A 1,153,433-nucleotide genomic window follows, 5' to 3' on the forward strand; every position below is an offset into this window, starting at 1 on the left:
CGTTCAAGTTATTAGGCTACAACATTTGTGCTGTGGGCTTAGGAAATCCAAGAGGGCGGAAAAGCCCACATTTGCGCCAGAATCCTGGAGAACCTTGCAGTTTTGCGCACAGCAAAATGCTCCCCTGACCTGCCACCCATCAGTGCTAAGGAATCTGGTGCTGTTCAAAATCTGTTGTTATTAATGTCAAAAATGAATGCAATACTGGTGCTCACCACTACCAGAAAGCCTGTGTTTTAAAACCACCAGACACTTGTGTAAAACTGAACAAATGAACAAAACCAGGCCAAAGAAAGACTTACTAAGAGGTGGATACAATGTAAAACTATATGCTGAAATGACTTGAAGGAAGTAATTGTCTAATGTATGTATTGAAAATAGCTGGGGATGTCAGCGGCTTAAGTGAATTTGGGTTTAAAGCCACTAAAATCGAAATGTTTAGAATAAATGAGTGACCTACTTTTGAGTGTCACATAGGTTGAAATTGTTTAAATGTCATAGTTTTTCACTTAGAATCAGTGTTCTAGCTGCATGTGTAAAAATTGCAAGTTTAGTTTGAATGTAGAAAACTGGGAACCAAAGTGACATTTGGCTGAAGCCTAGCTTGAAGAGAGTGAATTCTGCCTGACAACTACCCCCGACAGGAGTTGAAACTTGATCAGCAGCTGTGTTCCCAGGCCTGGCTGCATTCTGCTGCCCTTGCCAAAAGGAGATGACACCTCCCTGATTGAATCAGGGGAGGAGCACCTGGGGACTGCAGGAAACTAAACAATGAGCCTTCCTTGGCCCAGGCAAATGTTAAATTAGGGGGATCGTAAATGGCTTCCTCTTGGAAGGAAACGGGGAGGGGCACTGCATCTGTGAGCAAGCTGAGTTGGGGGAAGTGGACAAACCAGAAATTCCACCATGTGCTCTGGGAAACCACACCCCTTTGGGGCCAGAGCATCATTTTAAAAAGATGGATAATTCATAGTGCGGACTTGTAAAAATTATATAAATAATATCATCATTCTTGTGATTTTTCTGTGCACATTTTAAGAGGTGTCAGGACTCTGTGGTATGTTCTGGAAGGTAGTAGCGGAAAATAAGGTTGTTACTCTAAATGTATGCATGTTAAAAATCTGACACTTTATCATCTGAAACCCACATCCCTTGTGCACATTTGTGTAAAATCTGGAAAAGTTTAGAGGTTGTGTTCTTGATGAAAAGGGCAGAATTCTGTCATAAGTGGACACGACATCTTACAAAGACAGGGATCGGATGGTTTGGTGCTACAGAAAATATGTTAACTGGACATATAATATTAGAAAAATGGTACATAGATAAATGGGTATTCGGATCAGAAATAGATTTGTGTGCAATTTGACAAGGGGAGGATCCTCTGACCATAAACCTACCTCATCACTCTGACTCTTTGTTCCCTTCTCAAATCAGGTCAAAGAGAAATCCTTGACCTATCAAATCGTGAGTGGGTTGGGCAAAGAAAGTTAGCATCCACACCCATTTTCAAAAGACATAAAAAGAGACACTGGAAGCCAGGCAGGGACATTCACTTTCTACTTTCTTGTGGGACGCTTTGCCGGGAGACTCCAGACTTCAAATCCATCAATCTCCAGAGACCAGAGATCCAGAGAGACCAGAGATCCAGAGAGACCAGAACTGTGCAGTGCTGAGAGCTGACCCAGATCGCTGTGCGCAGATCCAGTACCCAGTGGCGAGAGAACCGCAGCCAATCCTGACCCGATCCGTGACGAAGTCGCATTACTGTCTAAAATATAGTGTGAGTACTCAGCCAGAACTGTGCAAAACCAATCTCTTAGTTTAAAATAATCTAATTCAAACTATTTTAACCTATTGAGAACTGCATCATAGAAATCGTGTCCCTTCTTTTGATTCAAAGCTGCAAAACTGTCATCTGTCATTCTGAAACGTTAAAATTTAATTTCTGAAAAACAACCTTCACAAAATCGTCCGTATCTCTTGAACCGTTTGTGATAGAAGCGTGATTTAACTTTTATTTTAGAGCTGAGATAAAACGACTTGCTAATCCTTATACTTCCTCCGTAATTTCGCTCGACGCATGCGACCAAATTGCCGCGATTTGACATTTTGCTTCATTCCAGCCCTGTGTACAAACATTTGCTTTTGCTTACATTACGGAAGTATCTTTCACTCACCCTGAACCTCTAGAGGGAATTAAAATCATGTTTAGCATATTTTCCCTTCTTTGCATACCACCTTTAAAGTACTTTGCCTGTGTTTAAAATCATCCCTGTTTCTCTAAGCTTGCTAGGGGGGAACTGAATTTGTATTGTACTGTGATTGTATTCCTGAGAACTGTGTGCTCTCCCTTCCATATTCTATTGCATAGGGGGGGGGGTGAGTTGCCAAAAGGGGAAAAGTGATTCTATTACCTTTTGCTGAAATCATATCAAGTTTATTCCTGTGTTGCTTCTTTTCCACCTTGCATTTCCTTGTACCATATAAAGCAATCTCAGCTACCTTATCCTCTATACTACTCCTAAGTAATTAAACCAGTGTGCTAGTATAACATCATCCATTGTTGATCACTGTCATATGTCTAAGTGTGATATCAAATATTAATTTATTATAAAAGTGTGATATATATCTATTGTTTAATTTTTCAAATAAACCTTTTCAATTTGCAAAACAAACCTACTTCTTGGCTCAGTGGGGTCAGGGGGATTCTCAGAGAGGGGCGTGATACAAGGGTTCATCATCCAGATTATAACTTGTCATAAAAATATATAAATAAGGGCTTCCCTTGAGCAATCCCAGACAAGGCACTGACCTAGTGGTAATGCTTGATTGGAGTCTTTAACAAACCCACCCTACCTCCTCATTCTCTTAGCCCACTAACCCACCCTACCCCACTCACTCAACCCCCACCCACCTTCTCTACCCCCACTCTCTCCAACCTAACTATCTGTACTCAACCCACCACATCCCCACGCTCTCTACCCTCACCCACCCAATCCCCACTCACCTACCAACCCTAACCCACCCTGTCTACCAACACCACCCTATTCCCACCCTCTGTACCCCTAACTCCATCCCCACCCTCTCTACCATCATCCACTAAATCCCCACAATTTCTACTCCCTTCTACCCACCCTACCCCCACTCACTCTACATCCAACCACCATACCCCTACTATATGTACAGCCACCCTACCCTACCCCCGCACTCTCTACCTACACCCACTCACCCAACCCTAATACCACTCAACCCCCGACCACCTAAACTACCCCCACTCTCCCTACCCCAACCACACTACTACCACTCTCTATACCCACACCCACCCACCCTATGCCCACCATATCTACCCCCATTCTCTATACCCTTCTCCCATTCTTTCAAACTGCCCACCCTATCGCCACACGCTCAACCCCCAACACCCAGCCTATCCCCACAGCCTGTAGCCCCACCCTATCTCCCCAGCCACACAATTTCCACCCTCTCTACCCTCATCTACCCAAACCTCAGTCTCTCTACCCCCACTTACCCACCCTAGCCCAATCTCTCTATCCAGAACCACCCTACCACCACTCTCTCTACCACCACCCACACTACTCAAACTCTGTCCAATAACCCCGCTTTCTCTAACAAAACCCACCCAATATACCCCAACTTTTTCTACCCACTCACCCTACCCCCACTCTCTCTACCACAGCCCACCCTACCCAAACTCTGTTTAATACCCCACTTTCTTTTTTTGCTTACAGTTTAATTTTTAAAATGTTTGCAACATTCATCACAAAGTCCTAATGGCCAAAGGTCCATAGGCCAAATCCTTCTTTTCTCAGTTTACAGGAGAGACCCAGCTACTTGTATTCGTTTTGGTTTAGCAGTTCTCCTCTATTAGGTTTAGGGTTTCTTTTATCAATTTTACAACTGCCAACGAAAGGCCAATCTTCTTCCCACTGCAGCAGCGGCCACCACACTTCAGAAGTCATGTTAACAAAGTATTCTAGGAACTGGCCAAAGTGTTCAGTTCGGAGCATTGTTAGAGACTTGCATTTTGTGAATAGATGCCGTAGATTTTCCATCTGGTCCGTAGTTTTGCAGAATCTGCAGTCTGAATTCTTTAGCCTCCTATCTGGCCAGGTCGATAGCACTTCTTTGGTTTTAAGCAGGTTCATCCGGATTCTCATGAAGTCCGTCCTGTACTGCGTTTCTGGAGAATTTCTCAGGTAACTTACTCTGCACCAAGATTCAATAGCTGAATCGTAGTAGAGCTTGTACGTGTTTAATTCTTCAGCTGATCCAATTTGATGTCCACAGCTTCTTCTTTACTGTTCCTGGTGTGCGCCATAGGTCTTCTAGTGAAACTCCAAGGTCTGCTAGTTATATTCTACAATCTAGTTCCCAAGTAGTCAGTACTTTTCTGTCGTTTTTGAGTGCTGATCTGATGATTGCCAGCTTTGGGGGTGCATCTGGGTCAGTGCATTTGCCAAAAATGTTTAAGTTTTTCCATTCAGCAACTGCTTGCAGGGAGTGTAGACCCAGCTCTCGCCTTATGTGTTGAATAGGAGTTTATTTAGGGAGGCCTTGTGTCCTTTTCCAAAAGACCCCTTCTAGGGTAGCCCAGCATTTTATTGGAAACCATAGTGAGGCCTCTGCTTCTTATGTTAGGATCGGGACCACCTTAAGAGTGTACATTTCTAGGATGGGCAGGATAGAGTACCGACAGTATCGACGCTTTATTATCAGCGCCTGATTTGCTAAGGCTGTCGCTTTCCCTTTTAGGGAGATCCACGTGTGTGTTTCCACCTTGTTTGCTGAGATGCACATCCCCAAGAATTTGAAGGATTTCACTGCTTCCAGTTCATCCTTGAAGGACAATTTGGCACAGCCTTTAATGATTGTGAAGGGAGAGACCGCAGGAAAGGACTTGTCTCAGTTCTTCTTTTCCTGCTAAAGAGTGGAAAATATTTTGTTTTCCCGGGCTCTAAAGTTAAATCAAATGTTGGGTTAGCTGAAGTCAGGGAGGGTTGCATAGACTCTCCTGAATCTCTCCCATTCTCCCTGTTAGGCTCCACAGGTGGGGACCCTGCATCCAATGGCTCTTCTGACTGGATGGATGCTAGGATACCCCTTGCGGCTTGTTTTTTTGTGGTGGCCAGAGTTGGCCCTTTTCCAAGCGGTATATTGGACATGTGCGGACATTTTTTAGGTGCTTTCTGATATTCTGACCTTAGTTCATTGCAATAGCTTTGGCCATCGTCCGACTGATGCCTGTCGTTGGCGTTAATTGATCCAGGGGTATTTTTGCTGTAATGTTGCCTTCAATGAATAACATACTTAAATGTAACATGGCCAAACACAGTAGTTTGTTTCTTAAATTAAGGTTTCATAAAGTTTCGTAAAAGGAGCCAAAGCAATAGTGACCATTCAAATTTGGCCAAAAAGCTCCTGTCCCGATTTCCTGGTGTGGGTGGTATACTTTTTTCTTGTCCGATGGTTCACGTGGGCATCCTCAATCTGATCGCCACTGGGTGATGGACTTCCCTCTACACCATTTTCATTAGGCGGGCGAGATTGTGTCGCCATTTTTCTGTGTGAACCATTAGGCTCGCCATTCAGCCATCCCTCGTTGAGATCAGAAGTAGAAGCTCAGGTCTCCAGCCTTTGCATTAAAGGAGACTCCTCGGCATCCATGCTTATACCGCATCCAGTGCTGATGCTCTGCTGCATTTGGTTTTCAATAACAGGTGGTTTTGGCCTGGGGTTCACCACCATTCTCGCCCCCTTGCTGCTACCGTCTTTGTAATTTTCCTGATGTTTTCCACGTGTTATGGAATTTAGCATCAGCATCTCTTGTTCTCTGAAGTGGAGATTCGATGGCATAGGCTCTTCTGGTTTTGAAGGTGAGATTAAAGAGAGGGTGGGAAAAACAGGATCTATGATGAGCCCACCTCTGTCTTTGTTCTACCGGGTCCTTCCTTTTCCCCCCTGATAGTGCTGAGACTCGCACCTGCTTGTCGAGTGCATTCTTTGCCTTTTTTGGGTGGGGGTTGACTCCCTTCTGTTGGGACCTGGGTACGCCCAGTGATGGCATGTGGGCCCCCTAGGGTCTGAGCACCAGCGCGCGTGGGCGGGCGCGCAAGCACGCACGCCGGAGACGTCTGAGTGTTCCGGTGCTCCGACGCGAACTGCCCGGGCACCGCCTTTATTAAATCAACGCGCATGCGCCGGCCCGGCGGGCCGCTCATGCGCACTTCGTGTACTACGTACACAACATCCCTCCTTTTCCCCCCAAACAACAAACACATTAAACAGGGGAGCCAACGTGGCTCAAATCAAACTGTACTTAACAGGGCTTGTTACTCATGCCGCTGAGTCCATGATGAAATCCTGGAATCTTTGCGGTGGACGACGTCCTTCCCTGCGCGGGTACCTGGGTGAACCTCCCTCGGGGTTCTCTGGTCCCCCGGGGTCCTCTGGCGGTTCACCGCCTCCAGGCGGCGCCTCCGCTGCTTGTCCTTGGTCAGGATTGGTTTCTTCTTCCGCTGCCACAGGTCCTATGCGCTTGAAGAAGGATACGTTTCTGGTTACTGTACCCCGCGCATTCGCAGCTGTGACCATTGACCCTTTGACATGAGTGACTCCCATTGGTTGGGTTTCGTAAGTCATCGAGAGTTTTCCTTCCGGTTTCCTGTTCCGGACTAGGACGGTGTCTCCTACCGCTATCTCTCTTTCTGGCAGCCTCCGCCTTGTTGTTTCGTTCTCGTTTCTCGTTGCTCTTTCTGCTGTCACCCGTGCGCTATCGATCACACCTGGGTGTCTGTCTCCCGCTTCAGGTATCAGCCCTCTGGGTATTCGCCTGAACAGCGCCTCGGCGGGTGCGATTCCGGTGGATCGATGTGGGGTGGACCGGTATTCACGAAGAAAGTCAATTAGATTGTGTCGTAGGTCCTCCCCTCCATTGACAGAAATTCGAAAAATCTTGTTCAGTGTCCACATGAATCGCTCAACCTCTCCATTGGCCCTTGGCCATAGCGGGGTTACCTTCTGGTGCTTTATGCCTCGTTCTTCGCAGTACCTAGCAAACCGCTGCCCTTGGAACAGTGCTCTGTTGTCTGAGCAGATCTCAAAGGGGAACCCATGGGTGGCGAAAATTTTGTCCATTGCCAGGATGATGTGATCACTGGCGGTGGATTCCACGAGCTCCACCTCCGGATACCTCGACCACTGGTCCGTGACCACCAGGAAATATAGGCCCCTTCTGGTCGAGCCGAAGTCTGCGTGCACCGTTCCCCATGGTACGTCACTCTGCTCCATGGCCCGAATGGGTGGACCCCTTTCCACAGGACTCGTGGCTTGGCAGGGAATGCAGGTCCTCACAAACTCGGCCACCTTGTGCTCCAGATCGGGGAACCAGACCTTCAGCCTGAGGCGTGCCTTCATCTTGGCCATGCCTTGGTGCCCTGTGTGGGCCAACTGGAGGACTCTCATGACCAATGACCTGGGGATCACGATCTGGTGCCCTCGCAGTAACAGACCGTCCGTGGACACCGAGAGCTCGTGTCGAGCTTTCCACAGCAGTGGCAGGTCCCTTTGCACCTCCGGGTTCCTCCTGGCGTTGTTCAAAAGGATGTCCCGCCACTCTCCTGTGGCCACCGCCCTTTTCACCCTCAGGAACGCCTCGTCGGAGTTCGAGTCGTCCGCAATGTCCTGTCTCGATAAGGCCACGGGCAGGGCCGATTCAATGACGAGGTGTACGGCGTCCCCAGTGTCAGTCATCTCCACGGGACTCTGGGTATCCCTCGTGCCTGGATGACGAGAAAGATAGTCGGCTGGGTTGTGTGTACCTGGGCGGTATACTAGCTTGACGCCGTATTCCATGAGGGATAGCATCCATCTCTCGATGCGGGGTGGCGGCTTGGATGATGTTCCTGACAAAATAGGAATCAGGGGTTTATGGTCCGTTATCACGACGACAGGTTTGCCGAGGATGTAGATTCTGAAGTGTTTGCACCCCCACAGGATGGCGAGGGCCTCCCTTTCTATCTGGGAATATCTCCTCTCTGTGTCGGTGAGGGCTTTGCTGGCATATGCTATGGGTCTCATGACCCCTAGTTCGTCTGCCTGCATGAGGACTGCCCCCAGTCCCACCGGGCTGGCATCGACCACAATCTCCGACTTCCGGCTGGGATTGAAATAGGCCATTGTTTCCTGCTCTGACAGGGCTTCTTTGATGGCCTTGAAGGATCGTTGTTCATTCTCAGTCCACTGCCAGGCTACGTCGTTCCTGGTGAGTGCCCTCAGAGGTTCCGACAGAGAGGCTAAGTCCTTGATAAAACGGCCGCAGTAGTTGACCATCCCTAAGAAGCTACGAACTTCGGCCGTTGATGTGGGTGGAGGTGCATCTCTAATGTCCTTCACTTTTCCAGGATCCGGGGATATGCCCCCAGCATGGAAGGTGAACCCAAAGAATTCCAGTCGGTCTTTTAGGAATTCGCACTTTTCTTGGTGCAGGGTTAAACCCACCGCCTGTAGCCTCTCAAAAGAGTTCTCTAGCCGTTTAAGATGTTCAATTTCCGACCTGGCAAAGACTAAGATGTCGTCGGACATGTTTATGACTCCTTTCAGTCCGGACAGGGCTCCTCTAATGGCGTTTTGGAAAAACTCCGCTGCGGACGATATTCCGAAGTTTAGTCTTTTGTACTGGTACAGCCCCTCGTGAGTAGTGAATGTCGTAATGTACCTCGACTCGGGGTGTAACTCTAGCTGGTGATACCCAGACCTGAAGTCCAGTTTAGAGAAGACTTTGGCACCTTGGAGTTCTCCGACGATGTCATCTAGAGTGGGTGTGAGGTGACGCTCCCTTTTGATGGCGGCATTTGGGAGTCTCATGTCCACGCAAATGCGTACTGCCCCCGGTTGCTTCGGCTTTGGGGCCACTACGATAGGTGAAACCCAAGGGGTGGGGCCTTCCACTCTTTCAATGATGTCCCGGTCGACCAGCTGCTGCAATTCCTCCTCCACTTGGGCTCCTAAGTGGAAAGGAATCCGGCGATGTTTGAGGGCCGTTGGCCTCACGGACTTGTCGATATGTAAGCGTATGGGCTCTGATTTCAGCTTTCCAATGCCCTTGAAGAGAGTTTCAAATCTGTGTAGCATGCTTTTCAGATCGGCATGGTATACTCCAAACGAGAAGTGGACAATGTCGAGTGCTTCTGATGCTGCACAGCTCAACAGGGAATGTGGGCTGACGCTGGTGACAAAGAACCTTGCTTTGATAGTGTTCTGTCCATGAGAAACCCGGGCTACAAACACACCTTGGATGGGTAGAGGTGTTTCCCCTCCGAAAGCATATATTCGCGCCATGGACGCTGACAGCTCCGGTGGGCCTGGCAGGGCCTCATAATGTTTGGTGGCCAGCACACAGACCGAAGCCCCAGTGTCTATGAGAATGGGGGTGGGGACGTCATCGATGTTAACAGTGCATGTGGGTTGGCGTCTCGTGCCAGGACCCTTCACAATGCTGGAAATGAAGAAAATCTATTCCTCCTCCTCCTCTTCTGCGATGTCCAGGTCCTGCAGACCCTGATCGATCGATGAGATGCCTCTCACTCTACGAGCGCCTCCACGTCCCACTCTCTCCGGTCCTCTTCCTGCCGCTACAGGGGCGGCAGCCCGGCACATCCTTGCATAGTGCCCCGGTGTGCCAAACCGGCCGCATGTTCTCGACTTAGCTGGGCATTCTCCTCCGTGGGGGAGATCATATCCACAGTAGGGGCAAGATGAGGCGTTGCCTGGTGTGGGCGGGGCATCAGGCCTTCTCGGCGCCCATTTCGACCTTCCCGTTGCTGAACGTCCCACAGCAAATGCGTCTTCATCATTCTTCGGTCGCGTGGCAGTGTCCATTTTCGCACCTCTGGCTTCTGCCAGCTCATGTGCTCTTCCCAGGTCCAAAATTTGCTGGAGGGTCAGACCAGGTTCTCTCAGTACTTGCCTTCTAAGTTTGCCGGAGCTGCACCCCTGCAATAGCTGGTTGCGGACCATTTCTTCCTCATCGACCCATCTGCAGGAGGACGCCAGGTGCCTCAGACGGGCACAGAATTTGTCTAGAGGTTCGTCGTCTAGTTGTCTTTCGGCGCCCATGACAAATCTATCAAAATCCACATTTGCCATGGGGAGAAAATGGTCTTTGAGTGCCTGCTTGACTGTGTCATACGTGACCACGGGGATGACGAGGGAATCGTAGATTTTGTGGACTTCGGCGCCTGCCGAGTAGATCATAGTCGCGATTTTGGTGTCATCATCGTTCACCCCAGATGCCCTGAAGAACATATCTAGCCTCTTGACCCACAGCAGCCACTTCGGGCCCAGTTTGGAAGGGGGGCCAGTAGTATCGAATTCAGGCATGGGGGCCAGGGAGCTGCGAGATCTGCGCGGGATTGGGGCTATGGCATCCTCATCATCAGTCTCTTCGCCCATTTCTGCGTCACGTACTCACAGTTATCTTTTCCTAGAATGATGGGCGGCTTGTCCCGGGCTTGTAGTAGTGCTGGGGTGTAGAAACCCACTTCTTTCTTCTTTGATGCCACAGCCCTGCGCCTGCAGGACTGTGGGAGTTCCAAAAATTAAGTAGTATTCCCCAAAACACAGCTGGCAGGTGGCGCACGAGCACCCTCTCAGGCCGCAACCACTGCAGCTGTGTGTGAAGAGAGTGAAAACAAAATGGCTGCCGGCACTCCGCGGGTCCGTGATACGGAAGAGCTTTCCGTCTCTCCGAGGCTGTCGGAGCAGGGAAGTGATCCGTACCACCTTCGTCGCCAGTGTTGGGACCTGGGTACGCCCAGTGATGGCGTGCGGGCCCCCTAGGGTCTGAGCACCAGCGCGCACGGGCGGGCGCGCAAGAACGCACGCCGGAGACGTCTGAGTGTTCCGGTGCTCCGGCGCGAACTGCCCGGGCACCGCCTTTATTAAATCAACGCGCATGCGTCGGCCCGACGGGCTGCGCATGCGCACTTCGTGTACTAGATACACAACACCTTCTATCTAGATCACACGAGCCGGGTGGCACACCTGGTGTTCCATAGGGTCGATGTCAAAGCAGGTCTCCAGAAGTCCTGTGTCAGTAGGCTCATCCTTTTTGTGATCTGGGGGGTTTGAATTGGGTTTTTTCAGCAGTAATGGGTTGACCTTATCTTGGTACTGTGTCACTTCAGGCTAATCGGACTATGGACTGGCTCAGGATTCGGGCTTGCCAATGTTGGTGTTCTTGTGTTTTTTTTTCCGCCCCGTCCATTTCCATTTTGTTTAGTTAAAAGCAGACAATTAATCCGTTGTCCCACGCAGTGCCATGTTCTTTCTTTCGTTTTGCACCGCCAAGTAGTCCACAAAGGAGGCCATCACCCCCAGCCGGCAAGGCAAGGGGGCTGCAGGCGGGGACAGCAGTCGCCCGCACCCTACCTCTTGCTCTGACGATTGAGGGGGTAGTATAATGTCAATAGTTCCTGGACCCAGAAGTAAGGTAGAATCATTAACAGACGGGAGGGCTATTGGAAATATTGGGGCTCCCGTTGTTACCTGATCTGATTTTCTGTGGGCCATTGTGTCGGTTGCGTCCCCCTCAGCCACACGCTTGTCTGCCAGGATTGGGGTTTTACTGGTTCTTAATTGTTGAGGTTGTTCAGCTTGTAGGGGAGGAAGATACAGGGGTGGTTCCACCGACCAGCCAGCTCTACCCCACTCTTGGACCAGAGTGCTGCATGGTGACCCAGATAGAGCCACTTCCGTAGGTGGGGGTACATCAAGAATGATAGTCGGAGCAGCAGACAGATTATCAGGCACGATAGGCCCTTGCAGGGGGGGTAAGGAGTGTCTGAGTCAAGCCGGGTCGAAGCGGGAGGCTGGGGACAGGTATAAATATGTTATCTTGGGTGGTGTTTAAAATATGCTCAGCAATTGGTACCTCATTAATAACCCCAACCCCCCTTCACCCTTTGGGTCCCTCACCTGCCTTTAAGACAGTTGCACTGGGTGAAGCGGGTGGCTTCTCTGAAGACTGAGCATCCGTGTCCGTTCTCGAGGTTCTATCTCAGCTATGTTCAGCCTTCCTTCTTCATTGATTCGGTTGAGTCCCTCAAGCCGAGTCTGACCGCCCCACTCACTCCAGTCAGCTGCTGTCCGCTGACTGGCGAGTGAGTGGACTCAGCTTGGGACTCCATGCAGGCGCTCCGCGCCAGTCTTGGATAGTTATAGGCCGCCTTAAAGTCACAGTAGCAGTAGGAAGACAAAGTTAAAGACCAACACTGTTTTCTTTCCATCAGCAAAGTTCCCCCACTTTCTCTAACACCACCAATCCACCCTACCCCCACTATCTCTACCCACCCACCCTACCCCCAATCTCTCTACCCCTACCAACAACCCTACTCCACTCTCTCTTGCCCCACCCTATCCACCCCACCGACACGATTCCCACCCTCTCTACCCTCACCCACCTTAACCCCAATCTCTCTACCCCAACCCACCAACCGTACCCCTGCTCTCTCTGCCCCCATCCACACTACCTTCACTCTCTCTACCCCACCCACACAACCCCACTTGCTCTACCCCCAAACACACTCTACCCCCACTCTCTCTAACACCATCCGCCACCCTACCAACACTCTCTCTACCCCCACAATCTCTTGCCCCACCCTTTATATCCCCACCCTCTGTACCCACACCCACCCAATGCCTACACACTCTAACCTCACCACACAATACCCACTCTCTCTACCCCCACCCACTGTACCTCCACCCTGTCTACCATTGACCACCCACCCTACCCCCCACTTTACCCCCACACATGCACCCTACCCTCACCTTCTCTACCCCATCCACCCACCCTACCCCATTTTCTCTACCCCAGCCCGCTCACCCTACAACTTCTCTCTCTATCCCACCTACACTACCACCACTTTCAGTATCCCAACCCACTCAACCTACCCCTGCTCTCTCGACCCCAATGTATCCATCCAACCCCTACTCTCTTTACCCCAACCAGCCTACCATTGTCCCTCTCACTTCATCCCCACCATCTCTATCCTTACCCATCAAATCCTCACTCTCTACCAGCACCCACCCACTCTGCCTAGCCCCACCCTATCAACCAACACCCACTAACCGTATCAATCAACACCCACCCACCCTACCCCTGCCCTCCCTACACCCAGCCACACAATCCCCACCATCCCTACCCTCACCCACCCAATCCTCACTCTCTCTACCCCCGCCTACCCAACCTATCACCACCCACTCTAACCCCGCTCACCCTACCCCACTCACTCAAAACCCACCTTACCCACCTTACCCTACACCAACTCTCGCTATCCACACCCACTCACCCTACACTACCCCCTCTCTGTACCCCACCCACCTACCATACCCCCACTATCTCTACCACCACCCACCAAAGCCACTTTCACTCTCTCTACCCCCACCTACACTACCCCCTGCTCTCTACCCATCCACCCTACCCCACTTTCTCTAACCCCACCCTCCCTATCCCACACCCTCTACACCCTCCCACCAACCCTACTCCCACTTTCTCTACCACCACACATCCTACCCCAATCTATTTGCCCACACCTACCCACCCTCTATAGCCCTCTATAGCCCCACGTGTCAACCCCACCCACCCTACCCCCAACCTCTCTACCCCACCCACCCAATTCCCACACTCTCTGTGCTTACCCCAATACCCAATCTATATACCCCCACACATGCACCCACCCTACGCTCACCCTCTCTACCCCCACTCACTCACTCTTCTCCCACATTCTCTACCCTGCCACCAAACCTCCACCCTCTACCCCACCCACGCAATCCCTATCCTCCCTACCCACACCCACCCAATCCCATCACTCTCTAAACCACCTACCCACCCTACCCTACTCCCTCTACCCCATCCACCATACCTGCACCCTCTCTTCTCTCAACCACCCAGTCCATACCCTCCCTACCCACACCCACCCAATCCCCACTCTCTCTACACCACCTCCTCACCCTACACCCACTCTCTCTAACCCCACACCCTAACCCCACTCTCTCTACACCCACCTTACCCTACACTAGCCTCATTCTCTCTACCCCACCCACCTACCCTACTCCAACGTTCTCTACCCCCTCCCACACTACCCCCAACTTCAATGTCCCGACTCACCCTACCCTCACTTTCTCAACCCCACCCACCTATCCTCCAAACCCAACTCTCTCTAAATAACACACTCTCTCTACCCCCACCCACCATACGTCTAACCTCTACTTCACCCACCCCATACCCTCTCTACCCACACCCACCCAATCCCCTTACTCTCTACACCACCTACCCACTCTACCCCTACTCTTTCTACTCCCGCCCACCATACCCCCACTCGCTCATCCCCCACCCACCCAATCCCTTCCCTCACTCACCCAATCCCCACTCTCTCCACACCACCTCCCCACCCTACCCCCACCCACCATAACCCCACTCTCTTTATGCCCACTTTACCCTACACTAGCACCACTCTGTCTACCTCACCCACCTACCCTACTCCAACGTTCTCTACCCCCTCCCACACTACCCCCAACTTCAATGCCCCGACTCACCCTTCCCTCACTTTCTCAACCCCACCCACCTATCCTCCAAACCCAACTCTCTCTAAATAACACACTCTCTCTACCCCCACCCACCATACGTCTAACCTCTACTTCACCCACCCCATACCCTCTCTACCCACACCCACCCAATCCCCTTACTCTCCACACCACCTACCCACTCTACCCCTACTCTTTCTACTCCCGCCCACCATACCCCCACTCGCTCATCCCCCACCCACCCAATCCCTTCCCTCACCCACCCAATCCCCACTCTCTCCACACCACCTCCCCACCCTACCCCCACTCTATCTAACCCCACCCACCCTAACCCCACTCTCTTTATGCCCACTTTACCCTACACTAGCACCACTCTCTCTACCTCACCCACCTACCCCATCCCTACTTTCTTCACCCCACCCACACTCATTCTACCCCCAACCACTTTCTCTAACCCTATACACCCCCCTCCCTAACTCCACACTCTTTTCAACCACGCTACACCCACTCTCTCTACCGCCACCCACGAACCCTACCGCCACCCTCTCGACCCCCACCCACCCTGCTCCCACCCTATATACTCACTCTACGCACTCTACCCCATCCCACTCACCATACCCCCACTCCCTCTACACCACCCATCGTACCATCACTTCCTCTAACCCCATATGCCCATCCTACCCATACTCCCTCTACCACCACTCACCCACCCTACCCCAACTCGCCCTACAAACACCCACCAACCCCACCCTTACTCTCTCACCCCCCACCTACACTATCTCATTCTCTCTACCCATCCACCCTACACCCACTTTCACTAACACCACCTACCCCCTTCTCTCACTCTCTCTACCGCCACCCACCAACCCTACCACCACCCTCTCTAACCCCACCCACCCTACTCCCACCCTCTCTACCCCAACAGACTCACCCTACTCCTACACTCTCTACCCCCACGCACCCACCCTACCCTAACTCTCTCTACCCCCACCCAAACACTACCCTCTCTAAACTCACACACCCAAACCCCACTCTTTGTACCCACACCTACCTCACCATCCCCACTCTCTGTAGCCCACCCATATTACCCCCAGTCTCTCGACACCCACCCTGCCATATGCTCACTCTCTCAATTTACAGCCACCCAACTTACTCTAGCCCCACCCACCCTATTCCCACTCTGTCTACCCCACTCACCAATAATACCTCCACTCTCTCTACCCCCACCCACCTACCCTACCCACACTTTCTCTACCCCCACCCACACTAACCACACTCTCTCTTCCCACTAATCCACCTTACCCCCACTTTCTCTAATCCCACCCATCCTGCCCCACTCTCTACCCACACCCACCAAGCCTACTTCCACTCTCTCTACCCCACCAACAAACCCTACCCCCACCTTCTGTACCCCAACGCACCCACCCTCTCTACCCCCCACTCAACCACCCAGCTTGGATGCTCTCTACCCCACCCAAACACCCTACCTTCACTCTCTCTACCCCTACCCATCATTTCCCCACCCTCTCTACTCCCACACAACCAAACCCTGCCCTCTCAAAACTCGCACACCCAATCCTGACTCCCCTACCCACACCTACCCCCACTTTCTCTAACACCACCCATCCTGCCCCACTCTCACTACCCCCACCCACACACCCTACCACCACTCTCTCTTTCCCCACCAACCGAATGCCACCCTCTCTACCCTCACCCACCCAATCACCACTCTCTCTACTGGCACTCATCCACCCAAACCCCACCCTATCTGCCAACACCTGCACACTCTAGACCCACTATCTGTACACCCACCTACCAAATCCCCACTCTCTCTAGCCTCACCCACCCAATCCTCACAATCTCTAATGGCAACTATCCACTATACCCCAACTCCCTCTCTACCCCCAGCCACCCTACCCCAACTCTCTCTAGTTTAGTTTAATATTTAGTTTATCATTCATAACGCACCAGCGGGCCATGTGCAAATAGGCACAAATATAAGACACAAACAGCCATGGGTAAAAAGCAAATCACATGGTAGAAACAGTTGAATTGGTAAAAAGGCACAGAGGATCAAGAGAGAATGTTCAGGCTGTATATGAGGACAGAGCTATGTAAAAAAGAAGGTCTTCAATGCTTTCTTAAAAAGTCTCAGGGAGCGGATTTCTCTTAAATGAGAAGGAAGATTCTTAATTAGAAGGAAGACTAATCCAGAGAGAGCATGCAAAGGAATCAAAGGCGAGGCAACCGGCCGTGGTGAATTTGACACAAGCTTTAGCCAAAATGTTAGAATAATTAGATTACAGAACATGGGAGCTAGGCTTCAGAACTCGTCTATTCTGTAGAAAAGCAGGAGCACTCAAAATCAGGCACTTATTGGTTATATTAATAACCCGAAAAGCAATGCACTCCCTAACAGGTAGCCAATAAAGGGCAGTGTGAGCCTCACTGTCAGGATCACTGTGTTTTAGCTTGTTAACCATTCGGACAGCGCTATTTTGCACCATCTGCCATTCAGTCTTGTTACACTGTGACGTGCCATACAGTAGACTGCAACAGTAATTTATTTTTGCGCTAATAGTTGTATGGGCTAGATGAGTACAATCCTGTAACACTTGTGTATAGGCGCGTTATAAATGCCATATCATATCAATTCTATTTTGATAGGAACAGTTCAATATGACAAAGGAGCTTGCTGAAAAACATTGATTTATTTGTGCTTTCATATTCAATGAAGCATCCAGATACAACCCCAGAGTCTTAATTGTGAATAATGCCGGAATATTACAATCAGCAATTTTACCAACAAGCATAAGTTTGGTTTTTGAGTCATTGAGAGCCAATTTGTTGCAGACCAACCAGCTCTGAATAGGTTTGTAGATTGTATTCATGTAATCAACATCATGTCTATAGACCCCAGATAGCTGGAGAACAACCTGTGTGTCATCCGCATAGTTAGTATAGAAGACACCTTGCTCATCAAGAATTTTAAAAAGTGGCTTGGTAAGGAGATCGTAAAGTGTAGGGGATAGGCATGAACCCTGCGGTACTCCGCAAAACAGTATGACTTATCATGGCGGCTGCAGAGTCATTAAAGAACTTCGAAAAGCGTTCAAATAAAAAAGAGTAAATCCAACTGGCAGTGCCTGCTGAAAGATAAGCTGATGAAATTAGCCTGACGACAAGTATCTTTTGGTCATCCAGGTCAAAGGCAGCGGAAATGTCTAGAAGCATCACTAATACTAAACCGCCTTTGTCCACGGTCTGTAGCATTCTGGATTTAAGGTTGAGAAGAGAAGTCGCACTACTGTGTACAGCTCTAAAACTTGACTGCATATGACCAAAAAGATTGTGCTTTTCAAGACAGGGGTTTAATTGTAAGGAGGTAGTGATATCAATAATTTTCAAATGAAAAGGCACATTTGTTACTGGTTGATTACTATTGGTCACCAAAGGAGCAAGAGAAGGTTTCTACAGTGGGGGAGTAACCCAGGCCTGTTTAATTAATGATGGAATTAAAGATGACCTGAAAGAAGCATTCATTATTTTTTAATTGGACTCACCATAGCAGAAGCACAATCCTTAACAAAAGCTGGGGGACAGGGGTCCCCTTTGTAGAAAACTCAAATGAAGGAAAGTCTGGCTAGGATGGGTCTCTCTTACAGCAGGTAAAGAAATGGATGTGGGCCTTCTCGAGATTGCCATTTGCAACGTATGCATTTTGTTCATAAGGGTTTCCTACAGAAGTGCACTAAGAATCATCTTTCAAAATGTTGTTATGGGGTGTCACTCCTGGAGACTCCAATTCCTGAAGAATTGTAAACAGTTCCTTTGAGTCTAAATTAGCAGAAGCAAAACGATGTTCATAATAACCCATTTTAGCTTTGATGAGAGCACTCTTGTATTGTTTGGCCATAGTTAGGAAGCTTTCCTTATTGGCATCTGATAGCGTACTGAGCTGGCTTTTCTATGTTTATTTTTTGCTGCGTGTAGTTTATACAGTTCTGCTGTAAACCAGTTTTGTTTATTGGCCTTAATAGAGGTCTTCCCACATATCGATGGCTGCCGCTAGGTTCTGGTGACAGTGCTCAGCAACATCATGCGGTGTTACAACAGTATGGGGCAAATTGAAAGAAAAAAAATCAACAGGGGGAGCAGAGCAGTTTTAGAAACTTTACGCATATTACCTTAATGATCAGGATACGAGTGGGAGACTTCCTGGTCTCAGGAGGATAGCTCAGGGGCAACATGCTTGCCTTCAAAGCAAGACGACACCGAATGGATCCCCGGTCCACGCTTAGAAACATAACCTATCATATCAATTTGGGTTTCATTCCAACACTAGGCAAAATAAACTTTATAAAAACTTGGTCTGACCATGAGCATGGGGAGCTTGTCAATGGCAAAGCCATAAGTACAGATCCAGTGATATACTGATTAAAACCAAGGCTCACTAGTGCTTGATTAAAGGAGTCAGCTGCTGATCAGTACTATCATCCAGCCAATAACTGAAGTCGCCAAGTATAATTATTTTAGAAGAGGGTTTAAGTACTGACGCGAGGCTGGACATTAATAAGTCCCGACCAAATAATTTTTCCAGGCACTTTTACACTTATAATCGCACATAACTGTTAAAATAAACAGAATGCCTACAACTCACACATACTCATGCTTATTATTTTTTCAGAATACGATATGAATATATACCGGGAAACCAAGTTGGACATTTGCAATTACGTTTGACAAAATTACTGACCTTTCAGGTAACATTTCAAGTACACCTTATATTAAAGAGCTAAACTCGCTGTAGCTTCTAGATTTCGCATTTTGAAATCTAGTGAGGACCCTGGAAATTTCAGGCTCACACCAAATTCTCTTGTCCCTGTAGGAAATTGATTTCCAGTCAATAACGATTTCTGGACTACCAATGTGACTCACATATTGACGCCAAAAGAAAGCACAAGATCTAAAGACGTTAGGCATAACTACACCGAAGGTAACATAATACTATCACTTTTCCCTGAGATTAGCTCATGATAAACATGGCCCTCTACACTTTTACCTTTAATCACGGCAACTTGTATGTATGGTGTTTTGACCGATACAAACTAAATGTTCTCTATTAATATGAGCATAGTCAATATTTAAACTTTGGAAAATTGCCAAATGTCGGTGCTTTGTCATATATAAGCCGCACAGGTGAATATCAAGAATTATTCCTATTGTAAAAAATATAGTTAATTTTGAAAATGTTAACTTATATGATTGAATTTACCTATCCAGTCACTAATACTTAATTAACTTTTTCCTTTCTCTCTTTGTGTTTCCCCATTACATGGTCTCTTCCTGTGTTTTCCCCGCTCCTCCCGCCTATTTTTGTCCCCTCCCAAGACTCTCTCTGACAACAAAGATTGCTGATTGAATATGTCCATTGTATCAACCAGTGTCAACCATTATTAAGTTTACGCCCTGATGACGACCTAGATAAGTTGAAACATCTGTTGGCGAGGCGAAAACAAATTTCTTTCTTTTTGAATGCATATCTAGCACATATGTAAAGTGAGACCAAGTTTATCTTATGTGTGATTTATGACGAGGCGAAAACCAATTTTCTTCTTTTTGAATGCATATCTAGCACATATGTCAAGTGAGACCAAGTTCATCTTTTCTATGATTTATTGATTACCAAAACGTGGTTCTTCAGCCTTTTCTTTGTATGCAAATAATACTTTTGCCTTTATGTTGAATTGAAATACAGGAATCTTACTCTCTAAACACTTACCAGGTGTCTGTCATATTTACTTATTTCTAAACTTCAAATTCTATTAAACCAATGCCACATAGATGAGGTATATGTATGTTTGAGCGCAGTCTGTGAGGTTAGCATTGTTTTAAAGTTTTATGGACATTAATAGAGTTTCAAAGAATGGCATATTATCAGGTTGTCTCTACACAATTTTAAAGCTGTAAATTACACAGGGATTGACTAGCAGTTTAATCAGCAAAAGTTCTGAACCTTCAGGGGATTCAGTGAGTACATCACGAATGTTAAGCGTACTCTGAAAGATTACTACTACCCCCACCACTCGTGTTCCTCACAAGAATGGAATGATCATCAGGGACGCAAGAGCTTAGGTGAGGCCTGAGGAGTTAGAAAGCCAGGTTTCTGTAATAGCTAGCATAGCAATGTTATTTTCTGCGATATATATTCAGTTATCTTAACAGCATGCATAACTAGAGAGCGCGTGTTAATTAACGTACAGGTTAAATATTTCCTGCTTGTGAAGGCGTCAGGTTGCGTCTTGCCCCAGACTGACCCCTCTACAGTACAATCTCTAATGGGGGTTGCAGATACTGAATTATATACTTCGGGATTGGCAGGGACATTATAATAGGTGCATCATTGAAACAAAAAGGCGTCATGGCAGAATTTTGCAGACAGGCATATGCAGTAACTCACCCACCCTAAACCCACTCTCTTCACCCTAACCCTGCTACTGTACACCCACTCTCTCTACCCCCATCCACCCTTTCCCCATTTTCTCTACCCCACCCCCCACACTAACCACACTGTCGCTACCTCACCCACAAACCCTATTCCCACTATCTCTACCCTGAGCCACTCCCACCCTCTCTAGCCCGAACTGCTCAATCCCTACCCGCTCTACTCTCAACTTCCCAATCCATCTATCTCTACCCCCACTATCCCCTCTACCCCCACATCCTCTATCCTGCCTAAACGGCCCCCACTCTCTCTACACCCACCGAACCCTACCCCACTCTCTCGACCACCACCCAACCTATCCCCATTTTTTTTCTACCCCACCCATACTACCCCACTATCTCTACACCCACCCTACCCTACCCCCACTCTCTACCCCACTCACAAACCCTACCCCACTCTCTCAACACCCAGCCACCCACCCAACCCTACTCTCTCCACACCCACCCTCTTTAGCCCGAACTGCCCAATCCCCACCCCCTCTACCCTCAAAAACCCAATCCCCACTATCTCTACCCCACCTACCAACCCAATCCCACTTGCTCTACCCCACCCACCCAATGCCCACTCTTTCTACCCCATCCACACTACTATCCCGTCCTCACCCCATTCTCTCCTCCCCCACCCACCCTAACCACACTCTATCTACCCCCACACACCTTACCTCCACACACTCTACCCCCAACCACCCACCTTACCTTCAATCTCTGTAGCCCCACCCATTGACCCTTCCGCCACTCTCTCTACCCCCGCCCACCCACCATACCTCAGCTCTCTCTACCGCCACCCACCCACCCTACCTCCACTCTCTCTACACAGACTCAACCACCCTACGACCACTCTCTCTATCAACGCCCACCCACCAACCCAACCTTCACTCTCTCTACCCCCACCTACCCTATCTCCACCCCCTCTACCCTACCCCCTCTACCTCCATCCAGCCACCCTACCTCCACTCTCTAACATGAACCACCCACCATACCCCCTTGCTCTTTCACCAACCACCCACCCTACCCACCCTACCTCCCCACTCTCCTTACCTCACCTACCCTAAACTTCACTCTCTCTATCCTCACCCACACACCCTACCCCCACTCTTGCAACCCCAACCACGCACCCTCTCTAGCCTGAACTGCCCAATCCCCACCCTCTCTACCCTCAACTGCCCAATCCCATCTATCTGTACCCCACCCACCCTACCCTACTCCCACTCTCTCTACTACCACCCAACCTACCCTCACTCTCACCACCCCACCCACACTACCCACACTCTCTCTACACCCACCCTACCCCCACTATCTCTACCTCCACCCACCCTGCCCTACCCCCACTCTCTCTACCTCACCCACGAACCCTACCCCACACTCTCAACACCCAGGCATCCACTCTACCCCACTCTCTCCACCACCACCCTCTTTAGCCTGAACTGCCCAATCCCTATCCCCTCTACCATCAACTACCCTCAGGAACAAGGGTGAGGAGCATCTGTTTGGCTGTGGCGAGTGAGCAAGGACTGAACTTCTCTCCCGCCAAACTACTCCTGTTTCTTGTGTTATCCACTATCCAGTTTGTGGCATCTGGAGGTGCCTGGAGGTGCATGTGCCTTTAATTCCAGCAGTGGGTCAGCCCACATAAGGCCACCTCCCATGCCCTTGCGGCGTAAGTCCTCAGGAGCAAGGGCGAGGAGCATCTGGTTGGGTGTTTGACGAGTGGCATGGGGGCGCCACAGAAAGATGGAGCCTGTCATGCCACCTTCAAGGACTAGAGCTCAACTAAAACGCATGGCTCTACAAGATGAATACCCAGCCAAGCAGCCTCGACAACAACAAATAAGCCAGTACTTCTCTTGTGGTTCTATAGCTGACATAATGGAGGAAGCAGAGACTCTTGTGGCAGAAGACGTATTTGAAGTGTTCCCTATATCTGCCACCTTAGTGTTGACAGAGCGAAACCCACAAGAGAAGGCAAGTCTGCGCAATTACCACAGTTATCCGATATATCAACACCATCGCAGACGGAAGACGGAAAAAACAGAGAAACTGGACAAATCAAATCAGACGATTCAGTCAAACTCACCCGTACCGTTGTGGCTGGCGAGGCTTTCCCGGCAGAGGCTGGGGCTGGCTCGCCGAGCTCGCAGTGGCCCGGGGGTGCAGTGAGGAACCGCGGTCCTGCGGTCTGCCGTCTGTGGGAGCCCAGTCATCATTGCCTGCGGTCTCCGCCACGGCCGCGGTCGCGCCCGATCATGTTGATGGGCGGGGCGGTGCCGTGGCTGCTGGGAGCTCCGATGAGGGAACCTCGGCGCGGCAGCGTCGGCTTGACGTGGAGGAGGCGCCAGGCCAGTCGACTGAGGGGCCAGGCTGCGGTCGTGCTGCCCGCTGCTGCCGTGAGCCCAGGAGTCGGTGCGTTCTCAACTGAGACGGTCGGAGCAGGGGCGGAAGAGAGCGAGGTAAGCGTGAATGCCTTCCCGCATGTGACTTCTAACATAAGCAACATAATAAACCTGTCAAATTCACAACAGCAGAAGGATGAGCACACAATGATTTCACCAGAAGGCATTCGTTGTGCTGCATTTCTGACGGCCCCCAACTTAGACAACATAACATCTAAGTAAGCATCAAGGTTGCAAGGTGAATATGTGTTAGAGGAAGAGGCGAATAGCACGCCCATTAGAGGCAGAAGAAACTCCTTAGAGGTAGTCTCAACAGAATTACAAAACCTAATTGATCTAAACAAAGAACGTGCTTGCAAACAGACGTCCGGGAGCACTCCTGTACCCAACGGGATGCCAAAAATACCTCAGAAAAGGCAGTGCATCAATGTGACTAACATCAATTGGGACATTTGGGGGTCTGGTAATTAGAAACGAGTAAGAACCTTAGAGGATGTGTCCTCTGACGATTCCTCCCAGTCACCATGTGGAAAGGTGGCTGACTCTCAGAAATGACAGTCATCCCACAAGTTAAACCATGGTAATAATTTGTGTCATCCATCTCAATTGCTGCAGAATGTAAACAGTGATGATTCTATTGATGATTCCACGTCCAGAGACTCATCGTTTGTAGAGCGAGATTTCCCGAAAGTTAGAAGAGAACGGTCTGCCTTCAGTCACGCTGCACGTGGCGTGACAAGGAAAGGTAGAGGTGGCTCACAGACCCCTTGTGTACATGTGCCTTCAAATGATTTACTAATACCTGTGACCTCTGCCGTGGCTGTCTCTCTGGTACCCTTTACTAAACTTTAAGAAACACTAAATGAAAATGTGAAAGATGCCACAACATTACTCGCCTTAATGAACTCAAAACTCTTACATCTAGAGACAATGCACAACTGCCAAAGCTCCAAACAAGAAGATGTAACCCAGAATTTACCGGCAGTTCTTGCATCAGTTAATGATGGTAAACGCAATGACATTCTTGATAAAAAGCTGCTTGCTGAGGTAGCAAAGGAAGCTCTGTTTCTGTTTCGTAAATTCCACTCTGATTCAAAAGGCGGGGAACCGCTTGGAGTTGGTACTGGGTCGCAAATGCCAACGAACGAGCTTCCGAGCGTTGTCCCGCAGCCGCTTAAAAGAGTCACGGCCACTGAGATCGGTTCCTCACTAAGACAACTGGGGCACCTAGTAAACAATGCTGCACAAACTAATGCTGACTCGGAAAGTAAGGGTTCCACGCTCACCGTGGCAATTGACGTTGAGAGCTGTGCAAATACCGGCGTTTTATGTTGTAAGGATGTAGTTCAAGGTGATATACTGGACACCTCTTTCCATATGGCATTTTTACATGCCAGACGTTCAACTAATCTGGCTTTCTCAGACAGCCAAAGTGCGTCTGACTCAACTCCTCAATTACCAGCTGTCGACCAAACTTTTGTCCCAGAAGTGGTAGCTGGGGTCAGTGCAAAGTCAGCAAGTTTGTTTCCAATCTTTGGAGGGCCGGATGTAGAACTACAAAAAAGGGTGGAAATCAAAAAGGGAAAGGCTCCGCAAAGTAAAAAGCAAAAAAACATGCCAGGACACAAGCAGAGCCAACAAAGAGGTGCCCGGAAATGTCTTTGTAACATCATCATGTTACAATTTGTAGATAAAGCGATCACCACACGTCTGAAATTGAGTGAAGCAACGAAGGAGCCTATAAAGGCTCCAGCAGAAGTGACAGCACTTAATTTGAACACAGCAAGTGGTCCTCTAAGTGTAGCGTCAAAGGCTAACCAAGATGAGCTGCTGGATCTATCGGTGTACAAGGATTTTTTTGAGGAGGATGTAGTATCAGGGAACCAACCGCTTGATGCTTCAGTCATAATAAAAGATGTTACTTTATCGTCTAGACAGGTGGAATTCAGCTCCCCTAAGAATGCTGATGCAGGCCAACTGAATCCAAAAATGACCGGGTTGCAAGAGCCCTTAAATATAATAAAAATCAGCATCAGAGACAGGGGGCAGGACCTGTTCTATCATTATGACTGAAGTAGCGGCCGTCAATGAAGAATTGACACCATTAAGTCCTGTGTTTGCTACCTTACAAGAAAAAAGGTAATGTTTAAGACTTATGCTAGAACCAAAACACCCGGTGCGCAGGTGTAGGAGTCAGCTCCCAACGAACTGTTCAAACTTTGAAGAAGAACGCTTTGAAGCTAGGGTTGACTTGAAGAAGGATGTTGTTTCTTTCTCACGGAAAGTTGAGTATCAACATCCTGGAGGCCGGGCGAACAGACAGAAGACTAATAATGGGCAGGCAACAGTTTGCCCCTTGGACGTTACCTTGACGATCAAATTGATGTTGAAGAGGTTAGAGTCAGGTGACAAACTGATTCTGAACCGTGCAAATGTAATAAGATTGCTCCATCATGTACCCTGCCTACGAGCTTTAGATTCTAAAGACTTAAAAATAGTGGAATGCCCTGACGAAACTTGCAATGACAAGGTCATATTACACGTTGACTCCAGCATAATTGCAAACGCAATTTTAGAAGCAGGGGAAGAACTTTTGTCTTTGGAGTTTGACACCTATAAAATAATCGACCATCCACAATGTGAAAAATCGGAGGGTGTGGCCGTAACAGGCGTTGCCTCGGTTACTCAAAACACCAAACCTAATTCCAGCGAGCAGTCACTTAAAAATGCATCGACGAATTAAATCTCAAAAGGACAGTTGAGCTGGAGGGAGGCGGTTTCCAAAACAGGCTCAGCTGATTTAGTAGGACACAGAGTGACGTCCGTTGGGCAAGAAGTGGTGCCCAGCAATAATCCAATGGAGAATATTCAAATCTTATTAAATAGTGTCAGACCAAGCAATAGCAGTGCCACTAACCTAGCAAATATCCCTTTGGGTAAAGAAAACATCAGAGACTGGAATTGGCTGGCCACTGCTTTGAATACCAAAACCTCAAGTTAATGCCCAAAGAACAAGGAATTATAGCTCTGCTCATTTGCGTCATGGAACACGCGTGGCTTCATGCACTTGTTAAATAATGACTGGCTTCCCAATCTGCAACTGGTGTGTCTTCAAGAAACATGGATGTTAGAAACACCAGTTATCTCAGAGTTCGAAAGTCCACTGAACCCTGCCATCAGGGCCGAAAAGGGGAGGCCGATAGCTGTCCTTCTAACAATGATTAAGCGGTCTTCAGGCTATCGGTTATTAAAGTCTAAGAATTACACATCATACATTCAAGTCTCTGAGATAGGCAAAATTAATCTTGTGGGAAAGGAGCTAGCTATAATCCAGATAATAAACCTGTATTGGAACCATCGTTGGACAGGCTCTTACCCGTTCCTTGATCAAGTCACAACAATCATTGATAACCTACTCGAAGTTAATAGAGGGGCTGGAATGATAATATGTGGTGATTTAAATATCGACTTCTTCAAGCCACAGAATCCGGCTAAATCACAATTGGCGAAAGACTGGTTGGAAGAACTGAATGCAAGAGGCTTAACAATGTTAAACGGTGGCACACAAGGGGATATTCCGGCAAAGTCCACTTGGCATCGTGATGGCCAATTGTCAACTATCGATTATATATTCATTTCGGATGCAATGCATGTCAGGTTAAATTCTTTGAAAGTTCAGGCAATGGAACACAGTGACCACGAATTGTTAGAATTGAAATTTCAAAACTCGGCAGTAGATCAACCTCGGCAATGGAGAACAAAAGTTTGGGTTGAATTAACCGTTTAAGAGTGAGGCTGGACGAACACGAGGTGTCGAATCTATGTAACCAATTTAAGAGCAGTCCGGAGGAGGTTGAATACGCCTCGTTACTGTTTCAATTCAAAGGAAAGAATATCGGACTAAAACACCGGTCATTTCACAACAAACATCACTTCGACTTAATAGTGATGCAGTGCAAAAGACTGATGCAAGCCGAAATTCGGAGAAACAACAAAGGGTCAAAGTGTGAAATAGCGTCAAAAAATAGAGTCACAAAACAAGCCTATAAAAACTGGCTAAAAAAACATACATTTTTATTACATCAGCAAGACGCAGAGGCCATGCTGAAGACCCTAATAACCAGGAATAGTGGAGAGTTTTGGCATGTCATTAATCACATGGAATCACCACAGGAAGCTTTGCAAGTATGTTTGGTAACAGAAATCGAGTGGGTGAAGCACTTTGCAACATTATATAACAAAAACTCTATGTTACAGCCACTAACAGTGCTTGATCCTACACCATGGGACTTACAGTTCCCAAGAGAAGACATTATCAAGAAAGGCAAAAACTCTAGGGCTCCTGATCCTCACGGGTTGTCGAACGTTATGATTAAACAGTTTCCTGACCTCTGGGCTGATCTATGCGTTGACTTATTCGAAACATGCTTCGTCAGTCGCCAAGTTCTTGGAAAACAGGGATAAGTGTCCCAATTTTCAAGAAAGGAGATAGAACATCACCTAAAAACTATCGGCCAGTGGCATTGCTTGATGTCCTAGGCAAGATTTACGCCACATTGCTACAAAAAATACTGATCAACTGGGCTCAGTCAGCAAAAAGGGTTGATGAAAGACAAGCAGGTTTTGTTAAAAACATTGGGTGCTCTCTGAACTTACTTGTCTTAAACTTATTGAAAATGGAAGCACTACGTACAAACATCAAAATCTATCTTGCCTTTGTGGACTTTTCCTGCGACTTTGATATGATCGACCGAGAGCTACTCTGGCAAAAGATAGGGCTATGGGGCTGCCCTGTTGGTTTACTAGAGGCTATCAAAGAACTGCACACAGATACATCGATCACTATTCCTTTAGACCAGTTAGGTTCCTTATCTGCACAGATCAAGACACATAAGGGGGTTAAACAAGGTTGCCCATTGGCAGCTGCAATTTTCAGCCTTTTCATCTCAGATATCGGTGATGCAATATCTTCAGTGAGGGCATATCCACCTAAGCTCAACTCATCTACAATAAATTGGATGCTGTATGCTGACTATCTGGTTACCTTGGATTTAACCCTGATCGGCGTACAACGCAAACTAGAGGCTGTCCAAAGTTATGTGAACTTAAACAACCTGAAAATCAACACTACAAAGAGCGAAATACTGGTGTTTCATAACTCAACTGCAACACTGAGATCAATGGAGACAAAATTTGTGTGGAAACTTGGGCAAGACAAATTACGCTTATCAAAAAGCGTGAAGTACCTGGGCATGATATTAAATTCCAGCATCTGCGATGACCCATGGACACGTGAATCAAACAGGAAATGTGGCCAGTTAGCATGTCAGGGCCTTTTGCTACATAGAAAATTCGGTAGATTCTCGGTGCAACCCTTGAGAAACTTCTATGAACACAAAGTGTCGCCAATCTCAATTTACAGAGCAGAAACTGCTTTTGGATGCTCATCAAATCATTGGGCATCACTCGAGCATATGTTCTAGACTAAAGCCCTAAGTCTACCAATTGGAATTTCAACAGCATGTATAAGGTACGAACTGGCGTTAATCTCGTTGCATGCTCGGATCACCTGGAACCAATTGGCCTTTTATCGGAAATCCAGAGCTCAGGAAAGAATTCTGCACTTTCGTATATTTCACAATGCGTCTTCGAGTGGAACTGATATCGTCTCCTTATGGACAAAACGTTGTGAAGATCTCCTACTTACATATAACATTAGCCTAGACACCCTACATGCAAATCCCACTGCAGCAAAAGTAAAGATCTGGCGTGCAGATTGGGAAGCCAAGTGTAGTGAGTGCCTCATCGCCAGAGCGATGATAAACTCACCTGCAGAAGCAAGAGGCTTCAACGTGCTACAAAAATACCTGCACTTATTTCCAAATCCGAAAGCCCGCAGACTCTTTATGCTGTTTCGCCTAAACGCCTTTAAAACTAGAGAGCGATACAGCCATTGGGCTTGCAACGCAGGAGTGAATCTCTCCTGCCGGTTTTGCGATAAAGAAGTGGAATCACTTAAACATCTTGTGTTGTTCTGCCCGGAACTAAAAGACGTCCGCTCAATTCACCTGGGCCGTTGGAACGATGAGCATCAGCTTGTGAGTGCAGAGAATGGTGGATGAGAATGTGGAACGGCACGGACATGAAACTAACTTTGCCATTAACATCTTTTTTGGCTTCAATTGAAGAGAGGTTAAACATGGATGCCCAGCATCAGACTGATCAACCCCAAACAAAGCCATGTGGAGTGAGATACGCTGATTAGGCTGGAGTATTATGACAATGGAGGATGGGAGGGAGGAGGTGTTTGGGGTTTTGCATTTGCATTTGGGTTGATGGATTTGATTTGTTTTGTGTAATATTTTACAGGTTTGAATTTAAACCAATATTTTTTTTAAATCCCTACTATCTCTACCCCACCTACCAACCCTACCCCACTCGCTCTACCCCCACCCGCACTACCTAAAATCTCTCTACACCTACCCTACCCCCACCATCTCTACCTCCACCTACCCACCGTACCCTACCCCACTTTCTCTACCCCAACCCACATGACCATCACTATGTCTACCCCCACCCACACTACCCCCAAACTCTCTATAACCACCCTACCCTACCCACAATGTCTCTGCTCCACCCCCACCCTACCACACTCTCTCTACCCCACCTACTTACCCTACCCCCACTCTCTCCACTGCCACCCACTCTCTCTTCCCAACCATCCACCCTACCCCCATTCTACTGTGCCTTATCACCCTACCCCAACTCTCTCTACCCCCACCCACCCTATGCCCACTATTTCTACCCCCACCCACCCTACTACCCCCTCCTAACCCATACGCTCTACCCCCACTCACCCTAACCCCACTCTCTCTACCCCCACCCACCCTACCTCCACACTCTCTAAACCCAAACAACCCCCCACCTCGATTCTCTGTGCCCCCACCCATCGACCATATCTACACTCTCTCTACCCCATCCACCCACCCCACATCCATTCTCTCTACCATACTTCCAGTCTCTCTACCGTCACCCACCCATCCTACCTCCACTCTCTCTACACACACTAACTCACCCTACATCCACTCTCTATTTCTCCACTGACCCACCCAGCCCCCACTCTCTCTACCCCACCCACCCTATCTCCACACCCCCTCTATCAAATTACACCCACCCACCATAACTCCACGCACTCTACCGCCACCCTGCTTCCCTACCCCCACTCTCTAACACCACCCACCCACCATACACCCTCGCTCTTTACCAACCACAAACCCTACCCACCCTACCTCCCCACTCTCTTTACCCCAACTACCCTAAACCTCACTCTCTCTATCGTCACCCACATACCTTACCCCCACTCTTGTAACCCCAACCACGCACCCTACATCCATGTGGTCTCTATACCATCCACCCACCCTACTGTCACTCCCTCTACCCCTTCCCACCCTACCCCCGATTTACTGTGATTTTCATGAAGCTGAAATGTTCGAGGAAGAAAAGACTGAAAGTTATTTTAATTAAAGTAACTTTCGGTTTTATCTCACCCGAACATTTCAAACTATCCCCTTGCCCCCCGCCCACTTACTTACCTCTGGGTGGCACACCTCCTTGTGTGCCGCCATCTCCAGCATCCCTCTGAGATGACGGTTCCCTTCACTTGTCTATATGGGAACCGGCGCCACAGGGTCCACTGTTCCTTTTTCTTTCTTCTTTTTTTTTTTAATTACTTTATTGAGACTGGGCGGGGTTGACCCTGCAACCCCTGCTCAAATTACAGTGAAGAAGGGTGCGGGGGACACTCCTGTAGCCCCTGCTGCCCTTCTTCACTCTAATGGTTTGCAGAGGATATTTGTTCGAATTGTTAGGATAAACGAGATTTTCGTACATCCGAAATGTGGTAAAATATGCCATACATTTTATTTTCTTCGGTCTTTTTGGGTGGTTCTCTTTTTACCTCCACCCACCCTACTCCCTCTCTCTATACCCCAACCAACCCTGCTCCCTCTCTCTCTACCAAAACCATCCCACCCTGCCTAAACTCTACCCCCACCTGCTTCTCCAGGCACGTCACTCTTCTAGAAGGGTCCAGTTTCGGCGACAACCTTAAGGCTATCTGCCACCTTCTTCAATGCGCTAGTACATTTTCACAGTCCTATATTCCCATGACAGTCGCCCATTGTTTTAAGTGTCCAGACAGAGTGATGATTCCATGACCTATGCCTTCAGAGTCTGCTTTCTAATGGGCAGCTGCCTAATGCCAAGCCAGCCCTAAACTTGGGGATACCTGCTGTTTTCCTCGTGTGCTAGTACATTTCTGCAATGCAACACTCTCAGAACAGTCTCCCATTGTTTTAAGTGTCCAGGGCTTGTGATTCTTGCCAGCACCCAGGACTTTACATGCAGAGTAAGCAGCCTACCATGCCAACTGCCTTGATATGATATGATAGGTTATTTATAACGCGCTTAATACCCAGAGGTTTCTAAGCACAGACCCGGGGATCGAACCTGTGTGGCTCCATGTCGTCTTGCTTCCAAGGTGAGCACGTTGCCTCTGAGCTATCCTCCCGAGACTTTATGCCACACTGAATTATATTAACGTACATCAGCTCTGATTCCTGAGATTTGTGCAAAAGGCGTTTCTATGTTGACCGTCCAGGCTGTAAAGAAAAGTTATCAATCCTGGCAAAGAGGAAACGTTAAATGATGGATTATTGAAAGCTATAGAGAATAAATGAAATACTCAGTATCGGTGGAGGAAGTCCATTGTTTTGTAACACCGTCCTGAACAAGCTCCCATTGACACAAGGAAAGCCACTCAATAGGTTAATGACTGCCAAATACATTGGCATCTCATGGTCGGCATACATCCTTGTTGTTAAAGTAGTTTGAAAGTAATAGCTTTAGAACGTGTTCAGTAATGCCGACCACTTCCCCGAAACAAAACTGTGTATCTACTATTGACGAGTATTGCGTTACCCAGTCAACAAGCCCACTGTAAAGCACGCTTTCCATTGTTTTCCAATACTTTTCCAGAGGATCCATTATAGGTTGCCTTCCCAGGGATATCCAAAGGCTTTCACCCATTTATCATTCTCAGTCCCAATTCTTATTGATATGCCAAGGATCAAGGGCTTTGGCATTTCTTCTTGAGCCTATGAGTATAATGCGTGGTACATTGTATTTGACATCTTCCTCCTCATCGAAAGGTTCCTGGCCTCTCTTCAAACCACTATTAAGATCAATGCCACCCCCAATTAGTATCCCCCCTTTTCTGTTGTTCATAAGAGTGTGCAGAGAACATCGTCACTTCCAGGAGGACTTCTGAGTCTATTGAAGCTTTTTGGAGGTTCACAACTTCCCAATTATAAACATGCCCTAATTCCTCCCACTTGAGGATGTTGTCACGTTAGAAAAAAAGCAAGTGAAACTGTCATCCTCTAGCGGGCCAACTGCTCATGTGTCTGGTAATGATAAAGTGTCCAAAATGTTTAACAACATTTACAAACCCCTCGTTCTCCATTCACGGGAAAACTCCCGCTATATATTCCAACACCCAATCGGAAATGATCAAAGTAGCTGTCCCGCCATTGCATCCCTCAGATGAGTGTCCTCCTTAATAGTTTCCAGAGCTGCCTCGGGTCAATCTATATTGCCAAGTCCGAACACCTCCAAACTATTCCTGCCTACGTCTATGATTATAAAATGCCTGCACGTGCTTTAGCGGGAAACATGGCTAATTGAGGTTATTCTGCTGGGCCTTTTGTTCCGTCTCCACCCTTTTTGACACTATTAGACACTAAAGGGCCATTCATGGAATTATTTGCATGTAAAATCGGGGATTCGGGTGTTATTCTGCACGCAGATCTCCATTTGTCGATTCATGGAATCGACTGTGCAGGACGGCGCCTGTCTGCGAGCCGTCAAGCGCCTTGCATGATACACCACGCAGAGCATGGGCGTGGCTTGCGCAGAGGGCTGGGAAGGAGGTGGAACACAGAAAATGGGGAAGAACATGTGAAGAAGTGGGCGTTCCGAGGGAAGGCCAGCAGGAAATCCCTCGCACACCCACGATTACGCCAAACACATGTTTTAATGGAACCACCCACGCAGCCTCTTGGCATAGGAATGGCCACGCAAATCCCTTGATCTCTACTCCACCGAAAGGTAGGCGTAAGTACACATGTGCGTAGGAATCGCACCACAGAGGTGGGTTTGCATGTCGGCTATAGGGGTGCGTGTACACAACTGCGGTTCTGATCTAAATTAGGGGTGCGTGTATACAGTGTAGCGGGGCCAGAAACAGTGTATGGGGGTTCGCACGCAGATTTTATGAGTTTTTACTGCGTTGCGATTTTTCATACGCATGTTGTTGTGGTGTCAGCAACAGTTACGGGGGACCCTGCACTGGATCCCTAAGATGCAGGCCTGCTTGCGAGGGACCTCACACACTGTTTGATTGGTGCATGTATTTGCGCCATGGAGAGCACAAAAAGGTAGCTGCTCCGGCTGTTTCTGCTTTGCTTGGGTGCGTGTCACGGCCGTTCTGGGTGCGACTTTGCAAATACGGTTACTTTGCGCAGTGGATTCTATGACTGCGCGTGGCACGCATTTTTTGTCCTGCACGCAGTCTCGCACAGTGCCCTTCTTGGCGAGCGCCCATTGTGGGATTTCTGCACACATTTCCATGAATCAGGCCCTTAGCCTCACCGATTTTACACTAACCTTCAAGAAGGGTCCACGTGCATCTTTTTAAATGATATGCTCAAAACCAAGGGATTTGCAATTCTTCTCACATGTTTGATTTAGATTGATGCTAAGACCTCACCTGCCACATCTATATTAATTAGTATACAACTTTCCCAACTAACCTGTAATCGGCAATGCTCATTTTATTTTTACCACACTAAATAGTATTAACCTCCAAAGAAAGAAGAGCAGAATTCTCTATTTCCAGCTTTGAACCTTTGAGCTGCATGTTAACTATAGATCTCTGCAGCACGCGCAGTAACTCACTGCAATATTGAGTTTGTTCACCCATCTTACCTGTCACTTGAACATTCACTCGCCTCAATTGCCAGCTAACATGATCCCCTCCACCCCCCTGCCAGCCACCCCCTCTTATTACTCCTTACTTTTAAAGGATTGTTTTCTAATTATTTTATGATTATAGTTTTAAACCCCCAAACCTTTGCTGTGAAGTCAAGACCCAGGAGATACGATTCGAGCAATATGACTGGTCCATGTGTCTCTGTGAATCCGCTAAGATTCCTCTGGTGATTCGCTGGGATCCAGTAAATACATTTAATAAAAAAAATAAAACGATTTGCATTGGTATACTTACTATCTCTAAGGCACCATGCTTCAGACACCTTTTTCTAATTTTCTTTTCTAATATACTTGTTAGCCAGATAAAAACACATTGTTCATATTAGAGATTACTGTTTTTATGAAGAATCCAATTTGAATTCAAAATCAGCATTCAATGAGAAAAATAGGCTTTGCAACCGAAGCCCTGTTTTCAACCAGATGAATGTCATTTTATATCCCTTTAACGGGGCTCATAATCCTGGTATCAATGTTTAATATAAACCAAGATCAGAATTCCCTTAAGTGTATCAGGGATCTGGCCACTATCGATTTGAATCAGAGAGTGATTATTCGTAAGAAGTTATCAAATAATAGGCACCTAACTCCTGTTTGATTACCATGGTAAAGGAATTACAAGATACATATTAATTAATGAGAAGCTCTCTCCAGCTTGTAACGCATCTACACTTCGCTATACGGAGCTCTGAGCAGAAACGCCTGTCATATAGTCCCCTGGAACCTCTTGCCTTCGACGGAATGGACATTCATTTTCCAAGGGGCTTTAACTCCTAACATGAGTAGATCGTGATGTATTCAGACTTGGTGATGTTGTATTGGGGGGGTTGGAATACACCTTCAATATGCATTAACTGTTAGCAGCCTCCCATTAAAGCACCAGTTGGAATATGACAGCCAATAGTATGGTAAACAATGCTACATTGTAAAGCCGGTGCATTAGAAAGTTGGCGACCTTCAATGCAAGCATCATGTTTTCTATAATAGGGTCATCAGGTGAAATGTTTCTCGAATAAAACTTGGAACGCCTAACTCGCAAAAACGTTGTTTTCACCCAAGTCCACAAATTCATTAACCTGCATGAATGTCCTTTGCAAACGGAAACCTGATCGTGTGCACTGCTCGTGCACACCATGCGGTGCCCCTTTTTTCTCTGTTGCACCATACTGAAAATCTGAGGACAGGGGGGGTGCATCATGCATTGAAAAGCATAATTACAAATGTGATTAATGTTTCTGTTCATGAAACGCCATGCACCATTGACTTTGCTTGAAACATGAGCAAAGACATGCTCAATTGAGGGCAGGACCTATAGACACCCTTCTGTGCATTTGAAAGAATTCAAATGGCAGTTGTTGAAAATGTCTCTAAAGTGTAGTGAGCAAAAGGTTAATGCCTGGATAACCCTTAGTAATTTAGGGTGAAAGCACAACTTTTACCACATTTACAAAAGGGTGGTATTCCCTCTGCTGTGAATGAACATGGCTCAAATAACCTGTTCTATGCAATGTACCCTAGGCAGGAGGGTCTACAACAAACTTGTTTTCCTGGAACAAAACACATGTCAGTGTTGTTGATGGCTTTCAGGCTGATGTGCAAATGGCTATGTCTACTCAGTGAAAGGTACAGTGAGCTAAACATGGTTATAGGTCTCCTGAGTAGGAAACATCACACAGAAAATGTTATTTTAACCATGCCCTTCTCACCAGAGGGGCTTCCACACTTTTGTAAATGTTTTATGACCTGGGGTTTTACCATTCCGAAGGGCAATCCAGCGGTGTACCCCTTCCTCACTGTGCTTTACATAAGCTCAGATTCTCCGCTGATGAGGGCAAGCAAGGCCGAATTATGCGTCTGGGTTTGCTGGTGGTATTCTTGTTCAGAGGAGAATTGCCTATCATTTCAGTGCTGGACTGTCTGTGGGTGGGACCAGACTGATATGCAAACTAATATTTCCCCTGTGTGAAGGGTGCAGTGAGCAAAAACAATGCTTTAGACCCTCCTTATTGGGATGCATCCCTCTGAATAGGAACCATTAAATGTGGATCTGATGCGACCCAATTAATGAATATATAGAATTATTCCAAACAAGATCATTTTGCTGTTAATAACGTGCTATTTATTCATAGTTGCCAACACGTGTTTTGACCAACAGGTATTTTTCAAGGCATTACATAATCAAAACATCTCTTCAATTATTGCTGTAATTTCGCTGGCATGGTTGTTTTATACAATCCCCAAATTAAACCAACTTTAGTTCCAGGTACACTTCAAAAATCTATGTTATATGTCCTTACGCTAAACTGTTATCATCTGTGTTTGGCATAGCTCATTATTCCGCATCCTAGATATTGCGAGGTGTAATGCATTCGGCTGTTATTCAGTATCATGAATGGGCATGCGGTACGCCATTCGAATAACCATGAAAAATAGCATGGTATTAACAGTAAAAGGATCTTCTTTTGAATAATTCTATATATTCATTAATTTGGGTGCAATAGAAACAAATCTTTTTTTATTTTAAAACAATTTGTTTTGACATTGTTATAATACAACCAACAACAAAATGCTCGGACTGTCAAGGAGAAAGGCTGTCACTCAAACATATCATAGGATCGCTGCCCCTCTGTTCCAGTAATCAATACACTGCAGGCGCTCACCTGCTATATACTTCCCGGTGGCAGCCCCTTCCCCTGAGCCGCCTCACGCCCCGAAATCCCCCCTCACCCTAACTTCAACAGAGAAAACAAACTTCCAACTAAGCACGATTTCCACTTTAGCCCACCAGCCGCCCCTGTATCTCTGCCCCCATCCATTTTCCACCCCTGTTGGATCCCACTGGCTCGTATGCTAGGTCTGTTACAACCTGAGCTTCAGGGGGCGGGGTAGGGTCGCCTGATTGCACAAACATTTGTAGGAGCAGAGCATTCCACCAGCGATGTCATCACTGACCTCTTCCTGCCCGCTGCATCCCACCCTGTACCACACCACTCACTGTCTCTGCTGTCGCCCATTTCTTCAGGTCTTCCCACCATGCCTCCACCCGGGTCCCCTCCATCAATTCCCATGCCATGGCCATCCAGCGTTTAGCTTGAACTCAGACGAGATCTATCATTCTGGCTAGAGGGGCCTCAGAGTGTTTTGTTTAAATAGTCCTAATGTGCATGCTTCTGGCGGCCACTCATGCATGTCTATCCCCACTTTCCGGAATTTATCTGCAATGCCCTGACAGAATCCCGCTGCTACTGGGCACGACCACAACAGATGCGGTATATCCACTTTATCATTTGCGCACCTCTGGTATTTCTGCTGCCCCGTTTTCTGAAATAATGAAATATATTTATGTTTGTAACTTGCAGCTGTGTCAGCTTAAATCTGGCATTTCTAGACATATTCCTGGTGTACAACAGCACTCTAGCCCATTCCGAATCACTGAAGGCATGCCGGACATCCGTTCCCATTTGGCCCTTACCCGGAGCTCTGGTTTGCTCAGTATTTCTATCATCAGTTCATAGAGACTGGAGATGACATGGCCCCCTTCCGCCAGATCATAGATTGTGTCTAGCATGTCATCCCTAGTAATTGCTGTCCTAACTGCTGGCCACCTACGCTTTACCATCTTGGTTACCCTATGATATGTAAGAAACTGCCCTTCCGAGATACCATACTGCTGTGCCAGGTTGGGCAGGCTCCTCAGCACACCCTCATGAATCAAATCCCCCAACATAATTATCCCATGTGGTTCCCAATGTTGTCTGATTGATGGTGTGTACCTCCTCCTTCGACCCGCCTCTGATCGGAGCTAGGGATATGTTCTCAGAATACAAGTCGTGTCGTCCCACCAGCTTCCACATTCTGTGCCACAGTGCCAGCCCCAGCTTCATCAACCGGGGCGCCTCCTCCAGCCCGGCCGTTTCCACCCAGAGTGCTTCCTTCAGATAGAATGACTTAACCCCCACCCCCAGCAATCTTGTGTCTAGTGAATGGTCATCCACCAGCCATTCTATGACAAACTGAAGCTATCCGGCAAAGTGAGGTGCCCTGACCCATCCATCTTTATAGTCTCTGCACAACATATCCAGTGAGACTCTGCACCTCTTACCACCCCCACAAAACCCCCTCACTAGTGAAGACAAATTTATGGAAGAACTCTCTGGGTATCTCATAGGGAATGTTTACGAAGTTGTACAACAGACACAGCAGCACAACCATCTTGAGGAGCGCCACCTGGCCCATTACAGACAGGGGGAGGTCTCTGCCACTGACTTCTCAACCACATGAAGCACCTTCAGCGTATTTGCCTCATGTTGCCTCTCTGGTTCGTGGTATATATTCACTTCTAGAGATCTGAAGTTGTCCACCGTCCATCGCAGCCCAGGTTCGGTAGCCGTTTAGGCTCTACCCCAGCCAGGCCTGCCAGTGGGAACAAGGAACATTTTTCTTTGCTGATGGTAATTCCCGATAGCCTTGTGAAGTTATCCAGCACGGCCAATATATACGTCAGGTTCTCGTCAGGGTTCTGTACATACAGCAGCATATCATGCGCAAAAAGCGAGACCACATGCATCTCTTTCCCGACTGGGATGCACGCTTCCCTGTAGTCTTTTCTAAGATAGGCGGTCAACGGTTCAAATGCCAAGATGAACAGAATGGGGGAGAGTGGGCACACCTGCTTGGTGTCCTTTACCAATCCCAAGCTTCAGAGACATGCTTCCCTGTCTTAACTCTGGCCAATGGTCGGGTATATGACAGCTGCACCCATCGTGCAAATCGCGGGCCTACCCCAAAGCATTGCAGAGCCGGGTGTAGGCAATCCACCAAACCGAGTCAAACACTTTTATTGCCTCTAAGGAGGTGACCATATACTCCACATCCTATCCCTTCATTTGATCTATGACATGGTGTAGTCAGTGCAGGTTCCAGGATGTGCTCCTGCCGGGAACGTAGCCTGCCTGGTCCGGGTGCACCAACATGCCTATCATTCTCTTCAATCTGGCCGCCAGCAGTGTTGCCAGTATTTTACAATCCTGGTTGATCATCGAGAGTGGCCTGTATGACCCACATCCTAGCGGGGGTTTCCCTGGCTTCAATACAGGTATTATCACTGAATCCTGTAAGCTGGATGGAAGTAAACCCCCGTCATTGGCCTCCTCCAGCATTTGCAGGAGGTCAGGCATGACTTCTGCTGCATATTCCCTGTAGAATTCTTCCAGGAACACATCCGCTCCCAGTGTTTTGCCCATAGGTAATGCGCTTATGGTCTCTCGCAGTTCTTCTACTGTGAGCGTCGCATCCAGCATTTCTGCCTGCTCCTGTCCCAAACGGGCCAGCTCTATTTCCCCCCACACCTCCTCAATGACCACTGCTCTGTCCGTCCCATCAGCTTTGTACAGGCTCTGGGAGAACCTTTTAAAAATTAAGTTGATCTTCTCTTGGGCTCGCCACTCCACCCCGCATTCATCTTCAATGGCACTTATCATTACCCTGCTGCCTTCCCCCCTGCATAATTAGGCTAGCAGTTTCCGAGGTGTGTCTCCTCCCTTGTGTAGGCTTTCATATATTTACTATGGTCATTCTTGCCCAGTCTCTCCCAGGCAGCTGTACATTCCTGCCGCTAGTCATTGGGTCTACCCCTCTCATCTTTCTGTAGCCCTTCGCTCTTCATCCCTGCTTCCATCTGCTCTTCCACTCTAGATGCTCAGTAGTTCCCTCTGTATCCCTCCTGCCTTTCCAATTGCTTCCCCTCTCATCACTGCTTTAAACAATTCCCACAGAGTATGTGCGCTGCTCACACTGCCCACGTTAATTGTAAAGAATTCCTCTATTTTCCCCCGTAGGTGTTCCCTGAAAGGCTCATACTGTATTGTCTCAGCCCTCAGTTGCCAATTCGGGGTGGGCCTCTGATTGCTGTATTTTGCTATGTCACAAGCAGCGGTGTGTGGTCTGAGAAGACTCTAGATTTGTATTTCGCCCACCACAAATTCTCCTAGAGTTCCAGTGCCAGTGGGCATAAAGTCTATGCGTGTGTATACTCCATGTGGGCTAGAGTAATAGGAGTAGCCTTTCTCCTCCCAATGCAGCTGTCTCCAAACCTCCTGCAGTTTCAGCTCCTGCATCAGGTCCGCCAGCACCTTAGCGGCCGGTGCCCTCCTCATGCTACTCCCATCCGACCTGTCTAGCATTGTGTCCAGGGTCAATTAAAGTCCACCCCCCACAACCACAAAGCCCCTCTGTATGGTGCTACCTGGGGGCATACTAACCGGACGAAGGTGGCTGCGTCATGGTTGGGCACATACATATTAATTATACACATTTCTCTCTGTTCCAGTAGCCCATGCACCACCGTCAGCCGACCCTCGTCATCGCACTTGCAGTCCAATAACTTAAAGGGCACCGTGGGGAACACCCTAACGAGAGAGCTTCTCGCATATGTTGATTATGTTGCGCCTCTGACCACCCCCCCTGACCCCATTTCTTTTCAATCATAGTTTGCTTGGCAGCAGTTAAGTGTCTCTCCTGCAGAAGTGCAACTTGCACTCCTTTGTTCGTCAAAATGTATGTACCCTGTTCCTCTTGATATAGCTGTTAAGTCCCCTCACATTCCAGGAGATGATCCTAATATCACTCATTCTCCTGAATAGGCTTCTTCCCATGGAGGTGTCCCACTCTCCCTTCTCCCTCCCCTGCTCCCTTCCCCTCCTGCACCACTTGTCTCTCCCCTGCCTGGGTAAACTCCTTGCCCCCCTCCCAACACCCAGTGAGTCGCTTCATCTATTCCAACCCGTTCCGATCCTCCCCACGGTGCGGTGGTCCAGCGTGCAGTTTAACTCAACATAAAACTTCCCCCAACTTCCCAACATGCCAAACAATGCCCAACAGTTTACAGTACGTTCAGGCTCAGTCGCATCTCGCACTGACCGGCGTATCCTCACTTCCCGCCACTTCCACGTGCAGTGATGCAGTACTTGTGGCTGCACTCCTACAGGGGCTTCCCAGGGTCAGTAGGCTGTGCAAAGATTCAAATGTTCCTCCCTTGCTTTGCTGCCCTGCTAACCTTTGGTTGTTGTTCCCCAGTCCCTTACAATATGCAGCAGTCTCCTACCACCTCTTGTCAATGTCTCACAGTTGTGCTTCAATTTTCTTTAAAGCTATGTCTGCCTTCTCTTTTGGCCCTTTTATTGGTTTGTTTTTTTGTTTTTTGTTTCAGGAGGACGTTTCTTATATTCAGTGTAACTGAGGGACTCTGACTGAGTCCATCCACGCAGGTGCCCTGCTGGTGCTGTAAAAAGAGTGTGAAGTGCCTTTATGGAGCACTTTCAGTTTGGCCGGAAATATTAGCATGTATTTCATGTTTGCTTGTCGTAGCCGTTCTTTCGTGGGACCAAAAGCTGCTTTTTGTTTCTGCACTTTAATGGTATAGTCAGGGTACACTGCTACCCTGGCTGAGCCCCTCTCAATTAACCCTGCTTGCCTTGAGAATGTCAGGATCACTTCTCTGTCCCTGTAGTTCAGTAGCTCTGTGATTAGGGATCTCGGTGGGAGGGGTCTCCTTGCCAAGGAACGATTGGCACGTTCCACTGTGAAGCCCTGTGACAGGTTCCCTGCCACAACTTCTTGTAGAAGCATGTTTTACACGTATGTCAGGGGTCTCTCCCTTTTGGTCCCTCAGGCAGGCCCAGTATTAGAATATTATTGTGCCATGCTCTTCCCTCTGGGTCCTCAGCCCTGCTCTCCAGTGCGGCAAGCTTCATTTTCAGTTGTCTGACCTCCGACTGAGTTACCACCACTCCCTGCTTATTCTCCTCTATTTGAGCCTCCACCATCTGTACTTTCTCTGCTAGTCCCCTGGCGTCCTGTCTCAGAAGCCCCATGTCTATTCTGACTACATCTATCCCTCTTTCCAGGGTCGTTTTGTGAAAACATATTTGCCATAATGCCGCATGATAGTAAATGTTGGCCTAAGCACATTCGCATTGCACTATAATATCACAATGAATTAACATGAATAAGATGACTATGCTGCCATTGTGTTTTATCCGCCATCTTGATCATTTCCTGCTCTTTGTTCCATGCTCAGATTTTGTGTTTTCAGCCTTAAGACAGCAAGAGACCGCTGTTTGAACTTTAGTCTACTTTATGGTACTTTATGGTGCTGACATAGACAGGAATGTTGAAGCTGCTAAAGTGAATTGTTTATCTTACACTGAAGGGCCTTGAAGCTAAGCAAGAGCTCTGCTAATCAGTAATTTAGGTGCCATCCTGTCCCAACAGTGCCTTTCCCGTGCAAACAGTAAAATGGGATAATGAGCAGCTGAACGTGCTCCTCTGCAGAAATCCTTATTTTCTCTCTGTTAACTACTGACTGACCTTAAGCCCAAGAACAACAGTAGATAACATAAAGTGAGTAAAACTAGGAATGTTACCTTGTACCCTTTACTAAGAAAACATGATATGCCGGCTTCGCATACAAATTCACCCCGCTCCCAGACTGTAAATTGTCTGATGAAAAACAGCAAAGTGTGCAGTAATGATGTTCAAAGTATAAATCAGTCATGTAAGCAGGTCATGAACCCTAGCCTTTGCATTACATGAAGGGGGGTTGGATGACGTGTCCAGGGCTGTGAAGAAACCATATAAATGTATGTATTTGTGAAATGTTTGCTCTCTCTTGTCTCATGGTGTTTGCTTGCACACATCGTGGGGTGATGAGAACCTAGTAGCTACTTGTTAATAAATGCAATTGTAACTTTGACCTCGTGACTGGCGTATTTCTATTATGTGGTAGTAAGACTTGATTTTGATCTTTCAGATGGTGCCCGAATAGGGACCCTCAGGATTGATGTCACATCACTTGGACGAAGACGAGGCCACCGGGCGTCACCGTGCGCCCTGCAAAGTGAGACGCGATTCCTCCGCAGTGCTGCACGACCAATCCCTGGATGTTGGGCAGCGTTTAGAGGGCATCACAACGAGGGTCCTGGTATCAAGTCTTGTTTGACGAAAGCGCCAGCCACGACGATTGATGTCCATCGCACCTTGTTGGTTGATATCAGGTGAGTCATGCCCCAATTCTTAAAAGTCCTGATATTTGTTTGTTAGTAAGTGTTGTGTTTGCAAATACAAACGTAGGCAGGTAAGACAGTGATTTTTGACAAGCCTGGGAAATTGTCATCCTGCTTTGTGCAATTTTTTCACTGCAGAAGACAATCTTTGGAACATAGCCAGCCGACGCCACCCGAAGTGTCGCTGGCTTATGAGATGTATTGTAAGTACAGCCTGGGAGCTATCGTATTCAATTCTATTTGGCACGGGCAGACCAGACATGTCCCCGAACTTCAGTGGCCAGATTTTGTCAGTTTTGAGGTTGCCCGCTTAGAACATTTGGAATCTGTATTATTGCGGAAAAAGGCTCGGCCTGCAGCATTTGATGCCGTTAGAGACTGGAGGAAGGAAGCTATGCAGTGACTCAAAATTAGAGAAAAGCATGCGCGTAGACACATGATGAATGCTGAGAAAGAATTGTTGCATGATCAGCAGAAACCGTCAGAATCCATTAGAGGTATGGACAGGGCTTTCCAACTAGATGTGCTAAAGATGTATCCATCCCAGGATTTGCATGCATCATATGAGTTAATTAACAAATTGTTGAATGAGCGTAGGACTGGTTCAGGTACTGACACAACTGCACTGCCTCCTTATGTGCCCTATCCTGTTCTTGTTTCTCCTCCTGCACCTGCACCCGTGCCAACAGCTCCCATTTCAATAGTTCCGTCTGTGCACCGGCAGCGTCATTTCCTCTGCCACCTACTGAACGTGATTTGTATGAACTCTCTTTGCCAGGTGGTTCTGCTCCACCTATACTGGTTGATGGGGCGGGAGCTGATTCAAGAATAGTGACTCGTAGCACCATAGCTAATGACAGAAAGAAAGAGTTGCATACGTGGGCTGAAACATACATGGAGGGAGGTGATGAATCAGCCGCTTTAGCTGCAATGTCCAATCAGGGGGGTATTTTTGAGCAGAAGGTATTGATAGAGCAGATGGGTGCGTATCTAGCTGAGATATGGAGTGATTTGACAGACACAAATGTCCCACAGGAGTTGCAGGATTTGAATTTCCTTGCCCGCTCAAGGGACACTGCGGCGAAAATATGTGGCATGTAGCACAAGTATTTGTATTACAAGAGAAGTTGATCGTTTGTATACGGATGAATGGATAAAGGTGGACGGCAGGCTTCATATGTGCAGAAGCGATGTCTTCCTCCATGAAAACCCATTAGTGAAGAAATGCTCATTTGCACAAGATACGCTCTTAGATGGATTTCGGATGTTTCAATTTCTCCCATTGAAATGCATGACACGCTTAGTTAGTATACTCTGGCAATGCAAAATGTTTGTTGATAAGTTTGTGCATGGATTTTTGCCTAAAATACAATCACAGATTATGACTTCTGAGAGTGCATGGCAAGCAAAGTCACAATCTGAAGTGTTACACATGGCCCAATATTATGAAAACAGGGTTAATACAGAGAAAGAGAAGATGGAAAAGAAGAAGGGCGATTTGAAGACTAGAGTGTTATTACAGCACAGAGCAAGAGGAGCGAGAGGTGGGAATACACAGTCTAGAGGCCAGTTTACACCACAGGGTGGTGCACAACTGGATCCCGTACACATAAACCAGTGTGCATATTGTAGACAGGAAGGTCATTGGCGAGCACAGTGCCCGCTCCTTCAACAGAGATCGAATGGCACATATGGCACCATGAGTAGATGATCTAGAGGCCACCCTGGGATAGGTGGTCCTGGTAGAAATCAGTTTCATGATAATCAAGGGGGGCAGCAACAGAATGTTAATGGTGGGAATGTTTTTGATAACATTCGAATGCTTATTTCTCTGAAGATTTTACATCTGACGACATACTGTTCCGCTAGGACAGCCCGAAGCAGGGTCTGGAACCAATACCTATTCCCGTCAATCAGAAAGGGCCCTACATTGAAATGAAGGTGGGGAATAGGGAGCATGTCCTTTTAATAGATACAGGCGCACAGAAGTGTTCTATTGATCATCCAGATATTCCACTGACAGGGCAGAGCAACATTTTTGTAGGGTTCTCTGGTAAGCCAATGGTTAGTCCGGTCTCTCGGTAGGTACCAATTTCACTGGGAACATTCACTGATTCTTGCCCATTTCTATTGATGACAAATTGTGGCGAAAACTTGTTGGGATTGAATTTATTGAAGAAATTGAATGCTGTGATTTATTGTTCCCAGGTGGAATGTATTTGACGATTACGCCCCAACAATTTTCCGTTTCCCAATTTCTGTCTATGCCTTTGCCAACTGAATTGAATGAGGTTCAACATGTTTATGGGCAGTTAATGACAATGATGTTGAAATTTTACAGGTTGAGCCAGTTAAAATTGTTTTGAAACCAGGTGTTAAATTGCTGTGTATCCCGCAGTGTAAGATTTTGGTCGAAGGTGAACAGGCCTTGAAAAGTATTGTTTCAGATTTAATACACCGAGGTGTGATTGAAGAAATTGCGGGGAGCGTGTGTAATAGCCTGATTTTATCAGTCTACAAAAAAGGGGATAATGTGATTCCTTTCCGTTTCATTATTGATTTGCGCGCAATTAATAAGGTGGTTTCTCCACAGTTTCCAATTGTGGCCGATGTCACCAATATTCTGACTATGATTCCAGCAACGGCTACGCATTTTAGTGTTGTGGACTTGAAAAACGCTTTCTTTAGTATTTCTCTGCATGCTGAAAGCAGATTTTGTTCTTGTTCACCCTAGGGGGATGCTCCTTCACATTCACTTGTGTGCCGCAAGGGTACACTGAGAGTCCAAATATTTACAGTATGGCCTTCAAAGAGCAGGTTGATGCGCTTGAATTACCTTCCACATGCACGTTGCTGCAATACATATATGATCTATTTATAGCTGCTGATTCTGAAGATACTTGCAAGGGGGGCACTGTGTTGCTGCTCATTCATTTAGCAGAGCATGGGCATAAAGCTTAGTTGAAGAAATTCCAGTATTGTCGACAGGAGGTTGCCTATCTGGGCTATCTCCTGTCGAAGGAGGGTAGAAGGCTGACACCTGAATGGATACAAAGCATCTCTGATATGTCTGTTCCAAATACACAGAAGGAGGTCAGGGCTTTAATTGGCATGGCTTCATATTGTGGACAATGGATTCCGAATTTTTCACTGTTGATAAAAACCTATGTTGGTATTGACAAAGAAGGAAATATCTTTGCCTTTACCGTGGGACATGGATTGCCAGAACGCTTTGGATTTGATTAAGGATGCGTTGTGTTCAGCGCCAGTTTTGGGTGCAACAAACTACGGGAAGGGCTTTCATTTGTATGTGCAGGTTGCGCTGGCTGTTTTGACACAGGAACATGGAGACAAGAATAGGCCATGTGGCTATTTTTCCTCCACGTTAGACCCTGTTGCATGCGCTTTGCCAAGATGTTTGAGAGCTGCTGCTGCTGCATCAGTAAAACAAAGTGAGGGTACGGTTTTGGGTCACTCTTTAACCATGATGGTACCCCACTCCGTAGATGTTCTATTAAACAGAACACAGACTTAACATCTCCCATCAGCTCGACTAACAAGGTACGGGCTGATTCTATTTGCACCACATATCCAGATTAAGAGATGTTGTTCATTGAATCCGGCTGAACTATTGCCTTCTCCACAAGAGACAGACTTCAGTGACAAGATGTCACATGATTGCCTTTATGTTACAGAACAAGAAACCAAGGACAGAATTGATTTAACTGATACACCCTTAAAGAGTCCACAAGGGGAGCAATTTTGTGATGGTTCCTATTTTAAGCTGCCAGATGGTACATCCACCGCTGCTTATGCAATCACCACATTAAACACTGATATAGAAAGCAAACGAATTCCGCACAATTCTGCGCAAGCTGCAGAGATTATTGCATTGACTAGAGCTTGTGAAATTTCCGAAGGGCTTAGTGTAAACATCTATACAGATAGCCAGTATGCATTCGGGGTGGTTCACAATTTTGGCCGACTATGGGCTGATAGGTCATTCTTGACATCACATGGAACAAAAATTCAACATGGCACTCTGATAGTCCGGTTGCTGTCAGCACTTGTGCTTCCTACACAACTAGGAATATTGAAGTGCTTCGCACACCAGAAAGTGACGGACGATGTAGGAAAAGGAAACACTTTTGCTGACAGAATAGCCAAACAGACTGCTACTGATCTGCAAATGTATGTGCTCGATTCAGTGAGATGCGTTACTGATACTTGCATGATGGAGGAAGGGATTAGCAGTGTAAAAGACATTCAGGCTGAAGCTACCCCAGAAGAAATCAAACAGTGTGCTAAGGGGCCAGCAGGTCTAGACGATGAGGGTTGTTAGATGGACAATGAGAAACAGAGATGCATGCTGCCCAACGCCTATGTCACTGCTATAGTCACAATGGCTCATGGCCCAACACACATATGTGCTAAAAAGATTTGCCAACAGTTAGATCCCGTCTGGAATAACGTGAATATCCAGAAAGCTGCCGAACGATTGGTCCACAATTGCATGATATGTTTACAACATAACATTGGGAAGGGAACACTGACACCGAAGGGCAGTTTTTCTCCTCCCTCCATGCCATTCGAAGTGATACATTTCGATTTTATTGAGATGGAACGTTGCCAGAACTACAAATATGTATTGGTAGTAATGTGTGCCTTTAGCAAATGGGTTGAGGCTTTCCCACTGAAAGACGCCACAGCAATGTCAATGGCCAAGACCATGCTTATGGAATATTTTCCTAGGTCTGGCTGCCAAGAGTAATTTGGTCTGACAATGGCCCACACTTTATCGCTGATGTCATACTGCACGTATGTGCGGGATTACAGATCGATAAATGTTTCCACTCGGCCAGGCATCCTCAGAGTGCCGGATTGATGGAACGCCACAACAGTATTTTGAAAAATAAACTTGCCAAGGTGTGTGCACACAGCAAACTGAAATGGCCTGACGCTTTGCCAATAGCTTTACTATCGATGCGGACAACCGCACAGTCAAAAACAGGGCTCTCCCCCTATGAGATTGTCATGAGGAGACCAGCCAATGTATGGAATGTACCAAGACCAAAATGATTGAGATCCATTGAATATCCACTTTTGTCTGATTATTGTGATCAGTTGACTCAAAACTTGTGTTTGATTCACCAACAGGTACGAGCAGCCCTCCCTGTAAAATATGAGGGTTCAGGTCACCTGCTCCGACATGGTGAGTGGGTCTTGGTAAAAGATTTCTAGAGGGGCATCTGTCTTGCACCTCGCTGGAAGGGGCCCTACCAGATCCTTTTGGCTACGCAAACAGCTGTACGGGTTAGCGGAAGGCGACATTGGATCCACGCTATGCATGTGAAAAGAGTTCCTCTTCCTTTGCCCTATGACAAATGGGATGAGAAAGAAATCGATGATCCTGATGCTCCCAGTGAGCCAGCGCCGATCAATACCAATGATACCAAGTGTGCTACCAAATTGCTTTCTGAGCCTGTGGGGCCTGAGGAGATTCTTCTTCACCATCGGCCGACAGTGTTTCTCCATCCTCTTCAGAGAGCGACAACGCTCTGTTTGCTGATCATTCTGTACCTGGTGTTTCAAGGTACAATCTGCGACCACGAACCAGGATTTAGATTTAGGGCCTGACATTACATTTTGTAATAGAATAGGAAAGTGCAGCTAGGATTCTGCACCCACAAGAAACCCACAAGATACCAACGTTGAGCAAGTCCCTTGTCATTCCTCTGCTGCATGTGATAAGAGGCAGGGACCGGCAAAGCTACTTCAAGCAAGATTGGCCACGTGGTGAAGTGCCACCTACGGATGAACAAAAAAAACCTAACAGTGAGGCTTCTTAACGGACACTGAAAAACGATGCCTGCGTTTGGGGCAGCCCGTACTTATGATGATACTGACCGTTTTGCTGAGGATGGGCCTGTCTATCAAGGGCCATAGTCCCCTAGGACCAAATGGATACTGATCACAATAACAGCTTGTATTGCAATCACATTGATACCTGTATTATGGTACCTAGAGAGTGTGAATCCACTTGATACTCTATTGCCAACTACAAGTGTCTCGACTGTGTCTCCACCATATGTGCATTTGCATACTCTTCGTCCTCGAGACCAACTACAGGGCATCTCAGCTAAGGATCTTGGTTGACCATTTTAACCCAGGGACGGAGAAACAGTGGGTGGCCCTGGACAATAGACTTCTCGCCCCAGTCACGATTGATGAGCAGTTATGGGTCCCAAGAACACGCATTCCGAAGAGGGTACACGAACACCCAGTACTGGGGGTCCTCTGGTCGATCTGGAAGGAGGGGAGTTATTTCAGGTGGCTCACGACTTGGCCCTCACCGCTGAGTTGCATCTGGGCACCTCCATTCCTGGCCAAAATAGCAGAACCAGCGGCATACCAGAGTTGGTACGAGGCGGGCCTGGTTAGGACCTGCCATCTATGGGTGGGGGGATCCTTCATGCCCCTTCCAGACCTCGAGGAGGCGCTAGGTCTGGGTAAACTGTCCCCATTCCGCTACCTTCAGCTTAAGGGAGTTCTTTCAGAACCTTCATGGGGGGACACTCTTAGGAGAGACCTCACGGACTTTGAGAAAACAATCATCTCCACCCGGGGCTCCAGGGGGGTGATAGCCCGGTTGTACAGACTCCTCCTGTTTTCAATTCCAAGGGACCCCCCCCCCGGCACGAACGCAATGGGAAAGAGACCTGGGAAATGCAATAGATGATAGGAGATGGTCCAAGATGTGTATCCGAGCTCATCACTCAACCACATCCCTCCAATATAGACACCAGGCATTAAAGGTTCTACACAGGTGGCACTATCCCCCCCAGAGACTATCTAGAATGCTCCCGGGCTATGACCCACACTGCTGGAAATGTCGCAACACCACTGGAGATTACATACACATGTGGTGGTCGTGCCCCAGGGTGCAGATGTATTGGGGAGAGGTCCTGTCCTGGATCAAGGGAGTGGATGGGATAGACAGACCCCTCTGTCCCTGGCTGCTCCTCTTTGGGATCGAGGTCGGGGACGACCAGGAGGACACCCAGGGCCACATGCTCCAGGTCATGCTTGTGGCGGCCAGGAGTTGCCTGGCCCAAAAATGGAAAAACCCAAACATGCCACAGGAAAAGGAATGGGTAGCCAAGGTCCGAGCGATTTACGATATGGAGTTCCTCACGCATGTCCTTGATGAATCCAGAACTAACATCGGAGAACTTTGGCTTCCGTTCTTTGAGAGATACAAGAGCAATGCGTGAGGGGTCCAGCCCTCAGGACGGGCCCGGCTCCGCCCCTTGGACAGGGCGATAATGTTCAGGTGGGGACCCCATGGACACCCACTGATTGGGACATGTTTTCTCCCCCCCACAAGGGGGCCTTGAAGGGTTGAGCCCAAGGACAAATGTGCAAGATGTGCTTAACGCCTGTGCTCTGTGAATGTGTATTGGACTCCGCAGTGTTGAATTCAGACTCTACTTTGACCATACGGCTAGGGGGGTGGGGGGGGTGGGGGGTAAAAAGGGCTATTGGTAGGAATGTTCCTTTGTCTTTTTAAAATGTAATGTTTGTCTCTCTGATGCAACGTTTGTAGTAATAACCCACAAAATGTCAATAAAAACATATTTTCAAAAAAAAAAATAACACCCTATTGATGATTATGAACGCCACACATGCCATTTTGAACAAAACAAACTGCTGGGTCTGCTCACATCTGCCACAACATGGGGAAAGGGGGTTATGTTGGTACATACATCCACTTAACTACTGCTTGTTATGCTTCACTCAGGGCATTATTCTTTGGCAGATGGAATGATAGCATCACTGGAAATTTCGATGGTACAAATTTCAATGAGTTTGAAAAACAGGCTTTGGCACCTCTCGGGTGTTCCGTGTTTGCAAATAGGAGCAAGCTAAATGTTGCTTCTGCTAGGCCTTCTGAAAGACTCTCCAGAGCTTACCAATCCATGATCATCTTCAAAATGGCTCCCGTGGGTAATAAGGATGCCATGCCTCCTTCCTATATCATTAACCATGGTCTGCACTCTGTCTCATTCTGTATACAAAAGGAGGGTTCCCAGCCAATAGGCACATTTGAAGGATGCATGAACACTGCTGTACTGACAAGTGAAGATAGGCCTCTGTATGTGGGATTCACGTTTATTTTGTTTGTGTTAACGAAGAATACCCATGGCTGCCAAGAGACTGGAAGGGTACTTGTTATTTAGGGATACTTCTAGAAGGTGTATATATCGCTACTACTGCAGAAGTGTCTAAAACTCGTCCCAGGTGGGATGGGGATGGTGACACTCCCCTAAAGATTCTGGGTGACATTGCTAAATCCTTTGTACCATTCTGGGGGGCAGATAATAAACTCCCAAGATATTAGGAAACTGGCTAGGCTCTTAGAGAAAACCATTAATGAAACTATCGACATCCTATACAATATGACACTAGAGCAAAAGGCTATTAGATTAGTGGCTCTCCAGAACAGGATGGTACTAGACATCACATCATCTTGGCTGAGCATGGTGGTGTATGCAAATTGATGGGATCTGAGTGTTGCGTTTTTGTACCCGATTCCTCCCCTGTCATATTCAAAGCAATAAAGAGATTGCACACCTTGAATACTGAAATGCATGTGCCAGAGGGAAACTGGAATATTAGTGCATGGTTCTGCGACCTGTTACGAACTTGGGGCTGGAAGATATTTGCAGTTGTGATGGTGATTCTTGGAATTGTACTATTCTGTTGTTGCTGCATACAGTGTCGTCCTGTCATTTGTTCCATGACAGAGGCTAGCTCTGCACAAGCCATTGTTAAACTAGAAACTAATGCACATCTGTGGGAAAATGTTACTAATGCTTTGGTAATGCAGGATGTCACCATAAAGGAATTCATGACAATCAGTGTTTATGAAGATGGTGATTCAGGGTGTTCTGATGGCGATATGTGGTCCTCGGATGATGCTATGTTTGGGTAATGCTCTTGGCTTAGGCCAAAAGGAGGGTTTGTGAAAACGTATTTGCCATAATGCCGCCTGATAGTAAATGTTGGCCTAAGCACATTCGCATTGCACTATAATATCACAATGAATGAACCTGAATACGCTGACTACGCTGCCATTATGTTTTATCCGCGATATTTATCACTTCCTGCTCTTTGTTCCATGCTCAGATTTTGTGTTTTCAGCCTTAAGACGGCAAGAGGCTGCTGTGTGAACTTTCGTCTACTTTATGTGCTGACATAGACAGGAATGTTGACACTGCTAAAGTGAATTGTTTATCTTACACTGAAGGGCCTTGAAGCTAAGCAAGAGCTCTGCTAATCAATTATTTAGGTGCCATTGTGTCCCAACAGTGCTTCCCTGTGCAAACAGCAAAATGGGATAGGAATGGCCAGTTACTGCACCAGATACATCCGAGATTTTGCATCAGTGAGTAGACCGTTAAGACTCCTCACAGGGAAAGACCACGACTTCCACTGGACAACAGAGTGCGAAAGTGCTTTTCAAGAGATCAAACGTCGTATTGCATCAGCCTCATGCATGGACTATTATGATCCCACACATGACACTGAGCTCACTGTAGATGCCAGCCCCATTGGCCTGGGAGCCATCCTAGCACAATCCATACCCGGGCCTCACCAGACTCACCCAAGCGCATAGTGGCCTACGCCAGCCGAAGTTTATCACCAGCAGAGTGTGCCTACTCTCAACCTGAAAAAGAGAGCCTTGCAGTCGTATGGGCATGTGAACATTATCATCTCTTTCTGTACGGCCGCCCTTTCACTGTTGTCACAGATCACCAGGCCCTCACCACGATCTACGGAAAGCCCACCGCCAAAATGCTACCAGGCATAGCTCGGTGGGGCCTGAGGTTACAAGAATACTCTTTTAACATCATACATCGTCCAGGGAAAGACAATAACCCAGCAGATTTCTTATCAAGATATCCTATGCCAGCCCAAGAAGAACGGCAATCCACAAAAGCAAACCAATACGTCAACTAGCTGGTCAGCAACGCACTCCCCAAACACATTTCTACGGCTCAGCTGGTGGAAGCCACGAAACATGACAAACTGCTCCACATTGTACAAGAGTGTGTGCAAACAGGACAATGGCATGTGACATATCACGACAAATCGACGTTATCTGTCCAAGAAGAAGCACAACTGCGCAATTTCAAACTAGTGCAACACATGTTATCCATGGCCCCGGATGGGTTGCTCCTCAAAGAAAACAGAATTATAATACCTACCAGCCTACAAAAACAAGTTTTGGACATAGCTCATGCCGGGCATCGCGGAGTGGTATCCACAAAAAGACAACTCAGGACAAAAATGGACGAGAAGGTAGAAAGTCTCCTGAGCACATGCCTCATGTGTCAAGCAGTAGCCCGAGGACATTCCCAGCCCCACTAAGACCATCCGAAATGCCATTACAAGTTTGGGATGAAGTGGCAGTTGATATGTTTGGACCTCTAGCCAATGGAAAGTATGCCCTAGTAATTGTGGACGAAATGTCACGCTTCCCGGAAGTCCACCTCATACACTCAACCATTGCTCAGGCCGTGATACCCGCCCTGGATAAGACATTTTCCGACTATGGTATTCCCGCGACAGTAAAGTCGGACAACGGGCCACCTTTTAGCGGTCATGACTTTGCAATGTTCGCAGAACATCTAGGGTTCCAACACCAAACAATACCACCACTGTGGCCTCAAGCCAATGGGATGGCTGAAAAATTCATGAGCAGTCTCAAAAGAACACTGCAAGTCTGCTCCATCACTAATGGGTCATTTATGCAAGCTATCTGCACACTGTTGAGAGAATATCGCAACAGTCCACATAGCACCACAGGTGAATGTCCATCCACACTAATGTTTGAGAGAATCATAAGGACAAGACTCCATCACAACCCTCGAGTCCGTCCACCTGCGACCATCATTGAAGATGCACGAACAAAATACAAGGAAAACAAAGCAAGCATGAAGACATACTCGGACCGCAGGAGACATGCAAAACCATGTCAAATTCAAGTGGGTGACACCGTACTGGTACGACAGGACGAGAACACCAAGGACACCCCTGCATTCAGGCCCGAAACCATGAAAGTGACTCACACCAATGGATCAATGATAACCGCGGCTAGTCCCCGCGGAACCATCACAAGAAACTCATCATTCTTCAAAGTTTTTGATGGCAATCCTGAACATGATCAAGAGACTGTCCAGTCCACATACGAATCCTCAGATCTAGAGTCTGAATACAGAGAAGAAGAGCGGGACGCTGATGACAGTGACAGCGACACCTCAGCCAACAGAATCCTAACCCCAAGACAAAGCATTTCCAAAAGGACTATACGCAGACCCACCAGATGGATAGACGAAATAAACTGACGCTTATTTCTTCTTTAAGTTGCGGTGAGATGTTGTGTCCCCTTTCCATACCCATTGTTGTTTGTTGGGAACTAAGTCCCATTTCAGTTGCTGATTATGTTAAGATGTTGACGTGGGCTGCGTCTCACGTAGAAGGGAAGAGGCGGGGTTACCGCCTCAGGCACCAGTTTCGCGCCGGTGAATAAAGAGATAAGAAGCATACAGTCCCGGCTCCCGTGTCTTATTTGCTAGATTGATTGGGCCTGCCTCATTGCATTATTCCTTCGATTCAGATGCGAGTCATGAATATAACACATTAGACATTAGGAATTTTTTTTATTTGGTTTGAGGTCTCACTGAGGTGGCCCAGAGACTAGATGGCTATGCATTTTAGACTAGTGTAGCAACAAATTAGAGAAATTGGTGCATTATGAAATTATATTGTTTTACTGATTTTTTTTCCTTATTTCTTTTCGTTCTATTTTTTTTTCTATTTTCAGTCTCCCACGCATCATTACATCAATCACAAATTTCTCTGCGATTTTGGGCATAACGATTTGCTGTGCCAAACGACTGAATTCTACTACGTCCCGCATTTTGATTTATGATAACACAACAATGATGGGCAATGTGCCACGCACTTGCCTTATATTTATGTCTCACGAATTACAACATGTTCACCAATGGGTGGGTTTGAATACAATTTTTTGACATACTGTTAGTTTTATTTTGAAAATATGCTTCGTGCCACACTATTTTAATGTACTCTTCACATTGATCATGGATTTCTCATGGATCATGATCATTTGGCGTGATGCAAATTATGCTGCTGTTTTGTTTGAGGATCTGGGGCCCTATTGTTCCAATCTTGTTGCATTGTCATGTGTTTAATGAAGAACTTGATCTGATGAAGGACTTCAATATCCGAAATGCATTGGCATGCTGGCTGATTGCCTCGATTATTGGTTGATTAAAGAACATGTTTTACTTCTTGAACCACAAGTAAATTGTGTTTAACTTGGTAAACTTTGATTAACAAAGCTGCATTTATGCAACAAGCATCAGTGAATGTTCTCTACTCTTTAGGCTAGACAAAGAATGCAGCTCCCGCCGTCAGCTTTTGAGCCTAGGTCTTAGTGCTCTATGTATGTTAGTGTCCAGTGCAGAGGCACTTTTGAGAGGGTGTGAACCCCGTATGCTGTTGGCTTTACTACTACTTAGTGAATTGAATTGGTGTTATTGAACTAAAGTGGTGCCAGCACACTCCTTTGCTTGTGTGTACCTGTTTTCCACTCAAATGTTCTTCTTGGGTGGAGGCACACATAATATGTTGTCCGAAGATATAGAGCATTTAACGGACAGAAGAGCAATTTCACTTGGCTTTCAGCTGCTGAGGTTAATGCAAGTTTAGGTTTAATTAAGGAAACAGGGTCATCCACTAGGAGCGGTGATCCCCAACGAAAAATAAAAAACAGAGTATGTGATTAGGACAGAGATCAACTGGAAACTTCACTCTTTGACTCTAGCCAGATAATTCCACACTGAAAGAATCCAGAGGGGTTAATGGATTCCCCTAAAACCCACCCTGTCTAATGAAAATAAAGACTTGGGCCTCATTACAAGGTTGGAGGTAGCCTTGCCGGTAAAACCGGCAAGGCTACCTCCAAACTTGCAAGAAAGTCCGGCACCCGCAAATGGGCAATTACTGGGGTATTCCGGCCCCGCCGGACCCGGTAGTTGCCCTTTCACGAGTGCCAAAATCGGGTGGTCCCCATTCCCATTTGAGCCCTAATGGGGATGCCTGTAGCACCGGCGCTGTTCATAACGGTGCCTGTGCTCCAGGCATGCTGTGCTCGCGGGTGCCTTTCATTCCGCCAGGTCAGACCTGGCGAAATGAAAGGCACCTGCGAGCACAACTCAGAGTTTGCCGGTCCGAATACAACGGTACCGGCAAGCTTACCAGTACCATTGTATCCGACCGGCAAACTCGTAATGAGGCCCTTTGTGCGCAAATGGGAACAGATTCTCAATAAATGTTCCCTGGATATCATCTTGTTGAGGATACAAGTTGTCCATTAACATCAATCACCTTGAAAAAGAAATAGAGCATCTGACTATCGAAATTACTAATCTGACAAGTACAGAAACATTTGCTGAAATGTTATCAGATATTAACCATAAATTAGAATCATACAAGTCTGAGCTAGAATCAAAAACATTCAGAAAGTTCAAGAGGGACACCTTTGTCAACCTTAAAGGCGAGCTATATGCCTGGGCAGACAAATTCCAATTCCAACACACTAAAGCAGAAGGAAAAATCTCCTCAGATATAAGCAGTTCTGAGTCTGAAGCAGATACAGGAACACCAGGAGTTAAACCAACAGAACAGGAAGCCAGTACCTCATAAAGGAACGCACCACCAGTAACCACTGCAACCACCACACAACTGAGACCTTTTTTAGGCCACAGTCCAAGAGGAGGAGAATGAGGAGGAGGAGGTGGAAGAAGTCGAGGAATGCAAACCCAGTTTCAGATTCGACAAACCTAGTTGTAAACTTGTCCAACAGGCAGTTAATCACTCACGAATTGCAGACACTGCAGAAGGCACTTAAATATGTTTCTACATATAGTACCAATTTATTCAACATAAAGGTCGATTTATTCAAGTTTACGCGCAAACTGAAATTAAGAGCTTGCTTTGCCGAGTTACCACCTAGAGAGGATTCATCAGACATGGACGATGACGAGTCGGAAGAAGTGTACACTGAATTAGAACCAAAAAGAACATTTGTACCCCGGATAGCGGTTCCTTTGATTGACATGTTTCAGAATATGGTAATGGCTGATCTTAAGCAGTTGAAGTTTCGGAAAACGAAAAAGGCCACCTTGAACAGAGGTGAACTTTTGCCAATTAAATCTCTGTATACAGTCCCTAGCATCACTATTCGTCCAGACAAAAAAGGATGGGCGTTAGTTATACTCAACACCACAGATTACTATGAAGCATGCAAGAGACAGTTGCAAGATATTACTGTATATTCACCAGTGGACTCTGATCCTACACCAGAAATTTAGAGGTTTAGAGGGCATTCTTCAGAGAACAGTGGAAATGCAAAACCAAAGCATTCCTTATTACATCTAATCAAGACGTCCCAATATTTTCCTTACTTCCCAAGATCCTCAAACGTCTCATCCACCCTTCATGGAGACCAATATTTGCATCTACGGGTGGGTTGCTTCAACCACTGGTCACACATATTGACTATTATTTACTGCCACTGAAACATGGTACCTCGACCTATGTGAAGGACACTTTGGGCCTCATTATAACCTTTGCGCTGATGGAATGAAGGGGGCCGGTATGGGACCGGCCCCCTTCATTCCATCAGAGCTGATTACAAGCTTCCCATCGCGGGACCCGGATCGGAAGCCTGGTAAAACCAGGTGTCCTTTCCGGGTCCCGCGAGGGGAAGAGGGACATAACAATGGGACACTTAGAATGTGCCCGTTGTTACCTCCATCCCCATTCCCATTGAGCCCTATGTGGGCTCAAATGGGAATGGGGAATGGTTCCTGCAAGGAGGACTTACTGGGTCCTCCTATGTCGGAGTGACCCGGTAAGTCCCCATTGCAGGAACCCGGTAAAGGAGCCCGGTTTGGGGGCAGCAATGGAGCTAATAGCTCCATGGCTACCTCCAAACTCGTAATGAGGCCCAATGCATTTTTAACAAACCTTAGAAACGGTAAACCTTACAGAGGACGGCATACTATTCATGGTTGACGTTTGTCAATACACCAGCATTCCACGCGATCAGGGGCAGGAGTCTGTGGAATGGATATTGATGCAGGCTGAGACAATGGGAGTTGACAAAGAATGTATAATGATTCTGTTAGACGTCATCTCACAGAATTCATAATTTAAGTACAAGAAGCAACATTATCTGCAGACATCAGGCACCTCAATGGGGGCTACAATGGCCCCTCTTATGCATATTGTTTCATGCACAGGTTCGAATACAATTTAAAACATCCTGTCTGGCACAAATACCTGAAAGTATGAGTGAGATACATTGATGACATCTTTGCGATTTGACAAGGAAAACTGGAGACTCTACGTGACTTCCTTACAATCTTCAATGCCATAGACTATTCGTTATACTGTGGAAATCGAGACACCACATGTAAACTTTTTGGATGTTCAGGTTAATGTGACAAACACCTTCTCCACCGCACTATACACTAAGGAAACAGATAGGAACCACGTATTGCACAGTATGAATTTCCATCCCCCAACACACAAGAAAACCTTCCGTATGGGCAATTGTTGATGGTGAAATGGATTGTAAGTGATGCAGAACAGTGCAGAGAGGAATTTGATAAACTTTTTCAAAAATGTAGAGATAGAGGGATCCAACATGTGATCTGGAGGGTGCCTCAGAGACCAATGTTGTTACAGAGCAAGCCTAAGAAGAGTACAGCACCTCTAGTTTTCATATCCAAATTGTTTTCAAATTCAAATTCCCTCTACAGAGTCATAAAATCAAAAACAGCATATTACAACATTGGGATATTTTGACAAACGATGGGAGAACCAAAAATCTTTTTTCCAGAAACTCCATTGTTCGCATACGAGAGATGTGAGAACTTGAGGTACATGTTAGTGTGCATGAGGGATAGAACACTAACAAGAAGAAAGGGAACGTACCCCTATTTGAGCTGTAGCAATTGTAAAAGCATCACTAAAGGTCCATATGTATTCCATCCACAAACAGGGGAAAAGATTATGCTGAAAGACTTTGCTACTTGTGTATCTGAAAATGTGGTGTACTGTATCAGATGCCCCTGTGGCATCTACTATGTGGGAGAAACCTCAAGAAAGGTGAGACTCCGGTGGAACAAACATAAGTAATGCATCAACTCATCAGTAGCAAGGCACTTTAATGAACACAGACATTTGATTTCCCAGATGAAATTTCAGGTCCTCAAAGTCATTGTCAAGAAGGGATTCCATGCTGTCATTGAATGGAGAAGAGCACAAAGGGGGGCGTTTTGGGTCCATAGACTGGGCTCCTTGGTCCCTAATGGGATGAACAAAGAATTTAATCTACACTGTTTTCTGTGAGTTCCTCATCAGAAAAGGTCTCAGAAGGGATGCTTAAGGGTCACAAAATGAACTGATAAGTCATGATGCGACAACAGAGATTTGAGAGTGTGCATCTCAACCAAGGACACAGCATGATTGTTCAAGCGACATAGAACAGTTTTCTAGCTAGGAATGTTCTGATGTTGCCTTGTTTTGTCTCTACTCATATCCATACTGATGAATGAACCCCATGGCTTACTTTTCTACCTATGCAGACATTTTGCATCTTCATGTATTTCTTTGTAGCAACATTGACCGGTTGTTTCACTTTTACTTTCTTGTGAGTGCAGTCTCAGCTTTGCAGAATAGGATTACATGTAACAGGTTTTGCACTAACTCTATATTTAACAAGTATGACCATTAGAGACATCACGGTGCAGGTTAGTAGGATGATATTACTGCTGCATTTAAGGGTTGGCCCAATCATGAGTCGGGGGTAAGTGGGATTTTTATCTCCGGCTTTTTGTTGGAGGTAGATATGTCCCCTTACCGCCTGTTTTCAGACTTTGTTTTGGTGGTATTACCACCTAGTCAATTACTGCCGGTAGTAATAGCACCTCCCAACCCCATTGGGTCCAATCCACAGCCTCTGCAGGGTGACAGTCGCTCCTACTAAATAAAATGTTAGATCAATCATATAGGGACTGGCGTGCTGGAGTTAGGAGATCGCATTGGAGAGACATGAGGCAAAGTCTCCACCTACCCACAAAGCAAGCTTTTAAAGCCTAATTCTTCAGAAAGGCAGAATACTGTACCGGAAAACAGAAACGTGATCTTGGAGAGAGTGCTGAAAGCAGAGGACAGTCTAATTCTGAACCGAAACAACATAATGAGTTTATTTTATCACATAACACAACTACGGGTGATGGAATCTAAAGATATCAAAATTGAAGACTTTCCTAATGAACACAAAACTGATCGTGGTGCCTACATTTGACATCCTCAGCCCTAACAACAATGCTGGTGAAGGCAGCCGATGCCGCACGGGCCCTGGGTTTTCACCTAAAAGAATGTAGAATGCCATTCACTGAAGAGGGGGGAGGGGGACAGATCCAAACCCTTGGCGACGAAAGAAGTGCATGTCTGTAATAAAGGGAAAAAAACTGAAGATCGTGGATCCGGTAAACCCAAAAGATACAATCCTGTCACTCTACATGGCCCAGACCATTTGAATTTCACCATCAGGAGAACAAACCAAGAGACAGAGAATGGAAGCCGTATTGACCCTGAAGAGGAGGTAGCTCAATCCTGGGATTGGCTCCTGAGAGAGTTAAGCTTGATACCCTCTGAATAGAGGGCTGAACAGAATGGCCCCGGAACATTGCAAATAGGCTCATAGAACACCAGAGGTTTCGGTCACCTGTTTTAAGCTCTTGAGCCGGGTTTGGTGAATTTAGTTATTATTTGCCCCCAGGAATCATGGTTAAGGGGGACACCCCTTCTAGATAGATATACCGGCTATCCAAATACAGCTACAAAAGGGGAAAGGGGAAGACCAAGCTCAGGCCTACTAACCTTCATTTAAAATCACTTCTTGGCCAACGTCTTAAAAGTAATACACCCAAACTCCCTACCGTAAATAATAACAATGAATTTGACGGACTGCATAAATGAAAGCCAGGCAAACCTGCAGTTTTCAATTAATACTGGAACCGCAATGCAAAGGAAAATGGCTGTTACATTGACTGTATCATGAAATGGATAGATGCATGTGAAAATGGAGGGCACCTGCATTATTATTTGCGGTGATCTTAACATAGACTGCCTTCATTCAAAACCTGGAGTGTGGGGAAAAAAACAATTCAAACCAAACTACAAGATCTTAGAAGTGGCTGGAAGAAACCTTCTTAAGGGCTATCCATATGGTAAATGGCCACGTCAAGGGGGACTTGACGGGGACATCAACCTGGGACTCAAACCATTCTAGTTCTACCCTGGATTACTTCTTTGTGACTGGCTTAATTTTTCAGAGAATAGCTTCCTTGAAAGTGATGCCAACTAAACACAGAGATCACAATCTTCTGGTATTGACGTGTGTGAGATCAGGGCAGACTGCCCAGACTAAACTGAAACCAAAAAATTTGAACCACCCTCTGTCAGTTGAACCAGGGAAAAATACACTACAAATCAAACCAGATAACATCCCCCAACTAGTAAAGACCTTAAAAGCCTGGCAACAAACAGATGAGGAAGATGTTAAGTATAAACTTAGCTTGGCCCTCTTTAAAGTGGTATCAAAAAAAGGAACGAAGCCTATGATCCTACGAAAGCATGTATCTGATCCATTGTTGATCGACAATAAACGTCTCCTGAATCATGACGTTAGGGTCCTAAGGACACTCCCACCACTACTAAGGAGCGAAGAGATTAAAAAAAGGAAAGAACACCACTGGAATGGGTCAAATCAGCTTGAGCGGTTCTCTACCAAAACGATGCAGATTGTCTGATGCAGGCTATTGACTCGAAAAACACTAGACACCTTTGGCAATTGTTAAGTGGGAGACACCGTGACAAGGGTATGCTCCAGCTGAACCCAATACATGAAAGTAAATGGGTTGAGCATTTTGAAACTCTATTCGCTGGGATAAAAGTGAGACAAATGGAGAAAAACTTGTACTTGAAAGATCCCTGGCAAATTAAATATGATAAAGAAGAAATCCAAGGTATTATATTAAATGTGATCAACTCCAGAGTGCCTGGTCTGGATGGGCTAACAAACACCATGCTCAAGGAGGACCAGGAAGCCTGGGTGGAATTCTGTCTGATCCTTTTTAAAAGGATCGCCCTCCGCGGATGAGTCCTGACATCCTGGAGGTGAGCTGTGGTAGTTCCCATCTATAAGAAGGGTGATAGAGGAGACCACAGGAACTATAGACCGATAGCACTCCTGGATGTACTGGGTAAAATCTTTGCAAGGGTTCTACTTGCAAGACAAAAATATTGGAAGATACAATCAAATTCCTACCAGCCAAGACAAATAGGTTTTGTTCAGAATGTGGGATGTAGTCTGAATCTACTTCTAATTAACCTCCAAAAGAGGAAGACCTTAAAGGGGGACAACAACCTGTACATGGCTTGCATTGATATGGAATGCACTTTTGACAGTATTGACAGAGACAAGCTATGGGCCAAAATGTCAATGATGGGAATGCCCAAAGGACTTAATAGCAGCCATCTGGGACCTACATACTGGAACTTCTTTGCAAATAAGATTAGATCAAGCGGGAAACCTGACAAGAGAAATAAAATCCTATCAAGGTCTAAAACACCCTCTGGCGCCAATCCTTTATAACATCTACATTACAGACATAAAGGACGTGTTAGACCCTCATCGATCCTGCCCTCCGAAGATCAACCGGACATCTGCAGGATGGTTATTGTACGTGGATGACCTGGTTCTCTTAGATAAAATGCTGATTGGGCTCCAGAAAAAAACTAGATGCCCCGCAAATCTACTTTGAACAGAATGGACTGAAGATTAATATAAGAAAGACAGAAATTCTGGAAATGACCAACCTAAGGAAAAAGAACCGAAGCTGGGCCTTGAATAAAAATAAAATGAACAGCTCAATCAAGTATTTAGGAATCCCGATTAGTGCAAGTGGGTGTGAGAAACCTTGGAGATGAAGCTTGAATTTAAAAGTAAAATGGCTAGCAGTTCACGGCGTGCTAATCGGGAAAAAATCCAGAAATTTCTCATTACTCCCGGATATCAGCTTTTAGAACCAAAAATTGGTACCATCATTAACCTACACGACAGAGGCAGGTCTTGGAATTGAGTGGCAAAGCTTGGACAGCCTAGAAAGTACATTTTGGAAAAAGATCCTAAAGCTTTCCAATGCAATTCCCATGGCAGTCATAAGACGCAAATTGGGTATCCTGTCATTAAACGTAATAACTGTCTGGAAATCCTTGTCCATCTTTCGTAAACTATCCATGCAGGCGTGTCCGCCCCAATTAGAAATCATAAGGTTGAAAGAAAAGAAAATGTTTGATTGGCCTCTAAACAAATGGAGAGATAAGTGTCTGGATACACTGTTTGGATTGGGCCTGTCAGTCAGACTCTTTGTGGAAACCCTCTGTTGGTCAAGAGGGCCTTGTGGGCGGAAGATTGGCAGGAAGCGGAAGAGCAGAGATCTAAATCAAAGATCCATACCCTGTCAAATAGACTAAGTGGGCAGCTCAATATCACCCCCCAATATCTGAGAAAAATTCCTAAAGCCAGGCACAGAGACATGTTTCTGAGATTCCGGCTAAATGTTCTACATAATAAGGTAACTCTGTATAGATATGGTATCTGAAAGGACGACAGATGCCGTCTCTGTGGTGGGAGGTCCTTTATGGAGGGTCCAAAATGAGCCTGACGAGAGTGCTACTATCTTTCTTGGAATTGATATTCTTGGAGAAACTCCTGACACTTGACAAAGAAAGGGGTGATTAGGAGAAACTATGAGGACTTACCCTTGAATGTGTGAAATTTTATGGGAAGAAAAGGGTGGCACCTACATACAATATGATTGATGCGTGTGCTTGCAATTTACATTTCTGTTCTGTGGACTTTTGGTTTTTTACTCTCCCCCCCTGCACGTAGGTGGATTTGTGTCTAAGTCCCTTTTCCCCCTTTGCTACCACGTTGTCATGACCACTGTCAGAACCACCCCGCACATGCACACGTTCCATCATCACAGGCCAGGCTGCCCTCTCATTCACACATGAAGGACACTCAGAGCCAGGAGGGCTGGGGTAAGGGCCAGTTGGTTATACTTATGGCACACCTCACATTTAGTGCAGGCAAGAGACAAGGGTTACAGTACACTTCCTGGTTCCACCAAGATGGCCCACTGCCAGGCCAAGGAAATCTCTGGAAGCTGCATGTCAGTTGGTCGGAGTGGTTATTTATAAAAACCACACCCCAAGCATGCATCTCTACTTCGCATTATTCTGCAACAGCAGCATAACGCTTACCATGGACTCCAGCTCCTTAACCTGCAAAGAAGAATAGAAGAGACTGAGTATCAGATCGCATCAACAAAGGCTTGAACTTCGAACACGTACCTGATATTACGCTGCTCCTCACGGCTCTCCCTGAAGCTCCGGTGTCACTGCAGGCTTCATCCCTCATTCATTGCCAGCTCCATCCCTCATTCAACACACGGTTCTCTACGCTCCGGAGCTCATGACGGGCCGACCCCTGCAATAGAGAAGACAGCATTTACCACAAATACAGGCAAGCACGCAAAACTGCAATACAGCAAGCAGCTGTTTACATATACTTTATATCTACTTGCTTTTGAAACACATCACGCGTCGCTGCAGCAGCAGCTATACCGCGGCTCGTCTCACACAGCTAACAGCTGTGAAAGGCATTCGGAAGGGGCACGAGGGACATTCTGCATTCCATTGGAGTGCAGAAAGACAGTTTGGGACCAGTGCAACCATCCACAAGGACTCAAGTCAAGCCAATGAATACCTTATGGGCCCATGGGCACCGGACAGCAACAGACCAGCCTACAAACGCCCATGAACTTTAACTCGACAACCATGCACAGCACTAATGGGCCACAGCTGGTCTGGGCCTGGAAACCAGTGAAGCAACTGGTGTGCACGCAGACAGAAGATTTGCCCCCCTGCTACAGACAGCAGGATGGAAAGTCCAGCATCAATACACACAGGTGAGCCCAGCACCCATAGGGTAGACACAAAAGGGTTTGGAGAGGCTAGAGAAGGGTCTGAGACATACAGAAACTCAGTAAGTCACACTTATATCTTCCATTGAGGAGAAGCCCTATCTGCCCATGCCAGTAGCCGAAAAGGCGCCAACCGCCCCGAGGATCCAGGCGCTCCCGCAGAAACAAGGTACAAGGTAAGCATTACACCTGTTCTTTTTTATTTCTGCCCATGTTTTAGTTTGGTAAATTTAAGGAAGGAGTTCCTGAGCAAAAGTTTGTAATAAACTATATGCTAATAAAAAATAAAAACTTAATAGTGCTTTTCTGAGTGTGTACTGCCATTATCATTTGGCAGTCAGAATGAGCAAACAAGTAAACCTCTTGGATGTAGTCGGGGGTTGGCAATACCGGTGCAGTAGAAATAACCTCTTTCAGTTTGTTGAAGCTTGTGAGCATGTCCTCTGTCCATGTTATCTTATTGTCTGTCTTTTGTGCTTCTTTAAGGCCTTCCCAAATCTGCATGTAGTATTCTGTTGAAGATACTAGGGGATTCACAATACCTTTGTGGTCATCTTGTGTGCTTGTACAGCTTTTCGGCATGTGTAAACACAGTGAGATACTGAGAGTTTGGTTATAGGGGTATGGAAAAGAAGGCATTTTTAAAATCTACAACAGTAAAATATGTTGCTTGTTTTGGGATGCTTGTGCCGCAGGTATAGGCACTACTGACCAGACCACAAACAATAGAGCCGAGACACTCGCCTTTAGTGAAGAGGAGGACGCAAGAATATTGGGGCTAATCAAAAAATCAGGAGCTGATCCCACTACAAACGACAAACCAGAAGCATTGATCCGACAACTCGAATGGAAAATCCGAAGAGAGATTAATCTCAAGCTGCATGCATCCACACTTGCCCAATACTACATGACGAAGAGGATACCAAAGGGATTACGCGTTAATTTAGAACCGAAACTTTGCAAAGAAAATCCTGCGTTTGTAAAGAGATGGCACTTAATACTCAATAAGTGCTCGCTCGACCTAATACTTTTAACCATTGAGGAATTGGCACACTCCTTAACTACACTGAATGAGGACATTGAGGGACAGAAAACCACATTGAGCAAAGGATTCACGGTGGATCAACTGAAACAAATTCTTGAGGAGACGAATCAAAAGTTGGCAAGTTACAAACAAGAGCTTGAGATCAAAAAAATCAGGAAATTCAGACACAACACACAAGACTATAAGTTAGATATAGCCTACAGTTGGCAGGCCTATTACGGATATTTTTAAAACAAACCCAATCCTCATAACCCACGGAAACCGGGACAACCAGCCAATGGGAATAGCTCATCCGACGCTTCAAGTACCGAATTGGAAGCCAAATCAAGTCCGAACGCAGAGGCAATCCCAGGACCATCCGAGAGCGAACAAGGAACTAATTGTGCTGCGGCTTTTTTAGAGAAAAGCCAATCCGAAGAGGAAAAAAGAAGAAATCCTCAGAGGAAAAAGGGGACGAAGAAAACTTGATGGTCAACATTTCATCATACCATCTTTCGAAGATGGAAATACAAGTCCTGAAGAAAGGCTTATTCTTCGTTCCCAAGAACAACAGTACATTACTTCGAGAAAAGATAGACTTCTTTAAGATGATGCATAAGCTGAAACTCAAAGTATTTTTTGACTCCTTGGATGAGGACGATTCAGGAAAGGAACCACACAAATTTCTGGAACTTAGTCCCAAAAGCATGTTTTATCCTTCGGTGCAGAACCATATCTTATCCACATTCGAGAAGACAGTCCTGCAGGACTTCAAAAGGATACAATTCAAAACTGACTCTCAAGGTAATTTTTCCAAAAGGGATTGATATACACTCAAGAACCTTTTGGATAACCAGGAAGTTATCTTGAAACCGGCTGATAAGGGAGGTGCCCTCGTACTGATGAACAAGCAAGATTACCTTGAAGAAATAGAATGGCAACTGACGGATGAAGAAACATACCTTGAAGTTCCAATGAACCCTACCGAAACAGTAAGTGCTCTGATTAAAGGAGTCCTGGATGAGGCGGAAGAGAATGAGCTTATCTCAGAAAAAACACGACGGTTCCTTGGGAACAAACATCCCATCATGCCGGTGATATACATATTACCAAAGATCCACAAGAGATTACTTAAACCTCCTGGACGTCCGATTATAGCGGCAACAGACAGTCTCCTCAAACCACTTTGTCAATATCTGGACAAAATTCTTCAACCTCTGATCCAAGAAACACCCACTTACGTGAAAGACACGATGCACTTCCTGCAGAAATTAAGCAGCATGCAGTTTGTACAAGAAAGAGATCTACTGTTCACTATGGATGTCACGTCGCTATATATGAACATAGCCCACGAAGCCGGCTTGGAAGCAATAGAATGGCTCATATTGAGATCAAACAAATGCCAAGGAGACAGACTCTTTGTCCTCACAAGGTCGTACTGAGAAACAACTTCTTCAAATTTCAGGACCAATTTTTTGTCCAAATCTCTGGCACAAGTATGGGGGCGGCCATGGCCCCCTGCTATGCAAATGCATTTATGTACTATTTAGAGCATGAACATGTGCTTACCTCACCAAGATGGACGAAACACCTGGCACTATACGTCAGATATATAGATGACATTTTTGCCATTTGGACAGGCCCACACGACGAACTAGAGAACTTCTTTCGGATGATGAGTGAGATGAGTCCCCGAATCAAATTCACTACTGAGACAAGCAGTACGATAATCCACTTCTTGGATGTGGAAGTTTATGCAGCTGAGGCTAAACTTGAAACTGGGATCTATACCAAACAGACGGATAGAAATAGCCTGCTATTAGCAACGAGCTTCCACACAAAACGAACAGTTGATAGTGTACCACTCAGTCAATTTCTAAGGTACAGAAGAAACATCTCAGAGAGCACTGAATATGAACCCCAGTCGTCCCTATTGGAGACTAAATTTGCAGCAAAGGGTTATGATCCACCCTTGATTATCAACGTAGCAGGAAAAGTCAGAAACGTAAATCGAGAGACCCTGCCTGTACCTAAACCACCGAAGTCTGGGGAACAACTAGAGTATGTTACCACATACTCAGTACAAAGTATGAGAATCAAGAGGGCAATAAAAAAACATTGGCCAATGCTACAGTTGGACCCACAATTACAACACTTGTTCCCTGATCTTCCGATATTTGCATACAGAAACAGCAAATCTCTACGTAAGAGCCTAGTGAAGGCTGAGATTCCATCCCCAGTGACATCAACTCAATTTAAAGGCATGCTCCCATGCCACAACTGCCAACATTGCAGTAATATCATTAGGGGCAACTTCATCTCGCATCCCCATTCAGGGAAACCTGTACTACTAAAACACTCCTGTACCTGTGACGCCCAGAATGTAATATACGCTTTGAAATGCCCATGTGGACTTTACTATGTTGGCATGACAACCAGGAAGGTGAAAATGAGATGGACTGAGCACAAGTCCAATATTCGGACAAAAAATCAGAAATCACTGGTTGCAGTCCACTTTGTAGAAGCACGGCACACCGTTGCACAGCTAAAATGTGCCATCTTAGAGCAGGTAACGGCAGGAAGCAGAGGGGGCAATGTACAACGTAAATTGTCACAGCGGGAGATCCTATGGATCGAACTTTTGGACTCATTATGCCCTCGAGGCATGAACACTGAGTTTGACCTAATGTGTTTTGTGTGACTTTGGAATATGTACCACATGATTCAAATTATGCTTCTGACTGCACCAATGTTAATCATAACCGTTTTAACTGTTGCTGTGTGAATTTGAGAATCTGAGGGTTTGAATTTCGACTTGACCTTGCTCAATGCCTGATTAATGTTACACTATGCTTAAGATATGGCCTTGTCTAGTTATGTTACTTGGCAAGACGCCAGGTCACTACCCAGGTGGAATCAATGCAGGGTAAAATAATTTGTCATGTATGTACCTTTTGATCTGTAATTGATTGTATACCAATGAAGTGACACATGCAACCAATATACCAGCACTGCACATCTTTGTGATATGGCCTGTGCGCAACCCTCCAGAAGCCCTTATGAGTGAACACATAATTGATGCATCATGGGGGCACCCTGCAGATTCCCTTGAACCGTGGTTGTGCCCCCACGCGCATCTGTCACTTTCCATTCCTTCTATTAATATACACACAATATACCAGGTCATTATCCCCAGTAGTTGAGCTCATCGAGATTGTTAACAGATTGGATGTTCCCACGCATACTTAATCCCCATGACAACTTATGTTACGGCCGTAGGCCCACACCAAGATGGCTTCCACAGGCCGCCACAGTGCGCATGCGCGGGGTTGCCAGGTCAACTTAGGATGCTACCCGTAGCCGCGCTGCTTTCAGTCTAGCAGTCGGTACGGGAGGAGAAACTCCACAACTCGGTGAGTCCTTGTTCACTCCCCTTTGGGAATCAAGACCGATGGGGCTGTGCACGCACTTTCTCCATGTGAGCCGCCCTTATGAGAGATATACGTTGCTTGTGAGGATCTAGATTTCACGATCGAGTGTTCTATGGACTACTGTCCGCCGCCTGATTTTAAATGCATTAGATTGAATGGAGATTAATGTTTAATGTTTTGTGATTCTTCATGAGGTTGCCTCATGTCCCTAAATATGAGTATCACGTATTTACTTTAGGGTTTCTGCCGTACTGTGCTTGGCCGCATCCCAGTCTCCAGTGATCTTCACCAGAAGACTGGGTGAGTGCAGGGATGTCACTTCCCATTACATTTTGCTACTTCTGAGTGAGTACTTTTTACATTACTAAAAATGCTTACCTTGGCTATTTTTCCTCTCTTGTTCCATTGATAGGTCATTTTCTGGACCTTACCAGCCGGCTGGGATAGGTTAGTACCATTAGCCCCCCCTTACCCTACTTTTAGCCTCTCTCTATTTAAACAATTATTACAATGAATGTTCGTTTGAATTTCCCACAGGATCAGAATTAAGGAAATTGCTACTTTTCATAGCTCACCATGTATAGGAACAGAAAAGCCCCTACCCTGAAGATGGATCTTTGATCCGAAACGCGTTGGTTACTTGTTACAACCTTGAAGGGTTTCCCTGCAGGGAGTTATCCGCTCTAAGAGACAATTGTATTCCTATGTTCACTTCTTGTTTGGTGTTTTGATATTTTGATACAAAAAGAAGAATCATGTTGATATCTGCTATCTGCTGTTTATTATATTAATTTTGTTTAAAATTAGAGAATTAAAGGAAAGAGATTCTCTAACATTTGTGTTGGGGACCGGTTCTATTGAGTGAGATACACTGTTCAGTAAAGCTTATAAAATAACCTTTGATATTCAGCAAGAATTTGAATGAATGTACAAATACAAATGTAAGCCTTTATTGGCTAAAACCTTATTCAAACATTCACGTATCAACATTGGGTCCTGTACCCAATCAGGAGTGCATTTGGGCCTACTGGGTAGTAATACACAGTTCTGTTTCTTGACTACTAGAAAGTCTGCCTGTACAATGTCATTCAAGGGGTGGAGATATTGAATCATTCTCCACCTTGACCCTCTTAGCCTTTTTTATCGGGTATATAGCCGTATTGCATGGGGAGTTGGAGGGTATGATAATTCCTTGATTCAGGAGTGTAGAAATGGTATCTCTTATCCCCTCCTCTGCTTTTTGGACAATGGATATTGTCTTACTCGGGGTAACACAGTGCCTTGTTTGAGTGTGATCAAAAGGTTGCCACTCCATATAAAGGCCTGCATCATGGGTACTGCTTGCCGATAACATCTCAGCAATCTGTGCTAGGTCATTTTCAGTGAACAGGGGTGCTGTATCAGAGCTATTGACCCACGTTTGAGTCATTAAGCTGCAAACGTTGGTGCTGTGGGCACAGAAAATCCAAGATGGCCGAAAAAGCCCACATTGCGCCAGAATCCAGGAAAACCGCGCAGTGTTGGCGCCCACCAAAATGTTCCCCTGATGTGCCACCCATCAGTGCGAGCGTGATGGGCCAGGAGTGCCATGGGTGAAATGTGTGCCAAAGGAAAAACAGCAGTGCCGGTTAGCTCAGAAAGCGCTTTGAAATCAACTTTTTTTCCTCTGAAATGCAAACTAAAAATGCCTATTTTAAACATTGCAAGATATTCAAAAATCTCAATGAACACCAGCAGACATTTGGCAGAAGGTAGGCTTGTGTGCATACAAAATCTGGAAAGAGAAAGAGCCCAAAATAATGTTCATGAAGAAACTGGCTGAGCTGTGGATGTCAGCAGCTGAAGTGAAATTGGACTTAAAGCCACTAAAATCGAAATGTTTAAAATAAATGAGTGACCTACTGTTGAGTGTCACATAGTTTGCAACTGTTAAATGTCATAGTTTTGAACTTAGAATCAGCGTTCTAGCTGCATGTGTAAAAATTGTAAGTTTGATTTGGATGAAGAAAAACTGGGAACAAAAGTGACATTTAGCTGAAGCCTGGCTTAAAGAGAGTGAATTCTGCCCGGCAACTACCCCCGACAGGAGTTGAAACTTGCTCAGCCACTCCTCCCAGGCCTGGCTGCATTCTGCTGCCCCCACCAAAAGTAGATGACACCTCCCTGATTGGATTAGGGGAGGAGCAGCTAGGGACTGCAGGAAACTGAACAATGAGCCTTCCTTGGCTCAGGCAAATGTTAAATTAGGGGGGGGGTCGTAAATGGCTTCCTCTTGAGAGAAACGGGGAGGAGCAGTGCCTCTGTGAGCAACTTGAGTTGGAGGAAGTGGACAAACCAGAAATTCGACCATGTGCTTTGGGAAACCACATCCCTCTGGGCCAGAGCATAATTTTAAAAAGATGGATAATTCATAGTACGGATTTGTCAAAATTATATAATTAATATCATTATTCTTGTGATTTTTCTGTGCACGTTTTAAGAGGTGTTAGAACTCTGTACCATGTTCTGAGGCAAAACCCCATGAATTATGGAGATTGCAGACACGGGGTTCATGCTAGAAAAATTAAAATTTACTGGAATATGTGCAAAAAGGCAGTGTACATCTGTGTCATTTTTGGTAAAAATCCAATATTGGTAAACCAACCAAAAAGCGCAAAATGTTGTCATTTCTTAATCCAAGCTCTTAGAAACATCAGAGTTGGAACAGAAACTACCTTATGTGATATATGATGTGTATATGTAATGTCAACCACTTGTGCATCTGGGAAATGTGTTTAGTTATGAAAATGATTTTCTAAGGTAAAAGCAAAGGGGAGTGTTCTTTCTGTATGCCATAAAGATGACACCTGACGACTCACTGCTCCCTTCTCAAATCAGGTCAAAGAGAAATCCTTGACCTATCAAATCGTGAGTGGGTTGGGCAAAGAAAGTTAGCATCCACACCCATTTTCAAAAGACATATAAAGAGCCACTGGAAGCCAGACAGGGACATTCATTTTCCAACCTTCAACTGAATTCCTGCGCAGCACGCTGACGGAGAACTCCAGAATCCAGAACTCCAGAGATCCAGACTGACTCTAGAACAAAACTCCAAAGAACTCTAGAAACCAACAGCTGAACTCCTATCAGCAGGCCTTCAGAACATAGCAACCAAACCAAACTATTCAACCGCCAGGCTGTGCGGTTTGCTGTTTGCTAAGAATCCTGGGTATCCAGAACAGAACCAGTACCCAGAAAGCAGTGTGGTATCTAGAATCCACTTGATCCAGACCAGCAGAACCAGAGACCCAGACCAGACTGCTGTGAACATAACCTGTGCCTGATTGATCCGCCGAGCAGAGAGAACCGCAGCTAAACTTGTTGACCAGATCCGTGACAAGGCCATTCCTTTCAAATTTATAGTGTGAGTACCCAGCTAGAACTGTGCAGAACCCATCTCTTAGTTTAAATTAATCTGATTCAAAACATTTGAACCTGTCTAGAACTGCATCATAGAATCGTGTGTCCCTTCTCCGATTTTAAACCTGTAAAAGTGTCATTTGCCATTTTGAATCATTATTTAATTTCTGAAAAACTGCCTTCACGAAATCATCCGTACCTCTTGAAACTTTTGTGCTAGGAGCGAACCCCAACAAACCCAGAACCGACTTTCTATTCATTATACCTTTTCCGTAATCGCGCTCGATGCACTCGGAAAAAGTGCCGCGATTTGCGATTTGGCTCAAATTTCTTCACTTGTCAAAATAGCAGCTTCTTGCTTTCCTTTGCTGAAATTCGTTTGCAACCTGACAATCATTCATAGAGCATTGCTAAAGTGATCCTGAACTAATTTGAAGTAGCTATCACCCACCCTGAATCTCTTATAGGGAATTAAAATCATTTTTAGCATATTTTTCCCTTCTTTGCATACCACCTTTAAAGTACTTTGCCTGTGTTTAAAATCATCCCTGTTTCTCTGAGCTTGCTGGGGGGAACGGGAACTGAATTGCATTTGATTGTATCCCTGAAACTGTGTGCTCTCCTTTCCATCTTTTTATATTGCATAAGGGGGAGGGGGGGTGAATTGCCAAAAGGGGAAAAGTGATTATATTATCTTTTGCTGAAATCATATCAAGTTTATTCCTGTGTTGCTTGTTTTCCATCACTGCATTCCTTGAAATCATAAAAGTATTCTCAGCTACCTTGTTCTTTCCATACAAGTAATAAAATAAGTGTGCTGGTATAACATTATCCATTGTTGATTGGCATTATACTCATAAGTGTGATATCAAATATTAATTTATTATAAAAGTGTGCTATATATATTGTTTAATTATTCAATAAATCTTTTAAATTGCAAAACAAACCTACTTCTTGGCTCAGTGAGGTCAGGGGGATTCAAAGAGAGGGGCGTTATATAAGGGTTTATCATCCAGAGTATAACTTGTCATAAAAATATATAAATAAGGGCTTCCCTTGGGCGTTCCAGACAAGGAACTGACTTAGTGGGATTTGCTGACTTGAAGTCACTTAACAGAGTGGGGGCTCGTAGCCGGGGATTCTGGATTAGATCTATCACTTGTGCAGATTAATACAGTGTGCTAACTGACAGGATAGATGGATCACCACGCCGTGTTACACTGTAAAAACACCCCTCAAAGGAACGCTCTAAGGAAAAGGTCTGTTTTGCAAAATAAAATACAAACTTCTGTAAATCAGGAAGGAAATCAAGTTCCAGAATGACGACCTTAGTAGATATCAAAATAGCCAGAGAACACCTCTTACATAAGCTATTTGTGAGAGGTGAGTGGGCTCATCAGGACCAGGCGGTCTGGTTGCAGGCAATCGCACCCCAGATCACTGAAACAGGGTCAGATATATGGAGAGATCAGGGTCCCTTACATGTGGCCCTGAGTGAACTATATATGGCCCCTAAGGCCAAGGATGAGCACAACAAGATTGCCAGGGTAGCGGCATATTTATATTTACATATGGGAACCATAGAGGACAAATGTGCTGAATGCCAAGATCTGGCAAATAGGCAACTGATGGCATTAGAGAAGGCCCAATCTGACCTGGTCTCTTCTGAGCAGAGGCTGCAGAGGAGCCAGGAGTCTGAAAATGATAGTAGGCAGTATATTATTAAAATAAAGGAGGATATGGATATCCTGCAACAGGAAAAGTCTGACCAGGATAACAGATTTCTGGCCTTGCAGAAGGAGTACCAAGAAGGTTTGGACGCCCTACTGCAGAGCCAGAAAAAGCTGGAGCAACAACTGGACTTCAATAGGGCATGCGCAGAGCAGGTAGTCACCCTGTAAAGCCACCTAGATAGGGAGAAGACAGAGACCAATAAACTGATTTTGAAAGACCTGGATACCCAGGCAGAGTTTGAACAAGAATGCCAGAAAGCTGGTGCCTTTCAAAGGCAGAGGGATGACCTGGCGGCACAGATGCAGGCTCTTAGTCAGGAAAGGGACACCTTAGGCCAGGAAGTCTGCCAATTAAAAGAAAAAATTGAAGAAAATCACTTGGCCCTCCAGGAACTGGGTGACCTCCAAAAAGAGCATCAGAACTTGTTAAAGCACACCAGGAGGGTGGAAGATGCTCTGGCAAGAAAGGAACAGGCCAGTAGGGATGGGACTCAGGAGGTAACCCTCCTGCAGCAAAGACTGGCCCAGTATTCCAGGACCAATCAGGAGGCACAGAGAGAGAATGAGGCTCTCTGTCAGCACAATGATAGGCTCCATCAACAGATAGCCATGCAGGAGAGACTAATAGAGTCTAGTAAGGCCTTAACTGAGGAACTGAAAGCGCAGGCTCTTGCATTGCAACAGGGAGCAGGGGCTGATAGAGATGAAGTTCGCTGGGAAAGGGAAACACCTGAGCATAACCTCAGGAGCCCTAGTACCAGAGGCCTTCATCTCTCCCAGTCCTTGGACTCTGCCACCCCCATGTGCCCTGGCTCACATGAGCACAGGGCCACAGGGAGGGCAGATGACTATCCAGCCAAAAATATGGGGTTCATAGGCCAGTACCTCCCAGGAATGGATGGGCGGGCATCCAGGTATGGGCACCTAAGCACAGTGCAATTTAGTGGGGAACCCCAGGAGAGTAGGCCCACTAAGGGCATCCTGAAAACCTCTGCCCAGTTAGGTCAGTGGGGGGTACCCATCAAATCCTGGCAGCAAGGAGGGATCTGAAGACTCCTCTGAGCAGCCCAGGACACAGGAGACCAGATCCCCACATTCTGCCAGCCATTCCCAGGCTTGCAGAATCCGAGAGAGCCTGGAAGATCAGACGGGCACCTCTGGGAGCAGTGCTTCTGAGTCAGAGGATGAATGGACCAGGGTTACCCGAACCAAAAAGCAAAATAAGGCAAAAATGGCCTTGCTTAAGGACCCCTTAAAGCAGATCAAGACAATCAGGAGTGTCATCATGCCTTATCACAAGAACACCAAGTATTCTGTTTGGGAACACTTGGAGCTCTATGAGCAAATGATGGAGACTTTCCATTTGAAGGACAGCAGTAGCTGCATTCAGTATGTCTAATGGACATTCTCCCCAGAATACTCCAGTTTCTTTGCGGGGCTGGAGGACCAAAACCATTCAAGATGGTCCACATGTAGGGCGGCCACCTTGGAACATTTTTCTGTTCACCGGAATCCCCAAGAGGCTCGCAAGGCAGCCTACAATTTGCAATGTGGTGAGGATCAGGCCCCACAAGAATTCGTGCAAGAATTGAAGCGTGCCTTTGCGCAGACTACAAAAAGGGTACTCACGGACAGTAAACAATTTGTTAATAAGTTTTTCCATGCCTTACCCAAATACATAATGACCCAGCTCGTGAGAGACTTTCATGAGAAAAGATCTTTAGACTGGGTCATTGAGCAAGCCACCCGCATCTATGAGGTGCAGAAACCGGTGGAAAATAAGAATCAGCCCAAAAACCACAAAACCAACAGCACCCCTGCTGCTGCCAAGGTGGCAGAGGTAAAGGTTGCCTCTGTTTTAAATTTGGAGATTGGGGGACCTAAAAACCTGCCGGCACCAAATAATTCTAAGCCCAGAAGGCCCTCGGGCCAGTCACAGACAGCGAGTCGAGGAGTAGTCCCACAAATGGGGTCCCTCGCTCCCCTGACGATGTAAGTCCCCACTATAAGGGAAACAGTCCAATCCTGGGTTATGTGTGGACTCCTCCGGCCCAAGGGGGGGGATCCAACCAAGCGCCCAACCCAGGGAACTTCCCTCCGCACTTCCCCCAGGAGGGCAGAAATTCACCAAATCCTGGGCAGAACTTGTTCCCCAGGTATCCACCCAACTTCCAACCCCAAAACCATCCATCCTTCTTTCCCCAATTCCCTGAGCCCAGACAACCTAATCCGGGAGAGGGGAGGCCAAGGGTGGAGGGGTACCCAAATCTTCCCAACCCAGGGTATTACCAGAGAAGGGATAGCTACCCTTCCCGGGATCAGCCCAGGGGAGAAAACATAACCCCGTATCAGCCTGAGCGGGTTTCCCAACTTGAGCGCCAGGTCCAAAATATGGCCCGGGATCTGGGTCACATACTGAGGGCTCAACAGAACCCTCAGATGAGCATGCCACCGCAGAATGCCCCAAACTCTGGGCCTGGTGCTCCAGAACAATGATGGGGGCAGCACCCAGATAACCCACCGGCTCCCAGGGAGGAGGCACAAGGGGTAGGGGCGTGTAAAGCTTTGGAGGGAGCTTCCTTCCCCACTTGTAAACAGCCCATGGAAACCCAGGAACCGGAAACAAAATCTCCTACCCCTGAAAGTCTGCCACCCAAGGAGCAGAGAGGAGGTAGGAGAAACAAAGGACCCAAACGGACCCATTTTGTGGAGGAGGTACAGGTATACCAATTTGAGGGAGAGGGATCCTCAGAGGATCCTGGGAAAAGGATCTTTTCCTTCAGAGATGGGGGAACTCCTCCCAAGGAAAAATGGGTCCCAAGGAATTAATAGGAAGGAAATATACTAATTCACAATCAGACATTCCCACTCCGATAGTCCAGAAAGATGTGAAATCAGCTCAGAGCCTGGCTGATATTCAGCAAATTGGAGAGCAGTTGTTCATCCCTGTTCAGTTAAATGATGGGAAGGACTCTGTTCTCGCTCGAGTGTGTGTGAACAACGGTAAGAGCTTCATCACCGAAGCCATGTTCCGCCAACTCCCAAAAGATCCAGCCATTTCCACATTCAAACTGATAGACAAATGGGAAATGGACCTGGAAGCACCCAATTCCAAACATCTCCTTCCAAGCAGGTGTATGCTCAAAACCTCCATTGGCAACAAGAGCATAGTCCATAATTGTTGGGTCGTGCGAGACGTCACTGACGCCTTTTACTTAAGCAGTGATATTCTCAATCGCTTTGCCATTAGTATGGACCTAATAAACTTCAAAGCTTGGTCCCGATTAGTGGATAATCCCATGGGCTTTGATGATCCAGAAAAATCATTTAGGTCAGCCCAATTGCTACCTTATGCAGTTGAAATTCAGGTTAAAGAGGAAGTCACCATCCCAGAAAGGACCCGACAATTCTCCCTGGAAGTGAAAGTTAAAAGACGACAAAAATTGAAAATCCCTGATGCTTATATGCATCTAAATGCTTCTCTCCAGCAGCAAGGGTTAGGGGTAAACCCAACTTCACTAGTCAATCTAGAACATGACACCATTCCAATAGAGGTGGATAACAGCGACTTAAAGAGTATTACTCTAGCCGCAGGCACCCTTATTGGAATGGCGGCTGATGACCGACATTTCTCCATTGATTTAGGAAATTAACTGTTAGGACCAATCCCCAAGGACTGTTTTGACAGTGACGGTGATGACAATACAACACCAGACAGGATCTTTACCCGGCATGGGTGGAACTTCCTGGCGTACACTTCTTGCTCTTATGGTAAGGAAGATGTGACTTGCGACTTCAGAGGGGATGAGGTGATTTTCCAGGTCCATCAGGGCTGCCTTTCCCACCTGAAGCCTCCGGTCCAAATCAGCACTGTGACCAGGGACTTCTCCACCCAGCTGGAGGAGGCCGCTGAGATAGCAAAACCAGAAGTCTTTCCAGGCTTCAGACAGATGTTGGAAGAGAAAGTCAACCTAGCTGATGCCTGCGTGACTCTGGAACAGAAGCAAAAGTTGAAACAAGTTTTCTTGGATTTCCAAGATCTCTTTGCAGTAGACTCATATGACTGTGGTCGCACCGACATCAACACAACAACAATTCCCACAGACCCTGGCATGACTCCAGTGTTTGTGAAGCAATATCGCTTGCCTCTCGCATCGATGGAGTCCCTTACTGAAATAATTAAGAACCTTGAGTCCCGGGGAATAATCCGTCCAGTACACAGCACCTTCAATAATCCGGTGCTGGGAATATTGAAGCCAAACGGCCAGTGGAGACTCTGTGCCGACCTTAGGGAGCTCAACAAACGGGTCCATACTTCCCGATGGTCTGTGCCCTACATTGACCAAGGGCTGGCCCAGATTCAGGGGTCACAGGTATTCACTGAAATAGACCTGACCAATGGATACTGGACCATGCCTGTCAGTAGGGGGACCAATACAAACTGGCTTTTACCTTTGGGGGCCAGCAATACACATGGACCCGGACTCCCTTCGGATACCTCATCTCCGGCAATGAGTTCAACATTTTCCTACATAAGGCCATGCCCGACTTGGGTGCGAGGGGTAACCTGGCTTATGTAGATGATGTCCTCATCAAAAGTTAATCTGTGGAAGAACACATAGCGGAGATCCGTTATGTTCTGACACAGTTGAGGGCCGCCGGAGCAAAACTTTCCTTTCAGAAAGCACAGTGGTGTAGAACCCGTGTTAATTTCTTGGGGCATGAGATTACTCCTCAGGGTCTCTGTCCCCAAGAAAAGAAAGTGGAAGCTCTCCAGAAACTAAAGGACCCCACAACTCTGCGGGAACTAAGGAGCCTCCTTGGACTGACTAATTACAACAGAAAGTTCATTGAGGGCTACGCAGAGATCACCAGACCCCTGATTCATCTCTTGAAGGGGGGTGGGGGGTAAAGTGGGAATGGGGTCCAGAACAATCCGAGGCAGTAAGACAGCTCAAAAGCATGACATGGTCAATAAAGTAATCTCTTATGCGAGCAAAACTTTATCCTCTGTGGAAGAAAAATTCAACGATTGTGAGAAGGCACTCCTGGCAACGGTGTGGGCATTGAATAATTACTGCCCGTTCATCCAGGGGGAACACATCATAGTGGAGACTCCACACCAGCCTCTGCAATATCTCCAAAGTGACAGAATCCGAGCCGGAAATGTGAGTAATTCCCGAATTACTTCCTGGATTCTGTCAATGCAAGGCTTTCCTGTGGAGGTCAGATATGGCCAAAACAAGAAGAGTCCCCTCGCGCAAGGTCTGGCTGACTTGCATGATTGTGCCAGAGAAAACTGTCTCGAGGACGAAAGTCTAAAAATCAAGGACAACATGGAGGCATACCTTAATTCCCCACACAAAGTCTTTGAAGAAGACAAGTGTGAGGGGATGCCCACTGTCTATGCGGATGGATGCTCTTACCATGTTGACAACAACGGGGAAAAAGAACTGGTGGCCGGCGTAGGGAATGCGTGGATGAATGATTCTCCAGAACCCTCCGCTGGGTACAAAATTGGTCCCCGAAGTAGTCAAGTGGCAGAATTGATGGCTGTGTATCAAGCCATCCTCACTGCTGTCCAACATCAACTCCACGAATTGGTCATAATCACAGATTCAGATTATATACGGAACGGGTTTGTGGAGCACCTGGTTAATTGGAAAACCAGAGGCATGTTATGTGCTAATAACAAACCCTTGAAACATGGGAAGTTAATCCAAAACATTGATGATCTGGTCACCTTGAATGGGATGACCATCTACTGGAAAAAGATCAAGGGTCATTCCAAAGTAGAGGGACCAGACAAAACTGGAAATGACTTAGCTGATCAGCTGGCTAAAACCGGGGCCATTCAAGGGGATCTAATAGAAATAGAATCCCTGTTGGGGGAAATCCTGGTCACTGCTATCACTAGGTCCCAGACAAATGCTCACAACGATCTTTCAACTGCACAATGGAGTAAGGAGACCCCTGATGCTGATTCAATTACGCCTCAAAAGGGGGATCCAATAATTGGTAAGTTTTACCAACATATTGAGCACCCTGAGAACTTTCACCTGACGGATACCGATTACATTGGGAAGGGGGACCTTAGAGTGCTGATGAAATGTCCAAAAATGTTCCGAATCCAAGACGGGTTGTTGGTAAGGAAATCCCAAGCTGGCCATGATCAGTGGGTGGTTCCTACCTCATTTCGAAGCCTGATGTTAAGTCACGCCCATGATGTGGCCACAGACGGCCATAGGGGGTTTCACACAACACTGGAAATCTTAAGAGAGGTTGCATACTGGCCACACATGGGGCAGGACCTCGACCAATACTTGAAGGGGTGTCTGGTGTGTGCACAATTTCAGCCATCATCCCTCCCACACTGTGCGCCTCTCCAAAAGAGGGGGATGACACTGCCATGGTCGGATTTGCAAATCGACTTCGTAGGCCCTGTGATTCGCTCGCCTAGGGGAAACAAGTACATGTTGACGGTCACATGCTTGTTTACCAAGTGGGTGGAATGTCTCCCGGCCCCAAACTGCAAGGCAGAAACAGCAGCTGCCCTGATGATTAACCACATATTTTCCCGTTTTGGTCTACCTCAAAGGATTGAGTCAGACAGAGGTAGCCATTTCACCAGCGAGGTAATGACAAAGATGTGGGAGATACTGGGGGCAAAAGGAAGCTACATATTGCTTACCAGCCAGCCTCTTCTGGTGCAGTAGAGAGATACAACAGAACCATTGTGAGCATATTAAAAAAGTTTGTGGCAGATTCTGGGCCAAGTTGGGATATCCGATTACCTCTGGTCCTAATGGCCATCAGATCTACCCCTTCATCTGCAACCAAAATTTCACCATTTGAGTTGATGACTGGACGCAAGATGGTGCTTCCCCAGCATTTGCTCTACAGGACCCAATAGCAGACGTTGATCAATGCCTCCACAACTCATGAGTATGTGGAGAATTTGAGGAAACACCTCCAACATGCTTTTGCCTATGCTCAGCGGAATCTAGAAAGATCAGCTGATAGCATGAAAACTCACTATGATTTGAAAACCACCAGGAAGGAATATATGGTGGGGGACCAGGTCTATCTATACAATTTCCAAAGGAAGCAGGCCAAACAACGAAAATGTTTGCCTACATGGAAGGGACCCGTTGAAATTATAGACAAGATCTCCCCAGTTGCATACAAGATCTGCATCCCCAAAGGTAGGTTGGCGGAAGGGGAAGACAAGTGGGTCCATATAAATCAGTTAAAGTGTTGCCATCCCAGGCACACTCTGCAACAACTGGAGGAACCCTCTGGAATCCCAGAGGGGGCCTCTCCAGAGTAATTCAGTTCCAACCCTAAAATATCCCACATACAGTCTCTAAAATATTATGATTCTTAAATGTCAATGTATCCTGTTATATTTTGTTTTTAGAATAAGACTGCAAAATGTATCCTGATGTATAAAATGTATATGTTCACTGCACCATTAATAGTGGTGGAAAAACGTCTAGGAATGTGTATTGCCGCTTTGCTTTATCATCCTAGGAGAGATGAAACCATGGAGACTGACCAAGGAGGACGACCCGGGGACCGGGAGCAAAGATCCGAGGGGCCCGGGGTACCGCCCAATATTCCCATCAGGACCGGCGAGGAGAACCGATCGATCCAACTGGATGGAGGAAAAGATGCTGAACTGTGCCATCTACGGAATTGGAAGAAGATGATGCGGACATACCAGCGCTTGGATCAAAACATCCTTTGCACCCGACTCCCCCTCGACTCGAAATCAAAGTGCAGTCGGGCGGGGGGGCTTGTTAGGGGTATTGACCCACGTTTGAGTCATTAAGCTGCAACCGTTGGTGCTGTGGGCTCAAAAAATCCAAGATGGCTGAAAAAGCCCACATTGCGCCAGAATCCAGGAAAACCGCGCAGTTTTGGCGCACACCAAAATGTTCCCCTGACCTGCCACCCACCAGTGCGAGCGTGATGGGCCAGGAGTGCCATGGGTGAAATATGTGCCAAAGGAAAAACAGCAGTGCTGGTGAGCTCAGAAAGCACTTTGAAATCACTTTTGTTTCTCTGAAATGCAAGCTAAAAATGCCTACTTTACACATTGCAAGATATTCAAAAATCTCAATGAACACCAGCAGAAATTTGGCAGAAGGTAGACTTGTGTGCATACAAAATCTGGAAAGAGAAAGAGCCCAAAATAATGTTCATAATGAAACTGGCTGAGCTGTGGATGTCAGCAGCTGAAGTGAAATTGGACTTAAAGCCACTAAAATCGAAATGTTTAAAATAAATGAGTGACCTACTGTTGAGTGTCACATAGTTTGCAGCTGTTAAATGTCATAGTTTTGAACTTAGAATCAGCGTTCTAGCTGATGTGTAAAAATTGTAAGTTTGATTTGGATGAAGAAAAACTGGGAACAAAAGTGACATTTAGCTGAAGCCTGGCTTAAAGAGAGTGAATTCTGCCCGGCAACTACCCCCAACAGGAGTTGAAACTTGCTCAGCCACTCTTCCCAGGCCTGGCTGCATTCTGCTGCCCCCACCAAAAGGAGATGACACCTCCCTGATTGGATTAGGGGAGGAGCAGCTGGGGACTGCAGGAAACTGAACAATGAGCCTTCCTTGGCTCAGGCAAATGTTAAATTAGGGGGGGTCATAAATGGCTTCCTCTTGAGAGAAACGGGGAGGGGCAGTGCCTCTGTGAGCAACTTGAGTTGGAGGAAGTGGACAAACCAGAAATTCCACCATGTGCTTTGGGAAACCACACCTCTCTGGGCCAGAGCATAATTTTAAAAAGATGGATAATTCATAGTACGGACTTGTCAAAATTATAAAATTAATATCATTATTCTTGTGATTTTTCTGTGCACATTTTAAGAGGTGTTAGAACTCTGTACCATGTTCTGAGGCAAAACCCCATGAATTATGGAGATTGCAGACACGGGGTTCACGCTAGAAAAATGAAAATTTACTGGAATATGTGTAGAAAGGCGGTGTACATCTGTGTCATTTTTGGTAAAAATCCAATTTTGGTAAACCAACCAAAAAGCGCAAAATGTTGTAATTTCTTAATCCAAACTCTTAGAAACATCAGAGTTGGAACAGAATCTACCTTATGTGATATATTATGTGTATATGTAATGTCAACCACTAGTGTATCTGGGAAAAGTGTTTAATTATGAAAATGATTTTCTAAGGTAAAAGCAAAGGGGAGTGTTCTTTCTGTATGCCATAAAGATGACACCTGATGACTCACTGCTCCCCTCTCAAATCAGGTCAAAGAGAAATCCTTGACCTATCAAATCGTGAGTGGGTTGGGCAAAGAAAGTTAGCATCCACACCCATTTTCAAAAGACATAAAAAGAGCCACTGGAAGCCGGACAGGGACATTCATTTTCCAACCTTCAACTGAATTCCTGCGCAGCACGCTGACAGAGAACTTCAGAATCCAGAACTCCAGAGATCCAGACTGACCCTAGAACAAAACTCCAAAGAACTCTAGAACCCAACAGCTGAACTCCTATCAGCAGGCCTTCAGAACCTAGCAACCAAACCAAACTATTCAACCGCCGGGCTGTGCGGTTTGCTGCTTGCTAAGAATCCTGGGTATCCAGAACAGAACCAGTACACAGAAAGCAGTGTGGTATCTAGAATCCACTTGATCCAGACCAGCAGAACCAGAGACCCAGACCAGACCGCTGTGAACAGAACCGGTGCCTGATTGATCCGCCGAGCAGAGAGAGCCGCAGCTAAACTTGTTGACCAGATCCGTGACAAGGCCATTCCTTTCAAATTTATAGTGTGAGTACCCAGCTAGAACTGTGCAGAACCCATCTCTTAGCTTAAATTAATCTGATTCAAAACATTTGAACCTGTCCAGAACTGCATCATAGAATCGTGTGTCCCTTCTCCGATTTTAAACCTGTAAAAGTGTCATTTGCCATTTTGAATCATTATTTCATTTCTGAAAAACGACCTTCACGAAATCGTCCATACCTCTTGAACCGTTTGTGCTAGGAGCGAACCCCGACAACCCCAGAACCGACTTTCTATTCATTATACTTTTCCATAATCGCGCTCGACGCATTCGGAAAAAGTGCCGCGATTTGCGATTTGGCTCAAATTTCTTCACTTGTCAAAATAGCAGCTTCTTGCTTCCTTTGCTGAAATTCATTTACAACCTGACAATCATTCATAGAGCATTGCTAAAGTGATCCTGAACTAATTTGAAGTAGCTATCACCCATCCTGAATCTCCTATAGGGAATTAAAATCATTTTTAGCATATTTTTCCCTTCTTTGCATTCCACCTTTAAAGTACTTTGCCTGTGTTTAAAATCATCCCTGTTTCTCTGAGCTTGCTGGGGGGAACGGGAACTGAATTGCATTTGATTGTATTCCTGAAACTGTGTGCTCTCTTTTCCATCTTTTTATATTGCATAAGGGGGGGGGGGTGAATTGCCAAAAGGGGAAAAGTGATTATATTATCTTTTGCTGAAATCATATCAAGTTTATTCCTGTGTTGCTTCTTTTCCATCACTGCATTCCTTGAAATCATAAAAGTATTCTCAGCTACCTTGTTCTTTCCATACAAACTCCTAAGTAATAAAATAAGTGTGCTAGTATAATATTATCCATTGTTGATCGACATTATACTCGTAAGTGTGATATCAAATATTAATTTATTATAAAAGTGTGATATATATATATATTGTTTAATTATTCAATAAATCTTTCAAATTTCAAAACAAACCTACTTCTTGGCTCAGTGAGGTCAGGGGGATTCAAAGAGAGGGGCGTTATATAAGGGTTTATCATCCAGAGTATAACTTGTCATAAAAATATATAAATAAGGGCTTCCCTTGGGCATCCCAGACGAGGCACTGACTTAGTGGGATTGCTGACTTGAAGTCACTTAACAGCTGTTACAAGGGCCATGAGAGAACACTGCCCTTTGCAGTTTTTGCACCATTATCTCACAGGCTATGCAGATAGCCAGCACTATCTATCCATCATCAACCCAATCCTCAAACAATTCTGTATATATTACTTCTCCCAAGGTAACAGTTGGCTCAATACACAATACTGTGCACCATTCACACACGTCTGAATGGATCCCAACTACCACAGTCATCTTTTCTGACACCACCAACCCCTGCAAGCCCAGTGAAATTGTTGTACCTGCCACAAGCTCTGGGGATACTATGGGTCTAAAGATAAAATCAGATGGTACGCTCCAATACACATTTCCAACCTGTGACACTGCTTCAAGCAAAACTGTAATCCTGTACACAATTGTATTGGGGTGAACAGGGATGCTGCAAACCATCATTCCCCCTCCTCTGGCATGTATCATCATCATTGCTTTAAGGGCACACATTCTGGGGTTAGCACATACTATCCCCCTATCGGGAACGGATATGGTCATATTATGTTTGTTCAAGAGATCACGCCCTAACAGATTTACTGGTGAGGTTTGTGAACATAGCAAGGGTGCACACATCACCTTGCCTTCTATTTTGATGGATATGTCTTCTGTAAAAGGAACCATTAACACAGCCCTAAAAACCCTGCGTGTCAAGAGTTTCACCTGATAATGGGAAGTTTCCTTCACTAAGGGATAATTTAGTGGCCCTGATATCAACCAAAAAGATGAATTGTTTGTTTCCTATCTCAGTGCACACCAAGGATTCCTTGTCTGGGAGGGTAGTCATGGACAGGACTGGGCACACAAGAGCTTTGTGTGGGCTGTCCTAATCTGGATATGTGTTTGTACCCGGGAACATGAAAGAGTTGCCTCCCATGACACTTACTCCTCGATAAGGATGCACTGTATCTTTAGGAGCAGCATTGCTTCCGGGCATTTGGATGCTATATGATTGGTCTGGCGGTGCAGCTTGTGTTGGGATGCCTGGTGGGGCAGGCAACTGCGTCTGAGGAGGTTGTTGTGGCAGCTCGGTGTACATCTGGTGTATCTCATATGGTATTGACGTGAGCATCAGGGGACCCGGAAAGTGTTGCTGCTGTGGTATTGAGACCGTGGGAGTGTACTGAATGTATCCCGCTCCCATCCCGCTTCTGCATTCTCTCACAAAATGACTCATCTTTCCACATCCCCAATACTGAACTGGTCCTGCTCCCCCTCTCGGCCCCATTCCTCCAATCCACCTCTGCCTCCCCTTTGGCCTTGAAACCCTCTTCTTCCTCGCTGCTGACCACCTTGGTCCCACTCAGGGTGCTGTGACTGAGACCCACTGTTCCATTGCCCTCTGCCTGGCCAAACCACTGCCATTCTGTTCTGCTGAGTCCGTTTGAGTTACTGTCATGAACGCCCCGCTGTTTTTGCTAGTTTCTTCTGTACTAGTTTCACTTCCTAAACCTGCAACCTTTGTGCCATTTCCTTCTCTTTCTTTCTTTGATCTGCTTAAAGTGATGTATATTTATAATCTGTATTTCAGTCCAGTGTTTGCCTCAATGCCCGCAATCTTATCAATAGCTTTCTGAGATTCCTTGGGCAATCCCCTTTTAATAACAAAATAGAAAAGCAGAAGTGACCTGTCCCACTGTTCGCCCATCTCTGTCCTCCACATCTCCTGTACTTTCAAAACATATTGGACGGGGTCTTCATCATCCCCTATTGTATACTGCATTATGGACTGCAAATCCGGTGTATCAGGGTAAGCCCACTGAAGTGCAGCCCACACCTGTGCTCTGATGTCATTAAAGTGTGCTCCATCATGTGCATCATCATCTATCTTAATTTCTGGGTATCCAGCCTTAACCCAAATGTCCTTTATCTGATCCCCCACAATTGCCACAAGCAAACGTTTTATATCTCCTACTGCTAAAAGGGATGTCAGCTATTTGTTTTTCAAATGCATATATCCATTTCACAGGCCCTGCGGTTACCGGTGGGAGCCCTTTAATTAGGTTGTTTGTGTGCATATGTGCCCAAGATACATACTGCACCCTCTCACAGTCTTTATGGAATAATGGCAACTGTGCACCCACTCCCCTTTTTGCCGTCACTTGATTTTTTCCTTGCCACTGATGCCTGTCCAAATCTGTTCCTCAACTGCAGACCCCACAAGCTTTCTACCCATGGAATAATTACCGGCACCTCCTATGTATCTTCTAATTTTATTTATTTATTTATTTTACTGTGCATTTGTTAGGCACCTATACAATAAATGGTGTTTCCAGGTGCCACAAGGCAGAGTGGGGAGGGAACAGGGGAGTAAATAACAGTGGCAAAACAGTAAATATACAATTGTGGTCCTACTTGGCCTTGTGACATTCTGACGTACAAGTGCAGTGAAGAGAAGTGCAGGAGGTAGGAAAGGGGGAGCAAGGTATGCACACGTGTTGTTGGGAGCCTGTGAAGGAAGTGCAAGGGGAGCCAGGGTGGAGGTCACTAGCTAAGTGCTAGGGCTGAGGAATCCCAAGGGTGGGATGCACAGCCGCCAGGCAGGGGGCTTTCAAGGGCAGTGCTGATGGGGCAGGGTGCTGGTGTTGACTGGTACAGGGCCTAGCAACCTATGTAATACATGGAGGACCAGGCCATCAGTCTCAGTGGCACTGGGGTGATTAGCAGGGGAGGGAAAGATGTAGGGAAAATCAGGGTTTTGAAAAGTTTCCAGAAGTTAAGGATCTCTGTCTCAAATCTGAGAGGGGCAGGGAAGCTGTTCCAAAGAGAGGCATCAGCCGAAGAGAGAGTCTGCCCCCCACTCTTTGCTTGGAAAAGCATTTGACAAGCAGAGAGTTAGAGGAGTGGAGGGTTCTAGCAGGGAAGTATTTAGGGAGGGAAAGTTGGAGATAGCGTCATCCTAGGCCCCAGAAAGTCTTGTGGATGATGCAGAGGGTCTTGAATTTGATCCTCGCCGCCACCAGGAGCCATTGGAGAGATTTTATGGATGGAGAGATACAGTCCTTAGGCTTGAGGCCAAGGATAAGTCTTGCAGTCCTATTTTGGGTTAGTCGAAGGGGTTGTATGGAGATTGCAGTTGTCCAGCCAAGAAAAGACCAGAGCTCTGGAGACGTTAAGCTTCTGGGGAAAGGTGAGGAAAGTGAGAATGCCTCTAAGGAGGTGTAGCTGGAAGTGGGCCTTCTTGGCCAGGTCCAAAATGTGAGGGGTGAAGGAGAGAGCAGAGTCGAAGATTACCCCAAGATGACTTAGAGGCTAGGAGGGAAACAGGGCACAGGTGTCCCAATGAAAAGGATCGCTATCTTACTGGCATTAAGACAGAGATCATTAGCCACACACCATGCCTAGATGACGGTCAAACAATCAGGGATGAGAGAGGAGGAAGAGGAGGTAGTAGTGAGAAGCTTAAAGGAAAGCTATGTGTCATAAGCATAAAACTGGAAATATGGAGAGAAGGAGGAGTTCAGGTGAGCAAGAAGGACAAGATAGAACCATGGTGATAGGGTAGAACCCTGAGGGACAGCGCAGGTAGAGAGTAAGGTGGAGCGGGAGAAAGGGCCCATTTGCAACTGGCAAGGCCGGTAGTGAGGAAAGAGGTCAGCCAATCCATTGCCCAGTCCGTGATGCTGAGGGTATCAGAGATCCATTTTATGAGGATAGAATGGTTGACCATGTCAAAGGGAGAGGAGAAATTAAGGAGAATGAGAAAGCAGGAGAGTTAGAGTTAAAATTTGTGAGCATGTCTTCAAGGGTGTTCAGGAGAGCAACTTCCATGCAACTCGATGCGCAGAATCCAGATTGATGGTCAATGAGGCAACCAACAAGTTCAGTATTGAGGATCAATTTGGGGAAGACCAACCTCTCCAAGAGTTTACCCAGGAAGGGGGTGGTGGAGATAGTTAGCAGGACAGGAAAGGTCCGCAGATGACTTTTTTAGGAGGGGGTGCACAAGGGAGTGCTTGAGGGGAAGGTGGAAAGAGCCCAGCGGCAAAGGAGTGGTTACAGAAGTCGTCAAGAGCTAGGCGAGTGAGATGTTGTCCTTAATGGTTATAGAAGAGAAGGGGGGCACCTGTTTGGATGAGGCCTTCATAGAGTGGACGACTTTAGAAACCTCATCAGGTGCTATGGGCTGGAGTGAGGGGAGCCAAGGGAGGCAGGGGAGAAGGGGCGTGAGTGGAGATGGGGGTGGTGGGGAGGGAGGACAGGATGTCCTGAGTTTGTTTTAGATGTAAAATGGGTGGCCAAAGAGGTGCAAAGAGCCTGGGAAGGAAGGAGAGAGGTGGAGACTGCAGTTGGATTGTTGAGTTCCTTGCAGATTTTGAAAAGTTCAGCTGTGTTTTTAGTGACTCCTTCATCCAGCGTGTCCCAGTCTTCCTTCCGCAGGTCCCTGTTTGTATCTCCATCCGAGCTTACTGTCCCGTATCCCACATTCGCTGCCACTTGTTCATCACCCCTACCCTTCTTCATCTCAATATGAACATCCTCGATCATAGTATCTAACCAAAATGTTGCTGGCCCTCCATCTGTTTAGTCCACACCCCAATTTGTTCCCTTCTTCTTGAGGGCCCTCAATCTCACCAATTCCATTTGCGCTGCCTTCAAAGCCTCTTCTAACTCCTTCTGTAGTTTCCTGTGCATTGGTATGGCAGTGCTGGAATTTGTTTGATATGGGGCTGCTGGCACAGATGGGGGTAGAGCTGTGGTGGGCGAGGGCATATACGTTGGATTGGTTTACCCAGTGGTGGGAAGGATTGAGTAACATCCTGCTGGGGGCATAGGTAATGGTTTCTCTTCAGATACTGCTGCTTTAACTACACATGGGGCTGGGCCAATATCACACTGGGACGTTCACTCATCGTTGTCCTCTATGTCCTCCACCATCTTCCATAATTCTAAAATCTCTTTCCTCCTTTGGAGCTTTTTACCTTGATATTTATCTGCCAAAATGTGTGCTTGTGTTCCAATATCCCTCCATTGTTCACACCCTGCTCAGGCCATAGGCGAAACATACCCCTTGTGTCTCCATTGCCTGCTGCTTATGATATTTCTCAATAGTATCCTTATTCAGCGGCAATGCACTACACATGTATTCTAATGGTGTAGCTATCCCATGTTAAAAACTTTGTTTTATGAAAATATCACACCATATACAAAATATAGCTTTTCTTATTTGTTCCTACCAGTCATTCGCTACCACTCCCATGTCGCCCCTTGCCCACACTTTCTTTGCTCTTACCCACTCCACGCACACATACACACTCTTCTCATATACACTGCCCACACCACTTCTTCCACAGGTCCTCCCTTAGCCCCCTCCCACAACACAATAAAAGTTAAAAACACTAAAACAACGAGCTAAAACAATAAACTAAAATAACATTCACTACTTCAGCTTATTCCCCCACCCGATATATATTGGACACAGGAATTCGAGCCATCTAATTATACAGAGCCCCTACTTCTGTATTCTCTTAACTTTTTCAAACTATGGAGCCATCTTCTTCCCTACCTCGGAAAAGGATTTCACTTCTCCATTTCTCTTCTCATATACTTATAACCACACCCTCTCCTTCACACTCGCAATCCCACACACCTTCCTCTCAATTCCCCCAATTTCCCCTCAGTGTCCTCCCCCGTTGTTTTCACCCGCAAGAGGTGTACCTACCTTGGCGTGTTCAAACAAGCTCCTCTGTCACAGGTTCCCATTAATGTGCTTCCCTGTCCTAGGAGCCACACTCCACTCCAAAGAGCAGACAGGAATCCTTTCAAAATGGCTCCTGTACAACATTACTGGTTTTGCGCTTTGGACTTATCACTGCAGGTGGGCGCAGCCCCACCAGATGTGCGGACAGAAATCCTTCATCACTGCATACAATCTGAGACCATGTCAGGGTAACCAAATTTGTAGAGTAACCCCCTCAACGCTCAAACCCAACAAAAATGCATCCCACTAGGGAAAAGGGTCCAGCACACCTCTTGCAAGGAGAACAAAGTTTAATCTCCAAAAAATGCGAGTATGTGTCAGCAAAGAACTGCCATGGTGAAAACAGCACAAACAGTAGGTTATGAAGGTATACAGGATCAGAAGTGACGTACATCACACAGGTTACAAATCCAGGTAGCTGGTTGATGAGACCCAACATATCAAGCCTGCTCCATACGGGATGGCAGGCGATTTGTCCCAGCATCTTCTGTCTGTCTTCTTCTACGTGGGGATCTTCTTCCATCATCGGGTACAAAGGCTCTAATTGGTAGTTTAGTTGCACAATTCATTTCAAATCTTTTACAGTGCACCTGGTACCAAGGACATGAGCGAAGCAGACACTTTGGAGGTTGTGATAACTTCTCAGAACTATGTGAACCCCCGGTCGAATCCCAGACACGTTGGCGCCTCCACAACATTCCCACCTGCAGCTTAAATTTGTTACCCTCTACCTTGGCACCTCGCAGAAAAAAATCACATGAACCGATGGTGGGTGCAGTCCATCACCACTCTCTGATCTTCCTGATCGATGGGCCACTTTACAGGTTTATGGCCAGGGGTCTTGGGATGGTCAGTGCACTCACATGTGGGTGTCTGCAGCTTGCGGGTCCATGGCTGCTATAACTTAGAGATCTGGACTCGTTGAAGGCCTAGAGCCCTAATCCCATGTTCATGGCATAGTTCTTTAAAAGACCCATTCCAGCTGTCTCTAGGCCTAGCAGGGCACATTCCTTCTGGGTTACATGAACTAATGATAAGAGACAATAAGCAACTGTGTGTGTTCAGGAAAATATCCTTCTACAGGGCTGCATGAACACCCTTCTAACCCTTGGTAGGGGATGCAAGCATTCTGGCATAGATCTAATACTAATCCTTGATTTCAAGATGGCGTCTAACTTCTAAAATGGAGTTTCATTCCACACATGCTGTTAGTATCAACATTCACTATTTTTACACCACAATCACGCTACTATGGGTGCCCCCTTCCTTCTCTTAGCTCCCCTACAACATCTCCTTCTACAATCATCTTGTTATAAATCGCCGAGGGGCCTGGGGCTTCTGCCCCTGATCCCCAAAAATCATTGCATCAATCGCACATTTCTCAGTGATATTGAACATAACGATTTGCTGTGCCAAACCACTGTATTCTACCATGTCCCGCATTTTGATTTGTGATGATACTGCAATGATGGGCAATATGCCACACAATTGCAGTATGTTTATGTCTCATCAATCTCAACATGCACACCGATGGGAGGGTTTGAATACAATTTTTTTACATACTGTTACTTTTATTTTGAAAATCTACATTGTCCTGTACTGTACACATTGATCCTATTTTTCATGGACCAGTATCATTTGATTTGATGCTAATTTTGCTTCTGTTTGATTTAGGGTCTCTGCCATATTTTTCTAATCTCGTTGCATTGTCATTTGTTTAATGGAGAACTTTCCCTGATAAGGACTTAAATGCCTGAAATGCATTGGCATACTTAGCTAATCGATTTGACTATTGTTTGATTATTGAACACGTTTTACTTCTTAAACTACAAGTGATTTGTGTTTTACTTGGCAAATGTTGATTAACAAACATCAATGAATGTTCTCTAGTCTTTAGACTAGACAAAGGGAGTGCAGCCCTCACTGCCTGCTTGTTTATGCCTAGGTCTTGATGTATGTTTGGAGTGCCCAGTGCAGAGGCAATTTTGAGAGGGTGTGCACCCCATATGTACCACTTCATCATCTGTTTGGTCTTCCCTGAACATGTCGTCATCAGTTATGTCAGTCAATCTGTACCCTTTCTCGAGAGCTATTACTGTTCTCCATGGTCTACCCACATCATCTACTCCTTCGGGCATTGTAATTTCCCTTCATACTATGGCTGCTTCCAATTCTGTAGGGATAGTCTGTCACCCCTCTTCGTCCATAGGTATTTGTGGTCTAAACAAAAACTCATCAGGTATCCTCACAATTTTTCCCACCAAGCCAGGTAGCCATGTCAGTAAAATACTCACTCCATGTAAATAAATCTCTGGATCTACTGGAACACCTTGCAGAGCCACTTGCCCTGTGAATGCCAGTATGCATTCTCCCACGTTTAAATAGTGTATTCCTGGAGTGGAGCACTATTTTCCTTGATCAGTAAATGAAATTGTCATGTTTAGTTTTGTCATTAAATCTCTACCCAAAATGTTAACCAGTGTCTGTCGTGAGTATAACAAAGGAACAGACATGTCACATTCTCTTAAAGAGACTGATAATTAATTAGTAAAAGGAACTATACTTGTAGCTCCAGAGAACCCTTGAGGATTCATGGCAATTCCCAACATTGGATATTTTCCCTCTCGTATACACAAATGATTTGCTTCAGTGTCTACAAGAAAAGAAAAAGATGTGCCTCCTATTGTCACAACCCTTGGTTCCTCTTGTGGGTCTAGTGTCAAAGAGAGCACTGAACACATCAAGTCACATTGTGAGCTTTCCTATTGTGGGTACAGGCTCATCCCTGTCCCTTTAAAAGGATTTCCCCCTACCACAGTGACACCTCCTATTCTGGGTATCAGTACTTGTCCTATGTTTGCATACTGCTGTGTCTGCATGGGGGCTTGTTGCGACTGCCCTTGTGGTGGATTCATTTGTACTCGTTCTTGTTGCTGTAACTGCTGTACTTGCTGAGCTTGTGTCTGATACAATGTGTGATCCTGGGCAAAGATTTCTCTAGTCTGTGTGCTATATGGTGGAGGATAAACTGTCCCCCTCTTGAAAATTGACCATTTTGTACATTCCCTTGGCTCCCACATAAGTATGCAATGTGCCCTGTCATCCCACAAGTACAACATACTGGGAGTGTCCATCTGACAAGATCTCCTTGGTTATATCCTCCTTGAGTACTCTGAATCTCATTTTGCGTTCCTTGAAACACACCTTGATTATTTTGGAATCCACCTCCTCTTCCTCTATGGCCTGTACCTCTACCTCGTAGCACAAGCCCATATCCACCTTGTACCACCGGGCGCAGATTACTCGCCTGCGATGCACCCATTTCTTCCTGCATTCCCAATCCTTCTCCGCTTGTCAATACCGCTCCTTCTATGGCACATTTTGACACTTTTTTATGAACTAACTTGGCTTCCTTGATTTTCCTTTTCTCATCTTTCTTCATTTCCATCCCTACTTGTTTTTTCATCTGCCTCTATACATCGCTCAGGCAACCATTGGCATAAAATGTGGTAAAATAATGCCACTGTCTTTTGCCACGGCTCGTGAGTTTCAAGTTGCCATTTCTCCTGAATATCCTGAATGTAAGCAATAGGATCTTCATCTTCTTTCATCTTTCGTGTCATAATTGCACCCATATCTGATGTATCGGGGTACCGTGAGAGCCCTCCAAACAATTATTAAACAGTGCTCCATCATGCGCTGTATTCTGTGATGTCACACATGAATATCCTGCTCTTCTTCATATGTCATCAGCCCTCTCCCCAAGAATAGTTGCCAGGAGACCTTTTATGTCCCCTATGGCCAACATTTTTCCTCCTGTTATTTTTTCTAATTAGTATATCTATTTTCCAGCACCTGAAGTCAAATTCGGAAGCTTACACCTTAAATTATCCCTGTTAATCTGTGGCCATGGGATGTACTGTGGTCTTGCTCCCCCTTTCTCCAAAAAGGGAAACTGAGTAAACCCCCTCCAAGAGTCAGATCCCATCATTGGCCTATCCATGGCAGGGACAATGATCCCTGTCTGTCTCCTCATGGGAAACGACCGTAAACTACTCACATATGGCAGTGCCTCTCTCTTCTCATTGTGCAATCGTCCTCCTGGACGCTCAGGGTATGCTATAGGATATGGCGTCCTATCTTTAGGCTGTTTCAGATCCGACCATCTTACTTCTTTATCTATTTGCAGACTTCCTTCAGGGATGCACACACTCCCTCCTTCTGCCCCAAGCCCAGACACTCTTTCCTCATCTGACATATCTATTCCCCAACTAGTGTGACTATCATCCCCTTCACCCTTGTCCAGATTCAATCTAATTAAAGACAGCGCCCTTTATCCATAACTGAATGGATTTTCTTCTTTGCTTCTTAATTGAAGCACTGGGGATCGATCATCGTTCCCTTGAGTTTCATACTCACTTTTTCGCCTTAACTGTTGATAGACCTTATCGATCCTTTCGGCCATGCTTGCTGTATCAAATCTTTCTTCTCCCAATACTACTCTAGATGCCGCTGCTGGCATTGCTTTGTTTATCGGAAGGAATGCTTCTATTCTATCCCATCGTATTTCTGGGCTTGGCCCTAAAGTTTCCTTACACATGAGACTAGTATCAAGACCTCGCTGTCTCCTTTTTTATTCCATTTCATTGTCTATTTCTCTTTGCTTTCTCGCATTCCTTCTAATTCTTTCTCCCTCTTGCCTTTGTTCTTCCCCTCTTCTTATTCCTTCCCTTCTTTGCTCTTCTTCCCATCATCTCTGTAATCTTTGGACCACTTCCTCCACTTCTCTCCTCCTTTCTCTTCTACCCCTATCTTCTATCGCTCTGTATATTGTCATACTTTCTTTGTTCTTCTGCCTGTTCTTCTTTTTTCTCTTGCTCCTCTTGATATATCTGTTCTTGTCATTCCCTGCTTTTCCTTTTCTTGTTGTCTTCTCTCAATCTTGTCTCTCGTTCTTTATCTTTTCTTTCTTGTTCATCCTTGTCTTCTCTTTGCCTAACTTCCTCAATACTTTTCCCATATGTTTTAAGTAATATCTGTACTGCCATCCATTCGTTATGCACGAGCACTATCTCATCAGCTTTTTCTTTGTCTCTTTTCGATCTCTTAATCTCTCTGTCGATTTCTGTTGACAGATTTGACCGCTCACCTCTTTCTTCGTTGACTTTTATGATCTCATAGATCTCTTGATTTCTCTTATTCTCCTCTGGGTTATCATCACTACTGTAAGCAGCGGCTTCATATTTCGGATTACTATACCCTGACTCCTTTAAATGATATAACCCTATTTCCTCCGTACTAGTACCTTTTGCTTCAGGTGAGGTAAGGGGAGCTGAAGGCTCAACACCTTCCTCCTTTCGCTGACTAAGCATCCACTCTTCAGGTGGCAGATCATCTCTTTCTTCTTGGTACATCTTCCAAAGCTCTAGAATCGCAAATCTTTTCTCTAATTTCTCCCCCGTGTACGAAATGTGCAAGTATGTGGTCATGTGTTGCAATACCGCTTTTGACAATTATCCCCCTTGTGGCCACGCCATGAACATTTTATCTGCCGTGCCTTTCACCCATTCCGCACTATACGTTTGAGCTTGGGCCTGTGCTTTGGTAATGTTTTGCATAAGTGCATAAGAAGAGTGTCTTCCATGATGACAATTCTCATTTGACTGTCAATACTTACCAGATTGTTAAATAATCTTTATACCTTTGCTCAAGACACCACTTTTCAACATTTTAAAGCAACAAATATGAGCATGCACCATCAATCCCTGCTCAAGCCTCTAATTTCTTGATTGACACCAATCACTTCACTAAACTCAATCACTGTTGCTCCTCAACTGTTACAATTATTTTCACAAATGCAATCGCTCTTCGACATTTTTACTCAACAAACAACATTCAGACTAGTCGATATTACACATTTAGAAACACCATGATCACCTTATCTCTCTCGCCTTTATTCTCTACCCTATAGAGGGTTTGAGACGTCACCTTATGTAATCCTGATTACAATTTATATGTATCTGCTCTACCCCGTTGGGATTTAAGATGTCTCCTTCTGAACCTCACTTGAGTCAGGACTCCTAGGTGCTACCATTTCTCTTCCCTTTATTGCCTGTTACTAAAAAATGATCACAATCCCATCCCCTTTATTTGCCATTCCCCTAAGTCTACTCACCATTTCTTAATCAACTCGAGACCTTTGGTATCGACTCCTCCTTCAGTCCGACCACTTCACCTTCTGTCTGGATAGCGCCCATGGAAACCTAGCAGGGATTTCTTCAAAGGGGGATCTGCCCATATCTCGGTTCTTCGTGCAAGTTTATTTCTATCGGCCGCTCTACACAGGAAAACCTGCGATCTTCCGGCTAATGGCAGAGGATGCCCGATCATCTGAAATATAGTTTGAATCTTTTTCAACCATCTGCACCGCTACCACGTGAACTTATTGTTCTTTAGTAAAGTGTATGCAATGGATGGGATCGCAGAGTAATTCTGAGTCCAAATAATCGAACCAACCCAGAAAAAGATGGTAAAGGTACTGTTTTATTAACAATTATCTAAAACAGGGAGGTTACAACGGACATCAATGGATGATCGCTCAGGCTCTCGACGATTTTCCCATAAAAACATCCTTATATGCAAAAAATACATCATCAGTGACATCATACTACATGGCAAATAATAGAAAACCTATCAAGGGGTAGGATTGGTCAAGGGAAACATCTAAGTATACATTGCATAGGGATTAGGTTTGTGATTGGCTGCCCACTGTCAGGTGGACAGTTTATACCTTCCTCTAAAAACATGTAATATTTAACACTATTAAGTACATGGTTTATCATCGGTCTTCCACTACAAGGCCTTTTGTTATACAGCTCTCTACAATTGGTTGGCACGCTTGTGCCATGTCTGGTCTGGAACATTTGGTTCACTGAGCAGCATGTAAACTCAGACCTGGGTGCCTGGAGGTGGACTTGACTTTACCCCCCCACCCAATTAGCCCAACATCTCTCATCACTCATGCCTTCTGCCATGAAGATTGTCTTTGAACTTGGCCTTTCAAATTATCCTTGTCTGTGGGAATATATGGGAGTGCAGGCTCTCACTATTGTTGTTCTAGGACTCCAAACTCAACACTATTTCCATCCTTGGCTCACGTGACAGGAGACCACAAATTGGTCCATCTTGCAGCAATTTGAATTGATTGGTCTGACCATGCGTGCAGAGCGGCACCCGCGGGCAGAACTCATAATGTGGCAGCATGGTAAGAACGGCGCCGGTAGCACTACCGGCGCCATTGTTGCCTTACCGCCACAATCGTAATGATGCCCACTGTTTTCAATATCTTAGATTCATGTTCAAATGCAGTCAACCAGTCCAGTTTAAGAGATTTTCCCAATATAACGAGGTTACTTGTGGTTCTGTTCAGAAAAGATGGGAACTAGCAGTACGGACTGGACTGCCCCTTTTGGGTTGGGACCTGGTCTGATTTGTATATAATCTTTCCCATTCTGTAATGCCACTGAAGACTGAAAGACAATGGTCTTTTGTTTTGCCCAGATCAATGCCTGTGTTTATGATGATTATTTCAAAATCTTCCAGCTATCATCCTGGGGTTTTGCTAATGGCACCATGACCACGACGGAAGTGGCCAGAAGTGGATCACTCAAATGCTGTGGCTAGAGGTTACCTCTGTGCCTCACTCAAGGTGACCAAATGAGGCTAAATCAAGCATAGGCTTACCTGTGGTTTTGTAAAGAAGGGGTCTAAACTAGCTGCTGCCCCTTTTGTGGTGGGACCAAGCTGGATTTCCATATGATAGGTGAACTTCTTTAATTGCATGGCAGGGTTATCAAAGGACGATCTGGAGATTTTCCCAGAGCAGTGCCAGGGATTATGATGAATCTGAAACCTTCTAGACACCATCCTTCACTATTACCATTTCCTGGATTGCTTCACAGTCTTATTGCAGTCATTCATTCTTGTGTGCTCTTGCCAGTTTAGAAAATAATTATTTGTTTTGCCTAATATGTTTCTATATATATATTATGTAGTATCAGCAAGCCTTGTAAATTCTTTAAAATCCCACTACACCTGCAGGGTGAGTTCCTTAACTTACATACTCGACCTAAGGGACATGCACTTGCCCCAAGGTTGCTGGTGACAACAACATATTTACCAGTGCTTTTTGTAAAATGGTGCATGTCGCCATAAGCACACTTCATATTTGGTGCAATGCTGTCAAGCATGCACAGTGAAACTTGTATTTGGCATTTACTGTAAACAAAGTGTGTTTGCAGTAAATGAAAAATATGTTTCTAGCATCCCCATACTCACCAGCATGGTCGAGTATCATGCAAATGGTACTCGCCATTCATAAAAACTACTAGCCAGTGATAGTGGAGTTGAACAAGCTAAAAAGAGAGTTGAGGGACTTGATTTCTGGTAGAGTGGATAAGAAGTATTTCCACCAAAAATGCTCTTATTTTGAACATGGGGAGAGATGTGATCGCTGGTTGGCGTATAGATTGAGGTTGAGAGAGTCCGAGCGTTCGATTCTGTCTATTGCTGATTCTGATGGTCAAGTCACTTTCACTCCGGATGGTATTAATGAAGTATTCAGAAAGTTTTATGTGGATTTATATAAGAATGAGTCACATATTGATGCGGATAATGGAGATTTCCTGGATGAGATTCAGGTCCCTGGAATTTCAGGGGAGGATTCTACTTTATTGGAGGAAGATATCTCGGTGGACGAAGTCAAGTTTGCGATATCAAAATTGAATGTTGGTAGGTCTCCAGGGCCTGATGGACTGCCAGTTGAATTCTATAGATGGTTGCCTAATTCGGCGTTGACACTTTTGACGGAAGTGTATAAGACTTCAAAGGCTAGGGGCATACTTCCGGACTCTACTAGACATGCAACTATCTCTGTCTTTCTGAAGAAAGGCAGGGATGAAACAATGGCGTCCAGCTACAGACCGATTAGTTTGATCAATGTGGACAATAAGATTTTGGCCAAGATTCTGGCTCTGCGAATGGAGAATCTTTTGCCGGGGTTGATAGATCGCAACCAATCTGGTTTTGTTAAAGGTAGGATGACGTCCAGTAACATGAGAACATTGCTGTGTACGATCATGAAGGCGTCAGAGTTGTCTGAGGACTCAGCTGTCCTATCACTCGATGCAGAAAAGGCATTCGATAGAGCTGACTGGCGATTTATGTTTAAAGTATTAGAAAAGATGGGTTTTGGAATTCAGTTTTGTTCATGGATTAGACTACTGTATACCAGGCCGACGGCTGATGTCAAAACTAATGGTCAGAGGTCGGCACCTTTTGATTTGGAACGGGGCACGAGACAAGGTTGCCCATTGTCTCCTTTGTTATTCGTACTGAGTATTGAACCCTTGGCTATAGCATTGAGAAATGAGGAGGGTTTACAAGGCATAAGTTGTTGGGGGATGTTGCAAAAAATGTGGTTATACGCAGATGACTTGTTATTGGTCCTCAAGAATCTTGGTGAGTCAGTACCGGTTCTTATGAACATTCTCGAAGCATTTCACCAGTGTTCTGGTTATAAGATTAATTGGGCAAAATCAGAGGTTTTACCGTTAGTGCCGCTGTGTGACAAACAATTTATAACCCGGTTGGGATTCAAGTGGTGTGCTGAAAAACTACTGTACTTGGGGGTATGGCTTTTGCCTAATGTTGCTGATTTTGTGAGAGAAAATATGATGATGGTGTGTACTAACCTCAAATCAGATTTGAAGAGATGGAATGTGTTGCACCTTTCCCTTTGGGGGAAGGTGAATGCTTTGAAAATGGTGTCGACTCCTTGCGTGAATTTTGTTCTGAGTATGATCCCTTTAGATATTGAAAAGCATTTTTGGCGTGAGTTAGATAGCCTCATGCAGGAATTTTTGTGGGATAATAAACCTCCTCGCCTGAAGATTAGCAAATTGCAATTGCCTTTGTCTAAGGGTGGTCTGGGGGTCCCTAATTTTAAGGCATACCATCTGGCGTTTATGTCGCAGAATATTTTTGATTTTCTAAAATCGGAACATGAGGACTGGATGTGTGCAGAGTCTAGCCATGTCGGCCCTTTGTCGCCTAGGGCCATTTTGACCAGTAAGCCATCGCGAACAAGCATGGAAGGCCTGCTAACTAGGAGTTTACGGAACTCTTGGGCGGCCTTGTGTGAGTGTCTGGGTTTCAATGCTTTGAGAGATCCGAGTGCTTCAATTTGGATGAATCCATGTATTACGCTTGAAGGGAAAACTTTGTTCTGGCAGGATTGGTGTCTAGCCGGGGTGCATTGGATTAGTGATTTGTTCAATGGTTTACGTTGGATGACGGCTAGGGAATTTCGGTTGAAGTTTGAAATTCCTACTTTTTGTTTGTCGGACTATCGGAAGATCAGGAGGGCGGTGGGGGAGGTGGACTTGGAAAAGAGAATCAACATAGACATGCTTGGATGGATACCTGGAGTGAGTGGATGTGGCCTGGTTAGTTATGTCTATAGACTGGTTGTGTCGAACTATCGGGCTAATGATGCTATGAGATTGGATTGGAATCAGAGAATTGGTAAGGATATTACTGAGGAGGATTGGACAAGTATTTGTGAGAATGTGAAATTGTGTTCTTTGAATCTTGCTGATAGGTCGCGTCAAATACAGATTTTGAATAGAACATACTGGACACCTGAGAGAATGATGAAAAGAGGGATGAGTGACAGCTCGGAATGTTGGGCGTGTTCACATGAGGAGGGCACCTTGGAGCATATGTTGTGGGGATGTTCGAGGGTGAGAGGTTTGTGGTTCGAGTTTGATCAGATCTGTGAAAAGATTTTGGAGGAGACGGTTCATATGGATTTTAAGACAATTGTACTAGGCTGTGGGGATTTATTGGACGACCTGACTACTTCCCAGAAGAATTGGATCTTTCGTGGGGCAATGGTGGGGAAGAAACTAATTTTGAGACATTGGAAAACGTCTAACCCTATTACTATTGAGGAATGGATTTCAGAAATGCATTCTCTAGCGGATATGGAGAGAGTGTTATATCAGAGAGAGAAGAAAACTACATTATTTAACAAGATTTGGGGTAAATTTCTGCTATTATACTAGACCAGTTCATTGATTGTTTTGTGACTCCTGGGGGCGAGGGGGTTTTTCAGCGGTATATAGTTTTGTTTGCTTTGTTGTCATTACTTTATGATGTAATTTTGTGTACATATTATTTCTATGTTGTGGTATTCTTGAAAATAAATAATTAAAAAAAAAAAAAAAAAGCAAATGGTACTCGCCATTCATAGAAACTACTAGCCAGTGATAGTGGGCTAGTACATTTTATAAGCCCTGATCTAGATAAATTCACTTGCAATTTGGTGGGAGTCAAATTGGTGCTTTGCAAATCAGATTTATTGAACACAGAGTTCTCAGGTGTTGAAAAACAGCTATTCCGAAGGCACTGCCTGTTTGTGTAAAGCTAAATATGGGATTGGGGGAGATGTGATCTACTGTCTAAACTGCAAGCTATGGAGATATGAAACCTGGCTTCCCCACTTAACTTGTGTGATCCTGGGCAAATCACTACCTCACAGTGACTTTTTTCTCTTAAAAGGCAAAATTGTGATCACCTATCAAGGATTCAGTTCAGCCTAGGCTACAGGAAAAAGCCCACATGGTCAGCAGAATGTAGTGCTGTGCCATATGGCATTGTTGTGCGATTTTTCATAATAACATTGACCAGTTAATTAGTTAACACTAAAAGCTAAATTGTTTCTTCACGCAATCCTGGTGGTGTCCGTTGAGAGGCATGGCCGTATGTTCGCAGAATAATGATGAGAAATATATATTACGTGTATTGTCATAATAAAAACAAAAATAAATGCACTACGTCGTTAGTACACATAACAAACTGAATGCTCTATTTATGGTGGAATAAAGGTATTGCTTTTACCAAAGTCTACGTACCAGTAGGAATGATATTGTCGGTGCATGCAATGAAAGTATGAACGTGTACCAGGCCAGCAAACTGGACTGCGTTGTTTAGTTGGGTGATCTATGCATGATACCTATATGAGCACCTGCTCACCATCAGAAGTCCCTGTGCTGATTTGTCAAACTGCTATCAAATGTAGCTCACCTCAACATGCCATCCTGCATAGTCTAGTTATATTGGGCAACATTTAGAAAACACAAACCTGAATAACCCTACACTTCCAAGCACTTTATTGAAGGGTGTCACTATTACCTGACAGATTTGTCCTCATAAAGGGGGTGGATCGCATGCCCCTCTGGTTAAGTGCATTTTCATGCAGCAGACACACTAGCTAATCTAATATTTTTCAGCACACATAAACCTTCCACTCAGATGTAGGGCCTCATTACGAGCTGGTAGTACTGCAAAAAGTGACGGTAATGTGATGGTAATTCTGTTACTGTCAATTTATTGCTGTATTACCACATGATTAAACTAATGGCTCCTGGTATTGACCCTATTCTGCCCAGGATGGCTCTACTATCATCAGATACAATTGAAAGGGTCAGTTGAACAAGCGCGCCCCCTTATAACTCATTTTCGGAATACAAATTATGTAAATAACATCTGGTCTCACACCTTGGTTGTTGTGATGATTTCATTTTGACATCAGCAAGGTAAATTCCTTATGGTAATGTACAAACAGTCAACACAATAAATATTCTACTGTCGAGTTCAAGCACGACAGGGGTCATCTTACATAAAAAAGTGCAATGGGTACAATTAATGACCAACAATTACAAACAGTGAACATTTTCTAACATTGTCACTAAAGAGTTATTGTCTACACCACAGTGTTTCGGCCTTTTGTAAAGGCTAGAATGTAGCCATGTTCTTGTAGGGGCCTTCGTCAGAACAAGGGAGACTGTGACGTCTGGGTGTTCGGTGGATGCTGTGGAAAGTGAATGGAGCATAGTGAGGGGTTGGCGCTATAGGGCATGAATAGCATAGTTCTTGTGATAGAATCACCATACAATCAATGTACTAATTACAGTACGTCCAGCTGTTTGAAGGATGAGGCTTACCGTGTGGAAAAAGGACTGGGCCAGAGGCAGGAGAGTGTCAATCTGGAAAATCAGATGTCGCCTAATGTGAGGCTTTTATCACTGTGTGCCTATTTGTGAAAAAAGGAAATGGCTTTATGAAATGCCAGACATAACATGGAGGCTTGTGGAATGGCATTAAAGTCAGAGAGCCGCTTACCTGAGTGTAGGCAGCGTTCGTGAGCCAAGAACTCCAGAGAAAAATGTGTCCGGCTGCAGTTTCAATGGGCACGTATTTATGCCACGCTGTCATGTGGCGCAACCTGCAATAATGGGGTGTTAGGTAGGGTGACCAGACGTCCGGGTTTTCCCGGGACAGTCCGGGGAAATCACCCTCCGTCCCGGGGTCCCGAAAGTTTTTTCATTTTTGAAACCGCGTCCGGGGTTTGCATGTCTGGAGGGCTACGGTAATTACAACCGTAATTATTTTTCACAAAAATAACAGAATTTTTTACTTGGAGGTTTGGCTCAAACCCCCAACCTCTCAGGTACCAGTCAGAACACTTACTGACTGTGCCACAGAGACTGGCTTGGAAATAACTGTACAGCAAGCCATGTGATATCAATTAGAGCTAACGCTCGTTTTCAATTAACATGCTACGATTCACAGACAAAACTGCACAAATGAGATTATATACAGTTTATAGAAAGGAGAAGTGCTGGAAATATGGTTGGGGGGTGGTTGTGGGGGCGTGTTGGGAGAGGGGCGGTAATTGGTGGGCTGCGATGGGGTAGTCCCTCTTTTATGTTGTTGGCCGTCCCGGTTTTTTGTTTTGAAAATCTGGTCACCCTAGTGTTAGGACAGGCCCCTGTGGGACGGTGGTGTCAGTTTAGCTAAACCGCAAAGTCGAATTACCTGCATGTTGCATGGTAGAGATGTGCCCCCTCTCGTATGGGCTGGTTGTAAGTCCGAGGACAGAATCCTCCTGGTGCTGGTGAGAAAACGTTTCCGATCTACCTGCCAACACGCGGTGCACGACCTGACACGTAATGACAGATGTGCTCAGCTGATGCTTAGGCAGAAGGCAGGAAGATAAGTGCAATCAATATCAAACTCAGATCAAAATTGCAGCGAGGCAGACAGCGTTCTGGCGAGGTGGACGCCGTTACTATGGCCACCAATGTTTAAGTAGAGGTGGCCATTTTGAAAATGTGTACGTGGCAACCTGCAGAAAGAATGGTGTGTCTGCTTCATGGAATGGAATTGGAGAGTGCCAATGAATAATACGCAGTCCTGGACCCTATTGACACAAAGTCATGGGGTAAAATCAGAGTGTTAGTACGGTTACCATGGTGAGGAAATCGGCGATCCCGCGGGACCTTTAATAGATAGATCTGTAGGTGGCACAGTGACACTGCAGTGTCTAGATAGATAAAATATGTGATGTGCAAGGTCCCATATGCCGAGATGCTTAATAAATCTACATGGGTGTGTCACTGCACGTCCACATGATGACATGGTGTTACTGCGGTGACACTTACAGTGTAAGCTGGTAGGCCAAAAGTCTATGTAAGGCAACTGGTTAACTCAGTCAAAACACAGGTGTCTTGCAAAGCCCGAAGGGCATAGGGGCTCGAATTTGTGAGGGTGCACATCGCCTCAAAGGACACATTGATGTGTCTAAGGTGGGCGTCACATGCAGATGTGCGTGGTATGTCAAATCTGATTGCTCTGGAGCACAACCTGGTGGGCGTGGTGATCCTATCTATATGCCCGCCCTCGCAATGGAGGGTGCCCTTTGCGCTGGTGGGTACCGGAATGGCACCGGTATGCTAGATGAGATGCTGAAACTTGGTCAGTGTTCAAACGTTATGCATATACAGCATGACAGTCACGTGTGCAACATGAAATCACCATATCTATGGGCACAGATGCAACTCCACGTGTGGTATATTTGGAACATTAAATCAAATTGATGTGTATCATAAGAAGGGTTTCCACTCAACTGAGAGATTCAATCCTAATTTCACAGTGTTTAATTATGAACCCATTTTTGTTCTAACTGGGTCAAAGTCTTGTTCAAATCACCCCCTCTCACAGTGGGTGTCAGTTTCTGTAGAACAAACCATCCAGGGTCAGTGTCTTTGTGGTGTTTCAGAGTGAAGTGATCGACCAGTGGTTTATCTGGAATCTTATCTCTTATGCAAGATCGATGCTCATATATTCGCATTTTTATTGGTCTGATTTTCTTGCCAACATACAGCAGGCCGCATGGGCATGCAATGATGTAGATCACGACTTTGGTGTTGCAGCTGGTGTGATCCCTCCGCGTCCATTTGATGGTCTTGTATTCAAAGATTGTTTTTATGAATAGTCAGGTTGCATGCCAGTGTCCACATTTGTAGTGGCCTGTGACAGGGGGATGATTCCACAAGGTGTTGGTGTGTGTAACCGGTTCAAGAAAAGTATGAACCAATGATTCTCTCAGATTCTTTTCATGGGTATCCTCTTTGTGTTAATCTGGTCTGCAGATCTTCAGCATGTTTTTTAAATTTATCAGGCTCTGTGCAGTTCCTCCGGATTTGCAAAAATTGGCCATAGGGGATATTATATTTGAGTCCATGTGGATGGTAGCTTTGAAAGTGCAGCAGACTATTATGATCCGTGGGCTTACGGTTCGGTTCTGTCTTCAGTCGGTCTCCTGTTTGGTAAATATGGAGATCCAGAAAATCAATGTTATGATGGTCCCATTGGATGGTGAACTTGATGTGTGGACTGCGATGGTTGATCCACTTATGAAAGCATAATAATTTGCTCGATGTCCCATTCCAGATCAGAATCACGTCGTCTATGTACCGTTTCCAAATACCAATCTGCGATAGGAATGGATTTTCATTGGAGACAATGTTATCCATTTCGTACTGAGCCATAAAAAGATTGGTAATGTCGGGAAAAAAGTTTGCCCCCATGCTGACGCCCTTTGTTTATTTATATATGTGGCTGCCGAACAGGAAAAAGTTGTCTGCCATGACCAGTCGAGTGCATTCCAGAATAAACTCGTTGGGGGTGGAGTTGATGTCTCTTCTCTGGTTGAGTACTTTTTGAATTGCCTCCAGGCCTTCTCTTTGTGGTACCGATGCGTATATCGCTTCAACGTCCATGGTGGCGAGTAACCTGTCCTGTCTTAATTCGACATCATTGAGTATGATGATTGCACTTGTAGTGTCTTTCAAGTAGGATGGCATGCAGGCAACGAAAGGTTTCAGAAAGAAGTCAGTGTATACTGATAGTGGTTCAAGGAGTGAATCACATGCGCAGACAATGGGTCTTCCTGGGGGCTTACTGCCATTTGTGTGCATTTTGGGTAAAATGTAAAAAGCCGGTGTTCGAGGATGTGCCTTGTTTAGGAATAGTTGCTCGTCCTCGCAAATCCACCCCTCTTCGATAGCATGTTGTGTCAAGCTTTTGATCTCTCCTGTAGGTCCTTTGTAGGGTCATGGTTCAGAGGTCTGTAGGCACCTTGAACACTGAGTAGACGTAGGCATTCGGAATGGTAATTGGTGGTATTCATAATGACGATGCCTCCACCTTTATCCGCCGGTTTGATGGTAATTGATTTGTCATTTTGTATAGACCTAAGGGCAATCCTTTCTTCTTGGTCCAAATTGTCCTGGTAGTAGTTCTCTTTGGAGAAACCTGCCATAATCGTCTTGGTGACCATTTTTTCAAATGCTTCTATCTCGCACGGTATAGTGTGCGGTGGAGGAAAGAAGGAAGACTTCTTTTTCAGTCCGGTGACGTTATCTCCTTTGGTTTGTCTCTCTCCACCTAGCGGGGCATCCGCATCGGCAGGTAAGTAAACTTCAAAAAAGTATTTAAGGCGGATGATCCTGAAGAACATTCTCAGTTCCAGTTCTGCGTCGAAAGGTCGTGCCTTGGTAGCTGCCACAAAAGACAGCCCCTTCTCTAATAGCCTTAAATCAGCTGTTGATATCAGACGTTGTGATAAGCTGAAGACTGGTATCCGGTTGGGGGTCCCTGGTTCTGGTACCATTGGCGTGTGCGCATTTGTTGCCCTGTTGGAGTTGGTCTCCTCTTGGGTCTGCCCCACTCTGTGAAAAAAAGCAGGCTGAAGTGGTTCTAGTTGTCCAGACGACCCTGCTAAACCCGGATCACTTCCACTTCCAATACTTGACGAGGTTCCGGAGAAGGTCACACCCCTGTTTCTATGGTTGTATCCTTGTCCTAGTTGTATGTCTGTGTAGTAGGTACTTCGCAAGTATGGGTATATTTTCTCTTCCGAATAATTCTGAAGGTCTTTTTTGAATTTCAGTACTTTTCTATCAATGGTGATATTTTTGAATTTATCAATTTCAATCTCGAGCTTCTCCAATTTGTCTTTTGCTTCTTGAATCGACTTATCGTCAGAAACTTCTTCTCTAGATCTGCTAGATCGGAAACTTGTTTTTTACTTTCCTCTTCGGCGGTATCTATTATCAAGATCAACCAGTCTCTGCTGCACTTATTTCCCACGCCGCTGAAATCTTTGGTAAACTTTGGGTTATCAGTGAAGCCCCTCGGGATGTTCCGTACCTGTAAACCTTCTGGGATTATGCCCCCCTTGAGGTACTCGAGCATGAATTTACCATGCATTTCAGTTCATATTAGTTTCTTCTTTTTTTGATTCAAGATCTCCAGCTGGTCTTTGGAGAGGCCCCTGGTCATCACTCCTTCTTCATTAATAAGGGTTGATGTTGTTCCCAAAAGCTTTTTGAAATAATCGTCAGTATATGATAGTATATTGACCTTGTCCATGTTGGTAAGTGGATGGCGCTGTCCTGTTTACAATAAGCAATTGATTGCAAATTATTGATCCTATAAAGAATCGTAGTGTTGCCCACAGCCACGGGCTGCACTCATATGATTAAACTAAGGGCTCCTGGTATTGACCATATTCTGCCCAGGAGGGCTCTACTATCATCAGATACAATTGAAAGGGTCAGTTGAACAAGCGCGCATGGAAATACTAAGAGCTTTGGCAGTAAGGTGGAGGATGTATCTCCATCAAAAAGCTGGAGTTATGGTGGGGACATGAGGTCCCATCGTTGACAGGCTAGAGGTCGGGAATGGATGTTATTCAGAAATGGGGTTGGTGGGTGTATAGGAACAGGGGATGCCCACAGAAATATGAGAAGATCTGGGGATGTTGGAGGTGGGGGTGGGAGGCAGGCACCAGTTTGGACACAAGTGGATCAGGGGGAGATGGGAGAGCATGCAAGGGTGGGGCCCTCCCTCCCCCCACTGGAAGGGGGTGGCAATGGGAGGGGGAGGATGGTCCCGGATACGAGTTCGGCAAAAGGGGTAGGGTTTGGGTAAATGGGGTTGGGGGCCTGTACTATGAAGAAGGGGATGTACTGTCTATGATCACCTCATTATGGTCATTGGTTTATGGAAATGACTATGCAAAAAAACTGGAGTTACATCATCCACCTTATGACCAGGAACAGCCAGAATTCCAAAAATGGGGATGAACACCAACATGCCACCACTTGTAATCCCACTGTAAGCCAACAGGGCAGAGTGGTGGTAACAGTGATCAATTTTGCCAGTAAATCAGTAGACTTATTACCACCAAACTCGCAATAAGGCCCATAGAAATCTCTTTGTCTAAGTGCTGGGTTTTTTTCTCAACATATATTTGGTGACCAAGAACATTTGGCTTGTACACTCTGTTGACATACTTTGCTCTTGGGGAATGGATTTGGCTTGCCAAAACTGTAAGTGAATCCATAAGCTTTCCTTGGGTCCTGGTCCATCGTTGATTCTTCCCATACCCTCCTTGATTTCTATCCTGTCGTAAAATCTCCTGACTTCCCCAAAGACCTGACGGCCTCTGACCTTTTGTGGACTGTGTATTTTACATCAGTTTGTTTGTTTATTGTGTGCAGTGCCCTGCATAGTTCAGCTGCACAAACAACAGACCATGCCCTTCATAGGATGGTGATTATGGGTTCACAACAGGATGTCTTTCCTAAAGATTACAGCATTTGTACAAGCCGTCTTGTGCAAGGGTTACAGTTTAGTGCACCATTATATATTCTGCAGAGAACTCCACTCACTGTTAACTCTGCCTGGATAAGTTGCATGCAATCCTCATTACTCCTAGCCCAACTCTTCCTCATCCCAGTAGGCGTCCTTCCTTCCAGACCACTTATTATTCCTACCAAATGTAAGATCCAACCACGTTATCCTCCTTGCGCCTTAAGGAGCAGCCTACCATCCTTCCTCCTGGAATACTAAGACATAGTATATGCCTCGGCCCAGGGAGGTAGGGGTAGGGCAAAAGTACTGGGACGAGGAGGTGTTGGAGCAGGAGATTGCTGGTAATTAAATACAGGCATTAACTTCATGTCCCTCTTCCTCATCCTAGTGCTTACTCAATGAAGTATGTCAACCATCACTACAACAAAGCGCACAAAAGGATAACACAGAACACAGTACTGCAGTGCACACCACAGACATTTAGGGGCCGATTCATGGAACAAACGTGCGCCGAAAATCTATGCGCAAGCAGGCGCAAGCAGGCGCAAGCAGGCACAAGCGCGAAAAAACAGGCGCACGCGCACACGTGCGATTCATGGAAGTCCCTGCGCGTGTTTTCCTCGGGATGTGCGCCAAACCCGTGCATGGCGCACACGTCACTGAAACATCCCGAACGGCGTGCGCAACGCGCACAGTGAAAGCACACAACCTCGGCGCACACACCAAAAAGGGGGTGGAACACAGGGCATAACGCGCGGAATGGGGAAAAACGCGCGAAAATAAGGGCGTAACTGGGATGTACTGCTGGGAAGCAGACGGAACGCCCACACGCACGCGAACCACATGTATTCATGGAATCGAATAGGGTAAAGCCGCGCATGGCCAAAGACACGCACAGGCCTAAACACGTCCGCCACACGAAGGCAGGCGGTAGCGTCGCTGCGCATCACAAAAGCGCCAATATACAGCAATAATGAATGTCCCATACTGCAATTGTGCCTGGGGGTCGGGCCTGGGGGAGCAGGCTACGTGTATTACAGGGGTTTGCGGGATGTTTTTCACGCGATCGGGCCTGGGGGAGCGGGCTACGTGTATTACAGGGGTTCGCGGGAAGTTTTTCACGCGATCGGGCCTCGGGGAGCGGGCTACGTGTATTTCAGGGGGTCGCGGGAAGTTTTTCATGCGATCGGGCCTGGGGGAGCGGGCTATGTGTATTACAGGGGTTCGCGGGAAGTTTTTCACGCGATCGGGCCTGGGGGAGCGGGCTACGTGTATTACAGGGGTTCGCGGGAAGTTTCACACGCGATCGGCCTGGGGGAGCGGGCTACCACTCACCGTCTGCCTTGCGTGTGGAAGAACGAGTAGCCAACACCCGCTGTGAAGTAATAGCATGTGAACCCCAACGGCTGGAAAACACACGCACCGCACCCCACGAAAAGCACGTACAGAGCAATGTAAAGTCACGTGGGATCTACAAGCCCTGCCAGGGAAACGCCAGTGCGTGAAACATCACAGACGTGCTTACGCGCTAAGGGCCTCCACCCCTGCTGGAACAGAAGACTCCCGACTGGGATACCATCGCTCCACAGCCCAGCCCCAGGACCCAGTTGCCCACCCACTCCTGCCTCTGGGGTTGCCATGTCGGGCACTGCAACATCTGGCACCACTGGCAACCCCCGGCCAGAGAGGCAGAGGGGCACCAGCTTCACTGCCACCGAAGTTGGTGTCCTGGTGGAGCAAGTCCTGGGGCAGTATGATGCCCTCTTCAGAAGTAAGCGCACCAACAAGGAAGGACGGACTTGGATCTGGACGGACATCGTGACTGCCATCAACGCGGAGGGGGTGGCAGTCCGCGACTACCAACATGTCAAGAAGCACTGGGATGACTGCAGGTCCAGGACCCTCTTGAAGGCCCGGCGCCTCTTGGAGGGGGGCCAGGGCCGCATGAGTACCATCCAGATGAGGGTCCTGGAACGCGTAGGCCCAGCGCTCCACGCCCAGATCCTTGAGAGGCAGACCCGTCTGGAGTTGAGCGGTAAGTGGCCAAGCATTGCTGTTTGAGACAGGGCATGTCGCAGTGTGCTGGTTGTCTGATACTTGCCTGTATGTGTGACATAGGCCATGTATGCATGTGTGTGTGCAGGGACGTCATGCATGTGAGACCAGTAATGTGTAAACCACACGGTTGGTGCATGTGTTCAAATGCAACATGGGTTGCCCTATGCGGAATGGCCACATGAAAGCATGCCAGTCTCTGTTCCTGGACATAGGTGGGGGTGAGGGATGGGTGCTGATGCCATGTACATGTATGCTGTCCATGTCTGTGTGTCTGACCTGCGTGTCTGTGACTTGTGAATGCCAGGGATGCATGACACATGTCTCTCGCAATGTTCAGGTTCACTGATGCAGCCTAGTCATCCTTGTATCCACTGTGTCTGTGGTGTACGAGGCCAGATGGATGAAACTAGGGTGAAGTGTGTGCATGTGATAGGCATGGCCCATGATGCATGTGAGTTCCAAAACAACATTGTATGTTTCAAGAATCCCTTGGACATGTATGCTAATGTCCATAGCATGCGCCATGCCTGTTACTGCATGTGTTTTACCTGCACTGACCCATGTGTTGTGGAGGGACATGATGGAAGTGATCTTTGACAATGCCACTCATCTGCTATTGCTTCCTGTCTAGGGGACCATTGTACAGTACCCTGATTCTTGTGTTCTATGTCTCCCTCTACACAGCGCCAAGTGAAGAAGAGGACGGAGATGGCGCTGTGGAGCAAAGCGGCGGGGATGCCCCCACGGCTGCAGCGGAAGGGGTGGGTGAGCCCCCACAGGGGCTTGCAACGGCGGAAGACGGGTTGGAGCCATCCAGGTTGGTGCTTTCCACAGAGGAGGAGGAGGCCGCTACTGAGCCGCACATGGGGCCTGGTGGGGGCATCCCTGCTGGTGCAAGTGTTGCAGTCCAGGGGCAGGGGCAGGAGGCAGCGCAGGTCGCCGTGGAGGGGCCTGTGCATGTCACTGTCCCTGACACTGTGACTGCACCACCATGCACCAGCAGGGATGCCCCATCCCAGGCCCGTCCGCAGGTAGGGGGGATGTCCATGTCATCTGACTCCCCTCCACCTGCGGACAGGGGGACCCCTGGCCGTATGGAGAAGGTCCTGATTGGTGTGGCGTTGCGCACAGGTGCAATTTGTGATGAGGTGCGTGCTTCTCGGGAAGAGCATGCACATCATCACGGAGAGCACCGTGCCGACGTGGCCCAGTTGGGATCGGCCATGGTCGGGGGTTTCCTACATGTGTCGGCCAATCTGGTGACCCTCTCCTCCTCTGTGGAGACTATGCACCAGTCGTTCTCCATGCCGTCTTCTGGCCCAGATGCCACCAGGGCCCCCTATGGACCTGCCCCGACCAATGCAGCCAGCTCGGTGGGGATCCCATCCCTGACACAGTCGGAAGTCGGAGGTCCAGCAGGGGTGGACACACCAGCAACTGGACCCCAGCAGATGGAGGATATGACGGCATCATCGGGCAGGGCACGTGCACGACGGCGTCGGTGGATTCCATCAGCCTGGATGCCGTTGTGCTGGCACAGGCAGTTGCGTGAGAGGCAGCGGCAGGCTCGACGTGGGAGGCATCATGGCTCGGGGCCATCAACATCAGGGGTGCAGGCATCGGCCGGAGGGCAGGAGAACCATGGAATGGGAGTGGCTTCCGTGTGGGAGCGGTTGGGCCAGCAGATAGGTGCGGAGCGGCAGCGGGCAGAGGAGGAACGGCTCACAATGGTCAGGGCGGAGAACTCCATGCGGAGGGCGCTGAGGCAGGCTCAGTGCCTCGAGGGTCTTCGCAGGGAGTTGGAGCTGGACACTGCTTTATCCCTGCGAGACCTCGGGGCCAGGGAACATGCCCGCCTCCAAGCCATTGAACAGGAGTTCGATGATGCCCTGGCGATTGACAACATCCAGTGAGCCGTTGGACTAGCCCGCTGCCCTTGTAAATAGTTATGTAGTTAGTGTTAGGTTTCCTTTGTTTTTGCATTTTTTTTGGACCTTTTGGACAATGGGCCACATTTTTGTATATGTTTTTTTTTTTATTAGGTAGTGTTGTTAGATAGGTTTCATTTCTTTTGTTGGGATCATGGACCCTGGCTTGTTCATCTGTACATAGTTCACTGTTGGATTTTCTTTTAATTTTACAATTTACCCATGGAGCAATGGCTTCCAATTATAATTTCCCATTGGATTTTCTTTTGTGGACTGTGACTTTGGACACCATTCCTTTGGATTATGATTATGGTTTTGCATTTTTTCACGGACATGCTTCTTTTTATTTTTTTACATTCCCATTTCTGTTTGTTTATTTTTGATTCAATTCATGTTTCCTTTAATACATATTTTTTGATCAAACTTCAATGTGTAGTATCATCTCATTGGTTTCATGCATATCATGATATGGGTTTTGAGATTCACTGACACCCATTGGGTGTATGTGAGGGACATGTGTTCGTTTCCAAACTTGCAATTGGTGTTCTATCATGTTATTGCCATTTCTAAGTGGGTGGATGCAATACTCGAGTGGGTGTTTTGCATTTGGAGGCTGACCATAGGGACCAGGGATCTAGATTGTGATGACATGTTGGCTGGGGAACATGAGTTGGGGCCTGGTGGAGGGTGCCCCACAGTGCTGGGGGTGGGGGTGCAGGGGAACATGAGTGGGGGCCTGGTGGATGGTGCCCCACAGTGCTGGGGGGTGGGGTGCAGGGGAACATGAGTTGGGGCCTGGTGGAGGGTGCTCCACAGTGCTGGGGGTGGGGGTGCAGGGGAACATGAGTTGGGGCCTGGTGGAGGGTGCCCCACAGTGCTGGGGGTTGGGGGTGCAGGGGAACATGAGTTGGGGCCTGGTGGAGAGTGCACCACAGTGCTGGGGGGTGGGGGTGCAGGGGAACATGAGTTGGGGCCTGGTGGAGAGTGCACCACAGTGCTGGGGGTGGGGGTACAGAGGGAACATGAGTTGGACATGAGTGGGGGCCTGCTGGCAGGTGCCCCACAGTGCTGGGGAGTGGGGGTGCAGGGGAACATGAGTTGGACATGAGTGGGGGCCTGCTGGCAGGTGCCCCACAGTGCTGGGGGGTGATGGTGCAGGGGAATATGAGTTGGGGCCTGGTGGAGGGTGCCCCACAGTGCTGGGGGGTGGGGGTGCAGGGGAACATGAGTTGGGGGCTGGTGGAGGGTGCCCCACAGTGCTGGGGGGTGGGGGTGCAGGGGGACGAGTGGGGGTGCAGGCTAGTCCCCCGTGGTGTGGGCTGCCTGCAGGGGCCGTGGAGGTTGTGGAGCGAACACCTGGGAGGACCCACACAGCCAATTCACGTGTAGTACTCCACGGAACCCCTGAAATACACGTACCCAGGACATTTGCGTGTGGAACTTCCCACGCACCCCTGATATACACGTACCCTGCTGATGTCGCGTGTGAAACTTCCCGCGCACCCCGAAATACACGTACCCAGGACATTCGCGTGTGGAACTTGCCGCACGCCCCTGATATACACGTACCCTGCTGATGTTGTGTGTGAAACTTCCCGCGCACCCCAAGATACACGTAGCCAGGACATTTGCGTGTGGAACTTTAAGCGCACCCCTGATATACACGTACCCTGCTGATGTCGCGTGTGAAACTTCCCACGCACCCCGAAATACACGTAGCCAGGACATTCGCGTGTGAAACTTCCCGCGCACCCCGAAATACACGTACCCAGGACATTTGCGTGTGGAACTTCCCGCGCACCCCTGATATACACGTACCCTGCTGATATCGCGTGTGAAACTTCCCACGCACCCTGAAATACACGTACCCAGGACATTCACGTGTGGAACTTTCCGCGCACCCCTGATATACACGTACCCTGCTGATATCACGTGTGAAACTTCCCCCACACCCCAAGATACACGTAGCCAAGACATTCGCGTGTGGAACTTCCAGCGCACCCCTGGAATACATGTACCCTGCTGATATCGCGTGTGAAACTTCCCGCGCAACCCGAAATACACGTAGCCAGGACATTCGCGTGTGAAACTTCCCGCGCACCCCGAAATACACTTACCCAGGACATTTGCATGCGGAACTTCCCGCGCACCCCTGATATACACGTACCCTGCTGATATCGCGTGTGAAACTTCCCGCGCACCCCGAAATACACGTACCCAGGACATTCACGTGTGGAACTTTCCGCGCACCCCTGATATACACGTACCCTGCTGATATCACGTGTGAAACTTCCCGCACACCCCAAGATACACGTAGCCAAGACATTCGCGTGTGGAACTTCCAGCGCACCCCTGGAATACACGTACCCTGCTGATATCGCATGTGAAACTTCCCGCGCACCCCGAAATACACATACCCAGGACATTCGCGTGTGGAACTTCCCGCGCACCCCTGATATACATGTACCCTGCTGATATTGCGTGTGAAACTTCCCGCGCACCCCAAGATACACGTAGCCAGGACATTCGCGTGTGAAACTTCCCGCGCACCCCGAAATACACTTACCCAGGACATTTGCATGTGGAACTTCCCGCGCACCCCTGGAATACACGTACCCTGCTGATATCGCATGTGAAACTTCCCGCGCACCCCGAAATACACATACCCAGGACATTCGCGTGTGGAACTTCCCGCGCACCCCTGATATACATGTACCCTGCTGATATTGCGTGTGAAACTTCCCGCGCACCCCAAGATACACGTAGCCAGGACATTCTCGTGTGGAACTTCCAGCGCACCGCTGGAATACACGTACCCTGCTGATATCGCGTGTGAAACTTCCCGCGCACCCCGAAATACACGTACCCAGGACATTCACGTGTGGAACTTCCCACGCACCCCTGATATACACGTACCCTGCTGAAATGACGTGAGGTACTTCCACGCGCATCCCAGTGATACACTTAGCCCGCTTGCCGTGCTGGTACAGGGTTAGCGCAGCCCTTTGCGCTGGATTGGGGATTTTGATGGCTTTTCCGTGCACGAGAGGCGTTCTTGGGGGCGTAACTGGCGCTGCTGCAGGGTCGCTGCACCACTGTGCGCCACGGCTGGTTTTGGTAGCTGGAATCCATGAATACGCTGTGCGCGGAAATGGATTTTAGCGCAGGCGGCTGGCGCAGGGATTCGCACGTGCACACTGTGCGCCAGCCGCGTGCGCCACTTGTGCGCTAAATTCTATGAATTACTCCCTTAATAACCAGAATCAGATTAACAAGAAACAACTCTTAAGTCTGAATGTCTTATAAATATGAGAGGCCATGCAAATGTCTATAATAGAAACCCTGGCAACCTCCTCCTATGTGGCCACCACCCTCCTGGTGGACCTGCCCATGACAGCAGGAGGAAACTGAGATCCTGGTGACAAAGAAGCCAGAGGAATTGTCTCTTTGAGGCAGCGACTGATCGTAAGGTATGAAGCCTTCACAACTCTCCCTAAAGCCCCAAATGTAATGAAAAAACTGTTGGCAGTAAAAAAAAAAACATCTGGCCATTGCTAGATACTTAAGAAGGGCACTTCTGGCATCCAGGCAAGCCATCATAACGACCTCCTATTCATGAAAATCTAAGGGCAGGAGTGGAATCACAATCCCCTCAGATAAATGAAAGTGAGAGACCTCCTTAAGACGGAAGTCTACGTGCCCGCTCAATGTAATGGAGGAAGTGGGATGCAGGACTGCCTCTTATGCCGAGCAGGGAAGTGGGTGGAGCTTAGATTTGGGAGGAATTTTAAGTGAAGAGGGCTGTCAGGAAGAGGGGACAACTTCGTAGAGTACGTGCTGGACAAGGAAGGAGGACGAGGAGGTAATACCATCTTCTCGAAGCTGGTCTGTCAAAAACTAGGCACATATCATACATGAGCTTGTTAAATTTGCAACGAAAAAATGTATTTCCTAAACATAATTGATAGTACAAACAATGATTTGTCCTTGCCAAAGTAACATTTATATTTCTTTGGTTACACTCCTAAGGACAAAGCTTGATTTCAATAAATTCAACATACGTGTGCCACCACGTGTTTCACTAAGTGAGTAACCATCTCATTCTTATAAGATGCACTGCGAGCTTCTTCAGGGCTCTGTATGATGTAAATACCATGGAAAACCTACTCAAACACATAAAGGTCAGAGCTGGATGGCATATTTAAATTACATATTTTCTATTATGAAAACATAGGCATTATCAATTTGGTTGCTACAAATCTCTATTGAAAGTTGTTTAGTTATGACACAAAAGTGATAAATAGTGCTGCCAATTACTCGTAACTTGTACATTAGTTAAATTAATACTGTTTCTGTGTCAAGATGATAAGTATGTGAAACGCATCTCTCATACCTGTACGTTAATGTTTCTTCTAACGAAGAGTTCAATATGATGTCCAAAGACTGTCTTTGATATTATAATAATTTTTCATTCCATCGTCTATATTTGAGAAATGAGCTTTTAAACCTGTTCATTTCATTATCAGCCCTATAGGTAATTGTAACAGACTTCAGGCTCCAGACTGCAGAAATCTAGCACTAATTAAAAATCAGCGGTTCAATGATTTTATTATTGATCTCCTCATTATTGCCCCCATGACAACGTGTCGCTCATGTTTGCTTTCTCTCTGTGGTAACAAGGAATTTAAAGCATGCTTTCTGATTGGTTTACACATCAAGGAGTTTTGTAATCTACATATCCCAATTTCTCCTGCACACATTCTGGATTTAGAACTTAACACTACTGTCATTTCTTTATTTTCTCTGAATGGGTGCCTGACGCCCCATAAATCCCCATTTCCCCAAAGCAGTATTCATTATCTGCATTGTGTTATAACTGGGCATTTGATGTCAAGCTCTGGCAATGGTGGCAGTACCTGACAGGTATGGAAAACTAGACACACAATGGCAACGGTTTGCAAATGGTTTACGAACGGCAAACGCGTGTACGGGGCTTGTGCAAAGGTAATACTGCTGGCTTTGCCAATGACTCTTCAGTAAATGTTGCCTGCGTGCTATTTTTGGACATGGAAGATCAGCATGGCATTCCGTATCTGAATCTGTTTTTGATGGAATCGGTGTGGACTCTGAACTATTGCTCTGATAACTGCAGTGCTGCACCCTTATCTTTCTATTGATGAATCCGCTGCTGCCTTCATCGCATTTGTCTTTGAACATGAATTATACGTGCAGTGGCTCCCGCCTCAGCTGCGCTCATTCCCGCCAAGCTGCTTAAGGGAACTCTTTCTTAATTCCACTGACAGACCCAGAGTTCAAGGCCTTGTATTTTGCTTTGCTTGACGGGTCCCCTTGGTGAGCAAACCGAGGGGTTTTCTCAATGTGCGCGTACTGTGCCAGGCATGTGAGTGCGCTCCCAGGGGCTCCAGTCTGACCCTGTTCTGCCACTGCAGTCAACTGAGTGTGACATGTTGAAGTCCAACCACCACAGCTCTGACAGGCATTTAACTTGCATGCGAAGGAGGAACACACGCGCAATAGCTGCCCATTACACATTTGGGAATATGCAGGGATGGTACTATTAATGCTATAAAACACGGCCTGATTGCGTGCCCAGCCACAGTTTTCTTTACAGCGGCTTGTACTGGCTTTTAGGGCAGTAGGACAATGCCCAAAGTGCAGGCGATGCTTGTGGGAAGAGCTTTTGGGCAAAAGAGCGTCAGTTTTTAATATTTAGTACTGGCTATGGTATAGTCTCTAGAACTGGCTGGTGGCCATGGATTTCCTGTATTTGTCCAGGATACACCTTCTATTCCCTTTTCGTGATACTGGGAGACCTTTAATATGGTTGCCTGGCAATATTTATTTAATGTGCGTTCGGCCCCAACTTGGTAGCTAACGCTTTCTGCACAGGTTATGATGGACACATCTGTCTTTACCAGTACAAGCCCTATACAATGTTCGGCAGGGATGCCCACTCTGCCTGTCTGTTTGCCTGTGCATGAAATCACTCACACAGAGTCCAAGATCCACCCATCAGATTCAGAGAATTTAGTTCGGCATCAGGGAACACTCGATGAGCCTTTACACTATGCATTATGGTATTATATGTAACATGAAGGACGCTAAATCAACCTGCTCCCATATTACATTGGAGTTTTGCGAGAATGGCGGCATTTTCAGACTACGGTACAACATGTCTCAGGAGTATAGCTCAGGGGCAATGTGCTCGCTTTGGAAACAAGACGACATGAAGCACCGCAGGTTCGATCCCTGGGTCCACGCTTATAACCCTCTGCATATTAAGCACGTTATAAATGAGCTATCATATCATATCAATGGCCCTCCAAATGACTGAATCCTCTGACACCATCAGAGTTTTGAGAAAGAATTGTCAACTAACATGACCAAGAAGAAAATGAAATTATTTGGGTGTCAGTTTGCACCCTGTTTGAGCAAACTAATCGAGGACGCATGTTAACTTTGGCCATTTGGATGGGCTGCCAAAATAGCATTATGATGAACATCCTAGCTCCAGTATTTGAAAGGATATTTGTACTTATCACGTTCTTGATTCGGCCACATCGGCCATCTTACCAAGACATTTCAACACTGTTTTGGGTCAAGAACCTTGTGAACAAGACGGTGCTGTTGAAGATTCGGTTCGATACACTGTCCCTGGCTTAGAATATTAAGTAGTCTAACATTAATTGTGGTATAAATTACCAATACAAAATATTATAGGGGAAAGGTTACATTGACCTTACCCAAAATTATATTGCTTTTAACTTTTGACTTGCTGGCTTGATCCGACTGATCATTTCCCAATAACATGTTTGGTACAGGCCCCTCACAACTGGAAAGTTTGAGGAAAATCTGTTAAACGGTTCAAATGGGATTAAGCATTGAGCAAAAGGGGTTTTGTGACTTCCCCCATTCATGTTCCCATAGAGCAAATGGTGTTTGCATTGAGCAAGCACACAACGAAAAATTCTAATTTGGTGTAAATCCAACCTGTTGATTTTGAAAAAAAAATACTGAGAAAGGCGTTCCTCAGTCCCAAAAAAGTTTATATATCTCCCATGCTGCAGGCTTTTTAGAAATGACAATCCTTCACCTTTTATTCTTCAATGCCAGTGATTCCAGTGCTAATCATATAGGAAGCCAAAAAAAAAGATGGATGAAAATTATATTTGGAGGTGGGTAAAGGGTGATTTCCTGTCGGGGTAGGGTTGAGGGGGAAAGAGGACCAAAACATTGGGTGGCACATTTGGGCAGGGCTGAAAAGATTGTTTTCATCCTATAATTTTTATTTTACTGCAGGAATACTGTGGACTACCAATAGGATTCCTGTGGGATTATGGAAAGATGTGGTCAGTCAAAAAACTGTACCACATCAGAAGTGATATCTACTGGGATGCAGGGACCGAAAAAGGAGCGCACATGGAGATTTCCAGGGGAACATCATCATGGAAATGAAAGAAGGGAAAAACTAACGGGGGGATGACAAGTGGACCATGGTTTTTTAGCCTATTTGTGTCAAAGGGGACAGTGGCCACAGCGAAATGACATGTGCAGTCATTTCTGATTTTTCCTATTATAGGGGGTATGAGCCACAGCCATAGAAATGTACTGAAGCCTAGTTGTGACAGTGTGTACAGTGGTCACAGTCCAAGTCCATGGCTGGTGTGATCTGCTTAAATGTTGCAATGTGGACAGTGGTCACGGCCGAACGCCACAGTTGATTGGATCATGTTTTTTACGCAAGAGGGGGAGATCAATCACAGTCTTTTATTTTAATTGTTGTAGAGTTTGACGGTGGCCATAGCTGACGGCCAGCGGGCCCTGGCTAAGGTATAGCATAACACAACCCTTTATATGCATTAAAAAAACTTTAGGTAAGACAGTGTAAAGGTGTGTTACGCTCACCTGTCTCCCACAGAGGCGTCGATCTGAACTGGACAGCTGCGGTCTCCACCAATGTGACGCATAGGGCCGAGATGACGGACTGGACTGGCCCACCTAGCTTCCTTTGCTTGGCCCGTAGGAATATTCTTCTGTAAATGGAGAAAGGGAATTAACCACCTGTGGGGTTGAGTGTAAATCCCCCCACCCCGCTGTTCTCCCCAAAGATCACCTTTGATGTCCCCTCTTATAGTCTCACCTGATGGTTTGAAAAGATGAGCTCTCCATCCTGCATTGAGCGCAGGGGCTCGTTGATAACCAGTTGCTTCACTGGCTCGAAGGAATTGGTGAGTTCCAGAACAATATTGACTCCAAAAAGTATGTAGTTCATAAGAGTTCACATGTCTGACTTTCACTCTTGTCCGATTCCTTGCAGTTTGCAGCTTGACCCCAGCGAAGAGTTCCTCGTGGTAGCTGACGAAGTTCAAGTAAGGATTTGGCTTACCCTATACAGTTCAATAAAATAAGGCCAGAATGTAACCTGTGGCTTGCTCCCTTATTCAGGTGTGGAGAGAAAAATATGAAGTTCGGGGAATAATGCCTCTTGCGGTACAATTAGGCAAGTCTATTGTGGTGAGAAGAGTTCCCCTTGTTTGTCCCTTCGTCTCACCTTCCTGTCCTTTTGTTTCCCTTAGGGGCTGGGGTACGGCGAGGATACAATGGAGACTGCGCCGACCCGTGAAGAGGAATAGTACCCCTGGTGGTAATCAGGTAAGTCTATGTGGGTAGTTACTATTGCCTCTGTTTATTCCCTTGGCTCACCTTTGCTGTTCTTGTGTTCCCCTTAGGTGCCAGAGTGCGGCGGGAACGTGCAGAAGGATGCGGTGGATCGTGAGGATGCTGCGAAGGCCGGTGAGTTCAGTGCGGCGCTGCAGCAGGCGAGGCGGCGCGTGTAAAATGCTTCTTTCTTCCAGCTCGAAGGCGCGGTGGATCCGGAATTCAGGTAAGGATCGAAGGTTTTGCTCTTATTCTAAACTCTTCTCCTTCTGTTCCTCCCTATTTCTAGGAGCTGCAGACTCGAGGCGGGCGTGGCAGAAGACTGGATGCAGGCTTGCAGACTCGGTCAGCGTTACGCTGCTGGATGCAGATTAACACGAAGCGTGTGCTGCTCTTCGGACGTGGTTTAAAAAGCCTCCAAAGTAGTCCCAGGTAAGTATTCCTCCCCAGCCCCACCTCAGTAAAAAATAGTCCCTAGGTAAAATAGTCCCTTCCAAGCCTCATTTGGCTTGGAGCTCTGCAGCATGGTCTGCATCAGGTATGTTCTACTCTATGAGCCTGGCGCCTATGACGCCAGGACTGACTCTCCATATGAGCCTGGCGCCATAGGCGTCAGGACCGCACCCAAACAGCCCCTAGCAGGAATTTTTTGGGTTTGCTCAAAATAACTTGATGCCTGCTTCTGGGGTTGCTGGACTTGGTCTGGTTCCCCGGGGGTAGGCATCATGACAAGGTGATCCAATTCTTTATAATGAAACCCATGAGATTCCCCGGAGGAGGGAGGTGATGACAATCTTAATTCAAAGTGCTCCTCCCAATGCTGAGCCTCTGCGTGCAAACATGAGATCAAACAGGAATCAACAAGGAGGTCAGAAATGACATCAACGGCGACTTCTATGGGGGACTGCAAGTTAAGATTGTCATCCCCTCTCAAATCTACCTTATTTCATGGGTTTTGCTGTGATGAATTGGTTCATATTAAATCTGTCTTACCTAAAGCTTTTTCACTGAATATATAACTGTAATTAAGACAGAGAAAAGATGATTGTTCGGCCACGGTCATTGGCCACTGACCCCGTAGTACCAAATAAGCTAAAAGACTGTGGCCATTTCCAGTTGGCCAGGCCTACAGCTGACACCAAAATCCCATTACTATTAAAATAGCACATTCCACTAGCCATGGTCACTGTCCCTGTCGAAAAACACTACTAAAAGTGCAGAGGCCAATGACCATTCACACATACCCCATTTTATTCTGCCTCCTTTCATTTCTTTCCTAGCGGCAAGATAGCTCTGCAGGTTGAGCGCCCGCTGTTGTAATCTGTGTGTGATATGTAGGTCACAAGCTCGAATCCCGGCAAGGCCAACTCAGCCCTGCATCCTTCTGAGGTCGATAACTGGGTGCCAACTTTGGTTGTGTCATAATTGTATGTAAATATGTTCTAGGTATAGCACTTTAAAAATAACAAATTATTATAATTCATGCTGTACTTTACCTTGGGAAATTATAACATACTGCCTTGTATTATCGCGGTAATCATTCCTGATAATCCTTCCTGTGGTAATTTATTGTTTGCTGATTACTTTGGGACCGGGAAAACACTCAAAAATGTAAGTGGTTTCCTCATCTCCACTGCCACTCTCCATGTGCAACCCTCCTCCTATGTAGGTCTGGCCATCTGCCCCACTTTGTGTAAATCCTCCCAGACTCACTCCTATTATCCCCTTTCACTCGCAGGTTCTTGTGCCACAATTGTTCTTCCTGGCACGCCTTGTGAATTTTCAATGTGAATCGCATGGCAATCATGTGAGATTTCCACAATAAAATGAAAATCTTCTGCCACAAAATGGGATTTCCAGCCCACCTCAGACTCGCAACTGCACAAGTTGTCCACTTTCCCCCATCCCACTTCTGTCTAATTGAGAAATCCCACCTTTTCCCCCTCCAAATCAGATTTGAGCACTTTTCTTTTCGATTCCTGAGGGATTATTGTGCTAATCACTTGCATTGTGCAAAACAAAAAGGCAGATTTTAATTTCTGAAAATCCTCACCTGCAATGCACCATGGGTGATATTTAACGTTTTTTTTAACCGGGAAACCCCTTTTTCATTGAATACTTTAAAAACTATGGGACGGATTAACAGCAAACCAAAAAAAGGAACATATGTCATGCTTTGTCCCCAACGTGTTTCTTATTTGGTGCAAATCCATCCAGCGGATTTCAATTCAAGCATCTTTTTCTTAAGGGAAAATAAATGACAATACCACTTCTTAATAATGTTTGAACTGTTGAACACATTTTTCCAAAAATGTTCAGTTTGGGGGCCCATGCCAGACAGTATTTTTGGAAAATGTCACCCAAATATGTCTAGCAAGTCAAACATGATTACCAATTGAATTTTGGGAAAAGTCAAGGCAAATAGGGTTTATCTTAACTATAGGGTGGAGATTGTTTGTACACTACCTCAGTTTGAAATACACAGACATCTTTAGAGTCATCTTGAGAAAAACATATATCAAATTAGTAAAATAGGAGGATACATTTAAACAAGGATCACATAATACAGAAATAACACTGCTGTACAATGAGCTGTTACAATTAACACATTCAAAATAAAATGTCAGAGCAGATAAAAACCTGGGGCCCCATTGATGTATGGGTCCCCAAGTTGATGTGGTTCACACCAGGTATGAACCCTAGTCTCCAATTTATCACAGGTGCAGCACTTAGGGTTTCATTTTGGTATTGACTGCTGTTACAGAGAATGAATGTTGCCTGACTGGCTGGGTGTTTGAGAGAACCTCTAGGTCACACTCTGAACCCCCAATAGTACTAAGAACCACATAATGGGAAAATTATGAACAGCATCTTCCAAGGCTGTGCCTATATAGAGATATTAATGTGCCACTATATGATTGCCCAGATATTTCCATTGGCCTACCTCATAGATAGACACTCCTATTGAATACACCCCCTATCTTCATTGGATGATTATACACCCAATCCAGAAAAAGGTCCAATCTTAATATTCTTGACTGCAGAATGGCTTTTATTCTATTATTTCAGGTGGCAAACTGCTACATCAATAATGTATAGATTGCTCGACTGCCATCTCAGAGACACATGCCTACACATGCGACATTCATTTGTGGTGTACATTTTCATTGTTGTATGAATATTAATAAAGTCAGTAATTATTTAAAATGATAGAGAATGCAAATTTGGGGGCAAATCGAAGAGTAGTCACTTAGCTTCAAAGCACACACAGTCCCATGTCTGTGTGTGTAATTATTCCAAAGTTACGAGCCAACATTATTTCCATATGCAAGTGTCATGCAAGTTTTAAATGGGACATGGTTTCCTATGGATTGCCATCCTTGGTTTCTTTTCTGTGGTAATGAAACTAAGGACGCTAGAAGACTTCTCTGACATTGATGCTTTTGGGTCTTATGACATGCCCATTTGCTCTGATTATATTAGAACTTTCATGTGGTCTATCTAATGGAAGCCAGGGTCAAAATGGTATCATTATGAGGACAATAATGTATTCTTTGAAGTCGGGCCAGAGCCCCGACTTTCTGGTCACTTCAGATCTTCATTTTATTTCCTGTTGGTAATTTAGTGTGTATTTATAAGAATATCTGGTCCTTAAACAAACTTGCAAAAGTAGGGGCTGCTCATTACTCGGAAGGTCTGTTCATAAGGTCTTTTGTACTGTGAATGGAATGGGGTTTTCGGGTTTCAAACAAACAATACATCTATTCACCTTGAAAGGCCTGGGATAGTCCCATGGGAGTCTTAACATCTCCCACATGTGAATCTCAATAGAAGTCTGTTGTAGAGTGAGTTCATCAGTGATTTCACTGGAACACCATTCAGTATTGCCCTGAGTCAACTCTTCACATCATACGTTTCTGCCTACTCCCTTCTATTTGTAATGACAAAATGTAAACCCAAAAAGTATACCATACTTTTCAATGTACATAACGAGGTATTTGTAACTCGGAATACATTGACAATTGGCAATTTATACATGTTATATTTGAAATAAAATGTCTCTAGTTTGAAGTTTAGAATCTGCATTTAGGTAATTTCTTCAATGTACAGTAAAAAAGTGCTTCTTGGAAAACATGGTAACATCCTGTAAAATCACATGATGATTTATTTGACTTTTCTCAATTTAAAGATTATTTCTGGGACACAGGCTGTGTTCTCCATTTAATTGAATTACATTTCTGACAGATTTGGGTCTTGGTATTTTTGAATATGGAGTTCCAATGCAGCAGGCACAATTCTCTATGAAAACAGAGTGTGTTTACATTAGCATTTGTCGTTGTCCATTTAAAGTTATTCAAATGTAGTCTTTGCGATAAAATGTACTCAAGGCCCCACATAGTCCATTGGATGGTTTAATTTGTAGCAGTATCCACACCATTTAACAGTTGCTGTCTCTCAAGGAAGCAAGTGACTAGTGAAAATGGTAATGAATAAAACAATGAAATATTTTGGCACCTCTTACTTTACTTTGAGACAGTCTCTGTGTCTCATATAAAGTGCAGTCCATTATAAAAGACAGCAACTATTCACTTGCTTTGTCAGCGCAATCATTGTCCAAACTGTTAAATCGTGTGTGTCATAGTTGAAGAAGCAGTGCAACTTTTCTGACAGTCTTCATTTGCTTTTATTTCTCCTCACATAACACAGTGAGTTTGCTTGATAAACATACACTCCATTTGTTTCTCTCAAGCACAGGGTCATCGAGCTCAATCAGTAAAACTGCACTGAAGTCAAAAGTGCTTTTACTTTGCTCATCACCATGTAAAACTCTTACAAAGTACAATCATTGGGTCCATGACATTTGCAGAAAAGTGTAATTCTGTGAACAGCTTGGGGCTGCAGCATCCCCAAATGTTCATGAGACTGAAAGCCAAGATAGAAGATAAGCCTTTTAAAGACTTGGTCAGGCCCTAAATGCCCCAAATGAGACAAGGATGAATCAATTAAATGTAACTAAGCAGAGCCGCTCATCCATTTACATGTTCAGATCCTCACAGAAAGCCTCGCCCAAGGGAAAGGGTTACATAGGTATATAAACTCAGAGTGCCAGCCAGGCAGTGTGTATTTGGAGAAGGAGGTTATGGCAAGAGCTTGAAGCAAGTTGGTGGTTTTTGATTATAATTTGAAGAGACAAGGGAGACACAGGAGGAGGCTGTAGATGGGATAGGTCATCAAGAGATGGTGGTTGTATTATAACATCAGGATCAGGGCGGAGGAGAAAACTAAAAGAAGACTAAAGTTAAGAATCCAAATCTGGGGGTGGTTGGTTAGAACAGCAGGAGGAGGGTGGAACAGAATACTAGTGTGAGATTGGACATAAACATATGGAAGTGCTTGGTGTAGTATACCAGGACATTAGAGCTGAAAATCAGGAGGAACTTTGGGTGAAGAGTCTGGAGGAAGTGAAGGTGGCTAGTGAGGTGGCATCTGACTAGATCAGGGAGGAATTTGTCGACACACACAGCCCAAGGCAAGGTATAGGCATGAGAACCTGATCTAAAGTTGTATAACCCATGGTGTGAGGTGGAACAAGCAGATGGTATGACATTGAAGGGGAGCAGGACCAGAGCAAGAATCAAGTGCTTGTACAGATGGAAGAAATCAGGACACAAAGAAAGTAAGGTAATTCGGACCTCTTCACCTCTCCTGTAGCAACTGTTGGAGGAAACCCTGCTTGGCTTGGCCTTAACATTGAAGAGATGCTCCACTTGCAGATACAGCTCATAGCTGAAATGCATCAACATCTACAGAAGATAAAAAAGGAGGACAGAGGTGGTTGTATCCCAAATAAACCAGAGACAGGCAGAAGGAAATCAAGAGTGAGTACTGTAGAGACTGTGAGTGACAAGGGGTACCTTGAACACTTGTGAACTTTAAAGTAAAAGGCTTGCACCATTGGACCCGTTGAGAAGAGGCAGTCATGGTACTTTATGTTTTGCCTTTAAAACAGTAAGGATATTTGTGTGTTAAGAAAATCCCATTTATCCTGAGTTGTTGTAGGACATCTACTTTAACATCACTCCACTAGACGACGGTATATAATACAAAAATAATTTTATCCTGAGATTATTTGCACAACTTCTGAAGAAACCCTCTATTCCCCAGCACCATCTTGCTAAAATGTTCTTAGCTGAAGCCACCCTTCACTCGCTGACCTCCCCTTCATCACCCCCTTCACACATGACAGAGAGCTGAGTGCCAAGTCCTGCAATACAGCTCTTGGCCATCATGGGCCAAAGGGGTCAGTATGAGTCAGTGCAAACAAGGTGAATCTCTGCAGTTGCCTTGCAATGTTCAAAGAGAAAAAGACATTGGGCATCATTACGGGTCTGGCGGTAACTGTGCTGGTAAAACTGGCAGGTTTCTGCCGGACCCATAAATATTTACCGGCACCTGACTTGCCAGTAACATCAGAGGATTACAACCCTGGTGGCTGAGAAGTCAGGCGCCAGTAAAATGTTGTTTTATAGGACTCTATGGGAGTGGGGACCACGGAACACCGGCAACCTTAACAACGGTGCTTCTGTGAAACTCTGCGGGCGGGTGCCGTTCTGCCCGGCAAGTCAGACCTGCAGGGCGGGAGGACACCCGCCCGGCAGACTTGTACTTTTCCGGTCCGGAAACAACAGTGCCGGGAAGCTTACCAACATCGTTGTTTCCAGACTGGCACGGTTATAATGAGGCCATTTACATTAAAGAACTTCTTCTGCCATGACATTCGTCCGTGCTGCGCTTGAAACTGAAGGAGAAGCTGGCCAAGCAACTTCTCAGATGGCTTCCGTCTGAACACGGTTTTCAGCAAACCCTGATCTGATCTGACTAGTCACGTTTTTAAATGTGGAGTCTACAGCAAGTGGGGGGACCATGGCACTCAAGATCTCCTCTGTCGATAAACCAATGTTGTGATGTTGAATCTCTGACATAAAAGGGAAGAGACCTCAGAAGACAAAGGAACTTGTGGCAACAAAATCCTAGAAAATCGATTGCCTAAAGCAAAGAACTAGGTCGTATTCAGCAGCCTAACCAAATTGCCTTACTCTGTAATTGTAACCTTACTTTTTGAATTGCTATTGCTGTTTCAAATATTTGAAACTGTATGTGGATGCAATGCTGTCTGTTGTCCTTCCCATTACAGTCGCAGCCCTTTCCGATGAACCATTCATGCTCTATCAGCAATGCAAGGGTTTGATTCTGTATGAGGCTATAAAATTTCCTTTTGTTTTCTTCCCGTTGCTGCCACAGCCCTTACTGTTACAGGTTTCTCATCTATTCTCAGTTTGTAAATGTAGCATGCAGCCATGATAACCCTAGAATATACTGTTGAGGAAAGACCCTATGAAAATTAACCCTGCAATACATGATTTAGGGCACAACACCTTCAAATGGAACTGCCAGAAATCTTGTGTTTGCCTCCTGAACCACCTCTTTACCAGTCATCATGTTAACCCCATTCTCTCAAAGATGCTCTGCCCACATGACCTGACTGAAAACCCGCATGACATGACTCATTGGCAGAGTTACAGGGCCCTAACCCATTCACAGCATTGCCCATGGCAGCTTCACTCGCAGCACTGCAAATCTGCATGTGGGACATTAGCACCCGGGGTGGGAAATGCAGCCAATCAGGTTCTGTGGATTGCGGCTGAAACCGCTAATTTCAGCCCATGTTCCATGGTACTAACAGGCTGCTTCACCCGCCCCATGCCGCAATCTTCTCACCACTCTCACTCTTTTCTTTTTAAAAAATAATCCCAACCTCCCTCACCAGCCCTACTTACCTGATCGTTGCGGCAGCGACACGCGCCGCAGCTTCTCTACATCTCCCTTTGCGTCCACCACAGAAATGGAAGAGGGACTCCCTAAGGACCCCCGACTTCAATTTCTGTGGTGGCCATCTTGGAACAGTATTTTCTATGAATGAACGGGACACCGCGGGTCATCCCATTCATTAATTGAAAAGCCCCTGTTATCAGCACCCTGGGTTACCGGATTGGCAACTCAGGGGTGCTAATGGCGTTAGTGACCAATTCCACAGGCTATACCATGGGGTAACTTTCCAGTGCCCTTGTTAAATGCCTTTGCTTTGCTCAAGCTTTTAACTCAGGCTGCAGGGATGATTGCCCTGAGAATAGCCCATGGAACGGGTGACTAACGCCATATTGGCACCAGAGTAACACCTATTCCTCCTTGCACCTCTTGATATAATTGCAACTTGTGCTAGACAGGATTCCTTGCCCCACCCCAGGCTCCAGTGCCCAGGCTCCAATGAAGAAGAGCACCAGTGCCCACTGTTCAACTACCTGTTGAGTTACACTACCTCTGGAGGATGGGGAGGTCAGTGTTGGTATTTTTTGACATTTACATATTGAAATGGCAATTATACTGTTTGTAGTCTGGTCTTGTTTGAACAGTATCAACTATACTGACTTCTGTGCATGCACCCTTCATTGGGAGTCAAAACATGAAGGACAGGATTAACAAATTCTTGATGATGGTCCAGCAACAACCTTGGTACCCTTTGTGCATGCATTCAAATGTCCTCTCACATGCTTCACCCCACTGTAGTTAAGCAATTGACACGCACACCAACCTCAGACAACATACAATGACTCTCCAAGACACATCAAAAATACCCCCTCTCTCAAATGGAACTCCCCCTGGATGAATGTAGACTTGTTTCTATATGAACTGTATGCCTTTATTTACTGTACATATGTATTTATTTAACTATACATATTTGCAACATCTACAATGAATCTACATCTGCTTATGAAAAACACAAAAGACACATTCTTCATTTATTTCTGTACATGGCCATAAACTGCAATGAAGAAGAGGCTCAGTGGAAATGAAAAATGAAAAAATACCATGTCAATTAACAGTTTTAAACAGGATTTTAAAATGATTTACATTAAGAAAGATTATTTTGATGCACAGTATAGTACAATGTGAGTAAAAAAGTTCAGTACACTAGTTTTAATAAGGTAATGATGACTTGCTATAAGGTGTTTTGCATACATGTCTATTGCTTTAGTGCTAAGCAATGTTCCCTCTAATTATTTTTCTCTAAGTGCGGAACTGGTTGCCTTTTGTGCACACTTTATTTTCCATATGCACAACCAACTAACGAGGTAAGCCACTTTTTGAGCGTGCAAAGTTAGTGAGCTACCATCTCCGAAGAGAGTTTGTAAAGGAATTTCCCCTTCCAGACCACTGCAATTCTTTACAAATCTATGTAAAAGATGCATTGTACAACAATGTTTCCAAATACATAGGCTAAAAAAACAAATATTTGATATGTGATTATAAAGAGAACTTCACTAGTTCAAGATCTCAAGATCTGCCACAGTAGCTAGCAAAAGTACTCCTGTGCAGAGAAAAATGTGTGCTTTATGCCACTGGAAAAACACTGTGTATTACGAAAAAACTATTCTTGCTTTTCATAACTGATGTGGCTGTCAAGAAATCAGGCATGATGCAATATTTGCAGATGGAATAATGGCAACTAAAAGAAATGTGTCAGAAAACATACCAATAGGAATTCATGTGTCGCTTTAAGTATTTTAGGGGCCAGGAGACATGCCTCTCATAATTTGTGTAAGGATGATAATTACATCCAAATAACTGCACCATAGAATATGATGATAAAGAAAACTCCCTAGCTTCTGCTTACCATACACATTACATTGCCCTGTGAGTTGTGACAGCACTTACTCAAAACCAGCCTTACAGCTAAGAGACATACCCCTAAAACTGGGCCCATCAAAAACAGGAAACAATGAACACATAGGAGTCAACCCCTGGCTTCTGTCGACAAAGCTCCACTGATATTCTTTCGAATCAGTGCCCAACACAGCAGTGTCATAGGAAGGAACTCTAATAATATTTCTGCCATATCGCAAGATGAATTTTAAGGGAAAAGAAGATCTGTTAATGAGCATAAACTATCCCTGTTGGCAAAGCTAATTGTTTTACTTCCTGAAAAACCATTTCACTCCAAGTAGGAAGTAAATTCTTATCCGAGCCTTGCTTGTAACTCTGACATAGGAAGTAAAGCGACTGGGCACGTAATACAGCCCATACTCTTGCCCATCCTCCCTCACCGCAACCTAGACAAATTCAACAAAAGTCTTACTGGGGTTTGTAATGGAGCCCGATGGAAGAAAATCTGATGTTAATAGCATCAATGCTTAGAGGTACAACATCCTGAGTGCATTCTTCTATATCTAGGGATCCCTCTGTAATTCATTGTTATCAGTTAAACAAGATGCAGGGTGATGCTAGAGTCAATAAATGAAGAACACATGTTTATATTGAAATGCTTGCAGCAGCTGAGCATAGAAACAGAAGGTGCAGTTCTCCAGACTGTTACTAGAGTTTCCTATCCGTTAGGAAACAAACAACACATGTCCTTCACTGTAATGTACTGTTGAAACAACTGACTTCGTTTTTTAAAGTTACTAAATTGTTTATTACCAGCAAGGTGTGTTTTCCTGTGCCCTTCCACCCGTACCCACCCCACCCCCGCCTACTGTGCTAGCCTCCAATACTAGTTGACAGGGACTTGTAACAAGTGAGGGATAGTAGAAGCAACATACTCACTGGGATATTTGCAGCCCCATGATACTTTGCAAGCAAAACATATGCAGTGCCTCACCATGATAGTATGTGCATTGTAAGAAAATAAAATGTATCTGCATGTACAAAATTATTTTGCAGTGAATGCAAGAATGTTTGCAACTTACTCCACCCTTATAACATTGGGTAGGATTAAACAGCTGTTAATTGAAACAATTTTGTATAGCAACAAGTTATTGTTGATAAGGCCTAGCCCAATGCAACTCTGAACACTTGGAAAGAATGCAGATTGTTGAAAAGCATTCTATTGTCTGAATAAATGTTGCCCTAATATTATAGACTAGTATTACCAGGCATATCCCACACCCATATCCTTGCATGCCAAGTAAATGATATTGCAATGTTTCTCTCCACGTATAGGGTAATGTTAGCAGACGCTGAGCATGACACGTGTCTACTCAAAATCCTTGGAGAGCAAATTCATATTTGAGTTATATAATGCGTTAACTTGCAAAGGGGGCCGCTTCAAAGAGCTTGTGTGCCATATGTACTAAGAATAGGAAGAATAGGAAGCATAGGATGAACTTACACATCCAAGTAGCCTGGTTACTTATAGTCGGTATCAGATATTTTAGATAATAGTTGGGTTACATAGGGTGGGTGATGTTTTTATTATTATTACTATTATTATTATTAGGGTATTTATTGAGCGGGGATCTAGCTTTGGAAGCAACAGAGCACTTTACAATCATAGGGTGAAGGACACAGTGAGGGAAGAAGAGTTGGAGCTAATAGGAGAGGGAAAGGATGGGTAATTTGCAGCGAAGGATCTACAAGCAACCAGGGGAGGAAACAGTGGGGAGCTGATCACAGAGTCTCAGGTATGGTGGGGAGTGGAGGGTATGTGGACCTATGTTTTACAGACAAGCCATTAGTTGAAGAGTATGTTCTTGAGCTCTTTCCTGAACTGTAGCCACAAGGGGGTGAGTGTGATGTCAACAGGAGGAGGTCCCAGAGTCTTGGAGCATAAACAGATGAGGCTGATCTTCTTGTTCTTTCCTTCCCGCACCAAGTCTGAACATTTCCTTAATTCTGTTGGACCGCAGTCCTATGGAGATGCTGAGTTTCTCAGGCAGGTTGCTTGGGGTCTTCAGGGTGACAGCCTTGTTTATGATGCAACAGGATTTGAAGATGAAATGGGCTTGTGGCGGGAGCCAGTGCAGTTAGAGGAGGGTTGGGTTGATGTGGTCGAATTTCCAGAGTCTTTTGATGAGTCATGCTGCAGTATGCAGGACACATCTCAGGGGTACCAGGGTAGTTGCTGGAAGGCCTTCCAAAAGAGCACTTTTGATAAGGCACCATGAATAACAGATGTTCTGGTGCTTGAAGGTTATTCAAATTACAACAAACATAAAACAAGTAGATGTAGGTACAAGTCTGGTAACCTTTGCAGAGCCAAGAGAGGAAGACTGGAGGTTGTCTGGTAATATCTAAATATGTTCTGGGGCAGAGGTTAGGGTAAGAACTCGTACTATAGTGAGGCATAGGAGCCATGGGTGTGGAGGGAACAGTATTTGGTTAATGTGTACAGACATATCTTAGCTTTTTCTGTACATGGAGGCACTTTTTCACATTCGTTTTTCTCTCTTGTGGCTGTACTCTTTTTTTTAGGGGTTTTAGGGTTTTAAGGTCATGCTTGCATAATAGTGTAATATAAGTGAGCTAGAATATCATGACTGGTTAGTTATTTTGAGAGAAAGCAAATATCAGGTAATTGCTGTGGCTTGTGCCTTATTAAATCTTGAGAAGGTCAGAATTTCCTGTGTGCGCGGCTAAATATCTTCGGAGCGGCACCCAGAAGGAAGCTGGGCAAGTGCACATGCGCACAGCTTAGAGGGAACATTGGTGCTAAGAGCTCACAAGAGTGCCTGAAAACTTGAAATTTCCCACTTAAAATGGGGGGGTCAGAACCTTTCCAAGACACACGGAGACAAAACACACACTTACCAAATAGGCAGCCTGTGATAAATGTAAGTGGGTGTGTGGACGATGAGAGTTGAGAACTGTTTGTGGGGAGCGATTAGCCCAGCACCTGGGTTTAAGTTGAGCTAAACCAACATAAAATGCTATAAAATAAATTTCAAGAAACTGACTGTATGTAGCTTTTCACACAACCGTGCGTTATCATAAAAAGTGAATCAATCACATTGTAATGTTCTTAGAAACATTTAGGAACGAAAGCAAAAAGGGCTACCTATCCTGTTTGTGGAGAGGGATTTGTCCTGCCCCCTTGTTTCCAAATAACTAATTATTGGTATGTTTAAGTAATGATGTGTAAAAAAAGAAATGTTGGACAATAGTTGGACTACCTGCAACTACCACGTCAGAGTTTTGTTTTCATTACTGGGGAGTAGTCCAATAATGAGAAGAATGGTGATACATTGGAGTATTGCCTGGGCTTTTACTCAACCGCCAGGTTGCGGAGTCAGTCATGTACCAATCGTAGCACTCCCCTAAACAGGTGACAATGCCAAAAGTGAGTTGTGAACAGGTGGTCGAAATGGGGTCGAAATGTGGAATTCCAGTGCTTTGACTTTTGTTTTTCTTTGGTTGGTGGGGCAAGTCAAATAGCTGTCTGTTCTGCTCTGTGCTCTGTTCTGTGTTCTCTGTAGTGCAATGGAGGGGAGGCATTCATGGAGGTCATTTAGTGGGAGACAAGGCTGTCAGATGATGCCCCTAGAAATCCCCTTGCTACCTTTTTCACTTCCATTTGAACATCTGGCCTTCTGACCTTCACATTTAGATATTGATGTATTGCTCAGTGGAAAAGCAGTAATGGCCTACAATGAACACATTTTGTTCGACAGTATACGTGTGTGGGTTTCCATTCACGTATTTGAAATTACAACTTCTTGTTTAGTTGCAGTCAGCACCATAAGAAGATGCTGCAGAATTCTGACCTGTATTCCTCGGCATAACAAAACCAAACATTTTAAACCATAGTCCTTGCCATGGGATGTGTCTGTATCATTTCAGTGTATATGTGTCTGTGTGCGCCCGCACGTGTGTATGTCAGTTTGCCTATTTGTATGTGTTTGTCTGAATGTTTGAGAGAGACATCTGTGTCTGCAATTTGCTTGAGTGTGAATGTCCAAACCTTATGTGTGAAAACTTTATTTCGTTGTACGTTTGTACATTTAAGAAATTATCCTATTTTAAAACAGTGGGCCTCATTATAAGTTTGCCAGTCCGGTAAAAACGGTACTGGTAAGCTTGCAAACGGTACTGGTAAGCTTGCCGGTACTGTTGTTACCGGACTCGCAAACTAGGAGTCCTGCTCGCAGGTGCCTTCCCGCCCGCCAGGTCTGACCTGGCAGGCGTACCAGTACCCACGATCAGACCATGTCGTATGCACCTGCACCATTCACGAATGGTGCCGGTGCATCCGACCTCCTCATTCCCATTGAGCCCTATGGGGTTCAATGGGAATGGGGAGCATTTTTTTCCGGCACCCGGGAATGAGCAATTACCAACGCCACTGGATGCAAGCCCCATCACACTGTCGGACCCAATAATATATACTAGGAACAAGCATGCACCCACCTAGAGGCAGTTGGATAGGCATCTCATTCACCAAGAAACTGATGATTTTTGCCGAGAGTATCCCAGTGGCATTTGAATGCATGCGTTCGTGTGCGATAAACAGGACCCTGTTGCTGAGTCAGGCGTGCCGCTCGGACAAACAGTATGAAATGACTTCTCAGCCGTAACTAAGCGTGCACCCACCTAGAGGCAGTTGGATATGCCTCTCATTCACCAAGAAACTGATGATTTATTAACCTCTCCTACAACTGAAACAGGGGAACTACGAGCAGTTGGATCTACCCACTACCAGCAAGTAACTGGTGTTTCACTTCTGCAATCAAATACAGGGGTACGGCTAATGAGCCCTGCACTGTAGCTAAGCCCTGCATAAGAGAATATCAGGACACTCGTCTATACTACCAAGCTCACTGTCCTGATGAAGACCACCACATTGCAAGGCACAACAACCAGCTTGATCCTTTTGGCTGAAACACAATAGTGTCAACAACTTTTTCACCATCAAAGTGTCCACTACGAATACTGACATTTGTTCACTGTAACTCAATATTGTGCCTACATGTTATTTGTAAATTAAGTCCCGTCGTTATACAAAAAAGAAAAAACATGTCCTATGTTCAACAAATCCATCAATTTGATTGGACTGTATCTATGTGTATTATGTACAAAATTGCAAACTGACAAGTGTCTCTGATTATCATTTTTTACCATGACAAATGAATGTGCATTAAAAATCTTGGGGGCAAATATCCTTTTGACCCTCAGAAAAAATAAAAAAACCACAGGTTTTTCCTAAATTGTGTAGCTACCTAGCTACTAAAGTGAATGTATTCTCTCACCCTGATTATCGTGAGATTTTATAAGTATATACCCACCTGGGTAAATCAGGGCCTAGCCAGGAGCCCTTTTTCACTGCTTGGAATTGTAGTCATGCTGCAGCTCAACACATGTGTGAATCACACCAGGGCCTACTCTCCTTCACTCAGCTTGTTATTTATGCAATGTTGATAAAGTGAGCACCATTGTTTAGATACATTTCATATATATTAATTAGAATACCAACATGAAAAATTATGTTACCAAGTACTGTTTAGAAAACAAGGGAATAAATCGTGCGTGTTTTACCCAAAAGGTTTCAATAAAGATTGTTTGTATATTTTCCAGTTGATTTAGATGTGCTTTGGTGTGTTGCAAATCTGCTTTAAACAACACAAATGACTGGATGTGCTCCTGAATGAAAACAATGCAGAAACCTTAGTACCTGGAGGTTAACCTAAAGTCAAGACAAGTGATGGGATTCTTTACAATGGTAATTGTGAAAAAAGAACTCCTGGTTTTTTTCCACTCAGCAAACTTGTGTGATCCTGGCGAAATCTCTTTTCTTCATAGGGTCTTATTTTTCTTAACTCCTCATACTGAGATTAGCTAAAAGTAATTCAGTTCAGCTTGCAACCAACAAGCTGAATCATTTACTTGTAAAATGCACCACTATAACAGCAAATCTCCACACCTTCACCAACTCTACACCTCTGCACACAGTCCATTGCAGGCCCTTTTTGACAGTTTTGCCTATAGAGCCCTTTACCTTAAATATGCCACTGCTCGGGAGTCAAGGCAGGCCGATTGTCCAAGGCTGTGCTTAGGCAAAAGACCTTTGACTTGCCATGTGATGTAGACAAATTGGCATGTGAGGCTGTATCTTACATATTCAAAAAAAAGGTCTCGGAGCCCCTCTACCAAGAACAACATGGCCACATAACCTGTTGTCTAAGATGGTGCCCACTCAGGAGGGTTTACAACCACGTTTTTGCTCCCTGTACCCTTCACAGACAAGAAATAACCATTTGCATATAAGTCTGGTGGTTGTAGAACCTCCCGAGTGGGCACCTTCCAAGACAACAGGTATTTGTCTATGTTTTCTCTCGGTAGAGTGGCTCCTAGACCTTTTTGTGAATTTTCAGGAACTGGTGGATTCACCCTAAGTTATCCAGGGTAAGCCAGACATGGATCCCTTGATCACTGTGCTTGAAGAGGCACAGCTTTACCTTACTGATGAGGCCCAAGACTAAAACACGTGTCTGGGTTGCTGTTTGTACTCTTGTTCAGAGAGGAATTGCCTAGCATTTTGGTGCTGGACTGCCCACGTGGGTGGGACCAGACTGATATGCAAATGGTTATTTCTCTTCTGTGAAAAGCACAATGAGCTAAAACGTGGTTGTAGACCCTCCCGAGTGGGCACCATCCCATAGAAAAGGTTATCTGGCTCCGTTTGTTCTCTGTAGGGGGGCTCACAGCATTTTTTGTGTATCTTACATATGACTTTGCATAGAAGGCTTTATCTTGTTAAAAATGTCAGTACACGAGTGAATGAGGCTGCACTTGGCATACAATAAAAGCACTTTAGCTTGTGAGAGTTTATCTTTCAAAAGATAATGCTTCTACATGACATATGGCCCTTAGTCTGGCACAATAAATCCCTACAGATGTATATGATGCCGCACTCAGCATATTATAAGACTGCCTGGGCCTGTTAAGCTGCATTTAGTATATTGTGATTTTGCTTGGCACCTGAGACTATAACTGGTATGATATGGTAGCAAACGTAGTTTGAGGCGGTATTGACTCACCAACGCAGTGCTTCTGGGCTTGATGGTTCTGCTGGGTGTGTCCTGGCATATCATGACTGCACCCATGACATATTTAGACAGCACCATAGTCGTTATGCATATGAAATTAAAGTAGCCTTATGTCTGTTTGTGTACTCTTCCCCATAATTTATCTTACTCTTATTGTAGATTATTTTTTACATGTGTGAAATCAATACGGCCAAGTCATCTGACATTTCCAGGGATGGCATCAGGATTAAAGGTGATGCGATGACACACCCTGAGATGGCATCACGTTTGTGATGCAACTTCTGCTACCCATAGCATTTTGTTGAATTGACATTCATGGAGGCTTTGCATTAGGCTGTGGATGATGGGCAGGTGTGCCCCCTGTACAAGCATGTAGCTGGCATGGGCCTCTGGCCTTCAGTAATCTTTCTTTGATATCTCAAGAGAAATTGCATTTTATTAAAGATTCAAAACAACACTTTGACTTTCTTTGTTTACAGGACTTTAGAGAGGCTACTCTGCCATGCCATTTCCCCTGATCCATATAGAAATGCAGCGAATACTAGTTTGCATTTTCCAGATCCCAGCTCAGGGGACCCAAAAAGGATCTCTCTGGATTGAGAGTAGGGATGCAAGGAGTGCACGCCATGTGCCTGATGTATGAAGTGTCCATTAAGCATATATTTGATTGTTAAAAGCTGATGTCTGAAACCTGAGCCTGTCTGGATTTTCTTTATTACAACTCTTATGACCCCTCACCATTGATCATGCTGGCTTGGGCTAATGAAAGCTATAGCGAAAGCATCTGGAGAGCCCCAGGTTGTAGGGCTATAATTATTACTTTGGCAAAAAGGCCCTTCCTAATTCGAAGGTTTGGTTTTGATGATTTTAGGTATGCTCTTCCGGTCTGGAAATGCTTTGTTTTGATTACACAGAATAGTGGCATATTCCACTATGTGGCAACCATACATCTGCCATTGGAAACAGCCATGCTGCTCTTGCCATTTTAACTGATCAGAGACTATAGGGGTCATTCCGAGTTTGGAGCTAAGTAACGTTCCTTATCGGCATGGCGTAAAAAGCGTGTCCGTGCTGTCACCAGTCCGCTAATAGAGGACTATTACGACTTTTCAGGCACAAGCTTTACGCCATGTCGGTAAGGTATTTTGTGCCATGCCGTTAAAGGCACCCAAAATGCCCTTAGCGGCATCAAGAATAGCGCAGATAAAACTACCGACATTGTTCAATGCGGCATTAGCAGTGACCGTAAATAGCAGTGACAGCAATTAGCGGTCACCGCTATTTACGGTCACCGCTAATAAGCGGAACCGGAAGTAGCGTCATCGCACAGGAATGGGAAGGAGTACGGCAGCCATCTTTAAAAACACAATCCATTGCCAACCTCACCACACAGGCCCCCTGGGAATCTGCTGAAGTTTGCAAAACATCCACATACAACACCACTATGCCTAAGGCCCTTGAGGAAGGGAGCTGACCGCCTGCAAAAAGAACGTTTCAATAAAGATGAGTTGCAGATGCTGGTGGACACACTGCAGGAGCATGCTGCCATAGTGTTCTCTAGCAACATGAAGAGAGAGGCAGTGTTAAAGAAGAAAGTGATCTGGGCACTTGTTGCCCAGAAGGTCAGTGCTGTGGGGAACACACCACGCACAGTAAAAGACTGTTGCAAGCGCTGGGACGACCTGCGACTAAGGGTACGCAACATCCTCTCTGTTAACCGCAGCCAGGCCATGGGAACAGGAGGAGGTCCCAGTTCCCTGATAAAGCTCACCCCATGGGAGGACATATGTGCAAGCATGGTAGGGATGGAAGGCATTGAAGGTGTAGGGGAGATGAAGTGTGGCGCCACATCATCGGGCGATGGAGGTGAGTGTCCAAAGTAAACATTGCTATGCCAAATCTGATGAAAGTAAACCAGTATGTCAGTTCAAAGAGTCAAGCTATGGTCGCCCACACACACACACTCCCAGCAAAGTAGGCTGATGCATCACAGACACATGCAGATGCTTGGTGCAAGGCAATATTGTGCATGACACATACCACACAAAGTAGGAAATGGCAAGAGTCACACAGCGTGCATGTCCAAAATAGTATGCATGTCAGACAGCATTGTTCCTGGCCAACATGAGTGACACCGACATATGCCTGCATTAACCACCCATGTATCAAAGACCCATGTATCAAAGAACGTGCTCATGCAAACACAAATGCCTATTACCCCCAATTGTGTGGATGAGCAAATGTCGTAATGTATGTATGATGCCGATCAAAACATCACTCATGCCGTCCCTCTCTCCGACCCCCACAGGCACTGACCATGACAGCGATGGGCAGGACTCAACCCCTGCACAGGCCACACCCCGGAAGAGGTCCCGGGGTGACAGCACCGGCCTTCAACCTCAAAGGGACAACCCAGGGGGCGCTGTGTTCCGATATGCAAGCCACCCCAGGTACCCATTGCACCGGTGCCACCAAGGCCCGTGGAGGGCGAAGCACCACCACCACCTCCACCCATTGCCTAGCCTGGTGATACATGTGAGGCACCACCATCTGAGGAGTCGAGTTTGGCTGGGGAGGTGGCAGCCACGGCACCCCTGGCTGTGGAGGACACACAGGAGGACATCTAGGTCCCCATGGAGGACGATCTTTTGGATGTGGTCCATACCCGAACTCCACCGGCATCCCCCCAAGTATCGTCGCTCGATACAGAGCACGCCACCACTCCGGAGCAGTCTGATCATGAGCAGACGGAGGGACACTTCAGTCCAGTTTTCAGGGCTAGGTAGGCTGAGCAGGCTGGGCAGGACAGCCAGGGGCTGACTACCTCTAGAGGTGCACCTGCAGGGCTGCAGCGTGCTGACCTGCTAACTGCCCTTGTGTGAGAGTTCATCCAGGACAACAGACTGGCCAGGGAGGAGTGGCGTCAGGACTTAGCCGCACTAGGCAGGTCCATCACGGACAACACTGCCTCCATGGCAAAATCATTCTCGGAGAACACCAGCCGCCGCTGCGAGGAGGTCTCGGCCCTCCGGGAGGTGTAAGGCTGCATAGTGGATGCCATGGAGGCAGGGCATCCCGCTACACAACCACAGCAGGCGGCCACACCATCTTCTTCTAGCTCAACGCAAACAAGCCCGCTCCACTGGTCGGCCCATACCCAGCACCGGCAGGACATGACACCCTCTGGACCTGGGAGTGCAAATTAATTCTCAGGGTGGCCTCATGTGGGATCTGGAGACTCTATGGGACTTGTGTGGGGGAGTTCTGGGGGAGACAGAGGGGGGTGGAGGTGTGTGTGGGAGTTGGTGGGGATTGGGAGGGGGTGAAGGTGGTGGAGGGTTTTTTCACTTACATTTGCATTGCTACATTTAATACACCGGTTGTGTGAGAAACAAGACCTGAGTGGACATTCATCATTGCGCATGTGTCATTTCTTCAGTTACAGTGCATAGTGTAGATGTAACCCCACACCCAGTGCCCTCTGTCCAAACATCATGTCACCCTCCGCTGCCATGTGTGTCACTAATATTGTGCAATCACTGACTTGCGCACAGTACGCCCCTCCTGTGCATCGCCACCGCGATGATGTCCAGCCACATCTTCTTCTTCCCCTTCATCATCACCAGGTGGTTGCAGTTCAATGTTAGGGGGCAGGGGCACGTTCCGGGAGATGCACATATTGTGCAGCTTGACACATGCCATGGTGATCTTGGCCACCTTCTCATGCCTGTAGAGGAGTGCCCCATCCGACCGGCTGAGGCAGCAAAATCGTGCCTTCAACAGGCCAAAGGTCTGCTTGATGTCCACACGGGTACGGGTATCAGAACAATTGTGGTCCTCCTCTTGCCCGTTCTGTGGGTTTCGGACAGGGGTGAGGAGCCATGGCTTCAAGGGATAGCCACTATCACCTGCATGAGGTGAATGTCATGAGATTGATGATGGACAGCTGTACTAGTCACACTTGCCGGCAGATTATCGTTGGCCACATGTACATGTCCCTGGTTGTATGCAAGCCATTTTTAGGCCCTCAATGTGTCCTGTGCCATGGACTGGGTTGCATCTTCAAGATGATACACAGTGTGCTATGCCGTATTGTAGGTCATGCAATGTGTGTGCATAATGATGTGTTTGCATGAATTTAGTGATTTGTTGTGTTGTGTAGGATTTTCTGATGGTGAGCATTGGCAGTAGGCTCTGCAATTTTTGACATTCTGCGCTAATTATTCCCATGGTGACATGCAGCATTCCTGTGGTTGATCCAGCATATTGGGCACAACAATGTGTGAAGATCTTGCTTGCGTCACCTTCCATCTGCACCTGTTTGTAGTGGTATAGTTTGTGATTGCGGTAAACCACCTCCATGGCATGGAGGCCACCTTTTGTTTCTAGTATCTCCTGGGGAGTCCGTGATGGAGATCTGTATTCTGTTGTGTGCTTGAGGTGGTCATCCGCTACTTGCTTCAGAATGCAAGTGAATGAGGGTGGGGATATGCCATTCATGTGCCACACTGTGCTGGTAGGTGGCTGTTGAAAGGAAGTGGAGCACCGACACTACATTCAGTAGAGGGGGGATGGAGGTGCATATTTCAATGACGCTGACAGTCGGATATCATGTCCACAATGGTGTTGATGGTGTCCCGGTCCAGACGGTACAGGGTGTGGTTGTGCTGCGGGGTTGGGTTGGAGGGACTGGCTCTGATGTTTGGGATTGGGGGCTGCATGCGTGGTTACGCTGGCTGCACTGGTGGGGCATGCAGGGCCTGTCTCATGATCCTTGTCCTGCTGCATCTCCTCTGTGGTGCCTGCTGTTGTTGTTGGTGTTGTTGCTGGTGTTGCAATGCATGCATGTCGTCCTGCTGAAGTGTTGATGCTGCTATTGGATTGATCTTGGTGTGGTAAGGGGTGTGGTCTGTGGGTGTGCTCCTTTTGTAGTGGGCCAGACTCCACTGCCTCCACCTGTGCTGATTGTGTGCACCTGTGGCAGTTGGGATCACTGCACACGGCTTTTTACGGTAGGTCTGCGATGCCGGTATTTACGGCATGCCGTTAACCACTTTTAACGCCTTCATGAAGCCGTTATTTGCATGTCTGCTTACCTTGTGATCTCCTCCAGTTTATGCCTTGCCACTATTGCCGGCATGGTGGGACGCATGTCCGCGCCCAGACCGCTATTAACCGCACTGTACTTTACGATGCCGCTAATATCGGTCGGGCTGGTCAGAATAGCCCCTTGGGGTAATCAATGCCAGTATTCCTTTACCGGCATCGTTGTTCCCTTTGCACCAACCTCGGAATGACCCCCTATGTGATTTTCATCTTTTCACGTTGTATTGGTCATAGTAGGACACATTACTTCAGAAAAAAAGGATTTACTCTGTTATTGTTCAATGTTCAATGTTGCATTGAATGCAGATGGAAATGTCTTGCTACCCTCTCTCCACCGTAACCATCCATGGCCACAGGCACTGGCTTGGAGTGGTGTACAAATACACATTAGGAATTTGCTTGGCAATCACAACAACTTCAGGTTCTTTGAGGGAAAGGGCAGAGCAATGGTTGCAAAGTTAATGATCGCATTCTTTAGATATTAAAGAAGTGAAGATGACTGTCTATTGTACCTGGCACACAGTTGCCTACTAACTAATATGAAATTAAAGAACCATTGCCAAAGCATTGGCTGGGGAATGACTTTAAGTCAGGCATGAATCTGGTGCTCAGTTGCAAGAGCTGTCAAAGATTGAGAGGTGTGAGAATTCCTATGTGGGGACCTTAGTGGGGTGGGATAGCAAGAGACAAGAAAGAAAATTGTCTGCTGCCTTTAAAGTCATGCTGTTTTTTGTGAATAAAACTCAAGAGCAGTGCTGAATAGTGCCAGTAGGGGAGGAGATGTTGGGAGTGTTCACTCTATTGTATAATTAGCTTGTGTGCTGGGAAGTGATAGTCACTTTTAAACTGTGTTAATAATTGTCAGTTTGTGGGGATGGGTTCAAGCTCATTTATGCTTATCCAGGCTTCATTCTCACAGCACTAGTTGTGAAGCAGCAAGAGCACTCGTCTCTGATGGGATCAATTCCCACCAATTCCAATGCCTTTTAGAATTGGTATGGCTGACAGGGAGGAGGTGTGTGAAGTGAAAGCCGCTTCAGGCAAACACAGATTTTGAGTAAGGTAGTGTAGGCAAGTGGGGGAATATTGAGAAGTGTATTCCACAATATAATATTTCACTTTATAAATCAAAAATGTAAATCATAAATACATACTTTATAAAAGCTGCATGTGTATATTTTTCAAATTAATTAACACCTTTTTAAAACTTGTATTTGTACTTTTATTTTAGTGAGGTCTGCTCCAGCAAAGTGCTCCAGCAGGCCCGACTGATTGATGATATCAAAGCCGCCAGAGAGATCAAGTAAAATGAGAGCTCCCATGCCAACCTGGTCCTTCAAGCACGCAAGACCATCCACAGCCAAGACAAACACTCCCTCAGTGCCACGACTGAATCAGAAGCCAGACTGATATGAATCAAATAAGGACGAACCTTCCAGAAAGGAACTAAGACAATGGACCAAATGGGACTCCAGCAATTTAGACAGTAAGGGGAATAAAGAGATAGGGCGAAAGTTAACCAGCAGTGAGGGATACAAGAGGGTTTCCTAAGGAGTGAAATGACTAAGGCATGCTTCAGACTGGGCGGAATGATGCCAGTGCTGAAAGAAAGATTAACAGCCTGAGTAAACAAATGGGCGGCAAGGTGCATGATTTCCTTCATCACAGAGATAGGAATTGAGTCGGAGGGAGGTGAGTGAAGAGGCTCGGGTGCAGAGACCAAGGAAGGAGGCTGGCACCTTTGCACCCCAGAGGGACAAATCTTATTTTCAATCTTATCAGCAAAAAAACATGGCCAGATAGTCACAAAGTGACTGTGAGGGTACAATAGCCTCAGGGGTAAGAGAGGGGAGTGAGCACACGATTCTGAACAGTTCTCTAGATTTATTAAGGGAGCCTTCGACCCAGTGAGTGAAATACGCTGAATTAGCCTCATACAGGGTTTTAAAGTAAAGGGAGGAAATTTGACGCAGATGGAGCTTAGCCTCCAATCTGTGAGCAAACCGCAATTCCCTCTTAGCTTGTCTCCTCTGGAGACAAATGACCCAAAGATGAGCATTGATCCAAGGTTGTGAATAATGAGATCTGGGTTTCATATATTTAATCAGGGGGAGAGAGTCAGCGGAACCTAGACTGGCCTGAGAAATACAATCCAGGTCTAATGTAGGATGGCCTTTACAATGAATAGTCAACTATGCCAAAATATCAGCACAGGAAGAGAACATCATCAGGGCAACTGGTGAGATGGATGTGAATAGACAAGGTAGTGGAAAGGGTGAGGTGCGCAAGAAGTGCCTCAATTTTGATTCTGTGGCGTAACAGCAACAGGGTGCCAGTAATATTAACAGCCACTCCCACCCCACAGTCCACAGCAGCCCGATCAACATAAAGAATATTGAACCCCAGAGGAAGTAGTTAGACCACAGAAGGACAGGAGCAGTCTCCTAGCCAGGTCTCACTGACACACATGATATCTGGAGCATGTTCATGCCGGAGATCATACCAATCAGCAAAATGTGTAATCAGGGACCAAGCGATTAAGAGAAAACATTTTAAAGTGTAGTGTACTGAGGTAGCAGGGGACATGTGAGGCATTTCTCCTGAAACAAAGTTAGGGGGAAATAAAGTAGTAGGGGGCGTGAGCTGTACCAGAAACCCCTGTGCCAGCCTCCTACTTATGAGACGTTCGAGAAAATATTCAATGCAACACAGGGTAGAGGACAAGACAGCTTTTTCAGAATATATAGGCAGGCAGAATAATGATCACTAATGTGCAGGATTTTGAATGTTACTTGGACCATATGTCCCCAAAACAACTATGACTGCTACATTTAAAATTCTGATTGGAGATCCTCCCTGTCCTAGCATTGACAGTTGTGGCTTGATTTGTAGTTGTGGGCTCGCTCATGTCGAGACTCTTATTCCTTTCATATTTTTATGAACCAATTATAGAGAGATAATATGATAGTAATTAATATCGGTTTTAAAGAGATTCCAGATCAGGCATTTGAATGCATCGTTATATTGAGTTGGAGGAAGTTTGATATGCTCCAATCGAATATATTTTGTTAACCTGACAAAGTATGCCAAAGACTGTGTTCAGGTAATGTAAATGCACATTTTATTTGTTCATACATTTCAACAAAGCACTTAATGGTTGTAGTTAAATACTTCATTATGAATTTTAATTAAAATATGTATCAGTGGCATGAAGTGACTCCTGGAGGCAGCAGGTAGGTTCTTAAGAGTTTCCTTTATTAGGTAGCCTTTACATGAGGACAAGAACATTAAAGGTATACATCAGGGTAAGAGAGTACAGGACAGGAGTCCACTGGCTCCCACCACCCAGGCTCTCATCTTCAACTGCCTGGGTGCAGAACTCCTTTCACATCCAAACCTTTTCTGCACTCACTCAACATTCTTGCAGCTCAGACCTCCAGGCAGGACAAGACACCACACACTTCCCTTCCTTCAACAAACACTGAACATGAGCACACACACACACACCCTCAGTCTCTGCGCACTGCAGGTAGAGTTCTACATGCACAATTTCAAAACTATACTCATCTGCAGCAGACCCGAGTTACTTGAAATAACTTTCGCAACCAATATTATAAAACTGACCACCTTTTACTCAAGGCTGCCACCCTTGAGTCGCAGGCCTGTCACGCCCCATCAGTACCTGCCTGACCGTGGGAAACAAAACCTAACCAACACTAAACCATCAAAGGAAACCGTACTCCTTCTTCCTGTACTGCCACCCCCACACCTCGAGCCTGCCACACTCGAGCACTAACCACTAAAATCAGAGACACCACTCCGACAACGGGCCATACCGCACAGACACAGAAAACCTACTAGCACTTTACTAAAATCAGCAACCCGCGAGGATGGACCACAAGCAGGAAACATCCTTTCACCAACACACCGAACAGAACACTCAAACCACTCTTGCACTACAAGCACCATCTCACTCTCCTCTCCCTTCTTCCTAAGCAAAGATGAAAAATTGAAGGAGCCACCAAGAAAACACATAAAGGCAATAGGTGAAATGGAACAACCAAACTGTGCCAGACCAACAAAAATAACTGAACCAGCTTCCCCATCCGAAACTCATGGCCACGAAGTTAAGAATACCACAAAGACAACCGCCTTGAAACACTTGTTTATAGGCACGTTATAAATGCCATATCATATCATATCCCAACATAACTGCAGAACGAGGGCTCACTGTACACACATGCCTTGAGCAAACTCCTTAGAGCTACATTCAGCATACTCCTTCTAGGTGTCCTCTCCTCGGGCGAAGAACCAGAACAACTCCTGCCAAAGATAGACACAAGCTAACAATACCTGCAATACCGGGGAAACACACACACTCCAAATAGCTGAGAGGAGAACGGAACAAAACAAACAACTTTTTATTACACTGACTGGGCTCAGTCAAGACAAACCATTCATCAGAAAGTTAGCATCAAGCCCAGACTAACACCAAAGAACAACACCAAAACAAAGCGCCACCATGTGCACAAAGATTTCTAACAGAAGAGTTGTCCTAAGACTTGGCATTAAGGAGAAAGTCCAACGCATGACAGTGTCTCCCAAAACCTTAAAACCATAAATCATCTTGTGTTAACGTGTTGTGATGCACTTCCAACACACACACCTGTAACTTCTGTTACAACAATTCGCCATGAGCCACCAAGTGTAGAATACCCTGGTTAAAAAAACAGACACACTGGGGCAATACCATACTCAGTATCTAACAACCACCAACAACATTGTATGGTCAAAATCATCAAACAAAAGTGCACACACTCACACATCATTTCGAATGTGCAGGATAATAAATCATATTTTTTGCTGCATAAAGCAGCTCTAATCCTGTAAACACAAAGTTACCACATGTACATAAACATGTGCATTAAGTCAAAATCAATGTCATACCATGTACATCTTTCACATTCATCCCAAATAACAATGGCAATGCTTATGCATTAAATATCTAAACATGTGAGTATTTAAAAGCTTTCCCTAAAAGTCCAAACTGTGCAGTGCACTACTAATACATGAAGATCATCAATGTGACTATTATAAATCAAGACATAGCTTAATAGCTGAAAATGCTAACAAGCTTTTCGATCCCTAGCAACATGTGTAATCCAAGCATAAAACCGCTTGTTCACTCTAGCAGGAATCCATAAACTGACGAAATGACAATGACACACACTGCTCGGTAACCAAGCATCTCATTACACAAAAACCGTACCTGAGAACTCCTGGCCTTTTCGTAAAGGCAGCCCAGCCTGCCTTCCTAAAGAGCGAAAGCCCAAAAGAACAGGTATGCAACGGTTATGCCGCCACAAGATTACAAATCCAAATGCTGCACATCACCCAGCAGCCTGCAAACAGGGTGTCTCACCAAAATAATAAAGACCAGGCACAAACCCAGTAAGGACCCGCTGGTTTCCACAGTGCAGGCGCTGCCCCAGAACAGTCTCTCAGGGTGAGCACCCCCACGCCAATTTGTCCTGGGTGTCCTTGTCAAAATAGTTAAAGGTGCAACTTAAGCCTGGTGAGCGGGGAAAGGAACCCCTAGGTTTCAAACGTCAGTGCTGGGTGGCCCCTCAGCTCAGTCACTTCACAAGAAGACCTTTTATGTGTGGGGAAGAGCCGCTGTCTGCCCTGGGTGGTGAGTAAGCATCCTTTGGGGGCAGTGGCTGTTCAACCCTCCCTGCATCTCCCTGCAGCAAGTAAACCTTATACCTTTGTTCCTTTTTTCCAGTTACTTCATGCCTGGGTCCACATCAGAAGACCAGCTCATCCCCATCTGTTATGAAGAGACTCCTGAAGGCAGCAGGTATGTTCTTAAGAGGTTCCTATATTAGGTCCAGGTTACATGAGGACAGGAACAGTAAAGGTATACATCAGGTTCAGAGGGTACAGGACATGAGCCCAGCGGCTTCCATCACCCAGGCACTCGGCTCCAACTGCCTGGGTGCAGAACCCCTTTTGCTTCCAAACCTTCTCTTCACTCACTCAACATTCTTACAGTGATATCACAGCTCAGGCATCCAGGTAGGACAAGACACCACAATCACTATTGTACTGTCCTATTTATATTTGTATGCCTTGCAGTAACCTTTCATTCCACTTCAGTCATGTATTTCCTTTTTTTAAATTAAGTATGCTGTTGTTTTTTTAACAAAACTGATGGCATGCCAATAAAGTGTTTACTTACTTAGTAGTAGGGAAGGGAATGAACATGAATTGTGACTTGATTTGTAATTGTGTTCTCGACCATGTTGAGACTTCAATGTTAAGTCCCTTACTAAAATAGTCCTTATGGGTGGTGTGAACCTAGGCTACAATGGTAGCTCTGACCCGAATTCCAGAGCCTTTGCCAATGCCCTGGGGGCCTTAGGCTTTGCACAATGCATTCCGAACCCTACACACAGTAAAGGTCAATACACAGTGTCCTTGGTCAGACCACAATATCATCAGCTTCAGCATACCTAGTGCAACACCTCCTCACTCCACCCCGACACAACTCCCAGCCGCCCTAACAAGAAATTCCAGGATCATTACGCCAGTCCGCATCCTGCCATTGCCAACTGCATTCGGCGGCACTCAAATCAAACCAATTGACACAATGTCTAGGGTAGATCTCTACAATATCTCTTTAACTCTAGACATCAACAACTTTTTACCTCTAGGTCTAAGCAAACCCAAACCACGTGCTCATATAAACGCCTGGTTCACTCAAGACCTCAAAACACTCCGTACCAAGAAATGGGTCTCGGAAACTGTGGGGAGGAACGATCTGACAACAACCAACAATGCTCTCTTCTCCACCTCCTCCAAAGACTATAAACTAGCTATACTCAATGCAAAAAGCTCCACATATAACGCGCAAATTGACAAGGCTAACTCATCCACCAGTGAGTTATTTGCCATCTTGCGGGAGCTGGAATCCCCTATTCCCCCCAACCAACTATTGCTCGAAAGAGACACGACCTGGTGCTCACACATTCAAAATGCCTTGCTTGATAAAATATCAACCCTACAAAAAGATTCTATTAAAGAAAAACAAACACATCTCTGCTGGGATGTCACTGGTTTTTACACCTACCCCAGCCCCGCTCCACAGAACCCCCTTCTCCTTCAAACCTTTCTCTGAACCATAGATAATTAAAATCATTAAAGGCCACAAGCTATCCAGATGCCTAGGGGACATCTGCCCCGACCACCGGTCATTAGAGAATACAAAGAAAACCTGGCTCCCTTCATCTCCACAATCATCAACGCCTCCTTCTCTATCAGCACAGTCCCAACCAACCACAAAGATGCCTGGGTCCTACTGCTCCTAAAGAAACCGATGCTAGAAACAAACATCCCCACCAACTACTGTCCCATCACAACCGTCCCTTTTCTCCTCAAAATCTTAGATAGAGCAAGCTATCTACAGATTCAAGCACACTTGGAATCCAATAACCTCTTGGGACTCCAGCAATCTGGTGTTCGGCCTGGACACGGCACTGAATCAGCCATTTTAGACCTTAAAATCCAACCAGTTGAAATCAAAGATGCCGGAAAAATGGCTCTCCTAATATTGCTGGACCTCTCAGCTGCTTTTGACCTGGTCGACCATCAAATCCTCTTTAATCATCTGGCCATAGCAGCCCACTTCTCTAAGGAAGCCTCGGCTTGGATCTCATCTTTCCTTTTGAACAGAACCATGAGAGTCTTCTCAACCGCTGCATCCGCCCAGCCAACCCCAGTCACCTGTGGTGTCCCACAGGGCTCATGTGTCTGCCCCACCCCCTACAATATTTTTACAAAACCACTTTTAGACCTTCTGGACTCCCAAGGTATCTCCTACATGAACTATGCGGCTGAATCAAAGATACTTCTCCCCATATCCGGCAACTACACCACAGACAACAACACTCTGGACGCAGTATTTCACGCCATCCAGTCCTGAATGGCACATCACTCACTTTCTCTCAATGACGGTAAGACTGAACTGCTCATGGTCGGCTCTGGAGCCCAGCTAAATAAACTTGACACTGCCTACAAAACATTCCTCATCAACATTTCCAATTCAGTCTCTCAAGGAGTCAAAACCTGTGGAGTTTATCTAGACTCCAACCTATCCTTAACCAAACAAATAAATTCTGTTGCCTCATCAGCAGCATATACGACCAAGTTAATCAAAACCTCCAGATCTTTTCACTCCCCTGACAGCTGGATCACCATTGTGAGAGCTTCAATAGGATCTAAAGTCGTTTTTAGGCACAAGGGTTATAAATCCACTTGCGCTGCACTCTGCAATTCTTTGCTGCTGTTGACTTAGTATGAGCTGGCTGTGCTGCGAGATAATGGGTTGTGGAGGCGTTGCTCACACCTCTTGTAAGGCTTAGTATTTGTATTTACCCGGATATCCTGCACTTTGAATTTAAGGATTCTAATTCTTTATACCAGTTTCGAGTGATTTTTATTTAGTTTTTTCTTTAAATTGTGAATGTAAGTTGTCAGCCGACACGTGTTTCAACCACTCATGGTCTTTATCAGGGATAATGCATTGTGTTGTAGACAAGGCAGTGAATTGGTGGAGGACTGGTTGGAATGGATTCCTCCCACAGTTAGTCCTGTTGGACGTGCGCACCCCGCTGGGCAATGGAGGATGGCCCGGTGATTTGTTCTTGATTCTGTCCTGTCTTGCAGTGTCCTGGAGACAGTGGCAGTGTCCCAACAGTGGGAGCAATCCAATACAACCGGTCTTCAAGCACCAATCCACTTCATGGTCTACAACAACACAATGTTTTAGCTTTGATAAAGACCCTGAGAGGTCAATAAAACGTGTCGGCTGACAACTTAAATTCATGATTTAAAAACAAAGTTAAAATCATTCAAAACAATGCCCTGAGAGCAGCCTTAAACATCCCCAAAAAAGATCAGATTTCCTCAATCAGAAGAAATACGCACTGGATGCCTATCCATGATAGAATTCTGTTCAAACCCCTAGCCATCACCCAGAAGTGTATCTCTCACACCGCATCTAAATACCTATCCGCCAAGTTCAATAAAACTCAAACCTCCAGACCCACCCGATCTACATACCTGAATTGCCTCAGTACTCTGAGATACAAACTTCAAAGATCAGGGGTTCTCAGCTTCCTGGTGACTGTTGCCAAAAACTGGAATGCCCTCCCACTCTCACTAAAGCCAGAACCCTCATACTGGACCTTCGGTAAGAATCTCAAAACCTGGTTATTCTCACTAGACAGTTCCACTTACGACTCTACGCAGCAAGGCACCCCCTAAACATGTTGCTAGCTGTGGACTCTAATTAACTTCTATGTATCTGTGTTCATGCATGTTGTACCTGCACGTTTTCTGTGACCAGTGCCTTGATGCGTAAGGGCTTACTATGCTCTATAAATGTCAAAATAAATACATAAATATATTTTATGTTTTTATGCACCTTTTATAAAGAGAAAATGCAATAGTGACTGATATATTATTTGATGTAAAAAAAAATGGTCTGCATATGGCGGTAATGAGCCAAATAGACCATTATCCATTGGTACTAAAGTTCAGACCTGAGAAAAAATCAGGGAACCAGAATTCAGGTATTCCAAGTTATGTTATGACATGTTATGTAATGTTATGATATGCAATGTTATGTTAGTGGGATTTATACCACACACCTCTGCCATTTGCAGTTATGGACAATATGGGTGACAACATGGAAGAAGGCTCCCACTGGAAAATTGAGCATATGGTAGAATAGTGGGGGTGATGGCCCTGTTGACACAGGTAGAAGCACAAGCGTGTCTTTCTGATGATTACTTAATCAGAGATATTTTCTTGAATTTTGAATGGTCAGTAGTGATGCTTTATTGTGTATTTGCATGCCCCATTCGAAAGACCAGTAAAAAAAAATGTGAAACTTAGGTTGGGTGAACAATCATTGTGAAGGGGAAGAAAGGTTCCATGGTAATGTTATGTACTATTTATAGCTGGGGGAGCCTGGGAATTCATGGTTAGGGCCGTGTCCTGGGGTTCAGCCCTGGCTCTAGGAGCGCACCACGGCCCGAACCAAGAGCGCAGCAACGGGCAAAATCTAAATAAGTGCACAAAAAGGAAAGAACATAAATAGCAGCCTGTGTGCCAGAGCCGTTTTTCTTGTCTTTCCTTTTTATGCATGTATTTCCATTTTGCCCGCGCCGTTGCAGTCCCCTCTTTCCGGACTGAGGTCCTAAATTCACCTACTGTCACTCTTAAGATCACTTGATGTGTGCCACACCTGCAGATGACGCAGCATTTTTAGCGCCAAGTATGGAAGGTAGCCTTTTTCGCGTGCTATGTTTATTTTAAGATTAAGACATATAGCTTCAACACCAGTGTAACCTGCTGGTCAGCCGCTCTTAACTTGTGTTCATTTAATGATCGCCAAACTCGTGGGCAAGCTGCCAAGCCATCCTCTCGCTGTAATAAACATCTGTTATCTGTGAAAAGCACTAGTTTGTGTGTTTGTAGAGTGTGGCAGAGGACATACACTCTACAATACACCTGTTAAGCTACATCTACTTTGACTCTGTGAACCACTAGAGGTGGGCGATACTCACAGAGACCCCCGGCCGCATTTATTTTCTTTGCTTTGTTGTATGCATGTATTTCTATTTTGCCCGTGCTGCTGCAGTCCCATCTTCTAGGATGTCACGTTGACAGACCAGTTCCGGGCCACAGGGAGGCAGAGGGTAGGGAGGGATGTGACCTGGGAGGGTGGGACAAGTGCAGTTCTTCGTTCGTGTTAATAAAGAAAGAAGTAGAAGGAAATCCTCTGTGTCCGTGCCTTTGTGCCGCGTTGATTGGCACGCGTGTCAAGACGCAGAGGCCACCACATAGGACTGCAGCGGCACGGGCAAAATGGAAATAAACGCACAAAACGGTAACAAAATTAATGATGCCACTGACACCCCTTTTCTCGGACTGCAGTGGTGCATGCCAACATGGAAATACACGTATAAAAAGGTAAACAAAAATCACTGCCAGGATGCTGGTGACTCCCTTTCCTGCCCGCCGCCAATTCTGTTGTGTGTGGGTGGGATAGGGAGCCCGTAGCTCACTGGTGTGGATGGCCCAACACGCAGCATAGGCTGCATTTTCTTTTCTTTTCCCAGTGTGGTGGGCAGCCATGGTGTGCAGGAGAACCGGCCCTAAATGAGGGTCGGCTGGAGCCCCCATGTCAGCCCCGGCCTCGCCTGGCTCGCCCACCTGTAGTACTATTTACACATGTTAGTATGTACTTATTTTGGGCCTCATCATAAGTATGTCAGAAAGGGAAAAAATGTGCAGTAATGGAATTACCTCCAATGTTCCCGCTCTGCCATTATATGAGTATGGCCCTGGATTGGAGGATTTTCCTCCAGCTCCATGCTGGAGGTAAACCCTCCATCTCTCCTACGAGAAATCAGCAAAATCAGTGGAATTACTGCAGTGGAATTACCATTGCAGTAATTCTGCCAAATAAGCTCCATAGAGTCCTTTGGATACATAGAAAATGGTAATTTACACCACCACTTGTAATCCGGCGGTAATTGCGCTGGACCAAGTGACAGTAACCTTAATTCAGTTGGGTGATATTCTGGCGGATTTCACGCCGGAATACCACCCAACTCCCACTGAGGCCCTTTGGGTCTTATCTGACTCTAGTTAAAGACCCTAATGCTGGCCCATCCATAAACTCCCCCCACATTAGCCCATACACCTACTTTAGACTTGTGTTTTCCTCCTGATGTTGGCCCCTCCAAATATACTTTAGACATATTAGTCCTTACGCTCTTTCTGATCACTCCGCACATGTCTTTAAAAACTGCATTTAATGAATTGCATGATTGGAAGGGAATATGGGGCTAAGACTAATGGGAGTTGTAGTATTCAGGTTTACTAAAGGGATGCAAATAGTGCAGTAGTAGTTATATCAATGAATTAATGATTGCTATAATTGAATGGTAGTGTAGGATGTAGAAGACTTAGGCAAGACTTAGGCCCTCTGGGAAGATTTGACATTGAAACAAATATCTTTTTTTTTAAAGATTTTATTGCAGGAAATAATCATACAAGGCAATTAATAAGTATGAAGGATATGTGACAAATATGATAGGTATATAGAAGGAGCATAACATAATCTGTTTATAAACAAATATTTAGCATAAACAGGTGCCAAGTATGTCTAAATCACTGGGAAAAGAAGCTTAACAAAACTTTTAGAGTAAAGGGGAATGGGTAGCAGTACAAATGACAGAACAACGCATAATGGACAAGACAAGACAAAGACGGGTCATAACACCCATGAGAGGGGAGGTAGAGAGATGGGGGGTATGGGAGTACATGGTAATCAAAACAAATGATGCATATTTGGTATTAATGAGAATCAGTGTTAGACAAGAAATCAAGAAATGGTTGCCATTTCATTTGATGTTTACATAACAAATCAGGAGAAGATGCAATGCAACTTTCTAATCTGTGGATATTACAGATATTATTTCACCAAATTTTATAATGGATATGGTTTCAGTTTTTCCAGTTTGTACTAATGGTTTGGATTGCAATTATTAAACACAAGTCAAAAAGAAAGTTTATATATTTGTTAGCTGGAATAGTTTGTAGAATGGAGCTTCCAAAGAGAAGAAAGTCAAAGCAGAAGTCTTGATGAAATTTAAAAATACATTTGATAGTATGCCATACTGAGTTCTAAAAAGGTTTAACATATCGACATTCCATAAACATATGCTTTAAAGAACCTTGAATATGTAAACATCTCCTACAAAAGTCATTAGATAATAGTCCATATTTGAAGAGAGAGACAGGGGTAATGGAGGCTCTGTGATGAAAAAAGGAGAGGGTTTGGGTTAGACTTGCTGAGGCTGTGATCTTAGAAATGCACTTCCACTGTGAGGGCCAACAAAACTGAAGATCTGCTAGCAAGCAATCATTCTTCCAGTCATCGTGTAGATGATCAAAAGTTGGAGTGAGTAATGTTGATATCAGTATATGTTAGAGTTCAGCATGTGTAATGATATGATAATGCATTAATAATGCGCCTATACACAATTGTTTCAAGGCGCGACGAGGCAAGGGAGGGGGAACAGAGGGAAGACAGACAACAATCCTACTAGGTGTTAAGACGGATTTCTGAACTCTGTCCTGGCGGCGCAGAAGTTCAGAAGGCCAACCGAGGCCTTATGGGATTCATGATCAGGACTTGCTGACCAGGTGTAAAATTGATGAGGGAAGCTTTCTGGTCGTACCAATGTTTCACCAGCGCTTGTCCTGCCTCCAATTTATCACTAGCCAAGCCCATCAGAAGTACTATCTATTTTCTGAGCCCCAGCACATAATCTACTACGTTGGTAGTAACAGGGGAGTGGGCATCTCCCATCCCTCTTTGACTATGGCTAAGGGTTCCCGTACAGGATGACCAAACAGAAGTTCGAAGGGGCTGAAGCGAACACCCTCCTGTGGTACCTCTCGGTAGGCAAACAGTAAGCATGGTAAAAGAACATCCCATTTTCTTCTCTGAGGTTCTTCCAGAGCCCCAATCATGCTCTTTAACGTTCTGTTGAAACGTTCCACCAGACCATTGGTCTGGGGGTGGTATGCAGAAGAGAACTTGTAGGTGACCCCACATTCTTTCCACATAGCCTGCATATACTTCGACATAAAGTTGCTGCCACAATCCGAGACAACTTCTTTAGGGAATCCAACCCTAGTAAATATGCCAAGTAACGCTTTTGCAACTGACTTGGCAGTTACAGTTTTCAATGGGATGGCCTCAGGATATCTGGTTGCATGGTCGACCAGCACCAGGATAAACCTATTGCCTGAGGATGTTTGCGGGTCAAGGGGACCAACAATGTCGATCCCTACCCTTTCGAATGGTATTCCCACAACTGGGAGTGGTACCAATGGAGCTTGGATTGTCGAGCCAACTTTACCAGATAACTGGCAGGAGGCACAACTCCTGCAGTGACTTTCTACTTGCACCCCCATCTTGGGCCAGTAGAAGTGCATGGATAACCTTTGCTTAGACCTCTTAATACCATGGTGACCAGCAAGGGCCACTTCATGCGCCAACTGCAGGAGGAAGGGTCTTACAGCAAGGGGAACCACCAACCTCCTATGGTCTCCTTCTGTAGACTCTGTGGGCTCACTATACAGGAGTCCACCTTCCCAATAAATCCGATGCGTCCCAGGAGGTTCACCCTCAAGCTGGGAGCAGGCCTGTCTCCTTAGGCCTTCCAGAGATGGGCACTCACGTTGGCCTTTACTGAATTCTTCCCTGTCAGGACCACCTTCTACTAACAAGTCTTTTAGTTCAGGATGGTCGTTGGGGTCAAATACTTGAGGCATCGCCACCTCCTCGTCAGGCCCGGGCGATTGACCAACCTCCTCCACCGCAGTGGTAGGCGAGCTCGGGGGAATGTTCTCTTTCCCTCGTCTTGACTTGCTTACTCCTTTCGCCTTGGGTTTCCCCTTCGGCTGGGGCGGCGTATTGGTCTTGGCCAATGCTGCCCGTGCTTGAGACCGTGTGTAGGGTCTGTCGGCAGTGTCTCCTACGAGCCCTAAAGCTCTGAGATCATTGCCTAACAAGACCTTTCCTGGGACGTTTCTCTGAATGCTCACTGGAATCCTGACTGCTGTACCATTTAAAGTAAGATTTACAGGTATTACTGGGAACATGCGGAGTGGGCCGTCAGCCAACTTAGGGGCATCAGAGTAGCTCTGGCAACTTCCTCTGAGTCTACTAAGGTAGAATCCACTACAGTTCGACTGCACCCACTATCCCTAAGAGCTGGAGTATCTACTCCATTGATCAGCACACTGTCTTTAAAGTAGTCCTTGGTATTATCTGGAATCCTAGCATAAGCCTCTGCGATTTTAGGCTCCCAGGAACCCAGGGAAACTAAAACTACCTCAGCTTCTATCCCGCTGGGGAATGAGTCTGAGGAGAAGGATGCTCCTGTAATCTCTTCTTCCTCGTAGGAGGAGAAGGCCAGATTAGCGGAGTGGACCCCCAAAGGCTTAACCTTACACCGGGGATCCCCCTTCACGTGGTCAGTTGCTCCACAAGCAAAACAAGATCCATTGGGTCTGTTTACATAGGGAGGCTTATTGTAACCAGAGTTCTGTTTCGGAGGCTGACCTCCACTACCCTGTGAGTTCTCTTGTGCCTTACCCTTATTTTTCTTTTTGTGGCCCTTTTGAGAAGAAGATTTATCAGATTCTCCACCCTCCTTATCTTTGGACTTTTTCCCTTCCTCCTGCTTACCAGGATGAGTTTTGTCCTTATGGGACAATCGATGTGACACCCATAAATCTGCTGCAATGGCCAGCTTCTTAGTATCTATCTCCTTCGAATCGGCCAAATGCTGCTTAAGCTCCGGGGAGGAAGATGCAAAAATGTGTTCCAGCATAACAAGATTTATCATGCCTTCAAAGGTAGAAACCTTATTACCTTCGACCAAGCCAGTCAAGTTTTTTAAGGATTCGGTTACATAAGATACCCAAGTACCACCTTCTTTTTTCTTGTACTCTCTGAATCGTTTTAAATATTGGGCAGGAGTCTTTCCAAACTTTAAAATGAGAGTTTGCTTTAACATTGCGAAATCAGCTCGCTCAGCCTTCGACATTTCCATAATGGCACTACAGCCAGAATGGGGCAGTCTGCTGAGTAACCAGGCAATCTTATCAGCATTGTCAACTTCTTGAACTTCACATGCATACTCAAACGTATTCAGCCAGTCCATAATGTCATTCCTTTCCTCATACACACTGAGCAGATCTTTCAGAAACCGTGGATGAGAGGAGGCCCCAGTTCCATGTCCAGGACCCTTGGACCCATTTGCAACCTGAAGCTTGGCCAGTTCCAACTGGTGATCCCTGTCTTTCTGTTTTTCTGCCTGTTCGATTTGTAGTTTGGCTATGCTGAACTCAAGCTCGTCCTGTAGTTTGGCCATATTGAACTCAAGCTCCTTCTGCCTAAACAGCAGCTCTTGCTTCTTGAATTCAAGCATGGCCTCCCCATCGACACTGGCAGAGGAAACATTAGACATCACATCCTCCCTGTCCTCGTGGTCGCGGTGGATCAGTGCAGTGGCAGAACCGTCTGTTCTACCAGTGAGAGCAGCCCCACCTCCTTCCGCACTGTCCTCAGAAGTTATAGCGTCAAGCTGCGCTTCTTGCCACGCCACGATTCTTTGGATCATATCCAATTTGGTGCCTTGAGAGGAAACACCTCTCTCCGCACACATCTTTTTCAATGTTTCGGATTTGGAAGCATTTAAAGTTAACAAGGTATTTGTTTCCATACTGTTAGATAGGACTATGGCCTTTTTAAAGTTATACTACGACAATTCACTACGTGTCCTGGTAGGAATAACTTGAAATGCCTTAGTTTGTGCGCAACACTGGATACCTTCAGTCGTATCCCACTGCTGTACACCAATTTGTTAAGACGGATTTCTGAACTCTGTCCTGGCGGCGCAGAAGTTCAGAAGGCCAACCTAATTACTTGGAACAGGGTAACCTCTGAACAAGCCAGACCAATCAGGGTAGCGATCGCGGCGGTCAAGACTAGGTCTCAAGAGGGGTGAGGGTTACTGAAAGCCCGCAATGAGCACACAAAGCAAGGACACTTACAAACTATTCCAAACAGGTGTTATATTAAAAATATATACACATTTATTCCAAGGCCTTTGCAACAATGACCATAGCGAGAAATCACAATAAAACTCTAGTAAACCAACACATACCAAACCAATACAATATATATACAAATACAAACGAGTCTAAAGCGTTAGATGCACGAAATGTGTAGTCCACCTAGAAGGGGAGGAAAACAGGCAGTGCAAAATAAGGATTAGACCCAGTCCGCCTTCAGAGGCACCTAACTAAAAGGAAATCCAAGCCCTACGAAGAGTGGAGCCTTGTGCTCAAAAGTACCTGCACACGCTGGTGCCAACGGGCAAAAAGGGGAGTCTCTTCGAGGGAATCAGGCAGTTCAGTTCGGGGCACAAATGAAGAAGAACAGAGTTCCGCGACTCAAGCGCAGCCTCCACTGTGGGCAGAAGCAGAGCGCGAGTACGGAAAGGCATGCTGTTTGACACAGCGGGGAAAAGCTATCGGCTCCTGCAGGAGGGCAACCAGTTCCTAGCTATGCTACTCACCGGTCCCCGATGCAAGCAGACCCAGGCTTCTCCGCGTCAGTTTCAGTGCTGGCACGTTCAAGGGAGCAGGGGACGTCTCGTCGTCGTGTAGAATCTGCAGCAGCAGAGTTGAGTTAAAGATGTCACAAACGAAGTGAACCCGCACAGTTCGTTACCACAGCAGGGCAACAGAGCGGCCGTGTGTATCTCAGCAAAATGTCCACTACTCACTTCAGACCTGGGAATGCCAAGTGTACGAATCGTGTGAGAGTGACAAGGACTCGAAATACAACACAACCTGGCGGCAGTTACAGAGCAAGACTCCTGGGTAGGCTGGTCAGTCTGCTGGACGGCCCAGAGACACTTCCGAAGGCTTACGTGCAGGAGATGGTGAAGATGCCGAGAATAGCTGTTCCTGCTATTCCAAGGGTCGAAGTACCAGTACAGGCCTTCTGGTTCAATCAGAGGTAGAAAGGGTTTCACAAGGCGACAGCAGTGCAGAGGAGCAGTCCTTCAGCGGGTCACCAGCGATTCCTCGGTTCAGCCTCGTGGTTGCAGGATACTTGGCTCCTGTATTCCTTTGTTCATGAGAACTCAGGAGATCGACATGGTAGTGGCGTTTCCAGCCCCCTCTTATCCACGGTTCCCTTTGCGCCAAAACGGAGGGGACCCAATGGGAGATCCGCTCATTAAACACTCACACCATACGTGGACCTATCAAGGACCACGGTGGTCCCAGGCATTCACACCACTCTAGACTCTCTGGCAACCAGGATGTGTATTGGGACCAGACATCCCAGCCCACATCCTGGAGGCACACACAAGGCCTGTAGAAGCCCGCGAAAGCATCTGTGTTTCGCGGGAAAGTACATGCCCAAATAAGGAAGGCCCCGGGTCGGCTCGACCTGGGGAAGGTGAAGGGGGCAAGACGGTCAGCGGACAGGACAAAGGAGCCTCGTGGTCTGGCCATATTGGGAGCCAGGCCACCATTTTGGGCTAAGCGCAAGAAACGCGCTTAAAACGCCAAAAGATGCTCAAAACACAAGAAACGATCGCTGCCACAATTCCCGTCCGTGATTCACTTGCACCGATCAGTTACAATCCAAAAAGAGCATCTAGGGCCTGTAGAAGGCTAGAGACCCAAGAGAGCAGTAACTTATCTTACAGTGCCCTCTTGTGTCATGTTGCACGAAAGCCGCAACATGATAAAGAAACTACGGAAAACAGCATTTCCCGGTACTGACTGTCTTAAGGGCATGTCAGTTTCCCCGTAAGAATGGAGCGAAAGCCCAGAGGAGTGCGGCAGAAGGCTGCACTTCTCTGGCAAAGTCTAGATCATGGTGAAAACAACAGCAAAAAGTTTAGGGGTTGCCACATGGAAGGATAATTACCCACAATTAAGAAATCTTTCCCAACAATAGGCCAAGTGTCATTCAGATCGCACAAGTGCATGGGAAGGGAGGAAGGGGAAGTGAAAGAACAAGGAAATATCGAGGCTGAGTACCACAAGTACCATAACTCCGAAACGCTGCACATTTTAACAACAGTATCAGTACTGTTGTTAAAATGTGCAGCATTTTGGAGTAAAGCGCTATATGAACTTAATAAATACAAAGGAAATACACCAATCACGGGCTAAAAGATTCACAGATCTTTTATTCTTGTACAGTTTACAAAGCAACATAGATAGCTATCTGGTTCTCAACACCCCGCAATGAGTACCAGCCCGTCAGCGAGAGGCAAGAGAGTGCTGGACGTCTAAACATTCGTGCTTTTATACAATTCTGAGTAATATTGTTGAGCCTCTCTTCATGTTAATAATTTGTGGTCTAAAGTTTGTGCCTACTTCACATACGGATCATACAATAATATGCAAAGGATTACATAGGTTTGCATTTCCACGAAGACACAATGGCAATGTATGTTCTCAAATCCTGCAGTAAGCCTTGTACCAAGTTCCTTTACAATTGCGTTCGGCCTGTGTCTACGCTCGGGGTTTGCTTTACATTGTCCCCAGTGTGTATTCAAGGATGAGTCTTGTGAGCGCAGACAACACTTAAACATCAGCTCATATGTAGTGCAAGGCCTTATTACCTAGCCTAAACAGTCGGCTCTTGGACAGTCTAAACATGAACTAAACTCAAAGGTCAGGAAGCTTGATTGCAAGTTGAAAACATAGTTCACCATTTTAGAACGAAGAACACACGAGTAGAAATCAAAATGGTGGATGAATCTTAAAATGGCAGCAAAGTCAACCCAAATTCGGAACTTTGCAACGCGGTTTTCCTCATAGAGCGACAAGGCTTAGGCCAATATAAATATAAAGGAGGCACTATACAATTTCCGTTTAACAAACTCTCCTTTTGGCCTAAGCCAAGAGCTTTACTAAAAATAGTCGCTTTACTCGTAACTCCACGTTTCAATGTCCATACTACCTGAATCGCATTCATCAGATATATCAATCACCATCAGATCTTTGGCAGTTATATCGTTCATCACAAATACATTAGTCATCTCAGGTGTGAGCACTTTCGGTCCTAATGTTCCTACTGTTTGCGCACCAAATCCCCCTAACATCGAACATATGGCAGGAAGACATTGTATGCAACAACAACAGAACAACAGAATGCCAAGGATTACCATTAAGACTGAGAGAAGCTTCCATCCCCAAGACCGTAAGAAGTCCCAGAACCAAGTACTAAGATCCCAGTTTCCCTCGGGAACATGCACTTCTCAGTTTAGGACGTGCAGATTTTGTATTGCCTTAAATATGGTCGGGGAGGAATCTGGTACGAAAACACAGCACGCGGACCCCACTAATTTGCATACTCCACCACGCTGAGCCAAGATGATGTCTAATACCATCAGGTTTTGTAGCACCACTAATCTGATTGCCTTTTGCTCTAGAGTCATGTTATAGAGTATGTCAGTGGTCCGGTTGATGGTTCTCTCGAGTACTCTTGCCAGTCTCCTAATATCCTCGGAATTCATGATCTCTCCCCAAAATGGAACAAAGGATTTTGCTACATCACCCATGACTTGTGAAGGAGTATCACCATTCTCGTCCCGCCTTGGACGAGCCCTAGAGATCTCAGTGGTACTAGCTATATATACCCCTGGTAGCAGGATACCCAAAAAACAAGTTCCCTGCCAATCCCTAGGTAGCCACGGATAAGCTTCATTACCGCAAATGAAATAAATAGGTTTGCCTACATACAAAGCTCTGTCCTCACTGGTCAAGTTTGCAACATTGTTACAACCCTCGAAATCGCCCATTGACTGAGAGAACCATTCCTTTGTATGCAGAAGGAGACAGAGTTGGGGCCATGGTTGATAGTGTAGGAAGGTCGCGTGGCATCCCGGTTGCCTACAGGAGTCATCTTGAAAGAGATCAATGATTGGAAAGGTTATGATAGTCTATCGGAAGGCCTAATAGAAGCAACATTAAGCTTGCTCCTATTCGCAAAGAGAGAACATCCCAGAGGCGTCAGGACTCGCCTTTCAAACTCGTTCAAATTAGTCCCGTCAAAGTTCCCTGAGATGCTATTATTCCAACGACCAAAGAATAGTGCCCTTAGAGAGGCATAACATGCCGTAGTTAAAGGTAAAGGATGAATATACCAGCCCAATCCTTTTTCCCCATGCTGTGGCAAATGCGAACACATCCAACAGTTAGTTCTATTCAGTATCGCATGTGTTGCATTCATTATTAACAGAAATGTGTTGTTATGATAGCTCTGTCTATGTTGGGAGTCCCTAGGAGATAGAGTGTGCAGGTGCACGAAAGGGGTAGACATAGTAGGAACATTCTCAGTAGACAAAAATGTTTCAAGTGGGCGCACTCCTTCGATATACCAGAACCCAAGAGCAATCAATACTGTAAGACTGGTTAACACAATTACAAGAAAACAATATCTCCTCAAGAACCATGTATTCGATTGTCCAATGTCATTGTTGGCCACACAATTGGTTGATTGCCCCGTACAAGCAGAGATAACGACAGGCATTGTTCCTTCAAAACTCTTTCCCAAAATGTTCCTGCGAATAAACTCCGTAGTCTGTTTGCTGGTGATCTCCTGATCACGTGGTTTCTATGTCTTTCCCAGTCCCCAGCCACCTACTTTCCTTCAGTGCAGAAAGTGGCAAAGGACAAGCTCTGTGGTTGTTCTCCTATTGGCACAGTCGTATTTATGCAGTGACTAGTGCTGTGGACGCAGATTGTACCTTGTTACTCCTGGTACCGTGTGATCTGCGAACAGTGTGTCGTTGCTTCCTGATGGAAGGGATTAATTTGCAGCAGAAACAGACAAAGGTGCAAAAGGATCTGTAGAAGAGTTTGGAGACGAAGCAGCAGTTTGCCCAGGCCCTGCGGGCTCAGGGAGTGTCTCCAAAACACCCTTGATGCTGCTCAAGGCTGATTGATCGCTGAGAACAGAGCAAGTAAGTTTCTCCTTGTCTTCTTCGTCATGTGGCAAAGGGAAAGGTATCCTATTGACATGCGAAGCGTGGATCCAATGTCTCTTTCCAGCTACTCGTACGGCAGTCTGTCTGGCCAATAGGACCTGTAAAGGCCCTCTCCAACGCGGTGCAAGACTGGATGCTCTCTCAAATGACTTCGTGAGCACCCAGTCGCCAGGTCGAAGTCTGTGACCTGGCCTCTCGTATTTAACTGCGAGGTCTTCTTGCACCTGTTGATAAATCAATAGTTTTGAGTTATCCGATCACAGTATTCAGAAAGAAATACATGCTCTACATCTTTTAGGTGTCTAGGTTTGGGGAAGTTCCAGATATTGGCTGGCCTCCCCATCACAATTTCATAAGGGGAGAGCCCAGTTCTAGTCTGTGGGGTCGTGCGCATTGATAGAAGTGCTAGTGGTAAGGCGTCCGGCCACTTCAAATTGCTGCCAGCACAGACCTTCGCAATTTTATTCTTTAAAATACCATTGTGACACTCCACAAGTCCAGCACTTTGAGCATGTCTAGCCGAATGGAACCGTTTATCGATCTGTAATCCCGCGCATACTTGCAGAATAACAGCAGCGATAAAATGTGGACCATTGTCCGACCAGATGACCCTCAGCAAACCAAACCTAGGAAAATATTCCTTAAGCATGGTTTTCGCCATTGTCATTGCTGTGTCATCTTTCACAGGGAAGGCTTCAACCCATTTACTAAAAGCACAGATGACTACCAAGACATACTTAAGGTTATTGCAGCTCTCCATCTCAATGAAATCGAAATGTATCACCTCAAAATGCACAGAGGGTGGACCAAAACTACCCCTCAGAGTCGATGTACCCTTCCCCACATTATGCTGTAGGCAGACCATACAACTCTGGACAAAACGCTCAGCAGTTTTCGGGATGTTAACATTTACCCAGACAGATTCTAACATTTTGCAGATCTTCCTAGCACATATGTGAGTAGGACCATGAGCCATTGAAATCAACATAGTAACGTATGCATCTGGCAGCATCCATTTTCCCATTGAGTTATCCACCCAACACCCTTCTTCATCGAACCTCACCAAGCCCTCAGCCCATTGTTTTGTTTCTTCTAGAGTGGGATCTGCTTGAATATTTCTTATGGAGTCAATTCCTTCATTTATAGTACAGGCATTTATGGGCTCCCTTGGAGTGTACATATCTGAATATAAGTCAGTAGCAGTCTGTTTAGCTATCTGGTCAGTGAAAGCATCCCCTTTTCCTACATCATCTACTATTTTCTGATGTGCCACGCACTTCATAATTGCTAGCCGAGTGGGAAGGGCAAGTGCTGAGAGTAGCTGAACTATCAAGGTGCCATATTGGATTTTCGTTCCATGTGAGGTCAAGAAGCCTCATTCTGCCCATAGTCTACCGAAGTTGTGAACTACCCCAAAAGCATACTATCAGTATATATGTTTTCTCCAAGCCCTTCAGAAAGTTCACAAGCTCAAGTCAATGCAATAATCTCTGCGGCCTGCGCGGAGTTATGCGAAATTCTTTTGGTTCCCACAATCGTGCTTAGTGTAGTGATGGCATAAGCAGCAGTGGATGTGCCATCCGGAAGTTTGAAGCAGGAGCCATCGCAAAACAGCTCCCCTTGAGGATCATTTGGAGGTGTATCTTGCAAATCAATCCTGCCTTTAGTTTCTTGTTATGTTACATAAAGGCAGTCATGTGACATTTCGTCACTGCAAGCAATATCTTGCGGAAGAGGTAACAATTGAGCCAGATTCAAAACGCAACACCTTTTAATTTGAATATGCAGTGCAAACAAGATCAATTCATATCTCGTTAATCGTGCGGAAATAAGGTGTTGTGTTTGCGTTCTATTTAATAGAACGTCTACAGAGTGAGGTACCAACAAGGTTAAAGCATGGCCTAGGACATACCCTTTCTCTGTTTTACAGACGCAGCAGCGACAGCTCTCAAACATCTCGGCAAAGCGCATGTAACAGGATCAAGGGTGGGGGAAAAGTAACCACATGGCCTATTCTTCCCCCATGTTCCTATGTTAACACAGCCAAAGCACATCCATCACGTTCATGCACATACAACTCAAAGGCCTTTTCATAATTTGGTGTGCCCAAAACTGGTGCTGAACACAGTGCAGTCTTGAGCAAATCAAAAGCTTTCTGGTGTTCTAAGTTCCACGGCAATGGTAAAGAAATGCCCTTCTTTGTCAACGCCAACATTGGTTTGATCACTAGTGAGAAGTTTGTGATCCACTGTCCACAGTAAGAAGCCATTCCTATCAAGGCTATGACTTCCGTCCGTGTATTTGGGACAGACATGCTAGAAATTATTTTAATTCGTTCATGTGTCAATCTTCTTCCCTCCTTTGACAGGAGATAGCCTAAATAGGCGACCTCCTGTCGACAATATTGAAGTATTTTCAGTGAAGCTTTATGTCCATGTTTTGCTAGATGAATAAGCAATAACACAGTGCCTTCTTTGCAAGCACTTTCTGAGTCTGCAGCTAAAAAAAGATCATCGACATATTGCAGCAATGTACAAGTACTAGGCAACTCAAGTGTGTCGAACTGCTCTTTCAAAGCCCTACTATAAATACTAGGACTCTCCGTGTACCCTTGTGGTGCATGGGTGAATGTAAACGAGCGTCCGCCTAGGGTAAACGCGAACAGATATCTACTATCCTCGTGTATGGGAATGCTAAAGAAGGCATTCTTAAGATCCACAACACTAAAATGAGTAGCAGATGCTGGAATCATCGTTAGTATCGTTGTTACATCAGGCACAATTGGAAATTGTGGCGCAACAATCTTATTGATAGCGCGTAAATCGATAAGGAAACGGAAAGGAATTGCATTATCCCCTTTTTTATACACAGGCAAAATCAGACTATTGCACAAACTTCCTGCAATTTCTCCAATTACCCCACGATGTACAAAATCAGAAACTATACACTTCAAAGCTTGCTCACCATCAACTGAAATCTCATACTGTGGAATTCGTGGCAACTTAACTCCTGCTTTCAAAACGATTTTAACAGGCTCAATTTGCAAAACGCCAAAATCATTGTCATCAATCGCCCATAAACACTCCCGAACTTCTCTAAATTCCAGCGGCGAAGGTCTAGTCAGAAACTGTCAGGCAGAAAATTGCTGTGGTGAAATCGTCAAACGCACTCCATCCGAAGAGCAATGAATTACCGCATTTAATTCCTTCAACAGATTCAACCCCAACAAATTCTCTCCACAGTTCGTTGTCAAAAGAAACAGACAGTAATCCGTAAATGGACCCAGTGAAATCAGTACCGGCAAAGAAACCGGACTAACCACTGGCGTACCAGAAAACCCTACAGAAACGTTAGTCTGCCCTGACAGTGGTATGTCTGGAACCCGTGAATGGTCAATGGAACACTTCTGTGCTCCTGTGTCTATCAAAAATAGATGCTTCCTGTTCCCCACCATCATTTCAATCTAGGGACGTTAGTCATAGTCACCATTTCAGAATGAAGAACACACGAGTAGAAATCAAAACGGCAGATGATTCTTTGCAACGCGGTTTTCCTCATAGAGCGATTTGGCTTAGGCCAATATAAATATAAAGGAGGAACTATACAATTTCCGTTTAACAGAAGTGCAGAGGGGGAAGGGAAGGGGGAAGTGCAATACATGGGATAATAGAATAAATAACAAAATAAAGTATGGCCAGCAGGTGGCAAGTGCACGGAAGAAAGTTAAGTGCAGGCATCAGGTGTTAAGTGCTAGTGGTAGGACTGTAGGGATACAGAGAACAGTCCCCAAGTGCGGGGATTTCCAGGAGGGCAGTGCAGGTGTGCGACTGGTCGAGGAGGGGGTACCTGTGCCCGAGATCAGAGGGTGGCCAGGTAAACCAGTACAGTTTCAGTATAAGCCAGGAAATCAGCAGGGGAGGGGAGGAGAAAAAGCAGAAGCAAAGAGAAAGGTTTTCAGGTGCTTCCGGAACCGTAGATGGTTCTCCTCAAGTTTCAGGGGGGCAGGGAGGCTGTTCCAGAGGAAGGCCCCAGCTGAAGAAAGTGATCTACCACCAACTCCATGCTTGGAGAAGCGACTGACCCTGAGGGAGTTGGAGGTGGATGAGCGAAGAGCTCGAGAAGGAAGATAATTAAGGAAGAGAGAGTTGAAGGTATTGAGGCCCTTGGCCCCAGAAAGCCTTGTGGACGATGCAGAGGGTTTGTACTTCTCGCAGCCACTGGGAGCCAGTGCAGAGATTTCAGTCCTGGAGAGATACGATCCCTGGGCTTGAGGCCAAGGACAGGTCTCACAGTCCGGTTCTGGATGAGCTGCAGAGGGCAGAGGGTAGAAGCAGGCAGATCTAGAAAGAGGCTGTTGCAATAGTCCAGCCTAGAGAGAACCAGAGCTCTGGAGACAGCGAGCTTCTGGGGAAAGGATAGGAAAGGTAGAATACCTCTGAGGAGGTGCAGCTGGTAGTGTGACTTCTTAGCGATATCAGAGATGTGAGGAGAGAAGGAAAGTGTGGAGTCGATGATGACACTGAGGTTTTTAGCCTCACAAGTGGGAGAAGGGAGAGGGCCAAGAGAGGCGGCCAGAGAGTGACAGGAAAGGAGGGTGTGGGTGTGCCGATGAGGAGAATCTCAGTCTTGCTGGCATTCAGGCAGAGATCATTGGCGGCACACCATTCCTGGATGGCAGACAGGCAGTCAGAGATGAGTGAGGGAGAAGAAGTGGCTGAGGGTAGCCTGAAAATGAGCTGAGTATCATCCGCATAATAATAACCTTTGCGCATCAGGAATATTGGAATCATGCATAAGTAGTTCATAATTATCATAAAAGGCAGCAATGATCTTCAAATATTGTTTCAGGAAGGAGACAGGCATATGGGATTTAATAGCAAAGTCATTAAAAGAAATAGGTACATTTTGCAGAAAGAATTGATTACAAAATGTAATACCTCTAGAGACCCATGGTTTCCAAAAGATAGATTTGCCTTTAATTCTAATTAGGGGGCTAAGCCAAATAAAAGGAGAGATGAACAAGAACAGTTTAGTTAAGGATGGGAACATATACAGCTTAAGGTAAAGTACAGATTGGCGAATGCAGGAATATGAGGTCAATTTATTCTTACCTTTTGCTAAGGTAAATACCTGCAAGGGAAATTGGGGAAACCATAGCTTTCTCTAGATAAACCAAATTAGGCAAACGCACTAGTTCTTCTCCGATAAACCATATCTGTGTTTGTTTAATGACAAAGTCCATGTGATGCTTCCTAAAGTCTGGGAAATTGATACCTCCTATAGAGCGAAGCTTTTTTAATTTACTCAGCTAAATTCTATGCTTTTTCTTTCCCATAAAAATGTAGTCAAGCAGGAGTCTATGGATTTAAAAAAGCAAAGCGGGAAAGAAATGGGAAGCATATAAAGGAGATATAGGATTATGGGGATATCATCATCTTGATAGCTTCTTGACGACCCCACCAAGAGAGAAAAAGGGGTGACCATGAGGTTGTTAATTCCTTGATTCTAGCTAATACGGTTTCCGGGTTCTGTTTGCAAACATTACTTATAGAAGCTGAGATATGGACCCCAAGATATTTAAAACCCTTAGGGCACCATTTGATTCCTAGAGAGAGTGTGTGATGTGATGTGCAATATATGTTAAGTGGAAGGATTTCCGATTTATCTATATTGAGTTTATAGCCAGATGCTTTAGAGAAATCTGAGATGATGTCGAGTAAATACTGGGCACTTTGTTCTGGATTTTTGAGAAAGAGGAGAACATCATCAGCATAAGCTCCAGTATTGATATGAAGATGTTTATATTGGATTTGTAAAATATTTTCATTTTGCCTAATGGTTTCTAGGAAGGGTTCAAGCGCTAAAATGAAATGAATTTGAGAAAGGGGACAGCCTTGGCACATTCCTCTTGATAGAGGGGAAAAGGATGATACTTGTCCATTAACAAAAGATTGCGGTTTTAGGCATGGAATAAAGAACATTAATCAAAGATAAAAAAGGGGGGACTAACCCCATGCCATTTAAGAGCTTTAAATACAAAATCCCACTCTATCAAATGCTTTTTCCGCATCCAGAGCTACTGCAGCATGGGGGTCTTTACAATTACGAATTAGGTTTATGTTGTCCAAAAAGAGTCTGATATTGGAGGAGGACACTCTACCCTTGATATATTCGAGTTGATCTTGTTTAAGGAGATTAGGTAAAAAACAAAGGAGTCTATTGGCCAGGATCTTTGCATAGATCTTGCAATCAGTATTAATAAGGGAGATGGGACGATAATTGTGAGGGAGTTCAGGGTCGTTTTTGGGCTTGGGGAAAACAACGAGCATAGCTTCGAGAAATGAGCCATGAGCTTTTCCTTCAGATATTAAGTGAAAGTAGAGTTCACTAAGTTTAGGGACTAATAGATTCAAAAAATGGGCAGAAAAGTAAGTGGGGAAGCCATCAGGGCCTGGAACATTACCTTTTTTAAGATGTTTAACAGCCAACAGTATTTCAGAGGGGGTGATTGGAGTATTAAGTGATTGAAGATCTGTTGACGAATATGAGTTCCTGAGTATTGTCCATAGAAAGTCATCAGCACAAGCATTATTGAGAGGGGCTTCAGAAGTATACAGTTCCAAGTAGAACCGAGAAAAGGTTTGAATAATGTCTTTATCCGAAAATTCTCTATTGCCTAGATGGTCTTTAAGGACAACAATCGAGACTTTTCTTTACTTAAATTTGAGGTAAGTAGCCAGAGGCTTATTAGCCTTATTAGAGAGCTGATAAATTTCTGACCTATATTTCAGCATATTTGCACAGGAATATTGCGTAACAATTTTATTGTATTGAAATCTTAATTTGAGAATATCTTTAAGAATGGAGGGGGAGTTAGTGTTATCAAATTGGATTTACACAGGTTTCAGCTGCTTGAGAATGGATTCTGATTCTTGTTTGAGTTTTTTCTTTTTGTTTGCAACAAATGATATTATATGGCCTCTAAGAACAGCTTTGTAACAATCCCAGTTGTTTGTAATAGATGTTTCTTGATTTTTATTCTCAGCAAAGTAGTTGTTATGAACTAAGTTAGCATTGAATATCCATCTATTTGAGTTTCTAGGACATGTTGGGATGCAAGTTGGATAAACACTGGGGCATGATCCGAAATTGTAATGGATTCTATTTGAGCTGTGAGAAGGAAACTGACCATAGAATTGGCTATACAAATATAATCACGTCGTGAGAAGGAGTTCTGGGGTGTAGAATAAAAAGTGAAGTCAGAATGAGTAGGGTGAGTTACACACCAAGTATCACTAAGGTCTAAATCCGATATAAAACTAATGAAATGCTTATGAGAGGTAGTGTTAATATATTGCACGCTAGATTTCCTTTCTAGAAAAAGATCAACGATTTGGTTACAATCTGTGCATACAATGAGATTATCGGAATTACATTGAAGCATGTGGTTCATGAGTAGCTGACAAAAGTCAGGGTCTGGAGATGTTGGGCCATAGATGTTGATACAGAGTATTCTGTGGATTCAATTAATAGTTTGAGCAGGACCCATCTTCCCAGATCATCGGATTAATTTGAAAGTACTTTACACTTAAGCAGTTTGTTAATTAGTGTAATGACTCCATTTATTTTTCCTTTTTCAGCACTGCAAAAGACTTGACCCACTCAATGTCTTTTAAGTTTGGTTGCTTCCTCACTAGAAAGATGTGACTCCTGAATACAGGCAATAGAGGGTTTCAATCTATTGAGGTGAGAAAATACTTTTTGTCGTTTAACTGGATTATGTAATCCTTTCATGTTCCAGGAGACTATATTAAGTAGCATCAGTATAGGGAATGGAATAGTAAGTTAAGGAATGTACATAGAAGTACCTAGTTTTAATGCTACATAGATTATAATACCAATCGAAAAAGGAAGCTAAATGTACAATGGAAATTTCAAAGATGACATCATGCCAATAGTTACATATAATGCTTAGGAAGGCAATCATTTTCAAATATGTACTTGTTGAAGACACATAAGGAAAGAGGCAAGACGGAGATGGGAAGACAAACAGAATTAGCATGGAATACAACCAAATAGAGATAAAAAATCCTTTAGTGACAGTAGTGGCTAACAGGAAGCAGCCACTTCTATCCATGCTAAATGCAGAAGTATAGCAATCGGGGGAGGAAGAGCCTCAAAAAGGAGACAGCTAGCCTCACATCCCCCTCCGAAGAAAAACAATAAGTAAAAAAGAAAAAAAAAGAATGACGAAGGTAGTTGATGAATGAGAAAACTTGCAAGAGTCATTCAGGTAGGTGCCCTTGACGTATCCATACATTATTTCCTCTGGTTTTGAATAAAATGTCTTAAGGCAGTAGGATCCTGAAAGGAAGATGTTTGGCCATTGAGGGTCACTTTAAGGATAGCTGGATGTATAATGCCATATCTTGCATTAAGCTGCTTCAAGGCTGGTCTAAGAGCAGGTAGCTCCTTTATTCTAATGGCTGTGGCATTCAACACGTCTTGGATAATGAAAAGGTTTTGCCATTCCATTTTAGATGCTTCATTTGCTTAGCTTTCTCCAGGATCATAAGAACGTGAGTGTAGTCTAGAAGGGACAGTATCATTGTTCTTGAAGAGTTATTGCTTTCACTGCTAGAAGATTGCGCATAGATGTATGGTCCGATACGAAGTACCCTTTGGATGTTCAGTTTAATTTATGAGGAAAGCTTCAGGAGCTTCATTAAGAGATTATAGATGAACAAAATTGGATCATCACCTTCAACTCCTTCTAATAGTCCAACAATTCACAAGTTATTTCTCCTATTATGATTTGCAAGGTTCTCTGTGTGTTTCTGTAGAGACTTGAGAGTGTTTTCGAGCATATGGACTCTCCCTGCAATATCTTCGGTATTGCTAACCCTTTGTTCGACTTCGGATATCTTTGCTTCAAAATTAGACCATTTGTCATCTAATTGCTGGAGTTTAACATTCGTTGCTTCCATAAAAGGCGTCAGCGCCTTTACTTCCATGAGTATTGCTTGCATGGTAGCATCCAGTGTATCCTCTTTAGGTGTCGGCAATTCACTTTTCGTCTCTCTTATTGGATGAAGAGACAGGTATTTCCTTAGTCTGACTCTTCTTGGATGCCATATTGGGCTGTCATGATGCCTACCCCCGGGCATCCGGACCAAGCAGGCATCCAGGTGCTTACTAAAAGCCCAGCATCCCCGGCGAGGGGCTGTCTGGGTACAGTCCTGGCGCCATTGGCTCCAGGCTCATAGAGGAAATCAGTCCTGGCGCCATAGGCGCCAGGCTCATGTACATTACTTACCTCATGCAGACCATGCTGCAATGGAGTCAAGCCAATGTGAGGCCTGAATGGGACTATTTTACTTCAGGGACTATTTTTTACACGGGTGTGGTCCTGGGGGAACTTCTTACCTGGGACTACTTTGGAGGCTATTTAAACCACGCCCGAACAGCAGCACATGCTTCGCGTTATTCTGCATCCAGCAGCGTAACGCTCACCGTGCCTGCAGTCAGCATCAAGTCTTCTGCCACGCCGCCTCGAATCCAGAGCTCCTAGAAAAAGAGGAAAGAAGAAGGAAAGGTTACAACACAGACATTATTTCAATTCCTTGCCTGATTCCGGATCCATCACGTCTTCGAATTTGGAAAGGACATTATTTCTGCACGCGTCGCATCGCCAGCTGCAGCGCCGCGCCATTCTCACCATTCCTCACAGCATTTTTCGATTATGCGTTGCCTCCATCATTTTCTTCGCCGAACTCCAGCATCTAGGGGACAAAAGAAATATAAGGTGAGCCGAGAGAGCCAACAAATACAATCTCTTTTTACCACCCAGACTTACCTGATTTACCACCGGAGGCATTATACTTTAACATCCCGCAACTTCTTACGTCGCACCTGTAAGGAGAGAGAAAACAACAAGTTAAATACACGCATCTTTTACCGGACAGTGTTGGGTAATACAGACTCACCTGAACGCCATCAGCTGCCACAAGACAATCTTCTCTTGAACCCAGCTGCAACACAAGAAGGGAATGGGACAAGAGTGAATATCGGACATATTGAACTCTTTGGACTTTATACTTACGGGTTCTCTCCAGGAACCTCTGAGTCAATATTCATCCGGAACTCTTCCAACACCTTTGAACCAGTGAAGTAACTGGTATCTACGCGCCCCTGCATTCCACGCAGGATGGAGAGCTCATTATTCAAAAACATAAGGTGAGATTACTGAAAGTGAATATCGGAGGTGATTAGTGGGGAGAACAGTGGGGTACCATTACTAGAATCCACGGGTGGCTAAATCCCTTTCTCCACTTGCAGAATACTTCTACGGGTCAAGCAGATGAGATTAAGCAGGCCAGTCCAGTCTGTCATCTCTGCACTACGCTTCACGTTGGAGGAGACCGCAGCTGTCCGGGTCCGATCGACGCCCCTGTGGGAGCAAGGTGAGCGTAACAGGGCTTAGTAAATATAGTGCTTCACTGCGCGTTAAGGTGGAGGGTTGCTGTATACACTTCTAGGTATATCTTTTACACAAGGGAGTGATTCATCCTCCCAGATGTTTCACACAAATCAGCTATGTGCTCCAATGTGCGTAGGAGATAGGAGGCTAGTGATTCTTCTCTATATATTTTGAGAGATGCTGGTTTACCACACGCCTTAATAGGGCTCTTACAAACAGATATACTTCTTGTTCATATGTTATTTAGCACATACTTGGTAATTATTCCAATGTGAATAGGAGGAATGTGACTGGAAATATCTTGCTATATGTTTAAGTGGAGGTTGGCTTCCCCGCACCTTAGAAGAATCCTTGCGCAAGGGTATAGTACTCATTCAGATATCTCTTTATCCCATACACATGACTGTATTATATGCTTACAAAATGTTCAGCAGAGCTTCTTAAGCGTTATTGTGTAGTTAACAGGTAGGTATGCAGTATTAAACTTTATGGTTTGAGTATGCTCCAACAGACATCCAAATACTTAACGTTCAGGATCCTAAAACTGTTTTATCAAGTGATAATAACCATTGGGCCTCATTACGAGGTGGGCGGTAAGGGATTATAGGGTACCGGTAAGGGCACTGGTACCAGTAATCCCTTACCGCCCTATTACGAGTTCCCTTTGTGGGTCCTCCCTTAACGCCTGGTTTTACCAGGCGTTAAAGACGGGACCCGCAAAGGGACTTTGGTGCTAATAACTGTACCGCAATGTGCGGTACCGTTATTAGCGCCTTCCCCATTCCCATTGAGCCCTATGGGGACTCAAATGGGAATGGGGAAGGGCCCTGGTGAATGGGGAATTACCGCCCCGTCAACCTTGGAATGGGGCGGTAATAGCCTTCCTGTGACGCAGCTCACTTGATTTGGCGGACAACACGGACACCGAGCACCACACGGACCACCATGGATGTTTTGCAGGTAAGCAATATCGAGTTACATGATGCGCTATCATAGGGAAAAGTATATTAAACTTTATTTCCGAGCGGGAGGTTGTGGGCTATGCGGCCATCCTATACGGCGCTTTGCCACGCCCCCGACATTAAGGCTAATATCAACCTTTTCTTAACTTGTCTCGCTGCCCTAGACAACATAAAAGTGTTCAAAAGGTATGTGAAATTAATTCATATGTAGGCTATTAGAATTGTAAAGATATAATACATCTCTAGATTAAATTATTAAAGGGTATTACTGCAAGTTAAATGCAAGTATCACCTTAAGAGACGTGAAACATTGTGCAAGGAGTGGTCCAATTCGTAACAACAGTTTACATTCCTTAATTCATTTACATTTACCTAAATTGCTGTCGGGTACCTTCACATTGTCCGCCTGAACATTAAGCTAAAATAATCCAATTTAGCATGTATGTTCAATGCATACTGCTGCTTGCAATTGCCCATTCACATTGCCATATTATTATTTGGCCTCATAAAGATGCTGGTGCCCTTTCATCTTTATATACACCTCCCAAAGCCCCAAATCCCTTTTCCTTCCCCAATTGTCCTTAGCACTTTACAGACCACCCAGCTTATGGCGATTTTGCGATTTGCAAAAAAAACGCAAAATTTGCCTTTTCCCGCTATGGCCGCTATAAATCATTAAATGAGCGCAAAAAAGACACATTAGCTTTATTTATCTTTTTCACGCTCATTTAATGATTTATAGCATCCACAGAGGGGTTGCCAATTGCAGCAGCTCAAAGGTTAACAACTCCACTGAGCAAAAAGCAAATAAACCGAGGGGCTTCAGTTCAAAGGTGTGAACCAGGGTTGACACCTTTGAATTCAAGCCCCTCCATGGAGCTGATCGAGCTGTAGCCCTCTCCCCCCTCCACATCCCAAAATGTTAGGCTGTGGTGACTCAGCCTGGCTGTCCTAAAGAGCGTGGCCAGACAGAACGGGACACAAATGACAAAGGCCTTGCAATTAATTACCATAGCAGCAGCTGGCAATTCCTATACACAGTTATGTTAAAATCAAGTCAATACTGTTGGATTTGCAAATGCTTGTTTTTAGCAGGACTTCAGTGAAGGACACTCATAGAAACTATCTTGGGGAAGGAACCCACGTTTTGTGTTTGGCAGAGGTACTGGACCTGATTAAGTGTAACATAGTTATTCTAGGGAGGGTCTGCACTGACACCAAGCTTGCCGAGACCAAGCTTCGGCAACAGCAGTATCCCATATCCTCTTCACATGGCAGCAAGCTGCTGTAAAGCACATTGCTGCCACAGCTGTGCTGTGACCCTCACCAGTGATGTGGCCTGTCCACCGCACTAAATGAATTAAAGGATTTAAGGTGCCAGGAAACCTGGCAGGATTACTGGCAAGAGCGCTTACTGGATCCCTTGAGCTTAAGAAGCATCTTGAGGGACCCCTTCCCCAAATAACACAGTGTTGCTGTGGAGGATTAAGGCTTTGGGAGCAACTCACAGAACACTAGTAGCGATGGACCAACTGTGGGAGCACCTCAGAGTGTTATGCAGTTTCGAGAGTGCTTCCAGAGGAGCAGGCAGTGAATCTGGTAGAAAGCTGGAATAGGAACTGGGAAGGAGGTGATTTTCAGATGCAGGTGACCCACAGTGAAGACTAAGAGCTAAAGGAATTACATAAATGCCCTGATTTATGCAAAACAATTCTAGCAGTGCGCAGCAACGGACTGGGAGTATAGATCTGGGGGACGAATGCTGGCGAGGGAAGTGCCTTCAGCCTTGGAGGCAAGCCAGATGGCCTGCAGAGGATGCTCCTGTCCTCCGCTGAAGGGAGGATTCTCATGGCTCATTTGGATGGGAGACTGAGTCTTTTTGAGATTATCGTATCGATGTTGTCATCTTTAATTAAGATACACCTTCCATTTACTTTTATAGGGATCCCACCACCCCCATGCCATCTTTGGATTTCCTCTTTCTTCACTGCACTCACCCACTATCTATACCCAACGCTTCACTCCCCAGTCTTTTAAAATTTTCGATTTTGGTACTTATCTGCCAATTTAGGCTTTGAGGGTGTTTAGCTCCACTTCAATGTCATTGTTTTGAAATGTGTGGACCTAACCCCGGAGGACTGCCCGTACACATTGGGTTCACATGCCATGACTAAAGAGTGGTAGTGAAGCAGTGATGGGCTTCCAGAAATGGACCATAAGGGTTACCTTAACTAGGGACAGGTGTGCCTGGACGCACCTGTGTGAGAGGATCTCAGTAGGGGGATAGCAGAAGGGGCGCATTTTAGAATTTAGGTAGATCAGCAGTGCTGTGTGCGTGTGTGCCTGTATGTGTCTACATCCCAGTACTGAAAATGCAGGGGTTATAGCTGGGCAGCATTATGAAGGTACCAAAGCAGGAGTTGCATAGAGTGCTGAAAGTCAGGACTGAGGTCGACTGGTAGAGCTATATTTAGGAACCCACAGAATAAAAGAGGAGCTGCAAGTCAGGACTGATGTGATTAGGGGAGATGGGATTGAGACCAAGTACTGAAACTGATGTAGCTCAGGAATGGACGGGGGTGCTCAGAAAGCTATGCAATCAGTGCCATTATAGTGCTTATAAATCAAGTGGCAGAAGGCATTAACTCAGAAGACTGCTTTGAAAAAACAATGACGGGCATTTCAGGCTCACAGTTTGATGCTATGGCTCGATAAAGTTAGCTCAAAGGTTTGTTAAAAGTTCTCCACATCACCTCAAACATTCCTGTTTCAATGTGCAACACTCTGTACTGTTCAAGTTCTCTGTTTTTGGATAAAAAAGATGTTAAATGATGTATTTTTCGACAATAAATAATGCCGCAAAAAATGCAGTTGTGTGCCGCAAAATTTTCCATTTCATGCCGCAATATCCTGGAGGGTCTGACTTTAAGATTATGCTCGTTCTATTTGCATAGACTTATATAGAGCTCAACATTTAAGGGGTTAAGTGGTTTCCTGTGACTTTAGCACTGTACAAAACTCAGAAACATTAAATATCTGTAGGCACCCATTACTGGTCTCTTAATATTCCTATGTTAGGTTTTGTTGCTGTGATTTATACCGTGCCCTGCTGACATGTTCATGGTTCCAAGATGCTATTGCATATCTGAAAGAGAGGGGGTGGGTTAGGTTAATGGGATGAAAGGGAAAATATATTATAGTTTTGTTGTGTTGTGTTGATGAATGCAGACCAAAGGTACCCTGAAGTATGTTTCTAGGTATTCTGTGTCCAGAGGGGAGACTCACTGCACTTGTGGTGCGGTAATGGATTTGACACAACTGTGATATGTAGGTTGATGGTAGAGGTGTAGCATTTTGTTGTTTGATGTGTGTTGGTATTCAATTGCAGAGTGTAACCGGCTTTGTTGCTATTTTTCTTTATTATTCTTTATTGTGCATTCTATTTTAAAACAAGTTAAAAACTTACACAAATTCATCAAAGTTAATTTAAATTAACAAAGGAGCATAACAATTTAACCCCATTTAAAAGTCATCTAATTTAGAGTAATAAAAAGAAGAGCTGAAGGTAAGCATCATTTATCAATTAAAACCAAAGTGTTGTTAACCTAAGTACTTAAAAATAATTTCAACGTTACGCCACAAATTGAATCAATTATAAAAATTGATACAAATGTTTACTCAAATAATAAGGGAGTTTAGACCAACACAAGTTCCATAAAACATATACTGTAGTGCATCCATACACTTTTGTGCATTTTTTAAAGCAAGTTCCTCATTGTGTGTTCAATGCTTCACAGTTGAGGAGTAGATGTTGAATAGTTTCCCTAGCAGCCCAACAATATATCAGGGAGGACAGCGCAGGTGCAAAGCGATTACCTTGGAAGCATGATGACGTGGAACAGCACAGGTTCATTCCCTGGGTCCGGGCTTAAAAACCTCTGGGTATTAAGCCTGTTATAAATAACTAATTATAATCATTATCAGGGTAATTCATGGAAATTCGCACAAAAGTGGCGCAGGCGGGTGGCGCACAGTGTTCCCGTGCGATAGAGTGCGCCAGCCGCGTGTGATGAAATCCATTTCAGCGCACAGCGTATTCATGGTTTTTAGCCTCCAAAACCAGCCATGGCGCAGAGTGGCGCAGCAACCCTGCAGCAGCGCCAGTTACGCCCCCAAGAACGCCCTCGCGCAAGGAAAAGGCATCAAAATCCCCAATCCAGCGCAAAGGTCTGCGCCAACACAAAACCAGTTTACCGGACTGCCAAACAGCAAACGCCAAGCGGGGAACGTGTATTACGGGTTTCGCGGTAACTTCCACACGCGAAAGGGCCTGTGCGAGCGGGGTACGTGTATAACTGGCATTCGCGGGAAGTTTCACACGCGAATGGGCTGGGTACGTGTATTTCAGGGGTGCGCAGGAAGTTTCACACGAGATAGGCCCTGTGCGAGTGTTTTACGTGTATTCCTGGGGTTCGCGTGAAGTTTCACACGCGAATGGGCTGGGTACGTGTATTTCAGGGGTGCGCGGGAAGTTTCACACGTGAATGGGCTGGGTACGTGTATTTCAGGGGTGCGCGGGAAGTTTCACACACGAATGGGCTGGGTAGGTGTATTACAGGGTTGCGCGGGAAGTCTCACACGCGAATGTGCTGGGTACGTGTATTTCAGGGGTGCGCGGGAAGTTTCACACGCGATTGGCCTGGTTACGTGTATTTCAGGGGTGCGCGGGAAGTTTCACACGCGATTGGCCTGGGTACGTGTATTTCAGGGGTGCGCAGGAGGTTTCACACGCGAATGGGCTGGGTACGTGTATTTCAGGGGTGCGTGGGAAGTTTCACACGTGAATGGGCTGGGTACGTGTATTTCAGGGGTGCGCGGGAAGTCTCACACGCGAATGGGCTGGGTACGTGTATTTCAGGGGTGCGCGGGAAGTTTCACTCGCGATTGGCCTGGGTACGTGTATTTCAGGGGTGCGCGGGAAGTTTCACACGCGATTGGCCTGGGTACGTGTATTACGGGGGTGCCGGGGAGTCCTACACGTGAATTGGCAGTGTGGGTCCTCCCAGGTGTTCCCTCTACACCCTCCACGGCCCCTGCAGCCAGCCCACACCACAGGGGACTACCCTGCACCCCTGGTCATGTCCCGCAGGCAGCCCATCCACCATGGGCATGCCCCCCAGCAAAGCCACATGTCACCTTGCACTACTGGTCACCAACTCATGTCCCCCTGCACCCCACCCCCCAGCAGTGCGGGGCACCTGCCAGCAGGCCCCCACTCATGTCCCCCTGCACACCCACCCCCCCAGCAGTGTGGGGCACCTGCCAGCATGCCCCCACTCATGTCCCCCTGCACCCGCACCCCCCAGCAGTGCTGGGCACCTGCCAGCAGGCCCCCACTCATGTCCCACTCATGTCCCCCTGCACCCCCACCCCCAGCAGTGCGGGGCACCTGCCAGCAGGCCCCCACTCATGTCCCCCTGCACCCCACCCCCAGCAGTCAGGGGCACCTGCCAGCAGGCACAAACTCGTGTCCCCCTGCACCCTCACACCCAGCAGTCAGGGGCACCTGCCAACAGGCCCCCACACATGTCCCACTCATGTCCCCCTGCACCCCCACCCCCAACAGTCAGGGGCACCTGCCAGCAGGCCCCCACTCATGTCCCACTCATGTCCCCCTGCACCCCCACCCCCCAGCCGTGAGGGGCACCTGCCAGCAGGCCCCCACTCATGTCCCACTCATGTCCTCCTGCACCCCAACCCCCCAGCAGTGAGAGGGTCACCTGCCAGCAGGCCCCACTCATGTCCCACTCATGTCCCCCTGCACCCCCACCCCCCAGCAGTGAGGGGCACCTGCCAGCAGGCCCCCACTCATGTCCCACTCATGTCCCCCTGCACACCAACCCCCCAGCAGTGAGGGGCACCTGCCAGCAGGCCCCCACTCATGTCCCACTCATGTCCCCCTGCACCCCCACCCCCCAGCAGTGAGGGGCACCTGCCAGCAGGCCTCCACTCATATCCCACTCATGTCCCCCAGCACCCCCCTCCCAGCAGTCAGGGGCACCTGCCAGCAGGCCCCCACACATGTCCCCCAAACACCACACCATGACTATACAGACCCATGGCCCTAATACCAACCCAAATCCCAACCCGCCACCCCCCAGTGCAAACACCCAACGATCCACTGCACCCACTCCCTAGTAAATCACCCATTCCATGATAGTCTGAAAAGAACCAGCATGCCCATCAGCAAATGTCCTACAGAGCCACACAGTTGCAACACATGACTGTGCCAATGCTCATGGAGACATGCACCAAACCATCACTGTAAACCACACCAATAATGTAGAATAAATAAATGTATTAAAAAGTACAACAAATGTCAAAATGAAAAGCACACATGCAAAAGAAGAAATCATTTTTGAAATAAGAAAAAGAAAGTCAAATCCAAGCAAGAAAAGAAATCCAAAAAATTAAAAAATATAAGTGGTGCATTCCCAAAGTCCATAGAACGAAATCCAAAGATCAAAAGCATAAAAAAACATTACTCCATGTGAATATGACTAAAATAAAGTATATACATGTCCTGAAAATTTAAAAAGAAAGTCTGAAGGATCCATTATCCCAAAAGCAAATGAAACCTAACAAAAACCCTATCTAAAATACAACTATATACAAAAAGTGGAGCAAAGTCCGTGGACTCCAAATCATAATAATAAAGAAATGAAACCTAAACCTAAATAACTATATACAAAGGCGGCGGGCTAGTCCGACGGCTCACTGGTTGATGTCATGGGCCAGAGCATCATCCAACTCCTGTTCAATGGCTTGGAGGCGGGCATGTTCACTGACCCCGAGGTCTCGCAGGGATAATGCAGTGTCCAGCTCCAACTCCCTGCGAATACCCTCGAGGCCTCAGCCCGCCTCAGCGCCCTCCGCATGGAGTTCTCCGCCCTGACCATTGTGAGCCGTTCCTCCTCTGCCCGCCGCCGCTCCGCACCTATCTGCTGGCCCAACCGCTCCCACACGGAAGACACTCCCCATTCCAGGGTTCTCCTGCCCTCCGGCCGATGCCTGCCCCTCTGATGTAGAAGTCCCCGAGCCATGATGCCTCCCACGTCGAGCCTGCCGCTGCCTCTGACGCAACTGCCTCTGCCAGCACGACGGCATCCAGGCTGATGGAATCCACCTACGCCGTTGTGCACGTGCCCTGCCCGATGATGCCGTCACATCCTCCATCTGCTGGGTTCCAGTTGCTGGTGTGTCCACCCCTGCTGGACCTCCGACTACCAACTGTGGCAGGGATGGGATCCCCACCAAGCTGGCTGCGTTGTTCGGGGCAGGTCCACAGGGGGCCCTGGTGGCACCTGGGCTGGAAGACGGCATGGAGAACGACTGGCGCATATCCTCCACAGAGGAGGAGAGGGTCGCCAGAGTGCCCGACACATGTAGGAAACCCCCGAGCATGGTCGCTCCCAACTGTGCCATGTTGGCACGGTGCTCTTCGTGATGACGTGCGTGCTCCCCCCGGAAAACACGCACCTCATCACGAATGACACCCGTGCGCAACGAGACACCAATCAGGACCTTCTCCATACAGCCAGGGGTCCCCTCGGTCGCAGGTAGAGGAGTGTCAGATGACATGGACATCCCCCCTACCTGCGGACGGGCCTGGAATGGGGGATCCCTGGTGGTGCAGTCACAGTGTCAGGGACAGTGACATGCACAGGCCCCTCCACGGCGACCTGTGCTGCCTCCTGCCCCTGCCCCTGGACTGCACCACTTGCACCAGCAGGGATGCCCCCACCAGGCCCCATGTGCGGCTCAGTAGCGGCCTCCTCCTCCTCTGTGGAAACCAGCAACCTGGATGGCTCCACATCGTCTTCCGCCGTTGCAAGCCCCTGTGGGGGCTCACCCACCCCTTCCGCTGCAGCCGTGGGGGCATCCCCGCTGCTTTGCTCCACAGCGCCGTCTCCGTCCTCTTCTTCACTTGGCGCTGTGTAGAGGGAGACATAGAACACAAGCATCAGGGTACTGTACAATGGTCCCCTAGACAGGAAGCAATAGCAGATGAGTGGCACTGTCAAACATCAATTCCATCATGTCCCTCCACAACACATGGGTCAGTGCAGGCAAAACACATGCAGTAACAGGCATGGCGCATGCCATGGACATTAGCATACATGTTCAAGGGACTCTTGAAACATACAATCTTTGTTTGAAACTCACATGCATCATGGGTCATGCCTATCACATGCACACACCTCACCGTAGTTTACAAGGATGACTAGGCTGCATCAGTGAATCCAAACATTGTCACAGACAATGGCATTTACAAGTCACAGACATGCAGGTCAGACACACAGACATGGACACCATACATGTACATGGCATCAGCACCCATCCCTCACCCCCACCCATTTCCAGGAACAGAGGCTGGCATGCTTTCATGTCTCCATTCCGCATAGAGCTCCCCATGTTGCATTTCAACACATGCACCAACCATGTGGTTCACACATTACTGGTCCCACATGCATGACCATGATGTCCCTGCACACACACATACGTACATGGCCTATGTCACACATACAGGCAAGCATCAGACAACCAGCACACTGCAACATGCCCTGTCTCAAACGGCAATGCTTGGCCACTTACTCAACTCCAGACGGGTCTCCTTCTCAAGGATCTCAGCGTGGAGCGCTGGGCATACGCGTTCCAGGACCCTCAGCTGGATGGTACTCATGGTGCCCCGGCCCCCCTCCACGAGGCGCCGGGCCTTCATGAGGATCCTGGACCTCAAGTCCTCCCAGCGCTTCCTCACTTGCTTGATGTTGCGGGTTGCCACCCCCTCCGCGTTGATGGCAACCACAAAGTCGTCCCAGATCCTGTCCCGTCCTTCCTTGTTGGCACGTGATGATCCGAAGAGGGCATCATAATGCCCCAGGACAAGCTCCACCAGGACACCAACTTCGGTGGCAGTGAAGCTGGTGCCCCTCTGCCTCTCTGGCTGGGTGTTGCCAGTGCTGCCAGATGGTGGTGTGCCCGACATGGCAACCCCAGAGGCAGGCGTGGGTGGGCAACTGGGTCCTGGGGCTGGGCTGTGGAGCTATGGTATCCCGGTCGGGAGTCTTCATTTCCACCAGGGGTGGACACAGCAACTGGACCCCTGCAGATGGCTGATGTGCAGGCACCAAATAGTAGGGCCAGCAGGCAGTCAGTCAGCAGCAGATGGCAGGTGGGAGGCTGCTCGGGGCTCTGGGGGGCAGTGATTCGGTCTTTTGGGCAGGAGCGTGGTCTTCCGTGTGTTTTCGCGTGGCCACCTTGATACGGAGTGATTTGGCACGTGAAAAAATTGCACGTCAGCGTGTGATTCGAGGAAAGGCCCTTAGCGCGTAAGCGCATCAGCACGCGTACGCGATTTCATTGGACCAAAGGTCCTTAGCGCGTAAGCGCGTCTGTGACGTATTGTGCACGGGTGTTGCCCTTTCACGTGTAGAACTTCCCGCGAACCCCGTAATACACGTACCCTGCAGAAATCGCGGGCGAAACTTCCCGCGAACCCCAGTAATACACGTACCCTGCTCGGCCAGCCCCAATCGCGTGTGAAACTTCCTGCAAGCCCCTGAAGTGCATGTACCCCGCTCGCCCAGGCCCAATCCCGTGTGAGACTTCCTGCAAGCACCCCAAATACACGCTATTTTTGACACAGCGGGTGTCCGTGTTTGTTGCGTACCCCTTTGCAGGTCATTTGTCCTAGAGGGCCATAGTATGGGACATTCATCGAGCTGTATATACGTCTTTTCGTTAGCGCACATTCTTTTGATGCGCAGGGACGCTACCGCCTGCCTTCATGTGGCTTCCATGTGTTGATGTACATAGTTGACTTTTGGATTGTGTCATGGGATCGCCATTTCACTGCTGGGGGGTGGATGTGCAAGGGGACATGAGTGGGGGCCTGCTGGCAGGTGCCCCGCACTGGTGGGGGGTGGGTGTGCAGGGGGACATGAGTGGGACAGGAGTGGGGGTCTGCTGGCAGGTGCCCCACACTTGTGGGGGGTGGGGGTGCAAGGGGACATGAGTGGGGGCCTGCTGGCAGGTGCCCCGCACTGCTGGGGGGTGGGGGTGCAGGGGGACATGTGTGGGGGCCTGCTGGCAGGTGCACCGCACTGGTGGGGTGTGGGGGTGCAGGGGGACATGAGTGGGACATGAGTGGGGGCCTGCTGGCAGGTGCCCCGCACTGGTGGGGGGTGGGGGTGCAAGGGGACATGAGTCGGGGCCTGCTGGCAGGTGCCCCGCACTGCTGGGGGGTGGGGGTGTAGGGGGACATGAGTGGGGCATGAGTGGGGGCCTGCTGGCAGGTGCCCCGCACTGGTGGGGGTGCAAGGGGACATGAGTGGGGGCCTGCTGGCAGGTGCCCCGCACTGCTGGGGGTGGGAGTCCAGGGGGACATGAGTGGGACATGAGTGGGGGCCTGCTGGCAGGTGCACCGCACTGGTGGGGGGTGGGGGTGCAGGGGGACATGAGTGGGACATGAGTGGGGGCCTGCTGGCAGGTGCCCCGCACTGGTGGGGGTGGGGTGCAAGGGGACATGAGTGGGGGCCTGCTGGCAGGTGCCCCGCACTGGTGGGGGGTGGGGGTGCAGGGGGACATGAGTGGGACATGAGTGGGGGCCTGTTGGCAGGTGCCCCGCACTGGTGGGGGGTAGGTGTGCAAGGGGACATGAGTGGGGGCCTGCTGGCAGGTGCCCCGCACTGCTGGGGGTGGGGGTGCAGGGGGTCATGCGTTGGTGATCAGTAGTAGTAGTAGTGCAAGGTGACATGTGGCTTGCCTGGGGGGCATGCCCATGGTGGATGGGCTGCCTGCGGAACATGACGTCCCCTGTGGTGTAGGCTGCCTGCAGGGGCCGTGGAGGGTGTAGAGGGAACACCTGGGAGGACCCACACTGCCAATTCACGTGTAGGACTCCCCTGCACCCCAGATATACACGTACCCCACTCGCACAGGGCCTGTCGCGTGTGATAATTCCCGCGCACCCCCGAAATACACGTTCCCTGCTCGACCAAGGCCAATTGCGTGTGAAACTTTCCGCTCACCCCAGATTTACACGTACCCAGCCCAATCGCGTGTGAAACTTCACGCGAACCCCAGGAATACACGCACCCCACTCGCACAGGGCCTATCGCGTTTGAAACTTCCCGCGAACCCCTGGAATACACGCATCCCACTCCCCCAGGCACGATCGCATGTGGAACTTCAATCGCACCCCTGAAATACACGTACCCCGCTCCCCCATGCCCGATCGCATGTGAAACTTCATGCGCACACACGAAATACACGCACAAGCTGATTTTTCACACAGCGGGTGTCGCTGTTTGTCGCGTACACGTTTGCACGTCATTTGTCCTAGGGGGCCAGAATATGGGACATTCATCAGAGCTGTTTATTCGTGCTTTTTGTTAGCGCATATTTTGGCGCACATTTTTCATTTTTTTCCTTTGCAGGGACGCTACCGCCTGCCTTCCTGTGGTGGACGGGTTGGGGTCAGTGCGCGTCTTTGCCCGTGCGCTGGTTTGCCCTATTCGATTCCATGAATATGTGTTGTAGGCGAGCGTGTGGGCGTTCCGCGCACTTGCCTCCTGTACTTCCCCCGTGACGCCCACATTTTCACGAGTTGTTCCCCATTCCGAGTGTTCCGCCCCGTGTTCCGCCTACTTTTGTTATGTGCGCCACACTATGTGCGCTTTCGCTGTGGCCTTGGCGCACTCCGTTAGATGACCTGTGCGCCGGCGTGCGCCGCGCACTTTTTCAGCGCACATCCTTGATTTTACTCGCGCACGGACTTCCATGAATAGATGTGCGATGGTTTCCCTGTGATATTCGCACTTGCACTGCGATTTTCGCTCTTTCACTGCGAATCGCATGTTTTCGCACCCTTGCGTCAGAATTTTTGGCGCACATTGCTTCCACGAATCGGCCTGTATATCTACAACTGTCAGAAAGGCATCCTGCTTTTTACCATTTAACATTATTTGCAATAGTGGACAGAATATCCAGCATGAATCTGAACAGTGAATAACCAACTTTCCATGAGAGGTATTTACAAAGGTATGGCGCACACACTCCATAACTTTTTATGGCCTAGGCATACATTTTGATAACGGTCATAACTACCTACTCTATCACAGGTTCTACACCAATCCGCTCGCCACAACCTTTGTTTATACTTTTCCCGTGGGGCGTTTAGAAGGTCTGCATCCAAACCCCACTCTTCCAATGTACATGCTGTGCTGTCCACTAGGCTATTTTTTAATGACGCTACCCCTTCGTTAGAGTTAGCAAACAGCGTAGCTCTTGGGGGGTTTCGAAATGTCTAACATAGTAAGATTCTTTTCCAAAAGATGTGTGCTTCTAATGATAAAAGACCTAATTCATATCTGATAAAGCTGATTGATATTGCCTGTGGCAGCTTGAGTACGTTCTTCCCTATAAGCCCCTCTAGTTGACAAAAATCCTCATGTAACAAGATGTGATGTATTTCAGCCCTGTAGATTAACATAGGAACAATTCTCGCCTTATAGAATTTTATGAGGGATAATTGAGAATTTTTCAAACTTAAAATTGAAATTTCTCATCTGTGCGACTGCCGACACTGCTTTATTATGAAAACCTTCCATTAATAATTTCTTATTAGGGGTACCCAAGATGTCATATCCCAAATATTTCAGGCTGTTTACTTTGACTCTTTTCTCCACCCAACCACAGGGATATTTTCTTTGCTTTTTCCTGCTGTCTGATTATGTTTTCTGGGTATGTATAAGTAAATTGTTTTCTGTACAACACATTTTTAATTTAATTAAGCATCTTTGGATACCCACCGTCATGCAACCTAGCAGAATAATGTCATCTGCATAGGTTACCCAAGGGTAACTAGTGCCCAGAAGCTTAGGGGCAATCAAAAATGCTGACTTAAGCTATGCTCCTAAATCCACCAAATAAGCATTAAATAAAAAGGGCGCCAATATACATCCCTGTCTTACACCACTGTTGGTTTTAACTTCAGATGACAACAAACCCTCCCCATTCAAAGTAACTCTAAGTGTGGATGTGTTCATATAGGTGGATAAGGGGTGCCAGTATTCCCTTTGGGAGCCCCCAATACAAGAGCTTCCTCCATAATTTAGTCCTGTTTAACCTATCGAAAGCTATGGATAAGTTCACTGGTAATATAAATACTTCCTTAGAAACCCCGTCCCAGGCTAGACACTGAACATAGTTTAGGACCCAGCCTGCAACATTAGTACCCATATCCGCCCTGAAGATCTTTTGGTTCAGTTTAAGAATACCATTACTGCTAGCCCATTCTTCAAGAGAGGAAAGCAAGACCGACCCAAAAATCTTTGCATCTGCATCAAGTAATGCAATTGGTCTATCGTTTTCAGGTGTGTTTCTCACTCCTTTCTTGAATATAGGGAGAATATGAGCCTCCTTCCAAGATGAAGGGGTATCCTTTGAGAGCGTAATCAACTGAAGCTATGTATACAAAATATCAACCCATAGTTCTTGGTATGCTTTAATGAGCTTATTACAAAGTTCAGTCGGACCTGGAGCCCTTGAATTACTTCGACTACTCATCACATTTTCAATTTGCTTTACGGATAGTGGAGTTTTCCATATTTCAAGTTTCAAACTATCCTCGTGTGCTAAGGGGATCCTCTGGCTGGTTATAAAGTCAGGTAAAAAGTAAGATCCATTTATGTAATAATATTGGGTTAGATTTCACTGCACTTTCATTGGCTTTTTTTTGTTTGATTAATTTCCAATAATTAATATCCTTCTTCTCCCAGATGATGGAAATCATTTTTCACTCTCATTTTGGAAAGCCAGTGCTTTCATCGATTTAATTCTATTTTTCTACCTCTGTTTTAATTTTTTCAGATCTCCATCTTGCTGAGGAAGAGGCACTATTCTGCAGAGCTTTTTGACTGCTTTTCTGTACTCTCTTTTGATTTTATGTATAAACAGATTATAATCTGGCCTACTGTAATAAATTCTAAAATCCCTCGGCTTTAATGAGTTTTCTATACAAATTGGTAAAAAAAGACGTCAGTCTCGAACGTGCATTGATTCCTCCCACGTCGCTTAGGAATTCTGTCTTTAATTTTCGGTTAAATTCCCTTATGTCTCTCTCTGGCCAAATTAGTCTGTTTTTTCTAGTAGAGACAGATGCTCCAAACATTTGCTTCCCTGGTGGGCCAGCTTGGTTAAAGGCGGAGAAGAGAACTGTAAGTATGGAATGGTCACTTGGGAAGCCATTGCTTACATTGTATTTATAGTCCATCATTTCTAAGGCCTCAGACACAAATATGAAAATTGTTGATGATTTAGTACAATTTCTCCAAGTACTCTGAGAGCCTTGATCCTGCATTTGCTTGCAAGTTAAAACTGCTATGTTCCAGCCTTGCAAAGAACTCCAACCATTTCTTCCCTTTGGTATCCTGGAAAATTGGCTCTATAAAATGTACCTGGGATTCAGAATAAGTTGTTGGGTCTAAGCAATTTACCTTCAAGTCCCCAGCAATGATTATCTGTCCTAATGGGTGATCTTCCCTCCATCCCGTCAAAATCCCATTAATGTATTCAATCAGTACATTTTGGGATCTTTCCACATAGCTACAATATACATTTATCACCAACATATAGACAAATCCACCCTTCATAATATCTTAAGCCACCAAAACACCATAGATTGAATCATCACAAATATTCAAGCTCAAGACAAGTTTGATTTTAAAACTAATCAAAAGACAACATTTATGGTATCCTGTCTTCCCTTTAACTGCCATTTGTTGGCAGATTGAGTAACCGTCCATTATGACTTTCTTGAACAGAAATGTTTCTTGCAAATTGACCAAGTCCTATTTGTTTACAAAATTACAAGATTCACTGGAATTAAACAGATGTTGAAAACCATGTATGTTCCAAGAGCAGATGCTAAAAATCCTCCCTGGACTCTTTGACAACCCTCAAACAAGATGCCTGAGGATGAAGGAGCCAAACCAATCACTCAGCGTTTCATTCTTATCACTCTCTTGCCGCCCCTTCTCTGGCACCCTTAGCCTATCACCATTTATTATACATATGGCATTAGGGGGCTCAGAAACAGCCTGCGTCCATTCTCCAAGAAAGCTATCCCTGAGAAGAGAGGGAGGCTGATCCTCTTTGTTGTATACATCAAACCCTTTTTGGCGGAGTTCATCAATGGAAGATGAAATCCCCTCTCTGATTAGCCGTGAGCTGACTGTTAACCTTACCACATACTATCACTCCCATTCACAAAACTCAATACTGTCAATATCTCTTTAAACCAGGTATATCGTGGCGGATTGTCAAGACCCTGGCTCCATTTCAATACTTTAGGTCTGTATAAAAAAAATGTGCGTGCTTCCATGATGAAACTCTCCGAAAGTTCATTCACAACCTCTTTACCTTCAAATGACAAACTACAGCCATTGTCTAGGTATTTTCTTTTGAATACATTTGATTTTCCAACGTGGTGGCCTTTTAGGGGGAAGGCAGTCCTCAGTCCCCTAGTTAAGTCAATTTCAGGTTCAGGTGGTAGGGCAGCTATTAATTCAGCCACACTAATCCCACTTCTCTTTCGGTGACACCGGGTTTACAACATACATCTGTTTCCTTCTAAGTTAAGACCGGCTGACTTGCAATCCTTAATGTATGTGAAGCCCTGGGGCATCCGGTTGCTATCACACCATTCAATTGTTTGAGTATCCTGCAAAGACTTCTGGTTTGGCAAACCGCAATTGTCTTGTAACATACAAGTAGTCGGCGACTACTTGGCCCAAACTGGTGCTCATATCGACTGACTCATTGAGAACCTTAGTTAACACGAAAGACATATATGTACTTTCTGAGGATTTATGAAGGGCAATCCCTAATTGTTCTTGCACTGCAGATCTCAAAAAGAAAAGTTGTGACGTGCAAATTCCATTGACTGTTATGTCACTTGTCTTCAATATCATTCAAAGAATATTGTGAGGCCCTTTCATTCTGGCAATTAGACTTCTGTTGTCCACCTTGTTTCGAAAATATAGGGGCTACCTTCATCTTCTTTTATGTTTGAACTATTCTTGTGAAGATTTGGTTCAGTCTGTACGCTTAGTGACTTTACAAACCTGCTAGATGAACTGCTATTTATTTTCTATTTTTTGGGGGGTTTTTAGTTTTCTTTTCCAGGGGGGACAACTATCTTCTTAGCATTTTTCCCTTAATCTTTTTGTTTTGTACCTTTTGGCTTTTTCAATCGCCCCTAGAAATTTGCGTATGTTTCCATATGATTCTCGATTGATCAAGACCGTCCTCCATTTCTCCAAGCGCAAGAATTCTTCTATCATAGCTGCATCGGGAGGAGTGTCAAAGAATGCAGAAATATCATTCCGAGCCCTGTCTTGGGGGGAATTTCTACCCTTATCAATAAGCTCAAAATTGGACAGAGTTGGGTTTTTCACTCCGATCTGTTCCCACTCTGGAGAAAGAGCTTAATTAGGATGTTTAAAATCTGAAATCGTCTTAGTCGTTGCTGTGGATCTTAAATGATTTTGAATTTTGCCAATTTCTATCACATTCTCAGTTATATTTTATTTATGAAAAAGCAATGAGGTAACCAGTAGGTGATGAAATCAGATTAAGTGGTTGATTTGACGCCAAGATAAAACCCTCAAGGAAACACATTTTCGACATTAAGTCATTTACAGTCTTCCTAATGTCACAAAGTTCAAACTGTATTATAACTAATTCATGACCCCCTATCCATTGACGTAAGTAGAGGGGTCAATACCAGAAATGAGAGCACATCTTAAACCTCCTCTTTTGGAGAAGATTCAATTGTTGTCTCCGTTGAAAATGATGTACCCATGGTTGCTCAGAGTGGTTTTGTTTTCGTGGGGACATACGTATACATTGGGGATACTCATATACCCCCTCTCTCGGCCATAGCGGTCTAGCCACTTGAATAGGAGTTCTAAAAAGACACACACTTTCTCTATTGTTCTCCACCATGGAATCCACTTTCTCTGGGCCCAGGGATAAGCGTCCTTGTTTTGCCAATTCAAGGGCAATTGTTGAACCCAGCATAGATACATCCATCTACTGATCTCTGTGAGGGCAATTAATTAAGTCGTCCACCTCAAGATGTTTCAAGGAACAAGACAAGTCACCGGGCAGTGCCTCTGTCCAAAAACACATTTTCATGGTCTGTGGTTGGCAACTTAATACTTGTAACATCCACAGTCAATGCCTTATTTGGTACCTTATCGCATGTTTTAATGGTGAGAAAGGTGTTGTCCAGATTTATCACCCCATCATCGAGGTTTAAAGTAGGAGGTTTGGATACTGAGCCCAAACCTGGAGGTGCCACCAGTGACACAGAGGGGCATTTTGGGGGCATACGCGATTTCAATGTATAGCCCATAGTAAAAAGTTCCTTTAATAACAGGGTAAAACCTGGTTCCAATAAGAGCACCTTAAACAGCGCGTACAGCGCTCTTTCAACTCCTTTCTTACACAGAGCCACTGGAACACCAAAACACTTGCCACACTCACGCCATGCTTTCACTTCGGAGGACAGTGTTTTGAAAGCAAAACCAAAGCTCATCCTTCTCCAACAGTGTGGATGGAAATTAAACCGTTCACTGATAAGAACTCTGTTTAATTCTCCTTGCCAAAACACTCACTGCACTCCCGCTACTTTCATAATATTGAAATAAAGGGGGAAAACCAGGAGGGCCTCCCTGTCCTCCACAGTGGGGTTCAGTATGCATGCACCACTGCCTAGAGGCCAGAGCCGGGAGCTTACCTCAGGTGTTACCACAGGACAATGCGCAGTGAAGGGGACTCTCTGAGTGCTCACTTCTCCTACTCCCCTACCGTGGGGGCCTTTTCTCAGCTGGCCTCTGCAACCCCGCCTACAACCAGTAGCACGGACAACAGGAGAACAGAAGGTTCTGTGCCTCCGAGCCCGGTCTAATCGCAGCTCCTGAGATGCTGTTGGAATCAACAGAGCCAACGAGCCAAGCGGGCCGGCAAGCGTTAGAGGAAAGAATGCAGGAACACTACTGGGAACGCTAGTGTCAAGCTGCACTGCTCTCTTGCTTCTCAACGAACAGCTAGCAGCCGCTTTCGACACACTTTTCCGGCTTTGTTGTTATGCATATAATGTATTTGAGCACAGAGGTTTAACATTCTTGGAGATTTATGGATTACCTGGGGGAGGGGGTACAACATGGAGCCTCCATCTGAGGTTATCATGGAAAACTCTCAGTAGGGGGGCCTCGTGGGCAATGTCTTGGCAGTAGTGCCATTTGGGTAAGGTAATTTTGAGGTTATGTACTTAGGCAGCTTGAAGTGGGCTGGTTTCTCTTGCTTTGAAATGTGTGGAGCAACTGGCCCTTGGCGAGACTGGGGGAACATAGGGGGGAGTGGAAGGCATAGGGAATATACAGAAGTGCTACCAAGTAGGCATTGGCTGATAATAGTTTTCAAAGATTTCAGAGTAGGGATCCCAGAGAGTCCATTAGGGGTCTCTAGGATCAACTCAGAATGCTACAACCACCTAACCAATGGTTAGCGTACAAGATGGGTGCTAGCAAACCAGTAAATCGCAAACAATGTGCAAGGCAGGCCCTCTTCAGACTCCTTATTCTCTACACCTAAAACTAAGGCTGATCCCTACAATCTAATGTAGGTTTGGAGGCAAAGTGCCTATAAGTGCTACACTTCTTATACCATGCACCCATAATCCAGGTTGCAACAAGCCTTTGCACCCAGATTTGAAGGAACACTTATGAGTGCAATCCCCAGCCCACCCAGGGAAACAGATAATACAGAAAGGAGTAGAGCACTGCCACACCACACAGAATCCATAAAGACACATACTACTACGTACGCCAAAACATTTAACTCACAATTGAGCCCACACACACCTATATCAATTAGTGGTTACTGTGCTCTAGAGCCCCACGAAAATAGGATAATATGATCAATAACAGGTTGCCTAAATCCAGAGCGTACAACACCTTATGTGGCTTGTCTCCCCTCAGAGGCCACAACAATTCACCATGAAGCAGGTTGACTCACGCAGAGCCTGCAACACTACACCTTATAGAAGGTTGACTCACACATGCACTGCACCACTTCTATTAATAGCAGGATAAGTCACAGAGAACCAACAACACATCTCTTTAGAGGAGGTTGATTCCCACAGAACAGAGCCTGCAACAATTCACACTTAAACTTTTTAAACTACAGAATCTACTGCAAATACACGCTGAGCACACTACACATAAATGACTCTTTATTCTGCATAACATCCTACTCTATATTAACCTCTTACGCCACAAGACAATGGATTCTTTGTGTACTTATTATATGATATCACTACAATATCACATCTATAACAATACTACCCTCCATTTATCAATTTTGTTTTAAAATGCACTTATCCTCACATAAATCTCTTAGTTCCTTCTGCGCCGCATATTTTACACTTCACACTTATGTAGAGGAGGAGGCAAAAGCCTATAGAGAAAGTCCTGCCCCTAAATTGCCTATATGTTGGGAACCGGAAATACATTCTTTATGTATCCACAGAGAACTGACAGTCTCTTGGGAAAGATCCTTCAAGAGCACTTGAAGATGGATGAAAGACGAGACTGGTGATGTCACATGAAGTAAAGTGACACACCTCAGAAGAGATGATAGGAAAGAAGATGAGTAAACCATATAGAATCTGGTGACAAAGTGAGAATCGAGTAAACATTCATATATGAGATGATGATCATAAGTGTGAAGAGCACTGGAGAAACAGACAGCCATTTTATAATTGTAAAGACGCAGTAACACAAGCAGGCAAAGCAATCATAAGGCTGGCTATGTAGTGAATAGATTGTGGCGATGCGCCAAGGTATATATATGCATAGGAATCTGGAAGTTCCACATCGTATTTGGGCAAACTGGACCCCATAAATAGAAGGGCTGGAAAAGTGAGGCGCAGCAGAATAAGCTTGGCTGAAGATGGAAGAAGAATCAAAGAGGCCTGCCTGGCCCGGTGTCGAGGGATGAGGCAGTGAAGAAACAATTTAATTATAATGAAAAGATACAATGGACGAGAAGGCGAGAGCCAAGCTCCTGTGAAGCTGCGGCGGAATGAGATTGAGTGCCAAATTTTCTTCATTTAATATTATTAAATGCAACAAGGAAGCTCAAAACATGCTCTCCAGTCACATGATTGGATGAAAATAGACTTTGGCCAGTATACACTGAGACCAGAAGACAAAGTCATGCTCACAAACCTTATATTCCCAGGAGCAGTGATACTCTGCAAGGCCAGGTTCAAAGACTAGTCTCATGGTAGACAGCTTGAGTGATGATGGATGATGGGCTAATTGGGTGGGGAGTCATGACCAGGCTGAAACCACCAGAACCTGGAGTACAAGCTTGCATGCTGCTAATGATTGGAATATTCCAGAATGGTACAAGCGTGCCAGCCAATTATAAAGGGCCATGTACCAAATAGCTCTATAGTTTAGAGCTCTAATGAGACATTGTGTATTTTATGATGCTCATAAGGACTTGAACTAGGGATGGGCAGAGTTACCCACCTGACAGTAGAGCCCCAAACACAACACCAACCCTCATCAAAAGTGTATCTAGATGTCCCTCGTTACCCAATCATAGACACACATATGTTTTCTCAGTTTGCCATGTAGTGTGACGTCACTAATGATGCGTTTTTAGTATTATAAATGTGTTTTTTATGTTTTTCGATGATATCTTGCTGTCAGACATCCGACGATGTCCATTGTACTCCCTGTTTTAGATAATTGTTATTAAAACAGACCAAGGGCCTGATCACGACTTTGGCGGTAACGCCGGTGGTATTACCGCCATCAGTATTAGCCCTACCGCCGAACTCCCCGGCGCTAATAGCGCCGGAACACGAATTCGGCGGTAATGTAATTCCCCATTCCCCATTGAGCCCATTCGGGAATGCCCCATTCCCCATTGGGCTCAATGGGGAAAATTCATGCTCTTACCGCCGGCGGATTTCCTGCCGGCGGTAATAGCGCACATTTTCGGCGGATTTCCCCCCAGCTCAGAGCTGGGGCGAAATCCACTGAAGTCCTGATTTGACGGACCCTTAAATCCGGCGGTAATAGCGCGACCGCCGGATTTAAGGGTTACCGCCAAAGTCGTGATGAGGCCCCAAGTCTTTTGCCAACTTCCTGAATCAGTTTTATTATTGATGTTTGAGTAAGTTCACCATCCCCATCCACCCTGTAGAGTGTTACCTTGTCTTAAAGAGCCCAAACGTTCACGTGGTAGCAGAAAGTGGATGGTTTTAAAGGCCCATTGATAAGTAGGTCTTTAGGGTAGTCAGAATATCGGACACCCTCTGCTATCCAGCTGGAGCAACGCAAGGTTTCCTCTGGAAAACCGCTGATATAGTCATCTTGCAAGTAAAGAAGATATAGGTGGGACGGGCTCCTCTTTCACAAAATCCCTTCTGGTTTCCACAGGCGCTGAGTGGACCAGAGGTGATGGTGACCGATTGGAGGAGGGGACGATCCCGAGAATCCGGAGCTGAAAGGCGAGTGGTGAGTGGATTGAGGAAACTGGCAATTGCGGGAGCGGGTTGTGGTACAAGATAAATAAGTAACAGAGGGTTGGTGGATATAAAACGAAGAGCGTCTAAAGGTGTTTTGGGCAAGGAGTGTTTCACAAGAAACCCCCAGAGTCGCAAATTCAATGAATTAGAAGCAGTTGTCTTAAAACCCAAAGGGGTAAAATAGGCTGCGCACAGATAGATCTGTGAGAGAAGACAATTCAAACTCGTATTGGAGTATTTAAGGGGCTAAGACAGAAAGGAGTATATACCATGGTGTGCATGTAAAGAGTCAACTAGTTTGTTTGATTTTATATTTTTTGTCTTTAAAAAGTGTCGAAGAGCGTTAAAGATAGGCTGTGTTACGTAAAGAAAAAAGGTCATTATTTCCCTTGGTTATTGTTGGTACCGGCTATAGGGCAGATTGAGATTGTTGGGACATAGAGGTTTTGAGCTGCGGCTGTTGGTTGGTGCACACTCATAATTGATATTTTCCTGAAACGTAGTTTGTGTAAAATCACTTGCAAGTATAGACAGTCAATTAAGACTTGTCATAATGAGAGAGGTTACACAACTGATGCACATGTGCAAGACACTACCGAAACATATGCCCAAGATCAAACAGTACAGTGCAGAATGTGTAAAACGCACAGGAGATAACATGTTTATGCCATGGCCACAAGGGGTATCATTAGCAAAGGCAGTGTTACAACACATGACCACATACTTGCACGCATTGTACACAGGAAAGAAATTGGAGAAGAGGTTGGCTATTTTAGAGCTTTGAAAAATGTACCAGGAGGAGCGGGAAGATCCGCCCTCCTGAGGAATGGATGCTTAACCAGAGCAGGGAGGAAGGTGTTGACCCTTCTGCTCCCCTTACTCCACCAGAAGTAAATGGCGATATTACAGAAGATGCAGGACTGTATCCATTAAAGGAACTAAAAGTGGCGACCGGCTATAGCAACCCAATATATGAGTGATAGTCAAGAAGAGACTAAAAGAAAGGAAGAGATCTTTAAGGTCATACAGGGAAAGGAAGAGAAAAGTGAACGATCAAACATATCTTTAGAGATAGAATGGGAGATTAAAAGATGGAAAGGAGAAAAAGACAAAGCTGACGAGATTATGCTCGTACAGAATGAATGGATGGGTGGACAGATATTAGTAAAGCTTGATGTGAAAAGCCTTGAGGAGGTTAGGCAAAGGGAAGGCAAAGATGAGTAAGATAAAAAGATAGGGAACGAGAAAGGAGATTGAAGCAAGACGAGAACAAGAGAAAGAATACACAAAGTCGAGAGCAGATGTATCAGGAGGAACAGCAAAGAAAGAAAGAAAGGGCAGAGGAGCAAAGAAAGTATGACAACAGGCAGAGAGCACTCAAAGAACATGACAGGCTATAAAAGAAGAGATAAGAGGAAGAAGCTCAGAAATTACGAGATAAGGGAATGCAAAGATGGAAAGAAGAGGAAGTGCGTACAGCATACGAACGAAGGGAAGAAAAAAACGAGAAGAGGAAAGGGTTAGACAGGAAGCAAAGAAACAAAGGGAATTAGACAAAGAAATGGGGTGAAAAAGGAGACAGAGAGAACGTGATATTGAGCATATTCCAAAGGAGTTATTGGAACCATGTCCACCAATATCATGGAGCCGTATAGAGAAGTTTATCGTGCCACAGGAAGCAATGGCAGCGCCACTTCGGATAAAAATAGAAGAGTTTGCCCTGTTAAAGGAGGCAACGGCAGGACCATCTAGGGTAAGCCTTGTTGATAATGATGACATAGGAAACATGGGAGATGGGATCGATAAAGTTTATCAAGAAATGAGGGAAACAGGTGAATAGGGAAGCAGAGAAAAACAGGATTGTTCATTAATTGTCCGGTCACGTGGCAAAGAAGGAAGCATGTTAAGTTTCGAGCATAGAACCTTGTCTTTGGACAGGCTGACTTTGAATAGAGATGCAAGAGATGACAGCCATACTTGTTGGGGACTAGATATGTCAGATGAAGAAAGAAAAACCTTCTGTGGTGAGGAGGGAGAAAGTGCACGTGGTCCTGAAGGATGCATGACGTCAGATAAGGAAGTAAGATGGTCTGATTTGTAACAGCCTAAGGATGGGACGCCAGATCCCATGGCATATCCTGAGCTCCCTAAAGAACGATCATGTAGTAAGAAAGGAGAATCGCTACCATATATGAGCAAGTTAAGGTCATTGCCAGGTAGAAGGCAATGCAGAACCATTATCCCATCTATAAATGGACAAACAATGGCAGCAGAATGCGAATTTGGGTTCACGCAATTCCCGTTATTGGAGAAGGGAGGAGCTAGGCCACAGTATATCCCATGGCCACAAATGAATAAGGATAATTTGAGATGTAAACTCCCTAGTTTAATGGCGAGTGCGGGAAAATGACAGGAGAAAACAACCTAGCTACAGGGGACATTAAAGTTCTCCTAGCAGCCATACCTGGGGAGAGGGCTGATGACATTTGGGCACGAGCAGGCTACTGAAGTGTCACAGTGCAGAATACAGCTCATGATGCAGCACCGTTTAATAATTGTAGAGCAGACGTATGGAGAGCTCTTAGGGTGCAATATCCTGACATGTCAGATATGGTTGCAATTATGCACATAAGATGCAAGAAGGTGAACACTGGACTTTGGAAACTCGCAAGCCGTGGGGGAAATCCGTGGCAGTATTTTACCACATTTTATGGCAGGGCATACCGGAGCAAGTACAGAGACAGCTCAAGTAATGAGAGGGTATGGAAGCAATGCCCTGGGCAGAGATAGAGTTGACCATAGGGCATCACTGTCGACTCCTGCAAGAGAAAAATAAGAAGAAAGAAGAGACTAGGAAGCTTGAGGAAGCTAAGTTAGTTCAGAAGAAATTGTCAAAATACACCATAGAAGGTGCGGTATTGACAAGCGTAGAAGGGCGTAGAATCCAGCAACAAGCTATGGGTGCATCACAGGCAAATAATCAACGCCAGATGGACCAAGGAGGAAATGGGTTTATGCAGAGAGGCAGAGGAATGGGTTACAGAGGGAGAGGTAATTTCCAGAATAATAAGAGTGGCTTTCAGAATATGCAGAATGATAACCAGAATATGCAAGGAGGGTTTAATCAAGGAAGGCAAGTTATAAGAACCCTTTCTGTATGTTGGATGTGTGGCATGGCAGGGCACATCGTGCACAAGTGTGGAAGCCAAGGGTTTGTACAGAATGGCAAATTTTCAAAAAGGGGGACAGCTTATCCTCTTGCACATAGCCCACATGTTAGGAATGGATTTGCACAAGATCACACAGTGTATCAAGCACCGCAAATACATCAAGCACCACAAATACAACAGACACAGCAACCACAGCAAGCACCATTGAATCCACCGCAAGGACAGTCATAGCATACACCCATGCAGATACAACAGAACGTAAACACAGGGCAGTTATTAACTCCTAGAATATTGGGTGTTTCTGTAGTGGGAGGAAGTCCTTTCACAGGTACAGGGATGAGCATATATCCACAATTGGACAGCTCACAGGGCGACTGGATGTGTTCAGTACTATCAGTGACACCAGACCCCCAAGAGGAACCAAGGGTTGTTGTGTTTTTTAGTAGACACTGGCACAACTCGCTCAATTAGACGAGAGGGAAAATGTCCATTATCTGGCAAATGGAGTTACTTTTACTGATGAGTTGCCATTTTCTATAGGAGAGTGTGACGTGTCTGTTCCATTATTGTATTCACAGCAGACACCGGTTAATAATTTGGGGCGAGATCTAATGACGAAGCTTAATATGATGATTTCTTTTATTGATGATGGAATAGTGTGTTCAACTCCAGGGATACCCTATTTAAATGTGGTCAAACTTATTATGGCATTAACAGGGCACATGGCCCTGCAGGGAGTGCCAACGGAGCCTGAAGTCTTCCATTATGGGGTAGTATGCATTTTGTTAACATGGCTACCTGGCTTAGTGGGAAAGACTATGAGAATACCTGATGAGTTTTTATTTAGACCACAAATACCTGTGGACGAAGAGGGGGGATGAACGGTTCCCCTAGAACTAGTTTCAGCCATAGTATGAGTGAAATTGGCCGTGCTCAAAGGATTTGGCAGGGGCAGGGCCTGGAGGACAGTCATTGCCATTGCCATCCTACCCTGGTCTCCCGGCTATCTGCTGCTGGTCTGTCTGGCTAAGTTCTTGACTGGTTAACGGCCTTCTTCGCAGACCGTTAACAATCAGTATCTTTTCCTCCTTTCCGGTCTGCTCCCATTTCTCTTGCGTGTGGGGTCCCACAGGGAATGGCATTGTCTCCCATTCTGTTGAAGTTTTACATTAGACTCCTGCTGGACCTTCTTCAGTCTCATGGGTTCCGTTTATATTCATATGCGGACGATAACCAGATTCTGGTTCGTCGTGATCTATCTCAGTCTGACACAGCTTCCCGTCTGAGGAAGTGCCTTGAGGAGCTAGGGGTCTAGATGACCTCTAACTGGCTGAAGTTAAATGCAAGCAAAACTGAGATCTTGGTCATAGGGACTACCTCCCCCCACCTGTTCTGGACCAATGACTTCTGGCCCTCTTCCCATGGCCCCCTTCCTATACCTGTTCTGTCAGTCAGAAATCTGGGGATAAAAATTGCCATCTCCTTGACCATGGATGAATAGGTGGCAGCAGTCTGTAAGACAGGCCATTTTAAACTCCGGGTCTTGAGGAAGGTACTCCCTTCCATTCCCACTGCCTCGTAAGCTCCTGTGGTAGCTGCCCCGGTTTTGAGTGTAGCTAATTATTGTAACTCACTTTATCTAGGGCAGTCTTTGTATCTGCTCAGGTGGCTTCAACTTCTTCAAAATGCAGCAGCAAGAGCTATTCTTCGCCCTCGGTTTGGAACTCACATGTCCCCTCTGTTGAGAAAACTACATTGGCTCCCTGCGGCAGCTGGATTACGTTTAAATCCATGTGTATGGTACATCAGGCCTTTTATGGTATTGGAGCAGAGTATCTGCAAGCGAAATGTGCGCGCTGTATCTCTACCCGCGCCCTCCGCTCCCAGTCTGCCCTCTTGATAGTCATCCCACGCTTTAGGTGCACCCGCATTGGTGGGTGTGCCATCTCTGTTGTGGTGGCTAAAGCATGGAATTAACTTCCCTTTGACCTACGGAGGACTGTTGATCATCTTGTCTTCCAGTGGAAATTGAAAACTATACTATTCTAGAGCACACTTTATTCTCATTTTATTGAACATTCCTGTTTTTTCCTCAGCGCCATGATGCCTTTTTGGCATGCATGCACTCTATAAATCCTGATAACATAACATTGGAGAAGGGTGTAGACTGACTGATGTCACAGATGATGATATATTTAGAGACGATCCAGCAGATGATGAAGTGATATTTGAAATAAACATTACCTATTCAATCAAAATAGAGAAAAGAGAGGTCTCACAGTGAATGATGATAGTTCAGCAGCGTCCAGTATATTTAGATGAGGACTTAGAAAAAGTACCAGTCTCGTTATGGTTTCCAGGCCCCTATGACATAGGCCTATTCAAGGGTGTGGGAGAATTTAAGGTTAGGCTGAACCCAGGAGCAATTTTACCTCAAGCAAGACAGTATCCCATGTCTAGAGAGGTGGATGAGGGTATTTTATAAAACTATTTCTGCATTGATGGAACAAGGTATCTTGGTGACGTCAGAGTCACTGTGCAATACCGCTGTGTACCCTGTGAAAAAACCAAAGGGGGGGGCTCCTTTAATTCAGGACATGAGGCCAATTAACCAGATTGTAGAGGCAGAGTTTCCTCTAGTTCCAAATCCTGCATGATATTTCATGGTGAATTATTCGAAAAATGTGTTTTTCTCAATCCCGCTGCATAAGGACTCCCAAGATTTGACGTCATTTTCTTTTTGCCAGACCAAAATGAAAAGTACTCGCTTACCTCAAGGGTATTGTGAGTCTTCATCAATCTTTAATATGGTCCTGCAGATGGACCTAGGCAATATTGATTTGAAAAGTGTTGTTTTGCAGTACCTAGATGATATTCTGGTTTGTAGCACAACAGAAGATGAGTGCAGGCAAGACTTTATTCAGTTCATGATTATCCTAGCAGCCAAGGGATATAAATTGGACAAGGAGAAGTTACAATATTTCCAAGAAGAGGTGTTGTATATAGGCAATTCATTTCACATGAAGGAAAAAAGGTCGCACCTGAAAGGGCTGAGGCAATTTTGAAAACAGCAAATCCGCAGACAGTAAACCAGATGCAGCAGTTTCTGTGACTATGAAACTATGTTAGAGCATGGTTATTTGATTATAGTTCATACACAAAACCACTTTTGCATGCTCTAAAAAAGTCACAAGTGAAAAATGAGACAACAGAATGGACTGAGGAAATGGAGAAAGGGTTTGAAGAATTAAAGAAAGCAATGTGTACCGCTCCAGTTTTAGGAATTCCCAATCATCCTGAAGAGTTTTACCTGTTTTCACACACACATGGGACAGTTATGACAGCAGTGGTTACACAGAGAACTACACTGAGGTACAAACCTCTGGCATATTATAGTGGGATTTTAGATCCAGTTATGAGAGGGCACTTTCCCTGCGAACAATTACTGGCAGCAGCCGCGTTAGCTTTTCAGAAGACCATGAGCATAGTGATGGGGTGTTCCATGATATTATTTGTTGACCATGTTTTGTTTGCCATTTTGGAAAAACATAGTGGTACGTTAACATCCCATAGAGCATCTGCATATGAAGTTGTTATATCTAATCTGCAATTAAAATAATCAGATGCAGGACAGTGAACCCTGCCACATTTGTAGATGAACAAGTGTCAGAGGATGAGCATGTGCATGACTGCACAAGTTATGAAGAGTCGTATGAGGACATACCACATGTAGAAGAAAACTCACTGTCCGGAGGAGAGATTCTCTTTATTGACGGGTCATCAAAAATGGATTAAATGAATGGAGAAAGATCGACTGGATCAGCTGTGGTGAGGCATAGGGAAAACGGGGAATTTGAAATTGTGGCAAGCATAAGGCTACCATCTCATTTTTCGGCACAAGCTGCAGAATTGGTGGTGCTTATTATTGCGCTAGAGAAATATGAAGGAGAGAAAGTGACGGTGTACAGTGACTCCGCCTATATGACGTCAACCGTGCATGCAGGGTTAGCACATTGGAAAAGGAGGGGCTACATCGGAGCGGACGGTACTCCTGTGCAACACGCAGCATTATTGGACAGACTTATTAAGGCACTACAGCTCCCAGCAGTAATTGCAATAGTTAAAGTGCAGCTCATGCTAAGAGATCTGATTTTATATCACGCGGAAACAAAGCCACGGATGATGAAGCCAAAAGGGTATCAACTTCTTCAGACTTCTCAAGTTTTGATTCTCCTCATTTAAGAAAAGTGGAAATTATGGCTGTGGTAATGCAGAAAGTTTAAATCATTTGCCGAAAACACAGTTAATGGAAATTCAAGGCAGTGCACTGTAGGAAGAGCAAGAATTGTGGAAACGGAGTGGGTGTTCTTTGTCCCCTTCTAAAGCATTATGGCGGCAAGATAGCACTGGGAAGCCAGTAATGCCAGTAGCATTGTTAAGGGTGGCGCTTGAACAGCTGCATTACCCTGCCCATGTAACTAGGGAAAGCCTTGCAGCAACTATTGCAGAGGATTGGTTTGTACCAAACCTTTTAGAACACGTTGCTTTCTATGTAGTAAATTGCATCGTAGGTCAAAGTGTTACTGCTGGGCACACATTGCGAACAATCTGAAGAGTGATCCCTCAACTGAATGGTCCTTTTTCAGCATTTACATATCGATTATGTTGATATGCTGTAAGTTTATAGTGGATACAGGTATATGATAGTGGTGGTGTGTCCATTTTCCAGGTGGATCGAAGCAGCTCCATATACACACCCTGATGCCACTTGCGCTGCAAATATTTTAGTGTGAGAAGTATTTCCAAGATGGGGAGTATTTGAGGTGCTGAGCTCCGACAATGGCCCACATTTTCTAAATTAATTATTTGAACAGATTAGCTTGTTATTGAACAGAAAACACCATTCTTTTCTGCATATCACCCGTAAGCGAACAGGATATGTGAGGAACTCAACCATCTCTAAAGAAGGGATGGCTAGATTGCCTGCCCTTAGCATTATACGCTTGAAGGAATCAGCCCGGGTCAGACCACGATCTCACACCCCATGAAATAGTAACAGGGAGCTGAATGAGAACGCCTCTGACTCCTCCATCGAGGATTATGAGTGATTCCCAGAAGACAGCAGAAATGTTAGGATATGAGTTACTTGCTTATTTGACATGTCTTACCGCTAGTATCTCATGTCAGATCAATTCAAGTGCAAGGGGTGTCGGTCTCAGGACACAGATGAAGACCATTCAGCAACCGATCTAAGAAATTTCTATCAGTGCCTTAGCTTTTTGAGTGGGATGCCGTGCTAATCCGTAACTTCACTAGGAAGTGGCAAGAGCCCCGTTTCAGTGGTCCATACACTGTGGAAGACATTACTACCTCAGCAGTAAAGGTCCAGGAATGACGCGCATGGATTCACTCGGGCGACGACTTACCGTATGCTGGTGAGACCAGAGCACCCCAACCCGATTCGGAAGCAGGCAACACGAAGTAATTCAGCATGTGCAGACTCGATGACAAGGAAGAAAGACGGCGAAACGATTAGTTGAATAAATGCAAGTGTGCATTTGGACTGTGGAATCTTTTGAAAAAATGAACTTTAAAAAATTGTTGACTCAGCATGATTATGCCTGAACGACAACATTTGGTTAAAAATTGGAAGAGGGAACAGTATCCCAACTCTTTTCTTGCTGAATTTCTCTTTGGACACCCAAATGTTCCTATCTGATGTCGACATTCACCGGCTCTTGCTTATTGTTTTTATTTTTATTCTTCGGGCATATCCTGCATTTGTGGGGAGAAGTGCTGACATTTGTGTTTTCTTTCACGATCCTAAAAATGGTCCAGTTATAAGGAGATTGCTCTCGGCAATCATTGAGCAGATAATGCAACTACCTGAGCACTTAACAAATTTGCCTGATTAAAAAGGGTTTTTCCTTCCTTAAAAAATAGTACACATGCATAATAATGTGGAATCCTGAAATTGATGCAGTGCAGGGAAACGAGAGAGTTCAACGACATATGGGAAATCGCCACTATTGGGGACTAAGGTATTGGTGCCTAATATATATTTGAACAGCATTTATTATTGTTTTCCTGTTTCTATTCATGCATGCTGCTTACCTTGTTGGTCCAAAAAAGGCAGCAGTCCCTTTGATTTTTCCCACACCAGTGACCCTTACAGACATAGCTATTGCATGAAGGCCAAGGCCACATGTGATTATTCCTACACCAGTGACACATGTAAGGTCACCTATTTCACTGACAAGTGTTCCTATGATTCCCCTCTGTAGGAAGGATGTATACTGGGGTATTTCATAAGTTACTTATGAGAGCTCACTTAGCCAGAAAGAGACCCAAGAGAAGTGCAAGAGAGAATGATTATGAGTTGAATAATTATCTAAACAGCACATCACACTTGGGGAACAACATGTAGGAGGTGGGCATGAGAACCTCTGAAGAGAGCTGCTATGTTTGTGCTATGTTACCCTATGCATTGGGGAATTCTAAAATATTCATAGCTATAGAAATAAACATCCAAACTGCTCATTGCCTGACGCACGTTGCACTCTGCCATACGAGAGGTCAATTCCAGGGTTGAACATCATCCTTGGTGTGGGTGACAGAATGGTCAGCACCAGGAGAAGATGACTATGTTCAAGATTTGAAGACAGAGCAAGACCACACAACAGAGATCATGTGATAAGATACCAACAGCCTGGAATGAAAGGAGCAGGAATCAGATGGGAGATAAACAGAAAGCTCAATTGCCAAGGAAAGACTGATGAAGAAATACAAAGATTCAAGGAGTGAGGCCGAATGCAAATTTGGGGAACAGTACTTTCACCAGATGGCTGGGAAGAAGGTGTAGTCGTATGCAGAGCATTGACAGTAACAGGACATCATAAACCGGTTATTGAGCGTGTGGAGAAGGGATGCAAACCTCTCTGGCTGAAACATGCCAAGCTGCTGACATGGGTTGAAGATAAAGGAGGCCCTGTACAGATAGTGCTTCTGGCAAGCACAGAACTGTGCTTCAGAAACAATGGCACAAGAAAAGTTGGAGAAAACCAACAATGTGGACAAATCTTTGATGTACCAGGAATGAAGGATGGGATAGTAGTGATAATGGACCACTACTTGAGCTCTGGATCCAGGGCTTATGTGAAGCTATTCAGAGACTGGGGAGGACTGTGCTCCATTGTGATTATTCATGTTCCAGCATTAGTCATTCCTAAAAGTGACTTGAACCTTGGAGAATTTCGAAAGGCTGATGCTCATCTAAGGAAGAAGAGATCACTTGAGATTCTCAAGAGGACAAAGAGCGAGAACTATTTCTCAGCTAAATCAATAGAAGCTTTTGAGGCCATTCCTTATGAACACCGATTGTTCAGCCAGACTTCAGCAATATTCATGACAATCTTTATGCCCAGGATCCAGGTAATGACGAATGCCAAATGGTTACAGACCAGGTGGGATCTCCTGCAGACGATCAACACTACCATAAAAGGATTCAATGTTATCAAAGAAGAGCTGAGAGCTATAAGACTGATGACACTCCAGAATAGATATGTCTTGGACATGATAACAGCCATGGATGGAGGTGTATGTGCCAACATCGGAGAATCATGTTACATATTCATACTTGCCCATGATGAAGAGAATGGGACCTTGACATAGGCCATAACGCTATTGACAACTCTACATACCAAGATGGAAGATGAAGTGGAAGATATTGCAGATGACAGCTGGTTTGCAGAAATCTTCGAATGGATACCACAATGGATGGCAAATATCTTCAAGTTCCTTGGAGCATTACTACTGATGATAATGTTTGGATTCTGTGTGATCAAGATAATTATCACACAGTGCAAGAAGACAGCAAAGAAAGCAGTAGGAATTAAGATTATAATCGATGTTGAATCTGGACTTGAACCTAAAGAGCTGACTTGTGAAGAAATCAGAGACGCTAAAAAAGCTAGCCTTCATGCACCTGAGGGAACAAAGTTCCTGTATCCAAGAGACCATAAGAAGTATGTGGGAAGATGGATCTACTGTAGGCCAAGTGGACAGTGCAGCCACATGACCTGGAGTGTTGATGAACATGGAAAATCAGCAGGATCTTTGAAAGGTGTGATGAAGACTTGGACTCCTAAGAAGCACTTCTTCAAGAGAATATGTCTAGATGCAGATACTGGTGAGAGAGTGGTTGTTGAATCAACCAGCGGAGGGAGTGTATAGGAGGAGCCAAAAGCCTCTACAGGAAGTTCTGCCCCTAAATTGCCTATATGTTGGGAACCGGAAATAGTGACAAGCAAGGCACCTGTAATGATGCCTATTAAACGAGCAGCCTTTGAAGAAAAGTATCCATTAAAGAAACCATTCTTTATGTATTCACAGAGAACTGACAGCCTCTTCGGGAAAAAGATCCAAGAAGAGCATATGAAGACGGATTAAACACGAGACTGGTGATGTCACATGAAGTAAAGTGAAACACCTCAGAAGAGATGACAAGAAAGAAGATGAATGAACCATATAGAATCTGATGACGAAGTGAGAATCGAATAAACTTTCATGTATGGGATTATGATCATACGTGTGAAGAGCATGGAAGAAACAGACAACCATTTTATAATTTTACAGACGCAGTAACGCAAGTAGACAAAGTAATCATAAGGCTGGCAATGTAGTGAACAGATTGCAGTGATGCGCCAAAGTATATATATATCCATTGGAATCTGTAAGTTCCACATCGTATTTGAGCAAACTGGACCCCATGAATAGAAGGGCTGGAAAAGTGCGGCGCAGCAGAATAAGCTTGGCTGAAGATGGAAAAAGAGTCATAGAGGTCTGCCTAGCCCAGTGTCAAGGGGTGAGGCAACCAAGAAACTAGTTAATTATAATGAAAAGATACAATGGATGAGAAGGCGAGAGATGAGTTCCTGTTAAGGAGCGGCGGAAGGACATTGAGTGCCACGTTTTATTCATTAATATTATTAACTGCAACAAAGAAGCTCAAAACACGGTCTCCAGTCACATGATCGGATGAAAATAGACTTTGGGCAGAATACACAGAGGCTAGACGATAAAGTCATACTCACACTCCCTTTTATTCCCAGCAGCAGTACCAGCTTGCATGCTGCTAACGAGTGGAATATTCCAGAATGGCACAAGCGTGCCAACCTTTTATAAAGGGCCACGTACAAAGGAGCCCTACAGTGTACAGGTCCAATGAGATGTTGGGTATTTTATGACGCTCATAAAGACTTGAACTAGGGGTGGACAGAGTTGCCCACCTGACAGTAGAGACCCAATCACAACATCAACCCTCATAGATTGTATATCTACAGGTCCCCCGTTACCCAATCATAGACACAAATACGTTTTCCCAGTTTGCCACATAGTGTGACATCAATAATGATGAGTTTTTAGTTTATAAATGTGTTTATTATGTTTTTCGCTGAGATCTTGCTGTGAGACATCCGATGATGTCCTTTGTACTCCCTGTTTTAGATAATTGTTATAAAAACAGACCAAGTCTTTTGCCAACTTCCTGAGTCAGTTTTATTATTGATGTTTACGTAATTTCTCCATCCCCATCCACCCTGTAGAGTGTTACCTCATCTTAAAGAGCCGAAGGGTTCACTTGTAATCAAAATATTTTCAAAATGAAAAAAAGACTGTTTTTCCAGAGATTTCATTCAACTAATGGCATGTCGCTGCTTCCAAAGTTCTCTTCTTTTTGCAAATTAGCCATTTGTTCTGAAGGTCCAGCCCCCTACAAATTTGATTCACTCACGCCTCATTTGTGCATCTGCGGCATGGGAATCTGCTGAGCTGGAAAAAGTATGCGCATGGGATTCTGGCAAACTACTGAACAACAAGAGTAAATAAGGTGCTTTATAATTCTCACAAAAAATGCCATTATTCCCAAATAGTAATATTCCCAATTAAATATTTACGTTATTGGATAAAGTCGAAGGCGCAAATGAGGCAGCAAATTAACATGCACTACAGGCTCTGTCAAGGCTCTTCAACTCACTTGCCCCATACTGTGTTAAAAACGCATCTTGAAATTTAAAGGGCAAACGCAGGCTTTCTGGCCCATGCAGTGTATTCATGTTGGCATCACACTAATTCCCAAGCATTGCCTTCTTGGCATGGCAAGAACATAGTCAAAGAGAGGTTACCTGGACTCTTTAAAGATGCTCCCTAGGATTAAGAGAAAGAGAAACAAATGAAAATAGCTGCATCCAGTGATATTCTTGGGTGATGGCTCCTATGTCTCTGCTGTATATCGGCAACTTTGCACTCATACACATGTGAAAATCAAGTAAAACAGGAGCTTCCTCCACGCAGGATCCCAATTTTTAGTGAAGTCAACTATTGCTTACATTATACGGGTCTTGGAACCATCTACCAGGTGTGTGTAACTCTGACTTGCCCCTAGTAGATCAGAGGTAAGAGTTTCTCATAGTAACTTCTTTGTGAATTGAATAGACTTCACCATGGTTAAGTCAAGGGTAAATCAAAGTTGCTGTAACTTTTTCATTCAGCCGCTAGGTGTGTGTAATAATCTGCACTCATTTATATAGCATTTACTTTTTAAATGTAGCAACCTTAACTCTGTGTTAAAACATTTTATTTTCTTCTAATGTGCGTTTAAAACAAATGGTATTACAATATGTCTTGATTTGGAATCTGTCATCATTGTGCCGCCCGTAACTGCGTCCATGAAAATGTCGACATCCATTACGGAGCAGTGATCAGATAGATCATTTTTCCCCCTGCAATAAGCCAACCCACTTCTGTGTGCGATGCCAACTCCCTTGTACCCCTGCAGCGTCAGTTCCTCCCACTTACGTGGGGGCGGTGCTGATGCCGTTGGGTCCATTTTTTTCCCCCCTTCTTTTTCTGTCCGCTAAAATGCTCACTGCGCTTTTACTGCACTGTCAGCATTTTAGAGAATGCTGACTCCAAATACTGCACCCAGGTTGAGTGGAGTATTTGGAGGGTGTCCCCCGCACTCCTTGGTTGCAGTAAAGACTCACAACCGCTGACTCCAATTACTGCGACCAAGGAGAGCGGGGGACAGCCCTGCTACTATGCTCTAAAATGCTGAAAGCGCAGTCAGCATTTTAGCAGCACAGTTATGGTATGATTCCTGGTATGGTATGTTATGGTAATGTTTATAAAGTGCCTATACACAGGCAACTATTTCAAAGCGCTCAAGGAGGGTGGGAACAAGGGGAAAAAACAACAGTCGCTCAGAGCCCTTGAATTTGTGAGACAATAATGGTCTGCAAAGTCAGATTAAGTGAATGATACATTTGACATGACATCATTTGCTTAGATACAGCAAATAGGCCTGACAGCAATTCTGCATTTTTTTCAAGTGCACATTAAGGGGTAAAGACAAGGGAGAACAGACAGAACGATCTTCAGGTAGGGCTGTATACAGATTGTGCAAGTGCGGGCAGGGCAAGGGAGGGGCAGGGGAACAAGTGCATCGGGTCGGTCGAGACTGGTGAAGTGCAGAGAGAGAGAAGCTCTCAAGGATTTATTAACAAGTGCAGTGAGGGGGTGGGGTGCAGGGCCCAGAGGCAAGTGCAGGAGGATTGGCAGGGGTGCCTGGGACCTGTGAGACTCTGAGCTACAGCAGGACGCCAGTCAGCACGCTGTATGATATGATATGATATGATAGTATATTTATATAGCGCCTATACATAATGTGTTTCAAAGCGCTTCAAGGAGGGAGGGGAACAAGGGAAAATACAGTTACATTCAGCAAAAGTCCTTGAAACAGTACAGAATGTGAAAATAACTATCATAATAGGCCTGTCGATATTTCTGACAGTGCAAGTGCATAGAACAAGTAAGGCAAGAGGTAATGGATAGAAGGAGAGCAAAGCAAGCAGTAACATTACTATGTCTGACGACAATTTACGCAGTGCAGGTGGTAACAAGAGGAGGGGTGGGGGGTCAAGGGTAAGGAGGGGGAAGGAGAACAAGGCACGCTACTGAGCAAAAATGTCGGTGACAAATTTGAAAAGTGGGGGGGGAAGAGAACAAGGGGAGAGGAGGGGGGACAGACAAGCTGCTATCAAGAGTCACGGAACAGATGATAGGAGTAAGTGCTAGGAGGGGGAAGTCTGAGAGGAGGGAGAAAGAAGGGGGGAGTAAGAAGGTAGTAGAAGAGGATGGAAGTGAGGAGGTAGGAAGGGAAGGAGGCAGGAAGGGGGGGTGGAACGCAGAGCAAAAGAGGGTGGAGCAAGCAGGGAGAGGGCGCAGAGACACTCACGGAGGGGCAGCGGGGCACACAGGCACTCACGGGAGGGTAGGGGGCACACAGGCAATCACGGAGGGGTAGGGGGGCACAAAGGCTCTCATAGAGGGTCAGGGGGCACAAAGGCTCTCATAGAGGGTCAGGGGGCACACAGGCACTCACAGAGGGCCAGGGGGGCACACAGGCACTCACGTAGGGGCAGGGGGGCACACAGGCACTCACAGAGGGGAAGGGGGCACACAGGCACTCACGGAGGGGCACACAGGCACTCACGGAGGGGCAGGGGGGTACACAGGCACTCACGGAGGGTCAGGGGGGCAAACAGGCACTCACGGAGGGTCAGGGGGGGCACACAGGCACTCACGGAGGGGCAGGGGGGGCACACAGGCACTCACGGAGGGGCAGGGGGGGCACACAGGCACTCACGGGAGGGTAGGGGGCACACAGGCACTCACGGAGGGGCAGGGGGGCGCAAAGGCTCTCATAGAGGGTCAGGGGGGTACACAGGCACTCACAGAGGGTCAGGGGGCACACAGGCACTCACATAGGGGCAGGGAGGCACACAGGCACTCACGGAGGGGCAGGGGGGCACACAGGCACTCACGGAGGGGCAGGGGGGGCACACAGGCACTCACGGAGGGTCAAGGGGGGCACACAGGCACTCACAGAGGGGCAGGGGGGCACACAGGCACTCACAGGGCGGAGGGGGGCACAAGGGCACTCACGGGGGGGCCTGCTCCTGCGATCCAGCGTACTGCGGTGGACAGCGGTAGACAGGGCCTTAGGATCGGGCCTTTGGGGGAGGGCCGGCCAAGCCTGCCGGCCTCCTCATTGGCCAAGATGTAGAGGGCCATGGCCAATCCTGGGCCCCCTGCACACACCAGCCCTAGCACTCCGGTGCATAGCAGGCGCACACAGCCATCTTGAAATGGCAAGTAAGCAAGAAAACGAAATAGCGCACACCCAAACGGTGACAAAGCAGAGCGTTAACAGGCTCCAAAAGTAGCACAAAGTCAAATGTTGCTGAGCATCAGGTCCATTACTACAATTGTGTACCTTCATTTCGTTTTTCTGCACAGGACGTGTGCCACTCGCCGAGGACCAGGGGATGCATGCCTGCAGCATGGAGGTGCACCCAGTGCAGTGTGAGGCATCAGATGGTAGGAGGGAGAAAGGAGCAGCAGCCGCTCCGGCGGTCGTTGCAAGAGAAAGAGAGTAGAGATGAAAAGGAGGGAGAGAAGGAAGAGCAGAGAGCTAGGTTAGCAGGGTAGGTTGAAAGAGAAGGAAGAGGAGGAGATTAAGGTCTTGAGGAGTTTCCAGAATTTAAGAATATCAAGCTCAAAACAGAGGGTTTCAGGGAGGCTTTTCCTGGATTTGTATGTTATGTTTTACTGTTCCCCAATTATGGAGTAAAATGTCATACTCCACATTTACTTATCGTGGTGTTTTTTCCACGTCTTCTGCATATGCCTTAATTGTGTGCTTGTTCCATGTCATCAACAGTTACACTTGAATGGTGTGTCATGCACATGCATGTTCTTATCCGTACTTCATATTGCAATGGTGTTATGGTTTCCACCCATTCTGTGCTTGTCCAAGTCAACCAAGTTGATGGCTGCAAGTGTGTGTTTGCACTTTCAATAGCCATATCTGAAATGTCGTAACTCCCCATTACTAGGTGTACATTTGTTTTTCATTTATTCTGCGCATTCCCATATTGTGTATTTTGCCCACGCCATCCCGCAGGTTCAACGATGTGTCTTCACATTCATGTTCCAGATCCATATGTGTCAGTACTCACTATCTGCATTGATCACTGTGGTTCTGTCATTTCCTGTGTGTGTGCAAATTAATCTGGTTGGTTGTCATAGTAGCATTTGTTCGGACATAAATAAATCAAAAGGATCGTCATTTCACCGAAATGCCAGGGGTAGGCGAAGTAACCCTTGACCTCTGATGACATCACATGAAGTAATGTCATTTGACCCCACCCCAAAATGACATCACGGCAAGTGATGGAACATGACCTTGCACCCCTTGACAAACCGGGAAGTGGCATCACATGGCATTGTTCCGAAGTACACTATGAAAAATATGGTTACAATTTCACTGTAATTTGATATACATTTCATACAAGAATGGATCACCACATGTATTGTAATCATTGTGTATAGGCCCACATTACCAAATGACTGTAAATGCAAGCAGGTGTCCAAGGCCAAATGATAATGATGTGTTATTATATAGCGCTTACCCTTACGTACTTTATATAGAACAAATATACATACAATATCACCCAACCTGTGTTGGTACTTATTTATCAATCTCCGAAGCATGAAAGGCTGAGTTGGCCTTGTCAGGATTCGAACCTGCAACCTGCTGATTACACACACATTGCTGCAGCAAGCGATCAACTATCTTACCGGCCATAGTAAAATGAGCAATTACATGTCTGAATGTTCTCAAAGTCAGAATGCAAATTACACTCTGTAGTGGATAATATTAAACTGGTAACAGATTTAACAGCAGATCAGTTCATCTGCAGTTCTGGTGCTAAATTGACCACATGTCAAGCCTGCGTGGATCTACTTTTCAGGCTTTAGAGTTTTGCCTCACATGACATCCTGTACTCAGGGCACTCGTTACCTCATACATGCAAGCAAACCTCCTAAACAGCATGCCATGGAGATAGGAACGAGTGACACACTACAACAAGGCATTCATTGTGTCACAATTAAATCAAGGGCCACTTTATGTGCTAATGGCAAACATTTCTAAACTGTACACACGCTTTTTAGGCACAAGTATTTTGTCAAGTGACCGAGGACACCAAGATGCAATGTCTTGTCATGATCACAACAGAAACAACAGCAGTAGAAAAAACATGCTATAACTGCAACTTGCAAAAAGCAAAATACACATAGTGCAAAATGAATGCTTGTTTAACTCTAAATGTGTTTTGGAAGTTTTTGTCTGCATTGTGATTTTTAGGTGTTTAAGAACTGACTAAACCACCTCCTATGGTGTCCCTGAAATAAACCTTTAATGAGTCTAGCAATTATTGTATAGAGTTCTAGAAAAGCTAATTATTTGTTATTTTTTTGTTTTTTTATAGAGACAGGAACAAGAAGGCCAGGCACTCCAGAAACAATGAGCCACATGGTGCTGGCCCCAGCCAAGGAGCTTCCATTTAATACATTTTTTTAAAGAATTCGTTTTTTAAAGATTTTTGTATGTGTATCAGGGGAGACCTCAGGGGTCGCAAGTGCTATCCAAGGCCACCCCTAAATGACATCCCTGTAATCCATTTCTATGGTCATGTCTGGACAAATACGTTTGTTGTCAGCATGTATTTTCTGTGTCCTCGTGCAAGTACTAATTGATGGTCATGTGTCGGTACAATTCCCCTGCCAGGAACCTTCATCATTTCGTGTACGTTTTTGATTTCTTTCAGTGGCTAATTTGATTTTCTTTTTCTCACAACGGTACAGTTAAGGAGTCATTTTATTTTTATTTAGGGGCGGCGACTAGATGCTTCACTTCAAGGGCTTCTTTATAGAAACAGCTTGACTGTGATTTCCTTATATGGCCTATCATTTTGGGCATGTCAAAATACACAATGTTGATGCTACTGTGATCTAGAGTTTCATTAATGTTGTGAGCTTATGTTATTATATCACATGTTTAGGTATAGCGCTTCATACTTGGACTCTCCCACATCTAAGTGCTGTAACAATGGTGAAATTCCTACCAAATCTAATGATACTCAATTTATGAAGCTCAGAAGAATTAAGTGCTGATTAGGCGCTGCCAAGATTTGAACTTGGAAAGTGCAGGCACGCACATGTCACAGGTGAGCATTTAACTCACTTATCTACACACTTAGTGCAGATAAAAACAAACATTTATCATATTTGCCCTACACCCACTCCCAACCCCTGTTCATTCCAGTCCCTTTTGCATAAAAAATATAACATTATTTTTATCACATTTATAAGAAGTATGCCATGACATACCAATTATGCTTCTAAGCACTTTCATAAAAAGTGAAATAATAGGTGTTATATCAATAAGAAATGCAATCCCCACAGGCAGAGCTTTATAAAATGTTGTGGGTATGCACGTGTAAGTAGAACTGTCCAAATGTTAGCATCAATAATTCCATACAAAGGCTCAGAATGATGTCATAGTCTTAAATCAGTGTTGTCGGTGTTTATTAAGTGTGACTGCTGTGATTCTTACTGAATTTCAAACACACCCCAACAAAACTCATGTCCAAAGCAGTTTCTTTGATTCTATGAGATGTTAATTTATCTAATTAGTTTAGTCTATGAAGTGGCACTTGCACCACCTATACAGTGACATTATTGCATTAGAGTACTGACATGATTCTTATCACCCTATCTCCAGAGCCTTCCCTCCACCCACACCCAAGACCCCCCAGCAGGAGCTGTGGTATGTATAGAGATAGAGAAGAGCATATACCTGCCATCAGTAAAGAGATCAGGCAGTCGACCCACAGCAGTGGGTGGCTGCTACTCATTTGTCTGCACAGGAAAGGTTTACTAAATTCATGTTATTTTTTTATTGATAGTTCACTGCTCCTACCTTCCAGTAACCCTTTGTGTGTGTATAAAAGACATGCACCAAATATAACATATCAATACACAGTACATTTAAATAAATGCCAGACATATAAAGTTCATGTTAAAATGCTTCATGACTAACAGGTTAATGTGCTTCTTACACTCTCATGTATAATGAAAATCTTGTAATAATGAGAAATAAGTAATAAAGGAACAACGCTACCACTAGGGCCACTACACATAACACACTTAAAACACAAAAAGTAATTAGTGAATACACATCACTGTCTATGTCTACTGAAGCCAAGACAGAACAACCTTCTCGAAAACATCATAGCCACCTTAGAAACAACTACCTGCCTCGCCAGGCCTTGCTAGGCAACCTCATAGAAGCACCTAAAAGTACTCCCCTTTCAATACCTCAATACCTTTCTCAATGTGATATCAATAAAGGCTGAAAAACCTCTCATACTCACTGTATGAAGTAGGGAGATGAGAGGGCTGCAGAAGACTGGATGCCTTGGACGGTCTATAATCCAGGAAAATCCCAAACAAAGCCAAAAACCGCCTATTAAAGCATCATGATCTTTTTTTCCAAAAAAAAGCAGAAAAATAGAACGAAAATTATTCAAAAAGAGTTAATGTCAATTGGGATTAACTATGGTGCCAGCATGCAGCCATTTAAGAATAAGATATGTTCATAGGTGGTGAGCTGGCTTTCCTTGGGGGATAAATGCAAACATATTCCCCATACGGGTGAACTAAAATCAATGGTTCTTCCCAAACATCAAAGGCAGAGTCCTTAGGAAACTCAAATTCATCAAAACAGGAAAAAATCTGGTTTAACTTGTTAAGTGCTGAGGACAAGTATGTCGGACCAATTTGAGTAGACATGTATAATACCCAGCAGTTAAGAAGTTAATGGCTTTAAAATCGAGGCAAGAAAAAATAAGAGACATCAACCCCTCCTCTCTGCTGGGCCTAGTGCTTCTCTCTCTCCTTCCAGCCATCCTTCTGCCTCTGATCTATGCCCACAAACAACAATCTCCTGCTCTACTTTCTGAAGCCTCCATTTTATGCTAGCTGGGCTTAAACTGTCCACTCCCCTTATTAGCATACGTATCTAATGGAAGCAAAACGCATCTGAGCCACAAAAATCAGTTGAGCTCACTGGTCTAGTATCATTGTAAAGCATCTTTTAGCAAATGAATAGCTTGTTTATGTTGAGAGCAAGGCTAATGCACCTTTCACCCACTTATAAAGGCTGGTTGGCAAGTTCAGGCTTCACAGGATGTCCTGTACTGTAGTTCATGGTAGTTCTTTCAATATCGGTTTTATTTACTATTACCAAGACACTTTGACACACATCCCAGAAAAGTAATGAACACAATCTGACTTGGTTTACACGATATACCCACAAGAACCATAACAAAGATAAGGCTCAGTGTGGTTCCCGGAAATCTAAACCAACTCCATTCTCTGCACTGAGAAAGATGTTAATCCTACTTCTTACTTAATACATGGCTTGGAAATATGCTCAGATGTCATACCTTTGCAGAGATACGGGTGCTCTCAACTCAGGTCCTAAAAGCAATGAAAAACAATCCACACAAATTCAAAAAGGAGTTCACCACATGCAGGAAAACCACAAAATGTATGTGTACATTGCAGCAGACAAGCCAACTTCGACCCACCCAATGCGGGTCCAATATTTTATTGCCACAATCAGGCCATTAGCATTTCAAAAATATCATGCTAACATGGTGATCTCTATACATTGGCAAGAAACTACTGGTCATTATCATGTCATCACAGAAATATCACCAGCCACCCCGCATAGTCACATTCCCACTCGATAAGCGCTGAAAATGCACCGATCCCATCTCAGGAAAATAGTTTGATAAAAGGCTTAATTTCAATTGGGCCATATTCTCTCAAACAATTGGGTCTGCAACGCCCACCAAAACGGACCAATAGGCAACGAACCAACATGGCGCACACACACATTGTATTCATTCCCTGTTCCAACCACCTCGCTATGTAGCTCCCTGTCTGGTTAAATGTTGCCAGCCCTGGTACAATACCTTCTAGTATCTTTCCTGCAATGACTGGCCTTCTAGAAAAAATGTGACTGGTCCACTGCTGCTTATTGCTCCTGGACCATAAATTCTGATAATTTCTCCATATTACTCAGCGCATTTCTTACTGTGGCTGCTGGAAATGCTGGCTACAGCTTTCACAAACACTATGCATTATTTCCCGATCTGATCAGGCAGTGCGTGTTGCCTGGGATCAGGCATTCCTCCCTTGAGAAATGCTTCCCTTGCCATAACGAGATGGCAATTACCGCAAACCCCTTCACCAACTGCCCTTGGGCTCTCAGCCTGTTTGCAGGGCGAGACAAAATCAATCACGTTGTACCAGCTAACAACTATAACCTAATACAAGGCTGAGTGCCACTTCCTGAGCCCTTCTAAAAGAAATGGTGGAGCTATTGCTCATAGCGGTGTCCTGTCAATTGGTCGACTGCAATTTGGTCGACTGCAATTTGGTCGACACCATTTGGTCGAATGCCAAATGGTCGAATTTTTTTTTTTTAATTTATATATATTTTTTGTGGGTTTTCGTGTGGGGAAAGAAAAAAAAAAGAAAAAAAGGGGGTTGAGGGGGGACCCCCCCAAAAAAAAAAAAAAAAGGTGTAAAAAAAAAAAAAAAAAAAATTCGACCAATTGTCCTGTCGACCAAATGTTTTCGACCAATTGACTGGTAACCGCTCATAGCACCTGGCACCCCTATAGTCACAGGCCATAGTCATAGTCACAGGGCATATTAATGCTGTGTCGTGTGCTTTAAACTGTGTGTTCTAAACCTATCAAAAATAAGAAGTGCACATGCCAATTATGTGCGGACATAAAAATGTTGTGAGCTCTGTTTTTGTGCAGAAATAAAAAATGTGGTGAGCTGTGTGTATGCGTACATATGTGCTGCGCCAGATAATGAGAATGTTCTTGTGCTGTGGAGCTTCTGTCCAGCTGCCATGTAACTTGGAAAATTTGGTGTCATGCGCTGGACTGTGGGCAGGTGTGACACACAATGTGCTGTATGTTTTCTATGGGGTATGTGGCGCCATGAACCAGGTATTTTCTGCAATCATGTCGTACAAGCAAGTGGTAAAAAATATAGTGTCCTGCAGTGTGTTGTGGGTCATGCTCTGATGTGGGACAATGTGCTACATGATTAATGATGTGCTACACCCTCTCTATTAAGTGCAGTGCATGCAAGCAATAGAAGGCTATGTTCCACAAGGCTGACAAAAGCTGAATTCTAAATACAATCACTGCCTGTGGTATGTAAAAAATGTTGCTTCTTAATTTTAATCTAAACTCATGAGCCTGCTACTGTTCTACTCACTTCCTGGGGCACTGATGCCCCGTTAGACGACTGTCCTCTGGCGGCACCTGCACTCACGTGGGTTGGGGATGCACCTGCATCTGAACCCTCCCCCCTTTTGTTAAGTCAGTAACAAACAACTCCTGCCCATGCCTTCCTTCTCATCCTTTTTTTTCACACCCATCTCCCTGAGACAATCCAAGCTGTACCCCTTTTCTATGCATTCCTCCAGAGACCCGGGGAGGATAATCCAGTTGTTCCTTTGAATGCAACTAACCCAGTATATTGTATAATGGTCAGGGGCTGATGGTTCTGTAAATACCACATCCACACTGTCGCCAGTTTCCTTACTGTTTCCAGCACATAATCCCTCTTTCCATATGTCCTCCCTTCCTTTGTTACCTCCACCTTAAACACCCTACCCCCTCAAACCCCCACCTACTTCTCATTCTTTTCCCAACTTCCTCCCCTCCTGTGCACAACAACCCAGTACTAGTTGGATCACGCAAGAATGATGAGCACCATTATGAGAACAGGAACCAATAACTTCAGGACCTGAAACAACCAAGTGGGTATCCATGAAAAAATTGCAACATACCAATACTGCTTTATGACCCTGATAGGTTCTTCTTCCATTTTCGTGTGTAGTATGTGCAGGGCACTTATGGCTGCTTCTAAACTACCATTTTGTTCATCTTTAGCAGGTATCCAGTTGTAGCAGCTTGCACTGATCTTAGCGCAAACACCTCCTTCCATGTCACCAGGTCCAAGACGTACTTGTTTTGCAGGATCATCAACTAGTATTGCATTTAGCCCCCTCCTAGTCATGTTTTCTAGCTGCAAAAGCTCCCATCTAGTTATCTGGAGCCATTTCGCATTTCCAGCAGCCTGAAAACCTGGTGCTAAAAGAGATTGATATTGATATTTTATTTCTGTTGCGCTCGTACACAAGTGTTTCAGAGCGCGACAAGGCAAGGGGGGAACAGGGGAGAGCAAAACAATGATCTTACTAGGCCCAGTGACATTGAGAATGTGCAAGTGCCTGGGAGAGGGGGAGGGGAAAGTGCATGGAAGGGGGAGAAGTGGGGAGTGTAGAGCAAAGGAGAAACAGATAAATACTAATAAAGGCAACAAACAGTGGTAGTGCAGCCAGCAATTGGCAAGTGCTTGGTTTTAGGCAGCAGACAGGGTATATATGATAAGTTCAGGAAGAAAAAAGGGGAGGGGAGTGTATGGGTACAGATACAGACCCCAGTGCAAAGGATGGCAGGGTGAGCAGGTACCTGGGCCCAGAGGACAGAGGGTGGCCAGGTGCACAGTGCCAAGAGAGAACAGATCAACAGGGGAGAAAGGCAGAAGCAAAGAGGAATGTCTTGAGGTGCTCCCGGAACCGGAAATGGTTCTCCTCAAGTTTTCTAGTGGCAGGGAGGCTGTTCCAGAGGGAGGCCCCAGCTGAAGACAGAGATCTACCCCCAGCTTGTTTCTTTGAAAACAGACTGACCCTGGGGGAGTTAGAGGTAGAGGAATGAAGAGCTTGAGAGGGGAGGTATTTGCAGAGGGATAGCTGACGGTATTTAGGACCCAGAACCCAGAAAGCCTGTGGACAATGCAAAGGGTTTTGAATGTAATCCTTGCAGATGCAAAAAAGGTAGCCGTCGAAGAAAATAATCTAAACTCTGTTATATCTCATGCAACGATTCTGATGATTTCTGGATTTGTATTTCTTTATAGCAAAAGGTGTTTCAAGCCACAACAAGATAAAAGGGGGGGGGGGGCAGGGATGAAGAAAAACAAAAATGGTTCTACTAGGCCTTGTGTCCTGAGGGTCGTTCAAGTCAGTAAAAGAAGTTCGGGGACAGGGGAAGTACTGGTTAGGGCGGGAAAAGGGCCCATGGGTTTGGCGAGTGCCAAGGGGAGGCAAGGTGAACACGTGTCAGAGGAATGCAGGGAGTGCTAAGTGTGAGGAACTGGGCTGTAAGGGCTCAAAGGGCTGCATGCCAAGCAGGATAGTCAAGGGGTTGGGGGCCCGGAAAGGCAAGTGCCAGCAAGGGGAGGGTCAGGGGAGACCAAGTGCAGAGGTAAACTGGTTGAGGAGAGCCTGGTGCCCTGTAAGACTCAGAAGGGACCAGGCAGCCAGTCATAAAGAGGCAGACGGAGACATTACCAGGGGAGGGTGAGATGGAAGGAGGAGGAGAAAGGGAGGGTCTTGAGAAGCTTCCATAACTTAAGGAGAACTGAGAGGGGCAGGGAGGCCATTCCAGAGGGAGACACCTGCGGATGAGAGAAATCTGCCCCCACTCTCTGCTTGAAAAAATGTCTGATCCGCAGAGAGCTGGAGCTTGAAGACTGAAGGGCTCTAGAAGGGAGGTATTTAGGGAAAGAGAGATTGGATGTAGTGGGGCCCCAGACCCCAGAAATACTTGTGGATGATGCAGAAGGTCTTGAACTTGATCCTCACAGCAACTAGGAGCCAGTGAAGAGATTCTAGGGCTGGTGAGATGTGGTCAATGGGCTTCAGGCCAAGGATACCTCTCACAGTCCTATTCTGGATAAGTTGAAGGGGCGAGGGAGGAATTAGACAGCTTGAGGAAGAGGCTGTTGCAGTAGTCCAGCATGGAGAGGACCAGAGCTCTGCAGACATGGAGTTTTTGGGTGAAGGTGAGGAAAGGGAGAATGCCTCTGAGGAGATGCACCTGAAAGTGGGCCTTCTTGGCAAGGTCCATGATGTGATGAGAGGAGAGAGAGGAGTCGAAGATGACACCAAGGTTTTTTGCCTCGCAGGAGGGTGCGGGGAGGTGGGTAGGGGGCCCATGAAATGCAGCCACAGAGAAGGAGGGAAGGAGGGAGCTGGGGTCCCAATTAGAAAGATCACATTCTTACTGGCATTAAGGCAGAGATCATTAGCAGTGCACCATGCCTGAATAACAGACAGAAAGTCAGGAATGAGAGAGGAGCCAAGGCGAGACGATAGAGCCATGAGGGATACCACAGGTGGAGAGAGTGGTGGAGGAGAGGAAAGGGCCCAGTTGATCTTTGGCAGATAGTTTGGCAACAACATGAACATTGAGAGGGGCAACATCTGGATGAGGCACTACCAACGCTGAGTATGGGGTGCTATGAGGGAGCATGAGCCGGCCCAACGTGGTGGCAACTGGAGATAGGCGTTGGGCCTGCAAGCCCAGCAGAGATCGTTAATGGGAGAGGTCCCTTCTCACATACTGGGCAGCTCCATTGTCATGGTGCAGTCATCATTTTCTCCCAGGTTGACTGTGCCCCATTCTCTGAAACACAAAGAATGACATGTGAGTGGTTCTATTGTGACAGGTGTTTTGTTGTTTAGTATCCAAGTGAGGGCATGCACATTCACTTTCCATGCATTCAAACAGGATGTGTCCCTCCCACTTGAAGTGCGCTACCATGTCCTTCATGTCAGGGTTCCCTATCATCTTTCTCATTATTATGTAGATGTCATCATGAACTACCTCCCCTTCTCCCACCCACTGGGCAGTGATCGCCCGACCCTGAAAAATACCTGTAACCTCACACAGTGCCATGTGGAGTAAACTCTGCACCTTTTGCACCTGCAATTCTCTTGGAATTAATATTTTGGGTGTTCACGCTACTCAAGGTATCAGGGAACACACATAACATACTCCATTAACGCTTTCCCTCCCTAATGCTGCCATGTGATCGTACCACATATTAGCAGAGTTGGTGTGCGATTGGCCCCCTGCCTTGCCCAAAAACAACTAAGAGTGTAACACTTCCCTCTTTGATTGTGCCATGGTGTATACAATGGCTGGGGGTGCATTCGCTGTCGCCCCCTTATCAAGCTCCCCCCTATTATATACAATAAACCCAGGCAGGTCACTTGAAAAGAGAGGAAACAAGAGACGAAAGAAAAGGCACAAAGGGAAAAGAAGAACAAGGCAACACATCACATGGGTTAACATTTTACCCCTTTCTGGTGCTCCGACCACTTGCCGCATGCCCATTCCCTGAAGTTGCACAAGGAAGACCACAAGGAAATACTTGGTTGGCAAGAATGTCCCTTGTGCTGCTTTACCCTACTACTCCTGCAGGAAGGTGTTGCTTTTGTCCGGTCAGGATATCGGAGAGGTGAAACCATGTATTCCTCCCTTTCAATTTGATGGCGGTGGGGAAAGTGATGACGTAGGGCCCCAAAAATCATCCCTAGATGTACTTCTTCCTTGTAAAGTTCTTTATGTAGACCCGGTCCCCCAGGTTCAGCTGCAGTAGGGACGGAATATCCTGTTCCTTTTTCCCTGGTGACGTCTCAGATGATGATGGAGCTGGCCGTTGTTGTCGGGCCACGTCTATAGGGAGATAAATCTGAGAGAACACGGAAGCACCCTAAGGTATCCCCTAAATTCTTCCCCAGGATATTGGCTGTACTGTGGGCATCAGAGATAGGGTGAGCATTGCGAGCAGGAGCATGGGGAGTTAACATTAGCCTGCTGGTCACAATCTCATGCGGAGTGAGATTGTGATCGGACCCTGGCTGATTGAGCAGTGCAAAGAGAGCCAGTTGCATGCAATGGAGCCAGCTCCTGCAAAGGTTGTCACACAGCTTTGCAAAGCGCTCTTTAAGCAGGTCATTTAGGCGTTACACTAAACCATTGTCTTGAGCATGATAGATGGGACAGAGTTTGTGTTTGATGCCCAACAAGAAACTTCCCTGCCTGAACAGTTCATTGGACAAGTGCAGGCCATAGTTGGACCTTAATACTTAAAAAACTCCCCAACGGGGGGAAACCCTTGTATATGAGGGACTTAGCTGTCCATTTTGCCTCACAATGGACACATTGTCCTGCCTTCAGCAAACAAGATAATGGACATTCCACAATTATATAGCGATAGTTGGCGCACCTATTTTGCATATCAATGTAATTATTACGCAAGTGCTGGAAATGCCCTGAGGGGCGATGTGATGTTGCTTTAATAGTTTTCAGTGTATGCCCTTCTGTAAACCGCTAACATGTCATACAATTATCCACTCTGCCTGGAGATCAGCCCCAATGCTTTCTTTTGATGTGTGGGTGATGTAGCTGATCCAGAGCAATCTTAAGTAATTCTGCAGGCATCACTGGTTTTCCTGAAATGTTCTGAAACCATAACTCTTCATGGGGCGACAAAGAACACCCCCTATTCCTCCAGAAATCCTTTTCCTGTATGGGCGCTCTGCTCAGTAACTCTGTTTTCTGTGTTATTGGTAGTACGTTATAGCAGTCTACTAATTGCACCTGCTGATGTATCATGCATGTGAATATGGGTGGCTGATCTCTAGCATGTGGCAAAAAAGCTTCTTGGTTGGCCCCCATATCTGCTGCTTCATTGCCATGTTACACAAGTCTGTACAACCTGTGTGAGTGGCACACTTGACCACTGCTAGAACTGATGGTAACAGTAACACTTCCATTTTTCCTGAAATGCCTTCTTTTCCATCTAGACAATACAGAATGTACTGTGGTGGTTATAAATTGCGAACAGCCTAGCGACCATACCGAGGACGGAGTATACAGTGAGAGTGTACCACTTCACCTCTTCTAGATATGATCTAATGCGTACCCATACCCCATAATGGAGTAACACCACTGAAGTTACAGCAATCACCCTCAAGTGATACTTTATTCAATCAACTGAGGACCTCTGTGATTGAATGTGAAAGACGAGGTATGGCGCAGTTAACGTTGTTGATGAAAATTCTTTTTGGTGCACCACCACACAATGAAAAGTAGAGCCGCTGTCTGACTTACTTAGCAACGTTGGACTCCAAATTATATTGACTGCAAACTGACAGAGATATACTCTACTCTATTGTAATATTAGTGAACGTACACATAGTGTCATAGTTACCCTGAGGTCCCGTTGTGTTGCATTAACTGCTGTTAATGGTTAGACCAGTAATGCTATCTATATGGTTCTTTTCCCCCTGAAGAAGTTCCCTCAATTTGTTGCAAAATATAGATGAGGAACGAAACATGTTGGGTTCTAGATAAACTCCTACATAGAAGAGGGTTTCAATATTAACTCATTATTGAGGCTAAAGAATATGTTGCCAATGCCTGCACTCAATATTAATATTTGGTTAATCTTTGAGGAATTATTAAACACAAATTCGTGGACTATTTGAAACAGAAGGAATAACTTGTTTTATTAACACTTTCTGTATTAAATGTCTATATATTGTAATTTGAATATGAAGTATTAACATTTTTCCTGTACGTTGCACTAGTTACTTTAGAGATGGTAGACACCGGTCACTTTGTTTATACACAGGTCACTTTCTGATGCTTTTAAATTGATGTTGTTTTAGAATTTATAACGAATTATATTGAATTCTTTTTCTCAGAATTACAGTGCTTGCTTACTAAGGTTCAATACTCCATGTAATCAGGTACCATTGTTGGAATGGAGTATTAATAAGAGTGTATTCAATGCTTTGAACTCTTAATTATTTTATACCATAGAGATATAGAGGTGAGGAGATCTAGAGTGTATTTGTACCATGGTGGCAAAATCGGCTGAATCACTATAAATAGTGGTGCAGCAGCCCTTACACATCCCTACTGCTGATATCAATGTCACCATTTAAGCTACTTGTGCTGAATAATGTGAAGAAAATCTAATCTGTGCTACCACCTCAAAATCTTCCCCGTCAAAGTGCACCACTGCTGGTCCAGTGTGACGACATCCTGTGTTCTGGTCCATCATGGATGATCCATCAACAAAGTATATCTCTCCCTCTTCAAGTGCCTCTTCTCTCACTGTGGGCTGGCACGTATAGTCCTTCTTCATACATGGTGCAATCATGAACTTCATCACCATCCTTTACTGGCTTGGTGACAAAAGTCACAAGGTTGACAACGGCACACCTCACAATGCCCACTGCTGTGTTTGTAAATATGACTTCATACCCTGATGCTCATTGGGTGGTCAGTGTAGATTTGGATTTTCATAATTGCAAATACTGCATGCTCTACATAGAGCGTTACTGGACAACCCATTGTGATGGCAGCTAAAATTTCATTCGCAAAAGCTGGCCCTGCATTATTGTATCTAAAATACTACTATAAGCTATAATAAGCCAATGCTTGTGCCCTTGGGGATTTGTATGGGTGAGAACAGCCAATGAACCAAACAGAGACAAGGGGAAGTTTACCGGCAATGGGATTTGTCTCCAAAACAAGCTTGTGTACATACTTCTTGACTTAAGAACCCCACTGCCCTGGTGTTGTTTCCTCTTGACAAGAATGAAAACACCTCTCACACAGTCCATCCAACAAATAAAGAACTGTGTGTTATATAACTTCAGATCAATAGTACAATCAATTTTATTCAAAAACATACATCAATACCTTAAAATCACATAAAATCTAGTAAACAATACACATTGTTTAGGTGAGGTGACAAGTGCAAATCACAAAGTGCAAAGCTACATAGAATGTTTTTATGAAACCACAACAAACAATAGCTGACTAAAAACAAGCCAGTTAAAGTGTGTTATTCTCGAACTGCGTTGGATGGTAAGTAGAGAACCCCTATCATTAATTGTTGCTTCCTCTTCTCTTACACAAAGACTAGTGGGCAAATCTTTTTTCTACTCAAAAAGGTTCTAAACGAACTTATTAACTTGCTAACAGACACTGATCTACAATCCAGAATCATATAAAACCCAACATGTTTCGTTCTTCAGTTGTTATCATGAACTGTACACAAACTTCTTCAGGGGAACCCAACGTATATACACAATCGTACGCACTGTCTTCATCTTCATAAGTTAAAATCTATATTCAGGTGTTCTTCCCAAATGCTAGAGGAGACAAACACAAGAAATCAGTGGTGATACATTTGTCCACCTATGTCCTGTCCTCGGAAGAGGAAAACATCCTGAATAAGGGTCTCAGTTTGTCATTACTAAATCTCATGATCCTTTTGAATTTAGAACAGAGTTTTTTGCATTTATGCGCAAGGTACGGTTGAATGAATACTTCAGTGAACATGAAGGATACACCAGTAATAATCTCAGTGGGTTGCGCAATACATCTACGTTCTGTGCTCCCAGTTACTCTCATACTGCCGAATCTACGGTTTTTGAAAGACAGGTGCTGGCAGAGGTTCTTAAGTTGGAGTCTGGCGAAAAGTCTCGCAACTCCAACTTTAGTAGGTCACAAAGAGCATTGGCACTAAAGTTAGCAAAAGACAAGAACCTGATTATTAGACAAGCAGATAAGGGAGGAGCGATTGTGTTGATGAACCGTAGTGATTATGTAAGAGAATGTGAAAGACTGCTATCTGATGATGTGAGTTACTTGAGACTGGCTAATGACCCCTCTGCCAAACTCAAAAAAATTATCAAAGAAAAGGTGACTGCAGCTTTTGATGCCGAAATGATTAGTAAGCAAGAATTTGAATTCCTGATTAGGGATCAAGGAAGAGTACCTGTTTTTTACATCTTGCCCAAAGTACACAAGAGACTTGTTGATCCCCCTGGTAGACCTATAGTGTCTGGTGTGAAGTCGATTTTGGAACCTTTGTCCAAATTTGCAGACTTCTATTTGAGACCGTTTGTTTTGAAAATGAAAAGCTATTTACGAGACACCACTGACGCTATTAATAAATTGGAAAACATTGAGTTTATTCCGGGCCAGTCCTTGCTGATAGGCTTGGACATTCAATCTTTGTACACTGTGATACCCCAAAGAGCCACACTTGAGGTGGTTGAAGAAGTGTTGATGAATAGAGAGGATGGCCATCCTGTGAGTAATGCTTTCATTCTGTGGTGCACGGAGTTTGCCCTGACTAAAATTTTTTTTCAATTCCAGGGTTCTTTCTTTCAACAGATTGAGGGTACAGCCATGGGTGGTGCCATGGCCCCGAATTTAGCCAATCTTTATGTCGAGTATTTTGAAAAGGCAGTAATATACCCAGCCACCAACCCTTTCAGCAATCATTTGAGGAAGTGGCTGAGGTATATAGATGATATACTGATCATATGGGATGGCTCAAGAGAAGAGGCAGATTGTTTTGTGACATGGCTTAACCAACAAAATCGGTTTCTGAAATTCACTGGGTCTATATGTGATTGTGAGACTCATTTTCTAGACATCACCATTTTCCATCACAATGGTTCTTTAAAAGTGAAGCCTTATAATAAGACCACTGATAAGAACTCTTTATTGCACTTCAATAGCCACCATGCTAAACATTTAAAGAACAATTTGCCATTTGGACAATTTTTGAGGCTGAAGCGCAATAGTAGTCTTAAAGATGATTTTGCCCGAAGTGCTGATGTATTGACCAACAAGTTGTTGGCCAAAGGCTATCCGCCTAGAGTTATAAGAAATGCCTCAAAAAGAGCTTACAATAACAATCGTGAGGCACTTTTGGAGAAAAGTAGTAGGCCAATTAAAAAGATTGGCACTGTATTTGTTAATACTTTCTCAAATTTGTCCTACAAAATCAAAAATATTGTGATGAAAACTTGGAACAAAATATATCGTGGTAAAGAAGTGTTGCCTCCCCTAGTGGCTTTTAGAGAAAGCCAGAATTTACGAAATATTTTGATCAAAAATGATGTGACAGAAATGCAGATACCACAAGTTAGGCAAACTAGACTGTGGGGTTTGCCTGAAGTAAAAGGACATTTTCCATGTGGGAATTGCAGCATGTGTGGACAAACAAAAGAAACTAGATTATTGCAAATTCTACCTGATGTTAAGTGGGTCTTCACTGAAATGACGAATTGTAACACAGCTAATGTTTTATATTTGATCACCTGTCCATGTGGCCTACATTATGTGGGAAAAACAAATAGGCAATGTAAAGTTCGAATGGTGGAACATCGCAGCTGTATCAAGAATCAAGTGATAACTGCCCCTCTTGTGAAACATTTTATTGAAAAGAAACATGGTTTCAATGACTTCACATGGCTGATTTTGAAAAAGGTGCATGGAAATACCAAAATTGAAACAGATCGAAAATGATTGTATTTAGAGCAAAAAATAATTTTCAAATTACAAAGAAATGTGCTAGGGCTCAATGAAAGCATTGATTGGCATTTGGTTAGCCAAATATAATTTTGGACATTGTGTGATGCATATACCATGTGGGCACCCAATTTTGGTAAACAATTTGGTTTTTAGTTCAATTGATGAAGCTAGTGCAATTTACATCTTTTTGATGCGCTGAGTGTCCACTAAACTCCTCTACACCAGTTGATCCTGGGTCTGTTCCAATATGGCCCCCTTGGTTGTTGTACTCCTGATTAACTTCGAGAAGTTGAGTCCTTTTTTTGTGTTGCTGCACAACCATAGACGCTTTAACAGAGTCCTTTCTTTGTGTTGCTGTGCAACCATAGATGCTTTGAGATTGTGCAGCAGCCATGGCTCCTCTGAATCGAGTGCTGGCCGAGTATGTTTGAATGCTGCAAGTGGAGTGAATAAACCCCTCTGGGTGTATAGGTGAGCACGCTACCAGCTTTTCGCCTTTGGATGTGACTCTGTGCATGATATTGTCTCCATGTCGGGACACCTTTTGCATTATTTGGTGGTTGGGGCATTTTATTTTACACTTTTTTTTTAATTTTTTTACACATGTTGTGTGGCTATCCATTTTCTGCGTTTCGTTGACGTTGTGGAGGTTGGACAGCATGGACACTGAGTAGTTGTCTTTACACATTAGATAATGCATGGCCTCCTCACGTGTGTGAAATATAAGCACCCCCTTCTGTTTGCCCTCTAGTGCATGTTGACGGCATGTTGTTAGCTGAGGTTTTGGTAATGCCAGATAAATGGTGTTTACTGTTATGTTTCCATTGCTTTCCAGATTGACTCTGTATTATTGCTTGATCGTATGGATGTTTCCATTTCAACTTGTTCATTACTGAATTGTGAATTGCAGTCTTGATCCCTACATTTGTGGAGGTAATTTACTTTGTTATTTGGAGCCTTGATTTTATGTGCAATGGTATTGAAGCCAGTGTGGTTTCTGGATATAACAGAGCATGTGGTCTCTGTTTATTGGTTTTGTCTTACTTAGGTGTGGCGATACTCTAGCGGACTGTGACGCTTTGTTGAAGTATTGATTTCTCATTTGGAGGGAAACCAGCAAATTTGTCATTCTGTGACGTGCTTTGAAGTTTCACCATTTAAAGGTAAATCTGCGGGTACCCTTTTGGGACCCTTGTGAGTGTGGCATAATCCCTGTACCATGCCACCATTTACATTTTGTAGTACTTCCTTCCCTTTTTGGAACTCATTAGGTTTCTCCTTTCCTTTATTTTTACAGGCTTGGAGTTTGTTTTCCTTTTACCCTCTTGGGTGCCTGAATCTACCCTTTCAACACGGTGTGGAAGAGATTAGTGGATGCTTTTAAATTTATCCCCTGAAGAATGTTCGCCTGAACTGGGCAGTTAAGAACAGAAACATGTTGGGATGCTTGTTGTTTTAGTGACACATTGAGATTTGTTTGTGTGTTATGTGATATCTTTTGTGTCGTATAAATAAGTTATTTGATGTTTTACATTTGTTTTATATTTGTTTTATATTTGTTTTTTAATGTTTAGTACACTGTGTTAGGTGAGGGTAGTGTTTTTTGTTTAAATTCAGTTTAAATTATTTGAATAATATACTTGTTATACATTTGTGTAAATCAGTTATAGCAGACGGTCCATTTTTTCAGGACTAGTGATGCTGGAAAACCTTATAGAGTTTTTGTGTGAGGGGGTTGGAGGCAAGTAAACAACACGTATCATCTTGCTCTTTATTGTATTACATATATCTATATCCCCGTTGGTGGAGTAGGATGTTTTCATGTTAATAGGGATACTTTATACCTATTTAAACATATTATGACAAACACAAGAGAACAGCTTTCATTATTGCTGTTTATCACTCAAACTGCCATATCTAATAGGAACATTAATCCCCCATAGACGGCTCACTGTGTGAATACTTTATTGTTAACTATTCAACGGTCTGGTGGGAGTGTCTTCAATGTAGACTCAAATCTGTTGAAACAACACACGACATGGGTAAGTAGGTCAGCCCGTACCCATAGAATCCTGAATACTCATAGTGCTAAAGCATATTGCAAAAGGTGCCTCTCGGTCTACTCAGTAACCAATGCATTGCCCGAGGTCTGTTGATTAGTACCATTTAACTCTAGTCATTCACAAGTTCTAATATTCATATTTCATCTTTCACAGCACACCACAACCACAAGAATATTTCATTTTTCGTGGAACCAAAAAACCAAGATGAGAAAGTCACACTTCAACTTTCATACCGCCTTGCTCAAGGAATCACAACTTGTTATGTGACTAATGGTCTAAATCTCCAGCGTTCGTTCAAGAAACCGCTGTGCCAAAACAATATTAATGCATGAAACTGTGAAATCTACTTATTCGGAAAAGACCAGAAGAAACTAATATGTAACTATTCCGCAGTGCACCTCATGCTATAGTGCAACGTTGATCAACCCTTTTTGTACCTTTTAATACGTTGTCAAAAACGGAAGGCAGCAGGACTTTAACTCCTCACTCGCGACTCTCCTGCAACATAGGCGACATCCCATCCTTGCCAGGAAGTGCTAAATATCTCTCTCAGTTTAGCAAAAGGTATGCAACTACAAAACAAGAGTCAAAACGAGTGAGGCATCTGAATCATAAATAATGCCTAAGCTCCAGCAGCGTGTGTGGTAGCTGGGCTAAAACCATTACGCAAAAGCCAGCAACTGGGGAACTCGCCATTGCCAACTTAATTGGTCAAAAATTGCAATCACCTTAGTAACGCGCTCGGAATCACCTGATTGACGTTACGTTCATGGATTAAACCGAGCGCTCCTAAAGGCAACTAACTACCTTTCGTAATAAGGGGTGTGGCTATAGTAAAGTCTGTCACTCCTTAAAGGAACTGAGCTGTACCGCGCAAAACTCGAAAATGGTGTTAGCCTGACCACATAGCAATTCAGTACACTGCTGCTGCTTTATGCCAAAATAATCTCACTCGCACCTTTGTGAGATTCTGAAAAATAAAAACTGTATGTATACCTCCCTATAGTCGGGCAATTAACCCTGCAGAATATAGACCCTATAGGCACTGCCAGTTAACACAAATTCTGCCAACCCACCATATCATTCAAGCTGGTAACAAATGAATTGCACAAAAATATTAACACTGTTCTTTAGCATGCAGCCTTTTGGACATAGGTTCAGGTGTAATTTGCATAAGAACTGTCCATTTCAATGTATCACTCTTGTGGTCCATTACTAAAACAATGGTTCACAAGAGGAGCCTTGAGAACTTTATTCTTTATACAACTTCTGTGTTCAGAAATCCTTCCTTTTATTGTGTGTTCAGTCATGCCAATGTAGATCTTGAGACATGGGCACCAGATTGTATATACCACATTGCTTGAATTGCAATTGGTAAATTGCTGCTGAATCCAAGGTTTACTCAAACCTAAATCCACCTCAGTAGTCCTACTGCTAAAACTGCAATTAATGCAAAGCCCTTATGGAGAGTGCCCTAGCAGACGTGGAATGTCCACATTTCTCCGACACTTCGCTGTGGCTGGACTGATTTTGAAATATTGTTTTTAGTCAGAAGGTCCTTGAGATTAGCACCTCTTTTGAAGGCGCAGAGTGGCGGCTTGAGGGGGCACTCTCCACCCATTAAAATGTGCAAATTCTTTTTAATAATCTTTGTGATTTGATTGGACAAGGGAGTAAAAGTGCTAACAAACACTATCCCTCCGCTGTCAGTTGATTTTTCTCGATATTCAAGGAGTGCTTCCCGATTATTATTAAAGAGACCTCTTCAAAGCTTGTTTCACAATCTTCTTAGGATACTTTCTTATACGCAGTTTGTTACTTAATGTTTTCGCCTCAGACAAAAAGGTAGCATTCAAAGAACTGTTTCTTTTAAATCGTAAAAATTGCCCAAAGGGAAAATTCTCCCTGGTATGACGAGGGTGGCAACTATCAAAAGCCAGGAAAGAATTACAATCGGTTGGCTTATGGAACAGTTTCACCTGTAGGATGTTACGGGTTGTATCTACCCATATCGTCACATCCAAAAAATGTACCTCTGATTTACTATTTCCCGAAGTAAATTTTAAGAACTGATTCTGTTAATTGACCCAGTCCATAAACTCCACAAATGAAGCCTCTGAGCCTTCCCAAATGACTAAGATGTCATCTATATAGCGCCTCCATAACCCAATCTTAGAGAAGAAAGTGTTGGAATTGCTATAAATTGTCTGAAGCTCGAATGATTCAACATAAAGATTCACAGCTGAAGAGGCAACAGACGAACCCATGGTGGTGCCATGGATCTGATGATATAGTTTGCCATTAAAACTGAAATAATTGTCTGTTAACTCAGCTCGGCGCACCAAAGAACCAAGCTATTCGGGGTAGTACCATCTGTCCTCTTAAAAAGTAACACTTCCTCTAATGCATTCAAAGTATCCTGTTGAGGTATACACGTATCTAAGGATACTATGTCAAGAATGATCAACAGTTGTTTAGAGGGGTCAAATTGAATATCATCAACCATGTTGATTATTTCAGTAGTATCCTGTAGATACGAGAACATTGTGGAAACAAACAGCTTCAAAAAACAGTAAGCAAACTTAGAAAGTGGTTCAGGACAGCCATTATCACTTCCCCATTTGAATTGGAGAATAGAAACAATTATTTGTTGTAAACTGGAGTTGCTAATACGGATGCATGTGTTAATGCATCTTTCATTTCCTTAAAGAAATGTATAATTTCTGATATTCAGTTGATGGGCTATTTCATCTTCTGGGCTGCCTTGAGACCCTGCAGTAATAGTTTGGTGTAACTGGAGAAATCAAAAATCCAGGACCAGCAGTAATTGCACAGGCCCAGGAACTGCTGAATGTCTTTCACTGTATTTGGCTGGTGCTTATTGAACACTGCTGTTTCCCTTTTAGGTGTTAGTCTCCTGCCTTCTGATGACAATATCTGTGCTAGGTTAACCACCTCTTTCTGGCAGTATTGCAGCTTTTCTTTGTCCACCGTGTACACTTTCTCAGACAATAATATCAACAGTGTTAACAAATCCTCCCTGCACTGCTCCTCTGCGGCGCTGCAGACCAGGAGGTCATCCCCATACTGTATCACTGTGCTCTGTGTCTGTACATTTCCCATATTTGCCTGTAATGCTCTATTAAATATGCTTGGGGACTCACAGTACCTTTGTGGGAGTCTGGTGTGTTGGAATCGCTGACCGCAGTAAGTAAAGATGGTGCAGTACTAACAATTTGGGTGTAATGGTATGGAAAAGAATGCATACTTAAGGTCAGTCACTGTAAAGTATGTCTTCCCTACGGGAATATTGCACAAAATGGTGACTGGGTTGGGTATCTGCGGAAACTCTGCTTCCATGATGTTGTTCAGTCGGCAAAGATCATGCACCATCCCCCAAGATCCCCCTTTTGCGTGTTCACAGAGTATACTGCTGTGTGACATTGGGAATCTGAATAGTGTATTATGCCCTGTTGTAAGAGTGCTACAATGGTGTCATCTGCCTCCTTGGACATGGGGTACTGCCTGATCCAGGGCAACTTGGCCCCTCCTTCAATTTGATGCATACTGCCCCTATTCCCTTCAACAGTCCTACACCATTGGGCCGCTGGTCCATATCTCTGTGAGTACTTGCTTCAAATGATCCTGCAGATATGTTGACATTCTTCTTGCAAGAAGAGTCAGTTGTGGAAAACTCCCTACGCTGTATGTGCAAGTGACAGGGTATGCTAATCTCAATCACCAACTCCCCTATGTCCTTGTCATCATCAAAATGTTTTTCATCGGTCAGGTCAACAAAACAGTGCACCATTCAATACCGTCCTCATCTAACTCTTGTAAAATCACCTTGTCTGTTTGTGTTATTATTACATCTAGCTGTATTGTAATGACAGTTCCTGGTGCCACTTCCTTGTGCACCTCTTCTCTGAACAGAAATTCAGTAGCTAATCAAAATGTGTGTTTTTTATCGTAGGTACCTATCCTAGTATCACCTGCATCCCAAAGAGGAACAACTGGGGGCACATTGGATCCCTCGTTGCATGCTACGGGCACACAGCATTTGCAGCACTGCTTGTGCTCCACTGTAATACACTCAAAGAGTGGAACACACTACACCTTTGTCAGTGAATGTAATGGTCATTTTTTAATTTGCTCATGATGTCTATGTCTAATATGTTAATCAGAGTTTCATTGGAATACAATAATAATTAAAAACTAGCACAAATGAATCATCCCCGGCCAGCTCGGACCCAGACAGTGATCCGGAAGCAGGCTTGAAAAACTCGGAACCCTGAGGCAGTAAAAGTTTTTTAGACCAACTCAAAAGAATAAAAAAGGGCTGTTTCAAGCTATATGCAAGAGAGTAAGGATTCAAACTCCTTTAGTTTCAAATATGATAACAAGGCCATCAGAAAACATGGTACCAGAGGTGGGAAGCATACTAGGGGGAGAGGCTTCAGACATTCGACAAAGAGTGACCCAATCATGGGCACAAAAACAACAGAACATGTAAATTTGGTGCTTAATTTTTCAAATAAAGTTTTTAAAGATGAGAAATACTGATTAGTTAATAAAGGAATGTCATTTGCACCATCAATTGAAGGTGATTGGATCAATACACAGACTGATCTGGATAAATTAATTATAACTTTTAAACTAAAAAGTGTTTTCATAACCATAAGAAACAATTTGTGCCCAGCGTGAGACAAGGACCTGATAGTGAATTAACAATAAAAGATATATTTACGACACAAGCTATGACATGTCTTTTTCAAAATAATGATGAGGTGAATGAGTTATGAATATTACAAGATTTGAATATTGAATCAAAACATCTAAGGAAGAGTTGAAAAACAATTTAAAATTCTGTCCTTTTTTCACAACAGAGAATGCGATTGATCTATTTCATAGAGCAGTTGTCCAAGATAAGCACAGTATACAAGATGGAAGGGTGGAACATGGGAGAAGAAATAATTAGAATTTAATGGAAAGACGAGCATTGAAAGCTTTAATATCAGACACTGACAAAGTAATTAAACAAGCTTGATAAAGGTGGGAATGTAGTAGTCATGAATAGAGAGGATTATATCAAGATGGGTAAAATACATTTGAGTATGCCTGGCTGTTATGAGAAAGTAGAGGCCAATACAAACAAAGGAATTAGTAAAGAACTTGTGAATTTGATTGAAAAATGGATGAAGTCAGTTTTGTTAACAGAAGAGGAGAAACAGTTTGAGAGTGGACAACACCAAACTACCGACTATATATTTCTTGCCCAAAGTACACAAAGAATACAGTAAGATCCCAAAGGGAAGACCAATTGTCAATAGTTTGGGCTGAGCAACAGAGATATATTCAGAATACATTAATGCCATTTTGGCGGAGGAGTTCTGCACCTCCAGGCATATCTGAGAGATACTATGCATCTTTTCAATTGGTAGAAGATCTCGAATGGGACAGTGAATATTAGTTTGTCACATTGGATGTAAAGGCATTATATACGTTGATGCAACATGAGTTTGTTTTCAAAACAATAGACCATACATATGCAATGAGATCAGTGTCATGTTTATTACACATTATGATGATGAATTTACATGGAGAAATTATGTATTTTTATTTGATGAATGCTGATATACACAACTAATGGTGTGTCGATGGGAGCCAATTACGCACCTCTGCTCTTGCAAATCTATTTATGTGTCTTTTGAAAATAAGTTCATCTATTCTGAAAATATGTATAGACCCAGAGTTCAATTGTGGAAAAGGTTTATAGATGATGTGTTTCTGATTTGGCATGGCAACCAGCCCAAACTCAGTCAATTTGTAACATATTTGAATGAGAATGATATGGGCATTGCATTCACATGCAACAGTAACCAAGAACAGAAAGATTTTCTAGATACCACACTAAATGTGAGCCAAAATTGTATCATGTCCAAAACATTCAGGTAACCAGCAGAAGTTAATACAGTATTGTTTGCAAGTCGCTGTCACAAATTTAGTGTCATACAGAATATACCTACTGGAGAATATGTGAGAGTTCGAAGGAATTGTAGATAAGATGAGAATTTTAAGAAAAAATGTGATATTCTTGATAATAGATTTAGAAAAAGAGGATACAGAGACGAATCGCTTATGAAAGCTAGAGAAAACAGAGATAAAACAGACAGGACTTGTTAAGACCCAAAGTAAAGAAAAAAACTGAGAATCTCCATAGAGTAACAACACAATTTTCAGCCAATAGTAAGAGATTTTATAACATTATGCACTGACTTTGGAAAGTACTTATGTTAGACAAAGACCTAGCAGAGTATATTGAGAGAAAACCCAGGATTGTATATACTAAGGCGCCAACTCTAAAGAATCATCTGAGTCCCTTGTTCCTAGAACCATTATATAGAAACGTACATGGTTACGCCAGAATTTAAATGGCTTGCACACATGTGGACATTGTTCTATGTGTCAGTATGCACAGGAATGTGCACCCTGAGGCCTTTAGGTTAGTGGCGCAAACCAAGAACTCAGATAGATAGATCTCGGACCTTGAAAATCAATGTTCAAGAAGAAGTGCATATCCGTGAATTCATCAATTGTAGAACCAAATATGTAGTCTATTGTATAATCTGTATATGTGGACTGGTGTATATTGGCAGCACAATAAGGGAAACTAAGATTCAGAGTGAGGGAACATATTAATACCTTGCAGAGAGAAGATTTTAGACTACCCTTGGCCACACATTGGAAGATACAACACCAAATGGAAACAAAAGCAGGAAAGGTTAAGAACGGTGTCAAACAACCTGAGAGGAGGGGATAAACAGAAAGATTTACGCAAATTGGAAGTGAAAATTATTTGTAAATATAGAACAGTGTTAAGTGGCTTGAATTCTGATCATGAAATGGGGGTTTTCCTCTGAATGTATGAGAGTTCTAAATGAAAAATGCTTTTAATAAGTGTCTGGCTGTTATGTCATTTGATCTACAATGAGTGTATAATTGTCTTTCATTGTAGATGGTTAATAATAATTAATAGAATCCATCGGCGTGTCCACTATTGAGTAAACCAATATTGTTAAAATTGGGAGCACTGAGCTGAATAATAGATTGAACTAACAATTTTGTATATGGTCCAGTATATTGAGCTTGGGGAATACTTTAGAGATTTGGAGCAGTTTGTTAACCACTAATTGGTGAATAAGTATTAAAGGACTCCTAACTAAAGGTTTAATTGCGGTAATCGTGGAGAAATGGTACGCATGTGCATGGTGAATATGTAATGGCATTCAACTTATTGACAAACGACGCATGCGCAAAGGACAGTGTCTTTGAGACGGACACATGTGGGGAAAACCACAGCGATCAGTCCACTGGCGATATATCTGTAAAATGTCATGTGTAAGAGATTAGTGTCTCCTAGATGCACATGCGTATAAGGGATTTGCGGGTAATGCTGGTGACGTCTGACATCATCATGCTTTAGCGTAGGTTACCTAGCAACCTTATAAACAGATTAGCAATTTTGGCTCGATTGCCCTAAGCAGAGAATAGGGAGATGGAGAAGCTGGAGAGCGCTAACAAGAGCGCGATATAGGTAAGATACCTGATATATGGGGTATATTGCCAAGGACAGGTCAGTAGGCAACAGGAATTGGGAACTTGAATGTGATTTGATTGGTTATCTAAGCTAGAAAGCAAATAGCCAATAGTATGGAGCACATTATTTTTGGAGTAATGATAAACTAATTATTTACAGGTCAACTATAAATTATCATTTGGAAAGCATAAAGAAATCTTTAGAATTTGGATGATAAGTGATTGGAATTGGAGAAGTAAGGGATAATTCCCATTAATAATTAATGCTTCAAGCATGTGATTGGAAAGAGTTTGATATTGATATTGTATTGTAGATTACTGAATGAGCTAAGAGGTTTTTTGTAACTCAATAATAGAACAATTTTGGTGGCAGCATGTATTGTGAAGAAGAGAGGTAAGAGTATTTAAAAGAATCTACATTTAATTGTTTACAGCACTAAAATATAGTGGAACTGGTGGTAGGTAGACTGCACAGGGTGCTAGGAGGATAATAGATGGTGAGTGAAGCAATTTACAACATTATTGGTAATTATGATTGTGGTGGACACACTGATGCACTACAGGATAATAAGTAGGAGTACATCATTTCAATTGACTTTAGAGGATAAAAGGAAGTTATTTATATTTATATATTTATATTAAGATAAATGTATGTTGGTTGCCGTGTGAGGATAATGATGCAACATGAGCTAAGTGAAATTGGATGATAGGTTGCCCAATCTCCTCATGTATATGTTCTGTTTGTTTCTTATATAATTTGTTGCATCCCCCTGATGTGGAACGACTTCTGGTATGCAATATATGCAGTATTTATTATTATACTTTTTGACACATCTGAACAAAAATGTGTGAAATATTTGTTAGGTGACTAATGACAATTGTTGGTTACATTGTTATGATAAAATGAATGCAATATATTGTGACATTGTTAAGGTGATTTACCAGCCCTGATGAAGACCAAAGTAACGTGAGATAGAAACACATGTTGGCAGGAACATGACATTCACCACAATGGAATAAAAATGTATAATTCTGAAGAACAGTATAATGTGAGATACCTTCTGAACAACAACCAACAGGGGGAAGACTATAGAGTATTAGATCTAATAGTAAAGTCTATGGGCTATGTGCAGTGGGCAGACCATCAAGTTGTCCTTGTATGTTTCTGAGTCAGTCTTGTAAGGGGACTTTGAGTCTGTTGTGGAAGTCCTTGCAGCAACTGTGTCCCATTCTTGAAATTAAAGTGTTTGACTTCATAAGGAGAAACCAATAATTGAGTGGTATGCGCAATGGAGTATATGCCCCCCCCAGCAATTGGAGGTTGGATCATTTTGCTGTATGTATAGACGTTCATGTACTTAGGGCAAGCCATTGACAACCTGTGCATTGTGCGACGCGACATCAAATGAATGCTCTTTTACCCAACATCGTATACTGCCCAACAAAGAAGGGAAGACTAACCAAATACAGATCACTGAATCCAGGTTCCATGTGTTAATATCCAAATGATAATATTTCCATACAATAATGGTGCCATAATTTTGCAGTGATATTAACCCATTAAACTTGCGGGGGACACCCTCGCAACCCCCATATTATTATAAAGGGAGCGGGGGACACCCCTGCAATCCCAGCTCCCATTTACCCCAAAAATGATCCCCACTAATAATATTGCCTATGGCCGTTCCCGATGACCATATATATGGTGATATTATTGGTGAGGGTACCATTACCTGATACCGGAATCCATGGGTAGTACTGGGGTTTCAGTGTGGGTAGTATCCAGGACCCCCCTATCCTGTATAAGGCATTGGCTTTGCCATGAAGAAAACCAGGAGGATAAGTCACAACAAAATGAAACATGGCAAAAAACAAATGGCAACTTATCTGGCGTACATTTGTGCACTTGGCATGCGATAAGGCCTGTAGGTTACGGTGATCAGTGTGCACCATTACTGGGTGTTTAGCACCCAATAGATGGTGTTGCCTCTACTTAAAAGCGGCTCTGATTGCCAGTAGCTCTCTCTCCATGATTTTATAATTCCTTTCACATGTCAACAGAGTCCTGTAAAAGTAAGCCACCAGATGCAGTTGGTGTGTGGTGGGGCATTTTTGTGAAAGGATAACATTGACTGATATGGCTGAGGCATCGGCTTCCACTATGTATGACAGGGAAGGGTCTGGATGTTGCAGGACTGGGGCCAATGTGAAAGCATCCTTCGGGGACTGGAAAGCTGCTTGTGCCTCCATGTTCCGAACAAATGGGAAGGAAGGCCTGGTGGGGTGATTCAATGGAACCACCATTCTAGAAAATGGGGCAATAAACCGCCTATAAAAATTGACGAAGCCTAAAAACGATTGTAAGGTGTTCACTGTAGTGGGCGCTGGCCAGTCGAGCACTGCTCGAACTTTAACATGGCTCATCTGAACCCCCTGTGAGGATAGCACAAATCCCACAAATTCAACAGAAGTGGGATGGAAGAAGCATTTTTCTGACTTAGTGTATAGTGCTTTTTCCCTTAGCCTCTGCAGAACAATGCATACATGTTTGACATGCTTTTTGTGAGTTTCAGAGAAGATTAGGATGTCATCCAATTATAACAGAATGAAACAATCAAGTATGTTGCAAAAGATGTCATTAATGAAATATTGAAACATCGTCGGGGCGTTACACAGGCCAAGAGGCATGATGAGATACTCAAAAAGACCAGATTTAGTTTTAAAGGCGATCATCCACTCATCACCATGCCTTATACGGACCAAGTTGTAGGCCCCCCATAGGTTGAGTTTGGTCAAAACAGCAGAGGACCGCAGCTGGGCAAACAGATCTGAAATCAAGGGTACTGGGTACTGTTTCTTGACTTTAACGGCATTCAACTCTCTGTAATCCACACATGGATGCAAATCCCAATCCTTATTATGTACAAAAAAGATAGGGGATGTGGCTGTGGACCGAGAAGGACATATATGACCCAGATGTAGGGCATTTTCTATGTATTCCCTCAGAAAGTCTTCTTCCTTGTGTGTAAGGGAGTAGATGCGCCCATGGGGCATGGAGGCACTAGGTACCAGGTCTATTGAGCAGTCATATTCCAGATGTGGTGGAAGTCTTTCGGACAAACACTTGTCAAAGACATCAGAAAAATCCTGATATTCTGTGGGTATACAGAGTGTCACTCCTTCATTGGTGGCACTAACTGTGGATATACTGGACAGTAGCGCCAAACAAGGGGAAACCGAAGCATCCATCTTGGAAGATAGGCAGTATTTCCTGCAATACGAAGAAGACAAATGCATGGACTGGTCAACCCAATCTATGGTCTGTTTGTGTTTCTGCAACCAAGGAAGACCCAATATAGCTTCAACCTAGGGAGCGACCATGAGGTAAATAATTATCCATTCGGTATGACCTTCTTGAGTGCTTATCCGAATGGGCTCGGTCTGTTCTGTTACCTACCCGGACAGTAGACAGGAACCATCCACTGCACGCACTGTTTCAGGGACTTTCTTCATTTGTATGGGAATCCTGCTTCCCTTTGCCAGCTGGTAATCCATGTAGTTACTTCTTGGCCTACAGACAGTCTTCACTGGAACAGTAAACTCTTGTTACTCAAAAAAAGAAAAGGACATAGGCAGGTATATGTGCATGGTCAATGAGATGGTCTTAGTGCCAGAAAAAGGCTGACTCGTCCCAGTGGCCCTGTCTAGGAACGAGCCCTTGAGTTTCCTGGTCACTTAAAAAGCTGTGTTTTAGGTAGACATGGATGAAATGATTGGTCTGCCCACAATAGAGGAAGAGGTATTTGGTCATCCGCCGCTCTCTCTCTTCCTTGATCAAAGGGCCACGCGTAGCCCCAATCTGCATCGGCTCTTTCTCATTGTGAAGAACAGGAGGTACAGCCTTGGTCTTACCCAGATGCATCTCGGGGGTCCTACATTTGCCCCGTCTTTGTATAAGTCAGGCATCTACCTGTAAAACTCAATGCAGGAGTTCTGAAAAACCAGACGGTAATGATGGGACCACAGATAAGGCATCCTTCAATTCATCAGAAATGCCTCAGTAAAACATTGCTGTCTTTTTCTGTTCTGGCCATGTTGTTTCTACCGCCAGTTGATTAAAACTAGCCAAATAGGTCAACATGTTTTGTTTTCCTTGTGTAAAGGCCAAGAACTCCAGGTCTGGTGCTTGTGCTTTATACTTGGCATCAAACACCAGATTCATAGCCTCAAAAGGGCATCAAAATCGTATAATGCAGTATCATTTGCTTCCATGAGAGGATTTACCCAAGCAGCGGCTTTACCCCCAAATGTGACAGTGCAAAGGCACCTTAGTAGTGTAATTAGGAAAAAGGAAGCAAGCCACAAGAAAATGCAACCTACACTGGTTAATGAATGTCCTGTAGGTTTTGAGGTCGCCTGTAAATCATTCTGGAGGAGTCAATGGAAATGGCCCGGGCAACACACAGGTGTAATTCATGGGTTTGGGGGAAGCATAACTGGAGCGCTGCCACAGCAACCCCATCCCCGAATTCCTCATCTGAGGGCAAATAGTGTACTAAACTCTGCATCACGTCCATGCGTTGGTGTAATGAGGCATGGGTGGCTGCCATATCTGTGTGGAGGGCAGAGAAGGCCTGCATTACAACAACCATGGGATGAGCTCTGGGGTCCATCACAGTATGACAATATGGGCTCCTTAATCTGTCAGTGTTGAGTCTGAATCTGGTAACCCCAGTTGTATAGAACATCCAGGATCTCCTACACAGGGAGACTTTCCCCCGTGAGTGCAGCATGCAGAGAACAACAAACTACCCACTAGGCTAGCGGCTCAGGTGAAAAGGCAGGAGCGAACAGCAGAGCTAGAGAGATTGAAGAAATAGATACAACAATATCAATATTTCTGTTCAGTAACCTTGGACAGACAAGACATGTCCCTTTGACAGTACCCAGTTCCTACCTGATGTTGCAAAAGATGGAGGTGATGCACCTAATTGACAACCTCCTGCAAGAATGTCAAAGTGTTCCAAAAGGGAGATGCCAGGGCAAGTTGACAAAGTCTTATCCAAAAAGGAGGAAACCTGATCCGTGCTGCATGAGGGCACAATCTAGGGATAATGAAGGCAGTCCAGCTCTTATAAGCAACATATCCACAGGAGAACTCACTAAGCAGGTGGGAAAAAACAAAAAGAACAAAGAAAATCCAAGCCTATACCAATAGTCCAATACAGGCATCTGAAGAGAAAAGAAAGCAATCCAGGGCGAGAGAACAGGAGTCTGCAGAGTAGAGAGGTGATGAGTCCATTGAACGATGCACTGTGTTCACAACAAAAGAGATGAAGAGTAAACAGTCCAGGAAAAAGAGCAGTGTTCAGGGGAAGTCTGGAGATCCGTCACCAAGAAGGGGAACCAAGTGCCAGAACAGACACGGATAAGAAAGAGACAATCTAATGAGTCGGTAGCTAAAGGGGTCTGGAATCCGGACAGAGACAAAAAGAGGAAAAAACAGGGTGAGTTGCTCGCCAGGCGAATGCAGCAGTTAAGGAGTGCCGCCCAGCAAGTTCAGAGTGCTTAAATACAAACACTGATGCGACTTGCAGTTTCCAGGTCACTTGGCAGACAAAACACAAGACAAGTCATGTGTGCAATTTCCCGGGTCTTCTGAGAAGTGTAGTCCATGGCGCCCGCCGTAATGTATACTGCCATGATCATCACGGCAGCAGCCACTGCTGATGTTGCCTGGAACACAGGGCAATGGAGGCCGTGGGAGGCAGGCGAACCGTGAGACCTGCTGAGAGAACTACAAGGATTGGGTAAGTCAGGCATATACATAGGAGTGCCAAATAGCAACTCATAAGGGGATTTACCCTCACATTAGGAAAGATAAGGGAAGTTAGTTATGCTACGCTGCACTTGGGTGGTGACGTGGGCTTTTCATTGCATTGGCAACAGTGAGTATGTGGCCCCTTTATTTCTGCCTCGTCTGCAAGGTCGTTCAGATGTCCACACCGATTCATAATCTTTGCTGAAGTGCAAACTGCAAGCTCCCACGCAGTGTATGCTGCAAGGCGGGCCTTGCTTGGCACGTAGCATGAACAGAATGGGATTGAGATTTGTCTATGTTCTGTGCTAAAGGGAGGGGAGGGGTTATTACCACACACGTGGATGCCACCCTACAGCCATGGTCAGCCCTTTATAGTATAGTGTAAGTGCAGCACGGGAGTATTGGATTGTACCACCAGCCGTTTTGGATTGTCATGTATACAGTATTTGTGGTGGTTTATTGGGTTCAACCATGTTGCTGTACAGTTGCTTAATCTGGTGTTGGCCTAGAATGGGAATTGGGCACCAGTTGCAATTTGCCAACTAGTATGCATTTAGTCAAGGCTTGCTTTACTATTCCATTGGCTCTCTCTACTACTCCTTTAGCCTGTGGGCAAAACGGGTTAGAGAACTGCAGAGTACAACCCCAGCTTGACAGGCCCTCTCTTAAGGCTTGCCTGAAAAGGCTGACCTATTGTCAGCTTAGAATCATGTTGGTGCTGTCATAGCTACTAAGGACAGCAAAGCTTTCATGATCTCCTTGTAATCTGCTTTTTTCTTGAGAATTAGCCAAGTGAATCTTTTGCATGAGTCTACCATGACTAACATATATTTGTGCTTGTTGACAGTTGGCAGTGGACATATGTGATCCATATACATGCATTCAGAAGGGATTGTTGCCCTGGTTAGTGTGATTACCAGTGTTTTTTGGGAATTATCGACTGTTGTTTGCAAACATATGGAGCAATTTGCTATGTACTGTCATACTTCTTTACTGAGCCACCAATATCTATCTTGCAAGAGTTGTGTGTTGTAGCTGAAACTCTAAAGTGAGTAGTGGCTACACTTGCATGTGCTGCAGAGATTAATTTTAATATATCCTGCTTGATTAGTTGTACCCTGTCACCATGGCCTCATTTTGACCTAGATGTAGTGAATATCACTGTAGTTTATTTTACAGTGTAGTTATAAGTAGTAGAGAACCCTGGTGGGTTAGGACTGTTTGCATCCAAACATGTTTTTATGTCCACATCTATGTATGCTGCTGAGCATGTTAATGCAACAATTTTTTGTGCAGTCTGCAGTTTTGCATAGTGATCAGCAAGAGCATTGCCTGCACTGTGCACATGATCTGTTCTGTGTGATTTTGTGTGCATAATCCAGATGATAGGACTAGCCTTTTTGATGTCTGATACTTTTTACCAAATTTGTTTTTACAGTATTGAAATCTCTGAATGATATGCCGTGCCACCATTGAAGGTCACAATTAAAACCTTGTACTACATAGTCTGAATCAGACACAATTAGAGTGAGCTTCTGTGGATCAATTTGTTTCAGTGCAAGGAAAGGAGGAGGCAATGCAATTCACCAACTTGAGCTGTTGCATCCTCTTAATGTTTTGTTTGAGCATCCTGCTGTTCAGACCCATTGTTATGATTGAATTGCCATTTTATGGAAAGCACAGGCAGTAGAATACTTAGAGCATGTCCAAACTGCTGGAAACGCACTTCCATCACAGTATAGTACATTTGCAAACATCCAAAGTGGGATGTCTGGTACTGCTGCATCTGCTTCTGGTTGTAGAGAACATTCCCATTCATACATTTGTAGTAGTTCTTGTTCATAGATGTATACATTGATATTTTATGTCCTGAGCTGTCCGAGTTGAGGCCCATTGTACCCATCTGGAGAGTACTGCCTTTGCATTTACAATTCTAGAGCATTTAGCTGCTTCTAACTGCACTAACGGTGTGTTTATGTGTATGATTTTCTTTGTTGCCAAGGTGTGTTCCTTCTGCACTATCATTTGTACTGCACCCAGAATCTTTCTTCTGGACCAAATTCCAGCTCTGGAATTGTATAGACATGTGAATGGTATGCTATAGGTTTTCTCTCCCCATAGTTAGATACTGCATATGTAAAAGATTTTGGACTAGGACATAGTGTCACTTCTAAGTCATTCTCTCTGTTTCTGTCCTGAAGAGGACTACTTTGACTCATCTGTTTGTAAACATAATGTAGGATACATGTGTGCTCTTCCTAGACAGAAGTTGTGTTTCAATAAGTCATATAGTGGTTTCACTAATGCTGCCAAATCTGCCACATATGAGCGCCCAAAATATAAAAGGCCAAGTATAGCCTATAACTGCTTGAGTGTCCGTAGGCTTCGCATGTGTGCACGTCTCTAGGAATTGTGGAGCAAGTCCCCTTCCCTCATCCAATAATGAAAACCCCAGAAATATGATTTATTTTATTTTTTATTGACATTAGTTTAGAAAAAGAAATCAAACTTTTTTGTCATCACATGATTCCATCAATATCATTTGAAATATCATAGAACAAATGATAAAAAGAAAAGGAAACCAAAGAAGAAAACAACACCTGGAGGAGTCAAAATAATCCTAAACCATTGCTGTTAAGTGTTTGGTAAAATCATGCCTATGAAGTTGATGGTGTCACAAGTTAGTTGAACATTTGTGCCAGATAAGAGATAACTCCACCAATCAATCATATTACCATTTTTCGGAGCAAACTGACCTAAATGTAGAGAACGTTGCCCAGCAATTTTCAAGCACTCAATAACTAGGTGTTTTAGCGATTCCACATCAGACATACAAAAACAGCAAAGATTAGACTTTGTCGCCGGGTCTTTTCTCCTCATCAAAACCTCATTCGTGTTGTATAGGTTTAAATGTAGCCTTATAAATTGATCACGTTGATATCGCGATGGAAATTTGGACAAGTATTTCGGAAGTTTGCCCATTTTTTGTGTTGATGATCCTAAGTCTGCTGCTGACACTAACAATCTTCGCTTTTCAATGTTGGCAATCCAGTTCCATAGACGGAACTTTTTTTCGCAACTTGCGGAATTTGAAGAACTTGCGTCATGGTCAGGTCTGCTTCTCTAAGTATCGATAACAATTTTTCTTCCCAGCTATTTAATAAGCTTGTTGATGAGTCGTAGCTTTTTTCATTCAAAATCAAATAGGGCTTTGCTGTAGGAGTGAGGCACATTTTTCGAAGTAATGAGATCGATTTCCACACAAAAGTGGAGTACAAGGAGTCCAAACCCAGTTCATGTCGAATAGCCACCACAGGGGCATTTTGTGGTAGTTTGAGGACTTTTCGCCAGAATTTTCCCTCCATTCGGCACCAAAACCCTGCGTCAATGTTCCAACCAGCTTTGCTTCCAAAGCAAACGGCAGGAGTCACTTTTTGCAAGTAGAATGATTTCTGTATGGGCTATTTTAGATTTCTTGAAGTTCAAAATGTAGCATTTAGCTGATAGTGTCCTAATAATTAAGTCCACCTTTCTCTAATTGTTCTCTCAGGTCATCATTTGTGCAGAATATGTCATCCACATATTTCCAACATATCTTTATGCCTTCTAAGAGGGATCGTATTCTACTAGAGAAAAGCCAAGGACTCTTTTTGTACCCCTGTGCGAGTCTAGTGAAGCAAAGCTGCTTCCCCATAAACATTATAGCAGTGTATATATAGCTCTCAGAATCCAAAGGTTGTGCAAATAATCATTTCCCCAATGCAATAGTCTTATATTTGTATCTCTGTATGTTACTGAGAAGGCCTGAACTAAATATGTTCTGCACAACGTATGTGCATATATTGGTATTTAAAATCCTAAAGTCAATTACCAGTCGGTATGAACCATCTGATTTAGATACTGGCAGTAATGTTGTATTTCAGGGGATTGCCTGTTGTTTCAGAAACCCTTGATCTAATAACTGATCCACAATTATTTTCAAATGTGGTATACGCTGATATTTGATCGGATATTTTCTCTCAGGCTTTGGTGTTGAAAACACTTGCATTTTATGTGGAGTGCAGTCTATGTCATGCCCTACATGTTTTTTTAATGATTGTGCTTCACCTCAAGCAGCCCATGAGGCTACACAGTTGTTCACTGCACTGGATTGCTGCTATTCATTCATCTGCACAGGAGAGGTATACTAATTTTACATTATTTTTTATTGATAGTCCACTGCTCATACCTTCCAGTAACACTTTCTATGTGTATTACTGACATGTACCATACATATTATATCAATGTACAGTGCATTTAAATGGATGCCCCACACATAAAGTTCATGTTAAAATTCTTTGTGACTAACCACTCAATAAGGAGCACTCAATGAATTCTTCTTACAGTCTCATGTATAATGTACATCGTTTAATAATGAGAAATAAGTAATAAAAGAAACATTGTTACCATAACGATCACTACATATAATACACTTAAAATGCTAAAAGACATTAATGAATATGCAGAAATCATTGTCTATGCCTATACAAAAGCCCAAATGGTTGCTATTGCCAAGGCTTGGTTCATTGGTGCCTAGACCAATTTTATGCCCCAGTCCGACCCTGGAGGTGGTACAGCAACATTATCCTGCACTGTTCCCCTCTAACCTAACTAAAATAGGAGGCAGAACCACCATTCAATTTACTTTCTGACGGTTGCAGACAGGTGTAGGATGTAATTCTCCCAGGAGTCAGGGGAAACCAAAGGGATTCCATCCACTCATCTGCAAATGTGCGGCTGAGCAGGGAGAATGTGTTTGGGATGTATGGTGCCCGGCGACAAGAGAAAGGAGCTGAAACTACCAGCTGCCCGCTGACCTCAGCCTGTCAAAGTAATCTCCCTGGTGGAAGAATTTTTGCCTGACAGATACCACCCCTAGGCTGTTTTTGGCAGACGATTATTTAAAATCTGTTGGCAATGCCGCCCTGTGGCTTTGAAAAAGAAATGAGAAGGTACAGCTTAGACGAAGGTCTACTTCTGCCAAGGCTCCTAAATATCAAGTCCAAATATCAAGGCGGTATATTTACTGAGAACATTAAAACCTTTTTTTAAGAAGCATGTAGTAATTTCTTAAACACAAGAGCAGACATCACCCATAAACCCAACTTATACATTCCATATATAGCAAGCCAAAGATCTAACATTTTCAGTGAAACGGTTCTGTGTTTTGAGTAGGAAGATTTTTTAAGGGGATAATTTTATACAATGCATGGAGAAAATGGAAATGGAGTCACAACTCACTTTTAACCTCTATGGGCAGTTATAATCAAGGATCCCTGCATTACGTTTTTACCATTAAATATGGATGGAAATTGATTCTTTCGACTTTCTGTGTATTTGTAAAATAAAATTATGGTAACTGCACTAGACAAAATTGCTCCACTTAAACTCAGACCTAGCAAACCTAAATCTCATTTAAACAAGTGGTCCACCCCCCAGCTAAAGGACTTACGACTCCTAAAAAGGAAATGTGAAACCACTTGGAGACTACTCCCCTCAGATGACAACAAATCCAAGTTAACTAAAATCTCTTCCCAATATAAAAAGGAAACCTGCTTGGCTAAACATAACTCTTACAACGAACATATCTGTAACGCCAATTCCAGTATGAAGGAATTATTCATCATACTAAAATAATTAGAGTCTCCTATCCCTACACCTGATATTTGTAGCAAAAATAAAACATGGTGTTCAGATATTCAACAGGCACTCTACAATAAAGTTGCTACTCTCCAGAACAAAATAGCCCAAAAAAAGCTTCCCTTAACTCGCCATCACAATTGAATAACCTAAACCTCCCCTCTAGCGAAATACCATCTGACCATCCCGCCAGATTCCATTTTACTAAAACTTCCATACTTGAGGTAGAAAAAGTGATTCTCTCAATCAAGCCTTCCAATTGCCAAGGCGATCTTTGCCCAGCTCAGACTATAAAAGATGCTGCAGGAGATCTTGCCCCATTTATCACTAAACTGATCAATGCCTCCTTCTTATCTGGCACTATTCCCACCAACCTGAAGCAATCTTGTTTACTCCCACTGTTAAATAAGTAAAACCCTAGGCCCACTTATTCCTACCAATTACCGTCCTATCACGACGGTACCATTCTTGCTCAAAATACTCAACAAGGTTGCTTACACTCAGATCCAAAAATATGTGGAACTCCATAAGCTTTTGGGAGCAAGACAATCTGGATTCCGCCCCTACATGGGACGGAAACCTCCCTCATCAACCTAAAAACTCAGGTCGATGAGTTAAGAGACAAAGGCAAAACAGCCCTCCTCCTACTGTTAGACCTCTCAGCCGCATTCGACCTAGTGGATCACAAAGTCTAATGCGGCCACCTGGACTCAGCAGCCCACTTTTCCACAGAGGCCATCATATGGATAGAATCATTTTTGAAAGATAGAACCATGAGGGTCTTTTCCCCCTCGGCAGTGGCTGACCCTACTCCTATCACATGGTGTGTCCCCCAGGGTACTTGTGTGTCCCCTGCATTATACAATATATTCACCAAGCCCCTGTTCGATGACCTGGACCTTTTGGTATCACCTACAGTAACTATGCAGATGATACTCAGATTCTTCTCCCACTTTATGGGGATTACGACAAGGATTTGGCACTGGTGAATAGAGTGTATCTCATCATCCAGGCATGGATGGCTACTCACGGTCTATGCCTGAATGATGACAAGACAGAGCTCATCATCCTCGACACCCACCACAACCTTAAAAAATTAGTCCAGGAATATTCATCATTCTCCATTGATGGAAATCTCATCAAGGTAGCTAAGGAGGTAAAGACCCTTGGTTTCTACCTTGACTCTACCCTTTCCTTTGACAAACAAGTGAAATCAATGGCCTCCGCCACTGCTTACACATGCAAGCTCATCAGGACCGGCAAACCTTTCCTATCGAATGACAGTTGCATAATCTTGGCCAGAGCTCTGATACTTTCTAGGCTAGATTACTGCAATGCTCTTTACATCGGCGCCAATAAAGCCATTATTCAGAGGATACAAATCCTCCAAAATAATGTCTTAAGAGCCACACTAGGTGTGAACAGAAAAGTACACATCTCTGTGACTAGACGCCAAAACAATTGGCTCTCGACTCATAATAAAATCCTTCTAAAAACAGCATCCCTTACCCAGAAAGCACTAAATAATGCTGCCCCCAGCTAACTTTTGGATAGACTACATAGAAGAACATCCATTAGACTTATGAGAGCCAGTAATGCCAACTACATCCCTGTACCAAGATTCAGACTTGCTAAGGCTGGCGGTAGCAGCTTTACTTTGAAAGCAGCCAAACTTTGGAACTCCCTGCCACACCCGCTTACAGAAGATCAACCTTACTTGAACTTTAGATGTAATTACATTAACCTTCTCAAATCCACAGATCCCTAGGACTGATTGCTGTATTACTCATAGCTAGGATGTATCTGTATATTCCATCAAAGCATTTCTTGATACCTGCTTGCTGTACTTATGTATCCTTCCTGTTTACAATTTGCATATATGTTTTACCCTGACCATACCCTGTTACTCTGTAAGCCGTGCATTGCCTTGTTGCTGCGCCCTGATACCCCTGGGTCTGGTGTGCATTAGAAATAAATAAACAAACAAACAAATAGTAGAAAATATGAAAAACAGAAAATATGGGTTCCACAAGGACCAGGGCAGCTTCGTATCGACGCTGCCAGGCGAGACCACATAATAAAGTACATAAGCCACACAGGCGTACTATGATATGCCCGGCAGTCAGCATTTCATGAAGGAGCCTTCTCTTTTCTGAGTTACCTAATATTAAAGGAGAGTTACTATCTGTGTGTCCATTACTCAAACTTTATAATGTCTCAAAGAAAACAAAAGTAAATGCGTGAAATAGTATATGTGGGTTCAGGTTCAAGCGAATAATAAACATTGAAAAATACAGAAAATTGTTGTAAAATATAAAAATAAAAAATACAGACAGAAACACCTGCAAACCAAATATCATATTGCACACCGGTGGGAATTATGTGAGATATCAGCCTTTCCCAGCAGATATGCTGTAATTATCTTGCAGTGTGCTAACCTAGAAAGAATAAAACTTGTTGTAACGTGGCCCCTGCAGCTCCTGTTGTGCAGTGGGCCCACCACCCCAGCTCTAGGGGGGACCTGGTCCATCCATCACACTGACTTTAAGTATGGCTGAGGGCTGAGCTGGTGTTATCTGCAGCGGGTGCTTGAATGAGGCTCTCTGCCTCCGGCACGCTCGCAGTGCACATAGGACAGTAATCAGAGTCCTTCTTCTTGTCAACGTGCCGCACCAAAGCCGGGAGGCCTGGTAGGAAAGATAGTCACTCACACCGAACAGGTTTGGAAAGGAACCTTTTTTGTGTGTAAGAAGGTGTATGTGTGTGTGTTGTGATTGCGTATTTAATGTTATAGAGGAATTTATGCATGAGCATGCGTTCATGTGAATGATGCATGTATATATGGTTGGAGAGTGCACCTGTCATGTGATTGAGAATGCAGTGTGTGTGGATGAATGTTCTGGGTGCTCATGTGGAGAATTCAGTGTGAGTGTTGGATACAATGGTATGAATGGGATTGTATGTGTGTGAATGTTCTTGGTGGGTGTGCATGTGGACATTGCAGTGTAAGTGAAGGTGAAAGTAGATGTATGTGTGTGTGTGTGTGTGTGTGTGTGTGTGTGTGTGTGTGTGTGTGTGTGTGTGTGTGTGTGTGTGTGTGTGTGTGTGAGAGTGCATGCGCATATGTGTGTGTGTGTGTGTGTGTTTTGCGTGTATGTGTGAATGTGTGTTTTGGTTTGGGTTTGTGTGTGTGTTTGGGTGTTTGTGTGAATGTGTGCTTGGGTGCTTGTGTGAATGTGTGAGCATGCGTGTGTGTGTGTGTGCATGTGCACATGTGTGTGTTTGTGTGTGTGTGTGTAGTTGACATAGGATCTTACTTTTTGATTTGGGGAGGTTTTGCACCTCTGCAGGGACTACATTTGGTCTAAAATACAATATTTGCCGGGGTGTACAGCTATAGGATTGGAAGGCCTGAATTTGCAAATAAGTTCACACTATTTGAAATAAGATCCCTCAACTTTTTAACACTTCAATCAGAGTGGGATTAAGTATTTGAACAGGATCACACACTTTGGGTGAACAGTGAGGCAGGGGTTTTAACCCACTCTGTAAATCTGATCTCATACTTAATAAGCTTTAATATTTAAGTTCTGAATTCAAGATTGAGGGCGTGTTGTACCACCTGTGACCGACTGCTAAACATATTTGAACAGACTGCCTCAGAAATGGTATGGCCTACCGGTAATTGAAGTATCACACTTTGCTCTTTACAATAAATGCATTCTAAATATTTCACAAGTCGAAAACACCTTTTAAAAACAAAAGCCCCACATTTAATTCAAGGTCCACATTTAATAGTTAAAGACCCTACAGCCCTCATGGCACTTCAAAAGTTACACCTCAGAGACAGCGTGCCTTCTTAACCCTGAAACTGTACGTTTTTTAAAATACAAACCTCAACACCACCCCGGAATATCCCTGACCACTAGCATAGGATCATAAAACTTACATTTTAATATTTTAAAGTCAGCATCCATTCATCTTAATCTCTGCCAGCAAGGGTTTAAGGCAGTTTATAATCTTATTATTAACCCAGTACTGAGATCACAGGGATCCCCTGGGGCAATCCTCTGCCCGGTCTTTGAGTGTTTGAGCTGCGACAGATCAAATTAGCTTTGTAGGTCTGAAAATTCTCCAATCAATCAACTTCAATCATCTACCCCCCCCAGCAGGAGACTCCAAACAGGGTGTTTTCCAATGCTGTCACAGTTGGCATGCATTCAACTCCATGTAAATGCTCATACAGGTTCAAGACTTTGTTGTCCCCTACCCAGACAGAAGTGCCCCCTTTGAAGGGGTAGTGTGTGTGTGTGTGTGTGTGTGTGCTTGTGTGAGTGTGTGCGCGCGCGTGGGTGTCTGTGTGTGTGTGTGTGTGGACATAGGATCTTACTTTTTGAATGTGTGAGCATGCGTGTGTGCGTGCCCCCTTTGAAGGGATAGTGTCAGGCACCCCCACTCCCTCTCCCCTGCTGCTTCCTGGTCATGTAGGCACGATGCCTCTACAATTGTCAACAAGCCACAGAAATCCTGTACCCTGTGTCTTTCCTGATGATGATGAAAGAATGCGCATTATATCAACACAGCTCATGAAACAGATGCTTCCTTTTTCCTTCATATCACCCCAGCATCATTGTATCAGAGGGTAAAAATACCCTGGTCATACCGGATGACTATAAACAAGCAGTGTATTTTTGAAGCCAGTATCTACACAGCTGACGCAGAACATCGCTGAAGTCCTGTTACGCAGAGCAAAGCAAAATAAAACCCTTCTTATCAGCACCCCTGGCATCCTAATGCTGATACAGCAAATATGCACAATATATTAGCACAGATTATGAAACAGCAGCTTACTGTTCTTGCAAAAACCGTGAGTCACTGTATTGTGTCAGAGACTGCAAATAACTGACTAAAGATAATCAGATCTCATGTGTATTTTCATGCATTGGTGTTTACAGAGCTGTCCCTGAACATGCAGAGCAGCTGCAGTTTGCGGCCCAAACTGGCCCATGCCTCCGTTTTTACAAATCCACCCCCACCCACCATGTTTAAAGATCCCCTTGCTCTGTTCATCACACAAACAACTAGAGTGCACTTATTGCACAATCCTATAACCGTTATACTCTAAACATTGTTAAACCCAGGCATTTATTAACACATAGCTTGTTTAGCGTTAACGTAGAGCCCTATGTCTTGTAGGACCCTGGATCATTTTGTGTTTTGGGAAAGACAGTTGCAGCCTTCTTCTTCAGCAAATGGTAATAGAAGCCGCCCGCTGACATAGAACTGTCCTGTGTGCCCCTATTCTATGCTCTAAATGGCCAAAGGCCTGGGTTTAAATGCTTGTGCAGTTTCTAACCAAAGAATACCATTTTCTTTTAAAAGCAAGCCACATTTACAGATGTAGAGCATTTTCCAAACACATCATATGAATACCATAGTTTTAAGAATTGTTTCAGTGGGGCATTCATAAAACAGTGTTATCCTTTGCTGTCTGCCAAGCACCCTGGGACATGACTCCACTGCAGCAATGAAAACAATTATGCATGGTGGGAATCCAGAGGGTGTCTCACTCACTTATCCCTGGGGATCTCTCTCTAAGGTGGCCAGGGCACTGCCATCATCTTTGGATCCAGACCCTGGGGTTGGACCACTGCTGGAGGATCACCTGGTTAAGGGGTCTTCAGGGAGTGGGGGTGAGGCAGCCGATGGTGAGATGCAGTATTCCCCCCTATTTTATTTATCCAACCAACCCATCCTATGTTTTAGGATGCTCTGAGGTCTCAACTACACCAACTTTTTACACAAACACTGGGAAGAGGAAGAGGGTGACTGAGAGTAACAACATTAACTTTCACACATTGCACTGGGCACGTCCTGCTAATCGGGTCAGGCAAAGTCAGGCACTTGAGTCTAAGTGCATACACCTGATACCAATTATCAGGCAGAACATGAGTATGAGCAGGGCTTCTGGGATTAATGCAAACCGACTGGAGCGCAGCGACTAACCAAGGGACAAGAGCAGCGTGTTGAAAACCTCAAAAGTTCCTTACAGGAGATCGCTGCCTCCAACAGTCCGCGAAGACACGTGGAGAAGGCCAGATCGAACAAGTGAATATTGCATTGTGTTTCAAGGATGCCCGTGACCCTCCAGGATGTACGGCAGAGTTGGGGAGGCGAGGCCAAGCCTGTGGTACTAACCTTGACTCGTGAATTTGAATCGCAAAACCAAGAAAGAGACGCACACAGCCAGTGAGTTGGCAAGCAACCGGAAAGACCGGTGTGTGGTAAAAATTGAAATAGCAAAATTTAATAGCAAATGAAGGCTGAACACGTGTGAATGAGACGTGAGGAAAGGCAGGCCTGTGGATGAACTTTTAAGTAAAATACAGCTGCGAAGCCTGTGGTACTAAGTAATGGAGTGGTCCGGTGAAAGGAAGTAGTCCACTCGAAAGTGTCAGTGATAACAAAATTGTTTAAAGCGTTAAAGCGAATGAACAGCAAAAGAGAACTAAAGAAGTTTAACTCCTAGAGAAGGGGAGAATGAAATTTGAACTGTGGACTTTGAGTGAAAGTGGTCCTGCAGTGGTCAGTAAAGGAAGCCACGCACATTCAAAAGTCTTCAACATCCAAAAGTGGTCTGAACCCGACAGAGGGAGACCCGAAGTGAAATAAGCTTGGGGAAGGTAGCCACCTTGCAAGTTTGTGTTGAACTTTATCATGAGAGGTATGAGCCTGACAGAGGAGGGCCTACCAGATTTGTTGTGAACTGTAGCGTGAGAGGTCTGAGCCGGACAGAGGGGGACCTACTAGTTTAGTGTTAAACTATATCCTGAGAGGTCTGAGACTGACAGAAGGTGACCTATGAGAACTGCATGGTGAAAGCTCTGAGCCTGACAGAGGGGGACCTTTGGAAACTTTTGGGTTGAAACATTATTTGGGAATTCAAGAAAAGAGATTTTAACGTGGAAGGCCAGACTGGCCTCGATCCACGTTTTGGAACTGTTTATTTTGTTGGAAACTGAGCCAGAGTGTGTCATCCTCCCTACAGGGACAGCCTTACCATGTGAGGTCTAATGTGGGGATGAGAGCTGATTCAACCACATCTATTCATTTGAACACTGATTTTTCCTTTTGCGTACACTTCTCCTTTTTACACTTTTTTGTATAAGATATATGGCAGGGATTAGGTTTTGTTAGCATAGGCCATTTTGATTTGACAGACTCCACTATGACTGCATTATTTATTATTTGATGGTCGAGATAACTCTTATCTTAGTTATAGGACGAAGTAGGAGTTTCTCCAACCCCAACAATTTCAATAAAGGTTTTACAGATTATACCCATTGTGTCAGTGTCATGCTTGTGATACCATCTCTCCCCTACAGTATCTATTAGTACATTTTGTGTCAAGCAGAAGCACAGCCACATGAGAAAGTGTGCCATTTCATCTTTTGAGCATCATGGGTAAACATCACCAGTTTTTTAAAACTTTGCTTGGGTGCATATTAGTGCTTATCACAGTTCCTGGATCTGAGAAATCATGCCTGCTTTAAGCATAGATGTTTGAGATTAAGATCTCAGCATCACTGTGTTGCTAATGGGGCAGGGCAAGGAACCATCAGAGTTCCTATCAAGATTATATAAAATGTAAGCAGCCCCCTTAATAATCTGTAGCTATTTACCCACCCCCTCCATTCCTTGTTTTCTTCTTCTCAGTGCAATGAAACTTATGGGCGGTCCTCATGTCATCTATTTATACACCATGATGTTGGTCTTGTCTATTCGATATCAAACTTTACATACATTTTTTTATCAAAATTATATTGAAATCTTATATAGACGTTATATAAAATTGAATATCAATATGTGTGTGAAACGTATATCAAAATGTATATAACATATATTATATTACAAATTGCCATAAAATGTATATCAAAATTTATTAAAATGTTATATCAAAATAAATGTATATTAAAATCATTGGGGTTCTTATCAAATTGATATCAAATATTTTGGGAGTCAATCAAACATTTTTGGAGCCAATCAAAAATGCAGAGGGTCAATCAAATGTATACCAAAAGGGGGCAGGACTAAGACCAGAAATGCGGGGCATGGCCACCTGTCAAAATTGAACATTGATATATGATATGAAATTATATTTTATTTGTATCTCGCTGGTACCCAAGTGTTTCAGAGCGCAACAAGGTAAGAGAAGGGAGCAAGGGGGAACAACAATGATCTTACTGGCCCCAGTGATATTTAGAATGCGCAAGTGCAAGGGAAAGGGAAAGGGGAACATTGTGTAGAAGGGGGAGATTGGAAAGTGCGGAGCAGAGGAGTACAGATAAATAATAATAAATAGAATAAATAGATAATAGAAGCAATAAACAGTGGTAGTGCAGCCAGCAGGTGGCAAGTGCTGTGTTTAAGGCAGCAGACTGGGTAAGTCTGATAAGTGCAGAAAAAGAAGAAAATGAAGGGTGTGGGGGACTGAGTGGGTACAAATACAGTCCCAAGTGCAGGGGGTGACCAGGAGGCAGTGCAGGAGGGTGGTAGGGTGAGCAGGTACCTGGGCCCAAGGAACAGCGGGTGGCCAGGTTCACAGTGCCAAGAGAGAGCAGATCAGCAAGGGAGAGGGAGAGTGAAGGCAGAAGCACAGAGGAAGGTCTTGAGGTGCTTCTGGAACCGGAGATGGTTCTCCTCAAGTTTTAGAGTGGCAGGGAGGCTGTTTCAGAGGGAGGCCCAAGCCGAAGACAGAGATCTATCCCCAGCTTGTTTCTTTGAAAAACGACTGACCCTGAGGGAGTTAGAGGTAGAGGAGCGAAGAACTTGAGAGGGGAGGTAATTGCAGAGGGACAGCTGAAGGTATTTTGGACCAAAGCCCCAGAAAGCCTTAGGAAATGCAGAGGGTTTTGAATGTAATCCTTGCATCCACAGGGAGCCAATGGAGAGCTTTCAGAGCTGGAGAGATATGATCCCAGGGCTTGAGGCCAAGGACATGTCTCTCAGTCCTGTTCTGGATTAGTTGCATAGGGCAGAAAGTAGAGGCAGGTAGATTTAGAGAGAGGCTATTACAATAGTCCAACCTAGAGAGAACCAGAGCTTGGGAGACAGTGAGCTTCTGGGGTAAGGAGAGGAAAGGCAGAGTACCTCTGAGGAGGTGCAGTAGGGAGTTTGACTTTTTAGAGACCTCAGAGATGTGGGTGGAGAAGGAAAGTGTGCAGTCAAAGATGACCCCAAGGTTCTTAGCCTCAAAGGTGGGGGTAGGAGGAGGGCCAATGGAGGCAGGCCCGAGAGTGAGGGGAAAGGATGGTGAAGGTGTGCCGATGAGGAGGATCTCCATCTTGCTGGCATTCAGACAAAGATCATTGGCAGCACACCAATCTTGAATGGCAGTTAGGCAATTAGGCAATCAGAGGTGAGAGAGGGAGAGGAGGTTGTCGAGGGCAGCCTAAAAATGAGTTGAGTGTAGCCAGCGTAGCACTGAAAATATGAGCAGAAAATGGCAAAGCAGTGGGCGAGAGTTGCCAGGTGTTGGTTGAAAAGCCAGGGAGAGAGGGTTGACCCCTGGGGAACACCACAGGTAGGGAGGAAGATAGATGATAAGAAGGACCCAGTTGGACCTGGGAGGGTCGATCAGAGAGGAAAGAGGTCAGCCAGGCCGATAAAGGTAGCCCCTTGTGCTACTAAGGTAGACCACATCACCCTGACCCATTTGACACTTGCTTTTATGGTCAGGTAGGCCTTCTGAAGGGCCGGAAACGCTACCTCCAGGTGTCTTACATGTTCCTCCCAAGTGGGGCAGAAGACTGCTATATCATCCAGATATGCAATACTGAATTCATCAAACCGATTCAGAACATTATAGACTAGCCTTTGGAAAGTGGCAGGTGCATTCTTTAGTAAAAATGGCATTACTCTGAACTGGTAAAGCCCTTTGAATGCAGTCTTCTCCTTGGTAGTATCTGACAGGGTGATTTGGTAATACCCTGCAGTGAGATCAAAAGTGCTGAGATACTTGGAAGCACCCAGCTTGTCTATCACTGTGTCTTTATTTGGTAGAGGTGAGCATATGTCTCGGTGGCAGCATTCAGAGACCTATAATCCACACAGAACCTCAACTCAGAGGTACCTACCTTTGGCACCACAACACTGGACTGGACCATTGACTACTGGAGGGATCAATCACCCCTAGATCCAACATCTTGTTGACCTCAGACTTGATGTAGGCCCTTACCTTGTCTGACATCCAATAACTCCTACTTTTGGTAGGCACACTATCTCCAGTGTTAATTTCATGTTTGCACCATGGTGTCAAACCTGGAGTAAGTGAAAACTAGGAGGTGAATTGCCTCAGCAAAGTTCTCACCTCACCTTGTTGTTTAGGAGTGAGTTTAGGAGACATTTTGATTCCCTCAGTAGAGCCATCTGAAGGACTTCCTTGGAACAGAACAGGAAAGTTGTTCAGCTTCATCTCGCTCCCCATCTGATTGTTAATGATCACGACAAACTGAGGGTCTTTCAGGAGCACGAAGAGATGTACAGCCAACCAGTAGGAACAAAATTCACTGGTAAGGTTTAACTACACAATGGAGTGTTTTCCCCCTGGCGGAAGTGCTACTTGACACACTTCCTATCTGTAGTTGGATGGGAACTCAGGGGTATAAGAACTGCAGAGGAGGACAACGTAAAGGCGGTAAGTAGTGTGATACTAGAAGTATTAATAGAAGCGGTGAGAAAGGTACGAAGCACAGCACAACATCTGGAAGTTGTTTTAACTAGCAATGAAGAAAGTGCAGTAATCATACATCCAGTTCTGTTAACATAGCGTTTCCACATAAACAAATTGTGATAACAAGGAGCCTAACTAAGTACCTTTGTAAGCAGAGATTAAGCATAAAGATACTTTACAATCCAAGGTCCGGGGTCCAAAGGATATCTGGAACTGTTGCGAGTACGAGAGTGAGCGTCTTATGCAACTTAAATACACTTGATGGATGCAGTGGTAGTCACCTGGTACGAGATGCTTCTGAGGAAAGCACCCGAAGCATCACATTCATGCATGGTTTCCAAGGATTTCAGGAAACAAAATTAGCCTGATTCAAGCCTGTGTTGTATCCTGACACAAGGGTGGTACGCCCACATGGGAGCTAGCAACTGAGCAGTCTTGCTCTGTGACCACAGCTGCCATGAAATGCCACCATGGGAAGCTGAACAATGGAGCGGTCTTTGTCGCTTCCGATACCCTTTGTTGCCAGTGAATGCGGTGATTGCTGGTATAATAAGCAGGGAATCAAAAAGGGTTGGAGTTCCTAACACTATTCCACCTCTAAGAGCCCTGCTGTCTCAACGGGCCATAGAAGCGTGTTTATCAGGATCTTTGGTATAAAATCTCCTAAATAGGACAGGGGCATTCATGTCCTTAGTAGCCACCTATGATCTATCCTCTTTAGCATGTCCTTTCCAATAAACAAGGTATTGAACACATATCTTTACAGGATTACAGTATGGTTTGTATCTCATATTCCTCCTGAGGGCCAACTGCATGTGGGCCCTTTCCCATGTCACAAGTATATAGCTCTGATCTAAAAGACTGTTTTAGCAAAGAGATATGGAAAACTGGTTATAATGTATACATGACCGGGAGGGTTAATTTCCATGGCCACAGGATTAATAATGCAGCGAATGGAAAAAGGACCTTTTAATCTGGGCTTTCATTTTTTACTGTGTATAGGCGCGTTATAAATGCCATATCATATATCATACTAGAAGCAGGTATGCAGATGTGTTCTATAGACAACCAGGCCTTGTGTATAGGTGCGTTATAAATGCCATATCATATCATATCATACTGCAAGCAGGTATGCAGATGTGTTCTATAGACAACCAGACCTCATCCCTGATAGAGAAATCCGGCGAAGGCCTCCTTTTCTTGTCGGCATATTGTAGAGCTCTTCTTTTGACATTCAGTAAATGGGCCTTGGCGGCAGTAATCCCTGATAAGAAGTGACTAATGTAATTCTGGACACTTGACTACTGGGTAGGTTGAGTGGAACAGATGTAGGATGTTGTCCATATGATAAATGGAAACGGGTGGTTTGTATGGCTATATGGAAAGAGTCATTAAAAGCAAACTCTGCTAAGGGCAGCATGTCTACCCATCCGGTTTCTATTTCAGTTAGATAACATGTCACAACCTGGGAAATGGTTCTGATTGGCTCTTTCGCTTTGACCATCCGTTTGCGCGTGATGAGCTGAGGAGTAGTCAAGATGTACACCAAGTAACCTACTGATCTCTCTCCAAAATAATGAGAGTAATTGGGATCAACGATTTGTGACAATGTTCTGTGGAAGGCGTGCAGTCTGTAGCTATTGTGTAGGAAACATAAGGCTAGAACAGGGGCTGAAGGTACTCCTTTCATGGCTATAAAATGTCCCAACTTGGAGAACAAATCAATGACCGTGAGGATTAGAGCATTGTCTTTATTGCTGGGTAGGTCTGTTATGAAATCCATGGAACAAGACTGCCAAGGTGCATCAGGACCTGGTAAGGTGTGTAAGAGCCCCATCGGTCTTTGTTGAGAAGTCTTGGTGCGTGCATATGTAGAACAAGTAGAAATAATCATGATATCCTTTTTTCATGGAACTCTACCAGACATATGTAGAGATCTTTTGAAAGGTTTTTTGCATGCCGAAATGTCCCCCACCTGAAATGTCATGAGATCAATGAAGCATTGTCTATTTGTTAGGAGGAGTGGGTAACCATAACTTGTTCTTTCGAAAGAGGGTCGGCCCGAGACAGAGCATCTGCCTTAGGGTTAAGGGATCCTGGTTTAAAGGTAACAGTGAAGTCAAACCTGGAAAAGAAATTGATCCATCTGTTCTGTCTCTGGTTTACAGCTTTGGCGGTTTTGAGAAAGCCTAGATTCTTGTGGTCCGTAAGGACTGTAACAGGGTGTTGAACTCCTTCTAGTAAATGCCTCCAGGAAACAAATGCTTCTTTTATGGCAAAGAGTGTTGCTTTCCACATATCCTCTAGTTGCTTTCAGCTGAATGGAAGGTACGTGAAAAGTAGGCTATAGGATGCATCTTACCCGTATTTGTATCCCGTTGTTCCACAATGCACCCGTGGCATAATTTGAGGCATCGGTTTCTACTATGAAAGGCAGATTGTTAGTTGGAAGCCTTAGTATCAGAGCAGAAGTAAACCTTATCTTTAGTTCGGTGAATGCTTCGGCTGTGTCGGCATTCCACATATACGGTGTTCCTTTCTTGAGAAGTCAGGTCAATGATAGCAGAGATTTTGCAAGAGTCTATTTGAATTCCTTGAGGAGTAAGTATGTAGCCAGGATATGCCATGTGGGTCTGATGGAAGGCACATTTTGATAACTTGGCATATAACCCATGGGATCTCAGACGTTTCAATATCTCGCATACATGAAGAATGTGTTATGCCTTGGAGGTTGAAAAGATGAGGATATCGTCCAGATGGATTACAGCATAGTAACCACAATGTCTCTGAATATATAATTGAGAAAGTATTGGAACACGGCAGAAACTTTTTTTAAAATTGTGAATCAGGTTTATAATAAACCTAAAAGAAAAAGCAGAAATATACATAAATAATAAAACAAAACACATAAAAATCTTAACAACATGCCTAAAACAGATGATTATATAAAAACAGATTATTCAGATGAATTGTCCCAAGACATATTTAAATAAAAAGGTATAATGCTAAAATCAATGACACTTTTTCTTCCCAATTTAACCAAGACTAGAATAAGTTGATCCAAAAGTCGCTGTTAGCAGAAACCTCATCCTTAGAAAAATGCAATCTAATCGAATTAAAAACGGACAAACAGTGACCCAATGCTTTAAGGTTGGTTTCTTGTGAGGCAGTATTGTCACAGAATCTACAACTGATCAAAGTGCTAAGTGCATGACCGTCCTTCCAATTTTGTGTCCTTTCACTGGAATGGATCTGGATTGAACCTGGTTGAACCTGAAGCACATGTACATCGCACATACTCTGCTGGAGGGTAAACATTGAAAATATAAAGGCATACAATCACTATTGTGAATGCATTGTGCATATTCTATATATGTAGAATAAGTATTGATAGAATCAACAGTCTCCACCCAATCGTACATGAAAAGTTTTCTCTTCGCCACCCTTGAGCGATACACAAACTCCTCTTCCGCCCCCCCTATTACTATTAAAACTTTCTGCATCCGACTTTTGAAAAAATCTATTGAGGTAATAGATGTTTCCTTCATGATATTATTCAAATCACCATAGAGTGATTTTTCCAGTGGGTGCAGGAGTTTAGTATAATTCAACAACTGTCGCCACAAGAGGTGTGCTTTAAGAGAAATAAGGCAAGGCTCATGTCTAATTACAGAGTTGCAAGTGATAAGGTAGAACCTCTTTCCACAATTTGCCCTGTATTACGTTCAGCAGGTTCCCCAAATCCAATAAACAAATATCAAGGTCATACAGCAGTACTGGCTCAATCGTAACCAGATAAAAAATTACAAATGGAAATATTGAGAATATACATACTTTTGCAAACAAACATTTAATTTGTGAAGTGAAAGATTGGGTTTTCTCATGTAGACAGTCCTTCCGCATTCCCATAGAGGCTGCGTTAGTCAGGTTGTAGCCCAGATATTTTTATATTGGTACTTGGTCCAATCTTTCACGGCTCAAAACCCAATACATCGTCTTAGGTTTGGGCCCTCTTGAAAAGACAACAACCTGAGACTTAGCACCATTTGGTGATAAGTTGTTATCAAGTGAATACTAAGAAAACAGATTCACCCTACATCTTAAAACCCAAGCTATTCTGTAAAAAAAAAAAAGAATCATTGGCGAAAGCTAGACAGTCTAATCTAAGACTTCCAAACCTAGCCAATGATATAGTCAAGGCATGCCATAAAATGTCCACATCACACACATAAAGGTTTAAAATGACTGGTGCGAGTGTACAGCCTTGAGTCAATCCTAAGTAAGAATAGATCGTAATAGAAAGAGAACCCTCATGTGTTAAATTAATCCTCAAGGTAGTATTTGTGTGCAAAAGAGCAAAAAGTTGGACCAGCTTCCGAGGGATATTCAATTTGAACAATTTTGTCCATAGAACTGATAGAAAAACACATTCAAACTCATGAATCTCCAATGAGGCCATGTATGCCAATCCCACTTGCCTGTGCTCGACATTGCGTAAAAGATGTTCAAGGATGGTGACATTAAGAGGGGGTCCCCATATTTTTCCTAAACCCCACCTGGAATCTAGACAGAGCATGGGACTGCATAATAAGAGAATTTAAATCTCTCATGAGCAATAATGCAAAAACCTTGCTTATAGCATCCATCAGTGTAATTGGCCTATAGTTTCTCTGGTGCAACGTGTTGTCTTTATTTAAAATAGGAATGATAACCGACTGCACCCAAGAAGAAGGAATAACATGGTTCTAATATATCTGATCAAAAAGAGGCTTTAACAAAGCAGACCATATTACTGGAGAGTTTTGCAAAGCAAAAGGGGGGATACCATCTGGGCTAAGGGCCCGAGAAGGCTTTAATTGATCTATTTCCCAAACAATATCCTCTACCTCCCAAGGGCAACTCCCCCAAACAGCAGTCCCCAAAATTGAATTGTCTAAATTACAATAGGGTTCCAAAAGAGCATGTTTCTGCTCATAAAAGGCCACCCATATTTGTTCTAGAATGGGAGAGTTCATAGGCAACCCTGTAAACCCTAGGGTATGGTTAATAGTGGCCCAAAATGTACCTTCCCTACCATGACAAAGCCAATGCAACATAAGCTGATTATCCCTCACATAAAGCTCCATCTTTAAACAAATCATCAAATTCTTGTGAGATTGACACACCTTTTTCTTTGCTGATTTATATTCTAATGGTGTGAGCCCTTTTTTCTGTAGTAAGATGATATTTTTACGCTTTAACTTCGATGCCATGATTCTTGGGTCAAAAGTAACACTTGACTATTCAGTGAGGATTTCTGTTGTACAATTGTTTTTAATTAGTCCATGATGATTTTATATGACTCTCCAACCCAGTCCCCGCCAGACCAATGGTCATTCTTCCCCAAAACCCGACATTGAAAACGTATGAGATATTAAGGGGAGTAAAGCCATTCTATTATCCCATTTAAGTGTAAGCTCTCCCCTAGAATAGAAAGACAGGTGAGGACAGGTCTCACTTCAAAGGTGGGGAGCGGAAGGATCAAAGAAAAGAACAAAAGTAAATGATCTCCCACATCCGGGTCCAGGCGACGCAGCGGGCCACATTTCACCCCCAAGGATGAGGAGATATATAAATAATCGACCCTAGAGGTTGAATTACCCCTATTCCATGTATGGGCTGGGGAATCCTTATAATAATCCCCCCCAATAAAGTCATATCCGATCCCCCAAGAAAGAAATCCCAACTTATCCCTCTTCAGACATCTTGTCGAGAGGATTTAGGAAGAACATTAGAGGCATTACAAATTGACCCCTCGGCACTATTAGCATTAAAATCTCCCTCAAAAATCATGAAATTGTTATTTTCCCCTACAAAACAGTCCTCAAATAATGCTGTTAAACTCACAAAAATAATCCTGAATGTAACCCTTGCAGGATTCCAATACATTCTAATCAACAAGATGGAAAGAAAAGTTATACTAGGGATAAGCTTTACCGCCAAGAGCCATTCTGAGAGATATACTACTTTGCACATCAAACAGAGGCCGTGGCGAGGGTCTGCAGCCGGCGTTCTCCGCCATTTGCAGTGACCCAGGCCAAAGGTAAGGAGTCTCCTGACCCCCACCTCCCCAACTCCTGCAATTCAACATTGCAAAGGTGCTTAAGGCACCACAGCGCACTCGGCGCGTGGTCCCTCTCCCCAGCCCACCCGCTTCCTGGTTCCCCTCTGCCTGCCTCCCAACACGCCCACTCCATCCGGATTGTTCCCTATACTCCACTTCAAGGACATCCAAGGGCAGCCCTCTGCCCGGCAGCCCTGCGGCAAAGGACCCTGAGGTAAAGGACGGCCCCAAGAGGTGTCTGCAGGTGTCCGCCGGGGACGCCAAGGAAGCCAGCAGCTAACAGACACCAACAAAAACCGTGAGTGTGGCATGGGTGGGGAGTAGAGCAATCACTCTACTCCAGAAAACCCCTGCTACTCTATCTTACCTCCCTTATTAGCATGTCCACACCTAGATAGAATTGTGAATATTAGCATGTCCACACTTAGGTAGAATTGTGAATAGTAGCATGCCCACACTTAGATAGAATTGTGAATATTACCATGTCCACACTTATATAGAATTGTGAATAGTATCATGTCCAGACTTAGATAGAATTGTGAATATTAGCATGTCCACACTTAGATAGAATTGTGAATAGTAGCATGTCCACACTTAGATAGAATCGTGAATATTAGCATGTCCACACTTAGGTAGAATTGTGAACATTAGCCTGCGTCACATCTAGATGGAATTGTGAATATTAGCATGTCCACATTTAGATAGAATTGTGAACATTAGCCTGCGTCGCATCTAGATATAACTGTGAATATTAGCATGTCCACACTTAGGTAGAATTGTGAACATTAGCCTGCGTCGCATCTAGATAGAATTGTGAATATTATCATTTCCACACTTAGATATAATTGTGAACATTAGCCCGCGTCGCATCTAGATGGAATTGTGAATACTAACATGCCCACACTTAGATAGATTGTGAACATTAGCCTGCGTCGCGTCTGGATAGAATTGAGAATGCTAGCATGTCCACACTTGGATAGAATTATGAAGGTTGGAATGTCCACGCTTGGATAGAATTGTGAACATTAGCCTGCATCGCATCTAGATAGGATTTTGACTGAAGCATAGCATACCCGCACCTAGATGAAACTTGAAAGTTAGCATGTGCCACACTTAGAGCTGTGAACACCAGCCTGAGCCACATCTAGATAGGGCTGTGAAGTTGGCATGCCCACACCTAGATAGAATTCTGAACATTGGCCTGTGCCGCATCTAGATAGGATTGTGAAGGCCAACAAGTGCCACACTTAGACAATACTGAGAATGTTAGCATGCTAAAGGTCAGGTAACCCACTAACCAATATAACCGCAAACTCTGCATACTTATCTCACTCAAAAACTCATACAACCATCTCTCGCACCACAAGCCGCACGCACTTCACAACACTGCAACAACACATAAGCCGGAGCAACAGCACACGCGGACTGACACCGATCCAATACCCGCACCAAAGCTCAGCATCTGGTGTATACCGAGTTGAAGCTGCCAACAGAACACCACTCCTCTCACTATCCTACTCCCTCTTCACCTTACTAACCCATCCCCCTTATTGTTTACAGATCCGCCAGAGCGCCTGGGGACCAATTCCGTTGGTGACGGTGCGCGGTAAAAATACCTTTAACATTTAACATTTAACATTTTACATTTTTAAATTAGAATCAACTGCCACTGCCAAGCCCCCCCTTGGACGACCCAAATCAGCTCTTATAGCGGGGCTGTTGAATGTATGGTGTCCTTTTAAATCAAAGTGAGTCATTGACATGGTCTCTTGGAACATACACATTTTAAAACCGCCCACTATCCTCAAACTCCCCCAAACCTTCTGCAGGTCAACCAAATCACAAATATTTCAATGAAATCACATTTGCACTTGAGAAGCTAGGATTCCCCTAGTCCGTGTCTAATCACTTCAAAGGTTTTTAAAGCAGAGACCACCCAAGACCAATCCTGCCCAGCGTGTAAACGATTGGAGGCCAGTGCATCAGAGTAAGGATCAACATTCTTTACTCCAGATGTAGAAGCCCTTGAGCCCGTCTGTCGAAAGCCCTGGTATTTAAAGTTCAAAAATGACTTATCATCATCAGCAAGCCCATGTAATTCATAGCCCAAAGACAGCAAATTAGCTTGCTGTTCCCACACCATATTGGAAACAATTTCCTAATTAAAATAGCTAGCCATACGTTGATTTTTTACAAGGGGTAGTCTATATCGTTCAATGCAATCAATCTCAACTGGGGAATCATTTGAAAAATATCCAAGATCCTTGACCTATTGAGCCTTGAAGGCCCATTGAGTTGTTCATGCCCAACCAAGATCTTCAAAGGACTGCTCATTAGATGACAAATGGCCATCTTCTGTAGCGGTCAGACTGTGGTCCTTCCCAATGTCAACCGACCTACTTGATGTTGGAATGCCCAGATGAACAGCACCCAAAAGGCTGGTCTTCTCCAAAACTGGAATTACACCATGGTCTGGCTTGATACTTTTGGATGAGGACAAGTTTTATTTATGATCCTCCCAAAATAAGTTATTTTTGTTTGTTTAGTTTGGGGGTGACCACTAAACCCAGGTCAAGGACTCTGTGGCGTTCGGGAAGAGGATAATAAAGGAGAATCAATAGATTGTAAGTCAGGCTCACTCGTCAAAGCCTCCTGTCTGGGGTCAGTGCCCCTATTTCACCTTATGCCAGCAGTATTGGTCAACTGTGCACTGGGCATGGTAGATGGAGCCAACGCTGGTGCAGTCTCACTACACACACCATGGGCACCCTGAATTCAATCTTGCCGGCTTGGTTGGGGTAAACTGATGATTGCCTCATTCGATCCAATCTGTGGATCTAAGTTTATCAATTTGTCAACCATCGGTAGTTGGTATATCCATTCAAGAGATGCATTATGCCCCCTGATTTCTGATGCCGTCATATTTTTAGACTTTATTTGATTTTTGAATTTCTTAGCAGATTTCCTCCCTTTAGAAGATTAACAATTGCTGTTAAGAACTGGGATGGCCACTGGCACATCCATCTTAGCCTCATTACCTCCTATCAAGGGGGGAACTTTAGAAGCCATTGACAAGTTCCCCAAATTAGCAGCAGCCTCCAACAACGTGGAGGGACTGTTAAGCATTGCATTAAAATCTATTGAATGTAGATCCACGACTGAAGGGTCCTCCTCCAGCGTTATACCGATGGCACTAAAAGCCAGAACCAAAACAGCCCTCTCACTGGCCAACACAGCAGGTAAAAACACAGTCTTTGTAATTAAACAATCATATGCTTTAGTTATCATATCCTCCAACTGGTGGAGATTCTCAGCGTTCCCCAATACTGGGTATTTTATGTACCCAAAGTTCTCACTTATTGGGTTCACTCCCTTAGCGAAACCTTCAAGGCACAAAATACGATTGGACATGTTGTTAAAAGCAGACTGTTGTCCTGTTAACACCTCTCAAAATTTTCTTGAGCATCCGCCAAGGTTTTCAAATTGAGGTTTAGACTGATGTCTAGATTAGAGAGCAGAGAGAATGTAATCTCCAGCGGAGGAGACGTGAATGAAGCCTTAGAGGGAGGCTGCATAGTTTTAGATAATATGCACAGAACTTCATCACTAATCAGGTTTCAGAGCCAGATGAACCAATCAAATGTTCATTAACGGAGGCTCAGGTATCACCAACATCAGTACTGGGGGGTTGCAAATCAAAACAATGACCCCCCTCAGTAGCAATAACCCCCCCACCCCCCACAAGGAGAAAGTGCACCCTCTGGACCCATATCCCTGTGAATGGGAGACACTTGTAAAACCAGAGAATGATTTATACATTTAGATCCAATGACAGCCATGATGGGATAAGTAGGGTCACACGATGTGATTTCAGCACTGGCACCCCCATTGAGCTACACAGCCAAACCATTGGTGCCTGAAAGTAGGCGTGTCCCCTCAGACCGGCTCTAGTCAATACTAAGATGTTCCCCTTTTATTATAATGATGCCAAATCCTCATCAATAAAAACCATCTCCAGATAAGTGATGTCCCACAGCAAGCCCTTGCTTGCTGACACCAGAATATGCAATAAGTCATCAAATTTCTCTCCATCATGAGGGGCACTGCTTGACACAGTAGCCACCCCCACCAGGGCCAAAATCTGTGGCTGAAGAAATGGTGACTGCATTGGTGGAAAGGGACCCGCAGAGGCCGCCCCTGCAGTCAGAATCACCAAATACGAATACAGCAGATTTCAAGGGGGACTGGACTGAAGTGGAACAGTGTGGCTTACCCAGATCAATAGAAGTATTTCACCTCCCATTAGTTAATTTGTTGTTGGATATATGAAGACAAGGAAAAGGTTGTAGGTGTCTGGAGGCATGAAATCTCACAACGTTCTTAGAAAAGATAATAGTGAAGCAGACAAACTCTCCTGTCTTGAGTCAACCTCCCCCGAACACAAAGTCGCAGATTTCAGGGACAATGGGGGCTGGGGGTGGGCTCTTGTTATGTAAAATGTTACAAGACTGTAGATCCATCCCAGTGAATGCTGGCAATGAAGTGACACTCTCCGTCCCTAAAGGAGCAGCCTTACCGGCACCCTTTCCCATTTGTGAATGACCCTGAGCCTCATGTACATGTCCGTTAACGTTCCTCAGGTCATATAAGGATATCAGCATTCTAAAGTCTGTAAAAAGTAGTCAATGAGCCTCATTACAAGTATGCCGGTAAGCTTACCAGCACTATTGTTCTGGACCGGCACACTACAACTCTGCCGGACAGATGCCCTTCCGCCCAGTAGGTCTGACCTGTGGGCAGAACGGCACCCGCCCGCAGAGTTTCACAGAAGCACCGGCACCTTAATTAAGGGTGCAGGTGCTTCTGTGGTCCCCACTCCCATAGAGTCCTCCGGGATTCTATGGGAATGAGGAACAACATTTTACTGGTGCCTGACTTTCATGTTCACCAGCGTTGTAATCCTCTGGTGTTACCGGGAAGTCGGGCGCCAGTAAATCATTGAGGGGGCGGTGGCTACATGCCGGTAGCACCGGCACGGCTACCGCTGGACCCGTAATGAGGCCCAATGTCACAATCACAAAAATAGAAATGCTGATGCAAGAGACCAGAAAAAAATGGCTCTTGAAACACACAGATTCACCCGTACTTTGCTGCATCAAACATTTACTAAAAAGTCCAGGGGAAACCAACCGCAGCAGATTCACTAGAAACTGGAAGGCAGGTAGGAGAGCAGGGGCAGTCCACGGTGCTACAAAGCAACCAATCCCACAAGGCAAACTCTGTTCAGAGCACTGAGCCCCCACAAAAACACCTTCAAAACACTTAGCACCGCTACGCTCCACTTCGTGGGGTGGGCAGCTTCTGAAGAGGTACACTGGGTCATACAATTAAAGTAACAGTGCACACGTTAAGTCCAGTGCAGCAGGCATGGATAAACACACAGTACAAAGTAGAGAAAGTTGCCTCCTGCCATCTCCAAAACACTTAGTACCACTTTGCACGGCAGGAGCATTACATAAGCCAAAAGGCATCACAAGGTATTCGTAATGTCCATACCATGTTCTAAATGCTGTTTTCCACTTCTCTCCCAGTGCCATCCTTATTAGACTATATGCACCTCGAAAGTCTAGTTTTGTGTACCAACTACTAGCTAGGGCTTGGTCCAACAGCACTTGTAGGAGAGGAAAGGGATATCTGTTTTTTATGGTAATAGCATTGAGTTGGCGGTAATCTTAGCAGGGATGGAGTTCGGATTAATCCTTGTTGGGGTTAAACATTATTGGTGCAGGAGAAGTTGAGTGCCGTATGAAGCCTTTCTTGAGATCATCATCTATGTACTGTTTTAGAATTGAGTTTTCTTTATCAGATAGTCTATTTTTGGCCATAGGGGACCTTAGCTCTTGGTATCAATTCTATATGACAATCGTATTCCTGGTGGGGTGGTAAATGTTCAGATTCCTTGGGGTCAAAAACATTGGCCTAGTCCATGTATTCATCTGCTAATGTATCTTGTAGTAACAATACTCTTTGGGGTTGCATGAAAGAAAGAGTCTGTTGTTTATCCAATGGTGCTTCCTTATGTCCTGGAATTCAAGATGGCGTATATTGTTGCCCTTGGAAGGTCAGTTTGTTTTCCTTCCAATCAATGAGAGGATTGTGATAGCGTAACCAGGGTAGTCCTAAAATAACCTGGAAGTGGGGAGCTGCAATGGCAACAAAGGTGATCGTTTCATGATGCCTTTTGGCACATAACATAGAAAGAGGCTTGATTTGCAAGGTCAAGAGACGTGATATAAATGGAGAACCATCTACTGAGAGTATCTGTTCCAATGTCTGCTTGTTTATTAACCAAAATCCGTTCAAATGAGGAAAGGCAATATCAATGAAGTTGCCTCTTGCTCCCTAATCTATTAGAGCAATAACTTCTTTCCATCATTCGTCTTGTTTCAAAAGTTATGCACAAATATAGACTTATGACAAAATGGGAATCAGCATTGGTCGGACTCATTCTGTTATTCCCCATCAAGGGTGAGTCTATTGGTTTCCTGAATAGGCAGTGATTCTCTTAGGACAGGAGTGTACTGGATGATTTAGATAACCACAATAGTACATAGGTTAAGACGTTGTCTCCTTTCTCTTTCTTCTGTGGGTACAGGACCACCGAGACAGCCCAAATGCATAGGTTCCGTTTCATTAGAAGGAGGAGGGACTGGTTTTTCCCATCAAGGTACATATCTTTGTGGAACAAGCTTCCTCCTTTCTCCCTTTAGATCTTGGTGTCTTTGATGTACCTTGATGACTAGGGCAACAAAATCCACCAAATGGTGGGAGAGATCTACCACATGGCAAAGTGCGTCTTTGAGCACTTCTCTTAATAATCTGTGGAATATCGTTATCTGTTCATCTTCCGGCCAAATTGTTTGAGTTACTAAGCTCTTAAAATAGGCAAAGTAATGGAGGAGATCTCTATTGCCTTAGCGGACGTCGATGAGTTTGTTTATGATGGATTGGAATGCTCCTTCGTGATCCAACTTTGTTTGGAAGGCTCCTAGAAATCCAGCATAGTTACCCAATAGAGGACTATTGCCATCAACATAAGGGGTAGCCCAAGCAAGAGCAGTTTTCTCAAGGTTAAACAACATAAAGGCTACTTTGGCTTGATCAGAGGCATAAACCTGAAGTCGATTCTGAAAGAGTATTGAAGAAAGTCACGGAGGCGATGGGTACGTTTTTTAGGCTTTATTATTGCAGGCCCGCGCGGATCCCAACAGCACTTCTCATTTTCCAACTGTCGTTGTCTCTATCTCGCGACTCCCGCAGAAACAGGGCTCGCGGGACAGAGACAGAACCAACATGCCTAGCAACTTTCTAAGCACATCGCTACATATCTTCCCCCTCAAGGAAAGCAAACAAATGCATCTTGTGGAACAAAATAATCTAATAACATAACACAAAAAGAGAAATGAATTTCACATCAATATAACCAATGTATATAATCTCCTAACCAGGCGGGTTCTTTAGTAACTCTCCTTCTCTGAGTAACCACTTTGTCACTTGTGCCAGACTCCGCCTCCACATTCCTCTGCACATCCTTCTCTCTCTCTCCCTCTTCTGTTGGTTTTCCCCCTCGACCCCTGCAGTTCAGTGGCCCTGGACCATACCTCGCCACCCTCAAGGATTACAATACCACTCCTTACAGCGGCAATCTTCTTGGGACCAATAAACCTGCTCTCAACACACTTGTTTGTAGATCTGGGATTCTTAATATGCACTGAATCTCCCACACTCCATTCTTGCACCTTCACCCCTTCTCTTCTATCAAACTATTCTTTATTCCTTTCCTGTCCTTGTCTGATCAGTCTCATAATCTCCTTCCTGTCCACCACAACTGATTTTGCCATGCCTAACCATCCTGGGCAAAGCTTTGTCCCAGGTTCTCTTCCTTTGAGAGAGACGAAAGGCGAAACTCCCATAATTGATTGAGGTGTAGTCACATAACTCCAGGTCACATGATTAGGCACCTCTCTCCATGGTTGCCCCATTCTCATTGCCATTTGGATTCCCCCCTTCAAATATCTATTCAGTCTTTCTACCAACCCATTGGCTCTTGGGTGATATAACGCCGTCTTTGCATGTACTATGTCATAGCTAACCAAAGGTTTCCTCATCACCTCCGACACAAATTGCACTCCATTATCAGATACTAACTCAGTAGGAACACCTTCTTTGAGGAGAATTTTCTCCAAAAACAAAATCAAATCTTTGGCAGTCACTGCTCTGACTGCTTCCCATTCCACCCACTTGGAGTGAAAATCCACCAACACAAACATAAATCTAAATTCATTGCCTAAACTAGCAATTGGGCCCATAATATCCACTGCCAACTTTACCCAGGGCTGATCTGGAACAGTGTTGGGAATCATGGGTGTCTCTCGTACTACCTTGCACTTGTCACTTGACTGACATGACATACCATTTTTTAGACAACTTTCAGCCATCTTATCCATTCCTAGCCACCAATAGTTTTGTCTCAATTTCCTTTTCATTGCCCTCTCACCCGGATGCCCTTGATGCACCAACTCTACCAAGACACTCCCAAGATTCTCTGGTGGCACACAAAATTGCCCCTTCTCAACTTCCCTTCAATCAAACTTAGAACCTCCTTAATCTCCCACCACACTTTTTTTTCTGGCCAACCTTCCACAGTCCACTGATTGATGAACTTCAAATCTTCATCCTTTAGTTCTTCCTGTAACTTTCTCTCTCGACCCACTGCACTCTCCACCTCAGCCACTACACTTTCTTCAAACTCTTCTGTTCTCAATTCTTTATCCTTTAGCACAGGCAGTCTAGACAAACAATCCGCTACCACATTGTATTTTCCTGGCAAGTAGCTTACATCAAAATTATACACGTCGAGTCCTAAACCCTATCTGCTGATCCTTGGGGATCCCAATGCCCACCTACCACTCTCAAATAGTTGTACCAGTGGTTTGTGATCTGACCTTGTGACAAATCTCCTCCCCCACAAGAAATATTTAAAGTGATTTACTGCCCAAAACATTGCCAAGGTTTTGCGTTCAATTGCTGAGTAGTTTCCTTCCGCACCCCTCAGAGAACGTGAAGCAAAAGCTATTACCCGCTCCGAATTAATCTTGTCATATTGTATCAAGGTCGCACCTAAACCCAGTACACTGGCATCTAATGCCAACACACATCTGTCAGCCGGGTCAAACTTGCCAATTGAGGGTGCTTGAATTATTCCCTCCATGATCCTTTCAACCACTTCTTCGCACTCCACACTCCACACAATCTTAAACCCTTTAAACACCTGAGAGGCATGAAATAACTGCAAAGTCTCTAACAAACTTATGATAGTACTCCGCCAAACCAAGGAACAATCTCACTTGATCTTTATCTGTTGGCCATGGTGCACTCCTAATAGCCTCTACCAAACTTACTCTCGGCTTCACACCTTCAATATCTATCACGTGTCCCAAATATTCCACACTCTCAACTCTAACTTTGCACTTGCTCCTATGTACAGTCAAACCAGCTTCACTCAGCCTGCCCAACACTTGTCTAAGAATCTCATCATATTCCTTCTCTGAATTAGCATAAACCAACATGTCATCCTGAAATATTACAATGTTGCACACTCCTTCCATAATTTTCTGCATCACTCTTTGGAAAACGGCTGCCGCTGACTCCAGGAAGAATGGCATTCTGCAATATTTGAAGGTTCCCAACGTGGTTACAAATGCAGTCAAATGTTCACATGCTCCGGTCAGTGGTACTTGGTGGTAGGCTTGAGATAAATCTATTACCGAAAGTAATTTCGCACCACTCAAGGTTGAGAATTTTTCTGCAATGATAGGCAGTGGATGTCTGTCGACTAAAATGTTCCAATTCAAATCTCTCAGGTCCACACATAGCCTTATCTCTCCGTTCGACTTAGCTGCTACCACCATCGGAGACAACCATTCAGAACTTTCTATTCTTTCGATCACCCTTCTTTGTAACAGATTTTCAATCTCATGTTTCACTTTACCACTTAAATTGTGTGGTATTGTTCTGACTTTGTGTACTCTAGGGGTTGCTCCGTTCTTGAGAATGATCTCGTGCTCGAACCCCTACAACATTCCCATTTCTTCTGTAAATACCTTTGGAAATTCCTGTTCCCATTTGTCCTTTACTTCAGTGACTGTAATGGGGTATTCAGTACTAGCTTGTATTTTTATGCCTAATTTCTGTTGCTCGCCCCAGCCTAAAAGCGATGACCCCTCCTGAGTGACATAGACATCTGCTTCACAGCTCCGGCCTTTGTATTTTATAGACGCTTGACATTTTTCCAAAACTTCTATTTTCACGTTTCCATAGGTGTATGGTTCAATCCTGTGCTCACTCAGTTGCTTCACCTTTCCTTGCATGCACCCTTCAAAAATCTTTCTTGATATTAGTGTCCACGGCGAACAGCTGTCAACTTTCATCGTGACTACTCTCCCTTAAATCAAAAATACACCTGTTGGCCCATTTCCTTTAGAAGACAAATCTGCTACTTCCAACACATGCTTCCCTTGGTAGTTCTGTGGGACGGCAGGACTCGGCTCTTGCTCAGGTAGTCTCCCCCTGGCTTCCACATTCTCTACCTGTCCAGATTCCCAGCAGACTCTTGCGAAATGTCTTCTCTTTTTACATTTCAGACAATTAATATTTCTGGCCTGGCAAAACATACTTGTGGAATTGTGTTGATTGCTGCCACACTTAAAACATTTGACTTCTCTGTTTGTGCCTGGTTTCCTTGTGCCTCTTATTGCCTCCGCTTTCTCTCCCCCTGTCCCCTGCTAATACTACTGAAACTGCACTGAATCTGCAACTGGGCCATTCACCGTTCTCGGCCCAGCCACTCTCCCCTGCACTGCCTCCACGGCAACCCCTGCACTACGGGACTGTGTCTGTATCCATACAGCCCCCCTTCCCAGCACTTGTCTGCACTTACCTCGCACTTGCCACCAGCTGGCCCTTGTTATTTATCCTGCATGCTGTATGCTAATAACCCTGTACTGCACTTTCCCCTCTCCCTTCCCCCATGCACTTTTCCCTTCCCCTCTATCCTTGCACTTGCGCGATCTGAATGTCACCTGGCCTAGTAAGATCGTTGTCTGTCTCCCCTTGTTCCCCCCCTGCCTCGTCGCGCCTTGAAACACTTGTGTATAGGCGCGTTACAAAAGCCTTATCATATTATATCATATCATATCACAGCTTCTCCCCGGGTTTGTCTCCTCTCATGGTTGACATATATTTGCATGTCTGCTCCATACTCCTTGCCGCCTTCACAGCCAATTCCAATGGAAGATCTTTGGATAGCACCGAATCAACTGATTACGTATGAGCGAGTCAGTGAGTTGTCCAAAATCGCAGGTGTGACTCAGTATCCTTAGGGCAGCGATGAAATTCTCCACCGGTTCTTGTGTTTATTGAGCTCTCTGGAAAAACTTGTGTCTCTCAAATGTGGTGTTCTTTTTTGGCTTGAACTAAACTGAAAGTTTCCTTTCAGCCATGCTATATTGATCTGTATCACCTTGACCTTCTTGTGGAGGATCTGGCAGACCATCATACACACTGCGGCCTTCAGCTCCCAGATTGTGCAGCACAATCGCTTCTTTTCTGGTAGGTGCAAATGTCTCCCCTCCTATGGCAACCAGGTATGTGTCAAACAGTTTCTTCCACAGATCCCACCTGATGGTTGGTGTGCCTGGCTCAGGTAAGAAAGGTGGGGGTGATGCCATACTTGCTGCTGCCATTATTTCTGTGTCCTTGCAGTACTTTCGGCTATGTGTGTAAGTGTCCTTTTAAACACCAATAATACACTAGTTTGGATTGCAGCAAAATCCTGTTACTGACACTTTATTCACTCATTATCATCTTCCTGCTTTGTATTATGGGTAATTCATAAACTACTGTCAGACCTTATGCTCTGCCTCTCATCAATGCATATAAATTCACAGGCTATTTCGCATATTCATGTGCACATTGAGTGCGCCTGTTCTCTTTCCTCAAATTCGGACAATTGCTGTGAGTTTACATGGCCTTTTGCCGTGTCCTTTGCTTTTGCTGCAAGTTTATATGGCCCTTTGACATGCCCTTTGCTTTTCTACACCTATCCTCAGATCGCCTGTCAGCTTCCGAATCCAATCAGCTGAGAGCTTAGTGAAATGCTCACAGCTTCTCCCCTCTTCCTAACATTGCACAATGAAGGGAAATCGGCGTGAACCATTGCGGTGTCGCGTCCTCCCCCATCTCCTCACCACTATCCCATTGCTGTGGCTGGAGATCAGCTGTGTGAGGGGGCCCCGGAAGCCGACCGCACCAGATGTGGCTGTTCTGTCAGATCCTCTGCCGCAATGAAAGCGATAGGCATTCACTCGCTGTGCGGCTTGCTTTCCCGGCCCCTGCAGGGAAAATCATTGTAGGGCCGCAATCGATGAGATTCTGGCTTGTGGACTGCCAGCCCTATTCACCGCTCCACTCTGCAGCGGACCTGCTAGCCTTGACCATATCCCATACTCGTCGACAGTTGAAGAAAGTCACAGAGGCAATGGGTCCGTTTTTTAGGCTTTATTATTGCAGGCCCGCCCGGAGCCCAACACCACTTCTCATTTTTCAATTGTCACTGTCTCTGTCTCACGACCCCCTCACTCAAATGGGAACAGGGCTTGTGGGTCAGAGACAGGACCAACATTCCTAGCAACGTTCTAAGCACATCTCAACAAGTATCTTGCATTGAGTGAGAAAAGGTTTAATTTCTTTTGGATTACCTCTATACTTGGAATGCAAGGGAGAAGGAACACTCTGAGATTTGGTGGTCGCTGCCAAGATAGTGGGAGATATGAAATAAGGGGATGGCGTTTGGTTTTAGCAGAGGCACTCGTAGTGCCCAAAGCAGCACCCATTCCCACCATTAACACCCAACGGGTACTAGTAGAAGTGAATTTCTTAACTAGTTGGTCCACTCTCCCTTGCAACATGGTCATGGACTGAACAATAACTGAATTGTACTTCCTAGAAGTCGTGACGTCTACCTGAAGCTTTTGCATAGTGATAGGCACTTCTTTTCATTAAGATTCCATGATCAGGAGAGATAATTGGGTTCTTGCAATCTGTTGTCAAGCTTGGGGAGAAGTCTGACAACGCCTCTTGAACCACGGAAGCCGAATAGTGCACGACCCTGCCACTGTGGTTGGCACGGGTGCCTGATATAAACTAACAGGACACCACACGGCAGCCAATGGGAGGAAGAGGGTTAGTGATAAATTGTGGATAGGTATTGGGGAGATTAGTGTAACTGGAAAGAGTTTAGGGTTACGTGAGTGGATAGGTATGGGGGAATGTAAGGAAGGTACAAACAACAGATACATACGTCTCCGGCCTACTATCAGATTAACTCCCTACTCCTGGAGCTCCATGAGCTGCACAGTTTCACAAGTAAGGTTTTACTTATCTTATGCTCAGGGCACCCCTGGCTACCCCGAGCAGATGAATGCGGGTGAAATGGAATTCCTTGGCTGCAGCGTCGTGATGCCACTCTGCTGTATACTGGAAGTTGGAGGGCAACTCCTGCTGCAACCCCAAGCCCAGCAGGAGCATCATGCTGACTGCGCATGAAGCTCTTGCCTCCTCACTTATCGCTGCAGCCCAAGAAACCACTTCTTAGTTGCCACTTTCACTGCAACTCACTGCCCGGAATCATTGATGCACGGCGCTTGCCCATGCTTCATCAGGAAGTATCATCAGCATGCTTCCGTGTGCTGCTTGCCCCTATTCTGATTCTACTCAATCTCTCTGCTGCAATTTGTCTGTGGATGATAAGCAGATGAAAATCTATAGGAGACCCCACACTCCTTCTACATGGCTTGCATGTACTTAGACATAAAGTTGCTGTCTCTGTCTGACATAACTTCTTTAGGCACACCTTCCCTCGTGACTATGCCAAGTAGTGGTTTAGCAACTGACTTGGCAGTTACTGCTTTGAGTGGGATGGCTTCAGGATACCTGGCGGCATTGTTAACCAACACCAGAATAAACCTGCTGACAGAGGATGTCGGAGGGTCAACGGGTCCAACAATGTCAATCCCTACCCTCTCAAATTGTACGCCCACTGCAGAGAGAGGTAACAATGGAGCCTGAATTGTTGTGCCCTTTCCCCAGAGGTCTGGCAAGTGGCGCAACTCCTGCAGTGGCCCTCTATCTGGACCCCCATCTTGGGCCAGTAGAAATGCATGGATAACCTCTCCTTGGTCTTCTTGATCCCAAGATGACCTACAAGGGGGACTTCATGCGTCAATTGCAGCAGAAAGGGTATCACCTGAAGAGGAACCACCAACCTCCTATGGTCTCGTCCATTGGAGTCTGGTGGCTCACTATACAGGATCCCACCTCCCCAATACATTCTATGTTCCCCAGGTGATTGAGCCTCAAGCTAGAAACAGGCCTGTCTCCGAAGGCCTTCTAATGATGTGCACTCACGTTGTCCGTTATTAAACTCTTGCCTATCAGGACCTCCTTCTACAAGTAAACTCTGCAATTCAGGATGGTCATGTGGTCATGTGTGTTGAGAATTTCAGGCAGCCCCTCTTCCTTGTCAGGTTCAAGGGTCTGGCCAACTGCCTCCACCTCAGTGGCAGGTGAGGTATGGGGAATATTTTCTTTCCATCTTTTTGGTTTCTTGACGCCTTTAGCCTTGGGTTTCCTCTTTGGCTTTGGCTCATCCATGGACTTGGCCAGGGCAGCGTTGATCTGTGACTTAGTACAGGGTCATTCTGCTATATCCCCCACAAGACCTAAGTCTCTTAGTTCATTACCCAGCAGAACTGTTCCAGGCCCTTGCCTCTGTGCATTTCCAGGTATCCTTACTACTCCACCATTCACAGCTAGAGTTACAGCCATAATTGGGAACTTGCAAGTGCGTCCATCAGCCAGCTCGGAGGGCAACATAGGAGCTCTGGCCAGTTTCTCTGTGTTTACCAATATGGAATACACAGCAGTTCTGCTATCCCCAGTGTCCCTAATGGCAGGGGTGTCTACACCATCTACCAGTACACTATACTTAAAGTAATGCTTTGTATTATCAGGGATGGAGGCATATGCCTCAGCCACTCTAGGTTCCCAGGATCCCAGGGGAGCAAAGACTATGTCAGGTCACATCCCAATGAGGAAGGAATCTGAAGAGAAGGATGACCCTCTGAGTATCCCTTCCTCATCATGGAAGAAGGCCAGAATCAGAGAGTGGACCCCCAAGGATTTGACCTTACATCTGGGGTCCCACTTCACATGGTCACTTGCTCCACAAGCGACACAAGATCCATTTGGTCTTGGGACATAAGGAGGCTTAGAGTAAACAGAGTTCTGCTTGGGGTGATTAGTCCCACTACCATGTACATGGTCTTTTTATTGACCCTTTTTAAACTTTGTGTGGCCCTTTCGGGAATCTGATATTTCAGATGACCCACCATCTTTCTCTTTCTGTTCTTCCCCTCCTCCTGCTTACCAGAAGCAGGTTTGTCCTTATGGGACATCCTGTGGGATACCCACAAATCAGCTTCAATGGCCAACTTAGAGCCAGCAAAATGCTGCTTTAGCTCAGGGGACCATGAGGCAAAAATGTGCTCAACATGACCAAATGGATCATGCCCGCAAAGGTGGTGACCTTATAACCTTCCACTCAACAAGTCAAGTTTTTCAAGGATGTGGTTACATATGTGACCCAAGTACTACCTTCTTTCTTTTTTTACTCTCTAAATCTTTTCAAATATTGGGCAGGAGTCTTCTCAAACTTTAAGATGAGAGTTTGCTTTAATTTTACTAAGTCATTTCTGTCAGCATTAGAAATGTCCACAGTACTACCACAGCCAGAGTAGAGTAGTCGACTGAGCAACCATGCATACTTCTCAGCATCCACTACTTCTTGTACTTCACAAGCATACTCAAATGGAGTCAGTCAGTCCATGATGTCATTCTTTTCATCATACACACTGAGCAGGGAAGCCAGCATAAGAAGAGGGTCCAGATTCATTCCCAAACCCTCTGAAGGAACCATTGGTAGCTTGTAACTTGGCAAGCTCCAATTGATGTTCCCTGTCTTTCTGTCTCCCTACCTTCTCCAACTCAAACTTAGCCATGCTGAACTCAAGCTCTAAGTTTCTTTCTATCAAGCTTCAGCATGATTTCTGTTCCAGAGGAGATAGAACATTGGACAGGTGATCATCATCCTCCTCCCCTCGCTCAATGATAACAGAAACAGTAAATCCTTCACTGTTACTGGGAGCAGCCCCAGCAATTTATGCACAATCACTAGAGGGGAGAGGTACAATCGTATCTTCCTGCCAATCTATAATCTTTTGGATTAGCTCAGTTTTGGCACCAGAGGTAAATATACCTCTTTCCATGCATAGCTTTCTTAAATGTTCAGTATTAGAAGCATTTAAAACAGTGGCAGTGATTGTTTTCATATTATTAGTCTAGCATGTGATTTATAATTACAAAGCGATCAAAACCCACAGTGTTTCTGAGAAACTATAATCCAGGCACTGCATCAGTGTGCAACACAGGAGTGCTTCAGATCTTATACTCGCCGCTGTACAACAATTTGTTAGAATTGATTTCTAAACTCTGGCCTGGTGGACAGATGTTTAGGAGGCCACCCTTGTGGGATGAACAGGGGAACACTTCTGCGATATCTAGACCAATTCACAGTAGCTTAGAGAGCAGTCAAGACTAAATCTCAGGATGGGTGAGAGTGATCAGGGGTTTCCAATGAACACACACAGTGAAACACCAAGACTTACAATTGGACAGTGGTATACTAAAAATATACTATTCATTATAGGCCCAGGAACAAACTAATGAATCATGAAATGCACTAGTAAAATTCCATACAAACAACACATTGGCCCTCATTATGACCCTGGCTATTAGCGCCATGGTTAACGCCGGTAATTTACCGGATCCGCCGTGGTGACATGGGGAATTACAGCCCCATTCCAAGGTTGGCGGGGCAGTAATTCCCCATATACCATTGGCCCTTCCCTATTCCCATTTTTTCCCCATAGGGCTCAATGGGAATGGGGAAGGCGGTAATTACGGTACCGCAAAATGTGGTACAGTGATCACCTTCAAGGTCCCTTTGCAGTTTCTTAACTTAACGGCTGGTACAGACCAGCCGTTAAGGTCGGGACCCGCAAAGGGACCTCATAATCAGGCGTTAAGGGATACCGGTAATCCCTTAACGCCAGGGTCGTAAAGAGGGCCATTGTGTAACAAATATACAATCTCTGGAGTCATTGTGAGAAAGTTAAGTACTCCAGCAATACCTGCAAAGGAAAAAGATGAATATCTTTTATAGCACAGAGAAGCTTCAGAGATGACAACCCTAACTTTATAAATCCAGCCCACAGATAAATGGAGCCTTGTGCTCAATGTTCGATGCACATGTAAAAGCGCCCGGCCATGCGTAAAATTCACAAATTACTTCTTAGGATGCAGGAAAAAGTTAGGGGTAGGATTATGAAGGGGTGAGATGGGTTCCAAAAGTTAGGATAGTATCTGCTACAGCAGACAAAGCTGTTCCCGACTTTTGGAGGGCATTAGGGAGCGAATACTACCCAAGCCAAAAGAGAAGGTCAAAATAACCTTCAATGCATAAATGCATTTGGATGAGCAAAGGGCCACCAGTAAGTAACTTCACTGCTCACCGCCCTTATTTTGGTTTTGGACCCGACTCAGCAGGTTCGGCTTCCAGATGCACAGGCACTGCGGTTATGGACACAGGCCTGGTATGGGACAGGAGCAGCTACTCTTGATTCAGAGGAAGAACGAAGAAAGCACTGATGCAGCAGGGTTCAGAGCACCGGAAGGAAAGCAGGAAAACTGTCTTCAGTGACCGTCACTGTAGCACATTGATGTAGGGGCACCCAGCTGTCATGGTATGATGCAGCCTCCTATCTTATAATCCAAAGGTGTTCTGACAGCGAAATTTGATCAAAGGGTATTAAGCTGGGATTCCCCAAAGTCTTGGCTCAAAACTCCAAATTGCAAAGCTCCTGCACAGTACCCATGGTTTCATCTGGTCAGTCCACTAAGTGGCCCAAGGACACTTCTGAGAAGGCTTACTTGCAGGGTTATCAGCAGGTGTTGAGAGTGATTTGTCCCACCACTTCAAGGGTTCAAAGAACCTTCAAAGGTCTTCTGAAATTAAGCGTAAAGCAGGGCTTGACCGGAACAACAACGAGATTCCAGCCCTCTTTGGTTCGTCTGAGGACTGATCTTTGTTCTTTGACCTTCAGGATACTTGGTTCCTTTTGCAGATCTATTCAAATCTGTTGCTGATCTGTTAGAATGGATGCAGAGCCTCTCATCATATCCAAATTCAAGTGAGTGCTTGCACCCGGCCCACCAATGAGAAGATCTGCCCCATGCTTGAACACCAGCAGTGGGCCAATCAGGGACCACTGGGGTCTTCATCCACTCATGCACACCAGACATCCAGTAATGTGGATTGGGACCCAACAGTCCCAGCCCACTCGTGGGCAACTGAATGCTCAAATAAGGAATTCCTGCACCTCAAAAGAGAGGGGGAAGGCCAAGAGACAAAATGGCCAAAGGAACGGACAAATGGCATGAGCCAAACACTGTAAATGCAGTAGGGCTCAGTAAAAAAGTTACCCAAATACTAGAAAAAGCTACTGCTGCCACCAGTTTGTACCAGGGCACATTGTACAATCACCAAAAAATACTTAGGCAGTGTCTAGGGTCATAAGACATATTTGCCTCATTACGTGGAACTATTATGTACTTTGCGCAATGATAAAATGTTACCAACAAGTGGCAATAAAGTCGAAAGACTAAGGGAAACAAAGTTCCTCAGCACTGACAGCCTGAAGGACGTGTCAGTTTCCCCAAAACAATGAGCTAAAGCTCAATGGAGTGCAGCTGAAGGCTGTGCTCCACAGTAAACAGTCCGGCCAGGTTACTGTAACAAATGCAAACCGTTTGGGGGTTCACAGACTATGGAGGAATGTTTGCTTCAAGAGAAATGTTTCTAACACTGGGAGGGGATAAGACCATGAAGTATGGGAAATTAAACTACCCAATAAGGTCTCCAGATACCTGATCTCTGCACCGGGGATGGCACCTGATCTGTGTTTCAGTATACTGTCAAATTGGGAGTTATGTCCTTTACACCACCAACTGTTGCAATGCTTGAGTAAATTAAGTGAGTGTCAAATGGTGTTAGTTGGAAATAGAGTGTGTTGGGAAGGTGAAAAAGCAGGATATAGCTTGGTAGGGAGATGGTTGTTTAGAGGAAAGGGTCAATGTGTAGAGTTAGTAATGCCACTAGAATAAGATGTGCATTTTACTATTCACACAAGTAGTTTACTGCTTTATGGCCGGCTACAGAGAGGAGGATGCTAAAGGTGTATGTGGAGTTTTTAAGAGGGTGTCCAAAATGATGCGACAATGGTTCAGGGATTTAGAGGTAGTAGAAGAAGATGTAATACACGTGGCAGGTGTTACCAAAGGTTTTCAGGTATTAGAGACGGTATATAACAGGGGAAAAGAAGCGTTTGAGGTGGCTCATAGAACAGCATGTATGGAGGGAGATGTTTTATTCACTGTCAATATGGATGTATCTGAACAGCCTTAAATTACCACCACAATATGCCTCACAACATGTTCTCTTGTATTGGCAGGGGTGATTTGGTGCTGAATGCACTGTTGCTGCTAATCAGGAGCCCTGGGTATCCAAAACAGACCCTGCAGCTTGCCTCCTCTTCAGTCTGGCACTGACTGCAGCCCCTCTTTTGTTTTATTAGAAACGCAGCAAGAAAGTGAAATCCTGCAACATGAGCTGCAGAAATTGTTGCCAATGTCTAAAAATCATGAGAATGATTGTATGTATTATAACGGTAAAAGTGAAACGGTAGATTGTTTACCTGCTCAAAAAAACGCAGGAATGGTGTACATTAGAATAGAATTCCCTTTGCAAACGAAAAAGAGTTACATTTGGGTATCAAAAACAGAGGTGTAACTAGATTAGCTAGATTAATTATGCAGTAAGAGCAAAAGGGGGGTCTGTTAACGCCCATAACCCCCACGGAAGGGGGATACAATCCCCATTACAGTGATGTCATAAAAGCAATATGACAACTGTGATCATGGAGAATAATAAACTGATATGCAAGAAGTCTGGGAATACTGTTTTTATACCTGGAAGTGTTATTCTCTTTTATGTGTGACGAAGAGTTTTTTTTTTTTTAATATAGTGGACTTTGGATAGGGAAATCCCCACTCACTGGCTTGAGGTAATACTTGTCTCGAGAACTCCTCCAAACGAACATGCGCTGAAGGACTGCTGAAACAGCACTTTGGAGGCTCTCGGATGCACTGGGTGGAGGCCACATGCGCCTCCATCTTGGATTGCGCTGGCTTAAACCAGCCATAACAATGAAGCCTTATAATTGACCAGAAGTGCATCCTGTGGTGCCATCCCCACACCTCTCATCTGAGGCGGACTTTGCTGGAAGTCATCAGAAAAGCACGACTGACCCTGAGGAGCAGAACCATGCAACGACATTGAGATAGAAGATGCACTGTGGACAAAGACAATGAACCCATTTGTTGTACCCTAAGGGGTGGTGGAGGTAAATCGGAAGAGACGGGTATTACGAGAGGCCAGACCATGGGGGAATGTAAGGGAAATGCAACTTGGAGGCGGGTTGGTTTAGGTTGGGCGGTGGGCTGATAGGATGTTATTTGTGTATATGGTTTGCAAGCCTCTATTAAAAGGTTATCTTGCTTTGTCCATTTCCAATGCAACTTCTGAGTCCTTTTGTCTGATTTTATCTTCATAGGTATTTGCCTAAACTGAAAGAATTAAAATATTGTGAGGTGACAATCTGCTCTCAAGGACGTTTTTTTGGGGGGCTCTATCATAAATGTGCCCAACATGTTGCATTCAATGCTGTTCTAATAGATCATAATTGGAAGTCCCTAGTCTTACAATAGAATGTCTAATCACCCTTGCTAATGTGTCAGGAGGTTTGTGGTTTAGTAGCCCATTAATTTCTAAAGGTGTGTATCTTTGTCCAATTTACATAGAGATGTATATGGACCCGCCACTTTTAAAGACACAGATGTGAGCATATCCCACCTACCCAGGGTGATTTGTTTTTACTCAGTTACTAAAGACTGACAAAATCAAAGAAAGGTTTCTGGATACTGCCCTCTTCACACTTGCTGAACAGGGTTGATCCCCTTCCGGTCTCAGGAGAGTGATTACACAACCTCTATGGTGAATGGGCGCTCTGGCTGTAAGGACCCTAGCTCATTAAGAAATTCAATTTCAAGGTCAAGCGTGATAAAGATTATCTTTGCTGTTTGATGAGTAGGTAAAGAGAATAATCAGACCCTTCAGCTTATAGGAGGCGTCTACAACCTTTGGCTTTCCAGTTGTTTTGCACTGGAACTCTCATCTGTTGCCAATAGAGTCAATGTGAGGGGTTCTGGGAGTTGTAGTTCAAAACATCTGGAGAGACGCAGGTTGCAGACACCTGGATTTTAGAAATTTTGCTAGTAAAAACATGACCACATTTCTCATTTTTTATATTGTGCTCAAAATTTCTGAAATGTCATTTGAAAAATCCCAAATGTTGTACTAATTTTAATTTGGGAACTCCCTCAATAAGAGCTTGTTTTCAATTGGTAGGCACAATAATGACCTCAGCAATGCTATTTTGTATGTTTAGTGACAACATATTCAAATTTTAAAAGAGCATAAGCGCCGGAGGATCTATAGATTTGTGTCCCAATATTTGCATTTTCTAGCTACAAATGTTTGCAGTCAATCCCACTATGTCCTTATGGGTCTGACTACTCCTCCATATCTTTAATAGAATCTAGACCTGCTGGCACATTAGTCGGGGAAAATTGACATTCTCCTTGTTTCTGTTTTTCACATCAGGATAAAATGGAGGGCAGAGCCAATGAAACAGAGACAATTGCTTTTGTGAAATTACCAATCTAGTTACTTGGAATGGTCAGAGGGACTTTAGGAGATAAGAAGCAAAATAAAAATACCATAGGATACGCCGAGATTTCTACTTATCTGTATCACAACTCTTCAAATCTGGTTACATCCCCTTCTTTCTACTGAAACTGCTTTTATCACTGACTCCTCTTGACTGGTCATTGCAAACTATTGACTATTCTGATTCTACTCAAACTCTCTGCTGCTTTTAACACTGTGGATCACCCTCTTCTTCTATCTTCTCTTTCTTCCAGTGGAATTTCTGGTCCTGCTCTCAGCTGGTTTCACTCTTATCATTCGGATCACTCCTTTCTCAATATGTTGGGATGATTAATTCTCTCCAACTGTGCCTCTACATCATGGTGCTTCCCAAGGCTAAGTTCTTGGTCCTCCTCTATTCTTGCTCTATAAGACTGCTCTTGCTGGCATTATTAAGCCTCTCGGTCTATCGTGCGATATCTATGCAGATGACTTGCAGATCTTCCTATCATTCGCCTCTCTTACATAGGCAATTCACGCAAACATTTCTGCTAGTTTACTTTCTGTACAATCATGTATGCACTCTTGTTTTCTTCATCTCAACTGATCTAAAACGCAAATTCAATTTTTTCCTTCCTCCTCTATTTCTTCCTCTTCCCCCTCGCCTATCATTTCTTCCCCTCCTTCTTTTATTTCTGTGTACCATTTGGCATTGAATCTGTGTGTCACTTTTGACTCTTCTCTTTCTTTCTCTTCGCATATTACTAACACTTCTCGTGCCTTCCGTCAGGGCCAGTCTTAGCGGCAACAAGGCCCTGGACGAATTGGCACCTCCCCCTGTTCCCTTGGTGAATGGGGGAATCGGGCGGGGGGACAAGGGGCGGCACATTTTTTTTCATACTCCCCGCTCCGGCACCTGGACGGGAGTTAATCACTGGAATAGGACGGTCATGCTAATACACGAGCCCCCTATTCCAATAAAAACTGCCTCGCTCCCTCATCAGAGCGGAGAGGTAATCATCTGAATAGGGTGCTGATGCAAAGCAAAGCATCAGCACCCTATTGTTATTAAATGCACTCTGCCGCCACTGGCGCATTCCATAACAAAAGGGCGCCTGCCGCGCCTTCTGCCACGACAGCTGAGGTGAGCCCTTGAAAGAATCCCCCGAGCTGACGTGGGGGGGGGGGCTAGAGTCGGCTCTGCCTTACGTCTTCAGCTCTTTAACATTAGGAAAGTCCACTACTTCCTTTCGTTCAAGGCCACTAAACTCATCTCTACCCTTGTTCTTTCACATGAGGACTATTGTTCGGCTCTTCTTTTCGGTTTCTTTGCCTACCACCTTGCTCCCATGTCCTCTTTTTTCAATTCATCCATTCATACACTCGTACTTCTTCCATCACATACTTCTATCTCGAGTGCGTGCCAGTCTATTTCTTGGCTGCCCTTTGAATCTCGTCTTCTTTTTCACTTCCTCTGCTTTGTTTTTAAGTGCACACATGGCATGGCCCCTCCATGTCACTATTCCCAGGTTTCTTGTTGTGTCCCTACCCACTCACTGCATTGAGCGCACTCCCAATCTCTTTTTCACTTACTGTTCCAAAGCCTCCTTATGCGGGGTGTCATTTCTATTGCTTCTCTCTGATAATGGCCAGAATCTGCAATTCTTTACCTCTTGCTGTTCGCTCTTTCTCTTCCCTATCTTTACTTCACCCTGCTCTCACACCTACCTACTTTCCTCATCATTTCTATAAGTGATTCATACCACACACCTTTTTCATGGAGTTGGTTTTCTTTTGTTCAGAGCTTTGGCAAAAGCACTTTATACATTCCATAAATACAATATAATTACAATAAGCATGCTTAAGAAAACTTCTGCCTGTCCATAAATCGAAGTCCTACATTTTGAAGATTGTTTTCAAGTTTTCTGAGCTTCAGAGCATCCCAAAGAGGCTTAACTGACGCATGGTCCGACAGTGTGGGTGGGAAGCTGGGATATTGCAAATACAGAGGTGTTACTAGGCGGGGCTGAGGGGGCTATATCCCCAGGTCTTTTTGCTGTAGCCCAGGATAGAAGCTCCGGGCTACAACCAAAAGGCTAGCTAGCCCCAAGTCCCGACAGTCCCCACGTTAGTGTAGCCCCAGAACTTTTCCAGACCTAGCTACACACCACGCCCCCTGAACGTGCTACTGTACCTGCAACTCAGTGCTTTAAGTAGGCCGGTGACTGCCGGGGCCGGGCCCCGGCAGTCTTCAAACAGTGGGGCTGAGCCGGGGCTCTGCCGGGGCCCCCCCAGTCCCACCGCAAAATTGGCGGGATGCATAATCCCGTCGCGGCCGTAGCCGCGACGGGAGATGCTCCTGACTTGAAGTCAGGTGAGCTGGCAGAAGTGCCAGCCAGCTGCAGCGACGCTGAGGCTGGCTGCCACTTCCGTCAGTCATAGTAACTGCCTCTGGTGACCCCTCGCGCGAGAGGTCACCAGAGGCAGTTATTGTCCCTTTGTTTCACCAGGTCACCGAGGTGTCTTTAGCCCTCGGGGAACCTGGGGATTCCTCGACATTTTTCGAGGTTTATAAAAGACGGCTTGAAAAGAACACAATTCAAGCCATCTTTTATAAAGCTTTGCTGATGGACAATTTTGTCCATAGTCAAAGCTTTATAAAAGATGGCTTGAATTGTGTACTTTCCAAGCCATCTTTTATAGACCCGAAATGTTTAAAAAAATGGCCTGAAAACTAGGCAAACCGTAAGGTATGCACACAAATATATACACGTTTTATATCTGTGTGCGTACCTTACTATGGTTTGTGTACTTTGCAAGCCATCTTTTCTAACCATAGAAATATGTTACATATTTCTATGGTTAGAAAAGATGGCTTGCATAGTGCATACCTTACGATTTGTGTACTTGTTAGGCCACCCCCCCCCACAAGCCACGCCCCCAAATGACCCCCCCCCCTCGATTTCTTACCCCACTTAAAGCCCTGCTGCAACCTGACATATGGCGCTGTACTGATAACTTCATTTGCAGCTGACAGAGACCAAGGCTGCCTAAAGATAGCCCTCGCTCTCCTTCCTCGCCAACGGCTGTTGTGTTCGTGAGCATGTGCGCGCGCCTGTCAGAGAGCGAGTGCATTGCGTGATTAGGCATTGAGAGGCTGCATGTCTCTGTGCCGGAGCACGTGATCATCGTGCGCCCAGCTCAGCATTTCCGTGACTGTGGGAAGCTGCCCGCTGTGAGGGGATCTTCGTCTTTTTCAAGCGCATTAAAATACATGAGCTACGTTCTCTCGCCCGGGCTCCCAGCACAGGATAATTGCTTCTTAAGTGCTTTCTCAATGGAGCCCGCACGTCATTACCGCTGCACCCCCCTAGCCCGCCCTTTGATCAGGCCTGTGTTGTGGCAATCAGCAGTGACAATATTTTGAATTGCCCTGTCATTTCGAGGGCTTGGGGACCCTCCCATTAGGAAAACATATAGTCCAATCAACTTGTGATACCAACCCTCACTGATACAGAAATTCGTTGTGTCTGAATGCATGTTCCCAGACATCTCAATTAGATCGAATGTACAGCTGGAGGCAGGGAGATGCCACGCACGCTTATTTATATATTTTGTTGTCAGCAGCATCTGGGTCTCGCACAGCCAGCAGTCAACACAAACCGCTCTTAAACTGCACACAAAAAATGACGAGAGAGAAGGCCCTTGTTTTCCAACATAGATTCCTCATGGCCTCTGTATCATAAGAGAGTTGTGCTCATTTTTCAATAATTACTCACCAGCCGATGGGCGTGTTCAGACCGCCCAGAACCGTTGCTGAGGCTTCTTTTGGAAGTTAACACTTACTTTTGCAAATGCATGTTTTATTCTGTATTGTACTGAATGTAAATCACATAATCTGCATGATGTGCCTGTGCTTGTTGAAAGTACACATAAATATTACATCTTGAGGAGCCGCATAGAAGGAATAGAAGGACAACAGAGGGGCGTCAGCGACTTTGGCACCCCCTTGCCCTAAACAATGGCCTCGAGATGGCAGGGTTCCCAATGAGTTGAAAAACGATACTGTAGGCCAGTAGAATACCCGGGTGTTGCTAGGTCTGGAAAAGATCCGGGGCTACGCTAATGTGGGGACTGCCAGGACTCAGGGTTAGCTAGCCTTTTGGTTGTAACCCCTGAGCTTCTTTCCGGGGCTACAGCCAAAAGACATGGGGCTATAGCCCCCTCAGCTCCTCTAGCAATGACTCTGAGTAGTTTACTTAGCTAACTTCTCCACAGAAGATTTAGATTCCAAGGTATAGGTTTGTGGCCGGTCATTATGTGCTCCCTCACTAAGTTTTGAATGGCTGCACGGCCACTCTTGCAGTCTAATGAAAGGGTGGCTGTATTTTTTGCATACAGTCTTCATGCATGCAGTGCTTTAAATTGAATAAAGAAGTGCAGGCACTTGTCAATCCTTAATTTAAGTGGGATGGGGCTCAGATCTGGTAAGGACCACTAATTTCTCTCCTACAGGGGCACTGCAGTGTCTCCTCGAACCAGTTCTATGAAATTCACCCTGTCCACCCGGCCCAGTCACGTAGTTCTCTATTCGTTTCGCTTTCTATGTGTGTCTTGCTCTTTTTGTCTCAATATCCCTTTGTAGCACTTGTTGTCTCCCTCGACACTTACCCTTGCTCCAATCAAACGCTCCCTCTCTTTCTCTTAGCTACATGCTAAGAGCTGATGTACTCCATAGGAATCTGATGCATATCTATCATGACTAGAACCTGATGCTGGTGGACCGTGGGTATGCATTCCTTTTTGAAAAGTGGAGTGGGTGGGGCAGTGGGTCCCTATGTTTCGTCCTGGGACCCCACTGAGCCTGTCAAAACCTGGAGAATCCCCTGGAGTGGCTTTATTTAATGCTCTGGGAGATTGGAACGTGACTCCCTAAATCTAGCAAATTTTTAGGAAGGATTTTTCTACAGACTCCCAATTTTTGCAGACAAGGAACAGCTAGATTAAATGATTTACCCGCGATCACACACTTTGCCTAAGTGGTAAAACCAGGATTTGAGCCCAGTCCACGATTTAAGCACTTGGCCACATATCTTCCCATCTACAGTGAATATACGCATTTGTTAAGGTTTGGGTTCGAAAACTTTAAAGAATAGTTTTATAACAATACATTCAAAAATAAACACACTATACAAAACACTGGTCTGAAATGATACAAATTGTGTTGGAAACACGTCGAGCAAAAATAGAATTATAGCTATATTTCACCCATCCTGATTAGCAGATCACAGTAAAAGCCTACACAAGTGTGTATGATTTAAACTCTATTTTCCCAGTGAAAGACAATGGGCCTCATTACGAGGAAGGAGGTAACCATACCACTTTTTGCAGCATGGCTACCCCCATTCCGGGTACCGGGTTCCCTGAATGGGGAAATACCGGGCCATTCGGACCTTGGAGGGCCCGGTATTTCCCCATTCAAGGAACCTGGACCCGGTCCATCCCCATTCCCATTTGAGCCCCGATAGGGCTCAATGGGAATGGGGAGCATGCTAACAACGGGCCCGTTAATGACAGGCCCGTTGTTAGCATGCTGGACCATTCACGGGACCCGCTAAGGATGTCTGGTAAAATCAAGCCCCTTAGCGGGTCCCGCGAGCGGACCTCGTAATGAGACAGTAGGGGGTTAACGGGGCCGGCAGTTCTACCGGCCCCGTTAACCCCCTACTGCCTTCCTCGTAAGGAGGCCCAATGGGTTTTAAAATTGTAGTCACAGTGAGGAAAATGCAATACAATGCAATGTCTTTATTTCACAATGCATGCAATGTTATGCTCCCCTCTCATTTATGATCATCCCCCAGTTGCACCTCTTAATGGACAAAATCCTTCCCACGGCACCCGTGCTTGGCTTATCAGCTGCTCATCCCCTTTAGTGTATTGCTTTATTAACACAAAAATAAATTCAGGGGGTGCAGCTCCCGTGTTTTGATGTTTCACAGGACAACGTGTGAACGCAGAGCTGAGAAGGCTTTGGACAACTGATGTGTGAGGGAACGGTTGGGAAAGATATTAGGCACTGGTACTCTCATCAAGCTTGAAGACGCCTCATCCCCCAATATGCACAAAAATAAGAAGTGCATGTACTGAGGGGCGGTTAGGGTGGGCCCATTTAAAGCACTGCATTCACAGATAGTTCTACAGATGTGTGTGTTAAGGCGGGCTGTTGCACATCTGTACGACCCTGCCAGTTGCAACTGTTAGCTCCAAACTGTTGACTAAGTTTCACATCTTTAAGAGTGCCTTGACTCCGGTTGTTGTAATGAAGTGTATTTTCATGCATTTAGGGAAAACACGACTGTGGAAATAGTGCAAGATGGGTGAGGGGTGAGTGGCAGCAAAGGTCAAGGAGAGGCTACGGGTTTCATTGAATCCAATGATGTTGATATTGTTGAACGGTTTGATGGCACAGTGCAGACAAGAACGACTATGGAAACAGGGAAGTCATTTTGGGGTCACTTGGAACTCAACGGTGACCCCTGGCAGCCCCTGTGCAACTCCTGGCCCTGCATTTGCAAATCCTGCTAAAGGGGGTGGGGAATTCGATTTAAAAAAAAGAATGTATTTTTGGAATTAATCTGACTACAAAAAGAATTTGTTTCTGTTTTGTTTATACGTACCTGAAATCATTTATTTTTTAAATCACAGAGTGATGCTCCTGACAGCTTCTTTATAGAGGAAAGTCGACAGACAAATAGCAGCTGAGAACTAAAACAATATGTAAAGAGTTGCTTGTTTTTCTCTGTTGTTTCGAGTTACAGAAGGTGCCTTGTACAGTGGGGATGCTGCTGCTCATTTCGCAAGGAAGTTGGATGAAGAGGTAATAGCTAACAATGCATGCAAAAAATGTCAGTGATTCATAAAAGGAAACTAAATATGAGAAGCATGCACAAAACATGCACACATGTCTCCATTTGAACACATTGTCAGCTAGAACAAGTTACTTTCAATTTCAGTGGTTGCAGTAGTTGTTCCTAGCAGAGGAACTCGTGACCCCAGGACCCTCTGCTGTGATTGTGCATCTTTTGTTATGTGGCATTTGTAACGCACGCTGCTTCTATTTTTAGAGCCTCAGAGCAATAAGGAGAAGGTCTGTGAGAACTTTATATAGCAGAGAAGACTAGACATGTGTATATGAATAATTAGCGGCCAGAGGAATTCAACTTCTTGCAAGTAGCCTATAGTGAACAACAACTTCCACCGACAGAGTCAGCTGGACGGAAGAGGGGTGGGTGGGGCAAGACTGCAGGGCTGCTATGGGTCTCCCCATCTACCTTCACAAGCGCCCTGTCTCACGTGTTACCTCTGCACCTCTGTAAAAGGCAGCTGGACAAAGGAGGTTGGTATGAGGACAGGGTGCACGCTCCAGCATCACCCTTCCTGCTATGAAAGCCAGCAGGATAAGGGAGGTTATTAAATCTAGTGGAATGTATGCTCTCTCTGATCTTCTTTTCATCCCCTGTGCCTGCACCTGGACATGGAACCCTCCAGCTACTATGCTATTCTGTGCATGACAGGAATCAAAGCTGCTTCCTTCCGTGCGTGCTGGAGCATGGGAGCCAGAGGCATGTCTGCAACGGATTCGAGGAAGGTAGGAAAGGTCTTCTTTAAGTGTAGAAGTGTGTGTGTGTGTTTGTGTGTATTATGTAATGTACATGTCTGTATATATCATTTAAAATGTGTGTGAATGAGTGCATGATGTATGGGTGGGTGGGTGTGCGTTTCTGAGTGAATGCTGAATGGTTGCAAGTGTAAATGAACAAGTGAATGTGTGTGCGTGTGTTAAATACTTGGATTACCTACCGGTAATAATCATTATTACTCCTAGTCCCACTCGTCCCAGTACGTGCCTATGTAGCACCTTGCCACATACTTAAGTACTGAGATGAGGAAGAGGGATTTGGATGTAATGAGGGTCCAAGGAGCTTTGAGGGTTGGAGGGGGAGAATGAGAGGGAGAAGGGGATGTGTGGGAATGATGAGACAGGAGAGGGGTGTGTTCATACATACGGGTCATCAATGATAAATCGGGCATGATATGCATTAATGACTAGACTGTCATATTGGTACAGCCAATTGAGTTATTTCTTACTGAGGCATGACATTTGTACTGGGTATCTATAATAAAGTAAGCATGATAATTGTTATTACCTGTATTGGGGCAATTTATTGCAGGCTCTGCCCCCCTGCCTTCTTCAGAAGAAATGAAATTATAAGATAAGAAAGGACACATTTGAAACTGCACTTTAAATGCTCCTGGAAATGAAGCTGGGGCAAAGGCTAGTTATTTTTGCTACACAAGTAGGGGATAGAGAAAGCATTAGCATGCACAATTAGTGTGTTTTAAAATAAAATAGATTAGGTGACAGGAAGGTGTGTACATAGGATAGGGACTCACTATACAATTAGAGCAGGACAGCTATAGGCAGATAAGGTTGCTGATACCCATAGGGGGATATTTAATGTGACATGCATGCACTAGGAAATCAGTAAATAACAAACAAATGTGGACTGCAGAGTAAAATAAAGTGACAAGCAGTTGCCATTTTAAAATGACACCAAACACAGCAGAGAATTAAACACTACAGCTTTAAGAGAGGACATAGTTGAGCACACTATTTGAACAAATACATTTAATTCAGGAAAATGCTGTGGCCAGCTAGATGGTGGCTTCCCCCAAGGAATGTGAAGGCCCAAAAGACTCCGTAGGGGAGGGTTACATGGCGGAACAAAATACCATTGTGTGTATCCAACTGTCAAGATAAATCAAGTTGTGACAACATAGCAGACTATTTGAAGTCTATGGGATGAACTGAACATCCCAGGAAGTTTCATAAGTAGTTGGCAGATTAATGTCTCAGCGATCGGAGAAACGCAATGTGACTAAAAAGACAACTAATTGCTGTGATGAAATATTAACAGGGTGGAAGTAGCATGACTCACAAAATAGTTATTCATAAATGTGTCAAGAACAGGAAGCTGCAGTTACTGTTGCAAGAACAGGTCCTTCAGGCTCACCGATATCATGGCGGAGATAACATGGGCTGTTTTATTTAATTAAGAACAAAGGCGATATGCTTGTCTTCTCCTCCCATCTACATTAAGCATGTCATCATGCAGCCAGTTCATGGAGAGTGTGACCGCATTTTAACCGATAAACACATGTCCTGTTCCATGGCAGAAGTAATTTAGAACCTACCAATAATATTCAAGCATGATGATGTAGCACATTATTATGAGATGGTTTATGGGTGGGATCGTAGATAAAAGATTGTCCAATCATAATCTTTAGACATATAGAATTATATATGTAGCTTAGTAGAAGGAGCCAATGACCAGGACCAATATGTTTTTATAACTGACATCAAAATGGCTCTAAAACTTGCTGTTTCCTGTTGAGATGTGCAGAAAATTCCTGAGAGAGAGCTTGGCTGTTAATCTTGTTTTTTCCCCCAGTTTTACATTGCAATTAAAGCTGGGTTACCTTGCATTTGGCATACCACTATCCACTCTGTGTTGTCTCTTTATTGCCAAATACCAGTTAGAGGGCTATATGGCTTTTTTACCTCTCTTTCATACCTGTCTAGACTGGCATTTAGGTGCAGCAAGTATAGCAATTTCTTACTGTGGCTTGACATTTTGTACTTGGTATCCCTGATAAGAAATCATGATAAGTGTAATTACCTGGCTAGACTTGCCTTTGGGTGCAGCCAGTCTACCCTTTCCTTACTGTCACATGGTATATTTTTCTGGACATCTATGATAAAGTAAGCATGATACATTTTATTGCATGGTTTGATTGGCATTTTGGTGCAGCCCATCTAGGTAAGTCTTACTCTTGTGTGTCATTTTTTACTGTGCATCATCAAGGCTACAGCAAACTTAAGTGTTAATACGTGTCTGGCCTACATTGTGCAGCCAGTGTTAACATGTTTTCTTATTATGGAATTGCATTTTAAATAGCAAAGAGGTAAGATAGTTGTGCCAGTTGAGCGCGCGCTGCTGCAATCTATGTGTGATCTGCAGGTTCGAATTCCGGCAAGACCAAGTCAGCCTTTCATTCTTCTGAGGTTGTAAATGAGTACCAACTTTGGTTGGGATGATCATTTAATTAAATATGTGCTATGTATAGTGCTTTGTCAAACATGCTATATACATAACAAATCATGTTCATGAATTCAAGCATTAATGCTCCTATACACTGTTGGTGACTTGCATCTTTTGGATTTTTGGATACTTGAATATTGCAGCAACTGTCAATGTAGCGGCTCTACTTATCATATAATGACAATAGCTGACATGCAGCAAGAATTGCCACAATATAGAAGTAACTGGCCATACAGTGCTGAAGTGGCATATCTGTGGCAGTGCCTCCGCCTATGTTGATTCTATTGGGTCTAACCCTATCATATCATTATCACATCCATAGAATATGAAGGCAGCCTCCTTGTTAAAACATGAGGAAGATGAGTTTCATACATTACAATCATTTACAACAGACTTGAATATAGCAACAGGGCTGTCAGAAGAAACAGCACTAAAACCTAAGTACAAGTTGATCCCTCACTTAGCATCAGACAATGTGATTGACATCTTTCATACAGCAGCACTACAAGACCTGAGAGATAACTATTTGGAAGGAAAAAAAAAACTCAATCCAACACAATCTATCATACAAGGAGAGATTAGAAATAAAATAAATAAATATGTTATTTTTTTAAATAAAAAAAACCAAAAAAAAAACAATTAAATAAATAAAAAATAAAAAAATAAAAATAGAACTTAGCAAGAATGCCCCAGTAACCATGAAACTAGCGGATTAAGGTGTTGTAAACGTACTTTTGAGGACAGAAGATTATGCATGGCATCTTCTACAGAGAACCGACTGAGTCTATCCCTGGGGACCACAGAAGACTTGTAGTGCCTCTTGAAAGCAGACTCCAGTTCCTACAGTTAGCCCATGAGATACCTTTAGCTGGTCACTTAAGTTTTCAGAAGACCAAGGAAAGGCTCTCTTCATATTTCTACTGGCCTAAGTTGGGGTCTGATGTAGATGCGTTCTGTAGGAGCTGTCACACTTGCCACACCTCTGGCAAGAGTGGAGCCAAGAATGTGGCACCCTTGGTGCCTCTCTCAGTGGTAGAAGTTCCTTTTGAGAGGATAGGAATTGACATTGTTGGTCCCTTAGTCCCTCCCACATCTTCAGGAAACAGGTTTCTCCTGGTTGTAGTAGACCATGCTACTAGGTATCCTGAAGCTATACCTATGAGGACTGTTACAGCACAAGCTGTTGCTAAGGCCCTACTTGGTATTTTTACTCTCTGAAAGGGGATCCAATTGTATGTCCCACTATATGCAAGCCATGTGGAAAAACTGTGGAGTAATTTACAAGTTCTCAACTGCCTACCATCCACAGACAAATGGATTGGTAGAGAGGTTCAACCTTACAATGAAGTACATGATAGGTGCTTTAGATGAACCCCTTAGAAGAAAGTGGGACCTTCTACTGCCATGCCTTCTATTTGCATATAGAGAAGTCCCTCAGGAGGGAGTTGGATTTAGTCCCTTTGAACTTCTTAATGGCCATCCAGTTAGCGGCTCTTTGGCCCTAATTGAGGAGGGGTTGGAGAGTGCTCCTTCCCCCAAGCCATTGAGAGTCACTGACTATGTAATAGGTCTCCGGAGGAGAATGTCACAAATGATGGCATAAGCATCAGATGACCTAAAAGCAGGTCAGGCTCTTGACAAACATTGGCATGACCAGAAGGCCAACATGGTTGAGTTTACTCAAGACCAGCAAGTTTTGGTTATGGTACCTACAAGGCAAAGTGCCTTACAGGACAAGTGGATAGGACCCTTCAAGATTGTGGGTAAACTTGGAGATGTCAACTATCTGGTGGACTTAGGCAATCCTAAGGAGGCTCCCACTGTCTTTCACACCAACCGTTTGAAGGCTTATGTCTCAAGACCAGAATTGGGAGCTTTGCTTCTAGCTTCAGCCTAAGAGGAGAAGGAGAGTGAACCTCTACTTGACCTACTCACAGGCCAGCCTTTAGGTAAGAAAGTAGAAGGAGTTAATCTCTCTTGTAACTTGACACCTGAACAACAGGAAGAGTGCAAGTTTCTGTTAAATCATTTTGCCTCCCTGTTTTCAATATCACCAAGCTTGACCCCTTGGGGCCAGCATGATATTCAAACTGGTGACTGTCTAACTGTCAAAAACAGAAGTTACAAGATGTCAGATCACGTAAGATCCCACATAAAGGAGGAGGTCAACAAGATGCTTGATCTCAGGGTAATAGAGCCCTCTACCAGTCCATGGTCTAGTTCAGTTGACTACAAAAGTCCCAGAATGCTGCAGTTAGGTTAACTGCCCACCTGGGTAAAAGAGATCATGTCTCCCATCCTGGAAAGCATTCCAGCGGTTGATGGTGGAGGATCGTATTAAATTTAAGGTGGTGTGTCTTATGTACAAGTGCTATCATAAACTTGCACCCAGCTACCTGAATACGAGAATCCAAGTATTACCCAACCAGAGACCTCCGATCAGGAGATAAACTCTTGGTACGCGTCACCCAAACAAAATACACCTCTAAAGGAGATAGGAGGTTCTCTGTGTTTGGTCCCATGTTGTGGAACCAGCTCCCATTGGTATATGCTCATGTACTACACCAGCAAGGTTCAGAAAAGAACTAAAAACCTTCCTATTTAAATGAATTTAAGTACTCAGGGCGAGTATAAGTCATTACAGCTAAATTATACAATATTAGTTAACATCTGCGCCCAAATGCAGTTTTCTGCCTGGTGCGCGTAAGAAATCTTTCAAAATCAAATCAAAATCAAGTTGTTCTAGTACCAAAGGCAGGATCTAAGGAGTTGAGATTCTGTGTGGACTATAGAGCTCTGAATGCAGTCACCAAGACTGATGTCCACCCTTTACCAAGGACAGATGAACTGGTGGATAAACTTGGTTCAGCCAAGTACCTCAGTAAATTTGATCTCACTTCAGGCTATTGGCAAATAGCACTGACAGCCCATGCCAAGGAGAAAACTGCATTCTCAACTCCAGCAGGCCTCTACCAGTTTAAGGTAATGCCTTTTGGACTAAAGAATGCACATGCAACATTCCATACGATGGTTATTCAGGTTCTGAATGGGATGGAGGACTTCTGCATGGCATACTTGGATGACATTGCAGTGTTCAGCCCTACTTGGAAAGAACATGTTCACCACTAAGGATATGTTTTGCAGGCTCTTGAGCAGGCCCATCTGACCATAAAGGCTAGCAAATGTCAAATTGATCAGAGTAAAGTGGTCTACCTTGGACATGAGGTAGGAGGAGGTGAAATCATGCCATTGCCTAGCAAAGTACAAGCTGCACAAAACTGGGCCACCCCTGCTACTCAAACCCAGGTGAGAGCCTTCCTAGGTCTCACTGGTTACTATTGGAACTTCATAGCGAACTATGGGTCCATAGCTTCTCCCTTGAATGTGGTCTCCTCTCCCATATTCCTTAAAAAGGCCAGGTGGAATGTGGAGTGCACTCAAGCATTTGAAGGCCTAAAGAAAGCCCTTTGTCAAGCTCCAGTCCTAAGAGCTCCTGACTATAACCAAACCTTCATTATGCAGACCAATGCTTCAAATACAGGTGTAGGTGCAGTCCTTAGTCAACTGATTGAGAAAGGTAGGGAGCACCCCATTTGCTTCATCAGCAGGAAGCTGAAGGAACCAGAAACAAGGTGGGCAACCATTGAGAGTGAATGCTTTGCTATTGTGTGGTCATTGAAGAAGTTTAGACCATACTTGTATGGATCTACTTTTGTGATTCAAACTGACCACCAACCCTTGAGATGGTTGATGCAAATGAAAGGGGAAAACCCAAAACTACTGAGATGGTCAATCAGCCTGCAAGGGTTTGATTTTACCATTGAACACAGTGATGATGGTCCCTCCAGGATGTTTGACCAACTGCAGTAAGGAGATTCATCCAGGAGTGGATTAAATCCTCCTGTCCCTTATTCCTGGGGAGGGGGCCAGTGTTAGGGAGAATTCTCCAAATGTGCTAATTTCCCTTACCTTTTGAGACCCTAACTTTGCTGGATTTCTAAGATTGAATTTTTTACCTGGGAAGAGTGTGAGCCTTTTTTTCCTCTGTTTTTTTCCCACTATTCCATGTATTTTGTGTGTGTTTTACTTTTGTGTTCTTTGGTTATGGCGTTTTTCACAACTTCAGTGGCATCATCTTTTTCTGTGTGTCACACAGCACCTTCAGTGCAGTGGCACAGGGGTGTCTTTTCAGACTCCCCAAAGGTTTAACTACCTTCCCTGAGAATGACTACTGTCTCTCAGGGCATGTAACAGTAAAACGTGACCTTTTCCTATTTTAAATGGCTGGTGGTAGTGGTTTAGATCAACTACCGTGATTTTCAAGGAGTTGTCAGAGACAGGAAGAGTTGTCAAACAGGTTTTCACAGGAGCTTGTTGCAGTTTATTTAGAGCTGTCAACTGTGAGGGCCATCAAGTTTGTTTGACAGTTGAGTAGAAGGATAAGGCACTGGTGACTGAATCCGCAGGTTCAGTTTGAGTGTTTTGATGCATTGTCTGATTGTCGGGGCTTGTGTATCCACCAAGGCTGGTTCAACTGGCGATCACAATCTGCAACACAGATAATGGCAGGGTGAGCAACAGTTCAAGGCTGCAGATTCAACAAAGAACATGTAGCATGCTGCTGTGGTCAACAGGTGTGAATGTGCAGTTCGAGTTTGAAGAGCTTATCGAAAGGTCAGGTGCAAAAGGTCAGGTCCGGAGCATCCTGCTGGTTCGAGATGCAGTTTGGGAAACAGTTAAATGGTTCAATGCAGTGAAACACAGGGATCCTAGCTGTACTGATTGTCAAGATTCTGTGGGAGCCACTCTGGGGTCTCAGCAACAATTTCAGTCCTTGTTCTTGGGCTCCCAGCAAGGGAGGGAGGTGCACACCATCCAGAGTCTTTCACAAAGATGAGCTCCTGGGCAGCAGTGTGACTGGCAGAGATATCGCTCTAACAGTGGTCCATCAAAAGTCTTCTACTGTGTTTGTTTAAAAGTGAATCTGAGAAGGCATAAGAGACCCCATCTTTTAAAGGCAAATGCTTGCAGGCAATTGGAATAAAGCTAGCATTAGGTGTTCAATCCCCGATAAAAGAGAGTTCCCCTTCCTAAGAAACTAAAAACTAAAGGTCAGTCTGTGTCTCGTTGTCAAAATTATGCAAACTGTCCTTGTCTCCAAAACGTATCTGACCCTCACACTAAAAATGAAGAATCAGAGGTGTATGGTAAGTGTCTCTTTTTTGATTTAGCAAAAAGTGTGTAAACATCAAATATGAAAATTCAACAAACAGTCCTTGAATCCGGGAGGTGTTTCCCTTTCCCTGGATTACGTCATGTAGGATGGCAAAAGTGTCTTTTTCAAATAATGATTCCATGAGATTAGCAGAAATGTCCCTTTCATACAACCCTTCTTAGGGATGCCAAAAAGTGTCTTTTGAAGAATAGCAAAAGTGGCTGCTTAACACAAGAACGTTTTTAGGATGGCAAAAGTGTCTTTTCAAACAATGATTCCTCAAGACTAAAGATAATGTCTGTTTCAGAGAACACTCTCTTGAGGATGACAAAAGGTGTCTTTTCCAAACAATAATTCCTTAAGAACATTAGAAATGTCTTTTCCACGCAACATTTTCTTAAGGATGGTTTCCTTTTACACTCCCCTGGCAGGAATCCTTCTGGGGTTTGCAGATCCCCCGGTATACTCTCTTGCCAGGCATCGTTTCTCCCAAAGGTTCATTGCCTGATGTGCTTCTTGCACTAGGACATCTTACAATGTTCTCTTCCTCATATTTTAAATGGATTGCCTGGTATACCCACCTGCCAGGAAACCCACTTCTGGGTTTTGTAGATCCCCTGGTATACTCCCCTGCCAGGTATCTTTCTACCAAAGGCTCACTGCCTGATGTGCTCCTTTCAACAGGACTTACTACAATGTTCTTTTTCAGTATAACACAGTTGTACTCCTTCACTGTTTATACTTCACTGAATTGAGGTACTACTTGTTCCAACTTTCCCCATATTGACATCTCATATATGGAGACTTGTTTCAGTTCTGTCTAACTTCTTCACTAGTATTCATTTTCTTGTGGCAATAGGTGTTCCAATTTTCCCCAAATTGACATCTCATATATGGAGACTTGCACAGATTTTGTCTTTCAACTCCTTCATTAATGGTCATCTGCTGGTGATAATGTTTACTCCGACTTTCCCCATATTGACTTCTCTTATATGAGGATTTGTGTCAATTCTGTCATTATAATTTAATTGGTCGGTATTCACTATATGTTTTCAGTTGTTCATATGCATGTCGGCATATTCCATGGTCCCCAACACATATGGGCAGACTCACCAGTGTTTGATGCCGTTTCCGAATCGTGGCACGTTGATGCATCAAAGTTTTCACTCTGGGAAGGCTTCTCCTGTTTTTCAGACCCTCATTCATTTCTTCCATTGGCTCCACATTCATTTGCCGGTAGAACTTTTGCTGTTCAAAAAGACTGCATCCCCAACAGACTCGCTCCTGCTGGTAGCCATTCAGCGGTCCTTCCAGTTCATCCACTGCACTTCTCCTGGTCTCACGCCTCTCTGGTAAATTATACTCACAAGCGGTTGCTTTGAAGCACCTGCCTCTCTCAGCACGGTCCGCTTCTGTGCATCTGCTTCTGCCTTCGGTTCTGCTTCCCGCTTTGCCCACTCTACATCTCTCTTCTCCAATTTCATTTTGCAATATCCTTCATGAAGGTGTACACTATTTTTAAATGTCCTGTGGACCTGATTTCCATTGTAACAAATAGTCTGCCCGTTTAGCTTGGTGTTTCCTCTAATCCCCATTAACCTCTTCTTCCTCTTCCTCATCTCAGTACTTGATGCTTTATGGGAGTTGGAGTCCATGAAAATCTTCTGTTCAGATTGTTTTGTAGGAAGGGGTTTTGGGGTTTTACAAGGAGCAGGATTTGTAAATTGACAACAGGCCATAAAGAATTCAGGAATGATGAAGTCTTCTTCACTATAAAGTGAAGAATACCGCCTCTCTACTGATGCGGCAACACCTTTCTGTCACGGTACTTGCCCCCAGACAGGGGAAGGAGACCAACTTGCCCCAGGTACTAGCACCTATGGGGACCTTTAAGGCCCCACAGGATTACCCGAGGTCTGTCTGGACTCAGTCCTGGCGCCGTTGGTGCCAGGCTCATACTGCCCTCTCAAGCAAAACAGTCTGCAAGAGAAGAGGGACCATGTTCAGCCTAGTCTGAGGCATACTGGATGGACTACTTTACCTGGAACTACTTTGCAAGGGTGTGGTTGGAGGGACGACTTTTTAGGCTATTTAAACCACACCCTTGGATCAGAACACGCTTTGCGTTATTCTTCACTCTTGCAATGTAACGCTCACTGTGTCAGCAAGCTCCAGTCCTATCTTCAGCCACGCCCACCCTGGTCATCGCGATCCGTGCCTGCAAAGGAAGATAGAGTAGAGAATAGAACAAGACCCTTACCTGATTTTCCATCTCGATTGTCCGGGAGTCTACGCATCTACAGAAAAGGAACACCAGGTTAACCGTGCAGAGTAAAGAACCACTTTAAAGACATTGAGCATTGCACAGGGTGATATTCACCTGAATGCTGTTCGTTCTTGCGATCCAACGAGGCACATGCATGCGATCGCTGCTCTGGAGCTGCCGCATCTGCTGAATAGAAAAGAAAACATCAGGTGAGCTACGCATCTCTAAAGACATCCAATCTCACACAGCATAAATACTCACCTGAAGCTGCATTTGCTTGCGGTTCCATGAGTCACCATCACACGATCTTTGCTCAGGAGGCACCGCACCTGCAGAATAGAAAAAGGGACAGCAGATTAGTTGCACAGAAGAACAATATTGCATGTTTAGACATTATTGCATCGTGCAAGTATAGAAACTTACCTTGGGATTCTACTCCCCATTTCCGGAGAGGAGTCGCTTTCCATCTGGTGCATCCTAAAGGGGAATCTGCAAAGAAAAGGCACAGGAGTGACCTTTTGGCAACTTGAACTCTAAAGCAATCCATACTATCGAGTATTGGCATAAAGACTTACCTCAGAGTCATCGTTGTCTGGAACTCTGCAATAAATCTACAGGATCAGTGAAGTTAACTGGATCCCTGAATCTCGACGCACCCCTGCATGCAGTCGCAAGATGGAGAGCCCGCCATTCATAACATTAATGTGAGACATAGTAGAAGGGTGCACAAGGAGGTCACGGGAGGTGGAAGTCGGTCCTCCTCCTTACGGCTAGTTAACATAACATTTCAACATTTTTGGCAGATCTTCCTTCATGCCAAAAAGACGAAACTGAGTGGGGAGGTGCAGTCATTCATCACTTTGCTACGAGTCATGCTGGTGGAGTCCACTGCAGTCCAGCTTCGTTTGGCAACCCTGTGGAGACCAGGTGAGCGTAACACTTTCCACGACAGCCGTCTCCTCCCACGTGATCCTCCCTCATACCACCACCCCGAGGGTCAGGATAAGGTAGCGGCTGCTGTCCCCTGGACACATTGGAGGAGATCTTTGGCTGGGGATCAGTGATGACTCCACAGGATTCATCACAGTGGCTCATAAATGCTCTGCCCCACAACTTCTCTTCCACCTCCTGGAAGCGGAAATTCTAGCACCAGTTTATCGAACAAGTTGAAAATATCTCCCCCTCCTCATAAGGTTGGATGACATCCTTGGGTGGTGGCATCTAGGCTTTCCTTGGGAGCCCCCACTGGAGGTTTTCCCCTCTCCACTGGAAGTTCTCTGTTCCCGCAGATTCTCCACTTCAGGTCTGTACAGATCTAGTGTGACCAGTTCCCTCAATTTCTGTGCTGCTGAACCTGCTGCAGCATTTTTCTCTCCCCTTTAAACCATCAGTCTCTGCTCTGTTAAGGCAATCTCATCCCTCTGTTTCTGCTCCTCCAAGGCCAACTCTCTTTGTTTTGGGAAGAATTCTCTTATACTTATGTTCTCCCTACTGTAAGTCCCTTGGGGCCTGCTGGAGGCCTTGTATTTGTTGGTATGCACGTTCAGATTCCTGCCCCCCCCCCAAAAGATTTAGACTGCGGAAAATAAACTAATATGTGTGAAATGCACTTAGGCGGGTGCAGGGGGAGGGGAGAGTCCTGTGCGTATAGATGAATAGTATGGGGCGTGTCCATTGAAGAAACTTACATATATTTAAGGTAAACTAAGAACAGCTTTATAGAGCGTTAGGTAGATACATTGCATGCACACACCACACATGGTACAACTCCCTTTTCAATGATGAGAAAATTAGAAGTGATACCATATAAGAAGGTAGGCCTGTATCCTTGCAGGCCGTGTGCTTGAATATTCCCCCTCCACCTCAGGCGAGGTAAGGAACACGCACATACACACACACACACATCCATGCTGTTAGAGCTTTGCAAAATAAGAAAGGAATGTGAACGGCCTAACACGAAGAGGGCTGCGGGCGGTCGTAAGGGAAAACCCATGGGAGCCAGGGCAGAGGTCTTGAGATGTCAAAACACAAGTTGAGATTTAGGACACCAGTGCTCATGAGTATAAAGGCCATCCCATTTGAAGTACCAGATGCCCATGAGCAAAACTCCTCAATCCTTCACAAACGAGACAGATTAGTGGGACCTGCAGGAAACCCAGGCTTGCGCCTCGGGATGAGCAGCTGATAAGGGGGAACAGGACACAACGAGGCCCATGATTTGTACCAGGGAGAGCAAAGGGTGAGGCCACTCGTATAATATTGTGATGGGGAGGCATGATGGGGTGCCTGTGTGCCTTGGATGAGAAAAGAGTTTCTTTATTTGCAGTCATCCACTGAGCTCATGTTGACGGCCATGTACACATCACGTGATTAGGCCTCAGGGAAGGCCAGTGCTTCCAGTAACCTAACCAATCACCTAATAACATCCCAAGGTGAAAAGACCGAAACCCACGTGTGGAGACGTTGGGGGCATAGAGGATGTGACCAATGAACTGGGGGTTCATATGTAATTATTAGCATGTGTGCTGCATCCAAAGAGGATGGGGGATGAACACTGTATATCGTGTGCATCACAGAAGACGATTTTTGTAGTTATAATGTGCTGTTTGCTTTGAAGACGGGAGAGAGCTTTGCGGCAGAGGACTTATAATACCCTGTCACCATTTCCTTTTTGTATACAGATAAGCCCATTTTTCTTCTTACGAAAGGGTGCATCAAGCCTTTTTCCTTAGATCAGTGTTTTTCTGTCTAGTTGATGGAGGTTTACCCTACATATTTCACGGAAACTCGGGATCTGGCAGAGACCTGCGATCCGAAGGAATTCTGGAAAACTACGCTACCCTCTGCCTGGGCATTCTGTTTGGAGGTGTCATCACCTTCCTCATTTATTTCTACACCCCCCAGAAAGATGGGTAACTGTGGTGAGGGCTCACTATCACTACTGGCCTCCTGGCCCCCCTCCACCCTTCTAGCTTCCTCAAAAGCTCCCTCTATCTACACTAACCCACCCCTTCCTGTCTCAATAGCAACAAAGCCCTTTAGATAAGCAGCTCCCTGGTGTGAGTCCAACCTTTTATGAATGGGTGTGCCTTTAAATTCCTGTTCTAAAGACAGCTTCCTGCAGAGTTGTTGTCTCTCGGAAGGGTGTTACCTGCCCTCATAAAGGAACACAGAGAGGCAATCCCCAATGCTACAGTCCTGCTAGCAGTAGCCTTGTCAGGGAACAGTGCACATAACCCTCTTACAGCTGAGGTGGGCTAACAGGGCTGACAGATGTCTGATATCAATCAAACTGTTGTGGCTGTAATAATTGTAAGAATTACCATCCACTATACCATGTCTTAGGTATAGCTTTATTTAAAGATTCCTATGCCACCAGAACAGTAGCCTCATGGTCATAGGGGTTTGGTACAGGGGAGAGGTGCATCTCTGAAATGCTGCCCCTGCACTGCCAAGATTTGTCTGTCACTGCAGCTGCCAGTTAGCCACCTGTGACTTCTGAACCTGCTATGTGCCACTGGAGAGCAGGTGCTGCAGCTCAGGCAATTGATGCAGCAGAAAAAAGGTGTACACTATGCTTTTGTCATGGAGCTTATTAAAGGGGAATCGGATCAGCAGATTTCCCTTTCAGAGATAGAAGTATCCACATCATTTTATTGACTAATACAAATCAAAAAATCCAGGGCTTCTACACACTTGCCAGATGGCAATCCTTCATAGCAATGCATTTGGTTCTTGTTACACTTCTTGGATATGTATGGCAACGGGCTCGTTGCCTATACGTATAGGAACATTAATGCCATTTAGTCAGTTCTTGGAAATGGCAATAATTGAATCCAAAACGTAAACTCTCCGTACAGCTGGTCACTGAGAATTCGTCCTACTACCAATCTGAAAGTGCTCTGCGTGATCAACAATTATGAAGCATTTAAGAGCTCATTTAGAATATAGTGCAAACATGAAAGATATGAGCAAACAATGTTCCCATCTAAAAGTAGTGACTCAATGTATTTTAACCATAACTCAATTAGAACATGGAATGCTTCATTATACAAAATTAGCCTATTGGGAACTAGCACTTTTGCTAACAGAGGACAAGACAAACTTCATTAGTATAACTGATTAAGTGTATTTAATCAAGCATGAAGCTGGTTCGCAGGCATCTCGAGAGCTGTACTTTAGATCAGTGTGCACAGAAGCAAATAAATACAGTAGCCATCGTTGTAGCAGAAGCATTAAAACAATCACTATTTGGAAGCACAGGGCGTTTGTATCACCCCCATATTGAGGCCTATGAGGAATTTGCAGCACAATATTACCTCATATATTCTACTGACAGATTTACCTCCATCCAAGAGCTTTTAAAATATTTCAAAACGTCCTCAGAAGTATTTAAAATATGTTCTGCTTCCTTTTTCACTGCAGAGGGAACAGGTATTGCTTGTGGTTGCCAAAGGGAGAGCAAAAAAGTGGGCCTTCTCAACCCTTTTTGCATTATAATGCAGAAAAAGGGTTGGTTAAAAAATGTACAGTAATAAAACGGTTCGTGTTGTGCGCAATCCATTCACATCCCCTAAACGAAGGTGGAAAGACATACACGATGATTTAAAAGTAAAGCATTCAGATTTTCAGAAAAACTGCAAGCAGAATATTTGGAAATATGCTTTAGTTATCAACAAGACGGCAGATGTCTTGGAAAATAGTGGATTTCAAGTATTACTGCATGCAGTCATCATTAAGACAAATTCCAAAACACTCGTATGTGTTGGAAATATTGCAGCAGCCATTAAGAAAAGCTGAATGCACTGTAAATCACTATTTTCCTCTTGTCATCCGGGCAAAACAAGTGGTCAATCAGAATCTGCATGGAATAGAGGAGGTACTGGGGAGCTGATGGTGATAGGCACATAGTGGTTGTCTCCGCCCCTCCCCCCCCAACCAAGGAGGAAGTCAAAAACTGTGAAACCTTCTTAAGCTTGTGTTCTGCTACCCTGTGGCTGAGTTGTGGAGTGAGAGCATGGCCACAGGTGGAAGCATTCCAGCACCCGTTGTCTGAGACCGTGGAAGAAAAGAGTCCTGTCATCAGTGGTATTGATGGGCAGTAGGAGAGGGGCCAGCAGCGAGTACAAATGCACATATTTTCGACCCATCATCAATCAACCTAACATAGCAATGTGCCCATCTGAAAATATGCCTTATGGAGACTATTGGTCATTCTTTCTTAAAAACAACCCTGAGCTGAAAACACCTGTTCCATCCAAACCTGTGACAGATGTTTTCCCATTACAATCTGGGACACGTTCATCCAAATAGAATCATTCAAAGGCACACAATAATTCCCAGAAAGCACTGTAAAATGCTCACAAAAAACATGATTTCCTGCTTGCAACCTTTTCTGCAAAATCTCACCAACCAACCCGTGACCAGAGGGTTCCATGTGATATTGTCGATTAGAGACAGCACACAAAAAATATCGATTTTTTTCAGCCGATTTGGTACAGCCTTTAATATTTGCCAAATATCACTTTTTAACCTCCCCCGTCTCCCCATTACCTCTGAAATCAGGGAGTTTCACCCGAAACCCCCATTAATCCTGCACCCTCTCCGCTAACACAAATACACACACCCCCCACAACATATGCACAGAGCCAAGCTAACAGACACACACTTGACTTACTTCACCTTCAACTTCCGTCTTCCCCTTCTCGTCTCGGCCACGCCTGACGCCTGCGCGCACTCGTGTGCCACAGGGTCATGACAGATTTAGAAAGACCACTCTATGAAGTGAAAGAGCGGTTTTCTAAATCAGTCTTTTTAAATGTCGTTTTTTAAACAACATTTTCACTTAGTACCGACCAGGGACCAGCGATGTAGAAGACAAATTGGGGCTAATATAAACTCACCTGGCAAAAAAGGAACGGATGCCAATTACTCATCAGCAGTGAAGCAACATATTCCCAGAACTGTAAATCATCAGAAGCATTCAAGTACTTTCCATAGTAGCCCCAATCCAGTACAGTACTAGCAAAAGTGTAATGTATACAATGAGATTTGTCGCCAAGCTTTTGTAGTCACACATGACACCAGTAATGAAGTAACCTGTTTAGAAATAGGGATCATCCAAGCAACCCCAAGTCAAAGAACGCAGTAGCCAGACGTGATCTGTGCAATATAGACATCTAGCTCTAAATCTGCGCATTCCTTAAGTCTGAGAGGCATCAAAAGGCCTCCTGTATCATGTATGCCTACAAGCATTAATGTGCACACATTAACTACGTGTCATCTGCGTTTTCAACAGCTCCCACTGGTTACACCAACAGTGAGACCACCAACTGTGTCAATCATCACCTGTTCCCATTTCTATAGTCACTGCCATCATCAGCAATGCAACAAAGTCAAAATGCACCACCCAAAACCCGGCTCTCGCCATCCCTGCAGTCGTGCCCATCTCCACTTCCTCTGCTGATCTCTCTGGCCTCCCACCTATAGCAACAGCCACAGCAGATGTCTAGACATCTTGGGACAACTGGCTACCATCCTGAAAGCCATCTGCCCATCACCACCCCTATATCTGTACCTCCTCCATTGCCAGCGCACTAGCAGTATAGGAGGAGGCCCCTCGAGACACTAACTGGAGAGGATGTGACACTGAGGATGGTAGAGGAGGAGGAAGCAGATGCTGGCCCCGACACCATCTGGGGGCATAACTCCCAGGATCATTCCTATTTTCATCATCACAATTACATACTTTCCACCACTGATGGTGATGAAGGGAGTTTTCTTGGAAGCACTGATAGTGCAGGTAAACCCAGAAGCCATACCCCTGCCTTTAGGGACTGGAGGAGCACCATGCATCATGGAGCAGAGACAGAAAGGCAGGGCCTTCTAGCATCAGCACCATTGGAGTTACTCCATGGCTTCCAGAAGGCAGTGGGTGGATTTAACAGTAGCAAAGCAGTGCAGGGAGCAGCAGGTTGCAACAATGGCACAGACCCTTATCTGCCTTCACATAAGGTAGGCCACTTCAGCTATGAAAACAATATTCATCATTATGTCTGGCATCCTGAAAAGGTTGGTGTGATCCCACAACTCGCGGGTCCTAGTGTTGTCCATTCCCAGAGCCATGGCTTCTGATCCCAGCACAGAAAAGTCCTCCAGGACCTCCATTTAGAACCCAAAGAGGTCCTCATGGACTGCTGACCCCCCCAACCCCCTCACCCCAATACACTGGCCATGGAAAATGGGCGCAAGTTCAGTAATGTTAGGACTACTTGGGGCAAGTGGGACTGTTGTTTTTGTGTGAGTGGGATGTACTTGTTCTAAGAAGAGGTGATGAGGGTTGGGGAAGTGGTAGTTGAGTATTCACTGTAGTCTTATTAGCAAATCATGCATAGTCGAAAACCTTATTTCAATGGTTGTATCCTCAGAAAGTGGGGGTGATAGTGAGGGTGGGAAAATCAAGAGACACATTGTCTGGTGTGGCCAAGTGTGCTTAAATAGAATTCTCCAAAATGTCCTGCCATGCAACACACTTGTTGCACACATCAGGCTGCCCAGTTTGCCCCCCTCATGCCATGAGCCGTTTGGTTATAGAAGAAAACAGCCAACAGAGAGCACGTATCCAGTGTATTCCTACAAAAAAACAGGTGGTTACCATGGATATGATAGGTGCAGATTCAGTATGCCATCTTCTATTTCTATGGAGAACAGTGAATCGAGGACTGGCAGTTACTGAGAGGAAGTGGTGGTTGTGATGCAGGAAGAGGCAGCGGCAGCCACAAAAAAGCTAAGTGCAGAAAAAATGTAGGATCAGTCGGCAGAAGGTGCAAAGAGAGCAGGGGAGGGCCCAAGGTGGACACTCGCTGCAAACATGGCTACCCCCACACATCAGAATACAGCAACAACTATAACAAATTTGGTCTTGCTGGTCACATACTTCTCCTACTTACACAACACTACGCCTCAACACCTTTGCCATTACTATGCAGCGAAGACCTATGACAAATTTGGGCCAGCCGGACACAGAACGAGTCTCTTGCACTCACGCTTTCTCCTGACCTCTCTCTCACCACCCATTCACATTCCGGAAACTAGTGGGATGCTTTCTATCAAGACCGGCCAGCCGTCCTACTCCTTGCAGTGGCCAAATGCATACACACATTCTAATCCTACTCCGTGATCTCCAACACTCTGGACTTCAGTCCTCAAGGGGATTCCCACCACTAGTGCATTGCGACTCTTACAATGGCAAAAGGCACTATATAAATGACAACTACAATACAATGTTGCACCAACGTGGGTTTATATCATAAGAATTAGGTAGGAATATGACAAAAGGAATTGGCTGCTCACCCTTCCATATGTGCTAAAGTATGTTATTAAACACCATAATATGCATTATTTTCATGGATCCTGGTGAGGCATTGGCACCCAGCTCCTGATATCCATATCATGCAAGATGTAGCGCAGGATGAGAATCTTGACAAACTTGTATAGGCTGTAATATAGTGCTTAATCTGTGCGATTCAGGCACCAGAACCAAACTAAATGTGGGGGCATGTGTCTGAATATGTTCCCTGTTGGAATTTTCTTTGTGGTGGTTTCTGTGCTCTTGAAGGGGTAAGAAATAATGGCAGGAGTGGGTATCCAGGGTCTCCTGTAGGGTTTAATGGCATAAGGGGGCAAGTGAACACTTTGTTGGGTTATCCTGTCACCAGGCTGTATAATGCCGGCACGTGAATTTAAAGAAGGCAGCCCAACCAAACGTCTTATTGTAAGAATTAACGGGCGTTAGAGACATACTGCGGGTCCCGAAAGATCAGTCAGAGTAATTTCCAGCACAGGCCATTTTGACCCCATTGATGAGGTCCTTCATACTTTTCCTTGGCTATCTATAAAACAAAGATGTCAATGAAAGTCTATGTTCTAGTGCTCAAAGAACTACATGGAACTTCTACGGCTACCGATCAATCCTACTGGACTGTAGCCTTGTGAGGATAGCTCAGGGGCAACACGCTCGCCTTGGAAGCAAAATGGCGTGGAGCAACACAAGTACGATCCCATTGTCCACGCGTTGAAACCTCTTGGTATTAAGTGCGTTATAAATAAACAATAACTGTCACCAAACAAATCAACACAGCTAAGTCTAGTGAGACACAAACTTTATTATCCATCCTACCTTTAAATCAATCTTCATGATGGAAGAAGATTTATCTAAATATAGGGATCTTCACACAAACCTTAAATTAAAATCACCTTCATCATTTTATATCCTATTGACAGTTGAACTGAGGCATCAGTGTGTGACAGGTTATAGACATTACAATCTATCACAATGAAATTTAAAAATATGCCCATCAGATGACTCAGCTGTCTCTGAACTGTTCCAAATCAAGAGGAACCGGATGCATTTAGTGTTGATTGTCCAGGCTAGTTAAACAGAACCTGAAATGTGTCTATATTGTGTCCCCTCATCCACTCATCTGAATTCTTTAGTGCTTCTTTTGCTCCGGTCGCCCGTGTTTTAAAGAACATTTTTGCAATGCTCACAACAAAACACAATTACAGTTTCAGGGCCTTAACACACTTCCAGAAGACAGCCTCCTTGATGCTTATATTCACTATTCTCTCAGCAGCTTTTATCTCTACAGTGGATTACGTCATGTGTGTACATATGCTATCCAGCAGTACACTACAATACTGACCCTGTGCCGCCATGCATAGCCCACAGCTTAGCTTGCCTTGTCAGGGAACAATTTATTGGATGCACGGTACATGTCAATAACAGAGAAGATGATCTAGAGTCATTTCTATCCAGACCAACCCATGAATATAAGAGGTCATTACTCTTCTGTTGCACACCACTTCTTAACAAATGCTGAATTTAAAATTGCCATTTTAAATCATCAATAAGCATACATTGCTTCCACCGCGTAGATCAGAAGCACCAGGAAAAGGAGTTGTATGTTCAATCATTTTCTTTGAATAATCATTGCTAGATTAATTGGTTCATTATTCTTTGAATCATTCCTTCCCCATTCATTATATAGCTGTTGACGCATCTATGTGCTAAACACATGTTGTCAAAAGTAGCATACAAGTAGTACAAGTGGTTTAAGTTTATTGATGATGTAATCATTATGAACATGTTTACAACAGAAGAGTAATTTGCTTTTGTGTGCTTGGATTAGTATGGATAGATATGACCCGAGATCATCTTCTCAGTTTTCTTAAATTGTGGACACAGGCCCTTGTAAAACTTATTGTGCCCATCAAGTAATTAGCCCCAGCACAAATGTTACAGACTTGCATAGGAGGAGCAATTGCCTGTTCTTTCCTTTCAAAACAATTATAGGCTAATACCACCCATCCCTTTTCTCCTACTCCTGGAGCACAGGGTCGCTTTAGCCTGCTAAAAGATATTTTATCTAACAAGCCTGCTCCAAGAATTATTCTTAATCCTCGATGCTCTGGGTTTTCAGCAGTTAAGTGTGAGTCCCCTCTCCCAGCAGCACATTCACTCTAGTCCTTTAACCAAATCAATGAATGATTGCCTAAAATATAGCCCTTCCCTCTCCCTAGCTCCACTTCTGGTATGGCCAATTCCTGAACCAATTTGAGCTAAAGGTTTCTGAAGTAATGGCACAGAGAATGCCGGGGTGACAGTTGCATAAACACATGGTAACCTTTAATGAAATACAACCAGTATGGCTAACGGCCCTGCCACAGTCAGTTGCCTGCGAGACTCTTAGCAACCATCCTCCCTTCCATGCCACGTGACATCACACCACTCAGGTAAACCTCCTTGTGCTGTGATGTCACACAGCATGCAGCGCATGTTCCCTCTCACAGTTGGGAAACCTGCTGGAGCAGCAGAATGCGGGGAAGGAACACAAGAAGATAGGGGGTAAAACAGGATAAGGGACAAAAAGAAAAACAGGGGCAGTAGAGGCAGGCAGGGTAAGTGGGGCATGTGGTGGAGGTGTGGTCCAGCACGCATAGCTACTTAGGTTGATAGGTTAACTGTTTTTCCTCTCCGTTCTGGTCCCATCCGTAGAAGCACTGCTAGCAGACTGCACGCTCTCCCCATGCATGCTCTAGAACTTGGACTGATCTGATATTTAGTGGTGTATCGAGCTGCATTGCATTTGCACCCTGGGCATATTCCAAGCATGCCTATTGTCCATTGTGTTGACTCCATGCATGTCATGAGACTGACAATGTCCTATGGGAATTACCTAAAGAACTGGGCAGTTTAATCCTCATACTGTCTCCCATTCTCGAGTTGGTTTATTTGACTTATTTACATCAACCAAACACTGTCTTGTTGCTCTTTTGCCTCTGCCAGATCATCTCTTCTAAAACAGTCTCATCCACCTGCACTTTGGTACCACTATTTAGACAAAGAGGATACATATTGGTGTTGAGTTTGACCCCCTTACCATCTCAAAAGGTGAGATCCCTGTAGTAGAATGGCGTGTGAACCTATGGATCTTCACTGTATTTCTGTCTGCCTACTTTCAGTCATTACCCTCAGTGATGGCCCCTTGGATACTGCCCTTGATCACTTTTTCAGTCCTTACACCATGCCATTTGTTTGGGGGTGCTAAGCAGAACTGGTGAGGGGCTCCCCCACCTGTTTAGTGGGGAAAGAAAGAAAAGGCTCATGCCAGATTGACAGCATATATTCAATGATGGGTGCTCAATGTGTCACCACTTTTATTTTGACATCCGCCTTCCAAATTCTACCAACATCTTTGAACATATCTAATTTAACCACAGCCCCATTTTCTTGGATGATTGATTTAGTTTGAATTGACTTGAATTGATTTATAATGCGTGTACCTGAAAAGACCGGCAGAACAGCCTGCACCTTGGCACAGATGATCTTTAAACAACATGCTGCATTGATTTTAGTAGAGTAAAGCGATGTACAAAGGATATTATTTGTACCATTGCAATATCAATTATTTTCAGAAAATGGACCGAGAGTTTAATTGCTGCCATTCTGAGCACTGCTGATTCCAAGGTCTGAGGCCCAGGACCGGGAATTTCCTATTCCACCTGGTGACACAGAGAGAACCCGGAATTTTCTTGAGATAGAGGTTACTGAAATGCAGTGGTCTACAGGGGTGATGGCGGCAGATCTTCTCATTGTGATAGGCCGGTACCAATCCATTAACACACTGAAAGGTTAAATAAAGGGTCTTAAAGGTAATACAATGGTACATGGAGAGTCAGTAAATAGACCAGAGACATGCAATATCTTAGATAGTTAAAATATAAGCCACATTACAGCATTCTGAACACACAGAGCTGTAACAGCAGTTTATAAGGGAGACTCATACATTAGGGCGATACTTGCTCATTTCTGTGGAGTCTAATGTAGATTTCTTTAACCAAGGTACACAAAGGCCTTTTTCAAAAAGACAGAAAAGTTCTGTTAATGACAAGAGATATTAAGCAAATGTGTGATGACTTCCGATAAAGCAGGGCAAGGTGCTGAGCAGCATTGACGGGGAGGATGTTTAATCTAGATTTTGTGGGCTTAAGCATCTAGAACAGAGGAAAGACCATATCTTCGAAGACTGCTTGAAAACTGAAGCCCTGAGCCAGTCCAGTGGTTACTCCCTGAGGATCTGAGGATGAGAGGACTCTAACTGTAGGATATTGTCTATTTTTCCTTTAAAAAATCCTTAAAGTCGTTAGCTGATTGAAGCAATGAAAGAAGTTTTTGGGCCAAACTAGTTTTGATGATAGGAAAGAACTCCTTAAGACTTTTGTTTGCACAAAAAATGAAATTATGGAAAAATGCGTGTTGCGCAGACAAAATACATTTCTTTTGACGTTGGTGGGCCTCACGGGATGGATGTAAGAGCCAGTACCCTTCTGACTTCACCATTACTTTCCATTCTTCGAGTCTCTATTTTGAGAGCTCTTAATCCTGGAGAGTACCAGGGATAAGTCTGTCCCTTGGGTATAGAGAAAACAAAAGGATCATATGTGCCTACAACTGCATGAAAGTCTAAGAGGCACTGATAGAAAAAGTGGGCACATTGGATATTCGAACAGCAGGGTAGCAGCAAAAATTAACACTTTTCCAATGGGATAGACATCTTAGATGATTTGGAGCATTTAGAAACAGTAGATGGTTGGAAGTGATCTTGAAGTTGCTGGGACACTAATAATAACCATCTTTCATAGGATGGTCATTACAAGACACTGGCATAGCTGAAATTAAGCTCATAATGAGCTCATAATGAGCTGTCAATGAGCTGTCAAGTAAATTATCAGATCCAAACCATGTCCTCCGCAATGTAGTGAGGGACATTAGAGAGCACTGAAGTAATACATCGGATAGTTTGAATGAATCTATATTATAAATTCATGACGGATAATAGATTTCTCAATTGTACATAGTTTTCTCAAGTATAAGGTGATAAGTGGTTGTCTAATCTGTGAAGAAAGTTGTTATCCGGGCCTGCAGGCAATAACAAAATAAAACTTTAAAGGAAAGAGATGTGTCAAGTTTAAAATAAAAAAAACACATTTGTAAGTTTTCATCCAATTCATGTGTCATTAAATTGGAAATGTTAAGTAAATATTTTAAAATGATGGCTAGTCTACCCTCTTTTCGATCACCCATTAAATGGCATAGTTGCTTGGATTGATGTGATGATAATTCGCTTGAGAGAAGCTCATAAACCAACTATCAGTAATAATAAAATACAATGTTTTTTCATAGATGCAAAAGAATTGAGGCTCACACAGTTAAGAAAACTGTTCAGTGGAAGTACTAAATACCTTCACCAAAATATGTTCCCATTTATTATAGACCTTACAAACTCCTATCCTGTGAAAGTGTACACGCTGGTAAGCCTTGATCAAAGGGTTCCATGTGATTATGTCGCCTTGAAAAATTGTCTTTTATGTCTGGCCCCCAAAATTCCTTCCCCAAACATTCCAGTAGGGGTATAATGGTATATTATTACCTCCAATCCCCGACTATTTTGGGAAAGTGTTTGTCTGGAGTGTGCATTTTAACAGCATTCTGACTATCAGTCCTGCATGTAATCTCAAAAATTAATTTGAAGACAGCTGTTTGATAACTGCAGTACCATGTACAAGAAACCAAGTTACTGTAACTGGCACAGTCACCTTGCAGGCCTAATCAAGCTGCTTTGTGATGAGGTATGGAATGCTATCAGTTTAAGAGAACATTCTGCCATGCTGTGCCTTCCACTCTCACTAAACCTGTGTACTTACTTTGATACATTGGATCATCTCACTGTCCTAAGATGCCTATCTCAGAGGCAGGAGTTTCCCTTCATATGTTGTAGCGGTTTAGTAATTTTTTAAGGACATGTCTCACACGAACATACTAGGTCCTCAAGGAGTGGAACCCACAAATCCGATATATGCTGTATCCCACAGAGCCCCCCAAGTTTCCATTATTTTATTTGAAACCTCTAAACCTTTCTCATCTCCATTCATTACATGATCATTACATTCATCTGCTGTGTCAGCCTAATAAGGATTATATGCAAACATAAATTAAAGTAAATAAAGTCAAAATGTCTTTGCGACGGAGTGTCTCAAACTAAATAATCCTTATTTTAAGGCTGGATACAGCTTGCAATTTCTCAAGGAAAAGTTATTTATTTGCGGAGTCATATATTTTGTTTGTGACTTGTAAAGTTCCACACACAACTAATTGGTTTCAAGGCACTGTTTTGAAAGGCACTGTTTTGAAATTATGTTTTCTGTATAGTGTGGGCCTTATTATGAGTTTGGTTGTAATTTGGAAGTATATCCAGCAAACTCAGCATTGCCACCACTTGGTCCCGTGGGTTTACCAAATGATTACAAATGTTGGTATGGTGGTATTAGTCCAATTTTCAGAGTCCATAGGGATTTGGGTGGAATTACCATCAGCGCCAATTCCGGCATGCTAGTTCCAGGGGTGGACTGGGAACGAAAAGAGGCCCAGGAAATTATTTTCAAAGTGGCCCCATATTACACATGTTCAGCAAGCCCAGTCCTTTTCCAATGAGATCATTTGGAAATAAAATTGTTATCACACAAAAGAGGCCCATGGTGCAGACTCCTAACAGGAATTCTCCAGAGTTCCTTGTAGGCCAGTCCAACCTTGCTGCCCATCCCCCCAGATTGGCTGTGTAATGCAGCATGGCGGGTGGTGGTTGGGCAGGAACACACAGCTACGCAGTCAGTGGATGAACATAAATGGAATCAGCATTGCTTACGCACTGTCTCCCTGCTCACACACTGTCTGCCTCCTCGATCTCCACTAGGATTTCTCTGACTTTCGCACATGCCCAGCCTCGTTGTCAAAGGCTGTACGGAATGAAGATCACTTATGATGTAAAACAGCTTCACTGCACTCTAGCATTCCTGTATTCCCTTGGCGGCCCCCCTCTCATTGGCCTCATAGCCAGTAAACCTGGTGTGGGCGTGGAGTCAGGTACATGACTCTCCCAGCACTGGCTCTCTGTGCTAAATAAGTATAAGGCAATATTTACCAAACAAGTTTACTTTGGCCTTTCTGAGGTAACTCGGCATAATGGGTATAATGGGATCTGACCTTTCTTTCATAACTAGGACAATGGCATCTGGCATTACAGTTGTTACTGGTCATACTTATCTGCCACTGCTGTGCTAAATATGTAATCTGGCACAGCTCTTCTAATTGATCATAATGGAATCTGGGACTGATGTGCTAACTGCACATAATGGCACTGTTGCACTAATTGGGCATAGCATTATCTGGCTTTACAGTGTTATGATAGATCCTGGCACTGATGTCCTAACTTGAATACGATTCTACTGCAAGGGGAAGGGGGAGACGCGAAACGAAATGAAATATGCTGTGTGGTGCAAATGGGCATAATAAAATCTGGCTCTGCTGTGCTTCTTGGGGAATTTGGAATCTGTTTTTAGTTTGCCAACTGGGCATAACGGAATCTGTCACTGCTTTTCAGAGTTCATGACAGTATGTGCTCAGTGTTCCTAATGGAGCCTGGCATGGATATTTCATTAGAGTACACATAGGACGAAAGGGCACATCTTGTAGGTGTTGTTTGGTTATTTGCCAACTCAGTGAATGTGCATGGCTATTCTAGTCGCTACAACCATTCCCACCCAGTTCCTGCCACAATCCACCCACAACACCTGCTCATGGGACTTTTTTGAGCTCTCTTTAATCAAGCCTTACCATCATATTTTGCACTCAAAATGCCTACCACTGTTTTTTCATAGAGATAATGACTTAATTGGAGCTGTTAAGGTGCTACGGGTGTAACAAAAATGTCTTAACCAGGTCTGCCTTCAGCCACTCAATTTATAAGCACTATGAGTGTCCTTCCCAGAAGTCCTGTAGAAACACGCATTGGCAAAACCAACAATTTTAGCTTCTGCCTAAGTATTAGGCATTCACCAGGCACTGTTGTTACATGCTGAGGTACATGCACCCTATTGCACCTGCTACCATCAATAGCCAGTTAATACCACTATGCCAGTACCTTGCATGTGTTACATGATCTAATTATGTGTTTATCTGCTTTCTCGGAGGCCCTGCCCGAGAGGAAGTCTGAGCTGACGCCAGCAAGGTCACTGTGGATGTGGTATGCGTGACAGACATGCCTGCAGCGATGGGAAACCATTTCTGAGAGAATGTGCACACCGCAAGTGCCTAACAAGCTGTAACCAGAACCCAAGGCCACATTGCCCCGTGCGCAGGAAAATATCCATTATAAGAACTTGGACACTTGTATCGCTTGGCCTCTGATTGCTACTACAAACCCTACACACCATACATGGGCCCGAATGCAGCCTGCGGGCATTCTTGTGACATGAGTAATGTGGTGAGGACTGGAGTAGCCACTTTACCTGTATACAAGGATGCAACCGGCCTGGGGAGGCAGAGCAGTCCACCCAGGCGGTTTGGATACGTGCTTTCATTATATGCAAATACCCTTCTACCTCTGGTCTCCCGTGTACTTATTTCGGTTTGTTGCTGAGTGTGCAGTGAAGCAAGGCAGTTTCAGGGGGGAGCAGGACGGGCGCGGTAACAGAATGTGCCTTTGCCATGCCTACACAAAAGCCCAAACTGTTGTCATGGCCAATGCTTGTTTATTCTGTTCTGCAAGCATTTTTCTGCCCGGCATGTTGTGTTTCTACCAGGAACAGAGTTTCCTGATGGGCCCCTTATTCCTGGAGCACCATGGCCATAACACATTAGGGGATATTTGACATGCTCTCAAAATCCGTAATGCGGGCCATGTTTGAATTATGAGAGCAATTCCAGAGGTTAAGTTTAATTTGAAACCTTCCAGCCATCACCACATTTGTTTTTCTTAGTTACCTTGAGTGGGATGGGTGTGCCCAGACGTGGGTCCCATGCCTGCTGGTCCTAGACACCAAAGCTACTTCTCACTTATGAGGCACAACAAGGCCAAGCATGTCTGGGGATTCTTGTGGTCTTGTGCAGAAGGGAGGTCACCAAGCAGTTTGGGCTGCACTGCTCCTTTTGGGGTGGAACTAAGCCTGATTTGCATATGATCTTTCCCCTTTTGAAATGGCCTGGTGGACGAAGAACAATTATCTGGAGGGTTTCCCAGAGTAATGACATGGTTAAAATTAAGTCTTGACCTCCCAGCCATCACCTCTTTTATTTTGCTTGGGTTAGGATTACGTGTTTAAAGAGGAGACAGAGCTATAGTGTAGATGCCACACATATAAAGAGCTCCCATTGGGAGAGCCACAAAAGGACCAGTCGTGGTTAAAATGATAAACATCAGATTTAATAGAAGATCCCAGAATCCTGGCAAAGAACCGTCATTGTTCCAATTTATAAAAAAGGACCAAGGCAGGACCCGGCTAGCTACAGACCTATAGCGTTGCTAGATATCCTGAGCAAACTATATGCCACTCGCCTTTTGGCCCACTTTCGGACCTGGGAGAAAAACAGCGAGGCCAATGACCACTTCCAAACGGGCTTTCAGAAACATGGTTCCACGACCATCAACCTGTTCACTCTGAACATCCTGAAAGCCAAAGTGAAAGAAGGAGCACCCAAAGTCTATCTGGCTTTCGTGGACCTCTCGAAAGCCTTTGACAAGATCGACAGATCCAGGCTATGGACAAAGCTGCAAAGCTGGAAATGCCCGATGAAAATATTGGAGCCCATTATGGCACTCAACACGGATATAAAGATGAGAGTAAGACTCAATCAACAGGGTGATCTGTCAGAAGAAATACCTGTGAAAAGAGGAGTGAAGCAGGGCTGCCCGTTCGCGCCAGCGCTTTTTATCGCCTTTTTAGGCGACTATCAGCACTCGGAAACAAAGATCCGAGCGTTCCCTCCAAAATTTGGGAAAGTCAAGATCTCTCGCCTACTGTACGCGGACGATATTACTATCATCGATCAAACCAAAGTGGGTCTCCAACGCAAACTATCTAACCTACAAAACTACATGGAGGACAACTTGTTAGAAATAAATAAATCCAAAACAAAAATCTTGGTATTGGAGAAAGTGAAGGCAAAGGGAACTTCTAAGCCCAATATTTACCTGGACAACGAACACATCGAAGTGGTCACCAACTTTAAATACTTGGGGACACAACTGGACTCTTCCAAAACAGACCTTAGTCTTCAAACTCAACTGTGGGCAAAAGTAAAATGCCTAACGGCTCAAATAAGGGCGATCGATCGTAAGTTCGGAAAGTTCTCCTTGATACCAGCCATCCTGTTCTATAAAACGAAAGTAGTTCCATCCTTGACGTATGGAGCAGAAGCTTCGTTATATCTTCCTCCGCAAATCTGGAACAAATTGGAAGGATATGTGTGGAAAACGTTGCTGGGTCTCCCTAAGTCTACTGCAATAGCTGCCATCAGAAGGGAGCTAGGACTGGTTTCTTTAACATCCTTGGTAAACCAAAGTGCGATGCGCTTATACAGAAAAATCATCTCTGCGGACACTCTACCGATTTTGAACATTATTCACGCAGAAACTTCAACCAGCAACTGTTTTGCACTAAAAAACTGGGTCAACAGGAGACTAGAAGATCTTGAAATGATCAAATGTTCCCCGACGGAGCTAAAGGAAAATCCAGATCGTATCAAAACTAAAATGGAAGACATGGATTGGATTACCACAATAGAGCAGGCAACCAACAACAAACTATTGAGTCATCTACCACCTTCTTTTAACAAGTTGAAAAAACCCCTAAATTACTGTGCAAAATTTCCGGAAAAAAAACTGAGAAACGTGATTATGAGAGCCCGTTTTAACCTGCTACCAACCAGAGAGATATTGGCGCTCAGAAATCAGGGTTCTGTAACACTCTGCCGTCTCTGCAAAAACCCAAATACAACTGAAACACTAAAACATCTGATAATGGATTGCATCGCCATTAATGACATAAGAAATGTCTATTTACTCCCTTTGTCTGAGAGACTATGGTTTTTGCAGAAAAACGACATATGGAATAGACTAATTTCCGGGGAGAGCACCAAATGGTCTCAGGCACTGTCTAAACTGATCGATCTAGTCTTTACAAAAATCATGCAGACTAATGCCAATGAGTTCGTGGAAACCACCTCCTCAGTGGCCTCCACAATGGCGGAATGACAAAAAGGAAGTCGTCTCTCTTACCTTTTCTTCTCTCTTCTCTTCTTCTGCTGATCCCTGAAGAGCTTGCCCTGGTCGGATCTGCTGCTACTGTTTTCGTTGACAAAACTCAGTTTTAACTGTGTAAAGTTCAATAAAAAAAAAAAATAAATAAATAAATAAACATCAGATTTAATAGAATTATGACCTAAAGTGATTAAATAGTGTGGTCCACAGTACATACAATTCATAAACATTTAAACATATATCAAACAGTCGTTACGTGATAAGCTAGAATTAGCTAATTGACAGTGTATCAAAAACAGGGATACACTCAACATCAAGAGGTACGCTTTACAGACAGTGCAACATACTCTACAGTAATAAGAATCAGTATGTCAAAAAACTTAATAACTCTGGTGCCAGTACAGAGTATTAGCTCGACATGTTTCAGTTCCTACAGTTATTATGGAACATTCATCAGGAGATATACAGGTGACCACGTAACCAAGACAACATTTAAAAACGAAATGATGACATTTGAAGTATTCGTAGCATCTGCAAAGTAAAGAACAAAAAAAGCGCAAAACATGAGCTTCAAATTAGCCATTATTGTTGCATGTTCAAAATACATGAACCAAGGCATCTAAATAGAGGGAAATAAATACCTCCACTGATGCCTGTGGGTGCTCTCTACTCGAAAGGTAGTAGGCGGTGTAGAACTGAGGGTCGTCTCTACCTAGGATATAGAAAAAACATCCAAATGAGCGCTGAGTAGTAGCTCACTAAAAAAGCAGGATATGTGCTTAGGCTTAGCAAATAGCGAAACTAGTATCGCATAAAAAACATATGAAAAGGTGTCCGGGTGAGAGAAACCCAGTGCTGAGAGACAAAACGAATTATCCACAGTGTGCCCCATATAATTCCAGAAGTTGAGAAGAAGTCGGTGACTAGAACCTAAAGAGGTAGTTCAAGGTATAGTCTCTAATCTCGTGTGTTTATAGGAGACAGAAGGCGGCTAGTAACACTCAAAAGTAAACAACTACCCCACAGGCAATACCTTCAAGTTGGCAGTAAGAGTGTCTGTCGTGACCAAATCCGACAGCCCCAGGATATAATCCTGCCTCCAGCGCTAGTGCTGTGTGGATAGTACGGAGAGTGCCGTCTGTTATGCAGGCAGCAGTGCAGCAGGACTGGGCGACCGATGTGCGAGTGGTAGTCAGGGAAATACAGTAGTCCTACAACTATGTTGGAAGAGAAAAGAGATGTAGAGCAATGTGGTTAATCATGGCAGCCATCATGGAATGGCTCAGACCGGACAAGGAATTAGTACACTAGGTAGCACACAGTCTACAAAAAACGATGGTAAGGGATCAAGTGAGTGTAAACGATTATATGTTGTACCATTCAATAGATTCGTTAAGACCCCTGATGTCACTCTGCAGAGTATATATCATCTTTTGTTCCATATAAAGCAATTTTTTCTCCCGGGTGGCATAGTTAGATCCTTTAAGTGATAACAATATTGTCCATTTGAAATCCTCGTGATGATGCTTCAGAAGATTGAAATGTTTCACCATGGGGGCATTTTCAGTTCTGTTCTTGAGACAGCTCCGGTGTTCCATGATACGAGTTTTGGCTTTGCGGGTTGTTTTCCCTACATAGTGCAGTCCACATTTACAAGTGATCAGGTACACCACAAATTCGGTGTTACAATTAGTCAAGTTTTTCTGTGTCCAGAGCTTTGACAGGCCAACATCTACATTTTTTGTTATAGAGGTCAATTTACAGACCCCGCACGAGCCACAAGGATAGTGACCGGTAGGTTCAGGTAGACCCCATAGGGTGGTTAATCTGGGTTCCTGGATAGGGATAGGTTTAAGTTTGCTGTTACTAACCCTGTTACCTATCGTCGTGCTCCTTTTATAAGCAAAGATCGGCACACTCATAGAGGGGGAGGTCGTTTGAAAGATTTTCCAATTCTTCTTAATGATGTTGGTGATCTCAAAGCTCCGGTTAGAAAAGGTATTCACACACACAATACGATCATCTTTAGGTTTAACAGGTTTTGGTTCCAATAGTGCTTCTCGGTTGTTATTAAAAGCCCTTTTGGCTGATTTTTTCACCAGTTTATTAGGGTACCCTCTCTGTGGGGTCTACCTGAACCTACCGGTCACTATCCTTGTGGCTCGTGCGGGGTCTGTAAATTGACCTCTATAACTAAAAATGTAGATGTTGGCCTGTCAAAGCTCTGGACACAGAAAAACTTGACTAATTGTAACACCAAATTTGTGGTGTACCTGATCACTTGTAAATGTGGACTGCACTATGTAGGGAAAACAACCCGCAAAGCCAAAACTCGTATCATGGAACACCGGAGCTGTCTCAAGAACAGAACTGAAAATGCCCCCATGGTGAAACATTTCAATCTTCTGAAGCATCATCACGAGGATTTCAAATGGACAATATTGTTATCACTTAAAGGATCTAACTATGCCACCCGGGAGAAAAAATTGCTTTATATGGAACAAAAGATGATATATACTCTGCAGAGTGACATCAGGGGTCTTAACGAATCTATTGAATGGTACAACATATAATCGTTTACACTCACTTGATCCCTTACCATCGTTTTTTGTAGACTGTGTGCTACCTAGTGTACTAATTCCTTGTCCGGTCTGAGCCATTCCATGATGGCTGCCATGATTAACCACATTGCTCTACATCTCTTTTCTCTTCCAACATAGTTGTAGGACTACTGTATTTCCCTGACTACCACTCGCACATCGGTCGCCCAGTCCTGCTGCACTGCTGCCTGCATAACAGACGGCACTCTCCGTACTATCCACACAGCACTAGCGCTGGCGGCAGGATTATATCCTGGGGCTGTCGGATTTGGTCACGACTGACACTCTTACTGCCAACTTGAAGGTATTGCCTGTGGGGTAGTTGTTTACTTTTGAGTGTTACTAGCCGCCTTCTGTCTCCTATAAACACACGAGATTAGAGACTATACCTTGAACTACCTCTTTAGGTTCTAGTCACCGACTTCTTCTCAACTTCTGGAATTATATGGGGCACACTGTGGATAATTCGTTTTGTCTCTCAGCACTGGGTTTCTCTCACCCGGACACCTTTTCATATGTTTTTTATGCGATACTAGTTTTGCTATTTGCTAAGCCTAAGCACATATCCTGCTTTTTTAGTGAGCTACTACTCAGCGCTCATTTGGATGTTTTTTCTATATCCTAGGTAGAGACGACCCTCAGTTCTACACCGCCTACTACCTTTCGAGTAGAGAGCACCCACAGGCATCAGTGGAGGTATTTATTTCCCTCTATTTAGATGCCTTGGTTCATGTATTTTGAACATGCAACAATAATGGCTAATTTGAAGCTCATGTTTTGCGCTTTTTTTGTTCTTTACTTTGCAGATGCTACGAATACTTCAAATGTCATCATTTCGTTTTTAAATGTTGTCTTGGTTACGTGGTCACCTGTATATCTCCTGATGAATGTTCCATAATAACTGTAGGAACTGAAACATGTCGAGCTAATACTCTGTACTGGCACCAGAGTTATTAAGTTTTTTGACATACTGATTCTAATTACTGTAGAGTACGTTGCACTTTCTGTAAAGCGTACCTCTTGATGTAGAGTGTATCCCTGTTTTTGATACACTGTCAATTAGCTAATTCTAGCTTATCACGTAACGACTGTTTGATATATGTTTAAATGTTTATGAATTGTATGTACTGTGGACCACACTATTTAATCACGTTTTAGGTCATAATTCTATTAAATCTGATGTTTATCATTTTAACCACGACTGGTCCTTTTGTGGCTCTCCCAATGGGAGCTCTTTATATGTGTGGCATCTACACTATAGCTCTGTCTCCTCTTTAAACACGGATCTTTGTCCTCCCGGACTTAGACAGAGTATACGTTGCTAACCTATCTTAGTTAAACGTATACCGGGTTTCCTCCCCATTTAAGTTGTTGGGTTAGGATTACACCAGTTTGGAAAGTATTGGGATTGTACTTTCTGTTGCTAGAAAATCATACCTCAGGATTGGTATTTGGGGTTGCTTTCTTCCACTTTTAGAGACAGCAGCAGCACTACTAGCCAACTTCACTTAATCGCCACTCCTGGAAGCGCCCTGCGCACAAGAATCCCAGCAAAGGGAACTCTCCGCCCCAGCTCCCACTTACCCTATAGTAGAGAAAACCCGTTGGACTGCTTATACATGATGAGGTGTGTCTTTTATTTTCCAGTTTGCATTGAGCAGAAACACACGAGCACGGCTTAATCATAAGACATGTATTTTTTTTCATGTGCCAAATCTACTGCATTAGCCATGGTTTGTAAACACTGCTAGACAGGTCTGGGTTTCAGACTCCGTTTGCTCTACGCACTGCTGAGTTCAACAAGTGTGCTCATGTCAAAAGTACCCCCAAGCCCCTGAAGAAAAAAAAACACCACGGGTCACGATTGCATCTTTTCTGACGTTTTAAAGAAGTTCCCAAAGCACAGGGTTGTCACCCGTGAATGGCAGTATAATTTCTTTAAAATGAGACATTTCGTGACTTTGTGGTTTAATGAAAAATGCATATTTTGTCCACTGGGTATTTCCTGAGATAGCAATTCTCGAGTCTTTGAGAGGCCATGTTTCCTAGAAAGAACATGAAAGTTCCATGTCTTAGCAGAAAGATGATAATTCCACACTTTGTTCAATAAGGTGTATACATTTGGTTACGTGATTACACTTGAGAGTGAAAGAAACGTTGCTGCATTTTGGCTACAGATACATGCGGTTGTTGCTTTTTGTTTTTCTTACGCGCATTTGTAAAGTGGAAAAAAATAAATCTTGCGGCCTCAGAGTATTAGTTAGCACAATGCTGGCACGGTTGTCTAACACAAACACCAAGGAGGTATAGTCAACAGCCGCTGATTTGTAGGTCCAACCTAGCCAAGGGAAAACCAAGCGAACAACTGAGCGCAAATATTTGTGCGAGGCAAGCCACAGCGTGCAGGAAGAAACATTTTTGGAAAAACCTCCCGCATTACAGGTTTATCACACAGGCTACCATAGCATGGTGGTTGAAAAATAAAGCACTTTACAACCTTAACCCTCGCCACCCCCCCACTTCACTCCTGGGCTTAGCCTTTGACAGCAGAATGCACAGGAGCCAATAAATGCAGTGATACAATCTTGTGCTTAATGGAGACATTTTTATTAGCATTCTTATTGTAATGCACAACATCTGAGTAGAGTAAAGCAAGTGTCAGTCTATCTTACCTTCACATTACTAACATGTCACCTGCCATATAGTGAAGGCCTCCCACTGCTGCCCTGGCAGTGGCACGCATCAAACACTTGACACTGCCTGGCTGCTGCCTACAGCCTGCCCTGCACCTGACCTGCACTGCTGCGCAATGTGTGTGCAGGGCAGTGGGCACGTGCGGTTTCTGTTCCAGCCAGTGCCCAGGCCCTGGCCCTCATGCTCAGGCATGCTGGAAAGAAAACATTTTGCAGCCGCAGCGCCAGTGTGCCGTGGTGGTGGCAGCCGGCAGGCAGCCAACTCCATGAAGCCACCCAAGCGGATTCACGCGAGGCAGAGGTGCACGCTTTAGTGTATCCTACCTCGCTTGCAAAGATGCCCTATGTCCAGAGGCCTACCGGGGGATGTCCCGATGTCCCGATGTCCCGGAGGGGCAGTCTAGCCCTGGGTAGTTCCACCGAAGTTTGGTCCTAAAGTGACAGATTTACCTCCATCATGATGCTGGAGAAAAAGCCTCCATTTAAGGTCGAACCTATAGTTTGGTGATCTGCTAAAAATTGTGGCAGTAACTGAATTACCACCCGTTTTTTTCCTGCATCACTGAACTCGTACAGAAGCCCTGCGTTGCTTGCCCAGGGAGATTTCCCAACATTCTAAACAAACTTTCAAGCTTTACTTTGCAACAGCCTTAAACAATTCAAGGAAGTTCCTGGGTGTGTGTTAGCTTGTGTCCATTTTTAAATTGTATTTAAATTGTATTGCTGCCGTTTTAATTCTTTTTACTATATTTTAATCTCCTCTTCCCCAAATGTCCCTTTGCCTCTTAATGTTAATATCTACTTAGTTTACTGCATTTGTGGGTTATTTAATTCTACTTACCCGTTTCTTTGGAAGCAGGAGTCTTTTCTCCCTCTTCACTACTCTTCTGGTCTTGTGACATCCTCTGCTGGCATTCAGGTACCGAGAGGCAATGACGCACAGCCTTAAACACGTCAAGGAAGTGGCGGGCGTGTTTTAGCCCATACCTGTTTTTAAATTGTATTTAAACTGTATTTCTGCTGTTTTCATTCTTTTCACTTTATTTTAATCCGCTCTTCCCCAAATTTCCCTCTGCCTCTTTATGTTAATGTCTATTTTCCCTCGCCACTACTCTCAGGTTCTCGTGACTTCCTCAGCCGGCATTTATGTGCCGGGAGCTAAAACCATGCAAGGGACAGGTGCAGCGGGCCCGCTTCATGCTCGCCGAAGGCGCACAAAAGGTAAGCCCACCTGTGCTCATCCAGGCTGCACATGGACAGAGGGATAGTCTAAGAGTACCAGCACAAGTAGGTTGTACTGGATGTTTCATTTCACTTGAGAGGTTTGTTGCCTTAGCACATCCTTCTACACAATACCCAATGGACTTCTTTGGTGACACTCGTTCCCCGTGTACTGTTTCCCCTCTCGCCAATTCTGCCCAGTGTAATGATTCATTGAGCGACTGCCCCCGATTTAGCTTTCATCACAGAAACATGGTTCTGCAAGTCATTGTTTTTTTTTTTTTAAACATATTTTATTGGTTTTGAAATACATTACTCACGCAATACATTAAACATACAAACTTTCAAACGTACAAACATTTACATTGCATAGCATACACCTAAGGGTATTTCTCCAGGTAATTCTGCAGATCGTATGTAAACCATGATCTCATATGAAAGTTATAATTCAAGTCTTTACGGCAGTTCATTACACTTTATGCTTTGTCAGTTATTGTCTTTAGTTGTCTTCCCATTTTTGCCAGATCTTGTGAGCTTTCTCAGGGCAGCCTCTGGTTGTATATACTCTTGTTTCTATTATTATGCATGCGTCCACATCCGTTACCCATTGATCATATTGTGGGAGGAGGGTGATCCCCATAGCTGTGCTATATTTCTTTTTGCTAGGCCTGTGGCTGTTGAGAATAGAAGTTTTTCAAATCGAGATAGCGCAATGTCTTCCTCTATTCCCAGTAGTAGTAGTTTGGGGTCCCTTGGTATTTCCTGGCCAGTGACTATTGAGAGTCTGTTACAGCATCTCTGCCAGAAGGTTTGGATTTGTGGACATTCCCATAGGATGTGGAAGAAGGTCCCTGTTAAGACGGATTTCTGAACTCTGTCCTGGAGGCGCAGAGGTTCAGAAGGCCAACCTAATTACTTGGAACAGGGTAACCTCTGGACAAGCCAGACCAATCAGGGTAGCGATCGCGGCGGTCAAGACTAGGTCTCAAGAGGGGTGAGGGTGACTGAAAGCCCGCAGTGAGCACACGAATCAAGGCACTTACAAATTACTCCCAAACAGGTGTTATATTAAAAATATATACACATTTATTCCAAGGTCTTTGCAACAATGACCGTAGCGAGAAATCACAATAAAACTCTAGTAAACCAACACATACCAAACCAATACAGTATATATACAAATACAAACGAGTCTAAAGAGTTAGACGCACGAAATGTGTAGTCCACCTAGAAGGGGAGGAAATCAGGCAGTGCAAAATAATAATTAGACCCAGTCCGCCTTCAGAGGCACCTAACTAAAAGGAAGTCCAAGCCCTACGAAGAGTGGAGCCTTGTGCTCAAAAGTACCTGCACACGCTGGTGCCAACAGGCAAAAAGGGGAGTCTCTTCAAGGGAATCAGGCAGTTCAGTTCGGTGCACAAAAGAAGATGAACAGAGTTCCGCCACTCAAGCGCAGCCTCCACTGTGGGCAGAAGCAGAGCGCAAGTACGGAAAGGCGTGCTGTTTGACACAGCGGGGAAAATCTATGGGCTCCTGCAGGAGGGCGACCAGTTCCTAGCTATGCTACTCACCGGTCCCTGATGCAAGCAGACCCAGGCTTCTCCGCGTCAGTTTCAGTGCTGGCAGGTTCAGGGGAGCAGGGGACGTCTCGTCGTCGTGTAGATTCTGCAGCAGCAGAGTTGAGTTGAGGGCGTCCCAAATGCAGTGAACCCGCACAGTTTGTTACCACAGCAGGGCAACGGAGCGCCCGTGTGTATCTCAGCCAAATGTACACTACTCACTTCCGACCTGGGAATGCCAAGTGTACGAATCGTGTGAGAGTGACAAGGACTCGAAATACAACACAACCTGACAGCGGTTACAGAGCAAGACTCCTGGGTAGGCTGGTCAGTCTGCTGGATGGCCCAGAGACACTTCCGAAGGCTTACGTGCAGGAGATGGTGAAGATGCCGAGAATAGCTGTCCCCGCTATTCCAAGGGTCGAAGTACCAGTACAGGCCTTCTGGTTCGATCAGAGGTAGAAAGGGTTTCACAAAGCGACAGCAATGCAGAGGAGCAGTCCTTCAGCGGGTCACCAGCGATTCCTCGGTTCAGCCTCGTGGTTGCAGGATACTTGCCTCCTGTATTCCTTTGTTCGTGAGAACAAAGGAGATCGACATGGTAGTGGCGTTTCCAGCCCCCTCTTATCCACGGTTCCCTTCGCGCCAAAACGGAGGGGACCCAATGGGAGATCCACTCATCAAACACACACACCATACGTGGACCTATCACGGACCACTGTGGTCCCAGGCATTCACACCACACTAGACTCTCTGGCACCCAGGATGTGTATTGGGACCAGACATCTCAGCCCACATCCTGGAGGCACACACAAGGCCTGTAGAAGCCCGCGAAAGCATCTGTGTTTCGCGGAAAAAGTACATGCCCAAATAAGGAAGGCCCCGGGTCGGCTCGACCTGGGGAAGGTGAAGGGGGCAAGACGGTCAGCGGACAGGACAAAGGAGCCTCGTGGTCTGGCCATTTTGGGAGCCAGGCCACCATTTTGGGCTAAGCGCGAGAAACGCGCTTACACCGCCAAAAGGAGCTCAAAAACACAAGAAACGATCGCTGCCACCATTCCCGTCCGTGATTCACTTGCACCGATCAGTTACAATCCAAACAGAGTATCTAGGTCCTGTAGAAGACTAGAGTCCCAAGAGAGCAGTAACTTGGCTTACAGTGCCCTCTTGTGTCATGTTGCACGAAAGCTGCAACATGATAAAGAAACTACGGAAAACAGCGTTTCCCGGTACTGACTGTCTTAAGGGCATGTCAGTTTCCCCATAAGAATGGAGTAAAAGCCCAGAGGAGTGTGGCAGAAGGCTGTACTTCTCTGGCAAAGTCTAGATCATGGTGAAAACAACAGCAAAAAGTTTAGGGGTTGCCACATGGAAGGAAAATTACCCACAATTGAGAAATCTTTCCTAACAGTCCCTCTCTCTCGCCCACATCTAAGGCAGTTGGGGTTTGTTGCTCTCCCCCATCGGTATAAATCCTCTCTCGGATAATATATCCTGTGTAGTATTTTGAGCTGGATCAGTCTGATTCTGGTGGATATGGCTGTTTCTCTGGGATACATAAGAGTCGTAACCCAATCTTCTGGTTGTATTAGTCCTACGTCCTGTTCCCATTTGGCTTTCAAACCTTCGAGCTCTGGTGTTGCAAATGAGGAGATCACGTTATACATTGTGGGGGTTACCTTATTATTTATTCGCTCAAGTACAATATTTCTCTCTATTGGTGTGGACTCAGGCATATCAGTCAGATCTGCTGTATGTGTTGTGAGCGCATGTACCAGCTGCCTGTAGTGGAAGTGTTCTGTCATGGGTAAGTCAAACTTCTCTCTTAGGGATTGGAAGGACAGCACTGCGCCGTCTTGTATTATGTCTCCAATCGTGGAGATCCCAGCTGTTTCCCAGGTTGCCCATCTCGAAAGCCTGTTAAGTTCAGGGAGATGCCTATTCCTCCACAGTGGTTGCACCGGTGTGATTTTCCCCTCCCAGCCTAAATGTTTATGTACATCTATCCATATCCGTGTTCTATGAGCTTTCATTGTGTTTGGGGTTTGTCGTGGTGTATGTTGGTATAGGCTCTCTAGTGGGGAGGATCCCTGTCTTGCTCGTGTGTCCGCTCGAATATGTGGCTGCTCTGGGTTGCTGTTTAGGATGTCATTTACTATTGCCATCTAGGAAGCCAAATAATATGTCTGAAGATGGCGGAGTCTGATCCCTCCCTCCGACGTGGAGCGTTGCAACGTGCGCAGGGCTATTCGAGGGTGACCACCTCCCCACAGCAATTTCCTAAGGATTCCATCAATTTTGGAGAATTCTGTTTTATGTATGGATAGCAGTGCATTCTGCAGGATATATAGAAAGCGCGGAAGAGCTAGCATCTTAAACAAGGCCGCTCTGCCCAGTATAGTTAGAGGGAGGGCCATCCAATGCTTCACATCATTGGTGAATCTATCTATAATCGGGTAAAGGTTTTTGGGGACATATTCTGAAAGATCAGTCGTGATATGCACGCTGAGGTACCTGAATTGTGTGGTTACTACTTGGAATGGACAGTTATTTGGGATTGCCTTGTTTAGTCCCTTAATTGGGAATAATATGGATTTGTGGTAGTTTACTCTCAGCCCACTAAACGTCCCATATCTTTTCAGTAGGTGAGTGACAATTGGACATGATTCTTTCGGGTTGCTCATATAGATGAGCAAATCATTGTCGTATAGGGACACCCTGTCCTCCCATCCCTGGGCCCAGTGGAATCCCTCAGCATTATTGCCAGGGGTTCAATCACTAGCGCGAACAGCATTGTGGATAAGGGGCATCCTTGTCTTGTTCCCTTCCCTAAATTAATACTGCGTGAGGACCATCTGTTTAATTTAATCACAGCTGTCGGAGCTTTATATAGGAGTTTGACCCAGCTCATGAATTGATCGTCAAATCCCATTTTGTTCATTATGACCTACAGATGGTTCAGATGCTGCCCTCTGATTTTAAGATCATGCATGTAGATCGGTTTGCTGATCATCTGTACGGTGGAGGGGCTGTTAGCTATAAGAATCAGTTTTCGGGAAGCATTGTACCACTTGATCATGGAATTAATATGGAAGCGTTGCTTTCCCATTTTACTCTCTCCCCCTCTAAGACTGCACACATTCTGGTGGTCTATTGGCCTCCTCGCCATGACCCTGCTTTTATTGAACCTTTGGTGAATTGGCAGCTGATCTTGAACTCTGCTATTCCACTTTCTGGATAGTGGGTGACTTTAATTTGAAAATCAGCCACCTATCTGATACTGTGGCTATAAGATTCATTGAGGCCATGGAAGAGCTCGATCTCTCCCAACTGATGACAAGCCCTACTCATCAGAGAGGTCATACTCTTGACCTGATTTTTGCTCTTAGCGTGAACATTTTAGTCCATTCTGCTCTGACAATCAGTTGGTCCAACCACTTTCTTATCTCGTTCTCGCGGAAGGTGAGCCAGACCTATTACTGCCCATGGAAGCGATCTGGTTGTTACTGGCGGTCTGCCCACGAGTATTGAATTTGAGCCAATTGCAATCTCTATGTGCAGACTGCTCCCCCCTTGACCTTAGCACAAGGAAGCAGGCCTCTACTTCAACAGCTAACTTTATTGCCCCACTTAAAGTACTGAAAACTAGGGGGGCTTCTAAACACTGGTTTAGCAATAGTCTCTGTGCACTCCACCTTCAGTGGTGGCAGGCTGAGCGTACTTGGCAATGAACTACTGTTCGATAGCCAGGCGAACCTTGCAGCACATCACTGGCCAGTATCATGAGGCAATATTAGAGGCAAAATGTGTCTTTTTCTCCCCTCAGGTGGAAACATCTCTTAATCAGCCTCAGGAATTATTTTAGTAGGTCGCTCCATGTCCTCTGTCCCCCCAAAGAGGGTTTCTGCATCGCAATCTCTGTGTGTCTCTGTTTCTCGATTTCACTGTTCTTTTTAAATACAATTCTGGACATTCAAGAGAACATTCAGATCTCTGATTCACAATAACCCCATGTTCTGCCAGAGGCAGCTGTTGTACTGCTGGGCCCTATCTTGGATGTTTTCCCTGTCTTTTCTCCTGATGGCATTCTAGGTAGGCTGAAATCAGCCTTACCTACTGACGCCATTCCTCTGTGGGGTTTAAAGGAGGTGATAATCCAAATTTTCCCTGCTAGTTGCCCAAGCGGTTAATGATTAATTGGAAACTGGTCTTATTGCAGGCTCTCTTAAGCATGCTGTAGTGATTCCTCTAATGAAAAAACCCACACTTGATTCTACGGTGCCTGCTAACATTTGCCCTATCTCTCTGCTCCTGTTTTTTACTGACATCACTTGATTCACTAGTCTATCCTCTTCTTGTCTCCTTTCTGAAGAAATCCTCATGTTTCCACCCATCTCGGTAAGGGTTTAGGCCAGGTCATGGCATGGAGGCGGTTTTGGTCTCCATGGTGGATGATCTTGCTCGGCTGCATGATCAATGCAGCACAAGGGCCTTGATACTGCTTGACCTGTCCTTCAACTTTGATACCATCGATCATGCTGTCCTGCTGAGTCGCCTGTTAAGGACCGGCCTCTCTGGTGCAGTGCTGTCCTGGTTCACTTATTTTCCATCTGACCCTTTCCAGCCTCTTTCTCTTCCACCTTACCACCCTAGCTCCACTGTGTTTTCTTGAGAGCCTCAAGGCTCTGCCATTTCCCCGGTTCTGTTCAATGTCTATGTTCAGCCACTTACTAAGCTCATTGCCTCCCACGGCTTCATTTGCTATGCCTATGCTGATGATATGCAGATCCTGGTTCGCCTTGATTTGGAATTTCCGGAGACTACTGTCAGGCTTAGGACATGCTTGGAGGCGGTGGGAGAGTGGATGTGTACCAACCGACTGAAACTGAATGGGGGAAAGACTCAGGTACTGGTAGTGGGGTCCTCTGAGGCTGCTGCTCTTTGGTCACCTCTCTTCTAGCCTTCCCTGCTGGGTCCCTGCCATACCCCAGTGCTGATCTTGAAAGAGCTGGAGGGTAAAAATGACCTCATCCTTATCGATTGCTGCTCAGGTCAGTGCAATCTGACAGGCGGGGCATCTTAAATTAAAGATGCTGCACAAGGTTTTGTCATTCCTGCCTTACCATCTTCAGGCACTGGTGGTCTCCTCACTGGTGATAACTTCCTTAGATTATTGTAACTCGTTGTTCCTTTTGCAGCGGGCCTACCTTATTCAGTGCCTGCAAATTCTACAGAACTAGGCGGCCTGTGTGGCCATATCTATTCTTCACGGTGCCCATATCTCCCCGGTCTTACGTAGCCGTTATCGGCTGCCGGTGGTGGAATGGGTGCGATGTAAGGCACTTTGTCTGGTCTTTCGTGCCCTTCATGGGACAGGCATGGCTTATTTGCAGGTGAAGTTCAGGTTTTATGTGCCTTGCCGGGCCTTGCATTCTGCTGTGCCTTTCTGGTTGAGGTCCCATGCTTTAGGCTGACTTGGGTTGGTGGCCAGTCTTTTTCAGTCACTGCGTGTATTGTGGAACTCTCTCCCTCTAGCCCTTCGGAGGATGGACGAGTATATGTCGTTCAGGAGATCCCTGAAGAATTATATTGTTTAGCTTTCTTTTCATTTACTTGTTTTAATCAGCAGCTAAAGTAGAATCCAAGACTAGTTCACCACTCATGCACTTTATTTCTATATGGTGACGCTGAAGACGATATATGTTCACCATTAGATGACATATTGCTGTTTTAGGTATGATTCCATTTGGACATTTTATGTGAAATTGTTTTTATACTATGAATAAAACATGTTTAGATACTTTGTACTGACCGAGCTTATCCCCTCCCTTTGCATATGTGAGTCTGTAGAATTTAGTTTAAAATAGCACTGTTTTCCGTGTGACCACCCTGTTGTTTTTTGACTTCAGACCTGACTTTAGGCATGCTTCCATGAAAAAGAGGACGAAAGCCCAGATTCCCATAGAAAATATAGGAAAACACAGGTAAATTCACAGCAAAGGGTAGAGGGTCCCTGTTCAGATGACCTGTGAAGCAGTTGTGTGTAAACATGAAGCTAAGTAAAACTAAAGGAAAGTAAAACAAAATGTCTGTGTATGTGTGCATGTTTGAATTTGTCACGTGTGTGTCTGCAAGATTTTGAATGCACTGTAATTTGATAAAGAGCAAGTTGAGATTGCTATACAAAGAGAATTGTAACAATCCAACATTGAATGTATGGCCTCACTAATTACCACAACTGTAAGTTTCTTGCATGTATGTGTAAATGGTTCTTTGTACCTGGATGCTTTTTTGCCAGTGGCGGGGAGAGGGTAAATCACATTGATTGTGATGTAGGCTTATTTTGTTGTGTAGTCATCACAGTGTAGTTCTGTGAACGGAGGATAACACAGGGGCAACACGCTGGTCTTGGGAACAGTACCAAGTAAAGCAACAGAGGTTTGAATCCTGGAATTTCGCTTAGAAACTGAACTCAGGTACCATATTAGGCATGTTATAAAAAAATATATATATATCTCTAAGTGAATTGTTGAATTGGGAATGTTGATATAGATGTGGCTGCAGTTTCATGGAAGTGATTAAAATTGACATTCTGGCATATATTGTAGCTGCCACTTCATGAGAATGATTTCTGGTAAAAATACAGGCATACATTGTGGCCACAGTTTCGTGAAAGTGATTTACAGTTACCATACTGGCATAGATTGTGGACACAGCTTTATGAAAGTGATTTACAATGACCACGTCGGTGTATGTGGTGGACACAAGCATTACAAAAAAAGAGTTATAAAACTCTCCTGGGTACAGTTGGTGACATTTCAGCTACTGGATTTTTTCATGTGTCACCCTAGAGAACCAATTGCAGACTGTATGGCTTTTTTCCCCATTTCCCCCAAAACTTGTGCTCAAAATGCACCATTTCAACATATAGGAAACTCCTACATTACTTAAGTCACCCTTGATTTTCTCCATCGCTCGCACTAAGTTGTGGGAGATATAAATGCTCCTTCACTAAAAATATTTTACTGTGGCCACTCACCTTAAATCATTTGCAGTGCTAGGATCTGCCAACTTTCCGCGCACCAAAAGCTGCTTCTACCACTGACATGTACACAGTAATTTCACTGGCAATGCACAAATGTAACTGGTATTTTTGGACTGAACCTGACAGGTGCTGGCCTCTTTATTTTTACACTAGGAATAGATGGAAGGTTTGATTAAGAAATGTACCTAGAGTGGCGCGCCGCTATAATGTTCATGTGCTTTGTGCTTGCATGGTGGCTCAGGTCAGCAAAGAATTCTAGTGCAGCCTCTGCTTCTTTGTGGATCTGAAGGGGGTCCTCAGCACAGCTCACGGGCGAGCCCTCACATTTTGTGTTACTCTACTGAGCAGGTGTGCCTGTTTTGAAGAATGTTACCCTTTGTAGCATAAATACACACATGGAATCTCACTATCAATCTACAATGTTCTTCTCCAACATCAACCTATACCACAATGAACACACATCAGGGTGCCTGGAGAAAAAGCAATTTTATACTGGTATACCTACTCCGCAATGAACCTAGTGCTATCCTAGTATTGTCGAACCTTATCTTATGAATGAGACATGTTAACTTAATGCGTGACTGAAAGTATCATATTTTGCTGTTGGTATGAATGACAAACCTTTTTGTAAATTCTGGGATTCTGCCGAGGACAAGATATGTGTAGATAAATTCACAATCAATGTGCTGTCTAATGTATCAACCCCCGTGCCTGACTGCTGGTCACTCTCGGGGGGGGGGATCTTCTGCCACCACGGTCCTCCTCTGCCACGTTGGTCTGGGGTGGTGGATAACCCACTGCACCCCAGATGGATGGTCTTCAAAAAGAACCTGCCGGTCATGTTGTGTAAAAGAGCGGAAGGACAAAGTCCCTGCTCTAGGTTACTCATCAGAGCTGTTACTGGAATTATTCCTCAGTTGTATAAAGGTATACTCGTGTATTTGTGAAGGATGCTATTTCCTTTTAAGTTTTATGATTTTTTTTATCGAGATTGAGATCCCAAAATGTTTTCATGTTGGCTTCTAAAGCTGCCAATTTACTACTGAGGTTTGCAACCACAATCTGATATTGGATTAGGTCGGATTTTTCCTGTAGTTCACGCATTAAGTTCTCTGACATACTTTTGGCTGTGTTTATGATCAGTATAAGCCATTTGCACGTGCGCTTGTTGGCAATGAGTGACCAGTCTTTCCTAAATAGTAAAATATATAGGAAATTGATGGCCCCTATTGTGACACATTTTGTGGAAATGGGACATACAGCAGGGGATTTCAAATGGACAATTTTGGAGAGAGTGCATCTTTCAAGACGGGGTGGAGACTTTGAGGCTATGCTCCTCAAAAGCAGATGGGGGCTGTGGTGTGTCTATATAATTGCACATTTCCCTTGGACTGTCGGAGCCCAATTTTAAATAATTAATTGCATTATTCTGACTATTCACCCTCCTTTTCTTAAATTTGTATCTTTTCATCTTATTCGTTCTTCTATTTTTCCTTGTAGGAAACCTAAAACAAAAAAAAGTGACACAGACAGAGCAACAAGATGGTGCACGCACCACATGGGTATATACTATTGGCTCTAACTGTGGGGCCTGGATTCCCACACAGGTTGCTCAATGTGCAGTAATAGGCCTTTATCTCATGCCTACAGCCACGCGATGCAGGATTGACTAAGACGAGTGTACTGCCTGTGTAATGATCAGGGCTTGCCCACTGTTTTTTGGAACAAAACAATCAAAGGATTTCCAATAGAAGGGTGCATTGGTTTCACAGCCCATATCATGAGCGGATACCCCTTCCAACGTGGTGGCCACATCACTAAAATGACTCCTTCACTCTTGATGCTGGGCCATGATTATCAAGTGACCGCTTTGAAGGGTGCCATTCATAGTAAAGCTTATAGCTCAGCGCAGATAATGAAACTGGACTAATCGTTCAGTTTTTCCACCTGTACTTGTTGAAAAGAACTTTTTGGGCGGCTTATAACTTTGCTCCCTCTGGACGAATCCTTACCAAACTTTGCAAATATAAGTATATGGCCGTATGTATTTTTCTGGCAGTTTGGTGAGGTTTCATCAAGGGGGTGGGGTCTACGTTGTAGGGGGGTCCCAAAATTTCCGTTTTTTCCATAGACGCAATCGCAATGGAAAAAAAATGTGCTCATGCCTACATGTCTATCCGCTGGACGGATTTTCACCAAATTTGCGTCAGGAGTGGTGGCTTGGTCCCAAAAGTGTGCTTTTGTAAGTTTGGTGTAAATCCGTCCAGTAGTTTTCTTTAAAATGGGCCAAAAGTAGATCAAATAATATTAGTGATATCTGGGTTTGCTCTGCTGACTCACTTCCCTGTTCGCTCTGTGGACGGGCCTCCGATTGGTCCAGGGACAGAGGTGATGTCTGCGGACATCAGACACGCCTTGTGATTGGATGGTGAAAAGCATGAGGTGCATTATATTTTCTGAGAAGCCTGCCATGTTGTATCCGTGGAAAGCCGCAACTGACAGCGGATAGCGCGGTGGGGAAAAAGTCTGGAAAACACATTTTGGGTCATTTGGTGTTGGAAAGAGGGGATGGGAAGGATGGGGGAGTGAAAAAAGATGATATGGGGGTCTTTGTTTAGATGGAAGAAGAGTGTACGGGGTGGTGTGGTGTCCACAGACACCACAATAGTCCGCGGACAGTGTCCCGGGCAGGCAGCTTGAGAAACACATTTGGTGTTATTTGGTGACTGAAAGAGGGTTTGGGCGGACAGCTTGGGTTATTTGGTGACTGAAAGAGGGCTTGGGTGGAAAGCTTGAGATGCACATTCGGGATTATTTTGTGACTGCAAGAGTGCTTGGTCAGGGTAGGGGAGTGGAATCTAGATGATATGGGGACATTTGCAAGTTGTGGTGTGGTGGTTGTGGCCAGTGTCCAGATGATTGAGTGCATGGCCATATTATGTTGGTTGTGACCAGTGCCTAGATTTTTGGGTGAATGGCCGTAGGCTGTAGGCCATGCATCCAAGAATCTAGGCACTGACCACAACCACCACAGACCACAGCCTAATATGGCCATGCACCCAAGAATCCGGCCACTGGCCACAAACATTATAGTAATATGTCTACAGAAATTGAATCAGGCCATTGGATACAACCATTATAATAATAATATGTGTATCGTAATTATAGATAGTGTTTGGGCAGTATATATTATTTGTAACATGGTGACACAATACAATTGAAGTGCAAATAGTACTCATGATTGCTGTACCATTGGAGGTACAGGTTGAGTTTGTTGTACATGGTAATGAAGGAGAAATCTTTGCATCACATTTTATGGAACGCCCCTCTTGGGTACTGTTCAAACAGTCTGTCACAAAAGCAATGAATTGCCATTTGCAACCATGGGCCATTTTTTCATTGGTGCCTGAGACAATTTTATGGCCCCATCCGGCCCTGCTGGCACATACGAGGCCACTGAGAGTTGCAGAAATTATCTGAGAGAGTCTGCAGGAGTTGGGCTTTGGTCTGGTTATTTTGGGAACAGGGTCACCGGTGCTCACATTGCCTGCTTCAATATGCTGGATTTGTATCAACATCTGAATCTGATAAGTGAAGAGTCCATAAATAAAGCCCCACCAGTGGAGGCAACCGATGGAATTTTAGTTTGTACCTCAGGACTCCTTCTGAATACCTTGTTTCTTTCACTGATTTGAATAAAACAAGTGTTTGTTACGATCACTACTGTGAACTAAGTATGGGCAGGGGTCACCACTCGCCAGCTGATACAAATATTAGCAGCTGTCCATGCTGTGCCTTCAAGAGACTGAGAGGTAGATGGCAGGCCCAGGGCCCAAGAGGGGATGTCTCTGGAGTCACTGTGGGTAATTACACGTCTGGCGGTAACCCACCGCTGCTAACGGTGGGTTGCCGCTGGACTGTAGCACTGTTTCCGCAGCCTGAGATCCCGGTGCCACTGGGAGATTACAAGTCCCGGCGTCCCAGGATATCAGGCGGTGGAAAATGTTAGTCCCCATTCTCGTGAAGTCCCATGGAACTCTATGCGAATGGGGACTCGAAAGTATTGGCACCGTTACTAACGGTACCAGTGCTTCTGACACAACTGTGTCTACCAGGGCCGTTGCGCCAGGAAGGTCAGACCTACCATGGTCAACGGGGCCGGCAGGCACAGTTGTCTGCCGGTCCGGAAAAGGTGCCGGTACATTGCTACCGGCATCCTTATTTCCAGGTCGGCAGACTTGTAATGAGGAGCATTATCTCTCACTCTGGCCCTGGGCCTGCCATCTACCTGGTCCCATTCTCCTTGACCCTCCATCTTGTGCGTTGGCCTGGCACATAAGACTTCAGTTCGCCAGTGCTCTCCGTCCCTCCCACCCCTCCATGACCATGTTGTCAAAGGCACGACTGGGGGAGACGGAGAGCATTGAAAACTATTCTGCACTGCAGAGTGCACAGCCAGGCAGGGAATGGAGGCCGTCGGACCTTATATGCCTTTGTTGGACTTCCATTTTGAAACACCACTATTTAGCATACACCTCTGCTTCCTTGACTCCCTTTCATCCCTTCCACTCGTTTTTCTCTTTCTTTCTTCCTCTCATTCTTTCTTTTCTTTTTCATTCTCTGCCTACTACCCATTTTGATCTGTTTGTCTCTTTCACACCCCAGCCTGCCTCTTCATTCACTCTCCCTGAGCTCCTTCACCTGCATCCAATTGTAACTTCACAGCCTCGGTTTCTGTATTGCTTCTCTGTTTACACGTTACGTTTCTCCTCTGAATCAGTTTCTTTTTCATTCTCCCAATCTCCTTATCTCCCACTACTCGCTGATGTTCTAGTGATTGCTTGGGAGGATAGCCCAGGGGCAACGTGCTTGCCTTGGAAGCAAAGTAAGGCCGAACAACACAGGTCCGATTCCGGGTCGGCGCTTAGAAACCTCTGGGTATTAAGCATGTTATAAATAACCAATTATTATAAGTACAAGTTACCTCTATTCCTCCCTCCCTTCTGTCTTCCAGTTTTGCATCTATCCTGCTCTGCTATCTTCTCTTTCACACTATGTTGTCTTTCATAAGCCTCTAACACCTTCTCCCCCACTATTGCTAATAGCTTTAGCTTATCTTCTCTGGTTAACCTCCTCCTTTACCTCTTTCTCCAAAGCCAGGCCTTGGTCCACCGCTCACATTCCCTGTTTTAGCCTCTCACTCTTTCCCTCTTGATCATTTGTTTTCCTTCTCTGGCCACTTCTTGATATGCGTTCCCTTTTCGATCTCTGCTTTTTTACACCCAGTCCATTTCCTTGCTTTCTGTTTGCAGGAAGAACGACACTAAACTGGCTGGAGAAACGTTGCCATGCGGTACATGGTAAAGTAAATGCATAGGAAGCACTGTCCCTATTACACAACGCCACAGCTTCGCTTCGCCCCTTTCTCATGTCATGCTCCAGCGCGACCGTTCCTCGTTACTACACACAGCCGTCCTCTCGCAGCATCTCTCTCAATTAAACCTGACCGAAGAAGTGCCGAAGAAGTGCAGGTATCCATTCCAGCCCCACCCCCTTGCTGAGAGCGGAAAACAGTCTGGGGAACCCGTAGGGTGCATACTTTATATTGGGGACTAATGCAACAGTAGGTTAATAGCCACCAATTATCATGAGACAGCCAACCAGCAAGAAGCTGAACAACTAAATGCCAACGAATGGGTCTGCTGTACCATGGCTGGACAGGGATAAACTAGACCATTCAATGGAGTAGTCCAGCCCTAGTACAGGCTGGGCCTGGGCCCACATACTTATGGCTGATGGCCAGGGGACACAAGGATAGAGAGGAGGGGACCCCATCTCTCGCTGGGGCCTGGGATGGGTAGATCATTGCAGGGCCAGACTGGGCTTGTAATGAACCTGTGCACACCCTCGTCCATCCTTGCGACTTCAGATTCACTGGCGTTTTCCGTCTCCCCAGTGCTTCCTGTGACAACATAGTGATGGACCTTAAACATGTTGTCGCAGGAAGGATTGGGGAGATGGAGAGTGTGCCGTCGACTCAAAAACTGCACCCTGGCTGGACAGGAGGAGGACTACTGGTCTAATTAATGGAGTAGTAGTCCAGTACAGCCACGGTACAGATTGGTGACAGTGGCACTGGCACATACATACTTACTTACCGGTCCACACAGTGACAAGGGCGACGGCAAGGCCGCAGCCGCACCGCACGCACATGGCTCGGCTGACTGTGCTACTACGGCTCCACTTTGCAAGTGAGAAGGCTGAGGGAGCTTGTGCACTATGACCTGACCCCACCCACACAGTCACATAACACATTTCATTGGCTGATAAGCAGCCAATGAAATGTGAATTCTGTTATTATGCAGAGTGAAGATCTGCCGTCCGTGTTTGTTCTGCGCTGTTTGTGCATGAACTAACACTGGCGGGGCAAAGCTCTAGCGCCCCGCAAACCTTCTACGTTATGAGGATTATGCTCACTGTGCGCATCCCTCCGAGCTCTGTGCAGTAATACAATAAAAATGTATGTATGTGCCCCTCTGCTTGTGTGTCAGTCCCTACCAGGCATCAACGGATATTTATTTATTTATTTATTAAACACACTTGCCACCAGCAATGCAGTCGTGCTGCTCATTGCAGTTGGCAGACTGAGACTCTTCATATTAAATTAATGCATACTGTGTTCTCTGATTTTCTCTGGGGAGCGGTGGTGCCCACTGCCCTAAATAGGCAGCCGCCACTGCTACCAACTGCAAACTCATCCAAGTCGACTGGACCAGCAAAAGAAGAGCATGTATCACTGCGGCACTCAAGAAACACCTCACTATCTCAAATTCACTCCAGATGGACTTCCAAGACGGTGAAGGACTCCTGATCTACCTCACACTAAGCCACCAATCCTGCTTCTCCTTCCTACTTATTTACAGACCACATCATACAAATCAACCATCCTAGAATAATTCCCAGACATAGTTGATAACTTAATACAGCACACACATCTAAATGTCCTGAGAGACTTACCCATTTGGTTTGATGAGCATTCAGAATCAGCATCCAAAAGCTTGAACTCCTACGTGGCCAGCTGTCAGCTCAAACAAATGTTCAAAGGAGCAATACACTTCGCAGAACACCCTTGATCCAATATTGTGTGCACAAATCCATAAAAGCAAATAGACATTACTATTTTGAAAAAATCATTAATGCACCTCATCCAGAGAAAGATCTCTACCAGACCATTAATGAGATGAAAAACCCCTCTTTGCATAGCAAAGGACCTTCACTTGCCCGAAACTAGGCGAAAAACAACATATTCAGGGGGTAATTCATAGAATTTAGCGCACAAGTGGCACACGCAGCTAGTGCACAGTGTGCGCGTGCAAATCTCTGCACCAGCCGCGTGCACTAAAATCAATTTCTGCGCACAGCGTATTTATGGATTTTAGCTACCAAAACCAGCCGTGGCGCACAGTGGCGCAGCGACCCTGCAGCAGCGCCAGTTACGCCCCCAAGAACGCCCCTCGCGCAGGGAAAAGCCATCAAAATCCCCAATCCAGCACAAAGGGCTGCGCTAACCCTGTACCAGCATACATGGCCGCCACACAGCACACGGCAAGCGGGGAACGTGTATTACTGGGGTGCGTGGGAAGTTTCACACGCGATTGGCCCTGTGCGAGTGGGGTACGTGTATTACTGGGGTTCGCGGGAAGTTTCACATGCGATTGGCCCTGTGCGAGTGGGGTACGTGTATTACTGGGGTTCACAGAAAATTTCACACGCGATTGGCCCTGTGCGATTGGGGTACGTCTTTTACTCGGATTTTGCAGTCAGAGCGGGTACGTGTATCTAGTGGGGTGCACGGGGAGTCCCACACGTGATTTGGCAGTGTGGGTCCTCCCAGGTGTGCCCTCCACCCCATCCATGGCCCCTGCAGGCAACCCACAACACAGGGGACTACCCTGCACCCCTGGGCATGCCCCCCAGCCAGCACACATGTCACCTTCCACTAGTGATCACCAACTCATGTCCCCCTGCACCCCCACCCCCCAGCAGTGAGGGGCACCTGCCAGCAGACCCCCACTCATGTCCCACTCATGTCCCCCTTCAACCCCACCCCCCAGCAGTGAGGGCCACCTGCCAGCAGGCCCCCACTCACGTCCCCCTGCACCCCCACCCCCCAGCAGTGAGGGGCACCTGCCAGCAGGCCCCCACTCATGTCCCACTCATGTACCCCTGCACCCCCACCTCCCAGCAGTGAGGTGCACCTGCCAGCAGGCCCCCACTCATGTCCCACTCATGTCCCCCTGCACCCCCACCCCCCAGCAGTGAGGGGTACCTGCCAGCAGGCCCCCACTCATGTCCCCCCTACACAAAATAAAGAAGCACAATCATGGGCCACTTCTACACCAAAAAAACACATCACGCCACCCCATTCTTGTGACACAATGATTTCCTAATCCACCCCACGCTGACATGCCTATCTCAAGACACAAACCAAAAGTCAACTATGTAAATCAACACATGTCCGTCACACAGATACACTGGTTGGCATTGATTGTGTAAACACACATTTTCAAATGCATCAACCCAATGAGCGAATCCCACACATGGAAATAAAATATGAATATGTATTATGTACAAAAATAAATAAATGAAATGAAATCATACAAAAATAGCAAACATGAAATGAAAAGCATGTGCAAAAGATGAGTGAATGAAAATTATAACCAAACCAAAAAAATTTGAAAGAAAAACAGTCCAAAAAAATCCATTGCTTCATGTTCATAATGAAAAAAAAAATTCAAATTAGTCCATAGTCCAACTATTTCCAAAACATTGTCCCAAAAAAAAATCCATTACTCCATGTCCATAATGAAAAAAAATATTCTAATTAATCCATGATCAAACTATTCACAATCCATTGTCCAAAAGAAAAATCCATGAATCCATGTGCAAAATCCACAAAAATAAATCAAATGAATCCATTGTCCAACTATGTAAAGGGTCCATGAGCCCAACCAAACAAATGAAACCTACCTAAGAAACTACATAAAAATAAAACTATATACAAATGTGTGTGGCATTGTCCATTGAGCACAAATAAAAGGAAAAGGAAAAGGAAACCTAACTCTAAAAACTATTTACAATGGCAGCGGGCTAGTGCGACGGTTCACTTCCCGATTTCCCCGGGCCAGGGCATCATCGAACTCCTGCTCGATGTCCCAAAGGCGGTCCTCTTCCATGGCCCCGAGGGTTCACAGAGACGATGACATGTGGACCTCCAGGTCCCTGCGAATTGCCTCGAGGCACTCGGCCCGCCTCATAGCCCTACACATGGAGTTCTCCGCCCTGACCATTGTGAGCCGTGCCTCTTCTGCCCGCTGCCGCTCCGCATCTATAGCATGGCCTAACAGCTGCCACATGGAAGACACTTCCAGTCCTGGGTCCTCCTGCGCTCTGCCGATGCCTGCCCCTCCGATGTTGAAGGCCTCGAGCCATCATGGCTCCCACCTTGTTGCTGCTGCTGCTGTGCCTCTGCCTGTGCCCTGGTTCTTGCTGCCTGCACATCCTCCTCCGGCTGGGGTGCAGTTGTTGAGGTGGCCACCCCTGTTGGACGTCCGACTCCCGACTGTGGCAGGGATGTGTTCTCCACCAGCCTGGCCGCAGGGTCAGAGGCAGCTCCACAGGGTACCCAGGTGATACATGGGTGGGAAGGTGGCATGGAGGACGACTGGCGCATAGGGGGTTCAGGTGAGGAGGGGGTCGGAACAAGGTCCAGCAAACGGAGGAATCCGGCCCTGGTGACCCGTCCCAGTAGGTCAACGCGGTCATCGAGGCATTCGAGATGACGTGCAGTGTCCTCACGAAAACACTGCAGGTCACCTCACATGCCCCGTTGACGCAACGCCATCCCACTCAGGACAGGCTCAACCCGGTCCCAGATAGCCACGTCCGCAGGGAGAGGAAGGCCAATTGTTGTAAGCAGATCCCTTCCCTGAAAACTGGTCTGGACGTAGGCATGCCTGCTGGTGCAGGGCGATGCATTCAGAGGATCGGGGACAGGATTACACACAGGCACCTTCCAGGTGGCCTGTGCTGACTCCTGTCCCTGCCCCTGCACTGCACCACTAGCACCAGTGGAATCCCCACCTCCAGACCCCGTGTCTGTCCCTTGCACGGCCTCCTCCTCCACCAAAACTCCCACCAACCTGGATGACTCCGTGCCGCCTTCCTCCGTCAGACCCTCTGGGGTCTCAGCTGCCCCTTCTGCTGCCGAGGAGTCCAACGCCGACCTCCGCCTCTTGGACCTACCATCGGCAGCTGCGGCCTGGGACGCGGCACCAGACTCCTCACTCCCTGACGAGATGACAACCTGGGAGGGGAGCCGGGCCTTGCGTCTCCGGCTGGCGGTGCGATCCCTGCCGCTGTGCTCCACAGCACCCTCTCCACCCTCTTCATCAGTTGAGGCTGCAGACAGGGAGAGATAGGACACAGGCATCAGGGCACTGTACAATGGACTGATACACACATGACAGTTGCACATGAGTGGCAGTGTCAAACTTCAGACATGGCATCACAATCCCCAACACACATGTCATTTCAACTCACACACATGAGCAATTCCACAGCCATATCACAACAGCCAGCACCATCCATACACATACAACAACATGAGCATCCAAAGGTGAGCCAGACATCACATGAAACACAGGGAGTGCAGTAGACATGCACACACGCCACCACACTTACATGCATGTCTACATCTCCTCCAACTGTTGCAGTGATGAGATCGCCATACATGTCAGATCTGCCATTCAGCCTTCTACATATCAGTGTCACATGCATCCATGTTGCATCACAGTTGCACACTTGTCAAATACATGCACATGTACACAGGGCAGATACATACATTAGGAACCACCATCCATGTCACAACCATGCCAATGTACAATGCCAACCATGCCAATGTACACAGAAATTCAAACATGTGTGCTCCCACACCTGCATTTGTCCAGCATGCTTACCAACACATACACCATCAATGTGTCTCACACCTGAGAGGACACACATGTGGCAGCCTCACGCCCATGTTCATACACATCCCTACATGGCCCTACAAAAACACATGTGTAACCTGCACACTACTGGCACACCACGACACGCACAGCGTCCAATCACCCTGCATGTACACTTACCGCTCGACTCCAGACGGGTCTGCCTCTCAAGGATCTGGACGTAGAGCGCTGGGCATATGCATTCCAGGACCCTCATTTGATGGTCCGACAGCTGGCCCCGGTATCCGCTGCCTTCACGAGGCGCCAGGCCTTGAGGGTCCTGGAACTGAAGTCCTCCCAGCGTTTCTTGACATGATGTAAGTCGCGGACTGCCACCCCCTCCACGTTGATGGCAGTCATGATGTCCATCCAGATCCTGATCCGTCCTTCATTGTCGGCACGCGAACTTCCAAAGAGGGCATCATACTGCCCCAGGACTTGCTCCACCAGGACACCAACTTCCCTGGCACTGAAGCTGGTGGCCCTCTGCCTCTCTGGCTGGGGGTTGCCAGTGCTGCCAGATGGTGTTGTGCTGGACATGGCAACCCCAGAGGCAGGAGTGGGTGATCAACTGGGTCCTGGGGCTGGTCTGTGGAGCGATGGAATCCCAGTCGGGAGTCTTCGATTCCAGCAGGGGTGGTCACAGCAACTGCACCCCTGGCTGACGTGCATGCAGCAAATGGCAGGGCACGTGGGCAGCAGGCAGTCAGGCAGCAGCAGATTGCAGGTGGGATCGTACTCGGGGCTCTGGGGGGCACTAATTCGGCCTTCTGGGCAGGAGCGTGGTCTTCCATGTGTTTTCGCGTGGCCAGCTTGATACGGAGTGATTTGGCACGTGAAAAAATTGCACGTAAGCATGTAATTGGAGGAAAGGCCCATAGCGCGTAAGCGCGTCAGCACACGTACGCGTTTTCATTGGACCAATGGCCCTTAGTGCCTAAGTGCTTCTCTGATGTTACGCGCGCGGGCGTTTCCCTCGTGACGTGGGCATAGTGGTTCAGCACACGTGAAAAAACTGCATGTCTGCGTGTAATCCGAGGAAAGGGCCTACGCGCGTAAGTGACGTGACACACGCAGGTGTTTCCCTCAGCACGGGTTAAAGGTGAGCCAGCAGTTCGCTGTACGTGCCTTTCGTGGAGACCGACGTGTGTAGCTGCTTTGTGTTGTTTCACGCACCATCACATCTTCACAGCGATCGAGGATGTATCTCTTCTTTTGGCGGGGGTATTGGCTACGTGTGTTTTTCATTATCACGCTAGTCAGACGGTGAGTCGCGCATGCTATTTTTCCCACTGCGGGTGCCCCTGTGTATCGCACCCGTTTTCGAGGTCATAGTAGCCTGCGTGTCCCACGCATATGCATTTTTTGTGTTACTGGGTGCCACCACGTACTGCGGGAGGTTGATTCCATGCACATAGGCTGCAGGGTTGCGTGCACGGTTTTACTGCAGTTTTGGGGTGCCTGAGCATAGCGTGACCCGTCACTACATCACCGGGGTCACATACAGCCTTGCAGTTGCAGGGGGGATGTTAACATCTTGCATCCCACCCCCTTCACCCCAATTGCCCAGGTCAATTGTGGTGTACACCTCTCATTGGCACTACTCCATCTGTGCCGGCACTACTCCATCTGTGCCATGGTTGGGAGGCCACCAAAGGTGAGGGGAGCCTCAGCTGGGCGTACTCCTCGTGGCGGGCATGGTCAGGGACGTGGCTGGGGTGACCAGGGAGTCGGGGGACTCCAGGGTCTCCAGGGTGGCCGCAGAGGGGAAGAGGCAGGGGTGCCCCACTTGAGCACGATGTTGTGCCATGTGTTGGTGCAGTCATGCTACCACCCCCTGTGGTTCCGGGAGATGCAGCTTCTGCATCTGGCACTGGTGCCCGTGTGACCCGGCAGTCTGTTTCATCGACTGCCACGGGCCCAAGGGTAGTGGTAGCTGCAGGTGCAGCTGTGGACACCACCACCCAGGCTCAGGGTCTGCCAGCGCAGGCTGCATTGGCGATTGAAGATCCCTTGGAAGATTTCCAGCATGACTGGAGGGAAACCGTAGGGGCACGCAGGGCTGGCCTGACCAAGACACGTGTCCATGGGGCAGTAACGTCATCTGCTGCCCCGAACAGCCGGGTGTTGGCAAGTGCAGGGCAGATGCAGCCAACAACACCCCGGTTGTGAGTCAGCCAACCAGGACAGTTGCGGTCAATGACCCTGCCACAGCGGATGTTGATGCGCAGGGTCCATTAGAGGGCACCCAGCTGCCACGGACACAAGTCAGCCCTTTGGTCGTCCCTCCACCTGCCACTCCCTTGGCTCAATCCACCAGTCCCACTGGCCATACTGATCAGGGCGGCATCAGCCAGCCAGGGTCTGCGCCGCAATCCAAGAGGAGGAAGGTTGCACCTGCAGCACAGGCTGGGACCCCACACACAGCCACAACCTCCTGCACGTCGAGGAAGAAGCCTTTCTGCAACCAGGAACTGGACTTCATTGTGGGCTACGTGCGGAAACACAGCTGTGACATGCTAGTGGGTGCTAATTGTCAGACTACGGCTGCCCATCGTGATACCCACTGGAAGCAAGTTGCGGAACATGTGAGTGCATTCGGCCATGAGGTGCGCACGGCGCAAGAGTGCAAAAAGCGTTGGAATGACCTCAAACGCAGCGCTAAGGCTAAGCGTGCCTCAAATTACAACTTGACTCTGGTGACTGGCGGGGGGCCTGCACTGGAGGAGGAAGACCTCACTCCGCATGAGTCACTCGTTGTGGAGTTCACACCATCTGAATTTGTCCAAGGAGTGGGAGAGATGCCGGACTTTGATGCCCAGTCCGGTGAGTGTTGATGCATGTTTGTCGAGGACGTGTGTGTTTTACTTGTGTGATGTGTTGTGCATGACTGCCACTACATGTCACGTGTACATCGTTATGATGTGTGAGTAATGCAATGCTTCCCTGATGCATGTCTACTCTGCTGGATGGTGGACATGTGGAGCAGACAGGGACTGTCCACATCACCACTTTTGCACCGTAGTCACATGCTGGTTACCAGTATGCCCCTCCGGTCCATGTTCCAGCTCACTGGCACTTCTGCATGTAGCGTGGGGTGAGCTTCTTCTCAGCCCAGGAACTATGCATAGCATGACTGACGTGCATGTGTCCTCTGCCTGCAAGGGGGTAGCCAATGTAGGTATGCTCCCTTGCACCTCAACCCCCTGCTCTGCACCCCAATTCCATCTTAGCACTGGTCTGCTACAATATTGCTGTTGGTTACTTCCCTGGTCATGCATCCTGTGTACATTCTAACATCCAGAGGCCAATCTGCCAGACATATCCATTGTGGTACATGCTTAGTACTTGATGCAGGGTGTCTCACTTGGACTGTGCAGAGGTCAGATGCCTCGCAGGGACATGAGTGCCCATTCATGCTCCATGTGCATTCCACTCATGTCCATACGTGTCCATGACTGGATGATCACTGTTACACAAGTCCATGATGACGCAAATTGCATGGCATTTCATCTGCCTTCCCGTGTCAACTGTGGTTCAGTACTGCGTTGCACACATGTTTAGGGTCTGACAATCTGTGAGGGTCACAGGCCTCAGCCTGTTTAATGGCCAATGACTCTGTCCAACTGGTGTAGTGTCTTCTTCACACGTGGGTGGACTCCAGAGGTTTCATCATGTGTCCTGCTTACTGTCCCATCATCATTTGCAGTGTTGTCACTTGACTCACATGAAGCTGTTGATGCTAGTCAACACTGTCTGTCAATACACAGGTCTATGGTCAGCCTTTTGATACCATGCTAGGCATCCCTGCTTTTGCACTTGGGTGGAGGGGTGCTTTGCTTGTAGATATGCTACCCATTGAATGCACATTGCACGTGATGCCTGAAGTTGACCCTGCACTGCCTTCACATTTTCTGACACACACCATGGAGTCCTTGTACATGTAGGTAGTGAGTAACATACATATTTGCTGCACTGCATAGACCCACTTAAATGCAGACTGCCACCTTTCAACAGGTCTAATCACAGAAGCAATTCCAAGTTGACCCAGCATGCATGCCAGGTTCTATTTTGTGTGTCACATGTCTGCCTGATGTGTTTGTTGTCGGTGTGTGTGTGTGTGTTGTGTCCTTCGAACATGTGTAGTGACCTTTTTTCTCTCTATTTTTCAGATGATGACGCAATGGAGCCGGAGGATGGTGTTGTCATGCCAGGCACAGGGTTGTTATCACTACATCAACCCAGCACAAGTGGGGGTAGTGGGGTGGTAGGCCACAAAAACTCCCAAGTGCTACAGTCCATTTTGTCTCTGGCTGCCTATGAGTCCAGTCCTTAAGAACACTCTGACGACCATGTCGAGTTGGATGAGCATCATGTCCATATGTCAGGGGTGAGTGATTCTGATGTGGACACTCCTCTGTCCGCTACACCTGTGGAGGGGTCAGACAGTCTTGGAACCTCTGCCCGTGGTGGATCGGGACGTAGGGTCACCCTCCACACCAGTCACTGATGTGCCTGGGACATCACGTTGACGGGGGAATGTAGTCGTGCAGCCGCGGGCGGTGCCAACACAACGAGGACGCACGGTCCTTGGGTCCCGCAGGGGTCAAGCCCAGCAATGTGGTCACTGCGCGCAACCACAGTATACTGAGTGGGAGCAAGACATGACTGCCAATTCTGAACAGCAGGGGGCAGCAATGGAGAACATCGCTGAGAGCATGGAGCGTGTGGCCCAATCTGTGCTCCCCCCTGCTAAGCAGGTGCTTCTCCAGCAGCAGGCGGCACGGTCCATGGCCTGCTCGCTCAGGCTGGGCATGGCGGCCTCAGAAAGGGCATGCCAGGCTGAAATGTCGTCTTTGCGTCAAGCAATTGCTGCTCATGCAGAGGCACACATGAAGGCCCTGAGGGAGGAGCATGCTCCCCTCAGATCCACTCTGGGTGTCCTTCTGATGTCTCAGAGGGAGCGGACAGAGGAGAGGTTTGCACAGCTTGAGCGTACCATCTCGGCTGAGCTACATGCTTGCCGGGAGGTGCAGCGGTTGTCCAGCCAGGCCTTGCAGGAGTTACACGTGCTACCTTGCAAGAGGATGCACGTGTATCACGGGAGGTTCTGCATGCAGACCTACATGTCATCGCCACACAGACCCAGGCTCACCCGTCCGGCGGACCTGCTGCCAACGATGGGCAAGCTGCGGCTAGGCGTGGTCATGCTCCTGTGCCACGTCCTCCTTTCCAGGAAGAGCCAAACTCAGACGACAATCTATCTCCCACATAGGTCGGGCTGTGCAGGCGTTGAGCCCATGGAGTTTTTTTTTTCCTCAGCATCATCGCATGTGGGTGTTGAGCAGCACCCTGTACCTCCCCCCTCCTGGGTGCCCCCGCCCCCGGGTCGTATGTGGCCATTTTTGATTTTTCTTTTAGTTTAGTTAGTTAAGTTTCTGTTTGATAGTTAGTTTAAATAGGTAAAGTAGGTTTTTCATAGTTAGTGTAATTAGTTAATATAGTTTAAAATTGCTAGTCTATTGTGCTTTCATGTGACGGTGTGGTGCTTTGTGGCTTTTGAAAGCATCCACTGTCTGTTCCAGCTGGGCCCTTCAAGCTTGTCTTGTGTATGTGTTTTCTGCTTGGGGTCCTTAACTCACATATGCCACTCCTGCTTACCTTATCCATGGTCTCGCAAGGATGGTTTGGTGTGACAGCCTATTACACAAGGGCAATGGACTGTCACATCTGTGGCATGTCTGCTGCTGTGGAACTTGTGTGAATACCCCTAGTGGGGATGATTGGGGTGTAATTGACCACTGTTCTTCTTTTCCTAGATGGGGTGTTTAATGATTCATGTGTACATTCATTGCTATGCATTGTGTAGTATGTTTCTTATCTTTAATGAACATGTGCTTGTTGAAAATCATGCCGTAGATAGTGTGTTCTACACTGTTGCGTGAAAGACGGACTGATGGTGTGATTTCTGATGTACGTCTCTGACATGGTCAGACATGGTCAGAGTCCATGAAACACATTAATCATGTGTTTCATGGACTTTCTGCAGGGGGATGAGCCTCAAGACCACCTTTGCCAGCAGACATGGGCCATTGGACTTCTGGAATCTGGACACGTTTGGTGGTGCTGACATGCGCATGTGTGCACAAGCAGAGGCACAGGGATTGCGATCATACATCCAATAAACGATGACGTGTTTGAAGGGACTCCAGGCAAGGTGAGCAGCACAGGGGGTCACAACATAGCAAACCTTCCACCTGGCCAGTTGAACATGCATGCTTAGTAGCAGCACTGACGGTGAGCTTGGACAAATATTGGTGTTGAAGCACACAATACAGCTAAGATGTGTTGGTGGACTGATGGCTAGTTGATGGGAAAGTTGTCTGGGGTACCTGCATGGGCAGTGGCACATACCTTCCATTCCACCATGGTCCATTGAGGCACTTGTATTAGCCATGTAGCGTTGCAAGACATGGAATGAAGCAGCTCACAGGGACAGACAGCAAGGGACAGACTCGGGTGCAGTGCATTTAATTTCCAAGTAGAATTTGATACATGCACTGGCTACTTTATTTTGGTCATGATAGTACAGGACTTGTTCTGAAGGCAGACCTTGCTATATGCGTCTGTCTGCTTACCCAGGGAACATTGCATGTTGTGTGAATCGTGACACATTGGTGTTGCATTTGCCATGCACCCACCGGTGCCTGACTTAATGCATTGACTGTGTATGAACCATCACAGGGGTATGAAGCATCCACACAAGATTGTCTGTTTGTAGAGTATTTCGTTACTTTGGGGCATATTTGGTGGTGTGTTTGTGTGTTTTGGGCATGCACAGATTATTAACTGTGGCTCTCTCTGCAGCATTGAACTGCTCCTGTTACCGGACCGGAGAGTGCACAGGCAGGAGGCCAGCACTCACCCCAGAGATAAGTTTCTCTTTGACTTCCATTTGAGTAATTTGCTGCTATGTGCATGTGAACAAGTTTGGTCTATTTGTGTATGTGTTAATGTGTGTACTACATTTTGGTGCATTCCCTACTTTCCCGTGTCAATCCTACTCCCCTCTCCTGCCCCTCATTCCGGTTATCCAGTATGCCAATGCCTGTGCCGACAGCATATCCCTGACCCTCCTTCCCCACCAGGGTCTCAGCGGCCTGTGTGAGTTAGACCTTGCAGGCACCCAGACCACGGTGGGGGTGGTTGTTTTGTGTAGCTCCTGCTCCTGTACACGGTAGCTGTGACAGTAGACAGCTGTTCATGTTGCATCATTCTATGTTATGTACCACACATGGTTCAGATCCTGTTGTGACATTGTTTTACTGTGCTACCTCGGATGTTAACATCATTCTGGTAGTACTTGGCCTTTGTGGCGTACTGCTACTTGAAGTCATCTACTGGAGGCTGTTCTGGTTTGTTTTACTGCCTGCGGGGTATTTGCTTGGCTTCTGTGTTGCCCTACTTTGAGTTATCTTGGATTTTGTGCTTTTGCAAATCTAGGTGAATTCTGAGGGTGCTGGCAACTTTTTACACACAAGGTGGGAGATGGTGACAAAGGGGAAGGGTGAGCCTGTGGCCAGGTGGAATTCAAGGATGTCGGATGAATGAACCAGATGCAGTTGTTCAGTGGGTCGTGGTGATTTGTGAGGGAGGGGGGGTGTTTTGTTGTTGATAGTTGCCTTGCCCTGCAGTGTGATGGGCACCCTGAAATTGTAATTGTGCTTTACTATGTACATGATGTATTCTGCTCATAAATGCCTGTTCATGTGTTGTGTTTACCTTTCAGGTGTGAGGGGATAGTTGTGGTTTGACATGCTGGGGTATACACATGGTGAATGTTCACATGTGATGAGTAGAGGACAGTGATGGTCACTTGATTTCACATGCATATGTTGAGTGTATGTCCCTAATGACCCACACACTCACACTATGATCCACTACATGTGCAACCACCCTTACATGTCCACGTGTACACTCTGTTTGCCTTCTGGTGCCCACTGTGTCCCTGCAGCGAATGTTCTATGACCATTTGTGGATCGTGTACATGCCTAATTTTGTTATTTTATGGAGTTTGTCACTTAGATGTGATGCTCAGGGTGTGCATCACACACAATGGCTGTTCACTGTGCTGTGCGCTGAGCAGTGTGTTGCAGGAGGTGGACATGGCACACAGTAGCTGCAGTGTTGATTATGCAATGCACATTGTGCATGTGGACAGGCATTCATTGTTATGTTTCAAATGCGACTTTTGGAATGCATTTGTGTATGACTTATTTTGGGTGGGAGGTTGTTGGTCAGTCATTTCATCTGATTCCATGTCAGGCATCATTGTCTGATGCCCATTTACATTTTTCACATAGCAATGTGTACCTTATTGGCACTGTGTTGGTGTATGGCTATTGCTTGCCATGTCATGTTGTGGTTTGGGAGGGTTTGAGTGACATACCAGTGATAGTCATGGCTGTTTTGCAGGTCTGTGTGATTCACACCTTGCATGTGTGCCTTTTGGTCACACAGGATTGCTTGAGTTTAAGTAGCTAGGGATGCACACAATGTGGCAATTCCATGGCAACAATCTCAGGGTGGTAAGGTTGTGACAGTTGACTGTCTCTTTGTCATCATCGATTTGTATTTGTATTTGTATTTGTTTTATTTGTAAAGCGCACCATCAGGCCCGTAGGCATCAGAGCGCGTCTTAGACATGGTTACATGAGCGAACAGTTACATACAATCAACAAAAATTACAGTGCATAGTGAACAGGGCATACAGGCAATATATACATATATACAGATGTAGCTTGTGGCAAGCGTTTGCCGAAGTGGGTCTGGGCATCAAGGCTGGTTAAAGAGCCAGGATTTCGTTTTAGATTTGAAGGCGTTGAAGCTTTCTTCAGCACGGATGGTGAGAGGGAGAGCATTCCAAAGCTTAGAGGCTAGGACGGGGAAGCTAGATCCACCCGCCTTTTGGAGTTTGAACCTGGGAATGGTTAGACAGTGGGTCTGAGCCGTTCTTTGCGGGCGGGTAGGCGCGTGTCTGGAAAGCCGGCTGCAAAGATATGGTGGGGCTTGGTTAGCTAGTCACCTGCTATGTGCCAGGCCTGTGTGCACTCCGCAGGGTTGGGAGTTTAGGTCAAAAATCTGGCCACAAGCTGGGACCGGGCCTCCTCGCCACGTGCCCTATCCCCTCCCATGGGCAGCGCCTGTGCGTGTGGTTGGGGATTTGGGGGCACCACCATGTCCACTGGTACGCCCTGCTGTGTTGCAACATTGTGCAGGACACATGCTGCCACAATGACCCCGAACACTACTGGGCGTGCATAGAGTAGCTGCCCGCCAGAACAGTCAAGGGAGCGGAAGCGTGACTTGAGCACTCCGAATGTGCGCTACATTATGGCCCTGGTTGCAATATGGGCCGAGTTGTATCTTACCTGGGGTGGTGTGGTGGGGTTCCGGATTGGCATCATCATGTGGTTGCTCAGAGGGTAGGCACTGTCCCCTGGAGAGGTGATAATGGTTGTGATTATTGGGGTTTGTGTATTTGTGTGTGTGACATGCATGCATGTGCACGGGCATTTGTACTCACCTAGGAGCCATGTGTCGCCATGCTGCCCAGCTTCCAGGCCCGGCTCAGGGCAGACATTCTGTATATGAAACTGTCATGGGTCGAGCCAGGGTAGTTTGCATAGACAGAGGTGATGATTCCCTTTGTATCGCATACCACCTGTACGTTGATGGAATGCCAGTGCTTGCAGTTTTGGTAGATGTGCTCAGTGGCCCTAGGTGGACGTAGGGCCACATGGGTGCAATCTATGGCACCGAGCATTTTGGGGAAGTGTGCCACCCTGTAAAAGTCCTGGACAACGGCCTGCCTTTCTGCAGGTTTTCTGGGCATGTATATGTGCCTGCAGACTGAGGGGCGCGCTGTCATGTTTGCCAATACCTGGTGTAGGCAGCGTGACTGCGTGGCCTGTGAGACCCCACCCACTATGGCAGTAGTCCACTGAAAAGACCCAGTGGCCAAAAAATGCAGGACATTGAGCACCTTCTCCAAGGGGCTCAATGCTTGGGAGCAGAGGGTGGGGGATGTTAGGTCATCTTCCCACTCCCTGACCAGGTCTAGGATGATATGGGGTGGAAACCTATACCTGCCATAGACCTGGTCGTCAGGCATCCCAAAAAGGCTTGTCCGTGGTCAAAAAATGTGTGCCCTGGCTATTCTCCTCCTCCTGCGGTGTCCCACGATCAGGGCTGTGACAAATGGGGCATTCATCGTAGCTGTATATACGTGTTTGTTGTTTGCGCGCACTTTTATGCTGTGCGCGGGGACGCTTCCGCCTGCCTTTGCATGGCGGATGCGTGGATGCCTGTGTGCATCTTTTGCTGTGCGCGGGTTTCCCGTATTCGAATCCATGAATACGGGTTGTTCGCATGCGTATGGGCGTTCCGTGTAGTTCTCTGCAGTACTTCCCCAGTTACGCCTTCTTTTTCACGCTTTGTTCCCCATTCGGCGTGTTCCGCCCACTGTTCCGCCCACATTTGTTGTGTGCGCTGCGCTATGTGTGCTTTTGCTGTGCGCGAAGCGCACGCCGTTTGATGACGCGTGTGCCCGCGTGCACCATGCACGAATTTGGCGCACAACCAGTGGGAAAGTAGCGCAGTGCCTTAAGTGAATCGCACGCGTGCGCGTGTGCTTGCTTTCTCACGCTTGCGCCTCCTTGCGCCTGCTTGCGCTGGGATTTTCGGCGCACGTTTGTTCCATGAATCGGTCCCTCAATATACACTAAACAATAAAGAAAGCAATAAGAATTGGAATTGGTTGCAACTATCAAACCATGGTCAACCAACAGCTTTAAACAAATATCCAAACATGATTTCCACAACTTGTAAAAGCTTGCAACAAAGTCTGCTCTCTGACTGAACTATGACCCCACATTTCTAAAAAGAGATCATTATCAATGAAACACCAGTGCTCCACTTTCACAAGCTGATGAATTGCTCACTCAAAACAGGAATTCTACCGAAAGCCTTCATGTCTACCCATACCAATCCACTTCTAAAAAATACTCCTGGAGACCCAGAAGACCTCTCCAAGTTTCATCTGATCCCAAACATACCATAGCCAGACAAAATCCTTGAGAGATATGTATACAGCATACTCTTGGAGTGTCTAGAGTCTAAACACTTACTATATTCCTCACAAGTCAGTTTTAGACCCATAAAAGGCACTGAATCGGCACTAGTTGCCATTTGAGATGACCTCAAAATCGCAGTGGATGACAACATCACCTCAGCACTCATACTCCTCACCGAACATCTCAGCACACTTTGACACTGTTATCACACAGTACACTAATTAGAAGGCTTGAAACTGGACTACATAACACAAATCTACCATGAATTAACTTGTTTCAAAAGGACAGAACAGAAATTGCATGGCTCCCCCTTTTCAGTCCAAACCCATGACACATTACCTGAGGAGTTCCTCAGGGATCAAGCCTCCTGTCCCTCCTCTCCAACATCTATATTACTCCTTTGATGATGATCATACAATCTTATTTTTTCACATGCTACATTTGTGTGGATGACGTTGCAAAATGACCCACAACAGAAACCCCAGCACCACATTTACTAACTGCCTCATACGAATAAGTGAAAGAATGATGGCTAAACACCTAAAACTCTACCCAGACAAAGTGGCACTGCTATCATGGCCTTTAGAAACGGGTAACTGCCTTAAATCCTCTAAAGTTATCAAACATCTTAGCATATTATTGGCCAGTGGAGTCACACTGGAACCTTAAGTCAACACACAAGTCGAAAAGTATTTCCACCATGTCTGACAAATTATGCCATACCTCTCCTTTGCACAGAGAGCGCTAACCATGATCACCCTGATTCTCATAAGAATGCACTTAGGAAACAGCATTTACGTTGATATGCCTGTCTACCTCACAGAAAACCTCAACAGATCCAAAACACAATGGCTACACAAGTGCTCAGGCTCAATATGAGTGAACACATGACACCAGCTTTACAATCACCTCACTGTCAACCACTCTAAAAAAGGATCCATTTCAAGGAACTCTGCACTGCACACAGAGCCCCTGAAAATCCAGCAGCAGGCTTACTCCTAAACAAAACTCACTCTACCGACGAACCAGAGAACTAAGATCAAGTAAAGACATACTATTACAATTCAGAAGATATTGCAAAGAGAACCTCCACCTTTTCTACTATTATGGGCAAATGCTGGAACATGCCAGCAAGGGATACCTGCACCCTTAAGGACCACCTGAACGTCAAGAAAAGTGTAAAACGCTACTTTTCAGTGCTTAACAGAACAAAGGTTTAACCTACACTCATCAAGCAGTGGAAATTACACTTCGTAATAGTTCAACGTTCATGCACAGACACAACCTAAGGTAACACCAAACCAGCTCAGGAAACTACTTGAAACCATCAAATGAAGGCATGCAAAAACCCAAAGAGAATGCCTAATTTCTCGCCCAGAATATATAAACCTCCAACAACAGGACTTCTACATGCTTCATCCATAAACGCCATACACTGTTCACCATAATGCGACCGACACCAATACCAATAATTTAAAGCCCTATGGAAAGCTCATGAACACTCCCCACCATTTTTATTTGTTTTTATTGTTTAATCAGTTTTCATTAAAACCTTACATAAAATAATACAAACTTGATTAATTACAAACTATAATTCTCACGATTTTATAATTATTTAAAAACCACTGTTCATATCACAATTACATATCAGAATAACATTAACAAACCTAGAATATTTCAAACTATCAGTCCTACAACAATTTGTTCCACTAATCCAAACTTTAAAAAAAAATGTACTAACGCTAAAAGCAGGGCAATGGGGTCTGTCATTTAAAAACATTCAGATAAAGCATCAGTTAATATAAAACTTGCAGAATGCATGAAACGACATGTTCCTCATTCACTTTCTCGCAATATACTACAACATGTTTCAATGATTGGCAATCCTTATTACCGGAGTGGCAGGAGGAGCCAGGCTCACCACTTTTCCCCCACCTCTGTACGTTTTCATTAGTACCTAGTAAATTTAATCTGAAATGCATATAACTGTTTCTATATTCTGTACACCGAAATTTCTGTATATATGGAGCCATAACTCCAAGCTCTTTATGAACGAAAGATCCCCAAATCCCTTATATTTTGCCATTTTTACAATGGGTCTCAAAACCAATCCATTTGATATATTTTCGTTTTAAGGGCTGGCCTATTTTTTACCTCTTTTGTCAAATCGAGGACCCAGCCCTGAAAAACTTCTCTGGATACCTGGACATAAACATTCTGTGAATTACAAGCTGATTCATTACATTCAGTAGAAAGTGAAAATGCTATAGGATCTTGAAACTTTTTGGCAAGTAATAATGTTTTCCACAAACGTTTTGAATTAAGGAGAACCAGACCTAGCTCAAAACGTATTAAAGCCATGCGCACACATTTAGGTAGAGACAACACAGTCTTCCATATTAGTCCTTCAATCGGGGTTAGGTCCCACTTCAACAATGATTGATACATTTTTAGCCCATACAACAGAGCTGGAATGCCCTTCCCCTCATCAATTTTCCAGACCGAATGTGACGTATATTTCCCATATTTATAGAACAGGTTTCTCATTTGAAGCAACAATTGAATTGCTTTATTTTTTAGCATGGTAGTTAAGACTTTTTTTTATTTCCATGAACCATAACTGAGAAACCTAAATATGTTAAAGAATCTCATACTTCTAGTTTTCTGTTTCCCAGCCACCAGCTGCTAACACGTTTCAGCCGCAGCTGAAAAATTTAAGATTTTAGTTTTCGACTCGTTTACTATCAAATCATTTGCATTCGCAAAACAAGCACAAGCCTGTATCATTCTTTGAAGGCCCACTTTGTACAGTCATAGAGTACTATATCATCATCGTATGTTACATATGCTATTTTGATTCCAAACAGCTGCAGAGAAACAAATGTCTCGGCACTAAATAATGCCACAAATCTGCCAAGTAAAGCTTGAACAAGAGGGGACATTATAAGCAACCCTGTCAGACTCCACAAAAGGTCTTAATGATCATTGTCACATCTCCCTCAAGTTTCAACCTAATGCTTAGGGTTGTATTTGGATAAAGACCAATCGAAATATTCAAGAGGGAAGATGGAATACGCCAGATGTTGAATTTCTGTCATAGGGTATCTCTCTTTATGGTGTCAAATGCCAAACATAAATCTATGCAAGCTGCATAGATATCTAGGGGGCCCTTTGTGTTAGTCATATGTTAAAAAGAATCCACAATGAATGCCGGCAAGATGGTCCCAACACCACGTCTAAACCTCATTTGAAAAGGTCTTAATATCCCCTCTTGTTCTATCCAGGCTGACAGATCTCTTTGTGCCAGAGAAGCAAAAATGTTTGCTTCTGCGTCCAATAACGCAATAAACTGGTAGTTAAAATAGTCTAATTTAACCCCCTTTTTGAAAATGGCAATAATCAGAGCATCATGCCAGGTATCTGGAGGGCAACAGGTTTCCAGTATCCTATAAAATAGAACAAATACTGAATTCTCCCACATAATTGGATATCATTTTAAAACCCGATTACACAAGCCTCCTGGGCCTGGAGCTCTAAAATCCTTTGCTTTTACAATTGCAAGCCTTATATATCCCCTATGAAATACCGAAGTCCAGGAACCAAGCGCTAGTGACATATTCTTTGCAGAAGGTATTGGAGCAAAAAGACTTTCAAAATGTTTTTCCCATTCAGACTCCTGAATGGGATTTTCCAGTGCATTTAATTGGAAGTTGTCTTGACTGTTAACAATCTTCCAGTGATTCACAGCCGCTTTATGAATAATACACTGAATCATTTTTTCTCCATTTATTTGCCAAGTCCTTATTTTTAGTTATTTTATTTTTTTATTGTAGTTTTATTTTCCTAATAAGAGTGTCTCGAATATCTACATCACATTGTTCTCTGAATATTTTCTTAACCTGAATTCCCATATCCCTTTTACATTGTTGAATACTGTAATTATATCGGGGAACACAAGTCTTTGGTGTATGCTCAAATCCTTTACCTCCCTAATGCAGTGCAGTATAGGAGCTTGGAAGTATACTGGAGCTAACCAAGCTTCTTTTTCCTTATACAGAAACTGCTCCAGATAAGTTTCAATTTTTAACTTAAAGTTTCTTATATTCTTTGAATGCCAAGATAGTCTATTCGTTTTTCTAGAGACACACATTTGTGGCAATTTTATGTTGCCATCTCCTTGAAACCACTCAGCAAATGTATCTTATAGAAACTTATGGTTACTGAGATTAGTGTCCTTAATATCAAGACAAATACAATGGTTATATAATTGCTCCGTGACAAAGATAAAATCTAGCCGTGTAGCTGACCCTATCCTTCTCCATGTATAGTTCCCAACAGAGTCCCAGAACAGTTTCCATTTAAACAAATAAAATTTCAATCTTGGAGGACATTTGCCCATCGTTTCCCCCCACATTCTGTTGTCGCTGATAATTAGACAGAACTGATCCCAAATTATTTATAAGCAGAACTTCTCATAGATAATTGGCGTTAAAATCCCCCATGAGAATTACCCCACCAGCTACATGAGATTCATGCCAGTCACCCAACACTTTTTCAATATGTTCAAGGAACTTTCCAAGACCCATCACAGACTCATTCCAATAAATATATATAAACAATATATAACATTTCTCCTTTTAGTGCATACATGGATAGCAAGGGTACCCACTATAGAATCATTTAACATCAAAATATTCGATGACCAGGATGTTTTAACAGCTGACATTAAAGTCATCCGTGGGTCATCCCGAAGGACCTCGAATTGCCTTTTGTGTTAATGTACAATAACCATGAAAACCAAAGGAAGACTGGGAAAATATCTCCTGGAAACAGACCAATATACACACTTTGAAAATATCACTAATATCTGTGTTTCCAACTAGATGTTAAACCCCACGTGAGTTCCAAGAGAGCACTTTCCCAGTTATAATATTACTAAATACCTGTTCTAATAGGTCTGGTCTCAGAGATCCCCTTACTTAAACATTCTGGCAACCAAGACCAATCCCGATCCTTCTGATCTGAGGGCATAAGAATAGCTCTATGTGTTCCTTGCAGATTAGGGTTACAAGTAATAAGCATCTGGGGGGCTCGTAAAATATGGTATACAAGGTCCTAACAGTTCAAAATTAGATTTGTAAAAATCTTTGCAACTTACAGGGCACAAATCAAAGCCCATAAGTCTCAAATCATCCACAGCCAGCAACAAGTTTGAATGTATGAACCTTGATGGTATATCTAATTTCACTATATCAGAACCTGGCTGCTTGGGTAGCCATGGGCACGCTGTATGGTTTTCATATCAGTTTGGTTCTGAGATCACTTCATTGGCTCCCTGTGGATAAAAGGATAACTTTTAAATCACTCTACCTCATTCACCAGGCCTATTACTAGATCAGGGCTGTCTTTCTTCAGGACAAGTGTGTGTCATAGGTTCCTGGTAAGGCCCTCCGATCTGAGAATGACTGTTTGGTTACGGTTCCCAAATTTCATTTGAGCAGGGTTGGTGGCCGTGCCTTCTCTCTGGCGCCTGGCAAGCCTTGGAACGCGTTCCCAGTGAGCTTAAGACATATTAGCTTGGTGGGGTGACAAACCTTTGTTAGTTATGGGCGCTGGCTGGGTTTGCTAGCCCAATTAGAGACGTTTGTGTAGTCTAGTAAGAGTCCAGTCCTTTGGTCATGTATTTTGGTGATTTTGTGCGTTTATTGTTAACAAAACAGATTGATACGCATTTGGGTGCCAACAAAAGTTATATTTTGGTGAGACAAGCAGCTCAAAGTTGGTGAAAGGGGTAGCCGACGCACGTTTCAACCAAAGTCTTTATCAAGGCATAGATCATTAGGCAGCAAACTCTTGGTTGAGCTGGCGTTTGAAGGCCCAGGTTAGGGTTCTCGGTGTGGGCTCATTAGCCTGGTCTGTTGCCGGAGTCGGCGGTTCGAGCTTGGCTATTCAGCAAGCAGCTGCGACAAAATATAACTTTTGTTGGTTTGTTAACAATAAACGCACAAAATAACCAAAATACATGACCAAAGGATTGGACTCTTACTAGACTACACAAACGTCTCTAATTGGGCTAGCAAACCCAGCCAGTGCCCACAACTAACAAAGGTTTGTCACCCCACCAAGCATCTATCCAACCGGGAACCTAGGAGCTGGTCCCCCAGACAAACCACGTGCAAGGCGGCAGGCCCAACCACTACCACCAACAGGAGGTGCGCAGAGGACCAAGTGTCCAGACACCCAAGACTCCACATCCCTTTGAAACTTAAGACATATTAGCGTCCAGCTTAAATTCTGCCGCCTTCTTAAAACATTCTTATTTTAGTTCTGGTGGTTACCACCTTGCTATGTTGCTTCCTTGTGCCAAGATTCCTTTTGGTGTACATGCGTACAACAAATAATGGTCCGCAATACACAATGCAAAAGATTGCACACTCTGTTCCTTGCACTCTGCTCAGTGGGCTCCACCCTGGCATGGATTTTTATAGCAGTCTTCACCGGCGTCACAAGCAAAAAGTTCCTCCCGCGTACCGGCTCCACTCCGAATAATGGTCCACAATACACAATGCACACTCTGTTCCTTGCACTCCACTCAACGCAATCAGTGCTGGTGGGAATTTTAATAGCATTCTTCACAGGCGTCATAGGCATCACAGGCAAAACGTTCCTCACACTCTGCTCCATGCACGCCCTACCTTTTAACTATCCCTGATTTTCACTCCTCCTGGCTCACCACACTCATACACTAAACAGACATTTGCATTAATCTTTAAAAAAGACCGCCTCCTTAGACTTCAAAGATCACAAATGTACACATCTAACTACAACTGATTTACCCAACCTCTTCCCAACACACTCTCAGACTATTGGCACAAGGCTGCTGCTTTGGACACAAATCCTTGAATCCCTCCTACACTTCACACCTGGAAAGCTCACAAGCATGCAAAGTTCAGGGTACTTGTAATCTGGAAACTTGAGGGAAAGCACTTTAATCTTACATTTCCCTCTCCTCCTAACAAAAATCACCCACTCTCGTGCAAATACGCCAGAGTGCCTGGAGACCATGCAAATGGTAGGGGTGTGTGGTACAAATTCTAATAGCATAAGATAACATTGTTCATCCTTTGCTACAGAGGATGTTCATTGGAAAGCACTCTTATCCATATGTTATGGGACTGTCCTGCTGTGAGGAGGGAACTGTGGATTAAAGCCTACAGCATTATCAACCGGTCACAGATATACCATCAGACAAATCGCCAGGCCCAACCCAACTAGGTATTTCTGCTCTGCAATCTATTCTTACAATTAGTAAAGTGGAGACTTTTTGCAATGGCAAATGGCATGTGGCAATTCTGAGATATTGTAAGAGCTGCAATTAGTTTGCACAAGGAATGGCTGGATTTCATGCTGCAAGAGGAAGGTTAGCTCAGGGGCAAGGTGTTTGTCATGGAAGCAAGACAACACAACACAGGTTCGAATCCCGATCCTGCGCTTAGAAATCACGTGCTGGAATTAAGCGCATTATAAATGAAGAAATATAAATTGTAAAATGAAGCATATGAAGGCATGCTGCTGTAGAGAAATGAGCCGGCCTTGGCAAATGCACTTTTCCTCTGTCGGGGCAGTTCTCTAATCTGGGGGCAGAAGGAACTGTGGGTTCCATGTGATAATTCCACCGCAAAAATATTGCGATGCAAAAATATCGCCATATTTTTGTGGTGAAATTCACACATGGACCCTGTGGGGGACACCCCCGTAACCCCTGCATCATTTTTTAATGTGCGGGGGACACCCCCACAACCCCCGCTACCACATAATATTCCCAACAAAAATATCGCCTATGGCGAACCAAACGGCCATATCTACAGCGATATTTTTGTTGGGGGTATTGTGTAGTGATACCGAACAGTGGGCTGGATCTTTTCTCGGTTATTTCACTCTGTTAGGCGGATACCTGTCTATACATTATTTTCTTCTTTTGACCCCTGCGCTACTCATTTCATTGTTAACATATTTTAAAGATTTTCTGAAAAAAAGAAATAATAAATGGAAAGATTACCACCCATTGTGTATCTCAACTCCTTTCTGTAAGCTTTCCTTTTTACTGGGACTTTAAACCTACTACCCTGGAATTGCACATCCGTTACTCTACATACTGGTGTCTGCTTTAAGAGCACTGATTTCTTTATCATGACAATTTCGAAAGGAGTGAACTCCATCTGAAAACTATCCATGTCAATTGAAAGAAGGGTTTATGCTGCAATGTATAATAGAATTAAACAGAAACCAAAACTTGAAAACTTAAAAATGGGCCGTTGTTGTTCTTGGTGTATAACTTGACAGCATGCTGGAAGGCCTCCTGACTGATTGGACTTTTGAACCTACGACCCTAACATGGCGCTTGTAATGTTCTACCGTCTGTACTAAAAGGTGTCCCTTCTTTAGCAGCATTGTTTTTTCCACATGACACGACTGTCGAAGGCGGAATTGGTCGGGCTCCATGTGCAACCTAGCAAAGTCAATTGGGAGCAGGGAGTTGCCCTACTATACACAAGTCATTAGTAATGCAAATAGAACACAGCAGTTTGAGCACAGCAAAGCACCAAGAACTACAAATGTTGAATATTTTTGATTGGTGTGCAGCTCAATTAAATAGTGCAAGTCTTTCTCCCCGAGCCCCTCATCCTAGCGATTGGGAGACCGATGCTCTGTTTACAGAGATAACAGTTTTCTCTTTAGAAGACCTTGCTCTTTCCTTATGTCACGACTTTCCATCTGCAAGCTGTCAATGAAAATGTGGGTCTTGCTCTGCTTCTTTCGACTTGCCAGTTGTAATACAATGCACATAAAACACATGTTTCGAATAGTACGAACCATTAAGAGCTAATGGTGTGCCATATTGTTGCCTGGTGTGCAGAACGACTGCACTTACACCTTATTCCTGCATTTCCTTTTCTTGATATGCTTACTACTGCCTATATTCTTTAAATAGTCATCTTGTTTTACATTTTTTCTTTGTTTATAATATACAGCTACGCTCCTGAATCTACAAAATTGTCTGAGGTACATCCTGTGTTACAATTTTGATCTCACATATCAAATGTTACCTTAGCTGTTTTAGCTTAAACACCCCGATTCAGAGTGTTGGCAACAGACTTAAGAGTTAGAGAGTGTGAGGAAATGACTGCTGCTTTGCAGGGGCCCTGGGATGAGTATTAGCGGAACTGCCTCCCCCACACTTCTACTGAACCAGCAGCCATCCATATCGTAAAGGTCAAACGGACACAGCCCAATGGATATGCCTCCTTTGCCTTTTGTTGTAACGTGGATCGAGGACAGGCTTTACTCTTCAGGAAGGGCGTGAGGTGATAGCAGTAGACAATCAAACCGAAATAGTACAAAGACTCCAAAGCAAAAAAGAATGTCCAATCAAGTCTCTATAAAAATGATTACTTTTAATTAATCAAAGAAAATACAAATAACTATGAATACATGCAAACCCCCCCCACCCGCACTTTTAAAGGAAAACAGAAAATGCAAGCTGTTGTAGAATTGCACACTGTGTAGAAGAGCAGGTGTAATCAGGCACCCAGTTGGCTCAATGTCAATGCTATGGACGGTGTCTTGTAAAAAAAAAAAGGCAGAAAAGGGGGTCTTAAAAGTCCATATGGTCCCAAATGTAGATTGGGGGACAGGTTCTTTTCACAGTATCTTATTTCTTTGTATTAGTTGCACGACAATGTCGAGCTGGGCGCCTATGTGCTTTCCTGTGGTCGAAACAAAGTATGAAGCGAGTCGTGATGAACCAATGGTGAGTCAACATCAAGACAGGGCTTTGAGTGAATCAAATCGGCGCTCGAGATGGTGCAGGTGAATGGACCCCAACAGGTTCAGGTCAGCGGTCTAGTTAGTCAGGTGAAAACAAGAGTGGCACGTTGGCGTCCAGTGGATCAAGTCAGTGGTTGATTCAGGTTGAGATATCGTTCTGTTGGATCTCTGTGCTGCTTAGGATGCAGCAAGGTTGATGCTTCCACAGTGGTGAGCTGGTGCTCTAGTTGAGGCGGCTGTGATCTTCATTGGTGCGAGACAGCATCAAGATGGCTTAAAAATGCCTGTATGCAGTTTGTGGAGTTCCAAAACCAGCACTCTGGATCCTGTGTTAGCTCAAATGGTGCTGCGGATGGTTGCAGCATCTCAAAGGCAGTTTGAGGCAGTAAACCAGGCTTCCAGATGCTTTGACTTCTAGGTTTTAGGAAGTCCCAAATCCAGGAACCCAGGACAAGGAGAGTCCTTCGGTTCTATTCATACTAGAGGGAGCTTTGCTGGCACCTACAACAGTGTGTTCACCTCCTGCTTCCAGTGCAGTCAAAGTGAGGCTTCGGTTCAACTGTAGTCACCTCCACTTTCCCTGGGGGCAGTTAGGGGGAAGAGCTAATCTCTGCCTTGGAAGCTTTCTGTCTTCACCCCTACCTCAGAGGACTTTGCAATGAGCTGCATTCCCAAACCTGTATTATTCTTTGTATGGTTCAAAGATTACTCAAAGAATGAAGGGGTGCCCCTCTACTTTTAAAGACACATTTCCAAAGGGAAGTGGTCCAAAGCAAGCCAGCTTCAAAGGGTCCCCATCGCAGTAACAAGTGCTCTTTTCCTTATGCCTTCACACCCCTTGCTTGAAGGAAAAAAAAGGGGACAGGAAAGAGAAGCAAACCCTAACAGAAAGCAAAATGGTGGGATCCTTCTCCAGGCCTATTTTTCCCATCTGGCTATTATAATGGTGCCTCTTCCCATGCCATCTAGCATCAAAAGAACTTCAGTGGACTTTGTTATGTCGGGGCTGCCTCTCAAGCACCTTTCCCAGGAGATCTCCTATGGAACGTTTCTATGGGGAAAATGTGATCCTTCCTGCTGAAGAATCAAAGTGGTAGTATAATACTGGCTATTGTTCCACAGGGCAGCTTTGGAGACGGTAAGTCTAGACATCAATAAGCAGCAGTCCTGTTTGCTCACAGAGTTGACACTGGTGTGATATTGAATTAATATATCTTTATACAGTGTGTTCTTAGCAATCACCATGCTACAAGTAGATTACCAGAGTTTAGATCAGACATGTAGATAGTTAAAACATCATTTATGCCTGTGGGACTTTGTGTTCCACAGCTGTAAGGGATACCTAGGTGGTACTTGAACCTGCTATGCGCCACTAAAGAACTGGCACTGAAAATGTCAGTAGGCTGGTTACAGCCAGGAACAAGTGTGCACTATGATTTAAGCATGTAGCATTTTGAAAAGAGGACTGTTTCACAGACCTGCCTTTTCTGTAACAGAATTGCCCACATCATTTTATGTTAATACAAGTAAAAAAAACGTGGGCTATGCTACTCAGAACAGATGGCATTCTGTCAGAGACAGATATTCACATGACACATGCAAAACAGTGTGTCCAAGAGAATGCCACTCCCATTAAGGTCCTTAGCATGAGATCCCACCTGAAATAAGGGTTGTTGTGGGGTCCTTGATCTATTCATCGCATTGACTGGTCCCTGCTACCACCACAGATGCAACCACAGGTGCTCCTCTACTTTTATTTTTAAGTGTTACTGTCCCTATACTTTTATTTTAAAAAGAGACCGTTCTGGAATGGCTAAGCTGTAAAATAAAAGTGTAGGAAGAAATTGAAACTTGCACTTCAGTGCACTGTACTGAACATTCCCTTAAACAGCAGGTGTGTTTGGGGGTTTGGGGTTTGGATTGTGCGTGGGAGGTGGTGCGTTGACGGGGTTTGTGGGGAGCGGGGGCAGGCCAGCAGGGAACATAGTTCTACTACTTCTTTTCGTACACTTCGACCTTTGATCAGTGGTCAAAGTGGGTGGGGCGCTTGGCTGTGGTGCGCCTCTACTTTAAAAAAAAATACATTTTGACATTTCTTTACTTTTATTTGAAAAGGAAATCGTTCCAGAATGGTTTCGTTTTAAAATAGAAGTGTAGGGAGAAGTTGAAACGTGCACTTCCGTGCACTGCACTGAACATTCCCTTGAACAGCAGGAGCATTGGTTTGGGTTTTTGTATTGCGCGTGGGAGGGGGGTTTGTGTGGAGCAGGGGTAGGCCAGCAGGGGACATAGTTCCCCACTACTTCCATCCGTACCCTTCGACCACTGGCTGAAACTACCTTTTTCCTTCTGAATCCAACCCGTGCACCTGTTCAAATGAGGCACCACCTCAGCCGGACCAACTGCCCCAAACAGTGTTTACAAGGAGCTACCTATAATGTGAATATATCAGAGCTAGTGGCTGTCTAGAGTCTCAACCAAGACTGAACCACTTCTCAACCACAATTCTTCTAGATCCTTCTACACCCAAAGAGGCCCATTGGGTGCGCGGATCCATTAACAGAAGACAACCAACGGAGTATTCTTGTCAACCTGCAGGTAGAAACACACTGAAAGAATAGGGCTGATGCAGAATAGCAGAGTTTCCCAAAACAGTCGATCAACAGGATATTTTAGTATACTCATTTATGCTGAAGTGGTGGAAGCTCGCCACCTCCTAAAATTACACGTGCCAAGGGGCCAAATAACGAGCACGCCTGCCAGAAGCCATCCATCCCTCCACGACTGGTCCATGTAATGGGTATAAATAATAGGTTCACCAGGGCTCCAGCATCCCCCCTGTTCGCCCTTCATTAAGCGGCCTCTTATTGCCGAATATTGTTACAGCTTCCTGTCCACAGGCAGAGAACCCGTCACCTTCTCATCTCATCAGAAACGCATCAAGGTCATTATCAGCCATGAAAACAAGCTCATTAGTTCAGATCCCAGTCAGAGGCGCCACGGGGAAGGAGCTTTATTTAATGAAAATATCAATACAGGAAGAGTTCGCCACTGCAATTTGCTTAACCCAAATACTGCAAGGCAGCATTTTGGACCGCACGTCGACAAACGCGCGCGCTGAATAGTTTTAGCGGTCAAACGTAGTGGATGTAAAAACAGGCCTTCCTCATTTCGCTTAACTCCAAAGGCTATTCAAAAGTTGGGACATTTGCTTAATTTTGAACACTAACCGTTTCAAAATAATCGTCCTTGGATTTTGCAGGTTAATGGTTTTCAATCGAGTGTAATTTAATAAAAATATTGACATAATTCAGCTGGGAGTGGATTGCATATGTACAAGACAATGTTACAAATCCAGGCAGTGTTTGTTGTTGTCTTCTGTGTTGGGTCAATGTTAATTGGCATTTCTATAGGCCATATCTGCCATGGATGGGCCAGTCAGTGCAAAATACACTTTTTTGGTGCAGTCCTTATTTTGCTTCTCTTTTGATTGGCTATTACTCGCTTACTGTGTGTGGATAACAGTCACAAAGGATGACTGACTATTGATTTGCTCAGGACGTAGACTGAGGCTGTGCTCCATAAAATACTTGACCCCTTAGTGAGCTGCTCAGGGTTTTCCTTCCTGTGGTTTGTCGCATCCCTCTTCTTGATAAACCATGGGAAAATGTTGCATCACGCTACAAATGGTCATTCCTTTCTGTTCATTCCCAGTCAGGGCTGGCCTTAGTAGCCGCAACGCCCCTAGCAGCAAATCCAAAATGTGGCGCCCCTCCAATCCCTCTGCGAGTCCATAGTCATGGGGCAGGGGGTCGGGGTGAGCGCCACATTTTTCAATAGGCACGGCTGGCACCCTATTGTTATTAGATGTGCTCTGCTCCCGAGAGCGGAGTGCATTACATTTCAATAGGGTGCCTGCCGCGCCTTCTCCTACCACTCTAACTCGGGGGAGACCTTGAAAGACTCCCCCTAGTTGACGTGGTCGGGGTCTAATGGCAGGGTGTCCCAGGCGGCCGCCCAGCCTACACTGCCCTTAGTCCGGCTTTGTTGCCAGTGCATCACGACATCCGATGCATTGGGTGCAGAAAGCATGGAAGAAAACATCAGGGGGTAGGGAGTGGCAGTACACAAGGAGAAATAAAGTAGAAAGTACCATAACGTGTGGGCTCTGTCTTTCTTCATTCACTCTGTGTTTTGTTTGTTTGTTTGTTTATTTATTCATAAAGCGCTCCTCACCCGTAGATATCTGGGCGCATTACAAAAATATGCAGCTACTTAGTGGCAATACAAGAGGATTACAAGTTATGATAAAATACAATAAAATACACGGCCAGAGAAATAGCTGACAGTTGAAATACAGTAATATACAGTAATATACAGGGCTACAGAGATGGCGCTAGAGCTATTTTTTTTGGTTGTGGAGAACTAACAGGGTGGGCAGTCTTTAGAGGTGGGCCAAAGTTTGAAGTTCTTCCTAAATTTGTAGAAGGATTGGTCAGTTCTGAAGGTGGTGGGTAAGGAGTTCCAACGTTGGGCAGCTATGACGGGAAAGCTGCTGCTGCCTGCTTTCTTCAGTTTGAACCTGGGGACTCTAAGGCAACATAAATTAGTAGTCCTAGTGAGTCGAGATGGGTGGTTCCTGGTGAATCTTTTCGGTAAGGTACTGGGGAGGGGGCTGCATTATTGGGGCATTTGTGAGTAAGGGAGGCTGTTTTGAGTTGAATTCTGTCTTTGATGGATAACCAATTATTGTCACGTCTGAACACTGAAATGTGTTGTCTTCTGGAGGTGCCTAGGGCTGTTCTAAGTGCGTTGTTTTGAAGAATCTGGAATTTGTTGATGATGTATTTGTTGGCTCCTATGTACAAGGCATTGCAATAGTCAATTTAGAAAGAATTAGAGCTCTTGCCAGTGTAATGGTGCTTGCTGTGGACAGAAACAGTTTACAGACGTGGATCAGCTTACAGGTGTAAGCTGCCGCCAAAGCTGTGGCAATAACTTGTTTACCCAGGCTCAGGGTGGAATCTAAATAGAAACCCAGGGTTTTTACCTCTTTAGCAACCATGATGTCATTGCCATCAATGTTGAAAGAGAGGTATTGATTACCCAGTTTCTTCTGACTGGAGGGAGAGGCTAGGAATAGCAGCTCAGTCTTCTCATCATTCAGACACAGACCGTGTGTGGCCATCCAAGCCTGAATGATGAGATAGATTTTGTTGACAAGAGCTAGATCCTTCTCATAGTCACCCGTCAGAGGTATGTGGATCTGGGTGTCATCTGCATAGTTAGTGTAGGTGAAACCCGATATTCTAGGTCGCCAAACAGTGGTTTGGTGAACAAATTATACATGGTGGGTGAAACACATGATCCTTGCAGGACACCGCAAGTTATGGGGATAGGATCAGCTGCTGCGGATGATGAAAAAACTCTCATCGATCTATTGCTTAGGAAAGATTGGATCCATGCCATTGCTGCTTCTGAGAAATGAGCCATTGATGATAAGTGTTTGCAGAGCACATTATGATCGACCAAGTCAAACGCGGCTGACAGATCCAGCAGAAGCAAGAGGGCAGGTTTTGCTTTGTCTTTCAGGTCATCAATCTGGATCTTCAGGTCACTCAGAGCTGTTTCGGTGCCATGTTGGGGTCTGAAGCCAGATTGTCGGAGTCCTAGTAGATTATTGATTTCTAAGTAGGACTTTATCTGGCTATATGCTGCTTTATCAATGATCTTTAATAGAAAGGGGACTGTTGTTATGGGTCCTAAATTGGCAGTGACACTCTGGTCTAGAGAAGGTTTCTTTAGAAGCTGGAGTACCTATGAGTTTTTTAGATTGGTGGGGACTGTACATGTGCTGAAGGAAGAATTGATGAGAGTGGCAATAAAGAGGGCTAGTCCACTGGCCGCTTCTTTAATAGTTGATGCAAGACAGGCATCTCCTTGGCAATTAGAGGGTTTGAGTGAAGCTAGGATGTTTTCCACTTCTGGGGTGGATACTTGGGTATGTGATAACTCACGATGAGGAGGGGATCCTGCGCTGGCCTTCACTGCAATACAAGTGATTCTTAATACAACAAAACAATCACACTCTTCATCCCCAACCTCACATCCAGCACACCAAAGTGAGCCTGAGCTGATATACTATGCTGCGCTTCAATCTGCAGATCTCCAACGAAATGTCCCTTAGTACAGCATAGATCCTGCCCTCCAAGCAACAATCATTGGCAGAACAATTTTTTGCACGGTAAGGCACTACTTCAAATAAACCACTTGAGGCAATGCTCAATACACCAGACAATGTGAAATAGAGCAGTTGAACTGCCCATAGTGAAAGGAACAACTTACAGCAAGAGTACACTGAACCGCATCATTTTGTGTGATGCCCTCCCCCTACAGACTGCAGACCAGGAACATCGCTGAGACACCATCTGAACATACATGGAGTTATTCAGAGTTCAAATCTGATTCCCACTCTCCCTCCTGACCAAATTAGGCTGCAAAAGGGTCTGAAGGACTACCTTAGTGCATATTTTCATCCTCAGGGAAGTTTGGACCATGAAAGACCCACACACAATACCACGTGTCAAATTCGAGGAGAATCCATGGATATGTTTGCAAACTAGTCAATCTCTAAGATTTTCAAAGATTCACCATCAAAGAAGTTATTAGACTTTACATTATATAAAGTTGTCTATATTCCTCATTCTGTAAGAAACTGCTAAAAGAGCTAATCTCACTAACAACCATTCTTACCATGGCATGGACATAAACCAGAGTGGGAAACCATGCCTCGTAGATTGAGGCAGACAAGGAGTTCAAATTGGACTAACAATCTCACATCTCCCAAACTGTCATCCGCCAGGCCGGCCACAGCCGAGATTGGTGGTTGCTTCCGCGTTGGAGCTGGAGACGCGGAGGTAGAGTTTAGTCCCCTCTTTGTTTCCGTGTCTCCAGCGATGTAGCGCAGAGCGGCCGGTCGTATTTAAGGCCCCGCCTTCCGGCACGACGCTGCGTTGCAACCCTCCTCTGGGTTGTTTTCCTGCTTCCGGGTTAACACGCTGTGTTGTTTCTGTCCCCCGGCTTCGGCTGTCTTTCGGAAACTCCCTACTTGTGCTGTTTTTGGTGCCTCTGCTTCCCTCCAGTCTCTCCTGTTCCTCACAGTCGGCACCCTCCTTCTCCCGCTCGCGGAGCAGGGCTCTGCCAGTCTCTCTCTCTCCCTCTCTTTGCTGCGGTTCTCTCCGCTTGCTTCCTTTTTCTCCTTCCCTCTCTTTACCTGGCCTCTCTGCTTCCCTGAGGCCCTACCTCTTTCCAGCGGTCCCATTTTCCAGGTCCAGCCTTCCTTCCTGCCTCACTGGTCGCTGCTACCCGAACTCTGCTACTCCGGCACTCCTGGCATCTGGACTATCCCTTCGCTACAGGACACTGTACTCTGCCTCGTATTCGACCATTGCCAACGGTCCATACTGACATCTGAATTGAAGAGCGTCACTGCTTCACTACAGGGTTTTTTCCCCTTGGGGGTTTTTCCCTGATTTCTGGCTTGGTTCCGGAAGGGAGTCGCGGGACAGCTGTTTTTACAGCAGTCACTGTGGCTTCCCTCCGTGACAAGCCCCATCTTCCCAAAAAACAGAAGGACTACCTCGCTAGACGCCGCCTGCAAGACCTTGACACTTCCAGCAGCTCAGGTGAGGAGAGTGTGTGTACTGGGGAGGCCGAGGTCGGGGTGCATACTAGATCACACAAACATCCAAAGGCAAATACTGGCCAAGCATGAACAACAACAGGAATCAGTCAGCTTCCAAATGGTTTAGGTGTGGTCAACCCGTTCCTAATAAGGGAGATGTCAGATTCCACTGCCGTTGGTACCTATGGGCCATATGGAAATGGGAAGTACTCATTCCAAGATGTTGCCCACATTGGACACTAGCGCCCATTCTAAGATGGCGCCTGCATTAGTATGAATGGTGTGACACAAAGATCCAGGAGCTATCACATACAGTGCTGACAGCTACCTAAGGCTGCAACACCGGAAAGCTGATGCCTCACAACATTCTCCCTATTGCTACAATGCTGTCCTCATTACTATCCTTGACCTTCCTATCCTTGACAATCTATGGTCCTCCTTGATTTTCTTCCCGAGGTTGCCATCTTGCCTGCTGTCTTGCCTTCCTCCATTTGCCTGCTAGAATACTTTCCCTCTCCCTCATTCAGCCATGTTGCCTTTCCTGACCGGACTTCAGCATCTGTGTTTCTATCCCTCCAGCACTTCAGTTCTACCATCGCAAGCTTTTTTCTCCATTGAAGTATTCCCCTTCTTATGTTCTGCCCTCCAGAGGAACCATTCACTGTCTCTCTCTCTGTGCCACTCCAGAGGTTGAGGTGGCTGCCCCAGAAAAACAGACACAATCTCTTCCCTACAAGGACCCCAAGAACACCCAAGGCAAGGTGTGATTTTGAGAGGAGCTTGCCTGGCAATGGGACTGAGGTGTATAACTGTGACAATGAAAATCACTTAGCATGAGTGTGCCACTCAGCCCCAGTAAAGAGGGAATATATTGTAATGAAAAAAGAATCAACAAGTTGTGTGACCACAATGACACCCAGGCATCCCTCACCATGACCTACCACTGATTCACTCCTAAAATATAAATCTAAATGATGAGAAGCAGTGAATCATTCAGAAACTGATCTTGACATTGTGGTAGGCGATCATCTGTCCAAGTTCTTCATAAACAGTAGTGCCTCGCTGAACATTATGTGTATTTTTTAATACAAGAAAATGGTTAAAAAAAGCTCTGACCTGATTGGAGCTACAAATATATCCATGGGCAGCGAAAGAGCCTGTCACCAATCTTGGTAAATTCCCAAAGACACAACTGCAAAGAAAAATGGATAATTACAGAAGTTAATATTTTACAAGGAGATGTTGCATGCAACCACTTACTCAGGCATTCAACCACCATTGCAAGGACATTTTCACCCATAACATTTGACATGAAGCATTCACATCCGATTGTGTCAACATTTCCAATGCTATTTCATGGAATTGCCTACTTGAAAGGTGATCCAATTGTAGTTCGGATTGACGGATCAGTGACACCTGTAGCCCAACACCACCACTGATTACCTTTACACGTACAGCTACAAGTCAAGAGAGAAATGAAGAATCTAATGCAGAATGACATCGTAGAAGCAGCTTCAGGTCCAGTGCCATGGTTATTTCACATTGAAGCAGTGGTAAAATATAATTCAGTCACGACATCCATGTCTTTGTAGACATGAGGCAAGCAAAAAAGCTATAGCGAGAAGCTTCCTGACATGTATGTGGATAACATGAGTAGCCTAATCTATGGTGCTCAGGTATTTTCAAAGCTTGACTTAAAGAAAGTCTATCACAAGATAGAGCATAACCTTCAATCCCACTGCATAGCAACATTCTCGATTCACTGTGTTATTAACAGGTACAAACAGTTGTGCTTTGGTATTTCCTCTGAAAGGAAAGTATCAGAAAAGCTGTTAGACAGATATGCAATTGCTCCAACTATACAGATGATTTTTGGAAACACACTTGAACCCGTAGGCCCTTTTAATGAGGTAACGCTTCATTGGATGGATGGGGATGCAGAATTGACTCTTACACCAATAATAAGACCGACTGAGGAAGTTGGCAAAACATAACTGCTTTATTGTTAATTGTCTAAAACAGGGAGTACAATGGACATCAACGGACGTCTCAAAGCATATCGCCCAACGGTTTACATGAAAAAATACACCTTTATAGCAAAAACTCATCATCATTGACATCCTACTACATGGCAAACAAATAAAACCTATCTGGGATTGTGGTTGGTCTATGGGGAACATCTAGGTATACTTTCTATGGGGGATAGGATTATGACTGGGTCTCTATAGTCAGGCGCACAACTATGCCCACCCCTACTGCAAGTCATCTTCATTGTCATCATATACATATCATTTAATTGGCTCTCAAACAATAGGGCTCTTTGCTACGTGGCCCTCTATAATTGGCTGGCACGCTTGTACCCTTCTGGAATATTCCACTCGCTAGCAGCACACAAGCTGGTACACCAGGTACTTGTGGAGGAACTTGACCATGCCTCCCCACCTACTTAGCCCATCATCCATCAACACTCCTGCTGTCTGCCATTCAAATTGTCTTTGAACTCGGCCTTGCAAAGTATCACTGCACCTGAGAATAGAATTGAGTGTGAGCACGTACTTATCTTCAGTCTCAATGTAGCTTACTGAAAGTCTATTTCCATCTACCCCATGTGACAGGACACCATGTTAAAGCTCCTTCTTCACATTTAATACTATTAAATGAATAACACTCGGCAGTCATAGTGTTTTTCCATTGCACCTCAACAGGAGCTTGCCTCGCTTTTCATGTTCATTGTATCTTCTTGAATAGATAACACGTTTCTTGGCTGCCTCAACCCTTGACACTGGGCCAGACAGCCTTCTTAATTCTTTCTCCATCTTCGGCTGCTTTTCTCTGCTGCACCCAACTTTCAGCCTTTTTGCTACTGAGGTCCTGGTTTGCGACATCGAACATCCAGATTCTACACACATATATATATATTGGAGGCACCACCTGCAATCTATTCACTGTGTAGAGAGCCTTCATGGCTACTTATTCTACTTGCGTTACAGCGTCTGTACAGTTATAAAGCGACTTATATTATCTTCACTGTTCTTCACATGTGCAATCTTCATTCGGCAAATGAAATGTTACTCAACTCTTTATTTCATAATCAGATTCTATAAGGTCCATTTGCCTTCTCTCTTGGCATCTCTTCTTGTCATGTCGTCTTTGCTTCATGTGACGTCACCAATCTCCTCTTTCATTCATCTTTACACTTCTTCCGGGACTTCTCCTAAAAGGCTTTCAGGTCTCAGAGGATACATGAAGAACTGGTTTCTCAATGGATACCTTGTCTCAAAGGCTGTTCCTGTTATCTGCATCACTACTGGTGTTTTGTTTGTCACAACTTTTGGTTCCTAGCATATAGGCAAGACAGGGGCAGGATTTCCGGTAGTGGCATTTGGCTCCTCCTCAACACTCCCCACTCTGGTTGATTCATTGACCACTCTCCCATCAGTCTTCACGTCTAGGCATCCTCGTCTGAAAAAGTGCTTCTTTGGATATCTTCATTACTCCTTTGAAAGATCCTGCTGATTTCACATGGTCATCAACACGCCAGGTCATGTGACTACATTGTCCATTCGGGCAGCAATAGATCCATTGTCCCACATACTTCTTGTGGTTCCTTGGATAAGGTAACTTCATTCCCTCAGGTGCTAGAATGCTTGCTTCTATATATTTTCTGATTTCTTCATCTGTCAGCTCCTTGGGTTCAAACCCAGACTCGACATTGATCATGATCTCCATTCCCACTGCTTTCTTTGTTATCTTCCTGCACTGTGTGATTATTAGTCTGATCACACAGAATTCAAACATGATCATCACCAATAGTACTCCAAGAAGCCAGCTGTCATCTGCAATATATTCCACTTCATCTTCATCTTGGTATGCAAGTTTGTTAGCAACATTATGGCCTCTGTCAAGGTCCAATTCTCGTCATCGTGAGAAGGCATGAATGTTTAACATGATTCTCCAATTTTGGCACAAACACCTCCATCCATGGCTGTAATCATGTCCAGGAGATATCTGTTCTGGAGGGTCATCAATCTTATGGCTCTCAATTCTTCCTTGATAGCATTGAATCCCTTTCTGGTAATCTTGATCTTCTGCAGAAGCTCCCAGCAAGTGATTTGTAACCACTTTGCATTTGCCATCATCTGGATCCCTTGCATAAAGATAGTCATGAATACAGAAGCAGTTTGACTGAAAAACCTTTGTTCATACAGAATAGAATCACAGGCTTCTATGGACTTCGCTGAAAAGTAATTCTGCCTTTTTGTTCGATTAAGAAATCCAACTGATCTCCTCTTCCTCATGTGAGCATCTGCTTTTGGAAACTCTCCAATGTTCAGGTCACTCTTCGGAATCACCAACGCTGGAACATGAACAAGTACTATGGAGCATGTTCCTCCCCAATGCTTGGGGCAACATCATATAGGCTCTAGATCCGCAGGCCCAGTATCGATCCATTAGGACGGCTGTCATTGCTCCCATTTTAGATACATCAACTGTAGTCTTGCACCCTACATTAGCTCACATATACCTTTTCCCTTTTCTCTGGAAGCACAATGTCACATGTATCAATGGGATTACCGTCATTGGACCTGATTCATCTTCTACCCACGCCAGCAATTTAGCATGTTCGGCCCATGACTTTACACAGTCATCATTGACCTTTTGTACTTCTTGCACATATTCTGACTTCAATAGGTGAGATGGACAGGACATCAGACCCTCTTCCCATCCTTTCTTTGTTCTCACTCATCCATAGACTAGCGTCTGAGTTCTTTCCCAGAATCCAGGTGTCCAAGGCCTTTCTTCTTTGTCAGGACAGTCCATTCTCTTCATTTCCTCTATGGCCACTTCATCCTGTCCTGACCCTGAATATGTAAGCATCTTGTTTTTCCATGCAGGCTCTTTTTCCATTTGTGTAGTCTTGTATATAATCATCCTGGAATGGGAACAACCGTCTTGATCTCCATCGCAAAGTGTCCCAATTTCCTTGAAACTGGTCTCTTGTCATACACGCTGCAAGGTGAACGGGACATGTGGCATCATACTCCAGGATTTCTTTAGCAATGAAATTCGGGCTGCATTCATGGCATAAGCTATGAGAGCACAAACGTAGCAACGCTCTTTAGATGTTCTCTCTCCCACCTTTTTCATCTGCTAATACCACATGTTGTTACCCAGGTGTGCTGTACTATGTATTAGTATGTGTAGTGTAGTATATGTTCATCCCGTTACCATCTTCCTCTATGCTTCTCCTGTTTCTCCCTCTTGCAAAGAGAGTGCTAGTATAATATTCCAGAAGCATAATGGTCCTCCCTACAGGGGAGATCATAGGTAAATTCGCTTTAGCAATAGGCAACCTTACATGAGCTACTGGTGTGGGGAAAATCACAAATGGTCTTGGTCTTTCAGTAATTGACAGCTCTGCGTGAGTCAATTGAGAGGGAAGAATCAAAGGGAGTTCTACCTTGATTGGACCAATGAAATAAATAGTGTGGACCAAAAGAATCAGGAAAACAACAATAAATGCTGAGCATGCATATATTCAACATATAGAATTTCCCCACCCATTATGGTTCTCCACGCAACGTTGGGTTTGCTCACTTTCAAAAACTGTACCATGTTCGACGTTCCCCATTGTGCCTGTATACTATTTAAAGGAAGGAAAGAAAAGTTTTAATCAGGCAACTCTGTTAAATGGTCAGGTAACTGCAGGATCTGTTTAACTATCGCCATAAGCAGCCTCCTGATTGTAGGATCCTTTTTAGGATCATGCAGAAAAGTGCGTATAGTTAACGCTGTGCCCAAGAAGTGCAGGATACGCTTGAAGAATGAAAACAAAAACAGCGAGCATCGACATCTGTCAGGACCATTGAATTAATCAATCAGAAACTCAGCAAGGAACGAGTCTGGAAACTGCTTATGTTTCCAGTCATCAAATTTGAACTCTAGGTTTGGCATATTTATAGTATGTCAACACTTTCTAAAGTCCAATTCAAAAGATTCATGTGACTCAAGAACTGAGTTTGCACTTCTGCTATAATATCTATAAAGAGTGTCTGGTGTGAGCTACAGTGAAAATGCGCACTTGTATTTATTTAATCAACAACCTTAGCGTCCTTCTTCCTTGTCATCGATCGGGTCTGCACATGCTGAACTTCTTCTTGTCTTTCTTCTGAATCGATAGTTGGGGGTGCATCGGCCTCACCAGCATATGGTTTATGTCACTCAAATGGATCCAAGCACGTCTCCCTTGGACTTTCACTGCTGAAGGAGTAATGTTTCCACCAATTCCACCAAGGAGGGACCACTAAAGCGAGGCTCGTGCCACTTCCTGTTGAAATTCTGTGTTAGGAAAGGATCTCCAAAGAAAAATCTAGGTACAGGTAGTAATTCTGAAGCTCTGTTTGCTGAATGGTCTTCATTTGTGTCCTGAGACTGACCCCCCTGACTTTTGAGTTGATCTGAAATTACAGAGATACTAGAGATCATATATGAGAAATAAGCATGTAACTAATTTCCTAACATTTCAGTAGTCTTCTGGGCATCACCTCTGCTTTTCGATGGAGGAGACAAAGGCATTCTCATTTGCCTCCCTGTCACTAGCTCGTGGGGTGTGAGGTGGTGGTCCGACCAAGGCTGATTCCTTAATGCACATAATGCAAGGGGTATGCAATACAGCCATCCCTTCTTCAGTGTCAATTTGAATTTCGCAATTCTCTCTTGAAGCAGACTGTTAAGTCTCTCACATATCCTGTTCGCTTGCGGTTGATAAGCAGAAGAAAACGTGTGCTTTATACTTAATAATAAGCTAATCTGTTCAAATACCTCATTAACAAAATGGGGTCCATTGTCAGATCTCAGCACCTCACACACACCCCATCTTGGAAAGACTTCTATGACTAAAAACTTTGCTGCGCAAGTGACATCAGGGTGTGTATAAAGACCTGCTTTGATTCACCTGGAAAAGGGACACACCACCAGTATCATACACCTGTATCCAATACATACTTGCAACATCTCAACATAATCAATATGTAAATTCTGAAAAGGCCTGTTTGGTCGAAGAATCACTCCTCTGATCGTTTGCAGTGTATGCCCATCGATAAACTTTTGACATTCGATGCAATTTACTACATCAAATGTAATGTGTCCTAACAGGTTCGGTACAAACCAGTCCTCTGCAATAGCTGCTGCAAGGCTTTCCCTAGTTACATATGCAGGGTAGTGCAGCTGTTCAAGTGAAACCTTTAACAATGCTACTGGCATCACCAGCTTTCCAGTGCTGTTTTGCTGCCATAATGCTTTGGAGGGGGATGAAGAACACCCCCTTTGTTTCCATAGCTCCTGCTCTTCCTGTGGTGTGCTGCCCTAACTTCCATCAACTGTGTTCTCGATAAATGATTAAACCCTTCATTTACTATCATGATTGTGACTACTTTCTCCTTTACATCTGGAGTATCAAAACTTGAAATATCTGGCGAATAGGCAACCATTTTGGCTGCTACGTCTGCGGCTTCGTTCCTGCGAGGGATAAAGTCAGTTTCCTTAGTATGTGTTGCACATTTAACTATTGCAATGGCTACTGGAAGTTGCAGTTCCGTATTAAGCATGTCCAATAATGCTGCGTGTTGCACTGGAGTGCCATGCGCTCTGAGGAAGCCCCTCCTTTTCCAACGTGCTAGCCCTACATGCACAGTTGACGTCACAAAGGCGAAGTCACTGTACACCGTCGCTTCCTGCCCTGCATCTTTCTCAAGCGCGACAATGAGCGCCAGCAATTCTGCTGCTTGTGCTGAAAAGTGAGACGGTAGTCTTGCACTTGCCACAACCTCAAAATCACCATTTGCTCTGTGTCTCACCATAGCTGAGCCAGAATGCCTTTCCCCAATAGTTTCATCGATTTTTGAAGAACCATCAATAAAGAGAATCTCCCAACCTGCTAATGCATTTTCCTTTACGCGCAGGCTGTCATTGATGAATTCTTCGTAGTTTGCGCAATCATGCACATGCTCACCCTCTGCCACAGGCTCAGCTACAAACGTGGCAGGGTTCACTATTTTACACCTGACAATTTTGATTGCTGGATTTGATGTAACCACCTCATATGCAGAAGCTCTCTGAGATGTCAATGTACCCTTAGATTTTACCAAAATGGCAAACAAAGCATGTTCCACAAAGATTGTCATGGAACACCCCATCACAATGCTACTATACTTCTCAATTGCGAACGTGACTGCTGCCAGCGACTGTTCGCAAGGAAAGTGACCTATCATAACTGGATCCCAAATACCACTGTAATATGCCACTGGTTTGTACCCCAATCTAGTTCTCTGTGTAAGCAGTGCTGTCATGACTGTCCCATTAATGTGCGAAAATTAAAAGAACTCCTTGTCATAATTGGGAATTCTTTAAAAAATTGGAGCTGTACAAATTGCTTTCTTTAGTTCTTCAAGCCCTTCCTCCATTTCCTCATCCCATTCTATTTTTTCCTTATCCACTCTTGCTTTATTTAGAGCCTGAAAAAGGGGGGTCTTATTTATGAACTATAATCATTTTTTTTATTGTTTATTTTTTTGTTTTATCAAAACCTTTACATATGTTATCTATATTCATTTACCTACATAAAACAATTCCATGCCCTTATCACAATTCTACATCTCAATTACAACCTTCAGAACAATTCCCCCTACGACCATTCAGTTCTAAAGTAAATAGAAATTTCACTATTGCTATCTGGACCTTCAATCTTCTTGCATGGAGAATCTGTCTCCACAGCGTTTCCACCGTTAGTAATCTTTAGTCTCCAAAAATTCGGGACTGCTTTTTGAAAATAAAATATAACTGATGGTGTGACTGAAAATGTCCCGTTCTTGAATTTAATAATTTCTTCTTGAGATATAGTAGTACTGAGCTTGGCTTGTATATCTTCATGGCATGGTTTGTCATTATTGTAGTTATTGATATTAACTCCAAGATACTTATATACATTGACAGTCTCCAGAATGTTGCTATCTAAATACCATTTATAGTTGTTCTGTTTTTTTAATGTTTTTAGAGGTTTTCGTTCTTGCATACTGTCCCATGGTAGTTAGGAGATTTTGAAGACCTTTTGGGAGCTTTAGAGATTAAAACCAAATCATCAGCGTAAAATAGAACTACTACTTTTGCTATCCCTAAACACGGGGCATCAGAATTTATATTCTCAAATTCTTTGCCCATATCCACTATAAAGAAATTAAAAAGGGCTGCTGCCATAAGGCAACCCTGCTTCAGACTTCGATATGTACAGATAGGTTCTGTCAAATGTCCCTCTTAGGTTAGCCTAATTTGAATAGTGGTGTTTTGATGTAGTTGATAAATAAAGTGTAGCAATATCTCTGGGCAGCCTTTATTTTTCAATTTATTCATTAGTTTATTTCTTGAAATCGAATTGAACGCCGCCTTGAAATCAACGTATGCCATGTATAAAGATTGTTTAGTATTTATCATGTGTACTCAAATTGCTGAAATAATCATGAGGTTTATTGAGGTGCCCATTTCATTGATGAACCCTGTCTGGTTCGGGTCTTGAGGATTTTTATCTCTCAGCCATTGATGGAAATCTCTCATGATCAGCCGTGCAAATAATTTACCTGGCACGTCGAACAAGGCTATTGGCCTATAATTATTTGGTTCTTGTCTTTTTACCTTTTTGAATACTGTAATAATGATAGACTTTTGCCAAGTTGATGGTATGTTTTATTTCAAAATCACCTCTTCAATTATTCCATGAATAACACCAGCCCATTCATCAGGTTTTTGTTTGAGAATGTAGTTTGTTAGCCCATCAGGTCCAGGGGCGCTCGATTTACTTAGTTTCAAAATGAAACATTTGATGCCGTCTACATTGCACTTTATCATATAATTATCAATTGTTTTTGTTTTAATTGCATAGTGATCTTGTTCAATAGAGGCATATAGATTCGAAAAATGGGTCTTCAACTGAGTTTCTGATACTGCATTCTTTTGTAACAGCATCTGTGTGTTTTGAATGCTTTGATTTATTAGCTCCCATATCTGCTTCACATTTTTTTGTGTTAATGATTCGAGCATAGCTACACTGTCTTTTTGAAATATTAGTGCTTTCCGGGCAATCATTCAGTTTTATATTTGGATTTTAATTTTTGTATTAGAAATGTTTCTTTTATCCTTAGTTTCCAGGCACTACTTATTTCCCTCTGTAGGCATCTTTTTTGCAATTGTATTTCACTATTATAGACATGTTTGTTTTTAAAAATAGGTTTTGAATTGTGTCCTGCCATTTGTTGAAATAGTTGTAAGGCATTGACATAATCTGTTTCTCCTTTATTTGCTGATTTCATTTGATTCTTCTGAATTTGCTGCAGAGAAGTCAACTGATCATTGGACCAATGTAGTCGATTGTGCCCGCCTGTAACCGTAATCTTCTGATTATATTTATGCCAGTGCTGATTTGCACTTGGACAAAAAGACTAATATATAATTTCACCATAGTAAGGTCAGAGTCACTTACAAACTCTACTCGATTAATATCAGATGATATTAGGTCCTCTAAATCTGGTACTTGTCCAAAGATGTTTAGTACCAATGTCGTATTTAGGTGATGTGTACGAAATCCTCCTGCTCTTCATCGCATAACAATTTAATGGCATTTTAGGTCCGCTTTATCATCCTTTTGTGTTCCCTGTAAAGGGATAGTCAATGAATCTTTCTGTTGATAATTTCTCATTTGTTGATCATTGAGTCTGTTCAATGGTGTTTCATTCACCTGAGACTCTAGGTTTGGCTCTCCTTTATTACTTGCCCTTTGCAGATGTTAAGCATTGGATATATACTGAGTCACTGCTTTTGAAATTTCATTTCTTCTTTGTTCTAGTGTTAGAAATGGCTAACTGTTGTCAACCTGTCCCTTACTTTCAGTCTGCCAATCTTTCATCTGCTTTTTTCTATTATATATTTGTTTCTCTGATGTTTTTTGTGCTTCGCTCTCCTCTAGAAGCTCATACAATGGCTCTTGCATATTCTTGTTTGGTTCTAATTTGCTTTTTGTCAGTTTTTTGATTTGCGCCCTTTTTATATATTTTTTAGTAATTGCTGCTATAAAGTCAGATTGGCCTTTCTTCAGGGTTGTCAAACCCTTAAAAAATTGTCTAGAGCTTGAAGTATTTTGTGTTTTGCTGAATTTAATGTTTTTCGATTTCTTTTGTTGTTGCTTTTTCTCAATATTCTTTATATTATCTTTTGGCTTCTTAAATATATCAAAGTTCATTTTTTTACTGCTTCCTCTTTAGTTTGTCTAACATCAATTTCAATTAATGATATCTCTGATGTTGATGGTTTAGGAGTATTGTAATGGGGAATTGGTTGTGATTTTATCTCTTTATTATTAGATGTCGTGTTTGCAATTGTTTACTATTTGCAATTGTTTGTTTTCCACAGTTGTTTTCGAAAGGCTCTTCAGTATGTTTTAGTATTTGTTGGTCCATTTGTTTTTTAAGCAGGTTGTTCTGATCGTCCAACTTTTTATCAATTGTTTCGTATAGTTTTGTAAGTGACGTAAGTGCAGAATTCGTAGCCACCTTTCTCAATTCTATCAGATTCGGTTGAGTTTAGATAGGTTGGTTATGAGAATGCATGTCACTGTTCCCCTTCTGCCTCTATGCTGTCCGGTTACCAAAAGAAATTGATAGTATGGATGTATTTTGTATTGTCCTATCGTTCATTAGTGGTGATTGTGACAGATTTGAATTTGTTTTTCTTTGATTATTTGGTTAATTTGTGGTGGAGTTTGGAGTATGTTGGCTCCTAATGTTGCAGCTGTACTATTTAGCTTCCCAATTATGCAAGAATGTGTTTGTTTCTACAGAATTTCTTTTAGAAGGGCTGTGTCTTTTATTGCTTTGCCTTTTAACTTATTGTCCGGTACAGTCATCGGAAGTATTTTGCAATTCTGTATTTGACATTTGGTTCTAATGTCTTGATCCTCATTTATCTGTTTATTTTTGTCCTGTTTTTTTCATTTGTTTGCTTTAGTTGGTCAAAACTAGTATTCAGCTCCATAGTCTCCAAGGTTTGATCGCTAAGGCTTTTAGGAGAACTTGGAGTCACTAAATTAATTAACATCCCACTTCATGTACTTACTTATGGATATTTTAACTTAGATAGATATTGTTGATCTTTTAGCTCCAGTAGCACTACCGATGGATCTGTATTTTTAGAATTAACTTTTATAGTATCCATTGAGTAAAATGTTCTTATGCCAGCCGTCATCAAGGCTGCTCGAGCTTGAGTTTGTGCTGTTAAAGTTTTTGAATTATCGATAGTGTCATAATTTTTGATTGATGTACGTTTCAACTTTTCAATTAGCTTTAGTGTGTCCACTTTCGATGGCATACCTGTTTTTAAAGTGTAGGTAGTCACCAGAATTGGGTCTTAAATTAATACAGAGGTGATATAACACTCTATAATGAGAGTATTATTTTATCCCACCAATCATTTGGTTTCTGAATATGTCAAGATCCACGCTCAGAGCACTGTGGGATGTTTTTACCCATGCATCCAAGCCCTACCATAAAACTGGGCATTACTGGCATTGAAAACATCATGATGGCCAGAACTCCCCAAAGAGTGCACAGGGAAAACATGAAGAATAGGCTGCCACCCATTTTTGCCTATGTTGTGAGCACAGGAGGGCATTGCCTAAAACCACCATTGGCCTACACACACAGTAGCCTGAAACCATTGGGAATGGCAAGGCTGATTGCCAAAAGCAACCCAGAACTGTGGGGAATTCATTTTCTTAATGTCAAAAAAGGATGGAATACTGGTGCTCACCACTATCAGAAAGCTGGCGTTTTAAAACCACCAGACCTTTGTGTAAAACTGAACAAATGAACCCAAATCAGGCCAAGGAAAGACTTGCTAAGAGATGGATACAATGTAAAACTATATTCTGAAATGACTTGAAGGAAGTAATTATTTAATGTATATATAAAAAATAGCTGGGGATGTCAGCAGCTTAAGCGAATTTGGGTTTAAAGCCACTAAAATCGAAATGTTTAGAATAAATGAGTGACCTACTTGTGAGTGTCACATAGGTTGCAATTGTTTAAATGTCATAGTTTTGAACTTAGAATCAGCATTCTAGCTGCCTGTGCAAAAATTGTAAGTTGGATTTGAATGTAGAAAACTGGGAACTAAAGTGACATTTAGCTGAATTCTGCCTGACAACTACCCACGACAGGAGAAACCTGCTCAGCCACTCTTCCCAGGCCTAGCTGCATCCTGCTGCCCGTGCCAAAAGGAGATGACACCTCTCTGACTGGAAAAGGGGAGGAGCACCTGGGGACTGCAGGAAGTTGAACAAAGCCCTGTCCTGGACTCAGGCAAATGTTATATTGGGGGGGTCATAAAATGGCTTCCTCTTGGGAGAAACTGGGAGGGGCAGTGCCTGTGAGGGCAAGCTGAGCTTGGGGGAAGTGGATAAACCAGAAATTCCACCATGTTCTTTGGAAAACCACACCCCTTTGGGGCCAGAGCATGATTTTAAAAAGATGGATAATTCACAGTGCGGACTTTTCAAAATTATATAAATAACATCATCATTTTTGTGATTTTTCTGTGCACATTTTAAGAGGTGTTAGGACCCTGTGGTATGTTCTTGGGGATAGTAGCGGAAAAAAAGGTTGTTACTCCAAATGTATGCATGTTAAAAATCTGACACTTTATCATCTGAAACCCATATCCCTGGTGCACATCTGTGTAAAATCTGGAAAGGTTTAGAGGTTGTTATCTGGATGAAAGGGGGAGAATTCTGTCATAAGTGGACACGACATCGTACAAAGACAGGGATTGGATGGTTTGGTGCTACAGAAAATATGTTAACTGGACCTATACTATTAGAACAATGGTACATAGATAAATATGTATTTGGGTCATAAATAGATTTGTGTGCAATTTGACAAGGGGAGGTTCCTCTGACCATAAAACCTACAGCTGACACTCCATTTCTTTCCTCCAATCAAGGAACAGAGGAGGAACTGGCCAATGATAAGTGAGAGGGGCAGGCTTAGCTAGGCCCAGGCACACACCCATTTTCAAAACACATAAAAGGAACATTGAAACCCAGGTAGAGAGATTCACTTTCCACTTTCTTGCGGGACGCTTTGCCTGGAGACTTCAGACTTCACATCCAGAGATCAAGACTTCAAATCCATCAATCTCCAGAGACCAGAAATTAACTCCAGAATTTGTAGAAGAGAGGCCTGAATCCACAAGATGAATCCTCTTCAGCAGGCCTCAAAACCAACCAAACTATTCAACAGCTGGGCGAGCTGTTTGAATTCTTTGCCAAGAACTTTTGCAAGAACTTGTAGCAGTATCCAGAAAGCAGTGCTGTATCCGGAACCAGAGAGAACCAGAGACCAGACGCTGTGAGCAGAACCGCCAGAAGTCCCGTTCAACCTGTTGACCAGATCTGTGACGAGGCCCATTCCTGTCCAAAATCTAGTGTGAGTACCCAGCTAGCACTGTGCCAAAACCAATCTCTTAGTTAAAATAATCTAATCCAAACTATTTTAGCCTATTAGAACTGCCTCCTAGAATTGTGTCATTCTGTCATCCTTGAACCTGAAAACTGTCATCTGTCATTCTGAGCTTTAAAATTTCAAATCCGAAAAACTACCTTTACTAAATCGGCCGTATCTCCGGAACCGTTTGTGCTAGGAGCGAGATTTAACTGTCATCTTAAAGCTAAGATTCTAAGCTTTCCAACGAACCTAAAACTACCCCTTATAGTGCCTCCGTAATTGCGCTCAACACACGTGACTAAATTTGCCGCGATTGGACATTTTGCTTAATTTCAGCCATGTGTAAAAATATTTGTCCTTGCTTTCCTTGCTGAAATTCGCGTGCAACCTGACAATCATTCATAGAGCATTGCTAAAGTGATCCTGAACTGATTCAAAGTATTTATCAACTACCTTGAACCCCCTATAGGGAATTAAAAATCATTTTAGCATATTTTTCACTTCTTTGCATACCACCTTTAAAGTACTTTGCCTGTATTAACATCATCCCTTTTCCTCTAAGCTTGCTAGGGGGGAACTGAATTATATTTGATTCCATTCCTGAGAACTGTGTGCTTTCCTTCCATCTCTTTACCTTGCATAAAGGGAGGGGGGGTGAATTGTCAAAGAAAAGTGATTACATTGTCTTTTGTTGAAGTCATATCAAGTTTATTTTCTGTACTGCATTTTCATTCATCATTGCATTGTCCTTGAAGCCATAAAAGCATTCTCAGCTACTTCATCCTCTCTATATCACTTCTAAGCCATCAAAAAGAGTGTACCACTGTAACATTATCCATTGTTGATCACTATCATCCTCACAAGTGTGCTATCAAATATTAATTTACTATAAAAGTGTGATAGATATATTTTGTTTAATTTTCAAATAAACCTTTTAAATTTGCAAAACAAACCCACTTCTTGGCTCAGCGGGGTCGGGGGGGTTCTGAGAGAGGGGTGTTATATAAGGGTTGTCATCCAGAGTAAATGAACTGGACATAAAAATACATCAATAAGGGCTTCCATCAGCATCCCAGACTAGGCATTGGCTTATCTGTAGTGTTGAATTGAAGTCGCTTACAGCACTTTGTACACCAATTTTCTGATTGCACTGCGCACTAATGTCTTTCCAATTGAATAATTGCCAGCATCTAGTTTAATCACTTTCACTTTTTCGTCGGTATCCGTCTTCAAGTTGAGGCTTCACGGCTGGATTCACACTTCGGGATCAAAGGTAGTACTGCCGCAGTCATCCCAGCAGTAAAAATATAATCCCTTATTTGTATAATCCCTGAATAAGTATATAATGAGGGGTGCTCACCCCTATGGTCCAATGCTCACACTGTCAGAGCACCAATGTAGATGTTGGTTTTGTATCCCAGCTTACGTACAGTATTCACAGGGTATTATGTTTACATAAGCTGACCAAACTACCACGGTTACTGCAAGGTGCTCCTAACAGCAAAATGTAGAACTCTGTATCCAATGTATGCTTCACAAGCGCTCACCTTTATTTCCGGCGGCGCTGCATGTTCACGTTGCAGCTTCGGTCCCAACGCCTCCCAAAAACTCGAAAAGACTCAGCTAACTATGCACCACCGTGCGTGGAGTCAGGGTCTTTGAGTGAGAAGCTCTGCTTCCTTCAATGGAACTGGGCAAAGGACTGTAGCAACAAAGTAGCTGGAAATGTTAATCGGTTTGAAAACTCAAAAAGACTCAGCTGACTCTGCGTCGCTCTGCGTGGAGTCATGGTCTTTGAGTGAGAAGCTCCGCCTCCTTCAATGGAACTGGGCAAAAGACTGTAGCAACAAAGTAGCTGGAAATGTTTGCCACTCGAAATCGCTCTGAAGACTCGAAAAGACTCAGCTGACACTGCTGAACTATAATCACACACCCATTCTCTAACGTAGCTGCACAATCCCAAGAACTGTTGCATGTGTTTTAGTGTGCGCTGTTTTGCTGTTTTCATAATGGCCCACTTTCCCTCATGTGAGATCAACTGGCCTATATACAATACTTCTTGACAATATTACAGCTTCTATTTGTCTACCTTATATCACTTGTCTGCCAGGATAGTCATTAACTGAATAGAGTCTTGTCTGCACTCATCTTCTGTCATGCTACAAACCAAAATATCATCTACCTACTGAATCACAACGCTTTCCAAATCAATATTGCCTAGATCCTTCTGAAGGACCCTATTAAAGATCGATGGAGACTCACAGTACCCTTGCGGAAGAAAAGTGCTTTTCAGTCTAGTTTGGCAAAACGTAAATGACGTGAGGTCTTGTGAGTCCTAATGCAAAGGGATTGAGAAAAACGCATTTTTCAAGTCAATCACCTTAATATATCATGCTTTTGCTGGGATACTGCATAATATTGTTGCCGGATTAGGAACAAAAGGAAACTATGCCTCTACAATCTGGTTAATCATCTTATGATTCAGAATTTTATTTCCATGATGCAGTACCCAATAATTGTTCCAAGTAATTCAATGATTCCTTATTGTCCTTTTCATGCAATGGGAATATTCAAATTCTTAGTCCCCTTGGTATCCTATCCACTTCTAAATATTTTGTCATGCTTTTAATGTCCCACCATAGAGACCAAGGGCTACATAATTTGAACTATGGGATGCTAAAGCCGATTATTGTTTTTCCTAAACATGAGAATAATATCATTAATGTGACTCTACATAATTCACTACTCTTGTTTAATAAGTTATTTGATGAAAGACTTGAGGCAGTCTCCAAGAGATATCCAAATGGTGGGACATTAAAACCATGAAAAAATAAGATGATAATAAAACGGCAAGCCTTTGTTCTGTGTGGAAGATAGATTGCCAGTGATGTGCTTATAGAGGAAAATATGACCTGCACTTGTGATGAGAACATACAGAAAACAGTGAAATTATTTAAGAAATCACGGTGGATCCAAAGTGATAAGATGCCTCTAAGTGTATTCATAAATTGATCGATGATGACCTGCTGTCAAAGAAATGTCCTTTAAAAAGCAGATGGCTTCAGTGGTCACTTTCACCTTTGACTTAGAAATCATAAATCATATTAATGGAGGTTTCACGTTCATTCAAAAACAACCTAATGCTGGTTACGGAGGAAGGAAAAAAATGAATCAAACATGTTGTTGCAATTGAAGCCCCAAAGGAGTTCTATTCATTAGATGAAAACATCATTACTATCTTAAGCCACCTGTTTTGTGACCCCTCACCTCAAGAATACATCTCTCCAAACTAATAATTTCATAAAAACAAAATGGAAAAATACACAGAATGGGTTGCATTATAAAAGCTTCTTTAATAAGTAATATAGGAATAGCTTTGAGACAATGGGCCTCATTACAAGTCAGCCGGCCCGTAAACAACGCTGGCGTTAAATCCGCTACCACCGTTGTTTCCAGACTGGCTGATTCTGAGTCCTGCAGGTGGGAGGTGTCACTCCGACCAGGTCTGACCTGGCGGAAATAACACCACCCGCCTGCTGGTGGACATTGAAACACAGGCTCTGTCGTAGACGGAACCAGTGTTTCCATGGTCCCCATCCCCATGGAGTAGTCCTATTGGACTCCATGGGAATGGGGATTTACAGAATTCCGCACCAGAATTACCGGGTCACTGGGGTTGTATTGGCCCAGTGATTCTGGCAATCACGGAGACGGAATGGTATTACTGGTCCGGTGGCAACCTGCCAGTATTTCCGGCACGGCTACTGCCGGACTCGTAATGAGGCCCAGTATGTGCCTAGAATTATGATGCTCATACTATGATTAGTCATGAAATACGCACTCAAAGGAATATAGATAATTGTTTCGAAAACATATTTTTCTCCAGCTAATTAAATTTTTTAATATATGTTATTAATATATATTAACATATCTCAATACATTCAGTTTGCTGTGAGTCATAGGATTAAAAGAAACTGAGTGGGCCTATTATGATTTGGGCACTATACAGTAAAAGTGGCATTACGGAATTACTGCCATTTTACTGCACCATCACATCAGGAGTGCAAGAGAATGGAAGCTAATTCTGCTGGCAGTATTAGTGCTGGTGAAATTGCATTAATTCTGCCAGTGGAATTACTGCCAAGAAGCTAAATGGTATTTCTGCCACATTCCAAGCTGAATACCACCAACATACTGCAGAAAATGGGTGAATTCCACTAAAAACACAGTTCAGTCACCTCCACCTAACAGGATGAGGTAAATGTATACAGGGGATGGAAATCGAGTCACAGGTGCTCGCAATCCACTCTGAAATACTAAATAAGGCCCACACCTGACACAAACACACTTTCCAACACCTTGCATCCACCAGCGGTTGCTAACTGGATAATGAAGCCCCTCTTGCACCACATTGATCCACAGAGCCAGGCCGTATAGCAGAGAGCACATGGCACAGAGACAAGGAGAGGCCATAGATGTGGGTGCCCATTCCCTGTGTCATGCCCTCACCCTGGGCATTGACTGATGCCAAGCACTTTATCCTGTACCGGCTGAACAGGGAGACCATTGCAGAGGTACTTGCCATGATCCATGACAACATCAAGAGCGGGATCAATATCAGGACAGACCTACCCCTGGTAAAGCTTGTGGCAGTGCTGCATTTTCTTGCCAGTATTACATTCCAGCACACTCTGGGCATGCTGCATGGCATTCCCCAGCCCAATTTTTCCGGTGTGCTCAGGCAGATCCTGGAGGCATTCCTGTGCCATGCATGCGGGCACATCTCCCTGCCCACCAACCTGGCATAGATAAATGCCAAAAAGACACATTTCTCTTCAGCAGCCCATACATCAAACGTAATTTCTGCACTGGACTGCAACCATGTGGTGTTGGTTGCCTGCCAGGCATCAGAAGAGGCATTCTGCAACAGGAAGCCCTTCCACTCCATGAATGTTCAGGTTATGTGCAATGCTGACCTGACAATAACACACTGCTATGCCCACTTTCTTGGGTCCACCAACGATGCCATGGACCTGCGTAACAGCACCCTGCCTGTGTTCATGTAGAGCCACAGAGGTCAATGGCATGGATGCTGGGTAGGTACAGACAATACAATCTTGCAGCATTAGCTGAATGCCTTGAGAAGAGGACAGAGGGGTGGAAAATTCCTATTACTGATCAATGCATGCCCTTCCAAGTTCCCTTACATGCAGGACCTGCCCTGTCACACCGCACATGACCAACCCACCGGATGAGGTCCGCAGGACTATGCAGTAGTAAAACAGTTCAAACAAGAATTCCAGTCACACAGCGCCAATAGTTACGTTTTTGTTGGACTGCTTGAGTTGCAGAAGAATGTATTACACATGGACAGCCTGACTCATGTTTCGAGCGTAAACGTGCTCTTCTTCTGAGACTGATCAAATAACAAGACATTTGAAGTGTTTGTGAAGGCCAAATAATATACAATTAGCATGGTCACACAGCAGAGAGATTAACAAGGTGGACAAACAAATTAAAAAAATGATATATATACCAACCGTATTTGCGACCTTAAGGTATATAACTGTTAAAGTCATCATCCATTTTGATTTAAAATGCACAAAGTGAATGTTAACGGGTAAAGTAGAAAAAGAAACCAAATACCGTGAAGCCTAATGCTTTCACATTGTAACAAGGAATATTGAAGAGAAGATAAAAAAGAAGAAAAAGAGATAATAAGAAAAACACAATTATTAGTTTAGCCCTGTTTTGAGGCGCATGCCTCATTCAAGCCAGATTCACCCAAAGAGGGTATAACGGTAAGGACTGTGAGTCCACAGTTAAAAGGTCAGCGAAATGAGGAGAGAGGATTTTCTCACGCCTAAAAGTGGTGTTTCAAGTAAGGTCACAAATAAGAATCGGTTAATTACCAGATATAATACAGATAGTCATAAACTACATGCTATTATTAAATGACACTGGCACTTAGTTCACCTAGATCATGACATTAGCAAATGGATAGATCCACACCCCAATTCTACCTTCAGTAAAGGGATCACCCTTAAGAATATTCTGTGTCCATCTTTTATGAAAAACACACAACATAAGCAGACTTGGTGGCCCAGAACAAAGGGTTCCAAAAATGTGGCAGCTGCTCTATGTGTATTCACGCCTTAGAAACAAAAACTGTGCAATTTGGTTTAGGTCAGGAACACCGTATTGATTCTTTCATCAACTGCAATACCAAATTTGTGGTGTACTGTATCATCTGTGTATGTGGTAAAAAATGTATTGGCAGCACCATCAGACCCCTTAAAATACCGATAAGAGAGCATCTGTCAACCATTGTCAGCAAAGATGCTAAATATCCCTTGTCCAGCCATTGGCAAATGTGTCTCCAATTGGACCTTAAAGAGGACATTAAGTTTGCTGGCCTGGCCAAAGTCATGTTTTCAGAATATGTTCCTCAAGCAGTCCAACACAAACTTAACTATTGACGCTGTGTGACTGGAATTCTTGTTTGAACTTTCTACTTCTGCGGTGTACACAGGCAATGTACCCCCATTCACTAGTTATCTGCAGCCTGTGTTACCTTTTCTAATTGCTTGCAAGTGCAGTGGACTCAATTGGAATTGTTTGCCATTTGTGTTTTTGCAGTAGTATAACAGCAATGCAAAATGCCCCAAAAAGTAACATCTTTACAAACAGATGGCTAAAGGAATCTAAATGCATATGGCACACATACCAACACAGCCAATGCAACAGTTCAACACTGCCAGACACTGATGGCATGTACACTGCAAACCATGCATGTGAATCCACAAACATGCACAAGAACAACAAATTACCCAGCAGTGCACTACTTGCAGCACAGCACAACAGAGGCCCAACTCAGACAGCACGTACAATTGAAATCCTATCAAAGGCCATGCCTGGCACAACTTGTTTGTGAGCTGTGTGCACAGTGTATCTCTAAGTGGCAATGCACATGTACCCCTGTAGTATATCACACATCATTGAATTACTGGGAATGAAAACTATGTAGTACAAATGCAACATAATTGCATCAAGAGAGTGCCTGTCAACAGGACATTTAACAAGCTACGCATACTCAATGCACTGAATGACAACTGTGTTCTATGCTCTTGCAGGTGGCTCTGGTTCTACCAGCTCCCATGGCTGATGACACCTGTGCACAATCCACATATGACACAGGAGGTTGCCTGCAATCGGGTACAAATCTGTACAAGACTCTGCATTCACAGGGCCTTTGGTCTGCTGACGGACTGGACTGTACCAGAGTGGTATTGATGTACATGTAGAGGCGAGAATAGGTTGGGCAGATATTTGTGACTTGTGCCGGGTTGAGTGGTGGTAATGGTAATTCTGCAGATTGTGGGTAGAATTGCATCCAAAACTCATTTACGGAGGCAATTACGACTGACAGAATTACTGTTACTGGCAATGGTGTGAGCAGGCTCCCGAAAACCTGTGATTCAGTGCTAATTTCACCGGACACCACAGCAGCAACAGTTATTCTGCCTGACGGAATTACTGCTGTATTACAGCCCAACTCGTAATGAGGCACACAATCTTATATGAACACAATTGAAGATATTTTAGAATACATATTGTAACAGTAATGCACTCTCATTCACAAAGGTTCGATCAAAATAAAAGGTAGATAGGCCTCCTGGTGGCATTTTAAACTTTGTGAATCATAGCAGCCAGACGAGTGGAATTTCTGGTTATGCCTTAGTGACAGCAAGAGAGGCAGAGTGACCACCCAATAGAACATTTTGGGCAACAGATTACATTGATGATTTTTACTTTTGTTTCAACAGCCATTTCATTTTAAGTGCTTAGTCACACGAGGATTCTGAACATCACTCAGAACATTTACCATCATATGAACAGGTTAGTGGGATGCAGGATAGGGTCTTGAGGTATAGTATATTTTATTAGACAAGGAAAGGAAATTATTTAAGTAATTTGTAGGATAGATAAATTGATTATGTTCCCTAATTCACAATATGACGTTATTCGAAATACGTTGGATGTAAAAAAAAAACAGGATCCATTTAGATTGGTGAAAGATTGTGTCTATTTTTTAGAATTTTCACTTGTGTGTTTATTATTTTGAAGAAGTGGGGTAATTTAATTACTCCTATGGAAATCATTTGCAACATTTATGAATCTTGAATGAAATTAATTCATGTGACTATTGGGGCAAGCATTCCCCACCCTGCAAAAGAAGAAGGAAGAGAGTGCTTAATGGTTGGGTAGTTTACAATAAGCTATCTACAGGAATGGAAAACTCTTAACGTCTAAGGCAAATGTGATAATGGTGTGTCAAACATTATATGCAAGGGTTCTGGTCCAAGAAAAGTCTCTGGATTAGTGCATAGCGGCCCTCAGAACTATAGCAGCCTTGTATACGTGTGTACAGTTCAAAGATAAAGTCATGAAGGATTAACTCAAAGTGCAAAACAATAATGACCAGATAATGCAAAAACAGTGGCAGAAATCCGGGTAAACACTGGATGAGGCCATCAATTTAGCCAAGACCATACAGTGATCCATTGGGTGGTGCAAGGCTTTGGAATGTAAAAAAGGAGAATCACCCCCACTATCCATCAAAACCGATAAATCATGTGGAAAAGACTGCAGGAAAGCTCCCACACTGGAAGATGAGCACACTGCTTTGGTTGAGGTGACACTCACATGTAGTATCATTGAAGGTTCCTTCAGCATTGTAAAAAGAATGCAACGCATGCAGGCGTCAGGGCACTATGCCAGGTACTGTAAAGGAAAAACCGTCAACGGGTGCAGATTCAATTGAAAAGGTTTGCTGGCAGATGGGGTGGAAGAAAATGACCATACCTAGTATAGACAGTAATAATATGTAGCTGTAAAGCAAAGCTGTCCACTAGTTGCATCAGAACAATAGGTAGGGTTTGAAAACCTAATAAGTCCTACATGTAACATGGTAGTCAAAGATGTGAAATCAGGTTTCATGGTGGACCCAGGTTCCCTGCGCACTATAATTCCCATATGGCAGTAGTGGGAACATTGGGGACAACCACGTTAGCCACAGAAGCCTACTCAGGATGCTGTATGGAAACCATGTGATGTTTCAGGGTCCAGATAATCTACAAAGGCTGTACGATGAAGAGCCTCATCAAAGCAGCGAGAATGGATCCACAAAACGTGGAGGCATCAGGCCACATTCAGTATGTCCTTAAGAAATGAGAAGTGGAAATATTAATGCTGACTGACATTCCTTCGAAGTTATCACAACGGTTGTGGACACATTAAAAATAATCTTATGAAAGGTGCCATGCCCAAGTGATCTCTAGCCACAAATGTCCACCTTAACTTCTCCTTTTAATATAGTGTATTTAAGTATGCTGTCAGAGCGTTCAAAAGGATGCAGAGGCAGATGGAGGCTAATGGAATGCCAGATATGAAGATGTTATCACTAGTCCCCACTTCATCATCATCATCATATTTCAGACATTCCATTTCAGACTGCCACCAGGAGAATTCCACGGTGAAGGTTGAGCATACACTTTTAAATTTACTCTGGTGGTATAACTACAAATATCACATTTTGGGGTGCTTTTTCTAGGTCTTAGAATTAAGTAGTTTTAAGTGACAGCAGACGTCTTACGTCATGTATCTAACATTTCTAAATTGTTCTGTTTAACATTTTTTAATAAAACGTTAATGTTGTTAAATTGACATTTCTGATTGTTTGTGTAGGAAATGTGTATGCCGAACAGTACAAGTGCAAGTTCAAATCTCTTTGGAACTTGTATGGCAGGTTCAGAGCAAAGGAACAGGGGCAATAGTTTGAGAGTCCATGGTCTTCGTTGTGGAGGGCCTTCCCCTGTAAATGTTTATGCCTTCCCTGGTGGCAAAAAGATGGCATTTGATGGGCCAATCCTAAGGGACCAGAAGGCAGAAAACATGGTGAATATACAGGGCAGTGTTTCTTAAAATCAGGGCGCCATTTTACTGGGAACCAGCCCATGGAACCAGTGGCCTCAGAGCTCGTCAAGGAAAAGTCATGACTAGTAAGAAAAACTGAAACATTAACATGAAGGCAGCAACTAAGGACTTTGGATCTTCTAGTTATAAATTGTACTTTTCATTAATTAGAGTGTAACTGCAACCTTAATTAAGAACACATAAAAAACTTAAATATAAAAGCGACCTATAAAGGCATATAAGCAACCACTTCTGCAGAGAAAAGACAAACAAAACAATCGGGGTAATTCATGGAATTTCGCACAAAAGTGGCGCACGCGGTTGGCGCACAGTGTTCCCGTGTGATAGACTACGCCAGCCGCGTGCGATAAAATCCATTTCATCGCACAGCGTATTCATGGATTTTAGCCTCCAAAACTAGCCGTGGCGCAGAGTGGCGCAGCGACCCTGCAGCAGCGCCAGTTACGCCCCCAAGAACGCCCTTGCGCAAGGAAAATCCATCAAAAGTCCCAATTCAGCGCAAAGGGCTGCGCTAACCCTGGACGAGTTTACAGGGCTGCCAAACAGCAAACGCCAAGCGGGGAACGTGTATTTCAGGGGTGCGCGGGAAGTTCCACACGCGATTGTGCTGGGTACGTGTATTTCAGGGGTGCACGGGAAGTTCCACACGCGATTGTGCTGGGTACGTGTATTTCAGGGGTGCGCGGGAAGTTCCACACGCGATTGGGCTGGGTCCGTGTATTCCAGGGGTGTGCGGGAAGTGCCACACGCGATTTCAGCAGGGTACTTGAATTTCGGGGTGCGCGGGAAGTTTCACACGCGATTGTGCCGGGTACGTGTATTTCAGGGGTGCGCGGGAATTTGCACACGCGATTCCAGCAGGGTAAGTGTATTTCGGGGTGCGCGGGAAGTTTCACACGCGATTGGGCTGGGTACGTGTATTTCAGGGGTGCGCGGGAAGTTTCACACGCGATTGTGCTGGGTACGTGTATTTCAGGGGTGCGCAGGAAGTGCCACACGCGATTTCAGCAGGGTACGTGCATTTTGGGGTGTGCGGGAAGTTCCACACACGATTGGGCTGGGTACGTGTATTTCAGGGGTGCGCGGGAAGTTTCACATGCGATTGTGCCGGGTACGTGTATTTCAGGGGTGCGCGGGAAGTTTCACACGCGATTGTGCTGGGTACGTGTATTTCAGGGGTGCGCGGGAAGTGCCACACGCGATTTGAGCAGGGTACGTGTATTTCGGGGTGCGCGGGAAGTTTCACACGCGATTGTGCTGGGTATGTGTATTTCAGGGGTGCGCGGGAAGTTCCACACGCGATTGTGCTGGGTCCGTGTATTGCAGGGATGCGCGGGAAGTGCCATACGCGATTTCAGCAGGGTACGTGTATTTCAGGGTGCGCAGGAAGTTTCACACGCGATTGTGCTGGGTACGTGTATTTCAGGGGTGCGCGGGAAGTTCCACACGCGATTGGGCTGGGTCTGTGTATTCCAGGGGTGCGCGGGAAGTGCCACATGCGATTTCAGCAGGGTACGTGTATTTCGGGGTGCGCGGGAAGTTCCACACGCGATTGGGCTGGGTACGTGTATTTCAGGGGTGCGCTGGAAGTTCCACACGCGATTGGGCTGGGGCCGTGTATTCCAGGGGTGCGCGGGAAGTGCCACACGCGATTTCAGCAGGGAACGTGTATTTCGGGGTGCGCGGGAAGTTCCACACGCGATTGGACTGGGTACGTGTATTTCAGGGGTGAGCGGGAAGTTTCACACGCGATTCCAGCAGGGTAAGTGTATTTCGGGGTGCGCGGGAAGTTTCACACGCGACTGGGCCTGGGAGAGCGGGCTACGTGTATTCCTGTGGTGGGCGGGAAGATTTACACGGTCGCCTACAACGCGCCAAAAAAGACGTTCCAATCTGGAAACACGTACGCCAGCATGAAGCCGGCGTACGTCGACGCGCAGGAAGCAGGCGTACGTCGACACGTGCAGCATAAAAGTGCGCGCAAACAACAAACAAGCTCATATGCCAGGATGAATATACCGTTCCTATCAGCAGTGGCCGTGGGATACCGCAGGAGGAGGAGGAGGATAGTCAGGGCCAGAATCTTCACACCCAGAACCAGCCTTTTTGGGAAGCCTGATGACCAGGTGTATGGGAGGTACAGGTTTCCACCTCACATAATACTCGACCTGGTCAGTGAGTGGGAGGATGACCTCACATCACCCTCCCTCTGCTCCCAAGCACTCACCCCCCTGGAGAAGGTCCTCAATGTACTGCACCTCTTGGCTACCGGATCATTTCAGCGGACAAGTGCCATAGTGGGGGGGGTGTCACAGGCCACGCAGTCACGGTGCCTACACCAGGTGTTGGCCATCATCACTGCACGCCCATCATTCTGCAGGCACATATACCTGCCCAGAACACCTGCAGAAAGGCAGGCTGCCGCCCAGGATTTCTATGGGGTGGCACAATTCCCCAAAGTGCTTGGTGCCATTGATTGCACCCATGTGGCTCTACGTCCCCCCAGGGCATCTGAGCACATCTATAGAAACCGCAAGCACTAGCATTCCATCAACGTCCAGGTAGTATGCGATGCCAAGGGAATCATCACCTCAGTATATGCCAACTATCCAGGGTCCACCCACGACAGCTTCATTTACAGAATGTCAACCCTAAACTGGGACATGGAAGCTGGGCGGCATGGTGATGCATGGCTGCTTGGTGAGTATAAATGCCACTGCACATGCATGAATGTCAGATACAGAGTAATGTCACTACCCCACTAATGATACCCATCACCACCTCCCCAGGGGACAGTGCCTACCCTCTGAGCACCCACATGATGACGCCAATTCGGAACCCCATCACGCCTCCCGAGGTAAGATACAACGCAGCCCATATTGCAACCCGGGGCATAGTGGAGCACACATTCGGAGTGCTCAAGTCACTCTTTCGCTCCCTTGACCGTTCTGGCGGGCAGCTGTTATAGGCTCCCCCAGTAGTGTGCAGGATCATAGTGGCAGCATGTGTCCTGCACAATGTTGCAACACGCCGGGGCCTGGCTGTGGACTAGGTGGTGCCCCCACATCCCCAACCACATGCACGCCCGCTGCGCATGGGAGGGGAAAGGGCACGGGGTGAGGCAGCCCGTACGCAGCTGGTGGCTAATTACTTCACATAGAAATCACACCCCTGTGGAGTGCACACAGCCCTGGCACATACCATCTGACAATCAATGATGCCTCAATCAGACAATGATGATGAATGAAGGGACAGTCAACTGTCACAACCATAGCAGCCTGAGATTGTTCACCTGGAAGTGTTACAATGTGTGCATCCCTACCTACACAAACACCACCAATGCAGTGTCATCAAAAGACACACCTCTTTGCAGCAAAAATGAATACCCACTTGCAAAATACAACATCAGAACAGTGCCATGTCACCCAACCCCACCCCGGTACCGCCACACAACACACCATGGCATGTCATGCAATGTGAGATCAAACAAAGTAATCCCCACAACATGACACAAGTGTCACAAAGTTCAGTGTCCTTAATGTAAACTGGCCACACATGAAATGCTCACAGTAATGCAGGACCAACAACACACATGAGCAAATATTTAGCAATAATACAAATCAGCTACACAACCTCAAGCCTACCATAAACATGACAGTACAAATTTTTAAAAATGTGTAGTCTCACTACCTGATAATGCCAGCACTTTGACAACTTCCAACTGTACAGTGTTGGCACCACGCAAAAGTGTAGGTGCACTGCTTACAACATGGACTCCATCCCCAAAGTAGACGGCCTTGTGAAGAAATGAGGAATGGACCTGAAAATCAGGAGGATGAGATGGATGCAGATGCACATATCAATACACCATGCAGTGTACAATACAACAACAATATGCACTAGGAATGTATACACAGTATTGACTACAGACTGACCACACAGCACGTGGGAGTCCAACGTCACTGTGTAAGTCAATGTCACTTGGGCACACCCTTTGCAAGCCCATGGAAACGGGAAGCAGGAGGGGTGTGTGTCTCACAAACCCAAGCATCTAACCCAAATTCAGGACAAGCCTGCATGTGCCCAGCCACAATACAGCAGATGCCCACGGGAGCCACACAAGGCAACACACTGAAAAAAAAATTCAAAATTCAAAAATCAAAAATCAAAAATTGCCATGTATAGGCCAGAGGGGGTGGGGGAGGCCACCTAGGAGGTCAGAGGACAGGGTGCACACCAAAACCCACCTGTGTGGATTCTGCGAAAAAAAACACCTCCATGGGCTCATGGCCTGCACGTCTACCCTATTGTGGGAGAATCGCTGCTGTCGCTCTCCCCACCCTCTGCAGCTGCATCGGGAGGTGGTGGCACTATGGGAGGCAGCCCACGCAAAGCCCTAGTCTGGTCCTCCATGGCAGCAAGCATGCGGGTGTGGAAGGTCTGGTTCTGGAGGATAATCGCGCGGAGGTCCCCATGCAACAACTCACGGGATGCCCGGACCTCCTCCCGAGTTGCCTGCATCTCAGCTGAGAGTGTACGTGTGAGACGCCCCAGCTGCTGTTCTGTCCTCATGTCAGTTGAAGCCTCAAGTTCAACAAGAGTCACCCTGAGGTGACGGAGTTCCACCCTCAGGGCTTCCCTGTGGCCCTGGGACTCTATAGAAAAGGCTTCCCGCAGAGTCTCCAGTGCCGCCCGTCTGTCCCTGTTGGACGCCAACATGTCCTCCCTGTGTGACTGGCAAATGGAGTCTGTTGCCTGCTGTAATTGCTCCATCAGCCTTTCTTGGGGGACAATGGAAGTGGCCACCCTATCCATGGCCTGAGCCATCATCTCAGCTGATGCTGCCTGTTGGTTTGCCATACCGTATATGGATTGCTCCCATGCGGTATTGCCAGGTGGCGTACGGCCACCACGTCGGCGGGCACCACACCTGTCTGGGGCAAGGCGAACTGCACCTTGCTGTGCCGGCACTGCCTGCGGCTGCAGGACTGCATTCCCCCTCTGATCTGCTGGCCCAGGAACAGGATCAGATGTTGCGGAGTGTGACCCTGCATCCGTAACCACCAAAGGCGGACCTACCAACACTGACATCCCCCTTGAGGGTTCTACCCCTGGTGCAGGTGGGTCGGACAGAACAGAATCCCTCACAGAAACACTTACCTGCGACCGCACATAGGTCTCATCATCTGAATCGACACCTGAATAGAGCTCGGGGGAGGTGCACCCAGAGTCACCCCTTGAGAGAATGGTCTGCAGCAAGTGTGGGTTCTCACCCAACACCACACCACGTCCCTCACTGGTGCCCGGTCGGCCCTGAGACCCCTCCTGGGTCTACACCATCTCCACAACCCCAGCAGTATCAAGTGCGTCATCCCCTGTAAAGACATGAAAGAAAAGAAATGGGGACAGGCATTAGCACCATGGCACACAATTAGGGCTGAGAAGCAACAGAACCAGTACTTCATTGACATATGTCCCACATGACTATAACCCTCCCATGCATGCACCGTCACTGCGTATGAAGGGGAGGCAAATGGCACACATTGATGACACCAAGATGGAAGATCAACACATTTGCTGCATGCTGGCTAGCAGTGCCATCACACATTGGCCTGTGATTGGCATGTCCAATACACATGCCATCACACAGATGGCATGTACCATAGCCATGTCACATATGTGACAATAGGACTGAGAAATGCCTAGTGAAAGTGGTGGAATGCAAACAATCAGCCTGAATGAACACAGAAAAATAGGCAACAATGTTGTGGCAAGATGACTCTTCAAGGGCAACTGGCGTGATGTTGGGCTAAATGTCTACTGTTGCCAGAAGGGATACTGCAATACCCAAATCCTGGTGCGCAGAATGTATTGGTTGAAGCACATGGGTGACCCAAACCACTCAGGCACACACACCCTCACCTGGCACTCAATCAGAAGCCCTCACACACACACCATGCACATGGATGACACACACATGCATGTGCACTCACCGGACAATGCCTCGTAATCTGGCAGGTCTCCCACGCCTTGGATCTGTTCCTCCATGACGTAGGTCCCAGCAACATACTCATGTGGAGTGAGTTCAATGTCCTCTGCTGGAGACCCACCTCCAGTCACTAGAGTAGCGGCATGACTTGAGGCCAGCTTTTTCTTTGCCCTGCGCTTCAGGTCATTCCAGCGCTTGTAGCAATCATTAACTGTGCGCCTCACGATTCCAAGGGCACTTATGATGTCCGCGATCGTCTGCCAGTGTGCCTGACATTGAGCAGGTGTCGTCTTGCACCCTGCAGTAATCAACATTTCCCAGTCATGTGCGGACACATACTCCACAAGTGCATCACGTTCGGCCTCACTGAAGCTAGGCTTCCTCGAGGTGCCGGACTGTGTAGCCGTGTCTGGGGCATCAGCCTGTACTGGACGAGCACTCTTCCTCTTCCGCTTGGAAGGTGGTGGGGATCCTGAGTGTCCTACGCCGCTCTGGACACTAGGGGCAGGAACCCCGGTGGACTGTGTACTAGGAGTGTGGGAATGAACACTGAGCATGGGACTTGGTGCAGGCATTAGCTGAAGTGTGATGTAGTCAGGGGGAACGTCAGCAGGATGGACTGGGACCGACACTGTCCTGGCTGGGTGGTGAGAGCTGGGGTGGATGGAGCCGCAGCTGCCCCTGCAGCCTCCACACCCTGCCTACTTGGGGCAGCAGATGACATAGCTGCCCCTGATCCACGTGGCCTGGTGACACCAACGTGCACCGCCACACGTGGCCTAGACCTGCTGACCTGGAAGTCAGCCTGGGAGTCACCCTGTGCCAGGTCTGGTGCCACAATGGGCTGGTCCAACAAGGGCTGAGCAGGGATAGTGTCAGCCACGTTACCCTCAACGAGGGGGGGGGCATGGGTGTCCCTGACTGGTCCTCCACACATGGGGGGCTAGGGGTACCCTGCAAGTCCCGGCCACGTCCCCTACCGTATCCACCACGCCCACCTCTTGAGGCTCGGCCACCTTTGCCACCCTTACCGCGTGCTCGCCTCCCAACCATGGCACTGATGTTGTGGTGCGTACGGGAGTTGCAGTAAACTATTGTCCTGGGCAATTGGGGGTCAAAGGGGTAGGGTACTAGATGGAATTCGTACCCCAGTGCTCTAGCTAGGCTGTATGTGACCCCTGGGGAAAGATGACGGGTCACACAACGCACAGGCACCCCAAAAAAGGGAGATAACGTGCATGCAACCCCTCATAGACCACGTGCGTGGAAAAATAAACCTGCACTACGCTGTGGCTCCCTGAAACACAAAAATGAACGTATGCGTGTCACACGCAGCCTAGAATGACCTCTGAAGGGGTACGCGACACACGGGGCAAGCACAGATGTTAAATAAGTGCGTGACTCACCGTCTGCCTGGAAAAATAGCGTGAAAAAGACGCACGTGTGCGCGCTGGCAACACTCCCGCCAAAAGAAGAATAGTACACTGTCTGAGGAGACAGGACAACAGAAGAAGTGTACGCTGTTTGAGGAAACAGGCCCAGAAAAAAGACAAAAATAGAAAAAGCTGTCAGAGGTAACAGGGAGTACGAACTTGAAACGCTGTGAAGTAAATCGCATGTGAACCGACACGAAGTACAGATTTCACCCACTCGCTCTCCACGAAAAGCACGTACAAGGAAATGGCGTCCTATACGTGCCTTTTAAACATGCCCACATGTCCAGCGTCACTTCCGCGTGTACGCTCTAAGGCCCTATCCTCCAATTGCACGAGCTGACACTCTGACGTGCAGTCATTGGACGTGTAACATGCACCCGTGTACAGGGTAACGCACGCACGTCACAGACGCGCATACGTGCTGAGGCCCTTTCCACCAATTACACGCTTTGACACTCGGACGTGCTTATTTTTTCCACACGCCATGGAAAATGCCCGTGCGCGTAACGTCATAGACGCGCCTACACGCTGGGGGCCTTTGGGCCAATGAATTCGCGTACGTGTGCTGACGTGCTTACGTGCTAAGGGCCTTTCCTCGAATTACACGCAGACGTGCTGGATTTTCACGTGCCAAATCACTCCATATCAAGCTGGCCACGCGTAAGCACACGGAAGACCACGCTCCTGCCCAGAAGGCCGAATCACTGCCCCCCAGAGCCCCAAGCACGCTCCCACCTGCCATCTGCTGCTGCCTGACTGCCTGGTGCCCACGTGCCCTGCCATTTGCTGCCTGCACATCAGCCAGGGGTGCTGTTGCTGTGACCACCCCTGCTGGAACCGAAGACTCCCGACTGGAATTCCATCGCTCCACAGCCCAGCCCCAGGACCCAGTTGCCCACCCACTCCTGCCTCTGGGGTTGCCATGTCAGGCACTACACCATCTGGCACCACTGGCAACCCCCAGCCAGAGAGGCAGAGGGGCACCAGCTTCACTGCCACCGAAGTTGGTGTCCTGGTGGAGCTAGTCGTGGGGCAGTATGATGCCCTCTTCGGAAGTTTGCGCGCCGACAAGGAAGGACGGACTCGGATCTGGACGGACATCGTGACTGCCATCAACGCGGAGGGGGTGGCAGTCCGACAATTCCATCATGTCAAGAAGCGCTGGGAGGACTTCAGGTCCAGGACCCTGAACAAGGCCCGGCGCCTCTTGAAGGCAGCGGATGCTAAGGGGCGCCGGGGCCTCTTGTCGGAAGATCAGATGAGGGTCCTGGAACGCATATCCCCAGCGCTCCACGTCCAGGTCCTTGAGAGGCAGACCCGTCTGGAGTCGAGCGGTAAGTGGACATGCAAACTGATTGGAAGCTGTGCGTGTGGTGGTGTACCAGTAGTGTGCAGGTTGCACATGTGGTTTTATGGGGCCAAGTATGGGAGTGTGTGTACAGGGCCGTGAGGCTAACACATGCGAGGGCTCTCATGTGTGAGACATGGATGGTGCTTGTGTGTGTAGGCTTGCATGCCAAATGCAGATGTGTGTGCACACATGTTTGAATGAATGTGTATGTAAGTAGGCATGGTCGTGATGTCACACATGGATGTAGGTTTCAGCTGCATGTATCTGCACCATGTACATGTGCATGTGTGTGTTTTTGACAAGGGTGCAACAGTGATGCAACATGGATACATGTGACACCGGGATGTGGAAGACTGATTGGCAGATGTGACATGGAATGCGATCGCAACACTGCGACAGTTGGTGGAGGTGTACACATGCATGCAAGTGGGGTGGTGTGTGTGCATGTGTAGTCCACTCCCTGTGTTGCATGTGATGTCTGGCTCACCTTTTCCTGCTCATGCTGTTGTATGTGTATGGATGGTGCTGGCTGTTGCGATATGGCTGTGGTATAGCTCATGTGTGCGAGTTGAAATGACATGTGTGTTGGTGATTGTGATGCCATGTCTGAGGTTTGCCAATACCACTCATGTACCACTGTCATGTGTGTATGAGTCCATTGTACAGTCCCCTGATGCCTGTGTTTTATTTCTCCCTGTCTGCAGCGTCAACTGATGAAGAGGGCGGAGAAGGTGCTGTGGAGCACAGTGGCAGGGATCGCACCGCCAGCCGGAGACGCAAGGCCCGGCTCCCCTCCCAGGTCGTCATCTCGTCGGGGAGTGAGGAGTCCGGTGCCGCGTCCCAGGCCGCAGCTGCCGAGGGGAGGTCCAAGGAGGTGGAGGTCGGAGTTGGACTCCTCGGCAGCAGAAGGGGCAACTGGGACCTCACAGGGCCCGACGGGGGAAGATGGCACGGAGTCATCCAGGTTGGTGGGGGGTTTGGTGGAGGAGGAGGCCGTGCAAACGACAGAGACGGGGTCTGGATGTGGGGATTCCACTGGTGCTAGTGGTGCAGTGCAGGACCAGGGACAGGAGGCAGCACAGGCCGCCGCGGAGGTGCCTGTGTGCAATCCTGTCCCTGATCCTGTCACTGCATCATCTTGCACCAGCAGGGATGCCTACGTCCAGACCCGTTTTCAGGCAGGGGATGAGCTTACAACAACTGGCCTTCCTCTGCCTGCGGACGTGGCTATCCAGGTACGGGTTGAGCCTGTCCTGACTGGTGTGGCGTTGCGTCAACGGGCCATGCGAGGTGACCTGCAGTCTTTCCGTGAGGAGACTGCACATCATCTCGAATTGCTCGTTGACCGCGTTGGCCTACTGGGACGGGTCACCCAGGCCGGATTCCTCCGTTTGCTGGAGCTTGTTCCGACCCCCTCCTCAACTGAACACCCTATGCGCCAGTCGTCCTCCGTGCCATCTTTCCACCCATTTGTCACCTGGGTGCCCCGTGGAGCTGCCTCTGACCGTGCGGCCAGGCTGGTGGAGGACACATCCCTGCCACAGTCGGGAGTCGGACATCCAGCAGGGGTGGCCACATCAACGACTGCACCCCAGCCGGAGGAGGATGTGCAGGCAGCAGGAGCACGGGCACGGGCACAGGCACAGCAGCAGCAGCAACGAGGTGGGAGCCATGATGGCTCGGGGCCTTCAACATCGGAGGGGCAGGCATCGGTCGAAGGGCAGGAGGACCCAGGACGGGAAGTGTCTTCTGTGTGGCAGCGGTTGGGCCACGCCATAGATGCGGAGCAGCAGCAGGCGAAAGAGGCACGGCTCACGATGGCCAGGGCGGAGAACTCCATGCGGAGGGCCCTGAGGCGGGCCGAGTGCCTCGAGGCAATCCGCAGGGAGTTGGAGGAGAACATGTCGTCGTCCCTGCGGACCCTCGGGGCCATGGAAGAGGACCGCCTCCGGGACATTGAGCAAGAGTTCGATGATGCCCTGGCCCAGAACATCCAGAAGTGAGCCGTCGGACTAGCCCGCTGCCCTTGTAAATAGTTCTTTAGTGTTAAGTTTCCTTTCGTTTTTTTTTTTTTGGGGCGGTTGGACAATGCCCAAACTTCTTGTATATAGTTCTTCATTAGGTAGGGTTTTATTTCATAGGTTTCATTCTAAGGATTGGGCACATGGACCCTGGATGTTCACTTTGTAAATAGTTTGACAATGGATTTGGATTTTTTTTTTTTTTTCATGGATCAATGGTTTTTTATTATTTTTGCACCTTGGATTTATTTTCTCAGACTAACACTTTGGAGACTTGGTTTTGGATTGGTTTTCATTTGGATTTCATGCATCTTTTTCATTTATTGGACATGCAGGATTTCATTTCTTATTTCCATTTTCTTCTGTTCCATTTCATTCCCTTGTTTTTCTGTTTAATACATTATCATTTGGTACTTCAATGTGTGGTATTCTCTCTTTGGTTTCATGCATGTCACAATGTGTGTTTTAACATTCACATGCTCTCATTGTGTGGGTTTGACGGATATATGTGGATGTGCAGACTAGCCATTTGGGATGCCTCATGTGGTGGTGATTTCTTTGTGGGGTGGATGTCATACCTGGTGGTGTGTTCGGACTGGGGTGGCGTGGGGGGTGTATTGAGGGGGCATGGGGACCATGATTGTGGATTGTCATGAGGTGTTGGGGGGACATGTGTGGGGGCCTGCTGGCAGGTGCCCTGCACTGCTGGGGGGTGGGAGTGCAGGGGGACATGAGTGGGGGCCTGGTGGAGGGTGCCCCTGACTGCTGGGGGGTGGGGGTGCAGGGGGACATGTGTGGGACATGAGTGGGGGCCTGGTGGAGGGTGCCCCTGACTGCTGGGGGGTGGGGGTGCAGGGGGACATGTGTGGGACATGAGTGGGGACCTGGTGGAGGGTGCCCCTGACTGCTGGGGGGTGGGGGTGCAGGGGGACATGTGTGGGACATGAGTGGGGGCCTGCTGGCAGGTGCCCTGCACTGCTGGGGGGTGGGGGTGCAGGGGGACATGAGTGGGGGCCTGGTGGAGGGTGCCCCTGACTGCTGGGGGGTGGGGGTGCATGGGGACATGTGTGGGACATGAGTGGAGGCCTGCTGGCAGGTGCCCTGCATGCTGGGGGGTTGGGGTGCAGGGGGACATGTGTGGGACATGAGTGGGGGCCTGATGGCAGGTGCCCTGCACTGCTGGGGGGTGGGGGTGCAGGGGGACATGTGTGGGACATGAGTGGGAGCCTGGTGGAGGGTGCTCCTGACTGCTGGGGGGTGGGGGTGCAGGGGGACATGAGTGGGGGCCTGCTGGCAGGTGCCCTGCACTGCTGGGGGGTGCGGGTGCAGGGGGACATGTGTGGGACATGAGTTGGGGCCTGGTGGAGGGTGCCCCTGACTGCTGGGGGTGGGGGTGCAGGGGGACATGTGTGGGACATGAGTGGGGGCCTGCTGGCAGGTGCCCTGCACTGCTGGGTGGTGGGGGTGCAGGGGGACATGTGTGGGACATGAGTGGGGGCCTGCTGGCAGGTGCCCTGCACTGCTGGGGGGTGGGGGTGCAGGGGGACATGTGTGGGACATGAGTGGGGGCCTGGTGGAGGGTGCCCCTGACTGCTGGGGGGTGGGGGTGCAGGGGGACATGAGTAGGGGCCTGGTGGAGGGTGCCCCTGATTGCTGGGGGGTGGGGGTGCAGGGGGACGTGAGTGGGGGCCTGCTGGCAGGTGCCCTGCACTGCTGGGGGCTGGGGGTGCTGGGAGACATGCGTTGGTGATCAGTAGTGCAAGGTGACATGTGGGTTGGCTGGGGGGCATGGCCATGGTGGATTTGCTGCCTGCGGGACATGACCAGGGGTGCAGGGTAGTCCCCTGTGGTGTGGGCTGCCTGCAGGGGCCGTGGAGGGTGTAGAGGGAACACCTGGGAGGACCCACACGGCCAATTCACATGTAGTACTCCCCGGCACCCCCGAAATACACGTACCCTGCTGAAATCCCGTGTGGAACTTCCTGCGCACCCCGGAATACACGTAGCCTGCTGTATTCGCGTGTGGAACTTCCCGCGCACCCCGGAATACACGTAGCCTGCTGTATTCGCATGTGGAACTTCCCGCGCACCCCGGAATACACGTAGCCTGCTGTATTCACGTGTGGAACTTCCCGCGCACCCCAGAATACACGTAGCCTGCTGTATTCGCATGTGGAACTTCCCGCGCACCCAGGAATACACGTAGCCTGCTGTATTCGCGTGTGGAACTTCCCGCGCACCCCGGAATACACGTAGCCTGCTGTGATCGCGTGTGAAACTTCCCGCGCACCCCGAAGTACACGTACCCTGCTGTAATCGCGTGTGGAACTTCCCGCGCACCCCGGAATACACGTAGCCTGCTGTGATCGCGTGTGGAACTTCCCGCGCACCCCGGAATACACGTAGCCTGCTGTGATCACGTGTGATACTTCCCGCGCACCCCGAAGTACACGTACCCTGCTGTAATCGCGTGTGGAACTTCCCGCGCAGCCCGGAATACACGTAGCCTGCTGTGATCGCGTATGAAACTTCCCGCACACCCCGAAGTACACGTACCCTGCTGTAATCGCGTGTGGAACTTCCCGCGCACCCCGGAATACACGTAGCCTGCTGTGATCGCGTGTGGAACTTCCCGCGCACCCCGGAATACACATAGCCTGCTGTGATCGCGTGTGATACTTCCCGCGCACCCCGAAGTACACATACCCTGCTGTAATCGCGTGTGGAACTTCCTGCGCACCCCGGAATACACGTAGCCTGCTGTGATCGCGTGTTAAAATTCCCGCGCCCCCGAAGTACACATACCCTGCTGTGATCGCGTGTGAAACTTCCCGCGCACCCCGAAGTACACGTACCCTGCTGTAATCGCGTGTGGAACTTCCCGCGCGCCCCGGAATAGACGTAGCCTGCTGTGATCGCGTGTGGAACTTCCCGCGCACCCTGGAAGACACGTAGCCTGCTGTGATCGCGTGTGATACTTCCCGCGCACCCCAAAGTACACGTACCCTGCTGTAATCGCGTGTGGAACTTCCCGCGCACCCCGGAATACACGTAGCCTGCTGTGATCGCGTGTGAAACTTCCCGCGCACCCCGAAGTACACGTACCCTGCTGTGATCGCGTATGGAACTTCTCGCGCATCTTGTGATACACGTACCCTGCTGCATTCGCGTGTGACACTTCACGCGCACCCCAAAATACACGTACCCAGGCCAATCGCGTGTGGTACTTCCCGCGCACCCCGAAATACATGCACACGCTATTTTTCACGCAGCGGGTGTCCGTGTTTGTCGCGTACCCCTTTGCACATCATTTGTCCTAGAGGGCCACAGTATGGGACATTCATCATAGCTGTATATAGGTGCTTTTTGTTAGCGCACATTTTGGCGCACATTTATTTCAGGCGCAGGGACACTACCGCCTGCATTCTTGTGGCGGACGTGTTTGGGCCTGTGCGCGTCTTTGCTCGTGCGCTGTGTGGCGTTCCGCGCACTTGCCTCCTGTACTTCCCCCGTGACGCGTTGTTCCCCATTCCGAGTGTTACGCCCCGTGTTCCGCCTACTTTTGTTATGTGCGCCGCGCTATGTGCGATTTCGCTATGGCCGTGGCGCACGCCGTTAGATGACCTGTGCGCCGGCGTGCGCCGCGCACTTTTTCAGCGCACATCCAATATTTTTCTCACGCACGGACTTCCATGAATCGATGTGCGCGGCGTTTCCCTGCGATTTTCGCACGTGCACTGCGATTTTCGCTCTTTCACTGCGAATCGCACGTTTTCGCACGCTTGCGCCGAAATTTTCGGCGCACATTAATTCCATGAATCGCCCTATGTTTCCTATGAACCTGTAACTGAATCATCGTTAGTCTAGAGGAAATTGATTTCATGTAACATGAAATGCACTGAAAAATGCACTGAAAAAAAACACAACTGCCAAAATGTGGGTCAAACTCTAGTCAATAAAGTGCATCTCCTAAGAGGACCTTGGGTGTTATAGGTTTGCACATTGTTGTACCACATGAAACTGCTGATTAAGTGTATCTATGCCATCCAAATCTCTGCATTCCATAAGGGGCAACTGACGTCATAGTGTGAAACATATTGAAGCATTTGAGCACACGCATTGTGCCCCAGTTTGAGTTGTGGAATTTACATGAGGTACATGAACGATAAGAATTACTAAATTATTGCTGGTCTTTCGATATCAAGAAAGGGCATACACCTGTAACGCCCCCTGACTGTCCTGACAGAAGAATTCCCGGATTTAACCACCCCAACCACCTGAGCAGGCCTGTGAAGACCATTGTCAAACAGTATGCTGAGATTACACACCTAGGTTGCATTAAGAGATTATGAGTCACTATTAATTGTAGGTCATAGCCTCCGAAACCTAGCACTGACTCTCCTTTTCATTTACTTTGAATTGAAGCTGTGTTACTTTGTCAGCTGCACACATATATTCTGCCAATCCACCAAGAAAAGGAATCATGTTTCTCTTCCAACGAGGAAACACGAGACCAGCACTGCCCATTTTAGCCTGTTAGTGACTATCCTTGACAATGAAAACAGAACGGCAGCTTTGCGTATTCAAATATAGTTTCTGGACACATCAGCTCATTTGAAAGTGTGTGCCTGTTCTATTTTACGTCTCGTTAATTGGCCAGTTATTTATACAAGCAACAGATTAGGGGCCTCATTACGACCCAGGCGGTAAGGGGTTTACGGCAGCGTTAACAGCGCCGACCCTTACCGCCTGAGTACGGGGTCCCTTAGCGCCATGGCGCTTTTAACACCTGCAGGTGTTAAAATCCATGGCGCTAAGGGACCATGGAGTTAATTACGCCACCGTAATTTACGGTGGCGTAATTAACGCCTTCCCCACTCCCATTATGCCCTATGGGGCAAAAATGGGAATGGGGAAGGGTAAATGGGGATTGGGGACTTACCGCCCCGCCAAGGTCGGAATGGGGCGGTAAGTCCGCCAACCACCATGGCGTAAACATAGTTTACGCCATGGTGGTAAAGTCACGGCCCAGGCGGTAATTTACCGCCTGGGTCGTTATGAGGCCCTAGGACCTGTACAACTGCTTACTATAATTGCAGTCTATTGGCATCTGTTATTATAACCGACAGTGCATGAGAGATCACTTTCTCTTTGCATGATGTGACATTTCAACATGCCTGATTTCTCAGTGCTTGTATTACATGAATCTTGTTTAAAATAAGATTTATTTAAACTGACTATTGTTAAATTTACAAAGTCATTATATGGGTGAGAATGTAAATGATGTTCTATTACAGTTTACAATGGTGCCTTTAAAAATCACTTCTTGCATCTTACAAACAGCCATTCTTTTGAAATGTTACATTCTTTGTGATTTCATAATAAAGTGAGTGAATAACAAATACGTTGCTATGTGCACTCATTTTGGCAAGCAATAAGCATTGCTTTGACAAAGTGTGTTGTATTCAAATGCAAGACAGAAATGTTCCTCTTTTGTAGTTCTTCAAGGTCTTTGATTTCCACATAGAAAATAATTTAGTTTTGTCACACAAATCTGTTTTGGCGTTGTCAGTGCTTCTCATGTAATGTGTTGTGAACACATTTAACCCTGCTAAATAAAATGAATGGGTTCAATAATGGTTTGTAAACTGCCGTGCTTGAAAAGAAAGACCACTATTTTTGGATGGCTCAAGCCAGACTAGGGTTAGCTACACCTAGGAACACTTTTCATGAATGGCACACAACAATTATAGGCAGGTAAAACCTAATGTTGTAATATACTATTATACTTTGCTTTTCAGATCAGTTCAATACAGATTAGGTAAGCAATAACTCTCTAACTTGTTTTTGGATGGCACACAGCTATCACAAGGTAAGTAATACCTGCATTCCCTGCAGGCAGCCGGCGCGAGGTAAGAAGCCCATCCGGGCCCTCCACATTTCTTTCTGGGGGCAACTAGGCCCCCAGACCCTCTGCGCATCCCTCTCCCACCCCGCACCCCCTTCCTGGTTCCCGCTCCCCTCCCGCCTCCCAACCCGCCCACCCGACTCTGATTGGGCCGTGAGCCCTTGTTGAATGGGTCTAGCGACCCTCATCGCTCCAGCCCCTGCATTCCCTGCAGGCAGGCGGCGCGAGGTAAGAAGCCCATCCGGGCCCTCCACATTTCTTTCTGGGGGCAACTAGGCCCCCAGACCCTCTGCGCATCCCTCTCCCACCCCGCACCCCCTTCCTGGTTCCCGCTCCCCTCCCGCCTCCCAACCCGCCCACCCGACTCTGATTGGGCCGTGAGCCCTTGTTGAATGGGTCTAGCGACCCTCCTCACGCCGGCCCCTGCATTCCCTGCAGGCAGCCGGCGCGAGGTAAGAAGCCCATCCGGGCCCTCCACATTTCTTTCTGGGGGCAACTAGGCCCCCAGACCCTCTGCGCATCCGTCTCCCACCCCGCACCCCCTTCCTGGTTCCCGCTCCCTCCCGCCTCCCAACCCGCCCACCCGACTCTGATTGGGCCGTGAGCCCTTGTTGAATGGGTCTAGCAACCCTCCTCGCGCCGGCCCCTGCATTCCCTGCAGGCAGCCGGCGCGAGGTAAGAAGCCCATCCGGGCCCTCCACATTTCTTTCTGGGGGCAACTAGGCCCCCAGACCCTCTGCGCATCCCTCTCCCACCCCGCACCCCCTTCCTGGTTCCCGCTCCCCTCCCGCCTCCCAACCCGCCCACCCGACTCTGATTGGGCCGTGAGCCCTTGTTGAATGGGTCTAGCGACCCTCCTCGCGCCGGCCCCTGCATTCCCTGCAGGCAGCCGGCGCGAGGTAAGAAGCCCATCCGGGCCCTCCACATTTCTTTCTGGGGGCAACTAGGCCCCCAGACCCTCTGCGCATCCCTCTCCCACCCGCACCCCCTTCCTGGTTCCCGCTCCCCTCCCGCCTCCCAACCCGCCCACCCAACTCTGATTGGGCCGTGAGCCCTTGTTGAATGGGTCTAGCGACCCTCCTCGCGCCGGCCCCTGCATTCCCTGCAGGCAGCCGGCGCGAGGTAAGAAGCCCATCCGGGCCCTCCACATTTCTTTCTGGGGCAACTAGGCCCCCAGACCCTCTGTGCATCCCTCTCCCACCCCGCACCCCCTTCCTGGTTCCCGCTCCCCTCCCGCCTCCCAACCCGCCCACCCGACTCTGATTGGGCCGTGAGCCCTTGTTGAATGGGTCTAGCGACCCTCCTCGCGCCGGCCCCTGCATTCCCTGCAGGCAGCCGGCGCGAGGTAAGAAGCCCATCTGGGCCCTCCATATTTATTTCTGGGGGCAACTAGGCCCCCAGACCCTCTGCGCATCCCTCTCCCACCCCGCACACCCTTCCTGGTTCCCGCTCCCCTTTCGCCTCCCAACCCGCCCACCCGACTCTGATTGGGCCGTGAGCCCTTGTTGAATGGGTCTAGCGACCCTCCTCGCGCCGACCCCTGCATTCCCTGCAGGCAGCCGGCGCGAGGTAAGAAGCCCAAATGGGCCCTCCACATTTCTTTCTGGGGGCAACTAGGCCCCCAGACCCTCTGCGCATCCCTCTCCCACCCCGCACCCCCTTCCTGGTTCCCGCTCCCCTCCCGCCTCCCAACCCGCCCACCCAACTCTGATTGGGCCGTGAGCCCTTGTTGAATGGGTCTAGCGACCCTCCTCGCGCCGGCCCCTGCATTCCCTGCAGGCAGCCGGCGCGAGGTAAGAAGCCCATCCGGGCCCTCCACATTTCTTTCTGGGGCAACTAGGCCCCCAGACCCTCTGCGCATCCCTCTCCCACCCCGCACCCCCTTCCTGGTTCCCGCTCCCCTCCCGCCTCCCAACCCGCCCACCCGACTCTGATTGGGCCGTGAGCCCTTGTTGAATGGGACTAGCGACCCTCCTCGCGCCGGCCCCTGCATTCCCTGCAGGCAGCCGGCGCGAGGTAAGAAGCCCATCCGGGCCCTCCACATTTCTTTCTGGGAGCAACTAGGCCCCCAGACCCTCTGCGCATCCCTCTCCCACCCCGCACCCCCTTCCTGGTTCCCGCTCCCCTCCCGCCTCCCAACCCGCCCACCCGACTCTGATTGGGCCGTGAGCCCTTGTTGAATGGGTCTAGCAACCCTCCTCACGCCGGCCCCTGCATTCCCTGCAGGCAGCTGGTGCGAGGTAAGAAGCCCATACGGGCCCTCCACATTTCTTTCTGGGGCAACTAGGCCCCCAGACCCTCTGCGCATCCCTCTCCCACCCCCTTCCTGGTTCCCGCTCCCCTCCCGCCTCCAAACCCGCCCACCCGACTCTGATTGGGCCGTGAGCCCTTGTTGAATGGGTCTAGCGACCCTCCTCGCGCCGGCCCCTGCATTCCCTGCAGGCAGCCGGCGTGAGGTAAGAAGCCCATCCGGGCCCTCCACATTTCTTTCTGGGGGCAACTAGGCCCCCAGACCCTCTGCGCATCCCTCTCCCACCCCGCACCCCTTTCCTGGTTCCCGCTTCCCTTCCGCCTCCCAACCCGCCCACCCGACTCTGATTGGGCCGTGAGCCCTTGTTGAATGGGTCTAGCGACCCTCCTCGCGCCGGCCCCTGCATTCCCTGCAGGCAGCCGGCACGAGGTAAGAAGCCCATCCGGGCCCTCCACATTTCTTTCTGGGGGCAACTAGGCCCCCAGACCCTCTGCACATCCCTCTCCCACCCCGCACCCCCTTCCTGGTTCCCGCTCCCCTCCCGCCTCCCAACCCGTCCACCCCACTCTGATTGGGCCGTGAGCCCCTCAACTCTGCTCCTAACAGGGCAGCCCCCTGCCCGGCAGCCCCCAGCGGCTAAGGGCCCCAAGGCCAAGGGCGGCTCCAACAGAGGCGGCTCCAGGAAGTGTCAACAGGTGTCCGCAGGGGACGCCAAGGAAGCCACCAGACACCGACAAAACTGTAAGTACTGGCATGAGTGGAGGGTAGAGCAATTACTCTACTCCAGAAAGCTCCTGCCACTCTTAACTTACCTTTGAATGGTCTGCAGTATAATGTTAACCTGTACCGTAGCCCGAAAGGACCACACAGATTAGCCTGCGCCACTTCTAGGCAGAAATGTGATTGTTAGCATATGCCATACTTAGATTGAATCTCTAATAGCCGCTCTGTGAATAGTTGAATTTAGAAGTGTGCCCAATAGCCTCTCTGTGAGAGTTGAATTTAGAAGTGTGCCCAATAGCCTCTCTGTGAAAGTTTAATTTAGAAATGTGCCCAATAGCCTCTCTGTGAAAGTTGAACTTAGAAATGTGCCCAATAGCCTCTCTGTGAGAGTTGAATTTAGAAATGTGCCCAATAGCCTCTCTGTGAAAGTTGAACTTAGAAATGTGCCCAATAGCCTCTCTGTGAGAGTTGAATTTGGAAGTGTGCCCAACAGCCTCTCTGTGATAAGCTGAATTTAGAATTGTGCCCAATAGCCTCTTTGTGAAAGTTGAATTTAGAAATGTGCCCAATAGCCTCTCTGTGATAAGCTGAATTTAGAAGTGTGCCCAATAGCCTCTCTGTGATAAGCTGAATTTAGAAGTGTGCCCAATAGCCTCTCTGTGATAAGCTGAATTTAGAAGTGTGCCCAATAGCCTCTCTGTGAGAGTTGAATTTAGAAGTGTGCCCAATAGCCTCTCTGTGAAAAGCTGAGTTCAGAAGTACAATTAGAAAGTTGCATTAAGAAGTATGTCCAATAGCCTCTCTGTGAAAAGCTGAGTTCAGAAGTACAATTAGAAAGTTGCATTAAGAAGTATGCCCAATAGCCTCTCTGTGAAAGTTGAATTTAGAAGTGTACCCAATAGCCTCCCTGTGAATAGATGAATTTAGAAGAGTGCCCAATAGCCTCACTGTGAAAGTTGAATTTAGAAGTATGCCCAATAGCCTCTCTGTGAGAGTTGAATTTAGAAGTGTGCCCAACAGCCTCTCTGTGATAAGCTGAATTTAGAATTGTGCCCAATAGCCTCTCTGTGAAAGTTGAATTTAGAAATGTGCCCAATAGCCTCTCTGTGATAAGCTGAATTTAGAAGTGTGCCCAATAGCCTCTCTGTGAGAGTTGAATTTAGAATTGTGCCCAATAGCCTCTCTGTGAAAGGCCGAGATCAGAAGTACAATTAGAAAGTTGCATTACGAAGTATGCCCAATAGCCTCTCTGTGAAAGTTGAATTTAGAAGTGTACCCAATAGCCTCCCTGAGAATAGATGAATTTAGAAGAGTGCCCAATAGCCTCACTGTGGAAAGCTGAATTTAGAAGTGTGCCCAATTACCTCTCTGTGAAAGTTTAATTTAGAAGTGTACCCAATAGCCTCCCTGTGAAAGTTGAATTTAGAAGTATGCCCAATAGCCTCTCTGTGAGAGTTGAATTTAGAAGTGTGCCCAACAGCCTCTCTGTGATAAGCTGAATTTAGAATTGTGCCCAATAGCCTCTCTGTGAAAGTTGAATTTAGAAATGTGCCCAATAGCCTCTCTGTGATAAGCTGAATTTAGAAGTGTGCCCAATAGCCTCTCTGTGAGAGTTGAATTTAGAATTGTGCCCAATAGCCTCTCTGTGAAAGGCCGAGATCAGAAGTACAATTAGAAAGTTGCATTACGAAGTATGCCCAATAGCCTCTCTGTGAAAGTTGAATTTAGAAGTGTACCCAATAGCCTCCCTGATAATAGATGAATTTAGAAGAGTGCACAATAGCCTCACTGTGGAAAGCTGAATTTAGAAGTGTGCCCAATTACCTCTCTGTGAAAGTTGAATTTAGAAGTGTACCCAATAGCCTCCCTGTGAATAGATGAATTTAGAAGTATGCCCAATAGCCTATCTGTGAAAGTTGAATTTAGAAGAGTGCCCAATAGCCTCACTGTGGAAAGCTGAATTTAGAGGTGTGCCCAATAGCCTCTCTGTGGAAGTTGAATTCAGAATTGTGCCCAATAACCTCTCTGTGAAAGTTGAATTTAGAAGTGTACCCAATAGCCTCCCTGTGAATAGTCGAATTTAAAAGAGGGCCAAATAGCCTCACTGTGGAAAGCTGAATTTAGAAGTGTGCCCGATAGCCTCTCTGTGAAAGTTGAATTTAGAAGTGTGCCCAATAGCCTCTCTGTGAGAGTTGAATTTAGAAGTGTGCCCATCAGCCTCTCTGTGATAAGATGAATTTAGAATTGTGCCCAATAGCCTCTCTGTGAAAGTTGAATTTAGAATGTGCCCAATAGCCTCTCTGTGATAAGCTGAATTTAGAAGTGTGCCCAATAGCCTCTCTGTGAGATTTGAATTTAGAAGTGTGCCCAATAGCCTCTCTGTGAAAAGCTGAGTTCAGAAGTACAATTAGAAAGTTGCATTAAGAAGTATGCCCAATAGCCTCTCTGTGAAAAGCTGAGTTCAGAAGTACAATTAGAAAGTTGCATTAAGAAGTATGCCCAATAGCCTCTCTGTGAAAGTTGCATTTCGAAGTGTGCCCAATAGCCTCCCTGTGAATAGTTGAATTTAGAAGTGTGCCCAATTACCTCTCTGTGGAAAGCTGAATTTAGAAGTGTGCCCAATTACCTCTCTGTGGAAAGCTGAATTTAGAAGAGTGCCCAATAGCCTCACTGTGGAAAGCTGAATTTAGAAGTGTGCCCAATAGCCTCTCTGTGAAAGTTGAATTCAGAAGTGTGCCCAATAACCTCTCTGTGAAAGTTGAATTTAGAAGTGTACCCAATAGCCTCCCTGTGAATAGATGAATCTAAAAGAGTGCCCAATAGCCTCTCTGTGAAAGTTGAATTTAGAAGTGTACTTCTCGGTGAAAATTGACTTTGAAGTGCATTTAGAAGCCGAATTCAGAAGTGTACCCAATAGCCTCTCTGTGAAAAGTTGAATTCAGAAGTACAATTAGATAGTTGCATTTAGAAGTGTGCCCAATAGCCTTTCTGTGCAAGTTGAATTTAGAAGTGTGCCCAATAGCCTCTCTGTGAAAGCTGAATTTAGAAGTTTACTCAATAACCTCTCTGTGAATTTTAGAATCATGCCCAATAGCCTCTCTATGAATTAGAAGTCTCTGAAAGGGCATGTAAACCATCACATCTCACCAACACGCTTACTCTCTCCTTACATCACCACTCAACTAGAACACAGAGATACTATGACACCATTCGGTATAACTTTTCTCATATCAACATCCGCCGCTCACTCCACATCACTCTAAATAATCAATGCTGGTTACACCCCCCCCAGCGAGGCGTTCTCCACAGGCCTAACGCAGCCACATCCGATCTGGATAAATCCTGCCAGAACGAACACATACTCCTGACCTCTCAACCACCACACCTACCGCTAGAAAGCAGCTATTACACGATACCGCACGAGCTGAACACATACCCGGTGCTCACACGCACCTTTTGACTCTATCTACTCTCTCTACTGATATGAACTTCGGTTCCCAAGGGCGTTCAACTACCAGCGCCTTCAGACCATACCAATGGTATATAAGGCGCTATATAAATGCAACATAACATAACATAACATATACTTTTTAAAGGGGCTATCAGCAATTCAGGAGGCAAGTATAACCTAAGGGGGACTTATTCTGGACAGGCTAACAGCAAGTCAGGGGTAGCAAGACCCAATTGGGGACACTCATACATTCATATCCTCACAGGAATAGTACGGTGGAACCAACACCATTACTTTTGGGAAGAGGGGGAGCCAATTCACAGGTGAGTAATGTAACCCTTTATTTACTTTCTATTAGAATGATGAGACAGTTTCCAAGGAAAGTAAGTCTTTGAGTACACTTATTCAGAATGGCACGCAGCTATTCAAGGTAGGTAAAACCCATATATACTTTTCAGAATGGCACAACATATGTAAGGTAAGTAATAACTTTACATATACTTTTACAAGTGCAGAACACTTTTAAGGTAAGTAAGCATTTGTGTTCACTCTCAGAGTTACAGTTACCAACTAACTCTTTTACAAGCAAGTACACTTTTCAACACTTGTTTTACTTTTCAAGGTGGACCCCTTAAAATATCCAACCCTTCCCAATTCTATGACATGAGTTCTCTCAGAGGCAGAAGAGGGACCTTAGTGTTCTAGGAGCCAGCTTTAGGCACGGTGAGATAGGGCTCATTTGCAGGCAAAGTCAGAGATCCAGAGGAAGACTGTTCAAACAAGTGTATTCCACTCTCAAAGTTCGTTGAGAGTCCATGGACTTCAGAGAAGACACCCTATCAGGATTCCAGCAGGGGCCTGGGTGAACTGGACATGAGGACTCCCAATCACAGGATGCACCCCAAAGCTACACAGGAATCACAAGAGACTTAAGGTAAATACTACCAAAGTCAGCACAGTTCCTCAGCACAGAAGAAGAGTTTACAGCAGGAGGACTTCAGGATCACAGCCAAACAAATGGTCACTGGATTCCTTGTCATTAAGACTGAAGACAGGACCCTGGAAGGACATTTGACGCAAGGTTCAACGGTGAAGGCTCCAGGCAAGAGTTTCTTTCTGGCTGGATGATGTTGTCAGGTTTTGGCTCCCTTTCAGGAGTCAGAAGAAGACTAAATATCTATGGTCGGATTCTCATCATTCGAAAGATCCAGCACTCAGCTGAGGGGATTTTTCAGACTTTGTTCACATCTCTGGAGGTCCAGCAGGATGCCCACAAAGTTTCAGAAAGATTCGGAATTCCAAAGACCTTGCACCTTACAATGGCTTGAGGTCCCATCCTATCGGGGTATTGCAGCCCTGCAACGTCGCAGCACAACGTGGGATGGCTGAGAATGTAAGTCTTCTTGAGTATAGTGGCTCTCACTAAGGCTCTTGGTCAGGGTCAATGTATTTGGAGTCCCCAGGGTGATTGGAAGGAAGGGTAACTGCAGGCTCTTGTTACAAAGCAAGCTCTTTGGTCGCTGGAAATCATCTCAGCTGCGTTATCTTCATCACCCTCTTCAGTTTTAGTTCCAGTGGTTGACTACCTCTTCAGCTTCCAGGATCGGACTTTTATACGGGAACCTAGCCAATCAAACAGCCATGCAGCATTCTAACTTGGGGGTTGGCAGTCCTTTCAGGACAGCCAGCCTCCCACTTTGAACTGGATTCTTGCAGTCAGGCTGGAAGGCAAAGGGCTGTGGAGTTTTGGACTCCTTCTCGCTTCCTGCCTTCACAGACACTCTGGAGCCTAGGTGGGGAATCCACAGGATTCCCGGCAAAGATCAAGTTAACACAAAGGATATTCCCACCCTGGATGTCTAGGGAAGGAACAAGAATGAACAAGAAACACTGAAATGGTGAAAAAAGAAGATAGGGGCCATTTTGGTAAAGGTGTACCAAATTAGTTAAAAGGATCATTGCCACCAGCCATTAAAGGTAAGTTTGTCCTTGTAAAATAAATGTTACGTTTAGAATGAGAAGGGGGATACCCAGATACCCCTAGGCACTCCACATAAGGTGGGGGGTGCTGGTCTCACCTAATAAATTGTAAAAGGAATCCAAAGATCCTTTCTAGCCTTGGGAGCTGTACATCTCACGAGATTAGCCAGAGAAAGTTAAAAGGAGAGCCCCAAGGGTAACCCAGCAACAATGAGCAGTGTGTGCCAAAAGTTGTCAAAGAGGATACGATTAAAAAGACATTATGGAGAGTCTTAAAAATTACACCTATAAAAAGAGCAAATGATTCTGTGAGTGTGGAAAAAGATTCCTACTCACTGAGGTATATGGACAAATAATCCACCAGTAAAGCAAAATGTTCTGGGGTTCACATAGAGGTCAGAAAGATGTAGCATTGCTATGAAAATCTAACCTAACACAATTGCCTAAGATTGTACATCCATGGAGTGTTCCACTATAGTGTCAAAAATGGTAGTCAGAAAGAAATTTAACAGAACTGGAGAGAGGGTACAGCCTGGGGAAATCTGCAAATGCTAGTACCTCTGGGAGACTGAAGGACACCTATTTTGATATGTTTGGAATGGTTTTCCAGGCAACACTTCAACCAGGTCAAAAGAACCAGGATAGGCATGTGCCATCGATCTCAAGTGATGTAAAAATCCTTCATGGCCAGTGGTAAGCCCAGGAAAACATTTTGGGCAAATTTGAATCACCTGAGTTTTGGTCAAATGTAAATGTAATAAATATGCCATGCACCATTCAGATTGTACAACCAAGAGTTTGCTAGAGCAGATTATGAAGAGATAAAACATGAAAACAGTCATTCATTAGGTGAGAGATATTCAATTAAAATAAGATTCAGTTGCAGGACAGATAGAACATTAAAATACGCTTTACGTTAGGGAGAAATAGAACATTCAAATAGGGTGTACTTTATTGAGGGGGAAAAGCATAAAAATAAGATTTACTTGAGAGATGTAGACAATTGAAATGGTACTCTAAAAATACTAAAAATACTTGCAAGCTTTTGCCATCCAAAAAAAATGCAATGGTTCTTAGGGGGAATAATGTCAAAAAACATCCCAGAATTAAGTTTAGTTTAGCAGACGGCCTTTATAGAAAAGTTCCTGCCAATGATTATTTAGGCCTAAGAATAAAGTAGGACTGTACATGGAAGGAGAAGCTAGACGAAGCCAGGATCACACTGACAAGCTATACTGGTGCCCCAGCCACGTTCACTAGAGAACATAGGGTGGTGCCATGTGGGTTGCTCTTGAGGCCTATAAAGGTGAGGCCAGGGAGGCAGCAGTCTATGGTGCTGAGCTCTGGGCGTGGTCTAACAGTGCACCTTTGGCAGTGGTTGAAAATAAATGTTTAAGAACATGTTGGCTTTACCTGGTAGCACACCTGATCTATTTGTCAGACTTGAACTAAACCTTCAGCCCATTGAAGCAGCCTGCAAGGCTAACACAGTTTACTATTGGGCAAGGGTTTGGACCAATGAAAACCTATCGAAGTACAGGCAGGATGTAAGGGATGTGATGTCTCAGGAAGGAGCCATGCCACTGCCATGGTTCCAGTGCCTTTAAAGGAATTCTAAACCCTTGGGCCTACTGACTTTTGAACCAACCCAGATACAATGTGTAGTGATTCCAAAACTTGCAAGGGAGGATGAAATGTGTGCACTGTTGGTCCAATATAATCAAATCTTAGGATATTGGTCGCTAAAAAAGACTGGGCTATGAGGATCATCTAGACCAAATGCATCCCAAGCAGGTGAGATCTTTGTTTATCAAAGCTCGCTTGGGCATCCATCCCATAACAGCTGTTAAGAACAAGTGGAATCATACTGTCACGCCAACATGTCCTCTCTGCCCTGATGAAATTGAAGATATGACTCACTTTGTTTTGTTTTGCCCATATTATTGTGATCTGAGAAGAGGGCCGTTAAAGCCTCTTTTTAATACTTGTGGTATTAAAACCACTACTGAGACCACAATATTATTCTTAGTGGCTAAGGATAGCCTTCCAACTTTTTCCATGGGCTCTTATTTATTGAGGGCACTGGGAAGAAGACCGAAATATTCCCACTAATTCATGTGGGACACTGAGGGGTTTATAGAATTGGTTTTATTTGTACAAGGTATGATTATTTTCTATGAGTATTGTTTATTTGCTATGGGCAATGGCAGGGTGTGTCCAATTAGAATAATATATATGTCCAAAACTTTGGCCCAGCCTATGTATTGTAATTTTAACTATGTAGGACTGTCTTCATCACCTTAGTCATGAATGCACTTCTGCACTTCAGAATGATTTGTCTGCGACTAATGTGTACTTATTTTATTCTGTGTATCATTCAACAATACTTTTCGTAGTGCTATAGGAAGAATATTTCTAACATTATTTATCATTCGAGTTTACTGGTATTACCTAATGGTTTTATTCTTGTTTCTTATCATGTATTTTATGTGTTGGCTTTTATGGCATTTCTTTCAAAAGAAAGGACGAATGAACGAAATGCATAGCCTTGCTTGTGACTTTTAAGTGAAGGTGCGACCCGCAGACACTCCTTTGCATGGCATACATGCATATGAAATATCTTGTCAATGACTAGGGAGTGCAGACAAAATACCAATGTTGTTTGGAGGCAGGCAGGAGATTACATTCAGTATCTGTAGGGCAGTGTTCCATTTTTGTGAAGTGACATTCGCACCCGGGAAACAGCACTCAGCCAATCAGGTGGCTGGAAGAGCAAACGAGAATACCCAATCCCCACCCGCTGTCCCAGCCACCCGAGGTTCTTCCCGGGTGGCACCTTTTTTTCCCTTTGAATGTGGGGAGCTAACAGGGAGCCTCCCCCTGTTGCCCCCCTCCCCAAAAGAACACAATCCCCATCCCCACCCCCTCCACTTAACTCCGGAACGGGAGCATTGCGCTCCGGTCCCAGCACACCTCCTGTCTGGCTGCCACCATAAACATGGAAAACGGACTTAGTGCCTTTTCCATATGCAGGAGGCCATTTTTATTTTTTTTATTTTCCATTTTTCATCGGGAGATCAGCTGCTCAAACAGTGCGGATCTCCTTACGAAAAATGGTGAAGGCCATTTAAACCCCGGATAAACCCTGGGGTGTGAATGGCTTTCATGCCCTGCTAGGAGGGCGGAAATTACCTTTAACGGCCCACTTCCCGAGCTGAGTTCCGAACTTTGCTCGGGCCTGTCTTAGCTCTTGTTGGGGGGTCGTTAAAGGCCCTGTTCACCCTCCTGGCAGGGAACGAAAGAGTTGCTACGAAGATGCATTCTTAGAATTTTTGGAGGCAGGAAAGTACATTCAGTGGCTGTAACTGAGCATGCCAGCCAACCTTTTATGACATACGAGAGAAAATATTAGTTGTGATGAGACAAAAAAAGAGTTGCTTTGATTAGTGGCGCTGCAATGTTGCATACTTATGGCACACCTTCTTTGTATTTGACAAAGAGATCAGCCTTATATCGCATGCAGTATACTCCTTCAATCAGTGTTCATGCTTCTCTCTTGATTCACCAGTTTGACAGAACGTAGGTAACAATTACACACGTTGCTACCCAATTGAACATTGTACGGTCCCCATTATTAAATGTGATTCGTAGTTCCATGGTCACTAACCACATCAACAGACTTAGACACAAATAAATCTGTCTATAAATCGGTTTAAAGTACATCTGATTTCAATGGTTGAAGCTGATATGCAAAACAAACAGCTATGCAACCTCTGTTCTTAATTTGACAAATTGGACCCTCCTATAAGAAATCCTAAACTGGGTTAGGGGATACTGATCAAAGATCGATTTTCAGAAGTCACAATGCAGATAATCACTCACTGGACCAAACTCTGGTCTTGGGGCTGACTCTTAAAGGGAAATCAGTGGCATTGAGTTGCTAAGCTAGTAGCTATAATGTAAAACTGAAGACCACTGCACGTGAATCGCTTTGGAAGAAAGGGCTCAGGTAATTTCCATTTTCCATAAAAACCAGAATGAAACAAGGGATTGGACCAATGAAAGGGATATTTCTGTAAATGAATACAGGTTAAAAGATCTCACATACCTGATGCCTATTAGGAAACATTGCAGTGTTTCTGACTTTAAAGAACCCATGCAGCGTGTGAATTCACAATCTGTTTCCATGGATGACCGGTCAGCTCATGGTAGTATTGTTATTGTGAACTTGGTAGATGGATACAAGGGGACCGTTTGGTCACAGAGATTTGTTAGTTGCAATGGGCTTAGTGTAATGGGATGTGTTTGGGACCTCAGTGTGTCGCTCCTTTGCCCCTCCCTCTTAACTTCCAAGACCCCTTTGGATTTGATTAAAGTATGCTGGTGCTTCTCTGAAAGGAAAACATGTCTTTCAAAAATGCAGAATATTTTCAGAACTGGCTTCATCTGTTGGAAAATGCCCAGAGGTGCATTTCGAGAGCACATCCTGAAGCTTCCCATTTAATGTCATGAGCGGAGACGGTTACGGTTGTCACTGGCAATTTCACGCCTCCTTTTGCAACTTTAGTTTTATCTGTCAGTGACAGCTTCATCCGCATCCCTTTTTCACGGAGCAGCTGCTGCGAGCGAAGCGCTCCACTCGAGCAAGACCCTAATACCAATAGGAGCATGGCCATTCTGCACGAACAACTCAGATTTCAATGAAATGCACGGATCCGGTCATATTTTAGGGATTAGCTCCCTACATATCGGGCGCAGGCATCAATGAGCTATCTTCTTTTTGGCGAGATTGGTTTGCAGCTGCTAATACATGGATTGATAGGTTCAAGGACTGGGCTAGCAGCTCATATGTTTATTTTCTTCAATTCAATTTCTATTGAGTATGCCAGTCTATGCATTCTGGCACTGCTGGCATTAAATCAAGGTTTTAGTTGGGCCTCTTTCACCTCATTTTTACACCCACTGGTTGCAAAGCATTCTACTGTGTACGTCCCATTTCACTATTTTACTTAACTACTTTGCCCGGATAACTTGAAAGTATAAGGCACGCAGAACAGCTGCATGCTGCATTTGAGATGATGCCTGCGCGATAAAACTAACTTTCTTTTTTTTAACCATTATTTAATAATTTTCTCTCCGAATGCAGACAAAGTTATAAGTTTATCAAAAAGCAAAAAATACAATACATTACATGGTTACTCAACTTGGTAACAGAATGAATGCAGTGAAAATTGGTCAGTTAATAAAGCCTAATTCATCTAATGATTCTATCTTACATATAGGGCCTCATTCCGAGTATGGCGGTAAGGGATAGCGGCCACCGCTAACGAGAGCGGTAGCGGTAATCCCTTACCGCCATACTCCGAGTTCCCTTTGCGCCATGGAACCATGGCGCTAAGGGACCTTGATGTTAATTACGCCACCGTAATTTACGGTGGCGTAATTAACGCCTTCCCCACTCCCATTATTCCCTATGGGGCAAGAATGGGAATGGGGAAGGGTAAATGGGGATTGGGGAATTACCGCCCCGCCAACCTTGGAATGGGACGGTAATTCCGCCATCCACCAAGGCGCTGCCGGTCCGGGTACGGCGTCAACCAAGGCGTTTATAGCGCCATTGGTTAGCGCCGTACTCGGAATGAGGCCCTTAGACTTTGGAGGCCTCCCAGACTATGTCATTTCTCATTTTTAGCATGTCGTTCTGTAGTCCGACAGCACTCTGGGGTACTTTATGTAATATACCACTCTCCCTATCTATGTTGTAGATACAGGGAAGAAATCTATTTGGGAGGAGTATTATGAGAACTATTTTGTGTCAGCCATCCCCAGAATCGATCTTACTGCATTGGACAACGTGTGCTCCTTGGTTGAGAATCTGTTGAGCTAAGTGTTTAATATTGTGTTGAAATTTTCCCTAGTCAAGTTTATTGGGCACCACATTCTCTTTGTTTGCACCAATAATTAAGGTCCTGCATGTCCTAAGCAAGGTATTTAAGGACAACCATTATGAGTGGCCTTTCCTATTCAGTTACTGACATCAGCCACTTCTATCTCCTCCGTGTACTATTTGCCAGCAATCTCCTACACAAACTGTCAGTCTGTCTGAATTTGGCTAATACTCCAAGCCAGATTAAACCTGTTCCCACAGGGCAATTCATATTATCAAGTGATCTGCATTCAGCCATAACTTCATATCAGACTTCATAATCTGTTTGCATAATGCTCTTCTCTTTCTTGGGAAAATTGCATACGTTTTTTATGGTACTGCAACCCGGAAAGGGTCCTGTGATATTGTGACCCCTGTGTTAAGAGCTTCCGGGGAAGAGGTGGATTGGTCCCAACTATTACTTGTATTCAATAGTTTTCATTCGGCCCAGAAGGAATCATTCCACTGGCCCACCAACACCACAACTCTCAGTCTGGAATGGTAGGAGTCATATCAGCATTGAAATTCAAAAATGACAACCGCCGGACCACCGCTGCCAATGTACCTGCACCAGACTGTAAGTAAGATGACCCAATGCCACATGGTATACCTATATATCAGCCACACCGAGTACCGAGCCCCCATCCACACAGTTGCTAAGTGTAGGACAATGTAGTGCCTATGCTGCATGTATCATAATTTTCCACCAAGTAATTCCCCTATCAACTCCAACACAGAGACCAAGCAACCGCAGCCTGTATCACCCAATCAACCTCATGCCACGGCATGACCATCATGGTCTCCATTTCCTATAATTCTTCCTAAGGGTCGATGCAAACCCTGTCTGGGCCCACATCGATCTGGTGCCCCGGTGAATTACATCAAAGTAATACCTTTAAAGAAATTAGACGAGCAATTAGCTCTCAAAGAAATTGTCGGTGATCTTAATGAGGCATTGGGATGTGTTGGCACTACATTGATTGAAGCAGTAATGTTGCAACCTGCCAAAGCTATGGCAGAAGCAAACATGTGTTGTGTGGACGAAGTTGCGGCACACCTCTGAGACCCCTAGTTTAAACATCACCACAGCACATTCTGTTTTAGACCATCTGACTGAAAAGGTGACTCTATCGGCGTGTCCCTATCCAACATACTAGAGGGACAAGCATGTGTCACGTCTATAGTTCATAACTGCACCAACACACCTAGCACCACTCCTCTGTTACCCTTGATTGACCTGGATATGGCAAGTGATGATATGGATAACTTGGAGGTAGAATATTTGGGTAATTTAATGGAGGTGTCATCTATCTATACCGAGAGAGATGAATGTTCACCCCCAAGAATTCTATGACGTCCTGATCTGTGATAATTTGACCCCAATAGAGATAACCTCAGAAGTGATTAGTGGCCGTCAACGGTGTGGGATCATACTGGGCAAGGGTACAATTAATGGAATGCAACAAGGTATGATTAGCGTGGGTGATGCGGTAGACATGATAAAGGTTATCAATGATCCTAGTGAGGGTGTCCATGTGAGCATGAATGAAGTTAGTACAATTAGTATGTCTTCTAGTGAAATGTTCAATCCCTTCGGGAATCTCTTGATCACCTTAGTAGAAAAGTGTGGACGCCTGGAGAATAATTTGGACATTCAGTCCATACTATTACATAAGAGTATCAATTGTGACCGTAAGACGGTCTGTGATCAAAGCACTAGTATTGGACGAACAGAGATAGCTGTCTCTAAGCCAACCTCTAAGCAACCTGCCCCTGCAAAATCAACCCCAATTATAGAAGTGGGTGATCGATCTGGAAAGATGAAGAAAGCCAGTATAGTAAAACATAAGTCTAAACCTATTCGGCATGCCTTTATGTATAATAATCAGATTAACCTCCGCAAGAATGCATGTGTGGTGAAGAAAAACGCAGGTCCACTGTATGAGATAGTGGACAAGATCGTGCCTGGACCTCCACCTGTCTCGAATTTGACCACCCATAAGGTTGTTTTGCCACTGGTGCAGGGTTCTATGGAGAAAGTGGGTGAGCAGTGTAATCCAAATGCTACTGTTGGCTGTTAGGAAAGATTTCTTAATTGTGGGTAATTTTCCTTCCATGTGGCAACCCCTAAACATTTTGCTGTTGTTTTCACCAGGATCTAGACTTTGCCAGAGAAGTGCAGCCTTCTGCCGCACTCCTCTGGGCTTTCGCTCCATTCTTACGGGGAAACTGACATGCCCTTAAGACAGTCAGTACCGGGAAACGTTGGTTTCCGTAGTTTCTTTATCATGTTGCAGCTTTCGCGCAACATGGCACAAGAGGGCACTGTAAGCTAAATTACTGCTCTCTTGGGTCTCTAGTCTTCTACAGGCCCTAGATACACTCTTTGGATTGATAATGGACGGTGCAAGTGAATCACGGACGGGACTGGTGGCAGCGATTGTTTCTTTGTGTTTTTGAGCTCCTTTTGGCGTTTAAGCGCGTTTCTCGCGCTTAGCCCAAAATGGTGGCCTGGCTCCCAAAATGGCCAGACCACGAGGCTCTTTGTCCTGTCCGCTGACCGTCTTGCCCCCTTCACCTTCCCCAGGTCGAGCCGACCTGACCCGGGGCCTTCCTTATTTGGGCATGTACTTTCCCGCGAAACACAGATGCTTTCGTGGGCTTCTACAGGTCTTGTGTGGGCTCCAGGATGTGGGCTGGGATGTCTGGTCCCAATACACATCCTGGGTGCCAGAGAGTCTAGGGTGGTGTGAATGGCTGGGACCTCCGTGGTCCGTGATAGGTCCACCTATGGTGTGAGTGTTTTGTGAGCAGATCTCCCATTGAGTCCCCTCCATTTTGGCGCGAAGGGAACCATGGATAAGAGGGGGCTGGAAACACCACTACCATGTCGATCTCCTGAGTTCTCATGAACAAAGGAATACAGGAGCCAAGTATCCTGCAACTACGAGGCTGAACCGAGGAATCGCTGGCGACCTGCTAAAGGACTGCTCCTCTGCACTGCTGTCGCTTTGTGAAACCCTTTCTACCTCTGATCGAACGAGAAGGCCTGTACTGGTACTTCGACCCCTTGGAATAGTGGGAACAACTATTCTCGACATCTTCACCATCTCCTGCATGTAAGCCTTCGGAAGTGTCTCTGGGCCATCCAGAAGATTGACCAGCCTACCCAGGAGTCTTGCTCTGTAACCGCCGTCAGGTTGTGTTGTATTACGAGTCCTTGTCACTCTCACACGATTCGTACACTTGGCATTCCCAGGTCTGAAGTGAGCAGTGTACATTGGGCTGAAATACACACGGCCGCTCCGTCGCCCTGCTGTGGTGACAAACTGTGCGGGTTCACTGCGTTTGGGATGTCCTCAACTCAACTTCTGCTGCTGCAGAATCTACACGATGCCGAGACGTCGCCTGCTCGTATCTGAACCTGCCAGCACCGAAACTGACGCGGAGAAGCCTGGGTCTGCCTGCATCGGGGACCGGTGAGTAGCATCGCTAGGAACTGGTCGCCCTCCTGCAGTAGCCCATAGCTTTTCCCCACTGTGTCTAACAGCACCCCTTTCCGTACTTGCGCTCTGCTTCTGCCCACAGTGGAGGCTGCGCTTGAGTCGCAGAGCTCTGTTCATCTTCATTTGTTCATCGAACTAAACAGCCTGATTCCCTCGAAGAGACTCCTCTTTTGCCCCTTGGCACCAGCGTGTTCAGGTACTTTTGAGCACAAGGCTCCACTCTTCGTAGGGCTTGGACTTCCTTTTAGTTAGGTGCCTCTGAAGGCGGACAGGGTCTAATTATTATTCGCACTGCCTGCTTTCCTCCCCATCTAGGTGGTCTACACATTTCGTGCGTCTAACTCGTTAGACTCGTTTGTATTTGTATATATATTGTATTAGATTTGTATGTGTTGGTTTACTTGAGTTTTATTGTGATTTCTCGCTACGCTCAATGTTACAAAGGCCTTGTAATAAATGTGTCTATATTTTTAATATAACACCTGCTTGGAGTAATTTGTAAGTGTCCTTGCTTTGTGTGCTCATTGCGGGCTTTCAGTCACACTCACCCATCTTGAAACCTAGTCTTGACCGCCGCGATCGCTACCCTGATTGGTCTGGCTTGTCCAGAGGTTACCCTGTTCCAAGAAACTAGGCTGGCCTTCTGCACCTCTGCCCCTCCAGGACGGAGTTCAGAAATCCATCTTAACATTGGCAATGGGCAATCTGTTGAATAAGGATGTTGCTCATCCTGTAAAGGTGTTTGTCCCCTATCTGGGTGCACCTCTATACTATCAGCTAAGGTGCAGACATAAAGTACTCTTCCTGGCAATGGTCTGGGAGCACCAATACCATAATATCTGCTGCATCGGCAAAGGCTAGTATAGATAAAGGTGGGCTAGTTGAGGCTTTGCAGCTAAAACCAGTGTCACATGTTCCTAACTTGCCACCTTTAAACAGATCTGCTGTCCTGTGTATATTGCATACTGTAATTCCACTTAGAGTAATCACTACAGAGGACATTAGGATTGTGGACCAAATTGAACAGATTGTTGAATTTGTGACTAATGTATGGTTCAACTCTGTAGCCGCGTTGGACTATATCCTTCGTTACCAGGAGGAACTCTACAGATTGGGCTATACCTTTAAGATTGTGTCAATCTCGGTTTCTAAGCCCCGAGCTGCTCAGCTAGTGCTAGCCCATGATAACAATGTCCCTTGTCCCAGTGCTCTGAGTACAGCTGTGGATCTAACTCAGGTGAGGTGTGTGGATACTATGGTGCAAAGTGATGCTGTAACTGGCAAGCCTGTTGTTACTAAATTGGCGGCCATGGAGAGATTAGAAAATAAGACAGTGAGTAAAGCTGTTGTTGATCCTGGGGATGCATACTGGCAGTGGCTGCCAGTCGCGTTTAAACAGCATTTCACATCGGAGTGTCGATGATGCAATCTAATGCCCTTGTGGAATGCAAGGGGATTCACCCACCTATTTAGTGAGGATGGCCTGGTTGCCAAAGCAGATTTCTTCATGGTCATTGCTCTACAGGAAACCTGGCTGGCTGACATTGTACATCTTGATGGTCAGAGCCCTGTGCAGCAGATAGCGACTAAAGGTAAAAGAGGGAGGCCGAAGGGCGGATTATTAATTTCTGTTAGGGTGCCCTAGGTAGTGCAGACCCTAAAAGAATCCACTTCTACTGTCCAAGCACTTAAACTATTCAATCAACAGCATGTTATCATTATATTAAATATTTATGACCCTCCTAATATGGTAGTCACGCTTGAAAATATAAAAACAGTCTCTAAGATGCTAAAAATGTATACCCTATGCTACCCTGTATGGATAGTAGGGGATTTTAACGCCAAAATTGGGGCACCCTCCTTTAGTGGAAAGATAGGGAGCCCTCCTAAATCTGCTCTGCTTAAGACACCCCATACTAACAGACAAGGGAAACCCTGGGTGAAGCTTATGGATGAACATGGGTTTGTTCGATTGAAGGAATGCTGCCCCAGCGATGCCAACATGGCAATTGCACGAGTGGATGGCAGGTCGGCTAGGACTATTGATAATGCCTTTACAAATGCTATGTGTCTCACTTTCATTTTAGATATGGTAATTGTGCCTGGTGATGAGAGCAATCATTTTCCCCTATCTGTGCTCCTCAATCTGCCTGAGGGTCAAAGTGTACCGAGTGACTATGACCAAAATGGACACATTTACGTTAATGATGCTCACAATCGGACACATTGGCATAGGAAGAACCTCAATGTGGCTAACAGGGCAGTTGCAAAGTTAGTCCCTGACTTCATTATGCAATGTGAGCACAGCAGAAATACTAATGACGGTGAAATAATCCCTAGATTTGCCAACATGATGGTTACTATCGGCAGTAACACGTGCTCTACGTGGTCTCATAAATCATCCCTTAAAAGATCTAACAAGGTAATGCGTAACAGACAATATGGTGATAAGAAAATCACAGAGGCTAAAAAGTAGCTGCACAAGGAAATAGCAGCAGTGATATACCCTGTACTCGGGAGTAGAGATTCGAGTTTAACTATTGCCTATATTAAATCTATTAAAAATAATTACCATAGATGGATGAAAGACCATAAAGTGAGCTGTGAAATAGAAAGACTGCAGAAGATAGCAACGTTTTCCTCTTACAAAAAAAACAAAGGGATATGGGAGGTAATCCGCGGTACAAAAAAAGGGAGTTGACCATTAACTGTGTATCTGAAGATCCGTGGTCCAATCATATTAAGTCCACGTTGGGGTGTAAAGATAGTAATAATGTGCCGATACTCCCACTGTCTGAAATCTGGATATGTGAAGCGTCTGTTCTTGATATCATAATGACTATTGATCGCTTAAACAAGTCACAAGCAGCTGGGCCCAATGGCGTTTGCAATAACCTGCTGAAATTGTCTCCAGATATATGGGCTCATGCTCTCCATATCCCATTCCAAGAAATTGGGTTTACAAGGAAAATATCTGACGCATGGCGTGTGAGTCATCTCCTGATGGTGTACAAGAAGGGACTTTGGAATAATCCAGCCAACTACCAGATGTTAGCAATGCTGGACATACCGTTGAAAATCTTTGCAAGGGTATTGCTGGCAGAGTTGAATCAATGGATTGTCTCAAACAATATTTTACCACCCAATCAAACTGGTTTCAGGGCCAAATCCAATATGATACACAACCTACTGATTCTTAAAACAGCTGTTGAATATGCATGCAAGAGGAGGGAGTCTAAAGTATATTGTGCATACATTGACTTTTCCGCAGCATTTGATTCCGTCATTCGGAATAGGCTATGGAGCAAACTAAGTACATGGAATATCCCATTGGGTCTTCTAAAGATGCTCATGTTGTTATACACACACACCATGGTTCGTATTCGGTTGGTTGCAAAAGGGAAATTATCGGCTCCAATCCCCACCTGCTGCAAAGTGAAACAGGGCTGCATTGTTGTAGCGACCCTGTTTAATCTATACTTAGCAGATATGCATATGCACTTTACAAACTTGGCTACATGCCCATTGAAGGTTAGTGCAGCATCTGTTGGGTGGCTTGCATATGCAGACGACCTGGTGTTATTGGACCACACTCCTAGAGGTTTGCAGAACATGTTAAATGCGTTGGCAGATTATACAAAAATAAATGGTCCGCGAGTGAACATTGACAAAAGTAAGACCAGGGTCTTTTCAGCTAAAAAAGCTCCTAAACAATTTGTGTGGTCATTCGACAATATTATACTTGAGCAGGTTAATGAATATAAATACCTGGGTGTGCTTGTAGATGATAAGTTAAAATGGGATAAACACTGGATGTCAACTAATGCCAAGTGTCTGATTTTCGGTGCACCCCATACTGATGTTACATCCGGCAAAAATCACTCCAGTGCTTTTGGACGGCATAGAGATATGGGGTCACAAATACTATGCCGATCTAAAAAAGTTTGAAGCCCTGATACTTTGTAAACTGATAAGGATGCCTTGCAATGTAACAACTGCATTTACATATTTAGAATTTGACCCTAAATGCATTGTGTCTGAATGCATACGCAGAACAGTAATGTGCTTTCTAAACCTAAAGGTTATTGATGATAACACCATCATTGTATCATATCTACAAGCATATCTAAGGATTGACCACTGTCTATCTATGGCAGCATTTGGTAAAATCATTGCACTATGTAACAAGTGGTCAGTAGGTTTTGAGAAGGACCCTTGTCGTAGTCAACACCTCTGGTTCAAAGGTTGGATGAAAAAGAAAATAGCAGTGCATAGTCAGGAGTGTCACCTTGTTCAGTTGGCCACAAAGAACCACAGTGGCCTTTTTTGCCAATATAGGATCTCTCGTACATCCTTGCTTTTGAACACCATGGCTTACCCCAATCTACAGGTTTTTAAATGTTATTTTATGTTGAAGTTTAATCACTGTGAAGTTCTTGAGATAAAAAGAGCAAAAATGGGAATAAATTGCTCAGAAAGAATGGGTCATCTATGTGGGTGTTCTGAGCTGGAATCCTTAAAACACCTTGTGACAGTCTATCTTTGATTTGTACTAGTATTTTAAAATCCTTTAACAATCTGTTTGACCCTAGCCATGTATGATCTATATCGAGCAAATTTATGCAGGGCGATGGCATTAATTTTATCTTTTTTATGGTAAACATTTATCAGAAAATCATTGACATTTTAAACTGTTTATCGTAAAATGTGTTATTTATTGAATGCTTTTATGATATTTTAGTGAATTTATACAATAGATGGATTAACTATGAATGGATGTTGTTTTATCATTGCATTGGATTTGTGTATTGTTTATGTATGTATTATGTGTTATGTATTATGTGTCGTATATACCAAGCCGTAAGGCTAGAAGTGTATTATGAAATACAAAATACAAAATATTAGGAAATACATCATGCTACAACCGATGGGCCCATGCTGGTCTACTATAATTCTACCAGAGCGCTATACGCTCTTTAATATGGTCACTGCTGTGTCTGCCAGGCCACAAGGACCTTCATCCTTCCTTCCCCTACTTCCGCTGGCTGCGGATTGGACAGGGCTTCAACATCCACCCTCAGTTACAAATGTCCATTCTCCTGATTGGGATGTTACATCCCAGGTGCTGATCTGTACTTATCATCCATCACCTAATTAAGCCTATCAACTACTACTCTGTTATAGACCTCCTGGTTCAGCCACTCTTTTTCTGGATACTCTTGACGCCTATCTGGAGTCAGAAGCTCTGCATTACTCAAAATCGATTATTTTGGGTGACTTAAATATACGATGCAATGTCCCAGAAGATGTGGACTATAGACTGTGGATATTAATACATAGTTGTTTCCTAGAGATAGGACCCGCGTTCTATGACTTGAAATGTCCATGTAGCGACACCGGACTGATCCAAAGTGTCACTTCACTGCTTCTCATGATTCAGCCATCTGCAGACACGGTAAGCTTCACCTGTTGAAACTAGACAGGTACTACTAATTATCACATTTAATGTGCCTCCTCAACTTTATTGGTATCTTGCCACCGACCCTGACAGCACAATTCCCTCACTGAGGTCCATTTGTTTTCGACAGCACACGAGAACACCCAGATGTCCCAGTCTTCTTGTCCTGACAAAGGCCCATTTAAGAAAGGCTTATATTCCATCCCCAGAAAGGCTGAAACCCTGTGGTGTAGACCATTGACCATCAAGTCACAGTACTGCAAAATGTTCACTGTTTTCTGTGTAACTGTATTGAGTTGCACTCCATGTTATATTTGTTCATTCGTTTGTGACCCCTGTCTTGCTTTACCTTGACAGTAGGATGTGTACTATGTGTATTCTTTGTACTTGATTCCAAGCAATGCACCTTGAAAAAACACTGTTCTGTGTTGTGTTTTCCAGCAGAGATTTATATGTGGTTGTTTTGGACTAAAATGAAAAAATTGAAACAAATTGAGGTGTGTAATCAGAATTGATATGTGTGATTTGATTCCTAACGTGCTCCAAAGGTCTGTTCGTCTGGTTCCACTGACCCGTTCATTTTTGTCTGATGACAATCTAGGCCTCCTGAGCAGAATAGGGTCACTCTCCAAGGATGAGCTAGAAACCTTGAACCAGAAAAAGAAGAAACTAATACGAACTGAATTACATGGCAAATTTATGCTAGAATATCTGAAGGCTGGCATAATTCCAGAAGGTTTACAGGTGAGAAACATCCCCAGGGTATTTACGGATGATCCGAAATTTACTTAAAACTTCAGCGGCGTGGGTAATAAACACAGCAGGGATTGACACTGCTAAGGATGCTCTACAGAACCCAAGAGCAGACATTGATCAATGCCTCCACAACTCATGAGTATGTTGAAAATCTAAGAAAACACCTTCAACATGCTTTTGCCTATGCTCAGTGAAATCTAGAGAGATCTGCAGACAGCATGAAGACCCACTGTGACTTAAAGACTACCAGAAAAGAATACAATGTAGGAGACCGGGTCTACTTATACAATTTCCAAAGGAACCAGGAACCAGGCCACCAGTCACCAGGCCAAACAGCGCACATTTTTGCCTACCTGGAGGGGTCCTTTGGAAATTATTGACAAAATCTCAGCACTCGCCTACAAATTCTGCATCCCCAAAGGCAGTTTGGCAGAGGGGGAAGATAAGTGGGTCCATATTAACCAACTAAAGTGCTGCCATCCTAAGCACACTCTGCAGCAACTGGAGGAGTCTTCTGGAACTCCAGAGGGGGCCACTCCAGCTCCATAAAACTCCAACTATAAAATACTCCATATATAGTCCATGATTTACAATATAAAAATGTGTCCTGAGTTATCAAAATGTATGTGTCCGCCCCACTTCATTAATAGTGGTGGTGAAATGTCTACAAATATGTTTTTGCTTTGTCATCCTAGTTATTGGAAACCATGGAGACTAACCAAGGAGGACTACCCGGGGACTGGGAGGAAAGGTCCGAGGGGCCCAGAGTATCGCTCATTACTCACATCAGGACTGGTGAGGAGAACCGATCGATCCACCCCTGATGGAGGAAAAGATGATGAACTTTGCCATTTGTGGAGTCAGAAGAGATGAAACTGACATCCCAGTCTTGCGAATTCCATTGATGGACTTTCAACGCCAAATAGCAAGAGGGGGGGCTTGCGGAAGGTTTTAACCCACTAGTCCAGGCCCTGCAACATTCCTGTGCGCTGCTTGCATCAGGAACATCAGAATGGCTGCTGGAAAGCATTATGCACGCTAAAATCACCCAGAAGTGCACAGGAAAAACCTGAAAAATAGGCTGCCAATCCACTTTTGCCTATGTCAGTGGTAACACAGGAGACCACTGCCAAAACCCACCATTGGGCTACCCAGAAAGTAGCCTGAAACTACTTGAAAAAGCAAAAAGCAATGCATAAGAAACACATAGCTGTTTGAAAATCCATTTTTCTTGGTTGTCAAATTTGCAAAAATCATGGTTCACAAACCACACAAAAGATCCAACCTACTTGTTGGATGTTAAACATCATTCTACTTCAAGAATCCACATAAATATAATGTCAGCAGAAGTACATTTATCAGAAGAAAATCCACATTTAAAGATGCTTGCTTGGAAAAATATGTTGAAAATAGGCGCAATACCGCTACTCGCCTCTGTCAGAAGCTGGTGATCTCTAAAACTGTCATGTTAAACTTGTGTCTCAAAATCTAAGTGTGGGGAAAGAAGAGACTTCCATCAAATGCAATATAGGTTGCCACTATTAATTTTCATGTTGAAAAAGACTGGAATTGAAGATATGTTCGCATATTTTAAATTTGTAACTTTAATTTTAACAAGGAACAATGTCAGAATTTACTGTAAGGTAACCTGATTCAGCTAAAACGTCAAAGAGGTTTTCTCCCACTGAGAACACACCAACCTTTTCCTTCCCACCAAAAGGAGAGGATATCTCATTTGGATGCTAATGAGAAGAGGAGGAGACTTGCTCTGCTGCTCTGCTGCTCTGGTAAAGAGACAATGGGCTTCTTGAACTGAAAGAAAATGCTACTTCGGGTGTGAACTGAAACCAACTGCCCAGGAAGACAAGCCCATGTGACTCTCTGGCCCAGCCAAGACCTTGGAGGCGGAGACAAGCCGTTTGTGGATTCAGAAAGCACAGAAAATATGTTTGAGAAAAAGACTTATAGCAAATTGTACTGAACTGATAAAAATATGGAATTTATAGGTTATTAAAATGAAAAGTTTGCTCACAGTTTAAAACTAATCTGGAATCTGTGCGATATTCAGAGACTGAACCACGAAAATGTTCATATTCTAGCTATTGTGATTATGTTAGGAATATGAAAATGTACAGGGATATGCCCAGATGTTATGTGCCTATATGTAAAAAAATAAAAAAAAGTGTGCAGATCCAACAATGGGGAACCCACCAAAAGCGTGAAAAACTGTCATTTGTGAACCAAAACTCGTAGGAAGATGAGGCTTTGACAGAAACATACCTTAGTTAATCTGTAATGTAAATATGTATTATTAACAAGTTGGGGATATTAGAAATATGTTTTTTAGGAAAAATAGATTTTCTGGGTAGAAACAAAGGGGAGGGTTTTTTCTCTGGACCATAAACACAGTGTCACTCTGACACATGATGACACATCATGACACACTGTTCCCTTCTCAAATCAGGGGAGAGGTAATTCTCTGACCTATCAGATTCTTAGAGGGTTGGGCATAGTATAATCAGCCTCCCTACACCTTTGGAAAATGGATAAATAGGGACTGCTGAGGACAGGCAAAACACACACACTTTCATCCATCACTGATCTACCGGCGAAGCGCTCTGCAGGAAGAACCCATATCCAGACTCCAGATCCAGACTCCAGAACACTGAAGCAGAGGCCCAACCCAAAAAGCTGAACCCTTCTCAGCGGGCCTTTAAAATCTGGCAACCTGATTAACCCCTAAACTTCCACAGGGCCTAACAAATTGAACAGCCTGGCTGTGCTGTTTTGGCTGCTTCTGGCCAAGAACCCTTGCTAGAACCCAAGATCCAGATCAGTGCAGCAGAGCTGTACCCAGAACCCACCCGTCAGATCCAGTCCAAGAGGCCGCGCAGACCAGAGTGCCTTGCTGACAGCAGAACCAAGCGCCTGAGACCTGTCCGGTGGTGAGCGAATTCCAGCCAAACCTTTGACCAGATCTCTGACGGGCCCATTTCAAACCATAGTTGTGAGTATTTAGCATAGAACTGTCCATAACCAACCTCTTAGTATTAAGTAATCCAATCCAACCCATTCCAACATGTCCCTAACTGCATTGTAGAATCTCTTGTGTCTATCCTGAAATCCTTCTCACATCCATATAATCCTGTGATAATTGTAGTGGTAATCATCTGTGCGCTGATATTTTTCTGAAGAAAGTCAAGTGTCCTGGCGGACAAAAGTCAGAGCGGAGGCGCCGCTGCTCTGGTGGCTGGCTGTTGGATATCTTGCATCTTCATAGCCCCTTAGTTTAAGCCCATCCTTGTTGGTAAATCTTCAAAAGCGCAATCCCATTTGTAAAATCTTGACCCTTTTTGAGAAAAATCAACCTTTCCTAAACACTCTGCAACTCTTGAACTGTACATGCTAGGAACGAAATTGTCATTTGAAGCTAACATCCTCAGCTTTCAAAGGAACTTATCGTTTTTCTGTAATCGCGTTTTTCGTGCGGTGAAAAGTTTGCTGCGATTTCACATTTGGCTCAATTTCACCACATGTAAAAACAGCTATTTCTGGCTTTCAACTTCTGAATTTCATTTTCCATCTGCTAATCATTCAACAATCATTGCTAGTGTCTACCTGAACCAATCCAAAGCAAGTCACATTAGTTCTGAATCAATTTAGTGAATTCAAGTCATTTTAGCATTTTTCCCATCACTTCATATTACATTCAAAAGCATTTGACCTGTTTAAAATCATTCCTGTTCTCTAAGCTTGCTGGGGTAATCGGGATTGAAACTGCAATTGTTGATTGTTATTCCTGAAACCTGTGTGCCCTCATTCCAACTCTTCATATTGCATATTGGGGGGAGTGAGTAGTATCAGGGGGAAAGAGTGATTACACTGTCTTTGATTGAATTCATATCAAGTTTTATTTTTGTGCTGCATTAATTGCATATAATTGCATTTCATTGAACTCACACAAAGTTATTCTCTGCTACATTATTCTTCCTATTCCTACTCCTAATTGATTAAAGAGATTGTTGATTATTGTCATACTACCCATTGCTGATCATGTATAGATATTAATAAGTGTGATATTTAGATATTATTCATATTCATAAATGTGTGATCTATATATTGTTCAATTCATCAAATAAATCTTTTAATTTGCAAAACGACCTTCTTCTTGGTTCAGTGAGACCGGGGGGATTCAAAGAGAGGGGCGTTATATAAGGGTACATCATCCAGAAATAAAAGAACTTTTGATATAAAATATATAAATAAGGGTTCCAGCTGGGCATTACAGCTAGGCATTGACTTAGTTGGAGTGCTGGGTTGAAACCACTTAAAATATACAACAAGGACAAGGATTCAACAGAAGGAATAGAGGAGTTACATTCTCAGGCACTTCGTCAAGTAGTGGAAGCGGAAGTGATACAAATCTGGCAGGGACATCGGGACAACCACAACAGCCCCCTTTTTTTCACAGGAGGGGACCACGGGGAAGACCCAAGAGGAGACCAACACCAACAGGGCAACAAATCCAAACCTGCCAGTGGTATTGGAACCAGGGACAATCGACCGGTTACCCGTCTTCAACATATCACAACGTCTTATACTTGCAGCCAAACAGAGACTTTTGGAGAAAGAATTATCTTTTGTCCCGGCCACGAAAGCAAGACCTTTCAACAGTGAACTGGAATTGAGAATGTTCTTCAGGAACATCCACATAAAATATTTTTTTGAAGTTTACCTCCCTGGTCAGAGTAATACAGTGACTCTAACAGAGGAAGGAAGACAAATCAATCAAGAGAACAGCACTGGACTAAAGAAAAATCCTTTTTCTATCCTCCAACTCATAGCATACCGTGTGAAATAGAAGCATTCGAGAAAGTAGACACCAAGACTGTGATAGCTGGCTTCACCAAAGCAAACCACTACCTAGGACAACCTAGATAAAGAGGAAAGAACTGCCATTAGGTTACTACAGAACAGTAGATCGATTACTATCAAACCAGCTGACAAAGGCGGGGATATTGTCATAATGAACACCACTGACTACGATGAAGAGTGCCTATGTCTGTTGAGTGACCGGCAGCCTACAAGACTCTCAATCATGACCCTACCAAGGACCTTCAAGACGAGATTAGAAGTCTCACCCAACATGCCACCACTCAAGGGTGGATATGTGAAGATGAGCGGATGTTCTTGAATAAGCAGCATCCCTGGATACCCGCATTTTACATTTTACCCTAAATGCACAAGAATGCAACCAAATCACCAGAGAGACCGATAGTCTCAACATGCAATTCACTACTGGAACCACTGTCGGTGTATATTGATTTCTTTCTGAAACCTTTTGTCAATCAAATGCCATCATATATGAAGGACACTACCAGCACTATTCTCATACTAAATGAGATTGAGATGAGAGAGGACAGTCTACTAGCCACCATGGACGTGGATGCACTCTATACTTCGATTCCACAGCAAGAAGGCCTCAAGGCAATCAGAAGAGTCCTCGATCTCAGAAGAGACACTGAATCAACACCCACTGCTTTTATCCTAGAGTGTACCAGACTAGCAAAGGAAGAGAATTATTTCCTATTTAGAAGCCAGATATACAAGCAAACAAAAGGAGTCAGTATGGGCGCTCCCTTTGCCCCAGACATCACCAATTTATTTATGGCCTAGTACGAAATCGACAACATTTTCTCCAATGAGAATCCATTTTAATCGCACATCGCTATTTGGAAGCGTTATACAGATGATGTCATCCTAATCTGGAATGGCTCATCAAAAGATCTGTCTCTTTTTCACCACTGGTTATACCAACAGAATCCACACATTAAATTCATTATACAGTGACTTCCTGGACCTCCACATTTATAGAACGGGGGATCGACTCAAGACAGAACTATTCCGAAAAACAACAGATTGAAACAGCCTGCTCCACTTTAACAGCTATCATCCGAATGGCCTCAAGTACAACCTTCCCTACGGCCAATTTTTACGCATCAGGAGAAATTGTTCAGACCCAGAAAAATTCAAAAAGCGTGCACTGGATCTTCAGATGAGACTGGCACAAAGAGGATACCCACTAAGAGCAATCAAAGACGTAAAGAAAAGGGCAGCTCACACCCCCAGAGAGGTTTGTCTTGAAACCAAATCAAAAAGAAATACAGACCACTTGGTGTGTGTAACCACATACAGCCCTCTGAGTGATATAATACAAAAAAACATTTTAAAAAACTGGCATTTTGTGAAAAACTCTGGTACCCTGCAAAAAATACCTTGTTTTGCATTCAAAAAGAACAATAATCTGAGGGAATCATTGGTTTATACTTTCATTGAGCCTACCGGATCCACCAATACCTTGTGGAACCTTCTGCCGGTTCAAGGCCATTTTAAGTGTGGCCACTGTGTAGCCTGCAAGTTCACCACACAAAAACAAGTCTTTGAGTACAAGAATATCAAATGGACCCTAAGAGATCACACTAATTGTAACACCAAAGGCGTTATCTACATCATTGAGTGCCCCTGTCGTCTCCTTTATGTAGGCAAGACCATTAGGGCGATCAAAATGAGAATTTCTGAGCACCGGTCGTGCATTAGGAACAAGATCCGGGACAAACTATTGGTTATGCGCATTATAAATAATAAATCAAATCCACTCTGAGGCATGCCGGCCCCTGTCCAAGGGCCACCGGTTGCTGCTGTATTCACCAGGCCACATGTACCTTCATCCTTCCTTTGCCTGCCTCCGCTGGTTACAGATTGGACAGGGTGTCAGCATCCACTCTGAAGCCCGGGAACCAGCAGGTGATGCCAGCCTCTCTCCAAGGGCCACCTCTAAGGGTCGATGCAAACCCTGTCTGGGCCTGACCGGGCACCGATGGCACCATAAAGCCATTGTCTTGTCTCCATCGCATGCTCCTGTGCAACCTCTGTACCCACCTTTACTTCATGCAGCACCCGTTCCACCCATGGTGCTGTACCTGTTGTCTTCTCTTCTTAAGGTAAGGAGGCCTTCCCCTCTTTCCAAGCCTGCACATCCTTGTTCTACACCCACCTGTGTTCCTACTTCCTCCCTCCCACTGTACTTGACATGATGCCTGTATGTTCTCCTTGTTCAGTCTCCTCTACTTCCTCTTTTCCCCCCCTTCAGACGTGCCCATTGTCCAGCTTGCTGGCTCCACCCATTGCAGTTCTGTATCCGAGTGCATCCTTGCCCCTCTCTGGTTGCTCCTTTACTCTCTTCTGTCTTCATTGCCTCCAGGTGTCTCCTCACCCCTCTCTAGATTCTCCCTTTCCTTTCCCTACCTCTCTTCTGTCGTCATTGCCTCCGGGTGCAACCTTGGCCCTTTCTGGTTTCTCCCTTCCTCTCTTCTGTCTTCATTTCCTCTGGGTGCCCCCTCACCCCTCTCTCTTGTTTCTCCATACCTTTCCCCTACCTCTTTTCTGAGTTCACCGCCTCCGGGTGCAACTGTAGCTCCCAGTGGCTACCGGAGTTGCTGCACTCCCATTCCACACATTTCTGGCCTTGGCCCACCTGGTGTCCTTGACACTTGTCCTTCTCCACCTTCCCAGCTTATGTTGCCTGCTCTGGCCTGCCCATGTCACTTCTTGTCACCCTCTCACCATGCCGTTGAAACACTCCCCCTCCAACTGCTTCTTTTTCCAACTTTCTCTTTCCAATCTGCATCTGCCCTCTAACATGCAGTGAGTTTCTCCATTTCTTGTGTTACGCAGCCTCTGCTTTATTTTTATTATTTCATTTTTACCTACTTACAACCACTTAATTGTCTCACTCATCCCTGTGATTGTTCTGCATTTTACCTTACCTACAACATCGCAATTGACATTTGAATGTCTTGATGTGTTTCACACGTTTTTAGGAAAACATTAGAGAGAGATGTTTCTGTTTTTAATCTCTATTTCAATCTCTGTTGTGTAGTTATTTTCAACATGTTGAGTTTTTTGTCAGTTTAATTAATTAAATTGCATAAGTGAATTTATTTTTATTTATTTATTTACTTGTTTTTAATCGGAAATGAATTAACGATTTTTACAAGAACCCTTCTTCTTCTACAGATGCGCCGAGGCGCTTTTGACAGTCATTTTTCTGATGTTGACGCTTCTGAGTTAATGTTTACTTTCCGCCTTCTCTATCCGGAATTTCGCTGTTTTTTGATTATTTCTTAGATTTGGCTTGCAGTGGGCAATTTCACTGTTTCGGCCATCTCTGCTATTTTCATATGGGCCTGTGTGTTGGAAATCTTTTCGAAGGCAAGGTCTATCAATTTTACTGCCGCTATGGTCCATCTCGTTGTTTCTCCTGATATTAGCCTATTCCAGACCGCCTCTTCATCTAGCGTCGTCGCCCCTTGCAGACATGGTTGTATATATCTGTCTCTAATTATGCTGGTTTTTGGGCATCTTAGGACTAGATGTCGCAATGTTTCCACTTCTTCTTTATTTTTGCATAGGCGGCAACTTTTATCCATTTTTGATGATCTAATGGCTAGGATTTGATGTGTCATCAGCAGGTTTAGTCTTGCCTTCAAGAATGTGCTCCTCATCTTTTTGTTCGGGAACTTTTTGCAGTAGTTCAGTGGCTCTTTCACCCTGTTGAACGTCGGTGGAAGGTGGGTGAGTAGCTTATTTGCTCTCGCTGTGTCTACAGTGTGGATCCAATCCATGAGTTCGATTTTTATCTTTACTCGGTCTGGGGTTTTTTTTTAGATCTTCTTCTGTGCATGATATTTCGTTTAGTGTTTCTTGTATTGTTGTTGCCCAATTGTTGAGCGCTTTACAAGTGCCCATTTTCAATTCTTCTGCTATCACCGCGCATATTGGCAATGAATCGGCCATTATGATTTTTCTATAAAGTCTCAGCTTGCTTTGCTTGACTGATGTAGCTAACGAGACCAGGCCCAACTCCCTTCTAATTGCGGGCATGGAGGTTGATTTCGGTAGGCCTAGTACTGCCTTCCACACCTGTCCTTCCAATTTTTGCCATATTGGGTTCGGTAAGTTGAGCGCGGCTTCCATACCATAGATGATAGACGGCACAACCTTTGCCTTGTAAAATTTTATTGCCGGAATAATGGAAAATTTCCCAAATTTTTTGTCCACCAGTCTCATTTGTGCCGTAAGTCTTTTGACTTTGTCCCATAACTGATCTTGTATTGCGTTGTCACCTGCTGATCCGTATAAGGTTACCCCTAGGTATTTGATTTTGTCAACTACTTCCAGTTTGGCGTTTTCCAAGTGCCAGGTTGTCTGCTTTGTATTTTTGTTTGCGGTTTTTTCGAAGACCATCACTTTAGTTTTTGTTGTGTTAATTTCCAGATGGTTTGTTGACATATAATTTGCCAGGTTGTTTAGTTTTCGTTGTAGCCCAATTGGTGTTTGGTCAATAATGATGGCGTCGTCTGCGTACCATAATCGTGGTATGATTTCCTTTCCTATTTTTGGTGGGAAAGCTCTTATTTTTTTTTCTTCGATCTGGTAGTCCCCCAAGAAAGCGATAAACAGGGCTGGAGCTAGTGGGCAGCCCTGCTTTACACCTCTCTGGATTTCAATCTCTTCCGACAAGGTGCCTTGCTTATTCAGTTTTACTCTGATTTTTGTGTTTTCATGAAGCGCTTTTATTGGTGCCAGGACCGATGTTGGGCATTCCCACTTGCTCAGTTTCAGCCATAATTTTTCACGATCAATAAGTGAATTGTAAACTCCACAGAAGGGATGCTCTAATTCCAATATTTGAATAGAATTAGAATAGTAGAATAGAAAAATAGAACGATTCATGATAATCGTATTTCTGATTTGAAAATAACTACACAACAGAGATTGAAATAGAGATTAAAAACGGAAACATCTCGATGTGATTTTTAGAATTGAATGTTTGTGATTTTTGTCATTGTTATAACGATACACATGTATCTTTTTAGAGGGTTTCATTATGTATTTGAGACAATTTGTAAATCTCAATTGTAATGAAATTATATTAAAATGTGTATTTTTGAATCATTTGGTGGAATCCAGATGAATGTATAACTTTTGATATAGGACCTAGTCATATCTTTCCGAGTTTTGTGGTGTTTCACACGTTACCTACCTTAGTACATAGATTTGACAACTCCCCCAACCCTGGGCCTCATTACGACTATGGCGGTAGCCGTGCCGGTAATCACTGGCACGGCTGCCGCCGAAGTTATTTTTTCCGGCACCCGGCAATGGGCAATTACCGGGGCATTCCGGCCCTGCCGGACCCGGTAATTACCCATTGCCGGTTGCCGGTAATTGTCATAGGGCTTAATGGGAATGGGGAGCATGGTAGCGCCGGCACCGTTAATAACGATGCCAGTGCTACCGTCAAGTTCTGCTCGTAGGTGCTGGTATGGCTGCCAGGACAGACCTGGCAGCTGTAATGGCACCCGCAAGAAAAACTCATAGTTTGCTGATCTGGGAACTACGGTAACGGCAAGCTTACCGATACCGTAGCAAACTTGTAATGACGACCAGTGCTGTGTTGACCTACCTGTTCCACTGTTGTGTCATTTCTCAGCCCATGTGCTGTGTTTTGCATTTACCATCCTACAACCACAGGATTGACATTACAAGCCTGTGCTATGTTTTGTACTTGCCTGTTTTGTAAACATGGGTTTGCCATTGCTCAGTCCCTGTGCTGTATTCTGCATTTACCTTCCTACAACCACTGGATTGATATTTTGAATGCCTGTGCTTAATTCACTTATGTACTGAATCACTGCTCCATCTGACTGTGATCCCCTTCAATTTCTTTACCCCTGATGTAACCCCTCGTTCCACGAGTCGCTGCTTTTCCAGGCTGCATTCACTAACACCTGCCTAGTTATAATTGCTTGTCTGCATGCCTGATGTAGCCCCTCATGCCATGAGGTGAGGCTTTTTCCAGACTGTAGCCTTCATACCTACTTGTCAAATTACATGTCTGGTTTTTCCACAATGCAATTTACCTGTACTTTGTTAAGTTGTTTTGCATTGTGCTTCTCCCCCTTCTCCCCTCCTGTACTTCTCTTCCTCGCCCTCCTTCCTATGTTTATGTCTCAGCACTTGCACGATCCGAATCACCTCACGGCCTTGTAGGACTGCTTTTTGTACACAAATAGCTATTTGGCCATCAATACATCACAGAGACCACCAGCAGGGTTCAATGTGAGCAGTGAACAGGATTTGCTAGCTGGACATCGGCGTATTTATACATTTTCGTTATAACGATGTCCATCCTCTTTCAAGTTAATCATGTGCTGGGCTAGGGTCACGCCAGGTTCTTTCCTAATTTACATATCTCGTGCATGCGGTGTACTTTTTAATACATTTACTAACAAACATTATTATTCTCTAAGTTTAACGTTACACTCTTTACACATTGCTTTAATACAGATCAAACAAATGTTTCGCATGTCGTATTTGGATAGCGTTATTGTTCTTGTATAATTGTAGGTTAACATCGCTGATTCAAGTAATCCCCTGATCCCGAGGTCAACAAAGGACAAGGTCTACATGACCCTAACATGTAGCCTGAAGGCAGGTTGGACATTAACTCTCCTCCAGAGGTTGAAGAGGTTAAAGCAAGAACAAGAGCACACGAGACAGCCCTTTTAGGCCACAGAGTGACTTTGTACAATAAACTAAAATGGCGGCTCTAACCTAAAATGGAGGCTTGATTCACTTAAGGTCACGACCTTGTAATACGAATTTCCTCGCAAAGCGACTGGGCATAGGCCATCATATACAATGAGGACGAAACAATATTATATTATATCAGTTCTAACAAACCCTCCTTTTGGCCTATGCCAAGCGCTAAACTACCTTCAATCATTTTGCGATTAGCTCTACATTTCAATGTCTATACACCCTGAATCATTGTCAGACATATCTATTGCCATTAGATCAGACACTAGAGTTTCTTTCAACACATACTATTTGGAAACCTTATCTGGGGCGTATATTTTATGCCCTAATACACTTGTTGCTTGCGCGCAACACCCCTCTAACACTGAACATATACCAGGGAGACACTGTACACAACAACAAAGGAATAGAAAACTTCGCAAGATAATCCACAGGGCCGAAAACAACTTCCATCCCCACGACCGTAGGAGGTCCCAAAACCATGCACTAAGCTCCCAGTTTCCCTCAGGAACATGCACTTCTGAACTAAGTACATGAAGATTTTGGATAGCCCTAAAGATCGCTGGAGAGGAGTCAGGAATGTAAACGCAGCAAGCGGACCCCACTAATTTACATACTCCTCCACGCGCAGCCAGAATGACATCTAATGCCATCCGGTTCTGAAGAGCCACTAATCTTATCGCTTTCTGTTCTAACATCATATTATAGAGTATGTCAGTGGTCCGGTTGATGGTTCTCTCGCTAGTCCCCTGATATCTTCTGAATTCGTAATTTGCCCAAAAAATGGCACAAAGGATTTCATGATGTCCCCTAGAGTTTGCACTGGAGTATCCCCTTTCACACCTCGTCGTGGACGAGTTTTCGAAATGTCTGCAGTACTGGCAATAAATACCCCAGGTAATAGAATCCCTAAATAGCAGGTTCCTTGCCAATCCCTTGGCAACCATGGAAATGCCACATTACCGCAAACAAAATAGACAGGTTCGCCTACGTACAAAGGTCTGTTCTCACTAGTCAAATTTGCAACGTTGGCGCATTTTCTAAAATTACCCATTGACCGTGTTCCATTCCTCTGTATGCAGAAGGATACTGAATCGGGGCTATGATTAACAGAATAAGATGGAGGCGTGGCATCCTTACTGCCTATAGGAGCCATTTTGAAAGAGATCAAAGACTGAAAAGGATGAGACAATGTATCAGAGGGTTTAACAGAAGCAACATTCGGTTTACTCCTATTTGCAAAAAGCGAGCATCCCAGGGGCATCAAAACACGTTCTTCAAAACTATTCAAATTTGTACCATCAAAGTTCCCTGAGATGCTGTCATTCCATCGGCCAAATAATAGTGCTCTAAGAGAAGCGTAACAGGCAGTTGTCAAAGGTAGGGGATGAATATACCAACCTAGCCCCTTATCCCCATGTTGCGGTAGATGTGAACAGATCCAGCAATTGGTTCTATTTAACATTGCATGAGTGGCATTCATGATTAACAAAAGGGTATTATTCTGATAGTTCCGTCTATGCGAAGAATCTCTAGGCGATAAAGTATGCAATTGCACGGAAGGAGTGGGGATAACAGATACATTTTCAATAGGTAAAAAGTCCTCTAGCGGATATGCTTCCTCCAGATACCATAACCCAAAACCAACAGTTACTAAAAATCCAGTTATTATTTCAAAAAGGCAACAATACACTTTGGGGGTCCCATTGCATGCTTGATCATTGTCTTTGCTAGTCACATATTTATCTAAAAGTTCGGTACGAGCGTTAGCGGGTGCAGGCATTGTAGTCTTCAATCGAAAAAACACCAATTGTTTGTTTGCTGGAGACTCCAGTCGCGCGTCTTCTTAATGTCTTTCCCACAACCCTTAGCCAACAGAATCCTCCTGTACAGTCGGGCCAAAAGGCAAGCCCTCAAATGATTTCCTCAATCGCACTGTCAGACCGTGCTGTACGTCTATTTCCTTGGACATAAATTATATTTCACAATTTCTGGTGCTGAAGGATCAGAAAAAAAAAGTGTTGTCACTTCCTACTGGAGGTGGCGAATGAACGGAAATGGGATCAGAAAAGGATTGATCCGGAAGTTCCACTGTTGGAGAGTGCGGAGACAAGATGGTAGGGACCCCTCCACCGAGGTGCAAGGCAAGACGACCTCTCAAAAACTTTTGTGAGGATTAAAGGTCCCCGGTCGTAGACTGTGACCAGGACCCTCGTATTGTACAGGTAATGCCTCTCGCGCCTGGTGATAAATTGAAAACAGATTTTTAGTCAACTGGTTACAGTAATCTGAAAGAAGCACATTCTCTATATCCCGCAACAAACTACTTTTTGGCAAACCCCAAATATTAGCAGGTCTCCCCATTACTACCTCAAAGGGAGAGAGCCCAGTCTTAGTTTGAGTGGTTGTTCTCATCGACAGCAACACGATCGGTAAGGCGTCCGGCCATTTTAACTTGGTGCCAGCACACGTCTTAGCGAGCTTGTTCTTTATAATGCCGTTATGCATTTCCACTAATCCGGCACTTTGGGCATGTCTGGCCGAATGAAACCGTTTATCAATCTGTAATCCTTTGCATATTTGTAGGATTACAGCAGCGATAAAGTGTGGCCCATTATCCGACCAGATGACTCTCGGAAGCCCGAACCTAGGTAAAAACTCTTTCAACAGAGTTTTTGCCGTGGTTGTGGCCATTGTATCTCTAACCGGGAAGGCCTCAACCCACTTACTAAAGGCACAAATGACAACCAACACATATTTAAAATTGTTGCAACGTTCCATTTCAATAAAATCAAAGTGAATAACCTCAAACGGAACAGAAGGTGGAGCGAAACTTCCTCTAGGAGTCGAGGTACCTTTTCCTACATTATGCTGCAAGCAGACCATGCACCCTTGGACAAAGCACTTCGCAGTTTTGAAAATCTTATCATTGGCCCATATACTGTGTAGCATTTTAGTCAATTCACGCGCACAGACATGTGTCGGACCATGAGCCATAATAACCATCATTGTAATGTAGGCGTCAGGGAGTAACCATTTTCCTTCAACATTGTCCACCCAACACCCATCATCGTCCAGTCTTCCTGCACCCTTGACCCATCTCTTAGTTTCCTCTATAGTAGCATCTGCTTGAATGTCTTTTACAGAATTGATACTTTCACCCAAAGTGCAAATATTTACATTTTCTCTTACAGCATACATTTCTGAACTAAAATCACTGGCAGTTTATTTAGCTATCTGATCAGCAAAAGCATTCCCTTTTCCTAAATCATCTGTAACCTTTTGATGTGCTGCACATTTTATGATAGCTAGCTGAACAGGGAGTGCGAGTGCTGAAAGTAATCGTACTTTTAAAGTGCCATGCTGAATTTTCGTGCCATGCGAGGTCAAGAAACCTCGTTCTTTCAAAGTCTACCGAAGTTGTTAACCGCCCCAAAAGCATACTGACTATCGGTATATATATTTACTGTAAGCCCTTCAGAAAGTTCACAAGCTCGAGTTAACGCTATAATTTCTGCGGCCTGCGTGGAATTATGCATAATTATTTTGGTTTCCACAATCGTGCTTAAAGTAGTAATGGCATAAGCAGCCGTGGATGTACCATTCGGAAGTTTAAAACAAGAGCTATCACAAAAATAGCTCTCCTTGTGGGCTATTAAAAGGCGTGTCTTTCAGATCGATTCTACCTTTAGTCTCTTGTTCTGTCGCATAAAGGCAATCGTGTGACGTTTCGTCACCATCAACAGTATCTTGCGGGACAGGTAAAAGTTCAGCCGGATTTAATACACAACTCCTCTGAATTTGAATGTGGGGGCAAACAAGATCAGTTCATATCTTGTCAATCGTGCGGAAGTGAGGTGTTGCGTTTGAGTTCTATTCAATAAAATATCTACAGAGTGAGGTACCATTAGGGTTAATGCATGACCCAGGACCATTCCCTCACTCTGTTTTACAGACGCAGCAGCAGCAGCAACAGCTCTCAAACATCTCGGCAAAGCGCATGCAACAGGATCAAGGGCGGATGAGAAATAGCCGCACGCCTATTCTTCCCTCCATGTTCCTGCATTAACACAGCCAAAGAACATCCATCACGTTCATGCACATACAATACAAAGTCCTCGTCATAATTTGTAGTTCCTAAAACCGGCGCTGGACACAGCGCGGATTTTAGCAAATCAAATGCTGTCTGGTGTTCCAAAGTCCATGGCAATGGCAAAGAAATGCCCTTCTTTGTCAAAGCCAGCATTGGTTTAATTGTTAACGAAAAGTTAGGGATCCACAATCTACAGTAAGAAGCCATACCTATCAGGGCTATAACTTCCTTCTGCGTATTTGGGACAGACATGCCAGAAATAGTCTTTATTCGTTCAGGTGTCAACCGTCTTCCCTCCTTTGACAGGAGATAGCCTAAATAGGCAACCTCCTGACAACAATATTGGAATTTTTTGAGTGAAGCTTTGTGGCCATGTTTCGCTAGATGACAAAGCAACAACACGGTGCCTTCTTTACAGGCACTCTCAGAATCAGCAGCCAAGAGGAGATCATCTACATACTGTAGTAACGTGCAAGTAGTAGGCAACTCGAGAGTATCGAGCTACTCTTTTAATGCCCTACAATAAATACTTGGACTCTCAGTGTACCCTTGTGGTGCACGAGTGAATGTGAACGAGCGCCCGCATAGGGAAAACGCGAACAAATACCTGCTATCCTTGTGTATGGGAATACTGAAAAACGCGTTTTTAAGATCAACAACGCTAAGATGAGTGGCAGAAGCCGGAATCATGGTTAGTATCGTTGTAACATCAGGTACAATAGGAAATTGAGGAGCCACAATTTTGTTAATAGCGCGTAAATCAATTATAAACCGAAAGGGAATCACATTATCACCTTTTTTGTATACTGGCAAAAATGGGGCTGTTACATAGGCTACCCGTAATTTCCTCAATTACTCCACGATGTACAAAATCAGAAACTATACATTTCAAAGCCTGCTCGCCTTCAACTGAGATCTTATATCGCGGGATGCGAGGCAATTTTACTCCATGTTTCAGAATAATTTTAACAGGTTCAATTTGAAGAATGCCCACATCATTATCATCAATTGCCCATAAGCATTCCGGAACATTACTGAATTCTGGCGGTAAAGGTCGAGTCAAAAACTGAGAGGCGAGTGATTGCTGAGGTGAAATCGTTAACCGAACTCCGTCCGGAGAACAATGTATTACTGCATGCAATTCCTTCAACAAATTTAACCCCAGCAAGTTCTCCCCACAGTTTGTGGTAAGTAGAAATGGACACTGCTCCGTGAAGGGACCCAGTGTTATCGGTACCAGCAAAGAGACCAGACAAACTACAGGTGTGCCTGAAAACCATACGGAAACGTTGTACTGCCCTGACAGGGGAATATTTGGAACCCGTGAATGGTCAATGGAACATTTCTCTGCTCCCTTATCCACTAAAAAATAGATGCTTCCCATTTCCCACCACCATCTCAATGTAGGGGCCCTTCTGATGAACAGGAATAGGCGTTGGTTGCAAATCCTGCATCGGGCAATCCTAGCGGAACAGAATATTGTCAAAAGGAAGCTCTTGAGAGAGGTACGCGGCAGAAGGGTGATCAAAAATGTTTCTATTATCCACATTTGAAACTTGCTTATCTTGTGAAGGAGGTTGCTGTGATTCTGGTGCAAACTGACCTCTGCCAGGGCCCCCTGCACCTGGGCGACCTCTGGATCATCTACCCATGTTCCCAAATGACCTTTGCTGCAAGGTCGGACATTGTGCCTGCCAGTGGCCTTCCTGTCGACAATAGGCACACTGGTTAATGGTTACCGGAGCCAGGGGCGTACTTCCCTGTGGAAAGTACTGACATCTGAATTGATTATCCCCTCTAGGGTTTCTAACAATCTGTTGTAATAGGACTTTTGTTTTCAGGTCACCCTTTTTTTTCTCAAGTTTTTCCTTTTCATTATTCACACGATTTTCACAGTACTGAGCCATATGCAGTACTTCTGATTGAGACTTTGCCTGCCAAGCGCTTTCGGAAGACATAATCTGTAACTGGATGTCAGGCAGCAATCCACATACAAATTTGTCGACAAACAGTCTTTTCCCTGACTCTGTGCCTAAGTCTTGTCCACTGAAATCTGAAAATACCTGTTCAAACCGATTGAAGAAATCGGTAGCACCCTCAGACTTTCCTTGGACACAGGCCATAAGCTTGTCCCAAATGATTCTTTTTTCAGAACTATAGTTTTCAATTTTACAATAATCCTAGATTAGAATTATGTCTGGTCTGTCTGTGCCAAATGTCATTAAATGCTATACTACTAAAGCCTTTCTTACAGTACATAGTACATGCCGGCGACCCCTTCTGTGGTGCGGGATGGCTATCTTCCAAAGATTGTCTGTCACTGGGGAATAATGCCCTAAAGCAGGCAGACAATTTCCCAGGCATATCAAAGTTCTGGTGTTACCTGGTCAAGTGATTGTGCTCGCGAGTACAATGCGCCAAATTCAAATTGTCAGGATTAAATTAAGAATCGGGTCACGATTCAACTGACCAAAGGACTGGGAGGCCCGATCGGGTTACTAAGGGCAATGCTAAGGAACCACGTGTCTGATGATTTTTGGCAAATTTACCCACCTCGATGTATGGACCCTCGTCAAGACGTCGTCTCGGGCTACAGCTCACCGTTCAGGGATCGGATCGCGCAGTTTTGTCGAGGAATTCACTTCTCGTCCAGAGTGGCCGTTTCTGTTGGCACCATCTGATCCCGGTCCGATAGCCAAGCCAACCTTCAACGAGACGAAGTCGGTCTTGAGGGCCCCTATTCGGGCGCCATCTGTGGAATCAGAAAAATACAATATTAAGGCTTTAACACCATGCAAAAGGAAAATACACCGACACAGGCTTGTAAAGATTCCCAGAATCTTTATTACAAAACTGAACAGTTACAAAACAAAGTACACAAATAACTATTTGGCCGTCAATACATCACAGAGACCACCAGCAGGGTTCAATGTGGGCAATGAGCAGGATTTGCTAACTGGACATCGGCGTATTTATACATTTTCGTTATAACGATGTCCAGCCTCTTTCCAGTTAATCATGTACTGGGCTAGGGTCACGCCAGGTTTGTTCCTAATCTTGTGCATGCCGTTTACTTTTTAATACATTTACTAACAAACATTATTATTCTCGAAGTTTGACGTTACACTATTTACACATTGCTTTAATACAGATCAAACAAATGTTTAGCATGCCACACGGAAGACACTTCCAATCCTGGGTCCTCCTGCCCTCTGGCCGATGCCTGCCCCTCCGATGTTGAAGGACCTGAGCCATCATTGCTCCCACCATGTTGCTGCTGCTGCTGTGCCTGTGCCTGCGCCCTGGCTCTTGCTGCCTGTACATCCTCCTCCGGCTGGGGTGCAGTTGTCGTGGTGGCCACCCCTGCTGGACGTCCGACTCCCGACTGTGGCAGGGATGTGTCCTCCACCAGCCTTGCCGCTGGGTCAGAGGCAGCTCCACAGGGTACCCAGGTGATACATGGGTGGGAAGATGGCATGCAGGACGACTGGAGCGTAGGGGGTTCAGATGAGGAGGGGATCGCAAGAAGGTCCAGCACACGGAGGAATCCAGCACTGGTGACCCGTCCCAGTAGGTCAACGCGGTCAAAGAGGCATCCGAGATGACGTGCAGTGTCTTCACGAAAACACCACAGGTCAACTTGCATGCCCCGTTGACGCAACGCTATCCCAGCCAGGACAGGCTCAACACGGTCCCGGATAGCCACATCCTCAGGGAGACGAAGGCCAGTTGTTGTGCCCATCCCCTCCCTGAAAACAGGTCTGGACGTAGGCATCCCTGCTGGTGCCGGATGATGCAGTCACAAGATCAGGGACAGGATTACACACAGGCACCTCCGTGGCGGCCTGTGCTACCTCCTGTCCCTGCCCCTGCACTGCACCACTGGCACCAGTGGAATCCCCACCTCCAGACCCCGTGTGTGTCCCTTCCACAGCCTCCTCCTCCTCCAAACCCCCCACCAACCTGGATGACTCCATGCCATCTTCCTCCGTCGGACCCTGTGGGGTCTCAGCTGCCCCTTCTGCTGCCGAGGAGTCCATCTGCATCCTCTGCCTTTTGGACCTACCCTCGGCAGCTGCGGCCTGGGATGCGGCACCAGACTCCTCACTCCCCGAAGAGATGAAAATCTGGGAGGGGAGCTGGGCCTTGCGTCTCCGGCTGGTGGTGCGATCCCTGCTGCTTTGCTCCACAGCACCCTGTCCGCCCTCTTCATCAGTTGACGCTGCAGACAGGAAGAGATAGAACACAGGCATCAGGGCACTGTACAATGGACTGATACACACATGACAGTTGTACATGAGTGGCAGTGTCAAACAACAGACCTGGCATCACACTCCCTGACACACATGTCATTTCTACTCACACATGAGCTATTCCACAGCAATATTGCACCAGGCAGCACCATCCATACACATACAACAGCATCAGCATCCGAAGGTGAGCCTGACGTCACATGAAACACGGGGACACACAACACATGCACACTCACCAACACACTTAAATGCATGTCCACCAACTGTCAGAGTGATGAGATCACCATCCATATCACATCTGGCATTCAGCCTATTCAGCCTTGTACATGTCAGTGCCACATGCATCCATGTTGCATCACAGTTGCACACTTGTCAAATACACACACATGCACATGTACACAGTGCAGATACATGCAGCTGGAACAAACATCCATGTGTGACACCACAACCATGCCAACATACATACACAGTAATTCAAACATGTGTGCTCCCACATCTGCATTTGGCCTGCATGCTTAGCCACACATACACCATCCATGTGTCTCACACATGACAGGACTCGCATGTGTCAGCCTCACGCCCCTGTACATACACATCCATACATGGCCCTACAAAAACACATGTGCAACCTGCACACTACTGGCACACCACGACACGCACAGCATCCAATCAGTATGCATGTACACTTGCTGCTCGACTCCAGACGGGTCTGCCTCTCAAGGACCTGGACATGGAGCGCTGGGCATATGCGTTCCAGGACCCTCATTTGGTGGTAGGACATGTGGCCCCGGCGCTCCTTGGCATCCGCTGCCTTCAAGAGGCGCCGGGCCTTGTCGAGGGTCCTGGACCTGAAGTCCTCCAAGCGCTTCTTGACATGTTTGAAGTCGTGGGCTGCCACCCCCTCCTCGTTGATGGCAGTCACAATGTCCATCCAGATCCTGGTCCGTCCTTCATAGTCAGGGCGAGAACTTCCAAAGAGGGCATCATACTGCCCCAGGACTTGCTCCACCAGGACACCAACTTTCCTGGCACTGAAGCTGGTGGCCCTCTGCCTCTCTAGCTGGGGGTTGCCAGTGGTGCCAGATGGTGGTGTACCCGACATGGCAACCCCAGAGGCAGGTGTGGGTGGGCAACTGGGTCCTGGGGCTGGGCTGTGGAGCGATGGTATCCCAGTGGGAAGTCTTCAGTTCCAGCAGGGGCGGTCACAACAACTGCACCCCTGCAGATGGATGATGTGCAGGCAGCAAATAGCAGGGCACGTGGGCAGCAGGCAGGCAGCAGCAGATGGCAGGTGGAAGCGTGCTCGGGGCTCTGGGGGGCAGTCATTCAGCCTTCTGGGCAGGAGCGTGGTCTTCCGTGTGTTGTTGCGTGGCCAGCTTGATACGGAGTGATTTGGCACGTGAAAATATTGCACGTCTGCGTGTAATTCGAGGAAAGGCACTTCGCGCGTAAGCGCATTAGCACACGTACGCGGTTTAATTGGACCAAAGGCCCTTAGCGCGTAAGCGCTTCTGTGACGTAACTCGCGAGGGCGTTTCCCTCGTGATGTGGGCATAGTGGTTCAGCGCGCGTGAAAAACTACACGTCCGCGTGTGAATGCGTGTAATCCGATGTTAGGGAGAATTCTCTGTTTATGCTGAATTTCCTAACCTAGTGAGTCCCCCAGCAGCTTTGCTGGATTTCTGGAGTTGTTTTTCCCATCCTGCCAAGAGTGAGACTCTTTTTCCTCCCATTCTTGGACATGAATGTGTGTAATTCCTTTGAATATCAATGTGTTCTATGGGCTATGGGGTCTTTTACTCGATAGGGTCTCATATGTTTTTCTATGTGTGTTACACCGCACCCTACGTGCCGTAACACTGGGGTGTCCTAGCGGACCTCCACCATAGACTCCATACCCGGGGACTGACTACTGTCTCCCCGGGCATGTAAAGTCACCATTGGCTTTACTAGACCTAAATTTACTAACAGAACTAGTACAAACCATCTTATTGTGGACGTACTAGTAGGGGTAATTCGATTACTCATGGATCTGTTACTCGAGGGGGCACTGTCCCGTCCCCCCTCGTAGAGTTTTGGCTGGTGGCAGTGGAAACTACTTGTTATGTTCGACCCCGAACATAACCCTATGGATTCGTCCCATTGTTAGAGATTGATACTGTTTCTCGTTAATCTCTAACGTACCACCGGTCTACTTATCTTAAATAAGTTCTCGGATGGTATTTTCTGCCAGAACTCGGTTTTTAAAATGGCGTCTGTGTTTGTCTCTGTGACTCCTAAACCAAAGGTTGAGCCCTTTGTTCCACTTTTGGCGGGCCTCTGTACAGAGACCCTCCAAAGTGGTGCCATTCTGTCTGGGTTACCACAGGTGTGTGGGAGGGGGTTTAGGCACCCTGGACCGAGTTGCCTTGCCAACTCCGGTCGCACTCTGGTGTGATTGGCCCAAGTGGTGAGCCTCCCCGCTCACCACTTAGCATGTGATGATTGACAGCTAGGCTGAATGAATGGGGGTTTTCTGCATAAAAGCAGGGCTTTTGGGACTGGATCTTCAGAAGTCGCCACAGGACCTAAGAATCCGACGAGGGTAACGCTGAGCCGACCTGCACGACGACACCTCCAGTGGAGCCCTGCGGAACCGACTCACCACTTCCCGACGACAGAGGAGATCTCCCTGCCGGAGAGTCTCTTCCCCTGGCTGGTGGGAACAACCAGTCCCCTTTGCTTTTTCTTCGCCTCAGGACGCAGTGGTCGAATTGCACGTGCAGAGCACCTCGGCAACCGGATAGCCACTACCCCTGTAACGTGACCAAAAGGTGGTGCCTTGTGACGGAGCACTCCGTGGCTGGTCTTTTCCCTGGTGGTGCACCGGACTTCACTTTTCTTCGACGACGAGGTCATCTCTACTCTTGGCAAAGACCCGACGTGCATCCACCACCAGGAACAACTGCCCCCACCGGAGCTGCCCTCCACAACAAGGTACCGTGTCCGCCTGGCTTCCCTTTCGATCGGTTCGAGTGAGGTGTCTTAATCCTCTCCTTTCCGTTGGGTCGCCTCCAAGCTTTCTCACGTATTGTTCTGAACTGGTTTAATCTGCCGGTAACATTTTGCTACAAAGACTCAAACGCATTTCCACTGGAGACTTTTTGGAACATATCGCCTTGCCTCTCTCCGAGTGGGCCTGGCCTCTGAACTTTATGATCTATTGTGGTTCTTGCCTTCTTGCCTTGCATTTTTACCGAGAAGTATTGAACTGTGTTGATTTCGTAACCTGCTTATTTTTCTCTCCCGTCCTAACTAATATTAGAGTGCCATCTAGGTTGAGGCATACACCTCTGTCTGCAAATAAGTGATGCTGGTAGAACCTAGACTTGTTGAAATATTGTTAGAGGGATTGATCGTTTCTTCTTCGTAGAGTAATTGTGATTGAAGTGTTTGCCGTGATAGTGCCATAGTGTTTTCCATAGATGTTCCGTTATAAATAAATACCTTAATACCTTTACACTGAGTCTCGTCGCGTGTTTGCTTGTCTTACTGTGAAGAATTGCCCGATATTGTATACTCCACATACTGCTTAACTCTTCTTGAGGGAAGTCTGACTGCTCAGCCACAGCTACCAAGTGAATCTGTGTGGTACGGACTGCTACCAAGTGGGTTTACTGCCAAACACCTGTAGTCCTAAATCTTTTGCAGTGGTCCCAGAGGGAACTGCACAGGTTTCCGCCTAACACTGGTGTACAGCGGTGGGATTTGTATCGAGTATACAGTTTAGAGTGCTTTTCGACACTTTAGGATAACTAACCACAAAACTTAGCACTAAAAAGCAACTTTCAGAAACATGTCTACGATGGAAACTTACAGTCAAGAGTCCTTGTCAGGTGAAAATACTGAGAGTTTGCGAGCTCTCTTTAGGCAAGAGAATCTTCCTGTAAGAGGCAAGAAGTTAGAATTAATAGAGAGATTGCTGGCGAACCAAAGTCTGGGTACTGGTTCAGAGGAACCAACTTCTCCAGCAAATGTAGATAACAGTGATGGTGTTGATCTGAATCGTAATTCTGAAGATAGCGATGAAGAGGCTGACGAGGACGGAGAGGCTAACGAAACTGTCTCCCCTGCTCCTCTACCTGCCTTACCAGCTGTGCCTACGGGGCCCATACCAGGTCCCACAAGTAACCCTGCTTATTTTGAACTTGAAAAAATGAAGCTCGAATTAGAATACAAACAGTTCTTGGCTCAGTCTGAATGAAACCAAGAGCTCGAGTTCAGACGGATGAATGCTCAGGCTGAGCAGAAGCAAGCTGAGTTAAGACTCAGGGAAATAGAACTTAATCACGAGTTAGAGATGAAAAAGTTGTCTGTCGAAAATGCTTCTCCCTCCTCTGGTTCCTCAAGGAGCTCCAGTCCCAAAAGACCCCGGATGCCGAAGGAATTAGTGGGTATGTATGAACCGAGATTGGATGTGTTGGATTGGTTAAAACTGTTTGAGTACAATCATGGGCTCCAGGACATCACCGGGAATGAGTTACTTCCTGGTTGTTCTCTAGGCTCCCTCCTGTTGCGACTGATGTGGTAATGGAGTTGGGGGAGCCGGATAAGACGGATTACGAAAGTGTGAAACTAGCTTTAATAGCCAGATTCGGGAAGACCCCTTCCCAGTATCTTAAGAGGTTTAGAACCCTCAAAAAGCATGATGGTACCCCTTGGGCTACCTGGGTGAGTGAAGGGTTGAAAAACTTAGAGGGATGGATTAAGGGTTACAAAGTGAACACTTATGAGGGTATGAAGAATCTTTTTATGTTGGAGTCGATTTATGATGCCTGTTCTCCTGAGCTCAGACAGCACTTGGCTGATTCGAAGGAATTGGATTCCCGGACGCTAGCTAGGGCTGCTGACTTGTGGGTTGCCAACAGGGCTACTCATAAGGATTCTGGGGCAACTCAGAAAAAGGATGAGGGAAAACAGCCTAAAAAAGACTCAAAAGAGAATTCGAATAACTCAAATTCCAAAGAGGGCCCCAAACAAAACCAGAAGGGTAAGCCACCGGGAAAACCACAGCAGAATAGTGTGTCTTCTGGTGCCAAACCGGAAGGAAGTCAGAACAAGCCACCATTCCAAAAAGCGTTCGGTAAATGCTTTGTTTGTGGCTCGACTGACCACGTGAAAGGAGATCCCAGATGTAAGGGTAAACCTTCAGGGGTCCAGCTTGTCTCCTTAGCCTTCGCTCCAGAGGAGGAAGTCCAAATGGCAAGTGAAAACTTTCTACCGCTAGCTGACGAACCCATAAGAGTCTCAGCCAGCGTTTCTTTAGTATCTCTGGGGTTGTGGGAACAACAGAATTTAGATGTCTATAATTCTATCCCGGATAATACTAAAGAGTATTATAAGGACAGTGTCCAGGTGAATGGTCAGGAGACTCCTGCCATTAGGGACACTGGGGCCAGCATAACTGTTGTGGATAAATCATTTTTTCAGGCTGAGGATGATGCTAAGGCACCCAAACGCCTCACCAAGTTAGCTGGAGGGCCTGTGCAGATGCTTCCCCAATTACCAGTTCTCATCCAGTGTAACGACATGACTGTAAAGATACCTGTCAGCATACAGAGTGAGGTACCAGGACGCGTACTGTTGGGTAACGATTTAAAAACTCTCGGAGTTGTATCGCATACTCCCAGACCTCCTAGTAAACGGTTACAGGGGCTAACCAGACCCGCAAGAGAGAGGACCATGCGCGGTACTCTCCAGGAGATGACGAAGAAGGAAATCACTCCTGCTCCACTGGAATTGTTGGCGGCTGTCTCCAAGAAAACAGAAGCGAAAGGGAAACCTAAGACTTCTATCCCGAAACCAGCAGCCAGCATTTCAGTGCAGCCAACACGGACTTCCCCGCGGTTGTCCAACGTTACACCCGTAACTCCACCTCCAGCCGAGGCTGAGAGGGAGGTACAACCCTATGTGGTAGAATTAGACCCTGAGGAAGAGCTAATGGAAGGCAAGGAACTCATTGGAGATCTGGATCCTGTTGACCATCCTGAGCTGCAGTCTTTAGTGGCAGAAGGTGGACCCAGCAGGGCAGACTTCAGTAAGGGACAGAGAGAATGTCCAACTCTGGAAGGTCTTCGCCACCAGGCAGAAGCTCAGGCTGAAGGGCAAGAGCCTGGGAAATACAGGTTGCACTGGGAAGATGGCCTCTTCTACAGTGAACCGACCGAGTCTGCACCTGGAGACTACAAACGACTTGTAGTACCCCAAGAGAACAGACCACAGTTCTTGCAGTTAGCCCACGAGATTCCTTTGGCTGGTCACTTGAGTTTCAAGAAGACTAAGGAAAGGCTCTCTCTCTACTTCTATTGGCCAAAGATGGGGGCCAAAGTGGAAAAACACTGCAGGAGCTGCCACACCTGCCAGACCTCTGGTAAGGTTGGCTCCAAGAATGTGGCACCTTTAGTGCCTCTCCCAGTTGTGGGAGTCCCGTTTGAGAGAGTAGGGATTGACATCGTTGGTCCCCTTGATCCTCCAACCTCCTCAGGCAACAGGTTTATACTTGTTGTAGTAGACCATGCTACTAGGTATCCTGAGGCAATTCCTATGAGGACTGTTACAGCTCCGGCTGTGGCTAAGGCCCTCCTTGGTATTTTTACTAGAGTCGGGTTTCCTAAGGAAGTAATCTCTGACAGGGGGTCAAACTTTATGTCCCATTACATGAAAGCCATGTGGAAAACCTGTGGAGTTACTTACAAGTTCTCAACAGCTTACCACCCACAAACCAATGGGTTGGTAGAACGGTTCAACCAAACCATGAAGAGCATGATAGGTGCTTTAGAAGAACCCCTTAAGCGTAAGTAGGACCTTCTACTGCCATGCCTTCTCTTTGCTTATAGAGAAGTCCCTCAGGAGGGAGTAGGTTACTCTCCCTTCGAACTTCTCTATGGTCATCCTGTCAGAGGTCCATTGGCCCTGATTAAGGAGGGGTTGGAGAGTGCTCCTTCCCCCAAGCCTGTCAGAGTGACTGACTACGTGATAGGTCTCCGGAGGAGAATGTCGCACATGATGACGGAAGCAAGCAATAACTTGAAAGCTTGTCAAGCATTGATCAAGCACTGGCACGATCAAAAGGCTAACATGGTTGAGTTCGCTCAAGACCAGCTTGTTCTCGTTATGATCCCAACAAGGCAGAGGGCCTTGCAAGATAAGTGGATGGGACCCTTCTGAGTTGTGGGTAAACTCGGAGAGGTTAACTATCTGGTGGACTTGGGCAATCCCAAGGAGGCTCCGACAGTCTTCCACACCAACCGCCTCAAAGCGTATGTCTCACGACCTGATGTAGGAGCGTTGCGTCTAGCATCATCCGAGGAAGAAGAAGAGAGTGAAGCTCTTCCGGATCTCCTCAGAGGCTTACCTTTAGACGAACAAATTGAAGGAGTAAATCTCTCCTCCAATCTGACACGCGAGCAACAAGAAGAGTGCAAATCTATGTTGAATCAGTTTGCCTCTCTGTTCTCGCTTTCGCCAGGCTTGACCCCTTGGGGCCAGCATGACATACTCACTGGTGACTGTCTGCCAGTCAAAAGCAGAGGATACCGCATGTCAGAAAACGTACGAACCCACATCAAAGGTGAGGTCAGCAAGATGCTTGATCTCGGGGTAATAGAGCCCTCTACTAGTCCATGGTCTAGCCCAGTTGTGTTAGTACCAAAGGCCGGATCTAAAGAGGTTAGATTTGCGTGGATTATAGAGCTCTTAATGCAGTCACCAAGACTGATGCCCACCCTTTGCCAAGAACAGATGAGTTGGTGGATAAACTTGGCGCCGCCAAGTTCCTCAGCACGTTTGACTTGACGTCAGGCTATTGGCAAATAGCCTTGACAGACCATGCCAAGGAGAAAACTGCATTTTCTACCCCCGTTGGCTTATACCAGTTTAAGGTAATGCCTTTCGGATTGAAGAATGCACCTGCTACGTTTCAACGGATGGTAAACCAGGTTCTGAATGGGATGGAGGACTTCTGCATGGCATACTTGGATGACATCGCAGTGTTCAGCAATTCCTTGGAAGAACATGTAACCCACCTGAGAGATGTTTTGCAGGCTCTTGGACGAGCCAATCTGACCATAAAGGCGAGTAAATGCCAAATTGGACAGAGTAAGGTAGTCTATCTTGGACATGAGGTAGGAGGTGGAGAAATAAGGCCTTTGCTCAGTAAGATTGAAGCTGTGCAAAACTGGACAACACCTACTACTCAAACCCAAGTGAGAGCCTTCCTAGGCCTCACTGGGTATTACAGGAATTTCATAGAGAACTATGGGACCATAGCTTCTCCACTGAATGTCATCTCCTCGCCCAAATTTCCTAAAAAGGTTAAATGGAACGAGGAGTGCAATCAGGCTTTTGAAAACCTGAAAAAGGCTCTTTGCCAAGCCCCAGTACTCAGAGCTCCTGATTACTGCCAACACTTCATTGTGCAGACAGATGCTTCAAATGTAGGAATAGGTGCCATACTCAGTCAACTGGATGGGAAAGGTAGGGAGCACCCCGTTTGCTTCATCAGCTGCAAGCTGAAGGATCCTGAAACAAGGTGGGCAACAATCGAAAGAGAGTGCTTTGCTATCGTGTGGGCTCTGAAGAAGTTTAGGCCGTACTTGTATGGTTCTACTTTTGTCATTCAGACTGACCACCAACCCTTGAGATGGTTAATGCAAATGAAATGGGAAAACCCAAAACTATTGAGATGGTCGATCTGCCTGCAAGGGTTTGATTTCACCATTGAGCACAGGTGAGGATGTCACCACCAAAATGCTGATGGTCTCTCTAGGATGTATGTCATCGACTAGAGGTATGAGATTCATCCAGGAGTGGATTAAATCCTCCTGTCCCTTAGTCTGGGGGGGGGCGAGTGTTAGGGAGAATTCTCTGTTTAGGCTGAATTTCCTAACCTAGTGAGTCCCCCAGCAGCTTTGCTGGATTTCTGGAGTTGTTTTTCCCATCCTGCCAAGAGTGAGACTCTTTTTCCTCCCACTCTTGGACATGAATGTGTGTAATTCCTTTGAATATCAATGTGTTCTATGGGCTATGGGGTCTTTTACTCCATAGGGTCTCATGTGTTTTTTTATGTGTGTTACACCGCACCCTACGTGCCGTAACACTGGGGCGTCCTAGCGGACCTCCACCATAGACTCCATACCCGGGGACTGACTACTGTCTCCCCGGGCATGTAAAGTCACCATTGGCTTTACTAGACCTAAATTTACTAACAGAACTAGTACAAACCATCTTATTGTGGACGTACTAGTAGGGGTAATTCGATTACTCCTGGATCTGTTACTCGAGGGGGCACTGTCCGGTCCCCCCTCGTCGAGTTTTGGCTGGTGGCAGTGGAAACTACTTGTTATGTTCGACCCCGAACATAACCCTATGGGATTCGTCCCATTGTTAGAGATTGATACTGTTTCTCGTTAATCTCTAACGTACCGCCGGTCTACTTATCTTAAATAAGTTCTCGGATGGTATTTTCTGCCAGAACTCGGTTTTTAAAATGGCGTCTGTGTTCGTCTCTGTGACTCCTAAACCAAAGGTTGAGCCCTTTGTTCCACTTTTGGCGGGCCTCTGTACAGAGACCCTCTAAAGTGGTGCCATTCTGTCTGGGTTACCACAGGGGTGTGGGAGGGGGTTTAGGCACCCTGGACCGAGTTGCCTTGCCAACTCCGGTCGCACTCTGGTGTGATTGGCCCAAGTGGTGAGCCTCCCCGCTCACCACTTAGCATGTGATGATTGATAGCTAGGCTGAATGAATGGGGGTTTTCTGCATAAAAGCAGGGCTTTTGGGACTGGATCTTCAGAAGTCGCCACAGGACCTAAGAATCCGACGAGGGTAACGCTGAGCCGACCTGCACGACGACACCTCCGGTGGAGCCCTGCGTAACCGACTCACCACTTCCCGACGACAGAGGAGATCTCCCTGCCGGAGAGTCTCTTCCCCTGACTGGTAGGAACAACCAGTCCCCTTTGCTTTTTCTTCGCCTCAGGACGCAGTGGTCGAATTGCCCGTGCAGAGCACCTCGGCAACCGGATAGCCACTACCCCTGTATCGCGACCAAAAGGTGGTGCCTTGTGACGGAGCACTTCGCGGCTGGTCTCTTCCCTGGTGGTGCACCGGCTTCACTTTTCTTCGACGACGAGATCATCTCTACTCTTGGCAAAGACCCGACGTGCATCCACCACCAGGAACAACTGCCCCCACCGGAGCTGCCCTCCACAACAAGGTACCGTGTCCGCCTGGCTTCCCTTTCGATCAGTTCGAGTGAGGTGTCTTAATCCTCTCCTTTCCGTTGGGTCGCCTCCAAGCTTTCTCACGTATTGTTCTGAACTGGTTCAATCTGCCGATAACAATTTGCTACAAAGACTCGAACGCATTTCCACTGGAGACTTTTTGGGACATATCGCCTTGCCTCTCTCCTAGTGGGCCTGGCCTCTGAACTTTATGATCTATTGTGGTTCTTGCCTTGCATTTTTACTGAGAAGTATTGAACTGTGTTGATTTCGTAACCTTCTTATTTTTCTCTCCCGTCCTAACTAATATTAGAGTGCCATCTAGGTTGAGGCATACACCTCTGTCTGCAAATAAGTGATGCTGGTAGAATCTAGACTTGTCGAAATATTGTTAGAGGGATTGATCGTTTCTTCTTCTTAGAGTAATTGTGATTGAAGTGTTTGCCGTTATAGTGCCATAGTGTTTTCCATAGATGTTCTGTTATAAATAAATACCTTAATATCTTTACACTGAGTCTCGTCGCGTGTTTGCTTGTCTTACTGTGAAGAATTGCCCTATATTGTATACTCCACATACTGCTTAACTCTTCTTGAGGGAAGTCTGACTGCTCAGCCACAGCTACCAAGTGAATCTGTGTGGTACGGACTGCTACCAAGTGGGTTTACTGCCAAACACCTGTAGTCCTAAATCTTTTGCAGTGGTCCCAGAGGGAACTGCACAGGTTTCCGCCTAACATCCGAGGAAAGGGCCTACGCACGTAAGTGACGTGACGCGCGCGGACATTTCCATCAACACGGGTGCATGTTCATTGTACACGTCCAAAAACTGCACGTCCGAGTGTCAGCTCGTGTAATTGGAGGAAAGGGCCTTAGCGTGAACACGCGTAAGTGATGCTGTACGTGTGGGCCACTTTAAAAGGTACGTGGAGGACCCCATTTCCTTGTACTTGCTTTTGGTGGAGAGTGAGTGGGTGAATTCTGTAATTCTTGTCGGTTCACACGCGATTACTTCAAAGTGTTTCAAGTTCGTACTCCCTGTTACCTCTGACAGCATTCATTTTTTTTTTGGGTCTGTTTCCTCAAACAGCGTTCACTTCTTCTTTTGTCCTGTCTCCTCAGACAGCATACAAATCTTCTTTTGGCGGGGGTGTTGCCAACGCGCACACGCGCTTTTTTTTCACCTTATTTTTCCAGGCAGACGGTGAGTCGCGCACGCATTTACCAACTGTGCTTGCCCCGTGTGTCGCGTACCCCTTCAGAGGTCATTGTAGGCTGCGTGTAACACGCATAGGCTTATTTTTCTGTTTCTGGGTGCCACAGCATAGTGTGGGTTCATTTTTCCATGCACATGGTCTACGAGGGGTTGCTGCACGTTACTTTTTGTTTTCGGGGTGCCTGTGCATTGCGTGACCCGTCATCATCCCCCAGGGGTCACAGACAGCCTTGCTAGAGCACTAGGGTACAAATTCCATCTAGTACCCTACCTCTTTCACCCCCAATTGCCCAGGACAATTGTTTACTGCAACTCCCATACGCACAACAACATCAGTGCCATGGTTGGGAGGTGACCAAGCGGTAAGGGAGGCAAAGGTGGCCGACCTCCAAAAGGTGAGCGTGGTGGGCACGGTAGGGGACGTAGCCAGGATTTGCAGGGTGCCCCTAGACCCCCATGTGTGGAGGACCAATCAGGGACACCCATGCTCCCCCCCATGGTTGAGGGAAACGTGGCTGACACCATCCCAGCTCAGCCCTTGTTGGACCAGCCCATTGTGGCACCTGACCCGGCACAGGATGACTCCCAGGCTGACTTCCAGGTCAGCAAGTCTAAGCCACATGTGCCGGTGCAAGTTGGTGTCACGAGGCCATGTGGATCCCGGGCAGCGATGTCATCTGCTGCCCCAAGTAGGCAGGGTGGGGAGGCTGCAGGGGCAGCTGCAGCTCTATCCACCCCAGCTCTGAGTCTCCCAGCCGGGACAGTGTCGGTCCTGGTCCATCAAACTGATGTTGCCCCTGCCAACATCACACTTCAGCCAATGCCTGCACCAAGACCTATGGTCATTGTGCATTCGCACACTCCCAGTACCCAGTCCACCTGCGCTTCTGCCCCTACTGACCAGAGCGGCGCAAGCTACTCAGGCTCTGCTCCACATTTGAAAAAGAAGAAGAAGGGTGCTCTGGCACTACAGGCTGAGACCCCAGACACAGCTACACAGTCCGGTACGTCAAGGAAGCCTAGCTTTAATGACCCCAAACTTGATGCACTTCTGACCTATGTGTCGGCACATAGCCGCAAAATGGTGGTGACTGCAGGGTGCAAGACCACACCTGGTCAACGTAGAGCACACTGGCGGACCATCGCGGACCGCATAAGTGCCCTTGGACTTGTGAGGCGCACAGCTGATGATTGCTACAAGCAGTGGAATGACCTGAAACGCAGAGCAAAGAACAAGCTGGCCTCAAATCATGCCGCTACTTTGGTGACTGGCAGTGGGTCTCCACCAGAGGACAACAAACTCACTGAACATGAGTCTGTTGCTGGGACCTTCGTCACAGAGGAACAGATCCAAGGCATGGGAGAGCTACCTGATTACGAGGCATTTTCCGGTGAGTGCCCATGTATGTGTGTGTAATCCATGTGTATGTTGTTTGGGTGACGGGTTCTGATTGAGTGCCAGGTGAGGGTGTGTACTACTGAGTGTTATGGGTCACCCATGTGCTTCCTCCAATACATTCATGCACCTTTGATTTGGGTATGACAGTATCCCTTCTGCCCACAGTAGCCAATTAGCCCCACATTACTGCTGTTGCACTTGAACTATCATCTTGCAACATTATTCTGATTTTTTCTGTGTTCATTCAGGCTGATTGTTTAGATTATCCCATTTTCCATATACTTTTTTCATCCCTAATGCCACATATGTGACATGTTTCTGTCATTGTTTACACCACACATTGTGCCACTTTAGTTACCTGGTTATGTGAATGTTTAAACCATTCAGGGCGAGGGAGTATTGGCCTGCTGAAATTTATTTTTAGGGCCTGTTTGCATGTGGAACATGATAGTTGTTTCCTGTCATGTTGAAGTGAGAAACCATTGATGTGTACATCCGCCTACAATCACTGTCTAATTGTACACTGGATGTGTTGCGGTGTACGGCACATGCATATTTTGCAACACTATTCTGCATTAATCTTCTCATCATGTCCATGTGACATGGATGTGTAACAGTACTCATTCACTGACATATCGCTGTAGTTGTCTAATTTACCATGGCTATGCTACATGACATCTGTGTCCTGGCATGTGTCATGTATGTGTATTGGACATGCCACTCACAGGCTGATGTGTGATGCCAGTGCTACACGGCATGCTGCAAATGTGTTGCTTTTCCATCTTGGTGTCCTCATTGTCTGCCTTTTTGACTCCCCTTCATAATCATTGACAGTGCATGCATGCCAGGGTTATGGTCATGTGGGACATGTGTTAACTATGTACAGGATCTCTGTCTTGTCAGGCCTATGTGTGTGCTATGGTGCTCATGCCTGTTTCCATTTCTTGTGTTTCATGTTTTTGCAGGTGACGACGCACTTGATGCTGGTGAGGTTCAGGAGATGGTGAAGACCTAGGAGGATTCTCAGCCACAATCAGGCACCAGTGGGGGACGTGGTGTGGTGGTGGGTGAAAACACTTTGGTACTGCAGACCATACTGTCGAGGGGTGCCTCTGGGTGCAGTTCCGCAGACCTCTATTCAGGTGCTGAGTCGGATGATGAGACTTATGTGCTGTCGCAGGTCAGTGCTTCTGGCAGGGATTCTGTTCTGTCCAACCCACCTGGACCAGGGGTAGAACCCTCTATGGGGATGTCAGTGTTGGTAGGCCCGCCTTTGGCGGTTACGGATGCAGGGTCACACTCCACAGCATCTGATCCTGTTCCTGTGCCTGCAGATCAGAGGGGGAATGCAGTCCTGCAGCCTCAGGCAGTGCCAGCACAGCAAGGTGCAGCTCGCCTTGCCCCAAACAGGTGTGGTGCCCGCCGACGCGGTAGCCGTGCGCCACCAGGCAATATTGTATGGGAAAACTCCATGTACGGTATGGCAAACCAACAGGCAGCATCAGTAGAAATGATGGCTCAGGCAATGGAAAGGGTGGCCACTTCCATTATCCCCCCGGAAAGGCAGATGGAGCAACAACAGCAGGCAACAGACTCCATTTGCCAATCACACAGGGAAGACATGTTGGCATCCAACAGCGACCGATGGGCGGCACTGGAGACTCTTCGCGAATCCATATCAATAGAGTCACAGGGCCACAGGGAAGCCCTGAGGGTGGAACTCCAAAACCTCAAGCAGAGTCTGCTTGAACTTGAGGCTTCCCGAAATGTTAGGGCAGAACAGCAGCTGGAGCAGCTCACACGTTTGCTCTCAGCTGAGCTGCAGGCAACACGTGAGGAGATCCGGGCATCCCGCGAGGCCATGCGTGCAGAAGGGCAGGCAACCCATGACGTGCTGCATGGGGATCTCCGCACTTCAATCCTCCAGAATCAGACCTTCCAGACCCGCATGTTTGCTGCCATGGAGGACCATAACAGGGCTTTCCGTGGGCTGCCTCCCATAGTGCCACCACCTCCTGATGCAGCAGCAGAGGGTGAAGAGAGCGACAGCAGTTCTCCCACAATGGCATAGCACATCCACGCAGGTGGGTGTTGGTGTGCACCCTGTCCTCGAACCTCCTGGGTGGCCTCCCCCCCCGGACCCCACATGGCCATTTTTTTTTATTTTTTTTTTTAACAGTGTGTTGCCTTGTGTGGCTCCCGTGGGCATCCACTGTATTCCGGCTGGGCACATGCAGGCTTGTCCTGAGTTTGGGTTAGATGCTTGGGTTCGTGACACACACACCCCTCCTGCTTCCCGTTTCCATGGGCTTGCAAAGGGTGTGACCAAGTGACAGTGACTTACACAGTGACATTGGGCTCCCATGAGCTGTTTGGGCAGTCTGTAGTCAATACTGTGTGTACATCCCTAGTGGATATTGTTGTTATATTGTACACTGCATGTTGTATTGATATGTGCTTGTGCATCCATGTCTTCCTCCTAATTTGCAGGTTCCTTCCTCATGTCTTCACAAGGCCGTCTCCTTTGCAGATGGAGTTCGTGTTGTATGCAGTACACTGACACATTTGCGTGGCAGCAACACTCTACAGTTGGAAGGGGTCAATGTGCTGGCTTATTCAAGTTGTAACTCTACCACTACTTTGACTTGATACTGTCATGTTTTTGCAATGTTTCATGGTGTGTTGCTGTATTGTGTTGGTGGTAAGTGTTTGTTCATGTGTGCTGTTTGTTATTGATTACTGGGAGCATATTGTCTATGGGCAGTTTCCATTTGGGACAGTGCACTTTTTGACACTTGTTTCAGGTATTGTGCATTGCTTTGTTTGCTTTCACATTGCATGACATGCCATGGTGTGTTGGGTGGCGGAGCTGGGGAGGGGTTGGGGTTTCGACAGGTAGGGATGCTCACAATGTAACAATTCCAGGTGACCAATCTCATGCTGGTATGGTTGTGACAGTTGACTGTCCCTTATGTCATCATCATTGATTGTCAGCTGGTATGTGCCAGGGCTGTGTGCACTCCACAGGGGTGTGATGTGCACTCCACAGGGGTGTGATTTTAGCTGAAGTAATTAGGCACCAGCTGCGTACGGGCTATCTCACCACGTGCCGTTTCCCCTCCCATGCGCAGCAGCCGTGCTTGTGGTTGGGGATGTGGGTGCACCACCATGTCCACAGGCAGGCCCCGGCGTGTTGCAACGTTGTGCTGCCACTATGATCCTGCACACTACTGGGGGCGCGTATAGCAGCTGCCCACCAGAGCGGTCAAAGGAGCGAAAGTGTGACTTGAGCACTCCGAATGTGCACTCCACTATGCCCCGGGTTGCAATATGGGCTGTGTTGTATCTTACCTCGGGTGGTGTGGTGGGGTTCCAAATTGGTGTCATCATGTGGGTGCTCAGTGGGTAGGCACTGTCCCCTGGGGAGGTGTTGATGGGTATCATTAGTGGGGTTGTGACATTACTCAGTATCTGACATGCATGCATGTGCAGGGGCATGTATACTCACCAAGCAGCCATGTATCGCCATGCCGCCCAGCTTCTAGGTCTCGGTTTAGGGTTGACATTCTGTAAATGAAACTGTCATGGGTGGACCCTGGATAGTTGGCATATACTGAGGTGATGATTCCCTTGGCATCACATACTACCTGCACGTTGATGGAATGCCAGTGCTTGCAGTTTCCGTAGATGTGCTCAGTTTCCCTGGGAGGACGTAGAGCCACATGGGTGCAGTCAATGGCACCTAGCACTTTGGGAAAGTGTGCCACCCCGTAAAAATTGAAGGTGAGCGTCCCCTGATAGCACGATCCTCCCCACAATGAGAGACAATAATGGACTCTCCCAGAGGGAATAAGGCTAAGACAAAGTGCGGGTGAGCTTAATGGGAGTTTATATAAGTCGAAATAGGGCATGCAAAGGACTCTGCAAACTCCGAGAGCGCTCTGTCTGACATTAGCAAAGACAGGCGTATATATTTACAAAATACGTCATAAGCACCTAAACACTATAGGGGGCACATGCTCGTGGGGAGTGGGTGGCGACGACTAACTATAGGTGCATCTGTGATGTGGTGCGCCGTGGTTGGCGGACGTCACTGGTTGCCAACGTGGGCCGGGCAGGTCAGCTGGGCTCATCCGGGCAGTGCTGTTGTGCCAGCCGTGGCCAGTGTAATTGATGAACGTCTTCCTTGGCTTTCTGCCCTAAGGCCACGCACACCGCATTCATTCAATATCGCAATATTATCTTCCCCGGTAAATCTTCCAATAGGTTATTCTACAGGTTAATGCAACACAGGAGGAATGCACCTAGAGTGGGGCCCTTTGGTAATACATCAATACATGGTTACCATTTTCCTGTTGACCGGGTATCATAGGTCACGAGGTTGGGTCTCAGGGTAAGGGGCGAGCTGTCCAAGTTATCATGTCTCGTTAGAAGTCATTATGAATGTGTTCCTACAGTGCTGCTATAATATTGGGTGTTCTAATTTTACAGGGGCCATTAACCTGGGGTGAGCTGGTGGGTCGTGGAGCCTAAGAAAGGGCACCTTTTGGCCTGTGTTTATGGCCGGGGTTTACTGCTGGGTTGTAAATAATTCAGGTGGCTGGCCGGGGCCCTGGGAGCTGCGGGGGAACGTGAATGCTTGAAGCGGCTCCAGCCGAATTGGGGGAGGTGAGGCAGAGCAGCACAGGCCTCTGCTTTCCGTCTGGCAGGCTTCAATGGGGAGGAAGGGGGAATGGCCTTGGATATACCCACAATGGTATTTTCCTCGTGTGTTGCAGATTATGTGAAAGAGGCATAAATATTCATATAATGTACAATACTCATTGAGCCTTTTCAAAGCTTATGTTTCTACATTGTTAGTGCCTTTACGTGGCCATTTCAAATGCGTTACCTATACCCATTTTACAATTGATAACTATATGTTAAGTATTTAACAACCACGACATTTTGTTACATTTTATGCATGCATGGTAAGCGAGGTAGTATTAAGGTTGGTGGAGCACGCAGGAACAACTGGCCAATGAGACTGATGGCAGTGACACATGGTGAGCTTGGACATTCAAATACATTCTGTGTATTTTCGTACACAATTTACATGAGCTCCCAATGTGTTTGCACTTGTCTTTCTTTGCACTCTAGCAGCATTAGTTCAGTTATGGCATAGGACCTTGGAGTACATTCTTCTCGGCGAAACATATAACATAAAAACCCCGGGACACTTTTACTATTTGCGCATAGCTACGGGGATGTGGGTACTTCAACCAGAAAGCCATATGAACACACATTCTGCCATCTTCATGGAGGTTACATGTTTTATCAAAAAGGTCATGGAGAGAAGAGTTTCATCACAGGCAGTTTGCTCATTAGTATTTGGGGGCTCTACTTTTGTCGGGGGGACCATTTTACAGTTTTTTTCCACCCCGGCCCTGCTGGCCGGGTCATACTGAGGACAGTGATACACTGCGGAAGGTGAATGTGATAGTGTTTGCGTCCTGTACTTCCCCCCTGACGCCCACATTTTCACACGTTGTTCCCCATTCCGCGTGTTACGCCCCATGTTACGCCTACTTTTGTTGTGTGTGCTTCGCTATGTGTGCTTTCGCTGTGCGCGTACTGCACGATGTTTGAAGACGTGTGTGCCAGCGTGCGCCACTCAAGATTTTAGCGCACATACATGGTTTAACACGCGCACAGACTTCCATGAATCGTTGTGCGTGGGTTTTGCTGCGATTTTCGCACTTGCGCTGCGATTCGCACGCTTTCGCACGCTTGCGCGGGAATTTTCAGCGCACACTAATTCCATGAATCGGCCTCTATATGTTGTAGGCTGAATAAGCAGCACAATAAAAGACCACCACACAGGCTTTCAAAATTCTGCTTCAGGCAACTTTATACGTATTCAGCAGAACCAAAGAAAAACATACAACAGTGCAACATCGGTGTTACATTCTCATTTGAACATATGCCAACAACAACAAAAACAGTGAAAGACACTTTGCATTGGGAGAAAAGAATATTGTTTGTTACAATATGATCAATACAATCTCAACTTCCTACCTATTACCTTTGCCATGTAAAGAATCTGATCTATAATTCTATTTGCCCCCTGTTATCAGCTAAGGTTAAAATAAACCAATAGACTCATCCAATCACGTTATTAGAGAAGAGAAACCATAATATGCAAATGCACAGTGACAGATTATTCTGCCCTTTAAGAAGCTATTTGGCCTTCATGGATAATGTATGTATCATGGTTAACCCCTTCTATGGACTGGGGATGTAGTTGGGACACGCCTTGCATGCAGCTCAGAAAGATCAGTCTCCGATCCAGACCAGATCCCAAAGATGTCATCAATGTATCTTATCCCCAAGTGGATATTGTTCTTCCAGTCAATTTTAGACAAAAAGTGCACATTTCTTACAAATTCTCAAATCTGCCCCATTCAATCAGGATTACATATTATTTACAGTGGACGTCAAGAGTCTTTATACTTCCATACCCCACAATTTAGGAATAGAGGCCATAGAATGGATGCTCTTAAAAGAACCAGAACATGGGGCTCGCAAATAGATTATTCTCGCACTCCTCCAATACATCGCAGAAAATTTCTACTTTCAGTACAAGGATAAGTTCTTTTTGCAAATATCTGCAACATCGATAGGGGCCACAATGGCTCCCATGTACGCAAACTGCTTCATGTTTAAGTTTAAGACTGGCCACGTTTTGTCAAAAATTGACTGAAAGAACTTGAGAGTGATGGTGCTAATACTGAAATAAATGTCCTACCCGATTTAGAAGCTGAACCCGTGCCCAATTACATTTTCTTCACTGAGATTACTCCAGGAAAGGAATTTGGGCAAGCATTTTGTACGCCTGTGGTCACAGATAAACGTACACACGGAAGGTGCATGAGGCATTGGAAACACGGGATAGATTAACATCACTGGGCATCTATTGGGCTATTAAGACTAATTTACCATATGGATTAAAACAAGGGGTCATCCAGCTGGCTCGAAGGAATGGTTTATCGAATGTAGAAACCAACGCTCCACTAGTGTTTGTGCAATAGAGCGACTGTAATGAACTAAGCCAATATGGAGAACTTTTATGACTGAACTGATTTGGTCCTTCTCTGATATTTATTTTCGCAGTCCGCTTTGCTCTGGAAGAAGGGGTCACCACTTCGAAACGCGTCAGCTAACAGCAGACTTTATTTCATTCAACCCTTTTTTATATCACTTTTGTATATATTATGATTCATGTAATTAAAATTTTATGAATTGTGTGGGGATCAAAACCCTTCGGTCGTTTGAAATGAGTCCTTTAAATACCTTTCTATAGTTGTCCTTAAGGATCTACAGTTTTACAGTTTATGAAAGTGTGCAGGAGACGGGAGGATCCTACCATTGGATTTTCTTTATTTTGTTGTTTGTGGTGATTCTGTGCCAGGATCAAAGTTCCTCCCCCGCACCTAAAAAATCTTAAAGACACACATTTGTGTTTATCTCTTAAATCTCTTCTTTTTTTAAAACCAAAGTGTTTGTACTGATAGGTGTGCACTGATTTTCCCTGGTTCCCAGTTGATCAGTTTTGTCTTTCCCTTCCTTGTCTTCCACTGGTACTCTGGAGTGCCCTCTTCCTTCAGTGAATTTTCATCTCATTCACTGAAACAAGATTGTCAAAGGCCTGAATAATGTTTCCATGTTTGAGTTTTTATTATTAAATTTGACCATCCTTCTCAGTTTCCAACTCAGTAAGTATTCTACAACGTTGTTCCGGGCATGATCAGATTCGGTAACCAAAACTATTTATTTTAATTTGTTTTCCACTGCTGTGGATATTGCTTTGTAAATTGTAGCCCATTCTGCCACTTAACTACTTTTGGGACCTATCCTCATGCTCACTCTAGAGATACCACTACATTTGACCCACACGTTCCCTATTTCTGAATTATTTTTCAGGATCACCCTACATGGTATGCACATCCATCCACAGTTCCCTGATCTGATTTTTATTACTCTGCAATCACCCGCTCCTCCTGAATAATGGGGCACAAGTGATGTAATGCCCACACAGTGGTCAACAATGCTTTTTCACATGCATTACATTTTGTTTCTACCTGTGACAAGGCTTTACTAGCATGTGCAATGGTTTTGTTACTTGAATCATGTTTTTGATATAAAACCGCTGACATCTGTGAACCCTAGCTCCAGAAAGAAATCTTGTTCTTCTTTGGATAAGCCAGACATGGGGCCTTTATTAGACAATCTTTTAATTTGGCTCACATTGTTCCAGCCCCCATTTCCAGGGCACTCCCTGATTCAGTAACTTATTCAATGGTTGTGTAACTTTTGCATATTCTTCAATACGTTTCCTGTTGTAACTTGTCATCCCTAACAAACTCTTCAAGCCCTTCAGATTTGTGACATCTTTTAGCTTTTGGATGGCTTCAAACGTTTTCTTTTGTGGGTTTATCCCTTGCCCTGTCACTTCATGTCCCAAGAAAAGTACCTTTTTCCTATACCGCCGAGCCTTCTGCAATAACACTTCTGCTCCAGCCTTTTGTAACTGGCCGAGCAGCTGTCTAATTTTATGAAATGGCTTTTTATGTCTTCATTTTGTATCGGGACACCATCCACATTGATCACTGTTGCCCTCTTGGCTGCATCTGGAAGTGCTTTATTCAGGAAGATCCCAAATTCCCTTGCGCTATTGATAAAGCCAAAGGGGGTATGTTCCCATACATATTAGGTCCCCCGGTAATGAGAAGGCAAATAGGTATTGTGCAGACTTCAACTGAAAGGCTGCACTGACCTGCAGAAGCCCTTTTATTCATTTGGAGAGCGGAAATACTTGCCTTGCTCCCCCCTTCAGCAGCATTGCGAGCGGGTTGCTCTTGCGGGCCAGAGGGAGGCGGAGCTAACAAGAACCACGTGATTGCGTCACGTGACGATGCCGGCCCTTTCAAAAGCGCTGCTTTGTCGCCCGAGTGGTGTATTGTGCAGACTTGAACTGAAAGGCTGAACGGAACTGTAGAAGCCCTTTTATTCATTTGGAGAGCGGAAATACTTGCCTCGCTCCCCCCTCCAGCAGCATTGAAAGCGGGTTGCTCTTGCTGGCCAGGGGGAGGCGGGGTTAATAAGAACCACGTGATTGCGTCACGTGACAGTGCCGGCCCTTTCAAAAGCGCCACTTTTTCACCCTTGCGGCGTAAACCCTGGTGGAAGAAGGGCTGGTGCTGTTTGGCTGTACGGCATGTACGGCTGCCGGATGCTAGTCAGCACTTTAATTTTACTGCAAACATTGATGGATGACTGATTAAGCACTTAGCACTTTAATTTGGTTGAAAGCTCATATATACCGAATAGATATCAGCTACTTGACTTGCAGAGTGTTGCCAGAGACTGCGGAGTTGCAGACTAATATTTATTACTGCTATCTCTTTGATCTGGTCACCTGTTCCTTTTGGGACAGGCACGCTGAGCCAAGTACCTTCAAAGTATCACTTTGCCGCCATTGTGAGGCAGCCCATTACATCTAGTAAGTAAACTGCTCCTTTTTAAATATACTTGTTTGAGCTTTTGAGAAGCAATATAGCTCTCACACATTTGGACATGCTCACGCTAACTTCAGGCATGCCTCCCGGAACTTTAATAGCCAGCCTTTGGGAATCAACTTCTGGGTTTACAACTCCCACACAGGGTAAGAAACGTTCATGGAGTGTTTCTACCCCCTTCCCAAAGATCGCAAACCTTTGTTCAAAACCAATGGAAAGCCCTGTGAGGCACATGGACATCCGCTCCTTTTTACTCAAGCATGCCGCAAGCCTCCTCACCAGTATTTAGTAAAAGAACACCTACCTTGCAAAGAGCTGTTTGTATGGTGCCCCGGTCGATTGTAGATCATGGTAAAACTGATTCAGTAATAAGTATGCAAATAGAACCATCAGGAAGCACTGCTTTGGGATCAGAGGAGTTAGAAATTCTACCACGTGCGAGTCAATGTGTTGATGCTGCTCTGTATTTATCTGAAAAAAATATCTCACTGTCCGACAGTGTGTTATTGTGCAACGTTATGACAGCCCCCATTTCCACACCTAGGCAAACAAAAGAATCCCAGGGCCATCAGTTGAAAGACCCTGCGATACTGAATATTGATTTAAATGACTCTAGTTTTTCTTCACAAATATTGCATGATAACTTATTGGCCTCTCCTGTCTTATGCCCAAGTACCTCTCACTCTGTGATCTCAGATTCATCTTTTGCTGCTCCTACCCCGAGGAAACTCTCACAAAATATCCCCATGGGAGACTTAAGTCAAGCGCAACCCCCAAACAGGCTGTTAAAGATTACTTTAAACTCGATGAACTTGGCCATCCAGTCAATGTGCAACATTATTGCATCTATGGAGCTGAAGATCGCCGCCCAATACAAACAAATTGAGCAGATGATGGTGTGGCAACACTCTGTGACTCTGAAATTAGAAGGAAACAAGGAGAGGTCGCTAATGGTTGCACCCGGTTGCACCTGGTTGCCCTCGGGCCTAGTGCGCTATACAAATAAATAAAATACAAATACAAATACCCATCGCAAAAGTGAAATCCCAATCAAATGCATCTACTCAAACTATTGGCTCTCCGAATGAGGAGCCAGCACAAGCTTCTAGCAAATCTGTTCTCCCTCATTTTGTTGAAATTATAACCGACAAAACTGATATCCCTCAGGCGGGGGCAGATTTGGCGCTTGAGAAAGCCAAGGGAATGGTGGGAGGAAGTGAAAATAACAAATTTACAAACAGTAAAACTTCATGTCTGCCTAAACCGCTATACCCCATATTCATTGTGGCTAGCTCACAGACCCAAGTAGCCAAGATGGAGAAAAAAGTAACCTTTCCTTTAGGAAAAAAACGAAAAACCTTAAAAATGTAAAGCTTAACGTCACATCTCAGACAAAACAATTTGTTAAAAGGTTACCCTGCCCAGTCATTAACAAAAAGGTTCAAGAAATTACTAAGAAATACCAAGCTCAAGCCCAAGTAGCGCAACAAAGAAAATTGATTATATTAACAAACGGGACTAAATCAATTCCTTCGTATAAACCGCTGGATGATTTAATAGATGCAGCTTCAGCCTCCAATTCATGCAAAGATGTGTTTCATAGAGAAAAGAGCAAACCTAAGAAGGTGTTGAAATCCCAAGTTCACCAGAAACCCAAACTCAAAGGGAAAGGCGATACCCATCTATGAGATATTTGTCGTGCAGTCGATGATTATATGGCTTCTCAATCAATCCAAGCATTACCCTTAAAACATGTTTCTGAACGAAACACACATTTAAGTATAGAAAACAGAAAAAGAAGCATCTTTGGAGAGCGAAATTCCATCTGCTGTCAGGGGTGATGTCTCTGCATCAGCGAGCGCACATGATTACCAAGAACCTTCAAACAATACATACTTGCCGAACACCATATTGGCTAACGCTGGCCCCGGAATATCTCAATTTGAAATTAAACATCTAATCACCTCTACCATCTCAGAGGTATTACAAAGCTAACCAGTGGAATCACCACAAGCTCTAAATGTACCTATTTTACCTAATAGGGTCTCCAATAAAAATGTACTGAAAACAACGCAACCAGCTCTTTTTTGGCTCACATTAAAATGCTGTCCTCGACCAGCGACACAATACATTCTTAATCGAAAATCAGTTGTGGAGATTCTCTCAGAAATTCCAGCGTTGGATGACATAAAATCACTTGACATTGAAGAGGTGGAATTTCTCTAGAGGGGGGATGGGACCGAGGTAAGATAATGGATAAAATCCAAAGTGATTTGGAACATTATTTGGGCAGAAAAAGCTCACTTGTTGAAATTGGGCTTTATGCTCCTGAATGAAGAACACTCTCCACAACAGCTGAAGGTGGACTCAGTTCCCCCTACTCTCAATAACCCTAACTTGGATATGGCTAAAAATCAGGAAAAGAACTTAGCTGTGCTTACAAGCAGCAGGGAAATTCTCATTAGAGTTTACCCCAGAAACTGGTTAGCTGGAATTTGAGAGGTTTTAGACATCTCCTCAATAACCTTCACTTGGATATGGCTAAAAATCAGGGAAAAAACATAGCTGTGCTTACAAGCAGCAGGCAAATTCTCATTAGAGTTTACCCCAGAAACTGGTAAGCTGGAATTTGAGAGGTTTTAGACATCTCCTGAATAAACCTACAGAACTAACCACTCACAACATAATAATGCTTCAAGAGATGTGGCTCATAGAGCCTCCTGTGTGGAATGGTTTTTACCTTCAGGTAATTCCAGCTAATAAGGCAGTTCGGGGGCGGCCCACATCAGGGTTGCTGATCGCTGCAAAACAGAGCACATCCATAAAGATTGAGCACTGGAAATCTCCAAACCCATATATCCAGTTGGTCAGGGCACACCATAATTTAAAATGTTTTGCCCTGCTCAACTTATATTGGACTCCTGAGGCCACGTCGGTCGATCAATTCTTGGATGACCTTATAGGCATGCTGGACTTGATTTTGCTTGACTCTTGTATTTGTTACACCATTATTGCAGGTGATTTTAACCTCCACTGTTTCTCTCAACAACAATGTCATCGCACTAGGCGGCTGATGAAATGGCTAAATTTGGCAAAATCAAGAACTCTAATCGTTTTGAATGGCTGTTTTCCCTCTGACAATCCTCCAAATTAGACTTGGCAGAGAGGAAATAGTGCCGGCACCATAGATTACATCTATCTGGATGAAAATGTTATGTCACAAATCATGTCTTTTTCAAGTGTGCCAAAATAATTTGAGTGATCATAACATGTTGTGCATGAAATGGGCAGTTAAAGATTTGGCAGAAACAATTCCTCCAGAATATATGCAAGGTAATGTAATTGTGAACATGGCCCGAAATAGACTTTTGTGGAATAACAACTCACTCAAAGCGTTTGGGGAATATTACGCATGGTTACTTGGACAAGCAAATCTGAACCAAGACTCAGAGGAAGTAGTGTACACTGAAGCCATGCAGAAGTTCCAATACACCTCAAGACCTCAATTGCAAAAGCAAATACCACACTTCCATAATTTTAGTAAGGAAGTTAAAGATAGGAAAACACAATGCAGACAAGAAAAACGCCAGGCTTTACAATTACTACTAGCTTCACGAATAAAGTGCTTAACACAGATTAAGACCAAATTTAAAAACTGGATGAGGACAAGAAAGCACAATCTATATCAAACTGATGGAGCTAATATGCTACGTACTCTTAGCAATAAAAACACCAAACAAATTTGGTTGTTGTTAAACCATTCTACTGCGGGAAATCAGATGGCTATACAGTCAAATTGTATTAGTGAACAAATGTGGGTTGATTATTTCTCTAAAATATATACACAACAGACAGGCCTAAATATCACTCCTAGCCCTCTTTCTATTGGGCCGTTTTTTCTACACTTTGGCTGGGAAGATATTTTATATTTTATAAATAAAGCCAGTAAATCGAGAGCCCCTGGCCCTGACGGCTCTCAAATTTCATGTTGAAACAATACCCAGAGATATGGTCTAACATCTTGTTGGACATGTTTAATAACATCAATCAAATGCAAAGGATAGCTGAATCATGGAAAAGTGCTGTTATTATTCCCATTTATAAAAAGGGGGACCAAAACAATCCGGCAAATTATCGCCCGATATCACTCATGGACGCACCTTGTAAAATATTTGCGAAGATTTTTTATGTGAATTTAACAACTGGACCCAAAACACTTTTAAACGTGATCCCTTACAGTCTGGGTTTGTATCAGGCATAGGAACTATTCCAAACATAATAACTTTGAACATGCTCAAATCACAAAGTGCAATTGAAGGCCGGTCATTATACATGGCCTTTGTGGACTTTAAAATGGCCTTTGACTCCATTCATCGCAATTCGCTCGATTCAAAATTTCATCGCCATTCATGTCCTCCCCACTTAATTGCGCTCATAAAACATTTTCATACTGACACACAGCTGCAAGTCCGTGTGAATACTGAGGGTCTTCTAACATCCCCGATTAAAATGAACCACGGCCTAAAACAAGGCTGTATCTTGGCAGCTACACTGTTTATTTTCTTTATACTTGATATTGGTGAGGTTTTTCTTTCTATTACAGTAGACCCACCAAAATTAGGAACTCAGTGTATACCTTGGTTGTTATACGCTGACGACCTAGTGTTGTTGTCTCGAACTCCGACAGGTCTACAAAAACTAATAGACGGCTTAGCACAGTATACTGAGTCAAATCAACTATCTGTTAACCAGGAAAAAACTCAAGTACTGGTATTCAAAAAAAGAACTGCAAATCGATTCACTAAATATAGTTGGCACTTTCAACAAAAGGTTTTATGTACTGTCCCAGAGGATAAATATTTGGGTGTATATGTTCAAGACTCTTTATCCTATGCGAAACACCTGCACAGTCTTGACAGTATAATAACCTCGTTCACCTCACAAGCAAAAATATTGGTGCATAAGTATGGTAAATTTTCATACAAACACATCTTGGTCTTCTACGAGCAGAAAGTTGTGCCAGTCCTAGTCTATGGCATGGAGGCATTGATACACAGCCAACAACCAGCGTGGCATGTTCTTGAAGCTAGATTTTGGAAGAAAGTATTGAGACTACCCTCTTTACACCTATGTCCATCTTGCGACATGAATTGGGCCTAGTGTGCTTGGCAGAATATGTAATATGGAGGAAATGTGCCCTTCTGCCTAAGTGTTTATTGAGCTTACAACTAAATAACATCCTGGGGGTAGTAGCACTTTATTTGACTACCTCAAAACTTTCCGCAACAGTGGCGACTAGAGGTTTTCAAAAGTATGTCAGATGCAAGTATTAGTCTCCAACTTTTATTAGAAAATCCAACCATGGCTAAAAAGAAACTATACAAGTTTCACTGGATTATCAATAGAGAAAAGTGTATTACATACAAGGACTTTTCAACTGAACTGTTTGGTTATAAGAGACTCCGCCAAATGTCAGATTATTTGTTTAAATGCCCATCTGCATATATAAGAATCAAATATCTAAGATTCAGATTAAATTTATGGCCTACCAATGACATCTTGGCCAGGAGAAAACAGATCCCGAAGAGTTTAAATTTCTGTCGGTTCTGTAAGAACATTATGCAGAAAGAGACTTTGGAACACATTATAATCTCTTGCCCTAACTTGGAAAGTCAGCGTAAAAATGTTTTTTCCAAGATATTATGTATTTTCATGCCAATTGATTACACATTTGGCGGCGTGTCTTTTGTAGAACAAAATTTGCCACGAGGAAAGCAATTGTCCATTTTTTAAATCAGTTATTTCCAGATTAGTCGTAAATCATCTTAAAAGTATGTGTTCGGTAAATCACAAATTGTTTAGTATTTTTTTTTTCTTAATAAGTTTTAAAATGCAAATGTAACTAAAGTATGTGTAAATAGGAGTGTATCAAATAGATAAATATGTATGTCATATTTGTAATGATGAATTGAAAATGTGAAAGGTTGAATTATTTCAGCCAAACAAATAAATAAAAAAAATAAAAATAAAAATAAAAATAAAAAGAAGGCAAACAGATTTTGTATATCTTTGGCTGGGGTGCACACCAATATCCTGCTGTAAGATCCAAGGTGGAAAAGACCTTTGATCCTTGAATCTGTACCAAGCCTTGGTCAAAAAAGGGCAATTTTGACACAGGCACACTCATATTTAGTTGTCTCAAGTCTGTGCACAAAAACCATTTGGTCATTGGGCTTCAGTACGCCTAATATAGGTGTGTTTGAGATACAGCGAATGGGTCTAATGATTCCTCTGGACTCTACATTTTTTTATTATTTCTGCCAAGGACTCTAAACAGGCCATGGGTAGCCTATATTGTCACACAAATACAGGTTGCCTTCCAAATCCTTCTGGTAGTGTAGCAACATGCAAATCAGTACGTCCACAATCATATGCGATCCCTAAACTCATGCCTCTGTGCTCTAGGCCTGACCTGGTTGGATTAATATTGGTCAGGTCTATTTTGGATTTTTTCAGGAGACTGATTGCTGTTTGCGTTTTCCCTGAACTCCCACGATAGAGGAGTTGAAGAGCGTGGGCTGACTGTCCTCTGTCCATAATCTACCTGCGGGGAAGCCTGAATACAAGGGTGAAGACTAGAGGTTACATTTTGTCTTTCCTTTGATTGATACTGTTCCCTTTTATGATTTCCAATTTCCATGAACCTAGCCACATATCTTGGCCCTGATTGATTTCCATATATCATTGTAGCAGGGGTAAATCTACTCTGTGCCCCCAATGCAAAGTAGGGTCCGCTATGCACTTGAGTTTGAGTGTTATTAGGCCCTACTATATCATACCGAAACCCCACTCATGGCGAATTGCCAAGTTATCTGGGACAAATGTAAGAATCCCTCTGGCTGGGGTCTGCAGACTGAAATATGGTTGCCTGGGGTTATGCCTGTCCCTGCATGGCCACGCCCTTTTGTTTATGTGGTGTGTCATTCTTTATTTGAGCAGTCTCCAGTGGCATTTTCCCAGACTTGATTTCTAACACTGCAGGGGAAGATTCTTCACTTTCTGCTGCTTTGATTCCTTATTTCTGCCCTCATTATGTGCAATTACCTCATACATTTTAGTTGACATATCAAGAATTCACTGCAAGCGTCTCTCTCTAGTGAATTAACGGGCTAGTTGGGAGACCAACTCTCGCTGCAGGCCATAGAAGAATGTGGTCTTGAATTCTTTTGAATTTATATCACAGCTGATCTCAAATTGGGAGAAAGCTTGTTTTAGATTTTGAAGTGACGAGGAGATTCCTATGGTTGAGCTGTCATAACATATGCCACCTTTTTTGCATCCTGAATGGAGTGAAATAGAGGGAAGTGCTCCCTAAGCTCTTCTCAAAATCATCCCATTGCAAATGTTTCTGTTCATTCAAACCCTGTATAAAAATTGCAGAACTCGGGTCCATTGTAAGATGGAAAAATCTGTTATACTGAGTTTTAGGAAGGTCTAAAGTATGATATAGCTCGAGTACGGCCTCCAAATATTCCTCAATACTAACACTTGACTCTTTCTACAATGGTTTGATTAAGGTCTTAATATTTTGCATGATTTTAAGCGCATTAATCTGTACTTTGTTTTGACCCCCCTCCCTCTCTCTCTGCTCTGTGCAAGCAGGCCCAGTCTCTGGCACTGGAGTGTAGCCAACTCTCACCGAGTGCACATCAGCTAGAAAATTTCCCAGACTGTGGCTTGGCACAATCTCAGTGAAAGTCATGCCTTGCTGTCGATGAGTTGTCGAGGACAGCTCTGGATTTCTAAAATCCAACTTTTGTTTGTTCTTTTCTCTAATTTGTGCCTGTAGTTCCTGCGTTTCTTCATAATATACAGATCCTTCATCAAGATATTTAAAGTGCATCCAGGGGCACAAAGATCCCTAAAAACACAGCCTAGAGGGAGCAGCTTCAGAGTAGAAACCCTCCGATCCACTGAGTAGTGCCAAAGCCCCAGAAATGTGAAGACATAGAGGAAAGGAAGCTCCCGCACGCCAATTTCAAAATGGCATGCGCCATATTCCAAAGGCGAGCCAAGGAAGTTTTAACCCCTGGGGTAGCAAGAGAGCCAGAGGAGCCCTAGCACGAACCCCACTGTGCAGGGGTAGACAGAACGGAGCATCCCATTATGCAAATTAATGACCGACAGGCAAGAGGACACCCTCCACGGGAAGCATGCAGTGGGTGAGACCACTGAATGAGGAGCAGAGATGGATGAGCGGCTAGGCTACTGCAAGGAGCGGAGCCCCGTAGCACGATACCACTGGACAAAAGCCAAAGGAACAAGAAGGAGGGGAGGTGCCTGAGAGAACTAGCAGAGGTGTTGCATCAGTGGTAGCCCTGAAGACCAGCCCTCCCAGAGAGGTGCCAGCAGTGAGAAAAAGGCATGACAGCAGCAGAAGGGCCGCCAGGGGAAGAAAGTACATGGGTAATGAGACCCTAGAGGGCTACTACGTTAGCACCTTGGAGGCAGGAGGAGAGAAACAGACAGGGGGATCCCTGCATATTTCTGCACCACACTGAAGGAAGTAGAAAAGCACGAACAATTGATTTAAAGTGAGGGGAAGCCATAGGATGGAGGCCCAAGCAGACTTGAACCTGTAGCGGCACAAGGAGACATTGAGCTGGGCCCTCCGCCCCCTGTAAGCTTCCTATTTGGAAACAAGTGGGGAGGTAGTATTAGGAGATACCGCAGGGCCCCTGCTGGAAGTGGGAGACAAAATCCAACAAAATCCAACAACACAAGAAAAGACCACAAGCAGTGCCGGCGCTGTAAAGACTGGAGGTGGGTGGCTGTACTCCAGATCTCTATATGGGCCGGGCTTGTATGATATCTTAATTTACAGGTTGCCCAGGTGGGGGGATCTCCACACAGAATTGTGCCTAGTTGGTAGGGGTCAGTATTCTGCCCATTGTTCTAACCAACTGCTTTTCTCCTATATTTATTGTTGGTTACTTTTATCCCTTGATCTGTGAGACACTTGACCAGAGTACAGTTGATGCACTTTAATGAGATCTGATAATAATTATGGTACCACTTTAGAACTGTATATATTTGCCTTTGTGGATTTTCTGAGCACAAAGTGAGTTATTGTGATAGTGTACACAACCTAATACAGTGTGTGGACATTCCTTTGTGGGGGCTTGGGGACTACACTGTACTTAAGAACCAGCCTGCATCACCTCCTGAAAAGCTAGGCCTTGATTGCTCAACCAGCGCTACCCTATAGGGAATCTTGCCTGGGGTCCTCTGTGCCTCTCCTCTGCCATATAGAGAGCAGGAGTACAGACACCCCCCTCCAGTCTTTACACTGGTGGCAGTGGTGGGATGCTTATGGTTTTAAGAATCAGTGTATAACCATGCCACTTACAAAATATCCGCACTTTGTTAAATTGAGGTTTAGTTGTGTACAAGATAACTGCATTACAAGCAATGGAGTCTATTGCAAATGGTATATTGACTAGGATGAGCTTAGAGGTTCTCCAGAGTGCTTGTGAAGCCAGGAAGTTAGACTTTGTGGATAAGTCTAGGGCTGAGCTGATAGCTGCCCTGGTGGACTACCAGACTGATGGTGAAACTCTTGAAGAGGGGGATGCAACCAATGAGGACTCTGCCCCTCGGGTTTTTGCTGAATCTGATTCTGGGAATGCCACCATTCCTGCTGACTCTGTTCCAAACCCCAGCACTGCTCTTCAGGGGGAAGCCCTGAAGACTGAACTTTTAAAATTGGAGCTACAACGGGAACAGTTAGCCTTTCAATACAACAAGTTGGCAACAGAAGCTGAGTTGAAGAAAGAGGAGTTGGCACAGCAAGTGATACTCAAAGATAGGGACACTGAGCACCAGAGAATCCAGCTAGAGAAAGCTAGAGTGGAGACCTCAGCTACACCAGTTGAGAGTTGCAGGTATCAAGCCACCAAGTTTATGAAATATTTGGTTGGTGTGTTTGTGGAGGGTTCAGATATCCATCAATGGATTGAAGCATTTGAAATGGCTTGTGCAATTCATGATGTTGATAAAAGAGATTGGGATAGGTGTTTGTTAAGCAGAGTGCCTCAGACTGGATGTGACTGTATTGTGAAACTGAGTGTGGAAGAAAGGAGTCAGTATGAGTGCATGAAGTCTGCTTTGATTGCCAAGTTTGGCAAGACACCTTCCCAATACCTTAAAAGGTTCAGGGATTTTAAGAAAAGAGAGAATGTGTCTTGGGTTGACTGGGTGAGTGCTGCACACATGAACATGATGGGGTGGATTGATAGTTACAAAGTGAAAACATTTGTTGAATTGTCCCACCTGTTATTTTTTAAGCATTTTTCTGAAGCCTGTTCACCAGAGCTGCGTCAGTATGTTGCTGACCAGAAGATTTTGGATCCCTTTAAGCTGGCCAGGCTAACTGACAAGTGGGTCTCCCACCGGGTGAATCCAGTGGGAAGGACAAGTACAAAGAACCATGGGTGGGGGCACAGGGTTGTACTCCCACACATGGGTGCCATTAGGGTAACCCATTGGTCTGTACACCAAACCAAAAGATAGCTGCACCACCAGGAGTCAAATCCTTGGGCTGCGGGAAGAGGAGTAAGGGAGAGACCCCACAACATACACAGAGAACATACTTCTGCAAGAAAAAGTCCCGGGTGCATTGTCGCAGGGGTTCATAGTGGAACGAGCCCACAGAGCACTCCTAAGAAAGCCCCACCCAGGGGCCCCCAGCTCGGGCCATTGTTGCCAAAATCCTGAATTTCTGAGATAAAGAAGATGTAATTCTGAAGAAAAAGTGGGGAGATTTGCCGGTGCTCAGCCTCCCTGGCGATCTACCCAGACTATACTATACAAGTTCAGAGGCGAAGAGGAAAATGTGTTCCCACAAAGGAAAGGCTAAGATGACAGGGCATAAAATACATGCTCCTGTACCCTGCAAAACTGAAGGTGCTTTATAAGGGGACATCTTTCTTCTTCTATAATGCGGAGGACATAAACGCATGGATGGATGCCAAGAAAATGCAGCAGATGACGGATAAAGACCTGAACATAAGAGGAGAACACAGGCTGACAAGAGAACAGAACACAAGGTAGAGCCTTGTGATGCACAAAACATTAAAAGGCGCGAGGAAAGGAGGACGAGGGGAAAGAATGGGTATGTGGTTGGAATATTTGTATCTTTTGTGACCCTCAGATTCCACTCCTAAGGAGACATGTTTGCTTTAACGTCTCCTCTGTTCAAGGAATAATCGGGGTACCAGGAGGTACCCAGCCACCAGGACCCAAAGGTGCGAGGGGACACATAGTGGTTATGCCTCTATAGGACTTAACTGATGGGTGGTTAATTATCGTTTAAGTTTTGTTGAACACAGTTGGTTTCAATTGCAGCATGACTTGAATCTGGGGAAGGGAGGACACAGAGTGCTGGTCCAAAACAGCATGATCCTGAGGTTGGGATCCACAGGGTACGCATATATAATTAACAACAGAGGCAGGGGTGACAAAGCCCATATGGCTGAGGTGCTAAAGGTGGCCTCTTGGAACGTGAGGGGCCTAAATAACTATGTAAAGAGGACAAGGGTAGCAACACATCTGTGCCGCAAGAAAGTAAACATAGAAATGCTCCAGGAAACACACTTCACGAGGGAGAGTCAGGCGCAAGTAGCGAAGAAGTGGGGGTGATGGGTTTTGGCTCGACGTATTCCAGTTATGCACGGGGAGTACTCATTTGGGTGGTCCTATCAGTGCCCTTCAGAGTGGTGGGTATACATAATGACAACAAAGGCAGCATGGTACTGGTACATGGGTACCTTGAGCAAACTGAGGTCTAATTGATTAACACATATGGGCCCAACCACAATGCTGACACCTTTTTCAGATCAATGTATGGAAGACTAGCCCCCTTCAGAGGTATGACTCTGGAGATTTCAACTGCACAATTGATCCGAAATGAGACAGATCTGACAGCAAGAATATGCAGCCGCCCCCCCTGCCAGGATCCTGCTGGAACTTATGAGGGATCTGGAATTGAAAGAGATCTGGAGATGGCTGGAGGGACCCAAGCCAGTTTTCTCATATTACTCATGAGAACACTGGTTCTATACACAGATAGATTACTTCCTCACAGGGGAGGATCAACTGGGGGACTTTGTGGGAGTGTCATACAAGGGAAGTACCCTTTCTGACCACTCACTGCTACTAATAGACTGGATTGTTAGCTAATCACTTGCCCCGACATCCAAGTGAAGTCTTTGAGCGGAATCCCAGCAAAATATACTGCTCATAGATGAACTAGGACAGCAAATAGATAATTACTTTGCTTTCAATGAGGGCAGCATGGATGAGGATCAGAATTTGTGGGACGCGTTTAAGGTAGTGATCCATGGAGAGGCCATTGCCAATGTGGGGGGAGTAAAGAGAGAGTTGGAGAGTGACTTGTCAAGCACAGAGGTGAAAATTAAACAAACAGAGGATATGGGAAGGGATAGCAGAAAGACGTAGGCATAGCTCCTGGAACTTCAACAAAAATGCCTGGCACATTGGGATAGGTTGGGTAAATAGAGTTTCACAAAATATACACAAAGGATGCACGAACAAGGAGACAAACCAGGGAAGCTATCAGCATGGCTATGTAAGAGCAAGGACAACCGAGAGAATATTGATGAAATAGATTATGAATGTGTGGAATTGTGGAAGGCACAGATGGAAATCATCAAGACCTTTAAGACATTCTATGGACATTTATATAAGGACCCAGGGAAAATAGGAATGGCCGAAATCAAGACACTAGCTGAGATAGACTTACCTACCTTGGGAGTAGAACAGAAATATATGTTATACGCGCCCCTCTCGCTCGAAGAGGTGCAGGCTGTTGTCGCTGCATTGCCCTAAGGCAAAACCCCAGTATGAGATGGCCTCCCGGCCGACTTTTATGAAGAATGTATAGGAAAGCTGACACCAAAGTTATTACATACCTATGAGAGAGCTTACGAGACAGGGAGACTGCCCCAGAGTATGGAGAAATCAATCATAGTCCCAATACTAAAGCTCAGGAAAGACGTGAAACACTGCAAATCGTATCACCCAATATCACTAATAAACCAGGACACTAAGATCCTTATGGCAGTCCCAGCAGAGAGAATAAAGAGGGTGATAGGAACACTGATACACCCGGACAAGACAGGGTATGTTCCAGGGAGATCCACGACAGACAGCCTGCGACGATTTCATGCAATCATCAAAGGTACACAAGATTGGCCAGAGGACAGAGCGGTGATAGCACTAGATGCCATCAAAGCCTTTAACTCAGTTTGATGGGAATGTCTGTTTGCCTCCCTAAGAAGCTTTGGGGTAGGCAAACGATATATAAAATTGGTCCATATCTGCTACACCCCACCCGTGGCCAGGGTGAGAACAAGTATACACATATCAGAACCGTTCCATATACGGAGAGGCAAAAGCAGGGGTGCCCATTATCTCCCATGCTATACATCTTAAACTTAGAACCCCTTGTGGTTTTCCTAAGAAACAAATTCAAAGACACAGGGAGACAAGTAAACAGGGTAAACCATGTATTATCATTACACGCAGATGACATACTATTTTATGTAGAACCCGGAAGACACACTGGAAGCATACCTGGCAGTATTAACAAACGTTTCCAACTTATCAGGCATTTCAATCAGCAGAGAAAAGTCCTGTATATTTCCCCTGGGTAGTTGGGTAGGAATAGATGAGTTGCGGCTTCTGTCTTTGAGCCTGCAATGGAAAACCAAAACATTCAGGTACTTAGATATAGACATCCATCACGATGTAGCAGAGACCCACCAGCAGAATCCAGTAAGAGCCTGAACGGGGCTGGAGGACTCGATTAAATTCTGAGAAAAGCTGCCTCTCTCAGTGACAGGCAGAGTTAAACTTTTAAACATGGTGGCCCTCCGACCCTGCTATACCACTTTGTGAACATGCCTTACCTCACACCATGACCCTTCTTCAAGGAATTAAATACGGTGATATGAGGGTTCATTTGGGGGGCGGGGGGTTAGAAGAAGATTTGCCTTAGACACCTTACAAAGAGAATATGAGGGCAGGGGACTGGGACTACCAAACTTTGAACTCTACTACTTGGCAGGTCAACTGCAACATGTAGCGAGATGGTTGGCAGACCATGAAGATAGAAAACACACCATGTCTGCACAAAAAATTGCCCCATATGTACTAAAAGAGACACTCTGGCTAGACAACAGTAAGATGTCTGATCCCCCCAGCATTCTAAAACTGGGTAAGAAAATCTGGACCAGAACCAAGGTGGTACTCAAACTGGGAGAACCCTTCTCACACCAGATACCGCTGGCGGCCATCTGCAGAAACACAATTAAGGACCTAGTACAGCTCAGGAAATACTGGGAAAATAAAGGGATAGTAACAGTGGGAGACTTAGGGTCACAGGATAGACTTCTGGGATTCCAGGAGATAGTTCACAAGTTTGGGGTGCATAAGGGACCGTTCCTAACATACGCCACACTGGCACACACAATACACACGAGATGGCCAGGCTCCCCCTACCTTCTTAACGAGGACAAGGTGCTGGACCTCCTATATGATGTGTTAGAAGGCAGACATGGGTTATTAAGGCTATATCAGGGTTTACTGGAGGCCAGACCAGCAGATGTGGCCAAGGGAAAGGGTACATTGGAATCAGATATGGGCAAAGTGATGACAGACAGCGAGTGGTCTAGAGCCTTACTATACCCGAAAACTGTTTCAAGTAATGCCAGATTGTAACAAACCCAACTCTATGTCCTTTCATAGAGTATATATGATGCCACAGCTATTGTCACACTTCCTGGGCTCGGAGGTGAAGGGGTGCCCGAGATATGGGGACAGGGAAGCAGTAATGGGACACATGTTTTGGGGCTGTCCAGTAATACAGGAGTTCTGGCAGGAAATGGAACTGCGTATACAGAGGGGAGCATAACTAGATATATATGGGGCCTCATTACACGGACGGCGGTGGACCAAGGTGCTATTAGCACCTTGGTCCATGCCGGTAAAATACCGGCACCGCCTTGGAGGAAAGGGGAATTACCGCCCTATTCCAAGGTTGGTGGGGCGGTAATTCCCCCTTCCCCCATTGCCCTTCCCCATTCCCATTTTTACCCCATAGGGCATAATGGGAATGGGGAAGGTGCTAATTACGGCACCGCAAATTGCGGTACCGTACTTAGCTCCCTGGTCCCTTTACGGGTTGGTTTTTAACGCCTGCAAAAAGCAGGCGTTAAAGTCTCCAACCCGCAAAGGGACCTCGTAGTAAGGCGGTAAGGGTTAACGGTCACCGGTACCATTAACGGCGACCGTAAACCCTTACCGCTGTCCGTGTAATGAGGCCCCATGGAGTCTGGAAGCCTGCTCCTAGGCATATTTACATGTCTGGAAACATCCAGACCGGAGACTAGGCTAATAGACCTGGCCTGGGTGCTAGCAAAGTGGAGGATCGCCATGGCATGGAAGACAAAGGAGGGCCCATGTATGAAGAGATGGTGGGAAGATTTGAGAAGGTGGTCGATAGTAGAAGTAGCAGTGTGGTATAATGCCATCCAACGGGGGAGAGGGAATGTCTCAGAGGACATAGCAACCTGGAATACCTTGGTACACAACCTGTTCGGATCACCAGATGATAGACCTCTCTAAACTCTCAAGGACGCTAGATGTCAAAAATAGACAACTATAGACATTGTAGGAAGTACTTGTGGTTCGTTATCAGCAATTTTCTCTGTGGCTATGAACAGATTCTAAGCTGTGTATTTATGCTGTTGTGTGGTTAGGATTAGAGAGGGGGCAGAGGATGCAGAGGCAGGGGCAGGGCAGTATTGGACCAAATGATGAGTCGATTGTATAACAAAATTGTCTTATGTTCATATGTTGGATTACAATTAATAAACATTTTAAAAAACAATTAACTCATTCATTTTGTGATCAGTAGTCACTGATCACTTCTATCTTCCTGTCATGTACAGACATCAACTTAAACACTACACTTTCTAGTGATTTTATATCCTTATAGGACTGCTTATTTTATCTGTGCATCAAATGCATTTCTGATAAAGCAAAATTCCTATCTTCCCGAATTCTCTAAAATTATTTTTAATATGATTAATACAATCTCACTCCCCACCTTTGTATCATGGTTAACCTCTTGTTTTGACTGGGGATGGAGCTGGGACACATTTTGGCATGCAACTCAGTTAGTTGTGGACACAGACACACTTTCTAAACCAGTCCCACTAACTATCTACTACTTTGCCCATGTGAGTCAACTGGCAAGTTAGTCTGATGTTAGCAATAATGGAATTAGTTGCATAACATAATTCCCATAATCAATAGTCTTGGAGAATTTCCATCTTTGTTGGGTACCCTGAAAAAGGAGGAAACTCCCCTCTGGGTCAGATTGACCTGGCCAAATCAAGATTCCCCTACAGAAAATTCCAAAACAATTCTTTGGCAATCCCTGTTTATATGTATTCCCTTGATTTGCAACAGTCCATGACCCAGATCTGCTATCCTGACTGCAGCAGCTCATGGCTCAGCATAAGCCCAAGACAGCCCCCACTTCTTGGCATCATAACACTGACTGCAGCATCTCATTGCTCAGCATCAGCCCAAGGCAGCCCCCACTTCTTGGCATCAGAACACTGCAGCTTACAAGCCTGTTACGAGGCCAAATACATTGAACACCCGTCTGCCTGCGGCCTTCACAGAAAACCCAGCCAGACTTGGCACAATGCCTTAGTCTCTGAGGCCACAGCTATGGCCTTTCAATAGTTTGAAACACACAGCTTCAAGTCTTTGCTCAAAATCAAAGTTTGATGAATCTGAAGCACTGTTCTTTTAAAATCTCAGCAGTGTGATAAACAGATGAGCCTCCAAACCCAGGTCATACATGTATGCAGACAACCTGAGTTAAAAGTGTCCCTCTGCAATTCGCAATAGGCCGAAACCCAAGAAGGCAAAAGTCTTGTGTCATCAGCAAATGGTAAATAAAAATTCTCACGTACATAGCAAAAGGCCAAAAACTACAAGACAGACAGGACCTGCCCCAAATGGACAAAGCAACTCGTCAAAAAGCCTTGCCTTTCAGCTTGCAGTTTCTTGTATAGTTTTTTTCTCAGAACTCAGCCCAAAATGTATAGCTCATATGGAAAGTGAACATATTAAACACCTACTTTTAACCATGGAACCACTTCTCTTCCTGACCCTTGTCACCGTACACATAACAGACCCTTCAGGAATATTCCACAGTAGATCACCCCTTCTGACCTTTGGCAAGCTTCACCTATTCTTTCCAGCTTGCAGAAAAATAAATGCTATTTGTCAACCCTTCTGACTATATTTGCTGTGCTCCTACAATGGACATTTATTTTTCAAGGCCCCCACATCTTGCTACTCCATGCAAATCACCCTTTAATTTCTTTTTACTTTACTGTACTTTAAACATTTATGGAGCGCAAACCTTGGACCCCTAGGCATTAGGGTGCTGACAAACAATAAAACAAAGCACTAGCAAGGAACAGACGAGGAAGCTCGAGTGGGGAAAAACCAGGAGGGGATATTATATGAACAGCCATGTTTTCAGCTTTCTCTTTATCTGCTTTTTCTAACCCTAATCCTTGAAAGCTGGCTGTTTTGCAAGCAAAGCTGACCATGCCCATGCTGTAATGTTAATATGTTAAAGCTTGAAGCCCCCAAATCAATCCCCTCATTAGTTTACCCTCAATGCCATACATCAATACTAGTATCCTAAATCTCACACATATGTGCAGAAGCAATAGCCTCATTTTAAACTGTTGCACACTGTCTCATTTGAAATCAGTGGCCTCATTAAAATTAGTGCATGGTTGAAATTCATGCACAGCATTATTCCAACATGTTCAACCAAGCCTTCTAACAACTGCTGCATTCCTTCAATTTTAATTACCAAAATGTTCACCTTAGAAGAAGTTTCATCTCTGATTTTCTGCATCACTTTCAGGTTCACTCCAAGTTCCATTCCTGGCTTCACTGCAGGTTCTGATTTGCAAAGAAGAGCTCTTCCTGAACCCTCATAAAGGTATACTGCTACAGCTATGTTATTGATGCTCTGGGGAGTCTCAGGGTACATTTTCCTTGATTGTGCTCTCACAGAAATATGCTAAAAGATTGATGTTTATTGTGATGGATTTCGAGCTAATTGAAGATGCTGACCTTCAGCTTTGCAAGTAGTGATTGAAAACTATCCCTTTCATTGAAATATGTTGTGGTTGATCCCAGCTGCCTGCACACTTGCACTGGTTATGTTGCTGCCCTGCAGACGTACCTAAGATGTGAATTACTTAACCCACTGTTCATACTAGGACGAGGGTTGCTCAGATTATTTACCAGTAACCATAATTTCCATGAATCCTACACTTTCTCAGTCCTCACCTATATAACAAATGTACATATTTGGGATTTATGACATTTGACATTGCAAGCAAGTCACTCCAAAGGGTCAATAGTGTTGGGAGATTAAGAGGATTAGTGCTGAACACAGTTAATCACAGGTTGCCTTCATGGAGGCTAGTTGCAGTTATACATTTTGAAAGACAAGTAACGATAGTACACATGTGGTTCATTAATGGTGCAAGTGCTATTCAGGCAAGGGAAGAGGTGAAGATGGGCTATATGGTCATGTCTCTCATATCTTCAGACTGGGGTGTTGCCCAGAAAAATCAAATTGCATTGCGGCCTCAGAAGTCTCTGGTCAACATTAACTTCATCTGAGATTTCCTAGATTTTAAGAGGTTAATCTGAAACCTCATGTCCTCCGGGAGGTTGCTCGAATATTTTCAGCCTACTATGTCTAGTCTTCTCCCACCAAACCATATTTAATTTTATTTTACTATAACACATACACTGCTTCCTGCAAATCTTAGGCTATTTGATTTAGAGTTCCGACAAATATTTGAGTCCAATGTTTGAAATTTCTCTATGGATTATGCACAAGATGTTGAAGAAAATCCTGCTTTCCACCAGGAGCAAGTTTTGGATTTCAGGTCTGGGTTTGTGATCATTTATTTTGGTGTCCATGGCTGTTCTGATGGCCCAGTTTTGGATCCCTTAAAGGCATTTGATAGTTTTCTGTGGGTACCATGCTGGTGTGGTAATCATGTTGTGAGAGGACCAGATCTACATTATGGTGGAAACTTAACATATATAGTATGTGTCTTACGGAGTTGAGTTTGAGTTTGCCATTGTTTGCTGCAAAGGTTACCTGTAGAGAGTAGGAGAGGCCTAGATGAAACATGATACCTAGGAGTTTGGCTTGGCTCGCAGGAAGGGAGTGGGTGCCAATGACTTTGACCATGGGAAGAGGAATGGTTTACCTAGGAACTTTCTAAAGACCACCATGTTTGTCTTTTTGACATTAAAGCATATGCTGCTCTCTGGCATCCCTGGCACACCACTGTCCAAATCACACTCCACACACAGAAACCTCATTAAAACATGCATGCAGGCAGGGAAGACAGAGGAGATAGTAAGCACATGACAAAAAACATCTAGTTGTCTCATAGAGTAGTTGAAAAACCATGCCGATGTAGCTAAGGCATGGAACACCAAGCACTGCCAGGCTCATTAAATAAGAGAGGAAATTACCCTCTTGGACATGATACTGGCAGTCTTTCAAAAGGAGTTAAACTAGGTCGGATCTGCTCCACCAATGCCCAGGTCTTCCTGTAGGTGGTTAAAGAGAATTAACTGTGTCACATGATACACAGAGTCCGAGTAGAAGGTGGGCGGCTGGCTGATTGGCATCTTGGGACTTCAGGATGTTTTTTCAAAGGTCCAAAAGAGTGGATTTTTTCGAGATTTGGAACATGAAAAATTTGGAAGGATTCAGTGATTTCCTTTGGACCTGAGGAAGTCCTCTTCCTAAGATTTTTGAACAAAGGCATATATTTTCTATTGGGCAGCAGTTAGAAAGCATAGTTGAATCTGTGTGACTCTTTCTGAGAATTGAAGTGGGAAGGATCTCTTCAGTGCAGTCAGTACGATACTGGCAGAGAATAAAGTATAGCAGAGTGACGCAATGATTGGATCAAGGTCTGGATTTGGACTCTGAAGAAGAACGATCAGTATGGGTTGACGAGGTATTAATTGTGGAAGTAAGCTTAGTTACATCCTCTTCAGAGATGGCGGAGAAAGAGCTGAAGATGGGACTGCCTATATAATATTTTTCCAATCGTTTTCCTCAATTTGATTAAACTCCATGAGCTTCAACTACAAACCTGCATATTTGTTAACCCTACTGCGGATTTATGAAAGCATTGTGGTCCATGAAAACTCAATATTATTTATTTTCATCATTATGGGTGCCTATAGCGTCCAGGCAACGTGATTGGAGAGCAAGTCTTGGAAGCACTAGTAGGTGTTGGACCTGGTCTTGTGGTCTTTAGCATTTGATATGGCTCAGTATTGCAGTGCCTTGAACTCTATGTCATCCGCTGGGTTGGCATGTCCCTTCATGACAGTGGGCCTCATTACGAGTTTGGCGATAGCCGTGCCCGTATTATGGGCACGGCTACCGCCAAACTCGCTACCGGCACCCGCAAATGGGCCATAGCTGGCCCATTATGAGTTGAATGTGCCGTAATTGCCCATTCGCGGGTGCCAGTGTGGGCGGGCTTCCGATCCCCATTCTGCCCCATAGGGCAGAATGGGGGTGGGGATCATGGTTGCATCGGCACCGTTGATAACGGTGCCGGTTGTAGGGTATTTTGTGGAGATTTGGGGCCTGACGGTATTTTATTACCGCCGAAAAATAACTTAGCAATAATCACTCTTTGTATTCAGATTGGGCCATGTGCAACAATAATACAGTGGACATGCATTATTTCAGCACCCAGACATGCATATTTGGTATGCGTGGTTGGTATGCGTGGTTGGTGGTATTTTGGTGAGCATAATTCCCTTGTTTTATTTGTGGCCCCAATGTCCAGAATCCCTTATCTTTGCTTAGATTTTTCGTGTAATCACTAGAGAGACCTCGGACCTACATTTCAGGAATACCACATTTTCAGTGTTAGTGTTAGTGTGCCACCATGGGCGATCTCACTGACTTATTTACGACAGAGAGCTATATGTGGTAATTTTGTGGTAATTTCCACTACCTTATATACGGTAGGGAACTATGTTCAGAGAGTCCCTCTTCCCGTTGGCTCATGTACCTCCAACGAGCTATGCTACAAACAATCACTCTCAACTGTCCATACTGAATATGATCATGCACACATCTGTCTTAAAATGACAATTGCATTGTTTAAAAATCTCCCCTCATCATCAGCACTGTATTGGTAAATATAAATACACCACCCGTCTGCTTTCAAATATTTTTCTGTATTATAAAAGTTGCATTTAAACACGATCTCACTCTTTACAGAAATAAATAAAATAGCACAGTAACAGCATTGTCTGTGATACACCGAAAAAAGAGTGGCGGAGAACAGAACACAATTTGCAACATTAACATGTGATTAAGGCACCGGAATCTCCTTTCCTACTTGACTGAATATTCTCGTACACACTCAGCTCCCACACTTATGTAATTACCTTATATGTTCAGCCGAGTTTTCTTCAGCTGTTCTCTTTCTGAATGTGGCTCCCTTGAAGATTAACCCCAGTAAAAAGGAGCGCCTTTCCTTCTCAAACCAGGGTCATTGCCTGGAATTCTCAGCTTTTGCAGATAGGAATGCTCCAGCCAGGAAAAAGGTCCTTCTCCCAGCTCTGCCAAATCTTGACTCCTCTCCTTCCTCCTCAAACTCCCCCCAGCAAAACCCTGATCACTCCCTCTAGCATGATACTTGCTATGACGCTGCTCCAATCAGAATCAATCATGCCATCTCCTCCTTCTCTACACAATGGCTCATTTTTATAGTAATACTTTGTAACCAACTGATTTCCTGTTCTTTCGTGCTCTTTTGCTTCCTGTAGTTATCTGGACAGGGCAGCAGAGAAAACGAAAAAAAAATGGATGTGCGTTTAAAAGTTCACTTTCAGAATAGGCCTATTTCTGCAGTGGAGACACATTTTTATTAGTGGATTATGTTAACTTCAGTTTCATTAGTCAGGTTAGTTATAAGTAATGTTAGTTATTAATTTTCAGATGTGTCTCTCGCACCATAGGCATTTCAGGTGAAAAAATAGTGTGCATTTTTGAATGTGCACGTGTGCTTTTAACTGTAAAAATAGATTTGCATCTTATATGTTAAAATCGTTTTTGACTGAATAGCCTGTCTTTCCTTGTTAATCTGGTAACACATATAGCAATGCACCACACCCTTGTGGTGGTGCTGCAAAAAAATATTGCTACTTGTGCAGTAGTGCTGTACTCTGTGCTGTTTGCTACCTGTGCAGTAGTGCTGTACTCTGTGCTGTAACACGCCAAATATCCTTACATACCCTCCTTTTGTTTTTAGAATCTGGCTACGATCCAAGCCAATTCCTAAAAACAATTTGTTCTTTTTCTTCTTTTCACAATATAGCAATCCAATAAAATGAATATTCATGTGCATCAATGAAAAAGTTGCAATCAATACAGTATTCATCTGAGTTCATTAGTTTACAAAATGTTCTACATTTGCCTTCTCAGTGGAAGTGGCATTACTCTAAGTTTAGATTTTTCAAGTCAATTAAAAACAATGAAATAAAACAACTAACCAAAACAAATAATTAATATAACAAATTAAAATAAATAATTAAAATAATAAATACGTGGAACTCCATATGTCAGCACTCTTGTCTGCCTCTGATATGTCCCGACCAGCGATGTTATTTGGTTCATTCGAGTACACTTTCATCTTGGCAATCTTAGATCCATAGGAGTCATCTTTTTTAGCATTCTGGTTATCTTGTCTTCACCTCCACCTGGAGGCAGGCATCTTTTGGTCTTCATCCAGGGGACTCCAGGACTCCATCGTCTCCCGTGGCCTCTGATCCCGGAACCTCCGACCAAATAATGTTAATTTTCGAAATCAAATAGAAAATAAACAAATTAAGTACATATCACAATACTAACTTCACCCTTTTGCCAAAAATAAAACATGCTTGGTAAAAATATTTCGTTTTTTTTTTCTGAAATTAAACACAAGTTAAAAGAAAACAAGCACATATAAACAGCATTCAATATTTAATACATTTTCTCTCTGCACACCAACCATGAGCTTCCATTATATGTGCATTTATTTATTAATTTATTTATTTATTTATTTATTTTATATTGTATATTTTTACATATACTACAGTGTTTATGTGCCATCATAACAATCAACTTTTTAACTCCTTTGTCACTGCCTCCTGATTGTACCCATTTATTTTCTCTTTTTGTGTTCAAGGGACTTTATCTGTTTCTACATGCTCAAGCTGCCTGATCTCATGTCTGGGATGGCATGGTTTGATTTGATTTACATGGACAAACTGCTCTATCGCTGTTTCACCTTCATTTTTCAAAATTTTATAAACTACAGGAGAGACCTTATCTATAATTCGAAATGGCCCCTGCCAGGCTGCTAGAAATTTAGAATTTTTCTGTTTACTTTTTCCAAAATGAAACTTGTACACCTGATCCCCTACACTGTATTCCTTTACTGATGTCTTTTTATCATAATAAGATTTTGCACTGTCAGCAGCTCTTTCCAGATTTCTCTGCACAAAAGCAAATGCATGTTGCAAATGCCTCCTCAGTTCATCAATATATTCATGAACTGTGGATGCACTCACAAGGGTTTGCTCATGTGTTCTGTATAGTAGGTGTTGTGGTAACACCATTTTCCTACCTGTTAAGACCTCATGGGGGCTAACGCCTGTTGCTTTGGCAGGAGTCGACCTGATTGCCATCAAAACCAACGGTAAACGTAAATCCCAGCTGGAACCTGCTTCTGCCACAAATTTCTTTAAAAAATCCACAACAGACCTATTGCTTCTTTCAACTGTACCTGAAGACGCCGCCCGATATGCGATATGTAGTTTCCTTTTCACACCTAGTATTTGCCATACCTTACTCATTAGAGTACTTGTGAAATGACTTCCTTTGTCTGACTCAATTCTTTGTGGCAACCCAAACCTTGAGAACACATGGTTCACCAGCAATGTGGCTGCTGTTTGCGCACTACAATCAGGTGCAGGAATGCATTCAATCCACTTCGACATCAAACATACCACACTCAAAATATAACGGTGTCCCCTGCTCGACCTTTTTAAAGGACCTACATAGTCTATATGCAAATCTGACCATGGGAGAGTTAGGCCTCTTTTCATCAATGGTGCTCTATGCATTGGTGAAGCAGGTTTAAATTGGGCGCATACTAGACATCCTCTAGTATATAATTCCACATCTTGGGACATATGTGGCCAGTAAGCATAATCTTTTAGTATTTCTAATGTTTTTTGTGAACCTCTATGGCCTGCAGTTATGGCATCATGTGCATGGTGTAGCATTAGTCCTCTGAATGAAAGGGGTACTACCCACTGTATTTGTCCTGTTATGGACTCTCTAATCATGAGTCCATCCTGTAATCTAATTCGTGTTTTGTTCTTTAATAGCACCCTCAACTCTTCTTTTCCCATACAATCATTTTCTGTTAAAGGATTTTGTTCGGGATCTATCAAATGATTATAATAGATTCCCAAAATTTGATCATTCTTTTGTGCCTCAATCAAATCTTGGTCTGGCGTGTCATGACTCCACTGCACCACCGGTTGATCTACCTCCTTTGGTGCTTTAGAACGTGTGACTGCATCAATTTGTATTTCACCCATTAAATAATCAATAGGTAGCAATTCTCCCATCACAGCCCCAATCTTAGCCAGGTGGTCTGCCTTATCATTTCCCTCCTTATCCTCTCCTGGTGTTTTTAAATGCCCACGAATTTTTCTCCAGTATATTGTTAAATTATTTTCTGACACCAATTTGTCTATGGCTTGTATCATTTTTCCATGTTTAAGTGGCTTTTTGTTGTATGTAACCATGCCTCTTGCTTTCCAACCAGGCAAATACTCCACAAAGCTATTCCGTGCATAGTCAGAATCAGTCACCAGGACAATTTCACTGAACTTTTTATCAACTGCAGTAGCAATTGCTTTATAAATGGCTGCCAATTCCGCCACCTGACTGCTCCTATCTCCAATCCTCATCCCTATACTGGGGACACCTTCACATTTCAACCAGACATTTCCTATTCCTGCCACTAACTGTTTATTACTGTCATTTTCAATGTGAAAAGCACAACCATCCACATATACAGTTGGCAAATCCTTGCATGTTTTTTCATCAAAAGCTTTGTGTGGTGATTGTTCAAATTCCTGCAAACTCGTTTCTACTTCCATTTCATTTGGTATTTGTTCAGCTGCACAGTCATGTAAGTCAGCTAACCCTTGAGCAATTGGGTTCTTTTTATTTTGTCCATATCTCACTTCTACGGGAAAACCTTGTAATGCCAGCGTCCATGAAGTGATTCTGGATTGCGCTAGATTACCTGATCTAATTCTTTTACTCTCTAAAAATTGCAAAGGTTGATGATTTGTTTCAATAATTACCTTTTCTCCCTGAACAATGGGGCGGAAATGTTGTAGCGCCCACACAGTGGTTAATAGGGCCTTTTCACATTCATTAAATTTCATTTCAACTTGGGAAAATGCCTTACTTGCATATGCAATGGTTTTGTGATTCAAATCGTGTTTTTGTGATAACACTGCTGACATACAATGTTCAGAAAAACCTATTTCTATAAAGAAATCCCTGTCCTTTATGGGGTATGCTAAACATGGTGCCTTTACAAGACATTCCTTTAATCTAGCCACTGCATCAGACTGCTCTTTTTCCCATTTCCAGGGAGTATTCAGTTTAAGCAGTTTAGTCAATGGTTGAGTGATTTCTGCATAATTCTCAATGAACTTTCTGTTATAGCCTGTCATCCCTAATAAACTTTTTACTCCTTTCACATTTTTAGGATCTTTTAATCTTTGTATGGCCTCTATTTTCTTCTTTTGTGGATTTAGCCCATGTTCGTCACTTCATGCCCTAGAAAGTTCACTTTTTTCTTGCACCATTGTGCTTTTTGCAAAGATACTTTGGCGCCTGCTTTCTGCAATTGGCCAAGTACATGTCTTATTTCATCAAAATGGCTTTTCAGGCTTTCATTTTTTATCAGGACATCGTCCACATAAACTATTGTTCCTCTTTCCGCTGCATCCGGCATGGCCTTTCTCAAAAATATGCCAAATTCACTCCCACTATTGATGTACCCGAACGGAGCTCTAAGCCAGGCATATTGAGTCCTGTCAAATGTAAAGGAAAATAAATGTTGTATCTCCTCTGCCAATGGCACGCACCAATATCCAGAGGTGAGATCTAATGTGGTAAATACATTTGAACCATGTACCTGAGCTAGGCCCTGATCAATGAATGGCAGTGGCCATGTAGATATTGGTACTCTTTTATTTAACTCTCTCAAGTCTGCACACAGCCGCCATTGACCATTTGGCTTTAACACACCTAAAATAGGTGTATTGGATGTGCTATGAATGGGCCTGATGATTCCCCGCGATTCCAAATTTTTAATAATCTCTGCCAATGATTCTAAACATGCCAGCGGTAGTCTATACTGGCGTACAAACACTGGGTTTCTGCTACACCCTTCTGGTAGTGTGGCCACATGTAAATCAGTTAAACCACAATCATAAGCATCTTTTGCAAATACATCCTTAAACTCCATAAATATCTCCCTCAGATTGTCCCTCTCTTCATTGCTTTCACATGCATCCGCTAAGGAGATCTGCTCTTCTACCATTTTGGAAAATTCTGGAAAATCTTCTGGTAAGGGAATCTCGGCGCTTTCCTCTAACTGTGTGGCTGTGTCTTTTTGTAAAGCTGCCACTTTTAAATATTTTGGCATATCAGCTTCCACTTCAATGGGCTGATTTTCTGTTTCATTTTCATTTAAATTAAATATTATGCAATCCTCTTGATGGCAGCACACTGTCTCATTTGAATCATAAGGATACACAGAATGAATTTTAAATATTCCTTTGGGCTGAGAGTCCAGGTGTTCTGGCAACTCGCCCTTGGCATCTACATATTTTTCAGGAATATTCCCAATCACCATGTTATTTAAATCTGCCGTATAATGTGATTTTTGTATGGCCATTCCTAATGGGGAGTTTTCCTCTAAATGAATATCCTGACAACCTTTATTATTTACCATGATTTTTACAGATCCTTCACCAATGTCTACCAATGGAATGTATTCATAATACAGGCCTTGCTGTTTTATGGATTCATTCAGGCATACAAATGCATCAGAGCCTTTCATCTGCTGTCCATTTTTGCATTTCAGTGTTATTGCAAACTGTTTTGTAAATGCAGGAATAATAGTATCTTTCCTCATTTGTAATTCGATTGCATAAGGAACCAGTTGTGCACAATGATAAGCCCTTCTTTTGTCTTCAAATTCAGGTGCCGGACCACCTAGGCGTGACCATATTTTTTGATTAAGGAAATCTAACACCATACACATTCTGTGCATGATGTCATTTCCCATGTAAAATTCATTTTGTGCTCCACTCACTATCCATACATTATGGTAAATTGTTTTCTGCCCAATGCTAATTTTAAGCATGCATCTGCCTGCAATTCGGTTTTCAAAGTCTGGACTGTCCAACCCAGAAACATATTGGTTTTTAATCCTAAATTTCGGGATTTCTTCACTCTCCATTATTTTTTGCAACAATTTCTCATTAATGAAGCTCCTTTCATGTCCAAGCGCTAAAGTGGCTTTTATTGTTTTAAAATAGTCATTTATACCAACATGAACCCATGGTTGCTCATCTTCCATGTGTATTTCTGCCAGAGTGGTAATGTGTTTTTCTGAATCTGTTTTAGGAACAATATTCTGTTTGCACGTTTTCTCTTTTAAATAAAAACATAATGTGTGCTCATCTATGGCAGTCTGCCAATCTTTCCTTGGGTCCAAGTATATTTGTACAGGTAGTTTTTCATTGTCGCTCTGCATTTTGTCTTGACACATTAATATAACAGTGACACTAGGTATGCAGCTATTCTGGAGATATACCTCCACAGCATCATTTGTTTTGGCAACGGTGTGACATTCATTTATATTGCTGTTTTGTGATTTTAGTTTCTTAGGCCTCAATGGTTTTTTGGTTAAGGACCACAGCACTCCATTCACCCCATCTATGAGAGGAGACAATCTTTTCAGGCAATCTGTCCCCATCAGAAATGGAATTTCACAAATAGATGTGATCAATACCTCTTGTTTCATTCTGTGCTTTCCTATTTTTATGTCAACCTCAGTTACACCTATGATGGGCACCTCCTCCCCATTAGAGTTATGCACTGGGCCTTGATTTTCCTTCACTGTGATCTGACTCTGTGGAGGTCTCCCTTCATTGATACTCTTTACCAGCTCCTTGGACATAATTGTGGCCTGTGCGCCAGTGTCAATCATAGCAAAGGTGTGGCATTTTTCTTCTACAGTGATGGGTGCATAATATCTGTCCTCAACTTCCTCTAATACACATAAGAAATGTGAATTCTTACTGATTTCAGGGCTCACCTTTCTCAGGTCTTTTTCACTTTTGGCTAAGCACATTGGTAAATGAAAAGACATTTTTCCGTCCTTTTTACCCATTTCTGTGCGAGAGATTTTATTCATTTCTCCATGTTCAGAGGTTTTTTGGAGTGTGGCCACTGTTCGCCCATCCATCTGGGTAACATCAGAGACCACATTACAATCCTCCAACTGAACATGTGTAACAACATCATTCAGCAATTTGTCATTTTTTAATTCTGTGCATTTGTGATCATTTAGTGTGATACCAGCCCTTTCAGCCTCTTCAAAAATATGTGGCTCAAAGAATTCTTCAGGTGATTGACTTGTACCCTCCTTTTGAGTATTTCCTTTTTCTGTCTGTGTTTGGTCATCGTTTTGCTTGCCCAGGGAAGGAGCTATAGCATCCCCACTTACTCCCTGTTCACTGGTATTCCCCATGCATGAGTCATTTTTCTTAAATCTGTCCCTTTGTTCTTTTGGAATTCCTAATGTTTCTTTTTCATTTGTGCAAATCTTTACTGTTTTATTTAGCTCTAAGTTAAACCGTACCTCTTTTTTAGAAGTATTTGCACTTTCTGTCACAATTTCATTTACTGGTACTTTCATTTTTAATCCATTAGGCATCTCAGAGTCGTTATGCAAAATTATATCAGAGCAATCTGTCATTTTGGCACTGCAGTTATCATGAGTACTTAGTCACTTTTCGGAAGCCCCCCGGTCATTGCTATGGCCATCAGCCCACTCTTTGGAAGGTTGTTTTTGCGCTGTATAGAGCTTTCCTATTTGCTCAGCTAACATTTTCACTTGGGCCTCAAGGCACTGGAACCTTTCCATCTCTCTAGGATCCTCTTTCTGTGGCCTAGGTCGATATTGGTTGTTTTCCCCCTGATTGGATCTATTCTGATACCTCTCAGGTGATTGATGTCGGTTGGGATGGTTTCTGAACTCTTGATTCATTTGTGGAGGGGAGCGGGTTGCACCCATCCTTTGATTAAAGTCCCCTGGTGGGGAATCATTGTACTGGCGTGGATTGTAGTTCACGTTTTGCCTCATGTCCTGTCTCTCAGATTGTGGGTACTGGCCCCTAGGTTGATTTCCATTATCAGTAAATCGATCCACATATCGGGGCCTATCCTGATTACCATATATCAAGGTGCTGGGATCAAATCTGCTCTGTGTCCCCAATGACTGGTAGGGACCATCATTTCTTTGATCTTGATTTTGTCTCTGGTTATTGTTCATACCTGCCATATCAGGCCGGTATCCTACCCGGGGTCTGTCCCCTAAATACCTAGGGCTGATGTAGCTCTCTCTATTACTAGGATCATGTGATTGGAACATTGGTACAGGAAATGGCGATCTTTGTTGATTACCCCTTTGTTCAGGTGTCACATTATTTTTACCTTGGCTTTGAGCAGACTCAAGGGACATTTTGGCTGACCTGATTTCCATTACTGTGGCTGAGGGTTCTTTAGATTTAGGTCTAGTATCTTTCATTTTATCACTTTCTCTACCCTGACAATAGAGTACCTCATATAATTTTGTGCTTTGATGTACAATCCATTCAAGGGACTTGTCACGGTCAAATTCACGGACCAATTGGGATATGATGTCTTTCTGTAGCCCATAGAAGTATGCAGTTTTAAACTCATTGGAATTTGAGTCAAAAGATACATCAAAGCGAGAAAATGCTCTTTTTAAGTCTTGTAAAAATTGGCGAGGAGATGTATTAGGTCCAGCAGTAATTGTGTACGCGACTTTCTTTGCCTCCTGCAATGACTGAAAAGGAGAAAAATGACGCCTAATTTCTTTTTCAAACTCCAGCCATGTCATATTCTGCTGTTCATTTAATCCCCTTATGATGCTGGCCGTCGGGGCATCTAAAGTTAAATGAAAATATTGTCTGTACTGTTCCTTAGGTATCTGGAGTGCTTTAAAAATGTCATGCACCGCTTCTAAGTGATCCTCAATGCAGCATTCACCTCCCTTTTTAAATGGTTTGATCAGGGCTTTAATGGATTTCATTATTTTTATGGGGCTACTTGTTGCAATGCATGGAATTGCACTATTTTGTGATTCAATCCTGTTTTCAGGTGTATGAGATTGGTGGCTGCCCCCAATGGGAGAATCAAATCCCCCAAGGGCGCTGCAACCAAGTTCAGTCACCGGCCCAGTCACTGGAGCACTAGCTCTTTGGGCAGAGCTAGAATTCACCTCCACTCCATTGAATGTGGTACCCTGCCGCCTCTCCTGGGACCTGGGAATGCACATTTGCTGTTCTAAGTCCTTACACTTTTTAAGGAGTCTGTTGGCTTCATCTTGCAAATAGTTGTTTTCACCATTCATTTTATTAATCACCTCCTGCATGTCGCACATTTGCATTTGGCATTCATTGAACTCTTTATTTCTCTTGTCTCTTTCTTGAATCATTTTAATCATTTCTTGTTCTGCACTCTGGAGATCACCTTCTTTTTCACAATGTTCTTTTTGTAAAATCTGCATCTCTGAAACAACCTCATCTTTATCCCGTCTAATGTGATCCACTAAGGCTTTTAAGTGTGCCAATTCTTGCTCACTATCTTCAAATTGTTTCTTGCTTTTGGATAACTGAGTATCAAAGTCTCTGGTTTTTAATTGCATGTCTTTTTGGCATACATCCAATTCTGCTCTCAACATTTCCTGATTTTTACTTGCCCCATCTAATTCAGTCTTTAACCTGTTAATTAGCTGAGTATCATTCTCTTGCATTCGCAGGGACTTGTTTAAAATAAACCATATTTTGCTGCATAGCCGTATTAAACAGTCTTTCTCTGCACTTTTATCGGCTGCATTCAATAATCTTGTAAGGCAGACCTGAATTATGCTGCCTTCTGCAAAAATATTGTCTAGTTTTTCTTTCTGCACCTCACCCTGAATGCGGTTACTCCATTCTAACGTGCTATTTGACGACCAATTCCCATGTGCAAACAACTTTGCCTCTAAATATTGCACTAGATCTGAGAATGTGGTTTCCCTTTGTGACATTCTGAAATTCGTTTTTAGTGGCACACTGCTATTATAAAATGGGTTCCCTTTAATGTGCAAATGGCAGTGTGAGACACGCTTGCCACGCCCAGTAGGTACTCTATGATCACTTTCCCGGCCTGCAACGCACCATAAATATGTAGGGTATTTTGTGGAGATTTGGGGCCTGACGGTATTTTATTACCGCCGAAAAATAACTTAGCAATAATCACTCCTTGTATTCAGATTGGGCCATGTGCAACAATAATACAATGGACATGCATTATTTCAGCACCCAGACATGCATATTTGGTATGCGTGGTTGGTATGCGTGGTTGGTGGTATTTTGGTGAGCATAATTCCCTTGTTTTATTTGTGGCCCCAATGTCCAGAATCCCTTATCTTTGCTTAGATTTTTCGTGTAATCACTAGAGAGACCTCGGACCTACATTTCAGGAATACCACATTTTCAGTGTTAGTGTTAGTGTGCCACCATGGGCGATCTCACTGACTTATTTACGACAGAGAGCTATATGTGGTAATCTTGTGGTAATTTCCACTACCTTATATACGGTAGGGAACTATGTTCAGAGAGTCCCTCTTCCCGTTGGCTCATGTACCTCCAACGAGCTATGCTACAAACAATCACTCTCAACTGTCCATACTGAATATGATCATGCACACATCTGTCTTAAAATGACAATTGCATTGTTTAAAAATCTCCCCTCATCATCAGCACTGTATTGGTAAATATAAATACACCACCCGTCTGCTTTCAAATATTTTTCTGTATTATAAAAGTTGCATTTAAACACGATCTCACTCTTTACAGAAATAAATAAAATAGCACAGTAACAGCATTGTCTGTGATACACCGAAAAAAGAGTGGCGGAGAACAGAACACAATTTGAAACATTAACATGTGATTAAGGCACCGGAATCTCCTTTCCTACTCTGACTGAATATTCTCGTACACACTCAGCTCCCACACTTATGTAATTACCTTATATGTTCAGCCGAGTTTTCTTCAGCTGTTCTCTTTCTGAATGTGGCTCCCTTGAAGATTAACCCCAGTAAAAAGGAGCGCCTTTCCTTCTCAAACCGGGGTCATTGCCTGGAATTCTCAGCTTTTGCAGATAGGAATGCTCCAGCCAGGAAAAAGGTCCTTCTCCCAGCTCTGCCAAATCTTGACTCCTCTCCTTCCTCCTCAAACTCCCCCCAGCAAAACCCTGATCATTCCCTCTAGCATGATACTTGCTATGACGCTGCTCCAATCAGAATCAATCATGCCATCTCCTCCTTCTCTACACAATGGCTCATTTTTATAGTAATACTTTGTAACCAACTGATTTCCTGTTCTTTCGTGCTCTTTTGCTTCCTGTAGTTATCTGGACAGGGCAGCAGAGAAAACGAAAAAAAAAATGAATGTGCGTTTAAAAGTTCACTTTCAGAATAGGCCTATTTCTACAGTGGAGACACATTTTTATTAGTGGATTATGTTAACTTCAGTTTCATTAGTCAGGTTAGTTATAAGTAATGTTAGTTATTAATTTTCAAATGTGTCTCTCGCACCATAAGCATTTCAGGTGAAAAAATAGTGTGCATTTTTGAATGTGCACGTGTGCTTTTAACTGTAAAAATAGATTTGCATCTTATATGTTAAAATCGTTTTTGACTGAATAGCCTGTCTTTCCTTGTTAATCTGGTAACACATATAGCAATGCACCGCACCCTTGTGGTGGTGCTGCAAAAAAAAATTGCTACCTGTGCAGTAGTGCTGTACTCTGTGCTGTTTGCTACCTGTGCAGTAGTGCTGTACTCTGTGCTGTAACACGCCAAATATCCTTACACGGTGCAATCATGAGTTCTGCTCGCAGGTGCCGCTCTGCACGCCTGGTCTGACCAGGCGTGCAGAGCGGCATCCGCGAGCAGAACTCGTAATGTGGCGGTACGGTAACAACAGTGCCGGTAGCACTTCCGGCGCCGTTGTCACTGTACCGCCACATTCATAATGAGGCTCAGGGTCTGAGTGCATGGCACAGGTGCACTGACTGACTTTGAAGTCTATTTCAATATACCTGGCAATTTTCTAACATTGCTACCTATCCAGTTTCTTGAATTCGGAGATTCCCAAACTAACAATGTAAGCCCTCTGGGCCTCATTATAGGTTTGGTGGTATCTCAGTGGTAAATTCACTGAGTTAGCGCCAAATAGAATTAACATTACCACCACTTGGTCTGGCGGTATTACCACTGCATTACAAGTAGTGGTGGCAGCGTTAGTCCCCATTTAATTGGAATTAGTGCTGCAGTAATTCTGCTGGTGGTAACTCCAACAAAATGTTGCAGAAAAGTGGCAGATTTACCTCCAGCTCATAGCTTGAGGTGAATCCACCAACTTAACACCAAACTCATAGTTGGGCAGTGTGGTAATGCTGCAGTATACGGTATTGCCACAGTATTTTCTCCACACTGCACAACTTGTAATGAGGCCACTGTCTTTTGCTGTTTCCAGGACATACAGGTGAGGTGGAACATGTGTCACAATTATTCTTTATCTCCTACTTCCGTAAGTGCTGGGGTACACCTTATTCCTTGTCCCTTACACACCTGATCTCCAAAGTCTGATCCTGAAACTGAATACCAGCTAGTGGGTATTTGTTAGGGAGAATTCTCACCCAAGTGCTAATTCCCTCTACCTTAGAGCCCTCTCTTTGGGACTTTGAACTTTTCATTTTCAATGTGATTTACTTTTGTGTTCTTTTGATTTGGAGTTTTAAATCAACTCCATAGGCATCATATTGTTCTTGTGTGTCACACAGCACCTTTAGTGCAGTGGCACAGGGGTGTCTTTCAGATTCCCCAAGGTTTAAATACCTTCTCTGGGACTGACTACTGTCTTCCAGAGCATGTGAAGTTAATTTGACTTTACTAGTCCTTTTAAATTCATAGACCCAGCACACACTATCTTCCTGTAGAGTGCTGGAGGGGTTGCTTAGCATCCCCTCTGTCTAAACACTCATGTAACCGTCAAATGTAACCCATTCCTCTTGAAATGGCTGGTGGCAGTGGTTTAAGAATGAACTACCATGATTTTTTCCGACCGCGAACACCGGTAGCTAGAAATCGGGTCAGCCATGTTTTTCAATATGGCGCCCATGACCCCTCTGTAAAAACAGACTCTGGTCATCTTTTTTCGCTGTTTCTTTTAGGAAAGGTCCTTCTTGTGTTTAACTCTGCGTGCCAAACCAGGTTTGGTCCCTTTGTTCGATGCCCTTTGGTAGGCTTCAGTGCTGAAGCCCTCCTCTGGTGCCTGAGTGTCTGGGGTGGACAGGATATGAGCGAAGTGCCCGAAACTCCCTGTGCTTAGTCTCCTAGGAGACCTGAATTCACTCTTGTGTGATTGGATGGCTAACTGTCCGGCAAGGACAGCCACCCTGTTGGGTGAGTGACAGCTAGGCTGGAATGAATGGGAGAAAACTGTTTAAAAGCAGGTCTCTGGGACTTGGAAGGCAGAGTCGACCACTGTAACGAAAGAACCGAAGACGAGCTGAAGGAAGATGACTGCTGCAACTCCTGGACTGTTGGTTTGCCCGGTGAAGCCCTGCTGCCGGTCTGAATTGCCTGAAACTCCATCGACAGAGAAGCTCCTTCAAGGGCGACTTCTTCCCTTGAGCTGGTGGGAACAACCAACTCATAAGCCACCTGGACACTGTCTCCATACTGGTCGAATTTTCTTCAGAGTGCTGTTGAAAACCAGATAGCCAGTGAGAAGGATACCAGTTTGTGGACTTTAAGGCACTCACACCTTAAAACCGATGCTTAGCCAAGCTTGTGGCCTCTTCCCTGGGCAGTGCAGGAACCTCCCAACGTCCTCCTTCTTGGCCCCATGACTGAAGCTCAGGAACAGCGAAATCTGTAGAAACTGCCAGGAACAACTGCCTCAGCTACAGCTTTTCTTCATCATTAAGATACTGTGCAAACGCGTTGGGGAAATGCTTTCTGCCGCGGTGAAAGTTTGTGAAACCTTCCCAACTTTGGAGTCTTGTTCGCTCCTAAACAGACATATAACTGTGGCAAACTACTTCTAAGAACATTGGCAAAGACTTAACCGTTTACTACCAGAACTGTGCTATCCTATCCAGGCCTCTGAACCATTGACTTTGACCCAGGTCTACTGAATTGAATTGCTGGTTGTAGTGAACTGAAACTATTTGCCCTGCCTCTGAAAGTAATTGTGCTTTAATTATTTTTAACCTTGTCTTTATATCCCTTTAGAAAGTTACTGAAGTGCCATTTTGCATCCATTTCAGGGGAGCCTAACTTGTTCAGAAACGTATTGGTTGTGTACTGTATTGTATTAGATTGTGATATTGAGCTGCTTCTTACTAGTGGAATGTTTTCCAACTGACTGTGTAAATAAATGTATATTCTTTTACCAAGAAACCTTGAATAGTGTTTGTTTGAACTACTGTGATTGCAAGCCCTTTGTGTAACATCTGGTACTGCTCACATTACTCTTGAGGTAAGTCTGAGATAGGTCTGGCTGCTCAGCCATTGCTACCACACAACTGTGTAGTACGGGCTTGTACCAAAGGTGAGATTGTGCTTACACCTGCAGTCTTAATTGTGTGTAGTGTTCCCAAAGGGTACTGCATGTAATTCTGCCTAACAGTATTTAATCATGAATTTCTTTATTACAGAAAGGGGTCTCACCCCAGGGCTGATCTGTAGACCTCTGGTTTCAATGAGGCAGCTCAATGACAGCAGGGAAGATGCTGACCATATCTTCACATTAAAAAGGACAGAAGGGACTTGACATGTTTCTTATCTAACAGGTTTCTATACAAAAACATTTAAATTCGAAAATTGATCTGTTTCCGGGATTGTCCTCAGCAATTTACATTCTGACCATAGAGGTACAGAACCTAAAAGCTGCAGCAGTGCTTTGCCAGCCAAGGACTATAAGATATTTGGAAGGCCTTTTTCTAAAGAAAGATTTAACAGAGAGACTGGCACGATAAACAGCTTGTTAATGCGTGCATGCTCCAATTTATGTTTAGGCCGCATATGTTTAGTTCAGACGTTTTGAAGATGGGGATTTGTTATTGGGAATCACACTGATATTACTTTGGCTCAGACAATGCTGCTGTTATTGTCTGTGTTAGGCCCACCTTCTTATCTCGAAGGAGACACCTTTTTGCAAAAATATAGATGTATGACTTTATGTAATTGCTGATGGTAGAGTGGGTGGATATAAAGAAGAATTCAGCTTTTGTAGCAACATTTTGACAAGTTCTTGGGTATGCTTGTAAAGAGGTATCTACTGAAGAAACTGTGTGTGATTTACATCAAACGAGGATGGATGTCCTATTTCTTTTATGGTATTGAGTTCGAACAACTTGCTTCAGAGTCTCAGTGGTTAAAGAGGATGCAGTCTATGTTGTTTTCATAAAGACTTCAGGAGAACAATTAGACGAAGTTGAGGAAATGGCAGTCTCTACGTATGGACCTCTGAAAGCCTTCACTTCTATTTCACATGTATGTCACTTGTGTTTACTAGGGGTTTTCTGTATTCTTCATTTTACAAATGTATTGTGTGACTTTTCACTTTTCCCAAATGTATTTTTCATTGTGCACTGTATGTGACTGTATATTTTATTTTCCCTGCCTATGAATCTACACAGACTTGCCCCTGACTCCAGTTTTCTGCTTGTATTTATGTTTATTAGATACATGTTTCCCTGTATCGTATTTCTCTTTATGGCAAGCCCTGACTGCATTTCCTGCGCTTGTGGTTTATTTCTTCCAAGTGCTTGTGTGTTCTCCTGTGTTTGTATTTTGTCCACGACAGAAGCCTGGTCACTATACACTGAACCTCCTTACTTGTTTGTTAGTTCATGCCGAAATCCTTATTTGGTTACTGCATTTACTGTACTTGGTAACAACATTCCCTGCTCACTGTGTTTTGTACTTTTACTTTATGATCTCTCTAGTTGTTTGGCTCCAGGTACACTGGACGTTCCCCACCTTTGATCCTCTGTTACTGCACTGTGTGGATAGCAGACATTGGGCCTCCTCATTATGAGATTGGCTGGCTGCCTCCGGTATCATTTTTTTATGGGCCGGTAAGTGCACAATCCCGGGCGCCGGAAAAAAATGCTGCCCATTCCCATCCGAGCCCCATAGGGCTCAAAGGGAATGGGGAGGCCGGATGCACCGGCACCATTCAGGAATAGTGCCGGTGCATCGACATGCGCTGCTCGCGGGTGCCTGTCCGCCCGCCAGGTCAGACCTGCTCCTACCCTGAGAAAGGGGTTCCCTTACCTCCAAAACCCAGCAAACTTTCCTGAAAATGAAACCTGTTCCCAGCCCAGCCCAGGTGACAGCTGGCAGCTTTACAGCCAGTCTAATCTGCACCCTAAGGTTGCCCTTTTCATCTCTTGCTGAGAACGTCCTCTCCTCCCCAGTAACAGCATCTACTGCCAGTGCCTGTGTTTGCCCACATGTCCTATACCCTGTAATTCCCCCCCCCTTCCTGTCACCAAGCCTCCTTAGGCCATGAGTACAGCCCAGAAACCAGTTCCCACTGTTGTGCTGATCATGAGGGTAGTTCTAGGGGGCAGGAGGTGACAGCATCATGAGTGTGTTTAGAGAGGACCTTGGGGCTCTTTTTTGGTTGCTTGCAGTGGTGTGCTGAAGGTGGGTGGGGTAAGAAAAGCTGCAGAGGGACTTTAGCAGGCACCCTTCTCCTGAATGCCCTTCTCCTTCTTCCTTTCCATCCCTGTGTTACCCTTTCTCCCCAACCTGCTCAACATGTCCACCAGTTGGCACTGTTTCTGCCCCTGTTCTTCCCCATCTCTTTCTCTTTCTCTTTGTCATTCTCTTGCTCTCTCTCTTCCATTTGTTCTCTCTCTCTCTCTTTCTCTCTCTCCCTTTCCTTCTCTCTCTTCCTCTTTCTCTCTCTCTTTCCTCTATCTTTCTTTCATTATTATCTCTCTCTAACTTTCTCTCTCTCTCTCTCTTTCTTTTTCTCTCTCTTAATCCCTTCTCTCGCTCTCTTTTTCACTCTCTTGCTCTTTCTTCCTCGCCTCCTCATTCCCTTTTTCTTTCTTTTACTCTCTCCCATTCTCTCAGCTCTCAACCTCTCCACCAGCCCTTTCTCTCCCCTCTCCCACTATCTCCATACTGGATATTTTCTATTGCTCCCCACTCCATCTCTCATTGCTCCCCAGCTACCCATTCTCTCTTCTCTCGCTCTCTCTCCCACCTCTCTCGCCTTCTCTTCTCCTTCACAGTAGTCTCCCCACTCAGCTGGCCCTTCTCCAAATATTTACTTCTACCCTTGGTATCCCTTCTACTCCTCCTGCATCCAAGGGTACTCCACAGACACCCAGGTCCCATGAATGTGGGTGTGCCTACCCTGCCTGCCTTCTGTTGTCGTTCTACCTTGTACCTGCAGCCCTTTGCAGCCTGTGGCCAGTGTACCTAATGTACTTTGCCAGCAATAAGCCTCCTTCTCTGCAAGTAATCGGTTCCTGATTTCTGACCTGAACAAGGATTTGGGTGCATTCATTGGTGTTCACACTATTTAGTGTAGCCTGCCTGTTATTGCGATAAGGAGGACCCAGTCCTCCTGCATACACAACACACCCTCCCTGGGTCTGTTATTTGCTGGTCCAAAAGGGTTGCTGTGCCTGGAGTCTCCCACAAGCCCTTCCCCTTTTTTGCATGCCTCCCAAGTCCACAATTTTCTGGTGCTGTGGCTCAACGTGTGCACCTTCTCTGTCTGAACTCATAGCTGTTCTGAGGCCTAAACTTCTTTCCTATGGCCATTTTCTGTCTTCAGCAATAGCCATTTCTATCCCCATGGATTCTGACTTTCCCCTTTTTCAGAATCTACGCACCATAACCGTCCTGAGACCTCCACCACCGGAGAAGAGGTGTACCTGCCCTCCAAACTCCCTGCTGGACACGTGCCTGGCTGCCTGTCGGCCAGATCAAGTAGTAAGGTAAGAACCTGAGCACCAGTCACACACTGTCATTGCCAGTTTTTGGGGATGGCTTCTAGTCTCTGAGGGGGATGGTAACATTGAGGGTAGGTCAGTGTTATGATATGATATGATATGGTATTTGTAACGCGCCTATACACAGGTGTTTCAAGTCAAACCAGGTCCCACTCCCACAGTGTTAATAAAATAATAGTGTTGAGGTGCTAGTAATTTGACACTGTCAGGGGAGGACCTGAACACCCACACAACATCACACAATTGTACTGGCTAATTGTAGGGTGTACCTTTAAAGATAATCTACCCAACTAATCATAGCCTCTAGATCTCAACCCCTAATTGGTATCCGGTGTTCGGTTTTGACCTTGAATGTTCCTCAGAAGAGAGGAGTCACCGACCATGTAACAAACTTATCTTCTAGGCCCATAGTGGAAGGTGAACAAGGGTAGCTGTGGCTCATTGCTCAACGTAGGGACTGGTCCACCTGGAGCCTCATTTTAGAGCATGCTACCTGTCACTTAATTAAGTTTACTATTACCAGGGCCACCTAGTCTGTACCAAACACATCTCCTAGACACTTACCAGAAGTGATCAAGGCGAGTAAAGGGTCCAACCACAACTACTTACTCAGTTTCTTTGTGTCCACATCCTGGTCGTGAGAGTCGTGTATTTATTTAGGATGCCACAAGAGTGGGCCTCTAGAGATCATCTTTGCCTTCAACTCTCTTCTACAAGTGCCTGACTTGCCGGCCTGCCTGCCTGCGTGAATCTGAGTAGTTTTCCAGGAATGACTGGGAATTGTACCTGACACTCTTTTTGAAAGTGTACCAGAAGCTTGGCATTACTGTGCCTCCTTTCCTGCAAGTTTATTGCCGAACCCATTTACCTAGATGAGCACTTGCAAATGTGCATCTGTGAGTGTTTTGAGTGATTCTAAGAGGGTAATTCATAGAATTCAGCGCACAAGTGGCGCACGCGGCTGGCGCACAGTGTGCGCGTGCGAATCCCTGCGCCAGCCGCGTGCGCTAAAATCCATTTCCGCGCACAGCGTATTCATGGATTCCAGCCACCAAAACCAGCCGTGGCGCACAGTGGCGCAGCGACCCTGCAGCAGCGCCAGTTACGCCCCCAAGAACGCCTCTCGCGCAGGGAAAAGCCATCAATATACCCAATCCAGCGCAAAGGGCTGCGCTAATCCTGTACCAGTACGGCAAGCGGGCTACGTGTATCACTGGGGTGCGCGGGAAGTTCCACACGCGATTTCCGCAGGGTACGTGTATTTCAGGGGTGCGTGGGAAGTTCCACACGCGATTTCAGCAGGGTACGTATATTTCGGGGTGCGGGGGAAGTTCCACACGCGATTTCAGCATGGTACGTGCATTTCAGGGGTGCGCAGGAATTTCCACACGCGATTGGGCCTGTGCGAGCAGGGTACGCGTATCTCAGGGGTGCGCGAGAAGTGCCACACGCGATTTCAGCAGGGTACGTGTATTTCAGGGGTGCGCGGGAATTTCCACACGCGATTGGGCCCGTGCGAGCACGGTACGCGTATCTAAGGGGTGCACGGGAAGTGCCACACGCGATTGCAGCAGGGTACGTGTATTTCAGGGGTGCGCGGGAATTTCCACACGCGATTTCATCATGGTACGTGTATTTCAGGGTGCGGGGGAAGTTTCACACGCGACATCAGCAGGGCACGTGTATTTCAGGGGTGCGCGGGAAGTTCCACACGCGATTTCATCAGGGTACGTGTATTTCGTGGTGCGGGGGAAGTTTCACACGCGACATCAGCAGGGTACGTGTATTCCAGGGGTGCGCGGGAAGTTCCACACGCGATTCCATCAGGGTACGTGAATTTCAGGGGTGCGCGGGAATTTCCACACGCGATTGGGCCCGTGCGAGCAGGGTACGCGTATTTCAGGGGTGCGCGGGAAGTTCCACACGCGATTCCATCAGGGTATGTGTATTACAGGGGTGCGCGGGGAGCACCACACGTGAATTGCACATGTGGGTCCTCCCAGGTGTTCCCTCTACACCCTCCACGGCCCCTGCAGGTGGCTCACACCACAGGGGCCTACCCTGCACATGTCCTGCAGGCACCCCATCCACCATGGCCATGCCCCCCAGCCAACCCACATGTCAACTTGCACTACTGCCCACCAACGCATGTCCCCCTGCACCCCCAGCCACCAGGGGCACCCTCCACCAGGCCCCCACCCATGTCTCCCACCACCCCCCAGCAATGTAGGGGCACCCTCCACCAGGCCCCCACCCATGTCTCCCACCACCCCCCAGCAGTGCAGGGGCACCCTCCACCAGGCCCCCACCCATGTCTCCCACCACCCCCACCCTCCAGCCACCAGGGGCAGCCTCCACCAGGCCCCCACCCATGTCTCCCACCACCCCCACCCCCCAGCACTGTGGGGCACCTGCCAGCAGGCCCCCACGCATGTCTCCCACCACCCCCACCCCCCAGCAGTGCAGGGGCACCCTCCACCAGGCCCCCACCCATGTCTCCCACTCCCCCCACCCCCCAGCACTGTGGGGCACCTGCCAGCAGGCCCCCACCCATGTCCAACTCATGTCTCCCACCACCCCCACCCCCCAGCACTGTGGGGCACCTGCCAGCAGGCCCCCACCCATGTCCAACTCATGTTCCCCACCACCCCCACCCCCCAGCACTGTGGGGCACCTGCCAGCAGGCCCCCACCCATGTCCAACTCATGTTCCCCACCACCCCCAACCCCCAGCAGTGCGGGTCACCCTCCACCAGGCCCCCAGCCATGTCTCCCACCACCCCCACCCCCCAGCAGTGCAGGGGCACCCTCCACCAGGCCCCCACCCATGTCTCCCACCACCCCCACCCCCCAGCAGTGCAGGGGCACCCACCACCAGGCCCCCACCCATTTCTCCCAGCACCCCCACCCCCCAGCACTGTGGGGCACCCTCCACCAGGCCCCCACCCATGTCTCCCACTACCCCCAGCAGTGCAGGGGCACCCTCCACCAGGCCCCCACCCATGTCTCCCAGCACACCCACCCCCCAGCAGTGCAGGGGCACCCACCACCAGGCCCCCACCCATGTCTCCCAGCACCCCCACCCCCCAACACTGTGGGGCACCCTCCACCAGGCCCCCACCCATGTCTCCCACCCCCCCACCCCCCAGCACTGTGGGGCACCTGCCAGCAGGCCCCCACCCATGTCCAACTTATGTTCCCCACCACTCCCAACCCCCAGCACTGTGGGGCACCTGCCAGCAGGCCCCCACCCATGTCCAACTCATGTTCCCCACCACCCCCACCCCCCAGCACTGTGGGGCACCTGCCAGCAGGCCCCCACCCATGTCCAACTCATGTTCCCCACCACCCCCACCCCCCAGCACTGTGGGGCACCTGCCAGCAGGCCCCCACCCATGTCCAACTCATGTCACCCACCCCCCCACCCCCCAGCAGTGCAGGGGCACCCTCCACCAGGCCCCCACCCATGTCTCCTACCACCCCCACCCCCAGCAGTGCACGGGCACCCTCCACCAGGCCCCCACCCATGTCTCCCACCACCCCCACCCCCCAGCAGTGCAGGGGCACCCACCACCAGGCCCCCACCCATGTTTCCCAGCACCCCCACCCCCCAGCACTGTGGGGCACCTGCCAGCAGGCCCCCACCCATGTCTCCCACCACCCCCACCACCCAGCAGTGCAGGGGCACCCTCCATCAGGCCCCCACCCATGTCTCCCACCCCCACCACCCCCCAGCACTGTGGGGCACCTGCCAGCAGGCCCCCACCCATGTCCAACTCATGTCTCCCACCACCCCCACCCCCCAGCATTGTGGGGCACCTGCCAGCAGGCCCCCACCCATGTCCAACTCATGTTCCCCACCACCCCCACCCCCCAGCACTGTGGGGCACCTGCCAGCAGGCCCCCACCCATGTCCAACTCATGTCCCCCACTACCCCCACCCCCCAGCAGTGCAGGGGTACCCTCCACCAGGCCCCCACCCATGTCTCCCACCACCCCCACCCCCCAGCAGTGCAGGGGCACCCTCCACCAGGCCCCCACCCATGTCTCCCACCACCCCCACCCCCGAGCAGTGCAGGGGCACCCTCCACCAGGACCCCACCCATGTCTCCCAGCACCCCCACCCCCCAGCAGTGCAGGGGCACCCACCACCAGGCCCCACCCATGTCTCCCAGCACCCCCACCCCCCAGCACTGTGGGGCACCTGCCAGCAGGCCCCCACCCATGTCTCCCACCACCCCCACCCCCCAGCAGTGCAGGGGCACCCTCCACCAGGCCCCCACCCATGTCTCCCACCACCCCCACCCCCCAGCACTGTGGGGCACCTGCCAGCAGGCCCCCACCCATGTCCAACTCATGTTCCCCAGCCAACATGTCATCACAATCTAGATCCCTGGTCCCCATGGTCAGCCTCCAAATGCAAAACACCCACCCGAGTATTGCATCCACCCACTCATAATTGGCAATTACATCACAGAACACCAATTGCAAGGTCCGAAACAAACACATTTCCCTCACATACACCCAATGGGTGTCAGTGAATCTCAAAACCCATATCATGAAATGCATGAAACCAATGAGATGATACTACACATTGAAGTATGATAAAAAAATATGTATTAAAGCAAACATAAATAGAATCAAAAATAAAGAAACAAAAATGTGAATGTACGAAAATCAAAAGAAGCATGTCCGTGAAAAAAAGCAAAACCAAAAATCATATCCCAAAGTAATGGTGTCCAAAGTCACTGTCCACAAAACAAAATCCAATGGGAAATAAAAAAGAAAGCCATTGCTCCATGGTTAAAATGTGAAAGAAAAATACAATCCAACAGTGAACTATGTACATGGGAACAAGCCAGGGTCCATTATCCCAACAAAAGAAAGGAAACCTATCTAACTACACTAACTAATAAAATAAACTATATACAAAAATGTGGCCAATGTCCGAGAGGTCCAAATAAAATCCAAACAAAAATGAAACCTAACACTACCTACATAACTATGTACAAGGGCAGCGGGCCAGTTTGACGGCACACTTGTGGATGTCCCGGGCCAGGGCATCATCGAACTCCTGCTCAATGTCCCGGAGGCGGTCCTCCTCCATGGCCCCGAGGGTCCGCAGGGCCGTCGACGTGTCCACCTCCAAACCCCTGCGGATTGCCTCTAGGCACTCGGCCCGCCTCAGGGCCCTCCGCATGGAGTTCTCCGCCCTGACCATTGTGAGCCGTGCCTCTTCCGCCCGCTGCCGCTCCGCATCTATGGCGTGGCCCAACCGCTGCCACACGGAAGACACTCTCTGTCCTGGGTCCTCCTGCCTTCCGGCCGATGCCTGCCCCTCCGATGTTGAAGGCCCCGAGCCTTCATGGCTCCCACCACGTTGCTGCTGCTGTTGTGCCTCTTCCCGTGCACTGCCTCCTGCTGCCTGCACATCCTCCGCCGGCTGGGGTGCAGTCATTGATGTGGCCACCCCTGCTGGACGACCGACTCCCGACTGTGGCAGGGATGCCTCCTCCACCAGCCTGGCCGCACCGTTAGAGGCAGCTCCACAGGGCACCCAGGTGACTGATGGGTGGGAAGATGGCAGGGAGGACGACTGGCACGCAGGGGGTCCAGTTGGGGAGGGGGTCGTAGCAAGCCCCATCATACGGAGGAATCCGGCCTGGGTGACCTGTCCCAGCAGGCTGACGTGGTCAACGAGCCATTCGAGATGACGTGCAGTCTCCTCATGAAAAGACTGCAGGTCACCTCGCATGGCCCGTTGACGCAACGCCACACCACTCAGAACATGCTCAACCCAGACCCGGATAGCCACATCCGCAGGCAGAGGAAGGCCAGTTGACGTGAGCTCATCCCCTGCCTGAAAACGGGTCTGGACGTAGGCATCCCTGCTGGTGCAAGATGATGCAGGGACAGGATCAGGGACAGGATTGTACACAGGCACCTCCGCGGCGGCCTGTGCTGCCTCCTGTCCCTGGTCCTGCACTGCACCACTAGCACCAGTGGGATCCCCACCTCCAGACCCCGTCTCTGGTGCTTGCACGGCCTCCTCCTCCACCAAACCCCCCACCAACCTGGATGACTCCGTGGCATCTTCCCCTGTTGGGCCCTGTGGGGTCCCAGCTGCCCCTTCTGCTGCCGAGGAGTCCAACTCCAACCTCCGCCTCTTGGACCTCCCCCCGGCAGCTGTGGCCTGGGACGCGGCACCGGACTCCTCACTCCCCGACGAGATCACAACATGGGAGGGGAGCCGGGCCTTGCGTCTCCAGCTGGCGGTGGGATCCCCGCCGCTGTGCTCCACAGCACCTTCTCCGCCCTCTTCATCAGTTGACGCTGCAGACAGGGAGAAATAAAACACAGGCATCAGGGCACTGTACAATGGACACATACACACATGACAGTTGTACATGAGTGGCATTGGCAAACCTCAGACATGTCATCACAATCCCCAACACACATGTCATTTCAACTCGCACACATGAGCTATACCACAACTGCCAGCACCATCCATACACATACAACAGCATGAGCAGGCAAAGGTGAGCCAGACATCACATGCAACACAGGAAGTGCACCACACATGTACACACACCACCACACTTGCATGCATGTGTACACCTCTGCCAAGTGTCGCAGTGTTCAGACGGGCATCCATGTCACATCTGCCGATCAGGCTTCCACATGCCGCTGTCACATGCATCCATGTTGCATCACTGTTGCACCCTTGTCAAATACACACACATGTACATGTACACAGTGCTGATACATGCAGATGAAAACAACATACATGCGTGACATCACGGACATGTCTACTTACATACCCATTCATCCAAACATGTGTGCCCACACAACTGCATTTGGCATGCAAGCCTACACACACAAGCACCATCCATGTCTCACACATTCCAGCCCTCGCATGTGTTAGCCCCACGGCCCTGTACACCCCCACCCATACTCGACCCCATACAAACAGATGTGCAACCTGCACACTACTGAAAAATCACCACACGCACTGCTCACAATCAGGGTGCATGTACACTTACCGCTCGACTCCAGACGGGTCTGCCTCTCAAGGACCTGGATGTGGAGCGCTGGGGATATGCGTTCCAGGACCCTCATCTGTTCTTCCGACAAGTGGCCCCGGCGCCCCTTGGCATCCGCTGCCTTCAAGAGGCGCCGGGCCTTGTTCAGGGTCCTGGACCTGAATTCCTCCCAGCGCTTCTTGACATGTTGTAAGTCGCGGACTGCCACCCCCTCCGCGTTGATGGCAGTCACGATGTCAGTCCAGATCCGAGTCCGTCCTTCCTTGTCGGCGCGGGAACTTCCGAAGAGGGCATCATACTGCCCCAGGACTTGCTCCACCAGGACGCCAACTTCGGTGGCACTGAAGCTGGTGCCCCTCTGCCTCTCTGGCCGGGGGTTGTCAGTGGTCTCAGATGGTGTTTGCCCCAACATGACAACCCCAGAGGCAGGAGTCGGTGGGCAACTGGGTCTTGGGGCTGGGCTGTGGAGCGATGGAATCCCAGTCGGGAGTCTTCGGTTCCAGCAGGGGTGGTCACAGCAACAGCACCCCTGGCTGATGTGCAGGCAGCAAATGGCAGGGCACGTGGGCAGCAGGCAGTCAGGCAGCAGCAGATGGCAGGTGGGAGCGTGCTCGGGGCTCTGGGGGGCAGTAGTTTGGCCTTCTGGGCAGGAGCGTGGTCTTCCGTGTGCTTACGCGTGGCCAGCTTGATACGGAGTGATTTGGCACGTGAAAAATCTGCACGTCAGTGTGTAATTCGAGGAAAGGCCCTTAGCGCGTAAGCGCGTCTGCAGGCATACGCATTTTCATTGGACAGAAGGCCCCTCAAGCACAAGCGCCCCTGTGATGTTACGCGTACAAACGTGCATGGGCATTTCAGCGCGCGTGAAAAACTGCACGTCCGCGTGTAATACGAGGAAAGGTCCCATGCGCGTAAGCGCGCGTAAAAAACTGCACATCCGCGTGTAATACGAGGAAAGGGCCCATGCGCATAAGTGACGTGATGCGCGCGTGCGTTTCCCTCAGCACGGGTTAAAGGTGAGCGGGCCCAGCAGTTCGCTGTACGTGCCTTTCGCGGAGACCGGCGTGTGTTGCTGCTTCCTGTTGTTTCGCGCGCCATCACAACTTCACAGCTATCAAGGACGTATCTCTTCTTTTGGCGGGGGTATTGGCTACGCGTGTTTTTCTGCATCGCGCTAGTCAGACGGTGAGTCGCACATGCTCTTTTTCCCACTGCGGGTGCCCCTGTGTATCTCACCCATTTTCGATGTCATAGTAGCCTGCGTGTCCCACGCGTACGCGTTATTCGTGTTACTGGGTGCCACCGCGTACTGCGGGAGGTTGAATCCACGCACGTAGGCTGCAGGGTTGCATGCACGGCTTTACTGCAGTTTTGGGGTGCCTGAGCGTTGCGTGACCCGTCACCACATCACCGGGGTCACATACAGCCTTGCAGGTGCAGGGGGCTGTTAACATCTTGCTTCCCACCCCCTTCACCCCAATTGCCCAGGTCAATTGTGGTGTACACCTCCCATTGGCACCACTCCATCTGTGCCAGCACTACTACATCTGTGCCATGGTTGGGAGGGCACCAAAGGTGAGGGGCACCTCAGCTGGGCGTCCTCCTCGTGGCGGGCGTGGTCGGGGATGTGGCCGTGGTGACCAGGGAGTAGGGGGACTCCAGGGTGTCCAGGGCAGCCACAGAGGGGGAAGAGGCAGGGGTGCGCCACTTGAGCACAATGTTGTGCCATGTGTCGGTGCAGCCATGCCACCACCCCCTGTGGTTCCGGGGATGCAGCTCCTGCATCTGGCACTGGCACCCGTACAACCCGGCAGTCCGTTCCATCGACTGCCACGGGACCAAGGGTAGTGGTAGCTGCAGCTGCAGCTGTGGACACCGCCACCCAGGCTCAGGGTCTGCCAGCGCAGGCTGCGTTGGCACTTGAAGAGCCCTTGGTAGATCTCCAACAGGCCAGGGGGGAAACCATAGGGGCACGCCGGGCTGCTCAGACCAAGACACGTGTCCCTGGGGCAGTCATGTCATCTGCTGCCCCGAACAGCCGGGTGTTGGCAAGTGCAGGGGCAGATGCACCCAACAGCACCCCGGTTGTGAGTCTGCCAACCAGGACCGTTGCGGTCAATGACCCTGCCACAGCTGATGTTGCTGCGCAGGGTCCATTAGTGGGCACCCAGCTGCCACGGACACAAGTCAGGCCTTTGGTCATCCCTCCACCTGCCACTCCCTTGGCTCAATCCACCAAACCCACCGGCCATACTGGTCAGGCCGGCATTAGCCAGCCAGGGTCTGCGCCACAGTCCAAGAGGAGGAAGGTTGCACCTGCAGCACAGGCTGGGATCCCACACACAGCCACGACCTCCTGCACGTCGAGGGAGAAGCCTTTCTGTAAGCAGGAACTGGACTTCCTCGTGGACTATGTGCGGGGCCACAGCCGTGACATGCTAGTGGGTGCCAATAGTCAGACTACGGCTGCCCAACGTGACACCCACTGGAAGCATGTTGCGGAACATGTCAGTTCATTCGGCCATGAGGTGCGCACGGCGCAGGAGTGCAAAAAGCGTTGGAATGACATCAAGCGCAGCACTAAGGCTAAGCGTGCCTCTAATTACAACTTGACTCTGGTGACTGGCGGTGGGCCTGCACCCGAGGAGGAAGAACTCACTCCGCATGAGGCTCTCGTTGGGGAGTTCATACCACCTGAATTGGTCAAAGGAGTGGGAGAGATGCTGGACTTTGATGCCCAGTCCAGTGAGTGTTGATGCGTGTTTGTTGAGGACGTGTGTGTTTCACTTGTCGGATGTGTTGTGCATGATTGCTGCTACATGTGACGTGTACATGGTTCTGATGTGTAAGTAATGCAATGCTTCCGTCATGCATGTCTCCTCTGCCTGCATGCGGGACTCCATGTGGGCATGCTCCCGTGCCCCTCCTCCGCCACTCTGCACCCCAGTTCCACCTTTGCACTGGTCTGATTCAATCTTGCCAATGTGTAGTTTCTTGTTCATGTGTCCTGTGTAGATGCTAAATTCCAGCGTAGAAACTGCCAGACATATGCCGTGTGGTACAGCCTGAGTACTCGATGCAGGGTATCTCACTTGTACTGTGCATGGGTCAGATGTCCCGCAGGGACATGAGTGCCCATTCATGCTCCATGTGCATTGCACGCATGCCCCTATGTGTCCTTGACTGGATGATCACTGTAATATGAGTCCTTGGTTACATACATTGCCTGCCATCTCATCAGCCTCCCCATGTCAACTGTGGCTCAGTCCTGCGTTGCACACATGTTTAGGCTCTGACAATCTGTGTGGCTCACAGGCCTCAGCCTGTACAATGGCCAATGACTCTGTCCAACTCTTGTTGTGTCTTCTTCACACGTGGGCGGCCTCCGGAGTTTTCATCATGTGTCCTGCCTACTGTCCCAGCATCATTTTCAGTGTTGTAATTTGAATCACATTAAGCTGTTGGTGCCAGTCAACACTGCCTGTCAATACACAGGTGTATGGTCAGCCTTTTGATACCATGCTAGGCATCCCTGCTTTGGTACTGGGGTGGAGGGGTGCTTGGCTTCTAGACATGGTACACATTGAATGCACAATGCACGTGATGTGTGAATTTGACATTGCACTGCCTTCACATTTCCTGGCACACACCATGGAGTGCTTGTACATGTAGGTAGTGAGTGGCGTACACATTTTCTGCACTGCATAGACCCACTTCCATGGAAACTGCCACCTTTCAACAGGTCTGATCACAGAAGCTATTCAAAGTAGACCCAGCATGCATGCCAGGTCATATGTTGTATGTCACATGTCTGCCGGATGCCTTTGCTGTCGGTGTGTGTGTGTGTCGTGTGCTTCTGACATGTGTAGTGACCTTTTTTCTCTCTATTTTTCAGGTGATGACGCAATGGAGGCGGAGGATGGTGTTGTCATGCCAGACACAGGGTTGGTAACACCACATCAACCCGGCACTAGTGGGGGTCGTGGGGTGGTAGGCCACGAAAACCCCCAAGTGCTGCAGTCCATCTTGTCTCTGGCTGCCTATGAGTCCAGCCTTGATGACGACTCTGACGTCCATGTTGAGTTGGATGAGCATCAAGTCCATGTGTCAGGGGTGAGTGATTCTGATGTGGACACTCCTCTGTCTACGACACCTGCACTGAGGGATCAGACAGTCTTGGTTCCTCCGCCCGTGGTGGATCGGGACGCAGGGTCACCCTCCACACCAGTCACTGATGTGCCTGGGACATCACGTCGACGGGGGCATGTAGTCGTGCAGCCGCAGGCGGTGCCAACACAGCGAGGACCCCCGGTCCTTGGGTCCCGCAGGGGTCAAGCCCGGCAACGCGGTCGCCGCGTGCAACCGCTGTATACTGAGTGGCAGCAAGACATGACTGCCAATTCTGAACGGCAGGGGGCAGCAATGGAGAACATTGCTGAGAGCATGGAGCGTGTGGCCCGATCTGTGCTCCCCCCTGCTAGGCAGGTGCTTCTCCAGCAGCAGGCGGCACGGTCCACGGCCCGCTCGCTCAGGCTGGGCATGGCGGCCTCAGACAGGGCACGCCAGGCTGAAATGTCGTCTCTGCGTCAAACAATTGCTGCTCACGCAGAGGCGCACATGGATGCCCTGAGGGAGGAGTATGCTTCCCTTAGATCCACTCTGGGTGTCCTTATGATGTCCCAGAGGCAGCAGGCAGAGGAGAGGTTTGCACAGCTTGAGCGTACCATCTCGGCTGAGCTACAGGCTTGCCGGGAGGTGCAGCGGTTGTCCAGCCAGGCCTTGCAGGAGGAACTCCGTGTTACATGTGCTACCTTGCAAGAGGAAGCACGTGTATCACGTGAGGTTCTGCATGCAGATCTATGTCACATCGCCACACAGAACCAGGCTCACCCGTCCGGCAGACTTGCTGCCGACGAGGGGCAAGCTGCGGCTAGGCGTGGCCAGGCTACTGTGCCACGTCCTCCTTTACAGGATGAGCCAGACTCGGACGACCATCTATCTCCCACATAGGTCGGGCTGTGCAGGCGTTGAGCCCATGGAGGTTTTTTTTTGGCTCAGCATCATCGCATGTGGATGTTGAGCAGCACCCTGTACCTCCCCCCTCCTGGGTGCCTCCCCTCCCCCCCGGGTCGTATGTGGCCATTTTTGATTTTTCTTTTAGTTTAGTTAGTTAAGTTTCTGTATGGTAGTTAGTTTAAATAGGTAATGTAGGCTTTCCATTGTTAGTGTAATTAGTTAATAGTTGATTTAGTTTAAAATTGCTAGTCTATTGTGCTTTCATGTGACGGTGCGGTGCTTTGTGGCTTTTGAAGGCATCCACTGTCCGTTCCAGCTGGGCCCTTCATGGTTGTCTTGTGTATGTGTTTGCTGCTTGGGGTCCTTGACTCACATATGCCACTCCTGCCTCCCTTATCCATGGGCTCGCAAGGATGGTTCGGTGTTACAGAATATTACACAAGGGCTTTGGACTGTCATATCTGTGGCATGTCTGGTGCTGTGTGACTTGTGTTGACACCCTTAGTGGGGATGATTTTGGTGTCATTGTCCACTGTTCGGCTTTTGCTAGATGGGGTGTGTCATGATTAATGTGTACATTGATTGCTATGCATTGTGTAGTATGTTTCATATCTTTCCTGTACACGTGCTTGTTGCAATTCATGCTGTAGATAGTTTACCACACTTTGGATGTGAAAGACGGACTGATGGTGTGATTTGTGATGTGACTCTCTGACATGGTCAAGTAATGAGATGCCTGATGAGACACACACAGATGACTTTGAAGCATTAATCATGTGTTTCATGCCCTTTCTGCAGGGGGATGAGCCTCCAGAGCACCTTTGCCAGCAGACATGGCCCATTGGACGACGGAATTCTGGACCCGTTTGTTGGTGCCCACATGCACATGTGTGCACAAGCAGAGGCACAGTGATTGCAGACCCACATCCTAGAACTGCTGACATGTTCCAAGGAACTCCAGGCAAGGTGAGCATCACAGGGGGGCCATGACACAGCAAAGCTTGCACCACGTGAGTTGCACATGCAGGCTTAGTCACAGCACTGAGGGTGAGCTTAGACGAATATTGGTGTTGAAGCACACAATGCAGCTCAGATGTGTTTGTGGACTGATGGCTGTTGATAGTAGGGTTGTCTGGGACACATGCAGGGGCAGTGGAACATACCCTCCGGTACACCAAGGTCCATTGAGGCACTTGTATCAACCATGTAGCCTTCCGAGACATGGAAAGGGGCAGCTCACAGGGACATACAGCAAGGGACATACTCGGGTGCAGTGCATTTAATTTCCATGTACTTTATGATAAATGCACTGCCAACTTTGTTTCGGTCATGGTGGTATGCAACTTGCTCTGAAGTCATGGCTTGCTATATGGGTCTGTCTGCTTACCCAGGGAACATTGCATGTTGTGTGAATTGTGACACATTGGTGTTCCATTTGCCACGCACCCACCGGCGGCTGATTTACTGCATTGACTGTGTATGACCCGTCACAGGGGTACTGTTATATATGGGTACAAAGCATCTACACCAGATTGTCTGTTTGTAGAGTAGTTTGCTGCTATGGGGCATGTTTGGTGGTGTGTTTTTGTGTAATTGGCACGTACAGGTTGTTGACTGTGGCTCTCTTTGCAGCATTGCAGTGCTCCTGTAACCGGACCTGAGAGTGCGCAGGCAGGAGGCCAGCACTCAAAACCAGAGCTAAGTGTCTTGTTGTTTTTCTTTCAAACTGCTCTGCATAGGCTTGCTGGGGGGTGCACTAATGCATGGATGTATGTGTGATTCAATTTGGTATGTTTTTTTCCCCCTAATCACCCGGAATCCTATGCAATTTTGAACCCTGTACCCTCTACCCGGTGTTCCTGCTTCCCGTACCTATCCAAGCAACGTTCCCTAACACTCTTTCCCCGCTGGGGTTGCGGATGCCTGTGTAAGCCCCGAACTTGCAGGCGCCAAAACCCTAGAGGGGGTGGTTGGTTCCTACCACTCCTAAGCCTGGACTACAGAAGGCCATGACAATGATGTCCAAGTTTGTTTGGATTGTGTATGTGTTCATGCAGGTAGTACATTTTCGTTCATTCCCTACTTTCATGTGTCATTCCTCCTCCCCTCTCCTGCCACTCATTCCAGTTATCCAGTGTGCCAACACCTGTCCCGACTGCATATCCCTGAACTTCCTTCCCCACCAGGGTATCAGGGGCCTGTGTGAGTTTGACCTTGCAGGCACCCGGGACACGGTGGGGGTGGTTGTTTCGTGACACTCCCGTGCCTGTACACGGGACCTGTGACAATACACATCCGTTCATGATGTATCATCCTATGTTATGTACCACACATGTTTCACATCCTGTTGTGACATTGTTTTACTTTGCTACCTTGGTTGTTGCATCATTGTGGTAGTACTTGGCCTTTGTGAGGTACTGCTACGTCAAGTCATCTACTGGAGGGTGTTCGGGTTCGTTTTTATGCCTTGGATTTTGTGATTTTGGAAATGAGTGTGGATTCTGAGAGTGCAGGCATCTTTTTACACACAAGGTGGGAGATGGTGACGAAGGGTAAAGGTGATCCTGTGGCCAGGTGGAATTGAGGGTTGAAGGCTCCATGACCCAGGTGCAGTTGTTCAGTGGGTCATGGTCATTTCTGAGGGAGGAGTGGGGTTGTTGTTGATAGTTGCCTTGCCCTGCAGTGTGATGGGAACTCTGACATTGTAATAGTGGTATCCTATGTATATGTTGTGTTCTGCTGATCAATGCCTGTTCATGTGTTGTGTTTTCCTTTCAGGTGCGAGGGGTTAGTTGTGGTTTGACATGCTGGGGTGTACACATGGTGAATGTTCACATGTTATGTGTAGGGAATACTGATGGTCACTTGAGTGCACATGCATATGTGGAGTGCATGTCCTTGCAGAACCACACACTTGCACTCTGATGCACTACATGTACTCCCACCCTTGCATATCCACGTGTACACTGTTTGCCTTCTGGTGCCCACTGTGTCCCTGCAGCACATGTTCTGTGACCGATTATGGATCCAGTACATACCTAATTTGATGTTTGATGTGGTCTGTCACTTAGATGTGATGCTCAGGGTGTGCATCACACACAATGGCTGTTCACTGTGCTGTGCGCTGAGCAGTGTGTTGCAGGAGTAGGACACTGCACACATGAGCTGCAGTGTTGATTTTGCAATGCATAATGTGCATGTAGGCAGGCATTCATTGTTATGTTACGTCTACGACTGTTGTAATGCATTTGGAAATGACTTATTTTGGGTGGGAGATTTTGTTGGTCTGTCATTTCATCTGATTCCGGGTCAGGCATCATTGTCTGATACCACTGTACATTTAGGACATGGCAATGTGTACCTTATCGTTACTGTGTTGGTGTATGGTATTGCTTGCCATGTCATGTTGTGGTTTGGGAGGGTTTGAGTGACATGACAGTGATGGCCATGGCCTGTTTTGCAGGTGTGTGTGATGCACACCTTGCATGTCAGGGTCATCCGCTTCTCAGAGCAACTAGCTGGGGGTAGATTTCTCTCCGCGGCAGGGCCCTCCCCCTGGAACAGACTTCCTGCCTGACTTGAACTTGAGGGGAACCATCTCCAGTTCTGGAAGCACCTCCAGACCTTCCTCTTTGCTTCTGCTTACTCTCTGCCTCTCCCTTGCAGAATTATTCACTGGAACTGCACAGGAGCTGCAACTGGGCCACTCTCACCGACCTCGGTCCCTGGCCCAGCCACTCTCCACTTGCACTGCCTCCCTGGCAACCCCTGCACTGCAGTACTGTCTCTCTATCCCTACAGTCCTCCCTTCCCAGCACTTGTCTGCACTTACCTTTGCAGTTGCCACCAGCCGACCTATGTATTATTTTTTTGGGCTACTTCCCCTGTACTGGACTCCCCCCCACCCTTCCCCTTGCACTTTTCCCTTCCCCCTACCCCTGCACTTGCACGATCTCAATGACACCTGGCCTAGTAGTACCGTTGTCTGTCTTCCCTTGTTCCCCCCTCCCTGCCTCATCGCGCCTTGAAATACTTGTGTATGGGCCATATCATGTCATATGTCATATGTGTGCCTTTTGGTCACACAGGATAGCTTGTGTTTAAGTAGCTAGGGATGCAGACGATGTGGCACTTCCATGGCAACTATCTCAGGGTGGTAGGGTTGTGACAGTTGACTGTCTCTTTGTCATCATCGATTGTCACCTGGTATGTGCCAGGCCTGTGTGCACTCCGCAGGGGTGGGAGTTTAGGTGAAAAATGTGGCCACAAGCTGGGTCCGGGCTTCCTTGCCACGTTCGCTGTCCCCTCCCATGGGCAGCACCTGTGCCTGTGGTTGGGGATGTGGGGGCACCACCATGTCCACCGGTACGCCCTGCCGTGTTGCAACATTGTGCAGGACACATGCTGCCACAATGATCCTGCACACTACTGGTGGTGCATAGAGTAGTTGCCCACCAGAGCAGTCAAGGGAGCGGAAATGTGACTTGAGCACTCCGAATGTGCGCTCCACTATGCCCCTGGTTGCAATATGGGCGGCGTTGTATCTTACCTGGGGTGGTGTGGTGGGGTTCCGGATTGGCGTCATCATGTGGTTGCTCAGAGGGTAGGCACTGTCCCCTGGGGAGGTGATAATAGTTGAGATTATTAGGGTTTGGATATTTGTCTGTGTGTGACTTGCATGCATGTGCAAGGGCATTTGTACTGACCTAGGAGCCATGTGTCGCCATGCTGCCCAGCTTCCAGGGCCCGGCTCAGGGCGGACATTCTGTATATGAAACTGTCATGGGTGGAGCCAGGGTAGTTTGCATAGACAGAGGTGATGATTCCCTTTGCATCGCATACCACCTGTACATTGATGGAATGCCAGTGCTTGCGGTTTCGGTAGATGTGCTCAGTGGCCCTAGGTGGACGTAGGGCCACATGGGTGCAATCTATGGCACCGAGCACTTTGGGGAAGTGTGCCACCCTGAAAAAATCCAGGACAACGGCCTGCCTTTCTGCGGGTGTTCTGGGCATGTATATGTGCCTGCGGACTGAGGGGCGCGCTGTCATGATTGCCAGTACCTGGTGTAGGCAGCGTGACTGTGTGGCCTGTGAGAACCCCCCCACTATGGCAGTGGTCCGCTGAAATGACCCAGTGGCCAAAAAATGCAGGACATTGAGCAGCTTCTCCAAGGGGCTCAATGCTTGGGAGCAAAGGGTGGGGGATGTAAGGTCATCTTCCCACTCCCTGACCAGGTCTAGGATGATATGCGGTGGAAGCCTATACCTGCCATAGACCTGGTCATCAGGCATCCCAAAAAGGCTTGTCCGTGGTGCAAAAATGCGTGCCCTGGCTATTCTCCTCCTGCGGTGTCCCACGATCAGTGCAGCGACAAATGGGGCATTCATCGTAGCTGTATATACGCGTTTGTTGTTTGCGCGCTCTTTTATGCTGTGCGCGGGGACGCTTCCGCCTGCCTTCGTGTGGGCGGACGCGTTGACGCCTGTGCACGTCTTTTACCGTGCGCGGGTTTCCCGTATTCGGATACGTGGTAAGACTGTACGTCCGAGTGTCATCACGTGTGATCGGAGGGGAGTGAGCGTACACGCGATTGGCCTGGGTACGTGTGTTTCGGGGTGCGCGGGAAGTTCCACACGCGATTAGCCTGGGTACGTGTGTTCCGGGGTGCGCGGGAACTTTCACACGCGATTGGTGGAAATCCACGTGTGTTCTGTCATCACGTGCAATGAGGGAAACACCCGCGCGAGTCACGTCACAGACGCGCTCACGCGCTAAGGGCCTCTGGTCCAAGGAAATCGCATATGCGTGCTGCCGTGCATACGCGCTAAGGGCCTTTCCTCGAATTACACGCTGACGTGCAGATTTTTCACGTGCCAAATCACTCCGTATCAAGCTGGCCACGCGTAAGCACACGGAAGACCACGCTCCTGCCCAGAAGGCCAAATAACTGCCCCCCAAGCCCCGAGCACGCTCCCACCTGCCATCTGCTGCTGCCTGACTGCCTGCTGCCCACGTGCCCTGCTGCCTGCACATCAGCCAGGGGTGCTGTTGCTGTGACCACCCCTGCTGGAACTGAAGACTCCCGACTGGGATTCCATCGCTCCACAGCCCAGCCCCAGGACCCAGTTGCCCACCCACTCCTGCCTCTGGGGTTGTCATGTTGGGGCAAACACCATCTGAGACCACTGACAACCCCCGGCCAGAGAGGCAGAGGGGCACCAGCTTCAGTGCCACCGAAGTTGGTGTCCTGGTGGAGCAAGTCCTGGGGCAGTATGATGCCCTCTTCGGAAGTTCCCGCGCCGACAAGGAAGGACGGACTCGGATCTGGACTGACATCGTGACAGCCATCAACGCGGAGGGGGTGGCAGTCCGCGATTTACAACATGTCAAGAAGCGCTGGGAGGACTTCAGGTCCAGGACCCTGAACAAGGCCCGGCGCCTCTTGAAGGCAGCGGATGCCAAGGGGCGCCGGGGCCACTTGTCGGAAGAACAGATGAGGGTCCTGGAACGCATATCCCCAGCGCTCCACGTCCAGGTCCTTGAGAGGCAGACCCGTCTGGAGTCGAGCGGTAAGTGTACATGCATCCTGATTGTGAGCAGTGCGTGTGGTGATTTTTCAGTAGTGTGCAGGTTGCACATCTGTTTGTATGGGGTCGAGTATGGGTGGGGGTGTACAGGGCCGTGGGGCTAACACATGCAAGGTCTGGAATGTGTGAGACATGGATGGTGCTTGTGTGTGTAGGCTTGCATGCCAAATGCAGTTGTGTGGGCACACATGTTTGGATGAATGTGTATGTAAGTAGACATGTCCGTGATATCACGCATGTATGTTGTTTTCGGCTGCATGTATCAGCACTGTGTACATGTGCATGTGTGTGTATTTGACAAGGGTGCAACAGTGATGCAACATGGATGCATGTGACAGCGGTATGTGGAAGCCTGATTGGCAGATGTGACATGGATGCCCATCTGAACACTGCGACACTTGGCAGAGGTGTACACATGCATGCAAGTGTGGTGGTGTGTGTACATGTGTGGTGCACTTCCTGTGTTGCATGTGATGTCTGGCTCACCTTTGCCTGCTCATGCTGTTGTATGTGTATGGATGGTGCTGGCAGTTGCGATATGGCTGTGGTATGGCTCATGTGTGCGAGTTGAAATGACATGTGTGTTGGGGATTGTGATGACATGTCTGAGGTTTGCCAATGCCACTCATGTACAACTGTCATGTGTGTATGTGTCCATTGTACAGTGCCCTGATGCCTGTGTTTTATTTCTCCCTGTCTGCAGCATCAACTGATGAAGAGGGCGGAGAAGGTGCTGTGGAGCACAGCGGCGGGGATCCCACCGCCAGCCGGAGACGCAAGGCCCGGCTCCCTTCCCATGTTGTGGTCTCGTCGGGGAGTGAGGAGTCCGGTGCCACGTCCCAGGCCACAGCTGCTGGGGGGAGGTCCAAGAGGCGGAGGTTGGAGTTGGACTCCTCGGCAGCAGAAGGGGCAGCTGGGACTCCACAGGGCCCAACAGGGGAAGATGCCACAGAGTCATCCAGGTTGGTGGGGGGTTTGGTGGAGGAGGAGGCTGTGCAAGCACCAGAGACGGGGTCTGGAGGTGGGGATCCCACTGGTGCTAGTGGTGCAGTGCAGGACCAGGGACAGGAGGCAGCACAGGCCGCCGCAGAGGTGCCTGTGTGCAATCCTGTCCCTGATCCTGTCCCTGCATCATCTTGCACCAGCAGGGATGCCTACGTCCAGACCCGTTTTCAGGCAGGGGATGAGCTCACGTCAACTGGCCTTCCTCTGCCTGCGGACGTGGCTATCCGGGTCCGGGTTGAGCCTGTCCTGACTAGTGTGGCGTTGCGTCAACGGGCCATGCGAGTTGACCTGCAGTCTTTTCATGAGGAGACTGCACGTCATCTCGAATGGCTCGTTGACCACGTCAGCCTGCTGGTACAGGTCACCCAGGCCGGATTCCTCCGTTTGCTGGGGCTTGCTACGACCCCCTCCTCAACTGAACCCCCTGCGCGCCAGTCGTCCTCCGTGCCATCTTCCCACCCATCAGTCACCTGGGTGCCCTGTGGAGCTGCCTCTGACGGTGCGGCCAGGCTGGTGGAGGAGGCATCCCTGCCACAGTCGGGAGCCGGACGTCCAGCAGGGGGGCCACATCAACGACTGCACCCCAGCCAGCGGAGGATGTGCAGGCAGCAAGAGGCAGTGCACGGGCAGAGGCACAGAAGCAGCAGCAACTTGGTGGGAGCCATGAAGGCCCGGGGCCTTCAACATCGGAGGGGCAGGCATCGGCCGGAGGGCAGGAGGACCCAGGACAGAGAGTGTCTTCCGTGTGGCAGCGGTTGGGCCACGCCATAGATGCGGAGCGCCGCGGGCGGAAGAGGCACGGCTCACAATGGTCAGGGCGGAGAACTCCATGCGGAGGGCCCTGAGGCGGGCCGAGTGCCTCGAGGCAATCCGCAGGGGTTTGGAGGTGGACACGGCGACGGCCCTGCGGACCCTCGGGGCCATGGAGGAGGACCGCCTCCGGGACATTGAGCAGGAGTTCGATGATGCCCTGGCCCGGGACATCCACAAGTGAGCCGGCAAACTAGCCCGCTGCCCTTGTACATAGTTATGTAGGTAGTGTTAGGTTTCATTTTTTTAAAATTTATTTTGGACCTTTCGGACATTGGCCACATTTTTGTATATGGTTTATTTTATTAGTTAGTGTAGTTAGATAGGTTTCCTTTCTTTTGTTGGGATAATGGACCCTGGCTTGTTCCCATGTACATAGTTCACTGTTGGATTGTATTTTTCTTTCACATTTTAACCATGGAGCAATGGCTTTCTTTTTTATTTCCCATTGGATTTTGTTTTGTGGAGAGTGACTTTGGACACCATTACTTTGGAATTTTATTTTTGGTTTTGCTTTTTTTCACGGCCATGCTTCTTTTCATTTTTGTACATTCACATTTCTGTTTCTATATTTTTGATTCTATTTATGTTTCCTTTAATACATATTTTTTTTAGTGAACTTCAATGTGTGGTATCTCATTGGTTTCATGCATTTCATGATATGGGTTTTGAGATTCACTGACACCCATTGGGTGTATGTGAGGGAAATGTGTTTGTTTCGGAACTTGCAATTGGTGTTCTGTCATGTAATTGCCAATTATGAGTGGGTGGATGCAATACTCGGGTGGGTGTTTTGCATTTGGAGGCTGACCATAGGGACCAGGGATCTAGATTGTGATGACATGTTGGCTGGGGAACATGAGTTGGACATGGGTGGGGGACTGCTGGCAGGTGCCCCACAGTGCTGGGGGGTGGGGGTCGTGGGAGACATGGGTGGGGTCCTGGTGGAGGCTGCCCCTGGTGGCTGGGGGGTGGGGGTGGTGGGAGACATGAGATGCACATTGGTGGGGCCTGCTGGCAGGTGACCCACAGTGCTGGGGGGTGGGGGGGGTGGGAGACATGGGTGGGGGCCTGGTGGTGGGTGCCCCTGCACTGCTGGGGGGTGGGGGTCTGGGAGACATGGGTGGGGGCCTGGTGGAGGCTGCCCCTGGTGGCTGGGGGTTGAGGGTGGTGGGAGACATGAGTTGGACATGGGTGGGGGCCTGCTGGCAGGTGCCCCACAGTGCTCGGGGGTGGGGGGAGGGAGACATGGGTGGGGGCCTGGTGGAGGGTGCCCCTGCACTGCTGGGGGGTGGGGAGGGGGTGGGAGACATGGGTGGGGGCCTGGTGGAGGGTGCCCCTGTACTGCTGGGGGGTGGGGGTGGTGGGAGACATGGGTGGGGGCCTGGTGGAGGCTGCCCCTGGTGGCTGGGGTGTGGGGGTGCTGGGAGACATGAGTTGGACATGGGTGGGGGCCTGCTGGCAGGTGCCCCACAGTGCTGGGGGGTGGGGGGGGGGTGGGAGACATGGGTGGGGGCCTGGTGGAGGGTGACCCTGCACTGCTGGGGGGTGGGGGTGGTGGGAGACATGGGTGGGGGCCTGCTGGCAGGTGCCCCACAGTGCTGGGGGTTGGGGGTGGTGGGAGACATGGGTGGGGGCCTGGTGGAGGCGGCCCCTGGTGGCTGGGGAGTGGGGGTGGTGGGAGACATGAGTTGCACATGGGTGGGGGCCTGTTGGAAGGTGCCCCACAGTGCTGGGGGGTGGGGGTGGTGGGAGACATGGGTGGGGGCCTGGCGGAGGGTGCACCTGCACTGCTGGGGGGTGGGGGGTGGGAGACATGGGTGGGGGCCTGGTGGAGGCTTCCCCTGGTGGCTGGGGGGTGGGGTTGCTGGGAGACATGGGTGGGGGCCTGGTGGTGGGTGCCACTGCACTGGTGGGGGGTGGGGGTGGTGGGAGACATGGGTGGGGGCCTGCTGGCAGGTGCCCCTCAGTGCTGGGGGGTGGGGGGGTGGGAGACATGGGTGGGGGCCTGGTGGAGGGTGACCCTGCACTGCTGGGGGGTGGGGGTGGTGGGAGACATGGGTGGGGGCCTGCTGGCAGGTGCCCCACAGTGCTGGGGGGTGGGGGTGGTGGGAGACATGGGTGGGGGCCTGGTGGAGGCTGCCCCTGGTGGCTGGGGGGTGGCGGTGGTGGGAGACATGAGTTGCACATGGGTGGGGGCCTGTTGGAAGGTGCCCCACAGTGCTGGGGGGTGGGGGTGGTGGGAGACATGGGTGGGGGCCTGGTGGAGGGTGCACCTGCACTGCTGGGGGGTGGGGGGGTGGGAGACATGGGTGGGGGCCTGGTGGAGGCTTCCCTGGTGGCTGGGGGGTGGGGGTGCTGGGAGACATGGGTGGGGGCCTGGTGGTGGGTGCCCCTGCACTGCTGGAGGGTGGGGGTGGTGGGAGACATGGGTGGGGGCCTGCTGGCAGGTGCCCCTCAGTGCTGGGGGGTGGGGGTGGTGGGAGACATGGGTGGGGGCCTGGTGGAGGCTGCCCCTGGTGGCTGGGGGGTGGGGGTGGTGGGAGACATGAGTTGCACATGGGTGGGGGCCTGCTGGAAGGTGCCCCACAGTGCTGGGGGGTGGGGGTGGTGGGAGACATGGGTGGGGGCCTGGTGGAGGGTGCACCTGCACTGCTGGGGGGTGGGGGGGGTGGGAGACATGGGTGGGGGCCTGGTGGAAGGTGCCCCTGGTGGCTGGGGGGTGGGGGTGCTGGGAGACATGGGTGGGGGCCTGGTGGTGGGTGCCCCTGCACTGCTGGGGGGTGGGGGGGGTGGGGGTGGTGGGAGACATGGGTGGGGGCCTGCTGGCAGGTGCCCCACAGTGCTGGGGGTGGGGGTGGTGAGAGACATGGGTGGGGGCCTGGTGGAGGCTGCCCCTGGTGGCTGGGGGGTGGGGGTGGTGGGAGACATGAGTTGCACATGGGTGGGGGCCTGCTGGCAGGTGCCCCACAGTGCTGGGGGGTGGGGGGGTGGGAGACATGGGTGGGGGCCTGGTGGTGGGTGCCCCTGCACTGCTGGGGGGTGGGGGTGGTGGGAGACTTGGGTGGGGGCCTGGTGGAGGGTGCCCCTGTACTGCTGGGGGGTGGGGGGTGGGAGACATGGGTGGGGGCCTGCTGGAGGGTGCCCCTGCACTGCTGGGGGGTGGGGGTGGTGGGAGACATGGGTGGGGGCCTGGTGGAGGCTTCCCCTGGTGGCTGGGGGGTGGGGTTGCTGGGAGACATGGGTGGGGGCCTGGTGGTGGGTGCCACTGCACTGGTGGGGGGTGGGGGTGGTGGGAGACATGGGTGGGGTCTGCTGGCAGGTGCCCCTCAGTGCTGGGGGGTGGGGGGGTGGGAGACATGGGTGGGGGCCTGGTGGAGGGTGACCCTGCACTGCTGGGGGGTGGGGGTGGTGGGAGACATGAGTTGCACATGGGTGGGGGCCTGCTGGAAGGTGCCCCACAGTGCTGGGGGGTGGGGGTGGTGGGAGACATGGGTGGGGGCCTGGTGGTGGGTGCACCTGCACTGCTGGGGGGTGGGGGGGGGTGGGAGACATGGGTGGGGGCCTGGTGGAGGCTGCCCCTGGTGGCTGGGGGGTGGGGTTGCTGGGAGACATGGGTGGGGGCCTGGTGGAGGGTGCACCTGCACTGCTGGGGGGTGGGGGGGGTGGGAGACATGGGTGGGGGCCTGGTGAAGGGTGCCCCTGGTGGCTGGGGGGTGGGGGTGCTGGGAGACATGGGTGGAGGCCTGGTGGTGGGTGCCCCTGCACTGCTGGGGGGTGGGGGTGGTGGGAGACATGGGTGGGGGCCTGCTGGCAGGTGCCCCACAGTGCTGGGGGGTGGGGGTGGTGAGAGACATGGGTGGGGGCCTGGTGGAGGCTGCCCCTGGTGGCTGGGGGGTGGGGGTGGTGGGAGACATGAGTTGCACATGGGTGGGGGCCTGCTGGCAGGTGCCCCACAGTGCTGGGGGGTGGGGGGGTGGGAGACATGGGTGGGGGCCTGGTGGTGGGTGCCCCTGCACTGCTGGGGGGTGGGGGTGGTGGGAGACTTGGGTGGGGGCCTGGTGGAGGGTGCCCCTGTACTGCTGGGGGGTGGGGGTGTGGGAGACATGGGTGGGGGCCTGGTGGAGGGTGCCCCTGCACTGCTGGGGGGTGGGGGTGGTGGGAGACATGGGTGGGAGCCTGGTGGAGGCTGCCCCTGGTGGCTGGGGGGTGGGGGTGGTGGGAGACATGAGTTGGACATGGGTGGGGGCCTGCTGGCAGGTGCCCCACAGTGCTGGGGGGTGGGGGGGTGGGAGACATGGGTGGGGGCCTGGTGGAGGGTGCCCCTGCACTGCTGGGGGGTGGGGGTGGTGGGAGACATGGGTGCGGGCCTGGTGGAGGCTGCCCCTGGTGGCTGGGGGGTGGGGGTGCTGGGAGACATGAATTGGACATGGGTGTGGGCCTGCTGGCAGGTGCCCCACAGTGCTGTGGGGTGGGGGGGTGGGAGACATGGGTGGGGGCCTGGTGGTGGGTGCCCCTGCACTGCTGGGGGGTGGGGGTGGTGGGAGACATGGGTGGGGGCCTGCTGGCGGGTGCCTCACAGTGCTGGGGGGTGGGGGGGTGGGAGACATGGGTGGGGGCCTGGTGGAGGGTGACCCTGCACTGCTGGGGGGTGGGGGTGGTGGGAGACATGGTGGGGGCCTGGTGGAGGCTGCCCCTGGTGGCTGGGGGGTGGGGGTGCTGGGAGACATGGGTGGGGGCCTGGTGGTGGGTGCCCCTGCACTGCTGGGGGGTGGGGGTGGTGGCAGACATGGGTGGGGGCCTGCTGGCAGGTGCCCCACAGTGCTGGGGGGTGGGGGTGTTGGCAGACATGGGTGGGGGCCTGGTGGAGGCTGCCCCTGGTGGCTGGGGGGTGGGGGTGGTGGGAGACATGAGTTGCACATGGGTGGGGGCCTGCTGGCAGGTACCCCACAGTGCTGGGGGGTGGGGGTGGTGGGAGACATGGGTGGGGGCCTGGTGGAGGGTGCACCTGCACTGCTGGGGGGTGGGGGGGTGGGAGACATGGGTGGGGGCCTGGTGGAGGGTGTCCCTGGTGGCTGGGGGGTGGGGGTGCTAGGAGACATGAGTGGTAGCCTGGTGGTGGGTGCCCCTGCACTGCTGGGGGGTGGGGGTGGTGGGAGACATGGGTGGGGGCCTGCTGGCAGGTGCCCCACAGTGCTGGGGGGTGGGGGTGGTGGGAGACATGGGTGGGGGCCTGGTGGAGGCTGCCCCTGGTGGCTGGGGGGTGGGGGTGGTGGGAGACATGAGTTGCAAATGGGTGGGGGCCTGCTGGCAGGTGCCTCACAGTGCTGGGTGGTGGGGGGGTGGGAGACATGGGTGGGGGCCTGGTGGTGGGTGCCCCTGCACTGCTGGGGGTTGGGGGTGGTGGGAGACATGGGTGGGGGCCTGGTGGAGGGTGCCCCTGCACTGCTGGGGGGTGAGGGGGTGGGAGACATGGGTGGGGGCCTGGTGGAGGGTGCCCCTGCACTGCTGGTGGGTGGGGGTGGTGGGAGACATGGGTGGGGGCCTGGTGGAGGCTGCCCCTGGTGGCTGCAGGGTGGGGGTGGTGGGAGACATGAGTTGGACATTGGTGGGGGCCTGCTGGCAGGTGCCCCACAGTGCTGGGGGGTGGGGGGGCGGGAGACATGGATGGGGGCCTGGTGGAGGGTGCCCCTGCACTGCTGGGGGGTGGGGGGGTGGGAGACATGGGTGGGGGCCTGCTGGAGGGTGCCCCTGCACTGCTGGGGGTGGGGGTGGTGGGAGACATGGGTGGGGGCCTGGTGGAGGCTGCCCCCGGTGGCTTGGGGGTGGGGGTGCTGGGAGACATGAGTTGGACATGGGTGGGGGCCTGCTTGCAGGTGCCCCTTAGTGCTGGGGGGTGGGGGGTGGGAGACATTGGTGGGGGCCTGGTGGTGGGTGCCCCTGCACTGCTGGGGGGTGGGGGTGGTGGGAGACATGGGTGGGGGCCTGCTGGCAGGTGCCCCACAGTGCTGGGGGGCGGGGGGGTGGGAGACATGGGTGGGGGCCTGGTGGAGGGTGACCCTGCACTGCTTGGGGGTGGGGGTGGTGGGAGACATGGGTGGGGGCCTGGTGGAGGCTGCCCCTGGTGGCTGGGGGGTGGGGGTGCTGGGAGACATGGGTGGGGGCCTGGTTGTCAGAGCCCAGCAGGGGCCTAGTGTGGCAGCCACCAGTAAGGGGGCCTATTTATCCAGTAGATGCCATCTCTGTCCCTCTTGTAGGAATATCAGATGGGGAAGAGTGGCATCTGCTGGGCCAAAACGGCATCAGGAGCAAACAAAGACCCGAAGACTACAACTCCCAGCAGCCCCGGGAGCAGCACACTCAGGGACTGGCACGCAGGGCCTGCTACCCGTGCGGACAACGCCCCAGTTATCGCGCATGCGCGAGACGGGTTCACGCATGCGCAAGCCCCGAAACCCTGTTCGCGCTCGACTTCCTCACGGGCGGACGCATCCTGCAGAGCTCCGAGAGTGCACAACTCCTACGCGGAGCTCCGAAAGGGCACAACTCCTACGCGGGGCCATCCCTCGCCCAGACTACATCGCTGCGGCCCCGCGGCATTAAAGATAAGTACTGTATCAGATTTTCACAGTTCCGAACCACTAACTGCATGAAGCCTCGGGGAGAATTGAGGCCCGGGAGGCACCAGTTCACTGCAGGAGACTTACATGCCATTTTTGGGCATCAGGCGCATGATGTTACTAACCGCATGTAGAATTGTGTGCGAGCCAATCTGTGGTAGAAACAAGCTACGTGAACGCACGTACTAATTCCTTTTCATTTGACAGACGCAGCTCACGGTTTCCAAGGCACCGCTGGGGGGGCCCGCAGACAAAACCGGACATCAGACAAGTACCGAAGCTAAGTCTTTTACAGTTTCTTTGAGAAATACGTTTTGTGTCACTAACTGCCTGGTACTGGACCAGTACGAACCCAGACTGTGCTGTACAGGTGTTCCTAATGTGTAAGGTTCCCAAGCAATGGGTGGGCTGAGAACAAGCTCATGTAATTCAGTGCGATTGACACTGGACACTGAAGTAAGTGTCAACTAACGGAGTCATTGCTGGAGTAAGCAATGCTTGGCGTTAGCTTATGAATCAGTGTTAATAAGCTAAGCACATCACCCTACGCAGTGCAGTAAGACAGTGTATGACTGTTGAGATGCTCATGAGTGCATGCAAGAATGTATTGATCTAAGGTGTTTAGTGTGACCAACCAAGCATCAAGAGATCAGGAGCATGTCTTTCCCCTAACCCCTACCTGACCATAACATCTCCCTTAACCTCTACCCGGTGATCCTACAATCCCACACCTATCCAACCCGTGGACCCTAACCCTCTTTCCCCGTGGTGGTTGCGGTTTCCTGTGTGCATTAAGTCCCAGGCGCCAAAACTGCTAAGGGGAGGAAGGAGTTCGTGCTACTTCTGCGCTGGATCAAGAGCCTACGACAGAAGCGCGAACCCACGTATTCTAAGCGCCCAGGTAGCACAAACTTAGCCGCCATCATGGAAGAAATAGCCCAAGCTCTGCACGAACTCAAGGCTGAATTAGCGGCCACTCACCAGGACTACTTTAATCTCTCCGCTCAGGTTCGGGGTCTGGCTGCCCAGGGGGTTCCTTTGCCTGAGGGGGTCCATACTCCCGTGAAGGTACATGTCACTACCGAAACTCCAGTGCCATTAGCTACCCCTGAGCGTTATGGGGGGGACCCACAGAGGTACATGACTTTTATGACACAATGCCAGTTACACTTTTTAACCAAGGCCGCTGTGTTCCGTTCAGATCAGTCCAGGACGGCTTTTGTTATTTCCTATCTCACGGGAGATGCGGCAGCCTGGGCAACACCCCTGGTCCAAAAAGACGATGCAGTGCTGTATGACTGGAGTGGTTTTCAGGAAGAGTTTGGCAAGATCTTTAACCGCAAAGCAGCTTCTCTAGTGCGAGACAAGGAATTGTTGACGCTGCAACAGGGCAACAAGGAGCTGATTACCTATGTGACGTCCTTTAATCGGTTAGTGGTGGAGGCTGAATGGCCACATGAAAAAAGGTTAGCCCTTTTCTATCAAGGCTTAAGGGATGACCTAAAGGATCTCATAGCACAGGTCGATCCCCAGCCAGATGCCTGTACTGGAATGATAGACTTAGCACTGCGTCTGGATCACAGACAAGGAGAGCGACATCTGGATAAAAAAAGATGGGAAAGCAAACAGGGAGTACTTCCCAGGTTAGATCATCAAAAACTTCCAACTATGGGGAAAAGCGACAAGGCATCAGAACCTGAACCCATGCAAATAGGTACCATTAGAGGCCCCATTACCAAAGAAGAAAGGGAAAAGCGGAGACGGGAGAAACTCTGCATGTATTGCGGGAAGCCAGGACATTTCGTTAAGGAGTGTGGTACTAAACCTAAAGGAAGTATACCGCAGGGAAACGCCAGCGCTCGTCAGTGAATGGGGTGGATCTGTCGAGCCCGAGCCTTGTTGACGCCCCTTCTCATGTCTTAGCTAATGCGACCCATATCCACAGTTCTCATGTCACTGTGACTGGACTTTTAAAAACCCGTTTGAAGAATCAGGTGATCACTCTAATGGTGGATTCGGGAGCCCCAGACAATTTCGTAGATGCCATTTATGCGCAAACCTTAAATCTACCCCTAGGTCGGAAGGAAAATCAGGAAACAGTTTGCGCTGTGGATGGGTCGCCATTGAAATCAGGACCTGTGACCCAACACACAGAGGAAGCAGTATTAGATATACAAGGCCATAGTGAAATCCTCACCTTTGATGTTATCGCTGCTCCACAGTTCGGTTTTATTCTAGGTTTGCCTTGGTTGGCCCTACATAATCCTGCCATAGATTGGACACGTGGAACGGTCGCATTCACCTCTGAGCATTGTGAGCGGCGTTGTGTTAAGGATAAAGGGAGACCTGTACGCGTATTGGGGACAACACAATGGTCAGGTATAGAAGACTTGACGGGACTTCCCTCGGCATATGCCGACTTCCGGGATGTTTTCAGTAAGGCTGCGGCAGAGACACTACCCCCACATCGCTCCTTTGATTGCAGGATTGATTTAGAACCCGGAGCAACGTTACCGTGTAGTCGGATTTACGCCTTAACTGAGGCGCAGAACAAACACCTGGAAGAATACATAAATACTAACTTGCAAAGTGGGTTCATACGGCACTCCACCTCACCTGTTTCGTCACCACTATTCTTCGTGCCAAAGAAATCCGGAGAACTTAGAACTTGTATTGATTATCGCGCAGTCAACAAAGTAACAATAAAAAATCGTTACCCATTGCCCCTAATCCCAGTCCTGTTAGATCAAGTGCGGGGAGCAACCATTTACACCAAGCTGGATCTTAGAGGGGCGTACCATCTGGTGCGGGTGCGTGAAGGGGACGAATGGAAGACCGCGTTTAGAACAAAGTTTGGCTTATATGAATATCAGGTCATGCCATTCGGCCTCTGCAACGCACCCGCCGCCTTCCAGCATTTTCTGGACGAAGTCCTTCGCGGTCTCCTCGACCGTTTCGTAGTGGTATATATAGACGACATCCTCATTTACTCATCCACTGAGGAGGAACATGTGCAACACGTCAGAACGGTGTTACAACGTCTAAGGGAACACAATTTATATGCCAAACTCGAGAAATGTTGCTTCCACAGTAACACCGTCGAGTTTCTAGGATTCATTCTATCCCCACAAGGAGTGAAAATGGACAATCGAAAAGTACAAGCAATTCTGGATTGGCCAGCCCCTACAAGCGTCAAGGAAGTCCAAGCCGTCTTAGGATTCGCAAACTTTTATCGACGCTTCATTCAGGACTTTGCAAAAAAAGTGTTAGACATCACCAAACTGCTGAAAAAGGGATGGTCATTTGCTTGGGGGCCAGAGGCTGATCACAGTTTTAACCTATTGAAGGAGGCATTCACATCGGCACCTATTCTGCTACATCCCGACCCCACGCAACCTTTTACTGTAGAAACAGACGCTTCCGGTTATGCGCTGGGGGCTATTTTATCCCAACGAGATTTGACGGGTCACTTGCATCCAGTGGCCTACTACTCCAGAAAATTAAACCCCGCAGAACAAAATTATACTATAGCAGACCGGGAGCTACTGGCCATTCGAGCTACATTTGCAGAGTGGCGTCATTACCTACTTGGGGCACGACACACCATCACGGTGTTGACCGACCATCGTAACCTTCAATTCCTCAAATCTGCATGTGCTTTAACCCCACGCCAGCTACGATGGGCCATGTATTTTGCAGATTATGACTTCGTAGTCACCTACAGATCTGGGCTTGAAAACAAAAAAGCAGATATGCTATCAAGGTACCCCGAAGACCATACCTTGATATGTCCGGAAGAACAAGCGAAACCCATCATAGCGGCTGAAAAAATTGCAGCAAGCATAACGAATGGATTGTTCGAGCAGATCGGGGAGGCAATGTCAGCTCAGGACCTACTTCAATGGGAGGATCCAAAAAAGGAACAACATTTAAAGAACGGTATACCTTATCACGGAACCTCCGTGTACCTACCCTCAGCTGCTTTGCGAGCCCAAGCCTTAAAATGGTGTCACGATTCCCCCCTGGCCGGACATCCAGGGGTGAACAAAACTCAAGAATTACTGCAACGGCATTATTGGTGGCCCGGTCTTCTTAGAGACACACGGACATATGTGCAGCAATGCGAAGTGTGCGCACGAAGTAAAACTGACCATCGGAAACCAATGGGTTTTTTGCGCCCTTTGCCCACACCTACACAACCTTGGAACACCATCTCTATGGACTTTATAGTAGAATTGCCTCCCGACCAGGGTTACACAGTCATACTTGTAGTGGTCGACTCTTTTTCCAAATTGGCCCATTTCATTCCTTGTAAAGGACTCCCAACTGCGAGTGAACTGGTGGACATATTCCTGCAGCACATAGTTCGCTTACATGGAATACCTCAACACATTGTGTCAGATAGGGGGACGCAGTTTACCTCGCAATTCTGGAAACTATTTTGTAAAAAGGTGGGTGTTACTTTACAAATGTCTAGCAGCTACCATCCCGAAACTGACGGGCAGACAGAACGCTTGAACCAGACCCTGGAGCAGTATCTTAGGTGTTATACTCATAGTACAGAGGGTGTTTGGATGGAAGTTCTCTGGATGGCCGAGATAGCGTACAATAATTCACACCATACCTCCACAGGATCCTCGCCCTTTCATACCACCTACGGATTTAATCCGCACATCCAACCCACTATCCCTCAAACCACCTCGGACACCGTGCCATCAGTACAAGCACGGGTAGAGTTACTAACACAGACATGGAAGAAGGTACACCAACACCTACTCACAGCAAAAGACACTAGTAAGAAATATGCTGATATGAAAAGACGAGCATGCCCTATTTACACGGTTGGAGACAAAGTATGGCTATTAACTCGACATCTGAAACTACCTGGATCACGAAAGTTCAAGCCCCGTTTTATTGGTCCTTTTCGCATCACACATGTCATAAACCCAGTGGCCATGAAATTACAATTACCAGCCCATATGAAAATACACCCAGTGTTCCATGTTGCCCTTCTAAAACCCGCGGCACCCCACATCCGAATGGCACGACCTCCCCCGGTTCTGGTAGAAGGGTACCCCGAATACGAGGTGCAAGCTATCCTCAATTCCCGAAAAAGGGACGGACAATTATATTATTTCATTGATTGGGTTGGGTATGGCCCCGAAGAAAGGTCCTGGGAACCAGCTTCTAATGTACATGCTCCTCGTCTCGTGCGGTTGTATCACCGTAATTACCCGAAGAAGCCAGGTCCTTCTGCGGGGAGGGGATGTACTGTCAGAGCCCAGCAGGGGCCTAGTGTGGCAGCCACCAGTAAGGGGGCCTATTTATCCAGTAGATGCCATCTCTGTCCCTCTTGTAGGAATATCAGATGGGGAAGAGTGGCATCTGCTGGGCCAAAACGGCATCAGGAGCAAACAAAGACCCGAAGACTACAACTCCCAGCAGCCCCGGGAGCAGCACACTCAGGGACTGGCACGCAGGGCCTGCTACCCGTGCGGACAACACCCCAGTTATCGCGCATGCGCGAGACGGGTTCGCGCATGCGCAAGCCCCGAAACCCTGTTCGCGCTCGACTTCCTCACGGGCGGACGCATCCTGCAGAGCTCCGAGAGTGCACAACTCCTACGCGGAGCTCCGAAAGGGCACAACTCCTACGCGGGGCCATCCCTCGCCCAGACTACATCGCTGTGGCCCCGCGGCATTAAAGATAAGTACTGTATCAGATTTTCACAGTTCCGAACCACTAACTGCATGAAGCCTCGGGGAGAATTGAGGCCCGGGAGGCACCAGTTCACTGCAGGAGACTTACATGCCATTTTTGGGCATCAGGCGCATGATGTTACTAACCGCATGTAGAATTATGTGTGCGAGCCAATCTGTGGTAGAAACAAGCTACGTGAACGCACGTACTAATTCCTTTTCATTTGACAGACGCAGCTCACGGTTTCCAAGGCACCGCTGGGGGGGCCCGCAGACAAAACCGGACATCAGACAAGTACCGAAGCTAAGTCTTTTACAGTTTCTTTGAGAAATACGTTTTGTGTCACTAACTGCCTGGTACTGGACCAGTACAAACCCAGACTGTGCTGTACAGGTGTTCCTAATGTGTAAGGTTCCCAAGCAATGGGTGGGCTGAGAACAAGCTCATGTAATTCAGTGCGATTGACACTGGACACTGAAGTAAGTGTCAACTAACGGAGTCATTGCTGGAGTAAGCAATGCTTGGCGTTAGCTTATGAATCAGTGTTAATAAGCTAAGCATATCACCCTACGCAGTGCAGTAAGACAGTGTATGACTGTTGAGATGCTCATGAGTGCATGCAAGAATGTATTGATCTAAGGTGTTTAGTGTGACCAACCAAGCATCAAGAGATCAGGAGCATGTCTTTCCCCTAACCCCTACCTGACCATAACATCTCCCTTAACCTCTACCCGGTGATCCTACAACCCCACACCTATCCAACCCGTGGACCCTAACCCTCTTTCCCCGTGGTGGTTGCGGTTTCCTGTGTGCATTAAGTCCCAGGCGCCAAAACTGCTAAGGGGAGGAAGGAGTTTGTGCTACTTCTGCGCTGGATCAAGAGCCTACGACACTGGTGGTGAGTGCCCCTGCACTGCTGGGGGGTGGGGGGGTGGAAGACATGGGTGGGGGCCTGGTGGGGGGTGCCCCTGGTGGCTGGGGGGGTGGGGGTGCTGGGAGACATGGGTGGGGGCCTGGTGGTGGGTGCCCCTGCACTGCTGGGGGGTGGGGGTGGTGGGAAACATGGGTGGGGGCCTGCTGGCAGGTGCCCCACAGTGCTGGGGGGTGGGGGTGGAGGGAGACATGGGTGGGGACCTGATGGAGGCTGCCCCTGGTGGCTGGGGGGTGGGGGTGGTGGGAGACATGAGTTGCACATGGGTGGGGGCCTGCTGGCAGGTGCCCCACAGTGCTGGGGGGTGGGGGTGGTGGGAGACATGGGTGGGGGCCTGGTGGAGGCTTCCCCTGGTGGCTGGGGGGTGGGGGTGGTGGGAGACATGAGTTGCACATGGGTGGGTGCCTGCTGGCAGGTGCCACACAGTGCTGGGGGGTGGGGGTGGTGGGAGACATGGGTGGGGGCCTGGTGGAGGGTGCCCCTGCACTGCTGGGGGGTGGGGGGGGTGGAAGACATGGGTGGGGGCCTGGTGGGGGGTGCCCCTGGTGGCTGGGGGGTGGGGGTGCTGGGAGACATGGGTGGGGGCCTGGTGGTGGGTGCCCCTGCACTGCTGGGGGGTGGGGGGGGTGGGAAACATGGGTGGGGGCCTGCTGGCAGGTGCCCCACAGTGCTGGGGGGTGGGGGTGGAGGGAGACATGGGTGGGGACCTGATGGAGGCTGCCCCTGGTGGCTGGGGGGTGGGGGTGGTGGGAGACATGAGTTGCACATGGGTGGGGGCCTGCTGGCAGGTGCCCCACAGTGCTGGGGGGTGGGTGGGGTGGGAGACATGGGTGGGGGCCTGGTGGAGGGTGCCCCTGCACTGCTGGGGGGTGGGGGTGGTGGGAAACATGGGTGGGGGCCTGGTGGAGGCTGCCCCTGGTGGCTGGGGGGTGGGGGTGCTGGGAGACATGAGTTGCACATGGGTGGGGGCCTGCTGGCAGGTGCCCCACAGTGCTGGGGGGTGGGGGGGTGGGAGACATGGGTGGGGGCCTGGTGGAGGGTGACCCGCACTGCTGGGGGGTGGGGGTGGTGGGAGACATGGGTGGGGGCCTGCTAGCAGGTGCCCCACAGTGCTGGGGGGTGGGGGTGGTGGAGACATGAGTTGGACATGGGTGGGGGCCTGGTGGAGGCTGCCCCTGCACTGCTGGAGGGTGGGGGTGGTGGGAGACATGGGTGGGGGCCTGGTGGAGGGTGCCCCTGCACTGCTGGGGGGGTGGGAGACATGGGTGGGGGCCTGGTGGAGGGTGCCCCTGGTGGCTGGGGGTGCAGGGGGACATGCGTTGGTGGGCAGTAGTGCAAGTTGACATGTGGGTTGGCTGGGGGCATGGCCATGGTGGATGGGGTGCCTGCAGGACATGTGCAGGGTAGGCCCCTGTGGTGTGAGCCACCTGCAGGGGCCGTGGAGGGTGTAGAGGGAACACCTGGGAGGACCCACACGTGCAATTCACATGTGGTGCTCCCCGCGCACCCCTGTAATACACGTACCCTGATGAGATCGCGTGTGGAACTTCCCGCGCACCCCTGTAATACACGTACCCTGATGGAATTGCGTGTGGAACTTCCCGCGCACCCCTGGAATACACGTACCCTGCTGATGTTGCGTGTGATACTTCCTCCGCACCCCGAAATACACGTACCCTGATGAGATCGCGTGTGTAACTTCCCGCGCACCCCTGAAATACACGTACCCTGATGAGATCGCGTGTGTAACTTCCCGCGCACCCCCGAAATACACGTACCCCGCTCAAGCGCGTGTGTAACTTCCCGCGCACCCCCGAAATACACGTACCCCGCTCAATCGCGTGTGTAACTTCCCGCGCGCCCCCGAAATACACGTACCCCGCTCAATCGCATGTGTAACTTCCCGCGCGCCCCCGAAATACACGTACCCCGCTCAATCGCGTGTGTAACTTCCCGCGCGCCCACGAAATACACGTACCCCGCTCAATCGCGTGTGTAACTTCCCGCGCACCCCTGAAATACACGTACCCCGCTCAATCGCGTGTGTAACTTCCCGCGCACCCCCGCAATACACGTGCCCCGCTCGCACAGGCCCAATTGCTGTATGTTGCCACTTTTGTAATTCGCAGGGACTCTACCGCCTGCCTTCGTGTGGCGGACGTGTTTCAGCTTGTGCGTGTCTTTGGCTGTGCGTGGCTTTGCCGTATTCGATTCCATGAACACGTGTGGTTCGAGTGCGTGTGGGAGTTCCGTCTGCTTCCCTGCAGTACATCCCCAGTTACGCCCTTATTTTCGCGCGTTGTTCCCCATTCCGCGCGTTATGCCCCGTGTCCCGCCCACTTTCTGGTGTATGCGCCGAGGTTGTGCGCTTTCACAGTGCGCGTCGCGCACGCCTTTCGGGATGTTGCAGTGACTTGTGCGCCATGCACGGGTTTGGCGCACATCCCGAGGTTAACACGCGCAGGGACTTCCATGAATCGCACGCTGTTTTTTTTGCGCTTGCGCCTGCTTGCGCCAAGATTTTCGGCGCACGTTTGTTCCATGAATCGGCCTCTCTGTGTGCTAGAGTCACCCTGGTTGTCAGACAGGGTCGGATTGGCCCATCTGCCACTTGGCCTGTGGCCAGCCCGAAATCATGTGTAGTCCCTGGGGGCCGGTTTCTGCCCACACCTGGGCCGGTTTGAAAATAAAAAGGTTTGAAAACAAAAATACAAAAATGGAAACAAAAAAAAACACCAGCAACGGCATAATTCATCAAAGCAAGGTGTCAGATGTTACCTTGCTTTGATGATTGATGATTGATTTGCATGCATGATGTGCGCATCATAAATTATGATGCATGCATCATTCACATGCTGCTGCAACATGCGGCCAACTTTTCACCAGACCTGCAGATGAACTTGACTGGTCCGCTGTTAAATCTCAGTTAACAGTTTAATGGTATCCACTACAGAATAATTGCTCATTTTACTATAGCCGATATGATAGCTCAGTGGGTTGAGCGCTCACTGCTGCGATATGTGTGTGATCTGCAGGTTGCAGATTCGAATCCCAGCAAGGCCATTTCAGCTTTTCATCCTTCGGAGGTCGATAAATGATTACCAACACAGGTTGGGTGATATTGTGTGCATATTTGTTCTATAAAAAAGAGCTTAAGCGTAAGTGCCATACAATAACATATTATTATTTAGCCTTGTAGGTCTGCTTGCATTCACACTAATTTGACAATATAGAACTATACACACAGATATTAATGATACATATGGTGATCCATTCTTGTAAGAAATGTATATCACGTTAGTGAAATCATAACCATATTTTTCGTAGTGTACTTAGAAACAATGTTATTTGATGCCACTTCCTGTTTTGTCAATGGGTGAAAGGTTGTATTTCATCGCTTCCCGGGATGTCACATTCGGGTGGGGTCAAATGACATCACTTCTAGTGATGTAATCAGAGCTCAAGGGACGTGAGGTGAGGGGTGAGCCACTTTTTTGAGGCGAGGGATGGGCCACTTTTTCTTGGGTGTCCGGGCCTATTTTTTGTCCCAGTCGGACCCTGTTGTCAGAATAGGATAGTAGAGACTCGGTGGAGCTGATCTACGCCCTCTAGTGATTTAGTATTTGTCCTGAGACACTTGTCAAGACATTTTAGTTAGTGTACTACACCATTTTGCCTGCCAGAATGGGAAATTCTACAAGTCTGGGAGTGAGCCTTTCCCCTGATTCCTCTGTGGCCCTCATGGCCACAGATATGGCCCAGATCTTGTCAGATGGATGCCAGCATGGCATAAACAGACCAAGCACCAGAGCCTACTGGTCGGGCTCCTAGAAGGCTCTGTTGATGAGTCTCACCTAGATGCGGTGTGCAAGGCTCTTAAAAGGGAGAAAGGGAGCTCAACATTTAGGCAGTGGGATGCCTACACGTTGTGGTCCCAGCAAAGTGTTTCTGAGGCAAGGAAGAAGTGGCTGAAACAACAAGTGACCCTACAGAGAAATCCGGAGCAGCATAATCTAAAGCAGATGAGAAATCACTGCAGTTATAGGTGTGACTCCCGCCTGTTCCCAGTGTTACCTCCTGTCACACCTTCTGCCCCAGAGGAGATCCTACATTTTTCTGTGCTTGCATCCCTACCCCACTATTTTGCTCCCTTCCCAGTCCCAGCTCCTTGGGAATTTGCCCCTGCTGAGTCAGCCCCTTTACTGTCTGACCCGGCTGCACCTGTGCCCCCTGTGGTATATTCCACTCCTGAGGGCCCTAAATTGGCCAGCCAGGCCATGGCTAGCAGGTCCACTGACCAAGTCCCTGCTTACCCAGCCCCTGCGTTACCCCCTAGTGCCAACCTCTAAACAGGCACAAGCCCTTAAGTGGTTAGAGGTACAAATGGCAAACCCCTTTACCCCTTGCATAGAGACAGAAAGGATGGGAAAGAATACACAGTCATTGAGTTGTGCCCCAAGAGGGTAGGGGATATAAGGTTAGCAGAGGATTTCCTGGCCCAAGTCTTGTCTTCCTCTATGTTAAAAGAGGCCGATGTCATTAATTACCTGTTTGACAAGCCCAGGGATTTTGGCAACGTCTCTTCCTCCTCTTCAGAGGAGGAGCAAGAGGAGGAGGAGAGGGGGCTGGTAGCATCTATGCTGACAGGGGCTGCCCCTCTGATGTTTAGCTTAGCCACGGTCGACCAGCCCTGGTGCCAAGCAGAGATGCTCAGCCTAAATGGACAGTTCCCCAACATTAGAGAGTGCCCTCAGGAATGTGTGGTGCTCCTGAGGCATGTGATAGCCACCTATGCCCCTTCTCTGGCTGACATGCACCAGCTGCTGAGGACACTCCTGTCCTCAGACCAGTTGGTTACCAGCAGCGTTTTGAATTCCATCCTGTATCGATCGCTGACATGAATAAAACCTTATCTACAATGCCTGCGTCCTCCTCTCCAGAAAATGTGATTCAAATGATACTTGACAACAAGGACATTTTTACCCCTTTTCTTGTTATGTTGGTTAACTCATCCTTTCATTATAAAATGGTACCATAGGGCATCAAGGTGGTCAGAGTTACCCAATCGTTGAAATAAATAGGCCTAGAAACCATAGAAGCCAGTTATTTGAGGCCAATCACCAACTGCAATATCCTACTGAAAATCATAGCTACAATTGCTACATTACAACTTCAGTCATTCATGGAATCCATTGGGATTTTACACCCTGAGCTGTCGGTATTTCGACCCCGTCACAGCACTGGGACAGCTATGCTAAATCATCAGACCTATATGCTGGGGATCACTGATAAGGGACATACAGGCCTTCTGGTCCTTTTAGATCTCTCAGAAGCTTTCAGTTTGCAGAACCATGAATGCCTACTTCACTCACTAAAAGATGTGGGTTTATGGTCAGGATTCTATTGATTGGGTGTATTCCTTCTTGACACATCGGCTGTCCAGAGTGTGCTGGGAAGAGGCAACATCCTCTCAAGCTCTGATCGCCTATGGTGTCCCACAGGGAGCCTGTATGTCTCCCATACTTTTCAATCTTTACATCAGGCCCTTGTGTAGCCTCCTGGAAGGCATGAGTGTTTACTTTACTAATTATGCAGACGACACCCAATTGGTTATGAAACTATCAGGTGACTACTCTTTGTACTCAAACCATCTAGGGTACATCTATGCTCCCATTGAGTCTTGGATGAATAGCAATTAGATGTGTCTTAATGGCAACAAAATGGAGTAATTGATTTTTGGTTTACCCCAAACTAAAGCTAAATTGGACCCAAAATTCCAATTTTTATGACTTGACAATTGTGATATCTCTTTCTGCAGACCTTCATGTAAACCAAGTGTCTAATAACTGCTCCTAATATCTCCAACTGCTGAGGAAGACCGGGCTCTTCTTATCAGAGGAAAACTGCACCTCTATTGCCCAAGCCACAATCTTGTCTAGACTAGATTATTGTAACACACTTTTCATTGGAGCTAACAAGAAATGCCTGTATAAACTTCAAGCTTCCCAGCATGACACATTTAGAATTGTCAAAAGCAAATTGAAGTGGGACCACATCTTTAAGAGCAGGCAAGAACTCCACTGGCTTGTTATCACTGCTCGAATATCGTTACACAGCTGTCTTTATGGCACGTCCCTTGCCTACCTAAAATCCATGATTCTTCCCTATCTCCCGATTAGATCTCTGCGCTTCTCCAAGATGGGGTTAGTAGGATCTTTATGTTTCAATCAGACCAATGGCCTAGGTAGATCCTTTCTGGTTGTGGCAGCTAAAATATGGAACTGCCTTCCTTCTAATCTGAGACTTGAGGAAAACCATCTCAGCTTTCGTTGTAAACTGAAAACTTACCTCTTTGAATAAATCCCTTCCTGCTCTTAATCCTGGGGGAGCTCTTGGTGTCTCGTCTGCTTTGTGTCTGTCTCACATGTGTCTATGTTGGTGCGCTCTGATGCCTACGAGCTTCAGCACCTTATAAATAAATAAATTATGACCAAGGCTAACCGGACCATAGAAATGGACCTTCAAAATCTGCCTGAGAAGACAGAAGATGACAGAGTGGGCCTCATTACGAGTTTGGAGGCAGCCATGCCCTTTACAAGGGCATGGCTGCCTCCAAACTCGGATCCGGGTAAGTGGTCCCTGAATGGGGAAATACCGGGCCATTCCGACTTTGGAGGGCCCAGTATTTCCCCATTCAGGGAACCCGGACCATCCCCATTCCCATTTGAGCCCCCATAGGGCTCAATGGGAATGGGGAGCATGCTAACAACAGGCCTGTTAATGAATGTTAAAACCAGACGTCCAGAGAGGGTCCCGCGAGGGGACCTCGTAATAGGGCGGTACAGGGTTAATGGCTCTGGCACCTTTACCGGCGCCGTTATCCCCTTACCGCCCTCCTCGTAATGAGGCCCAGTGACTCCAGCTAACCCTGCCCTTTCCCAGAAGTTAGAAGACATTGCAAATGATATAATAGAACTCCACCCTGCAGTCACCGATTTTGAAAGGATCAAATCATGTAAGCAGCATAAAAATGAGGATGTGGCCGAGTATCTCGGGAGGGTAAAATTGGTCTTCCAGCAATACTCTGGGATATCACCCTGTTAAGACAGCTAGAGCCCCGATCGTCACCAACATTGTAGAAGCTCTACTTTCTAATCTGTACAGCCATACCCCCTGCGGGAGCTATTCTATTCAGGCCCTCTTGTAGACAAACAACAGGAGGGTGAAAAAAGACTCCTCCCCCACATCCTGCCTGCCCAGACACTCTGCAGCTTAGGCGGAGACACCCCACCCATATATGTCACTTGAGTTTACTGGTTCACTTGAGTTTACCGGTTCATTTTACCAGTGTATTGCGTGCCTTTTTGCATTTTCAAATGTATTTTTCATCGTGCACTGTATGTGACTGCATATTTCATTTTCTCTGCCTACGAATCTACTCTGACTCGCAACTGACTACAGTTTTGTGCTGGTATTTACTTTACCAGTACTTGCATGTTTCCCTGTATTTTTGTCTGTTTATGACAAGCCCTGACTGCATTTATTTATTTATTTTTACATTTATAGCAGAGCGCCAAACCATCAGGTATCAGGGCACAAGTTACAGTAAGTGAAGAGTGAGACATTCTTAATGTGCAAGTCCATGCATACGGGTTACCGCATGCAGAGAGTTCTGGTGAAACATACAATGGGGATTGCCTCTCCTGATGGTAGGGGGGCAGGAACAGATAAACATAGTCAAACAGAAATGTGCAAAGTTCTGGCAAAGCCACGCCTCATGGTACAAGAGGTTACATCAGATATACACGGCCAGTCATGTAAATGCAAGGTCTGGCCAGCCACGCCTCACGATACGTGGGCAGCAACAGATAATTATAGTCAAAGAGAAATGTGCAAGGTTCTGGCAAAGCTGCACCTCATGGTACAAGGGGCCACACCAGATATACACGGCCAGTCATGTAAAAGTAAGGTCTGGCGAGCCACGCTTCATGATGCAGGGGGCTACATCAGATATGTATGTATGGTTACAGGTATGTACAACACAGTAGCAGCCCAATCTACATATAGGTTTGAATGGTAAGTTAGAGAGAGATAGTTACAGGTGGGTAAAATAAGAAGATAGCACATGGAAGGATGATAATAAAGAAGGTCATTGTGGATGGGTAAGAATGCAACATAACTCGCAAGTGTGAGAGGGTAGATAAGGGTGGTCAGCAGGGTACACACATAACGACTGATTACAGTGACATCCAAGTACAGCGCAGTGCCATAATCAGGTGAGATAGACATGTAAGGTAGATTGACCGATAAACCTGGGTGTGCGTAGGCAGCGTGTTACATTGCTACTGCCTGAGGCTATGGTTATTGTAGAAATTAGAGTCCGGGTGAGATTAAGGACAGTGGGCCTCATTACGACTTTGGCGGTAGCCATTCCCTTAATAAGGGCATGGCTGCCACCAAAACCGGGTCCAGGTTCCCTGAATGGGGATTTACCGGGCCATTCCAAGTTTGGAGGGCCGGTAATTCCTCCTTCAGGGAACCTGGGCCCGGACCTTCCCCATTCCCATTGAGCCCCCATGGGGCTCAATGGGAATGGGTGCAGGGAGCTAACAACGGGCTGATTACGACCGGCCTGTTGTTAGCTCCCTGGTCCCCTCGCGGGACCCGGTAAGGACGCATGGTTTTACCAGGCGTCCTTACCGGGTCCCGCGAGGGACCCTCGTAATGAGGCGGAATGGGTTTTTACGGGTCTGCCTCCATTAGCGGCACCCGTTAACCCATTCCGCCAGGGTCGTAATGAGGCCCAGTGTCATGTAACTGAAGATAATGTTCCGAGCATGATGCTAGTGATAAACAGAGGGCAGGGCTTACCTTTCGTGGCAGAGTGACATTGCCCTGCCACCTCCTGGCTCGTCCAGCTCCTTTGCAGATGAGATGGCTAGGCAATAGGTGGAGGGAGTCATGGGAAGGGGGGAGAGCCCTGTAGAGCACTAGCGAGTGCAGCAGCCAGCTGATTATATGCCAAGATAAATGATTTTGACGGAATGGGGAGAGGCCCTCAGAGAAGGGGCAGAACCCCAACAGGCGCTGGCAGGCAAAGAACCTTTAAAGGGGGACTTTAAAGAGGAGGCCGGCAAGCCTTCTGGCTTCATGTCGGTGCAGGATTCAAATCCAGGTCCAGCCAATGCGAGGCGAATGGCTGCAATAGAGTACCACAAGCGGGGGAGGAGAGTCATCATGGGCCAGCAGCTGCTTCCTCGATGGTATGGTTGGAGGCAGGGTGGCCATCTTAACAGGAGAATCTGCTCCAGCACATTGTACTGGGAATCAGTCATCAGCCTCCTCCTGCCCACGGTGTGCTGCAGGAGGGACGCAGATGCTTCCAACAGGATGTCGATCGATCTGAGTGATGGCCCAGACGGGAAGAGCCATTAAAGGTGGCCTTCAAAGGGGACACCACCAAGCCTTCCGGCTTGATTTCGGTGCATGTTTCAAATCCAGGTCCAACCAAGTGGAGGCGAAGAAATGCAATAGAGTGCCCCAAGTGGGGGAGGAGAGTCATCATGGGCCGGCAGCTGCTTCCTCGATGGTATAGTTTGAAGCAGAGTGGACATTTTAACAGGAGCAAGTGCTACGGTACATTGTACTGGGAATTAATCATCAGCCTCCTCCTGTCCACAGTGTGCTGCAGGAGGGGCGCAGTGCTTCCATCAGTATGTCAATCCTGCACTTGTGGTTTATTTCTGCCAAGTGCTTATGCGTTCTCCTGTGTTTGTATTTTGTCCATGACAGAAGCCTGGTCACTATACCTTGAAACTAATTGCCTTTTTCTACTTCATGCAGGAATCTGTACTTGGTTACTGCATTGAAGCTTTACTGTACTTGGTTACAACACTGCCTGCTCACTGCATTTTCTACTTTTACATTATGATCTCTGTAGTTGCTTGGCTCCTGGCAAAATGGACATTGCCCACCTTTTACCTTGTGTTCCTGCACTGTATTGTTAGCAGACATTGTGTCTTTGGTGTGTGTGTGTATGTGGACCATGCCTTGCTATGTGTACCTGTATTGAGTTCCTGCTAATATGTTTAGTCTTATGTTCTTCCAGTATGTGTCCCCTGCACTGCATATATCCGTGCATGTAAGTATGGGAATGTGTGGGGGGTGGAACTTGAGCAAAGCTCCAGCCCCTAACATACTTTGCTGGCAATCAGCCTACTTTTCTGCCAGTAAAAAATCTGTTTCTGATTTCTGACCTAAAAAAAGACTTTGGTGCATTAATTGGTGTTCGCATTGCAAGAGGGGAGACCCAGTCTGCCTGCACACCCAAAGCACCCTCTGTTAATCCCCAGCCCAAAACTGTGGCTCTGTCTGTGGTCTACCACACGACCTTCCCCATTTTGGCCTGCCTCCCAAGTCCCCAAAGTCATAGGTAGAGAAAGATGAGTTGGTAAGAGAGTCCCATAGGTCTTCCCCTAAGGAGCTCATTTAACTGGTCATACAGATCCAATTAAAGCTGTAGGAAAAGGGAAGCGAAAAATAAAAGGAGCGTAGGGTAGGAGCCCCAGTTCCTCCTCAGAGAAATCCCAGTGAAAGAAAGGACACTGGGTAGGTTCTTAAATCGTTAACTGTTCCAGAGCCTGAATAGACAATGCAGGTTGGTACAGTTCATGATCCCCTCTCGGCCAAAGAAAGAGGGTTATGAACATCTCGGTTACATCCGCTTTGTGGCCTTCTAAGGCATTTGATATAGGATTATGCAGCTCGTCCTCCATGGCTGTCACACACCAAGATCACGTACTTGAGGAAGCAGAGGCTGGGTAGATCTGTTTCACTTCGCTAGTTGGAGATTTTTAACCATCAAAGCATTCCCATTTATGCTGGTGTTGCTTACGCTGTAAGTTATTTTCTATTTTTCTGGTAAGACTTGGGAAACACCAGCTTTATAGAATTCTTGTGTGTCAGAAAATACATGGATCAAACTTTGACCAACGAATGGGCGTCATGATAGGTCCTAAATCATTGGACGACATGGTGCATTCAGTTGATGATACTGATTTGTCACCCTGCTAAGGGATTTTGATTGGTAAAACACAAGGCAATATGTTCTTTCAAACATAATGCATCCCCACCTTTTCTAATGATTTATGTAATTTCTACCTACAGTAATTAGTAATTCTGTGGTCTTGGACATGGCCTTTTTGTGAAAGAATTTCTTTTGGAAATGGAACATGAGCTCCTGAGGTTGAACAAGAAGCTCTGGAAGAGAACACAGGAAAAGGTGTGTGGTTGAATGTGATAGCTTATGTTTCTAGTGGCCTGTTTTCTCTAGCATGAGTTCTTGGATGTTTTTCATAAAATAGAAAGGAGATCTTTGCAATCACATAGGGAACATCATTCTTCTATTGTTAATAAAATCAACCTTTCAAATATCAAAAAGTATCACAGTATCAAAACACTACAATTCATGAAAGATTTACAGTTTGTTCATTCACTAAGTTAAAATTTCAAAATTTAGTGCCTCACAATCACGCTAACTAAGGGTGTACACTGAATATTTCATCCAAAAATCGCACAATTGCTATTTTGGTCCTTAGTGCAGTTGCTGAAAAGATACAATGCCATAAGTTCTTATTAATATGTGCATTTTGGTCTTCGAAGAAATTTCCAAAGCATTTTTGTCGAATAGTGGCTAAGTTTGTACAAAACACTAAACAATGCTCCAGCGTTTCTCTTTTGTCAATAACCTTACAAAAGCGACATACATTTTCTGATTGCATAATTTGATTTCTTCGTGCCTGAACATCTAATGTCGGCCAAAGATTCAGCCGAAAACGGAGAAACTTCTGACTAGTCTTTGAGCAAGGAAATTTGGCCAAGTAGTCAGACATTGTTCTACATTGCTTGTGCCCAAATAGCGCTCGATCAAAATCCTTGTAGTTGAGGCATTTATTTTGGGTCAGAATCCAATCGTGTTGTTGAATTTTCATTTTGGCACGAGCTCCATTGTTCAAAAGTAACTCCAAATCAACTGAGGCATCAGACATTGCATTCATAGTAAAAGTACACCATTGTTTTGAAAAGGCCTGATTTTGTTCTAAAAGATGACAGGCCACCTTTCCCAAAATGTCTGATCGCTCTAAGGACAATAGACATTTACGGAAAAAGGCACAATATTTCCAAATTACGAATGAAAACATTGAAAGAGATCCCAATTCAAATCGAATCAATGGTAAAGGTGTACAAGCGGGCAGATGTAGTACTTGTTTCCAGAACAAGGATTCAATTCTATCCCACCACTCCACAGATTTAGGACTACGAGCCTCAGACCCATAGGTCAAGATTGGCGTCACCTTCTGAAGAAAGAAGGTGAGAATATGTTTACACGTGAATTTGCCAAATTTGGCCATAAGTATCTTTGCTTGCGCAATTAAGGACCGTAATTTGCCCAGGATCTCTATGTCAGGGTCAGTACTTGGTAAGGTATCCACTATAAAGGTGCCCAAATACTTATAGTTGGATACCTGTTCTAATGGGACATTGTGTAATCGCCAACAGAAGGGTTTAACTTTACACTTTTCATGCCTCTTACAAACCATGATTTGGCTTTTCTTAGTATTAATTGTCAAATGATTCGTGTCTACATATATTTCAAGGCTATGCAAAAGTTTCTGCAGACCTGTATGGGTTTTTGAGAAAAGAATCAAGTCATCGGCATAGAATAAATAAGGAACATTATGCCGGCCTAATCGAGGTGAGTCGCTCACAGTTTGACTCAAGGTTACGCCCAAGTCGTAAATGAAGAAATTAAAAATGGATGACGCCAAAATACAACCTTGTTTTAGCCCTCTAAATGTTCGAAATGTTGAAGTCAAATCACCACGCAAATTAAGTCGAACCTGCATGGTAGTGTTGGAGTGTAATAGATTGATTAGAGATAATAGAGAAGAAGGACAATTATGCTTAATCAGCTTATGCTGTAGAAGTGATCGATCAATTGAGTCAAACGCAACCTGGAAATCAACAAAGGCCAGATACAAAGGCTGCCTTTGGGCTGCGTAATCTGAAAGGAGCATTTGTAGCGTAATGATGTTAGGGATGGTACCTAAGCCAGTCACAAAGCCTGATTGAAATGGGTCATTAAGTTGAACCTGCGAGGTCCACTTTTTGAAGTCTCTTAAAATCAGTCGAGAAAAGATTTTTCCTGGCGCACCTAGAAGTGCAATAGGTCGGTAACTGCACGGCTCTTTCCTATCTCCTTTTTTATAAATAGGAACAATAATAGAATGAGTCCAGGACGACGGTAATTTTTGAGACTTCAAGATCAGACTGAAGATGGTATACAAAATACGACTCCACACTTGTGGATAGGCTTTGAACATCTTGTTGGACAAGCCATCTGGACCGCATGCGCCTGAATTGCTCGCTTTCTTGATATATAAAAGAATATCTTCCAGATCAAATTCTAGATGAAATTTAGGAGAAGAATGAGAGCTATCCAGACATGCATCCTTGTCAGGTAATTTATAAAGATTGGAGAAATAAGCAATCCAGGCATGCTCTGAGACTTCATTTGCTTGAATTATTGTTTGGAAGCCCGAGGTCACTTGATTAAGATAAGACCAGGTTTTAGAGATATTCTTACCTTGGACAGCAGCCAAAAGTAGCTGACTATCAGTGTGGTAAAGTTTCGCACGCCTTGCCTTCACCCAATTTCTATACTTTGTTTTAAGGTTGGAGAGATGTTTATTACGGATATTAGCTGGAAGCTTCAATGCATTTCTCTTCTGCTGTCTGAAAAGACGCTTGTAATCTCTAATTTCTAAGTCAAAGACGTGCGAAAATTGAGCACAGATAGAATGTTTTGATGAGAAACTAGGGACATGGGACCGAAACACTTGTAGCATATCAGAGTAGCAGACATTTGGGGAGTCACCAGTAAAAGATGTAGCAGCTACTGCCTGTGTCAAGTAAAAATGAAAGACCTCAACTGACTTCTCAGTCCATCGCAGTCTATTACCAGCATTGTTCACACAAAATTGACTTTGCAACATTCTGTCTCTAAGTATATTGCAACTGCTACTATACTGCCAGACAGCTGTAAGTTGTTTATGGTCGCTCAGCTCCGAATGCACAATTTTGAAATCCACAACATCATGGAACAGGGACACATTCGTATACATATAATCAATAATAGATTCTGAAACGCCCCGGGACCATGTTGAAGATGGAGGGATGTCGGAATAGAAAGCTCCGTTCAGCCTTGTGAGGTTATGATGTTTACTAAATTGTTCCCATTGTTTTATACGAATGGATTTACTTTGTTTAGTTGAGTTAATGCAATCCAAATTAAAGTCTCCTGCAATCAAACATTTTTGAACCGATCCATCCAATAGGATTACGGTCAACATATCATTTAAGGCCTTCAAGAAGCATTCAACCGTAATCCCTGCTGGATTCCAATAAAGGTTAATAATGGCATATAATGTTGTGGATAGTTTAAGTCTTGTCATTTGAATAAAGGCATTAGGTGAGGCCCACGGATAAATACTAGCGTTATTATCTGCCTGTATTGCAGTTAGGAGCCCACCACATGGTCTGCCACTCACACCTTTATTGGCCGCTAGAGAGATCACATCATGAGCATCCCAAATGGGATCAGTAGTCAACCAAGTTTCCTGAAGTAAAACTAGCTTATAATTGGCTAGGGAACTAAGATCATTATTCACGAGCTTCGAGTGACCCCTCGTATTCCAACTGATGATAGAAAAATTACATAGCTCAGCAGCTTGACCTAGCTAATGTTGTTTTAAGGGAATCTGACAAAGGTTTTCACCTTGCAGCTCATGAGCAAAATTTTTGTGGATGACATGGGGAACTAATTGCTGTTGATTTGGAGCACCTAGGTCAGTAGCTTCCAAGGATACCTCAAATCCTAGCTCATACAATTGCTTTTGGGCCACCCAGATAGCGTTCTGGACGATACGTGAATCCATCCAAATTCGCACAACATTCGTTTTCGAAATGTTACAAAAGTCAACCAAAGCCAAGTCGTACGAGCTAATATCTTCTAGAGATGGCACATCAGAAAAAATGCTCAGGATAGAGTTACGATTTAGGACATATTGAGGACTCGGGTGTGGCCTACAACTGAGCAATAAACTAAAATTAGCAGGACGCTTGGCCATAAGCTTGGTTGCAGGTTTATAGGCCACAGGCTCTGAGCCTCTATTTCTTAGAGCCATTGCAGGCACTACACTGGACTTAGACTCTTTCTGGCAAGCAGCCTGTAACAGATCAAAAAGTTCGGGGGCAATTTCAGCCAGGAGTGACCGTCCTACAGCACTAGTAGTACCCCGTAGGTCAGTTTGCGCCATCGATTTTACACCTGATACCAGTGGGCATAATGTGGGTGTAGCTACTTTAGTTAAACTCACACCAGAATTAGGTAAAGTTGGATTGATTGTACTTAAGTGATTCTTAAATGACATAGCCTCAGGTTGCGTGGCGATTTTTTTTGCCATACCAAACTGGCCAGACATATATGCATCAACAGCACGACGAATCTCCTGTCGATGGAAATCCAAAGGCAGGCTCGCAGCTAAACCACTTGAGGCATCATCAGCACCAGGCATGGATGTGGGCATGGAAGTGACAGTCACGGCTTGACAGTCCATGTCTTCTGCTAGTTCAACCAATGCATCGAGTGGGGCGTGCGCAGGTATGGTGCTTAGTTCTTGTAGAGTGGAAACGGGAGTGCGTATCAAGGCCATTTGATGGTATTTTTTTGCAACTGCCGATGATGCAATGAGCGCACTTTTTTTAGGTAGTGCGACACGACGGAGAAAGCTCTTTGTTTGAGCTGTGTCATTTTTCTTAACGGCTGGAAGGTTTTTGGATTTTTTACACTGGGGAGTTTGAATCGATTTTGCACCAGTCTTGAGTATTTTAGGGGTAAAGATGGTATAAGGCACACTTGGGTCACCTTTAGCACTGGTACAGGGTATGGAGACCATTGGATCAGCTGGACTCAAATTTGCTTGAACCATGGAATCCACAATAATACCTGTAATACAAGGCACTGCTGACGATGTAGGTAATTTTGCCACAGACGTGGCACCATTGTTTACCCCAGGTCCTGAAGGTGCTTCAAAAGAAGTTTGAGAACCTAAAGATACTTTAGTGACAACCGGCTTATCACTAGTGTCAGTTGGAACAAAGGATGAATTTTTTTTTTCTTTTGCTGAAAATGCATGGAAACACTCTCTTGCCATGTTAGAATTTGATCTAGTTTACACGAATGATCACCCATCTTAGAGATTACTGAATCAAAAAGTCTGGACAAGGATTGAAGGGAGACATGCATTGCCGATAGAGTAAGTGCCACCAAGTTTCCCGGATCCACTAACGCCTCCACTTTACCAGTTACTACTGCTGGCATAGGAATTCGACGTGGAGTCGGTGCATGATATGAGTCTTCAATTTCCGAACACTCGGAATTATGGTCAGAGAACATAACAGGAGACTCCGACAAATTCAACATGGCTCTCTCGGGTAGCAATTGTTGAGAGAGGCTCGCGGGATCCATATCTAAAGTAACCACTACAGCATCATTGGACACACCAGTAGGCGTATCAGCCTTTGTTCCAACGGGAGCAGTCAGTGGTAAGTTATGAAGTATCATACTATCGGATAAGGATACACGAGATGAGGAGTTTTCACAAGGTGTAATACTGGTGTGCACTGAGTAAGCGCCATCTATGGAAGTCACTTTTTTTGAAAGAGGCGGGCAGAGCGCACCCTTTACATCAGGACCAGGGGTAGAGCACACTTGTGAAATGGCAGAGGCTCTCAAATCAATAGGAGCAGAGATTGCATGTTTGTCTTTACAGAAGACCCTAATGTCCGGTAGTGGCGGCCTTCTAGGACCAGCTTTCGTGCTGTTCCGACTGCGGGCACCGACTGGAGTCGAACAGCGAAGAGGGCCGATTTTATTATTTACATGATGTTTGGGTTTAGATAACAAAGAATTAAGAGGACCCTTATGACATCCAAGATGCATAACTGGAGGCATCCCCATTGTCAACGTGGGAAATCTTGCCTGCATAATCCTGCCACCTGTAAATAACTAATATATACAAAAAAACCACAACCAAATAATAATTTCAGAACCAGGCACAATTGCGCTAAAACCAGAATTCCTTAAATGACTTATTACACTAATTCCATGAGTCCAAGGACAGACTTACTAAATGACAGCAGACCGTATTGAGACCATTAGGATCTTCACTAACGGACTCGATTTTTACCGGATTCAGCACTTACACCTCAGCGCCAAACAGCTGCACAACAGCACAGTTAGCGGCCTTGTCACTGCCGGGCTTAACGCCGCAAGGGTGATTGCGGGTGCGTTTTAAAGGAACTTCTGGTCAGGTGATGAGTCACGTGTCCACCAGTTGGCTTCGCCCCCTCCAGGGAACGAAAAACCCACAGCAAGAGTCCGTGCTGACTCGCAGTGCTGTGGTCCAAACGTGACTTCCAAACGATCGGTATGATCCGATAACAGCTGCTTTTGCACAATGGGAAAAACGCGCCGCTCAGCTAAATGCGGGCGCGTTTTAAAGGAACTTCTGGTCAGGTGATGAGTCACGTGTCCACCAGTTGGCTCCGCCCCCTCCAGGGAACGAAAAACCCACAGCAAGAGTCCGTGCTGACTCGCAGTGCTGTGGTCCAAACGTGACTTCCAAACGATCGGTATGATCCGATAACAGCTGCTTTTGCACAATGGGAAAAACGCGCCGCTCAGCTAAATGCGGGCGCGTTTTAAAGGAACTTCTGGTCAGGTGATGAGTCACGTGTCCACCAGTTGGCTCCGCCCCCTCCAGGGAATGAAAAACCCACAGCAAGAGTCCGTGCTGACTCGCAGTGCTGTGGTCCAAACGTGACTTCCAAACGATCGGTATGATCCGATAACAGCTGCTTTTGCACAATGGGAAAAACGCGCCGCTCAGCTAAATGCGGGCGCGTTTTAAAGGAACTTCTGGTCAGGTGATGAGTCACGTGTCCACCAGTTGGCTCCGCCCCCTCCAGGGAACGAAAAACCCACAGCAAGAGTCCGTGCTGACTCGCAGTGCTGTGGTCCAAACGTGACTTCCAAACGATCGGTATGATCCGATAACAGCTGCTTTTGCACAATGGGAAAAACGCGCCGCTCAGCTAAATGCGGGCGCGTTTTAAAGGAACTTCTGGTCAGGTGATGAGTCACGTGTCCACCAGTTGGCTCCGCCCTCTCCAGGGAACGAAAAACCCACAGCAAGAGTCCGTGCTGACTCGCAGTGCTGTGGTCCAAACGTGACTTCCAAACGATCGGTATGATCCGATAACAGCTGCTTTTGCACAATGGGAAAAAAAACTAGGCTAGGGATATACTTTCTCTGCAAGTGAGAAAGAAAAACAAAAAATTGTTACAAAGCATGCTGGAAACTTGTAGGCAAAAATCCAATCATGTTGAGCTCCTCTTGAGAATTGGAGAGAATCTGCATAAGTATTACATATTTCCCTTCAAGTTTTATGCAGATTCATACTTACCACACACATGTACAAGTTGTATGCCAGGTGTGGAGTCATTGTCTGAAGGTTTGACAGGCTTAGTTATTGCTTAAAAATGACTTTCCAATAATGTACATTCCTTGGCCCAAAACTTTAAAGCAGATGGTTTGTTGAGAGAATATCTCTAGCTAAGATTTGGCTATGACATGCTTTCATCAATGCTGGCTCAAGAACACGTTGATGGTTTGGCATATTCTTTTTTAAGTAATTTCAATCAGGCTTGAATTCTGATAAAAATAGTGGGGGCATTCCAAGTTTGGTCAAATCCCGTTGGTAATTCCAGTGGGATACCACCAAATGAAATTACTGTTTCCAACACCTGATATACTGTTATTACCGAGATATTACAAGTGGTGGAAATACCAGTAATTCCCCATTCCATGGAGTTGCATAGGACTCCATGGGGGGAATTGCCAGTATTACCGGCCCCAGTAATACTGGGGCCAGTAATACCAGCTGTTTAATGCCAGTGGGAGCCTGAGTTCCCTGCAGCTCTTGGTGGGTGTAAGTCATGTAACCCCAATCAGCAAACTTGTAGTTTTATGGTACAGAAAAGTGCCTGTAAACATTATTACCAGCACTTATTTTACAGGCTGGCAAACCTATAATGAGGCCCTTGGTCTTCTCTACTGGCTAAGGATTAATTTAGTCAGACTGATGGTCGATTTTTGTACATGCTTTCTTTGTGCCCAATTGAAGTCTTCAGAAATAGGTGTTGGGGATATGCTATGACGTCGCCCCTGGAGGGAAATAAAGATGTGAAGGCATTTGTGGAATTAGTACAACAGTCTTTTTGGTGGTCCTGTATTTCTTCTAATGTGGCTGGTTTGTTCGCAGTTGTCTGGTGTGCACACAGTCTTCATTCTTCATTTGCACAATTTACCCAGAAAGATTCTTTCTGATTCGTGGTTGCAATTATCTAAACATTTTGAGGAGCTATTTGTGGTGTAGGACATGCAATTTTGTATTGCTATCATCCACAAACTCACAGAAACGGTGGGCGAAACACTGGAGAAAAGTACTCTGTTTTATGAATGTCACTAAGTCTAGTTGGAAAGCTGTGTAACCTACAGATGGGTTTGCATATATAAATCCATGAACTCTGCTACTCTGCTTTATTTTCTTCATCTGTATGCTCCCCTGGGCACCAATGGGCATTTGCAGATCTCACTGTTCCCTAACAGTTAGTTCCTGCTTCCAATATCTTTGAAATTGTATCCACTGCAGAGCACTACAGATAGGTGTGTTGAACCTTAAGAAGTCCAGGAAGGTGTTGAAAAACATGTGCTGATGTTTCTATGAATTCCCTTACAACTATTCCCCTTTGGAAGAAGTGGATAGCTTCACTGTTTTTACTTGCTTATATTTGTTGATGATTAAGCTTTCAACTTATTTTTGTTGTAGAGGATTCGATCAATAATCATGATTCTCTCTTCCTGCTTGGAGGAGTCCTCAGTTTTCACATTTCCAAAATGATACTGGCAAAAGTACCCTTTTGATCATTCCCTTAGGAATCTGTCCCTGATGTCAGTGGAAGGTAATAAGAAGTGTGAGGTTCTCGAGGTCTTTTATGCTCAGATACCATGTGCACAGAGGCAGTACTTTGCTCAGTGTAAAAGCAATCCAGTAAATGATAGGTTGTGGGAGTCCAATACTGTTGACGATTCACACTCTTAGGGTCATATTTTTATCTGCAGACTCTTGACAAACATGGAGCTTTGGGGATGTGGCCATGTCTCCTACTATGCATCAGGATCATCATAGTGGCCTCTACTGTTGGGGGTGGCCTAGAAGCAAGTTTGCAGCCACTCGCTGTTTGTGATATTTGGGTTGTTGTTGAAATCCAGAAGGCTGGGTGATGATTAGCAACACACTACAGGGAGCTTTCCTTTGTAGATAGGGTTGATATTGTTCCTTGAAAACTGGCTCTAGTGCAGTCCATTCTACTTTGTCTGCTAGTATGGCTAGCTTTGCATTCTTTCAAAGGAATTTACTTGGGAACCTCCCAAACCAGCATGCTGGTGTGTGCATTCTTCAGCCCACCAGCCTTTTGACAGTATATTAACACAGCTTTTACCATAGGAAGACATGCTGAAACACCAATATTCCTCATGTATGACTGCTTCCAAATTCTTTATTAACATGTCCCCACCTGTCTAGTCTCCAAGGTCAATTCTGGAAGTTGAACACCAGCTGGCATTGCAAGCTGTCTGACTTTCTTCCCCAGGGCAGTATACTTGTATCAGTGAAGGTTCAATCTTATCTTCATCTTATGAAGAAGTAATGGGTTGTGGGGCAATCTGTACCCGGCAGCAAGATTTTGATCCTCGGCAGATTCTGAACTATGCTGCCCTAAGTATCCACTGTAACTCTGTTAACCATTCCTGACCCATACCGGCTCTCAATATTTTGTTACATTTATGCCCCTTATATTTAATGCTTGGTTGCTTGCTGATGCTAGGGTTGCATTCACAAATGTTCCTAAAATACAAAACAAGCTAAATAAAACGTTGTGTTGTCAAAAATACTGAAGACGTGTTAGGGGCAGTTGAGATTGTTTTAAACATGGGAGGAAAGAGATTTCTTTCAATGGTAATGTCTGAGCAGCGTGTAATGCAGAGCGCATGCAGGGGGCATCTTGTCTGGTTCAAGGATACATCTGCCGCATGAGGCAGCACTGTGGACCCCCTTGCCCTGACCCAGCGGGTGGAGAAAGCAATCAGCTTCCTCCCTATGGAAGGGATTGAGGGTGTGGGAGTGCTGAGGTCAGAGCCAGCAGCCAAGGTAAAGCTGGTGAGCATGAATGCCCACTCCCATGATAATGCACTGGCCAAATGACCAGCCCATGCATTTATCAAAAAGGTAGATTTTCTTAGTTCCCATTTAGGAAGTAATAATGGTCAGTTGTGAGTACTTTTGGGTAACTATTCAAGCAACAACTTGTGCTACAATGGCTGGGTTGCTTGAACTAGGAAGGATTCACCTTGCAGCTGTCAACCTCAGCCAAATCCCTGGACTTCATTGTTAACAGAAGACTTCCCTTCCAAAAGCACATAGTTAAAAAGGCACAAATTGTGTGGGTATATATTCCCATACTCCACAAAATCAAACCCATCATCCCTCTGCATTACTTCCGCACAGTGGTCCAAGCCCTCGTTATCTTGCACATCAACAGGGGGAAACCTCCTCACTGGGCTTCCAGCCATGCACATGGCCCCCTCAGCCAGCCCAATACACTGCAGTCCACCTCATTACAGGCGCCCACAAATTTGACAGTATCTCTCCTACATCTCACAGGCTTTACTGCTTTCACCTCTCCACCAGGATCATATTCAAAACTGCATGTATCACATAAAAGCAGTCTCGAACACACCACCAGTATGCTTGGCATCTAAACTACATCCCTCTGGAGGCTCTTGCTAGTCACGTAGCAAAGCTTTCAAAAGGTTGGAGTATAAGTTAACCCATAAAAAGAAGACTTAGGGGCTCATTACGAGTTGTGCGGTAATACAGTGGTAATTCTGGTACAACGGTTCCAGGTGTTAATATCCCCGCAAAAATATCGCCATTCAAAGATATCGCCATATTTTTGCACCGATATTAAGGCAAGGAACCTGCGGGGGACACCCCTGCAACCCCTGTATTATTTTAAAAGGAGCGGGGGACAGCCCCACAACCCCCGCTCCCAAAAAACCCTAATATTATCCCCACTAAAAATATCACCTATGGGTGTTCCCGATGACCATATATACAACAATATTTTGGGTGGGGATAATATTACCTGATACCGTTAAAGCCGTGGTGTCCAGTGGAACTACTGCTGTATAACAAGTTGTCGGTAACAGTAATTCTGTCTGGTGGAATTACCCCCGTAAAAGAGTTTCAGATGGTAACCGAGGCAAAAAAACTTGTGGTCAGCTTGTTAAGTGACTTCAAGTCAGCAATCCCACTAAGTCAGTGCCTCGTCTTATGACAAGTTATACCCTGGATGATAAACCGTTATATAACGCCCCTCTCTTAGAATCCCCCTGACCTCACTGAGCCAAGAAGTAGGTTTGCTTTGCAATTTAAAAGATTTATTGAAAAATTAAACAATATATATATATTACACTTTTATAATAAATTAATATTTGATATCGCACTTAAGAATATGACAGTGATCAACACTGGATGATGTTATACTAGCACACTGGTTTAATTACTTATGAGTAGTATAGGGAGGAAAAGGTAACTGAGAATGCTTTTATGGTTTCAAGGAAAAACAATGATAGAAAGAATGCAGTACAGAAATAACTGGTAGGGTTTCACAAGAGATAATATGTTCACTTTTCCCCTGGTGGCAATTCACTCCCCCCCTATGCAATAGAAGATGGAAGGGAGAGCACACAGTTCTCAGGAATACAATCAAATGTAGTTCAGTTCCCCCCTAGCAAGCTTAGATCACAGGGATGATTTTAAAACACAGGCAAAATCCTTTTAAAGGTGGTGGCAATGAAGTAAAATATGCTAAAAATGATTTTTAATTCCCTATAAGAGATTCAGGGTGGGTGATAGCTACTTTAAATTAGTTCAGGATCACTTTAGCAATGCTCTATGAATGATTGTCAGGTTGCAAACGAATTTCAGCAAAGGAAAGCAAGAAGCTGCTATTTTGACAAGTGAAGAAATTTTGAGCCAAATCGCAAATCGCGGCACTTTTTCCGAGTGCATCGAGCGTGATTAAGGAAAAAGTATAATGAATAGAATGTCTGGGTTCGTTGGAACGCCTAGAATCTTAGCTTTAAAATGAAAGTTAAATCTCGCTTCTAGCACAAACGGTTCAAGAGATACGGATGATTTCCTGAAGGTAGTTTTTCAGAAATGAAACAATGATTCAAAATGGCAAAATGACACTTTTACAGGTTGAAAATCAGAGTAGGGACACACGATTCCTATGATGCAGTTCTGGACAGGTTCAAATGTTTTGAATCAGATTGTTTTAATCTAAGAGATTGGTTTTGCACAGTTCTGGCTAAGTACTCACACTATGAATTTGAAATAGGCCGTCAGGGTCTGGTCAGGTTGGGACTGGACTCCAGTCGGTTGGTTCTGAAGTCACAGCTATCTGGGTAAGCTCTGCTCAGCTGGTCTGGTCTGGATCTCTGGTTCTGGTCTCTCTGATTCTGATCTGGTCTGTGGTTCTGCTGTCGGCACTTCTTTCTGGGTCTGCTACCGGTTCTGGCAAAAGTTCTTGGGAAAGAATTCAACAGCTAGCCTGGCTGTAGAATAATTTGTTTGGATTGCTGGATTCTGAAGGCCTGCTAAAAAAGTATTTAGCTGGTGGTCCAGGCCTCTCTGCTTTAAGTTCTGGAGTTGAGTTCTTGATTCTGGAGTTCTCCGTCAGCGTGCTGCGCAGGAATTCAGTTGAAGGTTGGAAAATGAATGTCCCTGTCTGGCTTCCAGTGGCTCTTTTTATGTCTTTTGAAAATGGGTGTGGATGCTAACTTTCTTTGCCCAACCCACTCACGATTTGATAGGTCAAGGATTTCTCTTTCACCTGATTTGAGAAGGGAGCAGTGAGTCATCAGTGTCATCTTTATGGCATACAGAAAGAACACTCCCCTTTGCTTTTACCTTAGAAAATCATTTTCATAACTAAACACATTTCCCAGATACACAAGTGGTTGACATTACATATACACATCATATATCACATAAGGTAGTTTCTGTTCCAACTCTGATGTTTCTAAGAACTTGGATTAAGAAATGACAACATTTTGCGCTTTTTGGTTGGTTTACCAGTATTGGATTTTTACCAAAAATGACACAGATGTACACCGCCTCTCTCCACATATTCCAGTAAATTTTCATTTTTCTAGCGTGAACCCCGTGTCTGCAATCTCCATAGTTCATGGGGTTTTGCCTCAGAACATGGTACAGAGTTCTAACACCTCTTAAAATGTGCACAGAAAAATCACAAGAATAATGATATTAATTATATAATTTTGATAAGTCCGTACTATGAATTATCCATCTTTTTCAAAATTATGCTCTGGCCCAGAGGGGTGTGGTTTCCCAAAGCACATGGTGGAATTTCTGGTTTGTCCACTTCCTCCAGCTAAGGTTGCTCACAGAGGCACTGCCCCTCCCCGTTTCTCTCAAGAGGAAGCCATTTACGACCCCCCCTAATTTAACATTTGCCTGAGCCAAGGAAGGCTCATAGTTCAGTTTCCTGAAGTACCCAGCTGCTCCTCCCCTAATCCAATCAGGGAGGTGTCATCTCCTTTTGGTGGGGGCAGCAGAATGCAGCCAGGCCTGGGAAGAGTGGCTGAGCAAGTTTCAACTCCTGTCGGGGTTAGTTGCCAGGCAGAATTCAATCTCTTTAAGCCAGGCTTCAGCTAAATGTCACTTTTGTTCCCAGTTTTTCTTCATCCAAATCAAACTTACAATTTTTACACATGCAGCTAGAACGCTGATTCTAAGTTCAAAACTATGACATTTAACAGTTGCAAACTATGTGACACTCAACAGTAGGTCACTCATTTATTTTAAACATTTAGATTTTAGTGTCTTTCAGTCCAATTTCACTTCAGCTGCTGACTTCCACGGCTCAGCCAGTTTCATTATGAACATTATTTTGGGCTCTTTCTCTTTCCATATTTTGTATGCACACAAGAATACATTCTGCCAAATGTCTGCTCATGTTCAGTGAGATTTTTGAATATCTTGCAATGTTTAAAATAGGCATTTTTAGCTTGCATTTCAGAGAAACAAAGGTGATTTCAAAGCGCTTTTTGAGCCAACCGGCACTGCTGTTTTTCCTTTTGCAAACATTTCACCCATGGCACTCCTGGCCCATCACGCTCGCACTGGTGGGTTGTAGGTCAGGTGACCATTTTGGTGTGCGCAAAAACTGTGCGGTTTTCCTGGATCCTGGCGCAAATGTGGGCTTTTCCGCCATCTTGGATTTCATAAGCCCACAGCACCAAATGTTGCAGCATAATAACTCGAACATGGGTCAAAACCCCTGACAAGCCCCCCCGCCTGAATGCGCTTTGATTTCAAGTCGAGGGGAAGTCGGGTGCAAAGGATGTTTTGATCCACACGCTGGGATGTCCGCATCATCGTCTTTCAATTCCACAGATGGCACAGTTCAGCATTTTCCTTCATCAGGGTCGTTCAATCAGTTCTCCTTGCCGGTCCTGATGGGAGTATTGGGCGGTACCCCGGGCCCCTCGGATCTTTGCTCCCGGTCCCCAGGTCGTCTTCCATGGTCAGTCTCCATGGTTTCATCTCTCCTAGGATGATAAAGAAAAGCGGCAATACACATTCCTAGACATTTTTCCATCACTATTAATGGTGCAGCGAACATATACATTTTATACATCAGGATACATTTGGCAGTCTTATTTTAAAAACAAGATATAATCAGGAGACATTTTCGTTCAAGAATCATAATATTTTAGAGACAATATGTGGGATATTTAAGGGTTGGAACTGAATTACTCTGGAGTGGCCCCCTCTGGGATTCCTAGGATTACTCCAGTTGCTGCAGAGTGTGCCTGGGATGGCAACACTTTAGCTGATTTATATGTACCCACTTGTCTTCCCCTTCCACCAGACTACCTTTGGGGATGCGGATCTTATAAACTACTGGGGAGATCTTGTCTTTAATTTCAAACGGTCCCTTCCATGTAGGCAAACATTTTCGCTGTTTGGCCTGGTTTCTTTGGAAATTGTATAGATAGACCCGGTCTCCCACATTATATACTTTCCTGGAAGTTTTCAAATCGTAATGGGTCTTCATGCTATCAGCTGATCTTTCTACATTCCGCTGAGCATAGGCAAAAGCATGTTGAAGGTGTTTCCTTAAATTCTCTACATACTCATGAGTTTTGGAGGCATTTATCAATGTCTGCTCTTGGGTCCTGTAGAGCAAATGCTGGGGAAGCACCATCTTGCGTTCAGTCATCAACTCAAATGGTGACATTTTGGTTGCAGATGAAGGGGTAGATCTGATGGCCATTAGGACCAGAGGTAATCGAATATCCCAACTTGGCCCAGAATCTGCCACAAAATTTTTGAATATGCTCACAATGGTTCTGTTGTATCTCTCCACTGCACCAGAAGAGGCTGGCCGGTAAGCAATATGTAGCTTCCTTTTGACCCCCAGTATCGCCCACATCTTTGTCATTACTTCGCTGGTAAAATGGCTACCTCTGTCTGACTCAATCCTTTGAGTTAGACCAAAACAGGAAAAGATGTGGTTAATCATCAGGGCAGCTGCTGTTTCTGCCTTGCAGTTTGGGGCCGGGAGACATTCCACCCACTTGGTGAACAAGCATGTGACCGTCAACATGTACTTGTTTCCCCTAGATGAGCGAATCACAGGGCCTACGAAGTCGATTTGCAAATCTGACCATGGCAGTGTCATCCCCCTCTTTTGGAGAGGCGCCCGGTGTGTGAGGGATGTTGGCTGAAATTGTGCACACACAAGACACCCCTTCAAGTATTGGTTGAGGTCCTGCCCCATGTGTGGCCAGTATGCACCCTCTCTTAAGATCTCAAGTTTTGTATGAAACCCCCTATGACCAGCGGTGGCCGCATCATGGGCGTGACTTAACATCAGGCTTCGGAATGAGGTAGGGACCACCCACTGATCATGGCCAGCTTGGGATTTCCTTACCAGCAAACCGTCTTGGATTCGGAACATCTTTGGACATTTCATCAACACTCTAAGGTCCTCTTTCCCAATGTAATCGGTATCCGTCAGGGGAAAGTTCTCAGGGTTCTCAATATGTTGGTAAAACTTACCAATTATTGGATCCCCCTTTTGAGCCGTAATCAAATCAGCATCTGGGGTCTCCTTACTCCATTGTGCAGTTGAAAGATCATTGTGAGCATTTGTCTGGGACCTAGTGATAGCAGTGACCTGGAGTTCCCCCAACAGGGACTCAATGGCCCTCATTACGACCCTGGCGGAAATCGAAAAACGATGGCGGAAATGCAATACCGCCATCGAATAGCGCTCGGTGCGATCATGACCCGTCACCGCAAAGTACGATGCCATTAGCGACACCGTAGTGAACGCCAACGCTAACTGCACCAAGTACGCGCGCGCGCGCCATGCCAAACCGTAATTACCACCATGGCGCAACGGTACGCGAATTCTGACCCTAGCGGACATGCACCTAACGCCATCAAGCACGGCGGAAAGTACCATTCCGCCATGGTGAGAAGTACGGCATCGCGAACCAACCGTAAACGGCCCTACTGAGTGCCTGTACACCGCTCCCTGGCCACATTGTACAACTCCCCGTAGGTGCAATGAAGTCACACAATGCAACCAGTGAAATGTACTAGTCATCCATGCCTGCCAACGAACAAATGAATCTCAAGAGGGGCCAATGGGAGCTGCAGGGCACAGATGGCACGAATACAGAAGCTATACAAATGGACATGACCTCAGTCTCCCACCAAGAAACGCACGCAAACACAGGCACCTGTGACCAGCAATATTCCGATAATCACATCATTCCACCAATCCAACTGGCTGACCGGCATCTGTTACACAAAAGCTAATCCCCCGCCCCTGAGCATGACATCATCAAAACAGTCATATTGGCAGCCCTTATCCCTGACCTCACTGGGCTTCGTAGGCAAACGCGCCCAGCACAGTACCACGCAACTATACTCCGAAGCTGGAACCCAATGCAGATCTCCTCACAATACATCGCTCCCCAAATAGGAATATGCCACATCACTTGCAAAGAAGAACGCTACACGGTTCATATCAGAATAGAAATTTAATGCACAACAAATTCACCAAGCCCATACAGCCATTAGGCCATGAACTCCAAAATACATTTCACCATTGTGGGCTGCATCCGCAATAAATGACCAGCTACTTCTTGTGTGACGCCCTGTTCCTTCATGGTACACAGGGGCTACATACTCGTACGAAAAGGCAACATGGAAGCGCCTAGAACCGCAGGGCCGTCCCAATAGGGAGGCACTAGTCCAGCTGAAAGGCCGAAATGTTGCTCCTAGCCACTAGTACTGCGTAAGGGCATGTGGCCCATTGGCGATCGTCCCATAAGATCGTAATGCTGCTCCACTGATTAACACGAAGCAGCAGGTGTCGGGAGTAAAATCCATCAGCAGGAGTGGCATACAGATGGCAGTGGCAAAAGGGGAGGAGATACCTGTCAACCCAATGAAATGAAAAAGAATAGTATGGCCATCAGAACTACATTTGAATTACTCACTTCAATGATCACACCAAATCCACAGCCATATGCATGCTAGCCCACTCCAAAGGATCATCACCACCCAAAAACCACTTGCGAATCATAACTATCTATATCGAGGTGAAAACACTATCACAAGCGAGTGTACCTGTGCATGCGTCTGTTAAAACAGAATCCATCAGATGGGATTGGTAACGTGCATAGACACAAGTGTCTGAAGGCGCGTCGAGACAGGGAGGGCTCAACAAGGCCAGATAGACGATGGTCCCACTATGGCAGCCCTGCATCACATAGCGCAGGGGAGGCGGATAGATTCCAAGAAGCCCTGTACATGGCAAACTCTGTATCAAATCATCTGTCCATGCATCCATACATCATTCCCTCATCCCGTAATGAAAACGCCTGTTTCCATACTCACATAACATGTGAAATTTCCATTGAGTCTGTGCGTTATGCAGCCTGCAAAATCCACTGTGCCCCAGCCCGTAATTCCAGTGTTGTGAAGTAACATGTATTTGGGAACGTCCGGCCTCATCGCCCACTTCGCTATTGCGCATCCCAAACTATTCATATCAATCATTGCATCCTCGCCATGGCCCCTGTCCCAAGGACATTGAACAATAGAACGTTATATTTGCAGTCAGACCTGTGGGCATCTCCTCGCCGCTAGCTGAAAACCGAAAGCGCCGCCCTTCGAATTCCTCATTTGCAACATCACGTCGAAAAGGCATCTGTGGCCGCTTGAAATCACAAATTAATCCATCTAGTGCGGCTGTGTGTGAAAATGGCAACTGCCTTCACTCACAAATGGGACGCCCCGCCCGTCGGTGAACCTCGGTACAGTGTTGCATGAGGGTCCACCGTTACTCGAGTACTACGTTCCACTGACCCTTCACAAGTCTGTTCGCGACTGCAAAGATAGTATGTGAAACAATGGGACCATAGCCGAATGAACATATCAACCAATGTTACACTGCCATCGGGTACAAATACATGATTGTAATAGCAAGATGCCATTCGTCGAATTGCAGCGTTGTGTGCGGGACGTGCTCGCCCAAAGGGGAGAGCAGCTTGCACAGGTGGAATGAATCACCACAGGTGGAGGCCATACAGCCTGAAAACACATAAATTGCACACCCAGTCTCCTCCCACAACCACACCCACTCCGAAATGCTACCGGCAGGACTAGCTATGTTGGCCCTGGGGGACCTGATAGCACTGCAAGTACTCCAACTTCAAGAAGAAGACGAACACCAACTACAACCGGCCGCACGGAGGAGACGCAGGAGGAGGAGGAGGGCAAGGCAGGGCCAGCAAGGGCCGCCAGCACAGCCACTACCACCACGCAGGCAGCCCGCAATCCCACGCCTCCGAGCACATCCGTTCAACCTCACTGATGAGCAGATCCACACCCTCTACCGTTTGGACCGGGACACCATAACCGCCATTGTGGACATGACACAGGCTGACCTTGTCAGCATGATAGATAGCCCAACCGCCATCCCACCCCTACTGAAGGTGGTGTCTGTACTCCACTTCCTGGCCACAGGCACCTACCAGCACACAGTCGGACAGTTGCATGGCATATCACAGCCACTGTTCTCACGGACACTATTGCAAGTGCTCGATGCCCTCCTGCAGCACGCAGACGACTACATCTCTCTACCACGCTCGGAGCAGGAAATTACCAACACAAAAGTGGGATTCCATGCACTTGCCGGCATACCGGGTTGCATTGGTGCCATCGACTGCACCCATGTGGAATTGGTCGTCCCACATGCCATGGAGGCCCAGTACCGCAACCGAAAACAATTTCATTCTCTGAATGTACAAATGGTGTGTGACTCCAACAGGATCATTACACATTGTTGTGCCCGATTCCCTGGATCAACCCATGATTCTATGGTCTTGAGGAACTCTACAATACCACGCTACATGGAGCGACACGCAGGGAACAGATCCTGGCTACTCGGTGAGTCTCATTTCATGCATGATGATGTGGGGTATGTGATGCGGCAATGACCTGGCAGGAAGGGGGGGGGTGCGTACGTAGCAATGGCATTCCTCAAAATTCCTTTATTGTCCACATACAGGTGATGCCGGGTATCCACTGAAGAGATGGCTCCTCACACCAGTCCGGAACCCACGGGACCAGCATGAGGAGGACTACAACCATGCCCACTCACGTACCCGTGTAGTCATAGAACAGGCATTCGGCCTACTGAAGACTCGTTTCCGCTGCCTCAGCAGGTCTGGCGGGGCACTCCTGTACCGCCATGTGAAGGTTGCAAAGATGGTCATGGCATGTGTCATGCTCCACAACATGTGCGTACGTAGAAATGTGCCCATGCCCCCTGACGCAGAACTGCAAGCACCTGAAGATGGTCATGATGAGGGTGGGGATGTGGCAGCACCTCAAGGAGTCTGCGAGGCACAGGAGGGCCGTGACATTCGTCAGCATCTCATAGATGCATGCTTCTAGCACTCACGCCTGGTGGCTGATACATGGACACGGGACTCGTGGCACTGTGTGTGTCTGGAACATGCACAATATGGACTGTACGCCTATAATGGCCTCGTACACAAAGATCAATGTCCACACATCTCATTGGATGATCGTGCATTGTTTATGGCATATGTGATATCATGTTAAACACCTTATCGACCCGCCACCCAAGTGAGCCCAACACACCCCCTCCACCCTCCTACCTCCCCCCCGAACACCAGTGTCCAAAGATGCTCATTGTCAGTGGGCAGTCGCTATTGCAAGCCCCCTCTGCGGGTATCAGGGGCACCCCTGCCTGTGGAGCGCAGGTTCCTCCCAGATCTACGTTGGGGGCTGCCCTGGACGGAACTTGCAACGGATGATGTCTCTGCCTGCTCACGTCCATGCATGTCCCTAAGGGTTTGTGAGAGCTCAGTGAGCACACGGCGCACTGCGGCAAGTTCGGCACATACGTCTTTGGACGTCGCATGCAGTTCCCCCCTCAGGCTCTCGGTGCTTCTCTCCATTTGTACTCTCAGGCTCTCGGTGCTTCTCTCCATTTCTACTCTCAGGCTCTCGGTGCTACTCTCCATTTGTGCCCTTAGTGTCTCTGTACTTCTCTCCATTTCTGCCCTAAGTGTCTCAGTTGATGTTTCTATGTCTGCCTTAGTGCCCCCACATTCATCGGCATGGTCCTTGAGGAGCGTGGCCAGTTGCTGCTGTTGCACGATTACCTGGTCGAGGGACTGTTGCCTCTGCTGGGCCATGGCCATTTGCGGTGGTGTCACAGAGTGGCTGATCACCTCATGTTGCCTTGCCACAGGGCTTGTGGGGGATGGCCAGTCGTCGTCTTGTGGGTGCCCCTGCGTGGTATCCTCATGGTGTACGGGATGGAACAGACAGGGGGATTGAGACAGGTCATGGATGGATCTAACTTCGACATCCCCGTTTTCTGTGTCGGAGCATGCTGCCATTAATGCAGTGTCACCTATGGTGCTGCTGCCACCAGAAGCAGTGCCTACTGTGGCATCCATTGGGGGGACCTGTGGTGGTGTTGTTGTGGGCATGCTGGCTGCTGGGGTGCCTGTTGGAGTTCCCTCCTCTGTGCTGCCACTTGATTTGTGCTGCTTCCGTGTCTTGATGCGTGCAGCTGAGGTGGAGGGTCTTTGGCCGTTGGTCTTGGCCCTCTTTGCAGGTGTGCTGGTAGGGGTGTCCTGGAGCTCGTCGTTTGGATCGGACCCTGTGGTGGAGTAAAGGAGGGCGAGCGTTATTAATGGGTCTGTGGGAATTGGAATGGCAATGTATCACATGCATTGGGGTGGTACCTGAGGGTGATTTGGGTCGGGGCCTTGGAGGTGGTTTCATTTGTGTGTGGAGTGAGGGTGCAGTTGTTTGGCAGCCTGCAGTTAGGGTGTGCCTGCTGCACGTGTAGAGGGTGTTTTTAGGATTTTTAATTATTTATGTATTTGATGTGAGTTTTAAAGTGTGCTATCAGGCCTATGTATGTGGACGTTCTCCTGGACATGTGTTACTGTTGCACTATGTGGGCACGTGGTACTTCACATGATTGGACATTGTGGTTTTGGCATTGTTTTATTTGGGACACCTACCTGATTCTTCGGATGTCTGCACTCCTTTCTCCATCCCTCCGACTCCCTCTATGCTCTCCATTCCAATGGTGGAGGCACAGATTTCTTCCCAGGGGGTCAACTTGATGGGTGATTCCGATCCTCCCCCGGTAGCTGTGGCAATGTTGCGGTTGGCAGAAAGTATGCTACGGACGCGTATCCGCAGGTCGTCCCATCGCTTTCTGCATTGCTGTGGGTTGCGGGGTGCGGTCCCCACCGCACTTACCCGCTGTGCCACCAGGGCCCATATGGCCTTCTTGTTCGCAAGTGCCGTCCTGGTCATTTGCGTGGAGAAGACGGCGGCAGCATTCTCCTGGAGGGTCTCTGTGAGCACGGTGAGTTCCTCACGGGAGAAGTGGACCTGCCGCTTGCGGTCGCACGCTTTCTTCGCTACTTTTCCAATTTTTCTTGGTTTCACTAGGGTGGATGACGGGTTGGGATGTGTCTCAGGGTAGTGTTTTTAATGGTTGTGTGGAATTTGTGGTTTTATAGGTGTACGGCGTGATGTTTCCCGTTCCGGGACCATGCTTTTACTTCCGTTTCCGTATATTTACGGTCACCGTACTTTCCGGTTGGCGCTCACTGCGGTGTCCGCTAAGATGGGTGGCGGTATTGCACCTAGGGCGCCGTACGGCGGCGGTGTGGGCCGTTTTGGGGTCATTTCCACCATCGCGGACTTTGCACTTCCGCCATGGCGTGGTGCTCGTGCCCGATGGGTCGGAATGAGCCGCACTTTGCTCCATCGTGCAATGGCGGAAACGCTATTTACGCTATGGCGGTCCGGTCGGTTGATTTCCGCCAGGGTCGTAATGAGGGCCAATCTCTATTAGATCCCCTTGGATGGCCCCGGTTTTGGCCAGCTGATCAGCTAAGTCATTTCCAGTTTTGTCTGGTCCCTCTACCTTGGAATGACCCTTAATCTTTTTCCAGTAGATGGTCATCCCGTTCGAGGTGACCAGATCATCAATATTTTGGATTAACTTCCCATGTTTCAAGGTTTTATTATTAGCACATAACATGCCTCTGGTTTTCCAATTAACCAGGTGCTCCACAAACCCGTTCCGTACATAATCTGAATCTGTGATTATGACCAGTTCGTGGAGTTGATATTGGACAGCAGTGAGGATGGCCTGATGCACAGCCATCAATTCTGCCACCTGACTACTTCAGGGACCGATTTTGTACCTAGCAGAGGGTTCTGGGGACTCCTTCACCCATGCATGCCCTACGCCGGCCACCAGTTCTTTTTCCCCGTTGTTGTCAACATGGTAAGAGCATCCGTCCACATAGACAGTGGGCATCCCCTCACACTTGTCCTCTTCAAAGACTTTGTGTGGGGAATTAAGGTATGCCTCCATGTTGTCCTTGATTTTTAGACTTTCGTCCTCGAGACAGTTTTCTCTGGCACAATCATGCAAGTCAGCCAGAACTTGCGCGAGGGGACTCTTCTTGTTTTGGCCATATCTGACCTCCACATGAAAGCCTTGCATTGACAGAATCCAGGAAGTAATTCGGGAATTACTCACATTTCCGGCCCGGATTCTGTCACTTTGCAGATATTGCAGAGGCTGGTGTGGAGTCTCCACTATGATGTGTTCCCCCTGGATGAACGGGCAGTAATTCTTCAATGCCCACACCGTTGCCAGGAGTGCCTTCTCACAATCATTGAATTTTTCCTCCACAGAGGATAAAGTTTTGCTCGCACAGGAGATTACTTTATTGACCTTGTCATGCTTTTGGTATAATACTGCCGTCAAGCACGTATTAGAGAACCCTGTTTCCAGGAAGAACTCCTTGTTTCTGACAGGGTAAGCTAGGCAAGGCGCTTGTGAGAGGCTTCTTTTGAGTTGTCTTACTGGCTCGGATTGTTCGGGACCCCATTCCCACTTGACCCCCCCTTCAAAAGATGAATCAGGGGTCTGGTGATCTCTGCGTAGCCCTCAATGAACTTTCTGCTGTAATTAGTCAGTCCAAGGAGGCTCCTTAGTTCCCGCAGAGTTGTGGGATCCTTTAGTTTCTGGAGTGCTTCCACTTTCTTTTCCTGGGGACACAGACCCTGAGGAGTAATCTCATGCCCCAAGAAATTAACACGTGTTCTACACCACTGTGCTTTTTGGAAGGAAAGTTTTGCTCCGGTGGCCCTCAACTGGGTCAGGACATAACGGATCTCTGCTATGTGTTCCTCAACAGTTGAGCTTTTAATGAGGACATCATCTACATAAGCCAGGTTACCCCTCGCACCCAGGTCGGGCATGACCTTGTGTAGGAAAATGTTGAATTCATTGCCGGAGTTGAGGTATCCGAAGGGAGTCCGGGTCCATGTGTACTGTTCGCCCCCAAAGGTAAAAGCCAGTTTGTATTGGTCCTCCCTACTGACAGGCACGGTTTAGTATCCATTGGTCAGGTCTATTGCAGTGAATACCTGTGACCCCTGAATCTGGGCCAGCCCATGGTCAATGTAGGGCAGAGGCCATCGGGAAGTATGGACCCATTTGTTGAGCTCCCTAAGGTCGGCGCAGAGTCTCCACTGGCCGTTTGGCTTCAATATTCCCAGCACCAGATTATTGAAGGTGCTGTGTACTGGACGGATTATCCCCCGGGACATAAGGTTCTTAATTATTTCAGTAAGGGACTCCATTGATGCGAGAGGCAAACGATATTGCTTCACAAACACTGGAGTCATGCCAGGGTCCGTGGGAATTGTTGTTGTGTGGATGTCGGTGCGACCACAGTCATATGAGTCTACCGCAAAGAGATCTTGGAAATCCAAGAAAACCTGTTTCAACTTTTGCTTCTGTTCCAGAGTCACACAGGCATCAGCTAGGTTGACTCTCTCTTCCACCATCTGCCTGAAGCATGGAAAGACTTCTGGTTTTGCTATCTCAGCGGCCTCCTCCATCTGGGTGGAAAAGTCCCTGGTCAGAGTGCTGATTTGGACTGGAGGCTTCAGGTGGGAAAGGCAGCCCTCATGGACCTGGAAAATCACCTCATCCCCTCTGAAGTCACAAGTCACATCTTCCTTACCATAAGGGCAAGAAGTGTACACCAGGAAGTTCCCCCCTTGCCGGGTAAAGATCCTGTCTGCTGTTGTATTGTCATCACTGTCACTGTCAAAACAGTCCTTGGGGATCAGTCCTAACAGTTCATTCCCTAAATCAATGGAAAAATGTCAGTCATCAACCTCCATTCCAATAATGGTGCCCACGGCTAGAGTAATACTCTTTAAATCGCTGTTATCCACCTCTATTGGAATGGTGTCATGTTCTATATTGACTAATGGTGTTGGGTTTACCCCCAACCCTTGCTGTTGGAGAGAAGCATTTAGATGAATATAAGCATCATGGTTTTTCAATTTTTGTCCTCTTTTAACTTTCACTTCCAGGGAGAATTGTCGGGTCCTTTCTGGGATGGTGACTTCCTCTTTAATCTGAATTTCAACGGCATAAGGTAGCGATTGAGCTGACCTAAATGCTTTTTCTGGATCATCAAAGCCCATGGGATTATTCGCTAATCGGGACCAAGCTTTGAAGTTTATTAGGTCCAAACTAATGGCAAAGCGATTGAGAATGTCACTGCCTAAGTAAAAGGCGTCAGTGACGTCTTGCACGACCCAACAATTATGGACTATGCTCTTGTTGCCAATGGAGATTTTGAGCATGCACCTGCTTGGCAGGAGACGTTTGGAATTAGGTTCTTCCAGGTCCATTTCCCATTTGTCTATCAGTTTGAATGCGAGAATGGCTGGACCTTTTGGGAGTTGGCGGAACATGGCTTCGCTGATGAAGCTCTTACCGTTGTTCAAACACACTCGGGCAAGAACATAGTCCTTCCCATCATTTAACTGAACAGGGATGAACAACAGCTCTCAAATTTGCTGAATATCAGCCAGGCTCTGAGCTGATTTCACATCTTTCTGGACTATCGGAGTAGGAATGTCTGGTTGTGGATTAGTAAAGAATTTCAGAGTATTTCCTTCCAGTGTGGAATACCACCTTAAACTGGAAGGAAGGTTGATTTTCAGAAATAGAGAGAACCCCCCATCACCAGTCTGTTGTCCTACTGCTATTACTGTCACGTCTGGAATTTGGTTGTTCTGGAAGTGAAATTCTACTTGGTCAGATTTTTGTTCAACCATTTGGCAGGTGCCGTTTAAACTAACATGGTTGACACTCTGTTTTAATTTTATTGGTCGGCTAGTCTGGGTCCAGAGGACCTTGTTTACGCAATCTATTAGGGGTGACAACCTTCTCAGGAGGTCATTCCCTAGTAAACAAGGGGTGCCCTCTGGAGTCACTACTATGACCGGGTGTTTCACCTTGTGTCGCCCAATTTTGATGTCCAAATCTGCAGTCCCCTCAACAGGAATTTCCTTCCCGTCAAAATTCTTCAGTTGTCCAGGAAGAGAGGTGAGAGGAATCTGGTATTTCTCCCCCCTTCCTGCATTTAGTTCATCAAAGGCCCTTTTGGACAGAAGAGTAGCTTGGGATCCAGTGTCCACCAGTGCCAAAATTGTACCCTGCCTCTGTACTTGTACCGGGGCATAGTATCTTCCCTCTTTCTCCTCAAGGGGGCACAGATAATGCACATTTTTGGACAACTGGTGGGCTAATTTTCTGGTTTTCGACATTGCAGGAGAAGAGATTTGGGCAGAATTCTGTGGAGAGTCATAGGAATCTGCAAGAAAAAGTTGGCAACTTGAAAGAGGATATTTGAGTTCCCATGGTTCTGGTCCTGGGCCGCCCCCCCTTTTTGGAGGCAGTCACCAGAATGGGTTTGAACCTGAGGATTTTGAAGCTGTTGGTTCTGGGATAGGATGATGGGCGGCGACAGCTCAATCCCCACATCTACCCAGTCTATTGATTCGGTTTTAGTTTCCCCTGGTTCCGGTTCTGGGCCGCCCCCCCCCTTTTTGGGGGCAGTCACCGGGATGGGTTTGAACCAGGGGTTTTCGGTACAGTTGGTTCACATCTACCCAGTCTAGGTTGGAATCCCTTGGGACGAATTTTTCCTTAGGAGGAGCTCCCCCATCGCTGAAGGAGAAGATCCTTTTCCCAGGATCCTCTGAGGATCCCTCTCCCTCAAATTGGAAGACCTGTACCTCCTCCACAAAATGGGTCTGTTTGGGTCCTTTGTTTCTCCTACCTCCTCTTTGCTCCTTGGGTGGCAGACCTTCAGGGGTAGGAGATTTTGTTTCTGGTTCCTGGGTTTCCAGGGGCTGTTTACAAGTGGGGAAGGAAGCTTCCTCCAAGGCTTTACACCCCCCTTCCCCTTGTGCCTCCTCCCTGGGAACCGGTGGGTTATCGGGGTGCTGCCCCCGTCTTTGTTCTGGAGCACCAGGCCCAGAGTTTGGGGCATTCTGCAGTGGCATGCTCATCGGAGGGTTCTGTTGAGCCCTCAGTATGTGACCCAGATCCCGGGCCATATTTTGGACCTGGCGCTCAAGTTGGGAAACCCGCTCAGGCTGATACGGGGTTCTGTTTTCTCCCCTGGGCTGATCCCGGGAAGGGTAGCTATCCCTTCTCTGGTAATACCCTGGGTTGGGAACCTTGGCCTCCCCTCTCCCGGATTCGGTTGTCTGGGCTCAGGGAATTGGGGAAAGAAGGATGGATGATTTTGGGGCTGGAAGTTGGGTGGATACCTGGGGAACAAGTTCTGCCAAGGATTTGGTGAATTTCTGCCCCCCTGTGGGAAGTTAGGAGGGAAGCTCCCTGGGTCAGGTGCTTGGCTGGATCCCCCCCTTGGGCTGGAGGAGTCCACACTTAACCCAGGATGGGCCTGTTTCCCTTGTCGCGTGGACTTACATAGTGAGGGGAGCGAGGGACCCCATTTGTGGGATTTCCTCCTTGACCCCCTGTCTGTGACTGGCCTGAGGGCCTTCTGGGCTGTGAATTGTTCGGTGCAGGCAGGTTTTTAGGCCCCCCCATCTCCAAATCTAAAACGGGGCAACCTTTACCTCTGTCACCTTGGCAGCAGCAGGGGTGCTGTTGGTTTTGGGGTTTTTGGGCTGATTCTTCTTTTCCACCGGTTTCTGCACCTCATAGATGCGGGTGGCTTGCTCAATGACCCAGTCTAAAGATCTTTTCTCGTGAAAATCTCTCACGAGCTGGGTCATTATGTATTTGGGTAAGGCATGGAAAAATGTATTAACAAATTCCTTACTGTCGGTGCGCAACCTTTTGGTAGTTTGCGCAAAAGCACGCTTTAACTCCTGCACAAATTCTTGTGGGGTCTGATCCTCCCCACATTGCAAATTGTAGGCTGCCTTGCGAGCCTCTTGAGCATTTCTATGAACAGAAAAATGTTTCAAGATGGCCGCCCTATAGGTGGACCATCTTGAATGATTTTGGTCCTCCAGCCCCGCAAAGAAACTGGAGTATTCTGGGGAGAATGTCCATTTGACGTACTGGATGCAGCTACTGCTGTCCTTCAAATGGAAAGTCTCCATCATTTGCTCATAAAGCTCCAAGTGTTCCCAAACAGAATACTTGGCGTTCTTGTGATAAGGGGTAATGACACTCCTTATTGCCTTGATCTGCTTTAAGGGGTCCTTAAGCAAGGCCCTTTTTGCCATATTGGCCTTTTTGGTTCGGGTAACCCTGGTCCACTCATCCTCTGACTCAGAGGCACTGCTCCCAGAGGTGCCCGTCTGATCTTCCAGGTTTTCCCAGATTCTGCGAGCCTGGGAATGGCTGGCAGAATGTGGGGACCTGGTTTACTGTGTCCTGTGACGCTCAGAGGAGTCTTCAGATCCCTCCTTGCTGCCAGGATTTGATGGGCACCCCCCGCCACTGACCTAACTGGGCAGAGGTTTTCAGGATGCCCTTAGTGGGACTACTCTCCTGGGGTTCCCCACTAAATTGCACTGTGCTGGGGTGCCCATACCCAGATGCCCGCCCCTCCATTCCTGGGTGGTACTGGCCTATGAGCCCCATACTTTTGGCTGGATAGTAATCTGCCCTCCCTGTGGCCCTGTGCTCATGTGCGCCAGGGGACATGGGGGTGGCAGAGTCCAAGGACTGGGCGAGAGGAAGGCCTCTGGTACTAGGGCTCCTGAGGTTATGCACAGGTGTTTCCCTTTCCCAGCGAACTTCATCTCTGTCAGCCCCTGCTCCCTGTTGCAATGAAAGAGCCTGCTCTTTCAGTTCCTCAGTTAAGGCCTTACTAGACTCTATCAGTCTCTCCTGCATGGCTACCTGTTGCTGGAGCCTATCATTGTGCTGACAGAGAGCCTCATTTTCTCTCTGCGCTTCCTGGTCAGCCTTTTCCTGTTGCAGGATATCCATATTCTCCTTTATTTTAATGATGTACTGTCTACTCTCATTTTTGGACTCCTGGCTTCTGTGCAGCCTCTGCTCAGAAGAGTCCAGATCAGATTGGGCCTTCTGTAATGCCAGCAGTTGCCTACTCGCCAGATCTTGGCCTTCAGCACATTTGTCCTGCATGGCTCCCATATATAGATATAAATATGCCGCTACCCTAGCAATCTTGTTGTGCTCATCCTTGGCCTTAGGAGCCATATATAGTTCACTCAGGGCCACATGTAAGGGACCCTGATCTCTCCATATATCTGACCCTGTTTCAGTGATCTGGGGTGCGATTGCCTGCAACCAGACCGCCTGGTCCTGATGAGCCCACTCACCTCTCACAAATAGCTCATGTAAGAGGTGTTCTCTGGCTATTTTGATATCTACCAAGGTCGTCATTCTGGAACTTGATTTCCTTCCTGACTTACAGAAGTTGGTATTTTATTTTGCAAAACAGACCGTTTCCTTAGAGCGTTCCTTTGAGGGGTGTTTTTACAGTGTAACACGGTGTGGTGATCCAACAGAATTTATATATCCTGTCAGTTAGCACACTGTATTAATCTGCACAAGTGACAGATCTAATCCAGGATCCCGGATGAGCCCCCACTCTGTTAAGTGACTTCAAGTCAGCAATCCCACTAAGTCAGTGCCTCGTCTGGGACGCCCAAGGGAAGCCCTTAATTATATATTTTTATGACAATTTATACTCTGGATGATAAACCCTTATATAACGCCCCTCTCTTAGAATCCCCCTGACCTCACTGAGCCAAGAAGTAGGTTTGTTTTGCAATTTAAAAGATTTATTGAAAAATTAAACAATATATATATATTACACTTTTATAATAAATTAATATTTGATATCAAACTTAAGAATATGACAGTGATCAACACTGGATGATGTTATACTAGCACACTGGTTTAATTACTTAGGAGTAGTATAGGGAGGAAAAGGTAACTGAGAATGCTTTTATGGTTTCAAGGAAAAACAATGATGGAAAGAATGCAGTACAGAAATAACTGGTAGGGTTTCACAAGAGATAATATGTTCACTTTTCCCCTGGTGGCAATTCACTCCCCCCCTATGCAATAGAAGATGGAAGGAAGAGCACACAGTTCTCAGGAATACAATCAAATGTAGTTCAGTTCCCCCCTAGCAAGCTTAGATCACAGGGATGATTTTAAAACACAGGCAAAATCCTTTTAAATGTGGTGGCAATGAAGTAAAATATGCTAAAAATGGTTTTTAATTCCCTATAAGAGATTCAGGGTGGGTGATAGCTACTTTAAATTAGTTCAGGATCACTTTAGCAATGCTCTATGAATGATTGTCAGGTTGCAAACGAATTTCACCAAAGGAAAGCAAGAAGCTGCTATTTTGACAAGTGAAGAAATTTGAGCCAAATCGCAAATCGCGGCACTTTTTCCGAGTGCATCAAGCGCAATTAGGGAAATAATATAATGAATAGAAAGTTTGTTCGTTGGAAAGCCTAGAATCTTAGCTGTAAAATGAAAGTTAAATCTCGCTCCTAGCACAAACGGTTCAAGAGATACGGACTATTTCGTGAAAGTAGTTTTTCAGAAATGAAACAATGATTCAAAATGGCAAAATGACACTTTTACAGGTTGAAAATCGGAGAAGGGACACACGATTCCTATGATGCAGTTCTGGACAGGTTCAAATGTTTTGAATCAGATTGTTTTAAGCTAAGAGATTGGTTTTGCACAGTTCTGGCTAAGTACTCACACTATGAATTTGAAATAGGCCATCAGGGTCTGGTCAGGTTGGGACTGGACTCCAGGCGGTTGGTTCTGAAGTCACAGCTATCTGGGTCAGCTCTGCTCTGCTGGTCTGTCTGGATCTCTGGTTCTGGTCTCTCTGGTTCTGATCTGGTCTGTGGTTCTGCTGTCGGCACTTCTTTCTGGGTCTGCTACCGGTTCTGGCAAAAGTTCTTGGCAAAGAATTCAACAGCTCGCACGGCTGTAGAATAGTTTGGTTGGATTGCTGGATTCTGAAGGCCTGCTAAAAAAGGATTCAGCTGGTGGTCCAGGCCTCTCTGCTTTAAGTTCTGGAGTTGAGTTCTGGATTCTGGAGTTCTCCATCAGCGTGCTGCGCAGGAATTCAGTTGAAGGTTGGAAAAAGCTGTGAGTCCTCTCTCTCCTTCTCACCTCACATCACAGACCTTACCAAGAAGGCCCACTTTCAGCTTCAACTCCCCAGAGGCATTCTCCCCTTTCTTACCTTCCCCCAGAAACTCAATGTCCCCAGAGCTCTGGTTCTCTCTAGGCTGGACTATTGCAACAGCCTCTTCCTCAATCTGCCTCTTTCCTACCTTCGGCCTCTTCAACTAATCCAGAATAGGGCCACAAGACTTATCCTTGACCTCAAGTCCAGGGACCGTATCTCTCCAGCCCTAAAGTCTCTCTGCTGGTTCCTAGTGGCTGCAAAGATCAAATTCAACACCCTCTGCATCATCCACAAAGCTTTCTGGGGCCTGGGACCCCGCTACATCCAAATTCCTATCCTTAAATACCTCCCTGCTAGAGTCCTTCAGTCCTCTAGCTCAAACTCTCTGCAGATCAGATGTTTCTCCAAGCAGAGAGTAGGGAGTGGATCTCTTTCTTTGGCAGGAGCCTCACTCTGAAACAGCTTTCTGCCCTTCTCAGACTTGAGCCAGATCTCCTTAAGTTCTGGAAACCTTGCAAGCCTTTCCCTTTCACCTCCTCCTTCCCTCTCCTTATATCTTGCTAAACTGTCCCCCTGCCCCTGTGACTGGTGCCTGGATCCTTATGTGCCTTACTGGAGCCAGGGCCTCCTCGTCCAGATTACCCCAGTACCATTTACCAGCACTTGCCCACGGGCACTCTTCCCTGACCCTTGTCTCCCCCTGACACCTGCCCTCCTGGGCCCCTGTCAGCACTTGCCCAGGCCCTGGGTCCCCTGCCTTCCTGCCCTTCTCCCTCCCTTTTGCCTCACCCCAGTCCTTTCGCCCTGGCCCCTTCCAACTGCACTTTTTGTCACTGCCCTTGCACTATTCGAATGTCACAAGGCCTAGTAGGACCGTGCCTTACCGTTATTGTTTTTTCTCCCCTGCCCCCAGCACCACTATTGCCTTGTGGCACCTAGAAACACTTGAGTATGAGCACCATGCAAATGTTAAATAAATTAATACAAGTAAATATAAAATACATTACGCCTGGAATTGGGTGAATTAATGTTACTGCTGCCACATTCGTCCCTAATCCACCAGCGGAAATACAGCCAGCGGAAAGAGTAATCGCCAGAACAGGAAGCATTGCGGTGGCCATCGTTAAAAGTCATATCCACTATGAATCCTCCATTTCTTGTTGCCTGCTACCTGAACCCAGAAGCAACACTGATGATGTCACAGGAGAACACCAAAGGGAAGTTGCCAGATATGAGACTGCGTAAGCAAAAATGAGTGAGGCTGAGATGCAGGTCTTCACAGATAAGTTTGCAGCCCATGCTGAAAAGCTGTATGGCTCAAGGCACAGGAAGATATTTAGACAGAGGAAGGCTTCGATCTGGGCTAGCATTTGTGAGAAGGTTGCAGCAGTGGGTACAGTCCCATGGGACCATGAGGACTGCCCCAAGCAGAGGAATATGATATAATATATGATATGATATGATATGGCATTTATAATGCGCCTATACACAAGTGTTTCGAGGCACGGCGAGGCAAGGGAGAGGGAACAACGGGAAGACAGACAGCAATGTTACTAGGCCAGGTGTCATTCAGATCGCGCAAGTGCATAGGAAGGGGAAAGGGAAAAGTGTGAGTGGGAAGGGAGAGGGGAAAGTGCAGTACAAGGTGTAGTAGAAAAGAAATAAGATAATAACAGTCGGAGGTGTCAAGGGCAAGGGGAGTGCAGACATAAGTGCTGGTACGGGGACTGAAGGGATGCAGAAAACAGTCCCCAGGTGCAGGGGTTTCCAGGGAGGCAGTGCAGGTGTGCAGCTGTCGGTGCCTGGGCCCGAGATCAGGCAGAGTGCCCAAGAAACCAGTGCAGTTTCATCCAGGAATTCAGCAGGGGAGAGGGGTAGAGAAAGCAGAAGCAAAGAGGAAGGTTTTGAGGTGCTTCCAGAACCGTGGATGGTTCTCCTCAAGTTTCATGGAGGTAAGAAGGCTGTTCCAGAGGGAGGCCCCTGCCGATGAGAGAGATCTACCACCAACTCATTGCTTGGAGAAGCGACTGACCCTGAGGGAGTTGGAAGCGGATGAGCGAAGGGCTCGGGAAGGAAGGTATTTAGGAAGAGAGAGAATGACCTCCAGGCCAGACTCCACAGCCTCTTGTGAAAACACCGGCTTAAGACATCTGCCACATGATGCAGCACTGTGGACCCCCTTGCCCTGACCCAGTGGATGGAGAAAGCAAGCAGTGTCCTTCCTATGGAAGTGATTGAGGGTGTGGGAGTGCTGAGGTCAAAGCCAGCAGTCAAGGGCGAAGCTGGTGAGTATGAATGTCCCCCTCCCATGATAATGTATCCCTCAGCACAGATGGGCCCAATGGACAGGTGAATGTCAGGCACATGCCAATGCGTACAAAAGCAATGCGATTAAATGTGTAAGCAAGGGAAGGTGGTCGGCTATGCACATACCTATGCAATTTAGTAGTGCAACCATGAGAAGCGCACATGTGTGCTGGGAAACCTTAAGTGCCAAAGTGAACCCACAGCGCAACCGCATGTACAAGCCACATCACCAGCCCAACAGGCAATGAGGCCATGCTTATGCGGTGTACACCCTCAGCAGACACTACCCCCACCTTTCATTAGCCATATACATTGGTCTGCAATCGACCCTGCCCATCAGACCAATTGTGTGTATGATGACCTTACATTATGTAGCATTCGTGACTTGCAAGCCTGCGTGTGCATGATGACTCACAGCATGCCATTGTCGACCCAACAGGTTCACAGTCGACTCTGGAGGAGGATGCTGGCCCATCTACGTCCCATGGTAGGGCCACCGGTGCAACCACATCAACCTCCAGGCCTGCACCGCCCAGCAATTGGAAAAGCAGGTGGACGGGCAGGAGTGAGGCAACAGGGCCTGGGCCCAGCAGTGCCAATGCCAGATGTAATAAGTGGAGGCACTGCCTCAATCCCCAACAATGAGCCAAGTGCCCCAACCACCATCATTACACATGTCACTGCTGGCACTGCACCTGATCGCAGCATGACATGCACACCTGCGGGTGTTGCACCCCTGCAACTCCAACTGCCACTCCACAGCCAGCCCCTGTGGTTGTGACTGAGGAGCCAGATGCAGCCACTGCTAGACATCGATCCTCACCTGCACCCACCCATCTGGCACATGACTCCCCCTCATCACCTGAGCAAGACAACCAGGCACTTGTGCAGTGTGACCTTTAATCAGAGGGGGACACTGATGCCAGTGGAGCCTGCTATGAGGTTGACAGGGGTATAGGGTCCCCCTGCTTCACCTCTACCCCTTGCCGTAGCCCACAGCCTATTGCACAGCATTCCATTGATGCAATATGGAGGAGGGTGGACGCGATGGAGTGGCAGCAAATTCATCTGTAGAGCAAAGCGGATACACAGCAAGCTATCCCTGACTGTGCATGGCACCTCAAGGACGATTGCAAGGTCCTTGGGCCGGGAGTGAAGGCAATCATCGGTGGCAATTGCTGCCCTAGCTGTTATCGGCCAGAAGGTGAGAGAGCTGATGGAAGGCATATCAGCATTTGCTGAGTCGGTGCAGGTCAGCATGCTCCCGATCCTACAGCATATCGGCGGGCTGACCTATCAACCTCAGTCAGCCCCTGAAAGGGATCATCAGCTGGCAGCCCATAGAGCAGCACTTTGAGAAATGTGGCATGTCCGCAGTTAGAACAGCCTGGCAAGGGCAAAAGACCAAGGAAATTACATTGTTACTTTTGTACACTATTTTAATGGGCACAGGGAGGTGGGTGAGTATCGATGTTGAGAATGGGGAGGTGGGTGGGAATAGTTTTTGGGGATGGGGAGCTGGGTGGGTATGGGTGTTGGGGATGGGGAGTTGGGCTCTTTATGGGTGTTGGTAAATGGGAGAGGTGGGTGGATGTGGGTGTTGGAGAGATATGTTTTTGAAACTTCACTATTAAATACAAGTTCACTTGAAGCAATGCTATGAACATCCTTTTTGTGTGAATGTGATGTATTCAAGAATTGGCTATATACAAAGGTGAGCAGCAGGTAATTACCATTTTGTTAAAAAAAAAAATGCCAATTAGTTCTTGCTCCACCAGACGACTCACTGTGTGGCAGCACTGCACCTGCAGGTAGTGAGTCGTCTTCTGGGGTAGGCATGTCCTCATCAGGGGGCAGGGGAACATTTTGCCTGAGGCAGATGTTGTGAAGCATGGCACAGGCAAGAAATATTTGTCCAACCTTCTCTGGTCTGTACATCAAGGCCCCTCCGGTCAGGTGTTGACACTGAAAATGAAAAAAACAAAGAGGTGATGGCTGGAAGGTTTAGAATGAATCTTAACCACTGGCATTGCTCTGGGCAAACCTCCAGACCATTGTTCTTTGCCTGCCAAGCCATTACAGAAGGGGAAAGACCATATGCAAATCAGGTTTGGCCCCACCCCAAAAGGGGCAGTCCAGCCCGAACTGCTAGGTCACATCCCTTCAGCAAGACAAAGGTGCGCTCTATGCACAGCCAGGTCCCGACGTGTGTCTTGTGGTAGGCCACCGCCTTCAGTGTATGTGCATTGTGCACAGGTGTCATTGGCTATGGTAGTTGGGGTTATCCTGAGTCACCTGCAAGGGCAAAGGTCACAGGTGTAGGTCACAGTGTATTGTGGATGTGTTGCCTTTTCTAGGAACATTGATGGACACTATTCATTCTTTTTTCCTAATTTGTCACACAACATGGTTTTCCATCCCAGTAATTGAATGTAGTGTCATACTATGGGGGTACATATGCATTGGCCTGTTACACAATGTACAAAGCTCACAACCAGCAGTCGTCACTTTCATGGTCTGTTATCGGCATTGCAGAGTGCATGTTGCTTGTGTTGGGCCTGTGCGTTGCCATCATGCATGTGCCCTGATGTGTGATTAGTTGTTCTTGTGCATGTTTGCGGCATCTGTGTTACTTTCCTTATGGTTTCACATACATAGTTATCAGATTGCATGGCATCACTTTCTGCCAGTGTTGCATTGATTTTGCGCAGTGTTGAACATTGGATTTGTAGGTATGTGTTCCCTTGCATTGTGGTTCCTGCACTCCTCTGTGTGTGCATTGCTTACTTGTTTGGGCAATATGGATCGCTGACATACTACTGCATTGCCTGCATGGCCTAGTCCTGTGGGTTTGTGGCTGCCATGTTTGGGGTGAGAAGGCAGATCCTGCATATACAGGACCTTGACAGGGCATGCATTGATCATTAGTGGTATTGCCCCCCTTTTCACATAGCAGTTTACTAGTGCAGCACAATTTGTTTGTGTGATGGCATTTTAGGCATGATCGTATGCACTACCTTTTGGGTGCACTACAATAACTTTGACCTCCTGGCAATTCGGACCCAACCTTTGCTATAAGTCTGAACTATACAGGTTGGTAGTGTGGCTGAGCAGCCAGGCTTATCTCAAGAGGGTCAATGCGAGCAGTAATGTTGTGACACAGAGTTTCACAGTAGCAGTTATTCAAATAAACACTTATTTCTTGATAAAATCGTCATTAATTTATTTCACAGTCAATTGTATAAGCCTTCTTCAGAAGGGAGCAATATATATAACACTTATAATACACTTACTTCCAAACACACTCTGTTTTTATGAATCAGATGATACCCATTGGGGATGGCACACAGACACGTCCTACACCCTCAGGTGACTTAAATAGCTAGGACACTGTGGACATTTATTTATCACTGGTACATTTAGAGAAATACTGAGTTTGGTGCAAATGATAGAATAGAGGAATAAAACAAAGGTTAACAAATAATTCCTAAACATTTAAGTACGTTTGATACCTTCCACTGCAGAGTAAATTAACTGTTTCCTGGGGGAAAGGCCAAAGCACAAAGTTCGAGGTAAAGAGGAGTCTCTCAGGGAGTCAGGACAGCCAATGTTAATTGCACAATGTCAAGGGGAGGTGAAGATCTTCTTTGCAGGTAGGTAACAAGTCTTGCACAATGTTTATAGAAATGTTTGTAGAAAATAGGGAGGACGTCTGGGGACTCCTGCTCTGCAATGGGAAGGTCAGCGGCAGCAATGGGCAAACTTCAATTTAGCGGACCTTCAGTGTTTCAGCCCCACGCGCATGATATGATATGATATGATATGGCATTTGTAATGCACCTATACACAAGTGTTTCAAGGCACGACGAGGCAGGGAGGGGGGAACAAAGGGAAGACAGACAATGATCCTACTAGGCCAGGTGTCATTCAGATCGCGCAAGTGCATGAGTGGAGGGAAGGGAAAAGTGCAAGGGGAAAGGGAGAGGGGAAAGTGCAGTACAAGGAAGTAGAGTAACAAATAAATAATAGGGCCAGCTGGTGGCAAGTGCAAGGTAAGTGCAGACAAGTGCTGGGAAGGGGGGCAGTAGGGATACAGAGACAGTCCCGCAGTGCAGTGGTTGCCAGGGAGGCAGTGCAAGTGGAGAGTGGCTGGGCCAAGGACCAAGATCAGTGAGAGTGGCCCAGTTGCAGAGTCAGTGCAATTTCAGTCAAGAATTTAGCAGGGGAGAGGGGGAGAGAAAGCAGAAGCAAAGAGGAAGGTTTTGAGGTGCTTCCAGAACCGGAGATGGGTCTCCTCAAGGTTCAGGGAGGCAGGAAGGCTGTTCCAGAGGGAGGCCCCTGCCGAGGAGAGAGATCTTCCCCCAGCTCGCTGTTTGGAGAAGCGGCTGACCCTGAGGGAGTTGAAGACGGATGAGCGAAGAGCTCGAGAAGGAAGATATTTAGGAAGAGAGAGTTGAAGGTATTTAGGCCCCAGGCCCCAGAAGGCCTTGTGAACAATGCAGAGGGTTTTGAACTTAATTCTCGCAGCCACTGGGAGCCAGTGTAGAGATTTCAGTCCTGGAGAGATACGGTCCCTGGGCTTGAGGCCAAGGACAAGTCTCGCAGTCCTGTTCTGGATAAGTTGCAGAGGGCGGAGAGTAGAGGCAGGCAGATTTAGATAGAGGCTGTTACAGTAGTCCAGCTTCGAGAGAACCAGGGCTCGGGAGACAGTGAACTTCTGGGGGAAGGAGAGAAAAGGAAGAATACCTCTGAGGAGGTGCAGTTAGTAGTGTGACTTCTTAGAGACGTCAGATATGTGAGGAGAGAAGGAGAGTGTGGAGTCGAAGATGACACCGAGGTTTTTTGCCTTGCAGGTAGGAGCAGGAAGAGGGCCAAGAGAGGCCGGCCAGAGAGCTGCAGGGAAGGAGGGAGTGGGTGTGCCGATGAGTAGAATCTCAGTCTTACTGGCATTAAGGCAGAGGTAATTGGCGGCACACCATTCCTGGATAGCAGACAGACAGTCAGAGATGAGGGAAGGCGAGGAGGAGGCCGAGGGTAGCCTGAAAATGAGCTGGGTATCATCGCATAGCACTGAAAGTTGGGGCAGAGAGAGGCGATGCGGTGGGCAAGGAGTGCCAGATACTGGTTGAACAGCCAGGGAGAGAGGTTAAATCCCTAGGGGACATCACAGGTAGAGAAAAAGATGTCAAAGAGGAAGGACCCCAGTTGGACCTGGGAGGGTTGATTGGAGAGGAAAGAGGTCAGCCACGCCAGAGCCTGACCAGTGATACCCAGGTTATCACGGAGACGGTTGAGCAGGATGGCATGGTTGACAGTATCAAAGGCAGAAGAGAGATCGAGCAAAATGAGAACACACGGAGTGTTGGAATCAAGGTTCGAGAGCAGGTCCTCACGGATGTTCAGGAGAGCAGTTTCCATGCTTATGGCAGCTCTGAAGCCAGACTGATGGTCGTGAAGACTACCAACAGATTCAGCATGAAGATTAAGCTGGGAGATGGCCAGTTTCTCCAGGAGCTTGCCCAGGAAGGGAGTGATGGAGATTGGCCGATAGTTAGCCGGGGAGGAGGGGTCGGAAGAGGGTTTCTTAAGAACAGGGTGAACAAGGGAGTGCTTAAGGGGGGATGGGAAGACTCCAGAGGCGAAGGAGTGGTTGCAAAAGTCAGCCAGGGCAGGAGCCAGGGAGTCGATGTGGTCCTTGATAGTTTTGGAGGAACAGGGGTGAACCTGTTTTGACAAGATTTTCATAGATTGGACATGTCTGGAAACCTTGTCAGCGGAGAAAAGGGGAAAGGTAGAGAAGGAGGGAGGGGCGGTGGCTGCAGAAGGGCCAGAGGAAGAGCAGGGAATAGAGGGAGGGAGGTGATAGGAGGAGAGTGAGGACAGGATGTCCTGAGTTTTAGAGATGAAGTGAGAGGCCAGTGCCGTGCAGAGGGCCTGGGAGGGGACAGGAGAGGTAGAGACTGCAGCAGGGTTGCCCAGCTCCTTGCAGATTTTAAAGAGTTCGGCCGAATTGTTAGATGCCGCAGAGATCCGGGCTTGGATAAGGGCTCTCTTCTTTGTGAGAACGGAGAGCCAGTATTGCCTTTGGAGCAGGCGGCAGGCCAGTTTGTCAGAGGATGAATATGAAGCACGCCATTTCCTCTCTGCCACCCTGCACTTGCATTTTAGGGTGACGAGATCCCAGTCATACCAGGAGTTACATTTGGCTTTGGGCTTCAGGCGGATTCTCATGACAGGGGCAAGGATATCAAGAGTATCAGATATAGCAGAGTGGAGCGTGGAGAGGGCTGTGTCAGCGAAAGCATCAACTGACACGCGCTTCATGGGTCGGATGACCGAGAAGGAGGGTGGCAGTGATGAGGGTGGCTTTGCCTGTGGGGTAGGGAGTGTGAGGTGGGAGGATAGGAGAAAGTGATCACTCCAGGAGAGAGGAGTGGAGAGAGGGACAGAGAGGGGAAGGTCAGAAGAGATCAGAGCATCAAGGGTGTGCCCTGCCCAATGAGTCGGCCCAGAAGGGAGAATAGAGAGTGAGAGAGAGTAGCAGAGGTCGCGAAAGAGTCCAGAGAGGGGACAGGAGGCATCCAGGTGGATGTTGAAGTCTCCAAGAAAGAGGAGTTGAGTGGTTGAGGACAGGAGTGAGGAGGAGAGGTCCGCCCATTCGGAGAGGAAGGAGGAAATTTGACTAGGTGGCCAATAGATAGTAGCCACGGTAAGGGAATGGCTAGGAGAGAGAGAGAGTCGGCAGACAAGGCATTCAAAAGAGGAGTAGGTCTGCGTAGGAGTGACAGTGGAAGGAATCTACTCAGGGAAGATAAGGGCCACACCCCCCCAGCATGGTTGGGCCTGGGCACGGGGAGGATCTTGTAACCGTCAGGTAGGAGTGTGTCAAAGCTGGTGACTGAGCTGGCCGTGAACCAGGTCTCAGTGAGACCGAGGACATCCAGGTCCAGTTCCTCAAGAAGGCGGCAGATATCAGAGGAATGTTTGATGGCAGAGCGAGAGTTAAGAGTGGCAATGTGGAGAAGGTTGCCAACCTTGAAGGACTTCCGGGGAGGGGTACAGATCAGAGGTACGCCCTGCGGAGGTGAAGAAGGAGCACTAGAGGGGGCAGGGAGGGAGAGTGGAGGCAAGGAAGCCGAGGACAGAGGAGGGGGGACAGCAGGAGAGGAAGGGAAGTTGATGAGGCTTGGGAAGCGTCTATCAAAGAGGTGAAGGTTGGCCTGAGGGCCTTGGACCAAGACGGTCCCATTAGCGTAGACATTAATGATGGCCTTAGAGGAGTGGAAGGGGGCCAAGAGGACATCACAATGGGTGCCACCATTAATGGGAGAAGAGGAGAAAGGAGAGAGCACATAGACCATATGAAGGGTCCATAGGTCAGGCGAAGGCACGAAAAAGAGGATGTCAGTGAGAGTTTCCTTGGAGGAGGCACTGGTGTAGGTGTCAGCGAAAGGGAGGTCTGGGTTGGAGACCAGGATGTCCTTTTTAAACTTTTTCCTACCAGATTTAGTGAGAAGAGCAGGATAGTCAATGGAGAAGCAGTTAGAGAAGATAGGTGAGATAGAGAGCACCATTGAATAGGAGGGAGTGGGGGGGAAGACAGACGAGAGCAAGCGGACAGGAAGTGAGCGGCAAGCCCTAGATTACCACAATTCAGAAAACAACAGTAACACAGTAATGCGTATTAGGTACCCAGTGGAGAGGCCACCTAAGTTTGAGAATCCTGCGAGGGGAGAAAAGGCCCTAGTTTACCACATTTCAGAAAACAACAGTAACACAGTAATGTGTATTAGGTACCCAGTGGAGAGGCCCCCTAAGTTTGAGAATCCTGCGAGGGGAGAAAAGTCCCTAGTTTACCACATTTCAGAAAACAACAGTAACACAGTAATGCGTATTAGGTACCCAGTGGAGAGGCCACCTAAGTTTGAGAATCCTGCGAGGGGAGAAAAGTCCCTAGTTTACCACATTTCAGAAAACAACAGTAACACAGTAATGTGTATTAGGTACCCAGTGGAGAGGCCCCCTAAGTTTGAGAATCCTGCGAGGGGAGAAAAGTCCCTAGTTTACCACATTTCAGAAAACAACAGTAACACAGTAAATGCGTATTAGGTACCCAGTGGAGAGGCCACTTAAGATTGAGAATCCTGCGAGGGGAGAAAAAGCCCTAGTTTACCACAAATTGCAGAACACAGTGAAGTGTAGACACCAAGCGAATGAAGTGAACAGGTGTAGGTGGGGTGGGCCGGGAGAGCAGGTGGAGCAGTGTGACAGCAAATAGCAACACTGCGGTTCTCGGATACCACTTCAGACTTTCCTTGCTTCTGGGGTCCAGCACTCTGTTGTGGTGGCTCAGGCTTGGTCAGTCCTGCATCAGGGAAGTCCAGAGGATCTTCCTAGCACTTGGGTTGTGACTTAAAAGCAACGCACACAATCTGGGGTTCCTCTCCATGGCACCTCGGTTCCAGCAGCAGCAGCAGTGGAAATACAGCTAGCTCCGAGAGGATGTCCAGGCGGGCTTACTCTGGAGTTGATTGGTCCTACAAACTCAAAGGGAGAAGTTGTCCTTGCATTACTTCTCTAGTCGAGGCAAATCCAGAGCTTCAGTACAGCAGCAGGGCTTCACCGGGCAAACCAACGGTCCAGGAGTTGCAGCAGGCGTCTCTTCTAAGTTCTTCGTCAGATTCCTTCTTCCAGTGGCCGACTCTGCCTTCCAAGCAAAAAAGACTCACCTTTTATGCAGGTTTCTCGCATTCATTCCAGCTTAGCTGTCAATCGCATAGCAGGGTGGCTGTCCTTGCCGGACAGCCAGCTGGCCAATCACCTTTGGGTGCATTCATATAACCAAGGGGATTAACCACAGGGTATTTCGGGCACCTTCCTCACTTCCTGCCCCTGTCAGACATACTGGAGCCAGAGGCGGGTTTCACTCGTGAATCCCGCCAAAGACAAAATGAGCAAAGGGACCAAACCTGGTTTGGCACACAGAATAAATCTCAAGAAGGACGTTTCCAGCAGAAAATGGCAAAAAAGAAGACTGGGGCCATTTTGACGAAATGGGCACCCAAGGGTGCTTTACTGTGGCTGCAAACGCAGCCTGCGGTAAAAACACACAATGGTAGGAAAAAGTAAACCACTGCCACCAGCCATTCATTGTAGAAAGGGTAACATACAAATGTTACATGAGAAACTAGACAAAGGGGCTACTAAATAACCCCTCCTGCACCCTATTGTAAGATAGTGTGTGCTGGGTCTAGAAAGCTAGAAAATGTAAGTAAAGTAAATTTCATTTCACTTCTCTTGGAAACCGTAGTTTCACCAAGAGAAGGTATTTAAACCTTTGGGAAATCTAAGAGACTTCCCTGTGCCACTGCACTGAAGGTGTTTTGTGTCACAATGCAAAGATGATGCCTATGGAGTTTTTCAGACTCAAAAACCAAAAAGAAACACAGAAAAAACATTGAATTAAAAGTGCTAAGTCCAAAGGTTCAGCTAAAGAGCTGGGGCTGTTTAAGGTGGGAGGAATGTAGTACTAAACTGAAAATTATCCCTGATATGGCACTTGTACTCACTTTCAGCACCTTCCTGCCCAAGCGCAAACAAAAATGTGGGCAGTGACATGCCATGCAGCTTGCCCACAGTGTGCTGGTAGGTATCGGTTGCAAGGAAATGAAGGACTGACGCAAGCTTCAGCAGTCGGCGATAAGGCAGTTCTTATGTTCATCCTGCTCCGTATGTTGTCATGGATAAGGGAGAGTTGCTCTACAATGATCTCCCAGTTCAGGCGGTACAGAGTAATCAGCTGGAAATCAGTTAATGTTCAGGGTGAGGGCCTGACCCTGGGAATGTGTGCCCGCCTTGCATGGCGTCTCCTCCTCCTCTCTGCCCCCTGTGACCTTTGCTACTGTTCCTGCCGCTTCAGCTTAATGTCGAGCAGGTGGAGCTGCATTTACCAGTTTGTGACAGCTGGTGGGAGCATTGTGTTGGAAAGTGTGTTTGGGTCAGGTGCAGGCCTTTTGTAGTCTATCAGAGTGGATTGGGTGCACCTGTACTGCACTGTGTTTTCGGTGGAATTACCACCCTTTTTCTGCAGTATTTTGACTGTATTTCAACTTGTGATGCAGCGGAAATACCATTTTGTTACATTCGTGGTAATTCCGCCGGCGGAATAATCGGTGATGCTCATTTTGCCTGATGCTGGCAGTAATTCAACTGGGGCTAATTCTGCAAGTGAAATTAGCATCATTCCCTAATTCGACTGTGAGGTCAAAGTGGCAGTCATTCTGTTACCACCACTTTTAATATATACCGCCCAACTCGTAATAAGCCCCTTAGTTAGTCCTTCTCCTGCGATTCCCTGACCATGGTTAACTGAATCGCAGCAGAGGCTCGAAATTCCCCCATCACCTTCCAGTTCTGCAAAACACTTAAGTTGCTACAAAACCAGACAGAACGGAACCGTGTGTTACCACCCGGTAGCCCCATATGCACTCCAATTGGGAACAAAAAGTTTTCCCAAATTTTACTCACGGGTCTGTCTCCCCAGTAATCCCAACACTGGGATCCATAGGGGAGTACCGACTACCACCAGTTAAGTTTCTTACAAGAAAAATATTTATGAACAATTCACTAGTGTTGCTCTCAAACTGAGAGAGGGTAAACTTTAAATTTGCAATTATTAGGACATTATTATCTTTCTCAAGAAAGAACGTAAATATGCCTCAAGCGTTTTTTTTAATACAGAAAACTAAATCATAAAGCAGAGTACAATTGTAAACCAACAATACCAACCATACAAACAAAAATCCCTCCAACGTAAGTGCCGCTCTGCTGTATAAAATACCAAGCCCAATGCTAGCACCCTACTGTTGTAATGTGCCACGCTGCTCTCGAGCTAGGATCTAGGAAATAAAATAAAATAAATATATAGTATTTATTTAAAGAGGTGTTATTTCCCTAGGAGTTCCATCTGCCCATTGTGTGCCCAAGAGTTCAATCGCTCAGCTGGGAATTGAAACCTATCTATTTTGTCCAGCTCCTCATTCACAGGCTTCTACCGTAGGATCAGCAGGTTAACATGGCACTGGTAACTGCTGAACCCATATGCATTCATTAGTAATGGCCGAACCCCAAACTCTCACCCATAATGATAGGCTCACAACTTGTTTCAAGTGTTGGCAATAAAAAGGCCGTAGGATTTTATTGTACAGATATGGGTTATGGCAATAACAATATCACATATCATGATGGTATCATACTTTTGGGCACCGGGTCCTGAGGTTACCCCCTCGGACCCGTGCCACCTTCTTGTGTCCCACGACTTGTTGTGGGCACCGTACCGTGCCTTGTACTTCTTTTTGTTCTTCTCCCCTTTTGTAGGGTGGGTGGGCTCTGTGGTAAAGAAGCAAGAAGATTTGGAAGACACTGAGTAAACAGTGAACCTCCTGTTTGCTTGAGTCCCAGTTCAGGGTCCACAAACAGATTGTGTTTACTCTGAGCATGCTGCTCTCATTTATAGGACCCAGGGAGGTCCTGGGTCTTTTTTGTGTATGTGGTGGGGGCCGCTGTTGTCGCAGCCCCCCCGGCTGGATAGCCGACTGTCTGACCCCCTGGTGGGGGCAGATCTTTGAACCTGGGCCCTGCCTGATGGTTGTTTCCTTATGGCGCTTTAGCACCTTGCTGTTTGGAGGAAGGGTGCGATGACTGTTCGCACCTTACCCTTCCGTGACTTTTGTGCTGCCGAGACTGCGTGTCTCCGTTGCTGGGGGGAAGGAGAGGAGCAGGCACGGGCGGTTGGGGCTGCCCCTCTCCCAGCTGCCGATGGTAACAGCAGTTACCCTGCCTCGCTTGTGGGATGCCCATGCAGCATTGCCCAGAAGAGTTGGGATCAGCTTTATGCTCAGAGGAGATGGGAATTGTGCCTTGATTTAGGGCCCTGGTGCCGTTTCACAGGCCTCGTGGACTAGAGTGACCTTTGCTAGAAAGAGAACATGCTTTTCTACCATTGTAAAGGTGTCTTCCAAACTTAGTGTTTTGACAATTTTCTATGATGGCTGGTATGGTATTTTTTCCAGTACTGGCTTGTTCTATCTTGATCTTTCTTGCCAGAAAGTGACAAAACGACAGTGCGCTGACTCCAACTCTTCCGCTTTACCAGGCGATATTCCCATTACTCCCAATATTCACCAGGTGAATCTTTATCGCCTTGCCACTGACAACTACGACAGATTTCAATATGGTCCCAGGCAAGTTTCAGCCTTTTGAGTTTTACCCCGAAGGAAACAACTTCCGTTTTGCAACCTGTTTCTCTTTGTTAAGAAATCAGAGCTAGCAGAATGTCTCCTGGGAAGGAATGTCCTTTTCTTCACAGTCCCACAAGGGAACGGCTGATATCGCGAAATCAAAGCCCTAAAATGTATGTGTTTCAGTTGCATGACTGCATATCCACTGCAGTTCTGTAATGCCACTTTTGACATAAGCGCCCTGCATGGGGCCCACTACCTTATGAAAATCTACTTTAATAATACCATTCTCAGATATATGATGCCATAGTAGCAGATGTGCATGAATTCATTTTGCAATAATAAAAAGCCTATAGTTACATTAAGATTTTTGAAAACCTTTGCCAAAAATGAGTCCCCGATGAGAATGAAATAAACAATATTTAAGAGACTGCAATGTCACCTCTATGTATAGCAGACACACATGCCAACATTATACATACACCAGTACAACCGTGACTGTAACTACCGTGATTATAACTTTGTATTCTGGGACTTGCATTGTGTAGTGCTGGGTTTATAATGGGGAAATCCTGAACTACGAGTCCCATAATGCAATGTTGAAACCAGGACTGCACTAGCGTCGCCCGAATGGAATGGATAACTTTGGCATGTATGAGCAACTTTCAATAAAAGTAGATGGAAGATTGTAGGCACGTGTCCAGTTTGCAGGTTCATTTTGTAGAGTTGCTTGTCCGCCATTTCAAAGTTAGGAATACTGGAAGTACTGTAGCACTTTGTCTTCTGAAAAGACAGATCACGTCTCTGAAGCAGCCTATTAGGGAGGGGGGTCTCCTATTCCTCTGGCACTCCACTGTCTGAAACCTTTGCCGTAAGCAAGTAGGAAAGGAAGCAGTGATCCAGTAAGGCTGTCTGTAGCCAGTTTGGAAACCTCAAGATGAGTGGAATGAGATCTGAGAAGACCATGGATGACTCCCATTAGTATTCGCCATGTCACACTGCTGAAAAGGTTGGAGGGTACACAGCCAGCAATGTTCATCATTGGTGAGTTAGAAGGTTGACACCAAACAAGTGCAGGGATTTTTCCTTTAAATTGCCACTATGTTATATGTTCTGTTTAGTGGCCAAAGTGGGTGGGAGCGGTGCTCCTCTACTTTGTTTTTTTTAAGTTTTACTGCTCCTATACTTTTGTTTGAAAAAGACATTGGGCCTCATTGCGACCCTGGCCTGACGGATACCGTCCCGCCGCATTACGAGTTCTGCTCGCGGGTTCCAGACCGCGCGTCAGGTCTTACCTAGGAGACTGTGCGGCACTGGCAAGCCGAACTCATGATTGCACCAGCACCGTTATTAACGGTGCCGGTGCAACCATGCTCCCCACCTATGGGGCAGAATGGGGATCGGGAGCCCGGCAATACCTCCACCCGCGAATGTGAAATTACCGGCTCATTCATCTCGTAATGCGCCGGTTATTGCCCAATCGCGGGTGGCGGGGCCGGTAGCGAGCATGGCGGTAGCCGTGCCTGCCAAACACCGCCATGCTCGTAATGAGGCGCATTGATCCAAAATGGTTGAACTTTATAATAAAAGTGTAGGAAGAAGTTGAAACGTGCACTGCACTGAACATTCCCTTAAACTGCAGGTGGGTTTGGATTGCATGTGGGATGTGGCATGGTGATGGGGTTTGTGCTGAGCGTGGGCAGGCCAGCAGGGAACATAGTTCCACTACTTCTGTTTGTACACTTTGACCACTGGTTATGTTATGTCATTGGGTTTTATACCATGCTCAGCTGCCATTTGCATGGTGTCTCGGCACCCTGCTCAATCTGAAAAAGAGGGTTGGGGTTCGTATTGGGTCGATAGGGGAAATGCAAGATAGGTTTGCTGTTGTTTTGATGCAGGACTGTTTCTAGATGTTATTTGTCAAGAGCACTTGAGGTGTTTGTGTCCAGAGGGGCACCTTTGTGTGCCTATGGTGCGAGGATACGGTGGTGTTGCGGACACCCTGCAGCCACCGTAGTGCGGGGGCCTCGCCACCATATGTCCTGGGGCGTGGGGGGTGGATCCCTTCAGAGTTAAAAAATAAATCGTTTTTTTGAAGTCACTCTGACTTCATATTCAAAGAGAAATGATTTCCGTTACCGACTGTATCGGAAATAATTTCTTTAAGAAGAAAGAGTGACTTAAAAAAAACATTCTTTTTGAAGTCTTAGAGGTTCCCTGTACACGCTGACATGGAGGCCTCTAGCTCCAAGACGGGAACAAGTGTTTACTGCGACAGGGAGCTGGGGGTGTCGTTCCCTGTCCTGGATCAACGGATTCAAAAGTAAGAAAATGTATTTTGTGTAAAAGTGTCTGCAAATATATATAATGTAATGCGTGTGACTGAGTGAGTGCATGATGCATGGGTGTCTGCCTGGGTGTGCGCGTGAGTGTATGGTGAAAGGATGCACATGTAAACGTATGGGTGACTGTGTGTGTGTGTTACCTGTGATCTTCATTGCTCCTAATCCCAGTATTTACCTAAGAGGCATGTTGCCTCATAGGTAAGCACTGGGATGAGGAAGAGGGACATGGGGGTAATGGTGTATGCTTGCGTTTAATGCCCTGGGTTACTTAGTGGTAATCTTCATTACTCCCAGCCCTACTCTTCCTTGTCCCAGTACTTGTGTATGAGGCACGTTGCCTTATACACAAGTACTGAGATGAGGTAGAGGGATGTGGATGTAATGCCTGGCTTAGTTACTTGTAATCTTCATTACTCCTAATCTCACTCTTCCGCATCCCAGTACTTAACTATGAGGCAAGGTGCTTAAGTCGAGGAAGAGGAACATAGAGGTAATTCTGGTCTGAGGAGCCCAGAGTGTAGTCTGACCTGTTGTTTGTTGCCAAGCATGAGGGCCCCATCCACAAGGCTTGCAGGGCGGCCCAAAATGTTGTGCTACTCCACTTTGAGGATGCCTTGGCTAGGACTGCGGTATAAACATTGGAAAGGTGCAGTGTTCAAATGGTTGGTGTCTGTTGGGAGGGATATTCAATTGTCATGCATGGACGGCTTAGGTGGTATGTATACCGGTCCTGCTCACTCCACCTCTTAGTGCTGCTTCACCACGTTGTCTGAGTCCCACTCCTAATCAGGTGCTTTCTGGCAACCACTTGTTCAATGGCATGGTCAATCCAGGAGCACCACCCGCTCAGCACAAAGACTGCTGGATGTGGCATAGCAGTAACAGTCATGCCTGCCAATAATTGTCATGTGCATGCAACAGTAAGTGTATAGTATCATTTAATGTCTTACTGCAAAGCACTGTTTCCCGTGTAGGTTCAGACTGGGCAATGCTGTATGGGCATCCTACAAGCAAGGCAGGGTAACTGCTGTTACCATCGGCAGCTGGGAGAAGGGCAACCCCAACCTCCCCGCGCCTGCTCCTCTCCTTCACCCCTCAGCTACGGAGACACACAGTCTCGGCAGCACAAAAGCCACGGAAGGGTAAGGTGCGAATAGTCATCGCACCCTTCCTCCAAACAGCAAGGTGCTAAGTGCCATAAGGAAAACAACAATCAGGCACGGCCCAGGTTCAAAGATCTGCCCCCTCCAGGGGGTCAGACAGTCGGCTATCCAGCCGGGAGCTGCGACAACAGCAGCCCCCAACACATACACAACAAAGACCCAGGGCCTCCCTCGGTCCTATAAATGAGAGCAGCATGCTCAGAGTAAACACAATCTGTTTGTGGACCCTGAACGGAGACCCAAGCAAACAAGAGGTTCACTGTTTACTCAGTGTCTTCCAAATCTTCTTGCTTCTTTACCACAGAACCCGCCCACCCTACAAAAAGGGGAGAAGAACAAAAAGAAGTACAAGGCACGGTACGGTGCCCACAACAAGTCGTGGGACACAAGAAGGCGCCACGGGTCCGAGGGGGTAACCTCAGAACCTGGTGCCCAAAAGTATGATACCGTCATGATATGTGATATTGTTATTGTCATAACCCACATCTGTACAATAAAATCCTACGGCCTTTTATTGCCAACACTTGAAACAAGTTGTGAGCCTATCATTATGGGTGAGGGTTTGGGGTTCGGCCATTACTAATGCATGCATATGGGTTCAGCAGTTATACGGTATCATACCATTTAAACATGTAATATTGGCTAAATGTAATTATTATATTACAATTGTTCTTTTATAACGCACTTAATACAAGAGATTGGTTTTGCTGCGTTGTCTTGCTTCCAAGACAAACCCGTTGCCCCTGAGCTATCCCCCCCACCCGTATTATTGTGTACCAAATGCGCATGTAATGTACTTTTACAATACTGCACAGCCCACAATTGCAGTCACTGGCTCAAGGGTGGGATAGTCATGCTTTTAGAAGACCCTTGCTCCACCTCTTCGCACAGCATCCCCATAACAGTGGGCTCAAACCCTACGCCAAACACAGGCTATGCAAGCAACAACATAGTCACTGACATGGAAAAATCAAAAAGTATCCAACGCGTACAGCTTCTAAATAGAAAGTTACAGTACTAGTTATCTCTGCCAAAAATTGGAATGTGCTGTTTGTCATGTATGTTCAGACGCCCAGACAACCTGGGGTGCTTCAAGGCCATGCCAAAGTCAGCTAGGTGCTATGCAGATTTCGCATAATGCAACATAAAACAACATAACAGACCATGATATATCAAAGAGAGCCCATATCCCTGCCACACGCTTTAAAGCATCTGCTTCTTTTGGTCCTGGGCTAGTGCCAGTCACATTGGTGTTTGCATGTGTGCGGTGGCATGCCCAGATGCCATTTGCCGCTGTCACTGCAGATTCCTGTCTTCTTTCTCTTGTCGCCCACCGTGAGCAGATGAGGTCAGGTGTCTTCCAAGCCCATCTGACAGTGTCACTGTGGCGCGGGAGGAACGCACGCGGGAACTCCGCCAGAGCCTGTCACTCGGAGATCCGCCATGAAATTACTCCGACATTAGTCACTTCCTAATAGAGCTGTCACGGAGAAACTCCATTATCTGCAGCCGCAGCCCCTGCCCTCTGCGTAACCAGATAATCCTCTGGCTTCTTTTTCCTGCACAATAATACACTTTCCGCTGATTTAGGGAAAGTTAGACTTGCCGTAGGTTTATATTGCAAATAGTTTGCATGAAGACCTGTTTAATTTTTAATCTCTGGACTTTTAAATTCTGAAGTGCCCAGCCAGCAAAAAAAAATAGTATTGTTCGAAAATGTGCGCGAAGACAGGAAACCCGTTAGTGGTGCACGGTTATTCCTATTGTTTTCAATTTTATGTGATGAAAAACCTAAAAAGAAATCGTGCATAAACTCCATGTTGCATAACATATGCCAGCCGAAGATACTAGTACAGTATATGTTTAGGACTCTGTAATTCAGCCGCATATGAATGCAAGTCCCTGTCACACATATATATTTCCGTCTCAAAAGGGCAGAAAAACATTGTGCTTCATTAGGAGGATGAAGTTGTGGGAAATGGATTTACCGCCATTTTGACCGCATCGCCATATTCCATTTTACAGGTGAGTTGGAGAAAAAATGCCTAGTGCTTGGCTGAAGTCTTTCGGCCAGATGTTACCCCTGGCAGAATTGCTGCACATGGCAAGTCCCTCAAACCAATAATTGAACTTAACAATGAAACACTGCCCCTCAGAATATGGCAAGTTTATGGCCAAAATGAGAGGCGGTAATCGCAAAAGAATTTGGTGGATTTTATCACTGGCAAATCGACCACACTCATTACAAGGGGCATAGTCCATTTAAAATGTGTTTAAAACAAAAATGGCCCATTTTTTCTATTGAGTACCATGAGCCACCAAATACTTAAGTGTACGTTTTGACAGCTGTTTATAGATTCCCTAGAATGAGAACATATGGAGTTTGATTAATTATGTTATAGCCTTAAAATAACAACACAACCAAAAGAAGCATCACTGCACTTTCCTTTTTATGTATCCTGGGACGCAAGCACTTGCCAACCCCGGAAAGGTTATGCTATTAAACTGCTAGTTCATAACATACCATTACAACTGGGCCTGACTACACACGTCATTAAGTAGTTCTGGGCAAAAATACAGCAATTCACCAGAATCATGAGCCTAGGACCAAACTAGACCCCTTCTTGTCCTCCACTCAAATACATGTATGCATACTAAAAGTAAGTCTCCTTATATGGCAAGACAATACATAAGCACTGTTTGACTAACAAGCCACAGGTACCTTTGATGACCTATTGGGCTAGCTGGGCCTCTATTAGAGAACCTTGCAACAGAAGTGGTTCAATCAGGTTCTCGCTCTCTCAACTTGCTGTGTGACGTCAAGGAAGGGTATGTTTTAAGTAAACCACTTCTTGCAGGTGTAGGACTTACACCACCAGAGGGTCCTGTCAGTCTGTCCAGTGGTGCACAGAATTGTGTCCTTTATTTATTGCATTTTTAAAGCACTCACACAGCCCGTGGGCATCGAGGCACTGTTTGTTTTAATTGCGTATTTATAACACGCTTAAATACCAAGAGGGTTCTAAGCGTGGACCCGGGGATCGAACCTGTGTTGCTTCGTGTTGTCTTGCTTCCAAGGCGAGCACATTTCTGCTGAGTTATCCCAGAGACGTTTTTATGGGAGGGCAAAAGGGGCACTTGCCCAGGGCCCCCACCTTGGAGGGGGCCCACAAGGCTAGCTGATCTGAAGAAGTAAGATTACATTGTTCACCAGTCTTAAATAACACACATCAGGATATTTTATGGGGTGCTGCTGAGGTTCTAAACCCATTGGCATTCTGTTTTGGCAAGTGCATTCTGACTTGATCAATTAATTCATCATGCATTGCTTTCTGTGTTCACTGTGGTGGTATACATAGTTTGTTTGTTCCTTATGCACAAGTCTATAGCATTCTTTCCTTCCTGTGGGAATTATGTTGATCATGTGCAATAGGTAATGGTGAAATGCATATTCATAATTTGAGTGCCACAGTGGTTCAAAAGTTAGCTCAGTGTGTGAAGCACCCATTGTAGAGATATGTGTTCATATGCAAAATTCGAATATCACGTTTCAGCAAGGCTGGCTGACCCTTTCCTATGTGTGAAGTTTATAAACCTGCCTGCATATGTACTTGGTTTTGCAGAACAACTTCTGTTATTATCAGCAATGTACCTGTACCAGATAGGAGCTGCTATAAAAACTAACATATAATTCGTATGATGAAGGTCTAGACATTGGTTTGTTCAGTTGGGGTGTAGTAAAACCTAGGCAATCGCCTCCAACGATGGCAGAAACTGTTAGTCCAAGAGGTGAATAAGTATCCAAATTCAAGACTATGGAACGACAGCCTTCATGTTTGTATTCTGGATTTGCCAGCAGACAATAGAGTGATCCTGGTGAAATCATCTAATATATCTTAAATTACTGTGCTGTGAGGTTAGCCTTATTTGATCTTTCTTCATATGTAGGCCACTTGGATGGAAGGGTTGGTAGACAGAAGAGAGTGGACCATGTGTTGCAGGCCTCAGGCAAGCATATTTTAAAGTCTGTTTGACACAAAAACCGGTTTGCTTTTTGGTAAAAGTCAAAGGTTTGTATGCACGTTTATAAATGCAAATGTCACAAGCCATTGTTTTGGAAGTATTTAAAGCTTTAAAATACCAAAGACACACCCAGATTAAATGTGTTAAATCACATCGATTGGTATGCTGGTACTTAAATACTTCAATTGATGATGGAGAGAATGAAGCTAGAATCATTCCCATTTTGCATAACACCCTTTTCTTTAATAATATTTTGTTTAAAAATTGTCATGTTTAGTAATGATTTGTGTACTTTCCAAGTCGTTTTTTTAATAAAAATGAGATTGTTTAGTACATGGTAAGAACTGGAAAAGAAAGTGTTCAAATGCAGAAATTTCAGAGTTGGCACAAATCCCAGTTACACCCCCTAACCAATGTGTGATCCTGGGCATGTCATTTTATCTTGTATTGCCTAAGCTCCCAATTTTGCCAGTCCCTAAACCTTTCAAAATTGTCAGCCCTTCCGAGTGATTTCCTTCTCATGGTATGATGTTCATAAAAGCATTATTCATGGTTTCACTGTGTTAAAAGTGAGCATATTTATATCGCACACCACAGGCATTTGTTCCTTTGATATCTAATAGCAACTCTATTTGAAAACCATCCCACTACTAATCTCAGTCTGTCTGGATAAAGACACCTTCCTGGAAGCTTCTAATCTGCCTCCACTATCCATGCAATGGTATGTGTAGCATTCTCCTTCCTTTCAATTGGTGGTCTCTATTTGCATTCTGTGAGGCAGCTAATATGAGTTCTCTGTCTATTATGGGTTACATGTACTTTTTACATACGTCCTGCATTAATACTACATCTACCTTCCTGGATGTTATTGATCAAACGTATCCTGTATGTACTTGAACAGTAACCCCTTTGTAGACTGCTAATGTCGTTCTTCAAATGCTACTTGTTTATCATTCTGATCAGAGCAAGAATGAAGAGGGCAAGGGGACATAAAGGGAGTAAACGTGCTTATTATGGTGCGAGACAGCATATCAACCTATAGGATGTGAGCACAATGGCTGCGGGTAGAGGGGCACGACCAGTATTCTTGATCTCTTAATTGCTTTGGTTTGGTGGAGGGGGCCCCCAAAGACGTCCATGCCCAGGGCCCCAAAAGTGCTGAAGATGGCCGTGAGGGTGTCCGGACATTTCATCGACAACAATTGGTCGACAGGACATTTGGTCGACGTAATTTCGTCGAAAACCAAATGGTCGATTTTTTTTTTAATTTATATATTTATTTTTAAGGTTGTAGTTTAGGGAAAAAAAGAGTTATTTAGTAAAAAAAGGGGGTTGGGGGGAGATCCCCCCCCCCCAAAAAAAGGGTAAAAATAAAAAAAATAAAAAATTCGACCATTTGGTTTTAGACGAAATTGGTTCGACCATTTGTCCAGTCGACCAATTTTTTTCGATGAATTGTCTGGTAACCGGCCGTGAGTTATCCTCCCGGGACACTTTTTTCTCGGATGCCGGGTGCAGTCCTCTACTGCCCCTCTCCCAGGGCCGTATGATACCTCAGGGATTCTCCTATTCAGCTGCAGTTGCACAGCTGAGTTTGGACAATATCTGACATTCCTCTAAGAGAGAGCGAGGCTAATGTGAGGCTTATCACACATTCTGAACTGGCTGCGGTGCAAAATTTTTATTGCCATCCAACATCTTTTTCAATTGAACAGTAAAACAAACTGCCGTTTTCTACGGCTTTGTTTAGAGATATCAGATTTAGGGGGAAGCTACAGAAGATCTACCCCCCCAAGTCAGGGATGGGGTTCAAGTGTGGCAGGAATAGGATTCCGCCTCCTCCTGTCATGCTCTAATAGAGGTAGATACGTGGGGACAACAAACTTCAAGTTGCATTTTAAAAGAAAAAAAATATTTAGACTTAAATGCCATTTCATACTGTTTTGGGACGAGAGAAAAACCTCTGTGTTAGAAACACAACCTGAATCCTCCTGTAAGAATTCAGCTGTACCTCCATGGATTAGCCCAGCTGAGCACACTTTGCCTGAGGCCTCTTGCGGCTTCTGGTTGGGGGAGGGACATAGTCCACACGCTGAAGCAAACAGACAAAAGACAGACACAAGAAGAGGAAGGTAATGTTATAAATGTATAAAAGTAAAATCCTATGATTAGACCAAGATACACAAGATAAATCAACCAGGTAAAGCTAAGTATGAAAAATAAAAAAAATATACATTCAATCAACAATTGACGAGTTATTTATAATGTTTAAGATTGCAAAACACTCACAAACCTGTGACTCAGTTGTACTCAATGTCGCATTCATAAACTGTAGTGATACAGTTGACCAACGGCTATGGCACCAATGGCTAAACGGATGTTCCCACTGTTGTAAATAATGTTGGCCTACTGCTATAACCAGTTGTCTAAAATGCCTATAGAAAGAATGGCAGGAATGTTGTATTTGTATTGTACTTTATTAATTTATTTACTCCTTTTGCCAAAGCGCTGCACAAAAACAGATGGTACAATGCATTGTAAAATAACTCTGAAAGATTACATAGTGGGCAGGTGAAATAGGAACGTTTCTTAGGTTTGAACAACATTGTGAAAGTGTAGAAGCAGATTTAATGATAGTGGGTCCTTCGGAGAGGCTGACTGTACCCCTCTGCAGGTACGGGGAAGCTGGGATCATGTTGAGGTCATAAAATTAAGGCACTCCCACAAACATTCACACCAGAAAAAATACAACCCGCTAGGGAAAAAAGGCCAAGAGATTCTTGCAAGGATAACAAGTTTTAATCGCACCAAAAAATAAGTATGACAGCAAAGAACTCTGCTGCTCAAGAACGTTCTGCCGAAAAATGGCACACGCAGAATGTAATAAGGAAAAACATTGTCATCACTGATACACACATATATAGTAGAAACCTGCATGGCTGGTTGGTGAGTCCTTATACATGGGCAGCCTGTTCCATAGGCGATACCAGGCTGCTATTGGTACCAGCCTCGTCCGTCCGTCTTCCATCATGTGGGGTCTGCTGGGCTCATCATCTCCAGGGAACCAAGGTCGAGTTTGCAATTAGTTACTATGCAATACAATGCTACTCTATCATTATGGCATGCACCTGAGAGGCTCGGGGACTGGCAGAAGGGGGGCTTAAGATTGCCCTGGCCCGCAAAATCCTCACTCATTCAGTTATGGCACTCTCCACACCCAAGGCATCCACCCTCGCTTTGGACTATAATTTATTCCTCTCTGTACCTATCTTTTATGACCATTGGGATTTATGGTTGGTGGTCTAAGTTCACCTACTATCGCGAAATTCAGGGGTCTTAGACTGGGACAGTTGTGGGTGTCATAGCTCAAGGTGCGCTGGGTGGGGGTTGAAGGTCTGCTTATGGCCTGGCTGTGATAAACGTGCACTTTAAGGTGCCTGGTACTGTCTTGCAGCCTTGCAGGGCACATTCCTTCTTGGGATAACACGCATTAGCAACAGTTATAGAACCAAATAAAGTTTCTATGGGAACTAGCAGTGTGGGTCTCTCTATCATCAGCACTTGGGCCTATTCTGGTTTCTACATTGACTCAGAATTTACTGCACAGCCATGTAGGGCCAAATGTATCTACCATAGATACAAAAATGGTGCTTACTTATATGTGCACTCTAAGTGTAAGCATCTATATTTCGTGTACTATTTTGCTCGTGCAGGGTCTCTTAGCATGCCCTATTCCCCCTGGCACATCGCAAGTGTAGTTATCAGATGCGCCTTACTCTAAAGCTCCGAGGGGCGTTGGGAGAGGTTAATTTCCTTCCCAACAGAAGGCCTTGTCCAGTCATCAATGGGGGTGAGTAAGAGAAAGAGGAAAGCACAGGAAGCATATACAGCAGCTGACAATCAAAGGTGGATGTCAGCCTATAATGCAGGGTTAAGGTAGTGTGGCCAGAGATAGACGATAAAATGCATCAACAGCTCAGAAATGGATAGAATCCTCCAACAGAGAAGTAAGATACCAGCCCTCCAAGAGAATGTGGGCCACAGCAACTCCCTAGATCTAAGAACAGACATTGAGGGGCTAGAAATAGGGTAGCTGGCCAGCAGTCAACCTGGTTGGCCCCTAAATCCACCAGACACCCAGGATCCCCCCCAAAGGATGTAAAATGGCTGGCCCAGAATCAGGAAATGGCTGAGACCAGCTCAAACCACAATAGAGGGTGCATGGCTGGGCTCACAAAGAGCCTGCACAGTGGCTATTGTAGGACTGCCACACGGGTTTCCTGAACAAAGGAAGTCCCATAATAAAAACAGATGAGAACATGACTTAATAAAATACATGTGTACCTCAATAGCTACCAAAACGGCACATTAGACTATGAATGGAGTACATGAGCTTGTAACCCTGTTGATGCTAAAACTAAACTGCAGCTGTCACCAAACTCCTCCTAAACACCAATGTAGGGTGATATAATTACTGTAGGGCCAACAATTGGAACCTAGAAAGCACTGCTTACCCAGGAGCCCTTAGGGCAACAATGGGACCATATACTCCGAGTGATTTAAAAAAGAGTTGTTGTGACAGGGACAGAGAGACTTCAACAAAGATCAGAAAACCAAAAAACAAGAATGGAAAAAGAAAAAAAGGTAAGGGTTCCTGAAAAGGACTAATAGAACAGGGGACAGGAACAGTCACTTGTGTGGAGGGGACACAGGCAAGATCCTCTGTAGTCTAAATATTTCAGTTTACCAAAGGGGCCCAGGAGCAGTCACTGGATTGAACATTTTGTAAAGGGGGGAAAAACAGGGCAGGAACAATAGGTGGGAATCAAACACAGTCAAGGTGGTGCCAAAGGGAGCAGGGACAGTCACTGGGTGGGGGGGATACAGTCAAGATGAGGACAGGGCAGGCGGTCACAGTGAGTGGAGAGCAAACACAGTCAAGGGCTGCCAAGGGGAGCATATATAGTCACTTTGGGCAAATGCACCCAAGGGGCTCTACAGAAGGCCGGAACAATCACTGGGGATCAAACTCAGTCATGGGGGAAAGGAATTGTAGTGGGGCAAAAAAGACAGCGGGAGGGGGGGAAACAGGGGTGGAACAGTCAGTAGTGCGCCATCACATTCAGGGGGACCAAAGGGAGGAGGTACAGTCACAGAGGGACCACGCCTTGGCAGCAGCAGGTTAGAGGGTGCAGTAGAAGGTATGGGGTGGGGAGTGGTGATGCGGCTGTCAGGGCGGGAGGCACAGAGTTCTGTGCAAGCGGGGATGGGGACTGAGTTCAAAGGGCAATTGCATGAGTTTTATTTTTTTATTTGATGGGGGTGGGTTTTCTCCAGGGTGTGTGGATGATTGAGGGTTGGTTGTGTCCTCTTGAGGCACTCGCATCACTCGGGAGTTCTGCGGCATCACTATCCGCTTTGGGCTATGCTTTGTTTTGAAGCGGACTCGGAAGCGGACAGGACACGTGCCACTTCTTTACTCTGTGTAAAGGCAGGGTGTATATGCCTAGTTAATATGCCTTACGGGACTGTGTCCGCCTTGCACTTCTGGGTGAGACATAATACAATGAAAATGGGGAATGTACACTGAATCCTTGTTAGCTCTGATTTTTATTGCATCTGCTTTGTTGTTACTCATTGTTTGTGATCCACAGTGTTTGCCTGCCCTTGCTTCAAGGACTTCCTGGACGTACGTATAACTGCTATGTTTGCAGGCACACTGCAACCAACTCCGTGGGAACGGTAGGGTGGCCAAGAACGTGTGCTGAAAATGGCCTCATTACAATCGACATGAAAACTGCAGATTTCTCTCAGCTGCTGCCTTGATAGTCTGTCTCATGCATTATTGTCCGCCTGTCGAATGGCAACACGTGTCAGTCATGTCCTAAAGTGCCTGAACTTAGCATTCTCCCATGCAAGTGCTTATCTTTAACCCGCACATGGAGTTAATCTTCTGGCAGTTCTACCTTCATTAATGGAAACGCATTTCTCCCTCACCCTTCGTTGACGTTTCTCTCTTCGATCTTCTTCGATTAGTCATACAGGCTACTGACCTCAAAGCAAACACGAGACTTACATTATTCAATATTGTTGTATCTGAAAGGTACCGCGTGTCAGAAAGCAGCTCTTTCATAGCATCTGATTTTAGCCACTGGTGGATACAGGAAATTAACAGCCCACAAGTTTCTATGTTTAGAACCAGTTACTAAAGATTCTATTTTCTGATGCAATTACACGGGCTCTTTAATTACCACCACTTGCTGCTTGCAGAGATTTCCATCTCTGACAGAGTTGAAAACATATTTCTGATTCCCTGTGGTTTCTCTTTACAAGTAACCTGTTCTTGTGAGAAAATTGATGTCATGTTTTCCGTTTTAGATCCAATGTGTGCATCCACTCTCACAACACCCTGTATGGCGTGTTTGGGTCCGTCGTTCATGGTACAGGTATTGCTTCTTTGCCAGGTGTCTAATCAGCCTTCGGGGAACCTATTTCACATCTCTCATACCACATTGCTGAGATTATATTTTCTTTTATGTTAGAAGATTTGGGCAAACTGCAGGGCCATCAATTAGTCAAAATACATTAACATGACATGCCTGATGAGAAAAGGATATTACATGACATTTTGACCCTGATTGATCCAGGGACGTCATTTCACCAAAATGCCAGGGTTAGCAGAAGTGCCATCACATGACCCCTGATGACATCACAGGTATGTCATTTTACCCCACTCCCACGTGATGTCACAGGAAGTGCTGCCATTTGACCCCCCCCACGTGACATCACAGGAAGTGGCACCATAAAGCACCACCCCTCAGTATACTAAGAAAAATATGGTTACGATAACACTGTAACATGACATACATTTCATGCAAGAATGGATCATCAAATGTAGCAGTGTTTCAAGGCCTATGCTATCACAGGAAATATATGAACCCAAATCCCCTTTATGTGATTCCGTTCTGTTATTTCAACATGACTACAGAGCAAAATCACATTCTGGGGTCATAGGGGCGGATAGGCGGGTTTTGGAATAAGGGAAAGCCAGGATAGAAGGGGAGAGGGAGAATAGTTCACGAAAGAACATGTGTTCTTATAATAATAATAATTTAGCATCTATATAGTGCTATGAACCCTCAGGCATCTGAGTACTGCTTATTTACCCACAGTGTGTGGTGTTAATTTATCGGACTCGTAGGCTCGGTACGGATGTCTAAGCAAGTGCTCTACTGGCTGTGCTATCTGACTGGCGCATCGTTAATGGCATCCACGTTATTCAATGATTTTGGCATTTCTGATTCGACAAATTACCTGAGGATTACCTCTCAGTAGGATGCATTGTTTTGAACTGTTTGCAGTTGTTTCATGGGCTTCATTATTCCTGCACAAAACAGCCAGACGTCTCCAATAGTCATCTCCTTCAGAAAATACAGCTAAGTTTAAAATGGGTTTAATTAGTTCATTGACTAATACTGCTACCTGTTTCATGTATACGTCCGACCATACAAGGTCTGCAGAAGTTTTGTGTTTTAGAAAACCTGATTACCAACATTGAAAACCTGTTATCCCACTTATGGAGGGCTTCTGCATTGCCATTCTAGTGCTGCATCCTTAGTCAAAATCTGAAAAGGAGAGTACTTGGAGTACTCTGTCTGGAAACCTGCCGAACACACATTTGAAGGATGGATAGGTATTATACTCACAGCCAGAAAACAGAGACCAAGACTCCATCTTCTTCCTTGTACTCTTGTGAGGCATCTGGTGTAACACTTGTTCTTGTATGACTTTGGCTGAAAACAGAATAGTTCATAGTTCAAAAAGTGTTAATGACAGACAGTGCATGCCAACTTCAGGACCAAAAGCCTCATGACTCATGTTCCCATACTTTACAACAACAAAAAATCCTGACTGCATTCTCATCACTCCCACACTCACCAACACCCTTTATATGCCTAGGTTTATGTTCCTACATCTGCATTATCCTCTACACCCTGTACCTCTCAATAGAGGCACACATTCTAACAAGTAGCATTATTGTATAGATTTTTGGGAAATGCCCAACAGTTGTTCTTCGTTCACTGTTCTGATTATAAGACTTAAAATGTAGTTTGTTACCAGATTGAGCAGAACAATGGTACATCTTTTCGCAGGATACCTCCTGAGCCACATGTCATCAAATCTGTCAATGGCATTACTCAAATTTACCTTGTCAACCTCCATAGGTTCACATGCCATTATCAACAAATCACTCAGTTTCTTGTCTCCACATCTATTTCGCAAATTGTTTTAACTCTTTTGAAACAGGAGAAGAACCTCTCATTTGTTGCAGTTGTAATCGGCAATGCAAGGACCAAATCCAACAGGTTTAGGACCTCATAAAGTCCTGCTGATGATGTTCCCAGATAGTACCTGACAGAGTGAACCCCTGCCATAGTCTTTTCAAATACAAAACTCAGTGCAGTAGCAAGGCCTGAATGCGATCCAACGTAATGCACTAGGACCCCCTAGGTAATTTTCAGCAAAACATCTGCATATGAGGAGTCGAAATGTTTACTCCTTGGATTGAACATGCTGGCAGAACTTCATAATGCCCCAAGCATCCAACTCACTTACAAACCTATCTAAAGTTGTGAAAAACACCTCTTGCTTTAACTATTCAGTCTATGGCATTCTATTCTGAGCGTGCTCATAATGTCCAGGCCTCTTCCCTACAGTAGTACCAAGAAAGTAGTCTGTTAGTTTGCTGCTCAGTTGGTGCTGCTTTAATGGTAAAGCTCTTCGGTCATGGTCTTCAACTGTTTCAATAGCAGCTTTCTTCCAATCCTATTGCGTCATTGACGATTTGCATCCAATGACTTTCTTGTTGAAAGTTGACAAGGTCAGTTCTTGTCATTTGAATTAGTTCACTCACATTTGGCAAAGCAAGATTTTTTCGCTCAAGTTCATCAAATAGCACATGAATCTTTTGCAGAATCCTTTCCATACTTAGCAAAGTTAGCAGAAGCTCAAAGCTCTTAATATTTAGGAGAAGTCCTTTGGCATCTGAACATGACTGCTTTTCACGTTGTGATTCTATTGCATTGAGAACAACAACAACGGTCTCAAATCGAGCTTGTATTTTTTTTTAACAGAAGCGTATCAATACATCCTTTAGTGCCAGCAAACATTTCTAATTCGTATACTACCAGACCACTGTCTTTTTGAGCTTTTACAAAGAGTTTGTGTCAAGGAGAACTTTGTGAAAGGAAAACATACACAACCCGCAAAGTTGAGAAAACATCTTTTACTACTTGTATTTTAATTATAGTTTAGACAATGTGCATGACAGTGAATATAAATAGCCTGTGGAGCAATTTGTTTGATTTTGACTTGCACGTCATTGAAACAGCACTCATAACTCATGCCCTATCATAGCATTGTGCCACACAGTTCTTCCAGTCAAGGCTAGCTTTGCATACAGAATTGTCAATGGATGCAGCTAAACTGGAGGCATCGAACTTCTCCATGTGGTAACATCCCATGGATTTTTCCTTAATGTTCCCATCTTTATTAACAAACCGGATCACAAAGCTTAGCTGTTTTTATGTGAAATGTCTTTGTTTTCATTAACTGACACCACAAAGTGCTTTGTCACTTTCCTAATGATATTCTCATGTTTAAGATTTGCCACAACTGAGATCATGTCATTTTGATACTCAGGAGATGTGCAGTGCCCATATCTTCGAGCCATTCTGCCTTTAAGAAGTTCATTATTATCAGACGTCAAACACAATATTTCCATGAAGTTTCCCTTATTGTGGTAATGTTGCTTGTTGTCTGTTGCTCGGAATGCAAGCCCTTGATGACCCAAGGGACATACAACCCAATCTCTTGGTCTCCAACCTTTTCTATCATGGAAACAATGGACTGTTGAGGGTCTGTTGTCTGCTGTACGCGCTTAAAGATTGTCCCAGCTACAACTGAAGATTTATGCTTCTCAGAATCTGAGTGTTTCTTTAAACCTCAACCTATCTTTTCCCATTTATTGAAGCTAATGTCAACAAATGCAACATTGCCATGCACACGCCTACCTCCTCCAGAAGTAGAACCAAAATGTCTGCATGCAAAGCAGCATACTGTATCTTTTAGAACTGAATACTCCAGCTGAGGATATGTTTTGTAGTCTCCATTAAACCTACGGGAAGCAGTTACAGGGTATCTGAGACGTTTTGGTTGTACAGTGTTACTGTAATGATTTGGAGACAGATCAGTAACTACACTGTCATCAATCAAAATTGGGAGCTGGAGTTCTTCTCTGAATGCCCTGCTCAGCTTGATGCATCTGCATACTCTCATTAATCTGCAACCAAGAGCTGTCTGTGCTCTTCCCGAGAATGAAATGTTAGGAGAACAAGCAAAAGCGGGGGGGGGGGGGATCCTCAAACACACCAACACAGGAAATACAATCTTCAATATCAGGTAAAAAGAACATTCAGCGTTATCTGGAATCATGAAGTATTGCTTAAGTCAGCACCACGTAAAACCATCATGCCAATGTCTGCACATGAAGAAGAGACTTCAGTGCCCACTACAATTGAAGGAGAAGCTCTATCAGCCAAGGAAGGAGGATCTCCAGGCAAAGTGTAAGCATGTGAAGATCTCGGACCAATGTCAGCAATTGTAGATGTTGATGCAATGTCTGCACCTGAAGAAGCAGATCTGCTGCCAGCAAGAGTTGATGTGCTGGCCGATGGCTGGACAACATGTACAGCTGTGCTTGAACTGCCACTCGATGTATCATCAGAAGACAACCTCCTTCACTTGCTTGAATCTGAGCCTGTCGTAGAGTCAGCTTCTCTTGGTTTTTGGGGAAATAGATCATGTATTGACCTCTGTTTTGGCTTGTTGGGTTTTCCTGTAGGTGTAGACATGTTCTTACTTTTAATACTGCTAAATCAGAAGCTATTTACGCAAATGATGGATTCCTGGGTGTCCGCCTCACTTGTTTTGTCCTTCACTCTTCTTTGGAAGACCACCTCCGCTGCATATCAAATAAGAGGAGACAAATCTGAAGTGTATTTGTTTTGGCTTAGAACCAACATATATATATATGCAGAATATATATATATATATATATATATATATATATATATATATATATATATATATATATATATGTCGGAAAAGACTGTTTTCTTTACAGTCCATGGAAAGCACTCCCCCATTCGAAAAATGTTACTCCAGGAAACGGTGTTCTGTGTCCAAACAAATGTTCTTTATTGATTAAAATTGCGCAGCATATGGCTCATAAAAATCCACTAACATTGTGGTCCTCCCAACACATATGGCCCTTGCATAGCAAAAATGACGCGTTTCGCGGTTTCCTCACCGCTTGTTCACAACAGGTGATCCATGTTACCAATACTTTGAAATAGCTCATGTGGCATGGTTTTAGGCAAAGAAAGAGGACTCACTTTGGCATAGGGTCATGAAATTTCGGCCATCTTTGCATAGGTAAGTCCCAAACATAGACATCAAAAAGGGACTAATTGGCCATAATTGCAACTCTTTATACAGTCATCCCCTATCTGTTTTAGTTAAACCTCTGCAACGGTTATAGTTGACATTGGTTTCCCCCAACATACATCGTAATAGCTCAGTGCCTATACAGTTATTTCGTGGGGGAATACAATATGCAGGAGTACATAAAGAATATATCGTCGTATCATCTGTGGCCTTTATGTGTTTTTGCAGTTTATATGCTAATAACTTCATTTGTAAAGTAAGGTGCATAGTGCAATTCCATTAAAGTGCATAGTGCCTATAAAGTGCCACATTGTGATCTGATGTTAGACATTCCTATGTATATACATTAAAGTGCATAATGCTTTAGATATTCCTATGTCCATGAATTAAAGTGCCCCGTGCTAATAGCCATAGGGCACAATTGTACTTCGACATATCATTAACATAAAACATCAGTTGTTTCTTTAGTTTAGATACTCATAAGAGACCTGCAATAAAGTTTATTTTAGATAAAAACCAATTTTATAACCCAATTTATTAAAAAACAGAGGTTTCATAGTTTAGGAACCTGGCAATACCAGTGAGAAGAGTGAGAAAAATTTGCTGAAAATACATATCCACGCTTCTCCTCATCCTAGCCTATCTTCACCATGCACATGTATAAATTCACCAAAATTAATTAAAAGAAAAAATCACCAAAGTGTGCTACTCTAAAATTAAAAGCCCCAACTGGGGTGCTAAAAACACCAAAATACCAAAATTAGCACCGTGTTTCGTTACCCTGACTGAAACCAGAGAAGTTCTGACCAGGTCACACCCTTAGGAAAAATAGCCAATAAAAGAATTTTTTTAGAGGTTTAAAAGTAAAGGGAAACAGGTCATTTTCTCATTGAAGTAGGTCCTTATACAAAAATAAGATAAAAATTATTTTAGTTTAATTATGTCTGTGACACTCTCGTCATATCATTTTCAATAGGTATATCAGCCTAAAAAAGTATACATCTCTTCATCTGTATTATGTCCTTTAGGATACTTGGTCTCATAGTCTATAATGCAACATGTCTCTTTCTGACGGAGTGTCTTTTCTCTATCTCCGCCTCTCACATCATGCTCAATACTGTAAATGCCAAAGAAGTGAAAATCCTCAAGATTGCAGTGATGATAGTCATAAAAATGTTTGGCCATTGGATAATTCGGATCTTGGTGTAAAATGGCCCTCACATGTTGCTGAATTCTTATTTTTAGTTTACATTTGGTGCTGCCTATGTACCATTTTTGACAGGTGCATGAGAGTATATATACCACATATTCGGTCTCGCATGTGATTCTATCAGCAATCTTAATTGAATCACCTAAAATCGGGTGTATGTAATTTGAACAACTTTTGGCATATTTACAAATGTTGCATTTAGTGCATTTATGGAAACCTTGCTTCTGTTTGGTCAACCATGTCTCTTTTGTGGATTTTGTTTCTTGTGCTAGGAAACTCTGGACCAGAGAATCTTTAAGCGAGCGATTGCGTCTGAGACTGATTTCTGGATAAGTTTTCAAAATCGGTGCAAGGTCTTTGTCCGCTCGTAAAATCTTCCAATGTCTTTGTAATATGCGTTTGATTTCAGATGTTTCATTATTATACGTAAGAATTAATCTTGTAGCATCATTGTCTTTATTGGACTCGTTTGTTAAGCGGGTTCCTGTCAACAGGTCAGATCTTTCTTTCTTCCTCGCCTTTATATATGCTTTAGCAATGACCTTCTTTGGGTAACATTGACTCAGGAAACCCTTTGCTGCCATTTTACTCTCATTGTCGTAGGCCTTCAAGGTTGAGCAATTCCTCCGAATCCTTATAAACTCGCCATATAGAATGCTCCATATTAGATTTTTAGAGTGGCCACTGGTTGCATGCAGGGGTATATTAGTCCCAGTTGGTTTCCTGTGTAGTTCCGTGGTCAAAGTTTCATCCACAATTCTGAGATTCACATCCAAGAAAGTTAAAAAAGTTGTACTATGTGTTTCTGTGAACCTCAGATTGTGGTCATTGTTGTTTAAAAGCTTTACAAATGTTATCCATGCTTTCTCCGATCCTTTCCATATTATAAAAAGGTCGTCAATGTACCTGAGCCACAAAACGATGTTATCAGTAGTTGTATGATTTTCTTCTGTCCATACATCTGAAGCCTCCCATGCTCCCATGGTAAGATTCGCATAAGATGGGGTGAACGTTGTGCCCATTGCTGTGCCTTGCACTTGTCTATAGTACTCGTTGTTAAATATGAAAACATTATTCGTCAAACACAAATCAATCATCTGAAGAATCATCTTAGTGTGTTCCAAGAAATTTAGAGATCTAGTGTTCAGAAAACTTTCGCAGGCCTTTTTCCCATATTCATGCCCTATGGATGTATATAGGGAAACAACATCCATAGTGGCCATGATGTAATTGGTCTGCCAGGGCATGTTTTCAATGTGTGTCAGGAAATCTGTTGTGTCCTTGATATAAGTTGGAAGAGAGGACACAAAAGGAAAAAGTGTCTCATCTATGAATTTTGACATATTTTCAAGGGCAGAGCCCTTTGAGGAAACTATCGGTCTGCCTGGAGGTTTCTTAATGTCTTTATGAATTTTCGGAAGAAAGTATATTGTCGGAATCACTGAGTTTGTTGTTCTGAGGAACTTGCAGTTATCCTCAGTAAGGATCCCTCTTTCTTCCCATGTTCCAAGGAAAACTCTTAATTTATTTTCTAGGGTTTTGGTTGGATTACCCTCAATTTTTTCATAACATTTTTTATCATGTAGTTGTTTATAGGCACTCTTGATGTAGTCTTCTCTGTTCATCAGAACGATGTTCCGACCTTTGTCCGAGGGCTTTATTATGCAGTTACTGAGGGTCTGTAGTTCTTTAATTGCCGTTCTTTCCCACATTGTAAGATTATCTTTGTATCTAGCTTTCTTTTACTTGCGATACTGCTTGAGATCTTCGATGACCAATGTCTGGAAGACTTCGATGTTATTACCTAGATTATTGACAGGGTTAAATTTGGATTTAGGTTTGAGTTTGCTTTGCGCTGTCCAATCAGTTCTAATATCATAGTCTCCAAGGTCCACTACATTGGTCACATCCGTGGCGTCTGAGTGAGCCCCTTGCTCTAGTTCTGCTAAATCCGTTAGAGCTTCTAGATCCCTGATGGTTATTACTGTTTTTCCGCTTTCTTTCGGTGTGCGCCTGTTAGCACATTCAGTGGTGGCAAAAAACTTTTTTAGGCGTAATTTACGCACAAAGTGGTCAAAGTCAATGCGGGTTTCTACATAGTTGAAGTGGGCGGTAGGGCAGAAGTTCAAACCAAGGCTCAAAACCTTCTCTTGGTGTTCAGTAAGGATATGGGTGGATAAATTGATGATTCTCAAACCTTCATCTTTGGGTATATCATCTATTTCCCAGAGCGCAGCAATCTGTCCAGGATATTGCTGGCCGTATTGATTGCCCCTCTGCCCCCTCCTCGTTTTGCCCGGCTGCCTCTGCTTTGTCCCCGACCTTGTTTTCCTCCTCTTGGTTGTTTTTGTTTGCCATCTTGGCGTAACAGTCTCATCTCGTCTAAAAAATTTAGGCGTATAGTTGGTTCATCGCTCTCACTCATTGTGGCATCTGACTCTGATTCGGACGACTCCAAGTTGCCTCCTGTCCCACTAGCTTCCTCAGATATTAATGTTTTCTTCATAGAGTTCTGTCTTAGTTGATCGAACCTTCGGGCAAATGTATACACACTTCCTCTTTCATAATCTTCCTTGTCTCGTAGGAATTTGCGCTGTTTGCGTTGTTTGATTTCTTCCTCATATCCCAACAGATTTTTTTCAATGTTTTTCTTCAATTTCTTTCTCTCTTCACTTTCGGGTAACTCAGTCAAGTTCTTCTCTACCTCTTCAATTTTTTTCAATATTATCTTGCGGTCGGTTCCTGCATATTTGATTAGGAGTTGTAGAAAGGTTTTGGAGCAGAGGTTAGTAGCTTCACTCCACTCATTGAGCATATCGGGGTCTTGTTCTTCAAAGGAGGGGATGGTCAAAATTCTTAAACCCCTCGGAATCCTCCCTACTTCAATGTAGTTCTTCAGAGAGTGCTCCTCCCACCATTTACTCACTTCTTTTTTCTGGAGTTTTTCTAACTCCTTTAAAAGGCCAATCTCCCCATCAGCCTCTGTTTTTTTTGCAGTGCTTTGAGCCGATTTAGTCTGTCGCAATGTTTCATTGAAAAGGGTAATTGCTTGTGCTTTCCGTGCTGCTTCTTTGTTGGCCAGGGAGTTAGCCATATCTGCGCAAATGAATACAGTCACACGTTTTCCTACTATGCCTCCGCTATGGGCATATATTTATAAAGTACAATGACTTTAAATGCTTGTGATTAGATGGGGACGCCTGTATGCATAGGCTAATACCTTGCATGCGTTGCGTTTAGAGAAAGATTGCTGTAGTGTTTAAAGTGAAACATAGAGTACTCGCTGTAAAGTTCAAATAAAAACTGCAGCTGCTCACTCACCCGACTTCGTGTCAGCGTCTGTTGTAACGCAGGCGTTTTCACTTTGCCGTGCAGCGTTCTGCCGCAGTTCTACTTTCCACCATAAATCAGCAACAAAGTTCAAAGCAATCCAAGCAGCCACGGGATAAATATCTTTTCTTGACGATCCACCGTGCGCTTTTACTCAGTTTCAGTCCACTGGTGCATTTCCTACGTTGTCGCAAGGCAACGTTAAAATATGTCGGAAAAGACTGTTTTGTTTACAGTCCATGGAAAGCACTCCCCCATTCGAAAAATGTTACTCCAGGAAACGGTGTTCTGTGTCCAAACAAATGTTCTTTATTGATTAAAATTGCGCAGCATATGGCTCATAAAAATCCACTAACATTGTGGTCCTCCCAACACATATGGCCCTTGCATAGCAAAAATGACGCGTTTCGCGGTTTCCTCACCGCTTGTTCACAACAGGTGATCCATGTTACCAATACTTTGAAATAGCTCATGTGGCATGGTTTTAGGCAAAGAAAGAGGACTCACTTTGGCATAGGGTCATGAAATTTCGGCCATCTTTGCATAGGTAAGTCCCAAACATAGACATCAAAAAGGGACTAATTGGCCATAATTGCAACTCTTTATACAGTCATCCCCTATCTGTTTTAGTTAAACCTCTGCAACGGTTATAGTTGACATTGGTTTCCCCCAACATACATCGTAATAGCTCAGTGCCTATACAGTTATTTCGTGGGGGAATACAATATGCAGGAGTACATAAAGAAAATATCGTCGTATCATCTGTGGCCTTTATGTGTTTTTGCAGTTTATATGCTAATAACTTCATTTGTAAAGTAAGGTGCATAGTGCAATTCCATTAAAGTGCATAGTGCCTATAAAGTGCCACATTGTGATCTGATGTTAGACATTCCTATGTATATACATTAAAGTGCATAATTCTTTAGATATTCCTATGTCCATGAATTAAAGTGCCTCGTGCTAATAGCCATAGGGCACAATTGTACTTCGACATATCATTAACATAAAACATCAGTTGTTTCTTTAGTTTAGATACTCATAAGAGACCTGCAATAAAGTTTATTTTAGATAAAAACCAATTTTATAACCCAATTTATTAAAAAACAGAGGTTTCATAGTTTAGGAACCTGGCAATACCAGTGAGAAGAGTGAGAAAAATTTGCTGAAAATACATATCCACGCTTCTCCTCATCCTAGCCTATCTTCACCATGCACATGTATAAATTCACCAAAATTAATTAAAAGAAAAAATCACCAAAGTGTGCTACTCTAAAATTAAAAGCCCCAACTGGGGTGCTAAAAACACCAAAATACCAAAATTAGCACCGTGTTTCGTTACCCTGACTGAAACCAGAGAAGTTCTGACCAGGTCACACCCTTAGGAAAAATAGCCAATAAAAGAATTTTTTTAGAGGTTATATATATATATATACCAAAACAAATACACTTCATATATATATTATATGTATATAAATATATTCAAGAAAAAACGTTTGTTGCAGGGACGTTAAGGTGAGCAATACTTTGTAACAAAATGTCACAGCTTCAGTATATAATATACAGTGGACACTGTTGAAATCTTCATCCACTGGTAAAGGCCAAAATCTATGGTTGGTAGCTTGTTAGTGTTTTAATATTCAGTGCACATCGGTGAAAGTTGTGACCACTGTCCATAACTGAAGGCCATGACTAGTACCCATTCATGTGTTAAAATATATGTGGCCATGCACACTGACCATGGCTGAAGGCCATGCCTAATGCCAGTTACTGTTCTAATGTAATTAGTGATGTCATCAGTGATGGGATCTGTGATGTCATCACTGTGGTCATAGTCTAGCTGAATTTCCAGGGTTTTGTTGCATTAAGTACTCACCTCAACATCCCTGCAACTAAAGTTTTTTCATTGAATTTCAAAGGTTTTGTTGCAAAGTATTGCACACCTTAACGTCCCTGCAGCTAAAGGTTTTTCCTTGAATTTCAAGGGTTTTGTAATCCCATAGATTTTTTTGTACACTTCCAGACCACTAGCATGGTCTTCAGCCATGGTCAGTGGGCATGGCCTTTGGCCGTGCCCACTGTCCATTTTAAAATGCTAAGACCACTAGCCATGGCCTTCGGATTGCAGGCTTTGAGAACTCACAATGTTTTTAGGCAATGCGCAGTGAGATTAAATGATTTGCCATGGAGCACACACTTTGGTTAAGCAAGTTCTCAAAGTGGTAAACACCTTTTAGGCGCCATCATTTTGGTGCGGGCCATTTGGCACGGCCATTCCGCTGTAGAGCCCATTTCAGCACACCCTTTTCGGCACGAAAGCCATTCCGACACTGTTATTTTGGCATGAGGGATGTTTGGACGTGGCTGACATTGCAGCCACATCTAAATGCCCTCATGCTAAATAGGATCACAGGATGGCATGGCAACAAAACTTTCCACCTCCCACTTTCTTTGCTTTTCTTTTTTTTAAAAAACACTTTATTTAAGCAAACAGGCAGACAGATTGGACACAGGCTTTTCTTTTAATTAAATTAAATTAAAAAAACATACATCCTTGAACCCTGGTCTGCCAGAGCACAAGGGCCAGCATTTAACCACTAGGTCATAATGGCTTGGTGTTTTTTGGAGCATACATTTAATACTTATCCTATAATTTAATATGTTCAATGATAAAAGGCTATGTATGAAACTAGTGAAAAATGCAAACAATAACATCATTGTAGCAGAATGGTTAAGTGCTGTGTCCCGAATTCCTTAAGGCCAGGGTTCTCTGATAGCAGCATTCAGCATAAATGTGATTTTTTTAATTTCATTTTTTCAGTTTTATAATGTTGCCCAGAGACAGTGTATATGCAGTGTAAAGGGGAATGTGTGGTGTTAGGGTGTGCATGTCATCTCAGAGGGTGTGCATGCAATGTATGTGTGTTTGATGTGAGCATGTGTGTGTATGTGTACATGGTGTGAAGTTGTTTATGAGGGATATTTGCATGCAGTTTATAATGTTGCAGTAAATAGATGTGTTTCATGTTTAATACGTGTTCAATTCTGCAACAACGGTGTAATACATGTCCCATCCTGTGTTATAATGTTGCAGTAAATACATCTTTTTTCACGTTTAATCCATATCACAAAATGCAAAGTGCCTGCAGGCGCATGCCAATTGCAACCTCTCATGCTAAAATATCTTTGCGCTGAGAGGTACAAAATTCTAAATGCCTGCAGGTTCATGACGTGCCAATTGCGACCTCTCATGCCAAAACATCCTTGCCCTGAGAAGTCCCTGCCCCAACTAGCTGCATCTAACTGGGCACACACAAAAAGAACCTGCGGCAAAACATTCACACCATAATTGCATGCATCTAACTGGCCAAGCTGAAATGTCCTGTCCCATGCTCCAAGCCGCTTGTTTTATGGCGGTCTCTTGGTGACTGTTGTGATACATCACACAACCTCAACTAACCACATTTAGGAAGCACGGAAACGGGGAAGAAATGACCGGCTGCAAGAATAACATATGCCCAGGTACTTTCTGCACCCATATCAAAAATCAAAAGCTTGCACCCATGAATATAAGCACAGTACTGCTTAGCTTCAAAGGCAGGAAGCGGCCAGCCCCCTCAGGCCATCTTGCGCTAAGTGGTCTTGTAACTTTGCCTCGTTTATTACGCACCATGGTCTGAGGCGGCTGGCCTTTTCCTCAGTTTTAAGCTAAGCAGGGTCAGTCCTGGTTATTGCATGGGTGGGAGTCTTGGGTCACCAGTGATTTTTCACTCTCAATGTCATTGTAGCTATACAAATATCTATTTTTCTATTATGATAAAATATTGCAGACTTTGAGAACTCCCAATGTTTGTAGTTCATGCCCTGCGCGATTAAAATATTTGCTGAGGATCACACACTTTGGTTAAGCTGCGTGCTACAAGCCCCTTGTTTTATGGCTGGTCTCTTGGTAACTGTTGTGATACATCGCACAACCCCAACTACCTGCATTGAAGCAGCACAGAAAAGGGTAAAAAATTATCAGCTGCAAGAATAAAATATGCCCAGGTGCTTTTGCCCCCATAGCGAAAATCAAAAGCTGGCACCCATGAATATACGCACAGTAAGCGACCACATATTTTAAAGTGAAACATACAAGTGTAGTTAAATTGACCTTCTTCTTAGAAGAAAGTGCACAAGACAAAATAGCATTGGACGTTTAAAAAAAGTAATTAACCCCAGAAAAATAACATGAGATAGGAACGCTTACAAAAAATATGCTAGCAAAATGTAAAAGGTGCTCACCTTTTCAACCCAAAAATCTTTGGTGAAATATTCCATGAAAAACAAAATCCCAACATGAAACAAGTGCTTGTGTTCTTGTGGAGAAGCGTCTGCACTGGTAAAATGACAACCTGAGTAAATTCCTGGTATCGAAATACTTGAGCAAGCTCACCAACCTCAAAAAAACCTAGGGGGATGCATCGCCCTCTGAAAAAAAGTTATGCTGTACACCCACATTTGTCCTTTTACTGGTGCCCTAAAAAGCAACCACAATCAGGGCAAAATAACTTCACCAGTGTCCAGGATTGCAAATCTCTAGCCACATGTCATCTTTCATGTCATGGGTGTTCATTTTAGCAGTCCATGCTGGTGGCGCAAGTTATAGTTGCTTAGCTTACCATAACTGGTGAATTTCTGAGGTTTTCTGGTTTTACTTGTAACCATAACATCCATTTAACAAAGTTTTTTCATTGAATTTCATAGGTTTTTATTAGTGCAACTTCACCATAACGTTCCTTTAACAATGTTTTTTTCCATGAATTTCATAGGTTTTTATCAGACTTCAATATAGCTAAATTTCACCTTAAAACTCTGCCATTCCTCACGTTCTAGCATCATTTTTAACACTTCTATACACTTTTTCTGCGTTCGTCGATGTCTGCGAATGTCTGACATCATCGCAGAATTTTCCGGACAGTGTCACAGTACCACGCGCATGCACGTGGCATGATGACATGTCCGTGAATACGTCCACACTTCGCGGACGGGACCGTGCTTCCCGAACAGTTCGGAACTGCATTTCCTAGGAACTTTCACAGCTCCTACACCTGTTCTTACTCATTATCCATTAACAATCTAGCACAGAGCACATACTATATTACAATATTAGCGAAACTGCTAATTATATTAAAAATGGCATCAGCTATTACCATCCCTCCGCCCCAAGAGCCACCACCACCAGCTGAGCTGAAGGACCTACAGAACAAAAAAAGTGCACTACTTCCAAAGACAATGAAGATGAACAAGAAGGTACAGGAAGTGCCTACCTCTAGCACCCAGAGAGAATATTGCGTGTGGCAGTTCCTTACCACTGTTGGGAATGTACCAAAATCTAAAGCTACAAAAGTAAAATGCACTGAGTGTACTCAGTCACAGACTACCTGGACAGTACTCCTATGGGACTACCAGCATGCGCTGCCACACCAATCCAACCACTGCAATTCTCTCAGAAAGGTTGTTCCTTTCTTAGCAAATAGTAGGCTGTCTTCCTCCTCCTCATCTTCCTCAACCACTACTGTAACCACAAAGCCTACTCCTGTGGGACACAAAATCCCACTTGCTACCTTGCAAGCAATAAAAGAGGCTGTTGATCCATATCTTTCGAAGGCAGCAGTACACTGTATATACTGCAACACACCACTCTGCAAGGGGGAGCCATTTTGAAGTGCTTTTGAAGCTGTATTCAAGGAGCATGAGAAACACCACCCCTACCTTAGATGTAACACACACACAACATCTTCCCCTGTCCACCTGCCCCTCCATATTAGTAGTTGGTGCCTCTTCCCTCACTTCCCTCCCCACCTTAATTTCTGAACTCTCCTGCAAAAAAAAAGCTTCCTCTAGGAGGTGAAGAGAAGTAGGGAATGTGGCAGCGGCACGTTCACACCATCGCACAGGGCAGCCTTTCTACCCTTTTTAATTGGATATTTGAAACACTCCTTCAATGTCTGCTTTCAAACAGTCACACATCCATCCACCAATCACTTTCAAAACTGTACATATAAACCTATGACCATACTAAACTTCCACACAGCAACAGCCTCTTAAACATCTTTACAAATCCTTTGCATCTGCATTTTCCTAACTTATACAACAAAACTGTACACAATGCTCCTATAACTGCACATATGCATTGTGAAGTGAGAGAAGTGCATAAATAGAAGGAGCAATATGAATGGTCAAGTGCTCATGAGAACCCAGGAGTTAAATTCCAAGGGATGCCAAGGTGGGACGCCACTGGCTAACTACTGGAGTAGAGGAGTCCCAAGGGTGGGATGCATCTTAACCATAACATCCCTTGAACAACGTTTTTTCTGTCAATTTAATAGGCTTTTATAACTCAAAATGGTTCATGGTGTTACACCACTGTATACAAGTTATTAATAATTCCTCTTTTCATATATATATATATATGAAATAACTATAAACCTCCTTTAAAAAACATATTTTTGCAACATATACTTATGACTGTTGTTATCAGCCGGGGATGAAAATCATTGCTCAATTGCCTGCAGCACAAGGCTCCACCATGTCCCCAGCCAAACCAAACCACCCGATTATTCACTGCACCTACCCTGCATCCTAGCTCAGTGTCCACTATACCCTAATAATGTAACCAATGGCCAGTGCTCATGACTTGCAGCCATGGCCAGTCTCCAAATCCATGGGGCATAAGCTTCGGCCATGCTGCATTCCCCAAAAAGCAAATCAGAGTACACATTTGCATTTGCCGCTGGCCAGGCCCACTATCCAAACACCAAATGTATATCACTAGTTTTTCTACTTACATTCTTACACTTTTGAAAAATAAAGCACACAACATATTTCAAAAAACATGCTTTCAGGTCCTTGCTAATGGTTGCGCAAGTTTGTTGGAATCTAGTCCACCACTTTAGGCTTTAACCGCAAGCACATTGTTTTTTCCCATTCAAACCTACCAATTCGGCCATTCCCCAATAACCATATTACAGTACACATTTCTCCTTGCTAACGGCCAGGCCCTTTGCCCAGACACCAATGTTATATCCCTGTGTTGTGTACTTACATTTTACACTTTTGAAAAAAATAAAACACAGGACATATTTTCAAAACCATGCTTTCAAGTTCTTGCTGAGCCTCCTCGTACATATTGCAGCAATTCCATCCAGTACTTCAACTTGTACCCACAAGCAGTGGCGTCGTTAAGAGGAGTATGGGGGGTCCATTGCCCCCCCTCTGAAATTATGTGCCCCATCCTTGTGCCACCCCTACCTAAGGCGACCAGTGACCATGTTCTCTGTGTGTGGTGTTATTTGTGACACTCACTGAGGCAAATGTCTGAATATCACACGGCAATGCTCCTTGTGTCTCAAAGCGAGCAGTGATAGAGCAGCGTGTAGCCCCTCCCATCAGAATATCCACGAAAGTGCTAATGATGGGCCATTAGTCACTGAATTGTTTCGTGCCTGCATTCTGATGGCAGGGAGGTGCAGTGGGGTGTCGGTAGTTGGAGTGCACAAAAGCCTCTCTGCAGGAGTGCCTGTGACGTCACACATTACCTTTCATAGGCGGCCCCCCTACATTTGTCTGTGCCCCCCTACTTTTGTCTTTGGCCCCCTCTGTACCCCTCCTAAATTTGATTCCTGGCAACGCCACTGCCCATAACACATTTTTTTCCCATTCAAAACTATCCCAATTTCGAAAATCTTTACCATATAGCCTGTCCCTGGTGGCCATGCCCATTTTAACCCATTGCATGTCCCTCGTGGTCATGGCCAGTAGCCAGTTTGTCCGGGTCATGGCCGAACATTATGGCCACTGCCCATAGCCACAGGCTATACCTCAGTCACCAAAGGTATATCACTATTTTTTGTACCTACATTATGACACTTTTCAAAAAATAAAACACAGACACATTTGCAAACCATGCTTTCAGGTCCTTGCCCATGCTCCTTACACAAGTTTGCTGCAAATCCACCATGTTTTATTTTTTCAAAAGTTTCAAAATGTACATACACACAATAGTCATATAACTTAGTCCACACTTCAAGGTTGGGTCTATTAACTTTCTGAAAATGTGTGTCCACATTAAAAAAACAGCAACAAAGTTATAAGCCATCTAAACATGTTGAGACCCCTCTTCTAATGATGCCCCCTCCTGACAAATTACCACCAAACCTTTCAAAAACATCCATATCTAGGTCTGCAATCTTTTTACAAACGGATGTGCAGATTTGTCAAATGGCACTACATTTATAAGCCTTTCAAATATTTTGGGACCCCCCCTCTAATTTTGTTCCCTCTTGACAAACAGCACCACACCTTTTAGAACCATTCAAGGTCGAATCTAGAATGAAATTCTAAAATGTCATGCAGTTCATTGAGTGGTGCCAAAGTTATAAGCCATACAAAAACTGATTTTCACCAAACGTGTAATGCAAAAGTATACATAGATGTCCCTGAACATCTTTGATGTTCGCGAACATCACAGGACTGGCCCGGACTGTATGCACACATCAGAGAAGAAACATGCCCGTTTTTGGGCTTTTTCACCTCCCCAGAGATTGTTTCATTAGTTTGCAATGTTGTGTTTTTTAATGTGTTTTTACTGCAATGTTTGCGGACAAGGGGCACTGTCCGTGAATCCAACATGGCGGGTGTTTCCAATATATATGGCGCATCTCACACTTTTCACCATCCAATCAGCCCATCGCTCTCTGGACCAATCGGAGGCCCATCCACAGGCCAAACCCAGAAATCACAATTTCTTTTTTTAACCTACTTTTTGGTGGTTTTAAAAAAAATACTGGACGGATTTTCACCAAATTTACAAAAGCCCGCTTTTGGGACCAGTACAACCCTCCCACCACACATTTGGTGAAAATCCGTCAAGCGGTTTGGGCTGTAGGCGTGAGCAAATAATTTTTTCCATTGCATCTATGGAAAGAAATACAATTTCTGGGACCCCCACTTGACAAAATCTCACCACACTTCGCAGAATCAATCTGACGGGGCTATATACTTTCTTTGCAGAGTTTCATAAGGATTCGTCCAGGGGAGGCAAAGTTATAAGCCGCCCAATAAGTGCTCTTCCTATGGGTTGAGCACCTTAACCAATACTACAGGGCCACTACTGCAGGCCCTGTAATGTATATATTGGGTGAGAATGCAGCATTTTACAAATGTGTTTGCTTTACTATATATAAATGGCAATAACCACATCTGAACAATGGGGGTGTGAGATATCTCAAAAACAAAGATAAGATGATGGCTTGACAGGCAAAGATTAATGGTCTGGAGGGGTGCTGAGAGTAATGCCAAACAGGAAGCATCAAATATCTGACAGATAACACAGCTTGTGACAACACTGGCTTGTGAGCTTTGTTAGGGAAGGTAAGCAAAAGGGTATTTTGGATGGGCCTGCATACCGGCAATTAGCTTACCTCCCTGATTTCATGCATGTATGAACCACTCTTTAAAGGCAAGGATACATTTATGTTTCAACAGTATATAGCTAAGCAGTGCTTTCAAGTATTTTTCTTTGTGTAGCTTACTTTTAGGCCAGCCCTATCTGTCAGGGTTATAGTTTAGATTTCAGAGATGAACAGTTGTAACCTGTTCAAACTATGCCCCTAAAAAGAAGAAAAGGCCTAAGTCCTGAAAATGGACTGAAGGGAAGCATGTCTTTAGTGTCATACAGTTTTAAGTTCATTGTGTTGCATAACCTGATTCATTTGAAGAGACACAGCAATCCTTAGTGTTGGAGCAACTAGGCCAAGCCCGTAATGCAGAAATGTACTAACAAAATATTAACATATGCTATCCATTTTCATTAGGTTGCTTCATATTCATTTACCTCCCACAGTGGTCACAGATACGGCTGGACCAATGGTGGTACTGTTTACAGAGGTCTGAGAACACGGAAAGGAAGGAACTCCCATGAGAAGATGCAGGTCTGAAAATACAAACAAAATATCAGAATGGAAGAATCATTTGTGCAACACCACGCTATATCCATGTTATCCTCAATGGACTGCACTGCCCCATTTTCAGTATACTTATCTCTCATTTCCTCTGAACAAATACATTACAATTTATAAAAATCCTTTATCATCAATCAAAGGAAAGCCAATTGATTTTAGGATAATAATATTTATTTACTTTAATTTTTATGAACACTTTCTCTGATATTTTCATGTGCCGAATATTATAAACATATCTTCAAATGATCAGGAGGTCTGCAATATATCAATTCAAACACAGGCATATCATGTTCATACATTAATCATTCATCTCATAACAAAGACACGTATATCATAACAACGTAAATCCCACAGATATCATGTACTATATACTAGGTCATTTAACTCTGCCATCTTGTTAATACAATAACTTACTTGTGTTTGAAGATCGAGAGTTAGTTAATAGTGGTGTCTAAAGACTATTTCAGGAATGAATCTCGGCTAACCGGTTTTGCAAACATGTGCCCTAAAATAGGGGACACCAGATTTCACAAGGTACACTTACCAATGGACAGATTCTCTGCTCAAATCTAGAAAATAACAAATTCATATTTAAATAAAATGTAACATGATTTTATATCTTATTCCAAACATCAGTGTTCCAATGAAACAGAAGAGGGGGTTTTCAGATGGTTCTGTAATTTCCATGGCACTTCCCTATCTCTAATAAAGAAAGAGGCTTCCATTTAAGGGATACAACATATGGGGGGAAGGAAAATCGAATTAAATAATGTTCTCAACCTATACCTGATGAAGTGACTAGATCAAATGACATGTCAAGACCCGAGTTTCAAACAGCCTATGCCTCATAATTCATGTCTCCAGCACCGTCTCATCTGAGTCAATCTAAGAATAAATAGGGGTGATTATGGTTCCAGACATATTCTTTAAATACAGTAGAAACAAAGGAAACACAGTTGAGGTTTAGGACAGAAGATACCCTAAGCTCACTGATGAATCTTCTAACACTGCAGCTACCAGTCATTTTTAAAACCTTATGGCAATTCGTTTTGCACAAGAACATTCTTGAACCTCAACAATGAGAACCTCGACATACCAGTTCCCGGGCATGGTGGGTGGTAATATGCACTGAATAGTTTTTAAAGAGGGTAATCCAATCGTTCCAATGTTATCAGCGTGCCCGAAATTAGGCTGTGTAATAAACGTAATCCTCTGATATATCAAGATTCTAGTCATGGGGCTTAGACAATAGGCCGTCGTCTGGGTATCCTGGTAGAACACTGGCCGGTACAAACTAAGCTCCACATTGCATCAGCATCATACACATTTATTAATCATGCTGATGGATATCGATTTAGTGTAATCAACAAGATTCCCTCATTGGTTCAGGACCTATTAAAAAAACAGAGATTAGATCAGTGCTTTAAGACTCCATGTAAAATCCTGGATAGGACAACCTAAATTCCACATTACATCAACAAAGTAAATGCTTGTTGGTCCAAATTCAATACCCTATTATGCACCCCAAAACTAACAATAAATAATTGTAGTTATTCCAGTGCACAACAGCCACTATCTAGATGATCTAAAGGGGGTGAACTAAAGATAGTAAAGTGGGACTTCAGTTCATTGATCTCTTCACATATACCCGATCATAGAACACCCATAAATTCAGCGCGAGTACAAAGGTACCTTCCGTCAATTATTATATACATAATTTTACATTGGATCATTTTCATTGTCCTTGCCTTGCCTTCTCCCAGACCATGGCCTCCTGTGCTTCTCTCCAGACAGGTTCATTCAGACTCCCTTGAATATTCACCCTTGAATATTCACTCAAATTTCTAACAGAGATTTGCCAAAAATTAGACACTGTTTGCCACAGATGCCAAGACCCAATAGTAAAAAAGCATTTGCTGATGCACGCACTTTCTATATCAAGACTTTTTTTCTGCCAGAAAGGAATAATGTACTTCAAAATTGAGAGGAGCAGTCAACATTCCCACAGGGCTTTCTCAACTTGTGCAGTCATTAATTTCCCCTGCTTGAACTTCCTCTGTGAAGCCATAGACTTAGGGGGTCAGATTGTCAAACAGTAAGAAAATTGTCCAGTCCTCTTGTCCCCTTGCATTCATTACAGTCGGGTGGTGCACTCCTGTATTTATATTTATTTGTGTTTTATATAGCGCCTTAAGCCAGCCAAGGTGCAGTACAGAGAACAGGAAATGGTACAATAAAATGAATAATCAAAAATTAATAAGAAAAAAATCAATCAAGTAGGGCTCAAGTCGAGAGTATGTGGGGTTGGACGGAGTACCCCCACTTTTTTCAGGAGTCCCCACACTTTTTTCAGAGGGCATCTTAATATGCTAATTTCTGGTGATGCTACATTCAATTGTTATGTTAATGAGTCCCCCTATTTTTCTTTTTAGGACTTGACCCCTGCAATCAAGCATGTTGCAAAAGGTGAGTACAAATACTTTTGCAAAAGGTTGTACTGTCATACAGCCCTGACTTTGCACACAATTGCACAGATGTAATTGCTAACCTAGAAATATTTTAGAAACCTCTGAGAGTCCACAGAGACTTCACAATTTGATTTGAGGAGCAAACAGAATCAGCACACAACACTGTATCAATTCCCAACTCACAAAGGACAGACAACCACCTCCAGGAGAAGCTGAAAAACCCTAAGCCTGGGGGAACTTGGTAATTTTATGAAAGAGACCAAGGCCAACCCTAACAGCTGAATTTCCATCTACCAGAAGCAATTTTAGTGACACTAGGCAACAGGACAAGCAAAGTACTACCCTCATCCCACTAAAGCTTATCACCCTCCCATGTAGAAAAATAAAATCAGAAATATTGCTCAAGTACCTTTACATGCTGCAATACTCAACAGATTTGGATGCAATATTCAAACCTCATTCAATGACATTCAGCCTACAACCTACAACCCCAGTGATGAACAGCGTCAAACCAATATTGAACCAGGCTTTAAAAAAATAGGTGAAACTTAGCAACAAAGTCAGATCTCTGATTGATCCCAGCCCTGGCAAAACATCTACAACGAGATGTTTAACAAGGAAATGCCAGCTTTCTACTTTCGCAAATGAATGAACTGCTCATTGGAAAGAGGAATTGTACCAAAAGCTACCTATGTCAAAACACTTCTAAAAAAAACACGCTGGAGCACCAGTAGACTCCTGCAATATTCAAACTACCATAAGTAAACCAAACCCAGGCAAAATTATATAGCTACCAATACACCCATATCTTGGAGCATTTAGCATCTAATAACTTACTAGAACACGCTCAATTCAATTGTAGACTTATTAGAGGCACCCCATTAGCACTAGTTACCATTTAGGATGATCTCCAAATCGTAGTGGATAACAACACTACCTCACCATTTGTACTTCTCAACTTTCTGATAGGACTTTGACATTGTCAACCACAGTACACAAATTAGAGGGCTGGAAGAAATCAGACCTCATAACGAAACTCTACAATGGATGAAGTTGTTCCTATAGGACAGAACCGAAATCGCCTAGCTATCCCCTATTAGTTTGAATTATATGAGGAGTTCTTCAGGGATTAAGCAGCTCTCCACTCTTCCTCAACATCCCCTTTGATGAAGATCATAAAATCTTATCGACTCGCCAGTTACAGCTATGCAAACAGCACATAAATCATATACAAAATAATCAATGACAAAACATTGAGCACCACTATCAGCAACTGCCTCACCCAAATATATGAATGGATGATGACCAACTACCTAAAACTCAATCCAGACGAAATGGAAATATTGATAGTTTCACCTCATGCCACACCTGAAGCACTGTTTCCCTGGCCGCAGGAAATAAGTAACTGCTGTAGACATTCTAAAGTGATCAAGATCTAAAGCATATTCATGGACAACGGACTCATGCTGGAACCCCAAGTCAGGGCAATAGTCAAAAAGTGGTCCTATCATTTCTGATGTACCCGATGGATCATGGCCCACCTCTCCTCCGCACACAGAGTTCTGGCTGTAATCTCACTGAACCTTTCTAGAATAGACTAAGCAAACAGAATTTACATAGGTATGCCAGACGACCGCGCACAAAGAATTCAACAGATCCAAAAAACTGCAGATAGAGTAGAACTCAGACTCAACAGGAGGGAACACATAACACCAGCTCTCAGAGAACTTCACTGGCCACCAATAAAAATGATACATTTGAATGAACTCTGCATTGAGCACAGAGCACTTGAAGATCAATGATTTGATTTCCCAGAAAACAAATTCTCACTCTCGCAAGCACTCAGAAACCAAAGATCAAGAAACAACATATCAGCACAGAAATCAGAGGGTACATCACTGGAATAATCCTACATGGAGATGGACTAGAAGGAAGTTGCCCTAAACCAAGAGACGTGCCATTTTGTATGGAACCCTGGATCAACTTGTAATGGAATTATGAACGTTTGACGTATGTCTTAATGAGTAGACTGTGAAGTTTTTTAAATGTATGGTGTCATCTCTTGGCAAATGGCCAGAGAATGAAAGGGAAAGCAACAGTTTGTATTTTAACTAAATGCTTAATAAAAAAATAAAAAAGAAAGAGCATATTTATTTCTTTATTTATTTATTTTGGTTTTAATGTGATACAGTTTTATCTAACAACTTTACACATAAACAAAATACAATCATAAAATGTACCTAATTTAACTTTATACAATGTAATAATAATCAGTAACATAACACCTTTTAAAAGAATAGGCAATATATATATATATATATATATATATATATATATATATATATATATATATATATATACCCAATAAATAATAAAATGGTGTGACTGAGATAATGTAACTAAGATAGATAGAATAAGGTGAACAAACAAACGTAATAATGCCCAGGCAGGAATAGATCGATATAGCAGCAACCCAGAGAATGGAATAACAATGCGTTCTCTCAACAAATGCATTGTAATGTTAACAAAAGTTGGCCACACCTTATGGCAACTACTGATCATTACTTCCGCATCATAAATGTATCATCTTGCACCTGTTGGCAATGATTTAGTCTTTTTTCGGCCAAGTGTTACCTCTTAGTTCATTATTTTATCTGCATCATTCCACACTGTAAAAAGAGCCATCTGTAACTTAGCGCTAAGAGTGTTAACACACTGGTTCCAGAAGTCTTTTTCCATGATTCTATTGATGTTATGCACATGTATCGCGTAATTATTTATATAGCTGGTAGTCATAATTGGACAACTTGTAAGTAGATGTCTTCCTGTTTCTGGTTCAGATTTATGTTTGTATAGCCTACAATATTTATCCGCCTGCGGAATTGATCTTTCAGCACCTAAATTCGTCAGAGTTGGTAATCAATTAATTCGTAGTAATAGTATAAATCGCCTAAAATATTCTGATGGGCATAAATTCAGATATTTGTATGCCTTTTAATGGGTATGTATAACATATGACACAAACTCATAACTTTTTAGACTTGCCAGATGAGAATAATTCATCTGCCAATCCCATAATTTTAGCCGTTTATGCATATGATATCTTATATATTCAAAATCCTCGCCCCAGGGTATTTTCCAGTTCATTGACTCAAACAGGCTTCTCATTTCAATTGCTAATTTAGATTTTGTGCCATCTCCCAGGGCCTCATTTAAAGATTTTAGTAGGGCACTATTGGGCAATGTCGGATTTTAAGATATAACTCTGCCCTTTTACCTAAGACAATGGATTTCAGAGACGGGATGCCTAGTTCTAAGCGGAGGATGGCCATGGGCATACATTGGGGAAGTCCCAACAATTTCCTCCAAAATTTCCCTTCTACAGTTTGTAGCCACTCAAGTTTAATTGTAATCAATGATTCCCGACCATATGTTATCATGGGCACTAGACTCTGAGATGACGTGCACCCCATATGGAGTAGCCACTCTGGTTTTGCGTGAACTTGTAGATCAGGGCTGTTAATTGTGCAGCTTTCACCTTGCGTTGTTGAATGCATCGCTCATAACTGCATTTACTTTCAAATTCCACTCCCAGGTATTTATAAGAGTGCGCATAGTTGATTTCAACTGTTTCCATGAGCATGCGCGGACGAGCAACCTTGCCAGTGGTGTATAGTATAAGTCTGTTTTACTGTGATTTATCACCAATTCATTCACTTTGGTATATTGCCATAGTTGGGTGGCTGATCTTACTAAGCCACTGAATGTGTGGTCAAAAATCACAATATCATCCGCGTATGCCATGACTACACACTTTGTGGCACCCATGCTAGGTGGGCAATTGTGGGTCCCTGAAATAAATTCTGGGATATCTGAAGCAAAGAGGTTGTAAAGAAGGGGAGCAGTTGTGCATCCCTGCTTTACGCCTCTATTTTGTTTAATCAAACCGGTTTTTGTCCCTCTATAGTCTAATTTCAACTGAACAAATGCATTGGTGTGAAAAAGTTTCAGGTAATATATCAGTTCCTTGGGCTAATTCATAATACGCAATTTAAGCCAAAGCTTTTCTCTATTTACTAAGTCAAACGCTGATTGAAATCGACATATAATATGTATAATGGAGGGCTGTTCGGCTTCAGGGCTTTGCTTCTTAATGAATCCATTATTATCAAGTTGTGAGATGTTGAGTATCCGGTTCTAAAGCCACTCTGGAAACGGTCAAGGATCCCAGCTCGGTCTGCCCATGCTTGAAGTTCTTTTAGTAGTAGGGAAGCAAACATTTTTCCAGTACAGTCAAGCATGGACAGTAGGCGATAGCTGCCGGGATCTGTTTTATTCCCCTTTTTAAAGACGGGAATTAATATTGCGGTTTGCCATGTTGCTCCGATTCTACCGTCTATTAGTACTTTTTCAATTAAGATCTTCATTGAACTTGCCCAGAATTTGGGATTAGCCTTCTTAATCATATTAGATAGTCCATTAGGCCCCGTGGCCCTAGAGAATTTCAATTTGCTGATGTTAATTAAAAGTTTTTCACTGGAGACCACAAACGGCCGGATGGACTAAGCTTCTCTAATACTATCCCCTTTAGGCACGATCTCCGGCCCATTGCGATCTTCCAGAAACTTAGTCCACTCGGCTACCCCAATTGGATTAATAAGGGTTTTTTTCCGATCTCCCCGAGCTTCCCCCAAAAGTGCCCATATTTTACGAGTATTTTTAGTACATATAGTTTGGACCGTATTCTGCCATTGTTCTAATTTTCTCTTCTGCTTCCATGTTTTGGTCCACTGTCAATATTTCTTTTTAAGGGCCCTGATGTTATCATGGATTAGGATCATGTAGCGGCCTTTCGCTTTTATTTCATGAATTCCCCTTCTGATTTTGCGCTTGCCGTCTCTAATTTCCTTATGGTATATATTGCCTATCATTCGGTCCCTAACTACTAGGGGGGCACAGGTAGTAGCATTTTTGCCCACAAATGTAGTAATCCAACCTTCGATTTCTTCAAAGGTCATTAAATTAAACATCTCTGCATTTTTCTCATCCCACCCATTAATTGCATTCAGAGCCTTATTGATGTTCCTATCAGACCATTGCACCTGGTTAGCTTCCTGATTCCCCAATAGCTCGCTTGTATTTATAATTGCAGGAGTTTGATTGATTATGCCTAAATTCCTAATCAATGGTTCATGGTCACTAGAGGGATTTTTGGAAATTATCATTTCCCTGACCCTAGATGCGACCCAACCACTGAGAATAATAGCGTCAAGTGTGCTCCAAGTGGAGCCATTGCTCCACGTACTTCTCCCCGGCCTATCCCCCAAGGTCCGGCCATTGACAATTTCACGCTCCCACCCATCAAAAAAACTAGACCAGCAGTCACCCTTCATATCATCAACATTGTGTTTCATGATACTGTGAGGATAGAGTAGTGGGTTATTTACTGTGCCACCTCCGCCTTTAATGTGACAATTAAAATCCCCTGCCACAATAACAGAGTGATTGTTTATGTCCAGTAACCATTCTCCCAAGATATCATGCAATGTTTCCAGTATTTGCTCTCTGTACTTTGCCCCTGGGGGGGTTATAGATATTCACCAGAAGTAAGTTGTCCTGCTCCTCATCAGTTGGAACCTTAACCTCTACGGCACTCCTACTGGTCAGTGAGTTAGTAATCCCAATTATTAGGCCACCAAACGGGCAGACACACACCCCCTTATTTGCAGGTGAATGGTACAGAGTATACCCATCAATAGCAATAGGTGACATTAACCAGGTCTCCTGAAGTAGTATAAAAGTATGATTAATAATAATCGGTAATGATCCATCGTTGGATAAAAGGTGCTTGTAACCACGAGTGTTCCATGACACTAACAAACAATCTCAGGGTTTCTGTAGCAGCATAGGTAGTGAGTCTGCCAGCCATTTAAATGTTTCCTGAATGTCACTCATTTGGACCTTCTTCCCTTCAGGGCGCATTAGTTTATTATTGTTTGTAGATTTAGGTTGATTGCTGGTTCACTTAGGCAGATTAATATCTTCTTCGTCTTGGTCCACATCCACTTCAATTTCAACTTGCAGTAGACTATGTTTGTAGTTCCGTATCAATTGTGCATTGGCTAGCACTCTGCAGTGGAAAGCTGTTACATTTGGATTGCAAGTTCTGAGCGGCTCTACGAACAGTAGGTCTTCCGACATAATCACACTCAGCTGGGGTATAAGATGTAGCTTGGCTATAACCTTAGATCTTGTTAACCATCTATCTCTCTTCTTTTGGTTCAGATTTTTTATAACACATATTGCGCTTTCCTGAGCCTTGGATTTCCTCAGTAATTCCCCCTTGTATGCTTCAGGTGATGCAACTATCTGAACCCCTGGCGTGTTTCTTCTATGAGGGGTAGAATACTTATCACCCATCGTACCTTCCTGCGTGGAGTTGAATGTTGAATTAGTGTTATCACTACTCATTTCTGAAATCTCGTCCGGTTTTTCAGTTAGGACCCAACTAGTCAAGGTGCAAGGGCTGTTTGCCTGCCATTTCTTGGATTTATGGGGCTCTTTTCATTGCTTTTTTTGATTTAGTCAACGGTGGTGCAGTTATGGTCTGAGAGTTAACTTCTATGTTCTCAGTCCTCGCTGCTCTTTTTGCTTTGCGACTCTGTTTTTTGGAGAGCAGTGTCGCTGGATTTGTATCTGGGACCAAATTAATTACGTCCTGCACAATAGTCACTTCTTGCTCTTTTGCAGGTGTTGGTTCTGGTTGATCGCCGGAAATATAGGTAGACCTGGGATCCGGGAGTCCTAATGGTATAACTGAGTTCACGTGAATTCTTCCACACAATTTCAGTAGTAAACTGCATGGAGGCCATAGTGGACTGTAACTCAGCAATTGCCTCTGAACTAGAGCATTGTATCTCATTTGACTTGAGTTCCTCGACAGACCCTGAGTCTTCTAGGTCAATTAAGAGGTTGGGGGACTCAGGTAGTCGCCCGGTCGTTGGCTCTAAAGGGGCCTTGTCCATAGAAGTTGAGGGGTGGTCTCCTGAATTAGTCATAAATGAGCTGTTAATAGGAGTAGATGGTAATGCTTCAATATGATTAATATTTGAATGATTTATGGCTTTCAGTACTTGTGCTTCCCCCACTATCAAGTTCTTATTACCATTCAATTCCCCTCTTACTGAAGCAGCCATAGTTCTTTGAATGGAAAGACATAGGTCCAAGAGCGAATTATTATCAATGTCATCATAGTTTGTTGTTTCTAATGGAGTATTGCTGATTTGATTGGAGGTTGTAATGTCAATGGGCTGGGCATTTCCTTCAGTCACTGGAGTTATTTTTTGGAACAAAGCAGGTATTGTCCCTTTCTCCAACTGTCCTTTTGGGTTGTTTGCTTCCTTATTCACATTAACTACTTTATTATCCAGTGATTTTTTACTCTTCCTGAGATTGTAGTTTGATTTATTGGGTTTACCTTTCGGCGGCATGGCCGTCTGCGAGATATGGCAACTGCTTAATGTATTAGCAGCAGAATCAGGTCGTAAATCAGGAAATTAATATCCTTGTGCTTTAAATAATGGTACCGTAGAGAGGATTGCACAGGTGAGGGCAGCTCGCTGTTGGGATCAAAGAGGGCAAGCCTCCGCAGTCTCCCTACCTATCGCCAGAAAACTCAAGCCGTAGGACTCTATTTGTGTCCCAGTTAGTTTATGAACGGCTCAAATGCTCATTCCAATGGCTTTCACTCGCAACAACTGCGCGTATTAATGCAGATTTCAACTGTACTCGCTCTGGCGGCAGTGCTAAGAGTGCTTTGAGGTCGTGTAGCTCCTCTTCCAAAGACAATTAACAGTGTGAGGAGACTCTGACAGAGTGTGGAACACAAAAACACACTCACACGCACTCACTCGCTGTTAATTATATTGTTTTCCCCCCAACTTAGCTCAGCACAATTCAGCGCAACACATCAATACAGCGCTTCCTGCCAGCGCAGCCTGTCAATTAGTACAAGCGGCAGGGGAGGCTTGTCAGGAGGGAGGGGGGAGAGAAGACCTTTGCGCCGGTGAACCAGCCTCCTGAGTACCTTCATGGCTTAGACTGTGGGCTATAACGGTACCTCGGCAGATGGCGGCGGAGGACACACACTTCTGCGGCTCACCCTATTACTGCCTCTCCACTGCAGGGCTTCTTACTTCGTCCCCGGAGTTGGCCTTGGCTTGGCCTGGCTCTTCCCCAAATGATATATATGCTCTCTATAACTATTTTCCTGTTAAGCCACAAACAGAGGGTGGTTTGGGAAGGTGTTATCCAAATATATTTGATTTAAAATGGGAAATAAACAGTGAAATCATATTGCATGTAAAATTAGGTGAGATGGCAATTCAAACCAAAATACCTTTCTGATTTATCTGTGCAATGGTATGGATAGCACTTCTGTGCATTCGGTTAGCTACTTTGCTAAAATCATAATCTCATTAAATTGTGCCCATAGTGTTTGCACAGAAATAGTTAACATTGAACTGTGATATAATGACCCCATGGAAGAATACTAAAACCCTTCTTTCTGGTCGGGAGGGGAAGCTGAAATTCTGTGCATTCTGAATCAATAACACAGTTTACCTGAAAAAAAATTCCAATGCAAGTTATTGAAAGTCTATTATAAACTGTGTACAGATGTTAGGAGCCCACAGATCTGGATCTACGTGAGACATTTGAGACATGCAACACTTCTCAGATTCTATAAACTGCTGGTGTTATTGGCGAAAGCAAAATTATTTGGTTCATTTGCAAATCTGAATGTGTGTGTAATTTGGAGACATTTTTGTGAAGTCAAGGATTTTGTTTTATTTACCGACAAGCGGTAGAAGTACAACCAGAATGTCTAGTGTTATTCAAAACGTATGATATAGACAGAATTGATCATGCAAATTAATGCTTCTGTGTGAGAAATAGTGAGATTCATGCAGGCAGTTTAAATATTTTTCTGGAGACAATCTGCGTGTTATTGTGTAACATTGTGGTGACTTCCCCTGCATAAAGTCTGGGGATGACCTTTAATTCCTGTAAACAAATAAATGTGAGTGCTAAGCAAACCTCCTATTTCTTGCCCAAAATTTTGGGGTGGGAATATATGTTAGGGGGCAAGAGATCAGGGTGCCCACTAAATGAAAATCCCAAATATTAACATTTATCAAAATATACCTTGGCCGAGATATAAGCTAAGGTGTAAGAGCATTTTGCCTTACTTTTATGCCCTGATTTAAAACTCCACCCCATTTAAAATGAGGTTGAATGCTTGTAAAGGGTCTGACCTGAGTGACCGGGTGTGACTAAATGACCACTGCTCTGTAGAAGTACAGCAATGAATAGTGATTGAAACTCCTACTCAGCCCTACTTTTCAAATAAACAAGCAGTGGTCATAATCATGCAGGTGAATGGGCAAAACCTCCTTCGCCCCTTGTGGTAACATGGGTAGGGTATTCGCTCCAGGAGGAGTGTGAGCTAGCAAAGAAGCACCCAAACAACAATAGTAATGTGACACCAAAATAAAAGAATGTCCACACAAGATAAAAAAAGAACCTTTAATTAGACTAGATACACAAACCCAGTAATACAAGCAATAGTAATCTATATGTCTAAAAGACACCCACAGAATATGCAGACTTTGTGATAAAAGAGACACCCTGAGTCTGAAGGCAATAGACAGCAATAGACAGGCAATAGTTTCTTCAGCAATGTTCAAGCTCGAAATATACTCTAGAAAATGTGTGGAATGGGGTCAAGTTGGCATCAAATGGCCCTTTCAGGTGCTTCCAATGTATTGAGTCAGCTTTGAGACAGTCCGTTCATATTATCTGAATAACAGGCAGGTATTGGTCATATGGCATCTCAAAGTGATTGAGCCAGATAGATGAGGTACAGAGTTGCAATGTGGTTCTGCAGCAGTGATGTTTATTTTTATTTTATAGGTTAAAGCGTAGACCTAGATCAAGAGCAGCCGAGCACTGTACAAGGTGTAAGTAGCCAGCTTTTCGTCTGGCATCTTTTGACAATAGCTCAGTACTGTAAGTTGTAGTCTGTGCATCCATTGGAATTAGTCATTGGTCAGGTGTTGTTGAAAATGTGCCATTTTGAGATCTTTGCAAAATTGGAGAATTGTATTGGCATTCCGAGCCGATACCGGGATCGAGTTGTAGAGCATGGTTGCGTTACAAGAGAATGATTGTCTGGAGGCCCTCTCATTGCGCACTAATTGTGATTCAAGCCAGTAGGTCAATTTACTGCACAAAGAGTGTTTACCACTAGATATGTGAAACTTTGCTGCCAGGTATGCTAGTATGCTACTCATGACTGTTTTGGAGATGATTCATGCAGTCTTGAGCAGTATCCTGGCCTGCAGAGGAAGCCAATGTACTTCACGTAGGACAGGGTGATTCAATCAAATTTCTTCACCCCATATTAAGATGTTCTGCAGCATGGTGGGCTGCTTTTAGGGGAGACAGGTGAATAGCTGGGAGCTCTGTCAGATGGGAATTTCACTCACTGATTTTTCCGAGACCACAAGGGCTTGCGCTACAGTCTGGAAGTCGTGCAGTGGGGTGAAGGGTTTGGTTTTGTGAGTGGTGGAGATTTGGAGCCAGGCTTTTTGGGCCTTCTTGGCTATGTGTTTCTGGAAGGACAGGCTGCTGTCAGTGGTGAAACCTAAGGATTCTGCTGAATCTAAGAGTTGCAGATCAAATCTTCTAAGGGTGTATTATTAAGCCATTGTTGGACATGTTGTTATTTATCGGGGTAATGATAAGGATGGATTTCGTCTTGGCTGGGTTAGGATTGAGGTAGGCAATTAACATAGGTAATTGCTGAGATGACTGATGTTCTGTGGGCATTTTACTCTCATCTTCAACTGAGTGTCATCTGCATATTGGTGGGTGGCTATATCAAGATATTTGAGGAGTGTGCTTAGGAGCTTAAAGCTCAAAAATACTTGGTGAGAGGATTGAGCCTTGGGACACTCATCAGGAGACTGGGAATCATTAAGAATGCAAGATATTCATCTTGAAAGCTTTTATTATGCCCAAGAGGTAGCAGGTAAACCAGTTAAGGACAATACCATAGAATCCCATCCTTTCATTGAAGAGGGAGAGGAGGATGCAGAGGTAGACAGTGTCAAATTCAGCTGCGATGTCAAGGAAGATGAAGAGGCATGAGTGTATGAATGATTTGGAGGGCATCACCCTCCACCTGGATGTGGCTTCCTCGGTCCTACACTTGGGAAGAAGTCCTTTAGATGTTGTAGTATGATCAGCTCAGCGATGGCTGGGGTGCAGGCAGGCTATGGCTTAGCAGCTTGAAGCGGATCAAGAAGTCATCAACGTAGACCTGGCATTCTGACAGTTGCTTGCAAATGACTCAAAGGTGTCAATTCATCACGAAAGTCATTTTAGGAGGGAAGCATAACAGAAATGTTTATTGGCTTCTTGAAGGCCAAGATGAAGTAAATCTCAAAACAGCTAAGAAATATTTTAGAGACAAGAGATATTATAGAGATGGGCACGTGTACACATTTTAACCCAAATACGGTCCTTCCAATAAAGAACATAACAATTATAAACCAACTATTACACAAGTAAGTTCAGACCCAGAAAGTGGAGATGAGGGGAACAGTTCACAAAATAATTACCATAATTACCATCCCCACAATTGCAATGACATTTTTTTTTCAGTGGAATTCAAAAACTGAAGGAGAGGGACCAGAAACAAATTGAAAATAGAGTAACAATCAGAGAGAAAATACAAGGAAATCCAGACAGATAGGGACGAGAAGCATCAGAAATAAGAAACCGGGAACAAACAAAAGAAGCATGATAACCAGATCCAGATTGAGATCACGACAGGACAAGACCTACTATTGGAATCTAACTTAGTATACAGCTTAGAACGTAGACATATTGACTATCAAGTGCTCCACAAAGGTTTCAGCTTTGCAGCATCCATTAGAGTCGATTCCATTAACTTATGCATTGACCTGTATAAATTCACTCATAAACTAAAGTTAAAAAATTCTTTTCATGTCCAAGAGCTATAATCAAAAATACCTCAATATTATGGTAACCAAACAGAACATACCATACAAGGTCTGGAAACTATGGACTTATTAACTAAATTTAAAATTAGAAACAAATGTTACACAAATAGAACTGGCATAATTTGATAAAGCCTCAGTGTAACCACCTCATAACTTTTAAGCCCAGTTCTAAATTAATTCTGAATTTTCCTTTGGAAAATCACATTGATACATTCTTCAAAATGATACCTGATGATTTAAGATCTACAACATTTAACAAAAGCAATATTAGACATACCAATCTTACTACAGAAGAGAGTAAGGCAATACAGAAACCTTTAAATAATACTGATAAAATAAGCAGACAAGGGAAGCAATGTTATGATTATGACCAAACAGGATTACATCATGGTGCCAGACTAGCCTTTAGCAATTCCCAAACAGTCATACCATTTGGATCTTTTTATGAAAACACTTGCATTTACTAACCAGTGTTCCTATCATTCTCAATAGATAGGCAAACGCTCTTATATAACATACAAAAAAGCTATTAAAATAGTAATATAATCAGTCCCAGTCACTTACCTAACCGACCCAAAAAGATCAACACTTGATATAGCCTGGCATGAAAAGGATTTCACAAATGTGGTTCCTTCAGCATGTGCAATTGTGCTAAAGATGTGACAAAAAAAATATAGGTAGCACCAAAAGAGATCTGAGAACCAGGATTGGAAAACACATACGAGCAATCAGAAATCACGACACTAAATACCCACTGGCCACACAGTGGTATAAAAAACACACCAGTGCCTACATGGGCACAATTACAGTTGTGGTTTGGAGAAGATAAAGCAAGAATTGACATGAGAGGTGGAAATGCTGAGATTTTACAGAGAAGGAAAGAAGCAACACTTCTTGTTTATACTGATAAAATATCAAGAATGGTTTAAATATTGACCATGAATACTATGCTTTTCTATGATATTAAATTGCTATTAATTTGCTTTCTTCATCTTCTATTGTTCGAATACAGATTGTCATAATCTTTAAATGGTGACACTGTCTTAAAGATGCATATATTTTAAAAGAGCATTTGTATTCTTTATTATCACTATCATTAATATACATGTGTGAAGTTTAATCAAAATATCCAAATGTCAGCAATCAACTCACAGATATATGAATTCCGTAGTAAATGTCATAATTATTTCATAGATTCTGAGCACCGATTTCTAACTTGTACAATAGCCTACTGATGATCATCAGTATAAGCACAACCATTATTTGCATATAGAACTCACCACTAATCATCCAGAATAAAGTAGTTTATAGTGACGTTAGTATCACTTTCAAACTAAACTCCTTATCACACATTTCATTTAGACACAGCACTATTCCAACATCGCGAACAGCGTTTCATTACTCCTTCAACTTCCTTTTAAACACGTTCCATTATCATGTAACATTGTCACATACATCCAAAAAGCACCGCCCCCTGACATATACGACGCCAGCACAACAGTATGCCTAATACTTTCTGAAACAGCTCAAAGATTATTACAATCACACCATTACGTGAAGGACTTACAAGTAACTCAATTAGGTTAATGGCAATTACCACACTATATACCAATATCTTTCTGATAGTATCAACTAATCCTAACACACAACACAGTTGACTAGGTAACCCAATGGCAAATGTTTTGAAATCAAATAAAATCATAACAGGAAAAATGAATGAGACATGAACCTAAAGGTATGGACACATCATCTTTGCAAATTGATCAAGATCCACTATGGACCGACTAATGTATGCTGGCTTTTTACTATCTTGATTTTAATTTCCATGCCTAAATGGAGCAAAGGCAAGATCACACATAGGATGTTTTCTAGGTTTCACAAACAAGCAGTAATGCACAAGTTAACCTTTTTTTGTGGGAAGGGGCAAAGGAAAGGTAAAAGAAACAAATGGAAGAAGTAACAAATGACCCACTAGGGCAAAGCTCCATTATGGGATTAAAAATAGATAAGGGGAAAGCATGTTTATTTAGGTAACACAAAGCAGAAAGAAAATTGGAAAAGGATCTTCAAAACTTGTTTTGGTGTTTTTAGGAAAGGAAGAGGAAAATTGAAATATGACAAAACTGGCCAAATAAGCACACTAAATGACAAAAGTGGTATACAAATGTAATGCACTGGCATATAAAATCAGAAAAATCAGTAAACACAACTTGTAGCTTGCCCTGTGAAAGTGAAAGTTATCTGTTTCTTTTATTGCAATCTTGAACTTTGCAGAACACACCTACAGGCAGATTCATGGATTTAATGTGCGCTGAAAATTCTGACGCAGAGGTGCCAAAATGTGCGATTCGCAGTAAAAGTGCGAAAATCGCAGTGCAACTGCGAAAATCGCAGGGAAACCAGCGCACATCGATTCATGGAAGTTCGTGCGCGAGAAAAATATTGGATGTGCGCTGAAAAAGTGTGCGGCGCACGCCGGCGCACAGGCCATCCAACGGCGTGCGCCACGGCCGTTGCGAAATCGCACATAGCGCGGCGCACATAACAAAAGTAGGCGTAACACGGGGCGTAACACTCGGAATGGGGAACAACGCGTGAAAATATGGGCGTCACGGGGGAAGTACAGGAGGCAAGTGCGCAGAAAGCCCAAACGCTCGCCTACAACTCGTATTTATGGATTCGAATAGGGCAAACCAGCGCACGGTCAAAGACGCGCACAGAGCCAAACAAGTATGCCACAAGAAAGCAGGCGGTAGTGTCCCTGCACCTGAAATAAATGTGCGCCAAAATGTGCGCTAACAAAAAGCACCCATATACAGCTATGATGAATGATCCATACTGTGGCCCTCTAGGACAAATGAGGTGCAAAGGGGTACCGACAAGCACGGACACCTGCTGTGTGAAAAATAGTGTGTGCGTGTATTACGGGGTGCGTGGGAAGTTCCACACGCGATTGGCCTGGGCACGTGTATTCCAGGGTGCGCGGGAAGTTCCACACGCGATTTCAGAAGGGTACATGTATTACAAGGTGCGTGGGAAGTTACACACGCAAAATTTCAAGGTACGTGTATTTCGGTGTGCGTGTGACGTTCCACACGCAATTTCAGCAGGGTACGTGTACTCCGGGTGCGCGGGAAATTCCACACGCGAATCCAGCAGCCCACATGTATTTCGGGGGTGCCGGGGAGTCCTACACGTGAATTGGCTGTGTGGGTCCTCCCAGCTGTTCCCTCTACACCCTCCACGGCCCCTGCAGGCGGCCCACACCACAGGGGACTACCCTGCACATGTCCCGCAGGCAGCCCATCCACCATGGCCATGCCCCCCAGCCAACCCACATGTCACCTTGCACTACTGCCCACCAACGCATGTCTTCCAGCACCCCCACCCCCCAGCATCCAGGGGCACCATCCACCAGGCCCCCACTCATGTCCCCCTGCACCCCCACCCCCAGCACTGTGGGGCACCCTCCACCAGGCCCCCACTCATGTCCCCCTGGACCCCCACCCTCCAGCACTGTGGGGCACCCTCCACCAGGCACCCGCTCTTGTCCAATTCATGTCCCCCTGCACCCCCACCCCCCTGCATCCAAGGGCACCCTCCACCAGGCCCCCACTCATGTCCCCCAGCACCCCGCCCCCCAGCATCCAGGGGCACCCTCTACCAGGCCCCCACTCATGTGCCCCTGCACCCCCACCCCCCAGCACCAGGGGCACCCTCCACCAGGCCCCACTCATGTCCCCCTGCACCCCCACCCCCCAGCACTGTGGGGCACCCTCCACCAGGCCCCCATTCCTGTCTCCCTGCACCCCCACCCCCCAGCACTGTAGGGCACCCTCCACCAGGCCCCCACTCCTGTCTCCCTGCACCCCCACCCCCACCACTGTGGGGCACCCTCCACCAGGACCCCACTCATGTCCCCCTGCACCCCCACACCTCAGCACTGTGGGGCACCCTCCACCAAGCCCCCACTCATGTCCCCCTGCACCCCCACCCCCCCAGTACTGTGGGCCACCCTCCACCAGGCCCCCACTCATGTCCAACTCATGTCTCCCTGCACCCCCACCGCCCTGCATCAAGGGGCACCCTCCACCAGGCCCCCACTCCTGTCTCCCTGCACCCCCACCCCCCAGCACTGTGGGGCACCCTCCACCAGGCCCCCACTCATGTCCAACACATGTCCCCCTGCACCCCCACCCCCCTGCATCCAGGGGCACCCTCCACCAGGCCCCCACTCCTGTCTCCCTGCACCCCCACCCCCAACACTGTGGGGCACCCTCCACCAGGCCCCCACTCATGTCCCCCTGGACCCCCACCCCCCAGCACTGTGGGGCACCCTCCACCAGGCCCCCACTCATGTCCAACTCATGTCCCTCTGCACCACCACCCCCCAGCATCCAGGGGCACCCTCCACCAGGCCCCCACTCATGTCTCCCACCCCCCGTACCCTCCAGCAATACGATTTGCCTAGGTATGTGTATTTACGGGGTGCATGGGTAGTCTTACACGCAATTTCATCAGGGTACGTGTATTATGGGTCCGCGTGAACTTCCACACACGATATCAGCAGGGTACGTGTATTACGGGGTTCGCGGGAAGTTCCACACGCGATTGCCCTGGGTACGTGTATTTCGGGGTGCGCGGGAAGTTTCACATGCCAATTTTCAGGGTACGTGTATTTCGGTGTGCGTGTGAAGTTCCACACGCGATTTCAGCAGGGTACATGTACTCCGGGTGCGCGGGAAATTCCACACGCGAATCCAGCAGCCTATGTGTATTTCGGGGGTGCTGGGGAGTCCTACACGTGAATTGTCCCTGTGGGTCCTCCCAGCTGTTCCCTCTACACCCTCCACGGCCCCTGCAGGCGGCCCACACCACAGGGGACTACCCTGCACCCCTGCACATGTCCCGCAGGCAGCCCATCCACCATGGCCATGCCCCCCAGCCAACCCACATGTCACCTTGCACTACTGTCCACCACTCATGTCCCCCTGCACCCCCACACCCCAGCGTCCATAGGCACCCTTCACCAGGCACCCACTCATGTCCCCCTGCACCTCCACCCCCGAGCATCCAGGGGCACCCTCCACCAGGCCCTACTCATGTCCCCCTGCACCCCCACCCCCCAGCACTGTGAGGCACCCTCCACCAGGCCCCCACTCATGTCCCCCTGCACCCCAACCCCCCAGCATCCAGGGGCACCCTCCACCAGGCCCCACTCATGTCCCCCTGCACCCCCACCCCCCAGCACTGTGGGGCACCCTCCACCAGGCCCCCACTCTTGTCCCCCTGCACCCTCACCCCCCCAGCACTGTGGGGCACCCTCCACCAGGCCCCTATTCATGTCCAACTAATGTCCCCCTGCACCCCCACCCCCCTGCATCCAGGGGCACCCTCCACCAGGCCCCCACTCATGTCCCCCTGCACCCCCACCCCCCAGCATCCAGGGGCACCCTCCACCAGGCCCCCACTCATGTCCCCCTGCACCCCCACCTCCCAGCATCCAGGGGCACCCTCCACCAGGCCCCACTCATGTCCCCCTACACCCCCACCCCCCCAGCACTGTAGGGCACCCTCCACCAGGCCCCCACTCCTGTCTCCCTGCACGCCCACCCCCCTGCACTGTAGGGCACCCTCCACCAGGCCCCCACTCCTGTCTCCCTGCACCCCACCCCCAGCACTGTGGTGCACCCTCCACCAGGCCCCCACTCATGTCCCCCTGCGCCCCCACCCCTCAACACTGTGGGGCATCCTCCACCAGGCCCCCACTCATGTCCCCCTGCACCCCCACCCCGCAGCACTGTGGGGCACCCTCCACCAGGCCCCCACTCATGTCCAACTCATGTCCCACTGCACCCCCACCCCTGTGCATCCAGGGGCACCCTCCACCAGGCCCCCACTCCTGTCTCCCTGCACCCCCACCCCCCAGCACTGTGAGGCACCTTTCACCAGGCTCCCACTCATGTCCCCCTGCACCCCCACCCCCCAGCACTGTGGGGCACCCTCCACCAGGCCCCCACTCATGTCCAACTCATGTCCCCCTGCACCCCCACCCCCCTGCATCCAGGGGCACGCTCCACCAGGCCCCCACTCCTGTCTCCCTGCACCTCCACCCCCCAGCACTGTGGGGCACCCTCCACCAGGCCCCCACTCATGTCCAACACATGTCTCCCTGCACCCCCACCCCCAGCACTGTGGGGCACCCTCCACCAGGCCTCCACTCATGTCCCCCTGCACCCCCACCCCCCAGCACTGTGGGGCACCCTCCACCAGGCCCCCACTCATGTCCAACTCATGTCCCTCTGCACCCCCACTCCCCAGCATCCAGGGGCACCCTCCACCAGGCCCTCATTCATGTCTCCCACCCCCCACCCCCCAGCAGTGCGATTTGCCTGGGTACGTGTATTTCCGGGGTGCGCGGGTAGTCTTACACGCGATTTCATCAGGGTACGTGTATTATGGGTCCGCATGAACTTCCACACGCGATATCAGCAGGGTATGTGTATTACGGGGTTCGCGGGAAGTTCCACACGCAATTGCCCTGGGTACGTGTATTTCGGGGTGCGTGGGAAGTTTCACATGCGAATTTTCAGGGTACGTGTATTTCGGTGTGCGCGTGAAGTTCCACACGCGACTGGGCCTGTGAGAGTGGGGTACGTGTATTCCAGGGGTGGGCGGGAATATTTACTCGCGACTGGGCCTGGGAGAGCGTGTTACGTGTATTCCTGGGGTGGGCGGGAAGATTTACACGATAGCCTACAATGCGCCAAAAAAAAAGGACCAATCCGGAAACACGTACGCCAGCATGAAGCAGGCGCACGTCCCGCACAGCATAAAAGAGTGCGCAAACACCAAACAAGCTCAGACGCCAGGATGAATATACCGTTCCTAGCAGCAGTGGCCGTGGGATACCGCAGGAAGAGGAGAAGGATAGTCAGGGCCAGAATCTTCACACCCAGAACCAGCCTATTTGGTATGCCTGATGACCAGGTGTATGGGAGGTACAGGTTTCCACCACACATAATACTCGACCTGGTCAGTGAGTGGGAGGATGACCTCACATCACCCATCCTGTGCTCCCAAGCACTGAGCCCCCTGGAGAAGGTCCTCAATGTACTGCACTTCTTGGCTACCGGATCATTTCAGCGGACAAGTGCCATAGTGGGGGGGTGTCACAGGCCACGCAGTCACGGTGCCTACACCAGGGGTTGGCCATCATCACTGCACGCCCATCAGTCCGCAGGCACATATACCTGCCCAGAACACCTGCAGAAAGGCAGGCTGTCAGCCAGGATTTCTACAGGGTGGCACAATTCCCCAAAGTGCTAGGTGCCATTGATAGCACCCATGTGGCTCTACGTCCCCCAAGGGCATCTGAGCACATCTATAGAAACCGCAAGCATTGGCATTCCATCAACGTCCAGGTAGTATGTGATGCCAAGGGAATCATCACCTCAGTATATGCCAACTATCCAGGGTCCACCCACGACAGCTTCATTTACAGGATGTCAACCCTAAACCGGGACATGGAAGCTGGGCGGCATGGCGATGCATGGCTGCTTGGTGAGTATAAATGCCACAGCATACGCATGCATGACCGATACAGAGTAATGTCACTACCCCACTAATGATCCCCATCACCACCTCCCCAGGGGACAGTGCCTACCCTCTGAGCACCCACATGATGACGTCAATTCGGAACCCCATCACGCCTCCCGAGGTAAGATACAACACAGCCCATATTGCAACCCGGGGCATAGTGGAGCGCACATTCGGAGTGCTCAAGTCACGCTTTCGCTCCCTTGACCATTCTGGCCGGCAGCTGTTATACGCTCCCCCAGTAGTGTGCAGGATCCTAGTGGCAGCATGTGTCCTGCACAATGTTGCAACACGCCGGGGCCTGGCTGTGGACATGGTGGTGCCCCCACATCCCCAACCACATGCATGCCCGCTGCGCATGGGAGGGGAAAGTGCACGGGGTGAGGCAGCCCGTACGCAGCTGGTGGCTTATTACTTCACATAGAAATCACACCCCTGTGGAGTGCACACAGCCCTGGCACATACCATCTGACAATCAATGATGACTCAATCTGATAATTATGATGAATTAAGGGACAGTCAACTGTCAGAACCATAGCAGCCTGAGATTGTTCATCTGGAAGTGTCACAATGTGTGCATCCCTACCTACACAAACGCCACCAATACAGTGTCATCAAAAGGCACACTTCTATGCAGCAAAAATGAATACCCACTTGCAAAATACAACATGAGAACAGTGCCATGTCACCCAACCCCTCCCCGGCACCGCCACACAACACACCATGGCATGTCATGCTATGTGAGAGCAACCAAACTAATCCCCACAACATGACACAAGTGTCACAAACTACAGTGTCCCTAATGGAAACTGGCCACACATGAAATGCTCACAGTAATGCAGGACCAACAACACACATTACCAAATATTTAACAACAATACTAATCACCTACACAACCTCCAACCTACCATAAACATGAGAGTACAGACTTAGAAAATTGGTAGCCTCACCACCTGATAATGCCAGCACTTCGAACACTTCCAACTGTACAGTGTTAGCGCCACGCAAAAGTGTAGGTGCACTGCTTACAACATGGACTCCATTTCCAAAGTAGACCACCTTGTGAAGACATGAGAAATGGACCTGCAAATGAGGAGGATGAGATGGATGCAGAGGCACATATCAATACACCATGCAGTGTACAATACAACAACAATATGCACTAGGAATGTATACACAGTATTGACTACAGACTGCCCACACATCAAATGGGAGTCCAACGTCACCATGTAAGTCAATGTCACTTGGGCACACCCTTTGCAAGCCCATGGAAACGGGAAGCAGGAGGGGTGTGTGTCACACAAACCCAAGCATCTGACCCAAATTCAGGACAAGCCTGCATGTGCCCAGCCACAATACAGCGTATGCCCATGGGAGCCACACAAGGCAACACACTGTCCAAAAAATCAAAAATCAAAATCAAAAATCAAAAATGGCCATCAATAGGCCAGGGGGTTGGGGGAGGCCACCCAGGAGGTCCGAGGACAGGGTGCACACCAAAACCCACCTGTGTGGATCTTGCGATCTGTCGCTCTCCTCACCCTCTGCAGCTGCATCAGGAGGTGGTGGCACTATGGGAGGCAGCCCACACAAAGCCCTAGTCTGGTCCTCCATGGCAGCAAGAAAGAGGGTGTGGAAGGTCTGGTCTGGAGGATAATCATGCAGAGGTCCCCATGCAACAACTCACGGGATGCCCGGACCTCCTCCCTAGTTGCCTGCATCTCAGCTGAGAGCGTACGTGTGAGCTGCTCCAGCTGCTGTTCTGTCCTTGTGTTAGTTGAAGCCTCAAGCTCAACAAGAGTTACCCTGAGCTGAGCTGATGGAGTTCTACCCTCAGGGCTTCTCTGTGACCCTGGGACTCAATAGAAATGGCTTCTCGCAGAGTCTCCAGTGGCGCCCGCCTGTCCATGTTGGACGCCAACATGTCCTTCCTGTGTGACTGGCAAATGGTGTCTGTTGCCTGCTGTAGTTGTTCAATCAGCCTTTCTTGGGGGACAATGGAAGTGGCCACCCTATCCATGGTCTGAGCCATCATCTCAGATGATGCTGCCTTTTGGTTTGCCATACCGTATATGGATTGCTCCCATGCTGTATTGCCAGGTGGCGTACCGCCACCGCGTCGGCAGGCACCACACCTGTCTGGGGCAAGGCGAACTGCGCCTTGCTGTGCCGGCACTGCCTGAGGCTGCAGGACTGCATTCCCCCTCTGATCTGCTGGCCCAGGAAAAGGATCAGATGTTGCGGAGTGTGACCCTGCATACGTAACCACCAAAGGCGGACCTACCAACACTGACATCTCCATTGAGGGTTCCACCCCTGGTGCAGGTTGGTTGGACAGTACAGAATCCCTCCCAGAAACACTTACCTGCAACGGCACATAGGTCTCATCATCCGAATCGAGACCTGAATAGAGCTGGGGGAGGTGCACCCAGAGATACCCCTTGAGATGATGGTCTGCAGCAAGGTTGGGTTCTCACCCACCACCACACTACGTCCCTCACTGGTGCCCGGTTGGGCCGGAGACCCCTCCTGGGTCTGCACCATCACCACAACCCCAGCAGTATCAAGTGCGTCATCCCCTGCAAAGACATGAAAGAAAAGAAATGGGAACAGGCATTTGCACCATGGCACACAATTAGGGCTGAGAAGCAACAGAAACAGTACTTCCTTGACACATGTCCCACATGACTATAACCCACCCATGCAGGCACCGTCACTGCGTATGAAGGGGAGGCAAATGGCACACATTGATGACACCAAGATGGAAGACCAACACATGTGCTGCATGCTGGCAAGCAGTACCATCACACATTGGCCTGTGATTGGCATGTCCAATACACATACATGACACATGCCATCACACAGATAGCATGTACCATGGCCATGTCACACATGTGACAATAGGACTGAGAAATGCCTAGTGAAAGTGGTGGAATGCAAACAATCAGCCTGAATGAACACAGAACAATACGCAATTATGTTGTGGCAAGATGACACTTCAAGGGCAACTGGCGTGAGGTTGGGCTGAATATCTACTGTTGCCAGAAGGGATACTGCAATACCCAAATCCTGGTGCGCAGAATGTATTGGATGAAGCACATGGGTGACCCAGACCACTCAGGCACACACACCCTCACCTGGCACTCAATCAGAAGCCCTCTCACACACACAATGCACATGGATGACACACACATGCATGTGCACTCACCGGACAATGCCTCGTAATCTGGCAGGTCTCCCACGCGTTGGATCTGTTCCTCCGTGACGTAGGTCCCAGCAACATACTCATGTGGAGTGAGTTCTATGTCCTCTGCTGGAGACCCGCCTCCAGTCACTAGAGTTGCGGCATGACTTGAGGCCAGCTTTTTCTTTGCCCTGCGCTTCAGGTCATTCCAGCGCTTGTAGCAATCATTCGCTGTGCGCCTCACGAATCCAAGGGCACTTTTGAGGTCCACGATGGTCTGCCAGTGTGCCTGACGTTGTGCAGGTGTGGTCTTGCATCCTGCAGTAATCACCATTTCGCTGTCATGTGCGGACACATACTCAACAAGTGCATCAAGTTTGGCCTGATTGAAGCTGGGCTTTCTTGGTGGGCCGGACTGTGTAGCCGTGTCTGGGGCATCAGCCTGTACTGGACGAGCAGTCTTCCTCTTCCGCTTGGAAGGTGGTGGGGATCCTGAGTGTCCTATGCCGCTCTGGACACTAGGGGCAGGAGCCCCGGTGGACTGTGGACTAGGAGTGTGGGAATGAACACTCACCATGGGACTTGGTGCAGGCATTAGCTGAAGTGTGATGTAGTCAGGGGGAACGTCAGCAGGATGGACTGGGCCGACACTGTCCTGGCTGGGAGACTCAGAGCTGGGGTGGATGGAGCCGCAGCTGCCCCTGCAGCCTCCCTACCCTGCCTACTCGGGGCAGCAGTTGACATAGCTGCCCCTGATCCACGTGGCCTGGTGACACCAACGTGCACCGCCACACGTGGCCTAGACCTGCTGACCTGGAAGTCAGCCATGGAGTCACCCTGTGCCATGTCTGGTGCCACAATGGGCTGGTCCAACAAGGCTGAGCAGGGATCGTGTCAGCCACGTTACCCTCAACCGGGGGGGGGCATGGCTGTCCCTGACTGGTCACCCACACATGGGGGGTTAGGGGCACCCTGCAAGTCCCGGCCACATCCCCTACCGTATCCACCACGGCCACCTCTTGTGGCTCGGCCACCTTTGCCACCCTTACCGCGTGCTCGCCTCCCAACCATGGCACTGATGTTGTTGTGCGTATGGGAGTTGCAAGGCTGTATGTGACCCCTGGGGGAAGATGACGGGTCACGCAATGCACAGGCACCCCAAAAAAGGGAGATAATGTGCACGCAACCCCTCCTAGACCACGTGCGTGGAAAAATAAACCTGCACTACGTTGTGGCACCCAGAAACACAAGAATGAACGTATGCGTGTCACACGCAGCCTAGACTGACCTCTGAAGGGTAGGCAACACACGGGGCAAGCACAGATGTTAAATACGTGCGCGACTCACCGTCTGCCAGGAAAAATAGCGTGAAAAATATGCGCGTGTGCGCGTTGGCAACACCCCCGCCAAAAGAAGAATTGTACGCTGTCTGAGGAGACAGGACAACAGGAGAAGTGAACGCTGTTTGAGGAAACAGGCCCAGGAAAAAGACAAAAAGAGAAAAAGCTGTCAGAGGTAACAGGGAGTACGAACTTGGAACGCCGTGAAGTAAATCGCGTGTGAACCGACAAGAAGTACAGATTTCACCCACTCGCTCTCCACGAAAAGCACGTACAAGGAAATGGCGTTCTACACGTACCTTTTAAACATGCCCACACGTCCAGCGTCACTTCCGCGTGTACGTGCTAAGGCCCCATCCTCCAATTACACGAGCTGACACTCTGACGTGCACTCATTGGACGTGTAACATGCACCCGTGTACAGGGAAACGCCCGCGCACACGTCACAGACGCGCATACGCGCTGGTGGCTTTTGGGCCAATGAATTCGCGTACGTTTGCTGATGCGCTTACGCGCTAAGGTCCTTTCCTCGTACTTGATTTTCACATGCCAAATCACTCCGTATCAAGCTGGCCATGTGTAAGCACACGGAAGACCACGCTCCTGCCCAGAAGGCCGAATTACTGCCCCCCAGAGCCTCGAGCACGCTCCCACCTGCCATCTGCTGCTGCCTGATTGCATACTGCCCACGTGCCCTGCCATTTGCTGCCTGCACATCAGCCAGGGGTGCTGTTGACCACCCCTGCTGGAACCGAAGACTCCCGACTGGGATTCCATCACTCCACAGACCAGCCCCAGGACCCAGTTGCCCACCCACTCCTGCCTCTGGGGTTGTCATGTCGGGCACTGCAACATCTGGCACCACTGGCAACCCCCGGCCAGAGAGTCAGAGAGGCGCCAGCTTCACTACCACCGAAGTTGGTGTCCTGGTGGAGCAAGTCCTGGGGCACTATGATGCCCTCTTCGGAAGTTTGCGGGCCGACAAGGAAGGACGGACTCGGATCTGGACGGACATCGTGACTGCCATCAACTTGGAGGGGGTGGCAGTCCGACTATTCCATCATGTCAAGAAGCGATGGGAGGACTTCAGGTCCAGGACCCTCAACAAGGCCCGGCGCCTCTTGAAGGCAGCGGATGCTAAGGGGCGCCGGGGCCACTTGTCGGATGATCAGATGAGGGTCCTAGAACGCATATCCCCAGCACTCCACGTCCAGGTCCTTGAGAGGCAGACCCGTCTGGAGTTGAGTGGTAAGTGTACATGCATCATCATTGTAAGCTGTGCGTGTGGTGATGTGCCAGTAGTGTGCAGGTTGCACATGTGTTTTTATGGGGCCAAGTATGGGGTGGGGTGTACAGGGCCGTGAGGCTAACACATGCGAGGGCTCTCATGTGTGAGACATGGATGGTGCGTGTGTGTGTAAGCTTGCATGCCAAATGCAGTTGTGTGGGCACACGTTTGGATGAATGTGTATGTAAGTAGGCATGTTCGTGATGTCACACATGGATGTTGGTTTCAGCTGCATGTATCAGCAGTGTGTACATGTGCATGTGTGTGTATTTGACAAGGGTGCAACAGTGATGTAGCATAGATGCATGTGACAGCGGGATGTGGAAGCCTGATTGGCAGATGTGACATGGATGCCATTCTGAACACTGCGACAGTTGGCAAAGGAGTACACATGCATGCAAGTGTGGTGGTGTGTGTGCATGTGTAGTGCACTCCCTGTGTTGCATGTGATGTCTGGGTCACCTTTGCCTGCTCATGCAGTTGTATGTGTATGGATGGTGCTGGCTGTTGCGATATGGCTGTGGTATGGCTCATGTGTGCGAGTTGAAATGACATATGTGTTGGTGATTGTGATGCCATGTCTGAGGTTTGCCAATGCCACTCATGTACAACTGTCATGTGTGTATGTGTCCATTGTACAGTGCCCTGGTGCCTGTGTTTTATTTCTCTCTGTCTGCAGCGTCAACTGATGAAGAGGGCGGAGAAGGTGCTGTGGAGCACAGCGGCGGGGATCGCACCGCCAGCCGGAGACGCAAGGCCCGGCTCCCCTCCCAGGTTGTCATCTCGTCGGGGAGTGAGGAGTCCCGTGCCGCGTCCCAGCCCGCAGCTGCCGGGGGGAGGTCCAAGAGGCGGAGGTCGGAGTCGGAGTTGGACTCCTCGGCAGCAGAAGGGGCAGCTGGGACCACAGGGCCCAACGGGGGAAGATGGCACGGAGTCATCCAGGTTGGTGGGGGGTTTGGTGGAGGAGGAGGCCGTGCAAGCGACAGAGACGGGGTCTGGAGGTGGGGATTCCACTGGTGCTAGTGGTGCAGTGCAGGGCCAGGAACAGGAGGCAGCACATGCCGCCGCGGAGGTGCCTGTGTGCAATCCTGTCCCTGATCCTGTCACTGCATCATCTTGCACCAGCAGGGATGCCTACGTCCAGACCCGTTTTCAAGCAGGGGATGAGCTCACAACAACTGGCCTTCCTCTGCCTGCGGACGTGGCTATCCAGTTACGGGTTGAGCCTGTCCTGACTGGTGTGGCGTTGCGTCAACGAGCCATGCGAGGTGACCTGCAGTCTTTTCATGAGGAGACTGCACGTCATCTCGAATGGCTCGTTGACCGCGTCGGCCTACTGGGACAGGTCACCCAGGCCGGATTCCTCCGTTTGCTGGAGCTTGTTCCGACCCCCTCCTCAACTGAACACCCTATGCGCCAGTCGTCCTCCATGCCATCTTTCCACCCATTTGTCACCTGGGCGCCCTGTGGAGCTGCCTCTGACGGTGCGGCCAGGCTGGTGGAGGATACATCCTGCCACAGTCGGGAGTCGGACGTCCAGCAGGTGTGGCCACATCAACGACTGCACCCCGGCCGGTGGAGGATGTGCAGATAGCAGGAGCCAGGGCACGGGCACAGGCACAGCAGCAGCAGCAACGAGGTGGGAGCCATGATGGCTCGGGGCCTTCGACATCGGAGGGGCAGGCATTGGCCGGAGGGCAGGAGGACCCAGGACGGGAAGTGTCTTCCATGTGGCAGCGGTTGGGCCACGCCATAGATGCAGAGCAGCAGCGGGCAGAAGAGGCATGGCTCACGATGGTCAGGGCGGAGAACTCCATGCGGAGGGCCCTGAGGCGGGCCGAGTGCCTCGAGGCAATCCGCAGGGAGTTGAAGGAGAACATGTCATCAGCCCTGCGGACCCTCGGGGCCATGGAGGAGGACCGCCTCTGGGACATTGAGCAGGAGTTCGATGATGCCCTGGCCCGGAACATCCCGAAGTGAGCTGTCGGACTAGCCCGCTGCCCTTGTAAATAGTTATGTAGTTAGTGTTAGGTTTCCTTTGGTTTTTCTGTTTTTTTTGGACCTTTTGGACAATGGACCACATTTTTGTATATATCTTTTAAATTAGGTAGTATTAGTAGATAGGTTTCATTTCTTCTGTTGGGATCATGGACCCTGGGTTGGTTAAGCTGTATATAGTTGACAGTTGGATTATATTTTTTATTTGGAATTTACCCATGGAGCAATGGTTTTCGGTTTTGATTTTCCTTTGGATTTTCTTTTTCGAACTGTGACTTGGACAGCTTTCCTTTGGATTATGATTTGTGGTTTTACATTATTTTACGGACATGCTGCTTTTTGTTTTTAATTCCCATTGTCGTTTGTTTATTTTTTATTCCATTTATGTTGCTTTTAATACATTTTCTTCATCAAACTTCAATGTGTAGTAGCATCTCATTGGTTTCATGCATGTCATGATATGTGTTTTGACATTCACTGACACCCATTGTGTGTATGTGAGGGACATGTGTTCATTTACATACTTGCCATTGGGGTTGTATCATGTAATTGGCATTTCTAAGTGGGTGGATGCAATACTTGGGTGGGTGTTTGGCATGTGGAGGCAGCCCATAAGGGCCAGGGATCTAGATTCTGATGATGTGGTGGCTGGGGGACATGAGTGGGGTCCTGGTGGAGGGTGCCGTGCACTGCGGGGGGTGGGGGTGCTGGGAGACATGAGTGGGGACATGGTGGAGGGTGCCGTGCACTGCAGGGGGGTGGGGTTGCTGGGAGGCATGAGTGGGGGCCTGGTGGAGGGTGGCCCTGCACTACTGGGGGGTGGGTGTGCTGGGGATCATGAGTGGGGGCCTGGTGGAGGGTGCCCCTGGATGCAGGGGGGTGGGGGTGCAGAGGGACATTAGTTGGACATGAGTGGGGACCTGCTGGCAGGTGCCCCACAGTGCTCGGGGGTGGCGCTGCTGGGAGACATGAGTAGGGGCCTGGTGGAGGGTGGCCCTGCACTACTGGGGGGTGAGGGTGCTGGGGGACATGAGTGGGGGCATGGTGGAGGGTGCCGTGCACTGCAGGGGGGTGGGGATGCTGGGAGACATGAGTGGGGGCCTGCTGGAGGGTGGCCCTGCACTGCTGGGGGGTGGGGGTGCTGGGAGACATGTGTGGGGGTGGAGGGTGCCCCTGGATGCTGGGGGGTGGGGGTGCAGAGGGACATGAGTTGGACATGAGTGGGGGCCTGCTGGCAGGTGCCCCACAGTGCTGGGGGGTGGGGGTGCTGGGAGACATGAGTGGGGGCTTGGTGGAGGGTGCCCCTGGATGCTGGGGGGTGGGGGTGCAGAGGGACATGAGTGGGGGTATAGTGGAGGGTGCCCCTGGATGTTGGGGGGTGGGGGTGCAGAGGGACATTAGTTGGACACGAGTGGGGGCCTGCTGGCAGGTGCCCCACAGTGCTGGGGGGTGGGGGTGCTGGGAGACATGAGTGGGGGCCTGGTGGAGGGTGCCCTTGGATGCTGGGGGGTGGGGGTGCAGAGGGACATGAGTTGGACATGAGTGGGGCCTGCTGGCAGGTGCCCCACAGTGCTGGGGGGTGGGGGTGCTGGGAGACATGAGTGGGGGCATGGTGAAGGGTGCCATGCACTGCGGGGGGGGTGGGGGTGCTGGGAGACATGAGTGGGGGCCTGGTGGAAGGTGGCCCTGCACTGCTGGGGGTGGGGGTGCTGGGAGGCATGAGTGGGGGCCTGGTGGAGGGTGGCCCTGCACTACTGGGGGGTGGGTGTGCTGGGGATCATGAGTGGGGGCCTGGTGGAGGGTGCCCCTGGATGCAGGGGGGTGGGGGTGCAGAGGGACATTAGTTGGACATGAGTGGGGACCTGCTGGCAGGTGCCCCACAGTGCTCGGGGGTGGCGCTGCTGGGAGACATGAGTAGGGGCCTGGTGGAGGGTGGCCCTGCACTACTGGGGGGTGAGGGTGCTGGGGGACATGAGTGGGGGCATGGTGGAGGGTGCCGTGCACTGCAGGGGGGTGGGGATGCTGGGAGACATGAGTGGGGGCCTGCTGGAGGGTGGCCCTGCACTGCTGGGGGGTGGGGGTGCTGGGAGACATGTGTGGGGGTGGAGGGTGCCCCTGGATGCTGGGGGGTGGGGGTGCAGAGGGACATGAGTTGGACATGAGTGGGGGCCTGCTGGCAGGTGCCCCACAGTGCTGGGGGGTGGGGGTGCTGGGAGACATGAGTGGGGGCTTGGTGGAGGGTGCCCCTGGATGCTGGGGGGTGGGGGTGCAGAGGGACATGAGTGGGGGTATAGTGGAGGGTGCCCCTGGATGTTGGGGGGTGGGGGTGCAGAGGGACATTAGTTGGACACGAGTGGGGGCCTGCTGGCAGGTGCCCCACAGTGCTGGGGGGTGGGGGTGCTGGGAGACATGAGTGGGGGCCTGGTGGAGGGTGCCCTTGGATGCTGGGGGGTGGGGGTGCAGAGGGACATGAGTTGGACATGAGTGGGGCCTGCTGGCAGGTGCCCCACAGTGCTGGGGGGTGGGGGTGCTGGGAGACATGAGTGGGGGCATGGTGAAGGGTGCCATGCACTGCGGGGGGGGTGGGGGTGCTGGGAGACATGAGTGGGGGCCTGGTGGAAGGTGGCCCTGCACTGCTGGGGGTGGGGGTGCTGGGAGACATGAGTGGGGGCCTGGTGGAGGGTGCCCATAGATGCTGGGGGGTGGGGGTGCAGAGGGACATGAGTTGGACATGAGTGGGGGCCTGCTGGCAGGTGCCCCACAGTGCTGGGGGGTGGGGGAGCTGGGAGACATGAGTGGGGGCATGGTGAAGGGTGCCATGCACTGCGGGGGGGGTGGGGGTGCTGGGAGACATGAGTGGGGGCCTGGTGGAAGGTGGCCCTGCACTGCTGGGGGGTGGGGGTGCTGGGAGACAGGAGTGGGAGCCTGGTGGAGGGTGCCCATGGATGCTGGGGGGTGGGGGTGCAGAGGGACATGAGTCGGACATGAGTGGGGGCCTGCTGGCAGGTGCCCCACAGTGCTGGGGGGTGGGGGTGCTGGGAGACATGAGTGGGGGCCTGGTGGAGGGTGCCCCTGGATGCTGGGGGGTGGGGGTGCAGAGGGACATGAGTTGGACATGTGTGGGGGCCTGCTGGCAGGTGCCCATAGTGCTTGGCGGTGGGGGTTCTGGGAGACATGAGTGGGGGCCTGGTGGAGGGTGCCCCTCAATGCTGGGGGGTGGGGGTGCAGAGGGACATGAGTGGGGGCATGGTGGAGGGTGCCCCTAGATGCTGGGGGGTGGGGGTGCAGAGTCACATGAGTTGGACAGGGGGGTGGGGGTGCAGAGGGACATGAGTGGGGGCATGGTGGAGGGTGCCCCTCAATGCTGGGGGGTGGGGGTGCAGAGGGACATGAGTGGGGGCATGGTGGAGGGTGCCCCTAGATGCTGGGGGGTGGGGGTGCAGAGTCACATGAGTTGGACAGGGGGGTGGGGGTGCAGAGGGACATGAGTGGGGGCATGGTGGAGGGTGCCCCTAGATGCTGGGGGGTGGGGGTGCAGAGTCACATGAGTTGGACATGAGTGGGGGCCTGCTGGCAGGTGCCCCACAGTGCTGGGGGGTGGGGGTGCTGGGAGACATGAGTGGGGACTTGGTGGAGGGTGCCGTGCACTGCGGGGAGGGTGGGGGTGCTGGGAGACATGAGTGGGGGCATGGTGGAGGGTGCTGTGCACTGCGGGGGGTGGGGGAGCTGAGAGACATGAGTGGGGGCCTGGTGGAGGGTGCCCCTGGATGCTGGGGGGTGGGGGTGCAGAGGAGCATGAGTTGGACATGAATGGGGGCCTGCTGGCAGGTGCCCCACAGTGCTGGGGGGTGAGGGTGCTGGGAGACATGCGTTGTTGATCAGTAGTGCAAGTTGACATGTGGCTGGGATGGGGGGCATGCCCATGGTGGATGGGCTGCCTGCGGGACATGAGCAGGGGTGCAGGGTAGTCCCCTGTGGTGTGGGCTGCCTGCAGAGGCCGTGGAGGGTGTAGAGGGAACACCTTGGAGGACCCACACGGTCAATTCACGTGTAGTACTCCCCGCGCACCCCTGAAATACACGTACCCTGCTGGATTTGCGTGTGATACTTCCTGCGCCCCCTGGAATACACGTACCCAGGACGATCGCGTGTGGAACTTCCCGCGCACCCCTGAAAGACACGTACCCTGCTGAATTTGCGTGTGAGACTTCACGCGCACCCCTGAAATACACGTGCCCTGATGGAATCGCATGTGACACTTCCTACGCACCCCTGAAATACACGTACCCTTCTGAATTTGCGTGTGATACTTCCCACGCACCCCTGGAATACACGTACCCAGGACAAACGCGTGTGGAAATTCCTGCGCACCCCTGAAATACACGTACCCTGCTGGATTTGCGTGTGAAACTTCCCGCGCATCCCTGGAACACACGTACCCAGGACAATCGCGTGTGGAACTTCCCGCGCACCCCTGAAATACACATGCCCTGATGGAATCGCGTGTGTTACTTCACGCGCACCCCTGATATACACGTACCCAGGACAATCGCGTGTGAAACTTCCCGCTAACCCCTGAAATACACGTTCCCCGCTTGGCGTTTGCTGTTTGGCAGCCCTGTGAACTGGTCCAGGGTTAGCGCAGACATTTGCGATGAATTGGGGATTTTGATGGCTTTTCCTTGCGCGTGGGCGTTCTTGAAGGCGTAACTGGCGCTGCTGCAGTGTCGCTGCGCCACTCTGCGCCACGGATGGTTTTGGAGGCTAAAATCCATGAATACGCTGTGCGATGAAATGGATTTTATCGCACGCGGCTGGCGCAGTGTATCGTACGGGGACACTGTGCGCCAGCCACGTGCGCCACTTTTGTGCAAAATTCTATGAATTACCCTGCTAATCTCGTCAGTGTATTTGGTAACTATGATTGGTTCACCAAAAAGAAACCAGTCAGCACGTACCAAGGAGACAGGTTTGGGCACCAGGCTGCTTGCGAGATCTGCAGAATCCATTTAGACTGCAGACTACCGAGGAGAGTTTGCAGTTGGAGCAAGGCTAGGCAGAGGTTTGCCTACTTTTACGCACTCTACAAGGACCATTTGATATGGTCATCTCGACCTTGACTGTGTGCATGCCCAGCCCCAAAGACTCCCATCTTTCCAAAGATATCTGCATCAACGTGTCAAAAACATGTTTTATTTATTTATTTTAATTTATTTGTATATAGTTCTTAAACTTTTACAAATTAAAAACATCCCAAAAAAAGAATTATACACATGAGAATAAAAACGTCAGAGCAAGCAAGGTTACAAAACAAAACACAAAATTGTTTCACTTTCTCCATACATGGCACAATGTTTCAGGTAGGACAGGCAACACTCCTCCCCTCTTGTAACCAGTCATCTTAGGTAAAGCAAGGATCAACTAATAGCAGCCAAGGGGTGCACCGAAATGATAGTCCTTCAGTTCATGGATAACAATTACAGGTTTAATTATGGATTCCCAAATCAATCTCTGCCTAGAATACATTGTTTGAAGAACTTTAATAATATAAATACTAAAAGTGCAAGTCAACAAAAAACTATGCAGTTAAAATTAATTAAAAATTAGTTAATGGAAGCTACTGTATTTCTTATCATCGAAATCCATTGTGATATCACACCATGTTTGGTCCCATAGGAATCCTTAGGTAACAATTTCTTAATAATACACCACAATCTATACAATGCTAACTGTACCCTTTCACTCTCTGTAATGAGGCAAACGTTCCAAAAAGAATCCAGTTGTATAGATTCATGGCTGTTCACAAAACCACCCAACGCAGTCATAATAGCTGATTCCGAAAATGAACACTCCGTAAAAAGGTGTTTGACAGTCTAAAGCGAGACCCGGCTATTACAAATGCGGCAAGTCCTATGCTGCACAGGATATTATACTGTGCCCCGCAGGTCTCCAATAGGGGAAGTTGGTTTATCCTTAATATTAGTAAACAAAAAACACCTGACAGCAGGACTAGGGCACTGTCTCACATATCGTTGTGCCATAAAATGCAAATGGGTGACATTTGCGACCTCTGCGTATCTACTCGTTGAGAGGTGTGTGTAATTGTTGGTCCAGACCCATTGTTTTCGTTTTTTTTAAAGAAAACATTTCAATTTGGTAACACTGGTGCCATGTTTGAAATCAGGAGTCCAACCCATATTGACATAAAGATTGTCAATGAAATTGTTATATCCATTTCCAGAAACAAGGATAATCTCCAACCAAGAAATCTGTATTTAACTACAAATCCAATTATCTTCGATTTCAATTGGCCTCAACTAAATATACCACCTTTGGAAAAAGACATTGGTTCTAGGTACCTCACAAGAACAGTTACAAAAATAGGACAAAAACTATCTTCCTTTTTTTCTCCTGATGAACCATTACAAACGATAATGGGGAAACACGTGTTGAGAAAGTGAATTTGTTTATGGGGTGTGAAACTAACACCATGATAATGGAAATACTGTTTATGGAAAGAGAAAGTGAATTTGTTAAAGGGGTGTCAAAATAACACCAAGCTAATGGAAATTTTGCTTATGAAAAATGGTTATAAGTAAAGAAACTTGAATCAAGAACAAGAATTGAATGGCTCTTCATTGACTCACCATCAAAACATAAGTTTTAGGATACTTTATACAGGAATTGTTGCATTGGAGTGATATTATTCCCATATCGGTTAATTTAAGCCATTTCCTTTAGGCAGCTGCATTGGAGTGATATTATTCCCATATCGGTTAATTTAAGCCATTTCCTTTAGGCAGCCTCCCCGAGCCTGTAGCCGTGCTCATCAAGGCGAGCATTTGGCATTTCGGGCTGGCATTCATTTTTAAGTACAACATGACCTGTCTAGTCATTGCCTGTCCCTTCAAAGATACAAGGCCCAGTTCCAATCTGTGGAACTTCATTGGAGTCCACATGGAACTTCATTGGAGTCAACGTACGCAATTTAAGTGTCCTGTTCCAAAAGTAACCCTCGATTATATCAAGCCAGCGAAGATCTACCATGGCAAGGGCATCAAGGCCGTAGAGTACCATAGGACACAGGCCCTGTTTATACAGGGTCATGATCCCTTCAAGAGACTAGCCTGCAGTGTGATTAGCGAACTTTCCTATCAGGTGGGTCAACCGTTTTGCTTTTATGCTTTTTGCTTCTTTAATATGGAAGTAAGATCTGGAAAAACATTTTTACATTGTTGTTGATTAGTCGTAAGTAAAGAAAAACACGTAGTTGTCGAGGTGTCGGAAGGATTATTAAGTGGTATTAAGTGTTGCTTTATTTATTTTACCTGGGGCACTCTTAGGCCATAGCATAGTGTCACAATATCCTGAATGATTACCCTCGAAAAACTAGCCTGTGCGTTTCACATACGTAAATGTTATGACTCGCTCCAAGTACAATTCGTGGGCTGACTGGCATGAAAGAGGACAGCATTGAAGTGAGCAACATGAATTTGGATTTGGTTCTATTGACCTACAGCGGCCTTCCTACCATAAACTGAACGTTCAACAAGGCTTGGTGACCTTGCAGAGTATGACTGACTTTAACTGCGTCATTAGTACGAAGAAGCACAGGGATGTGGAGATGCACTATTTTTGGGGGATCCTGAAGGGACCTATCTTATGCTCTCGTCAAACTGTTAATATAAGGATATGGTGTTATTAAAAGTTCAATTTGCACGGATATAATATCTGAGTGTGCAAGGACTGGGCAAGACTTCAACCTGTACAGGTTACATGAGGCCTTACCAGGGCATTGCAGCACATAGATCTTAAATCCCTCTGTATACTAGCTTTAATAATACCTTGACTAATCCCAGCACATCAATTGCAAATTTGAGCATAAAGATGAGAGGGGAGCGGAAAAGCACACATCCATGTTTAGCCCCACATGTAACTTCTGACAAGTGGGTTCTGTAAACCCCTTGGATGATATAGGACTACCTCCGAAGTCGAGTTATTTAAAAATGAAATAACACTTAATAGCAATTAATTCCACACACATTTCAGTCAGGGAGTCTAAAAGCTTGATCAGTCTATTCTATCGAAATCAGCTTTTACGTACAAGAATGTCAGAATGTCAGAGGCAATGGGACACACTGTACAAGGACTTATTTGGAATAAACGCATAAAGGTTCAAACCTTCCTGAGTAGTCAGCAGACCTGCTCTGAAGTCATATCACACCAATGTCCATTGCATCTGCCCGGTCTTGTTTCTGTGTCAGCAAGATCGTTCCAAAAAGTTTGGCGCAAGGAGATGGGGTCCCATTTACCCTCTTAATTAAATATGGAGACAATTACTGACCTGTTCCATGTGACAGGGGACAATCCACATCTTAGAGTTTCTTTAAAAAGTACAAAGTTGGGGCCCAATGATAGTTAAAATAACAGAAAGAAATTGAAAGGCACCCATCTATTCCAGGGTGTTTTCCAGCAGCCTGTAAATTCCGGTCTCAGTGAACCTCTTGAAAGGTCAAGGAGGGTGTAGATAACCAATCACTTCCTTGTGGGGCAGAGACGAATCTCGGCAGTGGGGGTTACATGTGAATCTCAATCTTTATGGCAATTGCGATCCCTGAGCACACAACATTGGTGGTTCATAGAATGCACTAAAGTGATCAACCCATGTTTTCTAAAGAGTTTCTATAATGTGGCTTTCTAGGAGCTTGGTGTAATGTTCAGTCTCTATTGACAATGATATGTCAAGATACAGCTTGATATCCTTGCTCCCTGCAGGGTGACACACATTCTTCAGAACCAAGTCCAAGTCCTTAAGCTCTTGTTTCCTAGTTAATAGGGCCTTCTTATATGTTGTCCTCACAGGTGTGATTTTTCAAAACCAGGGTTATCCCTGGCCTGGCTCTCCTGCAAGAGCCAATAAAAACAGACTTTGGGCACAGTTGTATTCTTTGGATTTTTATATCAGAGATGTGTTTTGGGAATATTCTTCCGCAGTGGACATTGCTGAGATTCCTCAGGATAAATATCATGTAATTAATGATCTGCCCCTAGTGCTAGACCTATTCTCTATACACAGTTTCTGGGTGTAGATGCCTCTGGTTCTCTGCAGGCACCACTCCCGTCAGGGCATTGGTCACTGTACTCCTTGAATGATTTGGGGACTGATTCATGGGATTTTTAGAACAGCGAACTGCCAACACACACTCTGATTCATGGAGCTGTGCAAAGTCTATTTTTGAACTGAGTTTGCACTTCAAAATGACATTTTGCACAGCTCCATGAATTAGGATGTGTGTTGGCAGTGCAAAGTCACTTTGCACCGTGCTGGAAATTGCATGAATCAGGCCCTAAATGACTCTTATGTTTAACACTGGGGTCAGGATCACCCCCAACCCTCCAAACTACCAAGAGGTCCTCTATCATATAAGTTGGCAATATGATCGATCATATTAGAACGCATAGATGCTTTGAATCTGTAGGCTGATAGGGCGTCAGATTTAGTGCCGCAAGCAACTATTTGTTGCTGCAACTCTGCTAATAAATCTAATAATTCATATCCAGCCTTGTTGATCTGAGTATGCCAGTATGAGAAAAGTTTCACTGGGGTAATAATGTTGTCCAATTCTGTAAACTGGCATCGCAATTTACTGGGGGAAATGTTGGCAGTTACATTGTCCCCCAAATACTGTTGCGTCAGTCTTGATGTGGGTGACGTGCCAGTGTTGTCATTGTTTCCCTTTAAAAAAATCAATCTAATGCAGAAAAACCAGGAATTGTTGCACATGCAATGTTGCACAGTTTGTGGACTGAGGAGAAAATTGCCCAGTGGCAACATTGCTGTCAAACAATAAGTATATGTACATGGGCACCCTTTTCCCTGCTGTGCAAATGTGCACTTAAACTAGTGCACAGTTTCTGTCATATGGAACTTGGAGTGAATAATTCATCAAATAAATTTAGATTATTGTTCTTTATGCTATATAGATATACATTCACAATGCTGTTTGATTTTAATGTTAATAGAAAACCCATTAAATATTATTAACGTGGACAAGGTACCTTGGCTCTCTGGAGGGGGGAAAAGTCGTTATTTTGCCACAATTGCCATCAAATAGACTTCCAACACATAATACATTTGTACTGATGTTTTTACTTTGAATAACTAGGAGAACAATACGATTTCTGAATTGGTAGGGCCCTGTGTGGAAAGAACTGGCAACAGAATGATTGAAATACTGGCTTTCCTCCCAGAACAAAATCAGCATTATGGAGCGATGTCATCATTAACTTGCCACTGCCAGTTCCACCCAGTGCAACTCAGTTACCCTTTCCACCCTGGTGCATCGTGGACACTAGAATTGTGAGCTTTGTTCGATCCTCATCCCTTGGCTCAAATACGTCTATTACTGAATACTTGTGGAGTCCCAATACTGCATTGCCATTGGAAATGTCTTCACCTTCATGTAGCTCTTAAATGGCATCACATGTATGAACCAAAACAAGTGCCAATGAAAGATCTCATGGATAGCTCTGAAGGTCCATAATTCATATGGGCAAGAAAGGGCACTGGAATGCCTTTCCTTTTATCTGGTAGTGTCAAGGTGTGGCCACTACGTGTGAATTTTGTAGCAAATGTGAGTTAAGGGGTCAATCTACTAATAAGAAAGACTGCAAGCATAAAAAATCAGCTGGTAGAACTCTTTAGCTGTTGGGTCCCAGATCCCCCTTAAGGCTGAACTTTAATAACAAGGGAAGACAGAACCAGGGAAAAGATTATTATGCACAAATGTGCATATATTTTCCATAAGAGAGTAGTTAGGAATTATTCCCCGAACGTAAGGATCCACCTGGGAGCACCTGGGGATGTGGAGCTAGTTGTATGATGGGGACAAGGAGGTCAAGCCTATTGCATCACAGTTGAAAAATGATGGGTGGTGGGTGCCAAGGAAAGAGATTGTTCAGATTGTGGCACCCTTTCACCACAACAGCATGCCACAATGTTTTTGTTGCAAATATTGGGGTTGGCCACTGTTGTAAGTAGGAACGCCCCTTCTGTGGTTCCTACCTTGCTTCCCAAGACTCCCCCACTGCAGGTGGCAACAGTGGGTTGGTGCGGTCTGAAGTGCTTGTTGCCTGTTCTGGCTCGGCCCCCTGCTGCTGAGTGAGTCAAGGCACTGCACACTTTCAGATATCCCGCACTTTTGCAATGTGCCAAAAAAAAAATCAGTTTTACGGCTCCCTCTTACAGATTAGTCTGGTTTCACGTGCCTCGTCGAAGTGTACACTCATCAAGGCCCGGGAACAATATAAGAGGAAACCCTCATTGACGGACTTATTTCTACATGTAATCTAAAGGTAATACTAACTGGTTCTAGAAAACAAAATACAAATGGACAGTGGAAATATCGCGTCAGCGTCTCGGTTAACGTCCACTCCCAGAGCTGGTGCAAAGATGCATGTCATTCCACTAGAAGGGCGTAGCAGCGCCCCCTACATTTACAATGGAGCTTGTTTGAACTGTTCATGGCCAAAATGGTGCTCATTGGTTGCCGTCTGCTCAGGTTATAGCTACGAAGTGGGCAGAAACGGTTGGGAGCGGTGGTTCTCTACTAGTATTACTTCTTCTTCTTCTTGTTAGGGTGACTCCAGAAATCCGGAGCCAGCGATTTCCATCTAACTAGATGATGTTCACCAAAATATACACCAATCAGCCGACCATCACCACTAGATCTCTTCCCACTTCCCAGTCTCCTGCACAAACTGAAGCAGGAACCTAACACTGTTTATCCTCCGCCCCTCTTTTCCAACATAACAAATCAGGTAACCCACCTACAACCACCCCAATACCACTCACCCTACTCTGAGCTAAGTGTTACTGTTCCTATACTTACACTTTTAAAATAAACCAATCCGGAATGGTTTCGTTTTCAAATAAAAGTGTAGGAAGAAGTTGACACTTGCATTTCAGTACACTTCACTGGACATTCCCTTAAACAGCAAGTGTGTTTATTTAGGAGGGTGGATTGCACGTCTAGAGGGGGTGTGGCAATGAGGTTTGTGAGGAGCGGGGGCAGGCCAGCAGGGAGCATAGTTCCATTACTTATTTTGGTAATACTTTGATGACTGGTCATAGCTGACAAGTGGCTCCGTGTGATGTGTGAAAGCCTGAGCTATTGCTGGCGTTTCCCTTTGCAGAATAATTTTGTTTTCCCATTCGGGAGACAAAGAGAAATGTGTAGGAGTGAATGAGAGAGGAAAAAGAGATATAGACAGAGGCGATAGGTTATTGACAGTGGCTTAGTGAGAAGATGAAATGGATACACCCTGTAGGGCCAGTAGAAGGGTATGGTGTAGAAACCATGGTCCTAATTCATGGGGCTTTTAGCGCGGTGCAAAGTGACTTTGCACTGCCAACAAATACCCGGATTCCCAAAGCGGTGCAAAGTGTATTTTTGCAGTGCAAAATCACTTTACACTGGTACACCAGTGTAAAGTGACTTTGCACTGTGAAACTACACTTTGCACCGCTCTTGAATCAGGGTGTTTGTTGGCAATGCAAAGTCACCTTTCACCAGTGCAAAGTCACGCTGCACCGCGCTAAAAGTTCCATGAGTCAGGCCCATGTGTTGATGCCTTGTTAGAAAACGTCATGCCTTGCTAGTTCTTATAATGAATTGTTAGGCATTGTTGTGCCTAGCCATGCCATGTTATGCTTTGTTAGCTGTGGCTTCTTAATTGTTTGTGACCCTCACTAACCTGATGACCATTCTACTGTTCACAACACACATCAATTATCCACTCGCATATATCGATGACACCAGCAAGTATTGACCTTCCCTGAGCACACAACTACCACCTGAATGCTGCACCTTTCCAATCAGCTTTTCACTCCCATCTCTCAAGCAACCCATGACCCATCCTTGTTCAGAGGGCACACCTTATTAATAATAAGGCAAGCAGTATACCTGCACCAGAGACTCGCTTCTGAACATGTGGCAAGTGCCCTACCAGCACATAGACCCCAGATCATTATGATCTGCAAACATCACCTCAACAGCAAACAATTTTGCATTGCTCCTACTAACCATACCCATGTTTTGACGAACCCAAATTGCAGAGAGACAATAGCATAAGGATGAGCTAATTGGTCCAGCATGAGAAGTGGAAGCTCTTGGTATCAAGCATGATGTGGCACCATTGCACAACTATATTTGCTTTTGCTGTTGTACAAAGTTATTACAAGAAAGTTCACTAGTCCTTCATTATAGCAGATGATCCATTTCCTTTCCTCAGGGTCGTGAGAAGGCCGTGTTTCATCCTCCTGCAACTTTTCTTCATTTCAGCAGGTGAGCGCTCTCCAGCACAAATAAGTCCTCTATTATGCACTATGGGCCTCTTTACCCTGAGAAATGGAGCCATCATCTTCAGGCACTGGAGTGCCTGTGAGCACCACCAGAGTCCGCCCTGCTGCGGTGTGATTGGTGCACATTTATACGAGAGGCCAATCGCAGGGACGGCATGTGAGCCGGCCCCATGAGCCAAGGCCCCATATCTGGCCTGTCCCGCCACAGCCACCATGCCGCCATGTTTTGCTCTGACTATCCTTTTGCTTCCCCCGCCTGTGTTCCTCCAGGCCCACAGGAGCCTGCCACTTAGATCCTGAAACATCCTAATGTGTAAGCACATGTCGTGTTTTCTCTCACCAGCGCTCCTGGGTCAGAATTTACTTTTTTGTTCTGAGCCCTTGCCCGGATCCTCAGCCTGCAGTTTGCTCTCAACAAGCTCTCTCTCTGAGCTTGCACTCCTTTTATCCTGACGCCGAGACCCTGGATCCAAGCCTTTTTCCCCCCTTGACACGCTTCTTCCTGCCCAATATATTTTGATCCACAACTTGTCTATGCATGTATCTTGCCTCACTTCCACACCTAGAATTGCAAATCTGCAACCTTTACCCCATGTGTCTGACTTGACTTTCCCTGTTCCTCTCCATATGCCCATTACCAGCACTGACTCGTCCCCGCACACCAGGATTTCATCTTGTTCCTCCGTTGCTCTCTGTCTATGTTCTGGACTTTTCACTGCCTGGCACACATTTTTGCTGTTCAGATCCTGCCTTGTTTGTCCAAATGTTTATCTCCCAGGTTTGTTTCATTACCGCCTATGTTGTTATACACTACTGCCTCTGTCCCGGTTATTTTTAAATTCTCGCATTTTCACATGCATGCGAAAGAAATGTTCAAATTTTGGTATTCTGACCTTTGCTAGCCTCACATAAGATGCTGTATTTTTGTATATCTATTGAAAAATCAAAGCTAGCTGCTGTTCTCTGCTAACCTTGCCTAAATTGCAGCATTTTGCATATCTATTGGAAATTCGAACCTAGCTGCTTGTGTTCTCTGCTAGCCTTGCCAATATTGTTGTATTTTTGCATATCTATTGGAAATTTGAATGTAGCTGTTTTTGTGCTCTGCTAACCTTGCCTAAACTGTGCATTTCTGAATATTTGTTGGAAATTCGAACCTAGTTGCTTTTGTTGGTTCGGAAGGTAGGAGTTGGAGGTAAAGACTGTGCCCTGCGCAACCTGAATACTTTAGTTGGAGGTTGTGGTATAGCCTGCGACCTGGCACATGGTTTGTCAGGGAACCAGAACTCCAATGTTCCCAAGGGGTTAGGTACTGAAAGGTGTGACAAAACGTGTTTGGTAATGGCGCTGGCTGTTGGCTGTTGACCAATGGTTGAAATCTTCTATTCTCTAAGTTGTCAGAATTTGTAGCATTAATGCAAGAGCGACTCCTGATTGTTTATCATCAGTATAGATTTTAATGTAGTAACAGAAATGGATCACATGTCTAGCCATGTATGCTAGGTGAAAGTGAAACAAAAGCCGACAACACACCGCAGAGCGTCTTCGTACAACTCACAGATTGGCTATCCAGCCTCATGCCAGCATCCCACCGGGAGGCTCCCCAGGCACTCCATTCCTTATCAAGGACCTTAGAAATTGTCTGCCTTGATAAAGACTATGGTTGAAACGTGCGTGGGCTTTTGTTTCACTTTCACCTAGCATACATTGACATGTGATCACACAATCCTCTCCAAGTCCAGGGCGAACCAGTCTCTAGGCTGGTGTGGGCCTTGACTTCCCTGAATGGGTCCCTGCTACTATAATTTCCACTCAATCTTACTCTTCCTTTGAATGCCTCATCTGTAGGCTGGATGTCTCCCCTACCCTCTGACCATTAACTATAGGCCCCCTGGAGCTACCACCCTTTTCCTCTATGAATAGGCTGTCCGCCCCTACTCTATCCTGACCCCCTCCCCTAAACTTCTTTTCCTGGCTGACTTTAACATTCATTTAGACTGTCTTGATTAAGCTACTTTACTTTTCCACGACCTCTGTGGCTCTCTCTCCTCACCATTCTTCCCTCTGGCCCTACCAACTCTGCCGCACACACCTTGGGTGCGCTCATCTATGCAGACATCCCTCTCTCCAAACCTCTAAGTACCCCTCTATCCTGGTCTGATCACCCTCTCCTCTCCTCGCATTTGGAGCTCCCTAGTCCCCCAGTGAAGCCTCTGACCGTACTGACAGTCTCCTTCTCTGTCATTCAACTGATGAAGCATGTGCCAGTCACTGCATTTGCCACTACCTTCATTCCTCCTTCCACCCCTGCTCTTGACTCTCATACTGACTCAACACTTGCCAACCTCCATCTCTCCATCTCCAGCACTCTGGACATCCTTGCCCCTGTCATGAGGATCTGCATGAAGCCTGCCTCCAAGTGCAACTCTTGGTATGACTCTGACTTGGCCGTTCTGAAATGCAAGTGCAGAATTGCTGAGCAAAAAGGGCAGGTCTCAGGCACATTCTCTGACAAACTGGCCTGTCACATACTCCAAAGGCAACAATGACTCTCCGTCCACTCTAAGAAGAGGGCTCATGTCCAAGCCTGCATTTCTGGGGCCACTAATAACTTGGCTTAACTTTTCAAAATCTGCAAGGAACTTACCAATCCAACTACAGTCTCCTCTTCTCATCTTCTCTCCCAGGCCCTATGCACTGCACTGGCCTCCCACTTCTCTACCAAAACTCAGGAAATCCTGTCCTCACTCTCATCTACTCACCTCCCCATGCCCCTCCTGCTCTTGCATCCCTTGGCCCACCTCTCGCCCTCACAATACTCTCCTCCTTCTCTCCCATTGTACCGGATGAAATCTCTAGAGTAGTCTGCTCCATGAAAGTCTCCCCCAAACAGGTGCTTGCCTGCTCTATCCGAACTATCAATGACAACATCTCCTCTCTCGACCCTGCCTTGGCTGACTTCTGTTAATCATTAATTTGCCACTGGCTGTTTCCCACAACCCCTCAAAGACTCCCTTGTGCACTCTCCTAAAAAAGCCACCTGCTGACCCCTCATGCCCGGCTAACTATGGCCCTATCTCCATCACCCCTTTCCTGGGCAAACTCCTGGGGAGATTGGTCATCCCCCAACTAAGCATTCAAAGGCACAGAAACTGCTCTCCTGAAAACCTGTGAAGACCTGTTCTCAAATCTTGACTCCCACTCTCCCTCTGTTCTAGTCCTTCTCAATGTTTCCTCTGCCTTTGTAATGGTCAATCATGCCATCCTCATAAATTGTCTCCATGATGCCCTAGGCATCGAGGACCGGTCATTGGCCTGGATGACCTCCTTCCTTTCTAAACAACCTTCCCAAGTGCAACTGGGTCCTTTCCTCTCTGCCACCCCAGTTTCTACCTACGGTGTACCTCAGGGCTCTATCCTATCGCTGTGGCTTTTCAATATCTACCCTGCCCCCCTGGCCCACTTCATCTCCACCTTCTCTGCTCACTTCCAGTGTTATGCTTATGACACACTACTCTACCTTAAGTTTCCCTCCTCTACCTCCTCTTCTTCCTCTCTTATAACAGACTGCCTGATTGCTATTCAGGCATGGTGATCTGCCAATGATCTCTGCCTTATTGCCAGTAAGACGGAGATCCTTCTCATTGGGACGCCTGCTCCCTGCTCCCCCCACCCTCTGGCTGCTCTCCTTGGGCCCCCTCCCGTTACCCTCTTGTGAGGCAAAAACCTTGGGTCATCTTTGACGTCGCTCTCTCCTTCTCCCCTCACATCACAGACCTTTCCAAGAAGTCCAACTTTCAGCCCCACCTCCTCAGAGGAATTCTTTGTTTCCTCACCTTTCCCCAGAAACTCATTGTCTACGGAGCTCTGGTTTGCTCCAGGCTGGACTACTGCAACAGCCTCTTACTCAATTTGTCTCTTTCCTCCCTTCTTCCTCTTCAACTAATCCATAATAGGGCTGCAAGGCTTATCTTTGGCCTCAAGCCCAGGCACTGCATCTCTCGAGCCCTAACGTCTCTCCACTGGCTCCCGGTTGCTGCAAAGATCGAATTCAAGACCCTCTGCATCATACAAAAGGCTACTACTACAACCAACTTTCTCTCCAAAAACAACTCCTTGCTAGAGTCCTTCAGTCCTCTAGCTCCAACTCTCTGCAGATCAGATGTTTCTCCAAGCAGACAGTAGGGGTAGATCTCTTTCTCTTTGATGGGTACCTCCCTCTGGAACAGCCTTCCTGCCCCTCTCAGACTTGAGCCGGATCTTCCTAAGTTTTGGAAATTTCTCAAAACTTTCTTTTTCTCCTCCTTTCCTCTCCCACTCCTGTGCTAATTCTTCCCCTGCCGCTGTGGGCTGCCTCATCCCTTATGTGCCTTACAGGGGCCAGGCCCTCCTCATTCAGTCTACCTGAGCACCCCTTAAGCAGCATTTGTCCTTGGGCACCCTTTTCTGACTAGCCTGACTCGACTCCACCTTGGCTTCACACTAGTTGACCCTTACCCCTGCTTCCCATGACACTCACCCTCCTAGGCTCCCCTAGGCTCCCCTCAACACTTGCCCAGCCCCTGGGCCCCAGCCTTCCTGCCCTTCCCCTTCCCTTTTTCTTAGCCCTTCCACTCTGACCTGCCCCTTCCCCTTGCACCTATTGTCACTGCACTTGCATGGTCTGAATGCCACAAGGCCTAGTAGGACCACTTATTGTTGTTGTTTTCTCCTCTGCTCCCCAGGCACCTTTTTTGTCTTGTGGTGCCTTGCAACACTTGTGTATAGGGGCCATACAAATGTCCATTAAATAAATGGTAGAGCTACCAACAAGTGATGTTTACTAATTAAGCTCCTATTTGTTAAAAGTACAGCCTAAGGCCAAACAGTCAGTGAGCGTCATTAAGAGTGCGGAAGTGATGCTAAAATACATATTATTTCCTAATGGCTCGTGTTTTGCCACTATGCCTGATCATGACTTTTGCTATACATAGGAAAAAACTACTGCTTATTGGGGGCGGGGGTCTGAATAGTACGTCTACTCATAAAGGCAGGAATGTTGCTGGCATGCAGAAATACAACCACTCCTCAATTAAATGACATGGTGCTTCACAATGGGCAGTAGTGAATAGGGAGTCAGGGTCCTGAGACCATCCCTCTGCCCCACTAAGTTCATGATGAGACGGAAGGCCAGAAATGCTCCCAGCCACTCAGCTTACTTTGGACGAATCCCAAACGCACCTATGATTGACAGGTACACGTTGAGGTACCGGCTCAGCCAGCCATACAGATCAAATACAATTCAAATCTTTCCAAGTGCAGGAGAAGAGCCAATGAATATGAATAGAGACACCTATATGGACAGCCTGGACTGAACACCAAGAAGCCATGATTCTGATGTCATTAGTGACACCACGACATAGCAGAGTTACACATGAAGTATACGTGCAGTCCGCACTGCACCACACCAACCCACACTCGAATACATGAAGAACATGAGCACACTGTTCTATATATTGGACAGATATATCATTATACTGTCACTACTTTTATTATTTTGTCATTAGCCAAATGCAGCAATGCATAAACGCAAGAAGCAAGAGATCCTGAACAAGCTTGCAGATGCTTAACGCAAATAACCCAATGGAACTGCAGGGATATACATGGAAACTGGCAGAACAAAGTGTGACTAACCTATGGATAACGTAGCATACTAAAGATGCTATATAAGACAATTACTTTACCTTAGCATACCTTAGCATACCTTACCTTACATTCCCTTACCTTCTGATAAAATTACTTGCAGCTGTCTATCAAAGGATGCCCTGCTATGTCCCAGAATAGAAACGGTACGTTTAGATGTAGTTCCCTTTTTACAAACAATTATTTTCTTCACTAAACTGTTCTGCTGTTCTTTCAGTGAGGACTGCTCAAACCCCTGACAAAGCCATCCCTTCACTTGGGCAGTGGCGACCCTCAGGATTTAGAGTGTCAGGTGCCACTGTCTGGCTTTGTTGATGCATGGCGAATGGTAGTGTCTGTGCAGCTGGCTTCAGCAAGAGCCAGGCTCACCAAGCTGCTCTCTCGCATCCATAACTTGGGAGTGGGAACTCTATCAATGATACTAACTGCGGAGTCAATAGGGAGTGGTGGGTGGCAGCAGTAGCAGAGGCACCTTTTGGTGCAGGGGGGTGCAGCCAATTGGCGCTAGAGGGAGGCTGGGGGGTGGACTGGGCACAAGGGGGAAACGATGGGGGTGGCCGACCACATGCCCCGCCCACTTGTGGCTCCGCCACTGGGGGCGAGGGATGCTTGGCACTCCACTGACAGCAGGTAAACCCACTTCCTTTTTTTAACTTTGTCTTGGGAGGATAGCTCAGGGGCAACGTGCTCACCTTGGAAGCAAGATGACACAGAGCAACACAGGTTCGATCCCCGGGTCCGCGCTGTGAAGCCTCTGGGTATTAAGCGCTTTACAAATAACCAATCATATCCTATCAAAAGATGCCACAACTTAATTATTTAAATGACTTTTTATTGGTGATTTATGTTGCATTTATGTTGCACTCCTCCAGCTTGTAATCACTCGAACAGCATGGTACCCATTATAAAACTTGTTCGCAATGCAATCACTTTGCCCCTGAGCTGGCCTCCTGTCTATATTCAATGACGTGTGTGCGTGTGAGTCTGCATCTAATTTAAGATAAAAGTAGATGTGGTCACAAACAACTGTCCAATAATAATCCACCCACCAAATTCCATATAGAATTTTACATAGGGGGCCATCAAATGAAGTCTATCACATAGATCAGATACGGCTGCATGGACGCACTAGCTGAACAGGCTTGAGCATTAAGGACCCAACTCCAAGACTACTAGTGCTAATCAAAGGACATGTGTCTACTCAATATTTCCTGGAACGTTTTCTGCTTTTGTTACTTTTCGTATGTATACTACAGCCACAAAAAAATGCCCTTTCGCCAATAATCCATACATTAGATGGAGATAGATGCTTGAAGACATGGAGGCACCCAGAACCGTGTTGGTCTTCATAAATCACAGCGAGCCATCCTCCTCTCTTTTTCCACTCACCTGGAGTTCGTGGAAGGGGCCCACTGATGAAGGCCAGTCTCTGTCCTTTGCTTGAGAATGGTTGGGCTCGGCTGTGTTTGAGCCTAGAACATGGACAACATATGGAGCTGGAGTTCCACAAAACAAGAGACCCACAACTGGGTCACCTCATAGTGTACCAGAGTTCCACCATAACCCACGTTACTGGCCGCTGATATCACATATCAGCAGTTGTGCCCTCAATTCTAGCTGTCCTCTATTATGTCGGCCTGACCCTCTCTCCTCCAACTTCCTCAAACAACTTCTTTCTATAACAAACCTGAAAAACCCCTATGCGCGTGAAAAACGATGCTGTGACAGATAGTGCAGACTGAGGTGGTATCATTCCTCTTGGCTGTCAAAAAGTCAAAAAGGTATAAAAAAAAAAAAAGCCGACCATCCCCTGAAATTCAAATTAGAGTTTTGCTGAAGCTGCTAAATCTCATCAAAAGAAATCTTTGAAGTCCACTGCCAGGCTGGTCATTTCTTTTAAATTAGTCCCTGTTGAAAAATGGAATTGCAGAGAGGCAGCATATTAGCATATTGGAGTGTCAAGGACTGTTTAATGGGAGGCGGGTTATTTCCAAACAATAGACACTGTAAAATGGGAGCCTTATTTCATTACCGCAAATGAATGAATCGCTGCTGTGGCTCACATGAGGAAGTGGTGATTAATAGCAGTGAGCAGCCTGTTAGCGAGCTGTCTGGGGGGACGAGTACAGATCCCTGCCTCGCTAGTCGCTACTGTTTACACTGAAGGACCAACCACTGCCACTTCAAACTTACAATGAAGAGGAATTTTTTGGCAGTTTTATTTACTCTTGTACTTGCTGTCTCTGTAATTGCCCAGCGATTCATTGTTCTTGACAGGCCTGCACAATCCTTTTGGTTGTTCCACTTTTCAAAAGAGGCTTTCCTTTTAATGCAAGACGAAACTTGATTTCCCTTAGCAACTGAGGGAAACAACAAACATATATATTATGTAAAAGATATATATATATTCTAAATAAAACTTTAGTTTCAGGGACGTTAAGGTGAGAACGTAATGCAACAAAACCCTGGAAATTCAGCTAAAGCCATTTTAAATTTGTGCCCCTGTTGCGCAGACTATGACCACAATGATGACATCACAGATCAAATCACTGTAGGGGGGTCGCTAAACATTCGCTATAGGGGGGTCCCTAAACATTTGAAATCCTAATAGACATAATGGAAAAGAAATGTTGCTCACACCTACAGCCCAAACCGCTGGACAAATTTGCACCAAACCTGTGTGAGGAGCTCTGGCTTGTTCCTGAAAGCGTGCTTTTGCAAATTTAGTGTAAATCTGTTCAGTCGTTTTTTTTTTAAATGGCCAAAAATTAGGTCCGGGAAAATGTGTGATATTTGGGTCCGGTCTGAGGGCACACTTCCTGATTCGGAGTCCACTGACACCTTTGGACTAATCAGAGAGCCACGTGATGTTCGCGGACATCATACATGCCTGCTGATTGGTCAATAAAAAATGTGGGGTGCGTCAAAACATTTGAAACGGTCACCATGTTGGTAGTCCATGAACATCGCAGTAAAGAAATATTAAAAAAAAACAATATTCCATGTGTCAAAATAATTAAACAATCTCAGGAAAGGTGAGGGGTGATGAGTATGGGATGGTATATAGCCATAAAAATGCCAAAATTGGGTGTTTTTTCTTTTATGAAGTTTGTGAACCTCTCAGATATTCACGGGCATTGCTGGGATGTTCGCGAACTTGACAGAATTTCTAGGACATCCATGTATATTTCTGCATAACAGGTTTGGGGACAAGCAGTTTTTGGATGGCTTATAACTTTGGTGCCATTCAATTAAACTGCATTTTGCAATATCATTTTAGACCCATCCCCAAATGGTTCTGCAAAGTTTGGTGCTGTTTCACCAGAGGGGGCAAAATAAGAGGGGTGGGGGGCAAAATATATGAAAGGCTCATAGATTTGATGCTGTATGATGAATCTGCACAAACGTTTGCAAAATGATTATAGACCCAACCTTGAATGTTTGTGCAAAATTTTTGGTGATTTCGTCAAATGGGTGCTAAGTTATATGACTATTTTGTTTACGTACATTTTGAAAGTTTTCAAAAAATAAAACATGTATGAATTTGCAGTAAACTTGTGTCAGTGTTACATTTTTGGAAAAGTGTCATATGAGGGTACAAAAATAGTGATAGATCTTTGGTGACAGAGGTATTGTGATGTCATCTCTGATTTACTGGGTGTTAGTGTTAGCAGTGCATGGCAGTGGCGTGAGTTATGGTTGCAAAGCTTTCCATAACTGGTGAATTTCTTGTTTTCTTTTTGATTTTACTTGCAACCATAACCTCCGTTTAACAAAGTTTTTCCCCCGAATTTGATAGGTTTCTATTAGTGCAACTAAACCGTAACGTCCCTTTAAGAATGTTTTGTTCACTGAATAAATATATACATATGACAACAAATCTCTCTAGCAAGGAGTAACAAATACCCCCACAATCAAGAGATAAAAGTGCCCAGGGACTTGTAGAATAGTGCTGAAATATATGTATTGCAAAAGTTTTACCAAAGGCAAAAGATTAAAAATGTCATCATCTGCTCAATTTTGTTGGATCAAACAGCAAAAGCAGACCCACCCACAAGGCTGATAAAATGCCACACATTCCATCCGGATGACGGACTTCCTCAGACTAGTGTAAACAGTCTTTCATCTGGTTCTAGGTCAAAGGATCGACCGTAAAAGGGTCGAGAGGTCAAAGGATCGACACCAAAGGGTCGACAGGTCAAAGGATCACATTATTTTTTTGGTTTTTTTCAAAAAAATTTTGGGGGGGGTTCCCCCCAACCCCCCTTTTTTTGCTAAAAATCACTTTTTTTCCCTAAACGAAAACCCCAAAAAATATATATAATTAAAACAAAAATTTGATCCTTTGACCTGTCGACCCTTTGACCTGTCGACCCTTTGGATTCGATCCTTTGACTAGACACCTTTCATCTCACTTCCTGTGGGTTATAAAGCTTGCTTAACTACCTTTTTCGCTCTCCTGTCATGTGAAAACAATAGAACAGCATCCTCTAATACACGGTGCCTTATCGATCCGCATTTCCGCGCTTAGAAACCTCTGGGTATTAAGGACGTTATAAATAACCTATCATATCATATCATTATTGAAATGCAAGTTAACTCACATCAAATTTCAATATTTAGTGCAATCGCGACATGCTGATGCAAGAGTGTACATCAAAATAATAATAATAATAATAATAATAATAATAATTTGGCATTTATATATATATATATATAGCGCTACGAACCCTCAGGTATCTGAGTAACTTCAGTAACTAATCGCGCAAGGCACTATCTTTGCATTTTTAATGAAGGAAGCTCACATAGCAAGTGTGATATAAACAAATATGGAAATACTAAGTGCGAGAGAACCAAATGCACTTGCAGCCTAGTAATTGCATGCATGCAATGTGTGCAAAGTTACAAGCAGCAGTACTCAATCATGTATAAATGGAGCACCACCTTTTGTATGCTTAGAGCCACAATTCAGATAATGTGCAAGTCCATATTTCATTATATTGTCTTATTTTTATTTACAAATGTATGTATCGCCGAAAGCTCGCAAGCATCAGGGCGCTACATATACACACAGGGACTCGCCGGACGGAACATACATGCAATTCCAAAATACATAAGATGTAATACTGATTATTTGTAAAGTGCAAGTGCATGTTTTATTATATAACAGAATATTATGCATCCTAAATGAGTTGATAAGCAAAACAGAAGTGAAATCCTTGAATATTTGATAAATATGTAAAGACAGTAACAAGCAAATTACACGTTTTCAAATGTCAAAGTGGTAGTGCATTCTATTGATAAAGTTCAAATGCATCTATCTAAGTACATAAAAACAATATTATTATTCAGAGTCAAAACCATCAATGTCGGTACTGTTGGAAAGATATGATTAGTTCAAAAACACATACATTTCTGAATCTACATTCAGCCCATTTTTGTTTTCTATTGCTTTTTCTCTTGTGTTCTGGAACATCCGCAGGGCCTAAAAAGGTCATACATTTCACATTTGTATTGTGTTTGTCTAACAAAAATGTGTGTTAAAGCATAGTTCATGTCTGCATTTTTGATTGCTCTATAATGTTGCAATATACGTAGCTTAAGTGGTCCAATAGTGGATCCTATATACCTCAAGCCACAACTGCAAATTATGACATAGACAACAAATTTGGTCATAAATACGATTTTATGTTTAAACAGTCATGATTTGCCATCCTGTGTTGAAAATACCTCTTTGGATACAAACCCACACATTTTTCAATTGTTGCACCTATTGAAACCCGGAATGTTATGTTTATGAGTGACCCAATCAGTAAACAGTATATTCTTCTCAACGGTGCTTGGTGATAATATACTCTTTAATGAAGGTGGCTTAGAGATAATGATTTGAGGAGACGTCCCTAACACTTCCCTCATACTGACCAAACTCGTCCAGTCTTTGGAGAATATAGAACAAATATGTTGTGCTTGAGGTGTATGTTTGGTAATAAATCTTATAGTTTCAACCCCTTGTTGTATTTGCTATATATACATTATGTTTACTGTCATCGCTAGCATTGGTGTTTAATCTTAATTTTTAGAATGTTGATATATATGTAATACTTTGATAATCCTAAATGTATTGAATGCACTATGGACTTTATTGGTCTATTTCGAATACATGTGTGGACCATAATTGGCAATTTGCACTTTATTGGTCCATAATTGTTCAGTGTGCCCATTTTAGGGTTTCATTTGTTCATTGTACATTTTATCAAATGCTGTCATGTTCTTAAATATATTGATTGCACTGGGCACTTTATTGGGTTTTAATGAATATATATGTGTATCATGATTGACTAGTGTACCCACTTTGGGTTTCATTTGCTCATCGTAACATTATACACGGTCAGTTTTGGTCTACCTGTTAACTGATTTTTAACATTGCATGCATACTTTGCTTGTTTTACTTCTCCATGCTATCATGTTACAAGATGTCTGCCTCTGGTGCTATCTGTTTATATGGAGAGTTGTGCAGAGAGTTGACAAAGTGAAAGGACTACCATCATGTAGTTAAGCTCAGTTTTTGTCTTGCCCCCTGTTTGTAAACAAGCGCTATGTAAAGCATGAAACGTGTCAACAGGACATCCCATTGGTGTTTGGCCTCTGCTGCATTTTGTTTTGCTTTTTGCTTTTAAATGTTAAATACATTTGTTGTCATTTGACTCCAAGATTTTTTCTTTGTTCTGGATCTTCTGGATTTTTTCACGACTCGGGAGTGCAGTTTTGTCGCTTCGGCGGCTCCTCCTTCCTGTGCATTACATGGCCTGTGGTAGCAGTCGTGTAGTTATGGTTAAGTTGCTAAACCAATAGGAAGAGCACTTTTTGGGTGGCTTACAACTTCGCTCTCCATGGACGAATACTCACCAAAATTTGCAAATAAAAGTGTATGGCCTGTGTGTGGAGGTGAGGGGTCGTTTAGACCCCCCTCACACATTCAGCATGAAGTGGACCACTTGCTCACACAATAGCGGGGCACGCCTCCATTGCCCGCGTCTTAAGCGGGGCTGTTGTGAGGGACACTTGGCTTCCATTTTGTGTGCCCTCGACTCCATCTTTGGACTAGGCCTCACTGCGATAACACAAAAAGGCTTCTCTCCCCTCTGCAGAGCCGCGCACACCGTGCTCATGGCGCCCACCTTTCCTCACTCTGTCTGAAAGCTCCACAGCTCTATTTCTCACGAATGCGCCGGGGATAAATTGCAACAAACACTACACTGTATCATCCCACTCTTCCTCTGATATCACTGTCCTGTGTGTGAACCGGCTCGAACCATGCCTTGTAGCTCATCCATCTCCACAAACCTGCCTGTGCCCTCTTAACCCTGCTGTTGGAAAATTACTGCCACTGTAACCCTGTGCCCTTCTAAGGTATTCTCTTGATGTACTAGAAGTGTGACCCTACTGTGAAGCCCACCCCAATGTGCCCCCTACTAAAATCAGACCTCTGTCACAGTATATTGCACCTTAGAACTAACAAATGTCAGCATGCCATATAGTTGCTTTGATGCACACAGACCCACCCTATGATCAATGTTATCACCCTGACCAAGACCCCTGAGCCTGGTACTCCATATAAGTCCTAATGAATGCTGCTCTGATTTTATGCATGCAATTTATAGGTTCAAAAGGATTTACTTAAGCATATACTAATGATCATTGTTTATTATATGTCTAATGGTAGTTTCTCATGCTAGCTTAGTTAGTGTCCACCCTACCTCACCGCGACCTCACCCTCAGTCCTCCTGGACACTGGCAGCTGGATCACGTGATGTTCACCCTCCCGCCAATTGGGCAACCAATCCAGATGAAGCAACACATATTGATCCATATGTATCATTAGTGTCCAGCCAATCCTGCACTGGTTTAGTACCCTATGTTAACTGCATCACTTGTGACACTAATTTGCTTTATATGTTCATCACTTTGTAATGTTTGCCAGGGCGCTCTCGGGGCAGCAGAGTTCTCTGTATGCCAATTCTTTATAAAGAAAAAATAACTCTTGCAACTTGTTCTCTTAGTCTCATTCCCCATTGGGGTGTTTCATATTCATTTGGATTTGCATGTGTAAGACGGGGAGTGAGCCTTTACATTTGGTGACCCCCGCGACGTGATTGGGACAGATGCGCTGAGGCCCCGTGCTGTGCAGCAAGATCCGGGACGCCCCCAGCAAACCCATTGCCTCCGCGGTTGACCAGTCCTCGCGCAAAACGAAAGGTTCCAAGGGTCCCCGTCAACTTTGCAAATACTCAACCAACTGCTCGCCAAGGCGGGTCATGGCTTGGTTGGGGTGCGGACCAGATTTTGGATACACTGTGAATGGCAGCTCTCGGACCAGCCTACTGAACACGTGAGTACTGGTTGCGAGACTCTCAGAAAAAGAAAAAAAAGTTTTTGGGAAAGGGGTATAAAAAAACAAGAGGGACAAAATAGTGGGAAAATAAAATTGAGGGTAAGGTTCAGGGCCTGTGTGAATATGACTGAGGCCTTTTCTTACCTATCCTTTATATGGCCATTAGGTTGTTGTAGAAAAAGAGATAAAGAGGAATACGGGATCCTAGCTCCGAAGGGGGTACAAGGCGGCGCCCCATAGCATTGTCTCGACCAGTGCAGGGAACAAGTGGAAATAAAGAGAATAAAGTTGAAGTCTCATATATTTAGTAGGCTTGGAGTAGTAATTTAGAATATTCTTTTTCCCTGTGAGCAGAATTCTTTGAGAGGTGGGCTAAGGGGGCTCAGAGGCGGGGAGTGACTGAGAAGATAAGAACAAGGGATAATAAACTAAGGTAATTCAAAGGGAGAGTAAGACTGAAAGGTATATATGTTACATGTTCAATGTGTTAAAGTCTTTCATGTTGGTTTGGCAGTAAGTACATGTGTATCTGTGTATTCACCAAAATAAGGTCTGATGAGAAATGTTGGTAATTTGTGATTCATGTTGGTAAATAATCTGTGATTCCTGCACAAGCGTGTAAGTAAAAAAAAAGGTCATTGGTATTTTTTGATGTTGAGAGTGAACTAAGGTTGAAAAGAGATACTAAAGAAGCAAAGTTACATGGTAACTGACATTGTGTAATTGTACCAAGGAGAAGAATGAACGCTGATAAGATCACAAAACACAGTATCATCGGAGGGAACACACTGTTAGCGCATATTTGTCAATACCTCCCTTTGTATAGTGAGAAAATACAAAAATGCCACAATCAGTGGCTAACTGAAATCAAAGGAGAGGGTATGTCGCCAATATGGCCAGAGGGAGGGTCGTTTGAAAAAAGAGTTTTAGATCTTTTATCAACACATTTGCTAGCGAAGTACAGGAGAAAGCAATTGCAAAACGGGAGAGAAGCGCTCGATTTATAGCAAATGTTTGAGGAAGTAACACCTAGTGGTGAGGTAAGTAAAGACAAATCTATAGAGAAAGAGAAGGCCCCGGAGGGGGGTGAGGGTGCTGCAGGGGAGGAATGCACAATAAAAACAAGAGAGAATCTTGGGGGCAACTTGAAACACGCACACAATGGGAGCCCCTCGGGGTGGCCACACTTGGGGACTTGATCCAAGAACAGGAAATCTTAACTTTCTCGGAAATCTGTGAGGCCACGGGCCTTCCGGCAGGACAGTTCCTGTTGCACAGGGTTGTCGTACAGGCCTTGAACAAGAGATGGCCGGTCGCTGCCGACCTGACCAAGGAAAATGAATGCATTGAAATGATACTGAACTCCGCTGAGGGGGGCCATGAAACCTCACAAATCTACAAGGCCCTGTTGTGGGGTACGACCAGGGGCGACCTTAAATGCAGGAGTAAGTGGGAAACTGAACTGGGCCTTGTTTTTGAAGACAAAGATTGGGGTGATATAACCCACTACCATAAGAAAGTTTCCAGAAACGCCCCCTTGCAGCTTATCCAGCTGTACATCACCAATAGAGCGTACCTCACACCGGAAGCCATATCAAGATTCACAAGTGCTGCAACCCAATTATGCCCCAAATGCAGTGAGCCCAGGGCAGGAATGACTCACATGTTCTGGGGCTGCCCAGTGATTGGGGAGTTCTGGTCACAAGTGAAGGAAAGAGTGGCCGGCGCAGACATCGAAGTTGAGGTGGACGAGCCTACGGCCTGTATCCTGGGCAGATATAGGCGAAACAGGAAGAACAAACCCCTAACCAAACTCACAGACATTATATACATAACGCCCAAAAGACGTATTGCCATGGGGTGGAAAAGCCCCAGAGATCTGCATATGTCGCTATGGTGGGGAGACCTTACGAAGTGGATTACAGCTGAAACCGCGGCATGGGAAATGGCTATCCATGTGCAGAGACTAGATTCCAGCGAGGAACTGCACCGTTGGGTGGCCCTGACGGTGCCCTTGCTTCACCCTGAGGTGGATGATAGTGAGCTGGGTGGAGAGGATCGTCCGGACCTGGGCACGGACCCGAGAGGAACAGTGAACTAACCGTGGTCTCGGGTGTGGGGTGGGGTTGTGGTTATTACTCTGATATGCTTGACCAATCTCTAATGATATCATTCTTTTGTTACCTCATGTTATTAAACCAATAAACAAATTTAAAAAAACAAAAAAAAAACAAGAGAGAACGACCTCACTAGAATGTACCCATTATTGACAAGGCCCGCCGTGGGATACAGTGAGCCCCTGTATGTGCCGACACCCACTACACCAACCACCCTGGCAGCAGCGGCTGCCACAGCCCAGCCACCGTATGAAACGGGAGGGTTATACGGACCAACTAGTGCCGATCCAGTGAATCAAGCATGGCTGACTGGAAATTTAGACAGACAGCTCGCACATGCCCAAATGGAAAAACCACGATTCAGAGCCTTGTGTGACAAGGACCAGATGTTGCTCGGGGGAGGGGAAGTGCCACCATTAACAGCAGTTGATCTCACACCTCCACCAAGGGTAGCAGGGGGGGATCTACCCTGTCTCCGCCGCCACCAGCACCAATACCGAGAAGGCAGGAGCAGGAGTGGCAATCAGGAGAGTTCCTTTTTCATTTAAATGGCAAACCTTTAAGACTAATATGACCTGGAACACCAGACAGCCAAAGAGGGGAGGGGCAGGGAGAAAGAGAGTCAGAAGAAGAGATAGAGGAGGTATGGAGTGATCTAGATGAGTACAAAGATGGAGCAGCAGCAGCGGGGTCCCCGCTGCCATTTCCATTTGATCAAGAGGATGAGAGGGCCGCTCCAAGATGGCAAGGAAGGTTGAGGCAAAGGGTATGGAACATATTGGTAAGTAAAACAAAGAAGGGAACCATGAGTAAAAAAGGAGGCAAGGCAAAACTACAGATGCCCCTGATACATAAGGGAGCAGGGAGACCACACTACATACCATGGGCAAAGATGGACAAGAATAACCTGTTGAAACTTTCCCCTCCACTTTCGGGTGGGGTGGGGAAGTGGATACATGCATTTGAAAAAAACACAGCAGGGGTGCCATTAGCTATAGGGGATGTAAAAGGTTTATTAGTGTCCGCCGTCGGTGACCAAGCAGATGCAGTGTGGGTGAAGGCAGGCTTCCCGGGGGTTACAATGAACTGTGACCGCCATGATGGGTCATCATTTAATAACGTAAGGGTGCAAGTATGGGACGCATTGCGGAGAACTTTCTCCGACACTCCAGATTTACACTTAGTGATGCAATGCACTATGGGAGAGGAGGAGGAGCCTACGTAATTCATCCTCCGGGTGCAGGACCTGTGGAGATCTGAAACGCGCACGGCGTGGGATCAATCTACCGCCTTATTCTACTTTATAATCAAAAAGGGGCTCCCAAAGGAGATACAGAAGGCCTTGGATAAAATAGCTGGGATAGAAGCCAAAGGCTGGCCAGAAATTCAGTGCATATTTGTGCACCATTGTAGGAGGATCAAAGAAAGAGAAAGAGAGATAGCACAGCGAAGGTTGGCCAACGAAGCAAAGTTAGTACAGAATAAATTAGTGAAAGTCACAGCGATGAATTCAGCAACCACATGTGACATGCAGGGGGAAGGAGAAGAGGGGGTAGGAAGTACACCAGCAAGGATGGCAGCAGCTTGGTCTGCAAACAGGCAGGAGCAATGGGATGGAGAGGAGCAGTACGAAGGCCCCCAATGGCAGGGCAGGCCCGCAAGAGGACGAGGCGGGTACCTAGGACAGAGAGGGGGATTTGGAGGAATGGGAAATAGAGGGTTTGGAGGGCAAGTAATGAGAGGAGGACCACAAGGATCATTTTGGAATTGCGGGAGGTGGGGACATTTTTTGAGAGAGTGCAGAATGCGGACAATGGGTTATTACCAAGGGCAACACCCCATGGGAAACAAACAACAGTATGGCCACCCACACCCAGGCAGTCCCTATGGTTTAACAATGAGAGGGAGTGGGCAGAACGAACAATACTATAATGCGCCACAACAGAGAGAACCACAAATGCAACAAAGACAGCAACCACAGCAGAGAGGTATGCAGCAACAAATGACAAGGCAGAACACTATGGGAAACTCAAACACAAATATTTTTGCAACGTCTGCAAATGGCACGCCGGCACCTATTTGCGGCGCAGCCATAGTGGGAGACAATGTATTCTCTGTTCCAGGAATGGAGACATATGCAGATTAGGACAACCCACAGAAAGCACTTGCATGTCCAGTCCTATCCACTACCCTACGTGCAGAAGAGCAACCACTAATGGGGGCAGAGATGGGCAACAAACAGTTCATCTTTATGGTGGACTCGGGAGCTGAAAAATCGTGTCTCATGGAAGGCCAGTACCCGCTCTTTGGGAAAAAATTGGAAATGCAAGGATTCTCTGGGGCTATTTTAAAAGTTCCTTACACAAAAGATCTTGACATAACGGTGGGGGGAAAAACAGTACGAGCACCTCTACTATATCATGAAGCTTCACCAATACATTTGTTGGGAAGAGACCTTCTGAGTAAGTTGAATATGACCATCTCATTTACTGAGCAGGGGATAGTCTGTTCCACTCCAGGGGTGTGCTCCGTAAGGGCAATGTTGATGATAAGCACTATGACAAAAAAAATTGCCATAAGGGGTGTGCCCATAGACATGGACATGTTCATTTATGGGTTAATGGTGCTTGTCCGGGTGGTACCGGAAATAACAAGAAAAGAATGGAAGGTGCCTTCTGATTTTGGCTTTCGCCCTATTGTAAATACAGATGTCGTACCCGGCACAATTTTGTCTATTGATCTGGAAGGGGTACAAATGTCAAGCAAACGAATTTTGGTGCTAGGACTGGACACACATGGTTGCGAATGGAGAACAGTGCTGTGCATAGACCCAAATATAACTTTACGTGAATTAACTGATGATGAATTGTTTACTGACAATGATACTGATGGAGAAATAATAATGGAAATAAGTGTGCCATGTGACATCATGATCCAACACAGAGAAATACACAACCCTCTCATGGCTAGTGTTAATGTGCCACCCACTATATTTGAGGAAGATATGGAAAAGGTACTGCCAGAATTATGGACCACAGGCCCCCATGACGTTGGACTGTTGCAAGAGGTCACACCCATAAAAATAAAATTAAAACCAGGTGCAATACCGCCTAGAGTGAAACAGTACCCATTAGCAAGAGAAGCAGAGGAAGGGATACGAGAAACAATAAATGCATTATTACAACAAGAGATAATAGTGTTGTCGAATTCACCATGTAATACTGCAATTGTCCCAATCAAAAAAGCAAGGAGCAGGGCTTGGAGGATGATCCAGGACCTACACTCACTTAATGACGTCATACAGAAAGAATTTCCGCTAGTGCCTAATTCTGCATCAATTTTATGTAGCATACCTAAAGATGCTACTTGCTTTACAGTAGTGGACTTGAAGAATGCCTTCTTCTCAATACCACTTGACCCGAGTTGCCAATACCTCACAGCATGCACATTGGGAGGCAACAGATATGAGCATTGTAGATTACAACAAGGGTACTGTGAGAGCCCCAGTATCTTTAACAGAATATTGCATGAAGATCTTGGTAACATAAATGTAGAGAGCACGAAAATTCAATACGTAGATTACTTGCTCATCTGCAGCAAGAGTGAAGAACAGTGCAGGTCTGATTCGATATCATTGCTAAATTTATTAGCCACCAAAGCGTATAAGGTAGACAAAGGTAAGTTGCAATATTGCCTAGCAGAGGTACTCTACTTCGGACAACTGATTTCAAAAGATGGCAAAAGAATAATACCAGACGGAGCAGCAGCAATACGCCACCTAATGATGCCAAAAACAGTAAAAGACATGCAAAAATTCCTTCGTATTTGTAATTACTGTCGCACATGGATACTTGACTATGCAGCATACACACGCCCACTGCTACAAGCTTTAAAAGAAGCACAGAAATACAATGTTCCTTTAAAATGGACACAAGAGAAGATAACACAGTATTTCAAATGAAAGGATCTCATTGCGCATGCACCAGTTTTAGCGAACTCCGCAATGGCATTTTAATGACAGCAGTTTTAACACAAAAGACATAATTAGGCCACAAGCCATTGGCCTACTACAGCGGTACTCTAGATTCAGTAATGCAGGGCCACTTTGCATGTGAACAAGCTCTCACCACAGCGGCCTTCGCCATAGACAAAAGCGCCACCATCGTGATGGGTTGTTCAGTGACACTATACGCAGAACACTCACTGTTTGCCATTTTAAAAAGATCCAAAAGCACTCTCACTCTCAGGGCAAGAGCATATGAAATAATAATTTCAAGCCCAAACGTTCACGTAGTAAGGTGCAAAACCATGAATCCAGCCATATTCATTACTGAACCATGCACAGTAGAAGACATACAGAAACACGATTGTGCTACATATGAAGGAGAAGAAGATGACATCCCAAAAGCAAGTGAAAATGCACTGGAAGAGGGAGAAATATACTTTGTTGATGGGTCAGCATCAACAGACAGTGACACAGGTGAAAAACATGTTGGGGCGGCAGTGGAAAGAATGGAAGAGGAAGAATATGAAGTGATTGTACAAAAACGCCTTCCCTCACATTATTCAGCGCAGGCAGCAGAATTGATAGCACTAATTGAAGTGCTACATACAGCCAAAGTGTGTGCTGTGACAATATACTCCGACTCAGCATATGCAACAACAATAGTGCACTCAGGATTGTCACGTTGGCGGTGAAGAGGGATTAGAAGGGCAGACGGTTCAGCAGTACAGTATGCAGCAATGTTGAATGAGCTAATAGAAGCACTAGCAGAACCGTCAGTGGTAGCATTGGTGAAGTGCCAAGCACATACCAATAACACAGACGCAATCTCATTGGGGAATATGGCAGCGGACACCGCCGCAAAAGAAGCAGCATATTTTAATATCCCGCAAGCATTAGAATGCATTGTAAAAACGCCCAGTTCAGATACAGCAGTAGAGGGATACAGCCATACACCAATTGCCCAAATAATTGAGCTCCAAAAACGTGCACCTGTGGAGAACAATAATTGTGGGGAAAAAGAGGATGTAAACAGTCACCAACAGATTTGATATGGCGAGAGGAACTGACAGGGAAGGTATTAATGCCTGTGGAATTTTTAGAAATAGCATTTCAACAACTGCACTTCCCAATGCATGTGACTAAACAGCACATTACAGCTGAAATACAGGAACACTGGTTTGTTCCAAATTTGCAGGAACATTTGTCAAAGTTCACAGTGGAATGCACAACATGCCAAACATACAGTTCCGGAATGACTCTTAGAACACTGCAAGGAACACTACCGCATCCTGTGGGCCCGTTTAGAGAGCTCCACATCGACTACACAGATATGGGGGAAAGATGCAATGGAGCAAGATATCTAATTGTAATAGTTTGTCCATTCTCAAGATGGGTGGAAGCTGGACCATGTCGTCACCCAGACGTGAAGTGAGCTGCCAAATTTTTAGTACGAGAGGTTTTCTCAAGGTGGGGAATATGTGACGTCATAAGATCAGACAACGGCACGCATTTATAAATGATCTTTTCAAGGAGGTAACTACATTGTTGGGTGTAAAACACAAATTATGTTCGATTTATCACCCACAGGTGAACGAAGTTGTAGAAAAACTCAACGGCCTGCTCAAAAGCAAACTGTCCAAATTGTGTAACACCCTCAAGAAAAACTGGGTGTATTGCTTGCCCCTAGCACTGTTCCAACTGCGAACGCAGCCAAATAAGGACCACCATTTGAGCCCGCACGAAATAGTGAAGGGACGGCACTTTCATATGCCACTATCCCCAGTAAGAAGAGTATCAGACACTCACAGAGCTGCCACAGTGCTGGGGGATGAATTTAAGGAATACATCACCCAACTAACACGTGCAGTGTGTAGCATAGCAAGACAGATTGCACCACCATTTACACAAAACACTGAGAAAGATACTACTACGCCAGCGCAGGACAGCCCAACAGGACAATTAATACCAGGAGAAAATGTTTACGTGCAAAGTTTTGGGCGGAGGTGGAACTCTCCAAGATTTCATGGACATTACGAGATCGTATATTGCACGGCAACTGCCGTTAAAGTGAAGGGGTTGAAATATTGGGTGCATCTGTCAGATGTGACAAGAGCACACGATATTACAATCCCTCAATGTGAGAAAAACGAGAGCAACAAAGTTGCAAGTGGCTAAAATAAAGGTGTGCAAAATACAACAAACTAAAAACGGCAAATGAAGAAGAGTTTACAAGTAAAATTGCATGATAAGAAAAAAGGGATATAATGAATTGTATATATGTAAGAAATAGCATAAAGCTCTCTCTCTCTCACTCTCTTTCTCTCTCTCTCTCTCTTTCTCTCTCTTTCAGATCTGGGTGTTTAACTAAGTTTTGATTATGGTTTGCAAATAAGTTTATTTTCTGTGTTTTGGAAAAAATTAGTAGAAGAAAATGGAGTTGTAGAAATTAAAAGTAGAAAGGATTAATAGTTGAAAAAAAAGAATAAAGAATTAATGTGGTAATGACCGAAATACAGTTATGTAAATAAATGTGAAAAGTCGTTTTTACAATGTACTTAACAAATTTATATCACCCATTAAGGTGGAATAATGGTGGAAAAGAGGGCGATCACTAACAACGACACTAACAACAACACACGTAGATAGTGATAGAGTAGAGAGTAGGATAAATATGTGGTACAACTTTGAATGTGGACTTAAGTTCTCAGCAATATTGTTTTCTGTAATGTTATTTTTTGCGGCCTGGTACTGGACTTTCGCTTTCATAACTAAGGATATGAAGGGAGGGGGAGTGGGATAAACCCGATACGGGAAGGCTCAACGCTCATATGGGCTCGAGTGACAACCATGTGGAAACATAATGTATCTGTAAACAACAATCTTACCACGTTGCATAAAAAACAAACGGCCAAAACTCCAGTTTTTTCACTTGCTGCTATTGAAGTAAGCAAAGATAATGAGACCAACCAGTACAATGGGGACTATTCCTGGGTTAGTGAGCCTGATCTGATGAATACTGATGTGTATACAACCGTAGAACCTACCTCACAAGACACTGTAATGTTCTATAATCCTGATACCACAATTACACAAGACACTCTAGCACCACAGTCCTGGCAAGCTGCTAATGAGTTCAGTGACGCAACATGGGCAGATGTCTTTCCCATAAATTACCAGAGAGTGAAAATGATAACTGACAGGGAAGGGGGAGGAGGAGATGGAAAAGGGGAGCGGGAGGGAAAAGATATGAACCTTCTTCTTCACTTCTGCTTTCTCTCTCGCTCTCCCCTGCTAAATTCTTCACCAATACTGCACTGATTCTGCAACTGGGCCACTCTCACCGACCTCGGTCCTGGGCCCAGTCACTCTTCACTTGCACTGCCTCCCTGGCAACCCCTGCACTGCGGGACTGTCTCTGTATCACTACAGCCCCCCCCCAGCACTTGTCTGCACTTACCTTGCACTTGCCACCAGCTGGCCCTATTTATTTATTATTTTATTTCTATTCTACTTATTTGTACTGCACTCCCCCCCCACTCCCCCTTCCCCTTGCACTTTTTCCCTTCCCCCTACCCCTGCACTTGCGCGGTCTGAATGACACCTGGCCTAGTAGGATCGTTGTCTGTCTTCCCCTTGTTCCCCCCTCCCTGCCTCGTCGCGCCTTGAAACACTTGTGTATAGGCGCGTTACAAATGCCTTATCATATCATATCATATCATATCATGTCTACCATGGCCTGGGACTAGATGAAATTGAAGACCCCCGCCACCCAGATCAGTCAAACAAATGGTACTCAGACATGAGTGCAATAGCAAAACAAGCCACAAATGAGAGTTGCTATGTCTGCTCTCTCATACCACACACTTCAGGTACACCTAAAATACTTATACCTAAAGAAGTGCCCTTGTCGGATGCCCAATGTTTGATTCATCTCACATTATGTAGGACTCAGAGCACCTTCCAGTCACACACAGTTACAATAGAAATGTTGCTGAACGAGAGAACCTGCACGAGCAAGCCGCAAGGAGTGATTTGCATCAAAGAACCATTTTTTGTTATTAGAGGGACGAGATTCACAGAAAACAAGTGGCATGGCGAGACAATCACATGCAAGGCAGAGACATTGCAAGGCTTAACTGAAGAGATCTTTCAATGAGTCAAAGAAACCTGTACTCCCGTCTGGTCCCAGCACATTGCAAAGCTCACATGGGTTACTGCGCTTGAGAAACCCATCAAAACACAGAAGGAAATCCTGCACTAACTTTGTTTCCATGGCGAAGGGAAGGTACAAATGGACTCCAATAAACAATGCAACAAAACGATCATCATCTCAGATATGAAAAAATGTACAGCAGTACTCATGGCCATGTATTGGGTGTGTGGCAAGCAAGCCTACCTGCATTTACCGGCATCATGGAAGAGTACATGCAGCCTGTCCACCCTGCACTCAGCGCTCTTGCTAATTCCAGAAAGCCATATCCAAGGGGGGGAGAGATTCAGCTGGCATATCGGAAGCAGGAGATTCGGCTGGCACATCGGCAGCACACCAACTAGAAACCACAAAGCCTTCCCCATATGACATTCTGTCTGAAAATGAGCTACGAGACAGAGTGTCCCGCAAAAGGAGGGCATCCAACTATATTTCCAGTGAATCATCTAACCTCCTTGCCGAGATTCCTGATAAATACAAATTGTTAATTCGGCTGAAACGTTCTTTGCCTCCCTCCTGGCGCCAGGACTTCAGGCGCGAGCAAACACCAAATGGCTGCAGATTGTCCACTGGGAACTGATCCAACTGACCAATGACACTGAAGAGGGATTCAATGTGATCAAGGTGGAACTGCGCGCCTTGCGCCTAATGACAATGCAGAACTGGTACATCCTAGACCTTCTCACAGCAATGGATGGCGGTGTTTTGCCAAAAAACCAGGAGCGCGTGCTGTACATTCGTACATTCTGAAGATGCGGATAACGGGACCCTCTCCCACGTCATCTCGGCAGTACACAACCTGAGGGAGAGAATGCGGAAGGAAGGAGGAATAGAGCCGAGCAACTGGTTCGACAACATGTTCAACTGGATACCCTCATGGTTCAGCATCATGATGAACATTTTTGTTCCAGCCATCGTTTTTCTTTTGCTATTTTTCTGTGTGTGCCAGTTGGGCCTTCGATGCTGTGCAAAGTCTATGCCTAGTTCAACAATGATGATGGTAACAATGAGCAAATCGACAACGGTAGCAACCATGATAGATGCACAAATACAAACTGGGGAATCAAACCCACCACAGTATCGCATGACAGCTGTTTATCACCAGCATGGAGACAGGGTAGACAACCTATACCACTCCACGATTAAAGAGCCATGGGAATTGCAATGGTATAGGGAGGTGTGGGTGGATCTAGACAGGGATGGGGGTATATACATGACCTGCACACCTGATGAATACGCCAGGAGAGGGCAGAGCCTAAGAGTTCTCTGTAGGGCTTGGATGCCAATAAAAGGTACACCAGAATGGGAGTGCAAGAAGCAGAGTATTATCGGAGGGAGAATGATAAAAAGGATTAGTTTGTTACTTCAGATGTAACAAAAGGGGGGTATGTGTTGGATTGAGGGGTTGTTTAGGCCCCCCTCACACATTTAGCGTGAAGTGGACCACTTGCTCACACAATAGCGGGTGACGCCTCCATTGTCCGTGTCTTAAGCAGGACTGTTGTGAGGGACACTTGGCTTCCATTTTGTGTGCCCTCGACTCCATCTTTGGACTAGGCCTCACTGTGATAATACAAAAAGGCTTCTCTCCCCTCTGCTGCGCAGCACACACCGTGCTCATGGCCCCCACCTTTTCTCACTCTGTTTGAAAGTTTCACAGCTCTATTTCTCACGGATGCGCCAGGGATAAATTGAAACAAACACTACACTGTATCATCCCACTCTTCCTCTGAGATCACTGTCCTCTGTGTGAACCGGATCGAACCATGCCTTGTAGCTCATCCATCTCCACAAACATGCCTGTGCCCTCTTACCCCCGCTGTTGGAAAATTACTGCCACTGTCATCCTGTGCCCTCCTAAGGTATTCTCTTGATGTACCAGAAGTGTGACCCTGCTGTGAAGCCCACCCCAGTGTGCCCCCTACTAAAATCAGACCTCTGTCACAGTATATTGCACCGTAGAACTAACAAATGTCAGCGTGCCCCATAGTTGCTTTGATGCACACATACCCACCCTATGATCAATGTTATCAACCTGACCAAGACCCCTGAGCCTGGTACTCCATATATGTCCTAATGAATGATGCTCTGATTTTATGCATGCAATTTATAGGTTCAAAAGGATTTACTTAAGCATATACTAATGATCAATTTTTATTATATGTCTAATTGTAGTCTCTCATGCTAGCTTAGTTAGTGTCTGCCCTACCTCAACGCGACCTCACCCTTACCCCTCCTGGACGCTAGCAGCCGGATCACGTGATGTTCACCCTCCCGCCAACTGGGCAACCAATCCGGATGAAGCAACACATATTGATCCATATGTATCTTTAGTGTACAGCCAATCCTGCACTTAATTATTACCCTATGTCAACTGTGTAACTTGTGACACTAATTTGCTTTATATGTTCAACACTTTGTAATGTTCGCCAGAGCGCTCTCAGGGCAGCAGATTTCTCTGGATGCCAATTCTTTATAAAGAAAAAATAACTCTTGCAACCTGTTCTCTTAGTCTCATTCCCCATTGGGGTGTTTCATATTTATTTGGATTTGCATGTGTAAGATGGGGAGGAGCCTTTACACCCGCTCTGAAATGTTTTGGTAAGTTTGGTGAGGTTTCGTCAAAGGGACGCAAAGTTATAGCGGTGTTCCAAAAATGTTTTTTTCATAGACTGAATGTAAAAAACTTTGTTCATGCCAACAGCCAAAACCGCTGGACGGGTTTTCACCAAATTTGTGGCAGGAGCGGCGGCTTGGTCCCAAAAGCATGCTTTTGTAAATTTAGTGAAAATCTGTCCAGTAGTTGTTTTTTTAAAAACAGGCAAAATGTAGGTCAAAAAAATTGGTGATATCTGGCCCCGCTCTGCCAAACCATTTCCTTGTTCGGGGCGTGATGTCCACAGATGTCAGATGAGCCCCCTAATTAGATGGTGAAAAGCGTGAAGTGCGTCAGATTTTTGGAAACGCCCGCCATGCTGGTTTTGCTGACATCCGCCGGTGTCTGTGGACATCACGGTAAAAACATAAAAAAACACAACATTGCACTTGTCAAACTTATCAAACATTCTCTGGGGAGGTGAAGGGTGATGAGGATGGGATGGGATATGGCCATAAGAAACCAAAAAATTTGTGTTTTTCAGCCTGAAAGTCCACAAACAGTCCAGAAATTTGCTGACACTTCAAAAGTTCGGGGACATCTGCGCCTATTTCTGCATTACAGGGTTTGTGAAAAGCAGTTCTTGGATAGCTTATAACTTTGGTGCCACTTAATGAAACTGCATGAAATTTTGGAACCTTATTCTAGAATTGATGCTGAAGGGTTTTTGAAAGTGTGGAGCTGTTTTGTCAAGAAGGAACAAATTTAAAGGGGGCGGGTCCCATAATATTGTAAAGGATTATAAATGTGGTGTCATTTGACGAATCTACACAAATGTTTGCAAAAAGATTTTAGATCGAGATATAAATGGTTTTTATAAGTTTGGTGGGATTTTGTCAGGAGGGAGCTAAATTGGAGGGGGGTCTCAACATTTTTAGATGGCTTATAACTTTGTTGCCGTTTGACAAATGTGGACAAATGTTTTCAGAAATATTATAGACCTAACCTTCAATGCTTGTGTAAAGTCTGAATGCATTTTGTCAAGTGGGGGCTAAGTTATATGACTATTGTATGTACACACATTTTGACACTTTTGAACAAATAAAATATGGGCTGATTTCAAGCAAACTCGTGCAATGAGCATTGGCATGGACCCTAAAGCATGCTTTTGCAAATGTGCCTTTGTTTTATTTTTTGACAAATGTAACTTGATATAACTTTGGTGACTGAGGTATAGCCTGTGCCCATGGACAGCGGTCAGTTTGTCTGGGTCATGGTATAAGGTCATCACCTGGACAATGTGTCTACTGGCCATGACCGCGAGAGACGAAAAATTGGGTTAAAGTGGCCATGTCCACCTTGGACCGGCTATGTGGTAAAGTTTTTTGAAAGTGGGATAGGTTTGAAAGGGAAAGAAAATGTGCTCATGGTAATATGGTCATAGGGTTCTGTCTTCGCCTTCTGCAGGCTGCCATGGAAAGGGAAGAGGGGCTCTGTGCGGAGCCCCACCTTCCCTTTCCATGGTAGCCATCTTGGAAAAGGACTTTGCTTTCTACAGCGGGACGCCGCAGGTGGCCCGCTGTAGGAAGAAAAATCTATTTTTTAGTACACCGGGTTCACGCATTGGGAACCAGGGGTGCTAATGGCCTTTATCCCCCATTGCAGGGGCTGCAATGGAGGATAATGGTCCGGAGGCCTCATTATTTATTTATTTATAATTCACCAAAGCCCGCATGCATCGATGCCCACACAGACACATTTTGCTTGGGCCGATAACTTGGGCTTCCGGCCTGTTATCCCCCATTCCAGTCCCTGGAACGGGGGATGATCGCCACATTATTCCCATTAGCATAACACAAAATGCTAACAGAAATGTTGGAAAAATGTATTGAGTCTATGTGCTTTACTGAGAAATGTAAAGTAGATGGAGTCTATAAGATTTTTTTTTTAGTTTTTCTTTTAACTGTGAAAGGTGGCTCCTAAAGCAACCTTTCTTTAAAAAAAAAAAAAAGTTTGCAGGAGAGGTTAGAATGTAAGGTGAGGAGGGAAATGAGGGAAGAGGCACCAAGCACTAATATGGAGGGGCAGGTGGACAGGGGAAGATGTTACGCATGTGTTACTTCTAAGGTAGTGGCCAGTGTTTCTCATGCTCCTTTATTAGAGCTTCAAACGCACTTCGAAATTGCTTCCCCTGCAGAGTGGTGTGTTGCAGTATGTACAGAGGACTGTTGTCTTCCAAAGATATGGATCAACAGCCTCTTTTATTGCTTACAAGGTAGCTGGTGGGATTTTGTCTCCCACAGAAGTAGGCTGTGTGATTACAGTATTGGTTGAGGAAGATGATGTGGAGGAAGACAGCCTACTACTTGCTAAGAAAGGAACAATCTTTCTGAGAGCATTGCGGTAGTTAGATTTGGTGTGGCGGCACATTGAGGTGGTCCCGTAAGAGTAATGTCCAAGTAGTCTGCGGCTAAGTACAAAGTTACACAGCATTTCACTTGAGTAACTTTAGCCTTTGGTACATTCCCAACCGTGGTAAAGAACTGCCACACCCATGATTCTCTCTGGGTGCTAGAGGTAGTCACTTCCTCTACCTCATCTTCTTGGTACTCTTCATTGCCTTTGGAAATACTGCGCTTTTTTTGTTGTGTGTGTCCTCCAGCTGGTGGTGGTGGCCATTTTTAAGATAAATAGCAGTTTTGCTAGTATTCTTCCAAGTATGTGCTTTCTAATAGATTGTGAATGGATAATGAGTAAGAATAGGAGTAGGAGCTGTGCAACGGTACATTTTGAGCTTGAAAGTTCCTAGATCAGTATAAAATATAGTTCCGAACTGCCCTTGAAGCAAGGACCCAAACACGAAGTGCAAAAGTGTTCATGGACACGTAATCATGCTGCGCGCGAGCCATGGTCACGTGGCACTGTCCGGAAGGTCCGCAATGATGTCAGATGTTCACAGACGTCGACGGAAGCAAAAACAGTGGAAAAAGTATAGAAGTGTTAAAAATGATGCTAGAACGTGGTAAATGGCAGAGTTTTAAGGTGAACATTTGTAAACTGGACAAAAATGTTGCTATATTGGGGTAAGTATGATATTAGTAAGTTGTAGGAAAATAGCATGCACTGGTAAAAACCAATGAAATTCTCTGAAAAAAAAGGTTGTTAAAGAGACGCTATGGTTAAGTTGCACCAATAAAAATCTATAAAATTCAATGAAAAAACTTTGTGAAAGTGACGTTATGGTTAAGTTGCAATTATAAAAACCAATGAAATTTAATGAAAAAACGTTGTCAAAGAGACGTTATGGTTAAGTTGCACGAATAAAAACCGATGAAATTCAATGAAAAAACTTTGTTAAAGGGACGTTATGGTTCCAAGTAAAACCGAAAAACCTCAGAAATTTGCCAGTTATGGTAAGCTAAGCAACCATAACTTACACCACCACTGTGCACTGCTAAGACTAAAACCCAGGACATCAAAGTCATTGATGACATCACTGATGACATCACATGTGAAATTAATTTTGATGAAAAGTCCCTATAAGGGGTTGTGTTTATAATGTTGGTAACAAGATGTCAGGGGTGATTGTGTAATGTTAAACATGTAATAACTAGCTAACAATTCAAGACTTACTACACACTTGTGCTAGTACAAACAATACATATGACGACCCACAATGCATACAAATCGGAGGCACATACAGGGTAACTAAAGTAAATGAATAAAGAAACAGCATCATCAGAAAATGTTCATAGCTTTAAAGTTTATCTTCATATATGCAAATGAATTGTGTGTTTGATGCCTGCCTATTGCCTCATGAACGTGCACCATGAGCTGAGACCAAACCCTAAGGAAAGTATTTTAAGAACATAGGACAAGGTTAACGTCTAGATATACAGCACCTTTTGAATTTTAGTATTCTGACTGTCAGTGAACAAAACCACCTGGCTTAGATATGTCAGTGAACAAAAACAAGTGGGCCAGATATGTGATGTCATCAGTGATGTCATCAATGACATTTGTGATGTCATCGTTGATGCCCTAGGTGTTAGTCTTAGCAGTGCACGGTGGTGGCGCGAGTTATGGTTGCTTAGCTTACCATAACTGGTGAATTTCTGAGGTTTTTCTGTTTTACTTGTAACCATAACGTCCCTTTCACAACGTTTTTTCATTGAATTTTATGGGTTTTTATTAGTGAAACTTAACCATAACGTCCCTTTAACAAAGTGTTTTCATCGAATATATATATATATATATATATATATATATATATATATATATATATATATATATATATCTTGTAAAAAGCAAGACACATTCCCAAAGGCGCTCTGCACTCTCAGACTGTTAAATTGGTGCCGTAAAATGTAATAACATGGCACTCCAGGCTCTCTTATTCACCAAATGTGCTTCAATGTATTAATGCATCCAAAATAGGTGTTACAAAAATTCCAACTAACACGTTTCACCCAACCCGCTTCTTCAGAGTTGAAACTGTCTCTCATTTATACATACTTTTTAAATTAATATGTTGAGTCCTTCCTCTAATACAAAGTCATCCACTTAGTCATACATATAGTTATGTTATGTTGTTCTTGGTCACCATCTTGGAATGATGTTATCCACCCTACTCTCTCATTTACTATTAATGTTGTGCCATTCATTAATCTGATAGTTTGTGTGCAATACTCATGATCAACAGGTCGTGTTTCATCTTAAGAGTCTTGAATAAGTATTTAGACAATAACAGACACAGAACATCTTCATAATGAGAGGACAGGTTGATACCTCAATGTCAAATACTGTAACTAATAACTGCATCAAATTTAAATCAAACACACGTGGAATGTAACGCATTTGCTAATACATCCTTTTTTGTGTGTTGTGTATGATCACAATGCCTTTCTAATTTGATCTTTTTGAACAAATGAGGAATTTCATGTTACATGAATTGCTGGTATCTCCCACTCCTAAATGCATGCATGATTCATATTATGCTGAGACATAGATAATCATGCATGCAGTATAACATTAAAGTGCACAGTGCCTAATAACTTATAAAGTGAATCGTGCATCATCTAAAATCACATAATGAGCCATAGACGCTTTGACACTTTTATATGTACTCCCCAGGTGTACAGACAAAATGACACCTGTGTGTTATGCTTATTTCTCGATATTTAATGAGCAGCACGGTTAATCATGTAATCATATAAGGATTATCTCCATCTATGATAGGAACTGGAGAAGAAGTTAGCACAAACACAAGCAGGTATGTTCCCATCAGACATTATTTGCAGCCACTGTGGCTAATTTATTTAATTGGGCCAAAGGCCTCATAGTTAATCTGGCCATTGCTGTCATAGTATAAAAGTACAGGATTGTTAAAGTGCATAGTGCCTAACCACAAATATAATGCATAATGCAGCTTCTTAAATTACAATTCTCAGTCTGTACATATTTGAACATATATATGTAATGCTCACAATTATCATTATGGTCAAATGTACAATGCATAACATACATGAAATGGATAATACCTGGTCATTACAAAATATGAAAGTGCGTAATGCTGGTTAAAGTGCATTCATATTAAAATGCATAAAGCAAAACTGAGAAAAAGTGCAAAATGCTTGACCCAACACATTCAAAATGTTGTTATCTAGTTAATGTTTCAACAGTCGACACGTCTTTTATATTAAAATTAAATTAGAAAATACTTACATAATGCTATCCCTCACATTCATCTCTCATGTGTGATGTTTTTTTCGGGCAACAGTACTTGTCATTTTCATCTGATGATTAATTGTATAGAAGCATGGAATAAGGTCTCAATTTATGCGCAAAACAGAATATGTGTAAAACGTAAACCTTCAAAACTTGGCATTAGAACGACGAAACCCTCAACAGCATAATGATATGATATGATATGATAGTTTATTTATATAGCGCCTATTCACAATGTGTTTCAAAGTGCTTCAAGGCAAGGGAAAATACAATGACATTCTGACTGGCCATGGACAGTAAGGATGTGAAATGAACTATCGTACTCGGCCTGACGACATTTCAGATAGTGCAAGAGGAAAGACATAGATAAGGAAGGGAGGGGGAGAGTGGGAAGGAAATTGAAACAGACAGGTGACTATCGTACTAGGCCTGACGACATTTCTGGTAGAGCCGGAGAAAAACAAGAGGTGAGGGAGAGGGGTGCAGAAAGGTAGGGGAGGAACAAAACAAGCCACTATCATACTAGGCCTGATGACATTTCAGATAGTGCTGGAGGGGGGGGCAGTAAGAGGAGGGGGGAGGAGACAGGGGAGGTTGCTATCATACTAGGTCCAGGGACAATTCTTATAGAGTAAGTGCATAGAAGAAAGTAAGGGGAGGAGAAAGGAAAAGGGAGAAGGGAAAGGAGGAGAGAACAGAGTCTCTTCAAGAGAGCAGTCAAAAAGAGTGGAGAAGCAAGAGGGGAGAGTGAATACAATTGCAGAAGTCAGGAGTAACACATATGTTGCAAGCCGGGATACAAGATGAAGATTGGAACAGCATGATTCAGGGCCACCTTGATTGAAAGATGCAAAGGAAGTCCAGCATGAGAGTTGAGAAAGGGGGACGCACTGTGAATGAATGAAGTCCATAAAAGTCAAATCCAGCATTGGCCACAAGACGGTGATGGTGAAACCAGAATGTATCGGGACAGACTCCTGCAGAAGTAGGCTTGAGTGGGGTGAGGGGGGAGCAGGGTAGAAGAATCAAGCAAAACAGGCAACACCTGTGTGCGAGAAGGGGTAGGCACAAGGGAACATCACAGGGGGACTAGAGGGGGTGGGGATGGCCTGTGGGGACAGATGGTGTAACACATGTTGGTGCATGCTTACCTTCTGTCTGAGCAGGGGGTCGGGCCCTGGGTCCTCCTGGTCTGAACAGGTCCAAACAGGAATTGCCCTTTTCTTCGTCAGCCCTTCGCTTAGGACACCCAGGCGAGAGATGCCCTTGAACTAATAGTTTAGAGCAGGAATGAAGAGGCAGGGCTAAGAAGGTGGGTGGTGCTTAGGCCAGGTGACCTAGATCCACTTGCATCTGCTCCCCATCTGCAAAGGAAAAGAGGCTGGAGGGCTCCTTAAGTGGTGAAAAAGAACGGCACCAGGTGGGCGGGGCTTGCTAAATGGTGAAAAAGAGCGGCAGGCAGGAAGGCACCAGGTGGGCGGAGTTTAGGCCAGGTGACCTAGATCCACTTACACCTGCTCCCCATCTCCCCAAACAATGAAAATGTTTTTTGAAATTTTAAAAAATGTGCCATGAAACAAAATCCAAAAGGTCCATGGAAAGCAGATATTCTTCTGAGCTAAATTGTGTTACCAATTTCACTTAAATGGACATTGCACCTATTATTATTCATTGCACCATCTCAAGACCCAAGGAATAGGTATATTTCTTCATCCACATTATGTCCTTTAGGGGTCTTTGTGTTAAGATCCAAAATATATAGAGACACCCATTGATGTAATGTTCTCTCTCTATGCCCCCCTCTGGGGTGTATGCTAACATTGTCTATCACAAAGTATTGGAACTATGATAGGTTCCCTTTGTGGATGTCATAGAAATGTTTGGCCAATGTATACGCTGGATCTCTATCATTAACTGCACGTTTATGTTGAAAGATGTGAGTGCTGCCCATATGTTTGGTGCTTCCCAAACACAATTTACTGCAGCCATATTGGATTATAAAAATCACAAATATTTATATATTATAGAGAGGCGCGAGCCGCCCTGTAGTTAATGTGAAGCCTACCATCCATAGGAAATGGGATAATTCTATGGTAAATAACTATTGATCCGTAGGCAGATCAGCACAATGTATGGCATTTCTATTCTGGGGCATGGGTCCCCCAGAACTTGAAAGTGTCTTGCAAATCTGTCTTATGGTTCAAAAGATATAAAGACATAAAGGGTAAAAAGAAATAGTGTATTTTTCACTTTTCCATTCATTTTCCAAAAGGGAACGCGCAGAGGCCAAACGCTGGACAGGTTTGCACCAAATGCGAAACAAGACTGGCACAAAACACTTAAAGGAAGTCCTTTCTTGTTTTGGCATACATACGTCCAGTATGTCTTTTAATTAATTTGACGTAGAGCGGGCTGCCCCCGTATCCAAAAAGTTAGTTATATCCATGATGCATTGCTGGTGCCAAGCTTTTTCATTTCTAGACTCTGTCATTATGAAATATTGGAAAGTGCCCTAAAATTATATAAGGGGTGTAAGTAGGGCAGTTTTTTGGACAGGGAGCATGTGGAAAGGGTAAGAAAACATTATTTGTGAAGGTTTGGGTCTTGGGAATGCTGTTGTTTTTTTCAAGCATTTTGCTGAGATCGTGAATAGGCAGGAACAGCAAAAAAAAGTACAAATACTTGAAACTATAATATTTTGAGATGTGGCAAGCACTATAATTGCTACTTAGTTGAAGATGAGTGATTTAAGTTAAATTAGGAAGCATGCTTTCTAAATGAACTTAAAATATGTAGAAGGGTTGTGTTTGGGTGATTCAATGTGTTATAGGGTTATTTTTATGTTTTATACACTTTATTTTGTTAAAATAAAGTGTGCCACTGGCCAACCAGTGTTTTCATAGTGGTTTGTTTTGATTGGATAAGAGTTTCCCGTGATCTGAAGTTATGGTTCTCATTTCAGTGTACTGTTCAGCAAATCAATTTTCGATTTAGTGTACTCTTCCATGTAGTTCTCAAAGTTTGTATTTCTACAGGGCTAGTAAAAGTGGATTTGGGGATTATTTGATTTGGTTGAAGGGAGGATATGAGGATATGAAGAAGGTAGATGAGTGGTGTCTGTTTTTGAAAGGATGCAGTGGGGATGGAGATAACTGTGCGCTATTTTGCATAACTTCTCAATTCTTAATGTACTGCAATGAGTAAAGGGAGATTGAGTAAGAGGGAAAATTAGTAAAACATTTGATTCTTGAATCAGTCTATACCTTTGCACGGTTATAGAAGTATGATTTCGTAAAAATAAGAACTAATAAGGCACTGGGATGACTAAGGGAAAGCGAGTACAAATTTAGATTCACAAATCAGTCTGTACCTTTGCCCAGTTCTCGAAGTCAGTCTTTGTACATGGCTTGTAAGAATTGATTTTAGGATTGTTGAATGTTTTATCTGGTTGAAGGGAGGATGTGAGGAGTATAAAGGAGGTAGGTGTGTGGTTTTAGCGTGGTGTGAAATGAGAAATGTGTACTATTTCACATGACTTCTCGATTGGTAAATTATTGGGACGAGTAAGCAGGAAAATGAGTGAAAGGGATGTATGGATATTAGTTTGAGATTCATGAGTGGTAGAAGTAAAGGTTAAAAAAAGTAAATGATTAATTTTACATTTTGTGAGTAGTGTGCTTATCACATATGAATAACATATTGTGCATGTAAATAAATGTGATTCTCGATTCTGACTGTTGATTGTCTATTAGAAGTTGCTAATATTGTGATACATTTGTTATCTTTACATTTAATATGTTGTTGACTCTTAAAAGAGCCTTTGGGTTTTCAGTGTCTTTAAGGATTAAACAGTGCATTTTCAATCCCAAATGAGACTCAGATATAATCCACACAATGTGTGTAATGAAATTGCTAAATGCGTATAATCTCCTTAAATATTTCTAAAATGCACAGTATATATACAATCCCCTAAGAGACTCTGGAATCATGCATGTCTTTTCATATCTTTATGTTGAGATACTGGTATAATATTAGACATCATCCTACACAATGTAAAAGAGATACAGAAATGACAATAGTATGTACCACAGCACTCTAATCTATATAAAGTGCTTTGTGTTAATAATACTGATATGACTGTAAGAGCTCAATATATAAAGTGCCTAATTATTGCAGTACTTATCTTACATAAAGTGCATACATTTAAGATACTAGTCACTTTTCTATCCATTAATTATGGAGTTTGCATGTATTGGCAATTGTAACTCAGAATCAAAATGTCCTAATACGTAATAATTAAGTCTCTGTCAATGTTGTTATGCACTGTGTTCAGGCACACATTTTAGCTGAACGAGTTTAAGGTCATGAAATATATAGAGTTCTGGTCCTGCATCATGGAGCCCTAACACAAACTACTTTCACATTGTGTTGTGCCTTATGGTCGCTTAGAGACCACTGTGACATTGTGTTGTGCCCTAGGGTCGCTTAGAGACCACTGTGACATTGTGTTGTGCCTTAGGGTCGCTTAGAGACCACTGTGACATTGTGTTGTGCCTTAGGGTCGCTTAGAGACCACTGTGACATTGTGTTGTGCCTTATGGTCGCTTAGAGACCACTGTGACATTGTGTTGTGCCCTAGGGTCGCTTAGAGACCACTGTGACATTGTGTTGTGCCTTAGGGTCGCTTAGAGACCACTGTAACATTGTGTTGTGCCTTATGGTCGCTTAGAGACCACTGTGACATTGTGTTGTGCCTTAGGGTCGCTTAGAGACCACTGTGACATTGTGTTGTGCCTTAGGGTCGCTTAGAGACCACTGTAACATTGTGTTATGCCTTAGGGTCGCTTAGAGACCACTGTGACATAGTGTTATGCCTTAGGGTCGCTTAGAGACCACTGTGACATTGTGTTGTGCCTTATGGTCGCTTAGAGACCACTGTGACATTGTGTAGTGCCTTATGGTCGCTTAGAGTACACTGTGTATTAGCACTGTGTACTAGCATTTCTCTGATTCTCTGCGTTAGTACCCTCACTGCAGCACCATTGTGCACTAACATTGCGTACTAGCTTCTCTCTGATGATTTTGTGCGCCAGTTCCCTCTAAATTCAGATATGATCACCTGGACCTTCCTCATTATGTTCCCATTCTGCCTGGTCCCCCATGACACCCCTTGTACAGGGCCACACTTTCGCTTACACCCCAATGGCCTCAGCAGACTAGCCTGCCCCAGACATTATCCCATACCCTGCCCCACCCCCTTCCTACCCAACATCAACCCCTTCCAGCCTACCCCCTCCATCGACTCTCATCGCACAGCAGACACCTCCAGTCCCCAAGAAGCATCACAAACTACTCCCATCGGCCAATCCACTATCACGAACCTCACTACCAGCAAATCCTATCCCTGCTCAGGTTTATCGAGACTCACCCGACTCAGATCCAGAACACACACACCCGTATCCTTCCTCAATCTAGGCAACAAACAAAATATAACCTTAACCAAATCTGCCCCTCCCTGCACACGCCCTACACTTCCGTCAGACCAGATATCACACGGCCTGAACGCACCCTCCCCCCGCACCCACATCAAAAAATCATGCATCACCACCAAAACCATCAAAGGTGCACTCATCAATGCGAGATCTGTAGTCGCCCATGCCCTAGACATAGCCGACATTCTTTCCTTCAATGATCTCGACTTCATAGCTATTACAGAGACCTGGCTCCACCCAGCGTCTGGCCCCTCTCTATCACTTGCTATACCCAATGACTATACCATCCACCGTGCAGACAGACAAACAGCTAAAGGTGGTGGAGTAGCCATTATTGCAAAAAGCTCCATCAACATAAGACACATACAAAACCAATCACTGCCATCAGCGGAACTACTCACCCTCAAACTATACACAACGCACACAAGCACTATCACCATCCACCTCATTTACAGACCGCCAGGCCCTATACTATCCTTTAATGACGACATAGCCCTTTTACTCTCTGACAATATCAAACCTAACTCTCGACTACTCATCCTAGGAGACTTTAATCTAGGTCTCAATGATGAGAAAGATGACAAAGCTCACACTGTCGCCAACACAATTTCAGAATTAGGACTCACCCACCATATCACACAACCCACACACAACAAAGGCCGCATCCTTGACTGGATAGCTGACCTCAACTGCAACACTACCATCCTTTCCAACACTCCATGCGCTTGGACTGATCACCACCTTATTACCTTCACCATCAACAAAGGCACTCAAACACCAGGGCCTTCCTCCAATGCCCCACCCACACTCACAAGAAACAACAAAAATATTACACTAGAGAAACTCCTCCCGTTACTCCAACCCATCATTGACTTCTCACCCACCATAACCAACCCTACTGAACTAGTAGAGTTATACAACACAACTATCCTTAAGGCCATAAACACCATAGCACCACTCAAGCTTCGGAAAGCCAAACCACGAGCACACCTCAATTCTTGGTTCACCCCCAAACTAAAAACACTCCGCAAATCCAAAAGACAAGCTGAATTAGCATGGAAACAGTCACCATCCACTATTAATAAGACATCTTACGCACTGGCATCGAACATCTATAAATCAGCCATCATCCAGTCTAAAAAAAACATGTACAATGAAAGAATCAGCAACGCCAAATCTAATACCAAAGAGCTCTTCAATATCCTGAGAGAACTCGAATCACCCTCCCCCACTCCAGACACTTGTAACAAAGACATCCACTGGTGCACGAGCATCCAGGAAGCACTCCTAGGCAAAATTGCCACACTACAAGCCAAAATCCTGACTAAGAAAGAAAGCCTCATCCTCACTGATAACATCACCCCCTCTACACACACCCACACCACCACCCAAAATGATGACAATAACCTCTTTGAGTTTTCCACCATAACCATCAAAGAGGTTGAAGAAATAATCTACTCTCTTAAACCGTCCAAATGCCAAGGCGATACTTGCCCAGCCCCAGTCATTAAAGATGCAGCCAAACAACTTGCTCCCTTCATCACTTCCCTCATCAACTCATCTTTCACCTCCAACATAGTGCCCAACAACCTCAAGGACTCCTGGGTTCTTCCTTTACTTAAGAAGCCCACCCTTGACCCTAATGTCCCCACCAACTACAGACCCATTACGACCGTACCCTTCCTACTAAAAATCCTCGACAGAGCTGCCTATCTTCAGATACAGAACCACCTTGAGAAAAATAACTTACTAGGACTCAGACAATCAGGATTCCGCCCCAAACACGGCACTGAGACCGCCCTGATTGACCTTAAGATACAGATGGACAACATTAAAGACAATGGTAAACTAGCCATCCTTCTCCTTCTTGACTTATCGGCCGCCTTCGACCTGGTCAACCACGACATCCTCTGCAAACATCTATCCTCAGCAGCCAAATTTTCAGATAACGCCAACGCATGGATCCATTCCTTCCTTAACAACAGATCCATGAGAGTCTTCGCACCCACAGCCTCTGCCATCCCAGCCCCAGTCACTTGCGGTGTCCCCCAGGGCTCCTGCGTCTCCCCCACTCTATATAATGTGTTCACGAAACCCCTCTTTGACATATTGGACCGCTTGGGTGTCATCTACACCAACTACGCAGATGACACCCAAATACTGATCCCTTTAACAGGCGACTACTCCACCGACCTCACTGCTATCAACAACATTTATTCCATTATCCAAGAATGGATGGCCAAGCATGGCCTATGCCTCAATGACGACAAGACCGAGCTTCTTCTCCTAGGTTCCCAACCCAGACTCAATAAACTCGACAAACTCTATCAAGCATTCACTATAGACGGCAATAACATCATCGTCTCTAACAGCGTCAAAACCCTAGGAATCTACCTCGACTCCTCCCTCACACTGACAAGACAGATCAATTCCATCTCATCAGCCACTGCTTACACCTGTAAACTCATCAATGCCAGCAGACCTTACCTCTCACCATCCAACTGCATCACCTTAGCCAGAGCGCTAGTCCTCTCCAAAGTTGACTACTGCAATGCGTTATACTTGGGAACCAGTCAGAAAAACATCAACAAACTACAAATCATACAAAACAACGCCTTGCGAGCAGCCCTGAACATACCCAAACATGAACACATTTCGGACGCCAGACGCACCTGCCATTGGCTATCCATACCACAAAGAATTGAATATAAAACCATCTCACTCACACACAAATGCCTAGCTAACCAAGCACCCAGATACCTATCCGACAATCTCAATCACCACACCCCAGCGCGCCCTACCAGATCAGCTCAAACACATTGCTTAAATATCCCAAGATTTAAGCTCCAAAAAGCAGGTGGCTCCAGCTTCCCCGTGCTTGCCTCCAAACTCTGGAATTCACTTCCACTCGAGCTGAGATCAGAACCTTCCTTTCACAGATTTAGACACAACACCAAAACTTGGCTTCTATCCAAAGAAACATAAACTGCCTAGCCCTACCTTACTAGCATGCACCAAGACTGTAAATTTGTAAATATGTAATCGATTTGTACATTTATGTTGTATTATTCTTGTTGTACTCATCGCTAGCGCCTGGATGCCCTAGGGCCAGGCGGCGCTATACAAATAATAAACTAAACTAAACTAAGTGCACAAAATAATATAAACATTAAAAACTACTGTAATAAGATTGAAAGGTAGCAGTATGAATAGTCCATCAATTTTTGCAAAGATGAGCAAATTGGTATAACCATTGTGCTCATTATTGTTAAAAATATAGACCACTTTTTCTTATGATCCTATAAAAACATGTAGTTTCTCATCAGGATGGTGACCTCTCATATGTTTGTTGTCCATCTCTAAAATATGTTTGGATTCCTTTTGTTGCAAAACACTTATTCTCTGTCTCCTCCTCGTTGGTGAATATTCACTGAGTCAATTTCAAAATATATCAAAGATGAGAGATCACCTTTATGGATATCCTCAAAATGTTTGGCTAGTGCATATGAGAAGTCTTTATTCGTGATGGCACGCAAATGTTGGAGAATCCTGATTTTTACTGCATGCATTGCATTTCCTATATACCATTTATTGCAACAGCACAGTATAATGTATATGGCACAGGTACTTGCACACGCCAGCTGCTTTTTTTGTTTCACCTTTTCATTTGTACATGGATTTACATCATCTTTTTTGCTTAATCCAAATTTGCATGCCTTGCATTTCACACATTTTCAAAAACCTCCACTGTTGCCCGTTAGCCATTCGGAGCCACACTTTATTTTTTGTAATGCAAAGTGACATTGTATAGGCATCAATCTTATTGACAGTGATTTTCTATATGTAATCTGCACTGAATTTCCTATTTGGGTCCAGATGTCTATGTTCCCATTTAGGATTTTCCAGTGTTGCATCATAGTCCATTTCATAAGGTACTATTAGATCGAATATTTGGTGGTAAATCTAACTTGTGCATGTTCACCACCTCTCGCTTTTGGAATCAGAAGATCTTCCCTCTTACATGTCAAAGACTTTTCAAAAGCAGCTTCCACCACACCTTAAGGATATGTTCTTTCTTTAAATCTTTTGACTGCATAACATGAATATTTTATAAATCCGTAGTCTTGTGAACAGTTTCTTCCAGTTTAGGATACAGATCCTGAGCCTGAGGAGCATAACCTCTTTGGAGACGATTTTGTGATGGATCCCCATGGGCTCCCCATACAAGGCCATTCACACTCTCTTGACTAACTTTGAGAGTGAATTTCCACCTAAAATCGGCTCATTGGCTTGCAATTGTTTGCTCAACATCAGTCCCTTTAGAGGAAGAAGGAATACCACAGTTTGACAAACTTGAGATTGCCTTAAAGTGGGCCTACTCAACCTCTAATTTCTCAGAGTGAGCAGATACTTGGGCTTTATATATTGCTCAGACACTAGTCAGAGACAACAAGCAAGTATTGCAATGCATAAAATCAGCAGGATGACTCCTCCCTGTTGTTAGGGTAGATGGAATTGCTGAGTAAACTCTTTTTGGACGTTTAATGGCCTGTGCATCACTGCAGCAGCGTCAGGGGCGGGCCCGGCAGGTTGCCATCAGGTCTGGTTGAACACCTAGAAATTGGAAGCCAAACTAATGTCGATGATGTTACCCCTTCCTTTTCAGGGAAGTCAGTTGTTTGGTCCTCAGATGGAATGCCTCATGAAAAAATTCAGCATAGGACTGGAACATTATTAATCACACCAGGTTGCCCCGCTGCAGATATATGCCATACAGGCATGTAACAGAAGCGACTCCAGGTAACCAGTCTAGACATTCCTTTCAATGTAGAGGCTGGGGTCGGGGACCTGCTGGGTGAAAAGTCCTGACCATCCACTTAAGCTGCAGCCAGTCCAACCCCTAAGTTCTCACTATGTGTCGACTCTCGCCTCGCATTAGGTGGTGGCCTCCGGGACTTCCTTCCAGTTTGGAAGAAGAATATCATGGATGAGTGGATCCTCAAGTTTGTAGGATAAGATATGTAGTTGAGATTTCATCACCACCTCCCCATACAGGAACTGTGATCACTCCTATGCCACGTGATCCAGTCAAGGCTCAAGCAATGGAGGAAGGGATCACCAACAAAGCAATTACCTGGGTACCATGAAACCAGCAGGGGCAGTATACATACTCCTGGTACAGACGTGATCACCCTGTGTTGCATCTGAAGTCTCAGAACCACTCTATGACAAACTACAAGTTAGAAGTGGTGACATAGGCATCCATTATTCCCTTGGTCAATCCAGACGACTTGTTGGCATTCCTGGACCTCAGGGATGCCTACTTGCATGTTCCATTCCATACTCGGAACCAGGCATTTCCGAGGTTTGCATTCAGGGGCGCAACACTACAAGTTCCAAATGTTGTCATTCGTGCTGGTGTCAACGTCCAGAGTGTTTACCATGGTTATGGCTCCTGTGGCATGTCAGTTGCATAAACTAGCTATTATAGTATTAGTATACCTAGATGGCCGGCTAATTTCTGCTCCTTCTATTTTGTATGGCCACATCAGATGTGCAGATGATGTGAAGGACCCTTCAGGAATATGGCTTTCTGCTCCACTGAGACGAGTGCCATCTCCATCCAACAAAGACTTTGCAGTTTATTGGGGCACTCTTCAATGTGAATGATCAAACTACAGGTGGGGTTGTGAGGGCTCATGTCCATGTTGGCACCATCAACAAGGGAATGGCTGGCAGTCCAGGGGGATCTGTCAGCTATAACGCAGGTTGTTTCCTGGGAACAGGCTAATCTCAAACCCTTAGTAGGCATCTCCTCCTCTATTGGGCTCCAGCCTCTTTCCAATTCGACCTACCGATTCCTTGGTCAACACCTATCAGGGAGGAGATGGTTTGGTGTTTGAAACAGAAGCATCTTTTCAAGGGTGCTCCCCTTGCTCACCAATATCATGCATCCTGATGGCAGATGCCAGTCGCTTTGGTTAGGGTACCACTCTAAACTCCCAGCTAGTACAGCCTCACTGAAGCAGGGGGAAATCAGTAAATTCTTCCAACTGAAGGCAACTTTCGGCAGTCCACTTTGCCGTGTCACCAAAGGGGAGGAGAGCAAAGGTCCTTCCAGACAACCAGGTCACAAATTCATATCTGAATCACCAGAGGTGTACTTAGTGCCATTGCCTGGGCTGGGTAGCTCAGCAGATATTCCAGTGGTTAGAGGAGAACCTACAAGCTCTGATAGCAGCATATCTTCAAGGGAACAGCAATATGCATTCAGATATTTTGAGCAGACAATTCCCATCCTTGGTTCAATAGTTCCTCAGCCCACAGATGTTTTGTCTCTTATGTCTACGGTTTGGGGCACCCACCATAGATCTGTCTGCATCAGACCAAGTCCACTAGCTTCCGACGTTCAAATCTGTGGTCCAGTCCCCTCAAACATGGTGGGTGGATGCATTCTCCTTCCCTTAACCTCAAGGTCGGCCTTATGTCCTTCCCCTGTTTCCTTTGATTTTGCAAGTCCTGAACAAAATCAGACAGGATAGATTGACAATCTTGGCAGGGATTATCTACTGCTCTTGTCGGTCATGGTTCCCCTTGCAGTTACAATTAGCAAAACGAGCCCGGTGATTTCTTCCATTTCAATCTCCTCCCCCATCACAACTGAACCTCCCACTGCGTGCCTTGTTAAACATCCACTCAGCAGTCTGGACATTGAGAAGTTTAAGTTATAATAACTGGGCTGCTCCAAAGGGGGCCGCCCTATGTATACAGGAGGCAATGAAGCCAGCAACTAGAAAGGCTTACCAACGTCAGTGGCAATCTTTTTTGTTCTGGTGTACGAAGAATCGGTTATCTCCTTCAGAGGCCAGCCCCTTTCAGGTAATTGATTTTCTAGGGGTTGTGTTTCTGCTAAATCTCCATTTCATCTCCCAGATGTCAAGGGGCCACTATTGAGGCAGCCTGCTTCAACTGGAAAAGCAAGCAGTACATGGTGACCTTGGTAGTAAAGCTTTTCACAGTTTTGAGAAGGCACAGATGAAGGTTAGATCTGTAGTCGCTCCTCAGGACTTATCACTAGTTCTCCAGGCACTGTGTACCCCATTTGAGTCCCTGGAGGTTTACCATCTTACGTTTCTTTCTGATAAGGGTCTATTTTTAGTACCTATCACCTATGAAAGGAGGATAGCAGAACTAGTTGCGCTCCTGTGTCAGGAGCCTTATTTGTTCTTTTTTGCAGGTAGGGCGATTCTACTTTCCCAGTCAAAATTCCATCCCAAATTTACATCCCTATTTCATACTTCCCAGGACCTGATCCTCCAGATCCTGCATGATGATCAAGGGAGTGTGGGGCCAGACTCTGCAGATTTAGCAAGAGCGCTTTCAGTGTATCGGGCATGCACACCATCTTTTCGACAGGTGGATGCACTCTTTGCAACTTATGGTACTTCTAAGCAGGGTATAAACCTTCTCCAGGCACACTTATGTAATGGACAAAATTGCCCATCACCATGGCTTATACAGGAATTAGAGCACCTGTATAAGTCATGTGAGATTCAAGGAGGTGGTGCCCTCCGGGGCTGAACTTGGGGGTGCTTCAATTGAGGAGATTTACAGAACGGTGATATGGGTGAGCTCAAACAACTCTCATGAAACTTTACCAACTGTTGGTGGGTCTGACCCCGGGCTCAAATGCTGGTTCAGCAATGTTAGCTTCAGTTTTGCGTTACAGTTGTGCAATAAAAATTCACTGGGTGACACACTAGCTATGTCTGTTCGTCATTCTGGGGAGGTTGCCTACATGCATGCCTAGTGCCTTGTTATTCCCTCAATTTAGTAAGGACTTTGATGAGGAAGCCGGACGAAGGGGTAATGGCCCAATTATTTACTGTTAATCTTTATTACTCCAAGACCGGGTCTCCTCACAGTCCTGATCCCCCTCACCTGACTATAATAGGATAGCTTGTGAAAACTAGGCTGATGGTATGGGTGGGAGTGAACTTGTAGAGGGATAAGAGGAAAGAACCAAAGCAGATTTTAACTTAACATGGAGGAAGAACTATGTTGCCTATGGTAGTTTGGAAGGTTTGTCACGGGTGACTGTGCCTCAAATAACTAAGTAATGTGAGGAGAAAGATACAGACTCAGAGTAATTATTAATGTATTATTTTATTACACACTTAATACCGCAGACCAGTCTCAAAGCGCAATACCGGAATTCAAACCTGCGTTGTTCTGCATTGCTTTGCTTCCAAGACAAACACATTGCCCCTGAACTATCCTCACACCCGTAATGAAGATTACCAGTAAGTAATTGGACCATTACTCTCATTTGTGTTGAAACCTCACAGATATAAAAGAAGCATGCTTAAACTATACTATGCCAAGCTAAGTACTATAGCTGAGGTTATATAAGCTAAGCGAGTAATTCAAAGAATGGGATTCTGCCCACAACAATATTGTGGTTGTGTTTGTACTTCCAAATTATTTTCTTTATTCCACCAATTGAATTCCAGAACTCCCACTCCTATGATCCTTTACCGTTGACTAAAATACCAAGGGCTGATGGGGGTCATTCTTGATAACTTAGGCATAGGCCTATAAAGGAAATGCACTGTTCTAGCATATTATGTAGAGGGCAGTTGCGTTGAAGTCACTGGACTTAAAAAATTAGCATTTGATGAAATTATGAATTTCTTTGATAGAGCACATAGCAATGATACATGTTGAAAATTAGAACTTTATTTAATAGGATTTCTTGGCATGCTGATCTAACTAGTTTTTAAAATGTTAATTTGTGTATGGTTTATGTAAAACCAATAGCAAATAAATTAGTACAAACGAATTGCATGGATAATGGGATATTACCACTATAGAATATTGTCCTTTACTAATTTAAAGTGCATTTACACAATTTACTTTTTAGAGACACTAGGGGCCTCATTACGACCCAGGTGGTAACCATGGCGCTAGTAGAGCCATGGTTGCCGCCGGTATTTTACGAACTCCGCCATGGTGAATGGCGGAATTACCGCCCCATTCCAAGGTTGGTGGGGCGGTAATTCCCCATTCGCCAATGGCCCTTCCCCATTCCCATTTTTGCTCCCATAGGGCTCAATGGGGAATGGGGAAGGTGGTAATTACGGTACCGCAAATTGCGGTACCGTAATTACCTCGAAAGTCCCTTTGCAGGTTCCTTCCTTAACGCCTGGTACAACCAACCGTTAGAATCGGGACATGCAAAGGGACCTCGTAATTAGGCAGTAAGGGTTTAACAGCGCCAACACCTTTTACGACGCCGTTAACCCGTTACCGCCTGGGTCGTAATGAGGCCCTAAGCCTCTGAATTTTCCTGAGCACAATACGTGGCAGCTTGGTGCAGAGTTAAAGCCGAAGGTGAAACCCATTGTAGTTGCCACTTTCCATGATGAGAGAAACATAAACAACGAAGCTTAGGTCAAGAGGGGGGGGGTCAAGAAGCTGGGCCATCATGAATAACATGACATTTCGTTCTAGAGTTCATATTGATATTTGCAGAAGTGATGCCCGGGCGCCTGAACTGTTTGGGCGGGGGTAAGAAGGCGCTCATGGCTGAATACATTTCCTGGATAGAATAAGACAGTCAAACCATGCATTCAGCACTTGCTACATCGGCTGTCAGTCCGTTTCCATGGCGATGACAGACATGTGAAGGAATACTTCACCCAGGGTTAAATGGAGGAAAATGCGGGGGAAAGATGATGGGGAGACGTGTTAGGCATTACAATACGAGTCAATTTAACACAAATTAGCCTTCGCTAATGACTACGTGGTGCTCTGCTCGTGTGATACCTGCTTTAAACCATTAAGTAGAATGAAATTAATCAAATTAGAAATCATCTATCCCATATGTACTTTTTCTCACCCTGACACACTCCATTTTGCAATCTCCCAAAGCATATGAATACTTTAAGCACAGGAAATTAAATGAGCGCATGGCTGGAATGCTTTGGCGATAAAGAAAGTTCTAGAACTCGATATTCGGCAAGGTCATCAGTAAGTACACCGGGAGGATATGCTGAAGCAGGGAAAGTTGTTATCACTAAGTTTCCATGCTCAAAGAAGATGCTAGGTTCTGTGGCTCTGCAAAACGCGAGACACTTCCTCTAAAAAATGCTCTGCATGTTGCATAAAATGGAAACCTCATATAAATAAGATGTAACAGTTCCTAAAAATTTTCTGCAAAATATTGACCTTTCCGTTGACTTTTTCTTTGGAATTCCAGATGAGCTTGACAGCGCATGGATACACCTTGACAGGAGCAGCTGTGCTCAGAAAGGACATAAACTCCAATTCACAGGCAAGAAGGTGTCTTCCTCTGTTTGGGGTGGCTAAGTATTTGAGCAACTTCTGGCAAATGGCTGCCCATATTTATTCAGGAACCACAAGAGTCAGTCAATACAAAAACCTACCCTAAGTTTGACCAACTAAAGCAACTTCAAATGGCTGTTTTGCAATGAGGTGTAGTAGGTTTACTGGATTAGTAGATAAAAGAAAGAGCCTAGTGTGACGAAATGACTTCTGCCCCATATGAGTACAAGGGTGAGTAGTGGGAAATCCGCCTACTCAGCCCTCGCACTTCTCCTCAAAACAAGAGTGATACCAATCATAAAGGTGAAATAAGCACAGTTAAGAGATATACCTCCTTCATATTTTGTGGTAATGTGGCCTGAGGGCAGGCTATACTCTTAGGAGGGGTGTGAATGTGAAACAGTAGAAACCAAAACAGAAAAGTACAACAGTCCAAAATAAAGGCATGTACAGTCCAGGTTCTATACACATATATATATTTTAATGAAACACATCACATCCAAAAATAACTAAAAGAGTATGCTACAAATACCCACCTCTGTGGAAAGAACACGGAAATATGCAAATAATAGAACGATGCAGCACTTTAGGTAATGAAACAGGGGTGAAAGGAAATCAATAAGCACAATGTTTGTAAAAGGATATGTTCTTGTGCGACAAAGGGTATTCAGGGTGACCAAACCAGTCTCTAGGTCCCAAAGATGGACCAGCGGGGCTGTAAGCAGTCAATAATACCTTCTAGCTGTTCATGGCAAAGTAGGCTTCTTGGCACTGTGCGAGCAGTTCAAATCATCAGGTTTGGATGCAGTGAGTCACAGTCATCCAGACAGGGAAAAGGCGTTGAGTCTAGTTTAAAGTGAGGCACACAGCGGTTTAAATTCTGCTGAGGCAATGACAGGCTCAGCTGACATGATGCAGCAGCAAACTTGTGCATTGAATCTGTGGCATTGAGTGTCTGGGACATAACTGAGTGTGTGTGGAAGTTGGACGTGGCTGGACAAGGCTTAAAGTGATAGCAGCAACTGGACATGTGAGACTGTACTTTTCGAATGATCACTATTCAAAGCATGTGCAACATTAGCATCATTTAGGTGACATTCTTGGGGCATTTGAGGCTGCACCAAGGTTATGATGGCAGCACAACAATATGTAAGGCTGTACCCTAAACGTTGTAATTTTACCAGGAATATGACTCATTAACTGTCATAAGATGGCATTACTTGGGCATTTGAGGCTGTACTTGATATGCCATTGCAGGATGGATGTGTTTTACCTCATACACAGAAACTATATTACATCATTAGAAGCATTGGGAACATGAGAACAAGTTGCAATTCAAAACCCTGGCCGCAGACTACAAACAAGCCACCCTACTATCAAAAGGCAACTCAAACAACAAAGAATCGGAAAATCAAACTCGGGCATGAGAGAGCTCTTCACCATTCTACATGAACTCGAATCACCAGCCCCTCACCGACCACTGCAACAAAGAGCTTCCTTGGTGCACAAACATCACAAATGCACTCCTCAGTAAAATTGCCCAGCTCCAAAGCAAAATCAATATCCAAAAATCCAAACTCGCCCCAGCTGTCCAGACCTTTAACCAGCAACCTACACTTTCTAGACCTGCACCCAGATTCACCCTGGTAACCATCACCGGAACCATTAAAAATATCAATGACCTGAAACCGTCCAGATGTCCTGGAGGCATCTGTCCAGCCTCTACGATCAAAGACTGCGCTGAAGAGCTTGCCCCCTTCATCACATCCTTAACCAACAACCCTTCTCATCTTGTAATGTACCACAAAAATCTTAAAGAAGCTTCGGTACTCCCATTTCTCAAAAAAATGACACTAGACCCCAATGTCCTCGCCAACTACTGCCCCATCACCATGGTTCCCTTCCTCCTGAAAATACTCGACAGAGTGGCCTATGTGCAAATTCTAAAATATTTGGAAACCCATAACCTTCCCGGCCTCTGTCAATAAGGCTTCAGCCCTGGTCACGGAACGGAAACCGCCCTCTTGGACCTCAAAATCCAAATGAATGAGATCAAAGACAAGGGCAATTTGGCCATCCTCCTCCTACTTGACCTTTCAGCAGCCTTTGACCTTCACTATATACTCTGCCATCACCTCGCCATAACAGCTCACTTCTCAGCCAATGCCACAAAATTGATTGAATCCTTATTATCCAACCACCCCATGAGAGTATTCTCAACCACAGTGGCAGCCCCACCAGCCCCAGTAACGTGTGGAGTACCTCAAGGATCCTGCGTCTCACCAACCTTGTACAATGTTTTCACCAAGCCACTTTTTGTCCTCTTAGACACACTCGGGATCACGTATACCAACTACGCGGCGATACCCAAATACTCGTCCTCATCACTGGCAACTATAACACAGATTCCAACGCACTGAGCAAAGTATAACTAACCATAACTAACCATTCTTCTATAAGGTCATGCCTTATAGAAGAAGACCATAGGAGGCACATGAGGCTTTAAATGGCATTGCATGGTATAACTGCAGCATTTGAAAATGCACTTAGAACATGATACCAGGAGTTGGAATTGTGAGGCTCTGCCTTACATATAGTAGCTATTCTGGGCATTTGAGATGTTAACTGACATTAGATGGCAGACCTAGAGCATGCTGTGCAGTACTTGGATCATGATGGCAGTAAATGGACATGTGTAGATACATCTGACATACAGAATAGGAACTATACTTGGAATGTGTGGCATTTACTGCAGAATACTTCAGTACTTGGGGATTTGGGGCTGCACCTGTCATACGATGGTAAGACCTGGGCATGAAATCCTGTATCCTACATAAGGTGGCCATACCAGGAATTGGAGGCATTCACTGGCATTATCTATCATAGGATGGCAGTGCCTGGATATCCTCGGCTGTGCTTGACACAGTGTCATCACCATGGCTTATGATGCAGTATGCTACATGTGGTAATTATTCCTAGTTTGTGATTATTTTGCTAACATATTATGGCCTTATCTGGGCTTTGTAGACTGTATGTGGCACATGTCAGCCACACCTGGACATGTGAGGCTGCACCTGAAATACAGTGGCCCTCATTACGACCCTGGCGGAAATCGAAAAACGATGGCGGAAATGTAATACCGCCATCGAATACCGCTCGGTGCGATTATGACCCGTCACCGTAAAGTACGATGCCATTAGCGACACCGTAGTGAACGCCAACGCTAACTGCACCAAGTACGCGCACGCGCGCCATGCAAAACCGTAATTACCACCATGGCGCAACGGTACGCGAATTCTGACCCTAGCGGACATTTACTTAACGCCATCAAGCATGGCGGAAAGTACCATTCCGCCATGGTGAGAATTACGGCATCGTGAACCAACCGTAAATGGCCCTACGGAGTGCCTGTACACCACTCCCTGCCCACATTGCACAACTCCTCGTAGGTGCAATGAAGTTACACAATGCAACCAGTGAAATGTACAAGTCACCCATGCATGCCAACGAACAAATGAATGTAGGGGCTCCAAGTGCCTTGTGAGTGGCCATCCATATTTGGCATGTCACCATTGCCGTACTGATGCAGCACAGGCATGTGAAGGTTCAAGTACAGCAATATGAACTGAAATATGAGACAAAACAACAACAGGCCCCCATCGCTTGACACCAGTGTAAGGCAACATTCAAAGCAGTATCCTGAGGGAGACTGCACCAGCCCTGTACTCTTGCCAGTAAACAAACCAACCATCAGCATAAGCATGTACCACACAAGTTGGCAGAGTGACTGAGCAGCCAGGCTCATCTCAAGAGGGGCCAAAGGGAGCTGCAGGGCACAGATGGCACAAATACAGAAGCTATTCCAATGGACATGACCTCAGTCTCCCTCCAAGAAACGCACGCAAACACAGGCACCTGTGACCAGCCATTTTCTGATAATCACATCATTCCACCAATCCACCTGGCTGACCGGCATCTGTTACACAAAAGCTAATCCCCCGCCCCTGAGCATGACATCATTAAAACAGTCATAATGGCAGCCCCTATCCCTGACCTTACTGGGCTTCGTAGGCAAACGCGGCCAGTACAGTACCACGCAACTATACTCAGAAGCCGGAACCCAATGCAGATCTTCTCACAATACATCGCTCCACAAATAGGAATATGCTACATTACTTGCAAAGAATAACACTACACGGTTAATATCAGAATAAAATTTTAATGCACATCAAATTCACCAAGCCCATACAGCTATTAGGTCATAAACTCCAAAATATTTTTCATTACTGTGGGCTGCATCCGCAATAAATGACCAGCTTCTTCTTGTGTGACGCCCTGTTCCTTCATGGTACACAGGGGCTACATTCACGTTCAAAAAGGCAACATGGAAGCGCCTAGAACCGCAGGGCCGTCCCATTAGGTAGGCACTAGTAAAGCTGAAAGGTTGATATGTTGCTCCTAGCCACTAGTACTGCGTAAGGGCATGTGGCCCATTGGTGATCGTCCCATAAGATCGTAATGGTGCTCCACTGATTAACTCGAAGCAGCAGGTGTCGGGAGTGAAAGCCATCTGCAGGAGTGGCATACAGATGGCAGCGGCAAAAGGGGAGGAGATACCTGTCACCCAAATGAAATGAAAAAGAATAGTATGGGCATCAGAACTTCATTTGTATTACTCACTTCAATGATCACACTAAATCTACAGCCATATGCATGCTAGCCCACTCAAAAGGATTATTTCCACCCAAAAATCACTTGCGAATCATAACTATATAAATCGAGGTGAAAACACTATTACAAACGAGTGTTTGTGTGCATGCGTCTGTTAAAACAAAATCCATTAGATGGGATTAGTAACGTGCATAGACACAAGTGTTTGAAGGCGCGTCGAGACAGGGAGGGTTCAACAAGGGCAGATAGACGATGGTCCCACTATGGCAGCTCTGCATCACATAGCGCAGGGGAAGGGGATAGATTCCAAAAAGCCATGTACATGGCAAACTCTCAATCATATCATCTGTCCATGCATCCATACATCATTCCCTCATCCCGGTATAAAAACGCCTGATTTTTTTACTCACATAACATTTGAAATTTCCATTGAGTCTGTGCGTAATGCAGTCTGCAAAATCCACTGTGCTCCAGCCTGGAATTCTAGTGTTGTGAAGTAACATGTATTTGGGAACGTCCTGCCTTATCGTCCACTACGCTATTGCGCATCCCATACTATTCATATCAATCATTGCATTCTCGCCATGGCCCCTGTCCCAAGGACATTAAACAATAGAACGTTATATTTGCAGTCAGACCTGTGGGCGTCTCCTCGCCGCTAGCTGAAAACCGAAAGCGCTGTCCTTCGAATTCCTCATTTGCAACATCACGTCGAAAAGGCATCTGTGACCGCTTGAAATCACAAATTCATCCATGTAGTGCGGCAGTGTGTGAAAATGGCAACTGGCTTCACTCACAAATGGGACGCCCCGCCCGTCGGTGAACCTCGGTACAGTGCTGCATGAGGGTCCACCGTTGATCGAGTACTACATTCCACTGACTCTTCACAAGTTTGTTCGCGACTGCAAAGATAGTATGTGAAACAATGGGACCATAGCAGAATGAACATATAAACCAATATTTCACTGCCATCGGGATTAAATACATGATTGTAATAGCAAGATGCCATGCGTCACATTGCAGCGTTGTGTGCGGGACGTGCTCGCCCAAAGGGGATTGCAGCTGGCACAGGTGGAATGAATCACCACAGGTGGAGGCTATACAGCCTGAAAACACATAAATTGCACACCCAACCCCCTCTCACAACCACACCCACTCCAAAATGCTACCGGCAGGACTAGCGATGTTGGCCCTGGGGGACCTGATAGCACTGCAAGTATTCCAACTTCAAGAAGAAGACGAACACCAACTACTACAACAACCGGCCGCACAGAGGAGACGCAGGAGGAGGAGGAGGGCAAGGCAGGGCCAGCAAGGCCCACCAGCACAGCCACTACCACCACGCAGGCAGCCCGCAATCCCACGCCTCCGAGCTCATCCGTTCAACCTCACTGCTGAGCAGATCCACACCCTCTACCGTTTGGACCGGGACACCATAACCGCCATTGTGAACATGACACACGCTGACCTTGTCAGCATGATAGATAGCCCAACCGCCATCCCACCCCTACTGAAGGTGGTGTCTGTACTCCACTTCCTGGCCACAGGCACCTACCAGCACACAGTCGGACAGTTGCATGGCATTTCACAGTCACTGTTGTCACGGACACTATTGCAAGTGCTCGATGCCCTCCTAAAGCACGCAGACGACTACATCTCTTTACCACGCTCGGAGCAGGAGATTACAAACACAAAAGTGGGATTCCATGCACTTGCCGGCATACCGGGTTCCATTGGTGCCATCGACTGCACCCATGTGGAATTGGTTGTCCCACATGCCATGGAGGTCTAGTACCGCAACCGGAAACAATATCATTCTCTTAATGTACAAATGGTGTGTGACTCCAACAGGATCTTTACACATTGTTGTGCCCGATTTCCTGGATCAACCCATGATTCTATGGTCTTGAGGAACTCTACAATACCACACTACATGGAGCGACACGCAGGGAACAGATCCTGGCTACTCGGTGAGTCTCATTTCATGCATGATAATGTGGGGTATGTGATGCGGCAATGACCTGGCAGGAAGGGGGGGGATGCGTACGTAGCAATGTCATTCCACAAACATCCTTTATTGTCCACATACAGGTGATGCCGGGTATCCACTGAAGAGATGGCTCCTTACACCACTCCGGAACCCACAGAACCAGCATGAGGAGGACTACAACCATGCCCACTCACGTACCCGTGTAGTCATAGAACAGGCATTCGGCCTACTGAAGGCTCGTTTCCGCTGCCTCAGCAGGTCTGGCGGGGCACTCCTGTACCGCCATGAGAAGATTGCAAAGATGGTCATGGCATGTGTCATGCTACACAACATGTGCGTACGTAGAAATGTGCCCATGCCCCCTGACGCAGAACTGCAAGCACCTGAAGATGGTCATGATGAGGGTGGGGATGTGGCAGCACCTCAAGGAGTCCGCGAGGCACAGGAGGCCCGTGAAATTCGTCAGAATATCATAGATTCATGCTTCTAGCACTCACGCCTGGTGGCTGATACATGGACACGGGACTTGTGGCACTGTGTGTGTCTGGAACATGCACAATGTTGACTGTACGCCTATAAAGGCCTCGTACACAAAGATCAATGTCCACACATCTCATTGGATGATTATGAAATGTTTATAGCATATGTGAAATTATATTACACACCCCATCGACCCGCCACCCAAGAAAGCCCAACACCCCCCCTCCACCCTCCTACCTCCCCCCCGAACACCAGTGTCCAAAGATGCTCATTGTCAGTGGGCAGACGCTATTGCAAGCCCCCTCTCCGGGTATCAGGGGCACCCCTGCCTGTGGAGCGCAGGTTCCTCCCAGATCTACGTTGGGGGCTGCCCTGGACGGAACTTGCAACGGATGATGTCTCTGCCTGCTCACGTCCATGCATGTCCCTAAGGGTTTGTGAGAGCTCAGTGAGCACACGGCGCACAGCGGCAAGTTCACCACATACGTCTTTGGACGTCGCATGCAGTTCCCCCCTCAGGCTCTCGGTGCTTCTCTCCATTTGTACCCTTAGTGTCTCTGTACTTCTCTCCATTTGTACCCTTAGTGTCTCTGTACTTCTCTCCATTTGTACCCTTAGTGTCTCTGTACTTCGCTCCATTTGTGCCCTAAGTGTCTCAGTAGATGTTTCTATGGCTGCCTTAGAACCGCCACATTCATCAGCATGCTCCTTGAGGAGCGTGGCCAGTTGCTGCTGTTGCACGATCACCTGGTCGAGGGACTGTTGCCTCTGCTGGGCCATGCCCATTTGCGGTGGTGTCACAGAGGGGCTGATCACCTCATGTTGCCTTGCCACAGGGCTTGTGGGGGATGGCCAGTCGTCGTCTTGTGGGTGCCCCTGCGTGGTATCCTCATGGTGTACGGGATGAAACAAACAGGGGGATTGAGACAGGTCATGGATGGGTCCTACATCGACAGCACCGTTTTCTGTGTCGAAGCATGCTGGCATTAATGCAGTGTCACCTATGGTGCTGCTGCCACCAGAAGCAGTGCCTTCTGTGGCATCCATTGGGGGGACCTGTGGTGCTGCTGTTGTAGGCATGCTGGCTGCTGGGGTGCCTGTTGAAGTCCCCTCCTGTGTGCTGCCACTTGATTTGTGCTGCTGCCGTGTCTTGATCCGTGCAGCTGAGGTGGAGGGTCTTTGGCCGTTGGTCTTGGCCCTCTTTGCAGGTGTGCTGGTATGGGTGTCCTGAAGCTCGTCGTTTGAATCGGACCCTGTGGTGGAGTAAAGGAGGGCGAGCGTTATTTATGGGTCTGTGGAAATTGGAATGGCAATGTATCACATGCATTGGGGTGGTACCTGAGGGTGATTTGGGTCAGGGCCTTGGAGGTGGTTTCATTTTTGTGTGGATTGAGGATGCAGTTGTTTTGCAGCCTGCAGTTAGGGTGTGCATGCTGCACGTGTAGAGGGTGTTTTTAGAATTTTTAATTATTTATGTATTTAATGTGACTTTTAAAGTGCGCTATCAGGCCAATGTATGTGGACGTTCTCCTGGACATGTGTTTCTGTTGCACTATGTGGACACATGGTACTTCACATGATTGGACATTGTGGATTTAGCATTGTTTTATTTGGCCCACCTACCTGATTCTTCGGATGTCTGCACTCCTTTCTCCATCCCTCCGACTCCCTCTATACTCTCCATTCCAATGGTTGAGGCACAGATTTCTTCCCAGGGGGTCAACTTGATGGGTGATTCCGATCCTCCCCCGGTAGCTGTGGCAATGTTACGGTTGGCTGATAGTATGCTCCGTACGCGTATCCGCAAGTCGTCCCATCGCTTTCTGCATTGCTGTGGGTTGCGGGGTGCGGTCCCCACCGCACTTACCCGCTGTGCCACCAGGGCCCATATGGCCTTCTTGTTTGCAAGTGCCGTCCTGGTCATTTGCGTCGAGAAGACGACGGCAGCATTCTCCTGGAGGGTCTCTGTGAGCACGGTGAGTTCCTCATGGGAGAAGTGGACCTGCCGCTTGCGGTCGCACGCTTTTTTAGCAACTTTTCCCATTTTGATTGTTTTAACTAGGGTGGCTAACGGGTTGGGATGTGTCTCAGGGTCGGATTTTTAATGGTTGTGTTGGGATTCTGATTTTATAGGTGTACGGCGTGCTGTTTCCCGTTCCGGCCCCATGTTTTTACTTCCGTTTCCGTATATTTACGGTCACCGTATTTTGCGATTACCGCTCATTACGGTGACCGCTATGATGGGTGGCGAAATTGCACCTAGGGCGCCGTACGACGGCGGTGAGCGGCGTTTTGGGGACATTTCCGCCATGGCGTAATGCTCGTGCCGGATGGGTCAGAATTAGCCGCACTTTACTCCATCGTGCAATGGCGGAAACGCTATTTACGCTATGGCGGTCAGGTCAGTTACTTTCTGCCAGGGTCGTAATGAGGGCCAGTATCTATAATAGGCATATGAAGCATTGACATGAATAGAACGGCAGTACTGGATGATTAGAGACCACACATGATGTATGATGGCAGCACTAGAATTTGTGGCTGTGAACCTTACAATAACAATATATTTGGCTTGTGAAGTAAATCTTGCATAAGATTGCAGTACCCGCATATGAAAGACATGGCATTTCCTAGAAGAGCGTGGGAATGTAGGGCTGAAATTATCATGTGATAACTACCTGGTGTGTGAGGCTATACATAATATGAGGTGGAAGTTACTGGCCCACTGAGTCAGTACTGCCATCTGAAGTCTGTGCCTCTGTCCTATGTTGCATCTGCTTGGTGTACTCCTTGCATATCATGACCTGACTCATGGAATATTCATTCTGCACCCATGGTTGGTCACTATAATAATTATAATAAAAACCATTAGGGCTAGGTGAAATTGCAAAATTCCATTCCACCTGCTGCGAAAGCGAAATATGAAAGTTTTAAATCAGTTTTTCCAAAATCTGCTGTCCCGCCACCCCTGCATATTGAAAAGAGACAAATTAAGTTTCTCGCGCAGTCTCGTGATGCGCAAAACGAGCTGCGTGAAGTTTCTCATGCCACTGCGCAAACCTAGCACGAAGCCCTGTGGTCAAGCCTGCAGTTGATGCTGCTGGGAACGGCAAACCTGTGTGCCCGGACACAACCCCACCCCCTCAGTGATGAAAGAGGAAGAGGAGGGTGATAAAGCACTGTGATGCTGGAAATGCATTGAAGGGACAGGGCTGTTACGCTCACCTGGTATCCACGGGGACACCACCCAGCCCTGGTTGGATGATTTGCACTCTCGAACCCTCTCCCGGTCCCTTGGTAAGGCCTCCGGTTAAAGATGGGTCTTCAATATAGGAAGCTGGATTCAATACCAGATTGCCTTTATGTTTTCCCACCTCCCTTGGCCTCAACTCCCTCCTCCCCCTTGGGCCTTCTGCTCACCTTAATATTGTAAAAGGTGGATTCTCCGTCCTGGTCCTCGTGGCAGGGGCGCGTAGATGTGGGGGGCGAGCAGCGACCAAGTTACTTCACTGGTGCAAGCCCCCCTGTGGGAATCCAGGCCTGTTGCGACTCCGTAGGTTTGCTGCTTTACAGTCTTTATATGCAGTTCTTATGTTCCTCTTAGTTCGAATAATAATGTCTTGCTTCTTTCCTTTTAGGTATGGAAAGGTATGTTGGTGTTGTCATGCAGTTTGAAGAAGAGCAGGGTCCAGTAGGCGAAAGCGCGGTGTGCACGATGCTGTCCAGTGAGTAATGCGCAATGCGCAGCGCTGTTTCGCCTTTCATATTGCTAACCTGTGTCTTTTCTCTCCTTGCAGGTTGCGATGTTCCTCGCCGAGCGCCGTAATGTTCCAGCGATGATACTGACCAGGAGATGACTACCCAGGTAAGAATTGTGTGGCTTTCTTCGATCGGGAGGAAACGTGAGTCAACGCTTACTAATGCTGTCTTTCTTTCTCCTCTTTCCAGGTTATGGTATTCCAGGATGCATGCGGTGCCGGATAATGGAGTTCGTACCTTCAGGTGAGTGGAACTGAAGTCGGCGATGGATTGAAGACAGGATACTGTTCCAGGTAAGTTTTGTAGTGTTCTTTCTCTCTGTGCAGGTCCTTGGTTTCAGGTAAGCTGGCATCAAAGAACTGGACACGGTGAGCATTACGCTGCCCACAGCAGCATAACGCAAAGCATATTCTGCTGTTTGGGTGCGGTTTAAATAGTCTCAAGTAAAGTAGTCCAGGTAAAATAGTCCCAGGCCTGCCACACCCAAAGTAGACCAGGTAAAGTAGTCCCAGGCCTGCCACACCCAAAAGACTAGACCGCATAGCTCAGTTCCTTGTAACTGAGCTATGTGTGTGCCTCCATGTTGGCTGAACCCCCCAAGTTAAATAGTACCAAATAAATAGTTCCATTCTAATGTTGGTCTTCATTATGGTTATGAGCCTGGCGCCAAAGGCGCCAGGACTGACTCCAAGAGAGTCTTGATGAGGCTTTAGGGCCTTTGACCTGGCCCTAACTGGAAGGATGACTTGCCAGTAAGGGCCAGGGGTAAGGGTCATGACAGCACAGCCCCCCAAGGCCCCTCTCACGGTGGCACTTCTGCCTGGACTTGGTTTGGCTGGGTAATTCTCATGGAACCTTTTAATTAAGCGAGGTGCATGGATGTATTCACTAGATTCCCATGATCTGTCTTGAGGGCCGTATCCCTTCCAATCAACTAAGTAGTATAGTTTGGATCTGGTGTATTTTGAATCTAGGATATCCTTTACTTCAAACTCTGATTCTCTGTCAACTAATACTGGTTTTGGTGGTGTTGTAACCCGAGTACCAGGTTGTACCGGTTTCAGGAGTGATACGTGAAACACAGGATGAATCTGCATAGTGGGTGGTAGGACTAATTTAACTGTCACTGGATTTATTATGGATTCAATAGAATAAGGTCCCAGATGTCGGGGACGAAAGGTCCGAGTCCCTTTTATGGGCACATATTTTGATGCTAACCAGACCTTGTCTCCAATTTGATAGTCGGGGGCTTTACTACGATTTTGGTCAGCAAATTTCTTTTGCCTGTTCTTGGCTTGGAGTAAATGTTCTGCTGCTTCTTTGAAGGCCTGGGAAATAGTCGTATGTAGGGTTTTAACCGCTGGCATTTCCAAAGGGTTTGGGAGATCCAATACTAAAGTACGTGGATGTCTACCATATATAGTGTAGAAAGGGGTTTACCAGTGCTGGTGTGTAATGAATTATTATAGGCATATTCAGCTATCCATAACAAGTCCTTCCAATTTCTTTCCCCTTGATGTAACATGCAACCTAAGTATTGCTCAAGGGTTTGGTTGGTTCTTTCTGTTTGGCCATCTGAGGATGGTGACTTGTGGATAGTCGAATGTCAATTTGGGCCATTGAACAGCATTTCCTCCAGAAGTTGAATACAAACTGACTGCCTCGATCTGAGATCAAGACCGATGGAAAGCCATGTAGCCGTAAGATTTCCTCCAGGAATACTTTTGCTAAACTGGATGCATTTGGAAGACCCTTAAAAGGACTAAAGTGTGCCATTTTAAAGAACAAGTCTACAATTACTAAAATGGTGTTGAATCCTTGACTGGGAGGTAGATCTATAATGAAATCAAGGGACAGTGTGTGCCATCGTGCGGGAGGAATTTCCAATGGTTGAAGAAGAACAGCTGGTTTCTGCTTTTTGGACTTGTTTGGTGCACACACACCGCAAGATTGGATAAATTGGATGATGTCTTTACGCCATGTGGGCCACCAATAGTTTCATTTTACTTGAGCTAGAGTTTTGGCAATTCCAGGATGACCTTCAATCAGGGAGTCGTGATAACCCGAAATAACCTGCTCTTGTAAATCTTTACTTGGCAGGTATAGACAGTTCCTAAAATATGGTAACTGGTCTTTAATGGTGTAATGTTCTCCTTGAGTACACCACTCTTGTGAGAGAGTGGGATCCATTAAGAGTTGGATCTTGTTTTGGAGTTCACCCTGTGTCAATGTTGTCGTAAAACCCAGGAGTTTGTCTTCTGGAATGATGGCTACTGGATCTGGAGTTATGTATACCTTTTCATCAACACCCATGCGGGACAAGGTGTCTGCCTTTCCGTCTCTGACTCCTGGCTGGTAAGTGATCACATAGTCATATTCAGCAGAGAAAAGAGCCTACTGCAGTTGACGGGATGATTGAGCCTTTGCTCTTTTTAGGTTTTGATGATCAGATATGACCGTGACAGTATGTCTGTCTAGCACCAAGGTGATAGTCTCGCCATGCCTTGAATGCTGATTTTATAGCCAAGAGTTCTTTGTCTGTGATAGCATAGTTGAGTTCGGGAGGTGAGAATTTTCGTGACCAGAAGGCCACAGGGTGTAACTGGCCAGTTCCTGGGTCCCTTTGCGAGAGAACAGCTCCCATAGCCATGCTAGAGGCATCTGTTTCAACTATATAAGGGAGGTCTGGGCGAGGATGCCATAGTACTGGAGCAGAAGTTAATTATTTCTTAAGTGCTTGAAAGGCCTTCTCTGCTTCTTTGGTCCAATTGAAGTTTTTATTGATTTTTCTCAATAGTGATGTAATTGGATGCACTATTTGGGAAAAACCTGGGATGAATCGGCGGTGAAAGTTTGCAAAGCCCAACATACTCTGGATTCCTTTAAATGAAGTTGGTGACGGCTAGTTAAGAATGGCATCTACCTTATCCCTATCCATCCTGATACCTTTTGGTGTGAGGATAAAACCAAGGAACTCCACTTCGGTGACATGAAAAGAGCATTTTTCGAGTTTAGCATACAGTTTATGTTGGCAGAGTTTAGTAAGGACGGAGCGGACATGCCTGACATGGTCTTCTTTTGTAGCAGAATACACTAAGATGTCATCAATGTAAATCAGGGCGCAAACGTCGATGAACTCCCGCAAAACATCATTCATAAAGTACTGGAATGCAGCGGGAGCGTTGCAAAGTCCAAAAGGCATTACTTGGTATTCATACAAGCCGTATTTGGTACGAAAAGCGGTTTTCCGTTTGTCTCCTTTCTTCACTCGAACAAGATGGTACGCCCCCCTAAGGTCCAGTTTGGTATAGATTTGGCTGTCTTTGACTTGATCCAATAATTCGGGGATAAGGGGCAGTGGATAATGTTTTTTTACTGTGATCTGGTTTAATGCGCGATAGTCGATGCAAGTCCTCAAATCTCCTTCCTTCTTATGTACGAAGAATAAGGGACTGGCTGCCAGTGATTTAGACGGGCGGATAAATCCATTTGCCAGGTACTGATCAAGATAAGATTTCAAATGGAGGTTTTCATGATGGTTATGAGCCTGGCGCCAAAGGCACCAGGACTGACTCCAAGAGACTCTTGGATGAGGTTTTAAGGCCTTTGACCTGGCCCTAACTGGAAGGCTGACTTGCCAGTGAGGCCCGGGGTAAGGGTCATGACAAGGGCCTCCCTGTCCTTGTTCTGTAGTCCTTTTTCATGTATGTTGTGTATTGTTTTCTGCCCAGGAGTCCATGTGGGACTCCTGGCAGTGCAGCTCTTCCTCTTTTTGGTTTGGTGTACAGACCCTTGGGATACCCTTATGGCACCCTTGGGTGGGGGTACAACACTGTACCCCTAGCGTATGTTTTTGGGCACCTGTGTGTGGCCCACATAGCAGGGTAAGGGCTGGTGGCAGCTCCATGCTAAATTTGAAAGGTGCTCTGAGTATCCTCCATTTTGAATACCCAGGCACTGCCATTGAAATCAGTTGATTCCTGATAGAAGACAAGATGGCCACTGTGGCCTCTTGCTTTCTATGGCCTGACACCTTGTTTTTCCCAAAGTCCTGGGAAGCCCTGACTCAGTCCCTTCCCCCTGACTGGCTGTTGGGTGGAAGTTCGATATATGGTATTGGGGGAAGTCCAGGCCAGACTGGCTGGTGTCACGACCCTCGCCCAAAACCCCCTCTGGCAAACCCATTGGCCAGGTGGAGTCAGGACTCGGGCCTCTAGAGCCAGGCATCCTTTTTCAAAACCCTCTTGGGGCCACTCCTGGCTCCTATGGCACCAGGCTCATACACCATGAGAAACATGTGCTTGGGAACTACTTATTGTGTTGCCAGCCAACATGGAGGCATCCACATAGCTTGGTTCCCAAGAACCAAGCTATGCGGTCTATTGTTTTGGGTGTGGTAGCCTAGGGACTACTTTTCCTGGACTATTTTGTTGGCGCTATTTAAACCACACCCGAGCAAGAAAACACGCTTCACGTTACTTTTCAGCTTGCAGCGTGACGCTCACCGTGTCCAGCTATTCCCTTGAACCTCGGAGAAGCAGGACCTGCAAGGAGACAAAAGGAACACCATTAGCAACAGCATCTTACCTGCAGTCTTCGTCTTTAACCACTCGCAGCTTCTGAGAACAGCTTCCTTGAATCAGCACGCCTCCCGGACAGTACGACCTAAAAGAGGAAGATAGAGGCAACATTAAAGAAAGAAGTAGAGACATTGGTAAATTACGAACTGCTCAAAGGGCTTACCTGGCTGGTCGCCTCACAGCTTGCACCATTCCGGACATTCTACTTGCGCTGAAGAACACCGCGACCTACAAGGAAGGAAAATGCAGGTTAGCAAAGGCAAGACTTCGCAGCGCTGCGCATAGCGCTTACTTACAGCATCATAGTGCTCTTAAGGCGCCATCATTTACCAGCGGGGCTCAACCAAGCCAGTTCGCCGCGCTGAAGTTCTGCTTTCCTAAGGGTGGAAAAAGAGACATTCTAAACAAAGAAAGGCATTCAGGATAGCAACAAAACTAAAGAACAGCAAAAAGACCTGCCTGAACAATATCAAACGGGCCGGCGTCAGTGAAGTAACTGGACCGCACACGCCCATGAAAGACAACGTGCCCCTGCAAAGAAGGCAGGACGGAGAGCACGCCTAATTCTACCACCAGGTGAGGAGAGGTCCCAGAGGGGCTGAAATCATACGGGGGTGGAGGGAGGATACTTACCCCGGCCGGTCAGTCATGAACACAATTCTCCTGTATTTTCAGGCAGAAACTTCCCTGCAGACCACATCTGGGCAAAGCTGAGAAGCATACCAGCGAGTAACCCGGCTGGGTGGCGTCCCTGTGGATACCAGATGAGCGTAACAGCTGGAGCCTTCCAAGTGACTGTATGTTGTGGGTACACCCTTGGGGTGGGACCTGGGTGAATGGAGTGTGTGACAAATATGCACTTCTTGTTATGGTATGTGACACAAAGACTGAGGCGGCCCTCCCCGAAACTGGTATGAATGCAGTGTGGAGTGCTGAATGGCTGAGTACTTGTCCAATATACATTTCTTTGTTGTCAGCGTTTGGAGGGAGAAGAATGGCCTGAATGCACTGTGAGCCTAATTGGCTGCCTACCTACATGAATGCCCTTCTGAATGATTGTTTGCCTGAGTGTGACCCAGCAGAGTGAATGAGAGACCAAAAGTATATCTGGGGACCTCACACTGATGGAAATTGTTTAAAAGCTGAATTTGATACTTGATGCTTAACCTTGAAGCCCATTAGAAGAAGAAGTATTGTTGCTTCTGTCCTTTGCCAATCTGAAAGCTGCTGTGCCTTCAAGGAACTGATCCAAGAGAGGCCCTGACTAGGAGACCTCTTCCCGAGCTACGAGGGACCATCGTGCACCAGCTAACCTTTGCCGAAGCACCCTGCAAGTCAGTCTTCGAAAGGCTGGTGACCAGAGATGGGGACCATTGTGGAATCACGAAGTGAAGCGCCCTGACTTTGAAGTCCATCACCGTCGACGACCGAAGCCGCACTGCTCCTTTGCCTAAGAACACTTTGAATGAAGGAATCCCTCGCTCACCACCGACAACCGCTTTGTCCCACCAGAGAAAGTCAAGGCCGCTGATGCGCCAAGGAGAATCCGCCGGTGGGTCTCCCGCCACCTGAAGACCACAAAGAGGCTGATGACACAACGCCCTTGTTGGGCCAAAGTTCTTCAGTAACTCTTTGCGGCAATGAACTATCACTGTGCAAGTGCCTTGCATGCCTCATCTTCGCAGGACGTCCATGACCGATCATCGACGAGCACCGCCAGGACCAAAGCTGCTGCCTCAACGCCTTTGTTCACCTTTTCTTCGTGGGATCGCGATGATCCGTGACTTCTGCCTTAAAGGGGGTCGCTCAAGAAGGATCTGTTGACGACCCGACGTCGAACTCTGCTATTTCAGGTACTTTGGGGCAGTAGAACTTTTATAGAAGGAGATAAGACTCTGTTAGACAATATATGGACTGGGCTTGTGGTATATCTTTATTTATAGTTTGCCCAGGTGGGGGATCCTCACACAGAACTGTGCCTAGTGGTAGGGGCCCAGTATTCTGCCTATTGTTTTAACCAACATGCTTCCCTCCTATGTCTATTTTTCGTTCACATTATTAACTGATTTGTATACTATTTGAACTGTCTACAGTTGATGCATTTTAATGGAATCAGAGTAATAGTGGTACCACATAGAAACTGTATACATTTGCCATTATAGAATTGCCAGAGTACAAAGTGTGTTATTGTGATTGTGTATATAACTTGAAGCTTATTTATATAAAGACTGTGTTATCACTAACATAGTGTGTGGACATCCTTTGTGGGTGCTTGGGGACTACACTGTACTTCCACTCTGCCATATAGATAGCAGGAGTACAGACACCCCCCTCCAGTCTTTACAAGGACCAGGTTGGTCATCCTTGCGGTAAAGCCCTGTGGTCAAGTCTACAGTTTTGTTTGCCGCTGTCCGGCGCATAGGTGTGCCTGCCCTGGATACCTCCCAGATACTTTTTGCAGCGATCGGAGTCCCAGCCGATTGCAAGTGCAAATGCAATTGACAAAAGGGCTGAGGCTGAGGTGTAGTGAAGAGATGGCAGCTGGCAGTAAGTAAAACATTTTTACTGGCCCGATTACTCACTTAGAGACATCGAAGTTCAAGTATACGTTCATTTGGAATTTGGAACTTAGCTCCTTCACGCCAGTCCTTTTTTTTTTTTTTTTTTTTTTTAATTCAAATTTTTATTTTCACATTAAGCAAACATAAATAAATGAACAGCAGTCCATGAGATACACACATATCAACCAAGTGAAAGCAAAGTAATCAATTCGCCATAAACAATCCAAACATATAACCATCAAAAATAGAACAAGAAGGAAGAAAGGAAAAGAAGAAAAAGAAAAAGAAAAGGAAGAAAGAGAATAAGAGCGTAGGAGTAGAAGACATAAACCAAAAATTTCAATGCAAAATACTATACCTCAGACAAAAGGGCATTACAAAAACCATCACACAAACTATAGATATTATACAGATTATGAGTGTTCAAGGGTAAGTACATAATACCCCAGGTCAAAGATCAGGTTTATCCATATGCATCAAGAAAGCAGCTCCAAATGTCCCAAAATTTTTCAATGTCACCAGTGAGTTTGTAAATGGCTTTTTCATATGTTGAAACAGTAAGTAGCTCCTCCACCCAGTCATCAATGTTAAATGAAGTACTTGATTTCCATGACCTCAATATGAATTTTTTAGCAACCATGCATGCACGAAGCAACCAAACTCTCTTACCAAAGTCAATTTCCTCCAGAGAAGAGTCATCACCCAAAACCAGTAATGAAGCATTCATGGGGATTGTGACATCTAAGACCAGACTCAACCTCTCCCGAACCATATCCCAGAATTGCATCGTCTTGGGACAGGACCAAATTAAATGACTCAGAGATCCTCTCGAACATTTACACTTCCAGCAAAGATTGTTGTCTAAAAGTCGTCTCCTGAATAGTTTCTCCGGCGTCCAATAGGCCCTGAACAACAACTTAGTTTGGGAAGCTCTGAGGGACCAATCCAAACTTACCAAACGAGTGTTTTCACAGCACCTCCGCCAACATCTGAAGTTAACATCTTCCCCCAATTCCTCCGCCCAAATTGCAGGCAATCTTGGATCACCCTTCCGAGCAGCTTTTATAATTCCATACATGGTAGAAGCAGGGTGTGAGGCACTCAAGCATACAGATAGAGCTGTCCAAGCAGGACTCTGACCAGTCAATTGTGGCATCTCAACACAAGCTGAAATAATAATCTTCAGTTTCCTATATTCAGCAAACGAGCATTCTGACATGTCATACATCTGGCCAAGCTGAGCGTACGTCAACCAGTTGTCCCCCTCAAACAAATCTCCAATATATTTGATGCCAGCCACAAACCACTCAACCCAAAACAGAGGTTTACCCTGATATTTCAAGGCTGGATTATTCCATATGGAGGCATCTGGGTGTAAATATGGGTCAGCACTCACACGATTCGAGAGCTCACACCAGCAGTCTCGCAAGAATGAAGTAAGAGAGCTGACTTTTTTTGATTTGTTCTTCTGAGTAGTCAGCAACGCTTTCGGGTCCAATTGGGAAACAGCACTGCATTCCCAGGATAAGAGGTCAGAATGTTCAGACTGTACATCTCCAGAGTCAATAACTCTGCACAAATGACGAGTGGAAAACGACAAATGGTAGTCTGAGAAATTAGGCAAGTTCATTCCACCCAATTTCAATGGGAGTTGAAGCTTCCAAATTGCGAGCCTCGGAGGTTTCCCATTCCAAATAAAGTTCTGCATAATCCTATTGATCTCTTTAAAGATGTTTCCAGGTATCTTAATGGGGAGCATGCTTAACAAATAATTTATCCGAGGTGCCAGGTTCATTTTCAAACAGTTGATTCTGCCCCAGGTCGACAATTTCAAAAGACTCCACCTTACCAAATCCGATCTAAGAATCGGAAGGATCCAAGAAAAATTAATGGCTGGCAACTTCACTATATCCGCTCCAATCCATATTCCAAGATACTTCAACTTTTCAGCACACCACCTGAATTGAAACTGAACACATGTATGTCTTTGACATAACCCATTGATAGGCAGGATCTCTGATTTGCTCCAATTAATCTTATATCCTGACACCAAGGAAAATGATTGAATATCTTGCATTAAATACGAAATACCAACAGCTGGGTCTTGCAGGGCAATCAGCAAATCGTCAGCATACAACCAAACCAAATTATCCCGACCATTACCAATAACAGGTAGAAGACTTACATCTGCCCGCAAGCTCACTGCAAGTGGTTCCATAGACAAAATAAATAAGAGAGGTGAAAGAGGGCAACCCTGCCTTGTACCACGATGAAGCTCAAATGGATCAGAGATAAGTCCATTCGTCAGCACACTTGCAGAGGTATTATTGTATAACAGTTTAACCCAACGCTGGAAATCGTGTCCAAAGTTCATTTTCCCCAAGCATGCGAACAAAAAGTTCCATTCAACACGATCAAATGCCTTTTCCGCATCTAGGGAGATGACCGCACTGGCAACTGGTTGACTATGGCCCTTCTCAATTGTCAATAGCAGGCGTCTCATGTTATCCGCCACTGCCCTACCAGAGACAAAACCTACCTGGTTCTCATGCACCAGAGTTGAAATGATCTTATTCAGGCGAACAGCCAGGATTTTGGCCAATATTTTGCAGTCGCAGTTGATCAGACTGATCGGCCGATAATTCTCGCACCTTGTAGCAGATCTGCCTTTCTTTCTCAGCACCGTAATCAATGCATGTCTCATTGTATCTGGTAAGGAACCAGACTCAAATGCATCATTAAGAACATCACACAGAAGCTGTAGTGCGGAATCAGGGAGGGCTTTATAAAATTCATTAGGGAGACCATCCGTGCCAGGTGATTTACCCACTGACATTCTTGAAATTGCATGTTGAACATCATCTATTTCCACTTTCCCTTCCAAACCTGCCACCTCATCCGCCGTCAGACGAGAGAGAACATGAGAATCAAGGAAGCTGTCAATATCTCCATCTGCACAGGATAGTTCAGAGGTGTAAAGTTTTTCATAGAAGCCACGGAATGAATTGTTAATAGACTTTTGTTGTGTCTCCAGTGAGTTATCAAGACCTCTGATTGCGGCAATGAAGCGATCGCTGTCAGCCACCTTCAGCCGATGTGCCAGTAACTTCCCCGCTTTCTCACCATTCTCAAAATAGTTAATCTTTTGTCTAAACAGTGCATATTCAACCTGGCTTGAAATGAGCTTATTTAGTTCATATTTAGTTTTTCGCAGTTCATTTTTTGTATTTTCATCTTTGCTTGCCGCAAACAGAACATCTAGGCACTTCGCTTCAGAAGAGAGTCTCTGAATTTCTTTAGTTCTCAATTTTCTGTCCTTGCCAGTTTTAGAAATCAGCACCCCCCTAACAAAACATTTCAGTGCTTCCCAGACTGTTGATATTCGAACATCGGCAGTTCTATTAATTTGGATGAAGTTGTCAATTTCCTCTGCCACCTCTTGCTTAATCTGGTCATTTTTCAGTATATAAGAGTTCATTCTCCACCTCTGTGATTTAATCAGAGAGTACTGTAAGGACAATTGCAACGAAACAGGTGCGTGATCCGACAGGGCAATAAGTCCAATAGATGAATTATAGCAACTTGAAGTCACCCGACCAGAGGTCAGAAAGAAGTCAATTCTAGAATATGTGTCATGACACTGTGAATGAAAGCTATAATCCCTGTCCGACGGGTGTTCCAGCCTCCAGATGTCAGCCAAGTTAAACTCCCTCATTAAATTCTCCAAGGAACGTCTACACCTGTGCGGGGTTCTAGTACAATCCCCATTTGATCGATCTAAAGCAGAGTCCAAGACCTGATTAAAATCACCTCCAACCACGATCGAGTCCATATTAAAACCTTGAAGCATTTGAGCCACTTCATGAAAAAAGATCGGATCATCCAAATTTGGTGCATATAGATTGCATAGCAGAATGTCCACACCTTGAACCCTCACCAGAACACAAATAATCCGTCCTTCTTTGTCTCCTTTGCTTTTGATGACTGATATAGGCAGATTCTTTCGGATAAGAATAGAAACTCCTCTTCTGCTAGATGAGTAATTCGAGAAGTAAGTATCCCCTACCCATCCTCTTTTCAATTTTTCAGCTTCAGGGTCCTCCAGATGCGTCTCCTGGAGGAATGCAATGTCACAAAAGCTTGAACGCAGGTGAGATAGAATTTTAGTCCTTTTGACCACATTGTTGAGTCCATTAACATTCCACGAGACAATATTTAGATGATCCACAATTTTAGTACCCATGGCACAATTCAAGTTACGAGACATGTTATAGCATATGCAATTACAGTCAAAGAACAGAATAGGAAGATAGAACAGAAAAAAGAAAAGAAAGGAAAGATAAAAGGTTAAGCACATGCCCAGAAGGGGCAGTACACCACTAGAATATACTAACAACGGTAACAAGTAGATGGCACACTGTACAGGTACAGCAGCAAGGTAACTAAAGGTATAATGTCGCAAAACACCAAACTTTCAGTAAATTCCAAACCCAAGTCCCCACCCCCCACCCAAAACTCCTACACAATGTATAAAAAACCATAACAACATAATGTCCGTGTACAACATGGACAACCCAACCATAGTAAAGAAGCAGAGCATAAACCATTACCAATCCTCTGACTAACCCCTCCCACAAATTATTACAGCATGGCCACTACAGTCAGCAACAGAATAAAGAGTCCAAGTCAACCCCAACAGAACTATATGGCAGGAAAGCTACTAAGCAAAAAAGACATATTCATCCGCATTCGAGTCGAGCAGGCACACCTTCCTGCCCTGAACCATAGGTTCTCTCCCCCGCCGAAGTCAACCTAAAATGGCGTTTAGCTAGTCATGTACTAAGCTCCTGTTCACATTGTAATCTCTTTCGTAGTTGACCTGACACACCCGACTGCCCCACACAATTGTGAAAAAAGTCCAATTACCCCAGTGAGGCAAGAATGTATGACCAAAAAGGAAGACGGAGGGCCCCAATACACCAAGGCAGAGGTAATTGGTAATTGAGAACACGTGTAATACTCATACATCCCGGCGAACTGCAATAGTTCTTTCATAGACGCCATATACATATCAGGTACATTAACCAAATGGACCATAATGTCCTATCCCTTTCAATATCCTGCAATCATACAGAAAGCCTACCAGATCAGCAAGGACACAGAAAGCCCACTTGAATTCTATCCACAGAACTGAGGCAAACATAAAATTAACCTAACTTTTTATCATCGGATGGCTTATTCAGTAACTGGGTTTCCATCAATCATTACGCATACCTTCATGCACCCAGTAGTAAGCACCACACCTTGGCACAACCAACACAATGGCCACGTCTAAATCACATAAACAAACACCACTTACCCTTAGCAGGTCCTGCCAAGATGTAGGCAAAACATATAATTCAAACAGTGCATTCAGTAGGGCTTTTGAAATTTCTTAAAGTAATGGCCTCAACAATGAACATATACAAACTACAGACATTGGCAATATCAAGGGATTCAAACTGACCACTACCATCAAAGATCTTTAACTTGCTCTTTACGAAATCTGAGCACAGCTCCCTATAGGCAGGATGTCACGTGAATGATCTATCAAAGCACTGTTGATAACGTTTCAAATTGAGCATGCAGGAGAATGAATTATATCTGAAAACGTCTGGCACAGATGCACACTAAAAGTTCAAAACCATGTCAATTCCGCCACAGTACTCACCACTAGGTGCAAAAATACAGTTCATGCTAGATCAGACAGTACTGTACACGAGATATAGGGCACACTCAGACCGTGATTTATTACGTGGGTACGGCAACATCTCAGTGAGGCTCCGGGAGGGTGCTTAACAAATAATCTTCTCGTGGCTGTTGCTGAACGGCCAACACTTGAGTTTAGACACTGTGCGTGGCGGGGGTGTCACAGTGGGAGATCCACCCTGTATTTTCTTTGCCCCTACTTATTTCTGCTGTTTCCCACGCCCCAGTGCTATGCATGCCCACTTCCTGTACACAAGCTTTACTGGGGAAAACTCGTAATAGCTGAGGGCATTGCGGGGAAATCAACGACCAACCACAGCCTCAAAACCCCAAATCAGCAGTAGCCTTTGGAGGTGCATTGGCGTATTAGTAGTAAGATTATGTCCCCATCCGGCCTCGTATCTCGTTTCATGAAACCCCAATTAAGGTCCCCTTGCACGTCACCCCCGCAGCACGTGCCCTCTCCTAAACTCAAAAAAAAAAAAAAAAAAAAAGGACGCCAGTCCTTTTTAGCCTTTCACCACACGTATTGCTATATTTATTGTACACTTTGATTTCTGACTTTGGCAGTGGTAGATTGTTAAGGGCTTGAGGAGCATAGACTTGGATTGCATTAGCCACATGACCTATATATACGAACTATACGAGCGGCCCTAGGTGAGGGGGACAGACTAAGGCTGCCCCTCAAGCAGTTGATCATTCCCTCCCTGCCTGAGGTTCGTTAATTTCAATCGTTCTTCTGGTTCCATTGGGCTATATGGGCTGCTGCCATTTGCTTTAATTTATACAAAGTATTGTGCACCTTATTATTTTGGATCTTTGTGATCACTGCACATTTTTCTACTGCGAATCCGCAATAATTAATTTTGGTTTTCTTTTACCCCATTTTACCGCACATATAAGCAGGGGGAGACAACTGTAGGGCCCTCCCTACCCCTTCACATTTATTATCAACTTAACCCATCCCCCCACATATATATGCGGTGAAAAGGGACTTTAAAATGTCGGCATTTTGGAATTTGCAGCGATGAACTGTGATATTTTGTGGTAATACCATTATTTTATTGTATTTTAACATTTCATAGCACTTTATTGCCACAGATCAGTTGCATCTGCACTTGCACTTTATAGATGATGTTACATCTGCCACCTCCCCATATAATCACCGGCAGTTCCTTGCCGTGGCAAAGGGTGTGGCTGTTTGTGCGCTCACAGAGAGTTTGTGCGTCGGTTGATTTACTGCTGCCTTCTGCGAACCGTCTCCATTGCTCAAAGAGCTGCTCAAGGCGTTCTAATTCTAAGTGAACTCTTAGTGTACCAAAAGTCAAAGACAGTCAAAGGACAAGTTGGCACTAGCAGGTACTTTTCCCTGAGGTATTGCAGCACGGAGCAAGGGTGGGAGGGGTGGGAAGATTATGGCAACCCCATAAGCAGGTCATGCGTGCCTGGCTCCCGCTACTTGCTACTTGTGATGTATTCATAATATATCATGCAAGTTACCTTTTCTTCCAGCCCTTTAGTTATATATTTGTTGTACGCTGTTCATTACTGTTTCCATTATACAAATTGTTTATCACATATCATATATATTGCATATTATACATTACGCATACTGCGCTGGGACAGTGGGCAACTGTGGCGGACAGGCATAGGTTGTAGCAGAACCGTGGGTGGAGCTGGATGGGTGAGGGATGTAGTTAGCACCTAGGGAAGAGGATGCAACTTCCTGATTAAGTCCTCATGTCCAAAAGGAAGGCTAGTGGGCCCATTTCTCCAACAGACAGGAGTAAAAGAAATCTATACAGTTATTAGAGAGGTCAATGTGTTAATATCTAAAATACAGGGTTTTCTGGAGGACATACAAACCCTGGGCGTGACCCCAATAAATGTCTCTCCGCTGAACAATGGCATAATAATCAAGAGTGCAGGTTCCAACTGTGTTGTAGAAGATGGGAATCTAGAGTTTACTGATACCTCACATACTAATCCCATCCCACGCACACCAAAAGATACCAGTTCCTCCTTGAAGTGTAGAAAGAATGGTAAATCAAAGGACCCCTGCGGGGGCGTTCGAGGTAGAGAAGTGAGCTGGGCAAGACAGTGGAAGGAATTGTATTCTTCCAGCCACTCTGGCTGGTGTCGAAGGCCCCTTAATGGGCAATATCATAGAATTACACTGTGTGTGTGGCAGTGATAATGCACCTAAGATATGCATTGCCCAGAAAACCCCAGCAGAGGACTATGGAAGTACTGGTGCTCCCCATGAAGAGATAGCTCCTGTTACCCAGGAAAAATTCATTATTTGTAGCCCCACAATTCCCCTGTATAACAGGTTTTCCCTATTGGACAACAATAGTGACATGGATATAGCAAACACAAAAGAAAAGGAGGTCACTACAAGGAACATAACAAAGGGGGCAAAGCGAAGCAGCTGAAACATAGACCTGCGTCAGAACTTGCAAATAGGAATGAGGGCAAGGCAGGGCCTTCTCGACCTCAAGCATGCTCATGCCAAACAGCAAAAGATCTTCAAAGATTATGGGGCAAAATGTAGGCATTAAAAGGTTAAATTTTACGTTGGTGGCCACGGTAGACAAGCTGGGAGCACATGGTACAACATAATGCTCCAACTCTTCTGTTCCCAATATTGGGAACAAGGATTGCCCCGGCAATGGATGACTACATGGGAATGGCTTGGAAACACACACAGATACAGTAGACTCTTTGGGACAAGGTTTGGATCTACCCGACAAAGCTAAACCAACACATGTACAGACCAAGAACCAAAAGGTCCCTCCGTGCTGGGCCACACCAATCATAGCAACAATGAAGCAACAAGTAATTAGCAATCCACTGAAAGAATTTGGGACCAGTGTGCCCGTTAAATCTGCCCTCCTACTAGGCAAATCAGGGCCGATAGGCAAACATCAATTCAATCGGGGACCTTACTCAAGAGAGGCGTCAAAGTTAGAAATAATGTGTCTAAGATGTCTTCAGGTGCCTTTGAAAACCAGGAATCCCTGGTGAATACATTTATGCATTGGGTAGGAACAGTAAAAGGCTGCACGTCGATCATCAGAGAGGACATAGTAAGGTGTACCTATATTGAAATGCACAATAGACAAGATGAATGCATATATATTGAATTCTGCTCTAAAGATCTAGCAGAGGGGTTGCTTGCCACCTTTTATCATTGTTATCCATCTCAAGGCTCTCACATATTTCTGAGAGCCCTGCCAGCCTCATACTCAGTATTTAATCCTACAGTAGGCCAGCAAACCCTGTGCCAAGCCAACAGGAGGGGGCTAGGCCCAGATCATTTGCATTTTCAGGCCAATTTAACCCATATACCTTGGCCATAGGGCCACTATACCCCATTGTGGATGAGGGATTAGAATGGATAGATTGGCAACCAGGGAGGAACAGCAACACGCTACCAAGCCCTTGTTATAAGCTAATCTCATGGAATATTCCTGGTCTTCCCAAGCACATATTTGATTCTAGTTGGTGAGATTTTATGCAAGGCTTTGAACTAATTTTACTCCAAGAAACCTGGGCCATGGACCCAATTGATTTACAGGGATACCAGAAGTCTTTTTTCTGATACCAGCACAGGAAGGGCCATTGGGTAGACCCAGTGGGGGCCTAATGATTTGGGTGGATACAATCTTGAAGTGGCATATCACAGAGTATTCTACTGGCCTAGCTGACCTTCAATATCTTTTAGCCTATACAAATGATGCCCACTTGTATCTTTTAATTAATGTTTTTAACAGACCGCATTCCATGACTTCTTTAAACATTTTTAATAAGATTCAAGAGTGTATGGGTTTAGGGACGGTATCAACACTTGAGAAACTTCAAATTTTAGTTGCTGGAAACATCAACCTTCAGTTAGAGCCCTTAAGTGAACTGGAAGACCTTTGGGAAGACCAGGACTGGGGTTGGAGAACCCTGTATCTTGTGTCTGATCCCCCAAAAAGACACATTAAGGCCATTGATGTAGCTCATATTATTTATGATATAGAGGTGAGAGCGTGTAATGACCGAAATGCTAATGATCAACCAGCCAAGGGTACTTATTTATCAATACCAGTTCTTCACGCAAAGATAATATATTGATCTTGGCTAGAGACTGGGATATGCCAGCCAATTTTGAAGTTCTTCATAAGTACGAAAGTGATCATAAGCCTTTAGCTGCTACATTTTTTTTTCCAAATTAATTCAGGTCAACCCGAATATAGAAAAGGCCCAAAGTGTTACAGTGTTTGGACACACCTGTAAGTCATTGAAATGGACCAAAATTTTGGAGAATAACACCAAACCAGGAATCTATGGTGCCTCCCTAGATCTAATCAACAATATATGTAGAGAGGGTAACTTGGACCACGATGTCATGAAGGACTATGCTTTGTTGGTTGACTGTATTCAGCTGTTGGCTACCTGTCGAGGCATAATGGTAAAAAAACAAGCACTTAATAGGTCTGATTGGTTTGACAAGGAATATAGGGTAGCCAGGCAAGCTCTCCATGCATGCCTAGTAGAAAGGCCTCTTGTTGACAAGACCCATTAATGTAGCAATTGGGCCTCCTAGAAAAGAATAACAAGGGAGAAAAAAGAAACATATATGAAAGGCTAATGGGACAAGCTTTTGGCTGCCTACGAGAAGCGTGATAGCCTTGCTATTTGGAAACTTGTAGCTGGCAGAGAGGTTAATGGTGACACAACTGTATATTGTAATATTTGAGTAGATGCTTGGTATACTAATTATTTTAATTTGTATAATAATACCCCAACAGCCAGCACTGCTGGAGGCTCTATGAGGGCTTCACTATTGATAGAGAAGCTCAATTGAGGGGTTGTGTTTCGACTTCAACTTCAACTAGAGGTAGTGTACAAAGCACTAGCACAACAAAAAGCGGGGAAGGCACCAGGCCCACACAAAGTGCCTATAGTCCTTTTTAAGGATGAACCAACTATATATCTCTGATCTATCAAAAGGAGGGAGGGATCAACCAGCCAATTACTGTCCTATTTCGCTGATGGTCAGCGCAGCAAGGACTTTCGCCAAAGTTATACTGTGCCAGCTACAAGACTAGGTGGATGACCACGAGATCATTAACAATTTACAAGCTTGCTTTCAGAAATCTAAGAGTACTATTGACCAAGGCTTTCATTTGTCTCTCGTGGTCCAGAAATATATTGTATTAAATAAAGTGAAAGTTAATGCTCTCTTTGTAGATCTTGAAAAAGCCTTTGACAGCATATCCCGTGAACAACTATTGCAAGTCCTTTATAAAAGGCAAATAACTCCACGACTGATAGGGATTATCCTGGCGCTAAATGAAAATAATGAGGCTGTTGTCTGTTATACCTTATCAGGAGACTTTACTGACCCGTTCAGGATTACAAAAGGTGTGAGGTAGGGTAGCGTCCTTGCTCCACTACTTTTTTGTATTTATATGGATGAAGTCATCACTGAGCTTTTGGCTAGATCCACCCAAAATGTGTAAAGAATGCCTTCTCTCTTTTTTTTACGCAAATGACGCAGTCCTTTTATCTACTAACCCGATGGGCCTCAAATTAACCATGTCTACCTTTTTGAGTAAATATGAGAAGATGGGGTTTAATTTAAATGTTAGATAGACGAAGACAGTGGTCTTTAGGCCCAGGTTCTCCAAAACGGTAGTTTCTATGGATCAGGGTTCATGAGAACTGCCACTGGACCCCATCCACGTAGAGGAAGCATGTATAGCCTAGAAAAATATAGTGGTGCAGGAAGAGGGTTTCACCACCGACATAGCAGCCGTGCAATCTTGCCGGCACTAGAGTTGCACCAAAAGCAGGCTATTCCTGCAGCCCTATATGGCACAGAAATCTGGGGTATTGTCAAAAAACACATTCTTTCGGTGGTGCAAAACACATTTCTTAAGAATCTCTTGTTGCTTCCCCAGGGTTCCCCCAATGCAATTATACATTTAGAAACAGATCTATCCCCTATTGAAGGTAAGGTCTTTTTCAAATCAGCTTTTTTACTGGATCATGTTATGGTATACTCCAGGCCTTGACTGTTATCCTGAGGCTCTAGCCCATATAATGGATTTGGATGGGGGAAGAGTTTACCGTGGTTAATGCATGTAAAGGACGCCTTTCATAAACTAGATGAGCCTACCATATGGATAACCCCGACCATGATAGATAAAACAGCCTCCAATAGACTAAAGAAGGCTGCCTGGTGTACTCCGGAAGGAGGATGGAGGGCGCTTATAACTCCTTGCAATTAGATCCAAACTGCATCCTGAATAAACAAAGACATTGGTAATGAAAAGTATCTTGATGTTATCTTCCCCTCCCATGCACGAGCCCTGTGCTTAGAATATAGGATCGATACTCTTAGGCTAGCGATGTTTACGACGCATGGGGGATGGGAACTCAGGAATATGTCCCATGTGCAGAGTGGAAAATGAAACAATAGCTTGCTTTCTGTTTTTATGCCAATAATTGAAAACCCTACCATTATGATATCTAAGGGGTTTTCTCAGGGCATCAGGTATTCGATCTGCCCCGGGGGCCCTATCCTATTGTAAAATAACCTTAGATTCTTCTGTTGTATATCTTGTGTGCAGGTATATACATCAGGCATGGCTAAAACGGTCTGCATTGACAGCCAATCTACTCAGGCTGGCTTTGAAAATTAGCATTGGGCCTCCTTACAAGTTTGCCAGTAAGTAATCCCAATTACTGGCATGCCGGTGTCACCGTGTCCATCAACCCGTGATGCCGGATACACTGGATGATTCTGTGTTGCCAGGCATGCGCATTCCGGCATGCTGGAAATGGCAGCACCAGCATGCCGCTAATACCAAAAACCGCCCCCAAATGCCAACACCGGCGTCCTCGTTGCCGGTGACTCTGATTTCGGCAAGCCGCTCCTGGAGTCACGTTACCAGAAATACAGTGTCCACCGGAACAGGAAATCGTCTGGCGGCTATTAGTACAACACAATCCATTTCAATCCTAACAGCACAGGCTAAATACCAGGATCCTGAGCACAGAATCAAAAACAACATGGCATCAAGAGTCTGTGCAACCCGGAGGCGCAAGCCACACTTCAGCGAGGCGGAGCTCAACATGTTTACAGACACCACTGTCCAACATGCCGATTAACTTTTCTCCACTGATCAGCGCAGGCAGGCACAGCTGCGTAAGAAGGCCACCTGGGAGGAGGTTATCTAGAAAGTCACACCAGTTGGCACAACCCCCCACACTGTGCGTAACTACCACAAGAGGTGGGATGACCTGCGCTTGAGGGTGCACAACCTCCTGTTTGCCCAGCATAGACAGGGAATGGCCACAGGTGGCGGCAGCGCCTCCCCTATCCACCTGCTGCCTGGATGGAGACGTGCAGCAGTGTGCTGGCCAGAGCTATGACATCTGAGGAGGCTGGTGAGTACATGTAACCCCAATGTGACATCAACCTCCCTGTCCACCCTGCACCCACTACAGCAGCATAATATGTCAAGTGTGTCGTGCACAACAGCAATACAGCCCTGCCGGACGCCCCCCTGAGACATGCAACCTGGGTGCACAAGATATACACCCAAAACCTCACTTGAACCACAAATACACATAGAACATACCACAGGCACCTGTATCGCCAACAGAACATGTTCCTGCTGCCACTCAGACACACATCCACCTTCCACAGCTATATTGGGGCGTGTCCACCGTGCTAGCTCTGGCACAAAGTCACGTCAGTGCCAAGCACCTTCACCACCCACAAATGACCAGTATCACACATCAAGGAGACATGTGACTCCCTCGTCCCAGCCAGCCGGACCCATGAGCACAAATTGCCACCTATCCCTGTAAGTGCTACAGGCAGCAGGCACATGGTGACACCAATCCATGGCACAACCCTCCCCAACATGACATCACACCGCGTGTGTGCCACACCCTTAAGACCCTATCCAGGATTTGCCAGTACACCACAACAGTATCTCTGGCACACCACAAACCATGTACGTACATCACACATCCACCTGCACAGTATGCATGACACAAGCATGTGTTCACCATGCCATGTCCTCGCCATGTCCCTGACATATCACTCTATTTAAAAAGCCAAAGCATAAATCTCTGCCTCATCAATCCACACTCATCACTTACGACCTGCCTTTCTGACTTCCTCAGGCACATCATCTGGCAATGAGGATTCCCATCCCAGCACCTCAAGGGGCACCAGGCATCGACGCGGAGGAACCCAATGGACCACCACCACTACTACTTCAACCCAGGCCTCCACAGCCTCAACAGGCACACCTGCAACTGCACCTCAGGCCCCAGTGGTGCAACCAGCCCACCCACCTCAGATCTCAGTGGTGCAACCAGCCCACACACCTCAGGCCCCAGTGGTACAACCAGCCCGACAGTGCTGTGGAAAGATACCACCAACCACGGCATTGATGAGCCCATGCTATTCAGCCCCATAGGCCAAATTAGCCAACAATGTCCCTCCTTCTCCAGTGTGAGAGATATTGATGGACAACTGACAAGAATGGAACAACGGCAGGATGCCCTGACATCCAGTGCAGCAGCATCTTCAGGAAACAAAGCTCATGCGCAACAGCGTCCAGGCCAGTGTACGCTGTAATGCACATGCACTTGGTCGCTGTACACGTGCTATCATACAGATGTCAAAGAGGGCATGGGAGGGGAACAGTGTGAAGTCTTCCATCGCACAGAAAATGGCCATGTTACTCCAGGCTTTCCTGTACCGGCGGCCCATGGCACTCCCCCCTGCACCATTGACAAGCACAATACATGCTAGTTCGGTGCAGAGCAGCCCAAGGTGGCGTTCCATTCGGCTGTCCCACTTGGGACACAGCCGCACACCAGACCCAAAAAAGGGGAACAAAATAGGCCATGGACACATATGTGCCCTGTCTGTGACTTGTGTAAATTAACATTGCCAAACATGACAGGAGTTGCCTACCGACATTTGTGGAGGAGGAGTGGGGAGGGATAGTTGGGGAGGGGTAATGGGGAGGGATAGTTGTGGAGGGGGAGTGGGGAGGGAAAGTTGAGGAGAGGGAGTGGGGAGGGATAGTTGGGGAGGTGGAATGGGGGTAGTTGGGGAGGGGGAGTGGGGGGATAGTTGGGTAGGGGGTGGGGGATAGTTTGGGGTGGGAGTGGGAGGGATAGTTGGGGAGGGAGAGTGGGGGGGATAGTTGAGAGGAATAGTATTGCCAGTTAATCCATTACACATTTGTATATAATTTCATAGCACAAATGGTTGGTGTTGCAAACAAATCATGACTGGACATTGATTTTTGAGTGTAAGTGAGTGGTTTTAATGTGCAGTGCCCTGTGCTCTAGTTGGCCTGTTCCGTGGGTGTGTCATGTGATCCGAAGTAGTGGTGTATAAGTTCATCTCGTGCTACACATCCATCCATGCCATCACGGCGCTGTACAATTGGCAGCTCCTCATCACTGCCCTCCTCTGCCTCTGGTGCATGCATGTCCATGTCGGGGGGCAGTGGGATATTGCACCTGATACACATGTTGTGCAACATGGCACAGGCAAGCACGATCTTTACAGGGCTGTGCATTAGTGCTCCTCCTGATCTGCTCAGGCAGCGGAATATCGCCTTTAACAGGCCAAATGTCTGCTCAATTGTGCACCGAGTACGGATATCGGCATGGTTGTATGCCTGCTCATGATGGTTGTGTGGTTGCCTCACGGGGGTCCTCAGCCATGGCATCAGGGGATAACCAGCATCACCTGCACTGGAACAACAGAAAGTGTACAATGTCATACTTCGGCCCACATCATGTTGCTACAGGCTGTATAGTGTTCACTTAAAAATACAATAATGCACATGTAAAATGCAGGTTAGCTAGCATATGTCCTATTTCGGGTACTACAAATGCACATTGTGATAATGCATGGTGGGTGTGTGGTGTGCAGTGGCTTTGATATGGGCCATTCACAGCCAACATGACCGGTAACCCTTTTAGTGCAACTCACACAAATGGAACTTGTGCTTGTGTTATTATTGTGTTACAAAGCAATAATACTATTATTTCCATGACACTAAATCATAGAAATGTACTGCAAAACAGCTTCTTTTTGACACTTTAGTGTGTAGCATTCTTATACATGTAGTGCTTTTCGTATTGCTGTATGGAATTGATGCTGTTATGAATGCACAGGATCATTTCCTTCAATTGAGACACGCCTGTCAAGTCCATGCACTCAGGCATGCTATTATTGTGTTGCACCTTGATTTCACCCTGTACACCTGCATATTGAATGCACTCACAACCCAAAGTAGTTTTGTCTCCCCTTAACTTTTTTATCTTTACGTGTACTATTGTAGCAATTATTGATCCTTGCTCTTATTCATGGTCTGCCCTCTGTGCGCTTTCAAGGTGTTTTGCTATTGTATGAGCGCATAATAGTTGAACGACAAAGTAATGAATCCATACAATGCGCACAGCCACTGCTGATCAGTGTAAGACATGCCCATAAGCAAACAGTGCACATGCCCTTGTAGTTAGACTCACCCAGCAGCCAGGTAGGCTATGGTGTTTTCTGCGCCCCCCCCACCAATTCAACAGTGCACATGCCCTTGGAGTTAGACTCACCCTGCAGCCAGGTACGCTGTCCACTGTGATGTGCCATGTACCCAGTCAGCGTGGTGTTGCGCAGAACCATGGAGTCGTGGGTTGAACCAGGAAATCTGGCACAGCAGTGTATGATAAGTTGTCGGGCATCACACACCATCTTCATGTTCAGTGGGTAATACGGTTTTCTGTTACGGTAGACTGCCTCCACTGCATACCTGGCCACCAGCTCCACATGTGTGCAGTCCAATGCACTGATCACATTTGGCATGCCTGCAAGAGCATGGAAGGCAATTTTTGTGCCACTGACCTGGTCAGCAGTCTTGGGTAGTCTGATGTGGTCTCCAACTTGATGCCGAAGTGGATCAATTACAAGGAACAGGGCATGCAAAAAACAGGGTTGTGATATCCCATGCAGTTCACCCACAGTGTGCTGGTATGGTCCCGTGGCTAGGAAGTGTAGCACAGACACTACCTTAAGCAAGGGGGGATGGCTGTGCACATATATATCAAGCTGACCAGGTCGTCATGAATCAGGTCCACTATTGAAGTGACTATGTCCCTGTCTAGCCGGTACAGGGTGTGTATCTGGCTTTGGCTCAGGTTAAAAGGTGTGGTCCTTATGCATGGAATTGGTGGCTGCCTGCGGGATGCAACCTGCTGGACATTGGGGTTTTGCTGGGCCATGATGGCCCTCCTTATCCTGAAGCACTACCGCCACATCCTCTGCCTCCCTGCCTCTTTGAGTAGTAGGCCTGCAGGCAGGGCCTCCAGCTCTAATACTGCTACTGCGACTGCTAGCATGGTGGTGTTGGAAGGGGTGTAGGGTGTGGGAGTGGTCCTTGTGTGCTGTAGCAGTGCTCAGTGTGACCACCTTTGCTGAATTTGGACACCTGTGGCATGTTTCTCCCCACCAGAATCTACTTAACGCCTGGTCCGCGATGCCAGTGTTTCTGGCACAGTTTTCATGGTGCTACCAGCATGTCCATGCCGGTATTTGCGTGTCTGTGTAGGTTGGAATGTGCACTTACTAAAGCCTGCCGGTATCTCAGGCACGGCTGACACGTCTCTCTGCAGATTCTGGCCACGATGTTGGGGGAAAAACCCAATGGGTAGAAAAACCCTTTCCTGATCTCTGGAGAGAGGTCCGTAGTGGTGAGAAATAGGCAGAGTCCAGTAGTATTCTAGCAGGAAGGTTTGTAATGCAGTATAAATTCTTCAGCGCACTCTGAAGAGTTCCGTAGCGGCTAGAAATGAGCATGGTCCAGGAAGTAGTAGACTAGCAGGAAAGATTATCGAGTGGGAGAGGAAGGTTGGAGGCAGAGAAGGAAGACATTGAACATATTAGTAAGGAAGAGAATCTGCAAATCTGGAGCAAGAAGGAGAGCGCAAGCAAGAGCAGGGAAAGTATAGAGAAAGAACGGGAGTCTGTACTAGAAGCACTAACCTGTGTGTTGCAATCCAATGCATGGTTGATCTTCTGCTCCATAAAAGGTACATGCCGTGTTCCCCAATGAGTGTCACCATCTTTAATTAACATCACATCATCCTGATGTAGCACGCTAACCATGTCAGCTATCTTGTGATGGTCCGAAAACAAGGAGTTGATGTGACGGCCATCTTTGAATGGGTGGGTAAGGTGGAAACGATCCTGAAATGTACCATATCTCCACTTCCTCCAGAGCATCCAACCACGGGGTGAAAATGTGTGACAGTATGTTCCATCCCTGAGGGAGCCAGGCAGGTCTCCGTGGCCAGGAATGATGGAATCCACATGCCATGGACATCAGAAGCATTTTCCCATGTCCAATCACAAGGACTGTATCCTTTCCAATCACCCAAATACTGGAGACGGCCAAGAAAATAACGGGAATCACAGATGTGAGATCATTCATATTACGGGCTGTCGGGCATCATGAGGGGTGCAGGAATCGAGCCTTGTCGATGAGCAAAATGATCTAGTACATTAGGCTTGAGCTGAGACATGTGAAAAATTGGATGTATCCGTGACCAAGAACGGGGTAGGTGTAGAGAGAAAACCACATGATTAACATTACACATTCAAAAAGGCCCAAAATAATGGGGAGATAGCTTTGAAGGTACCAGGTGTCTACGTATAAAGCAATGAGGCATCAACACTTTACCCGCAACTGCAAATGGAGGTTCCTGGGCTCTTTTGTGATCGGCATAGGACATAGAACGGAGCTGAGTAGCATTGAGGCTGCCTTCAGCCTTTTTATTTCCATCCTGGATGCTGGATATCATCTCTTGGATAGCTGGGAAATGTATGCCAGTAGGAACAGCTGTAGAAAATGCTTCAGAAAGGAAGCCATAGTTACAGAAGAAGGGTCTGGCATATATGGAAGTATGCACAGTGTTACTGTAAACAAATTCAGCGACAGGGAGTAGAACGCACCAGTTGGCTGAGAAGAGGAAACAAAACAGCGTACATATTGTTTGAGTTTTCTGATTCAGTCTCTCGGCCTGACTATTGGATTTCAGATGATACCCGGATGCCATGGCTCTTTTGATATGTAATCTTTGGCACATGCGAGACCTAAAATGACAAATGTATTGTGGGCTTCTTTCTGAAATAATGATGTCAGGTAAACCATGTACACGAAAAATATGAAATAGGAAATGGTTTGCCATCTGAGGGGCTATAGGCACCTGGGGTAAAGGGTTGAAATGGGCTAGCTTGGTCAAGGTGTCAATGGTAACCATGATAGCCGTCTTTCCATTTGGGGGAGATAGGTACACAATGAAGTTGGTGGAGATTCGTTGCCAGGGCCTCTCTGGTACTGGCACAAGGAGTATTTTTCCTAAGGGGTTGTGCTGTGTATTTTTAGGTTGTAGATAGATCTTACATGCTGAAATGGAATCGCTCTGCATGGTAGGCTGCCAAAATGTCAATGTATGTTTTCCTGAGTGGCATGGATCAATTTTTGTCTGGTTGGCTGGTTGGTGAAAATGCTATCATGGCACATGTGGAGGACTTCTCTATGAAGTTCTAAAGTGGGTATGTACATCTTCTGTCCATAAAATGATAAACCCTGATTTTCTTCGATCTTGCCTTGGTCAATTAAGGCCTGGATCTCTGAGTTGTTTCCTGAGGAGAAGGCAGTCTTGATATTTTGAAGAAAGTCAGTAAGGAGTAATACAAACGTAGCTTGGGGAAACACATTTTTTGGAGTAGCCTTTGAGGAAGGAGAACAATCCTTTTTCGATAGAAAGTGCACTGTAATGTTTTCAGGTCCTAGTTAATACGTCAGTTGTAGGTTGTATTACAAGAAGTAATATGCCCATCTTGCTTGTTGGCTATTACGGCATTCATATTGTTGAAGCACTTGCAAATTACGATGGTTGGTCCTGACATCTACAAAATATCAGGATCTTAGAAGTAGGTACCTCCATTCCTAACAGACCTGCTTCATTGGAAGCAGTTCCATTTCGAGAACAGTATAGTTCCATTTTGTGGTAGTCAAGGTACAAGAAAGATATGCTGCTGGATTTCAATGCCATTGTCTTGGATTTGTTTCAACACAGCTCCTATGGCTTCGTTGGGGGCATCTGACTCAATGATAAAGGGACGACATGTATCGGCCAGGCATAAGATGGGTGTGGAAAGGAATTCCTTCTTGAGGTCCATAAAGGCCTTGTAAGTTACAGAACCCCATTGTAATCATAACCGTTTTTGCAACAAATTTGTCAAAGGATTGATCTTGTACGAGTAATTCGATAATATAAACTTCCTGTAGAAGTTAGAAACTTCAAGAAAGCATTGTAACTCCTTAACAGACATAGTTACCAACCAGTCTTTAATTTCAGCTACTTTTCATTGGTCCATCGCCACAACTTTTGGCAACAGAACATACCCAAGATAAGGAAAGAAGAACTGATGAAAAATACATTTCTCCGGTTTAGCGCGCAGATGATTTGAGCAGAGTCTTTCAAGCACTGTCTTAACATTTATTTCATGTTTGGCAAGCACTTTAGAGAAGATCTGACGTCATGACGGTATATGAAGATGTAATGGATTAGTATATCTACAAATATTCTATCCAGGCAATTTTCCACTCGTCACCAGCCTTAATGCGGAACAATTGGTAAGCCCCCCTGATGTCCAGCTTTGAAAAGATGGTAGCACTGCGTACTACTTCAATAATATCTGAGATAGGAGGGAGAGGTTAACTGTCTTTGAAAGTACGCTTATTTAGGCTTCTATAATCTAGACATTACCTTAATTCAGTGCATTCCTTCTTAGGGACAAAAAACAGGGAAGCCCAAGCCGAAGAATTCAAAGTAGTGATGAGACCATTGTGTAAACTAGCCTGCAGGCAATGATGCAGGGCCTTCTTTTCAGGCTTGGATAGGATGTTCATCCATCCAAAGGGTACTTGGCCATCAGGAAGACGCTCTATTGAACAGTCTTCTGGGCAATGGGGAGGCAATTGATTCTCTGTAGTTTCAAGAAAAACATTGTTAAAGTCTTGGTACTGCTCCGGGATGACATGGAGATGGTTGAACAAAGTGGGTATTTCTAGGTTTAGGAAGACACCAGTAGTAGTAGGACCAGGTTTACCAGGGGACTGAGCTTGAAGGCAATGTTTTACGCAGTACTCAGATGTAGTATGAAAAAATCCTGGCATATGTGTCATTATATGATGAGAAAGGGCATTTGTCATACAGTGAGATTTCCATGTGCAAAAACCAGACCCAGCACCTTGCCTAAGTTAGATGATGGATGGGGTTATCCTCCATCAGCCCACAGGTGGTGGGAACCCTTGACCACTGCCCTATCAATTCTGCGAGAACTATGACAAATCAGTAATGTCACTTGCCTTATAAATAGGTCACTCTGCCTCAAATCAGGACTCTCCCTACTAAATCAGAGGTGTGTAGCTGAACAAATCTGGAAACATACTTGCAGAGTTGGGCCAAAATCTTGAAGTGAAGCCAGGAGCTGGAGTGGGACCTTTTTGGAGGACAGAGAGACGCCTTGACTGACTCTAGATTGTCCCTGCAGTGAACCCCTGGTGATCCGTTGATGTCCACCAAGTCCTCTCCTGTAAATATATACATCCCCACCAATAGATTAAATAAGCTCTATCTTTTTCAGCATTGCCATAGAGATTCCCCTATGAAAAAAACCTATCTTCTTTGTTTGTGTAATTCAGTCATTTTCCCAATGAAAGATATTTCACTTGTCTATGCATTGTAGTAATTGTTCCCATTGAAAATCCTTTGTGTTTGCCTGAGCATTTCAGTCATTTCCCACTGAAGAATCCCCTGTTGTTTGTGTAGATTCCTAGTATTTTTTTGTTAAGTAAATCAATTAATTTCCACATTATTTAATGGGATTGAGATAGTTAGAATTCAAAACTATCTCTTCCCAGTGTCTTGTGAGCTGTTATAGTTATAAAGGTTTTTCCCAAAAAATTAATTTCATTATGAGCTAAAAACAAATTTGTCTGTGTGTTTAAATGGTGTTTTACAAAACAAATTTCTATTTGCATCTGTCATTTTACACCTAAATCGATTTCATATTGTGAGTAATCTCATTGCCCAGAGCATACCTGTTATGTGCCTCTGTCATTTTAAATAAAAAACGATTTTCCGATCGTGATTTCCCCATTGCTTAAAGCATGCCTGTCATTTGCAGCCTTCTTAAAAACTAGTGTCATTTGAATTTTCGTTTCCCTGGAAATTTATCTTAACCCTTTAAAAAACGTTTTTCCTGGTCTATCCCTCTTCCCCTACTATATTGTGATAACAACATTCCAATTGCTTTCCCCTTTGATTTGCCCATGTGTTACATGTACCAAAATCGATTTTCCTGTTGTGTGCTGGCACGTCTGTTCTGAAGCCCTATTTATCTTCTAGTCTAAGCAGCACGAAGTACCCTTTTGTGCTGTCCCATAGCAGTTGTCCTAACTAAGTGAAACCCATTTTACCTGGTGCAGAAAAACAAATTATCCCATTCATTGCTGGCCCCCAATGTTTCTGAAACCTCATTCAAAATCCAATTTTAACTTGGTGTCCTATTCCCTGTCATTGCCTTCATTCAAATATGACAAGCCTAGTGGAGGTCTAGGGGGGGTTGCTGGGAGTCAAGAATTCTTTGTGTGCGCAGACACTTCCTGTGGGTTGCGTTCATTGTCATGGTGTTTTGAACTGTTGATAGTAGTGGTGAAATCAGTAAAGTAAATCTGTATGCAATCCATGTTGAGTTGTCTTTGTGTGCCACTTGACTAAAAGTACTCTGAAGTTGTGTTGCCACACCTTGATGGTTATTGTAACTGTTTATTCAATGTTCCCATTAAACCACAAATTAATAAATATTCATTGATAACACACTGGCCTGGCTCCTGGTCTTATGTGATACGGGGTGCTGGTGGAAGTTGGGTGTGAGACGGGTCCTTAAAACATAGTGGGATTGTAAAAATAAAAAGCACTTTTATTGTGCACCACATTCATTGCAAGGGGAAGAGATCCCTGACTTGCTTGGGCTGCATAATATATTGTGACAGGATGAAGTTCCTTCCTGGCCGTAGGTCCCTATTGCACCCAGGAGCTGTCGTTTTCCGAATGCCTCAGAGGTGCAATCCATATAGGAAATCCTTGACTACATGTTCTCAAGAGGCACATTACTTACACAGACCTTGTGTTCGTCTTCTGCATCTTTCATCCTCAGTTAGCGGGCCTCTTGTGGCTCCAATCTACCTCAGCTCTGTATTGTCATGCCTCTCAGCAGGAAATGATGGCAGGGTAGTTCTAGGTGAACTTCTTCGTTTCCACGTATCGTTCCTGCAGGAGGCAGTCTAGTTGAAAGACCAAAGTAATGAGCTCATGCAGATGTCGTTGCCTGGGAAACTGTGCAAGTTCATACTTTAATGTTTTGTTTAGACCTCAACGGAATACAATTATTTGGGGCTCATCAGGCTAAGCAGTTTTAGATGCTAACTGCTTACACTTCTTTACTTAAGCAAGGATCTCCTGGTGTCCCTGACGGAAGTCCAGTACATTTTCTTGGGCGTTATATATCAATTTAGGGTGTCCAAACATGGCATGCAGACTGTTGAGAAATCCAGGATAATCATCCAAAATGGGGTTACCATTAGTAACTAAAGGGGTGGTCAAAGCCAGGGCACTGCAGGTCATGTTAGAAATTATATATCGAATCTTGGCATGATCAGAAGGAAAGGAGACAGCTTTAAACGTGAACTGGACTGTGCACGTATCAATGAACTCCTGTAGTTTTCAGGAATCGCCTTCAAATCTGCCGCAAGAAGGAGTTCCTATGGCTCCTTAAGGAATACCTGCCTGACCGTGCGCAACTGCTTATTGAAGTGTAGGGTTTTCTGCCGTGAGGTTCTGGCCTTCTACAGTAAGGGCCTGTACTGCCGCCACCAGTTGCTGGAGTTGATCCACCTCCTTAGGCATTGCAAACTGCCAGGTAGAGGGCATGTAACTAGGGTAAGGCTGCTCTTGTCGGTGGGCAAAGATATGAGAGGTAAGTCTCCTGGGTGGTAATCAACAGTTCCTCTGAAATAAATGGTAGGATGGTAGTACACGCTTGGCAGCTGCCAAGGTAAAAAGCCCAATGGGTAGAAAACCATTTGGTGATCTCTGAAGAAAGGTCCATCGTGGCGATGAATACGCAGAGTCCAGTAGTATTCTAGCAGGAAGAATTGTAACATGGTATACATTCTTTAGCGGACTCTGAAGAGGTCCATAGTGTCTAGGAATGAGCAGGGTCCAGGAAGTAGTAGGCTAGCAGGAAGGATTATAGAGTGGGAGAGGAAGGCTGGAGATAGAGAAGGAAGACATAGAACAAAGGAGTTGGGAAGAGCTGGGAATCATCAAATCTGGAGCAACAAGTAGAGGGAAAGCAGGAGCCAGGAAGCAATAAAGAGGGAACGGGAGTTTCCACACTAGAAGCACTAACCTGTGCATTGCAGTGCACTGAATGTTTAATCTTCTGCTCCTCTATGGAGCTCCATACCAGGTACTTGCTGTGTTTACCAATGGGCGTTGCTATCCGGAAATGATGTCACAGCATCCTGATGTAGCACGCTAACCCCACCAGCAATCTTGCGATGGGCAGAAAACAATGAGTGGATTTGTCGGCCATCTTTAACTTGCGAGCTGTACAATAGCGTTTTATCTACTTCAGTAGTAGTGTGGTGCAGGGCGGTCATGAACCACGAAGCACCAGACGAACAAATACGCGTTCCTCCATAACTGTGAACATATGGAATGGTGCAAGACATCACAAGAGCGAGAAAAGCTGGAGAGTGCAAAGAGTCCACTGGGATAGAGCATTCTGTCAAGAGTGAGATAGTCATGCCAGAGCTGTGGCATAGGAAACACAGCCGAAGAGAAGGCCAGAGTTCCAACCAATTGGCAGCAGATCAGCAGAGGGTGGATACAAAAACTACAATGCACAACAAAGGATGAACTGAAACAGATGACCAAAGGGTGGAAGGATAGAATGGCAACACAGCAGAGGTTGGGCGTTGCTATCCGGAAATGATGTCACAGCATCCTGATGTAGCACGCTAACCCCACCAGCAATCTTGCGATGGGCAGAAAACAATGAGTGGATTTGTCGGCCATCTTTAACTTGCGAGCTGTACAATAGCGTTTTATCTACTTCAGTAGTAGTGTGGTGCAGGGCGGTCATGAACCACGAAGCACCAGACGAACAAGTACGCGTTCCTCCATAACTGTGAACATATGGAATGGTGCAAGACATCACAAGAGCGAGAAAAGCTGGAGAGTGCAAAGAGTCCACTGGGATAGAGCATTCTGTCAAGAGTGAGATAGTCATGCCAGAGCTGTGCCATAGGAAACACAGCCGAAGAGAAGGCCAGAGTTCCAACCAATTGGCAGCAGATCAGCAGAGGGTGGATACAAAAACTACAATGCACAACAAAGGATGCACTGAAACAGATGACCAAAGGGTGGAAGGATAGAATGGCAACACAGCAGAGGTTGAGAGTCAGGGCATAGCAGGTAGGAATTCAGGACACCTAGCTAGTGGAGAAACTGCAGGACTGGAGAAAGAAAGAGAGAGATAGATACAATAGCAGAGCGGAAGATAGAGGGATCAGGATCTATGCAACCTGACCTAGGAGAAAGGGGAGGATACCAGAAAGTCCTATAAAAAAGGAGAGATGCTGAGGGAGCCACAAGTGGCAGAGAGTCCTTTGTGGCAAACATTAGTTACCATGGCAAGGAGGTGGATTAAGGGAGAAATGCTGACATCTGGAAACAAGAGGACACTTTCCAGGATTGCACTGCAGGAGCAAATGAGAGCAAGATTTGTGTAGAAGGGGCTACATACAGCTCCTTCTCCCAGATCCATGGCGGTCATCTTTTTCTTTTTAAGTTGCAAAGCGCAATGTAGTACAAAGTTCCAGGATACTAATAGCAATAAGCCCCTCGCTAAGGGAGGGGGCGCCATTACCACTTCAGATATGATATGATATGATATGATATGGCATTTATAACGCGCCTATACACAAGTGTTTTAATGTTTCAAGGTAATGCCTGTGTTAAGTAACTATGGGCACCGGGGCATTACCTACAAAGGTAATGCCCCCCAGCTCGGGGCTTATTGCCTAAATATGTAACAGCTGGATTGAATTTTTTGGGGGACTCAGCCATATTCTTGGATAGAAGTGCTAAAGATGGAGCAGGGTCATGAAAATGAGTCTATCAATCCCAACGGCAACTGTTTAAAGTTGAGGATTCTGCAATACTTTAGTTGCAAAACACATGCAAAAATAATTAACAAACCAATGCTACATTGCAATGCACGTCCACTTGTCAAGCCAAACACCAATCCTGCTGTACTATTAAAACCAGCATCAACTCAAGAGAACACCTCAAAGTTTCAAAGTTGGTAGTTATTGTATGATAGATTGAAGGAAGGGAAACGTCATTGGCCTCAGGAAACACGTGAGACGAATCAGATCAACTATAAATTGTATTAGAGGGTCCCAAATATGCATTGGGGCATATTTAATCGTTTTTTGTGCTGCAATGCAATGCATTGTGTTATCACGAAGTGTCTATTTTATGTATTACAAAACCTTTTGTTGCAGGACCAAATCACTGAGGCTTGTTCTAGGGCAGGGGTCTGTAACCTTTGCCCCTCCAGATGTTTTGGTCTGCAACTCCCATTAGCCACAATAGTCAATGGTAAAGGGGCATGGGTGTTGTAGTCCAACACATCTGGAGAGCAACAGGTTGCAGACCCCTGGTCTAGGGACACCACCAGCTTAGAAGGTAGGCTGAGGACAAAGAACCCACGTACAACAATTAAGGAACCATCATATTCATTCCAATAATGTCGATCTACATGTCTTTCCGGCACTCTTAGGATCCATCCCCAGATGAGCTGCTTTGAAACTGAAGAGAAAAGGAAGATCGCGCCTTACATGGGAACTTGCGCATCATGCCATTTCTAGGAGGTAGTGGCGGAAGACCTGCATGTCACTTCCTAAGCCATCTTGATGGAAAGGTCATTTTGGAACCTGAAGTTGAAGTCCATCAGACATTCAAGAAACTGGTAATAAGTAGAAATAGTGAATTCTAGGGCTCAACGTCCAAGTCTGTTGGATGTTAATTTACAAGAAATAGTTAATGCAGGTACTTGAAGTCACAGTCTTTTGTACATTCAAGAAAGTAACAACTATGAAAAATAGTGCATGCTGGCTCTTGAACTCAAACTTGTTGGGGCATTAAGAAAGGGGCAAAGAGACGACCTGACAAACCTTCTGAATACAAATGTTAAACACTACTTTGGTACACTTCAATCTTCATATAAATGTTATTTCTTATTTAAAAATGTTAAGCTGATTTAAGATCCTCTTTTGCAGTTGCAATGTCACTTGCTGCGAAGCCAACAGATTCAAGGATCATGGCATGTCACTTCCTTGTGATATCATCAGGATACAATGGCATGAGATGTCATTTCCTGTGATGCCATTAGGCAGGTGTTCTCACTTTGTCTACCACTGGCATTTTCGTGACTTGAAATCTCTGCTGAGCTCTCAGCCATATTTTTCTTGTGTTTTCAATCCACTTGTGGTATATTGTGCATTACAAAAACGAAAATAAATGTTTACATGTCATTACATTTTAACTTAAAATGCACTTTATGAAACCAATATTTGAAAAGCTATTTACAAAAAGAAAATCTCTGCTTTATAGCAGTCATAATCGTTTGAGGTTACAACGACATCGGACAAAACAGTGAAGACTGCTCACTAGGTAGTTTCTGCCACTGGCTTGCAGGTGACTTGGGTCAGCTGAACTGTCGTGCCCAGCATGCCACTGTCACAAAAGAAGGCCGGTCTTGGTAGGGACGTCGATAGCACTTCTCTCAAGGAACTACTTTAAGGGACATATGCAATCATTGTTGTATCACATGGCAAACTACTTTATTTACACTAATTTCATTACTGATACAGGGACTGCATTTTAGCTGTTTTTACTGACAGTAAAATGAGTACATGTGTCTGGATTTGGGACTCCTGCAATGGCATGGTATACATTTTTGGATTCATCAGCGTAATTACTGTCTGTCATGATCTATCATTGTCATGTCATATGTCATGGAATGATATGTTATGATAAGCCATGTTATGTCACTTGTTATGATATGGCGTGTCATGATGTGGCATGGCATGTTAAGTTATAACATGTCAACTGAGACATGGCATGTAATTATATGGTATGTCATGGTATGCCATGATACATGTCATGATATGTAAGTCATTATATCTAATCTTACATTATAGCTCATGTCATGATCAGTAATTATTTAATATTATGCTATATTATGTCATGGCTTATCATAGCATGGCATGAAAAGACATTCCCAGTAACCTCAAGTCTGACAGTTCCTGGGTGGTGCCAATTGTCCATTCGCTGAAGACTTGATGTACCTTGTCAACCTCAGTGTGACATGCCCACTAAACACCTAGTTTGGAATCACCAGTAAGCTCAATTTTTGACATTCCGTGCAACTTTGACATTGCCACTAAGCTCCTAGCAGAACAATAATAGTAAGCTTCTAATTATACATATAAAGTAAGCTCAACATTTCACATTACCAGTAGACACCCAGTTTTGCATTCCTAGTAAGCCCTCAGTTTGAAGAATCCCAGTAAACTCCCAGTATGACATCCCAACTAAGCACCAAGTTTGACATTCTCAGTAAGCTTGACATTTTCAATGAGCTCCCAATTTCACATTCCCAGTAATCTCCCAATTTGACATTTCCAGTCATTTTGACATTGTCAGTGCTTGACATTCCCGGTAAGCTCCCATTCTGACAATCACAAGAGAATTCCAGTTTTACATTCTCAATAAGCTTGGCTTTCCTAGGAAGCAACTAAGGGAGATTATCAGTATGCTGTGTGGCTGGTCAGAAGAAGAACACAGACTCTGACTTTTCATATCACTGCTGTAGTTTATTAACTGGAAGTTGAGAACACCTATCTTTCCCTATACTAAGGGTGTTCCCTACCTAACAAAGCTGACTGAGGTGCTTGTCAGTCATCAGTGAGAGTCCAAATCAGAATCAGTCCACTTTCCAAAAAAACCTATTCTAACCCTACCACTACTAGAACAACAAAGGTACAGGAGAATGACTCCCTGTGCTGGTTTTCCACCAAGTTCAGTTAAAAAAAGTATCCATGCGTAACTACATTTATGAAATCATACAATTCTGATACTGGGTTATTCAAGGTTTCAACCATATCATTTAGTTGATTCTTCTTTCTATTCTAGTCAATGTTGCCCCTTTCCTTTAATGTGACAAGTTGTTTCTTTCTATTTATTCAAAGTTAAGATCTTACTTTAATGTAATGCCCACTTTTTATCTTGATTGAGACAAGTTTGAGGGCTCCAGTATTGATTCTCACTCTCTTCAGGTATTTTAAATGCTTCATCCTGGCTGGGATGAGTATGAGTGTTTCATTCATTATCTTCGGCCCCTCTCCCAGGTCACCGGCTTTCCCTGTTACCTGATTTGGTTAGGGATAATATCACCAGGGCTGCACAACAGGATGACACCTTCCCTGTCACTTGTCAGGTTGGCAAATCCTGACTTGTTCTTCATGTCTTTCTTCGGGAGATGTCTTTAAAGTATATGTGGCCAATGGAGTTCCTCATAAGAAAGGGAGTCCTTGTACCCAAAAGGGGGAGTCCCTCCTGTAAGTTCCCATTTGCCTCTACTGCTAGGGAGGGTATTGTGTAGCGGGCTCACCCCGCTAGCCTCACAGGGAAAGTCTCCCCCCTGGGCAGAAGTGGCAGAATCCTGTGCTTCGTCACATCTCCCAGTTAAATCGTCGCAGTAAGGTCCTCCCTGTTTGACCTTTCCTGTGAGCGCCCTTTTGGACATTACTAGTGAGCTTGACATTTCCAGTTAGCACAAAGTTTTGCATTCACAGAAAGCCCCTAGTTTGACATTCCTAGTAGAATTTACACTCTCAGTAAGCTACCAATTAGACATCACAGTAGGACTGACATTACAGTAAGCTATCAGTTTGAAATTCCTAGGAAGCTTGAATTCCCACTAAGCTCCCAGTTAGAGATTCCATTCCTAGTAAGATCGCAGTTTGGCATCCATAATAGGCTTGACATTTCCAGAAAAACCCAAGAAAATCAGTAAGCTCCCTCTTTGACTTTCCCATTGAGGTCTCCTTTTGACATGCCTAGTGCACCTGGCATTCGCAATAAGCCTCCACTTTCATTTACCCAGAAAGCTCAGTGTTTGGCATTTCCAGTAGGATTAACATTGCCAATAGTCACCCATTATGACATTCCTTGTAAGCTCCTAGAAGGTCATTCCCAGCGAGCTGGATATACCGAGTAAGATCCTAGTTTAACATGATTTATAAGCTCCCAGTTTGGCTTTCCTAGAAGGTTTCACATTCCCAGTAAGCCCCCCATTTGCATTCCTAGTAAGCTTTACATTCCCATTACGCTCTCTATTTGACATTCCTATTAAATTACTGGTTTATCATTCCTTGTAGGTTTAACAGTCCCGATAAGCTCCAGTTTGACTTTTCCATTAAGGTATCAGTTTGATGTTTCAAGAGAGTTCAGGGGTTCCACAATTTCAGATTACTGTGTTGTAACATGCATATTATGGGTAGCAAGCTTATGTTTGAGCACCCCTGCTTGTGCCACTCAAACTGAAAAGGCACAACACATATCCAAATGTTCCATAGGAAATAGTGGAAAGCACTCTAATGAGGGTCAGGGCGCATCACACTGATACAAATCTTTTCAAATATTTGGGACAAAGTAAGTACCCATAGTTTCATAAAGAGCTACAAGTTAGTGCAAAGTAAGGAGTCCCAGGAAAAAAAAACATGTGTTCTGTAACTAATGTACTAACACATTACAGTTTGCCTAACTAAAGTAGCATTACACAGCAAGGATTAATTTACAAGAACTGGAAAGAAAGGTTCAGTGCTCTGTTAGTCCCGTTATAAAATCACAAAGGATGCAGGTTTTGATACCGTTTATCGGACTGACTGAAAATACTATACAGAGATGGTACAACACATTCGCTTTCAAAGTCCAGTAGACATCTTCATGAGCTAGTGCAAAGTGAATTTATTTTCAAAGAACTGTCCTGTGTGTTTTTCTTTGCCAATTATTTCCCTCTGCACAATGTGATGGAGACTTTGGGACTTTGGAAGCTAATGAAGTATTCAATCTCTGGATAGAGTTTTCAGAAAGTCCAATAACGCTATCAAAACCTGCATCTGGTGTGATTTATAAGGAATGAAAATCAAGCAAAACTGCAAAAAAAAATCCATCTTAAGTATCATCAAGAAAATAAATCTTCAAATACTCAGAGTGTGGATAAACTCTGCCTCTCTCATCTGCAGCAAAATCATACCCACAAAAAATGTTTGTTACTGTACCAATAGCACTTGCTGGAATCTTGCATTAGCTTCCAAACTCAAGCATGCTTCTTAATAACCCAAAACCTGTGCAAGAAGAGCCAGACGACACAGCAAGCTCAGGAAAACTCACATTCACTTAGTGACAAGGGCATATATGGTACAAAGGGCAAACACAGTGGATTTTGACAGCCAATACAGATGCCTTGGAGTGCTACCTTTGGAGTAGAATCACTGGTCTTTCACAGATCATGGATATCACTAAAAAGAAAAGATGGATGCTCATTCTCAGGGTTCATACAAGTGTAGAGGAGCAGCTGCATGCCTCTTCAGGAAATCCCACCCCCCTGCCTCATATATGTTGGAAGTCGGAGACTGGGCCATGTTTGACAGCAGCAGTTGTGCCAATTCCGCAGCAAGTGTTTGAGAAAAGGTATCCTCTGAGAAAACCCTATCAAATGTATCCTCAAAGAGACGACAATCTGAGGAAGGAATTCCCTGAAAGAAGATGAAAAAGAGCGAAGAAGAAGATAGTGACCTCACAAGAGACGAGCGTGATGCACTGAGAATACTGACTGAAGAAAATGTGTGGATCTTACGGAAAATGATAACGAAGTTCGGAATCGAGTACATTTTCATATGCAGAAGAGAAGATTGCCCACATGTGAAGTGCTATAGAAATGCAACCGTTCAATGATTGTACAGATGCTGAAACGCAAGTAGACTAAGTGATCCTAGAAGCTGGCTATACCTAGTGAATAGACTGCAGGCGAAGCCGCCATTGTATAGAAGCTGGACATCGGTGTCATGAATTTTATTAAGCCAGAACCCATGGAGAGGAAAGGCTGTGAATTGTGTCACAACACGAATAGGCGGACATCGTGGAAGAGCCTGGCATGTCTGTCTGGTCTGGCATCAAAGAAGTAGCCATGGTCGGTTATCTATTCTTGAAAGCAATATACGTTAGAAGGGTGAATCATCCCTTATCAAGGGGCAAAGAAAGAACACAAAGAGTGCCAAGCTATATTCATTTAAGAGATTTAAATGCTGCAGAATGGACCAGGATCATGGTCTCCTGTCAAGTGAGCTGAGGATGTAAATAGAGTTGAGCTTGGAGCCCTAGAACAACAATAGTGAAAGCCTGTACTCCCATATATTCCCACAGACAAGGATACTTTGCAAGGCCAAGTTCAAAGACAATCTGCATGGCAGAGGCATGAGTGATGAGAGATGTTGGACTAATTGGGTGGGGGGGTAAAGTCAAGTCCACCTCCTGACACCTGGGAATGAGCATACATGCTGCTAAGTGAACCAAATGTTCCAGACATGGCAAGAGCATGCCAACCAATTGTAAAGGGCTGTATAACAAAGGGCCTTATAGTTCTAGAGCCAATGATATACCATTTACTTAACAGTGTTGAAGATGACATGTTTTAGAGGTAGGCATAAGTAGTCCACCTGACAGTAGACAGCCAATCACAATCCCAGCCCTTCTAGATAGTATGCTTTGCTGTTCCCCTTGAACGTATCACAATTCCATCCTAGGTTTATCATATTTTCAGTATAGTATGAAGTCACTGCTGACGTATTTCTTGCATATAAGGATGTTTTTATGTGAAATGTATCGAGAACTGAGCAAATGTCCATTGATATCAGTTGTAATCTCCCTGTTTTAGATCATTTTTAATAAGACAGCAACCTTTGCCATCGTCCGGAGTGGATTCGATTATTTGGACTCAGAGTTATTCTGCAAACCCCATCCATTGCATGCACGATACTAAAGAACCATAAGTTCACAAGTCAAGAAAGGCCTTCTGAAAATTGAAACACAGAGGTAATCCCTCCTTCCAAAGCATTGAAAAAACTTGGACCACTCCCCTATTGACATGCAGACTCGAAGGAAAGTATGACAGCCACGTTTTTGACAAATCCTCATTCAAACAATTGGCATGCTCACTGATGGTCATAGGCCTCAAAGATTCTTAACTAACAAGAGCTCTTTGACTCAATGTCCAAGTTTTCAGTCACTGATGATCCCTGCTCGGACCAAGACTCATATGCCAAACATGAACATTAGTCATAAATGACCTGCAACTACATTAATGGATGAGTCATAGCATTTCTATACAAAACTAATACTGTGCCTGAGACATCTAGATAGGAGCGAACAACAAATGTTTGACTCACCTGGTCCACAATACAAGGTCATATGTTGGAAACCCCTACAGCAGGTAAAACAACATAATCAACTCCAGCCGTGCACACCAAAGAACAAGGAGATATGATATCTATGTATAGTCCCTACATTAGGATGGGCGGTAGTGGGTTCCATGTTATTTCAACAAACCAAATTACTTGGTTGTATTTTACTTCAAAGTAATAACTTTGAATATTTACTTCGATTTTTTGAATGTTGTTGTTACCTCCTTACCCACCTTCCCCTTCACTACTACCCTTACCCCAAACTCCTCCCCACACCCTTTTAAATCCTTAACCAACAGCAATCTATATTTATCAAAGTGATTTTGAAGTAATTACTTCAAAGTAAATTACTTCGAAGTAATTGCTGTCATTACAACAACAGGATACCTGGGAAATCTTCTGGTGTATTAATAGACAGAACCTACAGAATCTTGCCAAATTTGCATGGGAGAAATTTCAAGATAAATTACTCAATGTGGTAGGCCCCACATCAAAGATTCTAGGCCTCAAAGAATGGATCAAGGCTGCGTAAGAGCCCCAAGAATCAGAGATCAGAGCCATGGTCATCCGTCTCCTCAAAAAGTAAGTTGCTGATCCAAACTTGATGACCAACTCTTGTCATGTAATGTATAATGTACAAAATGTATAGAGCGCGGCAAAGACCCCAAGGCATCAAGGGGCTAAAGGTAGCAAACCACCAGAGAGGAAGGCTGAAAGCAGCCAGAATCAGAACAGTTAGGTTTTTAGCTGCTTATGAAACAAATATAGGGCCTGGGTGCTCCTAACAGGTAGGGGGAGTGCATTCCACAGGGATGAGGCCAACACAGAAAAAGATCTACCCCCAAGCGAGTACACTGAAACCGGGGGACAGTCAGCAGAAGCTGATTGGCTGAGCGAAGATCTCTCTTAGGTTGATAGAGAGACAACTTCAAATGAAGGAATTGGGCACCCATGGACTCGATGGCACATTGGACCATACAAAGAATATTAAACTTCACCCGTGTCCTGACGGGTAGCCAGTGGAGGTGCTGAAGTGGTTCCTGGAAATGGGCTAGTCTAGGAGCACATAGAGCCACCTAGCTGCCACATTCTGAAGGATCTTAAGTCGTTGGAGCAGTACCTCTAGCTGACCCAGATAGATGCTGTTACAGTAGTCGATGGCACCCATAATGGCAGCTGTGACAATTTTGCTCTTAGCTGTGTTAGGGAGAAACAGAAGCACCTTCCTTAGTACCCTGAGTTTCACTAAGCCACTCTGGCAGACCGCAGAGATTTGCGCCTCTCTAGAGCCTGACGTCATGATCTGAATTCCCAAGCTTTTTACTACAGATCTGGGTTTGGGGCAGGGTCCCAAGCAGGTGGGCCAGTAATCGGAGGTCTAGCTATTGGATGCCTGGCCAATCAGTAGTATCTCAGACTTGTCTCCGTTCAACTCTTGACCTGTGTCACTTCTTCCTCACTGCTCTAAGGTGTTGGAAAGAGTCCTATTCAGCCGCCATACTAACTTTCTTGACACGCATAGCCTTTGAGACCCCCTCAAAGCTTGTTTCTGCTCCTGCCATTTAAAAATGCTCTCATTAATGTCTCCAGCTTTATTGCCAAAGTTAAACATTGCAACATATCTGCTATACTAATCCTCCTCCACTTACCTTCAGCCTTTGGTACCGTTGATCACTCTGATCTCCTCAATACGCTTTCTCTGCTTGGGATTCTTAATCCACCACTTGCCTGGATCCAGTCCTACTTTGCACCTCATCAATTCCATGTTTCCTGGAACAACACTTCTCATCCTACTCCTTCTACTGTTGATGCTCCGCAACAATCTGTCTTGGGTCCCCTACTGTTCACACTGCAAACTTCTGATCTCGGGGCACTAATCTTCTCCTTTGGATTCTCGTACCAACTCTTTGCACCCAAATCTTTTTCTTCTTTCTTGAACTCTCAACTGACGCATCTACAAAAATCTCTGATTGTCTCTCTGCTATTAAATACTGGATGGTCTCACACATCTTTTATTGAACTCCTCCAAAACACAGGTGTTTTTCTTTCCTGCCAAATCCTCTAATTCGTCGCCTCATCTGCCTATCCAGTTACCACTTGACACTCTTCCCTACTCCTCTTCAGCTAGAAACCTTGGTATCATCTACGATCCTTCACACAGATTCTCTACCTTCAGCTTTAAAACTGTAACAGCGGCTCGCCTCAACCTCCTAAATATCAGGGAATTCAGGCAACACCTTACCCTTCAAACCCACCAAACATCTCCTAACCATTCTTGTCTTCTCTAAACTCGACTACTGTGCCAGTATCCTCTTTGGTCTTCCAAACTATGCATTCTGTGCTCTTGACAAGATTATTAACTTTGCTACCAGGACTCTCTTTGAGCTCCATCGCTTCACCCCTACTTGCTTCTTCAGCATGTTAGCTCGTAACTATGAAAAACAATACCAAATTCACATTTCTCCTGGTAATCCGATGACACAGGAACAAAGTACATGAAGGTATAATTATCTTTGAAAAGTTTATGCCCTAGCCCAAAGTCCACATATTGCTGTTGGATCCCTGTTGAGGCAAAAGTTGAACATAAAACACATACAAATCACACGTGATGAACTCATTGTTAAGATCGCCTGACCAAACAGGTACAGGTGGCGCACGTCCCAACATCCTTGAAGTTTCACACAACACTAAACACCCTGAATAACCACCTTGTATTGCCACATAGTCTGCACCACCAAACACGCACTTGACAGGAAACATTGAAACAGGGCAAAAACTGCCAATGAGAAAAGCACTTACAAGTCCATTGGCCTCATTACACGGATGGCGGAGAACCATGGCGCTATTAGCGCCATGGTTCATGCCGGTAAAATACCGGCACCGCCTTGGCGGAAAGGGGAATTACCGCCCCATTCCAAGGTTGGCGGGGCGGTAATTCCCCCTTCCACCATTGCCCTTCCCCATTCCCATTTTTGGCCCATAGGGCTCAATGGGAATGGGGAAGGCGCTAATTACGGTACCGCAAATTAGCTCCCTGGGTCCCTTTGCGGGTTGGTTTTTAACGCCTGCAAAAAGCAGGCGTTAAATCCCCCAACCCGCAAAGGGACCTCGTAGTAAGGCGGTAAGGATTTACTGGTACCGGTATTTTTCCGGTACCGGTAAATCCTTACCGCCATCCGTGTAATGAGGCCCCATGTCTTAAATTAGGATACAGCAAAACACTGTTCTTATCAAGTACAAACCCTAACTATGTTGCCATCAACGTGCAAGCTGTGGGAAAACAAAAATGTGTTACCCTAGCACAGCCATTTTGCCAAACCTTACAACTAATACAAAAAGGGGTGTGGGATAGTTCTCACGAAAAGAAATAAGTGTTCTCAAATAAGATGTCAGTATGCTGTAGCCTGGGCCTCCTTTCCCCATGTTTTGTGCACGGGGCAAGATGGGAGTTTGGAGCATAGTACAGTCTCGGGCTTCTCCAGCACAAGACGACCGTTCTAATGGTAGTTCTCAGGGCCGTCGATGGCCAAGTATTGTTTCCTTTGAAAGTCTCTTGCCTTTAGGGCCTGACTTGTTCAACTAACAAAAACAAAAGTTCCTTTAACAAACCAATGAAGTTCAGTTTCCAATGTTCGCTGGGTGATGGGGTCAACCCCGCGTCCCTGGTTACATGTCTTTATATTGAAAATGTAATAGTGAAAGAAACATGTATCGAGTTTTTTATAACAAAAACCTTTATACCAAATGAATTTTTTGTTTTTTTGTTTTTTTGTGTTTACCACCCTTAAAAACCCACCCCAAACATTTCCGTTAAACATTTAACCCTTTACCCCACCCCAAAATGCATTCATTATAAAACTTTTTGTTATAAAATACCTGATATAAGTTTCTTCCACTATAACATTTTTGATATAAACATTGCATACCTGCATCCCCCTCTTCTAGGTGTGGTGACCCTTCTCTCCTCTCTTCAGCGGGATTAATTTCCCTTGGTTTCTCAATGTCTTTTCAATCAGTTCATAGTGGACATTGTGTTGTATATGTCTTGCCTGGGTTAGCAGGAATGTTGTGATGTCATGTGAAGTGTTGACGTCTGAGTGTTGGAATGTGTGAGTGAAGGTTCCAGCCCTGGTCAGTTGGTGAACCCCCTGCCTGGGTGATGGGCTGTCAGTATTAATGTCCTTAATGTAACTTAAATGACTGCCTGTAAAGATACCTGTGAAGCCGTTAATAAACCTGGCAAGTCAACCATAAGAAGGCTGGGAGTCACTTTGTAACAATGGTGACGATTCGGTCTTGAGCAGGAACCTACGTGATGGACAATCTGCTGCGGGGGGTGCAGAAGGAAAGGAAAGAGTACACACTGCCCCCAGAGACTTCCAAATAAGGCCCATCACCCAGGGTTGAAAGTGGGGGAGGTAGGGAACCGAGCCCCACACCTGGAGGAATAGGCTGCTCATCAATCAAGGAGAGCTGACTCCTGGGGCTGAAGAAGGAAGCTGTCCCATACCTTGCTGAAAGGGAAGTCGTCCCTTAAGCAGGAATAAGGGGGACTTGTGTTCCATAAGCGGGAGAGGGAGCAACCGTATATTGGTTAGCTGGATTAATCTGGAGACACACGAATTTGTATGATATCTGTGTTAGTATGCTGGACTGCAAGCAATGTGTCCCCGTGAATCATTAGGAGCAACGGTGAACTGTTTATGTGATGAACTGTCTGGTAGTGCTCCTAATAGATTATAATCTCCCAGGAAAAGTGCACTAAGAAGACGTTCCTGCCTTGTTTGTTGCCTCTTGACATTTGGAGGGTCGTGAGGAGGAAACAGTATCAGCAGTGCTGTGGTTGCGCAGTGTGCTAAAACATGTAGGAAGAGATGTTCCCATTAGGGTAGCATGCAGGCTCCTTTGTGCCTTGAGGGCGAGGTGAGCGCTCATGCATGGATGGCGGTTGGACTAGCAGAGCTCTTAGAGGTGCCGCAGGCATTGTAGAAATGGTGACGTAGGTGTCCTGCAGGAGGTGTTGGCGATCATTTCGAACGCTGTCTGTGTCAGAACTCTGCTACGGCGCCTTTGCTCTGTGAAGCTGTTGCCGTATTGTTGACTTGGAAGTGTTCGAGGAAAGAACCTTAAAACGCTGGTGAATGTGACCAGGAAGTGTTGGAGGTATATTTCTGAAGATATGTCCCTGAGTGCCCTTGCGCTCGTTAGAGGGGAATGCGTGCAAAGGAGCCAAGTCTCGCGTAAAGTAGCCGAGACTTTCTCGTCTGGAGGAGATTATCAGGAGCATGTTTTCAACAGGATGACACGAAGTATTACCCCTGTGTATAATGGATGGTGGCAGATGAACCTTTAGTAAAGCGAGGTCGGATCTGCTGGAGAGCGGGTGCAGACGTTTTTAAATAGAGTAAGGTTGGATCAGCTGGAAAGCGGGTGCAAGAGTTTCACCGGCAGAAATTGAAAAATTATCATGGAAAATCTTTGGTTTTGTCGGTTTAAAAGGATGCAGTATTTGCATGATTTGAAGAATTCACAATATGTATCCTTTACTTTATTAGGCATTACGGCAATATGTTTGAGCTTGGTATTTAACGTGTGCAGTGAATACTTTGAAATGTCACCAGACGCCATCATGTATTCTTCTGCTGTGGGTGGTGTGTTTGGTTACGCGGAGTGGCTGTGTTTGGGAGCTATGGGTATGGAAGCAGGAAGTGTAATAGTTGTAATGTATAATAACCCATTTGAGGATTTTCAGGATTGGAGTGCCATATTTCTGGGCATATGGACTTTTATTCGCAAACTTTGTTATTGTTATGATTGGACAGATGGTGTGAGTGCACAAGTGTGATAGCTCTAACACCTTGAGGATTTGCAGCTAATTGGGTCGTATTTTAGCAACATGGACTTTTGGCATTTGCAATGTTTGGAATGGCATGTTTAGTGTTGCGTGGTTAATAGATGTTGCCTCTTATGACAAGTTTTAACTAATTTGAGGATTTGCAGCTTAAGTCGCATAGTGACATGGGCCCTCATTACGACCCTGGCGGAAAGTGACTGACCTGACCGCCATAGCGTAAATAGCGTTTCCGCTATTGCACGACGGAGCAAAGTGCGGCTAATTCCGACCCATCGGGCACGAGCACTACGCCATGGCGGAAGTGCAAAGTCCGCGATGGCGGAAATGTCCCCAAAACGCCCCTCACCGCCGTCGTACGGCGCCCTAGGTGCAATTCCGCCACCCATCTTAGCGGTCACCGTAATGAGCGGCAACTGGAAAGTACGGTGACTGTAAATATACGGAAACGGAAGTAAAAACATGGGCCCGGAACGGGAAACAGCACGCCGTACACCTATAAAATCAGAATTCCCACACAACCATTAAAAATACTACCCTGAGACACATCCCAACCCGTCATCCACCCTAGTGAAAGCAATAGAAATGGGAAAAGTAGCGAAAAAAGCGTGCGACCGCAAGCGGCAGGTCCACTTCTCCCGTGAGGAACTCACCGTGCTTACAGAGACCCTCCAGGAGAATGCTGCCGTCGTCTTCTCCACGCAAATGACCAGGACGGCACTTGCGAACAAGAAGGCCATATGGGCCCTGGTGGAACAGCAGGTAAGTGCGGTGGGGACCGCACCCCGCAACCCACAGCAATGCAGAAAGCGATGGGACGACCTGCGGATACGCGTACGGAGCATACTATCCGCCAACCGCAACATTGCCACAGCTACCGGGGGAGGATCGGAATCACCCATCAAGTTGACCCCCTGGGAAGAAATCTGTGCCTCCACCATTGGAATGGAGAGTATAGAGGGAGTCGGAGGGATGGAGAAAGGAGTGCAGACATCCGAAGAATCCGGTAGGTGGGCCAACTAAAACAATGCCAAATCCACAATGTCCAATCATGTGAAGTACCATGTGTCCACATAGTGCAACAGTAACACATGTCCAGGAGAACGTCCACATACATTGGCCTGATAGCGCACTTTAAAACTCACATTAAATACATAAATAATTAAAAATCCTAAAAACACCCTCTACACGTGCAGCAGGCACACCCTAACTGCAGGCTGCAAAACAACTGCATCCTCATTCCACACAAAAATGAAACCACCTCCAAGGCCCCGACCCAAATCACCCTCAGGTACCACCCCAATGCATGTGATACATTGCCATTCCAATTTCGCTCGCCCTCCTTTACTCCACCACAGGGTCCGATTCAAACGACGAGCTCCAGGACACCCCTACCAGCACACCTGCAAAGAGGGCCAAGACCAACGGCCAAAGACCCTCCACCTCAGCTGCACGCATCAAGACACGGCAGCAGCACAAATCAAGTGGCAGCACACAGGAGGGAACATCAACAGGCACCCCAGCAGCCAGCATGCCCACAACAGCACCACCACAGGTCCCCCCAATGGATGCCACAGAAGGCACTGCCTCTGGTGGCAGCAGCACCATAGGTGACACTCCATTAATGGCAGCATGCTCCGACACAGAAGACGGGGATGTCGAAGTAAGATCCATCCATAACCTGTCTCAATCCCCCTGTTTGTTTCATCCCGTACACCATGAGGATACCACGCAGGGGCACCCACAAGACGACGACTGGCCATCCCCCACAAGCCCTGTGGCAAGGCAACATGAGGTGATCAGCCCCTCTGTGACACCACCGCAAATGGCCATGGCACAGCAGAGGCAACAGTCCCTCGACCAGGTGATCGTGCAACAGCAGCAACTGGCCACGCTCCTCAAGGACCATGCTGATGAATGTGGGGGTACTAAGGCAGCCATAGAAACATCAACTGAGACACTTAGGGCAGAAATGGAGAGAAGCACCGAGAGCCTGAGAGTACAAATGGAGAGAAGCACCGAGAGCCTGAGAGTACAAATGGAGAGAAGCACCGAGAGCCTGAGGGGGGAACTGCATGCGACGTCCAAAGACGTATGTCCTGAACTTGCCGCTGTGCGCCGTGTGCTCACTGAGCTCTCACAAACCCTTAGGGACATGCATGGACGTGAGCAGGCAGAGACATCATCCGTTGCAAGTTCCGTCCAGGGCAGCCCCCAACGTAGATCTGGGAGGAACCTGCGCTCCACAGGCAGGGGTGCCCCTGATACCCGGAGAGGGGGCTTGCAATAGCGTCTGCCCACTGACAATGATCATCTTCGGACACTGGTGTTCGGGGGGAGGTAGGAGGGTGGAGGGGGTGTGTTGGGCTCACTTGGGTGGCGGGTCGATGGGGTGTGTAACATAATCTCACATATGCTATAAACAATGCACGATCATCCAATGAGATGTGTGGACATTGATCTTTGTGTACGAGGCCTTCATAGGCGTACAGTCCATATTGTGCATGTCCCAGACACACACAGTGCCACAAGTCCCGTGTCCATGTATCAGCCACCAGGCGTGAGTGCTAGAAGCATGAATCAATGAGAATCTGACGAATGTCACGGCCCTCCTGTGCCTCGCAGACTCCTTGAGGTGCTGCCACATCCCCACCCTCATCATGACCATCTTCAGGTGCTTGCAGTTCTGCGTCAGGGGGCATGGGCACATTTCTACGTACGCACATGTTGTGTAGCATGACACATGCCATGACCATCTTTGCAACCTTCTCATGGCGGTACAGGAGTGCCCCGCCAGACCTGCTGAGGCAGCGGAAACGAGTCTTCAGTAGGCCGAATGCCTGTTCTATGACTACACAGGTATGTGAGTGGGCATGGTTGTAGTCCTCCTCATGCTGGTTCTGTGGGTTCCGGAGTGGTGTAAGGAGCCATCTCTTCAGTGGATACCCGGCATCACCTGTATGTGGACAATAAAGGATGTTTGTGGAATGACATTGCTACGTACGCACCCCCCCCCTTCCTGCCAGGTCATTGCCGCATCACATACCCCACATTATCATGCATGAAATGAGACTCACCGAGTAGCCAGGATCTGTTCCCTGCGTGTCGCTCCATGTAGCGTGGTATAGTAGAGTTCCTCAAGACCATAGAATCATGGGTTGATCCAGGAAATCGGGCACAACAATGTGTAAAGATCCTGTTGGAGTCACACACCATTTGTACATTAAGGGAATGAAATTGTTTTCGGTTGCGGTACTGGGCCTCCATGGCATGTGGGACGACCAGTTCCACATGGGTGCAGTCGATGGCACCAATGCAACCCGGTATGCCGCCAAGTGCATGGAATCCCACTTTTGTGTTCGTAATTTCCTGCTCCGAGCGTGGTAGAGAGATGTAGTCGTCTGCGTGCTTCAGGAGGGCATCGAGCACTTGCAATAGTGTCCGTGAGAACACTGGCTGTGAAATGCCATGCAACTGTCCGACTGTGTGCTGGTAGGTGCCTGTGGCCAGGAAGTGGAGTACAGACACCACCTTCAGTAGGGGTGGGATGGCGGTTGGGCTATCTATCCTGCAGACAAGGTCAGCCTGTGTCATGTCCACAATGGCGGTTATGGTGTCCCGGTCCAAACGGTAGAGGGTGTGGATCTGCTCAGCAGTGAGGTTGAACGGATGTGCTCGGAGGCGTGGGATTGCGGGCTGCCTGCGTGGTGGTAGTGGCTGTGCTGGTGGGCCTTGCTGGCCCTGCCTTGCCCTCCTCCTCCTCCTGCGTCTCCTCTGTGCGGCCGGTTGTTGTAGTAGTTGGCGTTCGTCTTCTTCTTGGAGTTGGAGTACTTGCAGTGCTATCAGGTCCCCCAGGGCCAACATCGCCAGTCCTGCCGGTAGCATTTTGGAGTGGGTGTGGTTGTGGGAGGGGGTTGGGTGTGCAATTTATGTGTTTTCAAGCTGTATTGCCTCCACCTGTGGTGATTCATTCCACCTGTGCAAGCTGCAATCCCCTTTGGGCGAGCACGTCCCGCACACAACGCTGCAATTCGACGCATGGCATCTTGCCATTACAATCATGTATTTCATCCCGATGGCAGTGTGATATTGGTTCATATGTTCATTCTGCTATGGTCCCATTGCTTCACATACTATCTTTGCAGTCGCGAACAAACTTGTGAAGGGTCAGTGGAATGTAGTACTCGATTAACGGTGGACCCTCATGCAGCACTGTACCGAGGTTCACCGACGGGCGGGGCGTCCCATTTGTGAGTGAAGCCAGTTGCCATTTTCACACACTGCCGCACTACATAGATGAATTTGTGATTTCAAGCGGTCACAGATGTCTTTTCGACGTGATGTTGCAAATGAGGAATTCGAAGGACAGCGCTTTCGGTTTTCAGCTAGCGGCGAGGAGACGCCCACAGGTCTGACTGCAGATATGAGGTTCTATTGTTTAATGTCCTTGGGACAGGGGCCATGGCGAGAATGCAATGATTGATATGAATAGTATGGGATGCGCAATAGCGTAGTGGACGATAAGGCAGGACTTTCCCAAATACATGTTACTTCATAACACTAGAATTCCGGGCTGGAGCATAGTGGATTTTGCAGACTGCATTACGCACAGACTCGATGGAAATTTCTAATGTTATGTGAGTAAATAAACAGGCGTTTTTATACCGGGATGAGGGAATGATGTATGGATGCATGGACAGATGATTTGATGGAGAGTTTGCCATGTACAGGGCATTTTGGAATCTATCCACCTCCCCTGCGCTATGTGATGCAGAGCTGCCATAGTGGGACCATCGTCTTTTTGCCCTTGTTGAACCCTCCCTGTCTCGACGCGCCTTCAGACACTTGTGTCTATGCACGTTACTAATCCCATCTAATGGATTCTGTCTTCACAGACGCATGCACACAAACACTCGTTTGTAATGGTGTTTTCACCTCGATTTTTATGGTTGTGATTCGCAAGTGATTTTTGGGTGGGAATAATCCTTTTGAGTGGGCTAGCATGCATATGGCTGTAGATTTAGTGTGATCATTGAAGTGAGTAATACAAATGAAGTTCTGATGGCCATACTATTCTTTTTCATTTCATTTGGGTGACAGGTATCTCCTCCCCTTTTGCCGCTGCCATCTGTATGCCACTCCTGCAGATGGCTTTTACTCCCGACACCTGCTGCTTCGTGTCAATCAGTGGAGCACCATTACGATCTTATGGGACGATCGCCAATGGGCCACATGCCCTTACGCAGTGCTAGTGGCTAGGAGCAACATATCGTCCTTTCTGCTGGACTAGTGCCTACCTAATGGGACGGCCCTGCGGTTCTAGGCGCTTCCATGTTGCCTTTTTGAACATGAATGTAGCCCCTGTGTACCATGATGGAACAGGGCGTCACACAAGCAGAAGCTGGTCATTTATTGCGGATGCAGCCCACAATACTGGAATGTATTTTGGAGTTCATGACTTAATGGCTGTATGGGCTTGGTGAATTTGTGGTGCATTAAATTTCTATTCTGATATTAACCGTGTAGCGTTATTCTTTGCAAGTAATGTAGCATATTCCTATTGGTGGAGCGGTGTATTGTGAGAAGATCTGCATTGGGTTCCGGCTTCTGAGTATAGTTGCGTGGTACTGTACTGGCCGCGTTTGCCTACGAAGCCCAGTGAGGTCAGGGATGGGGCCTGCCATTATGACTGTTTTAATGATGTAATGCTCAGGGGCGGGGGATTACCTTTTGTGTGACAGATGCCGGTCAGCCAGGTGGATTGGTGGAATGATGTGATTATCAGACTATGGCTGGTCACAGGTGCCTGTGTTTGCGTGCGTTTCTTGGAGGGGGACTGAGGTCATGTCCATTGGAATAGCTTCTGTATTCGTGCCATCTGTGCCCTGCAGCTCCCATTGGCCCCTCTTGAGATGAGCCTGGCTGCTCTGTCACTCTGCCAACTTGTGTGGTGCATGCTTATGCTGATGGTTGGTTTGTTTACTGGCAGGAGTACAGGGCTGGTGCAGTCTCACTCAGGATACTGCTTTGAATGTTGCCTTACACTGGTGTCAGTCGATGGGGGGGCCTGTTTTTGTTTGTCTCATTTTTCTGCTCATGTTGCTGTACTTGGACCTTCACATGCCTGTGCTGCATCAGTGCGGCAATGGTGCCATGGCAGATATGGATGCCCACTCACAAGGCACTTGGAGACCCTGGATTCATTTGTTCGTTGGCATGCATGGGTGACTTGTACATTTCACTGGTTGCATTGTGTGACTTCATTGCACCTACGAGGAGTTGTGCAATGTGTCCAGGGAGTGGTGTACAGGCACTCAGTAGGGCCGTTTACGGTTGATTCGCGATGCCGTACTTCTCACCATGGCGGAATGGTACTTTCCGCCATGCTTGATGGCGTTAGGTACATGTCCGCTAGGGTCAGAATTCGCGTACCGTTGCGCCATGGTGGTAATTACGGTTTGGCATGGTGCGCGTGCGCGTACTTGGTGCAGTTAGCGTTGGCGTTCACTACGGTGTCGCTAATGGCATCGTACTTTACGGTGACGGGTCATAATCGCACCGAGCGCTATTCGATGGCGGTATTGCATTTCCGCCATCGTTTTTCGATTTCCGCCAGGGTCGTAATGAGGGCCTATATGCTTTAGCCTTCATGATAATGTATGGTTTTTAAGGAACACATTAATGCAAATGCAAAGAACAATGTTATGCAATCTGCATATTATGATGTGTGATGCTTGGTCGGGTTGGGTCTGAATGGGAGTGGTTATGAGTGCCTTTAATCCTGGTTATGGATGGTGCTGACATACATGTTAGAAGCATAGATTGGCTGATGGTGAGTGTGCCTGGCCGACATGTTAGGAGTGTGCCTGGCCGACATGTTAGGAGTATGCTTTGGCTGATGGTGAGTGTGCCTAGCCGACATACCATATGCTGAGATGGGTTGTGATCTCTTCCTTCACTCTTTTTCCGAGGCACGACTCGGTCGTGGTTACGCTATTAAGTGGTATGCATTCCTTGTACACGGTGCACCATGATCGAGGACACCGCCCCCTGGTCTGCGTGGCCGGTGGGGATTGGTCAAAGGACCCATATGCCCTATCAGGGGCACGCCACTTCAGGGCCAATCAGCGTGACTTACGATTTTGATTACCCGGTGTCACCTAGACAACGGTTTCACTTTCACGGTTACCGCTGTTCGCAGAGCAGACGCCAGTTTACGCTTCTCTTCGATTCCAAGGAAGTAAGTTTGGCTTGTTTCTGTCATGCTGTTTTAACTCCGTAGAGCGCGTACACGCCAGTTTACTTGGTTCGTGCCCATAATAGTGCATTTAATAGTATGAGCCTGTTTCAACCGGATAAAGTTTCTGAGCCGTCCTGGGCTCGTACTTATTCTTTGCAAAAATGATATAGTGGCAGATTATCACACTCGTGCATTATCTTTTGCACACAGGCTTTGTCAACCATAGACATACCAGGAGAGAAACTTGCGCAGGAATTGTCTCTGCCATTACCACGTATAAGACACTTTTTACCACTTTAGGTAAGCCCTTACCCTATTTTAGAGGATATTGTGTAAGATATCAGGACCTGGATGGCATTTTGACAGATCCTCACATGTCATTACAGGTACCACAGATACGAATCTGTCTTTGTTTACGGCGCATTGAATGGCCGTTGGACTCATATACTCATAATGGATCCCCTCTTACCGTGGCATTGGATAAGCCTTTGGTAAGACATAGGCTTCTCAACTAGAGAGCTTTGTTTTCTTTATGTAATATAGCATCTATAGAGAGCTTTGTTTTGAATGATAATTTTAACCATCAAGGTCCCCCTCCACTCACTGCACTCGATTTGTTGTCGTTGTTGTTTTTATAGATAGAGACCCTGGGACTACCATTTTTCCACCACACGTCCTGATGAAGGCCTGCTCACCTAGCTGCACTCTACAGCTCCTTTAGGCCGAAACACCGTTGTGTCGACGACAAAACATTACATGAACAGTGTATAGTTTAAACACTGTTGTTGTTGTGACTTTTTATGTTATGTCAATGAATGTTGATTTGTGTCCTCGTTTTGCAACCGCATGATAGTAATCATTTGCTGTTGTATATTTGTGCATTAAGATCCTTTCTTGTTACGGATCATACCCATTTGTATTGTTTTCCAGAATACCCCTGGGTACTCTATCACTAATATTATTCAGACTATTAAAACACACCAATGTGAAAGACTGTATTTGTATTGATATTTATACATTTTGACATTTGGGAGCTGTGGGACCTCTCACCCTGAAAAAACTCTGGGTGATGGGCTGCCAGTGTTAATGTCCTTTATGTAACTTAAATGACTGCTTGTAAAGATACCTGTGAAGCCGTTAATAAACCTGGCAAGTCAACCATAAGAAGGCTGGGAGTCACTTCGTAACACATCCCTCTGTCGGGTTTTATGTCTGTCAACATTCTGTTTCTTGGGAGTTTAGACTTTGCCCCTCTTGGGATTCACTTCCCTGGTTTCCTCTCACTGTGGGATTCACTTCCCTTGCTTTCACACAGTTTATAGATCAAAGTCTTTCGACTGTATGGGTATTTTTCCTGAACCTCAGCATTAAGATTTTGACCTATTCCGATGGCTCTCCTATGGCCTTCTGGTATCTGTACTGTCTCTCGAGTTAGCAACCACATGGTGCGGTTTCCCTCTGCAGCTGGTCTCCCCTTCAATAATTGTTACAGTTCTTTACACAGTTCATTAAACTTGGTTCTTAATTGCCACTTTGCGATTCTTTCTCTCAACAAAGCCCCGTTCTTATTGATTCTCCCCTAGACTCAACAGCTCTGATGAACCGCTTGGCTTTTGATTTTCCTGGAATCAAGGCTGGTACCACTGTAGTGGGAGCTTCCCTCGCTCCTGCCTATTGGCGTAGGCTTGCCCTGTGTACCGTTGACATCTGCTGCAAGACACTTGTGCTATTGTTCGCGCTCTTAGGCTCTCCTCCGCAAAGTTTCCGTGGGCCGGAACGAAAAGGGCAAGATCACTTCTCTCCTTGCCACCCTCTCGATTCCTGCCATCTTTCTCCTTTGTTTGAACCGCCTCGCCTGATTAGCCTTCTCATCGTGCTGTCTGCCGTGCTCTTACTGTACTGGCTCCTACTTTTATCCCTGTGGGGAAGGGAAAGTGCCGTCAGGTGTGTGTGTGTGATTCTGATCAATTGCCTGAGCCTTGTATTGGGACATGTCGGATAAACAGCTCTGGTGTTAGTCTGTTGTCCTTTTTGTTGTGCGAAACTGTTCCTGTTGGAAAAGGGGTGGGGGCAGAGGTTTGGAATGTCCTATGTGACAGGGTGGGGAAAAGGTGTTGAAAGAAGGGGGATACCATGTTTCACCCATCGGTGTCCCACTCCCTGAGGACCCCCATCCAGGTGATCTTCCCTCACTGGTCCACCCTCAGGAACTGGATCCAATAGCGATGGCTACGTCCTGGGCACCTGGATGCCAGATCCCCGGGGCCTAGCTAGGGGTTGACAATGCTGCATCTATCTCATATTGCAGATAATACTATATATAACTAAAGAATCAATGACCTAAGCTTTCAGTCTCGGAATGAATCGTCTAGACTCAAAGTAAAGCTGCTGGGCCATGCTTCATCATGGGACCAGTTAATCTAATGCCAAACAACAGAACAAAACAGAGGCTGAGAGGGAACAATCAGTCTTTTCCTTTGTTCATTACTCTCTCTTATCTATCTAAGTGCAGGAGGACCAGCTCTGTAAAAACAAAAACGCAGCCGCTTGTTTCTCAAGTGCACTTGATATATTGTTACAGCATAAAGCTGTACTGTATAGTGCTACATATCTAATAGATTGTTGCCTATCAGTCTCCAAATGTTTGTACCTGTTCAAACAGTCTTATCAGTGTTTACATGTATCTATAAACTGTCTAATACTTGCGTAACATGCTCTAGCGAGAAAGAATACTCGATCATATAACTCCCTTGTTCCGTTGTGCATGCTTGAATCGTGTACGTCAAGATGTCTCTTCTGGAGGTCAGGCAAGTCAGGCTCCAACGGCAGAGATTTCTAATGATGAAAACTGTTTGTTACTACACTGGGCACTGATTATTTCACTTTCCTATTCTATTACACATGCGCAAATCACATTCACCGGAGTGTCCCGTTGGGAGGCCCGACAGGCCACAGTGTAACGAATGATAGAAGCAAATTCTAACTGCCAAAATCTAGCTGCTGAGCCATTATGTGCTCATTGTTAATAGTCTATCTCAAATTCATCGTGATTCACATATCTGTTTATTATTATGCTGAGACCTGAGATTATTATGCTGAGGCTCGCTCCACACGGGTGGAGTGCCCTTAATACATGTATATTCAAGCGCTCAACGGTGGCCTGATGTTGTCGAATAGGCACACATTTCTTTAATTAGATCCTAAAATAGGGTTGTTTAAGAACACATGAGAAGCATCGGATAGTTCTATAGAGGAAACATGTTGATTACACAGACAAAGACATTTCTGGTACAAAGGACGAATATCGCCTACCTGCATACTTGCAATTATTCTAAGAGCTAGCAGGTACCACTAACAGCTTCCTATTCTTGGACTAGCCATGGTATGGCCTCATTCAGACCCACTTGGTCTGTTTTGAGACGAAATCCACTGTTGTTCTCTTTTAAGTTTCAGTGATTGGATATCGCCTCCCCTCCATGGGCAGATGATTTTCTCAATTAATGTCCATCGTAGGTTTTAAGGCACATGGTGCTGCTGCTGAAATGGGCCACAATTGGTGCATGTTCTTGTCCAAGTCTTATACATGACATGTGCTCTAGAATTCATTTTTTGATGGGTCTACTGGTCATTCCTACATATTGGAGCTGACAAGACCATTTGATCAAGGAAATCACATTCAAGGCATTACAATTTGTGAATGAGTTCTGTATCCATGGAGTCCTAAAATCTAAATCTATGGTCCATGTATATGATCTAAGAGAACATACACTACATTATCCACAGGGTGAGAGTCCAAATGGTGGATCTGTACCCCACAATCCACCCTGGTGTTCAATAGGGTGCGCAGGTTGATAGGACTGTACTAGGGTATCGCGTAGATTGTGTCTCTTTTTGATGGCAAATCTAGGTTTTGGAAAGTTGGAGGAGCCCACATTCAATATCAGCCATAACCTAAGAATCGCAAGGACGATTGCTGTTATCAGTTGGTCACCATCAGGCCTCTTGTTCTGGTGCAATATCCTGGGGGATATTACGTGCTCTTTTTCTGGCATACTTGATCATGTTTTTGGGATATCCCCTTTCTTGTAGATGACCAGTTAAAGTAGCTGCTTGAGTATGGTATTCTGTAAGTGTGGAGCAGTTTCTTCTATATCTACGAAACTGCCCAAAGGGCAGGTTATCCTGCATGTTTGTCGGATGGAAAATCGTATATTCCAACAGAGAATTCTGATTAGTCTGTTTTCGGAAGATGGTTGTGAAGAGATTGCCATTCTCGGCTCTAATTTCTACATCCAGAAAGTGAATTACTGCCTTGCTCAGTGAGTGGGAAACTTCAAATATCTATTTCTTGAGTTCAGCCATCAATAAACACCAGGAACATCATGTGTTCACCAGAAAATATTATCTGTATATTATCTATATATCTGGACCACAGAGAGATCTGATCTCTGAAAGGGTTTTCCTGTCCGTATATGTGCTTACTCTCAAAGTCTGCAACATACAAGTTGGCCAAAGATGGAACAAATATCACCCCATGGCAGTACCAGAGCATTGCTGAAGAAACCCATTCCTGTACATAAAGAAAGCATGGGTCAGGGCAATCTCTGCTAGCTGAAGAATAAATACTTGTGTAATTTCCAAGGTTTGTCCTAGTTGTTGCAATACTTTATTGGTAATCATTAAAGTCTCAATTTGGGTGATATTCATATATAATGATATTAAGTGTGGCCAAAAACTGAGTATGTGGATCTAGGTTAAGTTATTTTACTAAATTAAGTATGTCAATGGTGTCTTTCAAATATGAATGCATTTTGGGTACTTCTGGTTTAAGGAAAAAGTCCACAAACTGGGGTAGTGGTTCTATGATGGAATTAATGCCTGCCACTGCAGGTCGAACAGTTGAAGGTGATATTCCCTTGTGTACCTTAGGGAGAGTGTAAAACGCAAGCCCTGTAATAACAAAAGAAAAGTAGCATCCAGTGCCGCTGCACCCTGCCGACCCAATGGTTTCTTCTGCAATGGCAGCTTACCTCCAACTGACATTAACAGAGCACTCAAAGGAAAACAATCACTCAGCATTCTGCATTCAACATTCAACAGTCATCCACATGCATTCCACAGCTCACATGCTTGCAGCACACACACAATGGGATAAGCAGGTTACAACAGCACTGTTGTATCTATAATCTTCTATGAACACCTACAAACCCTCATGCATCCTTCCCTTTTTCTCCACCACCCTTGTGGCACCTCACCAACCCTGTGGTTCCTCTCACTTCCACTCTTTCACTCTTCTTGCTCTGCTTACTTGGAACTCCCTCCCCTCTGCAATTTGGCACACAGTCCACATCAATGTAATCAAAAGCAAATTGAAAACCCACTCCACGTTTCTGAACTATCCTCGTGACTCACCTCTCCAGCAATACTACTTACACCTTGCTCCACTGCTAACTGAACCTCTTCCATCTATTTTTCCCACAACACTAGCACTTAATAGTTACTGGTCATGTTTAGCTGGCTAGACTGCCTACCCGCTGACACCGACCTGTCCTAAATGTATCCTCCCAGTATCTGTCCAATAGACACCTTCTCAAACCTAGCTATTCGCCGCTCAAACTCTCCCCATTGCAAGAGGCTCAATGCCTCCCGTGTATCTGCTGTACTACCATTTGCATGCTCCTTTGTAACTAAAGAGCTGGTTTCCCTGTATTTATAAATGCACAACAAATAAAAACAAAATAAATAAATAAAATGTGGTGCTTAAACACTAACTATAAACCTAAAGTATTGCATTGTGCAGCTAAGAGGTAGATGGCAAGTGAAGAGGAATGCTCAACTTGTAAATGTTGAGTATTTACCCATGGTAATTTAAATCTCCATGATCATTCCCACCCACTACCTACCCGTCATCTACCAAAACACATTATACTGGGGTTGTAGCTTATTTGGAAGGACCTTGTAAGGTGTTTTGTTCTCAACCCTCCAGAACGCTCCAGAACCCACGGTCATCCCCATAGGGGAAGCTATGTGAGAAACAGACCATTCAAGGTTGATGGACTCTGCTTTAGCTAGGATATAATTAAACTGGAGGGTGTTTCAGTCCACATTCAGAGCTCTGAAATTATTTGATCCAGAGGAGGGAATTCTACATACAAACGGAAAACACATAAACTCTGGCATACTTTAACAGGTGGGGGCACAAGGTATTGATCACTAGAGTGACTAGCTTGTTAATTATGAATATCAGTGGCAAAAGCATCTTGTCTCTGACAAGTTCACAAGGAAGTGGAAAAAACAGTAACAGACACTCAGAGCAGGGTGTTTCCAGTGTCTAAGGACCTTCCCTTACATCCAGAAGTGTCCGGATCACAGGAGGAGACATTTGACATACCTCCGCTAGACCTATTTAGCAGACAGGCAAGCAAGCCGCCTCCCCTCTACTGCATCAGGGTTCAGATCATGAGACAACGGGACAGATGCCCTGAAAACCCTGAACCCAAAGGCCCTCACATATGCTTTCCCATAAATTAATCTCATTATCAAAGTCCTCTTGAATTGGAGTGACAGCCAGCACATCTTGTTAGCTTCATACTTGATTATGGTGTCCTGGTTACCCCCCTCCCCTCTACTACAGCCTTTCTCCACCCTCCCATCCACTTGTCCTGCCTTCCCATGTAAGAATTGTCCAGGGGTCCCAGTAGCAGAGCCAGAGGTGGGGCAGGATTGGTGGCTGCCCCCACTCACTTCCCGCTGGTGCTAATATGCCTCCCAGTGTCCCGTTGGCACCCTGATATCCACCCCTCATGGCATCAAAAGCTGCCTCTGGTATTGAGGGGTCTTCCACCTGACCAAATGGTACTTGGGAGTGACTATTGAATAGGAAGCATTCCTGAGGCAGGATTTTTCAGGGGATGTTGTGCTCAATATTCATGGGTACAGGGAACCGTTATCCTCCATTTATACTGTAGACACTGGGGTTTCTTCTCAGCCTAGTGCAGCAGAAAAAATATTCTTCAACTTTAATGTAGGATCACACAATTCATTCAATTATTTCAGGAGAGGTTCCTATTGGGTGTGGCCCACTCATCCCTTAAAGCTTAACGGGCAGACATGACAGCATTTGGAGGACCAACGAAAGCAGGGTCCACCAATGGATCCAGGATTGCAGTTGCTCTAGAGCTTCTCCATCATCAATCCTGAAGTCAGGTCCCTTGGACCCTTGTGGAACCTACTCATTGTCCTTGTGTGTATAGAGGCTCTCCCTTCTGAACCCTTCACTCTTGCAAACTTGGTCTTTCTTGTGTTAATTATATCCACACACAGACAAGGGAGTTGTGCACCAGCATTTGCTCGCTTACTTCACTTGTAAGACCTAAAGACATTACCTTTTGCTGTGACCACACATTCTGCCCCAAAATGTAATCTTTGCATACCCACTCCATCACTATGAATACAAGGGGTCCCTGAGACTCTCAAGTAAGACTACGGCCCTCATTACGACCCTGGCGGAGGACCATGGTGCAATTTGCACCATGGTCCATGGCGCAGAGCTGCCAACTCCGCCATGGGGGTTGGCGGACTTACCACCCCATTCCGACCTTGGCGGGGCGGTAAGTCCCCAATCCCCATTTACCCTTCCCCATTTTTGCCCCATAGGGTATAATGGGAGTGGGGAAGGCGTTAATTACGCCACCGTAAATTACGGTGGCGTAATTAACAACAGGTCCCGTAGCGCCATGGATTTTTCCGCCCGGAAAAACCAGGCGAAAAAACCACCATGGCGCTACGGGAACTCGTAGTAAGGCGGAAAGGTACGCCATGCATTACGCTGGCGTAAAACCCTTTCCGCCAGGGTCGTAATGAGGGCCAACCTCTGTTAGGTTACCTTGACAAGGTAGGCATTTGTTGCACCACAGGGAGTCACTTTTTTCAAGTTTGGAGCCTAAGGTAGGGAAAGGAAAGTTTCAAACCTATCCATCAGCAGATGGCTCAGGAATCCAATCTCCTCGCTTACACAATTGCAGAGATCCCCCTTCTGTTGGGTTCCCGGATAGAGATAGCAGAATCGTAGCTGCATCCTGGGCAGAAGTGAGGGAGTTTTGGCATCATAAACTGTGTAGGGCAACCTGCTGGGTTAACCACTTAACATTTATGTATCACTACCAACTTCACATCTAGGAGGGGTTCTTCAGTCTGTCAAAGCTAGAACACTTGCTATTCCAGATAAATGAACATCCTTTAGAGCACAAAGGGCCTCATCACGAGTGGGCAGTATCCCGGCGGTAAATCTGTCGGGATACCACCCAATGCAATTAGCGTTACTGCAACTGGTGGTACCATGGTAAATCCCCATTTTATTTTGTCCATGGATTAAATGTGCCAAAAATGGGTGCGAAGTCGGCGCCTACCTCCAACTCCGAGCTGCAGGTGAATACTACGAGTTTCCCCCAACTCCGGATTAGGCTGAGTGGCAATAGCATTACCGCCATATTTTCACTACTTTGCCCAACTCCTGATGAGGCCCCAACGGGATACCGGTGAATCCAATGAGTGTTACATCAACTTGGGATGGCGCTATTAGCGTTGGATCACAAGTTGCTGTTCTGCTGTAAATCCCCATTATTTTTTAGTCTATGGAATTCAATGGGGCATTTTCAGTGCAATTACAGCAGCACTAATTGCGCAGTGTTAATTGCCCCGAAAATGGGTGGACAGTCGGTGCATTCACCTCCAGCTCAGACCCTGGGGGTGGACCAGTGCGGGAGGATCATGTGGGTGAGGGCTCTTCGGGGCATGAGGTAGAGACAGTCAATGGTGAGACGCGGTATCCCCCACTTTTCCATGCCCATATCCCATCCTATTTTATGAGATTCTCCAATGTTCCAACACCCCGCCCTCTACACAAACACTGGGCTGTGCAAGTGGAGGATTGAAAGTAAAGAGGCTAACACTTCCATAACCCATTGGACATGTCCCATTAATAAATAAGGTCAGGCAAAGTCAAGCACTTGACCTTAATCACATACATCTGATACACATTAGCTCCCCCGACACGGATAAAAGGTGGAACTTGGAAACACACTCTGAGCAAGGTGAGACACAAGAAGGAGCAGATCTTCTGGGATGAAGGCGAACGCACTGGAGCAGGACGACCAATCGAGGGACTAGAGCGAGGAGGAGGGAATCCCTGAAGATTCCTGCAGGAGGTCCTTGCCACCGTTATACCATGAATGATACGCAGAAAAAGCCAAATCCCATACAAGAAGAAGTCTGCATTGTGTTTCAAGGATGCCAGCAACCCTCCCGGGTGAACGGCAGAGTTGGGGAGGTGAGGCCAAGCCTGTGGTAACTGCCTTGATTCGGGAATCAAAGCCACAGAGAAAATAAAGGAATGCACAAAACCAGTGAGTTAGCAAAAGACATGAAAGGCCGGTTTGTGTCAAGGAAAGATTGAAGCCGCAACAGTGTATCTCCCAATTGAAAATAGATAAAGAATGTGTGCGTGCTGATGAGACGCCAAAGAAAGCAAACCTGTAGTGAACTTTAAAGTTACTGATAACTGTGAAGCCAGTGATACAGAGTGGCGGAGTGGTCCGGCGAAAGGAAATAGCCCAGTTGAAAGTCTCCATGAAATGCTTGATGTTTTGTTTTTAAAGTGACAAAATGAGCAAACTCTGCAAGGCGCTACGGTCAAGATTAACCCTGAGGGAAGGGCACGTTAATAGGTGATTGCTTTAAGAGAAAAATGTCTTTGCACTTTTCTAATGGTGTTGTGGAACTACCAATAACAAGAGATACTGGGGCAAATACCATAAGTGAGAGCTGAAGTGAAAGTTGAAGTGGTGCTGCAGAGGTCTATGGAAAAAGCCTTGCACACTCGAAAGTCTTCAACATTATTGAAAGGTCTGAGCCCAACTGAGGGAGACCTGGAATATGAAATAAATTAGGGGAAGGGTACCCCTAACAAAGGTGAATAACGCTTAGGGGAGGGAGCCCCTGCAGGTGCTGTGGTTGCGAGGTCTGTGTCCAGCTCAGGGAGATCTACATTTAATCAGGATCTTTTTGTTGAGAGGTCTGAGCCCGACTGAGGGAGACCTACGTGAACTGTTGATGCCTTGGGAGGTCTGAGCCCGACAGAGAGAGACCTACGTGAACTTTTGTTAAATTGTGGAAAAAAAACCCTTGGTGAAATAAAAACAAGTGACTTTAACGTGGAATGCTAAGCGAGCCTCGGCCAACGTTTTGAACTTCCTTTTTTTGATAACATGAGCCAGAGTGTGTCATCTTGTCTACAGGGGGTGGGGAGTGCCTTACTCTGTGCTGTCCAACGTGGGGAGGAGAGCTGACTCAGCCATCTTGATCCTTTATGTAATAACACTGATTTTCCTTTACATACACATTCCCCTTTACACACTTTTTGTATAAGAGATAGTGCAGGCATGTGTTTTCTTTATTATTTGATGGTAGAAACTACTCCCATCATAGCTATAGGGAAAAGTAGGAGTGTTTCCAAACCCCAAGAATTTAATAAAGGCTTTGAAACGTGTAGCTCATGTCAGTGTCATACTTGTGATACCATGCCTCCCTTACAGCTCCCAATTGGGGCCCTAAGTGGAACACCTGGACTGAATTGCAGTAAACTGTAATATTGTACCATATTGAATTTAAGGACACTAGCTTTGATAATACTCTTTAAAAAAAACTTGGTTCTATAAGGCTTCTGTATGCTTTTGGAGACCGAACAAAGTCGTTAATTCATTTTGATGTTGCCACTTCACAGAGCTCTCACAGTGCTACATTTTAACCTAGTGCGTTTTCCAGAATGTTCCTTCGACTCCTCAACACATATTTGTGGTTGATGTGCTGGCCTCTCCCTCATCATCAGAGCCTGAAAGGACATAGGTTCAACATCCAAGGCAAAATTCCTAGTTGATCATGCTTGCAACTTCATGGGGTGGAGTTGGCAATCCCTATTTCTAATAATGACCCAAAGAGTACATCTCAGCAGTTATTGTAAAGCAGCGGCGCATGTCAAAGATCTACAAAGACAGAAAATGACAAATGAGGTGGCTTGATCAACATCATAAATTCAAAGGTATGAAAGACTATTTCCTACCAAAGATGCAAAACAGTGATCCTCAGATTCTCCTAAAATGACAACCTTAGTGAAGTACATAAACAAATAGTTCCAGTATGTAGATAGAAAGCCAGTCCCTAAGGGGCACATTGCCCAGTTAGTGAGTGAATTCAACCAAGACAATGCAGCTAGCACAAAAAAGAAATCTATCAAAGGAAAATCACAATCTAAGCAAACATGTCTGAGCGACTGAGTGCTTAAGACAGGAAACAGGCTCCACCCTTTGCGTTCAAGTTCATGATCAGGAGATCCTATTCAAAGGGGTACATCAGCTAGAGGAAACCGGCTGCATACTTGCAGAGAAGGTTTTGAAGATGAGGAAAATATCTCTAAACATAATAATATATGCCTCCAAATGATCTCATTCATAATTGGCAAATGTGATTTTCAGAATTTAGCCAGAGACTCCATTTCAGAAATTCAAGAATATAAAGATGATGTGAACCTGACCTTAGAATTCCTCCACACATTTGTAAGCTCCAGTAAAATACCAGCATGCGTCTTTACACAAATGTATTTCTTTCAAGTAAAAGAGCATAACTTGGCAAACATAAGAGGACCAAGGCATATCTCTTTCAGATGAGTGCAAACTCAACTTCATGAAAACCTGGCTCTCTCTACCAAGTTGAAGCATAAGGAAATGCAGGCCATCAGGCTGTGACTAAGGGACAAATAACTCATCACATGCAAATCCTGCTTTCCTTTCTGGCTCCTAGTTCACCTTTAATGGCAGGGAACAACAACCAATGAAAAAAATCTAAGCAGAGACTATTCTGGACTATTGCAAGCTACAGCAAATGAGGAAGAATATAATGACTCGTCCAAGAGTGAAGGATGGTCCCAGTAATGTCCCAGATGTCAGAAATGGAGGAAGAGCCTGAAATGATGCCAGAGAGACTTCAGAGGAAAATCACTGATATTGGCAGGAGACTGAAAATACAGCTGCTCTCAATTCCTTCAATGATGCTCGAACATGGGCTATGTACATTATTCACCATATGATGGAGGCAGGTGGGTTGCCCCCATGGGATGGTTATCACACTGGTTAAACCATCAAGATAATATTATGTTAATTGTGGTTTTTGAACCTTGTAGTCTTTGTGGGTTATGTAAGTCAGTGCCTCCTTTCCTAAATGTCTCATCCCATTAGATTTCTGCATGGGTGATCGTCTCGCTTCTGTCTCTCAAGTCCTCTTAGATGCAGCAGTGTGGGTTGGGTGGGCTTCCTCAACCTACTTTGCAGGGTGTGATTCACACCTATAAATGATTGCCATGACCTGGGAAATGACCACCACCCTCCCTCCGAATGGGTCCACATTTTTCACCAGTTGAGTGTTGTTGAGGTGGATTTAGCATGGGTCCTCTCTTTACAATGCTTCAGGTGGTAGGTGGGTCTGAATCTTTTGCTGTTAGTTAAATATGTTTGGAAACCACCGACAGCTATCGCAACCTGATGATCACCTTAAGGGTAAAACTTACGGCAACAGCTACCTTAGAGGAAGTAACTCAAAAAGCCTGGGGGAGATGCTTAGCATTGAGGAAGATTATTGACGCCCAAGGGGGGAGATGCCTTGAAGCAAAAGTACTAGCATATAAAGTATCAATTGTCCCCACTATTATGTATGCTTTGGAGGTATTCTCCTGTAAATGGGTAGAAGCGGTCCGCAAATTAGAAGGAAAGATCTTGCAATCTATGCTGAACCTACCTCCTGGCACCCCTGTCCAGGCGATCAGACTGGAAATGGGGCTTGCCTCTTTGGCAATGCTCTAGTCAGTAGCATTGTGTTATCTATGGGCCACAATAAAGTATGAATTAGCGGGCCCAGATAGTCTACTCGCTCTTACCTCCCACCATGCAAGTAGTTACGAGACAAATAAATGCTTTTGAGACCTGGAAATCAGAGTGATAAAGTACATAGCCAAAATTGGCATCAAAGATACCCCAAAGACTTGGTTGGAATTTAACCTGGCAAAGATTCCTTTTAAAGCCAGGGCCCACTATATAGACAAAGGTTTGACGCATCGTGGTGCCAAATGAGAAATTATATCGTGCCTCCTATTGCAATGAATATATGAATATTGGCCTACGCCAAGCTGCTTTTACATCACTTGCGAAGAAATCCGTGTAGCAAGGTCCTGACCTTAAAATCAATGTAAGCCGACATTTTAGGTCAATCTGCCATTTTAGGTTTGCTTTGTAAAGTCAACCTATAAGTTAAAATGGTGGGCGATGTCATTCCGAAATGCAACATGGCCGTCTTGACCTCTGTTTGTAATTAATATGTAACTTGCCTATAGGCCACTTGTTGAGGTCGTGAACTGAGACCTTGTCCTTCGTTGACCTGTGTGCAAAGGATTACTCCCGTCAATGAAACTAATCTGCGAGCATATGTTAAGAACAATGTATTCAAATACTGAACTAAGAACACTTGTTTAACTACATTGTATTAATGTTTGAGTAGACCTGTATGGGAAATCCCAAAATACACAGTTGCGGTGTAGGCTTGTTGATGTATGTATTAAAGGCAAACTAGTTACATGTGTATATGCGAACTCGGCATGAACCCTAGATCACTAATGTATTAGAGGAATATTGACCCAAAGTAGGGTTAGACATCGTGTTCGCAAATGGTATAAAAGAGCAACGAATTCTAATGTACAGAGTCTCTCACTGAATACACTGAACCACGCTGGAGTTCGCTGTGTTGCACTGAGGGCCGATAGCTATCTGATTTTGTTTTGTTCTTTGTAACTGATTCAGTATAAATTAAAGATCTTTGTATGTTCCTTTGTAACCCGTGATCGGTGTATTTCCTTTTGGGGTACTCAGCCTCGATATTTCTAATTTTGTTTTCACAGTGGCACGCTTAAAAAGTTTAAGGAATATGTTACACAAGCGTTCGACAGAAGTAGCCCCAAGCCTTACTTGATAAAGAGACGCTATCATGCAATGGTGAGGTTTATGCTGTCAGTTAGACTCCAAACAATCAAGGTGTTAGAAACACTGGAGCATGGCGAGGCATTACTTGGAATCAAAGGCTATGTAGACTCTGTGGAAAAACCATAGAGTCAGCAAGACATGTCCTAACACAATGTGAACTACTAGAAATTACATATAAGCGTGCGTATGAGAAATATAACGACCCTACTTCTGAAGTTTTTTGGAGTTGTTTGTTTGGAACTGACTCATCTGTATTAAACACAGCAGCAATGCATGTATGGGAGGTGGCATGTGAAAAAATAATGATTGTTAGTGGTGACAGATTTAAGACTTCGGTCTCCTTTTAACAATGGTTTTCATATGATGTTAGTTCTATGAACTGTTTTATTATGTATTTTAAAAGCAAAAATGTAAATGTGTATTATGTATATGTTAGTGTGAAAAGGATGCCAGTCATCCAAAAATGCACTTTAGATTTAAAAAAATATATAATATATATATATATATATATATATATTTATATATATACATATATATATATATATATATATATATATATATATATATATATATATATATATATATATATATATATATATTCAGTAAACAAAATTTTGTTAATGGCACATTATGGTTCCAAGTAAAACGGAAAAACCCCTGAAATTCGCCAGTTATTGTAAGATAAGCAACCATAACTCACGCCACCACCATGCACTGCTAAGACTAACACCCAGGACATCAACGATGACATCACAAATGTCATTCATGACATCACTGATGACATCACATGTCTGGCTCCCCCTTTTTTCCCTTTACTGACATATCTAGGCCCCATGGTTTTCTTCAGTAACAGTCAGGAACTAAAAATTGAAAAGGTACTATATTTGTAAACTTATCCTTCAAGTATGTTCTTACAGTAATTCCCTTGGGGTCCAGTCAAATCATGTGATACATATACATAGGTTAAGTAGCAGCTTTGAAACAGAGCAATGATTTCTCTGCATAAAGATAATCAGTTAGGTTATGAACACTTTCTGCTACTACTGCTGCTTTTTTGCTTACTTCACTTTCCCTGTATATACTCATATTTGTATGTGTTGTTGTCTCTTTGTGCTTTGTCTGTAATAATGCAATTATGTAGTAAGTGGGTTTTATTAGCTACTTATTACATGTTTCACAGTACGCAAAACTCTAATAAGAAAGCAGTTATCATTTCACTATTCAACATGGCAAGATTATGAATATTGCACCTCCATCATGTATGCTGCACACAATGCCTATGTTTCAACATGAGTAGCTTAGTATACTGGATAGAACTTCATAATAGAATGCTATTTATATCAATGCATTGCTTAATGCACTAATTAGCTCATGATAATATTCCAATGATCCTTGACACTTTTTTGTCAACATTATAATAAGAATCCCTTGTACAGACTTTTCATGAAAAGTAAATGCACATGTAATGTCATCAGTGATGTCATCAATGACATTTGTGATGTCATGTTTGATGTCCTGGGTGTTAGTTTTAGCGGTGCACGGTGGTGGCGCGAGTTATGGTTGCTTAGCTTACCATAACTGACGAATTTCAGGTTTTTTTTGGTTTTACTTGGAACCATAACATCCCTTTAACACAGTTTTTTTTACTGCATTTCATAGGTTTTTAGTAGAGCAACTTAACCATAATGTCCCTTTAACAAAGTTTTTTTACTGAATTTCATAGGTTTTTAGTAGCACAACTTAACCATAACGTCCCTTTAAATGGATGAAGGCCATTAGCACCCTAGGTTCCCAAAGCGGGAACCCGAGGTGCTAAAAAAAAGATTTTTCTTCCCACACAGAGACGCCTGCAGCATCCCGGTATAGGAAGGAAAATCCTTTACCAAGATGGCCACCATGGAAAGGGAAGGCGGGGTTCCATACAGGGCCCCTCTTCACTTTCCATGGCAGCCTACAGAAGGCAAAAAGAGAACTCTATGACCATATTACCACAAGCACATTTTTCTTACATTTGAAATCTATACCAATTTCGAACAACTTTACCACAAGGCCAGTCCCAGGAGGTCACTTTAACCCCATGTTTTGTCCCTCATTGTCATCGCCAGTAGCCAAATTGTCCAGATCATTACCTTATTATATGACCCGGATAATGTGGCCACTGCCCATGGCCACAGGCTACACCTCAGTCACCAAAGGTATATCACTATCTTTTTGTACCTACATTATGACACTGGTCAAAAAATAAAACACAGGCACATTTGCAAAACCATGCTTTCAGGTCCTCTCAATGCTCCTTACACAAGTTTGCGGGAAATCCACCCATGTTTTATTTTTTCAAAAGTGTCAAATTTATGCACAAACAATCATCATATAACCTAGCCCCCACTTGACAATATCCATTCAGATTTTACAAACACATTTATATCTAGATCTATAATCTTTTTGCAAACCTTTGTGTAGATTCGTCAAATGGCACCACATTAATAAGCCTTTACAATATTTTGGGACCCCCCTCTAATTTTGCCCCTCTTGACAAAATCCCACCAAACTTCCAAAATCATTTATATCTATAGGTATTATCAGTTTCCCAAATCAAGTGTAGATTCATCAAATGGCACATCATGTATAAGCTTTTACATAATTTTGGGACCCCCCCTCTAATTTTGTCCCTCTTGACAGAATCCCACCAAACTTTACCAAGAGCAGGTGAAGTAGTTGCGCACGTGCGTGGTTTTCATTTGCTCGTGTCACTAACTCTGCTGCGGTCTTCACTGATACATGTTTCTTCAAACACATGTGCACAGACTCCTCTGCTGCGTGAAATCTCCTATGCACGTGCACTTTGCAACATGAACTCTTCAACGCGCGAGTGTGGTCGACACTGCTACGTGCTTCCTTCAACACATTTGCGTGGTCTTCGCAGCTACGTGTTTTTCACAACACGTGTGAGTGGTCTTCGCAGCTACGTGTTATCTACAGCACGTGCGCACGGTCTTCACAGCTACGTGTTTTTTCCACAGTGCATGCACGCGGTCTTCACAGCTACGTGTTTTCTACAGCGCATGTCCGCGGTCTTTGCAGCTATGTGATTTCCACAGCACGTGCATGCAGTTTTCACTGCTGCGTGTTTTCCGTTAATGCCTGTGCACGGTCATCATTTCTGCATGTTTATGACACTGGTCAAAAAATAAAACACGGACACATTTGCAAAACCATGCTTTCAGGTCCTCTCAATGCTCCTTACACAAGTTTGCTGGAAATCCACCCATGTTTTATTTTTTCAAAAGTGTCAAATATATGCACAATCATCATATAACCTAGTCCCCACTTGACAAAATCCATTCACACTTTACGAAAACATTTATATCTAGATCTATAATCTTTTTGCAAACCTTTTTGTGTAGATTTGTCAAATGGCACGACATTAATAAGCCTTTACAATATTTTGGGACCCCCCCCTCTAATTTTGCCCCTCTTGACAAAATCCCACCAAACTTCCAAAATCATTTTTATCTATAGGTATTATCAGTTTCCCAAATTAAGTGTAGATTTGTCAAATGGCACATCATTTATAAGCATTTACATAATTTTGGGACCCCCCTCTAATTTTGCCCCTCTTGACAGAATCCCACCAAACTTTACCAAGAGCGGGTGAAGTAGTTGCGCACGTGCGTGGTTTTCATTTGCTTGTGTCACTAACTCTGCTGCGGTCTTCACTGATACGTGTTTCTTCCAACGCATGTGCACAGACTCCTCTGCTGCGTGAAATCTCCTATGCGCGTGCACTTTGCAATGTGAACTCTTCTACACGCGAGTGTGGTTTACACTGCTACGTGCTTCCTTCAACACGTGTGCGTGGTCTTCGCAGCTACATGTTTTCCACAATGCATGTGTGTGTTCTTCGCAGCTACGTGTTATCTACAGCACATGTGCACTGTCTTTGCAGCTACGTGATTTCCACAGCGCGTGTGTGCAGTTTTCACTGCTACGTATTTTCCGTTAATGCCTATGCACGGTCATCATTTCTGCATGTTTTTCTTCAATGCATGTGCATGTTCCGATGAGGAGCGTGTGAGCTCGGATTCATCTGTTAAGAGCGCGCGTATGAGTTTAAAAAAGATACACCGATACGTGCTTCATTGAACGCGTGTGCGATGTCTTCACAGCTACGTGTTATCTACAATGCATGTGTGTGGTCTTCGCAGCTATGTGTTTTCTACAGCGTGTGTGCGTGGTCTTCGCAACTATGTGTTATCTACAGCACCTGTGTGCGGTCTTCGCAGCTATGTGTTTTCTACAACACGTGTGCGTGCTCTTCACAGCTACGTGTTATCTACGGTGTGTGTGAGCGGTCTCCGCAGCTACGTGTTTTCTACAACACATGTGCGTGTTCAGATGAGGCCTGTGTGAGCTCGGATTCATATAATTTCTGCGTGTTTTTCTTCAACGTGTGTGCGTGTTTGGATAAGGCACGTGTGAGCTCGGATTCATCTGTTAAGAGCGCGCATGCAAGTTTGAAAAAGATACACTGCTACGTGCTTCCTTTAACGTGTGTGCGCAGTTTTCTCAGCTACGTATTATCTACAGCGCGTGTGTGTGGTATGTGCAGCTACGTGTTATCTACATCGCGTGTGTGCAGCCTTTGCAGCTACATGTTTTCTACAACGCGTGTGCATGGTCTTTGCAGCTATGTATTATCTACAGCGCATGTGTGCAGTCTTCGCAGCTATGTGTTTTCTACAGCGCGTGTGCGCGGTCTTCACTGCTACATGTTTTCCGTTAACTCCTGTGCGTGGTCATCATTTCTGCGTGTTTTCTTCAATGCGTGTTCGGATGAGGCGCGCATGTGAGTTTGAAAAAGAAAGTGTCTGCGCATTTTGACTGGCGCAGTATATGTCAAGAGTGGGTGAAGTAGTTGTGCACATGCGCTTTACCACGTGAACTCTTCTATGCATGAGCGTGGTCTACACCGCTGCGTGCTTTCTTCGTGTTCGGATGTTTTTTAGTTAACACGTTTTTTTGCTTCTTGCAGCCATATTCCATCCCATCCTCATCACCCCTCACTTCCCCAAAGATTATTTCATGAGTGCAATGTTGTGTTTTTTTATATGTTTTACCGCGATGTCCTAGAACACTGGACGTGAATCCAAGATGGCGGCGTCTCCAAAAATTTGACGCACTTCACGCTTCACCCCAGACAATCAGAGAGCACGTCACATGTCCGCGGACATGACGCAAGCCGCTTGGCCAATCCATGTCCTGTCGGCGGAGCGAACAGGGAAGTGTGTCCGCGGAGCGGACATAGATATCACTAATTTTTTTGCCTTACGTTTTGGTCAAACTATAACAAAGCACACTTTCGGGACCAAGCTGCTGCTCCTGCCGCAAATTTAGTGAAAATACGTCCAGCGGTTTGGGCTGTAGGCGTGAGCAAAGTTTTTTCTCATTTTGTCTATGGGAAAAACAGAAGTTTTGGGACCCCCCTATAACTTTGCCCCCCCAGACCAAACCTCACCAAACTTTGCAGAAATATTCAAAGTTGGCCATATACTCTTTTTGCAAAGTTTGGTGAGGATTCGTCCAGGGGGAGCGAAGTTATAAGCCGCCCAAAATGTGCTCTTCCTATGGGATTAGCAACTTAACCATAACTACACAGACACTACTGTGGCTGTGTAATAATCATGTTTTGACTCTACTAAAAATAAAATTCACATGCACAGTCACAAAACAGAACTCACACCTATTTTGTGAAAATGTGAACTGGTCCAGGCAAGGGATGAATTTAACAGGTAAATTGTGTCACTCTAGAACATTACTTAGCTGGATGTCTAAGGATTGAATTGTCTTGTTAAGAGGAGATTGGTTCTGGAACATCTCTGCACACTTGCGGCAGATATTGTTCTAATATAGAAAACTCACTTATTGAGACATGACAAACAAACAGAAACTCCAATCAAAACTATACCCTTGCCAGTTTTTATGTCTCGTCAACTGAAATTAAATGAGGTGCAGACATCTCGACATTTTGAGATGTATCTGCTAATGTCACAGTGTGTGTGAGAGAGTATTTTGTTAGGATGCTGAAACTAACACTGGAAACCTAGTCTCAATCTTTTATCTGAACAACCAACACAATACCATTTTCAAGGAGGATATCCATAGAGTGACTGCATTGCAGGAGGGTGAGCTGAAAATTGGGGTATTGCAATATTATGCTGGATGTATCAATCGATAGGTCCAATCAAAACGTCTCCACCCTGAGCCCATGATCTATTGCACTTGAAGAGGCGAATCGTGATCTGAGCCGTTTTGAACATGTGGTGCCACATTCATGCCACAGAAAACTATTACACACTATACTTTCGTGCATAAATGTTGTTTAAGGTTGGACTATTTCTTGATTCAGTCACTGCTCGGACCCATTTTTTCCTATGGAATAACCCTTAAATTGGTTCCCAAACATACCTTGATTTTGATTACATTATCATTGGGGGATCTGCTCGGAGGATACTCGACACAGTAGCAGGTAAACAAAAGATTTCTGGATGGCCCAGTCGTTAAGCAAACTCAATCAGAACTCCTCACATACTATTTTGTGTATGTGAGGATTATGACAATGGGCCAGTCGCAATAGCCAATGTATGGGATACGTTTATGGCAGAGGAAGGGTGTAAGTGTTGCTTTTGTGCACTATTAACGAACTAAGGGCAGGCTGTTGGAGTTACCATTTTATAAGGAGTTTGGCAAGAAACATAAGACAACTGGACCCATAAAATGTATAGGCAGTTGAAAGTGGATAGAACAGAGGTAATGAGCTTAGACAGTGGTACCGCATCTACTCACTACTTAAGACAAAACAGTTCTACTTCTCCCAGGCTGATTTATCTAACAGAATTCAGGCTTAGAAGCTTAAAGCTGTTCATTTGGAAAAGATGATAGTTTCCATAAATGATCCTGGGCAGTCTGCCTCAACACTCTTCTTCTCCTTTCATAGCACTAACATCTGATCTGGAACAGCAAGACTCACACATATGAGAGGTGACGTCTCAATATCGCAATTGACATCAGAGATACGCTAAAAGCAGCTATAACAAGAAGAGACTTCACCCAGGTTAAAAAAGGACTCCCACTTAACAATACTCCAGGTCCACATGACCTACCTGCTTTATTTTATAAAATATTCCAACAAATGTAAATACCTTAGATGGTTTGCTTCTTCAATAGCTTCCAGGACTCATGCTTATTTAGTGCGACTATGGTGAATATTAATTTCCCTGTTTTCTTTAGCTGGATAAAATCACCCATGTGTGCCCCCCACCACAGAAAATGCATAACCTGGAGATGAACACACTCTGGGTAATGTAGGTGGGGGGATGAGCAAGAAATTCAACATCACTTGGGTGCAAAAAGATGACTTATCAGTCAATCGGGTCAATAATGGGGGTTATGCCTCTCAAAAGTACCTTAGTGTCTTATTAGTTGTTTGAAAGTGTTGGACTGGGTTTCTCAGCACTGTGTGTGCAGGTCAAACCGGGTACGAAAGCGTGAGTTGCGGTGATCCATGCTTTGGGTCGACGTCAATTCAGTTTCAATATGAAGATCTGTATGGTTCGATGACGTATCAGAACAGTCTGACTCAACGTGTCCAAGAGGTTAGGTTCAATGATCGAGCCTGCTAGATGTGATGGGTATTGCTTGGTCGAGTCATCCAGTGATGCAATGCTTGCAGTGGTTTGAGCTAAGTTCCGCGTTGGTTAGATGTGAATATCCAGAAGGTTTGAAGTGTGGTTTGAAGACAAAGCATTTCGAAGACTTCCACAGTGGTGAGCTTCTTGTTTGAGGCAGAGCAGGTGAGGTGCTCTGCTGGTGCAATGTATCGGCAATCTGGTTTGATGCAGCAACACAACAGTTAAATGTTGGAAGAGAATTTCCAAAGGCAGTACAATGGGTCGTGAAGCATTTGAAGGCATTTGAAAATGGTTTACTCAGGCCTGAGTACTTGTTTGAAGTCGCAGAACACAGGAATCCAGCTGTTTTGACTTCTGTGGGGATAAGAGTTCCATTCCAGGGGTTCATGGACAGGATAGGTGCTTCACCTCTTCACTTTCAGTCCAGGCAGTCTAGCTGGCTCTGCAGGAGTCCTTCACTTCCAGCAAGGAGCATGGGTACTAGGATATCTGGCAGTGTGCAGGTATTGGTCCAACAGTAGTCACACACAGTGTTAGCTGGGTATGGTTAAGGTACAGACCTTGCCTCTGCCTTGGAACACCAGCCCTCACTTAACAATTGGAGGACTTAGAAAACTATTGCTTTCCCAACAGGGCCCAAATTAATTATTCTTGTCTTGAAAGTAAAATAAGAATCAACCAAGGTGTGAGAGACCTCTTCCATATAAAGGTGAAGGGTCACAAGGGATTGGATCAAAACAGGCCTGCCTTAAGGGGTGCAATTAAGGTTGCTGTAAAAAGGGACCTTTGCCTTCTTGCATCCTACCCTTGCTCTACTCTGCAGGACGTTGAGGAGACAGGAAGTAAAGAGAAGACCACAGAAAAGCAAAATGGAGGAACCCTTGGTCTAGTCCCTTCTGTCTGACTATTCCAATTCTGCTCCTTCCCAAGCCTGCAGCTTCAAAGCCTCTTTGGGATGCCGCAACCTGGTGTGAGGCTGGCCTCTTTGTTATGGGTCTGCCTCTTTGAAGCAGGTTCCCAGAAGCTCTCCTGCTGAGAATGTTTTCTGGGCTCAGGAGAGATTTTACCCAGCCTCCTAGAGGATCAAAAGATGCCACCTTCCTTCCCTTTGTCTTCTTTGCTGTAGCCAAAACAGGAAGTCTGGTAATTAATCCACATAGCCTTTCCATAGCTAACCTGAGCTCACAGGGGTGACATGAGTATGAACAACATCTGGTGTGGCTTTCATAATTGCGTGCACTATCAGTCACAATACTAAAAAACGGTATGGCTTATTCTTAGAGATTAACCTGCTACCAGACAGATAGTCTCACAATTATAATATCTTGGGTCAGAGGTACAGATTTCCATGCAACCTCTGTCTGCAGTGACTTTGGTTTCGCAGCAGCTGTCAAACAGAACACATGCAACTTTTGAACCTGCTTTGTGACACTGACGGGCAGGAGCAGCAGATCAGGAGACTGATGCAGCAGGGCACACATGTTCACTATGCTTTTGGCATGGAGCTATCTGAAGGGGGGTGTGATTAGCAGTCGACCTTTCCTGAGACAGAATTACCTGCATAATTTTATTATTTAATAAAAAACAAAAAAGCTAGCACTTTCACACCACCACTAGATGGCAATTACTTAGTCCTCCACTCTGAAAATTGAAAGACCAAGACAAGATGTGTTTCGTTCTTGGAAGTCAATCAAACTATTGATGATATTAAAAAGGTGTTGAACACGAATTGCATCGTACAGTGAGAAAAATTCTCTTTTGCCCCCACTCTCAGTCGCCAAAATAGCGTTTGACTGAGTGGATTGGAACTATTTGAAAACGTTTTTGTTAAATGTGGCTATGGCTTTGAATGTATGGGGTTTCTTGAGGCTTATTATTATTGTCCCCCAAAAAAAGAATTAAGAAGAACAACCTCACTTCTGAGATAATCAAGAGGAGTACAGGCAGAGGTCCCCCTCCACACACCCCATCTATATATAGGCTTACACCCTTTCCATGGAGCCTGAGTCCCAGAAAATAAGGGAGCACTTAGGAATACAGGAATGAGTTGCCCTCTGGTCCCATCATAAGGTAGCATTGTTCGCAGGTTGCTAAAAAAGCTATTTTTAAATACACACACGTGCAAGAATGGAACATTAACAATGACCAACACCTCTAATAAAACCTCCACATTCACTTGAACTCCATTTATAAGCCTTCCCAAAATTCTAATTACAACCCTTATTCTACCCTGAACTCTTACAGAACTCTAATCCCCCACTGTGCTAAAACATTTTATTTACATGTTACTCAAAACAAATTAATTGAAAATAAACAATGGACGTAGCTCCAACCTCATTACCAGCTCATCATATATTACAAAGCTCTTGCCCTAACCAAACCCTTACTCTAATACTAACCTTAGACTTAACCTAACTGCAACTCTACCTTTTACCCTAGTGCTTACTTTACCCTAATCACTAGGATTTTCCTAACTGTCACCATCTACCAACATCTACTGCCTCTCCACTCATCCACTACATCCCTCTTCTTTAGGGTCATAGTCAATGATTGCTTAAAAACCCAGTGACCAAATCAGCCACTCTACCACAGCTACTCTCCCCTTTAGGGTCATAGTAAATAGCTTCTTACCAACCCGATTACCAACTGCTTCTATGCATCCCAGCTCTACTCTCCTTTTGTGTCTTAATCAATGTCTGCTTACCAAACAATCTATAGAGTCCTCCACTGCATTCCAGTTCCTCTCCTCTTTTGTTGCATAGTCAATGAAAATGTACCAAGCCAACTACCAAATCCTGCACTGCATTCTTGCTCTTCTACTTTGAAGGGTCATAGTCAATGACTGCTTACCAACCCGTCTATCAAATCAACCACTCCATTACAATTCCTCTCCTCTTTAGGGTCATAGTCAAATCCAGTTTACCAAGCATTATACCAAATCTCCACTCCATCCCAGCACTTCTCCTATTTTGGGTCATAGTCAATGCCTGTTTGCCAAGCCTTCTACCAAATCTCCACTCCATCTCAGCTCCTCTGCTCTTTTGGGTCATAGTCAATGACTGTTTACCAACCCATGTATCTAATCCTCCACCCTATCAAGCTGCTCTCCCCTTTAGAGACTTAGTCAATGACTTCTTACCAACCTGTTTACCAAATGGTCAGCTCCATCCCAGCTCCTCCACTCTTTAGAGTCATAGTCAAAGATTACTCATCAGACCAACAATCAAATCCTCCACTCCAAACCAGCTCATGGCATAGTGAATGAATGCTTATGCCAACCCAACTATAAAATCCTCCACTAGATCAGATCCTCCACACCATCCTAGCTCCACTCCTGTTTAGAATCATAGTCAATAACTGCTTTTAACAAGCCACCTACCAAATCAACCAGTCCATCATATCCTCCACTCCATCCTAACTCTTCCCTTCTTTAGAGTCATAGCCAATGATTGCTTTCCAACTCATCTACCAAATACTGCATTCCAGCTGTTCTCCTGGTCTCCCAACAAGCTTCTGCCAGCTCACCAGACTGAGATGAAGAGCTGAATGGACTGCAACAGGAAATCCAATGAAAATGAAGCAACTTGCACACTCTTCTAAAATACTCAATCATCATGGTTTGAGCCAGCTCTGTTCTATCTGCCAAACCACATTGAATGCCTAACATTCCATTTTAAAGAGGCACACATCCCCACTTCTGCCTGCCCCATGCTACCCACACCATGAATCCCCACAGAACAGTTTCTATTACAGTATATTTACCAAATGGTGCTTTAAAAGTGGTGTCCAAAATTCCTGTGAAAGGTATGCAGCTCTTTTCTAGTGTATTTCTACTCTATTTGGTATCTCTAATGGTATGTATTGCAATTGGCTGAATGTTATATATAGCAATTATGGAGACATTTTTGACAATTCACCAGCCCAGATCAATTTACAGAAACTTAGTACAAATTGTGTCACCTCATTTTACTTGTAGCTAAAAGAAAAAAGCATCTTATTAACAAAAGAGTATTGAAGAACCGACCTTGTTAACAGAATCAGCCATCATGCATAAACAGCCACAAGACAAATAAAATTAAAAAAGACTTTAATTCTTAGTGAAGACGCAATCCCCAAATCCATCAAAACTGACAGTGACCAGATTTCAATAGTTTGCTTATTCCCAGGAAGAGGCAGCCATTTTGTTTACTCTATGCTTGCAGGTTACCTAATGAACACTTGGTAGTTCCACTTGCACACAATAAGGTAATTCTCCCTAATATAAAAAAAAACTGAAATTGTATTTCTTATGCAAGTCCCGGTTCACTACAACGAGCCAGTTGTTCGCAACCTCCAGCTAGGTGTTTGTTAATATTTCCAAAACATTATGAGTCAGTCTTAGTAATACAGAGGGTTAAAAATAGCCTGTTAAAATCCTCTGCCATCCACGGTATGTTTGGAAGTCACATAGTATATGTACACATTCCTTTGTATGCACAGGACAGGGGCAGTGATTTTTCAGTACTTTGATATTCATCCACTGTACGTGTTCCTCTTTAAAATGTTAATTAACTTTATTGGCTTTTATTGTATTTCTTGACGTTGTTATTCAGTTTTCAACAATGCGCTTATGTAGGACTTTGTCGTTGCACCAATTCACACGTTTCAAAATGATTTGCATGAAAAGAAGGCGGTTATAATAATGATCACCGCTGCTATGATAAGTGGGAGCGTAAAGTGCACTTACACACGTTTCAAAAGCATTTGCATGAAAATAGTGTTTATAATACTGATCACTGCTGAGATGTTAAGTGAGGCTGCAAAGTGCACTTACACATCCTCGTAGCATTGACTGATGAATACACTGGAGAGCAGCACTTCATTTTCAGAGCCAAAATAAGTGTAATATTAACAGGTCTTTATTTTTAAAAACGTACATTAAAATAAAGATTTATAAGCAAAATAATGCACGGTAATCTGAATTTCCGTTAAAAAAAGTGGGTTAGCAACAGAAACCTGGCAATACACAGCTACAGTGCTGACAATGAAAAGTATGCATTCAATCAAAGGCAACATAAACATGAATCCTGGGCCACCAAGCCATTCTGGCAGCGATTTGTCGCACAAATTGCCAGTCATTATTTCAGCACATAATGTTAAACAATTCCCTCACCCACTCTCCGGCTGTTTTCTGGCAGCACCCACGTGAGCCCTGAAGTAAGAAGAATTAAGTTGTTGGATCAATAAAAATGAACCCTGCTCAGAAAAGTCTGTTTTCTACGTGGAAATAGATGGAACGCAGAATAGAATGGCTTTGGGCTTGATGGCAAACCGTCTGCTTCAGCATGTGAAGGATTAAGGCACACAGATACATGTCCCATCACCACACATGGGGCCTCATTACGACATTGCCGGTCCGGAAACAATGGTGCCGGCAACATTACCAGCACTCTTGTTTCCGGACCAGCAAATTAGAAGTTTGCCTGCAGGGGCCGCTGCGCCCAGGGTCGTACTGGGGCAAGAAATAGGCCTGGTCACCCAAAGAAAAATGTACCCCACCCCTTGCCTCAAAAAAGTGGCCCACCCCACGCCTCATGACGCTTGACCTCTGATGACATCCCAGGAAGCGATGAAGTACGACCTTTCACCCCTTGAATAAACAGGAAGTGGCATCAAATAGCATTGTCCCTAAGTACACTAAATTACTGTGAATCCAAGCAGAGTCCAAGGCCAAATGATAATATGTTATTGTATAGCACTTACGCTTAAGCTCTTTTTTATAGAACAAATATGCATACAATATCACCAAACCTGTGTTGATTCTCATTTATCGACCTAAGAAGGATGAAAGGCTTTTTTTAAAAATAAAAAAAATTGAAAAACAAAAAATTCTATTTTGTTTTCTTCCAAACTGGTCCAGGCATGCCTAGAAACCGTCCCCCAGTCCCCAAGGGACGATTTCGGTCCGGCCACAGGCCGAAAGGCCGAGGGGCCAATGCGACCCTGGCTGCACCCAACGTGTTTGACTCTGCCGGGTGCAGCAGTCATGGTGGGCAGACCGATCAAGGAACCACTCTCCACGGGAATGGGGAACAACATTTACCAGCACCTAGCTTGCCGATCCGACGGACTTGTATGTCCTGGTGGCACCGGGAAGCTAGGTGCCGGTAAAATGTCACAAGTCTGGCGGCAACCCAACGGTAGCACCGGCAGGGTTACCGCCGGACTCATAATGAGGCCTGTGGTGTATCAAGGCAGGAGGGCAAGATCATCATTGCGAGTAACTGCTATCAAATGTGTCAGCTGTGATTAAGAAAAGCCCAAAAGTGAATAGGAAAATGTACCATGCACACCAATGGCACGTACTGTATTCTTGTTCACACCACAATTTCGTATAAGAGGTTCACCCTTTAGTAGAGATTTGTAAGTCATTTTACATAAAGGGGAATGGGCACTGGAGGGGACTGCGAAGGTTTCACTTAAGAGCAAAAAGGCTACTTTTTCCAATTCTTTTCATTTCCAGAACAGTGGAAACGTAAAGAGTAAAACACAGGCACATTCTACCCTACCAATCCGCCTGGCAAATTCATCAAAGTACCCCAGATTGGCAAAAGTGGCAGTAGCTGTTACGCCCTACTAATAACTTATCCATGGGTTTAAAAAATGCCCTCCCTAGTGCATTAGAAAATTAACCCTTTTGTTGTTTCTAACTAGAGTGCACACCTAGCTGTTATTGTGCAGCAGGGTAAGGTTATTTTTCTTTTTTTATTATACATTCTTATTCTTTATTCAGATGAATCCCTAAATTATAGACAGAATATATTACGTAAGCCTGAAAACAATAAAATATGCTGAAAATGTACACCCCATGTTTCAGGATTGTCGATTCAGAATTTTAGGATTGCCCATTAAAAGTCTGGTTCTTAAACAAAGAAACGCCAACCTTTGAAAAAGAAATAACCCGTTAGCAAATTGGGTCTAAAAACATAACAGCTGAAAGGCCTGCTCGTCTGCTGTGTAGACGGGCGAGGAACTTGTTTTGCAAATGTGCTTCGTTGTCCCCCAAACGTGGGCCTACACAGTAAGCAAGTGCGAGCGTGATAGGAAGTAGGCACATGTTTACATCACCAAGAGGCAATGAACACATTTGAATGACAGATTCTGTAACCCTAGGTGGTAACGTTAGCCCCACTATGGCCCATATATCAATGGCCTTTTATGATCCTCAGCAGTTTATCCAGATTCCTTTTTACATAGTAAGTAAGGGTCTGTATCATATTAGAATGTGTCGCCAGTTTCACTTTCTATGAATGCTTCCCCTATGTTCTGGTGAAGTTCTTGATCACTGGTGAGTACATGACGAAAAGGATTTAATACCACTCTGAATAGCACACATGGATCTTACTATATGGTGCTTTTAGTAATGTCTGTTGAGTTGTGTGTGGTGCTGATCTTTGTACACAAATGTCAAACACGCACAGAAAGAGATACAATTTATATAACAATTATTAGTATACTGCAAAGTGAGCCTGTAACAGTTTTTCATTGACTTTTCCACAACAATTTTATGTGAACAACACATGCACAGATATAATTCAATGACAAATACACACATATTATAGGGCGGCGGTCGCTGCCCTATAGTTAAGGTGAGTGCCTTGAGTCAAAGGAAATACAAACATTCTATTGCTAATATCTTTTGACTTGGTGGACGGATTTGGATGACATTTTCCAAACAAACATGTTTTAAAGCCCCCGCCCCTACCCAGACTGGACCTTTTGGGAAAGATTTGTTATGAAATTAAGTTATTAAGAAAGCAAGAAAACGCTGTTTTCAGCCTACTCCCATTAATTTTCCCATAGAGTAAAAGTCACATTTTGGTAAAACCATAGCGCAAAATACACTTGGTAGATTTGAACCAAATCAGAAACAACTTGGGCACGAAGTGATGACTTAATTTCCAGGACAGGTTTGAGGTAAATCCATGCAGGAGTTTTTAAAACATTCAAGGCGCAAGGAGGTGCCCCCTGCTCCCAAAAAATAGCTCTATCTCCCATGGCACTTTGTAGCAGAGAGGCTGAGAGGCTTTTCCTAAAGGAAAAAGCAGCCATGTTTTGCCAACATTCTATTGCTAATATTGTTTGACTTGCTGGATGGATTTTGATGACATTTTCCAAAGTAAATGTTTGTCAAGGGACCCACCCCACAAACTGCACATTTCGGGAACAATATGATATAAAAAGATTTTTTTATGAAAACAAAATACCACCAGTTTTCAGCTCATTCATTTTCCCAAAGAGAAAAACTGCAGTTTTTGAACAGCCATAGCACAAAAACTTACTTGGACTAAATTAGAAACAACTTGGGCACAAAGTGTTGCCTCAATTGCCTTGACTGGTTTGGGGTAAATGCATCCAGTAGTTTGTTAAATATTCGACAGAGAAGGGGGCGCCCCCGGCTCCTTAAAACTGTTATATCAGCCCTGGTACTTCGCAGCAGAGAGGCTGAGAGAGGTTAATAACCTTTGACTTGCTGGATGGATTTGGATGACAAATATTGGGAACAATTTATTAAAAAATAAAAAGGTTATTAAGAAAACATAAAAACTGTTTTCACCTTACTCCCATTCATTTTTCCATAGAATAAAATTGAACAGCAACAGCATGAAAACCGCTAGGCAGAGTTTTACCAAATAAGAAAAAATGGGAGCACAAAGCATTGACTTTCAGGGTAATTCATAGAATTTCGCACAAAAGGGGCGCACGCGGCTGGCGCACAGTGTGCGCGTGCGAATGTCTGCGCCAGCCGCGTGTGCTAAAATCGATATCCGCGCACAGCGTATTCATGGATTTTAGCCTCCAAAACCAGCCGTGGCGTAGAGTGGTGCAGCGACCCTGCAGCAGCGCCAGTTACGCCCCCAAGAACGCCCTCGCGCAAGGAAAAGCCATCAAAATTCCCAATTCAGCGCAAAGGGCTGCACTAACCCTGGACCAGTATACAGGGCTGGCAAACAGCAAACGCAGAGTGGGGAACGTGTATTACTGGTGTGCGCGGAAAGTTCCACACGCGATTTCAGCAGGGTACGTGTATTACAGGGGTGCGGGGAAGTTCTACAGGCGATTTCAGCAGGGTACGTGTATTACAGGGGTGCGGGGAAGTTTTACACGCGATTTCAGCAGGGTATGTGTATTACAGGGGTGTGCGGGAAGTTCCACACGCGATTTCAGCAGGGTGCTTGTATTTCTGGGGAGCGGGGAAGTTTTACACACGATTTCAGCAGGGTACGTGTATTACAAGGGTGCACGGGAAGTTCCACACGTGATTTCAGCAGGGTACATGTATTTCTGGGGTGCGGGGAAGTTTTACACGCGATTTCAGCAGGGTACGTGTATTACAGGGGTGCGCGGGAAGTTCCACACGCAATTTCAGCAGGGTACGTGTATTTCTGGGGTGCAGGGAAGTTTTACACGCAATTTCAGCAGGGTACGTGTATTACAGGGGTGCGCGGGAAGTTCCATACGCGATTTCAGCAGAGTACGTGTATTTCTGGGGTGCGGGGAAGTTTAACACGCGATTTCAGCAGGGTACGTGTATTACAGGTGTGCGCGGGAGCTTCCAAACGCGATTTCAGCAGGGTACGTGTATTTCTGGGGTACGGGGAAGTTTTACACGCAATTTCAGCAGGGTACGTGTATTACAGGGGTGTGCGGGAAGTTCCACACGCGATTTCAGCAGGGTACGTGTATTTCGGGGGTGCGGGGAAGTTTTACACGCGATTTCAGCAGGGTACGTGTATTACAGGGGTGCGCGGGAAGTTCCACAAGCGATTTCAGCAGGGTACGTGTATTTCTGGGGTGCGGGGAAGTTTTACACGCTATTTCAGCAGGGTACGTGTATTACAGGGGTGCGCGGGAAGTTCCACAAGCGATTTCAGCAGGGTACGTGTATTACTGGGGTGCGCGGGAAGTTTCACACGCGATAGGCCCTGTGCGAGCGGGGTACGTGTATTTCGGGGGTGCAGGGGAGTCCTACACGTGAATTGGCAGTGTGGGTCCTCCCAGGTGTTCCCTCTACATCCTCCACGACCCCTGCAGGCAGACCACACCACAGGGGACTACCCTGCACCCTGGTCATGTTCCGCAGGCAGCCCATCCACCATGGGCATGCCCCCCCAGCCAAGCCACATGTCACCTTGCACTTGTGATCACCAACGCATTACCCCCTTGCACCCCCACCCCACAGCAGTGCAGGGCACCTGCCAGCAGGCCCCCACTCATGTCCCCCAGCACCCCCAACCCCCAAACAGTGCAGGGCACCTGCCAGCAGGCCCCCAATCATGTTCCCTTGCACCCCCACCCCCCAAGCAGTGCAGGGCACCTGCCAGCAGGCCCCCACTCATGTCCATTCATGTCCCCTTGCACCCCCACCCCCAAGCACTGAGGGGCACCTGCTAACAGGCCCCCACACATGCCCCCTGTACCCCCACCCCCCAGCAGTGCGGGGCACCTGCCAGCAGGCCCTCACTCATGTCCCCTTGCACACCCAGCCCCCAGCAGTGTGGGGCACCTACCAGCAGGCCCCCACTCATGTCCCCTTGCACACCCACCCCCCAGCAGTGCGGGGCACCTGCCAGCAGGCCCCCACTCATGTCCCCTTGCACCCCCACCCCCCAGCACTGAAGGGCACTTGCCAGCAGGCCCCCACTCATGTCCCCTTGCACACCCAGCCCCCAGCAGTGTGGGGCACCTACCAGCAGGCCCCCACTCATGTCCCCTTGCACACCCACCCCCCAGCAGTGTGGGGCACCTGCCAGCAGGCCCCCACTCATGTCCCCTTGCACCCCCACCCCCCAGCACTGAAGGGCACCTGCCAGCAGGCCCCCACTCATGTCCCCTTGCACCCCCACCCTCCAGCACTGAGGGGCACCTGCCAGCAGGCCCCCAACCATGTCCCCTTGCACACCCACCCCCCAGCAGTGCGGGGCACCTGCCAGCAGGCCCCCACTCATGTCCCCTTGCACCCCCACCCCCAGCACTGAGGGGCACCTGCCAACAGGCCCCCACACATGTCCCCTGCACCCCCACCCCCCAGCAGTGCGGGGCACCTGCCAGCAGGCCCCGACACCTGTCCCCCAGCCAACACGTCATCACAATCTAGATCCCTGGCCCTTATGGCCAGCCTCCACATGCCAAAGACCCACCCAAGTATTGCATCCACCCACATAGAAATGCAAATTACATGATACAACCCCAATGGCAAGTATGTAAATGAACACATGTCCATCACACACACACAATGGGTGCAAGTGAATGTCAAAACCCATATCATGACATGCATGAAACCAATGAGATGATAACACAAATGGAAGTATACAAAATATATATTAAAGATAACATGAACGTAAATCAAATTAAACACACAACAATGGGAATAACAAAAGAAATGGTCCATGTCCGATAAATAATGAAAATCAAGAAAACATAAGCAAAAGAAATCCAAAAAGAAATGTTGTCCAAAGTCACAGTTCAAAAAATCAAATCCAAGGGAAAATAAAAAATAAAAACCATTGCTCCATGGTGAACACAAAAAAATATCAAAAAAGATGAATCCAATGTAAAACTATGTACAATTGAAGAATCCAGGGTCCATGAGGCCAATTTAAGAAATGAAACCTACCAAAAACTACTACCTAATAAAAAAACTATATACAAAAATGTGGTCCATTGTCCAAGCGGTCCAAAATAAAGAAAAAACCAAAGGAAACCTAATACTAACTAACTAAGTATTTACAAGGGCAGTGAGCAAGTCCAACGGCTCACATGTTGATGTTCCGAGCCAGGGCATCATCGAACTCCTGCTCGATGTCCCAGAGGCGGTCCTCTTCCATGGCCCCGAGGGTTCGCAGGGACGATGACATCTGGAACTCCAGGTCCCTGCGAATGGCCTCGAGGCACTCGCCCCGCCTAAGGGCCCTACGCATGAAGTTCTCCGCCCTGACCATCGTGAGCGGTGCCTCTTCCGCCCGCTGCCGCTCCGCATCTATCGCATGGCCCTACCGCTGTCACACGGAAGACACTTCCTGTCCAGGGTCCTCCTGCCCTCCGGCCGATGCCTGCCCCTCCGATGTTGATGGCCTTGAGCCATCATTGCTCCCACCTACAGCCTGCTCCTGCTGCTGCTGCTGCTACTGCTGTCCATGTGCCCTGTCCGATGGTGCCTGCACATCCTCCATCTGCTGGTCTCCAGTTGTGGTGTCCACCCCTGCTGGACCGCCAACTCCCGACTGTGGCAAGGATGGGATCTCCACCAAGCTGGCTGTGTTGGTGAGGCCAGATCCACAGGGGGCCCTGGTGGAATCTGGGCCAGAAGACGATGTGGAGAATGACCGGCACATAGCCTCCACAGAAGAGGAGCGGTCCGCCAGAGTGCGCATCACATGTAGGAACCCACCGACCAGTGCCCCTCCCAGCAGTGCCACGTCACGACGCTGCTCTTCCTGATGGCGTGCATTCTCCGCCCAGGAAGAACGCACATCATCACGAATGACACACGTGCGCAACGCGACACCCACCTGGACGGATCCCATACGGTCGCGGGACCCCTCGCCCGCAGGTAATGGAGAGGCAGGTGATATGGCACTCTCCCCTACCTGCGGACGGGCCTGGGACGTGGCCTCCCTGCTGGTGCATGATGGTGCAGTCACAGGATCAAGGACAGTGACATGCACAGGCCCCTCCGCGGTGACCTGTGCTGCCTCCTGACCCTGGCCCTGGACTGCACCACTTGCACCAGTGGTAATACCCCCACCAGGCCCCATGTGCGGCTCAGTAGCGGGCTCCTCCTCCTCTGCGGAGACCACCAACCTGGATGTCTCCACACCGTCTTCTGCCATTGGAAGCCCCTGTGGGGGCTCACCCGGCCCTTCCGCCACAGCCGTTGTGGCAGACGCAGCACCAGCCCCCTCGCTCCCGGATGATGGTAATTCATGGGAGGGTGGCTGGGCCTTGCGTCGCCGCCCAGTGGAGGCATCCCCGCCGCTTGGCTCCACAGCGCCGTCTCCGCCCTCTTCTTCACTTGACGCTGCGTAGAGCGAGACATAGAACACAAACATCAGGGTACAGTACAAAATACCCTAGACAGGAAGCAATAACACATGAGTGGCACTGTCAAATGTCACTTCCATCCTGTCATTCCACAACACATGGGTGAATGCACACTACACACATGCAGAAACAGTCCTGGCGCCTGCAATCAACATAAACATCCATGTAGAAGGGCCCCTGTAAACCAAGATGTTGCCTTCAAAGTCACATGTATCCATGGCGTTTCAAAGTACACAGACACTTCTCAGGCACACACACACACATGTGCACCATACATGTACATGACATCAGCACCCATTCCTCACCCCCCTCCATGTCCGGGAATAGAGACAGCCATGCTTTCATGTGTGCATTCCACATAGAGCTCCCCATGTTGCATTAAAACACATGCACCAACCATGTGGTTCACACATAACTGGTCTCACATGCATGACCATGATGTCCCTGCACACACACATCCATACATGGCCTATGTCACACATACAGGCAAGCATCAGAGTACCAGCACACTGCAACATGCCTGTCTCACACAGCAATGCTTGGCCACTTACCGCTCAACTCCAGACGGGTCTGCCTCCGAAGGATCTGGGCGTGGAGCGCTGGGCCTACGCGTTCCAGGACCCTCATCTGGATGGTACTCAGGCGTGCCCGGCCCCCCTCCGCGAGGCGCCGGGCCTTGTGGAGGGTCCTGGACCTGAAGTCCTCCCAGCGCTTCTTGATGTCGCGGGTTGCCACCCTCTCCGCGTTGATGGCAACCACTACATCGTCCCAGATCCTCTCCCGTCCTTCCTTGTTGGCGCGTGATGTTCCAAAGAGGGCATCATAATGCCCCAGGACATGCTCCACCAGGACACCATCTTCGGTGGCAGTGAAGCTGGTGGCCCTCTGCCTCTCTGGCTGGGGGTTGCCAGTGGTGCCAGATGGAGATGTGCCCGACATGACAATCCCAGAGGCAGGAGTGGGTGGGCAACTGGGTCCTGGGGCTGGGCTGTGGAGCGATGGAATCCCAGTCAGGAGTCTTCTGTTCCAGCAGGGGTGGACACAGCAACTGGACCCCTGCAGATGGCTGACGTGCAGGCACCAAATAGCAGGGCACGTGGGCAGCAGGCAGACAGGCAGCAGCAGATGGCAGGTGGGAGCGTGCTTGGAGCTCTGGGGGGCAGGAAAATGGCCTTCTCGGCATGAGCGTGGTCTTCCGTGTGTGTATGCGTGGCCAGCTTGATACGGAGTTTGGCACGTGAAAATCTTGCACGTCAGTGTGTAATACGAGGAAAGGCCCTTAGCGCGTAAGCGCGTCTGTGACGTGCACGCGCGGGCGTTTCCCTGAACCCGGGTGCATGTTGCACATCCAAGAACTGCACGTCAGAGTGTCAGCTCATGTAATTGGAGGATAGGGCCTTAGCGCGTATACGCGGAAGTGACGTTGGACGTGTGGGCCGGTTCAAAAGGTATGTGTAGGACGTCATTTCCTTGTACGTGCTTTTCGTGGAGAGTGAGTGGGTGAATTCTGTACTTCTTGTTGGTTCACACGCGATTTACTTCATAGCGTTTCTAGTTCGTACTCCATGTTACCTCTGACAGCTTTTTTCTGATTTTCTGTTGGGCCTGTTTTCTCAAACAGCGTTCACTTCTTCTTTTGTCCTGTCTCCTCAGACAGCGTACAATTCTTCTTTTGGCGGGGGTGTTGCCAACGCGCACAAGCGCATATTTTTCACGCTCTTTTTACAGGCAGACGGTGAGTCACGCACGTATTTACCAACTGTGCTTACCCCGTGTGTCGCATACCCCTTTAGAGGTTATTGTAGGCTGCGTGTAACATGCGTACGTTCATTTTTGTGTTTCTGGGTGCCACAGCGTAGTGCGGGTTCATTTTTCCATGCACGTGATCTACGAGGGGTTTCGTGCACGTTAATTTCTGTTTTTGGGGTGCCTGTGCGTTGCGTGACCTGTCATCTTTCCCCAGGGGTCACATACAGCCTTGCTAGAGCACTAGGGTACGAATTCCATCTAGTACCCTACCCCTTTAACCCCCAATTGCCCAGGACAATAGTTTATTGCAACTCCCATACGCACAACAACATCAGTGCCATGGTTGGGAGGCGACCAAGCGGTAAAGGTGGCAAAGGTGGCCGAGCCTCAAGAGGTGGGCGTGGTGGGCGCGGTAGGGGACGTGGCCGGGATTTGCAGGGTACCCCTAGCCCACCATGTGTGGAGGACCAGTCAGGGACACCCATGCCCCCCCCCCATGGTTGAGGGAAACGTGGCTGACACCATCTCTGCTCAGCCCTTGTTGAACCGGCCCATTGTGGCACCTGACCTGGCACAGGGTGACTCCCAGGCTGACTTCCAGGTCACCAAGTCTAGGCCACGTGTGGCGGTGCAAGTTGGTGAAACCAGGCCGCGTGGATCAGGGGCAGCTATGTCATCTGCTGCCCCGAGTAGGCAGGGTGGGGAGGCTGCAGGGGCAGCTGCAGCTCCATCCACCCCAGCTCTGACTCTCCCAGCCAGGGCAGTGTTGGTCCCAGTCCATCTTGCTTACGTTCCCCCTGACTATGTCACACTTCAGCCAATGCCTGCACCAAGTCCCATGCTCAGTGTGCATTCCCACACTCCAACTACCCAGTCCACCGGTGCTCCTGCCCCTAGTGGCCAGAGTGGCGTAGGCCACTCAGGATCCCCACCACCTTCCAAAAAAAAGAGGAAGAGTGCTCGTCGAGTACAGACTGATACCCCAGACATGGCTACGCAGTCCGGCACGCCAAGGAAGTCTAGCTTCAATGATGCCGAACGTGATGCACTTGTGCAGTATGTGTCCGCACATGACAGAGCAATGTTGATCACTTCAGGGTGCAAGACCACACCTGCTCGACGTCAGGCACACTGGCAGACCGTCCCAGACATCATAAGTGCCCTTGGATTTGTGAGGCGCACAGCTGGTGAGTGCTACAAGTGCTGGAATGACCTTAAGCGCAGGGCAAAGAAAAAGCTGGCCTCAAGTCATGCCGCTACTCTGGTGACTGGAGGTGGGCCTCCACAAGAGGACATTGAACTCGCTGTACATGAGTCTGTTGCTGGGTCCTACGTCACAGAGGAACAGATCCAAGGTGTGGGAGAACTGCCAGATTACAAGGCATTGTCCGGTGAGTGCACATGCATGTGTGTGTGATCCATGTGTATGTTGTGTGTGTGTGAGGGGTTCCGATTGAGTGCCAGGTGAGGGTGTGTGTGCCTGAGTGGTTTGGGTCACCCATGTGCTTCATCCAAAACATTCTGCGCCCCTGGATTTGGGTATTACAGTATCCCTTCTGCCCACAGTAGACATTTTGTGCAACATCACGCCAGTTCCCTTGAAGTGGCATCTTGCAACAACATTGTTCCGTATTTTTCAGTGTTCATTCAGGCTGATTGTTTCAATTCCCACACTTTCACTACGCATTTCTCAGCCCTATTGTCAAACAATATGTGACATGCCTATGGTACATGCCATCTGTGTGTTGGCATGTGTCATGTATGTGGATTGGACATGCCCCTCATAGGCCAATGTGTTATGGCACTGCTAGCAAGCATGCAGCTAATGTATTGCTCTTCCATCTTGGTGTCATTAGTGTCTGACATTTTCCTCCCCTTCAAACACAGTGACAGTGCATGCATGAGAGGGTTATAGTCATGTGGGACATATGTCAATCAAGTACTGGTTCTGTAGCTTATCAAGCCTAATTGTGTGCCATGGTGCTAAGGCCTGTTTCCATTTTTTGTCTTCCATGTTTTTGCAGGGGATGACACACTTGATGCTGTTGAGGGTGAGGAGATGGTGCAGACCCAGGAGGGATCTCAGGCACGACCGGGCACCAGTGGGGGACGGGGTGTGGTGGTGGGTGAGAACCCACTTTTGCTGCAGACCATTCTCTCCAGGGGTGTCTCTGGGTGCACCTCCCCAGACCTCTATTCAGGTGTTGATTCGGAAGATGAGACCTATGTGGCTTCGCAGGTAGGTGTTTCTGGAAGGGATTCTGTTCTGTACGACCCACCTGTACCAGGGGTACAGCCCACTATGGGGATGTCAGTGTTGGTAGGTCTGCCTTGAGTGGTTACGGATGCAGGGCCACACTCCGCAACATCTGATCCTGTTCCTGGGCCAGCAGATCAGAGGGGGAATGCAGTCCTGCAGCCTCAGGCAGTGCCGACAGAGCAAGGCACAGTTCGCCTTGCCACAGACAGGTGTGGTGCCCGCCAACGCGGTGGCCGTACGCCACCAGGCAATACCTCATGGGAGCAATCATATACGATATGGCAAACCAACAGGCAGCATCATCTGAGATGATGGCTCAAGCAATGGAGAGGGTGGCCACTTCCATTGTCCCCCAAGAAAGGCAGATGGAGCAACTACAGCAGGCAACAGACTCCATTTGCCAATCACTCAGGGAGGAGATGTTGGCGTTCAACAGGGACAGACGGGCGTCCCTGGACACTCCGCGGGAAGCCATTTCTTTAGAGTCCCAGGGCCAGAGGGAAGCCCTGAGGGTAGAAGTCCATCACCTCAGGCAGACTCTTGTGGACCTTGAGACTTCCACTGTCACGAGGACAGAGCAGCTGCTGGTGCGGGTCACACGTACGCTCTCAGCAGAGATGCAGGCAACTCGGGAGGAGGTCCGGGCATCACGTCAGGTGGTGCATGGGGATCTCCGCACCATATTCCTCCAGAACGAGACCTTCCACACCCGCATGCTTGCTGCCATGGAGGACCAGACTAGGGCTTTGCGTGGGCTGCCTCCCATAGCACCACCACCTCCTGTGGCAGCAGAAGCACAGAGTGATGAGAGCGACCACAGCGATTCTGAATCTCTCACGATAGCGTAGCCGTGTAGGCCATGAGCCCATGGAGGTGTTTTTTTTGTGCAACATCCACACAGGTGGCTGTTGGTGTGCACACTGTCCTCGGACCTCCTAGGTGGCCTCCTCCACCCCCTGTGGCCCCCACATGGCCATTTTTGATTTTTGATTTTTTGTTACAGTGTGTTGGCTTGTGTGGCTCCCGTGGGCATCCACTGTATTCCGGCTGGGCACATGCAGGCTTGTCCTGAGTTTGGGTTAGATGCTTGGGTTCGTGAGACACACACCCCTCCTGCTTCCCGTTTCCATGGGCTTGCAAAGGGTGTGCCCAAGTGACAGTGACTTACACAGTGACGTTGGACTCCCATGACATGTGTGGGCAGTCTGTAGTCAATACTGTGTATACATTCCTAGTGCATATTGTTGTAGTATTGTACACTGCATGGTGTATTGATGTGTGCTTGTGCATCCATGTCGCCCTCCTAATTTGCAGGTTCATTCCTCATGTCTTCACAAGGCCGTCTACTTTGGAGATGGAGTTCATGTTGTAAGCAGTGCACTTCCAGATTTGCGTGGCACCAACACTGTACAGTTGGAAGTGGTCGATGTGCTAGCATCACCAGGTTGTAAGACTACGTATCCTTTAACTTAGTACTGTCATGTGAATGCTATGTTTGGGTAGCTGCATTGTAGTGTGGTAAGTATTTGGTCATGTGTGTTGTCAGTTCTACATTAATGGGAGCCTATTGTGTGCGGGCAGTTTCCATTCGGGACACTGTACTTTGTGACACTTGTGTCATGTTTTGGGGATTCCTTTGTTTGCTCTCACATAGCATGACATGCCATGGTGTGTTGGGTGGCGGTGCTGGGGTGGGGTTGGGTGACATGGCACTGTTGTCATGTTGTATCTTGCAAGGGGGTAATGATTTTATCAGCATAGAAGTGTGTCTTTTGGTGACACAGCATTGGTGGTGTTTGTGTAGGTAGGGATGCACACAATGGAACACTTCCAGGTGAACAATCTCAGGCTGGTATGGTTGTGACAGTTGACTGTCACTTGACTCATCATCATTGATAGTCAGCTGGTATGTGCCAGGGCTGTGTGCACTCCACAGGGGTGTGATTTTAGGTGAAGTAATTATCCACCAGCTGTGTACGGGCTGCCTCACTCCGTGCCCTTTCCCCTCCCATGTGCAGCGGCCGTGCATGTGGTTGGGGATGTGGGGGCACCACCATGTCCACGGCCAGGCCGGGCGTGTTGCAACGTTGTGCAGGACACATGCTGCCACTATGATCCTGCACGCTACTGGGGGAGCGTATAACAGCTGCCCGGCAGAACGGTCAAGGGAGCGAAAGCGTGACTTGAGCACTCCGAATGTGCGCTCCACTATGCCCCGGGTTGCAATGTGGGCTGTGTTGTATCTTACCTGGGGTGGCATGGTGGGGTTCTGAATTGGCGTCATCATGTGGGTGCTCAGAGGGTAGGCACTGTCCCCTGGGGAGGTGGTGATGGGTATCATTAGTGGGGTTGTGACATTACTCAGTATCTGACATGCATGCATGTGCAGTGGCATTTATACTCACCAAGCAGCCATGTATCGCCATGCCGCCCAGCTTCTAGGTCTCGGTTTAGGGTTGACATTCTGTAAATGAAACTGTCATGGGTGGACCCTGGATAGTTGTCATATACTGAGGTGATGATTCCCTTGGCATCACATACCACTTGGACGTTGATGGAATGCCAGTGCTTGCGGTTTCTATAGATGTGCTCAGATGCCCTGGGGGGACGTACAGCCACATGGGTGCAATCAATGGCACCTAGCACTTTGGGGAATTGTGCCACCCCGTAGAAATCCTGGGCAGCAGCCTGCCTTTCTGCAGGTGTTCTGGGCAGGTATATGTGCCTGCAGTCTGATGGGCGTGTAGTGATGATGGCCAAGACCTGGTGTAGGCAGAGTGACTGCGTGGCCTGTGACACCCCCACACTATGGCACTTGTCCGCTGAAATGTGGGTGATGTGAGGTCATCCTCCCACTCACTGACCAGGTCGAGTATTATGTGAGGTGGAAACCTGTACATCCCATACACGTGGTCATCAGGCATCCCAAAAAGGCTGGTTCTGGGTGTAAAAATTCTGACCCTGACTATCCTCCTCCTCCTCCTGCGGTATCCCACAGCCACTGCTGCTAGGAACGGTATATTCATCCTGGCGTCTGAGCTTGTTTGTTGTTTGCGCACACTTTTATGATGCGCGGGTCGACGTACACCTGCTTCCTGCTGGCGTACGTGTTTCCGGATTTGCCCGTCTTTTTGGGCCTATGCCTTAGCCACGTTCGATTCCATGAATACGTGTTGAAGGCGAGCGTGTGAAACTTTGTGCACACCCCAGTAATACACGTACCCCGCTCGGCCAGGCCCAATCGCGTGTGAAACTTCACGCGAACCCCTGAAATACACATACCCAGGCCAATCGCGTGTGACACTTCCCGCGCACCCAGGCCCGACGGCGTGTGAAACTTCCAGCGCACCCCTGGAATACACGTACCCCGCTCCCCCAGGCCCGATCGCATGTAGAACTTCACGCGCACCCCTGAAATACACGTACCCCACTCCCCCAGGCCCGATCGCGTGTAAAACTTCCCGCGCACACCCGGAATACACGCACACGCTATTTTTCACACAGCGGGTGTCACTGTTTGTCGCGTACCCCTTTGCACGTCATTTGTCCTAGGGGGCCACAGTATGGGACATTCATCAGAGCTGTATATTCGTGCTTTTTGTTAGCGCACATTTTGGCGCACATTTTTTTCCAGCGCAGGGATGCTACCGCCTGCCTTCGTGTGGAGGACGGGTTTGGGTCTGTGCGCGTCTTTGCCCATGCGCTGGTTTGCTCTATTGGATTCCATGAATACGTGTTGTAGGCGAGCGTGTGGGCGTTCCGCGCACTTGCCTTCTGTACTTCACCCATGACGCCCACATTTTCACGAGTTGTTCCCCATTCCGAGTGTTACGCCCCGTGTTCCGCCTACTTTTGTTATGTGCGCCGCGCTATGTGTGCTTTCGCTGTGGCCTTAGCGCATGCCGTTAGATGACCTGTGCGCCGGCGTGCGCGACGCACTTTTTCAGTGCACATCCCTGATTTTACTTGCACACAGACTTCCATGAATAGATGTGCGCTGGTTTCCCTGCGATATTCGCACTTGCACTGCGATTTTTGCTCTTTCACTGCGAATCGCACGTTTTCGCACGCTTGCGCCGAAATTTTCAGCGCAAATTAATTCCATGAATCGGCCTGATAATTTCTTTGACTGGTTTGAGGTAAATCCATCAAGTCGTTTTTTAAAATATTCGACAGAGACCTTGGGTGCCCCTTGTTCCTTAAATCTTTAGATATATTGGCGTTGGTGCTTTGCATCAGAGAGGCTTTTAAGAAATGAAAATCCGTAATTCTTTGCAAGTGATTCCCGCAATATGACCAGGAGAATCCGCAAATAAAAGAACTCAAAACACATTTTGGAGGAGGAAAAAAGCATCCCATCAATGAACTCCCCCACGACCTTACAGATTCTAATAACGTTATTGGGATGCAAGTTCAACGTCCCAAACATGTAAGAAAGTACAAGGTAAGGAAATCTCTCTAACATGCAACATGAACCACATAGAGGGCCAGTCATATTTTTAATTTTCACAGCCTCTAAGCCTCATGTGCAGCAGACAAAGAGATAGATGAGATTCTAAGAATACTCAATGCCGAAATATGCATCAGACACTTAAATGCATCTAGTATTAAGAGTGCAAATTGCACACAGAAACCAAGATTGCAACTAACATGTAGCACAACCATAGAAATAGGATACACTTACAAATAATAGAAGGAGACACATCCTTAGAGCAGAAATAATAGCCAGACAAATGTTTTAGACGACAGCTAAAGAAATAGTAGGGAACATATAGAAATTCATATTGGTATGGTCACACGAATCAGTTGAAGTTTGTGCCATTCCTGAGTCAAAGATGCAGTCACAGAAGCAGCCCTTCATAGTATTTATTTAATTATTTGTAATGCGCTAAAGAAGAGCCCGAGGGCATGGTAGCACCAACAGGACACAACACACAAACAACAGAGAGTATCCGTGGAAGACGGAAGGGATATGTCATGTAAACATGCACAGTCAGATTATTGAACAGAATTTATTTAAAAAAATGGGTTTTCAATCTGCTCTTGAAAAGCTGCAGGTTGGTACATGACCTCAATTCTAGCAGCAACAGGTTCCACAGCCGTGGAGCAGCATGTGGAAAGCATCTATGCTCCACATAAGAAAAATGCGCTCTCACCGTCTCTAGTAAACCAGTATTGTTTGACCTCAATACTCTATGTACCGAGAAGCCTGAAATGCGACTGGGCAGACATTTGGGGGCTTTTACAATCATACGAAATGAACATCACGCGATAATTGATACTGCTATGACTAGCGAGCCAATGTAATGCTCTTCTAGCCGTTGTAATGTCGTCCCTCCTTTGGAGCCCGGCTACAATGTGCACAGCATTATTCTGGATCACCTACAAACGGGTCAAATCCTGTTTAGAGATGCCAAGCAGTAAACTGGAACAATAATCATTCTTGGCTCCAATAATGGCACGAGACACTGCGGCACAATTTACTGATGACAAAAATGGCTGCAGCTGAGATAAAAGCTTCAGATGATATCACATGCTGGAGACAAGATTGTTAACCTGCTTTTGCATGGTCAATTCCTGGTCCAAGATCACACCCAGTGTCTTCACCTTATTCTGGGTGTTAATAGTGCAGTCTGCAATTTTAAAATATGAGTATTTCGCATTAAGCTTCTTCAACTGCATTGCAGTTGCCAGAATCATAAGCTCAGTCTTAGAACTATTAAGAGCCAGCTTATTTACTTGCATCCATGATTGGAACATTTTGTAGATGGAGTTTACCGAGACAAGGTCACGCGCGTAATCACTGTTCATAGGCACAAGACACTGTGTATCATCCGCATAGTTTGCGTACACCACACCAAGTTTATCCAGTTGTTTAAATAATGGGATCATAAAGATATTCAAAAGGGTGGGTGCCGCGCATGAACCCTGTGGTACCCTGCATAGGACAGTAAACTCCTCAGCCATGACATTATCAGAAAAAACACTAGCTCTGCAATCCGAAAGGAAAGATTTCACCCACTCCATCACTGGTTCGGAGAAATGCGCTGATGTCTGCAATCTCTCTGCCAGTATAGTGTGAACCACGAGATCAAACGCAGCAGAGAGATCCAAAAGCATGAGTATCGTAAATTTGCCCTCTGCCATGGTTTGCATTATGATAGTCTTAAGCTCTAAAAGGGTAGATTCTGTACTGTGGGCTTTTCTGAAGCCAGATTGTTTGGACCCTAAGATGTCATGGGTGGCCAGGAAAGCTTCGATCTGAAGATGAGCCATCTTGTCTAAGATCTTCAGCAGGTAGGGTACGTTCATGATGGGGCGATAGTTGCCTGCTATACTGGGATCAAGAGAAGGCTTTTATATGTGGTGGGCTTGTTTTATAATTCTAGGTACAGAGTTTTCCCTAAAGGAGGCATTCATGAACTTTGTAATCAGGGGCACCAAATGTGGCGCACAGGCTTTAACAGTAATATAGGGGCAAACATCACCCCTACAGTTGGTGGGCTTCAGTTTGCACAACATCTCGGACAGATACTGCTCTGAGATGGGTTTAACAGTAGTTAGAAAACTAGGCAGCAGAGAAGCATTCACATTTTCAGTGGTGAAACACAGCTCATTTCAGCTTCACCAAGACAGGGTGACTTAATGAGAGAATAAGTGAAAAGCTGCACAGGGATTGGTTCAGAGCAGAGGTGCAGCAGACTCCCAAGCGTCCCTTTGTGTGTTTATTGGTGTTACACAGGGGTGCACTGTGTGGGGCAGCCTCTGTGGACTATTTGTAGGAAAAAATGTTTTGTTGTGACAATTTGTAATTGGGCATTACGTCATTGTGACTCTTGTTGTTGAAAATGTGTATACTGGATGAGCACAAGATCTTCAAACACCATATTGAATGGATGACGGAGACAGAAGGGAAAATGTTTACTGCATTGCCAGTGGAACCCATGCATAATAAGGGAATCTTTTAACATATGTACATGCATTTATTGTCAATGTATAAAGGTTAAAAGTTAAGAAAGAGGTAAAGTATATTAGAACTGGGGAAACTATATGATGACATAGATGGGGAGTCAGAGAGTAGAAATTAATATGAGGAAGAAACACCTGTTGTAGCCGCAGCCCTGCCCCTTCTCAGAGACAGCACCAGCGTGACCCAGGCTTTAACACCTGCACAGTTGCTGGTTAAACTCCTATTAGAAGGCACCAGTTCAGCAAAGGCTCCAGCTCCGACAGCACCAACCACACTTGGAACATATCCCGTATGACCTACCGCAGGATATACAAACCCTCGGTATAAACGCCAAGCAGATTCAGAACCAAAAGTACCATGGGACACTGGAGTGAGTAACAAAGGTTGAGATCCAATGATAACAAAGTTGGAAAATAAAGCACAAGGGACCTAGAAGCAGGTGTCCAGAAGTCAGACGAGGAGCTTCAGAGGGTGATGAATAGAACGGAGAGGGGAGGATTGTGCCCAATGATAAATGCTGATATCTGGACAGCAGGAGAGATCCTGTTGAAAATGAATAGCGCAGTTATCAAAGATGTCAAGATAAAGACAGAAGGGGGATGCGAGCAGGATTGGAAAATGAAGAAGGTACGCTATATGGAGTACAGAACCAACAGGGCTTTGAGAAGGAGTCAGAAGCATCAGAAAGTGGGAGAACAAGAGGAGAATGGGGAACATTGGGAGACAGAGGAAGAGAAAACCATGGGGGTAGACCATGCCCAAGGTCAATGGCAGTAGCAAGAGAGAGGAAAAGGTCAAATACACCCAACAAAGGGGAAAAGGGGGAAACAATGTCCTATAATACAGAAGGGAATAGGGAGATTGCAGTATGTGCCCTGGCCACACATAAATAAAAACAATCTGATAAAGACACTTCCCACACTCACTGCAGGAGCCAGGAAATTGATTTATGCATTAGAGAAACAGACTGCAAGAGTCACCTTAGCTGTGGAGACATGAATAGCCTACTTGCCACTATTTTAGGAGAATAAACCAACACAATATGGAAAAAGGCAGGATACCCGGGTGTCTGACTAGAGAGTGACATACACAATGGGGCTCCATTTAATAATTGCTGACGCTGTGTCTGGCAAAATTTGAGAAGGGCATACCCAGACAAAGGTGACATAGAATCAATCATGTTACACCCAATGAGACCTGATGAAGACCCAGCATTATACATCCATTAATTTCAGGAGATGTGGTGAGAAGAGACAGGGGAGCACTGGAATAAAAGTATACCCATATTTTATCATGTTACATAGAGGTCGGATGAAATATTAGGCATTGAAGCAAAATGTTTGTGCAACATACATGCCCTTATAGAGCATTATTTTAAATGGAAGCACAAGAAAGAAAGGGAGAAAGAAGAACAACATAGTGAGCAGAGGCAGAGTTAGTTGTCTTCTGGCAGTGTGGAAGCAAGGCTTATTCTCATCTACCACCATCTTGGAACAGAGTTTGCTCCCCGGTGACCTTACATGCCCCAGTACTCCTTATCTCAGAAAAATATTTTAATCCCTAAAGTGAACCCCTTGTCCTTTTGTGAAGCCTCTAGCAGAGCAAGATGAAAGATACCCACATGCATTATCTCGCAGGAAGAGATCAAACTATTTCAGCAAGGAAACAGACGACGCACTGGAGAAGATACCCAACCAATATAGATTGTTCTATAAAAACGGAACTATTCTTTGCATCCTGTCTAGCTCCTGGAATGCAAACAGCCACAAATGCCAAGTGGCTCCAGATTATCAGGTGAAAGCTAGTAGAACTGGGTGAATGCTACTGAGTATGGCCTCAATGCCATGCAGGAAGAGGTGAGGGCACTGCAGATAATGACACTACAAAATAGTATGGCACTGGACCTCCTCACAGCCAGGGAGGGAGTGGACTGTAGAAAGATAGGGGCAACATGTTGCACCTATGTGCGGCCAAACGATAACAACAACGTCATCCTGAGCCTAGCGATCAAGGCTCTCTGCAATCTGCTAATAGCTATGGGGATGGAAGCAGGTATTAATAAAGAACAAGACTGGTTGGCCAAAATGTTTTCCTGGATGCCAAACTGGCTAACAAATGTGTGCAGAATCCACTTTCCAATTGTGGTATTCCTAATCTTGGTTTAGAACCTCTACCAAATATTATTGGTTGGTTGTGTGTCCCGAGGAAATAAGTAAAACTACTGCCAGTTAGAACAAGAGATGCCACTTCTTCTTGCAAAGATGAAAACACCCAGACAAACGAGGCAGTAATAAAAGCAAAGCCAAAGATGGTACAAATAAAACAACCAATGGGCCCATCACCCCGAGATAATTATCTTGAATGCTATGTAGACCCCACAGCAGATGGACATTGTAGTTTCCTAGTATGTAGCCCATGGTATTATGCAAAGGGAGAGGACATTTGAGAAATGTAATAAAAAAATGGGTCCCCAAACAAATTTACGATTGGGCAAGCGAGCAAGAAATTAAGAGATAAGGAGTTCATGAAATAAGTTAATTCCTGAAGGAATGAAATGGGGAAAGGTTGGAATGCAAGTTTAATCTCCCAAACATGAAGGAAAGTACAAATTAAGAAAATCTCTCTATCATGCAACATGAATCACATAGAGGCCCAGTCATCTTGTTAATTTGCACAACAACTAGGTCATGTGCAATAAAAGAGATAGATGATTTTCTGAGAATACTTAATGACAAAATATACATCAGAAACTTAAAAGCATCTAGCATTAAGAGTGTGAATTGTGCACAGTAAACAAGAAAGCAACTAACATATAGCAGAAACGTATGAATAGGAGACACTTACAAGTAATAGAAGGAGACACATGAGTGCCTGGAGACTGCCCCTGGGTGGTAGCAGTGCGCAGTATTAATCAATATAATATAATATATATATAATATATAGAAAACTAGGCTGCAGAGAAACATTCACATTTTTAGTGGTGAAACACAACTTATTCCGGCTTGTCCCAGACACGGTAAAGGACAAGGTCAGACTTCATGACAGAAGAAGTAAAAAACTGCACAGGGATTGGTTAGGAGCAGAAAGTGAAGCAAGTTCCCAAGCCCCGAACAAGTGAATCATATAAAAGATAATGTTCTTACCCATAACTAAATGAATGTCACAGCTTGGTGAGAATGAGGTCATGTGCAGAAGGGTGCACAAAACGAATTCAGTCAGGCAAAAGACACACACCGCCCCCTGTCAAAGAATGTCCACAAACGAATGTAATTATGCGTACAAAGCAACATGGGCACTTCAACCAAGAATATAAAGAAATAGGTATTTGAAACCACAGAAGCAAGAAGATGATTGACAAATGTAGGAAATATAATAGGGAATACAATGATTGTTCTGATATTCATCAAACCAAATATGTTCATAAGAGTTAGCACCACTCACGCCCACCCTTCTTAAATGCACAGTTTAGATTGCACATGGACTCGAAGCAAAGGGCTAAGAAATGCACCTTATGAATTATTTAGTTCCATTATGGGAAAAGAAGGAGTTGTACAAAGAGGTGAAACATATTTCCAACAAGAAGTTGCAATATTAACTTTCAATTGAACTGTCACAAGGCTGAGAACGGCCAGATGGTTCCAACCTTTGGGTCCCATGAGAATTAGATGAGGTATTCTTTTTTGTTGTCACATTGTCTACACCTCACAAAGTGATTATTCAATTAAGGTTGAAGCAACCCACCCATGAACATTCAAGGCTGAATAGCCAATGAACAACTGAATTTATGTTGCAAAATGTTAGCATGTCTGTTGTCCAATTAAAACTGGAAAAACTAGCTAACCCCATTATTAGATCATTGTCAAGAGAAAGTCATTAGCATTGTCATGAGAAATAGGATAGGCCAATAGGGCTAGGCATATTATAGATCCACCTATAGAGCGGCAACCACCATCCAATCAGTGAATGTGAATTTATATGTATCTCAAAACAAAGTATGAAATGTGACATAATCTTTCCATTTATAAGCTGCCATTTAATGATGTAATGTTGAATGATTTATGGATTATTCCCAGCCGAGGCTGCATGCAATAAAATTCTGTTTTTCTTGCTTCTCGTGTACTTTATTGGCTCATTGGATTATTTTGTATACGATTCAGGTTTTTGGGCCTACCTTACATAGTTTTCGACTTCAGAAAACGACCCAAAACTCTTCTGTTTATGTAATCACTTCTAGGGGAACACTGATTTTTTGAACGACAGTGCTTAGATGGCCCTATGTAAATAGCAATAGCAATAGCAATCACATCAGGCTAGAGGTCAGGAGTGGGAAAGAAGACAGCATGTGAAGTTGGGGATTTTGGGGAGGATTGGGGAGCCAGCTACAGGTAGAAAGGTTTTGGTTTATTTGGGCAAGACTGTGGGAATCTCACGAAATTACAGCAGCAACAATGCAAGGTGTGCTCAGAAGAATGTGTACATTACATGAAGCGATGAGTGATAGGGGGTAATGGGAAGGGAAAAATGCAATTGAATGGTGTGAGGTGACCTGGAAAAAAGAAGAAGCACCAATGTTAAGTGCCTGTTAGGACGTGGAAGTATTTAAAATTTTCACCAATTGTTCCTGTTATCGAGGCATTCGGTGAACCTCCACTCTACCAAAGGAACTTCTGTTATTGGAAATGATTACTGTGCAATTATCACGGGAATAAAGAGTTAAAAAAAAGTTTTCAAATGTGCTGTGCCTAGATCTACTGGTCAGGGGGCAATGGGCATTTGGTAAAAAATGAATTGTGTGACAGGGCCAGTGGCAGTGGTTAGTAGGCTCAAAAGAAAGCTATTGGTGCAACACGTACAGAGGCCAAAGCCAAAGGCCATAGCTAGGGAGACCTCAAGAAACTATGCAACATGTTGTCCATGGCCGAAGGTTGTGGCATGTGGACCCAAACAAAATGTGTTGGTACAGCATGTACAGTGGCCACGGCCGGAGGCCATGTCTAGTGGCCCCTGAGGAAACAAAGGTACAACAAACCCCTACAGTTCTCCTTAGTGTACTACCATTACATGAACACATTATTGTCTAAATGACAAGTTTTTAATAAAAAAAAATGAGTACCCAACGAGGGGGGTGTGGCGGCCTCCCAGCCAGTGGGGAGGCTCAGAATGTGGGCATTACCACATGGTAATTCCGCTGCCCTGAGCCTCCTCATGGCCGGCGGCCGCCATCTCCCCTCGCCGGGCAATCAGGTAAGTCTTCTCCCCCGACCCCCCTCTGCCGAATTCCCTTCCCACCCCACTTACCTTCTTTTTTTTCCATTCTGAGAGCGGACACGCTGGGAACACTTCAGTCCCCAGCGCGTCCGCTCCCGATCATGGAAAGGGAGAAGGGACTATGTGTAAAACTTTCTTTTACTTTTTTTTCCAGCTGCAAAACACAGTGCATCTCACAGCAGGAAGAAAAAAAACATTAGTACCCCAGTCTAACGGGCCGGGGAACTAATGGCAATAAGCCCCTTGACTGCGGGCCATTACCGCCTACCGTAATGCCTGTAACTATGGGCCCCGGGGTCATTACCTTGGTCGTTAATGGCCTGCAGTCTCGGGGCTTATTGCCACAATAACATATAATAGAAAATATGTGCCAATGTACATTGTGTTAGTATAGAAACTAAGAATTCAAAGTTTGGTTGACAAACACAAAATAATCTGTTACTTATTCTGTATAATTACATTTATAGAAAAGAAATAAAGATTAGAATATAAATATTTAATTATAGACATGGCAATTGTGTTGGCAATATTTTTCATTTCTTTTGAAAATAAATTATGAATTTTCATTCCAAGATTACCTTTAAAAGTATGTAATGCTCATATACTGCTCTTCATTGTAATAATGTATCTATGCACTGTACACTACATTTATAGAAACAAGGGCAGAATACAATGGGCCTCATTACACGGAAGGCAGTGGTCCAGGGTGCTATTAGCACCCTGGACCATGCCGGTAAATTACCGGCACCGCCTTGGCGGAAAGGGGATTTACCGCCCCATTCCAAGGTTGGTGGGGCGGTAAATCCCCCTTCCGCCATTGCCCTTCCCCATTCCCATTTATGCCCCATAGGGCTCTATGGGAATGGGGAAGGCGCTAATTACGGCACCGCAATTTTGCGGTGCCGTAATTAGCTCCGAGGTCCCTTAGCGGGTTGGTTTTTAACGCCTGCAAAAAGCAGGCGTTAAAACACCAACCCGCTAAGGGACCTCGTAGTAAGGCGGTAATGGTTAACGGCCACCGTTACCATTAACGGTGGCCGTTAACCATTACCGCCTTCCGTGTAATGAGGCCCAATGTACTGTGTAATTATGAAATATGTACAAATATGTTTTGTAACAAAATTGAGTTGGCAAAATGTAATGAATTCAACCAGTGATATCAGTAATGTCATCAGTGATGTCATGTGTGAGGTAATTAGTGATGTCACCAGTAATTCAAATTACCAAAATTTGTTGGGCTTTTTTGCACTTTAAAAATATAATGTGGGGGAGACCTCCACACCCTCTTCCCTCCTTCCCCTGCCCCTACCTCAAGTTGTACCCTTATCCACCCCCATCTATCTTTAAAAAAATGTATCTTTTTTTAATCTATGGGAAAATGAAACACGAGTTGGACAAAATGCATTTTTTTATTTTATTTTGTTTTCTTGGTACCTTTTTTATTTTTTAAAGAATCTTTCCCACAATTTGCCGTCTGTTGGAGCCTGTCTGTAAAAAATTGTCTGCACAATTTGAACCAAAATTGCATACGAGTCAAAAGTTATTAGCAATTCATTTTTTCAGTTTTCCTATGTAAGCCCAACTCACTTTAACTAAAAACTTGTTTTAATTACTTTTTGCCATAGGCGAGTGCATAATTATAATTAGGGTATCCTAGTTTTAGAGTTTTTTTCCACTTCTCAGGGTGTTTTTCCATTGTTTTCCAAAAATGTCAGAATCTGCATTCATCAGTGTTTTTCCATATGCCCCTACAAACAATCACGGATAACTGTATTATTTCTGGGTAAATAAAGACAAATTATTTTATTGTTTCATTGCGTGCATAAGTAGGGTAATATCTTTCATGACTGCCTCCAAGAATAACATATGCCCAGGTTTCAGAGGTTAGCCTCGAAATCCACCCTAATGCAACCATTGTCCAAGACGTTCATCAATCACAGACTGATTTTGACCTGTTTTGACACTGGTATTGTTATTTATAAAAGATGACAGGCTTTGAGAGCTCCCAATGTCTTTAGCAACGCGCAGTGAGATAAAAATGATTTGCCAAGGATCTCACACTTTTGTTAAGCAGTGTGCTATGGCCGGTGTCTTGGTGACTGTTGCGGTACCTCACACAACTCCAACTAACCACATTTAAGCAACATGGAAAATTTAGTAAAATGACTGGCTGAAAGAATAACATAAGTCCCGGTACGTATGCCATCAGGGCAAAAATCAAACGCTGCCATCCATTAATATATGCACAGTAAGTGAACATATATCTTAAAGTGAAATATACAAACGCAGTTCAAGTGACTTTCCCCTTAGAAGAAATGATACCAGGCAAAATAGCATCAGACTTTATAAAAAAAAGTAATAAGCACCAGAAAAATAACACGAGAGAGGAAATGTTCCAGTAAATTTGCTCACATTTTAAACCCAACAATCTGTAGTGAAAGATTCTTTGGAAAACAAAATCCCAATACGACACAAGTGCTTGCAATCTTGTGGGATAAGCGTCTCCACTGGGTACATGACAACCTGAGTAAAATCTTCGTAGCCACATACTTGTGCAAGCTTGCCAACCTCAAAAAACAAAACAAGGGGCTGTGTCAGCCCCCTGAAAAAAGTGACGCTGCCACCCACATGTATCCTTTACTTGTGCCATGAATATCAGTCACAATCAGGGGGGAATAACTGCACCTGTGTCCAGGTTTGCAACCTTTTGTGCCGCATCCTGGGCAAATACTCATGACTTACTTGCCCTCTCATCATTTCCACGCCTCACCTGGCTTTCAACAATACTCTGCTTGATAAAGATAACTTGAAAAGTACACATAACATGGTGTCACTCAAATATATAAATCCTTATAGCAAAAAGTGTACAATTGTGGCATTATCCCCCCCGCTCCCATCTTGACTGGGAAACTACAAATACCAGAATCCAATTCAGCAAAAGGAAAACAAATGGGCTCTCAGAGCTCTCAGAGAGAACTGGGAACATAGAAGATCTTTAAACCATATTGAGGTATGTTAATATAAAACAAAAGGTTATTCTATATTGCCTTGCATGTGCAAGCTGGATTGGCAATTCTTCATGCTCCAGAGATAGCTGCTCTTTTCATGAGAGCCTCATGGCAGCTTGCCTTTTAGAGTGCAATACTTCAAAGGACTGACAGTAGCATGGTTTAAAAAAGAAGTAATGTGGATGCCGTGTGTTTTCTTAGTGTGTTGTGAGATATTTAAAACTAAGAAAACACACAGCATCTGGGCCTGTATCCCATCCGTGCAGTAACCAGGACCAATCCTGTTTAGCTTCAAAGCAAGGAAGGGTCCGGCCCCCTCAGGCCATGTTGCTCTACGTGGTCTTGTAACTTGTGCTCATTTATTAGGGAACATGGCCTGAGGGGGCCAGCCCCATCCTCACTTTGAAGCTAAGCAGGATTGGGGTTGGTCCCAGTTACTGCATGGATCGTAGGCCCAGATGCCTGTTTCCAATGTATGGACTACAGATAGCCACAGCTATGTGTAGTTTTATAGCCACAAATATCGGAAGACTGGGCAAAGCAACAAAATGCTTTTTTGTCACCCAGGCCCTCACCAGTGCCCCATCATTTGTGCCAGCTCCCCCCACTTCCACGATGGCTGCCTCACCTCCCATGCCCTCTCCCATTCCTCCCAATACACACAGTGTTTCTGCGACACAGTTTGCTTTTAGATGTCAGCTATTTACGATTGTACTACATATCTTAGACAAGGGTATGGGAAAAATGTTTGAGCCTTGTGTTGAAAACTTGGTCATCCTGCCTCCACCCCACCTCTACCCTGATGGCATTTGCATGTTTTATGACCTGCAAATGACTTGTTTCTACATTTCATTTTCTGATTCCCTATGTTACAACCGGGTGTAATGGGGCAGATGAATGAGCAGGTAACATCTACTGCCCCTACTCAGATGAGTTTACAAGTACCGCTTCCTATTTCTGCTCCCTGCTAGTATGGTCCAGATGAGAAATCATACCAGCTGAGACAGCCTTACCGCTCCATTAGCCTAAGGGTGAAAGACAAAAAAAACTAATAAAAATTCCAAGAGAAAATGCCTTAAACAATCGATGTATACGCTACTTCCATAAAGAAGTAGTTTAGGTTGTGTGACACTAATTAGGGATCATAGTTAAATAACAGAAAGCACATGTAGGATAATGTATATAATACAGGAGGGAGGAGGTTTACAGGATACCAAGAGAGGGACTCACTACACTGATAAGGCAGATGAAAGCATAGGCAGTTTAGATGCTGAATACATGGGCAGGGAAAACCAGCGTATGGCAGACACAGAAGAGGAATATAAACATTAAGACATGCAAATAGGGAAAGGGAGTAGTTGGAGTGCAGAACGCAGAGAAAAGATAGCAGTTCCCAGGAGAAGATGCAGTAGCCTTCCAAGAAAATTGAATTAATAGGAGAACAGACAGCCACTGAGGTCCAGGTGCACAAAAATAGTATGCCAAGACTCCCTAGAGAATAGGTAAAGAGTGTCCCAATTGGTCACAATAAATACAACATGCAAGTTAGCATGCATGTTAGCTAAACACTCAATAAATAATAATAAAATAATTTTCCAATACAGTCCCATGACACATAATCAAGACATGAAGAACACAAGCTCTTCATTAGGAGCCAAGAACAGGTAAGACGCTCTCAAGGCTCCCTCAAACGCACACAGACAGGAGATGGTAGACAAGGCCAAATACAAAGGAAGCAGATAGGGGAGATGGCCTGGGAATGTCTTGGATCCTTCCTTTCCTCTATCTTCCACTCTACTTGAGGTATTCCCCAGGGGTCTAACCTCTCACCCCGGCTTTTCAATCAATACCTGGCAACTCTCACCCATCGCATTGCCGTTCTCTGCTGCAATTTCCAGTGCTATGCGGATGACACTCAACTCATTTTCAGGCTTCCCTCGGCCACCTCTTCTCCTTCTCTCATCTCTGATTGCCTGTCTGCTATTCAGGAGTGGTGTGCCGCCAACAATCCCTGCCTGAATACCAACAATGCAGAGATCCTCCTCATCGGCACACTTCCACCCTCCTTTCCTGTCACTCTTTGGCCAGCCTCCCTTGGCCCTCCTCCTACCCCCACCTGCAAGGCTAAGAACCTTGGGGTCATCTTCGACTCCACGCTTCCCTTTTCTGGCCACATCTCTGAGACCTCTAAAAAGGCAAACTTCCAACTGCACCTCCTCAGAAGTATTCTGCCTTTCTTATCCTTCCCCCCCAGAAGCTCACTGTCTCTCGAGCCCTGGTTCTCTCTAGGTTGGATCACTACAACAGCCTCTTTCTTAATCTACCTGCTTCTAGTCTCCGCCCTTTGCAACTCATCCAGAACAGGACTGCAAGACTTGTCCTTGGCCTCACGCCCTGGCATTGTAGCTCTCCAGCCCTGAAATCTCTTCATTGGCTCCCAATGTCTGCAAGGCCCTTTGCATTGTCCACAAGGCTTTCTGGGGCCTAGGACCAAAATACATTCAACTCTCCCTCCGTAAATATCTTCCCTCTCGAGCTCTTCGCTCCTCCACCTCCAATTCCCTCAGGGTCAGTCATTTCTCAAAGAAACAAACTGGGGGTAGATCTCTGTCTTCAGCTGGGGCCTCAATCTGGAACAGCCGCCCTGCCACTCTGAAACATGAGGAGAACCATCTCTGGCTCCCGAAGCACCTCAAGACCTTCCTCTTTGCTTCTGCCTTCGCTCCTCCTCTCCCCTGCTGATCTGTTTTTCTTCGGCATTGTGCACCTGGTAACCCTGTGATTTAGGGCCCAGGTATTTGCTCACCCTGCCACGCACCTGCACAGCCTCCTGGCAACCCTTGCACTTGGGTCTGTGTCTGTAACCCTATAGTGCCCCCTTTTTTCTGCACTTATCAGACACTCTCTGTCTGTGCCTTAAACCTAGAACTTTCCACTTGCTGGCTGCCCTAACAGTGTTGTTTTTTTATGCCTTTGCTCAGCACTTTCTACTTCTTCCCCCCACCTGCACTTTCCCCCTTCCCTCTCCCCTGCACTTGCTCGTCCTCAATGTCACTGGGCCTAGTAAGATCATTGCTTTTGTTCTCCCTTTTTCCCCTCCCTTGCCTCGTTGCGCTCTGAAACACTTGTATATGAGCGCGATACAAATATCAATAACAATGATGGGGAGTGTGTTTAATTAGAAATTGTTGCAGACCATAGACTTCTCTCCCCCACCATATGTCTCCATTACATCTTGATGTCTTGTCAAAGGTTGGTGAGTAAATGGGCAAACAATAAGAATCCCTCTTGCCATACCACCCATACTGAACAGTGCCAACCAGTAAGCTATCAGTGTGCTGATGTAATGACTGTAGTATCTGTAATGGGTTGGGTCCAGATGGAGCCATTCGATATGTCTATCCCAATCATAGAACTAACACCTATAGACTGTATTTGTTCATAAGGTTTGTAATCAATATTGCAGTATGATGTCATTGATGACATGTTTTCGATTTATAAACCGCTCACACTCATTCTAGGAACGAGTGCTTTTTGTATGCTGTCCCGGCCATTTGTTATGTGTTTTGAATAAAATTGTGTTTTCCGTGCACTTTGAGTACTCCATTATTGAGTATTGTTTTTTATGCTATTGCAACTCTCGGCCCTCTTTAACACATGGTCGCAGAGGATGGTTCTCTATGAGTTTTGCGGACAGTCGAGGATTCCTCGCAGCACCCCCCCTCGAACTGCGAGGGCGGCCTGGAGAATGTGGAATAACGCGCACCTGAGAGAGAGGTCGGCAGGAGCCCCTGTTGATGCAAAGTCCTGCCCGGTCTCGCAGGCTGTCCCACTGGGCATGAAGGGGGGAGCAGGCAGATAGAGGAGGCCTGATGCCGAAGAGAGAGGATCGTAGGATGTGAGTACGAACTGTGCACGGCAGAACTGGGGATTTGATGTGTTTGTGTATTATTGATTTATGAGATGTTTGAGATATAAAGAGATTGAAAACTTCTCACAAGGGCTGGGAAAGACTGCACGGTAAACCTCTTTTAGGGGCAAATAAATAAAGAGAAGGATCCCCGATTGATTGTTGGAGCCATATATTTTTGTTGTGGTCTAGCATATGGCAATGAGAAGGATTTTTTGGAGCACGTGGTCTCGTAGAGAGACATGAGGGTGTCACCATTGTACAGAAACTTTTTAGGGAAAGGGTAGGAAAAATTAGAGACAAAGGTAAGCGAGTGCTGAAGCACGGTTTACTGATCACTGGTAAATTGTGTTCATATTGTTATCATGTCGGACGACACTCCCATTGTTTATATGTGTAAGTCACTTCCCAGATGCAAAGATAAGACAATGAAATACCATGTTCAGTGTGTTAAAGATATGGGCAGCAAAAGGTTTAGGCTGTGGCCCCAAGTCGGTACCGCGACACGTGTGCATGTAGGGGAAACAATTAACGAACAGGCAAAGTAGTCTCAAACTGTGGAAAATGTTCGAGGGAGAGGTGGTGGAACCAAAAAGAAAAAATTGATGTTTAGCATGACGAAGGGCATACGTCAACCCCAGCTCCTTCATCTCATCCTACTCTTCTAACAAGCGTCCCACCCTCGACTGTACAGGGACTACACCCATTAAAGACTGCTGCAGGGTATACCAACCACAAATAATTGCACCCAGCGTATAGTGATAATGACAACATTAAGGGCGAGAGGATGAACCAACTAAGAGCATTGTCACGGCAGGTAGAACATGACGCGCAGCGTAGTTTGCAAGCGAGATTAACAGAAACAGAGGAAGAATGTCAAGGAGCAAGAAAACTGCAAGAAAACAGAGATGAGATGGTAGTGGTGGCAGACAAATGGATAGGAGGCCAAATAATACTCAAACTTGATGGAAAAGGCATAGGCAATTCTAAAGAAAAGGCATTACAGGATGGAAACTGACAGGAGGCAGAGAAGTAGAAAAGGAGGATGAGAGAGAGAGAGAGAGAGAGAGAGAGAGAGAGAGAGAGAAAGAAAATGTGAGGAAGTGAGAGAGTGAGAGAGAAACTAAACTTGAGGAAGAGAAAAGGAGGGACGCTGAAAGGAAGTAATTGACCTAATTAGTAAACATACACTGACTGGTAGAGAAGGGGAGACATTACAAGAAGGAACAATGACAGCTCAAGTAGGAGAGGATGAGATATCATGGGTAGAAGAGAGAGTTGGGGGAAGTCTCTTTAAGTATGTGAAGGGATGTATTGGAGGCGATAGTGAGTGGAACGTATGTGAGAGAGCACTTGAGAAGGTTAGATTTTGAGGAAGAAGATGAGGATGAAGACAGGGAGGAAGAGGAAAGACAGTCAGAGTGGGAAGGTGATGATGAGAGCAGGGACGAGGAAGCTACACAAGCGCCTTCTATTTTTTAAATGTATTAATTAATTATTTATGGTACATAACATACCTTAATAATATTACATATACATAGTACATATACATATCAATATAGAAAAACCTTTCCATGATTAAAAGAGAGCCTTCTATAAGTGATAATGCGAGGATAGATTTCATTGACTTGGAGGGCAGAGCGATAGAGCCCATCAGGTATCCATTACTCTCATAGAGGCATCCGATGAGTCCAGAAAAAACCACACCATTAGTAACCGATTAAGGGATCTAGCAGGTTTGAATGGCAGCAACACCAACAAAGATCAAGGGTGCAGACACTGCAGTGCGCAGGAGTGGAATGACACAATTCCCATTATTACAAAAAGGCAGAGGACTAACACAGTATATACCCTGGCCACAGACAGACAAAAGTCACTTGATATATGAATTGCTGTCACTTACGTTGGGAGCAGGGAAGTGGTTTTATGAATTAGAAAGGGAAACGGCTGGCATGACTTTGGAGGTTGGGGACATGAAAAGCTTGTTTGCTGCCATATTGGATAAACAATCAGAAGACATTTTGAAGAGGGCAGGGTACTCTGGGGTGACAACACAGAACAGCAGACATGAAGGGGCACCTTTTAATAATTGCCAAGCGGACATGTGGAGACCACTCATAATAATATTCCCAGACACATCAGACATGAATGTGATCAAGACATGAAAAATGAGTCCAGATGAGGACCCCAATGCTTATATACAAAACATACAAGATAAATGGTGTTTGGAAACAAGGGAAGCATGGGACAAAAATATAACAATTTCTAATCACATTTTAAGTCAGGGACTCCCCAAAGAAGTACAGTGGCAATTAAAGAAACATTTTGGGAGTGAGGCAAAACCATGGCCCGAGATACAATTGAACATTGTTCATCATTGTCAATTAAAAAAAGAGAAGGATAGAAAGAACATGTAGAAAAGAAAGGTAGAAGAAGCAGAGTTGGTACAAAGGAAAATTAGCAGTAGAAGGAGTAGTGTTAACAAGCACAGGGAAATAGGAGGAATTAAACAAAATTGGCATCAGTTTGGCCCAAGAGAAGGGTTAGCATATCCATTGCCATATAGGGCCACATAGCAAGATTAAAATGGCCACTATTATACAGAGCATTTACCAGCCCAGACACAAGCTCAGCAAATACAACAACTAGTAGATCGTCCCGCCACAAATGCAGCAACCATAGCAGGCAGTGCAACCTCAACCACAGCAAGCACAAGTACAACCGCAAGTACCACATAATATAATAGCACAATAGGCCACCGCTGGCAACTAGACTAGGGGCGTGACAGTAGTAGGAGGGAATTCCCTATCCACAATAGGAGTGCCCACAGAGTGACCTGATGGGCCTGATCCTATCGATTATCCCAGACCCACAAGAGGAACCGAGGGTGGGGGGTGACTATAGGCAACAAGACTTTTTGCTTTTTGGTCGACACTGGGGTAGCAAGATCCTGTGTTTTAGAGGGGAAGTTTTTTATGGCAAGAATATCAATGGATGTACAAGGATTCTCGGGGGCTATGGCAATGGTATCTCTTACAGACAGACTGCCCATAACGATAGGAGCATATGAGATGATTATGCCATTGTTATACACCCAAAAAATGACAGTTAACATATTGGGAAGAGATTTGATGAGCAAATTAAACATAGCCATTTCTTTCACTGAAGAGGGAACACTATATTCATCACCAGGTATTCATTATATGAATGCACAAGAATTTGTGAGGGGCATATTATGGCCAGAAAGCACAAAGAGGAAAGGTTGCCAGCAAACCCAAAAGTGTTCCTTTATGGGGTACAAGTTGTGTTAGCATGGCTTCTGCAAATACAGGACAGAGTATTGTGATTATCCACAGAATTATTGTTCATACCAGAGGTACCCAAGGATGTGGGTGAAGGACAAATTATAATGATTGAATTAGAAGCAGCAATAGTGAGAGAGGACACAGTTATATTACATGAAGTTGATGACAAAGGAGTAACTTGGTGCATAGTGATAGCACTTGACTCAACACACAGACTCACTGACTTAACTAATGACAACTGTTTGTAGATGATTATTCAGATGATGGGGTAGTGTTTAACATTTGTTTTACCTACCTTGTATTACCTACCATTTTCGAATTGAGGACACAGAGGTTCCCCAAACAATATTACTGGTGAGAAAAGTACCATCATTTTTTCAGGAAGATTTGGCAGAGGTGCTGTGCACTAGTAGTTCATATGAAGGCAGCCTATTAAAGAGAATAGGAGCAGTTAAGATAAAACTGAAAAAGGAGGCCATTTTACCATGAGTAAAACAGAATCCCATGTTAAAAGAGGCTGACGAGGGTATCTATGAAAGTATTGCTGCCCTGGTGCTACAAGGTATTTTAGTGCCTTCAGAATCGCCATGGAATACGGTGGTGTACCCAGTAAAAAAGACAATATGAGGGTCTTTGAACAATATTGTTGAGGCAGAATTCCCATTGGTGCCAAGTCCAGCACAATATTGTGTAATATACCACTTAAGGGTCAATGTTTTACAGTGATTGAATTGAAAAATGCTTCCTACTCTATACCGCTGCATGAAGATTCACAATATTTGACTGCGTTTACTTATCACGGAATTACAGCACAGTCGCCTCCCCACAGGGGTACTGTGAAACCCCTAGTGTTTTCAACAAGGTGCTGCAGATGGATTTGGGAAACATAGAGACAGGCAGCACAATCATACAGTATGTGGGTGACTTACTAGCTCTTAGTCCCGCAGGAAAGAGTGCAGGAAAGACTCCATTAAACTATTGACAGTACTGGCTGACAAAGGGTACAAAGTGGACAAAGAGAAACTGCAATATTGTCAGGAAGAAGTATTGTATTTGGGCCAAATAAATCAAAAGAAGGAAGAAAAGTGACACCTGAAAAGACATATGTTATTACCAGAATGCCCCAGCCAAATACAATAAAGGAGTTACATCTGTTTTTGGAAATCTGCAATTATTGTCGTGCCTGGGTCTTTGACTACAGCACATATATTAGGCCTCTCGTGGAGAGGCTCCAAGAAGCACAGAAAGACAAAAGCGATCGTGTGTGGAAGGTGACATGACAGATGCCTTTGATGAACTGAAAAGAGCAATAAACACAGCTCCCATGTTAGGGATCCCATATTATAGAGAACATTATTTCTGGAAAACATCACCAAAGTTACTCAGTCAAAGGTTTTGATGCGTCTGACCCAGCCAACATGCAAATTAGTTCTAGGTAATGGGTGTTGCTTTGGCTCACAGTCAGGGGCGATGTGGAATATACTCCCTGTGGAGACGCATCGGGAAGAAAACAATTCTGTCTTTAGGAAAAGCCTTAAGACACTGCTGTTTGTTTAGATTGTAATATGTTGGTCTATCTGTTCTGTTGTTTTGTGTTTGTGCCCTGATGCCTGCAGGCTACGTGCAATATAAACAAATAAACATAAACAAACATAAACATTTCCTGTTCTCCCATTCAAATAGAGTTGTGATGATGGCTGTTCTTGCCCAAAAAACTGCAACAGGGCAAAAACCACTGGCATTTCTTTTCAGGAATTTAGACCCTGTAATGAGAGGCCAATACCCATGTGAGCAAGCATTGGCTGCAGCTGCTTTTGCAATTGAGAAATCAACCAATATAAAGATGGGGTGTTCAGTAATATTGTATGTTGAACATGCTCTTTTTGCTATTCTTGGAGAAGAAATAGCACACTGACTACCCAGAGAGCATATGGTTATGAGGTCATAATAGATAATCCATCAATCAAAATTGTCGTGTGTCGCATGGTGAATCCTGCAACATGTATAGCACAAGCAGTGCAGGAAGGAGACAATGTACATTATTGCAAAACATACACTGACTATTATAATGATGTTCCCCATGTTAAGGAAAATGACCTAGAAGGGGGAATAATTATTTTTGTTGACGGGTCATTGATGATTGATCAAAGCTCTGGACAGAGGCATAGGGGGACAGCAGCAGTGAAGGAGAAAGTAAATTGAGAGTTTGAAGTGGTAGAAAGTATAAGATTGCAAGCAAATCTTTCAGCGCAATCGGCAGAATTGGTCACCATGGTTTTAGTTCTTGAAGCGCACCAGGATGTGGCGGTAATGGTGTACTCTGACTCTGCCTATGTGACAACAACAGTACACTCAGGTCTAGGTCTATCATGGTGTAAAAGGAGTGGCTTCCAGCGTGCCGACAGCACACCAGTACAGAATGCACCACTGTTAGAGAGATTAATAGAAGCACTTGAATGTCCCACAGCAACTGCTATAGTGAAGTGTGCAGCACATACAAGAGTTCAAGACAGGATTTCCTGTGGCAATGAAGCAGCAGATGCAGAAGCCAAAAAGGCAGTGTATTTCCCTGAGATACTATATATTGCACCTGCCCCAAACAAACACACACATGCACGCAACATGGTGATGAAAGACAGTTTTAACACACTGACGGTAACCCAGATTGTTGAATTGAAGGGACACACACCACAAGAAGAGCAGGAATGTTATCCCCCACAGAGCTAATCTGGTGACAGGACAGCACAGGGAAACCTGTCATGCCTGTAGTGTTGCTTACAGTAGAGCAGGAACAATTACATTATCCAGCACACACCACGAGGGAGTGCCTCGCAGCATCCATTTTGGATGAATGGTTTGTTCTGAATTTGAATGAGCATGTGGCCAATTTCATCATCAATTGTAAAACATGTAAAAAAATGTAGTGCTGTTTATACATTAAGAATGATGAGAGGAGCAATACCCTGTCCTACTGGATCATTTTGACATGTGCATATCGCAACGTGGATATCATTCAAAATTGTAATGACTATCAATATATGATGCACCTTTTCTCAATGGATAAAAGCAGATCCCTGCACACCTCAAGATACCATATTAGCTGCTGAAGTCCTTGTGCAAGAGGAATTTCCTAGATGGGGTGTTTGACATGATCCGTTCAGACAACAAACCTCATTTTGTAAATTAAGTGTTTGAACATATTACATCACTTTTGGGAATAACACACACATTCTCATCTACCTATCATCTCCAAGCAAATGGAATTTGTGAGCACCTAAGCAGCCTTTTGAAGCAACGCATTGCCAAACTGAAAGATATGTTGCACAAAAAATTGGTTGCATTGCCTTTGCCTGGCTCTTTTTGCCTTAAGCAATCAGTTAGGCTCAGACCACCACCTGACTCCTCATGAACTGGTGACAGGATATAGAATGAGTGACCCAATTGCTCCTCCCACATGTGCCCAAACAAATGCAGTGAATTCAACGACAGTGCTTGGTGGAGAAATGCATGATTATTTGGTGAATATGACTAAATCTCAGAAATATATCTTCAAACAGATGCAGGCGAGACAGTGGGGCTCAAGACTCACCAAAGAATCATATGAACATTTATTTATACCCAGTATTTTGTTGCAGACCCTTCCACGACATTTAGTGTTTTGTTGAAATTTTACTACAAAATGGCACAACCCCAGATCTGAAGGACCGTATACAGTTGAAATAGCCACACTTTCAGCAGTAAAGATATGGGGTAGGATGGCCTGGATACATTTGAACGATATTAAGAGCTATTGTGGTGAGACCCCTCTGTCAGAAGATACAGAGCCACCAGAAGAAGACGTGTGAGGACCTCAGGAGATAGCAATGACTAGGTCCGAGTCAGACCTGAAGAAAAATAGTCAGAGTGTGAGTTTCTTCTGTCTGAAGAAGGACACCAAAGGTTCCTCATAGACATTGTGTTATTCTTGATTCTTTCTTTCTTCTTGAACACTCACCCTTTCGTAGGATCCTGGAACATTTATTTGACAAAATTGTTGCTCAGCTCAAAAACATACATTGTTTTGGAAAGAAATATTCTTGTATTTTTATATAGGTTTTTCTCGTGCACACTTATTTTGAAATGGAAAAAGAGAGATATGCATTTCTTAAATAATATCAAATATTTTCTCTTGTTGCACAGACAGGCTTGTAGACCTAGGTAGCTAGATAAAGTAGAATATTTTGCTATTATGATTTTGGCATTCCTTTTTGCATTTTGTTGTACTTATTTCCTTTATTACTTGTCAATAAGGGAGTTTTATATTAATGATATGACAAGGATAGTATTTAGTGATGATAAGACAAGCATAGGTCCTGAATAGAAATTAGTCAGAATGATACCTGAAATATCCCTTGAAGGAAACACAAAAAGTAAAAGTTCAAAAAGAAGTGTTTAGGAAGGCTCAAACCACATGATGCAGTATTTTGATGACTCCCTTCACATCACTAATAATATGTAGTACAAGAGGATGAGAAAGGTGGGAAGGGAGAAGTACAATGAGAGCTGCTCTGTTTGTTCTCTGATTCTGTACACCATGAGTGCCTCTATGGCAGGGTTTGTCCAACTCTGGGCATCGAGGGCTGGAATTCTGATGGGTTTTCAGGATATCCCTCATTAAGTTTCATGAGGACAAATTTACATAAATGTACAATCATTGTATGTAAATGTATCTCATGAACATTAATTAGCAGTATCCTGAAAACTTAGCATGAATCCAGCCCTTGAGTCTCGAGTTGGACAACCCTGCTCTTGAGTGTTCAAAGCGAAAGAAGTGCAGGCACACAGAGCACATTGTTTGACACATCTAGCTTTAGCCACAACAAGGGGACAGTTTCAGAGCAGATGTGCCACTATACGGTGGGTGGTAAAAGCAGAGTCACCTCCTGAAGACAGTTTCATAAAGCAAACACTCCTGATGATCAACGCTACAACAAAGCACAATGTAATGAAATATGTAGTGTCAGGTCCAAATAGGGGAGACGTGATACTAGAAGACCATATACTACAGAAGTGTACTGATGCCAAAGGGCAGGAAATACCAGACTACTGGAACAGACCTCAGCTACACATAATAGGGGACTTACTGCTGGAGGATGGGGTCATGGAATGATGGATGCAAGGCACAAGCACCCATAATAGCACCAAAGGAGGTTGTGGAGAATGCCAACAAGGTGTGCCTCAAAGATTGGACTAAAGATTCTGGATTACTTAACTAGGTAGATGATGTGGCAGGACCAGTATCCATAATGCCAATAAAAGAAGAAACCCTGTGTTTTAGAAACAATGGAAAAATTAGGGTAGGAGTGAACAAAGGTTGCCAATGTGTTTTTGACGTACCAGGCATGAAGATAGGCACAGCTGTATTAATGGACTTATATTGGGCTTGTGGTTCAAAGGACTATATGCAGCTCCCTCCAAATTTGGAAGGCCTATGTTCCATAACAGTAATATGTTCACCGACTCTGGTGGTGCCACAGAGTGAGGTGCAGATTGGCGATGTTTTTCCCCGGATGAACACGCACAATAGAAAGAAAAGTTCTCTTACCCTAAAACATACCTAAAGGAAGAATTACTTTTCAGCAAAACCATTTGAGTCCTATGATGACATGCCAGACGAGCATAAGTTGTTCGGTAAAACTACAATGTTCCTTACGTCTTATCTTGTCCCTGGTTTGCAAGCAATAGTGAACACCAAATGACTGCAAATAACCAGATGGAGTTGCTACGGACAATACATGCAACAGTGAAGGTGTTTAAAGCAATAATGGAAGAGTTGAGAGCAGTTAGATTAATGACTCTTCAAAATAGGAATGTCCTTTATCTGATAACTGCCATGAGGGGTGTGCCTGCACCAAAATAGGCTCATCCTGCTGCATGTACCCACCTGCAAACAATGAGCAGATTGAGTCCCTTACAGAGGCCCTAATGACCTTACCAGAGCTGCTGTCAGAATGAACACAATCCTTCCCTCCATCCTTCTCACCTCTTTCTTCAGTAGTGTCTTCTTGGGTTACGGTCCTTCTTCTTCTGCGAGATTCCTTGGGTTCCTTGACCTTATTCTTATTGTGTAAATAAGGCCGAGCTACGTTGGAAGCCACGCTGTCGGGAGGTTAAAACCCTAAACTGCGAGGCCTCCAGGGTGGCCATCCTCAAAGCAGGGAAAAAGCCTGCTGGCTGAAAAAACCCTGGAATGGATCCTTCTGGATAGGATACGAAGACAAGGTCCGGATATGAAGGCAGACAATTGAAGAAGTGATCCGGAGAGACGGCCCAGCAAACAGATGACCAACAAACAGAAGGTAAGGTAGGGAATACTGGCTGATCGGAGGAGCCGTAAGAAAGTAGAGAGAGAGAGAGGGAAGTCTGCAGAAGATCCCGAGAAGTAGGAAAGAAACTGCCCGATGTGATGAAACACGCGGGCAAGGCGAGACACGTAGCGGGAACGGGTAAAGACAGTTGAAGGTACTAGAACAAGGGGCACCAGAGAAGCGCAAGGTAAAGCAAAAGTCAGAGAAGCAATCAAAGGGACGACCGCACAGAGGAAGGCAAAAGTCTGAGAAGCGATTAAAGGGACGACCGCACAGAGGAAGGCAAAAAACAGGTAGAGGAGAAAACCACAATGGAGCGTTAGCTCAAAGAGTGAAAACACCACTAGCGTTGGCAGGTCAGAAGAAAGTTACCGAAGGTGCAACGCGTCGGACTGACAGAACCGTCACATGTATAAGGAGCGGGCAGCCATCTTGGAAAAACACTAGACCGCTCAGAACAGTGCGTCAGAAAACATGATGGCATTTTCAATGGAGTCTCCAGGAATGCCATAGCTTCCAGCGGGGAAGCATGACAGTATGCCTCCTCTTCACTGGGGGTCCCCCCGGCTTTCCTGGATGGCGATGATGGAATCTCCGAATGAGTAAGGGAGTGTGGATATGATGGTGGGGTTCCCAAGTATGTTCCTCAGTGGAGTAACCCTTCCAATGTAACAAGTATTGGAGACCCCCTTGATGGTAGCGAGAACCACTAAATGTGAGACCTCATACTCCTCGGGTTCACTTGGCTTGTGGTATTTAGGCTGGATGTTCCTTCTCCGATAAGGGTCTGGACGATATTCCTTGAGTAATGAAGAATGAAACACCGGATGTACTCTACTCAATTGCGTGGGAATATCTAGCAGAAAAGCCACTGGGTTGAACTTCTTCTTAATTCTGAATGGGCCGATGTATCTTGGGGGAAATTTTCCGGTGTGAACCCACCTACGTAAAAACTTAGTGGCCAGCCATACCTTAGTAACTTCCATCCATGGAGGATTGGGGAGTCTCTTCTTATCTGCCCATCACTTATAGTCCCTACGGCTACCAGTTAAGGTATCACATGCTAGCTGATGGGTTTCTTAAAGGGACTGGACAAGAAGTTCAATGGAAGGTACCTTTGAAGGCTCAGGAAGACTTACAGACAGATGACGAGGGTGATATCCATAGGTACTGTAGAACGGACTCATCCGGATAGCCATGTGTGAGGTGTTATTATAAGCAAATTCTGCTGACGAGAGGTACAGACTCCAATCTTCCTGTCGTTGGCTACAAAAGCAACGTAAATATTGTTCCATAGTTTTGTTCAATCTCTAGGTCTGTCCGTTGCTTTGGGGATGATAGCCTGATGAGAGAGCGCGTTGAATACCCAGTTGTTTACACAAGGAGACCCAAAACAATGATGTGAACTGGGAGCCCCTGTCAGACACTACAGTTTGAGGGAGACAATGTAACTTCACTATGTCTCTGAGAAAAAAAACCTGCAGTCTCATGTGCTGAAGGCACCCCTTGTAAAGGTACAAAATGAGCCAGTTTACTTAAAGTGTCCACTGTGACCATGATGGCAGACTTACCTTGAGATAGCGGGAGATCTACCACAAAATCCATCAATATATGAGTCCAGGGTTGAGATGGAATCGATTCTTGTTGAAGCAGACCGAGAGGTCGAGATGTCTGGTGTTTACTCATGGCACAAGTGGGACAAGTTCCCACGTAAGTCTTGACGTCACATGCACATCTCGGCCACCAAAAATATCGGGATATCAAATCCAATGTAGCTTTCTGGCCTTTGTGACCAGCCAAAGGAGTGTCATGACTCCAAGACAAAACCAGGGTCTGTTGCTTTTTGCTGGGTAGATATAATGCATGCTTTCTGAAGTAAAGTCCTGATCTTTCCTCTAGTTTAGAACTTATGGCCTGGGATGGTCTGTTGAGATCAAGGCTGCCTCTGGTATCGTTGAGGAAGATATTGGCAATGGTCCGAAAGGCTTTGCTAGATAGTAACAATTCTGGTCCTACACTGGATTCGATGTCCGTACCTTGGCTGCAAGATAGAGGGTCAGCAAGAACGTTTTCCTTCCCTGGGATGTACGTAATGTCAAAATCGAACTGGGAGAAAAAATACACCCATCTGGCATGTCTGGCGTTTCTGCACTCCATCTGTTGAAGGATCTTCAAATTCCTGTGGTCTGTGTGGACAGTAAAGCGATGTATTGCTCCTTGTAACAGGTGACGCCACTCTTCACAAGCTTGTTTGATAGCGAATAGCTTTCTCTCTATCACGGAGTAATTCCGTTCGCTGGAAGTACGGGTCCGTGACAGATAAGCCACTGGGTGTTCCTTATCATCTGTATACCTTTGCAATAATGTTGCTCTTATCACTCCGCCTGAAGCATCAGTCTCAATTATGAAAGGGTGAGCTTGGTTGGGTTGTATCGATATGGGAGCTGAGGTAAAAGTCCTGATCTTTCCTCTAGTTTAGAAATGATGGCCTGGGATGGTCTGTTGAGAGCAAGGCTGCCTCTGGTATCGTTGAGGAAGATATTGGCAATTGTCCGAAAGGCTTTGCTAGATAGTAACAATTCTGGTCCTACACTGGATTCGATGTCCGTATCTTGGCTGCGAGATAGAGCATCAGCAAGAACGTTTTCCTTCCCTGGGATGTCCGTAATGTCAAAATCGAACTGGGAGAAAAAATACGCCCATCTGGCATGTCTGGCGTTTCTGCACTCCATCTGTTGAAGGATCTTCAAATTCCTGTGGTCTGTGTGGACAGTAAAGCGATGTATTGCTCCTTGTAACAGGTGACGCCACTCTTCACAAGCTTGTTTGATAGCGAATAGCTCTCTCTCTATCACAGAGTAATTCCGTTTGCTGGAAGTACGGGTGCGTGATAGATAAGCCACTGGGTGTTCCTTATCATCTGTATACCTTTGCAATAATGTCGTTCTTATCACTCCGCCTGAAGCATCAGCCTCAATTATGAAAGGGTGAGCTTGGTTGGATTGTATCGATATGGGAGCTGAGGTAAAAGCCTGTTTTAGTATAAGGAATGCTTGATCAGCTTCAGGTGACCATGCAAATGGTACACCCTTCTTAAGGAGAGCAGTAATGGGAAGCACCAAATTAGAAAATCCAGAGATGAATTGCCTGTAGAAGTTGGCTAGACCCAAAAAACGCGGAATATCTTTAATGCTCTTAGGTGTGGGCCATTGCAAGACGGCCTTTATCTTCCCCGGATCCATGCGAATCCCCTCTCTCGACAGTATGAACCCCAGATAAGATACCGAGGGAGAGTCAAAGATACACTTCTCCGGTTTGACAAAAAGCTGATTTTGCAAGAGTCTTTTGAGTACTTCCCGTACATGTTGGTGATGCTCTTTGGATGAGTCAGAAAATACCAGGATGTCATCCGGGTAAACCACTACTGTGGTAAACAGTAGATCAGCAAAAAGTTTGTCAATGAAACGCTGAAATACTGCCGGAGCATTCACCAACCCAAAGGGCATTACCTTATACTCAAAATGGCCCAAGGGTGTCCGGAATGCAGTCTTCCATTCATCACCAGCCTGGATTCTGAGTAAATGGTAGGCACCCCTTAGGTCAAGCTTCGTGAAAATAATAGCTACTTGAACCGCTTGCAGAACTTCCTTTATCAAAGGCATGGGATAACGGTCCTTGATAGTTAATTGGTTTAACCCTCGATAGTCAATACAAGGCCTTAGTTCGGAGGATTCTTTTTTAGGAATGAAGAACAGAGAGGCCCCTGCTGGTGACTTGGATTCTTGAATGAATCCATGATGAAGGTTGCTGTCTAGGTATTCCTTCAGAGCCTGGAGTTCGGGTAAAGAGAGGGGGAACATCCTGCCAAAAGGTATTGAAGCTCCTGGCACTGTTTCGATAGCACAATCTTCATTTCTGTGAGGAGGAAGGATATGAGGTTGATGGTCCATAAGTACTTCCATGAAATCCTGATAATGTGAAGGAACCAAATGAATTGAAGCAGCTGACAAGGATCCTGCAGAGTTTGATTGAGGACGAGAGACATTATGCTGTAAACATCTTTCTGAACAAAATAAAGATCGGAAATGGATGGTAATAGCTGTCCAGTCGGTGGTAGGATTATGGAGGCATAGCCAAGGCATTCCCAGTATTACGGGGAAGTGTGCAGCTTGGATGAGATCAAAAACAACCATCTCCTGATGTTGGAACAGTTTGACGTGGGCGGGCTCTGTTTCATACCGAATGGGACCAGAAGACAAAGGGTTGCCGTCAACTCCTTCAACAGGGATTGGCTGCGTCTTCTTGCGGAAGGGTAGACCATTCTTCTCTGCCCAATGTATGTCAATAAAAGTGCCAGCGGCACCACAATCCAACATGGCTATCACATCCCAATATTCTGAATTACCAACTGTGAGTCGTGCTTGGAAAACCATCAGGCGTGTGTCTTCATTAGAGGGTACAGGCAGATGATTTATGCAGGGAGTCTGACTTCTTTCTGCGGACCTTTCCCTGTTTAGGTTCGGGGGGTAGCGTTTCCCTTTTGCCGGGGGGGGAGCTCTGGGCAATTCCGTAAGAGATGTTTCTGTGACCCACAGTACATACAGAGACTGAGGTCTCTTCTTCTCTTTCTTTCTTCGGTGGTCAGTGGGCCTCTTGTGGTACCTATTTGAATTGGTTCCACTCCCTGTGGAGAGGCAGTACGATTTCCTGGGACCGGTGCATGTACGATGGTCATCTGTGCAGTGGGATTCCTTCTCCGTTCTTGCCGCCTTTCCCCTAAGTGGAATTCAATTTGTAGAGCGAGTGAAACCAACTCTTGGAATGACTGAGGTCTAATGGTTCTGGCCAACTCATCCTTTATCTCTTCACAAAGACCTCTGCGAAACAGAGTCTGTTGAGCAGAGTCCGGCCAATCTGAATTAGTGGCAAGCCTCATGAAGGAAGAAACATATGTCTGCACATCTAGAGTTCCCTCTTTGAGGTCAATTATTTGTCCATATGATGAGAATTGTACCTCAGGTCGTTCGAAGCGAGTCTTGAACCATTGTGTAAAGGCTGAATAATCATTAGTAGCAGGATCAGACTGGGTTATAAGAGGGGTTTCCCAGGCTAGAGCATTGCCGACCAGATTTGAAACTAAAAATCCCACCTTTGCTCTATCTGAATCAAATGCCTTTGGGCGAAATGTATAATAAATCAAACAAGAGTCCAGAAATTCCCTTAGAGACCCTGGATCTCCGTCATACTTGCCAAAAAGCAAGGGAAGTGTAGGCAAAACCCCCCCTATTCACATTTCGGGTATTAACCTGTTGCCTTAACATCTGATTCTCAGTATGGAGGGTCTGTACTTCAGCAGTTAAACCTTGTATGGCTCCTACTAGTTCTTGATACTGTTCAAGTGATGCCATCTTTACTTCCGGGCGTTGCACGCTGTCAGAATTAACACAATCCTTCCCCTACTTCCTCCTCACCTCTTTCTTCAGTAGTGTCTTCTTGGGTTACGGTCCTTCTTCTTCTGCGAGATTCCTTGGGTTCCTTGACCTTCTTCTTATTGAGTAAATAAGGCCGGGCTCTGTTGGAAGCCACGCTGTCTGGAGTTTAAAACCCCAGACCACGAGGCATCCAGGGAGCCCGTCATCAAAGCAGGGAAAAAGCCTCCTGGCTGAAAAAACAATGGGATGGATCCTTCGGGATGGGATACGAAGAATGGAGTGTTCCTTATGACAAGGTCAGGATATGAAGGAGGACAATTGAAGAAGTGATCCGAAGAGACGGCCCAGCAAACAGATGACCAAGGAACAGAAGGTAAGGTAGGGAATACTGGCTGATTGGAGGAGCCTTAAGAAAGTAGAGAGAGAGAAGTCTGCAGAAGATCCAGAGAAGTAGGGAAGAAACTGCCCGATGTGATGAGACACGCGGGCAAGGTGAGAGACGTAGCGGGAACGGGTAAGACAGTTGAAGGTACTAGAACAAGGGGCGCAAGGTAAAGCAAAAGTCAGAGAAGCGATCGAAGGGACGACCGCACAGAGTAAGGGAAAAAGCCCGAGAAGCGATTGAAGGGACGACCGCACAGAGGAAGGCAAAAAACAGGTAGATGAGAAAATCACAATGGAGCGTTAGCTCAAAGAGTGAAAACACCACTAGCGTTGGAAGGTCGGAAGAAAGTTACCAAAGGTGCAACGCGTCGGACTGACAGAACCGTCACCAGTATAAGGAGCGGGCAGCCATTTTAGCAAAACACTAGACCGGTCAGAACAGTGCGTCAGAAAACGTGATGGCATTTTCAATGGAGTCTCCAGGAATACCATAGCTTCCATCGGGGAAGCATGACAGCTGCACACCAAAAAAGGTGAAGAATATTGAAAATGATGACTGATTTATTTACTTTCATGGATAATTACCTGGTTGGCCAACGCATTCAAAATATTACTGGCAATACTGGTACTGGTCCTGACAGCTATTTGTGTCCTGAAAATATCACTGAGCCAATGTAAAAAGGCTGGTAAGAAAGCCCTGGAAATGACAATAAATTAACAGACATACACAAACAGATAAATTACCCCTGATGGACCCAAAGGAACAACCCATTGGACCCCCTTGGACAATGTTCACATGTCATGACTTTCTGGATGTTTATTCTGTGTTTCAAATAAAGTTGGGCTTTTCTGTATACTTTGAGTACTCCATTATTGAGTGTTGTTTTTTATGCTATTGCAATTCTGGGCCCTCTTTAGCACTAGGGTATAACCTGGGGTATAACCGCGGCTAGCTCTTGCATTGAACAAGAAAAAGTTGGCGTCTGTTTCATTTTTAAACACCCGGTTTCTTGGCAATTCACCTGAGATATAGATATTTATTTATTTGATTTATTTTATTGTTCATGTATAACACGCTTAACACCAGCGCTGGATCGGGATTCAAATCTGTGTTACGCTTTGTTGCCTTGCTTCCAAGACAAATGAGTTGCCCCTGAGCTACCCTTGCTCCTATCTATTTTGGAGAAGGGGGCACCCCATTATTCCATCGAATATATTAAAAGGTACTGGGCGGAATAACCCCAAACTACAAAAAGGATTGCAAGTCAATGCTTTGTGCCCAAATTGTTTCAGACCTGATCCAAATCTGTCCAGCAGTTTTTGGCTGTGCGGTCCAGCAAAAGCGGATCTTTTATGTCTATGGGAAAATGAAGGGGAGTAGGCAAAAACTATGTTTTATTGTTCTTTTAATAATTTTTCATATTTTTCGCTGAATGTTTCCCAAAATATCAGCCCTGGGGGCGTGGCAAACATTTTTGTGTGCAGAATTTCAGCCAAATCCGTTGCACGAGTCAAAAGTTATCAGCAATGAATGTTTTCAATTTTGTATGTAACTCTGCAGAACACAAATATAGCTATACATTTGGGATAAAAGGGCACCAAAGGCAGTGGCCACAAAGGATCCAAAAGAAACAAATTGGGAGAACATGTATAGTGGACACGGCCAAAGAGCCTGGTAGAGTTTTAAAATACACAGTTGGTATGGCCAAAAGCCCTGGCTATTGGCCCCGATATACATGTATAGTGGCCACGGATGAAGGTCGGACTAACCAGTGTATACAAAAGAAACATATTGAGGGATCATGTGGCCCAGTAGTGTTTTAAGAAATTCAGTGGTTACGGCTGTAGGCCATGCCTAGTGGGCCCAAAAGGCATGTACAGTGGCCACAGCCAAAGGCCCTCGCTATCTAGTGGGTTCAAAAGAAACAAATTGGTAGAAAATGTACAGCGGACACGGCTAAAGGCCATGACTAGTGGCCCATAAAACAAAATTATGGTATAACAAAACCCTTAAAATTCACTGAAAAAACTTCAGTGAAGGTGCAGTTAACTTGAGCTGATTTAACGCAACAAAGCCCTTGAAATTCAGCTGATGCGGGAACTCGTTGCGTTCCTGTTGCAAAGCCCAAAAGCACATACATATTTTAAGGAAAGGGATTTACAATGACTTAAAAAATGGCATTATAGGGGACATAGCACTATGGGGAACATCAGTGGGAGCCGCAGAGTTAAGCTGGTGATGACTTCCCACATCGGCTGAATTTCAAGGGTTTTGTTGCTTTAAATCTGCTCAACCTTTGGATGGCTTATAACTTTGGCACCATTCAATGAAACTGCATGGATTCTTTCTTTTTGCAATATCATTATAGCCCCAACTTGAAATGCTTCTGCAAAGTTTGGTGCTGTTTCACCAAGAGGGGGCAATCTTAGAAGGGGGATCTCAACATTTTAGATGGCTTATATCTTTGGTGCCGTTTGGCGAATCTGCACACAAATGTGTAAAAGGATTATAGACCCACCTTGAATGTTTGTGCAAAGTTTAAATGAATTTTCCCAAGTAGGGGGCTAAGTTATACGACTATTCTTTATACCTACATTTTTACACTTTTCAAAAAATAAAACATTGATGGATTTGCTGCAAACTTGTGCAAGGAGCATTGGCAAGGACCCAAAAGCATAGGTTCTCAAATGTGTCCGTGTTTTATTTTTTGAGAAGTGTCATAATGTAGGTACACAAAATATGATATACCTTTAGTGACTGAGGTATAGCCTCTGGCGGTGGCTAATGTCCAGATTGTCTGGGTCATGGCCACGAGGGACCGGTAATGGGGTTAAAGTGGGTATGGCCACCAGGGACTGACTATGCAGTAACTTTTTCCGAAATGGGCATAGGTTGAATGAGAAAAAAAATTCTGCTTGTGACTACAGCCTGAAGTGCTGGACAGGATTACAACAAAGCCATGCAAGGAACATCAGCAAGCACCTGAAAGCATACTTTTTCAATTCTGTCCCGTGTTTTACTTTTTCAAAAGTGTCAAAATGGAAGTACATAATATAGTGAGATAACTGAACTAGGATGCAGGGTAGGTGAGGTGGAAATCAGCAGTGGTTTGGTGGGGATGGGGTCATGGTTGAGCCTCATGCCCTTGGCAATTCAACTATGACTTGCATCCCCAGAATGCGCTGCCGATAACACACACCAGTATTTAACTGATATATACGTATTTAACAAAAATGTTTGTTCAAGGAGGTTCATAGTACTTTCATATATGTTAAAAGAGGAATTATTAATAATTTATATACAGTCATGTAACAGAATGAAACATTTTCACTAATAAAAGCCCGTGAAATTCACTGAAAAAGCTTTGTTTAAGGGACCTTATGGTTAAGTTGCACTTGCAAAAACCTATAAAATTCAGTAAAAACACTTTGTTAAAGGGACATTATGGTTAGGTTGCTGTAACAAAAACTATGAAATTCAGTGAAAAACCATTGTTTCAGGGACGTTATGGTTAAGTTGCACTAATAAAAACCTATCAAATTAATTGAAAAAACGTTGCTAAATGGACATTACGGTTACAAGTGAGATCAAAAAACCCAAGAAATTAGCTGGATATGGTAAACTGTGCAACCATAACTCATGCCACTGCCATGCACTGCTAATACTAACACCCATGACATCAAAGATGACATCACTGATGACATCACTGATCTTGTCAACTCCCACCTCCATTACAGTCTGCAATTAGTTTTTTGAGGAGTGGAGCTATAATAGCTTTCTTTAGTAGGTCTGGAACTGGGCAATACTTTATGCAGACTTTTTCAGGAGGAAGTCAGTGTCAGGGTTACAAAGTGTATTTGCTCCTTCATTAGGTTTACAGTGCCAAGGTCTGTTTGGGCAGCAGAAGTTTACAACACGTTCATTGTTCTGATTAGCTCATGTTCCAAGGTAGGAATGGATTTGGTGAAGGAAGAAGTTGTTGTGAAACGAAAACTAAAGGCAAAGGGCACAGTGTTTTGTGCCGCAGGTGCCCTAAACTCTGGATGACCGTCCGTCAGGCCTACACTTCTGCCACACAAGTACAACTTCTGGGAAGTACCGCTTATCTATTAGGTACTGAAGCCCACACAGGCTATGCCCGCGCAGGCAAAGGGCATGGTATTGTGCGCTCCAGCTGTTAGGTACTGTGATATGGTGCCCCAAAGACCCATCACTTTAGGTAAGCGGTCCCGCCCACTTGCACCAAGGCCCTGCATCTTGTATTTCCGAGCTGCGCCTGACTCCCACCCAGGCCCGCTATCTGATGCACCAGTCAAATGCACTCACGCTACTTGCACTAAGGCCCTGCTTCCTCGTATTCCGAGCTGCACCCTGACTCCCGCCGAGGCTCGCTACCCACTGCACCAGGTAATTGCACTCATGCTACTTGCACTGAGGCCTTGAATCCTCATATTCCAAACTGCACCCAGATTCCTGTCCAGGTCTGCTGCCCACTGCACCAGGTAAGTGCACTCGCGCTATTTGCACAAAGGCCCCGCATCTTTGTATTCTGAGTTGCGCCCAGACTCCTGCCCAGGCCCGCGACTCGATGCATCAGGTAAGCGCCTTTGCACTACTTGCACTAACACCCCACATCCTCGTATTCCAAGCTGCATGCCAACTCCCACCCAGGCCCATTACCCAATGCATTAGGAGAGTGCACTTGCGCTACTTGCACTAAGGCCCTGCATCCTAATAGTTTGAGCTGCGCCCCGACACTCACCCAGGCCGCTACCCGCTGCATTTGGTAAGCACCCTTCTCAAAATGTGCAGTCGCCAAGGCTCCCACATGTCTACCTCCCCGATATCTATCCAGAACCGGCACCTCCAGCTCTGCACCAAAGACCCCACACCCACCAACAGCTGGCCACGCCTCTCCCCTCAGCACCACCCTCCATCCAATCCAGAAGCAAGCTCCTCCGCTTGTGCACCTGGCCCTCCACCTCCCCACATACCTCTAAACACTGCCCCCACTCACCCCCACACCCCAGCTGCCTCTCCCAATAAGCCACACAATTGCACCCTGATCAATGCCAGATCAGTCCCTGCGCATGCCCCCAAAATTCACGACCTCACCTCCAACGATCTCGACCTGCTTGCCATGTCCCTGCAGCAGGCCCTACACTATCCATCACTATCCCCCCAGGATATGCCACCATGCACAATGACAGAACCCACAGTAGAGGTGGTGGAGTTCAATCTACAAAAATACCATCACCATCAGGGCCACCAACTCCAGCCTAATCCCAAACTGCAAAATGCTGTCCACTCAACTCACTTTCTCACCCACTAATATGCTCATACTCCACCTCATCTATCGCCCACCAGGCCCCCATCTCATCCTTCAAGGAAGACCTCATGCTATCCATCAATCCTACCATCAAGCCCAGCTCTAAAATCATAATCCTAGGTGACATCAGTTGTGGCCTCAATGACCCCACAGACCCACACGCAAAAAGCCGAGCCACAGCCCTCAACCACATCAGCTTTGCTCAGCGAATCACTGAACCTATCCACATCCAGGGCCGCACCCTCGACTGGATAGCTGACCTTAATTGCAGCCTAACCAGCCCCACCACCACAACCTGCCCGTAGTCTGACCACCACACCATTACATTTGACCTCCCCATCAACAAGAGGTCCAGCCCCTGGCACTCAATGAATCCTGAAGCCTTAGCCCACTGCACCAAAACCCCAAACAAGGACCGTTGGACACCCCTCCTCTCAGCCCTCATGATCCCAGCCAACACGGACACCAACCCAGAGATCCTGGTCTAACCCTACAACAAGACCATTGCACTAGTGTCGACACTCAAACCCGCTAAAAAAGGGCAAAGCCAAGCAAGCACTAAAGAAGAATGCCTGGTTCACCCCTGAGCTCCTTGCTTCCCACGCCAAGAAATGCACCGCCAAAATGGCATGGAGAAAAGACTCCTCCCCAGATTCCAAAGCCCAGTTAACCTCCATCACCAAAGATTACAAAAGATCGATTCACACCGCCAAAGCCAGTAGCTACAATGCCAGAATAAACAATGCAAAATCTAATACCCATGAATTCTTCATAATCTTTTGGGAACTTGAGTCGCCAGTCCCCCCTCCCAAAAACTTAATCATAGATGACACCTGGTGTACCAAGTTACAAGAAGTCCTCATGGGTAAAATCGCATCCGTCCACATGACAATCCGCGCCAAGCATCTGGCCATCCTCGCCAAACCACCAGCAGCCACCTCCACGCCCCTCACTCCTCCTACCAGCAGACCCATCACCCAATCTGACTTCCGCCCGTATCGGAAACCGAAGTGGAAAATATCATCAAAGGCTTCAAGCCCTCCCAATGCAAAGGAGATGCCTGTTTGGCCCTTATCATCAAAGACTGCACCGGGACTCTCACACCCATCCTCACAACTATTATCAACTCCTCCTCCGCAACAAAATCTGTGCCAACGCACCTGAAAGAAGCCTGGATCCTCCTGCTACTAAAAAAACTCTCTTGACCCCACCATCCCCACCAACTACCACCCCATTACCACCATACTCTTCATCCTTAAAATCCTCGACCATGTAGCATATCTCGATGTACAACAATACCTTAAGGAAAAACAAATCCTAGTCATCTGCCATTCAGGCTTCCGACCAAGGCACAGAACTGAAACTGCCTTGATGGACCTAAAAAAACAGTTAGATGATAGCAAAGACTCAGTCAAACTCGCCCTTCTCCTCCTGCTGGACTTATCACCAGCATTCGACCTCGTCAACCACCAGACACTCTGCAACCATCTCACCACAACAGCAAACTTCTCCCCAGCAGCAGCACCTGGATCAGATCCTTTTTGGCAGACAGATCGTCCCATGTTTATATGGACGACCATGTTGCCCCACCGACACCAGTCACCTGTGGAGTCCCACCAGGGTCTTGCATCTCCCCAATCCCCTCTATAACATTTATACTAAACCCCTTTTTGATCACCTGGATGCCCTCGGCATATCCTACACAAATTATGCTGATGACACCCAAATCCTCCTCCCTCTCTCAGGCACCTACTACCTTGTTTCTGCAACCATCAACTCAGTTTATGATGTTGTACAGTACTGGATGGCAACCCGCCAGTTTTGTCTCAATGTCGACAAAACTGAGATCCTCATTGTAGGCTCTCACACCACCCTCCGCAACATGGATCCAGCCTAGAAAGCATTTGACATTGACGGCAACCGGATCCAAACATACCCTGCAGCCAAAATCCTGGCTATCTACCTAGATGCCACCCTTGATATCTCTCGCCAGGTCAACACCATTGTGGTTCTAGTGCCTACACCGCAAAACTATTAAATGCCAGTAAAGCATTCCTCACCACAACCAACCGCCTCACCAATTGCCAGAGCCATACTAGATTATTGCAACACCCTCTTTGCAGGAACCTCTGAACACAACTTGTGCAAGCTGAAAACCATCCAAAACAATGCCCTCCGAGCAGCTTCAGGGTTGTCCAGGCACAACCATGTCACAAAGGCGAGGAAAGGCATCCACTGGCTCCTGATCCATGAACAGATTATATTCAAGACCCTCTCCATTGCACAAAGGTGCACCACAAACACTGCCCCGGCCTACCTTTCATACCGGGTAGAGAAATACAACCCTGCTCACCCTCTAAGATCCTCAAACAGCCACCTCCGCAGAGTGTCCACCTTCACCCAAAAGACCGCAAGAGGACTGAGCTTTCCTGTCAAAAACCTAAAGCTCCCCGAGCTAAGACTCTAAGATAATTAGATACCTGTCTCTTCTTTTCCTCCCCCTCCTGTTTCTCTCCGCATTTAAATTTCCCTATACCAAGACTTTAAAACATTGTGACACCGCTCACTCCCCCCGTGGTTTTTCGCGTTTGTTTCTTCTATTCTCAGTATTTTGTATTTCCTGTATCAAAATGTAACTAGTGCCTAGATAACCAGGGGTTCAGTGCGCTGCAATACATGCAAAAATAAATAAATAAAAATAAAGGGTCATTGCGTCTTGGTAGGAATCACTATTTCTATGGAAAATTGATTGATGATACCCTCTTCTAACGGGTACTCATGCCAGCTTCCATTATGCATAATCCAGATCCTTTCCAGAGTCTCCTTAGGTTTATACCCCCCTTGTGTCAGTCTGCTTACTCCCAAGTGGACACTTGGCTGTTTTCAGTAACGGCTTTAAGACCAGAGGGGCCAGGAGTTTATGGGTCCTGCTGATATCTTGGTGGCAGTAATGCAGAATAAAATTAGAGTATACATTATGCAAGAGAGCTAACACATGTGAGTGAAGATGGATTATGCAATAGTGCCGGCATAGAGGGATATCATAGAATGAGACAACTCATAATAATTAATGCTGCAAGGCATAAAATTGAAATTAGCAGTAGTAATAAGAAAATATGGTTCGAGTGGAAACTTTAAACTTTTGCAGGAAAGGTATTCCTAACATTTATGGCTAGTGTGTTTATGTTGCACCAAATGATGATAAGGCTTATCTAAATTCCCCAATGTCCCGGTGAGCTGCCAATGATGTAACGATTTAGCAATTCATCTCCCAAACTCCCTGATGCCCTGTATGCAAAGGGTTGTAAGAATATATTCACTCTTATCTGGACTGTATATTATACATGACTACTCATTAGCATCCCGGGTAGGTGAACCAGCCAATCAGGTGGCTAGGAGCGCAGGCTTGAACCGCGGTACAAGCCCGCATTCAAAGCTGCCTGACGGCCAGCTCACCCCTCTGCCATCTTCCCCCCGCCCTCCGTCCCCTTTTTTTTCTTGATCAACCTCCCACATCTCCCACTTTACCTTATTTCGGCTGTGCTCGGGCCTTTAATTGGGGCCGCGGGCCGTTACCCCCGGTGCTGCCCATAGAACAGGTACATAACGCCACATTATATGACTATGTGCTGCAACTATGTTGATCCTTCCCAGCTGACTACGCTGGCTAAAGCGGATGGGAGATGAAACCCAACACATCTAGAGGGCACATAATCAGTAACCCTAGTGTGGTTTTAAATGAAGAGATTTTGTTTGATTTTGTGTAAATTGTTCCATTTGCTACCATATGGGTTGCTACAGGGATAGCTAAGGAACACGTTCAACAGTACAAAAACAATGTACATAAACTGGGCCATAAATAACAAAATTCCAAATAAAATAATTAAAATATCAGCCATCCGAGGACATAAGCTTTATCTTCTGTAAGAAAACTTCCTTCAGATTGGGATATTAAATTCCAGACATCTAAGAAGAGCTGCCATAGTTCTACACCTCAGTCATAATCATTGTTGTGTATGTATCTTTGAATATGGACCTTGTATTTGACATGCAGGTTTTTGGCTAGAGTAACCACCTCAAATGTGCTATATAACATGGACCCATGAGATTATATAATCTGTAAAAATAATGGTAAAAAAAAGCATGCAACACAAATACCTAATACCTACTTTGTTTCAAGATGACCGAAATTGAGTCAAAAAGTAGTGCCATCTGAAAATAGAAATAAGACAAAACTCCCCTGTGCCTTCCTCAGTCACCCACACTCCCAAGTTACGCCTCGTGTTTCAACTATATAGCATATATTTGCACCAGAGAGTCTTCTGTAGACTGCAGCCGATTATCCAACCACTTTATCTATCCTTTGTTTTCAGTGTACATTTGTCAGGTCAATATTACAATTTTTCATTGTTTGCTGTAGATAATTTTCTATTAAACATTATCCCTGGCCACCATATTGCATGGTCAGCTGCTCTGAGTGTACAGGCCCAAGCTTGTGCATAATGCGAAACAAAAGAGCTTTCAATTTGTTTTATGAAGATTGATTGCAGGTGGAGTTTAAGGGACTCTGCTCGGTGTCCTGAAAAAGATTCCTTCCCCTAAATCGGATCTGAACGGGACTCTGATAAACTGCAAATTGGGGTTAGAGTTCAGAAATTATTTCTTTAAACGAATCTTTGTCACATGGTCATGTAGGACTTTTCAGACCCTCGTGCAATAATGATGGCACTCTCCTTGTCATGGTGCTTGAATGAACTAATTATCTAAGGAGGAGTAGACGGATTTGCCTTCTGCTTTGAAGAGACCAGCAATCAGCATCATGATATTTGCAAGAATTCAGGAGGCTTACACAAGTCCAAAGGGACGAAGCTGGAACTGATAGTTGGTGTTCTTTATTATAAATCTGAGGTATCTTTTATGGAATGCATGAATCCGTGCATGTAAAGACAGGTCTTTCACATTGATTGAAAGTCAAGTAAATTCCTGGCAATATTATGCTGCAGCAACTCCATGCAGAAATTGTGGTATGTGATGAAGGGGTTCATCTTTTGAGGTCAAAGACTTCCTCACAAGAAGTGAAAACAAAACAATCTTCCTGATGATTCAATTCTGGCACCATCATGATGGGCTAGTTGCACAGGAGCTGTTGAACTCCTTCAATCAGGGTATACCGCTCCAATGTCGTTTTGGGTATTTTGTTTGTGTGTGTTATGCTTCAAATGAACCTCTCACAAATTAAACAAGTCGACAAATAATCATTAACACATAAAGCAATCACGAAATTCTGCACATATACAAAATACATAGTTGTAAAATCAAGACATTAAAATATAATCAAAACATTACAATACAATCCACTAATATTCCCACAGTTTATCGTCATCAAAAATTCATACATTCTTAATTAAGGTAAAAACTGCCTTTAAAAATCTTATTACATGTATTTTAGCACCCACCTTCGCACCCTTAAGAATGAAATTCCAAGTTGGCTCTGTATTTAAAATAATACAATTCTCCAAATATTTCCCCAAACATCTTCATCTCAATTCAATTAGAGTCTTACAGTCTAAACTCAAATGCTGTAGTGTTTCAATCTGAGTATTAGACAACCTGCACAACCTTTCCTCTCTGGACATTTTTGTCTAGCCCCAGGGGTTTCGTTTCTACCCAGTAATTTCATCATGATTCTTAAAAAAAGAGTTCCCCCAAAGTGGTGTTGGGAAATTACAGATTTCCCGATCGTACGGATCCAATCCGCTTCTCCTAGGTATTTCCTCACTAAATTAGGGGTACCATTCAGGTCCATTTCCAAGAAATCTAATTCAGTCAGGATGTTGTCGTTTTGGGTAATAGAGTAACCACTTGTGACATTTGTGTGTAAGTTCATACATTTCAATAGTATAACCCTCTTTGCCAATTAATTGAGCCCAAATGTATGATATATTCTTCCATCATGTTGTGAAATGGTGGAGATGCCCTACATTGGGGTTTCTGATTCCTGCTAGTCAGGATGTTGGTGTCACAAACGTTGCTATCTGAGGTCTGGAGGATCAACTGTGATTGGAAGAGCTACATGCCTGCCTCAGAAGGAACCTCTATCTGTTGTGGTGAGTGCCGGAAGAGAAGAACTCTACATCACCGGTTTAGAGGTGAACGATTGACTACTACCTCTGTAAGAAAATGCATGTTTTCCGTCATTATGGGACTTCTCCAACAAAGAGTCCAACTGTGAACCAAACAACATGAGGCCTTGTCCCTTACTATTCCATCATTAACATCTGTGAGGTGAAGGGCCTGCCACTCCATATGCCCTAAAGAGAGCTTGAAAATCCATCAGGAGCAACTATGCAGCATGCCATAAATATCCCCCAGCTCGTATGATCAGGTTTATGTTATGTTATGTTATGTTATTTTGCACTTATATAGCGCCTTATATACCATTGGTATGGGCAAATATGTACCTTTCAGTGCACTGCCAATTTTGTTGTCCACTAAATCCACTGGTGTGGTTTCATCTGGTATAAAATGTGACTGAACAATCAGGTCTCCAAGCAAATTTTCTAGTTTAACATGGCCTGGGTAATTTGTATTGAATTCCACAATTGGACCCATTTTTAATAAGTGTTCTCAGTATCCTTCCATTCTTTTAGCAGTACGTTTTCAATGTTCTAATGAAAAGGAAAAGGCGATGAGGAAAAGTCTTTATATTGCCTGAAAAGCGTCTTCTCCATTTGGGAAGTGGCTACTGGCAGTTCCAGGTTTTCGCTCATATTCTCCAGTACGATAATGAGGTCATCTAAATATCTTCAAATGCTACACCTTTCTCGCTATTTCTATCTAAGGAACCATATTCTTTACTATCCTGGGCTCCCTGTTATCTCTACTGGAGTTGTTTCAGTGGGTGGAGCAACTGCTGAACATGGGGCATCTATGACTGCGACGCAGCTCTGTTGCTGTACCATAGACTGGCTCTCCTTAAGTGCTATACACTGATTTTTTCACTAGATGTACAGTTTCTCAAACATCAACTTGGGAAAAGTTGAGTGCCTCCTCTGCTTGTGATGTCTGTGATTATGCCTGGGTCTGCCAGATTAGGAATAGCAGATGTGTCTTCTCTTTTGAGTGCCCTTCTTGTAATCTACGATTGTGCCAACATAGAAAAACAGGCATTTCGACCATAGATCCTTGTATCTTGTTTGCGGCCCGATATTTTGTCACTTGAGGTTAGTGAGTTATGAGGTCTTGCTATACGGTTTTAATGCGCCTAGTGATAAATAAAACTGTCCAATGTGTGGCTATGCCTTTCCGGCATGCACTACCCACTCTTCAGTGAGCATTTCAGGAAGAATGTGTTTATGATATGTATGGTGGAGAAAGCTGTCTTCCATTCATCCCTACCCTACCCCAGTATGTAAGCTTGTGTCTGTTCAGAGGGATTGCCCATAACAGTTCGACCTTCTCATCTTTAGACTTACTTAAAAAACACAGGCTGGAGTTGGCAAATGTCTGACCCAAAATGTTCCATGGTTGTCTTGCGAGAAAGAAAACACAATTGGAGGAACGAGAGACAGAGGCTTACACCTCAATTAAGGGTCATTTCATGGGTAAACTATCTAGGAAGGAATGTGACAAGAAAGGGGAAAAGAGTGGTAATAACATTCTCATGCAGTGCGCTTAGCCGTCCAAGCAGAGTGGAAGGCTTGTTTTCTGACATTTTACACACATATCATTTGTGAAAGTGTTGGGTGCACTTTCAAATGTGCAGAAACACCTTCTGGTTTGTGCCGTTGGCAAAGGGGGTGACAAAAGGCATCAAAGATGCGCACATTCAAATGGCACTTGTGAATTTATCAGAACTTTGAAGCAAATTAAGATATGCCAGTAGTACCCGCCGGACGTGTGTCCACGGGATACACGTAACGTGATTGGCTTGTTTCTGAGCCATACCACGGTGTAATCCTGTGGACGCACGTTCGTGCCTCGGTTTGTTCCCGGTGGGGGGCTTGGCAGCCCCTTAGCCAATGAGGAGGCTCGAAACAGAGCAATCCCCGCTCCGAGCCTCCCATGACTGGAGGCTGCCTTCGTCCCCCGCCGGGAACTCAGGTACGTTTATTTTTCCCTCCACCCCCCCCCCCCTGCAAACTATCCCCTCCCTCCCACCCCTACTTACCTTCTTATTTCTTCTTTTCTCAGGAGAGAACGCTCTGGGAACACTTCTGTGGGGGCATTGCCTGGGGCGGTATTGGCCCGCCGTCTCGTGGCTTATTGCCACAGTGTATCCCACTGTTTAACCAAACTCGACACTGGAATGAGAGACGGACAAGAAATCTCAGAAAACACACGTTTAATCAGTCACCCTCGTAAGAATGAAAACTGAGCTCAAAATGATCTGACTCCAGTATTTATACTCAAAAACTCACAGCATTAGCATATTTTCCAGAGATTTTTTGTGCCACAAAATCCCTCCTAACTATACAAATCTAATAACACATATGTTGGCCTAACCTGATTAGGTTTGCACAAACAAAGAATACTGCATTATCGAAATACAAGTAAAACAAGAGGGGGCAAGGCGCGCCCTCCAGTTCCCAGCCAATAAACTACCTGAAACCAAAATTACTGGGTTAAATCCCAAAAGTGTCTAGTACATTCACAGGGTTAAAGCCCAACTGCTGCCAAAATGTTCATAGGGTTGAATCCCTTCAGCTGCATTTGTAATGCTGTTGCCCATGTTCACAGAGTTGAATCCCTTCAGCTATATTTGCACTGCTGTTCTCCTCCTAGCGCTTTCGTATCTCCAACACTCATCAGGGAGGCTGTGTTGTCTATCTTTCCAGGTGATTCCAATATAATTGCTTATGCAGTCTCTAAGGATTATGGTAGCTGTAGTGAAACCAATTTAACAATTCAGGTGACCAGGAAATGACTCCCCTCCTCTTTTTTCCTCTCTCTCTTTTTTTACTCAAAATACATGTATATTCATTTAATAATGCATATTGTGAGAAACCAGAGGGTGTCCCACCCATTAGTCCCTGGGGATCTCTCTCTCAGATGGCCAGGGCACAGCCATCGCCCTTGGATTCAGATTATGGGGGTGGACCAGTGTGGGAGGATCACCTGGGTGAGGGGTCTTTGGGGAGTGGGTGTGGGGCAGCCGATGGTGAGGCGCGGTATTCCCCCCTTTTTTGTTTATCTAACCCATACTATTATTTAGGATTGTCAGAGGTCCCAACCCACCCCCCGTTTTACACAAACACTGGCCGAGGAAGAAGGTGACTGAGAGTAACAACACAAGCACTCATACATTGTACTGGACATGTCACGCTAATCGGGTAAGACAAAGTCAGCCTCCAGACTTGAAGTGCAAACACCTGATACCAATTAACTCTCCTAACACGAATTAAAGGCAGAACTTGGAGGCACACTCTGTGCAAGGTAGAACACGTGTACGAGCAGAACTTCTGGGGGGAAGGCAAACCTACTGGAGGAGAGCGACAAACCCAGGGACGAGAGCAACGGGTCGAAAACCCCAAGAGTTCCATACTGGAGGTCATTGCTTCCAACAGGTGGCGAAAAACACATGGAGAAGGCCAGATCCTACATCCGAAGGGTGCATTGTGTTTCAAGGACGCCAGCGCCCTCGTGGGTGAAAGGCAGAATTGGGGAGGCGAGGCCAAGCCTGTGGTACTAACTTTGACTCGTGAATTGGAAATCCTAAAAGAAAGAAATGCACACATCCGGTGAGCTGGTAAGCGACCAGAGAGACCGGTGTGTGTTAAAGAAAGTTTGAAGTGGTATCATTATATCGCAAGTGAAGGCTGCACGCGTGAGGATGATACGCGAAAAAAGGCAGACCTGTGAATGAACTTTGAAGTAAGGACAGCTGTGAAATCAGCGATACTGAGTAACAGAGTGGTCCGGCGAAAGGATGTAGCCGACTCAAATGTCTCTGTGAAAGGGGCATTGTTTGTGACGATAAAGTGAATGAACTGCAAAAGCGAAGTAAAAATAACTCCTAGAGAAGGGGAGAGTGAATGTTGAATCTTGAACTTTGAGTCAAAGTGGTCCTGCGCAGGTCTGTAAAGGAAGCCACGCACATTCGAAAGTCTTTGACATCCGAAAGCGGTCTGAGCCTGATTGGGGGAGACCCGAAGTTTAATAAGCTTGGGGAAGGGAGCCTCTTACAAGTTCAGTTGAAATTGTGTTATGAACAGGTCTGAACCCGACAGAGGGGGACCTATGTGAACTTTGGTGTGAAAGGTCTGAGCCAGACAGAGGGGTACCCACGTGAACTATGTTTTGAAGAGGTCTGAGCACGACAGAGAGGGACCTACGTGAACATTTTGTTGGAACTTTATTTGGAAGTCTGGAAAGAGTGACTTTAACGTGGAAGGCCAGGTGGGCCTCGATCCACGTTTTGGAACTGTTTATTGTGTTGTTACTGCATTTAGTCTAACTTGGGGAGGAGAGCTGATTCAGCCACATTTAGTCTTTTGAACACTGTTTTTTTCCTTTACATACATTTCTCCTTTATACACTTTTTGTACAAGAGATAGGGCAAGCATTAGGTTTTGTTACAATAGGCCATTTTTATTTCACGGACACCACTAGGACTGTTTTGTTCATCGTTTGATGGTCTAGACTACACCCATCTTAGTTATAGGGCAAAGTAGGAGTTTTTCCAACCCCAAAAACATCAATAAAGGTTTTTTACAAATTGTACATGTTGTGTCTGTGTCATACTTGGGATACCATCCCTCCCCTACAATATCCACTACTTGGTTGATGACCCATCAGAGATATCCCCAGATGCTGGAGGAGGTGGCCTACAATCATGCAACCATGCGAAACCAGGACAACTATTGAGCAGACTTTCAGGCTCTTGAAGGCACGTTTCCAATGCCTTCACTGGTCTACAGGTCTACAGGTGAGTCATGTACAGGCCAGAGAAGGTGGGGAATAGAGACCAGGCCTGTGCAATGTTGCAGAATATAGCATCAGACGCAACATACCCCTAAGCCCGGAAATGGACATGCCACCACCAGCAGGTGAAGATGATAAAGATGGGGAGGTAGCTCCATCCATCCCCGGCATGTGCGCATGGATGCCAGGTATGGGAGAGTAGCCCATCAGGAACTCATTGAAAACTCCTTTTGAATCCCCCTCCACTATTCACAACCCATGCTTCTCACTGCATGTAATGTGCATAACCAATAAATCATACCACACCAATAAGGAATGTCCATTCATGATGTAGGTGCTCAACAAGATGTATTTTTCAAGTAGAAATAGGTACAACTAAAATCCTCTGCTCCCTCCTCCTCCACAAGCACCCCCTCCCCAAACACTCCATCCCCAAACACTCCATCCCCAAACACTCCCTCCCCAATAACACCCTCCCAAAACACCCACAAAAATCAGAGTGTTATGAATGGTGTGGTTTGAAGTCACCTCCTGTACTTTTTAACATCACAGGCCTTGGAATGTGCCTGTGAGGCTGGAAACTGCTGGGAGCAGTGCCTTGGGCTGTCCTGGTGGGAGCTTGTCAGTGTAGTGACACTGGAGTGGGGATTCCGATCCCTGGGCACCCATGCGATCCAGGGCAGCCTGCAGGGTGTGAGTCAGAGACTCTGAAAGTGCAGAGACCCCCTAGTTTCCCTCCTGGACCCTCGGTGCTCGGTTAACCAGGGCAGAGGTAGTACAGCCCAGGGCATGGGCACAGTTCTGGCTGCTGGCATGAAGTCATTCCTGCATCATACAGGACTCGTGTAGTTGCTTGTGGACAATGTCCGCCATCTCATCATGCCTGCCCTCAATCCTGCAGAAGCGTGCATCTACCTCCCTGATGTTGGGCATTGGAGGTGGAGGGGGCTGTGCAGGTCTGAGGGGCTGAAGCTCTGCCTGTGGTATGGAGTGTGGTCTGGGTAGCCATCCATGCTTTCGCCCACTTTCAACACTGCATCATCGTCAGTGGATGGGCCAGTGTGGAATAGTGGCTGATGTTGGGTGGGAACCTAACGAGTTGCCATGCCTGAGGTTAGCCTGCAGGGGCAGATGGTGGGGGCAAGGGGTTTGATGGCTGTCCCTCAGGTGCAGATGTTGGGGGCACAGGCACTGATGGGTGTCCTGCAGGGGCAGATGGTGGGGGCAAAGGGCCCAATGGCTGTCCTGCAGGGGCAGATGGTGGGGCAAAGGGCCTGATGGCTTTGCTGCTGCAGCCGGTGTCAGCTATGATGTGGTGGTGTGTGCTGTTGGCAGCTTCCTCTGTGTGGTTTCTCTGGCTGTGGATGGTCCAGCATGGTCACTGTCAAGAGGATGTGCTTGTCAGGATGAGATGGGCATGCGTTATTCACCTGTGTGTCACCCCAATGGACTTGCATTACACATTTGTGACCTTGTGTGTGACCTGGCCTGGACAGGATGTCTGGTTGTTAGGATTGCTCTGATGTGTGCTTGCATATGTGTGTGGTATGAGTGCACATTGGTAGTAGTCCTGCCATGCTGGCTTGTACCGGTGTGTGCCTCGTGTATTTTTGGTGTGATGCTTGTGCATGTCTTACCTTACCCTGGCCCATATTGGTGTTGTGGTCTTGTGTCATTCCAATGCACTTGTTCATATCCCCATGATGTGTGTGGTGCATTTCACAGGAGTCTCATGTGTTGCATTTTGATGTAGCTTGTTTTACTCACTGCCCTCTGCTTGCATCCCTGCTCCAGCCTCTTCTGCTCCTATTCCCGTGATCCTCTCCATTTGCACACCGTGCTGCATGTCTCCTCCCACAGCATCAATTTCATTGGGGAGGTTGTCCCGCCTCTGGTGGAAAAGCATTCCCTCCTATTTGCAGAGAGTAGATTCCTTACTCTGAGTCAAAGGTCATCCCACCTTCTGGGTCACCTCCTCCCATATAGCTGACTTGCGGCACAGGCTGGTTCACTGATTGTCGGATCCAAATAGCTCATCCCCATTGGCCCCATTTTTGTCGGTCAGACCGGTTAGTTCGGGGTCCATGAACCGCGGCTTACGTTGACGGACATCAGGGACACAAGAGTTTTATGTGCCTACCATGTAGCCAGTATTTCCGTGACTGGACGGTGTGAGAAACCTGAAAGTGTCTCACCAGTCCCTAGGAATCTGTCATCCAGGTGGCCAGGACTCGCCCATCACTATTAGATCCAGTTCCTGGGCGTGGACCAGTGTGGGAGGATCACCTGGATGAGGGGTCCTCGAGGACTGGAAGTGGGGTGCCAATGGGTGAGACACTCTACCCCCTTCCTTACAACATCTTTTCCCCATCCTACTGCATAGGATATTTAGAAGCTCTACCCCCCTTTTCCAACACACTTTCGTACACTGTGAAAGAAAATGGACTAATACCAGAGCCTTTTACCTAACATATCCCAACACAAGGGTCAGGCAGAATCAGGCAATTGACAATAACTATGCACACCTGACGGCCCTTTCCCTTCCCTACATGTATAAAAGGTGGAGCACGAGAGCACAGTTTGAGCAAGGCCGAACGCACAGGGAAACAGCCATTCCAGACCGGTAGTTTAGACGGAGGAGAAAGGCGACGAGACCTGGAGGGACGACGAGGAGGGAATTGCCCTTGCCCTTTTCAAATAAGATCCGCAAAGCCTCTGAAATAGAAATCATAAGACCGGGAAGTCCAGCTGGCGTGTGGTGTGACAGGTGTCAATGGCACAGAGGGCCCTCCTGCGTCGATAGCCAAAGCTGGGGTTAAGTGCTTGCCGCTGTGGTGTCGTCTTTGACGCCCGAGACTAAAAGCTCCAACAGTTCAGCACAGCCGGTGAGTCGGAGAAGATTGATAGTAAACCGAACTGTGCTGGGCCCAAGGTTGCAGGCGGCAACATTGTTGAACAAAGAACTTGATAAATGAAGTTTAAAGAAACTGTAGTAAAAGGTCCAGAAGCAGAGTGGTCCGGCGCCGTGGAGGCACTCATTCGAAGGACTCTGACTGGAGCCTTTTTGTGTTGTGTTGTTTTGTTGAAACTATGAGAACTAAGAGGCCTTAGGAGAGGCTGGCATGAAGTGTCAAAGTGGTCCTACAAGGCACGTTCAAAACCCCTCTAACACTCAAAAGTCTTTGACACATTGAAGAAAACTGGGTGAACTGTGAAATTGGTAAATGTCAACCCGACTGAGGGATGCCTACAAATCAGGGTAACCAGTGACACACCAGAAAACAAGGTATTAATAGAACTATCTGAAGCCTGGCTGGGGGCTTTAAGGGAAGCCTGGCTGGGGGCTTTAAGGAAAGTCTGACTGGTGGCTGAGATCCAAACTTAGATAAAGGGAAGATCCTAAGGGGTCTTGTGAATTGTGGCAAGTGTGAACCCGACAGAGGGATGCCAGGAGAAATCTAGGGGAAGGGAAGCCCCGCTTTCTGATGAGAACGTGAACTTTGATATGGGCAAAGGTGACCCTGCTAGGGATGCCTGCAAAGACATTGAGACTTTTTTTGAATGTTACTTTTTGAGTGAAAGGCTGTAGTGCTCTATTCCTCCTTTCGTGTCTCCTTGAAATCTCTTCTTCTCCACTCCCTGATACTCTTATCCCCTCCTTCCACCTTCCCCTTCCTCCCCTTTTTACCCTCCTCCTCTTACCTTTCTCTCCCAGCTCCGTTCCTCTTAAGTCCTCTCGCCTCCTCTCTCACCCTTAGCGTATTCCACTTCCTGTTTCCCACTTCCTACCCCTTCTCCACCCCCTCTTCCCTCGTTTATCTTCACCTGCAAATTGTTCTACTTGCTGTATTACTGGTTGGATTCATATTTTGTAATTGCTTCTACTGTTTTTATTGTATCCTTGTTGTTATAATGTAAAGCGCTTTGGCGTAAAGCGCTCTATGAACACAATAAGCATAAACATAGTGTACCCGACTGAAGGAGGCTAACATTGCCTGAAGGATCAGAGCCCGGCTGAGGGTGATCCAAGGGGGAAAGAGCAATCACCCAACGTAAAAGATTACCAAAGGAACTTTTGTTTGTTTATTATTTATGGTCCAGTAGGCCTTCTAAGGCAAGAGACTTTGCAGAAAAGAGACTTGGCCCCAGAAGGTCCTGGCATCATTGAAAGCAACTGTAACCTCGTGGTGGCGAGGCCCAGGAATGTGCTATGCTTAAGAGTCCTGCCTTGTCCCATGCTAAAAAAATGGGGAAGGAAGACCCCAGCCATACCATCCTGACTTATCATTTGGTGAACACTTCTTTTGTGAAAATAATCCCACACTATTTTGTAACTTAGTTGTAATGGTAGGCAATTGTTTTATTTTTAGTATAGGCCCTTTTTATTTGACAAGACGCCACTAGGACTGCCTTATTATTATTTGATGGTCGTAGCTTAGATTTAGGTTTAGATTAGGTGTTTTTCTCATCCATTATATAGCTTAATAAATACCCTTGAACAGTGATCACTTGTGTTTATCTTTAGTGTTGCCACCATGAGTTACTTACAATGGCTACAGGAAGCGCCCAATTTTCTATGGATTGTGTTTTTCAAAATGCCCCTGGTGAGCTTCCAGTTCCTGCAATGTCGCTGTTTCCGGTTCCGCTAATTCCTTTGCCGGTGTTTCCGGCATCGGATGGTTCGTTGCCAGTGTTTTCATGATTGTGCATTCCAGGATTGGCTGTTACTGAAATTTTGACCCATGGAAACACCAGCGTTGGCTTGTTTGTTTGTTTGTTTGTTTATTTGATAATGCGCACCAAACCCACAGGTAGCAGGGCACAGCAGTTACAAGAATATTTAGAGCTTAGTTGCAGCAGATGGTTATTACAATACATACAATACAAATATATATATATACAGGGAGCAGAGAAAAGGTAGAATATAAGGTGAATATATAACAGAGTCATAAAAACAAGAGACGAGGGTCAATATGTATTTCAGAGGTGGGTAGAAGTTTATAAGTTGTCCTTTGTACGGAGCCAGTTCTTGAGGTTGCGTCTAAATCTCGAGTAGGGCTGGTCCTCTCTCAAGGCAGTGGGTAGTGTATTCCAGGCAATAGCAGCTTTGACTGGGAAGCTTGCTCCTCCAGATTTGGACAGTTTGAACCTGGGAACTTCTAGGCATAGGTCATTAGAGGCTCTGGTCTGGTGAGTAGACGTTCTTTCGGAAAATCTAGCCGAGATATAGAGAGGTGCAGCATTGTTAAGTCCTTTGAATGTAAGGGATACTGTTATAAGGAATATTCTGTCACTAAATTTTAGCCAGTGGTTGTCTTTCCTGATATTGGAGATATGCTCTCTGAGGGGTATGTTGAGAGCTGCTCTTACGGCATTGTTTTGCAGTATTTGGGCCTCATTACGACCCTGGCGGTAAGGGGTTAACGCCAGCGTTAGCTGCGCCGACCCCTTACCGCCAACTACGAGGTCCCTTAGCGCCATGGCGCTTTTAACACCTGCTTTTAGCAGGTGTTAAAATCCATGGCGCTAAGGGACCATGGAGTTAATTACGCCACCGTAATTTACGGTGGCGTAATTAACGCCTTCCCCACTCCCATTATGCCCTATGGGGCAAAAATGGGAATGGGGAAGGGTAAATGGGGATTGGGGACTTACCGCCCCGCCGACCTCGGAATGGGGCGGTAAGTCCGCCAACCACCATGGCGTAAACGTAGTTTACGCCATGGTGGTAAAGTCACGGCCCAGGCGGTAACTTACCGCCTGGGTCGTAATGAGGCCCTTTGAATTTTATTTAGCGCCTGCATAGAGGGTATTACAGTAATCAAGCTTAGACATAAGTGCATTAGCAAGCTTGATGCAATTCGTTTTGGATAAATAGGGTCTGCAGGCCCGAATCAATTTACAGGTACAAGCTGTGGAGGAGGCCATGGAGCTGACTTGTTTTTTGAGAGATAATGTAGAGTCAAGGTAAAAGCCAAGTGTGTTTACCTCAGTGACTACTTTGATAGCATTACCGTCAATGTTAAAGGCAGCGTAGCTAGGATACATTTTTTGAGGTTGGAGTCAGACCCTAGGATCAGGATCTCTGTTTTGTCGTCATTTAGACAGAGGCTGTGTGAGGCCATCCATGCCTGAATGAGGAGGTATATCTTGTTTACTAAGGCTGTGTCCTCGACAAAGTTGCCCGAGAGGGGTATAAGGATCTGGGTTTCATCAGCATAGTTTGTATATGTGACCCCTAGCCTGTCAAGTTTGTCGAAGAGTGGCTTAGTAAAGATGTTATACATTGTCGGAGAAACACAGGAGCCTTGTGGAACTCCACATGTAATGTGGATTGAGTCTGCTGAGGCTGAGGGGGAGAACACTCTCATCGTATGGTTCGCTAGGAAGGATTGAACCCAGGCTATAGCTTCACTCGAAACATAGGCAGCTGATGCTAGGTGTTTCCATAATACTGCATGGTCCACCAGGTCAAAGGCAGCCGATAGGTTGAGGAGGAGTAGCATAGCTGTTTTACCTTTATCCTTCAAGTCATCGATTTGTGTTTTGAGGTCAATTAAAGATGTTTCAGTGCCGTGTTGTGGTCTGATGCCGGATTGGCAAGATCCCAGAAGTTGGTTTGCCTCCAAATGTTTTTGGATTTGGAGATAGGCTACTCTGTCAATGATTTTGAAGAGAAATGGGATCGTAGTAATGGGTCTATAGTTAGTGGGTATAGCTGGGTCTAAAGTTTGTTTTTTAAGGAGCAGTAGCACCCAGGATTCTTTGAGGTTCATAGGGACCGTACTCAAATCGAAGGAAGCATTAATAAGCTTCGAGATAAAGGGTGCTAGGTCTCTGGCTGTGTCCTTTATAATTTGTGCGGGCAGCTGTCACCCTGGCAGTTGGAGGGTTTCAGAGATAGGATAAACTTTTCTGTTTCCAGTATGGAAATATTGGTGAACCTGAAGGGTTTGTCGGTACGTGGTGCATCAAGCAGTGGGTTAGTGGACGTCTCTGTAGAACGCAAGAACGTTTTTTTGTTCGCTATTTTAGTCTGCAGAGTTACTATTTTATTGGCTAAGGCATTTTGGATATTTGTGCACCATTGTTTATCTTTCAGGACATTATCTGGCAGTACAGTAGGATTTTCCATTTCCCGGAGGATGCTGAAAAGCTCCTTGGAGTTGGAATTGGCCTTAGTGATTCTATCGTTAAATGAGTTCTTTTTGGTCTGGATTATTTCTTTCTTATATTTGTTGCCAAGGTTAGATAGTAATGTTTTATTGTCATCCGTGGGTGAGTCTCTCCAGATGGCTTGGAGTTTCCTTTTTTGTAGACGTAGTTCTTTGAGGTGGGGAGTGAACCACGTATTGAGATGGGACTAGTGTTTGCTTTTGCGCAGTTTGACTGGGGCTATGATGTCCAAGGCCATAGACATGGTGTTATTAAAGGTCTCAACTAGCGCGTTAGGGTCAGAATGATTAGTGTTGACTGACAGGGCTGGTAAGAGGAGACAAAGTAATTTTTCAGCCGTAATTTCTTTTTTGCTTCTAGTTGGGAGTGGAGGTACTGTTTCGATGTTTGTCAGATTTTGGAGCTCAATAGTAGATGAGAAGTTGATAAGATGGTGATCAGTCCAATCTTGAGGGGTTATTTTCGAAATAGTGATAGAACAATTTAGATTAGCTACCCAGTCTAGTGTGCGCCCTTTTATATGCGTGGGAGCAAAGACTTTTTGGGTCAGGACGTGTTCAACTAAGATAGTTTCAATGGATCGGGCTTGTTTGTCCTCTGCATCTTTAAAGCCCAGATTGAAATCGCTTAGTAATAAGAGCTATGTGGAATCCTTTCTATTGTTAGTAAGGAGGCTGGAGAGGTCTTCCTCAAAGGTGCCTAATGGTCCAGGTGGTCTATACACTAGGAGAATAGTTAGTGTACTATTATTTGGGCTGGGTAATACAGCTGCTAGTGGTTCGCAGGATTTAATATCGGGGAGTCGTTAGCCTTAATGCCAGTTTTGTTTTGGCATGATTACAAGGCCACCTCCTCTAGAGTTGGGTCTATCAACTCTGAGTATATGGTAGTCGTCAGGTATAGCGATCATGAGTGCAGGTCCTGCAGCATCGTGAAGCCAGGACCCAGCCAGGACTCAGTGACAGCCATAAAATCTAGGTTGTCAGAATTCAGTAAGTCAGCAATTTCAGTGGAGTGCGCAATGATATATCTTGCATTGATGAGGGCTCCAGATGTGGTGTTTTTTTTGTTCCGCTCTTGGATAGGTCTTATTTTAGGATGCTTGGTTCGCTTTTGGTTATGAATAGAATAGGTAGTGCAATGAGTCTGAGTTTTTGCATTACTTCATGAGTTAGAGCAGACAGGTTGGGATCAGTGGCACAGAGGTTGTGCGCGATAATTTGGGGTCTGAATCGTATGATCCTGGTATCGTAGATCCGTGGCAGTCTTGCTCAGAGTCGAGAGTTTCTCTCCTGCAGCGGGCAGGGTGTGGCATTGATACAAGTTATTATTATGTTGGCCCAGAATAGTAGGAGGAGTGTATGATTTAGAGGTCTTTTTAAGGTGTGCATGTTACTTAATGTAGAGTCACACATCAGGGTGATAAAATGGAATTGTGGGTACCATGTAGATGCTGGGTATGTATAATATTCAGTATCAGATGTGACATGAGCTGGGACTAGGGAAGGGGATGCATGCACAATTCAGGTCACCAAGCAGAGATAGGCATAGGGTGATTCACAGTGCAGTGATATAGGGGCATCAAGTGAGGCTCTCAATTACAGTCACCAGATGGGCATAGGCATGAGGCAATTCACAGTGCAGCTATATGGGGCTGTGGTATGTAAGGCACACAATTACGGTCACCAGATGGGCATAGGCATGAGGCAATTCACAGTGCAGCAATATGGGGCTGTGATATGTAAGGCACACAATTACGGTCACCGGATGGGCATAGGCATGAGGCAATTCACAATGCAGCAATATGAGGGCAAAGTGCAATATGGGGGCACAAAGTAAAGGCAAACAATTACGGTCACCAGATGGGCATAGGCTTGAGGCAAATCATAATGCAACAATATGAGGGCAGTTATACGCGCAATTTCGGATTATAAGTCGTAGTGGGCAAGGCGTAATGGGGGTGAGTCTTGTACGATGGCCGTAGCTTATGGTGTGCATTGGACAAGTAAGTGACCACTGAGTGGGGTGCATGTTCAGGCATGTAATGCACGGTGATGAAGTTGTTGCTATTCAGTATGAGATAACGTCTTACCAGAGGTTCTTGGAGGGGGCTGATTCTCATAAGGGAAGCAGTCGGCCGGGACGTATACGGCAGTATACATTAGAGTTAGGAGGCAGCCCTACAGCCCTCCATGCTCTGACAGGCTCGGGACAGGACCAGTCCTTGTTGTGTGGTCCTTAGTGGGTGGGACCGGCGATCACCTACCAGTGAGTAATTGGTCCAGTTAACTTAGCAATGGCCAATTGCAGACGAGATGTAGGTTCAGAGGGCAGTGCAAATCAAAGTTGTAGCACAGGGGAAGCCGTTGGCCATCTTGGTCTGGGCTGCCTCGTGTGCTGTAATGGTGGCTCTGGGGAAATGCAAGGATTCGGGGGGTAGGAAGGCGAGATATGTCCCCATAATCAATTTAAGTGCATCAGTTGCACTAGTGGGGAATTATCATGCGGAATCCTGATGAAGTCATTGGTGGAGCTGATGCTCAAAGCATATGTGGCAGATATGCTACGGGGCTACCTTGCATCGGGTGATACCCAGGCTCAGTCAGGGAGTGGAGGCACTGCTTCAGCAGTGCAGAGCCCTCCTGTACCTTCGGCGTTGTGCCAGTGCTTGTTTTGTCAGTGTTTCTGTCATGCTGATAACACCGATTCCAGCATGCGAATTGCGCGCTTCCACAAGGGTGTGATATGCCAGTGATTCCATCAGTGTGTTTGCCAGAAACGTTGCTACCAGGATGACGGAATCATTGGCGCTTTTCTGGCTGGCTCATAATGAGGGTCAATGTCTCCATTTAGTGACTGAAGAATCCTTAACACTAGCAGCCTCCATATTGTTTTCCGCTTCCCTATGATTAACAATAGGCTGTCACATATCACATTGAGAAGTATTAGATTTGTAAAATGCAAAACAGGCAATATCCAAAAGAGAACCAGAAAAAAAGAAGAAAAATAAAGCACAAAAAAGAGAAATAATAATTGAAAAAAGAAGTATTTTAGTCTCTATGTGTCTTCTTGCACGCTGTCTTCTCCCCCCATTTCCCTCTCTTTCCTTCTCTCCTTTCTGAGATCTATCACATGGAACCATGGTCTCTTATTCTTCAACTTTACTGCAGTGGGCGTAACAAATATCCCTTTGAATGGTCCATCAAACTTGGGGTCCCTCCACTTGTGTACTAAATTCTGGGTGTAGCAGCAGTAGGTCCGGTTGGCTATAACTCTCCTTCCTGGAAGTGAGAACCTGCTTAGAAACAAAACTGACAGCTTTTGTTAGTTCCCTAAGATATCCATCAAATCTCCCCTCCCAATACTTGGTATTTCATCTGAGTGCTTGCATGGGAGTGAGGTAGGTATGCACATAGGTCTACCAGTAACAATTTCATGAGGCATTAAAGGATGATCTGACCCTGGTCTATTTCACAATGAGAATAACGCCAAAGGCAAACAATAAAGCCACTTTTTCCTCATTGCACAAGACAGTTTAGATATAGCATTTTTCAACAAGCCATTTATACGCTCAACAATTCCATCAGCCTGAGGGTGATAAACACTACACAGTTTATGAGTAATACCAAGTATTTGACATACTGTTTGGAAAAGAGTATTAACAAAAGGTGTACCGTTTTCGGATTGTTTCAGTATAGCCTGATCTGGAGAATACCTCTTTTACCAAAAACTTGGTGGCTAACTGAGTGTCTGGGTGGGCACATGTCCCGCTTCAATCCACCTCGTAAACCGACATACAACAACAATAATGTATCTAAAGTTTTGACATCTATCTACCATATCTATGATATCGATATGCAAGTGTAGAAAAGTCCTGTAGGCTTTTGGATAGTCGCCTGGATTGTTTTCAAAGTGGGAGCAGTAGAATGCTGCTGGCATAAAACACATTGGTGTATGTACATTGAAACCATCTCGAAGAGGTTGAGGATAAATCCATCATTTTGTAATTCACCATTAAGGAATTGTTTAGGGCATGTGTCAGTAAATGTAGTGGATTTAGTGCTATAAGAAGCAATGCTCGAGGCATGACTACTTTCCATGTTGTTCTGTGTCACCATGTTAATATATCAGGATCTAACACACACACCCCTGCTTCCCAAAGTTCTTTTTCTGGTACTGAGTGCATCATGTTGTAAATCTGAAAGCTGTACATGTATGTCATGCACAGGGGAAGATCAAACATGCCGTCTGGACCTGGTTCTTGACTGGCAGCATCTTTTGCTGCCCAATCAGTGAGCTCATTATCTTTAGAAATGTTGTCATCTTTATTAATATGCACCGCACATTTGACAATGGCGGTAAAGGCAGGAATTTTCCAGCGCCTGGACAGGCGCTGTAGTAGGACTGCATGCATGAAAGGTGAACCATCAGTATTTTTGTATCCCCTTCATTCCCATTGGTGTAATCCTGAGTGAACTGTAGTAGTAACATATGCAAAATCAGAATAGATTGTAACAGGTATTCCAGGGCAGAATTCAAGAGTGCTGATAACCACAATGAGTTACGCTGCTTGTGCTGAATAATCGGAAGGAAATAAAAGTTGTTGAACAATTGCTAGGGTCCCCTCATGTAACCCTACAACTGCTGCCCCCCTGTGTCTAGTCCCGGTGCACTGTTCTATGATGGAAGACCCATCAACAAACAATAACCGGCCTTTAGGCAGCGGATCTTCAAATACAGTAACATCATCAATCGGTTCTTCTTCATAAGTTGTACAATCATGCACTTGCCCGCCAGTCTATATTGCAGTAGCTAAAAGCAAAGCTGGGTTTACTGTGTGACACTGTACAAAGTAAATATTAGGACTAGACAAAGTAATCTTGCATCCCGAGGCTCGCAGGGTAGTAAGAGTAGATTTAGCTTTTTCAGAAATTGCAAAGACAGCATGTCCCACATACAAGGTCAATGGGGATTCCATAACAATGTTGCAGAGTTTTGGACCGCAACTGCGCAGGCGGCCAGAAGCTACTCACAAGGAAATAAACCCTGTATTATGTGGTACTGGTTACCTCTGTATATATGGCAGGGTCATATAATATAAGGTGGTATTTTGGGTCAAGACCACTGTCATCAGTTGGACGTCTGAGTGTGAGAACAAAACGAACATCTTGGTATAGTCAGGAGTCCATAAAGTTGGGGCCAAGACCATAGCCTTTTTTAAAGCTTAGAAGGGCTCCATTCTCTCTGGGGTCCACTTTATGTATTTTCTTTTGTGTTAGTGCCTCCTTGAGTACTTTCAGCAGTAGTTTGGCAAATGGTGCATAATCAAAAGATCCAGGCCCTGCAATTATTGCAAGAGTGGGGAAAAACACATTAAAAACACAATATTTAAGAGCAGAGCGGGGTAAAAGTTAGAAGGGACAAACCTACTATGCCTTGTGAGTATTCAGAGCGTGCAAGTGCAGCAAGGAAGGGGGAAGAGGGGCTAAGTACTGGGGAGTCCCAGCTCATGGGGGAGCCACAGATGAAGTTCTTGGAATGTTGACTGCTACAGGTACTGGTGCTGTGGGAGGTGTAAGTGTGAACCTCCAGGGCAGAGGGTCTGCAGATGCAAGTGCTGTGAATAGACAGTGCTGGGCAGGATTGGTGAGGGAGTTCAGGGCCCGAGGATCCATAGGGGCCAAGGACAGCAATCACAGCAACTGTGGGATTAGCAGAGGAGAGAAGAAGGGAAGGAGGAGGAAAAGAGGAAAGTCTTAAGGAGCTTCCGGAATTTCAAAAGATCCTGCTCAACGCGCAGAGGGAGGCAGAGGCTATTCCGTAGGAGGGATCCTGCAGAGGAAAGTGAGCGACCTAGTCTCTGTTTAGCAAAATGCTTTACACACAGAGAGTTGGTGCCAGAGGAACGTAGTGGTCTAGTGGGAGAGTATTTGGTGAGATGAAGTTGAAGATACACTAAACACCAATTCTGTCTCTCAATCCTGATCTTGAAAGAAAAGCTCACCAGTGAGGTTTCTCAATCGAGTTTTAGATGACATACTGAGGACGGCCACCCGCTCTTGTCCCTGTTCATCAGTTCCCATTATGGACACCCATTTTTCTGTCAATCTAATCCCTTGAAGCCATAAGATGATTGTTTCCTGTTCATCTCCCTCTCTTGGTAGTGCTGGGTAAAACAGTATTTCACCCGGATTCCTCTGTATTCCTCCTCCAGGTGGTATTTCTGTTAGAGAGGTGTGGATCCCTGCTTCAAATTGTGCTACATCAACTGGTTCTACTCTATAACACATTTGGACCCCATCAACTGTTCTAAAACCTTTAGTATGCAGGCAATACATCCATGGGGTTGCACAGATATGCCATTCTTTGGTACATGAAATGGTGTGATTCAATTTACCCATCAAATCTCTACCCAATAAATTGACTGAGGATTGGGGTGTATAGAATAAAGGTGCCTTAGTACTTGTGTCACCTAAGGTAATGTCCAGAGGGTTGGTAAAGGGAATCTATTTTACTGCTCCAGAGAACCCTTGGGCGTCCATGACTTGATGCGACAATGGGAATTAGCCCTCTGTAATACATGATCGGGTATCCCCTGTATCTATCAAGAAAGAGAAGGGCTGATCATTTATTGTCACCTCAATGAATGGTGCCCTTTCCAAGCTGCTGGTGACTGACAAAACAGGGCACACCCAGGTTTCCTGTGGTCTGTCCTATGCCTGATATCCACCATTTACCTCGAACCCTATTTGGCCAGGGGTGGATGACTGCAGAACATTTTACATTGTAACAAGATTACCTCCCCTTATCATTACCCTTAAGGGGTTGGTACCTTGCATCGCTTGTACCCCCGGACCAGCTCCCTAAGGCTGATATAGATTTTGAGGACCTTGACCCATAGTGCTATATGGGGGCATCGGAATTGGCGGTAGAAAATGGTTGTTAGTCCCTAATTCTAAGCTTAGCATGATGCAGCATTCTCATTCAAAATGGACCTAGTTTTCCACAAAACCAACAATCTTCATTCTGTCTGTTTCCTGTAAATTGACCTCTGCTCCAGTCCACTTGCTCCTCCCCTGTTTGGTACTCCCTGTGCTCATCCATAGGGCCTTCCATTATATTGAGTTATAGAAAAGTTAGTGTGGTAGCGGGAGCAGAAGGAATCATGGGCGAATTGGAGCTGCATTAGTAAGGATGGCCCCTTTCATGCTTACTTTGTCCAGTTTCCTCTGAACCAGTTTAGCGTGAGCTCTTTGGGTCTGCTTTGAATGCTCCTTTTCTCTAGCCTGTCTCATTTTGCAAAAATGCACTATGTGCGCCTGCATTTCTGCCCAGGGATTAGCTTCCATCCCCCTACTTTGTCCAAATTTTCTGTACCTCCTGGGATAGCACTTTTTTAACTACATGATAAAAATGAAACTAGGCTGCCCCCTGTTTCCTGCCATACCTGACCCACTTCCTGTCTCCATTGCTCTTGCATTCTCCTTATGAACTCTGCTGGTTTCTCAGTAGATTTCATTGTGTTGGACATTAATGTCCCTATATCTATTTTGTCAGGAAAAGCCTCATGCAATACTTGCCAAAATACACTTGCCTATTGGTTAAAAGCAGCTCTGTCAAATCTTTCATCTGTTATGGTGACAAGAGGATTCCCTGCATTGGCCCATAGAGTATTAACCTGTTTGCCAATGAGTGAGAGCAGTAAACTCTTGACGTACCCTATTGCTAATCTAGTGCCAGCTGTTTGCTTCTCAAATTGACATATTCATTGGCCAGCCCCTTCTGTTAATGAGGGCATTATGTGTCTCTTTAATGTCTCTTTATCTATGTGTGGCCATAGGATATACTTAGCCTGCACCTGGGCTATATGAATTAAGCCAAAAAATTCTACAGGGGTAACACCCCACACATAAGGTATTGACCCATCCTACTCAGTGGGGATATAATATTCTTAAATCTCAAAAAAAGGGAAGGGTATAAATATGATGACATCATTCACATGTATACCATCAGACACAGGATATACCTAGACATTAACACCTCAAAACACAAATGTAGGGTGTATGCACAATACCATCTCACATATCATATTTTATTATTATATAATCGAAGCAACAAAATCATGACACAAATATAAAAAAGCATAAAAAGCATATGCACATGTTACAATACAATATACAAAACACATACAAAATATTTGGTTAATAACCAGGAAACAATAATTAGAACCAGAAAGACACAGTGCCAAATTAATTGTTGTTCCACACTGTTCCCATCATAGCCCGACTTATATAAGCTTCTGTCCTAGAAGTTATGAAATAACTGGACATTCCTTAGGGGCAATCATGTATCTTGTGCTTTAATGTGGTATTTCTTTTCCACTTTAAATTCTGCTTCTGATTTCAAACACGGTACTCCAATATCTGTAGGTACACAAATATATACATACATATCAATATGTAGGCGTCATAGGTTTAATTAATTTCACCTTGCCCTCACCCCCAATACCAAAAAGGGTACAACAAATAGAACAATCAATGTATCTACCTGTATCAAAAACGCCAAAAGGTCTGAATCTCTTAGGCTGTATTACAATTGTAACTCTTAGTTGCATCAACACTGGTCATCACATCAAACAGAATCCAGACACGGTCAAACTGTACAGAAAGAAAAAAAGGCAAATAGCCAACATCAATTGAACAATTGAAGGTACTAATTACCCATATATCAAACTCAGAAATTAACACCAAACTCAAGGACAAAAACTCAAGGAAAAAAACTCAAGGAAAAAAAACACACTACATGCACATCCTCACCTTGATGGAACCGGTATATTTTCTGTTAATATTGAAACGGACAAATATTTCCTAAGTCCATTAAATTTCCAAAGATTCAAAAAGTACGTGGCCAATATCTCCACAATGTCGAAAAAGGCTGTTTTATGGTTCTCCAAAGGAGCTGTGCCCTAAAAACCAAAGCATGTATCGACTATTAAGTGTACACGCTTACGAAGCAAGCACGCAAGCATAATAGAAAGCACAGAAGAACGAAGACATAATGGAGCCTCTCAACAATTCCCGCATTCGCTATGCTAAAACATAACAGCGCTCCTCACCTTCCTCTCACTTCACCCAAACGCGGCTGCAAATCCCGACCGTAGACAAAAACCCTCATACACGGACTCTAGCCGACATAACAAAGCAGTAATCACATGATTGCATCACGTGCTGTCACTGCGTAGGTTGCTAAGTAACCACGCACGTATGCTCGATCTTATACAAGGCATTACGGAAGTGTCTGGCTATTCTAATACCTAATCAGAATGGCAGCGGTCTATACGATATTGCCTAACAATCAATATATAAAACCGCTTGGAACAGAAAACAGTTCACTAAACATTTAAAACTAACACCACAGTACCATTTCACAATAAGAGGTGAATCAATGTCACATGACTGTGCCCCATCATTGGAAGATATCACACAGGGTCTTAATTTTCCATATGTCACAAATGCAAACAATCATATTAACCACATCACCCACAATAAAGTCAAGTTATTATATAGCAGGCAGCACCAGCAGGACACTTACTCACTTGAATTATTTTACATTGTACCATTCAATACTCTCATTCAGTCCTGTTAGATGACTCTTAGTCAGAAAGATAAGTTTCTGCTCCAAGTTGACCAATTTTCTGTTAATCACTTCTTGGCATTTTCCTTTCACCTTTTTTAGAATGCACCATTCAAAATCATTTTCAGAATGACCCAGATTTTTAAAATGAGCGACCAAAGGAGCTTTTTCAATGTTATTCCTAAGGCAGCTCCTATGCTCGATCATCGGAGTCTTGCATTTCCTGCTGGTCTTGCCGGAATATATATAAGGGCACACGGACATTTGATCATATAAATCACATTAGTAGTATTGCAATTGGTGTGTTCTTGCAAAATCCAGTCATGCTTCAAACCTAAATTTACCACAGACACTTTGTGTCTTAAAGGACACATTACACAATTCCCGCATGGGTGGTGGCCCACAACCTAAGGGAGGTCCCAAAGAGTGCTCTGTATGCAAGTTTGAACTTCTGTTCGTTGAACATCATTTTTCATCACCAAATTCCTGATATTGGTGCTTTTCTTAAAAGCCACCACTGGGGGAGGTGTGCCCATGAACTTTCTCCAATTCTTACAGATTATACCCTTCACTTTGTAGGATAAATTGCTGAACGTATTTACCAAAACCAAAGGAGGGTTGACTGTATCTTTGTTCTTTTTCTCAAACAATGCACCTCGATCATTATTAAAGGCTCGCTTAGCTGCTTGTTTAAATACTCTCTATGGGTAGCCTCTATTGTTCAATTTCTCAATCAGAACATTAGCTCCTTCCTCATAGTTTTCATTAGTGCTGCTATTGCGTTTAATCCACAAAAATTGCCCAAAAGGCACATTGTTGCGAACATGTTTTGCATGATGACTTGTATAATGAAGGAGAGCATTTTTGTCAGTAGCCTTCACATGGGGCTTCACACATAATTTCTGGTTGTTATGGTAAATTGTGAGATCCAAATAGTTAACTTCTATTACACTGAAAGTGGCTGTGAATTTGAGATATCTATTCTGTATGAATTAAGGGCATGTGTCTTGTCTTAATAACCAAGGAGATTCTCTCTGTAATGGGGGTTCATATCACATAAGTCTCCCAGACTGCAAGGCAGTATTCCATATAGAGGTAGTCCCAATTAGGATCCCGGGTTATATGTGATTATATCGCAAAGAATTACAAAGAGGTATTTTTCAGAGATACAACCTCCTCCCCACCCATTTTAACCACCCCATATACATTTTTCTTGAGAAAATCAGTATTTTTCGCTGAAAAATACGTCTGTGTTTTTATTTTGCTGAAATCACTGCTTACCAGGATCCCCCATAACCTCCCATATACATTATTCTGCTACATCCATATCTTGGGGCTGAAATGGACCTTCGCTGGGCTAGAGGTTTCCTATCATGGGACCCAGCTCCTCTGTCCAACCTGCTAAATTATCACAGAAAGGATTTCAAAATTCCCATTCACCTTTGGCCCCGACAATTTCCATAGGAATTCTGTAGTTTTTAATTCTACTACACATTTTATTAATCCTTTCTGTCATGTAATTGTTGATTTTCCTAATCATAAGGTCCGGCATTTGGTGTGGACGAAATATTAGTCTGTGTAATATTGGGATGTGGAGGTCATAGGGTGGGTCAGAGTATCCCAGGGCAGGTTGTAGTACTGGGAAGCTTCTTCCCAAAGAGTTGTAGGGGTGGTGCAGTAAGGCTTTGTGTTTGTGTAAAACATGTATTCTCCACACCTTCTGATGTAGACCCCTCCTTGCTAGAAACATTTGTTACTTCAATGCAGAATTTCCTAAGACTCAAAATTCCTAATCTTTTTTCTAACTTCTTTGCCCAATTTGAAGTTTTAAGGAATATTGTCATATCATTTATAATATCTGCATTAAATGTTCCTTCATTGGGCCATGGATTTGTCATTATACCTTGGTTTGCTTTAGCCCATTCTTTGTTATATCTTGTTATTTTTTCTCTATCTGTACAACGTGTTTTACACATCTGTTGTAACTAGGTATACAAATATAATTAACCAATAATGTAGACTCTTCATATATCCATTTTACCTCTGGATTAGGTTACTATTTCTTCTATTCTCCCTTACCTCAAAGTCAGGGCTCTACCAAATATCACAACACATTTTACAGTCTTATAGCATTGCATCAAACGAAAATAGCATTATGATTTGTATTTGTATTTGTATTTTATTGAATTTATATAGCGTTTTAAGCCAAAACGCTTTACAAGAGGAACCTCATTCACATCTCATGTCACTTTCTTAAAGAAAATAAACTGCAGAGACTGATTGGGCAGCCCCATTTTCCTTAATCAACCTCGCCTGGTGCCACCGAGTCGACCTCCCCAACAGAGATAGTCAGACGTTTAGCCAAACAAGGTGTCTGCTTACCTCTTTTCTATTTCTGACAGGGTGCTGCTCGCGGATCACCAAGGACATAGGAGAAGTCCAGCAGGGCCAAAACAACAACTGCAATCATGTCGGGGTCACCAAACGTTTACCCAAACTCAACACTGCAATGAGAGGCAGACATGAGATCTCAGAAAAACATTTAATCACAATGGCCTGAAGATCAATCACCATTTTAAGGATGAAATCTGAGCTCAAAATGCGCAGAATCCAATATTTAAACACAAAATCTCACAGCATTAGCATATTTTCCAGACAATGCTTGTGCCACAAAATCCCTCCTACCTATATAAATCTAATAACACATAAATTGGCCTATGCTGATTAGGTTTGCCCAAACAAAGAATACTGCATTATTGAAATACAAATATGTACATTTCACCATGCATATGCATATGATTGGAGGACAGAAAGCCTTCTCTATTGCAACATTTACTCAAACGTGACATGATTGTTTGAACAAAGTTTTACTTTCCTGCTCCCACCTCATCCCACAATCTAAATGTTAACTAAGTTATAGCATCTCTCTATATGCTCAGCTGATTGCGACATGTTATCTTCTTAAGCAAACTGAACTCTCCTTCAATAGGCCATAGAGTCCTTAATTGTGTTTAGACAAGCCTCTGCAAAGTGCACATATATCTGGAGAGATGTTCTGTTTACGTTTGTCTGAAAAAACAACTTTTGATTTCCTTGTGACTCACCAGTTAGCACTTCTAAACCAGAACTTTAACCTCTGCAGCACCAATGTATGTGTGATTCTCTTCTTTTTGGATTTTAACTGTGTTCCCATATATTTCCCTTGTATGTGTGAAATACTCTTCTTATAAATTCTATTTTCCTTAACACCATCACAATCACAAATGAAACTTTCAGAATTCAGCCCAGGAAGTTCCTGCATGCATGAGGTGATTTCTCAGTCCATCTCTGCAGTACTTAGGGGGAAATGGAATGCCCTAGGAATAGTCTAGTATCCATTTGTATTGGTTAGTACAAAATCAAACATTTGTAACAAAAGTGGCCAAAACGAAAAACATGAACATGCTGGTGTGGGAGGTCCTGATGGTTATTTTACAGAAAAGCTGTTTCAAGTAGTAAGGTGATTTACTGCTGGTGGATGTGGCAACTTGCTCATGAGTATTCTACTCCTAATTCTCGAAAGGACTTTTCATATATATTTTGTAGTAAAATATATACAATTGCGCACTTCCTCCAAGGCCATTAAAACTAGAGGTGTCCCTTCGGACAGAGTAAGTCACTTCTGAGCAAGTTACTCCATGCCAGACTACTAATTCTTGGAAGAAATGTTTTTTTTTTATTACTTGGGTGTAACTTACACACATTTTCTGATTTCTATGTGTAAATTACTCCTCATAGACATAGCAATAATGTGTACCAAATATTTGATTCTCTTTGGTTGGCTGCATAGATTTGCCAATCTCCCTTTTGGGTAGTGCGGGAAAGCTTTTTCGCAAATTGTTACTATCATACCTACAGGACTAGGTGGATAGTGAGAATGTTATTTAGCGACCTTCAGGCTGGGTTTCGGCGGAATAGAGTCCGTTTGGATCATTGCTTCGTGTTACACCTGCTGATCCAGAAACACACAGTTTTAAACAAAATGTACTTCTATGCCGCTTTATTAGATTTAAAGACTGCGTTAGACTCAGTCTCTCGGGACATTCTCTGGCAAATCATGCTAACACGCCATGCCCCTATTGAGCTGGTTTCCATCATCTCTGCCCTATATACTAGCAACAAGGCTAGAGTTTGCTAGAGTTCTCTATGTGTTGGGTGGGGAGATGACAGGGGGTTGGACGTTGGCATTGAATTTAGGCAGGGTTGTGTCCTGACACCTCTACTTTTCAACATTTATATTCAAGAAATTATTGAGCATTGAGGGAGGGGTGTCGGGACCCTCCAAGATTGGCTTCTGATGAATACCCTGCACACTTCTATGCAGATGAAGCAGTGCTACTTGCCACCTCCCCAGTTGGATTTAGAACGGCTCTAACTATTTTCCAGAACAAATTTAAGTATCTGTCCCCAAACCTAAAGTCTGCGAATTCAAAAGTGATGGTTTTCAAGCCTCCCTTCTCCAAAAAGAGACCTATCTCTTTAACTATCAATGAGGCTGTTATTGAGCAGGTTACATATTATGATTACTTGGGAGTGCGCTTTCAAGATAACAGTGGGTATGACATACAACTTGTAATGTCAGCAATTGCCATGGAGAGGTACAGTGGTGGTATGCTTTCATTCTTCCACCACCATGGGAGCGGTGTCATATCACTGGCTCTTGGCCTGTTGAAGAAGCAAGCACTACCAGCTGCCCTGTACAGGGCTGAATTTGTGGGGTCATATCAATTTAAGTATGCTAAGTGCTTGTGAGAATAAATTCCTCAAAAAATGATTATTACTTGAGTGTTAGTGCACCCTCTGCGATACTTCATCTATAACTTAACCACTCACCAGTAATGTCTTATGCCTCTCCCAAACATCATGGGCCTAGCGGGTGGAAGAAGCCTGAAATGGCTTGCACACATGAAGGCAAATCTTATGAGCTTGGACAGGTCTGACCTCTGGGAAATCCCATGGGCTCTCTCTATCCAGGAAACCAAGCAGATGAAAGCCCACCTGTCCCAGAGAGCCCTTGAAAATCTAATTGTGGATGTCGCATCCTTAAAGCTGGGTGCAGGCTACTTAAGAGTCCAGTTCGGTGTGCGGCCTCAGGGTATATTTAGAGGTAGTCTGGCCGGCTCTTGAGAGATCTTTGTATCTCCGGTTTAGCTAAGGCATTTTATCCGTAGCAGTTTTTACTCAGCATGGAGACCAGATTTTGCGGCACGGTGCCCTTTGTGTGGCCTTTATAATGAAACACTGACACACTTTGGGCCTAATTCACAGAGCGTTTTCCAATGGGATTGCACCATGTGAAAATGCTTCTGTGAATCAGTAGGTTTATGTCAACATACGAAAAAACATGTCATCTGAGGCGTCTATACATGCACCAAATCTTTATAGATGAAGGGATCTGCCAAGCTGCTCCAGCGTTGCAGTTTTTAAACCAAAGCTTAACCCTTTATATTACTTATGCAACCCCACGATATGTCCATAGGGCATAGTGGCAGAGGAATAAGCCCCTGAATCTGGCCAGGGATAGTACTGGGGCTGAGCGCTGTGCTTGATTTATTTTACCTGATTTAGTATGTCATTTGAATGCACTGTATATTTTAAACTTACCGATGTGATTTTACTAATTTATGGAAATTGAGAATTTTAGCAGGACTTTTTAAGTTTCTGTATATTTTAGGATGCGTAATAATATTAGAATGGAACTGTACTATTTTTATGAACTTTCATGGCCTTTTAGTCGAAATAAAGAATTTTGACTGACTGGCATAGATTTGCAGCAGGTGCATTGACCTTATATAGATTGTGGCGTGTGGCACAAATAAAATGAGAATTCCCTACGGCAGGCACTCAACCCACTAAATTGGAGGTTTACAGATGCATTACAAACACATTTTTGCAAACTGCAAATTGTTTCTCTTGTATGTAAAGTTAACATTTTAAGAAAAGCATCTACGTCTGTAATATCCCCAGTTCCGTGGAGGGCATTGTACAACTGTTGCCACTCACTCATGTGGTTCTACTGCAAATGTCTCTTGCACAGCTAAAATGTCACATTCAAAACAGTGAAAGGAAAACATCCATCAAAACTCACTGGACATAAGAAAAGAATCAAAATGTAGCCACATAAACATTACATTTCAGTTCTCTAACCCCAAGGTGTGTGACAAAACACAGTCGAATGTGTAGTGGAGGAGGCGCGCTCGAACCCCAAAATCGCAACGAAACAGATTGGGGACATAGGGAGGGTGAGAAAAGGGTGATTATGGGGCAAACTATACTGTCAAAGGAAAGGTATGTTCAAAGTACTGGGACGTATTCACAAAGAATCTCTTTTTGTAAATTGTTGCAATCTTAGTATTTTGGTCATAATTTGTACCTTAAAACTGTGGTCACAAAGATATCAGAGGCCTGATTCACAAAGCATTTTTCAATGAGAGTTTCCCTTTGAAAAACGATTTGTGAAACAGGCCCAGTTGTATTATTGCAGTAAAATCTCTGCAAGTTCTACATGATTCACACAAAAGCACATCAAACACACAAAATTGGTAGCCTTACATGTGCCTCAATCTATTAAACTATTTTCAGAGAGCACATAAAATGTAGAGGGCTTCCGGGCCGGAAAATGCTAGGATCACGATTTGAGTTCACCAAATGTAGGGTAAGACTCAAAAATCAATAATAATAATAAAAATAATCCAAATGAGTCACCAAAACTGCACCGGAGCAAGAAAAATGAAAGCTTTCCACATGAAACTACAGCTGAGAATAATTGAAAAATCATTCAATGAACAATACAAAATGGTGGTGTTATATAGTAGAAAGTAAAGTGATATCACAAAATATTGTTTCCGAATACTTTGAAAATACTGTTAACTGATTTGTCAATCAGGATTTCTCTATCAGGGAATCTACATAATGCCTAGCCGTATGGGCCAATCCTATCCCTTGTGAGCGTTCTGTTAGCTGCCTCATAACAATGACTTCATTGTGACCATATTAGTTTCCCAGACTTATGATCAGGTAATCAATATTTTATTGTGTTTCATTCAATCCTTCATGTTCAATTGGTGTAGCTCTTTGGCCTCTCTGGGTTGGGCCGCTTCGGCCATTGTTGACCAATGAAATTGTGAGATGTGAATAGTGTGGCAACAATTGTATTTTTAGCACCATGTTCTCATGAGAATTAAAAGCTGGCACCACCAATTTTCACTCTTCAAGCTGCGTCAACTGACAGCATATTGTTGCAACTTCTGATTGGAAACATAACTTCTCCCTTTCCTTTGCCATGGTTTATGTGCATGACCTCATGTAATGTGCTTCTAGGCCCCTTGCTCTGGAACCATGCACCTGCCGGGATTGGAATTGAGTGAAAAAGTATTTTTCATTTTCAGGGGGCTGAAATGCTAGGGGAAGACAGATTTCAGGGGGGGCGGCTGAGTGAGAGAGTGTGTGTGTGTGTGTGTGTGTGTTTGTTTGTTTTGGGAAGGGGGCTGGGAGAAGGAGTGTGTCTGAATGTGAGGCGGGTTTGGGGTGGGGCAGAGGTAAAAGACAGGGGCAATTGATGTATTTCGAATATTAAAGACAAAACAAAATAGGGCCGCAAAAAATGGTCTTTTTTGTGTGAGGCCTTTAATATTCGAGATAATCACATACAACCGTCGGGATTATGTGTGGTTTACCAGAATGGATGTGTAGTCCGGTAGCTAAAATCATTTCTGTGATTCATTGATGTGTCCTAATCGATGTACAGCCTGTATTGTATCTTCTGTGTTGAGATGTCTTCAAACCTTCCTTTGTCCTGAAAACTGAGTTCTCCATGGGCTGAAAGCTTACATTATTAGTCAGTCAGTCAAGCTTCATTTCGGTCAACTGACCATAAAAGTAACAAAGAAAATAGAAATCACAACTACAAGCAAACGGTTCACCAATCCATTAGCAAAACAATTTACAAGATACATTTCACTTAAATACAGTTAAGAAATAGCAAGGATAAAAGTTAATCATAAAACGGTCCTCATAAAAAGCTCATATGGTTCTTAAAATCTCCTGGGTACAGAATCAAAAAATGCATAGTATTAAAAGAGTATTAGGTACAATGGTGATATGAGTCAAAAATAATCATAAACTCTTGAATACAAAGAAACAGTTTTGCCGAATAAGCACCGTATTTTCACTCCCATTTGCATATTGGTGACATAACTAAATTATACATCAAATGTTAGGGGCCAGAGGTAACACGTGATCATAAAGAAGTACATCATGAGAAAGTTCATAAGGTTTTTAAAAAATCTCTTGGATGCAGAATCAAGAAGTGCATAGTGTTGTAAGAATAATAGGCTCAGTGGTATTATGAGTCAGATGTAGTCATAAGATTATGAATACAAAGGAACTATTTTGCCAAAGGAGCACCCATTTTACGCCCCCATTAATGTACGGATGGCAGGGTTAAGTAATGCAATGCAATCTTACCCTCCATGCCTCGTGAAATAGTTCACAACCGAGTGCACTGCGAAATCATCTTTTGAATTAACACACAATGCGAGGGCATTGTTCAGAGTTGTAATTGATATGTACCTAAATAGCGGCTGGCAATATCTCTTCGTAGTATAATAATATAAGAGCAGAATAAAAGAAAGTGCATTACGTTCTCAGTCTCATTTTCTTGTGAGGGTCATTTTTTGGGGAGATCGCAGTTCCATTTATGCAATAATTTGGCCAGTGGTAACATGTCAAACCAAAGCTTAAGGTCTGAAGACCTGGAGAATGTTGGAGAAACAACGTTCTGAGAGCATTCATAACCAATGGTCTGCTTCTGCTCCCAATATTTCCTTCCCCTCTCATTACATTTAATGTTGATGAGGAGTCCACGTACTTCATTACACATAAAGGCCTTTTTGATCAGTGATTTTGTGCTCCGTTCAATGAGTTGGGGTTCTAGCCTACACTCACAGAGACCCAACGAGTTAAAAGTATCCTTTAGATATTTCATACAGGGGAGCGGTCGACCTCCCTCCTGTGATAAAATATCCTCAACTGCCGATCTGTACACAACAAGTCCCAGAGAGGACCATACCGTATCCCAGTAGAGTAGGGGGTTTGACTTACTCAAAGACCCGATTCTCAGTGTGTCAACCTCTAGAAAAACAGGAGTGTTTGGGGTACTACTGGGGAGTGCCAGCAAGTTTTTAATATGTTTATTTTCACTTATGGTTAATCTACCACAATGTGTTCCTCCCCACAGCTCTGCCCCATAGAGTGCCACTTGTCTTGCCCGAGCAGAGAAAGCTTCCAGGGATACCTTTACTGCCCCATTACCATAGTCCTGGGCAAACATGGCAATGGCACTACCAAAGTGGTTGAGTGTGATGTCTGCCTTGGGGACTAGGGAAGTACAATTACATTTTTCTGTGACTCAGACACCCAGATAATCATACTCATTTAATTGCTCAATGCGCCCCCCCTTCAATGTTAGGCTGAGTCTATTAAGACCTTTGGTTCTATTTTTCCTGAAAATCATAGTTTTCTTTTGTTCCACATTAATAGAGAGCCCATTATAATCACAACATTCTTCAAATGCCAGCAGATTTTCCAACCCACTCAGGATCAGAGATAAAAGTACAGCGTTCTCCGCAAACATTAAAACTGGACCATTATCCCCAGCCAGGGTTGGTGCATCACAAGGTAAATTCATTAGTTTAGGAATACCATTGATAAAAAGGCAAAACAATGTAGGAGCCAGCAAGCTTCCTTGGCATACACCCATTTGGATAGGGATTCCCTTAGTAACCCTCCCATCGCCACTCCATCTTACCACAGCCTCATTTCCTGTCTATAGAGTTTCTACTGCCCTAAAATGGACTGGACGGATCCCTATATCTGTCATAGTATTCCATAGCATCATCCTGGGTACCTTGTCAAAGGCTGTTTTTAAGTCAACGAATGTGACGTCTGATTTTTCTTAGAATTACATGTTTGTCACTTATAAAAAACAGCCGTAGGCATTGATCAATTGGATTGATATTTGCGTAGAAGGCAGCCTGTAGATGGTGTAAGATGTTATTTACTTCCTTCCAGGCTTCCAGGTGAATCAGTAGTGCTGTTAGTGCCATGGAAAATATCTTGCCCCCCGCATTAAGCAATGATATTGAGTGGTAGTTCCCAGGATCATCCCAACTGCCCTTTTTGTAGAACGGTACAATTGCAGCTGGGGTCCACATCTGGGGACAGGTTTTTCTGCCAGGACTGCGTTGAAAAGCTTTGTGAGCTATGGGGCCCATCTGGTCCGGGTGCTTTTTCTGCTTTTTGGCAGTTAAAAACAGTGATAACTTTGCTTAATGTTAAGCTAAGGGGGGCTCAGTCTCCCTCATTGTCAACTGTGCCAGAGGGGCCTGTATCCATGAACACTCTGGATTCCTCATACAATGTTGAGAAATGCGAGAGCCAGACAGACTCTACGATATTGCACTGACTTTGCTTTTAGCCCTTGCTGGTTCCTGTCTGTATGAGACTCCAGAATGTGTTTGAGTCTTTGTCAGTGATAGCATTAAGGAGGGCACTCCACAATATTGCTAAATGTTCTCTTTCTGCAGGCTCTTGTACAGGAAGCAGCTGTTGTTACTGCCTCCCTCCCCCTACAACAACATTGTTCACTCTTTTGATCAGGTTATCTTTGCCTTCCTGCAATCTTGATAAAAAATCAAGGATTCATTTTTATTATATTCCTTCGATTCCGTCTGCCATTAGCCATGAATAATGGTATAACCTTATCCACAAGCAAGAGTACCCCACCCTCATCTAACAGAACACGTTTTAGGATAGGAAGGATAGATTCATAAATTACAGCCACTTTCTCATTAATTTTGACCCACTCAACCTCTTTCTGGCATTTCAGTACAGCCTCAGTGCTACACTATCCTGAGGTTTACACATTCCAACCAGACCAAACAAATGGGGAGCCATCCTCAGCGTCAATAGCCGGTGGTCACTATCCACCCTTAAGAGCACTTCAAACTCTATCACCTGGGACCATATTTCCAAATTTACCACAATATAGTCAATGATTGAGACTCAGGGGTCGTCCACATATGTATATTTGGCAGGTGAGTCTCCTGCGAACGTCCCATTACATGCTCGCATGTTCAAAAACATAAAAATACTTTCAATCTCAACAGCATTTTTTTTGGCCCATCTGGGGGATGTAGCATTGATGGTCTACACATTTCAGAGTCTCTCCCCTTCCTCACAGAAGCCATCTGTTAATGACATTACCTCATATTGGAGATTGAAATCTCCAGTAATAAATACCTTTAAGCTAATTGGGTGGTTCACTCTCCAAGAGTTGACTCTGGTCTTTGGAAGGTCAAATAGTTTAAGTTATTTGTCTTGGCCTGGTTTATAATATACATTCATTAATAATATTTCGAACACATCCCTTGTATTCGGGTAGAGTTCCAGCAGTTCCTTGCATGGATTGTCAATCTGCTGTGCTTCAATGTCTAGGGAGGCTTCTATCCAATTTAAAAGGCCACAACTCGGTCTCCCCTGTTTTCTCTTTACTGCTGGGATCTCAGAAGTCGTGTAGCCTTAGACGTGGATTGCCCCTGTTGCCCAAGTCTCCTGGAGACAAATGATTTTGTAGCCTCTGAAAAAGTCTAGCCACTGGCTTTCATCATGTTCCCAGTCAGCCAAGTCATGTTCCAGGATAGGATGTGCACCACTGCCTCCCCCGGGTCAGCTTGGTCATTACCATGGGAAGCCGGGGGATGGACGTGGCATACAAGGTATCACGCCACAGCCCCTCTTTCCCCTCGGTTCGACTGGGTGGGCCCTCCTCCATACACCTCATTCTCCATCAGAGCCATTGTCCTTGCTGCAGCAGTTATTAGGGCGTGGGTCAAGCAGACACTAGACTGTTGGGGTTGCACTGGGTATGTAAGTGCCTTTTTCCATGGGGCATTATAAGAATACTCTACCTCTGGTGTTGGGACTGCTGACCTCAGGGTGATTTGGGACCCTACTGGTGGATACGCCCACAGCTCTATGGATAACATCCCTGTACAAGCTCCTCCCTTGTCAAAAACACCTGGATATAATCCTTAGTACTATTAGGCATTTTGTTCTGGAGGCATTTAACAATGTCATCTTGCATAATCGAGAGGCAGCCTTTTTTGTGACGGATCCAGTGCACTGTCTTGTTAATTAAAGCCTCTTGATTCTCAAACGCACCTATCATGGGACATTGTGCATTACTACAAAACGGTTTGTTATCCGATGTTCTGGCAGCCCATCGCAGAAGTCAGCCCAGCAAGACGTCTAGTCTGTTGGGCCTCTGGGGAAAATGCCCATCTCTTTGTGCTTTGGACGGGGTGCTGGCCGCTGGCATCCACCGGGCTGGGGTTTGGCTATTTGGGCAGGTGTGGTTCCAGCCTTCTCATATCTTTTGATGGCATTCATAATCGGGTCAGCCACTTAATCCTATCTTTTGTCTTTGAAGCCTCTCCCTTCTGGCCCTATACTTCCTGACTGCTACACTTAACTCCCTCATGTGCCTTATTATAACCATTCACTGCCCCGTAGGGTATATCAACTGATTTTTTTTTTTTGGTTTATATAAACCTTTCAACTGATTTCACTTCAGTATTGGCTGGTAGGTTTGTTCTTAGGAACTTCTCCTAGATATCTCCCACTTCTTTCTTCAACTCACAGACACTAGCCAACAACTGATACACTAATTTGCTGAGGTTTCCTAATTCATCTGGAAAATCAGTATTGTAAGGTGCCTCAGCACAGTTACCTTTCCGACGTATTGTCACCCTTTTGCTGTAAGATGTTCCTTTCTTTCCAACGGGTGCTCTTTCTCCTGCTTCTGTGAGCTAATACCTTACAGCGAGATTCATATCCCAAACTGGGTATTAGCTCTTTGGGCTTTCTCACTCCGGTCAAATGAACCTGACATGGCTCCAAGTCCACTAGCAATGAGAATCTATTTGAGATTGGTATCGTAGGAGGAATTCTTATTTGATTGCCCATAGATGTATCCAAGTTGATCAAGAGTTCGCTATTTTGAGGGACTTCCAATTGTGCACTCCCACTTACTACATTCCCTCAATGTTCTATAACACATGGCATTCTACTAGTCACCATATTTATACTCCCCACTGTTAAGAGATCGGTTTTTCCCCTTCTTGGTCCGACCTTTTCTATGTTTCATATGCTTCTAGAGATTCCTTTAATAATCCTACTGGCTTCCCTTGGGCATGGTTGCCACATACCCCGGCCATCATTTTAGTATCCGGGGTAACCTCAACATCACCCATGGTATTGATCTCTAGTTCTATGTCTGTGACAATACAATTTGATTTTAGTTCTTTCACTTGACACAGGTCTTGAACAAGTACTCAGTCTTATGGAGGCATAGGGTCTACGCAGTCTTTGTGTACCTTAGAACCACCTTCAACAGTGTTCCTCGAGACCTGCTCTGGCATGCACTGATTACGAAAAATATACCCTCAGACTTTTTGTTATCAATCCATTTACACTACAGTAATAACAGAGCAACCATTAGATGGGGATCTGGAGGGGAGACAACCGAGTCCGTAGACGTACAAAGGGGAGTAAGGCAAGGTTGCGTATTGGCACCACTCCTCTTCAATGTGTACATCAATGAAGTAAACGAAGAGTCGGAGGTACAAAATCTGGACCCACCTAAGATGGGCAACCATACTCTCCTCTACCTTTTCTTGGCGTCAATGCCTTACTGTTGGCAACATCGCCAACGGGCCTTAAAACCACCCTGGAAACATTCAAAAATTAGTGCAAGGAATTAAGACTACAAATACACAAGGATAATACCAAAACTATGATGTTATGACATAAACTAGCCAGAAAGGTGAATTTGGAAATGTCTGTCAATGGTGTTCCCCTGGAGCACATCTCTATGTATGATTATCTGGGTATCAGATTTTCAGAAAACGAATTATGGACAACCCAGGTGGAAAAGGCCATTAGGTCCCTTGAGAAATTTGCAGGGGGTAAACTATGTTTTTATTATTCACATGGTAGCGGGGCTATCAGCCCAGCCATTCAGCTATGTCAATCACAGGCACTTGCTTCGGCACTATATGGGGCAAAGGTATGGGGTTGTGCCAATGTTGATGCTTTGGGAGTCTCTGAGACCAAATTCCTAAAATGTTGGTTGTCTCTCCCCATAAGTAGTCCAGGATCTAGTCTTCGACTGGAGTGTGACCTTCAATCTATAGAGGTCCTTACCAAATTAAAGGCAGTATTGTTTTGGGCAAGACTATTGTCCTCCCCGGGTCTGAGCAGTTACAGAGAGATTGCCAAACACATGTTATCCCTAGAGTTGGCCAAGCCCTTGCCATGGATGAAGCACGATAAACTATGGCTGACAGGGTTAAACCTAAGTAAATTCTGGGTGGAATCTAAACCCATGAATGTCCAGGCCAGGGGGTTAATCGAACAGGCAGGTGCCGGGTATTCCAGGCAGCTTGTGGTGGCAGCCTGCAGAATGCTCTCAACCGGTCCCTCTTACCATGGGTCTAAGACATTCTTTGGCTTTGACCTGGATGTTGTGAGCCTGTGCTTCGCACAACGCCTGTATATAAAATTTCCAGCACATACCCTAAAACTGAGGTCATTCACTAAATCATGGCTGGGGGCAACAAAATTGCCTTGCCCAATGTGTAAGGATCCTGCCAAATCGATTGTGCATTTTCAGTTCATCTGTAGGGGGTTTGAAGACCTTAGGAGGAAATATGTGATCACTAGATTGAAACAAGCAGGCACTCGCTTGATTACCCAGGGCTTGGCTTACTGTCTGGACTCAGGGCAGGCCCATGTGGTTACAGTAGTCTCCAAATACATTCATAGTGCCTGGCTGTGGAGACACAAAATGGTTAGTGAGGTAACCGATAAATGAGGGCCTATTCTGAAATATTTCATGATGGGGACTCATGGCGTATGCTGCAATTTCCTTATAAAATGAATTATGGTTTTATCATTCCTAATGTTGTTTTTATCCTTGTATCTATCTATTTATCAATCTTGTTTTATACTGTATGGAATTGTATTTGTTTCTATGTTATATGCTTTTAGGGTTTTATGCCGAATCAAAGCAATATTGATTGAATTTGATTTCACAACTGTCTTGGCAGAGCTGTTGCCCCCACCCTCAATATCTAATAAAAGGTCCTTTATTTCAGTAATTAAGACATTTACCTCATGTATGGATTGAAACATCTGTAAAAACTTCTTAGAGCCCTTTTAGACATTGGGCCTCATTACGAGTCCGGCGGTAGCCATGCCGGAAAAACCGGCAGGCTGCCGCCGAACCTGTAATACCATTCCGCCTCTGTGATTGCCGGAATCACCAGGGCATTACAACCCCGGTAACCCAGTAATTCTGGAGGCGGAATTCTGTAAATCCCCATTCCCATGGGGACCATGGAAATACCGGTTCCGTCTATGACAGAGCCGGTGTTTCCATGTCCGCATGCAGGCGGGTGGTGTTAATCCCGCCAGGTCAGACCTGGCAGGAGTGACACCTCCCGCCTGCAGGACCCTGAATCAGCCGGTCAGGAAACGACGGTGGCGGCGGTTGTAATGAGGCCCATTGTTTGATTTACAAACAATATTTACAAATATAGAAATTAGATAAGTGGCTTATTTCGAGTTCTCTAGGGTACGCTTGTCTAATGTTAGGTGAAAAATTCACACCTATTAAGTAACAGTGTTAAAATGTTCTTGACCATAACATTTTTTTTCTAATTGACCAACCAAAATGACAGAATGAAACAATCAGGAAACCCTTATCTGGTCCATCAAGTTGTAGCAGCAATAGCAGCAATTGATGGGGTTAGGCTACAAGTGTTGCAGTTATAATTACTGTTTGCAACAATAGCTGTAGGTTAATAGAATGGTGCTGAATATTTAAGGTTATAAGGTATCATAAAAGTGAAAATGAAAAGTGCAATGGTGCAAAATACAAAGTGCCAAAGTGCAAAAGTATAGAAATACTAAATTTAAAATGCACAAGGTACACAGTGCACTTTATTAGTGCAGACGAGGTCGAGGTACTATAAACTGTTCACTGTGGCAAGTACTATGCACACTCACTTGTGTATTTATTTAAAGGAAGTATAAAATAAGTAGCCCAGCTAGCCAACATAAATAAACGAGCAACCAGACAATATGCAAGCAGAATCTCTCAGATAAAATAAAAGAAAATGTACAGAGTACATCTCTGTGAAGAGCTTGGCATAGTGCATATGCGCAAGGAAAATTAAAATAAAACACTAGCAGTTGTTGCAATATGACCAGAATAAACAGAAATTAATATTCCTGTCCATCTACATAACATGGTGCTGGCCATCGCTAGCCTGACAATAAAAGAAAACTCATTAATGATCAATAGTCACAAGTCAATCATTTGCAGTTTAAGGAATGAAGTAGCTGAGTTGAGTGGTTAAAAATCAATTTTGCACGGAGGAAAGCCCGACAACTCAAGGGGAGACCTGAGTCTGACTCCCTCAATCCGGGGCTTCCACTGGCAGCCGATTGAATCTGCAATGGATGTGCAATGGTTTAATTGAACAGCGTTCTGCACTCAGTACCCAGTACAAGATCCGCCTGTCTGCCCCAGGAGGCCACGGTGATCTCATCAGAGTTGCCATTGCTGGTGCTCTTGGTTCCTCGAACAAAGGGCGTGGAGCACCCAGCTGTGCTTGCAGCACTGACAGACACAGCCACAGAGAAATACAGAGATATACATTGTCAGCTTTAAAAGCTTTCCGTGATGATTTACCAGATGTGGTCTGTGGGACAATTACTAATATTGCTACAAAAGCCTGGGTTGTGCATGTTTGTTTACTCAAGCACAATGCTATAGTAGCTGGTCATACAAAACCCCCAAAAGAGCACTGCTCCCAACTTTTATGCAAACACGGTCACTCCCACCGTGGATGCAAACACTCCGCGGCCCCCGGCACGTACACAGCAGTGCTCTTCATAGAAACAAAAGCTGGGGCCAGAGCACACAAGCTCCCCTCTCCCAGCTTCAGTGGTACGCACTTACTATCTATATGTGCTGAGCTGCTCCATGTCATTTAGAGCGAATGCCGCCTATCACCTTATAAAAGTTAATAAGGCTCCATGGTTACTCTGTGGGTAGATACAATTATTGTATACACCCCTCGTTGCCAAACATCACACAGTGCCAAATATCACCTTTCCTCCTGTGCTGGACTTCACCTCTGCAAGGTCAGCGGTCTGAGTCTTATAGAGTGGTGGAAGGCCGTTAAGGCATGCAGCACGTCGTAGGAAACACAAACAGCAACACACACCACATGGTGCCAAACACCGCCCTTACACCTGCACCAGGCTTCCATTATCCAATGTATGTGCCACCATTCCTAGGCAGATTTTTCCTACAGGGGGCAATGTTCTTCTTCTGTTGGAATGACTGGTGCATGTCTCTGCAAGTAGTCTTGTTCTCACCAGGGTGGTGACCTTGTGTTTGTTAGTTTTAAGACCATGGGCAGAATCTTTGTTAGTTACATGTTTCACTTGCTGAATGCGTGGGACCACATTGAACATTCTCATTTGCAGCCAATCCCTATGCAGCATTCTACCCCTTCCCCTCACTGACCATGATTCTGACAGCAACATCTAATTAAGTCATGTTCCTTTGTGCCGTGCCTGGAAAAGAGTTGTGCTTCCTACTTCTAACCAATCGCTGCACGACTTTACACCACGCTCAAGGCTGCTGGCCATGACAGCACATTCCTCACTCTCTGACTTGAACTGACTGCCTTTTGCTGTGTATAACTATCTGTGATGTTTTGAGGCCTGCTAAGTTTTAGGTACCTATGAAGCATTAATGTATGCATATATATGTTGCAGTAAATTCTCTACTCCTTAATGTTTCTCCTCCACACTCATGACTAGCTAATGTGTTTCTTGTTTCTTCTAGTGTTTGCTTATGTATGTGTATTTATTTGGTTATGGCTAACCTCTGTCTCTATGTTATCCTGTTGTTGCCATTCCTTACATGGCTTAAGACCTACCTATGAATGCACCTATCTGTGTGTATGCGTTTTTGCTGGCCGTTACCTATCTCATGTCACAAAGGGGAGTATCCCTACTGCTGGTATGCTGTGCTTATTGCCAAGATCTTTTAATGCTTGCTTTATCGAACAAATGCTTATCTCTCGCCTACCTCTGCTGGATAATAGCGTCTGCCATCTTTCTGTGCATTTAAACTCAAAATGCATGTGTTTGTGAGTTTGTTCTTCATTTATCTCTCAGTGAAGGGATATGGTGGGAATTACAGTGTGATCTGTTTGCAACCTGTACCTTTGGCCTTAGATGTGTATTCGTTCTCATGCTTCATTGGTTTTCTTGTTTATATTTCCTTTCATTTGTGGGATGTAAGACGTTCATCCCAACATTTGCTTAGCCAATATGTTTACATAAAATAATATTCAGTGTTGATTATAGCACCATCTATTGCAGGGACCCTTGCCAACAGGTGTTGTAATTTCCCATTATTAGTATTGACACTGTGGTACTCATTTCCCATTGGCCACATGAGTCAGCCGCAGCAGAACCTAACTACCATCCATGCAGCAGTTCCTCCTCATTGAAGGTTTCCATGCTAGTGATTGCGCTGCCCTCTCTGCTCAAATAATTCTCTCACGCCAGTTTCACATTTAGTGGGTTCTAACTATAGGAAAATTGGGACCTAAAGAAATGGGATCCGTCTACAAATTGCCACGGGTAGCAGTGCAGGGTTGCTGGTTGTTTTCTCTTGTAAAGCCTACTCCCATCTTCCCCCAACTAACTAACTCCGCTCTAAGATCTCCCACAGCCTTAAACTACACACACAAACCCTCCCCCCGATGATGGCCGCCACAAGCCTAGGTGTTAGCAGATCAACACTAACGACCCATGACCAAGCTCTACTCTTCAGCCCTGTTGCACTCTTCCCACATCAGCAACTAACCAGACTCCATGTGCTACAGTCTATCAGATTGTAGTTTCTTTACTGTGGATAAAATACTCCCATGTTTCTCCGAAAGAAACAGATAGCAGATAGGCACTCAGGAACTGGGTACTTCCAACCTGCACCCATCCACACCACAGGTTTCACATGTGCCTTTTCCACCGTCCCACCAATTACCCCGACCCCACATTTTTCCTATATAGCCAAGCACAGCGAGGCCACCAATAGTTGGAGACAGCTGCTATTCAGGACCACTTACATTGCATTGGGCCTCATTATGACATTGGCGGTAGCCGTGCCTGTGATACAGGCACGGCTGCCGCCTGTGATACAGGCACGGCTGCCGCCTGTGTCATTTATTTTCTGGTGCCCGCGAATAGGCAATTACCAGGGTCATTACGGCCCTGCAGGACCCGGAAATTGCCCATTTGCGGGCACCGGAAAAAAGATGCTCCCCATTCCCATTCGGCCCCATAGGGCTGAATGGGAATGGGGAGGTCGGATGCACCGGCACCGTTCATAACGGTGCCGGTGCATTCGACATGCTGTGCTCGCGGGTGCCTTTCCAGAAAGGTACCTGTGAGCAAAACTCATAGTTTGTTGTCCGGGAACTACGGTACCGCCAAGCTTACCGGTACCGTAGTTCCTGGACCGGCAAACTTATAATGAGGCCCATTATATTAACATAAATAGCTTCTCTGGTCATTATGAGTTTGGGCAAGTGCTATGGATTTTTCATTTTCTTTAGGCACAGATTAAGCCCAGTCATGCTCCCATAGCGCTAAAAAGTAATGTTTCGTTGCACATTGACATCCTAAAGAGGCATGCTACTTTAGTTTAGTCTGTACTCTCTTGTGCCGTTTAACAGGCCATCATGATCGGAAAATCCTTGTCTGTGATGTTTCTGAAATCCAAGTTGTGATCAGAATAGAACTTCTTAAAGGCACGTGCGTCAATGAAAGCAACATTTTGTGATCATGTCTTGCATGTACAGTTCCACTTACGTTGAATGCAGATGACTGGGAAACAGCTATCCCATAGAACACCGCTGACGCTAGTTCTTCCATTGAGAATAACTTACCCAGGATTAGCATATGAGCTTAGAAGCCTCTCTCAGGTCACACAGTGAAAGGGCCAGGGCACCGAGATCTGACGGAAAACGATATCAGGTAATGATGAAAGGGCGGTAACGAGGTGCGCTGACGCGCCATTCAGTTTGAAGATTCATTACACATGCTTATCATCGGCTGGAGCTGATGAATGCCATTGGTCATGTCAAGTCTCTCTAACACATTCATCTTGGGTCTAAAAAAATGTTTCAGTCTTTGTTCGCATGGCAGAGGTTGAGGACACTCGGCTTCAAACCACACCATTGGGAAGGGCACTCCAAATCCCTATGAAGAAGGAAGTGTCACCCTGCAGAGCCCGGCCAAAAGTGGAAACAAGAAACCCATGAACTTTAAACGACTACATGCCAGGACCAAAAAACAGGCAGCAGCTAAAGGGATTCACGTTAAGGCTGTCCACTATGCACTTACAGGGCAGGCATCATTAACCATTGTTTTAGGAAATGGATCTGAAAGAAGGCACATAGAACCAGGACTTCTTAGAATGCCATGCTTTAAATACACCCTATTACCTAAAATAATCACAAAATTCTCAGAGTAATCAACCGTTAGTGGCTGTGGTCAATTCAGTGCATTTTTTTTATTTTTTATTTTTTGTGCTATGGTTTATTACAACACTTTTTTACACATGAAAGAAGCACTACATCAGACATTTGTCTTTCCATAATGACAACAAGAAGACAGTTCCATTTGAGATTCTGTAAATATTCCTTCCTATATGTTTCTCTATTTCGGGGTGAAACTATACGAGTAGAACAGTTTAAAAAGGCGCACTTGCCTTCTATGTATCCCTTAACTTAAATGTTGAAATGTACTAATGGGAATTCTTATTTCAGGATTCACTCCAATTATTTCTTTCGGCCGTTCGCCGATAGCATTTTTCAGCCAGAAATGCCAGTGATTCCATGAAAACGTGGGAAGGGGGAATTTAGCACATCTAGGGGTAATTCATTGCTTTGCAGTGCGTCTAACAAGGCAAAAGGACATATGTATTCAGTCTTTTATACTGGAGGGCCAAGAAATGCTGTATGCACACATTTACCCAAGGTCAGGATACACGAAGGACAAGAGTCGTTTGATTTGTAGAAATAGCGGCCATGATGGGGTAGGGCTGCATTCAAAAGGCAATGTTGTATTGGAAACACACACATTTCTTGCTGGTTAACAACAGATAGGGGAGAGTGTAGATTACTATATGAACTATAGCTGCAGCCTCCAACTGTGTCGTGTTCTTTTGCGAAGTGTTAAGGGTTCAACACATTTACTAACAATGTTCAAGTTTTGAGGATACATTCTACAAGATATAACTATTGTCAATAGCATAGAGAGATTGAAGGGACCATAGCTTATAGAAAGAAAATTGAGAGAATTGTATAAGTGTATGTCATAGAAATATGCACTGTAGCGTATAATTGAGGGGCATCTGTTGCAATAACCTAGTGGGATTTTGAATGAAGGGAAGGTATGCATACTGGAGATGCATTGATAATGAAGCATACAATCACTTGCTACCAGGTGTTTTGTCTGCATTTGGGGTAGAGGGCATGTGTGATGTCATCAATCCAAGATTACTGCCCTCAGAGGCGTTGCTAGAGGGGGGGATCAGGAAGCTACAGCCCTGGGTCATTTGCTTGTAGCCCCGGATAGAAGCTCAGGGGCTAAAACCAAAAGACTGGCTAGCCCCGAGTTCAGACAGTCCTGAAAACAGTGTAGCCCCAGTTCTTTTCCAGACCTAGCAATACCCTTGGCCACCCTTACAGATACGCATTTTGTGTTTGGGCAGCAACTGCTTTTAGGGTGGTTCTATGAAAAAAGTACTATGTATGGTTTTTTGTTAAACACGATCAAAGGAATAGAAAAGTTCATATACGGATTTCTTGTACACCCTTTACCATTTCCAAAATATAGCCTCGTAAATTATTGCTACTTCATTGTTAACCTTCAACTGTCTGCTCACTAAATTAGAAGGTTTGAAATAATTTGCAACATTCTCATTGAAATATACTATTTATAAAAACTACAATAGCTGTTTCCATTTGAAGAGAGAAAGTTTTTACAGGTCATCTTCTGAGTCCCAGAGTTAATTTTCATCATCTACAAAATCGTTATCTTTGTCTCCACAACACTTACACAGTTCCTTGCACCTAAGTAACTGAGCTTGGCATTTGCAATGCACAGCACACTGTTCTTTGATGCATACACACTGTACCAGCTGTATGATTGATGGTGGTGCACATGGAAGTGTGCACATAGTAGAAGAATATTGATCATCTGCCTTCTCCCACACGAATTGTGATGGCTGTGGGAGATTCGGGTGTTGTTGATCAGCATGTCGCCACTCCATCACCTGTTAATTATTCTATACAATATATGGTATTCGAGAGGATCTTGCTGGTGGCAGATTTTCACTTTGCATCTCTTTTTTATGGACATCCACCAATGCAGTTGACTAGTATCCGTAATCTTTGTTCATGGTGAGTAGACTTGACAAATAATCACTCTATCAATCGTTCTTCTTCCTTCTTAAATTCTTCTAGACATCCAAGTCTTTCAAAGATTCAAGGATTTATTTTTCTGAAGTCTTGAAAACTTTCCAGAAAGATAGTTTTCCTTTCTTCATAAAGCGCCTGGTAACATCACACCCTGAAAGATCATGAAGGCCTGGTAATCCCTGCATTTCCGAAGGCCCTAAGAAGGAGCACACATCATTGAGATCTATACATCTTCTATTACTTCTAACTCCTGTGACAAACATGCAGTCATGTGGGAGACACATTGACCTCAACAGAGAAAGGACACAAACATCGGTATCAGGTGAAATAATGTGGAGGGTAGGAGCATGACGACGTGAGACATAAATGGAGTGAACAATTATTTTTGTGTATGCCTCCTCATGTGTGCTTTCAACGTCTCCAACATCATTTCCATCTGATGGCTTGGAGTCATTTATCCAATTGGCTATCATGCTTCTTTGTATCCTCTGTGCTTGCAGAATTGCTTTGTTTGAGAGGTAAGCTGTTAACTCATGTTTAGTTTTAGAATGCAATAGGAGGGTTCTCATGAAAAAATGTTCAATATTTGTAGAATTCGTGATTTTGTACTCAACAGGTGTTGCATGTCCTGCTCTTTTCCTTTGCATGGAGTTCTTGAGTGAATTTTCTAGGTAGGTATCAAACACTAAATGAATTTCATCATGTTGAATTCAATTGCTTGGCCATGGCATGTCTTCACATATGACAGTTTCTTCAGTACTTGCAATTCTGCCATTCCGTCAAAGACAGCTGCTGAGTATGTTTGCTATGGGTGCAGATAATATGTCCTCAGTAACAAATGAAAAGACCTCTGTCATGTTCGAAACCTCTGTATGTTGTTCCTCTTCCAGTATCTTCAATAGCTTGCTTTTTATTGCAATTGAAATCATTGTACCATCTAAATTGAACATTAAAAGAGGTATTGCAGATAATTTGTAATTACTCAAGCATTCCTGTAGATCAATGTCAGTTTGACTTCATGAAGCAATGAGGAAACCTGTGAACAAAGAACAATCTGCCTTCAACTGCACTATGGTGTCTGATACTTTTGTCTTAACAACTTTGCGTGCACTTTTACACAGCTGAAGGTCCTCTCTCTTCATTGGTGCCCACAGTCTGCAACTTTTTTCCTTCATTCCTGATCAAATACTGCCTTTGTTGAGATGTTGATGAGTTATTTTCCATCATAATTCACAGAGTTAGTCAATGTTAGGATTGAGTTGTAGATCTGTTGAACATCTTCCTTTTGGTGTGTTGCTTTGGATGCTGTTAGGTGGAGATGTTTTGACTGTTCATAATCTGTGATTCCAACTATTTTTTTTATTTTGTTTCAGTAGACCACCGTGACAGCTCAGGAGAGGCTAAAAAGAATCGTGCTAGAGCCTGTTTCTTCTAAGTAATATTAACCACACCGGCAAGTACTTTCATTGCCCTGTTTTGATTTTCCAGAGCTTCATCTGAACGTAAAGCACAAAAGGGTACTTTTGTCTTGATTACTACCCAATTGTCTTTCTGAAACTCAATCCACAAATGCAGGTGTTTGCTTTCAAGCTGTTTCATTTCTGCTAAGTACCATGATATCATACTTCCGTAGTTTATCAAATCAAGGGCGAAAAAGTACTTAACAAACTCTTCAAGTGATGCAAGGTGTAAATCAAAGTTTGCAGCTCAGACGGATCTGATAAATAAAAGCATTGTGTCCACCATATGAATGTACTGAAGAGAAACTCTGAGTGTTGATTTTTCTTGAGATTCTTTAGCCTCAAATGTTTCAATTTTTTCCATCACATTCAAATTTGTCAGAACTGTCACAACATAATTATGGGCTAATTTTGTTTCTTAGGATTTATCCACTGGTAAACATTTAAGTAACTTCTTAAACTCAGGTTCCCTCCTTTCCTTGATTCTAACATGCTCTTTGTAGAATTCATTGATGATGCATTTGAAAAGTGCAAACCTTAGTGATATGTGTCCTTCAGCTGCTCTCCTTATGCACTTCCCTGATAGAATCTTCAACATAACAATCACATCATAAAGTACAGTTAAGGTGGCCTCAATGCCTGTACAATCCAAAAAAGCATCAATATCTCAAAGCATCAACATTATTATATGTCGCTCACCTAATCTAAGCATCCAGTTCTTTGACAAGTCTTTTTTAGATATAGCTCATTTTAAAACACGCTTTTAAATGTCAAGATACAATGTCATCACTGTTATTGTTTCTGGGTTGACAACAGATATTATTGTCTCCAACTCCTTCATGAATGTGAACTCTGTTTGCGTGCTTGTTGGGCTGGCATCTATGAGTGGGAGTACACAGATTCTAGTTTCTTTTGTTGGGGATCACTTATAATGGAAATGTAAGGTGACCAAGTTGGAACTGTAGTGAGTGGTTTGGACTCTGTCTCAAATTCATCAGTCTCGGTTTCTGCAGTGAGATTACAATGAGCCTCATTACAAGTATGGCGGTAAGGCAACAACGGCGCTGGTATCGCTACCGGCACCGTTGCTACCGTACTGCCATACTACGAGTTGTGCTTGCGGGTCTCGCTCCGCCCGCCAGGTCCGACCTGGCGGGCAGTACGGCTCCCGCAACCACAACTCGTGGATGCACTGGCACGGTAATTGCCCATTCACGGGTGCCGGTAACATCACAGATCCGGCGGCAGCCATGCCTTTGTTACAGGCACGGCTACAGCCAGACCCGTAATGAGGCCCAATGTGTATCCAGCAACCCTTCATCGAAACATTCTTGAAAATCACTCAATGGCAAGACTCCCACCATCATTCAAAATAGGTCCTCGAGCTTGTTCGAATATAAAATAACCTCATTCCTCTCTGTATAATCAGGGATTTGACTGCTCAAAGGATTCTGTGGTCTACACCCTTTGGGAATGTTGCAAGACATGGCCTCAGACATTGACTGCAGTAATAGAAGTGATGATGGTACTGATATGTCAATTGGGCTTCAAAAATACTCCCCCCACACTGCGCGAAGCCATGATTATGGGTTTGCTGAAACCAGATAAGCCGGCTGAGTAATGTTGTTCCTACCACCCCTTTCCCGTAAGAATTCTGATATTAAAATATTTGCGAAGGTACTAGCTCTCAGACTAGCCCCTTACATAAGATACATTATTCACCCCAAACAGTCTGGCTTCATTCCCGGCCGATGTACGGCACTTAATCTGAGGCGCCTTTTCAATATCCATACCCAGGCATGCAGGCAGTTGCTGCAGCACTTGATATTCAGAAGGCCTTCAACTCAGTGGGCCTCATTACGACCCAGGCGGTAAGTTACCGCCTGGGTCATGACTTTACCACCATGGCGTAAACTACGTTTACGCCATGGTGGTAGGCGGACTTACCGCCCCATTCCGAGGTCGGCGGGCGGTAAGTCCCCAATCCCCATTTACCCTTCCCCATTCCCATTTTTGCCCCATAGGGCATAATGGGAGTGGGGAAGGCGTTAATTACGCCACCGTAAATTACGGTGGCATAATTAACTCCATGGTCCCTTAGCGCCATGGATTTTAACACCTGCTAAAAGCAGGTGTTAAAAGCTCCATGGCGCTAAGGGACCTCGTACTCAGGCGGTAAGGGTTGGCGCTGTTTACGCTGCCGTAAACCCCTTACCGCCTGGGTCGTAATGAGGCCCAGTGTCTTGGCAGTTTATGTGGGTGGTACTGGAAACATGTAACTTTGGGCCCAGGTTAATATTATGGGTGCAGTTACTGTACACGTCACCCTCTTCCAGAGTTGGTGTGAATGGATTACTTTCAGCTCCCATTGACATCTACAGGGGGACCCGCTAGGGTTGTCTGCTTTCGCCCCTGCTGTTCGCCATTGTGATGGATGCCTTGGCTGACGCGATCCGACACAGCGTTGGCTTGGGGCAAGATATGGAAAATACTATATAACATTCATCCATTCCACAGGTATTTAACACTATGGAACTTCTTCCCGTCATTTCCTAAAATAAGCAAAATTGCTGAGTGGCACTGGGCGACAGATGGGTACACAACTGCAAGAGATGTTTACAACATGGGGTCCTTTATCAGATTTCAAGATTTACCATGGCCCTCGCAGTGACAGTCCTCATGATGGCTACAATATGCCGGGCTCCGCGGCACTGCTAAAGAAGCCTGGACAGAGTTCCCTGTGCTGCCACCTGATGAACCGCTGTTAGGTGTTGTCATGGAGGGAGCCTTAGCTTGCGGCAGAGTGGCTAGATTATACAGCCTACTGCAGAGCCGCAGTAAAAAAAACCCTGGTAAAGCTCTGCAAGACCTGGGCTAGACATTTAGGTACAGACATTACTGATGGGATCTTGGAGGCAATGTGTCTGTAAACCCATGCTGTGTCTTTTAACTCCAAATTTCGCCTAATACAATTTAAAGTGTTACTCATATTCCATTACACTCCGGCAAGATTGCATCTCTTTTCACACACTCACTCAGCTCTGTGCCCTAGATGTCACTTGGACAGAGCAGGATACCTCCACATGCTATGGGACTGTCTGAAACTGAAAGATTTCTGGGATGGGGTATGTCATATTATGTCTACAATATTCGACTGCACCATTGAGCCCAACCGTTAGACTGTCTGTTCCATAGCTTTGAGTCACTGCAACGTGTTTTTTACAGATTGGAGAACCTCTGTATGCTACTGGAAGTCTGATGTATATTGTTGTTGTGGATGACCCCCACCAGCCGGTCTGTGATGCACTGGCTGCGGGCTGTGACATGGGCCTCTGATCAAGAAGAGCAAATGTCCCCATTGCAACCTGCGAACTGCAAACTAATGGACATATGGCCTCCTTTCCGCATTTACTTGCTGTTGCTACAATTGAACGAGCTCAGCACTGAGAACTTACCAGTCAGCTTGTGATTTTCAACTAGAAATCTGGAAGAGGCTGATCTTAAGGGTCGGGTGGGGAAGAACTTGATGAATCCAGGCTACAGTACTTTTAGGTCTAATGGTTAATACAGAGAGCCTTGGAGGTATGTGCTTTCTACTTATGTATTCCCAGCACCCAGCAGTAAGGCTAATAGGGCAGATTCGATTAGCACAGAAAAAATAGTCCAGAGGAGTTTGATTTATAAACAAAGTATCAAAAGGAATTTTATTGAACCTGATACATCATTTAGACAGACGAGTTAATCGTGACTTAATCAGCACTTAAATAATTATTTACATTGCAGGAGAACTAGCCATTAAGAACATACCAATTCATACAATTGACAGTACATCATTCACCCATTCGTCCACATTCAGCCGCCATATCCAAGTACAATACATATGTGGTTGGACCTACTTATGGTCACAACTAACAAATTTCATTTTATAAAGTGCATTCAATGTACAGGACCACTAGAATTGTAACAAGTGTGGTCTACTACTATATAATACTCTATAAAGAAAGTGATACCTACAGTGAAAAAAAAATGTGTAAGACCCTATCTCTAAAATGACAAACTGAACACTAAAAGGCACCATTCGTAATATAAGTGCCCCAGTATATTTTGACTAGTGCATGTCATTCTCTCTGGGCACGTTTTGGCTTACTCTTTCACTCCATTTTAGGGCACCAGTTTATCACGGTGGCACTTCCTTTTTGACGCCGTGGGAAATAAGTGGTGCTCTCCAGAAATCTCTCCTGGGCTGCACCCTTTTACTGTTTTCTTATGTATTTTTAGTGGTGTTTAAATAGACCTGTATTGCTGGGGCACGTATATTGCGAATGGTGCCTTTTAGTGTTCAGTTTGTCATTTTAGAGATAGGGTCTTACACATTTGTTTCACTGTATGTATCCCTTTCTTTATAGTGTATTTGATTTTTCCCGATGAAGACGTTGTCAAGTGACTCTCATACATCGAAACCGGTCGAGAAATTGGGGATGTGAACGTGTTGTACATCTAATTGATCCATTCCAGTAGTAGACTACACTTGTTACAACTCTAGTGGTCCTGTACATTCAATGCACTTTATCAAATGAAATGTGTTAGTTGTGACCATTAGTAGGTCCTACCACATATGTATTGTATTTGGGTAGAATTTTTATGAATTGTTGTATGTATGGCGACTGAATGTGGACGAATGGGTGAATGATTTACTGTCAATTGTATGAATTGGTATGTTCTTAATGGCTAGTTCTCCTGCAATGTAAATAATTCTTTAAGTGCTGATTAAGTCACGATTTACTCGTCTGTCTAAATGATGTATCAGGTTCAATAAAATTCCTTTTGATACTTTGTTTATAAATCAAACTCCTCTGGGCTATTTTTTATGTGCTAATCTGTTATACTAATACCCTAGCCCAGAGTGTGGGGTCCACTGCGTCTTTCAGTGATATATAATAGGGCAGATACACCAGACATGACATAACAAACACAACACCAATACAGAGGTGCCCTGCTGCTTCATTTTGAAAAGAGCCCCCATTCTGTTTCTGCAACAGTTCAGTCCTAGAAGTTATCTAGATATATTCTCCTACTAATAACCTTTGTGCTAATAGGGTCAGGGATGCCAAGTGACAACTGTATAATCTAAACACCTTTTCCTAAAGAAAATATGCATTTAAAGTAAGGTACATAAATGCTGCTTTCAGTATTCCATGTCCTAATTTCTTGGCTGTATGTAGGTTGTCCTGAAAGGTGGCTATGTTACATAATAGATGTTGGTGTCTGAGTAAATGATGCACAGCAGAAAGTGTATGTGTCTGTTTAAATGGTTATCAGTGATCCAGATACACAGCCCAAGTGCCAGAATGAGCACAGGGTAGAAACTACTAACACCTCTTTTTGGCATACAGAACTTTATGGCAGGGAGACTGTTTGTCACGCCATATTTTCATTTAAAAATCAAATTACAGTGGAGAGAGAGAGAGTGTGTGTGTGTGTGTGTGTTTGTATCAAAGTGAGTCACTACATTTCAATGAAGGCTTTACATAGAGAAACGTCAAACCCTGACAGCTACATGAGGCCATAGACCTTTGAGTAGGTGTTGGAGCAACTGGGATTAAACTTTATCAAACTTCATACCCAACTCAAGTGTATTATTACAGGAGTGTGTCAAGAGGTTGTCTGGATGCAGAAGTAGTACATGCCAACAAAAGCTTTTTTTAAAACTGTCAAATAATTTATCTTTTACATATTTATCTCAGAAACACATTTAAATTACACCTGACATTTCTAGGTGTGAATGAATGTTTGGTCTGACATAGATTTAAAGTGCTGTTAAATGTATGCATTATGTGTGTAGATTTGCAATGTAAATGTGGCGGGAAAATATTTTTGATTAAGAAATAGTTAATACTTTAAAATACATTTCAATTTGTGTGCTATCTGTTACAGAATAAGTTCCTCACAGTAAAGTACTCCATCTCTCAATGCTGATATTGAGTCAAAACTGGACTTTTAAAAATCTGATTAGTGTAAATGTATTTTCCGACAGTACTAAGAGAAATTTAATATTTTTGATATTATTTTCTCATAAAGGTTATACCTAGACATCAGAGTAACTTAACCTGGAGTACCTTACTTAAGGTGATGTTAAATGTATGCATTATGTGTGTAAATTTGCAATGTAAATGTGGTGGGAAAATATTTTTGAGTAAGAAATAGTTCATACTTCAAAATAAAAGTTAAATTTGTCTGCTTTCTGTTATAGAGTAAGTTACCCCCACAGTAAGGTACTCCATCTCTCAACACCGTTATTGAGATTGAGTCAAAATGGAACTTTTTAAAATATGATGTACCTTAAATGTATTTTCTGACAGTACTAAATGAAATTAGATTTTTGTAATATCATTTTCAGGTAAACGCTATGCCTAGACATCAGAGTAGCTTAACCTGGTGTACCTTACAGAAAATAAACAGTATTCATTGTGACTCTTCCCCATACTCTTTACTCGTTGCCCAAGATCCCAAGGCAGAACTGCTGTACAAAACAGCCCAGTGTAAACTGATTTCCTTCCAACAAGCTTCGGCAATGAGGATTCACTGAGATTCTCTGAGTGGGTCTCTAGCGCAACAGAAAAAAAGGTCTCACACTAAGCACTGATGAAGTATGTTTAATAATGTTTTACTTAAATGGTCTACCGTTGCCCATTTACCTTGAAAATAAGCTACATAAAATATGCAGTGCTAATTTAGATCGTGAAAAACAAATATTTACAAAGAATCCTAACTGGTTGAACAAATAAAGTTAGTATACATGTGGCCAAATGTTTAAATTACACACTGGGCTCATATCCTGACTTCGCATCTTTATCAAATTGTTACCTACCAAGGTTTAGAGCCTATTGAAGGGATCCAGTTCACATTTTGCACTAATAAAACACTTCAGGCATGGTTTATTATAGCATAATGCTGCACCTTTCAAAATAGTATCAGATTATTCCTTTATTGTACACCACAGACTAGATTGCCTCTAGGTTCACTTATGGCAACACCATTTGAAATACATAATCCTTTTATGCCTTAAAGGGACTGAAATGACCTAACTGTTTTGGACACATTTGTTTTACATGTATGCCTACATAAAAATTAACACATATTTGCCTTTCTTCAGCATCCACCACATTGCTCGCTATCCTCCAGTTTGTTTTGTTTCATTGTCTATGCCCTGTAATAAAGGTAAAATCCAAAAAAAAGTCCATGGGCGCTCCTCTTTGAGAACAAACATGGCTAAATTACCTGTTCTTTAGGAAGGTACTAATGGAATTGCCTAACAATTTTGTGCTGGACTACCTACGGGTGGGACAAAGACTGATATGTGTATGGAAATGTTTCCTCTTTGAAAAGCATAGTGAGCTAACGCGTGGTTGAGACCCTCCCAGGGGCCATCCACCCAAGAACAGGACAATGGGCTGTGTTCACACCAGTAGAGTGTTTCCCAGACTTCTTTACAGTAATAAAGGTAGGTGTAATTCAAGGGGTAATATTGATTGAGTGTGGAGGTGTCAAAGGGTGGTACTGTGCATGGATAGAAGACCCGATAATCAATATACGGCTTATGGTGGAGAGCCTAGGAAAACTGGAGAAGGTGGGCTAATCCTCATAGAGTATGAATGTGCCAATATGAGTATTACACATGGAGAAACATTTGTAGCACACAACCCAAGGAAAGTTGTCTCAAAATGCTGCTTGAATAATAGGTGTTATTACCAAAGACAGTGATAATCCATTTTAAAATCATGTAGAGATGTAAGGCTGGTACATACATGAATTCAAATATTGACCTCCTTCAACTAACTGAAATCCCCAATAATACAAATGGGACCTGATACCTGAATATGGTATGGAAGATACACGTAGCTTAGGTTTTATACATACGTTCACTTTTTTTACCCTCATAAATAGTACATTGTATGCATTATGTTTTCTACAACATTTGTTTGTGATGCACTGCTGTTGTATTAACGTATTCTAATTATTGGGTCATGGGATGAAATCCAAGGTGGATTGAAAAAACATTTTGTACATTTTCTGTTGATAAAATGTACATCTTGTTCAACTTTTTCTCATTTTCTTTCAAACTGTTATGTTTAGGAAAGGAGACACATTGGGCCTCATTACGACCCTGGCGTTAAGGGTTTAACGGCGCCGTAAAAGGTGTTGGCGCCGTTAAACCCTTAACGCCTCATTACGAGTTCCCTTTGCGGGACCCGACCTTAACGCCTGCTTTTAGCAGGCGTTAAAGTAGGGTGCCGCAAAGGGACCTTGGTGCTAAGTACGGTGCCGCAATTTGCGGCACCGTACTTAGCGCCTTCCCCATTCCCATTGAGCCCTATGGGGCAAAAATGGGAATGGGGAAGGGCCCATGGTGAATGGGGAATTACCGCCCCTTCCAACCTTGGAATGGGGCGGTAATTCCACCATTCACCATGGCGGACCCCGGCATGGACCATGGTACTAATAGCACCATGGTTTAGCGCCGGGGTCGTATTGTGTATGTGTAGAAAGTACTATAGGTCCTATGGTGGTAGTATGGATGTATTCATTAGTTACATAGTTGATGGGGTATTTTAATTGTAATGTGTGTTTGTTTATGTTTAAGATAGTTAAATATCCATATTTGTATTCTATCTTCATATTATTGTAAATATGAATTCAAAGCATAATTTAATGACTACATTTGGGTTTCAGGAATATAAATTAGCATTTGTTAGATTTGTTGGTAACCTTTGTTTTTTAGAAACTTAAGTATCATTACATTCAAAACAACCACTTATTTTTTCCCATATGTAGTTTAGTGTCCTAAAGTGGTTGTGGCACCAGTCTGGTACATTATGCCTACTGTTGTGAATGCTTTTTTGTCAAGAGATACTTGGGTGTGCGTGATGTTAGTGCGTTTACAGTTATTTTTAGTGCCCTCTACATTGTATTTTAAAAGCATTCATATTACATATTGGGAATGTGAATCTATTTGTATGTTTGGACGATTGTCTGGATTGTAAAATGAGCATAATAATTGGTATAGATACATACACAACCCTTTCATTAGCAACATGCTCTTGGGAAACATGGTTGCAGAGACTGCATGTATGTTTCCAAGTGTATGGAATTGGTAGGATATCAATGTATAAGGATGTGTTCTGTCTCTATTAATTTTAGTAAGTACATTAGGAATTTGTTTGGATCCGCCTGCGTGTTTATGGTGAATTTAACAATTCTTAGCACAATGGTCCAATTTCTGTCTCATCCCTGAAACACTGTAGATACTGTCAGGGCTTTTAATGCCATTTCTGTGAAGAATTAGGAGTTGTAAACAATCCTGCTCTGAGCCATATGAGTAAATATTGTCCACAATTGTTGGCAATTGGAAAAGAAGATTGATTGATATATGTGCATAAAAATGTACTCCAATAGTGTTGTTGAGTGAAAAAAAAGGACTAGAGGATGTTGTCTCTGTTTGATTTGAAGGTCCTTCATTTGTTTTTTTGTTTTTTTTACAGGGATTATGGGTCAATCTGCTATAGTTTCTGTGCCCAAAGTCTGCTGTATTTTAGGATGCAAGGAATGTCAGTGTTGTCAGCGTTGACTTTGTTTGCATCAAAGTTTACTAAGCATAGACTTGTGATTGTACAAAGACATGAAAGTGCAACGTAACTCATACCTTCTTTGAATACTCTGCTGCCAATGTCTACAAGTGCATGGTCGAGATTTAGACCTTGTGACTTGTGAATGGTAACAGCATATGCAAGAGGCAGAGAGAATTGTTCTCTGTATACATATATATCTTTAAAAAGAGGAAAACGTGCTGTGGTGCAGGGATTATTTTTAGTTTGTTCAGGTTTGTCAACATTGATGATGAAAAACTGCATATTGTTTTCATTTGAATATGTTTGAAAGCCAACAACTGGTCCAATTGCTCCATTGACTAAACCTTGTTCTACATCAAGGCTACATATAGAATAAATATGCAGTTTAGGCAATGTGTTCATACTTTTTCCAAACCAGCTGTGTTTGAGATAGATTTTTCTAGATTATTTAGTCTTGCTGTTGCTTGTTGACACATAGGGAGTGTCATGTCATGCACTTCTGGTGTGTCTGTGCAGCTGATGTAGACTATGTGGTGCATCAGGGACAGATAGTTCATTTATTAATCTACTTTACAAGGATAATGTTGTGCCTTCAGTAATTACACCAATTCTAATGCTTTTTCAAATTTGAGCAATGTTGGATCTGCAGACTGATGCATGTTTTGTGCAAGTTCTGTATAGTGAAAACAATGCCATAGATTGGCATTGCTATGCTGCCCAGTATAGCTTAATGATTTGAAAATGGGTTGCCAGGGCTCCAAAGACAATAACCTGTTTTCATCCAAACAGTTCTCTCTATCCAGTTTTTAGAACTTCTTGCATTCTTAAATGAATCAAAGCAAGCATTAGGTTGGAAAACATGCTTACTTGATCTACTAAGAGGACTTTTTCATTTGTCATACATTTCTGAGCACTTCAGTTACAGCTTCTGCTGACAATTTGTAATATTGTAATTGGCTATGGTGTTACCCTGGGAAAAGGAGTAGTCAGTGTAAAGTTACACTTCCTATGTTGTAGGCAGCCAGACCTGTGGAGGCTGTTACAACAGTTGAAAGGTTATTTGTTTTGTCTTCTAAAAATGTCTGGATTGTTTAAGATTTTGCCAGAACAAGCTTCACTGCTAACATACAAGAGCAGATGTGTGTAATATTTCCATCTCCAAGTATTAATTTCATGTGTTAATCCATGTACAATTTCATCAGTGGCATCTAGGTAAATGGTGATTTGGTAATTATTTAACTGTGACGTGAGCACTGACAGATGTTCCCTAGATTGAGTGGATTGATACATGGTGTTTTCTACTACATTCATTGATATTTCTGTTCATTTTGAATGAGTAATTCTCAAACTGGTTCTTGGCTTCCTGTAAGAAATGGTTGACTCCCTGCAGGAGTGTCTTTATCTAGTCTATCTATTTCTTATTATTATTGGCATTCATTTTCTAACATTTTTTGCAACAGTTAAAATTGTCATTTATTATACTGCTTTCGCTTGCCTTAAATGCAGTTTCAAATGCTTCACAGTCACCTAACAATTATTCTTCTTTTCACCAAGGTTTGAATACTTGTGGTAGGGCCTTGCAATAATGTTCTCTATGCTCTGCAGATATTAAAGATAATTTCACATGGTTAATGGGTCTGGGGTTTGAAAGCCTTACTATAATCCCTTCACAATTTAATACAGCGCATTTGCCAGTTGTCTCAATTGGCATGATATTCTTTTTGTATTTATAGTTTTGGGCTATGTCATAGTAGAACATGTTTTCCAAAGCAGTACTTCTGTTTGTGTAGCATCTGTCAATAAGATTATTGTTTAAGATTCTTGGCTGTTGGGATTTTCTGTAGTTATAGATTGGATTTCTTGGTAGAATTTGAGTACTCCTTTTCTCAATGAAGCTGGGCCATGGTTAAGCTACAGAATCTATTCATAATGTCCATACAAGGCTGTACCTATTAAACAATGTGCAGCTTCATAGGACCCACACTCTCCATGGGACAGAATTTAGATACCAAAGCTGTACCATTTTTATGAAAGAGTTTTGTCAGGTGATATGTCATTGCACAGGTCTTTTAGATCATTTTCTCAGCTTTAATGAGACATATCTTGCAATTGCAGTTGAATTGCCTGCATTGTATTAAAGCTCTATGTCAGCATACCACAAGAGTGCAATTATAGGATTGCAATCATTGATGTACTTGGATGCTTCATCTATTTTAAGGTTGTATGTGTTTTTGGGAGATTTTCCTTTCACACTGTGCCTGACAGAAGACAAGAAATTATATAATTTACATTTTTTTTAATCACACCTACGTAGCCCTCATAAGCTAAATTTACTAAACACTTCCTTACTCGATAGGAGACAATGGGCCTCATTACACGGATGGCGGTAAGGGTTTACCGGTACTGCCTTACTACGAGGTCCCTTTGCGGGTTGGGGAATTTAACGCCTGCTTTTTGCAGGCGTTAAAAACCAACCCGCAAAGGGATCAGTGGAGCTAATTACGGTACCGCAATTTGCGGTACCATAATTAGCGCCTTCCCCATTCCCATAGAGCCCTATGGGGCAAAAATGGGAATGGGGAAGGGCAATGGTGGAAGGGGGAATTACCGCCCCGCCAACCTTGGAATAGGGCGGTAATTCCCCTTTCCACCAAGGCAGTGCTGGTATTTTAATGAGGCCCATTGGCCTTTGAACCACAGTAGAAAAGACCCCCTTCATCACTGAGTTAATTTCGTACAGGCCAAAATTTGCACTGCTGTTATCTCTGGCCACCCACACTCAACAAAATGCAGCACATATTGCCACACCTCATCAATATTCACATTCCCTTTCCCATTCTGGCTTGATTACAAGGCAATCAGAAGTCCTGCGTGTGTGTTCCTTGCATGGAATACTATTCTCAATCACTGGGACAGGAAATTATGAAAGGCAATGAGCAAAGCGGTTTTTTCGTGCTTGGCAAAGGTGTGAAAACTAAATTGTTACATTGTGTCTGGGTGACCCGAATTTTTATGAGCCTTGAGTCACAATCAAATCCTTTCATTTTAAAAGTGACGTTTAAAGGTGTATGTTAAACCTTTCTATGTCCAAATGCCATGTAATGGCCTCCTCCATAATGTAAAACCCATCCCCAACCACTTGGGCAATTGTTACAATCTTCCTCTCCCCTCTTGGACCTGTGAAAGAACCACACAGAAAGTCATGTCACTGGAATTTGTTATTAGTATATTGTTGGTAGAGCATTGTCAACTTGGTCCAAGTGTTCAGACAAGTCTATTTCCAAATATATGTTTGTAAACTCTCTTTCACACTGACCACTCCAAACAAACTGTTTTCTTTTTCAATAACTCATGCGTGTGGAATACCTTGTCAGTTTACATAAGGATACATTTCTGATAGAACACTATCATGCCTATGAACAACCCTAAATGCTTCTTGTTTTGAGTAATCATCACACAATTTATTGCATTAGCTAAGTCTTCCTTCAGCTAAACATCAGATATTCAGTACACCAAATAGTTAATTTCTACCACTCCAAAGTGACACTTGTCTTTTTGTGAAATCATATTTCTCAAGAGTATTTAACATGTTGTGAAGATGAGTGTCATGCTCTACTACCAAAGCCCCAATTGCTAAGATAACATCTAGAAAGCACTGTCCCCGATTACATTGCCCAAAAGGCATGTGTGCAACATTCTAATCACTGATCAGCCTTATATGAGGCTAAAAAGCATCCTTTTAAATCGGTACATCCCTTCATGGATTAAGAGGGCTATTAGTTTCTTAAAATCAGACAGTACTAACATTTGGTGCTAAGACCAGGTGAAGTGAATTTTGGTAAAATATTTGCAAGGCAACCAAACAACACATAGTTCACTTATGTTCGATAAGGGATGCCTTTCTACTCTTGCATATTTATTTAGCTATCTCAGGTCAATGCATAGGTGCACCTCTTCAATCGCCTTGTGTGCAACCAACAAAGGTGACACCCACTCAACATCATTTGTTCTCTCTCTAACATCCTCACCACACAAGCTTTGCAGCTCACTCTTTACCAATTCTTTCAGCGCCAAGGGAATATTCCTCACTTTAGCAACCACTGGAATTTCTCTATACTTCAGTTAATTCCTGTAAAGTGTAACTTCGAGACACCCTATACACAGCGAGAACACTTAAGGAAATGTATTTTTCTGTCCCATTCTCTATTCACCACCATCACTTGCTCTTTAATGTTGGGATCTAACTTTCTTTGCAAATGTCCTGCTATTTTCAACCAAGCAATTATGTTCCTCCCACCATAATGTATACTTTGCCTTTGTAATCACTCCTTTAAATTTCAAATACACGTTAAAATATGCCACTAAGTACATTTCATGCATACACTACGCATCTGGGGATATGTCCAGGGAAAATAGGTGTGTCTCATGTCTTCCCAATTGGGACTAAAAATAACCCTTGAGTGTAAGGCAACATTAACACTGTGTCGCTTTCTTGATCACCTTAGCTAGTATTTCTGCTTTAGGCCTTTCACAATCTTTATAGTCATTCTCTCTATTCACCTAATCCACACACAAGTCACAATGGAACCTGATGTGACAGATTACCATTTGGCAAGGGTGTAGAAACCCTGGTACTTTATATTTGTATTAAATTGATACAATGATATGGTTAATTCCATCTCTGAAAGGGTAATCTGCTAATCAGATTCCCCTTTCATAAACTCCATGCCAAAATCATAGTGTACACCTGTGCCCTGCTGCATCAGTAAACTGATCTGCAGTGCCTGCTCTCCAGTGGCACTGAGCAGGTTCATCAGTCACAGGTGCCCATCTGACAGGTGAAGTGACAGCCAAGTCTCTGCAGTGCGGGGACTACATTTAAGATATGCACACATGTTCCAAGCTCTACATAACTATGAGTATGCTGCACTGGTCACTGTAAATATAAACCATGCTTTAGTTTAAGGTGTGGTGGCCAGTATCTCTCATAAATATCCAAGCCACATCAATTTGATATCACACATTTCAGCCAAGTGAGCCGAGTTCAGCTCTGAAGGCATTATGGGCATCATTCGGAGGTTGGCAATAATTTGATGTTAATTCTGCCAAATTACCTCCAGAAGGTAGTGTTAGTTCCATTTACTCCAATGGGGATTTATGTGGAATTACCACTGGCAGAATTAACAAGTGGTAATTCCACTGATTTTTGGAGGAAAAGTTGAGAATTTACTTCCAGTGTCATGTTGGATGTAAATTCTCCACTTTTCCTCCAAAAATCAGAAAAGTGGAAGATTTACCTACAGCATGATGCTGGAGTTAAATCCTCTATGTTTCCTCCAAAAATCAGCAGAATTACATCTTGGTAATTCTGCCAGTGGTAATTCCACCAACACTTGTGAATTTGGCAGTGTGCAAAAAATTGATTACTGCAAAAAAGTGGCAACGGAATTATCTCCAACTTTTTCCCACACTGCCAAACTCGGAATGAGGCCTTAAATGTATGTCATCTAAGCCAGGATGTTCTTGCTGCTGCCAGCAAGACAGCAGCTTTGGGGGTTTACGCCACTTTGTTCCTTTTTGAGGGCAGGTAACACCATCCCCAGAGAGGCAACCACTCCACAGGAAACTGTTCTGGAAACAGGCATCAAAGGTCACACCCATTCAAAAAAGGAGTGGCCTGACACAATTGTGCTGCATTCCAAAAGGCCTTTGATTCTATTGAGAAGGAAGGAGGTGGGTAAGTGTATACAGAGGGAGCTCTTTACAACATCTTGTTTCTCTGAGCCACTATCTTTCCTTCCTGTCCCCTCCACTTCCTTTAGCACAAAGCACTTTAAATTTGATGTCAAAAGGCAAGGTCCACTTGTTCTAAGAACAGGGATTGGACCCTGAAAGCAGGCTAGCTTTAGTCCAATCACCTGTGGGCGTTTGCCTTTAAATGAAGGGGTCTTTTGTATAATTCATTGGACCTCTGTTTGTAGAGTTGACCTCTCCAAAGTCCTCCACCAGTGAGGTGAAGAGTGTGTGTCCACAGCAGAGGAAATCTGTCCCCTAACCATCCCCAGGTCACACTGGGGGTGAACTGCTGATTGGACAAGTCATGCCTCTGTGTCAACCACAATGGTACCCAGGACTTCACCATGTTGAGGGACACTTGCAGTTGTGGGACAGCCTTTCCTGTGTTTGGGGGCATGAGAACAAGAACTAAAACGTATCTTGAGTCCCTGGATTGTGACTCATAGTAACTGAATGTCAAGTCATCCATGATCCCTGTGTTTCCAACATCAAACCAATTAAATCTGTGTTTCACACCCATTCCACCACATTGAACGATCAGGACCCTCTGGAGCTGTCTTTGGCACTAACCCGCTCTTTGACCCGCTGAACTGATGTTCGAACTTGTTCACTGCTGCACTGCACTAGTCAGACCCTCCAGTTTATAGCGATTTTGCAATCCCGCAAAATGCCACGAAAACTGCTGTTTTGTGCAAAATGCCGCAAAATGGCCGTTTTGTGCAAAAACAGCATCTTTAAAAAAAAAACATTTTTTTTAAGTAATCTGCAAAAATTACTGTTTTATAAAAAATAATACTCAGGGTGCTAGGTTCTCAACTTTTTTTTACACAAGAAATGAAATGCGCTAACACATCTCATCACTTGCGCCCCAAAAAAGTGCAGCCCAATCCACAAGGGACACATGAATGGGCACATTGTATATGCGCGCCCATTCAGATGGCCTTTTTCACCTCCTTGATCAAATAAAGTGGCGTTTCTGTCAATTTAAAAGCGCATCTCTCATTTCCAAGCAAGATGCACTTTTAAATGTGCAGAAATTGTAGGCAATCCTACGCGCACGGGATGTGGGGCTGCCACTGCATGACAGGGTCTTTCCTGACCCTGTCATGCATTGCATTTAAGGTATGAACCGCTGCTGTGTCACTTGCATTTCTGTTCCTCAAACAGGATAAAAATGATTTTTTTGGGTCGCATTTTACAGCGGCAGGCATCTGGAGGGCCTGTCCCTGTGAAAGGCGCTGGGAGCTTGCAGAACACTGTCGGGAGAGCGATTCTATTCAAAGTACTGCCCATTTTGATGACAAAAATCTATCCAATGTTACAATTTGATCTATTTCGTCCAGTACTGTTCGGTAGATTTTTATAAATACTGAAAATCTGTTGTGGGGGCGTCACCCGCTCCCCATGTTCAGTATTTTTGGTCTAGGGTGGTTGCAGAAGTGTTTTCCCCTTTTTCCTCAAAATTGGAGGCGGGGACAGAAAAAAAAGAAAATAACGAAAAAGGGACCCTGCGGAGTCTGATCCGACCCACGTTAGAGGGACGGATCTGGCACCACAGGGTTGCAGGGGAAGCATCAGCAACCAAGCAGTTAAGTAGGAGAGACGGTGGGGTGGTGGTGAAAGGTACATTTTGGGTTTTTTGGCAGAAGTGCAAATCATTTTGCAACGAAATTGACTACGGTCAATTCCGCCGCAAATAATTACACTTCGGTCAAACAACCCAGAACACCATTCAAGGCAGCTGGCCAGCGCACAATTTGCGCTACTGCTCAAGCCTGTGGAAATGCGCCGGTCACCTTTGAGAATAAGGTGACCAGCTCATTTCCAAAAATGGGTTGTCTAAAAATAGCATATCCTCTGTTCTTTTTTTAAATGCCCCATTATTTGAGGAACTGGGTCAAAATCTACATTTAAAAAAAAATAGAAAAAATGGTTACACTATGAGAGAGAGGGAGAGTGATGGGTGAGATGTGGAGTGATAGGCAAGAAAGCAGAGGGAGAGCAGTGGGTCAGAGGAGGAAGCGCTGCACAAGAGAGCAGAGGAAGCAGTGATGCGGAGGGCCAGAAATCTGAGAGCGAGCAGAGGTACAGAAAGTAGAGGGAGCGTGTGGTCAGTGAGCCAGAAAGCAGAGAGGGAGCGGTTGGCCAGAAAGAGGCAGTGAACTACAGTTTGGGATAAAGGATGAGGGAAGAGTGCAATAGAATGGGAGAAAGGATGCAAGATGCAGAAGCAGCACAAAAGAATGAAGGACTGTATATTGCGGGAGGAATTGTAGAGTGTAAGGTGTGAGTTGGGAGTATGATTTGGAGTGTGGCAGGGGCTGGGCAGTGCAAATTGTGACTTGACAGTGTGACGTAGCACGTGAGTATTTGTATGACAGAGTGAGAGGTTAAGGAATGTAAGTTGTGATGGAGAGTTGGTGAGATGCGTGTTGGTGAGAGAGGTGTGTGGGTGTTTGGGGGATTGGAGAACATAGAAGGGGAATATTTTCAGCATTACAATTGATAATGATCAATTTAGTTAATACTATTAAATAGGCATGAACATTAAACCATAAATGTAGCCAAATCAAACACTGTTCTGCCAAGCCAGAGACATCTGGGACTCTTCCTATTAAATTAATACAAAAGATACATAATGATACCCTGGCTCTCTTGTAGCCTTGCACTCTGCCTATTTCCTGCAATGTGGCAATCTTACACCCTCCAGTTAATACAAAATGTCCCCAAAAAATGCCGCAATAAATAAAGGTTTGTGCCACAAAACTTGCCATTTCATGCCGCAACATTTGCCATTTCATGCCACAAAATCCTGGAAGCCTGTTGTAGTCTTGGTTTGAACTACCGCTCTTTGCTGCCTTAAAACACTTGAAGCAAACTGTTCATCCAGTCTCCAGATTCTTCGCTATTGAACAGAGCATTGAATCAACCCTGGTGGCCTTTACGATCTGCAATTCTTCAATAAATCACCTTAGAACCGCGCATGCTCCAGTTCAACCCCTTGCTCAACACTGCCCCGCATCTAGGAGAATGCAACTGCTGTACCCAAACCGATTAACTATAATTTTGAACCTTTTCACTGCTGTACCATAATACCTGTGCATGTCATTGCCTTGGCTCTCACAACAAGCTCTTTGATGCATCTGCCGCCTACAAACCTCTATTTGCCCCACCAGCATCTTTGCTGGCATTCTTCATTGCTAGTGAAACTGAAACTGGTGGAACCATAAGCATATACCATCGGATGCAACACCAAACCACTCTTACTGGACTGGACATCGCGACTCCAGCAGCTTCGCAGTCGAATTGACGATTGAACTAATCCTGGTAACCCTCAAGATCCACAGCCCCTCGAACACTTCATCGAACCAATCCTGTTGAACAGTGCATCCAGTCACTGGGATTTTCACAGTCAAACCAACTTTTGAACTACCTGTACATATTCTGTGTTCTTTCTTCAGAGGTGGGTTTTACATAGTGTTTTTCTAGTTCGTTTTTATTTGCACGGGGTGTGTCTAATGAAAACATATCTATTTTTGTAGAACCTTGATTGGATATTCCCTTTTTTAGGACTGTTGTACTGTTACTGTTTGGGTTGCTACTGGATCACGTTCACACCTCTCTTGAGTGTATAGCCTTCACATGTCCCGCGTTACCACAAAAGGCAAAGGAGGTATATCTCTTAGCTTTGCCTGTTTTACCTTTATTATTGGGATCACTCCGGTTTTATAGCGGTTTGAGAGCTATGTAGAACAGTTTGTCACAGCTGATGGCACAGGCAAGGGAATGCAACTAACCATCAAACCCTTTTCCTCCTAATCATCATAGTCATTGTCACAGAGCACATTGCATCAGTTTTTAGTTTGTGAATAGTACTTACACTCTTGCACCTCTCAGTACTAGTTTTGCAGTAACATGGAGAATGCCCTTTTACTTTGAATCTATTACAGTATTTATTTGAGGCAGCAGTTCTCACCATTAGAACAGTGAACATTACTCCAACATGTACAGCCCACTTGACCTTCTCTTGTGTGATATAGCCCACCAGCCCCCCCCTTTTAGAGCGTTTTTATTTTACTTAAAAGAAAATACAGTTGTCTGTTATGCTATCTGTTCTCATTCTTCAGCTTTCACTACCATCTCTTTGTCAATGAATGTTCACTGTAAGCTCTCCTCAGGCTTCAGTCTTCTCATGTCTCCTGTTAGGTGGCATACCAGCAATGTCCCCCAAAACACTCCTTTCTCCCCTCAACACTCTGCCCATTAGATATGACTATTGAACCCACCTGGACCAATGCAGCAACACCTGACACCTTCCCCCTTACAGTATAGCCCATGACACACCACCACTTCCCCCTGTACTAGATATGAGCACACATGTAACTGTAAACCCCACTTGCAACCACCCTGTCTAGTTGCTTCCCAGGCTACCACATGGCCCATTGCTCTACTTCATGGATTCAAAGACGTAGTAGAGTACAACTGCCCCAATGTCTGATTACCCACTATCACGAAATCCAACGCATTACTCTGTGGACTGCTGGGGGAGTGGCTCAAGGGGCAAGGTGCCACACTGAGGCAGTGGAATATGGGCCGGGGCTGGAATGGGGAGTCTGCCTTGCTTGACTGGAATCAGCCACATCAGACAACCTCCCCAAGACAAGCAGAACTGGCACAGGCCCCCTACACTAATTAGGGGATACCAAGACCATCTTGTCTACCCCTAAATATCCCAGAAGTGTAATTAGAAGATCCCAGGAAGCTGCAAATCGACATTTTGAGAGGTATGCACGGTTGGCAGACCTGCCTGCGTAGTCAAGCACGGGATCCAGAGACCAAACACGCCATAATATCATGAAGAGTACACAAAATGTGAAAATAAGCCTAAAATGCCTACATCTCGTGTACCTACTAGCATAGACGCAGGATACAGGCTTGTCCTAGACACTGGCATTTTATACACAAACATAAAATCCTAGGGATCTGAACCTATCATTGGGACATCCCATGAAAACATGTCACAGTCTCACCCAGGTGAAGGTTGTTTCTTATATAAGTCAAGCAGGCTTGTCTGCCAGTGTGGGTTGAAGGAGCAGAACATAACAATTCAGTGAATCAACAAGGCCAAAGCGTTTTCTTTTTACCCAGTAACTATTCCAGTATATCACAGTATACTGCTGTAACATAGTCTTGGAGTCACAGCATGGGCACGTTTATCAAATGTAGTGCGCGGTAGAGATGTATGTGACTGCATTACCATGATTTCTTCAAATTAGAAAGTAGAAATCATCTTTTGTTTTTTAACTGGAAGATTTTGCGGCAAATATATGCAGGCTGGGAACCCCTGCAGCGCCCCTTAATCCTCCTACATTAAATATTCACCTAAATCTATCCCCAGATATATTTGAAGCAAAATCGGTTGCAAAACATTGATGATTTCTACTTCGATGAATTCTAATGCAGCAAAAACTCCCTATCCCAATTGACATTATGTCTTACTCCAAGGCTGAAGTATGCCATACTCACATCACAATCTATCATATAGTCCATCACTAGGCATTAGTGTGAACACAGATGTATTGTTTCATGAACACCCTACACACTATTTTTGTGATTATTGGGCAAGGCATGCCATTTTATTGGACTCCTTGTGGAGGGAATGTTTGTGTGATGAATCAAATATAAATCAGGATTAGTAACTACTGTTTATGTGTCCCCTCCACCACAATAAAGTTAATTCGCCAGGAGCCAGTTGTAAACTGAACATCAAATCTACATTTGGATACATCACTCTCATGCTTTACTTAAAATTGACATATTATTGACACATATCCCCACTTCTTAGATTGCAAACTTTCCCCAAGATACAGGAATTTGAAGACATCAGGATGGCCACCTTGCACAATCAAGGAGATCAGAGGGCTTAATGTTCAGTTAGTGGAACAGGTGGTGTTTAATGACCACTGGCAGCACTGCTCAGTCAGTGCATTATAGCTGATTAAAGACTTGACATAATGTTTTATTTATTATGGCTTATTTATTTGCCAAAAGTAAGGATAATGGCATGTTCACTGTTCAGAAACATTACAGTCGTTTTCCTGCCCAGGAGAAAGGTAGTGAGGTAGAAAGGTATCAGTCATGAGTGTCATGAGGGCCCACACTCCCATGCTTGTCACAGTGTCATTGGTTTCAATGGCTGCTACAATCACCTTACTCAATTGGCAAATTGTCTGGCCGCCAATGTCTTTCAAAAGAATTGTCCAAGCCTCTTGTTGTTAGTTTTCTTTGGGGTTTTGTGAAGAAACTTCAAATAACCTTTGAGCTTTACACAGCCTTTTTCAATCTGATTCAGGGGTGGTGGCTCAGAAGAAGTCCCAATCTAAAAGTGCCTTGGGCTGTCCATGAATGCTCCAACTGAGGAATGTTTTGGTTAATTGTCCTTATTCATTCTGAGTTTTCAAAAGTCCTTTCACATGTGCCACTAGAGCCCCACAGATTATGTTCTCCTGGAAGACAGATGTGTCCATTGTCCTTTCTAGGATGACTAAAAGTCCAGGGCCATACTTTATGATGCCTACACAGCATGGACGTCCACCAGTGATTTCAGTTGTGGCTTATTAGGCAAGTGTTCTTTCTTCAAAATAAAAAATCCTACAGAAACATTCAAGTGTGATGGAGGCTTTGTCACTGAGCCAGCATATTTTTGAATTCATCGCCCGTCTCAAACCAGTGTTTTGTAGCACCACCCACTTACTCTTGTTCATATCACGCATCATGGGTGAGAGCATACGACATATGTAAACACACAATTAGTGCAATGTGTATCAACAATGAAAAAAAACAATGCACAAAATGTGAGGTCCTCACTCAGGGTATAGCCTTTCCATCAGTCCTCCTAGACATGTGTAATTGTGGTGGCACACAATGCATTGTTGTCCATAATTTGATACCAAGTTTCTACATGAGCCACTTCTTATACATTACATTTCTTTTTGGTTCTATCATGACAAATGGCACCAAGACAAAAAGAAAATTACCTACTGCATAATACTGCACACATATAATTTCCCTCCAGATAGGAGTTGGGCTATATAATGACTACACAGGATCATTTTTTAATGTATTTATTTTAAACTACTTTTTTTCAGTTTACCAACATACAAATATATTATGACTTAATTCCAACACCGGTAAAAAAAGGTTGGCAAAGTCCCAATTTTTTGTTTATGGGGGAACAATTCTCAAATGGGACAAGTAACGTGCAAAAAGAGGGTGCCTAAAAAGGCACTGAGAATTGATTACCCCTAACTACTTCAAACCTAGGGAAGGTAGAGATTGAGCGATTATAGTCACACAAAGTTTAACATAGCCCAGACATTTCTCACAAATCGGACAAACATGATACTAATTAGCAAACAAAGGCAAACTCAGTGAAAAGAAGTACATATAAATATAATTTTAATCATATAAATGTTAAAAACAAGATAAATTCATACATCAATGCATCAGATTGAGACACAAAACATCTGTCTAAACGTTAAGACAAAAAAACAAGGAAAAAGAATGGGTAATTCAATAAACCCTATTTTCAAAAAAGAAGATTCATATAACTATAACGCCTATATTTAGACATTATTAGAGACATGGGGTGTCGACATGTTTCGGCCAAAAGACGAATTAGACATTTTCTCAAGTGTGCATTCGGAAGTGTTGTGGCCATCTTCAGGACAAATGATTTCTTCATGCTAAGTCTTATGTATGATGTAGATGAAACATCGTGGATCTAAAAAGATCTAAAAAGATGTATGCATAATTAGTTCGCTTGTGAGAAGCAAGAACTGCAAAACTATTCCACAATCTAATTTATACAGAAGATATGCCTCCTGCTAGTATCAACACAAATTACACTGTGACATTAGGCTAGACAATACATAGAGTTTTCTAATTATATGCAATGTTGGTTGTACAGACAATCTTAAAAAGAAATTGAAAAGAAAGGGGAGAGAAGACAAACAAATGACCTAATAACATTGTGTGACAAATAATTCAAAATCAATCTCTTACTTGTTATCTCTACATAGAGCGTGACAGAGTTGGTGAAAAAATCTCATCCGTCTTAAAAATTACTTTTCTAACGTCTGGGAGCACGTTGGCTGTTAGGATCGTCAATTCAGTGGCAAGGATCACCTTGTCCTATACATTAAAGGACATTCAATTAGTCATTATAGATGTAGTAGAGTATTCATTATTTGATTGGTATCATATTCATCTATTGCTGGACAAAGATCAACTGATTTCAAAGAAAAACTCAGGTCTATATTGCCCACACTTGGAGCCAACAAGCAGACTACCCCGTATGCTAAGGGAGTTTGAATCACATAAAGACTAAACAAGCATACCAAATGATGAATTAGTGGAAGACTTACTATTAGATCTGTGGTATCCGCACAAATGGATAGTTTACTTCTGTGTGTGCAGCTATCACACACGGGAGACCGAGTGGAATACCATGGGACTCGTGTCTTGGGTTGAAGAGTTGTTGAAGCCAATTACTAAATAGAAACAATGAAGAAACACAAGCTGAAAAAATTCAGGCCCTTATACCCAATATATGGAAGGTTAGGGGCTGCAGAAAATCGCCCAAAAAAAGAGAGAGAGGCCAGCTGGAGGTACCTCAGTGAGCTGTATTATCCGATTTTGCCGATGGAAGATCTAAAGGTTCCTAAAGCTTGCCAAGTGTTGACAATCAAAGGCACTGGATGGCAGAAAACAACGGTAAAGTGCTATGTGGTCGTGCAGGGTGGATATGCAGACCAGACCCGTTGGAAAAGCGTATCTATCCCTGTTCTGTAAAATAACAAAACAGGCAACCCTTTAGAATGCATGGGGTAGCAAACCCAGAGCAAAGCGACAGTCTCAAGAGAAAGCAGAACTGCGCGTTCTGTATAAATTAAAGTATCCGGAGTACGAACAAATCCGAAAGGAGTAAAGCTTACCTCTGCGAAAAGAAACACCGACATCTGCCGTGCGTGAAAACACAACTCCGACTGGGAAAGTGCAAAGGCGGCACTTATAAATGCGTCTTTATGCAAGAACACAAGCCATACATCTTGGTCACCCGGGGTCACATGACTTTCAACAAATGTGACGCTACGTGTTCTGCAGCCTTTCTTGAAGGTGCATAACATTATAACGCGGTGGTATAACTATACAGCGCGGCTGATGTTGCCCAACAATATTGATACGAGTTAAAGAAACAAGCAATGTTTATTATACCAAAATGATTTGCAACAAAAGGTGCAATTCAGACACGTATCATAAGCTGATACACGGAGCAACCTATAAGACATTTGTTAAGAAGCTATTAGATAGACCGAGCCTAATGACTATATGGTACAGAGATCTGGGAAAAGACCTAAAGTAAGATGAGATAACTTGATCACTTTATTATTACATAGGTCAAATAACATCCAAGTATTTATGTCCACTATTAGAGACTAGTTAAAGTAACAGTCAGATGTTAATAATAAGGTAATTCTAAATAGATAAAACGGAGCAGAATGGAGTTAGGTTAACAGATTATTCCATTCAACAGATGAGTTCAAACCTTGATTTACAGTATTAAGATTGTAAATCCATCTTTGTTCCGCTAGACTCAGTGACAGATTTCTATTACCACCTCTAGATAACGTTTAGACAGATGTTTTGTGTCTCAATCTGATGCATTGATGTATGAATTTATGAATTTATCTCGTTGTTAACATTTATATGATTAAAATTATATTTGTATGTACTTCGTTTCGCTGTGCTTGCCTTTGTTTGCTAATTAGTATCATGTTTGTCCGATTTGTGAAAAATGTCTGGGCTATGTTAAACTTTGTGTGACTATAATCGCTCAATCTCTACCTTCCCTAGGTTTGAAGTAGTGAGGGGTAATCAATTCTCAGTGCCTTTTTAGGCACCCTCTTTTTGCACGTTAATTCCAACACCTACAACTTAATCATACTAAATACAACATGAATAGGCATATAAATAGTCTCCCCATTACCACATTCAGAGATACAAAGTTAAAGAAAGGAACGGGGAAGAAAAAAAAGGGGGGAGATCATTATCTACACATGCACAGTAAATCTGGCTTAGTTGCAGTGCACCATTTCTAATGCATAGCTTTCTAATTTCAAATATCTAATGCAGAACTTGGCGTATTACTCCATTTGTCACTTAAATCCCCCTAATCGAGGGCAGCAAATATTGTATCTATGACAGTGTTCTTGTATCATCCACTTAAAGAAGGGAATACATGATCTCACACCTCTGTCTACAAGTAAAGTAAAGCAAAGTGAAAAGGGCTGCTAGTGTTCAGAACAACACAAGAGATTACACTATAAAGTTTACTGACCTCGGTGCTTAATTCCACTCTTTTGTTGTGCACACTTTCCATGGTTTGTTAATTGATAGCAGACACTGGGAGGGAAATTTTGAGTTTTAAGTGATATTGCTGGAATCCTTTAATGGTATACCCAAGCTCAAAACGTTCCTTTGCGTTGGCATTCATATCTGTGAAGGTCATGCAAATCATTGTGCAGTTTCATAACATTGGAGAGTTATACAGTGTGAAGTAGTGATATGCAATGCACAAGGTACCTCACCTTTTACAACTCAGCACGCCTGTTTAGAAACGCTACTGCACATTTAATTCAGTGTGCTTTAATTGTAGGCCTTTTTTTGCTGCCTAACTGGGGGTTAGTAGTCAGCGCCTACACTGCAGGAGAAGAGAAATACTTGCAAGCATGATGAGCTGTATAGTAAAGAGTTGTAGAGAAGGAGGTTGGAAACAAGAATGTGAAAATGCAAAAATTAAAGACTTCAGGAAAGTCAAAAATGAGTTTGGTCTGCAAGGAGACTATGGGCCTCGTATGAGTGTGCCAGTCCGCTACAAATGCTGTCAAAAATGCTGGTAATGCCAGATACAGCATTTTTACCAGACCGGCACACTCCAATTTTGCAGTGAACTACCGGCAGGCCTGACTAGCTGGAAGTTCAGGCCCCTACCGGAAAGGTATTGCTCTGCGCCTGTACTACCAGTGCCCGTGAAAGGGGCAAACCCATTCCATGGAGTCATATGGGACTCCATGGAATAGGAACTTACTGCCATTGCCGGCACCTGTAATGTCCTGGTAACAATGCGATATTGGGCGCTGGTAACAGCAAGGCAAATTTGCCAGTAACCCGCCAGTAGTACTGGCGGGTTACTGGTAAACTCGTAATGAGGCTCTATATCTGCAGAGGTTACAAGCTAGTGGTTCCTGAAGGCATGCATGTAACTGTAGTGGCTTTAGGACACTAGGGATATTGTATTGGTATAGCTAAAACAAAGGCTTCGATTGCCACAGAATCTTGGTGGCCTTGATGGGTGCAATGAAAAAGAGAAGTGTGGCGGTGCAGAGAGTGACAAAGTATTGCTGACTAATGTTCCATCCAGGACTATTCCAGCAGTGCCAGATATTCTATGGGAAGAGATAGCATTAGACCCATTGGCTCCTCTCAATTTAAGGGTGCAAGAGATTCATATGTGTTAGTAGTAGTGGATTGGTTAGGTTCCTGAAGTCATTCTGCCTCATTTTGTGTTTTGGAGTAATTTGGTAGTAAATCCACTGAATTACCACCAAAATCGGTCACCATTACTGGCACTTGCTCCCATGGAATTACCACAGGATTCCGAATTATGTTATGGCAGTGTTAGTCCCCATTTTTGGATTCCATAGGACTCCAAGGGGATGTTGGCAGACTTACTGAGAGTGGTAATTCTGCCACTGTAAATCCACTGATTTTTGACATTTAAATTGAGGATTTTCCTCCAGCATCATGCTGGAAGTAAATCCTTAACTTCAAGGCCAAACTCGTAGTTTGGCAGTGCGTTAAATGCAGCAGTAATTCTGTTACCGCTCAAAAAAGTGGCACCACCAAACTTGTAACCAGGCTCATTGTTCTGGAGGGGAGGGTTCTCCTGCAAAATAGTCATGGACAATGGAGCACAATTAGTATCAAGAGAGTATCGGAAGTTCTTGGCACTGTATCTTTTTAAAGGGAATGACTGTGTTGAACAATCCAATCACACCTTTATGGATTGCATTAGAATTGCCGTTAACATTGATGGAGACTAGTTTTGTGTGTTGATGGAAAGGGTGGAAAGGGTGGAAAGGGTGTTTCATTGCAGAATAATGCCCCACTGCACCACGGGTGAGACTCTGTTTAAAATGATCAGAGGGCATAATCCCAACACACCTGTGCCAAGGTTGGATGGAAAGATCCACCGTCACGTATTCAGATTTCAGCAGAGTGCATGAGAGGGTGGCAGACAGGCGGTCCCAGCAAAGATATGGTATGATCCGAAGAATCATTGCAAGAATAATCCCATCGTCCCTAGAAGTGAGGTGAAAGTGAGATTGCCATGGTTTGTTTGGAAAGGGGCTTCAAAGTTTTTGAAGAAGATGTTTGAGCAAGAAGATCTGGGAAGTTCTGTGAATTTGCACGGGTAAGAGTGTGGAATAAAGAGAAGGTGGCCATCTTACCGCGAAGAGGCATTTCCACTTGTTGCCCTCAGGGTCGAATTCATGAGTTGCCCTTGTTTTGTTAATGCTGTGGCCACAGAGGAAGAAGGAGGCATGTTATGACTTAATTTCAGATTAATCATTTTGTCGTGACTTATTCCTCGTTCCTTCATTATTTTCAACCCCCTGCAGTTCACCTTGCCTGTGGGAGCGGTTTTTACAGAAAAAGAACCACTTTCAGCAATGGAATTGGAAGTGTTCATCACTTGGACCCATTTTCACATGTTCATTCCTCTCCTGAGGGCTGTGTGGAAATTATCTGCTTGGCCAGGTAGCTCTATGCTCTGGGGCTCGAACTTAAAATGGATTCAGAAGATAAAGGACTTCAGATTGGCACTTCCTGAGGATTGATAAAAGTGCATGATGTTGTTGAAGCAAGGAAAACCATGGAAACATGGCAGCAGTATTGCTGAATTGAAGAGGCAGAGATTCTCTAGCCTTCTGTGTGCAGCATTTGCCTTCATGAAACTAAAGTATGGGCCCTACACTGAACCAAAAGCCAGGTTTATATTCACAATGAAGCAGGTAGGCCTCAATATGGGATCGTTTTTGATTATTGTATTTGCGACATGACTTCATTGCATATTCGCATAAGATCTTGAATGCACCATCTTGTATAGTCTTAGTAGTGCTGTGTACGATATATTGCCTATTCCTGTCGGTGACAACTGTATAATTTCAGAAATGCCTACCGACTTTCTGAAAAAGGAATTTCACACAAACTCTTATATTGATATACTTTGCACACAGGGTTCTTTCTTTCATTGCATAACCTCTTCTGTAGTCTAGGCTGCATTGCATGTATGTGTCCTCTGCCTAATATAATATAATATATATAATATAATAGAAAATATGTATGTAATTGACAAATTATGGGGTAGTATTGAACATGTGTATTACAGCTGCTAACTGGTGGCTTCTGGTTGCCATTGACACGTGATAAGCTGCTTTATATTCTGTATATATATGAATGACTGGCTTGTAGTTTGGGGGGATAACTGAATGAGGTGTTTATGCCTACGTAGCCTGGAACCAGTGGTGAAGCCAAAAGGCTAAAGGGGTGAGGTTTCCCTCTTGGGTCCCTCCTCCATGCCAGATATGCCTCACCTGCCTCCTGATGAGATGTGTGTGCTTTAATTGGTTAAGGACAGATATTGTTTTTAAAAAAAGAAATACACAAAAGAGTGAGAGAGTGAGCACCATGCTGGAGACCATAGGTTGCTAACCAACCAGCTTGGGATATCACATGGGCCACACGAGGGGGTGTATGTTTGCACACCAAATGTGATGCATGCATGTTTATTTGCAGGGTGTGCAGGGTCTGCATTATGAACATTATATACAGCATATGTTGTGGGCAGGACATCATAAAAATGGCTTATAGCGGGAATACTGGCATATATTGTGCGTGCAGCTATCATGAAAGAGATACACCATGGCAATGCTGGCATATATTGTGGGTGTGGCTTCACCCAGGTGATTTACACTAGCAATACTGGCATGAATTGGTGTGAAACCTCAACGTGGTTTAATGTATGAATTCTGGCATATATAGCGGGTACTTCATCGTGAAAGTGAATTACAGTAGCAATGATGGCATATTTTAATGCAGCTTCACAAAAGTGATTTAAAGTGGCAATGCTTCCATATATTGTATGTGCAACTTCATAAAAGTGATCTATTGTAGCAACGCTAGTGTATATCATGGGTGTGTCATCATCAAAGTGATTTACACAAGGAATGCTGCCATGTATTGTGAGTGCAGCTTTATAATTTTATTGTAGGCACAGCTTCATGAAAAATGATATACAGTGTTAAGCCGACATGTATTGTGGATGCAGCTTCTTCATTTAGTGATTACTGTGGCAATTCTGGTATATATTGTGGTTGCAATTTCATAAAAGCGATTTACAATGACAGTGCTGGCATATATTGTCGACACAGGCATCATGAAAATGTTGTAAAATACTCCTGTGAACTGTCATCTATTGGATTTGTTACTATGTTACTCTAGAGAACCAATTATAAATGATGTGGCTTTTAACCCCATTTTCCTAAACGTTATGCTGAAAATGCACAATGTGTTCTCATAACTCAAATTATTCTCAGCAAGACAACCTACCAAATATCCCTGATCCTGCCTATATTATTCAGGGCTCCCTCACTGCACTCAGTTGCTCTTGCTCTTTCAGAGGAGATGGCAATGTCCCTTTACAGAAAATGTTCACCAGTCACCACAGACCTTGCATCGTATACATATCAGTGCCCTCTGAGTGGCCACTCACTCAAGAAATGAGTGTGATGCATCTGCCAGAGGGGATTGGTAAGACAGCATGGATCATCAGTGAACATGTGAAGCCTGCCACAGCCTGGAGCATCTCTGAACAAATACATTATGTCACAGTGTCAGAAATACTGTAGAGGTGAAACACACACAAAGGATTTTTAGGCTTCATATTCCTTAGACATTTGGACTGGCTTGTGCAATTCATCTCCTATTACTGCATTGTATCTCTCTTACACCACTTGCGATTATACAGAATTATTGCTTCTCTACACGCTTGGCCACAGTGGTTATGAAGCAGTTGCTTTACCACTAATGTACAAACATTTCTTCAATATTGTCTTTATCCTTCAAAGTGTACATTTGACAGATTTCACAATGCATATTACTTTCATCAATGCTGCATCTATACACTGCAAAACCAACTCCTATACCTAATTTTATTCAAGGGCAGATAGCCCTTCTGACCCACATTTCCAGATTCTCGGCGAGGGTCAATTGGTCCTTTTGTGCTGACAATCTCGGCTCTGTGCTTAATACTTTTCTCAAAGATACCATTTCACTGAGTATGTTGAAGATATTGGAGGTGATTGAAAACCTTACATCTCTTTCTCCCAAAGGTGATTTCACTGTTCATGCCTGCTGGTGGTTTCATCTAAACATTGCACAGTATTTCCTAATGGTTAAAAACACCAATCACTGTTGATTGTCTGCACCCCGGCACTGAAACGGGGCATATGCCCCCTCTTCTGGGAAACTGTATGCTTCAGTGATATCCAGTTCATCACCTGACTCAGTCATAATAAATGGATAAGTATATTTTTTGTGTTAAAATAAGGAAAGTATTTTATCTGTTTTAAAATAGATGACTGTTTATTATTCATGTTTTAATCTTTTTGTAACACAACTGTGTACAAGTTCAAACATTGAATATAAAGGAAATAAAAAAAATGGATATCAGAGACCTCACACTTAGGATAGATAAGTCCTCATTCCAAGGTAATAGCTTCATCTATGCACCTAACAGCATTACACCCACAATATTCATTAGTGATTCCACCCTCAATGGGAGGCCATGCAGGTTTAGCTCTGGAAGGATCAGGGCCACTCTATCTTCCCTAGTCCCATTTTCCATGTGTGTGCTTTCTGCATTCAAATGTATGCAGCTCTCTGATTAATTCCCTAGAGATTGGCAGGGAACCTCCAAAAGTATTATCTAGCAACAAAGCCTCCACACTTAAAGAGCACATCTGTGACTATCTTGTGAGCATCACACAACCATATTCCTACTAATTCTAGTACCACCATAAAAATACTAGAAGTATTGGAAGCTGCCATTGCTGAAACATCTTATCACAAAATGTGAAATGTTGCTTTTTTAAATTATCAGTATCCCATCGGATCCACTGACAATATTTACATATGCATCCCAACTACTACAATCACATACTCTCTAACTCAGCCCACTTGTATCTTTCACAAATTTTAGAATACCGGTTTCTTATCCTTACTCCTGCAGTACCCTCTCGCCCTCTCCATTTCTATTTCCTCGGCATACCGAGGTCTGTGTCTCCCAGTTGGTTACATCATTTGCCATTTTCGAGATGGTCTGGGCTACGTGGGACAACTGGTGGGGTGATGGGCACAAAGCAGAAGGTTTCTTAACAAAAGAAAACAGAACTTGTATGAATTGTTTTATTTTATAGTGACATGGGCTGTGATTGTGTTTTAGTGGTGCACATGTAGCTGTTATGGAGCTAGTACATGTTTGATTTGAAGAGAACTATTAATTTGAGGTGGCATACATGGGGTTTTGCTGTGACATTCACGCAGCAAAAGCTTGAGTGGCAGCTGCAACTGTGTTTTCCTTCTGTGGTTCACGGGCGAATGTTGACCTTTGGCTCTAGTCAATGGTTCAGAGTTTCACACACAAGCTTGTGGCGGCGGATTCTTTGGAAATGTTCCACAGTATTCGCCTGCCTGTGCGCTCGGCCCTTGCAGCTATGAGGTTACAGTTTTGGCCTCTAAGACAGCTTGCGTTTGCTGAATAGATATGCAGTGATGCCATGGACTAACATGATATCTCCGGGTAACACGTCATTTTATGATCAGTTTTATTTATTAAACGTATACAAATAGATTTCGCTTTTACTTTAAGTGCAATTAGATGCATATTCAAACATAAGTAGTTACAACAATTAAAGGAATACAGCGATATATCTACCACACACAAAAAACACTAGACAATTATTAATATGATAGAGGATTATATCAGGAAGAGCTTGTTTGAAAAAATACAACTCCATACAGAAAAATACTTTGAATGTATAATGAAATATACATTGACAATTACGATTCATAGGTTTCTAAACAGCTAACGGAAAAAACGATCAAAGACCTCCATTCAAACATTAGGCTAATATTTTTGATGCCTGTGGTTAAATATAGTGTAACCAGCCAACATTTCAGTTTCTCAGGTATTAATATGTTGTTAAGTAGCCTTAATTTCCATTGCAAATAGTCATAAATTGCAGTCCAGTTCACAGGAACCACTATGAATGGGTGGTGGCCAGGGACGTCATTTAGGGGTCGCAAGTGCAACCCCCTGGCGGTTAAGTTGCGACCCCTGCGAATCCCTTGCAACCCCAGGCAATCATCCAATCACAATGCTGGAATGAGGCGCGTGGCTAATTCGAAAATGAAGAAAAGCCAGCACAGGCCGCTTTATGGGTGCCATTTTCTTTATCAGTCACGCCAGCTGCAGCACCACGTGTGTGATGTGCTGCCTGGTGCTTGGTGAATAGCTGCTAGATGGGAAGAGGGAGGCTAAGAGGGTGAGGTCCACCGAGCGATGGTCCACTCCACTACAGTGTAGTCAAACGTTGTTCCACACCGCCAGTCCGTGCTGGCTGCATCAAGCCCAACCATGATGTGGGCCATAGGGCAAAGGGCTGACAGTGATGTGTGGCAGGGCGTGAAGTGCCTGCATGCCAGTTCCTGACCCGCATCATGGTTGGGCCTGCATCATGGTTCAAGGCCTGCATCATGGTTCAAGGCCTGCATCATGGTTGGGTAGACTGCTGCCAGTCAGCCCAGCCCTCCTTTTCTGTGCAGGCCAGGCATGCACGGGCACTGCGCGTCTGGCAGCAGGAGGGCAAAGAGGCCCATGGCTCGGGTCACTGGACAAAGGTTGTTGCCTGGAGGGCAGAGTACAGTAGCAGCACTGCAGGAGGGTGGTGGCTCTAGGGACCCACCCTGGACGTGGACAGTGGAGTCATGGAGTACAGCTGAAGGTGCCGTTCAGCGAGAGGCGACATCAGGCATGAGCCCTTTGCTGATATAGATGGGTTAGCAGCTGAGCCCCGTGAGTAGGAATAAAACGTTTCACTTCGACACAGAAAGTGTGGCAAGCACTGCACACCGACGCGGCACCTGCCAGCAGAAAAAGTGACGGAAAATGCATTCAAGTAAGGAAGGAGCTGGGCATTCACAAGGAAGTAACTGCAGTGTGAGATGAAAGTTAGAGCTGGCGACTAAATAGAGGTACAACGTCACGCACCCACGGAAATAGGGCAGTGCCAACATATACACTATGCAGGATGTGCGTGTGTAGGTGTGTTCACACATACGCAATGGGAATCCAAATAGTCACTACCCCTCCTCCTCCCACCCCTGGTCTGGCTAGCCTCTAGTCTAAACTTGCTCGACCTCCCCAGGCTCACTCCACCGCCCTGCGCCCTCTTGTCCCACTCAGTGCATAGTTATGTTAACATCTCCACACAAAAAAACTACTAAAACGCTGTCTCTGTGCTAATGAGCGACAGATGCTCTAAAAAAGCATTTATATAACTGAAAAACAGCATCGTATATTGACATAATGGGCCTCATTACGAGGTTGGAGGTAGCCATGCCGTTGCCGTTTATACCAGCATGGCTACCCCCAAACTCGGGTCCGGCTCCGGGTCCTGCGAAAGGGAAATTACCGGGCCATTCCGACCTTGGCGGGCCCAGTAATTCCCCATTCGCGGGACCCGGAGCCGGTCCGTCCGCATTCCCATTTCAGCCCACATAGGGCTCAATGGGAATGGGGAGGATGATAGCAGCGGTACGGTTCATAACGGTACTGTTGCTACCATCCAGTTCTGCTTGCGGGTGCCGCTCTGCACGCCTGGTCGGACCAGGCGTGCAGAGCGGCACCCGCGAGCAGAACTCGTAATGTGGCAGTGCAGTGATAAAGGCGCCGTTATCACTGTACCGCCACTGTTATAATGAGGCCCAATGAATAGCATGTGTAGCATAGCAAAGCATAACAACGCATAACATAGCATGCTCTAATATAACATAGCGCAATAATATAGCATTGAATAGCCTATGATAACGGCATTGCACATCATGGAATGTGGAATATAATGACATTGCATAAAAACATAGCATGACATACTACACTGTCACGTATTATAACACAACATAGCTTAAGATGGCAGTCAGAGGTTTGGGCAGCAAAGCCTAGCAGTACATAGCATAATATATTGGGCCTCATTACGAGGTGGGCGGTAGCCATGCCTGTAGTACAGGCACGCCTGCCGCCGTTATGTTTTTTTTTTTCCAGCGCCCAGAAAAGGGTCATTATGACCTTGCCGGACCCGTTAATTGCCCTTTTCTGGGCGCCGGAAAAAATTATTCCCCATTCCCACTTGAGCCCCATAGGGCTCAATGGGGAGGGTGGTAGCAACGGAACCGTTATTAATGGTACCATTGCTACCATCAAGTTCTGCTTGAGGGTGCCGGTACGGCCACCCGGTAAAACCTGGTGGCTGCAAGGGCACCCGCGAGCAGAACTCCTTGTATGGCGGTACGGTAGCAATAGTGCCTGTAGCGATACTGGCGCTGTTGTTGCCTTACCGCCATACTGGTAATGAGGCCCATTGTCTTTGTATGGAAGCAGCAAAGGCAAGACAGTCCGGAAACTGCATGCACCTCCCAGCCCCTCACCCCACCAAAGTAGCTCTAAAATCATGAAAGCAACACTTAATAGCAGCCACCACGATGCAGTATATATCACAGCAGAAGGTGAGAACGCTCACACGCCCCATAAACTTGCACCAAAATGAAATTGTAGGACTTAAGTCATGGGTAGTATTCCCAATTACAAAACAGGTAGCAAGATAGCTCAGTGGATGCATGCACCTACTATAATGAGGTATATGTGACCTACGTGTCAGAAGTTGTGAACTAAGGCAAGATACGCCGATGCTTTTCTGCTCTCACGGTCAATACTATTAGTATTGAGTAGAGTAATACATTGCACATTATTCAAGCCATGGATTGGAACTGCTACACACTAACGTAGCACGCTTTTGCTTGTGCCTTCTTTTGCTGTCGTGTACTATGTGAGCCCAACACATTCGGCCTCAAAGCAACTGCTGCCACCACTGTTTCCGGAAAGCGCTTCTTAGGCACACATTCTGCCCGCATACACCTCTACTGCACATCAACCACTCTGGGCCAGACACCACAGAGTAGCCCCCCTCATCCCCAACAGCAACTTCAGTCTGGACACCACCCACCAGCCCCCCTCACCTTCGACATCACCTTCGACATCACCTCAGGCAGCACTCTCCAGTGTGGACACCACCCACCAGCCCCCTAACCTCTGACATCACCCCAGGCAGCCCCCTGACAGTACACTTCCCTCCCCACAACTCCCTCTTCTGTGACATCACCCCCAGGCAGCCCCCTCCAGTCTGGACACCACCCACCAGCCCCCTCTAGTCTTCACTCCACCCACCAGCCCCCTCACCTCTGACATCACCCCAGGCAGCCCCCTCCAGTCTGGACACCACCCGCCAGCCCCCCTCATCTCTGGCATCATGCTAGGGAGCCCCCTGAAAGTACACTCCCATCACCACACCTCCCTCATCTGTGACACCACCCCCAGGCAGCACGCTCCAGTCTGGACACCATCCACCAGCCCCCTCCAATCTGGACAACACCCATCTGCCCCTTCCAGTCTGGACACCACCAGCCAGCCCCCCTCACCTCTCACATCACCCCAGGCAGCCACCTACAGTCTGGACACCACCCACCAGCCCCTCCAGTCTGGACACCATGCACCAGCCTCCCTCACCTCTGCCACTGCCCAAAGTCAGCCCCCTCAAGTCCAGACACCACCCACCAGCCCCCCTCACCTACAACATCACGCCAGACAGCCCCTGACAGTTTCCCATAATACCTGTGCAATGCATGTATGCAGCTCACCTGAACCTCTGTGGTCTGCCAGCACCATGAAGTGGACCACCAACATGTCCACCGCAAAAACGATTAACAGGAAGCACTGGAGATCCATCCAGGACTGGAGCATCTGCTGACACACCCGGCCAGACATGTATCTGCCCATCTCATACATATGTTACAAGTGAATGCAATGCCAAGTGCAAGTGCATGTTGCCTATGGCACATTGCCAAGACATCAAAGCACACCAACTGAATGTGTGCCCACGACAGAAGTAAACCTACCAAAAAATCTGCCAGATCCACAAATAATGGCCAGGCACGGCACAGCCTGAGCATCAGTGACCCAGGTGGAAGGGGTGGCAAAATCCCTGTCAGGGAACAATAGCGTGACAGGCCCATGCATGGGTGATGGGAGGTCAGTCAGAGAGTGCATGAGTCACTGAGAAAGGAAAAGTGTGCTGCCACACCGAAAGAGCAAACCTGGCTCGCTACTGCATTGCAGTGGTAGAGGGGGAGAAACACAAATGAAAGTAGGCAGTGCATGACTGCACATGCTGGTTTGCGTGTGTGCGTGAAATGGGAGTGGCAAAGCAATGACAAACTAATGTGCAAGTGACGTGACCAGGCAACCCATCCACACTGACATCACCACACAATGCAGCAACCACAATGCCAAATAAACTGTCAGTGAATAGATTGTGCACATACACATTCCCAAGCATTTGCAAAGGGTACACATGAACTAAAGTGGACCTGAAATGAAAACAATGTTGAACTCTGTAAACACACAGAAACCTGTGGCATGACTTCCACAAACGTATCCAAACAAAATTCAATAAACACATCTGCACATCACTGCAACCATACATGGATGTAGATCATTTTACACACACCCAAACCCTACACCACAACCACAATGATGCCAAATAGACATTGATACAGCAGATGTAAATGCAATTTCAAACATCCTGTGCAACCCCAGTTGAATGATGTACCCACCCCCACATGTTTTGCGCTAGTCAACCCGTCCACGTGCAACCATCACAGGAACAGCCACACACACAGGCACACTACAACACACATGACCTGCAATGGAGAAAAGCACTGGCTGAGATGTCAAAAATGAAATTTGCAGACACACAAATGCACTTCATAAAGCGTGGAATATCACCATAATTAATTTGAATTTACAAAAACAAAGTTGTTTAATAAAAGAAAATGAAGGTCCAAGTCGCCCATGTGCATATAAAATAAACACAAATAACCTTAGACCTAAAGAACTATATACAGGAAAAACAGGGAACGAAAGTTATAGTAGTCCGGGGAAAAAAAGGAAAACAAGAAATGAAACCTACAACTAAACAACTGTATACAAAGGCAGCCGGCTAGTCCTCATCTCCAATATCAGCCAACCTGTCCACCAGGGCTGAGTTGCACAACACATCCTCCTCCATCAGGTGGGCATCCATAGACTCACAGAAGGCTTGCAGGGTAGAAAGCATTTGTTGATCAGTCTCCTACACTGACCTTCAAGTGCCCTGAAATATAGCAGCCCCCCTCCTTGCAGCGCAACCTCAGCCCTGGCCACCATCACTCTTGCTTCCCCTGCCCGCTGCCACTCTGCCATCAGCCACCTCTTACAGCCTCTGAACACGGAAGACATAGCCGGCATCATAGCCACGTGATCCTCCTGCCCCAAAGGTGCAACCTGCCGCCCTGGTGTTTTATGCCCTGTGACTGAACGCCTCCTCCTTGTTGCCACCTGCTGCCGCTGTGCACGGTGCATGCTGCATTGATACGCCCTCTGACTTGATGATGATTGTGTGGGGGGTACTGCACCTGCACTGCTCGTAGGTGCCTGCTATCCCTCCATTGCCTGTACCCTGTCAGTGCCTGGGTAGGCACAGTGACCACCTCTGCTGCTGTGCCTGGGTCTCCCACCACAGACAGGGATGTGAGCTCCACCAGACAGGCCATTGTGGGTGGGACTGGTGCACAGGAGGCCCTGTTGGTATGTTGGCCAGAAGGCACCCTGGAGGACGACTGGTGCACAGAGGAGGAAGACGACAGGGTGATTGCAGCAGTGAACAGCCCATGGAGTCCACCAGGGAACAGGCCTGCTGCAAGCAAGGCCACAACGCGGTATAGCTCATTGTGATGATGGGCAAGCAGACTACGAGTAGCCTTCCCATCATCACAAATGATACCTGTCCACCTCGTCAACCCGGCCAGCAGGGGCAGCACATAATTCTGTATGGACACACCAGATGGTAAGGGGGTATCGGTATAGGTGGACATACCAGCCAACAAGGCAATGTCAATCTTGATGGAGGCCTGCTGGCAGGCGCACACTGCTGCATTTGATGGCCCAGGGATAGGATTGTGCACTGGCATCTCCACAGTGGCCTGTACGGCCTCATGCCCCTGGGACAGGACTGCAGCAAGCACGCCCACCTCAACACCACCACCTGACCCCAAGGCTGGGCTGCAACAGCCACCTCCTCAACCTCCCCCTCCATCAACCTGGATGACTCCAGGGCATCTTCCCCCATGGGTGGCCCCTCTGTGGCATCACCTGGCTGGCCCACCGCTGCTGAAAAGGACCCTCACACCTTCTACTTCTTGGATTTATGCCCAGCAGCCATGCCCAATGTCACTGGAACTGCCACAGCCACATCGCTCCCCGAAAATGAGGTTGCACGAGGGCGTAGCTAGGTCCTGCACCTCTCTGGTGGAGTCATCCCTGCATCCATGCTCCACAGAACTGCTATCACCCTCTTAATCAGATGCAACTGTGGAAAAGAAGACACAGAGCAGCAACATCAGTGTACTGCACCAAATCCGATGCAGCCTCACCAACATTCACAGCATGACTTATCAAATGAACAACCATTAACCTCAACACCCAAACACATGGACATGCAATCCACATACATGCAGACACAACAACCCAGGCACGATGTGAAAGACATACATGACAAATCCCCATGTAAACGGAGCACAATGTGGCATTGCACAGACACATACCTAGATTAATACATGACCCTAGGGGAAGGTCAACCTGACCCAACTGCAACTGGATGCGCAAACATAGAAGACATAGCACATGTGTGGGCAAGGAGCTAACTGGAAGGATGTACACACACGTAAAGCATTGGAGCAGAAAAGTGGCGAGCCACCGCCATGGACACACTGTGTGCAAGACACACAGTTGAATCATGGCCACCAGTGGTCAACCATACTTGCACCACTCCCTCCATGGCCATGCAGACAACTGCCTGGCCATCACTCCACACAATCACATCAAACTACATGCCACTGTCACAACCAATCAACTGCATATGCTATACACACAAGCATCAATTGCACATGTGAGCATGCCATAGCACCAAGCACATACACATATCATTCACACACATCAACTCAGAGTGCCCAAACAGCGACATGAACAATGACATCAGAGTATTTAGAACTGTAATGCCTCAAAGTGATTAAGCCAGACACCCGAAATGCACATCCAGGCGTTAGTGATGCCCAGTCCAACATTCCCATTGTGGGCACATACACATGAGCAGCATGCATGAACATGATGTGGGCAACACTACCTCAACTGGCACACTTGCCATCCTGGTACGTCTCAGGCACAAGTAACATTGCATGTGCACGGCCTGCAAGACAGTACTACAACACAAAATGCAAGTAAGAGCACATTTCAAAACCGCAGTTGTCTGAATGCACACAAAGGGAACAATGTCTGGGGCATGCGTGCAGACAACCGTCTCAGAAACATACTTGCTGCATGCCTTAGGGGGTCTACACACATGCACTGTAAAGCAGTGTACCACATGCCTACTCACCTGTCGACTCCAGACGCTGTTGTAATTCGCAGACCTGGGAATGCAGCGCTGGATAAAACCTGTCCAGGACCCGCATGTTGTTGCTCGAAGGCCTGCACCTGCATGCACGGTGCCCTTCCGCGGTAGCACTGACCTTGATGTAGTACAGGGCCTTGCTGTGGCTCCTGGATTTCAGATCCTCCCATCGCTTATAGACAATCTTGAATATGCGGACTGCCACCTCCTCCGTGTTGATGGCATCCGTGATCTCCTCCAAGGTCTGCTGACGTCCTTCCTTGCTGCGTTGCATCACTGGGTTGAAGAGGGCGTCATGGTGCTCCAGAACCTTAACAACCAAGATGCCATTTTCACTGACGCTGAAGTTGACAGCCCTCTGCCTCGCTGCCATGGGGTTGGCACGCTGGTCATATGATGGTGGTGCTGACATGGCAACACCCGCCCGAGGCAGGTGTGGGTGGGCAAGGTGGTCCTAGAGATGGGCTGTGGAGCGGTGGTGGTGGAATGGCATGCTGGGAGTCCAACAAAGCAGCTGAGGTGGTCACAGGGCAGGAGACAGGAGCATAAGCAATGGATGGACAGCAGGCACTCCAAACGCAGTGCAGGTTGGCAGCAGGCACACACACTGTATAGCAGATGGCAAAGTTAGTGGAAGCACAAGGCAGGAGGAGACAGGTAACATGGAATGGAGGCAGGAGCATGGGTCTTCCGTGTCTCGCAATGAAGGCAGCCGGAAACAGAGTGAAGGGACTTTGGGCCTCATTCCGAGTATGGCGGTAAGGGATAGCGGCCACCGCTAACGAGAGCGGTGGCGGTAATCCCTTACCGCCATACTCCGAGTTCCCTTAGCGCCATGGTGCTTTTAACACCTGCTTTTAGCAGGCGTTAAATACCATGGCGCTAAGGGACCTTGATGTTAATTACGCCACCGTAATTTACGGTGGCGTAATTGACGCCTTCCCCACTCCCATTATGCCCTATGGGGCAAGAATGGGAATGGGGAAGGGTAAATGGGGATTGGGGAATTACCGCCCCGCCAACCTTGGAATGGGGCGGTAATTCCGCAAACCACCAAGGCGCTGCCGGTCCGGGTACGGCGTCAACCAAGGCGTTAATAGCGCCATTGGTTAGCGCCGTACTCGGAATGAGGCCCTTTGTGTGTTAAAACGTAAAAACAGAGAAAAGCTTGGACACACGAAAACAGAGGAAAGGCCCTCAGCACGTAACTTACATGACACGCGGTATTCGCAGGCGTTGACCATGCCATAGTCGGGAATACATAAGGACATGGAAAGTAACTCTTATAATGCATGTGAAGGGGAGGAGATGGACGAGTATAGTAAACGCGTATTTTGGGGTACCACGCATTCCGTTCAATTCATGGAACGCACATACTTGTTATTTTGGGGGGGGCTTTGCCTCGGCACATACGTTCATTTACTTTTGATTTTTGCAAGGTTAATGGTGAGTGGTGTATGTATTTGTTTCATCTCTGGGTGCCCCTGTGTATCGCATACCACTATTTTTACATTTCCTGGTTTTGCATCTGCATTTTTTGTGTTGGTGGTTGGCACTTTGTATCGCGTAATGCTTTTTTCTTATTTCAGAAGCTATCCTGGTATCGCATACGCATTTGTTAGTTTTCGGATGCCTGTACATTACGTGTACCATACTATCCACGTCTGGTGTACATTTGAGCCTTGCTGGACCACTGAACTATGTCTAACTTCCCTTAGACTGCCCCCTCACTCATAATGCCCAGGAAAATAACTTAGTGTGCCTTCCATATTTCAGTTGCACCTGTGGAAAGTGGAAAGGCTCCATGATTGAAAGGGGGCATATGGGGCCAGGGTCAGGGATGTGCTGTGGAAGCAGCTGTCCAAGCCCCAGAGGGTCAGGGACGTGCTGTGGAAGCAGCTGCCCAAGTCCAAAAGGGTAAGAGATGTGCTGTGGAAGCAGCTGCCCCAGCTCAAATGAGTAAGGGGCGTGCTGTGGAAGCAGCTTCCCAAGCCCCAGGGGGTCAGGGACCTGCTGTGGAAGCAGCTGCCCCAGGGGGTCAAGCCATGCCCCAGGCCAGTTTTGGTCCGACATCTGGACCCCAAAGTGGTCCCAGTCACACAGGGGAGGCACCAACACCTCATGCCACGCATGGCAAGAAGGGAAAGCCTGCACAGCAGGAACAGTCTCAACCCTATAACACGGCACAGGACACTGGCACGTTGAGGAAAAAGAACTTCCATGATGAAGAACTCCAGATCCTCATGAACTACATGGCCATTCACCACCGTGACATGTGCCTGCATCCGGGAAGCACCCATATAACTGCTCAGCATATGGTGCATTGGCAGCATGTCACGGACGAGATCAATGCCTTAAGGTTAGAGAAGCGCACTGCTGCCCAGGTAGTGAAGCGCTGGAATTATCGCACCCGTCGCACCAAGCACAAGCTGAGTGTCAACCTGGCCTCTGATTAGACAACTGGAGCGGGATCACCAGAGTAGGAGGAGCTGACACAGCATGAAGAGGCTATGAGCCAATTCATACTACAGGAGCAGGTGCGAGCTGCGGGAGGCCTGGAAAATTACAAGGACACATCCGGTGAGTGACCAACATTGTTCATCCTGAGTATGTGAAGTAATGCATCACTAAGATGTATAATTGTGGTGCACATCTGGCTGCATTGGAATGACTGCCCTGGGTAAACCATGTCATGTAGTGGACTGACTACTGTCCAGTGGACACAATAGTGGATACAAACCATGTGGTGTACATCAGTGGAACATGTCTGTGTGACACTACTCATCCCCCACAAGCACCCCCCAACATCTGCAACATGATACCACAATGTGCACAGTTGTTTTCTGCATCCTTGATGTGAGTGACTCTGCTCTGCTAGACATGTGCATGTGTCTTAAATCCTGGTTACACTTCATGCCATGCAGGTTATTGAATCTCTTTTCACACATGTGCGTTTGTGCTGCCATGCCACATAGACCATTCAAGCTGACACAGAACACACTTAATGGCGTACCTTGAGTGAGTGTGCATATGTTCAAACTGTACACATCCCCGCTGCCCCAATGGCAATGAATCCACAGGAAAAATGTTGTGATGCCTGCTCCGTTTTACCCTCCCCCACTCAGCCCACACTCCATGGGCCTACGCCCCTCTCCCTTTTGTGGGTCACTATACCATGTTCCTATCTACAACTCCATTAACTTACTCCCTTTATTTCACAGACATTGGCCCTCATTACAACGCTGGCGCTAAACCATGGCGCTATTAGGACCATGGTTGGTGCCGGTGTTGTAACGAGTCCGCCATGGTGAAATGGGGAAATACCGCCCCATTCCTAGGTTGGTGGGGCGGTATTTCCCCATTTCACCATGGCCCTTCCCCATTCCCATTTTTGCCCCATAGGGCTCAATGGGAATGGGGAAGGCGGCAATTACGGTACCGCAAATTGCGGTACCGTAATTGCCTGCGAGGTCCCTTTGCGGGTCCCTACTTTAACGGCTGGTCCAGACCAGCCGTTCAGGTCGGGTCCCGCAAAGGGACCTTGTAGTAAGGCGCTAAGTGGTTAACGGTGCCGTAGCCTTTTACGGCGCCGTTAACCACTTAGCGCCTGGGTCGTAATGAGGCCCATTGCCTATGAGGTCCTCTTACAGCCATACCTCACCTGTGACTATTTCCTGTTTCCCAAACTTACAGCATGTTATCATTGACTCCAGTCCCTGTACCAAGACAACACTGGTGTGTGGCTGCAGCCTTGTATGTGGATAGGTGTGGCTGCCTGTTGCCATGTAATGTAATTGCACATCACAGAGACACATGTCCATCACCATTTCACTGGTTGTAGTCAACAGTGCGCAGTACCATTGATGGGGCCCCTACGGGGCCCTCGTGTATGGAAACAAGACACAATCACCACACACGAATTGATACGCCAGACACAAGGTTCAATTCCAAAAATCTAGGGTTTATTGCAAAGCAAATAGTCTCAGTCGGCCGACTGGGTCTCACGTCCCGCAACGTGTGACTCCAGACCCCGTGGGACGCAAGAGAGCGAGCATTCTACAACAGGTACATATATACAAAACAATCATCTCATTATCAGTAGTGACATATTCAATACCGCCCATAATGGATTTCCTTTGAAATGGTTTCGATGATTGACGAATATGACGAATATGACACCCTCAGACATTTATTCAGCAACAGTTTGCAATTTGCGAAGGTTGCAGACACAATTCTTTGTTTTAGGGAACATAATGCTCTTGTTCTTAGAAGCAAGCTGCGTGCAGGGGAGAGACACATTCCAGGCCTCACTATCTTCTAGTTTCTATTCATGTGCGGGAGGTCAACTCGATCTACAGGGGCTCAGTGAAGGGGGGCCGCAAAAGAGATCATAATTCAAGCCATTTAATGTTCCTTCCTACCGTTTCTGCCGCACCAGCGAGACTAGCTGGCACCTGCATAGTGGTTAAAGCCTTGTTGCTTACTTCCAAGGACTTGTGAGGGAGGAGACCGGGCATTGCTGTCTGGGTTGCCTGGGCTGTGTTTCAACATGTAACTTGTGGCCTTGATCTATGCATGAGCAATAGCGGGATAGAATTCACTTACAGCAAAGCAGTTTAAACAGAAAGAAAAAGCAAAAATCCATCAAAATGGCGAATTCTATTCCTACAAAATGGACGCTCTCCGGTCATGGTTATGAGTCTGTACTAACAATGCTGAACACATGATGTGGTTGGTTTTCGGCCAACAAAAATATATCGCCTATGTTATGGAAGGGTAATTTCTAGACTCACAAACCCTCCTCTTGGCCGTAAGCCATGCGCATCATCCGAACATTGCATCTTCCACCAAACAAGGTATCTGATTCCAAACTTTGCATACTACTATAATCGTCATCATTGTCATCGATATTAATTGACATAAATTCTTTTACTGTTTCCATTTCATGATTCACTTTTAACCTGGGAGTTTTCTTTTGGGTTACTATGTGTACGCACTCCTCACTTACTTCAGTGCAAATTATTGGTAAACAGTGTATGCAACAACAACATGACATAAATATCCCGAGCACTGCTACTAGAATTGCAACTAATTTCCATCCCCATGAGTGTAATACTTCCCAGAACCATGAGCTTATATTTAATTTCCAACTTCCTTCTGGGGATGGAGGTCAGAGCCCAAAACGTGCTACTTTTTTATCGCTTCAAAAATCGTAGGGGAGGAGTCACTAACAAATACACAACACTATGATCCCATGATTTTGCAAACTCCCCCACGATCAGCCAAAACCATGTCAAGAGCCATCCTATTTTGGAGTGTCATCAATCTAATCCCTTTTTCCTCCAATCTCATGTTGTATAATATATCTGTTGTTTCATTTATCGTTTTCTCTAATATTCTGGACAGTTGTCTTATGTTATAGGAGTTTAGTGCTTGGCCCCAAAATGGTATAAATGATTTTGCTATGTCTTCTGCAATTAATCCTCCTTCCTCATCTCGTTGTGGTCTTGATCTAGATAGTTTAGCTATATCTGCTGTTTTTGAAAGAAACACCCCGGAAACAGAATCCCCAAGTAACAAGTACCTCCGCAATTTCTAGGCAACCAGGGATAAGCTTTTTCTCCACATATGAAATAGACAGGGTCACCTACGTACACCGATTCGTCCTCTCTCTCAAGGATTGCAATGTTCATACACTTGGTGTATGTCCCTACTGAATAGGAGCCTTTCTTTTTTAGGCAAAATGGAACAGAGTGTGGACTGTAATTTACTGTACAGGAGGGGGGTACTGTATCTTTATTTCCTTCTGGGTTCATATGAAACATGATTACATATGATTAATATGGCACATACAATCTATCTTGTGGCATAACTACCGGTGTTATCAGTCTCGTTTTGTGAAATATAGAGCAACCTACCGGTTTCTTTATTGCCTCCTCAAATTCATCCATGTTCGTTTTATCTAATTGACCCGTTTCACTCTTGTTCCATTTCACATAATACAATGCACTTAAGGACGCGTAACATGCAGAACTCAATGGCAATGACTGCACATTGCAACCTATTCCCTTTGCACCATGTTGTGGTAAGTGGGTACACACCCAACAATGGTTTTTTTCTCAGAATTGAGTGTGTCATGTTCATTATCAGAAGTAATGTGTTATTTCCATATCCTTCCCTGTGTCTCTCTTCCATTGGGGACAATGTATAGGAAATTACATGGACTGGGCTTTCAGTGGCGGAAATATTTCTAATAGGCAAGAACACTTCCAATGGATGTATTTCTTCTAAATACCATAATATCAGTACCGTCATTATTGTTGCTAGTATACTCATAACACACATGACTATTGTTAAGATCAGCATACAATTCTTTCGGCATTGTTTTTTCAGCAATATTACAGTCTCTATATCTAACACATTATCAGCATTGGTGCAGGAGGGGGCAGAAGCTGGTGCAGGCATTTTTCTTGATTCTTCTTCTCCAACAATGTTCGTCGTGAATACCTCTTACCGTTGCACTCGTTCGAATATTAGTAAGTTCAGAAGTGTCAACAAAATGTTTTTTCCAGTTCTCAGCAGCCTGGATTGCTATACGTTGGGCAAGATTATCGTGCTTCTGCACATAGCTCAAAGAACTCCAGAGCAGTTATCAATTGCCTTTGTACCATATGAGCCCCTCTTGTCCGTGAGGGGTGAACTAAACATGGATTTCTTTCAAAGATAGCACTGGGGAGCCGCGTTCCTGAGCTGTCGGATTTGCACAACTTCCACGCCTCTCTCCCCTAGGCCTCCAGTCCCTACTTCATCCGTGATGGGAAACAGAGGCAACAAAGAAAAATAGAATGACTATCTGATCACTTCTTGTCTCGAGGCCGTATATTGTACCATATTGCTCCAGGTACTGTGTGATCGATGAATAGCGCGGGTGCACTTCCAGATTCAGGCTCAGAGTCAGCCTGCGACGCTACGAAAAGTGTTGGGTGCCAAAGTGATGAGACAGGCTTCGTATCTGCCATCAGTGATGCAGATCCTGCTGGGCAACGTTGGGGCACTCTTTGCCCTTTCTCCTTTATAGCAATTTTTCCAGGCTTCGTGTCAGGATCAGACAGATTCTGTGGCGGAGAACTGGCAACAATTTCCTTCGTTTCAGAGGCAGCCGTCTCTTTCTTGTCATCTGGATCAGGCAGTTCTTTCAATGGCGATGGAACTTTCTTCATATGCGTGGCATGTATCCACGCCTTCCTACCGCCCACACGGACTGCTGTCTGTGTTGCCAAAAGTACTTGTTACGTCCCACGCCATCTGGGTGCAAGCGATGCCTTCCTCTCGAAATTCTTCACCAGGATCCAGTCGCCTGGTTGCAGAGAATGCCCCGGATCAGTGTATCTGATGGGAAGAGCCTCCTGCACTTGCTGATGAATCAAACGCAATTTCTGTATTAACAGGTTACAATATGTACTAAGCACAGGGTATTCTACCTCATTCAACCGCCTCGGCTGCGGCGCACACCAAACATTAGCAGGCCTCCCCATAACAATCTCATACGGGGAGAGCCCAGTCCTTGATTGCACAGATGTGCGCATGCACAACAAAGCTAGAGGCAATGCATCCGCCCAGCGTAACTTGTTTCCTGCACAAATTTTACTAATCTTGGCTTTCAATATGCCGTTCTGGTGCTCAATAAGCCCGGCACTCATCGGATGTCTGGCACAATGGAATCATTTATCAATCTGAAGACCTGCGCAAATCTGTAATATCACTGCGCCAACAAAGTGTGGGCCATTGTCTGACCATATGACTCGGGGCAAGCCAAACCACGAAAAGCACTCTTTTAACATCACTTTAGCAGTGCTCATGGCGGTAGAATGCTTCAGTGGATATGCTTCCACCCATTTACTGAACGCACACACAACCACCAGTACATATTTTAAGTTCTGACACCTTTCCATCTCTATAAAATCAAAATGGATCACCACAAATGGCATAGAGGGGGGTCCAAAGCTACCTGTTGGAGTAGCTGTTCCTTTTCCAACATTGTGTTGCAAACACGTTATGCAATCCTGTACCAGCCTTTCTGCATTCTTTTTTATGTGTGTGTTCTGCCATACTGTAGCTAAATGCTGAATTATTTTCTTTGCACAAATGTGCGTTGGACTGTGGGCCATAGTAACCATTGCAGTTACATAGGAGTTGGGCAGCATCCAATTTCTACTCTTCTTGTCTACCCAGCAACCTTCTAGATCTAATTCTGCAGAGCCCTCAGCCCATTCTTTTATTTCATCAGCAGTTGCTTCTGCCTTCATCTCTTTGCCGGTAGCAATCCCATCCTCTATCATACATGGCACTTCTTCCGACTGTACTGTTAACATTTTGGTACTCAAATCAGTAGCAGTTTGTTTTCGCAATCCTGTCTGTAAATGTGTTTCCCTCTCCTACTTTACATGTTACCTTTTTATGTGCCTCACATTTTACTATTGCTAGACGCTTCAGACACATAAGTGCAGACAGCAATCGTACAATTAAAGGGCCATGTTGAATCTTGGTTCATGTGATGTCAAGAAACCCCTCTCTGCCCAGAGTCGGCCAAAGTTATGTACCACCCCAAATGTGTACTGGCTGTCAGTATATATGTTTACACTCAAATTTTCAGAAATTTCACATGCTCTGGTTAATGCTATTATCTCCGCAGCTTGTGCGGAGTTGTAGGGAATTCTTTTGCTTTCTACATACTTTTTTGTGTCGTAATAGCATAGAGAGCAGTTGATGTGCCATGAGGTAATTTGAAACAGGAGCCATCACAAAACAGCTCTCCATCTGGCTCTTTCTGTGGGGTGTCTCTTAAATCAACTCTTCTTTTCGTTTCTTCCTCAGTAACCATTAAACAATCATGGGAAGGTGCTTCATTCTCCCCTATTTCTCCACTGGGCAGTGGCATTAATTCTGCAGGATTCAAAGCGCTACACCTCATAATTTGAATGTGTGGTGCAAATAGGACAATTTCATATCTAGTCAATCTAGCGGACGTGAGGTGTTGCGCCTGTGTTCTATTTAATAAAACGTCTATGGCATGTGGCACCATTAAAATTAAGATGTGCCCCAGCACCATTCCTTCAGTTTGTTTCACTGACGCAGCAGCTGCTGCAACAGCTCGCAAACAACGTGGGCATGCTACAGGGTCCGCGCGGAAGAAAAATAGCTGCATGGTCTATTCCTTCCACCTTGTTCCTGTGTTAAAACAGCCAACGTGCAGCCTTCATTCTCATGCACAAATAATCTGAAAATGTTCTCATAGTTTGGTGTGCCCAAATCTGGGGCGGAGCACAATGCAGTTTTGAGTAGATCAAATGCTTTCTGGCACTCTTCATTCCATTGCAAAGGCATCACAGCATCCTTTTTTTTGTCAATTCCACCATTGGTTTCACAATCATTGCAAAATTTGCTATCCATTGTCGGCAATAGGAAGCCATGCCTATTATGGCTCTGACTCCTTTCTGTGTTTTTGGAATAGGCATATCAGAGATTATTTCTATCCTTTCTGGTGTCAGTCTTCTCCCCTCTCTCGAAAGTAGGTAGCCCAAATAAGCTACCTCCTTTCGACAATATTGGAATTTTTTCAAACTCGCTTAATGACCATGTGTTGCTAAGTGTGATAATAACAAAACGGTACTCTTTTTACAAATCTCCTCTGTATCAGCAGCAATCAACAAATCATCTATATATTGTAACACACAACCTGCCGATAATTCTAACATATCCAACTGCTCTTTTAATGCTCTGCTGTAAATACTCTAACTCTCTGTATAGACTTGTGGAATGCGCGTGAATGTAAATGACCGTCCTCCTAATGTGAAAGCAAATAGATATCTGCTATCCTGGTGTACTGGAATGCTGCAAAATGCATTCTTAAGGTCTACCACGCTAAAATATGCTGCTGAGGCAGGTATCATTGTCAAAATTGTGGTGACGTCTGGGACCAATAGGAATTGGGGATCAACCACTTTGTTCAATGCGCGTAGATCAATTATGAAACGATACGGTATCTCATTCCCTCATTGCTTATACTCTGGGAGAATGGGGCTCTTACATGTGCTACCTGTAATCTCCTCAACTACTTTCAATTTTACCAAATCTGAAACAATATTTTTCAATGCTTTCTCGCCTTCTATCGAAATCTTGTATTGAGGAATACGTGGCAATGTTACTCCTTCTTTCAAAATATTTTCAATGGTTCTATCTTCAAGCATCCCACATCATTGTCATTCGTAGCCCATACACAAGCTGGTACTTCACCTAACTTCCCTGGCAGAGGTTTGGACAGAAATTTGGACACTGGTACATTCTGTGGTGATATTGTCAAGAACACTCCATCAGGAGTACAATGGATAACCGCACTCAGCTTTTCAATAAGTTTAAGCCTAATAGATTTTCCCCACAATTCTCGGTCACGAGAAATGGACAATATTCGGTGAATGGTCCTAATGTTACTGGTACTGATTGGGACACAGGATTGATTACTGGCATACCTGCAAACCCTACTGAAATATTCTTTTGCCCTGACAGCGGTATCTCCGGAACCAAGTGGTGGTCTATTGAGCACTTATGTGCACTTGTGTCTATGGGAAAGCTGTGCTCTCTATTCCCGACTTTCAATTCTACATAAGGTCCTTTTTGATTCACGGGAATAGACACTGGTTCCGGCCCCTGTCTCGGGCTGTCCTATTGAGGAAACAATAGATCATCCGATGTGTAGTCACCACAATAATACGTATTGGGTTGTGTGTCAAAAATGTTTCCGCTCCTGCCTCTATTTCACTCCCTTTGATTCTGGTTGTAAGGAGTCTGACTCTGATCCTGGTTCCAAAGAGGGTCCTGGTTCTGCTTCTGATCACCGTTTGATTGATTCAGATTGCCATTTCCTTGACTAGTCTGGTTTTGCTGCATATTATTATTTCTATTCTCTCCATTTGTTCCCAGGTGTCCTCTGTGCTGTCTTCTCTGACGATACCCATTTTTATTTTCCAAGTGTGGACATTGCGCTAGCCAATGACCCTCTTCCCTACAATATGCACACTGATTTAATCCCAGAGGCCCTCCATGCATCTTGGAATTATTCCTCCCTTGGGCATTTCCTCTACCTCTATTGTGACCCGCTACCTGCTGGAGTAACACCCTGGTTTCTCAAATTTACCCTATCCTTCGCCTCTTTCTCCTTCTCTGTATTCACTCTGTTCTCATAATACTGGGCCATATGCAATACTTCACTCAATGATGTTGCCTGCCATGCACTTTCAGAAGTCATTATCAGATTTTGAATTGGAGGTATTAATTCCCTCACATATTTATCAACAAATAGTCTTTTCCCTGCCTCAGTTCTTACATCCTTCCCACTGAAATCTGTAACTACTTCCTCAAATCTATTGAAATAATCTGTTGCTAACTCATCTTTGCCTTGAACACATGCAGTCAGTTTGTCCCATACAATTCTTTTGTCTGGAACTATCGCCTTCAATTTTTGTATTATTCGTCCTGGTAATGCTGCCATATTTGGCGATGGTTTCTCGCCTGCTTTTCTGTTCGCATCTTCTTCTGCTAACTTCTCCCATGTGTCACCAAAACTTTCCTGATCATTTACTTTTCTTATTTGCTTCCATATATCTGCTGGCAAAATTACTGGGAATATTAGGTCAATATCATTCATAGTAAAGATGGACGATCTCAAATAGGACTCTATTTCTTTATAGAATCCCGCCGGATTTTTCCTCAAATCAGGGATTGTTTGTTTGATATTATTCACCTCTTGTCTGGAGAAAGGGACATGTACGTATTGTGCCGTATAATGCGCTTCTGTTACCTGTGCTGGTTGATTACCTGATGCAGGAATTTCTACTTTCAGCACAAAAGTAGGTGGAACTTCCCTCATGGGAAATACTGCACTTACTTTTCCTCCTCCCTCCCTCATATGCAATACTATTGCTAAATCAAGCGATAAGGTTGTTTCTTCCGTTCCGTGTTCAATAGCTCTCTTATCTATTGCCATTAATTTGGGGGGGCTAGCTTGTTTATTTTCTATATCTCTATCCTGCAAATATTCAACCATTACCTGCAGTGTTTTTCTCTTCATTGGCAATGTATATTGATCGAATATTTTGTGCACTTCCATCATGGGAACACTAGGATCTGTAATCCATCTTAGTGCCTCCCGCGTACATATTTTCATTTTCTCACTAGCCTGTCTTGACGGCGGAAGAAATCGCCACCTTACATATGGTACAGTCTCTTTCCTTTCCCTTCTTATGTCTTTGTTCCTATACCCCGGCATGGAAAACATTTCAGCATATACTTCATCAAGTTCAGTTTTAAATTCAAAAAGCCTGTCCACATGTTCCTTTATTTCTGCATCTCTTTCTATGAACCGTGCAAAAGCTTTCAAATCCTGAAACTTCTGCGGTGGTACCATTCCAATCAACTGCTTCCATCTCTCCATTAAATATTCTACCATGCATTCCAACAATACCTGTTTTTCACTAGTCTTCCTGAAATCATACATCGAATCCAGTGTTGATGTCTCATCATTCCCATCTATATACATCTCTGCCTGTTCTTTCAACTCCTTTCTTCTCTCCTTGCTGACCGTACTACGGGTTACTCTAGTGCACTCAATCTGTGCTGTCCCCTCTCTTTCCGCACCGTCTTCTCTTGTTACAATGAATTCAAGTTCAATAGGCGCAGGGGGAATGGGCGTGTTTTGGAGGGGAAGGGCCGGTGCAGATGGGACAACTGAAAGGGGGAGTGGTTGCTGCGGCTGTATGCTCTGTGACTGTAATGGGGACTGGGCAGCAGGGAGGGGCTGAGCAATGGGCACTGATGCAGTTCTATCAGCCTCCTTTTTTGGGTGCTCTTGTCTTTTCTCAGTTAATATTTTATTAATTAGTTCATCTGATGAGTGCAGTTCTAGTTGTGGATATATTTTGTCTACTCTCATCTGAACACATCTGTCTGTCTTTCTTAAATTATCATCCCACTCATTTTGATCCTGCTCTTTCACTCTTTCTGCTCTTGACTTGTGCCTGCGCGCATTCTTCTCTCTGCTTTTCCAGCAGAGCATAGCTTCCTTCCTCCAGTCTCTATTGACGTCAAATGTCGCAGGGCGCACTTTATTTTCTAACAGTATTGATTCCAAATAATCTATGCGCGCATTCTCATAACTCCCATGTTTTGGCCATTGTAAATCTTCTTTGTGTCTGGTTTGCCTGTGCCAAATTCCACAAAACATTATCGCCCCAATACCATATTGTATGTACATCTCACATGCAGGCGACCCTTCGGGTGGCACAGCTTGGCCAGTTTCCAAAGATTGTCTACCGCAGTGGAAAAATCCTGCTAGGCAGGAAGACAATACCCCAGACATGTTTTAACCTTACCCTGGACGTTTGATCTTGCAAGAGCAACTGTCAACCAATATCAGGGTTATTTAGAATCGGGGCACGACTCACCTGATCAACCAAGTCGTCTTTCAAGACGCAATTCGTCCGTATACTGACGCAACCAAAAATCATTGTGTCTGCGTATCTTGGCTCACTCTGCCTGGTTTCGGGACCCTCGCCTCCTTGTTCTCTGGCCGGACACGTCGATCAGGGGTCAGTTGTGTACAGATCTGTAAAGGAGTCTCTCATCACTTTCACAGGGGCGCCCCGAACACCTCTTGATCCCGGCTCGACCGTCTTGTCCTCGCTTCATTTTCTCCTCTTGCCTTCTTATATTACAACGTATACAATGCAACAAGTGGGGGAGGGTCCCTATTCAGGCGCCATTTTGATGGGGCCCCTAAGGGACCCTCGCGTATGGAAACAAGACACAATCCCCACACACAAATTGATACACCAGACACGAGGTTCAATTCCCAAAATCTAGGGTTTATTGCAAAGCAAATAGTCTCAGTCGGCCGACTGGGTCTCATGTCCCGCAACGTGTGTCTCCAGACCCCGTGGGACGCAAGAGAGCGAGCATTCTACAACAGGCACATATATACAAAACGATCATCTTATTATCAGTATTGACATATTCAATACCGCCCGTAATGGATTTCCTTTAAAATGGTTTTGATGATTGATGAATATGACGAATATGACACCCTCAGACATTTATTCAGCAACGGTTTGCAATTTGCGGAGGTTGCAGACACGAGTCTTTGTTTTAGGGAAGATAATGCTCTTGTTCTTACAAGCAAGCTGCGTGCAGGGGAGAGACACATTCCAGGCCTCACTATCTTCTAGTTTCTATTCATGTGCGGGAGGTCAACTCGATCTACAGGGGCTCAGTGAAGGGGGGCCGCAAAAGAGAGCATAATTCAAGCCATTTAATGTTCCTTCCTACCGTGTCTGCCGCACCAGCGAGACTTGCTGGCACCTTCGTAGCCATTAAATGCCTTGTTGCTTACTTCCAAGGACTTGTGAGGGAGGAGACCGGGCATTGCTGTCTGGGTTGCCTGGGCTGTGTTTCAACATGTAACTTGTGGCCTTGCTCTATGCATGAGCAATAACGGGATAGAATTCACTTACAGCAACGCAGTTTAAACAGAAAGCAAAAAGCAAAAATCCATCAAAATGGCGAATTCAATTCCTACAAAATGGACGCTCTCTGGTCATGGTTATGAGTCTGTACTAACAATGCTGAACACATGATGTGGTTGGTTTTTCGGCCAACAAAAATATATCGCCTATGTTATGGAAGGGTAATTTCTAGACTCACACCATGGCCCATCATTTGTTTCTTAATGACCCTGTTAGTTGGGAATGTGTCCATTGCCAGCATGGCCCTAAGCAGGGGATTTGGTGGCCAGTCTGCATATGCAATGCTCCGATTGCTTGTTGGCCATAGTGTGTGGATGTTGTATTTCTTATGACTACATGCCTTACATTTTGTTGCATGACAGCAATGAGATACACATGTTTACTCTAGACACGTTGCACATGACTCCACATGTCTTCTTCTGTCCATGTGCAGGTGAGGATGCACCAGATGCAGAGGATGAGGAGGAGGAGGATGTAGAAGAGTTTGTGGTGCATCATACCACCAGTGGAGGACGTGACGTGGCAGGCTGTGAGAACCCACTGGTGCCCCAGACCATCCTCAGTCATGCTGCACACTCTTCTGACTCTTTGGACTCAGCTGGCTCTGATGCTCAACCAGATGTGCAATCCTCAATGCTGGTGGAGGTGAATGCAGCAATGGGTAGAGCAGTTGGGGCCCGTGAGTCTGCAGGGGGTCAGGTGCCTTCACAAGGCCAGTCAGTGGTGTCCACCCCATCTGCAGTGGTTACGGCTGCAAGGCCACCCTCCCATGTATACATTTCTGGTCCTGGGACAGATGTCCAAGGGAGGGTTGCAGACCTGCAGCCAAGGACAGGGGCATCACACCAAGGGCCATGCTCCCTTGCATCAGGCAGACGTGGGCCCTGCACACGTGGGGGACATGTGCAGGCTGGGCAGACAGGGTGGGAGCAGCAGATGTTGCATTTCTGCACACCAACAGAGTGATGCCTTTCAGAGGTTGGTTGAGGGCATGGGTGGGGTGGCCACTTCGATGACACCCCCCAGAAACACAGGTGGGACAACAGCTGCAGGTCATGCGGTCCACATGCTGCTCCCAGAGACTGCACATAGAGGCGAACATCAGGGGCCGATGGGCAGATCTGCAGTGTCTGCAGGCATCCCTGCTTGCAGAGGGTCAGGCACACAGGGATGCCCTGAGGTGTGAGATGTTGGCCCACAGGACTGCATTCCATAAGGAACATGCAGCCACCAGAAGACTCTTCCACCATGAGGTGTTTGCATTGAGGGAGACAATCTCTGAGGAACTCTGTGCCACCCGCGAAGTTGTGCATAGAGACCTCACAGCCCTCAGTCTGCTGGTGCATTCATCAGTGTCACACCTGGCGGCTGACACTGAGGACCAGGCCAGGGCACTGCGTGATCACCATGGTGTTTGAAGCTTCAAGTTGACCGCAGCTGGGTGCATGGTGCTGATTTATGGAGGTGAACATACAGGGCATAGAAATACTGTACGTATTACATTATTTCAGGTACAGGAGTCTACCAATTACTAGACAAGAGTACATCAGAACTGCATATTGTCAAAGGTCATACGTTTACATGATAGTTACAAATCTATGCAGGCAAATGCTGGTGATGTCTTGGCGGGAATGTGCGGGCATCTGATACTATACTCGTTGGAGATCCCTGACTATAAGCCAATCTTTCGTTTTTTTTCTGAAACAGGCGAATGAAGTCAGTTCATAAAGCTATGGGTAATGAATTCCATAGCTGAGCTGCCATGACAGGAAAGCTACTTCCCTCTACCTTTTTAAGGTTAAATCTCGGGACCTGTAGGCAGTGTGAGTACACTGTCCTAATTGGTTGTGAGGATATATATATCCTCTAAATATATCCACCGGTGCTGTATTAGCTAGGCATTTGTGGGTAATGGATATTACTTTAAGTTATATTCTATCCTTTGCTGCTAGCCACTTAGTGTTGCATCTGGACATTGTGATATGTTGTGTTCTCGGGATACTTAATGGCGTTCTTAGAGCGTTATTCTGTAGGATTTGTAGTTTGTTGATATTTTGCTAACTGGAGCCAAGATATGGGGCCTCATTACGAGTCCGGCGGTAACCGCGGCGGTAAAACTGCCTGGTTACTGCCGGACTCGTATTACCATTCCGCCTCCGTAACTCCCGGAAATACCAGGGCATTACGACCCTGGTGTCCTGGGAATCCCGGAGGCGGAATGGTGTAAATCCCCATTCCCATTGAGTCCCATAAGACTCAATGGGAATGCGGAAGTGGAAACACCGGCACCATCTCGTGATGGTGCTGGTGTTTCCATGTCCGCCTGCAGGCGGGAGGTGTTCAACCTGCCAGGTCAGACCTGGCGGGAAGATTACCTCCCGCCTGCAGGACTCAGGATCGGGCTGTCCGGAATTAACAGTGGCGGTAAACCCACCGCCACTGTTAATTTCCGGACCGCCCAACCTGTAATGAGGCCCATAGTGTGTACCAATAGTCTAATTTTGAGAGCACTAAGGCTCTAGTAAGAGTAATGCAGCTGGCCGTAGACAGGAACGGTTTGCAGGCCGAAGCAGTATCATCGATCTGCCTTTGTAGGTTAAGAGCCGGTAGGTTAAGAGCCGAGTCTAAGTAAAAGCCCATGGTTTTCACATCTTTGGCAACTTTAATGTCTATGTCATTGATGTTAAAAGATTGGAACTGGTTACTTAGTTTGTGAAGTTTGGCAGGAGCCCCGATGATCAAGAGCTCAGTCTTTTCATCATTCAGACAGAGGCCCTGGTCAGCCATCCATGTCTGAATGAAGAGATAGATTTTATTCAGCAGGGCAGAGTCAGCCTCATAGTCCCCAGACATAGGAATGAGAATCTGGGTGTCATCTGCATAGTTTGTGTAGGTGACATCCATAGTCCAGGTCATCAAACAGGGGCTTTGTGAAGATGTTGTACATCGTAGGTGATACACACGACTCTAGACTCTTATGGAGCGGTTGTCTAAAAAGGATTGAATCCAGGCCGTTGCGTCTGCAGAGAAGTGAGCGGCAGCATAGACGTGCTTGTATAGCACTTTATGGTCCACCACATTGAACGCGGCAGAGAGCTCTAGTAGGAGGAGGAGAGCCAGTTTTCCTTTGTCCTTTAGGCCATCTATTTGATTTTTCAGGTCGATTAGGGCCGTTTCCTTGCTGTGTTGGGGCCTGAAGCCGGATAGGCAGAGCCCCAGAAGATTGTGAGTCTCTAAATAGGTCTGTATTTGAATGTAGGCAGCTTTGTCAATGATTGTTAACAAAATTGGTACCGTATAAATCCGGCCTGGAGTGCAAGAGGTGAGTATTTGTGTTCTGGCCTTCAGGTGCTTTGCATCATGGGCTCCCATGACTGTATTCACTACACTGTCCCACTACTACGCTGGTGATCTCATGCATGTTCATGTCATTGCTTGTCTTCCAGGGGGGTCCATGCTTTTTTGGGGTCTCAATTATCTGCATTTCTGATATTTTCTCATTTTCATGCAGGATGTTGACTGATGCGTGTGTTGTTTATGTGACATTGGCTCGGAAATGGGGATATGTGACATGCACATTCACTACATGGCATTCAGGGGGCCAGGCAGTGTGGGGGTTGTGGTTGTTTGTCAGTGTGTGTGTTTTGTGTGTTTGAATTGCATGCAGTGTGCAGGTGTTGCTGCATGTGTGCTGGGAAACATGTTGATGGTTGTCTTGTGAGTTTTTGTTTGTATGTGTTGCATGTCACTGAGGGGGCACAGGTGTCTGTACTTTTTGGGTGAATGAATGTGTTGGCTGCACTCAGTTTGAATGTTTTAATTGTCTGCAGATCCTTCCATCAGGGAATGAGGGCTATTTCATGGGATGCATTTTGACTGTCGACTGCAACCCCAGGGAACAGGTAAGATTTGCATTTATCATGAACCATATGGAATGGCTACATTAGTTGTTACATGTGTGGATGTGACCATTCTGGTGTGTCACACTATTTGTCACAATTGTCAATTAATTCTTGTTCAGTGGTCCATTTGGGATGGGGTGCATTGTGGTGATCTTGCCAGAATCTATGTCACATACATACTTGCCAACATACTGTGACCAGAAAGATGTAGGATTTTTCAAGTTTCAAAAATAATAATTCCCATAACAATGACATCACAGGGAAATACAAAACATACAAACAGCACAACATGGAAAGATGTTGAAATGTTAAAAATGTATAATTGTGAATGGTAACGTAACACCAAATTGTCAGCAGATGCTCTGTGATGGTGTTACACTCTGCCACTTGCTTTCACTGGTTGTTCACCTAAGAGTTGTCCCGGCAAGAATGCTGGACAGAGTCAAGTAGCGGTTAGTTCAGTGGATTGGTCTGAGTCCAATCAAAGTAATCTCCTACCAGTCCACTGTATAGACAGACTAATTAATGTGTTGCATGCTTTGTCCTGAAGCCTACCTTAGAGTCTCAAAAATTACATGCAGCCACTGTAAAAAGCAGGAGGATCTGTCACTGAAATCTGTAGGTGGTAGGACTGCTTAAAAAGCAGTAGCCTACTGCCTAAATCTGTAGGGTTGGCAAGTATGTTACATATGGATCCTTACTGCACTGCTTTTCCACACACCACCATAGGGACATGTTTGTGCATATCATGCACATTCTCTAACAGGTGTGCAGCAATATGCCATTGTGCTTCTGGGTTTTTATCGGGACATGTTACTTTTGGAGGCCACGTATGGCTCGCAGCTCAGATATGATGGCTGTTGAGTTTATGGAATTAACGGTGGTAACACTGGAGACTGGTATGTTTATTTGTCATATGGGATGTGCCTAAGGGGAGATTTCATTTAATGGTTGCCATGGTGGTAGTGGTGTACTCCCTCTTCAATGTGTTTCTTTTGGAAACACCAAATGCATGTCTTTTTAGTTCTAATGGATGAACACAAATCTCCACTTCCAAGGGCACATTCTCTGGGTGGTTTTGTGGGCACAGTGTATTGGCCCATTGTCATCATTGAATGGCACCTGGTATTTGGCTGGGCTGGATCGTGTGCACTCCACAGGGGAAGGATTTTAGATAAAATGATTCCACAAGCTGGTAATGTACAGCCTCTCTATGTGCCCTTTGCCCAGCCATAAGCAAGAGGGTTACCTGTGGGCATGGATGGTGTTTCACCACCATGTCCACCGGGATGTCACACTGTGTTGCGACATTGTGCAGGACACATGCTGCCACAATGATCCTGCAGACAGTGGAGGGGCAAATAGCAGCACACCACCAGCGTGGTCAAGGAAGCGGAAACGTGACTTGAGCACTCTGACTGTGCGCTCCACTATGGCCTGAGTCGCAATACCTCAGCAGGTGTGGTGGGGTTGCGTATGAGCGTCATCATGTATGTGCTCAGAGGGTAGGCACTGTGTCCTGTAGAGGTGAGAATGGTTGTCATTGGCATTTGTTGGTAGTGTCTATTTGTCTGTGTGCAATGTGCATGCATGTGCATGTGCATGTCCATTCATACTCACCAATAAGCCATGTATTGCCATGCTTCCAAGCTTCCAATGTAGCGGGGACATCCTGAAAATGTAACTATCATGAGTGCTACCAGGATAGTTGGCATACACTTCAGTAATGATGCCCTTGGCATCACACACAACCTAAACATTGATGGAGTGCATAGAGCAACATGGGTGCAATCAATAGGACCTAGCACTCAGGGAAAGTGTGCCACCCCATAGAAATCCAGGACCACTGCTTGCCTTTCTGCTGGTGTTCTGGGCATATAGATGTGCCGGGGATCAGAAGGTTGTGCAGTTATGCATGCTAACACCTGGTGTAGGCAGCGAGACTGCGTGGCCTAGGAGATACAACCTACTATGGCGGTGGTATGCTATGACCCAGTGGCCAAATCATAAAAAGCAGAGCACTGAGCACCTTTTGCAAGCGGCTCAGTGCTTGGGAGAACATGGTGGGTGATGTGAGGTAATCCTCCCACTCTCTGACCAGGTCTAGGATGATATGGGGGGGAACCTATAACTGCCATAGACCTGGTCATCAGGCATTCCAAAAAGGCTGGTGCGTGGGTGACAGATCCCGGCCTGGCCATCCTCCTCCTCCTGTAGTCTACCAAGATGATTGCTGCAACCAATGGTGCATTCCTTGTGGCTGTATCCATTCATTTGGTGTGTCCTTGCGTGCTTTATAGGCATTTGTTAGGGTGCGCGTTGATCTTTACGCCTGGTATTGCGTGGCGTATGTTTGCCGGGATTTGCACATGCTTTTTCGCGATCCGACGTTCCCAGTTCAATTCCATGAATACGTTTATTTTGCAAGTGTATGGGCGGTGTGATTGATTGACGGTGGAACGTCCCTTGTAACGCCCACATTTCCGCTTGTTCTTCCTCATTCTGCATGTTCCACTCCCTTTTTAGGTGGCTGCGTAAGTCCGGCCCACCCTCTTCTTGGAGTCTCGCGCAAGGCATTTGTCGACTCGCAGTGATGTGGCAGACTGGTGTGGATTCCTCGCAAGTCCCAGGTAAGACCGGCGCATTGGTTTCCATGAATCGACGAACTGGGATTTGCGTGCAATTTTGCACACAAGTCTCTTTTTTTCTCTGCAGAATATTCCATGAATCACCCCTAAATGCATGAAATTGTGCTATGCACGAAACCTGAAAAAACTGTGTTTACAATGGGCTTGCCACATCTGCACCATCCTGAGTAAGAGTCACATCATGCTCCTGGTTCCCCAGCGGAATACAGCAGACACCTGCAACCCATCAAGTCCAAAAAAAATAAAGTGAATCTGAGGTTTCACAGTTGACAAAGGCCCAGCAATTACTAATGTAAACCATTTAATTATTAGCATTGGCATTCGTATGCATACAAGACTGGAAATGTATACCTAATGTTATTGACTGATGGGAGAAGATTCAGTTGGGAGAAGCACATGTGTTTTAGAACATCTATGTTTGTTTTTCCTGCGGTGATTTTGGGTTGTATCCTAGCAGTAACAAAAGGAGGGAGTGTAGGAGTAGCTGCAGGGGCTCTGAATTGTAGGGACTCTGAATGTTAGCTAAACAGTTCATCATTTTAGCATGCACATGTTAGTGTTAGCATGGGTTTGAACTGCAATAGGGGATTGGCGGTGAAACTCATTTCTGGAATCAAGAGTGTGAGTCTCAGGAAGAATTAAAGGAATGCCAATGAAAAAGGCACATGATTGAAAATGCACAGAGCACATGCTTAAAATTGCATATTATTTCAGATTGATATTTCAATTGACTGAACTACGGACTCCAATCCAGTGGCATCCTCCAGGGGTCCAGCGCTCCAAGGATCCAGTGCTGACGAGTAAACCAATTTGTTTTCTAGAGTAAAAAGAAAAAAAACAACTTAAGTATCAAGCACATTAAGCCATTAATTTTCCTTTTCCACTGGAGCATCTGAAACCAACTTTAGTTATGCACACAAATACAAATTATAGAAATAACATGACATGCAGCCCAACATTTTTGTTATAGGTACACAATAATCAACATTAATTAATCACACTACTACCACATGGTATTTTTCAGATAAGAGCCCCTTTGTACTTTTTTGCAGTAGCACTATTTACACCTAATCATTTGCTATGGCAATTCTATTTTCTTTTTCTCTGTTAGTTTCAATTTGCTCTAGTCTTTTCATTTCATGTTTCGGGTGAACAGGTTTTATTTGATTAACATAGACACAAACTGTTGCACTATTAATTCTCCATCCTTTTTAGCAATTCTTGTAGAGCACAGGTGAAACCTTATAAACAATTCTATATGGCCCTTGCCATGCTGCAAGAAATTTTGAGTTTTTATGTGTCCCTTTCCCGAAATAAAATTTGTATACCTGGTCTCCTATTTCATACTCCCTCACAGATGCCTTCCTATCATAATATGTCTTTGCACCGTCAGTGGCCTTTTCCAAATTTGGCTGCGCAAATGCATGTTGCAAGTGCTTTCTCAATTCTTCCACATATTCATGAATTGTGTACGCATTTACAAGTACCTGTTCATTTGTTTTGTAAAGTAAGTGTTGTAGCAGAACCATTTTCCTTCTTATCAATATTTCATGAAGGCTGATATGTGTTGCTTTAGAGAGTGTTGACCTGTTAGCCATCAGTACCGATGGAAACCGCAAATCCCAACTATAGCCTGCTTCAGCTACACATTTTGTCAACATATCAACTATTGATCTGTGTCATGATGCCTACCTCCAAGGAGCCAGACAGGGCCCGGCACCCTCAGAGGCAGGCAACATGTATACTAGGGAAGTCCCAGCCACCCCAGATAGGGGCTCTTTGGACTCATTCTTGGCGCCGTTGGCGTCAGGCTCATAAGGGATAACAGTCCTGGCACCATCGGCGCCAGGCTCATACAGATATGGAAGGAATAGTGTTTGGTGAAAACTTACCTGGCAGACCATGCTGCAATTTCCTTACCTGGCAGATCATTCTGCAACTTCCAGATGAAAAAGGAACTACTTAACCACACGGGTGTGGCTGGTGGCAGGATACATACCTTCAGTGGAAGGATACATACCTGGGACTACTTGAAAGGCTATTTAAGCCACGCCCAGACAGCAAACCACGCTTCACGTTGTTCTGCTCATAGCAGCTGGACGCTCACCGTGCCTGCTCCTGCTCCAGTCCTCGACCACGCCTGCCAGCATCCTGGAAACACCTAAGGATAGAAAAGGGAAGAAGAAACAGGTGAAAACAAACCTTACCTGTTAAAGCTGCATTCCGGATTCAGCGCGCCAACGCTCCTGCAAAAAGACATCATTTTAAATACTCACCGCGTCGCATACATCTCGGCGCACTTCTCTTACCTGCACGTGGCGCCTTCGGCTCTGCAACGCCCATCCGGATCTCCTGCAGCATTCCAGCACCTACGGGGAGACGAAGAGAAGAAAGCAAGGTGAGAAGGGGAAAATAACCAAGAAGCACTTACCTGCCAAGCTAATTCTTCTTACCTTCGGGTCGATGCCATTCCTTGGGCATTTCAGCACCCCGGCCCCTATGGGGAAAAAGCAAACATCACATTAGTGAATGCAAGAACCGTAGCAAACAAACTATTTAAAACTTACCTGCTTACAGGTCGGACTCAGCTTCTGCTTCGTGCCGGCTCCGTTCCTTCGGCATTCTCGAACTCCGGCCCCCTAGGAAAAAGAGACAGGAAAAGACAGTAGTGGGCCTACGCCAAAACTCACCTGAAATCAGGTTTTCGACGGAAACCGCCCTCAGCCCGGAGTCTTCCATTACCTGCAAAAGAGAAAAGGAACAGTTTAGACTCAAGCTTGCCATAAACATTTACGGTACTTACCGGAACAGACAAGCGAACTCGAACTTACTATCCAGTGACGTAACTGGATCCCAACGCGCCCCTGCATCAGAAGCAGGATGGAGAGCTCGCCTTTTCAATCCCTAAGGTGAGTCTCCACAGGGAATTACAGAAGGGTTGCAAGGAGGGTGAGAAGGGGAGCGGGAGATCAACACAAAACCCGCAGAGTATTAACCCTTCCTTTTCGCTCACAGAAGGGTATTCATCCGAGCCAGACAAGTCAGATTTGGGAACCCAGCCCACTCCATCTTCAGGGTGCTGAACATCTCCTTCGAAGAGGCCACTGCCGTCCAGACCACGCCAGCGCCTCCGTGGGAACCAGGTGAGCGTTACAGAACGCGAAGCCTACCCACAATTACCCACCCAGGCGCCATGGAGACTTCCGAAACAGACCAACTGGCCCAACTATTGGGGGAATTACGGGCGGAAGTTCACGCCGCCCGCCAAGAAACCAACGTTCTTCGAAGAGAACTGATCTTGTCCAAAGAACGAACCGATGACCTGGCTAAACAGCTTTTGCAGAATCAGGCTGGACAAACGCCATTACCTGCTTCCGGGAGAGAGTCCACTCCTATGGCTTCCACTAACCCGGTGCAAATTAACCTGCCGGGAAACATGCCTTTGGCCCCACCTGAACGTTTTGCGGGAGACCCCAAGAAATACGCTGTTTTCATGAACCAATGTCGTTTACACTTTTTATGTAGACCTGGGCCTTCCCTAATGACCAAACTAGGGTGGATTTTGTTTTATCGTATCTCAGCGGCTGTGCAGCCGATTGGTCTATTCCGTTGGTAAATCAAGACAATCCTATCCTTCGTGACTTTCAACGCTTCCAGGCTAGTATGGAGAGATTATTTGCCCGGCACGCCCAGGGTGAGGCCTTGGATAACGAACTTCTGTCTTTGCGTCAAGGGAACCAAGACCTCCTATCTTATATCGCCACATTTAACAGGCTGATCGTGGAAACTGGGTGGCCTGAGAATAAAAGAATCACCTTGTTTCATCGAGGACTTCGTGGAGAGCTAAAAGACGTTCTGGCTCAAATTGTGAATCCACCCCAACTCTGTGAGGAATACATTGATTTAGTGATCCAACTTGATCATAAACTCCAGAATAGAAAGACTGATCGGACTAGATTTGAAACTCGGGCTTTGGTAAAAACCCACGCAAACCCCAAGAGTACCAACACTTCAGAGCCAATGCAAATTGGGGGAGTAAAAGGACCCCTAACGCAGAAAGAACGAGAAAGAAGACGGCAAAACCAGTTATGTCTCTATTGCGGAGAGTCTGGACACTTTCTACAAAATTGCCCGGTAAAACCACCCAAGAAGGTGGTTGGAGCCACAGACCAAAACCTTCCAAAATCTGATTCGGGAAACGATCAAGCCCGACAAGCGTAGAGGTCCGCTTGCCGAGCGTGAAGACAAACTCTTTGACCTCGCATTTCATCATGCCAATGACCCTCGTGGATCCAAAGCAGCCTCAACGATTACATGGCATAAAGGCCTATCTCGACAGTAGGGCTATTGGGAACTATGTTGATCTTGAATTGGCTTCCAGGATTGGTCTCCCTCTCCGACCAAAAATCACCAAAGATGTCATTACCACGGTTGATGGGACCGAAATTGCCACTGGGCCGGTAACACATTTTACCACAGAAATGACACTGGTTGGCCAAGATGGTCATAGGGAAACCATAGTGTTTGACTTAATCAAGGCTCCACAATTTCAGGTAATCTTGGGGATCCCTTGGTTAGAAGCACATAATCCTCGAATTGACTGGCGAGCAAAGAGTATCACCTTTCCTAACTGCAGACAAACTTGTTATTCCGGAAATCCACAAGTGGCTCTAGCCTCAGTAACCTCTGTGTCAGCACAACTACCACTTGAGTATCAGGACTTTCAGGACGTTTTTCAAATAGAACAGGCCAACACCTCACCACCTCACCGGCCATACGATTGTCAAATTGATCTGGTACCCAATGCTCAACCGCCTAGTAGTAGGATTTATGCCCTTACCGAACCAGAGAATCTTCATTTACGCCAGTATTTGGATCAGTATCTTGCCAATGGGTTTATTCGCCCGTCAAAGTCACCGGCTTCTTCAGCTTTGTTCTTCGTGCCGAAAAAGGAAGGCGACCTTAGAACATGTATTGACTATCGCGCCTTAAATCAGATAACGGTTAAGAATCGTTACCCCCTGCCTCTGATCCCTGAACTCCTTGACCAGGTGAAAGATGCCTGCATCTTTACCAAGCTGGATTTAAGAGGGGCTTACCATCTGGTGCGCGTCAGAGAAGGCGATGAATGGAAAACGGCCTTCCGCACCAAATACGGACTCTTTGAATACCAAGTGATGCCCTGCGGGTTGTGCAACGCACCTGCTGCCTTCCAGTATTTTATGAATGACGTCTTTCGAGAACTCATAGATGTTTGTGTCATCATATATATTGACGACATCCTAGTGTACTCTTCCTTGGAATCTGATCACCGAAAACATGTTAAGGCCGTCCTGGAGAAACTACGCCAGCACAAACTATTTGCAAAGCTCGAAAAGTGCATTTTTCACGTCACGGAGGTTGAGTTTCTTGGTTTCGTCCTAACGCCAAAGGGAGTTCGAATGGATTCACGGAAAGTGGACGCGATCCTCAAATGGCCATCCCCTAGTTCTGTGAAAGGGATTCAGAGCATGCTTGGTTTTGCCAATTTCTATCGAAGGTTTATCCCGGAGTTTTCTCGAGTGGTTCAACCCATCACAGCCCTCTTACGGAAAAACAAACGCTTCAAATGGACTACGGAAGCAGAACAAGCATTTCAGGAACTAAAAACTAAATTCACCTCCGCACCTGTGTTAAAACATCCCCGTCCAGATCTCCCTTATGTTGTGGAAACTGACGCATCTAGTTTAGCCATGGGAGCGGTTCTATCACAGAGGAACCCAGTCTCGAACCAACTGCATCCTGTGGCCTTTTGGTCCAGAAAATTCTCAGCTCCAGAAGTTAACTACGCAATCACAGATAAAGAACTATTAGCTATCAAGTCAGCTTTCAAGGCTTGGCGTCATTACCTTCTCGGCGCAAGACATACTGGGCCTCATTACACGGAAGGCGGTGAGCCATGGCGCTATTAGCGCCATGGCTCATGCCGGTAAAATACCGGCACCGCCTTGGCGGAAAGGGGATTTACCGCCCCATTCCAAGGTTGGTGGGGCGGTAAATCCCCCTTCCGCCATTGCCCTTCCCCATTCCCATTTCTGCCCCATAGGGCTCTAAGGGAATGGGGAAGGCGCTAATTACGGCACCGCAATTTTGCGGTGCCGTAATTAGCTCCGAGGTCCCTTAGTGGGTTGGTTTTTAACGCCTGCAAAAAGCAGGCGTTAAAACACCAACCCGCTAAGGGACCTCGTAGTAAGGCGGTAATGGTTAACGGCCACCGTTACCATTAACGGTGGCCGTTAACCATTACCGCCTTCCGTGTAATGAGGCCCACTGTTACCATAATTACAGACTTCAGGAGTTTGCAATACTTAAAAACGGCCAAAGCTCAATCCTCACGCCAACTCCGTTGGGCCCTGTTCTTTGCAGAATTTGACTTTGTGATCACCTATCGCCCCGGCTGCAAGAATGGCAAGGCGGACGCACTATCTCGAATAGGAATGGGCGATTCTCCCCCAACTCTAGATCCAGTTCCGATTATTCCCAAACAGAGAATTTTGGGGGTGATCTCCTCACAAATTCTAGAGGATATTCGAACTGAAGTTAAATTGCTTTTCGACGCTGCAGCCTTGCAAGAATGGAGCCTGAAAGATCCCAGATTTTCAATTAATAACGATTTACCTTATTTCCAGGGGCGACTGTTCTTGCCCATCATCATGAGACACTAATGGAAGGACACCCGGGCATCGCTAAGACTGAAGAAAAAATTAAAAGGCATTTCTGGTGGCCCTCCTGGCAAAAGGATATAAAATCTTTCGTGATGACATGCGCAGTGTGCGCCCAAAATAAAAGTCAAAAGCAAAAACCAGCCGGTCCGTTACGACCTCTGGACATCCCACCGGCACCTTGGCACACTTTATCGCTGGATTTTATAACTGACCTACCTCCTTGTCATGGATTTAATACTATACTGGTAATTGTAGACCTCTTCTCCAAGATGGCCCATTTTATTCCCTTGAAAGGGCTGCCTTCAGCCTCCACCCTAGCCAAGGAATTTCTTGAGAACGTCGTTCGTCTACATGGTTTTCCATCCATATTAATCTCCGATCGGGGAAGCCAGTTTATTTCTCGGTTCTGGAAGAGATGTTGCCAAATGGCACAAGTTGATGTGCGTTTATCTACCAGCCACCATCCTCAGACCGACGGCCAAACCGAGAGAACAAACCAGACATTGGAACAGTACTTACGGTGCATGTTGCATCAATCAGAATATAATTGGAAAGACATTTTATGGATTGCTGAATACGCGTACAACAATTCTGTGCATTCAGGAATTGGCCAGACTCCTTTTTATACCTTATTTGGCCACCATCCCAGAACTTCGGATCTTGAACCACCTCAAGGCCTTGAAATGCCCGCCGTGGATAACTTACATGCCACCATAACCCGAGCCTTCAAAGAAGCCAAAACTCATTTACAGCAGGCCAAGGACAAATATAAGGAAAATGCTGACTTACATCGGAGCGAAGTACCTCCTTACCAAGTTGGAGATCAAGTGTGGCTGGCGACTAGACATCTACCACTTAAAGGCCCGCAAACTTTTAACCCAAGATATATAGGGCCTTATCCAATCAAGGCTGTAATCAACCCGGTAGCCTTCAAACTCGATCTGCCCCCCAACATGCGAATCCATCCGGTTTTCCACGTATCACTGTTGAAACCTGTACAACCCGGAACCAGGCTACTCAAGCCACCAGAACCAATCCCAGTAGATGGGGAACTGGAATTCGAAGTTAAAGACATATTAGATTCTAAGATGTCCAAGTCAAAGGTTTTTTACCTAATTGATTGGAAAGGATATGGACCTCAGGAGAGATCTTGGGAACCAAGCGATCATATACATGCACCTCGTCTAATACAAAAATTTAATCGTAAGTTTCCACACAAACCCAAGCCTCCGGACAGTACATCCTTGGGAGGGGCCTTGGAGGGAGGTACTGTCATGATGCCTACCTCCAAGGAGCCAGACAGGGCCCGCCACCCTCAGAGGCAGGCAACATGTATACTAGGGAAGTCCCAGCCACCCCAGATAGGGGCTCTTTGGACTCAGTCCTGGCGCCGTTGGCGTCAGGCTCATAAGGGATAACAGTCCTGGCACCATCGGCGCCAGGCTCATGCAGATATGGAAGGAATAGTGTTTGGTGCAAACTTACCTGGCAGACCATGCTGCAATTTCCTTACCTGGCAGATCATTCTGCAACTTCCAGATGAAAAAGGAACTACTTAACCACACGGGTGTCGCTGGTGGCAGGATACATACCTTCAGTGGAAGATACATACCTGGGACTACTTGAAAGGCTATTTAAGCCACGCCCAGACAGCAAACCATGCTTAACGTTGTTCTGCTCATAGCAGCTGGACGCTCACCGTGCCTGCTCCTGATCCAGTCCTCGACCACGCCTGCCAGCATCCTGGAAACACCTAAGGATAGAAAAGGGAAGAAGAAACAGGTGAAAACAAACCTTACCTGTTAAAGCTGCATTCCGGATTCAGCGCGCCAACGTTCCTGCAAAAAGACATCATTTTAAATACTCACCGCGTCGCATACATCTCGGCGCACTTCTCTTACCTGCACGTGGCGCCTTCGGCTCTGCGACGCCCATCCGGATCTCCTGCAGCATTCCAGCACCTACGGGGAGACGAAGAGAAGAAAGCAAGGTGAGAAGGGGAAAATAACCAAGAAGCACTTACCTACCAAGCTAATTCTTCTTACCTTCGGGTCGATGCCATTCCTTGGGCATTTCAGCACCCCGGCCCCTATGGGGAAAAAGCAAACATCACATTAGTGAATGCATGAACCGTAGCAAACAAACTATTTAAAACTTACCTGCTTACAGGTCGGACTCAGCTTCTGCTTCGTGCTGGCTCCGTTCCTTCGGCATTCTCGAACTCCGGCCCCCTAGGAAAAAGAGACAGGAAAAGACAGTAGTGGGCCTACAGCAAAACTCACCTGAAATCAGGTTTTCGACGGAAACCGCCCTCAGCCCGGAGTCTTCCATTACCTGCAAAAGAGAAGAGGAACAGTTTAGACTCAAGCTTGCCATAAACATTTACGGTACTTACCGGAACAGACAAGCAAACTCGAACTTACTATCCAGTGACGTAACTGGATCCCAACGCGCCCCTGCATCAGAAGCAGGATGGAGAGCTCGCCTTTTCAATCCCTAAGGTGAGTCTCCACAGGGAATTACAGAAGGGTTGCAAGGAGGGTGAGAAGGGGAGCGGGAGATCAACACAAAACCCGCAGAGTATTAACCCTTCCTTTTCGCTCACAGAAGGGTATTCATCCGAGCTAGACAAGTCAGATTTGGGAACCCAGCCCACTCCATCTTCAGGGTGCTGAACATCTCCTTCGAAGAGGCCACTGCCGTCCAGACCACGCCCGCGCCTCCATGGGAACCAGGTGAGCGTTACAATCTGTTTCACCGTACCACTCCCCCTGAAGAGGAGGGCCGGTAAGAAATGTGTAGCTTTCTCTTCGCACCCAAGATTTGCCATATTTTTTGTCATCAATGCACTAGTGAAATGACTTCCACGGTCTGACTCTATTCTCCGAGGTACACCAAATCTTGAAGAAATTTGATTTACAAGTAAAGTGGCCTCCGTTTGCACACTAGAGTCTGGAGATGGAATGCACTCCACCCATTTGGACATTAGACAAGTTACTGTCAGCATGTAGCTGCTTCCAGTTGCTGATCTTTTCACGGGCCCGACATAGTCGATTTGTGAATCAGACCATGGGAATGTTAAACCCCTTTTCATCAATGGTGCTCTATGAGCAGGTGATGCAGGTTGAAACTGTGCACACACTAAACACCCTCTGGTGTAGAGCTCCACATCTTGGGACATGTGTGGCCAATAGGCGTAATCTTTTAAAGTTTTGAAAGATTTTTGTGAACCTCTGTGTCTTGCAGTTATGGCATTGATGATGTAACATCAATCCTGAAATGACAAAGATACTACCCACTGGATTTGGCCTGTCACAGATTATATAATCATCAGTCCATCTTGTAATCTAATTTTCTTTTTGTTTTTTAATACAACTCTCAATTCCTCTTTCCCTTTTCAGTACTCTTCAATCATATTATTTAGTTCTGCATCTAACACATGCTTATAAAATAGGCCTAGAATAAGGTCTTCCTTTTGTGCTTTGATCAGGTCCTGATCTGGAGTATCAAAACACCATTGTGCCACAGGCTGCTCAACTGCTTTTGGAGTCTTGGAGCGTGTTATCGCATCTACCTGTGTTTCACCAAGCATGTGTTCAATAGTAAATAACTCCCCCCATTACAGCTCCAATTTCGGCTAATTGATCTGCTTTGTCATTTCCCTCCTTATCCTCACCTGGCGTTTTCAAATGACCATGTATTTTCCTCCAATGGATTATCAGATCATTTTCTGACACAAGCTTGTATATAGCTTGAATCATCTTGCCATTTGTAAGTGGTTTCTTGTTATAGGTGAGCATGCCTTTCACCTTCCAGCCAGGTAAATACTCTACAAAACTATTTTGCAAATAATCATAATCAGTTACTAGAACTATTTCCTTGAGTTTATTTTCTACTGCTGTAGATATTGCCTTATAAATAGCTGCCGAATCGACCACTTGACTACTTCTGGGACCTATCCTCATACTTACTCTTGGAAGGTTGTCACATTTAAACCATATGTTTCCTATTCCTGCTACTAGCTCTTTTTCGGTATGATTTTCTACATGGTATACACATCCATCTACATACACAGTTGGTAAATCCTTACATGTTTCTTCATTGAATGCTTTCTGTGGGGATTGCTCAAATTCATTCAAACTTTTTTCTAGCTCGGTGTCATCAGGTGCACATACAGCTGCACAATCATGCAACTCTGCTAGTCCTTGGGCAACTGGGCTCTTTTTATTTTGTCCACATTTTACTTCTACTGGAAATCCCTGACGTGCTAATGTCCAGGAAGTAATTCTTGATTGGGCCAAGTTCCCATATCTGATTCTCTTACTTTGCAGAAATTGCAGAGGTTGGTGATTTGTTTCAATCACCCGCTCCCCTTGAATTATGGGGCAGAAATGTTATAATGCCTAGACAGTGGTCAGAAGTGCTTTTTCACATTCACTAAATTTGGTCTCTGCATGTGACACTGCTTTGCTAGCATATGCAATAGTTTTGTTATTCACATCATGTTTTGATATAACACTGCTGACATGCATTGATCTGTGAATCCTATTTCTACAAAGTAGTACTGTTTTTTTTATTGCATATGCCAAACATGGTGCTTTCATTAGACACTTTTTTAGCCTGGCTACTGCCTCATTTTGTTCTTTTTCCCATTTCACGGTACACCCTGTTTCAGTAATCTTGTTAAAGGTTGTGTAATCTCTGCATACTTCTCAATACATTTCCTGTTGTAACTTGTAATTCCTAACAAGCTCTTTAAACTTTTCAAATTTGTGGGATCTTTTTTGTTTATGGAACGCCTCCACCTTTTTCTTCTGTGGGTTTAATCCATATTCTGTCACTTCATGACCTGGGTAGTTTACCTTTTTCATACACCGGGAGCTTTCTGTTCTCCCGTGTGGTGAGATCAGGAGTTACACAGTTATGGTAACACGTCCCATCTGTTGGGATTTTGAAAAAAGTCCTACTAAAATGTTTGAAAAAATGTCTTGATGTCTTGATGAATTGTAGACAACAGAAAACCCATACGGGCCAGCAGTACCAGAGCACGCCTATACAGGGGACTACATAGTCCATCATCCACGTGCGTACTGGAGTCAAGCATGCAGATCGGTGAAAAGACCGATATATTTAAATAACACAGGTTTTTTTTGAAAACCCACGAACTGGAACCACAGCCGTGGATCCACGAAAAGACCAATGTAGAAAAAACAAACCCTTGATCTATATGGCCAAACTACGATCGTGCATAAATAATACACTGCACATGATGAGACTCCATATCCCATCACTCCCTGCAAGACTTGTAGTCCCGCATTTTCGGAACGATAACCACTGACAAATTAAAACGTGGAAGTTACACAGATGTAGTCACACCTGCGTATACAAAAACCAGCTTTAAAGTGAATTCAACTCGTTTAAAAGACTACACTGTCACGTGATTGCCACACGTGATTGTCACACGGCACTATAAACAACTTGCCAAACAAAATGGGGCTGTGAACAAGAACCGATGAAGACATGGCATACACAGGGGAACCATTAAGGTGAGCACTCTGGGCTTTTATGTTGAGTAATTAGCCAGAAATATCGCTCTGCACGTTCGCTTGCTAGGGTGCAAGGTTTTGCTTAAGAATAAGGGCATTTTTTGCCCACATTGGAAATAAACGGGGACAAAGGGGCTTCTTTGAAGCCGAGAGAAAGCTGATAACACGTATGACTTAGTGTAGCCTCTGTGCTATTTAGTCAACCAAGCACCAATAGTAACAGAAGTCATATCCTGTTATGTTTTACAATGCCCCCTGTACGATCTCCAAACACAGAGGAACTGTTCCTGAACCAACACACAACCAGAGTCACAGTGAAGACAGGTGAATTGGCCTACTATGTCTGGGGTCATTTTAAGGAATCATGCTACAGTATAATAAAGTAGAATATGTTAAAAACGATCTTAGCAAAGTATACCCCTGTATTTCACAGACTCCATTTTGAAACACAACACAAGAAACAAGCAGGCACTGCTCCACTGTAGCAAGGTTATATAGAAAATCCACTGCCAGTACTAGGGTACAGGTAAGGATTTATCTATTTTTAAGATATGTGAACAGAGAACCTTTTGTCAGAAGCACCTTTAGACTGATGGCAGTTTCCATTTGTCTTTTCTTGTCTTTCCGAGCCCTTAGGACTAAGGGAACAACCTACTAGCTCTGTGGATACCCGAAGATATCCTCGTAGAATTGCATGATTTGGAGACTGTATATAGAACACTACAAAATCAATGCACCTGTCTTGAAGAAAGCAGCTAAAGACTTAATCCCGCTGAAACCGGTTGACTCATTCTTAAGTAGCTTTGGACTGATAATCCAGGCTCTGATACCGCACATATAAAAATGAAAGGGCTCGTCTAAAAGCAAAATATCACAGCAATATACAACTGAACAACTAACTGTTGAACATATAAATTAGCTCTTTATGCTATTTTAATACTTTGTCTGATCATTTCAGGCACATTTATTTGTTTTTCTTTTATAAGACATACACATTGGAGGCAGTATTATTAAAGACAACACCGACCCCCACTAGGTATGCACTTACACTGTAGAATTTAGGAAAGTAGTGAGAGAGGAAAGGGCCAGGACCTCTACATCCCACTTGTAGCCGGCACACCAGCACTGACTAGGGCTGGTTTAGACTGCATTTTTATTGTAGGAGATACCTGACACAGGGCCAATCAACTATCGCTAGGGTCTCAGCTACAGGAATAACTTTTATTAATCATCCTTCTGTCATTTATGTGCTAAACTAAAAAACTTGGGTATAGACAGGAGGTGACCACCTTCTGACTCCAATTTGTTGTTATTTACCCTTTATTGTCCACCAGGATTTAAATGGGTCCATCCTCAATCTCTCCCAGTGGTGTATATTTGCATTCTAACCCTTGTTGACTCATAGATTCATTTTGGCATATAAATTCATCAGTACCTTTTATCTGTTGTCCCTTTCTGTATTTTAACGCTACTGCAACTTCTCTGGTGAATGCGGGAATGGTAACATCCCCTTTCACCTGCAGTTCAACTGCATATGGTGTCATTGGGGCGCAATGGTAAGCTTGTCTTTTATCTTCTAATTCAGGTGCGGCTCCACCCAACTTGGACCAAACCTTTTCATATAGAAAGTCTAATACCATACATATCCTATGCATGATATAATTTCCCAAATAACATTATTTATTTGTGTCCAGTTTACGATCCACACATTGTGATCCACATATTGTGATGAATACTCTTAGGACCAATTGTAATCCTTAACATGCATCTTCCTACAATTCTTCGTCTTGACTCTAGGTCATCTAGGACAGAAATGTGTTGATTTTTAATTCTGAACTTTGGGATCTCCTCCCTGTCAATTATTTGCTTTAATACCTTTTCATTAATAAAACTCCTTTCATGTGCAAATGCTAAAGTGGCTTCAATCATTTCAGGAAGCCCATTCACATCAATTGGAATCCATGGCTGTCCATCTGCGATGTATATTACGCAATGGTTGAAATGTGCTTTTCTTTATTCATCACTGGAGTGACATTTGGTTTGCATTTTTCTTCATTTAGATAAAAGTGCAATGTGTTTTCATCTATTTCTGTTTGCCATTTTTTCTTGGGTTCCAAATAAATCTCCAAAGACTGTTTCTGTTTTTCTCCTTGCATTTCATCCTGACACATGAGAATGACAGTGACACTGGGCACACAGCCATTCTGAAGATATGCCTCCATTGCATTTTCTGATTTAGAAATAGTATGGCATTTTTTTACACTGTTGGTGTGTGTCATTATTTTCTTAGGTCTCTGTGGTTTTTTAGCTAAGTAGCACAATGCTCAATTTACCCCATCAATGAGGGGTGACAACCTCTTCAGGCAATTTGTCCTGAGAAAGGGTATTATATTAATGGATGTGATCAACACTTCTTGTCTTATCCAATGCTTCCCTATCTTTATGTCAACCTCAGTGACCTAGGTATTTCTTCCCCATTGAAGTTGTGCACAGGCCCTTCATTGTGCCTCACCTTTATGTGATTTTGTGTGGATCTCCCTCCATTGATACTTTTAGTTCTTTTGACATTATCGTTGCTTGGGCACCTGTATCAATCAGTGCAAGTGCATTACATTTTTCTTCAATAGTAATAGGAGCATAGTACCTATCTTCAACCTCTTCCACTACACATAAAAAGTGTGAATTTTTGCTTATTTCAGGACCTACTTTCCTTAACTCTTTTTTACTCTTTGCAAGGCAATTGGGTAAATGAAATCACATCTTCCCCTCCTTTTTGACCATTTTATTTTGTATTTCTTTGTCTATTCTCCTGGGCTCAGAACCCATTTAGAGTGTAGCCACTCACTGCCCCTCTCACCTGGGACCACCAGTGTTCACAGTGCAACATTTTGACTGGATATTTTCACGAATGTCATGTGACAGTCTGTCAACTTCTGTCACATGACACTCATCTGTGTTAGGCATGTAGCCTGTCATTTCTGTCCCTTGGAATATCTGTGGTTCAAAATACTCCTCAGGGGACTTACTTGCCCCCTTTTTTCGAGCTAGTGTTTTCTCTGTATGGGTATCAAAAGTATTCTGACTATCAAGTGAGGATAATCTAACTGTTGATCCTAACTCTTCGCTTTGTGATTTATTTTCACATTGAATGCTCTTTTTAAATCTGTTTCTCTGTTCTTTGAGTTTTTCTGGTTCATTTTCCCCCTATTGTTCTACATTTTCAAACACCTCAATAGTCTGGTTCAACTCTAAATTGAACCAAACACCCTTTTTATGTGTGTTGAAATTCCCAAACTTTCATTCATTTATTTTCTTATTTTGAAATCAGTAAGCAATTCAGAAACGCTATTCAAAGGTGATTCACGGTCATCTGTGTTTTCATCAGTACAGAGATTATTAACTAGTCACTTATTGCCAGAACGCCAAGATCACTACTATGACATTCAGCACCTTCACTTGGTTGTTGCTTTTGAACTGCACATAACTTTCCCATCTTTTCAGGCAACATTTTAACTTGGGCCTCTAAGCATTGAAACCTGACAATGGGCCTCATTACACATAGTGCGGTAAGGGTTTACCGGTACCGTAAGGGCACCAGTACCGGTAAACCCTTACCGCCTTACTACGAGGTCCCTTTGCGGGTTGGTACTTTAACGTCTGCTTTTTAGCAGGCGTTAAAAACCAACCCGCAAAGGGACCAGGGTGCTAATTACGGTACCGCAATTTGCGGCACCGTAATTAGCGCCTTCCCCATTCCCATAGAGCCCTATGGGGCAAAAATGGGAATGGGGAAGGGCAATGGAGGAAGGCGGAATTACCGCCTTCCCAACCTTGGAATAGGGCGGTAATTCCCCTTTCCTCCAAGGCGGTACTGTTAAATTACCGGCATGAACCATGGTGCTAATAGCACCATGGTTTACCGCACTACGTGTAATGAGGCCCAATGTCTCTCAATTCCTCTCTTTGTGGCCTTGGCCGGTAGTGATTACATTCACCCTGATTAGGCCTATTCTGGTACCTCTCAGGAGATTGATTTCTATTTGTGTTACCTCTGAATTCATGTGACAAAAGAGGTGGAGAACGCGGATTGACCATCCTTTGATCATGGTCGACTGGTGATGTGGATTGGTTATATTGGCAAGGGACATAATTCATATTTTGTCTTTCATTTGGTGGGAATTGTCCGCTATTCTGGTTTCCATTTTTGATGAATCTATTCACATATCGTGGTCTTTCTTGGTGGCTATATACCATTGTATTAGAGTCAAATCTACTCTGAGCCCCTAGTGTCTGATATGGGCCATTACGTATTTGATTTTGATTGTTATTTAGGCCTGACATATCGTGGCAAATTCTGGGCAAATTACCCAAATATCTAGGGCTAATGTAAGACTCCCTGTTTCTGGGATCAATGGATTGGAACATAGGAGTTTGGGGTGATGTTGTCTGTGGAGACATGTCCCTTTGGCTAGGTGTCACGTTGTTTCTTGCCTGAGTCTGGGCTGATTCAAGTGGCATATTTACAGATTTTACAGCCAGAATCGCTGGCGCGGGTTCTTTAGACTTTGGTTTTGTCTCCTTATTCTTAGGCCATTCCTCTCTCTGACCAAATATCACTTCATATTGTTTGGTCTCCTGTTCTATTATCCATTCTAGTGGCTTTTCCCTGTCAAATTCACAAATTAACTGGGATACAATTTCTTTTTGGAATCCATAAATGTATGCAGTCTTACATTCTACAGAGTTAGGGATAAAGGTCACATCAAAGCATGAAAATGCTCTTTTCAAATTCAGATGGTATTGGCGGGGGTACATATCTGGCTTCGCCGTCATAGTATGGGAGTACACAGCACAACATAAAAACGATCTTACTAGGCCCAGTGACATTGAGAACGCGCAAGTGCATGGGAAAGGGAAAAGGGAAAAAGTGCATGCAAGGGGGAGAGTGGAAAGTGCAGAAGCCGAGGAGCGCAGATAAATATAATAAATAGAAAATTGAGGCAAACTGTGGTAGTGCAGCCAGCAAGTGGCAAGTGCTGTGTTTAAGGCAGCAGACTGGGTAAGTCTGAATAAGTGCAGAAAAAGAAGAAACATGGGGGGGGGCTGTATGGGTACAGATACAGTCCCCAGTGCAAGGGGTGGCCAGGAGGCAGTGCAGGAAGGTGGCAGGGTGAGCAGGTACCCGGGCCCAGGGGACAGAGGGGGGCCAGGTGCACAGTGCCAAGAGAACAGATCAGCAGGGGAGAAGGGGAGCAAAGGCAGAAGCAAAGAGGAAGGTTGTGAGGTGCTTCCGGAACCGGAGATGGTTCTCCTCAAGTTTTAGAGTGGCAGGAAGGCTGTTCCAGAGGGAGGCCCCAGCCGAAGATAGAGATCTACCCTCAGTTCATTGCTCTGAAAAACGACTGACCCTGAGGGAGTTAGAGGTAGAGGAGCGAAGCGCTTGAGAGGGGAGGTATTTGCGGAGGGATAGCTGAAGGTATTTTGGACCGAGGCCCCAGAAAGCCTTGTGGACAATGCAGAGGGTTTCAAATTTAATCCTTGCATCCACTGGGAGCCAATGGAGAGATTTCAAAGCTGGAGAGATACGATCCCAGGGCTTGAGGCCAAGGACAAGTCTCGCAGTCCTGTTCTGGATAAGTTGTAGAGGGCAGAGAGTAGAGGCAGGTAGATTTAGAAAGAGGCTGTTACAATAGTCCAAGCTAGAGAGAAGCAGAGCTTGGGATACCATGAGCTTCTGGGGGAAGGAGAGGAAAGGCAAAATACCTCTGAGGAGGTGCAGTCGGAAGTTTGACTTTTTAGAGACATCAGAGATATGGGCCGAGAAGGAAAGTGTGGAGTCAAAGATGACGCCAAGGTTCTTAGCCTCGCAGGTAGGTTTAGGAGGAGGGCCAAGGGAGGCCGGCCAGAGAGTGAGGGAAAAGGATGGAGATGGTGTGCCAATGAGGAGGATCTCCGTCTTGCTGGCATTCAGACAAAGATCATTGGCGGCACACCAATTTTGAATGGCAGTTAGGCAGTCAGAGATGAGAGAGGGAGAGGAGGTGGCCGAGGGCAGCCAGAAAATGAGTTGAGTGTCATCAGTTTAGCACTGGAAATTTGAGCAGAAAATGGCTATGCAGTGAGCGAGAGTTGCCAGGTATTGGTTGAAAAGCCAGGGTAAGAGGTTAGACCCCTGGGGAAGCCCACAGGTGGAGAAGAAGATAGATGATAGGAAAGACCGCAGTTGGACCTGGGAGGGTCGAGGGCCATAGCATTTTGGTGCTGGACTGCCCATGTGGGCGGGACAAAGACTGATATGCAAATGGCTATTTTCCATCCGTGAAAGGTACAGTGAGCAAAAAGCGTGTGCTGCAAACTCTCATCTCAGAACAGGTTATCATGCCATGTTCTTTCTGGAGAGGAGCGCCTGCTACCTTTTTTGAAATAAAAGTACTATAAACCTCCTTTAACAAACATATTTTTTGCAACGCGTACTGATGTGTGTCGTTATCAGCAGCGCATGTTGGGGAAGCAAGTCATGGTTTCATTGCCTGGGGCATGAGTCTGAACAATGCCGCATGCCCCAATAAGAAAATCAGAGTAGTCATTTGTCATTGCCGAGGGTCAGGCCCACTGCCCAGACACAAAAGTTATATCACGATTTTTCGTACTTAAATTGTGACACTTTCAAAAAAGTAAAATACTGGTCAGATTTGCAAAAACATGCTTTCAGGTCCTTACTGATGCCCCGGCTGCACGTTTGCTGCAGTACCATCCAGCACTTCGGGCTGCAGCTGCAAGTAGATGAATTTTCCCCATTCAAACCTAGGGCTTCTGCAATACCAAATTCCCCAATAAGCAAATCTAAGTAGACATTTGTCCTTGCCCGAAGGGCAGGCCCTCTGGCCAGGACCACTATTTTCTGTATTTTTCATTTTGACACTTTGGAAAAAATAAAACACAGGACAGATTTTCAAAATTCTTATTGGGGCATGCAGCAAAACCATGCTTTCAGGTCCTTGCTGATGCTCTTCGCGCAGGTTTGCTGCAAGCCTGTATAGCACTTCAGTCTGTAACCGCGAGCAACATTTCTTTGCCCATTCAAACCTATCCCGATTTCAAAAACTTTACCACATAGCCGGTTCCTGGCGGCTAAGCCCACTTTAACCCCATTGCCGGTCCTTTGTGGTCATGGCCAATGGCCATGGACACAGGCCTCAATCACCAAAGGCACATTACTATTATTTGTACCCACATTACGACACTTTTCAAAAAATAACACATTGGGCATACACACGTTTTCTGAAAACCCATCTGTGTTTTCTTTTTCAATAGTATCAAAATGTATGTACAGAAAATAGTCATATAACTTAGCCCCCACTTGACAAAATCCATGTACACTTTCTATATACCTTCAATGTTGGGTCGATAATCCTTTTGCAAACCTTTGTGCAGATTTGTCAAATGGCAACAAATGTATAAGCCATTCAACCATTTTAGGAAACCCTCTAATTTTGTCGCCTCTTGGCCAAACAGTACCAAACATTGCAGAACCATTAGGGGTTGGGTCTAAAATGATACTGCAAAATGTCATGCAGTTTCATTGAGTGGCACCAAAGTTATAAGCCATCCAAAAACTATGTTGCCCTCATGATGGTTTGTGTGCACCACCACCCCCCCTTACCCCTATGATGGTTGTGTGCACCCCTGCCCCCGCTTGCCCTGTGATGATTTGTGTGCACCCCCGCCGCCCCCTTACCCCATGATAGTTGTGTGCACCCCTGCCCCCATCCCCTGTGAAGTTTTTTGTGTGCACCACTTCCTCCTTACCCCTGTGATGGTTATGTGCATCCCCTGCCCCCCTTGCCCCTTTGATGGTTTGTGTGCACCCCCGTACCCCTTACCCCTGTGATGGTTGTATGCACCCCTCCCCCTTTGCCCCATAATGGTTTGTGTGCACCCCTGCCCCCATTGCCCCCATGATGGTTTGTGTGTGTCCCTGCCCCCTTTCCCCCTGATGGTTGTGTGCACCCCTGCCCCCTTGCCCCAGTGATGGTTTGTGTGTGTCCCGCCCCCCATTTCCCTGTGATGGTTTGTGTGCACTCCACCCCCCTTGCCCCTGTGATGTTTTGTGTGTGCTCCACCCCCCCTTTGCCCCGGGATGGTTTGTGTGCGCCCCCATGATGGTTGTGTGCACCCCTGCGCCCACTTGCCCTGTGATCATTTGTGTGCACCCCCCTTACCCCATGATGGTTGTCTGCACCCCTGCCCCCCTTGCCCCATGATGGTTTGTGTGCACCCCTGCCCCCCTTACACCCGTGATGGTTTGTGTGCGCCTCCGCGTACCCCCCTACTCCTGTGATGATTGTGTGCACCCCTGCCTCCCCCTGCCTCTGTGATGGTTTGTGTGCACCCCTGCTCCCCCCTTGCCCCTGTGATGGTTTGTGTGTACCCCTGCCCTCCCTTGCCCCCATGATGGTTGTGTGCACCTCTGCCCCCCACTTGCCCTGTTATGGTTTGTGTGCACGCCTGCCCTCCTTGCCCCTGTGATGGTTTGTGTGCTCTCCCACCCACCCCTTACCTCATGATGGTTTGTGTGTGCCCCCACCCACCCCTTGCCCCATGATGGTTGTGTGTGCCCCCCCCTTTTCCACCGTGATGGTTGTGTTTGCCCCCACCCCCTTCAGGTCTCCCTTGATGGTGTGTTGTTACCCCCCTTTTCTCCCCCTTTCCATTCTCTAGCACTTTGCTATGTCTGAAATGTTGGCAGACTGATTTAGATAGTGATTTTTAACATTCTGAATTGTTTGTTCCCTCCCTCCTTGAATCGCTTGCCGGTAAGCTTGCCAGTACCGTAGTTACCGTACCGGCAAACTACGAGTTCTTCTCGCGGGTGCCTTTTCACCCACCAGGTCGGACCTGGCGGGGGGAACGGCACCCGCGAACAGAGCATGTCGGATGCACCGGCACCATTCTGAATTTTAAGTCTTATAACCAGAATATTGAAGGAAGATCAACTGTTGAGCATTACCAAAATATCTATACAATAGTGCTAACTGTTAAGGAATGTGTACCTCTTTTGAGAGGTGCGGGTGTAGAGGATAATGAACACGTAGGAACAACAACCTAGGCATATAAAGGGTGTTGGTGAGTGTGCAAGTAATTCAAAATGCAGCCAGGATTTTTTTTCATAATGTTTCTCATCATGAGTCATGAGGCATGTGGCACCACTCAGTAATGCACTGTACGTCTTTAACACTTTTCCATAACCACACATGAAAAAGTCTAACACCAGAAGCCTCACGAGAATAGAAGAAAGAAGAAGGAGGCATTTTGATCTCGGTTTTCAGGATGTGGGTAAAATACCTACCCATCAGTCAAATGTGTGCTGGGCACAGCAGTTTTACAGGCAGAGTCCTGTAAGTACTCTCCTTTTCAGAATTTGGGTAAGGATACAGCACTAGCATGGCGATTCACAAGGTCTCCATAAATGAAATGTCAGGTTTTCAAAGTTGGTAATCAGGTTTTATAACATACCAAACTTCTACAGACTGTGTTATGGTAGGATGTTTACCTGAAACTAAAAAATGACACTTGTTTGAAACTGTAAGAGCGCAATGCTATTAATGTATTGAAATAACAACTTGAAATGTTTTGTTCCTCTTGATCTATGCAAGTACTTTTAAGAGATACAGGAAGATGATAAGGTAGCAGTATTTCCCAATACACTAAACAAAGCAATTTTTAACATAGCTCTAGGTTCTCAAGGAGATGAATATCTGAGACATCGGACTGTTTTTTGCAGGAATGATGAAGTCCATGAAACAACCGCAAATAGTACATCACAACACATGCTACTGAGAGGTAACCCTGAAGGTAACTTGTCGAATCAGAAGAAAATGTTGAAGGTAAATGCCCAAATCTTTCAAGAGTGTATGCCATTGACCATAGGAACACATTTTCCATGGTGCAATGTTCTCCCTGTCCCCTTCTATCCTGGCTTTCCCCTATCCCTAGAGCAGCTTATCCTCCCCTCTGCTCTAGAATCTGATTTTTCTCTGTAGTCATGTTGAAATAACAGGGTGGAATCACATGAAGAGGGGATTTGGGTTCATACACTTCCCATGGTATCATGGGCCTTGACCGCTGATAATAATGGTACATGTGACGATCCATTCGTTTATTAAAAGTATACCACATTACAGTGATATTGCAACCATATATCTCTTAGTGTACTGAGGGACAATGCTATGTAATGTAATTGAATGCATCATTTGTATAGCACCTTTCACCATTGGCATGGTTAAAACACGCTGTAGTTTGAATGCCCTCTGGTGGGTCCAAAGTCCACCGAATGGGAATTTCAAGGAGGTGGTAGTATGCGTGTGTGCATTATAGCCAATACGAGGATATGAAAGGGTGGACAAATCCCTGCTAGCCACCCATGTCTAGCTGCCATGTGGGTGGATGGAGAGAGGTAGTCTATAGAGGTAGTCTAGAGGGAGTATGTGAGAGGATAGTCATTATGTGTGTAGCTACAATTCAAATGTTTGTCAAGATGGTAACCAAGTTCTTTTTGAAGGAGTGTTGTGCAAAGTGTCATTCAAGTTGTGTATGAAAGCAGATGATGCTTCTTCCTATGATGTTAAGTTGTGAAAGGTTGTGTGCCAACACTTCCTGTGATGTCATTTTGGGCAGGGGTCAAACGACATTACACCACTTTCTATGATGCCACTTGGGGGTGGGGTCAACTGACCACTGCCTGTGATGTCATTAGGGAGGTCAAGGCTCATGTGATGTCCCTATCGCTACTCCTGGCATTTTGGTGAAATGATGTCCCAGGCGGTATCCTTAAATCTCTACATGTTTCAGACAACAGTGCTAATTAATACTGGACCTTCTTCAGGGGGAATTAAGCAGATCACAATCTTCTTATTATTTACATTAAAGAAGTTGCTCATTCCCTTTGGATTTTTGTATCTGATCTTAAAACATATGTGCGCATTAGTTAGCTAACTAACCTCATTATTATTTTTAACAATCCATTATTAATTTAAATAACACAATCATTATAACGCCAAATGTGCATTCCCAAACATCATAGTTGTGTCATCCATCTACTGCTTGTTTTGTTATCTTGTAAATGTATCCATTTCATATTTGTATCCTCAAAAGGTAAAATATGCCATTGATTTTGCGCATTATCAATGAGATAGTCAGTGGAAATTAGCAGCAGAAAGGAATATAATTTTATGTGGTTTCTATGTCTTTTTTCCTACTCTCAGAACTTTTTACAGCAATCCTATGTTTAATAAAGTGTGACTGACATATTATTTTCCAGGGATAATGTGTTTGCCATTTCATGTAGAATTACACATCGCCATGTTGGTGAATACTTTGATATATTGTTACAAGTGATTTTCACAGTAGTTCTAATAAATGATGTCTCATATTTTTCCCTATTATGATTGATAAAAGGCAAAGTCTTCCTGGTTTGGGTGATGTGTAGCGTTGTGTGCAGCCTGTTGGAAATTGGAAAATGTTGTTTTTAAATGTGTGTCATTTTGGTATTTTTAATATGCCATGAATTCCGATGTCTGCTGAAGTCCTTACACAATTAATTTTATTTCCAACTGATGTTCTTAGGCGATTACGTAGGTTGTGCATCTTCATGAAAAAGAGTAAAATAAACACAACGCTTCTTAGTGAAATATAGGAAGACTTTTACTTTCCATACAAAAGAAAAATGATCCCTATACATTTGAAAAATATGATTTATAGTCAAACAGCTGAAATCCAACTCTTCCTCTTCTGCTAAGTGTTGCATCATGAATTTATATGCTGATATTTTAAAAAGGAGTATTTTATGTCTTAACTGTAACAGCAATATGATCTTTATGATCTTTAAATGTTATTATTGCAATAATGTTGTTAACGCCTCTCTAATGTCCAATACAACAATGTTTTCTTTTAAATCAACAATGTGGCTTTGTGTATAGTAATGTAAATGTTGTTCTTATTTTGTTAATTCCCCATTAGTATTGTGTGGGTTTTTTCCTGCAATCATTTATAGAATCGTCCAACAAAATTCCTCATATAGTGTTCCCCGATTAGTGACTTTTCTACTTTATTTCTTAGGCAACGTCAATGTTCCATGATCCTGGTCTCATATTTCCTCGCAGTCTTGCCTATGTATCGCTTCATACATGAGTGTTATTACTTAGGTGATTCTCCAACGATTACAGTTAAATCTCAACATGATATAAATAGGAAGTTAAGAAAACAAGAACAAAAAGAGCAACAAACCTATCACTCTTAAACCACTGCAGGGGTGATTTAGTGCATTATAAAAAACCCTATAAAATAGCATACCATATGATATGATAATCCTCTATTTTATGTAAATGCTCAACACTGTAAGTAATGTTCTCTGCATACTTTATTATTGTCATGATAGTGTTTTTCCCCTTGGTGTCCCTTTGCCTCCCTTGGATAACCATTTACTATAGCTGGCTCATCTACCCTCGTACTATTTTAAGGCATGTGAATATTTTGCTAGGTCTACGTCCAAACATGAGATTTGGCAGACATTTGCTCCTAAGTTGAAAGGATACTACAGTAACATCTTAACATTTGAAAATTGATTGTTTTAAGGGCTTTCAACTCACTTTACATCTCTGAACTGTCTTATTGATGGAGTTCATAGTATTCTCCACCATTCTAAGTCATTTCCACTGTATGGTGGTAGATTGTCTGACTTTAAGGAATCTGGAATTCTCTTCAATGAAACAATTGACCTAAGAGTGGAACTGCACCTCAAGCTACTCTTGATGGTGATTTCATTATGATGGGAAATCTTGAAATGTGTACATTGCTACTAACAAGTGCTTTCCTGATTTCAATTATTCAAATACGTCTGCCACCACTTCTTGGCAGAAAACCCCTAGCAGGAAAGATACCATTAGATGTCTGACTTTGTCTTGTTTGCTGGGGCACTGACAGAGGTGACATGCCATTACTGTCCTTTCAACCTTTATGTCTGTCGGCAGAAACCAAATTGTGTGACAAAGACTTTCCAACATTATTCCTTGGCAACCTTCATGTAGAGTGTTGAAAATGTGTTGTTGTAGTTCTTTCTGAAATTATGAATTTTGAACCTTGCAGGAGTATCCCCTCCTTTATTCCTTTTAGCTCTACATGGGAGTTTTTAAATGCTGTTATATTTTCCCTGTCCATGTCTTGGCAGTAGTTTTTTTCTTCTGTGCCATATTTCCGTTGCTGTTTACTTTGTATCGTGCGCACCTCTAAGAGTGTTGGATCATTTCTTGTATTCTACAGTATGTGTCTGAATAACTTGTGCTGGGTTGAGCTTTGCAAGATGAAGTTCATGTATTCCCCAGCAAGTGTTGTTTGGTGGCATGTATCCCTGAGAGGATACCTTGGCATATAGTTCAGCAGGCTCTACTCTTTTCCTTTTTTGGTTGGTGTTGAAGTTGTACGTATGCTGCCTTTGCCCCCACTCTCCAATTCATGGAGGCATTTCTGACTTTGGATTGACATATATTGCTAGCAGTTCTTGATGATCAGTTATTACTGTGAATCACTTTGCATACAGCGAACTATTATAATGTCCACAAACTCATAGCCCACCAGGTGCTCCTCCTCAGGCAGAGAGTATGCCCTTTCTGTGTCTATTAGGCCATGACTTGTGCATTGTGAGGTGTGAGAAATGTGAGGCAGACAACTTTGTCAAGGTTTTTCAACAAATGCCATGTTATTGAATTAGAAGGTTGGATGAATGCCTCACTATCCCTACCCTGATGGGGATTTCTCTGTCTAAAATAAACTAAAGGAAATATTCTAACAAAGGTTATCTATCCCTCACAAGTATACATACAATAAACAGGCAAATGCATGGCAGTTCAAAACAATAATGATAGAATTCATAATGTAACCACAGACTCTCTTTATAACCAGTGCGAAATTCCATTCCCCAGGTATAAACTGGATTCTGTTTCATAGTTCAAGAAAAGAAAACAAGAAAATCCTGGTTTGCGATAAAATTCCAACACAGTTCATTGGAACTTCAACTTATCAACAGAAGGTTGCAGCACAGAAAATAGAAGGCTATTCCTCTTCCTTGAACAGGTTCTCAGTTCATCAATCGCAACAATAATTGTCTTGGTCAAAACGGAAACCTTCTAGAGAAATATAACTTATTTGTAGCAGCTTTTCACACTTCTTCAACTTCCACCTGATTTGCTTCCATGAAAGGCCTACTACCTCAGTTCACACCTGGTTTACTCCCATGCCATGCCTACTCCCCCAAAGGTTTGCCATCCAGGTATACTCCCTGCACAAACAGCATTTCACAAGAAGTGTTTTTGTGGTTAAGATCAACTGACAAGAGGTTAACAACAGCTTTACAGTATTCAACAAATTGCAGCTTCGAAACATTCAACAACTCTTCAGGGAAAACAAGATTCACATTGGTGCTCAATATTCTTCTGTAAATAATGCTCCTCTCCTTCTCGGTATCATTTTCCAGAAGGGAAGCATATGTACCACTCTTGTTTTCCCACTTAACAAGTAACCAAAGACTAACATGGATAAGGCCTTGTCCTGCTTCTCCCTTGGCTTTGGAAATGTGACTTTATACCAGCTTTTATCATATGTTGCACAAATTTTGGACAACAAGTTTCACAATGTATGGACTTTTCACTAGCCTCCTCTGCTGTTGGCAATATCTGCAGGATTATATTTGCCTTGCTTCTCATCTCTCTTGACTTGGGCAATGCTTGTAGGTATTAACACTTTAAAATGTCACCCCATCGGGTTTCAGGGTTTTCCGCAGACTCACACGTTTAAAGTTACAGTAATTTAGCTTTGTTACATAAAACCTTTGCTGCTTTTTGATAGTTCGGTATTCAAAATTTCTTTCTCATAAGCGAGCATTGCTTACTCGCTGGACGTCTGCCTTGGACACGTGAGTGGGTACGGAGCGCTACCGGGTCACTACCAGCTTGTGAACTTGTATAAGGGTACCAGACCACCCACCACCTCACCTTAGTACAGATAACATGATAGGCTGATCAATGGTTCCAGTAATGTAAAAATCAGAATTATAGTGCATATGGGCTGACATTTCTTTTGCAGCCAGAATGACCAAGGAAGTGAAGGGTGACTCAGGTATTACATGCACATCATGAATATGTAAAAATATATTCCGTAAACTGTAAATAAAATGAGTTATACTCAAAAGAAAATTGACTTACTGTTTGGTAGCGAGGCTGAACAGGCTGAGATAGATTCTAAAATGGGTGCCAAATACAAAATGGTGTCATTAGACCAGGTGTGCAAAGCCCTGACTCATGCAGATAATGAATATTGTTTGGCAGCAGTTCACTGTAAGATAAGCATGACTGGAAGGATATATTTAGAATTGTTTGGCAAGAAGATTAGATATGATTGATGGTAAATCAGATAAGCGCATGGAAAGCTAATAATTTGTACAGATCAGCTGCTTACTTGGCAACAATTAAAATGAGCTCATGAAGTTTTTCACAGTATGAGCTGACAATTAAACATGGCAGGACCTCGAGAAGCAGATAAGGATTGGTTCTTAGCAGGAGTTAATGGATGTGTTATTATGTCCGGCTCGTCCTAAAATAAGCTTATCAGTCAGTGTGTCAGTCAGCCGGTGCTTGCCAAAATGAGCTTATGTGGGCTTTGTGAGTGACAGATAAGCCATCCAATCAAGGATAAGGAGGGCTTTTATTTTGGCTAAGAGAACCAATCAGAGAAGTATCCTGAATTTGCATGAAAGTATTGCATCATTCAAAAAGACCTATATAAGCAAGCTGATTGCAGTAGCTCTGTGTGCCTTCCAGTGTATCTTTTTGAACTTGTATTAAAGATGACTGTGAACCTGTACCCGGTGTCCGTTCCTGTATCCCTGTTCCAGTGCCAGAGTCTACAGATGCCAAAAGCTGTTGGAGTTCAGAGGGCCCCCCTTTACAAACTCACCGGGTAAGACGTGCGCTCCCATTCCCCTTGCCGATCTCACAGGATCTCTGCTTCTCTTGCTCCTCGCTACCTGGCAAACTGCTTCTCTTAGTCCGCCTTCACCCGCACCACCTGCAATCGGAGCTGCACTTGCTCCTGAGGCCCTCTTGTGCACGCCAGCCACCGGAATCAGAGTTGATGCCCTAGGGTGCACGCCAGTCAACAGAAACAGCCTTTTGGGAAGGAAAGCTTCCCTCACTTTTGCTTCATGCTGCACAGCCTCTGCAGAACAGGTCTCAGGAGACACAGACCCTCTCAGGACCGGCAGCTGATATCTGCCAAACAGTGGTCCTGGCGTCTTCTCTCTCCTCTGGATTCTGCATGGGCTGCCTGCACAGATCACACTGCTTCTGCTTCTTGCTTCCTCAGCTCTTCCTAATCTCACTGGTCTGCACCTGAGGGGGCATTTTAAGCCTCTCTGTCTCCTTCAGTTGTGGGTCATTTGAATTAACAAGCTGACCACTCCTGCAACATTGTACCTTTTTAGCCCTCTTCTTCATCTCAGTACTTACGGAAATATGGGACTTGAAGTCCCTCATGGCAAAGTTAGGATTTCTTATTTCTGTTTTTTCAAAATAAGCCATTAGAAGAGTGGTGCTTTGGGGGAAGTTGAACATAGGGGTTACCCATTCCTCCTGACCTGCTGCCCCATCTCATGTCATCCTCCCGCAGAACACCACCCCGGTGTCGGAATCAGAAAGTGTCTGCCGTTTCCCTGGCCGCATGAGAAGGGTCCCAGGATTGGATTTCTGGGGGAATCATTGCTGTTTCATCACACCATGAAATAATCCATTCCAAATCTCTTTCTGGATTGTGTGATCCATTATAGCCCCAAGTCCTACAAGGCTTGCATCTACTGTCTCGCATCTACTGTCAAGTCAGTGGGATCAAAAAAATGCAATATATTCATTTTTTGCTGCCTCCAATTTTATCATCTTGAATGCTTCTTCGCACTTCACTGACTTATCAAATATCACCCCTCCCTTTGTTAGTTCTCTCAAGGAAAGCATGATGGAGGCTTAGTCTTGATGTGCTATCTAAAGTAGGTTTCCTGTCATATCCCATATGTCCACACGTCTCGGGTCAGAACTATTGCTTCTCGGTTTTTGGTGTCCAGTTATTTTCCTCTGATGGAGACCATATTTCGAATAGACTTCAGTACCTCTTCCTCAAAAACTCACATGTGTCAGAATTAAGGGTTGACCAGCTTCAATTAATTAATGCCTCACACACTCCTTTTAGCACAGCTACGGGTTTTTCTTTTGTTAGAACTTCATCACTGCAAGGAAGCACTTCTAAACATATCTAATAACTTTTCTGATCGCTTTCTGAAACATTTCTGCTGGTGTTGATACTCCAAATGGAGAATTTTTGAAGCGGTAAAATCCCAGAAGTGTCAAGAAAATCATGATATACTACAACATGTTACTGGTATCCTTACTTGAGATCCAACTTTGATAATGTGTTGCCTCCACTTGAGTTGCTAATCTTGTCATTTATAAGAACACTAGGGTATCTTTCCCTTTCGTTTGCAGTATTTGCTTATCTCATGTCGATGCAGGTGAAAATGTGTCCATCTCTATTTTATGTTATTGTTTCTACACTATGTAAAACCCATGATGTGTGACATTCGGCTGGCTGTATTATGCCCTGTTCTGTCAGGGCTTGATCTCTTTCTCTGCCTAGCACTGCAGGTGTTTCAGCACTTTTCTGTGGAACTGAGTCAGTGGTTCATTTGATGTGTAGTGTAACCTTTGTCTCTCTTATAGTTTTCCAATCCCTGTAAAAAGAGATGGCTGAATGTTCACCACACCGGAGATCATTATGAAAAAATGTGTAAATTGCATGGGCAGGACCCATTACGTTTACACTTACATGCAAATAGGTCTTCTTGTGCAATGTTTTATCAATAGTGCAATCATTTGCACTTCAAAGTGCAAAGCAAAAGGTAACATGCAGGTGCGATCAATCGCTTTTAGGCCTTTGTTTTTGCACCTCTCACTGCACATTGAACAAATGCCACCTGCCATTTGTGCATGGCAGGCAGCATTTACAATGGATTCCTATGGAATCTGTTTCCTTTTTGCTGGTGTAAAAAAATGATAGATTCCATAGGAATTCTTGGATTTTACACAAGCATGAACGCACCATGCTGGCGCAAATCGTAATGCTCTTTGGAGGCAGTGGGTAAAAGGGTTGTGGAACTGTAACTCCCATTCTCTGCCCCTTCACCTTCATAAACACGAAAATGCCCAGGAGCATGAATAAAGATATTCCGAAAGGTGTAACTTCGTTATGCCTGTCTTTAGCACCTTGTCTTCTATTTTTGTTGTTGTCATTGGTAGCATGATCATGGGATCCAATGCACATAAAGGTATGTTGCACATGTTCTACTTATATGAGGCTGATCTTCAAACATCCTTCATCCCCTGCTGAATGATTAGAAGTTTCTCCCCCTCCTTACACAACTTCCCATCCCACTTCGGGCATAGAAAGTAGAATCCAGTGAGAAGGTCATGATTCACATTCTTACGGATCAATCTTGGCAATGGTTCAAGTATGTATCAGACTGGTACAAGCAGTGCTGGACTTGGCATCATAAAATTAATGTTGCATTAAAATAAGTACAACTTAGTCTGAGAAGTGCCTTCAGACAGCGGACCTTATTTAGGGTGTGACGATAAGAAAAACTATGCAATCTATCCACCGATAAACCCTCAGCATATCGCGGGCAGAGGAAAATACCATATTTCCGCTAACAATGAGTCAAGCAAAAGTAGTGTATCATACCAAAGAAACCTACCCCAAATCCTCCAAATGCACCACCACAAAGCTCACATAAAACTGGTGGACTTCTGTTGGGAACGCACTCCCTCGGGATACATGCAACTGGCAATAAGTTGAGGTAAGTATGCCATGAAATCATCATATATGCAGCTGGAAATCCCCCCCACAAGTGAAAATGTGATCAAAATCAATGAAGAAAGTGCATGCCTATCCACAAGAGCAAAATGGCGATTTCAAGGGCACACCTAATATTAGTGGCCATGCACATGCACATTCAGATATGACAGTGAGCAACGCAAGCAGTGGGAATGGCAGCACTGAACGGAGAGGGGGCATCTGAAGATGGAGCAAAACCAGAGGAAATTGCAGCACAACATTTACAATGGTGAGTTCAGCAAAGGATATTGCATATGTGGAGTCCAATGTGCCTGAAAGGACAGGGAAAAGGGTTTATGCATGTAACCGAACAGGGCAGGCACAATATGTCACCAACAATGCACCCATTCATATTCTGCATACCATGGAATTGCTGTGCTGCAATCCCAAGAAAAGATGTGTACACTCTTTTGTTTGTTTGTTTTATTTTCTTATATAGCGCACCAAACCCAAGGGTATCTGGGCGCTTTCTTAGGGTACATCAAGGTTACGACAATAAAGTAAAGTACAATACAATAATATTTACAGTAATAGATGACGTAATATACAGAAAAATACTACAATAATAATAAATACAAGATGTTCAATTGTTCATGATATACATAGCTTAGAAAGGTAGTGGCAACGCCTCAGGTGGCTATTAGGTGGGCCATACTTAAGCTGTGGGCATGGTCAGTCGGTGGTGGGGTCCTGGAGTCACGATAGTACATGGTGATAGCTACTTGGCTTGTGAGAACAGCCAGGTTTTTACTTTGTTCCGGAATGATAGGAACTTAGGGTCTGTCCTGAGTGCAGGTGGTAGCTTGTTGCAGGCCTTGGCCGTGAGCACCGGAAAGCTGGCGCCTCCTGCTTTGAGGAGTTTGAATTTGGGGATGTTGAGACAATGGGCATAGTTCGCTCTGGTGGGTCTAGTGGATTCATTCCTCGCAAATTTGTCCATCAGGTACTTAGGGGCTGAGTTATTTAGGCACTTTTGAGTAATCATGAGCATTCTGAAGGTGATCCTATCTTGGATAGGGAGCCAGTTAGTGTTCCGTTGGATTTGTGAGATGATTGGAGCGCGGGATGTTTAGGGCAGTTCTGAGTGCATTACTTTCCAATATTTGTAGCTTGTGCAGGTTCCTTTGGCTGGTGCCAAGGTACAGAGTGTTGCAATAGTCCAATTTGGACAATCTCAGGGCTCTTGCAAGGGTGATGCAGCTGCTGGTGGACAAGAATTGTCTGCATGCATTGATCAGTTTTGAGGTATAGGCCATTGTTGAGGAGGTGGCATTTACTTGTCTTTGAAGGGAGAGTGCAGAGTCTAGATAGTAACCTAAGGTTTTGGTTTCCTTGTCAAATTTATTGAGGTTTCCATCAATAATGAAGGCAGAGTTTTTGTGGCCAAGCTTATTAAGTCTCAACTTTGATCCAATGAGTAGTAGATCGGTTTTATCGTTATTGAGACATAATCCGTGCTTGGCCATCCTGGCCTGGATTTTGCTGTAGATGTTGTTTCAGAGGGTAGAATCTGTTTGGTAGTCACCTGATAGCGTGATGAGTATTTGCGTATTGTTTGTGTAATTAGTATACGATATGCCAAGGTCATCTAGAAAGTCAAATAGGAGCTTGGGGAATATATCATAGAGGGTAGGGGAGACACACAAGCCTTGTGGGACTCCGCATGAGATAGGGCGGGATCAGCTGAGGAGATGGGGGAGAAGACTCTCATAGATCTGTCCAAAAGGAAGGAGTTGACCCAGACTGCAGCTCTATTAGAGAAGGAGGCCGCTGTGGTTAGATGGTTAGTTCAGATATTGTGGTCGACTAAATTGAACGCTGCTGATAAGTCCAGTAGGAGGAGTAGAGCAGGCTTTTCATTGTCCCTTGCCTCATCCATTTGGATTTTCAGTTCCAGGAGGGCCGTTTCTGTCCCATGTCTTGGATGGAAGCCAGATTGTCTGAGGCCTAGGATATTGTTTGTCTCAAAATTATTCTGAATCTGGATGTATGCAGCCTTGTCTGAGATTTTTAGAAGAAACAGCACTGTGGTGATTGGTCTGAAGTTGGTGAGAATATTGGGGTCGAGGTTTGTTTTTTTAGAGAAGGGGCATGACCCAAGCATCTTTAAGCTTTTTGGGAACGGTGTAGTAGGCAAATGAGGCGTTTATAAAGGAAGTAATAAAAGGGGCAAATTCTTTGCCTCCTTTTATGATTGAGGCTGGACAAATGTCTCCTTGGCACTTAGATGGCTTGAGACTTCTGATGATTAATTCTATTTCTAAGGTGGTGACGGGGGTAAAATCAAATGCTTTGCTTTGATTATTGGGCATAGGGTGCAATGGGCTCAGACCAGGCTCTGTCTTTGCTGAGTAACCAGCTTTGGCGGTGGTCTACAGGCTGGATTTTTTGCTTCAATTTTGGATTGAAGTAGTGCAATTTTATTGAATAAGGCATTTTGGATGTTTACACAACAAAGGGCGTCTTTTTTACAGGAGTCTGGTGGGGAGATAGGAGATTTCAATTCTTTGAGGATAGTGAAGAGCTCCTTGGTACTGGATTTGGCATTGAGGATTCTGTTGTTATAATTTTCCCTTTTTGTTACTAGAATGGCCGTTTTATACGTGGTGGAGGCAGTTGTGAAGTTAGCCTTTTTCTGCGCTTGATGGGATTATTCTCCAAGAAGCTGCTGCGTCTCTTTTAGATTTACGTTGGGTTTTCAGCTCAGCAGAAAACCATTTATTAAGGTGTGCAAGTGGTTTGGCTTTCCTTAACTTAAGCAGGGCTAGATGGTCTAAGGCCTTAAGTAGATTCTGATTATATAGATCTACCATTGTTGAAGGGTCTAGATTAGGTGCCAGCTGTTGATGGGTGATAGGTTGTAATATTGGGAGTATGCTTTCTAAGGAGATAAGGCGGTTATTTCTGGTTAAGGCAGGTGGGGCTTGAAGATCCTTAAGAGACAATTTTTTAGAATCGTAGAATTCGAAGGAGATGACATTGTGATCCAACCATGCGCATGGTGTATTAGAGAGGATTTTGGTAGTGCAATTAAGGTCGGCTATCCAATCTAATATTCTGCCTTTGCAGTGTGTGGGATCGGATATGCACAGTAAGAAGCCTAATTCTAGAATAGTATTTTGGATGGCTAATGCATTAGTATCAGATTTGTCACATAGGCCGAGATTCAGATCTCCTAGAAGCAGAATTTTCGATCCAGGTTTGGTATTTTGAGTGAGGAGGCATGTTAGGTCTTCCTCAAAGGAGGATAGTTGACCGGGCGGTCTGTATAGTATGTGGATGAGGAGTGTCCTCTCAGGTGAGAGGGGGAGTTTTATGGAGAGTAGTTCTCCTGAGGGGAGAGGTGTGCTAACGCTTTCTCTATTGGCCAATGTATTTTTGGCAATGATAGCTACTCCACCTCCTCCTTTGGTAGTTCCATCGATCTGATAATGTTATACTCATCTGGGACTGCTAGCATAAAAGCAGGGCCCACACCCGGGTGTACCCACCTTTCTGTGATCGCTAAGAAATCAGGTTTATTGGCGGTGATGAGTTCTGAGATATAAAAGACATGAGCAATTATAGATCTGGCGTTGATTAAGGCCCTTTTAATGGTGGTAGTTTCTGGTTGAGCTGGACCTGCGGGGGCATTGGGCAAGGGGATTTGTCGTATGTGAGGTGCAGCAGTGTGTGGAACATTACTTGTGGAACTGGTGCTGTTATTTGGAGATCGCTGTTGATCAAAGAGGTTTTATGTTGTCTGCTGGGTTTTGTTATGGTGCGAGAGCCAGGTCTTTGCTTCCTGGAGGTGGTAGAGCAAGGTAGGTTTGTGGTATTGTATGTTGTGATATGCATGGTAGGGCTGAGGAGCAGGAAGCTGAGATCCTGATGTGCTGCTGTGGCTGTGTGCCTAGAGTGGCTTAAGATGCCTATGGTGGAAATGGCGAAGGGTGCGGCAAATGACCAGGTGTTGAGGAAATGACATCCCTGTCTGGAAACCCACGCTGACATAAAAATGCAAGCTTCATCACCTTCAGTATTGATTGGAGAGTAACTATTACAATGTTGATCTTTGCTTCTTTATCTTCAGCAATAGCATCAGTCAGGTGCATTATGGTGTTGGCTGAGTCTGTACCTGCAGAGTGTGTGGTTTGCTGGTATAACTTGGACATATACCCTTTGAATATAGGCACGTAGTCGCCAAACCTATCTGCGATGTGCCTTGCAAGGGGCAATGTATGTCAGTATGCAGTGGTATGCATGCATAAATGTGCATCTATGTTTCCTATCTTCATGGCATGCTGTTCAGGATGTTTTTTCGCATGTATGAGGTAACAAGTGCCCAGAGTACGGGATGCCGTGTGAGTGCACTGCTTTCCCTGCGCTACTCTAAATTCTTTAAAACACAGTTATTTACCCTCCCAATGATATGCATTTGCCAACCTCTGACGTAGATCAATGCAGGCTTGACATGAACTTTGCACCAGACCTGCAGATGTACTGGCTTGATGTTAAATATCAGTTACCAGTTTAATGGTATCGACTAAAGAGTGTAATATGCTTTCTGACTTTGAAAACATTCAGACGTGTAATTGTTCATGTTACTGCTCAGTTGATTGAGCACTCTCTGCTGCAATGTATGTGTGATCTGTAGGTTGCAGGTATGAATTCCAGCAAGGCCAACTCAGCCTTTTATCCTTAAGAGGTTGATAAATGAGTACCAACACAAGTTGGGTAATATTGTATGCATATTTGTTCTATATAAAGCGCTTAAGCGTAAGTGCAACAATCATTATCATTTGGCCTTGGGCGTCTGCTTGCATTCACAGTAATTTGGTGATATGGGCCTTTACACAATGATATTAATGATACATATGGTGATCCATTCTTTTATGAAATGTATATCACATTGCAATGATATTGTAACCATATTTTTCGTTGTGTACTTAGGAATAGGAGTGAAAGGTAGTGTTCGATCGCTTCCTGTGATGTCACTTTGGGGTGGAATACATCACTTTCTGTGATGTCATCAGAGGTCAACGGTTGTGTGATGTCACTTTCACTACCCCTCGCATTTTGGTGAAATGACGTCCCTGTTTTCAGACCACTGTGGGAGATGTTGCTAGCAACAGATACAGATGCCCGCAACAGCAACACCCTAAAAGCTGAATTCTATAGTGTGACTGACCTCCCCAATGTTGTAGGTGCAATAGATGGAGCACATATTGCCTTCATATTCCCCCAAAGCAAGAAAATGCATGTATTGGAATCGTAAAGGTTTCCAGAGTATCAAATTGCAGGCTGTGTGTGATACAAACATAGTATTCACACACATATGTGCAATGTTTCCTGGATTGCCTCGTGAGGCCATGGCAATGCAGAACACTCATGTAGCCGGATAGATGTGAAGTATGAGCAACGGGGAAACATGACTGATTGGTAATTGTCCAAACACATTGAGCAGGGCACTAGTGTATTGGGAAAGAGTATGCCATGATCTGTCCTGACCAAACACGTGTGTTCCCACAGGTGATGCTGCCTGTCAATGCAGGTGAGTACAGCACCACTGAATGTAGCATGAGCCCAGCACCTGAACCCCAACACTACTTTGCATTTATAAATATGGTGGGACAGGGGCATTGCACTAGTGTCGCATAGCCACAATTGATGAGTAAGCAATCACTAACACAGAGTGCCTCACAAAATGATTGCCTCTCCAAACTTCCTAGCTCACCAGCTAGACTTGTGTGCGATGTATGAAATCACGTGCCCATTGGAATCCATAAGGGGACATCAGTAGGATGAAAGACAATTGTACTAAATATGATTACATACCTCTTGACGTTGCATATGTTTGTCCAGAAATTAACTCTGTCCACATTCAACATTGTGAGGGTTAGAGTAACAGGTACATTTTGCCTCACTTGCAGAATCCTTAAATGCCTTCATAGTTGCTTAACTGGTGCTCAGGGTCCTAGGAGCACACACATTGCCCCATGTGCGGTATGCTTAGGTGCCTTTATAGTTGCCCAACTGTGGTTCATGTTTCTGGGAGTGCACAGGCTGGCTCACATGCAGCATCCTGGGGTGCATTCATAGTTGCCCAACTTGGGCTCAGGATCCTGGGAGCACACATGTTGCCTCACCTGTGTGAAATTGCAGTGTCTCTGTAAAGGCACCCTTACAGTGATTCCTTAGGTGAACTCACTTCTTGCACCTTCTCCTTGCAGATGGTTGCAGGCCCTCTGCCAGACTCTCCAATGGTGGTGTGGGAGTGGAGCAGCTCTGTGTGCTGTATCAGTTTATCTCCGGCAATATCATGCGGAACACATGAGATGTAGATGGCTGTGCTTGATGCAGCTGCAGAAGTGGAAGTTGGAGTGATTGGACATGGCGGTCAAGCACAGATGGTAGATGCTTCTAGACCCTATTACAGGCCTTCATTCATCAGACCATGTCCTGATGCATGCCCCGCTGCAACATGCCAACAGCTGGCACAGCATGGCTGAATCCGCGGTTTGATGATACAAGTCCAGCATTGATTTGCTGCAACCTCCTCCTGCTTTCAGTAGACTGCAAGTGTTCCTAGGTTGCCTGTTCATAAAGGATCATGAGAACTGCAGTATGTATGTCTAGAGATTCCTTAAGGGATGCCTGAATGATGATCTGTGTCAGGATCTGAATCTGCTGCTCAAGCTGCTGGAAGATTCTGTCCTGTGTGTGCAGTTGTTGTTCAGCTGCATCAGCATCGCTTGTGGGCTCTTAGACATAACTAACACAGCTGTGTTATCCTGTACCGCAACAACATTGTGTGGAGGTGGTGTGTGCTGGGGTGTTGACGTCTGTGGTTGGGACAATTGTTAATGTGGTTATCAAATCAATGATGTATGTCTCCCAGTTAATCTTCATTATCTCCCTCCTGTATAGGCTCCTGATCTACAAGGTCTTGTGGTAGCTCCTCTCCCTCTTGTGCCACTGCTCTCACCTGTGAGATCGGTTCTGATATCTGTGTGAAGGCTATTGAGGTTGGCCTGGCGGTACAAATACCACAGCCCCGTCTGGGCAAGGGTGTCTGATTGACAACTTGGTCTACACTGCTATAGGTAACTGTGCCATTGGTGGGATCTGTGGTGGTACTGGCAATGTGCCTCCCCACCACAGCTTGCAGCTTCTTTGCACTCCTTCTCTGCTGTTTGGCTTGTGCATGTGTAGCATTGGGCCACTGTATTGCTGTGATGTAATGCCTGGTTTGAGGAAACCATACATAGATGCCATCAGCATTTGCATAGGTGGTATGTTTTTGCCTACACTCTTCACACGTTAAGTAATTTTCAGTGTTGCAGAACGTTGCTCACTGTGACATCTGTGACAATCCCATGCCCAAGTGATAGGTTTTGACATGGGATGAAGTCTGTCCATTGTGCACTTCTTTTTGGATGAATGTATAATCAGTGTGGGGTATTTGTTCTTTGGCATGTGCCTGTGTTACATCTATAGAGGCAAGGAGGGGGGTGGGGTGAGAGAGATAGAGATAGAGAGAGAGAGAGAGAGAGAGAGAGAGAGAGAGAGAGAGAGAGAGAGAGAGAGAGAGAGAGAGAGAGAGAGAGAGAGAGAGAAAGAGAGAGCGAAAGAGAGAGCGAGAGAGAGAGAGATTGTGTGTGTGTGTGTGTGTGTGTTTGTTTTGCACGTGCATGCATGTAGGCTTGGTAAATGGGTGGTTTTGTTGGTGTATCACTCACCTGTGTCATGTTCGTTCCTCCTCTAGGCCACTGACAATATCCACTTCAATTAGTGGGATCACCTTCTTCTCCTGAGTGATCCATGTTATGGGATTCCCCCATCCCTCAGCAATTCTGTCTTTGGCTTCCTGGGCTCTGGAGGTTTTCTTTCAAATGGCACATTTGAGATCATTCCACCTCTTGCGTAGGTCTTTTGTTTCATGTGGCACAGTGAACACTTTCCGTCCACATACCCCTCTTTTCACTGCCACTCGACATATGCATCTCTGCACCAAGGAGTTGTACCTCCACTGGCATCAGGTTGTCCAACAATACCTGCAGTTTAGTGTACATAAAACGCAGGGCACTCGCACCTGGCATGCTTCTTGCATTGAGGTAAGTGTGTGGAGTCATGTTACTTTACTGGCTGTCCACTCCGCTGTATTATACTGCCAATGATGAACCATGCCAATCAAATTAGTATCAATGTGATGATGTTATAGAAAGTATTATCAGAAGTAGGCTGGGCCCAGGAGGAGCCATCAGATATGTCTAACCCAATCATAGAACTAACACCTAGAAACTCTATGTGTAGCTCACAATGTTAACCAATCAAATGTATTCATACATTACAGTAAATTGGGCCCTGCTCTACAAGGTCTTTCTGCAAAATGGGGCCACACTAAACTCAAAGCCCCATCCAACACCATCCTGCCTGCCTGCACCCCATTTGTGAACATAAATGCAACATCACTCCCTGTAGAATGTTTCTTATGTGTTGCCTATCTCTTTCCAAACTATATCAATGACTTCCCAAGCCCTTCGAGATCCAGTCAACTATATTAAATGCCTCAAAATAAGCATATCAAACTAAAAAAAGCTTTCAAATACTATATGTTATTGTGCTGAATAGGTCCAAATCGATCATAAGTTTCAGAAATCACCTTCTTTTTTTTACTCGGGACAGCCAATTTTCTTTTTGACAATCATATCATCTTCAAATTTCTCTCCTGCGAGAGTGGTAGGGGAGTTGAGAAATATGTTAGAGTTTAGGCAAACAGATGAGAACACTGAATACCCTTTAACCATGGATAATTTAGGACGAGGTTTCTCCGGTTGCACCGCTCCTGCAATCTTTCCGCTCAGCAGCAGAGCAGAAGATCTCAAAGGCTGTCATCAATTCAACCCTTGGATCTAATATAAGCCAAACTTTTTGTTGAAGGAAATGTTTGCGCAAAAAAACTATAGCTGTGGCTTTGATCCTGAATAAAGCTTTCATCATAGGGGCTTCGGTCCCAATGAGAAAAGGAGATTATCTTTCACATGCAAAAGGTCACCTTTGCTCTCAGACGGGGACAGTGTGCCTTTCACCAAAGTGAAAACCCCTGTTCTCAGGGGGTTTCACAGAGAGTCCAACAGCAGCTCCCAGGGAAGGTCTTTTATGTGCTAACCTGCTGCCCCCATTCCTCTGTGATATTTCCTTTCACATGCAAACAAAGAAAATGAGAAAAGGCTATAATCAAAAGTATAGTCACTTAGTATGAAATGCAAGGCAGGCAGGATTCTTCGGCCTGTGGCTGCGCTGTAGAGTTTCAGGAACTCCGTTTTGAAAATTGGGTGTACAAACCTAATTCATTGGATGGGTTTTGCATGTATTTGGCAGTTCCCCTGTTCAAGCAATGGGAAATATAAAGCAGTCTGCGAAAAAATGAAAACATGATTGCTCATTCACCAACACTGGGAGCATGTGGTGAAAGCAGAAATTAACCACAGAAACTATTGAATTGGGTTAATTCACAAAGTGCTAATTACATACATTTGCAAAGTGCATGTCGCTCATCACCAAGACAAGCAAACGAGAAAGGAATGTTGAAATCTCCAAAATTGCATATGAAAACACAGAGTGGTTAAGCCAATGCTCACCACATGTCAGAGACATCTATCAATTCTTCAAAACACAGTGCATGCGCAGCTGTATGTTCTGGGTTTAATACAGAGCAAACCTAGCTGTAAAGCAAAGGGGCACTGTACAACATGGGGATATATCGATAGGATGCAGACAGAAGGCTACAATAAGGAGACAAGGGTTGCAGATGGTTACAGGCAATGGATATTGTTTAGGGAAGGGAAGGTGGGCCCAGGCTTGATTCATTTGTTGGTGGATCTGTAACTATGATCCTGTGGTATTTGAGTGGCACATGACCTACCCTCCATCCTGCACTTAGTGCCCGAGTCTGCTTCAGCGAATCCATCCTTTGCCTTCTGCTATTAAAGAGAACGTAAGGTGTGCCCCTTCTGATTCCTGCAGGAGACCTCAAGGGAACCAAATAATTAAGCAGCTCTTTCCACATTCTCACCACCTTTTGCCATGCAAATGTTTATTGCCTTTAGAAAAGCAAATCTGAAATAAAATGTTCTCTGTTACTCACAAGGATTCTACCTTTCTAGTTAAGAGTAACGTACAATGATATTCAGTACATTTTAGTGGTATGTATTAGTGGTATGTAACCTGGACAACATATGTATGCAAAATAAAGAAGCACTGTATGGAGGGGGGTTGGGAGGGGTCCATTGCATAAATACATTGGTGGTCAGTCAGTGGCATAACACAAAATGTGCCCCCCCCGCGAGCCCTGCTGTGGTCCAGCCCCCCAGTCTCAAAAAAGCACGGGCAGCGCCACACGCTGTGCATGCCTGAACCATCCCTCAATGCATGTGCAATGTGCATAAAGATCATGCTGCTGCAGGGAAACTCTTCACACTGCACTAGGTGAAATATGGAAGTATTTGTTTGAATCAAAACTTAAATCTTTCACCTAGCATAGAACACGGGGGCTGTGCCTGCCTTCTGAGTCCCGACTCACAAATCTACCAGGCAACTCTGTGTGGCCAGTAATATTATGCACTTTAATCATATCATCAAAAATATGCTCATGCTGGCTCTGCCAGTATCCCCGTGTAATACATTCTCTTGTTGGTGCGTTAGCTTTGCCTTAATGCCAGTAAAACAATCCTGCCACTAGAAGAAAACATGTTATGTTTTTATAATTTTTTTTATTTGGCTTAATTGATTTAAACATTTTTACAAAAAGAAGAATGAGTAAAATCCGTCCATCAAAAAAGCCATCAAGTCCATCAAAATAGAACAATTAAAGCATCAAAATAATCCCTCAATCAAGTCTGTACCCCACCCGGAGTTCTCTTATGTGAAGCACCTTGACTAGCCCAAAAGATGTATAAGTTCATGCGATATTCAGAGGCTGGTACATCCATTGGGGTCGGATGGTCCCTGAGGGCTTATGGGGCAAATCTCCCTAGATGTATTGGGTCTTACATCTCCGACCCTCCAGCTTTCATCTTGCGTTTTGATCCAAGTCAATATTTTTTAAAAAGGAAGTCACCCCAATCACACAGCGCGTGTCATCACCATTTGACAGCACCCTCCACCATTCATCTTCTGTTAGCGTTGTCAAGGCTGACATTATTTTCCCCAGAACTACAGTTCTAATTTGCTGGGTCCCTTCACAACTCAGTAGTAGGTGCCTGCTTGTTTCCACTTTGTCTTCCTCATTACAAAATCTACACTTGTCCATTGAAGATTCTTTTCGTATGAAGAGTATTTCATTTGTTTTGAGTCGATTTAGTCGGAATCTCAAAAAGAACCCGCTGCAAGTTTTGTCCGGGAATTTTTCAAGGTAGCTTCTGGTATCATTTAATTTCTTAGCTGTTGTTGGAAATTGTTTATTCAAGCTGTATTTGGTGGCAATATCACCCGTGGATATCCAGTTCTGTTCAAATAGTTTTTTGAACACCTTGTCAGGGTTTGTTAGCAGCTGTTCTACCGAGGCTTCAGTCTCGTTTAATAGACTGATGTTCGGGTTCTTCCATTCTGTTAGTGTTTGAATGTTATCAGCCTCCATTTCATTTCCGATCAAATATAGAGATTTTGGTTTGTTGTCTATTAAGGTTTTGTGGTACATCATCAGCGTATTTCACTCTTTGATGGCTCTAAGTGAGGAAAGGCATAATTCGCGTCTGATTAATGGCATAGGGGTAGTCTTTGAGACCATAGCATAGCTTCTGTCCCGTATAGTATTGCTGGAACCACCGTAGATTTATAGAAAGGTGATTACTGCCACGAGCGAGAATCTGACATACCTTTTGTCGATTATTTGCGCTTGTGTAGTTAAAGAAAACATGTTATTGCTGCTGCACAAACAGCTTGCCCAACCCCCCCCACCACTATGTAAGGATACTCATATTGACTTTGCCCTCAATGTTACTAAAACATGCAATGTAATGCTACAGTAAGGAACCATTGCCTTGTTTGGCTGCACGTATGCCTCCACCCAATATGTAAGTACATTCAGCATGTTGACTTTGCGTTTAACACCAGTAAAACATCAATGCCACAGTAAAAAAAACATGTACTTGCTGACTGGACAAGTGCCCTCACCCTCTCCATGCAAGAGCACACATCATATTGGCCTTGTCCATAATGTCAGTAAAAGATGCCATGCCAAAGAAAGAGAAGGTTCAGTCTTCCTGCCCCATTGTGCTACAAACCACCACCCCTCTTCCATGTAATAACCTTCATCAAGTTGCCTTTGCCCGAAAATACCAGTAAAACATGTAAGGAAACATCCATGATCCAATGCCCCTTGCTTGGGCGCCAGCCTTGCAGGCACACATTCCTATCCATTCACCCACCAGCCACTCATCCATTGGCGGCTGGTGATTAAGTTAATTTGAGGGGTGTAAACACTTCCCACAAAATATACCAGAGTGTGCAAGCATTGCAAGGGAGTCCGAACCAATCAAAAGTGATTCAGGGTTGGTAGGGATGCCTCCTCCCCAGGAAATATTTTTTAATAATGGGTTCAAATTGAGGATTATATAGCACACTTTCAATGAAAAGTTGGTTAAAAAGCCAGAAAATGTGCAATTGGTTTTAACCAAAAGATCTAATTGATGCAATTCACCAACAGGGCAGAGGCGCATTTTCCATGTTGCCTTTGCCCACAATATATGCCATTATTAAAACATTGTCATACTGGCTGTCACTGGCGGCTCTCAGCAATTTGGAACGGTACAACACAAGGGGGGAGGAATCAGGAAATTGGGTACATGGCCTTCAACCATTATGGGTGGGGCTAAATACACTAATTTTAAATGCTTACAGTTTAGAACATTCCCAAAACAAATGTAGTCAATAATGTAAGAGAATAGACAATGTCGCACTTTCTAAATCTCTTTATTTACAGTATGTTTACTTCTGGGTTTTAGAACAACCTGTATCCTTTAGTAGTCTCAATGCTCTAAACAGCTGTCAAGTTTTCTTACCAATAGATGCCGGAACTGACCCCTTTTAAGTTAGGTGTACCCAAAGACAATTCCTAGACCTGTGCAAATTATACATGCAGGCATTCCCACTGTAAAACATGTTCATGTTGCCTGAGCAATAAAGACCATTCTGAGGATATATGCCAGTGCATGCCCTCTTTTCAATTAGTTGTTTTCAAAGAAAATTCAGAGTCTCATCCAAATAATATATGCCAGCACTGCCACTGTAAAACATTTTCTTGCAGCTAGTGCTCAAGGCCATCATCGGGTTTGCCTCAATATATGTCTTTGTAAAACATCCTCATGCTACTTGTACCAAAAGACTGTCACATGTCTTGCCTCAACAATATATGCAAGAGTAAATCATTGGTATGCTGCTTGTGCCCAGAAATCATCATATGGCTTTCCTGACCAATGTATGCAACTGTTAAACGTTTCCATATTGCTGTTAGTCGCAGACAAGGAAGAGTGATAAAGAGTTGGCTAGTGATTGAGTGGTTAAATGATTGCACATGATACATTTGCTAAATCTGGAGAACTGCCAATGCTTCTTTAACATGGAGATCTCATTTAACATTTGTAAAGCTCTATCCCTTACCATTGCGCCTGCATTCCTTTAGACATATTGTTTTCTTATATCTGTGAAGTTCCTTATGGAGATATATATATACATTAAAAGAGGTGCATACCTATCAAGGGGCCCCATATCATGAATGTCACTTTCAAAAAGTACTTGCTTTACACATTGCATGCTTGGACTTGTATTATTGAAGGATTGTTACTTAAATACATGGGACTCTGAGAGATGTTTTAGTTTAATAACAGTTAACAAACCATGGATATCAGTAATTCCTCTGTGGTTAGCCACAGAAGGCCAAAGCTTGTGTGTGCTAGGCACCATTTTTGTGTGGAAACATCATAAGGAAAAATAAAACACATAGGGCCTCATTATAAGTATGGCGGTAAGGCAACAATGGTGCCGGTAGCGCTACCGGCACCGTTACTACCGTGCCGCCATACTACGAACTGTGCTCGCGGGTGCCTGTCAGCCCACCAGGTCTGACCTGCCGGGCCGTGCGGCACCCACGAGCACAACTCGTAGATGCACTGGCACCGTTAGGAACGGTGCTGGTGCATCCGAGCTCCCCATTCCCATTCAGCCTTATTGGGCTGAATGGGGATGGGGAGTCCCTTATTGCCGGCACCCGCGAATGGGCAGTTACCAGGTCCGCCGAACTCGGCATGACCCGGTAATTGCCCATTTGCGGGTGCCGGTAAAATCACAGGTTTGGCGGCAGCCATGTCTTTGTTACCGGCACGGCTACCGCCAAACCCGTAATGAGGCCCATGGATTTGTAACTTCAGTAAATGGGTTTTATTTGAAAAAATAGACATTTGTTTTACTCACCAAATTATTTGGTGAACTAAACTGTAGTGTAAAAAGGAAGGACAATGAAAGAAAATGAGAGAGGAAAATAGGTTGTATGCCTTACACGGTTAGAATGCTATTGTTCATTTGAATTCCGGGACATGTTTTTCAGTGGTGGAGCACATTATTAGTTGCATATTGAGTGTTCTTCTACTACTGCGAATGTTTAGTATTAGAAAACCACCCTACAGACTTTCCCCTCTGAGTTAATTAATTCTTCGCCCAGTCGTAACCTGGCAAAGGGTGCTGCTATTCTACAGTGGTGGAGGTCGTTGAGCAGCTTTTGGTGCCAGGTGGAATGAGACTAATAAAAGGGCACCTCTATTATGAATGATACCTGGTCTGTGGCATCTGTAGATTTTTTCATAGATGGGGCATTCATGTTTGCCCTGAATTTGCATGAGTAAGTGAGTGTAAGGAGGGAGCCTGAACCAGTGCTTGAGGGATTTGAGTGGGATTTCTCCACCTGAGGAATTAGTTTAGAAAATGGGTGAAAATGATGCACTTTACAGTGCAGTTCCTGATCGAAAAATTGATAAGAAAAGCCATACAATTTACAATTCGTTCAGTGAACAAATCCTATTGAGTGCACGGGGTATTTTTACAATTATGGCAGGATTACCACTCTAAATCACCTGTTTATGAGGCCTATATCTATGGTGTATGCTAGTATTGTCCCATGAAACACCTTTCGACACTACCTATGACCAGACATATGCCAGTATTGCCACCATGAGACACTTTCATGATGTTACCCAACACTGTCACTGTGAGGGACGTGTTCATGGTGCCAATGCCTATGAACTATGCCAGCATTGCTATTAAAACATGCTTTCATGTTTCCTGTAATGAAAAGATGCCAGTATTGCCACTGTAAAATACTTTCATGATAGTGTCCTGTTCATAATATTTCCTAGCACTGCAAACATGTCATGCCACAGTAAGAAATGGTTAGACTGACTGCACCGAAATGCCAGCCTAGCCAGCCAAGTAGTACCACTTATTATGCTTGCTATATCATACATGCCCAGTAAAGAATGACATGCCATAGTAAGAAATGGCTAGAATGGTTTCACCCAAATGCCATTCTAGCCAGGTAATAACTTATCATGCTTGCAGCTAGATTTATCATGGATGGATGGCCAAAAATGCACATCGCCTGCCAACTCCCATCCTTCCACCAAATCCCGCCCCTCTCCTCCATCCGCCGAAGTCAGCTCCCCAATGGCGGTCCCAGCAAAAAATCACTCACACATACACAAGACAGAGCTGCGCTCCAGAAAAAAAAGTCTTTCCGGAGTGCTATTCTGTGTAGGCTCGAGGCCCAAACCCCCCAAGATGAGGAAGCTCTCTGTACCTGACTGCCACGAGTCACCAGAACGCTTAGCATTTGGAGTCTCACTGCGTGCAGTGATATCACCTTCACAACTGGATCTTAAAGCTGTTCTTTGCTCAGCAGGACAGCCCAAGCTCAAACGTTGAAACAGTCCAAAGTTGTATACATGTCTCATGCTTTGTACACATTTTACTGTCATGCTCACTATTCTGACAAACGAAATGAGCATCATACCAAGTATGCATTGCATGCTCAGGAGGAATGCACATTTTAATTACTATCACAGACATGATTGATACATTGGTGGTCATTCTTATGTTTCCAAAATGCACTTTGTTTTTATGCAAAGCAGCCAGCATCCTATGTTCAGGGCACCCACATTATTCGACACCTATCTCCACCCCTCAGTCCCACCCACACCACTGACAATCCACCTTCCCCACCTGATCTTTTCTCCCGCACACATGAAGAGTTCACCCAGTAATGTGTGTCAATTTCCTGCATTGCACACATGAACACCTATTCCCACAACATTGAGTCTCTCATTTACTCCCTTCACATTGGCACCCAAACACCAATCACTTGTTCATTCACATGCATGCACACACAGCCACTATACACTCACCAAATCACATACAATGCATCATTCACCCTTACATGCACGGATGCATGCACACATACATACAAATATACATCATACACATGCAACACCTTTGCATGCATGTACTCACATAAACTTACAAAAATAAATGTTTTGTACCTGCTGTTTCTCGTTGGTGATGGACTCCTCTCCTAGCAGGCATCCGGTTTCCTGAGTTTCGCCATGCTGACAGGAATCAGGATGAGCCCCTGCTTCCTTGTTCGTGACATGAGCAGAGGAGCCGGAGCATCTCCATCAGAAATACATTTTCCAGTTGTGCAGCTGGGTGGATCTGCCACCACGCGACGCAAACTGAACATTTCTTTCTTTTGGAAAGAAATAATTTATTTCTGAAGCTGCGCTCTGACTTCTGAAAGAAATGATTTCTTTCAGAAGCTCCTGGAGCATCCCCAAGGATACGGCACGGTGAGACCCCCAGCACCATGGGGGCTGCAGGGTCCCTCGTTACATCAGTGGCTTGGCTGTTACACTAAAATGAGAAATAGCAGCTTTACACTATTAGATAAGTGGTCTTAACAACAAACAACAAAGTAAGAAGGCTATGTGCGGAAAGGGGAATGGTGTCAATATGTGTGTCTGCTGGATGGCTTATGGAGTTCTCCACTGGGACAAGAAAGCACAGGAGCCCTCACATCTCAGGCCTGCCCTAGCTGTCAAAATAGCACAGGCCTCACAGATTTAAGTATGTGCAGCAAAGACAGCTGAAAACAATTGAACGCAGGGTAAACATTGGTCACTACAACCAGGCTTCACAACAGGAGGGCAATCCCCCATATAGAGTAGCCCAAGTATCAACAATATTATCACAGTTCTCAGAGCTGTCTTTTTATACAGTGCCTCAATTTGCAGAACAGAAGGGAGCATATCGCTGGACTCGAACAATGGTTGCCACCCGGTACTAAATACCAGCTATTACAGATAGTTCGACGAAGGAGGCCATACTACTGTGTGGAGTTGGGTGGTGCGCCAAGCCCGCAAAAAATCAATGTCCACCCATTAGTTTTCTTTTTTTTTATTACGTGTTATGGTTCAGACAAAAGTATAAACCTTTCACTTCATGCAAAAGCATAACAAGGAAAATCAGATTAGCGTTCTCATACAAAACAAACTTTGAAGTATTAAAACCATGTTCATAAAACAATTTATGTAAAGCATCACTTCAGGGAAAAACAGGGAAGTAGGTTGGTGTCCTTCGTCGTAACTCCATTATTGTATTTACTATTTTTTAAATTTTTTAATTATATTTTTATTGGTTTAAAAACAAACCTTTACATTTTTTTTTTAAAAAACATCAATTCCTTCACAATAACTCATTAAATGTTCCCAGTCCTGCCAAGCCCAAGTTAGCTGTTGCATCTTTCTATCAACCAGTCATTAAGATTGAGGTAAGTCCGATTTCAACAAGCTCTCAATCACTATTAAGAAAGATGTGAATGAGAGTATCAGTTTCATGTCAGTCCCATTAAACATTTTCTCCCACCATTCGTCGGCGCATAATGAAGGATGTTCCTCAGCCCATGAGCCCAGGTGAATTGATCGCGCATCTCTCAATTTGCCACAGAACAGTACCAAATGTTTGAGAGTCTCCACCTCACATGCACAGAATCTGCAAGCTGTGTCTAAGGATGTATTACAATCCCATACTTTAAGCCGTGCTTTAGTTTTGAAGGCGTTCAATCTAAATAGCATAAACACTCTCCTTGCGTTCGCACTCGGGAACAGGCCTATGTACCTTTGAAGTTCATTAAGCGCCCTTGCTGAGGTCGGTGCAGCGGCCATCAGAGTGTTGGCAGATCTTTGTGCACATGTCGCCGCCCAGTCAGCATGCCAGATTTTTAACTTTGCAACATCAGGATTGTTGTGTAATGTTTCTAAATTAATGTTGAACTCCGCGAGAAGATCTTCACAGCGTTTGGCCCACATTGATACCATGTTATTCCCCTCAGGGGATACGTCATGTAGGATCTGAAACTGCGGAATGTTCTCACGTTTTTGTGTTTTGCGAAATAGGGACAAGAGGTTCCAACAAATTCTACCATGCAATGAGGTTAGTGCCAGTTCATACCTTATACATGTCGTGGACAGTCCCTTTGGCAGGCTCAATGCTTTGGACCAGAACATATTCTCCAATGTGGACCACAAGGACTCGGGACATCCCAGCGCATTTTCAGCTCCATAAGTTAGAATTGGAGAGACCTTTTGTTGGTAAAAGTTTCGAACTGGAATTAGAGAAAACCTTCCAAATTTTTTATTTAGAAGAAGTGCTTAATTGGCAAGTTGGTGCCATTTCCTCCTGATTTCAGTGATCCACGGGCCTTCGTTTATATTAGAGATTATCCGCATGCCTAGATATTTTACGCTGCTTGACAAGCCTAACGAATCATGGCCCAGCTTCCATGTAACTTTACTTTTGGTTTTGTTTCGAGCTGTTCTCAAGTTGTTAAGCACCATGATTTCGCATTTGGAGGTATTAATCTCCAGTTGATTCTTGGTCACATATTTCTGTACTACATCTAACTTTCTCTGGAGGCCAATAGCTGTTATATCTAGTACAATCAAATCATCTGCGTATAACAGCCAACTGATGTGAGACATGTGGAGTTTGGGAGGAAAAGATCACACAGAATTTATGGCGTCCCCAATGTCTGATATAAAGAGGCTATAGATGGCGGCAGCCAATGGGCATCCCTGCTTCAAACCCTTATGCGTCTTGATCTCTTTGGAGAGCGTTCCTGCTTGGTCTAGTCGGATACGGATCAATGTTTCTGTGTGTAGATCTTTAATTGCATTTGCCAAACCAGCTGGACAGCCCCATAATCGCAGCTTGTTCCACAGAATTTCACGATTAATAGTGTCGGACGCATAGGAGAAGTCGATAAAAGCAAGGTAAACTTTAGTGTTGGTACGTATGGCCTCCATCTTCAGCAAGTTTAGAATAAGTAGATTCAGCGAGCATCCAACGTGTTTAACAAATCCAGCTTGTCTTATGTCTACCCGATTAGCCTTTATGGACCATTCGATCAGTTTTCTTTGTACACTGTAGCATAGATTTTGCCAAGAACATCCAGCAGTGCCACTGGACGGTAGTATATAGGACAGGCTCTATTTCCCTTCTTGAAAATAGGTACAATTATAGCCGATTTCCAGGACCTTGGAGTCTGCTGTTGTACTCTTATCCTTTCAAACAATTCCAGACACACGTCTGCCCAGATATCGGGATGTTGCTTGATTGTGAAGTTCGTTAGACCATCTGGTCGGGGTGCCCTGGAATTGTTTGCTTTTTTATTATGGCCGTGATGTCTTCTTTTGAGGAGTATCTATCCCAAGATGATTCAGTTGGGGCAGATGGAATTGGGGAGACATTAGGTTTACTGTAAAGGGTCTCATAATGTGTTTGCCATTCAGCTTCCGTCACCATGCAGGCTTGGAGTGACATTTGAGGTGCTTCAAGGTTATTAATAATGCGCCAAATATCTCCACTGTTTTTGTTTTTTAAGCACATCAGCATCTTCTCTGCGTCATGCTGTAACAGAAGGTGCCTGTGACTTTTGAGCCAGTTTTTGTAGTTTTGTTTCGCCAGCTGATTTTTCACTTTTCTTACTTGGCTCAGGAACATTTTGTTTGTACGGATTGTTGAACGCATCAGACGTTTCCTCTTCAGCACTTCAATAATTATGGAAATTTGATTTATGAAGGAAAACGTGCCAGCCCTCTCATGGTTCCAATATATGTTTATAATATATATACGATCCAAACAAACCTTTGTGTCATGATATTTCCCAATCTCAGTCACCTGAATGTAAGATGAGTAGTTTGTCGATTTTAAGAGATGGTAGCCCGAGGATCGCCTAATGAGCATCACCAACCCCGCCATAGGGCGACCCTTTTCTAATGTAATGGCAGGATTGAGAGCACATTCGAATTCTGAGACCACAGGTAGAGTGCTCATTGATCTTTCTTGCAAGCAAGCTACATGGATTCCCTGCAGCCAATTCGAATTGAGCAAATGTACAAATCCCTCGTGTTCCATGAAATAAATGTACATGATAGATTACAATCCTCGATCTGGCGTTAGCTTAGTCTATTGTTATTCAGTGATTTTGCGAGCCAGGTCCAATTGCCCATATGATCCTTAGTGACAGGGCTGCTTAAAGGTGTGTTGACAACAGCCTTGCAATTGTTTCCACCATTTATGGTAATTCTAATGATGTCCATCTTACTACTCGAGGCCTCAGGATGGGTTTCAGCAAATGAGGTCAAGCTGAGCATCTCTGTGCTTAGAGAGGCTCAGCTTCACCTCACTGATGAATCCCAACAAGGCTGAAACACGTGTATGGGGTTGCTGATGGCACTCTTGTTCAGAGAGGAATTGCCATAGCATTTCGGTGCTGGACTGCCCTTGTGGGTGGGACAAAGACTGATATGCAAATGGATATTTCCCATCTGTGAAGGTACAGTGAGCAAAAAGCAATGGCTGCGAACTCTCAATGTGGTTAATACCCACTGAACAGGTTATCATGCCTTGTTCTTTCAAGAGAGGGGCGCCTGCTACCTTTTTTCTATTTTTGAAAGGAACTTGGAGTTGGTCACCCTAGGTTACCTGGGGGCAACCAGACGTGGACTCCCTGCTCACTGTGCTTAGAGAGGCTCAGCTTCACCTCACTGATGATGCCCAACAAGGCTGAAACACGTGTATGGGGCTGCTGATGGTACTCTTGTTCAGAGTGAAATTGCCATAGCATTTTGGTGCTGGACTGCCCTTGTGGGTGGGACAAATGTGGTTTCTGAGAGACGAGGTTCTGCTTATGAACTGCCTTGTTGATGATAGATGAGTTGTCGAAATGCTCATTCTGAACGATAGAGGAAGACGTTCCTTCACTCGTGTGAGCGGATCAATCAGATGTCGTAATCTCCTTAACGTGTTTCAAGATTGTCTCATTGAACCTGTAAGTTTTGAAACCCAATGATAGTAAGACTTCTTCGACCTCTAAAATTGCTCCTGCAATTATGTCTGAGGTTAAGTGCAGGATCACCTTGTCATTACTTTTTTCGTCGGGGAACGCTACAATATTTACATCCTGAGAACCCAATGATCGTAATTGAGGAATGTAGTGTAATAGTTTTATCACATTGGTACGATTCAAAATCAGGCTATCACAAGGATCAATTCTCTCTAGCAAGATCTTTGATACAAAGGTGTTATTTTCATGAGTTTTGTTTTTATGAGACTATATTGTAGAAATGGAGTTGTCAGTTCTCTCCGTAGCGTATTTGTCCTTGGTCCAATGTAGTGAGTGTTTTGATGATGGTATTGAATCGTTGCCATGGGTCTTCTCATGCCCAGCACTTACCACCGCAGATGGCAGGTGCTTAGGCTTCATAATAGACAAGGTAGTTCTTTATAGGTTAGCCCCTATTAAGTCCCTTTTTTCTTGTAGGGTAAGGAACACAGGACTTAGCGGCGCTGAGTCACTTGTCGAGTCAACAGGGTTCTCAACAATTATTGAACAGGTTCTATTGCTGTTACACACAGCTCTGTCGTTGATCAGCCCTTCCGAGGAAGTGAGCAAGGTTTTCCTAGGTAGCTCGGCCCCGCTCTCAGGTGACAATGTAAGAGTGACCTTTCTCAGTGATTCAGGCAGTTTGGAAATGTCTGATATGGACTTTAGAGCGGACAGGGCGAGCGGCCTCTCACTATCATCACTTTCTGAGACGTTATACACGGATAGATCCAATAGGGCGTCCGAGCTATCCTGCAAGGCATCATCGATCTGAATGACTTCCTTCTCTGTTAGTGTAGGCGGTGGAACAGTCGTTGTATTCTTGTTCTCAGGCGCCTTTAAAGGGGGACGAGTATGGTGTGTGTCCACCTTATCTACAAACTGAATCACTTTAATGTTTCGTAGAAATTTTCGAGCCCCAAATGCTCGATTCATCTTCCTCCCTGGAAGGTTTTTGGATTTCTTTGTTTGTAGTTTAGGTTGCTGTGTCTGTTTCGTTGTTGTCAGAGAGGAGTGAGTTCCGCCATTAAAGATGGAAAATAGTTCAGTGGTCTTGGAATGAGCTGACACGACAACCACTTCCTCATTGTTAGGTATCAGCACAAGGTTAGGGTGTAATGAGGATGCTGCTACTTGCACGCTGAGTTGGGCCAAATTGGCTGTACTTCTTGCCTGAAGGAAGGCACTGTTAAAGGAAGTCTCAGCCACGTTTCCCGGCGAGACGATACCGTCTACAGTGTCAAGAACAGTGCAACCATTGTTCATGGACAAACAGCAAGCAGCTGATGGTTTCATCTTTTCAGTGTTGGTCTCCAAGATTGGGGTTTTTACTTTATTAGACTTTTGCGCCATTTTGATAACATCATTTGCAGCCTGCCCCGCTATAGACAAAGCAGGGGTAAGATTTGGGAAGTTGGAAACCAAGCCCTGATCAATGCGTACCGACTGAGCATCTATTATCAGTGCTCGAGTTGGATCGTGAAGGTCAGTATCTTAAACAATTGGACATGGAGGTTGTAATGTCAGAGATGCATCCCTATGATTATGACGGAACAGCGCCAGAGCCTCTTTTGCGACCTCTGCCAGGAGCTTTTTGTCAAGTGCATCATTTCTTTTTTGATCGTTCACAGATGAGAGTAATGTCATCAGTTTATGAGTTACCTCTTCTTGCTTGTTGGTTTGTCTTGACTGCAGCTCTTCCAGATGTATCAATTTAGAGTTCATTAGTGCTACCAAGTTGTTAGATCCTTAGTGCTATCATTAATGGACTCACATAGTTTTGTGAATGGCACCATTGAGATAGCCATTGAGGAGGTTATCAGTGCTTGTAATTCGTTGAATGGCACATGGTCACCTGAAGACAATGGAACCCGTAGGCTATGAGTTGAGTCTTTGCCAGGTTGTTTTTGTTGAAGAGTGGCCATGTTAGACCTCCTTATTTTTAGAAATGGGTGATCCACAAATGAAGAATCTGATGTTGAAGAATCATCTGAGATCGAATCAGCACTGGATCTCAAATGTGATGTATTTAGTACACCATGTTGGTTTAAAGCATGAATGTTCTGATTGCTATTAGATCTTTTTTGAGAATAAAGCACTGTCGACTGAGAGGTCTGAACAGACTCGTGGTTAGATTGCCCTTCACCTAGTCTCGGGCGTTTATATGTGACCCTTGGCCAGATATCCTCATTAGAATTACAGAGTCTGTTATTATTTCTCTTTAAGGAGATTCTAGTGGCAAACTTGTTTTCTAGAATTGGATCAGGTAGGTGTTTCGGTGTACGTGCTTTATTTATTTGGAGCAGGTTCTGTAACACCCTGTTTACCACATCCAAGGAGTTTCTCCGCTATGAACTGCCTACCGCTGTGAGTGCAGGGTCCTGCATCGCGGCAGAGCAGAGGGCTATAGAAGCAGCATTAGAAGATCCATGTGCGTCATTACACAAAGGATTACGGTCATCCAGCAAGGGAGCAGTACCAAACGTTACCACTTGACTCAGTTGGTTATTAGAATCAACAGACGCCAGAAGGAACGGCAATGGAGGCGCATCAGCAGCCATGCACGAGCAGCCAACGTCCAATGGCGCGTCCCCCACACTGCAGGCTGCGAGCACTGCCAACCCTCCAGCCGGTCGAGTGGCCCCGAAGCTATAGTCCCGAGGCGGGACACAATCTGAGTCCCCATGGTGCCGTTCGCATGCGGCATCAGACGCTGCAGGCCCCCTAGCCGCCTCGCAGCCTAAGCCAGAAAACACAGCCGACGCGTGAGCCGTCCCCGCCAGGCCAGCCGCTAGGGGTCCACTGCACACCTCGCCATGTTCAACTACCCGCGCAGCCAGGACACTCAGGCAGTCTGGCGCAGCTCCACCTGTATGGGAGACGCCCAGCCCCACCTGGAGCCCGGGACCGAGCCTCGACGGAGGCCACAACATACTCGGCACAAGCACCGCATCAATCCGCGTGGTAAGCGCAGTGTTTCCAGTGCATATTGAATCGATGCTCGTCTCGTGAAAGACTTGTGAGTCAGTAGCATTTTCAAGAGCAGTGGTATAATTCAAGCCAGAAACAGTAATATCATGTTCATGTACCTGAGTGGGTCTTTCTTCAGAGTCCGAAGCACAGGAGTAGTAGCGACTAGCTTGGGATTACCTAGATTGCTCTACCATAACGTCCTCATTCCTGGCATAGCGCTTTGTTTGCGCTCGAGTCCGTGGGGACAGGAGTGTTGTATTACTGGTGATCATTGTGGACTCTGTGTGAGTTTGTGATTTCAGTGGATACGCTTCACCTCACCTTGCCCCAGCCACTCGCCAAACAGCCAAACAGAAATCACCTCGCCCTTTCGCCTGAGGGTTTACGCCGCAAGGGCGTTCAAGGAGGCCTTTTGTAGTCAGTCAGCTGGTAATCCTTAAAAGGCACACGCACCTTGAGGTAATCACAGGTAGATTACAGGCAGTTTGTCCTTCTCCTAGCTCCTCTGCAGGTCCACTCGCCACAGCCAAACAGAAATCACCTCGCCCTTTCGCCTGAGGGCTTACGCCGCAAGGGCGTTCAAGGCGGCCTTTTGTAGTCAGTCAGCTGGTAATCCTTAAAGGCACATGCACCTTGAGGTAATCACAGGTAGATTGCAGGCAGTTTGTCCTTCTCCTAACTCCTCTGCAGGTCCACTCGCCACAGCCAAACAGAAATCTTACTATCTGATTAAGAAAACCAGTTAAAGACAGTATCCGAGTCTGGCCATGGCCAATCATCAGACTAGACCACACAAATTCATTGACATTTTTCGTTCCCAAGTATTTATAACTTTCTTTTTGCAGAGCCGGGCAATCGGCTACCAGATGCTTAGTAGTTTCTTTAGTAGCCGAAGTCTTACAAAATCTACATCTCAGGTCAGTCATGCCCAGCCCCCATTTACACGTCCTTTCCAAAGACGGAATTTGGTTTAGCCTAAAGCGTAGGTAAGTTATCCTACGTTTATGTCAAGGGAAGATGTGGACATACTTCAGGAGCACCTCTCTTTTTGTGAGAATTTGCTGTACTCAACATACAGAATGTAAGCCCCCACCTGTTCTGAAGAGATGACCCAATCATGTTTGTGTAGTTTGTTCTTGACAGTGCCCATGTTATGACAAAGCTCTCCATTGGATGACCCTATCAAGGTAAGAAGTTCGATCATTTCTTCCTTGAATTCTGAAATTTTGAATGTCCTCCCATTTCACTTCATCAACTTCAATGCATGCCATTTTAATGCAGCCCATTTGAATGAAACCCCATTTCATAAAAGGGCTTCTTCACCAAACATGTACACATTGACACACTCACAGTAAAAACAGGTGACATTTCAAATATCACCTGTTTTTACTGCCTGCCAGGTTATGCGACTGAAAGTATTCACCTCATGCAGTATTCACTGGGAATATAAAATGTAGTCAATCCCGCCTAATTATACGATCGAAAACCATGCAAGTCCAAGAAAAGTGGTGCGCATTTGATTACATGAATCGACGAACAGGTTTGCGCTGCAGATTGGGTGCAAGCAGCCTATTTTCTGTGCAATAAATTCCAAAAATCAGCCCTGATGTGTCTATTTTCTACACATTTCAAAGCACATTCCATTTGTGGATTAGGGATGCACATTGCAGTGCATAGAAACGCCCCTTTTTGTGCAAATAAATGAATAAATAAATACATTTAGCATTTATATAGCGCTACAAACCCTCAGGTATCTGAGCGCTGCTTATATTACCCACAGTCTGTGGTGCTCATTTATCGACCTCGGAAGGATGAAAGGCTGAGTTTGGCCTTGCCAGGATTCGAACCTACGTCAGCAGGCTCTGCACAGATGTCACAGCGGGGGTGACATCTGGCAGTGAAATGGGCATCCAAGGCAGTGAAATGGGGCATCTGAGATGCACACATTCAGATGCCCTTTGCGGATTGGGTTACACCTTTTTTGACACGAGCAAAACTCCTCACTTGCACCATAAAAATGTTTTTAAAACCTGGCCCATACACTCCAGCATCTTTTAACATGCGTGTGAAATTCTACACCTGAATACGAAATTGTTCTCCTGCTATTGGCATGTAAAAGCTGTCCTTTTTCAACACCGTTGTTCAAGGACACGCTGTTTAATGTATGGCGCTAGAGATAGCTCTGAAGCAAATGTTTTGGCTAGGTGCCCCCGATAACCTCAGAAAATCCTGTTAGGGTACATCAATAGAAGATTAAGCTTCATCTACCTCCCTGTTCTTTCCAAAGGAGACACAAATCTCCAGTTAAATGGATAGCCTCGGGGGTCTCCCAAGGGCAAACGAAAGAAATAAGGAAATCAATAAGAGACCCCGCTGTGTACAAGAGACAAACAGCAAAACATTTTTCAGAGCTTCCAAGTATTTTGCGGATAATAGCAGGCAAGCGGAGGAGGCCCGCTCGATCACTGCGGAATTACATGGCGCCAAAAGGGGAGTTTGACTCACAGAAAATCATGCCATCTTGTACGGTGTCGTTGTGTGTCATTGGGCGTCTGCAGGAGCAGTGGACCAGGGACGTCATTTAGGGGTTGCCAGGGGTCGCACCTGTGACCCCTGAGGTCTCCCATGCTACACCTGTGGTCTCCCCTGCTACTCCTAAAAAAATATATATATATTTTTTAAATTTAAGTTCTTGGGCTGTGGCCAGTGCCATGTGGCTCTTTGTTTCTAGAGTGGATGTCTTTCTTGTTCAGGCCTCTTAAAAAAACAGGGGGTTCCACAAGTATAACCCTTGGAGCTGTGACCCTAAATCAGAAAGAATAGCAATAACAAATAATTTGTCTTGCTGTAATTCTATACAATAATTGCTAGACTCATTTAAGGTTTATTTCAGGCACACTTCAGGGGGTGTGTCACCGATGTAGTCTCTTCTTAAACACCTCAAATTCACAATGCAGACAAAAACGTCCAGAATTCATTTGGAATAGACTAAGGGCCTCATTACACGGACGGCGGTAAGGGTTAACGGTCACCGTTAATGGCAACGGTGACCGTTAACCCTTACCGCCGTACTACGGGGTCCCTTAGCGGGTTGGAGTTTTAACGCCTGCTTTTTGCAGGCGTTAAATACCAACCCGCTAAGGGACCTCGGAGCTAATTACGGCACCGCAAAATTGCGGTGCCGTAATTAGCGCCTTCCCCAGTCCCATAGAGCCCTATGGGGCAGAAATGGGAATGGGGAAGGGCAATGGCGGAAAGGGGATTTACCGCCCCTCCAACCTTGGAATGGGGCGGTAAATCCCCTTTCCGCCAAGGCGGTGCCGGTATTTTACCGGCATGGTCCAGGGTGCTAATAGCACCCTGGACCACCGCCTTCCGTGTAATGTGGCCCTAAGTATCAATTTCGGACCATGTATTTTGCTTTTTGCAAGTTACAGTTATAGCATGTTTTTTCTGCTGTTGTCTCTGTTACGATTATCAAAAGACATTCCATCTCGGTGTGCTCTTTCACTTGACAAAATCCTTGTGCCTAAAAACTTGTGATCAGTGTAGAAATGTTTGACCATAGCACATAAAGTGGGCCTTGATTTCATTGTGCCACAATTAATGCGTTGTTGTAACCTTTCCTATCTCTATGGCATGCTGTTCAGGATGTCTGTTTACATGACTGATGTAATGAGTGCCCAGAGTATGGGATGCCGTGCCGGTGCGGTGCTTTTACCATGCTACTCTAAATGATTTAATGCACAGCTATGAAGCCTCACAATGGTATGTATTTTGCCAACCTCTGAAGCCTGTAAAGTAGATCCACGCAGGCTTGACATGTGGCCAACTTTGCACCAGACCTGCAGGTGAACTGGCCTGCTGTTAATTCTAAGTTACCATTTAATGGCATCCACTCCAGAGTGATTTACTTTCTGACTTTGAGAACATTCTGTAATTTCGTATTTTACTATAGATGGTAAGATATCTCAGTGGGTTGTGCGCTTGCTGCAGCAATGTGTGTGTGATCTACAGGTTGCAGGTTCGAATCCCAGGAAGGCCTACTCAGCCTTTCATCCTTCTGAGGTTGATAAATGAGTACCAACACAGGTTGGGTGATATTGTACGAATGTTTGTTTTATAAAAAGCGCATAGGTGCTATGCAATAACACATCATTATCATTTTGCCTTGGAGCTCTGCTTGCATTCACAGTGATTTGGTAATATGGGCCCAGACACACTGATATTAATGATACATATGGTGATCCATTCTTGTATGAAATGTATATCACATTACAGTGATATAGTAACCATATTTTTCACAGTGTACTTAGGAACAATGCTATGTTATACCACTTCCTGTTTTGTTAAGGGGTGAAAGGTTGTGCTCCATCACTTCCTGTGATGTCATCAGAGGTCAAGGGTCATGTGATGTGACTTCCACAACCCCTGGCATTTTGGTGAAATGACGTCCCTGCAGTGGAGGGAATTGGAAGACTAACTCTAGGAAGCATGGAAGAGCTTTTGTGACATAAAATGTGGATTAATTAAGCAATATGACCCGAGCGGCGGGGGCATTACCGACTCTGACAATGGCCACCATGGAAAGGGAAAGCGGACTCCGTTTTCCCTTTCAAGTGTTCCCAGCGTGTCCGCTCCTGAAAAAGGATCAAAAAGAAGGTAAGTGGGGTCGGGATGTGAACGGGAAAAAATTAAAGTTAAACAAAAAAAATAAAACGGCGAGGGACGAGTGAAGCCTCCAGCCGTGTGGAGGCGCGGAGCGGGGATGGCCCGCTCCGAGTCTCCACATGGCTGGAGGCTGCCATCGTCCCCCGCAGGGGACACAGGAGCAAGATGGTAAGTGGGGGTGGAGGGAGGAGGGAGGAAAGGGAATAAAAAAAAAAAAACATTAACCGAGTCCCCGGCGGGGGGCGAAGGCAGCCTCTCAGCCGGCGGGAGGCTCAGAGCGGGGATGGCCCTGCTTCCTCATTGGCTCAGGGGCTGCCACGCCCCCTGCCGAAGACAAGGCGGCTGGAATCCCAGCCGAGAATCGAAGGATTCTCTGCCGGGTAAGGACCCGGCGAGAGCCAATCAGAATGCGTGTTGCATTCTGCTTGACTCTCGCCGGGTACTTATGAGAATTAAACAGCAAAGGTTATTAACCGGTAATCTTGGTTTCTGGATTATTCAATCATCGTTCCAATCAGTAATTATGTTACGTATTTTCATGAGGACCCTCCCTAAGGCAGACGTGCTTTGTTTACAACCTGCTAACCTAAAATAAAATGGAACCTTTCCTAACCGCCCACCCTGCCACTCAGCAAGGAGGACATATTATTCCAACCCCTACAAATAATGCTTCCCGAGTTCCGCTACATATGTCCATTCAGAAAACAGGGACTGAAGTGGAATCAAACTCTGGGTGCAAGGGGGTGATGCTTGTATAAGGACTCTTATGAATGTGAAAGGACGATTTGAAGTAATCTAGATTATTGATACGAAATTGTAACATTGCCTCCTCATTTTCTAGCGTGACCTGGTCTTTAATTATCATGAGAGCATGACCAAACAGCATGCTAACGCTACAATCCCTGCAAATCGAAAAATAAAAACTCGTGGTTACTCCCATTACTCCTATCTTTTAATGGCATGTAAAGTCGTTAAGGATACCAGGCCATACACATCATTTTGAGCAGTTGAAAAAAAGGAGGCACCAAACTTTCACAGTAACCTTTCGACAGACACAGCTGTTAGTAAGATGAAACAGATGGGGGCGTTACCCAGGTACCTGCCCTACAAATATCCAGAAACGAGTTAACCCTCTGTAGCCCAAGAGGCTAGGCATAACTCTGGTGTGTCTACAGTGGATTCTGCCCGAATGATCAAGCCAAGGACACAGCACAAGCCAATCAAACCACAGTATTACTTCAACACCTAACTTAGGAGAGCAGAACTTCGGACTCTGACCTGCCACTCCAGAATTCAAAAAGAGGGACTCCTATTCCCGGAAGGCGGAAAGTTGTCTCTGGTATATTGACCAGACCCTTGAAATATCCAACTGATGAAGTTGGATCTCATTATTCGAGCAGGTTTTGGGAACCAAGGAAGAACAAACAATCTCCTGATCAGAATGGTAGGTGGTCCCACAGATTGTCTCCCCATTTTTGCTATTTAGCATTGCATATGTCCACTCTGTAAATTCACTTCAGTGATTTTTTCATTTCCCGAATATGTCCCTTTTATTTGTCATCTTGTGGAGGGACTCCCCTCACTTACCCTGCACATGCATCTCTTTATTCCAGCGTGCTTCACCATCCACTTAGTCTTCCAAATTCTCATACTTTTTGCAGGCATCATCCTCTTTTCCCTTTCTCCTTTTTCTAGATTTATTTTCATGTAACTTTATTGTCCCTTTTTTGGCAGACACCCCTCTTGTGCTTTTTGATTGCTTCATTTCTTTCCAGCAGCTTGGTTGCCATGCCTAGCTACATTTTGGCTACTTTCCTTTTCAGTTCCATGTTGTTTGGAAAGGTTATTCACCCAGCCAGTACATCGACACTCAGATGTAGACAATGCACCAAGTAGAATGTGAAAACTATTATGCAGCACTGTGTCATAAGGCCACCATGTTTGAAAGATGCCTAGTTTTCTAAACATGTCTTGGGAATCAGAAATATAAATGACACATTTTCTTGAGGCTTGAAGAGAGCAGCTTGGAGATCATGCAGCTTCTTTACTGGCCTGGCCAAAGTACAATGTCTCAGAAATCTCTGCTCCAAACCCCAATTCTAGGCACCTAGAGGGCTCAGAATGTCGCAAGGGAATACTAATGAAGACAGTAAGTAACACAGGGAGGTGGAGATCAACCATTAGAGCTTCAGAATCCCCAGGTACCCTTTCTGTCCCATGCAACAGGGCTGAAATACCTTTCAGTGATATATGGAAACATTAACACTTTGTAGAGACTCGATGAGAGGTGTGAACAGCCAAAACTAAATGATGACACAGAGCTAGCCACTAGAGCGCTGTCCTTTCAACTTACAAACTACCAGCAGAGGATGTTGGATGACAGAGTTGAAAGTAAAGGGCTCCTCAATAGATTGGTAGCCAACAAATGGGCCACGCATGTGCCAAATCATGTTGTTAAAGAAGGGAAAACAACTCTTTTGGAGACCAAAATGATTCAACCTTAACTCAGCAATAGCCTTCACTTCATATCAACTCAAGTTTGGGAATTACAGGCAAAGGCATAATCCAGCCTCCCACGAGGCAAGAGTGAAAGAATGGCATCAATTCCAAAATGTCTCTTTTACTACAGTAAGGCACCATCATATATATCCTTCTCTATCCAACTCTTCAAGAAGCCTTCTCATAATCTCTGCTCTCTGTGCTTTGCGTCCTCGACTACACTTGTGGCACCTTGCCCTCCCCCTGCTTCCTCTCGCTTCCGCTCTTTCTTCTTGCTCCACTTGCATGGAAATCTCGTTCCCCAAACATCTGAGAAACTGTCCACACCAATTTGTTCAAAACCAAACTGGATGCTTACCTCCACGCTCCCGAATTACTGTCTTAACCTTCCTCTCAACTACCTTAAACCTAAACATTTTCCCTCACCACTAAACTGCCCATGTCCCTCACTTTCTCTGCCTTCACTCTAGCACTTCATACATCATGGTCAGATCCCTAACACAGCTGGCCGTATCGACTACATGAACTTAAAAATGTCTAAAGTTCATTGACCTAAATCCATGTATGTACACCCATGTATTGTGCCTGACTGCTGTTTCATTTACTCCCCACCACAACGTGGTCCGAACTTCACTCAAAGTCACCCCATTGTAAGAAGCTCACTGCTGCCCATCAATTCTGATTTATTATCTATTGTACATTATTTTGTGATCAAAAGAGCATTGTTCCTCCCTGTAAATAAATACATAAATACAATCTCATGGACCAGGAAAAGAGAAAATGAAGAGCATCGGAAGCTCTAGCAAATAAATACAACTCTGGGATCCAAAACCTCTGGAAGATTGCTCTGAAAATGTTTGCACAGAAGGAAAATTCTTGCTCAAGGGATCCAACGTTACATTATCTACCATCAGTCTATGAAGGGCACACAATACTAAGTATGAGTCTTTGCATGTAGAAGAATTTGTGCAGAAAGAGAGACCAGAGATCATAAACCTTTCCTCACTCTGACAATGCGCGCTTGGGTTGCCATGGAGTCCATTCTTATTTCCAATCCCTGATTCATAAAAAGAGGATCAAAATACAGCAGACCCTGTCTCAATAATGCCATCACTTTCCAATTGGAGGCTCATACAAGGTAGGAACTCAGCCACAGATCCCAGAATTCATTTGACCACAACGTTGCTCTGAACCACACCCACTGGCATCTCTAGTGATGATGAAGACACAAAGATTCCAATCGGCAGATAGGGAAAGACATCTCCTTGGCATGTTCTCTGGGAGTAACCACCACTGAAGGTCCACCTGGCATTTTAAGACGAGAGAGGAAGAACATTTTACTGACCTGCCCTGCCCCTTGAATGTTACCATTGGAATGGTGGGAGGACGTGGATAATATAGCCTGGTGTAAGGAGAAGGAAAATATAGTACAGGGGCCCTACTGTTTACCCTTAAATGCTTCTCATATTTCCTGTCTTAGAATGATTTATGATCTTTCAAACTGACATTGAAGCGCTAGCCACAAGCCTTAAGCTTATCGAATGCCACATCAGACATGAATCTGCCCTGCATTTTTTGGTAGCAGCTTAGAGCAATCGTAACTCTTCTCCAGCCCTGCTGTCTGGGACTTAAAATCCTTAATGAGGGAAAGGTTAAAGCTTGCCAATGTGCCAGCACAGAGGGACAGGCTAGGGCATGGTTAGGACATAAGCAGGGAAGGTTCCATTGGCTTGTCCAGATGGTTTGAAGGGAAACATCTTCCAAAGAGACCATAGTTTCTTCTGTCAGATTGGTCAGCATCAGATTAATTCTCAGGATATGAAGAAGTTCTTACTACCCTCCTATCATAAGGAACAGGCGAAACAAAAAGAGAGGAAGAGGAGCATTATCAAAATGATTCGACTCTCCTGGAGCAGGTTTTATGACAATGTTGAGGCATGTGCTTCTGGTGTTTGGCTATGCCTTCTACATCAAGAAGGTTCAGGTGACTGCTGATATTGTCTAGGACCACAGGGATGTCAACTTTACAAACACAGTTAGCCACTGATTCTTAGTGAGGCACTGGCTCGCCTTCCTCATCAAAGAACGAGTGAAGAAGGGGGCACAGAAACCAGTGAAGGATGCGAGATAGGACATGTATGTAGGTACGATGACCACTGCCTCTGCCTCAGAATTTCTGGTTAGTTCTCATCCCTCGGACATAGATACAATCAACCTTGTGATCTGAGCTTTCATTCAAGCCGGACAACCTGCCCGACAATGCCCAGCACTGCTGAGACATTTAGCCTGTATTCCATGGGAGCAACTGACATTGTTCGCAGAAAGGGAAGACGTTATGTGACACCTTTTGGATGGGAGCATCCTATCAGAGCCCTCAAGAAATCTGAACGGATAAACAAAACAAAAATAAAAGTTGTTCTGAGTACCGGAAGATTTGTTGATCATTCCCAGTGGTGGGGATGCTGGGACATTTTGGGTTGGGTTCTGTGGGCAAGTTATAGATAGAATATGATCATATCCCTAATTAAATGAAGGAGTGGGACAAAGTAATGCTATGATTACTTACCAGTAATTGTTATCCTTTATTTGATCTTTTTTGCTTTTATAATGCGCTAAGTCATATGAATGACACTTTAAAACACATGGGTAAAACAAAACAGGACAACATCAGGTACAATGCAGATGTGCAATGTATATAGGAAGCTATGTGTGAAGTTCTAAACCCAAGCTGTCTGCTAAGCTTCAGTCTAGTCTGGATGAGCAATTTGTACTTACAGGTGGGTTGCACTCTTGCTAAGACAAAATAGGCGGCAGGCATTCTGATTCTTGGAGGTTAATCCCATTACAATGAACAGAAAAAAGTGGGCATAGGTACAAGTCAAGTTACTTTTAGCAGAGAAATGTAGGCAGATTCGAGATTATCAGGTAAATGCTAAATACAACAATGGGCCAGAGGTTCTAGTCATAAGGTAGAAGTGTGGTATAGCCTAGGATAGTCATGGGATAAGGAAGGCTATTTGGTCGATGTATGCAGGCTTTTCTGTGTACCCCAAATGTTCTTCCACTTCAGTCCCTGTTCTTAGAATTGATATTTGGAGAGGGGGCATTCTGGGTAGGAGTTAGTGTTATGATCACTACCTAGGGCAGCGTCAGGGGGAAGCTGACAAGGGGCCATTTTGAGTTACTTTGTGTTGGAAAGTTGCAAACAAAGCATGTCTGTTGAGGGGAGGATCACCTTATAAGTAAAGACTTGAGGAAATAATGTTACTTAAGCAAAACTAGTATATTATCTTTTCCTATTCAGTTTCAGAAATTGATGTACCATCTCATGGTCTTAAGCAATGTTGGGCATCCTTCAGGCCTCAAGATTGCGTCCAAGCTCTTTTTCTCACAGTTGACCACATTTGTCCCAGGTCTGTCCCTCCTGCTAGGGTTTTCTTTTGGTTCTTTGGGGCACATTTTGGAGCTTTTGAAAAGCTATATCAGATTTACAGATGTTCATTATCCTCTAAATTGTATTTCTAAGTTTAAGACAAAAGATGTTATCTTGTCAACTGAAGTTATACATGTTCTGTTTATATTTTTTGACTAGACATCATAAAATGGTGAATGGAAAGCTGTGAATTAACATAGATCCATGACATTGCTTGGGGTAGCTTCCATTTCCTCATATTGTAGCTCGCATACAACATTACTAAAGGCGACGAGCCATATGCAGATCAGTCTTGGTCCTGCTGCCAATTGGAGCATCCCAGATCAAGCTGCTATATCACACCCTTTCTGTGTAGAAATACCAGCTACCAAAGACATGTTTCAGCCTCATTAGGCTTCTTCAGTGAGGTTCAGCTGGAGTCCCAAGAAACAGCGAGCAACGGGCCCACATTTGGGCATACATCATCACACTTATGGAGACCCAAAACAGACACCAAAAAGCAATAAGTGGAAAGCGTTGAACTTTTCTAGATCACTGGGCAGATTCTATTTATTAATTGTTTATTCTGTCTGTGCAATTCCAGGAGGACCAGCCATATACAAATTAGTCCTGGTACTGCTTCCAGTGGGAGCAGCCCAGATGAAACTACTGGGCCACATACCTTCTGCAGTAGAATACAAGCAACACCAGCCATGGTTTGGCCTCGATGGCCCTCAAGAGCCAGGTGAAACGTGAGTACTTGATTGAGGGGGGTGTGCTTGACAGTACAGTGTGCTTGATTGAGGGGGCTGTCATTGAAACAATGCTTGTTTGAGGGTGTCCAAGGCAGAGTGATTTATTGAAGGGGATCACTTGGAAGGGGTGTCCTTGGCATAGTGCTTGATTGAAGGGGGAAGTCCTTGGCAGTGGGAAGTCCTTGGAAAAGTGCTTAATTGAGGGACAGGATGTCCTTGGCTGAATGCTTGATTGAGGGGAGGCAGTCCCTAGCAGAGTAGTTGATTGGGGGAATCATTGGCTTAAGATTAATAGGGTTAATAATGTTAGTGGGAAATCTTTTTCTGAGTGTTTAATTGGGGAGTCATTGACTAAGGTTTAAGTGGTGGGGAATAGTTCGATGAGGGTAAGGTCAGTTTGGCTGAGAGTTAAGTGAGGGGGTCTTTGGACATATTGAATTTTATTTTAATTCATTTCTAGATGCTTTGCTGGCAGTTGTAGATCCATTTAAACCTATGAAAGAGCAACCTCTGTGTGCCCCGGAGTATCCTCACTAACCATTAACATTGTATAAATAGCAGTTGGCACTCAGATACAAATCCGACTTAACAAGGGATTCTACTCATCCTCTCTCGTAGACATTAGAAATTACCTAAAATGAAAACAAAAGAATGAGAGGGGAGGATGTAAGGGTAGTTAAAGCAATGCCCTCATAGGAATTTAAGTACACATCAATGGGCAACAAACACAGGCACCTCAATAGCAGCAATGGACGCAACTAACACCCACATCTAACCAAAGTAGTAGAGGATACATAATCAAAGGCTTTCTTGAATTAAATCAGTAGCTGTGATTGATTGGCATTTCTGAAAAAGGTTGTACCAATGTCATACTGTTTTAAACATTTACCAGGTAACCTTTGTCTTGTCAAAGGCAACATTTGATACACCTGGCAACATGAAAACACACTGTAAATGGTTAAAAAAAAGTCTGTTATTGATAGCTAATTTTTAACATCAAAAACTCCTTTGAATGAAATTAGACACAGTAAAAAGGGTCATCTTGTCAGACAATTCTTTTAAAGATATGTATGTCATTAAGAGACCAGGATAAGAAAAGCTTTCTAATTACATTTGCCCCCCACAGTGCTGTGCACTTGGGTCATAGGGGGGCCTTATCACCTTCCCATCCTAAAGTGAAGGTTACCAATGGGTACACATCTAGTAATTTGTGCCCTGGAAATATGGTAGAATCTACCCAAACATCAGGAAACGCAACCTCCCTAAACAGTGCAGTAATACTTGGATGTTCTGGGGGCCTGAGACTCTCTGTCAAGGGAGGAAGCTGGTGCAGAAATGTCCTGGACATTCCAGGAACCCCTGAAATCTGCAAAACTACTAACTGGAGTCACCACTGTGAGAGCAGGTCATGACCACCACCACTTTTTGGGTCCACCAGAACACAAGGAAACATGGTGATTAGCTAAATAAGGTCTATGGATTTGGCTGAATACAATCCTGAGATTGACAAATAGTTGTTACTAGAACCACAGAGACCCCTGCATTCTCACTTACATAGTCAGTCTTGGAATCCTCATCCAATTTTGTTAAAAAGTATCAGGGAAGTTAGTTCTGGGGGTCAGCCACCAACTGAAACATTGCAAAAGTTGGGCACTGAGACAGTCCATACAAAGATCCACATCATTAGGGCCATAGATGTGAAAGAGTTTGAAATGAACACTGGCAGATGTAGCCTCCGATTGCTGGAGTCATGAGGGTTCCTGGAATTCCAATCTGCTATAGTGTTGTGTAGCCCAGGAGGATAGTCTGCTTCAATCACAATTTGTCTGTCGAGGCAGAATAATAAAACAATCCTTTCCTATCTCTGTTAGTATGTGAGAACAAAGACGTCCTATTGTGTTGGCATATTGGACTTCAGAAATGTTGTACATTTCGACCCGATTTTTGGCTAAGGTTTTGAGAGCGAACAAATCTGCCATTAATTCCAGGCAATGGAGGTGATGTTTCCTCTCCTGGGGAGTCCACTTTCTCCCTGTGGTAAGGAAACTGCAGCATGCTCCCCAGCCCAACAGACCGGCAACCAATTTTATAATCAATTCTGGAGCCAGTGCAAAAAATGCCTTGCCATTCTAGGCTTGCATGTTGTCTAACCAGCATTGGAGTTATGTCCTGACTTCTGGAAAAAGGATAATGTCCTGAATAAAACGGAGAGCCTTCCTGAGATAGACAATTTTCAGCCTCTCAAGGGCCCGACAGTCAAGGGGGCCTTGAAAACTCAACTGGATTGATTCAAAGAAATCATCTGGGCTGCAAGAACCAATCTAACTTCTTTCTTGATGGACCTGCACTAGGATAAAGGCAGCTGAAGAGAGGCTTTTAATGTGTCTACCTGATGCCCCACAAATGTATCAACTGACAAAAGACTAAGTGAGAATTTGTCCAATTTATGATGAACGCCAGGTCCTGTTGAAGCAAGACGTGATCTCCGGATGTCGAGCTGCAGTGTTCTTGGAATGTGACATCATAAATATGTCATCTAGATAGATGAATAGTCAAATCTTCACAATCCATGAGCCATCACCACTGGCTTCATGAACCTGGTGAAACACTAAGGGTTGAAGACAGGGAAACAACACATTCCTACTTCCTGCTTTCTGAGAGAAAATACAGGTCGTTTACATGGGGGCCCATGAATAGGAATGGTCAACTATGCATCCTTTAGGACAAACCTGGTCATCCAGTCTCCTAGAAGCAAGGTATTCTCAAACTATGAACACCCTCCTCTGAATTGAATGTGGATGTCCCTCACCCCTAACGAATGTGTAGTCCCATGTATGTCAGCCTTTACTCTCTGAAACATAGACCAGGTAGCAGGATACATATTTTCCATCTGCCTCACTTCCTACGGAGGTGCAACAGGACACTTTTCACTCACTCCTATTGGGCCCACTGCCCTGTTTAGCTACAGAAGTGGAAGACTGTCCCTCGGGCTCAGACTGGTCTATAGGGCAATAGGGCAATGCCTGAAGCAAAAACACCAAATGCTAGTGTGGGGCAGTATTTTGGGTCAAAGTGGGCCACTTTGGTTTGATGAGTTTCTTCACTATGCAGCTAGTAGTTTTGACCATTGCTGCAGGATAAATATTCTTTAAATTGCACAATTTGCATTACATATGAACAAAAAACATCCCCTTTGTACTAGTCAAACATGTTGTGTATGCCACTTTAAGGTAGTGATGGCAGAGCACGTCATCACGCTGAGCCAAGAATTTAAGCAGCATATTAGTAAAAGTTAAAAAAAATCAAACATGAACTGCCATTAAATCCGAGTATATGAAAAATAGTACCAAAGTATACCATCTGGCAATAGTAATACATTTAACTGACACACATTTTATTAAGCAGCATGAAAGTAAAAGGTACAAAAATAAATGAAAAATAAACTACCACTAAATCTAAATATGCCCAAAATAGTGCAAATGTATACCATCTGATAGCAGTGGAAATGTATCTGACTCAACACTCCAAATAAACTTATACATATTTAAATCTTTACTGGTACTTACTTCCACAACAGCCACACACTTAACATACTGTATGGTGGAGTTCTGCAATCAAAATAAGTATACTGCACAAAATGGTGGCTTTTATACTTTCCAAAATGAATACCACAAAAAGAGGGCTAGATTCAAATAAAACTGCTAAAATGGAGGACACATTTTCACTACAACCTATCACAGACAGCTGCACAAATAAAACAATAACAACAACCAATAACAAACAATCAAACTCACAGAAATCTATTTTATACCTGCCCAGTATCTCTCGTAACGGCGGCTATAAATCTTACCTTGTAGCCGCGGCTATGCATACTTTTTTTAAAAAGCTCAAAATCAAACTAAGCCGGCCTTCAAAACTTCCAATGAAACAAGGGAACACCTAAGCACATAAAATAACAAACAGAAATGAAATCCTGTGCTGTATCATCCACGTAACAATATGATCATTGCACAGAAAATGTATGGTTCAATAGACGCGACTATGAGCATAGCTGTGTTTTCAAGAACAGCCAATAAAATAATGTCCGGTAGCTACGGCTACCACATGTCCACAAACACACGATGTTCCATTTGCCAGTGTATACCTGCGGCTGCACAGCATGCTATGTGTACCTGCGGGTAGGAGCGCCGCACATCGAGAGAATGTTGGGTGGCTGCGGGTAAACACTCCAGTTGTTGCTGTTGCTAGGAACGTTTCTCAATACACCAATCGCTCCCTTTTTGTATAGTCGCGGCTATAACTTTAAAAATAAAAGGCCTGAGTATGGAATATGAATCACGAAAGAGACATTAGAAATACAATGGAAGTTAAAAGATCAATACAGTAAATGACTGTTCATTGAGTTATGTAAGGTAGATGATGATAAAGAGAGAAGAGTATACATGAAAGTAAAATAGGTGGGGATACATTTAATGCATATAGTTACACAAGATATAATAGCATGAGTGAGAATACACAGGCTAAAATACAGTGGATGGGGCATCTAAAACTAGAGTAGTGTGGCTCCTTTTTGTTTTGATTTCTTTAAACAATTTTCTTCTTTTTTTCTCCACAGTCTCACATGTAAGAAAGTTTGAAAACACAGAGCAAAGTGATTTTTCACCCCTGACGTCACTGTACCGATAAAAACTTTAAAAAAGAAATAAAATACAAACACGTCAAAATCTATAGCTGGGGCACATAACTACTCATACCCACTGGTATCTGTAGTCCTGTAAAGCCTCGAATATAGCTGCAATAGAAATGCTTTCCTTCCCCCCAGGCCATCACCAAGTGCCCGCCTCATCTCTGCGAGCTCCCCCCACTCCCCAAATGGCCTCCTTACTTCCCCTGCCATCTCTGTTTCCCAAACAACACCCGCTGTTTCTGTGACGAAGTTTGCTTTGAGATGTCAGCTATTCGAGGCTATAGCCGTGGCTACATAGACCTTCATTTGCAAACTCAGTCCCTGGACCTTCTAGAACTCCCAAATTTCCCTTGGTGTCTTCCAGCAACCTCCCCACCTCTAGACTAAAGTCATTTGCAATTATTTTAACCTACAAATAGCTTTTTAACTACTTTTCATTTCCCGTTATCCTCGGCTATAGCCGCAGTTATCTCTCGCTTCGAGAGAAGAACAAGATGGTGGTAGTTTCATTTCTTTAAAAAACGGTTTTGAGTAAATCCTGAGAAATAGCTATCTATTTTTGAGAAGAGGGCACCCCCTTCTCCATCAAATATTTAAATACCTACCACACAGAACATTCCCAAACCACAAAAATTGCCTCTTTTAAATGTTTTGTGCCCAAGTTGTTTCGGACCTGGTCCAAATCTGTCCCGCGGTTTGGGCTGTGCACTTTGGAAAAAATGGACCTTGTTTGGTTATGGGAAAATGAATGGGAAGTAGGCCACAACTTTGGAAAACATTTTTCTTTTTGACTTCTTAATAACTATCTTATTTTTTAACATAGCTTTCTGAAACTTTGCTGTCGGGGGGTTAAGGGGGGACAGTGGGGGCGATGAGTCCCTAATCACTTCTGTTACTCGAATAAAAAGTTATTAACAATAGAATTTTAAGTGTTTCCCATGGAAGTCCGATTCACCTTAACTATTAAGCAGCTATCGCCGCCCTAATTTGTTGTTACTCTAATGCTGAATGGCAGTCAGGGGGGCATTATTATTTAAAATGATGGGCCCTAGGGTCGACATTTTGTTAGTTAGTATTTATTATTAATAAAATGTATGATGCGGATGTTGGGTTTTTCAAATAAAATGTAGGTGCCTGTCAAGTTTTGCTAATAAGATGCATAATGCTGTTGTTTACATAAGGTGCAGTGCAAACAGTCTAAAATATAAAACCAAAGGTTTTTTTTTCATAAATGTATTGATGCTGTACTAATGATACCCCATTCAATGTATCTTTAGTCACAACCATACAGAATGAAAATATAATAATTTTTGTTTAACAGGACCCTTACTCTTAGTTAATAAATTGCACAGGCTACAATACATTGGGCCCGATTGATATAAGCTGCACCAGTAACGCCCCCAACACGCCCCTAGGCGCAGTAAAAAGCAAGTGAAATGCTAGCATGGTGCAAGTCTCTGTGCCATCCCTGACCCAGCATACAGCCTACCTAGCGAAAGCGTGTGAAAACAACCTGCGATCCCCGGCCGCACCCCAGACAAATCGTGTGAAAACACCGACAGTCCCTGCACGCACCCCAGCATTATTGCGCAAAATCACCTTGCAATCCGTGGCCACACCCAACCCAAATCATGTGAAAACACTGCGCTATCCCCGCACGCACCCCAGCGTAATCGCTAGAAAACGCCTCACAATCCCCGGCCTTACCCCAGCCAAATCGCGTGAAAACTCTGCGCAACCCTGGATGCACCCTAGCGTAATCCCGTGAAAACACCTCGCAATCTCCGGCCGCACCCCAGTCAAATGGCATGAAAACACAGCACGATCCCTGCCTGCAACTCAGCATAATCACGTGGAAACACCCCACGATCCCCGGCCGCACCCAGCCAAATTGTGCATCTGCACCTCGCAATCAGTGGCAAGCACACCCCTCCTGACGGGACACCCACATCCACATGGGACACCCCAGCCCCCATCACTCCACCCTGCAGGCAGCCCCCTCCACGTGGGACACTCCCAGCCCCCATCATCCATGACGCCACCCTGCAGGCAGCCCCCTCCACATGGGACACCCCATCACCCATCACCCCACCCTGCAGACAGCCCCCTCCACATGGGACACCCTCAGCCCCATCACCCATGACGCCACCCTGCAGGCAGCCTCCTCGACATGGGACACCCCAGCCCCCATCACCCATGATGCCCCCCTGCAGGCAGCCCCCTTCACATGGGACACCTCAGTCCCCATCACCCGTCACCCCACCCTGCAGGCAGCCCCTTCCACATGGGACACCCCAGCCCCCATCACTTGTGACACCTTCCTGCAGGCTGCCCCCTCAAAATGGGACACCCCAGCCCCTCTCACCTGTGACACCACCCTGCAGGCAGCCCCCTGCACAAGGGACACCCCCAGACCTCATCACCAATGACGCCACCCTGCAGGCAGCCCCCTCCACATGGGACACCCCAGCCCCCATCACCTGTGATACCACCTTGCAGGCAGCTCCCTCCACATGGGACACCCCAGCCCCCATCACCTGTGACACCACCCTGCAAGCAGCCCCCTCCACATGGGACACCCACAGCCCCATCACCCATGACACCACCCTGCAGGCAGCCCCCTCCATATGGGACACCCCAGCCCCCATGCATACACCTGGCCCACATCCATGAGTGTGGCAGCTGCTCAAACACAATTGCTTTCCATAATCATTTCCCAACATACACATGTAACAAGTAAATGTTACAGTGAGGCCCTTTCGGTCATGTGACAATGTCATGTCACAAATCCCCAGGGACAAAAAGACCTACAATGACAGAATAAAAAGCAGCCTAAATGTGTGCTGCTTGAACATACACTGGGCAGGGGTCTCACAACCTGAGCCTCAATGAGCTGCTATTTCTAGAATAGATTTCCTAATGAACACATCACTGTTCCTCCCATGTGTGAAGGGTATGATATTAAATCATATGAAACAATATGGCAATTATAATGCGCCTATACACAAGTGTTTGAAGGTGCAATGAGGCCCTGGAGGGAGAACGGAGACAACGATCTTACTTGGCCAGGTGGCATTGAGATGCCGCAAGTGCAGGGGAAGTGGGGAAGGGGAAAAGTGTGGGGGAAGGGAGAGGGGCAGTGCAGTACATGGGAAGAACATTATAATAAATAGAATAACAAAGCAATTAATTAAAGTGTGGGCAGCTGGTGGCAAGTGCAAGGGTAAGGGTAAGTGCAGACATCAGGTGTCAAGTGCTGGTAGGGGGCTGTAGGAATACAGAAAATCTGTCCGGGGGATGCTAGGGAGGCAGTGTGGGGTGCAAGTGGCGGGCGAGGGGACCTGGGCCTGAGGTCAGAGGGTAGTCAGGTGACCAGTGCAGATTCAATCAGGAGTTCAGCAGGGGAGAGGAAGAGAGAAAGCACAAGCAAAGAGGAATGTTCTGAAGCCTAATTGAGTACATGCCAATCAGACTGTGCCACGCACCCAGACAGCTGCATGGGTCTGCCAATGTGTAAATACAAAGAAATGCCAATATTGTATGCCAGTGTAAGAGGTTGCCCAACACCAGAGATAATGATAACTGAATAAACACATGCTGGTGAAGGGGAAAGCACTACATGTGTGTTACACAGCATCAAGCAAATCATGTGCCAATATCCTGAACATGTAACACTCCCACGGTTACCCCACCCACCTCCCTCACAAACACAGCGAGGGCTAATACACAGTGATGCTGCACATGTGAAAGCAAATGCCATATTACAGTGCACACCCAAACTCACACTTCACCACCAGTCAGCCACATGTGTATACTCACCCTGCAAATGGACCCCAAACATGACACATGCATGCAAGTAACCACACACGAGCAACAATGGTCAGAACCAGGGCCACTAAACAGACCACCAACCTGGCACACTGCAAAAATAACTGTGAGAAACAATGACTGTGAGATAAGAAAAGTATATGAAACAGTTGTATTGCATTCATACAGACTGGGCCTCATTACGAGGTTGGAGGTAGCCATGGCGCTATTAGCGCCATGGCTGCCTCCAAAACCCTTCCGACTCTGCCCTGGAGAATGGAGCAAATACCGGTCCATTCCAAGGTTGGCGGGACCGGTAATTCCCCATTCACCAGGGCCTTCCCCATTCCCATTGAGCCCTTATAGGGCTCAATGGGAATGGGGAAGGCGCTAACAACGGTACTGCAAATTGCGGTACCGTTATTAGCTCTAGAGACCCTTTGCGGGTCCCGTCCTAAACGCCTGGCAAAAACAGGCTTTAAGGGAGGACCCGCAAAGGGTACTCGTATTAGGGCAGTAAGGGATTACCGGCACCGGTACCCTTACAGGTGCCGGTAATCCCTTACCGCCCACCTTGTAATGAGGCCCACTGTAAATAAAGATTCAAAATCTGTCCATGAAAAAAAATGAATGTAAAAATGTCCATGTCCATTAAAATTATTTACAGTACCACCAAAAATAAAAATAAAACATTACCGCATGGTGAACACTAAAACACACACTTATAAAACTATGTACAAAATAAACATGGAGTAATGTCCAAAGTAGACTGCAAATAATAAAATAAATAAAAGGAAAACTACATATGAAGAACTATGTACAAAAAACGGAGTAATATCCAAAAGCTCAAAATAATAAATAAAATCAACGGAAACATATCTACAAAACTATGTACAAAGGCAGCAGGTGAGTCCTCCTCCTCACTAATGTTGCTCATTGTCCTGGGCAAGGCATCATCGATCACTGCGTCCACTGCCCCAATGCGTGCCTCTGTTGCCTCATCGAGGGCTTGCAGGTCCACCAGCATGGTCCTCTCCCTTGCCTCCCAGTCCCTGCAAGCCTCCTCGAGGATGAGGCGATGCCGTCTTGCCCGACGCAGTGCCATCTCCGCCCTGGCCATGCTGAGTCTCGCATCCAGAGCCTGCTGCCTCTTTATGCCCCGATTTGTTACCCATATTGCTCCCACACGGGAGGCATTCTCGATCCGAGGTCCACATTTGCATGCCCCGATTCGCTTCCCATATTGCTCCCACATGGGAGGCATCCTCGATCGGAGGTCCACATTTGCATCCCGTCTGACGCCGGATACCTGCCCTCTTTGGATGGTATGTCCTGAGTTACGAAGCATCTTACTCAGAGCCTGCTGCTGCCATATTGCCTGGTGCCTGGCTTGCATGGACAACCTCCGGGCAGATGAAATTACCCGGGGGTGTCTGGCACGTGCCCTGCTCCTGGGTGCCGGCTCTCCCTCCATTGCCGTGGCTCCTGTCGTTACCTGGATCAGCGTGGTGATCACATCGGCTGATCCAACGTCGACTCCCAACTCAGGCAGGGATGATATCGCCACCAGACGGACCGACGTGGACGGAACAGGTGCACAGGGGGCCCTGGTGGTATGTGGGCCCGAAGGCGCCCGGGAGGATGACTGGCGTACAGAGGAGCAAGAAGAGGAGGGGGTTGCATAAGTGGCCAGCCCACACATCTGATTGGAGACCAGGAATGCTGCTAGCCAGTTCAGGAGATGCCAGACCTCATTGTGATGATGTGCAAACCCACAAGTGTAAGCCTGCAAATCATCACGAATGATGGCTGTACGCCTCGCAAAACCAGCTAGCAGGGGTTCCACTCTGTTTCGAATGGCCAGATCCGCAGGCATTGTGGTGTCGGTTTGGGTGGAAACATCTGACGCCTGCGGATGGGTCCGGCTGGGGCATGCCAGAAGGTGCATACTGGTGCAGGCGTTGGCCCAGGGAGAGGATTTGGCACAGGCACCTCCACAGCGACCTGCACTGCCTCCTGTCCCTGAGTCAGGACTGCACCAGTCACACCCACCTCACCACCCCCGCCGGGCCCCATGGACTGGGCTAATACGGCCTCCTCCTCCTCCCCCACCAACCTGAATGCCTCCCCAGCTTCTTCTGCAGTGGATTGCCCCTGTGTGAGCTCACCTGTCCCTCCGCTGCCGAGGAGTCCATGTCCACCTTCGCCCTCTTGGACCTCCCCTAAGCAGCTGTGACCAATGGTTGAGATGTGGCACCAGTCTCCTCGCTCCCCGATGATGTTGTTTCCAGGGTGCGTGACTAGGCCTTGCATCTCCGCCCGGTGGAGGCATCCCTGCTGCCTTGCTCCACAGCACTTTCTCTGCCCTCTTCTTCCAATACCACTGTGGCTAAGGAGACATAGAACACAAACATCAGGGTACTGTACCTATGTGTGTTTGGCACAAAACATATGCACATGAAATACACTAACAAAGGTCACAACCATCATCACCCTCCACAACACAGAGGCACATGGAATGTACATACATGCACATAAATGCCTGCCCTTCACAACAGACAGTTGCATCCTTGGACATGGCACTGTCACCACCTACAATTTGTGCATGCTACACACACATGTGTCATGGGACATACACATGTCATGCACACACATCACCTGACAGTCCTGAAGCAGCCCACTGAGCTATCACATCAAAATCCCCTAATGTCAATCAGGCAACAAGACTAGGGCACACATTGAAATGCACCAGTTACATCCATCCAGGAGTGAGGGCCAGTCACACAGTCACATGTCAGACACACACACATGTACACCATGCCTGTTCATAATGTTGGCGACACCACCCATGTGTCACACCTCTCTCACGGGCACATGTCAGACACATGTAAGGAACCATGTGCACCTTGTGTTATGCTGCAGTACAACACACATTGCAAAAGTGAGACCGTTGAAATTATGCATGCTTCATAGAACACAGGTGGAGCACTGTCTGGGACATTCACACAGACATCCGTACAAGAGGCACACTGGCTGGAAAGCCGAGGTGCACACTCCCACCATGCAACAACATGCACATGCACAGTGGAGGACAGCAACACATGGACACTCACCTGACAACTCCAGACAGTGCTGCAAATCGCTGACTGGGTGTGCAGCACCAGGTAAAACCTCTCCAGGACCCACATGTCATCGGTGTTCAACCGGCCCCAGTGCCCCCCTTGGTTGGCACCAACCTGGAAGAAGTTCTGGGCCTTGTTGTGAGTCCTGGATTTCAGGTCCTCCTAGTGCTTGCACACACGCTGGTAGTCGCACGGTGCCACCCCCTACGTGTTGATGGCACCCACGATCTGGTCCCAGGTCAGCTTCCGTCCTTCTTTGCCGACTTGCGTTGCGGCATTAAAGAGGACATCATAATGCCCCAGATCATGCTCCACCAGGATGTCAACTTCCCCGGCTGTGAAGCTGACAGCCCTCTGCCTCACTGCCGTGGGGTTGCCACTTGCCTCCGGAGATGTTTGCTCAGACATGGCAACCCGAGGCAGGTGTAGGTGGGCAAGGTGGTCCTGGGGCTGGGCTGTGGAGCGGTGGTGATGCTCTGGCACGTTGGGAGTCTTCTGAATCAGCCAAGATGGTCACAGGGCCGAGGACAGGAGCACTGGCAATGGCTTGACAGCAGGCACTCAAATTGCAGGTCAGGTGGAAGCAGGCACATACAGTGGGCCGGCAGCAGCAGATGGCTCGTTGGAGGCAGGTAAAATGGCTCGTAGGCAGCAGTGTGTGGGTCTTCCGTGTTACTCATGTGGGCAGCCGGAAATAGAGTGACGGTTACTTAGCGTGTTCAAAATTAGTGTGTACACGTGAAATCAGAGGAAAGGGCCTAATCGTGTAAGTTACGTGGCACATGCTGGCCTTCAGACCTTGGTGTTCAGTTTCGGGATAAAGGAGTGCATAGGAGAACATCACACCGCTTGTGTGAGTTGGAGGGGACGGATGTGTGGACTTCTGAGATTTTTGGGGTGCAACGCATTTTGTTCACTACTGTGACAATGCAAACTTCTTATTTTGGTAGGGGATTTGCCTCTGTGCACACGTGCATGCATTTTTCTTTTTTTGAGGCTAACGGTGAGTCGCGTACGCATTATTCATACTCTGGGTGCCCCTGTGTATCGCGCACACCGATTGTTAACATCACAGTGGCTTTGTGGGCTTCGCGAATGCATTTTTTGTGTTGCTGGGGGCCACAGTGTACCACGTAATGCTTTTTCTTTTCACGTGAGCTACCGAGGGGTCGTGTACACGCTTTGTTGATATTTAGGGTGCCTGTGCATTACGTGCCCTGTTTATTTTTTCACCAGGGGTAATATTGAGCCTTGCTGGACCATACTAGTACATTTTACATCTCGTACCCTGCCCCCTCACTCCAATTGCCGAGGACAATTGCTTGGTGTACCTCCCATTGTACTAATCCATCTGTACCATGGTTGGGAAGGCCCCAAGAGGGAAAGGTGGCAGAGGTGGCTGAGGTGGCCGAGGTGGCCGAGGTGGCCGGGGTTGGGGACGTGCAGTGAGAGCTGTGCACTACCCCCAACTGGGTCAGGGGGCTGCAGTTGATGCTGATGTCCCCACCAACCAGGGTCAGGGGGCTGCAGGCGATGCTAATGTCCCCACCAACCAGGGTCAGGGACCTACATCAGTATCTTTTGTGGTCCCCCCAGGTACACAGAGACGCTGGGCCAGATGCTGTCTCTGCCTCTAAGGTGAAGGGACGTGTAGGCAAAAACCCTGTCCCCAACACCCAGGCTCAGGGATCTGCAGCGACATCGGTAGTGGTCACTGCCCAGGTACACAGAGGCGCTGGGCAGCTGATGGCCGTGCATCCAAGGTGGAGGGACGTCCATGCCAAACTCCTGGCACCAGCTCCCTGGGTCAGGGATTTGCAGGGTCATCTGCTCTTCCTAGCACCCAGATTGAGGCACCTGCAGAGGCAGCTGCTGTCCATAGCCGCAGGGTCATGGAACTACATCAGTTTCTGTTGCCCCCCCCCCCAGGTACTCGGACACACAGGGGCAGATGCTATCCATGTGTCCAAGGGGAAGGGATGTCCATGGCAAATATCTGGCTCCAGCACCTAGGTTGAGGGATCTCCAGTGCCAGATACTGACCCAACATCCGTGGGTGATGGCATGTCCCAAGCCACTATTGGTCGAGCTCCTACTGCCCTAAGTGGTCACAGCCACACAGGGTCTGCACCACCTTCCAAGAGGCAAAAGCATGCCGAACAGGGAAAGCCTCAATCCCAAAGCAGGGCAAAGGAGACCGCCACGTCGAGGAAGAGGAGCTTCAATAAAGAAGAACTCAACATCCTCGTGTACTACGTGTGCGAACACTACTGTGACATGTGCACGCAGGCAGGTAGCACACATACGCCTGCTCAGTGCATGGTCCACTGGCAGCGAATCACGGATCGCATCAACGACTTGGGGAATGAGAGGCGCCCGCTCGTTAGGTCATGAAGCAGTGGAATGACCTCCACCGCCTAACCAAAGGGAAGCTGTGTGCCAACCTCGTTTCTGCTCTGGTGACTGGAGGTGGTTTCACCACAGGAGCAGGATCTCATGCCACATGAAGAGGCCAGGAGTGAGTTGATTCATATGGATAAGTTGCAAGGCGTGGGAGGCCTGGAAAATTATGAGGAAACATCCGGTGAGTGATGAAGCGTGTGCATTTTGATTATGTGTATGTAGATTAAATACATGTGTATGATTGTGTAGCACTTCTGCCTACATTTGTATGAGTGACATGGGTGAACCATGTCATGGTGTACTGACCTGTGTTTAGTGTACTGCAGAGTGCATACAACCCATGTGATGCACATCGGTTGTGCATGGCTTTGGGACAGTAGTCATCCACAACCGTCAGATATTGAAAGACATTCCCGGCATGCCAGCACAATGTGGCATCTGGCTATGTACATCAGTGATGTCAGTGACTCAACTATGCCAGTCGTGTGCTTGTCTCTGAAGCACGTGCTAAACATTATGCCCTGTATAACACCCACATCTCCATAGGTGGTTTCATACTTTTCAAGCACACTGGCAGCGGGTGTGACATTGTGCCATGAGTGACATAGCATTTTAATGAACTGTGAAAATCCCTGCCACAGCTATGTCACTGACCCCCTTGTAAGGTATGTGTCTTAAGTCATCCATGTGGACCTGCCACACTCAACACACCCCCGTGGGTGCATGGCCCTGTCCCTCTTTTGTGTCACTGTCTCCTCTTCCTATCTCCCAGCACAGGTTATCACTCTCTTCAAATCACACACCTGGGACACCACACATGTTTGTTGACAATGTCTGCAGTGCTTACATGGTCAGGGACATGGGATGTGGTGGCAAGTCTGCAGACGCCATGATTTCAGGGATGTTTGTACATAGTGTATGAATGCAAATTATGGCATGTTAACATGCATGTAAATGTGTTGCCGGACAACATTGTGATGACAATGCATTTAGTATATGCAATTAACATGATGCGTCATGTCTTTATGTGTCCATGTGCAGATGATGAGCCACCAGATTCAGGGGAGGAGCTAAAGGAGAAACCAGAGGCCTAGCCCCAACAGAGCACCAGTGGAGGACGTGTTGTGACAGCCTGAGAGAATCCACTGGTGCGACAGTCCATTCGGGGAATGACTCACTATGAGTCCACCTCCAATGATACCAGTGGCTCTGGTGGTGAGCTGGATATCCATTCCTCTATGCTGTCAGAGATGAGTGCATCAAGTGATGGTGCTAATGTAGCCCGTGCATCATCAGGGGGTAACATCCCCTCACAGGGCCAGTCAGTGTTGCCACTTCCATCTGTGGTGGTTACAGCTGCAAGGCCACACTCCACTCTATTGGCTTCCGGTCCTGGGATGGATGACCAAGGGAGGGATGCAGTCCTGCAGCCACAGACAGAAGTTTTACATCAAGGGCCATCCTCCCTTGAGTCCAGCAGGGGTGGGGCACGCACATGTGGTGGACGTTTCATGGCTGGGGAGACAGTGCGGGATGGAGGAGCCGAAGGGCCGACCTGAGGTCTCTGCAGGCATCCCTGCTTGCAGAGGGTCGGGCCCACAGGGCAGCCCTGAGGCGAGATTTACTGGCCCTCAGAGCTTCAATGGAGGTGCGAGAGGCAGCCCACAGTACACAGTGCCAACAGCAGATGGTACTGTTGACTCCTACCATCTCGGAAGAACTCTGTGCATCCTGTGAGGTGTTGCATGCGGACCTCCAAGGCTTCATGTTACAGATGAATTAATCTGGGACCCGCCTGGCCGCTGCCATGAAGGACCAGACCGCGGCCATATGTGGTCAACCTCCCTTACCACTACCACCTTCCACTTCGACACAGGAAGGTGGCAACAGCAGCAACAGCCCTCCCAATCCATGATAGCAGTGCGGTCCATGTACCCATGGAGGGAATCGTTTTTTCAACTTGCATCCTGCCCCTCCCCCCTCCTGGGTGAAACCCCAGCCCCCGATCCAAGATGGACATTTATTTTCTTTTTTTCCACCCCCCCGACCAGATGTTGGCATGTCATATTTTGTTTTGCCCTTTCCTGGTTGTGTTCTTTGTTATTATTTGCATTGATTGCCCTTGAGGTGTACCATTAACTCCTCAGGGACTATACGTATGCAGTGGTGTGCGTGCAGGCATGCATCGTGAACTCATATAGCATGTCTGCATGGGGGTGCACCGGGTGGCATGTACAGGTAATCATAGCTTTGTTTTTCCATGGCACGTGTGTGCTGTGTCAATTGTGCTGCACAATGTGTGTTTTAATATGTTCGCCCATGTTGTTCCAGTAATCCGTGATGTGGCGCTGACTGCTGTCCCAGCTGAGACATCCTCCACCATTCGAAGTCCACACTCCTCATGCCCTCCATCAGACAATGTTGTTCCTTTAACAAATTAGGAAACACACTTACTGGTGAAGGTCATGTGGGATTGACAACATTCAGACACAGTTATTCGGTAAGCATTTGCACTGTTTTGCATGTTGTGCATGCTTCATTGTTGGTCATCTTTGCCGCATGTGTCGATTCTCTTGTATGTCCTTTGTATGCTCACATAGCGATGTGGTAATTTGATAGGAGTTCATGTCACTGTGTAAGCTACATATGTGGATACCTCAATGGACGCACCAACTGTGCTGTGCAGCATGTCATTGTATATTGGTAAACCAGGCCATGGACTCCTTGATCTGTCATTTCCTTGTTATTCACTCTCTGTGCCACTCTCTCTCCTTCTCTCTTTGGTGTGGAATTTTGTACTCCTGTACATATCAATGTCAACGGCCATTCACCCTGTGTTGATCCTGTACTCTGTGTAAAATGCATATTTTCTTTCTGGTGTCAACTGTGATCATGTATTAGCATGTATTTTGTGCTGTTACTCTGCATTTCATTCCATTTAGGTAGAGTGTTTCTCGATGGGATACATCGTATGCAAGGCAGGTGAGTTCCATGGACAGGTAAGGGCATGGCATTTGCTGACACTTTGATGGTGTTTGCATGAGACGCAGCACTGTGTGTGTGCCACTCACCCCATTTGCCCCCATAATAACTGTGTGTGTGCCCCTCACCCACCTTGTCCCCTGTGATGGCTGTGTGTGGGCCCCTCACCCCCCTTGTCCCCTGTGATGACTGTGTGTGTGTGCCCCCCCACCCCGCCCCTGGTCGCCTGTGATGTTGTGTGTGCCCCCCACCCCACCTGGTCGCCTGTGATGTTGTGTATGCCCCCACCCCCCAGTTGCATGTGCTGCTGTGTGTACCCCCCACCCCCCATGGTCACCTGTGATGTTGTGTGTGCCCCCCACCCCATCATGGTCACCTGCGATGTTGTGTGTGCCCCCCCTGGTCGCATGTGATGTTGTGTGTGCCCCCAATGGTCACCTGTGATGTTTTGTGTACCCCCCATGACCCCCTGGATGCATGCAATGTTGTGTGTGCTCCCCAACCCCCCTGGTTGCCTGTGATGTTGTGTATGACCCCCACCCCTGCCTGGTCATATGTGAAGTTGTGTGTACCCCCCACCCCCCACAGTTGCCTGTGATGTTGTGTGTGCCCCCCATACCCCCATGGTCGTATGTGATATTGTGTGTGCCCCCACACCCTGTCTGGTTGCCTGTGATGTTGTGTGTGCCCCCCGCCCCCATCGGTTGCCAGGGATGTTGTGTATGCCCCCCCTTGTTGAATGTGATGTTGTGTGTGCCCCCCATGGTCGCCTGTGATGTTGTGTGTGCCCCCCACCACCTCCCGGTCACATGAGATGCTTTGAGTGCCCCCCCACCCCCATGGTCACCTGTGATGTTGTGTGTACCCCCCACCCCACCATGGACGCCTGTGATGTTGTGTGTGCCCTCCACCCCCCCAGAGCACCTGTGATGTTGTGTATGCCCCTCCACACACACCCTGGTCACATGTGATGTTGTGTGTGGCCCCCACAGCCCCCCTTTTCGCATGTGATGTTGTGTGTACCCACACCCCCCATGGTTGCCTGTGATGTTGTGTGTGCCCCCCTCTCGTTGTCCTCCCTCCCCTCTCGTTGTCCTCCCCCCCCTCGTCGTCCTCCCCCTCTCCTCTTCCCTCTCATCCTAGCCATGGCCACTTAAAATTACTTTCTGCGTTTGTATGCTGCTGCCACCCTGTAACATGGGGATAGGCAACATGTATGTTTTGACAAGGGTTGTATACAAATTGTTCGAACTACAATTGTTTGAATTACAATTGACCTTTGCACAATTGACCGAATTTTGAAGGTCAATTGTAACATAAATGCGGGGGGACACCTCCCGCATCCCCCATTACATATATATATATAACCAAACCAATAACCAATATATATATATATATATATATATATATATATTTTTTTTTTTTTTTTTTTTTTTTTTTTTTTTTCAAACGAAAATAATGCCCTGAAACAAGGCAAAATCCAACGGGTTGCACTCCCAAGAGCAGCTGAGGCGTGGAATCCAGTCTCAGCAAGGAAAAGGCATGACAGCTGGTCCAGACAGCACACATTTTTCTTTATTTGTAAAAGGTGCAGTAAAAGGAAAAGCCTGGATAACAAAACGACGCATTTCGCGGTACACTGACCGCTTGTTCACGTAGGTAGGGAATTACATGGAAAAAGGACTCCTTATCAATGCTTTAAAACCTTTATGATACTAGTGCATAGAATGTCCCCATTCACAAAGGAATACAATGTGGTGAACAAATGGCGGCCATCTTATAACAGTAAAAAAACAGCAATGCATAACGACATGCAGTGTATTATATAAGTAAAAACACACCACAATCATGAAAGCATTAAACCAATGTTGTATGGTACAAAATATAACAGCAAGTACGCAGATGTAATAGTTGCATGACTGAGGAGAAAATGGCAGAAAACGCGGGTGAATGGCGGAAGCAGAACAAATTATATCAAATATAAGTTTGAAAAAAGAAAACATCGCATTCAAAATGAAAATGTGTGTTTCAAAGCCATGATAATCCTGAAGGGATGTGACACAATATAATATTATGTCAAGAAGATGCCGTTATAAAGCATCCACCATTAGTCTACATCCCAAATCCAAGATCTGCGCTAATTTCTCCCGCTATTATGGCCATCTCCTCGACTCAGTCCCACCAACCATCCATCATTCGTACAGTTTACTAGCTGATACATGAAAAAATATATAATCATGCCAAGTGTTCACCACGAGTCTCGCACAAAGCTATATGCATAGTCATATGAGTTTAAATACTCATATATGTATACAAAATGATAAACATATCGAGCTCAATAATACAGTGGTTAACAATATAAAGTGCTTAGTGCTTTAGCAGCAATTAAAGTGCATAGTGCTTTAGCAGCAAAAAAGGAGTTAAAGGAAAACATTGTCTTCTCAACAGGAATAATATTATGCCTAGTGCTCTGAGTCCATGGATGCACTGGTATGATCATGAGTGTATAGTCAATATAAATCACAACATTATACAATTTAACATCAGGTGGATAAAAAAAACAATATATGTATATCACAAAATGATAAAATTCCATGGTCTCTAAAATATTGGCCAAAAATACACTCATGTCACAAAACATGAAAACATGCATACATGGACGACTGGAGAGTAGACAATAAGTTTATCCCCAATAAAGTGCAAGTGCATAGAACCCTTAAAATTGCCATCTTAAATGGCAACCTACTCCCTTAAAAAACCTATTGAGCACGATAAACCCGGGAAAGAAAATACCAACTCTGGGAAATCTCTGATTCAACAAGACTGCATCTAAAAGCTGGTAATTATGAATCATCAATAAAAGAAAGCAAGACAAGTGAACGGGAAAAGAGTTAATAAGAACAAGCAATAGGGAGTCCAATAACCAAGCTATATCAAAAAATATTCTTCAAGATAATTAATATTAAGAAAAAACACCCTCCTAAAAATCATGTTAAAAACAATCATATTCAAGAAAAGCTTCACATACGTTTGGAAAAAACAACCTGTAAAGTGCGTCAGTGAAAAGGGAAAAAATATATATATACATTTTGCTGTGTGGGCCAGGATAGAAAGATGTTAAACACTAGAGGGTCATTCTAAAACGTTAAAGGTTTCATACTTTTCAAAAGTATGTTTTTTAAAAAATTCAGAAAATATACTAGTCAGTACCTAAAAACCTGTATAGCTCCTCATCAAGGTTGTGACCCTGGGTTTTTTTGTCTCAAGATCCAAAATGGACTTGGTTTCTAGTTGTCTCAACAGTAACTCCCGGTTACCACCTCTGGGTGATTTAGGCACTGTCCGGATACCGAAAAAGGAGAAACCCTCCAATTTACCTCCATGTTGAGACTGAAAATGCAGAGCCATTGGATAATTAGAATCAACATTTCTTATGGCTCTGATGTGTTGAAGCATTCTCAGCTTCAATTTGCCTTTCGTACTGCCAACATACCACATGTTGCACGGACAATTCAAAACATAAATCACAAAATCTGTATCGCAAGTGATTCTTGATGCGATCTGAACATTGTTACCCAGGACAGGATGTATGTAACACGTCTTATTAACTGAAAGTGCAGGCTTTACACTTGGCACATTTGTGAAAGCCTCGTGGTTTGGTGTTTAACCATCCGTTGGTCAATGCATTGTCAATCGGCCTCATAAAACTGGGAACTAGTGTATCCTTAAATGAAGTGGGTCTGCGAAAAGTAATGTTAATGCGATCAACCAGAGTGGTATTTAAGTGTTCATCTGATTTAAGGATATGCCAATGTCGTTGCATGACTTGTCGAATATTATGGGCACCTTCACCATAGGTTAAAATAAGACGTGTCTCACTGGTGTCTGTAGTTCTGTGCTCAGTAGTGTCTGCTAACAACAGTAGGGAGCGATCAGTGTCTCTAGCTTTCTGAAAGGCTCTCTCTAACACTTTTTTGGGATAGCCCCGTTGCTTAAATTTATTGGCCATAAAGGCACATTCGCAATCGAAAGTTTCGATCTTAGAGCAATTTCTTCGTATGCAAATAAACTCCCCATAGGGGATACTCCATTTGAGGGCTGCGGGGTGGTTGCTCTTGGCGTGGAGTGGAATGTTGGAACTAGTGGGTTTTCTATACAGAATGATAATGAATATCCAAGTATGGGATAGCAGTCTTGCTGTGGCTCTCCGTGAATTATATATATATATTACACAGCCACACTAGTGGCCGTGTAGTTATGGTTAAGTTGCTGTTTCCATAGGAAGAGCACTTTTTGGGCGGCTTATAACTACGCTCTCCCTGGACAAATCCTCACCAAACTTTGCAAAAAAAGTATACGGCCACTCTGAATTGTTTTGCAAAGTTTGGTGATGTTTGGTGCAGGGGGAGAAAAGTTATAGGGGGGGTCCCAAAACGTCTTTTTTCCCCATAAACTGAATGGGGGAAAAATTTTGCGCACACCTACAGGTCAAACCGTTGGACGGATTTTGACCAAATTTGCAGCAGGGGCTTGGTCCCGAAAGCGTGCTTCTGTAAATTTGGTGCCAATCCGTCCACTAGGTTCCTTTAAAATGACTAAAGAATATGTCTCAAAAAATTAGTGATATCTATGTCTGCTCCGCGGTCACACTTCCCTGTTCGCTCCGCGGACAACATACGGATTGGCCAGGAGGGTGTCATTGTGATCGTGGACACGCAACATCTTCGACGATTGGCTGCAGAGAGCCGTGATGTGCGTCAGAATGTGTGACTGCGCCCGACATCTTGGATCCAAAGACAGCGCAGTCGCCACCAGAGGCGAAATGCTGTTTCGGACATTGTTTTGCTCTCCTACAGTGCTTGGGGTGGTTCACAGAGTAAGGGATGGGTTAAATAGAGTTCTTGTTTGGGAGGCAGTTGTTAATGATGTATTCGCCACCTGAAATGCTGGTTCGGAAACTACTTTGATGTCCTACAGTGCTTGGGAAGGTTCAGCGAGTATGAGATGTCTGCAAAAATGTACTTGTTTGGGCGGCAGGTGTCAATGATGTATTGTCTATGCCCGCCTTGTTCGTGATGTTTGTACGTGCAGAAAATGAGTGGACTCATAAGGGTAGTATTTCTGCCTGTGGTGTGTACAGGCACCTTGAGACTGTTGTAAGGACACGCGTGGTGTTAGCGACCATTGCAATTGAGTAAATGTCGTTATTATATTATTTTTGCCTATGGGTGTGCCACTGAATAGGACGCCACCATGGGTGTGACATGCTGCGGAGGTTGTGACCCGGGCCTAGAGTCTTGGATGCATGGCCGTAGGCCGAAGGCCATACTTCCAAGACTGTAGGCCCAGGTCACAACCACCGCAGCATGTCACACCCACGCATAAACCTGTTCTATTGATTGTCGATTAGATGATTGTGGGGAGTGTGTACAGTCTTGGGTGCATGGACGAAGGCCATGCACCCAAGCACTTAGTTATAAGCACTGGAGGTATCAGCCACTGCACAACTACATACTGTAATATCTATGAACATACTGCTAGGAGTCTAGCCTCTGGCCAGAACAAGTGAGGCATACCGCACCTATGGATACACCCGTACTTAAACACATCACTCTGGTGGTTGTGGGCAGGATGCAGACTTTTGGATGCATGACTCCAGGCCGTAGCCCGTACGCCTTACTCGTAAAATTCTAGGCCCTGCCCAGATTCAGCACATCACATTACAGGACTGCATTCACCCATACTATAGTTTAGTATTCTGATGGTTTTGGGGAGGGTGTACAGTTTCCTGTGCATAACAATTATGTGGGACGATACCCTAAGCCCGCTTTGTCCGTACGCTGAACTCGCTACTCGGAGCAACATAACATCATTTATGGTGCTGTAGGCTCAAGGTTACGACGCCTTCTTGAAAATCACTGTGGAAACAAAGCGCCTGCTTTATCAAAGAACTCATAATCTTTGTATGCAAAAAAAACAACGTGTTCTTCATCTTTACCTTTTGCAATGCCCCTCTCTCAACCATTGTTATCATTGCATTAAAAATGGGATTACTCCGAACATCTCTGACAGTTTGTTGTTAAATAAACCTACTTTACAAACTCTAAAATGTTTACGCTTTCTTTAACAATCCACTCTATTATTTGCAAATGTAAGATATTAGGTTGTACGTCGCTGTATGTTTATTTACAGATTCTGTGTCACCATGGAAAGGAAAGAGGGACTATGTATGAAATAACCGCCTTCTATTTCTATGGTGGCCATCTTGAAAAAGGATTTGGTTTTGTAATCCGACCCCACAAAGCGGCCCCGGATTCTAACAAGTAATCCTACTTTTTAGTAGCACTTGTTACTGCGTTGCAAATTTACACTATTATTGGCAAAGATTATTGCGTCTATGTATTTTATTGACAAATATGCAGTACTTGAAGTGTATGTTATTTTTTTTTACATAAATGAATTTGCACTGTGAAAGGGCTCTAATAACGCAATGTTTACTTTGTGTACAGGTGGCTTTGCTTTTTGAAACACCAGATAATAAGGCAATTTGCGAACGGCAATGAACAAACAGCCAACCAACGGTAATATGGGTCGGTAGATGTTCCGCAACACATTTTGTGCATTTCTTTCTTGCAAGGCAGCGGCACTGTTTCTTGTGCTTCTTCATTACAGCAGTAACATTCAATACAAAATTTTTATATTGACAAGTCGATATACATAAAATGATGTACTTAAAATCCGTAAAATTCACTTGAAAAAACTTTGTTAAGGGAACGTTACGATTAAGTTGCCCTACCAAAAACCTGTGCACTTTACTAACAAAACTTTTCAAATGTGCCATTATGGTTCAAAGTAAAACCGAAAAACCCCTGAAATTCGCCAGTTATGGTAGGCTAAGCAACCATCATAGCTGCCCGCATCACTGTGCGCTGCTAACACTAACACCCAGGACATCAAAGATGACATCACAAATGTCATTGATGACATCACTGATGACATCACATGTGTGGCCCTTTCATTTTTGCTCACTGCCACATCTAGGTCAGGCGGTTTCATTTACTGACAGTCGGAAACTTAACTCGCAAAAGGTATTACATTTATACATATTGCTATCCTCACATTTTTTGACAATATGTTCTGTACATTTTAATCGCATCGTATGAAGATCATATATAGGGGAAGAAGCAGGCCTGAAACAAAGCAATCATTTTTGTACATGCATACAATCATGTAGATTATACACAGTTGCTAATGATACTGCCTCTTGTTTGCTTACTGTACTCTCAGCAGTTCTCTATGGGTGAGCAGTGACAAAACTGTGTTAAAGGGATGCTATGGTTTAGCTACAGTAACAAAAACCTATGAAATTCAATGAAAACACTTTGTTAAAGTGTCATTATGGTTAAGTTGCACTAATAAAACCTATCAAATTCAGTGAAAAACGTGGTTAAGGGGACATTATGGTTAAAAATAAAATCGAAGAAAACAAGAAATTGCCAGTCGGGCCTCCGTCATGCGCAGCTAGCACTAACACCCAGGACATCAAAGATGACATCACAATTAACCTTTACATGAATTTGATTTTATATGCATGATATGACTTCTACTGTAAAACAGTACCTTAAACAACAGCAGCAAATGTATGTCAATAAATCACAAAATTCAAAATATCCCTTTGCTTTGTAGAGTCTAGCCAACTCTAAGAAACAAAAAGTTGGAATTACCACAAGTTTAAGCTGGCAAGATCCATAGCATAAACCACACCCACAAAGGTAATATTGTACGGGAAAGCCCAACCCATTACCCAGTTTGACTCTTGGGGTGTTGGGTGTTTTGGACAATGGTGCAAATAGCAATGATGTAAACAGTAGGTACAATTTAATTTGTTATAAAAGCAGCATGTACTGCACAGCTACCAGGAATGCTGTTGTTTTCCACCCATGAACATTCAGGGTCGCCCTTATGCACAACTCCACTGGGGGAATGCTCAGCCAAAGGTTCCAAGAACCTTCTCCAACTGTCCTTACTCCACTGAGGTGTTTATGCCCGGGTAGAGATTACAAATTTCACTTGTGATTTTGCCATCTTTTAATGGTCTTCCAGCACCACAGAATGGAGGTAGATGGGCTGCAGCAGGTGTTAACTTGCCTTATTTCCATTATGGCCCCTGCTGACACCAAAGCTATAACCATGAGGAGGTTTAGTTATTTTTTAAATCAACATTTTTTAAAGATGTGTCTTAACCACTTGCATATATTTTATATGAAAAATATACCATTTCACTAGACCGCATGAAGAAATGTACTTTTGCTCCCTGAAACATTCATATTACAGACCAGTCGAGGTGCTTCTCAAGGGGTGACAGCAGGCAAATCGGGAGAAAACAGATATTAGCATTGAAAACTAAATTCCTCATTTCAAACCCTCCCCCCACGCTTTTGTGTCCAGTTGGCAGACAGTTTATGTCTGATAGCTTCCTATAAAAGATAGTTCTGTGACCTAATCGAAATGTAGGCAGTTGGCGTCAACACGTTCCTCGAGTGCACTGAACTGTAGAACACACTGCCTTCACCAAATGCTGGGCAGTAGAGACCTGAAAACACTAATTCAACCAACATAGCATAAACAATACCAGGGTTGAATTAGAGTGAAGGCAATAACTTTCTAATTCTGTCAGCCTTAAAGATGCATTTATGTTGTAATGATGCCAAGATGGGGCTGAAGTGGTGTAGTTTGGCCAAGGTGCACACTCTGTTGGGGGGGCAGAATCTGATGAAGATGCAGAATCTTGCAGAGGTGGAGCAAGGTTAGAGAGGGAGGGGCACATACACTCGGATGGGCTGAGGGCAGCCGAAAGCCGCGCTATGCCACTGTGTATATATCTTTGCTTCTTATACCACTTGGGATTGCTATATGAATTTATGGTATATCGATTACATACAAAAACCCTTTTTTCTCTATTTAGAAAGAGACTTTTCTCAATTCATATTTCTCTATTTTGAAAACTTTATAATATTTGTTTCAGCTGCTTTATTTTTAGTCCTTTTATACTTATGGAATTATCACGTGACTAGTGTCTTCTATATTATCTATTAATATGTAACATTCAATTGCACTTGCACTTTAGCTTGTATTCTGTTACAAGTTTTATTTAATGTGCATTTTACTTCTTGCATGCTTTTCTCTTTTTCTAAAAATGTTTTGTTTTTGGTTATATTCATTATTATTGGTTGGCATGTACCATTTATATTTGCAACTTGTGAAATAGCTGCTCAATTAGTACTTTGATTATTTATTATGTCTTTGGCTGTTATTTCTACATTTGTTGATGTCATAGCATGAAGTTGAAGGTGCTTTTCTTTACATTTCTCAAGATCTTTTTTGTAGTATGATCATTGCTTGATGAAGTCCTGTTGTAGGATGGAATGCATGGCAACTATTGTGTTTCCAAACATTTTATTCTCCTCTGACATAATTTGCCATTGCTGAGAAACTGTTCTCAGTAAATTCACAATGTTCTAAGAATTCTGTGCTTCAAAGAATGTGCCTGGCGTGTTTTGTGATCGTGTTTCCTGCCATTTGGCCTGCTGGCGACGTAGCAGCATGTTTCATAGGATGTGTCGTAAGTGTGTGTCTGATAGCAGTATGTGTCATAGATGCGTGCATCATAGGAGTGTTTGTTTTAGGACTGTGTGCCGTAGGATTGAATGTCGTAGAAGCATGTGTCATACGAGCACATGTTGAAGGAGAGCGTGTCATTGGAGCATGTGTCAAGATTTTGAATAGACCTCCATTAGATATAGATCAAATATTTTCCACAGTTATAAGGTAGTCTGAAACGTAAGAGCTTAAATGTTCTATAAAAACTATTAAAATGTTTCTTGTACAAAGAGTCCTGATGCCAGCAGTTCTCTAAAGCACTCCACAATCCATGATCTGTTTGCTTTGAAATCAGAATAATATTTACCCAATAAAAATCTCAGCCAGAGCTCATGAAAAGGCTTGTGTTCTATTTTCCTGATGATGAAGTGCTAAACTATTGCAATATGTTCTTAACTCCGGCTCAGACTAGGCCTCAAGAACATTACCTTCATTTCATTTTCAACATATACATTACTTTATTCTAAAGGCCAAACACTTTCCTTCCTTCACCTGTTTTTGCCACTGCTTAGCAACATGCTCATGCAAGCACACCTTCTACTGCCGGATGTTTCCCTCACCTATAACTATGGCCCAAGCAGTCAAACCACCAGTTCCTGTCTTGACCACAGCCGACGAATCAGAGAACTGTTCTTAGCAACCACCCCTTTTTAGGTATTTGATGGATTATATTTTCTGTTTCCTCTTTAGTAAAAGATTCCTCAATTCAGTTTTGCTGTGGTCCTATTCTTTTTTTTGTCCTATTAACTCCACAACCCCTGCCGGAATGCTTGGTGTATGTCACTGGTCTCAAGGCTTGTATTGTTGTGTAATCTAGATCAGGGAAGAGTCCAATGCAATACATGCAGGCTAAAGAAAATGGACCAGTTTCATAAGCAAATGTGAGCTTCATCCTCAATTGCCAAAATAATGTGTATGTAAGGAGGAATGAACTTGGCTTGTTTTTGGTTGAGGTATAGTTGATCGGCACCGGGCTGAACATCCTTATAGCAGTTTGTGGTCTTTCTGATGCCCGCTGATAAACTATTGGTTCTGGACCATTAGACCCGTAGTATTAAATGGCTGAGGTGCACAGTGAAACTACCAGTCCTCTGGTACCTGCCAACTTTTCATGCTAGGCAAGTTAAGTATGGTATTTAAGAGGTGTTTAAAGGTCACGTCTCAGGTCTGCAGAGGTCTCACCTGCTCTGGGATGGATTAGAATGCAACCAAATCCATTGAAAGGGCCATGTGACACCTGATCTAGCATTTGGAATTTGAGTGCTCCTTCTATAAACTTGGTCTTTTAGTGGGCTCTCTTGGTTTTTAAGCTACTACATATATTACTGGGAGAAAAAGCAGAGCCTGAACAAAAAGAGCATTACGCACGATTCCAAACATAAGTCCAAATATGCTTCTCTAGATTCAACAGTACAATAATGTATTCCTTCCCAGAAAAATAGAAAACAACATGAGGGCAAGGCAAGCGTATTATGGGGGTCATACCGAGTTGGCCGGTAAGGGGTTACCGGCACCGGTAAGGATGACGGTGCTGGTAACCCCCTACCGCCCTATTCCGAGGTCCCTTAGCGGGTCCCACCAGGTTAAGAGACCTTGGAGCTAATCATTATTATCGCCTTCCCGATTCCCATTGAGCCCTATGGGGGCTCGAATGGGAATGGGGAATGGTATTTGGCATGGGGATTTACCAGGTCCGCAAAGGTCGGAATGTCCCAGTAAATCCCCATTCCACCTACCCGGACCCAGACCCGAGTTTGGAGGCAGCCATGGTGCTCCAAACTCGGAATGACCCCCTATGTCTTTGTAGGTCACTGAAGTTTTTACTTCAGGGCTAAGCATGGTACTGGATTTTTTGGGATTTGATATCAATTGACTTTCCTGATGATGTAGGTGTTGTTACCTTAAACACCTTTGTGGAACCTGTATTGGTTCTTACCACTCCTATTATGTCTGCAAAGCTGTACCAGAGATGTCTCCTCCTTGATAAACAACTATTATATCTGGTTTGGCCATGTGTTTCCTTTGTTCCTCAAATGAAGTAGAGAGAAGGGTGAATCTGAAGACATCAGATTCATAGTCAGCTGAAACAAGGTTTTTGCTATAAAAGATGTATGGAGATGCTATCTACACCTGTTTAGGCTGGTATTTTGCTGGGGCCTGTACCCATGGATATGCCTCCAGTATTACCTTTAGAAGTGTCTCCTGTGGGTGAGTACATGTCTCCTCCTAACGGGCCATTTTAGCTAGACACTCGTTTCTAGGATAAGGGTGAGCCATCTGTGCCTCCAAACAGATCACTCTGTGATGATAAATAAAGGCTATTTGTCACCACCAAAGAAAGCATCTACTGCTGTATGTCTGTTTTCCAAGATTCAGCCAAAAGACGCATCTGAATTAATTTGTTATGGGTTGCTGGTCTTGAAATGGGTGGCTCAAATTTGAAAGAAAAATGTTACTTTCAAAGAATTTGGATAGCAAGTATAAACAGTAATTATACGGGATAGAGCTTCTGCATAGTATTCGAGGCTCACAGCCTTTGAGATCATTCATTCGCTTGACAAGAAGAGTAAAGCGTGTGCTACAGCTAGGCTGAACCATTTTCTGAACTTGGGCCAGAAATGAATTCTGCCCACATTATGTGAAGTTACCTCATGCAGGGTTTGGGGAATTTGATAAGTTAACTCATGTAGATATGAAGGATGTTGCTGATGGATTATCTGTTTGGCTTCATTCGGAGAAAAAAAAGCTGTTTTACAACAGCTCTCCAAGCACAATGATATGACTGACACAGAAGGATTTAAAAAATCTGAGGGCATTGTGATGAAATGTCATACCTACCTTAAAGCTTCTAACCCCAATGGAAGCAGGCAGCAAAATGTCATGTGTCTTTTGTTCTCTCCTAAGGGTCGTGATGTGCTACAATAGTATAAAACTGATTTTCCTATGGTCACATCCTTCATGTAGCTAATGTCAAGCAGTGGCGACTGCTGGTGTTTTCTCTGGAGGAGCTAAACATATTTCCCACTAAAAGGAAAGTGCAACCAACTAAACGGGGCTCGGAAGCTGAGGGCGGTTCTCCCTCTCCCATGTCTTTAAATAATGTGTTAAATAGTGCATTTTACTGCATGCATTTGTGAAACATTGGGTACAAAAATCTATTTGCAATCGTACTGCACTTGAAAAAATCCAATGGATTCTAGGTCACCAACGGTACAACAGACCTTGTTTCTGCGCATGTTTACAATACCTTTGCCGACAACATACAACAGCATTGTAACTGTAAAAGACACTTCGTGATGCCTGTGCCCACAATGTATGTCAGCAATTTATCACTGTCATAATGCATTTTAATGTGGGCTTGCCAATATTGACACTGTTGGAGCACACTCATGTTGACAGTGCTCAATATGCCAGTTTTCAGCATTTGCCACTGTAAGAAAACTCATGTTGGCTGTGCCCAATAATGCCAGTATAGTCCACTATAAGAACACTCATGTTGGTTGTGCCCAGTAGGCCATGGTAGCGGAGGGAGCCTGTCACACACCATGGTAAGCTCACACACTGTCAGACATACTCACACACTCATTTGAAGCCCCCATATATACACAAAATATACTTCATACACATAAACATGTGCTCTATCTCTCTCTCTCTCAATCTCTCAGTAGCACATTTGTGAACTTTCATGCTCAGATCTGCAAACTGGAACTGGCAAAAGCATACAGGACAATTCTTATTTTATACAGTGCACTTTAATTGTCCAGCTGTTAGTCCCAGGACCCTGCGGGACTAATGAATTCCTCCCAGAGGATGAAATTGAACTAACTGTTGCCCATATCTCTCTTGGGTGGCTCTCCAGGGGTGGTTTAGGCCTTGCTTTGGTGTTGGGGGTATCATGAATTAGAAACCCTCCTTGGAACAGCAGGGCGTGTTCATGCGCTCTCCATAAACACAGAGGCTGTTGGTCACAGGTTGTTCATAATCCCTCAATTTCAAAACATATACCAACACCACCTTTTTTGCAATCATCCTCCCCTTCCTGTCTCTTTGATACTCTAGCTCTCCTGTCACAAGGATCCTGGTTTTACTTCAATGACCTTTTCAAAAAGATCTAGATCTTGCTGGGGTATCATGGCACACCCTGCACTGCTCTTGCCCAGCTAGGCACACATAACCCATTGGCCTCTAAATCCCTTCAGAAGAAAACATACAGATCTTTACACACACATCGTTTGTGTAGCTGGGCTCGGTGGGGGGCTGGGTGGGTTACAGCACGCCTCTGTGTATTTTACAAAATCAAGACTTTCATTCACAAGGGTTGATAAAACGCGTTTTATGTTATGTTATTGCATGTGGGGTTTAAAGCACTTCACTGATATTCATATTGTTTTGTGGCACTGAGGAAACTGTACTGTGGCAGGGATATCACGGTAGAGATCTGTGTGTATCAGTCAAGTGAGTATTCCTGTCAGAGGAGTCGGGTACCTATAGCACCACCTCACGTCCTACTTGCCTGCATGTGTTTGTTGAGTTAGTCTATGAATGCCTTTGAGAGTCCTGGTTGAGGAAGTCAGGAGTTATGGCTGGTGCACAGTTGGGTGGAAGCCTGTGGGCTCCAGATAAATAAATAAATAAATAAATAATAAATAAAGCTTGCCTAGTTTAAAGTTTTGTGGTAGAGAAACTCTGCCGTCATGACCGATGGGTCAGGTATCAGAAAGCCCTCCCCGTGACTTTTCATGGATGCCCTATATAAGAGCATCTGTCTGATTTCAGATCGGTGATCTGGAGTGGATCCCATTGTCCTGGCACGTGGAGAGCGTGATGTGTGCTGTGAGTCACCAGTGTTGGTGAGGTGGACTTTCACCTCCAACACACGCTTATGTGAAGCTGGTGTGTTATCACAAGCTCTCAGATGGGGCACACTTAACTGCTGTTTAACCAAAGGATATAACTGGCATGAAGTGTGAATATAGCACATCAAAGCACAGAAGAATGTAAACATGACTGCAAATGTAACTCCACAAATGCGCCACTTAATTTTAAACAAATAACTCAAATTAATTATACTTACACAACAATACGTCAGTTCTTTCACATTGATTTGTATAAATCATACCTGAATTAGATCCTTATAATTGATAACATATAACGTTTCTAAACATTCCTGTAAATTAACTTTGACTACAGAAAACATAAATGCTCCTAATGATCAGCCATTAACCTTATTTAAGGAGTGTTTATAGGCCCTGTCACGTGAGTGCATCATCAACCTGGTGCAGCCTCATTCATTTAACAATAAGTTATCAAGTATTTGACTCTAAATACTCAACGCAAGGACTACGGATGGGAATATGAACATGTATTTGAAGCGTGCTCATGGGACAATAGGAGCAGACTAAAGAAAAAGATGACACTGCCTGGTATTCTGGCATATTTACACCCAGGCATGCGACAGCATTCGTCTCATTTATTCTAGGAAAAGAGCGAGACAGTGCCATAGGCTTGCAATTAGTGTTTCACATGACCAGTGCTTGAAACGGCAGTGCCCTTGACTAACCATTCCTTGTTGTTGATACCTCAGGACTTTGTGCGCTGAAATACATGTCAAACAAATAAATAAATTAGCTGGGAGGGTAATAACCGGCTATATACAGCATGTAGCTGTGTTTAGACCTGCGTAGCACAACCTTCCACAGGGTAATACATGTCAAACAAATAAATAAATTAGCTGGGAGGGTAATAACCGGCTATATACAGCATGTAGCTGTGTTTAGACCTGCGTAGCACGACCTTCCACAGGGTAATACATGTCAAACAAATAAATAAATTAGCTGGGAGGGTAATAACCGGCTATATACAGCATGTAGCTGTGTTTAGACCTGCGTAGCACGACCTTCCACAGGGTAATACATGTCAAACAAATAAATACATTAGCTGGGAGGGTAATAACCGGCTATATACAGCATGTAGCTGTGTTTAGACCTGCGTAGCACGACCTTCCACAGGGTACACTGCATGACACGAAGATACGAAGGTCTGAGTTATTCTCGAAAGCCACTGCACTGGCTGCCCTTTGGTTACTGAATCGCAAATGACATGATTTATTTACTTATTCAACTTTCGTCCAGAGCTTTTTGGTGGGGAATCGCATAGGTATGTTGTTTTTTTCGTTCTGAAATTCTTCCTCTGTGTGTAAATTGTGGCCAGGAGTCCTGGGCAAGAAAACTTCACGTGGAATGTGTTGCCGGGGAGCTGTGATTGCATGCACACACACATACTTTGCCAAACCATCACGGGGGTTGCAGTATGACTCTAGCCTCTAGCCTCTAGCCTCCGGGGGAAGCGCTGTGTGAAGTCCAGTAGCAAGAATACCGAAGCGGGGGGAGCTCCAGTTACTACTTAACCGGCTGCAGCACAAGTGGAATCGCCAGAGAGCCTGTGGCCCTCATTACGACCCTGGCGGAGATCGTGGTGCAATATGCACCATGGAGCACGGCGGAAAGCTGCCGATACCGCCATGGGGGTTGGCGGATTTACCGCCCCATTCCGACCTTGGCGGGGCGGTAAATCCCCATTCCCCATTTTACCCTTCCCCATTCCCATTTTTGCCCCATAGGGTATAATGGGAGTGAGGAAGGCGTTAATTACGCCACCGTAAAATACGGTGGCGTAATTAACAACAAGGTCCCGTAGCGCCATGGATTTCTCCGCCCGGAAAAACCAGGCGGAAACCGCTGGCGTAAACCCACTCCGCCAGGGTCGTAATGAGGCACTGTGAGTTTGAGGGAGTGAAACTTGTTACATTTTTAAGAAGGCTCGGGCTAAAATGTTCGAGCTAAATCAAAAGATGAAAATGTTTTAGACCAGGGGTGAAAAGTTGGGCGGTGCATGGGCAAAGCATCAACTTGAAGGCACACACTACAAGCCGGCGTTCTCTTTTGAAGTTGGTCTAAGCAGGACCATGCATTCGCTTTTCATGTACCACTTTTGACAGCATGCTGAAAACTGAATCAAAGTTTTCAAAGACTGTACAGGAAGAGAACGTTGGTCCTTCGACACCTTCTAAACAATGCTTGCAATATAGTGTGGCCAACTCTTTGATAGTCTTTCGCGGGACACCTGCCCACAAGGCGGTGATGATGTCACGTCATTCACATTTGGCCTGCCCTTGTTTTAATGGCTCTTAATTGCTGGCTTAATTGAAATGCAAATAGTTTGTCCTTGGGAGGTGATAGTCACGTTTTTTTTTACTGCAAACATGACCATCACCACTCCAGGAACATAGCGGGGAGATCCCCATTGGACACCCCCACCTCCTTAGGTCATTATCATAACACAATGAAATGAATAAATGAATACACAGACAACTGTATTAAAGTTCTTTGGAAAAACACAAGGTCACAGTTTATTTTGGAGCAAGACAACTTGGGACGGTCCCAGCCACATTACAAACAGTCAGATACGGGTGAACCATGTCACCACTTTAGCCACTGGCCAAACTGCCAAAACTGCTGTCAAATCACACTGGGCGGGAGCTGCTGGGCAAAGAGACTGATGGCCAGCAGCTCCCGCCCTTATAAGTGTCCGCAGGGGGACCTGACCGGAAGCCAGGTCCCCCTGGGAACGCCTCTTCCCCTTCAGAGGAGGAGAGAGGCCTGACCAGCGACCGGAAGGGGGTGGCCAGAAGGGACAGCCCGCTATGTAGGCTGTCCCTCTAGCGCCCCCTGCGGGGGCCGGTCAGCCTCTAAGCATTAGCATTTGAATGAAGCCAGGTGTCAGAGCGTTACAGCTCAACCTGCGGCTCAAAAGGAGCAGGGGATGCAGAGCCGCCTGGGGAAATAAAGCAGCAGGCGGGAGCGCCGTGCTGTGTACATGCACACTTCAGTTTGCAGAGTGGCTTTGCGGGACGCAGGTTGTCCCGAAAGTCGGGACAACCTGCGTCCTGCACAGCCACTCTGCAAAATGCAGGACAGAGTCCCCAATTGCGGGACAATCCCGCGAAATCCGGGACAGTTGCCCACCCTACTGCAATAAGCCTTGAAACGGGATTACTTGCAAGGCCATGGCAGCGAAAGGTATTTAGCAACCAAATCAATCCAATGAATCCCGAGGGCCAAAAGCCACGTGCTGTGCTTTGCGCAGTGTAATCCTTCTGTAGAGAATCAACTAGCGGCAGTGTGGCAGCAAAAGGCTTACTCCCACCATGCTCTATGTCATTTGGAACATGGGATTCTAGCCTTCTGAGACTTCCAGGCTTGGGTTTATAATGAAAAAGCAAAACTACAAGTACCAGAATGCAAAGAATAAGCAAGGACTAGATGAGCGCCTCCCCAATGGACATGAGGTAATATGCTGGTGCAGTTGCATGCTCTCTAGGTTCGAAAAAACTACTCATAACTTCCAGTTATGCTAGTTCTCAGCATAGCAACTTTTGTCTGGAGTGAAACGCAACCATCCACTTTGGTTTTATCACAATTGTTGATTTTTGTAAGAATTTAAATATATTATAGCCATTGTTGACACTGTTACTGATAGCATTATTTTGGAACCATACACTTTGAGTTACCAGCGTTAACAGCTGTTGCTATATGAAGTGAGCCAGGTCAATAAAGCAATTATTGTGCTAAAAAAAAAAACTACTCATAATTCTGTGCATGGCCAATAGGCATTAGTTCGGCTCAACGGTCATGCCCTTAGAAGGGCAAACATCCTTAATGAAAGCCATTTGAACCATATCAGCAAAACCTCCCTTCATACTGTCTCTGTGTTAAGGCTGCTGAGTCGGATAAGACACTTGCTGAAAGCATCTGTCTGCACCATGTAGATAACAGATCCGAATGCAAACAAGGCAGACTCAGCAATTTGATAACAAGACATTTTTGGGGGGGGCGTTCAGGGGGGTTGCTGAATGGTATAGCCTTCCAATTACTCTTCACGTTTGACGGGCCACAAAATAAAATCAGGCCTCTCAGCCTTTTCGAGTCATGATCCTACATAGGTAGTGTATGAAGACAACCTTCACATTCGGGGTCATAGCAGAAGCGCAGTTATGGGAAGGGACTTCCAATTCTATTTTGTGTGTTTTAAAGTCTAACATGTGAAGATGTATAGGAAGGCCATAGTGATCCTAGCGCACAAAACTAAATCGATTGCCTCTTAGAAAAATATTAGGGTTGATGATTCAACTCGTGTGTTCTCATTTCAGGTTCGCATGAATTCTTACAGGTCTGGCGACTGAAATGGGCATGTCCCTCATACATCCATGCCAGCTTTGGATTCCCAAATAGGCTTGATAATCCCACCACAGCAGAGACTTAGCCCGTTCTGTGAGGGATCAGGAGCTGCAGGAGTAGATAAACCCCGCCCCCACGCACGTGTTGTATAATGGCTTCCTCAGCCATCAGAAGGATGCTGTCAGTGGGACTCATTTCATCAGTAAGATGTTGCCAGCTTTGAAAGTAGCTCAACAAGTTAAGCATTTGCATCAGATATCCATAGTGTTCTGCAGTCATAGGTTTGATTACCCCCTGGGCTGACTCTGAAATTCAACTATACCATTACACTGGGTTCTGATAATACACGCATAACAGCAGGAGCAATGGGGCACAAAAGGCTTTATAATATAATGATATCATCACTGTTATGGACTCATTCACAGAGCCCCTCTAAGGCGCCCTCGAACGTATCCTTGTCATTTGCATTGACGCATGACGATTCAAAACATGCTCCAGGAACCTCAACTTGTCTCCAGTTTTAGGCTTTCTGAGACAGGTACAAGGGAGCAGACGCATCTCCGAGAGGCTCACGGGCACCTCATGATGGGTCTCGGCGTGAGCCCCTTTAAGTCAGGCCCAATAAGTCTGCCAGTGACAAGATAGTCATACGAAGTCTTTTTGATATAAACATTAGGCTTTTACACTTTAGCGCCTAGGGGCTACTTTTGGATGGCCTGTTAATATCACATAGGGGACAGATTCCGTATACACTTCCGTATGAGTAGCCACCGGCATGCTATTTTGATTCATTTCATCAACAAGTGTAAATGTAACACCAAAATCCTGGCGGACCCAGGTTTCCGTGTTATATTTCCACCAGTAACAAAATGCCATGTAAATGCTGTCTCGCATGTCAGTGAATGGCTGACAGCATTTACATGGATTCCTATGGTATCTGCAAGCAAGGCGGCATGACACTGAACGCATGGGAAAGGCGAAATTGGCAAATCTGATCGGTGCCCTGGCCCCATGCTAAAAAGGAAGGAAAATAGCATGATGTGTAAAAAAACATGCATGACAGGTTTCATACCTGGTTTTTACTCACTGTGTACTGCCCCGACCGAAATTAGGCCCTTAGTCTTTCATCATGAGAACGTTCTGTCTTCTTTTGAAGAAGCTATATATAAAATAGTACTGCCCTGCAGGATGAGAACCATTTTGTGGAGCTAAAGGTTCAATGCTTTGTACATATGGCTCTGAACTGGAGGTGAACTTCCAGTGATGGCTACTGGGTGGCGTTGTGGCACTTGGCTCCAATCACTTATTCTGCTTTCACCTTCCACTATGGAAATATTGAATGTATTCTTATGGAACGGACAGAACAGATTGTATTCAATGTGATGTGTGATGAGGCCGAAAGGAAATTGTGATGGCTACTTCCTCGTTTGTTTCTGGTGAGTACAAACAGAACAAATGTTGATTCACTGCTAAACAGTGAAGATTTCAATATTACCAGCCAGGATAATTATTTGCATTCTACTCACCCAACCCCCACAGATACAGAACAATTTTACTTAAGATTTTATGATAAATACTTGAAATGATTCATTGACAATGCCATAAAGGAGTCTGTCTCCAATGAAAGAGAATGTCCATTGGTGTAAAGGTTGCCGACTAAGAGTCCCCTTCATCTTGACAGGTATGTCCCAATGAGATTCTGTGACTAGGGGTTAGACCTTAATCCCTTCCAAATAACGAAGTATGCGCTTTAATGGTTCATTGGTCGTCAAAACATTTCAACCCACCATAACTGTGCTTGTATAAGATTAAAAAGCCTCATGGAGATGGCAACTATATAAATAACCAGAATGGGATTACAAGAGAGTAATCTGTGCTTCTGAAGACTCTCTGAACACAAGAAAAATCCTGAAACACTAGAAGACTCTTGACAATCGTTCAAAGTTATGGCTTTATCTGTATAATAAATGGTTTACACTACCCGCAAAGTAATATCTCATGAATATATTATTAGGTATACGAACTAAAACACAGTTGTTCAAAAATATTTAGCAAACCTAGATGCCCGGATGCTTGAAAGATACAATTACCCCCAAAGTATCCTAAAAAAGTGGCAATGAGAATATCTCACATGATACCTAAACATCAATACCATTTGCTGAAATAATGTTGTATAATGCATGGCAGCCTGCAATGCCTGCATACAAGGCTGTAATTGTCCTTATTACAGACTAGTTGTGGCATCGCCACTGACCTGTAATAAGAAAATGACATCACTGCAGCTCTGTAGCCCGGTGTGAGCAGTGTCGCTGCAGCACTTAATTAAAGCCGTAAATTGCGCATGCTTTTCAAATACCTTTTCTTGTAAAATAGCTTTCTGTCAGCCGTTACAGCCATTAACTGGTGTGTAATTAGTTATGTTTTTTTACTTTTGTGCATGGACTTTAAGATATGTGCGTAAGGATCTGTATGTTATTAATTATTTTAAAGCACAAAATGAAAACTTTTTTGGTGCATTTCATATACTGCTTAAAGTATTTTTCTGCAACATATTGGAATTTGCATATGTGCTTTTTTAAATCCAAACAGATTTTACATTGATTATATGGATAGCACACAGAAGATCTCGTTCATTAGATCAAGAAAGAGGCCAAGTATTGAAAGGGAGTCACGGTGTTTTTCCATGTGTTATAAGGAATCACAATAACCACTACCCTAACCAAAAAGGATGTTACAGGACAACAAGGAGTTTTGTGACCAAACGTATGCTAGGGTTTATTAATTAAATACTACTTTTTTCACTTGTGATGTAAACCCACTGGTCAGAACCCCTTTTTCTAAAGATGCATCGCCAGCACCAAAATGAATACGTGCCAAAGGCCCCATTATTGAAAATACACCCCTTGCAAAAACGGCCCATTTGCCATTTGCTTTCCAATTGGCACACTTTGATATCACTCGTGGGGCCGCGTGACCCTTTCTATAATACAGAATGCGCCTACGGGTTTGATGCGCTTTCTAAATGAAAAAATAAATAAATAATATGCGACTGCGATATTCGCAATTACACATTCCGCTGGGTTTCCTTCATTTACACGGGACATCCCTCACAAAGCGAGGAAATCGTATTGCCCATGTGTCACATTAACACACCGTGCATCCAGGCAATCATACGTGCATGCCCGGGGTGAGGTAGCGCACACGCTCTACAGTCCCTCCAAAGTACCTTATTGAGGAGTGTAACAAGGTATCCAGCGCTGGAAGCCTTAAGGAGGATGCAGATGCAGAGTGGACCTTCCTGGCGACCCCTAGCCACCTTTTAGTTTTGGCACTCCTTGCTAGTGCTGTCTCTATGATAGCCTTGGCGAGTGTTAAAAGCAGAGCAGCAAGAGAAACACGTCCCACCACGCCCCCAAACACTGTCTGTGCACTCAGGAGCTGTTTCCTTCAATGGTAATGGCAGTGCTGGAAATGGAAATGATTAACTGTGGGACCCCGCCAGTGACGTTGGGGTGGGCCGGCGGTGGTTGGCAGGGGTGGGATGAGCACAAACGTGGGAGTTTTTCTAAACACCTTGCTCCCCAAATAAAGCATTTCCATTTCAGGATGAATTACCTGTAAAATAAAACAAGAGAGGAGGAGTGTTTCCTATGATGTTGCAAGTAAAGTATAAAAGGGGCTTACCGTTTAAACATACAAAGCTTGCTTGAATAGTTTCTACAGAGTGCAACCCTAAGAAGGATATATGCACAAGCATCCTGACCAGCCTTTCAAGTGATGCACAGAAAAAGATGATACGATTCCTCGAAAAATCAGATGTTATACAGACCAAAAAGAGTAGTGTTTTAGCCTGGAAAAGCCACGATAGCCCAAATGGGGTCCGGGAGTCAAGAGTGGACTGGCCTCTCCATCCTGGGTGGACTGGCCTCTCCACCCTGGGCCTCTTTTGTGTGGTATTTCCACATTGTCTCATAGGAAAAGGGTTGGGCTTGATGAAAATGTGTAATATGGGGCCACTTTGAAAACTATTTCTAGGGCCTCTTTTGGTTCCCAGTCCACCCCTGCTGGGAGTCCCACAGATGGCCAGACAGGAATAACACACGATGAAGCCATGCTGATGGATAAAATATTTCTTACTGTTCACAAGATAACAGAATAAACAAATTTGCAGTTGAGACCCCACAACAGATCAAAACCCAAGAGGTCTGCAGGTGCACAGACGCTTAATAAAAAAGCATGCGGGTCAGTGATGGGACCAATAGAAACAGACAGTTTGACACAGGGTGAGGAATGGTGGTAGCAGAAATGCATATGGCATTAATAATTTCAGCAAAAGTAGAAACATTGGAAAATTTAGCAACACGCTGTGTGGAGCTCCGTGCCCGTGTCAATTAAACACTTCACATCTTTTCCTTCAATGTTACATTGTAAAAAAGGACCAGAGCTGTCCAGCATTAGCAAAGCAGCCAATATCACAGGAGGGACCCTTTGGAAACTAGAGCCAGGTTAGGGAGGAGAGAAGGAGGAGGTTGCAGCAGAGCACTGGCATGGTCTTGGAGGGCTTGTTGGGCATTGTTGAATAAGGTATCCAGTCTACTTGCAGTAACAAAAAATGGGTTGACCAAGGTGAAGTTGCTGAGGAGGGACAAAAGGTTGTGAAAAATAATGCTGTCCCTGAGAAGTGACAGCAGGTGGCAGAATACAGCATTGGCGGGAGGGCGGGTCTAAGGCAGCTCCAAAAGAAGAAACAGACCTAAATCTGTTCCTGAGTGCGCTCACTCTTCACTCTCCCTCCGGAGTTGTTAGTGTATCTTGAATTATTGTAGCTTCAATAAGTAGACAAGCTTCAGTTCATTATAAAGTATGGTAAATCCACATTTGACTTTAATTACTTCAATATTGTTATATGCCTGGCTTATCAGAGCCCAAATTAAATTTGCTGATGCATTTCGGACAGAAGTCCATCGTCAGGGCTTTTAGGCACTAACCAACAGTCATCATAAATCGGTTCCCCGCATGTTAGGGTACATATAGTCACAATACCCCAATGATCAGCACATCATACAGTATGCAATAATATGGAAGTTCAAAAGCAGTAAATAGAATGCATAGTAAAATCCCCAAAAAAACATTAAAGAAAAAGATGCCATTTTCACATAGCAGTCATCCACCGTCATGAATGGTTGTAGAAATACAATCAGGAAAATAAGAACGGTCAAATACAGAAAGTAAAACACATTTAGCCAAGTCAGCCTCTAAATACCATTGAGAGTTCATGAGTTGTTAAATCATGGGTGAATAATAAAAATTATAAGTTCAGTACCTGAAAGATTCGTCACCAAGTGTGACTCCAATTACTTTTCTTATGGCGTCAATGTCCTAAATTGACAAACCAAAATCTCAGTCACCTCTATATCGTCACTTACACTCTCAATGCATACATATATGTGTAATAAATATGCCCACCTGTATACTTGCCTGTCAGTTCATGTTAACTCAAACTCTGTAAAAATGTAAATAACCTAGTGTATAATTCCGTGCTAATAGAAGAAAATCTCCGGCATTGTGTTGCTGTGCTCCCCGCTTACCTTAATGGTATTCCTGCATGGACGAACGCGCTGCTCGTAAGAGCCGGCGTTCAGTTCGTCTAGATTTAAGTGACACTGCTCCTTTCCTAGTGTTTTGCACATGCATACATGCAGCGCAAGCGCAGTAGATCATAACTGGTGTGCTCCAGGTGGGCAAGTTCCCCTCTCCCTTTTAAATAGTGTGCATCTTGCTACCCATGATTATAAGATGAATGCAAGCATTATATCTGAATTGTATGTACTGTCCATGTTGTGTATATTAATGTGGATCAGTTGTCAATCGTCGTGTGCGCCCGCACTCGTAATGTAGCTCAGTGCAACCGTTGATGTAGTTAACTTCGCAAACCCTCGTGCGCTTGCACACTTGTGACATATTCCTAGTGTTTTAACTAGCGATTACGACTATTTCAGCCACTGAAAAAGACTTTTGCTGGCAATGTTGTATCCGTGGTGCCGTGAGTATAGCAACGCAATCGTGCATCTTTTCCCCATGTTCTCGATTTCTCTTTCATAGGTTGCCGGATCGTTAACTATACGTTTTACTCGGGGCGTGGCTTGGACGGCCATGTAAGAGGTCGCCCTCTGGAGGAGCTCCGCTGATCCTGTTTTGATCCTGATGGAGGGGTACGTCCACGGGGGCCGGCCGACGTTGGAAATCGATGTCCAGGTGTGTGAATGCCACCACTACATCCTGTGAAAGTTTGGGACGTTCAGAAGGCTTAGAAACCGAAATAATTGTGATTGACTGGGACGAGCCCTGAGCAGGCGGACAAGACAAAATGGCGGCGACACGTTGCGAACACCGAGGATCATGAAGTCAGTGTCGCGATCACGAGTGCTGGACCTTTGCGTCCCTTTGCTCGGAGACTAAAACACATGAGCGCCGCCTAGGACGCACGGTGGCCCAGCGAGCGGGAGTGCCGAACGGATGTGGCTGTAACGACAGGACCGTGGGCCTGGTGGTCGGAGTGCTCCGGGCGTGTTGGATGCCCCATGGTGTGGTGGGTCAGGCTTTGGACGTTGGGTGGCGTGACTCCCCCTCGGTGACTGGCGGGACGGGCCCCCGCCCGACTCATACAACATTATGACCACGAGAGGTGTGAAACCCAAGGCCAAACAGCCCACGATGGAGGCTTACGCCAAGTCCCCCCCAGGGGCGGAAGGAGGCAAGATCAAAGAGACCCCCGTGACGACCGCGGAGTCACCTGGCACGATACAGGAGGTGCTGGCGGCGATTGCGGACTTAAAAGTGTCATGGGAGACCAAGCGGGGCCTCGCCATGAAAGAGCTACAGGAAGGGTTAAACCTCAAGATCGGTGCCGTCCAGGAGGAGGTGAATCTGCTTAGGCTGGATGTGAGGGCGGTCTCGGAACGCGCGGGGGCCATCGAGAAGGAGACGGCCACAAACACAGCAGATTGCGCTGCTCATAAAAAGGAGCTACACGCCCTTGTGCAACGGGTGGGCAACCTGGAGGACAGAGCGGAGCAGGCGGAGGGACGTGCCAGACGCAACAATATCCGTATCGTGGGCCTACCTGAAGGAACTGAAGGGCCAGACCCTACGGAATTTGTGGAATCCATGCTTTTGCAGGAGATTACCGGTGGGGTACTGACCCAGAGGTTTGCAGTTGAGAGAGCTCATAGGGCCCTACCCAGGAGGCCGCCTCCCGGGGCCCCCCCGCGGCCGGTGATCGCGAAAATTCTGAACTACCGTGATCGCGAAAGGATTCTTGAATTCTTTCGAAAAGGGGGAACGATTGACAGAGGATCGGCCAAGATTACGGCCTACCCTGACTACACGCTACAAGTACAGCGGAGTCGGATGCACTTCGGAGCGGTGAAAAGGAGACTTCGTGAAGCTGGCCATCGCTATATGCTACTCTACCCGGCCAAATTGAAAGTCTTCTACAGAAGCAGATCCCTGTTTTTCGAAACACCAACTGAGGCGATGGACTGGCTAGACGCGCTGGGCAGTCCTCAAGAATCAGGCATCCAGGCAGAGACTACGGAAGATAAGTAGCTTATGGCTGGGCCGCCTGGGGCAACGGGGCCGAGACATTGGGACTTGAATATAGTCATTTGTACGATATGTGATGCGTATGATGTGGTACTGACTGGCTGGCCCGTGGGGCGTGCTCACCCGTGGTCACCTGATTGGGAGCTCCAAGAGGCTTCCTTTGTCCCCAATAGTAATATATCTAGTTAGTTAGGTCGCTGTTAGATCGGCGACGCCCCGCGGGATCCTATTCCTTGTAAACGGGATAAGACCAGACGCGGGTGGGCCTAAGATCCAGGGATGGAGCTGGGCTTTTGTTGGGATGGGAGGGGTTGTTTGCTGTGGTGTGTAGTTGGGAAACAGGGAGGGGGGATGGGGATCAAGGGCGGAAGAGCCGGCGGAGTGTTAGACCAAGGGGGTATTGTGGGGAGGGCGGGGCTGAATACAGACCAAACCGATGGCATCGGATAGTCTTCGTATAGTTACCTGGAATGTCCGAGGCCTCAATAGTTACCTCAAGCGAAACAAAGTCATGCTATACCTGAAGAGGATGCGGATAGACATAGCCCTGCTACAAGAGACCCACCTCACCAGGGAGAAATTGGAGGTGGTTACGAGGAAGTGGAGGGGCAAGGTAGTGGGTGCCACGTACTCGGCGTATGCTAGAGGGGTCATCACCTGGGTGGCGCCGCATGTACCGCTCCGGGTGCTCGACTCGATAGTGGACCCGGAGGGTAGAATGGTGGCGATAACAGGACTCCTGGAGAACAGGGAAGTACACATCCTCAACCTGTATGCCCCCAATCATGATACTGCAGCCTACTTTAGATCCCTCTATGGCAAACTTGGCCCCTTGGTAGGGGGCGCAATGGTGTGGGGAGGGGACTTCAATTGTGTCTTAGATCCCAAAATTGACCGGTCCACAGACACCAAAGGGAAAATGTCGCCGGCGGCCAAGGCGCTCGGGACATTGCTAGGAGACTTGAGACTGGTGGATGTGTGGAGGAGACTCCACCCCACGGAGAGGCAGTATTCGCATTATGCGGCGCCATACGACTCACATACGAGATTGGATTATGTGTTTGGAACTGCCGAGATAGCGGGCGAAATAGTGGAGGCGGAATACAAGGCTCGAGTATTGTCGGACCATTCGCCCCTGGTGGTAGAGTGGCGACACCAACCCCCTAGGCCTCGGGTCCCCACATGGAGACTCCGGGCGGAAGCACTGCAGGATGAGGGTTTCCGAGAGGACCTGAGGGTTGCCATCGGGGAATACTTCGAGATAAACACGGGTAGTGTGCGTTCTACGGGAACTCTGTGGGAGGCCTTTAAGGTAGTGGTGCGCGGAGTGGCGATCTCTAAATCCAAGGGACTTCAAGGGGGTATCGAGAGGGAGCTTCAGGACACCGAAAGGGAACTGGAGAGCCTGGCTCGTCTTGAGAATGCCACTCAGGTAGACAAGACTAGGATGAGAGACCTTCAGGTGGCGTGCAGCGCTCTTTGGGACCGACTATGTAGACTGAACCATAGGAAATACACAGAGAGGCTGCACGCGGGGGGCGACAAGCCAGGCAGACTGTTGGCCTGGCTGTACAAGAGTGAGTCCCCCCGAGTGGTTATCCATGAGATCCGTGGTGAGGACGGTGGTCTTCGCAACACTCAGGATGGGGTGAACGAGGAATTCCTCAGGTTCTACAAACGTTTGTATAAGGACACTGGGGAGGACAGGAGCCAGGACATCCTGAACACACTGGAAGACATTGGTCTGCCCACCCTAGACGACCTGGAGCGGGAGGAACTGGACGCCCCTATCACTTCTGATGAGCTGGAGGTGGTGATCCGGGGCCTCCCCACGTGCAAGGCACCTGGGGCGGATGGCCTGCCTGGTGAGTTTTACAAGGTGTACGTGCAGGAGCTGCTGCAGCCTCTGCTGGCCTTGTTTAACGAGGCATACGAACAGGGAGAACTCCCGTTGTCCCTCCGTGAGGCCATGATTGTCCCATTACTGAAACCAGGCAGGCCGGCTGTTGAGTGTGGATCTTATAGACCTCTGTCCTTGCTAAACCAGGACAGCAAAATACTCACGGCAGTGCTGGCCAACAGGTTGAAGAAAGTGATTGGCAAGCTGATCCACCCGGATCAAACGGGATATGTCCCAGGCAGGAATATCAGTGATAACCATAGGAGGCTGCACCATGTTATCGACCATACTAAGGATGACACGGGCGAGATGGCGGTAGTGTCGCTGGATGCGGTCAAGGCCTTCGATTCAGTGAGATGGCCTTGGCTGAAAGCGGCCCTGCAGGGATACGGCGTGGGCGCTGGTTATATCAGATGGGTCCAGTTGTTATATAGCAGCCCGGTGGCTAGGGTCAAGACTGGGGCCACAGTCTCGGATGCCTGGCAGCTTAGCAGGGGGACCAGGCAGGGATGCCCTTGGTCACCCATGTTATATATACTTGCGCTGGAACCGCAGGGCGATATGCCTGCGGCAACAATACGGTGAGGTGGGCATTAACACTGCCAGCGGCAGCCACTTAACATCTCTCTATGCGGACGATATGCTGTTGTACCTCCGCTACCCGGAGGAGAACCTGCAGTACGTACTGGAAGTACTGGATCATTACGCTGTCCTCTCGGGCATATCAGTGAACCCCAGGAAGTCTAGCCTGTTCCCTTTGGGCGGGTACAGGGACGTCCCGTTGAAGAGGCTGCCTGTGTTGCCAATACCATGGCGGACCGACACGTTTAGGTACCTGGGGGTAAATATTTACCACCGGACTGAGGCGGTGCACAAGCATAACACAGAGAAAGCCATAGAGGGGGTCAAGAACAGCATGACATTCTGGTCCAGATTGCCCCTGTCCATGATGGGAAGGGCGGCTTTGCTGAAAATGGTGGTCCTTCCCAGACTCCTGCACTTCTTCGTGAACGTCCCGTATTTGATCCCTAAAAGCCTATTTGTACGACTTCATAGAATGTGTAGGGGCTTCGTGTGGGGTAACTCCAGGAATAGGGTGGCCCTGTGGAAGCTTCAGAACCCGTACGAGAAGGGGGGTATAGGCTTGCCCAACTTCGAACTATATTATCTGGCGGGACAACTGTTGTATGTGGCCAGGTGGTTGTCTGATGAAGATTCGGCGGAATCTAGGTTGCTGCGTGATGATGCGGCCCCATATTTCCTGAGAGAGGTGGTGTGGCTACAAAGGAATAAACTGACGGGAGGAGGGTGGCTATTGAGGTTGGGATGGGAGGTCTGGCACAGAACATGGAAATTGATGGAGGAGTCAGAACCACTATCTTGGCAGGTCCCGCTGGTGGCCCTGTGCGAAAACGACACCCAACTGTTTCACTCTGTCCGCAGGCATTGGGAGCCGGTGGGCCTGGCCACGCTTGGGGACATATGGAGAGAGGGGGAGGCGCTGGACTTTCAAAAGTTGCAGGATGAGACGGGGGTGCACAGAGGCCAGTACATCACCCATGCTAGGCTAGTAAAACGTGTAAGAAAGAGATGGCCGGAGACGGCACTGGCAGATGATCCTGATGCCACCCTTGAAACTATGTATGATGTCTCAGAGGGTGGGCATGAAATATCACGATTATACGAACTCCTCAGAACGAAGGCTGGGAAAGAGTTGCCCCAACTGAGGCATGAATGGGAAGAGGAGATGGGTGAACTCATGACGGAGGGTCAGTGGAAGAGGGTCCTGGGATATCATAAAAAGGTGTCCAGAAATGCACGGCTCCAACAACTCCAGTTCTACATTACTCACAGGGCCTACCTGACTCCCCAGAGGATCGCACGGTTCGGAGGCTCGATTACTCAAAAATGCCCCAGGTGTGGGGAGGTGGAAGCTGGGTTGCTACATATGTTTTGGGCCTGCCCGGAAGTGTATAGATTTTGGGAGGAGGTCAAGATGAAGCTCGCAAGTGGGGGAGTGGTGTTGGACGTGGGATCTGCCTGGTCATGTATGCTTGGGATCTTCCCCAGGCCCAGACACTTTAGGCACCTGAGCAAGCTGAGGGACCTGGCATATGTTCTGGCCAAACGCAGGATTGCCATGAACTGGAAATCGGCTAGCAGGCCGAGAGTGGAACTATGGTGGGCGGACATTATGAGGTGGGCGGAGGCTGAATCCGTGGTCTGGTTTGAAGCGGTCACTAGAGGGGGCGAGGAGGAGATAGGGCCCTTGCTGGCCTGGCGACAATTGGTGGCCTCTATGACCAACCCACAACAGGGCTTGGAAGACTCTGAGAATTCTGAAGATGTGCCTACGGACAATGTTTCTCCTGACGGTGCCCCGACAGAGGATACAAGGGAGCCGGCTCTGGCTTGATGGGGGGTGGGGGGAGTTTTAAATAATTAACAGTTGTATTGTGTTGTGTGTTTGTTTTTCTAAAATATAAAATCAATAAAATATTTAAAAAAAAAAAAAAACTATACGTTTTACTCTCATCATCTGGCTGTAAGGTAAGTTTTCAATCAGGCTTGGTTGATGGAAGCTTAAATGGAGGCGTAAGTTATTACGACCTGACTCCTTCCTATCAATGCTTGTGAGGTAACTCCCTTCCTGTACTTGAATAGAAACATCTAACAAATGTATGTCTGATCTTGAGCTTTCATGAGTAAATTGAATCCGTTGATCGATGGTGTTCAGATATGTAAAGAAGTCTTGTAGAGATTCCGACGTGCCAGTCCAGATCCCAAAGATATCGTCTATGTACCTTACCCACATGCAGATATAGTTTCTCCACACAGTATGATCTAAAATGTGTTCTTTTTCAAATTTATACATGAAACTGTTTGCATAGGTGAGGGCCATAGTGGTCCCCATTGACGTTCCAGATGTTTGTAAAATGAATTTGTTCCTATACTGAAAATAGGAATTCTCAGAAATAAAATGAAGTAGTGTCAAGATGAATTCTTTAATAGCTCTTAGTTCTTCTTCATTCGATTGCCTCCATTCCCAAATCATGAGGGATGGAAGCCTATAAACTCTTCACATCGATAGTGAATAGGATAGAATTTTCCATATGCCTTGAGGTATTTAAGCATTCTAGAAAAAGCGTAGTGTCCTTTATGTATGTCTCTGTTTTCTGTATCAGTGGTTGGAGAAATTGATCTATGTACTGTCCCAAATGTTGTAATAGGCTATCAACTCCGGAGACAATAGGTCTGCCTGGTGGTTGGGTTGGGTGTTTATGTACCTTGTGTAAGGTATAAAAATTAGGTGTTCGTGGATGCTTGTTGAAGAGGAATAATTTAGTTTTGTCACTAATCCATCCTAGATCTTCTGCTTTTCCCAGTAGCTCCTCTAAGTTAAGTAGTATGTCTACAGAAGGATCCCCATCAAGTTGGGAGTATATGATTATATGCATACAGATATGTGTAATAAATATCCCCACTTGTACACTTGGCTGTGAGTTCATGTCAACTCAAACTCTGTAAAAATTTAAATAACAGAGTTTATAATTCTGTGCTAATAGAAGAAAATCTCTGGTGTTGTGGTGCCGTGCTCCCCGCTTACCTTAATGGTATTCCTGCATGGACGAACGCGCTGCTCGTAAGAGCCGGCGTTCAGTTCGTCTAGATTTAATTGACACTGCTCCTTTCCTTGTGCTTCGCACATGTGTACATGCAGCGTGAGCGCAGTATATCATAACTGATGTGCTCCAGGTGGATAAGATCCCCTCTCCCTTTTAAATAGTGTGCATCTTGCTACCCATGATTATAAGATGAATGCAAGCATTATATCTGAATTGTATGTACTGTCCGTGTTGTGTCTATTAATGTGGATAAATTGGCAATCGTCGTGTGCGCCCGCACTCGTAATGTATCTCAGTGCAATTGTTGATGTAGTTAACTTCTCAACCCTCGTGCGCTTGCACACTCGTGACATATCCCTAGTGTTTTAACTAGCTATTACAACTATTTCAGCCCCTGATAAATACTTTTGCTGGCAATGTTATATCCGTGGTGCCGTGAGTATAGCAACACAATCGTGCCTCTGCCTTTTCTGTTTATCATAAAAATGCCGAGCGGTCTGTAGGGCCTTTTCAATGGATTCTGCTTGCCAGCCAATCTGGACATTTTGATATTTCATGGAGAAGACCAATCACAAAATGGGAAACAAGGGCAGGTTTTGAATGTCTAGCTGCACTCTCAATAGCAGAGTATTTGGTGAAACAGTCAGTGAGCCTAGAAAGGTAGTCTGAAGGTGATTCAGAGTGTTGTTCCTTGCAAGCTGCTATCTTCGACCAGTCAGATCTAGTTGGGTATTTTTGTTTAATGAGATTCGTGCGTTGAGTAATTTTATAGACAATATTGCCATTATGGCTTAGAGCATCAGGCCTTTGTAATTTATCCATGAATTGTCAGCAAAGATTCTCTTTCAAAACAGCACAAAGATGTTGGTTCAAATCAGCAATGCCAGGGTCGTAACACAGGTTAACTGTATTGAATTATTCCATGAACGCCATTGGATTTTCAGGCAATTAAGGGAACTGTTGCACTATATGATATAAATCAGTGGAGCTCCATGGAGCATGAATCTTTACATCGTGCCCGGGGGCGGGTTGCCCAGGGTAGATTTGCATCGGCATAAGGGTTGCATCTAGTAAATGGGTGGAGTGAGGATGTTGGAATCACCAGTGTCTATTGACAGTGGGTCTAAAAATGATGGTGTGTGACAGTTGTATATCTTCTTTGGTGAGGGCATGCTTTGCGGCCCTCACTGCAGGAGAGCCTGGCTGAGCTGTTGCGAGATATCTCTGTATGTCGTTGTTAGACCAAACATGCTCTAAGCTTTTCCGGTGTCAGGTGGTGGCTTACCACACAAAGTAAAGGCCAGGGTGGAGTCAGTCCAGGCGACAGCGATGGGGGTTGATGCTGCCAAAGGGGGCTGTTTGAGAGATCAATGGGTGAAGTGGCAGCATGGAGAGGACTGCACGGACAGCATGGGTGGGGGGGCAGGGCTGGAGGGGTTGATGGAGAGATAGATGCTGGTCGTTCGGCAGATGGGTGGGGGGTGCAGAAATGGGAACAATGGAAGGGGTGTACAGGGGCAGGCAGCCCAGGGGGTCATCTGGCGGGTGCTAGGAAAGTGCCCCATGGTGGGAGAACTGTTTTCGACTTCTAAACTAGGGTATAGTTTTGTATGTTGCTTTTTCCTAAACTGGCCGGTATGATTAATATTCTTAAACTAAGCCAATTTCTTTTCTAATTTAGACTGCATATTTTTCAAGGATCTTGTTTGAGACTCCTCAGTCTTTTATTTGCTTCATCGTACCAAGAGAAATAAGCTTCCCACTGGCATTGCATAGCTCTGGATTTTTAGGGCCTGATATTTGGAATCTAGAGCAGAAATGGGGCAAGGACCATGCAGCAAAAAGGACCCTGCACGAGCCGTGGTGCAGACATTTCTTTGCATACCATGCATATTCATGGATTTCCAGACGCATTACTAGTCGTCGCGCAAGTAACAACAAGCTACATGAGGAACACCCACAACACTCCCCCACGCATAACAAAAACCAAGCTAAATGACTAACACTGCTCAAGTCTCCGCACTACCCCTGGCTCAGCATCCAGTACTCCAGCAAAATGGCACCTCTCACCTCGTAATCCCAGTCCGTACCCCAGCAAAATCCCACACTTCACCTCGCAATCCCAGGATGCACCCCATTGAAAATGCGTGCCATCCCTCGCAAGCTCAGGCTGCACCTCAGCAATAAGGCGGTCCCCCCTTGTAAATGTAGGCTACACCCCTTACAAAAAATATTCTGGGCCCTTTCTCCCCAGGGCTCCATTCGTTTGCCCTGCTGGAATGCTTCATTTCCTCATTCTCCCAGAGATTCCAGTGCTTTGCTGATGACACACAACTCTTCTTCAAATTTCCTACTGACACACTTGCACCTGCTTCATCCCTGACTGCCTCTCCGCCATCCTGGCCTGGTGCACTGCAAATGACCTCGGGATGTATGCCAGCAAAACCGTGAGTCTTCCTATTGGATCCCCTACTTCTTCCCTTCACTCTGGCCTTCCCCATGGCCTTCCTCCATGGCCTTCCTCCATGGCCTCACCCCTTGCCCCCTCCTAAGAAGCCAGGAATCTTGGAGTCATCTTCAACTCCACCCTTTCCTTCATCCCTCATATTGTAGACATTGTCAAGAAGTCCCACTTTCAGCTCTTCCTTCTTAAAGAAACTGTACCCTTCCAGACCTTCCCGCAGCGATTCAATGTTACCCCTGCTCTGGTTCTCTTTGGGCTATACTACTGAAACAGCTTCCGCCTTAATCTTCCTTGGTCCACCCTGCAAACCCTCCAGCTACCCAGAATAGGGCAGCAAGACCTATCCTTGGCCTCAGGCCAAGGGACCGCAACTCTCCTGCCCTACAAAGCCTTCACTGGCTCATGGTCTCAGCACGGATTAAATTGTAATCCCTCTGTATCATCCACAGGGCTATCTGGGGCTGGGACCACTCAATCTTCAACGCTTCCTGATCAAATACTCCTCTTTGAGACTCCGGCATTCCTATGGCAACAACTCCCTGCGTGTGAAGCGGTTTGCTATACAAAGAGCTAGTGGTTGATCAGTTTCCTCAGCGGGCTGCCTTCTGTGTAATAGCCTCGTTCTCCCTCTGTGTCTTGAGCAGGACCTCCTAAAGTTCACAATAAGCCTCAATTCATTCCTATTCCCCTCTTACTTCTCCTCCTCCCTTCCCTGCTAATCATACAGTAGTGTGACTGATGTGCAGGGCCCCTTTGTTACCTCCGGGCCCCGATCCCCCACATCTCTCATCCAAGCTGCTGTGTATATACTGCACTTGCTCACACTCAGCCTCACCACGGGAGGTTTTACTTACGTTTATCTTTTCTTTTTTTAGCACTTCACCACAAGCACTTCTCCATGAACACCTCAGAACCTTTTCCCTTACACCTCGCCCCTGTATACCTCCACGTTCTGAACACTCACAAGGCATAGAAGGTTTGCCTCCCCTACCAGTTTCTCATGATTTGTTTGTAATATTGATTATATTATTTATCTCTGTTGTAATTCATTGTCTACTTTCCCCTGTCTCCACCCTGTTGCCCTGTGTGCACTTTGAAACAGTTTGGGTAATTGTATAAGTGCCTAACAAGTGTGCAATACATACCTTTGTCAAAAAGATGTGCTCCCTTGACAGTGTTCAGTGTACTGTCCCAATACTATGCAGGTGATGGCATGCGTTGTCATGTCATTGGTAGTCTTCCAGAGGTGTCCCTGCTTTTTTTGTGGAATCAATTATCTGCATATGTGATGTCTTCTCATTTTCATGCAGCATGTTGGCTGATGCGTGCATTGTACATGTGCCATCGTCTAGTGAATGGGGATATGTGACATGCACATTTGCTGAATGTCATTGAGTGGGACAGGCAGTGTGAGGGGTGTTGCTGTTTGTCAGTGTGTGTGTTTTGTGTGTTTGATTTGCATGCATTGTGCAGGTGTTTCTGCATGTGCGCTGGTGACACATGTTGATGGTTGTCTTGTGAGTTGTTGTTTGCATTTATTGTATGACACTGAGGGTTGCCCGTGGGTCTTGAATTTTCTGGTGCATGGATGTGTTAGCTGCACTATGTTTCATTTTGTTCATTGTCTGCAGATCCTTCCATCAGGGAATGATGGCTATTTCATGGGATGAAATTTGACTGTCCGCTGCATGCCAAGGGGACAGGTAAGATGTTCATTTATCTTGATCGCTATGGAATGGCTACTTCAGTTGCTGCATGTCTGGATGTGGTAATTCTTGTGGGTTGCACCATTTGGCACAATTGTCTAATAACTCTTGTGAATAGTTTTATTGTGGATGGGGTTTATTGTAGTCATGTTGCCATGTTGAGTTACTTGTGGGTCAATACTGCACTGCTTTTCTACACCCCACAATAGAGACATGTGTGTGCGCATCATGCACAATCTAGGACATGTGTGCAGATATTTGCAATTGTGTTTGTTGTATTTTGTGTCCATGCAAATTGTTGAGGCCATGTATGGCTTGCAGATCAGACATGATGTTTTAGGATTTATCGCTGCTTACACATTTGACGAGTATGCTAGTTAGCCAGATCCACCAGAGCACAAAGGGACCATTACAGTAGGGATAGTGTACAGTATAAATATCCTTTCACATTACATATGGGATGGTTTTGGTGACAGAGAGGTGATTTAATTAAATGTTTGGCATAGTGGTAGTTGTGTAGGCCCTCTTCAATGTGTTTCTTTTGGAAACACAATGAGATGTCTTTAGTTCTAAGGGATGCACACAATTTAGCACTTCCAAGGGCACTTTCTCATGGTGGTTTTGTGGGCACAGTGGATTGGCTCATTGTCATCATTGAATGGCACCTGGGATTTAGCAGGATCGTGTGCACTCAACAGGGGAGGGATATTAGGTGAAATATGATTGCACAAGATTTGTATGTGTAGCCTCTCCACGTGCCTTTTGCCCGGTCATTCGCAAGCTGTGGGTCTGTGGGTGTGGAAGGGTGCCACCACCATGTCCACTGGGATGCCACACTGTGTTGCAACATTGTGCAGGACATATGCTGCCCCAATGATCCTGCAGACTTCTGGTGGTGCATATAGCAACACACCACCGGAGTGGTCAAGGGAACGGAAACGTGACTTGAGCACTCTGAATGTGCGCTCCAGTATGCCCCGATTTTGCAATATGGGCAGTGTTTTATGTTACCTCGGCAGGTGTGCTGGGGTTGCATATGGGTGTCATAATGTATGTGCTCAGAGGGTAGGCACTGTCCCCTGTAGTGGTGAGAATGGTTGTCATTGTCATTTGTTGGCAGTGTCTATTGGTATGTGTCAAGATTGCTAACGGCTAGGTCTCTCTCCCGTGACCCCTCCTCACCTGAGGTTTCTGAGGATGTGTTCAAAGTTCTTGAGGACCCTCTACTTCCTCTAGTAGTGGTCGTCTGAGTCTTCTTTCCTTGGCCCTTGACCTTCTTATCGTGGAGGTAGGGACGGGCTCCACTGGAGGCCACCTTGGCAACTGAGGAACTCCTCGCCAAGTGGGACCCCCAGTAAGCCCGTCCGAGTATTCAGGGAAAAAGCTTCTGCGGCACCAAAAAACCCTGAAGCACACAGGCTGAACTTGGAGCTTGATCTTTCCGGCGGTGAAATTCTGCAGGCCGTAGATATTATCCAATACCAGGGGAAGGTAATGGTAAATAGAGAAAGGCAGAAGGAAGAGGAAGACAGAACAGAGCGCCAAGGGCAGCTTTAGAGTGTGCAGGGGCACAGGAAAGTAAAGGAATAATGCGACCCGATTCGAGTTGGCACTGGGAGTCGGAGTCGGGCAGAAGGAGTGCACTCAACCGAAAGCCGGAAGAGAGAGAGTGGGAGCGAGGAAAGAAGGAAAGGAATGAAACCGGGCAGAGAGGAGCAGAGCGAGGAAGGGCGGAAGCCGGGGAAACTCCCGCAAGAAGGACCAGGAACAAGAGCGAACTGAAGGCGACTCGAACCAGAGTAACGAAGTCAAAAACAGGAAGTGGGAGCGATACAACGCACTGAACGTAGGTTTCAGTGCGTTGTTATAGTAACGCTGACTGGGGGCGGCCATCTTGGAAGAAGACTAGACCGTGCAAAACGGTTCTAGTCATAGATCGCTCACCTAAGTCGGGAAAGGGACCATCTTTGCCAAACCTTCCATGGCCGGAACATAACAGTATGTGTGCAACATGCATGCATGTGCATGGCCATGCATACTCACCAATGAGCCATGTGTTGCCATGCTTCCAGGGCTCAGTGTAGAGGGGACATCCTGAAGATGTAACTATCATGTGTGCTGCCAGGATAGTTGGCATACACTTCAGTAATGATGCCCTTGGTGGCATCACACACAACCTGATAATTGATGGAGTGCAAGTGTTTCTGGTTGTGGTAGATGTGCTCTGTTGCTCGAGGTGGACCTAGAGCAACATGGGTGCAATCAATGGCACCTAGCACTTTTGGAAAGTTCACCACACCATAAGAATCCTGGGCCACTTGCCTTTCTGCAGGTGTTCTAGGCGGCGGACAGAAGGACGTGCAGTTATTATTGCCAACACCTGGTGTAGGCAGCATGACTGCATGGCCTGGGAGTTGCCACTGACTATGGCGGTGGTCTGCTGGAATGAGCCAGTGGCCAAATAATGCAGAACAGTGAGCACCTTTTACAAGGGGCTCAGTGCTTGGGAGCACATGGTGGGTGATGTGAGGTAATCTACACACTTCGAGACAAGGTCTAGGATGATATGGGGTAACCTATATCTGCCATAGACCTGGTGGTCAGGCATCCCAAAAAGGCTGGTCCTTGGGTGGAAGATCCGGGCCCGGGCCATCCTCCTCCTCCTGCGGTGTCCCAGGATGACTGCTGCAACGAATGGTGCTTTCATCGTGGCTGTATACGTGCGTTTGTTGATCGAGTTTGCTTTTTATGCATTTGTTTGTGTGCGCATTGACGTTTACGCCTGCTGTCACGTGGCATAGGTGTTTCTAAATTTGCATTTGGTTTTTCTCGCGCCGGCATTCCCTGTTCAATTCCATGAATATGCTTGTTTTGCGCGCATATGGGCAGTGTGAATGTTTGAATGTGGAACGTCCCTCGTAATGCCCACATTTTCGTTTGTTCTTCCTCATTCTACATGTTCCACCACCTTTGTAGGTAGCTGCGCTGGCCCGGCCGGCGCTTCCCTTGGAGTCTCGCGCAAGGTGTCCGTCGGCTCACAGTGTTGTATTGCACCGGCGCGGATTCCTCGCAAGTCCCTTGTATGCCCTGTGCATTGTGTTCCATGAATCAACAAACAGTTTTGCGTCCACGTCCCATTTTGCAGCGCAGATTATTCTATGAATCGGTCCCTAAGTGTTTTAGCACACCGATCAAAGCAACCAATTTATCAATATGAAAAGACCCAGCCTCTGGACACTGACAATCCGTTCTAAACGATGTGTAAAAATGCCAAGCAGAAAGGTACTTTCAAGTATGTGACCCATAATTATAATACATGTAAAAGGCATTCGTCCCTGAGCTGGGTGGATTGCTATTCTTTGAGGAACCAGACCCTATAATTAAGTCCAAAAAAAGAAGTGTGGGGAACACAGAGGGAAATAGGGCTGCAAAAGTGCAACCCCATAGTTTTAAAACAGACCTGCCTGATTGTGATTGGTGTTCCTAACCGAGGATCTCGTGAAAGACAAGTCAGGTGAGTACATTGAGGGAGATAGTAGCAAGCAAGGAGTTAAAGTTCATGCAAAATCAAAGTAAAGGGGGCTTCTGCCCTGACAAAGAAGGAACATATGGAATACCTCGCAGTCAACCGTGCAAAAACTGATGTCACCTAACTAACAACTGGCAAAGTATATTCCGCTTGGATCACTGTAATAGGGTTAAAGACATACAAATATATGGACTATAATGGTCTCGGCTGGTGGACGACATCAAACAGCGAACAGAAATGATGGCTAAATTTCCGTGACACAGCAATGATGACAGCGAAAACCATGCTGAAGGAATATTTTCCTAGGTTTGGTTTGCCGACGGTTATTTGGTCAGACAATGGTCCACATTTTATCGCAGCTGTTATCCTGCAAGTATGAGCAGAATTACAGATCGATAAATGGTTCCATTTGGCCAGACACGCTCAGAGTGCTGGACTTGTAGAACGCCACAACAGTATATTGAAGAATACATTGGCTAAAAGTGAAGTGACTGTGAGGGTCTGTATATGCTGTGCATTCTCACTGTATAGAGAGACCCAGTGTCCACCATGATAGGTAAGGATACACCATTTATCTGCATATTTACCCATGGACCTTTGTTTTCTTCTATTGAAGTGACTGTGAGGATCTGTATATGCTGTGCATTTTAGAACACAAAACAAGAGTTGAAATCAAAATGGCGGACAATTCTTAAAATGGCGGTGAAGTTGATCAAGAATCGAAACATTTCAGACGCGGTTTTCTGTGCAACGCAAATGGGCTTAGGTCATTGCTGTGGCATCTTTTAAAGGAAAAGCTTTGACCCATTTGCTGAAAGCACAAATAACTACCAAAACATATTTATAATTCTGACAACGCTCCATTTCAATGAAATCGAAGTGTATAACCTTAAAAGGCACAGAGGGGGGACCAAAACTACCCCTCGGTGTCGATGTACCCTTCCCCGCATTATGCTGTAAGCTTAACATGCAATTTTGGACCAAATGCTCAGCAGTTTTCGGGATATTTACATTCACCCAGACAAGTTCTAACAGTTTACAGATCTGCCTAGCACATATATGTGTTGGACCATGAGCCATCGGAACCATAGCAGTGACATAAGTATTGGGTAGCATCCATCTTTGCTCTGCATTATCTATCCAACAACCTTCATCATCTAAACTTGCTAAACCCTCAGCCCATTGCTTAAGCTCTTCTGAAGTGGCATCAGCCTGCATGTCTTTTATGCAACCAATTCCTTCATCTATTATATAAGTGTTAGTGGCTTCTTTTGTTATATACCTTTCAGAATACAAATCGGTGGCAGTTTGTTTGGCTATTCTGTCAGCAAAAGCATTTCCTCTCCCCACGTCATCTGTTACTTTCTGGTCTGTTGTGCACTTCATATTGCTAACTGAGTAGGAAGTGCAAGTGCTGAGAGTAGCCGAACTATCAAATTGCCATGTTGACTCTTAGTTCCATGTGAGGTCAAGAAACCTCTCTATGCCCATAATCTACCGAAGTCGTGAACCACCCCAAAGGCATACTGACTGTCTGTAAATATATTCACACTAAGCCCTTCAGAAAGTTCACAAGCTCGAGTCAATGCAATAATCTCTGCGGCCTGCGAGGAGTTATGCGGAATTGTTTTGGTTTCCACAATAGTGCTTAATGAAGTGATGGCATAAGCAGCAGTGGATGTACCATCCGGAAGTTTGAAGCAGGAGCCATCGCAAAACAGCTCCCGTTGTGGATATATTAACAGTATATCATTTAAATCAATTCTGCCTTTAGTCTCTTGTTCTGTGGTATAGAGGCAGTCATGTGACATCTTGTCACTGCAAGCAATTTCTTGCGGAAGAGGCAATAGTTCGGCAGGATTTAATGTGCAACATCTCTTAATTTGGATATGCGCTGCAAATAGAATCAGCTTGTATCTTGTTAATCGTGCTGATGTGACATGTTGCGTTTCCATTCTTTTTAATACGTCTACAGAGTGAGGTACCATCACGGTTAAGGAGTGACCCAGAACCATACCCTCACTTTGTTTTACAGATGCAGCGGCAGCAGCAACAGCTCTCAAACATCTCGGCAAAGCGCATGCAACAGGGTGAAGCGTGGAGGAAAAATAACCACACAATCTATTCTTCCCTCCAGGTTCCTGAGTCAACACAGCCAAAGCGCATCCATCACATTCATGCACATACAAAACAAAGGCCTTGTCATAATTTGGTGTGCCCAAAACCGGTGCTGAACACGCAGCCTTGAGCAGATCAAAAGCTTTTTGGCAATCCAAGTTCCACAATAAAGGCAAAGAAATGCCCTTGTTTGTCAATGCTAACATTGGTTTTATCATTAATGAAAAATTAGGGATCCACTGTCTACAGTACAAAGCCATGCATTTCAAGGCTCTGACCTCTTTCTGTGTATTTGGGACAGACATGCCAGAGACGCTTTGTATCTGTTCAAGTGTCAGTCTTCTCCCCTCCTTTGACAGGAGATAGCCTAAATAGGCGACCTCCTGTCGACAATACTGAAACTTTTTCAATGAAGCCTTATGCCCATGTTCTGCTACATGAATAAGCATCAACACAGTGCCCTCCTTGCAAGCAACTTCTGAGTCTGCAGCTAAAAGAAGATTGTCAACATACTGCAACAACGTACAAGTGGAAGGCAACTCAAGTGTATCAAGCTGTTCCTTGAAAGCTCGACTACAAAATGCTTGAACTCTCAGTGTACCCTTGTGGCACACAAATGAATGTAAACGAGAGTCCCCCTAGGGTGAAAGCGAACAAATATCGACTGTCAACATGTACAGTAATACTAAAGAATGCATTCTTTAGAACCACAATACTAAAATGAGTAGCTGAAGCTGGAATCATCGTTAGTATAGTGGTCACATCAGGCACAATTGGAAATTGTGGAGCAACAATCTTATTGATAGCACGTAAATCAATAATAAAATGGAAATAAATTGCATTATCCCCTTTCTTATACACTGGTAGAATTGGGCTATTACACAAACTTCATGCAATTTCCTCAATTACTCCTCGATGTACAAGATCAGAAACTTTACTTTTTAAAGCTTGCTCACCATCAACTGAAATCTTATACTGTGGAATAGGTGGTAGTTTAACACCTGGTTTCAACACAATTTTAACAGGTTCAATTTGTAAAATACCAATGTCATTATCATCAACCGCCCATAAACATGCCAGAACTTTATCCAATTCAGTCGGTAAAGGCCTAGTCATAAATTGCAAAACAAAAGTTTGCTGATGTGAAATTGTCAAATGCACTCCATCCGGAGAACAATAAATTACTGCATTTAATTCTTTCAACAGATTCAACCCCAAACAAATTTTCGCCACAAATCGTCATCAAAAGAAATGGACATGAATCAGTGAATGACCCCAGTGAAATTGGTACCGGCTGGGAAACCGGACTAACCACTGGCATACCAGAGAACCCTACAGAAATGTTGTTCTGCCCCCCGACAGTGGAATATCTGTAACCCGGGAATGATCAACGGAACACTTCTGTCCTCCTGTATCTATTAAAAATAGATGCTTCCTATTCCCCACCTTCATTTCTATGTAGGGCCCTTTCTGATCGACGGGAATAGGTACTGGTTCCGGACTCTGCTTCGGGCTGTCCAAGCGGAATAGTACATCATCAAATGCAAGGTCCTCAGAAAGATACACAGTCGAAGGATTATCAAAAATGTTCCCATTATTTGCACTATGCTACTGACTATCCTGTGAAAATGACTATTGATTCTTTGCGAACTGACTTCTACCAGGACCTCCTATCCCAGGACGGCCTCTGGATCGTCTACCCATGGTACCATATGTGCTATTCGATCTCTGCTGAAGGATCGGGCATTGTGCTCGCCAATGACCTTCCTGTCTGCAATAAGCACGTTGGTTCATGTGAACAGGACCCATCTGTGCATTACTCTGTGGGGCAAACTGTCCTCTAAACTGCGTATTTCCACCTCTAGGTCCTCTTACTATCTGCTGCAACAATACTTTTGTCTTCAAGTCTCCCTTCTTCTTTTATATCCTCTCCTTTTCATTATTGACCCTATTTTCATAATACTGAGCCATGTGCAATACTTCAGACTGCGATTCTGCTTGCCAGGCATTTTCGGAAGTCATAATTTGTGTTGGATATCAGGCAACAATCCACGCACAAATTTGTCCACAAACAGCCTTTTTTTCTGACTCGGTACTTAAATCCTGACCGCTAAAATCCAAAAACACTTGTTTGAACCAATTAAATAATTTGGTTGCATCTTCAGATTTCCCCTTGATGCAAGCTGTAAGCTTGTCCCAAACTATTCTTCTCTCTGGAACCAAAGTCTTCAATTTTGCTACTATTCTGTCTGGCAGTGTCAGTATCATCTCTGGCGGTTTCTCACCAGCATTCCTTTCTCCATCTATCCGTACCAAGTTAACCCATGTGTCACCCAGTCCTGCCAGATCATCTATAGTTCTAATCTCTTTCCATAAATCAGCAGGTAGGATCACAGGGAACAACAAGTCTATATCACCCAGCGTGAAAACTGACGAATGCAAGACAGATTCTATTTCCTTATAAAATCCTGTTGGATTTTTCCTAATATCTGGAATTGTCTGTCTAATGGTATTCACTTCCTGTCTAGATAATGGGACATCAACAAACTGTGAGACATAATGAGCTTTAATAGTAGTGGCTACTGTGCCTGTTGCAGCATTAGCGGGAATTTCTACTTTAAGAACAAATGTCGGAGGAACTTCCCTCATCGGCAATTGAGAAGTAGGCAATTCTGAACGTTCATTAAACAACAAAGCTAAATCAAGTGACAAAGTAGTCAAAGAAGTATCAGGCGAAAATATTCTCTTATAAAAGACCAACAAATCTGCGGGACAACAAACCTTTTTCTTCATAAACTCATCCTGCAGGTACTCTACCATTACACTTTCCTTTGCATTGCCGGAGCATACTGACTAAACGTGTCATATACTTCAATGGGAGAAATTGAAACATCCAAAATCCATCTAAGCGCATCCGTTGTGCAAATACGCGTTTCTTCACTCATTGTTTTACAAGAAGGAAGAAATTGTTTCTGCACATACGAAGCATCCAATCTATTGCCATCCATATCATCATTCTGTAACCGATCTAACTCCCTCTTAAACTCAAAAACCCTCTCAACATGCTCATGTTCTTACTTTCTCCACAGTGTCCCTTGAGTGAGCTAAGACATTCAAATCCCTCAGCCCTTGTGGGACATCCATGTCCGTCAAATCACTCCAAATATCAGCCAAGTGCATTCCCATCCCCTCTATCAAAATATTCTGTTCGGGAATACTTTCTTGGTCCGAAATTGCAGTTAAGACAGCTGATTTTTCATCTTCTTGTATACATTTCTTAGCCCATGCATACAATTCTCTTTTTCTAGCTTTAGAAACTGTACTATGAGTCACTATTTTTGAATCAGCACTCGCCCCTTCAATCACTGCAAGTGGAGCAGAACCACTTGGAAAAGAAAGTTCAGACAAATCTTATACAATCGGCAGTGGGGACACTACCGCTGGCGGTAAAGACGGGGTTAAGGGAACAGCAACTGTTGGTAAGGGCGGAGATGAAGAAGGGGGAACAACAACAGGAAGAGGAGCAACAACTGGAGGAGGAGGAACAATGGGAGGAACAGGAACAACAACGGGAGGATGTGCAACAGCGGAAAGAGGTAAAACAACAGGGAGAGTCACATAATGAGGTGGTGCGGTGGCAACAGTCCTACGCTCATTTAAAAGCTTATCATTTAGCTCATCTGAGGCATGAAAGTCCTGAGACTGATATATTTTCTGTACCCCAAGTTGAAAAGCCCTATCCATACTTCTAATAGATTCCGACTGTTTCTGTTGATCATACAATAATGCTTTTTCAGAGTTAGACATATGTTGAGGTGCGCGTTTCTCTTTACTCTTAAGTTGCTACATAGCTTCCTTTCTCCATTTCTTAATTACATCAAATGCTGCAGGCCTAGCCTTTTTTTTTATTTTTATTTTTATTTACTTTTCTACAATCAAAAGAAAAATTTGATTTTTACAAGAGATCACATCCCATATCTCAGATGTGAATAGATCATCAGAGCTGTTAAATTGCAGAACAGATAGGATCAAAAGAAAGAAGAAGAAGAAGAAGACAGTGCAGCATGAAGAGAGAAGAGATGAGATGTAGGATTGCATCGTGGAGATTTTGTAAAATGGAACCGAGTGTGGTCCCACTCTCTGATGCTCGCTTAAGAGCCGCCTCCAAAATGTTTACAGCCGCGGTTGCCCATTTAGTTTTTTCGCCTGCAACCAGTCTACACCACCATGTATCTTCTTCTCGGAATGACGCGTCATGCATTAATGGTAGCAAAAACGCTTCACGCAAATATGCTGTTTTTGCACAGTTTAAAAGTAGGTGCTTTACAGTTTCCTCCTCTTGAGTCTCTGGGCATAGTCTGCATGTTTTTATGGTGGATTTTGACCGGATGGCTTTGATTTCCTGAGTTAGCATGAGATTAAGTCTCAATTTCATGAAGTTCTTCTGTAGCCTTTTGTCAGGGAATTTTATACACTAATTCAGAGGTCTGTTCAGCTTGTTAGTAGTTGGCGGCAAGTGAGCAAGTAATTTATTTGCCGTCGCTGCCTCGCATGTTTGAATCCAGTCCTTCCGGGCTATTTTTTTCTTTAGCTTGGCAGGATTGTGGATTAGGTCTTCTGATGTACAAGCCAAATCAGCCAGCTTTTCCTGTAATTCTTGCTCCCATTTCTTCAGAGCGGTGCAATGGACTTGGGTAAGTTCCTTCTGAATTGCTTTAAATAAAGGTAAAGCATCTGGAGAAATGATTTTACACAGAAGTCTCATTTGGCTTTGCTTGACTGACGCTATCATCGATAGGAGGCCCAATTCACGCCTGATAGCTTAGATAGATGTTGATTTTGGAAGGCCCAGTACTGCTTTCCACAAAAAGCCTTCCAATTTCGGCCATATCGAGTCTTGGATGTTTAATGCTGCATCCATTGCCTAGATCATTGATGGGACCACCTTTTGTTTATAGAATTGTATCGCTGGTAGGAGGGTAAATTTTCCGTATTTCCGATCAACAAGTTTGGTCTGAGTGGTTAATGATTTTATTTTCAGCCACAAGGCCAAATGTGTGGCTTTTTCTGACCGCGTTGCGTCGAACATTATTCCTAAGTATTTTATACTAGCAACTGTTTCGATCTTCTTGTTGTTCAGAAACCAGCGATCGTTGCTATGTGTAGATGGACAAGTTTTCCCCATGATCAGAATATTGGATTTGGCAGTGTTTATTTCCAAATCGTTCTCCTCAACGTATTTGGCCAGGTTGTTAAGTTGGCGCTGAAGCCCAATTTGTGTCTGATCCATAAGGATTAGGTCATCCGCGTAGAGTAGTCTAGATATTGCAGTGTTTCCTACTTTTGGTGGAAAGACTCCTAATGCCGTTTGGGTGTGTTGGTAGTCACCCAAAAATGCTATGAAGAGGGCTGGGGCAAGCGGACATCCCTGCTTCACGCCTCGTTCCGATGGAAATTGTGCTGACATCAGGCCTTGTTTGTTGAGACGAACTCTCAGCTTTGTGTCCATATGGAGAGCGATCATCGGTCCTAGGATTTCTCCTGGGCAATTCCAGTTCGATAATTTTGACCAGAGCTTCCGTCGCCCAATTCTATCGAAAGCCTGCGTCAGATCAACGATCAACGAACGCTATGAATACTTTCGGTGCACCATTCTTCACATTTTCTTTTATGATATTTAGTATCATAATGTTTATACTTGTACTCGCGTTTTTCACAAAGCCTGTTTGAAGTTCGTCAAGGCACGGTGCGGTTCTTGCCCACCCGTGAAAGCGCGAAAGGAGAAGAGTTGCGAAAATCTTGCCCATGATGTCTAGCAGGGCTATAGGCCTATAATTCGCTGGATTGTTTCTACTTCCCTTTTTAAAGATGGGCACTATCAGTGCTTTTGTCCATGTTCTGGGGATCTGTTTCTTTACCTGGCATCCATTGAAGATTTTGGGTATTAAAAAGGACCATTCTTTGGGATGTTGCTTTAAGTCCATGTTTGTTAAGCCATCGGGGCCCGGTGCCCTAGAAGTTTTCAGCTTAAGAATTGCAGTCAAAATTTCTTCTCGATCTGCAAGATCTGCCCATGTGATCGTTATCGGAAGAGCGTATGGTTCTGATGTTTCAGGCAGAGATGCAAATTGAGCAGAAAAGAAGGATGTCCAAGTTGATTCTGGTATAACATTAGATAGTTGGTTAGCTTTCTCATTGCTTTTGTTTTTGATCAGCGCCCAGAAGTCTTTCGAATTTTTGGTCATCAAGGTTTTAAGCATTTTTTCGGCATCATTCTGATACATGACTCCTTTGTGGTGTTTCAGCCATGCTTTGTATGATTTTGCGGCGGCTATAGCAGTTTCTTTTTGCTTGTTATTGTCAGAGACTCTAGCCAAACGCCTCAGTTTACGGAGTTCTCTTCTTCTCAGTACTAGTTGAGAATCATATTCATGGGATCTGTTGTCATTTGATGGGTTTTGGATTCTTTGCTTTTTCCTGTACTTCACAAGTAACGGCAGGTAGTTTGGTCTGGTTTGCGAGGAAATATTGTTGTCATCTACCTCGTCAAATTTCCGGGCAATATCTATGATATTTGATGCTGAAAGTTGTATTCGTGAAAGGTTGCTTGAAACCTCCAAATCAAATGGATAGAAATCTTTTGGAGTCCACACTGACTTCAGTGTCATAGACAGCAGATTATGGTCGCTGGCTTTTGTACGGTAGACTTCAAAGGAGTCAATAAATGACAGAAGGGAATGGGAAGCAAAAATGTAGTCCAGAGTTGCAAAGGTGTCGAGTCGTTCCCAAGTTGGAATCAATGGAGGCTGCCACGCAACACTGCCACATTGTGGAAATTTCTAGAATCCATGAGATCCGACCAAAGTACACCTCGTTCCGAGGATGGTAATAAATGAAGGCTTGTCTCAGATTGTTCACACCTAGCGTTCAGGTCTCCGCAGATAAGGATATAGTCGGTGGCCAATTCGATGGTAAATTTGTCTAAGATGTCTGTGACCGCGTTGCAGAACTCCGAATTTGTTGTTCTTTGTGGGTTCCAATAAACGTTTATGATGGCTAAACTGGATTTAGTTTTCTTTCACGATGGATTTTCATGGTGGATCCATTCTGTTTGTAAAGCCAAAATACCGTAGGATTCTGCCACTTTCTTTTTAATGGAAATGTCTGATCCGGGTTTAACTGCGGTTAGAAGGCCAGACGATGGTCTGCCAAACAGGCCCTTACTTACTGGAGAAATACAGGTTTCATAGCCGTCGATCATTGGGAGGTCCATCAACCAAGTCTCTTGGAGGCAGATGATGTCGAACTGTGCTAGGTCAAAAGCATCTAGCTTGGTTAAATGTTCATGGCCTCCCGTGTTCCACGAACACATCGATGCTTCTTTTGATACAAGAGATTGGCGAGATTCATGCGCTGTGTTGTCGGTTGGCGTTTGTAAGGTGTTTCGTTGTTATGTTTGAGTGTTAGGATTTAGCACCTTCTTCAGCCATCTCCATGGCCCCGAGGGTTCGCGTTTTTTGTTGTGGGACCATTCCGCACTTTGCTCCGTCGATGAACCATGTCTTCGTTTATTCTCCCATCTGTCGTTCTTACTCGTGTTTTCTATGTAGTTTGATCTCTTATGGCCTTCGATCTCCTTTGTTACGTAGTGTCTAGACTGAAATCTACCTCGTCGGCTCTCCCCGTCCCTCCTGTACGTGTAATCTCTTTTCTTTGTCATCTGGAATTCTGTGCCCGATCGATGATCGTGCTGGATTTCTGTCAGTCCACGCGGGAAATGCAAGCGTTTTTCAAATGGCGACGGCGATGGTTTTGTAATTTCTTCCAGGGCGAAACCCATTTCCTTCAAGGATAGAATCACGTCTGGTTTGAGATGGTTGCTTGCTGCCTTTGTTACGTGAAGATACGCTTTGGCCCTCTTGTGTCTATGATAGGGTTCACTCAACACGAGATCTGCCGTCCCCAAGGTTTTCAGCTTCGGTATTTTTGCTAAAATCTTAAGAATTGTTTTCCTGTTTAATACTACATAGTTTTTTCCCGGACGTCAATTGCTCCATCTTGAAGGTTCGTGCTTGGGGGAGCCTCGCACTCATGGATAGACCAGTCCGAGGTTTCACCATGTTTTGTTCCTTACTAGGATTCTGCCTTTGTTTAGGGATTTCAATTTTTGCTGCAGTAGAGTTCTCGTTTTGTTGAATATTCTTTGAAGGGGCCAATGTAGCTCCCTTTGCTTCTTCACCCAAAATGTCTGTAGGTCTCTCAGTTTCAGATATGATTGTAGTTATAAGTGGTTCTCTCAGATTTTCCTGAGTAGCAATGTTTTCTGGTGTGTTCGTTTGCAAATCTCGATTTTGATCAGAGTCATCTTGCGAGTCATGGGTTCCTTCATAATCCAGGTGAACTGTTAGGTCTGAAAGTGATATATTTCCCGATGAATTGGCTAAAGATGCGCAGGAATTGTCCAATTCAATTATCTCTTGTTCCTTTATTGGGTTTTGACAGACCGGACCTTTAGACATAGTAGTAGTTTTAGGTGGTAGTGCAGAATTGATGGAAATTGGCAAAGTTGCCTTTGCAGTATTGAAGATTGTCGCTACTTTAGTTTGGTTTTCACTTTTTTTCCCCTTTCGGCATTTTAGACCAGGGCGTTGGGTCATCTTAATAGGAATGATATTTATCCCGTCAGTTTTTGGGTCCTTCGGAATCGACGTTAAAATGTGCTCCTTTTGGGTCGTCGAGTGTACTTCTTCAAGGGAGGTTGCAGTAATTTTAGCTTCAATTAGGTTTTGAGGCTGAGTAAATTTGGCATCTTGTTGTTTTTCTTTCTCTGTGTTTTGTTGGATTAACGCTGTAATAAAGCCCTCTAAGAACGTTACTTTGGTGTTTATTGAGGCTGACAAAGTTATAGAGTCTTTCATTGAGTCATTTATTGATTCATACAGCTTAACAAAAGGAGCTAGTCCAACCGTGATTGCTGACATGATAGTAAGACAATCCGTTTTTTTATGGAGTCTCTTTATGCAAGGTTCCAGAACTACTGCTGGATCTTTTGTTTCTTAGTGAAGTTGAGATATTGTATTGAAGGCCACTTTGAATTGAAGGTCTCCTGACTGGGGAGTCTGTGTTGTTCATTCTTTGGCCCGACTGGGCCGGGACTGGTTGGCTCTGTAGTGAAGAGCGTGAACTTCTTTGCTCCCGTCCCCCAATTGCAGAGGTATTAATTGACGGAATTAGAAGCTTGTTTCCAAGTCCCGACCTCTCTGTGCAGTAGGATGGAACATCATCATCGAGCAGGTTGATTTGAGGCAAGACTGTGTCTGTAGACAGTAAATTTTGAACGTTTTCTCTCTCCTTCATCTCAACATAGGTTTCTGGATCTGGGATGGCATCCTGCGCCCCTGTAGGGGCTTCTTGAAGTGGAAGGGATGATGCAGGTATGGTCTTTCCCTGATTAGAAACTAAAAAAGCTGGGGGAGCTTCAGCGACTGCATCTAATAATTCGGCATCTGAAAGTTCAACCTCAGATTCTGATTTCCTTTTGGTTTGTTTAAAAAATAAATCTTTTAAGGAGTGAGTCGTCAAAGGGTTTTGTAAAAATAGCTTTCCTGATTCTCCCTTTTGGGTTGTTCCTCTAGAACCTTTTCTTTGGTGTTGGCGATCTTGGTTTAAGAGTTTTCCTTGTTCCTTGAGGATCTTTTTTGTTAGCGCTCTTTTTTTTAACAATGCCAATTCTGTATCTCTTTTCTGCTTGATTAGTTCATTTGTAGTCGCATTCAATGGGGTGAGTGTTGGTTCTCAATCAAAATCTGAGTCTGGATATTCCTTCCCCTCTGAATTATGGGGGGTGTTTTGAGTGCTTTTCCTCTCTTTGTTTAGGAGAATGGGGTGCAGTGCGACCGCCAAGACAGCAGAGGGTGCCTCCATTCCAGCGCCGCATTCGCCAGGCGGCTTTCCCATCTGACTGGGCTGGAGCTCCGTCAGGGGAGTGGTGCGCGAAGACTCTCCCTTAGCCGCTTTACCAGTGCCCGGGTCCGATTCCTGGATTGCACACTCATGACCCGCGGCCGCTTTCTGTGCAAGGTCGCACAGGGCACCACCCGACCCCCTCCCCACTGAGGACTCCCCGGCCCGCGTGCTGAGGTTGGCCTCGCTGCGTCCTCCGACACCGCTTGGCTCTGCCTCACTCGCCACAGCGGAGGCCCGCGGACTGTGAGCAAGCAACAGCAGAGGGGTCGAGCCGCTACGGGCTCCTCCACCGGGAAAGGCGGCAGCAGTTTGGACGGCGAAGACTCTACGGAGTGGCACACCGCATCCAATACTGCAGGTAAGGGCAAGGGCGTCGATTTTACGACCAGAGCAGTAGAAATTAATTGGGGAGATGGTGAGTCGAATGGTCGGAAGGATGTTTTGGAGGAAGGTGAATCGTCCCCACTCACGTCCTTGTAGCTCTCCTCTCCCTCCTCCACGTCCTGCGAGTCCTGCAAGTTTTTAGTCACATCTTCTGGGAGGCAGGGGGTTGTCTCAGAAGGAATTGAGCACATTTGTGCCGACACGATAGATGCTGTTTTTCGTATGGGTATGCTCAAAGTGGATTTGGTAACGCCATCAGACACCGCCCTCAAATACGAGCACGGTTTCGAACTTTTGCTTGCAGGGGGGCATACTTACTCCTCAGCACTCTGCCGGAGGGGCTTTTTTGTAGAGCCTGGGGAGCCGGTTTGTCCAAGATGAGTGGATTATCACAGTATGATTGCGTCGTTTTGGGGAGCAGCAGCAGAGTTCTAGGATCGGCTTGCACCGACATGTCCTCTCGCCTCCGAGCCTCTGTAGACTGCTGAAGACTGCTCGCACCTCAGCGAGCCAACTCCCAGTGCCGCTCCGCGTGGTTTCAGGGGATTTTAACCTCTGATGCAGGTTCAGTAGATAGGGTAGACAGACTACCAACAGGAAAGCAGGGACTGCTGAAGACTGCTCGCACCTGAGCGAGCCAACTCTGTGTGCCGCTCCGCGTGGTTTCAGGGGATTTTAACCTCTGATGCAGGTACAGTAGACAGGGTAGACAGACTACCAACAGGAAAGCAGGGACTGCTGAAGACTGCTCACACCTCAGCGAGCCAACTCCGCCTTTTTCTTTAACAATATAGACTCCAAATATTCTATACGGGCAATTTCAAAACTACCATGAACTGCCCACTGAAATTCGGAAGCATGTCTAGTTTGTCTGTGCCAAATATTGTTGAATACTATACTACCGAGGACGTATTTACAGTACATAAAAAACGCCGGCGAACCCTCAGGTGGCGCCGGTCAGCCGTATTCCAAAGATTGTCTCTGCAGAATAAACCCCTGAAACAGGCAGACAATTTCCCAGGCATATCAGATCACTGGTGTTACCTGGAATCGCTTGAACCCGCGAGTGCAAATCTACAACTAAATATCAGGATTCTTAGGAATCGGGACACGACTCACCTGATTACAAAATGCAAAGGAGGTCTGATCGGATTACAAAGGATCCTCGTGGTTGGTGATTTCGACAAAGAGCCCACCTCGATAAGGGGACCCTTGTCAAGATGCCCTCTCGAACCGCGTGCTCAGCATTCAGCGATCGGATTGTGCAGTAGTGTTGAGGTGTCGCATCTCATACAAAGGGGCCCCCTTTTTCTCACTCTCCGAACCTGGAGCGATAGCCGTGTCTTCTTTTCAGCAAAGTGACATCAATCTTGACGGTCCCTATTCGGGCGCCATCTGAAAGACCAAAGAAATATCGAGGCTTAGTACCACAAAATGAAATACGCCAATCACGGGTGGAAAAGATACAAGTATCTTTTATTCTGTAAAGATTTCAAAGCAAACAGATAGCTATCTGGCTCCCAACACCTCGCAGTGTGTACCAGCAGACACAGTGAGGGGTTAGAGTGCTGGACATCTTAACACGGGCTCTTTTATACAGTTTCCAATCATTGTCCAGCCCCTTTCCAAACTAATAATTTACATGGTATTGTTTGTGCCCAGTTCACATGACAATTATTACAAAATTGTACACCGGATTCAACAAGTTTGCTTGTCCATGAAGTTACAATGGTGAAATTGGTTCTCTGATCCAAAGTAAGCCTTGTTTCAAGAATCGCTACAATTCAGTTCAGCGAATGCACTTGATCTGAGTTTGTTCAACATTGTCTCGTTGTTTAGAAGAGGATGAGGCTGGTGAGCGCAGACAACACTTGGATTGCAGTTCTTACGAGTCACAAGGTTTCTTTGCATAGAACAGTCTGCTCTCGGTCAGCCTAAATGTTGACACAACTCAACTGTTCTGCTCGGCTGCAGTTCAAAACACAGTCCACGATTTTAGAACACAAAACAAGAGTTGAAATCAAAATGGCGCATGATTCTTAAAATGGCGGCAAAGTTGATCAAGAAACGAATTATTTCAGACGCGGTTTTCCGTGCAACGGGAATGGGCTTAGGCCAATATTCATAACAAGGTGGTATTATACGAATAAAATGTAACAAAGGGACCTGGTCCAGAAATAAAGGTGCCAGAAACAACAACAGCACCTTTATTGCTAGACCGGGTCACTCTCAGTCTGCCGGTAGAGGGCACTGAACAATTGTCAGGCCTGACCTGCTGGTAGTTCCTGCCCCTACCAGTAGGTTTTTCACTGAAGCACCGGCACTGTTAACAATGGTGGTCGTGCTTCAGTGTACCCATTCCCATGCAGTCTTATGGGACTGCATAGGAATGGGAATTTGCTGTACCGCTGTCACCTGTGATATCCCAACAACACTGGTATGTCAGACAGCGGTAACAGTAAGTCGAGGTTGCCGGTGACCCGCCAGTAGCACCGGCGAGTTACCGGCAACCGCGTAATGAGGCCCCATGTCTATAATATGGAATCACATTGGGCTGGATCCAAGTGGCATTTTGAATAACAACAAACTCTTAGCCCAGATGGAGGCAGGTCAAGGTCACAGCCTTACGGTTGCATTATGTCACAATACAGATCAGCAAGCATATCGTATGCAAAAACAACTTAGCAAACAAGCGTATAGTGTAACAGTATAGGGTAGTGTAGAAAGGAGAAGTAGAATCAGGCGGATGTGGCGTCTGTTGTCAGAGGCAGCTGAGGTCTACCCAGCCAGACCTGGCGGTCATGTGTAGCATGTGCAGAGTAGAATCGCAGAAAAGGTCAGTGAAAGGAAAATCTGGGCCTAACATAATATAGACAACATAACATAGATATTCTCATTAAAAAGAAGGGGTTGCTTCCACACTGCGCACTAATCATGAAAAAATCCACAGCAAAATCTACATATATTTAATAGGTTTCAACACAGCCTAACACGTGTTTCGAGCTTCAGGATCTTCCTCTGAGGCTGCAGATAACATAAACATTCATTTTTGTGCATTGGTACATTGCATAACTGGCCAAACAGAAGGCACAAGTGAGTTGATAGTGGTTAACCATTAATTATATCAACCATTGTTGCATCATTGAATAATGTAACATAGCAATGCAAAACCATCCATAACATCATTGTGAATAACACAAGAAAAAGGATATCCATCATCCACAGACAGCAGTAAATTGCAAGAATAATCATGGCAGAGGATGGAATTGTCAGAGACTAATGAAATAAAGAGAAGAAAAGAAAACGAAATTCCTGTTAGGCAAACACTAGGATAGTTCAACATGTGTGCTCACTCAGAGTCACGAAAGCCAATTACAAAATATACTGGTAAAGGTAACTTTTGACATTGGTGATTGCCACTGGCACAGTTTGTTAAGGGTAATTTAACCCAATTGCTGATTTGCAAGTGCAATTCTCCACTGTAAGTAAAGAATTCTCATGTCAGCGCTAAATAATGTGGTTCAACTCAATTAATGTACATATAATTAAGCAAATAGATATTTAGCTCTTTCCACATACCTATATTACTCGCAGTTGCGTTATTCAGGTAAGTTTCCATATATTGATGGCTGCATCCATATAATGATTATTTCATGACAGTCTGTAGGCCCAAATTGCAATCAAGGTCAAATAGTTCCAGGGTCGGATTCAAATCCGTTGATAAGAGAGAGAGAAATAAGTGCGCTCCGTTAGTACAAAAATGCCTCATTAAACCATGCTATTACACACGTGTGTCAACTTAGGCCCCTATTGGACCTCTGTTGGACCATAAGGGTCTCTCGTCAAAGCCCCCCACTTACCCGCGTTTCTGCTCAGTCTGTGTTGTGGACGCCCACCGTGGCGTCTGCTTGCTTGCGTTATGTCTCTTCCTCAGTAGCTAACGCGTTGCGGCTGTGCTTGTAGTGCGTGCACGTAAATCCGCCATATTGAATGACACAACCTCGCACTTAAGTCTAGACGCGGCCGCTCACATAAAGACTATTGCACAAAATGAGTGCAAGGAATTGAAATTGTGATGCCATAATTTTGCATAATCAACTGCTGAAGCGTAATTACTGTATTCTAGCCATTTTTGCAATTACCACAGACATCTATCCTTACTCATAGAAGTACAGACAGCTCATGATCTGTGTTAAGTCCATGCAGAACCGTACGATATGGGCATATAAGACGGGCTTCCAATTGTCGTAGCTTGAGTACAAGGTTACCCCCTCTTTGGGGTAGGGTGACTTTTGCTATACCCACAAATTGGATTCGTTTTTTGTCATCCATTTGATGCCATTTTTTTGTGAGGCTGAGCCGGGGCCCTCTGGTCCCACCACTTGACAGCGGGTCATTATGCCGCCACAGCTGCAGCCGCAATGGGAGATGAGCCTGTCGTCATGAAGTCAGGCAGCTGTGACTGACAGAAGTGCATGGTAGTCACAGCTTCGCTCAAACTAGTTTGCGCAAAGCTGTGGCTGGCTGGCACTTGTTAGTCACAGCTCAGGAAATGCACAACGTCCCACCCACCATTAACAACCTTTTGTCTCCACTCCCTGTTGTGCCATTTACAGTGTAGGGCTGAGAGTAACAATCACAACAGGAGTTGAGACAAAAGGATGATAATGTTTGACCCATTAACCCCTTGACGGGACTCAAAAGGTGCCCAGCCGTCTATGCCACAGCTTGGTTTTGGACTTTAAAAGAAAAAAAGAGCAAGAGAAAAAAAGGGGGGGCCCCAATAAGTTTGCTGTGGCGTGGCTGTCTTTATAAGGGCTGGACGGGGCCCCCGGGGCAGAACAGGGCACACAACAAAGCTACAACAGTCCTGCACAGAGCAGTGGAGAGGCACAGCCCACAGTGGAACAGACACTGGGGGGAGCGGGACAACCAGGAGGTTAGCTGGACGCTCGGCAGGAGAGGGACACAACGCCGGGGGCAGTGACAGATGTCAGAATAAGCACAGGCGGGAGGGACAGGTGAGGGAATGCGGAGAGGCGGGAGGCCTTCTGAGGGGTCAGAGCAGGAGTTCACTCAAGTGAGAGGAGGATGGCAAGGGAGGAATGAACGAGTGGCTACGGGGAGAAAGAAAGAAAGAAAGAAAGAAAGAAAGAAAGAAAGAAAGAAAGAAAGAAAGAAAGAAAGAAAGAAAGAAAGAAAGAAAGAGCAGACGTCAGAATAAAGGAGGGCGGTGCTAGTGGTGGCAGGTGCTGGCCTGGGAAGTTATTTTAGGGGCTGTTATAGCATTTGCATAAACTGAACAGAGCTGAAAACGGACGCAGAGGTGTTAAACAACTTTGGCCTATCAGTGGAACCCAAACACACACACCGCCTCTGCCTCGCTCCTCCCCTGCTCCCACCCTCCCTTCGTCACACGGTCATAACCGTCTCTTATTTCTTACACAACGCCCCCTTCATTCCAGAGGACACCCCCCCCCCCCTTCATTCCAGAGGACATCCCAGCGCATTTAAAAACAGAACCATTGGTAGACAACATCTTCCATATGTCACCTTACCCTGTCGGCAGCACATCCACGTGTAGGCGCTGGGCTCTGCAACCATGCCCTGGCCGCATTGGGCAATGGCAGTGGTATACACATTTTTTTATGTTGTGTTGAGCCCCCTGAGTAAGTTGTTGGTAGGCCTCCCTCCCCGAATGCAAGGACTGCCTGTATTTTATATTGAAAGCAGTCAACTTTCTCTCTTTTTAAAAAGCCTCAGTATGAGCTTAGATATGTAGACCAGACCATTCCTGTTCATTTTTACATGTCTTCTTTAGGCCACGCCTCCACGTTTTAGGCCACGCCCATCAGGCAAGCCACACCACCAATTTCTTACCCCACTTAAAGCACTGCCAAGCACCATCAGAAAAGGCTTAAATTCTCCATTACCGTATGTTGCGAAGGGTGGTGGAAGGGGGGGCTTTAAAGGGGTAAGGGCCAGCAGAACCAAGCCTGCTTAAGGTTTTTCTTTCAGCCTTTAGAAGGAGTTCTGTCGGAGTTTGCAAGCGGCGGCAAATTCTCCCTTCATGTTGCTGCCTCTGCCACATGAGAGCTTATCCTCTAAATCCTGGAGGCAGTGAAACACAAAAAGGGCCAATTGAGACATTAACACCTCACCGATTACTGCAGTGTGCTAGTAAAAAGAAAGCCTTTGTTCGAGTAGAAAAAAGATTTCTACAAAAGGTCACAAAACCACCTTTTGCCAAACTAATCCGGTAATGTCAGCTTTAGGATTTGTAGTAGTTCGCTTGGTATTACTTCAGGAAGCCGAAACTAAGTACCTAATTACTCTTTGTAGGAAATAACTACCAACAAAATGAATGTATTGAAAACGATTCGTTTGTCAAATTAAAAGTTTTTAAAAAGCAGTTTTTTCACTTCTCTCTTTCTTCCATTACACTCCCATTGCTTTGGGATTTTATGCTGAATTTGCTACCCCCTGCATTCTGTCCTTCAGTCTGCATACAGTAATACTCAGCCACCATCTACACTCTTTAACAATGCAAAGGGACGTTACAATGTGTATTGAGTACAGGATTTAGGAAAGGGAAATGTTCAAATGCGTGTGTCTGTGGTGATTACACACACACAAAATTCACGAATATCCCGCGTATGTATTGTGGTTCCTCAAAGGACGTTGAAGAAAAGTAATCACGCAGAGATGTATTTATATATTTATTTATGTATTTATTTATTTGGATTTATAAAGCGCCAACGGCCCTTGGGCATCGTGGCACTGTTGCAGGATACTTGCTTAGGAGCACAGCAACTTTGACGTATTGAAGGTTACAGAAAAAAACAGTATACATGAATTACAAAACATAATTTACATATCAGAAGTGTTTCAGCAGCTTGCATAGTGGTCTACAGTGTGCAGTACAATAGTCTGATGCAGTAGAAGCAGTGACAGTTATCTAAGCATTAGTTGGTGAGGTTTAGCGGAAGAGTTGTGTTTTGAGGGCCCTACGGAATGAAATGAGGGATGTCTCTTTTCCTGATGGCGGGTGGTAGCGCATTCCAGTTTTTTGGAGCTAGGACAAGAAAGCTGGAGCTTCCCGCTTTTTGTCGGTATATGATATATAAATTGCTTGTCTTCCTAAACAAGCAAACAGGTGGACCATGAATACAGTTTGCTCACTGTAAAGCATTCTGTTTCATTGTTGAATCATTAAATACAGATATCATAATCTACATTCTTTTCTATTGAATATCCAGATTTTGCGATTTTCTCCACAGATTAAGAGAGATATTTCCCCCATATTTCGATGGCCAGGCAACTTGGCATAACATAGATATGAGGGCCAGTTCTCCGAATTAAGGGATTTTCATTTATTTATTTATTTTATTTGTATAGCGTGCATGCAACCCGGAGGCATTGAGGTGCTGAAAGCAGGTTCAGAATAAGGTCAAAACTAAAACAGATCCGCTCGTGAGTACATTTTGGGTGAAGAGACATCCTAACGATTGGCCGCAAAACTCTTAATGAGGCCCAATGTGTGCAAAAAGGAGAATATTAAATGCAGCTTTAAGCTACAGTCATTTTTAAATAATGTGATAAAATACCTATAATCTAGAAATTGGAAAAAAGGGATTTTACAAACCTTTTTTCAGGGACTTAGTCCAATGAAAAAGTGCCAGATGTTTGAATGGAGGTAGACATTGGAAATAGCTCTTTCACCCTTAGGAAGGTTAGTGATTCAAAATACACAGGGGCTGAAACTAGTAGATTGCTCCCACCATATTAGAGTTTGTCTGCATAATGAACATTGCAATTGCACCAATTCTTTCAAGAGCTTGGATTAAAATGCAGTGTATATCAAGTGGTCTTGTACAGCACACTGCTGCCATTTTGGTGGCGTCACTGAACGTTTCCCTGCAAGTAAAGGGAAGTGTGCATTATTGGGCTAAAGGGATAGGCAGATGTGAATCCTGTGGCATTGATTCTTGCTGGCCAAGGTACCCATGTCTTGAGTGTCCTTGTGATTTGAATGGCAGTGGCTGAATAACCTTAGGGGTTTATATCCAGAGTCGAGAGTCCAAGGTTGATCAGTCGAAGCCATCTCTGTGAGCACCGAGTTAGCCACTTTGTGTGTGATGATACAGGCTGGAAAGGAGTGCAGTGATGTCATTCTACTAATGTGGTGCGTTTGTAATCAGGTTGCTGCCATGTGCTATGGTAGGTTGTGTGTGTCGTGTAAAGTGGAAGCAGATGAAGATGGGAATTTGTTAGGGGGAAACGGTTAAGCGAGAGGGAACTAGTGGTCCTAAGATTGTTGGTCTGGTGTTCTTAAAGTATTTGATGTATATCTCTGCGGATAAGGGTTGTGGCTGGTCCAGTTTCTGTTTTTTTTAAAGGGCGCAGTGGAGTCCTTCCTGAGCGAGTGTGGTGCCCTGTATGGGTGGGATAGTTCATTGTGTACAGGTACGTTGCCTGTTCATGCAATGTAGATCATGTTCCATCTACAGTTTGCAGCAATACCAACCAGAAAGAGTTCAGTCTTCCCTAGTTCTTGACTGCAGAGTTGAGAGTAGGCCCGCGTGCGGCATGTCAGTGTAACTAGAAGACTCACAAAGCATTGAAGTCTGTATAGGATTGACTCACAAATCATTGGAGTCTGTATAGGTTACTTTAAGATTTGGCAGAACATTCACCCCTATATTTGTGAAATGCACGTGTCCATTGTACAATTACTTCCGGTAGAAAGCATTCCAAAGGTTGGGAGTATCTGTTGCAACCACTGGATCAATTGAAGAAATCTCTGTCAACAGCACCGACTATTGTGAAACTTTTGCCTGAATGGCAGAGGAGTAGGCAGGGTAGGGCCTGAGGGGCAAGGCCTACCCAAAATCTGTAAATGCCCACTCAGCAGCGCTGTGTGGGCATTTGCAGATATTTTTGTCAGTGCAATGGGTCCAACTACATTAGCTTCAGGCCCCATTTGCTAGACAATCCTGGCTACGCCTCTGCTGAATGGTCTTATATCTATGTCCCTTGGCAAAAGAAAATACAATGCAGTGTTGTTGACACACTAATAAAGGACAAAGCACTGCTGATAGCAGGTAATCCACATATGTTGAAAATGAAAGCGCCGAGACTACATATGACAGAACAATTTAGACAATGTTTGGGGAACTAGGAAAGATGAGGTTTTTGATCAGAGGCTGGAAACTCATTAAAAGAGTCACAGACGGCTGAAAGTGTCTTCCAAGAATTCACAAAGGTAATGTGTACAGTAGGAGAAGTACACGCTTCCCCCAGAAGCTCACTGGCTCCAGAGGTCTGATTCTCTCCAGGCTGGACTACTTCAACAGCCTTCTTCTTAATCTGCCTGCCTCTACTCTCTGCCTTCTGCAACTCATCCAGAACAGGACTGCGAGACTTGTCCTTGGCCTCAAGGCCAGGAATCGTATCTCTCCAGGACTGTCACTGCACTGGCTCCCAGTGGCTGCAAGGATTAAGTTCAAAACCCTCTGAGCTCTTTGTTCATCCGCCACCAACTCCCTCAGGGTCAGTCACGTCTCCAAGCAATGAGCTGGTAGTAGATCTCTTTCCTTCGGCTGGAGCCTCCCTCTGCAACAGCCTCTCTGCCTCCCTGAAACTTGAGGAGAACCATCTCTGGTTCCGGAAGCACCTCAAAACCTTCCTCTTTGCTTCTGCTTTCTCTCCTCTTCTCCCCTGATAAATTTCTGGCCGAAACTATACTGGTTACCTGACCACCCTCTGATCTCGGGCCCAGGTCACTTCCCCACCAGTTACACACCTGCACTTCCTCCCTCACAACCCCACACTTGGGGACTGTTTTCTGTATCCCTACAGTCTACCACCAGCACTTGACACCTCCTGATCTCTGCACTTACCCTTGCACTTGCCACCAGCTGGCCCTACTTCTCTTATTGTTATTTATTCTATTACCCAATGTACTGCACTGTCCCTTTCCCACCTCCCACTCCACACTTTTCCTCTTCCCCCTTCCCCTGCACTTGTGCGATCTGAATGACACTCAGCCTAGTAGGCTAGCTGTCTGTGTCTTCCCTGTGTTCCCACGCCCTGCTGTGTCGCTCCTTGAAACTCTTGTGTATAGGCGCGTTATAAATGCCATATCATATCATATCAATAGGGAAGCGGCTAACAGATTAGTTGTTATTGGATCAGGAAGTACAGAACTACAGCAAGGCAGAAGCGGGCAAAATGGGGACTCAGTTGCCAGCGGGTGATATTTGTGTCACATTTTTGTCAGAAACATTGCAGCCAGTGGTCAGAACCTGCCTGCAGGACGGTGTACCAGATCCACCTGGAGTTTATTTTTGGGAAGGACGCTCTGCCATGGCTGGAGGGAGAGTGGAAGCAGGTGTAGGAGTAGTAATTAAAACAAACAAAGCTCCAGAGTACTGACCCACTTTTGAAGAGAAATGGGGAGGATGGAGGGCACTGTTTGCACATGACCACGTTCTGCCAGAGACCCCCTTAGCATTGATCATACATTTAG

The 1,153,433-nt window shown here is 45.4% G+C and overlaps 1 long non-coding RNA gene across 1 annotated transcript; it reads left to right on the forward strand.

The window, feature by feature from the left end:
- The first annotated feature begins 234,880 nt into the window (after positions 1-234,880).
- Positions 234,881-235,505, forward strand: LOC138473701 (uncharacterized). The gene is made up of 3 exons (XR_011268864.1): positions 234,881-234,980; positions 235,096-235,210; positions 235,345-235,505. It is a non-coding gene; the product is annotated as an uncharacterized lncRNA (long non-coding RNA).
- Positions 235,506-1,153,433: the final 917,928 nt, after the last annotated feature.

The sequence above is a fragment of the Ambystoma mexicanum genome, chromosome 8, assembly GCF_040938575.1.
Source record: "Ambystoma mexicanum isolate Mex_15411 chromosome 8, UKY_AmexF1_1, whole genome shotgun sequence".
Classification (NCBI taxonomy): Eukaryota; Metazoa; Chordata; class Amphibia; order Caudata; family Ambystomatidae; genus Ambystoma; species Ambystoma mexicanum.